The 1,153,433-nt window shown below is 47.5% G+C and overlaps 1 protein-coding gene across 1 annotated transcript; it reads left to right on the forward strand.

Annotated features, from left to right (window-relative positions):
• The first annotated feature begins 223,630 nt into the window (after positions 1-223,630).
• Positions 223,631-885,410, forward strand: LOC140398438 (acid-sensing ion channel 2-like). Its single transcript, XM_072487125.1, has 9 exons — positions 223,631-225,341; positions 625,190-625,340; positions 729,455-729,582; positions 760,225-760,375; positions 760,613-760,669; positions 789,027-789,177; positions 802,417-802,508; positions 824,208-824,287; positions 875,483-885,410. The coding sequence occupies exons 1-9, from the start codon at positions 224,673-224,675 to the stop codon at positions 875,621-875,623; spliced, it is 1,620 nt and encodes a 539-aa protein (XP_072343226.1). The 5' UTR covers positions 223,631-224,672; the 3' UTR covers positions 875,624-885,410.
• Positions 885,411-1,153,433: the final 268,023 nt, after the last annotated feature.

The raw sequence follows: 1,153,433 nt of genomic DNA on the forward strand, positions 1-1,153,433 counted from the left end.
ATGCCAAGAATCGTTACTCCCACATCAGGGTGGCAGAAACTGCAAAGCTGGCCTCCCACAAGGCAGAAAGGGTGCAGGCCATTGCACAGATGCAGGGCCTGAGCATCGAGATGAGTGGCCGTTTCGCACGCTTTTCTCGGATCCCTGCGCATGCGCGCCATGACCGAGTGGACGACGAGACCGAAATCCCGACTGCGCAGGTGCGTACGTCGGCCGACCGCAATGCGCAGGCGCGATGGCGCACGGATCGCGCTGACGTCAGCATCATGACGTGTCCGAATTGTGGCTCCGCCCTCTTAAAGCGGCAATGTCCGGCAAGAGGATGCCGATGTTTCCAGTGTGGCAAGCTTGGCCACTACGCAGCCCTCTGCAGATCCGCGCCATCGCTCAGCAGCCAGCGATCCCAGCTGCGGCGCAGAAGTGTCCATTCAATACAACAAGGCATGCCAGATTCTGATCCCGACAGCCCAACGGACCCTGATGCTGACTGCCTCCAGTCTCCGTATCGGGTGGGCATCATAACCACACATGAGCTGGCCTCCACCACACTTGCGCAACGCCTCTCGATCTTCAGTGTGGATCCTGACAAGGAGTGGTGTGCTGTCCTCACAGTTAACAAGGCCCGCATCAGATTTAAACTGGACACCGGTGCATCTGCGAACCTCATCTCACAATCCGACCTCGACACCATCCGGGCCCGACCAAGCATTCTTCCACCGGCCTGCCAGCTCCTTGGCTACAATGGCAATGCCATAGCTGCCAGTGGCTCGTGTCAACTAGGGGTATCCAACAAGGCGATCAAGGCAACGTTACGATTTGAAATCATCAGGCCTGACAGGGCGTCCCTGCTCAGTGCTCATGCCAGCAAACTCCTGAACCTGGTTCAGCGAGTCCACACCATGTCATTGTCACCGGCGACGGCCTCACCCGATGGAAATTTGCAAGCCGACATAGACAACATTATCACACAGTACCATAGTGTATTCGACGGAGTGGGCACGCTTCCGTACCGATACAAAATACTGCTCAAGCCGAACGCCACCCCTGTAATCCATGCACCAAGCCGGGTGCCGGTGCCCCTCAAGGATCGTCTGACAAAGCAACTACAGGACCTCCAAGACCAGGGCATCATCTCGAAGGTCACGGAGCCAACAGACTGGGTCAGCTCCATGGTATGCGTAAAGAAGCCATCAGGGGAGCTCTGCATTTGCATTGATCCCAAGGATCTGAACCGCAACATCATGCGGGAGCACTACCCGATCCCGAAGCGTGAAGAGTTAACCAGTGAGATGGCTCATGCCAAATTCTTCACTAAGCTGGACGCCTCCCGGGGTTTTTGGCAAATACAGCTGGACGCGTCCAGTCGCAAGCTATGCACGTTCAACACTCTGTTCGGCCGCTACCGTTACAACCGCATGCCTTTTCGTATTATATCTGCCTCCGAAGTGTTTCATCGTATCATGGAGCAAATGATGGAGGGCATCGAGGGGGTACGAGTATATGTGGACTACGTGATCATCTGGTCCACAATGCCCCAGGAACACATCGCTCGCCTCGCAGGTCTTCCAGCAAATTCATGAACATGGTCTCCAGCTCAACAGGACCAAGTGCTCATTTGGTCAATCTGATGTAGAATTTCTAGGCGACCACATCTCGCGACAGCGTGTGCGGCCAGAAGCCGACAAGGTCTTGGCGATCAACGCCATGAAGACCCTGGAGGATAAGAAGGCGGTCCTCCGCTCCATCGGGATGGTCAACCTTCTCGGGAAATTCATTCCCAATATGGCATCGCACACCACGGCCCTCCGCCACCTCGTCAAGAAGTCAATGGAATTCCAGTGGCTGCCCACACATGAAGCGGAATGGCGTAAGCTGAAGGCAAAGCTCACCACAGCCCCAGTTCTAGCGTTCTTCGACCCAACCAAGGAAACCAAGATATCAACTGATGCAAGCCAGGACGGCATTGGGGCGGTGATCCTCCAGCGAGATGTCTCCTCGTCCTGGGCTCCAGTGGCATATGCCTCCAGGCCATGACGCCCATTGAGCAACGGTATGCCCAGATCGAAAAGGAGTGTCTGGGTCTCCTGACAGGAATAGTCAAGTTTCATGACTACGTTTACGGCCTGCCAAAATACACGGTGGAAACGGACCACAGGCCTCTCGTCCACATAATCCAGAAGGATTTAAATGGCATGACACCTCGGTTACAGCAAATTCTTCTTCGACTCCGTCGCTATGACTTCGAACTTGACTACACACCAGGCAAAGAGCTGATCATTGCAGATGCCTTATCCCAGTCCATCACCACACCGTGTGAACAAGGTGACTTAATCTGCCACATAGAAGCGCAAGTGCAATTGTGTGCCACCAACCTCCCAGCCTCTGACGAACGGGTGGTCTAAATTTGTGAGAAAACTGCCAAGGATCCTTTACCGCAACGTGTGATGCAGCACCTTACCCATGACTGGCAGAAGGGACAATGTCCCCAATTCTTTAATGTTAAAGACGAGCTGATGGTTATAGAATTATAGAATTTACAGTGCAGAAGGAGGCCATTCGGCCCATCGAGTCTGCACCGGCTCTTTGAAAGAGCACCCTACCCAAGCCCACACCTCCACCCTATCCCCATAACCCAGTAACCCCACCCAACACTCAGGGCAATTTTAGACACTAAGGGCAATTTAACATGGCCAATCCACCTAACCGGCACATCTTTGGACTGTGGGAGGAAACCGGAGCATACGGAGGAAACCCACGCGCGCACGGGGAGAACATGCAGACTCCGCACAGACAGTGACCCAAGCCGGGAATCGAACCTGGGACCCTGGAGCTGTGAAGCAATTGTGCTAACCACCATGCTACCGTGCTGCCCTTGTGGAGGGAATCCTTCTGAAACTCGACAGGATCGTTATTCCTCAAAGCATGCAGGCTATGGTGCTGGGTCAACTCCATGAGGGTCACCTTGGGGTCGAGAAATGCCGACGCAGAGCTCGGGAGGTGGTTTACTGGCCGGGCATTAACCAGGATATTGCCAACACGGTCCTCAATTGCCCCACCTGTCAGAAGCTTCAACCGGCTCAACCCAAGGAAGCACTGCAACAGCACGAGATCGTGACCTCTCTGTGATCCAAAGTAGGTGTAGACCTTTTTCACGCCAAGGGGCGTGACTACATACCCCAGGTCGACTACTTCTCCAGTTACCCAGAAGTGGTGAAACTGTCCGACCTCACGTCGAAGGCGGTCATCAAAGCATGCAAAGAAACATTCGCCAGGCACGGGATACCGCTCACGGTAATGAGCGACAACGGTCCATGCTTTTACAGCCAAGAATGGTCTGATTTTGCACAGTCCTACAACTTCCGTCATGTTACCTCCAGTCCCGACTACCCGCAATCAAACGGGATGGCCGAGAAAGGGGTCCATATTGTCAAGCGGTTGCTGTGCAAAGCTGCAGACTCAGGCTCCGACTGCAAACTGTCAATGCTGGCATACAGGGCAACCCCACTGTCCACTGGGTTGTCCCCAGCACAGATGCTCATGAATCGCACTCTGAGGACCACAGTTCCAGCCATCCATGTTCCAGACCTTGACCACCTCACGGTACTACAAAAAGTGCAGCAGTCCCGGGCCCAACAGAAGGCCACATATGATGCTCATGCCACGGATTTACCTGAGCTGGCTCCAGCCGATCATGTTCGCGCCCAGTTGCCTGAGGGAGGTTGGTCAGCCACAGCTGTTGTTGTCAAACAAGTTGCTCCGAGGTCTTTCATTGTTTGTATGGCTGATGGCTCCCTGCTACGGCGCAACAGACGGGCATTGCGAAGAGTTCCACACCCACCACCTGACCGCAGTGCTCCGCCGGCTGTCATGCTTCCTCCGGACGTACCCTGCCATGAGGCCACCAATCCTGACGGCCCACGCGACCACCGTAATGGCAGCGATCCCACATCTCCATGTGCAGGCGGCTCCTGATCCACCTCTGCGGCGATCGACAAGACTTCGTCACCCACCACAAAGATCGAATCTGTAGCCTTAACTTTTGTAAATTCTTGTGACTCAATCCATCGACTTAACTCTTGTAAATAGTGCTTAGTTTGCCATGTATCTGCACTATCGACACCTTCCCATGTATATACGTTTGTTCAATCACCATTTGTATATAGTCAGGCATATATATATATACACACCTCAGTATTTATTTAACTCAACAGAAAAATGGGGGAGATGTCATAATATCCACTCGTATATAATGACATGCAGACAGGCAGTGATTGACACATAGGATGACCAGTAAGCATACAACACAACACAGCCAATCACCAGACAGGACACTACCACTATAAAGCCAGAGGGCACTAGTTTTCCCGCTCTCTCGGGACCCAGCTACTGAGACAATCAGAGTCCACGAGCTAGCAAGCACAAACACCATGCGGTCGCTAGTAAGTATGGTCAGGCTAGTACAAGGTCACTAGTCAGATCAGTATAGTGTCGACCCACAGCTGAATATGTATAGCAGTTCATCTAGTTGAATAAAACAGTGTTGGATCTTCTCCTGTGTTAGACGTCTGTTTCTAACTTCCCTGCATCGAGTGCAGTCCACATCGAACCAACCTGCCTAACACATCACAAACCAGAATCTTTTATTGAGTCTCGTGTGGTAAGATAGCAATCTGATGCAGAGCATGTTATCATGGAGTCTGCTAAGTACTCCTCTGGAACCTGTACCTAGAACTGACCATTTATATGTATGTCTTACTACTCTCTCAAACTTCTTCTGAAAATGGCCAGATGTGTCTCCCCTTATAGCGGAGTCACAGGTCACATGATCTTGGTCTGGAGACTGCATGGTGAGTCTGTACCGCCCCCTACTGGTTGGAGGTTGCATATCTTCCAACTACGATATAGCCCATAGGCATATCACCACAATGGGCACTTAAGTACATACACTATCATGCATTGAAAACAGCGCTCAAATGTACTTATTGGATTTAAAATGTTGACGTTTGCTTTTTTATTTGAAGAATAGAAGAACCCACTGCTGCCAAGGCAGGTCAGCATAGTGCTATTGCCAATATGGCCAGGCATGCCCATACTGAAGGACCTGCGTAACAACTTTGAAGAGGTAGCAAAGTCAGGACATAAATGAGGAGGGACAAACAGTCCTAACCAGACACGATGGGAACACTCCTGATGAGAGGATTTACAGCAGGAATGTATGAACCTCAAAGCTGTTTAGAGTGTTGTTCTCCGATCAATGAAGATGAATGCCTGGCGATCTGGAATCGCACGCCCCATGTCATCTTGATGGCCTGTTACAGATCCAAGTGCAATCGCAAGTAAGGCTGTGCAGTGCTGGTTTTATGGATGCTGACGCGCCTATAATACCGCTAATATTGTGGGCAGGAAATGATTGTACATTTCCATCTGCCACATTGGGAAAGGAAAGAAAATGGTGCACAGTTGCTACGCTTGAAGTGGTGAAACCTTTGCATATGCAAATAAGAAGCCTCATGCCTGTTTTAAAGTCCCCACTGCAAGACAGGTTTGCTCTGTGGCAACCAGCCACAGTTGCAATCAGAAAATCCAAACCGTGAGAGGACCTGCTTCCAAATTTCAAAATTTCTTACTTGAATTTGGGGGCGAGAATACCAGATTTGCCCCTACCACCCCCATATTTCAATAATACAGGCTGCTGCAACCCTTACTGATGATCACAGGTTAGTTCAAGCTAATAGATTAAACTCTTTCAGTTTATATAGGATACTAAATTAGGCACAAATGAGCAGCAATGTAGTTGTAATCAGTTATGTCTTGCAATCTTGGAAAGCAGTTGGTTATTTGCAGCATTCTTGTGTTAGCTATTGCTGATCAAAAGGGAATATAGTGAAGGTATCAGCCCTAATGTAAGAGTCACCTCCACTGATGTATCTTTGCGCCAAAGCTTTGGCTGATACTGGCTCTTTAACATTGTCAGCCGGAAAGGAGCCAGACTCTTAAATCTTCAGGACTGTGATGACCATTGACAGTATTATATAAATTTCAGGGAGATCTTCCTGAAACAGATGCTACAACTTTGTTACCACATCCCTGCTAATTCTCAATCTTCTAAGGCTATTCAGTCATTACAGCAAAGGCAGCTAGATCCAGTGATTTGTTCTTGCCACCTTGTCACCTCTGGCAGCCCTTTTCAGCCTTTTCTGCAGCTCCGCACCGAAGTGCAATGGCTGAAGAGCACTTGATGCATTACCCATCATTGTCCAATTTCAGTACATTGAAGGTCAATTTTGTTCCTGTGATCTCTATCAAAAGGTATTCTGCCTCTTCTTCTACAAATGCCTGATTATTATGGGAGGACACTACATGTGTAATATGGTAAAACTGCACTTTTCCCTTAAGTACCAGTATTCTGCCAATAACAAGTGAAACTAGAATGTTGAATGTTTTCAGTACTGCAGCACTGAAATCCAGTTACTCTGAGAAGTGATTGTTCAAAATGTTTGGCAGATGTGCACTATTCCACTTTGTCAATAACACTGACTTGTGAACTCCCGGATCAACAGCTCATGACAATAATGGGCCCGATCTAACAAAATGGGAACAGAGTCCCATAGCGAGTGCATTTAGCCGAGAAACACAATGCTATCTAATGCAACTCTGGTTAGATATGGGGCCTCAGTGGGTAATGTGCAGCCGAGGCCGCACTTAGCCCCATTTCCTGCACTGAGGAGCCCAGCTCGCCGAAACCCCTCTGAGAAGAAAAATGGTGTGACGATCCACCGCCTCCCCAATGCGACCCCCAACTGACCTGGGCCTCCCCGCACCCCACCTTACGTGCAGATGGCATCCCCAGGCAGTAAAAACATGGGGGCCTGGCAATGCCCCTACCAGCTAGCAATGCCATCTAGGTGCTAGGCTGGCTAGGCTGGCAGCCAGGTGGCACTGCCAGGGTGTCAGGCTGGCACCAGCAGTACCAAGGTACCACCCTGCCCAGTGGGCAAACAGCTGGAATGTCCAATCCCTTGGGAAACCGGTTTGTGGGGACGAGTACTGAACGGCGCTCGTTCATGGTCTCCAAAGTGAAGGGGATAAATACCGAGGCCTCGATTAGCTCAGCGAACTGCATGTTAGAGTGAAAGCAGCTGTCTCACTCTAATATGCAGACTTCTCAAAAGGTGATCCCACCCTCAACGGGTGGGGTTCACATCGCGATGTCTCATGAGATCGCGTTAGATCCCGCTAGGCGTCGCAAGCCGGGTGGATCCTGGGAGCAGTGATGCGCTGGCTTTCAGGTGCAGTGTGGCCGGTAGATGTGCTCAATAATTCTCTTTTCCCTCCTACTTGGAGGAGGCCACGTATCAACATATGTAGTCCAAATGAATGAAAATGTGGCAGAAACATGTGTTGCTGGAGAGAAGTAAGTTTTATATACACCTATCACACACAAGCCTGTGGGTTGAATGGTATCAATATGAAATATTTTGGCATAAAAATCCCTGCTACAACAATATTGGTAATGAACATTACCTCTAATATTTTCCAATCCTTCAGCAATGAATTTACACCAGACATAATGGAAGAACTGATTAGGATACACCCGAGTGAATCAGAAATAGCTTGGCCAATGGCCAAAGTGTAAACCAATTGTGATGTGATGCTATTCTGGCCTGGAATCATTTAATATAGATACTTAAAGGTCAAAATGATGTGCAGAAACAAGCACAGATTTAAATTCTATGGAGTTAATTTACCTTTCGGGATGTTTTCTTGAATAAATTTGGAGTACCCAATTCATTTTCTCCAATTAAGGAGCAATTTAACATGACCAATCCACCTACCCTGCACATCTTTTGGGTTGTGGGGGCGAAACCCACGCAAACACGAGGAGAATGTGCAAACCCCACACGGACAGTGACCCAGAGCTGGGATCAAACCTGGGACCTCGGCGCCGTGACACAGCTGCGCTAACCACTGCGCCACCATTCTGCCCAACCTTTCCGAATGTTATTATATCAGTTTTTTTCTTTAATCTTTCATAGATTGTGAGCTTCACTGGCAAGGACATCATTTATTGCCATCCTTAATTGCCCTTGAGAAGGCAGTGGAGAGCTGCCGTCTTATTCTTTTTAAAATATATTTTTATTCCAAACAGAGCAATAAATCCCACAGACACATAAAAAACACTCAATTATATTACAAACTGCTTATGAACTGCCTTCCTGAACCACTGCAGTGCATGAGGTAACAGTCACAAGAGGAACCGTGACAACTACCACTTATTTCCATTGAGGTTGTAGAAACAGGACATTAACCAGATACATTTTAGACTTCAGTTGCTCAAGCAACTTGAGAAGCCTGCTTGATTGGCACCCCTATCAACCATTTCCCACATCCACTCCCTCCACCCCCGACACACGTTGGCAGCAGTGTGTACCATCCACAAGGTGCACTTCACCGAGGCTCCTTAGATATCAACTTTCAAACCTGTGACCTCTACTACTTAGAAGGACAAGGGTAGAAGATGCATGGGAACATCACCACCTGCAAGTTCCCCTCCAAGCCACACACCATCCTGACTTTGGAACTATAATTGCCATTTATTCACTGTCACTGGGTCAAAATCCTGCAGCTCCCTCTCTAACAGCATTCGTGGGTATACCTACACCACATGGACTGCAGCGGTTCAAAAAGCTGACACAGCACCAACTTCTCAAGGGCAATTAGGGGTGTGGAATAAAAAGCTGGCCTAGCTAGTGAAGCTGACAACCCATGAAAGAATATTTTTAAAATTCCATTATTTAACCCTTTGCATTTTCAGACTTGGATTGCAAGGGTAAATTGTTCATCACAGCCACATTTCTATGTGATTAGTAATCTAAACTAAATAGTACAAATTCCATATTTTAAAAAGGTCACATTTATTTAATGTCAGTGAACAGCAGTCTGCCCCTCCGCCCAAGTACACAAACAATTTCTGTTGCTTTTCATTCAAACCCCTCGGCTTTACAACAACTGATCCACTGATTTTTTTTTTTTAACCCCAATGAGAAATTATTTCTTAATTTTGTTTTAATTCCTGTGGGAATTAAAGCCAATTTACTGAATGGCCATTCTAAATTGTCCCTTAGTGTCCAAAGGTTAGGTGGGGTATGGGGTTGTAAGGATAGGACGGGAGAGTGGGACTAGTTTGGGTACTCTGAGGGTCGGTGTAGAATTGGTGGGCCAAATGGCTGGTTCTCTACTAGATTTTGACACATTTCTGTGAGGAATCACACTCGTAGATAATTCATCGGTATCAGCAGAATCAGATTCAGTACCATTGTCATTTGATATGTGATTGATGTCTTTCAATATTTCTTTCTTTGAGGCATTTAATGCAGATGACCTTTCCTATTTCCCATGTGCACTGTCATTTGTATCTCATGTGTTATGCGCAGAACTTCATCGGACTCTCTGTAATTATGGGTGAAGCTACAACCTTCACTCCTGCCAAATTATTCCCCAAAAGTAAACCTACTCGGTCCACTGATAACTTCCTAACCACTCCAACAACTACTGGACCTGACACTAAGTCACGCCCAAGTGTACTTGATGCAATGGAACCAGGATATAATCTCCACTTACCCCCTTTACTAATATAGCTTTGACAAAGGGTCATCTGGACTCGAAACGTTAGCTATTTTCTCTCCCTACAAATGCTGCCAGACCTGCTGAGATTTCCAGCATTTTCTCTTCCCTTCACTAATACCTTAGCTTTCATTGACATTTCTAGAAGGAAAACTCAATCCTTCTCCAGTAAGAGAGTTTGAGTAGATAAAGTGTTCCTTGAAATAGTTATGGGTTTGGATACATCAGTTGAAGAAACTGGGGTGATCTTCCCTTGAGGCAAAAACCCTGCATACCTCTCATCTACCTCATTCATCATATATGCTCCCACAGCAGTGTTTACCTTGGGTCTCCTAAGTCCAGTTAGAGATAGTCTATCCTGTATCATTCTCCACTTTTGTTCCCTTTTCAGAATCCGCCTTCTGAACTCCAACAAGTCCCATGGACCTTCCTTTCAACTTCCAACATGCTGAACGAACATGTCTCACCTTATTACAACTGTAACACCAAGGCTTTCAAGTCTCACCCTCAATACTTTTCTTCCTGATCTGAGGCTATCGCGGCACATTCCCAGCTATCAATTCCTTACCTTGGCTAGCTGCCTTCCTTTCATTCCCCCACTTCCTATCCTTTTCAAAATTATGGGGGTGATGGAACAATGGTTTAAATTTATGGATCAGCTCATAATTGTCAGCTAATATTGCTGTTTATCTAGCGGGTCATCATTCTTTGGACTTCAACATAGAAGGGAGGGATTTTTTTATGTTCCTCTCAGAGAATGAACTTTCTCAGAGCCTGATACGTAGTTGCAACTCCCAACCCACCTATCAAAATTGTTCTACTTAACTCTTTCAAATTCGGCATAGGTCCGCCATGGCTGTCTCCTTAAATTCTGAAACTATGCTTCAGGAGCCAATTCATATGTACCCAGAATAGCCTTTTTTACTGCATTATAATTCTTAGTCACTCCCTCTGACAGGGAAGCTTAAATTTCCTATGCCCGCCCATCAAGTTACTTTGCATGGGTAATGTCCACTTTTCCTTTATCCACTTCATTTGGGTTGCTATTTTCTCAAATACCCTGTAAAAGGTTTCTACTTTCTTCTCTTCAAATTTTGGGGGGCCTGTATAAATTTAAACATATTGCCACTGAGTTCCGTTCTAGGATTAAGCTTCCCTCTTGCTCCTAGCAGCTCTCTTTAATGTCCAGTGCCTCTCTCTTTGTTTTTTCCACTCTCTCCCACACTTTTCCTCTCTCACTTTTGCTTTATCCTTTCTCGCTATTTCCAACCTCCTCATTTCTATTTCCATCTGAAAAGCTTTTTCTTTTTGCTGCTTCTCCAGTTCTTTTTCTTGTTGCTGCATGTCTAATTGTTTCAGTTGTAACTGGATTTTAGCTAATTCTACTAATGGCTGCCATTGTTCAGGTTGTGTTTCTGGTATTTCTTTTAAATTAAAAATGTTGAGCAGTCACTTCAGTTATCTCTACCTTCCTGGCTTTAACTTGTACCTCTATTTTTAATTTACCTGTCAATTTGACTAGCTTGTCTTTCCAAATAGAACATAGAACATTATAGTGCAGTACAGGCCCTTCGGCCCTCGATGTTGCACCCACCTGTGAAACCACTCTAAAGCCCATCTACACTATTCCCTTATCGTCCATATGTCCATCCAATGACCATTTGAATGCACTTAGTGTTGGCGAGTCCACTACTGTTGCAGGCAGGGCATTCCACGCTCACTGAGTAAAGAACCAACCTCGGACATCTGTCTTATATCTATCTCCCCTCAATTTAAAGCTATGTCCCCTCGTGCTAGACATCACCATCCGAGGAAAAAGGCTCTCACTGTCCACCCTATCCAATCCTCTGATCATCTTGTCTGCCTCAATTATGTCACCTCTTAACCTTCTTCTCTCTAACGAAAACAACCTCAAGTCCCTCAGCCTTTCTTCATAAGATCTTCCCTCCATACCAGGCAACATTCTGGTAAGTCTCCTCTGCAACCTTTCCAATGCTTCCACATCCTTCCTACAATGCGGCGACCAGAATTGCACGTAATACTCCAAATGCGGCCGCACCAGAGTTTTGTACAGCTGCAACATGACCTCATGGCTCCGAAACTCAATCCCTCTACCAATAAAAGCTAACACACCGTATGCCTTCTTAACAACCCTCTCAACCTGGGTGGCAACTTTCAGGGATCTATGTACATGGACACCGAGATCTCTCTGCTCATCCACACTACCAAGAATCTTACCATTAGCCCAGTACTCTGTCTTCCTGTTATTCCTTCCAAAATGAATCACCTCACACTTTTCTGCATTAAACTCCATTTGCCACCTCTCAGCCCAGCGCTGCAACTTATCTATGTCCCTCTGTAACTTGTGACATCCTTCCGCACTGTCCACAACTCCACCGACTTTAGTGTCATCTGCAAATTTACTCACCCATCCTTCTACGCCCTCCTCCAGGTCATTTATAAAAATGACAAACAGCAGTGGCCCCAAAACAGATCCTTGTGGTACACCACTAGTAACTGGACTCCAGTCTGAACATTTCCCATCAACCACCACCCTTTGTCTTCTTCCAGCTAGCCAATTTCTGATCCAAGCTGCTAAATCACCCTGAATCCCATGCCTCCGTATTTTCTGCAATAGCCTACCGTGGGGAACCTTATCAAACGCTTTACTGAAATCCATATACACCACATCAACTGGTTTACCCTCATCCACCTGTTTGGCCACCTTCTCAAAGAACTCAATAAGGTTTGTGAGGCACGACCTACCCTTCACAAAACCGTGTTGACTATCTCTAATCAAATTATTCCTTTCCCGATGATTATACATCCCATCTCTTATAAACCTTTCCAAGACTTTGCCCACAACAGAAGTAAGGCTCACTGGTCTATAGTTACCGGGGTTGTCTCCACTTCCCTTCTTGAACAAGCGGACAACATTTGCTATCCTCCAGTCTTCTGGCACTATTCCTGTAGACAAAGATGACTTAAAGATTAAAGCCAAAAGCTCAGCAATCTCCTCCCAAGCTTCCCAGAGAATCCTAGGATAAATCCCATCCGGCCCAGGGGACGTATCTATTTTCACACTTTCCAGAATTGCTAACAACTACTCCTTATGAACCTCAAGCCCTTCTAGTCTAGTAGACTGAATCTCAGTATTCTCCTCGACAACATTGTCTTTTTCCTGTGTGAATACTGATGAAAAATATTCATTTAGCACCTCTCCTATCTCCTCGGACTCCCCGCACAACTTTCCACTACTGTCCTTGAGTGGCCCTACTCTTACCCTAGTCATTCTATTATTCCTGACATATTTTTAGAAAGCTTTAGGGTTATAAGACCATAAGACATAGGAGCGGAAGTAAGGCTATTCGGCCCATCAAGTCCACTCCACCATTCAATCATGGCTGATTTCAACTCCATTTACCCACTCTCTCTCCATAGCCCTTAATTCCTCGAGAAATCAAGAATTTATCAACTTCTGTCTTAAAGACACTCAACGTCCTGGCCTCCACCGCCCTCTGTGGCAATGAATTCCACAGACCCACCACTCTCTGGCTGAAGAAATTTCTCCTCATCTCTGTTCTAAAGTGACTCCCTTTTATTCTAAGGCTGTGCCCCCGGGTCCTAGTCTCCCCTGCTAATGGAAACAACTTCCCTACGTCCACCTATCTAAGCCATTCATTATCTTGTAAGTTTCTATTAGATCTCCCCTCAACCTCCTAAACTCCAATGAATATAATCCCAGGATCCTCAGACGTTCATCGTATGTTAGGCCTACCATTCCTGGGATCATCCGTGTGAATCTCCGCTGGACCCGCTCCGTGCCAGTATGTCCTTCCTGAGGTGTGGGGCCCAAAATTGCTCACAGTATTCTAAATGGGGCCTAACTAATGCTTTATAAAGCTTCAGAAGTACATCCCTGCTTTTATATTCCAAGCCTCTTGAGATAAATGACAACATTGCATTGGCTTTCTTAATTACGGACTCAACCTGCAAGTTTACCTTTAGAGAATCCTGGACTAGGATTCCCAAGTCCCTTTGCACTTCAGCATTATGAATTTTGTCACCGTTTAGAAAATAGTCCATGCCTCTATTCTTTTTTCCAAAGTGCAAGACCTCGCAATTGCCCACGTTGAATTTCATCAGCCATTTCTTGGAGCATCTCCTAAACTGTCTAAATCTTTCTGCAGCCTCCCCACCTCCTCCATACTACTTGCCCCTCCACCTATCTTTGTATCATCGGCAAACTTAGCCAGAATGCCCCCAGTCCCGTCATCTAGATCGTTAATATATAAAGAGAACAGCTGTGGCCCCACACTGAACCCTGTGGGACACCACTTGTCACCGGTTGCCATTCCGAAAAAGAACCTTTTATCCCAACTCTCTGCCTTCTGCCTGACAGCCAATCGTCAATCCATGTTAGTACCTTGCCTCGAATACCATGGGCCCTTATTTTACTCAGCAGTCTCCCATGAGGCACCTTATCAAAGGCCTTTTGGAAGTCAAGATAGATAACATCCATTGGCTCTCCTTGGTCTAACCTATTTGTTATCTCTTCAAAGAACTCTAACAGGTTTGTCAGGCACGACCTCCCCTTACTAAATCCATGCTGACTTGTCCTAATCTGACCCTGCACTTCCAAGAATTTAGAAATCTCATCCTTAACAATGGATTCTAGAATCTTGCCAACAACCGAGGTTAGGCTAATTGGCCTATAATTTTCCATCTTTTTCCTTGTTCCCTTCTTGAACAGGGGGGTTACAACAGCGATTTTCCAATCCTCTGGGACTTTCCCTGACTCCAGTGACTTTTGAAAGATCATAACTAACGCCTCCACTATTTCTTCAGCTAGCTCCTTTAGAACTCTAGGATGTAGTCCATCTGGGCCCGGAGATTTATCAATTTTTAGACCTCTTAGTTTCTCTAGCACTTTCTCCTTTGTGATGGCTACCATATTCAACTCTGCCCCCTGACTTTCCGGAATTGTTGGGATATTACTCATGTCTTCTACTGTGAAGACTGACGCAAAGTACTTATTCAGTTCCTCAGCTATTTCCTTGTCTCCCATCACAAAATTACCAGCGTCATTTTGGAGCGGCCCAATGTCAACTTTTGCCTCCCGTTTGTTTTTAATGTATTTAAAGAAACTTTTACTATCATTCCTAATGTTACTGGCTAGCCTACCTTCATATTTGATCCTCTCTTTCCTTATTTGTCTCTTTGTTATCCTCTGTTTGTTTTTGTAGCCTTCCCAATCTTCTGACTTCCCACTACTCTTTGCCACATTATGAGGCTTTCTCTTTTGCTTTGATGCATTCCCTAACATTGAAGTCCCAGGTATCAACTCATGCCGCAAGTTCACCCACCTTATTCCGGATGCTCCTGGCATTGAAGAAGACACACTTTAAACCACCTTCCAGCCTGCCGGTACACTCCTGCAACTTTGAAACCTTACTCATGACCTCACTACTCTCAACCTCCTGTGTACTGGAGCTACAATTCAGGCTCCCAAGCCCCTGCTGAACTAGTTGAAACTCTCCCGAAGAGCATTAGCAAATCCCCCCCCCCAGGATATTGGTACCCCTCTGGTCCAGGTGTAGACCATCCCGTTTGTGGAGGTCCCACCGACCCCAGAATGAGCCCCAATTATCCAGAAATCTGAAACCCTCCCTCCTGCACCATCCCTGTAGCCACGTGTTCAACTCCTCTCTCTCCCTATTCCACGTCTCGCTAGCATGTGGCACGTGTAACAACCCAGAGATAATAACTCTGTTTGTCCTAGATCTAAGTTTCCACCCTAGCTCCCTGAATTCCTGCCTTACATCCCTATCCCTTTTCCTACCTATGTCATTTGTACCTATGTGGACCACGACTTGGGGCAGCTCCCCCTCCCCTTAAGGATCCCGAAAACACGATCCGAGACATCACGCACCCTGGCACCTGGGAGGCAACACACCAACCACGAGTATCTCTCTTTCCCACAGAATCTCCTATCGATCCCCCTAACTATGGAATCTCCAATGACTAATGCTCTACTCCTCTCCCCCCTTCCCTTCTGAGCAACAGGGACAGACTCCGTTCTAGAGAACTGTACCCCATGGCTTACCCCTGGTAAGTCCCCCCCCCCCCCAACAGTATCCAAAGCGGTATACTTGTTACTGAGGGAAACAACCACAGGGGATTCCTGTACTGACTGCTTCCTCTCAGCCCCTCTCACTGTTACCCATCTATCTTTATTCTTCGGAGTAACTACATCCCTGAAGCTTCTATCTATGCCCACCTCTGCCTCCCGAATGATCCGAAGTTCATCCAGCTCCAGCTCCAGTTCCCTAACGTGGTTTCTGAGGAGGTGAAGATGGGGATGGGTGCAGTTCCCACAGATGAAATCAGCAGGGACACTGACGGCGTCCCTCACCTCAAACATTCTGCAGGAGGAACATTGCACTACCTTCCCTGCCATCCCCTCTAGATAGAAGAAAAAGAAAAAAAGAAGCTTACCTGTTATTGTCACTTGACAACAGCTCCTCCACAAACCACCATCAAGTTAGGGTGACCACAACAGACGTATGCAAATTTCCCCCGCAACAGCCAATCAACAGCTCTGCTCTACTGCCCTCTGCTGGATGCTTGTCTTCACTTGAACAGCTAGGGTCTCTTGCACAGGTGCATCTTCAAGTTAGGGTGACCACAACGGGCTTGTGCAGAATTCCCCCGCAACAGCCAATCAGCAGCTCTGCTCTACTGCCCTCTGCTGGATGCTTGTCTTCACTTGAACAGCTAGGGTCTCTTGCACAGGTGCACCTTCAAGTTAGGGTGACCACAACGACGTATGCAAATTTCCCCTGTAACAGCCAATCAGCAGCTCCGCTCTACTGCCCTCTGCTGGATCTTTTACATAAACTGAAGACAAGTCATCCACGTGAAGAAATCCCTGAACATGCCTCCAGAGCCATCCTGTTAATTCACGACAAACCTGGTCTCTTTTTTAAAAATAAATTTAGAGTATCCAATTCATTTTTTCCAATTAAGGGGCAATTTAGCATGGCCAGTCAACTTACCCTGCACATCTTTGGGTTGTGGGGGCAAAACCCACACAAACACGGGGAGAATGTGCAAACTACACACGGACAATGACCCAGAACCGGGATCGAACCTGGAACCTTGGCGCCGTGAGGCAGCAGAGCTAACCACTGCGCCACCATGCTGCCCCTGGTGTCTCTTTTTAATTTATACTCTACCCCAAACATCACTGTCTCCCGCTCCAAAGGTGCAGGTCGAGCTCCCAAATTATGTTACGACCCCCTGAGCTAGTGCGCAGTCAATTCCAGCCCCACTTGACCTAGAGTTGCAACACAATTGAAATTCAAAAATAATACATGCAGCATGGTGGCGCAGTGGTTAGCACTGCTGTCTCATGCTGCCGAGGACCCAGGTTCGATCCCGGCCCAGGTCACGGTCTGCGTCGAGTGTGCACATTCTCCGGCGAGTCTGTGTGGGTCTCACCCCAACAACCCAAAAAAGATGTGCAAGGTAGGTAAATTGGACACACTAAAGTTGCCCCTTAATTGTAAAGAAAATTGGGTACTATAAATTTATTTTTAAAAATAAATTCATCAATAATTCTTTAAAAACACCCAAAGTCTTTGGCTCTTAACTGCCCCAATAAATACAGTCAGCAGGTTTGTAAATTTAAACAAAATTAAGTTTGTCAATAACAATAACTATAATTAAATACGCAGAAAATGCAACTAGTTAACTATTGTCTAATTCCTAATCATGCCACTTTAACTTGTCCCTGTATACACTCACACAGGACAAATAAACACAGAGGGGAAGAGAAAGGGGAAAATAATAAGTAAGATGATAATAGTTTTTGTTTCAGATGGTTGTTTCCAGCACACCTTCCTTCGAGACTTTCAGTTCAAGGTCTTCTGTTTCCAGTCTTGATGCACGATCAATGACCACTAAAGTGAGGTTGTAGTCCAACTGAAGGCTTTAATAAGCTAGATGTTTCCCCCAGCAGCTCAGGTACAGAAAGAAGGCTGCTGGGGCGGCACGGGCTCTTATACTCCGCCTTGCAGGGCGGAGCTACCATACAGCTTGACCAATAGGAAACATGCAATATCTACCAATGGTGTTCCAGCATTACCAGGTACCATAATATCTCTATACAGACTGCCACAAGTCTGTAATGGTCTTCACTGGAGATTCATTCATTCAGGTTCTCTGTAGGTTCAGAAATACAGTAGCTCACAACATTTCTAGAGAGAGAGAGAGAAGAGAGAGAGCAGGCTCCTTCTTCCTTGAGCATTGAGGTCTCCACTCTGCTTTCTTTGAGTCTAGGAAAGGATCCAACTCAGGCAGGATCCAATCATCACCTGTTACCATGTAATGTACAGCCTTTTGGCCAATTCACTCTCCACCCAACCAGCCAATTGAACCGAGTCCCACCTCATATCTCAAGTGACACCAAGTCTGAGTTCTGTTCCTCGAAAACTAGCCCCATATACTGTGTTGCAACATTTTGAATTCCTCGTTCTCTTTACTGCTTGACTTAAAGATATGTGTCCCTTAAACATTCAACATTTACATATTCTCTATACATTTTAAAGAAATTACAAACTTTTGCTACTGTGCTGCTACTGGGAAGAATGTTGTCACACTTTAAGCAACTTTAAACTACAATTCTTATGATTATGCCAAGCATATACTGAATCCGCCAGCCTCATTATGCAACAGTAGAAGTGAAGATCACAGTGATGTTCGCTCAACATATTTGACCATGTCATTAATTATATTGAAGTGCTTTGGGGCATTTAATTACAATAAGGATGCTATATAAATGCAAGTTGTTGTTATGACACCATTACACTGGTGCAAAATTCACAAGGTATGGTATCTTATCAATGTTTTCTGACATAGAGAAATCGATTGAAAGGGTGTAATTTAAGACGTTATATCGGAATTCGTTTTTAAACTCTCGTTATCCACTATGTGCTGAAGGGGTTAAAATTCTTCTGTATCGATCTGTGTCACATAAGATGCTTAACTGAAGTATTAGCTGCAGGACATCACCAAGGACACATCTAGCTGGTGATTAGACTCCAGAAAAGGGAAAGCAATTTTCAAGGATGGCCATGAACAATGTGGGATCGTTCACCATTTTGTTCTGGTGCCAGATTGTCTGGAAGTAGACAGAAAGAGAGGCATTATCACAAAGAACTGTTTATTGCTGTAACATTGTTACCTTGGGTAACGGACATTATAGTTTAGAGTAGTCAGACAGGGAGGTGCTTAATACCGATTGTCATAATGAGAAACCGGTGATAAATATTAGAGGACGGAATGTATATGTTTCTGTATCGATTGGATATATAAATACATAGACGTGTCTATGTTATGATTGTTAATTGTTCTCATATACTATGCATGATGTAAACATAATCAATAGTTGTGACTGGACATGAATAACGAATAGCAACTCATTAGAATATGTTAATTTTTTGTAATCAAATTTGTAGTATACCTGTTGTGTAATCCTTGAATCAGGGCTCTCTGGTGTGATTCCTTAGAACGTCAACAGTTGATGCTATAGCTTGCAATAAAGGCCTTGGTAAGAGTCTTCTGCTGGTTTCTCGTCAGTGGGAGAATGAATAGCGAATAGTTAGACTTTGCCTCCGCTACATCGTGACAGGGGGCGGGATTCTCCGAAATGGAGGCAGAGTGTCCGTGCCGTCGTGAACGCCGTCTCGTTTCACGATGGTGCGAAACGGCCGCGGGCACTACCGATTCTGGCCCCCACAGGGGGCCAGCATGGCGCTGGAGCGGTTCACGCATGTGCGGAGGACTTCCTCAACACGCCGGCCCCGCGCAACATGGCGCGGAGTTCAGGGGCCTGCCGCGTAACAAAATAGGGCCGGAGCTGGAGAGGCCGGCCCGCCGATTGGTGGGCCCCAATCGTGGGCCAGACCCCATCAGAGGCCCCCCCGGTGAAGGAGCCCCCCTCCCCCCCCCCCCCCACAGGCCTCCCCCTGACCCTGCGCACAGAGTTCCCGCCGGCTGCGAGCAGGTTTGTCAGCGCCGGCAGGACTCTGCCGTTTCCGCGCGGTTGTTCGGCACATCAAGGCTGGAGAATCGGCGGCCCACGACCGGCGCCGCGCCGGTGCAAATGGCGCCGATTCTCCGCTCCTCGGAGAATCGCGTGCCGGCGTCGGGGCGGCGTGGTGTGGTTACGGCGATTCCCCGGCCGCGCGCGTCTCGGAGAATCCCGCCCGGCATGTTCTCTTTTGAATCTCGCTTACAAAATATCAAACTAATTACATTTACTGTTGAATTAATAATAGCAACAGGGACATTTGAGCTGATCATTTATTCAATATACAATACAAAAGTAAAATACTGCAAATGCTGTAAATCTGAAATAGAAACAGAAAATATTAGAACTACTTAACAGGTCAGGCTGAACCTGTAGTGAGAGAAACAGTTAACGTTTCAAGTTAAAGTTTCTGACCCTGCATCAGAATATCATCAGCATTTCTTCAATTGCTCTTGCTGTACTAGACTTTTCCAAAACAGAAATGTGTTGCATTCTATGATGTTGATGCTCAATTAAGTAAATATTGTGTTGTAAGTAGCCCTGAAATGCTGCCAGTTCGGCAACCCAAGGATACTGCCAGTTTAATTAACTGCACCACAATGCCCAAGCTATGATTGTTAATGGATGTGATGAATTAATAATACAGCAACAAGTGCCAAATCTCCCTTGAACCCTGCATTTTAAATGCACAATTCACAAAGTTTAATTTGGAGTAATGTGACCCTCCTATCCTTTGATCCTTTGGTGAGGACAGCTCTATCGGGCACACAATAGGATGTCTCTGACCACTAATTAGATTAAAGTATTTTAGGACAGGGAGCTATGTGTAAAAAAAAATCAAATTTATAAATGAAAAGAAAACAAGTTGGCCAGAGTGAATTTTTGAACTGAGTTGAAGTAATTATTTAATGAAGGTTACAGTACCATCATTTCAGGTTATCAATGATCAGTCATGCCAATAGATGCCTGATGATACATATATTAAGGAGAGTACAAAAACACTTTGCAGAGGAAGGAAAGTGAAAGGTTTTAAAATTAAATGGGGTATCTTGAGCGGGATTCTCCGATCCAGGAGCTATGTGTTGACGCCGTCGTAAACGCCAGAGTGTTTTATGACGCCGTCATCTGGCCCCTAAGATCCGCGATCCTGCGCCGCACAGGGGGCCAGATACGGGCATCAGGACAAGCGCCGCGGGTATGCGCATGCGCGCCACGGCTGGTGCGGGTTCGCGCATGCGGGTGGGTTGCCTTCTCCGCACCGGCCCCGACGCAACATGGCGGAGAGCTACAGGGGCCCGGCGCAGAGGAACATAGGCCCCCACTGGGATAAGACCACCTGCCGATCGGTAGGCCCCGATAGCGGGCCAGGCCACCGTGGAGGTCCCCCGGGGTTGGATCCCTCCTCCCCCTACCAGGCCATCTCCCACAACATGAACGCCGAGGTCCCGCCGGGTTGGACCACAGGAGAATGACGCCGGCGGGACTCGGCCTCACTCGGCGGGCACTCGGCCCATCGCGCGGGGAGAATCGCCAGGGAGGGCCACGCCGGCGCCAATGGCGCCGATTCTCCGGTCGCCGGACAATCGGTGGACCGGCGTCGGAGCGGCGTCGCGTGATTCATGCCCCCCCTCCCCTGATCTCTCTGTTTTATACCCACAGTTAATGGTTTGTTAATTATACGGTTAAGATACATAAGAGGGGCAGCACGGTGGTGATGTGCTAAGTGAGTTGGTTCAACGTTGACTGCAACTGGAAACAGTGAAACTAGAAACAGGCTTCCGACACAGGAGATGGTCCAACACTGTTTTATTGAACTTGCTGATTGCTGTACATAATCTGCTTTCGGTTGACACTCTATTAATCTAACTGATAACCTCCTACTGGCTTGACCAGACTAGCTCTCTACCACATGGAGATGGTGCTCACTGGATTGTGCACTCTAACTATCTCAGTAGCTGTGTCCTGTAAGAGATAGAGAGAGTCTTCATGCCCTGTGGGCTTTATAGTGGTGGTGTCCTGTCTGATGATTGGTTGTTCTGTGTCGTGTGTGTTCATTGGTTATCCTGTGTGTCAATCACGTGCATGCTTTCGGAAATGACGATTCTATCTAGTTTAGGGGCTGGTTTAGCACAGGGCTAAATCGCTGGCTTTGAAAGCAGACCAAGGCAGGCCAGCAGCACAGTTCAATTCCCGTACCAGCCTTTCCGAACAGGCGCCGGAATGTGGCGACTAGGGGCTTTTCACAGTAACTTCATTTGAAGCCTACTTGTGACAATAAGCGATTTTCATTTCATTTTCATTTAAGAAGGATCCCCTCAACAACCGTTAACTCGTCCTTAACGTTGAAGAACTGGGGGCACTGCCCCTTTTGCCAGCCATGGGCGAGGTGTTGCAGTAGAGGATCTCTGGCAGTTTCGTCGCATATTTGGACAACTCATTCATCAGTGGCTGGGAGGTTGCCGGCACACAACTGCACCTGTGCCTCAATGTGGCGAATTAAGTCGCCCTGTTCACATGGCGTGGTGATGGATCGGGATAGGGCATCCGCGATGATCAGCTCCTTACCCAGTGTGTCGACAAGTTCGAAGTCATATCAGCGGAGACAAAGAAGAATTCGCTGCAGCCGAGGTGTCATGTCATTTAAATCCTTCTGGATTATGTGGACTAAAGGCTGTGGTCTGTTTCCACCGTGAACTTTGGCAGATCATATACGTAGTCATGAAACTTGACTATTCATGTCAGGAGACCCAAGCACTCCTTTCCGATCTGGGCATACCGTTGTTCAGTCGGAGTCATGGCCCTGGAGGCATATGCCACTGGAACCCAGGACGAGGAGTCGTCTCGCTGGAGGAGCACCACCCCAATGCCGTCCTGGATTGAGTCTGTGGATATCTTGGTATCCTTGGTTGGGTCAAAGCACGCCAATACTGGGGCTGTGGTGAGCTTCACCTTCAGCTCAAGCCACTCCGCTTGACGTGCGGGAAGCCACTGGAACACGTTCAAATTTTTAACGAGATGCTGGAGGGCCGTGGTGTGGGAAGCCATGTTAGGAATGAATTTTCCGAGAAAATTTACCATCCCGAGGAAACGCAGGACCGCCTTTTTGTCCTCTGGGGTCTTCATGGCATTGATTGCCAGCACCTTGTCAGCGTCAGGTTGCACACCCTGCTGTGAAATGTGGTCACCCAGAAACTTGGTAGCGGACCGACCAAATGAGCATTTGGCCCTGTTGAGCTGGAGGCCATTTTCATGAATCCTTTGGAAAACCTGTTTGAGGCGAGCGATGTGATCCTCGGGCGTCGTGGACCAGATGATCATGTCGTCCACATAGACTCGCACCCCCTCGATGCCCTCCATCATTTGCTCCATTATTCGATGGAATACTTCGGAAGCTGAAATGATACCAAAAGGCATGCGGTTGTAGCAATACCTGCCGAACGGAGTGTTAAACATGCACAGCTTCCGACTGGACTCGTCCAGCTGTATCTGCCAGAAACCGCGGGAAGCGTCCAGCTTGGTAAAGAATTTGGCATGAGCCAAGGTTAATTCTTCATTCTTCGGGATCGGGTCGTGCTCTCGCATTATGTTGCGATTCAGGTCTTTGGGATCAATGCAAATGCGGAGTTCACCAGAGGGTTTCTTGATGCAGACCATGGAGCTGACCCAGTCTGTTGGTTCCGTGACCGTTGAGATGATGGCCTGGTCTTGGAGCTCTCATAGCTGTGTTTTCAGACGATCCTTGAGGGGAGCCGGCACCCGGCGTGGTGCATGGATGACTGGGTTGGCATTCGGCTTGAGCAATATCTTGTAGCGATATGGGAGCGTGCCCATCCCATCAAACACATCGTGATATTGTGTGAGAATGTCGTCTATCTCAGCCTGGAGATTCGCATTGGGCGAGGCAGTCGCCGGTGTCGAGGACATGGCATGGACTCGCTGGACCAGATTTAGGAGTTTGCATGCGCGAGCACAGAGCAGGGATGCCTTGTCAGGCTGGACGATCTTGAATCTCGATCCTTAACGTCGCCTTGATTGCCTTGTGAGATACACCTAGCTGACATGATCCACTGGCAGCTATGGCATTGCCATTGTAGTCAAGGAGCTGGCAGGCTGGTGAAAGAATGCTAGGTTGGTCTCGGATGCAGTCGAGTTCCGACTGTGATATGAGGTTTGCAGACGCGCCAGTGTCCAATTTAAATCGGATGTAAGGCTGGTTGACCGTGATGACAGCACACCACTCGTCGTCAGGATCCACACTCAGGATTGAAAGGCGGTTTGCAGGCGCGGTGGAGACCAGCTCGCGTGTGGTGATGATGCCCACCCGACATGGAGACTTGAGGCAGTTCAGCATCGGGGTCCGTTGGGCTGTCGGGATCTGAATCCTACATGCCTTGTTGTACGCAGCGGACACGTCTGCGTTGCAGCTGGGATCGCTGGCTGTTGCTCGGTGGAGCGGACCTGCAGAAGGCCGCGTAATGCCCAGGCTTTCCACACTGTAGACATCGCCTTCCTTTGGCTGGATATTGCCTCTTTAAATGGCGGAGCCACAATTTGGACACGTCATGATGCTGATGTCAGCGCGTTTTATGCGCCATCGCGCATGCGCAGTGCGGTCAGCACATACGCATTAGGGTCTTCAGGCTCATTGTCTACCTGGTCGTGGCGCGCATGCGTAGGGACCCGGGAAAAGTGCATGAAACGGCCACTCTCCTCGATGCTCAGGCCTTGCATTTTTCCGATGGCCTGCACCCTTTCTACCTCGTGGGAGGCCAGTTTTGCAGTTTCTGCCGCCCTGATGTGGGAGTAACGATTTCTGGCATGCTCATGGACAACACACGTTTCGATGGCGACGGAGAGGGTCAACTGTTTGATTTTGAGGAGCTGCTCCCGCAGGGAGTCGGACTGGACCCCGAAAACGATCTGATCCCGGATCATGGAATCAGCCATCGAGTCATAAATACATGACTGCGCTAGGATGCGGAGATGGGTCAAGAAGGACTGAAAAGGTTCATCCTTACCCTGAAGCCTCTGTTGGAAGATGTACTGTTCAAAGCTCTCATTCACCTCAATTTTGCAGTGGCTGTCGAATTTCAGCAGAACTGTCTTGAACTTCGTCTTGTCTTCGCCATCGGCAAACATGAGCAAGTTATAGATGTGGATGGCTTGATCCCCCGCAGTCAACAGGAACAGCACGATCTTTCTGGCATTTGATGCTGCCTCGCGGTCGGAGGCCTCGATATACATGAGGAACTTCTGTTTGAAGACCTTCCAGTTGGCGCCGAGGTTGCCGGAGATCCGGAGTTGCGGAGGGGGCTGGATCTTTTCCATGTCGCTGGATGGCTGCTTGCTGGTCGTTGCAGATTCACTCGAGGTAGGTTTGTTAGAATTAATATCTCCCTGGTACCATGATGTGTTAAGTGAGTTGGTTCAACATTGACTGCAACTGGATGAAGTGAAACTAGAAACAGGCTTCCGACACAGGAGATGGTCCAACAATGTTTTATTGAACTTGCTGATTGCTGTACATAATCTGCTGTGGGTTGACACTCTATTAATCTAACTGATAACCTCTGTCTGGCTTGACCAGACTAGCCTTCTACCACATGGAGATGGTGCTCACTGGCTTGTGCACTCTAACTATCTCAGTAGCTGTGTCCTGTGAGAGAGAGAGTTTTAATGCCCTGTGGGCTTTATAGTGGTGGTGTCCTGTCTGGTGATTGGTTGTTCTGTGTCGTGTGTGTTCATTGGTTATCCTGTGTGTCAATCACTGCCTGTCTGCATCTCATTATATACATGAGTGGATATTAAGACAGGTGGCACAGTAGTTAGTACTGCTCACAGAGACAGGAATCCGGGTTCGATTCTGACATTGGGTGACTGTCTGGAGTTTATACGTTCTCCCTGTGTCAGTGTGGGTTTCCTCCAGCTCCTCTGGTTTCCTCTCACAGTCCAAAGATGTGCAGGTTAGGTGGATTGGCCATGCTAAAATTGCACCTTAGTGTCCAGGGATGTGCAGATTTGGTGGGGTACAGGAATAGGGTGGAGAAGTAACCCTAGGTAAGCGCTTTTATGGAGACCCGATGGGGCAACTGGCCTCCTTCTACACTGTAAACTCTATGAAGGTGAAGGCCATCGTTTAATAAAGGACTTAGAGCACTTATAAAGAGAGACTACCTTCCACGACGTAATCTTATTTTGCAGCACATGGCCCATTCTCCTGGAGGTTACCAAACCTGTAGTGGATATACAGATAGCTTTTAGAGGCATTGTGTGTTTCTGCCTCCGTGAAATTTTCAGACAGTGACCCCTACCACTCTCTGGATGAAAATAATTTTCTTCATCTCCTCTTTAATTCTTCCACTAATCATTTTAAATCTTTGCTCTCTAGTCACCGGCACCGACCTACCTGCTGAGGAAAATAGGTCCTTTCCATCCACTCTATCTATGCCCATGGGGGCTGAAGTACTTCCTCACTCCACAAAATGACGTCCTGACTTAATTTGGGATTGGTTCCTTGAAATATTTTTCATCATTACAATGCCCCTTAGGGACTTTCATTTGATTTATTGTTGAAATAGTTTATGCTAATTAGCCATTTTCTTTATTGATTTACTCAATAAACTCAATAACGCATACAGAGAGACTGCCTTCCATGAACAGTGGGCACTGAAGGGGGCTTGAGTGCTTCATCAGCCTCCAAAACAACATTTAAATTGAAGTACATAAAGTTCCTTTACATTTATGTATTTAGTTATTGTGTTCCTTGGGGCTGTCTGGTTATTTAACTTGTTTAATTTTTAAAATTTGTCCACTTGTTTAATCGTATTCAAAAACATATTAAGAGAGGCTGTTGGGAAACTGGGTCAGGAGCTAGGAGGCAAACGTATGGAACTTGCATTCTGTAAATGAAAGAAATATCAAGAAAAAGGTTTGTATCTAATTTCATAGATCCATTTGTCACCTAGGTCCTGCAGATATGTCACCCATCTTTATCCCATGGAGGCACTTGGCTCTATGTAATCCATATCAGGCACACAAATTCACCACTGTGAGAAGATGCATGGGGTGGAAATGCATTACACATTACAGCCAATATCAAGATAATAACAAAAACACACCAGTAATAAAATGTAATCTCTAACACCTCAGATGATCCTCTTAACTCCTGCTCCTGATTCTCTTTCATAGAATCATTCTTACACTGAAAAAGGAGGTCATTCGACCCATCGAGTCTGCACCGACCCTCTTAAAGAGCACCCTACCCAGGTCCCAACCCTATCCCTGCAACCCCACCCAATCTATCTTCTATCATATGTTCCTATAATGCTCCCTGTTCTGTCAGCCTATGTGATTCACTTACAGATTTACTGGAACTTTGGTAGTTTGACACAGAATCATACTGAATTTGTCTCTGTTAAGATGCCAACTAATGTATTTAACAATGCTGATGATCTCTCTTTCCAAATGGACTTTCCACTCGAGCGTCTCTTTATTTATTATAGTACCGGGGTGATTTTGACTTTGTGCCATATCAATTCAGGCTTTTGTTCTATATCCCCCCTGAATCATATTTCCAAATAAATGCTTCTACCAAATGTAAATACGATGATAAGGGGCAAAATTCTCCGGTATCGGTGCAATGTCCGCCGGCCGGCGCCAAAAACGGCGCAAATCAGTCAAGCATCGCGCCCCCCCAAAGGTGCGGAATCCTCCGCATCTTGGGGGGCCGAGCCCTAACCTTGAGGGGCTAGGCCCGCACCGGATTGATTTCCGCCCCGCCAGCTGGCGGAGGTGCCCCGCCAGCTGGCGTGGAAATGACCGGGAGCATTCGCGGCCACTCACGGCATCCCCGCGCATGCGCTGTGGAGGGAGTCTCTTCCGCCTCTGCCATGGTGGAGACCGTGGCGAAGGCGGAAGGAAAAGAGTGCCCCCACGGCACAGGCCCGCCCACGGATCGGTGGGCCCCGATCGCGGGCCAGGCCACCGTGGGGGCACCCCCCAGGGCCAGATCGCCCCGCGCCACCCCCAGGACCCCGGAGCCCGCCCGCGCCGCCTTGTCCCGCCGGTAAGGTAGGTGGTTTAATCCTCGCCGGCGGGACAGGCATTCTAGCAGCGGAACTTCGGCCCATTCGGGCCGGAGAAACGCAGGGGGGGGGCCGCCAATCGGCGCGGCGCGATTCCCGCCCCCGCCAAATCTCCGGTGCCTGAGATTTCGGCAACTGGCGGGGGCGGGATTCACGCCAGCCCCCGGGGATTCTCCGATCTGGCGGGGGGGTCGGAGAATCTCGCCCAAGGACCTGAGAGGAACAGCAAAGCACAGGCAGGATTCTCCGGCCTCCCAGCCGCGTGTTTCTCGGTGGTGGGAGGTGGCACGCCGTTTGCTGGTGGCGGGATTCTCTTTTCCACCATTGTCAATGGGAATTCCCGTTGAAGTCACCCCACTCTGCCGGGAATCTGATGGGCGGGGTGTGCACTGCCACCGCGATCAGAGAATCCCACCGCCAGCGAACGGTCAGAGAATTCCAGCCACTAGTCAGCCCTTTACATTGGAGATTCAGCTGGCACTTGGTAGAAAGGCAGCTGGAGCAAATTCCTACTTCACGAGAGGCCACTTCTAATGTGCAAGTCAGAATCCTACGGTGTACACGAGACCCTGATTGCAATTCGGGGGTATAAAACGAGACGGAAATATGTGCTAACTGGGCTCTGCCCATTTGTGATGTTACTGCGCCACTTAACCAGCAGTCATTAAAGGAATGGCTGGAGGCCAAGTGAAAACATGGCCCAAAGCAATTTTTAAATGTTCATTTTATTTTTATGGTCTTAGCGGGAACAAGAACGACAGGACCTGATTGTCCACAATTAGCAAGCAGCCTCCAAATGTCAGCTTGGTACAGACAACTCAGCAACTGCATGCAAGTGAAAAAAGGAGTGACAACGGGTGGGTGTCGAGCATCTTCTTCTGTCCCTTGTGTGTTCAAACCTAAAATTGCTGATTGGGATTGTAATCAATGGCGGATACGCCCTTTTCCTTGTGTGGCTATTGAAACTGTAGGATCCTGTCTCCAATTCTCCTAATCACCTTCCATCAGAGAGTGGCACATAACACCAAAACAACCAGGTCAGAGCCTTACGCAAGGATTGCTGTCTTCAAAACAAAAGGAAAGAAATACTTACATTCATACCTCTCAAAGCCTTTTAGCCAATGAATTGCTTTTCAAGCCTAGTTGCTGTTGTGATATTGGAATGAGGTAAAACCTCTGCAGTGTTAAAAGAGTAAGCAGAGTGATTAGATAAAAACAATAGCTTGTCATTAAAAAGAAACACTCGCCCATTGGAAGTTGTAGAGAGGGGATTGTTTGCTTAAGTGTGTCAAACAGTTCACTAGTTTATTGGCTCCCGAATGCTGGTGTTTGACAGTTTACAATCCGAATGAATTCTCAACAAGGATTGGGATCCATGCCAGCAGTTAATGAAAAATGAATTGTTTTGCTATCTATTTGGTAATTACATTAATTTCATTAGCACAATACACAAGAGTGTATTAAAAATGGTGGTGCTCATATTGGCCTGCTTTACAGTTTTAATAAAAAAATTAAATTTAAAAAAAAAAGCTTTTAAAAAAGATACAGCAATTTGACATTTTCATTTCCTAGATTTTTACTGTTGTCAGTTTTTAGCTCAATGCAATAAATCTACATATCATCTGTCTCATCGTGGCATATGAGTGATGATGCTTTCATAACTGATAACACTCCTTCATGATGCAGTACAGGCTTTGAAATATGCAGAAAGTAAAAAGGAAGTTACAGTTCTGGGGTATATCATGCAATCTTGTGCTAACTCTACATGCCTGGCTTTAACATGAGTACAGTTTAGCAACCACCCATCATAAATTCCAGGTGTGAGCAGTTTTGCTGCTGCCAATTTTGTTAATGGGAAAGTTGGAAAACCAATTGTTCACAGCAAAGATTGAGATAATTACCCTTTCACACTTCTCAAGCAGCTAATCGCCACTAATGAATACAAATGAAGAAAATGTCACCGGCTCAGTTGTGCAAGATGAAAAACTTTTCAGTAGCAGCTCAGTCGAATTCCCACCGTCTCTGTGGAATGAGCCATCAAGACGTTTGTTCCTTTTAGGTAGCTCATCACACCAGCATGCTCTAGTTGGCGGGAGTGTGGACACTGACCGATGCCATCCTGCCACTGAATATGCTGAAGAGGACGTCAGCCTCCACGCAACCCTGCTTACCAAAACATCCTCTCTCAGAGTTGGACTAAGCAGTTCTTGATGAATTTGCTCTTTCCCAGCTGGCCTCACTGCACCATATTGAAATCGAGAGTTCTATCACATCATTGATTGTGGAGGATTGGAATCTGGCCAGGTTCCCTGCATGGGACTTCCTGGAAGGAATAACCAATGGGCATTGGATACACCACCCATATTTAAGCAGTGACTAAATAGACGTTAATGATGAGATAATGTCATCCAATGGCTTTCTCACCATTTGATGAAGTAGTAATGCTGTATATCAGGAATATCTTCCATTTGTGCCAAGATAGTGGGCAGTGCTCAAATTTAATGAGCGGCCTTGCATTGAACAATCAATTTTCCTGGCTTCTGATGCCTCCTCTCTTTCGCCGCACCTGAGGCTGATAACCAAGCTGGTCCTCTGGAAGTTGATTAAACTTTCTGTAAGGAGTGAACATGCCAAAGGGGCAATATGATAATACAGAGTTTCTAAATTGAAGAAGGAGATGCTGTGGAGCCCCAATTTCTAAATTACATAACAAATACAGATAAATACAGTGGGCGGCATGGTGGCACAGGGGTTAGCACTCCTGCCTCGGTACAGTGGGCCTAGGTACAGTGCACCTTCGGAGGGTCAGTCCAGATTCGATGGGCCAAATGCCCTCCTTCCGCACTGTAGGGATACTCTGAAGAAATCTTTAAAATGGGACTAGACAGTGAAGCTTCGGACAATGCATTAGCCATAATCCAACAGTGGAGCATCTGAGTCTCCACATTTTGTTTTATGTTTATGATGATTTTCCTCTTTCCATTATGATGTAATGATTTCAAACAATTTATTTTATGATTTGGTAATGTTTTGCTCTGATGTGAAAAGAACATTCATCAGTACTTTTTAATTATTTTGGAAGTAGCATTAATAAATTCATAAATATATGGAAGCAATCAGACATGGGGTGCGATTCAGCAAAAAAGTCTTATGTGCAGTTTCGGGCGCGTTTAGTAGAGTGTTTCTCGACAATATGGCACTTTGCTGTTTAATTTGGCTTTTGGAACACCCCATTGAGGCCGCACTTTAGTCATTTCCTGCACTGGCGAGCTCAGTTCACCCCTGCACTATGGCCTCTGGACCTTCCACTTCACCCAACTTGCCTCTTCCATGGTCCATGAGGTTCTCCTCACCCCACCTCTTAAGGGCATTTTGGAAAAGAGGGACCACCAATAGACCCTGTAGTCTTACAGGTTTTTCAACAACAATTCAGCTATGAAGGCAAGCCAGCAACCTTGCAATGAAAAGATAAAATGTTGGAAATACAAAGTATGCCAGGCAGCATCTGTGGAGTGGAAAACAAGAGTTAATGTTTCAGGCCAAACCATCTATTACACTTATCTATAAGCTGTGCACTATACATCCAGATAAAACTCATCCGTATTTTAGAGAAAATATTTGCTGTTACTTGGCCAGAAGACATTAGGCCAGATTTTCTAGCCCTCCCGCAGATATGGGACGGATGTTCCAGCTCTCTGCACCTTAGGTGAGACCGGAAAATCCCGCCAGTGATGGGGGTGGAAAATTGCACCCTTTGACTGACATTATTGTTCCAGCCAAAACAAAAAAGAACCTGGTCATTTCAGATATCTGTTGCAGTTTTCTATTGATGAGATGATGTTTCCAACAAAAATAGTATATTTATCAATCAAGATTTACAAAAGCTCAGTGCCTGCCATGAAAACGTTAAGGTCAGCGCTGCTCAAGTACAAGACATCAGGCAAATTCTTGTATTGAAGCTGAAGTTACTTGTAGTGATGCTGATAATTCCATTTTGAGTTTTTGGTACAGACAGCTCAGACGCTGCTATTGATTTCTGCATCGTGATTCAGGTAGAAAGTCTAAAATCTCTCCATGATGGAACTTGAAATAAAGGTTGCAACATCAGACTCTTTATGCTCTCAGCAATAAAATAAATATGAAGTGAAAAGCCAATCAACCGCCTCCAGACCTCTCGCCTTTCACATCTACTCTTTTCCATCATGGATACCATGCAAAGCACAATTGGGCATTTATCATCAATATGCAACATTATACATAATGTAGATTTTGTGTGCATCCTATTATAAAAGTGTATCATTATTCATGCTGTTCACCTGCAGCCAGAAATATTCCATGACTGATTAGCGAACTTATCTTTCTCTTTGTTCTGAACACTTCTCATTGCAAATATTGTATTTAACCTGTGAGTTAAATCATCTCATGTCACTTTGTCGTGAGACCCAGGAGCCAGATTTCTTGTGGTCATTGCTAGATGCATTGATGTAGATTTCTTTTGCACGGTGACACAGTGGTTAAGCACAGCTGCCTCACAGCGCCAGGGACCCGGGTTCGATTCCGATCTCGGGTGGCCGTCTGTGTGGAGTTTGCACATTCTCCCCGTGTCTGCGTGGGTTTCCTCCGGGTCGCACTGTCTAAAGATGTACAGGTTAGTTGGATTGGCCAAGCTAAATTGCCCCTAAGACGATAGGGTGGGGGATTGGGTCCAGGTAAGGTGCTCTTTCAGAGGGTCGGTGCAGATCCAATGGCCTCCTCCTGCACTGTAGGAGTTCCATGATTCTGTATGTTTCACTAAGTTAGAAAGATGATGTAAAAGAGATTCCTAAAAATCAACGGAAGAAATATTCACCCATTATTTGAGATTTATTTATTTATTTAATAATGATGTGAGCTCAGCTGACTAGACCAGCATTCATTGCTCATCTCTAATTGCCCTTGGGAAAGTGGTGGTGAGCTGCCTTCTTGAACCACTGCAATAACTGTGATGTAGGTACACTCACTGTGCTGTGAAGGAGGGAATTCCAGGATTTTGACCCAGCGACAGTGAAGGAACGGTGATATATTTACAAGTTAGGATGGTGAGTGACTTGGAGGGGAACTTCCAAGCAGTGATGCTCCCAGGTATCTGCTGCCCTTGCCCTTCTAGATGGTAGGTTTGGAAGGTGCTTCCTTAGGAGCCTTGGTGAGTTCTGTAGTGCATCAGTGATCTTGTAGATGGTGCACACTGCTGCCATTGGTCATCAGTGGTGCAGTGAGTGAATGTTCATGGATATGGTGCCAATCAAATGAGTTGCTTTGTCCTGCATGGTGTGGAGCTTCTTGAGTGTAGTTGGAGCTGCATTCATCCAGGTAAGTGGAAAGTGCTATATTACCTTTGGTGGTAATATGTTGTTCTTCTTTGCCTTTTGATCCAAAATGGTCCGTTGAGTTGATGACAAAGAAACCACCAATCTTTAGATTGAATCTAAACTAATTTATTGGATAACGATTAATTAAATGAAGTACGCACACACTACTGAGCTCTAACTAATAATAAAGTAAGGCTGAATCTGTTTAGCAGTAATTCATAATCTAGTAATTACAAATGATGTCCTCGTGTTAACTCTCTCTCTAATCTAAACTACCCACTTTCTATTAGACATATGGACGATAAGGGAATAGTGTAGATGGGCTTTAGAGTGGTTTCACAGGTCGGCGCAACATCGAGGGCCAAAGGGCCTGTACTGCGCTGTAATGTTCTATGTTCTATGTTCTACTCCTCGTGCTATGATCAGTCTTTCTCCTTTGCTAACTCTTACTAACTACTCAGCATTCCCTGAGGTCTGATATTTATACTGGGAACTGGTGTTGCCCTCTAGTGTTTGAATTGCACTAAGATGTAATAATTAACCCTTCACTGGCGTACTTATATACATATTATTACAGAAAGTGTTCCATCATACTCCTGACTTGGGCCTTGTAAATGGTGGACAGACTTTGAGGAGTCAGGAGGTGAGTTCTTCACCACAGGATTCCTGACTTCTGACATGCTCTTGTAGCCACAGTATTTATATGGCTAGTCCAGTTCAGTTTCTGGTCAATGGTAAACTCCAGGATGTTGATAGTGGGGAATTCAGTGCCATAGAATTACAAGGGGCGATGGCTTGATTCTCTTTTGTTGGAGATGGTTATTACCTGGCAATTGTGTTGCATGAATGCTACTTGCCACTTGTCAGCCGAAGTTTGAATATTGTGCAGGTCTTGCTGCATTTGGACATGGACTGCTTCAGTATCTGAGGAGTTGTGAATGTTGCTGAACATTGTGTATTTATCAGCAAATATCCCCACTTCTGACCTAATGAAGGCACGGTAGCACAGTGGTTAGCTTCACAGTGCCAGGGACCCAGGTTCGAATCCCAGCTTGGGTCACTGTGCGGAGTTCTACCTGTGTCTGTGTGGGTTTCCTCCGGGTGCTCCGGTTTCCTCCCACAAGTCCCGAAAGACGTGCTTGTTAGGTGAATTGGACATTCTGAATTCTCCCTCAGGGATTTTTACAGTAACTTCATTGCAGTGTTAATGTAAGCCTACTTGTGACACTAATAAAGATTATTATTATTATTATTACGATGGAAGAAGAGCATTGATGAAGCAGCTGAAGAAGCCTAAAGACGCTACCTTGAGGAACACCTGCAGTGATGCCCTGGGACTAAGATGATTGACCTCCAACATACACAACCATCTTCCTTTGTACTAGGAATGACTCCAATCAACTGAGAGTTTTCCCCTGATTCCCATTGACTCCAGTTTTGCTAGCTTTTGAAGATTGCCATACATGTTCAAATGCTGCCTTGATGCCTTCCATTCCCACCCTATTCATGTATTTGTCTAGATGCCCCTTAAATTCCTCTATCGTACCTGCTCCCACCACCTCCCCAGGCAGTGCGTTCCATATATCTACACCCCCTGTGTAAAACACTTGCCTCGCATATCAGTTCTAAACTTTTCCCCACCCACTTTAAACCTATGTCCCCCTAGTACTTGACCCTCCTACCCTAGGAAAGACCATCTGACGATCTACTCTGTCCATGCCACTCATAATCTTGCAGATCTCTATCAGGTCGCCTCTCAACCTCTGTCGTTCCAGTGATAACAGACCAAGTTTATTTAACCGCTCCTCATTGCTAATGCCCTCCATACCATGCAACATCCTAGTAAACCATTTCTGTACCCTCTCCAAAGCATCCACATCCTTCTGGTGTGTGGCGAGCAGAATTGTACACAATATTCCAAATGAGGCCGAACTAAGTTCCTGTACAGCTGCAACATGACTTACCAATTTTTAGATTTAATGCCCCAACTGATGAAACCAGCATGCCGTATGCCTTCTTGGCCACCTTATCCACATACGGTGCCACTTTCAGTGATCAGTGGACATGCACGCCCAGATCTCTCTGTTTGTCAGTACCCGCAGGAGTTCTACCGTTCATTGTTTAATTCCTACATGCATTGGACCTTCCAAAGTGCATTGCCTCACACTTGTCCGGATTAAACTCCATCTATCGTTTCTCTGCCAAAGATTCCAACCAGTTTATATCCTGCTGTGTCCTCTAACAATCCTCTTCACTATTCACAACTCCACCAATTTTTGCGTCATCTGCGAATACCCTAATCAGACCAGAGACATTTTCTTCCAAATCATTTAAATACACCACAAACAATAAAGGCCCCAGAACTGATCTGGGCACGTGTTACCACCACGGAAGCATAGTGGCTAGCACTATGGCTTCACAGCGCCAGGGTCCCTGGTTCGATTCCCGCTTGGGTCACTGTCTGTGCGGAGTCTGCACGTTCTCCCCGTGTCTGTGTGGGTTTCCTCCGTGTGCTCCAGTTTCCTCCCACAGTCCAAAGATGTGCAAGTTAGGTGGATTGACCATGCTAAATTGCCCTTAGGTTAGATGGGATTGCTGGGTTGCGGGGATAGGGTGGAGGTGTGGGCTTGGGTAGGGTGCTCTTTCCAAGAACCGGTGCAGACTCGATGGGCCGAATGGCCTCCTTCTGCACTGTAAATTCTATGATTCTATGATTCTATGTCAAGGACAGTCACTCTTACCTCACCTCTGGAGTTCAGCTCTTCTGTGCATGTTTGAACCAAGGCTGAAATTAGGTCAGAAGCTTACTGACCCTGGCGGAACCCAAACTGAGCATCAGTGAGCAGAAGGTCAGAGGGCTTTGTACGCTGGGGTTATTTCTGTGGTTCCAAAATAGGAAAACATTATTTCCATTGCCAAAACTCAATTCTTGCTCCATAAACGTCATTTATTTCAGCCATTCTTCTAATTCTGCATTAATAGTTTCAAAGAGCACTGTTGGCAGAATTTAACTGCCTTTGAAGATTCAAGAGGATAATTTCTGGATTATTATAATACTTAACTGATTATTTCTGGAACTTGAATATTTTACCTTACTATTGGCACGATATCCCATGTGGGTGGATTAGAAAACAATGGATTTCTCTTCTAAGTGTCTCAAAATCTGACACATGTAACATACTCCCACTGGATTTGAAACTCAAATGACTATCATCTAAACACATGAATTAACTATTGCCATGTAATTACTGCTTGTTGACTATTATTTGCCTTGCTATTTAGAGTTAATCCTCTGGTCACCTTCTGTCCCTTGCCTGAGTAGGTCATAATTTGTGGAGACTCAAAGGGCCGTCAATTATTAAATCATTAATCATAGATTATTAAGAACCCATCTGCTGTGTGCAGCTGATAACTTCTGCGGCCAATAAATATTTGTATTTGGAGAGTTCTTATCATCCATTTGACATGACTTGAAAAATAGTGTTGGATAATTCACATATTGGGCGCAATCCACTGCACCCGAAAAACAGCTCGCCACGGCACAGCGTGGCCGTTGAAAGCCAGGAGACCCCACTCCTGGGATCTACCCGGCTCGCCACGCGTCGCAAGATTCAACGCGTTCTCGTGAGATGTTGTGAAGTAAATCTCGCCCACAATGGTTGGGATTACGTTTTGGCAAATCTGCATATTAGAGCGAGGCAGTAAGCCTCACTCTAATGTGCAGATTCCCGAGGTGCCTTAGGCTCTGGGATTCATCTCCTTCACCTCAGAGACTTTGGGTGAGCGCCATTCAGCACTGGTCCCCACAAACGTGGACCAGGTGGAATAGAACTCCTGCGGGGAATGGAAACCTCCAGTTGCATGCACTTTGGGAAAGAACAACAAAGAACAAAGAAATGTACAGCACAGGAACAGGCCCTTCGGCCCTCCAAGCCCGTGCCGACCATACTGCCCGACTAAACTACAATCTTCTACACTTCCTGGGTCCGTATCCTTCTATTCCCATCCTATTCATATATTTGTCAAGATGCCCCTTGAATGTCCCTATCGTCCCTGCTTCCACTACCTCCTCCGGTAGTGAGTTCCAGGCACCCACTACCCTCTGCGTAAAAAACTTGCCTCGTACATCTACTCTAAACCTTGCCCCTCTCACCTTAAACCTATGCCCCCTAGTAATTGACCCCTCTACCCTGGGGAAAAGCCTCTGACTATCCACTCTGTCTATGCCCCTCATAATTTTGTATACCTCTATCAGGTCGCCCCTCAACCTCCTTCATTCCAGTGAGAACAAACCGAGTTTATTCAATCGCTCCTCATAGCTTATGCCCTCCATACCAGGCAACATTCTGGTAAATCTCTTCTGCACCCTCTCTAAAGCCTCCACATCCTTCTGGTAGTGTGGCGACCAGAATTGAACACTATACTCCAAGTGTGGCCTAACTAAGGTTCTATACAGCTGCAACATGACTTGCCAATTCTTATACTCAATGCCCCGGCCAATGAAGGTAAGCATGCCGTATGCCTTCTTGACTACCTTCTCCACCTGTGTTGCCCCTTTCAATGACCTGTGGACCTGTACTCCTAGATCTCTTTGACTTTCAATACTCTTGAGGGTTCTACCCTCAGTAAGGGTAAGGTGGTACCCTGGTACTGCCAAGGTGGCAAGCTGGCATTTTTTGCACGCGCGCAATTGGGCTGGGGTTGCCTGGCATGGGTGTTGGGGGCATGCAGAGGGGTTAACGGACACCTCCCCATTGTGCGCTCGGGCTGGGGTGAGGATTGTAGGGGGACCAGAGATCAGGGGCAAAATTCTCCCCCAACGGCGCGATGTCCGCCGACTGGCGCCAAAAACGGCGCCAATCAGACGGGCATCACGCCGGCCCAAAGGTGCGGAATGCTCCGCATCTTTGCGGGCCGAGCCCCAACATTGAGGGGCTAGGCCGGCGGCGGAGGGATTTCCGCCCCGCCAGCTGGCGGAAATGGCGTTTGTTGCCCCGCCAGCTGGCGGAAATGGCGTTTGGTGCCCCGCCAGCTGGCGCGGAAATGCGGCGCGTGCGCGGGAGCGTCAGCGGCCGCCGACAGTTTCCCGCGCATGCGCAGTGGGGAGAGTCTCTTCCGCCTCCGCCATGGTGGAGGCCGTGGCAGAGGCGGAAGGGAAAGAGTGCCTCCACGGCACAGGCCCACCCGCAGATCGGTGGGCCCCGATCGCGGGCCAGGCCACCGTGGGGGCACTCCCCGGGGTCAGATCGCCCCGTGCCCCCCCCAGGACCCCGGAGCCTGCCCACGCCACCTGGTCCCACCGGTAAATATCAGCTTTGGTTTACGCCAGCGGGACAGGCAATTTCTGGGCTGGACTTCGGCCCATCCGGGCCGGAGAATTGAACGGGGGGGGGTCCCGCCAACCGGCGCGGACCGATTCCTGCCCCCGCCCAATCTCCGGTACCGGAAATTTCGGCGGGGGCGGGATTCACGGCGGCCAACGGCCATTCTCCGACCCGGCGGGGGGTCGGAGAATGACGCCCCTGGATGCCATTTAAAAATGGAGTTCTAATCTCTTGGTACAATGGGGAGTTCTGGCACGCAGAGCCCCCCCAATGTCCAAAATGGGGCTGTGTGTGGTCTTGGCCATTCAGGCCCCTTATTTAACGCAAGTCGCGTTGAATAGCCATGTGGTTCCCGGCACTGCGAGCGCTGGAAAACACGCAAAATCCAACAATTTGTTAACATTACTAAACATTTCTAGCCCGTTGCAATCTGTTTTTTCCTGAGTAGTCATACTTCTCCCTGTAAAGGGGTATAAATGAGAAATGCAAGCACAGATGAATCATCCAGTTTTGAGCATCGTATAAAGAGCTACATTAACCGCTGTGATCATTTGGAGATGTTTCCATGCTCCCTGAAGCTGGGATGACATGGCAGCCACTCATTGTTATTTTTCATGCAAGCCGTTTCCTGGCGTTTGGAGCAGATTCCAGTGGAAGTAGTCTAGATAGCTGTCGATCTGCATTCAGAATATGGCTAATGCATTGCTTTAGAGTCCTGAAAAGCTAATTGGTTTGTTTATCCAGGAGAGGAAACAATTGGCCACACGAGAAGAATGTCGTGTAGGATTTCCTCACACCTGTCTCTGAGGACTGTATTTATAGATATAAGTACCATCAGTCAACCTGCTGTATCACGATTAGGATCCTCACCCAGTTGGTGATCCAAGTTGGAAGAATTTTTCCTGGCGTTCATTTTAATACCTTCGAGCTTCACCCTAATATTAGGCTGGTTCCATGAACAGCAACAACAGCTGCTTTTGTTTATATAACACATTCAACATTTAAAACGTCCAAAAGTGCTTCACTAGCTCCGCACACCTTTCCCTGCCTTAGTGCCAGCCCATCTCCACAGGATCAGAAAAATTCAGCCCGGTAACTCTGTTTCTCACTTCCCAGATGTTGTCAGTCTGCTTGGTATTTCTAGCATTTTCTGTCTTTTTTTCATAGTTCCAGCATTGAAAGTTGAAACAGGGAGCCTGACAAACGTAAAGCTTTCGCAATCATGGAGTTCTCTAAATAAGAACCAAGGCAGGATTCTCCGGCCTCTCCAGTCGCATGTTTCTCGGCAGCGGGAGACGGCATACCGTTCGCTGGCGGTGGGATTCTCTGCTCCCATCGCTGTCAAGGCCACCCCACGCCGGCAGGCGACCCGTGGGCGGGGATTCTGCTGCCAGCAGGACCAGAGAATCCCGCCACCAGCGAACAGCCAGGGAATTTCACCCTGGTTTCTCATTCCCGAAATATTGTGATTGGGTTAAAAGTTTGTAATGTGTTTGGAGTTGTCTGTTCTGTAGACGTGCTAGCCCGTTGATGGGGTAGGCAGCCTTTACCCAGACACTGGGTGGTATTTTACAGGGGGGTCTATAAGAATGGAAAACCTGGCGGGTGGGGCGACTTCATTAGGCGGAAGCCAAAATGTCAGTTTCCTGACGGCGTGTTGAGATGCACAGATTACGTTGGCAGCGTGACAGTGACGTGTCAGGTTTCATGCTAATCTGCAGCGTGTCCTGACTTGTAATAATTTGTATGGCATGAATATTCATTATATTAAAAACGTTTTTGTAATTACGTCCTACCTTCAACATTAAGTACGCAGCACATGGGGATCTCGTGGTACCCACTTCACACTGGCAAAGGCAAGTCAGGAGTGAGCAGGGATGGGAGTTGGGGGATGGGGCAAGGGGTTTGGGGGAGTGGAAGGTAGTTCTGAGGGAGGACAGTGGGTGGATTGCGGACACGGAGGGCTGAAGTGTGCAAGTCTGGAGTTCTGGTATGGTGGGGACAGTCATTCAAGTTAAGAAAATGAAGGGAATAATTGGCAGGGTCAGTACTGGCCACATGTGGTCCATCTCAGGTGCTGGCTGGCAGAGTGAACATTCACAGTCACAGTGGGGAAGACGATTTGGTGTAGCGGAGTCGGGGAGGGGGTCTAGTCTGAGGTTGGGATAATCAAAACTCTCATCGGCTGGGTTACAGGATGTATAAAAAAAACTCTTAAGGATGATGCAGGGATGGTGTAGGATCACGGGGGGAATATCAACAGGAGATAGGCTCGAGGGACAGGTGCGAAGGTGAGAGGAGGAAGGTGGAGGGTAACGGCTTCTAATGCAAACCTTAGAAGTACCAGCTTGGAATGTCTCTAAAAGCTTGTGTGGTGCCCGGGTTGGAGATCAAAGTGTGAGGAGGCCAGTGTTTGAAGGGTAGAGTTTTGGGTGTGGAGTTGAAAATCTGAGCGATTACCAGTTCAATGGGTGAAATCTATGGACACCTGTGTTCTCAATTTGCAGTTCAATTGCTGGAATATGTATGGGTCTCATACTCCCAATATTCCTGCAGACCCGGGAGCAGGAGGGGAGGACGAGACTAAGGAGGGCTCTTAGAGTCATGCCAAACAAAAACTGCTGGCAATTTTATCAGGAGAGACAGGATAAATCATTTTTAAAATTATACTTTAAAGAAAGCCTGATTGTTTTATAATATTTGGCAAGGGTGCTTTCTTTTATAAACTGATGGATGTCATCGATCCAGGCAGATGTGAAAAGGCGCAGTGCAGGGGAGCCTAATGTCAGTGCGTTGATACACCAGCATGCTGCACAACAGAGCAAGGAGTTGATCCCTCGTATTCCACATGTTGGATTTTTGATCTCAGCCTGCACTTTTTAGAGACCAACTCCCAATCACAGGACACCTTCCTCAAGTGGGAAAAGGATAGGGGTGGGAGGGAGTTGGTGGATGGCACAGAGGGAGTGCAGCATGCAAAATCAAGGTGCAATCAGCTTCAATTAATTATGCATCTTCAGGCCAAGCATTACAGAAGTGCCATTGACAGGGAGCCATGGAACATTGCAACACAGAAGAAGGCCACTCGATTGGCATTATGTCTATGTCAACTCATTGCTGTAGCAATCCAGAAGATAATTTTATTGCCCTTTCCTCTCCTTAGAAGTACATCTCCTGATTTGTATGGTATTGTGGGGGTGCATATTAGTAATTGAAATAGAAATAAATATCTTTAAGTCCCCCTGGTGAATCTATTTGTCCCATATGGGTGTCCAAGCATAGAAAAATGAATGGCAGTCATCACTGATTTCATCAAATCATCTCAGATACAGCCATCATTGCACTGGAGCAAAAGGAAAATCATTCAATGGGGTATCTGGGGGCATTTGATAATGTACAATCTGACATTTTTAAATACCATGATATTTTATACACTGAAATTAGCACCTAAAAATGCTGATGGAAAGATACCTTTCCCCAAGTTAGCTCTCTGTGGTGTCAATGCCTGCTAACTAATGGCTACTGCTGGCCTTAAGATGTTCTTGTTGGATATTTAAGTTGGCACAGGCAGCAAAATGTAATTAAGGAATACAAATTGCATCTCACAACAGCAATCAGAATCAAATATGAAAAAGTTCAGGAACTAATAAACAACTAGTGTATGGAATGAAATCATTCCTATTCCGAAATGCAACTTCTACCTGTCCGTTTCGTCACATAAATGTATGATTGAGACATCTGCTGAGAGGTGCTATCCTATATTAAAATAATATTTTCTTGATTCCATTTCTACTTTCATAAAATCCATTTAATGTTTGTACCAAAAATCTAACAAGCGAAAAAATAGTGGGTGGGATTTTACGACCCCCGCCAGGCCAAGAGAATTGTGGGGAGGGCGGCGTGAATCCCGCCCGGCTGTCGGATTCTCCGGCGGCGGTTTTTCGGCGGGAGGCTGGAATCGCACCGTGCCGGTCAGGGACCGTTGGCAGCGCCCCCCCCCCCGGCAATTCTCCAGCCCGCGATGGGCTGAGTGGCCGCCCGTTTTCGACGGGTCCTGCCGGCGTAAAATATACCGGGTCCGTACCGGCGGGACTTGGCTCGGTGGGCGGCCTGCGGAGTCCTCGGGGGGGCGCAGGTAGATCTGGCCCCGGGGTTGGCCCCCACGGTGGCCTGGCCTGCGATCGGGGCCCACCGATCCACGGGCGGGCCTGTGCCGTGGGGGCACTCTTTCCCTCCGCGCAGGCCGATGTAACGGTCCGCCATGGCCGGCGCGGAGAAGAACCCCCCTGCGCATGTGCTGGAATGACGCCAGCACCCACTGGCGCTCCCGCGCATGCGCCAACTCGCGCCAGCCGGCGGAGGCCCTTCGGCGCCTGTATGCATGGCGCTAAGCCCTTTGACGCCGGCCTAGTCCCTGAAGGTGCGGAGGATTCCGCACCTTCCGGGCGGCCCAACGCCGGAATGGTTCACGCCACTCCTCGGCACCGGTACGGCCTGCCCCGCCGGTTCGCGGAAAATCCCGCCCAAGGTGTTTAACACTGAGGCTGAACTTCCCCCAATGGCTCACAGTAAGTGCATTTCTTATCGACTGAGAACAGCCATCAGTGGGAAATCCAATAATCAGGAGTCCAACACCATGTTTTAGATGTTACTTTCATTCAATAAGTAACATTTCATGTTATTTCAAAAAGAAACACTCACACAGCACCTGATTGGGGCAGAGCATTTCACTTAATCAATTGATGCTCTGTCATGGATGACACTGGAAAAATGGCCACTTGCTAGAGTCACTCGGGAGGATTTAAACTAGTATGGCGGGGGGGGGGGTGGATCCAGAGCATTACTTAGAAGGTATAATAACTGAAGGGGAAATAGAGAACAAAAATAAGAGAACAACATCACCCTCAGGCAGAGCGAGAAAGGTGACAAGTGTGAGACGGGAGGTGGTCAATGCAGGATTGAGGGTGTTGTACCTAAATGCGCACAGTATACGGAACAAGGTAAATGAGCTTGTTGCGCACATTGAAATTGGCCGGTACGATGTTGTGGGCATCACAGAGAAGTGGCTGAAAGGGGATCAGGACTGGGATCTAAATATCCAAGGATATGTATCCTATCAAAAGGACAGACAGATGGGTTAAGGAGGCGGAGTTGCATTGTCAGTAAGGAATGAAGTTAAATCGATAGCAAGGAGCAATATAGGATTAGAAGGCATAGAATATCTGTGGGTAGAGTTGAGGAATCGCAAAGATAAAAAGACCCTGATGGGAGTTATGTACACGCCCCATAGCAGTAGTCAGGATGTGGGGCAGAAAATAAATCAGGAGATAGAAAAGGCATGTAAAAAAGGCAATATCACAATAATCATGGGGGACTGGGAAAATCAGGTTGGTAGTGGATCCCAAGAAAAGGAATTAGTGGAATACTAAGAGATTTTTTTGGAGCAGCTTGTGACAGAGCCTACTAGGGAACAAGCAATTCTGGATTTGCTGATGTGTAATGAGGGAGACTTAATTAGGGAACTTAAGGTGACAGAACCTTTAAGGAGTAGTAACCACAATATGATAGCATTTACCCTGCAGTTTGAGAGGGAGAAGCTGCAATCAGGGGCGGGATTCTCCCCTACCCGGCGGGATAGAGTGGTGTGAACCAGTACGGCGCGGGCCGCCCCTTCTCCGCACCTTTAGGGGCCAAGCCCTCACCTTTAGGGGCTAGGCCTGCGCCCGTGTAGTTGCCGTCCCACCGGCTGGCGTGGAAGGCCTTTGGCACGACGCCAGCCGGGGCCGAAGGGACTACGCCGGGTGGCGGAAGTTCGCGCATGCACGGGAGCGTCAGCGGCTGCTGACGTCATCCCCGCGCATGCGCAGGGGGGGTCACCTACGCATCGGCCATCGCGGAGACCTACACGGCCGACGCGTAGTAAAAGAGTGCCCCACAGCACAGCCCTGCCTGCGGATCAGTGGGCCCTGATCGCGGGCCAGGCCACCGTGGGGGCACCCCGCAGGGCCAGATCGTCCCGCCCCCCCCCCCCCCCCCCCCAGGACCCCAGAGCCAGAACGCGCCACCTGGTCCCGCCAGTAAGGGAGGTGGTTTAATTCACGCTGGCGGGACTGGCATTACAGCAGTGGGACTTCGGGCCATCGCGGGCTGGAGAATCATGGGGGGGGGGGGGGGCGCCGACCGGTGCTGGAGAATTTGGCGGCTGGCGGGGGCAGGATTCCCACCCCATATGTAACATTGTTACAATTAAATAAGGGTATCTGCAAAGACATGAGGGAGGAGCTGGCCAGAGTTGATTGGAAAAGGAAGACAATGGAACGGAATTGGCAGGAGTTATGGCGGGTTATTCAGGAGCCACAACAGAGATTCATCCCAAGGGGAACGGAACATGTTAAGGGGAGGACAAGGCATCCATGGCTGATGAGGGAAGCATAAAAGCAAAAGAAAAAGCATACAAAGTGGGATTAGTGGGAAGCCAGAGGATTAGGAAGCCTTTAAAAGCGAGCAGAGGACAACTAAAAAAGCAATAAGGGGGGAGAAGATGAAATATGAGTGTAAGATAGTTAGTAATATAAAAGAAGAAAGGAAGAGTTTTTTCAATATATAAAAGATAAAAGAGAGGCAAAAATAGACATTTGACCACTGAAAAATGAGGCTGGAGAAACAAAGAAATGGCAGAGGAACTGAATAGTTACTTTGCAGCAGTCCTTATGGTGGAAGACACCATTGGGATGCCAGAGTTCCAGGAGAATCGAGGCAGAGGTGAGTGCAGTGGCCATCACAAAGGAGAAGCTGGGGAAACTGTAAGGTGGATAAATCACCAAGACCGGATGGACTACACCCCAGAGTTCTAAAAGAGATTGCTGAGGAGATTGTGGAGGCATTGGTGGTGATCTTTCAGGTAACACTGGAGGCAATAAGGGTCCCAGAGGCCTAGAAAGTAGCTAATGTAACACCGCTGTTTAAGAAGGGAGGGTGGGGGGCAGAAGATGGGAAATTATAGGCAGGTTAGCCAGATTTTGGTCATTGGTAAGATTTTAGAATCCATTATTAAAGATGAGATTGCGGAGTACTTGGAAGTGTATGATAAAAAAGGACTGAGTCAACACGGCTTTGTCAAAAGGAGGTCATGTCTGACAAATCTGTTAGAGTTCTTTGAGGAAGTAACAAGGAAGTTAGACGAAGGAGAACCAGTGGACATGATTTATTTAAATTTCCAGAAGGCTTTTGACAAGGTGCCGCATAGGAGACTTAAATAAGTTAAGAGCCCATGGTGTTACTTGTAAGATCCTGGCATGGATAGAGGATTGGCTGACTGGCAGAAGGCAGAGAGCGGGGATAAAAGAGGCTTTTGCAGGATGGCAGCCAGTGGCTAGTGGTTTGCCTCATGGTCTATACTGGAACCACAGCTTTTCACAATATACATTAATGATCTGCAAGAAGGAACTAAAGGCAATGTTGCTGAGTTTGCAGATTATACTAAGATCTGTAGAGGGACAGGTAGTATTGAGGAAGCAGGGAGGCTGCAGAAGGATTTGGACAGACTAGGAGAGTGGGCAAAGAAGTGGCAGATGGAATACAATGTGGAGAAGTGTGAGGTTATTCACTTTGGAAGGAGGAATGGAGGCATAGATTATTTTCTAAATGGGGAAATGCTTAGAAAATCAGAAGCACAAAGGGACTTTGGAGTTCTTGTTCACGATTCTCTTAAGGTTAATGTGCAGGTTCAGTCGGCAGTTAGGAAGGCAAATGCAATGTTCGCATTCATGTCGAACCAGAGGGCACAATCTCAGACTAAAGGGCCGATCCTTTAAACAGAGATGAGGAATAATATCTTCAGCCAGAGGGTGGTGAATCTGTGGAACTCTTTACCGCAGAAGGCTGTGGAGGCCAAATCACTGAGTGTCTTTAAGACAGAGATAGACAGGCTCTTGATTAATAAGGGGATGAGGGATTATGGGGAGAAGGCAGGAGAATGGGGATGAGGAATATATCAGTCATGATTGAATAGGGTAGAAGATTCGATGGACCGAGTGGCCTTATACTGCTCCTATGTCTTATGGTCTAATGAATCAGGTATCAGAAGGAGATCCTGATCATAACACCTGTACCGCTGTGAGGAGGGGGGGTCAACGCTTACAGGAAACATTAGTCAGGACAACGAGGGAGAAAAGGAATGCAACACGGTTTAATGTCGACAGAATATGAACAAATGTCAGATACCAGGGGCGGGATTCTCTGATCCTGAGGCTAAGTGTTAATGTTGTCGTAAACGCCGGCGCGTTTCTCGACGGTGTCAACATGCCCTCAGGAGCAGAACTTCTGACCCCTGCAGGGGGCCCACACGGCACTGGAGCAACCCACGCCGCTCCAGCTGCTGATCCCCGGCGTCAGATGGGCGCCGTGGGTCTGTGCATGCGCAGTGGCACCGGTGCCAACGCACGCATGCGCAGTGGGACCGGCGTGATTGCCACGCATGCGCAGTTATTCCCTTCTCCGTGCTTGCCCCGATGCAATATGGCATAGGGCTACAGGGGCCGGCGCCTAGCAAAAGAGGCCCCCAGCCCGAGAGACTGGCCCGCCAATCGGTAGGCCCCGATCATGGGCCAGGCCACAGCGGAGGCTCCCCCCGGGGTCCTCCCCCCCCCCTCACCAGGCCACCCCCAGATGCATCCGCGCCAAGGTCCCACCGGCTAAGAGCAGGTGTGAACGGCGGCGGCGGGACTCAGCTTATTTGGCGTGGCCGCTCAGCGGGCCGAGTGTCGGCGGGGGGGCCCCTTTGAGCGACGACCGAGCCGGCGCCAATGGCGTCGATTCTCCACTCTCTGGAGAATCGGCGGACCGGCGCAGGCAGTGTGGCGTGATTCGCGCCGGTCCTGGCAATTCTCCGGCCCAACCCCGGGGTGAGAGAATCCTGCACAAGGTATTGGTTTCTCCATTTTGGGGACTATGTCCCCACGCCGTCATGAAAACTAGTCTTTTACGCCAGGAAAATAGCGTCTAAAGGCCACAGATTCACATCACAGTCTTGCCGGTGGCTAGCAGGCAGCCGTCATGGAGCTCGCAGCTCCAGCGGCCGCGCCATGCTCTATGGCAGACTCAGATCGCCGACCCGGACCGCCCACACAAAAAAACCCCAGTCCCGAATGAGGACTCCCCTGCCCTCTGATCGGCCTTTCACCTACTGTGGCGGCCCCGGACTGAGTCCGCAGCCACCACGCGGGTATCACAGAAGGTGGGACCATGCCGTTGGGAATTCGGCCGGTCGGAGACGGAGAAAAGCGGGGCAATGGCCAGAGGCAGTGGGTGAGCCGCGCGGCGTACTCCCTGAGTATGCCGCTTTTCGGGGGGAGGGGGGGGGGGGGGGGGGGGGGCAGAGAATCGCTGAAGCGCCACCGATCCTGATTTAATGCGGGAAACTGGATTCTCCTCCCCGTCGCTGAATGCGATTTCGGCGTCGGGGTGCCGAGAACCCAGCCCTTGCAGGAAGAATTCCAGATCAGAATTATAGGGGCTGGATTCCCTGGTTCCCTAGCAATATGTTTCTCGGCAGCACACTGTTCGTAGGTGGTGGGATTCTCTCTTACCACCGCTTGTCAGCGGGATTTCTCATTGAAGTCACCCCATGCCCCGCAGGCTGGCGTGCGCTGCCTGCGGGAACAGAGAACCACAACAGCCATAGAATTCCGGCTATAATGTCACACCAAACAAAACTCCATCTTGCGATGCACACAGGGTTATATTTTTTTTTTTAAATTTTGAGTACCCAATTGGTATTTTCCAATTAAAGGGCAATTTAGCATTGCCAATCCACCTACCCGGCACATCTTTGGGGTTGTGGGGGCGAAACCCACGCACACACGGGGAAAATGTGCAAACTCCACACGGACAGTGACCCAGAGCCGGATCGAACCTGGGACCTCGGTGCCGTGAGGCAGCAGTGTTAACCACTGTGCCACCGTGCTGCCCCATTTCTGCTTTTTAAGTTGCAGCGAGCTGTGGCTCAATTAGTAGTATGCTTGCCTCAGAGTCACAGATTTCTCGCTTCAGATTCCACTCCAGGCCTTGAGCACAAAGGCCTGCAGTGCTGAGGAAGTGCTCAGATGAAATGTCAAGCCGAAGCCCCTTCTGCTTGCTGCGTGGATGTTAAGGACCCCATGGCACTGAGGGCAGGGGGCTCATTCCTCAATTAGCATCACAAAAGACAAACTCATCAAATCTTTCAGCTGGTGAACAAATGCTGAATTACTGAATTACGCATGAGCAACAATTAGATAATTGCGAAGGTTTTGTTTTGAAAAAGAGAATTCTTATTTTTTTTAAATAAATTTAGAGTACCCAATTCATTTTTTTCCAATTAAGGGGCAATTTAACATGGCCAATTAACCCTATCCTGCACATTTTTGGGTTGTGGGGGCGAAACCCACGCAAACACGGGGAGAATGGCAAACTCCACACAGACAGAGACCCAGAGCCAGGATCGAACCTGGGACCTCGGCGCCCTGAGGCAGCAATGCTAACCACTGCGCCACCGTGCTGCCCATGAAAAGAGAATTCTATGGGAATTTGGTTCATTGCAAGTCTTCACCCTATCAATTTGCCTCCAGGAACTTGAATGATGCGAATTGAGACTGATTGAAAAAAACGTTTTGCATCTTCTTGGCAGTGGAAAGCCTTTTTATAAAATGAATTGGGCCGACTCTTAATGAAATATTTCTAATTTTCTGTTAATTGGCAATATCATTCAAAGCGGTCAAAGAGGCAAATAGAAAAATAATTTAATGGCTGCTGATCTATACTTCATTTGCTGAGACTTTTCATAGTCACAGCAGAAAAGAGGCAGATAGTGGCAGTTAAGTAATAAAAGCGCTATGTAAAATAGCAGTGAAGCCAAGTTTTGGTTAAATTAACACAGAGCTACGCATACCAAATAAACAACACTTTGTAAAGCTAACGACGAAGCTCATCAAAACTTAATTACTTTGTTAGAGCCAGTTATTAATAACTGAGATTTTAATCATGCAATCTTTATGTTTTGTAAATGAGCAATTATTATCCTGCATTCTTTCAATTGCGATCTTATTTTCAAACATTTAACTGGGGCTGTTGGCAGCTGAATCAAAATAAAGACACTGGAAGTGCCTCAAAATTAATTAATTACACTTGTGATTGAACTCAATGGCCTGAAATTTACAGGTGACAGTGGGAGAGAGTGGGAAAGCACCGTCGATGGGCAAGGGAGATTAAACTTGAAGAGATTTTGCCAACATTTTCTGCTTTCACTATGAAATTGGGAGCATTTCCTCTCACGCCTGTTGCTTTGATCAGAAGGTACGAAGGTACAACTGACATCAACGGGAGGAGCTCATTGCCATTTGCTGCTTCCATTTTCTGTCTGGTACTGGCCAGAACAGGCTTTGGAGTGCACTGTGGGTGCCTAATTTAAATGTTATAATTAAGTACCCTGCCTTTTAAGCTACACAATTTGCCACTATGAAATTTACGGTAGGCATATGCCAGGCAGGTTAGGGATAGGTTCCATAATTTCAATTTTAAAATCCCTCATGCGGGAGTTTACTGGTGAACCCAATGTTCCAGCTCCACATTCGTTGACTTTCTGGAGTATCATTTAATGTTTAAAATCAGGAGATTGGGACTTGTAGTATTCTGGCCCCATGCCGTGCTATTGATTCAAATTGTGATACCGGAGCGAGTTCTCGAAGGAAACTTAGGTTTTTATTTGCCTCAGTGCGAAGACACCGCCACCCCTCCGCACCAGGCCATCTGTCTTTTGTTCTGAAAGTAGCTAGTTTTTCTTGCAATCTCTCACATCTACACTTTAATATCGAACACATTCTCCCTCCCTTCAGTTCTGGCGAAGAGCCAAACAGACGCGAAACATTGATAATTCTGTTTTATCTCCTTACAGATGCTGCCAGACTTGCTGAGACTTTTCAGCATCCTCTGATCTTGTTTCAGATTCCAGCATCCGCTGTATTTTTGCCTTTTTTAGGTTTCTATTTTTTCATCAGAATCTTTGGTTGCTGAAAATAATTTGGTTGGGCAAACTAAGAGACAGGATTTTGTCTGTTCATTATTTGTGGAAACACTGATGCACATTCTTTATGCTGGTCACAAGTAACCATCAGATGGTGAATAGATGAAAATTTCTCTCAGGGTATTCTAATTCTGTCATCCATTCCTTCATAGCTCTTTGCTGATGGTGCACAAACTTACAATATTAAACATACATGTTGAGTATTATTATGGTGCCAAGAATATGTAATAGAAATTCTAAACCAAATTAAATTTTTGCCAAAATGTGGGAATCAAAGTCACTATCAAGTGACAACCATATAAATATATTTCTTCAAAAGCCACAAATAACCTTTTTCATCCAACAATAAATGGTACTGTTTGAGCAGTAACAATTATGATTGTAAAATTCAATCCTGTCACCTTCTGAACATTAATATCAACAAACATGATACAAAACAAACCTTAATTCTTCTATTTTATAATGCCCTGTTTTATTTCTCTGTTATATGCTTAACATTCTTACGCACACAATTCATGTAAGGAACAAACCTGAGCACAATAACTTCCAGAAAATAAGATTCTGCACGATAACTGCAGCAGAGTACCGTTTGCTTGAGTCACACAGCAATATCCCCTTCAACAACACCCAGCAGATTGACACGTTCCACAGGGTCACAGTCAATGCAGCAAGTCTGTCCACACTCACAACCAGTTTAGTTTACAATCTCTACTCCCAAAATTCTCCACAACCACAACAAGTGCAACAACGTTCTCTATAATCACACCCAGCACAGTGACATTCCCTTCAGTCACAGCAAGTGTAATAATATTCTCCACAGTGGACGAGAGAAATTCATTATTGTCTTGAAATTTTCCGCGCTGACAGCAACCATTCCCACGGCGGGCGAGGCAGGTACACCCCACCTCTGTCTTAGTGGTGTTAAATGAAGGATAACTATTGGTCAGGGCGTCAAGGAGAACCACCCAACTCTTCATCAAAACAGTATCATGAAACCTTTAAGGTTATTCAGAGGGCAACAGTTGAGACGTTCTCACCTCCCTAAAGGCAACACTCTCTGATTAAAGCCTTTAAAGTGTGAGTCAAACCCACAGTCTCAAATTCAGAGGTGACACAGTGAGAAGGAGAATATAGTTGAAATCCCATAGAGTCTCGGTGCAAAATGTCACGTAATACAGTCATTGTCATCACCGGCACATGTTTGCATCATGCGCAAGATTGCCTCAGCTCAAAGATGCAAGCCTGCTTATATAGGAAGTGCCTTTCTTCTGTGAACCTATAACTTACAAAATATTTACTTGAATTGAGCAAATTCTTGAAATTCATCAAATTACTGAAAGGTTCCTGAGAATGAAAAAGGATACCTTGTGGACCATTCTCTCTCCCCAACAAACCAACATATTCTATTGATCAGTTAACTGCACTCTTCTGATTCTTGACCTGCCAACATACACTGTGATGTGTCAATATTTATAGAATTATTGGATCTCTATAGTGGAGAAGGAGGCCATTCAGCCCATTGAGTCTGCACCGACCCTCCGAAAGTTCACCCTACCTAGGCCCCCTCCCCCTCCCCCATAATCTACTTAACCTTTGGACACTTACAGGCAATTTTAGCATGACCAATCCAGCTAACCTGCACATCGTTGGACTTTGAAAATGCAAACACCACACAGTCACCCAAGGCCGGAATCAATCCCAGTTCCCCAACGCTGTGAGGCAGCAGTGCTAACCACTGTACCATCTTTTGAGGTACAAGTACTGATTGCCTGGGAACATTTGTTGGTGTCACTGTCAGGAGTATCTATCTGGGAGAACTGTGCAGATGTGAACAAGATGGGGTCGAAAGCCAACACTTGCATAATGCTGATACCGTCTAACATGCAGCTTTATGATCTATTTCTCTATGATTTGAGAATGGAAGCTGTAAAGGCTGCCTGTTTTATTTTTCTAGAGAAAATCTGAATGGCCATTACACAGAAGTTACAAATCTAAAGACTGGCTACTTTATGCTTTTCTGCTTTGCTTTCATTACTTGTTTTATTCCGTTCTTTTCATTAATGCGCTTAAGCAAATGTTGATGATTTTCAATGTGAATATGTAACATTTGCACAACGTTCTTGGAGAAAACATTATCGATATTGTATGTTAGACATTATGGGTGAGATTCTCCAGTTCCCCTAGCTGCGTGTTTCTCGGAAGCGCACCATTCACTGGCGGTGGGATTCTCTCTTCCCGCTGCTTGTCAATGGAATTTTCCATTGAAGCCACCCCATGAGGTCGGGAAGCCCACAGCCCTTGTGCGCTGCAGACAGGAACAGAGCATCACAACGGCCGGAGAATTCTGGCTTACAATTCAAAAAAACTTGCATTGATATTGCACCTTTAACATCCACCAGGGGCGGGATTCTCCCCTACCCGGCGGGACGGGGGGTTCCGGCGTAATGGAGTGGCGGGAACCACTCTGGAGTCGGGCCACCCCAAAGGTGAGGAAGTCTCCGCACCTTTAGGGGCCAAGCCGTCACCTTGAGGGGCTAGGCCCGCGCCGGAGTGGTTTCCGCTCCACCAGCTGGCGGGAAAGACCTTTGGCGCCACACCAGCCGGCGCCGAAAGGTATTCGCCGGGCGACGCATGCGCGGGAGCGTCAGTGGCTGCTGACGTCATCCCCGCGCATGCGCAGGGGAGGGGGCCACTCCATTACGCCGGAACCCCCTGTCCCGCCGGGTAGGGGAGAATCCCGCCCCTGGTGGATGTTAAAGGTGCAATATCAATGCAAGTTTATTTTAATTGTAAGCCAGAATTCTCCGGCCGTTGGGATGCTCTGTTCCTGCCTGCAGCGCACAAGAATCGGTGGGCCCTGATCGCGGGCCAGGCCACCGTGGGGGCACCCCCCGGGACCAAATCGCCCCGTGCCCCCCCCAGGACCCCAGAGCCCGCCCGCGACACCTTGTCCTGCCATTCAAAAGGTGGTTTAATCCACACCGGCGGGAGAGGGCGGGTGTTCGACCCATCGCGGGCCGGAGGATCGCCGGGGATGGGCCCGCTGACCGGCGCGGCGCGATTCCTGCCCCCGCCGAATCTCTGGTGGCGGAGAATTCGGGACACGGCGGGGGCGGGATTGACGCCAACCCCCGGCGATTCTCCGACCCGGTGGGGGGGCGGAGAATCGCGCCCCATGTGTCTCAAACACCGAATGCAGTAGTTTTAAAGCACAGCCATGGTTGCAAAGGAAGAAATGTGGCAACCAATTTACAGACAGAAAGCTCACACAAACAGAAAAGTCATAGAGACCTTTGCAGCACAGAAAGCCTTTCTGCACGTCAAGTCCATGCCAACTTCCTGTGAAACAATCAGTCAGTTCCACTTCCTTGCTCAATTCCTGTAGCCCTGAAAGTCTGATTCCTCAAGTTCCCATCAATTTTCCTTTTGAAATAATTGTTCCCGTATTCACCACCCTCATGGGCAATGAGTTCCAGGTCATTACCACTCACTATGTAAAAAACAAAAGATCCTCTTCATAATCCCTCTGCATCTCTTGCCCAAATTTTTAAATCTACGTTTCCTAATCCTTGTACCGTTAGCTAATGAAAAGCGATTTTCTTTGTCTACAGTATCAAACCTATGGTAATCTTTTACACCTCTATCAAATCTTGCATAAATCATCCTTTACTCCAACGGGAACATTCCCAGCCTTTCCAACCTAATCTTGTAACTAACTCCAAACTTCCAAATTCCTCGTGTTAATCTCCTTGAATAGGCCCTCAGTTGTTGGTGAGGTCTAGTTAAGGACAAATCACAATTTTTTGAATGTAGACAAAGTTTGAGATTTAAGACATATGCTCAGTGAATCAAGCCACAAGATTTCACGGAATTTCAACAAGTAAAAGTAAAATTTACTATACAAGGCCAGAAAGATAAAATAATTTTCAATATCTATCTTATATTCTAACATTCGGGGTAACTATGCGGTACATGTAAATTAACAGGCAAACTGTGTTTGGACACACCACACTAAGCAATGTATGATAGATGTGACCAAAACAGATTCCATGGATTTTTCAACAACCTATCCAGACATTAGTCACATTGTGAGTCAACCAATTTCGCTGAAACTCTGGGCAGGATTCTCCATCCCGGATGCCCAGATCGTGATCCCCGAAGAAACGGAGAATCGGGCATCGGGCAAAATCGGGATCGGCCCCGGATACCGATCTGATTGCAATGCTCCAACCCCCATCTTATATTCTAACATTCTGGGTAACTGGCGGCGGGAACGAAGTCCACACTACATGCCAGCAGGAGCATGTAATTAAATGCAAATGGGTCCTAATGCATCCAATTAGTGGCCCAGTGCCCCATGCTCCGGACTTCTGTGATTTTCGGTCCCTGAGTCCTTGCATTACGTGAGCATGGATCACTTGTACGGATTTGTGAAAGGCAGATCATGCCTGACTAATGTTAAGGGCGAGGCTTTTCAGAACCCCAAAATGTATCATGGAGTTCAACCCTTTAATGGATTTGTTGCTTTTCCGAGCACACGGCTTTTTCCCTAGGTGTGGGATTACAATTATGGACACGAGGGTTTTTAAACACAAAACACTGTTTATTCCATGAACTCAACTTAACATCTTAAATAAACATTGGATCTCTTAACACCCCTTACTTCAAAGATAACTCAGAAAATATTGCAACAGTACATAACTCCTTAAAATGTTCCTTCAAACTTCCAAGAGACTTAACACCTTTAAACAAAATCACATCACGTTAAAGGTTTTACTATTATGAGTTTAAATCACCCAAATGATCCAGAGATGGTCTTTTATGGCAGACATCACAGCAAATCCAGCTCACTGCAAAACACAGACACTCGCAAGCGCTTTTCAAACTAACTGTAGCTCTCTGGAAACACACAGACACACACCAGCTCTTTTTCAAAACTGAAACTAAAAACCTGCAAAATGGCTGACCTGAGCTCAGCCCCACCCACTCTCTGACATCACTGTTTTCTTAAAGGTACATTGCTTAAACATCCATGTCTTAAAGGTACCCTCACATGACACTAATTTAATTGATGTTTTAATGAAGCAGTGGAGAAGGTTGATGAAGAGAATCTGGTGGATGTTGTCCATATGGATTTTTAAGAAATCATTTGACAAGATACTACAAAAAGGCTGGTTAACAAGTTGAGGTCAATGGACAAGGAGGGCCAGTGTGCTGAAGCCCCAGAGCAGGACATGAACCCAGAACCTTCTGTACTCAGAGGGAAGAGTGCTTTCAACTGAGTCACCGCTGATACACAATGGCCCTGCAATTCTTTTTGGTGGGGACATGGTTATTGTGCTCTGTGAGTGGGAAGGAATTTGTTTCCGGATTAACCGGTGATGAGCTTCCATCTCTTTTTGAATGAGTAGCAGAAACTATGTGGGAACTGTGGGTGGTTGCCGAAGTGACCTGCACATTCTGCAGGTGTAGGGAAGTTACCGGCTAGTGGACGATACCTACCATTGGGGTGATTCATTAAAGTCAGTAATGCTTCAGGCGTGAACAACAACAAACTGTATCATTTTTAAAAAAAAATTTAAGTACCTCTTCTTTTTTTTCGAATTAAGGGACAATTTAGCGTGGCCAATCCACCTACTTTGGGTTGTGGGGGTGAGACCCACGCAGACATAGGGAGAAGTGGCACAGTGGTTAACACTGCTGCCTATGGCGCTGAGGACCTAGGTTTGAATCCCGGCCCTGGGTCACTGTCTGCGTGGAGTTTGCACATTCTCCCCGTGTCTGCGTGGATTTCACCCACACAACCCAAAGGTGTGCAGATGTGGATTGGCGATGCTAAATTGTCCCTTAATTGGAAAAAGATAATTGGGTATTCTAAATTTATTTAAAAAAAAGACATGGGGAGAATGTGCAAACTCCACATGGACAGTGGGGCTGGGATTGAGCCCAGGTCCTCAGCGCCGTGATGCAGCAGTGCTAACCACTGTGCCAACATGCCCTTCAAACTGTATCTTTAACATTGCAGAATATTCCAAGACACTCCACAGGATTATAATCAGGCAAGAATTGTCACCAAGCTAAAGAAGGCATTATTAGGACAGTTGAATGATAGTTCGGTCAAAGAGGTATATTTTAAAGAATGTTTGCAACAGGTGAGATTTTGGGAGGGTTTATGCAACAGCAGCTTTGCATGATGCTCATGCTGCCTGCTGGATTCTCATAAGTATGTGATTAGGAAGCTGAAGAGTGGATTCAATCTGGAATACCTGGCTTTGTCTTTCTCCCTGTAGTTGCAATTTGCACAAGCTCAGTCTGCAGAAAGATTTACTGATTGATATCCTCCTGGAGAAAGGGAAGGCAGCTGGAATTTAATGTCCTCCTGAGAGAGCTGCAAGAAAAACAAAACCAGCAGCATAGCAACCGGCATAGCTGCCAAAGCCCTTCACAGACAGTTCATTCTAGATACATTCTCTGCACATTAATACAAACAAATTCCATAGCTACAGGAGATGAGTGCACACACTCTTTGGCCATCGCTTGCATTTTCACACTATCCTGAATACAACCTCAATCTGTCAACTACCACATATCACATTTTAAAGTTTAGAATCGACAAACAAAGAACACTGCAAGGAAGCAATGCACCTTTAGTATCAGCAGATGGTTTAACTTCTGGCATTTGTTTGTAAATAGTATTCTCCCTTGGTGTCAAGTCTGATGAGGTAGCCTTTCTGCCAGATCTCTCTGCAATTATGGCCATGAACATCTTGGGACTGAGCTTGCCCACATCAATGAGAGCCAAGAGGGTGAATGATGGTGTTGGGTCGGGTCCTTTGGCACAGCCCAATGTGCAGGAGCCTGCAAGATTCTCCACAGCCATCTCAACATCTCCGTACTATGTTGGTTCCAGTGGCAAATGGTTAGATTCAGCAGTGAACAGACTGAGACACCAGGTGGAATTTATTGCCCTTCTCTAAGATGTCTTTGGAGGCTGAGGAGGGCATTTAATCTTTTAGAGAATGCAGGGTGGCACCCAGCCACATTCCCACCGTTGACCTGGTTAAGTCTGGGGTGTGAAGTCTCATGCATGGCCTCCTTGCCCCGATGTCAATTGAGGCTCTTAAGTAGGCATTTAATGCCCACTTAAGGGCTTCATCTTGCCACTGCTGGTTTGCACCCAGAAGTGGGTGGGGCAGTCACCACATGAGGAACATAAAAAGCAAACGGTACTGCCATTGTCTTATGGTCGGTAGCACAATCTTTATGTTGGAGATGTATTCAATAAATTTATCCTTCACATTAAAACCCTTTTTTTTTTGCAGGCTCCCAGGAGGTCCCTCATTCAAAGGTACTCAGTACCTGATCAGGAGGGCAGGGGGCTCCTGAGACCCATCCCTCTGTCCTTTCTTCAAATCTCTCTGTCTCCCCTCAGCCAGCATCCCTATTCTCACGTTCCCCAATCCTTCCTCTCTCTCCTGTGGCCTGGGCCCCTTGCTGATCATGCGTCTCTGATGGGGGCATTTCCAGAAGTCACCACCGTTCCAGGTGGCGCTGCCTGCATTGGAGAGCTGCCAGCCACTGATTGGCCAGCAGATCATGAATAGTGGGATTTCTTTCCCGGTCCTTAATCGCAGGGATGGCCTGCTGCTGCCCATTTAAGCGTTGGAGAGGCACTTCATACAGCAGACCTTCCCCACAGCAGGTCACGCAAGGCTTTTGCTGGCTCTCCAGCAAAGCCTCCTCTTGCACTAAATTAAGGATGTGCTTTAGATTAAGACATTAATGCGATATCTATAACCAATCGGAGAAGTGTTGTTAGGAATTAATGTTAACCCTATTTCTTGCTTCTCAGCTGCTGCTGGACCTGCTGAGTGTTTGCAACATTTTCTGTTTGGGGTTTCTCTTTGGGAATAATGAGTCTTTCCCATTTATGATGGAATCTCCTTTAATGCTCATCAGAGATTAGGTCAACAGTGTGCAATAAATAATTGTCAAGCATATGATTTTACTTTGTATCTTTATATGTCACCATTAAACCATGTCTAATAATGATACAGAAACCAAATACAGATTGCGCACTGAAATAAATAAGATCAGTAGTACAATGTCAGTAATGTAATTGGAATGAGCTGCGTACTGGAATTACAATTTGCATAACTAAGGGATATATTTTTCTCAAAGTGTGGACCATATTCCATTGCTAATGGGCAGTACATTGTTTCATAATTGGACTGACTGTCTGTTTTGTCACAAAATCTTAAACCTAATGGACCACCGGTCATAAATGTAGTAGTTTAAGGTTTTTAATGTGGAGGATAAATTTCTTGAATACATCTCCAACATAAAGATTGTGCTACCAACCATAAGACAATGGCAGTAGCGTCCCTCATTAAACACAGGGAAAGACTGAACAGTTACTCAACCATGGAAATTATTGGTGGGAAAGAAACAGCTGGGGCGGCACGGTAACACAATGCCAGGGTCCCAGGTTCGATTCCCGGCTTGGGTCACTGTCTGTGTGGAATCTGCATGTTCTTTCCGTGCCTGCGTGCGTTTCCTCCAGGCACTCCGGTTTCCTCCCACAAGTCCCAAAAGATGGTGCTTCTTAGGTGAATTGGACATTCTGAATTCTCCCTCTGTGCACCTGAACAGGCGCTGGAGTGTGGCGACTAGGGGATTTTCACAGTAACTTTATTGCAGTGTTAATGTAAGCCTATTTGTGACACTAATACAGATAATTATTGTTATTTAATATTCTGGAGGGAGCAATGTTTTTAACCGTCCTTCAGGGAATGCAATCGGTTAGGAATTGTTATTAATAGGGCCTATAGAGATAGATCTTCTGATATCTTTACTAACTGCAGCAAATGAAGAAAACGGCCCAGATTAATTTTATTATCATTGAAACATTTCCTCACATTACCATTTTAGACCAGACAATACAACACTGTAGTCAATTTGTATTGTGTCATGCTTGCTGGGAAGGGTAGCACAGTCTAAGGACTGATAGCAGCATGAAACCACCTCATGCATTCCTTTCCCGAGTCATATTGCTCATTGAAGCTGAAAATGGGAGGTGCTTACGGGCAACTTGAAAGAAAAGCGCAGATAACATGATGCATGGAGTAGTGAACAGAGGACATTGCAATGGGCAGATCATCACTACATGTTGCTGCTACAAAAGCATCTATTCTAGGTTTAAATCCTGCACCTGGGATTGTTTTTGAAATGAGTCTAAATTGAATATTTGTTTCCGATGCACATATTTGAATCTTTTAGTCAGTGTGAATAGCTGGAACTGAAAATGAAAATCGCTTATTGCCACGAGTAGGCTTCAATGAAGTTACTGTGAAAAGCCCCTAGTCGCCACATTCCGGCGCCTGTTCGGGAAGGCTGGTACGGGAGGTGTAAATTGTCTCACCTACCAACTGTCCTGGCTTGAGACAATACACACCTCCTTAACCTGGAGTTACCCCTCTCTCTGGCTCTGTAAAGACTTAATTACCTGCAAATACTCTTATTCAAAGTATTGTCTTGCATCTTTGACTTTGTCCATATAAATGTTTCTGGAACCTACCTCTTCATTCACCTGAGGAAGGAGCAGTGCTCCGAAAGCTAGTGATCTGAAACAAACCTGTTGGACTTTAACCTGGTGTTATAAGACTACTGGGGCGGGATTCTCCGCAATCGACGCGATGTCCGCCGACCGGCGCCAAAAACGGCGCGAATCAGTCCGGCATCGCGCCACCCCAAAGGTGCGGAATTCTCCGCATCTTGAGGGGCCAAGCCCTCACCTTGAGGGGCTAGGCCCGCGCTGGACTGATTTCCGCCCCGCCAGCTGGCGGGGAAGGCCTTTGGTGCCCCACCAGCTGCCGCGGAAATGACTTTGCCGGGCGGCGCATGCGCGGGAGCGTCAGCGGGCACTCACGGCATCCCCGCGCATGCGCAGTGGAGGGGGTCTCTTCCGCCTCCGCCATAGTGGAGACCATGGCGAAGGCGGAAGGAAAAGAGTGCCCCCATGGCACAGGCCCGCCCGCGGATTGGTGGGCCCGATCGCGGGCCAGGCCACAGTGGGGGCACCCCCCGGGGCCAGATCGCCCCGCGCCCCCCCCCCCCCAGGACCCCGGAGCCCACCCGAGCCGCCTTGTCCCGCCGGTAAGAGAGGTGGTTTGATTCTCACCGGCGGGACAGGCATTCCAGCAGCGGGACTTCGGCCCATCGCGGCCGGAGAATCACCGGGGGGGGCCCGCCATCCGGCGCGGCGCGATTCCCACCCCCACCGAATATCCGGTGCCGGAGAATTCGGCAACCGACGGGGGCGGGATTCACGCCAGCCCCCGGCGATTCTCCGACCCGGCGGGGGGGGGGGGGGTCGGAGAATCCCGCCCCTGATCTTTAATTAGACCCATGAACACGCGTCTTTTAACAGCAAAGATAGATTTTGAGAAAGGGCGAATGTTGGCGAAGGAGGTGTTTGTGGTGTTGATGTTACTTGTGGCCCGCTGTGCAGTTTAGTCTTGTATATTGCTGTTGTATATGTTATTGGTGGTTGAGCAGGAAGGTTTTCTGTATCATCGCTGTCGGTGGATTCTGCTTCGGCACTAGTTCATGGCGTGGGATGCCAAATTCTAGCCACACGCTGAGTAAAACATTTTTATTTCTCACCTCACCTTTCGTTCTCTATTTGTTAATCTTAAGTCATGTGATCTCTTGTCACACTCTCACTGACGAGTGCAAACAATTCATCTCTATTTATCTTATAATCTTTCATAACCTTGAAGACTTTTGTTAGGTAAGTTCAACACTGTCACTTTGCTTTTGCATGGTATGCCCACCATACCATGTTGCCTGGTATGGAGGGCATTAACTATGAGGAGAGGTTGAATAAACTCGGTTTGTTCTCACTGGAATGACGGAGGCTGAGGGGCGACCTGATAGAGGTTTACAAAATTATGAGGGGCATAGACAGAGTGGATAGTCAGAGGCTTTTCCCCAGGGTAGAGGGGTCAATTACTAGGGGGCATAGGTTTAAGGTGCGAGGGGCAAGGTTTAGAGGGGATGTACGAGGCAATTTTTTTACACAGAGGGTAGTGAGTGCCTGGAACTCGCTGCCAGAGGAGATGGTGGAAGCAGGGACGACAGTGACATTGAAGGGGCATCTTGACAAATACATGAATAGGATGGGAATAGAGGGTTACGGACCCAGGAAGTGTAGAAGATTTTAGTTTAGATGGGCAGCATTGTCGGCACAGGCTTGGAGGGCCGAGGGCCTCTTCCTGTGCTCTACTTTTGTTTGTTCTTTGTTCTATGCCTCCACATCCAAAAGCAAGGGTTTCAGTGTATTTTTTATAACCTTCTCAGCACATGCATGTTCATCAGGTCCTCTACTCTGTTTTAAATATTTTGACTTAAGGTGTATTCCTTTCCTTCTCCTTCTGAAAAGTAGTACTTCACATTTTCCTGTTTAACAGAATATACCACCAATCTATCCATCTTGTTGGCCTATATATCTGTAATCTTTCCTAGTCTTGGTTTAAATAACCTACCTTCCAATTTAATGTTATCAATAAATTTTCATAGTGTTCCTTCACTTCCAAGTCGCTGGGCAAAATTCTCTGGCCTCCTTGTGGCTTGTTTCATGGCAGCGGGAGGCAGGCCGCTCTTGGCACACCTTTGGGTTGTGGGAGGAAACCGGAGCACCTGGAGGAAACCTAGGGCGACACCGTTCAGGGCTTCACCCCGCCAGTGCTGTTATTAATTCAGTGGCAGCAGATGGGGCTTGCAATGGGGGTGCATAACAAGCAAAGTTATACAGAATTTCTTACTGGCTTCTGCGGGGGTGGATTTGGATTTGGATTTTGTTTATTGTCACATGTACCAAGGTACAGTGAAAAGTATTTTTCTATGAGCAAATCATTAAGTACATGAAAAGAAATAAAAGAAAATACATAATAGGGCAACACAAGGTACACAATGTAACTACATAACACCGGCATCGGGTGAAGCATACAGAGATGTAGTGTTAATCAGGTCAGTCCATAAGAGAGTTGTTTAGGAGTCTGGTAACAGTGGGGAAGAAGCTGTTTTTGAGTCTGTTCGTGCGTGTTCTCAGACTTTTGTATTTCATGCCCGATGGAAGTATTTGGAAGGTGGCAGGGATCTTTGATTATACTGCCCGCTTTTCCCAGGCAGCGGGAGGCAGAGATGGAGTCAATGGATGGGAGGCAGATTTGTGTGATGGACTGGGCTGTGTTCATGACTCTCTGAAGTTTCTTGCAGTCTTGGACCGAGCAGTTGCCATACCAGGCTGTGATGCAGCCAGACACAATGCTTTCTATGGTGCATCTGTAAAAGTTGGTAAGAGTTAATGTGGACATGCCGAATATCCTTTGTTTCCTGAGGAAGTAAAGGCGCTGTTGTGCTTTCTTGGTGGTAGCGTTGACGTGGGTGGACCAGGTCAGATTTTTTGAGATGTATACCCCTAGGAATTTGAAACTGCTAACCATCTCCACCTCGGCCCCGTTGATGCTGACAGGGGTGTGTACAGTACTTTGCTTTTTGAAGTCAATGACCAGCTCTCTCGTTTTGCTGGCATTGAGGGATAGATTGTTGTCGCTGCACCACTCTATTAGGTTCTCAGTCTCTCTCATGTATTCTAACTCGTCGTTATTCGAGATCCAACCCACTATGACCGTATCGTCAGCAAACTTGTGGGTGGAGTTGGAACCAAATTTTGCCAAGCAGTCGTGTGTGTACAGGGAGTATAGTAAGGGGCTAAGTACGCAGCCTTGCGGGGCCCCTGTATTGAAGACTATTGTAGAGGAGGTGTTGTTGTTTATTCTTACTGATTGTGTTCTCTGGGTTAGAAAGTCGAGGATCCAGTTGCAGAGTGAGGAGCCACGTCCTAGGTTTTGGAGCTTTGATATGAGCTTGGCTTGGATTATGGTGTTGAAGGCGGAGCTGTGGTCAATAAATAGGAGTCTGATGTAGGAGTCCTGGGGTGAGGGGAGTTTTGATCAAAGGCACAGTGCCTGCTGGGAGCCATCCATTGCCCTTGTTGCCAAACGCTCCCACCATTAACCCCTATCTGTGGCCTGGAATCCAGTGATGGTACTAGGCCGAGGGTGTTTTACTGGCAGAAGCTGCTGGCTCCCTGGTGGCACTGATGTCCAATAGCGCTGGGGGTGGGATCACCTTCGTCCCCATCAAATATTGCCTGATGGGTCTTTGCTTGAAAGAACACTTGTGTCGAATGTTGATATGTTTATTTACTTCAAGCTTGAAAATGAAGTAAGAATAATCCCAGTCAGAAATCATATTCTGTTCCCTTGTCATTTCTGATCTGTCAAGACTTGACTGATTTCTGTCATTTTCTTCAGTCAGAATGATAAAAATAGCTTTTATATAATCCCACATGAATTGCATAAACCTTGACCTTCTCTAATAATGTGTAAATGCAAAGGTTTGGCAGGAATCTTTGAAATCAAATAAGCGCTGTCAGAATTTCATTAGCCCTGATGTAAAGGGAATTTCTTGACACCCCTTTTCTAGCTGTCTATCTGAATCCTGGCTGGATTTAGTATACTGTAATATGAAGGCATTGCATATTGTTTACTCTGCCCTCCCCAAAAATAGTCCAAGGTCCAGACCTTGAAAAACCAGAGAATGAGGGTATTTGGACTTGAGTCAGAAAGTGGAATAACAACGTGAATGGGGAGGAGCAACGTTCACAGAACTGAACCATTCGAACGGGATGAAACTATAGCTGTAGGAAGCTGCAGGGGGACACACATTGTACACAACAACATATGTTCCAACAGTGCTGGTGGTATCTTACAGAACACTGACAAACCCATACCCTTTCTATTTCCCTTGGATGCAGATAGCACTGTCTTCCTTAAGCACCCAACAGTGCAGATATTAATATTCAAAGCAGGTTTTCAAGGTATCATGGGCTGAATGGCTTCTTTGTGTGGTCTAAGATTCTATGATTTTATAGTAAGGTAAATTAGTTGTTCTCCGATAGGATGGCTTGGCAAAATAAGGTAATTGGTATTTCTAACCCTGCTGTGCTTCAATTGTGCCAGGCTCGTAGCTCATGAATGGCAAATTTGTGCGAGATCATAAGAATTTCCCGTTTGATATGATCGCATTCTGGAATGTTTAATTGTTTTTTTCATGGAAATGGCTGGCTCTCTTTCAAATCAAAGTGTTACTTTTAAGTCATAGTGAGCTTTCAGAGGTGTAAAATCTGTCTTGTAGCCAGGGCCACAGAGGTGGGGGAGAGATGGGTATTGAAGTCAAACTTTAAAAGGGGTTGCTCGGTGAAATGTTGCCTGTTTTCACATCAAGCAATGGGGGTCATGAAGTATTTCCTGTGAACCAAGGCTTATTGTGCTGGGATAGTCCGATTCATTTTGAAAATACAAGACTAGCTGCTAAAGGCATTCACCCACTTCTGGGTTTGGAATGCTGTCACAGATCATAGAATCCCTACAGTGCAGAAGGAGGCCATTCGGCCCATCAAGTCTGCACCAGCCCTCCAAAAGAGCACTCTACCCAGGCCCAATCCACCCTATCCCCGTGACCCCATCTAATCTTTGGACACTACGAGGCAATTCTAGCCTGCAAATCCACCTAAACTGCACATTTTTGGACTGTGGGAGAAAACCGGAGCACCCGGAAGAAACCCACCCAGACATGGGCAGAATATACAAACTCCACACAGACAGTCACCCAAGCCCAAAATTGAGCCCGACTCCCTGGCGCAATGAGACAGCAGTGCTAACTACTGTGCCCCCATGCGACCACTGGGGTGCCCTATTGGCTAAACACGGGATAGAGAAAGGGGCAGAGTCAACTCCTCAACTGTATATCCAGAGCAAAAACAAAGGAATTGGGGAACACATTTTCTGGATCAGATCAAAGAATGGCTGCCAAATTAGGCAGGGAGGCTACAAAACTCCTTTACGGGGAAATCAAGCCAAGGCTTAGAGAGGTAGTCAGATTTTATAATATAAACTGTCCAAGGAAAGAGAATTCCATAGCAAACCAAAAGGGACAATGTTACAGGGAGAGTCAGGTAAACTTTACCTCAAGAAAATATAAAACAAGTTGTGTTCCCTTGTTGCCGGGTTTAATTTTTCCCTTTTTCTCTGAGAAGATCGAGACTAATCATGATGAATAATTATTTGATAGAATACTGTTTAGATATTTTTGTGGAGGGATAAAGGAATGAGAGGAATTATAATTGTAAATAAGCGTCTGCTAATCTGGTAAATACATTTACCATTAGGAAGCGTCGCTCACAGAAAGAAACACTGAAACATCAGCAACAAAAGTTGCAAGGTGTCAGCAATCCTTCAACACATCGGCCATCTTTGAGCTCTGGACAATGCCATGCTGGCGAGAAGAATTTATGCTGTGCATTTCAGCTCTAGATGGTACAAGGGCTTCTATTCAGCAGCACTAGTAAGGTGGAAAATCTTCATGTCAAAAGTATTGTCCTTCAGAAGAAACTTCGCACATCCGTGTCAACTTTCCCAACCTTATAATTTACTCCTTTCCTGAACAGAATATGTTAAAGCAGTCGCTAGCCTGTAAATAAAATATCATACCTACAGTACTGATGTTGTTTTATTTAATAAGAGCACTGTGAGGCTTTACAGGACATGGAAAAAAAAAATCAATCCATAAGTCAGAACAGTATCGTGTAAAGAAAAGGCCAAACTTGCATCTGTACACATGAGTGGATAGGGTTTCAGAAACTACCTTTATATAAAGGTCTCCAAGTTGTAAATAAAATAGTTTCAACCCAGTGAACAGCTTGGGGTGTTCTGGTACACATCGATATATAATTACGGAAAAATATATTAATTCATGAAGGTCCGCCCCCCTTCTCAACCTTGTCCCTCGCTTGAGGTGGGGTGATCCTCAGGTTAAATCTTCTTTTATATAAATTTAGAGTACCCAATTCTTTTTTTCCCAATGAAGGGGCAATTTAGCATGGTCAATTTATCTACCCTGCACATCTTTTTGGGTTGTGTGGAAGAGATCCACGCAGACACGGAGAGAATGTGCAAACTCCACACGGACAGTGACCCGGGGCCGGGATCGAACCCGGGTCCTCAGCGCCATGAGGCAGCAGTGCTAACCACTGTGCCACCTTATCCTCAGGTCAAATCACCACCATTCCTTTCTCCCCTTCAAAGGAGAAAGCAGCCTATGGTCACCTGGGACTATGGCGACTTTAATAAGGACAGGGGGCGTCTACACCGAATAAGAATAAAGAACTTTGGTTTAGATTTATGTTTTTTACAACTCCCAGTCGATCCCTACCGGATCTCTCCTTGGTTAGGGCTTGACTGGCCGACCTTTTATACATAGCTGAATGGAATGGAGAAGGAGCTCGTACTCCGCGAGAACCACGGGGAAGATAATCATTCCCATCCCGTAAGTCCTGTGTGGGATATGACGGTGCCTTTACTTGCTTTATAGCTATATAGATTTAAATAAATTAATTACATTATGTTAATTTGTGCTCATGAAAGGAAGCAATGTTGCTGGTAAACATTAGGGATCAGAAATTCTCCAAATTTTCTTTTTACAGTATAAAGTTTATATTAGTACAGCGAATCTCCCATGGACCAAAATCAGTCCCAAATAGGAAAGAACGTCACAGGACTAGTGATTTTGCCTGTAATCATGGCATAAATCACATTGCATTACTGCTACACCCTCGATCAATGTTCCCTGTAAAATGTAATTGTTCTGGCAGCCATTTTTTCATGTTTAAGTTTTTTGTGTGTCCGTGCACACTCAGTATTTAACTCAGGATAAGACCTGTGTGGTATTTTTCAGGCTGTCTGATATCTGGCTGCACAAGAGCCTAGTTTAGTGGGAATATTACTATCCACCCACCGTGGAAGACCGTAAATACATTATGGTTTATAGCATTTCATTTTCAGTAAAATAATTATGTAGAAGCAAATAGATGCCGTAAGAACTCTGGTACAAATAAATAGCAAATAATCCCGATTGAGTCCATTCGGATTAAAATATCTTTACCACAGATCGTACAGTTTAATTTCTCTCTTTTTGGCTTTTCCCATTTTACATTGGATCACTGCTGTGCTGGATAATCAGTTCTCTATCCTCATTTATATCAACCATCGTTTTTGGATTTGGCAAGTGTTTTTACAACAGGATGTCCTTCCTGCCACTCACCCTCTCCACTTATCCTGGCTAGTGACCAGCACCGATACTTTGGCTTGTCCTTACCAGTTACTGTTTTCTGTGACCAATAGGTCCTAGATTGGGACTTGGACTCAGAACATTCTGGCTCAGTGGCATGGAGTGTTACTCTTGAGTGAACACAGGAGGCAGAGTGTGAAGACCTGTTCAGAAACTCTGTGCCTGTATACAAGCCACCTTGTTAGATGCCAAGAGACACTTTGTTCTTCTTACTGACATCTACCTGGTATTGCCCTGAGCTGCCACACAGGCCATGGATTCCAAGTGCTAGTTTCAGAAACCAAACCATGCTAAAGATATTGAGAAATATCAGTAGTGTTTATTCTACCAAAGGGGCTCTTAATAAAGAGTTGACAGAAGTTCAAAGACATAATGGTACATCCTGTACATAGGATTATGTCATGAGAAAGAATTCATATTTATTCTGGACTATGTAATGTTCTTTGATTGGGCTGATGTGATGTGTAATCTCGATATTGCCATGTGAACGAAGAACATTAGAGTTTGTTTTATAAACAAAGTGATTTATTACTAACACTACACAAACGAATAACTAAAATGTCCAAGATGAAGACAGTTGGAAATAAATGTCTAACGCTAAATTATAACTAAGCTCATATCAAAGTTCCAAAACCTAGGACTTGGCTCCCCACTCTGCAACTGGATCCTCGATTTTCTGACCAACAGACCACAATCAGTAAGAATGAACAACAACACCTCCTCCACAATAGTCCTCAACACCAGCGCCCCGCAAGGCTGCGTACTTGGCCCCCTACTCTACTCCCTGTACACACACGACTGCGTGGCAAAACATGGTTCCAACTCCATCTACAAGTTTGCTGACGATACGACCACAGTGGCCCGGATCTCAAATAACAATGAGTCCGAATACAGGAGGGAGATAGAGAACCTAGTGGAGTGGTGTAGCGACAACAATCTCTCACTCAATGCCAGCAAAACTAAAGAGCTGATAATTGACTTCAGGAAGCAAAGTACTGTACACACCCCTGTCAGCATCAACGGGGCCGAGGTGGAGATGGTTAGCAGTTTCAAATTCCTAGGGGTGCACATCTCCAAAAATCTGTCCTGGTCCACCCATGTCGACGCTACCACCAAGGAAGCACAACAGCGCCCATACTTCTTCAGGAAACTAAGGAAATTCGGCATGTCCACATTGACTCTTACCAACTTTTACAGATGCACCATAGAAAGCATCCTATCAGGCTGCATCACAGCCTGGTATGGCAACTGCTCAGCCCAGGACCGCAAGAAACTTCAGAGAGTCGTGAACACCGCCCAGTCCATCACACAAACCTGCCTCCCATCCATTGACTCCATCTACACCTCCCGCTGCCTGGGGAAAGCGGGCAGTATAATCAAAGATCCCTCCCACCTGGCTTACTCACTTTTCCAACTTCTTCCATCGGGCAGCAGATACAGAAGTCTGAGAACACGCACGAACAGACTCAAAAACAGCTTCTTCCCCACTGTCACCAGACTCCTAAATGACCCTCTTATGGACTGACTTCATTAATACTACACCCTGTATGCTTCATCCGATGCCAGCGCTTATGTAGTTACATTGTATATGTTGTGTTGTCCTATTATGTATTTTCTTTTATTCCCTTTTCTTCTCATGTACTTAATGATCTGTTGAGCTGCTCGCAGAAAAATATTTTTCACTGTACCTCGGTACACGTGACAATAAACAAATCCAATCCAATCCAATCCAATCCAACTTACACTAAGAAACAACAGAGCTCCTCTAATATGTGACTGCTATCAACTCCTTTCAAACACCTTCAGAAAGACCACATGGTGCATCTGGGTCCCGGGACTCCGTACTCACCCCACTGCTGGTCGGATGCTTGAACTACAACAGTAAAACATATAACTTATAATACTCATGCAGATCATAGATCATAGAGTTTACAGTGCTGATGAATTACTCATAATATATACAGATGATAGTCTGCCCATCATCACAGGCTACAGATACTTATCAATGCTTTGATCAAGTAGAATTATATTAGCCTCAAAAAATCTTCCACATCTTAAGATTGAAGAATTTATTTGCCTTCTCGTGGATAGATTAGCTCTTATCTGCATCTTGTAGTTCAATAAGGTTGGACAATTTCTACCTTTAACTAGTTATTTCCAAAACACATGACCCCCATACAATACTTCACTATTTGTTAGTGCTATCTATCTTTCCCAACCCTTTATGCACCTTGTTATTCTTTCTGACACTACATCCTGGTCCCCACTGTAATATCCTGCATGAAACCTGTGGGTGGGAATGCCTGTCTTCCCTGTGCTACTGGCGGAGTATAAGCTCCCCCACTAGGGGTGAGGTATCTCAGTTAACCATCTATAAAAGGTTGGCCAGTGAGGCACCGACCAGGGAGGAACCCCGTAGGGGCTCAGCCTCGTGTTCCTCGTTCAGGCCCCTTATACATCGCGAGTCACGTTGAATAGCCATATGTTTCTCGGCACTGCAAGCGGCGGGAAACACGCAGCTAAACACGCTTGCTGTGGGAATTTGTTCCGTTTTGGGAGAATCACATCCTTTGTTTCTTATTTTACTTGGCGTGCACTCCCCATGTCCTTATTAAACAAACCCACCTACCAAGTTAGTTTAAACCCTCCCGAACTACTCTAACAAATTGTTCCACCAGAATATTGGTCCCAGCCCTGTTGAGGCACAATCTAGAAGCTCTGTATGGGTCCCAACATCCCTCAGAACCTGACCCAATGCCCCAGAAATCTAAAGTGGACAGTATTCATCTCCTACTTTTAGGGATGATGCAAATGCATTGGAAGCAGTTCAGAAAAGGTTTACTAGATTAATATCTGGAATGAATGTTTTGTCTTGTGAGGAAAGGTTGGACAGACTAGGCATGTATCCGCTGGAGTTTAGAGGAGTAAGAGGCGACTTAGTTGAAATCTTAAGGGGACTTGACAGGGTGGATGTGGAAAGGATGTCTCCTCTTGTGGGAGAATCTAGAACCTGGGGCTACTCTTTAAAAATAAAGCATTGTTCATTTAAGACAGGGAAGAGAAAATCTTTTTTCTCTCAGATGGTTGAGACTTTGGAACTCTCTTCCTCGAAGAGGTGGTTGAGGCAGAGTCTTTGAATATCTTTCAGGCAGAAGTAGATTGATTCTTGATAAGCAACGGGGTTAAAGGTTATCTGTGGTAGGCAGGAATGTGAAGTTGAAATTAAAATTAGATCTTATTGAAAGGTTGAGCAGACCTGCGGGGCTGAGTGGGCTACTACTGCTCCAAATGTGTATGTTTGCATGTAAAGCCCGTTCTCCTGTGCCATCTATCCAGTCAGGCATTCACTTGCTCTATCCACCTATTTCTAGACTCACTAGCACGTGGCACCAAGAGTAACCCAGAGACTACAACATATGACCATAAGACCATAAGACATAGGAGCAGAATTAGGCCACTTGGCCCATCGAGTCTGCTCCGCCATTCAATCATGGCTGATATTTTCTCATCCCCATTCTCCTGCCTTCTCCCCATAACCCCTGATCCCCTTGTTAATCAAGAACCGAGCTATCCCTGTCTTAAAGACACTCAGTGATTTGGCCTCCACAGCCTTCTGCGGCAAAGTGTTCCACAGATTCACCACCCTCTGGCTGAAGAAATTCCTCCTCATTTCTGTTTTAAAGGATCGTCCCTATGGGAGCCTCTTTAGTTCAGTTGGCTGGACAGCTGTTCATAATGCAAAGCCTAGGAGGCCCTACTCATTGATCTCCTTCCTAAGTTTTGAAAATTTGCCTGAAGAATCTTATCCACCTTTCTACCCTCAGATTGCTTGGCAGCTGCTCAGTCACATCCTTGACTGTGGTGCCGCGATGGCAATCTCTCATCCTGGATAAACTGGCTACAGTGTTTCTGCAGTTGGTTCCCTTTAAATGAAGCATCCCCAATTGTTTTAAGAGGGAGGTGTGTGTCATGATATGCAGACATGCAGATAATGATATACAGACAGGCAGCTAATGAACCACAGACAACAGGACATGACCAATGAGCAGGCAGGACACTCAGGGGTGGTATCTCCCTATAAAAGGCACAAGGCACTCACACTCCGCCTCTTTCCATTGATGAACATCTACAGAGTGAGTCAGGGTGTATGTACAGTATCACACCTCCAGCACGTGGCTAAGAGCTAGTCTGGTTCAGTCAGACAGAGGAACCACACTTAGGTTAGCAGAGAGTCAAAGTCATAGAGAACTGTGCTAACTGTGCTATTGGTTCAATAAATCAGATTGAACTAACTTCAAGGTCTGGAGTATCTTTTGGTTAAAGCTGCATCCAGTTGCAACCTGTGTTATCCCAGAGTACATAACACATCAGTGTGATTATAAACTGAAGAGACAGTGAGCTAAGTTGAAGAATGACTTTCCCAGATCTTGAAAAAAATGACATATGGAATGGACTTTTACTTAGTGCAGTCAATATTTATTCACTTAAAATACTTAAAGAGAATTGGGTTAATCCTGATTAAATAGAAGTACATGTGATTGATATAGGAACAAGATGCCAACTCAACTGAGTGAGTCCTGAAGCAGGACCCCATTGATGGACTGGGTTTGATGGGCTTATTAGCTTTTCCTTGTTCATGCATTCTTAGGCAGGCCTTCTAACCAGCCTCCCTCTACCCTTCCTCTACCACCCCAGAGTGAAGGCTGGGCGGGATGGTGGTCTTTAAATTGAGCCGGGAAATATCCTGAATTGAGCTACCCATCTCAGTGGCGAGAATCCGCCCCATTGTGTCTCTGCCATCTCTTTGAAAACTCTGTCCAATCAGTCCAACTCCTTTCCCAAAGCCGTAAAATTTTACCTTTTCAGCTTTATGTCCAATTACTTTTTGCAAGTGACTATTGAACCAGCTTTGATCACCCTTTCAGTCAGCGCATTCTAGATCGTAATAACTTGCTGCATAAAAGGCAAATTCTTGTTCTGCCTCCCATTTAAACAGACAATCTTTAAATCTGCAAATCAATTTCATTTTTCCCATCAAAGGAATTCAGTTGAGCAGACGGAACCAGCTCCATCTTCTAAGGTTCAGTGCAGGATTTGCAACAAAGAAAGAGGACGGCGTCTCTTTTACACAAATTCTCTTGAATAATTTTTCTTGTGAAAATTCTTTCTGCTTGAGTGCAGTAATCCTGTTATTAATAGTAGCAATTCTACATTAGGATGAATGCGACAAGGCAATATGTGTCACGTAGCTCTGAATTCATGCAATTGACTCAAAATTAATAGGTTAAGAGCTGGAAATGGTGGGTGGGTGGGAGGTGGGTGAGGGAGCAGGGCGCCTGCCATTTCAGGAACCTGTTTAACGTATTGAGCAACAAACAGCAGATGGTGGGCAGGGGGGAATGTTCTACAATCTGCAGGAAAATGGTAGTTAGAATTGACTAAAAGATTTCAAAACGTGTTAAATCATGCCATTTTAAGTAATGGTTACTTTTTCAGAAGCAGTTACATTAACCCATTTCCCCATGACTATTATTGGACTGACAGGTCATGTGTGGGGTTGCTGCTTTCCTGGGCTTATGCTGCACTGCTTAATCTTTTGTACACCTTCCTCCTAGCGGTTAATGCAAATCAATAATTATTTAAGGCAAATGTCTGGCCACGTCAAAGAATTTCATTATGGAAATTTCTGTTACAGCATTTCCGAAATGTCTTGAGTCCTGATTGTGGTGCTTAGGAGTCCTGCCTTTAGAAGTGCTGTGCACAGCAGGAAATTAGATGAAATCCAGCCATCAAACAGTTTACAGAAAGAGTGTGACATCTCCTTTTCTCTGTGATTAGGATTTTTGATTGTCTTCGCCTGTTTAAAGGCATTTTGATCATCTACCATTCCTGTGCAGTCGCACAGGCTATAGACAAATTGCAGAAATTCAGCTCCCACATGGGCAAAGAAGCTTATATAGCCATCAGCAGCATGCCAGCATCAGTAGTGTGGCATACAGCATTTATTTGCATTTATACATAGGCTGGCAGATTGATATAGAGGCTATGACAACTCCAGTTGTGTGTTGCAAAAAGATGTCAGTGTTGGCAGGATGACGAACAGGCTCTGGCAGGGCCGGTAATGTGTTATAACTTGTACGGGAGCTGGCAATGTGGTGTACGGAGCATATGTCAGGGCCAGTGGTGTCATGCATGTCAGAGTCGGTACGTTAGAATCAGTAATGAGATGAGGACTTGTCTGACTGATGGTGAGATATAGGGCATGTCATGGCTCGTGAAGATTAGAGTTGTCATATGGTATATGCTAAGGTAAGTAATGTGACCGAGAGGGTATATTATCTCTCTAATGTAATGTAAAAGGCATGTAAGTGATGGTAATATGAAGTGTGGATAACTCTAGGTTGGCAATAGGATATCATTTGGGAGGTGGTCTGGGTTAGTGGTGCGTGTTGTGCTGGTGGCTTAGGGCCACTATGCTGGAACTGAAATCATACTAGTCGCCTTGCTGTTCTCCTCATGGCGCTGTGCAGAGCTCAGGCTAAGACAGATAATTTGATACAAAATAAATGCCAGGCCTCATCTGACATAGGGGATATGTCATGGCTGACACTATAATGTAGAATGTATGATGGGGGCAGACAATGTGATAAACAAACATATGGGTCTTGATTTTCAACCAGGGGTCTTGAACCCGATGCCCAGATCAGAATACTTCACAGCACCAGGGACCCGGGTTCGATTCCCGGCTTGGGTCACTGTCAGTGTGGAGTCTGCACATTCTCCCCGAGTCTGCATGGGTTTCTCCGGGCAATCCGGTTTCCTCCCACAAGTCCCGAAAGACATGCTTGTTAGGTGAATTGGACATTTTGAATTCTCCGTCAGTGTACCTGAACAGGCGCCGGAGTGTGACGACTAAGGGATTTTCACAGCTACTTCATTGCAATGTTAATGTAAGCCTACTTGTGATACAAATAAAGATTATTATTATTTTAAAATGAAAAGCCACTCATTGGGCTGTCGGTGAGATTGGTGCCCGATTTGTGGTCCTGATTGCAATGCTCAAAGTTAGACAGCAGCTAGGACAGCACTTTCCATTGCCTTGTAGAATGAAGCAGGCATGAAGCCAGCAGCCTCCGGGTGCATACGTGGTCAGATGGCCAATTGGAAAGGACTTGGCTCACTCTGTTCAAATCACCCGACTGTTTTTTAATTTTTTATCCATCAGCCACATCATATAATGGCTCCTCACATTGCCCTGACTGCTGAGCACTTGTGTGTTACAGACCGTTCACATTTCCCATGCTACATTTTGAAAATCTTCTTCTGCCCTCCCCTGACATTTAGCAACTTCTTCAGGGAGATTACCAGGCCATTAGTGGGAGGCAAGCAGTGTGCCAGCTGTACTCTACTCCGCTCTGACTTTGAAAATGGCCACAACCTCCAGGGGCACTGAAAGACTGACAGGTTATTCAGGAGCACTATTTTCACAGGACATCCATACCCAACCTTGTCTTCATGAATGTCAGAAAATTATGGGCGTGATTCAACCAAAGATTTTCTAACAGAAAGAGGCCGATCTAACCAAATGGTAACACAGTCCAATAACGAGTTTCCTGGCATTCGCAGCCGATTAGATACAAGGCCTCAGTGGGGAAAACACGGGCCTGAGGCCGCACTCAGCCCCATTTTCCATCAAGCGGAGCCCCTCACTTCAGTGAGAGATCGGGACACTATTTAAAAAAAATAAAATTTAGAATACCCAATTATTTTTTTTTCCAGTTAAGGGGAAATTTAGCGTGGCCAACCCACTTAACCTGCACATCTTTGGGTTGTGGGGGTGAAACCCAAACAGACACGGGGAGAATGTGCAAACTCCAGACGGACAGTGACCCAGGAACGGGATTCGAACCCGGGCCCTCAGCGCCTTAGTCTCAATGCTAACCACAGCACCACGTGCCGCCCTGGGAGGGGGGAGGGGTGCGGGGGGCACCATTTTTAAATGGCCTCCAAATCTCTCAAGCTCCCAACATGACACTTGAACCCCCAGCCCAATCTCACTATAAGGGGGTCCCCGGGCCCACTCCCCACATCTCCCACACCCATGTAGTGCACCGTGTGAAAAATGCCTGCTTGGCAGGCCTTCCCACCTCCCTTCTGGCCCCCCTCTTTCAAGAACGGCGGCATGACATCTACAAGCCAAGAACACTGAAGTGATGAGCCTTTATCTCAGGAAGGTCAGACCATTACGACATCCGGGAGGATATGCTATGCAGACTCTTTAACTCTTACATTCTTAAATCCTTAAACTGTTGAACAGAGATTTTGTTTTGTAGTTTTTTTCAATTGTCTGAACATAAATGTATTTTCACTCTTGATACATGAAATATTATCTTGGTGGGGAAGAGGATCTCACTTCAAGGGAGAATATGTTAATGAATAAGTAGTCAGGATGTAAACCATGTGAACAGCAGTCATTGTTCAAAGGAGCTTTCAATTTAGCACGAAACATGTGGTATGAAGGAATTGCAGTTGTAATTTCATGTTAACAATAGCTGTTAAATCTTCATAGTATATCAGTCTGCTGAGCAATTCTGTACTACTTCTTCAAATAAACACAACCTATGTTTATTTTATCCTGTGTAAAAGTGTTTGGTTTGCATTCAGCAAATATACAGTCACAGCATTATTTTCTTACCACTTTGCTTAAGATGTAACGTATTTCGTCTTCTATCAAGAAATCCAGTACGAAGTCTTACAACACCAGGTTAAAGTCCAACAGGTTTGTTTCGATGTCACTAGCTTTCGGAGCGCTGCTCCTTCCTCAGGTGAATGAAGAGGTCTGTTCCAGAAACACATATATAGACAAATTCAAAGATGCCAAACAATGCTTGGAATGCGAGCATTAGCAGGTGATTAAATCTTTACAGATCCAGAGATGGGGTAACCCCAGGTTAAAGAGGTGTGAATTGTACCAAGCCAGGACAGTTGGTAGGATTTCGCAGGCCAGATGGTGGGGGATGAATGTAATGCGACATGAATCCCAGGTCCCGGTTGAGGCCGCACTCATGTGTGCGGAACTTGGCTATAAGTTTCTGCTCGGCGATTCTGCGTTGTCGCGGGTCCTGAAGGCCGCCTTGGAGAACGCTTACCCGGAGATCAGAGGCTGAATGCCCTTGGCTGCTGAAGTGTTCCCCGACTGGAAGGGAACATTCCTGCCTGGTGATTGTTGCGCGATGTCCGTTCATTCGTTGTCGCAGCGTCTGCATGGTCTCGCCAATGTACCACGCTTCGGGGCATCCTTTCCTGCAGCGTATGAGGTAGACAACGTTGACCGAGTCGCACGAGTATGTACCGCGTACCTGGTGGGTGGTGTTCTCACGTGTAATAGTGGTATCCATGTCGATGATCTGGCACGTCTTGCAGAGATTGCCATGACAGGGTTGTGTGGTGTCGTGGTCACTGTTCTGAAGACTGGGTAGTTTGCTGCAAACAACGGTTCGTTTGAGGTTGCGCGGTTGTTTGAAGGCAAGTAGTGGGGGTGTGGGAATGACCTTGGCAAGATGTTCATCGTCATCAATGACGTGTTGAAGGCTGTGAAGAAGATGGCGTAGTTTCTCCGCTCCGGGGAAGTACTGGACGACGAAGGGTATTCTGTCGGTTGTGTCCCATGTTTGTCTTCTGAGGAGGTCGGTCCGGTTTTTCGCTGTGGCGCGTTGGAACTGTCGATCGATGAGTCGAGTGCCATATCCCGTTCGTACGAGGGCATCTTTCAACGTCTGTAGATGTCTGTTACGCTCCTCCTCGTCTGAGCAGATCCTGTGTATACGGAGCGCTTGTCCATAGGGGATGGCTTCTTTAATGTGTTTAGGGTGGAAGCTGGAGAAGTGGAGCATCATGAGGTTATCCGTAGGTTTGCGGTAAAGCGAAGTGCTGAGGTGACCGTCCTTGATGGAGACGAGTGTGTCCAAGAATGCAACTGATTTTGGAGAGTAGTCCATGGTGAGTCTAATGGTTGGATGGAACTTATTAATGTCATCGTGTAGTCGTTTCAGTGATTCTTCGCCGTGGGTCCATAGGAAAAAAATGTCATCGATGTATCTGGTGTATAACATCGGTTGAAGGTCCTGTGCGGTGAGTAGGTCCTGTTCAAACTTGTGCATGAAGATGTTGGCGTATTGGGGTGCGAATTCCCAGGATGGCTAAAAATCTTTCAATCCCAGCCTTAAATGTATTCAAAGACGCAGAATCCATAGCCCTCTGGGGTCGAGAATTTCAAAGATCCACAACGCTTTGAGTAAAGTAATTTCTCCTCATCTCAATCCGCAATGACCATCTCCCTATATCCTGAGACTGTTCCCGGAGTCTTAGATTACCCGACCAGCGGAAATAATCTCTATGTCCACTCTATCAAGTTCCTTTAGAATCTTGTATGTTTCAATGAGATCACTTCAGTTCCAGAGAATATAGGACCAATTTATTCAGCCTCTCTTCATAGGACAACCTCCCCATCCCAAGGACCAATTTAGTGAACCTTTGCTGTTCCACCTCCAATTTCCTTTCTTAAATGAGGAGACCAAAACTGCACACAGTATCCCCGATGTGGTCTCACCGATAACCTTTTCAATTGTCGTAGGACTTCTTTATTCCTGATCTCCAGCTCTCTTGGCCAACATGCCACTAACCTTCCTAATTGCTTGTTGATCTTGCTTGTTAACTTAGAGTCCTTTTAGAATTGATTTAAGTTAGAGTATTTATTAATTTTGTATATGTTGCAATGTAATGAGTTTGACGTTAGTATTATAACATTTAGAGGCCCTGTACACCATTATTTTTGAATGTATCCTCTTTGCCTCATAAAGATGTGTGGTGGGATTTTCAAGCCGCCCCCCCTCGGTGATGTATTTTCCGGCAGTGGAGGTGGGTCGCCATTGGCCGCTGGTGGCGTATTCCAGTCTTGCTGATATCATAGAATGTTTTTTTTTTAGCAGTGCAGAAGGAGGCCATTCGGCCCATCGAGTCTGAACCAGCTCTTGGAAAGAGCACCCTATTCAAGCCCACGTCTCCACCCTACCCCCGTAACCCAGTAACCCCACTTTAACCTTTTTGGACACTAAGGGCAATTTACCATGGCCAATCCACCTAACCTGCAAATCTTTGGACTGTGGGAGGAAACCGGAGCACCCGGAGGAACCCCACGCAGACACGGGGAGAATGTGCAGACTCCGCACAGACAGTGACCCAAGCCGGGATTCGAACCTGGGACCCTGGAGCTGTGAAGCAACTGTGTGACCCATTGTGCTACTGCGCTGCCCAAAACTGCACACAGTGGGCGGGATTCTCCCCTACCCGGCGGGGCGGGGGTTTACGGCGTAATGGAATGGCGTAAACCACTCCGGAGTCGGGCCGCCCCAAAGGTGTGGAAATCCCCGCACCTTTAGGGGTCAAGCCGTCACCTTGAGGGGCTAGGCCCGTGCCGGAGTGGTTTTCACTCCACCGGCTGGCGGGAAAGGCCTTTGGCGCCATGCCAGCCGGGGCCAAAAGGTCTATACCGGGCGACGCGGGTCGGCGCATTCACGGGAGCGTCAGCGGCTGCTGACGTTATCCCCGCGCATGCGCAGGGGAGGGGGTCTCTTCCGCCTCTGCCATAGTGAAGACCATGGCGAAGGCGTAAGAAAAAGAGTGCCCCCACGGCACAGGCTCGCCCGCGGATCGGTGTATTCCGATCGCGGGCCAGGCCACCGTGGGGGCACCCCCCGGGGCCAGATCGCCCCGCCCCCTCCCCAGGACCATGGAGCCTGCCCGCGCCGCCTTGTCCCACCATTCAAAAGGTGGTTTAATCCACGCTGGCGCGACAAGCATTCCAGCAGCGGGACTTCGGCCCATTGCGGGCCGGAGAATCGGCGGGGCTGGGCCCGCCGACCGGCGCGGTGAAATTCCCGCCCCCGCCGACCGGGGCGGCGCAATTCTCGCCCCCGCCAAATCTCTGGTGGCGGAGACTTCGGGACACGGCGGCGGCAGGATTCACGCCAGCCCCCGGCGATTCCCCGACCCGGCGTGGGGTCGGAGAATCCCGCCCAGCATTCCCGATGTTGTCTCACCGATAACCCGTACAATTGTCGTAGGACTTCTTTATTCCCGCACTCCAGCATTTTGCGTGGCTCTCCCATCCTGCCACAGGAAATCACTTTCAGAAATTCCAGAAGGTCCCGCTGACGAGAAGTGCTGGAAAATCCCGCTCTGAACCTCCGTCCACCCCTTACAAGGCTAGCATGACAAGAGGGTGATCACAAGGGAAGGGATTCTTTACTCGCGGAGTTCTCTCTCCTTTGAGCTCAATCAGGACCTGGGGTATCAGCGAAGGATGGTGTGCCCTATGGTCGGATGGGAGCACCGCTGACCAGGTCTAGATCAAGCAAACGGCCTGCACCTCCAAAACAACAGAAAGTCGAGCTCAATTGAAGAAAAGGTCGCTGAGATCAGGAGATACCCAAGAGTGGGGACGGGAAGTAAGATTTACAACAGTTTTGCTAATGGTGTCCATGACCGATGTCCTCTCATGTTAATTTCACAAATCCAGCAGATGTGATTCCGGTATAACTGAGGGATTTTAGACACCAGAGATTCAAACCTTATTGATTTAAAAGAAAAATGTGGAAACTGAAAGATAGAAATATGAAACAAAAACATAAAAGACTACCTTGGAAAGAGGAAAAAAGGTTACTGTTTAGAGTGGGAGTTCGGCAAAGGGTCTCCACCCAATTCATTAATCTGTCAAAGTCTGATAGATTCTCTCTATTACTTCAAAGATTGTTATTGTTTCCATGGTAATGAAACCTGTTTGCATTGTGACTTATGACACAGGCGACAGAAATCAGTTAAACCATTAGAAAATGGCAGGTGAGCTACATTTAATGTGATCTGACTGCTAATAGTGACAGAGTATATGTCTTTAGTTCATTAGCAGTAGACATTTACTAGTGCCATATATTTATGTTAGGAAACGTGGCGAGCTGGCGATGGCGCTAACATTACTGTGAAGTAAGTGCCATTTACTTCCCAAGACCAATGTTAAATTGCTGGGTAATTCATTCTGGAGGTGGAGACTTTGGGAAATCTCACGGCAAGGATTTAAACCTTGCCAGCAGCCTTTTCATGTAGCATTACCTAATTAATAATCTCTAATGAAACAATTCCAAAGGCAGATTTATAATAATGCACAGTAGAAGTGAAACACTTCATTTGGTGGGTGTGCTTAGAATAGAAATTTCTAAAAGTATCCTCCTTATTTTTCAATGTGTAACATATCTAACTAGTTATACTAAAGGACAGACAATGCCATGGACATAACAAGACTAGATTAGGCTGCTGAATATCCACGAGAGTTCTCCTGGTCTCTCAGCCTAACTCAGGCAGAAGACAGGCAGAATACTCAAATAAATGGTGGAAACCCCTCACATGCCTCTATGGCCCTTCATACTTTTGGAGAGGTCAACGTATGCCCCTCTGCCGATCTTCTATGTCCCTTTATAGTCCCTATATCAGCTTAGTGGGAATACATACCCCCAACTGCCACCTACCATACCAACACACCATGAGCAGACTTCAGGAATCATGCTGAGATGAAATAGTATAAATTTGTAAGTGTCTATTGCAGCCTTTATTTTTATAAGCTCTCATTCATAAAAAAAACATTGTCTATATTAACATTCCTTCAACTACATAATCCCTTATCAGGACAAATATTTCAGTGGCGTGCCTTATTGAATCCCTTATAAGGGATTCATTGAATCCCATATAAAAACATGCATTGGAATTCGTAGTCCAGCTTCAAAGAGTATGTAACCTCTTGAAACCGTCAATCAAACTGTGAAATGGCAGGCAACCGACTGTGATAATGGAAGGTTGGGAAATCAGTCAGATAGCTCTAGTCCAGTAATAGTAACCCTCAGAAAGAGTGAAATAGGAAGCACTCTCCACGTTTTTCAAATATTTAAAGGGCAGGAGTTTTAAATGCCCTGTCAGCTTGACAGTCTTTGACAGTTCATTTGGACATTTGTAATAGTTACGATCAATTGAATGAAGTTATGTACTTTTTGTGCACATTCATGCCGACAATGCTAAGAGACATCTTACGCCTCCCAAGGGACACTTGACATCGCCCAAGGGGCACGTGACCTCTCCAAAAGTTGTGACAGAACTATATCCTAAGGGTTACCCGATCTCTTCTAAAGGGTACCACACCTCTCCAAAGGTCTCCACGGAATTTACACCTGCTCCTACCAGGTCTGACCTGCATACATCAATTTCACACACCTTGGTCACCAAAATTAGACATGAGAGGAGGCAGCTTGAAATTTTAATGGGCAGCTGCCTCTGCAAAACATGCATGCATGAAAAGCGACCCACCCTCCGCGAAAATAGTAGGTGCTGTCTTTGGGGACAGGACTTCTGATTTTTGGCATCTTCTTCAATCTTCATAACAATTGAGATGCTCTCTGTCATTGCAAAAACCAGGGGCTGGATTCTCCAATAATGGGGCTCTGTACCCATTCTGGGGCGAAATTTTCCGTAATCGGTGCGATGTCCGCCGACCGGCGCCCAAAACGGCGCAGATCAGTCCGGCATCGCGCCGCCCCAAAGGTGCGGAATCCTCCACATCTTGAGGGGCCGAGCCCTAACCTTGAGGGGCTAGGCCTGCGCCGGACAGATTTCCTCCCCGCCAGCTGGCGGGAAAGGCCTTTGGTGCCCTGCCAGCTGGCGCGGAAATTACTTTGCCGGGTGGCGCATGCGCGGGAGCATCAGCGGCCGCTCACGGCATCCCCACGCATGCGCAGTGGAGGGGGTCTCTTCCGCCTCTGCCATGGTGGAGACCGTGGCGAAGGTGGAAGGAAAAGAGTGCCCCCACGGCACAGGCCCGCCCGCGGATCAGTGGGCCCCGATCGCGGGCCAGGCACCGTGGGGGGCCCCTCCCTCCGGGGCCAGATCGCCCCGCGCCCCCCCCAGGACCCCGGAGCCCGCCCATGCCACCTTGTCCTGCCGGTAAGAGAGGTGGTTTAATCCACGCCGGCTGGACAGGCATTCTAGCAGCGGGACTTCGGCCCATCCGGGCCAGGGAAGCGCCGGTGGGGGGGCCCGCCAACCGGCGCGGCGCGATTCCCGCCCCCGCCGAATATCCGGTGCTGGAGAATTCGGCAACCAGCGGGGGCGGTATTCACGCCAGCCCCCGGCGATTCTCCGACCCGGCAGGGGGTCGGACAATCTCGCCCCAGGTGCTTCACTCTGGACTTTCCTTAAGAAAGTCCTGAGTAATTCTCCCATCTGCAGTGGGCTAGCAGGGCCCCGGAGTGCTTCTTGCAGCTCTGTCTACAGATACGGGGCCCCGCACTTCCGGTTGGGAGTCCGCGTATGTGCACGGCGACGGCCTGCAGCAGCCACCCTGTGGGACACGGCGGACTCGGACCACGGAGCGGCACCAAAAATTTAGGCCCCCCCCCCCAAGATCGCACGCTCCCGCAGCTCCATGAGGCTCCCCCCCCCCCCCCCCCGGCGAACTACCCCCTGCCCCCATCAGGGCAGCCGCGGACTCTGTCCGCAGCCACCAGCCGACGTCCCCGACGGCCGATAGGTGGTTAGAACCACACTGTCAGGAACTCGGCCGGTTTCGCACGGAGAAACGCGGGGGGGGGGGGTGGTCTCTGTCAATGGCCCCCTACCCACACCACGTAGGTTGCGTGCGAGAGACTCCCGAGCAATTCTCTGGTCAAAATTCCGGGTTTGACGACCATTCTCCACCCCCGCTCCGAAATCCCGATTCGGAGAATCCATCCCCAGGCCTAAGTTAGGAAACACAATACATTTCATATAAATGGGAGTAAGAAATGCCAAAGGAACTCAGAAGTGGCTAAATGAGTGGCAAAGAAATATGGCAGATAGAGTTTAATGTAGGGAATTGGTTCCTGAATAAGTTTACAGTACCCAATAATTGTTTTTTCCAATTAACGGGCAATTTAGTGTGGCCAATCCACCTAGCCTGCACATCTTTGGGTTGTGGGGGTGAAACCCATGCAGACACGTGGAGAATGTACAAACTCCTCACAGATAGTGACCCGGGGCCGGTTCGAACCCCGGTCCTCAGCACCGTAGGCAGCAGTGCTAACTAATGTGGGGAAATGTAATGTTATTCATTTTAGATTTGTAAAAGACCAATTGGAAAATCTTATAATGGTAAAAGGTTTGTAACTGTGGAAGTGCAAAGAGATTTGCATCACTAAAAACTAGTACACTCTTACAAATCACGCTGATGGTATCTACGAGGGTATCCGAACTTGGAGCACCAGTTCATGGCGTGCAGAGTTTGTTTTGGAATGGTGTGATGAGTCAATTGAAGCCCCAATGAGAATAACCCACCCAGTTATCATGTAATAATTATTAACAATTATTTATTATATGAAAGAAAAGATAAATATAAACAAACAGGATTATGATACTCTAAGACCATCAAGTATATGGATCACTAAATGTGCCCCTTGTTCCCAAAATATATCTACGATCTCGAACTCCCTAAGAGTTCCCCTCTCCCAAACAACATCCAAATTAAATAAATTTGTAAGTCAAATCCAGTTTACGTGTACTGCACAATACAGTGCAGATAGTCAAGTCTGAGAAACGTCTTTTTCTGCCCAGCGGAAATTTTTAAACTGCCTTTATGAAGCTCTAAGACTTAGATGCTAGCCTAAGCTCCTGGTTGTTAGATTTCAAACTCATCTCTCTGTTCGGTAAACTGTCTCTCTGCTTCTGAGGGTGCTGGCAATTATATCATAGAATCCCTATAGTGCAGAAGGAGACCATTCGGCCCATCGAGTCTGCACTGGCCCTTGGAAAGAGCACTCGACCTAGACCCACTCCCCACCCTATCTCTATAACCCCAGTTAACCTGCACATCTTTGGACACGAAGGGGCAACTTCGCATTGCCAATCCACCTAATCTGCGCATCTTTAGACTGTGGGAGGAAACCAGAGCACCCAAAGGAAACCCACGCACCCACGGGGAGAATGTGTATCATTTGTCTCAACACCTGCATTATGTTATATTTAAAATCACTTCATATTATGCCTTTTGAATGCTGGCTACTGCTGTCTCTAAGCAGATTTATGCCTGTTGCTGGGCAGACCCACGGCGCTGGGCACAGGTTACATTGCATCATGCTTTGTTACATTAGTGTTACTGCTGTTACTAGGCAGATTTCTACCTGTTGCTGGGCAGATGCATGATAAGAGTTACAAAACATAATTCAAATGGCTAAAGTAACACTTTAACTCAAGTGGGTTGCAATCCTCAGGCAGATTTCAATGCCCTACCCTGCAGCGGGTTTTGAAGTGGGAACAGGAGGCCATTAAACTTTGGGAGGAGGGAGCTGGGGACCTCTCCTTTCCACCTCTGCCCCAATTAAGTCCAGAATGGGAAGGCTCATGAATAGCAATCGGCAACTAATGTCCCGAAAGGGCCTCATTTGGCCACCACATTTATTTAGCCAGAGGTGGTTGGGCCAGTCAACAGAGGGCATCCAAAAAACATGGAGGGGGGGGGGGGTATTATGGCTCTAACTAAATGGTATGTGATGCCTGACTGAGGGGCAGCATCAGGAATGGGTGACCCACTGAGAGCCACTCCATGCACAATCTTCTTATACCCCACCCCCTCACATCCCCTAGACTGTGGATTCCCTACAGAAACCCCTATCCCACCCATACCCATCTGTGGCCTGGGCACATCACTGATCATGAGCCTCTGGTGGTTGCACTGCCAGTAGCTACTACCTCTCTCCCTGTGGTACTGATGCCGATGAGGAGCTGCTTGCCTCTTGATTGGCTGGCAGCTCTGCGGGTCCTTGATCCCATGTTAGACCTGTTCCTGGCCACTTAAGTACTGGAGCTTTCTGTGGTGTGCCTGACCCAAAGGAGGCAATGGTGACGACTAGCCAGCTCTCCAGCCAGCAGGCAAGACCCATGTTGCCTGAATTAAATGCCACCCAAAAAGCGAGCAAGTTATGCTTCAGTTGTACAAACACTTAGACTCCACCTGGAGTAGTTTTGGGCATTGAATCTCATGGAAGTGCAGTGAACGAATTGAAGTTTTTATAATGACAATGAGATTTGATCAGGTAGATGTGGAGAAACTATGACTTCTCGTAGATAAATCCAAAATAGGAAGTCATTATCTTAAAATTAAAGTCAGGTAATTTCAGAGTGATATCAGGAATCATCTTTTCATGCAAAAGATATTGGAGGTTTGAAACCTCCTCGTTGTAAACTGATGCTGGGCAAAGTGAAATTTTCATGATTGAGATCAATAGGTTTTTTGTTTTGGTAAAGGTATCAAGGGATGCAGGATTAAAACAGGTTAAATGGAGTTGAGGTACATATCATCATCAATCAAACTGAATGTCAAAACAGACTTGAGAATCCACCGCTGTTCCTACACATCCTTCATTCAGAGCTTTTCTCTTATTTTCATACTCCACTGGAAGAATACTGTTGCTAACTTTTGGTTGGTTCAATTGGCTCTGTTTTATAACCTTTGCTCTCGAGTCGCCAGGTATCTTTATGATACCGCCACGAGGTTCAAGTTCAAGTAATGATCAATAACTCAACACACCAGTTAGTAAGATTCAAATCAAAGCACATTTATTATACACAGTAAATCGCTACTCATGCATAAATTCTACTTCTAAGCTACTTCTACAACTAACAGGCCTACACTTAGCTTCGGACTGGCCCACCAGGTCAGGGGAACAAATGGCCTTTCGTTCGGATTCTGAAACTGCGGGATTCAAAGCCGGTATAGACTGGTAGCTAGGAGCGCCTATCTCGTAGCGAGCATCGACTTGAGACTTACTTCAGTGATGCGGCAGCTTGGACAGTTCACTCTCAAGGGTTGGTTCGCGTTGCTGAGTGACCCTGTCAAGAAGAACGATTTGAACTTGGGGGCTTAACTTTATAGTCCCCAGGGGCTTCCCGCCTTTCGGGGCGGACGCCGTACCTGGTTCCAGGTGATTGGACTTTGTTCCAATTGCTTGGTTTGATTTCTCCAATACTGGAGAGGTTCTCTGATCGATGGGCGGTCTTGAGGTGTCCGTTAACCTCTTTTGTGTTGGATCCTGCTGGCGCCGGGGAGTCTGGCTTGGCTTTGTTTATCCCAAATGTTTCGATTGTACCTGGGGATCGCTCATTAGTATGTAGATGGCTGCGACATTATTATGCAGATGGATGCTTGTATCAATGCTGTCTGGGCTTTTGCAGAGTTTAATACACAGTAACTTGCACCTGCTGGTTTCTGCCTGAATTTCCCTGCAGCCTTTGCTGTTCTCCATTTTACATCGGGATTTGGCCAACTCAGGTGGCTACACACCCTCCTTGTGATCCTAACGCAAAGCGTGAAGGATCACATAACTATGTTGTTTTTCATTCCCTGACCCGGTGAGCACTCTCCTATGGCCTCTACACTGACCATAACTATGCAAACATTTTTTAACTGACAATTCTGAGGGGCGCTATGTCAAACAGGGACATGCATTACAAAACAAGAAAATCGGAACCTCTAACTATCCTTAATAAACTACACTCACTCAAACATTTCATCACACTAACTTCCTAAACCATACAAACAAAATCATAGCAGTATTATACACATTTTTCTGGCTTGGCAGTCAAGCTCAGGATCGTACAATTGCTCATGAACATTTATTTATTTACAACAAATCGCAAACGAATGCTCTTTATTATAGATCGCGGGGGTCGGGGGTCTGGTCATATCCGAAAATAGGGGATCTTATTCTACATACCGGGGTGCGAGTGCGGTAGGCTCTCCTTCTCCATTTTCTCAGACAAATAGTCTGCACAATGCAGCGGAGTATCACCAATACTAGTAGGGATTCTATCAAGTAGGACAGGGAGTACCAGGTTATAAACCTGTCACACCAAGATGGTGAGGTGTCGCTTGTGACTGGGCTCTGGGTACTGTGGGGAAGTGAATCATTAGCGACTGGGGGGGGTGGTTGAGGTCAGGGGGTTCGCGTTCACTCGCATCCAAATGTTCATTAGGGTTATGAGCCACGCGGAGGATGTCCTCATAGTTCTTCTTCTTTCTCTTCTCTTCTCTTCGCTGGTCCTGGAGCTTCTGGAGTTCTGTGGGATCAAGCATAGTGTCTGTTACTATCTTGGTTTAATATCTCGTATGATAGCCTGTCTGTCCTTTAGTGCCAATTACTCCCTTTATAATTGGTCACTATGTGTGACTCCCTCATTTTTTTATTTCAAAACCGAATTTCAGGAGAAGACACACTTACAGATACTGAACCAGTGCGAGCCGTCTCGCAGACTGTGCGGTTTACCATCCAAATGTTTGAGGATGTAAACAGCAGAGGGTTGGCAACCTAAGGGTTACCTGAAAACAAAACAAAACTTTTTGAACAAAACTTGCCGAAATGAGGTGCGTATGGGCCGCGATGGGTACGATTTGGATGGAGTCCCCGGCCACACGGCGACCAATGCCGTGTGTGCCCTACCCGAGCGTGGCTGACCCGAGGGGGGGGTTCCCCGGCGGGGCGGGTCCCAATGCCGTTTCTCCACTGCCTGAGCAACCGACAAGAACGGGCAAGAAATGTAGTCATCGTGGGGGGGATGCCGTATTGGTTCTCCCTTCGGACCAGAAGAGCAGTTACGAACGGGGGTCTGTGTTTCAGTCGACAGACTGGCGTCTGGGACATTAACAAGTCTCTGCGGACACACTAGTTCCGCTGAACTAGCGTCTGGCCAAACTAGTTTCTCTGACTGCCAGTGGGCGTCAGAAGGGTGGTGTCGTGGGGCCGTGGAAAAAAAAATTCCGGTCTAACATACAACATTGAACAGAACAAGTAGAAACAACATCAAACATGCTGCAGGTTCCATCAGAAAGGACACCGTTTTCTCCCAAGCGGTTCCTTTTAAAACATCATCTGGACACCTCAGTTAGCGGTTGCGAACAGGGTCGCAAAGGGGTTCTTGTTTTGGGAGTCAGACTCCAAGTCATCATCTTCTCCCGGATGCCAAACTCTCGAGTGTATCAGGGCTGATAGGGCTGCTTGATGTGATTTTGGATCGCTCTCGTTGTTCCGGCGAGTCTGTACGAATTATCTCGGTGCCAAAAGGTGGTGTCTAGTTCTGTGGGGACGGAATCGGGGTCGTCATTGTAGGTCGGTGGTCAGTGGTGGGGTTTGTTTAGGAAAGTGATCATGAAGGGATCACTCGAATCGTGGTCAGATTTGCTGGGTGTGGGTCCTGTTGCATGGAGTTGTAGGGAGGTGTGCTGTGCCTATTGTCCGAGTCACGGTCGCTGTCGCTGCTGCTGCTGTCTGTGGGCGTTCCGGGGCGGAGTGTATATTTCGGTGGTGGAGTCGGGGTTCAGTCCGTGGCTGGGCTGGACGTGTTGGGGGAGGGTAGGGTTACTTTGGCTGTGGGCGGGGCGTGGTCTGCTGCGTCGAGCATGACGTGGTATGCGTGGTTAGACTGTGATCCATATGCCTTCATCTGGTTGATATGGAACCACGCAGTCTTTCCATTGGTGTACTTTATTTTGTAGACGGAAGGGCTGACTTTGTCCGCAATGGAGTATGGACCCGAGTACTTCGGTGACAGGAATGTGCTGGGGTTGTATACGGAGAGCATGAATTGCTGTCCTACACTGAACTCAGTCACATGCACTGTCTTATCGAAACACGCCTTGCTCTGTTTCTTTCTTGTGCCCAATTTCACTGCGGCTGCTGGCTGAGCCGTTTTAACATTCTCCACTAATTGTTTGACTGCGTTCTTGTGTGGGAGGGCCGTCACTTCGGGGCTGGTCAAGTTTAAGCCTAATGAAAACTCTGTGCCTTTCATGGGGCGTCCAGTCATGAGGGTGTGTGGGGTGTAACCTGTGGATGTGGAAACCGTATTTCGCAAAAACATCAGCGCAAAAGGGAGGACTGAGTCCTAAGTGGTGTTGTTTTGCTGGACCATTTTTTTGAGGGTGGATTTTAGGGTCCGATTCATGCGCTCCACGATACCACTTGACTGGGGGTGGTATGCAATGTGGAATTTTTGGGTAATGCCAAAAATGAGGACGTTCTTCATGACACGTCCCGTAAAATGGGAACCTTGGTCGGATTCAATGCTGCGGGGGAGTCCCCATCTCGTAAAGATGTGGGTGAGGATCTTGGCTGTGGTCTTTGCCGTGTTTGTCCTGGATGGGAATGCTTCCACCCATTTTGTAAACACGTCTATCACCACGAGTACATATTTATAACCATTCCTGCAAGGGGGCAATGGTCCTATATAGTCAATCTGGAGGTTAGTCCAGGGGCCATTAATGGGTCGGGTGTGGCTGAGCTGAGCCTTTTTGGCGTATCTGTCCGGATTATTCTGGGCACAGATAAGACAATTCTCAACGTAGTGAGTAACATCTTCTTTTAAACTCAGCCACCAGCAGAGCTGCCTGAGGTGGGCTGTAGTGGGATCGATTCCCTGATGTCCATGGCTGTCATGGAATAAACAAATCAGTTGATTCCTGTCCTGTTCCGGAACCACATAAAGGGTGTCTTTTAACACCACACCGTCATGTGTGGTCAGAGCATTTTTAAACCTCTCGTAGGGTGCTGGATAGTTTCCTTTCAAAATATCCCTGAGATTGCTGTCCTGCTTCTGGGGCTGCACTAAATCCTCGATATTAGTCTGCGAGACCTGAACTGCATTCACTAGTGCGCTTTCGGGGGGTGTCCAAAAATATCCATGCCTGGAACCTGCTTTAGCCAGTGCGTCGGCTTTTACATTTCCAGGGGGGGAGGAACGATGGTGACTACGAACTTTGACTATACCAAAAGTCCTGTTCTGTGCTCTCTCTAAAATGTAACGGAGCAATGGGGCTGAAGGGAGGGGTCTTCCGTCTGCGGAAACAAATCCTCTTGCTTTCCACAGGGGTAGGAATTCCGTGAGGCTGTTGCAGACATAGAGGCTGTCCGAATATATGTCTGCTGGGTTGGGGAAGGAATCTGGGTGTTCCACTATGTATGTGATGGCCGCAAGTTCTGCTACCTGCGCGCCTAAGTGTCCTGGAAGCTTTATTGCTATTTCTTCCAGGGCGCGTCCCTGCACGTCCTCGACATAAATACCGCATCCTGTTATGCGCTTCCCTTCTAATATTGTGGAAGATCCATCCACTTATATCTTTATGGGCTCGCACGTGTCTGTCTGCTTGGGGCTCTGGGTTGACCTACCTATCTTTCTGGGGGGTGTTTTAGCAATAAAGGGGCCTGTGTTGTGGTGTGGAGAGATAATTTCACATTCATTGATTTCTTTGAAGTGTAGAAGATTGTAGTTTAGTCGGGCAGTATGGTCGGCACGGGCTTGGAGGGCCGAAGGGCCTGTTCCTGTGCTGTACATTTCTTTGTTTTGTTCTTTGTTCATGGGGAGTTCCGAGGTACTGTAAGTTGTCGGCTAAAAAAGTGTGGGTCTTTGTCCTTTTATCAGTGATGTCCCGTCCCTGCAAAAGAAGGGTCCATCCAACTGCTCTAATCTGACTAACTGTACCATCCTTGAGTCGTCTGTCCAGTAAAAGTTGTGTGGGGGTGTGTTCGGTGAGAATTGTGATGGGGTTGAGTCCGGTAATGTACGAAAAATACTGTACTGCCCAGAATATTGCGAGCAGGTGCCTTTCACAGGCTGAAAATCCCTGCTCCACAGCATCTAAAACTCTGGAGGCGTAAGCCACGGGCCTTAACTGTTCGTGCCGTTCTTGAAGGAGCACGGCCGAAAGGGTGCGGTCTGTGCTTGCTACCTCTATCGCATAGGGGGAAAGCGGGTCTGGAACTTGTAGTGCGGGGGCTGCTATGAGTGCTTGTTTCAAAGAGTCCACAGCATCCGTATGCTGCGGAAGCCATTCCCAGGGGGCTCCTTTCTTTAGGAGGTCTGAGAGGGGTGCTGCCTTGCTGGCGAAACCGTCAATGTAGTTTCGGCAGTAGCCAACCAGTCCTAAAAATGACCAGAGGGCTGAAACGTTCTGGGGAAGGGGCAATTTAGCAATCGAGTCAATCCTTTTGCGCTCGATCTCGCGCTTACCATGTGTGATAATTGTACTCAAATATATCACCTTATCTTCCAAAATCTGGGTCTTTTTGGGGTTAACTTTACAACCAATTGAATGTAAGAGTTCCAGGAGTTCGGACAGAAGCTCAATGTGCTCTTCCTTGGTGTCTATCTGCAGTAGTAGGTTGTCTACGTACTGGACCAGACATTCGGGACGTGAAAATTTTGATAAACCATTTGCCAGCTGTCGGTGGAAAATGAAATGAAATGAAAATCACTTATTGTCACAAGTAGGCTTCAAACGAAGTTACTGTGAAAAGGAGGGGGAGTTGTGGAATCCTTGTGGAAGGCATGTCCACGTGTACTGTTGATTTTTAAAGGTGAAGGCAAATTTGTACTGGCACGCCTTTGCCAATGGAATGGACCAGAATCCATTACTGATATCCAAAACCGTAAAGTATCGGGAATTGAGTCCCTGCTTGAGCATGGTCTCGGGAATTGTGGCTACGGTGGGGCCTGCTGCGGGGGTGATTTTGTTGAGTTCCCGGTAATCGATGGTCAGTCGCCATGATCCATCGGGCTTTCTCACTGGCCAAATCGGGGCATTATTAGTGGAGGCTACTGATCTAAGTACGTCCTGTTCTAATAAGCTTTCGATTACTTTTGCGATTTCTCCCTCTGCCTCTTGGGGAAATCCATATTGTTTTTGGGGTCTAGGGTCAGGTCCTGTGATTTGAACTGAACCAGTCATCCGGCCACAGTCGTGCTTGTGGGTCGCGAATGCTGTCCTGTTCTTTTGCAGAACTGCCCTAACCTGCTTGTCTGTGCTAAGTGTCGTCAGGTTAAACCAAAATTTGCATACTGCGCTGATTTTGTTGGCGTATTCACCTATTGTGAGCGTTGCGGGGCTCTTGCAGACTTTGCCATTTTCCAGACACATTGGTTGACTGGATCAAATGAAAGGTGGTGGGAGTTCATGAAGTCTATTCTCAGAATGTGTTCTGCTGTGTGGGGCAGGTCGACTGAAACTGTGGGGTGCTTGGTGGTGATGTTGCCGATTTGAATGGGTACAGGGTCTGTGATGTGTCCCTGCTGTGAATGGCCTGTAAAGCTGCTGACGGTGATAGTGGCTGTAGTGGGCCATGTATCCTTTTGGAACATGGTGGAGGACTTTATTGTGGTGCGGGACCCTCCTGTGTCCCAGAGAAACTCGATGGGCTGTCCCCGTATTTTTGCTGCAACTACCGGTCGTCCGGACCTATCCCAAAGGGTGTCGCAGACCCAACTGGGGGAGCCCGTACACCGTCAGTCCGTTCCGCTCAGGTCCGTCTGATCTGAACGGGTGTTCACACTATGTATGGACTCTGTCTTATTCTTACTCAGAGTGCCCGTCTGCTGGGCTCTCTGTGGCTTTCGTGGGTCATTGCATTCTCTTGCAAAGTGTCCCAACTGCCCACAGTTGTAACACTCCTGTGACTTGTGGGGGGCTGTTCTTTCCTTCATTTACCCATGCAGGGTTCTGGTGTGATTTTACTGCTTGTATGTCTGCTTCTGCCTGCTTTTCTTCGGGATTTTTAACTGCGGGTTTGTTTTGTACAGACTGCTCCCAGGTGCGGGACAATCTTTTTACTACCCATTTCTCATTATGAACCTCCTCTGAGGGATCATAATTCGCGCAAGCTTTTTGTCCTGTTTCAGTGGCATGGAAGATAAGGGTGCGGGTCCATTTGGCCATGTTGTCTGGGGACAAATGGGCACGGTCTAGGTCTCCAGAAACTGCTGCAAAGTGGATCCACAGGCGTCCAGCAAACGCTGTGGGGTGCTCGGTTTTCTTTTGCCTGCCTGTATTGAAGCCATCTACGGGGTCACCCCGGCTATACCAGATTGCGTCTAGGACCGCGGTATGCATTTCTGCAAGGGTGCTTCCTCCTACATTCTGTGGGTCGGGAAGGGCTGCTACGACCGAAGGGTCTAGACTCAAAACTGTGAGCTTTACATGATCTCACTCATCCAGGCCGTACATGGTCACCTGCTGCTTTACTCTGGCAAAGAAATGGTGGGGGTCTGGGGTGGGGAGGAACGGTGTGATCTTCTCGCACACATCCCGTAATTGGGTCACTGTTAAGGGGGTGGTGTACAGAAATTCCATATCGTCCGATGTGGCTGTGCGGTATGTGCTGACTGGGTTCATTGGAGCCTGAACTATCTGCTCTGTGGGGGGTTGGGGCACTTTTCTCTTTTGGGGCTTTCCCTGCGCACATGTTCCCTGAACATATCTCTGCGCTGTCTCATTTAACTCTTCCCAATCAGGGCCGTCTTCCTCATCTAATTTTGCTCCAAAGGTTTCCTGGAATCCTTTTTGGACTGAAAGCAGGGATTGCAGCTCTGCAATCTGCTTCCGGCACTTTGTGTGGTCTAGTGAGCTTTGTCTTTGCTCCGTGGTGGCAGCATGGAGTGCTCTTAACGCTGCCTTCAGGTCACTACACTCCCTCTGCAATGCTTCTACCTGCTTCTCGGTTTCTTCACATACCAGGACTGCACGTTGCGTGTCCTGATAAGCCTTTTCATACTGGGACTGAAAGCTGCTTAAGTGCTTCAGACAAGACTGGTGTGCCGTCTTGGCATCATCCACCTCTCCGTCTTTTGCTGCCAATTTCCTCCTTAACTCTAAGTTCTCTCTTTCTACCTCACTAACATCGACCTTACTCATTCGATGTATGTCTTCTATCTCTTTCTGGAGCGTCCTAACGACCTCCTCTGTGCCTCGCAATTGTGCCAAGCAGGACACGATTGCCATCGGCTTGCGAGCTTTCCCTAAGCTCTTCTTGTGAATCTCGCTCAGTTTCTCCCACCAAGTATGTCCCATACTCCTGGGACCTGTTTCCTCATTGCTACAGAATTCGCTCCAAAGGGGCCATCCTTTCCCTTTGAGGTACTTCCTGATTTCTTCCTCCCATACGGGACTCTGTCCTACTCTACTGCTGCCGGTCGCTGCGACCGCAAATTCCTCTGGGTTCATGAGGCGCTGCATTGCCTGCATTGCCATCTTTCTTGTCTGGATGCTTCTTTTAAATTTGGAACAGGGGGACTAAGGCGGTGCTGTAAATACGGGTACGGCTTTCGCTAATTTCCAAAGTACAAACTCACGACAGTTTTGTCGCAACAAAAAATCTATCAGTATACCTTATAGCCCTGTTAGTTACGCATGCATACACACACTTCCGAATTGTGAGGATTGATCAGAACTGCTTGAACACTTGTGGTTTTCTGTTCCCAATCGGATCTCTAATTCAAATTTTTGGGTTTTCCCGGAGTGGTTAAGCCACTTCTAGTTCGGGTCCCACCAGAATATCGCCAGTAATATGTTGCTAACTTTTGCTTGGTTCAATTGGCTCTGTTTTATAACCTTTGCTCTCGAGTCGCCAGGTATCTTTATGATACCGCCACAAGGTTCAAGTTCAAGTAATGATCAATAACTCAACACACCAATTAGTAAGATTCAAATCAAAGCACATTTATTTCCACAGTAAATCGCTATTCTTGCATAAATTCTACTTCTAAGCTACTTCTACAACTAACAGGCCAATACTTAGCTTCGGACTGGCCCACCGGGTCAGGGGAACAAATGGCCTTTCGTTCGGATTCTGAAGCTTTATAAAGCATTAGTTAGGCCCCATTTAGAATACTGTGAGCAATTTTGGGCCCCACACCTCAGGAAGGACATACTGGCACTGGAGCGGGTCCAGCGGAGATTCACACGGATGATCCCAGGAATGGTAGGCCTAACATACGATGAACGTCTGAGGATCCTGGGATTATATTCATTGGAGTTTAGGAGGTTGAGGGGAGATCTAATAGAAACTTACAAGATAATGAATGGCTTAGATAGGGTGGATGTAGGGAAGTTGTTTCCATTCGCAGGGGAGACTAGGACCCGGGGGCACAGCCTTAGAATAAAAGGGAGTCACTTTAGAACAGAGATGAGGAGAAATTTCTTCAGCCAGAGAGTGGTGGGTCTGTGGAATTCATTGCCACAGAGGGCGGTGGAGGCCGGGACGTTGAGTGTCTTTAAGACAGAAGTTGATAAATTCTTGATTTCTCAAGGAATTAAGGGCTATGGAGAGAGAGCGGGTAAATGGAGTTGAAATCAGCCATGATTGAATGGTGGAGTGGACTCGATGGGCCGAATGGCCTTACTTCCGCTCCTATGTCTTATGGTCTTATGGTCTTATGAAACTTCGGGATTCAAAGCCGGTATGGACTGGTAACTAGGAGCGCCTATCTCGTAGCGAGCATCGACTTGAGACTTACTTCAATGATGCGGCAGCTTGGACAGTTCACTCTCAAGGGTTGGTTCGCGTTGCTGAGTGACCCTGTCAAGAAGAACGATTTGAACTTGGGGGCTTAACTTTATAGTCCCCAGGGGCTTCCTGCCTTTCGGGGCGGACCCTGTACCTGGTTCCAGGTGATTGGACTTCGTTCCAATCGCTTGGTTTGATTTCTCCAATACTGGAGCAGTTCCCTGATCGATGGGCGGTCTTGAGGTGTCCGTTAACCTCTTTTGTGTTGGCTCCTGCTGGCGCCGGGGAGTCTGGCTTAGCTTTGTTTATCCCAAATGTTTCGATTGTACCTGGGGATCGCTCATTAGTATGTAGATGGCTGCTTCATTATTATGCAGATGGCTGCTTGTATCAATGCTGTCTGGGCTTTTTGCAGAGTTTAATACACAGTAACTTGCACCTGCTGGTTTCTGCCTGTGTTGGCTGAATTTTCCTGCAGCCTTTGCTGTTCTTCATTTTACATCGGGTCTTGGCCAACTCAGATGGCTACAATACTCAACTTTATCTACAGCATTTTTCATGTCAAAAAGATCTCAGGCTAATCAGTGATTTGCACCATTTCAATATAACTAATGGGCTGGAAGCCCGATTCACCCCATTTCCTCTCCCTCCCCATCTCTCCTCCCTCCCCCCACTGTTATGCACCAATCCCCACAGCGCAAAATCCAACTGGCAGGCTTTGCTGCAAGTTTAACTAAGAATCGCCTTGATGTGGTGTACAATGATGTGGTGCACCCCGAGGGAGTCAGTCCATAACTGAGCTGCCAACCAAGTCCATCGGATGGCCGCCCCCTCCCCACACACATTGAAAATCCTGACCACCCACTGCCAAGTAGGGTCATCCTCCCCCCACCACAAGAATAATGGGTCTTCCCCCCACAGCACACATGCATGAGGGTCACCCAACACTCTCACCCACTGACACCCCCCAGTCCCCTCATTAGAGACCCCCATTAGAGACCCCCATTGGTCACCCCTGTCTGAAAGCTGAAGACCAACCCAGACAGCAAAGTGCAAGTTCACTGCATTTCACTTACTCTTCCCTCACATCGTCTGCCTCAGACAGAGGCTTTGGGCCCTGACAAAATTCTAGCAATAATCCTGAAAACTTGTGCCCCAGACCTAGCTGCACCCCTAGCCAAGCTGTTCCAATACAGCTACAACACTGGCATTTCCCCAGCAAAGTGGAAATGTACCCAGGTATATCCAGTACACAATAAACAGAACAAATCCCACATGGCCAATTACCGCCCCATCAGTCTACTCTCGATCATTAGCAAAGTGATGGAAGGGGTCATCAACAGAGCTATCAAGCGGCACTTAATCAGCAATAACCTGCTAACGAATGCTCAGTTTGGGTTCTGCCAGGTTCACTCAGCTCTTGACGTCATTACAGCCTTGGTTCAAAAATGAACAAAATAGCTGAATGCTGAGGTGAGGTGACAGTGAAATCAAGGCAGCATTTGACTGAGTATGGCATCAAGGTTCCCTTGAAAATCTGGAGTCAATGAGAATCAGAGGGAAATCTCTCTGTTGATTGGGGTCATACTTGGCACAAAGGAAAATGGTTGTGGTCGTTGGACGTCAATCATCTCAGCTCCAAGACCTCACTGCAGAAGTTCCTCAGGGTATATTCTGTCCTAGGCCCAACATCTTCGCTGCTTCATCAATGACCTTCCTTCCATAGTAAGGTCAAAAGTGGTGATGTTCGCAGATGACTGCACAATGTTCAGCACCATTCGCGATTCCTTAGATACTGAAGCAGTTCATGTCTAAATACTATAAGACCTGGACAATATCCAGGCTTGGGCTGATTAATGGCAAGTAACATTCGCGCCACACAAATGCCAGGCAATGAGCATCTACAGTAAGAGAGAATCAAGCCATCGCTCCTTGACATTCAATCGCATTACCATCACTGAATCCCCCACAATCAACGTCCTGGGGTTACCTTTGACCAGAAACTGAACTGAACTAACTATTAATACTATGGCTACCAGAGCAGGTCAGAGACTTGGAATGCTGCGGCAAGTAACTCATCTCCTGATCCCCTCAATGCCTGCCCACCATCTACAAGGCACAAGTCAGGAGTGTGAGGGAATACTCTCCATTTGCCTGGATGAGTGCAACTCCACCAAAACTCAAGAATCCTGACACCATCCAGGACAAAGCAGCCCATCTGATTGCTACCCCTTCCACAAACAATCAATTCCTCCACCACCAAAACACAATAGCAACCGTCTACAAGATGCACTGCAGGAACTCAGCAAGGTTCCTTAGGCAGCACCTTCCAAACCCATGACCACGACCATCTGAAACAAAATGAAAATGAAATGAAAAAATGAAATGAAAATCGCATATTGTCACAAGTAGGCTTCAAATGAAGTTACTGTGAAAAGCCCCTAGTCGCCACATTCCGGCGCCTGTTCGGGGAGGCTGGTACGGGAACTGAACCCGCGCTGCTGGCCTGCCATGGTCTGCTTTAAAAGCCAGCGACTTAGCCCTGTGATAACCAGCCCCATCTCGAAGGACAAGAGCAGCAGATACCTGGAGGTTCCCCTCCAAGTCACTCAGCATCCTGATTAGGAAATATACCACTGTTCTTTTACTGTCGCTGGGCCAACATCCTGGAATTCCCTCTGTAACAGCACTGTGGGTGTGCTTACATTGCAGGGACTACTGCAGTTCAAGAAAGCAGCTCACCGCCATCTAAGAGTGGGCAATAAATGCTGGCCTAACCAGTGACGCTCACATTCCATAAATGAATGAAGAAAAATAAAAAAGATGTCATGAAAGGATAAGCTGGTTCAAATGAAAATGGATTCTGAAAAGTCTCAGAAATGTAATTGTGTTTTTCTATCCCTGTGGGCCAGAATGAGCTGCTCTGGATCCTATGGGATAAACTGAACTTCTCTCCTCTCCACTTTACTGTGACTTCTTTCCTAATCACTTACCTGACTTCTGGAGAACAATTCTATTGGGTCCCCAGAGGCAAAGTTCTGCCCAAGTCGGGATGTAAAACACTTAGAGGAGCCGGTCCACATGGTTCAAAGTAAAATGAAGATTGTTAACAAGATTGAAAGTAGCGAAAGAATAAATGCACTTTTGTCTCAAAAATATGAAAGGTAGTTGGAGAAAAGGCTATTTAATCATAACTACTTGCCCTGTGTCATACATTAATGACTAGATTATTCATTTCAATTGTATGCTGTGCGCTGGAAGTTCAGAATGGTTTTGATGCAAAGACACTTTATGAGACAATGCATTTTATGGAGGGACAGTAACCCCCATGATGCATCCTGTTATTAACAGTTATTTGCCAAAAAACGTTGTGTGGTGTGTACAACAAAACTCTGGTAATGTCAAAGTTTTTACATGTTTGAATATGCGGGGAGAAGATCTATCATCGCTGGGTTTCTGCAGTCATTCTTGAATGCCTAGCTAAAGCACAAATACAATATTATGTATGTCTGTGTATATTTGCATGTCCATGTATGTGTGTATAAATGTGTAATATCCCGCACGGGACTTATGGGGTGGGAATGCTTGACTTCCCCGTGCTCCTTGCGCAGTATGAGCTCCCCCGCTAGGGTCAGGGTATCTCAATTACCCAGTGTATATAAGGGCTGCCAGTAAGGCACCAACCACGCTGAGGTCTACCGGGAAGTGTGTATATATCATTTGGAAATAAAACTTTGTTCCTATTTTTACTCAGTGTGGAGTCTCCATGTCCTTATTAATGTACATATTCGTAAATATGTGTGTATATATACATGTGTGTATATAAATGCAAAAATATATATGTATATTGTGTGTGTATATATGCATAATATTCATAAACACAATGGGCAAGATCCTCTGTCCTGGCAGCTGGTCAATGGGGTTTCCCATTGTGGCCAACCCCATGCCATCAGGAAATCCGCGGGCAAGAATGCACTGCCAGCGAAGCGGAGGGTCACGCTGACGGAAAATCCCGCTCCATGTAGATGATGCATGGTGTGTGTATATTTTATATTGTAATATGGTGTATCTGCACATCCGTACATATGTACGTGATTGCAGAGTTAGATACAGAAGTACAAAATGAAAAGGCATCAAACAACACCAGAAACTGGAATGCATAGCTTTTGAATACAATTAAAGAGTTTTATCCCATCCAAATCAATTCATACAACTGTGATTAATGGTTTAAGGGGTGATTTGGATGTGCATTAGGTTAAGAGGAGGATTGACGATTTTAAAGACAAATAAAGACAGATGCTCAAGGAACGTCCTGTGAAAAATTATCCACAAATGTTTCATAAAATGCAGCAGCCAGAGTTTAATGTCGTAGATTGTAATTTTCATTTCAAAATACCGATTGCTATGATACAGGATATACATTTAGTGTGTAGTAAAGGCATTGCCTTTCATGTGGCCATGCTCTGTATATTGTGGATACATTCTCTGTGTGTTTTTATCATCATTTAGCTTCGCCGAGGACCTCTACATCTAAAATCTCATGGCCAATATGTAAATAGTTACCATAGAAACAGCTTCTCAGATGTCTCCTAATTTTATTTTCGAGGAATTAGTAATCCCTGTAAACCTGGCCCAAAACACTCCATCTGCACATTTTCATTCTATTCCTCATAGCTAAAAAACACAAAATTTGCAGCAATAGTGAACCTCAGTCTAATGAATGCACTGCAATAGATTTCTCCTCACTTGCGTTGCCGCAAAAGGTTTTAATTTCCCCAATTGGGACCTTTGTTCTTTATAGAGGAAGATCAGCCGTCTATTTGAAGTCATTTTAATCATAAGACCTCGTCTCCATTATGCATTTCAATTCAATTGTTGTCATTGCATCAATGTGTTTGTATCTTAAAATGAAGTTGAGCAAATTTTCATGTTAACAGCATTGCTGGAGTATCCATTCAGATTCAGGGGGTCATTTAGCTCAGTTGGCTGGACGGCCGGCTCATGATGCAGAGCGAGGCCAACAGCGTGGATTCATTTCCTGTACTAGCTGAGGTTATTCATGAAGGCATTGCCTCATACTCAACCTTGCCTCTTGCCTGAGGTGTGGAGACCTTCAGGTTAAATCACCACCAGTCAGCTCTCTCTCTAAAAAGAGGAGAGCAGCTTACGGTCCTTGGGGACAATGGTGACTCTCATTTTGTTTCATCGGGCAGCAAGGTAGCACAGTGGTTAGCACAGTTGCTCCACAGCTCCAGGGTCCCAGGTTCGATTCCCGGCTTGGGTCACTGTCTGTGTGGAGTTTGCACTTTCTCCTCGTGTCTGCGTGGGCTTCCTCCGGGTGCTCCGGTTCCCTCCCACAGTCCAAAGATGTGCAGGTTAGGTGAATAGGCCGTGCTAAATTGCCCTTAGGTTAGATGGGGTTGCTGGGTTACGGGGATAGGGTGGAGGTGTGGTCTTAGGTAGGGTGCTCTTTCCAAAAGCTGGTGCAGACTCGATGGGCCGAATGGACTTCTTCTGCACTGTAAATTCTATGATTATATGATTTACTTCGATTCAGAGAAGATGCATTGTGAAGTTGAGTCCTGTTATATCTAATACAAAGAACAAAGAACAAAGAAATGTACAGCACAGGAACAGGCCCTTCGGCCCTCCAAGCCCGTGCCGACCATGCTGCCCGACTCTAAACTACAATCTTCTACACTTCCTGGGTCCGTATCCCTCTATTCCCATCCTATTCATGTATTTGTCAAGATGCCCCTTAAATGTCACTATCGTCCCTGCTTCCACCACCTCCTCCGGTAGCGAGTTCCAGGCACCCACTACCCTCTGCCTAAAAAACTTGCCTCGTACATCTACTCTAAACCTTGCCCCTCTCACCTTAAACCTATGCCCCCTAGTAATTGACCCCTCTACCTGGGGAAAAGCCTCTGACTATCCACTCTGTCTATGCCCCTCATAATTTTGTATACCTCTATCAGGTCTCCCCTCAACCTCCTTCGTTCCAGTGAGAACAAACCGAGTTTATTCAACCGCTCCTCATAGCTAATGCCCTCCATACCAAGCAACATTCTGGTAAATCTCTTCTGCACCCTCTCTAAAGCCTCCACATCCTTCTGGTAGTGTGGCGACCAGAATTGAACACTATACTCCAAGTGTGGCCTAACTAAGGTTCTATACAGCTGCAACATGACTTGCCAATTCTTATACTCAATGCCCCGGCCAATGAAGGCAAGCATGCCGTATGCCTTCTTGACTACCTTCTCCACCTGTGTTGCCCCTTTCAATGACCTGTGGACCTGTACTCCTAGATCTCTTTGACTTTCAATACTCTTGAGGGTTCTACCATTCACTGTATATTCCCTACCTGCATTAGACCTTCCAAAATGCATTACCTCACATTTGTCCGGATTAAACTCCATCTGCCATCTCTCCGCCCAAGTCTCCAAACAATCTAAATCCTGCTGTATCCTCTGACAGTCCTCATCGCTATCCGCAATTCCACCAACCTTTGTGTCGTCTGCAAACTTACTAATCAGACCAGTTACATTTTCCTCCAAATCATTTATATATACTACAAAGAGCAAAGGTCCCAGCACTGATCCCTGTGGAACACCACTGGTCACAGCCCTCCAATTAGAAAAGCATCCTTCCATTGCTACTCTCTGCCTTCTATGACCTAGCCAGTTCTGTATCCACCTTGCCAGCTCACCCCTGATCCTGTGTGACTTCATCTTTTGTACTAGTCTACCATGAGGGACCTTGTCAAAGGCCTTACTGAAGTCTATATAGACAACATCCACTGCCCTACCTGCATCAATCATCTTAGTGACCTCCTCAAAAAACTCTATCAAGTTAGTGAGACACGACCTCCCCTTCACAAAACCATGCTGCCTCTCACTAATACGTCCATTTGCTTCCAAATGGGAGTAGATCCTGTCTCAAAGAATTCTCTCCAGTAATTTCCCTACCACTGAAGTAAGGCTCACCGGCCTGTAGTTCCCTGGATTATCCTTGCTACCCTTCTTAAACAGAGGAACAACATTGGCTATTCTTCAGTCCTCCGGGACATCCCCTGAAGACAGTGAGGATCCAAAGATTTCTGTCAAGGTCTCAGCAATTTCCTCTCCAGCCTCCTTCAGTATTCTGGGGTAGATCCCATCAGGCCCTGGGGACTTATCTACCTTAATATTTTTTAAGACACCTAACACCTCGTCTTTTTGGATCTCAATGTGACCCAGGCTATCTGCACACCCTTCTCCAGACTCAACATCTACCAATTCCTTCTCTTTGGTGAATACTGATGCAAAGTATTCATTTAGTACCTCGCCCATTTCCTCTGGCTCCACACATAGATTCCCTTGCCTATCCTTCAGTGGGCCAACCCTTTCCCTGGCTACCCTCTTGCTTTTTATGTACATGTAAAAAGCCTTGGGATTTTCCTTAACCCTATTTGCCAATGACTTTTTGCGACCCCTTCTAGCCCTCCTGACTCCTTGCTTAAGTTCCTTCCTATTTTCCTTATATTCCACGCAGGCTTCGTCTGTTCCCAGCCTTTTAGCCCTGACAAATGCCTCCTTTTTCTTTTTGACGAGGCCTACAATATCTCTCGTTATCCAAGGTTCCCGAAAATTGCCGTATTTATCCTTCTTCCTCACAGGAACATGCCAGTCCTGAATTCCTTTCAACTGACACTTGAAAGCCTCCCACATGTCAGATGTTGATTTGCCCTCAAACATCCGCCCCCAATCTATGTTCTTCAGTTCCCGCCTAATATTGTTATAATTAGCCTTCCCCCAATTTAGCACATTCATCCTAGGACCACTCTTATCCTTGTCCACCAGTACTTTAAAACTTACTGAATTGTGGTCACTGTTACCGAAATGCTCCCCTACTGAAACATCTACCACCTGGCCGGGCTCATTCCCCAATACCAGGTCCAGTACCGCCCCTTCCCTAGTTGGACTGTCTACATAGTGTTTTAAGAAGCCCTCCTGGATGCTCCTTACAAACTCCGCCCCGTCTAAGCCCCTAGCACTAAGCGAGTCCCAGTCAATATTGGGGAAGTTGAAGTCTCCCATCACCACAACCCTGTTGTTTTTACTCTTTTCCAAAATCTGTCTACCTATCTGCTCCTCTATCTCCCGCTGGCTGTTGGGAGGCCTGTAGTAAACCCCCAACATTGTGACTGCACCCTTCTTATTCCTGATCTCTACCCATATAGCCTCACTGCCCTCTGAGGTGTCCTCCCGCAGTACATACTGTCTTAAGAATATGCCATTGCACTTGTATTTGTTTAAAAATGGAGATGGGAAATAATACGCTCCAAGCCGCATTTAATTATGTGACCTAAGAATTCTATGAAATAATATTTCCTTTTTAGAAAGAAAGGGCAGTTGGTAATCTGGGTTAAGGGGTTTAAATTTAGGGATGCTCCTTTGGTGGCCTACTTCTGATGGCCATCATGCACCAATATGTCCTGTAAGAATAGAGTGAAAAAGAGTAAAATTAACAGTTGACGAGTGTGCGCCAAGTGACACAGGAGCGTGAATTTTGAGATGGCTGTTCTATTCCAGAAAGCTGGATGAAGGAGGATTGATCTAGAGCCAATCTTTACACACTATTATCACCTTTTATTTCCAGAGCTACATATTACAAGCATGTACCTCTGAGCCCAACACCCAAGTTTCAGGGGCACAAATGAATCCCCAGTTAATGACCACCAAGTGCATACAATTAAACACAACCAATATATTATTAGCATAGAGGTACAAGGCTGTTCAACTGGAATTCTTTGGGAAAAAAAGACTTGTTGACCAAGGGTTGCTTAAAGAGTGAGAGGAAAGTGCATGATTTCAAACTGGACAAAGAAGTAAAAAGTGAAATTTGCAGTGAGTGCCTTTGCCTGCCCGACTAAGAATAAAGCTCTTTTTGCAGTGCTGCTCGGCAGCCCTGGGAGTAGCTGATCAGTGGCACTTCCCTCTATGTAACACTCCTGCCTTCACTGCTCTCCAGGATGCTTTGAAGGTATGAATGAGTGAAGCTGTCCAATTTTCTTTCGTGGCATAATGCCATGTTTCTTCCGCTCTCTGGGCATAGGTAACGCTTGAGTGGTTATCATCCTGTGCAAATGTATTAAAAATAAGCCTGAGAAATGATGATCAATCTTTGGTCTTACGGGCTTTTTAAAAGCTGCATAGAAGTTTTGAGATGAACTGTGTACATCTATTTTACACCAGTGTCTGTGGCAATGGAAATACAAATGAGCAGAGAGGAAACTCAAGTGTATCTCCCCTTAGGGGCTACTGGTTTATCCACCTTAAGGGTGCAGCAGCAGTGTGTGATGATATGCATAAAGCAAATTTGTACATAATGTTATGCACGACCTCTGACCGCTAGGTGGCAGTGTAAACCCATTACGTGGCCCTGTCAGGGTGTTGGGAGTAGGTCGTGCTGGAGGATAGATGTATTTTGCAGTAGCTGTCCAATAGTTAATTAGTGTTAGTAATTTATTATTTTATTTATCCTTGTTATCTTATCATGCAGTTGTTCCATAATAAATTATTTAAACTAGATTCTGTAGTTCATCATTCACTTCAGCCAGTCAACAGAACATGACATGGTACCAGAATTGATGATTACTAAGGTTTCAAAGATTCTATTGAAAAGAAGCCGAACCACTAAAGATAACTTTGAAGGATAAGGAAGAAAACACATCTTTGCTGCTGATCTTGCTAGCTACTGGCATCTGGTGCTCAACGTGCAGTAAAACATCGAAGATTGGAATGGAAGTCGTCAAGGCACCTCAACAACTTTAGATTACCAGTAATGTAGATGAGAATTGGAGAGCGTTTTAGCAACATAGAAAATACAGCACAGAACAGGCCCTTCGGCCCACGATGTTGTGCCGAACCTTTGTCCTAGATTAATCATAGATTATCATTGAATTTACAGTGCAGAAGGAGGCCATTCGGCCCTTTGAGTCTGCACCAGCTCTTGGAAAGAGCACCCTACCCAAACTCAACACCTCCACCCAACACCAAGAGCAATTTTGGACATTAAGGGCAATTTATCATTGACCAATTCACCTAACCCGCACATCTTTGGACTGTGGGAGGAAACCGGAGCACCCGGAGGAAACCCACGCAGACACGGGGAGGACGTGCAGACTCCGCACAGACAATGACCCAAGCTGGAATCGAACCTGGGACCATGGATCTGTGAAGCAATTGTGCTATCCACAATGCTACCGTGCTGCCCTTTAGAACAAATAAATCTACACTATGTCATTTTCCCGTAATCCATGTACCTATCCAACAGCTGCTTGAAGGTCCCTAATGTTTCCGACTCAACTACTTCCACAGGCAGTGCATTCCATGCCCCCACTACTCTCTGGGTAAAGAACCTACCTCTGATATCCCTCCTATATCTTCCACCTTTCACCTTAAATTTATGTCCCCTTGTAATGGTGTGTTCCACCTGGGGAAAAAGTCTCTGACTGTCTACTCTATCTATTCCCCTGATCATCTTATAAACCTCTATCAAGTCGCCCCTCATCCTTCTCCGCTCTAATGAGAAAAGGCCTAGCACCCTCAACCTTTCCTCGTAAGACCTACTCTCCATTCCAGGCAACATCCTGGTAAATCTTCTTTGCACCTTTTCCAGAGCTTCCACATCCTTCCTAAAATGAGGCGACCAGAACTGTACACAGTACTCCAAATGTGGCCTTACCAAAGTTTTGTACAGCTGCATCATCACCTCACGGCTCTTAAATTCAATCCCTCTGTTAATGAACGCGAGCACACCATGGGCCTTCTTCACAGCTCTATCCACTTGAGTGGCAACTTTCAAAGATGTATGAACATAGACCCCAAGGTCTCTCTGCTCCTCCACAATGCCAAGAACTCTACCGTTAACCCTGTATTCCGCATTCATATTTGTCCTTCCAAAATGGACAACCTCACACTTTTCAGGGTTAAACTCCATCTGCCACTTCTCAGCCCAGCTCTGCATCCTATCTATGTCTCTTTGCAGCCGACAACAGCCCTCCTTACTATCCACAACTCCACCAATCTTCGTATCGTCTGCAAATTTACTGACCCACCCTTCAACTCCCTCATCCAAGTCATTAATGAAAATCACAAACAGCAGAGGACCCAGAACTGATCCCTGCGGTACACCACTGGTAATTGGGATCCAGGCTGAATATTTGCCATCCACCACCACTCTCTGACTTCTATCGGTTAGCCAGTTCGTTATCCAACTGGCCAAATTTCCCACTATCCCATGCCTCCTTACTTTGTGCAGAAGCCTGCCATGGGGAACTTTATCAAATGCCTTACTAAAATCCATGTACACTACATCCACTGCTTTACCTTCATCCACATGCTTGGTCACCTCCTCAAAGAATTCAATAAGATTTGTAAGGCAAGACCTACCCCTCACAAATCCGTGCTGACTATCCCTAATCAAGCAGTGTCTTTCCAGATGCTCAGAAATCCTATCCTTCAGTACCCTTTCCATTACTTTGCCTACCACCGAAGTAAGACTAACTGGCCTGTAATTCCCAGGGTTATCCCTAGTTCCTTTTTTGAACAGGGGCACGACATTCGCCACTCTCCAATCCCCTGGTACCACCCCTGTTGACAGTGAGGACGAAAAGATCATTGCCAACGGCTCTGCAATTTCATCTCTTGCTTCCCATAGAATCCTTGGATATATCCCGTCAGGCCCGGGGGACTTGTCTATCCTCAAGTTTTTCAAAATGCCCAACACATCTTCCTTCCTAACAAGTATTTCCTCGAGCTTACCAATCTGTTTCACACTGTCCTCTCCAACAATATCGCCCCTCTCATTTGTAAATACAGAAGAAAAGTACTCATTCAAGACCTCTCCTATCTCTTCAGACTCAATACACAATCTCCCGCTACTGTCCTTGATCGGACCTACCCTCACTCTAGTCATTCTCATATTTCTCACATATGTGTAAAAGGCCTTGGGGTTTTCCTTGATCCTACCCGCCAAAGATTGTTCATGCCCTCTCTTAGCTCTCCTAATCCCTTTCTTCAGTTCCCTCCTGGCTATCTTGTATCCCTCCAATGCCCTGTCTGAACCTTGTTTCCTCAGCCTTACATAAGTCACCTTTTTCCTCTTAAAAAGACATTCAACCTCTCTTGTCAACCATGGTTCCCTCACTCGACCATCTCTTCCCTGCCTGACAGGGACATACATATCAAGGACACGTAGCACCTGTTCCTTGAACAAGTTCCACATTTCACTTGTGTCCTTCCCTGACAGCCTGTGTTCCCAACAGTTTAAACTCTATGTTGTAGCCCTTGGTCTGCAGGCACAATCCGGTGAGAGGCGTTTTGCGTTGCTGCTCAATGCTGCAGGTCCCCAAGGAATTGGAATTTTCAACACTTTTATCTTTGAAAACGAGGCTGACAGCAAAAGCTTTGACGAAGTTCTTAAACAATTTGGTCAGCACTGCTCCACTAAAAAAAAATGAAACGTTCAAGTGCTGTACATTCCGAACACGCACCCAGAAGCGGGGGAGGCATTCGATGCCTTCCTGATTGACTTGCGATTGAAGGCGCAATTGTGTAACTTCAGCACACTCCAGTCATCAATGATACGCGATCAGATAGTTTTCAGAATCTCCAATGATAAAGTGTGCAAGCGCTTCTGCGGGAAACAGACCTGCAACTTGAAAGTGCGATTCAAATATGTCACGCTAGTGAACTTGCAGCAAAGCAGCTCAGCACACTGAATCTCCGGCCTGTTGGCGCGAAGACAGAAGAGTTGGCAGATGCCATTAGTGTAGTGACACAGCTGAATAAGAAATGCTCCCAGTGCGGGCAGCCATTTTGAGCAGCCGACCCGATCTTCCATTTTATGTCCAGGATGTGGCAAACAGCATTTGCCACGGCAATGCGCTGCTAATGGAAAGACGTGTGCCACCTGTAATGGCAGGAATAATTTTGCAAATCAATGTTATTCAAGGAGAAGGCCTGAACAAACAAAGAGTATCAGCGCTATTGATGAAGTGTGCCTAGAGGACACATTCTTTGTAGAAATGATCTCCAGCGAAGACAAGGAGACTCAAGTCATGCCAAATAACAATGTATTTGTACAAATCTGCAGCAATAGTGAATTGAAGGCAGGTAATCATAAGGATAAATGGACAGTGCCATTAAAGATAAATGGCACAGTGATAACAGTCAAGCTCGACACTGGTGCGATGGCCAACCTCATCAATCTCTCCGATTTTTTAAAAACTGCGGATTCATCCAAAAATAATTACCAGAACGGTATTGTTAAGAGATTACAATGGAAATAAAATCTCATCGTTAGGAGCATGTGAGCTTGATGTCGATGTCAAAAGCAAAATTCACAAGTTGAAATTTTCTGTGGTGGCGGCAGACCGCGAGTCTTTGATTGGAGTTGAGGCATGTGAGGCGCTACAGCTAGACCGACGAGTCTATAGTGCAGACAATGTTGCAATGGGCCTTCATCCCTCAGGAGACTGCATACTGAAGGGTTTCCCTGAAATTTTCCAAGGATTTGGTATGTTAACATGCACGTACAAGATTCAATTAAAGGAAGCTGCGAAGCCTGTGATTCATGCACCGAGACATGTGCTAGCGCCATTAAGGGATAAACTAAAGGCAGAGCTAGAGAGAATGTCTGCTTTGGATTCATTAAGCGTATTGAAGTCCCTACAAACTGGGTTAATTCAATGGTATATGTAAAGAAGTCCAATAAAGAACTTCCACAATGGATGGCCCATATCGATGGTATCAAACTTAGGGAAGAAACCAAGAAGGAACTAATATTGCAAAAGATGAGAAGATACCTTCACGATGGATGGCCCAGTGAACCCTGCTCCGGTTTCTACAATGTGAGAGATGGGCTGAGTGTTGCAGATGGAGTTTTGCTGTGAAAAAAGCGAATAGTAATTCTGAAATCTTTAAGGTTGGTGGTTCTGAGCGACTCCATGAAGAGCACACGGGAAGAAAAAATGTAAAAAGAGGGCCGAAGACACGGTTTATTGGCCAGGCATCCAAGGGATATCGACACAATGATACAAAACTGCACACGGTGCAGGCGAATGAACGTCTGCACACAGTGCAGGAAACAAACAAAAGACACATGGTGCAAGCTGCTTCAGTTCCAAGTGTTGTGAGAATCTGCTCATCCAGAAGCAGAAAGGCAACCACTCTGTTGAAAAAAAAAGAAGGCAAGGGAGAGATTTCAAGCCAAATCCGAAGGAGGTTTGCCGATGAGTCTATGAAACGCCTCAAACCATTGTGATGCAACGACCGGAAGAAGCATGCAACATCCTAAAACATATGAAGAACATATGGAACAAATACAAGAGGATAATACATCAATATATGAAGAACATCAAACTCAAGCAACAAACAGTGAAGAGGATGAAGAACCTTTGCAAGTTAAGCCGACACAGAGACGGTCTACAAGGATAAGCTGCAAGCCAGAAAGACTGAACTTGTGACAGGCTGCAAAAAAATTCTGAACATGTAAATAGTTATGCGTACTAGGGTGAAATGTAAAAAAGCAATTTAATGTATGTAAATAATTACATTTTCCAAAGGAAAGGAGATGTGATGATGTGCATAAAGTAAATTTGTACATAACTTTATGCACAACCTCCGACCACTAGGTGGCAGTGTAAACCCACCACGTGACCCTGTAGTCGGGGAGTGGGAGGAGGTCATGCTGGAGGATAGATGTACTTTGCAGCTCTACAATAGTTAATTAATGCCAGTATTTTATTATTTTATTTATCCTAGTTATCTTATCACGCAGTTGTTCCATAATAAATTATTTAAACTAGATGTTCTATAGTTCATCATTCACTTCAGCCAGTTTACAGAACATGTGACAGCGTAAATCATTTAAAAAAAGATCTAAGTCTAAGACTTTCTAAGGTTATGAGCCGCCATAGACAGAAACATACCCTGGGTCCTAAAGCACAGAATGCAATATAACACAATATGAACAGCCATCATCTGATGCCACTTGTGGCACTCAGTCTAATGACTGTACAGGGACGATTCTCTGGCTGCGTTCCGCCTGGTTCAATTTCCATTCATACCCACTTGCGTCCTAGTAACGGGTTTGGCTCCCTATTCTTCAGCCCGCGTGATTCTCCGGTTCTCCGGGCAGGGAATCACATGAGCGGGAATTGATGCAGGTCCTGACAAACATCGCCTTGGGGTGGTGGACCTCATGGTGGGCAACGGGATAACTCTTTAAGTGAGTTGCCCCCAAAATCCATTGGAGGGCCACCCTCCCCCCCCCCCCCCCCCACAAGTCAAGACTTGCTCACCCTACCCCCAACAGAACCTCCGCACCACCCCCACCCCCACCAGAGACCCCCACCAGAGACCTCCCAATTAAAGAGATCCCCACCAGGTCTCTGGGGCGTAGCTAATTAGGAGTCTCTGGTGGGTTTGGTGGCGGCAGTCGGATCACCCCTGTACTTTGGGGATCCCAGGGGGTGGGATGAACTTTGTTGTTGCGGGGCTGAATTGCATGCGGGGACGGGCTGAATTGCATTGTGGGAGGGGGCACAGCTGCCAGACTTTGCTCTCAAAATGACAGCCCATTAGCAGAATTCCCGAGGGAATCCCTCGCAATGCTTGCTAGGCAACAGATTGGGACTTGCTTCCTGATTTGCACTCCCATTACAAAATGCACCATAATAGTGATGGGGCTGGGGGTGCAGGGAATGGATATAGACCATAGGTCAGCTCCACTCCCATTCCCAATGAAATAGGTACATGATACCCACTTAAACAGCATCACACCACAAACTAATTCTGTTCATTGAAGCAGGTATAAAGTCTGAAGTGAGAAAGAAATGGGAGTTAAGTAATTCAAATACAATTATAGTAACCTATACCTCCAAATAAAAGAAGGTGGCTCATCAGTTCCTTCTTGAGGGAAATTGGGGATGAGCAATAAATGCTGGCCTAACCAGCAATGCCCACAGCCAGAAAAATAATAATCTTTTATTGTCACAAGTATGAAGTTACTGTGAAAAGCCCTCAGTCGCCACATTCCGGCGCCTGTTCGGGTAAACTGGTACGGGAATTGAACACGCGCTGCTGGCCTTGTTCTGCTTTACAAACCAGCTGTCTAGCCCACTGAGCTAAACCAGCCTTCTGGTGTAAAGGAAAGAATATATACCAAAATGTCCTCTCATTGGAAGCTATACTGTGTTACACCTTTTCAACCTAAGGAGCAAATGGTTCAATGTGGAATATATGTTTACTGGGCCATCTGTCATGTTGAAGTCATACATTCATTGTCATTCAGACAGAAAAGCCTAGACTTTCCGATAATGATTACTTGTAACTATCTAAAATGGTTATTGTGCCAATAGAAACCAGCTTTGTTTCAATTCTTCCATTGGAAACTTTTAACTGCTAGGATGAAGGATTTGTGTGATTCGGCACGGAATGAGATACTTAGAGAGGAACATATCACTACAGGGAAAAGGCAAATCACAAAGTGCCATTTGGGACAAAGTTATCTTTTTGTGTGGATTTAAAGCAGTGTTTCCAGACTTATTGAGGAGCCAAGACCATACAATGGGCACACTACTGTTATGGCGGGGGGGGGGTTCAGAACCCCAAAATGTATCATGGAGTTCAACCAACCTCCCCCTTTAATGGATTGTTGCTTTTGAAGCACACGGCTTGTTCCCCAGGTGTGATATTACAATTATGGACGCGTGGCTTTTAACACAAAACAAAGTTTATTCCATGAACTCAACTTAACCTTTTAAATAAACATGGATCCCTTAACACCACTTACTTCAAAGATAACCCTGAAAATAATACAACACTAAATAATCCCTCAAAATGTTCCTTCAAACATCCAAAAGATTTCAAACCTTCAAAACAGTAACACACCAGGTCACAGAATATATATATTTTCTGTTGGATGGCAGAGATATATCAGCTTGGTTGACTTCAGCTCCAGCACCTTGCTTTTCTGCCTGCAGCTCACTGGTAACACCCAGACACACCCAAGCTGCTTTCTCAAACTGAAACCAAAAGCAGAAGTGAGCACAGCTCCGCCCCCCCCGTGACATCACTTCAGTACTATGATCTGCTTCATCTGTTCTTAAAGGCACTCTCACATGACACTACCAAGATTGCTGAGGTGAAACAGAAGAGAAGAGGAGGTGGATGGAGAAGTTTATGTTTTAAAATCGGAACGCCTACTAATGGGTTGAAGGGTTGTGGTGAATGGGTGGGAAAGTGGAGTTGAGGCCGAGATGAGATCAGCCTTGCTCGTATTGAATGGTGGAGCATGCTCGAGGGGCTGAATTTCTTACTCCTGCCGCCAGTTCTTATGCTGTTATGCTATGTCCTAAGAGGAAGGAATGATCAAGTAAGGTAAGGTGATAGACAGAGTTCTTCGGAAAGGGTCAAGATCCATGGGTGGGATTCTCCGTCCTGCCAGCCCCCTTTTCCAATGCGGCACTCCCCCGCCGGCAGCAGGATCTTTCGTTCTGGCAGCCAGCCAATAGAGTATCCCATTGTGCCCATCCCACGCCACTGGGAAGCCCATGGGCGTGGGTGCGCTACCGGCGAAGCAGAGCATCCCGCCGAGGGAGAATCCCGCAGCACATTTTTTGATTTGAACACCGTAAAAGTATAGGGAGGACAAATAGCTTGCTACCTTGCATAAATAGGGCTTGGAATAAAGAAGAGAGGCTGGTTCAGGAATGCTTCTGACTGTAATATTGATAAAATAGAGAAATAAGAAAGCTTGCGATAAGTTACAGAGAGGCATCACCTAACAAGATGATCACCTAACGTCAGTGTGCTTAGAAATGTGCCGTGTCTGTTGAATGATATTGTAAAAAGTAAAAGGCTCAAGCAAATATTAGAAAACTGCAAGAAGTTGGGGAGGAAACATAAATCTGACACAGATTGATCGGGGATTTGAAAGTTTTTTTTACTTACCTGCTTTGATTTCTGTCTTGAAGTGAGTGGCAAGTGCAATGGAATACCAATGCTGCATTTTATTCAGAGTTTAGAATGACCTCCAGCTCCAAAAAGATGTAGTGTGAATAATGTTTCATCTTTTTGAACTCAATGAGATCTCACTGGAATTCTGGAAGGAACTCTTATGAATCCCTGGGTAGCTCACAGCAAGGGTTGTTCTTTATATATTGGCACCAATCCTGTGTACTATTGTAGCACAGCGAGAACAAGAGCAAAATGGTGCACAGAGAAACAGGCAAAACCATTTTAATTATATGTACTATATTTTTCCATCTGTGTAGTCGTAATTGCACAAATGAGCCTGAACATACTTCAGGAAGTAATACATGTTGATGCATAAATGTACACCAAATATTTGAAAACTCATAAATTCATTTGAAAATTTTCCAATAAGATGACAAGAATGGAAAATGTGAAAAGAAAATGAAATGAAATGAAAATTGCTTATTGTCACAAGTAGGCTTCAAATGAAGTTACTGTGAAAAGCCCCTAGTCGTCACATTCCGGCGCCTGTTCAGGGAGGCTGGTACGGGTCATATACAAGGGCCTTTTAAAATTGATTTATAAAAAAAAGAATTAAACCTTCTCCTTCAAAGTATTACTTGATTTCATCTTTTTTCATCCTTTTTGCATTTTAGCTGCTTATACATGGCATGTGGCCTCGCTGGTGACACGGCAAAATGGTCCACTAAGACAAAAGGTTTATTTATGCACCTCTGATCATATATAGATATATATTATATTTAGATTTATAATACATGAACCGAGGTACAGTGATAAGTATTGTTCTGCGTACAGTCCAGGCCGATCGCTCCTACATGAATAGAAAACATAGAACATACTATAAATACACAATGTAAATGCAAATACGCATACATCGGGTGAAGCTTATGGAATGTAGTGCTACATCTGTAGAGAAGATGCGCAGAAAGATCAGTTCAGTCCATTCAGGAGTCTGGTAACAGCCGGAAGTAGCTGTATTTGAATCTATTGGTGCGTATTCTCAAACCTTTCTATCTTCTGCCTGATGGAAGAGGTTGGAAGAGAGAATGACCTGGTTGGAATGGGTCTTTGATTATGCTGCCCGCTTTCTCAAGGCAGCGGGAAATATAGGCAGAGTCAATGGATGGGAGGCGGGCTCACGTGATGGACTGGGCTGTGTTCACGACTCTCTGTAGTTTCTTACGATCTGGGACCAAGCAGTTGCAATACCAGGCTGTGATGCAATCAGAAAGGATGCTTTCTATGGTGGGTCTATAAAAATTGATGAGTCATTGTGGGCATGCCTAATTTCCTGAGGAAGTAAAGGGGCTGTTGTGAGCCTTTATATATGATGTATGTATTATCATTATCGTATCATTTATACACACTTTGTCATCATCTTTTGTTCACTAAAGTGAAAAAAGCTGCTTTGTTATACCATATTCTTGCATCAGCGAATGTAACAAAGATAATTATGCTGGAATTAAAAATGCTATTCAAATCACAAATAATTAATTTTTTTTAGAAATATTCAATATGGTAGAGTAGTATCAATGACAGACTGACAATGATCCAGTAGAATTTCAGTAGCAATTCCAGTTAATATTTGATTGGTGCCAGATCTTGCCCTGTACATTGTGTTCATCTCCTGGTGCCCACCTGCTGTTTCACTGCTGGCAAGCAGTACTTATCCGTCTGCAGCCTACCACTAACCTTTGATTGAAAATACTTTTATGTAAAGCACTAGGAGTTCTTATTATCCCACCAGTATGTGCTGAAATAAGTAGATTAATATTAATCTCCTGGCAGGCTGTCTGAGGTGGTTGCTTTATGCGCTCACATATTCCCATATTGTCACGTTTACAAAACAGGTCTCACCAAAGTACTTCTGCTGAAAGAATAGGCTCTTAGTAAACAGAAACAGTTTAGAAATTGAACAACACAGGCACCTTACACCTTTTGCCAACAAGAGGCTTTCAAATTGAACCAACAAAAGCAACATAATTATCAGAATTACAGCACAAAACAGGTCAATGATGCATTAATACTATAAAAGACTGCTGGTGAAGCAGTTGACTCACAGGAGTAAAAAGTTGAATTAAATTTCAAAGAACTTCCGACAGTCAAAATACACTGGATGATGGATGCATTACTTTAATGTAGAACTGATGGTACACAAGGCATTACTCACATTATGCCAGCTTCCCATTAATTAACAATATGGGTAAAGGCCAACTTAAATTCCGCCTATGGTGCAATAGATAAGCTATTATCAGTTAATTAGCATTTAATTAGGAGTTCTGTTGGAAATCTGTTTTAAAAGGAAGGCGAAGGCACAATCTCTTAGCTTAGGAAAGATGTTTTCGTCTTGCATTTTGCTCTCCATACCGGAAGTGTGTTTAGCCCATCATTTGCAGAGGCCACACAGGTTGAACCAGCGTTGTTGGTTTCCTGATTCTATGTTGTATTCTGCGACAGTTACTCGGTGGCTAGTCCCCTAAAGTTTCTATGCATGTCTTAGAGGTTTGGGGAGGAATTCCCCAAGCCAGTTCCCTTAAATTGACAAGATTTTATTTCTTGCCCCCTCAAGGTATCATTGCTGCCGGTTGGGAAGGATGGTGCATCAAATTAGTCAATCAACGTTAATGGGCCTTGTAGTCTTTTGCTTTATGGCCAGGATTCGCCTTTTCGGAGACTACGGGCGGGATTCTGTGATCCTGAGGCTAATTGTTTACGCCATCAGAAACACCGTCCCATTTCTCAACGGCCTCAACACGGCCTCAGGATCAGCAATTCTCTTTTTTTAGAGTATCCAATTTCTTTTTTTCCAATTAAGGGGCAATTTAGCGTGTTCAATCCACCTACCTTGCACATCTTTGGGTTGTGGGGGCGAAACCCACGCAAACACGGGGAGAATGTGCAAACTCCACACAGACAGTGACCCAGAGTCAGGATCGAACCTGGGACCTCGGCGCCGTGAGACAGCAGTGCTACCACTGCGCCACCATGCAGGATCAGCAATTCTGGCCCCTACAGGGGGCCAACACGGCACTGGAGCGTTCCAAGCTGCTCCAGCTGCTGATCCTGATGTCAACTGGGCACCGCGGGGTCTGCACATGTGTAGTGGCACCGGCGCCAACACGCACATGCGCAGGGGCTCCCTTCTCCACGCCGGCCGTGACGCAACATGGCCCAGGGCTACAGGGGCCGGCGCAGAAGAAAGGAGGCCCCCAGCCCGAGAGGCCGACCGAGAATCGGCCGGCTACGCGGCCCCCGACCGACATCACGCCAACCACGCTGGCGCCGGGTCAGCGTGGCGCGATTCGCACCGGTCGTGGGGATTCTCCGGCCTGGCCCCAGGCTGAGAGAATCCCACCTACATTCTCTTGTCAGGGTAGAATCATTCCTGGTCTGCGCTGACGCTAGAAATGGCGCTCAGGGGTGAATCACTCGCCCCTTATGCAGGGCAGGGAGCTCCCAGGATTTCATTCCAAATCCCGCTATCTGGCTCCCATTTTGAGCGGGCGTCTTGATACCAAGATCCGATGTCTGGCCCCCCTCACCACCCCCACAACGGAAATTTTGCTGCCTTCCCGCTGATGATAAAGGGAATTCTCCCCATCAGCACCACGGAAATTGTTGGGTCACCCCCCCCCCCTCCCCCACCCACAGCACGTATGTCTGAGGGTGACCCAATGTCCCCCCTCCCCCCACTGATCCCCCATCAGAGATTGCGCATCAGAACTCTCCCATCAATGAGTTCCTCATATCATAGACCCCCATCAGAGAATGCCCATTAGAGAACCCCCCATCAGAGACGCCCATATCAAAGACCCCTGTATCAGACAGCCCCCATCAGAGACCCCCAATATCAAAGACCACATCATGTCAGAGACCCTCTGATATCTGTGATTCCCCACCTGAGGCCTGCATAATCAGAGAGACCCCCCATTAGCAGAGACCCTCCCATAATCTGCGCCCCCATATCAGTGGCGCCCCCATATCAGAGACACCCCATATCAGGTCCACCTTATCAGACCCCTAATATCAGAGAATCCTCACATATCAGAGTTCCCTCACATCAGTGATCCCCCATTTCACAGATCCCCCATATCATTGACCCCCAATATTTATAAATTCCTCGAGATATGTGCTTTTCCCTTCCTCTTTTTCTCATCAGAAAGTACTAAACCGCTTTGGAGGTGGTGATGGCCTGTCACTCATAGTTAAATGTTTCTAAAAATTGTTGTTAGCTTCACAGCAGGGTATTAGAGATGAATTCAAGCATGAAGGGTGATGAAAATAAACAATCCAGACATCTGGCTGCCTGAAAGTTATTACCCTGTCAATTACAGCCTACTAAAAACTATTTCTCTTTGAAAGTGAGTAGAAGCCTCACAGATCAAAGGATCTGAGGGGGTTTAAATTATTGTGATGTGTTTTGGCTTTTTATTAAATAACAGCTGCTCCTTTCTACACGTCTGTCTGAGGCAGCAGCTGTAAGGGCATCATGGTGGCACAGTGGTTCGCACTGCTGCCTCACAGTGCCAAGGGCCCGATTCAATTCTGACCTCAGGTCACTATCTTTGTGGAGTTTGCATATTCTCCCCGTATCTGTGTGGGTTCCCTCCGGATGCTCCAGTTTCCTTCCACAGACCAAAGATGTGCAGGTTAGGTGGATTGGCCATGCTAAATTTCCCCTTAGGGTGTGGTTGGAGGAATAGGACAGGGGAGTGGGCCTAGGTTGGGTAATCTTTGAAGGTCAGTGCAGACTCGATGGACCAAATGGCCTCCTTCTGCACTGTAGGATTCTATGATTCTGTGTGAAAAAGCAGTTATTTTTCAGTGTTTCTGCCTGGACTGTTCTTCTAGGGGTTACTGATTGGGGTGGGGGAAGGGGACTCTCTGATATAGGGAGAGTCTCTGTTATGGGGAGAGTCTCTGATATGGGAAGTCTCTGATATGAGGGCTCTCTGATATGGGGAGGTTTCTGATATGGGGGGGTTTCTAATACTGTGGTCTCTTTTATGCGCGGCCACTGATATGGGGATCTCTAATATGGGGTGGTCTCTGATATGGGGATCTCTGAAAAGTGGCTTTGATGGGGATGTGTAATGGGGGATGTGCTGGGGGGGTCTGATGGAAGTCTCTGATGGGGGTGACTGATGGGGGTCTGATGGGGGAATTTGATGGGAGTCAGTTGGGGGGTCATGGGGTGAGCAAGATTTGGATGGTAAGGGGAAGGGGGCCCACTGGGGGACTTTGGGGGCACCTACCTTACATACTTACCCCCTTGCCCCACTATCAGTTCCATCGCATCAAGACCACGATTAAAAATGCTTGCACCAATCCACGCCTGTGTGAATTCCGGTTGAGAGGGCCAGGGCATCACCGAGGCATGGAGAATCGGGTGTCCATCCCGTTAGTCAGATACAAATATGTTCAAATGGCCCATTTGTAACCTCCCACCAGCGCAGGGTGTGTAGGTCGCTGCCACTGCCAGCAGGCGACAGGAACATCAGAATGGGATCAACACCCGGTGCCGATTCTGAGACGGGATTCTCCGATCTCCTGCCGGGTCGGAGAATCGCCGGGGTCGGCGTGAATCCCGCCCCCACCGGCTGCTGAATTCTCCGGGGCTTTGGTGGGGCAGGAATCGCACCGGTCGGCGGCTGCTGGCAGCGGACCCCCGGCGATTCTCCGGCCCGCGATGGGCCGAGTGGCCACCCGTTTTCGGCGGGTCCCGCCGGCGTAAATCACAACAGGTCCTTACCGGCGGGACCTGGCTCCACGGGCGGCCAGCATAGTCTTAGGGGGCGCGCAGGGGGATCTGGCCCAGGGGGGTGCCCCCGTGGTGGCCTGGCCCGCGATCGGGGCCCACCGATCCGCGGGCAGGCCTGTGCGGTGGGGGCACTCTTTTCCTCCACACCGGCAGCTGTCAACCTCTGCCATGGCCGGTGCGGAGAAGAACACCCCAGCGCATGCGCTGGGATGACGGCAGCACATGCTGGCGCTCCCGTGCATGCGCCAACTCGCGCCGCCGGCGGAGGCCCTTCGCCGCCGGTTAGCACAGCGCCAAGCCCTTTCACACGGCTGGCGCGGCGCCAAATACTCCGGCGCCGGCCTAGCCCCTGAAGGTGTGGAGGATTCCGCCCCTTTGGGGTGGCCCGACGCCGGAGTGGTTTACGCCACTCCTCGGTGTCGGAGTGGCCCACCGCGCCGTTTCGCGGAGAATCCCGCCCGTTTTCTACCCGACACGCAATTCTCTGCCGCATCGGAAATTCCGCTGCCAGAGGCGGGCAGTGGAGAATCCACCACTATAAGCTTCCCATATATGTGTAAACATAACTGTAAAAGGCTAACATGCAGTCTTTACTAAACCTTTCGCCATTTGTCGTTATTTTCAGTAAGTAAGGTGACTTTGCTAATTGTTCTGAAATTGACTTTTTCTACCTTTGATTCAAGTCTTGGGGCTTGATTCTCAGGCAGACTGCAGACATTCTCTGGTATCTTCTTAACACTTCTTCATTAGTCTAAACAGGTGACAGAGAAGGCACGTTGTTCCCAGGCATGATTCCAACCTGGGTTTTTGTGCCACAATGCAAGCATCTCAAAATGGCTGCTGCCATAGATTTTCCTGCTTTCACTTGGTTTGGTGGGCTTTCTTATGGGTGGAGCCAATGCCTATGGACCTATCCAATCGACAGAGGCATGTGAAGCTTTGGATTGCTGTAGATCTGGAGTCACATGTAGGCCAGACCGGGTAAGGACAACGGATTTCCTCCCATAAAGAACATGAGTGAACCAGATGAATTTTTACGACAAAAGGATAGTTGCATAGTCACGATTACTGATGCTAATTTCCTTTTTCATTTTTATTGAATTAAATAGTTTAACTTCCCAGCTGCTGTGGTAATATTTGAACTCATGTCGCTGGTTCATTATTCTAGGCCCCTATGTTATTAGTCCAATTATATAACTGTGCTACCATAACAATGCCTGTTTATGCAGAGGAGTTAAATTAGGAACATGCTGTTCTCAAACAACGTGTTTCCCAGTAAGTGGTATAGTCCTGTAATCACCTAGGCTTTAATAGGCAAGCAGTTGGCTTCCATCATAATTAGTAGAGAACAGGTTGTCTGTTGGTGCATTGTTGCTGCAAAAGTAAGAAGCTTTCAGACTGAACACAAACAAGAATCTTTTATTATAGTTATGAGAGTAAAATGTTTAAATAGGATCAATAGTGACATTCTCACAAAATTACATCCCAACAAATCATAAGGATAGATTGTCTCTGTGGACCAAATACCGAGATCTATCGCCCTGAGGGAGTCCCACAATTTAAATTTCCGGGATAGCAACTTTCCCCAGCACCCCTCTGCCTTTGGGAGGAGAGCGCAACTGGGCTTCCAGCTGTACCAAATTGCGGGACTAGTCCGGTTTGCATAAAGGGAGTGCTCCTGTGCCGCTTATGGTTCTTTGTGTGCACTCCCCAGGAGATCAGGAGAATTATATCAGCTGCCTGTTGTTCTGCCCCGGGTGTGAGAGGGGGCTGGGTGGTGGGGAAGATTGGCCATTTTGGCTAAAGATATATGTATTTTTAATTGTTACTTGCTTTCACTGTTGTCGACATTCTGCAATTTATTGCCGCCGGCAGTTAGCATTAAGAACCAAACAGCACACTGGTGCAGTGAAAGAACCTGGTTTCATGTCGGCATACTTTAAATCAGTAGAGAAAGGGCTGGTAGCAGGTATCATTCTGCCAGTCACATCTTCTTCAAGGTTATCAGGGAGACCAGTGTTTTTCAAACGTTTTTGCCCGGGACCGGTTTTTACCAATCGGCCATCCTTCGGGCTCACGCCCGTTGACCTTCGGGACCACGCCAGCCGACCTTCGCAACCCACTATCTTCACTTACCTTTAATGTGACAGGTGAGCCTGCTTCATCCTCACAATCTCGCTTGCTTTGTCATTCAATGTTACATTACTGATAATGACTTCAGCTGATGATCTAAGATCTCACTGCATCCATTGAAAAATAATAAAGGTATTTCTCCTCGAACCCGCCATGCTTTGAGGGTTTTAAACTTTCATTTGCTTGTGCTTCCCTGCATATAACACACATGAACTTTAAATCCTGATTTGCTGTGGCCCACACCTCAAGTAATCATTTTTATGCTGCTTTGTTCCTGTTTTCAGCTTCTTCTTCATGGGTTGTTCACCAGAGGTCCTGGAGCTCATACCAGCACTGCTGGTAGCTGCAAAATAGAGGAAGTGCTCTCACGCACCGAGAACACGTGACGTGAGTTCTCTTCTGAGCTCCCCTCCAAGCTGGTCAGATGGGTGGTGGGGGCGGAGCACTCCAAATGATCCAGCCTCATTAGATGGTGATCTTGCAAGGCAAAGGACATGGGGTCAGTGAAATGGGAGGACAAGGGTTTGGAAAATCAACAACTCAGTTCAGACAGGTCATCTGGACAAAGGTGTAATGGATGCACACATCTCTGGAGCAGGCCAACCTCACTGCTGATCACTGATCATTCTTCGGCCAACCTTGCAATCTCCAGGGCCCTTTCCTCATAGGAGTTGAGGACTTGCAACTTGGAGACGCCCAACTTCTCCCTCTTCCTCTTATTATCAGCTATCTTCTCCTGCAGGGTCAAAAAGAGGCTATTGTGAGCTGGACAGCTGATGGATCAGGGGCCCTGGAGCAAGTGACACGTGTGGGCACCGCGCCATGATAGAAAGGGGTTGTGATGAGTGCCAAGGGATTTCTGAGGAAGAAATTGGGTGGTTGGTTGTTGGGAGGCGGCGAGGTGGCTGTGAGTGGATTACGGTGGCAAATCCAGGGGTGGCAGGTGGGACTGGTGCCAGGAGGACAGAGTAACTGTCACTCAATATCATGATATGCAGACATGCAGATAATGATATACAGACAGGCACAGACAGGCTGCTAATGAACACAGAGAACAGGACATGACCAATGAGCAGGCAGGACACTCAGGGGTGGTATCTCACTATAAAAGGCACGAGGCGCTCACACTCCGCCTCTTTCCACTGATGAACATCTACAGAGTGAGTCAGGGTGTATGTACAGTATCAGACCTCCAGCACGTGGCTAAGAGCTAGTCTGGTTCAGTCAGACAGAGGAACCACACTTAGGTTAGCAGAGAGTCGAACTCATAGAGAACTGTGCTAACTGTGCTGCTGGTTCAATAAATCAGATTGAACTAACTTCAAGGTCTGGAGTATCTTTTGGTTAAAGCTGCATCCAGTTGCAGCCTGTGTTATCCCAGAGTGCATAACACAACAGTAACTTACTCTTGCAGCTTGTGGGAAGTCATTCATCCTCTTCCCACATTGGACGCTGGTCCTGCTTATCATGCTGCTGGCACGAGCTGCAGCTGTCACTGCTTCCCAGGTGGGATTTGTCACAGTGCTCTGGGGTCTCCCACCCCCTCGGGGGAACAGGATTCCCTGCCTCTCCTCCATGGCATCCAGATGCCTTGCCAGGTCTGAGTCCAGAAAGCGAGGAATAGGTCTCCCTACTGCCCCCTCCTGGTTTGACTGGGAGTGAGTGCTGTGGGATCATTTAAATGCTGTTCCCCTTTGTTAGCAGTGAAGAGCTGAGCCCGAGCCAGCCGAATCAGACACCTGGGGATTCAGGCTCAGCGTGATTCACGTGGAGGATAGGTTTTTGCACTAAGCAAGGATGGGTTGCAATCTGGATCAGACCCACCCAATCAAAGGGAATCACTACGCGCTTCCTGCCCAACATGATACTCTATCATTGTTTGGGAGAATCGTGGCCCCTATCTTTTCCTAGAATTATAGAAACATAACATTTACAGTGCAGAAGGAGGCCATTCAGCCCATTGAGTCGGCACCAGCCCTTCAAAAGAGCATCTTACTTAATCCCACCCCTCCACTCTATCCCTGCAATCCAGTAACCCTACCTAACCTTTTTTGAACACTAAGGGGCAATTTAGCAGGGCCAATCCACCTAACCTGCACATCTTTGGATTGTGGAAGGAAACAGGAGCACCCAGAGGAAACCCACACAGACACGGGGAGAAAGTAAATTCTATATGCAGGTTAGCTGGATTGGCCATTCTAAATTTCCCCTCAGTGTCCAAAGATGTGCAGGTTAGGAGGGGTTACGGGATAGGGTGGGGGAGTAGGCTTAGGAAAGGTGCTCTTTCAGAGGGCCAGTGCTGACTCGATGGGCGAAATGGCCTCCTTTGGCACTGTAGGGATTCGACAACTCTACCATCTAAAGAGGGAAACTTTTGCAACGCCAGTCTTATACATTTGTTGTTGCCACAAAGAGAAAATGTAGAGGAGCCACACTTTAAGTTAGTAAAAACATAGTGCAGGACCTATTAAGAGATGTGGGCAGCACGGTAGCATAGTGGTTAGCACAGCTCCAGGGTCCCAGGTTCGATTCCCGGCTGGGTCACTGTCTGTGCGGGGTATGCACGTTCTCCCTGTCTGTGTGGGTTTCCTCCGGGTGCTCCGGTTTCCTCCCACAGTCCAAAGATGTGTGAGTTAGGGGGATTGGCCATGCTAAATTGCCCTTAGTGTCCAAAAAATGTTAAGTGGGAGTTTCTGGGTTGCATTGATAGGGTAGATACGTGCGCTTCAGTATGGTGATCTTTATAAGGGCCGGTGCAGACTCGATGGGCCGAATGGCCTCCTTCTGCCTGTAAATTCTATTATTCTATGTTCCTTCCAGGGGCTAACTCCCCAAAACCCTGCAAAATGCCCTGATGATGTCACTATGTATCACATGACATTTCACCAATCAATAGTATGTCTTCAATACTAAACAGCCAGAGGGAATATCAGGGGAGTAGGACAAGCTGAGAAGCTCTATGGGAGTAGGATGAGCTGAGACACTCTAGGGGAGTAGGATGAGCTGAGGCGCTCTAGGGGAGTAGGATGAGCTGAGACACTCTAGGGGAGTAGGATGAGCTGAGACACTCTAGGGGAGTAGGATGAGCTGAGGCGCTCTAGGGGAGTAGGATGAGCTGAGACACTCTAGGGGAGTAGGATGAGCTGAGGCGCTCTAGGGGAGTAGGATGAGCTGAGACGCTCTAGGGGAGTAGGATGAGCTGAGGCGCTCTAGGGGAGTAGGATGAGCTGAGGCGCTCTAGGGGAGTAGGATGAGCTGAGACGCTCTAGGGGAGTAGGATGAGCTGAGACGCTCTAGGGGAGTAGAGTGAGCTGAGACGCTCTAGGGGAGTAGGATGAGCTGAGACGCTCTAGGGGAGTAGGATGAGCTGAGATGCTCTCGGGGAGTAGGATGAGCTGAGACGCTCTAGGGGAGTAGAATGAGCTGAGACACTCTAGGGGAGTAGGATGAGCTGAGGCGCTCTAGGGGAGTAGGACGAGCTGAGACGCTCTAGGGAAGTAGGACGAGCTGAGACACTCTAGGGGAGTAGGACGAGCTGAGACGCTCCAGTAGAGAGACAGCATGGACATGACAGGCCAAATGGCCTGCTTCTGTGATATTCTTTGATTCTTGGATTCCATCTGCCAAAACGGTGTCACGAGATGGTGAGGATACCAGGATTTCTCATTCTGTCAAAAGTAATTGTGTTGAGATTGAACTGGCGTTCTCGCTGATCAAAGGCATAACCCCTAAGTCTGACTGCTGTAATTTTCTGTGACTTTATGAGCCTTGGGATCTTCCCTGTCCCATTAGGACTAGAGCTCATCCAGTTGGTAATTTGTTCGTTGAACCATTTTGTTCTATTATCTTGTAACGCGCTGTCAAATAGATTTGTGTAAAGTTTCTTTGTGGCTATTTTCAGATAATCATTAACCCATTTATTTTTAATGGGCAATCAACCACATTAAAACAGTGCACGAAGCAACAACTGACCCTACATACCGCTAACATCGTTTTTTTTGGTGAGCCTTCCATTTCACTTTTGAGAGACTTCTCTTGTGGCCTGACAAAGGCACTGAGCTGGTTCACTGAATTAATGTGCAGTCACCCTAATATAAAAGCATTGACACGTGATACTGATTTTCAGCTGTGAATTAATCTTCAGATTATTCTGCCATCATGTAGACTAGCAACAGTCAAAATATTCCAGTGATGCATAGAAGAACTGATTTAATTGCAGTCAAACCTTCTATTTTCCACGATTAAAAAATGTTCAAAAAGCTATATTTTACCCGAGTTTCCATTAATGAGAGAGATCTAGTGAATGAAAACAACAGAGCAAACAGACTTAAAATTCCAAGTCCCTTAGAATCATGGAATCCTGACAGTGCAGAAGGAGGACATTCGGCCCATCGAGTCTGCACTGACCGTCCAAAAGAGCTCTCTCCCAGACCCAACCCCCACGCCCTATCCCAGTAACCCCACCTAAACTGCACATCTTTAGATCCAAAGGGGCAATTTAGCGTGGCCAATCTACCTAACCTTCACGTCTGTGGGGCCATTAAAACTGCAGAAAGTCTGTTCAGGAGAAACATGGAAGAATATATGTAATATATTTATGATTTAACCACCGTGTTGCTCCAGGCACGGATCTAGGAGCATGGGTTAAATAGCAGGAATAGTAAAATTCGAGATTCGCGCCAAGTATGAATCAGTTTGCTATCTAACTGGCCGTTCCTGATGACGAGTTCCCGACCTCGCCCAAATATGGTGAGCATATTATTAACCCCAATTTGCATTAATTTCCATCTCATTAGCGAGATTGAAGTCGAATGTATCAGCCTCCTGGGAATTCACCGGCTCTCCAGTGAGAAATCATGGGGGCATCGTTTAGTAATCCTTTTTAAAACTGTGAAGCTTGCGCAATGGCTGCTGAGGGGAACTGAGGAGGTGAGTGTGGACATTTCCATTTTCCAGGATACAGCTCAGGAGCACTGGAACTGCTGCCCCAGTGCTCGGGGTGGAGTGGGGGCGTGGGGTGGGGGCTGGACACCCTTCAGTGGGGTTGGGCTTGCCCAAGGGGCTGAAGCTTTCCAGGTGGGGAGTCACCCCTGGGCCGCAGGGGGTAGGGGGAGGGGCTTTTCATCTGTGAAGCCTTCAAGCCATCTTTAAATACTGTGCATACCTATAACAGGGGCAACTAGAGCAGCTACCTGTCTGACATACAAAACACTTCCAAGCTAGAGTCCTGTTCTTGGTTATATGCTGAAGGTCAATTTGACTCCCTTTGACTGTGAGTGCCCTCTAGTTTCCCAGCTGCAAGGTATTGCTGATAAGGAATTTGACTTGTTAGTTGTGAGAGCACTTCACAGCTGCGGATTGTGTTTGCTACTTGCTCCTACTGGTGGCTGCAGATGCCTGGAGGCTGTTATTGCTGTTTGCTTCCTTTTCTGTAGCCAGAAAGAAGGACAATTCTTTCTAAGATACCTGGGTCCTGGAACACCGGACTCGGGGGGCTGTATGAATCCAGAAGGCAATCTGGTTTGAAGCAAGAAGACGCTATGGGACCTGGTGTGTGACATTGAGCCAAATGGGTCACATGCTGACGCTGATGAAGAAATGCTTTTGCAGATTGCTGATGCTTTTGTTGCTGGTGTGGTGAGTGCTGCGTGTAACTGGCACATCACCACGGGTTAAACACACTGGAAGTTGAGGATGTTCAACTACACCTTGAGCGAAATATGTTGATGCCAGGATTTGGTTCTGGTGAGATTGGGCTGAGTGGGAGGCCTGCACAGCTGTGGCTGCTGGATGGAGAATGGCACTGATACATGGGACAAGTAACACATCGATGGACAGATCATTTCTACGACAACGCTCTCTACGTGATAACACATGATGCACTATCAATTACGACGAGACGAAAGTAGAGTGTAATCGAGGCTTTATTAAGCAGAGATGTGTAGCCACCTGCAGCTGCTGCCGAAATGGCTGCAGCTCGGAGAACCCACACATTTATACTCCACCTACTGGGCAGAGCCAGCAGGCAGGGATCTACCCCCGTACCTGTGGTACAGGGGCCTTACTGTAATACCCCTTGTATGCGGGCGATACAATACAACAGTGATGACTACCACAACACATTCTCAGGCTTATCCTCCATTTCTGTTGAACGACCTGCAAGGGGTGATACTGAGACAGATTGCTGTGCTATGTTTAACGCTCAAGGAATTAATTAGAGAACAGGCTGAAATCTAATATTGTTTGGTGAGACAGCAATAATTAGTTCTGTTATAGTAAAGGATCCTGTAGTCCTGCATGGGAGCTGGAAAATTCTCCATCCATGCTAATCCCATGAACCCAAATATTGTGTGATTATCTTATATGTGGCACCTTATTGAATGCCTTCTGAAAATCATATTACACTACTTCCATAAGTTCTCCTTAGCTATCATATTAGTCATACCTTTTTAAGTACTCTAATAGATTGGACAAACACTATTTTGCTTTCATAAAAGTATGCTGATCAAACATCTTGGCCGCGATTTACTGGCTGCATTCTGCCAGAATCGGCATGGGATGCAGCCGATAGATCCCGGGAGAGGAGTCTTCCAGGATTCCCGCCCATAATGGGCGGGACCCAGACTTGCAGAGTGAAGTGAGAAACTCACTTAATTCTGCCAACGCCAGCTCCCGGGATCTGCCAGCCTTGTCGAGGAGATACCATCCGGGCGCCGATTACTACTGGTCCCCACAAACGGGGACAGGACATACCAGCACAGGAGCCCCTGGGTGTGGGGTGGGGCAGGGGGGGCTTGGCTGGTAGCTGGACAGGATGGCACCCTAGCACTGCCGATGCCACCTGGGCACCTTGCCACTGCTATCTGGGCATTCTAACAGTGCCACCTGGTTGCCAGTCTGGCACTACCAGGGTGCCCAGGAGGGGCTCGCAGGGATACTGCCAGGGTGCCATGCTGGCAGTGTCAAGGCACCTGAGTGGCATTTTGCCCATGCCAGGAATCGGGCATGGGGTCGCCCTGCCCGTGTGAGATGAGATACGGCGGGATTTGAGTTGGGTTGAGGGGGTCCGGGGGTCGGGTCGGGGGGTGGGGGGGGGGGGCCGTCGAGAGATCAGGGCACCATTTAAAAAGTCCTCATGTGCAGAAGATTTGTTGTGGTCCTATTCATTTCCACAGTACTCTTTCTTTGCTAATAATTACTTTTGCTTCCGCTCATTTCTTAGACCCTAGGTTCCCCACAATTTCCAATGTGACATTTGCTTCTTCTACTGTGAAGGCAGCCATTAAATATTTGTTCAATGTCTCTGTCATGTCTTTATTCACATTAGACTCTCTCCTGTCTCTGTCTGTAAAAAGAACACATTTATCTCTCTTCCTTTTTTGCCGTTTTGTAAATGCTCTGTTTTTCGCTAATTGGCTGTCATTGGATTTTCTCACTCTGAATTAATTTCCAAGTCATCCTTAGGTGATTTTAAACCCTTCTAATCCTTAGGCTTCCAACTCATTTTGATGAGATTGTAAGCCTTTTCTCTTAATTTAATACAACCTTGATTTATTTATTCAATCATGCCTGTGCTACGATTCAAATAATGTTTTTATTCTTCAAGGAATAAAAAGAAATGTGTTCTTTGAGAATTTTGAATTATTTCTTTATCTACAATGATTATTAGAAATCTATTTTTTCAATTTACTACAGGATCCTTTACTATAACAGAACTAATTATTACTGTCTCATCAAACAATATTAGATCTCAGCCTGTTCTCTAATTTATTCTTTAAGCGTTAAACATAACACAGGAATCTGTCTCTTAAATGACAAAGCTATTGTGGTTGGACTTTTAAAAATTTGTTCTTTGGATATGTGTGTTGCTAGAAAGGCCAGTATTATTGTCTATCTTTAGTTGCACTTGGGAAGTTGGTGGTGACCACCTTCCTGAACCATTGAGGTGTATATGATAATAGTGTTTCCACAGTGCTATAGATAAAGAAATCTCAGGGGTTTGACCCAGTAACCATGAAGGAAAGGCGATACATCTCCAAGTAGGAATCATGGGCGGGATTCTCCGAACCGGCGGGAGTGGGGTGAATCCCGCGACGCCGCTCCGACGCCGGACCGCCGATTCTCCACCGACCGGAGAATCGGCGGCAATAGCGCCGGCGCGATCGCTGAACGCCCCCCCCCCAAGCAATTCTCTGCGCTCGACGGGCCGAGTGCCCGCAGGGTTCGGCCGAGTCCCGCCAGCGTCGTTTGCGTGTGGTCCTACTCGGCGGGACCTCGGCATTCTGGCTGCAGGGGCCGTCCTGGTGGGGTATAGGGGGGGGATCCGATTCGGGGGGGGGGGGGGCCTCCACGGTGGCCAGGTCTGCAATCGGGGGTTACCGATCGGCCGGCGGGCTAATTCCGGGCAGGCCTATGTTCCTCCGCGCCAGGCCCCTGTAGGGCTCCGCCATGCTGAGTGGGGGTCGGCGCGGAGACGGCAACCCACACACATGCACGGACACGCGCCGGCCGTGCTGGGGCACAAATCGGCAGCTGGAGCTGCGTGAAGCGCTCCAGTGCCGTGCTGGCCCCCTGTGGGTTGGGGGATTGCTGCTCCTAGCGGCCAGATGACGCCGCCATAAAATGCTCCGGCATTTACGATGGCGTTAACACTTAGCCCCATTATCGGAGAATCCCGCCCCATGTGTGACTTGCAGATGAACGTAGAGATGATAGTGATCCTGTGCACCTGCTGCCCTTTATCCTTCTAGGTCATGGAGATGATGGGTTGGGGAAATCTATTGAGTGAGCCATGGCAAGTTACTAAATGCATTCTGTAGACAGCACACATTGATGTTGTGGTGTTCTGATAGGGGAGGGAGGAGATCATTAAGGTGATGGACGGGCTAATCACTCCTGGTTGCTCCTGATGGTGTGTTTCTTGAGTATTGCTGCATTCCCACCAATCCAGGCAAGTGGAGATTATTCCATAAGACTCCTGAAGTGTGCCTTAATGATAATAATCTTTATTATTGTCACAAGTAGGCTTACATTAACACTGCAATGAAGTTACTGTGAAAATCCCCTAGTCCGGCGCCTGAACGGGTACACTGAGAGAGAATGTCCAATTCACCAAAAAAGCATTCAGGACTTGTGAGAGGAAACCAAAGCACCCGGAGGAAACCCATGCCGACATGGGGAGAATATGCAGACTCCACACAGACACTGATCCAAGCGGGAAGCGAACCCGGGACCCTGGCGCCGTGAAGCAGCAGTGCTACCCACTGTGCTAGTCATTTAGGTAGTTGGAAAGGCTGAAATCAATCTGAAATTTTAAACTCTGTTTTTCTCTATGTAGATGCTGCAGATCTGCTGAGTATTTGCCAGCATGTTCTATTTTCGCTACAAGGACAAGCTAGTTTGGCAACATTTCAAAGGCCAAATCTGCAACAAACGTCAGCCAAATTGGAGTAAACCACAATGTTCCTTGTCATGGGGTGGATCCTGTGAATGATAAAATCCACCATCTCCTGGTCAAATCTCTTTCTCGTACCCATAAAGTGGACCAAGGGCAAAATCTGATATATTAGTATTGCAATGTTCAGCTTTAACTATTATCCTGCTCTTTCCTTTCTTGGATTAATAGTTTGGTGACAAGTGAGCTGCTCCTCAAAATAATAATGGCTATACATGCTGGCCTTGGAACAGATGCTGCTAGCCAATTGGTGTTCACGGTTTAAAATATATGGATTAAAATGTAGACAGCCCAGGTAGTGTAACAAGGACAGAGCATGTTTGGTGACACCTATCAAAACCTTATGAGATAGATATTTGTCACCCCCAGTCTCTTCAGAGCCTCCTGCATAAGAGGCGTCAGATAGATGCCATCCTATGTAAAGTCATTCAGTTTAAAATAACCTACACACAACCATATGGTCTTTATTGGGAATCTGTACCACCATCAGCCAACATAGCCTCTGAAATGATTGTATTTCTACCAGAATTTCCTGTGGCAACCAGCAACATAAAGTCAATTTTTTAAAAAAATGCTTCATTTTTGTCACAAAACCTTGTCGTACATTTAATTCATTCTATTTGAAGAGTGACAAGTGAGTACCACATCACTGTCGTTTTTCTCCTTGGCAAGCACAAAAGTTAAATAAAGTGTAAAGTGGATGGAAGAATACAGGGACTACAAAGGAAGATGGTAGAACTATGTTTGACGGGTTAGTGTGTGACAAGGAAAAACATATGGGTGAAACAAATAGCTTTATTCAATACAGAAAGTATTTGCATTTATTTAGCACCTTTCACAGCCTCAGGATGTCCCAAGGCAATTCCTAACCAATGCAATACTTTGAACAGTAGCTATTTTTTATAAAATAGATTAGCATGACAACCAACTTGCAAATACGCTCACAGCAATGCCCCACGTTGAGTTAAATAGTTAGGTTGGTCTATTAAGCAATGTTGTTTAAGAGCTAAAAAAAATGCTTGTTAGGGCACCTGACTTTCCTTGCTGACAATTGAAGAGAAGAAAGCAACTTTCTGATAAATGCTATTATTGAGGTTATTGAAGTTGCTAATGTCCCATAGCATTTGAAAAATACACCACTTCTGAGTCTTTAGTAACAACAACGCAAGACTTTATTCTCATTCTAAGATGTCCCTCAGTAATTTTATTTGAGGAAATGTGTTTTGTACAGTTTACTATTGATCATCTGTTAGCAAAGCTTTTGTGCATCAAGATTCCGAATTGGGTGGCTATTTGGCAGGCTTTTTATAAAAGATAATCAAATGATCAATGTTCATGGTAACTTTTGCATGAGACAGATGAATGAATTCAGCTCCCAGAACCACTTCAATCAGACACCAAAATCTAAACATCCTTATGTTAAAATTAATGAAATCATCTATTTTTTAAATATTTGAATTAAAAATCGACTGGAATAATCAAATGATTTTCTTAATATCAGTTTTTCCACCCCAACATCCGTTTTATGGAACATGGTTAGGAACAAAATATATTCTACTACCTCGTGGATTCAGTACCCTCATGTTATGGAATTAATCCATTTTCCCTTGATTTGAAAATGTGTTTGGTTTACTTGGAATGCATTTAACAACAGTATGGAGTTTATTAGGAGCATATTATAAACAGTGTTTTGAATCAAGAGTCATTCTTGATTTGGAGGATGTTATCTCCATGTATAGCACTATACATTTGTCCATAAGTGGTATGGGCTCGAAATATCCTTTCCTGTGGGTAATGAAAAGGGTTTGGGCAGCGCACATTTTCTGAGCTGTCAACCAAACCACAGGTCGGAACTGCATGGACACTAACTCAGTTCTTTCTGAGATTTATAGGGTGATAATGCCGAACAATCTGTTACCCATATTGGCTTATAGAAAAACTTCAGCTGTTGTCACAATAGATACTTGTTTGTCTTCTGATGTGCTTTTCAGGCAGGATTTCATACAGTGTTGCTATATATAATTACCTGAATACTGTCAACTTGACTTGGTTAGGACTGCTCTTTATTCTGAGCTACTGTGGGTGAAATTATACACACATAATATAGATTAACATTCTGGTGAAGGACAGTGGGAGTGCTACATTGTTGGGGTGCTGCATTTGTTGGATACAATAGTGTTTTGAGGTGTTAACTGCAACGGTTTAGAGGGAAATTAAAGATCTTGTAATACCATTCAAAGAAAAGCAGACAGAGACCCACATAACATTCATATCATACAGGGGCCAGGCAATGACCCACTGCAGATGCACTGCAGTTACTCACCAAGGATTCATTGACAGCATGCACCAAATCTGCGATCTCTACTACTCACAAGGATAAGGTGGATAGGAACAAGATCCCCTCAGTCTTGTGTCATCTTGACTTGAAAATATCTCATTGTTCCTTAATATGCCGCTGGGTCTAAAATCCTGGAACCCCCTCCCTAACAATACTGTGGGTGGGTGGACCCATGCCACATGGACAATAGTGGTTCAAGAAGGCAACTCACCATCAACTTTTCAAGGGCAATTATGGACGGGCAAAAAATACTGGGCTAGCCAGCGACACCCACAATCCATGAACAGGTAGAACAGAACTGAGCAGAGACTGAACCTGAATATTTTTGGCCATAGATTTCAGTTACTAAATCAGTAAAACCACTAGAAGAGTCGCCACCATAACATCTTTACTTACATACAGCAGTTCACTTGGGGACAGATTATCCATTTGGAGTGCACTAGCATTGCATTAATGGCACACATATTTGTGATGAAGATTTGGGGCTCAGGGATCCATTCCAGTTCATTGGACCATTCCAACAGAAATGTTGTATGACGCATTCATATACCTTTTACAAGCGAAGTGATGAAAGCTTGTTTCAGGCTTAGAAAATCCCCCAGCATGACGCTAATCCATCTCTATACCAATATGTACTTTATTGTGGTGCACTTTATAAAATCACCAGTGTTTTGAGATGTTCTAGCAATTACAGGTAGAAAGACCTAAAGTGAAATGCTTTCAATAGAATAGTGTTTTTTTTTAAGGCAATCTGTTAACTCTTTGGTGTGTCTTACTATGACAGCTGAGGTGAAGAGAACACACATGGTATAAATGTCAAGTTGAGCTGAGCCAAATAAAATAGGGCTAAGACAAAAATTGATCGTAAGTGAGATTAACTTACTGCTGGAATACACTGGCCTGTTGAAAGCACAATCCAATTGATTAAAATGAGCCAGTAAATGAATTTGATGTGAATTTCTTACATATTCCTGCTTGATTCATATTCCAATCTGTCTTTCTACATGCTTATCTACATCATGTGTTTCATGGGATAATGAATAATTGAAGCATATGTTGCACTGCCTGTGTTTCTCACTCAAGATGGCACCAGTTAGCAATAAGCCCTCCATGAAGATGTATGGCAACTGTAGCAAACAGAATGTACACTCTACACATCAGTTTAACAAGGTGCTAGCTCCAGAAGCAAACTGGTAACAACTTGACCATTCTTGAGTTGGTCCAGACGGAAAGTTGAATTTGGAAGAGAAGGTGCGGAGTATTTACTGCTTGAATAAAATTTCATTTGAGTCTTCAGAACAACGTGCTGTACACACCCTTGTCTGCATCAACGGAGCCGAAGTAGAGATGGCTGACAGTTTCAAATTCCTAGGTGTGCACATCATCAAAAAACTGTCCTGGTCCACCCACGTCGACGCTACCACCAAGAAATACGCATATACTTCCTCAGGAAACTAAGGAAATTTGGCATGTCCACACTGATTCTTACCAACTTTTGCAGATGCCCCATAGAAAGCATCCTATCTGGCTGCATCACAGCCTGGTACGGCAACTGCTCGGCCCAAGACCGCAAGAAACTTCAGAGAGTCGTGAACACAGTCCAGTCCATCACACGAACCCACCTCCGATCCATTGATCAATCTACACCTCCCACTGCCTTGGTAAAGTGGGCAGCATAATCAAAGACACCTCCCCACCCAGCTTACTCACTTTTCCAGCTTCTTCCATCGGGCAGGAGATACAAAAGTCTGAGAACACACAAGAACAGATTCAAAAACAGCTTCTTCCCCGCTGTTACCGGACTCCTAAACGACTCTCTCGTGGACTGACCTGATTGATACTACTCCTGTATGCTTCACCCGATGCCGGTGTCAATGTATTTACATTGTGCACCTTGTGTTGCCCTATTATGTATTTTCTTTTCTTTTCATGTACTAAATGATCTGTTTGAGCTGCCCGCAGAAAAATACTCTGCACTGTACCTCGGTACACGTGACAATAAACAAATCCAAATCGTGGTGATCAACTGCAGTTTGCAGGAGGGGAGATCTAGCATTCCTATGTGGTTCACTCGGTTCTGGTGTTAAATTGATCTTTTCAGAAGTCTACCTCAGATTAAAATGATTCCACGACTGTGCATTATTTGTGCGTCTGACGTGTGGGTGGCAACTAGAATGCAGTTTTCTGTTGAGGGAGTAAAAATACATGGAAACGGTTTCGGGTGGTGAAGCATAGTGGTCAGGGATTAAGATATCCTGGGTGGCAGTGTAAAGTTGCTGAGCAGAGAGTGGCATGAAAATGCAACGCTAGCCAATAGAGATTACACATTAGAGAGGTAGACATGTTATGGTAGTGTCAGGTGGGTGGAATAGGTCTGAGAAGTGGCTTATTTAGGAATAGAATGATGGAAGCATTGTGTTGGTGTAGAATTTGGAGCTGCATGGTATAAGACTAAAAAGGAGAAAGCAAAAGTATCGAGAGATCGACCAGAGAAGAAATGGGATGGCATCTTGTGTGGTGGGAAGAAAGGTTGTGTATATTAACACTCATTTCTGCATTGGAAAAATACCTTATTCTGATGATAAAAGTTTGTGTGGTTTGGAATGTACCTTTAGGGCTTGGAAATTGAAAGTTATGGAATGGAGTTATCTTTGGAGTAGAAAAACAGATTTTCTCTGGTCTTTGCGTGGTTCCAGTTTGTCACAATTCATTTAGATTTGATTGTATGTTATTTATAATCTAGACGTAAAGAATTGCCCATGGGAGCAAGTAGACTCCCATGACTAAAGTACTGTAAATGAGTTACAACCAAAGCATTTGATTTACATCAGTATACTCCATTCCTTATCCAGCTGCAAAAAAAAAATTAAAACTCTTATCTTTGGATCCCAGCTTTATGCTATAGCTGTGATTTCTGAGAAATCACTTTAAAGCGAGAGAGGACATTTAATGAGAATTGGCTTTCACTGCCAAATATCACAACATGATCCATATGTTTGGTTAGTGATAGACAGTATTGCAGAACGCGGAACATGAAACTGTCTGTAGGCTGGTAATATTGTACCTCAGGCAAGTGAGGTTACACTATTCACAGAGCTTATAACTAAGCACAATCTTTGATAGTGTGGCTCTGCCTGCCAAATTCTGAGTGTTTTACATATTCACCAGGTTGACATGCAATATTTTCTGCCTGTTTGTGTATATTGTTCACCAAGTTTGCAATGCCTGTCATGTGTAGAGAAAGAAACACTTGCACTTATATAGCACCTATCATATCCTAACTTGCTTGACAACCAATGAAGTACTTGCAGAAGTGTGGTCACTGTTATAATGGACAAAACACGGCAGCCAATTTGCCAACAGCAATTTGCCCACAAATAACGACCAAACATTTTGTTTCTATTTAGTGATGTTGGCTGGGGAGTACGTTTTGGCCAGGGCGGTCTCCCCTGCTCAACTTCAAATGATGGCGTGAGATTTTTTTTTTCACATTCACCTGAGAAGACAGATGAGGCCTCCTCTCAACTGAAAGATGGCCCCTCCGATAGCTCTGTACTCCCTCAGAACCGCACTGGACTTTCAGTGTAGAATTTTGTGCTCAGGCCACTGGCCGCTAAGTCAGAGCTGACCCAGAGTGAGCTGTGCCAGCAGCGAGCACAGACACATGCTCTGTAAGACTACTCTGATCTTTTGTTCTATGCCAGAAGTATTCCTGAAAGCAGCTTGTCAGTCATTTAGGCGTATAGCACTGAAGTTAGCTGCAGTATTGAAGGTTTCCACATTAATAGACTAAGTTAACGGTGTCAGTTGACTATCTATGTTTTCGGGCACAATTAAATCCTTAATTTCACTGGATTAAGATACCGATGCTCTCCAACATGCCGTCATTTATTCAACAAAATCACCAGTCTTATGTGAAGTTTCCTGCAATTTAGAAAATGCATCAAAAACTTCAAGAGTTAATAGCTTTGTAGAAGGCTGTTAACGATTCTGTTTGTTGGCATAAAAGGAATATTCAGAAGATAGTTACAGCTAAAATTCACTAAACAATGTGACTGAAATAATAATTCCTTTCAAGATAAATCGATCTATTTCAAGTGCTCTGGATAAATGCTTCTCAGATCAATGGAGCTCATACCTCCGGTCCACTATAAATCACTGTGATAAGTCACCAGTCATTTGTATATCCTCCTCTAACCAGAATTCTTTTTTTTTGTTTTTCCAGTTAAGGGTCAATTTAGTGTGGCCAAATCACCTACCCTACGCATCTTTGGGGTTGTGGGTGTGAAACCCACGCAGACACGGGGAGAATGTACCAACTCCACACGGACAGTGACCCAGGGTCGGGATCGAACCCGGGTCCTGGGTGCCATGAGGCAGCAGTGCTAACCACTGCGCCACCGTGCCGCTCCTCTCTAGCCAGAATTTTGGTAGTGGTAAATGATACTGACACTACTTTCTGATGGAACCGCCTATTGTTTTGGCTGCAGTTTTACCATTGCTGCCTATCTGGAGCTTCTATTGACAGCAAGTGAAGTCTTTAGCTGGAACTGTGAAATTGGGGGCATGATATCCACGCTACTTGCACAAACATTACCAGGCTATAATGACTCGTAAAGAAGCTGTCGTTAATGAAGGTGAATATATTTACATATGTACACAAGTCTGCTTAATGCAGCATCTGACTCCCAGTGCAAATCGAGCTGGGAAGATTTGTTCTGTCAGGCCCTGAGTTGCACCTGCTTTTAGATCTTGCTCCTAACGAACCCCAGGTGGCTGGCCTCCACCCGCTACCGAGGGAGCTCGTGCTCCGCGAGTCCCACAGGGAAATCAATGATTGTTTCTCCATGGTCCCTGTGGGGCATAACACAGGCACACTATGGACTTTAATCATTTGGATCTGTATTTCACAAGTTCAGCATGCCTATAGTTTATTCCCTCATTGTTACCTGGGGTAAAATGCTCATGACAGATGAACATTTCATTACTTCTTACCACACCTTGTTATTCAACACTACAATATTGAAATGGGTCATGAAATAAAGTTGAGAATCGCTGATCGTGATTAATATCTGCCAGTCAGCTAGAAGCAATACGTTTCTGCCTCAGTGTAAAAAAGAATAAATGGTGTAATAAAAACACGGCACTAGTAACAGGTATTGGGCAATGTGAGTGTCATAACCTCCATGAGGACCATTGTCGATTTCCCCGTGGGATTTGTGAATTACGGGCTTCCCTGGGGACGGAGGCCACCCAGCTGGAGATCGTTAAAGTCTACAACTAAAAGCCGGCCCAAGCAGGGCCCAGAGTGGTTAGTTCTCCCAGCAAGGACTGGAGTGAGAGAGAGTTACTGCCGTGGACAGGATGTTATATATAATTCAATAAATCCTTGTTCCACTGCTGCTGGCTTCCTCAAGTTACTAAAGTGATCAAAGTGGAAAATGTCCCTTTTGAAAAGGAGACAGTTCCAAAAGGGGAGTAAATATTTTAGTTTCATGAAATAGGAAAGTTAAAGCTATCATTCAAATAAATCAAACAAACCAGTCCTGATCATATGGAATTTTTCTGTCCCATCTTCAAAATAGAACTGTTTCACATTCTGTTCTAATGCCTCTGCTGAAGTAATTTGCTCACATGCCATGGAGCCTTTTGTCAGCTGCTTAAAGAAGGGAAGAAAGATTTGCATTTATATAGCACCTTTCACAACCTCAGGATGTTCCAAAATGTTTAACATCTGACGAAGTACTTTTGAAGTGCATAGACGGTTATAATATAGGGGTCACAGCAGTCAACTGATGCACAGCATGCTCCCATAAACAGCAAAATGAGAAGAACCAGATCCTTTTATCCCTCAATCATCCACGGAAAATTGGCCTGTAGATAAGGGATAACTCACCTGCTCTTCTCCGGAATAATATCAGGGGGTCTTATATGTTCTGTTGAGAAGGCAGAAGGGAACTTCGGTTAACATCTCATTTCAAAGACAGTGCAGCACTCCTTTAATATTGCACTTGACTGGTGGCCCAGATTTCTTGGCAATAACAAATTTGAACAATCGAATCAAATATTCAACATTTTCTTTTAAAATATGTTGCTTTTTGCCTTTTATACTTCATTATGCTAATCCTTGTGTTTTTGACACATTTGTCTTGAATTACTCTCCCATTTATAATGTGCAGAACATCTACCTTACGCCTGCAAATGTGAAAGGTCACCTCATACCATTAAACAATACTGCCATTTCGGATCCAACCATAGAATTCCAATGAAAGCAACATCTCCAATCCTTTGCCCCACTACAAAGGCAATGGGCCAAACCTCTTCCAATTCATCCCTTTTGGATTCCAACCAAACTTCCCTTTCATTCACATTGCATTAAATCTCAATGGACCAAATGCTCCCTATTCATTCTTAATTTGCAGAACTGCAATTGATCAAACCACTTCCAATTCACAGAATTCCTGATCCAAGTTCCTGACCTTTAAAAAAAAATGTGCATTTTGCAGAAGCTTCAAGAAAGGGTGGTGTCATGATCATTGTGAAGTTGACATCAGGATGGAAAGCGTAGTGTTCACAAAGACACTTGAAGCAATGTTCATCAACAAAGCTAAATTTATTTACACTACTTAAATTAAAGTTCAACACTTATTCCTATTGTAAACAAACAGATTATATTAAACTACACTCACTAACACTATCTCTATACTCTAACTATAACTATATTCTATCCTCTCTAGCTCTACTATGTACTTCACTCCAGTCTCCTCTCCTCTATTCCACTCTCCCCCAGAAGCCCAAGAGTAGTGCCTTTTATAGTACTGTCCCTCGCTCCATCTCGTGGCTAATTGTAACATGACATTAATTCTTCACATGCTGTATGTTTCTATAATGTCACAGGTGGGTGGTAAGCTGGAAAAAAACTGAGTTAAAAATTAACTTTGAATATGTCAACACAAGTAATTACACTACAAGTACAGTAGTCCATGGGCCTGTAAATTACTGGATATATGGCAATCATTCATAACTCCAGAGTGCGGTGGAATCTGCGATAGTGAGTAAATCTAAGGAGGAGTTAGACAGATTTTTAATTAATAATGGGCTGATGGGTTACGGAGAACGGTCAGGACATTGGAGGTAAGGCCATGATGAGATCAGCCATGATCGTACTGAATGGTGGAGCAGGCTCGAGAAGCTAAATTGCCTACTCCTGCTCCTAGTTCTTATGTTCTAAGAAAGAACGATTCTCTCTAATTCCACCTTCCAGCTCTTGGTCTGAAGCCCTGTAGGTAACAGCAACTCACGCACAAATCTGGTGTTCTTGATTAATAAGGGGATTTTTTTATTAATAAGGAGATCAGGGATATGGGGCGAAGGCAGGAGAATGGGAATGAGGAACATATCAGCCACGATTAAATGGCGGAGCAGACTCAGTGGGCCAAATGGCCCAATTGTGCTCCTATTTCTTATGGTCTATGGTCTTATGGAATGTGGTGGTACAAATGTTGAGGATGCAAAATTTATTTTCCAAGGCAGTGTCTGCCCCATAGAACATTTGAGCATGACATTATTCATCAATAATTTGGAGTCCACAATGAAGATGAGCAAATAAGAAAGAAGCAGTTGCCCAATTTTATTGAATACACGTCCCCATTTTGAATTTGGGAATTCAATACTTTTCATTTTATATTAGAGTTCTCATCTCCCAGATACAGCAGATAATCTTTTTGAGAGAAGAACTAAGGAAAAAAATAAGATAATCATTGTCAGAGCGATAGGTGGCAAATTTAGAAATTTTACATTAAAAATACCGCTGAAGCTCTGTATCTCCAACTTGGGTTTATAAGCGGGAAGTAACATTGGTCGCACAAGTCGCAGGCAATGGCCAGCTCCAGTAAGAGACAATCAAAACATTGTCCCTCGACATTCAATTACATGATCTTCGCTGAATCCCCTACTATCAATCCTGGGGGTTACCATTGACCAGAAACTAATCTGCACCGGCCATATAAATATTGTGGCTTATAGGAGCCAGGAATTCTATGATGAGTAACTCACTTCCTGATTCCCCAAAGCCTGTCTACCATCTATAAGGCACAAATCAGGAGTGTGATGAATTATTCTCCACTTGTCTGGATGAATGACACTCCAACAATGCTCAAGAAACCCAACACCATCCAGGACTAAGCAACCCACTTGATTAGCACCCCATCCACCACTTTACATTCAACCCTTCATCAACTGACGAACTGTGTGTACCATCTACAAGATGCATGGCAGGAACTCACCGAGGCTCCTTCCACAGTACCTTGCAACCCTGTGACCTTTACCACCTAGAAGGACACGGGCATCAGATGCATGGGAGCACCACGTTGGAAGTTTCCCTCCAAACCATGTACTATCCTGACTTGAGAATATATTGCTGTTTCTTCACTGTCATTGGTTCAAAATTCTGGAACTCCCCCTTTAACAGCACTGTGGATGTACCTACCTCACAAGGATTGCTGTGGTTCAAGAAAGCAGCTCACCACCACATCAAGGGCAATTAGGGATGGGCAATAAATGTGGCCTATCCACTGGCACTCAGGCCCTGTGAACAAATTTAGAAAATACTATTCTGTGGTCAGGAGGTTGGTTAAACGGACTCACTTTTCATGCTGAGCTCTACTTCTCAACCTACCACTAATGAGGAGGTCCTGGTGCCAACATATTTCAGTTGTCTAATGATAAACTGGTGACAATTCACCTCAGGGGAATAAAGGAAGTGGAATCAATATAGCTCCAGGGTGGCGTACCTCGCAATTAGAATTCAGAACCATGTCAATCTTCGGTGGTATATAAGTGATAACTGACCTAAGGCAGGTCAACAGAGCTCCAGGGCACTGCATGATTAACTAGCACCCCTACACCTAAGTGATAGAGGTATGACTTAATAGAGAAAGAGTTTGAACCATAATTGGCAAACAAGGACTCTGCTTGTATGGATTTCTGCATGGCTTAGTTTGGAGATCTTTTAACAATTAGTTTCTGGATGTGGCATACAAGTAATTGGTGAAAAACTAAAAGAAAGAAACTGTATGAAATGAATTTTGTAGCAATATACTACCCCCAAGATTTGTACAAGGGTATTACTGTAAAGAATAGGCTTTATTTTTGTATGGCTGTTGGGATAGTAAAACAAAGTTGCAGAACTGAGAGAATTGGAATTCCCATCAGACACCCAATCCTATGTGTACCCTTGCTGAAAGTCAGAATGACTCCACTAGAGGTCATACTACATACACTAATGATATAAACAAGATTGCCTCCCAATTTCCTTTCAAATGGATTAAAACTGGAGCATGTGATCTTGTAGAGACACCATACTAGTGGCATCAGAGTAAGAATAATCCTACAGCCAGAAACCATCACTCAAGAGAAAATAAATTAGTGCTGCGCCTGTGTGCAAGAGGCCATCTGCTGCTTCCTGAAGTGAAGGGATAGAGGAATTATTTACAAGAATATCTTCTTAACAATTTCTTTTGAAAATTCCAAATATTTGCTTCACGATCTCTTACTTGGTAAATGTGCAGTAAGAAGTCTTACAACACCAGGTTAAAGTCCAACAGGTTTGTTTAGATGTGACATGTAAGACTTCTTACTGTGCTCACCCCAGTCCAACGCTGACATCTCCACATTTTGGTTAATATGGAGAGATCATAGTTCAATTTATTTGAAGCTGCAGTGCAGATTTACAAGAGGGTTGGTAATTTGAATAACCACTTAGTTAAAATTCTTTACCTCACCAGTGCCATTAATAAAATAATACATTTTCCTTCCACTAAAAGACTGTCTGGGAGGTTTTCAATTTTACAGCAGAGTTGTAGGGAGAGGACTGCCTTCTTTTCTCCAAGGTCTCTTCATCTGTACAATTATAGAGTGCCCACAGCACTGATTATCACTGCCCTGAGAAACGTCAGGGGGATTAGGAAGTTGGCATATGAGGGGAGTTGCATAAAACGACAGTTGCTTTGAATGCCATGTGGCATCTTTTATAAAATAGTTAGCAGCTTAGATTCAAAACAGTTTGATACCTTGAAGAAGTTGGCCAAAGGTAAGTCCCTGGTAAGATTGTTGCTTCACATTGACAGCAATACACTTATACTTATACCAGACGCATAGGCCCTCAGGATGTTCATTCTTTCATCTGAATCCTTTTATCTATCTGTGGGCCTTGGAATTCACTCTCTAACCACATTCTGTGAGTACCTACCCCAAATGGACTGCAGCAGTTCAAAAAGGCAGCTCATCACCTCCTTCTCAAGGGCAATTAGAGATGGGCAATAAAAATGCTGGCCAAGTCAGTGATGCCACGTCCGATGAAGAGAATTAAATCAATACATCGCTTGCCAAATTATTTGCATGAATGACACACCCTTCACATTTCAAGCAAAATGCATACATTGACCTACTTAAGACTAAAAATACTTCATGAAGACCCAGTGAATCGTATCCAACACCCCACAACATGGCCACAGTGAATGGACGAAACAAAATCTCCCCAAAAATGTAGAGAAAAATTTAAAATCCTGCAAGACTAAAGAAGAATTTGAAGAAGCATTCTGACCTGAAGAAAAGCTTGAGAAACGGATGAGCAGAGAAAATTTGCCCAGAAAAAACTCCAAAGAAATGCTTGGAAGCTGAAGGCAGAAATTTCAAATTTTTCATTGCAGCAGGAAGGCTTCATTGATCCAGCTTCAACTCCCAGAGTGCAAAGTTAGCAGACCTAGCAGGGATGGGCTAAAGCTTTAAAGTTTAAGGATAAAGCAATTCCTGAGAAGCATTTTAGTAGTTCAGTGGTAAGAAATTGCCATTTAAAAACTCCATCAGAAAAACCCTTTTCACGAGTCAGCGCTCGAACACAGGCTTATCTGAGCTTGCTCTGAGAAGGAAAAAAAATTGAATTTGGAAGAATTGCAACTAAAGAATCAGCTTTAAAGGGCTGCTTTAAACATTCCTAAGCTCAAAAATGAACTGGAAAAGAAGAAAGTAACTTTTAAAAAATGACAAAAATTATGAAACAAGATTTCATTGTTGAAACTTGAAGTTCCATGTGCGTCATGGCAAGCTGTACGATGAAAGATGAGATAACGCCTGATGGGGATGAGAATGGTGTTTGTCCAACCTGGGAAATAATGGGACAAATCAACCACTATCTCACATCACCTCTGCCAAATTTGCAAAGTGCTTAAAAACCAAGAAATGGAAAAAGAGGGTGAAAAGAAACTCAGATGCCAGAACAACCTCGAAAGCAAAATAGTGACAACAGAGCCTATCATTCCTCCAACAGCAGAAATGTAAGGATATTTATGACCTCCAGACTGCCTGAATCTATGAACTCAGAATTGAAGGAGGGGGGATGGTGTAGCAATAATGATGTAAATACATGGGGTATCCCAGAATAACTTTAAATACATTGGATAAATACTTTGTGGGTGGAAGTGTGGTCTGGAACATATAGGGTTAATGTGGGACTGAGTACAGTACTGCCTACACAGTGATGAAAGAGATCATATGACCCATAACTAGAAGTCAGTCTAGTTTTGGACAGAGCTGTATGCACAAGCAAGAGTGGAGACAACTCCTAGCTTGAATCTTCACTGTCTATATGCATATATTTCATGTAGTTAATAAGGATCTGCAGTTATCCTACTTAAGACTACAAAGACTTAATTTGGATTTGGAATTGTTTTATTGTCACGTGTACTGAGGTACAATGAAAAGTAATGTTTTGCATACAGTCTAGACAGATCATTCAATACAGGAAAAAAACAGGGCATACATTAATACACAGTGTACATACATAGACACAGGCATAAGGTGAAACAGTATTACTCAGTAGAGAAGTTGTGTGAAGAGATCAGGTCAGTCCATAAGAGGGTCATTCAGGAGTCTGGTAACAGCGGGGTAGAAGCTGTTTTTGAATCTGTTAGTGCATGTTCTCAGACTTTTGTATCTCCTGCCCAATGGAAGAAGTTGGAAGAGTGAATAAGCCAGATGGGAGGGGCCTTTGATTCTCCTGCCCGCTCTCCCAAGGCAACAGGAGGTGTAGACAGACTCAGTAGATTGGAAGCGGATTAGCATTGGAGGCAGACTGGGCTGTATTCACAACTCTCTGTAGTTTCTTACGGTCTTGTAAGTTGCAGAGTGAGGAGCCAAATCCTAGGTTTTGAAGCTTTGATATGAGCTTTGCTGGGATTATGGTGTTGAAAGCGGAGCTGTAGTCAATGAATAGGAATCTGATGTAGGAGTCCTTATTGTCGAGATGCTCCAGGGATGAGTGTTGGGCCAGGGAGATGGTGTCTGCTGTGGACCGGTTGAGGCGGTATGCGAATTGCAGTGGATCAAGGCATTCTGGGAGTATGGAGTTGATGTGTCTCATGACCAACCTCTCGAATCACTTCATTATGATTGATATCAAGGCCACCAGACGTTAGTCGTTGAGGCACATTGCCTGGTCCTTCTTTGGCACCCATATGATGGTGGTCTTCTTGAAGCAGATGGGAAGATGGGAACGGGGTAGGGAGAGGTTGAAGATGTCCATGAACACATCCGCCAGCTGGTCCGCACAGGATCTGACTGCACAACCAGGGACCCCGTCAGTTCCCGTCGCCTTCCAAGGGTTCACTTTCAAGAAGGCCATCTGACATTGGAAGCTCTGACAGTAGGTATGGTGTGTCCGAGGCTGCTGGGGCAACTGGAAACGGTTTGATGGTTTCCTGCTCGAACTGAGCATAGAATGCATTGAGTTCATAGGGGAGGGGGGCGCTGCTGTTGGAGATTCTACTCGGCTTTGATTTGTAGTCTGTTATGTTGTTTAAGCCTTGCTACAACTGACGAGAGTTCGTGGCCTCAGTCTGTGACTCTGGCTTAGTCTAGTATTGTCTCTTGGCATCCCTGATGACTTTGCAGATGTCATTTAAGGTCATTAAGACCTACTGAATTGTATTCAACACCTCACAATATGTATCACCTTGCAGAACTTTATAGAGAGTCATCGTTATGTCAGGGAAGTCTCAGGTCCTTTCAATTCCCAGCCATCTTACAAGCCATACCTAGAGAAGCACTCGGCAAAGCTGTTGGAGATGCCCACATTAATAACAGAACTTTTACAGCACAGGAGGAGGCCATTTGGCCCATGTTTTCTGCACCAGTTCTTCAAATGAACAATTCACTAGTCTCATTCTCCTGCCTGCTCCCCTAACCCTGCACATTCTTCCTTTTCAGAGAACAATCTAATTCTCTTTGAATTCTCTTCTTCCGTTGAACTTGCTGCCATCACACTCTCAGGGAGAACATGTCAGAGCTTAACCCCACTCGCTGCTGTGTGAAAAAAGTTTTCTCACGTCACTTTTGCTTCTTTCGCTAATTGCTTTAAACCTGTGCGTTCTCGATCCTTTCACAATGTGGGTGGGGGGGGGGGGGCGGGGGGGGAAGAACAATCAGTCATATTCACTTGTGTATATTTGGTATACATTTCTGTATGAGTACATAAGCGAGATCAAGTAGAGGACAATACTTTAATGCACCATTTTAACTAGGAACATCAATTCAGCTGTGATTGTGTTGGGATGACTTTCATTTTTAGTTGAAATTGTTGTCTATTTCATATCATTGAGCTTATCTTTCCTTCACATAGCTAACACCTGTTTGGCCTCAGGCTGATTGTTTCTGACTTCAGACTCTTCCTCAACCAACACATGAGCGTGTTTCATATTTAATTTTCCCCTGACAATATCAGGGATATACAGCATACATAATATAACTATAATTTTAGGGTCCCTTTTGGGATTGCACTGAAAACCTCTGGACTTTTTCAGATAACAAAATATCTGTTTCAACATATCTCATTAAATGCTCTGCCTGTCCCCTTATGGAGCCACGTGCTTCATTATATTTTGCTTTTCGTGCAAATGTTGTATTCCACATATTGCAACATCCCTAGTGACCCAAAACCTACATTTCTCGGGCAGAAATTCCTTGAAACAATGATACCACTTCAAATTTATTTTGAATAAATTGTGGCTACTTCCAATGGATCTGGCATCCATCATGCAGAGTAATTGGGATGGTCACGTAAAACCCAAGGTTTCATAGAATTTACAGTGCAGAAGGAGGCCATTCGGCCCATCGAGTCTGCACAGGCTCTTGGAAAGAGCACCCTACCCAAGGTCAACACCTCCACTCTATCCCCGTAACCTAATTTTGGACACTGAGGGCAATTTATCATGGCCAATCCACCTAACCTGCACTACTTTGGACTGTGGGAGGAAACCAGAGCACCCGGAGGAAACCCATGCACACACGGGGAGGATGTGCAGACTCCGCACAGACAGTGACCCAAGCCGGAATCGAACCTGGAACCCTGGAGCTGTGAAGCAATTGTGCTATCCACAATGTTACCGTGCTGCCCTGTGTTGATATAATGGAGGCCCTTCCTATTCATTAATGCCACAGAATTGATGAAAAGAGCAGGTAGGGCCATTGGCTTCATCAGTGAATCTTTGCACTCTTGGGAAACCAGCCACTCCAACAATATGAAGAGTGCTGTCTTGCAGATATTGTTGTGTTAAATCCATTTGCACTTCATGTGTTCAGTGGCGCCCTGCAGACCGGTAGACCCGACGTCCAACTTCAAAGAAATTTCACGCCATTCTGCCATGCATCACCATGGGGAGAGTTGTCACATATGTGGGGGGAGGCTGGAAACTTGGCTTCAGAAGTAGCAGAGCTCCGAGATAGGGTCTTCAGTGAAGACATGGCTCGTTGTGAATCTCAAAGTAGCTTTTTTACAATTGTCTGCTTGGATTGGCTTGAGGTTGCAGAACAAGCATACCTGTCATACCCGTGACTTCCTAAGGCCAAATGAAATTCCCAGAAGAATGTCCATTTCAATCAAGAGCAGGCAATTTCTGTCAAGAGACCAGCAGATCTCCAGAACTATATTTCCGGGTAATATATGATTCATATTTTACAGTGAGTGGCAAAGTAATGACTCCAGCTTCTGACATTGATGAAAGCTGCCCACAAAGATATAATGATCTCTGTGACATGGATTTCCCCTCTCCCAACATTAATTTAAATCTGGCACCAAGTCGAGCAACAGTGATGTCACCAAGCAGGGTAAGCAGCCAATCACATTGAAGAATTCCCACAGCCAGCAAACCGTGAAATAAAAAGCACCGATTATCTTTCACTTATACATTTTTGGTTACTTCAGTTGGCTAGATGGTGAGAGTGTGGGTGCAGAATTAAGTCAACAGCATTGGTTCAAACCCCACATCGGCTTTGGTAGTTCTCCTTGCCTTGTGCCTTGCCTGATGTGGGGTGGTGCTCCTCAAGCTGTATAAGCAATTGTCTTTCTCTAATGGAAATAGATAACTACGGTCTTTTGTGGACAATTACTAATAAAGATTGAGACATATGCATGGGGTTAGAAGTTCAACTTTCATAAACAAACAAAAACATGTTTTCTTATATTAAAGAACTGTGCAACGTATGCCATAATGGGAAAAAAATGACATCACACTAGCATAAAATTAATTTTCCAGGTCAGAGAGATTGTTTATCAATGGTTATGACTTAGTGGACTGCTAAAGACCCAATTGCACCTCATTAACAAGGTGTAAAATGTTCAGAGCTTTTAACAAATATTATTGTGTACATGGGAGGTTCTTATCAGATCAATGTTTCCTGTTTCCTGAAGATTGTCAGCCGAGGGGATCTTCAAAAATGCAGGTGGGGGGTGGGGGAGGGAAGTGTGTGTGTGTGTGTGGGGGGGGGGGGGGGGGGGAGGGGGGAGGGGAGCAGGGAATCACTGACAGCAATTTTAGGATTTTTGCATTCAAATTCACAGATGCATTTGAAAAGTTTGCATAGTTTTTCCTCCCCATTTGAATCAAACATCCCCAACAAATTTAAACAAGTGTAACGTGAACAATAATCAAACAACAATAATCAGTCAGTCTGATGGTTTGGGCGGCGTCATTCTCTGAACGGCTGCCAGCCCAACCTGAGGTTAGGTGTCTGCTTCTTGGCACCAGTTGCAGCCTCTGGCATTTCTGCCTCTGATTAAACATCAGCAGTGATTGGTTTGACACCGTAGCTAGAGGTTGACTGTGCTTGGTCTAAAATTGAGGTGTTGTTTTCATGAACTGGTTCAGTCGGTGTCTGGGTTTCATGAAGGTTCGGGTCATGTAATTGTACAGTTGGATTCACTGCAGGTTCTGGGCGTCCTTCTCCGACCCCCCGCCGGGTCGGAGAATGGCCGTAGGCCGCCGTGAATCCCGCCCCCGCCGAAGTCTCCGGTACCGGAGATTGGGCGGGGGCGGGAATCGGGTCGCGCCGGTTGGCGGGACCCCCCGCTGGATTCTCCGGCCCGGATGGGCTGAAGTCCCGCCCAGAAATTGCCTGTCCTGCCGGCGTAAATCAAACCTGGTATTTACCGGCGGGACCAGGTGGCGTGGGCGGGCTCCGGGGACCTTGGGGGAGCCCGGGGCGATCTGACCCCGGGGGGTGCCCCCACGGTGGCCTGGCCCGCGACCGGGGCCCACCGATCAGCGGGCGGTCCTGTGCCGTGGGGGCACTCTTTCCCTTCCGCCTCCGCTACGGCCTCCACCATGGCGGAGGCGGAAGAGACTCTCCCCACTGCGCATGCGCGGGAAACTGACAGCGGCCGCTGACGCTCCCGCGCATGCGCCGGGAAACTGTCAGCGGCCGCTGACGCTTCCGCGCATACGCCGCATTTCCGCGCTAGCTGGCAGGGCAACAAACGCCATTTCCGCCAGCTGGCGGGGCGGAAATCCCTCCGGCGTCGGCCTAGCCCCTCAATGTTGGGGCTAGGCCGCCAAAGATGCGGAGCATTCCGCACCTTTGGGCCGGCGCGATGCCCGTCTGATTGGCGCCGTGTTTGGCGCCAGTCGGCGGACATCGCGCCGTTGGGGGAGAATTTCGCCCTCAACGGATTGGTTCTCCCCACCAACAGTTGATACACATGCCTCCTCCAGATGACATCATCTTGGGTCTGGATGGTATACGAAACCAATCCTGTCTATGCGTTAATTGTTGCAGGAATCCATTTCTCTCGTGCAGAACTTCTTGTCCTCGGCGGAACACACAATGGGCGGGATTGTCCGCGCCTCCGCACCAAAATCGCAGTTGGCGCGGGGGCGGAGAATGGGCATCAAACCCGAGATTGGGGGCAAAATTCTCCCCCAACGGCGCGATGTCCGCCGACTGGTGCCAAAGACGGCGCCAATCAGACGGGCATCACGCCGGCCCAAAGGTGCGGAATGCTCCGCATCTTTGGCGGCCTAGCCCCAACATTGAGCGGCTAGGCCGACGCCGGAGGGATTTCCGCCCCGCCAGCTGGCGGAAATGGTGTTTGTTGCCCCGGCAGCTGGCGCGGAAATGCGCGCATGCGCGGGAGCGTCAGCGGCCGCTGACAGTTTCCCGGCGCATGCGCGGGAGCGTCAGCGGCTGCTGAACTTTTCCCGGCGCATGCGCAGTGGGGAGAGTCTCTTCCGCCTCCGCCATGGTGGAGGCCGTAGCGGAGGCGGAAGGGAAAGAGTGCCCCCACGGCACAGGCCCGCCCGCGAATCGGTGGGCCCCGATCGCGGGCCAGGCCACCGTGGGGGCACCCCCCGGGGTCAGATCGCCCCGCGCCCCCCCCCAGGACCCCGGAGCCTGCCCACGCCGCCTGGTCCCGCCGGTAAATACCAGGTTTGATTTACGCCGGCGGGACAGGCAATTTCTGGGCGGGACTTCGGCCCATCCGGGCCGGAGAATTGAACGGGGGGTCCCGCCAACTGGCGCGGCCCGATTCCCGCCCCTGCCCAATCTCCGGTACCGGAGACTTCGGCGGGGGCGGGGGCGGGATTCACGGCGGCCAACGGCCATTCTCCGACCCGGCGGGGGGGTCGGAGAATGACGCCCATGGTTCCACGCCGCTCCCGTGATTCTCTGATCCCTGGCGAATTGGCGCCAATCACGCGCACGCGGTCGACGCTGTGCCTGTCGGGGGCCATTGAAAGAGGCCCCCGCGGCGATTCACCGAGTGCAGCTGGCCGAGTTCCCGATGGAGTGGTTCTCTCATGGTTCCACTTGTCGAGAACTCTGCGTGGCGGCTGCAGACTCAGTCTCTGGCCGCCCTAGTGGGAGGGCGGGTGGACCATTCACGGGGGGGGCCTCCAGGACAGCCAGGCTACCGATCGGGGGCCACCGATCCATGGGCGCGCGCGATCTGGGGGGGCCTATCTTTGCGGTGCCGGTCTGCAGTGTGGGTTGGCCATGTCACGTGGGACGGCTGCCAAAGGCATGTGTGGACCCCCCGACCGGAAATCGAACAATCACTCTGGACTTTCTCCAGGTACGTTCAGAGTGATTTGCGCGCATTTTTACGCGGGCATGGGGACATATCCTCATTATTGGAGAATCCCACTCAATATTTTGTTATGTTTTCCCACTGTTCGATCTCATAGAATCCCTACAGTGCAGAAGGAGGCCTTTTGGTCCATCAAGTCTGCACCGACCCTACTTAGGCCCACTCACGCACCCTAACGCATAGCCCTGTGATCCCACCTAACCATTGGACACTAAGGGGCAATTTAGCATGGCCAGTCCACCTAACCTGCACATCTTTGGCTGATGGTGGAAACCGGAGTACACGGTGGAAATCCACTTTTAAAAAATAATTCTATTCAATTCCCTCTGGAGATTCCTGCAGCACGGGTGTCCACAGCTCGGTAAATTTATCATAGGTAAATCTATCTGGCCTTTTTGATTCACACGATTTATTTCATCTTTGGAGGTTTCAAATGCCGAATATAATTGCTGCTTCATCATCAGTAATGCTGGAGAAACTTTTGTTGATAAATCGCAGTATTCCTTTACATGAGTAGGAATTGATTTAGATGTTTGGGCAATGAATCTTGTTCCCTGATTACCGTTAATGTGTGCCTCATTGTTTTCACGAAACATGGAAACATAGAAAATAGAAGCAGGAGGAGGCCATTCGGCCCTTTGAACCTGCTCCGCCATTCATTATGATCATGGCTGATCATCAAGTTCAATACCATATTCCCCCCATATCCCTTGACGTCTTGAGCTCCAAGAGCTAATCTAGTTCCTTCTTGAAATTACATAATGATTTAGCCTCAACTACTTTCCGTGGCAGCGAATTCCACACATTCACCACTCTCTGGGTGAAGAAATTTCTCCTCACCTCAGTCCTAAAAGGTTTTCTCCTTATCCTCAAATTATGACCCCTAATTCTGGACTTCCTCACCATCGGGAGCAATCTTTCTCAATGTACCCTGTCTAATCCTGTTAGAATTTTGTAAATTACTATGAGATCCCCTCTCACTCTTGAAAACTCCAATGAAAATATCCTAACCGATTTAGTCTCTCCTCGTATGATAGTCCTGCCATCCCAGGAATCAGCCTGGTAAACCTTTGCTGCACTCTCCCCATAGCAAGAACATCCTTCCTCAGATAAGGACACCATAGCTGCACACAATACTCCGGTTTGACCTCACCAATGCCCTATATAATTGCAGTAAAACATCTCTATTTGTTTACTCAAATCCTCTCGCTATGAAGGCCAACATACCATTTGCCTTCTTTACTGCCTGCTGTACCTGCACACTTACTTTCAGCGATAGATGCACGAGGACACCAACGTCTCGCTGAGTATCGACCTCTCTCAATTTACACCCATTCAAATAATAATCTGCCTTCCTATTTTTGCTACCGAAGTGGATTATCTCACATTTATCTACATTATACTGCATCTGCCATGCATGTGCCCACTCACTCCACCTGTCCAAATCCTGCTGAAGCATCTCTGCATCCTCTTCATATCTCACCCTCCCACCCAACTTTGTATCATCTGCAAATTTGGAGATAATACATTTAGTTCCCTCATCCAAATTATTAATATACATTCTGCTAGTCTGCTTGTAGCAGGGTGGCATGGTACAGACCTGATATGTTGTATACCATTCTCTTTCAAAAAACTTTCAAATTATTGAGAGATGAATTATGGTCTGTTATCACACACTAATTGTTCAGAAAATCCAAATGCACTGAAGACTTCTATTTCTCTCAATTTCTGATTAAGTTGAATTCATTTTGATGAATTCTGGCCACTTTGAATGATCATTGACTGTGACTAGGAACATGTGTCCTTCAAAAGATCCTGTATGGTCGATGTGTACCCATTGCCAAGGCTTTCCTAGGCATTCCCAAGAATGCAGTGGTGCTAAGGGTGGCAGGTTTCTCATCTTCATGCATGAAGAACATGTTCCAGCCTGCTCCTTCATTTTTGCGACCAATCCATTCCACCAGTGATAGCTCCTTGCTATCTCTTTCATTCCACAATTACGCAATGGCCCTTGTGTAATTTGCCCAAGACTCATCTTCTCAATGGTGGTGGGATGATTACTCTGAGCCCCAAAGAAGACATCTTGACTATATAGATAACTTCATTTTTCTAGGGGAATATGCTTTCAGATCAGATTTTGGTTTTAAGGTCTTGCCTCTGAGCACCATTGGCATCACTTTGGAGAGTACTAGATCGCTGTGACTAAACTTCTTTACATGTCCTGAAGTGACAGGTGTACTGTCTACCTGTTCAAAGTAGAAGATTCTTCCATTCAAACCATTTGGTGATGAAAAATTAGGTAGTGATAAACGCGAAAGCCCCTCTGCATTACAATGAAGATTTGATAGTCGATACTTGATGATATGATGTAAGTGGGTGCAGACAAAAACAATGCTCATTTGTGCAGCAGTGGAAATCAGCTATTTGCATAAGAACATAAGAACTTGGAGGAGGCAATTCAGCTCCTCGAGCCCATTCCGCCATTCAATAGGATCATGACTGATCTCCACTGGGCCTCAGCTACACTTTCCTGCCCACTCTTCATCACCCTTCAATCCATTACAAATTATAAATCTGCCTATCTCCTCCTTAAATTTACTCAAAGTCCCGGCATCCACCACACTCTGGGGTAGTGAATTCCACAGATTCACGACCCTTTGAGAGAATGAATTTCTTTTCATCTCTGTTTCAAATCTGCTACCCCTTAACCTAAAATTATATCCTAAAATTACTTCCCAAAGTACTTGTCAATCATGCAACAGTGTTTAGATTTTTAAAGGTTGTTTCAACTTTACTAACTTTGATTCATCGTGAAGCAATAAAAATAATGTTCCCTGTCATTGCTGTGCTTCACAAACCTGCCATATTTTAAGCTGGGAAAGCACAAACATTTATTTAGGGTGAGATTCTCTGTTCTCTCCTGCGTTATGTTCCTCGGCAGCGGGAGGCAGCCCGGCATTGGATGGCAGTGGAATCTTCTGGTCCTGCCTCTGTCAATGTGATTTCCCATTGATTGAACTCCACGCCATCGGGAAACCCACAGCAAGGGTACACCGTCAGCAGGATGGGAATATCCTGCTGGCATGAATAGCCAGAAGATCTTGCCCTTAATGTCAAATAATGTGAAATCTATGCTCAGTATAATACAAATATAGACTAAATTAAATAGTAATGGTTTTTTGACATCTAAGTTTATTTTAACAATGTCATATTTTGCTGAAGTTATTTTTCCGTTTGTATGATTCATAACTGTTCATTGAGCTTCAGTAGGAGCTGTAACTCAAAGGGATATTTTTTGGATAAGTTAAATGCTGCAATGCCAGTGACACCATCCAACAGTCTTTGCGGACTACTCTTCAGAAAAATTCTTGAATGGCAATATTCAAATCTGTAGGGAAAATTAATGTTAGTTCCATTGTAATAAACAGATTGACCGTTGACCCAAATTGTCCCACCAACTGGATCCAGAAAATTGATCATACTAATGTTACTGTGAATTTGGGTAAATGCAGTTTCCAATATACTTACTTTCTGTCTACACTGAATGTGCGCTAAGTTGATAAAATCTGCATTTGCTTGTTGAGACTAATTTGTCAGTTATTTTAATAGACTTGCCAGCTTTAAACTTGCAATCTCATTATGAAACCTGGCAAAGGTGTAATGTGCAATCGACAGCACAGTCAATTAAGTCGACTCTTGATCTGTTTGGGGACTTGGATATGCTTCTCCTTGCCAGACATACCATGGGGATCAGATTCTTCCTCTACTCCTATGAAATTATTAGGACACTGGGAATCTTCCAATGGATTTACACTCTCACACTCCTGTATCTCATCTTTTGGGAAATTATACAGTTCTTGCACTGTTATGTTCCCCCTGGTGCAACTGGCAATGGCCAACACATTGCCTGTATGCTACAATAGCCAGCTCACTGCGGTATTTCAATAGCGAACTCACTGTTGTACCTCATTGGCAAACTCACTGCTGTACATCACAATAGCCAACTCACTGTTGTACCCCATTGGCCAACTCACTGCTGTACATCACAATAGCCAACTCACTGTTGTACCTCATTGGCCAACTCACTGCTGTACCTCATTGGCCAACTCACTGCTGTACCTCACAATAGCCAACTCACTGCTGTACCTCATTGGCCAACTCACTGCTGCACCTCATTGGCCAACTCACTGCTGTACATCACAATAGCCAACTCACGGTTGTACCTCATTGGCCAACTCACTGCTGTACCTCATTGGCCAACTCACTGCTGCACGTCATTGGCCAACTCACTGCTGTACCTCAATGGTCAACTCATTGCTATATGTCATTGGCCAACCCATTGATGTACTTCACTGCCAACCCACTGCTGTACATCAATTGGTCAACTCAATGCTATACAAAAATGGCCAACACAATGCTGTACTTCAATGGTCAACTCACTGCTGTACATCAGTGGCCAACTCACTTCTTAATGTCAATGGCCAACCCATTGCTGTACCTCACTGGCCAACCCATTGCAGTACCTCAATGTCCAACCCATTGCTGTATCTGAATGACCAATTCACTGCTGTACCTCCATGGCCAACCCATTGCTGTATCTCAATGGCCAGCTCACTGCTATATCTCACAGTCCAACTCACTGTTGCACCTCACTGGCCAACTCATTATGGTACCTCAATGGCCAACTCACTGCTGTATCTGAATGGCCAACACACTGTTGTACTTCAATGGTCAACACAATGTATTACCTCATTGGCCAACTCACTGCTGTACAAAAATGGCCAACACAATGCTGTACCTCAATGGCCAACTCACTGCTGTATATCAATGGCCAACTCACTTCTTTATGTCAAAGGCAAACTCACTGCTGTACCTCAACGGACAACTCATTTATGTATCCCACATTGGCCACTCACTGCTGTATCTCCATGGTCAACTCACTGCTGTACATCAATGGCCAGCACAATGCTGTACCTTACTGGCCAGATCACTGCTATTTCTCAATAGCTAACTCACTGCTGTACATCAATGGCCAACTCACTTTTTTACGTCAAAGGCGAACTCACTGCTGTACATCAGAATAGGAAACTCACTGTTGCACCTCATTGGCCAACTCACTGCTGTACATCACAATAGCCAACTCACGGTTGTACCTCATTGGCCAACTCACTGCTGTACCTCATTGGTAAACTCACTGCTGTACCTCACATTAGCCAACTCACTCATTGGCCAACTCAGTGCTGTACCTCATTGGCCAACTCACTGCGGCACCGCATTGGCCAACTCACTGCGGCACCTCATTGGCCAACTCACTGCTGTACATCACAATGGCCAACTCCCTGCTGTACACCATTGGCCAACTCGTTGCTGTATCTCATTGGCCAACTCATTGCTGTACCTCATTGACCAACTCACTGCTGTACGTCAATGGACAACTCACTGCTGTACCTCATTGGCCAACTCACTGCTGTACTTCAATGGTCAACTCATTGCTGTTCGTCAATGGCCAACCCACTGCTGTACATCACAATGGTCAACTCACTGCTGTACATCAAATCGCCAACTCACTGGTGTACTTCAATGGTTAACACAATGTTGTAAGTCACAATGGCCAACACACTTCCGTAAGTCACAATGGCCACTCACTGCTATAGCTCACAGGCCAACTCACTGATGTACCTCACAGGCCAACGCACTAGTGTACCTCACAGGCCAACTTATTGATGTCAACGGCCAACCTGCTGCTGTACCTTAATGGGCAACTCATTGCTGTACATCAATGACCAATGCACTGCTGCATTGTAAGATCTACCTGCGGATTCAGCTTCACTTTGCAAGCACTAAATCTCAGTAGAAATTTGAGTTAAAACTTGTCAGGTGCAAATAAGAATAATTTTAGTTGTCTTCTACTGATTACAATTGAGAGTCATTTAAAGTCTTATTCTCTAATAAATCCAGCTAGCATAGGACTCACAGAGAGGCCATCTGTAGACAATTCAACTTTCAAACAATCACATAAATGATTTTCTTATTTAGGCAAACAGCTCGCAATAACTTCAAAAGTAAAAGTCAGAAAGTGAAATATGAAAAACAGAGAGACAGCGAATTAGTTAAGTCAATGTATAGATTGATTCATGAAAGAGAAAGATGGCCGTACAATCTATCATGGTTATACTAAATTAGATCAGACTTTAGCCATCTGGATATACCCCGATGTAATCCTAATTGGTTTGGGTAGAATCAAATAAGTTTGATTCGATGTTTTAGCTGTCTGTCATTAATAGGCAACATTAACTTAAATGTATTCTTGTATGAGCTATGGAATGCGATTCGGCTTCCTTATCGCATAAACTTGCTTGTGAGGACAATGGTCTCTATGCTGTTGCCATGGAGCTTGCCTTGTCCTTGGGTTACTTTATCTTGAAATTGTATTTGTTAGGTGCATAGGAATTCTGCTGTTCTGTGTTCTGTTTGCAGCGATGTTCTGAAATGCTGAATGTGTGTTTTTAATGACCTGAGGTTATGAGTGAGTTTTAAAATGGTATTTAATAGACTAGGGGCTAAATGCTAAATAGCTATCTTTTACTTATAGAAAATAGCTGACTTCTGCAGTCGACCATTTTGATAAATCGAAAGAATAAGTGAGATATTAACACAATAAGATAAAAGACATTATTAATGCGATAGAATAGGTAAAAGCGCAAAGAATAACTCATTCATATTATCATTGCAGTTTTAAATAATAGAGTGGATAAGCATTGCATTACAAGCATTTCAGCAATATTTATAATTCTTAAAGAATAACAATTAATAAATTAATCAAATTTGATGCTACTGATTCAGTATTAATAAATTATACAATATGTTAATAATACAGTCAAATAATTGATTGATCAGTAACATTGCAACAATAATAATGCATTTCTATTTCATCTAATGGTGGTGCAGTTGGGTTAGTGTGAATCATTCTGACAGTTGGTCCCCTGCATTTAGTGAATAGTTCTTCGATGCACTTAACACATTGGTATGTTATGTAAATGATGAATCCAGCTACACAGGAGAATAAGATTATTCATATTGTGGACATCCCAGTGTCCCAGCCACCTGCAAATTTTATCCCAGAGAGAGATAACTTGGGGTGGATCAAGTTTCTTGATTTCTTTTTGGATATGTAATGCCAAATCTTTAACTTCTTTTGAGTTATCTGGAATGAAAGTGCAACACGCCGCACCAATCAGGGTGCAGGTGCCAACTTTTGCGGCTAGCACATAGTCAAGTGCCATTCGATTTTGTAATGCCACGGTTCGAATTGCTCGCATTTCGTTAGAGATTTTATCTAGGGCAGTGGCGGTGTAATCGGCTACGTTTTGTATGATGATTGTTATTTTATTCAATTCATTGTCCATCCTTATTTCCCAATAGAAAGGAATGATTCTGGCACAAATTGCATCTCATAAGGTAATAGAACGTTTATTTCTTCGAGCAGCTGGTCCTGAAACATAAGGGAGATGAGGAAGATGACGGATAGCAGGTGCTAAGTATCCTAAATAGCAAGATCCTGACCAGTATTTTGGGAGCCAGGAATATGCTCTATCATCACAAATAAAATGCGTTCCATTATAAGCAGAATATAAGTAAATATCTTCTAAGAACCACTGGTCTGAGAATGTTTTATTATTTTTGAGGTTAGGTATGCGTGTTATTCTTGAGGACCGTTTAACTCTTTGTAAATAATCTTTTGTACATTTATAAGCTGTGTTAGTATCTACATAATTAGTACAAACACTATTACCCATTTGTATCCCTTTCAGGTTCTTACTGATGAGGTAAATTGATCCTTTTTGTTTAATATTAGTTGGCAGGTTAAGATGTTGAGGTTTTTGGTTAGGGTTATATTTAAGTTGGTGCCATCCTGAAAAGGTGTTTTGTGGATAGCCTGCAGATTTCCATAAGTTAATAAATTTTTGTAAATAAATCTTGTACCTTTTTCACATGAAAATGCTCCAGAACAGACCACTACAGAGCGAGGGATGCTTTGATAGATGTACCATTCTGCTGTTTCTGAAGCATTAAAGGGAATAGTTAGAAAGGGAATACCCTCCCCTGACTTAGTAGGGGTTGCAATGTATGCCAAACAGTTGGAAATGTCAAAGTTTTTAGCATATATCTTAGATGTGTAAGGAATGTGTTCTTAGTCAGTTCTGGTACGACATTTACAAGGCCAATCAAATAACTGAAAATTAAAATTGCGATAAACATTTTACAGATCTTAATATTTGTATGCGCGCTTCACGTGCGATGCGTGAATCCAACTTTTCTTTCCTTTTAACTTTACAGCGGGTTGGGTGGTGAGAAGGATTACGAAATGACCTTCCCACTTTGATCCTCAGGGTTCCTTTTGCAGCTGTTTGAAGTACACTTCTTCACCAGGCACCAGGTCGTGCCCACCTTCTGGAGGATCTCCCCACGCAGCTAACACCTGTTGAGAAGCAGAACTAGCAGCATTTGTTAGATTTTGACAATAAGTCAGCAAAGCATCACTCATTAAATGACAGTCTGCTTTCCGCAAATCAATAGTTCCTGGCAGAGACATTGGTCTGCCTGTGATGATTTCAAATGGACTCAAGCCTGTTGTTCTGTTTGGTGTAGCTCTAATACTGCATAATACTATTGGCAAAGCTTGGACCCAGTTCATGCCTTCCTGGTTGAAAGACAGTCTTTCTTTCAAAGTTCGATTCATATTTTCCACTTGTCTTGATGATGGTGGATGATAAGGACAGTGTAAATTCCAGTTAATGTTTAGTAGTCTACAGACTTCCTTACAAACAGCACCTGTAAAGTGGGATCCATTGTCTGAGTCAATGCTAGCTGGTACTCCCCATCTGGGGAAAAGGTCTTTGCATAGCATAGCACTTTGGCTGTATGGGTAGCTGTCCCTCTCCTAGCTGGAGCAGCTTCCACCCATCTGGAGAATTTATCCACTATTACAAGGACATCATTGTATTGTTGACATTTAGGAAGGGTGATGTAATCTACCTGTATGTCCTGGAATGGGCCTGCAGGAACAGGAGCTCTTAATTGAGGCATTGATGTTATCCGACCCAAGTTATTCTTTTGACAGGTTACACAACGGTTTGCTCCCACTTGTGCATGTTTTTTTGAACCAACTTTTATGGAACCGATCCATCACTTGTTGAGGTGATATGTGTCCCCATGAATGAATTTGTTGAGCTAAAAAGGGCATCAGTGATTGTGGTGCGACTGGTTTACAAGTTTGAACTTCTCTCCAAATTTCATCATCATACGGTTGAATATTCTAACCATGTCCATTTTTCTTCCTTTGTACAATCATGTTGCATTTCACGTAAATCATGTAATAAGGTGCTTACTCCCAATTTGTAAATGTGACTGGATTCCTGATGCCATTGAGAGGCAAAAAGGGAGGCAGCTTCTCTTGCTGCTTGGTCCGCAAGAGCATTTCCTCTTGCTTCCATAGTGTCCTCATGAGTATGGGCTTTACATTTTAGAACTGATACTTCTTTTGGTAAGGCCATAGCTTCTAAAAGATCTCGTACTTCCTTTCCATTTCAGATCGGTGTATCTGCTGTTGTGAAAAAACCTCTTTTTCCCCACAGATGGCCAAAATCACATGCTACTCCAAAACAATATCTGGAGTCAGTTAGCAGTTTTATCTCTTGCCACATGACATGCTTCTGTTAGTGCCTTTAATTCGGCCTGCTGAGCTGATGTACCTGGGGGCAAACTTCCTTCAGCTAATGATTCGAAAGGGCTTGTGACTGCCCATCCGGATTTTCTGATACCCTTGTCAATAAAAGAGGAACCATCAGTGAATAGGATTAAATTTGGGTTCTGTACTGGCTCTTCTTCTACTAAGTGTACTTCTTCCATTTCCTCTATTATTTTCACACAGTCATGCCCTTCTCCCTCTCCACCCTTTTGTTCCTTGGGAAGCGGGAGCAAAAATGATGGGTTTACAGGACTGGCTTTGTGAAAATATAGTTTGGGAGCTTCCAAAACTGCTGTCCATCTAGCTGATGTAACTTGTGACACTCTGTTCATGGATAGTAGAGAATGGACTGACTGTAGACATTTAATGGTTAACTTTTGGTCTAGGACAAGCCCTGATGTTGCCATTGCAGCTCAACATGTGGCTTCCATGGCTCATAAACAACTGCCAAATGCTAGTGCCACGTTGTCAAGTTTCAGGGAATAGTATCCAACTGGTCTTAACAGATCACCACATTGCTGAGCTAATACTGCAGTCATTTAACAACAAAGAACAAAGAAATGTACAGCACAGGAACAGGCCCTTCGGCCCTCCAAGCCCGTGCCGACCATGCTGCCCGACGAAACTACAATCTTCTACACTTCCTGGGTCCGTATCCTTCTATTCCCATCCTATTCATATATTTGTCAAGATGCCCCTTAAATGTCCCTATCGTCCCTGCTTCCACTACCTCCTCCGGTAGCGAGTTCCAGGCACCCACTACCCTCTGCGTAAAAAACTTGCCTCGTACATCTACTCTAAACCTTGCCCCTCTCACCTTAAACCTATGCCCCTAGTAATTGACCCCTCTACCCTGGGGAAAAGCCTCTGACTATCCACTCTGTCTATGCCCCTCATAATTTTATATACCTCTATCAGGTCTCCCCTCAACCTCCTTCGTTCCAGTGGGAACAAACCGAGTTTATTCAATCGCTCCTCATAGCCTAATGCCCTCCATACCAGGCAACATTCTGGTAAATCTCTTCTGCACCCTCTCTAAAGCCTCCACATCCTTCTGGTAGTGTGGCGACCAGAATTGAACACTATACTCCAAGTGTGGCCTAACTAATATTCTATACAGCTGCAACATGACTTGCCAATTCTTATACTCAATGCCCCGGCCAATGAAGGCAAGCATGCCGTATGCCTTCTTGACTACCTTCTCCACCTGTGTTGCCCCTTTCAATGACCTGTGGACCTGTACTCCTAGATCTCTTTGACTTTCAATACTCTTGAGGGTTCTACCATTCACTGTATATTCCCTACCTGCATTAGACCTTCCAAAATGCATTACCTCACATTTGTCCGGATTAAACTCCATCTGCCATCTCTCCGCCCAAGTCTCCAAACAATCTAAATCCTGCTGTATCCTCCGACAGTCCTTATCGCTATCCGCAATTCCACCAACCTTTGTGTCGTCTGCAAACTTACTAATCAGACCAGTTACATTTTCCTCCAAATCATTTATATATATTACAAAGAGCAAAGGTCCCAGCACTGATCCCTGTGGAACACCACTGATCACAGCCCTCCAATTAGAAAAGCATCCCTCCATTGCTACTCTCTGCCTTCTATGACCTAGCCAGTTCTGTATCCACCTTGCCAGCTCACCCCTGATCCCGTGTGACTTCACCTTTTGTACTAGTCTACCATGAGGGACCTTGTCAAAGGCCTTACTGAAGTCCATATAGACAACATCTACTGCCCTACATGCATCAATCATCTTAGTGACCTCCTCGAAAAACTCTATCAAGTTAGTGAGACACGACCTCCCCTTCACAAAACCGTGCTGCCTCTCACTAATACGTCCATTTGCTTCCAAATGGGAGTAGATCCTGTCTCGAAGAATTCTCTCCAGTAATTTCCCTACCACTGAAGTAAGGCTCACTGGCCTGTAGTTCCCGGGATTATCCTTGCTACCCTTCTTAAACAGAGGAACAACATTGGCTATTCTCCAGTCCTCCGGGACATCCCCTGAAGACAGCGAGGATCCAAAGATTTCTGTCAAGGCCTCAGCAATTTCCTCTCCAGCCTCCTTCAGTATTCTGGGGTAGATCCCATCAGGCCCTGGGGACTTATCTACCTTAATATTGTTTAAGACACCCAACACCTCGTCTTTTTGGATCACAATGTGACCCAGGCTATCTACACCCCCTTCTCCAGACTCAACATCTACCAATTCCTTCTCTTTGGTGAATACTGATGCAAAGTATTCATTTAGTACCTCGCCCATTTCCTCTGGCTCCACACATAGATTCCCTTGCCTATCCTTCAGTGGGCCAACCCTTTCCCTGGCTACCCTCTTGCTTTTTATGTACGTGTAAAAAGCCTTGGGATTTTCCTTAACCCTATTTGCCAATGACTTTTCGTGACCCCTTCTAGCCCTCCTGACTCCTTGCTTAAGTTCCTTCCTACTTTCCTTATGTTCCACGCAGGCTTCGTCTGTTCCCAGCCTTTTAGCCCTGACAAATGCCTCCTTTTCTTTTTGACGAGGCCTACAATATCACTCGTCATCCAAGGTTCCCGAAAATTGCCATATTTATCTTTCTTCCTCACAGGAACATGCCGGTCCTGTATTCCTTTCAACTGCCACTTGAAAGCCTCCCACATGTCAGATGTTGATTTGCCCTCAAACATCCGCCCCCAATCTATGTTCTTCAGTTCCCGCCTAATATTGTTATAATTAGCCTTCCCCCAATTTAGCACATTCATCCTCGGACCACTCTTATCCTTGTCCACCAGTACTTTAAAACTTACTGAATTGTGGTCACTGTTACCGAAATGCTCCCCTACTGAAACATCTACCACCTGGCCGGGCTCATTCCCCAATACCAGGTCCAGTACCGCCCCTTCCCTAGTTGGACTGTCTACATATTGTTTTAAGAAGCCCTCCTGGATGCTCCTTACACACTCCGCCCCGTCTAAGCCCCTGGCACTAAGTGAGTCCCAGTCAATATTGGGGAAGGTGAAGTCTCCCATCACCACAACCCTGTTGTTTTTACACTTTTCCAAAATCTGTCTACCTATCTGCTCCTCTATCTCCCGCTGGCTGTTGGGAGGCCTGTAGTATACCCCCAACATTGTGACTGCACCCTTCTTATTCCTGATCTCTACCCATATAGCCTCACTGCCCTCTGAGGTGTCCTCTTGCAGTACAGCTGTGATATTCTCCCGAACAAGTAGCGCAACTCCACCTCCCCTTTTACATCCCCCTCTATCCCGCCTGAAACATCTAAATCCTGGAACGTTTAGCTGCCAATCCTGCCCTTCCCTCAACCAGGTCTCTGTAATGGCAACAACATCATAGTTCCAAGTAGTAATCCAAGCTCTAAGTTCATCTGCCTTACCCGTTATGCTCCTTGCATTAAAACATATGCACTTCAGGCCACCAGACCCGCTGTGTTCAGCAACTTCTCCCCGTCTGCTCTGCCTCAGAGCCACACTGTCCCTATTCCCTAGTTCTCCCTCAATGCTCTCACCTTCTGACCTATTGCTCCCGTGCCCACCCCCCTGCCATACTAGTTTAAACCCTCCCGTGTCTTTTTCATGAACAAACATGGTAAAAGGTTTTCCGTTGTTTGGAATACCTAAGGCTGGTGCTGAACATAGGACCTTTTTCAAGTTCAGAAATGATTGCTTCTGTTCTAAATTGAGATTAACTGGATCCTTTGATTTTCTGTTTCCTTTTAAAAGATCATTCAATGGCTGGGATAACTGAGTGTAAGAACCAATCCAATTTCTGTTAAAATTACAGAGTCCCAAAAAGGATCTTACTTCCTGTACAGTTGAGGGTTCTTTAGCTGCTTTGATGGCAACCGTTCTGTCCTGAGTAAGTTCCCTTTTTCTTTGGATATTTTCTGAGCTAAGTAAACAACTTCTTCTTGGGAAATCTGGGCTTTGGCAAAGCTAGCTTTGTGACCATTAGTACTGAGGTGGTTCAGGTGGATCTTTCTCATGATCATCTTTATTGATGGAGGCTATCAGAACATCATCTACATACTGGATAATGGTGGAAGGCAGATCAGGCAGTTGCCTGAGATGATTCTGTAGAGCCATGTGGTAAACAGTTGGGCTATTGTGAAAACCTTGTGGTAGTCTAGTCCATGTGTCCTGTTATTAACTGTAAAAGCAAACCATGGTTGTACTTGCTTAGCTAGTGGTACTGACCAGAAACCATTTGCCATGTCAATGACTGAAAACCATTGAAGGTCAGGAGTTAAAGAGTTAAAGATTGTAGATGGATCTGCTACTAAAGGAGCTTTTCTGACAATGAATTGATTTGCTCTTCTGTAATCAATAGTAAAGCGCCATGTGCCATTAGCCTTTTTTACAGGCCATACAGGGCTGTTTGATGAGCTGTGAATGTGCACTAAAATGCCCCTTTCTTCAAGTTGTTTTATTATAGGTAGAAGGTCTTGAATTGAAGTTTTATTAATAGGGTATTGTTTGGTACAAGGTAGAGCGGATCCCATAAAAGTGACTGGTTCCATTTTCAAAAGGTCACAATCATGTTTATCTTTTGCCCAAATTGGATAATTTTGTATTTAATCTTTTTTGATGTGTCTAATGAACCAGGTGATTTTTCCATTATTGAAATTCAGTGAAGAATTTAGTTGTGATAAGATGTCCATACCTAGAAGTGCTTGTGTTACCGGACCTACCCATATTGATGCTATCAGTTAATGTGGTCCAAATTCTAAAAGCAGTGGTTTAGTCTTCCAAAGAATAATAGAATCTCCTCCTGCAGCAAAAGCTTTAATTTTCCCTCCAGTTAGGGGAAAGAAAGCAGCATTCTGTTCAGTAACACAGGTAAGTTCAGCTCCAGTGTCAAATGAGAAATCGATATGAATACCTCCCACTCTTAGTGAAATATATAGGGCGGGATTCTCCGATATCGGTGCGATGTCCGCCGACCGGCGCCAAAAACGGCGCGAATCAGTCCGGCATCACGCCGCCACAAAGGTGCGGAATCTCTGCATCTTGAGCGGCCGAACCCTCACTCTGGAGCCCGCCCGCGCTGCTGTGTCCCGCTGTCCCAAAGGTGATTCAATCCACGCCGGCTGGCGTGGGTTGACAGCGGCGGGACTTCGGCCCATCGTGGGCCGGAGAATCGCCGGGGGGGGGGGCCAACCGGCACGGCGCGATTCCTGCCCACGCCGAATATCCGGTGCCGGAGAATTCGGCAACCGGCGGGAGCGGGATTCACGCCAGCCCCCGGCGATTCTGCGACCCGGTGGGGGTTCGGAGAATCCCGCCCCATAGTCCATAATTTTTCTGTTCCCCGAGTGCATGTAGAGAAAAATGGAGAGAATCATCAAGAGTGGGGTCTAGTAGTTTTTTGAATTATCATACAGAGAACGTCTTTGAGCTGGAGGACAGCTGTTTAACATTTCATTCATAGCATTGTCATCATCGTGTCCGTCTCTACGAGGTTACGGCTCGTCCCTACGTGGGTAAGGCTCCTCCCTACGTGGAAACGGCTGGGAGGGTCTAGAATCCCTGTACACAAGTCTGGGTGTGTCTTGTTGGAACATAATCCTAGGTGCGTCTTGTTTGTGCGCATTACATGATTGACCACGAGGTGGAAACGTATTGTAGTGAACATTGTCTACTTCATTATCATCTCTTGAATCCATCCGTTGTTTATGACAGCATGTTGCCATCCAATGTCCTACTCTACCGCAGAAAAGACATTGTGGTATTTTCTTACGTGATTTTAATGGAGCAAGGGTACATGTTTGCCCTGACGCTTGTGGTGAAATTGTAGTTACTGCTGATATTCCTGCAGGCCCTGCAACAGCCACCGCTGGAGCAGTGGGTAGAGAACACCTGCTGCTGGAGCAGGTAACATAGGCTGAAATTGAGCAACGGGCAACATAGGCTGAACTTGAGCAAAAGGTACCATGGGCTGGATTTGAGCAATAGGCTGCATTTGAGCAGGTACCATAGACTGCATCTGAGCAGCTGCAGTGTTAAAGATTGCCTGGTTGTGCAAACCATGATCTATCTGAATGCATACGGTCAACTATGTCCCGACATGTACCAGCTGTGGCCCAAGCCGGTAAAACCAAATTCAAGGCGCAGAAACTTCAGGTTTAACACCAGCTATAAAAGACATTTTAAATGGACTTAAAGTGCTTGTGTCCCATGTGTCAGTTTCACGTGCAAGTGTCATTCCTGAGTGTTCCATCCAAGTATGTAAAAATATTTCTTTGAAATCCTGAATATCTTCATTATATTTTTGAATGCAAGATGTGATCTTAGACGAATCAATTCTTGAGGGGCGAAATTTTGATAGCCAATTTTTGATCGCCAGCCAACCAGCTTCTAAATTTTGCAAATCCTCTCCGAGGGCAATTTCCATCTCTATTCCAAGAGTTGCCCTGGCACGAATGCCTACTACAATAGTCAGAATTTGTACTCCATCAAATGGGTGGAGATGATAAATGGATTGTAATCTGTGAAGTTGATCCCATGTGGTCATACCACCCTTTTTAGGGTGTTGAATATCTTTGGACCAACTGTCAATTTTTTCAGGGTCTGCTGGTTCATGAATCCAATGGTGGTCAAATATGTTTAGTGACAGTTTCACCTTCCTCTTCTACTTTCTTGCTTCCAACTCTAATCCGTTTGCATTTAAAGGGGCTAGTCGAATTAATTTAGTATTTTGCATTGTAGGAAAACTTGTTGCATCACTATCTTCATCTGATTCAACTGGCAAAGGACTTCAGATTTAAATTTAGTCCTGACACTCGATCGTGGCTGTGCAATTGCCGATTGTGCCACTGGGGCTGTTTGCTGAATTTGAGCTGTTTGTTCAGCTGCTTGTCGAATCTGAGCTATACTTTGGTTTAAATTATGAGTTGCAAGACTGTCTGTTAGGATTTTGCAGTGTCCTTTAAAACTGTTCATTTCTCCTTCTAAAACACATTTCTTCGATTAACTTGCAATTTTCAATTTCAATTCGCTCAGTTTTTGATTGCAAATGTTGGTATTTTGACTCCATTTCAAGAATTTCATGTTGCAATTCCTCAATTTGAAAAGATAGCTGCTGGACTTTAAAGGTTTCGTTTTCCAATCCTGTTCTAATTTCATCATAATGCTCAACTCTGGATTTTGCATCTCGTAATTCCTCAACAACTGCAATTAGTTATCTTTAGTGGACTTAAGTTCATGATCACTTTTATTTTTAATAGTTATATCTTGCTGTGTGCGTATTTGTCCCATAATTGCCAGGGACCATTTTGCACGTTCTGCACCGTGCAACATTGTGCATTTTCCCCATGCCCTCTTGGTATTATCGAAGGACCACTGTCCTCTGTGGATATCATATTTTGATTCAATTTTTCTTGAGATTTCACACAGGTCAAATTGTCTACGAATGAAAGATCCAAAGTCACCCAATATATCATCAATAGAGACATCTGGTACACCACTACCTCCCTTGGACGTTGTGGGGAGTAGTTCTCTACCATTTCAAGGTCCTGAATCTATTTTAGGAGACATTCCGCCAACTCACTGCTGCTTCTCAATTGCCAGCCCACTGTTATATCTCATTGGCAAACTCACTGAAGTGTCTCAATGTTCAACCCATTGCTGTGCCTCAATTGCCAACTCACTTCTTAATGTCAATGGCCAACTCACTGCTGCACCTCAATTGCCAACACAATGCTGTACCTCACTGGTCATATCACTGCTATTTCTCAATGGCCAACTCACTGCTGTACCTCAGTGGCCAACTCACTGCTGTACCACAATGACCAACTCACTGCTGTGTATTGCAATGGCTAATTTACTGCTGTATCTCAATGGTCAACTCACTTCTGCACCTCAATTGCCAATTCATTTCTTTATGTCAATGTCCAACTCAGTGCTGTATCTCAAAATCCAGCTTACTGCTGTACATCAATGGCCAACTCGCTGCTGTGCCTAAATTGCCAACACACTACTGTACCTGTCTGCTGAACTCTCAGCTGTACCTCAATGGGCAACACAATGCTTAGCTCAATGGCCAACTCACTGCTGTACTTCAATGGCCAACTCACTGCTGTACCTCATTGGCCAACTCACTGCTGTACACCAATGGCCACCTCGCTGCTGTATCTCCATGGCCAACTCACTTCTGGAAATCAATGGGCAACTTACTGCTGTACCTCGATAGCCAACTCACTGCTGCTTCTCAATGGCCAGCCCATTGTTGTACCTCATTGGCAAATTCACTGAAGTGTCTCAATGGCCAACCCACTGCTGTACCTCACTGGCCAACACAATAGTGTACCTCACTGGTCATATCACTGCTATTTCTCAATGGCCAACTCACTGCTGTACCACAATGACCAACTCACTGCCATGTATTGCAATGGTCAATTTACTGCTGTACCTCAATGGTCAACTCACTTCTGCACCTCAATTGCCAATTCATTTCTTTATGTCAATGTCCAACTCAGTGCTGTATCTCAAAATCCAGCTTACTGCTGTATATCAATGGCCAACTCGCTGCTGTTCTTCACTGACCAGCTCACTGCTGGGCATTGCAATGGCCACATCACTGCTATACCTCACTGGCGATCCCACTGCTGTATATCACAAAGGCCAGCCACAACTGTATCTCATTGGCCAACTCAATGCTGTACCTCACTGGCCAGATCACTGCTGTGCATTGCAATGGCGAACGCACTAATGTACCTCAATGGCGAACTTACTACTTTACCTCAATGGCCAACTCACTACTGTACCTCCATGACCAACTCACTACTGTACCTCAATGGCCAACTCACTGCTGTACATCAATGGTTAACTCACTGCTGTGTCTCACTGGTCAACTCAATTCTGTAAGTCACAATGGCCAACTCACTGTTATACCTCACAGGCCAACCAACTGCTGGACCTCACTTGTGAACTTACTGCTGCACATCACAATGGCCAACTCACTGTGCACCTCAATGGCCAAATCACTGTTGCATTTCACTGGCGAGCTCACTGCTGTACCTCACAAAGGCCAGCTCACAGCTGTACCTCATTGCCCAACTCACCTATGTATGTCACAATGGCCAATTCACTACTGTACCTCAGTGGCCAGCTCACTGCTTTACATCAATGGCCAACTCACTGCTGTACATCATAATGGCCAACTCACTGCTGTACTTTAATGGCCAGCTCACTGCTGGGCATCGCAATAGCCACTTCACTGCTGTACCTCAATGGCCACCTCACTGCTGTACCTCATTGACCAACTCACTTATGTAAGTCACAATGGCCGACACACTGCTGTGCATTGCAATGGCCAACACACTGCTGTACCTCAATGGCCAACTCACTTCAGTAAGTCACAATGGCAAACTCACTGCTTGACCTCGCTTGCGAACTTCTGCTGTACTTCATAATTGCCAACTCACTGTGTACCTCAAAGACCACCTCAGTGCTGTACCTCAATCATTTATGTATATCACAATGGCCAACACACTGTCATACCTCAATGACCATCTCACTGCTGCATATCACAAAGGCCAACTCCCGGCTGTACCACACTGGCCATATCACTGCTGTACATCACAATGGCCAACTCACTGCTGTCCCTCAATGGTCAACTCACTGTTGTACCTCAATAGCTAAGTCACTTCTTTATGTTAATGACCAACTTATTGTTGTACATTACAATGGCCAGCTCAATGCTGTACCTTAATGCCCACTCACTGCTGTGTCGGACAATGGCCAACTCATTGCTGTACATCACAATAGCCACCTCACTGCTGTCCCTCAATGGTCAACTCACTGTTGTACCTCAATAGCCAAGTCACTTCTTTATGTCAATTACCAACTCACTGCTGTTACTCAATGGCCAACTCACTACTATACATCATAATGGCCAACTCACTTCTGTACTTCAATGGTAAACTCACTGCTGTACCTCAATGTCGAACTCAAAGCTGTACCTCAATGGCCAGCTCACTGCTGTGCATTGCAATGGCCAACTCACTGCTGTACTTTAATGGCCAGCACAGTACTGTGGATCGCAATGGCCAACTCACTGATGTACCTCAATTGCCAGATCACTGCTGTACCTCACTGGTGAACTCACTGCTGTACAGCACAATAGTCAACTCAGTGCTGTATCTTAATGGCCAAATCACTGCTATACCTCAATGACCTCAATCGAGTCTACACTGAAAGAGCACCCTACCTAGGCCCACTCCTCCACTCTATCCCTGTAACTCCACAACCCCAGCTAACTTTTGGACACTAAGGGGCAATTTAGCATGGTCAATCTACCTAACCTGCACATCTTTCGGCTGTGGGAGGAAATGGGAATACCTGGAGGAAAGCCACGCAGACAGGGGGAGAAATGCAAACTACAGAGTCACCCGAGATCAGAATTGAACCCGGGCTCTGGCACTGTGAGGCAGCAGTACTATCCACTGTGCCCCGGACAGCCCAGGCCCAATGGCCAACAGCTGTACCTCAAAGGTCAAATCTCTGCTGTAGGTCACAATGGCCAACTCAGTGTTGTACCTCACGGCAATCTCACTACTGTATATTACAATGGCCAACTGACTGATGTACCTCAATAGCCAACTCATCGCTATACCTCATTCTTATTTCTGTTCCCAGTAGTCATCTGTTGCGACACTTATTTTATGGTTCCCTGATTAACAGACACCATTGGTTCTCCACACTATATGTACACAACCAATGTACAATGGCCTCTGTTCTGAGACCCTTAAAGTCTGCAGTTAAAATATTTCAAGGATATTTTGGATTTAATCTGGTTGGCTTTGTAATATTCCTTGTGTCTGAATAAAGCTCGTAATATTACAGTTGAAGTAGATGCTTTATTTCTGTGAGTTTGTTCTCTCTCCAGCGCTTAGACTATGTTACATCTGCTCTCTCAACGGAGTCTTTCAGTACTCGCTGTGCGGCATCATTTTCTTCTTGGGTTTTTGACAGGTTGCTGTCATCCAATGTATCAATGATCTGCCATTGCATCATGGTATTGGACTCATCTACCATGAGTAGAGTCATCTTGATGCTTTTATGATCATCATATCCAAATAACTCAGTCATGTCTGAGTAGTATTCTTCAATAAACAAATCGTCTTCTTGGTTTCGGGTTTGTCATTGTGCTCTTCACTTCAGGTGGTGCAAACTGCTTGTTCCAGGGTCCTGCGGAGGTTATTTTCAACTGCTGGTAGAAGATCAGGCATTGTTCTGTCTTTCGAGGTGAAAGAATTGTGTTTTGTGGCTTTAAAACTCTTCTTTTTCAATTTTCGGACATTTCCCCTTTAAGTGGGCGGGGTCTGCCAGAGGGCCTCTGACATCATGACGCTCATGACGTAAAGCATAGGAATGGATTGCGCATGCACAAATCGCTTTTCCTCTCCTGTGCGCTTTTTCGTAAACATGCTGCATGCGCAAATCCCTCTTCGAGCTGTGCGCATTTTGTTCAACTGCGCATGCACGGCTTGCGCATGCGCAGAATGATTTGCACCCAAAACTTATTTTTTTCAATTGCGCATGCGCGGCTTGCACATGCGCAGAGTTATCTGAATCGAAAACGTCTTTTTCCAATTGCGCATGCGTGGCTGCCATTTCCTGCACATGCGCAGACCCAGATTTGCGTATTTTGTTCCCCGGGGAGTTTAAAATGTGCTCAGACGCCTTTATAACTGCCTCAGACCCATGGAAAATAACTTTTCTGCAGTTTTTCCTTGTTAAAAACTTAAATTATATTTTTCTTGCGATCTGCATTTGTCAATCGCGATTTCCAGCATTAACCCTTTCTGTTCTGATGATTGTTTGAGTTTTGCAACACTCATACCCTGTGCAATTTGGTCTCTGAGCATTGAATGTCTGAAAGCAGCATTGTTACTGGTGTTACAGTAATCTTCAAATTTTTAAAGCATTACTTCTAATTTGGTGTTGTCTTCACCTTTCAAGTAATTATAGCAGTTATAGATTTCTCCAGCTTATGTCCTGCTAGGAGAAGTGCTATTTTCATTTCTTCTGAGGCTGCGCTCAACTCATTAGCTATGATATACAGTTCGAACGTTTGTTTAAAGATTTTCCATCTATGACTTAAATTACCGGTTGTTTTCAGCCGCAGTGGATTTCCAATGAGCTGCATCAACTCAGCGAAGTCTCCCCTCGTCCGAGTTTTCTTCTGTTTTCGATCTTGCTTTGTCTGCATCTTGTGTAACTTTTCTAGTAAGCATTCTGAAGTCACCTGGACCTGGTACCATGTATTATTCCTTGTGTCTGAATAAAGCTCGTAGACTTACAGTTGAAGTAGATGCTTTATTTCTGTGAGTTTGTTCTCTCTCCAGCGCTTAGACTATGTTACATCTGAGCTGCCTGTCTGTGTCCTGCTCACCAGCTGCCGTTCCTGTGAAGAGAGAGAGACCACTTCCTGTTTGTCGATGTATATATACATCTCTGGTGCTCCCTCTAGTGGTTACTTAGTTGTAGTGTATTTACCTTAACCCCTTGTGTATATCCAGTGATGCTCATCACTACAGGCTTCACCAAACCATTGTGGAAAAGTGACAATTATCTGCCCTCTTAGTCTTCAGGTTTGAATACAAGCAAACATTGCTGATGTTCCTGGGGCTATCTGCTGCTTCGTATTGGCTGGCATTCTAAACAAGAATTACATGCTAGTGTTGTGATCCTTCCCAATGAAAGTTGACAAAGTTAAAGCAATAAATAGGAAGTCTCTGACATTTCCAATGATAAAATAAAATGACACAATCAGCTACAGGAATATATACTGTATCTCACCAACACTGCACCTCTCCACAATGAAATTCGGCAGCTTGCTCCACAAACTGAGCAGCTGCTGCCATCAGCTGTTCTGTCTGCACAAGCCTCAAGGCGCATAGACACAGTAACCACTGGACAAATTTGTCTGGTAAACTTTATTTTTGCGAGTTTGAGGATTTCCTTTCATAGACTATGCCTTAAACTGCTATTAGATTTCTATGATATCTAACAACTATGGAATATATTTTAATAATATTTCTGAATTTTATTATTGGAAGTGGTACACATTAACTCTGAATTTAATAGTACTTTTATAATTAATTGGCAAGTCTTTTAGCTTATACTTCCTGTGACGCACTGCTGTACCTCAATGGTCAACTCACTGCTGTACCTCCCAATGGCTAGGGGGCTTCCTCCGGGTGCTCCGGTTTCCTCCCACAGTCCAAAGATGAGAAGGTTAGGTGGATTGGCCATTCTAAATTGTCCTTCAGTGTCTAAAGGTTAGGTGGGTTTATAGGGATACGGGGATAAGGCAGGGGAGTGGGCCTAGAAACGGTGCCCTTTCAGAGGGTCAGTGTAGACTCGATCGGCTGAATGGCCTCCATCTGCAAGTAGGGTGCACTTTCAGAGATTCATTGTCGAGATTCTATGAAGTTTTTTTTTTTGTGGGTGTCGCTGGTTAGGCCAGCAGTTATTGCCCATCCCTTCAGAAGATGGTGGTGAGTGCCTTCTTAAACCCCTGCAGTTCCTGAAGTGTAGGTATACTCACAGTGCTGTTAGGGAGGGAGTTCCAGGATTTTGCCCCAGCCACAGTGAAGGAACGGCGATATATTTCCAGTTTGGGCTGATGAGTGACACGGAGGGGAACCTCCAAGTGGTCGGGGTGCTAAGTATCCGCTGCTCTTGCCCTTCTAGATGGTAGCAGTCATGGATTTAGAAGGTGCTGTCTAAGGAATCTTGGCGAATTACTGCATTGCATCTTGTAGATGGTACACACGGCTGCCCCTATTCATCAGTGATGGAGGGTTTGAATGTTTGTGGAAGAGGTAGCAATTAAGCAGGCTGCTTTGTCTTGGATGGTGTAAAGCTTCTTGAGTGTTGTTGGAGCAGCATTCATTCGGGCAAGTGGAGAGTATTCCATTACACTCCTGAATTGTGCCTTGTAGATTGAGGACAGGCTTTCGAGGATCAGGAAGTGAGTTGCTCGCCTTTGGATTCCTAGCCTTTGACCGGCCCTGGCAGCTACAGTATTAATATGGTTAGTCCAGTCAGTTTCTGATCAATGGTAACCCCCAGGATGTTGATTGTGGAGGATTCAGCGATGGTAATATCATTGAATGGCAAGGGGCGATGGTTAGATCCTCTCTTGTAGGAGATGGTCATTGCTTGGCACTTGTGCGGTGTGAATGTAACTTGTCACTTGTCAGCCCAAGCCTGGTTATTGTCCACGTCTTGCTGCATTTAGACATGAACTGCTTCATTACCTGAGAAGTCGCGAATAGAGCTGAACATTGTGCAGTCATCTACGAACATCCCCACTTCTGACCTTATCAGGAAGGGAGTTCATTGATGACACTTACTTCCAGGAGCACACGGCCAATCACATTATGTGAATACCAACCTATTTCCACAGAACAGTATATTTTTTAACTCACTTTGAGGAACACCAGAGGACATTTGCTAGTAATGTATTTTAAGGAGTTCCTGTAAGTGTAACAATTCCTATAAATGCAACACTTTCTAATCATTCTTTAGCCCATCACACGTTTTTGTACTACTTTGTCATGGGGTGAAATTTACTGGCCTTGTCGTACCTGACTGGTTGATGCGACGAGGCCATCTAATCTTGCAAGAGGTCTCTCGTAACATTCACGCCCTTGAGTCGTCTTGCGAGTTTCAACCGAACCTCGCGAAACATTGTGCTCTGGATCTCGCCCTCACTAGGCGAGAGACAGATCAGCACATTTAAATGAGTAGCATGGCTCACTTAAATCTGACTGTGCTGGATTCTCCCGGCGATCGGGAACTAACAGCCTCTCCAGCGAGGATGCAACCAGGCGTCGTTTAATACTGGTGCACACAAACATGGGCCAACATAATGACACCATAGGGCTTTCCCAAGCCATTGGAGACCATTGGGTGGTCGGAGACAGGGCAGGGTGGACCCTTGATTGCCGCGCTGGCACCTGGGCACCTGGCATCTGCCAGTCTGGCATCTTGGCACTGCTGCCCTGGCACTGCCTGGGTGCCCATATGGTAATGCCAGGCTGGAAGACGCACTGCCAATGTACTAGATTGGCAGTGCATGGGTTCCTGGGTTCTAGGGTGGCACTGACAAAGGTCAGGGCCTGAGGGAGGCCACACTCATGAAAGGGGGTTGAGTGGTGTGGGATTGAAGGGCGGTTATGAAGATGCCTCATATAGGTTGAGGGGGTAAGAGGCCCTCAGTGACTGCATAGCGAGGTATTCTCACTGGGGGGTGGGGGGGGGGTGGGGGGGGTGGATAATGCCCATGCATGCTGGGGGTGACGTTGCCCATGATTGGGAGGTACAGGGGACCCGCAAGCTCACTTAGAGATTGGGCACCCTTTCAAAATGGCGGCCCGATCTCTGTAGAGCTGGTCTGGCCGGTGAGTTCAGCTCCCCAGTGATGAAAACATTTCTTTTTTTTTTTGAAAATATTTTTATTGGCTTTTCTCAAATTCATAAACAGTTGTTACTTATATACATTACATTTTTCTTGCCGCGCTAATTTGCTTTGTTTTACAGAGAGGTTTGTTTTGTCCTTCATTTGACTAACTGTATGTACATTTTGCTGCCCTCTGGATCGATCTATGATATCCCCTTCTTCCTCCCCCCCCCCTCCATTGGTTTCAGCATCCTTCCTCTTCTCTTGTGGTTTCCCCATTTTTCTCCCCCCCCCCCCCCCCCCCCCCCCCCCCCCCCCCCCCGCCCCCGGGTTGCGCAGTCCTTTGGCTCTTCACCTTTTTTTTTTCTTCCCTGGATTACTCCTCGTTGCTGGCCTCGAACAGGTTTTGGGACAGACTGACAAACTGCCCCCAAGTATCCAGAAAGCCTTAGCGTACTTAATCTTCTCCAGGTGGAGTAATTCCGAGAGGTCAGCGAGCCAGTCTGCAGCTTTGGGCAGTGCTGCCGATCGCCAGCCGAGCAGGATTCTCTGGCGTGCGATTCGGGAAGCGAACGCAAGGGCGTTGGCCCCCTTCCCCATGTGTAACTCTAGCTGCTCCGATACCCCGAAGATTGCCACTATTGGGCATGGCTTCACCTTTACCCCCACAACCTTGGACACTGCCTCAGAGAAGGCTGTCCAGAACCCAGCAAGCTTGGGGCAAGCCCAAAACATGTGGGTGTGGTTGGCCGGGTCCCTCTGGCACCGCTCACATTTGTCCTCCACCTCCGGGAAGAACCTGCTCATTCGGGTTCTGGTCAGGTGCGCTCTGTGCACCACTTTGAGCCTCATTAGGCTTAGCCTTGCACAGGAGGAGGTGGAGTTCACCCTGCTCAGTGCTTCGCTCCAGAGTCCCCATCCCACCTCTGTCCCCAGTTCGTCCTTCTATTTTTGTATGGTCCCGTCCAGTGGTGTTCAGGCTCTGTCTAGTAGCTATCCGTATATTTTCCCACATAGCCCCCCACCCCCCTTCTCGCTGCTTGTGCCTATCAGGTCCTCTAGTAGTGTGTTTTCTGGGGCCCCGGGGTACCCTACTGTCTCTTTGCGGAGGAAGTGCTTTATTTGGAGGTGTCTCCATTCCTGTCCTCTTGATAGTTTTCACTTCCTCGTCAGTTCGTCTCATGTCACCAGACTGTGCCCTACATAGAAGTCCCCAATCGTCAGTGTGCCCCCGTCCCGCCTCCATCTTTTGAAGGTGGTATCTAGCATGGCTGGGGGGAATCTGTGATTGCCGCAGATGGGGGCCATAAAGGACATTTTAGTTATCCCGAAGTGCTGTCTCAACTGGGTCCACGTTCTCAGCGTGGCCGCTACCACTGGGGTAGTTGTGTATCTTGTTGAGGAGGATGGGAGTGCTGCTGTAGCCAGGGTCCGCAGGGTTGTTCCTTTACAGGATGCCTCCTCCATTTGTACCCAATCTGTGTTGGGGTCTTGTACCCATCCCCTCACTCTTTCTGCCGTTGCTGCCCAGTGGTAGTATTGTAGATTCGGTAGAGCTAGGTCCCCTCTGACTTTCCCTCTTTGCAATGTCGGTTTGGGAATTCTTGGGTTCTTGCCCCCCCCCCCCCCCCCCCACACACACACACACACACACGCCATGATTAACCTGTCTATGTTTTGGAAAAAGGCCTTGCGGATGAAGATCGGAATGGATCTAAACAGGAAGAGGAACCTTGGCAGTACGTTCATTATGATCGCCTGCACTCTACCCACCAGAGAGAGTGGGAGTGAGCCCCACCTTTGAAGGTCTCTTCTTACTTCCTCCACCAGGCTGGTCAGGTTCCACTTGTGGATCTGTGTCCAGTCTCTGGCTATTTGGATCCCCAGGTAACAGAATCTGTACTGGGACGTTTTGAACGGGAGCCCCTCCAGCTCTCTCTCTCCCCCATTTGGGTTCACTGGGAATGCCTCGCTTTTGCCCAGGTTAAGTTTGTGGCCCAAGAAAGTTCCAAACTCTTTCAGTATTTGCAGTATTGCCTTCAGTCCCTCCTGTGGCTTCGAGACATAGAGGTGCAGGTCATCTGCATAGAGTGAGACTGTGCTCTCTGTCTCCTCTCCGGATTCCCTTCCAGCTTTTCGCGTCCCGCAGGGCTATCGCCAGGGGTTCGATCGCTCACACGTACAAGAGTGGGGACAGGGGGCAGCCCTGTCTTGTTCCTCTCTGTAGCTGGAAGTATTCGGAGCTGGTGGTGTTAGTTCGGACACTCGCTTTGGGAGCGTTGTACAGGAGCCTCACCCAGGCGGTGAATCCCGCTCCTAGCCCAAACCGTTCCAGTACCTCGAGTAGGTAGCTCCATTCGGTTCTGTCAAAGGCCTTTTCTGCGCCCAGGGAGACGATCACCTCTGGTGTTCTCTCCCGGGGGGGGGGGGGGGGTTCATTATCACATTCAGCAGCCGCCTGATGTTCGCTGTGAGCTGCCTACCCTTGACAAAGCCTGTTTGGTCCTCTGCGACCACCTCTGGTACGCAGCCTTTTGGCCAGGACTTTTGCGAGTATTTTCGCATCCACGTTCAGCAGTGAAATGGGACTGTATGATCCGCATTCCGTCAGGTCTTCATCTTTTTTGGGTATTAGTGAGATTGTGGCCTGCGCTAGCGTTGGGGCAGGGTGCCCCCTGCCACTGAGTCCGCGAACATGTCCCTTAGGTGTGCGGCCAGGACTGGTGCGAATTTTTTGTAGTAGTCCGAAGATGGATCTCCGCATCAAGCCGGATCGCCTGCAGCTGTCTCCACAATCAGACAACGCCAAAAAGGACTTTGAACATTGACTCGCCTGTTTCGAAGCTTACATCAGTTCTGCACCAGACCCAATTCCGGAAGCTCAGAAGATTCAGATCCTCTACACGCGGCTGAGCTCCAACGTCTTTCCACTTATCCGGGATGTGCCGAACTACGACGAAGCGACTGAAGGAAAATACGCTCAGCGGACTAACACGCTTTACACCAGACACATTCTCTCCACGCGCAGTCAACTCCCTGGTGAGTCAGTAGAAGACTTCTGGCGTGCTCTAATTCCCCTATTCAGAGACTGTGACTGTCAGGCCATCACAGTCATTGAAGACTCAAACTTGCTTATGAGGGACGCTTTTGTTAAGGGGATAGGGTCAGGTTACATCCGCTAACGCCTTTTAGAACGGGCCACGCTTGACCTCGCGGCAACCAAAAAGCTTGCGCTCTCGCTGACGGTCGCCTCGCGCAACATCCAGGCCTACACCCCGGCCGCGCGGCCCACCCCTCCTACGCATCGTGGACTCCGCAGTCGGCCGCCCCATGGGGACCCCAATCAGCCAACCCCACGCCTGTGCCGCGCAGCAACCAAACAACCCCGGGGGCCCAAAATGTTACTTATGTGGGCAGCCAAAATACCCCCGACAACGCTGCCCGGCCCGGAGCGCCCTTTGCAAGGCCTGCGGCAAGAAGGGGCACTTTGCGGCGGTGTGCCAGGCTAGTTCAGTCGCTGCTATTGTTCCGACCCCCCCACCCCCGTACGGCCAGTGGGCGCCGCCATCTTCCCCTCCTCGGACCACGCACGACCAGTGGGCACCGCCATCTTCCCCTCCTCAGACCACGTGCGGCCCGTGGGTGCCACCATCTTGTTCAATCCCCGGCCCGTGGGCGCCGCCATCTTATCCTCCCCAGGAACATCAAGCGCCGCCATCTTGTCTCCCACACGGCATGTACGGCCCGTGGGCGCCGCCATCTTACCAGGACCCATGCCCCCCGGGCACCCCATCGTCTGCCACCATCGACGATCAGCCGCATCTCGCCTCGGTCACGATTGACCAGTCTCGCCCACACAACCTAGCAACCGCCTCTACAAACGTGAAAATCGATGGGCACGAGATCTTCTGCCTGCTTGGCTCCGAGAGCACCAAAATCTTCATTCATCCCGATACGGTAAGGCGCTGCTCCCTCGCGGTACACCCCGCCAATTAGAGAACCTCCCTGGCCTCCGGGTCCCACTCCGTGGTGATCCGGGGGTACTGCATAGCCACTCTCACTGTCCAGGGCATGGAGTTTACCGGCTTCTGCTTCTCTGTCCTCCCAACCTCTGCGCTGCCTTACCACTCGGCCTGGACTTCCAGTGCAACCTCCAGAGCCTAACATTGAAATTCGGCAGGCCTCTACCACCCCTTATTGTGTGCGGCCTTGCGACTCTAAAGGTCGACCCACCTTCCCTATTTGCAAACTTAACCCCGGATTGCAAACCCGCCGCCACCAGGAGCAGACGGTACAGCGCCCAGGACAGGACCTTCATCAGGTCCGAAGTCCAGCGACTACTTCGGGAAGGCATCATCGAGGCCAGCAACAGCCCCTGGAGAGCTCAAGTGGTAGTGGTGAAAACTGGGGAGAAACACAGAATGGTCGTGGACTACAGCCAGACCATCAATAGGTATACGCAGTTCAGCGCGTACCCCCTCGCACGCATATCTGATATGGTCAATCAGATTGCACGGTGCCGGGTCTTCTCAACTGTGGACCTTAAATCCGCCTACCAACAGCTCCCCATTCATAAATCAGACCATCCATACACTGCTTTCGAGGCAGATGGCCGCCTTTACCACTTTCTCAGGGTTCCTTTCGGCGTCACCAACGGGGTCTCGGTTTTCCAATGGGAAATGGACCGAATGGTCGACTGGTACAGGCTGCGGGCCACTTTTCCGTACCTTGACAATGTCACCATCTGCGGCCATGATCAGCAGGACCATGGCGCCAACCTTGCCAAATTTCTCTGCACCGCCACTCTCCTAACCTCACTTACAACAAGGAGAAGTGTGTGTTGAGCACGAACCGCTTCGCCATCCTCGGCTATGTGGTCCAGAACGGAGTTCTGGAGCCCGATCCTGACCGCATGCACCCCCTCATGGAACTCCCACTGCCCCAATGCCGCGATGCATGCAGTCGACGAGACGCTCCCCTTCCAAGTCGAGAGCGATGCATCAGACATCGCTCTGGCCGCCACCCTCAACCAGGCAGGCAGGCCCGTGGCATTATTTTCACAAACACTTCATACCTTCGAAATTCGGCACTTCTCTGTCGAAAAAGAGGCCCAAGACATCTTGAAGCTGTGCGACATCGGAGGCATGACCTGGCCGGCAGGAGATTCACTCTCCTCACTGACCAACGGTCGGTAGCTTTCGTGTTTAACAAACACAGGGAGCAAGATCAAAAACGATAAAATCTTGAGGTGGAGGATCAAACTCTCCATCTACAACTGTGAGATTTTGTATCGCCCCAGTAAGCTCAACGAGCCCCCCGATGCCCTATCCCGAGGTACATGTGCCAGCGCACAGGTGGACCGACTCCGAACTCTGCACGACAACCTTTGTCACCCGGGGGTCACGCGTTTGTACCACTTCATCAAGGCCCGCAATCTGCCCTACTCCATCGAGGAAGTCAGGGCAATCACCAGAGACTGCCAGGTCTGTGCAGAGTGCAAACCGCACTTCTACTAGCCAGACCGTGCGTGCCTGGTGAAGCCCGCCCCTTTGAACGCCTCAGCGTGGACTTCAAAGGGCTCCTCCACTCCACCGACCGTAACACGTATTTCCTCAGTGTGGTCGATGAGTACTCCAGATTCCCCTTCGCCATCCATGCCCCTACATGACGTCTGCCACCGTCATCAAAGCCCTCAACACCATCTTCGCTCTGTTCGGCTTCCCCGTCTACGTCCACAGCGACAGGAGATCCTCATTCATGAGCGATGAGTGCGTCAGTTCCTGCTCAACAAAGGTATCGCCTCGAGCAGGACGACCAGCTATAACCCCCGGGGAAATGGGCAGGTGGAGAGGGAGAATGGGACGGTCTGGAGGGCCCTACAGTCCAGAAATCTCCTGGCCTCCCGCTGGCAGGAGGTCCTCCCCGACCCACTGCACTCCATTCGGTCACTCCTATGCACCGCGACTACTACACACCTCATGAACGTCTCTTCGCCTTCCCCAGGAAGTCCACCTCCGGGGTGTCGCTCCCGACTTGGCTCGCAGCTCCAGGACCCGTACTCCTCCGTAAGCACGTACGACTCCACAAGGCGGTCCCGTTGATTGAAAGGGTACAGCTACTCCACGCCAACCCACAGTACGCCTACGTAGCATACCCCGAGGGCCACCAAGATACTGTCTCCCTCAGGGACCTGGCACCAGCAGGTTCCACACACACACACCCCTCCGGCTTGGCGCCACCCTCCCTCCCCCGTGCACTCAGCCGCAACCCCCGCCCCAGGACAATCCGTCCTTCCCCTGCCCACGCCCGAGGATGAAGAGGATTTTGGCATGCTCCTGGAGTCACCGAGGACCAGACCGGCACCGGAATCGCCGCCACCACTGTGACGCTCCCAACGGCATATCAAGGTTCCGGACCGACTGAACCTGTAACTTGATCTGGACTCTTAAAACATCATCCTTCTGTATAATTCTCCTCCACCCCCGCTGGACTCAATTTTTTTCCCGCTGTATTTCAAAATATGTACTTGTGTATAGTTCTCCACCACCCCCGCCGGACTCAATTTTAACAGGGGGTGAATGTGGTAGTCACCACTGATGTATATATTAGGTGATTTGTGGTAAGGACTTGTATTATAGGTATGGGGGTAGTTCCCTGCCTGCTGGCTCCGCCCATAGGGCAGAGTAATAATATGTGTGCTCCCGTACAGCAGCCATTTCGCCAGCTGCTGAAGGATGCCACACATCTTAGTGTAATAATAAAGCCTCAGTTGCATTCAACTCTCGTCTTTGTGTAATTGATCGTGTATCAGTCTGCGGGGTTGGTACACTGCTTTCCTAGTGGATAGCAGGTTAAAGTCCATTTGCAGCTTTTTGCTCTATGCCAGCAGCTCTACGGTCGGGGCCTCGGAGTATTTTCTATCGACATCCAGAATGGAGTCCACTAGCTGTTGCCTGGCCACACTCTCTTCCCTATCTCTACTTGCCTTGTCGGCTATGATCTCTCCTCTGATCACGGCCTTCAGTGCCTCCCAGAACGTGGAGGGTGAGACCTCCCCGTTTTGGTTGTTACTAACGTAATTGTATATGGCCTGCGATATTTTTTGGCAGAATGCATTGTCGGCCAGGAGGTCCGTGTCCAGCCTCCATGTCGGGCGCTGGGCACGGCCTGTCTCCAATCTCACATTTATATAGTGTGGAGCGTGGTCGGAGATAACGATCGCGGAGTAGTCCGTTCCCTGGAAGCACTGATTTCCCCACTGCAAAGGAGTCGATATGGGTGTATACCTTGTGCACCTGCGAAAAGAATGAGAACTCCTTTTCTCCCGGGTGCAGGAACCTCCATGGGTTCACTGCCCCCATCTGTTCCATGAAGGCCCCTAGCTCCGTAGCCATGCCAGACGTTTTCCCCGTTCTGGGGTTTGATCGGTCAGTCAGTGGGTCCAGCACGCAGTTAAAGTCGCCCCCCATAATCAGTCGGTGTGTGTCAAGGTCAGGGATTTCTGCCATGGTCTTCTTTATGAATTCTGAGTCGTCCCAGTTGGGAGTGTACACATTTACCAGTACGACAGGTGCCCCTTCCAGGACACCGCTGACCATGACGTACCTTCCCCCTGGGTCCGTAACTGTCTTGGTTCCCATAAACCTCGTCCTTTTGCTAATTAATATTGCTTCCCCCCTAACCCTCGTCCCGTACCATGAGTGGTATATCTGTCCCACCCAGCCCTTCCTTACCAGCAGTCGGTCCTTCTCTCTCAGGTGCGTCTCCTGTAGGTAGATTATGTCTGCTTTTAGGCTTCTTAGGTGGGCGAACACTCTGGATCTTTTCACTGGGCCGTTGAGTCCCCTTACATTCCAGATAATAATCCTGGTGGGGGGTTTCTGACCCCCTGGTCCTGTGGGATCACCCATTCTTACCTGGTGGACGCGCCCCTGCACTCTGGGGTTTCCCTTCGCTAGGTGCCGTCCAAAATGGCCAGGGTCACCGCTCTCACCATGGGGTCGGGCCCCAGCGTTCAGGGGTTTCCCTTTGCCCAGGGGGCACCCAATGTGGCCACCAGCTATGTGTCCACCACACAGGTGTGCCCCTGCGCTCCGGGGTCTCTCTCCACCCTGATGCCCTCTCGAGTGGCAGTTTGCGGCGCCCTCTTGGTTCCTCGCCCTGCTCCCTGCCTGCTCAGGTCTATGTCTGTACTGCTTCACTATCTCACCCTTCTCTTTGTTTCTCTTTTGTTCTGCGTTCTCCCCAGACTCCTCTCCCCCCCTTAGCCCCTGTCCCTTTGTGTTCCCCCTGCGTTCTCCCCCCCCGTTCTGCCCCCCCTCCCCACCTTGTGCCAGACGCTCCTCCCCCTTGAGAGGGGCGCCGCGGCCCTCCTTCCTTCCTGCCCTCCCGTGCTGGCCCTCCTCGCTAGTACGGTGGCCCTCCTCCCAGTATTTGCCCAGTTCTGGCCCTGTTTAACCTTTCTCCTACTGGCCTTTGTCTCGCCCTCCTGTTTGCTTTCCTCACCTTCATTCCCCTCGCTCCACTCCCCCCTTTGCATTGAGGGAGGAGACAAGCTCTGAAACAAGACAGCACAGTCCCGCACAAGGCATAATACACGTGCACAGTTCATGAGTCCATTGTCCTTGTTTGCGGTCTGTCCTCCGCTCTTTGTTCTGGTTTTCCCTTCCTTTTCCGTCCCCATATCTTTCATAGCGGTTGCGTGTGCTCCTCCCCCAGCTTGTTCGCTCTAACGAGCTCATCAGCCGCTGCAGGGGTGTTAAAATACAGCTCTTTCCCCTCAAATGTTACCCAGAGTTTGGCCGGGAATAACATCATAAAATTTACCTTGCTTATGTGCAGTGCTGATTTTGCCTTGTTGAATTCAGACCTTTTTTTCACGGCTCCTCTTGCACACTTATTCCTCCCACGGGTCTCAGCTTACCGTCGCTCTTGTCCCTTGCGGCTTTTTTTCTTTCTGTTCGTACTTCCGGGGGAGCGTTGCGTGGGTTCTTTCTTTTTTTATATATAAAAAAACAAGAATAAAAATATTGATGCGACCATCAATTCACACGAGACAGAGAGTCGAAGTAAACAGTGGCTTTAATCAACTAGAACAGTGCTTGCCTACTTCTCGGGCTATAAGCTCAACGTGGGGAAGAGTGAGCTCTTTGTGGTGCATGCGGGGGACCAGGGAAGGGGGATAGACGAGCTACCACTGAAGGGGGCGGAGAGGAGCTTCCAATACCTGGAGATCCAGGTAGCTAGGAGCTGGGGGGCCCTGCACAAGCTCAGTTTGACACGGTTGGTGAAGCAGATGGAGGAGGACTTCAAGAGATGGGATATGCTGCCACTCTCCCTGGCGGGTAGTGTGCAGTCGGTCAAGATGACAGTCCTCCCGAGGTTCCTGTTTGTGTTCCAGTGCCTGCCCATACTAATCCCCAAGGCTTTTTTAAAACGGGTAAGCAGGAGTATTATGGGATACGTATCGGTGAATAAGACCCCGAGAGTGTTTTTGGAGCGTAGCAGGAACAGGGGGGGGGGGGGGGGGGGGGGGGGGGCTGGCGCTGCTGAGTCTATGTGGCTATTATTGGGCAGCTAATGTGGCGATGATCCGTAAGTGGATAATGGAGGGAGAGGGGGCGCGTGGAAGAAGCTAGAGGTGGCGTCTTGTGTGGGTACGAGTCTGGGGGCACTGATGACGGCACCATTGCCGCTTCCGCCGACAAGGTACACCACGAGTCCGGTAGTGGCGGCGACTCTGAAGATCTGGGGGCAGTGGAGGCGACATAGGGGTGAGGTGGGGGCCTCGGTCTGGTCCCCGATACGAGAGAACCACAGGTTTGTTCCGGGTAGGATGGATGGGGGGTTTCTGAGCTGGCATTGGGCTGGGATTAAAAGAATGGGGGACCCATTCATCGATGGGACATTTGCGAGCCATGGGGCGCTAGAGGAGAAATTTGGATTACCTCCCGGGAATGCTTTTAGATACATGTAAGTGAGGGTGTTTGTGAGACGGCATGTGAGGGAATTTCCACTGCTCCCAGCACGAAGGATTCAGGACAGGGTGATTTCGGGTGTATGGGTTGGAGAAGGCAATCTATCAGGAGCTGCAGGAGGTGGGGGAGGCCTCGGTGGAGGAGTTAAAGGGTATGTGGGAGGAGGAGCTGGGGGAGGAGCTGGATGAAGATCTGTGGGCTGATGCCCTGAGTAGGGTTAATTCTTCCTCCTCCTGCGCCAGGATCAGCCTAACACAGTTCAAAGTTGTCCATAGGGCGCATATAAGAACATAAGAACATAAGAACTAGGAACAGGAGTAGGCCATCTGGCCCCTCGAGCCTGCTCCACCATTCAATGAGATCATGGCTGATCTTTGTGGACTCAGCTCCACTCTCCGGCCTGTACACCATATCCCCGAATCCCTTTATTCTTTAGAAAGGTATCTATCTTTTCCTTAAAAACGTTTAAAGAAGGAGCCTCAACTGCTTCACTGGGCAAGGAATTCCAGAGATTCACAACCCTTTGGGTGAAGAAGTTCCTCCTAAACTCGGTCCTAAATCTACTTCCCCTTATTTTGAGGCTATGCCCCCTAGTTCTGCTTTCCCCAACCAGTGGAAACAACCTGCCCGCATCTATCCTATCTATTCCCTTCATAATTTTATATGTTTCAATAAGATCCCCCCGCATCCTTCTAAACTCCAGTGAGTACAGTCCCAGTCTACTCAACCTCTCGTCATAATCTAATCCCCTCAACTCTGGGATCAACCTAGTGAATCTCCTCTGCACTCCCTCCTGTGCCAATATGTCCTTTCTCAGGTAAGGAGACCAAAACTGAACACAATACTCCAGATGTGGCCTCACCAACACCTTATACAATTGCAGCATAACATCCCTAGTCTTGAACTCCATCCCTCTAGCAATGAAAGACAAAACTCGATTAGCCTTCTGAATCACCTGTTGCACCTGCACACCAACGTTTTGCGACTCGTGCATCAGCACACCCAGGTCCCTCTGCACAGCAGCATGTTTTAACATCTTACCGTTTAAATAATAATCCATTCTGCTGTTATTCCTCCCAAAATGGATAGCCTCACACTTGGCAACATTGAATTCCATCTGCCAGACCCTAGCCCATTCACCTAACCTATCCAAATCCTTCTGCAGACTTCCGGTATCCTCTGCACTTTTTGCTTTACCACTCATCTTAGTGTCGTCTGCAAACTTTGCCACATTGCACTTGGTCCCCAACTCCAAATCATCTATGTAAATTGTGAACAACTGCGGGCCCAACACTGATCCTTGAAGGACCCCACTAGTTACAGGTTGCCAACCAGAGAAACACCCATTTATCCCCACTCTCTGCTTTCTGGTAGTTAACCAATCCTCTACCCATGCTACCACTTTACCCTCAATGCCATGCATCTTTAGTTTATGCAGCAACCTTTTGTGTGGCACCTTGTCAAAAGCTTTCTGGAAATCCAGATATACCACATCCATTGGCTCCCCGTTATCTACTGCACTGGTAACGTCCTCAAAAAATTCTCCCAAATTTGTCAGACACGACCTACCCTTTATGAACCCATGCTGCGTCTGCCCAATGGGACAATTTCCCTCCAGGTGCCCCGCTATTTCCTCCTTAATGATAGATTCCAGCATTTTCCCTACAACCGAAGTTAAGCTTACCGGCCTATAATTACCCGCTTTCTGCCGACCTCCTTTTTTAAACAGTGGTGTCACGTTTGCTACTTTCCAATCCTCTGACATGGGCGAGGTTGAGTAGGTTTTTTGGGGTGGAGGACAGGTGTATGAGGTGCTCGGGGAGCCCAGCAAATCACACCCACATGTTCTGGACATCCCGGCGCTGGAGGGGCTTTGCGAGGACTATGTCCAAAATGGTGAACACCCTGGTCAAGCCGAGCTGGGGGATAGCATTATTTGGGGTATCGGACCAGCCAGGAGTGCAGGAGCCGAAAGGAGCCTGTGTTCTGGCCTTTGTATCGCTGGTAGCCCGGCGAAGGATCCTGCTATTGTGGAGGGATGCGAAGCCCCAAGCGCGGAAACTTGGATTAACGATATGGCAGGGTTCATCAAGCTGGAAAGGATAAAGTTTGCCTTGCGAGGGTCTGTGCAGGGGTTCTCCAGGTGGTGCAACTGTTCCTAGACTTTCTCGCGGAACGTTAGGTGGAGGACAACAGCATCAGCAACCTGGGCGGGGGGGGGGTTTGGTTTTTCTGTTTAGTTTCGGTTTGAGTGGGGCGTTTTTCCTTATTGGTGTGTTTATTTGTTAAATGGTGGTTATTGTATTTTGTTGGAAATCTCATGTGTAATTTTTGCTTGTTTTGTGCTTTATTCTTTTTTTCTGGTTGGAGTGTTTTGAAAATTTGAATAAAGTAATTTAAAAAACAAAAGAACAGTGCCTGCCTGCGATTGCTCTGCACTGAGAGCCGCCTACAGGGCAGCTGCTCTATATACCTCCCCTCAAGGGGGCGGAGCCCACAAGGGCACCAACATGATACAAGCAGTGTAATACAATACAATGGTCCATAGGTGGAGCCCACAAGGGCAACAACATAGCACAATGCAATATAGTGGTGAATGGTTGCCATAATACGTTCACCACAAATACCCCCTGGAACAAACAAAACAAAAACAAAATCCTGAACGTTTAGTCCTTTAGCGGGAGCTGCCCCATGCCCGTCTTCCCCCTACAGCGCTCTACCGGAAGTGATCATGAAAACATTTCTAAGTCTGGACTTGATGGGTGAGAAACTCCCCAAGGCCCAGAAAAATGAAAAAAGGCTCAATCTAACCAAAAATAAATCAGCATACGTTCTGGGCGGGACTAACAGTGCCGTTCCCGGCATTTGAAGTACTGGGAACAATCGCTATCTCACGGCACTCTATTGCTATGTCGGGCTCTGGTGGGGAATCCTCCCCATCCCCTGAGGCTGCACTAAGTCATTTCCCGCACTAAGGAGCTCCAATGAGCAGAGCCCCTCAGTGCAGGAAGAGATTGGGATGCCATTTTTAAATGATACCCCGAACTCTTGACCCAGTGACCTGACCCCCGGGCCCCCCAATGCTTGAACTAACCTGTTGGGGGTCCTTAAGCCTCTTCAACTCCCCCCCGCCCCCCCACCACATACCATCAGGGCACCCCAGGGCCCGATCCCTGACATGGGCAAAATGCCAGCCTGGCACCCGAGCAGTGCCACCCAGTCATCCTGGCAGTTCCAGGTTGACACCCAGGTGGCACAGCCAGGGTGCCAGGTGGCACTGCAAAGGTGTCACCCTGCCTCGAATCTGACCACCTGGGGCCCTCGATTGCCTGGGAGCCCCCCCAAATGCCAGTATGCCGGGTCCCAGTCTGATTGGCTGCGGTCTCCTCGGCGAGGCCGGTAGATGCCAGGAGGTCATCCAATCCGACGTCAGCATAGCTAAGTGGGTTTGTAAACTGGTCCCATCCATTGTGGGCGGTATCCAGATCGCGATGTCACATGAGATTTGGTTAGGTTTCACAAGGCGTATCAACTGTTGGGAATCCTAGGGGTGTCTCTCCTGGGATCTACTGGCTGTGCCCTGATCCCAGTGGGACGCGGCTGGTAGATCATGCCTTAAGGATGGGTGAACAACGCTGTGGATCTCACCAAAAAAGCCGGCGAGAAACACCCCGCCAAACCCGCCCAAAATGGCACTAAGAAATATTTTGGTTTAATTACGCCCATGATTTTTACGACTGAATTTTGAACATTCATCCCACCAAATTAAATTTATAAATTATATAATTTATCCAAATTCATTTGTTCTTTTAGCTATTGAGCGAAGTGCTGACATTTTCACTATGTTTGGCTTACAGTAGGCAGGATTCTCTAATAATGGGGCTATGTCCCCACGCGTGAAAACCGGCGCCAACCACTCCGGCGTCAACGGTTCCGAAAGTGAGGAATTCTCCCCTTCCGAGGGGACTAGGTTGGCGACGGAGTGGTCCCCGCAGCTCCAGCTGGCGCGGAACGACCGGCGCGAGTTCGCGCATGCGCAGAACGGCTGGCGTGTTTCCGTGCATGCGCGCTACGCCGGTGTATTTCCGCGCCTGTGCGGGGGTTCCCTTCTCCGCGCTGGTCCCTGGGCAATATGGCGGAGCCCGACAGGGGCCCGGTGCAGAGTAACGTAATCCCATTGATAGGCCCCGATCGTGGGCCAGGCCACCGTGGGCCCCCCCACCCCCCCACCCACCCCGGGGTCGGATCCCCCCGCCCCTCCCCCCCTCCAGGACGGCCCCCGCACACTCACCTTCCAGGTCCCGCTGGGGCCCGTTGGGGCCCGGAGACTCGCCGGTGTGGGGGGGGGGTTTGTCAATGGCCCCCGACTGGCGCGGCGGGAATCCTGCAGGCGCCCGAGTATTGGCACCGGAGAATGGGGAAGCTGGCGTCGCGCCGGTGGGGCGGGATTCTCCGACCCAACGCTGGGTCAGAGAATCCCGGCCAGTATCTTTTAGGAAAAGTGGAAAGCTCCTGTAATCAACAATTCAAATACTTAATGTACAAATTGATTACCCTGCCATCTTTTCTAAGTGATCGAATAGGATTGACTGGGATTTAAAGCAAAGTAAAATCAAAAGGAAAATGGAAAGATTTGCATTTGTATAGTGCGTTACATGACCACCGGGCTTCTCCAGGTGGGTTACAACCAATGATGTACAGATACAGTTCTAATCTAGGAACCAGTCAATGTACACACAGCAAATTTCCACAAACAGCAATGATCAGATTATCTGTTTTTCTGAAGTTGATTGAGGGATAAATATTCACCAGAACACCAGGGATAACGTCCCTGCTCTTCAAAATAGTGCCATGGAAACTTTTCCAACTCTTCTAACAGACGGGTAGTTTTATTGTCTCATCCAATAGGGCAACCCTCTCTTAGCACTGCACTGGAGCGTCGGCCTTAATTATTGTGCTCAAGCCCTGGAGTGGGTCTTGAACCTGAAACTTTGTGACTCAGATCACCCCAAACTTATATATTTCATAATATTATAATCCATTAATTGAAGCTTTTGTTTCAAAATCTCAAACTGTCTTAAAATTTCAACTAGATATTTTCACAAGCGTAGTTAAAGACAGTTAGAAGTCACACCCATGTAGCCTGAACTTGTGTAGTTTGGTGAATTTTCCAACATACAAGTAGGTTGTGAGAGGGAATGCTTTGATCCTGTGAGGATTTATGATTTTTTTTCCAGAAAACTTGAAAGCAAAGTAGGCATAGTATTCTTCAAGATGTATTTCAGTTAAATTTAATATTTAAAATATTATAAATTATTTATATATTAACCAAAAAACACGGCAACTGTAATCTCTTTTGTTGACATGTAGAAAACAAAAGAAAATATATAATATTTGTCTCAGTGAACAAGCCAGAGAATTTCAATACTTTTTACCAAGAGGTTTAAATCTGCTTATTAAATACATTTGGAATAATGGATTATGTAAATCATGATTAAAATCCTGATTTCTTCATACTGGTTTCAAATTTGGTTAATATTTTTTTATTTTCTAAGAAAAATAAACATGTACCAACGGTGCACAACGATTCATTGTGAGAACCTTTCTTTTCATAGTAGACTTCATTAATTCAAAGAATTGTGAGGTAATTGAATTTTCTTTGTACATAAACCTTGAAAAATGTAAACCATGAATTTTTGGGATGTTTTCTGAGGTAAATAAAGGTCGATACTAGAAATCCTCATGATTGACAACACAGGAGGGCAGCACGGTGGCGCAGTGGCTAGCACTGTTGTCTCACGGCGCCGAGGTCCTAGGTTCGATCCCGGCTCTGGGTCACTGTTCGTGTGGCGTTTGCATATTCTCCCAGTGTTTGCGTGGGTTTCGCCCCCACAACCCAAAGATGTGCATGCTAGGTGGATTGGCCACATTAAATTGTCCCTTAATTGGAAAAAATGAATTGGGCATTCTAAAAAATGTTTTAAATGATTGACAACACAACAGGCAATGGAGAACATACCAAAATTTAATGTTCGGAAACCATACCTCCCTTTCCAAATGATTGAAAATTGCTGAGAGCGAAAAAAAGAATTTCTTGCCGCACACGGAGTCCCCTATTCCTCAGCCTGAGAGTGTAGTTGGTGTGGGAAGGCCAGAATTTGGAAGGGGATCCTGTTTCAACCAGGGTGATCCTTTCTTTAAATTGGAAATTGTGCCAGGAATTCTTGCTTCCCATGGTCCAATGATAAGAAGATTTTGAACTGGTGGAATGGTATCATCCATCAAAATTTCTGTCATGTCTGTCTTTATTATACGAATATAATATTGGTATACTGTATTGGGGCAGCACGGTGGCGCAGTGGTTCGCAATGCTGCCTCACAGCATGAGAGACCCGGGTTCAATTCAAGCCTTGGGTAACTGTCTGTGTGGAGTCTGCGCTTTCTCCCGCGTCTGCGTGGGTTTCCTCCGGGTGCTCCGGTTTCCTCCCACAGTCAAAAGATGTGCAGGTTTGGTGGATTGACCATGATAAAATTGTCCCTTAATGTCCAAACATTGGGTTGGGTTACGGGGATAGGGCAGGGGCAGTGGAATGGGCCTAGGTGGGATGCTCTTTACAAGATGAGTGCAGACTCGATGGGCTGAATGACCTCTTTTGCATTGTAGGGATTCTATGATTGCTCCCAACTCTTACGTACTATTGCTGCTAAGCAAGATGGTCCTGTAATGGGCGGAACAGTAGCATAGTTGTTAGCACTGTAGCTTCACAGCTCCAGAGACCCGGGTTCAATTCCTGGCTTGGGTAACTGCCTGTGCGGAGTCTGCACGTTCTCCCCGTGGCTTTGTGGGTTTCCTCCCCGTACTCTAGTTTCCTCCCACAAGTCCTGAAAGACGTGCTTGTTAGGTGAATTGGGCATTCTGAATTCTCCCTCAGTGTACCCGAACAGGTGCCGGAGTGTGGCGACTAGGGGATTTTCACAGTACCTTCATTGCAGTATAATGTACGCCTACTTGTGACACTAATAAAAGATCATCATTAATGGCAAAAATTGTAGAGTCTGCACCCCAACCACTAACACCCCATCAGGATTTTGAACAGGCACAGCAAATGTAACCAGAGATGCTGCATTGCCCCAGGATTTTATGGCTTAATTACTTTCTAGTATACAACCTTTTAAATCTGCAATTAACTTTTCAACACATATGGAGCTAAGTTGAGTAAAGATTGCATAAATCGGCGAACACAAGAATAGGGTAACAAGTACATTAAACAAACTCGAAGCAGCAAGCATTTAAAAAGTAGAAATGCAGAGGATCATGTTACTGACTGGAGGAGAAGACTGATTGTTCAGATCACAGTGCAAAGGGGCTGCCTGGTAGTTTGAAAGGAGCCAAGGACAAGTTAGATGGTGTTCCTCGCTTCCTCTCCCAATGTCAGTTAGACCTGAGTATAACCTCTTAAAACTGCCAAATCCGAGCATTCTGCTCAATATTACCAGACCGAACTTCACACAAATGCTCCTGTAGCCTAGATATCCCTTCACAGTCCTTTTGAACCATTCGCCTCCCTGCAACTTACTGTTGGTTCTCAGGGTTTTGAAGCCCTCAGAAGGCTGTCCTAAGATACTGTACAACAAGAGGACAGAGGGGTGATGTTTTTGTATCTTAGGACCTACTTCTCCTTTATTACCCTCAAGCACTAAGACCCCTGTTTTTAATGAAAATAGGAACTATTCAGCCCCTTCAATTAGATCATGGCTGATCTACACCTCAATTCCATTTACCCCACCTCATCTCCATGTCACTTGATACTCTTAACAAAAATATATCAATCTCAATCTTGAAACCATAAAATAAAAGTAAAGTAAAGTCACCATAGCCCCAGATGACCATAGACTGCTTTGCTCTGTGAGGGGGAGTGATGGTGGTGATTTAAGCTGAGAATCACCACACTTCAGGCAAGGGGCAAGGCTGAGAAGGCGAAGCCTTCATGGATAACCTCAGCCGATATGGGAACCATGAAATGTCCCAGTGTCAAAAGTCTTTGTTGGGACAGAAATGCAGATTTCTGGTAACCTTTTTGAGTTTCGGGACTTGTGGAAGTAAACTAGAACGCCCAGAGGAAACACACGGAGACACAGGGAGAACATGCAGACTTCACACAGACAGTGACCCAAGCCGGGAATTGAACCAGGGTCCCTGGCGCTGGGAAGTAACAGTGTTAACCAGTGTTACCGTGCCGCCCATAGTTTATGTGTATCTATCGGACTGTATCCTTTTTAAACATAAGATCACCCCTCAATCTACTACTTGCAAGGAATTCAAAGCTTAATTAAATGCTCTAAGCTGTGGTGTCATTCTGGTGATCTGCACCACGCAGCCCTGCCAAGGCCAATATGTCTGTCCTGAGGTGCAGTCTTCAAATCTCAGTGTAGTACTCCAGTACAGCACAGATCCCTCCTCCTATAATCGGGCTCCTTTCGGATAAACTCTTTTTGATTGCTTTTTTACCTGCCATCTAATTTTCAATAATTTGTGCACCTGAAAACCTAAATCACTCCACATCTCGATAATAATTGTTTCTCACCATCTTAGAAAATACTCTGATTCATTTTTCTTGTGGCTAAATTGGTCTCCCACTTAACCCACATTAAACTCCATCTGCCAGTTTTTCTCAAACGTTTAATCTTTCTATGTCTCTTTGAAACTTTCTGCTCACATCTGCACTACATAATCCCCCTCCCAATGTGTTTCCATCCTAAAATATAGTTGTACAATTCTCTATCTTTTGTGAGGGCCACGAAGAATCCAGCACGCGTTTCAAGGATACAAAGAAATAACATTTATTTACAATAACATATATATACAACAGCAGCAGCAACTTCGCTTGTTACTTACTTCTTCCTGCTGGTTCCAAACTGGCCAGCTTTATTTAGACAGGGAGTCTGCTCATGATTTCTCCGCCCCCCTCATTGGGGAAGCTCATACTCCCACGGGATTGTGGGATTGTCATTAGTCCTCAGCCAATGGTAAGCAGGCAGGTTATAACATCCCACCCCCCCCAAAGTCCAAGGAATCCACCGGAGACCCTGGCGAAGGAGGGCGTCGGACTCTTTTTGCCGCAGGCCGGACACCATTTGCACGAGGCGCTGGATCGGGCGGCGTGTAACGAGACGGAGACCAGCGCTTCCGTGATGAACGGCATAACGGTTGTACATCCACGGCCCGTGTGCCCGAGGATTCCCCCCCTGATGCGTCCTGTGTCTCCATCTCGGAGTCAGAGTCTGAGATGATAGAGTCATCTCGGTGTCTCTATCTCCACGGGGTTCTGTAACGACCTGCGCAGGCTTTGAGTGAGGCACCAGAGGAAGATTGTGAGGACTACTTTCCATTGTCTCTGGTCTCTGTGGCTGTAGAAATGAGCTCCGGGGGTGGGGAATCTTTGGAAGGGATAGTCTTCTGGACCGAACGTGGTCTACATGTTTGCACTGGAGACGACTCTGGGCTTGCACCTGGTAAGATATGGGGCCCGTTTGGTGAAAGATTACGCCAGGGACCCACTGGGCACCACCAGCAAAATTGCAAACGAACACTGGGTCACCGAGCGCAACCTGCCGAATCAGCCGATGCCGAGAAAAACCCTGTCCCTGCCGTTCTTGTGTGCGGCGTACTTTTGCGCCAATATCCGGGGAAACCATACTAAGGCGGGTGCGAAGTCTCCGGCCCATTAGGAGTTCTGCGGGAGCTACCACAGTCACCGCATAGGGGGTGGTCCTATACGAAAACAAAAAGCGAGCCAGTCTCGTGTACCTTGACCCGGAAGACTGCTTCTTTAGGCCTCGTTTGAATGTCTGCACTGCACGCTCTGCCAACCCATTTGAAGCCGGGTGGTAAGGGGCAGTGCGGATATGGCGGATGCCGTTCATCTTCATGAACCTCGCAAACTCCTCACTGGTGAATGGAGCGCCGTTATCCGTGCCCAGAACCTCGGGGAGGCCATGTGTACTAAAAGACAAACGCATCTTCTCAATTGTTGCGCAGGACGTTGTGCCTAGCATCTTATGCACCTCTAGCCATTTAGACTGGGCATCGATTAATAAAAGGAACATGGATCCTTGAAAAGGGCTGGGGAAATCCGCATGCAAGCACGTCCAAGGCCGCCCTGGCCATTCCAGTGATGTAGGGGCACGGCCGGCGGAAGCTTCTGATGCTCCTGGCAAATGGAGCAGTTTTGGGCCACCTTCTCAATGTCGGTGTCGAGGCCTGGCCACCAAATAAAACTCCGAGCCAACATTTTCATTTTGGTCACACCTGGATGCCCATTGTGCAAGTCTCTTAGTATCAGCTCCTGTCCTTTTTCCGGGACAATCACACGCGTTCCCCACAAGAGGATGCCGTCTTCCACGCTGAATTCTGACAGCTTGGAGGAAAATGCCAGCAACTCGCCTGGGAGCTGTCTATGCTGCCCACCATGCAGGACTATGTGTCGAACCTTTGACAGGACTGTCTCCGTCTGGGTCCACACACGGATCTGTGATGCCGTGACAGGCAAGGTGTCCATAAAATTTAGGATTGCAACCACATCACCGGTCGTGGGGATCGACATGGGGCCGATCAATAAAGGCAATCGGCTCAGTGCGTCGGCATTCGCTATCTGCGTACCTGGTTTGTGCTCCAGAGAATACTTGTATGCAGCGAGCAACAAAGCCCAGCGCTGGATCCGTGCGGAAGCAATGGGCGGTATTGGTTTATCCTCTTTGAAAAGTCCCAGCAGAGGCTTATGATCCGTCACGATAGTGAAGTGGCGGCCGTACACGTACTGGTTGAAATGTTTCACCGCAAAGACCACTGCCAGGCCTTCCTTCTCGATCTGCGCGTACTTTTTTTCCACTGCTGTCAATGTGCGGGAGGTGAAAGCTATCGGCCGCTCGGCCCCGTTCTCCATCTTGTGGGACAGGACGGCCCCAATACCATATGGGGATGCATCACATGTGACGAGCAAAGGCTTTCCAGGATCATAGTGGGTTAGTAACCCAGACGACGACAATTGTTGTTTTACCTGCCGGAAAGCGGTTTCTTGCGGCTGACCCCAAACCCAGGTGCGACTTTTCTTTAGCAGTAGGTGCAACGGGGCCAGCGTAGTTGCCAGATTGGGGAGGAACTTCCCGTAATAGTTTACGAGGCCGAATAAAGAACGAAGATGCAAAGTGTCAGTCGGGGCGGGGGCCTGTTGAATCGCGCGCACCTTCTCTGCGACGGGGTGCAAACCTTCGCGGTCCACCCGATAACCCAGGTAGACTACTTCCTTCACCTGAAAGACGCAGTTTGTGCGATGTAAACGGACTCCAGCCTCCGAAAAGCGTCTAAGGACAGCCTCCAGATTTTCCAAATGTTCCTGCTCCGACATCCCTGTGATCAAAACATCATCTAAGAAGACAGTGACACGCGGTAAACCTCTCAAAATGCCCACCATAACGCGTTGAAAAATAGCGCAGGCAGAGGATACTCCAAAGCGCAAACGGGTATATTTATACAGGCCCCGGTGTGTATTAATCGTTACATTTGGTCAGGAGGCAGGGTCTAGCTCCAACTGTAGGTAGGCGTGACTCATATCTAATTTTGTGAATGAGAGTCCACCTGCAAGCTTCGTGTAGAGATCCTCTATGCGAGGCATTGGATATCGGTCGAGTCGGGAAACCGTATTCACTGTAAGTTTATAGTCGTCACACAAGCGAACTGTGGCATCTGGCTTAATTACTGGTACAATTGGTGCTGCCCAGTCAGCAAAACGGACGAGCCTGATAATACCCAAACTCTCCAAACGAGTGAGCTCCCCTTCTACCTTCTCGAGCAACGCGTAAGGCACTGGGCGCGCCCGGAAATAGCGCGGCGTGGCTCCTGGTTCGTCGATCCGGACGTCGCCTCGCCCAAGGTACCGCAGGAGTGCGGGGGCACGGGGATGGAAGGGGTTGCGCCCCAAGGCATGCACCTCCATTCCCTGTAGCTCATGCACTCCTCGTTCTGCGCTCTCTCGGGACAATACTATTTGAATGGCCTGTTGAAAAGTCAATGTTGGCTCAGCTGACAACTTTCTCTGGGTGGCCGCATTGTTAATACCGCAAACCAAACGGTCGCGTAACATTTCTGACAAGCTCTCACCATAGTCACAGTACCCGCAATCCTGCGTAGCCTGGATAGAAAGTCGGCACGGGATTCTCCTGGGGTCCTCTCAGCGGTATTAAACCGGTAACATTGGACTATCATGGACGGGGTTGGGTTAAAATGTTGCCCCACTAAATTCACAAGTTCATCAAACATTTTGGTGTCTGGCGCAGCTGGGTACGTAAGGCTCCTAATCACCCCAAACGTATGCGGGCCGCAGGCGGTGAGCAATATGACCACCTGGCACTCGTTTTCGGTGATATTGTTTGCCCGGAAATAGTAACGCATCTGTTGTGCGTACTGGTTCCAGCTTTCCAGCGCAGCATCAAAAACATCCAAACGTCCGTACAGAGGCATAGTGTAATAGAAAACAACTTCCAACCTGTATCCAACAAAAATCCAGGGAGGTGGCTTCAGCAGTGTAGACAGCTATTCACTTTAACCCTCGTCGCCAGTTTTGTGAGGGTCACGAAGAATCCTTGCTGCTTGCTGCTTACTCCTTCCTGCTGGTTCCAAACTGGCCAGCTTTATTTATACAGGGAGTCTGCTAATGATTTCTCCGCCCCCCTCATTGGGGAAGCTCATACTCCCACAGGATTGTGGGATTGTCATTAGTCCCCAGGTAAGAAGGCAGATTATAACACTATCCCTGCGTACAAGTAATTAATAAACATGATGAATTGTCGATTCCCCAGAACAGATCACGGGAACATTACTTGTCATGTCCTGCTAATGTGAGCACATATCCTTTATCCCCACACTCCGTCTCTTACTTTCCACCCAATTCCAAGTATTATAATGAGAACTGTGCAGGCCTAAATTACATGCATTATTTACCATTGATAAATATCCTGGTTTATATGGAGCATTCATAAATCTCTTGAATTGCAAATAATACTGTAGCACCTATAACATGTGTAGTATACTAATGGGATTCCCGTAATGTAATTACTGATTGTCAGTTTAAAGATATTACGATTGCATCTCATATTTTTTCTGGTGCATTTGGAATACCTGAGCAAAGGACCTTATACAATGCATCCTCCTATCTACCTGCAGCTGTTGATTTGAACTGGTATTATGGACACAGGCTCTGACAACTCATTGACAAAATTGATGGCATTTCACCTGTCGATATCCCCCAGCAGTTTGCCTACCCATGAATTTGTGGGATCAATGGAGGGCACTTAACTGGCATGGGGCAGATGGGTGCAAATGCCATTCTTGGACACTGCTGGTGTTCACCTGCCCATAATCGTAAAATCCAGCACTTGGAAGGGGTGTTGCTCAAGCCATTCCACAGACCCTGCCTGGCAGGGTTTAATGTGGCAGGGGGGTGGGAACCAATGCAGGAAGTCAGAGGGAAGTAAGGAGGGGATAGAAACAAAAGCCAGTAAGGAGAAAAGTGGAAGGCAGAGAAACAGATTGAACTTCATTTATTTCAATGCAAGAGGCCTAATGGGCAAGGCAAATGAACTCAGGGCATGGATAGGTACATGTTTCAGTAATAGCTATAAATCAGTAATATAGCTATTACTGAAACATGGCTAAAGGAGGGGCAGGACTGGCAGCACAATGTTTTGGGTTACAGATGCTGTAGGAAAGATCAACCAGTAGATAGGAGGGTAGAGGGAGTTGCATTTTTGATTAGGAACAACATCATGGCAGTACAGAGAGAGGATATATCCAAGGGTTCGCCCACTGAGTCTATGCAGGGCTGGTTTAGCTCAGCGGGCTAGACAGCTTGTTTGTAATGCAGAATAAGGCCAGCAGCGCGGGTTCAATTCCCGTACCAGCTGAGAATTCTGAATTCTCCCTCTGTGTAGCCGAACAGGAGCTGGAATGTGGCGACTACGGGCTTTTCTCAGTAACTTTTTGCAGTGTCAATGTAAGTCTACGTGCGACAATAAAAATATTATTATTATTGGGTAGAACTGAAAAATAAGAAGGGTGAGATCATTTAGATAGGATTGTACTATAGGCCCCCAAATAGTCAGCGGGAAATCGAAAAGCAAATATGTAAGGAGATTACAGACAGCTGCCAGAAAAATAGGGTGGTAATAGTAGGGGACTTTAACTTTCCCAACATTAACTGGGACAACCATAGCACGAGGAGTTTGGATGGAGAGAAATTTGTCGAGTGTATTCAGGAAGAATTCCTCATTCAGTGTGTGGATGGCTCCACTAGAGAGGGGGCAAAACCTGACCTCCCCTTAGGGAATAAGGAAGGGTAGGTGACGGAAGTGTTAGTGAGGGATCACTGTGGGACCAGTGACTATAATTCCGTTAGTTTTAAGATAGCTGTGGAGAATGACAGTTCTGGCCCAAAAGTAAAAATTGTAAATTAGGGCACAGCCAATTTCTATGCTATTCGGCGGGAACTTTCAAAAGTTGATTGGAGGAGCCTGTTTCAGGCAAGGGGACAGCTGGTAAGTGGGAGCCTTTCAAAAGGGTGTTAACTAAGGTTCAGGTGAGCACATTCCTTACAGTGAAGGGTAGAAGTAGGGAACCCTGGATGACTCGGGATATTGAGGCCATCGTCAAAAGGAAGAAAGAGAGGGTGGCATGTGGTGCAGTGGTTAGCACTGGGACTTCAGCGCTGAGGACCCGGGTTCGAATCCTGGCTCTGGGTCGCTGTCCGTGTGGAGTTTGCACATTCTCCCCATGTCTGCGTGGGTTTCACCCCCACAACCCAAAGATGTGCAGGTTAGGTGGATTGGCCATGCTAAATTGCCCCTTAATTGGAGAAAAAAATAATTGGGTACTCTAAATTTAAAAGAAGAAGGAGGCATATGACGTGCATCGGCAGCTGGGATCAAGTGGATCCCTTGAAGTGTTCGGGCGTGTCAGAGAGAAATGTTAAGCGAGAAATCAGCAGGGCAAAAAGGGGACTTGAGATTGTCTTGGCAGATAAGGTAAAGAAAAATCCAAAGAGCTTTTACATATAAATAAAGGGCAAAAGAGTGACTAGAGAGAGGGTAGGGCTTCTTAAGGATAGAAAAGCTCATCTATGTGCGGTTCCACAAGGGATGGGAGAGGTCCTAAATGAATATTTCTCATCAGTATTTACCGTTGAGGAAGGCACGAATTATAGGGAAATTCTGTCATGGGTACGTTGTTAGAAGGTATTCTGAGGGACATGATCTACAACCATTTAGACAGGCAAGGGCTAATTAGGGAAAGTCAGCATGGCTTTGTAAGGGGAAAGTCATGTCTCACGAATTTGATTGAGTTTTTTGAAGGGGCAACCAAGAAGGTAGATGAGGGCAGTGGGGTCGATGTTGTCTCCATGGACTTCAGCAAGGCCTTTAAGAATAACCGCATCATAGGTTATTGCAAAAAGTTAAATCTCACAGAATCCAGTGCAGGGTAGCCAATTGGATACAAAATTGGCTTGGCGACCAAAGCAAAAGGGTGGTTTTGGAGGGTTGATTTTCAAACTGGAGGCCTGTGACCAGCGGTGTGCCACAGAGATCGGTGCTGGGTCCACTGTTATTTGTTGAATATATAAATGATTTGGATGAGAATGTAGGAGGCATAGTTAGTAAGTTTGCAGATAACACCAAGATTGATGACATAGTGGATAGTGACGAAGGTCATATAAGGTTGCAACAGGATCTTGACCAATTGGGTCAGTGGGTCGATGAATGAGAGATGGAGTTTAATTTGGATAAATATGTGGTGATGCATTTTGGTAGATAAAAATCAGAGCAGGATCTACTCAGTTAATGGTAGGGAGTTGAGGAGAGTTACAGAACAAAGAGATCTAGGAGTACAGGTTCATAGCTCCTTGAAGGTGGAGTCGCAGGTGGACAGCGTGGTGAAGGCATTCAGCATGCTTGGTTTTATTGGTAACAATATTGAATACAGGAGTTGGGAAGTCTTGTTGAAGTTATACAAGTTATTGGTAAGACCGCACATGGAATACTGTATTTAGTTCTGGTCACCCTATTATAGGAAGGATATTGTTAAACCAGAAAGTGTGCAGAAGAGATCTATGAGGATGCTTCCAGGACATGAAATGAAATGAAAATCGCTTATTGTCACAAATCGGTTCAAATGAAGTTACTGTGAAAAGCCCCTAGTCGCCACATTCCAGCGCCTGTTCTGGGAGGCTGGTACGGGAATTGAACCCGCGCTGCTGGCCTGCTTTAAAAGCCAGCTGTTTAGCCCTGTGCTAAACCAGCCCCTAATGATGGTCTGAGTTATAAGGTGTTGCTCTTTTTAACCTTAGTCTATTTGCTCTGATTACATCACCTTTGCTCACGAGTTGCCAGATATCTTTATGATACCGCCACGTGGTTCAAGTGCAGGTTATGATTAATAATACAGCACACCGCTTAGTAAGGATTAAAACAACGGTCATTTATTATATACAACAAGCAATATTAATACACTAATACTACTATCTATATAATAAACCTATCACTACAGGCCAATACTTAACTTAGGAAGAGCCCACCAGGTCAGGGAAACGAATGGCTTGTCCAATCAGATCTGGCCCGCGGGATTCAAAAGGCTGCTACAGGTCGGTGGCTTGGTGTCTCTACCGGATAGCGATCGCTGGATTCAAACTTACTGTTGCCGGTTGCTGTTCTTGCGAAGGTCTCGAGCAGGCGAAGAGGAGAGAGAGATCTGAACTTGGCCCCTCACTTTTATAGGGCCCAGGGGCTTCCCGCCTACCGGGGCGGCCCTTGACCCTGAGTCCCAAGTGATTGGATTTGTTCCCAATCCCTGGGGTCGATGTGTCCAATGGTGAGGCGATTCCTCGATCGGGGGTGGTCGTTCACCTGTCTTTTTTTCGGCCACTGCAGGCGCCGACAGGTCTGGCCCGGTATTCAATTGCTAATATGTTGCAATTGTTCCCGGGGATAGCCGATTTAACTGCAGATGCCTGGATAGATGGGCTGCAAACAGTCCTGAATGTAACTGCAAATACCTGGGTTGATGGGCTGTTGATAGTCCTGAGTATCGATCTGGGCTAACATCCCCAGAGCCGAATATGCAATACTGTCTGCAGCTGCCTGCTTGTGTCTTGTTAGCTGCTTTTCCCAGCAGTCTTTCGGGTTAGCCATTTCAAACTGGGTTTTGGCCAGATTAATCGGAACGCAGCCATTTTACGTGGCTAAATTCCCGCCTTGTGATCCTAACGCGAAACGTGAAGGATCACATAAATTTTGTCCTCTTCGTTCCCTGACCGGGGGAGCGGGGAGGGGGGGGGGGGGGGGGGGGGGCACCTCCTACATGGCCACTACTCTGACCCTAGCTATGTACAAAAATTTACCTAAACAATTCTTGAGGGCGCTATGTCAGGCAGGGGCATGTATCTATAAAAAAATAAACTGGGAACCTCTAATTTTACCTAAACAATTCTTCAAGCATTATACAATCTTATCTCTCTAAACATACAATAACAAGCACAACATTTAATATACTCTTTCCTGGCTTGGCAGTCAAGCTCAGGATCATACATTTCCATACATTTCCTTTTTATTTACAGGAAAAACCGCCAGTGCATGTTTTATTATTCATATGTCGCAGGGGTCTGGGGTCTGGTCATAGCCGAATATCGGGGATCGGATCCGATAGACCGGGGTTCAAGCGCGGTACGCTCTCCTTTTCCACTTGCGGGGGAGCATGGTCTGTACTGCACAACTGAGTATAGCCAATGCCAACAGTGCCTCAATGATGTACGATAGGGAGTACCAAGTTATGAACTTGGCACACCAGGATAATGCAGCGTGGTTGGTGACTGGGCCCTCGGTTCTACTGGGCCGTGAAGTGTTAACAGTAAAGGGGTTTGGAGTGATGGGGCCCGCATTCCCGTGCAACCAAAAGTCCAGAACGAACATGTTGAGCACGAAGAAAGGAGTCCTCCTGGCTGTCTTTCTTTCCTTTTCCTGTGTTCGCTGGTTTTCTCCGGACTTGGAGCTTCTGGAGTTAGAACATAGAACATAGAACATAGAACAATACAGCGCAGTACAGGCCCTTCGGCCCACGATGTTGCACCGAAACAAAAGCCATCTAACCTACACTATGCCATTATCATCCATATGTTTATCCAATAAACTTTTAAATGCCCTCAATGTTGGCGAGTTCACTACTGTAGCAGGTAGGGCATTCCACGGCCTCACTACTCTTTGCGTAAAGAACCTACCTCTGACCTCTGTCCTATATCTATTACCCCTCAGTTTAAAGTTATGTCCCCTCGTGCCAGCCATATCCATCCGCGGGAGAAGGCTCTCACTGTCCACCCTATCCAACCCCCTGATCATTTTGTATGCCTCTATTAAGTCTCCTCTTAACCTTCTTCTCTCCAACGAAAACAACCTCAAGTCCGTCAGCCTTTCCTCATAAGATTTTCCCTCCACACCAGGCAACATCCTGGTAAATCTTCTCTGCACCCGCTCCAAAGCCTCCACGTCCTTCCTATAATGCGGTGACCAGAACTGTACGCAATACTCCAAATGCGGCCGTACCAGAGTTCTGTACAGCTGCAACATGACCTCCCGACTCCGGAACTCAATCCCTCTACCAATAAAGGCCAACACTCCATAGGCCTTCTTCACAACCCTATCAACCTGGGTGGCAACTTTCAGGGATCTATGTACATGGACACCTAGATCCCTCTGCTCATCCACACTTTCAAGAACTTTACCATTAGCCAAATATTCCGCATTCCTGTTATTCCTTCCAAAGTGAATCACCTCACACTTCTCTACATTAAACTCCATTTGCCACCTCTCAGCCCAGCTCTGCAGCTTATCTATATCCCTCTGTAACCTGCTACATCCTTCCACACTATCGACAACACCACCGACTTTCGTATCGTCTGCAAATTTACTCACCCACCCTTCTGCGCCTTCCTCTAGGTCATTGATAAAAATGACAAACAGCAACGGCCCCAGAACAGATCCTTGTGGTACTCCACTTGTGACTGTACTCCATTCTGAACATTTCCCATCAACCACCACCCTCTGTCTTCTTTCAGCTAGCCAATTTCTGATCCACATCTCTAAATCACCCTCAATCCCCAGCCTCCGTATTTTTTGCAATAGCCTACCGTGGGGAACCTTATCAAACGCTTTGCTGAAATCCATATACACCACATCAACTGCTCTACCCTCGTCTACCTGTTCAGTCACCTTCTCAAAGAACTCAATAAGGTTTGTGAGGCATGATCTACCCTTCACAGAGCTATGCTGACTATCCCTGATCATATTATTCCTATCTAGATGATTATAAATCTTGTCTCTTATAATCCCCTCCAAGACTTTACCCACTACAGACGTGAGGCTCACCGGTCTATAGTTGCCGGGGTTGTCTCTGCTCCCCTTTTTGAACAAAGGGACCACATTTGCTGTCCTCCAGTCCTCTGGCACTATTCCTGTAGCCAATGATGACATAAAAATCAAAGCCAAAGGTCCAGCAATCTCTTCCCTGGCCTCCCAGAGAATCCTAGGATAAATCCCATCAGGTCCCGGGGACTTATCTATTTTCAGCCTGTCCAGAATTGCCAACACCTCTTCCCTACGTACCTCAATGCCATCTATTCTATTAGCCTGGGGCTCAGCATTCTCCTCCACAACATTATCTTTTTCCTGAGTGAATACTGACGAAAAATATTCATTTAGTATCTCGCCTATCTCTTCAGACTCCACACACAATTTCCCATCCCTGTCCTTGACTGGTCCTACTCTTTCCCTAGTCATTCGCTTATTCCTGACATACCTATAGAAAGCTTTTGGGTTTTCTTGATCCTTCCTGCCAAATACTTCTCATGTCCCCTCCTTGCTCGTCTTAGCTCTCTCTTTAGATCCTTCCTCGCTACCTTGTAACTACCCATCGCCCCAACCGAAACTTCACACCTCATCTTCACATAGGCCTCCTTCTTCCTCTTAACAAGAGATTCCACTTCCTTGGTAAACCACGGTTCCCTCGCTCGACGCCTTCCTCCCTGTCTGACCGGTACATACTTATCAAGAACACGCAGTAGCTGATCCTTGAACAAGCCCCACTTATCCAGTGTGCCCAACACTTGCAGCCTACTTCTCCACCTTATCCCCCCAAGTCACGTCTAATGGCATCATAATTGCCCTTCCCCCAGCTATAACTCTTGCCCTGCGGTGTATACTTATCCCTTTCCATCATTAACGTAAACGTCACCGAATTGTGGTCACTGTCCCTAAAGTGCTCTCCTACCTCCAAATCCAACACCTGGCCTGGTTCATTACCCAAAACCAAATCCAACGTGGCCTCGCCTCTTGTTGGCCTGTCAACATATTGTTTCAGGAAACCCTCCTGCACACACTGTACAAAAAACGACCCATCTATTGTACTCGAACTATATCTTTTCCAGTCAATATTTGGAAAGTTAAAGTCTCCCATAATAACTACCCTGTTACTTTCGCTCTTATCCAGAATCATCTTCGCCATCCTTTCCTCTACATCCCTAGAACTATTAGGAGGCCTATAAAAAACTCCCAACAGGGTGACCTCTCCTTTCCTGTTTCTAACTTCAGCCCATACTACCTCGGAAGAAGAGTCCCCATCTAGCATCCTCTCCGCCACCGTAATACTGCTCTTGACTAGCAGCGCCACACCTCCCCCTCTTTTGCCTCCTTCTCTGAGCTTACTAAAACACCTAAACCCCGGAACCTGCAACATCCATTCCTGTCCCTGCTCTATCCATATCTCCGAAATGGCCACAACATCGAAGTCCCAGGTACCAACCCATGCTGCCAGTTCCCCTACCTTGTTTCGTATACTCCTGGCATTGAAGTAGACACACTTCAAACCACCTACCTGAACACTGGCCCCCTCCTGCGACGTCAAATCTGTGCTCCTGACCTCTATACTCTCATTCTCCCTTACCCTAAAACTACAATCCAGGTTCCCATGCCCCTGCTGCACTAGTTTAGACCCCCCCAAAGAGCACTAACAAATCTCCCCCCCAGGATATTTGTGCCCCTCAGGTTCAGATGTAGACCATCCTGTCTGTAGAGGTCCCACCTTCCCCAGAAAGAGCCCCAGTTATCCAGAAATCTGAATCCCTCCCGCCTGCACCATCCCTGTAGCCACGTGTTTAAATGCTCTCTCTCCCTATTCCTCATCTCACTATCACGTGGCACGGGCAACAACACAGAGATAACAACTCTGTTTGTTCTAGTTCTGAGCTTCCATCCTAGCTCCCTGAAAGCCTGCCTGACATCCTTGTCCCCTTTCCTACCTATGTCGTTAGTGCCAATGTGGACCACGACTTGGGGCTGCTCCCCCTCCCCCCTAAGGACCCGGAAAACACGATCCGAGTTCTGTAAGACAAGCGTAGTGTGTGTAAATACTTCGGTTTAATATCTGGTGTGTTAGTGTGTCTGTCCTTCTTGGGGCCAATTAAACCCTTATAATTGGTCACAGTATGTGACTCTCCCCCCCATTTTTTTTCCCAAAACAAATGTTTGGACACGGCACACTTCCCAATGGTGGACCAGTGCTTGGTTTATCATCCAAATGTTCCAGGATGTAAATAGCATGTGGCAGCAACCCAAAGGTTGCCTAAATAAAATAAACTGTTTTTGAAAGAAAAGTTCGAATGAGGTGCGTGTGGGCCGCGACGGGTAAGACTTGGGTGGAGTCCCCGGGTAGGATGGCTACCAATACCGTATCTTCCCTACCCGAGCGTTTTTGACCAACGGGGGGGTCCCCAGGCAGGGCGGGTCTCACGCCGTTTCTCCACTGCCTGAGCGACCAAAGAACGGACAAAAATGTAGTCATCATGGTGGGGTTACTGTTCTGATTCTACCATCAAATCAGAAGAGTAGTTACGATCGGGTGTCTGAGGCAAGTCCTCAGAGGTTTCAGCAGAATGGGCGTGTGGCGGTGGTGGGTGTCAGTGGGAAAAGTTAAAAGTTCAGGTGAATGGATGTGGGGCGGTGAGAAAATTCTCCTGTAGGACGAACAACATTTAACAAACAGACAGACAACATAAGATACAGACCGAGTGAGAATTTGGTAATTTGGTGCAGTGAGGTAACCAGGAAAGGTAAGTGGTTCATCTAATTTTGCTGTTTTTCAGTTAAAAGTGCAGTGTAGATTAGTGTCTGATTGGCTGAAGCTGCCCCCACCCTAATTGCTGAGAGGCAGTTATCTGGCAGTCACCTGAGGCCTGTTATGGGGCACAAAGGTACACATTGTTTTCTTCTCTTTGAAGTTTTAGTGTGAGTCATCCTAAAGTCTGTATAAAAGACAGACAGAAAGCGCACATTAGTAAGCATTGCGCAGGTCAAGGAGACACAGCCTGAGTGAGAGAGATACACAGACCGAGTGAGAATTTGGTAATTTGGTGCAGTGAGGTAACCAGGAAAGGTAAGTGGTTAATCTAATTTTGCTGTTTTTCAGTTAAAAGTGCAGTGTAGATTAGTGTCTGATTGGCTGAAGCTGCCCCCACCCTAATTGCTGAGAGGCAGTTATCTGGCAGTCACCTGAGGCCTGTTAAGGGGCACAAAGGTACACATTGTTTTCTTCTCTTTGAAGTTTTAGTGTGAGTCATCCTAAAGTCTGTATAAAAGACAGACAGAAAGCGCAAATGAGTAAGCATTGCGCAGGTCAAGGAGACACAGCCTGAGTGAGAGAGATACAGACCGAGTGAGAATTTGGTAGTTTGGTGCAGTGAGGTAATTCGGTGAAGAGTGGGAGAAGGTGCTTTTTCCCTACTGTTTTGTTCTCTCTTTCTTCGGGCCTAATTTTGAGAGCCGTTCGGAGGAGGAGCAGTCTCTGTTTTTCATTTTTTCCCCCAAAAGTGACGTCAGAGGGAAGCTGTGATCTGAGTGGTTGATAGCAAATCTGCCCCAAATTTAAAAAAAAACACAGCTAAACTCATAAACTTAAATTAAACTAATTAATTAATTAGTGATGGCTGGTCAGGTGATGTGCTTGAGCTGCTTGATGTGGGAGCTGGCAGATCCCATTGCGAGCTGCAGCGACCACATCTGCAGTAAGTGTTGGCTGCTCGAAGAGCTCCAGCTCAGAGTTGATGAGCTGGAGTCTGAGCTTAAAACACTGAGGCACATCCGGGAAGGGGAGACTTACCTGGACACTGTGTTTCAGGAGGCAGTCACACCTGTCAGAGTAAGTAGTTTAAATCCTGCCAGTGGCCAGGGACAGCAGGGTGTGACTGCAAGTCAGGCAGGTAAAGGGAACCAGCAGTCAGGAACTCAGGAGCCTCAGCCCTTGACTCTGTCCAACAGGTATGAGGCACTTGCTCCCTGTGTGGATGGTGAACAGGGCTGCAGGAAGGATGAGTCAGCTGACCAAGGCACCATGGTTCAGCAGGCCATTCAAGGGGAGGGAGTAAATAGGCAAGTTGTAGTTGTAGGGGATTCTATTATCAGGGGGATAGATAGTATCCTTTGTGATCAGGATAAAGAGTCCCGCATGGTATGTTGCCTGCCCGGTGCTAGGGTGCGGGACATCTCTGACCGGCTTGAAAGGATACTGGAGAGGGATGGGGAGGATCCAGTTGTTGTGGTCCATGTCGGTACCAACAACATAGGCAAGTCTAGGAAAGAGGACCTGTTTAGCGATTATAAAGAGCTAGGATTCAAATTAAAAAACAGGTCCTCAAGGGTCATAATCTCCGGATTACTGCCCGAGCCACGTGCAAATTGGCATAGGGAGGCAAGAATAAGGGAAGTTAACACGTGGCTGAAAGAGTGGTGTGGGAAAGAGGGGTTCCTTTTCATGGGACACTGGCATCAGTTTTGGGACAGGGGGGACCTATACCGTTGGGATGGTCTCCACCTGAACCGAGCTGGGACCAGTGTTCTGGCGAAAAGAATAAATCGGGTGGTCAATAGGACTTTAAACTAAAGATTGGGGGGGAAGGGAAAGTCAGGGAACCAAGAGGTGAAGTAATCAGTGGGAAGCGTAGCTGCTTAGGAATACAAAAAAGCACGAAAAGACAAAACTCAGGAGAGGATACGATAGTCCCCATCCCACAAAATATGACACAGTGTATGGAAAGGCTCAGTAAACCAAGGTCCACCACACTAAGAAAACAAAAAGGGACGATCAATAGAGAATTAAAGGTGCTATATTTAAATGCGCGCAGTGTACGGAACAAGGTAGATGAGCTTGTGGCCCAGATTGTGACTGGCAGGTATGATGTGGTAGGCATCACAGAGACATGGTTGCAGGGGGTTCAGGACTGGCATTTAAACATCCAGGGATTCACAACCTATCGAAAAGACAGGGTGGTGGGCAGAGGGGGCGGGGTTGCCTTGTTAATTAGGAATGAAATTAAATCAATAGCACTAAATGACATAGGGTCAGATGATGTGGAGTCTGTGTGGGTAGAGTTGAGGAACCACAAAGGCAAAAAAACCATAATGGGAGTTATGTACAGGCCTCCTAACAGTGGTCAGGACAGGGGGCACAAAATGCACCACGAAATAGAAAGTGCATGTCAGAAAGGCAAGGTCACAGTGATCATGGGGGACTTCAATATACAGGTGGACTGGGTAAATAATGCTGCCAGTGGACCCAAGGAAAGGGAATTCATTGAATGTTTACAGGAGGGCTTTTTGGAACAGCTTGTGATGGAGCCCACGAGGGAACAGGCCATTCTGGACTTAGTGTTATGTAATGAGCCAGACTTGATTAAAGATCTTAAAGTAAGGGAGCACTTAGGAGGCAGTGATCATAATATGGTAGAATTCAATCTCCAATTTGAAAGAAAGAAGGTAGAATCAGATGTAAAGGTGTTACAGTTAAATAAAGGTAACTACAGGGGCATGAGGGAGGAACTGACGAAAATCGACTGGGAGCAGAGCCTAGTGGGAAAGACAGTAGAACAGCAATGGCAGGAGTTTCTGGGAGTAATTGAGGACACAGTGCAGAGGTTCATCCCAAAGAAAAGAAAGGTTATCAGAGGGGGGATTAGGCAGCCATGGCTGACAAAGGAAGTTAGGGAATGCATCAAAGCAAAAGAGAAAGCCTATAATGTGGCAAAGAGTAGTGGGAAGTCAGAAGATTGGGAAGGCTACAAAAACAAACAGAGGATAACAAAGAGAGAAATAAGGAAAGAGAGGATCAAATATGAAGGTAGGCTAGCCAGTAACATTAGGAATGACAGTAAAAGTTTCTTTAAATACATTAAAAACAAACGGGAGGCAAAAGTTGACATTGGGCCGCTCCAAAATGACGCTGGTAATTTTGTGATGGGAGGCAAGGAAATAGCTGAGGAACTAAATAAGTACTTTGCGTCAGTCTTCACAGTAGAAGACATGAGTAATATCCCACCAATTCCGGAGAGTCAGGGGGCAGAGTTGAATATGGTAGCCATCACAAAGGAGAAAGTGCTAGAGAAACTAAGAGGTCTAAAAATTGATAAATCTCCGGGCCCAGATGGACTACATCCTAGAGTTCTAAAGGAGACAGCTGAAGAAATAGTGGAGGCGTTAGTTATGATCTTTCAAAAGTCACTGGAGTCCGGAAAAGTCCCAGAGGATTGGAAAATCGCTGTTGTAACCCCCCTGTTCAAGAAGGGAACAAGGAAAAAGATGGAAAATTATAGGCCAATTAGCCTAACCTCGGTTGTTGGCAAGATTCTAGAATCCATTGTTAAGGATGAGATTTCTAAATTCTTGGAAGTGCAGGGTCAGATTAGGACAAGTCAGCATGGATTTAGTAAGGGGAGGTCGTGCCTGACAAACCTGTTAGAGTTCTTTGAAGAGATAACAAATAGGTTAGACCAAGGAGAGCCAATGGATGTTATCTATCTTGACTTCCAAAGGGCCTTTGATAAGGTGCCTCACGGGAGACTGCTGAGTAAAATAAGGGCCCATGGTATTCGAGGCAAGGTACTAACATGGATTGACGATTGGCTGTCAGGCAGAAGGCAGAGAGTTGGGATAAAAGGTTCTTTTTCGGAATGGCAACCGGTGACGAGTGGTGTCCCGCAGGGTTCAGTGTTGGGGCCACAGCTGTTCTCTTTATATATTAACGATCTAGATGATGGGACTGGGGGCATTCTGGCTAAGTTTGCCGATGATACAAAGATAGGTGGAGGGGCAGGTAGTATGGAGGAGGTGGGGAGGCTGCAGAAAGATTTAGACAGTTTAGGAGAGTGGTCCAAGAAATGGCTGATGAAATTCAACGTGGGCAAGTGCGAGGTCTTGCACTTTAGAAAAAAGAATAGAGGCATGGACTATTTTCTAAACGGTGACAAAATTCATAATGCTGAAGTGCAAAGGGACTTGGGAGTCCTAGTCCAGGATTCTCTAAAGGTAAACTTGCAGGTTGAGTCCGTAATTAAGAAAGCAAATGCAATGTTGTCATTCATCTCAAGAGGCTTGGAATATAAAAGCAGGGATGTACTTCTGAAGCTTTATAAAGCATTAGTTAGGCCCCATTTAGAATACTGTGAGCAATTTTGGGCCCCACACCTCAGGAAGGACATACTGGCACTGGAGTGGGTTTAGCGGAGATTCACACGGGTGATCCCAGGAATGGTAGGCCTAACATACGATGAACGTCTGAGGATCCTGGGATTATATTCATTGGAGTTTAGGAGGTTGAGGGGAGATCTAATAGAAACTTACAAGATAATGAATGGCTTAGATAGGGTGGATGTAGGGAAGTTGTTTCCATTAGCAGGGGAGACTAGGACCCGGGGGCACAGCCTTAGAATAAAAGGGAGTCACTTTAGAACAGAGATGAGGAGAAATTTCTTCAGCCAGAGAGTGGTGGGTCTGTGGAATTCATTGCCATAGAGGGCGGTGGAGGCCGGGACGTTGAGTGTCTTTAAGACAGAAGTTGATAAATTCTTGATTTCTCGAGGAATTAAGGGCTATGGAGAGAGAGCGGGTAAATGGAGTTGAAATCAGCCATGATTGAATGGCGGAGTGGACTCGACGGGCCGAATGGCCTTACTTCCGCTCCTATGTCTTATGGTCTTATAAAACATTCTGCAGGTTCCATCAGGAAGGACAACACTTTTCACCAAGTGTCTCCTTTAAATCATCATGTGGACACCTCAGTTCTCGGTCGCTATTATCTCTGCCTTTTTCTTATTGAGAGTGCCTGTCGGTTGGACACTCTGTGATTTTTTAGGGCCATTGCATTCTTTAGCAAAATGTCCCAACTGTCCGCAATTGTAGCACTCTTGCGGTTTGGCTGGGGGGCTGTTCTTTCCCTCGTTTACCCAGGCGGGGTTGTGGAGAGTGGTTCTTACTGCCTGCACGTCTGCGGCGGCTTGGTTTTCCTTGGGTGTTCTAGTGGCTGATTTACCGTGAGCCGCTTGTTCACAAACGCGGGACAATCTTTTGACCACCCACTTCTCATTATGAGCCTCCTCCGAGGGGTCATAATTGCTACAGGCATTCTGTCCTGCTTCCATGGCATGGGAGATAAGGGTGCGGGTCCACTTGGCCATATTGTCTGGGGACAAATGGGCACGATCTACATTGCCGAAAACGGCTTCAAAATGAATCCACAAGCGTCCTGCGAACGCTGTGGGGTGTTCAGACTTTTTCTGTCTGCATTTATTCAGACTGTCTACGGGGTCGCCCCGGTTGTACCCGATCACATCCAGGATCGCGGTATGCATTTCTGAAAGGATGCCTTCTCCTACATTCTGTGGGTCGGGAAGGGCTGCTGTGACCGATGGGTCTAAGCTGAGGACCGTGAGCTTTACCTGCTCTTTCTCATCCAGGCCGTACATGGTCGCCTGGTGTTTGACGGTGGCAAAGAAATGGTGTGGGTCTGAAGCGGGGAGAAACGGTGTGATTTTGGCACACGCGTCCCGTAATTGGGTCACTGTGAGGGGGGTGGAATATAAGACCTCCGCCTCGTCTGCTGTGGCGGTGCAGTGGGTTGTTACAGGGTTCATGGGAGCCTGTATTAGCTGTTGTGTGGGGGGTGGGGGTGCTTTCCTCCTTTGGGGTTTTCCCTGCGCACGTGCTCCCTGAACATATCTATGCGCTGTCTCTTGCAATTCTTCCCAATCAGGGCCGTCTTCCTGGTCTAAACTTTCCCCAAAGGTTTCTTGAAATCCCTTTTGGACAGAAAGCAGTGCTTTCAAGTCTGCAATCTGCTTTTGGCACTTTGCAGGTCCAAAGTACTCTGCCTTTGTTCCGTGGTTGTGGCGTGGAGCGCTCTCAAGGCTGCCTTGAGATCACTGCGTTGTTTCTGGAGCGTCTCTAACTGGTTTTCTGTTTCTTTCTTTACCAGGACTGCACGCTGCAGGTCCTGATAAGCCTTTTCATATTGTGACTGGAAACTACTCAAGTGCGCCAGACAAGATTGGTGACCCCGTTTGGTGTCCGCCACCTCTTCGTCCTGTGCTGCTAATTTCCCTTTTAACTCCAGGTTCTCTTTCTCAATTTCGCATACATCGATTTTACTCGTCCGATGTATGCCTTCTATTTCCTTGCGGAGCGTCCTGACGACCTCCTCTGTGCCTCGCAATTGTGCCAGACAGGACACAATTGCCATCGGCTTGCGCGCTTTTGCTAAACTCTTTTTGTGGATCTCACTCAGGTTCTCCCACCAAGTATGCCCTATACTTCCAGGACCTGAGTCGTCGTTATTGCAGAAATCCTTCCACATGGGCCATCCTTTGCCCTGCAGAATTTTGCGGATTTCCACTTCCCAAACGGGACACTGTCCCGCTGCTACGCTGCTGACTGGTGCAACAGCAAAATCTTCGGGGTTCATGAGGCGCTGCATCGCTTGCATTGCCTGCATGGCTCTCTCTAATCTGCTTGTTACGTTCGAATTTGGAACAGGGGGCTAAGGTGGTGTGGTAGATGCGGGTACGGCTTGCGCTAATTTCCAAAATACCAACTGCCGATAGTTTTGACGCAACAAAAAATCTATCAGTTTTGCCTTATGACCCTGTTAGTTACGCATGCATACACACACTTCCGAATTGTGAATTATTAACCAGAACCGCTTGAACACTTGTGGGGTTTTTTTTTTGTTTCCGATTGGATTCTAATTCAAATGTTGGGGTTCTCCCGGAGTGGTTTTCCACTTCTATGTCGGGTCCCGTCAGGATGTCGCCAATTATGTTGCTCTTTTTAACCTTAGTCTATTTGCTCTGATTATGTCACCTTTGCTCACGAGTCGCCAGGTATCTTTATGATACCGCCACGTGGTTCAAGTGCAGGTTATGATTAATAATACAGCACACCGCTTAGTAAGGATTAAAACAACGGTCATTTATTATATACAACAAGCAATATTAATACACTAATACTACTAGCTATATAATAAACCTATCACTACTGGCCAATACTTAACTTAGGAAGAGCCCACCAGGTCAGGGAAATGAATGGCTTGTCCAATCATATCTGGCCCGCGGGATTCAAAAGGCTGCTACAGGTCGGTGGCTAGGTGTCTCTACCGGATAGCGATCGCTGGATTCAAACTTACTGTTGCCGGTTGCAGTTCTTGCGAAGGTCTCGAGCAGGTGAAGAGGAGAGAGAGATCTGAACTTGGCCCCTCACTTTTATAGGGCCCAGGGGCTTCCCGCCTCCCGGGGCGGCCCTTGACCCTGAGTCCCAAGTGATTGGATTTGTTCCCAATCCCTGGGGTTGATGTGTCCAATGGTGAGGCGATTCCTCGATCGGGGGGTGGTCGTTCACCTGTCTTTGTTTCGGCCACTGCAGGCGCCGACAGGTCTGGCCCGGTATTCAATTGCTAATATGTTGCAATTGTTCCCGGGGATAGCCGATTTAACTGCAGATGCCTGGATAGATGGGCTGCAAACAGTCCTGAATGTAACTGCAAATACCTGGGCTGTTGATAGCCCTGAGTATCGATCTGTGCTAACTTCCCCAGAGCCGAATATGCAATACTGTCTGCAGCTGCCTGCTTGTGTCTTGTTAGCTGCTTTTCCCAGCAGTCTTTCAGGTTAGCCATTTCAAACTGGGTTTTGGCCAGATTAATCGGAACGCAGCCATTTTACGTGGCTACAAAGTGTAGGACTTTTTTCCCTGGAGCGTCGGAGGCTTAGGGGTGAACTTATAGTGGTTTATAAAATAATGAATGGCATAGATAAGATAGATAGTCAACATATTTTCCCAAAGGTAGAGGGGTCTAGAACTAGAGGGCATAGGTTTGAGGTGAGGGATACAAAAGAGACCAGAGGGGAAATCTCTTCACATCTGGAGACGGGCTTCCAGAGGCAGTGGTAGAGGCGGATACGATTTTGTCTTTTAAAAAACAATTAAGACGGTTACATGGGCAGGGTGGGTACAGAGGGATATGGGCCAAATGCTGGCAAGTGGGACTACCTCAATGATAGAAACTGGGTGGCATGGACAAGCTGGGCCAAAGGGCCTGTTTCCAAGCTGTAAACGTCTATGGGTCCCTGTTTGTAGTGAAATATGATTAAGGATCACCATATACTTTCTGTGATATGGAGATGCCAGCGTTGGACAAGGGTGGGCAGTGTAAGAAGTCTTACAACACCAGGTTAAAGTCCAACTGGTTTATTTGGAATCACTAGCTTTCGGAACGTAGCTCCTTTAACCTAGTGTTGCAAGACTTCTTAATATACTTTCTGTAGTTAGTGATTGCACTATTCATGTATAACATGTGTTAAGACTGGGTGAGGAGGAATTAACTGAGTCAGCTTTATTCAGCCACCTCAGTTGGTCTCAACAAATGTTCTTTCTGTAAAAATACGTTTTCCCCGTGGATACCTTTTTCCAAATCCAAGTGTTTTTACTTTTTAATAAGGAGCCAATCAAACCAGGTTGGCTTGAGTTAAGAAAGAGTGATTTTATTAGTTATTAAACCCAAGAAAAAACAATAAAAGATGTGATGACACACACTTACATAGATATCAAAAGTAAGAAAAGTTTGAGTCCAAAGAAAATTTAAACAAATATATGATTAAGTTCTTGGCTTGACTTTGAGGTGTACATTGTTGAACTTGAGATTGGTTGAAATTACTTAGTTTCCTTTAAAATCCTGGAGTTAAATTTTGCTGAGGACAACATCTTCCCTTTTAATTCCGTGACCCGTTACCCTGAAATCAACGGGCTTCACTTGAGGTCCTTTCCAATGGAGTTACACAATCTCTGCGAATGATTTTTAGACTGCTGAGAGATAGTGCTATTCTCAGCTTCAGAGAGAGAGAGATTCTTTACTACTTCCTTCAACAGTTTTTCCAGATGACTTTGAAGACTTCTCTCTGTTTCTGGCTTGGCAAAACCAGGTCCTAAGAAAACCTATGTCCGCACAATCCAAGAAAGGAATTTTATTAACATATCTTGCAGTCATTGTTGCAGAACACATAATCTCATTTTACATCTGCTCAAACCTTTGACACATTTCAAGATAGTAGAGATCAACAGTGGATAGGGGTATTTTGACCTCCACAAGGGTTTTGTGTGCCTGTTGGATATATTCAGCTCGTTACCAGCTACCCATTGTCTTGTCTTGTCTTGACAGAATTACAGTTGAATAAAATTTAGCACTTTACATTCTTAAAGATTTCCTTTCAAGAATCCCTCCCCCCTACAGGTTTGCAGTGCAATCCATTTAGGACTTTGCAGAAAGTAGTCAACTTACAATACCAGATGCCAGGTGACTGGTGGTAGCCATCTTTGGTAGTCTTTTTTCTTATATTTAAAAAAATAAATGAAACAGGTCCTCTTTAAACAGTTCAATAGGTATTTTCTTAGGTGAAGTTATGGTAGATCTCACTCAGTCACAATTTCCCATTGCTGTGACGTGTATATGGGAAATGCTGAGTGGTAAAAGGCAAAACAAAAAAAATGCAACAAAGCTTTGTTTTAACCAGTCAGTAGAGAGATATGCTTCCAATTTTGTTTTTCAAAAATAGCTTGAAGGACTGATTAATGTCTTTGCTATAAAGTGGCAGAAGTGTTTTTCGCAAAATTGGTGAACTGAGGGTGTCAATTATTTATGGAGGAGCCGTTTGTGTGGTCAGATGCAATTATATGAGAGAACCGAATCTTGATTTAAAAGCTTTTAGGAGTTATCGAAGCAGTTGGAGTTAACTAGCCTCAGATGAAAGAGGTCAGTTACAATAAAAACTGTTTAGTAAGCGCCATAAACAGAATGCCTGATAGGAAATATAGTTAACAAATGCTCGGGATGATCAAAGGAAAATCTGATTGTTATTTTTGCTGAAACATGTTAGTGGTAAGAATCAACGTCAAGCATTCAGACAGATATACATGTTACAAGTGCATTTAAAAAATAGTTTTACTGGCAAGTAGAGGATTTAAAAGAACAGCTGTATGGACTGGAAGGCAGATGAACAAGATGATACGTATGTGCACTTTGGCAGTATAAGATGTAAAAGCAAATATTTTTTAACATGTTAACTTATCTCGGGTTTCAACAGAACTTATCCTATATTTCAGAGTTGAATAATTTCATGACGAGTAATGTAACCCAATGCACAATTTCAGAAAAACCAACAGTGTTTTTGAACAATGTACAATACACCTGTCAATCAAAAGAATGTTTTTCCTCCTCGCATCTGGATAGGACTCCATATTCTGTAGTTATGAGGTCGCACCTTCACTCACTTGATTAGACTTCCCAAAAATCATAGAATCCCTACAGTGCAGGAGGCCATTCAGCCCATTGAGTCTGCACTGACCCACTGAAAGAGTACCCTACCTAGGCCCATTCCCCCGCAACCCTGCAGCCACACCTAACCTTTGGACACTAAGCAGAAATTTATCATGGCCAACCCACCTAACCTGCACATCTTTGGACTGTGGGAGGAAACCAAAGCACCGGAGCAAATCCATGCAGACACGTTGAGAAAGTTCAAACTCCACACAGCCACCCAAGGTCAGAATCATAGATACATAGAAGATAGGAGCAGGAGGAGGCCTTTGAAATGAAATGAAAAATGAAATGCAAATCGCTTATTGTCACAAGTAGGCTTCAAATGAAGTTACTGTGAAAAGCCCCTAGTCACCACATTCCGCTGCCTGTTCGGGGAGGCTGGTATGGGAATTGAACCATGCTGCTGGCCTGCCTTGGTCTGCTTTCAAAGCCAGCAATGTAGCCCTGTGCTAAACCAGCCCTTCGAGCCTGCTCCGTCATTTATCACGATCATGGCTGAACATCCAACTTAATAGCTTAATCCTGCTTTCTCCCCATAGCCTTTGACCCCCATTCTCCCCAAGTGCTATATCTAGCTGCCTCTTGAATATATTCAATGTTTTAGCATCAACTACTTCCTGTGGTAATGAATTCCACAGGTTCACCACTCTTTGGGTGAAGAAATGTCTCCTCATCTCTGTCCAAAATGGTTTACCCTGAATCCTCAGGCTGTGACCCCTGGTTCTGGACACACCCATCATTGGAAACATCTTCCCTGCATCTACCCTGTCTAGTCCTGTTAGAATTTTATAAGACTCTATGAGATCCCCCCTCATTCTTCCGAACTCCAGCAAGAACAATCCCAACCTAGTCAACCTCTCCTCATATGAAAGTCCCACCATCCCTGAAATCAGTCTTGTTAACCTTTGCTGCACTCCCTCACGAGCAAGAACGTCCTTCCTCAGAAAAGGAGACCAAAACTGCACACAGTATTCTGGGCGTGGCCTCACCAAGGCCCTGTATAATTGCAGCAACATATCCCTGCTCCTGTACTCGAAACCTCTGGCAGTGAAGGCCAACATACCATTAGCCTTCTTTACTGCCTGTTGCACCTGCATGCTTACCTTCTGCGACTGGTGCACAAGGACACCCAGGTCCCACTGCATACTCCCCTCTCCCAATTTACAACCATTCAGGTAGTAATCTACCTTCCTGTTTTTGCTTCCAAAGTAAAGAATCTCACACTTATCCAAATTATACTGCCTCTGCTATTGATTTGCCCACTCGCCCAACCTGTCCAGATCTTGCTGTAGGATCCTTGCATCCTCGTCACAGTTCACCCTCCAACCCAACTTGGTATCATCCGCAAACTGAGATGTTACATTTTGTTCCCTCATCCAAATCATTAATATATATTGTGAATAGCTGGGGCCCCAGCACCAATCCCTGTGGCACCCCACTAGTTACTGCCTGCCAATTTGAAAATAACCCATTAATTCCTACTCTTTGTTTCCTCCCTTCCAACCAGTTTTCTATCCACCACATTACACTTCCCCCAATCCCATGCGCTTTAATTTTGCACAATAATCTCTTATGCGGGACTTTGTCAAACGCCTTCTGAAAGTCCAAGTATACCACATTGATTGGCTCTCCCTTGTCAACTGTACTGGCTACACCTTCAAAGAATTCCAACATATTTGTCAAGCATGATTTCCCCTTCATAAATCCATGCTGAATCTGACTGATCCTGCCACTGCTTTCTAAATGTTCTGTTATAAAGTCCTTGATAATGGATTCAGGAATTTCCCCCACTACCGATATTAGGCTTACTAGTCTATAATTCCCTGCTTTCTCTCTACCTCCCTTTTTCAATATTGGAGTGACATGAGCTACCCGCCAATCGAGCCTGGATCCCTGACGCTGTGAGGCAGCTGTGAGGCACCATTGTGCCAGCTTATTTTTAGTGAAACCCCTGTAAAATCATTCAGCACAGGAGGTCATTTAGCCCAGCATGCCTGTGATCACTCTTTCAAAAAACTATCCCACTATGTCCCACTGCCCTGCTCTTTCCCCATAGCCGCATAACTTCTCCCTTTTCAAGTGTATATCCAATTTTCTTTTTTTAAGTTACAATTGAATCAGCTCCCAGGACACTTCCTCAGCTTTACAGCATGACAACCCTCCCCCTCACAGGGGAAAGCAGTCTTCTTTGTGTTTATAGGAACAAAATACTCTAGACATGAACACGTGATGGGGTAAGCTAAAAAAAAGAAAGGCGGGGACTATGGCAGATTGAAATATTCTCTGTCGGGATCTAACTATTTTTTCAAAGGATGGAAAAGAGGCTGAGGAATAGATTTGGAAATGCAGAGCTATTTGGACAGCAGAGGAAGGGCCATACAGCGATCGCCTACTTTGTGCAGATATCGACAATATGGCATTCATTAAGGGGGATACAGTCTCGACAAAGCATTGTGAGCCTTTTAAAGCTGCCTGCCTTTACAAATTTGAGTCGATGAATTATGGATGCTTAGGTACTTGACGAGTGGGGGTTTATTAGTTTCAGAGCATTAGTGATATTATGTAAAACACAGGAAACAGCTCGGCTTTAGTAGCAGTGGATTAATCTGAACACTTACGGTTGCCTGTCATTGAATTTATTTTGACATCATACTTGGGATTAATGCTGTGACGGTAAAGACAGACGAGGGGGCTAGAACATCGGGCTTGAAGCAAAGTTTAAAAGGAGTCTGCATGTTAACCAGTGGTCCATTTGCAGCCTATCCCTGCGTGCCTGCTGTTGTTTCCTTAACTGACCAACCGGGGCTCAACAACAACTTTGCGTCAGGCGGAGTTATTGCAGTTTCTTGCTTTCGGGATTTCAGGCAAAACCTCTCAATTCCCCTGTACACAGATTTGCAGAAAAGCCCCGGGTAAGAATCTATTCTGCAAGAGCAAACGGTCTCATGCTTAAAGATGGGACGTGGGGATGAGAGAAAGCGGGGCTTGGGTTCATCACCTTGGAAATTAGATCAGCGTCCAGCCGTTATAGACATATCTAAATCAAAGGGGGACCGACCCTGGCTGTCCGCCGTCCTGTCGGGTCCCGGGAGGTGGAGGGAGACGGGGGATGGCACCCAAATGCGACCTTAATTAGCCAGAATTCCAAGAAGCGCGTTTACATTCAAAACCACACGCACCCACACACAAACAGCAAACCATTCGGCTGCAGAGTGGATTTCTGCAGAAGGGCTAGCTGGAGAACGCAGTTTGAGGGAATACTGGAGAGGGAGGAGGCTGTCTGCTCACGTTGGAGCCTCAGTCTGCCTCGCTGTCAATCCACTCAGCTGGATGGGATGTGGGCACGTCAAGTGAGTGGGGTGGGTGAGCTGGTGGTGCCCGCGGTGGGAATAAACACCAGGGCTGGGGATATCCTGGGCTCCCTCTCTCATCGTATGCTGAGAAACTTGCTCGCTGACCCCCCCCCCCCTGTTGCAAAGTGCGGACAGGGTCGTAAATGCACCGAAAAGGTTAAACGTGAGCTTTTTTTTTGTGGGGGGGGGGGTTGAATTGCTTGTCTATGAATTAATCATTACCCACTGCCAGCCTATTGGCGAGGGGCGCTCCCTGCCCTTTTTCACAATTGGCTGCTCGCCCTCCCCCCTCTTACACATTTAGCTGGCACCCGAGTCCTTCATTGGAAGCAGGGTCTTCAAAGTGGGAAGAGGCATCCGCGCCGGGCGGGCTTGGACCAGAGTGGTGTTTGTCGGCATGGAAACGAGTGAAGCCAGCAGCCCGGCGCTCTCCCCGTCAGCGGCGGCCGAGGAGTGAGAAGCAAATGCAGAGAGAGGGAGAGACAAACACCTCGGCGGCGCTGGTGGCCTGAGCAAAGCCTCTCCAAGTTCCTGTCAGGGTGAAGGCTGCGAGCTGGCACGGCGCATGAAGGAGAGGAGCGAGTGAGGAGCAGACCCCGCCCCCCGACTGTTAAAGTGACTGCTGAAATCTAGCGCATTGAGCAAATTCCAGCTGCAAGAAGCATGGGGTTGGCCTTGGACTGGAGAGCGGGCAGTTTGTCGGTGCCTTTGAAGTCAGCAGCATGAGTCGGTGTGAGTGAATTGAAGTAAGTGAGTGAGTGAGAGGGTCGTCCATACCTGGCACTAGCCCTGACCCGAGGCAGGAAGAAAGCACTGATTAAAAGTTGATGAAATGCAAGAGCGGACCTGTTTTCCAGATGGATTTCTCTCACGCTTCTTTAACATGAAGCCCGTCAACCCGCGTGTGGAAAAGTTGTGGTGAAATCGTTAGCGGGTGGCCACCTGAGCTTTTCCTCTCTCATCTCTCTTTCTGTCTCTCTTCCCTCCCTCCTCGGGCCGCCTGAACTTGGGTATTTTTTTTTTGATGCTATAGTCACTCCTTCCAGCCCAGCTGACTGAATGTGGGGGAGCAGATTCCAGTTTTGCCTGGAGGAAGTTGCGGCTGTCGGAGTGACCCACTGGTGGGCGGGAGTCATGGCCTTGGAGGGGGCTCGGGAAGCCCGAGGCTCCCGCGCCCAACCCCCGGGTAGGGGCACGGCGGCCGTCACGCTGGCATTCGCCAAGCAGGCGAAACTCCACGGCATCCGCTACATCTGCTCGCAGCACTACCCCCTGCACCAGCGGGTGGTCTGGTTCCTGGCCTTTTGCACCTCGCTGGGCTTCCTGATCTCCTGGTCCTCCAACCGGTTCCTCCACCTGCTCTCCTTCCCGTCCCACACCCGCTTCCACATGGAGTGGACCCGCGAGCTCAACTTCCCCGCGCTCACCATCTGCAACAACAACCCCATCCGCTTCTACCAGCTGACCAAGGGTGACCTGTACTACGCGGGCCAGTGGCTGGGGCTGCTCACCGAGAACCGCACCGCCCGCCCCCTGGTCATCGAGCTCATCAGGGAGGACCGGCAGCAGTGGTTCCAGAAACTTTCCGACTTCCGACTCTTCCTGCCGCCCCGGAGCTTCGAAGGCATCAGCCTGGATTTCATGGACCGCTTGGGTCACCAGTTGGATGACATGCTCCTCTCTTGCAAATACCGAGGGGATATGTGCGGGCCGCAGAACTTTACCTCAGTGAGTCTTGCTATTTCTTCCTTTCTTGAAAAAAATTATATTTGGAAATGTTGCATTACTATTTGACCTTATCCCCCCCCCCCCAAAAAAAAAATGTATTCGACTGTGGTGCGTGCATTTTATATAATGAGTTGAGTTCAGAACCATTCATGTATCTCATTGAAATGTCCTAACTGATGACTTGCTACATCCCAGCTGTTATTTCACATCACATGACCGTATTAGACGTCACAGAATATTAAATGCAAAAACAATACTCGTGTTGTCCAGGTGTGCACTTTGATAGCATTGAAATTAAGTAATGCAAGATGGATATGTAAAGGCATGTTTTTGATCAATAACAGTTTCGTCCAGATCCTTTCAGAGCTTGGCTGTCATTCCAGCTATTTTTGTCATTCTAGGAGTTTCCTGAACTGGTTCGTTCCACTTTTACTGTGAAGCTGGCTGATTGTTAGGCCGCGCAATCGAACTATTTGCTGGATACCTGGGATCAAGGTGGACATGGCAACGCATTCCACCTTCACTTGTTAACAAACCAAGCAAACCACATTTGTTTGGCATGTTTATTTTTTCTCTAGCAACTCCAGGTTCTTTACTACAGAAAACTGACAAACAGCCCACTCTACAAACTTTCTATATTTCCATATTGCTGGATAAGAAAGCCTAGGCTGCAACGGATCTGAACTATTGTGATGCTCTTAATGAATATGGATTGTGAAAATTATAATTTTATGTAAACACAGCTTGCGGTGTCAGATACCATTGCAGTTCATTACAAACCACAATAATATTACATTATAGCAGTCCAATGTATTATATAAAACGCAAACTTGAACACCATATAGAGAATATACTCTTTGACACATCCTACAGTTAGACAAGGAATAGGTGTATGATATAGATGGCAAGTCAGGATAGCAGCAGAATGTTATTGTGATAGTAGAAAAGTAGAAGTATGATATTGTTTGTAACGTAAAAGAAAAATTATTTTGAAGATTGCGCTGTTGGACAAATGGTTAACACATTTGTATCATTTTTCCTGTTATGTTTCAAAGGCATAATTATTGCTCAGTCTAATTTCCATAAAGTCTATTTATTACTGGCTGAGCTAGTGTTTGGTGCAGCTAAAACTCTGACTCAAATTTACATTCAGAAAGATGATATGGAAGTTTCTGCTCTATCAAGTTAAGATTTCAACACAAATATGATCTTTGGGCTAATTTGACAAGTTTAGCCATTCCATTAAGGGGAAAAAAAGACCCTAGAGATGCTTCCATTTGGAGCAAATGGAAATATGCCACTGATGCAGTAGAGGGTGCTCTTCGGATTGAGGTGAGGACACATTGTTAGGACAGTATAAGAGTAGCATTACTCTATTTTTCCATGTGGTAAAAATATATGATACTGAGATATCGGTAATGATAAGATAACATAGAATCATAGAATGGTTACAGCGCGAAAGAAGGCCATTTGGCCAGTTGTGTCTGTGCTGGCTTTCTGAAGGAGCAGTTTACCTAATGTCACGTCCCCCCCCCCCCCCCCCCACCATCTCCCTGTAGCCCTGCACATTCTCCCTTTTCAGAAAAAAAATTAAATCCCCCTTGAAAGCCGCGATTGAACCTGCCTCCACCACAGCCCCACGCAGTGCATTCCAGGCCCTAACTACTCGCTGCCTGGAAAATGTTTTCTTCTTGTCGCTATCGCCTTCTTTTTGCCAATTACCTTATACCTGTATCCTCTGTTCCAGCAATGGGAACAGTTTCCCCCTAACTGTCTAGAACCCTCATGATTTTGAACACTTCTATCAAATCTCCTCTCAACCATCTCTTCTCTGAGGAGAGCAGCCACAGCTTCTCCAATTTCTTCATGACAGTAAGTTCCTCACCCTAGGTACCATTCTCGTGAATCTTTTCTGCACCCTCTCTAATGCCTTCACATCCTTCCTATAGTGTGTTGCCCAGCTCTGAGCACAATAGTCTTGTTCCCGGCAGCAGACAGCAGAATTGTATTCGACCACAATCTGTAACCTCATAGCCCAGCATACCCCACACTCTACTATTAACACTAAGACAGGGGATCAATCCTGGTTCAATGAAGAGTGCAGGAGGGCATGTCAGGAGCAGCATCAGGCAGATCTAAAAATGAAGCGTCAGCCTGGTGAAGCTTCAACACAGGACTACTTGCATACCAAACAGCATAAGCAGCAAATGATCGACAGAACTAAGTGACTCCATAACCAACAATCAGGGGCTGGATTCTTTGCTGCCGGAACAAAGTTCCCGATGTAGAAAAGAATCCAGCATTGGGGGGGGAAAAACAGATTGACGGTGTCGATACTCCAGTCCACCCCCCTCGTGTCGGGATCGAGGTTTGCGCCAGCGGGACCGATTTGCATCCTATTAATGGATCGGGCACCATATTCTCCGGGCCCTTGTGATTCTCTGGGCCAGAATCACGTGGGTGAGAATTGGTGCAGTCCTGACAAACATGTACCTTATTTGGTGGGCCAAAGTCCATCGGAGGGCTCCCTACAACGCAAGACCTGCCCACCTCACCTCCACCTGAGACCACCTAATCAAAGAGAACCCCTAAGTAAAGAGCCTCCTCCACACAAATCCCCTAAATAAAGAAATCTTGAGAACCCCACAGAAATCCCCGAAATAAAGAGCCCGTCCACAGAAACCCCTAAATAAAGAGACCCCCACAGAAATCCCCTAAATAAAGTAAACAGACCCCCCCCCCACAGAGATCCTCTAAATAAAGAGATTCAAGAGACCCCCTAAATAGACCCTGCTAGAGACCCCCTAAACAAAGAAACCCCCCACAGAGATCCCCTAAATAAGGAGACCCCCCTCCATCCCCAGAGACATCCAAAAAGACATCCAAAAGGAAGCTAGAAAGCAGTCCAGACAGATGGAATGAAAATAAATCACTGCCTTAAAACTCACCTGGGTAATGCATCTGCTGGCTCAGGCACAGGAAGCAGTACCTGTCAATTCCTGGAAAGAGAAAAGCAGTTAGCTGTGTTTAAACCCCCTCAGATCTTTGATTTGCGAACCATCCATTCATCTCTGTTTGATATTGATTTTACCAGGCTGTGATTGACTGCTTCCACCCACACCCAGCTGTCAGCATTGTTCATTCATTTCCCTTCAAGGTTCTTTGACTTTGAAGTGATCAGCTATGAAACTAACCAATGTCTATAAACATCAAGCTTTGATTGACAGCTCCTGGATCACATCAAACAGAGTTACATGCTTTCTGTTAGCTTCACTACTACAGTTGTTGGATAACAGTATAAATGGTCACACATGAAATTAGCAGCAATCTGAAATTCTGAAAATCATCGTGCTGCTACTGTTGTTTAGAAACACACATGGCCACATGGGATTTGGCGCATTGTGTTAGCCGTCACACTTGGGGCTGAAACTTGGTCATATGCAGGTCATAGGATATTGCGAAACTGAGAATAACCACTGCTACCTAAGCAGCTAATGTGTAATAATGAAAATAACACTGTTCTGTGGATATTTAAGGTAACATTCAGAATATCGGCATTCTCTAAAAGCATAAACATTTTGGAAAACTATAGTTGTATTAAAGTAAAATAGCCACACACTGGCAGTGTCTTAACAATGTAAAGTAGGTAGTATGTGCTGTCACACTCAGACAGGTACCAACCACTTCTGTAGTTTCCTGAACACAAAGATCCAACAACTTGATTTGCTTGAATTATGAAGAGTACATATTATAATATAATGTACAAAGTCACACATGAATTAACTGTTCTTGCATAATATGTGCAAGGTCATGTAACCCATTAAATAGTCTCATCCTCAGTAATAATGGGATTGCCAACAATTGCTGTCTAGATGCTGCGACCAGAAGTGTGGACTTTAGCTAATTAAGGGGAATAGGCTTGGCAGTGATGGTCTCTATAGCTCAAAAAACTATATCCGTCCAGCCATACAAATGAGTAGTGCCAACCTGGGCAAATTGTTGAGGTTTTACTTACCCAGAGACCATACACTAACAAGAATTGGCACCATCAAAACAAAACAACGATCAAACAAAAATGGAAAAGATAGTTTACTCAATTATGGATGGACCATTTGCTGAAGTATGATAATGTAGATGACCATGTTTTTATTATTCTTGCTCTGGAACTTTATTTAAAAAAGTAAAGGCCTTACCCCACTGAAGTGTTTTTCTATGTAAAGTATCTGGTATGGCTTTGTTCAGTGAGCACCATGGACAGTTCTCTCTCATAGCACCAGTACATAAGCAATAATTGAAACAAACCATACCTGGAATATAAGATGAAGGAATCATTGCAGTGCTCCCTGTTGCATTTCCTCGTAACTTTGAAGCACAGAGATCAGCACACAACAAAAAACAATTGTATTTAAAAAAAAATATACGGACTTGTGCTTTGTCTGTGTAGGCACTGGCAAGACTATAATTATTGCATATTTTAGTTTGGCAGTGAAGATAATAGTGGGTCTTCTGCTTCAACTATTGAAGACTTTATACTGATGGTTCACGAAAAATGGGAAATCCATGGTGGTGGCCCAGGAACAATGGAGGAATACCAATATTGTGAGAAAGTAATGGATAATGTAAAATTGATAGGGGCGGCACAGTGGTCAGCACTGCTGCTGCACGGCACCAAGGACCTGGGTTCGATCTCGGTTTGGGTCACTGTCCCCGTGGAGTTTGCACATTTTCCCCGTATCTCCGTGGGTCTCACCCCTACAACCCAAAGATCTGCAGGCTAGGTGAATAGTCACGCTAAATTGCCCCTTAATTGGAAAAAAAATTGAATTGGGTACTCTAAATTTTAAAAAATGTAACATTTTGATAATTCTACTAACTTTTAGGTTCTGTAACAGTTATGGATTTTGTTCCTGAACCACTTTTCAAATTGTTCAGTTTGAATTTCTGCGAATTAGAATTCCTTACGGGAAGGTAGTTGTTTTTGAGAACCATTTTAATGTTTTCGAACCTTATGTCTCTTTGAGTCTCAGGTTGGAGCAGCTGTATGCTGTCTTAATTGCCCACAATGGGTTTTTTAAATCAACTTTGAAGGAATGGCTAAAAGTATTTTGAAATTGGAATGACACTTCATCTTTAAACAAAAAAACATGTATTGATTTAATTGATCAACTCTATTTGTAGCATGAGAGGGAAATGTTTCTGCCTTTTCTGACATTATGGTATGATGTGTTAACAAGGTGATGCGACTTTGTTTGAGAACATAAGAACATAAGAACTAGGAGCAGGAGTAGGCCATCTGGCCCCTCGAGCCTGCTCCGCCATTCAATGAGATCATGGCTGATCTTTTGTGGACTCAGCTTCACATTCCGGCCCGAACACCATAACCCTTAATCCCTCTATTCTTCAAAAAACTATCTATCTTTATCTTAAAAACATTTAATGAAGGAGCATCAACTGCTTCACTGAGCAAGGAATTCGATAGATTCACAACCCTTTGGGTGAAGAAGTTCCTCCTAAGCTCCGTCCTAAATCTACTTCCCCATATTTTGAGGCTATGCCCCCTAGATCTGCTTTCGCCCACGAGTGGAAACAACCTGCCCACATCTATCCTATCTATTCCCTTCATAATTTATATGTTTCTATAAGATCCCCCCCCCGCATCCTTCTAAATTCCAATAAATAAAGTCCCAGTCTACTCAACCTCTCCTTGTAATCCAATACCCTCAAATCTGGGATCAACCTTGTGAATCTCCTCTGCACACCCTCCAGCACCAGTACGTCCTTTCTCAGGTAAGGAGACCAAAACTGAACACAATACTCCAGGTGTGGCCTCAGTAACACCTTACACAATTGCAACATAACCTCCCTAGTCTTAAACTCCATCCCTCGAGCAATGAAGGACAACACAGCAGGTATTTGGCAGGTAGGATCAAGGAAAACCCAAAAGCTTTCTATAGGTATGTCAGGAATAAAAGAATGACTAGGGTAAGAGTAGGGCCGGTCAAGGACAGGGATGGGAAGTTGTGTGTGGAGTCTGAAGAGATAGGCGAGATACTAAATGAATATTTTTCGTCAGTATTCACTCAGGAAAAAGGTAATGTTGTGGAGGAGAATGCTGAGACCCAGGCTATTAGAATAGATGGCATTGAGGTACGTAGGGAAGAGGTGTTGGCAATTCTGGACAGGCTGAAAATAGATAAGTCCCCGGGGCCTGATGGGATTTATCCTAGGATTCTCTGGGAAGCCAGGGAAGAGATTGCTGGGCCTTTGGCTTTGATTTTTATGTCATCATTGGCTACAGGAATAGTGCCAGAGGACTGGAGGATAGCAAATGTGGTCCCTTTGTTCAAAAAGGGGAGTAGAGACAACCCCGGCAACTATAGACCGGTGAGCCTCACGTCTGTTGTGGGTAAAGTCTTGGAGGGGATTATAAGAGACAAGATTTATAATCATCTAGACAGGAATAATGTGATCAGGGATAGTCAGCATGGCTTTGTGAAGGGTAGGTCATGCCTCACAAACCTTATCGAGTTCTTTGAGAAGGTGACTGAACAGGTAGATGAGGGTAGAGCAGTTGATGTGGTGTATATGGATTTCAGTAAAGCGTTTGATAAGGTTCCCCACGGTAGGCTATTGCAGAAAATACGGAGGCTGGGGATTGAGGGTGATTTAGAGATGTGGATCAGAAATTGGCTAGCTGAAAGAAGACAGAGGGTGGTGGTTGATGGGAAATGTTCAGAATGGAGTTCAGTTACAAGTGGCGTACCACAAGGATCTGTTCTGGGGCCGTTGCTGTTTGTCATTTTTATCCTTGACCCTAGCTCCAGGGAGGCAACATACCATCCTGGAGTCTCATTTGCGGCCACAGAAACGCCTGTCTATTCCCCTTACAGTTGACTCCCCTATAACTATTGCACTGTTACACTTATCACCCCTCCCCTCTGCAGCAGAACCCATCGTGGTGCTACGAGTTTTGCTGTTGCTGTTTTCCCCTGAGAGGCCATTCCCCTCAACAATATCCAAAACTGTATATCTGTTCTGCAGGGGAATGGCTACAGGAGATTCCTGCACTACCTGCCTCGCTCTCTTGCTCTATCTGGTGGTCACCCATTCCCTTCCTGCCTGCAGAGTCTGAGCCTGCGGTGTGACCACCTCTCTGTACGTGCTATCCACGATACTCTCCGACTCGCGGATGCTCCACAGGGTCTCCAGCCCCCGCTTCAGCTCTGAAACGTGAGCTTCCAGGAGCTGTAACTGGAGACACTTTCTGCACACATGCTGACCTGGGGACTGGAATTGTCTCCAGTCTGCCACATGGAGCAAGAGGAGCTGACCACGCCTTGGAGCTGTCCTGCCATGAATTATTCCTTTAAATTAAACCTTTGAAATTAAACTTTAGAAAGATGTTTTTGCGTCAGATTAAATCCAATCTCCGTGTACTATTTAATTAGATTTTTTTTAAAAATGAGTATTTATCCCTCTTAATCTAAGAACAAGTTAAAAAGTTATTTAATTGAAATTAAAAGTTATTTAAATCAAATTAAAAATATTAATTTAAATCAACCCAAAATAGTTATTTAAGTCAAATTAAATTTTTTTTAAATAGTAATTCAAATCAAATTAAAAATGGTAGTCTAAGTCAAATCAAAACTAGTATTTAAATCAGTAACTCCGGATATTCAAATTTAGTCCTGACTTTCAGCCAATCGGGCTACAGTCTCCTGTGACGTCACATTACTTTTTTTTTCAATTTTGAACAAACAAACAGCTGCTCTCTCTCTCCGCACTCTCTACTGAAGTCTCGCACTCTCTCTCTCCGCGCTCTTTACTGAAGTCTCGCCCTCTCGCTTTCCGCGCTCTTTACTGAAGACTCGCCCTCTCACTCTCCGCGCTCTTTACTGAAGTCTCGCCTTCTCTCTCTCCGAGCTCTTTATTGAAGTCTCGCCCTCTCTCTCTCCGCACTCTTTACTGAAGTCTCGCCCTCTCTCTCTCCGTGCTCTTTACTGAAGTCTCGCCCTCTCTCCGTGCTGTTTACTGAAGTCTCGCCCTCTCTCCGCGCTCTTTACTGAAGTCTCGCCCTCTCTCTCGCCACGCTCTTTACTGAAGTCTTGCCCTCTCTCTCTCCGCACTCTTTATTGAAGACTCGCCCTCTCTCTCTCCGCGCTCTTTACTGAAGTCTCCTCCTCTCTCACTCTGCGCTCTTTACTGAAGTTTGTGACTGCTTTGTACCTAAAGGAAATATATTATTGGTTTGCAATGGAATGTAACCACTGAAGGGCACAATGAATCAAGATATGGACACTTCTCTGGTGTGCATGGTTCTGGTTACAGTGGTGGGCATCCTAAGCCAATGGAAGGATCACAGAATAATACAGTGCAGAAGAGGCGCTTCAGCCCATCAAGTCTGCACTGACGCATGAAAGACACATGATCTGCCTACCTAATCCCATTTGCCAGCACTTGGCCCATAACCTTGAATGTTATGACATGCTAAGTGCTCATCCACATACTGTTTAAAGGCTATGAGGCAACCTGTCTCTACCACCCTCGGGGTAAAACGATTTTTCCTCAAATCCCACCTAAATCTCCTGCCCTCACCTTAAAACTTGTGTCCCTTCTTAACTGACCATTCAACTAAGGGGAAGAACTCCTCCCTATCCGCCCTGTTCATGCTCCTCATAGCCTTGTATACCTCAATCAAATCGGCCCTCAGGCTTCTCTGCTCCAGCGAAAACAACCCAAGTCTATCCAACCTCTCTTCATAACTTAAATGTTCCATCCCAGGCAACATCCTGGTGAATCCCTCCAGTGCAATCACATCCCTCCTATAAAGTGACAACCAGAATTGCACACGGTACTCCGGCTGTGGGCTCACCAAAGTTCCAACTCCAAAATGACCTCCCTGCTTTTGTAATCTATGCCACGATTGATAAAAGCAAGTGTCCCATATGCCTTTTTCACCACCCTATTAAACTACCATACTGCCTTCAGAAATCTATGGACAAAAGTGCCTTTGTTCCTCGGGACTTCCCAGTGTCAGGCCATTCATTGAATACTTCCTTATCACATTACTCCTTCCAAAGTGTATCACCTCACACTTTTCAGGGTCAAATTCCATCTGCCACTTTTCTGCCCATTTGACCATCCCGTCTCTATCTTCTTGTAACCCCAGACCCACAACCTCACTGTTAACCACATGGACAATCTTTGTGTCATCCTCAAAATTACCGATCCTACAGCCCACATAGTCATCTATGTTGTTTATATAAACGACAAACAATAGGGCACCCAACACAGGTGCCTGTGGCATGCTCCTGGACACTGGCTTCTAGTCACGAAAGCAGCTGTCTGTCCTTACCCTCTGTCTCCTGCAGCTAAGTCAATTATAAATCCACCTTATCTAGTTACCCTGTATCTCATGTGCATTTACCTTCTTTATAAGTCTCACATGTGGGACCTTGTCAAAGGCTTTGCTGAAATCCATATAAACTGCATTTAGGGTGCTCTCTCCCAGGGCTGGTGCAGACTCGATAGGCTGAATGGCCTCCTTCTGCACTGTAAATTCTATGACTCTTATGATTCTATGAACAGCACTACCCTCATCACTACATCTGGTCACATACTCAAAAAATCCAATCAAATTTGTTAAGCATGACTTCCCTCTGACAAAGCCATGCTGACTATTCCTGATCAAACCTTGCCTCTCCGAGTGGAGATAGACTCTCTCCTTCAAAATTATTCCAATAGTTTGTTCATCCAATAGAAATGAATTTAGACTATTCCTGAATAAGGGAATGGGAAATAAAAGTTAGAAAGTCGCAATCCTTGTTGGCAGAGTGTTAGCAAGGCATCTGGGCTATGACTTTCCTGGACACAGTTCAACAACACTTCAAAGAGAGAGAAGAGAATGACATTGCCTGTGACGGCAATGCTCAAGAACCCGTTGCATCCTGAAGGATGAAATTTAATGTTGTTGTCACTGCTTTTGTGTAAAGTATTTGTAAAATCTTGCTTAATAAATTCGAGGTATCACGGCGCTGAAACTTAGGTTCGATCCCGGCCCCGGGTCACTATCCGTATGGAGTTTGCACATTCTCCCTATGTCTCTGTGGATTGCACCCCCACAACCCAAAGATGTGCAGAGTAGGTGGATTGGCCAAGCTAAAATTGCCCGCTAACTGGAAACATTTTAAATAAATAAAATTCAAGTTGATTCTTAAATACTAGTTATTTGTACCTTGTCGGTCGAGCACAACTTAAGACCTTAGTGTTAGAAATTTAACATTTGGACTTTAGAAGTTTCAATTAGAAGGATTTTATACCTTGAAACCCTAAAACCCGACAATAATGTGCAATTTGGAGAGGAACTTGAAGGTGCCAGTGTTCTTACAATATACATTTTGGATTTGTAGGGAAGGGAGATTCTGGCAAAGTAATAACAGTGCTTTGCTGCAATGCATCTGGTAACTTGTACATACTGAAGCCAAAGTACACTGGTGGTAGAATATAGTGAACGAAGAACTGCTTTGTTCTGAATGGTATTGAACATTTTGAATGTTATTACAGCTGCACTCATCCAGGTGAGTATCCCAATATGCTTCTAACATGAGCTTTGTAAATGGTGCAGGAGCATTGTGGAATGAGGAGATGGGTCACTTATTTCAATACCCTCAACCTCTGCTCTATGCTGTAGTAACAGTGCTGATATAGTGGTTCACTCAACTCCTAGTCAGTGATGATTCTAGCAAGTGGGGCACTTGAGTGGTAGGGATGTAACTGAAATTTAGGAGGCTGAGTTTTGTCAGGGTTGAGATCACCATTATCTGACAGCTGCCACAGGTCAGCCCAAGCCTTGGTGTTGTCCAAGTTGTGCTGTAGAGTAACATGAACATGGACTCGATCATTGAAGGAGGTGTAAATGGAGCGAAATGCTGCAGTAAATTGCGCCATCTCTAACACTATATTTGAGGAAAAGTCATTCAAAAAGCAGCTGAAAAGGCTGGACCCAGAATTCTTTTTTCGGGGGGAAATCACCTGGTGAGTCTGTCCTGGAATTGTGATGGCTGAACTCTGGCAACCATCAGCATCTTTCCTTGGATCGGGCACAACTATAGACAGTAGATTGCTGTACCTTTAACATTGATCAGCTTAGTTTGGGCTTCTTGCTGCCATAATCTTTTGACTGCTGCTTTGATGTCCAGGAGAACTACTCTCACCTCTCCTCCAGCTCTTGTGCTCATGTCTGCATCATGGCTAGGATTATGGCTTAAGATGTTCGGTTCTGGTAGAATCCAACCTAAATGCCAGTGAACAAGTTGTTGGTGTACTGGTCATTTTGATGAGAGTGTCATAACTGTACCAGAATGACTTGGTGAGGACAGCTCTGGTGCACATCGCGCAGTTGCCAGTGCATTTTCTGTTAAAATAATTACACTGTTGGAACATAGTGGTGAAGTGTTCTGGAATGAAACTGGATAATGCCTAAAATTGATGCGAAAACGATTTGATGCCTCGCTCCCCTGCCAAATCCTGATCTTAGCAGCACGCACTAAGGGAATAAACCAATAACCTCCCTGCAGGATGGAACAGGGAGAGAATGAGAGAATGCCTAGTCATCAACCCCCTATCTCTTTGACATTTCATGAAGATGGAAAAGTAGGAGGAAAATAATAATAATCTTTATTGTCACTAGTAGGCTTACATTAACACAGCAATGAAGTTACTGTGAAAAGCCTCTAGTCGCCACATTCCGGCGCCTGTTCGGGTACACAGAGGGAGAATTCAGAATGTCCAAATTACCTAATAGCACGTCTGTCCGGACTTGTGGGAGGGAACCGGAGCACCCGGAAGAAACCCACGCAGACACAGGGAGAACGTGCAGACTCCACACAGACAGTGACCCAAGCCGGGAATTGAACCTGGGACCCTGGAGTTGTGAAGCAACAGTGCTACCCACTGTGCTACGGTGCTGCCCACACCTAATAATGAGCAAAGACATTTAAATAAATCCAAATAATACTTCAAAATGAGTTTTGTATGCTTGAAGAATGATATTTGAAATCTGCACTCTATTATTGACAGATATTCAGATATATATAAAGGAGGTAATCATTCTGAAGCCATTACTAGCAAGTTATTGGAACAAAATAATTTCAAAAGTAGTGTTCAGTCATTAGCTTTGAACTCCATCCTGCTTTGAATTCCAGACAGGCGCCAAGTTCAATCGTGGTTCAATATAAGTGAATATACTTTGGTCTAGATCTTGATTAAGGATTCATACCGTGTCAACATAAGAGAGATTGTTCTTGAATTTCTTCATTCTTTCTGCCCGGTATTGCTGTAACATCATTGGGGTGCAGCTGAATCTTCATGTAAGTGTGTAAACATGGCTTTTGCCACATTTCCAGCGAGGTGCTGGTGATCCAACAGTGGAAGGTCCAAGGAAATCCAAGATCTTTGTAGTTGGCTCAGCTGTCTTTTTCAGTTCTGTATTTGCCAATGTTGCATTAGGGCAAGCAGCATCAGAAGCTGCAGGTAGCCACACCTTTTGCACTGTACGTTCATAGAGAGCAACAGCATAGGATCTGAAATGATGCACTGTCTTCTGGTAAAACACTGGGAATAGGTGGGAAGGCAGCAGAAACATGGCAGATCTTCAAACTCTGTCCAGAGGTATTCTTAAAATCAACAACCATCTGTTGCTTATGTCAGAGTTAATTCTTATTTTAGTATTAAGGAGAGGAGAGGTCAGAAAGGTTTAATACTGGACCATTACCATATGAACACTTAAAACCACAAATACACAACAGCCTTAAGAAACCCCATTAACTGCATATATGCAGTGCTATATGTTGAATTATTCATTAAAAGGTCAGGCGGGTAAACTTTTTGTACAGTTTAAATCAGACCCAACATTCTATATCTGACCAAAAGAGCTCCTGATGTCAAGATATGACAGAAGTAGACCAAAGTGAATGACAATTATCTGATTGAAATATCAGGCATGTATATCATTTACACCCACAGGTTATTTCATGTAGTTCAGGAACATGCCAAGCTTGTAATTGAAAGTAAGTTGGGATAAAGTTTTCTTCTTGTGGATGTCTTACCATCCAGTAAGCCAACTTTATGAATGTTGCTTTATAATCAGACATGATAAATGCTAAGTAGAAATGTTGGGCGGGATTCTCCCCCCCCCCCCCCGCCAGCCTGTGTTTCTCGGTGGCGTGCCGTTCGCTGGCAGCGGGATTCTCTACTCCCACTGCTTGTCAATAGGAGTTCCCATTGCAGCCACACCACACCGCCGGGAAACCCGTGGGCGGTGGGGGGGGTGCGCTGCTGGCAGAAACAGAGGGCGGGATTCTCTAATAATGGGTCTATGTCTCCACGCCAGCGTGAAAACCGGCGCCAATGGCTCTGGCATCAATGGCCCCCGAAAGTGAGGAATTCTCCACTTTCTAGGGGGCTAGGTTGTCGCCGGAGTGGTTCCCGCAGCTCCAGCCGGCGCGAGTCCACGCATGCGCGGAATGGCTGCCATATTTCCATGCATGCGCGGGGTTTCCCTTCTCCGCGCTGGCCCCCGGGCAATATGACGGAGCCCTGCAGAAGCCCCGTGAGGGGTAAAGTAGGCCCCCACAGAACCAGCCCGCCGGTCGGTAGGCCCCGATCGCGGGCCAGGCCACCGTGGGTGACCCGCCCCGGGGTCAGATCCCCCCTCCACCCCATTCACATCCAGGTCCCGCCATGTGGGAGGTGAGTAATCCACGTCAACGGGAATCGGCCAAACTCATTGGCTACACGGCCCATCGGGGCCCGGAGAATCGCCAAGGGGGCCGCTGTCAACGGCCCCCGACCGGCGTGGCGGTGGCCCCTTGGGCGCCGGAGAATGGGAAAGCTGGCCCCCGGGGAATCTCCGACCCGGCGCCCGGTCGGGGAATCCCAGCCAGAGAATCCCAACGGCCGGAATATCCCGACTGTTACATCATTTTGAACGAGATGAAGCATTGCCACGTCACTGGCATATAAACCTTGAAACCCAGATGCTGATTTTTGATCATTTTAATGAATCAAACATAATATTCAAAGAAACCTGAATAGATTTTTGAACTCCCTGCAGGCAGAGATTTTCAAATTAATCAGTGTTTGTAGGAAAAGCACTGATAGTCCCTGATTTGCCCGATGCACCTTTTGCTGTTTTGACCATATCCAGTGTCAATGTCAAAAGGTCATTCTCCAAAATGAAAACCTTTATACATCAAAAAACGAGCTAAAATATGGAAAGAAATGTGCTGATTTTGTTCATTGCAACTAAGAGTCCCACTATTTTGTTGCTCAATGTTTATGTTTTTAATATTTTGCCAGCTGTGCTGAAAGTGGAGCTTGCATTCCGTGTCAAATAGTAAATCTTTTGAAATGTTATGCTCAGATGTTTTGAAACAAATGGAATTATGATGAAAGCTAGTATTACTTATTAAACATGAAAATAGAAATTGAAGTTAGGCTGTGAGATTCAGCTCTGGCAGTTTTATAAATCCATGAAAATGCAAAAGCTTAGTTCTTGGTCATTTTTTTTGCCAGTTTAGGAGCAAATTAGCATGGCCAATCCACATGCCCTGCACATCTTTGGGCTGTTGGTGTGAGAGCCAAGCAGAATGTGCAAACTCCACACGGACAGTGGGGCTGGGATCGAACCCCGGTCCTCGGCGCCGCAAGGCAGCAGTGTCAACCACTGCACCATCGTGCCGCCCTTCATTTTTTTCTTGGTGTTAATCAAATTAATAGTCTTCTGAATTGCAATGGGGCACGCTGAATTCAACATTTAAAAAAAATCCAATCAACGTAGGAATAATTACTGGCAAATGTTAAAGTTTGTGAGCCACAGACAAGTTAGTTTAAGCGATTAAATAAGCAAGGGAGCTTTGTTCGAATAAAAGTTCAGGATGTACATTGTTTAAAACAGTTGGCATGTGAATAAAAGTCAGTTCAAGTGTGACTTCAATGCCCAGGAGCTGCCAGCAACAGATGGACTAGATTGAGGGCTGCTTTTACTTCAAATAAAGAGCACACAATTTAGTTTACCTTCTGTCACATGGCCTTTGGTTTCCACTTTTGTACCGCCTCTGCCACTTGAAGCAACTAAATGGGCGTCATGTGAACCATCTTCTACGTAACATTAGTCAGTGAAAAACTATTTAAAAAAATACAAGCACCTTGGATTATAGTTTTTAGTCTTAAAGCCACTGATGCATCATATAAGAAAGTAGCATACTACTACTTACTTGTTGGATCTTTCTCTTTGTAATTTTACTTGTAACTAAATTCCACTTTTATGTAATGTATTACCCATTGGTTTGATATGTCATATTTACCATCATTTAGAACAGATAATGTAATAGTCACCCTACATGGTGTCTGGTGCGATATTCCAAGTTTAAGAGGTAATTATTAGTCTTAAGTAATCGTGACGGTTCAGCTTTCAGTTCATACAAGATTCAGAATGGCTCTGGAGACTCCCTTCTTTCGGCTGTTAGCACAAGAACATACTCTTGAGAGAAAGACCAACTCAGAAAACAAAATGAACTCAGTTTATCAACAGTGGGCTGGATTTTGCGTGAAACTAACAGTGCTCACCAAAATTATGCAGCAAATCGGACACCAACTTCTGAAGTGTAGAGGTTTCTGTCTGAGTTATCTTACTCCTCACTTGTTGTGCTATACCGTTACCTTGCTTAGTGATTGAAGCATATGCAATGGATGTGAATTTGCTGTACATATCCACTCGTTGCCCACTAAATATTACAGCAGTTTGGTGCATTCAGGAATAAGTGAATTTTCAGGCCATAATGAATGGCAAACTTCTCTCTGGCACTGAAAATTTAATTTAACAAGTGAGTAAGGTCATTCCTTCATAAATTAATTAGGGTTGGAGAATTTTTAAAGAACATTATAATTTTTCTTTCTTTCTCTTTTTCCCAATCCAATTTTATTTTCCTCTCTTTATTTAATTGTTTGTACATAATTTTATCATGAATTAAATATAATTTATACTTCCAGTGCATGGTTAAATAAGCATTCAACAATCTGGTTGATGAGCTCTCACACACCACAGATTCCCTATAGATGGCACTGCACTAGATCAAATGCCTGATGACAGAAAGATGCCACTCAAAAGCACGCCAAGGTCTGTGGGCAATCTGTGTCAATATGATGGATGGAAAGTGCTGTTCTGCTGTCACTGATGACAAAGGGCCATGACATCCATGCGTGACTTCTTTTTAAACCCAGGTTGGCACTTATTTTTATTTCTGATAAATGGAGAAAAACATACCAAATTGGATGAAACATAACAAAAGTAATCATAAGCATCAAATCCTGGAAAAGGTAATAAGAGACATTTTGTTCTGAAGGATTTTGCAAAAACATCAGAACAACTTTCCATGAGTCTTAGTAAATCATAGAATCTTACAATTATGTTAGCATTTTACTTGATTTGACAAGTCTTGGCATTGACCAGCAACTAATTAATTCACTTGATACATCACAACAGAGGATCAAACGTGATAATCCGAGGATGAGCAGACTTAATAGCCTCCACCATCATGAGCTGTAAAGTGTTATATTGAAATAAGTTATGAGTCAAAAAATAAAAGCTGCACATCTCATGGGCTGTCAGCAAATATCATATAACAAACAATTGGAGTGAAATGTCTTAATAATAATAATTTTTATTGTCACAAGTAGACTTACATTAACACTGCAATGAAGTTACTGTGAAAAGCCCCTTGTCACCACATTCCAGCGCCTGTTCAGGTACACAAAGGGAGAATTCAGAATGCCCAAATTACCTAACCGCACGTCTTTCGGGACTTGATGAGGAAACCGGAGCACCCGGAGGAAACCCAAGCAGACACAGGGAGAATGTACAGACTCCGCACAGACAGTGATCTAAGTTGGGACCCTGGCGCTGTGAAGCAACAGTGCAAACCACTATGCTACCGTGCCACCCAATCATTTTATGTTTGAAAAAAAGGATCAGGAGAGTGGGACTTGTAGTATCCCTTGCCATGTTAATGATTCAAATTGTGACACCGGAGCATGTTCTCTAAGGAGACTTACCACTAGTGCTAACCACTGTGCTACAGTGCTGCCATCTTGTAAGTTGCCAAATAAATGGAATGTCATTAAGATAGTTATAAGTCTCATTCTATTAAACAAGAGGTCGATAATTTTTTTATTTGAAGAACCTTTTTTCAAAACATGCCTAAAATAAAGAAGTACTAGAGCCCAAAGAAGAAAATGTGACATCTCTACACCAAATATTTGGAAAATTGGCAAGTGCCTGTGGTGAAATTAATAATTTGCAGATATAATAAATAATATCCATGCATTGAATTTATTAATTAATAGAAATAAATTAAAATACACCGAGCTTTGAATTATCGTTGTTTTGACATTTCTTCAATATAATTGTGCCAGTAAAGTAATCTATAAAACAAACTTTAACTTTTGATACATAGAACTAAAAATGTTATGTCAGCCATTGATTCTCTTGATAAAATATTCACTTCTAATAGCACATTCGGAATAATTTTACAGTTGCAGCTTTATTAGGAACAATGAAGGTCGCAATCACAAAATCTTTCCCTCAAACCAAAGGCGTCATCTATAACCATGGTGTTGCTACGCCACTCAAATGGATTTATTTCGAGCACAGTGATGATTTTAAAATAATCATTTAATTAGTGAAGTGCAGCTTAATGATTAGCCTTTGATCCTCACAATAAAAACAAGGCTTCACGCTTTTTAGGCTCTTTTCCGTCTTAATGCAATCCAGCTGCAAAATGTTGGGAGCTGCAAATAAGAGCAACATGTTGCAAATTCCTGCCATAAACCTTGATATTTGGAAAGGTAGTAGCTCCTGTTAATCTAAACATTCATGAATTTAAAAACAAACTATTCATATTTGCCCTTGTACCTGTCAAAAGAGCTGGTAAATTATTTACATTTTTGACATTCTCAAAGGGCTGTTACATGCAAGATGGTTCATATCACTTGTTAAACTAGAAGTTTTGAATTGATACTAATTAAGTTTTAGTGTGCATCAGCCCAAATGTATCAATCCAAGAAAGACAGACTTGCATTTATATAGCACAGGCTTTAAGACATCCCAAAGCATTTTACAACAAGGGAAGTGCTCATTTAGCTGCGGTTACTGTTATAATGTAAGAAACTACTGTAATGCTACTGATGATTAAGACACCACTGAGTACCTTGGCCCTAACCTATCCTCATCTATCCAAGGTGGCATCATCCAAAAACCACAACATCAAGTTCCATTTTTACATTGACGACACCCATCTCTACCTCACCATCACTTCTCTCCACCGATCCAGCAGGTATGATTTATCATACTGCTGGTCTAACAGGCAGTCCTGGATGAGCAAAAGTTTCCTCCCACTGAAAAGATCAAAATCATTGCTTTCACTCCTTGCCACGAATTCTGTTCCCTCGCCACTAACTCCACCTCTCTCCCTGCCTGGGACTGAAAAGATTATTTTCCATCTTAGCATCCTGTTTGACTTTGGAATGAGCTTCTGACCGCGGGTACTCAACATCAGCAGCTTCTACTGCCATAACAACCCGAGCCTCTATCCCTGTCTCAGCTTCACTGCTGTGGAATCCCTCATGCATTACTTTGTTTCCTGTAGACCTGACTATTCCAATAGTCTCCTGACCAACCCCTCAACCTCCATAAACTGATATTATCTAAAGTTCTGCTGCCTGTTTCCTAACTGAGACTAAACGCCACACATCCATTAGCTCTGTGTTTGCTGACCAACATTGACTCCCAGTTTGACAGAACCTTGGTTTAAAGGTTCTTGGGCGGGATTCTCCCGTTTGGGAGAATCTCCGATTGCGCCGATTTATCGCGCGACGCCATCCCGCCATTCTCCCAACCGGCGAGAACGGCGCCATGCTCGGGGGGGGGGCGGAGGAGGAGGGAGGAGGAGGGGGGGAAGAGGGGGAAGGAGGAGGGAGGGGGAGGAGGAGGGAGGGAAGGGTGCAGTCATGTCTGGGGGGGGGGGGGTCGGGGAGGGCCTCGGAAGAGGGCCCTCCTGTCTGTCTTCCTTCCCCTCCCTGGCGTGCGTCCCTGTGGGCGGATGAACGTGGATTTGGACGGCGGGGGCAGCCCTCATGAGGTTGCGGGGCTTCTTGCGGCACTGGTCTCCAGAGCGGGGGGTGTGCCCCACAGCGCTGACGCCGATGCCCACTTCGCGCCAGCTGAGCTTGACTGTGCTGGCCGGGTACCGGTGGCCACGTCTTGGGCACAGGACCGCCCTGCGCTCTTCAACTGCGTCCAGCAATACCTCCAGGTCATTGTCCCGGAATCTGGAAGCGGCACGGCGGAGCTCAGCCATCTCTCTCTGTCGGGGCCTGTGCGCGGATCGCGCACATTAAATGATGTGGCGCGGCGTCATCCGGGCGTCGGGCAATGACGGCGCTGCTCTGGCTCCACGCCCACCGCATTTCGGGGCCTGAATCGATGCTGCCGGTGGCCCGTTCGCGCCGTCATGAAACGCGACGCCGTTCGCGACGGCGCGGACACGCTGACTCGCCATCGGAGAATCCCACCCCTTATCCTTGTTTTCAAATCCCTCCAGGACCACACCCCCTCTGAATCTCTGTAAACTGCTCCAGCCCAACAACCCTCCCAAGATCTACAGAATCCATAGAAACCCTACAGTGCAGAAGGAACCCAATTGGCCCATCGAATCTGCACTGACCTTCCGAAAGAGCATTCAAGGCGGGGTGCAAGGGGCTGGCATTCAGTCAGTATCGGCATCTCGGGACGTGAGGTTGTTTGCAGACTTTAGTGGCCTTTCATGGCTGGAAGTCTCTAGGTGTAAAGGGGTCTGGCGGCTGGTGTGCAGGCAGCACTTCCAGTGTCCTCCTTGCTGAGCTTGTGGCAATACCATGGCCGAGTGATTGCCCTTCCAGAGTGGCAGCTAGAAAATGGGTGGGATCAGGGAAATCCATAGGGTCAGCACATGGGGGCGACTGTGAGGTTCATTTGTGAGGTACCGTGAGATACCAGGTTGCATGGGCAGAGTGGGACTCTGGCAAGAGTTGTTTTCCAGCATAATGAGGCCTGAAGACCCTCACACGGGGGAGGGGGGGGGCGGGAGGACAACTGAATTTAGAATGAACCCCCACACTTAGGCTGCATTGTGAAGATAGAGGGCATGAGCTGTCTGGATGCTCAAGGCCACTGGTTATGGAGGCCAGGCTATCAGGGATTAGTGTATGGGTGGCTAGCTGTTCAAGTTGGAAGGCTTGTTTAATCCGCAGCCCTGTAAGGATGAAGCTGACGTGCTAATTTCGGTCTTCGTGTGCCTCGCCTTGCCTACCTCAAGGGGCAGTCAGGTGCCTAATCAAGTCCCTGACCCTTAATGAGTAAATTGTGATACTATAGTCAGCATTGAAATTTGTGAGTGTGCCATTGATTGGCACCCAATGTTTAGTCCTTTGGAAGCCTAGCTCCCAAGCATTGATGTCCAAGACTCATACTACATAACAGAGGTGACACAGGTGTGGCCCACAATGCAAGGCATAATGGTGAGTTCGCTCATCTGTCACCCCGTTCAAGGGATGACTGGGGGGCAATGTCTTATTTCCCCGTCAGGTTAGAGCAGGTCCACTGAATGCACTCAACTGCCCTCACTCCTTATCCATGGCGGTGGGGGTTTATGGACCACTGAGACTCTCAAGGGTCAATGCTCTTCATTCAGGTGAAGCTGAGAGAGATGGTTGTGGGGAAATGGCTATTGTGTGACAGGGCAGGGATTGAGGCCTAGTGGAAAGGCTCTCACATCGTGAAATGTGCATGTGTGGATGCCCCAGATACTGAGAAGGCTGAGGGTCAGGCACTGTCAGGACTCCACATCACTCACTTTGATGTTCTCTTCCTCTCAGTTTTTATTCTGGAGAATTATGGAGCCAGTAGAGCTGGCAATTATTTGGATTGCGATCGACCAGCAGCAACAACATCGACATGGCGCTACAAGCGGCCAGGAACAGCGCCCTGCACAGAAGAGGGGAGGCAGGGCTCATTGACCTTCTAGAGCAGGGCAACAGGTGGCAGAGCCTCAGAGGAGACACTACTGGCTACAGATGTTCCGGCGTAAAACTTCCTATCTCCAGATGTCCGAGGTCCAGTGCTGGAGACGACTGCGTCTGTCCCGGGAGACTGTGGACCACATGTGCCAGGTGATGCAAGAGTTGGCACCACAGAGACTGTGATGTCACCCATTGCCTGTGGCTCTGAAAGTTACTGCCGCTCTGAACTTCTATGCTAGTGGCTGGTCTCAGGGCAGCACAGGTGACCTGTGTGCCTAAAACAGTCAACCACACACAAGTGCATGTGTTTGGTCACAGATAGGCTATTTGAAAAGGCCCACAGGTACATCAACTTGGACTGGGACCAGGCGAGCCAGGATGCCAGGGCCATTGGGTTCATCCGCATAGCCGGCATACCCAGGCGCAGGGTGTCATCCACCTGCCTCTGTGTTCCCCATGGCAGCCCCACTTTGAGGGATGGCTCCTCAGGGAACAAAGGGTACCCACTCAGGAGGTGACTGATGATGTCAGTGCAGAGGCCACAAACACCCGCTGAGACTCGATACAATGACGTTCATGCTTCAACACAAGCGCTGGCCAAGCAGGCGACTGGACTGCTCAAGATGTGGTTCCTGTGCCTGGACCAGTCGAACGGGGGGAGGGGGGTACACCCCTCCAAAGGGTGTCACACATCATAGTGGTCTGCTGTGCTCTGCACAACCTGGCACTGCAGCGCGGTGAGCAACTGGACCAGGAGGAGATAGAGGAGCGCCACAACTCCTCGGATGAAGAGGATGTCGAGGAGGGTGTGTTGCCTTTTTTTTACTTACTGTATCCATGGCAGTCAGTGAGGTTGATATCCTCCTTCCTTTGGATATCAATATTCTATTGCTCAGAGTCGCCAGGTATCAAATGATACCACCTCAAGGTTCAACCGGATGTCGATCAAAGAGCCAAACACCAGTTAGTTAGTTCAAGATCAAGGGTACTTTATTTACACACACAATTAGTCATGCAACATAAACACTACTAGTTAAACTACAGCTATCAACTATAACAACCTGTACTTAACTTCAGGCACCCGGCTTAGGTCAGAGGAACAGTGGCCATTGTTCGGATCTGTATCTATCGGGTCTGTAGAAGTAACTGCTGCTCAGCTAGGCTCATCCGTCTGGTAGCGGGCGCTGAACTTGACCTTGCTTCTGGTGGTGCTGCACTTGGAAGTAGACGTTGCCGGAGCGCCAGGTCCAAGAGAGGCCGAACACATGGTGTTTTCTCTTTTTATCCTTGGGGATTTTCGCGCTCTTTTGGGCGGTCCATCAGTTTGGACCCCACTAATTGGGTAACTCCTGAACACTGTGTTCGATTCGAACCAATAACGGGGCGGGTGCCTTGATGGCCGGGCGTGTCCCAAGCGGTCATTGACCCTGTTGTTTACGCTTCCCGAGTGGCGCCGAAATGTCTGGGGTTGTATCGGTCGCTCAAGTATTAGTCCATTGTCTGGCGGAGATGGGCCATCAAATGCTAATCGGTTGGAGGTTTCGATACCATCTGGATTCCTCACTCGCAAATATACATTCAGGCTCTGAGCCTGCCTGAATCTCGCATTGTCCATTTTTCCCGCTATGCTTTGCGACCTTCCCTGTTCCTGGTTGTAAGTGGCCATCCCAGATGGCTACATTCCATCCCCTTGATCCTCAACGCGAAGCGTGAAGCATCACACTACTGGATCTTCCTCTGTTCTCTGACATGCGGGTACCCTCAATCAAGGACAGGTTCTATCCTACTCTGTCCTATGGGTCAAAATATTTACCCAAGTTTTCCCTAATACAACACATATCTCTAAAAATTCTAAGGGGGCATTTAACATTCAAACATACATTTCAGTCTCTTTACAAAGAAAGGGGATCCTCTTACTTTTTTTTAACTAAACTACACTCATGCTGCTATCCAATAACCAAAGAACGTACATTACAATACAAAATACACAATAGCAGCAACACATTCCTACTTATCACTAATGTCCATGTACAAAGAAGTAACTTTATTAAAACAACAGCGGCAGAATTTATTAGGGAGGAAGGGTTCAGAAAGAGTGTGGGGTTTGCTGGAGTCCGAGGAAAGGGGCTCTAAGTGTGCATACTGGAGGGCGGGAGGCTCTCCTTCGCCATTTCCAAAGTCTGATCGTCTGGATGACTCTGCAAAGTATAGCTATAACCAGGAGGGCCTCTACTGTGTATGAAAGAGAGTACCATTTTATGATGTTATCACACTATGTGGGGTATCAGTGGCTGTGTCTATGCGTGGTGTAGTGTCCGGGCTGGGGGTGTCGTGTTGGGTGATCATGTTTAGGGCCTGTGTGGTGAGGGGTGTAGGGCCCACTAATGCGCGCAACTCTATCGATCCAAAGATGATCATGATGCAGATCATCAGGTTCGTCTTCATCTCGTTTGTATCTTTCTCTGTCTTCAGGTATATCCGTATCTTCCTGGGGGTACAAGCATAATATCTGTTATTATCTTGTTGCTTAATATCTCGTTTGTCTGTCTGTTTCTCCTTAATGTCAATTTCTCATTTAGAATCGCCACCATATGCGACTCCCTCATTTTTTTTCAAACAACCATTTGGGAGACAAGACATCTGAAAAAAAATTCTGTCACAGTGCGAGCACTCTCGCAGCCTGTTTTTGATGGTCTGGGTGGGATTTCTCCGTCCTCTGCAAATTTGTTTCCATCAAGTGTTTTGAACATGTAAATAGCAGGTGGGGGGATAGCAACCAAAGGGTCGCCAGAAAGGGGACAAAGGTTGTGGCAAAAGTGCATTCTTTAAACCACAGTTGTAAAAAAGAACAGCAAAAGAGTTTCGAAAATAAATCTCCGAATGGGGTGCATATGATCCGCGCGCGCAGGGCAAGAATGGGTGGAATCCCCGGGTAGGGCGGTGATCAGTGCCGTTGCTCCACTACCCGAGCTTGGCTGACCAAATACATAGGGGGTCCTCAGGCAGGGTGGGGATAAGTGGCGTTACTACACTGCCTGAGTGACCTTCCAAGAGCGGTAAGAATTTGAGGATATATGGACTTCAGCAAGCTTGTTTCTTTAACTGCCCTGTGAAGTAGTCATAACTGTATCAAGAAATTTTTGTGAGGCCGACACACAAAGTCGTACAAGAGAGAGAACTTTCAACATTAAAAAATCAAACTAAAGGAGAAAGCGGGCAGGTTCCATCAGGGAGTAGGACACTGTAAATCTCAATTGGTTCTTTCTCTCATCATCTGAACACCTCAAGGTTCCATTCCAAAAAGGGTCTCAAATGGGTTAGCATGGTGAGAGTCAGACTCTGAATCATCACCACCTCCCGGGTGCCAAACTCGTGCCTGGAGTTTTAGTGCCAATGCGGCGTGTGCCGATGTGGGCTACATCGTGTCATTCCGTGTCAGACGACAGGAATTATCGCGGTGCCAATGTTTCGTATTCTGTAGGGAGTTGGGGGCAAGGGGGGTGTCGCTATCATTGGGTGGTGGGTCAGGTTCTGGTAACGGCAAATAAATTGTCTCTAAGGGGCTGAACATATCGTGGTCGGTGTCACTGGGGCCGTAGTGACTGGGGCCTGGTCTGTGTTTCCATTGTTCGGGTCTATCAAGGGCGTCAGTAGTGCTGTCGCTGTCGCTAGCAGCCGAATCGAGTGTTAGGGTGAAATTTGACTCTGGGGGCGGGGTCAAGGTCGTGTCTGGACGTGCTGTCGCTGCAGGGGGAGGGCGGGATTAGGTTGTCAGTGGGCGGGTCTCCGCTGTCTGCTATCCAATGAGAGGTGGTGCGAATGGCTGCACTGCGTTCCATAATCCTTAAGCTGGTTTACATGGAACCATCCTGACTTTCCATTAGGATATGTGATTTTATTCACTGAGGGGCTTATTTTGTCAGAGATTGAATAGGGTCCTGCAAATTTAGGGGAGAGGAATGAGCTAGGATTGTATAGGGAGATCATGACTTGCTGTCCGACTGTATACTCTGTCAGGTGTACTGCCTTATCAAAGCAGGCCTTACTCTGCTTTCGTCTAGCGCCTAGTCGAACAGCTGCAGCGAGCTGTGCTGCTTTAATATTCTCCAATATGTTTTGGACCGGTTTTTCGTGGGTAAGGGCGGTGACTGCGGGGCTGGCCAAATCAAGTCCAAATAAATACTCGATACCCTTCATGGGTCGTCCGGCCATGAGGATATGGGGGGTGTAACCTGTCAAACTCGATACCGTGTTCCTAATGAACATCAGTGCGAATGGGAGTACTGTGTCCCATGTCATGTTATGCTGCTGTAGTGTGGCCTTTCGTGTCCGATTCATGCGTTCCACATGCCGCTGGACTGCGGGTGATACGCAATGTGAAACTTCTGTTTCATGCCAAAAATCGTCAGGTCATTTTTCATAACTCCGCCTGTGAAGTGCGAGCCTTGGTCTGACTCAATACTACGGGGGAGTCCCCATCAGGTAAAAATTTGCTCAGTTAGAATTTTTGCCGTGGCTTTGGTCGTATTTGTTCTTGAAGAGAAAGCTTCTAACCATTTTGTGAATGTGTCGATGACGACCAACACATATTTGTATCCATTTCTGCAGGGGGGGAGGGGACCAATATAGTCTATCTGCAAGTTTGTCCATGGGCCGTTAACAGGGCGGGTGTGTCTTAGCTGGCCTTTCTTTGCATATCTTTCCGGGTTATTCTTTGCACAAATCAAACAATTCTCAACGTAATGGTTTGTGTCGGTTTTAAATCGGGCCACCGGCAGGGAGGTCTGAGGTGGGCAAGGGTGGATTCTATCCCTTGGTGTCCGTGTCCGTCATGGAATTTGCAAATAATCTGGTTCCTATTCTGGGTGGGGACTACATAAATACCATCCTTTAAAACGATTCCCTCATGGATCGTCAGAGTATCTTTAAACTTATCACAGGGAGCTGGGAAGTTTCCTTTTAAAATTTCCTTTAGCGTCTCATCTTTTTGTGCCTGGGCTAAGCCTTGAATGTTGATCTGTGAGACCTGAACCGCGTCTACTGGGGCACTCTAGGGGGGATGCGAAAAGTGGCCATGTCGTGAGCCTGCTTTCGCTAGGGCGTCTTCTTTCACGTTACCGCGTGGGGAGGAACGATGGTGGCTTCTAACTTTAACTATTCCATATTTTCTACCTTTCGCTGTCTGGAGGGTGTGTTTGAGTAATGGTGCTGACGGTGGGGATTTTCCGTTGGTGGATATAAATCCTCTAGATTCCCACAGGGGCAGGAATTCTGTCAGGCTGTTGCAGATGTACAAACTGTCTGAATATATGTCTGCTGGGGTCGGGAACGAATTTGGGTGCTGGACAATGTAAGCGATGGATGCTATGGATGCTAACTTGGCTGCCTATGAACCTTAATGTCCAGGCAACTTTAGATGTCTTCTAAAGCGCGTCCCTGCGTGTCCTCTACATAAATTCCACATCCTGTGATTCTTTTCCATCAAGAACTGTGGAGGAGCCATCTACATACATTTTTAGAGCTTTGTCTGTGGGCTGGGTCATCTGTGGTCGGATTCCTGTCTTTTTCGGTACCGATTTGGGAACAAAGAGGCCTGTGCTGTGTTTGGGTGCAATGGTCTCGCACTCGTGGGGTTCCTGCATAGTGTAAATTGTCGGCCAGAAACGTGAGCATTTTTGTCCGTTTTACCGTAATGTTGCGTCCTTGTAGGAGTAGTATCCAGTCCGCTGCTCGAATTTGGCTTACTGTGCTGTCTTTTAGTCTACCGTCTAATAAAAGCTGTGTCGGGGTGTGCTCGGTCAGAATGGTTACGGGGTTGAGTCCGGTTATGTACGGGAAGTACTGTATTGCCCAGAAAACTGCTAGCAGGTGCCGTTCGCAGGCTGAAAATCCCTGCTCTACTGGATCTAAAACTTGTGAGGCATAGACTACGGGTCCTAAACGATCGTGCCTTTCCTGTAGGAGTACGGCCAAAAGGGTTCGGTCGGTGGTCGCTCTATCGCGTACGGGGAGTGTGGGTCTGGGGCTTGCAAAGCGGGGGCTGTGCTTAGGGCGCATTTCAATGTGTCTATGGCATCTGTGTGCTGTGGAAGCCATTTCCATGGGGCCTGTTTCTTAAGGAGCTCGGAAAGTGGGGCTGCTTTGGTGGCGAAACCGTCTCTGTGGTTCCTGCAGTAACCGACCAGTCCTAAAAATGACCGGAGTGCTGTAACATTTTGGGGCAAGGGTAATTTTACAATCAAATCTATCCATTGCGGTTCTATTTCATGCTTACCATGCTTGATGACCGTATCTAAATAAGTGACTTTTTACTGGAAAATGTGGGCCTTCTTGGGGTTAATTTTGCATCCAATTTCTTTGAGGAGTCCTAATAGTTCTGAAAGAAGCGAAATATGCTCTTCCTTGGTGTCAGTCTGTAGGAGCAAGTCGTCCACATACTGAACAAGGCATTCAGGTTGGGAAAATTTTGATAAGCCATTCGCCAATTGTCTGTGAAAAATGGAGGGGGAGTTGTGGAAGCCTTGTGGAAGGCATGTCCACGTGTACTGCAGTCCCTGGAAAGTGAACGCGAATTTGTACTGGCACGCTTTGTCCAGTGGAATGGACCAAAAGCCATTGCTAATGTCCAAAACCGTGAAAAACTTTGACTGAAGTCCCTGTTTTAACATGGTCTCAGGACTCGTGGCAACAGTGGGGGCTGCTAACGGAGTCACTTTGTTTAATTCCCTATAATCGATGGTCAGTCGCCATGAATATTTGGTTTCCTTACGGGCCAAATCGGGGCATTGTTCGTTGATGTCCTGGGCTGAATCACTTCTTGGTTCAATAAACTCTGGATTACTTTGGCTATCTCTCCCTCTGCTTGCTGTGGAAAGCCATATTGTTTCTGGGGCTTATGATCAGGACCTGTAATGTTAACCACTCCTGAGATTTTGCCGCAGTCGTGCTTGGGCTGGGCAAACGATGCTTTATGTCTTTTGAAGACATCTCTAACCGTTTTGTCTGTGGTAATGGTTTGTGGATCAAACCAATACTCTCCTACTGAGCTAATCCTGTGTAATCTCCTACTGTGAGCGTGGCGGGGGCTCGTGCTGCTCTAGCCATTTTCTACACATATTTATTTACGGGGTCGAAAGAAAGGTTGTGTGAATTGTCATGTGAGAGTACCCTTTAAGAAATGGGTGTTTAAGAAATGTACCTTTAAGAAAAGGAGCTGCTCATGTTACTGGAGTGATGTCAGAGTGTGGGTGGAGCTGAGCTCCACTTCTGCTTTTTAGTTTCAGTTTGAGAAAAGCTTGGGTGTGTCTGTGAGTTGCAACTGCTGTTGATCTCTGCCATCCAAAACCTATCTGTGGATCATTTGGTGAATTCAGAAGAAGTATAAATGTTTTCTGTCTTGAATGTAAACCCTGATGTGCTCCTGTTTGGAGGTGTGTTACGTCTTTTGGATGTTAAAAGAACAGCATACAGGTTACTTAGTGTTGTATTCTTTGGGGTGTATTTGATTTACTGGTTGCTAAGATGTTCACTGTTCATTTTAGAAAGATTAACTTGAGTTCATAGAATAAACATTGTTTTGTTTTTAAAAATACTCGTCCATTTCTGCTGTACCACACCTGTAGAGTGGGCCGTGTGCTCCCCATACCACAATCTATTAAAAGTTGTGGGTCAGGTGAACTCCATGATGCACTTTGGGATTCTCTAAACCCTGGCCCATAACAGAACTCATAAAATTTATTCCCAAGATGTGTTCTGCTGTCTGGGGTAAATCTATCAAAATGACTGAGTGTTTCATTTGATGTTGCCGATCTGGACATCCACAGGGGCTGTAATGTATCCCTGCTGGAGGTAACCTGTAAAGCCATTAAGGGTAATGGTGTCTGTAGTGAACCATATATTTCGCTGGTACACTGTGGAGGAGTTTAACGTGGTTTGGGACCCTCCTGTGTCCCAAAGGAACTCTACTGGGTGTCCCCGGACTGTGCCTGCAACTACCGGTCTTCTGGACCTACCCCAAAGAGTATCGCAGACCCAAGTTGGGGAGCCCGAACACCGTCAATCGGTGCCATTTATGGCCAAATTATCTGCTCGGGCGCTAATGCTGTGGATGGGTCTGGCATAGGAGGTATTTTTGTGCTGATTCCTTACTGTTTCGGGGGGGGTATTGCATTCTCGGGCGTAATGTCCCTCGTGTCCGCAATTGTAGCATCCCAGTGTTATTTCTACCTTCATTTAGCCATGCGGGGTCTTGGTGTGCCCTTACTGGATTCATGTTGGCGTCTACTCTTTCCTGGTCTGTCTTTTTCTGTAGGGACTGTTCCCAAGCTCTGGATAATCACTTCAGCACCCACACTTCATTGTGTGCCGGGTCTGAGGGGTCGCAGTTGGCACATGCCTTTTGTCCTGCCTCCGTGGCGTGGGAGACTAGAATATGGGTCCATTTGGCCGTATTGTCTACCGATAACTGGGCACGGGCTAAATCACCGAATACTGTGGTAAAGTGGATCCAGAGGCGTCCAGAAAATGCTGTTGGATGCTCTCCCTTTTTCTGTCTGCACTGGTTGAGTCCTTCTACCGGATCTCCTCTATTGTAGCCAATTGCGTCTAAAATGGCTGTTTTAATATCTTGGCGGCTACCTCCTCCTACATTTTGTGGGTCGGGAAGGGTTGAACTAACCGATGGGTCAAGGCCCATCACTATGAGCTTTACTTCTTCCTGCTCGTCCAGACCGTACATGAGTGTCTGTTGCCTAACTTGTTCGAAAAAGTGGTGTGGGTCTGAAGTGGGGTGAAAAGTCTCAATTTTATTGCGGGCATCTCTCAACTGGGTGATGGTTAGTGGGGCGGTGTACACAAAATCGGGTTGGTCTTCTGTTGTTACTCTACGCTGCGTGGTGATGGGGTTCATTGGGTTGGGTGCTGCCTGTGCAGTTGGTGATGCGGGTGCTTTTCTTTTCGGAGCCTGGGGGGCTCTATTCTGATTTTCTGTCTCGTTCACGTATCGTTGGGCCGCTTCACTAAGTTCCTGCCAATCGGGGCCATCTTCCTGATCTAACTGTGGGCCAAGAGTATCTCTGAACCAATTCTGAACGGATAGCAGTGATTGTAATCTTGCAATTTGCTGCCTGGACTTGGCATGATCCACCGAACTCTGCCTCTGTTCCGTGGTGGAACTGTGGAGGGCTGCCTTTAAATTCTCACACTGTTTTCTCAACTGTTCTACTTGGTTCTCTGTTTCCTCTCTTGCCAACACCGCACGTTGCATGTCCTGGTAGGCCTTATCATATTGAATCTGAAAGCTGCTGATGTGGGCGAGACAAGATTGGTGTGCCCTCTTGACATCAGCCATCTCTTTGTCCTTCGCTGCTAGCTGCCCTTGGAGTTGCTCATTTAATCTCTCACACTCGCTAACATTTCCCTCTCTACTCCTTTCTTTCTCCTCAAGCTGTCTACGGAGTGTCCTCACGACCTCCTCTGTGCCTCGCAATTGTGCCAAGCAGGACATGATTGCCATCGGCTTACGAGCTTACTCAAATTCTTTTTGTGGATCTCGGTCAGGCTGTCCCCACAAGTTTGTCCTAGGCTGCCAGGACCTGTTTCCTCATTCGTACAAAATTCCGACCATAAGGGCCGGGCCATCCTTTCCCCTTTAGATATTTCCTAATCTCTTCCTCCCATACGGGACACTGTTCTGCTCTGTTGGTCACTGCGACCTCGGGCTCTTGTGGATGCATAAGGCGTTCCATTGCCTTCATGGCCATCCCTACAATTATCTCTGTCTCTACCGGGAATTTGGAACAAGGGGGAATAAAGCGGTGGTGCAAACACGGGTACGGCTCAAGCTATTTTCTGGTTTACGCAACTCCCGAAAGTTGCACGCAACAAAATCTATCGAGGTTACCTTATATCCCTTTGTTAGTACGCACGCAAATTACACACTTCCGAATTTTGGATATTTGATCGATTCTGGTTTCGCTTGTGGTTTCTTTTACTTTGCCAATTTGGATTTCTAATTAAACCGTTTTTGTAGGTTCTCTCGGAGTGACACGGTCACTTCTGGGTCGAGTCCCGTCAGATGTCGCCAATAACTGTTGCCTTTTTTAACCTACTGTAACTATGGCAGTCAGTGAGGTTGCCCTCCTTCCTTTGGATATCAATATTCTATTGCTCAGAGTCGCCAGGTATCAAATGATACCACCACAAGGTTCAACCGGCTATCGATCAAAGAGCCAAACACCAGTTAGTTATTTCAAGATCAAGAGTACTTTATTTACACACACAATTAATCATGCAACATAAATACTACTAGTTAAACTACACCTATCAACTATGACAACCTGTAGTAACTTCAGGCACCCGGCTTAGGTCAGAGGAACAGTAGCCGTTGTTCAGATCATTATCTATCGGGTCTGTAAAAGTAACTGCTGCTCAGCTAGACTCATCCGTCTGGTAGCGGGCGTTGAACTTGACCTTGCTTCTCGTGGCGCTGCACTTGGAAGTAGATGTTGCCGGAGTGTCAGGTCCAAGAGAGGCCGAACATATGGTGGTCTCTCTTTTTAGCCTTGGGGGTGTTTGCGCTCTTTTGGGTGGTCCTTCAGTTTGGATCCCACTAATTGGGTAACTCCTGATCACTATGTTCGATTCGAACCAATAAAGGGGCGGGTGCCTTGATGGCCGGGCATGTCCCAAGCAGTCATTGACCCTGTTGTTTATGCTTCCCGAGTACAGGGAGTGGCGCCGAAATGTCCGGGGTTGTATTGGTTGCTCAAGTCTCAGTCCTTTGTCTGGCGGAGATGGGCCATCAAATGCTAATCAGTTGGGGGTTTCGATACCGTCTGGATTCCTCACTCGCAAATATACATTCAGGCTCTGAGCCTGCCTGAATCTCGCATTGTCCATTTTTCCTGCTATGCTTTGCGACCTTCCCTGTTCCTGGTTGTAAGTGGCCATCCCAGATGGCTTCAGTGTTGATGGACAACCTGCAGGAGGAGAAGGAAGGACCTTGGGTGGTGGTTAGAGCCCGCAGGCTAGGAACGCCCTCATTGACTTTCAATTTAGTGACAACCAGGACTAGAGTGTTAGAGTGTCAAGACCTTACCCAACATGCGGTCTCACTTCTTATCACTACTGTGGGGCCTGTGGAGGTCATCAACTTGGCTGCTCCATTCATGGGCAAGATGATCAAGCGACTGACCAGATACTGCAGGCGAGTGATGATGATTTGCAGTGAGGAAAGAGCGTTGCTCTTCACTCATCTTAATCTCCAAGAAATGTCTGACTCCTGCCTGTCAGGAAGCTGAACGAGACTTGCTACTGATCTAGGGGACCATGGAGGCAGAATAACACATCTCAACTCCTACTGCCTCCTCTGAGGTCGGGGTTCTGGTGTGTTCCGCCACCTCTTGATGAGGTGGACAGACCCGCACGTTTTCAGCCGATGGCATCCTCATAAAAATAGACTTCAGCACATATGAGAAACCTGAGCATTGGTGCGTGGGGGATACCTTCCATGGATGGGGTGTGACGGGAGGAAGGGGAGCTTGGGGCTGAGGGGCTTGCGCCAGGATCAACGCAGCATTACTGTGTCATCAATGTGTGAGGTGGGAGCGACATAGCGCTGCCAATCTCACACTCACAGGGAGAATGCGCCGAGTTTTTGCAGGTATTTTCAGAGCAAGGCACCATGACATGACAGCATGGAGGCTCTTTAATCTTCCTCACTCTCCTGCTATGGCTAAGTGTTTCCCCAGGATCCACAGCTGAGGGTGAGGCGGCCTGCTGACTTCCATGCTGTGTTGCCTGAGATGACCTTGGCATGCATCCCCTTGGTGTCCCGGCAAGCTTTCGGGCAGCACGGATGCTGCAGAGCTGCGGCCCCGGTGTGCGGGACTGGAGGTATGTTGCTCATAGGGAAGGGGTGTCTGATGGGCTGGAAATTCCCATTGTCTCCTGGGTGGAACTGACACTTTGAAAAAAATATCGTAAGATTCCACACCTTGTTTGGATAAATCAATATTTGTAGAGCAATGTACAGACACTGAGATTAACTTTGCAGTCATTATTGTTCTGACACATCACATTGCCTTGTGTGATGTAGTTAAATTTGTGCTGGAAATACAAATAATAATAAGAAAGTTGAATTTTGACTTGATACAATCAGTCAGTTTTTGAAGTTCAATCTCAGTTCTAATGTAAGAAACATAGGAGTCAAGCTTCACACAATGAGTTCCAACAAACAGCATTGTGATAGTGACCAGATAATCTATGTTTATGTGATGTTCAATGAGGGATAACTATTGGCGAGGGCAACTCCTTTGCTCTCCTTCGAAACGGTGCCCTGAATCTTTAACATCTACCTGACAGGGAAAATAGGTGTCAGCTTAATATTTCATCAAAGAGTGCAGGACTCCATCAATAGCACCCTGGAGTGTCAGCCAAGCTATTGGTGTTCAAGGCCTGGGGCAGGTCTTGAACTAGAACTGTATTAATCAAAGGTGAGTGCGTTTACTAACTGTGCCACCACTGGCAGTGGATTTTTCCCATCGTAGCTTGAATAGCTTTTGTTTACTTACAGAGTGTAGAAGGAACAAGGGGCTGGATATTACAAGGTGCTCGGGTACCCAATCCCATTGAACAAACGTCTGGAGCGAGCTGGCTCCTGGTCCAGTGGTTTGCCCCACAGGCATTTAATGCCTCATCTGGGCTTGAAGTCCCGCCTCTGACACCAACTGACCAACAAAACACGAACTGCTTCACAGATCCAGCAGTGGCTGCTTCCAGCCACAAGGAAGGGGAGTGAAAGATAAGTGGCAGTGTGGTGTCGTGGCAGGACCACGGTAGAAGATTAGGGAAAGGAGAGTTAGGGGGTGGGGGGCCAGGGTAGACAGGCCAGGATGGGAAGGGACTTGGAGTGGTGGCCAGACTTGGGACGTGCCATTCGATGGGCCCAGGGGCCCATTAAGGAGACACCTCCTCCCACCTTGCCGGCACCAGCCAATGGACTGAAAATTACCGAGTGGCATGGACCTCTCCTGGCACTGCTGAAAACCCAACGGAGGCAGCTGAGGTCCCTCAATGACCATTAATTGGTTACCTAAGGGCCTCCAGTGGCCGATGGACAAGAAAGCCCCCTGACACTTTCCTTGCAGCTGATGGGATTGTGGTGGGAGCAGGTAGATACTGGGGATGGCAGCCATGTTACGGCCCCCTGCCTGACAACATTTGTCGAACCGTGGCTGGGGGATTGCAAAATCCAACTCAAGGTGCCAATGATTTGTACGCTGCAACTCTTTTTAAGTTATTGAGAAAAGCTGCCGTCCATGTTTTGAGAAAATCTGTCTGTATTGTGCAGTATAATTTAAAAATAAAGTATAATTGAAACACCTAATTCTGTTCAATATCCCAATTGAACTAAACAATAATCATAAACTCTCTGAATATGAATTACCTCAATTGGCTTGATCTGTGCAGTTCTGTGCACTGCTTAAGGCAGAATCTAGGTGTGAGATATCATTAGTGTAACAATACTCATCATTGATATTGCAACATTATTTATGCCTCTGTGTGAGAAACAGTCTGTTTAACATACATAGTTATGAAAGGTGACCTAGTTTGCAAAGTCAGGTTGTGCATTTGATCAGTTTGAATCATAGAATCATAGAATTTACAGTGCAGAAGAAGGTAATTCGACCATCGAGTCTGCACTGACCCTTGGAAAGAGCACTCTACTTAAACTTAAGCCCACGCCTCCACCCTATCCCCGTAACCCCACCTAACCTTTTGGACACTAAGGGGCAATTTAGCATGGCCAATCCACCTAACTTGCACATCTTTGGACTATGGGAGGAAACCGGAGCACCCGGAGGAAACCCACGCAGTCACAGGGAGGAAGTGCAAACTCCACACAGACAGTCACCCGAGGCTGGAATTGAACCCGGGTCCCTGGAGCTGTGAGGCAGCAGTGCTAACCACTGTACCACCATGCCGCCCATGACTGATTCATTTATCTACGCTTTGGTGTGACAGATGAAGTGAGATATTGGTCCTGGGTTTGGTCCAGGGACAGAGTAATCATGTCTATTTAACTAACACCACGCCAATCAGGAAGTGCTGCTTGTTCCATTTTATTTTCCAAGAAAGTGCATCTCTCGGCAGAGATGTATGTTGTCGATTTTAAAGCTGCTTCTAGAAGTAGGTGCTACAGACATATTTGCAATTAACTGGATTTCAAAGCCAGCATGCTGACCTGTATCTTATGAAATTTTAATGTTCAGTTGCTATTTCCATTTATTAGAGGGTGTCCTCCCTAGTCCCCACTTCGGCATCATAAACATTTGATTCTACTTCCATGCATTTGCGTTTTTTCTCATAAGAAATGGGAATGAAATCACACAGTGCCAGCAATAAGCATTATAAAAAGCCTCTTTTGGTACTTTTCAAAATCTAAACAGTAAATCAGCCTTCCTTTTTTAAAAATATAGAAATACCAAAAAGGGGAAAGTATTTTCAGGGCTATGAGTAATGGCTGGGAGTGAAAACTAGGTGAGCTTCTCTTGCGGAGAGCCGACATGGACACAATGGGCCGAATGATTTCCTGCACTGTAAAACCATTCTCTAGGGTAGCACGGTGGCTCAGTGGTTAGCACTGCAGACTCATGGAGCCGAGGTCCCAGGTTTGATCCCGGCTCCGGGTCACTGTCCGTGTGGAGTTTGCACATTCTCCCCGTGTTTGCGTGGGTTTCGCCCCCACAACACAAAGATGTGCAGGTTAGGTGGATTGAACACGCTAAATTTCCCCTTAATTGGGAAAAATGAATTGGGTGCTCTAAACTTTAAAAAAATGCTATGATTCCATTTCACTCGAAAGAAGATTATTTTTCAATTTTGAAGTAGGGGAAATGGACAAATACTGTAATTGGCAGGACGTGGCTGGCTGTATCCTACAAGGATGTGTGTCGGAGCCTCAATTATTCACTCTATTAATGACTAAAATACTGGGACAAAAGGCCACGGATTGAAACTTGCTGTTTAGATAAATATTGGCAACAGCAGAAGCTGCATATCCTGGAATAATACAATTACAAAAGACATTGATAGATTAAGTGAATGGTAAAAACTGTGGCAAACAGGTTTCCATGAAGGGAGAGGAAGTATGGACTTAAAAAGGATAGCAAGGAGCCCTTATCAAATGGTTAAAACATCCTAGAAGAAGTGGAGTCCAAAGAGACTTGTGGTCATTATATTTTGGGTTATTCATGAAGGCCCGCCTTCTCAACCTTGTCCCTCGCCTGAAGTTTGGTGATCCTCCGGTTAAACCCACTACCAGTTAGCTTTCCCCCTGAAAGGGGAAAGCAGCCTATGGTCATTTGGGACTATAATGACTTTACCGTACCTATATTTTGGAACATTGAATTGAAGGTAAATGAAGGAGTCATGTGACCTCTTCTGAAGGTCTTCCTTAAAAGTCTAGGTGGTTTGATTTTTAGAGATCCAAGGAAGGCTTAGATTGAATTACTGAGGAAAAGATATTTAAGCTTGGAGACAATAGCAACAGTCTCCAACTGAGCACTGAATTTTCATGGAGTCAGGGAGATTCCACGGACCTTTAAAAATGATAGAAGGGTCTCTATGCAGAATTTGTGCCCTCATGTTTGACACCTCCCTAGCACAGGAGAAGGGTGTGGGCAGCGAAACTGCACCCTGAACTCCTGATCTGGCTTCTCCATTGCCCAGGCTCCCCCTCCCCCATAGGTTTCCAAATTATCAAGGACCCCTGGCTCATGATCCCTCAGAGATGTCGTGAATCAAAGTCTCGAAGGCAGAACCTTTTGAAATATAACATAACGGTCTTTCCATTCCCCTATGCCAACCCATGTCCCTCCACCCATCTGTAATTGTCTCTTGTACACTCCATTACATCTTATTGTACTTTCATGCCTATTAACCTCATATACATTGTACAAACCAATGGTAATAGGGACTTGTAAAAGCTTAAAAAACCCAATGATACATAATTATATTTAAAAATCTATTGTTACCATATAAAAGTGTCAATCAACCAGACCTTTAAAGTATCAGTAGCAGAAACTACAAGCAACTGACATTTCTTTATCTTGTGTAAATAAACACTGATCCATTGATAAAATAGATCTAAGAACAAATCCATCAATCAAGCAGTGTTAAAAAATTATCTGGTCATTCTCAAATTTGTTTGAGGGAGCTCTCCTACATTGTAACAGTGACTACACTCAAAAAATGATTTCATTGGCTGTAAAACACTTTGAGGTGTCTAGTTGTTGTGAAAACTGCGATATATGTGCAAAACCTTTTTATATTATTGCTGCTTAGATGCAGGTTACACAGGGAGGAAAGGGAAATCAAACTGCAATTCACAATGCATGTTGGATGGAAAGGGATAAACCATGAGACAATATCCAGATGACAGTGTTCCATTGGGAGTCGAAAGTCGGCAATGTTCCATTGGGAGTCAAATGTCAACAATGGGGGATAATGGCATGGCGATCCCATACCGGACAACAAAACAATATAAAGTAAGTAAAGTTGCCAAAGTCCCAGATGACCATAGACTGACTGCGTTCCCCTTTGAGGGGGAAATCTGACTGATGGTGATTTAACCTGAGGATCACCACACCTCAGGCGAGGGACAAGTTTAAGAAGGCAGAACACTGGAGAACATAAGTTAGATACTGAGCTTGAATGAAGAGCAACAGTCAAACATGGACAGAACACAAGGAGTATTGGAGAGAGAATATGAACTGGAAAAAATGCAAGAGTGAGGTTAAAGGCTGAAATGTATAGGGTAATCAGAGTGGGCTAGAGTTTACTCTACTTTCAAATTAATCTGAAAATGTCAAAGCAAAATTGACACCACCCTAGAGAAATTGGACTCTGTGCCTCTAATGCCAAAAATGGTGACTGAGCGACACGTGCAAACGTCTAATGGGAAGTAGGATGATGCCATCTTGGTAAAGGGGCCTGAGCGGTGCAACTAATAACCGTTGACAACATGCAGACTTGGCAGATTGTGAGTTCAATCAGTGTGCAATGTTGATTTGATGTCAGCACTGCCATTATTAAACAAGATGCTCAACCTGTGCCCTGTGTTATTCTCACCAACGTTAATATGCTACACTTGATGCATGAAGGACCCCCACCAGTGCTATTTTTTGGGTCCATGATGTATTTAGTGGCTAGATGCTGGGCAGTTTATTCTGGTTGCTTTCTTACATTTCTCTAAATTCGACTATTCTAGCGAGAGTGGTCTAACGGTGCACAGCCTTTGTATTGCTCTGGAGTGTGTCATGTGAGAGTACCTTTAAGAAATGGGTGTTTATAAATGGGTGTGTATATAAATATCTGTAGTGAGAGTACCTTTAAGAAATGGGTGTTTATTACTGCAGTGATGTCAGAGAGGGAGTGGAACTTGGCTGTCTGTCAGTTTTTAACTTTCGTTTTAGGCTGTTTGCCTAAACAGGGTGTGCTTTAGTTTCATTTTCAGTGTTGGAGCTGAAGCCAGACAGAGCAGGTGCACTGTTGATTGCCATAAAAAGACTATCTCTTATTCATTTGGTGAATTCAGAATTATAAATGTTCGCAGTAGTGAATGTAAACCTAATGTGCTTCTGTTGAAAGGTGTTTCTTCTGTCTTCTGGATGTTGTTTGGGAAGTTATTAAGGATTACTTAGTGTTGTATTCTTTGGGGGTTGTATTTGAATTGATGGTTGCTAAGATGTTAAGGGCAACACGGTAGCATTGTGGATAGCACAATTGCTTCACAGCTCCAGGGTCCCAGGTTCGATTCCGGCTTGGGTCACTGTCTGTGCGGATTTTGCACACCCGTGTGTGCGTGGGTCTCCTCTGGGTGCTCCGGTTTCCTCCCACAGTCCAAAGATGTGCAGGTTAGGTGGATTGGCCATGATAAATTGTCCTTAGTGTTCAAAATTGCCCTTAGTGTTGGGTGGGGTTACTGGGTTATGGGGATCGGGTGGAGGTGTTGACCTTGGGTAGGGTGCTCTTTCCAAGAGCCAGTGCAGTCTCGATGGGCCGAATGGCCTCCTTCTGCACTGTAAATTCTATGTTAATCCATGTCTATGTTCACTGTATGTTCCAAAAAGGTTGACTTGAGTTCATAGAATAAACATTGTTTTGCATTAAAAAATACTTTTCCAATTCTGCTGTACCACACCTGTAGAATGGGCCGTGTGCTCCCCATACCACAATCTATTCAAAGTTGTGGGTCAGGTGAACTCCATGATACACTTTGAGGTTCTCGAAACCCTGGCCCATAACAAGTGTCAGCCTTGATTTTTGTGTTCAGTCCTGGAGTGGGACTTGAACCTTATGACTCAGAGGCAAGAGTGTTCTGAACAGAGCCATGGCTGACACTGCATTTTTACAAGTTTACAATTTTTTTTGGAGGAAATATTCACCTGGTACTGTCAGGGAAAAGATTCTGGTCAGCAGTGGCAATGCAAATGGCAATTGCCACGATGCCGCAAACACGAACTGCGATCGGGCGGAGAATCGGGCATCCGGCCACCTCATTGGGGAGTGGGGGGGGGGGGGGGGCTCTTCTCTCAACCATTTTGGTGGCTGCAGTGTGTGTGTGGTAAGTGGAGTGCTTAAAAACAGCTCCAGCTGCTATGCTCTTTGCCGCTAACTCTGGCCCTATCAGTAAGAACGTCCGCTGAGCCAGGAATTACTTGGAATTCGCGCCAGCATCGTGCTGTCCAGTAGCATGTCATAAGAACATAAGAACTAGGAGCAGGAATAGGCCATCTGGCCACTTGAGCATGCGCCGCCATTCAATGAGGTCATGGCTGATCTTTTGTGGACTCAGCTCCACTTTCTGGCCCGAACATCATAACCCTTAATCCCTTTATTCTTCAAAAACTATCTATCTTTATCTTAAAAACATTTAATGAAAGAGCCTCAACTGCTTCACTGGGCAAGGAATTCGATAGATTCACAACCCTTTGGGTGAAGAAGTTCCTCCTAAACTCAGTCCTAAATCTACTTCCCCTTATTTTGAAGCTATGCCCCCTAGTTCTGCTTTCACCCACCAGTGGAAACAACCTGCCTGCATCTATCCTATCTATTCCCTTCATAATTTTGTATGTTTGTATAAAATCCCCCCGCATCCTTTTAAATTCCAATGAGTACAGTCCCAGTCTACTCAACCTCTCCTCGTAATCCAACCCCTTCAGCTCTGGGATTAACCTAGTGAATCTCCTCTGCACACCCTCCAGTGCCAGTACGTCCTTTCTCAGGTAAGGAGACCAAAACTGAACACAGTACTCCAGGTGTGGCCTCACTAACACCTTATATAATTGCAGCATAACCTCCCTAGTCTAAAACTCCATCCCTCTAGCAAGGAAAGACAATATTCTATTTGCATTCTCAATCACCTGTTGCACCTGTAAACCAACTTTTTGCGACTCATGCTCTAGCACACCCAGGTCTCTCTGCACAGCAGTATGTTTTAATATTTTATCGCTTAAATATAATAATCCCTTTTGCTGTTATTCCTACCAAAATGGATAACCTCACATTTGTCAACATTGTATTCCATCTGCCAGACCCTAGCCCATTCACTTAACCTATCCAAATCCCTCTGCAGACTTCCAGTATCCTCTGCACATTTTGCTTTTCCACTCATCTTAGTGTCGTCTGTAAACTTGGACACATTGCCCCTGGTCCCCAACTCGAAATCATCTATGTAAATTGTGAACAATTGTGGGCCCAACACTGACCCCTGAGGGACACCACTAGCTGCTGATTGCCAACCAGAGAAACACCCATTAATCCCCACTCTTTGGTTTCTATTAATTAACCGATCCTCTATCCATGCTACTACTTTACCCTTAATGCCATGCATCTTTATCTTATGCAGCAACCTTTTGTGTGGCACCTTGTCAAAGGCATTCTGGAAATCCCGATACACCATATCCATTGGCTCCCCGTTATCTACTGCACTGGTAATGTCCTCAACAAATTAGACTAAATTAGTTACGCAAGACCTGCCCTATATGAACCCATGCTGTGTCTGCCCAATGGGACAATTTCCATCCAGATGCATCGCTATTTCTTCCTTGATGATAGATTCCAGCATTTTCCCTACTACCGAAGTTAAGCTCACTGGCCTATGATTACCCACTTTCTGCCTACCTCCTTTTTTAAACAGTGGTGTCACGTTTGCTAATTTCCAATCCACCGGGACCACTCCAGAGTCTAGTGAATTTTGGTAAATTATCACTCGTGCAGTTGCAATTTCCCTAGCCATCTCTTTTAGCACTCTGGGATGCATTCCATCAGGGCCAGGAGACTTGTCTACCTTTAGCCCCATTAGCTTGCCCAGCATTATCTCCTTAGTGATAACAATCATCTCAAGATCCTCACCTGTCATAGCCTCATTTCTACCAGCCACTGGCATGTTATTTGTGTCTTCCACTGTGAAGACCGACCCAAAAAACCTGTTCAGTTCCTCAGCCATTTCCTCACCTCCCATTATTAAATCTCCCTTCTCATCCTCTAAAGGACCAATATTTACCTTTGCCACTCTTTTTTGTTTTATATATTTGTAGAAACTTTTACTATCTTTTTATATTCTGAGCAAGTTTACGCTCATAATCTATCTTACTCTTCTTTATAGCTTTTTAGTAGCTTTCTGTTGCCCCCTAAAGATTTTGCAGTCCTCTAGTCTCCCACTAATCGTTGCCACTTTGTATGCTTTTTCCTTCAATTTGATACTCTCCCTTATTTCCTTAGATATCCACGGTCGATTTTCCCTCTTTCTATCCTTTTTGTTGGTATAAACCTTTGCTGAGCACTGTGAAAAATCGCTTGGCAGGTTCTCCACTGTTCCTCAACTGTTTCACCATAAAGTCTTTGCTCCCAGTCTACCTTAGCTAGCTCTTCTCTCATCCCATTGTAATCTCCTTTGCTTAAGCACAAAACACTAGTGTTTGATTTTACCTTCTCACCCTCCATCTGTATTTTAAATTCCACCATATTGTGATCGCTCCTTCCGTGAGGATCCCTAACTATGAGATCATTAATCAATCCTGTCTCATTGCACAGGGCCAGATCTAGGACCGCTTGTTCCCTCGTAGTTCCATTACATACTGTTCTAGGAAACTATCGTGGATACATTCTATAAACTCCTCCTCAAGGCTGCCTTGACCGACTTGGTTAAACCAATCGACATGTAGATTAAAATCCTCCACGATAAGTGCTGTACCATTTCCACATGCATCAGTTATTTCTTTGTTTATTGCCTGCCCCACCATAATGTTACTATTTGGTGGCCTATAGACTACTCCTATCAGTGACTTTTTCGCCTTACTATTCCTGATTTCCACCCAAATGGATTCAACCTTATCCTCCATAGCACCGATGTCATCCCTTACTATTGCCCGGATGTCATCCTTAAATAACAGAGCTACACTACCTCCCTTACCATCCACTCTGTCCTTCCGAATAGTTTGATACCCCTGGATATTTAACTCTCAGGCGTGACCATCGTTTAACCATGTTTCAGTAATGGCCACTAAATCATAGTCATTCATGATGTTTGCGCCATCAACTCATTTACCTTATTCTGAATACTACGAGCATTCAGGTAAAGTACACTTATGTTGGCTTTTCTACCTCTGTTTTGAATCTTAACACCTCGATCAGTAACCTTTCCTATGTTATATTTCCTCTTAATTTTTCTCCTAATTTTCTTTGTCGTTGAACACATATCTTCATGTAACAACCTGCCGCGTCGCTTCCCATTTATGTTTTTACTTCCCGTTATTCCTTTTCGTATTACTGGGCCTATTCACTGAGCTCCCCTCAGTCACTGTACCTTGTACTGTCGCCCTTTTTGATTTTTGACTATGGCTTCTCTGCCTTACACTTTCCCCCTTACTGCCTTTTGTTTCTGTCCCTGTTTTACTACCTTCCGACTTACTGCATTGGTTTCCATCTCCCTGCCACATTAGTTTAAACCCTCCCCAACAGCTCCAGCAAACACCACCCCTAGAACATTGGTTTCAGTCCCGCCCAGGTGCAGACCATCCGGTTTGAACTGGTCCCACCTCCCCCAAAACCGGTTCCAATGCCCCAGGAATTTGAATCCCTCCCTCTTGCACCACCTCTCGAGCCACGCATTCATCCTATCTATCCTGACACTCCTACTCTGACTAGCTCGTGGCACTGGTAGCAATCCTGAGATTACTACCTTTGAGGTCCTACTTTTTAATTGAACTCCTAACTCCCTGAATTTAGTTTGTAGGACCTTGTCCCGTTTTTTCCCTATATCGTTGGTGCCTATGTGCACCACGACAGCTGGCTGTTGACCGTGCCCCCCCAGAATGTCCTGCAGCCGCTCCGAGACATCCTTGACCCTTGCACCAGGGAGGCAACATACCATCCTGGAGTCTCGATCGTCTGTCTATTCCCCTTACGATTGAGTCCCCTATCACTATTGCCCTGCCATTCTTCTTCCTGCCTTGCTGCGCAGCAGAGCCAGCCACGGTGCCATGAACCTGGCTGCTGCTGCCTTCCCCTGGTGAGCCATCTCCCTCAACAGAATCCAAAGCGGTATATCTGTTTTGCAGGGAGATGACCGCAGGGGACACCTGCACGGCCTTCCTATTCTTGCTCTGTCTTTTGGTCACCCATTTTCTATCTCCCTCAGTAACTTTCACCTGCGGTTGACCAACTCGCTAAACGTGTTATCTATGACGTTCTCAGCATCGCGGATGCTCCAAAGTGAGTCCATCCACAGCTCCAGAGCCGTCAAGCAGTCTAACAGGAGTTGCAACTGGACACACGTCTTGCACATGAAGGAGCCAGGGACAGTGGACGTGTCCCTGAGCTCCCACATCGCACACGAGGAGCATGACACGGGTCTGGGACCTCCTGCCATGTCTTAAACCTTAGGTTAACTTATACAACTACAATTCCAAAAAATGAAAGGAAAAATAAATAAATAAATTAGACAATGAAACGAAAAACTACTTACCAGGGTTAAAAAAGCACCTCCTCCCCACCCAGCTTCGAATTCCCAAACCCACTCTTTGTTGTGTCTCACTCTGGTTGTGTCTACTCTGGCTCACTGGGAGAACCCCTAAATTGCTCCACAAAATGCACCCCCAATGAGTACATGAACCGCACGTAATTCAGTCTGGGCATCAATACTTAGTCTGCCAAATGGAGAATTTCACCCAATATGACAAGTGAATACTCTTCATGATGAACCGCTCACCTTACATTGAAGTGGCTACTTAAAAATAATGAGGAACTGAAAGCTTCAAAAGGCTGCCTGCAGTTATTTACATACTCTTTTGATTGCTACTGTTACATCATGTAAGAACGAAACTGTTTACTTGAAATTGGTCAGTTCAATCGATTTCACTGGAACAAATGTACGAAACAAACCTCTGTTAACATGTGCAAGACCTACCAGGAGACACACAGTGTGTGCGAAGTGTTCATGAACAATATGTGTAGAAATAAGGTTGTCTTAGAAGGTAGATTGTGTGGAGAATCCTCAGCATGTATTTTTCTTGCATGCCCTACTCTTCAAAGACTCACTGCAAACTCACAAATGTTTTTGGGGTGACTATTCCTCGGTCTATGTATGGGTTGCTGCTGGGTTCTCTATCTGAGGGGTGGGAATGCTTATTACTAATGCCATGTTTGCACTTAAGAGCAGTGGGTTCTGTCAACACCAATAACTTAGTTGGGAAAAGAGCAATGACAGCCCGAGAATGCAGCAAGAGGAGCAGTGGCCCGGAAGCACAACAAGGGCCATGGCGGCCCAAGAACATAGCAAAGAATGCAGCAAGAACAGCCAGGGCCTGAGAGTGCAGGGGGCAAAATTGCAACGCAGTGTCACAGGAGTTACATGGTGTGAGGATACGAGTAAACTTTTAATTTAAATGAATCAACATTAAAGTAAGACCAGAAGATCAATTAATTAGATTAAGAAGAAAGCCAATTTAATAATTTATTGTATAATTACAATCTAAGTTCAATTAATTAATCAGACCTAGGGCTATAAAGTTTAAATTGAATAACAAGGATAGTAATGCTAAAGCTTTGTGAATTTTTCAGTAAATTAAAATCTGAGGTGTATCAATAATAGAAACTAAGTAAAACACGTAAGTGAATCTTATATAAAAACATAACTTCATCTGATTGATGAATAGCTGGTGAGCCTTTATTTATTTAAGTTTTAAGTCTACTTCTGTGAAGTCATGTTTTAATAAAAATCATTAATTCACCAGATGTGGGCATCGCTGGCTAGGCCAGCATTTATTCCCCTTCCCAATTGCCCTTGAGAAGGTGGTGGTGAGCCATTTTCTTTAACCACTGCAGTCCATGTTCTGTAGGTACAACCACAGTGCTGTCAGGAAAGGAGTTTCAGGATTTTGATCCATCCATTTTGTTGAAGGAATGGTGATATAGTTCTAAGTCAGGATGGTGTCCGGCTTGGAGGGGAATTTGCAAGTGGTGGTGTATGACGTGCCAATCAATGCATCTACAGTCCTTGACCTTCTAGGTATTAGAAATCATGGCTTTGGAAGGTGCTGTAGAAGGAGGCTTGGTGAGTTGAGGGCACACACAGCTGAAACTGTGCATGAATGGCGGAGCTAATGGATGTTGACGGTGGTGTATGACGTGCCAATCAAGTGTGTTGTTTTGTCCTGAATGGTGCCGTGTTTCTTCAATGTTGTTGGAGATGCACTCATCTAGGCAAAGGGAGAGTATTCCATCACACTCCTGACTTAAGCTTTGGGGAGTCAGGAGGTGAGTTATTCACCACAGAATTCCTAGCCTCTGACCTGTTCTTGTAGCCTCAGTATTGATAGTTAATCCATTTATGGCCCATGATGTTGTGAGTGAAGGATTCAACGATGGTAATGCCATTGAAATTTAAGGGAAGATGGTGAGATTCGATCTCGCCAGGCACTTGTGTTGTGCAAATGTTACTTGCCACACTTGAATTTTGTGCAGGGCTTGTGGATATGAGCAGCTTCTGAGAATCATAGAATCCCTACAGTGCAGAAGGAGGCCATCCGGCTCATCGAGTCTGAACTGACCCTCTGAAAGAACACTCTACGTAGGCCCACTTCCTCGCAACCCATAACCCCACCTAATCTTTGGGCACAAAGAGGAAATTTAGCATGGCCAATCCACCTAGCCTGCACATCTTTGGACTGTGGGAGGAAACCAGAGCACCCGAGGAAATCCACACAGACATGGGTGGGGGGGGAGGGGGAATATGCAAACTCCACACAGACAGTCACCCAAGGTTGGAATTGAATCTGGGCTCTTGCACTGTGAGGCAGCAGTGTTAACCACTGTGCTACCATGTTGTCCTAAGGAGTCATGAATGGTGCTGTACATTGTGCAATCAATGGCGTACATCCCCATTTTTAGCTTTATAATGGAGGGATGGTAATTGATGAAGCAGCCAAAATTGGTTCAGCCTAGTGTGCACCCTTGAGCCATCTTTCTTTATGCGAGGTATGGGTGCATTTAGTGGAGAGCTTTTCTGCTGATTCCCATTGACTCCAGTTTTGCCAAAGCTCCTTGTTCCTACATTTGGTCAAATGCTGCCTTGATAAGGACAGTTACTCTCATCTGACCTCTGGAGTTCAGCTCTTCTGTCCATATTTGAACCACGGCAGTAGTAAGGTCAGGAGCTAAGTGCCTTTGGCGGGACCCAAATGAGTGTCAGTGAGCAAGTTTTTGCTGAACAAATGCTACTGGTTATCAATTTTCCATATTGCCTGGTCGATCCAATTTTGCAGCTGTACTGGAGTAGCTTGGCTAGAGCATGGCTAGTTCTGGAGCACAGCGTTGTCAAGGCCCATAGCCTTTACAGTATGCAGTACCTACAACCGTTTCTTGATATGACGTGGACTGAATTGAATTAGTTGAAGACTGGCACATATGCTGGGTACTTGAGGAGAAGGATCATCCACTCAGCACTTCTGGTTGAAAATGCTTCAGCCTTGCCTTCTGAAATGTTGTGTTGTGCTTCCCAATCATTGAGGATGGGGATATTTATGGAGCCTCCTCCTCCGGGTTAGTGGTTTAATTGTTTCCCACCATTCGCGACTGGATGTGGCATGACTTAGATTTGATCTGTTGGCTGTGGGATCTCTTTATTCTGTCTATTGCATGCTGCTTCTGATGTTTAGCATGCAAGTCATCCTATGCTATAGCTTTCACAAGTCCACACCACATGTTTAGATATGTCTGGAGTTGCTCCTTGCATGCCCTCCTGCACTCTTCTTTGGACCAGGGTTGATCCCCAACTTGATGACCATGGTGGAATGACAGATGTGCCGGGCCATGCAGTCACAGATTGTGGTTTCATACAGTGCTGCTGCTGATGATGGCCCACTGTGCCTCATGGATGCCCAGATTTGTGTTGCTAGATGTGTTCAAAATCTTTCCCATTTAGCCACGATGGTTTACAATCTAATACTGAGAGGCACAGCAGGACACTTTAATCTTGTGGAGTCCACATCCTGCACCATGTGGGAAGTCCAGGATGCTTCTTGTGTCCTGGATAACGATGTGTGTAAGAAGTATCATCAGCTGGAAGAGTTCAAATTCCAGGTTTCAGAGCTTGAGCATCAGCTGTTATCAGTGTGGCACTTTGGGCAGACGGTTTCATGGATAGCACCAATCTAAACGTGGTCACCCTACAGCCGAAGGATGTGCAGGGCAAGAGGGAATGGGTGACTGCCAGGCAGCCGAGGAAGACCAGGCAGGTAATGCAGGACTTTAATGAGTATCTTATTGGTGAGAGTGAGGGTTCATTTGTGAAGTGTAGCCAATGCCAAATCCAAGGCATCAACTTTGGCTTAACTGTACAGTAGAGTGGGGCGGGAGGGGGGGGGGGGGGGGGGGGGGTGCAGGAGGCATCTGGGGAATGCAGTAATGTTAAAGGTGACATATTGGTGTGGATGGCTTGTCCAACTAACAGAAAACAGAGAGTTGAGATAAATGGGTCATTTTCGAGTAGGCAAACCACACCTAGTGAAGCGCAGCAGGGGTAAGTGCTGGGGCTTCAACTATTAGTGATCGATGTTGATGAAGAGACAGGTTGTATTGTAGTCCAATTTGCTGATGATACAAAGATAGGTGGGAAAGCAAGTTGTGTGGAGGACACATCGGGTGGAATTTTCCACTCTGTGCACAGAGTACTGGCTGAGGTTAGAAAACTGGTGTGCAGCTCTCCAGCTGCACAGCCGGGCTTTCTCTCCAGATAATCCGGAACTGTGCAGGAATAATCGGGAGGTGTGGCCCACTCTGCCACGGTGGTGGGGTGCGGCCTGATGGGCTTTATAGAGATTGGGGTATCCTTTTTAAAGGGTGTCCCGAGATGCACTAAAGAAAATACACCCCTTAAACGCAGATAAGCGGAATGCTGCTCCCCCTCCCCCCATACACACAAGGACAACATTCTCCGCATGGTCACGGGACCTCCTCCCCAAATGCACAAGGGGACCCCCCCACCCAACATGGATCTCCTCGGAGGGTGTAGTGCCGGATCAGTGGCAGTACTGCCTGGGCATTTCCCTCTTGCCCCCGGAGGCTACACCTGCCTGTACACCCCGGCGGGTTTTCTTCGCTTGATTCACATTTTTCGAAAACAGTTGTAAATCTCGTCAACTCATCATGTTGGTGAGGGGGCGATTCTATTGCGGGGGAAATATACGGTGGGGAATAATTTATTGAAATGAGGTTCTCGACTTTCCTGGCGGGAACCTTGTTATGTGACAGGCAATTGTCGAGGAAAATCGGAAAACAAGGGGTGTCATTCTCCGACCCCCCAGAGGGTCGGAGAATGGCCGTTGGCCGCCGTGAATCCCGCCCCCGCCGGTTGCCGAAGTCTCCGAAGGGAGAAAAGTCGGCGGGGCGTTAATGGCGCCGCTGCCGCGGAGAATGTCACGGGTCTGCGCAAGGCAGCCGATTTTCGGCCTGCCGATATTCTCCCTTCCGGATGGGCCGAAGTCCCGTCGACGTGATGACCGTTCACGTTGACGTGAATCAAACCTCCTTTTCATCGGCGTGACCCGGTGCTCCAGGCTCACGCCAACCAGCGTGGAGGTGAGTGACGGCCTGGGGGGTTGGCTCTGGGCAGGCAATGGCGTGGCCGCAGTCTGATTGCGTGAGGAGAGGTGTGTCTCGGGTTGTGTGTGTGTGTGTGCGGCGGGGGGGGGGGGGTGTGGTTAGAGTAGGCTGGGCTCCGGGGGAGTGCCGGGAGGGGGACCGTGCCGGGGTGGAGGTTGGGGGGGGGGTCCGTGCTGGGGTGGAGGTTGGGGGGGGTCCGTGCTGGGGTGGAGGTTGGGGGGGGGGTCCGAGCCGTGCCGGGGTGGAGGTTGGGGGGGTCCGTGCTGGGGTGGAGGTTGGGGGGGGGGGTCCGTGCCGGGGAGGAGGTTGGGGGGGGTCCGTGCTGGGGTGGAGGTTGGGGGGGGGTCCGTGCCGTGCCGGGGTGGAGGTTGGGGGTTGGGGGGGGGTCCGTGCTGGGGTGGAGGTTGGGGGGGTCCGTGCTGGGGTGAAGGTTGGGGGGGGTCCGTGCTGGGGTGGAGGTTGGGGGGGGGGTCCGTGCCGTGCCGGGGTGGAGGTTGGGGGGGGGTCCGTGCTGGGGTGGAGGTTGGGGGGGGGGTCCGTGCCGTGCCGGGGTGGAGGTTGGGGGGGGTCCGTGCTGGGGTGGAGGTTGGGGGGGGGTGTCCGTGCCGGGGTGGAGGTTGGGGGGGGGTCCGTGCTGGGGTGGAGGTTGTGGGGGGGGGTCCGTGCTGGGGTGGAGGTTGGGGGTTGGGGGGGGGGGTCAGTGCTGGGGTGGAGGTTGGGGGGGGGTCCGTGCTGGGGTGGAGGTTGGGGGTTGGGGGTGGTTCGTGCTGGGGTGGAGGTGGGGGGGGGGGGTCCGTGCCGTGCCGGGGTGGAGGTTGGGGGTTGGGGGGGGGGTCCGTGCCGAGGAGGGGGATGGGAGGGCAAGTGAGTTGGTCCACCTGGCCAGGTGCCAGCCTCCAACAGTTGGACCCATGCGGTCCATGCCACCTGGCTGGGGGGAGGAGGGGATATGGGCAATGATGACATGTCGTCGTTCCCCTCCCCCCCACCAGGCCGTCATGTTTTCAGATCATCCAGCGATGTTGGCCGCCGTGGTGGCAGCCGCTCATGTCTATGTTGCCCTGGATGAGGAGGAGGAGGAGGAGCGTGCCAGAGAGGCGGCGCAGGCTGCCGCAGAGGGGCAGGCGGCAGCCGCCCAGGCTGGAGGGACACCTGACCGACAGGACGAGGAGGACGTCGCGGCCCCACGGCAACGGAGGCACCCGAGGGCGCCCCGTGTGTACCGGCCCCGGCAGTCATACCAGGACCTCACGGACCAGGAATGCAGGAGGAGACTCCAGATGAGCCGGGAAACCGTGGCACACATCTGCCTCCTGCTGGCACACCTGTCACCGCATGGCACTGGCGGGGGACACCCTCTCCCCGTGTCCGTCAAGGTTACGGTGGCCCTGAACCTTTATGCAACGGGGTCATTCCAGGTACCGAGTGGGGACCTGTCCGGCATATCGCAGACATCGGTGCACCGGTGCATCCGGGCAGTGACAGATGCCCTATATGCCATGGCGCACTGCTACATCCGCTTCCCCGTGGACCGGGCCAGCCAAGATGCCCGGGCCGTGGGCTTCTTTGCCTGGTTCCCCATGGTCCAGGGCGCGATCGATGGGATGCACGTCGCCGTGCGGCCACCTGCAGAAAACAGGGCCGTGTTCACTAATAGGAAGGGGACCTATTCGATGAACGTACAGGTGGTCTGCGATCACCGCATGGTGATCCTGCACGTCTGCGCCCGTCACCCAGGCAGTGTACACGACTCATTCGTGTTGTCGCGGTCATCCATCCCCGGCATGTACGAGGGACGCCATCCCCGGCTGAGGGGCTGGTTGCTGGGCGACAGGGGCTACCCATTGCGATTGTGGCTGATGACGCCTATACGGAGGCCATGCAATGAGGCGGAGAACCGCTACAATGATGCCCATGTAGCGACAAGGGGAGTGATCGAGAGGTGCTTTGGCGTGCTGAAGATGCGTTTCAGGTGCCTGGACCTCTCTGGGGGCGCCCTCCAGTATCGGTCAGATAGGGTCGGCCGCATCATTGTGGTGCGCTGCGTCCTGCACAACATAGCCCAGCAGAGGGGCGATGTGCCTCAGGCAGAGGAGGGCGGAGTGGAGGAGCAGCAGGAAGAGGCCCAGTCCTCCCCAGATGAGGGGGATGGGGGCAATGGTCAGGGCAGATGGGGTAGACACAGGCGGGTGGCTGTCCACCGTTACCGGCTGGCCCAGCGGGCACGGGACAGACTGATAGACGCCCGCTTCACTGACTAGATGGGCGTGGGACTCGGGTAGTATGGCCACAGACCGCACACCATGGCAACAGCCGACCACCCACACCCCCCACCCATCCACCCACCCAGCACCCTCACCCCCCTCCCCAACCCCACCCACCCCACCCGCATGGACACCACCGCCCCCCCCCCCCCCCCCCCCCCCGCCATTGCCGATCCACCTGTGGCACAACGGGCCGGGCTCACACAGTTGCGGGTGGACGCGTGTCTATCGCAGGCCATGGAGGATGATGACAACCCGCCCTGCGATGAGCTCCTGGCTCTACATCGTTGGACTATGTCTGACCCATGGCCACAGTACCACCATCCACCCGGACCATCCCTGCATGCGGCTGTGACACTGCAGCGCACGGTCCCGTCCTCTGCCCGGGGGATGTTGATGGCGGCCCAGGGGGAAGGGGGCAGACTCACCTGGGGCTGAGGCAAGACCACCCCTCACACACACACTTGCGCTCAACGTACATGACACCCCCGCACACTTTGGACAGAGCACAAAGGCAGCTTCGGTAGGTGTAACATTGACTTTAATAACCAAACGAGTTCATGCACGTGCCCTAGCCCCTAAAACTCATCTGTGCCCTGCACCCGTGCCAACTTACTCAGTGTCTAATTGTTTGGCCTTACGGGCCCTTTGACTACGTCTACGTGGTTCCCCAGACGGTACAGCAGAACTGGAGGTGGACTCCTGTGATTCCTGCCCTCTGACACTGGATCCCTTTGGCGGCCGTTTCCTGGGGCGTCCTGGCCTAGATGGGCCAGGCTGTGGCCCGGGCGACTGGGATGGCGAGCTGCCAGCCTGTCCTGCCCGTTGCCCACCCGATGCACCTGGGACGGAAGGGGGGGGAGTCCGAGGTGTCGCGGTGTACCGGGACCTCCCCTACAGAGGGAGCCGGGACGGACCACAACACCTCCTCCTCCCTCGGGGTGCCCGATGGCCCCCAGGCCTCTACATGGGTGGGGGATGCGAACGGACTGGCCATCCGACGCCCCCCCCCGACATCTGGCGCTGCCAGTCCTGGAGGCCCGTGCTGGTATCGACAGGGGTCTGCAGGTTTGCAGCCATGGAGCCCAGGGGGTTGGCAAACCCTGTCTGTGACAGTGCGACGCCGGCTCGCACATGGACACTGGCGCCGATGCCCTCAGCGATGGCCTGCAGAGACTAGGCCATGGCCTGCTGAGACTGGGCCATGGTCTGCAGAGACTGGGCTATGGCGTTGAGCGCCTCTGCCATCTGGCGCTGGCACATGGCCTCCTGTGAGAGGGCAGCCATTTCCTGGGCCACAGACGCCGCCTGCACGGAAGGCCCCAGGCCTCGCAAACCGTTCCCCATGTCTGACACCGTCGCACCCATTGTCTCCACCGCGGACGCCACCCGTGCGGTGTGAGCCTGGGTGGCACGCATGACCGGCACCACTCCCAGGTCCTGGACGCGGGTGGACTCCTCCACCTGCGACCGCAGCCGCCGCAAGCCGCCCGTCACCGTCTTCGCTCGTCTCCGGGTCGGTGGTTGCATCGGATCTATGTGTGGGTGTGGTAACTGCAGGAAACCGGGATCCATCTGGGCGGCAGATGTTCGCTTCGGCTGGGCTGCCCTCCGACCGCCCGGTCCCTCTGCTGCTCCTACCTCCACCTGCTGTACCGGGACGGCTGTGTTGTGCGCACCAGTGAGTGTACCAGACGCCTCATCACTAAAGTGCCCAACCGTGGTGAGTGTTTCTGCGATGGTGGAGGGTGTTGGTGACAGCAGTGGCGTTGTGTCGTGCTCTTCGTCCCACTCTGAGTCCATGGCACTTTGGGGTGGGGGTTCGTCTCCACCCATCCACTCTGAGTCACTGTCCGGTATTTCGTCTTCCTGGGTAGTGCTGTCCCGGGTAGGGGTGTCCTGGGTAGTGCTGTCCCGGGTAGGGGTGTCCTGGGTAGTGGTGTCCTGGGTAGTGGTGTTCTGGGTAGTGGTGTCCTGGGTAGTGGTGTCCTGGCTCGGATGTGACGGGGGCCTGTGGCTGCCCGCCTCGTCGCTGGGTGGTCGCTCCCGCACGTGACGGGGGTGTCGTCTCCCTGTTGCTCCAGGTCTCTCCGTCTCCCGTGGTGTGTGAGGGGCATCCTGCGGGCGTCGCATGCTGGAGGGTCCAGGTCTCTCCGTCTCCCGTGGTCTCCGAGGGGCATCCTGCGGGCGTCGCATGCTGGAGGGTCCGGGTCTCTCCGTCTCCCGTGGTCTCTGAGGGGCATCCTGCAGGCGTCGCATGCTGGAGGGTGCGGGTCTCTCCGTCTCCTGTGGTCTCCGAGGGGCATCCTGCGGGCGGTCTGCATCTGCGGGGATGGGTGCCTGGACGTTTGGTCCTGCGATACACAATGAAGCATGCATGGTTAGACATCAGGCAGTGATCAGGTGATACGGGGGAGGGGGATATAGGGGAGGGGGGAGATGGGGACGGGCTGTCGGTGGCTCACTCGCTAGTACGCCCCCGACCTCTGCATCAGCAACCTCCCGGTCCTCAGGTCCGCCAGCCAGTTCCAGGGCCCTTTCCTCGTGTACGGTCAGTGGCCTCTCATCAGCGGGCCCTCCTCCAGTCCTCACATGCTCCCTATTGTTGTGTGCGTGCTTCTCCTGTGGGGGGGTGCAGGGGTAAAAGGCAACAGTGTTAGGCAGGTATATGAATGCATGCCATCGGTTGCGCGTGCATTGCAGAGGTTAAGGTTAGGGCTGGATTCACTCGGGGATATGGGGGATATGGGGGAGGGGGGATATGGGGGAGGGGGGATATGGGGGAGGGGGGATATGGGGGATATGGGGGAGGGGGGGATATGGGGGAGGGGGGATATGGGGGAGGGGGGGATATGGGGGAGGGGGGGATATGGGGGAGGGGGGATATGGGGGAGGGGGTGATATGGGGGAGGGGGGATATGGGGGAGGGGGGGATATGGGGAGGGGGGATATGGGGGAGGGGGGATATGGGGGAGGGGATATGGGGGAGGGGGGATATGGGGGATGGGGGAGGGGGGGATATGGGGGAGGCTCACCCTGCCTGCTCTGACGAGGTCGTTCACCTTGTGGCACTGGGTGCCTGTCCGTGGTGTCAGGGCCACAGCGGTGACGGCCTCTGCCACTTCCCTCCACAGACGCCGGCTGTGGCGTGGAGCAACTCTGCGGCCGTGTCCGGGATACAGGGCGTCCCTCCTCTGCTCCACCGCGTCCAGGAGCGCCTCCACATCGCGTGACTCGAACCTCGGGGCTGAGCGACGGCCAGCCATCCAGTGGGGTGTTCCGGTCGGGTGGGGGGTAGCAGCACGGCCTTATGAGCCGTCACGCCGTGCAGCGCGTGTGACGCTGCACGGCGTGAACCACTGCGCAAGCGCGGATCCCATTACGTCGCTGCTAGCCCATTTCGGGCCGGAGACTATCGACCCATTTTTCCGACGTGACGCAAGTCGGATTTGCGCCGTTTTTTGCGCCGATCGGCAGACTTTCCGCCGATAACGGAGAATTTCGCCCAAGATCTTGCTGGCGAGATTTCCGTTTTCCGACCCTCACAAGATTTTGTGCCCATGTTGCCATTTGCGTGCATGGTGAACACAGGTGCAAAATTGTGATGATCGAGTTTGCAGAGGGATATAGATAGGTTAAGTGAGTGGACAAAGATTTGGCAGATGGAGTTTAATGTGGGAAAATGTGAGGTTGTCTACTTTGACAGGAAGAATAGAAACGCTGAATACTGTTTAAAAATGGAGAGAGACTGCAGAATGTTGCAGTTCAGAGGGATTTGTAATGAGTCACAATGCAGAGCCAGCAAGTAATTATGAAGGCAAATGGAATATTGGCCTTAATTGCAAGAAGGATGCAGTATAAAAGTAGGAAAGTCTTTCAACAGTTGTACAGAGGCCTTGGTGTGACCACAGCTGGAATGCTATGCCCAGTTTTGGTGTCCTGAAGAAAGGACATACTTGCATTTGAAGTAATTCAGAGAAGATTCATTCAGCTGATTCCTGGGATGAAGGTGTTTTCTTAAGATAAAAGGTTGAGAAGTATGGGTTGATGCACATTGGAATTGAAAAGGAAGAGAGATGATCTTATCAAAACATATAACATTCTGAGAGCTTAACAGGGTAGATGCTCAACGGATGTTTCCCTCATGGAGGAATCTAAAATTAGGGGGAATAGTTTAAAGTAAAGGGCCTCCCCTTAAAGATGGAATTGAGAAATTTCTTCTGTCAAAGGGTTGCTAGTTTTTTGAATTCTCTCCCCCAGCAAGCAGTGGAGACTGGGACATTGAATATGTTCAAGGCTGAGTTAGACAGATTTTTGATAGAAAATGGATGTACTCACCTTATCTTATGAGATCCCATTTAAATACATCACTTTAAATAAATTCCTAACATTCCAGTATTTTGCAGCTTCCCACTATGTAATTCTGTTTCAGGATACAGCGTGGCACAATTGAACTTACGTGCACCGTAACCCATCTGGAAATCATAATAAAAATGTTATTAATTACAAGGGATGTTCGCCAACTGCTTTGCTAAATGGTCAGAACAACGAACTCGTATAAAGATTTTCTGTGTTATTTATTTCCCACCTGAACATGAGCTTCACAATCTCGGCGTGAGACATTTTGTACTTTTAAAAGACAGAAGCAGGTGTCCGACATCTATTATATCTGACAGAGCCAGCACAGAATAACAATAAAACAGACCTGTTTAATTCTAGTCACACTCTTGTTCCATTTTATAATAGAATACAGCTAAGCAAGTATCAACCCCGCTGAGCTTGTGAAAGCACTTACGCTTTGAACAACAAGATGAAATGTTTGTATATTAAATCAATAATTAAATTGTTTGATGACAAAATAACTTCCCATTAGTACAATTCAGTGGATGATAGATTTTTTAAAAAGCTAAAGAAAATATGCTCGCATGAAAATACTTCTGAATGACAGGTGATACAACTTAAACTTTCCGAAATGTTTCACTTGAGTGAGGATAATATGCAAATATGCCCCCCACCCCACCCCACCCCGGCCGAGTGAAAAGGTTGGACAAGCCTGGATTGGACCTTCTCCTGAAAAGTGCAAAGCCCATGAGGCATGTTTCTGAAACCAGGATGACGGAAATCACACCCAGCTGGAGACAGCTGAACTTTTATACGCACCACTGCCCCCATGAACCACAAAGTATGACATGCCCCCAACTACCTCCCCTGCCCAAACGGTGGGTGCTGGGCTTGTTCAACATGGTGTACATTCCCTACAATGTCAAATATTCCAGAGACAATACCTGGCTCCTTATTGGTCTTGTGTAACTTCTAACATCTCCGTGTGTGGAAAACTCAATATAAAAATAATTTGGGAGATATTAGTTTTAGCCATTAAATTATTGCGAGTGCAAAATGGAAGTGAGAGGTAACGATTCAGCAGAGATTATTTTAAGTATAGCTTTCCAGTGCACATAGGAATTCCTGAGACATCTTGAAGCCTCATAAATTCTACTTTTGCTCTGCCCCAGTGTGGCTATGTTAAGCTTGACACTTTCACTTGAAGAGAGAGATGGGCATTCTGCACATTTTGTTAAAAAAATTACTGCGTCAAGGCACATCAGCAGAGTTGCTAACCTGAGTGAGCACAGACGAGGAAGGCATTTGCGTCCTTCCTGGTCTCTTGTATTTCATTTTGACACTGGATAGTTCAGTCGCCAACTTAACGATAATGGGAGCTGCGCGAACTGTAACAAGATATTAAATAAAACTTAGACCACCCTAACAGGTTATGACTGCTATTACTGTGGCGTTGTAAATATAAGTGGATAATGAAGACGCTGTGGATTTAAGCCAGATCTTGCTGGACTGCAGCCTTAAAACACTGTGTATGTCTGTTTAGGTGTTTTGCTGTGTTTCAACGGGTGTACATGTGTGAGTGAGGCCCGCATTTTCACGTGGACAGAGGGGCTTGTGCGCCTGTGCCAAAATGACACTGTAGTGATCTGCATATCTGTATGTGTACAGGGGGTTAATATATAGACATAACAGCTAAGCAATCACTAAACGGCAGCATTAGAGATGGGTATAAAAGACAGACTCAAGCCTAGTTCTCGCCTCTTCGTGTTAGTGACTAGTGACCAGAGATAGCTCACAATGCAAATGTTGTTAATCATAGCTAATTCTTATTCAATCTTGTTTATTTAATATCTAGTATAAGTGTTGGAGAGAGAACAAACTCACAGTTTATTTGTTAACGTTACTCAATAAATTATTTGCTTTAATTGGAAGACTACGAGTGTTAATCAGCATCGAATAAATGATCATCTTGGTAAGAAGCAAGTGAGTAACATATATTACATGGTACCAGGTAATTGACTTCAAGAAAGCTTACCAGATAGATTAGATTAGAATTAGCAAGGAAAAAAGAAAAATTTGTACCGACTATTCGACTTTGGAAGGCTTTGCAGTATTCTGATCCCTCGAAGAACAATTGACAACATTCAAGCTCCACGTCAACTAAAAACTACCGGTAATCTTAACTCAAATTGGTAACTTTTCAAACAGCAATTCCAAACTTATCTAGAGGCACATGATTTGACCACCGCTTCTGAAGCCAGAAAAATAGCACTGCTTTTATCAATGGCAGGATAGCAGGCTATTGAAACATACAACCCTTTCATTTATTTTGAAGGGGAGGACAAAAGCAAATTTAATTTGATAATCGCCAAATTTGACGACCCCTGCAAAACGTAGACAAATGAAATCTTTGAAAGATTTAGGTTTCAAAAAAGGTTGCAGAAACATAGCGAGTCATTCACCAGCTTTGTCACCGTCCTGGGTCATTTCTCTGGTATGTGTTAAGAAACCATCTGGAGATCTTCGAATCTGCATAGATCCAAAGGATCTGAACAAAAATATTCATAGGGAACATTACGCCATCCTGAAGCGTGAAGAGATCACATGGGAGGTGGCGAATCATAGAATTTACAGAATCATAGAATTTACAGTGCAGAAGGAGGCCATTCAGCCCAACGAGTCTGCACCGGCCTCGGAAAGAGCACCTTACTTAAGCCCCACACCTCCACCCTATCCCCTTTATCCCCATAACCCAGTAACCCCACTTAACCTTTTTGGACACTAATGGCAATTTAGAATGGCCAATCCACCTAACCTGCACATCTTTGGACTGTGGGAGGAAACCGGAGCACCCAGAGGAAACCCACGCACACACAAACTCCACACAGACAGTGACCCAAGCCGGGAATCGAACCTGGGACCCTGGAGCTGTGAAGCAACAATGCTAACCACTATGCTGCCCATGCACAGAATGCTCGCATCTTCACTAAACTCGACGCTTCGCATGGATTCTGGCAGATGGAGTTTGACGACTCAAGCAGATTGTTGTGCACATTCAATACTTCATTTGGACGCTTCTGCTTTAACCGCATGCCTTTTGGGATAATCTCCATTTCAGAGATTTTCTATAGGATAATGGAGCTAACTGAGGGTATCGATGGTGTAAGAGTTTATGTCGATGACATAATTATATGGTCCACAACAGAAGAAGACCACATTTGTTGTTTGAAGAAGGTGTTTCAAAGAATCCATCAGTCTGGATTGAAACTAAACCACTCAAAGTGCACGTTTACACAAACAGCTTTAAACTTCTTTGGAGATACAATATCAGCTCAAAGTGTCAGACCAGATGATGCAAAAATTTCTACGATCCAGAATATGAAAAAGCCACATGATAAAAAGGGCTGTGTTGAGATTTCTGGGCTTTGTAAACTTCTGGGCAAGTTTATCTCAAACCTGTCCACGAGGACATCAGCTCTACGCAATTTGATAAGGAAAGCCACTGATTTCAAATGGACACTGTCACCAAAATGAATGGGTGGATCTCAAACATCAACTGATGACAGCACCAGTTCTTACCTTTTTTGACCCAACTAGGACTACCAAGATCTCCAACGATGCCAGTCAGGACGGGATAGGCGCAGTTCTTCCACAACAAAAAGATCAATCTGATTGGGTTCCAGTTGCATATGCTTCCAGGGCTATGACTGCAACAGAGTGCAGATATGCACAGATAGTAAAGGAATGTCCCGGACTACTAATGGGAATACTGAAATTCCACAGCTATGTGTACGGGCTTCCTACATTTATAGTGGAAACAGATCACAGACCGTCAATTCACATGATAGATAAGAATTTGAATGACATGACTCCTCGCCTACAACGTATTATGATGTGTTCAGTTTTGGTCTCCTTACCTGAGAAAGGACATATTGGCACTGGAGGGAGTGCAGAGGAGATTCACTAGGTTGATCCCAGAGTTGAGGGGATTAGATTATGACGAGAGGTTGAGTAGACTGGGACTGTACTCGTTGGAGTTTAGAAGGATGCGGGGGGATCTTATTGAAACATATAAAATTATGAAGGGAATAGATAGGATAGATGCGGGCAGATTGTTTCCACTGGTCGGGGAAAGCAGAACTAGGGGACATAGCCTCAAAATAAGGGGAAGTAGATTTTGGACGGAGTGTAGGAGGAACTTCTTCACCCAAAGGGTTGTGAATCTCTGGAATTCCTTGCCCAGTGAAGCAGTTGAGGCTCCTTCTTTAAACGTTTTTAAGAAAAAGATAGATACCTTTCTAAAGAATAAAGGGATTCGGGGATATGGTGTACGGGCCGGAGAGTGGAGCTGAGTCCACAAAGATCAGCCATGATCTCATTAAATGGCGGAGCAGGCTCGAGGGGCCAGATGGCCTACTCCTGTTCCTAGTTCTTATGTTCTTACGTTCTTATGATGAAGTTAAGGAGGTATGACTTCACCTTGGGAAACACTCCGGGAAAAGATCTCATCATTGCTCATACGTTATCCAGATCAATTGACACAGAAGTTTCACCACCAGAATTAGAGACATCGTAGCTCAAACGCAGTTATGCATGGAGAATCTCCCAGCGACAACTGATTTGTGAGGAAACGAAGAAAGATGCAACTTTGCGAAGAGTGATGCACCATCTCCAACATGGTTGGACAAAGGGACGATGTCCACAATATCTGAACATACAGACAGAGTTAGCAGTAGTTGATGAGCTATTGTTACGCAATGACCAAATTGTAATTCCACTGAGTCTACGCTCTGAGATGCTAGACAAGATTCATGAGGGACATCTCAGAATTGAGAAATGCAAGAGAGCATGACAGGCAGTTTACTGGTCTGGCATCAACAAAGAAATAACTGACATGATCACGACATATAACACCTGTCAGAAGTATCAACCTGAACAGTGTAAAGAGAAACTTCAGCAACATGTGTTAGCAATGTCACCGTGGACAAAAGTAGGCATCGATCTATTCCATGCTATGGGTCGTGACTATGTTCTCATCATGGACTACTACACAAACTTTCCAGAGGTTATGAAACTTCCTGATCTCGCATCTTCATCAGTCATAAAGGCTTGTAAGGAAATATGTTCGCGACATGGGATTCCTCACACGGTAATGTCCGATAATGGTTCTTGTTTCGCGAGTTGGGAATGGACAGAGTTTTCAAATAACTACAACTTTCATCATGTGACATCTAGTCCACACTACCCACAATCTAATGGGAAAGTTGAGAAAGGTGTTTACATCATCAAACAACTCATTAGCAAGGCAAATGATTCGCAATCCAACATTCATTTGGCTTTGTTATTGTACCGAGCAACTCCATTAAGCTCAGGACTGGATTATGGGGATAGGGTGGAGGTGTGGGCTTGGGTAAGGTGCTCTTTCAAAGAGCCGGCGCAGACTCGATGGGCCGAATGGCCTCCTTCTGCACTGTAAATTCTATGAATTCTATACTATCACCAGCTCAGATGGCTTTCTAACAGAAACGTCAGAACAACGTTACCTGCAATACAAGTCAAGGATCTTGATCATTTGTATGTTCTCAACAAACCAAAGAGCAACGTTCTAAACAGAGGCAATACTATGATCAGCACGCGATCAAGCTCAAACCACTGACAAAAGATGACACCGTCAGGCTGAGAAATCCAGAAGGAGGATGGTCTGCTCCAGCCACAGTACTCAGGCAAGCAGCACCGAGATCCTACATCATCAAGTCTGCAGAGGGAGTGCTTTTTCGACGTAATCGGAGAGACCTACTGAAGATTCAACTTCAATCACCAGTTTATCCTACATTGAATCTGAATGAGTCACTTATTCAACAGAAGTTACTTCACAACAAAACGACAGACAACGTTCACAAAGACATTAAAATATCAACAACACCACTGCAACAGTTAAGAAGATCCAATAGAAGAAGAAGGAAACCCAACCGACTAAATTTATAAAGATTGGACTCAAAAATATGAATTGGCTTTGTATAATTGTCAATATCGGCACAACTTGTACAGATATTCACATCATAATTTATTTACTTGGGTTGTACAATTTTCTTCAAACAGTATAGAAAATGTGTATTAAAAAAGGGGAGGATGTAGTGATCTGCATATCTGGGTGTGATTTCCATCATCCAGATTTCAAAAATATGCCTCGTGGTCTCTTGTTTTCATGTCTTAACCAGGCTTGTACAACCTTTTCACTCAGGGAGGGGGGTTGCATTTTTGCATATTATCCTCACTCAAGTGGCCAACAAGAACATTTCAGAAAGTTAAAGTTTGGCAGAACAATAAACTGAATTTCAAACAAAAATGTTGGGATTTTGAGGAAGGAAACTATTTCTGATCAAACATAAGGCAATGTAAGAACAATAAATGGTTTAAAAGAAAGTAATTAAAAAATGACCAGCGTGTGACAGGGTCAGTGAATGTGGCAGTTTAATAGATGTACTCACCTCCTAAGCCATTTGTTGGTTAACCACATTTATATTCAGACCATGGTGTTGAATGCCAGATCCCACGCAGGTATGCCTCAGTCTGCTACACCATGAAGGCTATTCAAATACTTTCCCTTTTGTGACTTGCCTGAGTCGCTCTTTCGGAGATTGTTTTGAATCAGTTCTTTGCAGCCCATGTTTTGAAATATTTCTCCTGTTTTACTTGGTAAGGTACAATATTTTTAACAGTTATAGAGCCAGAAGTTAAAAATAACATTTTCAGATGTGACCCAGATGTATGTCGGTGTGTGCTTGGTTGAAGCAAAGTCCCTTTGAAGGCATATTCTTTAGTTCTTAATATACATGCAAAATAATCAAGCAATCTTCCAAGCTGCTCTCTGGGATACATATCTATATAGATTCTGTGTATAAAGCTGAGGTTTTTGGCAATGGCATCTTAAGAGGGCTGCTGTGTTCTCTCACACTGTGTATTTACAATGATAATGTTGTCTTACCCAGTATTACTTATTGCCTATATACAATGGACCAATTTGATCTCCAGTGCAGGTTTTGATATTGGAAGACCTTCCGTCCAATCCAGTTCTAGTTTGAGAGACGGGAGACAGTGATGAGTTCATTAGCTCTTATTAATGTCAGTATATCTGGTAAGGTGTCTTGTTCCATAAGTTGCAGCCATTTTGTTCACTGCTCTTTTCACACTGTGAGACTCCTTTACTTCTATAATTCACTGTACCAATTTATCTATGCCACCACTGTTACTACCAACAATTAGTTGGAATTATACCATCCCTCCAACTTCTTGGTCGGGCAAAAAAGTGTTAGTTTATGCGGAATTCTGAAAAATGCCACGTGACTGCTGCTGAAGTGTCTAAAATGCCCAAGGACACACTTGGTCTCAGAAAATGTTTAAAAATTACCAATCAATAAATACACAGATTAGGAAAGTACGAATCCCAGTTGACCTAGATGATTGAATACCTCTCCAAATACCTATGTTGACTGCTTAAATGTACAGTTCCCAATGGGAAGCAGTGATTATGTAAATAACACCCCATAGATCAATCAAATACAGATTCAAAAGAGTAATGTTGCATATTCGTGACAAAAATACTTCAGCTCAAAATAATTGTCACTGACATTCAATTTTCCATGGTTCTGAACTCCTATCCCTCTCAGTGGCAACATTGAAGATATCTTAATTATTTTCAGTTTCTACTCCCTTCCAGTGGGCACAGTGGATGGCAAGAACCGTCCATTTTCCACTGATGATCTTTGGATTGTCCAACACTAGTATATCCATTAAATATTAATCTCCCAGTTTTAACCAAACCTGCCCAGCAAGGACAATTTTTTAAAAAAATCTTCCTTTGGGGGCAATGGGCTGATCTGTCTTTTGGCAGCTACCTAACAAGAAGCAGAGATGAGATCAAGAATTTAGTGGACAGGGAGATTTAACCAGCTTACTGCTACTTCAGAACATCATATATTGATGATTAAAAGTACTTCACTGCTGTGTTGTTCTATGTACGGTTAGGTGAATATATTTGATCAAATTTGTTAAGTGAGTTTGGTATTGCTCAGGAGGAGCTCCCCCACTGTTTTACATGCTACTAGTCTATGAGGCACCAGCTGTCGAAGAGATCTCTACTTCAGGATAAATAAGTGTAAGTGTTACAGATTGGAAAATAAATTGGTGGCATAGGTACTTGTTCAGTGGTGTCAAACTGGCTAGGTCAATGGCTGACAAGATCTGGGAGTGATAGCAGGATTCAAAGTACCCTGTATAATTATTACAAATCAGGGGCGGCACGTCGACACAGTGGTTAGCACTGCTGACTACGGCACTGAGGACCTGGGTTTGATCCAAGCCCTGGGTCACTGTGTGGAGTTTGCACATTCTCCCCTTGTCTGCGTGGATCTCACCCCTACAACCCAAAGATGTGCAGGGTAGGTGGATTGGCCACGCTAAATTGTCCCTTAATTGGAAAAAAAAAATTGGGTACTCGAAATTTATATTAAAAAAATAATTTTTACAAAGCAGAAGTCAACAAAGCAAACAAAATCCTAAATCGTACGGCCAAATTAGTGCAGTATTAAGTAGTACAATGCTTTGGTTGGGCTCCACTACATGAGTACTGCATTCAACTCTGGTCACCGAAGCACAAATGTTCAAGTCTATGACAAGATGCACAGAAAGGCCAAAACGCTGATCCTTAGTCTCAGAGGACTCAGTTGTGAGGAAAGGTGAGAAAGACTCAAAGGGGACATTATAACTCTCTCCACGTGGTGGACATTGGACAGTGGTGGCATTAAAATGGAAGGTGGTGAACTTCTAGCCTAAGCATTTCCACTCTGTCATGTTTCCTGGAGGCCTTGTGCTGGATGTCCAAGAAGTCCAGGCTAGGCAGCACGGTGGCGCATTCGGTTGCCCCTGCTGCCTCATGGCGCCGAGGTCCAAGGTTCGATCCGGGCTCTGGGTCACTGTCCATGTCGAGTTTGTACATTCTCCCCGTGTTTGCGGGTCTCGCCCCCACAACCCAAAGATGTGCAGGCTAGGTGGATTAATCACGCTGAATTGCCCCTTAATTGGAAAAAATGAATTGGGTACTCTAAATTTAAAACAAAAATTTTAAAAAGAAGTCCAGGCTGGAATCTCATTAATAAATGGAAATTGAGGCACAGTAATGATCCCAGTACAGTGTTAGCTGCCTGCTGCGCTGAACTCTCAAGTGATATTCCAATCAGTAAAACCTGGTGGTCCAGCAGAAGGAAACTGAAAAGATAAGTTTTGAAATTATTTTTCTGTGAGTTGGATAAATAAGAACCTTCCATAGGCCGCCACAAGAATATTGCAGATCACTCCTCTCCTGGCTTTCTCTCTCCTTCCATAATAACATCCAGTCCCCAGGCTTACCTCTCAGCTCTGTGCTAGCCGGAATTTATTATGCCCTGACCAGCAAGCTGCAGTTAGATGGTAGTTTGGTGCCAGTATCTCACTGCTGCCATTGAAATAAGGCCTGGTCAATATTGCGTCGGTAAGCAACATCCAGTAAGCAACAGCTGCTTGGTGTCACAGGCCTCTGGTGCCACAGTAACAAGGAACAGCACTCATAATGGACCAAGATTCCTGCCGGATTGCTGCTCGATATTTAGATTTAGCCCAGACTCTTCATCCTTCACAGGAGAGAAATTAAAAGAAACCTTTCAAAAATATGAAAGATATTCAGAAATACTCAGATTATTCTTGAGCGCTATTTCAAGTTAAATCATTTCCCAGGTGGGATTCATGAAGCACTTGGTGATGTGTTGGGTGTTCTGGATCACAAACAGGTCACCAACACTGGAAGTGGTGCAACTCTATTTTATTATAAGGTTAACTATATTAACATACTTGAACTGTGGGTAAATGCAATACCAGCTTTAACTGTTGACCCTTGCCTAGTCCTAACCAGGTGATGCACTCAGCACATGGTGAATGTCTGTGTTGCAGACTGTGAGCTCTGTGCTCCGAGCTGGCTGCTACTAGAATGAGCGGGAACTCTCTTGTCCCCTGTCTTTATAGTGCGTGTGCTCTCACTGGTGATTGGCTGCGGTGTTGTGTATGCTGATTGGTCCCACTGCATGTCCATCAGTGTGTGTGTGACTGCACCATGATATACTGGTGTATATCATGACACTTGGATATTTTGGTGATGAGTCATTGAAGATTTCTGATGAAGGGCAGGTTAGATGGACCGAATGGCCGCCCTCATTTATCTTCGTCTTTGATTCAAATTACAGTATATTCATAGTCCTGACGTATTCTTTGCAGAGTGCACAAAACTCAACGCTTAAGGCTCATAGCTTTCATTTTGACAAATATTTATTTAACCTCTGCGCCAAAATGTGCTTATTGGTAAGTGAAATACACAGTGGGCCTTGTGAGTTTGAAGGACAATTTAACGCCATTGTAATGCTGGGGAAATTGGTATGTTATTTACGATATTGCAGAGATTCTGCTTCTACCCAACTCAACAAAATGTTCTGTGTGTTCAGGAGAAAAAAATGCTTTGAGTCCAGAGTGTGAAATTCTATTTTTTTTTGGAAGCACAGCATGTGGCCTGTTGCAGGGAACATTTGCTGTTTTATCTTCAGTTAAGTGCTCGGGACTACTACAGATGGTAAATTAGTATTTGTACTAAGATGTCATTTTATACCATGACCAAAAAAACGCTGACTTCAATAAAGCTGGATTCCCTTGCTGTTTACTGTACGAGCAAACAATTGACAGAGGAATCCCAATGCAAATAAATAGAGTTAACAACTCCATATCCATGAAAAGCAAGCACTAAATTTTTTTTTGTGAAAATAACTTGAAGAAATTAAGACAGACCATAACATCTTCGTTTTTCAAAAGTAGACCTCAGAAATGCAGACTTAAGGGACCTACATCTCCTGAATAGTAACAGACTTCTAGTACTGTCAACAGGGAATGTCCATACTGCCAGTGCTGTGACAAAGTTGCATAAATGTCAGGCTTTACTGATAGACACTAATAAATATATTTAAAGATATAGGGCACAATCTACTGGCCATGCTGCGCCCGGAAAGCGGCACAACATAGCCTATAAAAGCCAGAAGACCCGCTCCTGGGATGCACCAGGCTGACCACGCCTCGTGAGACATAATGTGATCGCGCGAGATGTCGTTATGTGAAGCCTGCCCATTGTGGGCAGGATCACTTTTTGGCAAATCTGCATATTAGAGCAAGGCAACTTGTCTCACTCTAATATGCAGTTCCCTGAGGTAACCAAGGCATTGGGATCTATACCCTTTGCCTTGGAGACCTCGGCCGAGTGCTGTTCAGTACTGGTCTCCACGAACGGGGACCAGATGGAATCCCAGGGGATTGGAGGCCCCCAGATGCATGTCCTCTGGGCAGGGTGATAACCTGGTACTATTGCTGGTGCAACCTGGGTACCTTGGCACTGCCAGCCTGGCACCCTGGAAGTGCCACCTTCATGCCAGTCTGGCACTGTCATGGCACCCAGGTGGAACTACCAAGGTGCCAAGCTGACATTATTGTTGCAGTGGTGATTGGGCTGGGGGGTGCCCTGCGTGGGTGTGGGGTGGCGGTGACCCCCTTACAGTGTGTTGGGGCTTGAGGGAGGGGGGGTGTTTAGGGGTCTCATCAGGGGCTCGAGAGATCGGGGTGCCATTTAAAAATGGCGTCCTGTTCTCTCCCTGCACTGAGGAGTTTTGGCGAGCGGGGCTCCTCAGTGCAGGAATTGGGACTAAGTGCCCCTTGGCCGCGCATTCTCTGTGAAGGCTGCATATCGAACCAAAACCACGTTCAATAGCATTGTGTTTCTCGGCAGTGTGAGCCACTGGGTCACTGGGAAACGTGACTGAACACGCTCGCTATGGGACATAGTTCCCATTTGATTTGATCGTGCCCATAACATATTTGAAAATGTAGCTCAAATATGACTTGTTTTCACCATGTGTAAGTGATATAAAGATTTGTTTCAAAGAGGTTTGCTTAAATGTGTCATTTAAACGAGCAAGAGTTTTTTTTTAAAAAAACAGTACTCTGCTCAGTTGCTTTTTTTTAAACAAGGTTACACCCTTGTGGGTTCTTTATCAGCCTGGTCCCCTCTGTCCTGACATGGTGGAAAAACTCCACCAGTTCTGTAAAGCTGGCAGTGGGCATGTGTGCATGAAGTATACTTGCCCTCCATGTGTCAAGCAGCACTTGCTCCAAGGGAGTTCGATTGCATGTACTGATTGGCAGCTCACCAATGAGGGAGCAGTGGGAGTGCATACTTGTGTCTGATCTTTGGCCAGACCAGTCTATGCTCTCCGCCCCCCCCCCCCCCCCCCCACCCTTCCGCCAAAAGAATGGCAAAATTCCTGCTTTAAAATTTTGCAGAGCAAGTGTTGCAGTACCACTGGCGCTGGTGTGGATGTTGCCTGGTGTTTAAATAATTCCACCTTTCTGATTTGGAATGGGGCCACTGCATGGCCAACGAGAGTCATGCCTCACTACACTCCTGGCAGTGGGAGGAGGGATTCTGCAATTTCCTTATGTTTTTGTTTGCTTCTTCTGTAATCCGCAGAGATGGCTTTTGCAGAGTTAAATCGTCAAATTCAGTTTCTATGAATTGTCACAGTTTCTATGAATTGTCACAGTTTCTATGGTCATTTGATTTCCCCCCTCATTGACTTCGGATTGTGCACCATTTTATTTTCTGCTCTTTTGACATTAAGCCCTGTGGTTTTAAAGATGTGGCAGTGCTAAGCATGATGATTCTGATTATGGTGTTCAGTCGAAGTGGTAGAATTAGACTGCATGCAGCACAATCTTACCACCAGTCATTCCTACTGATTTTTTAAAAAATGTGTTCTCTTAAGAACCCCGCTGATGCTACCTGCGAGAGTGTCTCAAAGCCCCAAAGGATAACTTGAATCACTGTTTTTTAGTGGTATGTTTTTGTTTGGAATAATGTGAGGAACAATGTACAACCCAGTGAGGACATTGTGTAAACAATTAGTATTTACTAAAGGAAAAGAAAAAACATGAAAAAAGGCTAATATACACTATGACACTTCTAACTCGACACACAGTGCTATCTGAAGTTACCTCTTATTCCCAAAATATGCCCACGTTACTTGAACTCAACGAGACACTCATTTTCTCAAGCAACATCCAATTTTTAGTAATTCTATAGGTCAAATTCAGGCAATAGTTACCACACAATGACCAAGTCTGGGAAACCATTGCTTCCTGGTTCAGCGAAGACACAAAACTGCATCTTTTAGAGGAGATCTGCCATGGCTCTAAATGTTAGATGGAACAGGCCTCCGTGGCTCGGATCACACATGGAACTGACTTGCCTGACTGTTGGATGGACAACTATCCTAATCCCCAATGAGGATGCTCAGAGACAGACTGTTCAGTCTATTTTGCATTCCCTTCTGTAGATTCTGCTGTCTACCTCTCTCAAATTCTGTACCTTTCGACGTCATCATTTGTATAGCTCCACTGATCTCTGGTAAGCAATGTTTCTGACATGGCCATTTGCGCCGAGATGTCGCTAAGTAAGTAACGTCGCCATAGTCCTAGATGACCATAGGCTGCTTTCCCCTTTGAGGGGGAGAGCTGACCGGCGGTGACTTAACCTGAGAATCACCACACCTCAGGCGAGGGGCAACGTTGAGAAGGTGGGGCCTTGATGAATAACCTCAGCCTGTACAGGAATTGAACCCGTGCTGTTGGTCGCACTCTGCATCACAACTAGCTGTCCAGCCAACTGAGCTAAACCGGCCCCCTGCTAAACGTGTTGCTGAGTGAATTGCACCTCATTATTCCTCCAGATGTCTGCTAGCCTCATTGTGTGTTATTTTATTTTCATCTCAAGTTCACCGTTAATATTGTTAATTTCCCACATTCCTAACAATTCACATAACGGTTGTCTTTCATAATAGTACTGTGCTTATTTTAAAAAATAATTCAATGTTCAACTATTCTAATTTCCTACTTCGGAGTTTCAACTATGGTATACGCATATAATTGTTGGTAGATAATTACACTCAGTTAAATTGAGCTGCCTTGATAAACAATGTTACTTAATAGCACAGAACAAAGTGAGAATACTACTCTTAACCGTCAATGTACAACCTCTTTTATAGCAACTGCAAAAGTAGGTATTGAAGTTGAACCAACTGATCAGAGTACACTCTTGTAACAAGTATTCAGAATGAGATTAGTGCAGCATTCCCATTTTATTTCATCTTGGTTCTAATTTGGGCCTGAATTCCCTCCGGTGGGCTTTGGGGCAGTGCGGGACAGGGGTGATTGTGGGGGGTGGGTACCTTCAAATTGCATGGACGGGCTTCCCTCGGAGATCCTGCCTGCCCCACCCCAGATGCGATTTAATGATGGGGCGGCAGAATCTTGGACGTGAAGCCTGCTCTTGCCCGATTAAGGCCCTTAAATGGCCACTTGAGTGCCTTTCCCGCTCAGCATCAATTTTCAGGCTAGCGGGTGACAGATGTCTCAGAGTGGGAAACAGAAAAAGGTAAGACACTCGATCTAGACACTCGATCACGGGCGAGACGTGGGATTAGAGGAAGAAGCATCCTTCTGACTGGAGGTGTGCTTCCCCCACAAACCGGACACTTCTGGTCCTCCCTCTTCCCCTCCCTGGCCTAACTTTCCCATGGCTCTTTGTCATGTCCAGTCAGTGGGAGAATTATGCAGAATATTGCACCTTAATTGTGGAGTGCAGTGCATCAGAGGGATGCATGACGGCATCCGTGTTTCAATGACTTCCAACAGATAGTGTGAGTAAGGTGCTCTTTCCGAGGGCCAATACTGACTTGATGGGCCGAATGGCCTCCTGCACTGTAAATTTTATGATTCTATAGTTGATCACGATAGTTCTGAGTCAGTGACAGGGGAGATCAATGGGTACCATTGTACCTCTTGTAATAAGGTTGTGTGCTTTCCCCTGATTATCCACTCGCCCCCCCACCCCGGAGACCCTCACATGACATCCCCCCTCCTCTCCCTGGGACCACAGCCGCTTACCTCACACTGGCTCCCTACACTTGGTCCTCGGCTAGTGTTGCAGTGCCTCTTCCGGACACTGCAGGGCTGTGCCTGGAGGGTTACAAAGCTGGTGGACAATCTGATTGGCTGACAGCTCTTCAAGGTGGGACCTCCTTCCAAGTGCGAACGTAATCCATTGCCCCTGGCAACAGACAGTGATTGGTGCCTGCCAGATGGAGCATATTTAGAGAGAACCCAGCAGAAGACATGCGACCCTTGAAGTAAGATGTGTTTTCTCCCGCTCTCTCTCGGCTGCTGGCTGCCTATAACCTCTGCGAGTCTACAGTGGAGACCACTACAGGCTGAAGGAAAAAAATAACATCCAACTGAAAGCCGAAAATGGAGAAAGGAACTAACTGGAAGACATCCCTCTGAAGTCAAAGATCCCTATCTTTTATTTCGTATCATTATTTTCTTCACTCTCCACCACCCTTTCCCCTTTATGTTGTCTGTATGTGTGTATGTGTGTGAGTAGAGTGGGGCGAGTTAGAAAGGGGCGGTTGGGAATCAGATAGTAGTTAACCAGCTGTAATGTTGTCTATTTAATCCTGATTACTGTAAAATAATGAAAGATTATTTAACATAATAAAATTTACAAACCTGGTGGCTGTAATAATCAGGATCAAACCAAAGACATTGGGCGCGATTCTCCACTCCCACGCCGAAGTGGCCGCACCGTCGTGAACGCCGTTGAGGTTCACGACGGGCGGAACGGCCCCTGTCCCGACCGATTCAGGCCCTGACAATGGGCCAGTATCGGGGCCGCGTCATCTACCCGCACATGCGTGGTTGCCGTCCTGTCCAAATCCGCCCCGCAAGAAGATGGGGGACGGATCTTGCGGGGCCGCGGAAGGAAGGAGGTCCTCCTTCAGAGAGGACGGCCCGACGATTGGTGGGCACCGATTGCGGGCCACCCCACATTGCAGGTGAAGCCCGGTGCAGGATCCCCCCTCGCCCCCCCCCCCCCACAGGCCGCCCCCCCCCCCCCCAAGCGTTCACGCACCGCCCACGACTGCAGCGACCAGGTGTGGACGGCGCCGGGGGAAACCCGTTTTGGCCTGGCCGCTTGGCCCATCCGGGCCTCAGAATCGCGGGGGTGCCAGAGAATCGCCATTTTGGGTGTCTCCGGGGATTCTGCGGCCCGCGAAACTCGACCGGGCCGTTCCCGCCGCTTGGGAGAATCGCGGGAGGGCGTCGGACCGGCGTCCCCGGAAATTTTGGCGGCCCAGGCGATTCTCCCAACCGGCGTGGGAGTGGAGAATTGCGCCCATTGGATACTTCAGTAACTTTAATTTTATCTGTGTTGCGACCTCTGGTCAAGTGGGGCAGGAATTGACTGCGCAGTCGCTCAGCGTGTCACGATAACTCTCTATCACAGAGATTACCTGGCTGCAGAAATGTGGGAGGAAGCCGGATCACCCGGAGGAAACCCACGCAGAAACGGTAGCAGTGCTAACCACTGTGTCACCATGTCTTCCTTCCGGCTTCTTGGAAGTGGATGTCCATACATGTTTGTGAGATGGCTCCTGAGGGAGAGGGAAGATGATATAGATCATAAAAAAGCATAAGAGGAGAATGAGAGCGGAGGGAAGAAGCAGGGAAATGGAAGGTATGAACAAGAGAATGAGTACACGTGACAGTGTGGACTGATAGAATGGGAAGGGAGACAGAAGGTGATGCACAGTGTAAATTAAAAATAGAAAGTATGAGATAATGATAGAATATGGGGCTGGATTCTCCGCAGCCCCGCTTGGTGCGGGGGCGGAGAATCAACTTTCATGATGGAATCGGGTCCGGCGATTCACCGAGCCCCGAAAATCTGCGCGTTCACACATTACTCCGCGCGGCTGGAGGGCCATTGCCAGGGGCCCTCCCAGCGATCCTCCGCTCCCGACCGGCCAAGTTCCTGACGGCATGGAACTAAAATGGTATGGCCGGTCTGGATGCTCGCGTGGTGGCTGCGGACTCGGTCCGCGGCCGCCCTGGTGGGGGGATCAGGTACCGGGGGGGCGGCTTTATGGGCGGCCAGGGAGTACTTGTGCGCGGTTGGATCTTCGGGTGCGCGGCCAATCGGGGGGGGCCTACATCCTCCAGCTGCCTCCGGGGTCCGAGTCCACCAAGGCCCTCGGCGCTGCCTCCATGCGTGAACCCGAAACCGGAAGTGCGGGGGCCCATATCCGCAGTGAAAGCTGCGTGAAGCACTCCGGGTCGTTGCTAGACCCCTGAAGGTAACTGAATCCGCTTGTATTTTTTGGAGGAAACTTGGGAGTACAACGCCAGCGTTTTTATGCCGGCGTGGGGACATAGCCCCATTTTGGGAGAATCCAACCTCATCTCTTGAAACTCATCTTAAATGCCCAATGTAATGGAGACTAATACTAGTATGACACATAATCTGACTCCATTCCTCGCCTACCTGAAAAGCCAATCTCTGTCTGTCAAATCTCCTTCCCTGACCATCAGACACTGTGCTGGACCATTTCAGTAGATGATCCCAGAATGCTAGCCCCGATCCCGGAATGAACTCTGTTATGCTCGTTTATGCATGCATATTTAGTTCAAATGTTTTTTTTCAATTTTATTGCCCTTGCTCAAATATACATGTGCATGCGCAACAATGTTACAATTTAAATTTCATCCAGAATAAAGATGGTGTTTGCAATGGTTTGTACTCCTACAGTTCAAAATATTAAATAAACTGCTAGAAATATTGCAAGATTTATCCTTTTCTTCAGACGGTTCATATAGATTTCTGATAGCAAGCAATTAATCTACAGAAAGTTTAGAAATAAAACTGAGTTGTATATCCAATAGTCATGTATATTTCGCAGCATGCAGGCAGCAAAGAATGATTCATTTAATAAAAACAGTGTGTGCAAATTTCCTGTCCACTACTTCATACACCCAACACTATACATCTTAGTCACGCTTAATTAAATGCAAAGTCATACAAAGTAAGTTTCTTGTGACTATTTTGCTCACATAAAAATTTGTTCCAGCAATCTTCAAAATAATTAATTCATGTGGCATGTACAAAGAAAACCCTTTGCCATCAATAAAAAACCGTGTTAACAAGAAATCAGAAGGTAAAGCGGGAATCATTTGCATTTACTTTTGGACTATTATGAGAGGCCGTTGAACGGAAGAGTTACGTTTGTGAGGTGTGTACATACTTTGGGCTGAGTAGCACTAGATATTATGTTGGCGTGACGTTAGCAGCGACCGGTTGCCAGAAAAATGTGGATAAGGGAGCTTGTGACATCAGTAAGTGTGTGATGGTGATTTGAAGCCACTGGTGCTATTTTTGAGATCGTTGCTCCTCCACCCTCACTGCTTAACATGATTCCTTAAGGAGGAATAATGCCCACAATCCACACCCAGTACCATTTACAGGGATCATCATCTATTTTACAGCTTAATTGCGGAATAATGCCCACAATCCACACCCAGTACCATTTACAGGGATCATCATCTATTTTACAGCTTAATTGCGGATAAATACGGCAATTTTCGGGAACCTTGGATGACGAGTGATATTGTAGGCCTCGTCCAAAAGAAAAAAGAGGCATTTGTCAGGGCTAAAAGGCTGGGAACAGACGAAGCCTGTGTGGAATATAAGGAAAGTAGGAAGGAACTTAAGCAAGGAGCCAGGAGGGCTAGAAGGGGTCACGAAAAGTCATTGGCAAATAGGGTTAAGGAAAATCCCAAGGCTTTTTACACGTACATAAAAAGCAAGAGGGTAGCCAGGGAAAGGGTTGGCCCACTGAAGGATAGGCAAGGGAATCTATGTGTGGAGCCAGAGGAAATGGGCGAGGTACTAAATGAATACTTTGCATCAGTATTCACCAAAGAGAAGGAATTGGTAGATGTTGAGTCTGGAGAAGGGGGTGTAGATAGCCTGGGTCACATTGTGATCCAAAAAGACGAGGTGTTGGGTGTCTTAAACAATATTAAGGTAGATAAGTCCCCAGGGCCTGATGGGATCTACCCCAGAATACTGAAGGAGGCTGGAGAGGAAATTGCTGAGGCCTTGACAGAAATCTTTGGATCCTCGCTGTCTTCAGGGGATGTCCCGGAGGACTGGAGAATAGCCAATGTTGTTCCTCTATTTAAGAAGGGTAGCAAGGATAATCCCGGGAACTACAGGCCGGTGAGCCTTACTTCAGTGGTAGGGAAATTACTGGAGAGAATTCTTCAAGACAGGATCTACCCCCATTTGGAAGCAAATGGACGTATTAGTGAGAGGCAGCACGGTTTTGTGAAGGGGAGGTCGTGTCTCACTAACTTGATAGAGTTTTTCGAGGAGGTCACAAAGATGATTGATGCAGGTAGGGCAGTAGATGTTGTCTATATGGACTTCAGTAAGGCCTTTGACAAGGTCCCTCATGGTAGACTAGTACAAAAGGTGAAGTCACACGGGATCAGGGGTGAGCTGGCAAGGTGGATACAGAACTGGCTAGGCCATAGAAGGCAGAGAGTAGCAATAGAGGGATGCTTTTCTAATTGGAGGGCTGTGACCAGTGGTGTTCCACAGGGATCAGTGCTGGGACCTTTGCTCTTTGTAGTATATATAAATGATTTGGAGGAAAATGTAACTGGTCTGATTAGTAAGTTTGCAGACGACACAAAGGTTGGTGGAAATGCGGATAGCGATGAGGACTGTCGGAGGATACAGCAGGATTTAGATTGTCTGGAGACTTGGGCGGAGAGATGGCAGATGGAGTTTAATCCGGACAAATGTGAGGTAATGCATTTTGGAAGGTCTAATGCAGGTAGGGAATATACAGTGAATGGTAGAACCCTCAAGAGTATTGAAAGTCAAAGAGATCTAGGAGTACAGGTCCACAGGTCATTGAAAGGGGCAACACAGGTGGAGAAGGTAGTCAAGAAGGCATTCGGCATGCTTGCCTTCATTGGCCGGGGCATTGAGTATAAGAATTGGCAAGTCATGTTGCAGCTGTATAGAACCTTAGTTAGGCCACACTTGGAGTATAGTGTTCAATTCTGGTCGCCACACTACGAGAAGGATGTGGAGGCTTTAGAGAGGGTGCAGAAGAGATTTACCAGAATGTTGCCTGGTATGGAGGGCATTAGCTATGAGGAGCAGTTGAATAAACTCGGTTTGTTCTCACTGGAACGAAGGAGGTTGAGGGGAGACCTGATAGAGGTATACAAAATTATGAGGGGCATAGACAGAGTGGATAGTCAGAGGCTTTTCCCCAGGGTAGAGGGGTCAATTACTAGGGGGCATAGGTTTAAGGTGAGAGGGGCAAGGTTTAGAGTAGATGTACGAGGCAAGTTTTTTACACAGAGGGTAGTGGGTGCCTGGAACTCGCTACCAGAGGAGGTAGTGGAAGCAGGGACGATAGGGACATTTAAGGGGCATCTTGACAAATATATGAATAGGATGGGAATAGAAGGATACGGACCCAGGAAGTGTAGAAGATTGTAGTTTAGAGTCGGGCAGCATGGTCGGCACGGGCTTGGAGGGCCGAAGGGCCTGTTCCTGTGCTGTACATTTCTTTGTTCTTTGTTCTTTCTTGTTCTTTGTTTGTTTGCAGGTTGATTTCTTCTGGCTGCTGCTTCTATTCTACAAGTGTTTAGTGCTTTCTATTATTTAAAGTTGCAATGGAATTGGCATGACATGTGCTGAAGGAGTCTTTGTGGATCTCAAGGCGTCTGTACAAATAAGCTATTCTCTGACATGAGTGCACTGGTAACCATTCTCCTTGAAAGAAAACATGACTTGGATAATCAAAAGAGGTCATACGGAGAAGAGCAGCCTGCTGAAAGAGGGAGGAGGAAGTGGGGGATTGCGGGGCGGTAGGTGTAGAAGGGTTCTCAGCAGGAGAGCAGGGTGTTCGGGGAGCAATTCCCCTACCTGAGTCTGAGTGAGGAACAATATATGAGAGACCTCTGTCAGGTTGTCCTCACTGAAACCTACCACCAGAGCAGGGCAATGATCTCATAGCCAGTGATTTGTGAAGGAAGACATGGGGCGAGATTCTCCGAGCCCCCGCCGGCAATCTGGCCCCGGGGGGTGCCCCCACGGTGGCCTGGCCCGCGATCGGGGCCCACCGATCCGCGGGCGGGCCTGTACCGTGGGGGCACTCTTTCCCTTCCGCCTCCGCCACGGTCTCCATCATGGCGGAGGCGGAAGAGACTCCCTCCAATGCGCATGCGCCGCCCGGAGATGTCATTTCCACGCCAGCTGGCGGGGCACCAAAGGCCTTTTCTGCCAGCTGGCGTTCCAGGCCACAGCGGGGGCACCCCCCAGGGCCAAATCGCCCCGCGCCCCCCCCCCCCCCCCCAGGACCCCGGAGCACGCCCGCGCCGCCTTGTCCCGCCGGTAAGGTAGGTTGTTTAATCTACGCCGGCGGGACAGGCATTTTAGCGGCCGGACTTCGGCCCATCCGGGCCGGAGAATCGCGCGGGGGCGGGGGGGGGGGCGCCAACTGGTGCGGCGCGATTCCCGCCCCCGCCGAATATCCGGTGCCGGAGACTTCGGCAACCGGCGGGGGCGGGATTCACGCCAGCCCCCGGCGATTCTCCGACCCAGCGGGGGGTCGGACAATCTCGCCCCAGATGTCTTTATTCTGTGGCAGTCCACTGTGCAGCTCCCTGCTGGCAAACAGATGCAGCAGCAGAAGCAAAACAGCCATGTGCAGGTTGTTTTCAAACAGGAAAAACAGTGCCCTGTGCCTTTGTGACAACATGTTAAGTTGTAAACTCCCTGTCAAGTTAAGAACACTAATTTCAGCTAATTGCTGCCTACCTCAGGCTTAATCCAAAAGAAGCATTTAAGCCACCATGGTAAATCAAAAGGGGGGCTTCTGTGTGACCGGGGCTGTGCATTGACAACTGATAAGTCCAATGTTGTCTTCCTAGGAAAGTTATTCACTGTTGTATTCAACACCAAATTCAGATTGAGTGATCACTTGTGTCCACCTTTCTGACCCCTCATTCAAAATATGCTTTTTCTCTCACTCTCCCAAGTACAGTAAATATTTTCTTGCCAAGATAACTTCACTGCTTTCTTCCTTCAGTCTCTCCACTGAACAGCTTCTGAAACTCAGTGATTTCACCCTCATCTTAACTCATCATGCTCTCACCCCTCTTTGTTTACTGCCCTCTTATTCTCCCTAAATCTCCCTCCGAGTAAATTCTCTAATTTATATCCACAGCTGCTCCTTGACCTTGCCATCTCGTGTTCTTGGTAGTTCCATCATCTCACTGGTAGATAAGGCCATCTCTGATCACTTCCTTGCAATACTCCAGATCCCCCTTTCAGGTCCAATCTTACATTGTGCACTTACATCAAGTGCATTTCTTGAATAAAACTATTCCCCAATTGCTTTACAAGTACACTTATCAAGTCTTTGGCCGTCCATTTGCCAGAACATTGCTGCAGCCGCTGATTTCTTCTGTGGCACCATCACCTCCATCTTTGACATCCTAGTCTCCAATAAAGCCATTACTCCCTCTCACCTTGGCCATTCCCATCTTTATTCCAGGATCCTTTTGGAATTCAAAGACAATTTCCAACTTGTTTTCTCTACTGCAAATCAACTTATTAAACCCCTCTCCCTTGTCTCCTCTACCGTCACTTCGAGCAATAACTGTGAAGAGTTCATGGGCTTCTTTGACACAAAGATTGAGACCATCCAATCAGCTGCCTCTGCCACATCGCCCCCTTCCATGTGCCCACCGGACTAAACTTCCACTAAAGATCCTCCTACCCCTGCTGTAGCCCTGAATGCCCATCTTTCTCTCATTTCTCTCCCACCTCTACACCTGTCCTCGTCAAGCTTTTATCCATGATACCACCTCCCACTCCCTCGGCTTTATGTGCATTAAACGTCTGACCACTGAACTTCCTTTAATAGTCCTCTTGTTTTCTCCATGTACGTCCTCTCTCCATGTAATTCCTATAAATTTGACGCCATCACCTCACTCCTCCAAAAAAACAACCCTTTACCCTCCATCCTTGTAAGCTACCATATCAGGGTGGACTCTTTGCTGCCTGCCGCTGGTAGCGGGTTTCCCGACATGGTGGAGAATCCAGTGTTGGCCTGTTCCGACGCTCTGGTCCCCCACCGGCGCAGCAGCAAGCTTCACGTCCCGTGTGAGGATGGAAGTGCGTTATTTGCACCGATTTGCATCTGATTAACTGGCTGGAAGCCTAATTCTCCAGGCCCCAGTGATGCTCTGGCCCTCTCAGCTGGGATTCACAGGGCCATGGATTGATGCAGGCATTTTTAAGCATGGTCCTAATGCGGTGGACCCCACAGTGGGTCAAGGCGATCAGTGCATGACAGGGATGCTCCCCAAAGTCCATCGGAATGCCCCTCTCCCCGCCAACACACAAATCGTTCCCCCATGCCTGACCACCCCGCCCCCCCATCAGAACCCCAGCCCCCTCATCAGAGACCCCCATCAGAGACCCCCATCGGAGACCCCCATCAGAGACCTCCATCAGAGACCCCAACCAGAAACCACCATTAGAGACCCCCCATCAGCGACCCCCATCAGAGATCCCCCATCAGATGACCCCCATCGGTGACCTCCATAATATGCACCCGTCAGACCCGCCCATCAGAGACCTCTGCCTGAAAGAGCAATCGAGGCAAAAGGGTGAGAAACCATTGCATTTCCACTTGCCTTTCCCTACCATCTGTTGCCTCAGACAAAAGTGTTCAAAGCAGCAGCTGTTACAAGTGTCAGAAGCTTCCTTGAACGCCCAGTACACCTCAGACGGCTTGAAATCCCTTGACAGCCTTTGAATTGCAGATCTTTCATTCAATTTCCCACAGCAATACATTGCATTAGCCAGTGATTGACAGTTTTATTACTCCAGAGACAGCTGATTGTTGGACTGTTGATCTGTCTTTCCCTTCATGCTTACCCTGCTTTGGTGCTAACCACAATGTTTATAATCACTCTTATTCTGATTGACAGTTCCTTGCCACATAAAAAGCAGCAAAGTGCTTTGACTTTCTCTTTCTCAGAGCAGAGAGCACGTCACTGACATATCTGCATTCATTTAATTTTGGCCTCCGACGTGCATCCCCAATTTTAATTAGTGCAGCATCGATAGCTATGCCTTCAGATGCCTCAGCCCTGAGCTCTTGAATTTCCTCCTTACAGCTCTTTGCCTCAGTACCCCGATTTGTTCTTGTGGACAATCCTTAAAAATTACCTCTCCAACCATAATATCTCCTTATGTGGCCCCGTGTCACATTTTGTTGTACAATACAATGCTCCTGTGCAATGCCTTGGGATGGTGAAAGTGTTTGTAAAAGTGTTCTATAAATATATATTCTTATTGCTCTTGACCACTTATGTGGGGTCTTTGAAATTCTTGCAGCACAGCATCTATTTCCTCCAGGCTTAACATCCACAACCATTTGCTCCCACTGCCTGTTGACTGCATGTCTGGACAGCCTCCTTTCTCCTTTCAGATGGAGAAGCAGTGACGTGATGGTATTGTCACTGGACTAGTGATCCAGGGCCCAGGGTAATTCTCTGGGGACCTGGGTTCGAATTCCACAATTGCAGATGATGAAATTTGAATTCAATAAAAATCTGGAATTAAACGTCCAATGATGACCATGAAACCATTGCCGATTGTCGTAAAACTCCATCTGGTTCACACATGCCCTTTAAGGAAGGAAGTTTGCCATCCTTACCATGTGACTCCAGAACTACAGCAATGTCGTTGACTATTCAATGCCCTCTGAAATGGCTTAGCAAACCTCTTAGTTCAAGGGCAATTAGGGATGGACAACAAATTCTGGCCCAGCCAACGACGTCCACATCCCATGAACAAATAAAGAAAACACAGTGAACTTACTTGACCAAGATCTCCAGTTCTGAAAACTCTGGAGCCCATCTCTCCTCTGTTGTGCCATTCCTCACTTTTTGCCAGGTCAGATTCCTTTCAAGTAGGATTCCAAGTATCTGCTCCATCACAATGTGCCTCCCCGTTGAGAGGTGCAGGCTAGCTTTATGTGGCAGTTACCACTAACCAGATTGATTCACTGCTGATAGCACCCAGCCCATGAACATCACGGTTAACACTGGCTGGATACAGAGATCAGTCAAGTGAGCAGGCAGCAGGAGGTTGGTATGCTGCCTGCAATGTAATCAATGGATGCAGTTTAATCATGCATTATGATCCATACAAACACACTTTCAGGGGCTATTCACATAGAGGATGAATTGCTTGAAATCTCTGATCTAGTTTATCTTTTTAATATTTGCAGCTATGCAAATTCTACGCCTGCAGTAACACAATTTCAGGACCAATAAAACCCCATGTAGACTAAAGTTTTTCAGTGTGGAGATTAATCACAATAGATCACTTCAAAATGATAAGAAATATTGAAGTTAAAATAATGAGTACAAAGTTATGAGGTTAATAATGAGTTCAGTAGATTCGGGGGCAATCTTGCTGCTTGAAATTTCAAAGACGAGATAACGGAACACTGCTGGCAATTAGTCTAAGTTGCAGTTGGATTTAATTTCATAGCAGCCGTACGAAGGGGCACAGAATCTGTCCAGATAATAAGGAAAAGGAAACTACAAGCTGACAAAGCAAAATGAAGCACGCTGTTGGTGAAGCTCAGGGCCTTTAGGCGTGCAGGCGTAGCTGCTGATTCCAGCAGAAGATCTATAAGGAATGGCAAAGGGAATGAATATTTCATGACTCCTTATAATGAAGCAGCACGCGTTAAACTTTTAAATTACTGACTCCTTCCAGATATTTTACGCCAATGAAGCAGCTTTATTCTGTCAATCAGACTCACTTGTGAACAGGTATGTCTCATGCCAAACATCAGCATTGAAAGTACAAGTGAGGGATGTGGTAAAATATCTCACAGCTTGCAACCCTCTCGAGGTTGAATAGAATTTTGATTTGAAAAAGGGAAATTGGAAGTGTAATGCTAAAAAGATTCTTTGGCTTGGAGATATAGACAAAAATAAAAGATTAAAATATCCATGCATTCCGTGGCCTAGTGCAGGAGCAAAGTGCTGCTTCGCACATAGTTGTGGGTAAAAGGTTATGAACTGGGAAGCTGAAATAGGTTTGTCTCAATATTCTGGGGTTCCTGTGTTACTGTGGACTAAGATGTTGCTCTGATATGCAATTAGATTGCATGATATCTCAGAAAGATCTCTGAGTGGTAGTGTAGCTGAAGTGGATGGCCAAAAGCATTTGAGGGGAAACAAATAAAGCAAATTAATAAACCAGGTACCGGACCTCTTAATTTCTGGTCCCCAGTTACTTTGGATAGCTGGGGCATAAGGCATCTGGTTGAATGAGGGTCTGGATGGTGTACTTCCATCGATGTTCATCAATGTTATCTTCAAGCAATAGAAACAGCATTAGCAACTGTATATTTGCCTATTTTTGGCTTTTAGATTAAACCACCATCTTCGTCAACCTGCCTGTACTGCATCAGTGGGGTCATCATCTGAGTTCTGATGGCTATTTGTCCTTTGCTATGTTTTCAACTAGTTTCAGTCTCCTCAAAGTTTTTTGTTTCCAATTTCAGTATCAGTATTAGTGTCCTTAAACTAGAAGGGTCAGTTTCTGTTCAGTTTACATTTTTACTTGGAGTCTGTCTCAGAAAATACAACCTTTAAAATTCCATCTCTTCTGTCCCTCCCAATCCTGATCATGTTGCTTGTAGTAAAATTTTCTTCACAGCAGTTCTGAAATGTAGCAAGTCTGCATCATCCAAAATGTTTTAACAAGTAATTTATTACACACTATACACAATTACACATACACAGGTGTGATTAGATCGGGCGGCTAGGTGTTTCAGTTGACTTGGGCTGAATGGCCTCTTTCTGTGCCATAGCTTTTCTTTGCTTGTATGGCTCTGAGACATTCTGGACAGCAGTCACCAATTTCCAAAACCACATGGAAATGGCAGTTCTTTGGTTTCTGTTGTCAGAGGATGTTCACTGTATATCACAGAATCATCATCATAGAATTTACAGTGCCGAAGGAGGCCATTTCGCCCATCGAGTCAAAGAGCACCCGACTTCAGCCTGGATCCCCGTAACCCAGTAACCCCACCTAACCTTTTTGGACACTAAGGGCAATTTAGCATGGCCAATCCACCTAACCGGCACATCTTTGGACTGTGGGAGGAAACCGGAGCACCCGGAGGAAACCCACGCAGACACGAGATGAATGTGCAGACTCCGCACAGACAGTGACCCAAGCCGGGATTCGAACCTGGGACCCTGGAGCTGTGAAGCAACTGTGCCATCCACTGTGCCACCGTGCTGCCCGATATAGTTTATGTAGGCTAGGTCTATTATTTCAAAGAAAAGTGCAAGAAAGTATGACATTAAATTAGTGAAAAGTAAGCTTGAAAGTGATATTAAGTAGAATTTATTTTCTCTGACTTTTAATCTGCAATGCAGAAGGTTATCCCAAATGCAGTTGGGCAGAGAGATGGGAAAGTTAGATAACCAAAGAGACATCTTCACCTGAGATAAATGTAATTTTCTAGTCTCTGATTTTTCTTCGGTTCTTCCTGCATCTTACACATTGAGCAAGAAAAGAGTAACACTTTGCAATTGGAGTTAATTATATATTCAACAGGCAAAGTGTAGAATGTAGGTCTTTAAGTGACATAGCTGGCTGTATCTGTCAGCCACACAGCCAAGGGTTGAAAATAACATTTTTATCAGGCCCTGATTGTTGCAACTCCAACAAAAGTCTCCACATTCCTTGGACATGGGCCTCCAATGCTGCCCAAAGTGCACCTGTGAAAATGTCATGTGATGTGAGCTCTGAAGTGAGTACCACACTGGCATTATTTTAATCTCCTGTTCCCCATTCTCAACTTGCACAAAGGGTAAAAATTGGATTTAAAGTCTTTGCATTTAAACAGAGGATCACTTGATGAATTCTCCAGGAGCCCCAGGGAATAGTGTCCGGCATCCAGTTGGCGTTGGAAATAAGAGAACCAAGACTGGGGTTGAGGAGGTCCGAAGATGCTTTGTGGGACCTGGAAAACACTCTGAAATGGATGCATCAAAAAAGTTAAATAAAAAGGCTCACCTTGGCATCTTCTGCCACTCTGCTGAGTGCTGCCAAGTCTGGATGTCAGGCTTGGCCCCATGTGGACGTTGCGACTTCCTGAGCTATAATTGCATAGTGGCACCAATGACATTATTTGCCAATGATTTTTGAATGTGAAGTAGGTCCCAGTATGTGCTTGTATGTGACTGGTATACTCATTGAGTAAGTTCATAATTATTCTGGAGTCTAGAGCAATAACTTTAGCAGTTATTCATGTAAATTCATCCTAACCCCAGATTCAGAACCTATTCGAATTCCTGGAGATTTCCTCGAGAAGGAAGTCTTTCTATTCTTCTGGCTTTTATGTCAGTTCAACTCTTGCTACTGATTTACATGCCACTAATTTGATGCTGATACTAAATCAGACAAACCTGCAGCAATGCTAATCTTCGAGTATATATTGCATAATTTGGTGTGGGGTCCACTGATTTATGCAGGGTCAAATATTATTTTCCTCCGCTTTCTCTTCTCGGTTGAAAAGGACAAAATATTCAGGCACAAAAATCTTTGTGTCAATCTACATCTCAGATTTTAATAATATTGGCTATGTTTTACCTTCAAAACAAATAGGTACATTATCCTGTCCAGATTGCAGGCTTCCACCTGCACCAGCTGGAGATTATTCTCATATATCAAGGCGTGCTGTTTTTAAAATGAATCTGGGGAAAGCAACACATCCCAGTACTCCAGAGACAGATTGAGTAAGCTGTGGAGGACTCTAATGATAAGCACTTGTGACAGGCAGCAACTCTCTCCAAAACCTTTCAATCACACAACCCCTGGAACACTGACAGTGACTTTACTTTTGTTGCTTGGTATTTGAGTTGAAAGCATTAGGAAGCAATGGGCTGTGATTATTTTGGACTTGTCCTGGTCCAGCCTTTGTGCATTTTCATGGATCAAAGGATTCATTCCTCGTTCTCAAAAGAATTTGGAGGAATTTGCCACATATCCCCCAGATTTGCCACATTTCCATTCATTGCGAGAATGTCTGCCCGCACCGTGGAGCTTTTTTCTTATTGGTCCTATCATTCCTGGAGAAATAATGGTGAGTTTACAGAGCTCCACATCATTAAGCTGTGACAGATGCAGCAAATTGTGATGACAATTATCATGTGATCAGATGAGTGAGGTGGAAAGTCCAAATCAGATTGAACGCGAAGAGATGCATAATTTTTTCAGCAATTGTTTGTTCATCTGGAAAGCAGTTTCCCCGTTCTGCATCTCTAGATGCTGCCTCCAAATCAGTGGATAGTGCACTGCACACCACATTGCCTTTAAAATAAGTGGATAATGGAAGGTTTCTTCACATTATAACTCTTGCATGCTTCTTAATAAAATTAGCAACTTGTAACAAACATGCCTTCAGACCAAGTGATATCGGATTCAATGTTGATTTGACAGGAATGGGAGTGCAAGAGCGTTTTCAGGGGCTGAGTATTGAGTTAGCTTTTACGTGGGGATCCTCCCTCTTATTTATGGATCACCTCAACACAAAGACCTGCGGAGACAGCAGTTTCTGGTTAAACATCAAACCACTCTGCTTTACATTGCTCTAAGCTCAACAGTTATACAATTTCCAAAAATCAGTAACCCACCTCATTTGGACTCGATCCAATCCTTATAGCTGTCAAATCACGCATGGTGACTGCGTGATAAGCTCATGATTTAACCCCATCCTGATCCCTGGCCATCTGTTGTTTTTCAGGACTCTCCCCTACTCCCATTTCTCTTATCTCAGTTGATTCCTGCTTGTACCATGGTCTGTCTAAGCACAGGATGCAGAAGCTACTGATAAGAATTGCTTCTTGAGCTGACTGTGTTATTGCTGACCACATTATTTCTGTCTGCCTTAGGAATGTGGTCAAGTTAGCTAGCTTAATATTATTATTAAATCCCATCAGACATTGTGGTCACTATTATTAGCAAGAGTTTAAATGCTTGTGTGGCAGTATGCATTAAGGGTCATGTGGGACTGTGAAGCCGTGATGTCATTGGCTGACAGATCCCGGGTCCTGGTTGGCTGTTGACCTCTAGCTCCGCCCTGAAGGCGGAGTATAAGAACCAGGAGTTCTCCCCCGCAGGCCAGTCTGTTACTGAACTGCGGGGAACAAGTCACGCTTAATAAAGCCTCATCGACTTCACCTCTATTCGTCTCTCGGGAGTCTTTGTGTGCTACAATTTATTAAGTGTGCTTAAAGGACTATGGAGCTCAGGATCATCCCGGAATGCCTGAGGATCAGCCCCCACGCAGTGAACTCAGCAGCAGTTTTTAAACACTGGCAGACTTGTTTCGAAGCATACCTCCGAACGGCCGCCGGCCGGGTCACAGAAGACCAGAAACTACAGGTCCTGCACTCGAGGGTAAGCCCGGAAATTTTCCCTCTCATCGAAGACGCAGAGGATTTCCAGACGGCGTTCGCAGCACTAAGGAGCATCTATGTTCGCCCAGTGAACCAGATCTATGCACGCTACCAACTCGCAATGAGACGGCAAAGTCCCGGAGAATCGCTGGACGAATTCTACGCCGCGCTGCTAATTTTGGGACGGGCCTGCAGCTGCCCGCCGGTAAACGCAATTGAACACATGGACATGTTGATGCGCGATGCTTTTGTCACAGGTATGAACTCTCCCCCAAATCCGCCAAAGACTTTTGGAAAAAGAGTCGCTGGGACTCTCAGAGGCACGGGCCCTTGCAGCCTCCCTGGATGTAGCCGCGCGAAACGCCCGCGCATACGGCCCCGACCGCGCGGCAGCCCCTTGGGCTCCGTGGACCCCCGTCACGACAAACCCCCCCCCCCACCCCACAGTCTTGCGCGGTTCAGACTCCAAGTTGTCCCGGGGGGGCCCGCTGCTATTTCTGCGGCCAGGCGAAACACCCCCGGCAGAGCTGCGGGAAAAAGGTCCATTTCGCGGCTGTGTGCTGGTCCCGGGAGGTCGCCGCTGTCCCAGGAGAAGAAGCAGTCCTGCGCGTTTCTAACGCTCCCCAACCCCCCCAGCGCCCTATGTACGACCCGCAGGCGCAGCAATCTTGGGTCCCGGCCACCGCTGTCCCCGGAGAACAAGGAGTCCTGCGCATTTCAAATGCTCCCCAACCCCCCCCAGCGCCCCATGTGCGACCCGCAGGCGCCGCCATTTTGGGTTCCCGGCCACCACGAGGGGAGGAGGGGCGCCGCCATCTTGGGACCCCCCAGCCCTGTGCGACGCATGGGGGCGGCCATTTTGTCCACCCCCGCCACCATCTTGTGACCCCCCAGCCATGTGCGATGCATGGGGGCGGCCATTTTGTTCACCCCCGCCGCCATCTTGGACGGCAACAATGGACCCCAGCATCGACGCTTCAACGGGGTTCGAGGAAGACGCTGAAGCACTACGACCACGTCTGGCCTCAATGATGCTGGACCAAGCACTGCCCCGGACGCTCCAGACGACGACAACAACGGTGCTGATCAACGGGCACGAGACACCATGCCTGGTCGACTCCGGGAGCACAGAAAGCTTCATCCACCCCGACACGGTAAGCCGCTGTTTTTTGACCATCCGTCCCAGTGCGCAAAAGATTTCCCTAGCTGCAGGATCCCACTCCATGCAGATCAAAGGCTACTGCATAGTGACCCTAACGGTGCAAGGGAGGGAGTTTAAGAACTACAGGCTCTACGTCCTTCCCCAACTCTGCGCGCCCACATTACTGGGATTAGACTTCCAGTGCAACCTGCAGAGCCTAACTTTCAAATTCGGCGGCCCAATACCCCCACTCACTATCTGCGGCCTCGCAACCCTCAAGGTTGAGCCCCCATCCTCGTTTGCAAACCTCACCCCGGATTGCAAACCCGTCGCCACTAGGAGCAGACGGTACAGCGCCCAGGACCGGACATTCATTCGGTCCGAAGTCCAGCGGCTACTGAAGGAAGGCATAATCCAGGCCAGCAATAGTCCCTGGAGAGCACAGGTGGTAGTAGTAAAGACAGGGGAGAAGCAAAGGATGGTCATAGACTATAGCCAGACCATCAACAGGTACACACAGCTAGATGCGTACCCCCTCCCCCGCATATCCGACATGGTCAATCGGATTGCCCAATATAAGGTCTTCTCCACCGTGGACCTCAAGTCCGCCTACCATCAGCTCCCCATCCGCCCAAGTGACCGCAAGTACACAGCCTTCGAGGCAGACGGGCGATTATACCACTTCCTAAGGGTCCCATTTGGCGTCACAAACGGGGTCTCGGTCTTCCAACGAGAGATGGACCGAATGGTTGATCAACACGGGTTGCAGGCCACGTTCCCGTATCTCGACAATGTAACCATCTGCGGCCACGATCAGCAGGACCACGACGCCAACCTCCAAAAATTCCTCCAGACCGCTAAAGCCTTGAACCTCACATACAACGAGGACAAGTGCGTTTTTAGCACAAACCGGCTAGCCATTTTGGGATATGTAGTGCGCAATGGGATAATAGGCCCCGACCTCGAACGTATGCGCCCCCTCATGGAATTTCCCCTCCCTCACGGCAGCACAAATGCTTCACAGCTCCAGGGTCCCAGGTTCGATTCCGGCTTGGGTCACTGTCTGTGCGGAGTCTGCACATCCTCCCCGTGTGTGCGTGGGTTTCCTCCGGGTGCTCCGGTTTCCTCCCACAGTCCAAAGATGTGCAGGTTAGGTGGATTGGCCATGATAAATTGCCCTTAGTGTCCAAAATTGCCCTTAGTGTTGGGTGAGGTTACTGGGTTATGGGGATAGGGTGGAAGCGTGGACCTTGGGTAGGGTGCTCTTTCCAAGAGCCGGTGCAGACTCGATGGGCCGAATGGCCTCCTTCTGCACTGTAAATTCTATGATCTATGATCTCACTGCTCAAAAGCCCTAAAACGCTGCCTGGGGTTCTTTTCATATTACGCCCAGTGGGACCCCAGTACGCAGACAAGGCCCGCCCCCTAATACAGACCACGACCTTCCCTCTGTCGACAGAGGCTTGCCAGGCCTTCAGCCGCATCAAAGCGGATATCGCAAAGGCCACGATGCGCGCCATCGACGAGTCCCTCCCCTTCCAGGTCGAGAGCGACGCCTCCGATGTAGCTCTAGCGGCCACCCTTAACCAAGCGGGCAGACCCGTGGCCTTCTTCTCCCGAACCCTCCACGCCTCAGAAATCCGCCACTCATCAGTGGAAAAGGAAGCCCAAGCCATAGTGGAAGCTGTGCGACATTGGAGGCATTACCTGGCCGGCAGGAGATTCACTCTCCTCACTGACCAATGGTCGGTAGCTTTCATGTTCGATAATGCACAGCGGGGCAAAATTAAAAATGACAAGATCTTAAGGTGGAGGATCGAGCTCTCCACCTTCAACTACGAGATCTTGTACCGTCCCGGAAAGCTGAACAAGCCGTCCGATGCCCTATCCCGCGGCACATGTGCCAACGCACAAATTAACCGCCTCAAAACCCTCCACGAGGACCTCTGCCACCCGGGGGTCACTCGGTTCTACCATTTTATAAAGTCCCGCAACCTCCCCTACTCTGTGGAGGAGGTCCGTACAGTCACCAGGAACTGCCACATCTGCGCAGAGTGCAAACCGCACTTTTTCAGGCCAGATAGAGCGCACCTGATCAAGGCTTCCCGTCCCTTTGAACGCCTCAGTCTGGATTTCAAAGGGCCCCTCCCCTCCACCGACCGCAACGCATACTTCCTGAACGTGGTGGACGAGTACTCCCGTTTCCCCTTCGCCATCCCCTGCTCTGACATGACAGCGGCCACAGTCATTAAAGCCCTTAACACCATATTCACACTGTTCGGTTGCCCCGCATACGTCCATAGCGACAGGGGGTCCTCCTTCATGAGTGACGAGCTGCGCCAGTTCCTGCTCAGCAAGGGGATAGCCTTGAGCAGGACGACCCCCGGGGGAACGATGTACAAATGCTACAACCCCCGGGGGAACGGGCAAGTAGAGAGGGAGAACGGCACGGTCTGGAAGACCGTCCTACTGGCCCTACGGTCCAGGGATCTCCCAGTTTCACGGTGGCAGGAGGTCCTCCCGGACGCCCTCCACTCCATCCGGTCGCTACTGTGTACCACTACTAACCAGACGCCTCATGAGCACCTCCTTGTCTTCCCCAGGAAGTCCTCCTCTGGAACGTCGCTGCCGACCTGGCTGGCGGCCCCAGGACCCATCTTGCTCCGGAAACATGTGCGGGCGCACAAGTCGGACCCGTTGGTCGAGAGGGTTCACCTCCTCCACGCGAACCCGCAGTACGCCTACGTGGAGTACCCCGACGGCCGACAGGACACGGTCTCCCTGCGAGATCTGGCGCCCGCCAGCAACACGCACCCCCCCCCGACACCTATCACCCCCTCCCTGCCACCGGCGCACCCCGCGACAGCCCCCTTCCCGGGAGGATCGGTCCTCCTCCCAGGTCCGACCAGAAGTGAAGCTGAAGCAGAAACCGTAAAGCTCCCGGAGGCGACAACACTGGAACAAGCACCACCACCACCAGGGCTGAGGCGATCGACAAGGACGACCAGACCGCCCGGCCGACTTGTGGCATTGGTGTAACACTAGAATGTTGTGGACTTTAACGAGAATTTTTTTTACCTTTTTCCCTCTTACGAATACTGTAAATAGTTCAAAACAAAAAAATACCCTGTACATACTGTGATGACATGCAAATGTTTTTCCTCCCAGGACCAGCCTTGTAAACCTCTACCACCATGCGAAGCACCACCCCGCCGGGTTCATTTTTATCAAGGGGTGAATGTGGTAGTATGCATTAAGGGTCATGTGGGACTGTGAAGCCGTGATGTCATTGGCTGACAGATCCCGGGTCCTGGTTGGCTGTTGACCTCTAGCTCCGCCCTGAAGGCGGAGTATAAGAACCAGGAGTTCTCCCCCGCAGGCCAGTATGTTACTGAACTGCGGGGAACAAGTCACCCTTAATAAAGCCTCATCGACTTCACCTCTATTCGTCTCTCGGGAGTCTTTGTGCGCTACAGCTTGTTACTGCTATGTTCTAAGGATACATATTTAATGGTTAATAATGATTACTGGGTCTACTTTCTATGATTAGTCTCAATCCTCAATAAACTAACTTATGTAGAGCTATTCTAGTGTTATCCTAGCTATCCGGTTTTAAAGGATCTCATCTCAGGATCCTTCCTTCAGGGGCAAATTGGATTTCTTTATAGCGTGGACTCCTGGGTCCAAATGGCCTCTTTCTGTGCCACACTGTCTCAGACTCAGTGATGGTACTGTGCTATTCCAGTTAAGAGGTTTAAAATGTTTCCCTTTTGCATCCAGTATCAAGCAGTGGGGTCCAGGTCTCCTGTTACCTCCAAGCCCCACTTTAAAGACTCGAACATGTAAATCTAAGCAGAGGCTTCATGGCAGTACTGAGGAAGCACTGCACTGTCAGAGGTTCGACTTTTTGGGTGATACATTAAACCAAGGCCTGTTGCAAAGTAAAAGTGAACTGTACTGTGCGAAGAAAGTGCAAGAGAATTTCAGACAATGTGCTGGAAAACCTTTCTCTTTCAAGCAACACCTTGAACAGATTGTGTAGACTCAGAGGTGGGAGCGCTGAGAGCTTACTGTGTGAAAATTGGCTGCTTTGTTTCCTACCTTATACTGTGATTGCACATCAAATGTACTTTGCTGGTCGTAATGTGATTTAGGACGTCATGGGATGTTAAATAAATTTAAGTCTTTTTAAGTTGTTTACTGTGGGGTAAGATTATCAATCTTCCTCACAAGCACGGTGGGGCCTTGAGATGACAAGCTTTTACATCTAAAAGCCAGCAAAAAAGCCTTGTTTTAAAGTGGAATCCATCTACCTTCCATAAATCAAACAGCATCCATCAGAAACCGTGTTTGCTGTGACATGAACAGCACCAGTAGCTTTTAATGGGATATAATGATAAATGACTTTGGAGGAAGTAGGGCAACTTAATAGGAATACCTCAAACCCTACTTAATTCTGTAATTACAGGTATATCCACGGTATAGAGTTTACTTCTCCATGTCTAAGACATTATCATTCTGAGTGCAGGTTGCATGTGTAAATCTCTGCCCTGATGTCACCCTGTTTTCTCCATGATATTCTTTCAGCATTTGTTCCAGAACTACAAATAGCAGTCAAAACGGTATAAAATAACTATCTGTGACAATAAATTTCTCACTCTGTGCCACTATGGACAATTCTGATGAATTACATAAAATCACTGTTAATCAGCTACTATTGTTGCTGATTAATCTGAATGAGGCCTTGAATCTCAAAATGTTTGTGGTTGTATTTGTCATAAGTGCAGCAAAATGAACTTTTTGATCTATTGCCCTCTCTCCTCACTCTTTTTCTCTACTCTCTCTTCTTTTTGTACTAAGACATCTATATCCATCTCTGTATATCTAACAGCCAGTGCAATTTCTGCACATTTACCTGTCACCTAACTTTTTCTAATTCTATATCATTAATCTGTAACTTACCTAAATTGATAGCATCTGTAAATCAAGCCCATATATATCTGTTTCAATATTATTCTAGATCTGTTTATTAGGTGCAAATAAAGGAAGTGTTTAACATGCTGAATTGCAGAAGACGCTGATGTTCCATATTATTTTACTCAAAGGCCTGAAGCCTACTTCATGCCTAATGTGATCTAGAAGGCCACTGGAGTGAGATGGATCAAGTTCACTGGAAGTTGGCACAGCAACAAGTCTCAGTAAATCCATGACTTTTATGAAAATAATACTGAAGCCCAGCAGATCTCAGGAGTCGTGCGGAAATTAAATAAAACAATCTTCTAAAAATCCATTAAGCTCTCACTATACAAATTTGATAGCGAAAATAAAAGTACCATTAATGAAAACATCTAAGCTTTTAAATCTCCTCAAGTAGCTAATCTGCTTTAAAGACAAACAAACTTATTTTCATACCTCTAATTATTTAATGGCCTCTTTAGCTGTGAATCAAACTGAGAACTCAGAACCACCAGCTGAGATAATTGTAGCTTTTTTAATTCGACCAGGAATTAGGGGCCGGCATGGTGGCGCAGTGGTTAGATCTGCTGTCTATGGCGCTGAGGACCTGGGTTTGAACCGGGCTCCGGATCACTGCCTGTATGGAGTTTGCACATTCTCCTCGTGTCTGCATGGGTTTCACCCCCACAACCAAAAATGTGGAGGTTAGGTAGATTGGCCATGCTAAATTGCCCCTTAATTGGTAAAAGAATAATTGGGTGCTCTAAATTTATATCTAAAAAAAGAAATTCGACCAGGAATTAATAATGAAAGCCCTTCGGGAAATGCCAACCAAGAACACTGTTGGAATTGCTCGAACATATGCTGGTCTGTCAATATGAACATTCTAGGCAGAGGTTTTTTTAAGCAGTCACTACAGCTGTAGCCAGGTTCTTTTGATGGTTTAAAAAAGGGAGATTATTTTTAAAGCTGAAGATCAGTTAAACAGACCTTATTCACCCTCCAGTAGCATTTATGTCTACTCTATAAATTTGTGGCGCCTACACTGCACGTTAAGGCTTTTGGAACAGCCGGAGTGGTGTATGTTTGAACTCAGCAGTAGGCTTGAATGGTCCTGCTGAGTTCAGGTTTCCCTCCTGTGTGAATTTGGAGGGTATGTTGCAGGTTGTGTTGTTACCAAGCATCTACTGCTCCCTGTCTGCCACCAGCAAACAATTGGATCTGTCGGAAATGAGGTTGTGACCTCCCCTCTGGGACCCACCTGCCATTTTTAAGATGCACAGTGTGGGATAAGACTCAGTGAATGTCTGAGGGAAAACTCCCTCTTTGTGATCTCTTTTTGTAATATTTGCACCAGCGTATTTGCAGTTAACAATTCATCAAAGAGATGTTTGTATCCCAAGGGATTTAAAAAAACAATTTTTTTTTATAAATCCCTTGTATTTGGAATAAAAAAAACATGGTTGGCAGCCAACATCCCAAACTCTAACCACCAGAGCAATCCCTGGCTCCTGGATTTTAATGTACTATGTACTGAGAATACTGCACAAATATTTAACCGAATGAATCTTGCATTATTATGGTACTGATACAGGGGTACCTGTTGAACAACAATGCTGACTGCACGGTGCCAAGATTCATTCATTATCTATTCCTACACATGGCTCTTTATTGTGTTTGGAATAATATCAAACTTTTATGTTATCTTTCACTTTTTCAAACTATATAAATCTGCCCATTCATACCATTCATCGATTCATACCGTGTATTCATCTGGATATCCGCATAAACTTGTCTATTTTAGCTCTTATCCATTTATTTAAATCATCTCTCTAGTCTAATGCATTTGCATCTATCATATATCTATCCACACCCAGTGACCTGTACATTTTATTGGGGGTTGCTTGATCTTTGCCTCTATTAGTTTATTTCTATCCAGCCAATCTTTACGATCTAATCTTCTGTCATTTTATTTACTATTCTTTAGAGTTTAAACTAATGGATTGGTTGGCATGGAGATACAGAAATTGGAGCATCTAACCTCTGACATTATCCCCTATTTCAGTGGTAATCTCTCCTGGTTACTGTTCAGCAGAAGCTAGCATGCCCACCTCCTGTATATAAAAATCCCTGGCACCAGAAAGATATTTGGGATCAGGTTCCATCTTCTTGATAGTAGATTCCAGCAATACCCACCCACCAACCCACGCCCCAATCTCTCAATGGACGATGAGACTTTTAATGTGGAGAAGGGCATGGGTTTAGGAGTAGAAGGTTCATGGGGTCAAAGGTGCGTTGTCATGGGAAAATGGCTCCAATGTATCAATTTTCAGGTTTAACTCAGCAATTTAAATATGCAAATCACTGCATTGTAACAATCTACATACAAATTGAACCTCACATCCATGGGTTTTCAGATTTCTGGAATCCTGCCATTGAAACCAAGGTGAGAACAGAGCCATCATTCAGGGGGCTCATTAAATACTGCGGTAACTCCTAAGTACTCACAACTGCTTTCTCTACTGTCCAAGTGTTTGAGCAGAGTACTTGTAATGGGAGATTAGTGATCGGGATTCAGGTGGAACACTCTCCACTGGCTGTAGATATACTGATGAATCCCCAGCAATTCATGGCATCCCATTGATCAACTTGAAAGGGGAGAAAGAATGGGCAGCAAGGAAAGTGGTGTAAAGTAATAGATTTTAGACAGGAAAGAAGCTGAACAATGCAACAGTTTCTCAAACACCGATGTGCATACCCTTGACTCAGAAAAAAGGAAGACATGCCAGAAGCATGTGAAAGGTAGATTCTTCGGAACAGATGTGACTGAGGCGGAGAAACTGAGAGAATGTGGTGGAATCCTTACAGGGAGCAGGTGAAGTCGAGATTGGTATGGGAGTCGGTGGGTTTGTAATGAATATTGGTAGATAGTCTACCACCACAATTTGAGACTAAGAAGTAAATGAAGGGAAGGAAAATGTTGGAGATGGTCCATGTGAAGGTAAGAGAGGAAATCGGAAGCAAATGATTGAGTATTGTATAACATGAGGGTGAGATATATTTAATTCTATCACCTGGTAGCTGGGATGTCCCGGTCTCCGATGGTCAGGGCTACTGAAACACCACTGATCTTCAACGCTTCATCCTCGGCTGCTGTTGGCTATGAGATCTGTGAAGGAGCACCTTTTGTTCTTTCGCTCCCCATTGTTGCTTTGTGCGGTCCTCCTGCTTTGTGGGAGAAACAGAACTTTGAGTGAATGTAATAATATGTATTCATCTGATGGATGCAGTGGATGTGGTGAGGGCATGTATCAGAGACCGGCAACAATTTGCATTAAGATCAGGCTGACAATGGTCATTGTGAGGTGTGGTTTAAGGGAGTAGGCTTGACATGGGCAGCACGGTAGCACAAGTGGCTAGCACTGTGGCTTCACAGCGCCTGGGTCCCAGGTTCGATTCCCCGCTGGGTCACTGTCTGTGCGGAGTCTGCACGTTCTTCCTGTGTCTGCTTAGGTTTCCTCTGGGTGCTCCGGTTTCCTCCCACAGTCCAAAGACGTGCAGGTTAGGTGGATTGGCCGTGCTAAATTGCCCTTAGTGTCCAAAAAGGTTAGGAGGGGTTATTGGGTTACGGGGATAGGGTGGAAGTGAGGGCAGACGCGAGGGGCCAAATGGTCTCCTTCTGCACTGTATGTTCTATGACAAGGCAGAGTGAGGGAAGTGGTGAAGCATGCAATAGATTGTCAGTGAACGTGCAGCTGTATTGAAGCACTTCCTGTACTTAATCCAGGTGCCTTTATCCATAATTCTCTAGCTGCTGACTTCCTGTCTTGTTCTCCCATTGCTTTGGTAATGTTTAAGCACAAATTACTCTTGAGCCCATGTTCTACAAATGCTGGGCGAGATTCTCCACTCCCGCGCCGGTTGGGAGAATTGCCTGGGCCGCCAAAATTTCCCGGGAAGCCGGTCCGACGCCCTCCCGCGATTCTCCCAAGCGGCGGGAATGGCCCCGTCGAGTTCCGCGGGCCGCAGGCCGGAGAATCACCGGAGACACCCAAAATGGCGATTCTCCGGCACCCCCGCTATTCTCAGGCCCGGATGGGCCGAGCGGCCAGGCCAAAACGGCGGGTTTACCCCGTCGCCGTCCACACCTGGTCGCTGCCGTCGGGAACAGCGCGGGAACGCTGGGGGGGGGGGCGGCCTGCGGGGGGGGGGGGGGGGAGGGGGGATCCTGCACCGGGGGGTACCTCAAATATGGGATGGCCCGCGATCGGTGCCCACCGATCGTCGGGCCGTCCTCTCTGAAGGAGGACCTCCTTCCTTCCGCGGCCCCGCAATATCCGTCTGTCATCTTCTTGCGGAGAGGACGGCAACCACGCATGCGCGGGTGACGCCAGTTATGCGGTGCCGGCCACGTCATGTATGCGGCGCCGCCTTTACGCGGCGACAAGGCCTGGCGCGTGTAGATGACACGGCCCCGATCCTAGCCCATTATCGGGCCCTGAATCAGTCGGGATAGGGGCCGTTTCGCGCCGTCGTGAACCTCGACGGCGTGGGCACTTTGGCGCGGGAGTGGAGAATCCCGCCCGCTGTCTCTGTGCCAAACTTCTCAACTCTTGGAAATTCCAGCTTCGGCTTGACCGCTGAAATACTCAAGTTGAGATTGTGTCATATGGAGCAGCACCATGGCCGCTGCTGTGCATTGGATCCCAAACCCAGAAGTAAAATTATAATGAGGTATCTGCCACAGAAAATCTGTGGTTTCCCAAAATTGCTATTGGGTTTCCTGCACAATATTGGACATCTTCACCTCAACACACCTTGAAGTTAATATTGAGGCATATGTGTCTAAATGTCAATCAGATTATTAGCCATCGAACATATTGTGCTCCAGTTATCCAGGCTTCTTTGCCTGACTATTTCAAGCTGTTCACTTCTGCTGCACTTACACTCAGATTTCCTACCTTGCTTTTATCATTTTTTTCTGACCTGTTCTGTTCTGGTCTAGAATAAGACACCATAGTTTTAGGCTATAGGGTGGCAGCTTTAAAACAGAAATGAGGATGAATTACTTTATTCAAAAGGCTTGCGAATCTATGGAATTCTGTACCCCAGAATGCTGTGGATGCCATGACACTAAACAGATTTAAGGAGGAGATGGATAGGTTTTTAATTAGTAGTGGGGTAAAGGGCTATTGGGAGCTGTCAGGAAGTTGGAGATGAGGTCAAGATGAGATCAGCCATGATCGTATTGAATGGTGGAGCACCCCTGAGGGCTGAATTGTCTACTCATGCTCCCAGTTCCTATGTTCTTATGTTCTTGCATACTCCACTCAGTGCTAATTTTCTTTTTGACTCTACTCCATTTAGTTCCATCAAGCTCACATTGACATAAAGAGCAGAGCCTTCTGAAATTTACTTTACGAGCTCGCTCTGCCAACTAAACCGGCTTGCAGCTCCCCAGCTACATAGCCGGCGTTTCTCGCCTGATATTCCAGCAGTTAGAGTAAAAAAATCTTCTGGCATCTCTGACACTGTCACTTTGGTGGGGCGGAGCCTCATAGAGCTGGCAACACCGGCTTAACAGAGATTGGGGTGACAATTATAAAGGGTGCCCCAATCAGCGAGCATCAAAAAAATCCCCACCCCCACTACGGAGCCCCCTCCCACAAGCAACAAGGAAAGCCCCTCCCCCACACACGCATAAAAGGGACCCCTCCCAACAGAGCTTGCCAGAGGGCCCACCTCTGTCACTGCCACTGTCACCCTGACAGTGCCAGCCGGACACCGCCAAGTTGGTACTGACAGGGTGCCACTGACAAGGTGCCCGTGGGAAGTGTCAGGGCACTACCCGAGAAATATCCCCCCCCCCCCCCCCCGCGCCCCCGAGGGATATACATGTCTTTGCGCCCACGGCAGGATTCTCTTCACGTTTTTAAATACCTGTTGTGAACCTCTGTCGGCGAGGTATGAATATTCAGTGAGCAGGAATCATATGGGTGGGGGGGTTCCTTTAATGATATTTAACATTATTACAATTTATTGAAATGATGTTTGATATGTTACCGGCGAGGGGCATGGACAATCGGAAAACAAGATCTTGCCAGTGAGAATTTTGGTTTCCATTTCTCACGAGATTTGCTCCCACATCGCTTTGCACTCACGGCGAATGAGGGTGAAAAATCGCCACAGGCTGTAGACGGTGGCAGCTTTGTATGAATTGTTGAGAGGTGTGTACCGAATATTCATTTGGAAGCCAGTGTGTCCTGCAGACACACTGAACTCATGAGCAAAAGATATTTCAGTAGCATGTACTACTGCAATTATGTAAGGACAGCTCACCATAAGTTCTCAATGAATACCATTAATATACTAATTTCCAATCGCAAGCTTACTTTTTTTTCTCAAAACCCAATTTACAATAAGTCCAATATAATTCATCTGCTCTGATCTTTTCAGATTGCTCAGTGTCATGTGGGCCTTCGCTGACTCTGCTGTATTAGAGACAGCTCACTGTCTTAGATGCGATGAGGCAAGACTTAGGATGCATCGGATGGAGAGGAAAACTGCAGGGGATGGGCACAATGGAAATGTGGAGCTTGCTCAAAGAACAGCTACTGCGTGTCCTTGATAAGTATGTACCTGTCAGGCAGGGAGGAAGTGGTCGAGCAAGGGAACCGTGGTTTACTAAGGCAGTCCAAACACTTGTCAAGAGGAAGAAGGAGGCTTATGTAAAGATGAGACATGACGGTTCAAAAAGGGTGCTCGAGAGTTACAAGTTAGTTAGGAAGGACCTAAAGAGAGAGCTAAGAAGAGCCAGGAGGGGACATGAGAAGTCTTTGCAGGTAGGATCAAGGATAATCCTAAAGCTTTCTATAGATATGTCAGGAATAAAAGAATGACTAGGGTAAGAGTAGGGCAGTCAAGGACAGTAGTGGGAAGTTGTGCTTGGAGTCCGAGGAGATAGGAGAGGTGCTAAATGAATATTTTTCGTCAGTATTCACACAGGAAAAAGACAATGTTGTCGAGGAGAATACTGAGATTCAGGCTACTAGACTAGAAGGACTTGAGGTTCATAAGGAGGAGGTGTTAGCAATTCAGGAAAGTGTGAAAATAGATAAGTCCCCTGGGCCGGATGGGATTTATCCTAGGATTCTCTGGGAAGCGAGGGAGGAGATTGCTGAGCCTTTGGCTTTGATCTTTAAGTCATCTTTGTCTACAGGAATAGTGCCAGAAGACTGGAGGATAGCAAATGTTGTCCCCTTGTTCAAGAAGGGCAGTAGAGACAACCCCGGTAACTATAGACCAGTGAGCCTTACTTCTGTTGTGGGCAAAATCTTGGAAAGGTTTATAAGAGATAGGGTGTATAATCATCTGGAAAGGAATAATTTGATTAGAGATAGACAACACGGTTTTGTGAAGGGTAGGTTGTGCCTCACAAACCTTATTGAGTTCTTTGAGAAGGTGACCAAACAGGTGGATGAGGGTAAAGCAGTTGATGTGGTGTTTATGAATTTCAGTAAAGTGTTTGATAAGGTTCCCCACGGTAGGCTACTGCAGAAAATGCGGAAGCATGGGATTCAGGGAGATTTAGCAGTTTGGATCAGAAATTAGCTAGCTGGAAGAAGACAAAGGGTGGTGGTTGGTGGGAAGTGTTCAGACTGGAGTCCAGTTACTAGTGGTGTGCCACAAGGATCTGTTTTGGGGCCACTGCTATATGTCATTTTTATAAATGACCTGGAGGAGGGGTTAGAAGGATGGGTGAGTAAATTTGCAGATGACACTAAAGTTGGTGGGGTTGTGGACAGTGTGGAAGGATGTTACAAGTTACAGAGGGACATAGATAAGCTGCAGTGCTGGGCTGAGAGGTAGCAAATGGAGTTTAATGCAGAAAAGTGTGAGGTGATTCATTTTGGAAGGAATAACAGGAAGACAGAGTACTGGGCTAATGGTAAGATTCTTGGCAGTGTGGATGAGCAGAGAGATCTCGGTGTCCATGTACATAGATCCCTGAAAGTTGCCACCCAGGTTGAGAGGGTTGTTAAGAAGGCGTACGGTGTGTTAGCTTTTATTGGTAGAGGGATTGCGTTTCGGAGCCATGAGGTCATGTTGCAGCTGTACAAAACTCTGGTGCGGCCGAATTTGGAGTATTGCGTGCAATTCTGGTCGCCGCATTATAGAAAGGATGTGGAAGCATTGGAAAGGGTGCAGAGGAGATTACCAGAATGTTACATGCCTGGTATGGAGGGAAGATCTTATGAAGAAAGGCTGAGGGACTTGAGGCTGTTTTCGTTAGAGAGAAGAAGGTTAAGAGGTGACTTAATTGAGTCATACAAGATGATCAGAGGATTGGATAGAGTGGACAGTGAGAGCGTTTTTCCTTGGATGGTGATGTCTCGCACGAGGGGACATAGCTTTAAATTGAGGGGAGATAGATATTGGACAGATGTCAGAGGTAGGTTCTTTACTCAGAGAGTAGTAAGGGCGTGGAATGCCCTGCCTGCAACAGTAGTGGACTCGCCAACACTAAGGGCATTGAAATGGTCATTGGATAGACATATGGACGTTAAGGGAATAGTGTAGGTGGGCTTTAGAGTGGTTTCACAGGTCGGCACAACATCGAGGGCTGAAGGGCCTGTACTGCGCTGTAATGTTCTATGTTCTATGTTCTACAACAGCTTGCTCTTTTGTTAAATGTCTTGAATGCTGGCTTGATCTGATCTGTTAACAACTGCTCATGTGTCAAGATTCCAGCTTGCTGTGGTGAAGCAGAGCACTTTGCATCCAGCTCGGACCCCAGTTTGCTCTGATCTATTGAAGCCTGCTTACCTAAGCTCGGATGTGAAACACTTTTTGAGCTTACTGTGCATTTAAATGTTTTGTACAAGAGTCTTCTGAGAAATTGGACTTCTTATTACTGCCTGTGGTATATTAATATCTTTTAATATTGTTTCTGGGATTGATGCAGCACACAGCCCTGACACAGCAGTCATTTAGAGTCTAGCACACTCACACCTCCAGTAATGTATTTTTTCAAAAATCACTTCAAAACTAAAACTAAAGACAATTATACATGTTTTAAAATTTTAATAATATGAAATACTGACAGAATAAACTGATTTTACAGCCGCAGCTTGTGGTTAACCTACGGAAGGTGAACTGTTGGCTGGAATTCAGGATCGACAATAGATGATATTTAACTTTTAATGTGCCCCCCAAACCCCTCTCAGAATGGAGCATTCTTGAAACAAGGCACAAAATGATCGGGCGAGCCACAGGGAATCTAATAATTCATGTCAATCCCCTTAGAATCCTTATTAAATATCAGCTTTGTAGTTCTATTAAACATTCTTTGTTGATTTGTTATATCTGTTTCTGTTGACCTTCATTTGAAAAGTTGACTTTAAACTGTGAATGCCAGTGACATCTACAGGGCAAACAAGCTGGATGAATTTTTGACACTGACCACTTGAAGTGCTTGATTGATGCAGAGATATAGTAGGCGGGGATGGGGGGGGAGAATTTCTTCTGCTTATTGTATGTAGAAACAGTGTAAGAATGTTCTTTTTGCGTACGTTTATGGTGCCAGATGATTCAGAATCTCTAATTTGTCATGCTCAGGAGCACCTTGGAGGTAGTATGATGTTCCACTGATAATAATTCAAATTTCTCACACTATTGAGCTTGATAACTCCTTCCATTCATGAATATCTCAACTGATCATTCTGCTGTGTCACACTGACAGAGCTGGTATTCTTTATTAATAGTCGTACATCTACAGCAGTTAATCAATTTCTGCATGCTCTATGATTGAGTAACTCTTTCCAACCGGCACCCTGTATCAGTGACTGCGGAGTAGATTGCCCTTTTTTGCACTGAATTTCGCAATTGAAAATATTTGCTTGGGTGCAAAGAAGAAAAGTCTGGCGTGGAACATACCTATCTGCCAAGGAACCAGACAGGCTTTATGTCTGCTTAAATTGATGAAATTAAATTTGGACATGTATTTATTCCAATGCAGTTTTCTTCTATGCTCTCCATGCCAGTGATTGTTTACAGCCAAATTCAGCAAAGGAAAATCCATTTCTGGTTCAGATCCATTCAGGCTCCTGTTTGACACTCACCACATATATGTTATTGAGGTCCAGATTCTTTTTAAAATAAATTTAGTGTACCCAATAATTTTTTTTTCAATTAAGGGGCAATTTAGCGTGGCCAATCCACCTAACCTGCGCATCTTTTGGGTTGTGGGGGTAAAGCTCACGCAGACACGGGGAGAATGTGCAAACTCCACACGGATAGTAACTCGGGGCCTGGATTCAAACCCGGGTCCTCATCGCTGCAGTCCCAGTGCTAACCACCACGCCACCGTGCTGCCCCGAGGGGTCTAGATTCTTGCCGTTGACTTTGCTTCCCACTGCCACATCAAAGATCCAACCGAACAGTTAAATCACAGATGGTTAACATGCAAGTATAGCAAGTTATTAAGAAGGCAAACGTTAGGCCAGCTTTTGTTACAATGGGATTACAGAGTAAGAATAAAGAAGTCTTTCTGTGATTATACAGGATTTTATGAGGCTACACCTGGACGACCACATGCACGTTGGTCTCCTTACCTACAGAAGGACGAGGGAGTGTAATGAAGGTTCAGGAGGTTGGTTCCTGGATGAAGGGGAGTGTTTTACCAGCAGCGGTTTGGTAGACTGGGACTGTATTTACTGCATTTAAGAAGCATGAGGGGTAATATAATTGAGACATATCAAATTCCTAAGGGACTTGACAGGGTAGATGCTGAGAAAATGTTTTCCTTGGCTGGAGAATCTAGAACACGGGGTCACAGTCTCAGGCTATGGGGAGCTCGTGAAATGAGGAGACATTTTCTCCATTCGAAGGATTGTGAATTTTTGGAATTTGCTAACTCAGAAAGCTGCCATGCTCAATCGTTGAACAGATTCAAGACAGAGGTCAGTTGCTTTTTGAGTAGAAAGGAAATTAATAGTTATGGGAATAATGCAAAATGGTGGAATTGCATTAGTAGACCAGCTATGGTCTGACCGGATGCTAGAAGCAGGCTTGCAGGGCCAAAATTCCTGCTCCCATTTTGAATGCTCTTGTCGTAGAATCATAGAATTCCTACAGTGCAGAAGGAGGAATTCGGCCCACTGTGCCTGCACTGACCCTCTGAAAGGGCACTCTATACATCCTCTTCCCCATCCACCCGGCCCTATCCCCGTAACCTAACCCTGGACAGTAAGAGGCAACTGAGCATGGCCAATCCACCTAACCTGCACATCTTTGGCCTGTGGGAGGTAACCGGAGCACATGGAGGAAATCCGCGCACACACGGGGAGAAAGTGTAGACACCACACAGTCACCCAAGGCCAAAATTGAGCTCGCTGTGAGGCAGAAGTGCTATCCACTTTGTCACCGTGCCATCCAATATCTATCCCAATGTTACATAGTTAAGTCGCCATAGTCCCAGATGACCAAAGGCTACTTGCCCCTTTGAGGTGGGAGTTGACTGCTGATGATTTAACCTGAGGATCACCGCACCTCAGGCGAGGGGCAAGGTTGTATCTCAGCCGGTATGGGAATTGAACCTGTGCTGTTGGCCTCACTCTGCAGCAGGAACCAGCTGTCCAGCCAACTGAGCTAAATCGGCCCGAAAGTATTTCAATAATGAAACCATGCCTTTGTTAAAGAAAAATTATGTGACTGATTGTTGTCCTTAGTAACCAGGAGAAAAATGCAAATACAACATACAAAATATTAAATTCAAATGCTGCTCTTTCTACAACATATTTATTTTCTGACATAAATTTGTCTGCTTTTGGTCGAAGTGACAAATTATTGAAGCAATCTCCATTAAATTGGGTGATGAATGGGGAAACCTTTTACACCTGCGCGATGTCAGCAGAATGCTGTGAAACAATATGGCAAGCTCGTGACTACATTAAGTCCAATTGCAGAGGAAGCACATTTAGTTGGTGTGAATAGACTCCTGTCACTTCTGTTTTCTCACTATACTGAGATGACTCAGGGTTAAGAAGGGCCAATGACCTGCCTGTCCTAGAGAGCCGAATGTAAATTTCTCTTATCTTGAGTGGTGACATTCTGCTTTTGTATGCGGTGCAGCCTGTGCGATACAGCCCACTTACAACTGGTTAAACATGAAGGCAATGGATATTGAAGCTATTGGAAGCTGATGAATGAGTCAAAAAGCTACAAGGGAAAGGGATGTATCCCAGCCCTCAAGGTGCTCTTGGACAAGAAATATGAAACAGGATTATGATGATAAATGAGGATGAAAATAGTGTTACTTTTCATATGTGGGTGTGTAAAAGGCAAGCTTGATTCTTACCAGCATCAGAAATCTGGTGGTTGTCAAAATGAGTGATGTTCTACTCTTCCTTATGTTCACTTCATATCTCAAGCAAAAATGGTCACCGAGTACAGAGCAATATCTAATAATTAGGATGTGGAGATGCCGGCGTTGGACTGGGGTGAGCACAGTACGAAGTCTTACAACACCAGGTTAAAGTCCAACAGGTTTGTTTCGATGTCACTAGCTTTCGGAGCGCAGCTCCTTCCTCAGGTGAATGAAGAGGTATGTTCCAGAAACACATATATAGACAAATTCAAAGATGCCAAACAATGCTTGGAATGCGACCATTAGCAGGTGATTAAATCTTTACAGATCCAGAGATGGGGTAACCCCAGGTTAAAGAGGTGTGAATTACATCAAGCCAGGACAGTTGGTAGGATTTCGCAGGCCAGATGGTGGGGGATGAATGTAATGTGACATGAATCCCAGGTCCCGGTTGAGGCCGCACTCATGTGTGCGGAACTTGGCTATAAGTTTCTGCTCGGCGATTCTGCGTTGTCGCGCGTCCTGAAGGCCGCCTTGGAGAACGCTTACCCGGAGATCAGAGGCTGAATGCCCTTGACTGCTGAAGTGTTCTCCGACTGGAAGGGAACATTCCTGCCTGGTGATTGTTGCGCGATGTCCATTCATTCGTTGTCGCAGCGTCTGCATGGTCTCGCCAATGTACCACGCTTCGGGACATCCTTTCCTGCAGCGTATGAGGTAGACAACGTTGGCCGAGTCGCACGAGTACGTACCGCGTACCTGGTGGGTGGTGTTCTCATGTGTAATAGTGGTATCCATGTCAATGATCGGGCACGTCTTGCAGAGATTGCCATGGCAGGGCAATAATTAGGAGTATGAACATTTGTGTCCATCTTAGATCACTTTGCCTTTTCACATATATGGTGATGCAGAAATATTTTTGAGGATTTAACTCAGCACTGCATTCAATTTCTGCAGATTTGCACCAAGATGTTGGATCATAGAACCAGAGTATTGCTAAAAAAAGAGACATGCTGACAAAACTTCTCGCCTTGCAGCCATCAGGACAGACCCAAAAGTGTTGAATGTCAAATTGAACAATAGTTTACATTGCATGAAAAAAGGGGTGCTGATTGGTTGGCAAGTTGGCTCTGATTGGTCAAGATATTGTTGTGGAAAATACAACGGGGAGCTATTGTCCATCATGATGATTTTATTGTTCCAGAAAAGTGCAATGTCTGTACACATTCCTTTTCCCTACATAAAACAGATTTCTGCAATAGATCTGTTGAAAATGTAAGAGAATTATGTTTGCAAGCCCGACTGATAATCTTGAATTAGTTGTTAGTGTAATTCTAAGAGCACCCAGGATTGTTCAGTAAATGCTGCCCAATTGTAGAATTGCATCTAATGTTAGACATTGGGGATTCCTTGCTTTGGTTTTCAGCGGGCAGGAAAGGTGGTGGGGACGGAGAACGGATGGCTTTTAGGCAGGCAGGATTTGCAGTTGACATTGTACCCACCAGGTCTGGACTAATGGTGACCTGGCAAAGGGTTCGGTCTGAGAGTGTATGGGCAAGTGCAGTCCCTGGGGAGTAAAGGGTTACGCCTGGGCAGTACCCAATGTAAAGGCAGTGCCTGGGGGAGGTGCCAATGGGCAGTGTCAGGAGGTGTCAGGAGGTGTGCATTGGTCTTCCATTGAGGAGGCACAGCATTGGGGGAGTGGAGTCTGTATTCTTGTGAGGGGGGGATCCATTTTTTAATCGTTATTTATTTCACATCAGGGCACCCAATGAAAGAAACGCACCCCGATCTGTCAAGGACCGGGTTTGGTGGCGGAACAGGCGAAACCCTGAGCATGATGTCATGGGTCACGCCCCTTTCATGTTTTTTCGAAGAGCTTGAAAATTGACACGAAAAGCTGGCAATGCAGCTGGCTGCCTGCTCTCTGCTTTCCCTGCCTGAGACAGCACTAAAAGCCTGCCCAATATGTTTTGAGATTTGCAAATATGGGTTGCTTGAGCAAGGTCAGTAATCTGTCTATTGCAAAAGCAAATGTGTGTGCTTTTTGATATGACCCTCCAGTCGGTGGACGTACACCCTACATATCTGGCATAGGAATTCATAAACCACATTACTCATTTCTGTGGAATAAAAATTGCCTTTTGTCTTAATGGCAGCATCCTTTAAGGGTGGAAAACACTACTCGTATTGCCCATGCATAATAGTAGCATGAACCAGTTAGCTTCACCTGGTGCTTAAACTTTTGAGATATTTGACATTTATTTGAGGTAGAGTAGGTACTTTTCATGTCTGACTGCCTTAGGCCCATTTGTGAGTATAATAATAATAATAATCACTTATTGTCACAAGTAGGCTTCAAAGAAGTTACTGTGAAAAGCCCCTAGTCCCTACATTCCGGCGCCTGTTCAGGGAGGCCGGTACGGGAATTGTATGTGTAATATACAGCGAGCAATGATCTGATCGAGGTCGCCATTATCCTGCAGGATAGCTTTGAAGCGCCCTATTTTGACATTGAGCTTGCACAATGAGGAAATACTTGGACCACATCTGCAAGATTGCTAATAAGGCCAACCTTGTAGCGTGTGAAGCTGTAGGAGTCCCAACATGTGTATTTACCATTAAAGAGGCCAGGTACGTAGGCCAGTGTGTGCCAATGATTGGCAGATTGTATCAAGTAGCACGCCCCTTTGGTTGTTCGCAATAAGCAGAATATTGACTGTACTCAACCAGCTGTTTCTTGCAAAGTTCAGAACACAATATCTAACATTAAATATGATTCCGCGATTGAACACTTAAAAAATTCTGAGTATGCTAAGAGTTACAGCAACAACCTGTTTTAGATGATAAATTGGGCTCACAATGTATCTCGCTCATGCTTTCTAGAAGCTGCATATATTTATATTACAGGAACCTGTCCCCCTCAGACCTGTCCTCCTTAAACAGAAGCATGGGGGACATTTACCATGACCAATCAGAGACGACTTGCTAACCAATCAGCATCCCCATTCACATACAGTATACATTGCTTTGGCATTCCTGTAGCTGTTCTGATGAGTGCAAAGTGAAAAGCTTTGACAACATGTCTCTTTTTTCAGCAATACTCAAGTTCAATCCTCTCAAACAACTAATCATAGAATCCTACAGTGCAAAAGGAGGCAATTTGCTCCTTCATGCCTGTGTTAAGTCTTTGAAAGAATAATCCAATTAATCGCTCTCCCTTACATGGACGTATTGTAGCGCACTGAGTAGCATCCCTGCCTCTGAACCAGAAGCTTCAGGTTCGAGTCTATCCCTGGATTTGATGGCCAAGGAAGGTCCATTAATAATCCAGTCAAACAGGTTGAATATGTCAACGTGCAAACCCTTCCAAACACGCCAATGGCTGGTGGGAAGAGCAGGAGATGGTAAGAGTGGGAGAGACTCCTGGCCGGCCACGTTTGATGTGGAGTGGTGCCCCTCAGGTTATAAGGCCCTGGTGACAGTCTAGAAACCTGTTCTGGGAATTACTAGCTATGGAAATACTAGCTACGGAAACAGAAAAAAGTCTACCTTCGTGCACCATGAGATGTGGGAAGAAAATTGGAATTGGAATCCCTCTCTCCTGCTCTTTTCCCATAGCCCTGCAACTTCCAGTATATATTCAATTCTCTTCTATCTCCACAGTGCAACAGGCTTTCATTTTCATATCAATGAGTTATAATATGTTAAAGCAGACAAATATCAAGATGGTGCTGGTATATTTCTACAAATAAACATCCAGAAAAACCTCGCTCTCCCGTCCATTATTTCATCTTCCTATTTTCAAGCAACGAATTCCATTTTAAAGAAACTTTGGATCTGCATCAATAGCAACAGGCATAGGGAGTGAAATATGCTTCAGTGTTGAACAGATTAGAATGTAAGGGAATGGTTTTTGGAATGCTACAAGCACCACGGGCAGTTCCATTATTGGAGGATAATGAAAGATCAGAAAATGTTGAAAACTGCAAAAAGCAGAACGGTTTGCGGGGAGAAAAATCCTTTTTATTTAAAAAAAAGGGTAAAATTCCAAAAATGCAGAGGCCTGCTTCGAGACTGTTTTCAGACAAGGCTTAGGCTACGGAAGAAACATCAATGAGGAATGCTGCTGCTTATCAGAACTTTGTCAGCAGCACAGCAATAAAGCTGGCAAAATCCTTTTTTTTGGCTACCCCAGCAGCCCCACGCACCTACTTTCCCAGTCACCGCAGGTACCCTGTGCTTACAGAGTTTTTTTCTTTCTCTACCTGAATCTTTCTTTGATATTTTTGAGATCCTTATTGTTTACAGAAAGCCCATTTGTCCAACTAACAACGGTGAAGCAGCTGGATTAGGCCGCAAGAAGGAAGACTCAGCAAGAGTTGCATTCTCAATGCGACGTTGTTTATTGAGAGTCCATTTAAAATATTTTGAGGCAAACATGAACAGTAACACAAGTATGCCTCCTTCCCATCACTCACCACCCATTGTGATGTGTCGCCATTATGGCGTAACCTCTGTAATCTGTCACTACGGTAACCGCGCTGCTTTAAACTGCCGTCAAGTCTCTATTGACCTTGATTAAATTGATTATGATTAATCAATCCCTGAGGGACCAATTGAGCATAAGTGACAATTTGCTGCTTCATTCAAGTCCACTTCTTCAGACTAGGTTTAATGTCTGTTAACTTTTCTTCTAATCAATCAATGAGAACAAATAAAATAATTCAAGAATCTGATGTTCAGTCATTACCGGGCATTAAGGCTCAATTAGAGAGTTATTCTTTCACTTAAAATTTACAGATATGCAATCAGGAGCAGAAATTGATAAAAATGTACACACTAACCGAGGGAACTAGCAAATCAACTTCAGAATAACTAATAACTTAAAAACAGCTGTGGGCATAGGCCTATGATATATGAAATGTGAAATGCAATTGGTTAAGCATCTATCAATTTGCAGATTTTTCCAGTATTTCATCATTCTACTGTGGATAATTGTGAAACAAACTTAGCACATTTTTCCTTATTTCTTGCAGAGATATTATTGACTACAGGGGTAATTTTCCACCCCATTTGCCATGGACATAAATCACATTATGGCTGCTAACTTTCGCAAGACGGCCATAACGGGATTTTGCGCAGAGGAGTCCTCACTTTGAGATCCTTGCCCCCCCTCCCAAAATCAGGTTTTGGACTTGCGCCACGGGCGGCACCGGGGGGCGTGGTCTCAAGGGGACCCCATTTGCGGGATTCATATTATGTGGGGGGGGGGGGGGGTGTTGTGCCTGCATGGTGGTGGGGTGAGGAGGTGGTGGAGACTTCGAATGGGGAGGGGTTGCTCCATTGCCAGTGCTGATGGTGTGGGTGTGTGGTCGGGTCACCCACATGCCTGCATGGTGTGGGGTAGGGGGTCACCCGACCATTGTGTGATGGGGGATGTTGGCCCTCTGTGCTGGAAGGTTGGGAATGTTCCTCTTGTCTGTCGGGGGTCCTGATGCTTTGGGGAGTGTGGGCAGGGGTAGAGGCCTTTGACTTCACTTTGAGATCGGGGTACCCTTTTCCAATCACTGAATCCCAGCTTTGCCGGTGTTGAGGCCTCTGCCCCAACTGGATGTGTAATTCTTGGGATCTGGCCAGAAAATGCGAGTTTCTCACTGCCTTTCTCGGCTGATCCAGCACTCTGCAATTTTTGTAAAACCCCACCCTACTTTTCATTTGTATATGTATTCTATTGTACATTTGTCACTGATTCTGATTAAACTGCTTCCAAGACAATCCAGAGGTGGAGAAACAATGAGTGGAATTTGACGATCTGGTCGTGGTGGGGGTAAAATGCAGCAAGCCATTCAAAAATCCATTGACTCCGGCGGGAACATAAAATCCTGCTGGTGTAAGACATGGTGCACTGTTGGAAAAGTCATAGTACTCTTCAACATTGACTCCAGGCCCCATGAATTCACATGGCTCCAGTTCAAATGTAGGCAAAGAAACCTTCTGCTATTATCTACTGCCCTCCCTTAGCTGAAGAATTAGCACTCCTCCATGCTGAGCATCATTTGGAAGAAGTGCTGAGGATGTCAAGGACATAGAATATACAATTGGGAGGGGACTTCAATGCCTCGGTGGTATCATCAATGGACAAGCTGGCCGAGTCTAAAAAAGCATAGCTGCCAAATTGGGAATGTGAATGGTGTTGAGAGAACCAACACATGGGAATAAGCTGCTTGGCCTCATCCATATGTGATAACAATCCACCGATGCTTCTGATGATGACAGTATTGGTAGGAGTGACCACAGCACAGTCTTTGTGCATACCAAGCCCCATCTTCACATGGAGGGCATCCTCCATCCTGTTATCTGGCACTACAAACAATGAGATCGATTTTGTTTTTTAAATTTAGAGTACCCAATTCATTTTTTCCAATTAAGGAGCAATTTAGCAATGCCAATCCATCTATCCTGCACATCTTTTGTGTTATGGGGGCAAAACCCACGCAAACATGGAATGTGCAAACTCCATAAGGACAGTGACCCAGAGCCGGGATCGAACCTGGGACCTCGGCGCCGTAAGGCAGTAATGCTAACCACTGTGCCACCATGCTGCCCTTAATGAGATAGATTAAGAACAGGCCCAGCAGCTCAATATTGGGTGTGTATGAAACAGTGTGGGTCATCTGACCTTAACTTTTCTTTATTCCAGAATCTTCAATTATTCCTATGTGGTTAATTTGATTAGACTACTATTGCAAACCCTTGATATGCATTTATTTGTGTCGCCAGCTGGATAACTCTAAAAGTGTTTGATTTTTCTCCTTGCTGAAACACTGCTAAAGTATCAACAAATTGATTTGTCAAAGCTCTTCCTCTTTAATGGTTGGCCCATTCAGAATTGTCGGACTGGCTGTTGATTATCTGACGTGGCTGAATCCAGATGCTGTAGAATTTGATTATTCTGTGATCACTGACCCCCAAGCATATGGCTCCCCCATATGCTACTTGCGTCAGATTCCATTATTAGCTCCAAACTTTCCTTTCTCTCATGACTTCCCTATTGCATTGTCACGAAGCACTCATTGCCTTAGGTTAACTGTGGATGGCAGCAACAGTCCCAGTCATTATCTGGTTGGAGTCCTTTGTTCATATTTGAAATAACGTGAGTTAAAAGGAAGAGATGAGGGGCGAAATTCTCCGTTATCGGCGGAAACTCCGCCGATCGGCGCAAAAAACGGCGCAAATCCCACTTGCGTCACGTCATAAAAATGGGCCGATAGTCTGCGGCCCGAAATGGGCTAGCAGCGACGTAACGGGATCCGCGCTTGCGCAGTGGTTCACGCCGTGCAGCGTCATACGCGCTGCACGGCGTGACGGCTCATAAGGCCGCGCAGCTCCCCCCCCACCCGACCGGAACAGCCGACCGCAACACCCGACTTGATGGCTGGCCGTCGCTCAGCCCCGAGGTTCGAGTCACGCGATGTGGAGGCGCTCCTGGATGCGGTGGAGCAGAGGAGGGACGCCCTGTATCCCGGGCACGGCCGCAGAGTTGCCCCACGCCACAGCCGGCGTCTGTGGAGGGAGGTGGCAGAGGCCGTCACCGCTGTGGCCCTGACACCACGGACAGGCACCCAGTGCCACAAGAAGGTGAACGACCTCGTCAGAGCAGGCAGGGTGAGCGTCCCCCATATCCCCCATATCCCCTCTCCCCCAAATCCCCCCCTCCCCCATATCCCCCATATCCCCCCTCCCCCATATCCCCCATATTCCCCCCTCCCCCATATCCCCCCCTCCCCCATATCCCCCATATTCCCCCCTCCCCCATATCCCCATATCCCCCCTCCCCCATATCCCCCCTCCCCCATATCCCCCCCTCCCACATATCCACCCTCCCCCATATCCCCCCTCCCCCATATCCCCCATATCCCCCCTCCCCCATATCCCCCCCTCCCCCATATCCCCCCTCCCCCATATCCCCCATATTCCCCCCTCCCCCATATCCCCCCTCCCCCATATCCCCCCTCCCCCATATCCCCCATATCCCCCCTCCCCCATATCCCCCCTCCCACATATCCCCCATATCCCCCCTCCCCCATATCCCCCATATCCCCCCTCCCCCATATCCCCCCTCCCCCATATCCCCCATATCCCCAAGTGAATCCAGCCCTAACCTTAACCTCTGCAATGCACGCGCAACCGATGGCGTGCATTCATATACCTGCCTAACACTGTTGCCTTTTACCCCTGCCACCACCCCCCCCCCCCCCCCCCCAGGAGAAGCGCGCACACAACAATAGGGAGCATGTGAGGACTGGAGGAGGGCCCGCTGATGAGAGGCCACTGACCGTACACGAGGAAAGGGCCCTGGAACTGGCTGGCGGACCTGACGACCGGGAGGTTGCTGATGCAGAGGTCGGGGCCCCACGAGCAAGTGAGCCACCAACAGCCCGTCCCCATATCCCCCCTCCCCTATATCCCCCTCTCCCGTATCACCTGATCACTGCCTGATGTCTAACCATGCATGCTTCATTGTGTATCGCAGGACCAAACGTCCAGGCACCCATCCCCGCAGATGCAGACCGCCCGCAGGATGCCCCTCGGAGACCACGGGAGACGGAGAGACCCGAACCCTCCAGCATGCGACGCCCGCAGGATGCCCCTCGGAGACCACGGGAGACGGAGAGACCCGAACCCTCCAGCATGCGACGCCCGCAGGATGCCCCTCGGAGACCACGGGAGACGGAGAGACCCGAACCCTCCAGCATGCGACGCCCGCAGGATGCCCCTCGGAGACCACGGGAGACGGAGAGACCTGGAGCAACAGGGAGACGACACCCCCGTCACGTGCGGGAGCGACCACCCAGCGATGAGGGGGGCAGCCACAGGCCCCCGTCACATCCGAGCCAGGACACCACTACCCAGGACACCACTATCCAGGACACCCCTACCCGGGACACCACTACCCAGGACACCCCTACCCGGGACAGCACTACCCGGGACAGCACTACCCAGGACACCCCTACCCGGGAAGACGAAATACCGGACAGTGACTCAGAGTGGATGGGTGGAGACGAACCCCCACCCCAAAGTGCCATGGACTCAGAGTGGGACGAAGAGCACGACACAACGCCACTGCTGTCACCAACACCCTCCACCATCGCAGAAACACTCACCACGGTTGGGCACTTTAGTGATGAGGCGTCTGGTACACTCACTGGTGCGCACAACACAGCCGTCCCGGTACAGCAGGTGGAGGTAGGAGCAGCAGAGGGACCGGGCGGTCGGAGGGCAGCCCAGGCCAAGCGAACATCTGCCGCCCAGATGGATCCCGGGTTCCTGCAGTTACCACACCCACACATAGATCCGATGCAACCACCGACACGGAGACGAGCGAATAGGGTGACGGGTGGCTTGCGGCGGCTGCGGTCGCAGGTGGAGGAGTCCACCCGCGTCCAGGAGCTGGGAGTGGTCCCGGTCATGCGTGCCACCCAGGCTGACACCGCACGGGTGGCGTCCGCGGTGGAGGCAATGGGTGCGACGGTGTCAGACATGGGGAACGGTTTGCGAGGCCTGGGGCCTTCCGTGCAGGCGGCGTCTGTGGCCCAGGAAATGGCTGCCCTCTCACAGGAGGCCATGAGCCAGTGCCAGCGCCAGATGGCAGAGGCGCTCAACGCCATAGCCCAGTCTCAGCAGGCCATGGCCCAGTCTCAGCAGGCCATAGCCCAGTCTCTGCAGGCCATGGCCCAGTCTCTGCAGGCCATGGCCCAGTCTCAGCAGGCCATCGCTGAGGGCATCGGCGCCAGTGGCCATGTGCGAGCTGGCGTCGCACTGTCGCAGACAGGGTTCGACAACCCCCTGGGCTCCATGGCTGCAAACCTGCAGACCCCTGTCGATACCAGCACGGGCCTCCAGGACTGGCAGCGCCAGATGTCGGGGGCGCGTCGGATGGCCAGTCCGTTCGCATCCCCCACCCATGTAGAGGCCTGGGGGCCATCGGGCACCCCGAGGGAGGAGGAGGTGGTGTGGTCCATCCCGGCTCCCTCTGTAGGGGAGGTCCCGGTACACCGCGACACCTCGGACTCCCCCCCTTCCGTCCCAGGTGCATCGGGTGGGCAACGGGCAGGACAGGCTGGCAGCTCGCCATCCCAGTCGCCCGGGCCGCAGCCTGGCCCATCTAGGCCAGGACGCCCCAGGAAACGGCCGCCAAAGGGATCCAGTGTCAGAGGGCAGGAATCACAGGAGTCCACCTCCAGTTCTGCTGTACCGTCTGGGGAACCACGTAGACGTAGTCAAAGGGCCCGTAAGGCCAAACAATTAGACACTGAGTAAGTTGGCACGGGTGCAGGGCACAGATGAGTTTTAGGCGCTAGGGCACGTGCATGAACTCCTTTGGTTATTAAAGTCAATGTTACACCTACCGAAGCTGCCTTTATGCTCTGTCCAAAGTGTGCGGGGGTGTCATGTACGTTGAGCGCAAGTGTGTGTGTGAGGGGTGGTCTTACCTCAGCCCCAGGTGAGTCTGCCCCCTTCCCCCTGGGCCGCCATCAACATCCCCCGGGCAGAGGACGGGACCGTGCGCTGCAGTATCACAGCCGCATGCAGGGATGGTCCGGGTGGATGGTGGTACTGTGGCCATGGGTCAGACATAGTCCAACGATGTAGAGCCAGGAGCTCATCGGAGGCGGGCTGTCATCATTCTCCATGGCCTGCGATAGACACGCGTCCACCCGCAACTGGGTGAGCCCGGCCCGTTGTGCCGCCGGTGGATCGGCAATTGGGAGTGGGGGGGTGGTGTGCATGCGGGTGGGGTGTGTGGGGTTGGGGAGGGGGGTGATGGTGCTGGGTGGATGGATGGGTGGGGGGTGTGGGTGGTCGGCTGTTGTCATGGTGTGCGGTCTGTGGCCATACTACCCGATTCCCACGCCCATCTAGTCAGTGAAGCGGGCGTCTATCAGTCTGTCCCGTGCCCGCTGGGCCAGCCGGTAACGGTGGACAGCCACCCGTCTGTGTCTACCCCGTCTGCCCTGACCATTGCCCCCATCCCCCTCATCTGGGGAGGACTGGGCCTCTTCCTGCTGCTCCTCCACTCCGCCCTCCTCTGCCTGCGGCACATCGCCCCTCTGCTGGGCTATGTTGTGCAGGACGCAGCACACCACAATGATGCGGCCGACCCTATCTGACCGATACTGGAGGGCGCCCCCAGAGAGGTCCAGGCACCTGAAACGCATCTTCAGCACGCCAAAGCACCTCTCGATCACTCCCCTTGTCGCTACATGGGCATCATTGTAGCGGTTCTCCGCCTCATTGCGTGGCCTCCGTATAGGCGTCATCAGCCACGATCGCAATGGGTAGCCCCTGTCGCCCAGCAACCAGCCCCTCAGCCGGGGATGGCGTCCCTCGTACATGCCGGGGATGGATGACCGCGACAACACGAATGAGTCGTGTACACTGCCTGGGTAACGGGCGCAGACGTGCAGGATCATCATGCGGTGGTCGCAGACCACCTGTACGTTCATCGAATAGGTCCCCTTCCTATTAGTGAACACGGCCCTGTTATCTGCAGGTGGCCGCACGGCGACGTGCATCCCATCGATCGCGCCCTGGACCATGGGGAACCCGGCAATGGCAGAGAAGCCCACGGCCCGGGCATCTTGGCTGGCCCGGTCCACGGGGAAGCGGATGTAGCGGTGCGCCATGGCATAAAGGGCATCTGTCACTGCCCGGATGCACCGATGCACCGATGTCTGCGATATGCCGGACAGGTCCCCACTCGGTGCCTGGAATGACCCCGTTGCATAAAAGTTCAGGGCCACCGTAACCTTGACGGACACGGGGAGAGGGTGTCCCCCGCCAGTGCCACGCGGTGACAGGTGTGCCAGCAGGTGGCAGATGTGTGCCACGGTTTCCCGGCTCATCCGGAGTCTCCTCCTGCATTCCCGGTCCGTGAGGTCCTGGTATGACTGCCGGGGCCGGTACACACGGGGCGCCCTCGGGTGCCTCCGTTGCCGTGGGGCCGCGACGTCCTCCTCCCCCTCCTCGTCCTGTCGGTCAGGTGTCCCTCCAGCCTGGGCGGCTGCCGCCTGCCCCTCTGCGGCAGCCTGCGCCGCCTCTCTGGCACGCTCCTCCTCCTCCTCCTCCTCCTCCTCCTCCTCATCCAGGGCAACATAGACATGAGCGGCTGCCACCACGGCGGCCAACATCGCTGGATGATCTGAAAACATGACGACCTGGTGGGGGGGAGGGGAACGACGACATGTCATCATTGCCCATATCCCCTCCTCCCCCCAGCCAGGTGGCATGGACCGCATGGGTCCAACTGTTGGAGGCTGGCACCTGGCCAGGTGGACCAACTCATTTGCCCTCCCATCACCCACCCCGGCACGGACCCCCCCCCGCCCCAACCTCCACCCCAGCACGGACCCCCCCCCAACCTCCACCCCGGCACGGACCCCCTCCCCAACCCCCAACCTCCACCCCAGCACGGACCCCCCCCCCCCAACCTCCACCCCGGCACGGACCCCCTCCACAACCCCCAACCTCCACCCCGGCACGGACCCCCCCCCCCAACCTCCACCCCGGCACGGACCCCCTCCACAACCCCCAACCTCCACCCCGGCACGGACCCCCTCCACAACCTCCACCCCGGCACGGACCCCCTCCACAACCCCCAACCTCCACCCCAGCACGGACCCCCCCCCCCCAACCTCCACCCCGGCACGGACCCCCTCCACAACCCCCAACCTCCACCCCGGCACGGACCCCCTCCACAACCCCCAACCTCCACCCCGGCACGGACCCCCTCCACAACCTCCACCCCGGCACGGACCCCCTCCACAACCCCCAACCTCCACCCCAGCACGGACCCCCCCCCCCCAACCTCCACCCCGGCACGGACCCCCTCCACAACCCCCAACCTCCACCCCAGCACGGACCCCCCCCCCCCAACCTCCACCCCGGCACGGACCCCCCTCCACAACCCCCAACCTCCACCCCGGCACGGACCCCCTCCACAACCCCCAACCTCCACCCCGGCACGGACCCCCTCCACAACCCCCAACCTCCACCCCGGCACGGACCCCCTCCACAACCTCCACCCCGGCACGGACCCCCTCCACAACCCCCAACCTCCACCCCAGCACGGACCCCCCCCCCCAACCTCCACCCCGGCACGGACCCCCCCCCGCCCCAACCTCCACCCCGGCACGGACCCCCTCCACAACCTCCACCCCGGCACGGACCCCCTCCCGGCACTCCCCCGGAGCCCAGCCTACTCTAACCACCCCCCCCCCCCCCCGCCGCACACACACACAAGCCGAGACACACCTCTTCTCAGGCAATCAGTCTGCGGCCACGCCATTTCCTGCCCAGAGCCAACCCCCCAGGCCGTCACTCACCTCCTCGCTGGTCGGCGTGAGCCTGGAGCACCGGGTCACGCCGATGAAAAGGAGGTTTGATTGACGTCGACGTGAACGGTCATCACGTCGACGGGACTTCGGCCCATCCGGAAGGGAGAATATCGGCAGGCCGAAAATCGGCTGCCTTGCGCAGGCCCGTGACATTCTCCGCGGCAGCGGCGCCATTAACGCCCCGCCGACTTTTCTCCCTTCGGAGACTTCGGCGGGGGCGGGGGCGGGATTCACGGCGGCCAACGGCCATTCTCCGACCCGGCGGGGGGTCGGAGAATGACGCCCGTGATCTCTAATCAGAGTGAATTGTTGCAACAATACACAAAAATCAATAACCAGTTTCAGATTCAACTTTCTAAAGTGAAAAAATATTCATCATAAATGGAATTCAATAAATATAGTAGGTTATGACTCTGTTTACCTTTTCTTTAAATGTAAAAAAATGTAGTTAGCAAATACATATTTATCTTGTAACTAAAATTACCTTTAAATGATTATAATAAATCAAATTATTTTCTATGGAACAGGTGAAGCACAATTTCCTTTCACTATTGAATTTGATATCCAACATTAACTAAATATCAATTAATGAAGAAACAAAGAATATGTCAAAATAATTTGAATGCTGGGATAAAACATTTATCATGCTGCAATTTTTAGGATCAGTCAGAATGACTGAGCATTATTTTGTGTTTTCAGTTTTGATTTTGCCGATTATTTTTAAACAATGTAATGATTTACTACTCACGATCCTTAAAAACATTCGACATTTTTAAAAAGCAGAAAATATATACATTAGGAAGAACAATTTTTCTCAAAATGTAGTTTAACATGGGAGCAGAGCACTTCAAAGTGATTCTCAATCTGGTGCTTATCGCAGTTCTGAATGAGTGCAAAGTCACAAGCCAGGATCACATGAATAACAAAACAATATATACTGAAGCACAGGGAATTAAATGGAAATTGGGATTCAAGCAACCCTATCTGATTTAATATGAAATTTAATCTTCTTGTTGTAATCTATTTCCCAAGATAACTTCTATTTTATCTCAAGGATCCCAATGCCACTAATCATTAATGGTAAACTCATCACATTTACCGCTCCACAGTTATTAAACTATGATGATTACGCATCTCTGGGACATAAATTGATTGACAAGCACTTCGCACCTCACTGCCTGTGGAACAATGGTAGGAATTTTCCACTCTCCTTAGTTTCGGGTGCATTGTTGGGGAATGGAGCTTTTGCTCACCACAATGATGCATCCCTAATGTTGGCTGAACTTCTGGAAGTTCAGTCCTTTTCCTCTGCCAGTGAACTGTGCCAGACTGCGAATGATGTTTTGCTACAGTAGCTCTTAAATGTCTCTGTGATGTGGGGGTATAGACAGTCACCGTCCCGCCTGCCGGAACAGAAATGGATGGAAAAACCTTTGCGGTTCTCTTTGGCTATTGTAAGACTACACTCTATAAGGTGTGGCAAAAGAAGCTTACGCCACACTGACCTAATAAGGCAACTGCGTCTAATGGTGCATCCGGTGTTCAAATCAGACAAATGGCGGGAACGATGTTGAGAGGTTTTCCTGGTTTGTGTTTTTATCATTTGTTCATGGGATGTAGGTATTGATAGTATGGTCGGCATTTATTACCATCCTTAATTTCTCTTGAGAAGGTGGTGGTGAGCCACCTTTTGGAACCATTGCAGTCTATGTGGTGTAGGTGCACCTACAATGCTGTTAGTGAGGGAGTTCCATGTTTTTGACCCAGTGAAAGTAATGGAATGGTGATATAGTTCCAAGTCAGGATGGGAGCTTGCGGGTGGTGGTGTTTCCATGTGTCCATTGGTCTTGTTCTTCTCAGTGGTAGGGGTTGTGGTATTGGAAGGTGCTTTTGAAGAAGCCTTGGTGAGTTACTGCAGAGTATCCTGTAGATACCCATACTGCTGTCATTGTGTTTGAGTAATGGAGGGAGTGAATATTCAAAGTAATGGATAGGGTGCCAGTCAATCAGACTGCTTTGGATAGTTTCAAATTTCTTGAGTGTTGTGAGATCATGTGGGCAAGTGGGAAGTATTCCGTCACACTCCTCACTTTATCTTGTAGATGGTGAACCAGCTTTAGGAAGTCAGATAGTGTGTTCCTCATTGCAGCATTTCCAGTTGTTTTAGGCATAGCTTTTATGCGGCAGGTCCATTTCATTTTCTGGTCAATGGTAACTCCCAGGATTTTGATGGTACGGGATCTAGTGATGAATGCCATTAAATATCAAGTGGAGATGGCTAGATTCTCTCATGTTGGAGATGGTCATTGCTTGGCACTTGAATTTGAAAACAATGATGCAAATTTTAAAATCAGAATGTTGTTTGAGGGCGGCATGGCGGCGCAGTGGTTAGCACTTCTGCCTCATGACGCCGAGTCACTGTCCGTGTGGAGTTTGCACATTCTCCCCAAGTCTGTGTAGGCTCAACCCCACAACCAAGATGTGAAGGGTAGGTGGATTGGCCACGGTAAATCACTCCTTAATTGGGGAAAAATAGTAATTGGCTACTCTAAATTTATTTTTTTAAATGTTGTTTGACCTCGATCACATTGATTTTGAAATGGTCAATAAAATAGTGAACTTGCAGTGAGAAATCTGCAAATTTAAGATATCTCAATATCCCCCTATCTTTATGATGACCTCCAATCCTACAAATCTGATCTTATTCCTCTAACTCTGGCCTCTTGAGCCTCCTTCTCTCTTTCTGTGGCGCACTTGATGTCGTGGCAATCATTGCATTGGCACTATGCTCTGAAGATGGTCATTGCCTGGCAGGTGTGTGGCACGAATGTTATTTGCCAATTATCAGCCCAAGCTGGAATATTGTCCAGATCTTGTTGCTTGTGGGCACAGACTGCTTTGTTACGTGATGAGTTACAATGGGAGTGAACACAATGTAATCATCAGTGAATATTCATCCCCATTTCTGACCTCATGATTTTATTATTTTTCACACTTGCGATGTGAGCGTCAGTGGTATGGTGGCATTCAGTGCCCATTTCTAATTTCCCTTCAGAAGGTGCTAGTGAGCTGCCTTCTTAAACTGCTGCAGCCCATGTAACATGCGTTCCCCACAGTCTTAAATTTTACGTAGCGATTTGAGACAATGGTGTGGCTTGCACGGCCATTTCAGAGGACAGTCAACCAAATTACTGTAGGTCCAGAGTCACATAAAAGCAAAATACTGCGGATGCCGGAAATCTGGAATAAAAACAAAGTGCTGGAACAACCTAACAGGTCCGGCAGCATCTGTGGAGAGAAACAGAGTTAACAGGGAGGATTTAGAGGTCTTGTTTCCTGCGGGCACAAATCTCAAAATGGCCACTAAATCTTGTGAGAGGCCAAAAATGGGATTTGCCCTGGCGAGTTTTCCGATCGTGATCTTCCCAGACCCCCTCTAATGACTCCTGGGCGTGAACCTGATTTGCATGAATTTGAATCCATTGTAATATACTTAGCGGGCTTAACATCGCATCCTCTACCCTCAACGAATCTTCCCACGCACCAACCGTGACGCCACGCCGGCGCGAATCAATACTCCAGTTTAAAGATAGGAACCAGGTGCCATGACCTGGGAGAGGGAGGTAGAAAGTGAGTTCCACTGTCACCACTGAGAACTAGGGAGTACAACGGGATTGAGGTCATTGGCAGTCCCGGGGGAGTTGGGGGGGGCGGGGCAGGAGAAAGAGGAGCGCAGCTGTCGGGGATCAGTGGCTTTACTCACAGGGGGGACATGGGATTATGATGCCATTGCCGGTGGTCTTGGAGTCTGCTGTCTGTGGTATGTTAGTCAGGGGCATGGGTGTCTGTTGCCGCGGCGGGTGTGTGGCACATGGTGTAAGGGTGGGATATGATTATCGCCATGCAGCTGGTCCAGATGGGCAGCGCGGCTGAGACCCCACAAACAAAGCAACTCAGAGCCCACTCCGGGATGGGTGATTGTCTGAGTAGGGGGTCACGGATGTGCTTTATGCAAGGGTGAGTGACTACATTCATTTCGACCAGGCCAGGCAGGATAGGAGATCTATGAGGTTGGATAGATTGCGGACTTGCCACATGGGCAGGGGGCAATTAACTGCACCCATGTGGCTCTCTGCCCCCCCTTCACACCAGGGAGTTCCCTTCAACAACAGGAAGGGGTTCCATTCCCTCAATTTGCAGCTGGTCTGCGACCGCGAGATGTGAATAATCATGTGTGTGCCCGATTTCCAAGGAGAATACACGAGAGTTTCATCCTTGGCTAGTCCCAGATCCCTGAACTTTTACAGGGACAACCCAGGCTACGGGATGGCCCCTTGTGCACAAGGGTATCCCCTCAGGTCATGGCTGGTGATATCAGTGCGGTGAGCAAAGCCTGCAGTGGAGATCCGATACAACGAAGCACACAATAAGACTCACTCAGGGATCAAGCAGTGCATTTCCACTATCTAGACAGGTTTGGTGGAGCCCTGTAGTATAGCCTCCAGAGGGTCTCCTAAATTGTGGTGGCGTGCTGCGCCCACCACAACCTTGATCTGCAATGAGTTGAGGAGCTACCAGAGGAAGACTCCGAGTAGCAGCATGTGTCCCAGGACGAGGAGGAAGTGCATAAGGGTTCTGAGGTGGAGGCTGCTGAGGAGGATAGAGGCGATGTGAGGGTGAGGTGCGCATGAGCAGAAGGCCTTGAGATGCCCTCATTGCCTCACGATTCATGGAGGAGGACTAGTCGGGTGGATAACCCGAGTGTCCCCTCAGGATGTCAAAACCCCTATGGGACCAGGGGACGAAAGGCGGCGACCATTCAATATTCAGGGAGATGGGTATGGGGAGTCCACGATTACCTGCTGATTAGTCCATGCAGGAGGATGATGGTGACTTACCGTGAAGTAAGGTCTATGATTCTCCTCAGAGACTCTGCTTATATCTGACTCCTATCTGTCTGATGCCGGCACACAGTCTCTGTGGCCCATGTCAGAGTGAGGATGAGCACATACATTCTTCGGGGTTGCATTATTAGTAAGGAATGAAGTTAAATCGATAGCAAGGAGCGATATAGGATCAGAAGGTATAGAATCTCTGTGGGTAGAGTTGAGGAATCGCAACGGTAAAAAGGCCCTGATGGGACTTATGTACAGGCCCCCTAGCAGCAGTCAGGATGTGGGGCAGAAAATAAATCAGGAGATAGAAAAGGCATGTAAAAAAGGCAATATTACAATAATCATGGGGGACATCAATATGCAGGTGGACTGGGAAAATCAGGTTGGTAGTGGATCCCAAGAAAATTTGTGGAATATCTAAGAGATGTTTTTTTGGAGCAGCTTGTGACAGAGCCTACTAGGGAACTGGCAATTCTGGATTTGGTGATGTGTAATGAGGCAGATTTGATTAGGGAACTTAAGGTGAAGGAACCCTTAGGACGTAGTGAACACAATATGATAGAATTTACCCTGCAGATTTAAAGAGAGAAGCTGTAATCAGATGTAAAACTATTACAATTAAATAAAGGTAACTACAAAGACATGAGGGAGGAGCTGGCCTGAGTTAATTGGTGAAGGAGCCCAGCAGGGAAGACAGTGGAACAGCAATGGCAGGAACTTTTGGGGTTTATTAGGGAGGCACAACAGAAATTCATCCCAAGGAGGAGGAAACATGCTAAGGGGAGGACAAGGCATGATGAGGGATGTCAAGGACAGCATAAAGGCTAAGGAAAAAGCATACAAAGTGGCGAGAATTAGTGGGAAACCAGAGGATTGGGAAGCCTTTAAAAGCGAGCAGAGGACAACCACAAAAGCAATAAGGGGGGAGAAGATGAAGTACGAGTGCAAGCTAGCTAGTAACATAAAGGAAGATAGGAAGAGTTTTTTCTATATATAAAAGGCAATAGAGAGGCAAAAATAGGCATTGGACCACTAGAAAATGTGGCTGGAGAAGTAATAATAGGAAACAAAGAAATGTCAGACGAACTGAATAGTTACTTTGCATCAGTCTTCACGGTGGAAGACACCAGTGGGATGCCAGAGCTCCAGGAGAACCAGGGGGCAGAGGTGAGTGCAGTGACCATTACTAAGGAGAAGGTTCTGGGGAAACTGAAAGGTCTGAAGGTGGATAAGTCACCTGGACTGGATGGACTACACCCCAGGGTCCTAAAAGAGATAGCTGAGGAAATTGTGGAGGCATTACTGATGATCTTTCAGGAATCACGGGAGGCAGGAAGAGTCCCAGAGGACTGGAAGGTGGCTAATGTGACACCACTGTTTAAGAAGGGAGGGAGGCAGAAGACGGGAAATTATAGGTCGGTTGGCCTGACTTTGGTCATTGGTAAGATTTTAGAGTCTGTTATTAAAGATGAGGGGCGAGATTCTCCGACCCCCCGCCGGGTCAGAGAATCGCCGGGGGCTGGCGTGAATCTCGCCCCCGCCGGTTGCCGAAGTCTCCGGCACCGGAGATTCGGCGGGGGTGGGTATCGCGCCGCGCCGGTTGGCGGGCCCCCCCGCTCGATTCTCCGGCCCGGATGGGCCGAAGTCCCACCGCTAAAATGCCTGTCCCGCCGGCGTAAATTAAACGACCTACCTTACCGGCGGGACAAGGCGGCGCGGGTGGGCTCCGGGGTCCTGGGGGGGGGGGGCGCGGGGCGATCTGGCCCCGGGGGGTGCCCCCACGGTGGCCTGGCCCGCGATCGGGGCCCACTGATCCGCGGGCGGGCCTGTACCGTGGGGGCACTCTTTCCCTTCCTCCTCCGCCACGGTCTCCACCATGGCGGAGGCGGAAGAGACTCCCTCCACTGCGCATGAGCGGGAATGCTGTCAGCGGCCGCTAACGCTCCCGCGCATGCGCCGCCCGGAGATGTCATTTCAGCGCCAGCTGGCGGGGCACTAAAGGCCTTTTCCGCCAGCTGGCGGGGCGGAAATTCGTCCGGCGCCGACCTAGCCCCTTAAGGTTGGGGCTCGGCCCCCAAAGGTGCGGAGCATTCCGCACCTTTGGGGCGGCGCGATGCCCGTCTGATTTGCGCCGTTTTGGGCGCCAGTCGGCGGACTTCGCGCCGTTTCCGGACAATTTCGCCCCTGATCGCGAAACACTTGGAAGTGCATGGTAAAATTGGACTGAGTCAGAATGGCTTTGTCAAAGGGAGGTCATGTCTGACAAATCTGTTAGAGTTCTTTGAGGAGGCAACAAGCAAATTAGACAAAGGAGAATCAGTGGACCTGATTTATTTAGATTTCCAGAAGGCCTTTGACAAGGTGCCGCATAGGAGACTGTTAAATAAGTTAAAAGCCCATGGTGTTAAGGGTAAGATCCTGGCATGGATAGAGGATTAGCTGACTGGCAGAAGGCAAAGAGTGGGGATAAAGGGGTCTTTTTCAGGATGGCAGCCAGTGGCTAGTGGTTTGCCCCAGGGTCTGTGCTGGGACCACAACCTTTCACAATATACATTAATGATCTAGAAGAAGGTACTGAAGGCACTGTTGCTAAGTTTGCAGATGATACAAAGATCTGTAGAGGGACAGGTAATATTGAGGAAGCAAGGGGGCTGCAGAAGGACTTGGACAAGCTAGGAGAGTGGGCAGTGAAGTGGCAAATGAAATATAATGTGGAAAAGTGTGAGGTTATGCATTTTGGAAGGAGGAATCTAGGCATAGACTATTTTCTAAATGGCGAAATGCTTCGGAAAGCAGAAGCACAAAGGGACTTTGGAGTCCTTGTTCACGATTCTCTTAAGGGTAATGTGCAGGTTCAGTCGGCAGTTAAGAAGGCAAATGCAATGTTAGCATTCATGTCAAGAAGACTTGAATACAAGACCAGGAATGTACTTCTGAGGCTGTTTAAGGCTCTGGTCAGACCCCATTTGGAAGTTGTGAGCAGCTTTGGGCCCCATATCTAAGGAAGGATGTGCTGGCCTTGGAAAGGGTCCAGAGGAGGTTCACAAGAATGATCCCTGGAATGAAGAACTTGTCGTATGAGGAACGTTTGAGGACTCTAGGTCTGTGTTCGTTGGAGTTTAGAAGAATGAGAGGGGATCTTATTGAAACGTACAAGATACTGCGAGGCCTGGATAGAGTGAACGTGGAGAGGATGTTTCCACTTGTAGGAAAAACTAGAACCAGAGGACACCATCCCAGATTAAAGGGACGATCCTTTAAAACAGAGATGAAGAGGAATTTTTTCAGCCAGAGGTGGTGAATCTGAAATGAAAAATGAAATGAAAATTGCTTGTCACAAATAGACTTCAAATGAAGTTACTGTGAAAAGCCCCTAGTCCCCACATTCCGGCGCCTGTTCGGGGAGGCTGGTACGGGACTTGAACCGTGCTGCTGGCCTGCCTTGGTCTGCTTTCAAAGCCAGCGATTTAGCCCCGTGCTAAACCAGCCCCTAGTATCTGTGGAACTCTTTGCCGCAGAAGGCTGTGGAGGCCAATTCACTGAGTATCTTTAAGACAGAGATGGATAGGTTCTTGATTAATAAGGGGATCAGGGGTTATGGGGAGAAGGCAGGAGAATGGGGATGAGAAAATATCAGAATGATTGAATGGCAGAGCGGACTCGATTGGCCAAGTGGCCTAATTCTGCTCCTATGTAATGGTCTTATGGTCTTCAATCTTTATGCTCAAGAGGGTGATTTGGGGTGAAGGTCTAGGAAGCCTGCAACATGACTGAGTATTGTCACTGTGAATAAAACAGATGACCTCTTTGCTTGGAGGGTGTGTAGGCCCTGTGAGACCAGATGTTTCCCAATGGTGAGGAGTGCCATCCATTAAGAAGTTACATAAGCCTTTGAAATCTTAAAGCGGTGAGCAGCGGTGATATTTGATAAATGATAGATCAAAATTAAACAGGTTCCAGATCTTATAGTGCCTAACTCGGGAAGCACGGTAGCATTGTGGATAGCACAATTGCTTCACAGCTCCAGAGTCCCAGGTTCGTTTCCGGCTTGGGTCACTGGCTGTGTGGAGTCTGCACATCCTCCCCGTGTGTGCGTGGGTTTCCTCCGGGTGCTCCGGTTTCCTCCCACAGTCCAAAGATGTGCAGGTTAGGTGGATTGGCCATGATAAATAGCCCTTAGTGTCCAAAATTGCCCTTAGTGTTGGGTGGGGTTATTGGGTTATGGGGATAGGGTGGAGGTGTCGACCTTGGGTATGGTGCTCTTTCCAAGAGCCGGTGCAGACTCGATGGGCCGAATGGCCTCCTTCTGCACTGTAAATTCTATGAAACTTCACCCATGCCCTAGCTGTTCACCTGCACTTTCTTAACCTTGCACACCTTCCCATTCTGTCTAGGTGTGTCCCCGGACGCACATCTGAGGTGGAGGTGACCTGCTGTCTACCATGCCCTAATGCCTGAGATGCCTTTAGTGGCCATCCTCTGGAGGGCCCAACCTTCTATCTGATGGCACTGGTGTTATTGTTTCACCCTATTCTGTCTGCTGTGCCTGAGATATGCTGATCTCTGGAAGGGGTGGGGGCGTGGTCTGGATTCAGATGGGCAGGACATTTCCAGGGTCTCCTGGGTGGAAGGCCCTGGGGCTGTGCACTAGCAGATACTCCTCCCTCTGGGTGCTCGGGGGCCCCTGGGCCACTCCATGGGAGCAAGGGGAAGCTGATATCCAGAAGTCCCACCATCCTCTGGTGCTGGCAGTTGTGGATGCCCACCAGTGTCTGCACCATGCAGTTGATGCTCTCAGCCTCTATACTGTGGCTACCACCTTTCCAATGTCGGCCTGGTGCCTTCTATTGCTGCACAATCTCCTGAGAGAGAAGGCTTTGGGACTCCTCCATTCAGCCTTGCAGTTGCAGGAGTGTTGCTGACACCCATTCCTGGAATTCCCAGCTCTGCCTTCGCATTTCACATCGCTGAAGGATGAATAATACCAGAGGCACAGCAACTGGCTGGGGAACAGCTGAGTCCTGGGATCCAGCAGATCTCCGACTGTCTAATCCCTGGAACCTTCCCCTTGATGTGCGTCCTTAGCTCCAGAATGCCACCGCCTGGCTTCGCTCATTCATGGCAGTTGTGAGCGAGCTTATCCCACAGCGAGACAAATGCGCTACCATCATCCTAACTTGACTGAGACCAAGTTCAAATGTAGCACCCTTGATCGAATGGCTCCATTTTTTTTTTCAAAGTACCTAAAGGCAGAATAGAGTGTCGGGGTTGGTTGGAGCTAAAGAAATATTGACAAAGGTGCCATGGACACGAGACAAAGGGAGTGTTAATGGTTCTCTCTTCACAGATGCTGCCAGACCTGCTGAGTGTATCAAGCATTTTCTGATTTCATTTCTGGAGTTACATGTAGGTCAGACTGGGTAAGAACGGCACATTTTCTTCTCTAAAGGGCATGATGAGCCAAATCAGTTTTGCAACAATCCGGTAGTTTCATAGTCACCATTAATGAGATTAACTTTTTATTCTAGAACTAGTAACTAATTGAATTTCAATTCCCCAGCTGCCAAGGTAAAATCTGAACACGCGTCTCAGGATCAGAAATTAGGCTTTTGATTAATGGGTCCTGTAATCGTCCCAAGATGCTACAATAATGATGGAGGGAATGTCGCTAATGAAGCTGCTGAAGATGTTTGGTCCTGAAGCCATGCCCTGGGGCTGAGATGATTGGCTTACAACAATCACAACCACCTCCTTTACACTCTGTATGACTGCAGCCCCAGTGAGAGCTCTCCTCTTTCAATGTCACGAACATCGTTTCAAATAATTATCAGGCCGCTATGCCTGAATCATTCCCTCCTCCTGTACGAACGTCCATTCACGTTGGCTTGAGGGCAGACCAGCATGAAACCCGACTGGTCTCCCAAGGGATGCTCCCAGAGGAGTTCAGATGAATGCATTGCATAGGAGGGAGAGGGTCATGCCCGAGTTTTGCCAGGGCAGTGCCAGGAGCAATAACGGGTAATGTGGGGGTGGGAGGGGGTGGGGGGAGATTTCATGGAGGAGGGAGTGCGCGGTGGCAGGGGAGGGGGGGGTTGGGGGCAGGAATTCCTGGCGAACCACTGTGCACTGGGGTAACCTCTAAAAATGGCTCCCCAATCTTCGACAAACCAAGTTTCTGGAAAGGCAGGATCAATCAGAGTCCACCCTGTTGGCATGATGTCGTGGAATCCGCCCCTTGCTGTTTACTTTTCAATCTCCTGAACGATCCGGCAGACTGACTTACCAGCTGGAAAACATATTTACAATTTTATTAAACATGACAGCCAGTGCAGAACTTCCTTTCTTCTGATGTGGAGAGACCAAAGAGGACAACATTGAATGATGCGAGAAATGAGAAAGTAATGGGGCAGCAGTGGCTGTAACGAACAGGGAGCAGAGTCCCAAATCTGAATATACCTGCAGAATTATTTCCCTTGATCTAAGGGATGACCTGTGAGTGATCCGACTGAGTATCACAATTTACTTGAACGATTGTCTCTATCTGGCAGCAACATTGGAATAAGTGAACCAGTCACTTCAGGTTAATTAAGTCAAGTTGTAAACTCCAAGCAACTTACATCAATGCCGACTCTTCTCTGATATCTCATTCTCAGCATTGATTAATTCTTATCATTCTCACCCACACAGCCAAATCAAACATTCAAAGTGGTTGTGTTCCATCTGTTGAAAGCAGGCATTGATCACCCTGGAGAGATTTCTGGAAGCCTTTTGTCACCAGTGTCACCATGTTTGTACATCAATAATAGACCCGCAGTATTCCCTCAATTAGTCTTTATGCTTACTTTTTCCACAAAAAGGAACAAGGGGAGGAAGATCTACTTTTAGATGATGGTGTCACACGATGAGTTGCTGGGAAAAAATAAAGAAATTAAGTGGTGTTGCGACACTCCAGGTCAATTCCAGCCCTGCTTGTCCCTGAATCACAACACATGTGAATTAACCAATAAATCTTATAGAAACTCCTGACGCCTTCGGCCCTTAGCTGCCCAATAATTATAGTCACCAGGTTTGTAAGTTGAAACATGATTGCTATTTAGTTTTAACAGGAATAATGATGAAATGTGCAATAAAAATAATGGGATAACAACAAGCTAACCTACTACCCCCTTTAACTGTCCCACCCTCTACCCATACACAGAAGACAGACAAACACAGAGGTGGAGGGGGGAATTAAGGGGTGAAAATAATAAAGATGAAGGTCAAAAGGTAAGAGCCTTTGCCTCCAATGGTAGTTCTTTAGCATGCTTTCCTCACAGCAAGCTGGTTGATGAAAGTCCTTGGTTTGCAGCCTGTAACGATCTTTGCTGTATCTGCCCTATGTATCACCTTAAACTGAATGATTAGCCTCACACACGACGAGGACGCATTAATCCTCTGCAGAGCCTTTGCCCACGTCTCGGCCCCCACCTCACCTCCCAGCTCTTCCTCCCCCTTGCATTTTATATCCCCCACCAGGGCCCCCTCCCAATCCATGAACTCCGTGTAGACCTCGGACACCTTCCCCTCCCCTATCTCGCCCCTCTTCAAAACCTTGTCTTGAAACCCCAGGGACGGCAGCCCAGGAAAGGACAGCACCTCTCTCCTTCAAAATACCGGACCTGCAAGTACCTAAAACTGTTCCCCCTGGGCAGCTCGTACTCTTCCTCTAAATCATCCAACTTCGCAAATCTGCCCACTATGAACAGATCACCAAATCGATCAATCCCTGCTTGCAGCCACCCCCGAAAGCTCGCATCCAACCTCCCCGGTGCAAACCTATAGTTATTGCAGATCGTGCCCAAACCGAGGTATCCTCTCTGCCCAAGATCTGGCTCCACTGCCCCCACACCCAGAGCCAACACCACTACTGGGCTCACTGAGTACCTAGCCGGCGAGAACGGTTGAGGTGCTGATAACAAAGCCCTCAAACCCATTCCCCTATACGATGTCGCCTCCATCCGACTCCACGCCGACCCTTCCCCCACGATCCAGTTCCTAAAAATAGTGATATTCGTCGCCCAGTAGTAGTTCATCATATTCGGCAGCACCAGCAACACCCCCGCCACCCCCATCTTCGCTTTAGAAAAACCCTCCGAACCCACAGGGTCTTCCCCGCCCACACAAATCCAGAGATCACCACATTAACCTTCTTGAAAAATGTTTTCGGAATGCAAATTGGGAGGTTCTGGATCACGAACAGCAACTTGGCAGCATCGTGATTTTTACTGTCTGCACCCGCCCCACCAGTGACAGCGGCAGCACATCCCACCTCCTAAAGTCCGCTTTAACTGCTCCACCAGCCAAGCCAGGTTCAACTTGTGCAGCTGCACCCAGCCAGTCACCTGGATGACCAAGTATCTAAAGCTCGCCCATAACACCCTGAATGACAACTCGCTTAACCTCCCCTCCTGCCCTCTTGTCTCAATCGGGAACACCTCGCTCTTTCCCAAATTCAACTTGTATCTGGAGAACCGGCCAAATTCCCCCAAAATCCCCATAATGTTCCCGATACTGTCCAACAGGACTGCGATATATAACAGCAGGTTGGCCACATACATTGCGTCTGTGCTCGATACCCACCCGCTCAATCCCTCTCCAGTCCCTTGATGCCCTGAGCGCCATTTCCAGCCGCTCTATTGCCAAGGCAAAAAGCAACGAGGACAGCGGGCACCCCTGCCTCATCCCCGATGCAGCCGAAAATGCCCCGAACTCACTCGGTACATCCACACACTTGCGACTTACGCCTTGAACAGCAACAGGACCAAGTCCACAAACCCCTGTTCAAACCCGAACCGCTCCAACACCTCCAGCAGATACTTAAAGAAAAAAAATTTAGAGTACCCAATTCATTTTTTCCAATTAAGGGGCAATTTAGCGTGGCCAATCCATCTAGCCTGCACATCTTTGGGTTGTGGGGGCGAGACCCACGCAAACACGGGGAGAATGTGCAAACTCCACACGGACAGTGACCCAGAGCCATGATCGAACCTGGGACCTCGGCGCTGTGAAGCAGCAGGGCTAACCCACTGCGCCACCGTGCTTCCCTTCCTCCAAAAGATACAACCAGTCCACCCGACCGAACACCTTCTCCGCATCCATCGCTGCCACTTCCTCTATCTCCTGCCACTCCGAAGGCATTATGATTAAATTAAGCAGCCTCCTCGCATTCGCCGTCAACTGCCTCACCTTAACAAATCCCGTTTGTTCCCCGCCTCTCACCCCCAGGTCGTAGTCCTCAATTCGCGAGGCCAACAGCTTGGCATCCACATTCAGTAACAACTACGGCTAGTGCGACCCACACTGCTCCGGATCCTTGACCTTTTTTAATATCGGGGAAATGGAAGCCTGCGACAAAGTAGTGGGGTTCCCCCCTCTCCCTTGCTTCATTAGATACCCTCACCAGCAGTGGCCCCAGGTCCGCCCAAAACTCCACTGGGAACCCGTCTGGCCTCCGGGCCTTCCCTGCCTGCATCGCTCCCATACTGTCCATCATCTCCCTCAACCCAATTGGGGCCGCCAATCCATGAACCAGCTCCTCCTCTATCATGGGAAACTCCAGCCCATCCAAAAACTGCAGCATTCCCTCCCAGCCGGCGGGGGCTCTGACTTGTATAGTCTTCTGTAGAATGCCTCCATTAACCCTCTCTGAGTCCAACACCATCCTATTCTTATCATCCCTTACTCTGCTAATCACCTTCGCTGCCTATTGCTTCCTCAACTGGTGGGCCAACATCCGGCTCACCTACTCCCTGTACTCCCTACTGCACCTCTTGCCCTCCGTAACTGCCCCACTGCTTTCTATGTAGACACTAATCCAAACTCCACCTGGAGCCTCTGTCTCTCCTGCAACAGCCCTGTCTCCTAATACCTCCTGTCTACGCTCAAAATCACGTCCACCAGCCTTGCCATCTCCGCCTGCTCTACTTTCTCCCTATTGCAGACCTGCGTTTATCAACAACCGCACATTTACCCTCCACTGCGTGCGCTGCGCCCCCCCCACCCCACATGACCACGTGCAAATTCATCCAGTGCGGCAGGTGGTCGGAAACCGCAATCGCCGAATACGAGTCAACCTCCCCGCCAGCAAGGCTTTGTCTAACAAGAAAAAATTAATCCGGGAGTACACCCAGTGCACATGGGAGAAGTATGAGAATTCTTTCACCCTCAGCCTTCCAACCTCCATGTTCTCCATGAATCCCTTCAGCTCCTTGGCTACTGGACCGACACCTTCACCGACTTCGGACTCGATTGGTCCAAGCTTGGTTCTATAACTGTATTAAAATCCCATCCCCCAATAATCAACCGGTGCAAGTTTAAGTCGGGAATCTTCCCTAATACCTGCCTCATAAAATGTACATCACCTCAATTTGGGGCATAAACATTTACCAAAGCCACCCGCATCCCCTTCAGCTTTCCACGGACCATCATGAAGCACCCAAACCCTCCCCCCGAATTCCCACCTCGAACGTCACCTTATTCACCGACACCCCCCTTGGCTTCATATCCAGTACTGAGTGGAACCTGCCTCACCCATCCCTTTCTCAACCTTGTCTGGTCGCCTACCTTCAGGTGCATCTCCTGCAAAAAGGCCACATCTGCCTTCAAACTCCTCAGGTGTGCGAACACACGTGACCGTTTGACCGGCCCATTAAGTCCCCTCACGTTCCACGTGGCCAGCCTGGTTGGGGGGCTCATCCCTCCCCCTCCCCTGTTGATCAGCCATATCCCTTTTTGGGCCAGCTCCAGGCCCATGTAACGTGACCCTCCAGGCCCACCCTCAGATGTCCACTGTCATTGATTCTTTTCCTGCTGCCCCACATCAACCACACCTTAGTCAGCTCCCCTCCTTCCCTCTCCCCCCTCCACCCTTGCACAAAACACAAAAGCCCTTCCCCCCCACTCTGCACCTGTCTCCTGACAACCCCTCACTTCACTCCCATTAACTAGCCTGCCCAGCCAGCATGGTGGCCCCCGCCAAAGGCCTCCAACTTCGCTCCCACCCCCAATCCCTTCCCTCCCCCGACCATACTTCCTAAATAGTAACAAAAGGTGCACTCTGCATCTAAATTTTTTAAAAGAAAAAACTTCTTTAAAAAACACAAAAACCCCTCCGACGTTCAATGCCCTCACTCTCCTCCCAGTCCATTGCCCCTCATAAATTCATCGCTCTTCTGGTGTGCCAAAATAGTACTCTCGCTTCTGAAAAGTCACCCACAGGCGGGTACAATGCTCTGAACTTCACCCCCCTTTTAAAGAAGGCCGCCTTGACTTGGTTGAACCTGGCCCTCCTCTTTGTCAGAGCTGTTGCCAGGTCTTGATACACTCGCAGGTCATTCCCTTCGCAGGTGTATTTCCTGGTGTGCTTGCCCATTGGAGAATCTTCTTGTCCAGAAAGCGGGAGAACCGCACAACCATCGCCCTCGGCGGCTTGCCCGCCTGCGGCCTCCTGATCAGCGCCCTGTGTGCTTGGTCGACCTCCAGGGGACAGTCAAAAGTTCTCTCCCTCCCCCATCGGCTTCTCCAGCATCGTGGCCACGTACATGCCGGCCTACACATCTTCGATGTCTTTGGGCATCACCACGATCCTAAGGTTTTGTCTTCTGGAGCAATTCTCCAGATCCTCCACCTTCTCCTTCAGCGTGTTTGGGGTCTCCTGCATCATCCCCATCTCAATCACCAATGAGGCCAGCTGCTCCTCCTGGTCCCCACCACCTCCTCCACTTTCTGAATCGCCCGGCCCCGGGACTCCAGCCTCTGCTCCACTCTCTCGAACCTTGACTTCATTGGTTCCAGCACGTTGACTATGTCTTCCAGGGCCTCTTTTGCGTGCTGGCAGAACTTGCCACTAAGGAAGTCTATTAGCTCCTCCGTTGACCACTGGGCTAGCAGAGCGGCCCCCTTGCCCTCCGCCATCGTATCCTGTGGTGCACCACGAAGGCTCTCCTGTTCCAATAAATCTTTCCTTCTTGCCCCACTCCAGTGGATCCATCCACCAGCCCCACAGAGGGGTAAAACGTTCCCCAGGCACTCCTGTGTCTCTTGCACTCAAATGCTTCGGCCTTTGAGCGGTGAAAAGACCAAAGAAATACGCTTTGAGTGGGAGCTACCAAATGTGCGACCACTCCTCAGCCGGCACCGGAAGTAACCAATGATCAAAAATGTAACGGCAAAAATAAAAGAAAGGAGAAATAAGGGAATAAATAGGGGTTAAAGAAGAACAAACAGAAATGACTCTTACAGTGGCAAAGAATAGTGAGTGTTGAGAAATAGCTCTTAGTGCTTGAACAAAGAGCCACTTTCTCTGGCATGCTACATGTGGAGAGAAAAGGAAATATGAATTTTAAAACGAGAGAACTCATCAATTTGAATCAATGACTCAACTTCTTAGCAGCCAGAAGTGCTGTTACCAATCTCTCAATGCTAATGAATGTTTCTTCTTGATTAATGAAGAATACTCACTCTGAAATTGAATTTTATTTTTCAGATAAAGTAATCATAATGAACAAATGAATGTTGAACCTCACTTTGGAGAAATGTTTCTGCATGAGTTGTTATCTATTAGGTAATTTAGACATTCTGAATTCTCCCTCCGTGTACCCGAACAGGCGCCGGACTGTGGCGACTAGGGGCTTTTCACAGTAACTTCATTGCAGTGTAATGTAAGCCTACTTGTGACAATAAAGATTATTATTATTAATATTATTATCTGGAGTTTGAAAGGTTTGCCACCGTTGATGTCGCTGAATGGACACAGTAACAGCAGTGTGCATTGACATTAATCAATGTCATCCTCCCTTCAATAACCCATCTGCCTTCAAAACACTTGCCATCTTTTTTCTCTTTAAGGTAGGACTCTGGATCCAATTTGATGTCCTTCATCATGAGCGCACTGTCTGGAACTTTGATTGCCCACACTTTATTCGATATGAGTGTGTTTGGGAGCATTATTGCACAAGGCTACTGCACCAGTGTACACGTTACTCATTAAGGGAAAGGCCAGGAATGGAACCCAGTAATGGAAATAGTTTTTGCAAATGTTGGATACTGTATCCATTGAAAGAGTCAGTCCCTTGAGCCATTCAATCAGGTCATGGACAATCCACACATCACCCTTGCTCTTTCTCCCTTGAAACCGATACATACATAGAATTTACAGTGCAGAAGGAGGCATTCGGCCCATCGGGTCTGCACCGGCTCTTGGAAAGAGCACCTCCACCCTATCCCCATAACCCAGCAACCCCACCCAACAATAAGGACAATTTTGGACACTAAGGGCAATTTATCATGGCCAATCCACCTAACCTGCACATCTTTGGACTGTGGGAGGAAACCGGAGCACCCGGAGGAAACCCACGCACACACGGGGAGGATGTACAGACTCCGCACAGACAGTGACCCAAGCCGGAATCGAACCTGGGACCCTGGAGTTGTGAAGCAATTGTGCTATCCACAATGCTACCGTGCTGCCCTGATACCTAGCAAAAATCTTTTGACGGCAGTATTGAAAGCCCCAGTAAACCCAGTATCGCTTTGGAAAGGGAATTATATATATCTTTGTGCGAAAAAGAGCTTCCTTTGGGTCTGGCCCCCAGTGTAAGATTATGCACCCTTGCTGTTAGTTCTCCTTTCACAGTAAATAGTTTCTCTATTTCTACCCAAATCTACCTTCCAGAAATAAAAATGGAAAGTCCTGGAAAATCTCAGCAGATGCGCAGCATCTGTGGAGAGGGAGTGAGTCCAATTTGAATCTTCTTTGGAACTGAAGCGAGGCAGGAATCTGTTGGTATTTATGCTGTGGAAACAGGGCAGAGGGGCAGGCGGAGCAAAAGGGAAGGTCAAGGATGGGTTAGGAGGCGTAGGTGATTAAATGGCAAAGCTGTCATATGTACTTCATAGAACCCTTTTAACATTTTAGACACCCCTATTAGATGACTCCCTCAATGTTCTATATTGGACTTATGGGCCTTTCAGGTAGACTCTGGACCCAATTTGATGCCCTTAATCATGAGTGCACTGCCTCGCCGAACAGTTGCATAGAAACATGAAGTAAAACTTGCTCTCCTTTGTATTCTACCCCTTTGAGATAAAGGTAACCATTCCATCAGCCTTTTTGATTGCTTTTTGGACTTGCCTACCAGCCTTAAACGATTTGAATACACATCTAAACTTCTTTCCTCCTCTACCTTCCCTAAGTTCACAAAAGTTTCTTTCCCCTGATGCTACGTGACCTGTTGAGTTTCTCCAACACGCCTTGGTCTTATTACTGCTGGAAAAAAAGAAATGTGTGATTAGCACACAGAGCTTACCTGGCTCAAGTCAGATTATGTGCACAGGGGCCTTAATGCACTAAAGCCAGTGTAACCACAGATTGCAAAGGCTTGTAATCCTTCGAAAAAGAAATGGATCACAGAGATGGTGCTGCGCTCACCATCAATTCTTCAGCAAACCAATCATAACTTTATTCCCATGGCTAAAATGGTGCAGTATTGCTTGGCCCACTCAGTGGGATGGTTAAAATGTGTTTCCGTTTTATAGTAAGAAATGGATAAAGCAAATAAGCATCTCACTTGGAAGCAGGCACAGAACAATTTGGTAACTGTCCAGAGAGTTTTGAAGGCTGCTTCCTTTGTAAGTGAGATTAATGTCAGTTCATGAAGATTGGGTGATTTATATGTAACGAGCTGTCACAGGGAAAATGGGATAGAATGCTTCCCCATAATTGCTTCTGCATCCCGATTGAGGCTTTTCCTCTTCATCATGCTTTATACTTTTCTGCATTTACAAAAAGAATGTCTAATTTGTGAGGTGGTATAACAGCAGTCAAATTGCTGCTGAGCTTCTTGGTTTGTTCTTGCTCATGTGCATCCTGGGGGAAAATTTATATGAAATTACATTTTAATAACTGACTATTTTCTTTGCTTTTACCTCTCTGTTGCTGAAATGTTTGTGCTTTTCCAGCCCCTCCTATTTTTGTTATCTTCCCTCGCTCTTTTCATCTCTCTTTGCAAAGATTTACTGAGGAATCTTCTTTGCGTGTCCTGTTTTTAAAAATAAAGACTTGGAAAAGGCACTGGTTGTTTAATTGGATTCACTGGCCTGGAATTTCTTGGTGGCAGAACCTCTCCATCATTACGGAAATGGCAGAGGAGGCCGAAGTCCAGGAGTCCAGCCAACAAGACAACACTTTTGTGGGGGCAGGTCCACGTTTCGCACATGCTCATTTTGCAGAGGCAGCCCCCATATAAATTTGCAGCTGTCTCCACTCATCTCTGTTTTTGGTGACCGAGATGTGTGAAACACAATGGGCTGGATTCTCCATAGTCCTGCGCTGAAATTGGGGTTGGCGATCAGGCAGAGAATGGATTCCGACGGCGGAATAGAGGCAGGCGCCGGCTTGATGCAGGTCTGCGGTGCTCTGCCCCCGCCAATCCGGCGTCATCGGATGCGCGCCGTGCACACTTGCAATGCCATTGGTGCATTGCCCACCTGCGATGCTCTGCCCCCGATGGGCCGAGTTCCCGACAGTGCGGCCACGTGTGGTCCCAGCAGTCGGAAACCTGGTGTGCTATCTGCGGACAGTGTCAAGTGCCGTCACACTCGTCCGGGATCCGTGCTGCTGGCTGGGGGGCTTCTGCTAGGGCTGGGGGGAGTGATGGGGAGTGGACAGGGGGTGGGCTGTGGGATTGGGGTTGGCAGGTTAGGGTTCCATCATGGCTGGCGCCATGTTTTTCGGCGCAACTGATGCAAGCCGTCACCCCTGCACATGCGCGGCCAGGTACCTGCCGATTCTACGGCCATTTTCTGCATGATCTGCAGCATTTCACTTGGCACCAGTGCTAGCCCCTCAACAGTACCGAAATTGGTGAGGGTTTTGCACCAATGTCCCGTCGTGAAACTCTCGCGGATTCTCCCTTCGCGGCAGCACTTGGTCTCAGGAATCAGATCATTCCGCCCAATGTGTGCAGATTAGACCTGGTAGGAACAGGTCTATACTTTACGGAGTTGTTTGGACAGGTACGGTGCCCCTCTGGATATGGTAGTAGTATACTTTTGGGGAGGTCAGATGTCCTTTGAGATTATTAACAATCGACATGAATGTGCATAAACCCATGTAAATGTCAAACATGACTGTCAAAAGCAACTGTCAACCACTGTCAAGGAAATTAAAACCCTTGCCCTTTCAATAATTGGAAAAATAAACAATGAAAAAAATCCTTGCTATTTCACTGTCTGTTGACAGAAGCCTAAGGGTTGTAATTAATAGATTAGTGCTGCATGACCGATTGACCAACCTTTCATTAAGAGGCACAGTTTACAGTTCGATTGACAGCTGCAAGTGGTTATAGACTGTTTGAAGATGGACTATGAATTCCAATGTTTGTTTCGATAAGAGATTAAAATAATGCCTTCAATAGAAATTTAATACCTTTACTTTATGTCGCCTCAGGCATGGATCCTAAGTTCTGGATACTTGGTGACTAGGCATGGTAGGTGTAAGGAAAAATGGCGGCGGCTGAGGGACATGGGTTTGCATGAGTTGGCGCTGAGTTACAGGGACTATAATGGGCCAAAGGGGATGTGTAGAGGGGCATGGGTAGGGAATGAAGATTACTTGTGTGGGTGTATGAGGTGTGAGAGGTGAGGGTTAGAGGGCTGTTTTATGTTTCATTGTTTTTTTAAAATACCTCCACACAAAAAATTCAACCTTCTGGGGTACTTGTCCCTGGGCCAGGTTTGCGGAACCAGGAATTGTCCTGATTCTGCACTTCAGACTTGGAAACATAAATTCGGGCCATGCCATTTTTGAATGCATTCATGAGGCTTTTCATCTGAAGACCTGAATAATTGGTAGTTGCCAGATCCTGGATAATTCATAACCACATGTGAACGACCAAAGAGTTGAAATTTATATTTTATATTGACCAGACCTCAAATCCCCTGAAGTAATATTTTGTTGGGGTTATCTTCATAGCTGCCTTCATAATGCAGGATAGATGTACTTCCAACTCTGAGACAGATTTTATTTGAAACTATATTCCATAATAATTCCTCACAATTCCATTACGTGGGAGTGAATGGAGAGCTAGTAGTCTCCAAACATCCGTATAATGTCATAAAAATGGATCTGTTGTTTACTTTTTCTAAATCACTGGCTAATCTTCTCCAGTGGAGAATATTTTATATTATTACACGCATTGTGCTATCCATTTCCTTCTATTCCATCATTCTGCAACTTCTACACTTACCTCGATTATAATTTCATTAAAAACATGGGAAACAAATGGTTGCCTCTCCCTTTCCAATTCATGTTCTGTTTCTAATGCTGGTAATATATTTTTGAAGTGATCTTCAAATCTGTTGAAAACTGCTCACAAATGTCACTTGTAATTGTGATGTAATTTGTTGCTGCGGTCACCCTGGTTACGAGGGACAAATGGGCAGATGCCTCATGATAAATGCGATTTTTCTGTCACGTTGCTCCCATGGTCTATTATCAGCATTTAAAACCGATGAATAATGGTTACTGTGGCAACAGTTAGGTGCCTCCCTGGGGCTAATGAACCAATAATGTAAATACTAAGCGCTGGGGTATGTGTGTGTGTGGAGCGGGAGGTATAGATGGTCAGGGAGTAGTAATGGCGAGAGATAGGGAATAGCTGGTGATACCTTGAGCTACCACTATTCTAGGACCATTAATTTCTGTTTTTAGTTTGAATTTAGATACAGTCAGCATGATATGACTTCTTGACAACAGATTCTCTAATAAATCCTTATCTATCAAGGTATGTCTCTAATGATCCCTAATCAACTTTGCCTGTAGCTGGAATAGATTCAACAGACCTGATGAACGACTTAAAGAGAAAAAATACAGGCATGTGGGAAAAGAGAAAGAAAGTGGGACTTGGCAATAACTGGCCAAGCTAATGGGCCTGTAATTTTCTGGTTCGGACTTGATGGGCGGGATTCTCCACTCCCACGCCGAAGTGGCCGCGCAGTCGTGAACGCCGTCGAGGTTCACGACGGCGCAGAACGGCCCCGGTCCCGACCGATTCAGGCCCTGACAATGGGCTAGGATCGGGGGCCGCGTCATCTACACGCGCCAGGCCTTGTCGCCCGTGTAAAAGCGGCGCCGCATAGATGACGCGGCTGGCGCCGCATAACGAGCGTCATCCGCGCATGCGCGGGTTGGCCGGTGCCAACCCGCGCATGCGTGGTTGCCGTCCTCTCTAAGCATGACCCGCAAGAAGATGGGGGACTGGTCTTGCGGGGCCGCGGAAGGAAGGAGGTCCTCCTTCAGAGAGGACGGCCCAACGATCGGTGGGCACCGATCGCGGGCCACCCCACATTCCAGGTAAAGCCCAGTGCAGGATCCCCCCCCCATAGGCCCCCCCCCCAGCATTCACGCACCGCCCGCAGCGACCAGGTGTGGACGGCGCCGGGGAGAACCCGCTGTTTTAGCCTGGCCGCTCGGCCCATCCGGGCCTCAGAATAGCGGGGGAGCAGGAGAATCGCCATTTTGGGTGTCTCCGGCGATTCTCCGGCCTGCGGCCCGCGAAACTCAACCGGGCCGTTCCAGCCGCTTGGGAGAATCGCAGGAGGGCGTCGGACCGGCGTCCCCGGAAATCTTGGCGGCCCAGGCGATTCTCCCAACCGGCGTGGGAGTGGAGAATCGCGCCCGATGTCTTTTTTGGTATCACATTGGACAGGTGACCAAAAACTTGTTCAAAGTGGTTTGTTTTTGGGAGAATCTTAATTAAAGAGAGTACATGTAGGGGCAGAGAATTTTAGGCAAGGGTTTCCTAAATTGAGGATCTAAGGGGCTTAAGGCATGGCAACCAATGTTGTATTGAAGGAAGTGTGAGATGCACAAGAGGTCAGAATTGGAGGAATGCAGAGATCTTGGAGAATTAATAATAATAATCTTTATTGTCACAAGTAGGCTTACATTAACACTACAATGAAGTTACTGTGAAAAGCCCCCAGGCGCCACATTCTGGCGCCTGTTCGGGTACACAATGTGAGAATTCAGAATATCCAATTCACTGAACAGCACGGGCGGGATTCTCCACTCCCACGCCGAAGTGTCCGCGCCGTCGTGAACGCCGTCGAGGTTCACGACGGCGCGGAACGGCCCCGGTCCCGACCGATTCAGGCCCTGACAATGGGCCAGGATCGGGGCCGCGTCATCTACACGCGCCAGGCCTTGTCGCCCACGTAAAAGCGGCGCCGCATAGATGACGCGGCCGGCGCCGCTTAACGAGCGTCATCTGCGCATGCGCGGGTTGGCCGGCGCCAACCCGCGCATGCGTGGTTGCCGTCCTCTCTAAGTCCGCCCCGCAAGAAGATGGCGGGGCTGCGGAAGGAAGGAGGTCCTCCTTCAGAGAGGACAGCCCGACGATCGGTGGGCACCGATTGCGGGCCACCCCACATTCCAGGTAAAGCCTGGTGCAGGATCCACCCTCGCCCCCCCCCCCCACAGGCCGCCCCCCCAGCGTTCACGCGCCGCCCACGACTACAGCGACCAGGGGCAAAATTCTCCGTTATCGGCGGAAAGTCCGCCAATCGGCGCAAAAAACGGCGCAAATCCCACTTGCGTCACGTCATAAAAATGGGCCGATAGTCTCCGGCCCGAAATGGGCTAGCAGCGACGTGACGGGATCCTCGCTTGCGCAATGGTTCACGCCGTGCAGCTTCATACGCGCTGCACGGCGTGACGGCTCATAAGGCCGCGCAGCTCCCCCCCACCCGACCGGAACACCCGACCGCAACACCCGACTGGATGGCTAGCCGTCGCTCAGCCCCGAGGTTCGAGTCACGCGATGTGGAGGCGCTCCTGGACGCGGTGGAGCAGAGGAGGGACGCCCTGTATCCCGGGCACGGCCGCAGAGTTGCCCCACGCCACAGCCGGCGTCTGTGGAGGGAAGTGGCAGAGGCCGTCATCGCTGTGGCCCTAACACCACGGACAGGCACCCAGTGCCACAAGAAGGTGAACGACCTCGTCAGAGCAGGCAGGGTGAGCCACCCCCATATCCCCCATACCCCCCCTCCCCATATCCCCCCTCCCCCATATCCCCCATATCCCCCCTCCCCCATATCCCCCCTCCCCCATATCCCCCATATCTCCCCCATATCCCCCCTCCCCCATATCCCCCATATCCCCCCTCCCCCATATCCCCCCTCCCCCATATCCCCCCTCCCCCATATCCCCCCTCCCCCATATCCCCCCTCCCCCATACCCCCCTCCCCCATATCCCCCCTCCCCCATATCCCCCCTCCCCCATACCCCCCTCCCCATATCCCCCTCCCCCATATCCCCCCTCCCCCATATCCCCCTCCCCCATATCCCCCATATCTCCCCCTCCCCCATATCCCCCCTCCCCCATATCCCCCCTCCCCCATATCCCCCCTCCCCCATATCCCCCCTCCCCCATATCCCCCCTCCCCATATCCCCCTCCCCCATATCCCCCTCCCCCATATCCCCCCTCCCCCATATCCCCCCTCCCCCATATCCCCCCTCCCCCATATCCCCCCTCCCCACATCCCCCATATCCCCCCTCCCCCATACCCCCCCTCCCCCATATCCCCCCTCCCCCATATCCCCCCTCCCCATATCCCCCCTCCCCCATATCCCCCATATCCCCCTCCCCCATATCCCCCCTCCCCCCTCCCCCATATCCCCCCTCCCCATACTCCCCCCTCCCCCATATCCCCCTCCCCATATCCCCCCTCCCCCATATCCCCCATATCCCCCCTCCCCCATATCCCCCCTCCCCCATATCCCCCCATATCCCCCCTCCCCCATATCCCACCCTCCCCATATCCCCCCTCCCCCATACCCCCCTCCCCCATACCCCCCTCCCCCATATCCCCCCTCCCCCATATCCCCAAGTGAATCCAGCCCTAACCTTAACCTCTGCAATGCACGCGCAACCGATGGCGTGCATTCATATACCTGCCTAACACTGTTGCCTTTTACCCCTGCCACCACCCCCCCCCCCCCACAGGAGAAGCGCGCACACAACAATAGGGAGCATGTGAGGACTGGAGGAGGGCCCGCTGATGAGAGGCCACTGACCGTACACGAGGAAAGGGCCCTGGAACTGGCTGGCGGACCTGAGGACCGGGAGGTTGCTGATGCAGAGGTCGGGGCCCCACGAGCAAGTGAGCCACCAACAGCCCGTCCCCATATCCCCCCTCCCCTATATCCCCCTCCCCCGTATCACCTGATCACTGCCTGATGTCTAACCACGCATGCTTCATTGTGTATCGCAGGACCAAACGTCCAGGCACCCATCCCCGCAGACGCCCGCAGGATGCCCCTCGGAGACCACAGGAGACGGAGAGACCCGCACCCTCCAGCATGCGACGCCCTCAGGATGCCCCTCGGAGACCACGGGAGACGGAGAGACCCGGACCCTCCAGCATGCGACGCCCGCAGGATGCCCCTCGGAGACCACGGGAGACGGAGAGTCCCGGACCCTCCAGCATGCGACGCCCGCAGGATGCCCCTCGCACACCACGGGAGACGGAGAGACCCGGACCCTCCAGCATGCGACGCCCGCAGGATGCCCCTCGGAGACCACGGGAGACGAGAGACCCGGACCCTCCAGCATGCGACGCCCGCAGGATGCCCCTCGCACACCACGGGAGACGGAGAGACCTGGAGCAACAGGGAGACGACACCCCCGTCACGTGCGGGAGCGACCACCCAGCGATGAGGGGGGCAGCCACAGGCCCCCGTCACATCCGAGCCAGGACACCACTACCCAGGACACCACTATCCAGGACACCCCTACCCGGGACACCACTACCCAGGACACCCCTACCCGGGACACCACTACCCAGGACACCCCTACCCGGGACAGCACTACCCGGGACAGCACTACCCGGGACAGCACTACCCGGGACAGCACTACCCGGGACAGCACTACCCAGGACACCCCTACCCGGGAAGACGAAATACCGGACAGTGACTCAGAGTGGATGGGTGGAGACGAACCCCCACCCCAAAGTGCCATGGACTCAGAGTGGGACGAAGAGCACGACACAACGCCACTGCTGTCACCAACACCCTCCACCATCGCAGAAACACTCACCACGGTTGGGCACTTTAGTGATGAGGCGTCTGGTACACTCACTGGTGCGCACAACACAGCCGTCCCGGTACAGCAGGTGGAGGTAGGAGCAGCAGAGGGACCGGGCGGTCGGAGGGCAGCCCAGGCCAAGCGAACATCTGCCGCCCAGATGGATCCCGGGTTCCTGCAGTTACCACACCCACACATAGATCCGATGCAACCACCGACACGGAGACGAGCGAATAGGGTGACGGGTGGCTTGCGGCGGCTGCGGTCGCAGGTGGAGGAGTCCACCCGCGTCCAGGAGCTGGGAGTGGTCCCGGTCATGCGTGCCACCCAGGCTGACACCGCACGGGTGGCGTCCGCGGTGGAGGCAATGGGTGCGACGGTGTCAGACATGGGGAACGGTTTGCGAGGCCTGGGGCCTTCCGTGCAGGCGGCGTCTGTGGCCCAGGAAATGGCTGCCCTCTCACAGGAGGCCATGAGCCAGTGCCAGCGCCAGATGGCAGAGGCGCTCAACGCCATAGCCCAGTCTCAGCAGGCCATGGCCCAGTCTCAGCAGGCCATGGCCCAGTGTCAGCAAGCCATAGCCCAGTCTCAGCAGGCCATAGCCCAGTCTCTGCAGGCCATGGCCCAGTCTCTGCAGGCCATGGCCCAGTCTCAACAGGCCATCGCTGAGGGCATCGGCGCCAGTGGCCATGTGCGAGCCGGCGTCGCACTGTCACAGACAGGGTTCGACAACTCCCTGGGCTCCATGGCTGCAAACCTGCAGACCCCTGTCGATACCAGCACGGGCCTCCAGGACTGGCAGCGCCAGATGTCGGGGGCGCGTCGGATGGCCAGTCCGTTCGCATCCCCCACCCATGTAGAGGCCTGGGGGCCATCGGGCACCCCGAGGGAGGAGGAGGTGGTGTGGTCCGTCCCGGCTCCCTCTGTAGGGGAGGTCCCGGTACACCGCGACACCTCGGACTCCCCCCCCCTTCCGTCCCAGGTGCATCGGGTGGGCAACGGGCAGGACAGGCTGGCAGCTCGCCATCCCAGTCGCCCAGGCCGCAGCCTGGCCCATCTAGGCCAGGACGCCCCAGGAAACGGCCGCCAAAGGGATCCAGTGTCAGAGGGCAGGAATCACAGGAGTCCACCTCCAGTTCTGCTGTACCGTCTGGGGAACCACGTAGACGTAGTCAAAGGGCCCGTCAGGCCAAACAATTAGACACTGAGTAAGTTGGCACGGGTGCAGGGCACAGATGAGTTTTAGGGGCTAGGGCACGTGCATGAACTCCTTTGGTTATTAAAGTCAATGTTACACCTACCGAAGCTGCCTTTGTGCTCTGTCCAAAGTGTGCGGGGGTGTCATGTACGTTGAGCGCAAGTGTGTGTGTGACGGGTGGTCTTACCTCAGCCCCAGGTGAGTCTGCCCCCTTCCCCCTGGGCCGCCATCAACATCCCCCGGGCAGAGGACGGGACCGTGCGCTGCAGTGTCACAGCCTCATGCAGGGATGGTCCGGGTGGATGGTGGTACTGTGGCCATGGGTCAGACATAGTCCAACGATGTAGAGCCAGGAGCTCATCGGAGGCGGGTTGTCATCATCCTCCATGGCCTGCGATAGACACGAGTCCACCCGCAACTGGGTGAGCCCGGCCCGTTGTGCCGCCGGTGGATCGGCAATTGGGGGTGGGGGGGTGGTGTGCATGCGGGTGGGGTGTGTGGGGTTGGGGAGGGGGATGAGGGTGCTGGGTGGGTGGATGGGTGGGGGGTGTGGGTGGTCGGCTGTTGTCATGGTGTGCGGTCTGTGGCCATACTACCCGATTCCCACGCCCATCTAGTCAGTGAAGCGGGCGTCTATCAGTCTGTCCCGTGCCCGCTGGGCCAGCCGGTAACGGTGGACAGCCACCCGCCTGTGTCTACCCCGTCTGCCCTGACCATTGCCCCCATCCCCCTCATCTGGGGAGGACTGGGCCTCTTCCTGCTGCTCCTCCACTCCGCCCTCCTCTGCCTGCGGCACATCGCCCCTCTGCTGGGCTATGTTGTGCAGGACGCAGCACACCACAATGATGCGGCCGACCCTATCTGACCGATACTGGAGGGCGCCCCCAGAGAGGTCCAGGCACCTGAAACGCATCTTCAGCACGCCAAAGCACCTCTCGATCACTCCCCTTGTCGCTACATGGGCATCATTGTAGCGGTTCTCCGCCTCATTGCATGGCCTCCGTAGAGGCGTCATCAGCCACGATCGCAATGGGTAGCCCCTGTCGCCCAGCAACCAGCCCCTCAGCCGGGGATGGCGTCCCTCGTACATGCCGGGGATGGATGACCGCGACAACACGAATGAGTCATGTACACTGCCTGGGTGATGGGCGCAGACGTGCAGGATCATCATGCGGTGGTCGCAGACCACCTGTACGTTTATTGAATAGGTCCCCTTCCTATTAGTGAACACGGCCCTGTTCTCTGCAGGTGGCCGCACGGCGACGTGCATCCCATCGATCGCGCCCTGGACCATGGGGAACCCGGCAACGGCAGAGAAGCCCACGGCCCGGGCATCTTGGCTGGCCCGGTCCACGGGGAAGCGGATGTAGCGGTGCGCCATGGCATAAAGGGCATCTGTCACTGCCCGGATGCACCGATGCACCGATGTCTGCGATATGCCGGACAGGTCCCCACTCGGTGCCTGGAATGACCCCGTTGCATAAAAGTTCAGGGCCACCGTAACCTTGACGGACACGGGGAGAGGGTGTCCCCCGCCAGTGCCACGCGGTGACAGGTGTGCCAGCAGTTGGCAGATGTGTGCCACGGTTTCCCGGCACATCCGGAGTCTCCTCCTGCATTCCCGGTCCGTGAGGTCCTGGTATGACTGCCGGGGCCGGTACACACGGGCGCCCTCGGGTGCCTCCGTTGCCGTGGGGCTGCGACGTCCTCCTCCCCCTCCTCGTCCTGTCGGTCAGGTGTCCCTCCAGCCTGGGCGGCTGCCGCCTGCCCCTCTGCGGCAGCCTGCGCCGCCTCTCTGGCACGCACCTCCTCCTCCTCCTCCTCATCCAGGGCAACATAGACATGAGCGGCTGCCACCACGGCGGCCAACATCGCTGGATGGTCTGAAAACATGACGGCCTGGTGGGGGGGAGGGGAACGACGACATGTCATCATTGCCCATATCCCCTCCTCCCCCCAGCCAGGTGGCATGGACCGCATGGGTCCAACTGTTGGAGGCTGGCACCTGGCCAGGTGGACCAACTCATTTGCCCTCCCATCACCCACCCCGGCACGGACCCCCTCCCCAACCTCCACCCCGGCACGGACCCCCTCCCCAACCCCAACCTCCACCCCAGCACGGAACCCCCCCAACCTCCACCCCGGCACGGACCCCCTCCCCAACCCCCAAGCTCCACCCCAGCACGGACCCCCCCCCCACCCCCAACCTCCACCCCGGCACGGACCCCCCCCAACCTCCACCCCAGCATGGACCCCCTCCCCAACCTCCACCCCAGCACGGACCCCCCCCCAACCTCCACCCCGGCGCGGACCCCCTCCCCAACCTCCACCCCAGCACGGACCCCCCCCAACCCCCAACCTCCACCCCAGCACGGACCCCCCCCCAACCTCCACCCCGGCACGGACCCCCTCCCCAACCCCCAACCTCCACCCCAGCACGGACCCCCCCCCAACCTCCACCCTGGCACGGACCCCCTCCCCAACCTCCACCCCAGCACGGACCCCCACAAACCCCCAACCTCCACCCCAGCACGGACCGCCCCCCCCAACCTCCACCCCGGCACGGACCCCCTCCCCAACCCCCAACCTCCACCCCGGCACGGACCCCCTCCTCAACCCCCAACCTCCACCCCAGCACGGACCCCCTCCCCAACCTCCACCCCAGCACGGACCCCCTCCCCAACCCCCAACCTCCACCCCAGCACGGACCCCCCCCCCAACCTCCACCCCGGCACGGACCCCCCCCCCAACCTCCACCCCGGCACGGACCCCCCCCCCCAACCTCCACCCCAGCACGGACCCCCTCCCGGCACTCCCCCGGAGCCCAGCCTACTCCAACCACCCCCCCCCCCCCCCGCCGCACACACACACACACACACACAAGCCGAGACACACCTCTCCTCACGCAATCAGTCTGCGGCCACGCCATTTCCTGCCCAGAGCCAACCCCCCAGGCCGTCACTCACCTCCTCGCTGGTCGGCGTGAGCCTGGAGCATCGGGTCACGCCGATGAAAAGGAGGTTTGATTCACGTCGACGTGAACGGTCATCACGTCGACGGGACTTCGGCCCATCCGGAAGGGAGAATATCGGCAGGCCGAAAATTGGCTGCCTTGCGCAGACCCGTGACATTCTCCGCGGCAGCGGCGCCATTAACGCCCCGCCGACTTTTCTCCCTTCGGAGACTTCGGCGGGGGCGGGGGCGGGATTCACGGCGGCCAACGGCCATTCTCCGACCCGGCGGGGGGTCGGAGAATGACGTCCCAGGTGTGGACGGCGCCGGGGGGAACCTGCCGTTTTGGTCTGGCCGCTCGGCCCATCCGGGCCTCAGAATAGCGGGGGTGCCGGAGAATCGCCATTTTGGGTGTCTCCGGCGATTCTCCGGCCTGCGGCCCACGAAACTCGACCGGGCCGTTCCCGCCGCTTGGGAGAATCGCGGGAGGGCGTCGGACCGGCGTCCATGGAAATTTTGGCGGCCCAGGCGATTCTCCCAACCAGCGTGGGATTGGAGAATCGCGCCCCACCTCTTTTGGGACTTGTGGGAGGAAACCGGAGCACCTGGAGGAAACACACGCAGACACAGGGAGAACATGCAGACTTCGCACAGACAGTGACCCAAGCCGGGAAACGGAGCTGGGACCCTGGAGCTGTGAAGCAACAGTGCAACTCACTGTGCTAATTTGTACAAGGTTACACTGATAGGGAGGAGCAAGGTCATGGAAGGATTTGAACATGAGGTTGAGAAATTTAAAATTGGTGCATTGGTGAACCAGTAGCAAATAGAGATCATTGAGCCCAGTGGCGATAGGTGATGTTGGGTTACCTATGACATGAAAATAAATCCAGAACTTTATTGTATTGCTATTTAAATAAAAAGGATTTTCTGCTGAACCAAAAAAGAGGACTGCTACATGACCACAGGTTTGCTCTTCGTTCTGAGAGTTACCACCAGAATTCCAAGAACAAAATAATTATTTTCTCAGTCTAGCGAAATTCACACCTCTTTGTGCTGACCCCGTACAAACATGAAACCAGAATCCATGCCCATTGAAACTCTTTAAGCCTGCAGAACTGCTAGCAGACTCATATGATACCTGGGACTGTCCAGGTGCATTTCAAAGGGGACGTCAATATTTGCATCTGATAAGCTCATCCTTCTAGCAGAGTCAGAGGGTATGCCTCGACAACGGCTTCTTGACAGCAGTCCCTCAATAGGATGGTAACTCTTTCAACAGCTGATGATTGGGAAAGTATCAGTCCTGATACTAAAGCAAGTTCTAGACAATAGGTAAAATTCTCCTTTGAAGCCACTGGAGAAAGAAGGTTACATGACTTGAGTGACCATTTTGAAATCTGAGAAATTCTTGCACTACTGTTTTCACATCAACTGAAAGGGCTCCAACTGATCAGCTGAGCTAGCAGCCAGTTACCTCTCTCCTATCCATGAAGCCTGCTCGATTTTAAAAGTCTCTGATGAACATCTGCCAAGCGGTCGAAGTATGGAAAGCCCAGTGTATTGAAGTGTTATTTGTTTCAAGGATTTTCATATTGTTATCTCTCTAACCTGAAATTCATCGGGACTGAACTTAGCTTCAAAGGAAGAACCTTCCAGACTTTGATTTCTCAGATTCTCGAAATCGCATGAACTAAAATGAACTTCTGTGGTGCTTGTACTGTTATTATCTATAGTTGTAAAACTCCTTTCCTCTGTACCCTCCATTTACTCTGTGTGTGTGTGTGTGTGTGTGTGTAGTGGAAAGTTGCAATTTTTTGAGTGTGAAACCTACTGAATTAATCATTATGTGAGTTTACTGCAGAATATTAGTAAATTGGATGACACAAACCAAGCATTTGGGAAACCAAGCCACTGCATGCTTCAAAAACAATTCAACACACCTTCTGATTATGGACAGTAGTGAGATGAATTGTATAGTTTGTCTGTCTCTCTCTCCTGTCCGTAACACTGAATGTGACGTGCTGCGGGTTCAGTTTTTGATCAGCTTAAGTTTATGAAAGGTGGAAGATTGGGAGGCTGGTCAAGGGAGCATTGGAATAGTCATGGCTGGAAATAACACACATGGATTAAGGTTTAATCAGAAAATAGACTATGGCAGGCATGGAGACTGATGGTCAATGTTGGCAGCCTTGGTGATGGCGAGGATATTGGACTAGGCATTCAGCTTCGAGTAAAATAGGACCCCTGGGTTGTGAACCCTCTGCTAAAGCTTGAGACAGTGTCCAGAGGGGCGAATGGGATTGATGGCTAAGGAATGGAGATTTTTCAAGAATGGTGCACTGCCAGGGGAGTGAGATTGTTGTGATGGGAATGTTGATGTAAACATGGCTTAATTTCTTTTTGACCACAATTCTTATTTGGGACTCCATAATGTTTCAAATGAGTACTCTTTCAACACCCCCCAAAAAAGCGAAGAATAGAGCGTGGCCCTTTTCAAGAACAGGATTATAAGACAAATTAATGCTAAATCTCATATGAAATATTGAGATTGATTTCCGAATTAACACACGGACATGAAACTGGTTTTGCACATCAGCTGCTTGTTGTAGATATCATCAAATTTTCACTTCCATTAATTTGGGTGACAAAGAATCATCCTAAGTATTATAGACTACCACAAAAGAAATCTGACTTAAAGGACATGACTATTCATGACTAACCAAACATTCACCTGTTTCCAAGATATCATTCAATTGGACAGTCATGTACAAAGAACGATAAGGGTTTAAATTAAGTTTAATTAATTTGACAAGGAATGAACTTCCAATTAAGTGTTCCATTCTTTCCACTCTTCTGGAATTAAACCACAATAAGACAGACACCCTTTCTGATAACAGGGTTTCACAAGGCTCATGTTAATTGGTTACTCTCACCTACGCTTGACCCATATCGTATTAATTATTCCAATATACTTCAAACTTGACAGGTCCAGTTCAGATGCCAGTTGAATCATAATTGTGTCTTAATTGGAAATCCAGTAATTGTCACTGTGTTCTATTTCCCAGAATACAAGGATTAATCCTTGTAATTTTCTCTGAATTTCTGCATTGTATCCAGAATATCCAGTTTTCCTACTAGCTCAGGCAGCTAAAAATTGTATTAATTTGACCCTCGCTCATGTTTGGTGTTTTAGCTTGTTATAGGACCTGAGCTTCACTAACATAAATCCCAGGCCCTAAGTAGCTTGCCACCCACTTTATGTGTAGGTTCTCAATGCAGGACGTCCTGTCTAACTGTTACTGTGCACTGATGCTCAACTGGATGCTCCACTGCCTCTTATAGTCAGACATACTGCAACCTATTACCTTGCCATTGTTACCAGTCCTGGATAACCTGGCACCTCCAATTCTTTGTGGTGCAGATGCAATAGCAAAATTGGACTGATCAACATTTAAAAAAAAAAATAGCAAAATTGGTAAATAGGCTTATGACAAAACCAAGTTACCACTTGGGTTCCCTCCTCTTCAGGACACTCAATTTGACAGAAGTTCCTGATTCCTTTGCCTTCGCAACTTATTGGCCTGAAGTGTGGACAGCAGATGTTTCTATAAATCGCCATATCAACTCTGACCCTATAGTCTATCAACAAGCATTCAACTGGCCATGATTTAGTCCTATATATGTTCCCCTATGAGAAATAGCAGATAGATACTGGACACAGCTTCACAGCTCCAGGGTCCCAGGTTCAATTCCGGCTTGGGTCACTGTCTGTGCGGAGTCTGCACATCCTCCCCGTGTGTGCGTGGGTTTCCTCCGGGTGCTCCGGTTTCCTCCCACAGTCCAAAGATGTGCAGGTTAGGTGGATTGGCCATGATAAATTGCCCTTCGTGTCCAAAATTGCCCTTAGCGTTGGGTGAGGTTACTGGGTTATGGGGATAGGGTGGAGGTGTTGACCTTGGGTAGGATGCTCTTTCCAAGAGCCGGTGCAGACTCGATGGGCCGAATGGCCTCCTTCTGCACTGTAAATTCTATCTATGAAACACCATGAGAGCACTATTAGTAGGATGTAGACTCAAGTACAATGTATGGCTGCTCTACATTGGCGTGGTAGAATGTGTGGTTATACTATTTAAGTACAGTAGCCCATGTAGGTGCAGCACATTACATCTATACAGTGCACTGTATAAAGATGTGGAGTAAACATTCCAATAACAATTGGAGTGCCATGAATGCGGAGAACTAGAAAACACAATGTATTGGCTTTTTACATTAATCACATCTGAGTCAAATTTTGCAATTGTTTGTATTGTGACATACAATGCAGACCCTTGCGCAAAGTGTGGAACTTTAGTTAACTGAATAGATTTTATGTAAATTTATTAAAATTGGCATCACCTGTGAATCCCCCATTTTTTCCACTGACAGCATTATGAGCTCATCTAAAATTAACAATTGTGCTGTGCTCTTTTGCTGTTGCAATAACTGGTCATTTACTTTTGCTTTTTGGAATAGATTTACATTGTTTTGGTGATTTACATTTTTGCAATTTAGTTTGCTTTTCAATATCCTTCTTAATTGCCACCTGACAGCCATAATGTTTGCAACAATGTTCTTTGAGAATCGGGATTGCTTTAGGTTTTAAAGCAATTAAAGATTTGGATGAGAAATAGGACTACACAAAGGAGGATGATGGACAGCAGTATCATTTGTGCTGACCTCTGCATGTCCAGTTGGTGGGCATTTCAGCACATCCAGGTTTTCTTTTATTCTTCCATGGGATGTGGGCATTGTTGGCTAGGCCAGCATTTATCACCTGTCCCTATTTACCCTTGAGAAGGTGGTTGCGAGCGCTCTTCTTGAACTGCTGCAGTTCATGTGATGCAGGTATACCCGGAGTGTTGTTAGGGAGGGAGTTCCAGGATTTTGATCCAGCGACAGTGAAGGAATGGCAATATATTTCCAAGTCAGAATGTTGTGTGGTTTGGAGGAGAACTTGCAAGTGGTGATGTTCCCATGCATCTGCTGCCCTTTTACTTTGAGGTTGTAGAGGTTGTAGGTTTGGAAAGTACAGCTGAAGAAGCCTTAATAAATTGTTGCAGTGCATCTTACAGATGGTACACATTGCTCCTAATGTGTGTCAGTGGTGGAGAGAGTGAATGTTTCTGGTGGTGGATATGCTGCCAATCAAATGGGCTGCTTTGTTGGATGTTGTCAAGCTTCTTGAGTCTTGTTGGAGTTGTACTCATCCAAGCAAGTGGAGAGTATTCCAACACTCTCCTGACTTGCGCCTTGCAGATGGTGGACAGATTTTGGGGAGCCAGGAAGTGCGTTACTCATTGCAGATTTCCCAGCATCTTTTCTACTTTTGTGTTGAAGGGCACAAAGCAGTCTATCAGTGTTCCGATATTTATTTTCCTTTATTAATATTATTATTAATTAAGTCATGCAATATTGCACAGCTGCACAAACAAATCACAAAGTGAATGTTCTGCTCCAGCGGAGGCCTGGTGCTTGTGAGTTGAATGAGTGGGGGGGGGGTTTGAAGCCAAATCGCATTGAACAGTACACAGGGGCCATGATCTACCCGAATGAGGAGAGAATGCCGTAGCGTGTGATTAGTCGAGAAACGTCCCACTATCTAGCGCCATCCAGGTTGATCGGGGGCCTCAGCAGGGAACGGGGGACTGAGGCCGCACTTAACCCAGTTTTCTGCACTGAGGAATTCTGCTCGTTGGAATTCCTCAGGGCAGTGAGAGATCGAGACGCCATTCAAAGATGACGTCCCGATCTCTCAAGCCTCTGACGCAATCCCCAAACTCACTATAAGGGTGTCCCCAGGTCCCTGCCCTTCCCCGACCCCCTACACCCACAAAGGGCACCATCCAGCCAAATCACCACACACAAATGCTATCTTGACACCCTGGCAGTGCCAGCCTGGCACCCAGGTGGCACTGTCAGGGTGCCAGGCTGGCAGGACCAGAATGGCCAGATGGCACCAGCAGTTCCAGGATACCACTTTGCCCAGAGGGCCTCCAATCCCCTGGGACACTAGTCCCATTCTATCTGGTCCCCGTTTGTGGAGACCAGCACTGAACAACATTCGACCGAGGTCTCCAAGGCAAAAAGAGGTTAGATCCCATCCCTTGGGTAGATCTTGGGAGCGCATAGTAGAGTGAGACTAGCTGTATCACTCTAATATGCAGATTTGCCAGAAACAGATCTTGCCCACAATGGGCACGATTTATGTCAGGTTAGATCTTGCGAGGCGTGGAGAGTCGGGTAGATCCCAGAAGTGAGGTCTCCCAACATCTACCGGTCACGTCGTGTCGCGCTGCTTTTCAGGAGCAACGTGACCGGTAAATACCACCCAAGGTTTTAAGTTGAGAGAGAATGGATGTAGCAGTTTTCAACTATTTCAGAAACAGTGGACTGGCAATGCATTCAGGGCTCACAGGGGCCAAAGGAGGTGATGATTTGACTTTTCATAAAGAAGTTGATCATTTTGGTCAACTGATGTTGCCATTTTGTAAATGAATTCACCCAAGAACTCCAGGCCTTTCAGTCCAAGGATTCCTGGCTTGGGTCACTGTCTGTGCGGAGTCTGCACGTTCTCCCTGTGTCTGTGTGGATTTCCTCCGGGTGCTCCGGTTTCCTCCCACAAGTCCCGAAAAACATTTGGCATTTTTCTCTTTTCAGTTTAGATTTCCAGCATATTTAATATTCTGCCTCTGTGTAGGGAAAGTATTAATGGCTGCCTGCATATTCAACAGGTGAGCTGCAAGCTGAAGACTGTAACCAATGTCTGTGACTGACTCTGGTGAAACTTACACTTACTCCAGTAGTGACTTTTATTGGAGCCATTGTGGGTGCATTGAAGCATCAGCCATTTATACGGGACTATAACAGTCCTGCTGACTTGAGTGCTGAACAGCTGCTCCTGGGCTGCTGAAAGACACTGCTTAAGGGCATCGGCTCATGAATTCCACTGATGTGCCTGAGCATAGAACAATTAAGTTTTTTGGGATCTTAAAGTATGTTCATCATTTAGCTGTATTTGCACTTTAGGCAAAAGGAAGCTGCTCATGATAGAATCGTAGAGCTTGGACGTCAAAACCTCCATCCAGTAACAGGACACTTTATGTCATAAGAAGTGTCCCAACTGTGCCTCTGAACGGTACAGCCACTTCCATTCCAGTTGCCAAATGTGTTGCTGTGAACGCAAAACTTCTGCTTATTTTACACTTGGATTTTAATTCTCCTTATGAATAGTCAAATCAACACGATGTAGTTTCCTGCCCCCATTTTTCTCATTTCCGTGGGTACTGGCAGTCCTGGATTTGAACCTGGGACTTTCAGTTCCACGTTCGGCCACTAGAATGGTTATATGTCTTTCAGTATTTAAAAAATCTTTCACCTGTGTGCACATTGTAAAGTTCCAGGTGAGCGACCACAAGGAAGTGATGACTGATGATAAAAGCACAATGGGCACGATTTTCCCAAAAGGGAACAAAGTTCCTGCGAGCGCGTTTAGCCACGTGTTTCCCGGCGCTTGCAGTGCTGAGAAACACATGACTATTCAATGCGACTCGCAATCCTCGACCTCCCCCCCCCCCCACCCCCCCCAAGATATGGGAAGGTCCTCGTTCCCTTTGGCACAACACCCACGCTGGGCAAGCCCGGCTCAATCGTACATGCGTATAAAAAATGGCACCTTGGCAGTGCCAATGTGGCACCCTGGCAATGTCCATGCCAATTGACAATGCCACCCAGATGGCATTGCCGAGGTGCTATGCTGGCATTTCAAGGGTACCCAGGTGGCACCAGCAGTGCCAAGGCACCACCCTGCCCAAAGGGCATGCAGCTGGGGGCCTGCAATCCCCTTGGAGATCCCCATGAGTGCCGTTCCATCTGGTCCCCGTTTATGGGGACCAGTACCAAATGGTGCTCGCCTGAGATCTCTGAGGAGAAGGTGTTGAATCCCAAAGCCTCAGGTACCTCAGGAATCTGCACATTAGAGTGAGGCTTATTGTCTCAATCTAATATGCAGATTTGCCAAAATGTGATCCTGCCCACAATGAGGAATCCACGCAATGGGCAAAATCCTACGGCCACGCTGCACCTGAAAAGCAGTTCGCCGCAGTGCTGCGTGGCCATTGAAAGCTGGGAAACCCTGCTCTGGGGCCTACCCGGCTGGCAATACCTCACAAAATTTGGCATTATCTCGTGAGACGTTGCGAAGGATACTATCCCGGGAACAAGGTCTCCCGGCTTTCAATCGCCACGCTGCGCCGCAGCGAGCTGCTTTTCGGATGCAGCGTGGCCTAGGATTGTGGCCATTGTGTGAATTCCTATAGCCACCTTTCTCATGGTGCCAGGGATGTGGAACTTCAGTTAAGTGAGGGGATGCATAAAGCTGGGGTTGTTCTCCTGGGTGCTGAGAAAATTAAGGGCAGATTTAATAGGGCAAAATCAAAAAGATATTGATTAGGTAAATAGACAAATCAGTAACTTCTTGTGGCAAAAGGGTCGGAAACCTTATAGACCCAGCAAAAACCTGGTCTACAGTTTTGCTGATGAACCAGGGATTGAAAAATCGAAGCATGAATGCTGCCCGCCAGTGAGTACCAAGAGCAGGATGACTGAAGTCGCACTCTCAGTTTAGTATTGTGATTTTGGGTGTCTTAGTGGTTGTTTTTGCCTGTCCAAAAGTAAGAGTTGAGAAAACATCTCCTGTTCCTGCAGCTGAGGTTCAGACTTTTAGAAGGTGGATGATGAACGTAAGAGAAAACGGGGGGCAGTGCCAAACTTGTAGCAGCAGCGCATCAGTGAGTGAAACTGACCTGACAGCCCACCTTCAGAAAACCCGGTGCAGCCTCCAGCCATTACACCCCTGATTGAAGGTGAAGCGTTTGTTGTTTTAAATGTTTTGAGAAAATTGAAAATGAGAAATGTGTTCCCTGGCAAGTGTGGAAGAGCTTACAGATGCACTTGGTGCACAAAAACACCTCTTTTAAAGTATGCCTTGGGATTATTATTAAATCCCAGTTCTAGGACTGAGGGGGGACTGCCTGTGGTGACGCCTTTTAGTCTCTCCACATTTTCTGTCTCTTCCTTTTACTGTTCTTCCCTTAGCGTTTCTTGCAGCTACCTCTATTGTAGGTCACAGTGAAACTGTGTTTACATTGACAAAACAAAAAACTGTACTGGAAATCTGAAATAAAAAACAAAACATATTGCAAATGCTCCGCAGGTCAGGCAGCATCTGTGGAGGGAGAAGAGTGTGGCACCAGAATTTGATACCATTGTAAACAGGGGTTGCCAACAGCACTGTTCACATTAGAGGCTGGTTTGCATAGGGGCTGGTTTAGCACAGTGGGCTAAACAGCTGACTTGTAATGCAGAACAATGCCAGCAGCGCGGGTTCAATTCCCGTATCAGACTCTCCGAACAGGCGCCGGAATGTGGCGACTAGGGGCTTTCCACAGTAACTTCATTGAAGCCTACTTGTGATAATAAGTGACTATTATTATTATTACACCATGAGGGCGGGAAATGCAGAGTAGGCTTTGTTTTGTTATTGTATGCACTGCACCGTTACGGTGGTATGATTATCATTATACAATAAGTCCGTGCTTAAAGTTGTCTCATTGAGTGTGATTCCGCTTTAGCATCACAGGCCTAACGGGGCCGATGTGCACAATAGTGCCAGGGCTTCCACTTTCAAGTTGTTTCACGCTGAGGCAAACGTCACATCACATGAGCAGATCGATGCCATTATGGAGCGGCCAAATTGGAGGAGTGCAGAGATTCTGGTGGGTTGTTGGGCCGGAGGAGGTTTTAAAGATAGGGACGGCAACCTACGTCATGGAGTAATTTAAAAAGCTGGATAAGCGTAGTAAAATTGTGGCATTGCTGGACTGCGAATGAACACAGGTCATCGAACACAGTGTGAGGGGGTGAAAGGGGCTTGATGCACTTTAGGACAGGGGCAGCAGAGTGTTTGCATGAGCTCATGTCAGGAGGTTGAACAGGAGAACATTCGAATAGTTGGGTCTAGAGGTTGCCAAGATATTTTGAGTGTTTCAGCAGCAAATGGACCGAGGGAGGGTGGAGATGGGTGATGTTATAGAGGTGGAAGTAGGCAGATGCAAGAATTACAAGCAGTTTGATTCAGTCTCGGACAATATCAGGGAGAAAGACAGAGCTAGTTGCTCGGGTACAAAGTTTACCCTGAGGACTGTGAAGGCAATTAGTGCTTTCCAAGATCTAATTGGAAGAAATTCAATTGGAAGCCTGACATTGCCAAGGTGCTCAGGTGGCACTGCCAGCTGACAGGGGCACTGCCAGACTAGCAGTGCCAAGGTGCCAAACTGGCATTTTTCCCATGACTCGGATCGGCGCCCTGTGCAGGCAGGCCTGCGGACCCCCTTACCGGTGAGTTGGGGCTTTGCGGGGGTTTGGAGGGCCCGATCTCCTCCTGCACTGAGGAGTTCCGGCAAGTGTCGGGGAGTTCCCCCAAGGCCCCAAATGGGAACAGAGTCCCGTTCGATAGTTGGGGTTTCTCGGTGCTCCTCGCGCCGTGACACACCCACCTAAACGCACTCGTTATGGAATTCTGCTCCCATTCGTGTAGATTGCCCCGTTCATTCTGAGCACATTTTCTGCATGAACCAGCTGCACTATTGGTAACTATCAGTCACTCGAGGAGAGTGAAATGATCAATTAGTAGAGGTGAGATTGTTGTCCTTTTTTTTTTATTTCTCCGAAATCAATAAGGGCACGTTTTTAAAAATGTGGATCCCTGGTATTTTCTTTTATGGAACAGAGCAAAACATAGCCTCAAGATACTTGAGGTGACTAGTTCAAACACAGCCTTTAGGGGTAACTATTAATTATCTCCACAGTAACCTCTGCAAATAGGCATTCATTATCCAATCACCTAAGCTGAAAAAGCTAAATGTCGGGGACGGTAAGAAAAAAAAAGCTCAAAAGGTCAGGGAATTAACATCCCAGGAGGCATCAGCTAAAGTAAAAAGAAACCATCATTGCAGGTACAACCCTGGAAGTGAGTGAAGGCCAGGATTTTCCGGTCCTGCCCTCAGCTGAAACCATTGTGGGAGGGAATGGAAGATTTGGAGAGGCAGCCAAAAGTCGACGGGACCGGAAAACCCCACCTGCATTATCTCTTCTCTGTGCTCAGTCTCTTTCATTTACTCTTATAGATCCCTTCTTTTTTAGATCCCTCAACTTTTGGGAACAGCCTGCTTACAGCTCCCCCTTGCAATGTTTCATAATATTTCTTCCTTTGAAAATATACCGACTTCCCTAAAGGAATGACTTTAAAAAAAAAATTGCAATATATAAATGTTAATGTTTATTTTATTTCATTCATGCATTTTCACCGTTTTTGTTGTGCGCCTTGTGTAGCTGGTTATGTGATTAGACTCTATTCCTAAGTAAATATATTCATGTGCAGTAAGGAATATTTTACCTGACGATAGGGTTGCCAACCCTCAAAAATTGGCTGGAGTCCTCAGAAATTACCTATTAATCCCGTGGGCACTGCTCTAAACATGAGAAGTATCACTGGAGCAATTTTTTAAAAAAGGTTTTAAATTTTCTTTCTGAGTCTTTGTAAATTGGCAAAATGCTGAAAAAGTTGCGGACAAGTAGAGACTTTTGACTGGGCTGAATGGTTAGAGGCAGAAGGTGATATTCTCCAGGAATGCATCCAAGCTAAGTTGGTAACTTTACACCTGACTCTAAAAGGCTATTGACCAATGTTAAACTTGTTAGAGGTGATTTTTCTGTACAAGCACTGTGTGGGAGCAGTTTATATATATATATATATTATGCAGGAAGTAAGCTGCACCCAGGCAAATCGTGGAATGATTAGATTTCCTGCTGTTTTTCATTATAATGAAGAGTTCCTGTCGGGCCACTTCAGTGAACAGTCAATGATGAGAAGAATGTAAGAGCATTTTGAGCTTAAAAGACAGCATTAAAGAAACATGCATGATAAGCCTGGAAGCTAATCCTAGAATAGCTACAGCACGGCAGGAGGCCTGCTGAGTTCGTGCCAGCACGCGGGAAGAGCAGTCCAGCTGGTTACCCCATCTCTTGACTTCCCAAAGTCTGTCCTCTACAAGGCACAAGATAGGAGTGTCATAGAATGCTCTCCACTTGCCTGGATGAGTGCTGCTCTAACAAAACTCAAGAAGCTCAACAGCATTCAGGACAAAGCATCCCCTGTGATTGGCATCCCATCCACCACCTTCAGCATTCACTCCCTCCACCAACAGCACACAGTGGCGGCAGTGCACACAATTTACAAGATGCACTGCAGTAACTCACTACAGGTCCTCTAACACCTAGGAGGACAAGGAACGCAGATGTGTGCGAACACCACCACCTGCAAGTTCCCCTCCAAGTCACACATCATCCTGATTCGGAACTCTAGCACCATTCCTTTGCTGTCGCTGGGCCAAAATCTTGGAACTCCCTTCATAGCAGCACTGTCGATGTATGTACACAACATGGGCAGCAGCAGTTCAAAAAGGCGACTCATCACCATCTTCTCAAGGGCAATTAGGGATGCAAAATAGATGCTCCCTAGCCAGCGATGATCATGTCCAGTGAAAGAATAAATAAAGAAGCCCCACTCCACACCCTTTCTCCATAGCCATGCAAATTGTTTCTCTCAAGGTACTTAACAAATTCCTTTTTAAAAAGCCTCAATTGAATCTGCCACCACCAGCCTTTCAGATAGTGTGATGAGTGGGCAACATGGTAGCATAGCGGTTAGCACTACGGCTCCACAGCGCCAGTGTCCCAGGTTTGATTCCCGGCTTGAGTCACTGTGCCGAAACTGCACTTTCTCCCTGTATCTGCGAGGGTTTCCTCTGGGTGCTCTGATTTCCTCCCACAAGTCCCGAAAGATGTGCCATTAGGTAATTTGGACATTCTGAATTCTCCCTCTGTGTACCTGAACAAGCATACTTGTGACAATAAAGATTATTATTATTATAATATCCTGATCATAACAACTTCACGCATGGAAAGTTTTTCATCATCTCATTTTGATTCCTTTGCCAATTAATCACCTTGAATCTGTATCTTCAGGTTCTAGAGTCCTCTGTCAATTTGATCTGCAACCCCTCAGGATTTTGAACACGGCTACCAAATCTCTTCAGAACCTACTCTGCCCTAAGGAGAACAACCCCATAATAAGTGAACAGGAATTGTATCATGCCTGCTACTGGTGACTGCAGTCAGTTTTAAGACTGTCAGGAGCTGTGCTTTGCATTTCAGTGGCCTTCGTGTGACCTCTGAATTAGTTCATGCCATCTCAAGGTGTGGCAGCGTAAGACACCAGTGTCTGTGTGAGCAATGATAGTGCAGGAAGAGCCTAACTGTGAGATTTATCTTGACAGACAGGCAGGCAGTAAATGTATTGTAGAGATATCATGGTTGTGTTGTAATTCACTGACTGACCACTAGGAGTCTCATTAGTATATAAGTGAATGTTAGATTCAGGTGACCTCAGACTGACTAGGAAGCTGGGAGAGAGGTTGCTTGTGCATGATCATACTGTTATTCATCTGTTGTTTTGTATATATGTGACTCACAGTTAATGTTAATACAAGAACATTACATCAAATCATAGAATTTACAGTGCAGAAAGAGGCCATTCGGCCCGTCGAGTCTGCACCAGCTCTTGGAAAGAGCACCCTACCCAAGGTCAACACCCCCACCCCATCCCCATAACCCAGTAACCCCACCCAACACTAAGGGCAATTTTGGACACTAAGGACAATTTATCGTGGCCAATCCACCTAACCTGCACATCTTTGGACTGTGGGAGGAAACCGGAGCACCCGGAGGAAACCCACGCACACACTGGGAGGATGTGCAAACTCCGCACAGACAGTGACCCAAGCCGGAATCGAACCTGGGACCCTGGAGCTGTGAAGCAATTGTGCTATCCACAATGCTACTGTGCTGCCCCTTGGTAACATGGTACCAGGGTTAGATGGTGCTAAACAATGAGTAAAACTATCAGCCTGCCACGAAGTCCACAGAGATTTGAAGATTTTGCAGACTGCAAGAATCAACCACATGGAGTCGTTGAAGCCACTAATGAGTCTCAGATTTCATGGTAATGTGGACAGCAACTGGTGTGTGATCAAACAACAATTTAATCTGTTTCTTTCTGCAGTACATTTAGGAGATAAATCAGATTCATGTAAGGTAGCGATGCTCATAACAGCGGTAGGGCCCAAAGCAATTGCTGTGTTTAATAAGTTTAAATTTGCAAATGATGAAGATAGTAAAGATTTGATGCACATAGCAGCCCCAGAAAGAATCAAATTAGAGAAAGTTAGAGAAGACTGAAGATTCCATAAATCATTTCATCACTGATTTAAAGTTAAAAGCTAAAACCTGTATATTTTTCTGTGGTGTAATCTTTCATGATTCGGGACCAAATTGTTTTTGGTGGGAATGAAAATAAGCTGAGGAAAAAGTTGCTGAGGGAATCGGCGCTGTCCTTGGAACAAACAGTTAAGATTTGTCAGGCTCAAGAGCTAGCAGCACAGCACTCTAAAATGTTTCTCACTAATGGCGGTGTCTTTTTGGAGGAAAGCACACTGGTTGCTTCTCTATTTCCAAAATGGCAGGAAATTTAAAAAAAATGGCAGGATAGTTCCTGAAGCTCCTCGCACACCAACGAACAGGTTAAAGTTCAGGACAAAGTATTTCTGTGTAAAAGATGTGGTCAAAGGCACTGTTCAGTGTTTGGCAAATGTTGTTCCAGATGCAAAGGAAAAAAATCACTTTGCTCAGAATTGTTACTGTAAGCTCAACCCCAGATCAGTCAGCACAATGGAAGACACAGTCTCCAGTGATGAAACATCGTTGTTTGTTGGAGTGATAACAGAGAAGAATAATTCATTAGGATGTAAGTGAATGTTAGTGTCAGGTGACCTCAGACTGACTAGGAAGGTGGGAGAGAGATTGCCTGTGCATGTTCATATTGTTATTCATCTATTGTTTTGTATATATTTGACCCACAGTTAATGTTAATAAATTGTTCATAGCTTTAGCTACAAGTGTTCTTGTAATATAAATCAGGCCATCCGACAAGAACATAACATGTATGTTCGGGGGATTCCTACTCTGTGATAACAAAACAATTGTGGGTAATTCAGGTGCTCTTATCTTCCTATAAATAAACCTAAAATAAGAGAGGGGAACATATCGGTCCATATGTAAATAAGTACAAGGATTAGCAACATTCATAATAAGCACAGAAGCTGAAAAATCTTGCAGATTTCTTAATCGGTTAAAGCTTATAAATGAGGGAGATACAAGGCTAAATGTTAATCTGGTGTCGAACACTTGGTTAAGATGTTTCGAAAATAAATCGATGAGGCAATGAGCGAAAGTGAGCAATGTTCCAGAGGTGGAAGAGGGTGATGTTTGCAGTGGACTGTTTGCACAATTGCCAGAGATTACGGACTCTTCTTCTGGAAACTGAGCCAGCTGCCAGGGGAGTTAATGAAGTTAAAACCAAAGGCACGCAGGGACGAACAAAAATCAAGCAGAATGGGCTTTTAATGCTGCTGCCATTGAACCATAGGAAATCTACTTTTTAAAATAATAATCTTTATTGTCACAGTAGGCTTACATTAACACCACAATGAAGTTACCGTGAGAAGCCCCTAGTCGCCACATTCCGTCGCCTATTCGGGTACACGGAGGGAGATTTCAGAATGTCCAAATTACCTAATAGCACGTCTTTCGGGACTTGTGGGAGGAAACCGGAGCGCCCGGAGGAAACCCACTCAGACACAGGGAGAACGTGCAGACTCCACACAAACCAAGCCGGGAATCGAACCTGGAACTTGGCGCTGTGAAGCAAAAGTGCTGTGCTACCGTTCCACCCAGTTGATGCTGGGCAGGCAGTTGGATAATATCGCAAAAAGCATGGAGTCAAATGTTTGGCTTTGAAGTAGGATTGGGTGTTGTCAACACACTTTTGTAAGTTGGTGCAGTTTATAATGGCTCCTTCAGAAAATAGCTCTTGGTAGCAAAGGATCCGTTCACAGGTCAAGGAAGCTAACGAGATGCCAGATGACTCACACTTGGGTATAATGTGCCTGGGAGCCAGCAAGGGAGACAATTCTGTTGATGAACAGCGGAAAATAAAATTTACAACAGTGCACAATGTACCCAAACCTTGAGATGAATTTTTAATGGGTCCTCTCTAAATATTAACAAAGCGGAACATTAGAATCCCTCCCATTGCAACCTCCACTCAGGCTGAATCCACATGCTCCCTGCATGTTGAAGGCCTGAGGGATACTCCCTTGCCAGCCTTGACTTGCAATTATTTACGTCAAGGCCTCAAGACACAGTCACAAACACTCAACAACCGGCAGTGATTAAATAAGCTCAGAGATTGCTTGTTTTGCAGGCTGAAAATTGCCAGAATTCTGCTTGTTCTCCATCCAGAGCTTTGAAAGGAACCTATTTAATGTAATCACAGTGATTTAAAGATGCATGTGCCCAAGCTGAGGGCTGCTTGAGCTGATTAAAGATGGAATTGAAGGTACCATCTGGTGGGTACAATAACTTGCAATACTTTCTGCAACAGTACATTAACAACTTGAGTTGTCTTAAATTACAGTGCATAGACAAAGTAATTTAAAAACCGCATTAGAGATTTTATCTGTAATAAGCTTTGATTTGTACTTGATGCTGCAATGTGCGAATTCAAGATAGTTTCCTCGTGCAATGTGGGCAGACTTCCATCTATAAATCTTCAAAAAAGATTTTTCTTGACGTGTTGAAGTCATTTGAGTTAATCCAGGGTTTCTTCTGGTTGCTACATTGTAGGAATTTATTTGCTTCAGAAGGTTCATTCCACTGAAGGACCACAGTGTACAACAGGCCTATAGTGCTATGGTCAACAGTACTCTTTAAAAGAACACACTTCTGAAAATGAGATTTAATTGGTCTTGAGTTTCCACAGGGCACCACTTGTGATTAAAAGTGGAGCTGCATTGCCTCTGTTTCAGTCATCAGCAGTGTTGCAGAAGTTACAGAAATTAATGATGCACATGTTAGTTCATGGATACACTCCAAGGGTTTGGTAAGGGTCCCCTTTTCAGCAGTACGCTGAATGCTCACCGCTGAATGCTCACAATTTGTGGGCAATTTCCTGCGGACGCTATAGAAACATGAAAATTGTGGTAATGGAATAATGGTAAGAAAATTATTTGTAAATTAAACAGGGCTCCCGTTCGGAGCAGAACCTATGGGGGGATCTGGGTAGCTATCTCTGCACTGGTGGTCAACAGGCAATGTGGGAGGAGCTACAGGTTCCCGCCAAAACTTCAGAAGTGCGGGGAAAGTACAGACAGAAAGAGAGAGAGAGACAGCAGCTATGAGCAAGAAAAAGGTTGGCAGTCTTAAAGCGGTAATGCATTTAAAGTTGTACATTATTAATACAACAACCATAATAAGGAACAAAGTACAAGGGATAGAAAAGACAAAGAAGACCCCAGATATAGGGCAACTTTAAAAAGGGGACCATAAGTAATGGACGACCTCAAGCGAAGGTCGTGAAGACCGCAAGGAAAAGGCCATGGAAGACCTCAAGGAAAGGGCACCTCGAAGTTCAGAGGAGGCAATAGCTCCTCGCGGGGAAGGCAATGCCAGACTGAAGAGTCGGCAGTAAAAGAAACCCCAGAGAGGATGGAGCAGAAGAGACCCCGACCCCGGAGATGGGGGACCACGGAGAGAATCGAGGAAGTGGGCAATAGAAGACCTTAAAGGACTAAATGAAGAACTGAAGGCGACAACACTCAGTTGCATTCCATCCCTTTGTATTGTAATGAGAAGTTCCTTGGAAGTTTTGGCAATGAACTGCAAGCAAACAATAAAGCTTTAATCAGCCAGAAAGTAAGATAGGCCACAGTAGAAGAAGGGCTAAGAGTGAAGATAAAAGTGTTGGGTAGACTTACCCGAAAACTGCAGCAGGTGACAAATGAGTTAAAGGTTTGTGACCTTGGTCTAAATGAGAAGCAGCCCAAAGTCAAGAAGGAAAGAAAAGCACTATGCCTAAGGTGGAAGTGGCTAGGAAATCTATCCAAGGCTAATTAGAAACAGTACAACATTCACTAGCCAGTGGAAGGGGAACTAGAGTTAGAATCAGAAGAGCAAAAAAGGGGGGTGAGAGAATAAGCACAAAGCAGAACTCAATAACAGGGGTCATTGAATGGAACTCGAGTAGAGCCAGGGAAATCCTGCTGTAATGAAGGTTATCAGCTTTTTGATGAGTGAGAGACCTGCTAGTCAGAGTGAAGCACATCAAATGTGTGATCCATGCTCTCCATGTAGGACATCCTCTATCATCGACTACAAAAGTCATTCAAAGTTCATGAAAAAAAGATTGATCGGTTAAAACTGGATTTGTCCAAGGAATCTGAATTCCTTGCCTTACAAAACAAGCTTGAAACATTGAACAATCAAAACCCTGATTGTAAACAACACATTGTGATTCTCAAAGAATAACTCATTGCGAAAGAAGAGGTGCTATATTTCAAACAGAGAACACCACGATTGTTTCACTGGAGAGAAATATCAGGGACGTAGAAGATTAAATTCCAATACTAAAGACAAATGGAGCATCGAGTACGCAAGACAGAGAAGAGGAGCTTATGCAGTTGGAAGTTTACAAGAGTCCATCATTGGAAATTCTTTGGAGATTCAATCAAATGATCAACTACCAGTCGTGTGGGAAATGCAAATGAGCTTGAGAATTTGGCATTCTGCAGAGGGGCAGAAACTGTCCAGTGTTGAGGGTGCTGTGAAGGATGTAGCAGTGGAGAAGCCCAAAGAAAGGACACAACTGTTGGGGCAAGTTAGCAATTCCAGGAGAATTGTCAAATAAACAGAAGAAGATAGAATGTAGAAGTAGAGTTCGATGCAACCACAACAAAAGGAACATGGCAATGGTCCAAAGCTATACCCAGCCTGAGAAAGGAGAGACCACTATCGAACGTTGTTAGAAGAGAATGTTGGACTCACTTTGAAAGAGGCGTAAAGATGGATTAACTGAATGGATTTCAAAAGCAGAGTGAGGGTCGAGAGAATCGATGTGATCCTTTTCGGCAAGAGAAAGTTATTATGGCCAAAAGAAAGGCAAGGTAATCAAGGATGAAGACCGAGGATTAAGCTGGCGGAAACACATCAACATTGAGTGGTTAGTCCACATTTGTTTTGCCATATTTAGCTTGTGGTGGTCTGGCAGTGATGAAGGGGAGACTCTATGTGTGAACAAAGAGTTTAGTGATAACAAGGAACAATGGTACAGAGGCCACTGGCCTCGCTGCCCTGGAGCAGCACAGAGCTGCTACCCCAACCTTAAGCTGGCAGAAAATGTCAGTGGATTGGGAATTTCCCGCAAAGAGCTGGAAGTAAAGACTGGAACCCTGACAGAGCACTGTTTCCATGAGATAAATAGACTCAGAATAAAACTAACACATGCTGAGAAGAAGGATCAGAAAGCAAGCAGAACAGCTGAAGCATCGGATACAGACATAACAGCTCTCAATTGAGTAAGAGTTCGGGAAGGCAACAGTTTGGAAGAAGAGATCAGTTGGAACAAATTTGGAAACGGGTTGAAAACTGCGGACGCTACACGGGGCTCTCCTAACACTAAGGGACCACTTGAAGTTGTCAGCTCATCCAAGGGTACTTCAAATGATTATCAAGAGAAGGGAAAGGAGTTGTTAAAGAAAAAGGTAAACCGACTGTGGGAGATGGAGCTCGGATTCCTCACGTCCATGTCTCTGATAAAGAACTCCTCATGTCCATGTTTGGCATAAAGAACTCTTCATGCCCAAGAAACCTGCTAGTAGACGTGCTATGTTAAATGCAAGCCTCAAGATCTCCTCATCAGACAATCGTTACATCGGCTTACAAATGTCTAACTTGTGTGTATAATGTTAATGTATAATTTGGGTTGAGTAGATTAATTTTGAAGATTGTATAAAAAAGTTAAAGGGGGAGAGAAGCAGTGGGTTGAGCTTCCTTGCTCTTTAAGCAGAGGATGGTTACTTGGCTCTGGGGACTAATGGGGACCGAGAGCCGGTGATCACCCCAGAGGGTGAAACCCCATCTCTGGCAGAATACACCTGGGAGCTATGCAGTAAAGGTGTAAGGCTGGGGTAGCAGCTCTGTGCTGCTCCAGGGCAGCGAGGCCAGTGGCCTCTGTACCATTGTTCCTTGTTATCACTAAACTCCTTGTTCACACGAAGAGCCTCCCCCTCATCACTGCCAGACCACCACAAAGCTAAATATGGCAAAAGAAATGTGGACTAACCACTCAATGTTGGTGTGTTTCCACCAGACAAACGCTGATACGACCCCTCTGTGCCCACCATGTTTTAAGATTCCTTTGTCTCCCTTTCATTCAAGCAATAATCTAATCTATTCTTATAATGCTGACCCGGTCTGAGCTTCAATCATTATTTTTGATAGTTCATTCCCTAACCTTTCAACTTTGTTTAAATATGTTTTTCCTGTTCTCTGCTCTAAATCACTGGCATTTAATTTCAAGTCTCTTCATTCTAAACCCTCCATTGCTAGAAACAGTGGGCCAAAAATTGACTTGCGCTATTTTTAAGGCACAGGAGTGGGGCCACAATTTGTGACCGACCTGTACAAGTTGCAGTAAAGGTAAGTAATACCTAAATTGTGTGGTGCCACTTATCTTATCTAATTGTAACTTAGGGATGAGCATCCGGCAAGCTGCTGGCTGCCTCTGTGTTCAGCAGGGAGCTGAGCAGCATTTGCAACTAGCATGTAATGGGGCTTGCCTTCTGTTGCTAAAGGCAGTCTGTCCTGATTAAAAGTATGCTGCATTGAATTTCAGGACACAGCAGCAATTGTAAACAAGGAATATGGAACACCGGAGCAGAGAGAGGGCATCAGATGTGACAATGGTTGCCTTAGGCATGGAGGTAGAAAGGAGGAAAGGTGCCATAAATGTGAGGGAAAAGAGAGGGCTGCTAGGAGAACCTCATGGAACAACTGCAGAAGAGATTTGGAGATCAGTTCTCTGCGTTTATGGCCAAGAGCCTGAAAGCTGTGCCACAAGACGTTTAATAACTTCATTGAAATGGTTGAGGTCAGTGCACGCTCTTCTCATGACTCCATCTTCCCAGTGCTCCATCTTCCTCGCACATTGGTAAATGAAACAAATTTCTTCATCACGCAGCCATAAGCAGCCCATGGCACTCACAACTCACACTAGCATCCCGATACTCCACTTTATCTTCACCCACCTACTAATGCTGTCAGCCTCACACCTACCTCTCGCTACTTACGCATACCTCCAGGTATTAAACTGTGGTAGCACAAGAGCCAAACATAGTGCAACACAATTACTAACATTTTTCTCTCTCTCTTGAAGGACAAGGTGGCACACAGTAAAAGGGAACAAAGCCGAACCAGCGGGAGACGAGGACATCACCATCTCCTGAGTCCAATGGAGGAGATGGTGCTTCACACCATGGGGTTAGCTGCAAAAATGTCCATGGATTCCAGAATCACTGAGAACACTGAGGGATGACGGTATGTTCCTGCCTTGTGCCATCTCTCAACTCCCAGCTTACCCTCACCCTTCGATCTGGCTTGGTGAGCAAGCTGAAGATGCTGTGATCATAGACTTCTTCCTTTTCACCTCAGACCCCTTTCACTCACTCTATCCTTACCGTTCTGATTTTCTGCTTTTAGGCAGCCAAGCACTGTTGTCTTCCCAGTTACTGCAACCTCAGGAGGAAAGAGAGTAACATCTCAGCACTGATGCAAGGCCCCCATTGGCCATTAATTGATTTGACACTTACACCGCCACCTCAGTTCCTGGCATTGCATGTAAACCAGAAGGGAGTTCAGCGTTGAGATCTGGCCATAAATGTGTTCCAGCCCAGCAAGGGTAAAGGATGGCTTGTTAGCTAGCTCAGCAGAGGGCAAGGCCACAGATGAGTTTAGCTATAGGGGAACATGGAGGAGCACCTCGCCATTTGGTGTCCACACTGAGATACTGGGCCCATTGCTTGGCCTGCTGGCTGCCTCCTGTCACCTTCAAGAAATCTGGATTAATTTCCAACTTGTCAAAGGGCATTGTGCTGAGCTTTCCCTTTCTGTATCTCTCTGTCATCCTGCAGCCCCCATAACTTGCATTCAGCCTTTTTGTGGACATATCATCTACTCCTCTCCCCCCACCCCAGCAGTAACATTCTCTTGTCAAATCCAGGAATTCACCACAATTCAAGAACACTCCACTTGCAAAGGTTCTTCAGAATCACCATACCTGCACATTGGGTGCCTGGCCCTTTAAAGAACACTATCAGGGCCCATCTTGTAGCTCAGTGCTTGAGTTTTTGTCAGTGTCATGCAAGTTTATTGGGTGGATTTCATTGTCCACATTTAAAATGGACATCGCATCAGTTCTGAATCAAACAGGATACCATTGTCTTATATAATTTGGTTCAGTTTGTGTGAGTAGCTAGGAAGAGAATTGGAGCTGGCCATGAGGGAATAAAATATTTTTGTGATAGATTAAACTGAAGGCATCTTCTTGACATTAATTTGAGGAAAGGCATGACTCATCCATGATATGATGGCAGAGTTAGAAGAACAATACAGAACTGTTGATGAGGTAGAGCTGAGGTCATGAGTTTACATATAAAAGATGATCCCATGGCTCCAAATTTGTCGATAAAGAAAAGGAAGAGACCATTGATTCATAGGGAGAAGTGTCTGGAGGGATGGTGGGAAGTAAATCCATTGCTGGAGGTGTGCTGGGTGTATTCAGACAGGTAGGAGCGGAACCTAAGTGCAGAGCCATGGAAGTGGCAAATGGAAGAGAGGCAATGAAAGAGGTCGGTATGGTTTGTTATATTCCAGTTGGTGGAGGATATAACTGGAACCAATCTGTACGCACTTTCATATGCATTTATTAACTGGGTTACAGATTACAAGCATACACATTCTAAACTGATAACGACAATTGCAGTGTGTGTGTATTTATACTTATTTTGATTCTGAGTGTGTTTATAAGGGTACAAACAGGTGAATCCTCAATTATTGCCCACCACCTCCCCACAATTAAAAACAATTAATGTGACCGACAATGTCAAGCACTGTGGAGAGATCAAGGAGAAAGTGGATGGGTAATGTACAATGGTTGCAGTCACAGTATCATTCATAACTTTGAATTGGGCCACAGGGGATTTCAACAATGAGGTCTGGGGAAGACTGGTGCAGTTGGAAAGTGGCCAATGTCCGAGAACTTTAGAGGGGAAAGGAAAGTTAAAGTGGGCAGAAATTGGCTGAGGGCCATACTTTTGAAGAAATGGTGGTTTTGAAAAGGAGAGGCGTAGTGCATGAGGAAATAGAACTGTGTCTAAAGGAGAATTTCAGTAACAAAAAAAGTTACCACAAGAAAGCGAACAGCACAGCTAGTGTAGAGTTTATTGAATGACTTGTAGGTTCACCCACAAAGGATCTTTCGGCAGAATAGGTTGTAGCATATTGACACATTAATTAATTCTACATGCTATATGCATAACAATTTTGTCTCGTGCTCAGTAAAAAAAGCTATACTTTTGACCTAAGTAAAAGGGACCCAAACTTAATGCAGTTTGTCTTTTTCATCATCTTAATTGTAGAATTTTTAATGATTTTTTTTTGTCTTCTTGCTTGTGCTTGGCAGAAAATTCTTCCTTTATATATTTTCCTTTTGAAACTATTAACTGGTCATATTTTCATGAAGGCCATATTTTTAAATGCTGTATTTGTACACATTTAACAGGATTCTTTAATCACAGTTTAATGGTATTGTTACTGAAGTAAACAGAAGGCACAAATACACTTCTTGCTGATGCCATGTTGCATAATTTCAAGTGCCGTGTCCTGATGTTGTTGAAACTTTAATCTGTAACTGCCACATTTGAATAAAAATATGTCAATAACTGCTACCCGTTATCAACTTTGAAGTTCATTGAGAAATCAAGGGAAGGATTTTTCACATTTTTCTCTATTTATGGCACGATTGCAAAGGAGAGTACAAGAAACACACCTCCAATTTACCTTTAAGCTGTGAATTAAAGAAGTACATTCTCTTCCAATTAGTGCCATTAAACTAACTGTGAATGGAAATTAATGAGGATGTAAATTGTATCTTGCATCAGGTTAATGGATAGTTCTTCTGTTTGCCTGATATCATTCCTGGAGTGGTTTTGATTAGGTGTGTCTTTCATTTACTTCCGCTTTTTCACATAAGCTAACTCAATAGTTTCAAGTGCGTACAGGAGGCGAAGACTATAGAGAGAAAGGGCACAAGATGAGGAGAAGTTAAGAATTGGAGGTGGTCTGTGTGGAGTATAAATGCCAACGTACTCCAGTGGGCAAAATGGTCTGATTTTGTGCTGGCAATTGTGCTATCAAATGGCTATCAATCGCATTATTGGAATGGGCATTAATTGATAGAAATTTTGAGAAATGATGATTAAAATATGGTAAAATAATTGAACTTGTTCTCACTCGATGGACACCAATGACCCAATTGTTTTGTTTCATAATTTGCTGACAATTGGTCAGGGAATCCAAAACATGGGGGAGGGGATACCATTTAAGACTGAAATGTGGAGAAACATCTTCACCGTAAGGGTTGTGAATCTTTGGAATTATCTACCTGTGGGTGCTCCATCGTTAAATACATTTAAGGTTTGGATAGAGAGATTTCTGGTCTCACAAATTAAGGGATATGGGGAGCAGACATGAAAATGGAGTTGAAGCCAATGATCAATCATGATCATTAAATGGCAGAGCTGGTTCGACTGGTCATATGGTCTACTCATACTCCCATTTCTTATATTCTTATATTGGGGCCAGTTGAGTGCCAGTTGGCACGCTGGCGCAAGCGTGTGGTGGCCATCTCCACGCCGGCATCGCGCAACATGGCGGAGACCTACAGCGGGCCCGTGCGGAAGGAGGTAGGCCCCCTCCAGATTGCGAGCACCCGCTGATTGGTAGCCCCCGATTGTGGGCCTAGACGCTGTGGAGGGGTACCCCCGGAGTCAGATCCCCCCCGCCCCCTCATCAGGACAGTCACCGCGGCCGCGGGTTCGAGCTCCCGCCAGGTGGTACCAGGTTAGAACCATACCATCGGGACTCGCTGGAACTCGGCGGGAATTTGGCCAGGTCGACTGCGGAGATTGCCGCGGGGGCCTGTTTCAGCGGCCCGTGACCAGCGCTGCGTCGACCATGCGGGCGCGATTGCCGCCAATTCTCCGTTCGTCGGAGAATCGCGTCCCGGCGTCGGAGCGGCGTGGTGGGAATTTCCCTCGTCACCGGCGATTCTCCGACCTGGCATGGGCTTGGAGAATCCCGGCCCTTAACTTGTATTTTTTTGTTTAGAAACTGATGAGCAGAGTCACAGGACTGCTGATTAACGTTTAACAAAATAATAAAACATTTGTTAAACATGCAAAGATCAACTGTAATACGCCTTCGCCCCACCTATATCTTCACAGATGTACACAGTTTTTTAAGGATGTAAACCAACAGGCGAAGTGTGGTCAGACACAACATACTCTAAAACCAAGTGGCAGATGCCACCCAATATAACCTCTCGTTGATTTCTCATCAAATCTCCCCAGATGCATATCACACTGTAAACCGACTGGTCTCACTGGAATTTGACTTCCAGCCACGCGTTTACAAATTCTACTCTCAGAAAAAACGCACCTTGGAATCTTCGTCCAAATGTTTTTTTCTCTCAGATACCTTCAACAAGGATCCACTTCCAGGATTTCAATCTCTCCTTTCAGTATTCCTCTGTGTTGGATTGCCACGTGCATTCAAGCTTCCACACAATCTCTCAGGCATCCGGTCATGCCAACTGAACACTACTGCTTCACAGGCTGTATTAAGGTGTTGCCAACCGTAGGATTACTTCAGATTTCTCACTAGCCGACATCACCAGGTCTACAACTTTCAACTCTGTCTTTAACTGGAAGCCTCTCTCTCTGCCCCTTTCTTATCTTCAGTGAACTATGCCTTGTTCAGAGTCCACTTCGTTGTCCCTTTGACTTTAGTCTTACTGAGACCGGTCTTTTTATCCCCTGGTTTCTCAAAACAAGAGTCCTTTAGTTTCTGTGACGTGCTTTTTTGTCCTGCCTCTCTGCTCGTCATTTCTGAGGGAACTGCTTTCTTCTCAGGCACTTGGTTCCAACTGAATCACAGGCATTCATGCTTTACAGTGTGGGTCCTTGATTGCAAAGCAACAGCCTAGTCTTTTTTAAAATCCTGTTTATTTTTACTTCATGAACCCTTTAATTACGATGCAGGCAGCGTTTAATATAAAACCAAAACCTACAGACTTGCTGGCATCTTTGTTTAACATGAAGCTAGCTAACGTTTCACCCCTTTCTTACACAGAAACACAAAACTAAACTCACTTAAAGCTCCACGTTATTTCTGATACCCACAAATACAAATAGAGGTTACTTAGAACTACCTTTGTTTCTTGACACGCTATTCAGGCTGATCATGAAAATGAAATGAAAATCACTTATTGTCACAAGTAGGCTTCAAATGAAGTTACTGTGAAAAGCCCCTAGTCACCGCATTCCGGCCCCTGTTCGGGGAGGCTGTTACGGGAATTGAACCGTGTTGCTGGCCTGCCTTGGTCTGTTTTCAAAGCCAGCGATTTAGCCCTGTGCTAAACAGCCCCTGATCATCTACCTCTATGTCATTTTCCTCCACTATCCGCAATTTCCTGATGGCATTAGTATCCATAAATCTATCAATTTTTGTCTCAAATATGCTCCCCAAGCAGAGAATTCCAAAGATTCAGAATCCTCTTCAGTCTCTTTATTCTGAGAGTCCCCTTGCTGTTTCTGCACTCACCAGCCAGGGGAAACATCCCATTGACATGAATAATTTTGTAAGTCAGGACAGGGCAGCCGAGTTTTGGGTGGATTAGTAGCACTGTCACTTCTGAAGCTGGAGGTTGTGATTCAAATCTCACTCAACATCTGGAGGTGGTGGGGCAGCACGGTGGCGCAGTGGATAGTACTGCTGCCTCACGGCGCTGAGGTCCCAGGTTCGATCCCGGCTCTGGGTCACTGTCTGTGTGGAGTTTTCACATTCTCCCCGTGTTTGTGTGGGTCCCCCCAATCCAAAGATGTGCACGGTAGGTGGATTAGCCACACTCAATTGCCCTTAATGGGAAAAAATAAATTGGGTACTCTAAATATTTATTTACATTTATTTTAAAAAACATCTGGAGGTGGCAGGTGTAATTTTAACTTTGACTAAAAACAGGGCGATATTAGAGTCAATGCCTGACATTGAAGTCACTTAAAAGGAGCAGATCCTTAAAAAACAAATGTCACAAGATTGTAATTTAAGCAAATACCACACTAGAATTATACCAAAGAATGCAGCATGGAGGCTTAGCTGGTGGTAACAGAAGGTATTGTCTATATACTGCGTCACACAGCAGGAAGCTTTCTGTTCAGAGTGGGAACATTGTGGTGTGTTTTACCATAGTGTGTATTGTAAACCGCTTGTAACAGCAGACAGATTCTTGAGTTATGCCGAACCATCCAAGCGCAGTGAGCTGCATGTCCCTTAAATGCATCCAGTGGTTTGAGGTTTCGTTACATTTCCTTTGCCCATTAATGCGATTGTGGTCTTGAAAGTTTAATTTTCCTCTTCCCACTGAATGCTCGTTTTCATGAATATTGAGAGTGTCACTGGCTTGTCGGAATTGTTTTGTAACACACCATTTGGCTGCTGAAATTGAAAAGAGGCTCTTTTGTCTTGCTGAACAGTTCATGAAGAATAACATTTCACACTTCTGTAATAATACATGGAGTAAGCTGTATTAAAAAATCAACCCAGTGAGGTTTGGCATGTAAGTATGCTTGTTTCAGACTGATGAGGGGAGAAGTGTTGCTGCACTTGGCTGGGATTTCAGGATAGGAAATGAAGGCAAGACATTAGACCAAGATAAGCATAATCTCATCCATTATCAGAATGCCTCAGGGCACTTAATCATAAGCAGTGATGACATCTGCTGCCGGGTGGCTTCTTAATCCTTAAATGTTTCACTGCTTTACAATGAGGACAAATATAGAAGCACTCATTATTTTCATAGTAGTGTCAAGAGATGAGAAAGATCTACTAGTCGGTGATCTACTGGTCTCGGGACACAACAAGGTTGGTAAATCTCTCGAGAAGCCTCTTCCGAGATCTAACAAGATCTTGCGAGGCATCGCGATCTGGATCCTGCCCATTGAGGGTGGGATCCAGATTTACATATTCAGGTATGCAGTCAGGGTCCCTTGAATTTGCTCGCTTTGGAGTTACCCAAGGCACGGAATCGAACCCCGGCGCCATGGAGATCCTGAGTGAGCGCCATTTTGCACTTGCCTCCACCAACATGGTCTGCGATTGGGGGCCCGAGGGTGGTCGGGCTCTGACACCCCCAATGCCACATGGACATTGTGGCACTACCACCCTGGTACCCTGGTAGTGCCACCTGGGCACTCTGGCAGTGAAACCAAGGTGCCACTGGTACCCAGTGGCACTTCAGGACTGGCAGGGATATTGTCAGGGTGCCAGGCTGGCAGTGTCAAGGTGCCCGGGTGCCATTTTGCCCATGCTGGGGATCGGGCCCAGGGGTGCCTAGCCCTTATGAGGAGGGATGCGGGAGGCTCAAGGACCACCTCAGTGGTAAGTTGGGCGGGGGGGTCTGGAGGCTGCAGTGGGTGTTCAGAGATTGGGGTTCCAGCAAGCAGAGCTCATTAGTGCAGGAAATGGGGCTAAGTGCAGCCTCAGCAGGGCCTTTCTCATCGAGGCCCAGAAATGAAGCAGAGTCCCATTTAATAGCGGGGTCGTTCTTGGCGCTGGGAAACACCTGGCCAAATGCGCCCGACCCAGGACTTTGTTTCATTTCTGTTAAATCGTGCCCTTAGTTTTTGACATGATAAATGAATTTCAGAATGGCTTACATTTTGCTCTGTTTTATCATCTTACTTCTGCAGCCCTTAATGAACAGTTCAAAAAGGACCTAACTATGCACCTTTAAACGGAGACTTATATTCAGAGATATCGGGGGGAGGGATAATCCAACTTGTGCCTGAAAAGTGAGGTGTCACGGGTCTTCCGTTGGTACCCAAGGTCCAGGTAATGCCGTATTCGGACAGGTCTGTAATGGGTGTAAGTGCACTTTGTGAAACAAATTGAGGTCCTGTGGCAGTTGTAGGGTCCTGATGGGCACTCCCAGGCTGTCAGGGACATCTCCCCGACTCCCACTCACCCACCCAATCCTCCACCCTTCTGCCCTTCCAGATCTACTGATTGGTATTGATGCCAAATGGAAGTGGCTAGGCATTAACCTTTGGTATTTACCACCCAGAGCAGCTTTATATCGTGATTTAAATATGGGCAGGTGCCGAATTTGGCATGGGCTTCAGCTTGACAGGGAACGACATACAAAGCAGTAGTTCAGCCGGCTTGCCACAAATTTTGTGGGCAAGTCGCATTTCACGTTCATTATTTGAAGGAAAGGTTAAATCCAGGGTCCAAAATATCTCAGAACGTTCTGGCTCAGCTGCAAATTTAGCATGTTTACTGTTTAGCAAAGATATTTGCGGGGAACTGAGTAACACTGGTCTGAGATCCAGCAGAGGGCAGTAGAGCGGAGGTGCTGATTGGCTGTTGCGGGGGAAATTTGCATACATCTGTGTGCTCACCCTAACGTAGAGGTGTACCTGAGCAAGAGACCCTAGCTGTTCAAGTGAAGGCAAGCATCCAGCAGAGGGCAGTAGAGCGGAGATGCTGATTGGCTGTTGCGAGGGAAATTTGCATACGTCTGTGTGCTCACCCTAACTTGAAGGTGGTTTGTGGAGGAGCTGTTGCCAAGTGACACTTGAGGAAGGTAGAAGTAAAAAGAAGTTGAACCATGACGTTACAGCCTGAAGGTAAAGGATTGTCTGGTGACTGGTAAGTAGTTTTTCTTTTATTTTCCCTCAAGTGTTATCGTGCGGGGCGCAGAGGTTGCTGAGTGAGTCCTTGCTGAGAAGGGGAGTGAATAACAGGTAAGCTTTCTTTTTCTTTTTTTATCTAGAGGGGATGGCAGGGAAGGTAGTGCAATGTTCCTCCTGCAGAATGTTTGAGGTGAGGGACGCCGTCAGTGTCTCTGCTGATTTCATCTGTGGGAAGTGGACCCATCTCCAGCTCCTCAGAAACCGCGTTCGGGAACTGGAGCTGGAGCTGAATGAACTTCGGATCATTCGGGAGTCAGAGGTGGTCATAGATAGGAGCTTCAGGGATGTAGTTACTCGGAAGAATAAAGATAGATGGGTGACGGTGAGAGGGGCTGGGAGGAAGCAGTCAGTACAGGGATCCCCTGTGGCCGTTCCCCTTAGTAACAAGTATATCGCTTTGGATACTGTTTGGGGGGGGGAATTACCAGGGGTAAGCCATGGGGTACAGGTCTCTTGCACAGAGTCTGTCCCTGTTGCTCAGACGGGAAGAGGGGAGAGGAGTAGAGCATTAGTCATTGGAGTCTCCATAGTTAGGGTGATAGATAGGAGATTCTGTGGGAACGAGAGAAACCCGCGATTGGTGTATTGCCTCCCAGGTGCCAGGGTGCGTGATGTCTCGGATCGTGTTTTCGGGATCCTTAAGGGGGAGGGGGAGAAGCCCCAAGTCGTGGTCCACATAGGTACCAACGACATAGGTAGGAAAAGAGATAGGGATGTAAGGCAGGAATTCAGGGAGCTAGGGTGGAATCTTAGATCTAGGACAAACAGAGTTATTATCTCTGGGTTGTTACCCGTGCCACGTGATAGCGAGGCGAGGAATAGGGAGAGAGAGGAGTTGAACACGTGGCTACAGGGGTGGTGCAGGTGGGAGGGTTTCAGATTTCTGGATAATTGGGGCTCATTCTGGGGTTGGTGGGACCTCTACAAACGGGATGGTCTACACCTGGACCAGAGGGGTACCAATATCCTGGGGGGGAAATTTGCTAATGCTCTTCGGGAGGGTTTCAACTAGTTCAGCAGGGGCTTGGGATCCTGAATTGTAGCTCCAGTATACAGGAGGTTGAGAGTAGTGAGGTCATGAGTAAGGTTTCAAAGTTACAGGAGTGTACCGGCAGGCAGGAAGGTGGTTTAAAGTGTGTCTTCTTAAATGCCAGGAGCATCCGGAATAAGGTGGGTGAACTTGCAGCATGGGTTGGTACCTGGGACTTCGATGTTGTGGCCATTTCGGAGACATGGATAGAGCAGGGACAGGAATGGCTGTTGCAGGTGCCGGGGTTTAGATATTTCAGTAAGCTCAGGGAAGGTGGTAAAAGAGGGGGAGGGGTTGCATTGTTAGTCAAGGATAGTATTACGGTAGCAGAAAGGACGTTTGATGAGGACCCGTCTACTGAAGTAGTATGGGCTGAGGTTAGAAACAGGAAAGGAGAGGTAACCCTGTTAGGGGTTTTCTATAGTCCTCCGAAAAGTTCCAGAGATGTAGAGGAAAGGATTGCAAAGATGATTCTGGATAGGAGCGAAAGCAACAGGGGAGTTGTTATGGGAGACTTTAACTTCCCAAATATTGACTGGAAATGCTATAGTTTGAGTAGTTTAGATGGATTCGTTTTTGTCCAATGTGTGCAGGACAGTTTCCTGACACAGTATGTAGATAGGCCAACGAGAGGCGAGGCCATATTGGATTTGGTACTGGGTAATGAACCAGGACAGGTGTTAGATTTGGAGGTCGGTGAGCACTTTGGTGATAGTAACCACGATTCGATTTTGTTTACTTTAGTGATGGAAAGGGATAGGTATGTACCGCAGGCAAGAGTTATATCTGGGGGGAAGGCAATTATGATGCGCTGAGGCAAGACCTAGGATGCATCGGATGGAGAGGAAAACTGCAGGGGATGGGCACAATGGAAATGTGGCGCTTGTTCAAGGAACAGCTACTGCGTGTCCGTGGTAAGTATGTACCTGTCAGGCAGGGAGGACGAGCGAGGGAACCGTGGTTTACTAAAGCAGTCAAAACACTTGTCAAGAGGAAGAAAGGAGGCTTATGTAAAGATGAGACATGAAGGTTCAGTTAGGGCGCTCGAGAGTTACAAGTTAGCTTGGAAGGACCTAAAGAGAGAGCTAAGAAGAGCCAGGAGGGGACATGAGAAGTCTTTGGCAGGTAGGATAAAGGATAACCCTAAAGCTTTCTATAGATATGTCAGGAATAAAAGAATGACTAGGGTAAGAGTAGGGTCAGTCAAGGACAGTAGTGGGAAGTTGTGCGTGGAATCCGAGGAGATAGGAGAGGTGCTAAATGAGTATTTTCCTTCAGTATTCACACAGGAAAAAGACAATGTTGTCGAGGAGAATACTGAGATTCAGACTACTATACTAGAAGGGCTTGAGGTTCATAAGGAGGAGGTGTTAACAATTCTGGAAAGTGTGAAAATAGATAAGTCCCCTGGGCCGGATGGAATTTATCCTAGAATTCTCTGGGAAGCTAGGGAGGAGATTGCTGAGCCTTTGGCATTGATCTTTATGTCATCTTTGTCTACAGGTATAGTGCCAGAAGACTGGAGGATAGCAAATGTTGTCCCCTTGTTCAAGAAGGGGAGTAGAGACAACCCCGGTAACTATAGACCAGTGAGCCTTGCTTCTGTTATGGTCAAAGTCTTGGAAAGGTTTATAAGAGATAGGATGTATAATCATCTGGAAAGGAATAATTTGATTAGAGATAGTCAACACGGTTTTGTGAAGGGTAGATCGTGCCTCACAAACCTTATTGAGTTCTTTGAGAAGGTGACCAAACAGGTGGATGAGGGTAAAGCAGTTGATCTAGTGTATATGGATTTCAGTAAAGCGTTTGATAAGGTTCCCCACGGTAGGCTACTGCAGAAAATACGAGGCATGGGATTCAGGGTGATTTAGCAGTTTGGATCAGAAATTGGTGAGCTGGAAGAAGACAAAGGGTGGTGGTTGATGGGAAATGTTCAGACTGGAGTCCAGTTAATAGTGGTGTACCACAAGGATCTGTTTTGGGGCCACTGCTGTTTGTCATTTTTATAAATGACCTGGAGGAGGGCGTAGAAGGATGGGTGAGTAAATTTGCAGATGACACTAAAGTCGGTGGCGTTGTGGACAGTGTGGAAGGATGTTACAAGTTACAGAGGGACATAGATAAGCTGCAGCGCTGGGCTGAGAGGTGACAAATGGAGTTTAATGCAGAAAAGTGTGAGGTGATTCATTTTGGAAGGAATAACAGGAAGACAGAGTACTGGGCTAATGGTAAGATTCTTGGCAGTGTGGATGAGCAGAGAGATCTCGGTGTCCATGTACATAGATCCCTGAAAGTTGCCACCCAGGTTGAGAGGGTTGTTAAGAAGGCGTACGGTGTGTTAGCTTTTATTGGTAGAGGGATCGACTTTTGGAGCCATGAGGTCATGTTGCAGCTATACAAAACTCTGGTGGGGCCGCATTTGGAGTATTGCGTGCAATTCGGTGCGATTTACCAGAATGTTGCCTGGTATGGAGGGAAGATCTTATGAGGAAAGGCTGAGGGACTTGAGGCTGTTTTCGTTAGAGAGAAGGTTAAGAGGTGACTTAATTGAGGCATACAAGATGATCAGAGGATTGGATAGGGCATACAGTGAGAGCCTTCTTCCTCGGATTGGGATGTCTAGCACGAGGGGACATAGCTTTAAGTTGAGGGGAGATAGATATAAGACAGATGTCAGAGGTAGGTTCTTTACTCAGAGAGTAGTAAGGGCGTGGAATGCCCTGCCTGCAACAGTAGTGGATTTGTCTACACTAAGGGCATTCAAATGGTCATTGGATAGACATATGGACGATAAGGGAATAGTGCAGATGGGTTTTAGAGTGGTTTCACAGGTCGGCGCAACATTGAGGGCCGAAGGGCCTGTACTGCGCTGTAATGTTCTATGTTCTATGTTCTACACTGAAACATCAGTTCACACAAACATAACCTTAATCTCCTGCTCATTTATTCAGAGCTTAGCTGGAATATCCCAGCCAACAGTCATCCTCCCTTGTTCACAATACTAATGGAAGAGGAGCAGCAGAGAATGTGGCACCATGATAGAAACAGCAGCCTACTTGTTATCACTGTTATTGATGGCATAGTGTTTACACTCCTAATGGCAATGCAGCACAGGCGGAAATGCACTGCAGAAAATTCAGACAGAAGTGATGTTGTCAAGTTGGCGCAGATATAAACCTGATTCCTGTGTAAACACAATCCTGGAAATTTCAGACCCAACTATCAAAGGTATTAGACAGAGGTTGCACCTGACTTATAACAAGAAATTAACTCCCTGAGCAACAGCAATTAATCTTAGGAAATATTCTCTGGTCATAGCAATATAATATTATGTATAATATTACATTGCCGATTGGACCTTAACCTCTGAGCTCCCCAATGTCGGATTGGGCAGGGGGGGGGGGGGGGGGGTCTATTGAACCAAATAGATTGAACAGGCCCTCCTGGTATCATGTTGTGTTATGCTGCTTCGGATAACACAGGCTGCTACTTGATGCAGTCTTAACTAAATAATGCTCCAGACTCTGAAATGAGTTCAATGTGTTTATTGAACTATTAACACAGTTCTCAAATGAGTTCTACTCTTTGCTAATCTAACTGTAGTAACTCAGTCTAACTGTACTAGCTTGCTCTAAGCCACTTGCTGAACCTGCTGATCAACCCTGTCTAACTCTCTAGATGTCTGTGGAAAGAGGCAGGGTGTGAGTGCCTCATCCCTTTTATAGTGTTTATGTCATGCCCCCTTGTGGTGATGCCACCTCTGAGTGCCCATTGGTTGTGTCCTATTCTGAATGTTCATTGGTTGCATGTTTGCATATCATGACAATGCGCTGGGAAATTCCCTTCTGCGATTCTCAGGTAGTTTTCGCATGGCAATTGCCCAAAAGTGCAAATTTCCCCAGGGTAATTGCCTTGCACTGGGAACCATCCGAAAACGTGATTTAATTCACAAACTTTGAATGGTTCTGACTGGGTTACGTCAATAGTTACCCAGAGAAAGTGAGAAGGATTAAAAACCACTTCTAACTTCTGGGTAACTATTGGACAGGCCCAATCATACCTCCTCCCACTCCCCACCCCACCCACCCCCATGGCTTGGCTTCCACATCCTGACCCCCACTTTAGGGATTCCCCTGCAGGACTATCCCACATATTTGACCACCCTAGGCGTCTCCCACGACCCACTAGCGCCCGAGGAATTCCCTGTCTGGGGCTCCTCTCATCCCACACCCGCCACTGAAGCTTGATTTTCAAGCTCCCCCCCCCCCCCTTAACACACACACACACACACACACACACTGCCTCCACAGCCCTGACCCAATCTGGCTGACCCCCCAACCTCTAATCTCCTACATCCGTCTCCCGATTCCATCTTTCCTGATCCCTGATCCACCCCCAGGCTCCTGATCCCAGATCCCTCTTCCCTCAACCCCCCCACCTCCCCCGGGGGACCTACGATTCCCCCCCACCCACCAAATCCTACTGAGACACTTAACTTCTCCCTGGCTTGTCGCTTGACCCCGGGATGTGGTGCGCTGCCCAAACTTCTACCATGCTGAGTTGGAATGTCGGGGGATATAAGCCCACCGAACGTTTACATAAGTAATTGGGCACTGAGTGACACTCTGACACTGATTGCCACTTTGAGGAAGTTCAGACCCATAATATCCCTTGAATTGTAAAATCATACATCTTGAAGTTTATTAAGCAAATGTAAACTGCTTTAGGTGTTCAAATATTAAGACGTAACTATTTCTTCCTTATGTTTGAATTAGCAAATTTACATGAGCCAAGGGACATCAGACACAGCAGTAAGGACATCCCAGTGCTGAGGGAAACATTGGTTGAAGGTATCGCTATCTCATAAGTAGGGTAAATGAAAGCATCTCATACTTGCAGTAGGGAGCCACATTCAAAAGGAAGCGCAGATTGGAAAACCGATGCTCCCCACTGCGACCATAAAATGTCCAATTTGCCTTTGTGTTTTGTCCCTTTCAGTATAAAGACAAAACCTTTTTGTTTTGAAAAGAATTATCTACTTGAACATTTAGCTTTTTAATGAAAACATCCAATTTGGACCAATTCTAACCACTTAAGTTTATAACTAAATGGAATGTTTATTTCAATCCACTGTAAGTGACACCTAACAGAGCTTCTCACCTTTTTTGATGTCTTACACCATGGCAACCACAACAGGCTGAAAGTAAAGAAATATAGGGGCCAGTGATGCATGTGCGATGCATGAGGAGAGCGGGTGTTTGGGTGCTGTGGGCATCTGTGCTTCTGAGATGACCTCATGACCATATCCTAGGAGCAATGAAGGAATTTTGTGATCTTCGGTAAGATTGGCAAGATATAGGGCGGCTGAGGCGAGAAAGCCAGCAGACAGCTCTCCAGCTGGCCAGCTAGGTTTTCTCTCCAGGTTCTCTGGCACTCTGTACACAGAAACTCTGAGGGGCGTGGTTTTTACCATCACACTGGTGGGATGGGCCAGACAGAGCCAGGAACAATGGCTCCTCAGAGATTGGGGCACTATTTTTAAAAGGCATCCCAATCTGCCTCCCCCCCTGCCCCATCACCAAGGATAAGGGGATCCTCCCCCCAACCACAAACACAGAAGAAACCAACCCCCACCCCCGCAAAAACAGATAAAATTAACCCCCAATGCACACATAAGAGGAACTCCCCACAATGGAGAGCTGGGCCTGCCCCTGGCACTGGCCAGGTTGGTACTGCCGGGGTGGCACTGCCAGGGTGGCAAGTTCCTCTCTCCTCGGGGGCTATACTTATCTTTGCAAACCCAACGGGTTCCCCTCAACTCCTTCACGTATTGCAGAAGCAGTTGTGAACCTCACCGACGTCATGTCACATCAGTGAGAGGGATATTCCTAATGTGTGTGTGTGTGGGGGGGGGGGGGGCATATGGTGGGGAAGCCCTTTAAGATTTTCTGTCAGCTTCGCCATTGTTGCCTGTGGCGAATACTGCCGTTAAACTCCCCCCCACCCCCCAGGTTGATTACACGGGGGGGGGCATCGTAACGTAATGACATTCAGCTGGGAACTGGGGGTGTATTTGTCCAGCAGCCTGTAGGGACTCCACAAGTAACTGCCACTTCACTGCAATTACGTAGGCTGACTTCCAGTTTTCCTGACCAATCAGCATATGCAGAGATGACAGCCTAGAATTCCTACAGTGCTGAAGGAGGCCATTCGGCCCATCAAATCTGCACTGACCCTCTGAAAGAGCACTCTACCTAGGTCCACCTCCCCCACCGGACACTAAAGGGCACTTTTTTACCAGAGCCAATCTACCTACCCTGCACATCATTGGACTGTGGAAGGAAACCGGAGCACATGGAGAAAACCCAGGCAGACACAGGGAGAACATGCAAACTACACACAGGCGATCACCCAAGGCCGGAATCGAACCAGGTCCCTTGGGTTGTGAGGCAGCAGTGCTAACCACTGTGCCACCGTGCCACCCTTGTGTCTTGACAACACATTCCCCTGTCAACATCTGTTACTAAGGGACAGTGCACATGACAGTGGCAGCTTTTCACCTAATCGCCAAAGACATGGCAGCTTGCCCGTTTCAACACCACATTTTGTTTTTCTGCCAGACCAAGGAGTTTGCATTCTTGCATGACACTACAGATTTGTTTTTCTCTGGATCTTTCTCTAAATGAGCGGCTAATTTTTTTCCTCTTTTTTGGGGCCGGTGTAGACATGATGGACTTGAAGGGCCTCTTCCTGCACTGTGACCTTTCTCTCATTTTATGGTTCTGGATGTGGCAATAAGTGATCCAAGCATGTAGCCAATTAGACAGTCTGGGTTAGGAGGATATTGAGGCTTCTGAAGGAGTACAATGCAGATCCACTAGAATCCTGCCTAATGTGAGAAAACAGGGATACGAAGAAAGGTTGAAAAATTAGGGGGCTGGATTCTGAGGCTATGTCCTGACGCCGGCATGGGAATGGTGGCGTTTTACGACTGATAATTTGCCGCAGAACGGGCACCGATTCTGCATTTGGCTGGGGGCTAGCAGCCGAGCAGCTTGGAGCACCCGGCTCTAGCTGCCGATATGGCTCAGAGAATTGGCGGGTCCATGGCCGTGCATGCGCACGGCAGCGGCCTGCAGCAGCCATGCTGTTCAACATGGCGCTGGCCGCGTGTGGACCCGGCCCGCAAAATAATGTTTCCCCTTGGACCACCCCCCAACAGTGCCCCCAGCCCCTGCCAAAGTCCTCCTGCCTGCGGATCGGCCCTCCCCTGACTGTGGTGGAGCTGGACTGAGTCCGCAGTCACCACACCGAGTTCCCGACAGGTAAGACCATAAGAGACCCACACCGTTGGGAACTTGGCCGGTCGGGGGCAGAGCAGCGGCAAGTGGACCTCGATTCGGCGGAAATGGGGATTTTCCGGCCGATCGACGAACACGATTTTGGCGTCGCCGACTGGAGAATCCCGCCCAGGGTCTTTCTCATGAGAACAACACTGAGAATCTGTCAATATGATAGAAGTTTTATAAAATATGAAAGAATGGAACGCAATCAGCAGAGGCAGATTGATTCTCACAGTTGACAGGTGTAGAACAAAGAGGCATTGATAGAAGATTAATGTAAATGTAAGGTATATAGAATAGGGAGCCTGAGAAATTTATTTACCTAGGAAGTTGTGAGGCTGTGGAATTCAATTCCATGGTGGACGTTTGAAGCAGAAAGTATATCAGCATTTGAGATTCCGTTGGATCGGTGAATAAAGGATAAGTGGAAGAAGGGAAATAATTGGTTGGTTGACGTGATTAGGAATATCTTCTCAGACTGAGGATAACCATAGAATCCCTACAGTGCATAAGGAGGCCATTTGGCCCATCGAGTCAGCACCGACTCTCTGAAAGAGCATCCTACCCAGGCCCACTCTCTCCGCCCTATCTTCATAACCCCACCTAACCTGAACATCCTTGGAAACTAAGGGGCAAGTTTATCACAGCCAGTCCACCAAACCTGCACACTTTGGACTGTGGGAGGAAATGGGGGCACCGGGAGGAAACCCACGCAGATACGGGGAGAAAATGCAAACTTCACACAGTCACCCAAGGCCGAAATTGAACCCGGGTCCCTGGCGCTGTGACGCGGCAGTGCTAACCACTGTACCACCGTGCCGCTCAGCAAAGGCCAACATGGACTGGGTGGGTCAAATAACCTGCTTTGTAATTTCTGTGTAATTTGAACTGAATTATGGGAATAATTCCAGTGATGAGGCCCTTCAGTTATGTGGAATGCCTGGAGAAGCTGAGGCAGCTCTCCTCAGAGTGGAGATTACGTTTGCTGGAGGCATTCAAAATCACAAATTAAGAGTAAATAAAAGAGAATATTTTCAGTGGCAGGAATTTCCCTAACCAGGGCATGTAAAGAACCAGAGGCGACCTGTGCATTTTTTTGTACATGCAGAGTTGTTGTGATCAGGAATGCACTGCCTCAAATTATGGTAAAGGTAGATTCGATAGTAACATTTAAATGTGAATATTTGATGGGGGAGAAAATTGTCGGTCTCTGAGGAACGAGCATGGACCTACATGGCTGGACCTACAAAGGACTAGCACAGGCTTGAGGGGCAAAATAACCCCCTTCTGTGCTATATTATTCCATCCTTCCATGATTAATAGACATGGAATGAGTAGCCTTACTGACCATAAGGGAAACCATCCTCATCCTGTCATCATCTTAACACTGCTGAATTAAAACAGAAAATGGCAAAATATTTTATTACCATTTCCTAAATCGCACACATTTTTTAAATAAATGCTCCTATTTACCCTGCAGTCTAGAAGATATCTTTAACATATTCTTAACATTAGGCAGTAAGGTAAAAATCAGGACCTCTAGGGTTGTAATCTCAGGATTACTCCCTGTGCCACATGCCAGTGAGGCTAGAAATAGAAGGATAGTGCAGCTAAACATGTGGCTAAACTGTTGGTGTAGGTTTCAGATTTTTGGACCATTGGGATCTCTTCCGGGAAAGTTGGGACCTGTACAAGAAGGACGGGTTGCATCTAATCTGGAGGGGCACCTGTATCCTGGTTGGGAGGTTTGCTAGATTCACTCGCGAGGATTTAAACTAGTATGGCAGGGGGATGGGAACCAGAATGTGAGCTTAGAAGATGTAATAACTAAAGGGGAAATAGAGAACCAAAATAAAAGACCATCACCCTCTGGCAGAGCAAAAAAGGTGATAAGTGTGAGACGGGAGGTGGTCAATGCAGGATTGAGGATGTTGTACCTAAATGCGCACAGTATACGGAACAAAGTAAATGAGCTTGTTGCGCACATTGAAATTGGCTGGTACGATGTTGTGGGCATCACAGAGATGTGGCTGCAAGGGGATCAGGGCTGGGATCTAAATATCCAAGGATATGTGTCCTATCGAAAGGACAGACAGATGGGCAAAGGGGGCGGGGTTGCAAAGTTCGTAAGGAATGAAGTTAAATCGATAGTAAGGAGTGATATCAGATCAGAAGGCATAGAATCTCTGTGGGTAGAGTTGAAGAATCACAAAGATAAAAAGACCCTGATGGGAGTTATGTACAGGCCCCCTAGCAGTCGTTAGGATGTGGGCCAGAAAATAAATCAGGAGAATTAAAAGGCATGTAAAAAAGGCAACATTACAATAATCATGGGGGCTTCAATATGCAGGTGGACTGGAAAAATCAGGTTGGTAGTGGATCCCAAGAAAATTTGTGGAATGTCTAAGAGATGGTTTTTTGGAGCAGCTTGTGACAGAGCCTACTAGGGAACTGGCAATTTTGGATTTGGTGATGTGTAATGAGGCAGACTTGATTAGGGAACTTAAGGTGAAGGAACCCTTAGGGAGCAGTGACCGCAACATGATAGAATTTACCCTGCAGTTTGAGAGGGAGAAGCTGCAATCAGATGTAACGGTATTACAATTAAATAAGGGTAACTACAATGACATGAGGGAGGAGCTGGCCAGAGTTGATTGGAAAAGGAGCCTAGCAGGGAAGACAGTGGAACAGTAATGGCAGGAGGTTTTGGGGGTTATTCGGGAGGCATAACAGAAATTCATCCCAAGGAGGAGGAAACATGCTAAGGGGAGGAAAATGCATCCATGAATTACAAGGGAAGTCAAGGACAGCATAAGGATTAGAACATAGAACATAGAACAATACAGCGCAGTACAGGCCCTTCGGCCCACGATGTTGCACCGAAACAAAAGCCATCTAACCTACACTATGCCATTATCATCCATATGTTTATCCAATAAACTTTTAAATGCCCTCAATGTTGGCGAGTTCACTACTGTAGCAGGTAGGGCATTCCATGGCCTCACTACTCTTTGCGTAAAGGAGATTAGTGGGAAGCCAGAGGATTGGGAAGTCTTTAAAAGCAAGCAGAGGACAACTAAAAAAGCAACAAGGGGGGAGAAGTAAAAGTATGAGTGCAAGCTAGCTAGTATTATAAAGGAAGAAAGGAAGAGTTTTTTTCAATATATAAAAGGTAAGAGAGAGGCAAAAATAGACATTGGGCCACTGTAAAATGTGGCTGGAGAAGTAATAATAGGAAACAAAGAAATGGCAGACGAATTGAATAGTTACTTTGCATCAGTCTTCATGGTGGAAGACCACCAGCGGGATGCCAGAACTCCAAGAGAACCCGGGGGCAGAGGTGACTGCAGTGACCATTACTAAGGAAAAGGTTCTGGGGGAACTGAAAGGTCTGAAGGTGGATAAATCACCTGGACTGGATGGACTACTGTCATGGAAATCATAATAAAGACAAATGCCTCGAGGTTCGATTTAAGGAAATTTATTTACACAAATATATTTGCGGAGAGAGAGTGTTCTAGCTGCAGAGCCAGTGCACTGCACGCTGAGATTCGATTGAAGGAAGCATGTTTTTATAATCTGAATTAAACAGGCATGTTTATATTAAATAGACCTTGGAAAGTATGTACGATGAAATACGTAGTACGTATGTTCTTGCCCTTGGCTTTGCTATCTTTCGGAGGACAATGTGTTTTCATAATAAGGCCGAAACTACAATATATCAGCAGTATTTCATTTAAGTTAATTTCCCTTCCACAACTACACCCCAGGGTTCTAAAAGAGATCACTCAGGAGATTGTGGAGGCATTGGTGGTGATCTTTCAGGAATCACTGGAGGCAGGAAAGTTCCCAGAGGAGTGGAAAGTGGCTAATGTAACACCCCTGTTTCAGAAGGGAGGGAGGCAGAAGATGGGAAATTATAGGCCGGTTAGCCTGACTTTGGTCATTGGTATGATTTTAGAGTCCATTCTTAAAGATGAGATTGCGGAGTACTTGGAAGGACATGATAAAGTAAGAATGAGTCAGCACGGCTTCATCAAGGGGCAGTCATGTCTGACAAATCTGTCAGAGTTCTTTGCGGAAGTAACAAGGAAGTTAGACAAAGGAGAACCGATGAACGTGATTTATTTAGATTTCCAGAAGGCCTTTGACAAGGTGCCACATAGGAGACTGTTAAATAAGTTAAGAGCCCATGGTGTTAAGGGTAAGATCCTGGCATGGGTAGAGGATTGGTTGACTGGCAGATGGCAGAGAGTAGGGATAAAAGGGTCTTTTTCAGGATGGCAGCACGGTAGCATTGTGGATAGCACAATTGCTTCACAGCTCCAGGGTCCCAGGTTCGATTCCGGCTTGGTTCACTGTCTGTGCGGAGTCTGCGCATCCTCTCCGTGTGTGCGTGGATTTCCTCCGGGTGCTCCGGTTTCCTCCCACAGTCCAAAGATGTGCAGGTTAGGTGGATTGGCTATGATAAATTGCTCTTAGTGTCCAAAATTGCCCTTAGTGTTGGGTGGGGTTACTGGGTTATGGGGATAGGGTGGAGGTGTTGACCTTGGGTAGGGTGCTCTTTCCAAGACCCGGTGCAGACTCGATGGCCCGAATGGCCTCCTTCTGCCCGGTAAATTCTATGATAATCTATGACTAGTGGTGTACCTCAGGAGTCGGTGCTGGGACCACAACTTTTCACAATATACATTAATGATCTGGAGGAACATACTGAAGGCACTATTGCTAGGTTTGCAGATGATACAAAGATCTGTAGAGGGGCAGGTAGTATTGATGAAGCAGGGGGGTCTGCAGAAGGACTTGGACAGGCTAGGAGAGTGGGCAAAAAAGTGGCAAATGGAATACAGTTTCGAAAAGTGTGAGGTTATGCACTTTGGAAGGAGGAATGGAGGCATAGACTATTTTCTAAATGGGAAGATGCTTCGGAAATCACAAGCACAAAGGGACTTGGCAGTCCTTGTACATGATTCTCTTAAGGTTAACGTGCAGGTTCAGTCGGTAGTTAGGATGACAAATGCAATGTTAGCATTCATGTCAAGAGGGCTAGAATACAAGACGAGGGATGTAGTTCTGAGGCTCTATAAGGCTCTAGTCAGACCCCATTTGGAGTATTGTGAGCCGTTTTGGGCCCCGTATCTAAGGAAGGATGTGCTGGCCTTGGAAAGGGTCCAGAGGTTCACAAGAATGATCCCTGGAATGAAGAGCTTGTCATATGAGGAACGCTTGAGGACTCTGGATCTGTACTCGTTAGAGTTTAGAAGGATGAGGGGGGATCTCATTGAAACTTACAGGATACTGCGTGGCCTGGATAGAGTGGACGTGTAGGTAAACTAGAAGCAGAGGACACAATCTCAGACTAAAGGGATGATCCTTTAAAACAGAGATGAAAAGGAATTTCAGCCAGAGGGTGGTGAATCTGTGGAACTCTTTGCCGCAAAAGGCTGTGGAGGCCAAATCACTAAGTGTCTTTAAGACAGAGAGAGATAGGTTTTTGATTAATAAGGGGATCAGGGGTTATGGGGAGAAGGCAGGAGAATGGGGATGAGAGAAATATCAGCCATGATTGAATGGCGGAGCAGACTTGATGGGCCAAGTGGCCTAATTCTGCTCCTATGTCTTATGGTCTTACGGTCTTATGACCTGACTATGTGTATGACCAGTATCAATAGCATAACCACCTGAGGCCTTGCAACAGCTCTGTCCTGTTGTATTATTTATGAAGATATGGCACCCAGTGGCACGGAATACAGACTGATCAAAACATTGATTCGCCCCGATAGACAAATGTCACTTAACCACTCTAAAGGCTGACATCATTTTTCAGAATGGAAAATGTGTCTCACCCATCCTTCAAGACTCACATCATGTTTGAAGGTGCAAATAATGATACTTAAAAGATTATGGAGATTCAAATAATCTGCTGTCAGCTATGTTATTCAAAGCTGATGCATTAGTGTCGGTCGCTTCTCACCTAGATTCAAATTTAGTTCAATTTTCTAACGAGAGCGAAGAATGGCCAATTACTACACTAACAGACCAGTAGCCAGGCTAATGTTAGTTTAATGTGTCTGTCAATTTTTCTGGAAAATAGCAGTTTTTAAGGAAATGTCAAGAAGACATGCTGCAGATAAAATAGCTCCACTACCTCAATTGTTGTCCATCAAAACTAGAGGGAGTGTCACACATGCTTGGATAATTCTTCACCAACACTGTAGAAAGGTGTTAGTGGGGGCAGGGGTGGAGGGGTGGAGCGGGGGGGGGGGGGGGGTCCTCTTTACCTCTGGAGTGGCAGTATTGTACAGGAGACATAAGTGTTGAGGCATGACAGCAATGAAGGGCACAATTTAAAGGAAATGTAACAGAGTCCCATTTCAGGTCCACCTTGCAGGCCCACCTCGCTCTCGGCACAGGCCCGATCCTGCTCCTCCCCTGCGAGTTCCAGGGCTCTTTCCTCGAAAGGAGTCAGGGTCCTCAGCTCGGGCATCTCTCGCTCACTGCAGTTGTGGGTGAGCTACTCCTGCAGGAACACAAATGAGGATGATGTTAGCTGGCCAGCTGGCGGGTCAGATATTGATGATTCTTGGCATGTGTGGTCACTGTGAAGCAGGGAGAGTTTGTGATGAGTGCTCGGGGGATAAAAGGAAACCTGTGGGAAGTCGGATGCTGGGGCCCTGTGAGGTGGCAGCATGTGGGATCCAGGCGACATTTCGAGGGGTGATGGCAAGGTGGAGTGCAGGGAGGAGACCGGGAGCACTTACCCTGGCAGAACGCGGTGAGTCATTCATCTTCTTGCGGCACTACACTCCTGTCGTCTTGTGCCAGCTGCCATCACTAACCAGTGCTGAGACCATCTCCGAGGCGGGATTCGTCACCTTGCTGGAGGGTCTCCTGCCAGCTTGTAGGCATATTATAACTCACCTCTCCTCCTTGGAATCAGGAAATCAGGTGAGCTACTCCTCCATGAATCGTGGAGCAGATTTCCTCGCTGCCATCTCGAATGAGAGCAAGTGCTGTGAAGCTGTTTAAATGCAGTGGCCCCTTCATTGAAGAGCTCAGATGAGCCCCGGGGTGGGAAAATCAGACGCTTCGTACCTCAGGCACTGCGCTTTTCACTTGGGGGAATTTCATTTTTCCAAGTGCATATAAATTGCGGTCCGAATCATGCTCTGGGGGCCAGCAGGTATCACTCTGATTTTCGGAGAGAAAATTACACTCTGCCTATTTTCAGAAAATTCCATCCTTCAAGGATTATTTCTGGTGTATCAGTTCTTCACTTTTTTTTTTCTTCAGACGTAATTACTTATAATGCCATTTTCAGAATATTTTGAAGAAGCATTTTGTCACTGAATAGCTCAATAGTTAACGGTTGAAGAACACAAATAATTATGTCCACTTATTTGATAATTGTGCCGTATATGTAATATCTGCATGTTTGGAGTGAGAATCCTTCACTCTGGTCATATTTACAAGTTTCATCTCTAAGCATCGTCACACGTTCTATTAACGGAATGTAAATAGAAAGGTAGAAAAGAAAGAACTTAGATTTATATAACATCATTCATGACCACACGAGTTCTCGAGGCAGTTTGCTACCACTGCATAGCTGCTGCTGCAATGTCAGAAATACAGCAGCCAGTTCACACACAGCAAGATCCCACAAACAACAAGTATTTCCACCATGCTGCGCGGGTGAATCATGCAGGAGAGTCTCAAATCAGGCTTATCGCCCAGCACAAAATTTTCCATGAGTCAACCTATCCTCGGCGCCTAGCGAAATCTGGATCATGCTCTCTCTGGGCATGATCCAGATAATTATAATCAAATATGCCAGTATTCACCTGGCACCTGGAACTCAATGACCGTGCCTGCAAGGCCTCAACCATGTGCCATTTAGTACTGGTTTCCACAAGCATGAAGCAGCTGTGATGGCACCTCAGGGTGGGTCCTTCACGCAATTAGAGCCCCCCGGGTGGTCGGGGACATGGTATGTTCCTGGCACTCCCCCTGCCACCCGGGTGCCCAGTTGGAAATATCTGGGTGCCAGGCTGGCAGTGCTAAGGTTCTCAGGTGCCAGTTTGGCACTGCCAAGGTTGGGGATGGGGGGCCATGCCCATGAAAGGGGAGGTGAGGGGATTTGAGGGGGCTGCAGAAAGGTTGGGGAGGTGAAGGGGGGGGGGGGGGGTGGTTGGCGCTGAAAGCGAGGGATCCTGAAAGAGGGAGGGTGTGGCAATCGGGGCAGCCTTTCAAAATGGCGCCCTGATCTGTGAGGAGCTGGTCCTGCTGGCAAACTCAGCTCCCCAGTGCCGGAAAACTTTATAAGTGTTGTTTCGACGTGGATGAACCCCCCGAGGCCCAAACAAATGGCTAAGTGCTGTTGAATAGGGGTGTCAATCTCGGCACTGCAGCCCGAAACCGAACTTTGAAATCTTTCCGGTGCATCGCGCCTGAGGTAAATGACCATGAGGCACGATCAATTTGGCTGGAGACGAAGTGGAATTCAAACTGAGGCTTTATTAGTATCTGAAGTGTGGCCTCCTACAGCAGCTGACGAAATGGCTGCTAGCTGAAGGCCACGCATATTTATATATTTATAACCCGGCTCCTGGGCGAAGCTAGCATGCAGGGGCCCAGGTGAACCTGTAGTGCAGGTTCTACTGTACAACCCTTAATATAGGAACACAGTGGTTTACCACAGACCAACTCATCTGTTCTAAGTGAACTATAAATACTGGCCCGGGAGACAGAGACAGCTCCACCGCTGTTCTTTGAATACTACCGGCCGGGTCGATTTAACAAGTTATTTGAAAGATGGCACCTCTATTGGTGCTTGCTTAGTGCCTGAGTGAAATGCCGGGCTACATTTTGGGCTTCTGGATTTCAACCTGAATTCATGACCCTCTGTCACAGAGGTGAGAGGGCTTTTGTACTGAAATAGGTATTGCACTAATATTGATGTCGTTGCTTTATTAAATATGAAGCAAATCAATCAGACATGTTGTCTGGAATCCTTTGCAATTGAAGCTTCAATATTAAGCAGAATTACAGTGCATTGAAAAATGATTTGAATCATGGAAACTGGCGATTCAATCCAGCCAGTCCACATTGCTGTCAACCCCTCATGTGCAATTGTTTTAATTCTGTCTTTCTGCCCTATTCCCATGTTCTACCATGTCCCATAATTATCTAATTTAAGTCTTCCTTTGAAATAATCAGCCGTTTTCTTTATTCTTAGCATGCTTTCAAAACGGTCAAACAACTGAAGGATTAATTTCTATTTTTGACATGCCACTGTTGGAATTTAGAAAAAAAACATGAAAAGAGCTTTAATTCGAAGAGATCCAGAAAACAACTGATGAGAGGCTGCAAAATAATTCATACTATTGAAAAAGAAAAGCAAAACAGCAGGCTCTGTGGCTTGTTATTTGCCATGATGTAGCAATCTGACAGAATGTTTTATGGTCTGCCCGTAGCTGAAATGGGTGAACAACAAGCAGGCTTTCCAGGGTACGGTGATGGATTGGATGCATTAAAGGTAGCTTGCAGAGCGGTGTGTCACAATGATGAAACAGTATCCTAGGATCAATTTACAAATAGGTGCAGATGCCTACCACGGTTACCAGTCTTGAAAAGCTTGCCCCACCCAAAATCCAAAACTCTATCCGTTTTGGGTTACTGAATGAACGACACGCAACGTGGTAAATATACTAATGCCGCATGTCATGGAGGGAGGGGAGGGGTGAAGGAATGAAATTTGTCTCCGACAGTTATGTGAAAGAGTAAGGACTTGGAAACCTGTTTAACATCCCACCCGATTTCATTTTCTCATGAATTGAGCCGGGAGGAAGACGGGCTGCCACTTTGCACCTTTGCCAGCGGCCACTTTTACCCCCAGGATACATGAATCAAACCGAACATAATGTGATCAGAGGTTAAAAAGAAAGCAAGAGTATTCAAAAGTCAAAACAGAAAATGATGGAAGTGTGCAGCAGTCAGTCAGCCGTGCTGTACTCTAATGTCAGTCTATTCTAGCTGAAGGGCTAGAGTGTACCATTCTATCAGAGGCTGCTAAAAATTGAAAATTAAAGATGTTAACTGATCATCAACTAGCGGATCATTCCGCCTCTGGTGGATTGGATCAATTTGCATTCAGATGATATATCTTGTTACCTTTGACTCCTCCAGTTTGAATGATCTCGCTCTCAAATGCGCATGGATATCAATGAAGGTGTAATTAATATCCAAGCACTTTTGTATGCATACATATGGCAGTCCATATCAAGGCTAAATCCATGTCTGTGCCCTGTGTTCAAAGTGAGATATTCCATGGTCACAAAACAGGAAGAAATGGAATTGAGAAAAAGTTAAAACAGATATAACCTATAAATCAATAATTTCACATATTCAACTTTTAAAAATGTAAAAGGGGACAGATTGGAAATTATATATTTTATGATTCTGATAAATACACATAATTAGCAGCTAAATTATTTTCCACAGAGAAGATCACGTGAGAAGGGTCCTTAAATCTGGCTGATCCTAATAGCTTCCTCTTTGCCTGGTTGCAAAATGTGAAAGGAATAGTATTTCAGTTGCGTTCTTATTGGCCCTTTCTATGGGTGTGCCGACATGTAGGAATTGGGCAAAGTGATGCGTGGAGACAGTGCAGGCACTTTTCATTTTGCACAGCAAACAACCTGAAAATGCGCTTACTCTTTTTCGGAATTACATTTCATCCTTTTCCGTGATTTCTGTTGTGTTCTGATGGACGATGGTGTATATCATTGGCCACTTAAACAATGACGCGGGACTGCCACCATGAAAACTAGTTGTATTTCAAAAAGTAATTGCCTTGCCCCATGTAGTGGATTTCAGATAAATCCTTATCGATCATACGTCTGTCATCGTTCGTTGCTGACACTGTTACTCGTTTGAAATACTTGAAAAGGGAACAGCAAAGTTGTTAAAATATACTATTGATAGCATAACATTAAAGAGCTACTTAAATTCTCTTTTGGGAAGAAATATTGTTTTACTCAGGTAGTTATTATGGTTTAAGAGCTTTTCTCTTGAAACCATTATATTATGTAATTCCCCGGCCCTCCCCGGTGATGAATTCTAACTCTATTACACTTTAAATAGAGAAATTCCACCACTTGTATTCCAATTTAACTACTTTATAACACTTTACCCTTCTGATATTTCATCCATTCGCCACAGAAAGTAAGTTGCCTGGATCAATTTTATCAATTCCCATCAAAACACTAAAATTTCAGTTGGATTACTCTGAAGCCATCTCTGATCAAAAGAGAACAATTTCAATTTTGTCCCTTCTCCAGTTAGATTACATTCCTAATCCCCTGAATTATCTGTGGTCACCTTTGTAACCTTCTAAGGGTACTGATAGCTTTCCTAAAGTTAGATGACCAATACTGCGTAGGTTATTCAAGGTGGCATTTGACTAGTGCCTTGTATGGCAGCAGTGCAACCTTATTTGATTAGTATTCTGTACTTATTATGTAATCTAGAACTTTATTTTCCTCCAGTCTGTAACAGTGAAGAATTCCGCTGATTTTTTTTTTGATTAGATTTCAATCACCTTCCTTTTTCTTCCTACCCTTTATTTTAATATCCTACACAAAAATTTTATTTTACTTGCAATTCTCTGAGTCTGGTCATTAAAATATATTGAAATAGTAAAGACCCCAAGAGAATTGTTTTCTTTCACTACTCTTTTTTAATACCTATGATGTGACTGTAGAAGGACACCACTTGTCATTGGAGGTCAAGCTGTTTGGATTTCATGTAGACCCTCGATTATTTTTCTTATTCTGTCATGGGATGTGAACGTCGCTGACTAGGCCAACATTTATTGCCCATCTGCAATTGCCCCTGAGAAGGTGGCAGATTAGAAATTTAGGCAGTCAGCACTTCTGCCAAAAATAGGCTGGGCCTAATCAAAATATACAAAAGCCACCCGGATCCTCAATGCCATGGTCGTATCAATCAGAACTGCTATTTCTACCTGCCCATTGCTGACAAATCTTATGCAGCATAGGTCAGCCATGGGCAGCATGGTAGCACAGTGGCTAGTACTGTGGCTTCACAGTGCCAGGGACCCGGGTTCGATTCCCGGCTTGGGTCACTGTCTGTGCAGAGTCTGCACGTTCTCCCCGTGTCTGCGTGGGTTTCCTCCGGGTGCTCCGGTTTCCTCCCACAGTCCATAGATGTGCGCGTTTAGGTGGATTGGCCATGCCAAATTGCCCCGTAATGTCCAAAGGTTAGTTGGGGTTACTGTGTTATAGGGTTAGAATGGAGGTGTGGGCTTAAGTAGGGTGCTCTTTCAAGGGCTGGTGTAGACTCGATGGGCCGAATGACTTCCTTCTTCGCTGTAAATTCTATGATTCTATGGAATCTGCGTAAGGTATTTCAAACTAACCTGGAAAGCTGTAATGTGGTGAGAGAATGGGACAGAATAAAACCACACAACCTGCGAAAACGAGTAAGAACCTACACACACACATTCTCTGCAGTCGTGCTTGTTTTCTGGCTGTGAGAGCTTTTTTTATTCAAGGTGTTTTACAGATGCTGTTTTCTGCACGTTCTTGGTAGCCCTGATTTCTCTTCCCACCCCCACCCCACCCAGATATGACTTCAATGCTTCTGCATGGATTTCCATTTTAGAGATGGGACTTCCACCACCCCCCCCCCCCCACCCCCCCCCCCCCCCCCACCACCACCACCACAGTGTGTTTTGCAGTGGCGGAGGTGGCTCTTCCAGTCCTCTACTGTCAACGGGGGGTTCACAACCTCTGCCGCCGGGGAAAGCCGTCACTGTCGGCGGGACCAGAATGATTCAGCCAGTAGGACCAGCCGGAAAGTCCTACCCAATAACAAATGTTTTATCTACATGTGTGTCATAATATCCACTCATATATATAATGAGATGCAGACAGGCAGTGATTGACATACAGGATAACCAATGAACACACACAACACATAACAACCAATCACCAGACAGGACACGACCACTATAAAGCACACAGGACATTAAGACTCTCCCTCTCTCTACAAGACACAGCTACTGAGATAGTAAGAGTGCACAAGCCAGTGAGCACTATCACCATGAGGTAGAGAGCTAGTCTGGTCAAGCCAGTAAGAGGTTATCAGTTAGATTGATATAGTGTCAACTCACACCAGACTCTGTACAGCAATCAGGAAGTTCAATAAAACAGTGTTGGACCATCTCCTGTGTCAGAAGCCTGTTTCTAGTTTCACTGCATCCAGTTGCAGTCAACGTTGAACCAACGTACTTAACACATCATGGTACCAGAGTGCTATTAATCCTAACGAACCTACCTCGAGTGCACCTGCAACGCCCAGCAAACAGCCATCCAGCGGCATGGAAAACATCCAGCCTCTTTTGCAACTCCGGATCTCCGGCAACCTCGGCGCCAATTCGAAAGTCTTCAAACAGAAGTTCCTCCTTTCCGACCTCGAGGCAGCATTGGATGCCAGAAAGTTCGTGCTGTTCCTGTCGACTGCACGGGATCACACCATCCACATCTATAACTTGCTTACGTTTGCCGATGGCGAAGACAAGACAAAGTTCAAGACAGTTCTGCTGAAATTCGACAGCCACTGCGACATTGAGGTGAATGAGAGGTTTGAACGGTACATCTTCCAACAGAAGGTTCAGGGTAAGGATGAACCTTTTCAGTCCTTCTTGACCCATCTCCGCATCCTAGCGCAGTCATGTAATTATGACTCAACGGCTGATTCCATGATCCGAGATCAGATCGTTTTCGGGGTCCAGTCCGACTCCCTGCGGGAGCAGCTCCTCAAGATCAAACAGTTGACCCTCTCGGTCGCCATCGAAACGTGCGTTGTCCATGAGCATGCCAGAAATTGCTACTCCCGCATCAGGGCGGCAGAAACTGCAAAACCGGCCTTCCACGAGGCAGAAAGGGTGCAGGCTATAGCGCAGGAGAGTGGCCGTTTCGCGGCGTGCTTTTCTCGGGTCCCCACACATGCGCTCCACGACCGGGTGGACGATGAGGCCGAAGACCCTGAGGTGCATGCGCGAACATCGGCCGACCGCACTGCGCATGCGCGATGGCGCACAGAACGTGCGGACGTCAGCATCATGATGTGTCTGAATTGTGGCTCCGCCCATTTAAAGCGGCAATGTCCAGCCAAAGGCAGGCGATGTCTACAGTGTGGAAAGCCTGGCCACTATGCGACCTTCTGCAGGTCCGCTCTACCGAACAACAGCCAGCGACCCAGCTGCAGCGCAGACGTGTCCGCTGCGTACAACAAGGCATGCAGGATTCTGATCCAGACAGCCCAACGGACCCCGATGCTGACTGCCTCGAGTCTCCATATAGGGTGGGCGTCATCACACGCGGGTTGGTCTCTACCGTGCCTGCCAACCGCCTTTCGATCCTCAGTGTGGATCCTGACGACGAGTGGTGTGCCGTCATCATGGTCAACCAGTCTCGCATCCGATTTAAATTGGACACTGGCGCGTCTGCGAACCTCATATCACAGTCGGACCTCGAAAGCATCCGACACCAACCGAGCATTCTTCCACCAGCCTGCCAGCTCCTTGACTACAATGGTAATGCCATAGCTGCCAGTGGGTCGTGTCAGCTAGGTGTCTCTCACAAGGCAATCAAGGCGACGTTGAGATTCAAGATCGTCCAGCCTGACAAGGCATCCCTGCTCTGTGCTCGCGCATGCAAACTCCTAAATCTGGTATAGCGAGTTCATGCCATGTCCTCGACACCGGCGACGGCCTCGACCAATGCGAATCTCCAGGCTGAGATAGACAACATTCTCACACAATACCACAGTGTGTTTGATGGGATGGGCACGCTCCCATATCGCTACAAGATATTGCTCATGCCGAATGCACCACGCCGGGTGCCGGCTCCTCTCAAGCAACGTCTGAAAACTCAGCTACGAGAGCTCCAAGACCAGGGCATCATCTCAAAGGTCATGGAACCCACAGACTGGGTCAGCTCCATGGTCTGCATCAAGAAACCCTCTGGCAAACTCCGCATTTGCATTGATCCCAAAGACCTGAATCGCAACATCATGCAAGAGCATTACCCGATCCCAAAGCATGAAGAATTGACCTGTGAGATGGCTCACGTCAAATTCTTTACCAAGCTGGACGCCTCCTGTGGCTTCTGGCAAATTCAGCTGGACGAGTCCAGTCGGAAGCTGTGCACTTTTAACACTCCGTTCAGCAGGTATTGCTACAACACCATGCCTTTTGGTATCATATCACCTTCCAAAATATTTCATCGCATAATGGAGCAAATGATGGAGGGCATCGAGGGGGTGCGAGTCTATGTGGACGACGTGATCATCTGGTCCACGATGCCCGAGGATCACATTGCTCGCCTCAAACAGGTTTTCCAGAGGATTCATGAAAATGGCCTCCAGCTCAACAGGGCCAAATGCTCGTTTGGTCGGTCCGCTATCAAGTTTCTGGGTGACCACATTTCACAGCAAGGTGTGCAACCTGACGCTGACAAGGTGCTGGCAATCAATGCCATGAAGACCCCAGAGGACAAAAAGGCGGTCCTCCGCTTCCTCGGGATGGTAAATTTTCTCGGAAAATTCATTCCCAACATGGCATCCCACACCACGGCCCAACATGGCATCCCACACCACGGCCCTCCGGCATCTCGTTAAAAAGTCGACAGTGTTCCAGTGGCTTCCCGCACATCAAGTGGAGTGGATTGAGCTGAAGGTGAAGCTCACCACAGCCCCAGTACTGGCGTTCTTTGACCCAACCAAGGATACCAAGATATCCACAGACGCAAGCCAGGACGGCATTGGGGTGGTGCTCCTCCAGCGAGACGATTCCTCGTCCTGGGCTCCAGTGGCATATGCCTCCAGGGCCATGACTCCGACCGAACAAAGGTATGCCCAGATCGAAAAGGAGTGTCTGGGTCTCCTGACAGGAATAGTCAAGTTTCATCACTACGTATACGGTCTGCCGAAGTTCACGATGGAAACAGACCACAGGCCTTTAGTCCACATAATCCAGAAGGATTTAAATGACATGACACCTCGGCTGCAGTGAATTCTTCTTTGTCACCGCCGATATGACTTCGAACTCGTCTACACACCGCTGATCGTCGCGGATGCCCTATTCCGATCCATCACCATGCCGTGTGAACCAGGCGACTTCATTCGCCACATCGAGGCACAGGTGCAGTTGTGTGCCAGCAACCCCCCAGCCACTGATGAACGAGTTGTCCAGATACGGGAAGAAACTGCCAAAGATCCTCTACTGCATTGCGTGATGCAACACCTTGCCCATGGCTGGCAAAAGGGGCAGTGCCCCCAGTTCTTCAACGTTAAGGACGTGTTAACGGTTGTCGAGGGGATCCTTCTTAAACTAGATAGAATCGGCATTCCCCAAAGCATGCAAACCATGGTGCTCAGACAGATCCATGAGGGTCACCTTGGGGTCGAAACATGTCGACGCAAGGCTCGGCAGGCAGTCTACTGGCCTGGCATCAGCCAGGGCATTGCCAACACAGTCCTCAACTGCACATCGTGCCAGAAGTTTCAACCAGCTCAGCCCAAGGAAACACTGCAACAGCATGAGATGGTGACTTATCAGTGGTCCAAAGTGGGGATAGACCTCTTTCACGCAAATGGGCGTGATTATGTGCTCTTGGTCGACTACTTCTCCAGCTACCTGGAAGTGGTGAAACTGTCGGACCTCACGTCCAAGTCAGTGATTAAAGCCTGCAAAGCAACGTTTGCCAGACACGGCATACCACTCACAGTAATGAGTGACAACGGCCCATGTTTCTACAGCCAAGAGTGGTCTGACTTTGCACGATCCTACCACTTCAGTCACATCACATCCAGTCCCCATTGCCCGCAATCAAACGGGAAGGCCGAAAAAGGGGTCCATATTGTCAAGCGATTGCTGTGCAAGGCTGCAGACTCAGCCTCGGACTTCAGCCTGGCGCTGTTGGCATACAGGGCAGCCTCTCTGTCGACTGGTTTGTCTCTGGCGCAGCTGCTCATGAACCACAACCTGAGGACGAATGTTCCAGCCATCCATGTTCCAGACCTTGACCGCCTCATGGTGCTGCAGAAAGTACAGCGATCCAGGGAACAGCAGAATATCACGTATGATGCTCATGCCAAGGATCTACCTGCGCTGGCTCCAAACGATGTTGTTCGCGTCCAGTTGCCTGAGGGAGGTTGGTCAGCCCCAGCTATTGTCATCAGGCAGGCTGCCCCCAGGTCCTTCGTTGTCTAAATGGCTGATGGCTCTATTCTACGGCTCAACAGGAGGGCGCTACGAAAAGTTCCCTGCCCACCGCCTGGCCGCACTTCTCCGCATGTCATCATGCCTCCTCCGGACATTTCGCACCACGAGGCCACCGATCTGGCAGCGATCCCACCTCTCCATGAGGCCACCGACATGGCAGCAATCCCGCCTGTCCTCCCACCTCTCCATAAGGCCACCGACATGGCAGCAATCCCGCCTGTCCAAGTGCTGGCGTCCCTCCCCCCTCCACCTCTGAGGCGATCGACAAGAATTTGTCGCCCGCCACAAAACTGAATCTATAGACTTAAATCTTGTAAATTTTGTTCAGTTTGCTCTGTATCTGCAAGATAGACACCTTCCCATGTACATATGTTCATTCACTCACCACTTGTATATAATCATGCATGAATATATATCGGCACGTTCCAAAATTTACTTTAAAAAAGGGGAGATGTCATAATAGCCACTCATGTATATAATGAGATGCAGACAGGCAGTGATTGACACACATGATAACCAATAACAACCAATCACCAGACAGGACACCACCACTATAAAGCACACAGGGCATTAAGACTCTCCCTCTCTCTACAGGACACAGCTACTGAGATAGTAAGAGTGCACAAGCCAGTGAGCACTATCACCATGAGGGAGAGTTAGTCTGGTCAAGCCAGTCGGAGGTTATCAGTTAGATTGATAGAGTGTCAACTCACACCAGACTCTGTACAGCAATCAGGAAGTTCAATAAAACAGTGTTGGCCCATCTCCTGTGTCAGAAGCCTGTTTCTAGTTTCACTGCATCCAGTTGCAGTCAACGTTGAACCAATTTACTTAACACATCAATATGCACAGGTTTATTGAATGAGCAAGCAGTCAGAAAATGCTGGAAATACTCAGGTCAGGCAGCATCCACGCTGAGAGAAACAGGTAACGGGCAGTATTTGATGGAGGCGACAGGGGTCTTGAGCGCCAGCTGGAGATCCAGCGGGAGGGCTGTGTCGTCCCTTTTAAGTATTCCAGATTTCCATGTTTGTTCACCACCTGTTGCAATATTTATAATCTTGCATTCAGACAAGGGACAAGCTTAGATTTTAAAAAGGCAATTATTCAAACAGGCATATTTTTACAAGTGGAAGAAGCACTGATCAATTGTGTATTTTCTTGGCTTTACCATTCATGTCCAGGGGGTAGGGGCAGGAGGGAGCCCTGAAAATACAGATGTGCGCAGGGCCCCACCAACTATAAATCCGTCACTGACTACCTACACATTATCCATAATTTCCACAATGACCGGCCCAACTGGAAACTCTGTACTGATCTGTTATGGAAAGGCGAAACACAATTTGCCGTGAATGAACAATGATTTTCAGGATTTTTACTGGTCAAGTAAATTGTTACCTGTTTGAAAAATTTGAAATGTGTATTATTGTTAAGTTGCAAACATATTGGTTGGATCCTTCTCACATTCTTTAAATTATCCGTTCATGGGATTTGAGCATCACTGACTAGACCACCTTTAATTGCCCCTGAGAAGATGGTGGTGGACTGCCTTCTTGAACTGCTGCATACATGTGGGGCTCGATTCAACTAAATTGGAACAAAGTCCCATAATGAGCGCGTTTAGCCGCGTGTTTCCTGACGCTCATAGTGCCGAGAAAGACATGGCTATTCAACGCCACTCACGTTGTATAAGAGGCTTCAGTGGGAACGCGCAGCCGAGGCCACACATAGCCATATTTTATAACTGGGGAGCTCCGCTGAGGAGTTTCGGTGAGCGGGTAACAGGACTAAATGCAAGCTTGGCTTCACGTTCCCCGCTGAGTGCCCTTATCTATCCAGAGTCATGTTCAATAGCATTGTGTTTCCCGTTGCCAGGAAACACGCAGCTAAACGCGCCCTCTATGGGACATGGTTCCAATTTGGTTGAACTGCCCCCTTAGAAACTTTCCGTTAGATCGCACTCAGAAAATTTTGGACTTAAGGCCTACTCGATGGCCTTAGCACAAAAATCAGGACTGACAGTCCAGTGCAGTGCGGAAGTAGTGCTTCTCTGTCAGAAATGCCATCTTTTTGGATGAGGCATTAAACTGAGGCCCTGTCTGCCATCTCAGTTGGGTGTGAAATATCCCATGGCACTATTTCAAAGAAGTTCTCCCCAGTGTTTTTGTCAACATTTATCCTTCAATCAACATCACAAAAATAGATTATCTGATTGTTGTCACATTGCTCTTTGTGAGATCTTGCTGTGCGCGGTACGGAGACCACAACTACAACATTATGGTTGTGATTGCACTTCATTGGTCTAGATGGTCTGATGTCGTGGAAGGCACTATATAAATGCAAGTCTTCTTGTCTCACTAAATCCAGCAACAAGCCTTTGTAATCATGTTCTGGTTTACATGCAGATGGATTGAAAAAGAAACAAAAGAATGCCTGAGAAAGAAACTGGATAAACTAAAGTTAAATCAGGTATAGAAAGAGAACTAAAAGGAGGGGAAAAAAAGATTGATTGAAGAGGAAGAGAAAAAACAGATAGCAAGTAAATTACAATTAGCAGCATATGGACTACACAGTCAAAGCTGTTCATTTTCAGGCATGAGGGGTTGCTAACCTCCCATGTAAACAATATACATAAGAACTGAACGAATGCCAGAAATGTTGACTGAGGTGTGTAAAATGTAATATTATTTTATGCCGAGTATATATATGCCTCTCTTCAGGAGTTAATGGGCTTTCTTTTTGAGTTTTGAGATTTACTGTGGCATTATTGTCAACTGTGTTCAGCCTCAATTATTCAGGATCATGGATTAGGCATCCCAAAGTCCTATTTGCCAAATTGCACCAGTGTAGCCTTTGTTGAACAGCTTCTCTGATGCTAAAGGACAATTTGAAACGCACTCAAACATTTTTGACTGAATAGAAGTGCCATGTTTCTTCATTACAATTCCTGCAGGTCAATTTGCCTACGACTGCTACTCGTGCATGAGAAACCGTTAAGCCATGTTTCACCTTCATAAGCGTGAAATGCAGTGTAGACTGTATGGAGTGGTTTTATTTTTGCTAATGTGTAAGAACTAACAAGGTTTATTGAATTGCCAGACTACATAATTATATATTGGTGACTTTGTATTAAACTGGTAAAACTTTATTCATGTGTTATTCATTCAGGCCTGCCTGCTTCATAGGGTATCAGAATTTCCAGTTGTAAAGGTGACAGGAATCCATTCATTTTGAATAGTTTTGTATCAACCCACGGTTGGAACGTAATCATTTCTAATAGATCTCAGATAGGTATTGTAAAGTAAAAATGGATAAATATGCCATTTGAAACATGGAAGTCTGGCAAAACCTGACCTGAGGGTACATGAGAAAATGTAGGGAAAAATCCCACGAAAGGTTAACAACAGCTGCAAAAGAAGGTTTTGAAATGCAGATAGCCTTTATCAAACGGCGTTAAGAAAACAGCTTGTGACTGCTCAAGCTGTAAAACTGATGCATGTCTTTCAAGTCAAAGCAGATTGAATTTTTAGTTATGAAAAAGAAAATTCGCACCTTCTTTGAAGTTAATTATTTTAGTAAGCAGCTAAAAAAGAATTGCCAGGATCTTCAGTTGAATTGGGTGACCGATGTTTCGGTATGAAATCCTGCTGGCACCAGTTGAATATGGGAAGCTGGAGACAACATGTCCACGAGAACACAGGTTAACCCCAAATCGGAGTCAGAGTTCTGACAAGCTAAGGTCACTATTTGGTAATAAAGCAACTTTAGATGTGACAGGAACCAGATGTAACACCCCTCTTGGATCAAAGCACCTTTGAATATTACAAGGGAAAAAATGTAATCAGAGTTCGATGAGCTAAAGTCATGCTCAACATGAATACATAGTCGTGTTAGAAGTAATTAAGATTAAAGGTACCTTGAACATTCAAGAGCAAAACAAAGTTACTTTACGATAATGTCATATAAACTTAATAACTGCTAGAAGGGGAATATAAACCCTAAATCGGGGACAGCCAGCAGAGTCAGCTCTTATAGCTGCCCTCGGTCATGGGAAGGATAGAACACAGAAACCGAGTAGAACAGCGAATCCATCAGGAGAAAACCAAAAGATAAAGAAGAGAGATTGTCAAGGTAGACCTGAAGGTCGTTTCAACCAACCAGGAGAATCCAGAAGCAAGATCTTTTTACTTTTCTGTAAAGACAGTGATTGCATCTTTTAAAAGAAAAAATATAATAATAAAATAACAAAGTTTTAACCTGAAACAGTGGTTATTACAATATCTACTTTACTTACTTAGCAATGCGGGACCCAGGATCAATACTACTAAGTGGTAAGTAGATAAAATCTTCTATGGAGATATGGGTTCTACCGGGAAATAACTTGAAAATATAGATTGACCCAAATAGCACCCACCTAAGTCTGCATAGGAGTCAGGGACTGAGAATCCCTGTTCACCATTTAGAATGTCTTATTGACCCTTTTTGGTTTAGGGGTAATTCTAAGAATAGTGGTGAGTTTTTTACTTCAGTATGCAGTGCTCACCTTCATCCATATCTCTCCTTTTTTTGTCTTTCTGTCAGAAAGTACTTTGGGAATGACATGGTTGTTGCAGCACAGCTTTAAGTGAATGTGCTTGTGTTTTCTGAATCCATTAATGTGTTTCAGACTTAAGCCAAGATTTTTGTTCTCACAACCCTTGCACAGAGATGAGAGAATACCCGGCCCTGCAAAGCAATTCCAGCTTTCATTCTGGGAATTGCAGGCTGGATTAGAAATTGGACCTGCACCCCCAGAACAAATGTGGAGACTTGCCACGTGAGGAAACAGGCTGGGCAGTAGGCATGCCTTTCTGCTCCAACGTTTTGTTGACTTTAATTTTTTAAATGATTAAAACAGTCCTCACCTTCCCACACACCCATGCCAATCTATGACATTTCATGACCCAATATACCACCCCCCCATGCTATTTTAGCTCAGTTTACGGGACAGCTGGTTTGTGATGCAGAGCAAGGCCAGCTGTGTTCAGCCTCAATTATTTAGGATTATGGATTATGCACCCCAAAGTCCTATTTGCCAGATTGCACCAGTGTAGCCAAAGTTGTAGTACAAGCCTTTCTTGAACAACTTCACTGATGCAATTCCTGTACTGGCTGAAGTTATTCATGAAGGCCCTGCCTTCTCAAACTTTTCCCCCGCCTGAGGTGTGATGATCCTCAGGTTAAGCCATCACCAGTCAACTCTCCCCCTCAAAATGGAAAAATAGCCTATGGTCATCTGGGACTATGGTGACTTTATTTACTTCGATTACCAACCCCTGATGGCCCCTCACACTTCCTCTGCCGACCCATGCCCCCACCTAACAAACCCCATGTCCCTCACATATCCATGGCCCAATCTAGCCCCATTGTCAACTTAATGCTATCTCATGCCAACCTGTGACCCCGGCCACTAACATTTGCCTTTAGTGCCTCCATGCAAACTCACGAGTATCCATCATGGAAAAACCTCAGGAGCCCCCATTCTGACAGTGGCTGTTTATGACATCACTATTTTAAACAAAAAAATAGTAATTGATTTTAAAAAAAATCAGTGCTCAGAAATTCTTTCAACTAATCTCATAAGAAAATAAACATTTTTATTCTATAACCACTTGGAACTGTCAATCAAACGTGCACTCAACAGGCACCCTGCTGTGATAATTTTAGTTTGCAACTTCAATCATTGCAGCACAAATCCTATGATGATAATGTTCAGGTTTATGTCGACAGTTAGAGTGAAATATCAAGCAGTATTTTTTTTGAAATCAGCTTTCTTTTAAATGTTAAAGCCTATCAGAGTTAAATGCATTTATAGCTTTGACAGTTTTGGTGGATTTGACCATTTCACTGGGTTTTGACAGTTCTTTGACAGCTTGACAATTATTTGATAGCTTTTACAATTCCAATGAGCTATGTACTTCCTAATGCACATTCATGTTTACTTTTTAACAATCTCAAAGCGAGTCTTTCCAAAAGGGTACCTTGTCTACCCCAAAGTGTGCCTTATATCTCTCAAACATGTTCCAGGACCACATTCAAATGGGTACCTTATCTCTCTAAAGGAATAATCTGGCAATCCAAATGAATACTTCAAGATTAGACCAAATGTTACCTCGTCTAATCTGTATACAGCGGATTTCACACTCCATACCAACTTCCACTTCCATGCAGGCATCTAATGATGTAAATTGCCAGCTGCTCAATAAATATGCATGTACAAACCCAACCTTACTTCAGCATCCCACCCATGAAAATAGGAAATGCTGTGTTCAGGATTGGGACGTAAAACTTTTGGCCATTTCTGCTATTTCTGTTACGATAGGGAGCCTCTCTATTGTGGTGAAAACCTGAGTCTTAAGGCATAATTGTCTCATCTGGGCCTAAGTCCTAAGCTAGTGGCCGTTGGGAAACCGTGCAATGTCTTCCAGCCCCAACCGCATTAATGATGCATTTGGGAGCCCAGTACCTTTGTGTGTGGTGGGGCAAGCTTAATTGCGTGTGTCTCACCATTACAGCTGGGTGCCATATTAAAAAGACACCCAACATAATAGACCCCACTGTTGAAGAAAGAATAGGGATCTTCTGAAAAAGGTGAAACTTCTGAAAAAGATCGGTCTCCAGATCAAAGCTGGTGGCTTGACCTCCTGGATGCCTAAAGCTGGAAGATCCACCTGATAGATATTCCTTCCACCCACTGCCATGTTGTTCCAGAGCACAGGCACACTGGCAGCTTCCATCCCAAACTTCAGAGGCAGCCCCAGACATTGTTCAGTTGAGTCCCGACTTCTGCATGCCATGTTCTTCCACATGTGTTCTGGACTGGTGTGTCTTCCCACTGTCATCACGGAGAATTGGGCATAGGACTAGACTTTGGTCAGGCCTTCCTCTGCACATCTGATTAGCGGGATGCAAATCTGTTTCACACCAGTCACCAGCGGGCTTCCCAATCTGCTTTGGCAGATGTGATCTTGTCGGATGGCCTGATTTATTACAAGAACACTTGTAGCTAAAGCTATAAACGATTTATTAACATTAATTGTGGGTAAACTATATACAAAACAATGGATTAAGAACAGAATAATAATGCACCAGCAACCTCTTCAGCTCTCCAGTCAGTCTGAGGTCAGCTGAATTTTACATTCCCTTATATACTAATGAGACTCCTAGTGGTCAGTCGGTGAATCACAATACAACCATGCTATCACGACAGCGGACACCAGCGGAAGGCCCCGCAGGAAATTCACACCACTGTAAAACTTATTTTTGGTTCTCACGCTGAATTCCTGCTCCACCCCGCCCGCCACTGAGCCTGCTGGTGTCGGTATGGGAGAATTCCATTCTTATTGTAGTTTAGTCGGGCAGTATGGTCGGCACGGGCTTGGAGGGCCGAAGGGCCTGTTCCTGTGCTGTACATTTCTTTGTTCTTTGTTCTTTTAATCTCAGATTTGTCCTGAGGAATCTACCAACTCAGGCATGTGTACAATTTTTACAACTGTGTAACACTGCTATCAGTTTCTCAAATCCTTAATAGATGAACCTGTGTAATTTTGTGTTAAACAATCCCGTATGCATGGTTCATCCCTTGATGTTTATATACTAAATAAGCACAAAGAGAAGAAAAACACAAGAATGTCTTGTTAAAAATATTATAACATCACAAAGAAAGTATTATGTGAGCTGTTACATACAAAAATGGTACAGAAAATGCTCCAGAATAGTTTTGACATGTATGTGAACACCAAGTCTATCAACTGACACTAATCAATTGTGACTTTTTAAAAAATTCCATATTTCTTGGGCGGGATTCTCCATTGGCTGACGCCGAAACCTTGAAACGCGATTGGGTGGAGAATAGATTCCGATGCTACAATCGCAGCCGGTGCCGATTTGTCACCAAATCGCAATTCTCCGTCACCTCGACAACCGCGTCAGTGTGGTCGGGAATGCAGATACAGTAAACACCGCTTGCATGTCATTAGCGGGCCCGATCCAGTATTCTCCAAGGCCTCCGCGATGCTCCACCTCCATTGGGCTAGGTTCCCGATGGCATGGTTCACTTGTGCTTTTTTAAATCGGGAAACTGGCTTTGTTGCTGCTCACAGAGAAGAGCGGGTACAGAAAGTGTCCAACATCGCCATAGTTTGCAGACAGGTGTGCCGCTGGCTGGGGGACTTCTGCCACGGCCGGGGGGGGATTAGAGCAGGGTTGCCAGGAGGTGGGCTCTGAGGTCGGGGTGGACAGGCGCAGAACACCAGTGCTGCAACCGGAAAGGCTGCCATGCAGCTGCACGTGCCACTAACAGTGCACTGTGAAGTTAGGGCACAGGTTGTATCAGTGTCTTCCCAGGCCACCCCCCCACACTTGAATGTGTGTGGGGATTGTAACGTGTATATGCAGCTGCAGCTTGTCAGCTTCCCGAGTGTCAATCATGGGCCCGGCGAATTCCGTACCGTTTTTCATTGGAATCGATTGTATTCCATGTGGCGCCGGTGCTAGCCCCTCCATAGTTATTGAATCGATCCAGGTTCGGCACCAGTTTTGCTGTGATGAAAGTCCATAAATTCTGCGTTGGCGTCAACACTTCGTCTCAGAAACGGAGAATCCCGCCCCATTGCTTTGCTGCTTCAGTGGGCCAAGGTACAATATGGTTTTAAGTCAAGTTAAATAATGATGTACCTGCCATCCTATTAATTGAACCAGAGAGGTTGATTCAGTTCACGAATGTGCTTCATGACACCAGTTAATGATACTGGGAAGTTGGTGCTATATAACGTCTGCAGGAATTGATATCGTCACAAAGGAAGTAACAGTCCATGAAACACACATAAGGCTGGATTTTACCCCCCCCCCCCCCCCCCCCCAACGATCATGCTTGAAGTTGGGAGACCCAATAAAGTCAAGTGGTGGCCTTCCTGCCACCTCCCCACTCAGCCACCCACTGCCAGACCTGTCTGCAATTTTAGGAGGGGGTGGAGGACCTGTTGGATGGCCTGCCTGCGTCTTGGGTCTGTTCGGGCCCTTAAGTTCAATTCGTGGCCACTTAATGGCCTCATTCTTCTCCCACTAGTGGGATTCTTTTACTTGTGGTGGGAGAAGGCTCAAGTTAGGCAGTTTCCTTGGCTGCGCCGGCTGGTTTTATGCAAAGTTAGGGAAATTGGGGGGCCTCCTTGGCCCATCAGAGGCACCCCCTCAGAGTCATCCCCTCTTCTTTCAAGCCTCCCCTGACCTCTTGAACTCAGCCTCCCCACATGTCACCCCTCCCCCCACCCCCACTAACTGCAATCATCACCCCCAACCCTCGGCTGATAAGTTAGTCCAGGTATATCAGAATTGGGGGACTTCATCGTAGGCTCAGTAGAGGCTCCCACTTATGCTGATGGGAGTACAGAGCTGCTGGCGATTCAGAATGCACGACAGATCTCTTAGCCCAGGAGTAAAACAAGTAAAATTTGACTGATTTGTTCCGAACTGCTTTACGATATCTTATAATGGGGCATGACGGTGGCATTGTGGATAGCACAATTGCTTCCCAGCTCCAGGGTCCCAGGTTCGATTCCGGCTTGGGTCACTGTCTGTGCGGAGTCTGCACGTTCTCCCCGTGTGTGCGTGGGTTTCCTCCGGGTGCTCCGGTTTCCTCCCACAGTCCAAAGATGTGCAGATTAGGTGGATTGGCCATGATAAATTGCCCTTAGTGTCCAAAATTGTCCTTAGTGTTGGGTGGAGTTACTGGGTTATGGGGATAGGGTGGAGGTGTTGACCTTGGGTAGGGTGCTATTTCCAAGAGCCGGTGCAGACTCGATGGGCCGAATGGCCTACTTCTGCACTGTTAATTCTATGATACTGGAACCCAGTTCAGACCAGCACCAGTCATTTCCCAAGTTTTACTATTTTTTCCTTCTGGGACGTGTGACTTCCTCCTGAGAAAGGACTGAAAGTCTTGCCTTAAAGCAATTAACAAAACTCTCTGTTAAATTTGCTTCGGGGCATCTGTCGGGTATCAGGCCTGTTCCGTCCACCCCCCCCCCCCCCACCATTTTAACCGGGGGCACGATGGGGACTCCATAAAATCCAGCTGCAGAATAAAATCATTTACCCCCAGTACCTGCTGAGCTTATTTAGGTCTACCTGTCAAAGATCGAGTCATTACCTTGAAAAAGGCGTGCGCTTTTACAGCGAATGAACGACTTTCGAAGTTTAGTCACTGTTGGAATGTAAGAATTATGCACTGCAAACTCCCAAAAATAACAATGTAATGTTGTTTTTTTGTAATGTTGATTGTGGGATACATATTGGCCAGGACACAGGGCTAACTCCCCACTTTTCTTTGAAATAGCGTCATGGAATATTTCACGTCCCCCCCGAGTGAGAAGATTCACATACAGATTGACGTAGTTTCCAGAAACATGGTGCCTCTGACCGAAGCACTGTCCCAGTGCTACACTGGGGCGTTAACATCGATTTCTGTGTTCAATTCCTGGAGTTTGTTAACATGCCATTTCTTGCCTACTCTTTCAATGAAACGAGAGTGAGAGAAGTCGCTGGGCACAACAACAGCAGCTGTTCCGTTTCTACTGGATATTGATATCTCAGACTGTAGCATGTGATTTAAAGTGTGGCAGCAGTTGCTCCTAATGCTTTGTTGGAGGTCACAAAGAAGGGCACATCCTCACACACGCAAATGCTCCATGCATAAACTATCCCCTCTAAAACTGTGTTTGGTTGCCGGGGTTTCTTAAAATCAATAAACAGGGATCAATTAATTCAACAAGGAGCCTGTCTCGTACTCTTGGTTCTTCCTCTGTGAGCACAGGTTTGTACGTTATAATAAAGATTGAGGATGGCTGACGATGAATGTGCAGGCTTCAGGTAGGCCATGTAGAAACCGTCATCATTAAGATTCTGTTCAGAAAAGGTGCAATTCACCAATTACATAGTTCATTACAATGGAACATTCATTCTGAACACTGGGTAAAGCAGACCTCTCAAGCAAATATTCTTTATTAATTTACCTCTTTCAGCGTGCCACTGGGTTTGAAATGATTTAGCGTGGCATTGGTGTTTGATAAACAACAAATGTCCCAAGGCACTACACATGAACACCAAAGAAAGAATTTTAGCTCCTCAAATATGGCACGGTGGCACAGTGGTTAGCATTGTTGCCTCACAGAGACCCAGGTTCAATTCCAGCCTCAGGTTCAATTCCAGCCTCAGGTGTCTGTGTGGAGATTGCACTGACTTGCCATTTGTGCATGGGTGTCTTCTGGGCACTCTGATGTCCTCCCACAGTCCAAAGATGTGCAGGTTAGGTGGATTGGCCATGATAAATTGCCCCAAAGTGCCCAGAAGGTTAGGTAAGTGAGGCACGATCAATTTGGCTGGAGACAAAGTTGAATTCAAACTGAGTCTTTTTTAGTCTCTGAAGTGTGGCCTCCTACAGCAGCTGACGAAATGGCTACGAGCTGAAGGCCACGCATATTTAGAACCCGGCTCCTGGGCGGAGCTAGCATGCAGGGGCCCAGGTGAACCTGTAGTGCAGGTTCTACCGTATAACCCTTAATATAGGAACACAGTGGTTTACCACATTCACCCCCTGTTAAAATTGAGTCCGGCGGGGGTGGTGGATAACTGTATACAATTCGCAATCTTTAATATTTACAGAACAGTGGAACAAAAATGTCTCCGGTCATCCGGTGGGCCGGTCAGAGGTTCAGCCGGTCCGGCGCCTTGATCGTCCTCTGGGATCGACGAAGTGGAGCCGGCGATGTTGGTGCTGTCGTGGTCGAAGTTGACTCTGGGAGCGTGCTGAAATCCTCCCCATCAACGGGGGTGGGCAGGGGGAGGATGGACAGTCCATGGGGGGGTGATGGGGGTGGCGGAGGGGGGGGGGGGGAGGGAGGGTGGTGCCGGTGGTGTGGGGGCGGAACCTGCTGGTGCCAGGTCCGTGAGCGAGATGGTATCCTGGCGGCTGTCGGGGAACGCCACGTAGGCGTACTGTGGGTTTGCGTGGAGCAGGTGCACCCTTTCCACCAATGGGTCCGCCTTGTGGAGCCGCACATATTTACGGAGAAGCATGGTTCCCGGAGCTGTGAGCCAAGTTGGGAGTGATACTCCGGATGTGGACTTCCTGTGGAAGGCAAAAAGACGTTCATGCGGTGTACTGTTAGTAGCAGTGCAAAGTAATGAGCAAATGGAATGTAGTGCATCAGGGAGGACCTCTTGCCAGCGGAAGGCCAGGCGATATCTGGACCGTAGGACCAGCTGGACGGCCCTCCATACCGTCCCATTCTCCCTTTCTACCTGTCCGTTTCCCCGGGGGTTGTAGCTCGTCGTTCTGCTGGAGGCGATACCCCTGCTGAGCAGGAACTGACGTAGCTCATCACTCATGAATGAGGATCCCCTGTCACTGTGGATGTAGGCGGGGAAGCCGAACAGAGTGAAGATAGAATTAAGGGCTTTATTGACGGTGGCAGACGTCATGTCAAGGCATGGGATGGCGAAGGGAAAACGGGAGTATTCATCGATCACACTGAGGAAATATGTGTGACGGTTGGAGGAGGGGAGGGGGCCTTTGAAATCCATGCTGAGGCGTTCAAAGGGATGGGAGGCCTTCACCAGCTGTGCGCGGTCCGGCCGGTAGAAGTGCGGTTTGCACTCCGCACAGACCTGGCAGTCCTTGGTGATCGTCCTTACTTCCTCGACGGAGTAGGGCAAATTTTGTGCCTTAATGAAGTGGTACAACTGAGTGACCCCTGGGTGACAAAGGCTGTCGTGCAGGGTCCGGAGTCGGTCTACCTGTGCGCTGGCACATGTACCTCGGGATAGAGCGTCTGGGGGCTCGTTGAGTTTGCCGGGGCGATACTTAATTTCGTAGTTATAGGTGGAGAACTCAATTCGCCACCGCAAGATTTTGTCATTTTTGATCTTGCCCCACTGCGTGTTGTTGAACATGAAGGCTACTGACCGTTGGTGGTAAGCAGATTTCAGGTCCACCGTTGAGAAGACCCAGTACTGTGCAATTTGGTTAACCGTGTCAGATATGCGTGGGAGGGGGTACGCGTCGAGCTGCGTGTACCTGTTGATGGTCTGGCTGTAGTCCACGACCATTCGGTCTTTCTCCCCAGACTTAACTACTACCACTTGAGCTCTCCAGGGGCTGTTGCTGGCCTTGATGACTCCCTCCTGAAGCAACCGCTGGACCTCGGACCTGATGAAGGCCTTATCCTGGGTGCTGTACCGTCTGCTCCTGGTGGCGACGGGTTTGCAATCTGGAGTTAGATTGGCAAAGAGGGAAGGAGTATCGACCTTTAGGGCCGCGAGGCCGCACACAGTGAGGGGTGGTAAGGGTCCGCCGAATTTAAGGGTCAGGCTCTGGAGGTTGCACTGAACATCCAGGCCAAGGATAAGTACAGCCGTACCAGCCTCCCCGAACAGGCGCCGGAATGTGGCGACTAGGGGCTTTTCTCAGTAACTTCATTTGAAGCCGACTTGTGACAATAAGCGATTTTCATTTCATTTCATTTCAAGTACAGCGCAGAGGTTAGGGTGGACGTAAAGGCGAAAACCGTGGAACTCTATGCCTTGGACTGTGAGCGCGACCGTGCAGTATCCCCGGATCGCTACGTGATGGGATCCGAAGGCCAGGGAGATACTTTGATTGGTAGGGTGTACCTTAAGGGTGCAGCACCTTACCGTATTTGGATGTACAAAGCTCTCGGTGCTCCTGGAGTCCAGTAGGCAGGAGGTCACATGGCCATTGACTTTCACGCTGGTGGATGCGTTGGTCAGTGTGTGTGGCCTGGACTGGTCGATTATCATGGATGCGAGTCGTGGTTGATTGTCGGGCAGCAAGGCGGCCGCTGCGTCGGGGTCCTGAAACGCCGTTGGTCTCCGTGTGCTGCGGGGTGGACAAGATGGCGGCGCCCGGAGGTCCTGGGGGTCACAAAATGGCGGCACCCATGGAACGCACGGTATGGGGGTGGAGCAAGATGGCGGCGCCCATGAAACGCACGTGTTGTGCGGGGGAGAAGATGGTGGCACCCATTGCTCGCACATGGCCTGGGGAGGATAACGGTGCCCATTGTCCGTGACCGGGGGGTTGGTGGGGGCGACCGCTACCGCCGAGCGGGCCTGGTGCGGGGGAGAAGATGGCGGCGCCCATTGCCTGCACATGGCCTGGGGAGGAGGGGAGGATAGTGGCGCCCATTGTCCGTGACCGGGGGGGGTGGGGGTGACCGCTGCCGCTGAGCGGGCGTGGCACACCGCTGTGTAGTGACCCTTCTTCCCGCAGGCCTTACAAAGGGCAGCGCGGGCCGGGCAGCGTGGGCGGGGGTGTCTTTATTTGCCGCAAAAATAGCATCAGGGCCCCCCGGAGATCACTGGCTGGCGCGTAGCGCAGGCGTACTGGGTGGGTAGCGCCCCCGCTGGGGTGGCTGCCTGTGGGGCCCATGAAGCGTAGGAGGAGTGGGCCGCGCGTTGTTGGCGTAGGACTGTACATTGCGCAGGGCGACCGTCATGGAAACCGCTAGTGGTTTAGCCTCTGCGAGGTCGTGCGTGGCCCCTTCTAGGAGCCGCTGCCTGATAACATCGGACGCAATCCCAGTTACAAAAGTGTCCCTCATAAGGAGATCTGAGTGCTCCTTAGCTGTATCGTCCTGGCAGTCACAGTCCCGAACTAGTGGAATCAGGGCCCTCCAGAAGTCCTCGATTGACTCACCAGGTAGTTGAGTACATGTTGCGAGCGCGTGTCTGGCGAAGAGCGTGTTTGTCTTCTGCTCATAACTCTCTTTGAATCGAGTCATAGCGTCAGCGTAATTGGGCACATCTTGGACCAGCGGGAAGATTTTAGAGTTGAGTCTGGAGTACGATTTGAATCTTCTGAGCCTCTGGAACAGGGGTCGGCGCCGCGTTGATATACGCTTCAAAACAAGCTAGCCGGTGCTGAAAGTCCTTTCTGGCGTCGCTTGCGTGTGGATCCAGCTGCAGTCGATCTGGCTTAATCCGGAGGTCCATCTTCTGAATCTGATACTAATAAATTGAGGCATGATCAATTTGGCTGGAGACGAAGTTGAATTCAAACTGAGGCTTTATTAGTCTCTGAAGTGTGGCCTCCTACAGCAGCTGACAAATGGCTGCGAGCTGAAGGCCACGCATATTTATAACCCGGCTCCTGGGCGGAGCTAGCATGCAGGGGCCCAGGTGAACCTGTAGTGCAGGTTCTACCGTACAACCCTTAACATAGGAACACAGTGGTTTACCATATAGGAACACAGTGGTTAACCACAGTAGGGTTATTGGGTTATGGGGATAGGGTGGAGGCGTGGGCCTAGGAAACGTGCTCTTTTCAAGGATCGGTGCAGCCTCGATGAGCCCACCTTTATCATTGTAGGATTGCATGACAGTATTTCTGAGATTTGTCTCTTACCCAGGTTAACCCTGTGCCTTGTCATTCACAGGCGCCGTGTCGGGGCACAAGCATAATCAGTATCAGCCTATTGGAATACAATTTAAACATTCGGACATTAACTATGCAGATGCAAACCCACAGTCACCTTTTTCCAAAGCATGCCTCTACATTCTGCCTTTTTTGGAATATTCATTACGTGCTGCTGAATTGTAATCAACACAAAACTAATGTGCCACAAAATGTGGCACTCAGATTGACCCGCAACTACAGATGAATGCAACCAATTTGCAATTCCCCCCCCGCCAAGCTTATTTAGTCATCCTTTCAGTGATTAATCAAAACAAAATCAGAAAATAGAACACAAACTTTCACAGAAAATAATCCAAAATGCACTCTTGTCTATGGGTGGACTTTGCCGAGAGATTGATTTTGTTCAACATCAACCATGTTAGGCAAATGGAATTTAGACCTTTATTACAATGGGGATTTAGTATAAAAAGAGGGAAATCTTTTACAGCTGTATGGAGCACTGGTGAGGTCACGCCTAGATACAACGCAGGAGTTTTAGTCTCCTTACCATAGAATCCCTACAGAAGAAGGCCATTCGGCCCAATCTGCATGAGTCTGCATGACCCTCTGAAAGAACACCAGACCTAGGCCCATTCTCCCACAACCTTGTAATCCCACTTAGCCTTTTGACACTAAGGGACAATTTGGCATTGTCAAACCACCTAACCTGTACATCTTTGGACTTTGGGAGGAAACCGAAGCACCCGGAGGAAACCACGCAGACATGGGGAGAACGTGAAAACTCCACACACAGTCACCCAAGATCTGAATCGAACCCGGGTCCCTAGCACTGTGAGGCAGCAGTGCCAACCACTATGCCGTCATGCTGACCTATGTAAGGAGGGATATACTTACATTTCAGAGAAGGATCACTGGATTGATTTCTGGAATGGAGACGTTGCCATATGAGGAAAGACTGAATAAATTGGGCCTGTATTCAGTGGGGTTTACAAGAATCAGGGGCGTCATTCTCCGACCCCCCAGCGGGTCGGAGAATGGCCGTTGGCCGCCGTGAATCCCGCCCCCGCCGGTTGCCGATGTCTCCGAAGGGAGAAAAGTCGGCGGGGCGTTAATGTCGCCGCTGCCGTCGGAGAATGGCACGAGTCTGCGCAGGGCAGCCGATTTTCGGCCTGCCGATATTCTCCCTTCCGGATGGGCCGAAGTCCCGTCGACGTGATGACCGTTCACGTCGACGTAAATTAAACCTCCTTTTCATCGGCGTGACCCTGTGCTCCAGGTTCACGCCGACCAGCGTGGAGGTGAGTGACGGCCTGGGGGGTTGGCTCTGGGCAGGCGATGGCGTGGCCGCAGTCTGAATGTGTGAGGAGAGGTGTGTCTCGGGTTGTGTGTGTGTGTGTGCGGCGGGGGGGGGGCGGGGTTAGAGTGGGCTGGGCTCCGGGGGAGTGCCGGGAGGGGGGTCCGTGCCGGGGAGGGGGATGGGGGGTCCGTGCCGGGGAGGAGGTTGGGGTCCGTGCCGGGGAGGAGGTTGAGGGGTTCCGTGCCGGGGAGGGGCATGGGGGGTCCGTGCCGTGGAGGAGATTGGGGTCCGTGCCGGGGAGGAGATTAGGGTGTCTGTGCCGGGGAGGAGGTTGGGGGGGGGCCCGTGCCGGGGAGGGGTATGGGGGGTCCGTGCCGGGGAGGAGGTTGGGGTCCGTGCCGGGGAGGAGGTTGGGGGGGGGTCCGTGCCGGGGAGGGGGATGGGGGGTCCGTGCCGGGGAGGAGGTTGGGGTCCGTGCCGGGGTGGAGGTTGGGGGGGGGGGTCCGTGCCGGGGAGGGGGATGGGGGGGGTCCGTGCCGGGGAGGAGGTTGGGGTCCGTGCCGGGGAGGAGGTTGGGGGGGGGGGGGTCCGTGCCGGGGAGGGGGATGGGGGGTCCGTGCCGGGGAGGAGGTTGGGGTCTGTGCCGGGGAGGAGGTTGGAGGGGGAGGGTCCGTGCCGGGGAGGGGGATGCGAGGGCAAGTGAGTTGGTCCACCTGGCCAGGTGCCATCCTCCAACAGTTGGACCCATGCGGTCCATGCCACCTGGCTGGGGGGAGGAGGGGATATGGGCAATGATGACATGTTGTCGTTCCCCTCCCCCCCCCACCAGGCCGTCATGTTTTCCGATCATCCAGCGACGTTGGCCGCCGTGGCGGCAGCCGCTAATGTCTATGTTGCCCTGGATGAGGAGGAGGAGGAGCGTGCCAGAGAGGCGGCGCAGGCTGCCGCAGAGGGACAGGCGGCAGCCGCCCAGGCTGGAGGGACACCTGACCGACAGGACGAGGAGGGGGAGGAGGACGTCGCGGCCCCACGGCAACGGAGGCACCCGAGGGCGCCCCGTGTGTACCGGCCCCGGCAGTCATACCAGGACCTCACGGATTGGGAATGCAGGAGGAGACTCCGGATGAGGCGGGAAACCGTGGCACACATCTGCTACCTGCTGGCACACCTGTCACCGCGTGGCACTGGCGGGGGACACCCTCTCCCCGTGTCCGTCAAGGTTACGGTGGCCCTGAACCTTTATGCAACGGGGTCATTCCAGGCACCGAGTGGAGACCTGTCCGGCATATCGCAGACATCGGTGCATTGGTGCATCCGGGCAGTGACAGATGCCCTATATGCCATGGCGCACCGCTACATCCGCTTCCCCGTGGACCGGGCCAGCCAAGATGCCCGGGCCGTGGGCTTCTCTGCCGTGGCCGGATTCCCCATGGTCCAGGGCGCGATCGATGGGATGCACGTCGCCGTGCGGCCACCTGCAGATAACAGCACCGTGTTCACCAATAGGAAGGGGACCTATTTGATGAACATACAGGTGGTCTGCGACCACCGCATGATGACCCTGCACGTCTGCGCCCGTTACCCAGGCAGTGTACACGACTCATACGTGTTGTCGCGGTCATCCATCCCCGGCATGTATGAGGGACGCTATCCCCGGCTGAGGGGCTGGTTGCTGGGCGACAGGGGCTACCCATTGCGATCGTGGCTGATGACGCCTATACGGAGGCCACGCAATGAGGCGGAGAACCGCTACAATGATGCCCATGTAGCGACAAGGGGAGTGATCGAGAGGTGCTTTGGCGTGCTGAAGATGCGTTTCAGGTGCCTGGACCTCTCTGGGGGCGCCCTCCAGTATCGGTCAGATAGGGTCGGCCGCATCATTGTGGTGTGCTGCGTCCTGCACAACATAGCCCAGCAGAGGGGCGATGTGCCGCAGGCAGAGGAGGGCGGAGTGGAGGAGCAGCAGGAAGAGGCGCAGTCCTCCCCAGATGAGGGGGATGGGGGTAATGGTCAGGGCAGACGGGGTAGACACAGGCGGGTGGCTGTCCACCGTTACCGGCTGGCCCAGCGGGCACGGGACAGACTGATAGCCGCCCGCTTCACTGACTAGATGGGCGTGGGAATCGGGTAGTATGGCCACAGACCGCACACCATGGCAACAGCCGACCACCCTCACCCCCCACCCATCCACCCACCCAGCACCCTCACCCCCCTCCCCAACCCCACCCACCCCACCCGCATGCACACCACCACCCCCCCATTGCCGATCCACCTGCGGCACAACGGGCCGGGCTCACACAGTTGCGGGTGGACACGTGTCTATTGCAGGCCATGGAGGATGATGACAACCCGCCCTGCGGTGCGCCCCTGGCTCCACATCGTTGGACTATGTCTGACCCATAGCCACAGTACCACCATCCACCCGGACCATCCCTGCATGCGGCTGTGACACTGCAGCGCACGGTCCCGTCCTCTGCCCGGGGGATGTTGATGGCGGCCCAGGGGGAAGGGGGCAGACTCACCTGGGGCTGAGGTAAGACCACCCCTCACACACACACTTGCGCTCAACGTACATGACACGCCCGCACACTTTGGACAGAGCACAAAGGCAGCTTCGGTAGGTGTAACATTGACTTTAATAACCAAAGGAGTTCATGCACGTGCCCTAGCCCCTAAAACTCATCTGTGCCCTGCACCCGTGCCAGCTTACTCAGTGTCTAATTGTTTGGCCTTACGGGCCCTTTGACTATGTCTACGTGGTTCCCCAGACGGTACAGCAGAACTGGAGGTGGACTCCTGTGATTCCTTCCCTCTGACACTGGATCCCTTTGGCGGCCGTTTCCTGGGGCGTCCTGGCCTAGATGGGCCAGGCTGCGGCCCGGGCGACTGGGATGGCGAGCTGCCAGCCTGTCCTGCCCGTTGCCCACCCGATGCACCTGGGACGGAAGGGGGGGGAGTCCGAGGTGTCGCGGTGTACCGGGACCTCCCCTACAGGGGGAGCCGGGACGGACCACACCACCTCCTCCTCCCTCGGGGTTCCCGATGGCCCCCAGGCCTCTACATGGGTGGGGGATGCGAACGGACTGGCCATCCGACGCCCCCCCGACATCTGGCGCTGCCAGTCCTGGAGGCCCGTGCTGGTATCGACAGGGGTCTGCAGGTTTGCAGCCATGGAGCCCAGGGGGTTGGCAAACCCTGTCTGTGACAGTGCGACGCCGGCTCGCACATGGCCACTGGCGCCGATGTCCTCAGCGATGGCCTGCAGAGACTGGGCCATGGCCTGCTGAGACTGGGCCATGGCCTGCAGAGACTGGGCCATGGCGTTGAGCGCCTCTGCCATCTGGCACTGGCACTGGCTCATGGCCTCCTGTGAGAGGGCAGCCATGTCCTGGGCCACAGCCGCCTGCACGGGAAGCCCCAGGCCTCGCAAACCGTTCCCCATGTCTGACACCGTCGCACCCATTGCCTCCACCGCGGACGCCACCCGTGCGGTGTCAGCCTGGGTGGCATGCATGACCGGCACCACTCCCAGCTCCTGGACGCGAGTCAGCTACTCCACCTGCGACTGCAGCCGCCGCAAGCCGGCCGTCACCCTCTTCGCTCGTCTCCGGGTCGGTAGTTGCATCGGATCTATGTGTGGGTGTGGTAACTCCAGGAACCCGGGATCCATCTGGGCGGCAGATGTTCGCTTGGGCTGGGCTTCCCTCCGACCGCCCGGCCCCTCTGCTGCTCCTACCTCCACCTGCTGTACCGGGACGGCTGTGTTGTGCGCACCAGTGAGTGTAGCAGACGCCTCATCACTAAAGTGCCCAACCAAGGTGAGTGTTTCTGCGATGGTGGAGGGTGTTGGTGACAGCAGTGGCGTTGTGTCGTGCTCTTCGTCCCACTCTGAGTCCATGGCACTTTGGGGTGGGGGTTCGTCTCCACCCATCCACTCTGAGTCACTGTCCGATATTTTGTCTTCCTGGGTAGTGCTGTCCCGGGTAGTGCTGTCCCGGGTAGGGGTGTCCTGGGCAGTGCTGTCCCGGGTAGTGGTGTCCCGGGTAGTGGTGTCCTGGGTAGTGGTGTCCTGGGTAATGGTGTCCTGGGTAGTGGTGTCCTGGGTAGTGGTGTCCTGGCCCGGATGTGACGGGGGCCTGTGGCTGCCCCCCTCGTCGCTGGGTGGTCGCTCCCGCACGTGACGGGGGTGTCGTCTCCCTGTTGCTCCAGGTCTCTCCGTCTCCCGTGGCCTCCGAGGGGCATCCTGCGGGCGGTATGCATCTGCGGGGGTGGGTGCATGGACGTTTGGTCCTGCGATACACAATGAAGCATGCATGGTTAGACATCAGGCAGTGATCAGGTGATATGGGGGAGGGGGATATAGGGGAGGGGGGATATGGGGACGGGCTGTCGGTGGCTCACTTGCTAGTACGCCCCGACCTCTGCATCAGCAACCTCCCGGTCGTCAGGTCCGCCAGCCAGTTCCAGGGCCCTTTCCTCGTGTTCGGTCAGTGGCCTCTCATCAGCGGGGCCTCCTCCAGTCCTCACATGCTCCCTATTGTTGTGTGCGCGCTTCTCCTGTGGGGTGGGGGGGGGGTGGCAGGGGTAAAAGGCAACACTGTTAGGCAGGCATATGAATGCACGCCATCGGTTGCGCGTGCATTGCAGAGGTTAAGGTTAGGGCTGGATTCACTTGGGGATATGGGGGATATGGGGGAGGGGGATATGGGGGAGGGGGATATGGGGAGGGGGGATATGGGGGAGGGGGGATGTGGGGGAGGCGGGATATGGGGAGGGGGATATGGGGGAGGGGGGATATGGGGGAGGGGGGATATGGGGGAGGGGGGATATGGGGGGGATATGGGGAGGGGGAATATGGGGGAGGGGGGATATGGGGGAGGGGGATAGGGGGGAGGGGGGATAGGGGGGAGCGGGGATAGGGGGATATGGGGGAGGGGGGATATGGGGGAGGGGGGATATGGGGGATATTGTGAGGGGGGAAATGGGGGAGGGGGGAAATGGGGGAGGGGGGATATGGGGGAGGGGGATATGGGGGAGGGGGGAAATGGGGGAGGGGGGATATGGGGGAGGCTCACCCTGCCTGCTCTGACGAGGTCGTTCACCTTCTTGTGGCACTGGGTGCCTGTCCGTGGTGTCAGGGCCGCAGCGGTGACGACCTCTGCCACTTCCCTCCACAGACGCCGGCTGTAGCGTGGGGCAACTCTGCGGCCGTGCCCGGGATACAGGGCGTCCCTCCTCTGCTCCACCGCGTCCTGGAGCACCTCCACATCCCGTGACTCGAACCTCGGGGCTGAGCGGCGGCCAGCCATCCAGTCGGGTGTTCCGGTCGGGTGTTCCGGTCAGGTGGGGGGGAGCAGCGCGGCCTTATGAGCCGTCACGCCGTGCGGCGCGTATGACGCTGCACGGCGTGAACCACTGCGCAAGCGCGGACCCCGTTACGTCGCTGCTAGCCCATTTCGGGCCGGAGACTTTCGACCCATTTTTCCGACGTGACGCAAGTCGGATTTGCGCCGTTTTTTGCGCCGATCGGCGGACTTTCCGCCGATAACGGAGAATTTCGCCCCAGAACTTAACATAGGAACATATAATAAAAACTTGTGGGAGAATCTAGGACCAGGGACCATCGTTTGAAAATAAAGGGTGTCCCATTTAAGATGGAGATGAGGAGGAATTTCTTCTTTGGGAGTTGTTGGTCTTTGTTTCCACAGAAAACCACGGAGGCTGAATTGTTGAATATATTCAAGGCTGAGTGAGTCAGACTTTTGATGTAGCAGGGACTCAAGGGCCAAGCAGGAAAGTGGAGTTTCGGCCATAATTGGATCAAAAAGATCTCATTGAATGGCGGAACAGGTTTGAGGAATCAAATGGCCGATTTCTGCTCCTATTTCTTATGTTACCATGTTAAAAACAGATTGCTTTTATGCTTGGTTGAGCATTTTATATGATCAGGCTGAATTATCAGACTGCCCAAAAGATTCTAACTTGTTGCATTTGTGGATTAGTTCGGGAATCTAGCAAAACCATTAGAAAAACACTGCTCTCACATTGGGCCAGTATTCCAGGATAACACTAATTGCCAGCATTGCTTCCAATTTCTCTGCATCACTAAACCACATTATCTGGCCATTATCATGCTGCGTCTTCTGGGACCTTGCTGTGTGCATGTTGGCTCCCACATCTCCTCCATTACAGCAGTGATTGTACTTACAGTAACAAGCAATTAATTAACAGTGAAGTATTTTTAGGTTGTGAAGGGTTCTACATATATATATATATATATATATATACACGCACAAGGTTTTCTTTGTTTGTTCCTTTTGCCAATGTTTTGGTGGTTCTATTAATGCCCATGGTACAGATTATGATGGGAGGTAACATGCACTTTGTACATGGTTGTTTAAGGCGCTACATTTTGCCCCAAAACCCAAAGGCAACAACTGTACTTTCTCATTTGACTTTACTCCAATCCCAAAATCCAATGCTATTGTATCTGGACAAATATGGACAACCTGTTGGGAAGACTTTACACTCCCGTTTTCAACAGGCGGGAACAGTGGCGGGAGTGGAAAATCCTGCAGGCGACCCAAAACATCATTCAGGCCAGTGGAGTTTTCCATAGCAATCCCCCCCAGCACCACCCAGCCCTTGCGTGGTGTCCATGGGGGCGTGGGGAGATGTTGCATCAGCAGGAAGTTTTGTTCAGCCGGGGGACGTTTGCTGGGGGTGTTCAAGAGGATGGTGTTGCGGGGCGGGGGGGGGGGGGGGGGGGGTGCGGGGTGCGGAGGGAGAGGCGGATTCTATGTTTAATCTTTTGTATTGGGACACTCTGATCTTTTAAAACCATAGTTGATGGAGGGGCGGGGTCAATCAGTGACATCATGGGACCAGCCCCTTCATTTCTTTGGGCTATCGGTTAAACAATACAGCGGGGAAACTACCATTGGATTGGCTCATTTCCGCTCAGTGTTATTTTCTAAACCAAGAATGCCAGGGACAAGCTCTAACCTTGTTCTCGTAACATACCAGCTGAAAGCTGAGAATCTATGAGGACCATCAGCAGAGAAGAATTGTGTTTAACCGCAATCTGCAATCCCAGATTGCAGTGAGTAACTCACCTCCTGGCTCCCCAAATCCTGCTCACCATCTACAAGGCACACATCAGGAGTGTGATGGAATATCCTCTGTTTGTCTGGATACGTGCATCTCACACTACCAGGACAAAGGCACCCCATCCACCATTTTAAATATTCTCCACCACCAATGCACGGTGACAGCCCTGTGCACCATCTACAAGATGTCCTGCGGCAACTCACCAAAGCTCCTGAGATAGCACCTTCCAAACCCATAACCTCAACCACCTCAAAGGTCAAGGACAACAGATGCATGGGAACAGCATCACTTGCAAATTCACCTCCAAGACACACAAAACATAACTCAACACAACAGGGTGGCACGGTGGTTAGCACAGCTGCATCACAGCGCCAGGGACTCAGGTTCAAATACAGCCTTGGATGGCTATCTGTGTTGGAGGTGCACATTCTCCTCCTGTCTGTGGGTTTCCCCTGGGTGCCCCGGTTTCCTCACAAACTCCTCTCGGTCTGCTTCACCGTGATACTGACCTGCTTCATACTCCTCCCAGGCGGCTTCATTGTGATGCTGACCTGCTTCATAATCCTCACGGTCTGCTTCACAGTGATGCTCACCTGCTTCACACTCATCCTGGACTGCTTCATAATCATGCTGACCTGTTTTACACTCCTCCCAGTCTCTACCGTAGCATTGATGACCTGCTTCGCACTCCTCACGGTCTGCCTCATAATGATGATGACCTGCTTCACACTCCTCACGGTCAATTTCCAGGCATTGTTGAACTGCTTCACACTCCTCTCGGACTGCTTCACAGTGATGCTGACCTGCTTCACACTCCTCACGGTCTGCTTCACAGTGATGCTGACCTGCTTCACACGCCTCACGATCTGCTTCACAGTGATGCTGACCTGCTTCACATGCCTCACGGTCTGCTTCATAGTGATGCTGACCTGCTTCACACTCCTCGCGGTCTGCTTCATAGTGATGCTGACCTGCTTCACACTCCTCCCGGACTGCTTCACAGTGATGTTGACTTGCTTCATATTCCTCACAGCCTGCTTCACAGTGATGCTGACCTGCTTCACACTCCTCATGGCCTGCTTCACAGTGATGCTGACCTGCTTCACACTCCTCACGGTCTGCTTCATAGTGATGCTGACCTGCTTCACACTCCTCACGGTCTGTTTCACAGTGATGCTAACCTGCTTCTCACTCCTCATGGCCTGCTTCACAGTGATGCTGACCTGCTTCACACTCCTCATGGCCTGCTTCACAGTGATGCTGACCTGCTTCACACTCCTCACGGTCTGCTTCATAGTGATGCTGACCTGCTTCACACTCCTCACGGTCTGCTTCACAGTGATGCTAACCTGCTTCTCACTCCTCATGGCCTGCTTCACAGTGATGCTAACCTGCTTCACACTCCTCACGGTCTGCTTCACAGTGATGCTAACCAGCTTCTCACTCCTCATGGCCTGCTTCACAGTGATGCTGACCTGCTTCTCACTCCTCATGGCCTGCTTCACAGTGATGCTAACCTGCTTCACACTCCTCACGGTCTGCTTCACAGTGATGCTAACCAGCTTCTCACTCCTCATGGCCTGCTTCACAGTGATGCTGACCTGCTTCACACGCCTCACGGTCTGCTTCACAGTGATGCTGACCTGCTTCACACTCCTCACGGTCTGCTTCATAGTGATGCTGACCTGCTTCACACTCCTCCCGGACTGCTTCACAGTGATGTTGACTTGCTTCATATTCCTCACAGCCTGCTTCACAGTGATGCTGACCTGCTTCACACTCCTCATGGCCTGCTTCACAGTGATGCTGACCTGCTTCACACTCCTCACGGTCTGCATCATAGTGATGCTGACCTGCTTCACACTCCTCACGGTCTGCTTCACAGTGATGCTAACCTGCTTCTCACTCCTCATGGCCTGCTTCACAGTGATGCTGACCTGCTTCACATGCCTCACGATCTGCTTCACAGTGATGCTGACCTGCTTCACACGCCTCACGGTCTGCTTCATAGTGATGCTGACCTGCTTCACACTCCTCACGGTCTGCTTCATAGTGATGCTGACCTGCTTCACACTCCTCCCGGACTTCTTCACAGTGATGTTGACTTGCTTCATATTCCTCACAGCCTGCTCCATAGTGATGCTGACCAGCTTCACATTCCTACCAGTCTACTTCACAGTGTTGCTGAACTGCTTCACACACCTCCCGGTCTCTTCACAGTGATGCTGACCAGCTTCACACTCCACCTGTGATATGGTACAAATTAAGTAATGGCATGATGGGAAAACTGGTCAATGGGAAGACTGGTCAAAAGGTTTGATACAATGTAAGAAAGGCTGAAACTACTCATTCCAGCTCACCAGGCCCATGTAAAGAATGCTGCCCTAACCATTTCAGACTGAAAGAATGATAAAGCCAACTCTGCATAACTTGAAGTCTGAAAAGATCAGCGAAGGTCGAGCCATTCCAAAACACCGGACCTCGGCAACTCCCGATAAAACTAACTCGTCATAACCCAGGGCCGTAGGAATTAAAACAAGATAAGTTCAGGAAGAAACAAGTCTATTCCAACCTATCAATGTTCCCTCCAAGGACTAAATAATGGTATGAGTGATATGACCAAACATGGTCTGTTCTATGCTTCCGTTTGTATTTCCGAACAAAACCCCTGACTATACTCACATAATCTTGATAATGATAATGTATAAATATTGAGCTAATTCTCCGCGAAAGCGCAGAACTTGTGTGAAAGTCTCAGCAGTTTTGTTGACTGCTCTCTGACTTCAAGTTTCAGCCATTACTGCATGCAGTTGTTTCGAAAATAAAACTTTGTTATTCTGTCTTAACGAGTGTGTTGAATCTTTCTACTACAGAAGCGGGAAAATATTGACTTTAACACACCCAGTCTACTTCATAGCATTGCTGACCAGCTTCACACTCCTCATGCCCTGCTTCATAGTGATGCTGACCAGCTTCACATTCCTCCCAGTCTGCTTCACAACTGGTCTGCTTCACAATGATGCTGATCGAATCGTACAACTTAATGTTGAGGGACTAATAGCTGCCGAGTGAAAAGAAAATCAAGTGAGAAGGTCACTTGTTAAGAAGCAGTCAAAAATGGCAAGACAAGAAAGTACGATAAATCTATGGAGGCATTTTTGAAGTAAGATATGGACTTGGCACCTTCAGACTCCATTATGACATATAATTCTTCTGTTTCCTCATTATCCACCATGCCATCTTTGCAATGTCTTTAAAGTAGTGCATTTGAAATCAGCTGATGCATGGGGCAGCACGGAGGCACAATGGCACACTGCTGCTTCACATCACCATAGATCCGGCTTCAATTACGGCCTTGGATGGCTCTGCGTGGGGTTTGCACTTTCTTCCTGTGTCTTCGCGGGTTTTCACTGGGTGCTTTGGTTGCCTCCCACAGTCCAAAGATGTTCAGGTTAGATGGATTGGCCATTCTAAATTGCCCCTTAGTGTCCGAAGATGTGCAGATTCACAGAATCATAGAAAATACAGTGCAGAAGGAAGCCATTCGGCCCATCGAGTCTGCACTGGCCCCTGTAAAGAGCACCCTACTTAAGCCCACACCTCCACCCCATCCCCTAACCCAGTAACCCCACCTACCCTTTTTGGAACTAAGGGTAATTTAGCATGGCCAATCCACCTAACCTGCACATCTTTGGACTCTGGGAGGAAACTGGAGCACCCGGAGGAAACCCACGCAGACACGGGAGAACGTGCAAACTCCGCACAGACAGTGACCCAAGCCGGGATTCGAACCTGGGACCCTGGAGCTGTGAAGCAACAGTGCTAACCATGTGGTACCATGCCACCCAGGTTAGGCGGGGTTACCAGGTTATGAGGATAGTGTGGGTGAGTGGGCCTAGGTAGAGTGCTCTTTCAGAGAGTCAGTGCAGATCCAATGGGTCAAATGGCCTCTTCCTGCACTGTAGGGATTCTAGGCCATCATTTCTGCATATGTTGATTGGTCAGGAAAATTGGAAATCAGCCGCAATTTCAGTGACATGGTAGTTATTTGTGGGGTTCCTACAGACTGCTGGACAAGACCACCCCCAGCTCCCAGCTTAATGTCATTAAGTTATGAAGCCCCCCTGTGTAATCAAATTTAATAGTTCATCCATTGTGCTTTTATATGAGGACCAGGGGAAACAACATATGAAGTTTGCTGTGTTGATATATTTTGTTAAAATCAGTATAAGCACTTTTCCAAAGTTGTTCGATCTTAATGTGAAATTATAATCTGCTCTTGCCTTTTGAATTTGTACATGTGAGCTATTTACTGTCTCGTAAACTTTAGATTTGCTTGGTTTATTGTTTAATTAACCACTGGCTCTTATTAATATTCATCAGATTAAGCCTGGTTTCATTAATGGTGGCATTACAGATAGATAACTTCCAAAGATTCATCAACAATTATATTTTATTCAGAAAATGAAACCGGATTAACAGCATAAATAAACACCATTGGTATAATTTAGTAAAGTGTTGCACCATCAGATAATTGCATTCTGAGTCAAATCTCCATTTCTCTAAACATAAAATAATGAAAGCTAAGATTGTATTACATTGATGTACTGCTGTCAGCCTAGATGTGTTTGTAATTAAAACCAGATGCTATAATAGCCATAGTTAATGAATCTCTGCAGGATGTCTATGTATGGGTGTTTTTCCTAGAATAGCAGTTCCTCAATAGGCTAGATTTCCATCCACAAGGTGGGTAGCAGGAGTTGGGAAAATTCCTGGTTTGTCCACCTGCCTTGGCAGAACGTGCCGGGATTGGGGTGATGGGTGTGGGTGGGTAAGGTGGAGTGGGAGTTGGGCCGCAGTTGGGCCAACCAAGCCAATAAAGAGCTCAGAGGCAACCACAGGGGCTGTTAGGTGCCGAGGTGGACTCATCAATGCTGTAGGACTTCATCCCAGTTCTGACGAAAAGGTAAGGTGCTATGACTCTTTCCCTTCACATCCCCCACCCTCCACACAGTCTCCATGCCACTTTATGAACCCCTGTGGTCCATCATGCTCTCCATGCTAAGGTATACACTCCACCCACCCGCTATAACCCCTCATGCCCCCATGCCAAGATATCACACTTCCATGCCCATTCATCTATTATACACAGTGTAGGACCAATGAATCCTATCATGACAATGGGGTATATAAAAAAGCTTTAAAAAAAAGTGATTCATTGATACATTTCTTTAAAAATAACTCCTTTTTATAAGGGGCCAATGAGAGCATCAATCATTCAAACCCTTTAAAGGATCAATAGCTGAAACTGCAAGAACTAGAAACCCCTTTATCTTGTGCAAATAAACACTGTGTAATTGACAGAAGTGATCCAAGTGCAGGGGCAGTGAATCAAGCAATGATTTTCCTGGGGCTCAGGTGTTTCAAGTGCACTACTGGATATCTGTGTGTCAGCCAGGAAAGAGTAATGAAGCTTCGCATGGGGGCTGGGTGGGGCCATAGGGGGTGATTGGAAGCATACCTTGGCATGGAGCCATGGAGGGCATAAGAGTTGGGTGGAGGGTACACTTTGGCATGGGGAACATGAGAGGCTATAGAGAGTGGGTGTGGGGTTATGCCTTGGCATGGGGGTTATGAGGAGGATGTTTTAAAATTATCATTGAACACGCCCGCACCCATAAAAGGCACTCCTGAAAATTGTAAACCCAAGGAATGAGTTGGGAATCACGGAATCGGGTCCCAGCCCCCATTTCTATCCATTCACCAAGTCTCTCTGACTTAACGAAAATCCAGCCGTACATTTGTCCAACCATCCTTGGTCACCATCTTCTTCTCATCTGCATTCATGTTCAATGGCAGTATTGGCTTTCAGATTTATGCAATAGAGCCAAAGCTGACTCAAATCTTTAGCAGATAATTGGTTCTACTCATTCTTCAATTCGGTCCTTCTGCTGTGAATGTTATGAATAGGCACATTATTAGTAAATAATTACAATGTGGTTCGCCATAAACCCAAACTTCCTGCATATTGTAATAACAGTTGAGTTCAGAGGGCAACAGGTGTTGCCCCTCCAGTCAAATTTGTCCAGGAAGTCCTCTTTCTTCTATGTTTAAAAATATAATTTGCGTGATGAAGAAACAACAATATATTTCTAAGTTGGGATGGTGAGTGACTTTGGGGGGGAGCTTCCAGGTGGTGGGGTTCCCAGGTATCTGCTGCCCTTGTCCTTTAGATGGTACTGATCATGGGTTTGGAAGGTGCTGCCTAAGGAGCCTTGTGAGTTCCTACAATGCAGCTTGCAGATGGTACACAGGGCTGCCACTGTTCATCGGCGGTGGAGAGAGTGAATGTTTGTGGATGGAGTGCCAATCAAGCGGGCTGCTTTGTCCTGGGTGGTGCCAAGTTCTTGAATGTTGTTGGAGCTGCACTCCTACAGGTAAGTAGAGAGTATTCCATCACACTCCTGACCTGTGCTTATAAATGGTAGGCAGGCTTTGAGGGGTCAGGAGGTGAGTTACTCGCTACAGGATTCCTAGCCTTTCACCTGCCTTTGTAGCCACAGTATTAATGTGGCTAGTCCAGTTCAGTTTCTGGTCAATGATAACCCCCAAGATGTTGATAGTGGGGAGATTCAACGATTGTAATGCCATTGAATGTCAAGGGGTAATTGTTAGATCTTCTCTTGTTGGAGATAGTCATTGCCTGGCATTTGTGTGGCGCAAATGTCACTTACCACTTCTCAGCCCAAACCTGAATGTTGTCCTGGACTTGCTGCATTTGGATGTGGACGGTTTCAGTATCTGAGGAGTCCCAAATGGTGTGGAACATTTTGTGCAATCATCAGTGAACATCCCCATTTCTGACCTGATGATGGAAGGAAGGTCATTGATGGAGCAGCTGAAGATGGTTGGGCCGAGGCCACTACCCTGAGGAACCCTTGCGGTGATGTCCTGGAGCTGAAGTGATTGATCTCCAACAACCACAACTATCTTCCTTTGTGCCAGGTATGACTCCAACCAGCAGAGGGCTTTTCTCCTGATTCCCATTGACTTCAGTTTTTCTAGGGCTCCTTGATGTCATACTCAGTCAAATGCTGTACTCTTCTTAGCCTTAATCACCACCATTTACATTCCTTTTGTCTTTCTGTCCACAACATCTTTGTCTATCTCCATCTGTCGCTGACCTATCCAACCCCACCGCTCCATGCTCCAATAGTATAAATCTGATCCTATTTCCAGTTCTCTCCAGCTTTGACAAAGAGTTATCCAGACTCGAAACCTTAGCTCCCTTCTCTCTCCACAGTTGCTATCAGACCTGCTGAGATTGTCCCGGGTTTTCTGTTTATGTTTCCGATTCCAGCATCCGCAGTAATTTGCTTTTATCACAGTCAATGCCGCCTTGATATCAAGGGCATTAACTCTCACCTCACCTCTGGCGTTCAGCTCACTCTTCCATGTTTGAACAAAGGCTGTAATGATGTCAGGAGCTGGGTTATTGCTGTTTAAGTGCCAGTTGATAGCACTGTTGATGACCCCTTCCATCACTTTGCTGATGATTGAGAGTAGATTGATGGGGCAGTAATTGGCCAGGTTGTATTTTTCCTGTTTCTTGTGTACAGGATATACCTGGGCAATTTTCCGCATTGCTGGGGAGTCGCCAGTTTTGGAGCTGTACTGAAACAGCTTGGCTAGGGTCACCACAAGTTCTGGAGCACAAGTCTTCAGTACTATTGCTGGAATATTGTCTGGGCCTTTAGCCTTTGCGATATCCAATGCCTTCAGCCGTTTCTTGATATCACGTGAAATGGATCAAATTGTCTGAAGACTGACTTCTGCGATGCAGGGGACCTGCGGAAGCTAAGATTTATATTGGATGAAATTGATGTAGGTATGAGCTTTGGCTCAATGGCAGCACTCTTAACTTCAAAGACGTTTATACGTAACTCACTGCAGCACTGAAGGAGTGTTGTGCTGTTGGAGGTTCTGTCTTTCAGATGTGATATTAAACTGAGGCCCTGTCTTTACTCTCAGGTAACAGTAAAAGATCCCACAGCACTATGTGAAGAAGAGCAAGGAATTTCTCCCAGTTTTGCAGCCAATATGTATTCCTCAACCAACATTACTGCTGTAGATTATCTGGTGATTACCTCATGGTGTTTTGCCTTGCGCATATTAGTGACACAGCATTTTACTGGGTGTATATGCTCTTTGGGATATACCAAGATCAGATGTAAATTCAAGTTCTGTCTTTCCTACAATATCCAAAAATGTATCTCTGCTATTCTTCTACTGTCCATCCTCTCACCTGAGTACCCATGGGATTAGCAATGCCTTTAACCCCGGCAACTACCACAGATTTATTAACACTTGCCAATCTTTAGATTTCCCTTTCATTTCAGCTACTCTTGTAGTTTTGCCAAATTCTTCTTGTGATGGTTGATATTGTCGTCCCCCCCACCCCCCCCCCCCCACACATGCATCAGACATGTAAAAAGAAAAGGAATAAATACAATTCTCCAAAAGAGAAAATGCTGGAAAATCTCAGCAGGTCTGGCAGCATCTGTAGGGAGAGAAAAGAGCGAACGTTTAGAGTCCAGATGGCCCCTTGTCAAAGCTAAAAGGCTTAGAAAGTGGGAGATATTTATACTGTGGGGTGAGGAAATGAAAGATGAGTCATAGCCACAGAAACGAAGGGATTATTTTTAAAATAATCTTTATTGCCACAAGTAGGCTAACATTAACACTGCAATGAAGTTACTGTGAAAAACCCCTAGTAGCTACATTCCGCCGCCTGTTCGGGTACACAGAGGGAAAATTCAGAATGTCCAAATTACCTAACAGCGCGTCTTTCGGGACTTGTCGGAGGAAACCGGAGCACCCGGAGGAAACCCACACAGTCACAGGGAGAAAGTACAGACTCCACACTGACAGTGACCCAAGCTGGGAATCGAACCTGGGACCCTGTATCTGTGCAGCAACAGTGCTACCCATTGTGCTACCATGCTGCCCATAATAGCCACAGAAACCAAGGGAAAAGAATGCTAATAGCCCTAGAAGCCAAGGGAAAAGAATGCTAATGGCAGTCCCCAGAGAGAATAAAGGTGTGAAAGGCCAAACAGCAGAGAAACTAACATCAGAGGGTAAACTGTGACAGATGTCAGGGGAAGGGGGAAGCAAAGGGGAGAAAATGGAAGGAAAGGGGGGATAAGATAGGGGGGAAATATATATATATAAAGAAAGACAAGAAAGAAATAAAAGGTAAAAGACAGTTAAAATGAAATGGAATGAAAACCAAGGGGTTGAGGTGGGGTGGAGCTAATCATCTGAAGTTGTTGAATTCGATGTTGAAACCTGTAACGTGCCTAACCGGAAGATGAGATGCTGTTCCTCCAGTTTGCGTTGCGCTTCACTGGAAATTGCAGCAGGCCAAGGACAGTCATGTGGGCATGGAAGCAGGGTCTTGTGTTCTACGCCTTTTTAGCTTTGACAAAGGGTCATCTGGACTCAAAACGTTAGCTCTTTTCTCTCCCTACAGATGCTCCCAGATGCTGAGATTTTCCAGCATTTTCTCTTTGGTTTCAGATTCCAGCATCCGCAGTAATTTGCTTTTATTTCAATACAATTTTCCTAATGGTGGCCCAGAGTTTTATTTATCCGTGTAGCAAGACGGTATGATCATCGAGAATGCACAAAGCTGTTAAGGTATTACATAGACCTGCCTCAGAAAACAAGTCATGTTTAACAAACATCTTCCAGTTGAAGACGTCTACTTGGATTCCCAACAAGCTTTTAATAAAGTGCCTCATTAGGGGTCATGTGCAAAGATGAGCGCTCGATGTTTGAAGGGTGACATTGCAAGTGTATCACAAATTGGCTAACAGACAGGAAGCAAAATATGAATTTAAATGAGATAGCTTCACAAGGGGGTTCTGTTTATTATATTCATAAATATATGCCTCTCATCTGACACACATTGGCAAATGATGTGGCAGGATCTTAGAAGGGGGAAATAGGTTGTAATCTGGTAAATTTGATTAAATGGACTCAATTTTGTCAATGACTTTCTACCTAGGGCCACCTATTCTGGTGCAGGGATGTCTTGCAGGCTGGTGTGCTTTAACTCCTAGACCACAGTGTGATCTTGCTACAAATGATAGTACTGTATCTGTGGAAAGCTTTCCAAATGTCTCTATCACCAACAGCTGGCCAAACAAATAAAAACATTGAGAAGCAATCACCATTTTTGTGATTTTGGACCACAAAGATATCTCTCACATTTTTCTATTTCTGGCAGTGCGACTTGAAAATGTTCCTTACTCGCAACTGTATCTATTGCACCTTGGTGATTAGTTCCCCTGATCGTGTCACTATCAGTTTTCTGTTCATCTAACACTTTGGAAGAAATCTTAAGCAGGCTTTTCTTTCAGAGGAATTCTCTACTTGTGGTCAGTTTAGTTCTGTTCAGCCTCACATGGACTTTCCCTTCTTCAGCTACTGAACTGTTTCAAGATTCCCTTACGTGACGCTTTCTATTCTCGTCAAAGTGATATGCTAATTGTGCGGTAGCATTAATGGTTAAAATTAATGACAGCAACGTGCGAATATGTACCATTTTGAGCAACATAGATGGAGCAGAAGGAATTCAGGTTCAATCCATGCAGCGTGCTGATTTAGATGATCTTGGTAACAGGTGAACTTACTGCTTCTTTAACTATTTTCTTATGTTCATACGTACTGTTAGAGATTTTCCAATTGGCCTCAACTTCCAGAATAATATATGCTGAGAAATTTGTTGCATACTACATTTATTGAGATTGGGTGAGCCAAATACAAGGCCAATTAAATATGGTGAGCACATGAAGAATGGCCACTTGGCTGAATTAGTACCGATAGCAGGAAAGCTGTACAGCAGTTTAAAAAAAAGAACATTGTTGAAGTGTCCCAAGAGGACCCTTATCTCTTCATAAACTAGTTACTTTTTTTTTAAAAATCCCTCATACAGTAGTGAGGCCTGCATTCATCAAATTTGGCTTGAATGTTGAACGCAGCACCACCTGCTGCCTGATGAAGGAATTGGACAGCCAGTTAGTGGGGAACTCTGGGATCATCTGCTCAGTCAGGCCTACTTTGCAGTGATAAATATATGTTAAAAGCTTCACCCGGCTTTGTGTGTCAGTATTATGTGAAGTATTATTATATATCTATCGCCATTAAGAGTACTCATGTTCAGATTGACCACGTGTAATGATGTACTTTCGCAGACTTCATTTGTGAAAATAAAAGGATTTATCAATAAGAAAACTGCAGCCTGATGGCTGCGCTTAGCTTCCGACATGTCTTCTACCTCAGAGAGCTCCATCCCCTGGAGTGATTACCCAATTTGAGTCCCAATTGCTTGCCCAAGCCAGGGACCTTCACTCTGCTCTGTTGCCCTTAAAGGGACAATCACCACAAATCACTATATTCCTCCCCCTTCAACTTCTTTATAGAATCTGAGTAACTAAGTTGCTCAGTCCTAAATTCTAACTAAACATTATGTACATGCGTTGGGCAATTATAAGTTGAGTCTTTGAGGGGATTTTTCGGTTTCTTGTAGAGCAGTGTAATTTTGTTCTCTGAAATGCTTCCACAAGATTGACATTAACAGGACCTGCAGTAACGGGCACCCCTTCTTGTGTTATATTTCTTCATGTAGCATAAGCTGCTTCCTTGATATATACTCTGACAAAGGAAGGTTCAGACTTGGAGATAGGTTTAACACATTGATTGAACAGTTAACAATTCTCCTACTTGAGTTCGACTCTCCTGCTGATCTTACTGTAGTAACTCAATCTAACTAACCAGTCTGCCCTAATCCATGCGGTGGGTGTGATGCTTCCGCTCTGCCCCTGTGTCTCTCACTGATTGTCGCCTGTGGAAAAGAGAAAGAGCATGTGTGCCCTATCCTTTTATACGGGTTGCCCCCTTGTGGTAGTGTCACCTCTGGGTGTCTTGACTGCCCATTGGCCGTGTCCTATTCTATGTGTTCATCAGCTGTATGTCTGCATGTCATGATGTCCCTGGTGCTCCCTCTAGTGTTTATTTAGTCTCAGTGTATTTGCATTAACTCATTGTCTATTTACAGTGATGCATATCACCACATTTCTGACACAGGTAGTTCATCACTGTTTGTTTCCGTGGAGACATCAGTTTTGTCTATAACAAGTCAATTATGTACTTCAGTGGGTACATGTTTGAAAACATTTCTTGATGGCAACACTGATTGCTGGAGCGTCTGTCTACTCCTCACGTGATCCACATGTTTACGAACAATCCGTCCCTCCATGTCTACTTGGTACAGTCTCAGAGGCACAAATTCTGGGGATCTAACTTGACCCACTACCGAAGTTCCATATTATATACCTAATATGGGTTTTTTAATGTTGCAGAGGTAATAAGATCTTCAGACTCATGTGTTTAAACATAAACACTTTTATTGGTTAGGTTTAACTATATGCAGTTCCAGATGTAGTCTTGCATGGAACAGTTCCATGCAGGCTTGCTGCTTACTGAGTTCTGTCCTAGGCTGTTTTCTGACTATGTGACTACATACATCATTCTACGGGTGGTGCCATTCTCCAGATCCAAGTTGACCCTTGTTCTGCCGAGTACTTTACATTATAATGCATGCAGGCACATATCATCACAGTACAACAAAGGTCGATGTGTTGACAATTCTTTCATGATTTTGGTCTGTCAAGTGCGAAGGAATGGTTGTGGTACTCTGTTTCTGGTATTTAGGTTGCGTGATAAAGTTTCTTCTCTTTCTAGGATTTTGATTCAGCAGATGGAATGTTCTCAAACAATGGCAAAGTGTCAGGTTCTGACGGAAAACTGGCGTATTTCTCCTCAGAGAAACAGGCAAGTTCTCTGTCAAGATAACCCCACACTTTGTTTGCATCATCATTGTGAGGGGTTGGCCTCAACATACCAGCAAGCCCGGCTCCGCGGAGATCGGGGCCTTCTTTGAAAAGGGCACCCGGATCTTAAATGAAAGTTAAATAGCTCCTTCCCCATCATCACCAGCATCAAAGCCCTCTTCCCGAAACAATGTAGGCAGCATCCTCTCCCTCACCCCGACCAATGCAGGGAATGCCTCCCCCCCCCACCAATGCGCCCATCCACCTCTTCCCCCCCCACCTCACTTCCCCACCCCCCACCAATGCAGGCACCCTCCCTCCCATCATCGCCATCCCCCTCCCACACAAAAGGGAAGACCTCCAATGGGCTTATCTAAAGGCCCTGCCAGCATGTCAGGGGGCTGTACCTAGGGCACTGCCCAGCCATGTCCCTCACCACTCAGTGCTGTACTCACCCCTGAGTCCCCAACGTGGTCATCACGACTCCTTTCCATCTTTGGTAACCAGTAATGATTCCCACTGGCGGGGGTGGTGGTGCTTGGGGGGGGGGGGGGGGGGGGGGGGAGAGACATATGGTGAACCCAGAAGCAACGATATAAAGCCATTTTTGAATATTAAAATGCATTTGAATGCATGGTAATCAGGTTCACACCCTCTCTGGGCATGAACTTGATTACATCGGCCAGGAGGGCCAAGAGCATTGCATTCTGGGTTCTCGCTGTTTCAAATTCGGTTATGGTTCTTCACAAGAGGAAGCAGCCATAACAGGATTTGCGTCTGCAGCGAACGGGGCCATAAAATTGCCCCTAACGCCTTTTATATCGACCATATTATCATATTGGTTCTTGTGCTTTCCATTCGTGTGACCATTTAAGCAATCCTGTTCTGGCACTTAATCTCAGCTTCTTTCTCTGTCTGAATTGCTAAATCTGCTGAAGGTTTCAGGGTAGAATTTTGCCGGAATCGCGAAATGCAATTGGGCAGAGAATCGGTTTTGACGCCAAAATCATGATGGCCGCCGGTTTCACGCCAAATTGCAATTCCGCCATCAATGTTTTTATCACTTCAGTTAATTTCTCACTGCCAAGCTTCCTTTCTTCAAGCTCTTATTCTCCTGATTCAATTCTTCTCAGGGTTTGTTCTTATTTTCTAGTTGCTTTTTCATGGAGTTGAGCTCATTCTACATTAATTTCTCCTTCACCTGATCTGCATTTTGTCATTCATTTTGCAACTTCTTTACTCTCCAAGTTTGCTGTCAGTCATTTCATTTTGTTTGAATATCTTCTCCAAAGTCACAGAGAATTACAGGCCAATACAGTGCAGAAGAGGCCCTTCGGCCCATCGAGTCTGCACTGACGCATGAAAATCACCTGGCCTGTCAATCTAATCCCATCTGCCATTACTTGGCCCATAGCCTCAAATGTTATGGCGTGCCAAGTGCTTATCCAGGTATTTTTTAAAGAATGTGAGGCAACCCGCCTCGACCACCCCCCCCAGGCAGTACATTCCAGACTGTCACCACCCTCTGTGTAAAAAGGTTTCCTCCCAAATTCGCCCTAAACCTCCTGGGTGGATTCTTCCAAATTGGGACTATGTCCCCACGCTGGCGTTTCACTCTGGAGTTTCCGAGAAAAAAGATCAACCAATTCACCGTGTAGGGGGCTAGCAGGGACCCAGAGTGATTCACGCAGCTTTAGCTGCGGATACGGGCCCTCGCACTTCCGATTCTGAGTCCGCGCATGCACCAGCAGCGGCGCCATAGCGATCTCGGACCACTGAGGCAGATGAGAAATGTAGGCACCCCGATCGGCGTGCGCCCGAAGATCCGACCACTGCGATCTCTCCCCCGGCCGCCCAAAAGGCCCTCCCCCCCGGTGTCCGATTTCCCCCCCCCCCCCCCCCCCCCCCCCAACCAGGACGGCCGCAGACTGAGTCCGCAGCCGCCACGCAAGCTTCCCAAACGGCAATAGGTGGTTAGAACCACGCCGTCGGGAACTCGGCCCGTTGAGAGTGGAGGATCACTTGCAGGGCTTCGTCAATGGCCCCCAGCCACGCGGAGTACTCTGCCCAGAATCGGCGGGCAGGCGCTGGGCCCGATTTCGGCGTGAAATTGGATTCTCCGCCCCCGCGCCAAACGTGATTTCGTCACGGGGCTGCAGAGAATCCAGCCTCCTGTCTCTCACCTTGTACTTGTGTCCCCTTCGTAACAACTGCTCCCTAACTACCTGTCCATGCCCCTCATAATCTTATACACCTCGATCAGGTAATCCCTCAGTCTTCCCTGCGTCAGCGACAGCAAACCAAGCCTATCCAACCTCTCTTCATAACTTAAATATTCCACCCCAGGCAAAACCATGATGAATTGTCTCTGCACCCCCTCCAGTGCAATCGCATCCTATAATGTGGTGACCAGAATTGCACACAGTACTCCAGCTGTGGCCTCACCAAAGTTCTATACAACTACTGCAACATGACCTCCCTGCTTTTGTAATCCTAATTATTTTTTGCTGATTCTTCTTTATGTTCAATAGTTCCTGTTGTTTTTATTTATATGTTTTAAATTTCTGCGTTTCTTCCAGGAAGAATCCATCATGTTCTTAGTGGACGTACACATTTCCCAAATGGAACCTTCATTTCTACTTGTCTTAACTTCAGCCAAACCCTTTTTGGCTTCACTGTTGGTCTGGTCCGTCTTCTTCTGCAAATCTCTCGTTGCCATCCTCCTTCTGGGGTCTTTCATTGCCCTCCTTTTGGAGTCTTTCATTCCCTCCTGGGGTCTTGCTTCCTATCTGAGGTCTTTGTTGCCTCTTCTTTGAGGTCCGCTGTGGTCTTCCATTGCCTTTTCTTTGACGTCTTTGTTGCTTGTAGACGTTTATTTTGAGTGTTGACCTCTATCAGGGTCTTCTCTAACTATCGTCTTCGTGGCTGCTTGTTCCTTCTTGTGGTTGCCGCTTTAAGTGCATTGCCACTTTTTCATAGAATTTACAGTGCAGAAGGAGGCCATTCGGCCCATCGAGTCCGCACCGGCTCTTGGAAAGAGCACCCTACCCAAGGTCAACACCTCCACCCTATCCCCATAACCCAGCAACCCCACCCAACACTAAGGGCAATTTTGTACACTAAGGGCAATTTATCATGGCCAATCCACCTAACCTGCACATCTTTGGACTGTGGGAGGAAACCGGAGCACCCGGAGGAAACCCACGCACACACGGGGAGGATGTGCGGACTCCGCACAGACAGTGACCCAAGCCGGAATCGAACCTGGGACCCTGGAGCTGTGAAGCAATTGTGCTATCCACAATGCTACCGTGCTGCCCCCAAAATGTAAATGTATTACTTTAAATGTATTACCTCTTTAAGGGTATTTCCGCTTTAAGATTGTGCGGTAATCTTTTTTCCCCCACACAGGCTGTAGTTCGGATATAGTTAACTTCCCTTTGTAAATGTATTTTACAACAAATGTATCAATTCATCTCAGGATGTTTCTTTTTTTTTACTCTTAACAATACAGCACTACAATAATGACTACTAGTGCCAGTCATTCTTTTAAAGCTTTTGAACTTTTTTTTAACTGCAGCAATTCTTTGACTTTTTCTAAAATTCCTTCTTTTAAAAGTTGAAACCACAGCTCTTCTAGCTGTCAGCTCTGCCATCTTCTTTCATTTTTTTGACTCCGTACATTTCCTTTTTAAACCTTTGACTCTGGCGACCAATTTTACAGGTTTGGTTTTCTACATCTATCTTTCAGTTTCCTAACTGCACTGAGCATCTTATAACTGTCCATCTTTTCTGATTCTACATTACTCTGGGTCTGGCAATATTTCAAATGGGTCTATTCGTCCAAAGACAGGCAGACCTTTTTTTTCAATGTTCGACTAAAATTGGATACTCACAGGTGTCAGACTAGAGGTGGTGTCGTGAGAATCCCACCCTCGTCGCCAAACACAATAATGCACTTTCACAGACTTCATTTGTGAATACAAAAAGGATTTGTTAATAAGAAAACTGCAGCCTCATGGCTGCGCCTAGCTCCCTACACGCCTCCTGCCTCAGAGAGCTCTACTCCCTGGGATGATTACCCACTCTGAGTCCCAATTGGTCACCCAAGCCAGATGACCCTTACTCTGCTGTGTTGCCCTTAAATGGACAATGACCACAAATCACCATACTGTTGTAATAGGATACAGATAAATCCAGGAGAAAGAAAAAGGTTTTAAAAAACCCAGGTTTCCTGGGCCTCGGGAATTCCCAGCAACGAAAGGGAAATGAGAACTGCTTTGTGGAAAATGTTAAGTGGCTTTACCGGGGGTGAGCTGGAGTACTTCCTTGCAGCAGCCTAACTTACCTTTCACCTTGCCTGCCTTTGGAACCCACTTTCCCCAGGAAGGGGAAAATATGATTTAGAGGGGTATCGAAGCCAGAGATCGGAGAGTACTGTATTTAGCTTTCACATTTATAGTAGAAATCTAGTGCTAGGAAACAGATAGTTAACAGTAACGTTTAAAAACATTTTTTAATTTTAACTTTTAACTTTAATTTACTAATTAATTGACGCAATGTCAGTTAGAGGGGTGCAGTGCTCTGACTGTGAGATGTGGCAGGTCCGGGAGGCTTCCAGCGTCCCGGGTGGCTTCATCTGCAGAAAGTGCACCCAACTGGAGCTCCTCACAGACCGCATTGTTCGGTTGGAGCAGCAATTGGATGCACTTAGGAGCATGCAGGTGGCGGAAAGCGTCATAGATAGCAGTTATATAAATGTGGTCACACCCAAGGTGCAGGCAGAGAAATGGGTGACCACCAGAAAGGGCAGTCAGTGCAGGAATCCCCTGTTGTTGTCCCCCTCTCGAACAGGTATACCCCTTTGGATACTGTCGGGGGGATAGCCTATCAGGGGAAAACAGCAGCAGCCAGAGCAGTGGCACCACGGCTGGCTTTGATGTTCAGCAGGGAGGGTCAAAGCGCAGAAGAGCAATAGTCATAGGGGATTCTATAGTCAGGGGCACAGATAGGCGCTTCTGTGGACGTGAAAGAGACTCCAGGATGGTATGTTGCCTCCCTGGTGCCAGGGTCCAGGATGTCTCCGAACGGGTAGAGGGCATCCTGAAGGGGGAGGGCAAACAGGCAGAGGTCGTTGTACATATTGGCACTAACGACATAGGCAGGAAGGGGCATGAGGTCCTGCAGCAGGAGTTCAGGGAGCTAGGCAGAAATTTAAAAGACAGGACCTCTGGGGTTGTAATCTCGGGATTACTCCCTATGCCATGTGCCAGTGAGGCTAGAAATAGGAAGATAGAACAGCTAAACACGTGGCTAAACAGATGGTGGAGGAAGGAGGGTTTCTGTTATCAGGACCACTGGGAGCTCTTCCGGGGCAGGTGTGACCTATATAAGAAGGAATGGTTGCATCTAAACTGGAGAGGCATAAATATCCTGGCCGCGAGGTTTGCTAGTGTCACACGGGAGGGTTTAAACTAGTATGGCAGGGGGGTGGGCACGGGAGCAATAGGTCAGAAGGCGAGAGCATTGAGGGAGAACTAGGGAATAGAGACAGTATGGCTCTAAGGCAGAGCAGACAGGGTGAAGTTGCTGAACACAGCGGGTCTGGTGGCCTGAAGTACATATGTTTTAATGCAAGAAGTATTACGGGTAAGGCAGATGAAATTAGAGCTTGGATTAGTACTTGGAACTATGATGTTGTTGCCATTACAGAGACCTGGTTGAGGGAAGGGCAGGATTGGCAGCTAAACGTTCCAGGATTTAGATGTTTCAGGCGGGATAGAGGGGGATGTAAAAGGGGTGGCGGAGTTGCGCTACTGGTTGGGGTGGAAATCACAGCTGTACTACGGGAGGACACCTCAGAGGGCAGTGAGGCTCTATGGGTAGAGATCAGGAATAAGAAGGGTGCAGTCACAATGTTGGGGGTTTACTACAGGCCTCCCAACAGCTAGTGGGAGATAGAGGAGCAGATAGGTAGACAGATTTTGGAAAAGAGTAAAAACAACAGGGTTGTGGTAATGGGAGAATTCAACTTCCCCAATATTGACTGGGACTCATTTAGTGCCAGGGGCTTAGATGGGGCAGAGTTTGTAAGGAGCATCCAGGAGGGCTTCTTAAAACAATATGTAGACAGTCCAACTAGGGAAGAGGCGGTACTAGACCTGGTATTGGGGAATGAGCCCTGCCAGGTGGTAGAAGTTTCAGTAGGGGAGCATTTCGGGAACAGTGACCACAATTCAGTAAGTTTTAAAGTGCTGGTGGACAAGGATAAGAGTGGTCCTAGGGTGAATGTGCTAAATTGGGGGAAGGCTAATTATAACAATATTAGGCGGGAACTGAAGAACATAGATTGGGGGCGGATGTTTGAGGGTAAATCAACATCTGACATGTGGGAGGCTTTCAAGTGTCAGTTGAAAGGAATTCAGGACCGGCATGTTCCGGTGAAGAAGAAGGATAAATACGGCAATTTTCGGGAACCTTGGATAACGAGAGATATTGTAGGTCTCGTCAAAAGAAAAAGGAGGCATTTGTCAGGGCTAAAAGGCTGGGAACAGACGAAGCCTGGGTAGAATATAAGGAAAGTAGGAAGGAACTTAAGCAAGGAGTCAGGAGGGCTAGAAGGGGTCACGAAAAGTCATTGGCAAATAGGGTTAAGGAAAATCCCAAGGCTTTTTACACGTAAGTAAAGGCAAGAGGGTAGCCAGGGAAAAAGGGTTGGCCCACTGAAGGATAGGCAAGGGAATCTATGTGTGGAGCCAGAGGAAATGGGCGAGGTACTAAATGAATACTTTGCATCAGTATTCACCAAAGAGAAGGAATTGGTAGATGTTGAGTCTGGAGAAGGGTCTGTAGATAGCCTGGGTCACATTGAGATCCAAAAAGACGAGGTGTTGGGCGTCTTGAAAAATATTAAGGTAGATATGTCCCCAGGGCCTGATGGGATCTACCCCAGAATACTGAAGGTGGCTAGAGAGGAAATTGCTGAGACCTTGACAGAAATCTTTGGATCCTCACTGTCTTCAGGTGATGTCCCGGAGGACTGGAGAATAGCCAATGTTGTTCCTCTGTTTAAGAAGGGTAGCAAGGATAATCCAGGGAACTACAGGCTGGTGAGCCTTACGTCAGTGGTAGGGAAATTACTGGAGAGAATTCTTCGAGACAGGATCTACTCCCATTTGGAAGCAAATGGACGTATTAGTGAGGGGCAGCATGGTTTTGTGAAGGGGAGGTCGTGTCTCACTAACTTGATAGAGTTTTTCGAGGAGGTCACAAAGATGCAGGTAGGGCAGTGGATGTTGTCTATATGGACTTCAGTAAGGCCTTTGACAAGGTCCCTCATTGTAGACTGGTACAAAAGGTGAAGTCACACGGGATCAGTGGTGAGCTGGCAAGGTGGATACAGAACTGACTAGGTCATAGAAGGCAGAGAGTAGCAATGGAAGGATGCTTTTCTAATTGGAGGGCTGTGACTAGTGGTGTTCCGCAGGGATCAGTGCTGGGACCTTTGCTGTTTATAGTATATATAAATGATTTGGAGGAAAATGTAACTGGTCTAATTAGTAAGTTTGCAGACGACACAAAGTTTGGTAGAATTGCGGATAGCGATGAGGACTGTCAGAGGATATAGCAGGATTTAGATTGTTTGGAGACTTGGACGGAGAGATGGCAGATGGAGTTTAATCCGGACAAATGTAACGTAATGCATTTTGGAAGGTCTAATGCAGGGAGGGAATATACAGTGAATGGTAGAACCCTCAAGAGTATTGAAAGTCAGAGAGATCTAGGTGTACAGGTCCACAGGTCACTGAAAGGGGCAACACAGGCGGAGAAGGTAGTCAAGAAGGCAAACGGCATGCTTGCCTTTATTGGCCGGGGCATTGAGTATAAGAATTGGCAAGTCATGTTGCAGCTGTATAGAACCTTAGTTAGGCCACACTTGGAGTATAGTGTTCAATTCTGGTCGCCACACTACCAGAAGGATGTGGAGGCTTTAGAGAGGGTGCAGAAGAGATTTACCAGAATGTTGCCTGGTATGGAGGGCATTAGCTATGAGGAGCAGTTGAATAAACTCGGTTTGTTCTCACTGGAACGACGGAGGTTGAGGGACGACCTGATAGAGGGCTACAAACTTATGAGGGGCATAGACAGAGTGGATAGTCAGAGGATTTTCCTCAGGGTAGAGGGGTCAATTACTAGGGGGCATAGGTTTAAGGTGCGAGGGGCAAGGTTTAGAGTAGATGTACGAGGCAAGTTTTTTACACAGAGGGTAGTCGGTGCCTGGAACACGCTACCGGAGGAGGTGGTGGAAGCAGGGACGATAGTGACATTTAAGGGGCATCTTGACAAATACATGAATAGGATGGGAATAGAGGGATACGGACCCAGGAAGTGTGGAAGATTGTAGTTTAGTCGGGCAGCATGGTCGGCATGGGCTTGGAGGGCCGATGGGCCTGTTCCTGTGCTGTACTTTTCTTTGTTCTTTGTTCTTTTGTTCAGACACACGCTGGGCTTGGAGATCATCCCCACCGAGGATCGGCGGCAGAAACCTCCTCCTTAGGGTTACCAACCAGACTGAGCCATGCCTTGGGTATCACCACTCAAGATGCCAACATTGTGTTCCAGGATTCCCACTGCGATTTCCACCCTAGCAGTGTTGGCCTCGCATTGTCGGCATCATCTCCTGTGCCCGTAGTCATTGGGACTCTTCCAATCGGCTATTCACTTGCTGGAATTTTGCTGACATCCCATCCTCAAAGTCACGGCTGTATCCTAACGTCTGCATCAACTCTGGGAAAACCTTGTCCAGAGGCTCGGTATCTGACTGGGACCCAACCAAGTCCTGTGAACCAGCAGACCTTCCACTGCTAACTGCCTTTGATGTTCCTGCCTCCACCTGATGTGCATCAGCAACTGGATGTTGGGAATTTGCGGGGTGGTAGGCAGAACTGATGCCAGGAGAGAGATGATAACTTATATTTGCAGCTCGGCGGGGATTGGTGGTCTTCCTCTGACATTGTAGGGTGGTCCTTCTGGTCATGCTGCCCGCATTGACAGCCCCTGCCACTGCTTCCCAGGTATTATTTGTGACCCTGTTGCTGGTCCTCCAACTCCTTGTGGGAATACAATCCCGTTTCACATCGGTGCGTCGAGGAGCTTGGCCAGGTCGACATCCCCAAAGCGAGAAGCAGGTCTGCGTGCTGCCATGCTTGTGTGTTGGCTGGGAGTGAGTGGTGAGGAGGTGTTTAAAAGCAGCTCCCTCTTGTTAGCGGCGAGACGCTGAGACACGAGTCTGGTGAATCAGACGGATTGACAGCCAGTAATTGCGAGAAACCCGTGGGTGCCCATTTCTGGCACTAAGAGCCATTAAATACGGGCCACAAACTCACCAACATGGCCGCCGAGAAACATCCCGACAATTGTGTCCAAAATTACACTTTGAATTGTTCCATTAAATCGCGTCCAGTGTTTATTTGGGGTGTGTTAGGTGATGATGTGGTATTTAATGTGGAAAGATGGTAATTTAAAAGAGTAATGCCAATAAATCTCCCAGCAGTAATGCTTAGGTATAAGTAAATTCATCTGTATGTAATGACTCAAGTAGCAGATTAGAGAATATAATTTTTTTTAAAAATTATAATTCCATTTTATTGACATGTTCCCATTTTCTTAATTTCATTCCTGACTTTTGGGTTTGATTTAATTTAACATGCCTCTTTGCAGGCTTATATTATCTGGTTCTTACACATGACAGAACACTACCAAGTATATTTTTGAATCATAAAAGCCGCCTGAAACATTTGAAGAGGCTGCAAACGTGTAACATGCATCGTAAGATGCTGAAATGAATTGATGGTCCAAAAGTGACACGGGCAGTGTGCAGTCAGTTAAACCTGAATACCTATTGAAGTACGCAAAAGCAGAACTGGTGACTTGAACAATGAGCTGCAAAAGCAAATGTTTTCATTGTGGATCAATAGCAGATGTTGGCTGAACATCTATACCATAAGTAATAATTCAGAAAGATATAAATGGAGGAAATGTCACTTTAGTGGGAAATTATCAGTACGGGAGGAAAGAAAATATCCACAGGTTCGACCAATCACCCACGGTCCATGTAGAGTGGCTCTAGTTTAAATATTCCTTCTTTTAAAGTCAGTCTGATTTCATGCACCACTGCATTCATTACAAGAGCACAACTCCACTGCCTGAGGCTTTCTCATCATGCAGGCAGCTTTGTAAACTTTTTGACAAAAACAACATGGGTGCGGTCATTATAAAGTACTAGTCGATCTCCCATGGTCTTGTCCATTGCCTGTTGGAGTATGTGCTGTTTGTAAAGAGTGACATATTTTATCCTGGAAAGAAGACGCATCGCATGATGAAATGCAGGTGCTTTATATCCAGCAACATCAAACATACTATAATTTAGTAATTTAATATTTCATGCATTTATGGGTGGCATGTGGCACAATGGTTAGTATTGCTACCTACGGCGCTGAGGAGTCGGGTTCGAATCCCGGCCCTGGGTCACTGTCCTTGTGGAATTTGCACATTCTCCCCGTGTCTACGTGGGTTTCACCCCCACAACTCAAAGATGTGTAGGGTAGGTGGATTGGCCACGCTAAATTGCCCTTAATTGGAAAAAAAAATAATTGGGTACTCTAAATTTATTTTTAAAAAATATTTCATGCTTTGATCATAGGGAAATAACTGGCTGAGGCTATTGAAAGATTTTCTTTTTAATTAAGGGGCAATTTAGAGTGGCCAATTCACCTACCCTACACATCTTTGGGTTAGAACATAGAACATACAGTGCAGAAGGAGGCCATTCGGCCCATCGAGTCTGCACTGACCCACTTAAGCCCTCATTCCCACCCTATCCCTGTAACCCAATAACCCCTCCTAACCTTTTTTGGTCCCTAAGGGCAATTTATCATGGCCAATCCACCTAACTTGCACATCTTTGGACTGTGGGAGGAAACCGGAGCACCCGGAGGAAACCCACACGCACACGGGGAGAACGTGCAGACTCTGCATAGACAGTGACCCAGTGGGGAATCGAACCTGGGACCCTGGCGCTGTGAAGCCACAGTGCTAATCACTTGTGCTACCGTGCAGCCCGGGTTGTGGGGATGAGACCCACTCAGACATGTGGAGGAGATGCAAACTCCACACAGACAGTGACCCGGCGCCGGGGATCAAACCCAGATCCTCAGCACCGTGAGGCAGCAGTGCTAACCACTGCGGCACCCTCTATTGAGAGATCTTAACACTACCATCCTGACGGAAGTCCGATAGTGTGGACAGACAGAATGGCTTAGGTTATTGGCTGTCAAAAAAACCCCACCAAGATCTCACTCTTCACGATTTTCACCTGCTGTCCTGAGGGCGTTATATATGTCAGATCTCGGTGACCATCAGAACTGGTCTGTAATTTTAACTTGAGGAGGCTACAGCAACCAAAACCAATCGGAAGGCATCAGACCCAGAAACGCAAATAGGTTAACATTTTTCTAATGTAGGTAGGAATGGGATGTGAATGCAGCCTGATCATTGAAGTTGCTCAGACCTCACTTCCGAAGTAGCAGGAAAATTCGCCATTTGCCCCAATACCCACACAGGGTTCAAATTGGAGCCATATGCCCATTGCATTGTCTGATTTTTTTTCTATGTTCGTATTTTTGTCTTTCCATTTATCTGTTACCATTTTTCACTCTCCCGACAGCAATTACCTTTTTTTCATTGTGATGTCTGTCTTCCTGTTTGTACGTATTCAACCTTGTTTTTGCTCTTTCTCTTGAGTCTTTCCATAAATTGTTCATTTCCTCCCACTTCCTACTGTGGCTCACACATGGACTGAGTGTCAGTTATAACCCGCATGCGCCTCACGGGGTATTATAGAATTTACAGTGCAGAAGGAGGCCATTTGGCCCATCGAGTCTGCACCGGCTCTTGGAAAGAGCACCCTACCCAAGGTCAACACCTCCACCCTATCCCCATAACCCAGTAACCCCACCCAACACTAAGGGCAATTTATCATGGCCAATCCACCTAACCTGCACATCTTTGGACTGTGGGAGGAAACCGGAGCACCCGGAGGAAACCCACGCACACAGGGGGAGGATGTGCAGACTCCGCACAGACAGTGGCCCAAGCCGGAATTGAACCTGGAACCCTGGAGCTGTGAAGCAATTGTGCTATCCACAATGCTACCGTGCTGCCCAGGGTGGGTGATGATCCACTACTTCGTGGAGCTTGCAAAATACTAGCTCCCCCAATAAGAGTGCGGGGGACCCTTAACACAACTCTTTGTATCAGAGTTGGCCAGTCAGGCACTGACCGGAGCAGACCCAGTATTTGAGCTATACATAATACTTAACATGTTAAATGAAACAAGTTTTGTCTGCAACTCAGTGTGGACTCCTTTCATTGCCCTTTACAAAAGTTTCCATCCATTACTTTTCTTAAAGCACAGAAAACAAGAAAATGGCCACCATTAGGCCAAAGCATCCCACCACGTTCCCCCCCACCCCCACCTACCCCCGCAACTCCAGTGGGGTCATGAGGCCAAATTCTGGGGTTACAGGCTCTGAGGCGGCGCTGGCGGATGTGGAGCTCTGACTGCTTGTTAACACCTGCAAGGGACCTTTACATCCACTATTGAATGCTGGGCATAGCCTAACTGACCAATATTTGAGGCCTAATTCCTACTCCAAGAAAAAGAGATTTAAAGAAATCTCTGAACATTAAACTCTTCCCCACCAGCCAGAAGCTACCACCCCTGAATCCTCTCTCTTACAGGTCCACCCCCCTCCCCATGCCACTCTCACTGGTTCCCACCGCCCCCCCCACTTTGTTCTCCCAACTCCGGCTGAGTGGACGTGGCCATTTTGAAGCCTCAAAATGGGTCACAGTGGGAAAATATTTGGGAAGCTGCACTGAATTAGGCAATGTTTTAAAGCTGGGCAATGTGATCAGGTGGGAACAGGCTGTTTGGTCAGGAGGGCGGGTAATGAGAGTTCAGCAGGCTGTCTGAGGCTGGCATAGCCGGAGTCTGGAATGCCTCTGAACAGGCGAGAAGAGGGGGTTTGCACTCAGTAGGGGTGAGGCACCCCTTGGCGAACAGGTGTCCAGCGACACTGGTTAGGCTAAGGTGTGACAGCAGTTATGATGAATTATTTGCACTACAGTAAGAGTAATCATGAAGGGAGAACTTAAGCTTCCCAAAGATCAGTAGAGACGCCCCAGAGAAAATAATTCAGCTGTGGGGAAACACTGATTGAAAAGAAATCTAAGGCACTTGTCAAGAAGGCAAAGCCTTGGCTTTGGTGATAAAGACAAAGCTCCAAAAGTCCACATCAATGGAAATATTTCAAAGATGTAAAAGTCATCGAAGGAAAGTTTATTGATGATGTAAGCCATTCATATTTTTCATATTATGTTAGAAAATTTGTTCTGTGAATTGTGTGTTCTCTGTTTATGGATGAAACAAGATGGTGGTTTAAACAATTTTAAAATCCTTTTTTCAGTGTTTTCACTGCATCTCCTTATCCTGTTTGTGAGTTTATTGGTATTGTTTGTTGAGTATTGATTATTTGTGATTCTGCTTGGGGTGGCGGGGGCAAAGTATAGCAGGGATAGTTATCTCAGCTAAGTTGTTGGCGGGGAGAATGGAGGATTGTCCAGGGTGATTCTGGCACCTTTTTATTCTTCTTTGTTAGTATTTTTAATTTCCGCTTGCTACTTGTTCAGTGCTGGGTTTCCAATCTGCCTATTTTTGGGATTTGATATTTGAACTCGTCAGGTAGAAGGTGGTGTGTACTTTGCACTAAGAAAGAAATGTCGGAAATGCTGGATGATAGATTTTTAAAAAATTATGTATGTTAAGGAAATTTCTGTGGCATTGTAGTGGTGAATTAGAAATGATGCGGTTACAAGGCAGGGATGTGCTGACATGGGACTGAAGAGGAGTAAAAGGATTTGGAAAGTGATTTCTGAGAGATGGGGTCAGGGATATTGAAGTTAGCATTTGATTGACCCTGTGTACAGATAGTAGAAGCATCAGTATTGTCACATTCAGGGATCAGACAGAACTTAAACTAATCTTCCCTTCCCTTACTGTCTGTAATCAGTGTACTTTTTTGAAAATGAAGAGGTGTGTGTTTCTTAATCCTTGACTGTGTGAACAATTTGAAAAGCCAGCAGCAGGTTTTTGTGGGTTTAAATAGAGAAGATTACTTCCTTCACACACTCTCTCACACACACATGCGCACACACACTGTTGAGCAAAATACAGTTACAAGTCTAAACAAAATAATAGTTTGTAATTCACGCACATTTGACTTGTCTTGGAAAATACATGGTTCAGGCTTGGTGAAGAAGACATTTTCACTCCTGAAGTGTAGTTAGATGAATTCTGTAGCCAAAGTTAAATACTTGAGATGTTGCAGGAATCTCCCAAAGGGATGGGCTTCCTGCATATCACAGTTATTTACCTGTAGGCTTGATACCAGGAGGTTGTTTTTCTGTATTAGTGGACTTGGAAGAAGACAAATTTTGAGACCTTATAATATTGCAATCTACAGGTTTTAAGGCATATATATTGCTCTTCCCCTTTGTTTCTGCTGTTTTTACAGTTGTTGGGTCTTGCAGATAGTGCTTAAAGATTAAAAGGGAGACTAACATGGCTGCTTTACCATGTCGTTTTGCACAGTCCCTTTTTTCCAAATATGGTGTTGTGCTTCAGTGGATTAGCCGCCACCTGGGCTATCGTTTACGACATTCATCCTGGGTATTTGAGATAATCAGCATCTTGGGGCGGTGTTTTCCAGTTCTTCCCACCAAGGTGGTCTTCCGAGATTCCCTCTAAGTCCCCCCCGCCCCCCCCCCCCCCCCCGCCATGCGGCTGGATGGGAGAGCCACTCAAAATGTTGTAGGCATTGGTGGGACTGGAAGGTCCCGCTGGCAGCCAATTGCGAGCCACCTCTGCCACTGGAAAATACGCCATGGGGTTGGGGGGGTGGCGGGGGGGGGAATCCCGCTGTTGGTTTTAGAATGACCTATACAAGTCAGGAAACATCTTTTGGATCATTTCGGGAAATGGGTAATGCTAATTCTTTGTCTCTACTACATTATGTTGTCCTGTCGAGATAGTGTGGTAGTTTGAATCCACAGACCAAGTCAGTTATCTCTCGGTGGTCATTTTTTGCCACATTTTAATGTCCATCTTTGAAAGAAAAGTCAGTTCCAGAAGATTCCACACTGATGACAGTTCATCTTTTGAATATTAGGTGTAAAACATGCCTTTACTGGGCATGAGAGTATGTTGTCCAAAAATATTAGAAAGATCCAACTGTCTAAAGATACTGGAAGTATTCACCATTCGTTCATCACTATAAGACACAGGCAACTGATTATCAGCCCAACTGAAGTGGAGGCAAATCCAGAGTTGCTCTTGGGAAACCTGAAAGAAAACCAGGGTCATGTGGAGGGTATCAGCAAAAACACTGCGAACCCCCACCCACGTGTTTCTCGGCAGCATGTCACTCATTGGTGATGGGATTCTAATATCCCCCCCGCTTTTCAATGGGATTTGCCATTGTAACCACCCCCGCGCTGCCGGGAAACATGCTGCCGGGGTGCCCTGGTGGCAGGAAAAGTTCAAGTTAAGGATGCGCTTTATACAGATCAAATTTTAATTTTAATAGATTTTATCATTGGCCATATTTTTGTGATTTTTCCCAAGCCTTATTTCATTCATAACTTATAGACTGACCACTGATTGATTACCTGATGGGTTTTGATTTACACAGAAAAGAAAGAAAGATTTCTATTTGTACCACATTTTGCAAGACTTCAAGACAGTCCAAAACACTTAGTGAAATACATTTAAGGTCCAATTTCCGCTGTAATGTACAGAAAACAATCTGGGTGGTCCCACGAGGAGCAAAGAAATAAATGACTAGGCCATCTGTTTAGGTGTTGCTTGAGGATATCGGGAGAAGTTGTTATAGAATCACAAAATGGGCACAATGCAGAAGGGGAACCATTTGGCCTATCATCTCCTCGCAGCCTTCTGCAATATCAACTGATCTCTTTCCACTGGCCTACTCTCCACTCCCCCCACCGCACCCCCCCCCCCCCCCAACACCACCACCGCCTTAGCCCTGCAATTTTTCTTTTCATATTCAGGTAATTATCCGATTCCCTTTTGCAAGCCAAGATTGAAGCTGCCTCTTGCATGCTGTCGGCAGTGCATTCCAGATCTTGACCACTCGCTGCGTGAAAAAGTTTCTCCTCATGTTGTCTTTGATTCTTTTGCCCTTCAACTTAAATCAGTGTCCTCTCTGGTTCTTGACCCTCTCGCCACTGGGAACCGTTTCATCCTATTTCATCTTTCCAGACTCTTGTGTGATTACTTTGAATAGTGCTGTGGAATCCGATTTATCAGCCTGATGACACTTTAACGGCTTACATTCATCAGTGAGGCACTCCTTCACTACTCCACTGAGATGACCGCCCAGGTTATGGGCTTGCTGGTGATTGTAGAATGGCGAGCCTCTATGCTCATTTTGTGCCATTCATGGGGAAAATGAGACTAAGAGGAGCAGTGCTATCTCCTGGTGGGCGGTCCTGGTGGCATAGAAGAGCTGAAGGAGGCTGATTGCATTCAATTCCGTCAGATTGAGTCCGTCAAGACCTGCAGATGCTGAGCCCCGTTGTGTGGTGACCTGTGCGTCCACCATCGATCCTGCCAACCCTCACAGGAAGGTGCCTGCAGACCTGGACATCTGTGCATTTGCTGACTGATATCTATTGTACCATCAACTTCATTAAACATGTTGAATAATGGAAAGGAAATTACATCAGATTAGTATATGATGATTGACAGTCCTAAATGACCAATATTTCCTGAGGGCCGGGGAGGCTTTCAGCAAAACAGGTTGATGTCGGTTCTGCTCCATAATTGATGACTAGATAATGAAATGGCATTGTTATAAATCTGACACATAAATGCCACATGCTGCTGCAATTTCATTGGGGATTGTTAATTACAGACGAGAAGCTGTTTGTCTGTTTGCTCAAATAATGTAATCCCTTCGCCCCGTCTCTCAAAACCCGGATGGCCAGGAGGTGAAGGGTAGAACGTTGGTGCCAAATCTCAATTTGTATGCAAAGCTTTTGTTTACAGAAAGACACGCATTACAAGGGCTGCCCCACCCACTCACATAACTGGTTGGCAGTTAAGTGTCAGTCACTTTACTCTACTTTGATCTAAAAGCAGGTGGGGGAGGGGAGTCAATTCAGGACAGTTTAAAAAGAGCCACTTGTAAACTCACTCCCAGTGAGTTCTCCCAGTGAGACAGAGAGAAGACAGAGCCAGGAGTGAGACAGCAAAGAGTGAGTTTGGGAATTTGAATCAAGGTGGGAATTCAAAGCTGGGTGGGGAGGAAGTGCTTTTTGTGACTGGTAAGTAGTGTTTCTGTTTCTTATCATTGGTATATTTATTTATTTTTTCTTTGTTGTTTTTTTGTTGAAATTGTAGTTGTTGAAGTTAACCAAAGGTTTAAGACATGGCACGAGATCTCAGACCCGTGTCATGCTCCTCGTGTGCGATGTGGGAGCTCAGGGACACGTCCACTGTCCCTGGCTCCTTCACGTGCAAGAAGTGTGTCCAGTTGCAGCTCCTGTTAGACCGCTTGACGGCTCTGGAGCTGCGGATGGACTCACTTTGGAGCATCCGCGATGCTGAGGACGTTGTGGATAGCACGTTTAGCGAGTTGGTCACACCGCAGGTGAAAGGTACTGAGGGAGATAGTAAATGGGTGACCAAAAGACAGAGCAAGAGTAGGAAGGCAGTGCAGGTGTCCTCTGCGGTCATCTCCCTGCAAAACAGATATACCGCTTTGGATACTGTTGAGGGAGATGGCTCACCAGGGGAAGGCAGCAGCAGCCAGGTTCATGGCACCGTGGCTGGCTCTGCTGCGCAGCTGGGCAGGAAGAGGAATGGCAGGGCTATAGTGATAGGGGACTCAATTGTAAGGGGAATAGACAGGCGGTTCTGCGGACGCAATCGAGGCTCCAGGATGGTATGTTGCCTCCCTGGTGCAAGGGTCAAGGATGTCTCGGAGCGGCTGCAGGACATTCTGGGGGGGGAGGGTGAACAGCCAGCTGTCGTGGTGCACATAGGCACCAACGATATAGGTAAAAAATGGAACGAGGTCCTACAAGCTGAATTTAGGGAGCTAGGAGTTAAACTAAAAAGTAGGACCTCAAAGGTAGTAATCTCAGGATTGCTACCAGTACCACTACACGAGCTAGTCAGAGTAGGGATGTCAGGATAGAGAGGATGAATACGTGTCTCGAGAGATGGTGCAAGAGGGAGAGATTCAAATTCCTGGGACATTGGAACCGGTTCTGGGGGAGGTGGGAGCAGTACAAACCGGACGGTCTGCACCTGGGCAGGACTGGAACCGATGTCCTAGGGGGGGTGTTTGCTAGAGCTGTTGGGGAGAGTTTAAACTAATGTGGCAGGGGGATGGGAACCGATGCAGGACGTTGAAAGGTAGTAAAACAGGGACAGAAATAAAAGGCAGTAAGGGGGAAAGTGTAAAACAGAGAAGCCATAGTCAAAAATCAAAAACGGCGACAGTACAAGGTACAGTGACTGAGGGGAGCTCAGTGAATAGGACCAGGAATACTAAAAGAAATAAAACGGGAAGTGAAAACATTAATGGTAAGCGACGCGGCAGGTTGTTACAGGAAGATATGGGTTCGACGACAAGGAAAATTAGGAGAAAGGTTAAGAGAAAATATAACTTAGGAGAGGTTACTGATCGAGGTGTTAAGATTAAGAACAGAGGTAAAAAAGCCAACATAAGTGTACTTTACCTGAATGCTCGTAGTATTCGGAATAAGGTAAATGAGTTGATGGCGCAAATCATCGTGAATGACTATGATTTAGTGGCCATTACTGAAACATGGTTAAAGGATGGTCACGACTGGGAGTTAAATATCCGAGGGTATCAAACTTTGCGGAAGGACAGAGTGGATGGTAAGGGAGGTGGTGTAGCTCTGTTATTTAAGGATGACATCCGGGCAACAGTAAGGGATGACATCGGTGCTATGGAGGATAAGGTTGAATCCATTTGGGTGGAAATCATGAATAGTAAGGCGAAAAAGTCACTGATAGGAGTAATCTATAGGCCATCAAATAGTAACATTATGGTGGGGCAGGCAATAAACAAAGAAATAACAGATGCATGTAGAAATGGTACAGCAGTTATCATGGGGGATTTTAATCTACATGTTGATTGGTTTAACCAGGTCGGTCAAGGCAGCCTTGAGGAGGAGTTTATAGAATGTATCCGCGATAGTTTCCTAGAACAGTATGTAATGGAACCTACGAGGGAACAAGCGGTCCTAGATCTGGTCCTGTGTAATGAGACAGGATTGATTCAGGATCTCATAGTCTCGGAAGGAGCGATCACAATATGGTGGAATTTAAAATATAGATGGAGGGTGAGAAGGTAAAATCAAGCACTAGTGTTTTGTGCTTAAACAAAGGAGATGAGAGAAGAACTAGCTAAGGTAGACTGGGAGCAAAGACTTTATGGTGAATCAGTTGAGGAACAGTGCAGAACCTTCCAAGTGATTTTTCACAGAGCTCAGCAAAGGTTTATACCAACAAAAAGGAAGGACGGTAAAAAGAGGGAAAATCGACCGTGGATATCTAAGGAAATAAGGGAGAGTATCAAATTGAAGGAAAAAACATACCAAGTAGCAAAGATTAGTGGGAGGCTAGAGGACTGGGAAATCTATAGGGGGCAACAGAAAGCTACTAAAAAAGCTATAAAGAAGAGTAAGATAGATTATGAGAGTAAACTTGCTCAGAATATAAAAACAGATAGTAAAAGTTTCTACAAATACATAAAACAAAAAAGAGTGGCTAAGGTAAATATTGGTCCTTTAGAGGATGAGAAGGGAGATTTAATAATGGGAGATGAGGAAATGGCTGAGGAACTGAACAGGTTTTTTGGGTCGGTCTTCACAGTGGAAGACACAAATAACATGCCAGTGACTGATGGAAATGAGGCTATGACAGGTGAGGACCTTGAGAGGATTGTTATCGCCAAGGAGGTAATGATGGGCAAGCTAATGGGGCTAAAGATAGACAAGTCTCCTGGACCTGATGGAATGCATCCCAGAGTGCTGAACGAGATGGCTATGGGAAATTGCAAATGCACTAGTGATAATTTACCAAAATTCACTAGACTCTGGGGTGGTCCCGGCGGATTGGAAATTAGCAAACGTGACACCACTGTTTAAAAAAGGAGGTAGGCAGAAAGCGGGTAATTATAGGCCAGTGAGCTTAACTTCGGTAGTAGGGAAGATGCTGAAATCTATCATCAAGGAAGAAATAGAGAGGCATCTGGATGGAAATAGTCCCATTGGACAGACGCAGCATGGGTTCAGAAAGGAATTTAGTGGAATTTTTTGAGGACATTCACAGTGCGGTAGATAACGGGGAGCCAATGGATGTGGTATATCTGGATTTCCAGAAAGCCTTTGACAAGGTGCCACACAAAAGGTTGTTGCATAAGATAAAGATGCATGGCATTAAGGGGAAAGTAGTAGCATGGATAAAGGATTGGTTAATTAATAGAAAGCAAAGAGTGGGGATTAATGGGTGTTTCTCTGGTTGGCAATCAGTAGCTAGTGGTGTCCCTCAGGGATCAGTGTTGGGCCCACAACTGTTCACAATTTACATAGATGATTTGGAGTTGGGGACCAAGGGCAATGTGTCCAAGTTTGCAGACGACACTAAGATAAGTGGTAATGCAAAAAGTGCAGAGGATACTGGAAGTCTGCAGAGGGATTTGGATAGGCTAAGTGAATGGGCTAGGGTCTGGCAGATGGAATACAATGTTGACAAATGTGAGGTTATCCATTTTGGTAGGAATAACAGCAAAAGGGATTATTATTTAAATGATAAAATATTAAAACATGCTGCTGTGCAGAGAGACCTGGGTGTGTTCGTGCATGAGTCGCAAAACGTTGGTTTTCAGCTGCAACAGGTGATTAAGAAGGCAAATGGAATTTTGTCCTTCATTGCTAGAGGGATGGAGTTTAAGACTCGGGAGGTTCTGCTGCAATTGTATAAGGTGTTAGTGAGGCCACACCTGGAGTATTTTCGGTTTTGGTCTCCTTACTTGAGAAAGGATGTACTGGCACTGGAGGGTGTGCAGAGGAGATTCACTAGGTTAATCCCAGAGCTGAAGGGGTTGGATTACGAAGAGAGGTTGAGTAGACTGGGACTGTACTCGTTGGAATTTAGAAGGATGAGGGGGGATCTTATAGAAACATATAAAATTATGAAGGGAATAGATAGGATAGATGCAGGCAGGTTGTTTCCACTGGTGGGTGAAAGCAGAACTAGGGGGCATAGCCTCAAAATAAGGGGAAGTAGATTTAGGACTGAGTTTAGGAGGAACTTCTTCACCCAAAGGGTTGTGAATCTATGGAATTCCTTGCCCAGTGAAGCAGTAGAGGCTCCTTCATTAAATGTTTTTAAGATAAAGATACATAGTTTTTTGAAGAATAAAGGGATTAAGGGTTATGGTGTTCGGGCCGGAAAGTGGAGCTGAGTCCACAAAAGATCAGCCATGATCTCATTGAATGGTGGAGCAGGCTCAAGGGGCCAGATGGCCTACTCCTGCTCCTAGTTCTTATGTTCTTACACAAAGAGAAAATCCACAAACATCCCTCTCTCAGTCTGCTCCAATGTATACAGGCATGTGACTCCCTAGTTAATACACTACCTGAATACTATTTACATCCAACTGATGTACAATTAGTACCCTCCTCCCTGCCTATCACCTGTCTCCAGAGGAAAATCTTTCCTGATAGTGAGGGTAAAGCTTCAGGAAAGCCTTTTGCTTCCGGCTGTTGCCCAGAGTACACGAAGCAAGCTAAAGAAATCCACTTTCTGATTTGAGATTTCTCTTTAAAAACAAAACGCAGTGAAAGCTTCCAGGCTGCATGGACGCAGATGTTGTCATTTAGTTAATCTTCATCTCATTCACTTTCTCATTGCGAGTTATTAAACGGTAGTAACAGTACAGCACAGAGGTTAGGGTTCTTGCTGCACCTCCGCGCAGCATCACACAGCTGCAGCTTTGCAGCAACAAGCCTCCACAACCCGAAAAGGTTACGTTCCAACTCTCTCGCCTGGAATCCGGCAGATGATTTGAAAAGATTTAAATAAAATGAGCTCAGCTAGTCACCTGAAATTGAATCAGGATAACAAGTGTAGGTGTATCAGGTCGAGTAGCCATGGTAAAGTTTTCTTAATATAAAATATACATGCCTGGATTTGTCACTGGAACCTGTGGGTTTAACTGCCTGTTAATGTTGCATCAAATATAACTGCAAAGGAGGCCCAAGAGGAAAACAGGCTCAGTGCCCACATCTTCTGTGAGGACATGTGAGCAGACCTGCATGCACACGTGAACACTTGCAGAATGAGTTGTGATGTGAGATTGCTCCTATTCTGTTAAATGTTTTCTTCACTTTATCTTCTGATTTATAGAATTGAATATTTGTGAACTTTCAGCATGAAATAATGAGAAAAATAGAACAGTCAGTGAAAGTCGGCATCTTTTGACGACAGGGCAAATGCTCGAAAGTTTAGAAAGGTTTATCAGGGTAGATAGGGGTTGCAGCAACTGGGGCTACCCATGATATAGGGTTGACATAGAGACAATGTGGGAATGTGATGAAACAACGCACAAGCAATTAAAGGGGTTGCTTAAAGGAACGATTGGGCAGATTGTTATGTTCCTTGTATTGTTCTCCAAGATAGCCAAAGTCGTAGTGTTTACAAAGAATATGGAGCTATATGTTTAAACCAAAGATAGTTTATTTTCCACTACTTGAAGTGGTTCGCACTCTCTACTGAGTAACAGCTAACAAAATAACAGTATTGAATCTATGTTACAGTAATTGCTCACCTGAGGAAGGAGCTGCGCTCAGAAAGCTAGTGATTCAAAACAAACCTGTTGGACTTTGAACTGGTGTAAGACTTCTTACTGTGCTCACCCCTGTCCACCGCTGGCATCGCCACATCACAGTAATTAATTATCTCTCACTAATACAACCTACACTAACTCAACCTCACACTATCTTTCTCCCACAGCTTCTCCCAGAATGCATAGAGACACAGCTTTTTATAAGACTACTCAGTGATGCCATCTAGTGTTGATAGCCATGAACATCACCTTAAAGAACTTGCCACAGGCCACAAGCAACAATGTAGAAAGTATACTTTCCTGAATGGGGAATGGGAAGGATCAGGACTGCTCATTATAACCTGCATTTAAGTCATGCTGGAGACTGCCAGCCTCTGCTCCCCTAGCCACCCTGATCCCACCCATTGCCCTTCCTTCTAAATCACCAATCCCTTTCTGGCCTCTGTTAGCTGGTCTCCTGACCCAGTTCTCAAGCTTCATGGCCCTATTTAATAAGTGACCTCAATCTCAATCTTTCCTCACTCATCGGGCACGATATAATGGCCGTGCCTAACCCGGGACGCACCGCGGCCGGTAAATCTCGCAAGAGGCCAGTCGCATGCTTTACCTGGCTCATCACGTCTCGTCAGACCTAACGAGATCTCGCGAGACGATGTAATGTGGAATGGGCGTCATTTAAAAATGAAGGTAAGTGTGGCCTCGCCGGGGCCTTCCTCGCCGAGGCTCGAAAAAAGAACAGAGTCCCGTTTAATAACGGGATCGTTCTCAGCACTGCAAGTGTTGGGAAACAGCCCACTGACCACGCCGCCATGGGACTGTATATTTTCCGTTAAATATTGCCCATCAACATCTCCAGTGGAGTGTCCAGTGCCGCCAGTGGGGATACCCACTCCCATTTTTGGACACAAATAACTATGTGGGCCTGTATTCTCTGGGCCCCAAATGTTCTTGATGCTTAACATCCCACTAATTTTGAATCAAGCTCTGGAAGGGAGGGGGTACTATGTTCCGATTGTGAAAAATAAAATGATGGATGCCCGAAAGCAGGGCTGGAGGAACGTTGCAAAGTTAGGGTAAGAATAGCTTGTGTGCATCCTTCAGTGTTCCCACAGGCAAGGATGAGAGCAGCAGTTGTTACAAGAATCACAGATAATGAGGTTTCTCTTGAGGGGTTGTTAGCATCAATCTGAGCAGTGATCTCCAATCAGTTCTGTTGAAAGAAATAATATGCTATCTCAGGCAGCCTTTTCTCAAACATCTTGATTGACTAGCCTATCCTTTGCCTGTGTAAGGGTACATTCTCATATACTTTTGCCGAATTATAGTTTCCAGTTATACCGGAGTTGAGTCTCTATTTTCTTTCTTTAATATTGTCAATTTTCGCCTTCTGCCCAGGTTGCCTTTTGTGTTTTTAAGTCTCTCCAGGATTAGAGCTGTGGTTGAATTGAAACCCAGATGGTGATTTAATGGAAAAACCAGAGTCCCGTTTTGGACTTGTTTAGCGTAGTGTTTCCCAGCATTTGCAACTATTGGGCGGGACTCTCCTTCATTTTTGGATTCGGTTAGGAACGCCCCTCACTTAGACTCATTTCAAGAGAAAATGGCATCCTGATTGCTGGATCTTCCACTGCGGTCTCCGGACCCCCCTCAATGCCCCAACATACCAATTAGGGGGTCCTCGGGCTCCCCACATCCCACCTCTTAAGGGCACAGCACCCCCTGGTCCCATCCCCGGCATGGGAAAGCTGCCACTTGGGCACCTTGGCCCTGCCAGCCTGGCTGTGCCACGACAGCATCCTGCCATTGCCAGGGTGGCACTACCAGGGAGCCAGGCTGGCAGTGCCAAGATGTCCCGGAGGCATCAGGAATACCAGATACCACCCTGCCAGAGCCCGACCACCCGGGGCCCTCGATCACCTGGGAGACCCACAAAGTGTCGGTACGCCTGGTCCAGGTTTGTGGAAAGCATTTCTCAAGCGCGCCTGATCAGGATCTCCGAGGCGAGGTCAAAAGGTCCTGTGCCTTGGATAACTCCAGTGCAGACATATTCAAGTGCGCCTAACTGCTCACTTTAATATGTTAATCTGGATCACACCATTGAGAGCGAGATCCAGAACACGACGCATCACGAGATCAGGCGTAACGAGCATCGTAAATCTCACGCGAGGCCTTAGTTGGGCGTGACAAGGCTGATAGTTCGCACACCCCATTAGTTTTAAGAAGTGACCCAGTTCTTCAAAGTAAATTTAACCAATGATGTGGGAGCTGATTCTACATTAAATCTCTGTTTAAGAGTTTTAATTAGCTCTTCTTTCATACTGTCCATGAGCAAACCTTGACTGTCAGTTTCTCGTGACAGATTCTGTACACATGTTTACAGTGCCTTGCATCCTGAATGATAATCACAGATACATATAATCCCTGCCATCACTGCTTTGGGTGTCTGGCATAAATAAAGGGGCATATGCGCTTGCAGATGTTAACTTTAATTGCTGACTGGATGGGGTCATTTTAATTTTGAATGATAGTGTAAAATCGATGGTATCAAGTCAGCCACCCAGCACTTGGTGAGGAAAGCATTTATTTTATCCTCATCTATTATGCTTGCTTTCAGCTAAATGTGTAACCTTTGTCCGTAATTACAACAGCCCTCTTTGTAAGGGTTGAATACCCCCATGGTCTCCCAAATATGCCCTCAGTGCCATTTCCCAATTACCCATCGTGCTGACTAACTATGGACCTGAACAGAATTTGCACACGCGGACGAATCTTTCAAATTGCACAAACCTCCTTTAGGTGTTTCAAAAGCTCTGCCGCAATGTTCTTCAGCCCTTAACTCCTCAAGTGAAATGTAAAAAAGAATTATATCCCATTGTTGCCGACTTTCTGTTGTGTCTTGTACTAAGACTAATATGTGGACCCACAGCCAGCGGCCATTATTGAACTAGCTTTATTTACACCTCCCCAACAGAGAGGGCAGCACAGAGGGCAATATAATAACATGCTCAGATCCTACAGGATATTACAATAGTGTTCTCTCTCTTTTAGGTTAATTTTCCTAAGTTTTTGGCACCAAGGTTCTCAGAAAAACAATTGTATACCAACCATCCTTATGGATTGTCCGAATGAAATTTTTAATAAGGACACAGGGAGTCCATACCGAGTAAAATATGAAGCAAAGTTTTATTTTCACAAACAGTATGTACACTATCCTGTAGATCCCTACCAAGTTCCTCCCTGGTCAGTGCCTTACTGGCCGACCTTATATATATATGGGTTAATTGAGATATCCCACTCCTAGCGGGGGAGCCCGTTCTCCTCAAGGAGCACCGGGAAGACAAGCATTCCCACCCTGTATGTTCCATGCGAATATTACAAGATTGACAGCTTAATGCCAAGTTGTACCAAATTATGAACCATGTGGTCCTGAGATTCCATTCTTAGCAGTGTTCAGACTGATGCTGCGTAAACTCATTTTATTTAAAGCCCTCACAATGAGCAAGAAGAGTGAGATTTTCACCCGCCCAGCTCAAAAGTAACGTAGATCCCAGCAGAAAATAACTGTGCCGCTTGCTCCCCAAGGCCAGTGATGCTCTTGCACAGGGCTTTCTCCACCATATTGTTGCAAAGATCAGAATGATGAACTGGCCGGGAAATCAGTAGCTATTTGAATTTAGTTTTCAGAATAACTTCCCTCATTTCATGCTATTTCTTTTTTTTAAAGACATTTTGGAGTACTGTCATGTGAGTATCCCGTTCAGAAAGGTTTTTGTCTTATCACATGGCTTCAGTGAGATTGTGTGGGTGGAGCTGGGCTGTGGCTCTGTGAGTTTTACTTTTGCTTTCACATTTGGCTGCTGTGGACTCAGAGAACAGAAGTGTTGAATTGAATTTGAATTGGATTTGGAGCAGGCAAGGAGCTGGATTGGGGGTTTGCCCCTGTCCACACTCTGAGCTCTGGCTTTGTACTCTGATAAAATAATAAAAAAATATGGAAATCACGACATCTTTCAAAATCCCATTAGAATGGGGCAGCACAGTAGCACAGTGGTTCGCACAGTTGCGTCACAGCTCCAGGGTCCCAGGTTCGATTCCCGGCTTCGGTGACCGTCTGTGCGGAGTACGCACGTTCTCCCCGTGTGTGCGTGGGTTTCCCCCGGGTGCTCCGGTTTCCTCCCACAGTCCAAAGATGTGCAGGTTAGGTGGATTGGCGACGATAAATTGCCCTTAGTGTCCAAATGGGGTTACGGGGATAGGTTGGAGGCGTGGGCTTAAGTGGGGTGCCCTTTCCTAAGGGCCGATGCAGACTCGATGGACCTCCTTCTGCACTGTAAATTCTATGAACTCCCGACGTAATCCGAGCATCTCTTATGGGAGTTAATGGCCCCATCACGTCACCCGAGTCGAATGCGGTGAGGCCGTTCAATTGCGTCCAAAAGCCCCAATTATAACTCGGGCGGGTGGGGGATAATGTCAATCCTTTCGTACCTTCACGAGCTGCCCGGTGGCACAATGGTTAGTACTGCTGCCTCACAGCGCCAGGGACCCGAGTTCGATTCCTGTCTGGGTGACTGTCTGTGCGGAGTTTTGCACGTTCTCCCCGTGTCTGCGTGGGTTTCCTCTGGGTGCTCTGGTTTCATCCCAGAGTCTGAATATGTGCAGGTTAGTTGGATCGTGCGTGATCAATGCAGGGGATTACAGGATACGGAGTGTGCTGGGATATGGGTATAGGTAGTGATCTTTTGGAGGGTCGGTGCAGACACGTTGGGCCAACTGGACTCCTTCTGTATTTAGGGCTTCCATGGATTCTAGGAACACGGGTCAACTTTGGCAGGATGCTGCTGCAAACCAGCATGCATAAACACAAAGGTTCCTGGTCTCCAGGAGAGTGTTAAAAAGGGCTTTGTGATCAGGAAGACCTGCGGCGGGATTCTCCGTTCCTGAGACTTAAGTGTTGATGCCGGGTCAGGATTCACTGGCGACGCACCTGGACCATTTCAGCGACGTTTAAGGGGCTCGCACCGGCGCAATGTGGAACACGGTTGATTCCAGTGGAAAACGATGTCGGATTCACCAGGGTTAGGATTGAGGCCGACAAGCTGCAGCTGTACATTAGCAGTTCAATCCCCACACACACCATCCCAGCCAACAAGATGGCCGTGGTTGCACTGGAGCGCCCCCATCCTGCTGATGGGTCGGCTGGGGCCTGGGGGCACTTAGGGGGTGGCCTGGGGAGACACCCAAAGAACCCACGACCCTAAGTTCACAGTGGGCATTCAGCGGCGTGCGCAGCTGCATGGCTGCCTTGCAGCTGCGGCAATGTTGTTCCGTGCCCATCCACCCCAACCCCACAGCCCACCTCTGCTATTTCTCCCAGCCCAGACATAAGCTCCCCCGGCCAGCGGAACAACTGTCAGAAAACGATGCCGATGTTGGACACTTTCCGTAGCCCCGCTCTCTCCCTCACCACCATGACGCCTGTTTCATGATTTTTGAAAGCACAAGTGAACCTCACCACCGGGAATTCCCCCAGTCAAGTCGGAGAATCGCAGAGGCCCCGGAGAATATCGGATCGGCCCCGCTAATGATATGCCAAGGTTCTTTACTGTATGAGCGGAGTGGAGCATATTGACGCCGCTGTTGAGGCACCACAGAATTGTGGTTTGGCGTGAACCCGGCGGCCGCTACATTTTTGACATCAAAGCCGATTCTCCGGCCAAACCCGTTTCCCGATTTCGGCATCGGCCGATGGAAATCCTGCTCCTCAACCTTCCATGGGCAACCAGGAGGAGTCCTCCTGTTCTACATGCTTGCCACGGCAGCAAGGAAGAATAAAAGAAAAGCTCCTTAACAATGTATTCTCTTGACCTCAACTCTGATGCTAAATTCCAGCGGGTGTCCCTTATCTGCTCATAAAAGGTTAAAATTAGAACTGGTAGAAACAATGTTGGGTGACAGTGGGTGAACCAAACAGACAATCATAACTGTCTACCCACCTATATTGCACCAAATAGAATCACCCCTACGGACTCAGAGATGGAGAGTGATGAGCGAACTCCAATAATGGATTGTGGGTTGGGGTTTATCATTTTAATAATCTGAAACGTGAAGTTAAGCAGCCACTCCCGCATTTAATGGAGGCAGGATAAGGTGCGGACAACCAATCCCTTCCCAAGAGGAAGAGGCGGCTTGGGAATTTAAATATTGCAGCCTTTGATTTAACCTGCCTTGCCAGTAGCTGGCTGTGTGTTCCGGGTCTTGGGAAACCCGACGACTGAAGCCGTTCAGAACCGCTTTGAGGAAGAAAAAATAAAGTACCCTTACAGCACTGCTTGTGAACCAGGTTGAGAAGGAGAGTTTCCCCAACCTCTCCTTATTCCCCCAAAATCCCCTGCATCAGTAATGGAAATCATACCCTCTTGAATCAGGGATCGGACACCCCAGTTCTCCTCGGGGCTTTGGATCAGACCTACCTGTTCCTGTAGCCTGCTCCAGAGTTACTCCCATAATTAAAAGCCCACAGCACGTGGAGTACTCCAGATTTCTGGGTCCATATATCCACACCACCCCCCCGCCCACCACTCCTACCCCTGCCTGTCTGTGTAACCTGGCCCTGTTGGAATCCAGGCCAAGTAGAGAGATACAGGTAAATAACCCAAAGTAGTCATAGCGATGCACAGAGCGGGAAAGGCATGGAAAAATGCTACACACCGATCACCCCTGATGAGTTAATGTGTAACAAGGAAAGAAAAAGTTGTTTTCTGAATTTGCTGTGAGCACCTCCAGTAATAGAACTTCAATAATTCATAATCTTACCTCGTATACACATGGAATGAAAATGCAGCCTACAAACCCACACCCCTCCCACTGCTACCCATGCCCCCTCCACCAAACTTCACCTTTCACTATCCATCTTTCTGAATATCAATGCGCTGTAGGAAGTAATGCAGAATCATCAATTTTAGGGAATCTTGGAACTGGCAAATTGAAAATGCTATTTTAAGGCAGCGACAGGTTTTAGAAATTATGCCCATCTGAGTGATTCCTGAAGGTTATAACAAAGCAGTCGAGCATGTCTAAGGGCCTGAAGAGGTGCCAGCTATTTCTATGATTAGGATACAAGTGTGTGTTTGCCATCTCAACAATGCAAAAAAGTAAGAATTCAAAGACTTTGGATGGAATTTTTCCTAGTCTTGTGGGCGTGGCTTTGGAGCATGTGGTTAGGGTGGGGGACATCGCAGGGTGCGTGGAAAATCAGTCTGAGATGTGTCAGGTCCACTCTCCAATGTGTTTCCGCTTCCAGGAGATGTACCCGGAGGCAGGCTTCCTGAGGTCGTCCCTGACAGGGAGCCAATCAGGATATGTAAAAAGGCAGTCAGTCCTTAGTTGTACTCAGCAATGCAACCTTATGGCTCCACATCATTTCAGGTCTAGCAATGCAAACAAGATGGCCTCAAGGTCAAAAGGACTTTGGAGGTTGCTGTCCATGCTGCTATTACAAAACCAGCAAAACTAAAGAGCTGGTCATTGACTTCAGGAAGCAAAGTATCATACACTCCCCTGTCTGCATCAATAGTGCCAAGGTGAAGATGGTTGACAGCTTCAAATTCCGAGATGTGGCACATCACCAACAATGTGTCCTGGTCCACCCACGTCGATGTTACCACCAAGAAAGCACAACAGCGCCTATACATTTTCAGGAAATTTGCCATAGCCGCATTGACTCTTACTAATTTTTCCAGATGCACCAGAGAAAGCATCCTATTTGGCTGCTGCATCACAGCCTGGTATGGCAACTGCTTGGTCCAAGATTGTAAGGAACTACAGAGAGTCGTGAACATAGCCCAGTCCATCACGCGAACCCACCTCCCATCCATTGACTCTGTCTACTCCTTCCGCTGCCTTGGGAAAATGGGCAGCATTATCAAAGACCCATCTCACCCGGGATATTCACTCTTCCAACTTCTTCCATCGGGCAGGAGATACAAAAGTCTGAGAACACGCTCTAACAGATTCACAAACAGCTTCTTCCCCACTGTTACCAGACTCCTGAATAACCCTTGTATGGGCTGATCTGATCCCTTCAAACATCTTCTCTACTGTGTTGCCCTGCACTCCTGTATGCTGCACTCGATGCCTGTGTCCATGTATTTACATTGTGTATTTATGTATGCCCTATATTTTTTTCATGTATGGAATGATCTGCCTGGACTGTTCGCAGAACAATACTTTTCTATGTACCTCAGTTCACCTGCCAATAAAACAAATCCAATCCAAACCACAAGGCCTTGACAGTTCCGGGTCTTCATTTTTGATAAGCACTCAGAAATATTTTGACGGCATCTCCATTTTGAGGCACCCTCTTTCTGCTCCAACAGTGCCAACCTCTCCCAATGATGCCTCCTATCAGCGAGTCCTGTGGGTTTTCCCATTGGGTTTTTGCTTCAATGTCCTGCCTGTCAGCCTTAATTGGATGGCACACCCATACGTGGCCTTTTAATTGACCACCTCCCCAAAGATTGCGCCACACGGAGCCCCTCCAACACATGTGGGATTAAGAACCGCAAACGATCCCAATATCAGAAAATGTTTACAATTAAGAACCTTCCACCCTCTGTGCCATCAGTCCCTGAATAATGGTGTGTGTGGTCCAGAAGGGCCCTGGCCCACAGACATCATTGTTGATTATGCCAAGGGACTAGACTGGGGGAGGACTAGTTGTCTAAATTCTAGAACATAAATATCTGAAGGTGGCAAAAAAGAGTTCCCAAATCGAAAAACTGTGTAGTAAAAACATGGTGTGTAAATTTCTTTATATTTATGCTCACATCCTCCAGCACTAAAGACTGATAGAATTTGCTCCTTTTACAATGTAGTTCATTTCATGAACCTTGTAATTTTGTTGTGTTGAGAAATGGCCGTCGGCCTCAAATAGACATTCTTTGCTTAGTAGCTTTTGCCGGAATGTTAACCATTCAGTGTGTAGTTGCGAACAAAACGTTTTTACAGATCCCCACTGAGCTAAAACTCTGAAATGTGATTATCACTTAAATGCACTTATGCAAATTGAATTATGCATCTAAAAAGTTACATTTTCTGACAAACTCACTGCACAGATAAGATTCGATGACTGGCCTGAATGCAGGAGAAATTTAATCAATAAATTTACATCAGAAAGCAGCGAAAGCAGTTATTGTCTAATCAGTAATGTAGTGCGGTGGGGTTAGTGCAATTTTTGTTGGACTCATGAGTTTCAACAGTTTATAGTAATCGGGGTTTGCATGATAACAGGATGTCAGCAGATTTGGATCATCATAACTCTTTGTACTGGGTCTAATCTCTGCTAAACTGTCAAGGCCGGGAAATATCTCCAGTTTAGTTTGCAACAACACAACCTTTCACCACTGCATCAAGGAGAAGCAATGACTCAACTTCACAATAGCCCTGCTTCAATGAACATCTTGGAGAAATTTTGGGATGGTGCAATCAACCAAGGGTGAAAGCAGAAAAACTGAACTCTTATCTTAATACTTGAGAATCCTACACTGTGTCCTGTGATTCTGTCTTGGACAGGTGTGGGATTTAGGCAGACTGTAGGCATACACGGTGTGATGAACGGTTACTGCCTTATCATCATGTAAGGTGATGTCCCCTTTAAGACCGGGCTTGGAACCCTGGGGACTCCGCCTCTGGCTCCGCCCATCTGGGAGCCATACATAAAGGGCTGCCTCATGGTCTGTGTAGCAGTCAGCTCTCGTCTCTAGCTGTAGTATAGTTATTAGTCTAATAAAGCCTTCTTTACAGTTTAATCTCTAAGCGTCATTATTGAGGGTACCTCACACTGGTACCTTTTTAACACTTGTTTATTAGTTCTACTTATAAACAGATTACAGATCACAATTGTGTGTGCTGCACACCAGACTGAGCTCTTGTGTGTCTTGATCAACACAACCATGTTTCTGTAGAGTTTGCTAGATTGTAGTGCTGATGGAAATGCAGATGCATCTCGAGACACATCATTGGAGCATGTTCAATCTTACCACGCAAATGTAGGAATGAACCATGGTGCACTGTCCCTTATTCTTCTAAAACTCAATGGCATTCTACACAATTGAGCACGCAATGACCTGGTTAACAAGACAGCCTATCTGCGCCATCACGACATTCCTGCCTATGTTCCTTCTCCACCTCCCCCTGCTGAGAAAATGCTTATCCGCGTCTTAATTACTTTGAGGCTTGATTTCTGAACAGTGTCCTCTGCTATATTCCAAAGCTTTAACTTTAGAAATTCTCAATTTCTCTAGATTTCTGCCAATCAAGAGTACCTATGAACTCTCCATGCCTCCACTTCACTCAGCACACACACTGGAATATCCTTCAACCTTTGCTTTTCATTTCCAGATTCCTCCGTGATCTTTCTTCTCCCTGCTCCTGTGATCATCAGCCCTACAACAACAACTTACTTTTACGTAGTTCTCTTAGTGTAGTAAACATCCTAAAAAAGCTTCACTGGAGTATTACCAATCCTAAAGTTGACACTGAGCGACATAAGGAGACAGATTGCAATGATTATCTTAAATAGATGGACAATGTTTAAGGAAGGTCTTCCAGAGCTTACGTCCCAGTCACATGAAGGCACGGCCGCCGACGATGGAGCGATTGTAATCGGGAATACGCAAGAGACCAGAATTGGAGGAGAACAACAATTATGGAGGGTTGTAGGGGTAGAGAAATTACAGAGCTAGGAAGAGGTGGGAACATGGAGGGATGTGAAAGCAAAGACGAGAATTTTAAATTTGCGTTGTTGCCAGTGTAGGTCAGTGAAAAGAGAGGTAATGGTTGATTGGGATTTTGTGCGAGTTAGGATACAGACCATCTCGCCAAGTATTGACCTCTCTCTGACTCTTGTTTAAGATGTTTTTGATGCTATTGGTGGTGGAATCTTCAGCAATCATACCTTTGGACTTGAGAATTCTCTTTCTAAACCCCATCACCCTGTTGGGTGTCAACCCTGGCTCAGTGATAATGTTCTGGAGGAAAACATGAAGGGGCAAGAACAGGTGGGTTAAGTGTGGGTAGTAGTCAAATTGAACTGAAAAGAATCACAGCCATACCTGGCTGTAAAATGTTGACTTCCAGCTTTCACCGAGACTGATTTAGCTACATGCAAGTAGCACTGTTAAACTAAGGCTGGTGCAACGTTACTACATCGTTGCTAATTGGATGGCATAATTGGATGCAAATGAGGGTATCTAAATTTGCTTTGATGTAAATGGCCTGTTTATTTCATTGTTCAGTTCCTTCAAATTCTTTTGAATGGTGGATTAAATTTGTTATATTTTCCTCTGAGTCACCACTGGCTGAATCTTTGAGGTATAAGGGCATCAGGGGCACTGACTGGTGATGATGGATGCCTCATCTCCAACATGTTCTCCTCATTGGACGATGAGTAATGAGCGCCTTTGTCCTCCTCCGCACACAATCCTCTGTGCTGTTCTCAGTGCATCATCCTCATTCTGAATACCCTTGCTAGCAGGAACTGAAGGGTGCCTGTGCACTGGAAGCGCATCTGCAACATTCCCACGGCTTGCTCTATGCCACACATGGCAAGCATCTGACTCGCATTGTAACACTGATGCGTGGCATTGGCCATGTTCCCCATAGTGGCATGAGCCAATTTTGAAGAGTATATCCCTTGTCTCCTATGGCGAGTCCTTAAATTATGAAAATAATGTGAAGACTGTTCACAAGTTGACCCCTTTGAGATGCCATGCAAAAAACATTTATTATTGTTACCAAACATTGAAATAAATAGGCTGCGCACAGCATTGCAAATTCAGAAAGGCGTTTTAAATTTACAATTCTTTGAATGTGACTTCTGCAGAGGTAGAGGAAGGCTGGTCAGATCCCTGCATTGACTGATGAAATGATTTGGACTTTGGATTCCAAGGCAGCTGTAACGAAGGCTGCTCTCCATGCACTGTGCCGCAGTCAGCTCAGCTATTGGACAGCAAGGCAACATGTCGACGTACTGGCTCTGGTGGAAACAGTGACCATGCCAATGACTCTCGTGGATTCATTCGAGAATCATACTTGAAACTCCGCGTAAATGGCCAATCTCTCCATGGCAGATCTTCCCACAATTCCCTGTGCCACCAATTCAAGGGGCAGCACGGTAGCATTGTGGATAGCACAATTGCTTCACAGCTCCAGGGTCCCAGGTTCGATTCCGGCTTGGGTCACTGTCTGTGCGGAATCTGCACATCCTCCCCGTGTGTGCGTGGGTTTCCTCCGGGTGCTCCGGTTTCCTCCCACAGTCCAAAGATGTGCAGGTTAGGTGGATTGGCCATGCTAAATTGCCCTTAGTGACCAAAATTGCCCATAGTGTTGGGTGGGGTAGCTGGGTTATGGGGATAGGGTGGAGGTGTGGACCTTAGGTAGGTTGCTCTTTCCAAGAGCCGGTGCAGACTCGATGGGCCGAATGGCCTCCTGCACTGTAAATTCTATGAAATCTATGAAACAGTAATTGAGTTGTACTCCTCCACCTTCTCTGCTATTGTGGGAGGTGACAATTAGCATGTGACGAGGTTGTTGATGCATTGGTTTACTTCTCAACGAAAGCTCCAGGCGACAGAGGTTCAGCATCTGTTTCCAGCTGAGTAGAGCTTGTAGAAGATTGCACCATGCACCACGGCAACACCCCCGCCCCCCCCCCCTTCCCCTCCCCCTGCAACCCTGTGACACAGGCTCTCCACTGTCGACCCTGCAACTAGCACCTTCTCATGTTCGCTTGTGAAATGTGAATCAGGTAAAGTGAGAATCTGCCTGCTCTCTCAGGTCATCATAAAAGGTTCCTGGCAGCTGTTTGAAAAAGAAGGGGGGGTTTCTCCCAGTATCCTGGATAACTTTCAACATCACAAGATCAAATGAACTCATTGCTGTTCCTGGGCCTTGGTGCAAATATTTGTCTATACTACACCAGTGACTACACTTCAGAAGTACTTTATTATCTGTGATATGTTCATGAAACGCTCTGTATGAATGAAAATTATCTCTTCCTTCATTCCACCTTCAAGGTCCTTCCTTAGACTTACCTTTTGACTGTTTTCTGGCTGCTTTCACGCACAATTTTTGACTCAATGAGAAGCAGCTGAGTCATTTTGTATGTGAGAGGGACTATAAATGTGCAAGTGTTTGTTTAGTTTCCTTCATTTGCAATTTCAACAATGTGTTAAATGTTTTATTTATAATATCACACAGCACAATACAGCCCAGGTAACATGGTAATATGATGACAACGAAAATCAATGTGAAGGCCTAAGACTTGGAATGCACCAAACATGGATTTTTAAACACTATTGGTGGGATTCTCAAGCAGAGCACGCCCAGCGACCTGAAATTCCCGCCCGATGTCAATGGACCTTTACATGGTCTGCATCCCACCCGTGGCGACCTTGCGGTGAGCCGGGTGGAAGTATCCAGCCCTATTTGTTTTGGGGATTTGGACAAGGTAGCATAGTATGTTTATCCTGTTAGGTTACTGTTTAGTAGTTACAGTATGCCACAATCTGCTGGGCATAATTCTCACCACCACCATCATAAACTGGACACTTTATAAATTAATTTATGGGATGTGGATGTTGCTGGCTAGGCCAGCATTTATTGACCGTTCCCTAATTTCCCTTTGAGAAGGTGGTGGTGAGTTGGCTTCCTGCACCTTTGCAGTCCTTGTGCTGTAGGTGCACCCACTATGCTTTTAGGGAGGGATTTCCAGGATTTTGACTCAGCAACAGTGAAGGAACTGTAATATCCCGCACGGAACCTACAGGATGGGAATGCTAGTTTTCCCCATGCTCCTGGTGGAGTATGAGCTCCCTCGCAAAGGGCGGGTATCTCAATTACCCCATGAATGTAACATCGACCAGTAAGGCACCGGCCGTAGCAGAAATCAGGTAGGGATCGACTGGGTAGTGTACATATCGTTTGTCTAAATAAAACTTTGTTCCCATGTACCTGCTGCCCTTGTCCTTCTAGATGGTAGTGATTGTGCATTTGGAAGGGTCTGTCTAAAGAGCCTTGGTGAGATCCTGCAAAGCATCTTGTAGATGGTACACACTGCTGCACTACTGTGTATCGGTGGTGGAGGGAGTGAATGTTTGTGGATGGGGTGCCAATCAAGTGGGTTGGTTGCTTTATCCTGGATGGTGTCAAGCTTCTTAGGTATTGTTGGAGCTGCCCTTATCCAGGTAAGTGGAAAGTATTCCATCACTTGAGCCTTGTAGATGGTGGACATTGAGGAGTCTGGCGGTGAGTTACTCACCGCAGGATTCCAAGCCTCTGTTATTCAAGGGATTAGCTGGGCATAATTCCCTTTATTATTGCTGAACAAAAAGAGACTGCTATCAAAACTTTTCATCCTGCACTCATCAGTACAAATGGAAGAATGCCAAATTTAAAAGAGAGCAACAATACTGCAAGATAGAAAGGTGCTGAGTGGCTGGCAAGTTGAATCTGATTAGTGGAGGTGTTGCCGTGAAGAATGTACCAGGGAACTAGTGTCCCCCCAAGTTTTTGTTTAATTTTTTAAAAAGATGCAATATCTGGACATGTTCCTTTTGTCTGCAGAGGAGAGGTTTCTGTGTATGAAAATATGTAGCTTTCAGCAAGCTTAAGAGAGACTCATTGCGATGCTGACTGATAATCTGAAATTGGTTGTTAGTGCGCTTCTAAGTTAGCTTTTTATCCAGAATCTGTTAGGGGGTGGAGGACAGGTCACTTCAGGCTGACCTGAGCACAGTTTTTATCATTCTCCAATACATGTGGAAAAGATAAACAGATGGTACAACACACTTTAGAAGTTCAACACCAGCATATCCAGTGTATATTTTGAGAATTAATCGCTCGGTTGCGAGTTGTTGAGTTGGTTTTAAGTCTGTCCGTCAGTTTGGACAGTCAGATTTGTTACCCTATTGCTTCTTCAGCTGTCAAGAAACACTTTGATGCTGAGAACTGTCAGCTAAACACTGCACAATCTGCTCTTCCAATCTGCTCGGCAGTCCATTATGCCATTTTAGATTTTTTGCAATACAGGTTAAGGAAAATCAGATATAACATTTAAATAACCCGCCGTTGATTTTCTAACATAGTCGTTTTCTCCACTCTCTTTTTCTCTTGTATAATATCACTGCAAAGCATCCAAGGCTGACAGTCTCCCGCCAAACCTCCATCAATGTCAGGTCTGGCTGCTACCAACTACATGAGAGTGACAGGCCCATTCTCCATCCAATTTGTCCTCTCTGAAATCAGAGGCCTGGCCTTGGTTTGACAACTGATGCCGACAATATGGGCGAGCACAATGGAGTGTAACCACATTTTGCACTAATATAATTGTATCAACGCACCTCATTTTCAAGTCATCCCAATTGTCGTGTTTTTCTAAGTTACAGCACATTGTTCTTTAAAATGATGGTGAAGACCTGGAGAATTTATCCTCTTTACCATTGTGAGCTCTTTGAATTCTTTCCTCTAAAGTATTAATTCCACAAATGCAGGGGTATCCTGTAGTTCATTATAATCAGGCATGGCCAAACACAGTGACATCAAACTGAATGTTTGAAAGTGAATTCACTGACTCTGGCCTAACTTTCTCGACTCTGTTGTCTCTTTGATCCCTAAAAATAAGACATAGTCTAATTTGGATCCCTTTTGGAAGGTATCTTCTTTCATGCAGTATTTCATCTTGACTTTTTAAAAATTTGCTTATGGGATGTGGCCGTCAATGGCTAGACCAGCATTTACTGCCCATCCCTAGTTGCCCTTGAGAACGTGATGTTGAGCTTGAACCTTTGCAGTTCCTGAGGTGTAGATACATCCAGAGAGCTGTGAGGGGGGGAATTCCAGGATTTTGACTCAGCCACAGTGAAGGAACGGCAGGCGATATGGTTCCAAAAATCAGGATGGTGAATGACTTGGAGGGAAACCTCCAGGTGGTGGGGTCCCCAGGTAGCTACTGCCATTGTCCTTCTAGATGGCAGTGGTCATGGGTTTGGAAGGTGCTGTCTAAGAAACCTTGGTGAGTTACTGCAGTGCATCTTCTAGAATTTGGGGTTGCTGCAAGAGATTTTCAAATAATTTCATTTATTCAATCTAAAATATAGCCTAAAAATGATTCTTTTGTCACCATCACCAAGTACCCAGCTTCTGGTTTTTAAGTCAGTCTGGGACCTGTGACGTTCTCTCCGAGTTGAGGTTCCTACTTTGAAATAATGGCAGTCTTTCATTAAAGTTAAGAAAATAACTCGAACTAGATTTATTTTTGGATGCATGAGCGTTTTATTGGCTTGATTGAGGGAACCAAGGAGCTGCACTATTCTGTACCTAGGATCATGGCAATCATTTGTAACAGATGTTTTACAAATGACCAAATCTTAGCTTTTATTCTGTTCAATAAATGTGAACTCCATTCAGTCTTGCATTGAAACCTATATAGTTACAGAGAGGTAATCTGTAGAGTCAACTGGTATGAACGTCTAGCCTCAAGGAAAAATTAAACTTTGGGACAGACAGAGTGCAGAAAAGAGCAAGGCGAATGATTCTCTGGCCCTAATATTTACAGGACTGTACACCTGCTGCTGGAATAGGTGCCTTGTTTCTGTGATGCACGCTGACTGACAACATTTCTGCTGATCTAACTTTATTAATAACACGTTTTCATAGCATGAACATACAACTGCAAGGCATTAGAAGCCCTTGTTCCAACCATGTCTGGCATATGCTATTTGACCTTCAACCCCCAGGACAGATGACCCCATGTGCAGTACAGAGTGTACTATGTAGAATCTAATACTGGATTCCACAGCCACAATCAATTATTATCATGATATTTTCCTATTTGGGGTGGCACGGTAGCACAGTGGTTAGCACTGTTGCTTCACAGTGCCAGGGACCCGGGTTCGATTCCCGGCTTGGGTCACTGTCTGTGAGGTGTCTGCAGGTTCTCCCCAACACCATTTGTTTCATTTCATTTGTTTTCTGTAGGAATTTCTGGTTTCTCCTGTATTGTTATCCATTTGGAATCTGCACTATCTAAGCCGCTGGCTCTCCTATGATTCCCGTGACAACAGCAGGATTCCAGATTCCTTCCTGCTGAATCCTCACTGTCCCTCCTATGTTCAGTTCAGACAGATCAAAGTCATGTTTCTGCTTCACCTGTATTGATTTGAGCACACTTCAGCTCACTGACTGTAGAAATAGCAGTTGGGCGTGCCATTAGTTCTTACACGTCTCCCCATCGGTATCTGTATTGGAGATGAACCAATGCCCTTTAAAGGCTTATTTCTGAAATCCAGCAGGGCCAAGTACGGGCCACCTCTGCCTTCTTTAACAGGTGTTTGAATGTCTGCACCATACCGTCCATCATTTTGTTGGGTTGTGGATATTTGGGATTTGATGTGGTGTGGCCACACTCCTAGTCCTGTGCAACTTTAAAAAACTCAGTGCCTGAGATTTGTGGGCCGTTGTCTGAAATGAGCACTTCAGGTATGCCATGGCAAGCAAAAATTGATTTCAAATGATTTATTTCAGTGCTGCTCTTACTATCCTTTCTCAGTAGCACAAACTCAAAAAACAACATTGCGTAATAATCTACTGCTAATATTTACTCACTGTTGTCATTCACACCAATTTTATGCCAGGGTCTTTCTGGAACACTGTGGGGTTGAAGTGATTATTTTTGTTGTGATTTACTGTAGTTTTGGCACAGTGCACACGCATTCGTCTTTCCCTCAATTTCGGTCCAGGCCAATATATCTCAAGCTCTTCTGCGTGTTTATATCCTGAGGTGTATGCACTGCAGCATTTCTTTCGTCCAGTGTTCATAGAATCCCTGCAGTGCAGAAGGAGGCAATTCGGCCCCGCAAAAACCCTACGAAAGAGCATTCTACCAAACTCACTCCCCTGCCCCATCCTCATAATCTACGCATGGATCGTGGCCAATCCATCTAACCTGCACATCTTTGGACTGTGGGAGGAAAGGGGAGAAGCTGAAAAAATCCCACGCAGGCACGGGGAGAACGTGCAAACTGCACACAGTTACCATGATCAGAATCAAACCCGGGTCCCTGGCGCTGTGAGGCGGCAGTGCTAACCACAGATGTTGCAGGATTTGTTTTCTCTCTTGAAATGTATTCCCTCTGCTACATGAAGTTGCTCACAAAAGTTCCAGTACTCTGGTGCAGCAGAAGGAGCAGTGCACTGATTTGTGGAGCCAGCCATTTTACACAATCATGGGGCTGGTGTCATTTTTGGTCACTTCGCTGATCTCATCCAGTTTGGTAACAGCCACAGGTAATTTCCTTTTGTCAGAATGTGAACCTGCACTTGTGTTTCTTTGTCTTCTTCTGTGATGGGTAGCTGTGTACGTGACACAGTGTCTGTGATATATGTTTCTTTGCCCGGTTTGTATTTAATTCTGACCTGGTAATTCTGCGGATGTATGAGGAATCTTTGGATTTTTGTTGGTGCACAGTTCAAGGACTTTTTTTGTATAGCTTCGAAAAGCTCATGATTAGACCTTACCTCCACCTCTTTGCCACAGACAAACTGGTGGCGGAGTTCCAAGCCAAACACAATTGCCAGCATTCCCTCCTCTATTTGGGTACAGCGCTGCTGTGTTTCAGTCATTGCCTTTGAAATGCTCACCATTGGTGCCTCATTTTGCAAGAGCACAGCTCCCAGGCTGGTTTCTGAAGCATCCACTGATATCTTGACTGGCTGACTGACATTGTAATTCTTTAACTCAGAGGTCTGGGTCAGTATTCTCTTTAGACTGGTCAAAACTTCTTGGTGACTTTGTTCCCAGTGTCATTCCACATCATTATGTAGACGTTCTCTGAGAGGTGCTGCCAGGTTTGATATGTATGGAATAAATTTCCCAAGTAGGTCACCAAACACCTCTCAAAGTCATTCTTACATTTTGTTTGGGGTGGCATGTTCACAGTGCTTCAATTTTACACAGGTCCAGCTTCATTCCCTCGTTTAAGCACATGTCCCAGGTACTTGATTTCATGAAGATCTATTTTTCAATTTTCGTCTTAAACTTGAAGCTCCTTTCTCGAGCTGTTGCCAGCACGTGCCTCAGTCTGTTGTTGTGTTCTTCTCATGTGACTCCCCAGACTAGCACATCATCAACATAGGTTTCCACCCATCAAACAGCTGCTTCGCTGTTGTGCGTTCATCCAGCTTGACCTACCGGACGCCTGAACACACATCCAAGACTGAATAGTACATGTGATCTCTTCTGCTGTGGGTAACACATAATACTCCCTTTGTATTGCCTGGTTTTGGTCTCTATGGTACAGGCAGACTCGCAAATTCTCATTTGACATTTCTAAAACCATAATTAGAATTAGATTAACCATTTTGTCGGTTCTTCAATTTTCTTGATGATGTGGAGTTTCTCCATTCTGACCAAATCAGTCGATGTCGCAGCATTACTGGTACTTTCCTGCAGGTGTATTTTGGGTGTCAGAGTTTCATCAGCCTTGGTGATGTGTTCTCCCTTTGGAAAACTAATCGAAGTGAACACATCTTTGCACTCACTCAGGATGGCTTCAGAAGTGACAGTCAATATTCTCTTGATTAGCTTCAGATTTTCACAAGCTTTGATTCCAAGAATTGGTGTTTCATCAGTTTTCACCACCATAAATGGAAGTGCTTAAGTTTGTTTTTTACAGTTCACTTTAAGTTGGCTTTCTACACCAATTCCTTCACCTGGGTAAGTAGGCAGCTTCACTTTTGTTTCAGCTAACCATTTTCCTTTACTTATCTTACCGTACAAGCTTATGGGAATGATATTTGCTTGCGCATCACTGTCAAGCTTGAAATTCACCATCAGGTTTGGTAATTTTTAAACCGACCTTCCATTCATCTTCTTTCTAATTTGTTGTTACTGCACCAATGAAAAGTTCAGTTAGAGTGTCTGCATCATCACGTGCACTTTCTTTGATTTACACATATTAGCAAAGTGATTTAGTTTATCACAGTTCAGCTTGCAGGGCAATCACAGTTCTTACACTGTTCTCCGTATGCTGGGCAGCTGCGTAGTAAGTTCTCAGTTCTGCATCGACTGCATTTAAATGTTTTAATAGAAGTTTTGTTCTTTTTACCATCAGGCTGTCTATTTGTTCTTCCCCGGTGCTGCTTCTGTTTAACTGCATCTGACGGCTTGACCGTGTGTGGTGTAAAAACTTCCATCATCTGTTTGATCTGCCATTTTGTTGGCTCTTCCACTTTACAGATATGTGTTGCTTTCTCCAGCATGAAATCAACTTCTCTCAAAAGTCGTTCTGTCAGAGAGCAATCCCACAAATTATTCTATCCCAGATGAGTGATTTTTTAAACTGTCCGAATTTAGCTAATTTTCTCAACTCAGTTATGCACTGAATAATGTCATAACTGCCTTGTGTGCGCGTAAAAAATTGTATCTTCCAGACATGATTTTTTTTCTTAGGGCTGCAGTACGTTTTGAATTTTTCCATTATTTTTTTCAAGTCATTTTGTTTGTCATGTGAGAGTACCTTTAAGAAATGGATGTTTAAGCAATGTACCTTTAAGAAATGGAGCTGATCATATTACTGAAGTGATGTCAGAGGGTGGGGGGGGGGGGGGCGGGGGAGCTGAGCTCACTTCTGCTTTTTTTTGAGTTTCAGTTTGAGAAGGCAGCTTCCCACACCACAGTCTATTAAAAGTTGTGGAGTGTCTGTGTGTTTTGCTGTGAGCTGCAGGAAGAAACACAGAGCTGGTCTGTTGATGTCTGCAATGCAAAGACGATAAATATATTGTATATAACCTAATGTGCTCTTATTTTTGAAGGTTTGAAGTCTTTTGGATGTTTAAAGGAACAGTTTGAAGGATTATTTAGTGTTGTAGTCTTTTGGGGTTATCTTTGAAGTAATGGGTGTTAAGATATTCAATGTTTGTTTTTAAAAGGTTAACTTGAGTACATAGAATAAACATTGTTTTGTTTTCAAAACCGAGGGCGCAATTCTCCCATCAGGAGACTAAGTCCCGACGCCGGAGTGAAAACCGGAGTGTTTCACTCCGGCATCGGAGGCCGCTCCCAGCCCCCTATTCTCCCATCCCCGGGGGGCTAGGAGCGGCGTCGCGTCATTTACGTGCACCGGGCCTTGGCGCCGCTTAAAAGCAGTGCCGTGTAAATGATGCAGCTGGCGCCACGTAAATGACGCCAACCGCGCATGCGCGGCTTGGCCGGCGCTAATCTGCCCATGCGCGGTTGCCGTCCTCCCCGCAAGAAGATGTCGGATGGATCTTGCGGGGCGGCGGAGGAAAGGAGGTCCTCCTTCAGAGAGGCCGGCCCGCCGATTGGTGGACATCGAACGCGGGCCAGACCCCTTTTGAGGCCACCCCCGGTGCAGGAATCCTCCTCCCCCCCCCCCCCCCACAGGCCGCCCCCCCCATCATTCCCATGATGTTCCCGCAGGCAGCGACCAGGTGTGGACAGCGCCGGAGGGAAGCCATTGTGTTGGGCAGGCCGCTCGGCCCATACGGGCCGGAGAATCGCTGCTCGCCCGTTACAAACTTCGAGCGGCGAGTCTCCCAGCGGCCAGCAGTGTTTCTCGCTGCGCCGGTTTTGGGGGGGGGGGGGGGGGAGAATCGCGTGCGGGTGCCGGGACGGCGTGGCGTGACTCGCGCAGCGCCCCACGATTCTCCCACCCGGCATGGTGGGGAGAATTCCGCCCCCTTTGTCCATTTCTGCTGTATTACACCTGGGACTACGCTGTGTGCTTCCCACACCACAGTCTATTCAAAGTTGTGGATCGGTTGAACTCCATGAAACACTTTGGGGTTCTGTAAACCCGGACCCATAACATGTTTCTCATCACGTTCAAATGGGTATGTTTGATAAACTTCTAGGGCTCCTTCTCCTGCTACATGAAGAAAGATGGAAGATTGTACCTGTGGGCCTTTCTTATCGCTGCCCAATGCTGTGAACTACAGCTCGAAGCACTGCCGTAATCTCCTTCCCTTTTCAATGAAATTGCCCTCCAAGCTGAACTCTGTCAGTGGTTTCAGAACCTCCATTGTAAAGCTTAGTTTCCTTCCGACACCATGTTTTGTTTTTATGATGCACGATGACCGACAGCATTGCTGCTGAATTAACTTTATTGATAACACATATTCATAACATGAACACACAACTGCAAGGCATCTGAAACCTTGTTCCAACCATCTTTAACATGTGTTATCTAACCTTCAACCCGAGATCAGGGGCGAAATTCTCCGGAAACGGCGCGATGTCCGCCGACTGGCGTCCAAAACGGCACAAATCAGACGGGCATCGCGCCGCCATAAAGGTGCGGAATGCTCCGCATCTTTGGGGGCCGAGACCCAACATTGAGGGGCTAGGCCGGCGCTGGACGAATTTCCGCCCCGCCAGCTGGCGGAAAAGGCCTTTGGCGCCCCGCCAGCTGGCGGGGAAATGACATCTCCGGGCGGCGCATGCGCAGGAGCGTCAGCGGCCGCTGACGGCATTCCCGCGCATGCGCAGTGGAGGGAGTCTCTTCCGCCTCCGCCATGGTGGAAACTGTGGCGGAGGCAGAAGGGAAAGAGTGCCCCCATGGCACAGGCCCGCCCGCGGATCGGTGGGCCCCGATCGCGGGCCAGGCCACCGTGGGGGCACCCCCCTGGGCCAGATCGCCCCGCGCCCCCCCCAGGACCCTGGAGGCCGCCCGCCGGTAAGGTAGGTGGTTTAATCTACGCCGGCGGGACAGGCATTTTAGCGGCGGGACTTCGGCCCATCCGGGCCAGAGAATCGAGCGGGGGGGCCCGCCAACCGGCACGGCGCGATACCCGCCCCGCCGAATATCCGGTGGTAGAGACTTCGGCAACCGGCGGGGGCGGGATTCACGTCAGCCCCCGGCGATTCTCCGACCCGGCGGGGTTCGGAGAATCTCGCCCCAGGCGACCCCCATAGGTAGTAGAGTAACTAATACTGGAGTCTCCAGCCACAATTAATTATTCTTATGACCATGGAGGGAGGAGTTGTGGGCAAGAAACCTGGAGAAATTGGTTTCCTGGACATCCTCCAGATATTTACTGTAGGATGCTGTTTAACATCTTTGCTGCGGGCTTCCTATCCAATAACCAGACTGGTTGAGAGCGGGTAGCCTGGGGGGCCGGGAAGCCTGCAACAGAATAACCAGAAAGTAAAGAGGCAGCGAGAGATCATGGTTAGTTGGGTAGGGTGGTAAGCATGGTCAATGGGGAGGGGGGTCGGTGGGAGTGTGTTGGAGAGATGGTGGTCAGGGGTGAGAGTTGGGTGCTCGGTTGTTAAAGATGGTGTCAACCAACAGATCATGGTGGAGGTTGGGAGCGGTGGGTGGTGCGGTGGGTGGGGAGAGGGGAAGAGTGTGGATGTGGAAGATCTTGGGGAGTTGACGATAGTGATACTGGAAGCAGGTAAGCTGGATGGGGCAGGTGGAAACCCTACTGTTCCGCCTACATAACCAAGCTGTGGATGCACTTTTGGTGAGCGGAGCTCCTCAGTGTTCAAAACGGAGATGATTGCGGCCTCGGCCGTGCGTTCCCTGCTGAGGCCCCTTGTACAACACAAGTCATGTTTTATAGCCACGTGTTTCTTGGTGCTGCGAGCACCGGGAAACATGCAGCTAAACGTGTCTGCTATGGGACTTTGTTCCCAATTAGTTGAATCGAGCCCATAGCTTCAAAGCAGAAATAGGCATATTAAATAATCGGCGTATTTAATTGAGCCAATAGGTATTCAATACAATTGATACATGAAATTGTATGACTGTTGAATTAATTGACTCCGACCATAAGGTGCTGTTTGTTCCTGCAACCTATTGCTCGAACTTTGCTTCACTTCCACCTCAAGTTTACCACGATGCACCCTATCAAAGAGGAAAGGTTAAAGGGAAGCTGGTGTGAGGGGAAAGTGATATGCTGAGAGGGTCAGGTAAATATAGTGGGAGGACGCCTTCAAAGAGAATAAGAGCTGATTCTGTGCTGTAATTCCATGTAATCAGCATCACAGCCACATCTAAGATGATCTGTTAGGAATGCATCAGCTTACTTTAGCAACGTGCTCTCCGGCATTTTCTCCCGCTTCCCAGAAACCAGGCTGAGATTGGCAAAATAGTTTGTAAAAAAAATTGGCACTGAAATGTTGCAGGCAGGAGTTCGACATCTTCATGCTGTTGCTACGAGGCTGTTGTTAGATTTTAACGGTTTAAATGGAACAATTACTAATGGAGACCTGAGCTAAAACAGTAATCCAGTAAACATGCAGAGGAAGTTTAATCAGCACAACAGAGTACAGTCCTGTTAAATGGATAGAGCTTTGAATGGGAGAATGGAAAGAAAATAATTTTGAAGTTAATATACTCTAGCCAATGTCATTAAAGATCGCAACTTATATCAATTTTTCTTCTGAGTTGTCAGTGCTAATTAACTTACTGTTTGCTCATCCTTGGTGGCTTTTCTTCCTTCCATATTAATGACAGTTTCTGCAATTTCAGAGCTGAGTTGTTAGCTACCGCAGTGTGTAATTGCGACAGACATCTTCACTAGTCAAAACTATCTTACAGATGTGAATAAGTCAAATGTTGATGTTGGCTCTGGCAAGAATAAAATGAAAAGAGTTACCATTTCTGTCTTGGTTTTAATGGAGTTACTTCCACCACATACTTGCTACTCACCATGAAGGTTTCATTGTCATCTGACATTCATTCAGATTAGTTTGATTTCTCCCCAGTTGATTTCTCCATTGCTCTCCTTACCAATTCTATCCTCCGTAATCTTCAGTTAGCAGATTCTTGAGGCCTCCATGCTTGACCAGCTCCATTGGCGATTGGATTGTATTTGTTTTATTGTCACCTGTATCGAGGTACAGTGAAAAGTATTGTTCAGCGTAGAGTTCAGACAGATCATTCCATACATGAAAAGAATACATCGGGCAAACATTAAAAAAAACCATTTAGAATACCCAATTCATTTTTTTCCAATTAAGGGGCAATTTAGCTTGGCCAGTCCACCTAGCCTGCACATCTTTTGGGTTGTGGGGCGAAACCCACGCAAACACGGGGGAATGTGCAAACTCCACACGGACAGTGAGCCAGAGCCGGGATCGAACCTGGGACCTCAGGGCCGTGAGGCCGCAGTGCTAACCACTGCACCACCGTGCTGCTCCATAGGGCAAACATAAAATACACAATGTAAATGCATGGACACAGGCATCAGGTGAAGCATACAGGAGTGTAGTACTACTCAGTAGAGAAGATGTGTCAAGAGATCAGATCAGTCCATAAGAGGGCCGTTTAGGAGTCTGGTCACAGCGGGAAGGAGCTGTTTTTGAACCTGTTAGTATGTGTTCTCAGCCTTTTGTATCTCCTGCCCATTGGAAAAAGTTGGAAGAGTGAATAATCTGGGTGGGAGGTGTCTTTGATTATGCTGCCTGCTTTCTCAAGGCAGCGGGAGGTGTAGACAGAGTCAATAGATGGGAGGCGGGTTTGTGTGATGGACTGGGTGGTGTTCACAACTCTCTGTAGTTTCATACAGTCTTGGGCTGAGCAATTGCCATACCAAGCTGTGATGCAGCCAGGTAGGATGCTTTCTATGGTGCATCTGTAAAAGTTGGTAAGAGTCAATGTGGACATGCCGAATTTTCTCAGTTTCCTGAGAAAGTATAGGCGCTGTTGTGCTTTTTTGGTCGTGGTGTTGACATGGGTGGACCAGGACAGATTGTTGGTGATGTGCACACCTAGGAATTAGAAGCTGTCGACCATCTCCACTCTGCCCCGTTGATGCAGACAGTGGTGTGTCTGATACTTTGCTTGCTGAAGTCAATGACCAGCTCTTTAGTTTTGCTGACATTGAGGAGAGATTGTTGTCATTACACCACTCCACTAGGTTCTCTATCTCCCTCCTGTGTTCTGATTCATCGTTGTTCGAGATCCGACCCCCTACGGTGGTGACGTCAGCAAACTTGTAGATGGAGTTGGAGCCAAATTTTGTCACACAGTCGTGTGTATAGGGAGTAGAGTAAGGGGCTAAATATGCAGCCTTGCAGGGTCCTGGTATTGAGGACTATCATGGAGGAGGTGTTGTTGATTATCCTTACTGATTGTGGTCTATGGGTCAGAAAGTCGAGGATCCAGGTGCAGAGTGAGGAGCTAAGACCTAGGTTTTAGAGTTTGGATATGAGCTTGGCTGGGATTATGGTGTTGAAGGCGGAGCTGTGGTCAATGAATAGGAATCTGATGTAGGAGTCCTCGTTGTCGAGATGCAACAGGGATGAGTGTAGGGCCAGGGAGATGATGGGGGTGATTCTCCAAAATGGAGCGCAAGTGTTCGCGCCGTCGTGAACGGTGTCGCGTTTCACGATGGCATGAAACGGGCACGGGGACGACCGATTCTGTCCCTCACAGGGGGCCAGCACAGCACTGGAGCAGTTCAGGCCGCTCCAGCCTCCCTCCCAGGCGCCAAATGGGTGCCGCGCCAACCTGCGCATGCGCAGGGGACTTCTCCTGCGCGCCGGCCCCGACTCAACATGGCGTTGGTGTTCAAAGGGCAGGCCGCGCAGGAAAGTAGGCCGGGGGGGGGGGGGGGGGGGGCGGGGGGGGAGGCCGGCCAGCCAGCCGATCGGTGGGCCCTGATCGTGGGCCAGACCCCATCGGAGGCCCCCGGTGAAGGATCGCTTTTCCCCGCCCCAGAGGCTGCCCCCCTGCCCTTCGTGAAGAGTTCCTGCCAGCAGCAACCAGGGGTGACCGGCGCCAGCGGGACTCTTTCGTACCCGCGTGGCTGCTCGGCCCATCCGGGAAGGAGAATCGGCCGCCCTGCCGATTCCAGCAGCCCGCGGCCGGCGCCGCATCAAACGCGCCAGCGCAAATGGCGGCGATTCTCCGCACCTCGGAGAATCGCGCGCCTGCGTCGTGGCGCGGTTGCGGCGATTCTCCGGCCCGGTGCGGGGCTCGGAGAATCGCCCCCACCGCCTGCTGTGGGCCGGTTGTGGCAGTAAGCGAATTGCAGTGGATCTAGGCATTCTGGGAGTATGGAGTTTATGTGCCACATGACCAACCTCTCGAAGCACTTCATTAAGGTCGATGCCAAGGCCACAGGACGATAGTCGTTGAGGTACGTTGCCTGGTTCTTCTTTGGCACCGGTATGATGGCGTCTTCTTGAAGCAGGTGGGGATCTCGCAATGGAGTAGGGAGAGGTTGAAGATGTCCGCGAACACACCTGCTAGCTGGTCTGCGCGGGATCTGAGTGCACCAGCAGGGACCCCATCAGGACCCGTCGCCTTCTGAGGGTTCACTTTGTGTGCACCCAGGGTTTCACACTTCCTGACCTAATTTTCAAATGCTTCAACAGTCTCAGAATACTTTATTTGAATTGTCTTTTTGGTTGTACATCCTTGTTCACACCATTATCTCCATCTGAATTGCTTGATATCCACTCTATTTACTTGAACCTTCCCACCACCAGAGGCCAATCTTTATGAAGGGTGGCACAGTGGTCAGCACTGCTTCCTCACAGTGCCTCAAACCCATGTTCAATTCTGGCCTTGTGTGACTGTCAGTGTAAAGTTTGCACTTGGTCCCCATGTCTGCATGGGTTTCCTTTGGGTGCTCCGGTTTCCTCACACAGTCCAAAGATGTGCAAGTGAGGTGGATTGGACATGCTAACTTGCCCCTTGGTGTCCAAAGATGTGCAGGTTAGGTGGGGTTATGGGGCTACGGGGATAGGGTGGGTGAGTGGGCCTAGGTAGCGTGCTCTTTCAGAGGATCAGTGCAGACTCAATGGGCCGATATACCTGCACGGTAGGTATTCTATGAAGATACCTCTGGCACCCTCTCTCAATTGCTTCAGGTATTATTTCTCTTCTTTCTGTAAAAAGTCACTTGAAACATGTTCCAAATTGACTTAGGCTGCTATCTTTGTTATCACCTGGTTTTGTACCGAATATAAGTGTCAGCCTTGGCTCAATGATAATTTTGCATTGAATCAGAAGGTCATGTGTTGTTCTCTGCCTTGCTCTATCCGGATGGCTTCGATGTATAGTGTTGATCAGAGAACAACAAATCTTGTAAATCAACAAAACTGTTTTATTAAACACTACTCACTGGATTCGACACTTATCCCTAAGAGACAAACTGTTGATTGATCACGAATAAACTACACTCATCTACATCTAGCTCACTAACATAGTAAACTACTCTTTTGCTTTCACACTATCTTCAGTCCTTCGAGCCAGCTCCTCCTCCTACCACCTACTCCAACCTTCTGTCCCACAAGGCTCTACATCATTCCTTAAATATATCTGAGACTAGCTCCCTCTAGTGGCTCTCTGTGTACATTTTGTTAACCCTTACTTTACTGGCATGTATAATAATACCACAGGTCATAGGTTCAAGCCCCATTTCAGATCCGTGTGAGTTCAGAATTGAAGCTGGCATTTTAGTCTTTAGGCTGTCAGTTACTCCAATCCATCTGCATTAAGGTGCCTGTTTCTCTAATCCAGATACCTCAACTCACGAGATTCCTATGGTTCATGTTGCCTTTGATCCACTCCAACATGTCTTTCCCAATTCTCACTCTCAGTGTACCTGTGTACCTGAAATCTGACGCATATGGTTGCTAATACCCCATCCATGGTTCTAACATTCCGACGATTCCCCGAAGCAGAGAATTAAATTTTCAGACAAAGGGACAAAATGTTCTCAAACAACCAAGAGAGGCAAGGAAAGGGAGAGAGAAATATAACATGTTCTACCTTAAAATGTACTAAGCTAGGATTAGATTTGTGACAGCAAATCTCATTCAGACCAAAATGCTTGAAATTTGTATAGTATCGAGTATTTTACAATGCAGCAAGGTGGCATAGACAGGAAGGAGCATTTGTGCATTGGTGGGAATGGGGCACAGGGTTAGAGGAACGTATTTCCTGCAGAGACTGCACAGACTCATGGTAACTTAACTTCTCTTATGCCTGAAGTTCCCAGCTGTTGCTGCTATTGTGCTGTATCATTTGGATTTTGAAAGGTGGAGGTGGGTGAAATTGCTGTAAAATAAAAGTAAGGGTTTTTCTTTCTTTCAGGAGGGGGTGCTGCAGACATGTGGGGGGAGGGGTACCTTTTGGAAACAAGCTGGCCTCCTCACACCCCAAGGCTGCTGCCCCCCCCCCCTCCCCCGCCCCCCACATCCCTGGGCCTGCCAGGCCGGAAATACCTCCTGCACTCTCAGGCCTGCTGGAGCACCCCCTCCTCTGCCCCCCCACCCCCCGCACCTTCTCCTCTCTCCGGTCCACACACACATCCTCATGTCTGGCGAGTTTTCCACATCTTTGGGCTTGCCGGGACCCCCCACACTCCCAGACCTGCTGGACCTTTTGCACCCCCCCATGGCCTGACGGATCCCACCCCCCCCCGCCCCGGATGCCCCGCCCTGGGATTGTCAGATCGTCCAGCGTGTCTGACACCTGGGACTCAGGACAACATTGCAAATTCTGGCACAATCCCTTAAAACACAAGAAGACTGGTCACCCTGTGTAGCGTCTCAGAAAATAGTCAGGAGGATGATGGAGAATAACGTTGTCTGGACTTCATCCAATCAGTTCCCAGTTAAGTCAACTGTTTCAATAAATCACAATCTCCCACAACCAAAGTTGGCAGACAAAATTGGGTACCCGGTTTGATTTCCCAGTTATTTTGGTTGCTCCCAATGCATGCTAGTTATTCCGATTAGAAACTGGTTAGATGGTTGCAGCCTTCAACTGATTTCTTCTGCTGGGTATCCGCATGGAATAATTGTTTATGAATTGGTGTTCTGTATTTCAGCAAGTTAACTGAGAAATATCAATGAAAAATCTGCCAGATCAGAGGCCCCCGTGTGATTGGGCTTTGGTCTGGGTGGTATCCTGGCACTCCCTTTGCCACCCGGGGACCTTGGCATTGACAACCTGACACCCTGGAAGTGCCCCTGGCACTATGGCAGTGTCACCCTGGCATTGCCAGGGTTCCCAGGTGGCATTTCCAGGGTGATAGGGGCATTGCCAGGATTCCAGGTTGGCAGTGCCATTGTGCCAGTGTGGCAGATTACCCGTGCCAGGCACGGATGGGCCCTGCCCTTATGAGGTGGGGTGAGAGGGGCTCGAGGACCCTCTAATCAGTAGGTTGGTGCGTTACGGGGTCCGGAAGCCCCGATCCCACCGATCTGCACTGATGAGCGCAGGAAATGAATGTAAGTGCTGTATCAACGGGAATTTCCCTGCTGAGGCCACAAAACAAACAGACTCCTGTTTAATAGTGGAGTCGGTCTCGGCGCTGAAGGCCCTGCGAAACACCCCGCTAAACGTGCCCAAAACGGGACTTTTTTCCCCTCATTAAATCATGCCTTTAGTCATTTTGTTGGGCCTTGGTGAGTTTCTCCACTGTCTCGCCCACACTTGGAAAGCTTTTCAGCAGCGGGGAGCTAAACCCGCGAACCAGAGGCACCATTTTGAAAGGGTTCCCCGATGTCTAAATGTACTTTTGGGTCCCCAACACCCCCCCCTATCTTCGGGCAATGCCACCCCCCGCAGACATAGGCATTTCCCCCACTTGAAATGAAAAAATGAAAATCGCTTATTGTCACAAGTAGGCTTCAAATGAAGTTATTGTGAAAAGCCCCTAGTCGCCACATTCCGGCGCCTGTTCGGGGAGGCTGGTACGGGAATTGAACCGTGCTGCTGGCCTGCCTTGGTCTGCTTTCAAAGCCAGCAATTTAGCCCTGTGCTAAACCAGCCCCATAGTGAGTTCACCCCGCTATGGGGCCTCTGAGGGGCCCTCCTCTTTCAGTCACCCTAACCCCTATTTGCCACCCCCCCTGTTAGGACCCCCCTTCACTCCTTCATGAGGCGGCTTCACCCCTTACGCACCCTTTCATGGGCATGGCCCCCTTCGGGCCTGACCCTTGGCAGTGCCAAAGTGCCAGGCCACAGTGCCAAGGTGCCCATGTGCCAGTAAGAATGCCAGGGTGCCACCCTGTCCAATGTCCGACCACCCGAGTGCTTCCAATAGCCCGGGAGACCACACACCACCACCCCCACCCCGCAGGTGCCGTTACGCCGAGTACACGTTCGTGTGGAACAGTAGTAAATGGCACTCTGGCAAGGTCTCCCACACGTGGCCGGTGAATCCTGGGCCCCAGGAGAATCTGGCGAATGCATATTCAAATAGGCTTTTAAATATGCAGATTTGGGATCTAGCCCAACAAGAAATCTTGCAAGACCTTTCGAGAGTTGCAAATCTCGCGAGAGACCTCCTGTGAAATTCAATGGCCTCAGCCCGACATCAAATCAAGCGCGGCAAGGCCATTGAATCGCGCCCCATATTTCTATCAATTCTTGTTTCATAATAATGGGCTGGATTCTCCTGTTCCCCAGCTGCGTGGTTCTCGGCCGCGCGCCGTTCGCTGGGGGTGGGATTCTATCTTCATGCAGCTTGTCAATGGGATTTCCCAGTGTGACCACGCCACTCTGCTGGGGAACCCGAGGGTGGGGCTGCGCTGCTGGCGAGATAAGTGAATCGTAATGACTGGAGAAATCCGGCCATTTAATTCCTTGACTCTTCAGACACATAATTTTAATGTGATCAAGACAGTAAGATTTGAAGTACAACTGTCCTAATCATATATGTAGAGAATGGACTTGAAAGCAATTGAGTTCGAATTAATTGTATTGATTGAAAATAACATGTTCAGTGAATCATTGCTATCAGTGTTGAGATTAAACATTTAAATCATTTGCTTGTTCTTCAAATAAACTTGTGAGGTTCCTTAATTACATGTAATATAATTTCTGACTTTATCCCTGTAATTAGGCTCAGTCAGGATCACAGAATGGTACATTGCACTAGTGTTTCATCCCAGTGCCTCCATTGGCATCTATTATATAATCCTTATGGTTTGAAATATACGAAAGATGTGTGCCATTAATTCCACAGATAAAGGAAGTCATTATGGTGAATAGAAAGGCAACTTTAAATGCTCCCATGTCTTGTTTGCACTTTGTATCATGCATTACTGGACACTCAGGGGAAGGCTTGGGGCAGTGTGCAGGTGTTCAATCAACGCACAGCGTCCGAGTCAGGCCCTGGAATCTGTAAGAAGGCTCTGTGTGCTTCACCTTAACTTAAGTTTTCTTTTCAGACCTTCCAGGCTAGGATTCCTGAACCCAGGACAGCACGGTGGCGCAGTGGGTTAGCCCTGGTGCCTCACGGCGCTGAGGTGCCAAGTTCGATCCCGGCTCTGGGGTCACTGTCTGTGTGGAGTTTGCACATTCTCCCCGTGTTTGCGTGGGTTTCGCCCCCACAACCCAAAGATGTGCAGGCGAGGTGGATTGGTCACGCTAATATTGCCCCTTAATTGGAAAAAATGAATTGGCTACTCTAAAAAATTTTTTTAAAAGGATTCCTGAACCTTGGGAACCCCGTTAGATGAAAGAAGGCATGAAGGATCGAATCCATGAGGTAAATGTCGTTATTGAGAGAGAATTAATGGTGTACCCTGACAAACTTCCCTTCAAAACAGCCTAGGATGGAGCCCCCACGATGAGCTGATCCCCCTCCGACATATCAGACTTCCTCCACCACTGTGCTGTCCCATTGACAACCCAAAGACTAGTATGAATTACATAACTCACTACCCATCCCCCGCAAAATATAAACATGCATTCTCTGTCAAATTCATTTTTAAGACTGAGATCAATATACTTTTGTTGGGGAAGTGAATCAAAGTGTGTAGAACAATGGCACATAAATGTCACTGAAGTATGGATCGGCCATGATCTAACTGAATCATGCATCAGACTCAAGAAGCTGAAAGGCGTATTCCTGTTCCTATGTATATACTCAGAATTGCGTTAGTGATTACCACTTGTGTGTTCGGGCCCGGGATCTCTGCTCTCACAAGTTCAAAAGCAAATACGTCTCTTCGTCTCTTCGTGTAGCGTCCTCAAGTCACGGTTCTGTGATGCCATGATATCACAATGGGACAAGCAGAAGAGACAAGCCTGAAGAAATACTTCAGCCGGTGACAAGGACTGAACCTGTGCCATCGGGGCTGTTAAACACCAGTCTCTAATCAACTGTGATAGCCTGCATAAATTCAGTTATATGAACTCATTTGGTGGTCCCATAAATCAATTGTTGGCCTTTCTATTTAACTCAGGTTGCACAGCCAACCTGTTTGACAAAATGTACTGGCAAAGTCATTTCTGAAATGGTGAAGAACAGTACAAGTTCCAAGTTGAAAAGCTAGAAATATTTTTTTGGAAGTTGTGATGGCCGAAGGAAAGGACTTCATAAGACACAAGGGAGACAGGATACAACTAGGTTAATTTACTCTACTCACAAATACTACAATTACATGACTCCTCACCCCGCAGGGTCACCCTCTCCAACATGCTCTCACTGCCCCAAACCTTCCCCTAAGTATCCTGTGAGATTCCTCCCAGTTGTGGGTGTGGGGGGGGGGGGGGGGGGGGAGGGGGGGGGGAGAGAGAGAGAGAGAGAGAGAGAGAGGCTCCACCCCTCCCCGAACCAAATGGGAATTTGTACTTCAAGGTGTAGGAGGGGAACCGTATACAGTTGGACATTACATCTGCCAGTTTAAGCTCCCCTCTCTTTGAGATTGTACCTGGCTTCTGGTCACTGCGTCTGCCTAATGGCAGTCTCAAAGAGGCACAATATGAAGGGACACAGTTAGGTTGAATCGTTCAAATGTTGTAATCCACGCCTCACTTTGTCTGTCCTGAAATCACAGCTTCAGTGATGCGTGGATCGAACTACCTCCCACACTGCTGCACATCTTCAAAAGGAACGCTGGTGTTAGATACTTGTGGTGAATGTATTTCACCAAATGCATGAGCTGTCTGTGCTGTCTGTATAATGATGTGACCCATGACCTGGAAGTGATGATACGGACTACTTTCAGGTACTGTACTGGAACCCCGGTGGGCTCCACCTCTGGCTCCGCCCTCACCGGGGCCATATATAGTCCGGCCACCTGTGGCTGGCACTCATTTGTACAGCCGACAACGGCAGGCGGGTTCATGGATATTAAAGCCTAATGTTCACACGGTCTCACAGTGAATTGACGGTATAACAATTTAATATCCATAGACAGTATCATGGAAGCCGCTCTAAAGCCAGATAAGTTCGAACTCGACGCGCGTGCGTCGGAAGCCAAGGAGATCTTCGAACATTGGCTTCACTGCTTCGAGGCCGACCTCGACTCCTCCACAGCGCTTCTCACTGAAACCCTCAAGCTGCGACACTCCTCCACGCTCGGGTGAGCCATCGAATCTCCGTGCTGATCGAGAAAGCGGCCACATACGAGGCGGCGGTCGCAACCCTCAAGGCGCATTTCGTGAAGTCTGTAAACGAGGTGTACGCCCGACATCTCCTCAAGACTCGCTGTCAACGCGCTGGGGAATCGCTAGATGAGTACCTGGAAAAACTGACCCTACTCGCGAGGAACTGCAGCTACCTGGATGTGACGGCGGAGGAACACATGAACCTACAGATCCGGGACACCTACGTGGCTGGGGTCCGATCGAACTACATCAGGCAGCGCTTGCTGGGAAACGGGACCACTGACCTGCGGGACACGGTAAAGCTAGCTACCTCGTTAGAGGTGGCCTACCAGAACCTCAGTGCGTTCCCCGTGGACCCGGCGAACCCCTCGTGGACGCCATCGTCGCGACTCCCATCGGACCCGACTATGTCGCGGGCCTGTGCCACGCGGCTGCCAGTCCAGCCCAGGGAACCGCAGTGCTACTTCTGCGGTCAGGGTCAACACCCCCGGCAGCGTTGCCAGCCCGCACAGCAACGTGCAGCGACTGTGGGAAAAAGGGACACTTCGCCAGAGTCTGTCTGGGCCGACCTAAAGCCCAGAAATCGAACACTCACCAGGCCTGACCCGTGGACTCACAGGCCCGCAGACCCTGCAACGTGGCTGTGTGCCTGCCCGGAACGCCCCCTTCAGGCGCGTCATCAGCCTCGTGCGACTCGTGGGGGCCACCATCTTGCCCGCCGGCTCCAACACCGACCGTCATATGCGACCGATGGGGGCGGCCATCTTGGTCGCCATTTTCGACCTGGCCCGACACGTGCGACTCACGGGGGCGGCCATCTTGGTCACCATCTTCGACCCAGCCCGACACGTGTGACTCATGGGGGCTGCCATTTTGTGACCACGACACCGCCGACCACACTGGCTACCCACAGCTGGGGGCAGTCACCCTCGACCAGTCGCAGCCGAAGCACTTGAAAAACTCACTGATGGTCGTCCGGGTCAATGGGCACGAGACCCCTGCCTTTTCGACTCCGGGAGCACGGAGAGCTTTGTTCACCCTGACATGGTAAGGCGCTGCTCCCTTCCCATATACCCCGCATCCCAAACCATCTCCCTTGCCTCCGGATCCCATTCGGTCCAGATCCAGGGGTACTGTATAGCTAACCTCGCGATGCAGGCCGCCGAGTACATCCGTTTGACGTTCTACGTCCTCCCTCACCTCTGCGCCCCCCCCCACTGCTTGGATTAGACTTCCAATGCAGTCACTGAAGCCTGACCCTACAGTTCGGCGGACCCTTACCCCTCTCACGGTACGCAGCCTCGCGACCCTCTAGGTCTCCCCCCCGCCCCACCGCCCCCTTCGCTCTTTGCGAACCTCACTCCCGACTGTAAGCCGATCGCTACCAGGAGCAGGCGGTACAGTTCCCAAGATATGGCTTCCATCAAGTCAGAGGTCCAGCGACTGTTGAGTGAAGGGATCATCAACAAGGCCAGCAACAGCCCCTGGACAGCGCAAGTGGTGGGCATCTAGACCGGGGAAAAGAACCGGATGGTTGTAGACTACAGCCAGACTATTAACCGATTCACGCAGCTGGATGCGTAGCCCCTCCCCCGCATAGCGGAGATGGTCAATCAGAATGCACAGTACCGTGTGTTCTCAACAGTCGATCTGAAGTCGGCCTACCACCAGCTCCCAATCCGCCCGGAGGAACGTCACTACACTGCTTTTGAAGCAGCCGGCCGACTCTTCCACTTCCTCAGGCTCCCCTTCGGCGTCACTAACGGAGTCTCGGTCTTTCAGAGAAAGATGGACCGAATGGTGGACCAGTACGATTTGCGGGCTACATACCCGTACTTGGACAATGTCACCATCTGCAGCCATGATCAGTAGGAATGACGCCAACCTTCAGAGGTTCCTCCAGGCCGCCCAATCCCGCAACCTCACGTACAACAAAGAGAAGTGCGTTTTCCGCACTACACGACTGGCCATCCTCGGCTACGTTGTGGAGAACGGAGTCCTAGGGCCCGACCCCGACCGTATGCGCCCCCTCATGGAACTCCCCCCTCCCGACAGTCTCAAAGCCCTCAAACGAAGCCTGGGGCTGTTCTCCTACTACGCCCAGTGGGTCCCCAACTATGCGGACAAAGCCCGCCCACTTATTCAAACCACCACTTTTCCCCTGACGGCTGAGGCCGGCTCGGCCTTCAGCCGCATCAAGGCCGACATCACCAAGGCCACGATCCACGCGGTGGACGAGTCCGTTCCCTTTCAGGTAGAGAGCGATGCGTCAGACGTCGCACTGGCTGCCACACTCAACCAGGCGGGCAGGCCAGTAGCATTCTTCTCTAGAACCCTCCACGCATCCGATATCCGACACTACTCGGTCGAGAAGGAAGCACAAGCCATAGTGGAAGCCGTGCGGCACTGGAGGCACTACCTAGCCGGTAAGAGGTTCACCCGCATCACCGACCAGCGCTCGGTCGCCTTCATGTTTGACAATGCACAATGGGGCAAAATAAAATATGACTAAATCCTCAGGTGGAGGATCGAACTCTCCACCTACAATTACGATATCAAGTATCGTCCTGGGAAGCTCAACGAGCCCCAGATGCCCTGTCCCGCGGCACATGCGCCAGCGCGCAAGATGACCGACTTCGGGCTATCCACAATGACCTCTGCCACCCGGGGGTCACCCGGCTTAGCCACTTTATTAAGGCCCGCAATCTGCCCTTCTCCACCGAGGAGGTCAAGGCCATGACCAGGGACTGCCAGGTCTGCGTGGAGTGCAAACCGCACTTCTACCGGCCAGACAAGGCCCGTCTGGTAAAGACCTCCCGGCACTTTGTGCGCCTAAGTATCGATTTCAAAGAGCCCCTCCCCTCCACCAACTGTAATATATACTTTCTAACCGCCGTTGACGAGTACTCCCGCTTCCCCTTCGCAGTCCCCTGTTCCGACATGACCTCGGCCACTATGATAAAGGCACTGCACAGCATCTTCAGTTCGGTTTCCCTGCTTATGTCCACAGCACATCGTTCATGAGCGATGAGCTGCGTCAGTACCTGCTCAGCAAAGGTATTACCTCGAGCAGGACTACGAGCTATAACCCGCAGGGAAACGGGCAGGTGGAGAGGGAGAACGCGACGGTATGGAAGGCCGTCCTTCTGGCTCTCCGGTCTAGAAGTCGCTCAACCGCCTGCTGGCAGGAGGTCCTCCCCGACGCCCTCCACTCCATTAGATCACTCCTCTGCACAGCCACGAATGAGACCCCTCACGCCCGCTTGTTTCTCTTCCCTAGGAAGTCCATCTCCAGGATCTCGCTTCCACCTTGGCTGACAACTCGGGAACCTGTCCTTCTCCGGAGGCACATGAGGAGCCATAAGATCGACCCCCTGATGGAGAAGGTCCAGCTGCTGCACGCCAACCTCCAGTACGCCTACATCGCGCACCAGGACGGACGGCACAATACGGTCTCCCTACGAGATCTGGCACCAGCTGGTTCCCCTGCCAACGCGCCCCCATCCCCGCTGCCTACCGCCCCTTACTCCCCCCAGGTCTCCTGTCTTGGCCCCCGCTGGCACTGCCACCACCCGTCACCCCCTTGCCTACCCCCACCTCCCAACCGCCTCCGACACGCCAGACCCCGGAGTCACCATCGGCAATGACCGTGCCCGCCACATTGCCAGAGCTGAGGAGGTCTAAATGAACGATCCGGCCTCCAGACAGACTGAATCTCTAATGACCCCACGTCACCCCCGCTGGACTTGATTTTTTTAACAGGGAGTGAATGTGCTGAATGTATTTCACCTAATGCATGAGCTGTCTGCACTGTCTGTATAATGATGTCCCCCATGACCTGGAAGTGATGATACGGACTACTTCCAGGTACTATATGGAACCCCGGTGGCGGGGCCATATATAGTCCGGCCACCTGTGGGTAGCACTTATTTGTATAGCCGACTTTGGCAGGCGAGTTCATGGATATTAAAGCCTAATGTTCACTCGTTCTCATGGTCTCACAATGAATTGACGGTATAACAATACTGTCCCGTTGAAATGTTCCATATTTGCACCAGTGACTGGGCAAAATTAGAAATGATCAAAGACCTGTAGCACATGTCTGTACAACTTTCCTGGCTGAGGAAATACACATGCTGTTATGAGGCTGCACCTACATTATCCCCAACCTCATAATCAGAGGCAAATCATGGCGCTGGAGTGTTGCAGGCTATGTTCCACACTATTCTATCATTTCAGCTGAAATCGCGGAGGTGGAGAGCAGCAGTGGGAGACAGACAAAGGAAACCTGGAGAACAAATATAGACAACATTTCAAAGGGAAAAACAGGTGATCTCCATGGTTATTCGATAGAAATATGCTTAAAAGGACAAAATCAGATGCGTGCCAGAATAAGTAGATGGACTATCAACATTACAGCTTGTTCCATCTTGTTACCTCTACATTCAGGATAAATGCAATTTCTTTTTGCACACTCTTTGTTGCAGATGCATTTGATTTAATCATTGCGTTTGGACATGGCCAAGTCTTTCCTCTGGGACTTAGTGGGAGATTTGCAGAGATTAAAAGGCTAGAAAAGCTTTATCTGCTGTCTGGAATCAGACAGCAATTCATTTCTCTTCCACATCATGGGGGAATAGACGGAACTTTGAAGAGAAAATAATGACATCATCACGCGATGCCTGACAAGTTATAGCGGAGATGTGTTTACACAAACAGTTTTTCTTTATTTTTCTCTGCCTCTTCCTCCTAAGCCTTGATAAAGCAGCTTGTGCCATCCATCTGCTTTGGTTTTGTGCCAACCTTCCGGCCTCTTGGTATCCAAACACCCAGCAGCCCTAGCTGCAATTTACCCACCGCTGCCATGGTCTCCCTTGGCTTTTTTGGCATCCTTTGTCACCTTCCATAACGTAATGTGACTGATTATTTCAACCCATCTGGACTTGATTTTATATGCAAAAGTCACTTCTAACTGAGGCTGTGTCTTCCTCGGTTCGATAAAAAGAAAAACCATTCTGCGGAATCATATGTTTCGAACAGTACATCTGTTTCTCTTCCTGATTTATGTGAATGTGTAACAACCAGGAGGTGCCTATAATAATGATCATTTAATGTTAGTCAAGCTGCCGCTGAGCCTTCATAACCAACATAACGTTGAAAAATTCATTTATCCATCAGTGGAGTGTGCAGTTTTGGAAGACATTGAGGCAACAACATATGAGAAGAGTTTCTTTTAGCACTCAGATTCTGGCTGCAATCATAGGTCTATCAAGGGAAAACATGAGCAGATTATTATGAGGGGAAAAAAACCCTCATACCTGCAGCAACATTCGTGGTTCTGAAAATTTAACATTGGCCAATTAGGAGACCCAGAGGGAGTTCCTTGACCTGAAGAAAAGCACACAGTTAAGACATGTTATTACAATAAAATAGCAGCAAAGTATACTTATGAACACAGACAAAAATAGTAATTAAGGATGTATCAAATCAGGAAGTAAAAGAGGGGAAGCAAAACAGGGTAATATGGCTTCCAAATGATGGAAAAGAGAAGGTACTGCAGGATGGAATTTCAATTGGCCTTGTCACCAATCACAATCAAGGTCAAATACACACACTATAGCAGGACATGTGTAGAACAGATTATCAAAATAACTTATTCCCTATCACCAAACAATAAGCATTGAGTTTGAAAGGGATTGGAATTGCAGACAGAAAGGTGGCACAGCTACTGCCATATTAATCATATGATTTGCACAGGGCTTTATGCAAATGAGTTCACGCACATGGATTATGCACACGTGTTTGACACTAAATTGGTTGGCTCTTTAAAAGAGCCAGCACAGACACAATGGGCCAGACCGTCGCCGTGTGTGCTGAAAGTTTCCATGATTCCACGTTTCCAGAAGGTAATAATCCAAAAAAGTGGGTGCTTATGTTCTTACAATGCAAAGAAACCAGTAATCTCCAACATACACTTGAAAAGCTCTGCTCGCTTACGAACCAACAATCATCGTTCCCATATTTAGCCGACACTAAAATAAACACAAAACAGATGATACTGATATTGAGGAGGAAGCATAGGTTTAAATAATGAACGTTCATCCTCCCTTTGCCATAATCCAGGCCGCGGAAGCAGAAGGGGCAGCAGCAAACAAACACTAGTCTTCAGGCATTGCAACCACAAGCAAGGGAAAACAGCAAACACACCCTACAGCCACATGAGAATATTTTGTTTATTAAACGACCAATAGTAACAAAGATTTGAAAATCAGCCACATAACATTCCACATATCACATTAAGCATTAAACAACAAGGTCCGGGGGGGGGGGGGGGAGGCCGGCCCACCGATAGGTGGGCCCCGACCACGGGCCAGACCCCATCGGAGGCCACCCCGGTGAAGGCGCCCCCCTCCCTCCCCCACAGGCCCCCCCCCCCCCCCCAGCATTCCCGCAGGCAACGACAAGGGGTGGACAGCGCAGGCGGGAACCTGTCGTGTCGTAGCGGCCGTTCGGCCCATTCGGGCCGGAAAATCGCCGCTCGCCGGTTCTCCGAGTGGCTCGGTGCGAATCGCGCGCCGCTGGTTTCCGGGGGGTGGGAGAATCGCATGCGGGGGTCGGGGCGGCATGGCACAATTCGCGCGGCGCCCCGGCGATTCTCCCGTTGGCGTGGGGGGGGGGGAGAATAGCGCCCAATAGTTGTCAATGGCTGGTGATGGGCCAAATTATTCAGGGCAGAGATCCGGCAGGTTGAGTGCATCTGTTGATCTTTTCTCAGAAAATAGAGAAGTCAAACTGCCTCCATACACTGTGGGTGTACTTACACCACAGGGACTGCAGCGGTTCAGGAAAGCAGCTTGCAACCATCTTCTCAAGTGCAATCAGGGATGGACAATGAATGCTGACCTAGCCAGAGACACTCACATCCCTTGAATGATTTTTTTAAAAATGGAGACTTCAGACACTGACTCATGCTTCCATAAATGGTAATGGAAGATGTTATGGTTGAATTGACATAACACTCAAGCAACTGCTGAGTGACTTAACATTGTAGGCAAACTTGTCTGCATTTCTCGCACAATGTGCTAGATCTGCCAAAGATGCAGTGCGCATGACTGCTTACAGGGGAGATTATCGTGTTTATACCTTTTTGTGCACCTTCAACTAGGACCTCTGATCCCAGCTGAAAAAATGGGATCTTGGTGTAGCAATACAACAAAAATCCGGTGATGAGGAAACAGTGCGAGGGCATGCACCCTATTAATTAAATCAGTTGCTATATTCAGGTAGGTTTCTCAGTGGGGCTAGTGGGTTGGTGAGTGGGTGGATGTGTGAAAAGTGGGTGGTGGGCTGGAAGCAGCTAGTTGCATTGGAGAGATCTTTTTAATGGTTTCAAGCCTTCGGTTGGTGTTGCACTGTTAATCACTGAGTTGCATCAGAGTTTAGCGGTGTAACAATTCTTGGGTAAACATCTGGGTAAGTGGCATGTAGCTAGTCTTAGTGTCCGACACTGAGATCAGTTGAACAGACATTTGCCTGGTGCCCAGAGCAGCACAAACCTGCCCATCGGAAATTTTAAATTGCTGTGCAATTAATGCGCGCATCAGAACTTGGGGTTCTGTGGTAGTCACCACTGTTTGTATAATACATGTATTAGAGGTAATACGGTAAGGCTCCTGTACTACAGGTACGGGGGTAGATCCCTGCCTGCTGGCTTCAGTAGCAGCTGCAGGAGGCAACACATCTCTGCTTAATAAAGCCTTGATTACTCTCTACTCTCGTCTCGTCCTAATTGATAGTGCATCAGGTTCCAATGTGCACCAACTTCAAGTTCAATGTATCGCCACCCCTAATACCCAAAGATTTAGTCCATAATCAAACAAAATGTCTATCCACAATAGAGACTTCAGTTCTGTGTACCTTAGCCACAGAACAGTATCCCCATGAATGTTCCCACTGCTGTTATGAACACTCTGAGGATAAGGTCAAAGATACAGTTGCAACTGACTTCAACTCACTTATAGAGCAGTTACAGACAACTATAAGAAAGAGAGTCTGAGGCTTCAAAATTCTGTCTTCTATGCTAAGTGTCCAACAATCCCTTAAACCCGCTCTCGAAAATATTCAACAATGGAGTGTCTGCTGCCATCGAGATTTCAAAGATTCCCAGGCTTAAGAGTGAAGAAATTCCTCTTGGTCCAAAATGGCCATCCCTTCCCCCTTCGTGGCCTTGTCAAGTTACAAGGAGATGCTCTCCTGGAATTGGACCTGCTGCCATGCCAGGAAACCTCAATGGTCTTTGCAGTTCAAACCATTCTGTCCTCTACCTCCAATTCAATAGACTGGACCTTCATCAGTCTCCTTATGCATCTTGTTTTGGTTTTGTTATAACCTGATGTGAAAGGGTGAACTGGCTCCCTCTATTCAACCTCCTTGGTTGATCACAACACAGGTTTAAAGCTTTTTTTTTTACATCTTTTCCAAATCAGGATATATTTAACTATTTGAGCCGTGAGCAATAAGGGGCCAATCAAAAAAGGCTTGCTTGAGTCAAAGAAAGAGCAAATTAATTAACCACTACCCAAGAAAAATAATAAAACTGTGACGTCAAGCAGTCATGCAGTCATTAGGGCACTCACAGAAACACACACACATGCACGGGTATCACAAATAAGAGGAGTTAGGGTCCTATTAAAAAACAGGTAAAACAGTGAAGTGGCATTTGATTTTTTTTTTGAGGTATAGATTTTAAATGTTGCGGCCAATTTGGGTTAATTGGTCTCTTGGATGTGGTCAGATGGAGACGATGTTGTAATTTTTATAGCATCTCAATTCACTGGTAGGTTTCTTGCAGAGTTGGCATCTCAAACCGAGTGACACAATTATTCCAAAATAAAGAGGGAGAAAGAGAGTCTCAGCTTGTTTCCACTGCTGAAGACTTTCTATTCACCAACGATGTAATTTGCAATCTCTCTCTCTGGTGACTGGTAGTCTGCTTTGAAAATTGAAAAATCACATTTTTAAAAATAAAGTGGCATAGCCTTGTAATAGTTTCCAAATATAGTACTGAAAACTTCCAGGTGACATTGTTATCTTCAGATATTGTTTTTATTCCATTTGCTATTGTCAAGGCAGTTATTGTCTTGTACTTTTTTTTAACCTCAAATAATTCAAAATAATTCTGGAAGAAGGAGCATCTTAAAGGAGGAAAGACAGGCAGAGACAATTAGAGATAGGATTCCAAGTCTTAGCACCCGGAGAGCTGAAGGCATGGCCATCAATTGTGGAGCAATTAAAACCAGGGATACTCAAGAGCCAGAATAAAATTAGTGTAGAATCATAAACTCAGGTTCAAAAATGACACGAGCAGCATGGCTCAGCATTGTGCAGTTGCCAAGGAGTTGGTAGTTAGTGGAGTTTGTAGCAGGGATCAAATGCAGTGACTTCGATCTCCTCAATATTTAATTGCAATAAATTTCTGCTCACTCAGTCTTGGGTGTTGGTTGCACAGTCTGATAATTTAACAACAGTAGAGGGGTCGAGGGAGATGCTGGTGAGGTAGAGTTGGGTGTCATTAGCTAACATGTGAAATCTAATACCATGTTGTAAGATGATGTCGCTGAGCGGTAGCATTTGATGAGAAATGGGTGGGATAGATAGATCCTTGGGGGAGCACCAGAGATGGGGGAGTGGGAAGAAGAACAATTATAATTTGTACTCTGGCTACAACTAGTTAGCTAAGAATGGAATCAGCTGAATTCAGTCCGTAACTGGATAACGGCTTTGGAGGAGGAGGATGTAGTCAACCATGTAAAAGGCTGTAGACAATTCATAGAGGATATGTTGTATTATTTTCTATTTGTTTCAATTACCTTCATCCCACTTTGTTACTTGTTTCAAGTTTTAAATGTTTCTTTCTCTGTCTCCCTGTTCCTGACATCCATTTTAGAGGTAGGGATAACCTTTTAACAAAAACTGATTTGATTGGCTGCAAGTTAGCTTTGGAGACTAAGACCTAGAATTTCAATCCCGTGGAGTGTGTTACTTAGGAGCTCACTGGTCTATTATAAGCTCCCAGCAGAGAGCATGCATGCATTTATTGTTGGAAGTGCACAGTCCGCCCATTTTGGATAAAATAGCTGTGTGGTACAAAAAGTACACATCAGGGACATTTTAAAACTCAGAATAATTTATTCAAATTCGGCTCCATCATGACTTTCAGAACTCATTACATTTTACATTCTCCCAATGCTTCATTTATGTTGAACTCGCACAGCCCAACTTTCCACTGCAGGAAGCCTCCCATACTTGCCCAAATATGGTGCTGAGGAACAAGAACAAAGAAAAGTACAGCACAGGAACAGGCCCTTCGGCCCTCCAAGCCTGCGCCGACCATGCTGCCCGCCTAAACTAAAATCTTCTACACTTCCGGGGTCCGTATCTCTCTATTCCCATCCTATTCATGTATTTGTCAAGATGCCCCTTAAACGTCACTTTCGTCCCTGCTTCCACCACCTCCTCCGGCAACGAGTTCCAGGCACCCACTACCCTCTGTGTAAAAAACTTGCCTCGTACATCTCCTCTAAACCTTGCCCCTCGCACCTTAAACCTATGCCCCTTAGTAATTGACCCCTCTACCCTGGGAAAAAGTCTCTGACTATCCACCCTGTCTATGCCCCTCATAACTTTGTAGACCTCTATCAGGTTGCCCCTCAACCTCCATCGTTCCAGTGAGAACAAACTGAATTATTCAACCACTCCTCATAGCTAATGCCCTCCATACCAGGCAACATTCTGGTAAATCTCTTCTGCACCCTCTCTAAAGCCTCCACATCCTTCTAGTAGTGTGGCGACCAGGATTGAACACGATACTCCAAAGTGCGGCCTAACTAAGGTTCTATACAGCTGCAACATGACTTGCCAATTTTTATACTCAATGTCGCGGCCAATGAAGGCAAGCATGCCATATGCCTTCTTGACTACCTTCCCACCCGTGTTGCCCCTTTAAGTGACCTGTGGACCTGTACACCTAGATCTCTCTGACTGTCAATGCTCCTGAGCGTTCTCCCATTCACTGTATATTCCCTACCTGTATTAGACCTTCCAAAAATAGGAGTGTTTCCATCCGTTCCACATTAAAACAACTGGGGCCCCACCCCCTTCCCTCTCACCCCTCCTGGCTACTGATCACGACTTGTGCCCCCCGCAACCTTTGACTTGACAGCCTGAGGCCTGATCGCTCTTTCCTGTTATCTTCTGCTTCTCTTCACATTTAGATTTTAATGGCATCAAGATGTATGGGGAGAAAGCAGGACTATGGGGCGCGATTCTCCGACCCCCCACCGGGTCGGAGAATCGCCGGGAGCTGGCGTGAATCCCGCCCCCGCCGTGTCCCGAATTCTCCGCCACCAGAGATTCGGCGGGGGCGGCAATCGCGCCGCGCCGGTCGGTGGGCTCCCCCCGGCGATTCTCCGGCCCGCGATGGGCCGAAGTCTCGCCGCTGTCAACGCTCATCAGCCGTCGTGGATTGAACCACCTACCTCACCGGCGGGAGCAGACGGCGCGGGCGGGCCCCAGGGTCCTGGCGGGGGGAGCGCGGGGCGATCTGGCCCCGGGGGGTGCCCCCACGGTGGCCTGGCCCGCGATCAGGGCCCACCGATCGGCAGGCGGGCCTGTGCCGTGGGGGCACTCTTTTTCGTCCGCCTTCGCCATGGTCTTCACTATGGCGGAGGCGGAAGAGACCCGCTCCCCTGCGCATGCGTGGGGATGCCGTGAGTGGCCGCTGACGCTCCCGCGCATGCGTCGCCCGGCGAAGTCCTTTCGGCGCCGGCTGGTGTGGCGCCAAAGGCCTTTCCCGCCAGCCGGCTGGGCGGAAAGCACTCCGGCGCGGGCCTAGCCCCTCAAGGTGAGGGCTTGGCCCCATTCTCCGCACCTTTGGGGCGGCCTGATGCCGGTGTGGTTCACGCCATTCCTTTACGCCGGATTCCCCGCTCCGCCGGGTAGGGGAGAATCCCAGCCATGAATTGAGATAGAGGATCAGCTGCAATCATATTGAATAGCGGAGCAGGCCTGAAAGGCCGAATGGCCTACTCCTGCGCCTTGTTTCTACGTTTCTATGTTTCTTTGGCGTTAACAGAACAACCATACGCAAAGATTGATGAAATGATAATGTGGGTTTTTATTTGAAGATAAAACTATATACAGACAGAATTAGCTGGGAGACTAATTAGAGTGCATCTGACCATAACCACTGTAAGTCATGGGGCTAACACATCACATCCTGTCAAGGTTTGTCTGTTATTGTTATTGGTATTGTTAGGTGTGGTAGTCATGGGTCTGGACCTAACAGTTAATGTTGAAGGCAATGCTGTTAGCAAACCATCCTTTATTGAACTTTACACTACAGATGTAAAATACAGACTCAACATGAGGTGGTAATTAAACTATCCCTTTCCATGCTGTTACCATCTGATCGTATGTCACTGATGATGAAGGCTATGAGCGGGATTCTCCCACCCCCCGCCGGATCGGAGAATCCCCAGGGGAGGCGCAAATCCCGCCCCGCCGGCTGCCCTATTCTCCGGCGCCGTTTTTCGTCAGCGGCAGGATTCCCGCCATGCCAGTCGGGGGCGATTGGCAGCGGCCCTCCCGGCGATTCCCCGGGCCCCAATGAGCCAAGTGGCCGTCCTGGTTTGGCCAGTCCCGCCGGCATGAAAAACTGAATTCATGCACTGGCGGGACCTGGTAGGTGAGTATGCGTGGGCGGTCCTCGGGGGGGGTGCGGGGGGGATCCGATCCCGGGGACGCCCCCCACAGTGGCCTGGCCCGTGATTGGGGGCCACCGATCTGCGGCGGGCTTGTTCCATGGGGGCATTTCTTTCTTCCGCGCCGGGCCCCTGTACGGCTCTGCCATATTGCCCGGAGGCCGGCGCGGACAAGAGAACCCCCCCCGCACATGCGCGAAAATACGCCGGGCGGTCTGCGCATGTGCGGAATCACGCCAGCCATTCCACGCATTTGCGAGATCACGCCGGCCATTCCATGCATGCGCAAACTCATGCCGGTCCTTCGGCGCCAGCTGGAGCGGTGCCAACCCCACCGGCATCCACCCAGCCCCCGAAAATGCGGAGAATTCCGCACTTCTGGGGGCTGTTGACGCCCGAGTGGTTGGTGCCGGTTTTCCGCCAGCGTGGGGACTTAGTCCCCAGAAGAGGCAATCCCGGCCTCCGTATTAGCACACTGAACATTTTCTTTTATACTATATCTGCCTCCAAGTCCCTGAAGCCACAAATATTATTTACATTATCCTACATCTCCCACCAAACCCTTTGCCTTCATCTCTGGTTCACAGAGGTAAGCCCCTTCCCCAATTTTGTTCACATCTCTCTTGGAAGTTTCGTAAGATTAATATTCTACATGTTCTCTCTCAAACTCCGTGGAATGGTACATGGATCTTTTGAGACTATTGTTTCTCTGTTCAATTTGTCACTCCGATCATATGGATAGTTACTTCATTCAATTGACAATCTTTTTCTTGTTGATATGAGTCATCTTCTATTTCTTCTCAACATCCCATTCTTAGTCTCGACAAGATAAGTTCTCGGACGTCATCTCTTTTTCACGACTTGTCCTTCTCTATTCTGGTCTGTAGTCCAAACTGGTTCACCTGTTTGGAGTTTTGGTACCTGCTGCACTTTATGGCAGTGATTTACATTTTTGATCTGATTCGCACAATACTCATTCTCCTTCTCCCTTACACTCTCAATGTCAGGCATTTTTAGACATGGCATGAGCATATGTCGATGAACAGGAAGTTGAGTCCATTGTCATCTTCTGCTCAGAAATTCTGACGGAGCCAATGCAATGGTATGGAATGGTCATCCAACATTACTAGGTAGATATCATCATTCTTTTTGGACAAAATTTTGACTCTTCTTACTCCTCACTCAGTTTCACTATTTGCTTGCGGGTACTTGAGTGAACTAGTTGTGTGGACCAATAGGTCACTGTAAATTTCTTGAACCCTTGTCTTACATGACACGATCTGGAATGCCTATTGTGGCAAAGATTTATTTCAGTGAATTGATGACGGCGTCTGAGATTGCGCCATCAAGACATTTAACCTCAATCCATCTTACTTAATAGTTAACTACTCTGAGGAACGTCTTCCCCTTGAACTTGAAAAGGTCAATTCTGAGTTGTTCGCAGGTTCCAGAAGGTGGAAATAAGGTTACCATTAATGGTTCTTTTTACTCTTGGCAATGGACTGCACAGGTGCTGCTGTTTGAAAACTGGTACCTGTATTATTTAGGGATTCCAGGTCCTCCTTTAGATCTGGGCCTGGAAGTGAAGCAACCTTTGGGATTGTAAGAATTGAACATGGTTATGCATTTTTCATGCACAGAGGGCCAGCAGAGGGCAGTAGAGCAGAGCTGCTGATTGGCTGTTGCGGGGGAAATTAGCATACGTGCATTGTGGTCACCGTAACTTGAAGGTGGTTTGTGGAGGAGCTGTTGTCAAGTGACACTTAAACCCGAAACACTTCTTCAGTGTTTCCCTCCCTGCCCCCTCCTCTAACCAAAAAAAAACCAACCGCTGTAAGGATCCCAGCCGAGAGGATCCCAGCCGAGAGGAAGGCTCGAGGGCAGGTAGAACTAGAAAGAAGTTGAACCGTGATGTCACAGCCTGCAGGTAAGTGATTGACTGATGACTGGTAAGTAGTTTTTCTTTTCCCTGAGGTGTTATCGTGTGGGGCGCAGTGGTTGCTGAGTGAGTGCTTGCTGAGAAGGGGAGTAAATTTAAAAAAAACTTACTATCGGGAGTTTCGAGCTGAATCCAGTCGGAGTTAGGACAGAGTGACTGCTGGGTAAGTAGTAAAGATTTAAACTGTTTGCCGCTGGCCCATAACAGCTGATTGCTGTTTTTGCGTGGGGCGCAGTGGTTGCTGGTTAAGTGTTTTATTTTTACCTGTATTTAAGTTGGGCAGTTTCTAAACCCTAGACACTACACTTGTAGTGTCCCCCACCCTTCCACCTCCTTTAACCTAAGGAGTACAGTGAATAACAGGTAAGCTCTTTCTTTCTTTTTCTTTTTTTATCTAGAGGGGTTGGCAGGGAAGGTACTGCAATGTTCCTCCTGCAGAATGTTTGAGGTGAGGGACGCTGTCAGTGTCCCTGCTGATTTCATCTGTGGGAAGTGCACCCATCTCCAGCTCCTCAGAAACCGCGTTAGGGAACTGGAGCTGGAGCTGGATGAACTTCGGATCATTCAGGAGGCAGAGGTGGTTGTAGATAGAAGCTTCAGGGATGTAGTTACTCTGAAGAATAAAGATAGATAGGTGACGGTGAGAGGGGCTGGGAGGAAGCAGTCAGTACAGGGATCCCCTGTGGTCTTTCCGCTTAGTAACAAGTATACCGCTTTGGATACTGTTGGGGGGGGGGACTTACCAGGGGTAAGCTATGGGGTACAGGTCTCTGGCACAGAGTCTGTCCCTGTTGCTCAGAAGGGAAGGGAGGAGAGGAGTAGAGCATTAGTCATTGGAGGCTCCATAGTAAGGGGGATAGATAGGAGATTCTGTGGGAACGAGAGAGACTCGCGGTTGGTGTGTTGCCTCCCAGGTGTCAGGGTCCGTGATGTCTCGGATCGTGTTTGGGGGATTCATAAGGGGGAGGGGGCGAAGCCCCAAGTCGTGGTCCACATAGGTACCAATGACATAGGTAGGAAAAGAGATAGGGATGTAAGGCAGGAATTCAGGGAGCTAGGGTGGAAACTTAGATCTAGGACAAACAAAGTTATTATCTCTGGGTTGTTACCCGTGCCATGTGCTAGCGAGACGAGGAATAGGGAGAGAGAGGAGTTGAACACGTGGCTACAGGGATGGTGCAGGAGGGAGGGTTTCAGATTTCTGGATAATTGGGGCTCATTCTGGGGTTGGTGGGACCTTTACAAACGGGATGGTCTACACCTCGAACAGAGGGTTATCAATATCCTGGGAGGGAAATTTGCTAATGCTCTTCGGGAGGGTTTAAACTAGTTCAGCAGGGGCTTGGGAACCTGAATTGTAGCTCCAGTATACAGGAGGTTGAGAGTAGTAAGGTCATGAGTAAGGTTGCAAAGTTGCAGGAGTGTACCGTGCAGGCAGGAAGGTGGTTTAAAGTGTGTCTTCTTCAATGCCAGAAGCATCCGGAATAAGGTGGGTGAACCTGCGGCATTGGTTGGTACCTGGGACTTCGATGTTGTGGCCATTTCGGAGACATTGATAGAGCAAGGACAGGAATGGTTGTTGCAGGTGCCGGGGTTTAGATATTTCACTAAGCTCAGGGAAGGTGGTAAAAGAGGGGGAGGGGTGGCATTGTTAGTCAAGGACAGTATTACGGTGGCAGAAAGGACGTTTGATGAGGACTCGTCTACTGAGGTAGTATGGGCTGAGGTTAGACACAGGAAAGGAGAGGTCACCCTGTTAGGTGTTCTCTATAGGCCTCTGAAAAATTCCAGAGATGTAGAGGAAAGGATTGCAAAGATGATTCTGGATAGGAGCGAAAGCAACAGGGTAGTTGTTATGGGGGACTTTAACTTTCTAAATATTGACTGGAAACGCTATAGTTTGAGTACTTTAGATGGGTCCGTTTTTGTCAAATGTGTGCAGGAGGATTTCCTGACACAGTATGTAGATAGGCCAATGAGAGGCGAGGCCATATTGGATTTGGTACTGGGTAATGAACCAGGACAGGTGTTTGATTTGGAGGTAGGTGAGCACTTTGGTGATAGTGACCTCAATTCGATTACGTTTGCTTTAGTGATGGAAAGGGATAGGTATATACCGCAGGGCAAAAGTTATATCTGGGTAAAAAGGCAATTAAGATGTGATGAGGCAAGATTTAGGATGCATCGGATGGAGAGGAAAACTGCAGGGGATGTGCACAATGGAAATGTGGAGTTTGTTCAAGGAACAGCTACTGCGTGTCTTTGATAAGTATGTACCTGTCAGGCAGGGAGGGAGTGGTCAAGCGAGGGAACCATGGTTTACTAAAGCAGTCAAAACACTTGTCAAGAGGAAGAAGGAGGCTTATGTAAAGATGAGACATGAAGGTTCAGTTAGGGCGCTCGAGAGTTACAAGTTAGCTAGGAAGGACCTAAAGAGAGAGCTAAGAAGAGCCAGGAGGGGACATGAGAAGTCTTTGGCAGATAGGATAAAGGATAACCCTAAAGCTTTCTATAGATATGTCAGGAATAAACGAATGACTAGGGTAAGAGTAGGGTCAGTCAAGGACAGTAGTGGGAAGTTGCGCGTGGAATCCGAGGAGATAGGAGAGGTGCTAAATGAGTATTTTTCGTCAGTATTCGCACAGGAAAAAGACAATGTTGTCGAGGAGAATACTGAGAATCAGACTACTATACTAGAAGGGTTTGAGGTTCATATGGAGGAGGTGTTAGCAATTCTGGAAAGTGTGAAAATAGATAAGTCCCCTGGGCCGGATGGAATTTATCCTAGGATTCTCTGGGATGCTAGGGAGGAGATTGCTGAGCCTTTGGCTTTGATCTTTAAGTCATCTTTGTCTACAGGTATAGTGCCAGAAGACTGAAGGATAGCAAATGTTGTCCCCTTGTTCAAGAAGGGGAGTAGAGACAACCCCGGTAACTATAGACCAGTGAGCCTTACTTCTGTTGTGGGCAAAGTCTTGGAAAGGTTCATAAGAGATAGGATGTATAATCATCTGGAAAGGAATAATTTGATAAGAGATAGTCAACACGGTTTTGTGAAGGGTAGATCGTGCCTCACAAACCTTATTGAGTTCTTTGAGAAGGTGACCAAACAGGTGGATGAGGGTAAAGCAGTTGTATATGGATTTCAGTAAAGCGTTTGATAAGGTTCCCCATGGTAGGCTACTGCAGAAAATACAGAGGCATGGGATTCAGGGTGATTTAGCAGTTTGGATCAGAAATTGGCTGGCTGGAAGAAGACAAAGGGTGGTGGTTGATGGGAAATGTTCAGACTGGAGTCCAGTTACTAGTGGTGTACCACAAGGATCTGTTTTGGGGCCACTGCTGTTTGTCATTTTTATAAATGACCTGGAGGAGGGCGTAAAAGCATGGGTGAGTAAATTTGCAGATGACACTAAAGTCGGTGGAGTTGTGGACAGTGCGGAAGGATGTTACAAGTTACAGAGGGACATAGATAAGCTGCAGCGCTGGGCTGAAAGGTGGCAAATGGAGTTTAATGCAGAAAAGTGTGAGGTGATTCATTTTGGAAGGAATAACAGGAAGACAGAGTACTGGGCTAATGGTAAGATTCTTGGCAGTGTGGATGAGCAGAGAGATCTCGGTGTCCATGTACATAGATCCTTGAAAGATGCCACCCAGGTTGAGAGGGTTGTTAAGAAGGCGTACGGTGTGTTAGCTTTTATTGGTCGAGGGATTGACTTTCGGAGCCATGAGGTCATGTTGCAGCTGTACTAAACTCTGGTGCGGCCGCATTTGGAGTATTGCATGCAATTCTGGTCGCCGCATTATAGGAAGGATGTGGAAGCATTGGAAAGGGTGCAGAGGAGATTTACCAGGATGTTGCCTGGTATGGAGGGAAGATCTTATGAGGAAAGGCTGAGGGACTTGAGGCTCTTTTCGTTAGAGAGGAGGTTAAGAGGTGACTTAATTGAGGCATACCAGAGGATTAGATAGGGTGGACAGTGAGAGCCTTTTTCCTCAGATGGTGATGTCTAGCATGAGGGGACATAGCTTTAAATTGAGGGGAGGTAGATATAGGACAGATGTCAGAGGTAGGTTCTTTACTCAGAGAGTAGTAAGGGCGTGGAATGCCCTGTCAGCAACAGTAGTGGACTCGCCAACACTAAGGGCATTCAAGTGGTCATTGGATAGACATATTGACGATAAGGGAATAGGGTAGATGGGCTTTAGAGTGGTTGCACAGGTCGGTGCAAAATCAAGGGCCGAAGGTCCTGTACTGCGCTGTAATGTTCTATGTTCTAACTCATTGGCACCAGCAAGGAAATTGTATGGTTCTACCTCCTCAACAGGATTTGTATCCCCTGTTTAGACTTCCTAATAGGAATGCAAGTTTTGCACCTGCTGTTATTTGCTGTTTGCTTCTTCATGTTTGCCTGGTTCCTTCATCTGTTGTTCCAGGAAAATCTTGGCCGAGATTTTCACCCTCAGGTCGTGTGCACAGGTTTGGGATATTTCCCATCTTGGTGAGCCATCCCTTTAAAAATGTCCACCCTTTGACCAGGTGCAGAAGTTGACTGGGCGGAAGGCCTTTGTCCATGCTCCAGTATTGTGTTTAAATATAAAAACCTGAACAAAAAACACCTCGCCAGCCCTCACCCCTCATCCTCTTAGTCCCTCACATGCTCCCTATTCTTTCAACTCCTTATGGCCCCTCATACTCCCTATGCAAACCCATGCTCCTGCATACACATTCCGCATGCCAATTTATGTCAATGCATGCCAACCCATTCCCCCACACAGCACCCTTTGCCCATAGCCCCCCCCCCCCACCCCCTCCACCGACCATGCCGATGCACCTAGTACCCTTTGAGACATCCTGGTCAGCTTTGACATTTTGATATTTTTTCGACAGCTGGATAGTTCCTTGACAGTCCTTGATAGCTTGAAATTTCCTTGATGATGCCAATGAGTTTGTGCATGAAAAGTGCATAACCATGGGCGAAATTCTCCGGAAACGGTGCGATGTCCGCCGTCTGGCGCCCAAAACGGCGCAAATCAGACGGGCATCGCGCCACCCCAAAGATGCGGAATGCTTCGCATCTTTGGGGGCCAAGCCCCAACATTGAGGGGCTAGGCCGACGCCGGAGGAATTTCCGCCCCGCCAGCTGGCGGAAAAGGCCTTTGGTGCCCCGCCAGCTGGCGCGGTAATGACATCTCTGGGCGGCGCATGCGCGGGAGCGTCAGCGGCCGCTGACAGTTTCCCACGCATGCGTAGTGGAGGGAGTCTCTTCCGCCTCTGCCATGGTGGGGACCGTGGCGGAGGCGGAAGGGAAAGAGTGCCCCCACGGCACAGGCCCGCCCGGTGGGCCCCGATTGCGGGCCAGGCCACCGTGGGGGCACCCCCCGGGGCCAGATCGCCCCACGGCCCCCCCAGGACCCCGGAGCCCGCCCACGCCGCCTTGTCCCGCCAGTAAGGTAGGTTGTTCAATTTACGCCGGCGGGACAGGCAATTTATCGGCGGGACTTCGGCCCATCCGGGCCGGAGAATCGAGCGAGGGGGCCCGCCAACCGGCGCAGCGCGATTCCCGCCCCCGCCGAATCTCCGGTGCCGGAGACTTCGGCAACTGGCGGGGGCGGGATTCACGCCAGCCCCCGGCGATTCTCCGACCCGACGGGGGTTCGGAGAATTTCGCCCCATGTTTAATTCTAACAGTCCTAAAGTTTGCTCATTTCCAGGTCAGATCTAAAGGGGTACCTTACCTTTCTACCAAAGTTCAGACTTCCTCTTACTGGCCTGCTCTGTGCACTCCAGGATTCGAAAATCAGAAGCCATTGGAGGCAGCTGGTGATTTAAATGTTCAGCTGCCTCTGTAATTCGCATGAACCCTGACTCGACTCCTACTCCACCTCCACAAAGATTGGAGATGCTGGGTTTGGGGGCAGCTCTTAGAAAATTCAGCCATTTTCAGGACCTTTGGCACAATGGAGAGCCACTTCATTGTGACGGAAATATGGGCCCTTCTCCTTGGTTTCCTCAAGACTTTCTTGTTCACCTCCTTTAAAGATGAGTTGTAGATCTGTGCACGCTTTTAGACTTAACAACATTCTTGATTGTGGATCACATACAAAGTTAGTATGATTTCTCTTCCTTAGTGCTGGAATTTAGCAGTCAACTGTCTTTTGACTTTCAGCTAAGTGCCTCCTAGACTGCAGTCATTTTATGGTCTACTAGGAAGTCCAATTTTAACCACTTTTCTATGTTGGAAAGAATGAAACTCCTGCTCCAGTTTCTAACTTGAAATTTGTTTCATATCCAATGACCATAATTTCTGCACTCCAACAGTTCCCAATTAATGCTGTAGTTTCTTTTTCTTCATCTTTTTTCATAGAATTTACAGTGCAGAAGGAGGCCATTCGGCCCATCGAGTCTGCACCGGCTCTTGGAAAGGGCACCCTACCCAAGGTCAACACCTCCACCCTATCTCCATAACCCAGTAACCCACCCAATACTAAGGGCAATTTTGGACACTAAGGGCAATTAATCATGGCCAATCCACCTAACCTGCACATCTTTGGACTGTGGGAGGAAACTGGAGCACCCGGAGGAAACCCATGCACACACGGGGAGGATCTGCAGACTCCGCACAGACAGTGACCCAAGCCGGAATCGAACCTGGGACCCGGAGCTGTGAAGCAATTGTGCTATCCACAATGCTACCGTGCTGCCCAAGATATCTTCTTGGATATCTTCAACTTCCTTAATGTGGACTTGGCTATTTTTCCTTAATTGTTTTGTTAAAAGCTATATTCTGTGACAAACTAATTTAAAATGTCCTAATCTCTTATTGGAGGAATAGCATTCCACATTTGTGGTCAGGACATTCTTTGAGCCAATGCAGCCAATTTCACACCACGATGAGAACCATGAATAATGGAGCTCTCTTATCTTTTTCTCTGTCTGGGATTAGGATGCTGAAGTTTCTATTTGCTGTAAACGAGCGTATCAGCTGGTTTTCACCATCAGATTTCTTTTTCATCTCAAATAAAAATGTTGTTTTGCTTATCTCTCTTCTACCCGCCTTGTTATCTGTGCTGCTTTTGATAGGGTCCAACCTTCCATCAACTGCAAAAAATCCAATAGTGCCTCTTCCAATACTCCCACAACAATTCCATCCTGAATTAATTTGCCTTTCAGGGCTCCATATTCACTATTTTCAGTTGATGAATATAGCTCAGGGGTGTCTGAACCTTTTTGTCTAAGGCGCCACATTTCAATTTTTTTTGCACTATTAAAGTTCATGAACAACTTTCAGAAAGATTTGGCACAACATTAACTATGAATTTTTGAAAAATCAATGTCAAAGCAATAAATTAATAATTTTAAAATTATTTATAAAAATGACCATTAAAAAGTGCCAAGCAGCAGAGTTATGAAACCATTTTTGTTGCCTTTTTGCATAAGAAGTAGAGCTGGAGCGAGATAGACTAGGCTCCATGTCATGATCAACAAGGCAGTGCTGAGCTAAAACGTTGTGTTTAACTGACACACACACACACATGAAGAGAGATAAGGCACCATGGCTGTGAAAACAAAAGAGAAGCCACTGTCTTACACCTATCAGCAACAAATGCAGGAGAGAAATGGCATGTGATTGTAGGGCAGGGCTTGCAGATCAGTCACTTAATTCTAACCTGTAGTTCGAACAGTGAGTCAACAGGCTGGATGGAGAGGCATAGTGGATTTGATTGTGATGCAACTGATTTAGCTCATTAGTAAAGGGATCTATGTTCTCTCACAGTTTTGGATGAGCCAATTTAATTTTACATTCTATTGGTGGTGTTCTGAGGACTAAAATATGTATCAAGGGCTTTGCTAACTTTGGCATGTCTTCATTTATACCTGTCTGACCATTATGTCATCTGCACTACTACCTATGACAAAGTGTAAGATACTGACCTGTTCCTTACTGGTCTTCTCTGCTGGTCCAAATGCTGTTCTGTATCTGGTAAGCTGACAACAGCAATTCTGCCACATCTCAGCTTGATCTGGGCCGTACACCTGGCAAAGGTGGGATATTGTCTTCACCCGTAAGAAACCGTTAGAAACTACAGAGAGTCATGAACACAGCACAGTCCATCACGAGAGCCCACTCCATCCACTGACTCTGTCTACACCTCCCGTTGCCTTGGGAAAGCAGGCAGCATAATCAAAGGCCCCTCCCAGCCGGGTTATTCTCTATTTCAACCTCTTCCAAGGGGCAGAAGATACAAATGTCTGAGAACACACACTAACAGATTCAAAAACAGCTTCTTCCCCACTATTATCAGACTTCTGAATGACCCTCTTCTGGACTGAATTGATCTCTCTACGCATCTCCTCTACTGTTGTAGAACTATACTCCGTATGCTTCACCCGGTGCCTATGTATTTACATTGTGTATTATCGTATGTGCTATGTTTATTTCATGTATGAAATAATTGCCTGGACTGTATGCAGGACAATACTTTTCACTGTACCTCAGTACACGTGGCAATATATCTAAATTTTCTTTTTACTGTTGCTTTCTCTCGTACTGCAGTCGCTTCTCCTGATGCTTCTTCAGGTCACTGGGATCTTCGCTTGCTGCTACTTTAGTCGTTTATCACTATAACCATCAATTATTGCTGTTGGAGGTCTTGTATGTAGTAGTCATGGGTCTGAACTTACAGATAATGTTGGAGGGAATGCTGTTAGCAAACTCGATCTTTTATTGAACAGATGTGCAGGTTAGGTGAATTTGCCATGTCAAATTACCTCTTAGTGTCCAAAGGTTAGGTGGGGTTATGGGGATGGGGTAGGGGAGTGGGACTTGGTTGGGTGCTCTTTCAGAGGGTTGCTGCAGACTCGATGGGCTGAATGGCCTCCTGCACTGTAGGAATTCTATGATTCTGTCAATTCTAAGATTATACTAACTATTTACAATACAGACTAAGCAGTAGTTCAGATGATGTAATGGTCACACAGGACACAAATGAATAGAATAGAACATAGAACACAGTGCAGAAGGAGGCCATTCGGCCCATCGAGCCTGCACCGACCCACTTTTTTTTTAACAAACATTTTATTGAGGTATTTTTGGTTTAGAAACAACAACAAAATAGACAAGATACATGAAACCATAAACATAGTGCAAGAACCGTTTACCTTTCATACAGGTCCCACCCTTATTGACCCCCTACTCTAACCTAAACTACTCCCTGCCCATCTGCTGACGATTAATTTTCCGCAAGGAAGTCGACGAACGGTTGCCACCTCCGGGTGAATCCTAACAGTGAACCTCTCAATGCGAACTTAATTTTCTCCATACAGAGAAAGCTAGCCATGAAGACATGGCAGTGTATGATGAATTTGACAAGCTCTGTATAGAACGAAAATGAAAGCAAAATACTGCCGATGCTGGAAATCTGAAATAAAAATGACAAACACTGTATAACGTTTATCCAGAATCTTCTACTTTTATTCTACATGGAACTACCTCTCTCCATGCCCTGTTGTCATGTGATCTTACATTACTGTTGATGTAAACTATTTATTTACATATTTAGCATTAACCCTTTGTACTACAGAGTGTAATGATTGACAGTAATTGAAGGTACACCTCCTTAATGGTACAGGTACATATCACAACATCCTCCAGTCCAAGGTCTGGTCACCCAGCCTTCCTTATTTACCAAAGAGGGGTGTTGCAACACCTGCAGCAGTCTGGGGCGAAATTCTCCCGAAACAGCGCGATGTCTGCCGACTGGCGCCCAAAACGGCACCAATCAGACGGGCGTCGCGCCGCCCCAAAGGTGCGGAATGCTCCGCATCTTAGGGGGCCGAGCCCCAACATTGAGGGGCTAGGCTGACGCCGGAGGAATTTCCGCCCCGCCAGCTGGCGGAAACGGCCTTTGTTGCCCCGCCAGCTGGCGCGGAAATGACATGTCGGGGCGGCGCATGCGCGGGAGCGTCAACGGCCGCTGAAAGTTTCCATCGCATGCGCAGTGGAGGGAGTCTCTTCCGCCTCCGCCATGGTGGAGACCGTGGCGGAGGCGGAAGGGAAAGAGTGCCCCCACGGCACAGGCCCGCCCGCGGATCGGTGGGCCCCGATTGCGGGCCAGGCCACCGTGGGGGCACCCCCCGGGGCCAGATCGCCCCGCGCCCCCCCCCCCCAGGACCCCGGAGCCCGCCTACGCCGCCTTGTCCCGCCGTTCAAAAGGTGGTTTAATCCACGCTGGCGGGACAGGCAATTTATCAGCGGGACTTCGGCCCATCCAGGCCGGAGAATCGAGCGGGGGGGCCGCCAACCGGCGCAGCCCGATTCCCGCCCCCGCCGAATATCCGGTGCCGGAGACTTCGGCAACCGGTGGGGGCGGGATTCACGCAAGCCCCCGGCGATTCTCCGACCCGGCGGGGGGTCGGAGAATGACGCCGCTGATCTTCAATTGTTGACAGATCAATACTCCATAAAAATGACGCCTGATGTTCAATTTTGGAGATGCCTTAGGCCTAACCATTCAGTTACAACAATCGTGCCCTCCGCTCTTCCCCCCCCCCCCCAACAACCTTTAAACCTCACCAGGATTTCCACATCTCTTTTCCCAGCTGATGAATGGAGAGCCTGAGTTCAGATATAATGAGAAGGTTAAGCTCATTCGTGCTCCCCATGGTTTTGGTGCTTCAATAAATAGCCACTAGGAATAACATAGGTTAATAAACAACAATCAGCATAGATCTGTTAAGGCAACTTTGCTGGAATTCTCCGGCTTTTAGGGTTCTCTTTTCCCACTGGCAGTGCAACCCCACAGATGGGCTTCCCGGCAGCGTGGAGTGACTTCGTGGGAAGTCCCGTTGTCGAGCGGCAGGAAGAGAGAATCCCGCCACCACTGAACGGCTCATTGCTGGGGACTGGAGAATCCCGCCCCTTATGGCTGGCAAACGTAATCGAGTTGTTTAATGAAGTAATGAAGGTGTTTGGTGAGAGTAATATGGTTAATGAGTATAGAGACTTTCGGAAAGCCTTTGATATGTGTCATGTAATAGATTTGTCAGCAAAATGTAAGGTCATAAGGTTAAAGGAGGCGGTACATTGTGCATATAAAATTAGCTTAGGAATGGAAAACAAGTGTAGTGTTGAACTGTATTCATCAGACTGAAGGAACTTGGATGGAGGCCATTTGGCTCATCAAACCTGTGCTGTCTCTTTGGCAGAGCTTATCCAATTTTTACCACTTCCTTGCATTGTAAATTCTATGGGCTAGATTCTCTACACACTGATGCCAAAATCACGGCCGGCGCCGGGGCGGAGAATCCAGTTTAACACAGAAAATAGGACCGGCGCCGGTTCACTGATTCTCCGGGCACGAAAAGCGGCATCACCGGTGAGTACGCCGTGCCACCTGGGGCCTTTGCCAGAGACCCGCTCCGACATTCTCCGCCCACGACTGGCCGAAGTCCTGACGGCGTGGATCTAACCTGATCCAGCCAGTCGGAATACTCTCATGGCGGCTGCGGACTCAGTCTGTGGCTACCCTGGTTGGGGGCGGACGGATCGGAGGCCCGGGGGGGGGGGGGTTGGGGGCCAGAAAGGCTACCGGGAAGGCTTGTGCAGGGTTTGAGGGTCGGGCCCGCGGCCGATCGGGGGGTCTGTTTTGGGGGTCTGACTCCGCAGTCCGAGTCCGCCATGGAGCACAGCGCAGCCGCTGGAGGCCGCCGCCTTGCGCATGCGCGGCCTCTGACCCGGAAGTGCGGGGACCCGTATGGCAAAGCTGCGAGATTTACTCCGGGTCCCTGCTAGTCCTCTGAAGGGCTGGGAATTTGTGTCCCTTTAATCCAGGATTTTCAGGAGTAAAACTCCACCATTTTGACGCTGGCGTGGGGACATAGTCCCAATAATGGAGAATCCAGTCCTATGATTCTATGACTGCAGGAAGGTATGCAAGAGTTCCTGCAGGGGCCACTGCTCTTTTGGACAGTTAACGTTGACCTGAACTTGGCCGTGGTGCGTTCAAAGTTTGCAGATACCACCATGCTGGAAATGTAGCAAACAATGAGGGTGGTAACAGACTTCAGGAGGTGATAGATTGATGGACACATAGCAAATGAAATTTATCGCAGAGAAGTGGGTATTTTGGCATTAAATTTAGGGAGAAGTGAGGAGTATATATTTTATGCCATGAGTTGTTACAATTTTGAATCAGCTGCCTTTAAATGCGGTGGAAGCAGATTAAATTGTATCTTTCAAATGAGAAATAGATATGTATCTGAAAATAAGAATTTGCAAGTCTATGGGGAAAGGGGAGATGAGGGTGATTGACCCGCTCTTTCAATGAGCCGCCACATATATGATGGGCTGTGTGGCCTCCTACTGTGCTGTATGATTCTATGAAACTCAGCTTGTACCACGCATGTAAACACACGATGCTTCTGCCATGTCAATTTCTCTTTCATTTTAAAGTCGATGTGTGTCACAAATGTGATATTTCTCATTGGAAAGATTACCGGATAATTTACACATCATTTGCTCTTCTCATGTGACCCCTATTTATTATCCCTCATCTTGTAGCAGTGATTATTATTTTTTCCACATTAGTTGGTGTGAAGCTCGAGGTGAACACATGGCATTAGTTGGAACTTTTTTGCTGAGTAAATTCACTGACACAGAAGGGGCGGTCAAAAATATATGGAGCCCTGTGTTAAAAGCTCCACTTCGCCCCCGTTTCCGACTGAGTTGATTAAATGAACACCACGTCTAGGCTCTGGAGCACTTCCTCGCTGGGCTTCAGCCCACCGCTCCATAGGGCGGCAACATGCTCTTGCATTCTCTCTGCTCACCAGCTGCAGTGTGCCATGTGATGGTTTTTCGTGAGCTGTTAAAATTAAATTTAATGGTATTTTTGGCACCAAAGGAGCTGGGCATCACTGTGACTAATGGTATATACATTCATTGATTATGTTCCAAAAGAGAGCTCTCAGAACGGGTTATAATTTAATACGAGAGGCATGTTAACATAATCCCCACATGGGGATGCCATCGGCAGGTATGCTTCTAATTGCTACATCACAAGAAAACGTCTTTGCCAATTGATCACTACAATGAAAACATTGAATAATGTGACTGTTATAAAACTGTGTTTAATATTGAAAATAACTTTATTTGTTGAGTGAGGTGAAACCACCAGCTAAGTTTAAAAAGGCTGAATAACAGCATTTTAAGTTACTTGAACAGCAGCTCCGAAGGTGGCTGAACCTTCACACTGCTGCACCCTACAAATCACAAATCCATCAGCAAGGTGCTGTCTAGAAGTAACCTACCAGAGACACGTTAGGCAAATGGGATGTCCCACCTCCTGAAACACTCACAAAATATCCGGACATAACGTGTGTGTTCAGCTAGGTGTGGGCCAAGCCATTAGATTCAATCACTTTGGAAAATGGCGTCTAGCTGAGGAGGGAATTCTCCTGGTGATAATGTAATCATTTTCAAACAATGGACCTGGGATCAGCTTGCTGTGACCATGCTTGAGTAACTGGCCACTTTGTGAGAGATCATCATGTGACAAGCAAGCTGTGACCCTCTTTGTATTTTAAGGAACTGTTTCTATCCAGCCCAGTCAACGTGAGAACACAAAGATCCTGAGTTGGCGCGCTCTCTCACTCTCTCTCTTGCCATCCTGCAAGCTTGTGCCCTTACTGTTTTTTTTTTGACCAGCTACATGCTGCAGAAAGCATCTTCAATAGCAAAGCAGCAGCTGCTGGCTCCAGAAGAAAAGCCAGAAATCATCTTTCACCATCTTTGGAAGAACCAGTAAATCCAGTCTGAAACCATGCAAGTCATCAATCTGCGGGATCCACGTTCAATTGACTATTTTTGGATTAGGTGGGGTTACGGGCATAGGGTGGAGTTGTGGGGACAGGGTGGAGGTACGGGCTTAGGTAGGGTGTTCTTTCCAAGGGCTGGTGTGGACTCGATGGGCCGAATGGCCTCCTTCTGCATTATATACGCGTGTGTGTGTGAGAGAGAGAAAGAGAGAGAGTTGGGACATTTTATTATTGTATTTAGATTAGGTATAAAGTCCAATGAATGCTATTTCATTTTATTTTCTAACCTACAAGAAAACCTGTCTGTGTCTTATAGCCACAACACTTTGGGTGGCACGGTAGCACAGTGGTTAGCACTGTAACTTCACAGCGCCGGGGACCCAGGTTCGATGCCCAGGTTAGGTCACTGTCTGTGCGGAGTCTGCATGTTCTCCCCTTGTCTTTATTAAAATAAATATAGAGTAACTATTATTTTTTTTTCCAACTAAGGGGCAATTTAGCATGGCCAATCAACCTAACCTGCACATGTTTGGGATGTGGGGGTGAAACCCACGCAGACATGGGGAGAATGTGCAAACTCCACACAGACAGTGACCCAGAACCGGGATCGAACCGGTGTCCTGAGTGCCACAATCCCAGTGCTAACCACTACGCCACATGCCGCCCCGTTCTCCCCATGTCTATGTGGGTTTCCACCGGGTGCTCCGGTTTCCTCCTACAAATCCCGAAAGACGTGCTTGTTAGGTGAATCGGACATTCTGAATTTTCCCTCGGTGTACCCGAACAGGCGCCGGAGTGTGGCGACTCGGGGCTTTTCACAGTAACTTCATTGCAGTGTTAATGTAAGCCTATTTGTGACAATAATAAAGATTGTTATTCTAAACTTAAACCGTTAAACATTCACTGAACTGACAAGCAAATTCTTTTCAAAAAAACTTCTGTTGCAGTCAACTGAAGGCTAGAAAGAGAGGGAGCTATTGCAGAGGGAGCTATTGCACCCCTTCTTAGCTATTTGTAATCATGACATAAAATATTGTCAGCTTTAGTGATGCTGGAGCTGATTTAAGTCAAAATTCCAGAGGCAAAAGATAAAGAAGAACTCTGGAGGTTAATCCATCCAGCTGTTGTGCAACTCAGAGTCCCAGAGCTGCTAAATTGTACTAAATTCGTCTGGATTAATTTGTGTGATTGGCATACAGATTAACAGCAATGCCAGAGAAGTCAGAATGATCAAATACTAAAATGACAGAAAAAGTCACAAAGAATATAGTTGCCAGTCAGAGTCTCTGGGTGCCATGGGTTATTAAGGCAGGATGCCTTACTAATTAATAAAAAGTGTGTCTTGTAATGTGAGGCTTACCAAAGGTTTTGTTAACATGGAAAATCAAAAGTGAGATATATTTAATTCATGACACCAAGTTCTATGGATTCCGATTGTAAGCATGACTCCACTGATTGACAGCTGAATGGAGTTCTGTCTTCCTCATTAATCATTCCACCATTAGCGACTCTCAAAATAACTCTTTGGCAACATTCAGGACCCTTGCTGACAATGGGAATTGAATATTAATAGTTTTAATGGAGTTCTTCTTTGTCATGATGATCTGACATGTGCATGAATGATTTCATCTTTGATTTGATCAGCTGATCAAACATGTATTGAACTGTTTAAAAACGACTTTTATACAGCAAGAAAAGCCACTGACTTAAATTGGCTGCCATAAGTCGCCTGACCTCTGGTATTACAAGTTGATCAGTTTCTAGTCCCAATGTGGATGCAATTAACACATGCCCAGGCAAGCTCCAAGGGAATTTAACACCTGCTAATGTCAGAAGATTTACTGAACCGTACTGGACCTTACATTTGCATTTCTATAAAGCTACCTCTCAAGAGGAGACTGAAAGTCATCCAGGACAATAGTTATATGGAAAGGCGCTCTTCCTTTCAGGGCAGCACGGTAGCACAGTGGTTAGCACTGTTGCTTCACAGCTCCAGGGCCCCAAGTTTGATTCCCGGCTTGGGTCACTGTCTATGCGGAGTCTGCACGTTCTCCCGTGTTTGCGTGGGTTTCCTCCGGGTGCTCCAGTTTCCTCCCACAGTCCAAAGATGTACAGGTTAGATGGATTGGCTATGCTAAGTTAGTGTCCCAAAAAAATTAGGTGGGGTTACGGGCATAGGGTGGAGGTATGGGCTTAGGTAGGGTGTTCTTTCCAAGGGCTGGTGTGGACTCGATGGGCCGAATGGCCTCCTTCTGCACTCTTACTGATAGGACATTTTAGACTCGGCTGGCACTGGATCCAGTGCCAGGAGCTCTCAGATGATGCCCTCTTACAAGAATCTTGATCATTGTTGTGTGCTGCTGTGCTCTCCGTAACATGGCCCTCTCCTCACAGATCTGGACCTTGAGAAGGTTGAATCTCTTGGAGGGGACTGTTCATCAGAGGAAGAGCAGAAGGTAAGAAAGATGAAGGGATTGGAGGCAGAGAGAGCTGACTGTGATGCAGTGGCAGGCTTTAGCACAGAATCTCTCTTCCTCATGACAACCAACAGCCTCATGGCTGTCTCGGATGTCTGAAATCTGTCTCCATAGGGCTCACCGCCACAAAAATCTGAATTTCATTTTCCCACCGGAGGCGAGATTCTGACGCAATACAGATCCAGTTCTTATTTCCCATCTGTGTAGCAACCATCCGTCCCCAATATCAACAGGAGCATTCGGATGTCAAGTGAAACATAGGTTAGATGAACTGTAAACTCCCTTCTGCCATCCTAATAATTCTAATCCATAACACATTAGAACATAGAACATACATACAGTGCAGAAGGAGACCATTCGGCCCATCGAATCTGCCGCGATCCACTTAAGCCCTCACTTCCAACCTATCCCGCTAACCCAATAACCCCTCCTAATCTTTTTGGACACTAAGGGCAATTTAGCATGGCCAGTCCACCTAACCTGCACGTCTTTGGACTGTGGAAGGAAACCGGAGTACCCGGAGGAAACCCACGCATACATGGGGAGAACGTGCAGACTCCGCGCAGACAGTGACCCAGCAGGGAATCGAACCTGGGACCCTGGCGCTGTGACGCTACCGTGCTATCCCCACATTCTTCAAAAGGATAAGCCAACTGCATTGGTGTAGCATTTTAATTTTCCATAGCAGCCGCATTCTTCTAAATGAGATTTAGCTGCTTCTAAATGAGATTAGAACACTTTTTTATTCTGTGAACACATGCAGGATAATAACTAAGTCGTGGGTGAGGCATGACGGCAGTTACATTGTCCAAACCATTTTACATGCAGGCAGAAAAGTGGAATTAGCCTACAATCAGACCAACCATGATCTTATTACATGGTGGAGTTGGCCTGAGGGGCCAAATCGCCTATTCCTCATCCTTTTTAAGTTCTTCTGTTACCCTTCATGGCCAGCAGACAGAAGAGATTGCCATCCCATGATACTGTGCAGGATTTGATCAGGCAGTATTATAACCAACAGCAGCAGCAGGAAAAAAAAATGATTTTTTTCTATTAGTTTTTCATCAACTCCAAAATCCTGACAGTGTGTGCTTAGACATTACAAATGCTGAAAATTGTGGTAAAAATAGAAGATGCTGGGATGACACACCAAGTCTACCAACATCTGTGAAAAGAAGATGTGGGTTAATGTGGGTTTGACCCTTTGTCAGACTTTCCAGTGAAGAGTTTGCAACTAAACGTTAACTCGCCTTTTCTGTTCACAGATAATGAAGGTCATGCTGCGCATTTGCAACAATTTCTGTTCTTATTGTCAAAATTTGTCCATGTAAATATGGCAAAAGGGCACAGCCAAGGCTGATATAAATTTTCCAGTTCAGTTTAAATGGGTTTCTTTGACCTTTATCTAAATTAATTGTGCTCGTGGGTTATTAAACCTAAGGGGAGCAACCTCTGAAGCTTGACAAGTTGCCATTTTTCAGTCTGTTGGATCTTCAACATTGCTTATGCTGCACAAGATCTAATAAAGTGGCTAAACTGGTGGTTGTCAAGATGTAATCTGTGTCCTGAACCACTCAGGGACTCAGACCAGGGACAAGGGAAGATAAAGTTAGTGGGGGTATGTTTGGGCATTGTGGTGAATGTATTCACCTGAATATGAACTGTCTGTAGAGTACTGTGACCTATGACCAGGAAATGATAATACAGCCTACTTCCAGGTATTGTACTGGAACCCCAGTGGGTTCCGCCTCTGGCTCCGCCCTCCCCGGGGCGATATATAGACCAGCCACCTGTGGGCGGCACTCATTTGTACAGTAGACACCGGCAGGCAAGTTACTGGATAATAAAGCCTTCTGTTCACTCATTCTCACAGCCTCGCAGTGAATTGGTGGTATATCAATTTATTATCCAGCGACATCACCATGGAAGCCGCTCTAAAGCCAGATAAACTCGAACTCGACGCACGAGCAACAGAAGCTAAGGAGATCTTCTCCCACTGGCTTCGCTGTTTTGAGGCCTACCCCGACTCCTCCGCAACGCCTCCCTCCAAAACCCTCAAGCTGCGAGGCCTCCACGCACGGGTGAGCCATCGAATCTCCGTAATGATGGAGAACGCTGCCACGTACGAGGCGGCGGTCGCAACTCTGAAGGTGCATTTCATGAAGCCCATAAATGAGGTGTTCCCGTGGCACCTCCTCACTACTCGCCGTCAACGCGCCGGGGAAACGCTGGCCGAGTACCTAGAGAACCTGACCCTACTCACAAGGAACTGCAACTATCAGGATGTGAAGGGCGAGGAGCACATAGAGCTGCAAATCCGGGACACCTACGTGGCTGGGGTCCGGTCTAACTACGTCAGGCAGCGCCTGTTGGAAAACGGGGCCACCGACCTGCAGGACACGGTAAAACTAGCCACCTCGTTAGAGGTGGCCTACCAGAGCCTCAGCGCGTTCCCCGCAGACCTAGCGAACCCTCGTGGGTACCACCGATGGGGCCTCCACCAGACCCGACTACGTCACATGCCAGTGCAGCACGGCTGCCCGTCCAGACCGGGGAACTGCCGTGCTACTTCTGCGGCCAGGGTCAAACCCCCGGCAGCGTTGCCCAGCCCGCACAGTGACGTGCAGCGACTGTGGCAAAAAGGGACACTTCGCCAGAGTCTGCCTGGGCCGACCTAAAGCCCAGAAGTTGAAAGCTTACCAGGCCTGACCCATGGACCGCAATGTGGCTGCGTTCCTGCCGGGAACGCCCCCTTCAGACGCGACATCAGCCTTGTGCGACTCGTGGGGGTGCCCATCTTGGTCGCCATCTTCGACTCAGCCCGACAAGTGTTACTCGTGGGGGCTGCCATTTTGTGACCCCATACCTCCGACCACGCAGGCTACCCGTAGCTTGGCGCATTCACCCTCGTCCAGTCGCGGCCAAAGCACCTGAGAAGTTCTATGATGGTTGTCCGGGTCAAAGGGCACATGACCCCCTGTCTTTTCGACTCCGGGAGCACGGAGAGCTTTGTTCACCCTGACACGGTAAGGCATTGCTCCCTTCACATCTACCCCGTATCCCAAACAATCTCCCTTGCCTCCGGATCCCATTCGGCACAGATCCGGGGGTACTGTATCGCGAACATCGCGATGCAGGGCTCTGAGTACGGCCATATTAAACTGTACGTCCTCCCTCACCTCTGCGCCCCCCTACTGCTTGGACTAGACTTCCAATGTAGTCACCGAAGCCTGACCCTACAGTTCGGCAGACCCTTACCCCCTTCATGGTGTGTAGCCTCGCGACCTTTAAGGTTGCCCCCCACCCCCCCCCCCCCTCGCTCTTCGCGAAATTCATCCCCGACTGTAAGCCTGTCACCACCAGGAGCAGGGGGTACAGCGCACAAGACATGATTTTTATCAAGTCAGAGGCCCAGCGACTCTTGAGGGTGGGGGTCATCAAGGCCAGCAACAGCCCCTGGAGAGCACAAGTGGTAGTTGTCAGTTGTAGCATGCGTACCCCTCCCCCACATTGCGGAGATGGTCAACCAGATCGCACAATACCGGGTTTTCTCCACGGTGGATATGAAGTCTGCCTACCACCAGCTCCCGATCCGCCCGGAAGATCGCCACTACACTGCTTTTGAAGCAGCCGGCCGACTCTTCCACTTCCTCGGGGTCCCTTTCGGCATCACTAATGGAGTCTCGGTCTTCCAGAGAGCGATGGACCGAATGGTGGACCAGTACGGGCTGGGGGCTACATACCCGTACTTGGACAATGTTACCATCTGCATCCATGATCGGCAGGACCATGACGCCAACCTTCAGAGGTTCCTCCAAACCGCCCAATCCCTCAACCTCACATATAACAAGGAGAAGTGTGTTTCCGCACGACCCCATCCTTGGCTATGTTGTGAAGAACGGAGTCCGAGGGCATCTGTATGCACCCCCTCACGGATCTCCCCCCTCCCGAAAGTCTCAAAGCTCTCAAACGATGCCTGGGGCTATTCTCTTACTATGCCCAGTGGGTCCCCAACTATGCGGACAAAGGCCGCCCACTTATTAAAACCACTACATTTCCCCTGACAGCTGAGGCCCGCTCGGCCTTCAGCCGCATCAAGGCCGATATCACTAAGGCCGCAATGCACGCGGTGGACGAGTCCATCCTTCTAGGCAGAGAGCGATGCGTCAAACGTCGCACTGGCCGCCACACTCAACTAGGCGGGCAGACCAGTAGCATTCTTCTCTAGAACCCTCCACGCTTCCAAAATCTCACACTCCTCGGTCGAGAAGGAAGCACAAGCCATAGTGGAAGCTGTGCGGCACTGGAGGCACTACCTAGCCGGAAGGAGGTTCACCCTCGTCAGCGACCAGCGGTCGGTTGCCTTTATGTTTGACTCATTCTCACAGCCTCGGGGCAAAATAAAAAATGACAAAACCTTGAGGTGGAGGATCAAACTCTCCACCTACAATTACGATATCAAGTATCGTCCTGGGAGCTCAATGAGCTCTCAGATGCCCTGTCCCGCGGCACATGCGCCAGCACGCAAGATGACCGACTTACCCACTTTATTAAGGCCCACAATCTGCCCTACTCCATCGAAGAGGTCAGGGCCATGACCAGGAACTGCCAAGTCTGCGCAGAGTGCAAACCGCACTTCTATTGGCCAGGCAAGGCTCACCTGGTAAAGGCCTCCCGGCCCTTTGAGCGCCTCAGTATTGACTTCAAAGGGTCCCTCACCTCCACCAACCGTAATGTATACTTCCTGATCGTCATTGACGAGTACTCCCGCTTCCCCTTCGCTGTCCCCTGCCCCGACATGACCTCGGTCACTGTTGTAAAGGCACTGCACAGCATCTTCGCACTGTTCGGTTTCTCTGCGTACGTCCACAGTGACCGGGGCACATCATTCATGAGTGATGAGCTGCGTCAGTACCTGCTCAGTAAAGGCATCGCCTTGAGCAGGGCTACTAGCTATAACCCAAAGGGAAACGGGCAGGTGGAGAGGGAGAACGTGACGGTATGGAAGCCGTCCTTCTTGCCCTCCGGTCTAGAAGTCTCCCGATACCCCGCTGGCAGGAGGTCCTCCCAGATGCCCTCCACTCTATTAGATCGCGCCTCTGCACAGCCACGAATGAGACTCCTCACGACCGTTTGTTTGTCTTTCGTAGGATGTCCATCTCCGGGGTCTCGCTTCCATCCTGGCTGGCAACTCCGGGTCCTGTCCTTCTCCGGAAGCATACGATGAGCCATAATACCGACCCCCTGGTCGAGAGGGTCCAGCTGCTGCACGCCAACCCCCAGTATGCCTACGTCACGCACCAGGACGGACAGCAAGATATGGTATCCCTACGGGACCTGGCGCCAGCTGGTTCCCCTGCCAACTCGCCCCCCCCCCCACACAGTCTACTGCCATCCCCCACGCCCCTTGCGCCCCCCTGGGTCTCCTGTATTGTCCTGCGCCTGCACTGCCGCCACTCACCATCCCCCTGCTTGCCCCCACCCCTCAATAGTCTCCGACACGCCGGACTGAAGCTCCAGACAACACGACCCCGGAGTCACCATCTGCAACAACCGTGCCTGCCGCACTGCCAGAATGGAGGAGGTCTAAAAGAACGATCTGGCCTCCAGATAGACTGAATATTTGATGACCCCACGTCACCTCCGCCGGACTTGATTTTTTTAACAGGGGGTGAATGTGGTGAATGTATTCACCTGAGTATGAACTGTCTGTATAGTACTGTGACCTATGACCCGGAAATGATAATACGGTCTACTTCCAGGTATTGTACTAGAACCCCGGTGGGCTCCGCCTCTGGCTCCACCCTCCCCGGGGTGATATATAGACTGGCCACCTGTGGGCGGCACTCATTTGTACAGCAGACACTGGCAGGCAAGTTCCTGGATAATAAAGCCTTATGTTCACTCATTCTCACAGTCTTGCAGTGAATTGATGGTATATCAAGCATGAAATGTGAAAATGGAAATTCTTTAACTTTCACAAGCTTTCCAAGCTGGGTGTCGCCTGTCACCTGTGCCACATCCTCGCAGATTTGGCACCTCATGGAGAAGGAGGACACCTGCTTATGGTGGCCATGAAGCTCACTGCAGCCCCGATCTTTTATGCCACCGGGTCATTCCAGGGCTCAAGTGTGGCACATCCCAGCGTTCCGTGCACATCTGGGAGGTTACGGATGCTCTTTATGCCCGGGCATCTAACTGAATCACGTTCCAATTGGACCAGACCCACCAAAATGCCTGGGCTGCAGGATTTTCTGCCATCGTCGTGATGGCCCAGGTCCAGGAGACGATTGGCGCACATGTCACCCTGTGAGCACCGGGGTATCAGGGAGTGCCCTATATTAACAGGCAGGGGATTCACTCCCTGAGTGGTCAGATCTCGTGCGACCTCCACCTCCGAATCATGCATGTGTGTGCCCGCTTCCCAGGGAGAGTGCATGACAGCTACATCCTGGGGCACTCAGCGATCCTCCGTGTCTTTGAGGACCACGCAAAGATGACGGGTTGGCTCGTGGGGTGCAAGGAATACCAGCTGAGGACATGATTGATGACACCAGCGTGGAGGCCTGAGATTGAGCCGGAGATGCGTTATAACGATGCCCACATTGCCACCTCCCATTTTCATTCATCCCCCCGATCTCCTCCTTCCCCTCATTTCCCTCCAACCTCCTCCAATTTCCCTCCCTCCTCCAATCTCCCCTTCCAAACCCCCCACCAATCCCTTATTTCCCTACCTCTGCCCTATTCCCCTCCCAATCCTCTGCCCTACGCCTTTCCCTCCCCCCAATCACACTGCCCCCTCCTCAACCGCCCTGTTCCCCCCCCCCCCCCCCCCCTCCAGGGGTCTGTGTAACATCACTCCAGGGTGATTAGCCTGTCTGTGCCGGCACTGTCAGCGGAGGCAGCGAGTAATGATAACTCGCTGTGAGGACTCTGACTCCTGTCTTTCTGCTGATAATGCGCTCACACCCATCTTCTGAACGGAGTCTGCAGTGGGGGCTTGAGATCTGTCTCAAGTTTCCAAGCTGGGTGTTTGTGCAGATAATTGACTGCTTATTACCAATATTCCAAACTAGTGAATCTAATGGCTTTCCATTCTTGAAATTTCATTGCTGCAGCAAATTTCTAAATTGACATGGATGATGGTGTCAGAAAATAACATGATCCAAACAAATAACTTATGTTCTATTAACAGGAAAATAAAGAACAGTTGGATCAGTGGTCTAAATCTCTTCATTCTTTACTCCATTGTTCAAAATCTAAGGCTAAAAGTAGGAAGGATGACTGGACAAAGCTGAAACACCCAAGCACTTGTGTAAACTCAAAACAATTGAACAACTTTTAGACCATGCCTGAACTCTTACAGAAGCATGCTCCTACTACTTGAATTGATTTATTGATGACTTGTTGTGTTTTCAGAAGCTTAGTAGATACAGCTTAGAGGTTTGCAAACCAATTCACACTGGTCCTGCCAGAAGGAAGCTTATGCCAACAGTTTAAGATTAAGAGGGATGGGAGGAATCCTATGTGGAATATTAACACTGCTGTAGCAATTGGACTGAATGACATGTTTCTGTGTTGTACATTCTATGTAAAAGCCATAGACATGTAACAGCCTGAATTTTCATCCTCCCGCCTGGGGGGGAGGAGTTGAGAAAATGTTGGACTCAGCCTGCCCGCCTTGGGAGAAAGCACTCCCAAGTCTCATTATATATGCTTGGCGTAGAGCCCACACAGCTATTAGAGTACCAGAACACCTGCTCCCATGCTAAACCCATGTTTTATTGATAGCTCACACTGTGATTGTGTTGCCAATGTCACAATATTTGTTCAGATAAGTGAAGTGGTTTCATGGATTTGTGGTGTTTGAGACTTTGGGCAAAATTTAATGGCCTCATCCCGCCCGATTTGCTGACGCGTCGAGGCCATCGAATTTTGCAAGAGACCTTTCCCGAGATTCGCAATGTTCGAAATGCCACACGATTTTACAAGATCTCGCAAGACCTCACGAGGGTGAGATCCAGATTAACATTAGGCTCATCAAAATATGTCTGCATCATATTCACCTGGTGCCCAGGAACTAACAGCCTTGCCTGGGAGACTTTGCCAGGATGTCATTTAGCAGGGTGCCCAGGTGCCATTGCCAGGGAACCAGGCTGGCAGTGCCGAAGTGCCCAGGTGCCACGTTGCCCATCCAGGAATAGGGTCTGGGGATATGTTGCCCTGAAGAGATTGGGTCGGGGGTGGACTCGAGGACCCCCTAAGAGGTAAGTTGGGTGCAGTGGGGTGGTCCAGAGGCTGCAGTGGTTTGGCTGAGGGAGGCGGGAGGGGATTGAAAGATCAGGGTGGCACTTAAAAATAGCGTCCTGATCCTCGAGTTGTCTTCTTGCACTGATGAGTTGAGCTCCTCAGTGCAGGAAATGAGGTAAATGCGGCCTCAGTGGGGCGATCCTCGCTGTGGCCAAAACAAATAGCAAAGTCCTGTTAAATAGTAATGTCATCCTCAACGCTGCGTGTGCCGGGAAACATCCCGCTAAATGTGCCCAAAACTGGACTCTGTTTTTGTCCCGTGAATCGCGCCGTTTAAGGGCCTGGATGATGTTCATTTTTATCAGCTTTCACTGCAGAATTTATTTTTCGGACAAAGGGAAAAGTTAGCAATGAATTACTTTTTATTCCATAGTTTTTTAAAAATACAAACCACTATACACCATTGATTTCATTCAGTCAGAAAGTGTGCAGTGCTCATGGGGCATTGAAGTATTATTGCTTGGCATAAGGAGCATGAGAGGCCACCGGGGATGATGAATGGGGGGGGGGGGGGGGGGCATTATCTGGCAAATGGAGCGTGAGGAAGACATTTTGAACTTACCTTTTAAAAGGTCTCCTCCTACATACTAGGAGGATCACAACTCCTTTGAGGGGCTGTGATCCACACATGACTCTTTAAAAATCTGGCCTAATGCAAGGAAAATTGCAGAGGAGTAGGAGATGTCTCTCTCTGCAATGGCCCGGTCAAGTGTGTTGGATGTGTGCTTTTGATAGGAACCTGCCTGCATCCTTTAAAGGCAATCCTGAAAATAATGCAGCCCAGAATGGGGTCTGGGTTCCGCCCACCATTTTTAAGGAACTCCCGAGTCAACCAGGCTTAGTTAAAATCTTTTAACCTTGCAAACCCTCTCTTGTCCTGTCAGAAATTATTAATATGTATGAATAAACTTCAAGGTTTATTGGAGAAATGCGATGACCAACTAATGTGCTCGAACTGACTATTGAAAACTACACTCTTCAAATGATTGTCAACAACAGTGGAAGCCAAAACAGAACAATCATAAACAGAGAAAGAGAGTTCGATCTGCTGAATTCTCAGAAAGGAATTGATTTTTACAACGGATTTCAAGGGAATTCTTCAAACACACAGCTATCACAGGTCAATGCTGATGCTATATTCTGCTGCTTGGTTACTGACAGCGGTCTATGACCTCACTGCTGCCTTTGTACCTGATGAAAATCATCAATTAATAATTTAATAATTAAAAAAATTTACTTTCAGAGGAAGAAGCCATTTCAGGGCCCAGGTCCCAACAACATGCGATTGGCATGCTGCATACCCCAAACCTTTGATTCCCTGCAGCTCTGTGCTGTTCCGATATTGAGTCAACCCAACTGCCAGTAAAGTAGGCCCCCGGCTACCAACAATAATATTACTATTATAATTTTTGGAGTATTTTATGTCTGACTATTGTTTTGTTACCTGTGTGGTAGGTAACATGTGCTACTCAAACCTTGGTTAGCGATGAGGCCTTCTGAATCTCGATGAAGAAGACTCGAACTCGTCCAGTAGTAACAAAAGGTTTATTGAGTAACTATAATAATAATTGCATGAGTTCTTTACTTTAACTTTGATACTAGTGATAAGGTTAACAAGATCTAACTACGGTAGCTATGCGTAACTCCACTAGCCATCTGAACTAGTCTGCTATTGCCCTGGTCACAGTGCACCCAAGAGAGAGAGAGAGACCCAATGTGGCTGCCTTTTATACCCCTGTTGGTCCGGCCCTCTAGTGATCATGTTGTGCTACTGATTACACATTAACCCCTTGTGTACATGCACACTACATCCCCCTTTTCTTCGTGTTACATATTTTCTGTATGTTGGAAAGAAAATTGAACAAACATAATGGATGCAGTTTACAAATGCATTACATAAAATCAATGAGTTGGTCCGTCAAATGTGAATACATTTAGCCTCTTAGGTTTTTTCGCTTGCGTGAAATAGGTAGACAAATGATGTTATGTACAAGTTGTGATGATCTTGATGATTATACAAAGCCAATTAATATTTATGAGTCCAATCTTAATTAAAAAAAACAATTTTGTGAGTCCACACTTTATGAGTTTGTTCGGTCGAGTTGCTTTCTTCTTCTGTTGTTGAAGTGGTGATGTTGATGTTATTTCTTTGTGAACGTCGTCATTGTACCTGTGTTTAAGTAACCAAGAAGTCTCAATGAGGTATTTGAATGGTCAAATCACTTTGTTGTCTGATTGATGCTATTTTTTTGTGCTTGCGGTAGCGATTCTGTGTTACATCTTTGTTGTCTGACCTGGACCTTTTCCTGTGTTTATGGTATTGATTCTGTATGTCATCTTTGTTGTCTGACCTGGACTTTTTCTTGTGTTTGTGGTATTGATTCTGCATGTCATCGCTCTTGAAAGCTGGTTTGCTTGTTTGTTGTGGAGCAAATGTGAATTTGTGAGATTTGTTGCCATGCCATGGCATTTTTGTACTCTTGCCATTGTTTTGCAGTGTGCTGTGACATTGTCCTTCATGTGCAGAGTTGTACCATGTTGTACAGGTCGTTGTTTCATTGTTGTCGTTTCTGTCTTGGGCGTTTTCATTGTTGTTCTTGTTGTTGTCGTTCTTTTTGTTGCTTTTGTCGTGCCTGTTGTTTCTGTTTTTGTTGTTTTCGCTGTTCTTGTTGTTTTCCTTGTCGTGCTTGTTGTTTCTGTTATGCTTCTTGTTGTTTTTGTTCTTGTTGCGCTGCATGTTGTTTTTGTTGTTGCTGTTGTTGTTCTTGTTTCTGCTGTGCTTCTTGTGATTTTTGTTGTTCTTGTTGCACTCAATAAGTGTTCCGTGTGGATGATTTGAGTCATTGTCACAGTTATTGGTGTCAGTGTCCTTTGTGGTATCTGTTACATTGAGCGTTTCTTCTTGAGAATTGTGAGAATGATCTGATGTTGTATTGATGTTGGTGACATCAGTCATTTGTGGTTGATTTGATTCCTCTTTTTGCTTCCTTAGTACTCCTCTTCTAGAGTCATTTCTGGTTCACTTGAAGCATCATTGATTTCTTGGTGCTCCTCTTTTGGAGTCATTTCAGGTTCATTTGAATCATCTTTGGTTTCTTGGTGGTGCTCTTCTGGAGTCAAAATCTTCATGATTTTTATTGACGTGCATTAGCTATGAGGAGGGGTTGATTAAACTCGGTTTGTTCTCACTGGAACGACGGAGGTTGAGGGGCGACCTGATAGAGGTCTACAAAATTATGAGGGGCATAGACAGAGTGGATAGTCAGATGCTTTTCCCCAGGGTAGAGGGGTCAATTACTACGGGGCATAGGTTTAAGTTGAGAGGGGCAAGGTTTAGAGGAGATGTACGAGGCAAGTTTTTTACACAGCGGGTAGCGGGTGCCTGGAACTCGCTACTGGAGGAGGTGGTGGAAGCAGGGACGATAGTGACATTTAAGGAGCATCTTGACAAATACATGAATAGGATGGGAATAGAGGGATACAGACCCAGGAAGTGTAGAAGATTGTAGTTTAGTCAGGCAGCATGGTCGGCGCGGGCTTGGAGGGCTGAAGGGCCTGTTCCTGTGCTGTACTTTTCTTTGTTCTTTGTTCTTTGTGATCTCTCTGGACTCTTGGTGCTCATCTTCTGGAGTCATAATCTTCACAATTTCAATTGACGTGGTCGCTCTGGACTCATGAGTAGCCCTCCTCTGATTGTTGAGTGCTTCTGTACAGGTGAGCTGGGATCTCTCAGTCTCGCTATGATCCTGCACATTCTTTATGTCGATTGTGATCACATTGTCACTATTCTCGCATACAGCGGGTAGACATTCAGTGTCGTCTTGTTGGTTAAATAAGCTGGGCAGACTTTCATAGTCTGCTGCGGTTTGCGCAGATAAGGTGGATAGACCTTCATAGTCTTGTTCATGCATGGCGTTCACTATGGAGTGTTTGCTTGCTTCCATTTTTGAGTCTGTCACCGAGCTGTCTGTGGAGGCTTGCTTCACTCTCTCTGTGGAGTCTGTCATCGCTCTCTCTGTGGAGTCTTTCACCGCTCTCTCTGTGGAGTCTGTCATCGCTCTCTGTGTGGAGTTGTGCAGTGTTCTCGCTGTGGAGTCGATCTGTGCTCTCTCAACGGAGTCGTTCTGTGCTCTCTGTGTGGCGTCGTCTTCTTCTTGGGTATTTGACAGGTTGCTGTCATCCAATGTATTGACGATCTGCCATGGCATCATGGTATTGGAATCATCTACCATGAGTAGAGTCGTGTTGAGCTTTGCAACCGTGTTGCTGATGCTGTGATCAGCATATCCGAATAACTCAGCCATGTCTGAGCAGTATTGTCTGTATTGTTCGGTAGACAAATCATTTCTTTTTGTTTCGGAGTTGTTATCGTTCTCTTCATGTTCAATGAAAAAATCATCTTCTTGGGTTTCGGATTTGTCATTGTGCTCTTCATTTTGGGTGGTGCAGATTGCTTGTTCCAGGGTGTTGTGAAAGTTATTTTCAACTGCTGGTGTAAGTTTGGGCATTGTTCTGTCTTTTGAGGTAAGAAAATTGGGTTTTGCAGCTTTAAATTTCTTTTAAAAATTTTTTCGTGCATTTCCCTTTTAAGTGGGCGTGGTCCGGGTCCTCTGACGTCATGCCGCTTGTGACATCATGCGTAGGGCTCGATTGCGCATGCGCAATCCGAGTTTCCTTTACAGTGCGCTCTTTTCGGCGAGAAGCCGCGCATGCGCAGAACACTGTTTCGCCAGTTTGCATCTTTTAGGGTAGTGCGCAGGTGTGGCCTGGCCAGACTGGACATGCGCAAGGTGGCTGCCACTCAGAACTTCCATCTTCTTCTGTTTCAACCCTGTCTCTGCCTCATGGTGAGTTTTCACGCAATTTTTACCAATTTTGTTTTCTAGATAATGATTCTGTGTTTATAAAGACTCAAAGTATTGGTTTTGTTTTTGTTCATAAGCAAGGCATTTTTGTATAGCAGTTTCTAGAGTTAGATACTTATCTTGTGAAAGTTCTTCCTTCAAATTTTTGTTAGATAGTCCATAAATTAATTGATCCATTATCATAGTGTCTCTGAAATCAGCATAATCACAGCCTTGTGGTATTAACTTGAGATTTGTAATAAAATCAGTAATGGGCCCTCCGTTTCTCTAGCATTTAGGACAAAAGTTAAATCTTTCCAGCATCTCACCAGACTGACTCTTACAGTGTTCATCAAATGTTTTGAGTATTACTTCTAATTTGGTGTTGTCTTCACCTTCTAAGTAATTAAAGCAATTATAGATTTCTCTGGCTTCATGCCCTCCCATTGAGAGTAGTAGTGCTATTTTTGTTGCGTCAGAGACCGTGCATAAATCAAATCTTTCCCAGTCATAATTTAAATTACCGGTTGTTTCCAGCTGCCCCAGAGGTCCAATGAGTCCCATAGTTAGTCTTCGAGGATCCATTTGCTGCGAAATCTTCCACAGTCGAATATCCTGTCTGAATTTTCTTCTCATTTTGTCTAACCTATTCTCACTAATTCTGTTAAAGCCAGCACGCCTGGTACCATGTTTTATTACCTGGTAGGTAACGTGTGCTACTCAACCTTTGGTTAGTGATGAGGTCTTCTGAATCTCGATGAAGAAGACTCGAACTCATCCAGTAGTAACAAAAGGTTTATTGAGTAACTATAACAATAATTGCATGAGTTCTTTACTTTAACTTTGATACTAGTGATAAGGTTAACAAGATCTAACTATGGTAACTATATGTAACTCCACTAGCCATCTGAACTAGTCTGCTATTGCCCTGGTCACAGTGCACCCAAGAGAGAGAGAGAGACCCAATGTGGTTCCCTTTTATACCCCTGTTGGTCCGGCCCTCTAGTGATCATGTGGTGCTACTGATTACACATTAACCCCTTGTGTACATGCACATATAGAGATCACTACAATTGTCAGGTTTTAATTTCCTTGTGTATGGGAAGTTTTTTTTAAATTTAGAGGACCCAATTATTTTTTCAAATTAAGGGGCAATTTAGCATGGCCAATCTACCTATACTGCACATCTTGTTTTTGGGTTGTGGGGGTGGAACTCACGCAGACACAGGAAGAATGTGCAAACTCCACACGGACAGTGACCCAGGGCCGGGATACAAACCCAGGTCCTCAGTGCCGTAGGCAGCAATGCTAACCACTGTGCCACCGTGCTGCCCCTTGTGTATGGAAAGTTAAGGGGCAATCTAATTGAGGTGCTTAATATGAGAGAGGGCAAAATTATTTCCTCTTGTGGCAAACCCCAGAACAGGGCAGGGGACACTAACATTAGATCTCAAAGGTGGCATCAGGAATCACTTCTTCAAGAAACAGGTGCTGGGAATCTGGACCCGTTCCCCCACAGTTAGAAATTTCAAAACTGAGATTGATTGATTTTTTTTTTTACACAAGAGTGTTAAGAGTTACGGAACTAAGATGGAGTTAAAGTACAGATCAGCCATGATCTAAACGAGCTTGAAGGGCTGAGTGGCCTACTGCTGTGCTAATGAAGTGTTCGCTGATAAGCTGTGCTCTCTAAATTGCACTTGGGGTCCTCTGTACATCATTGGGTCTTGCCTTGCTTAGATTAATGAGGTTTCTGACTGAATCCGGTGGGCACTAAGATTGTCCGCAGAAGTACTGAATTAAAATGGCAGTAAAAGCGTTAGTCGATCACCTTAATCTTAACGTCACAACTGCAACCCACCCCCTACCGTCTGCTGGTTAGAGGCAAATCAAGTCACTCCTGTAGTCCACATTTTCAAAAAGCTGTCTGTGAACGACCATCTCAGAGTAAATCAGGTCGGCAGCAGATTTTAGCCACCATTCGGTAAAAGCTGTGTGGAAAGAAGTAACGGGCAGTGGGACAATTTTTAAAAGAGTAATACCTTGAGAAAAAGATTGCCTTTCAATTTATTTTTGCTCAGTTAGTATTTTCCCAATTGTGCCCAAAAGGTCTAGACCATGAAATTCACTCACAGTGATTCTTGGGCACAGGGGCTATGGTTCACTGTGTGCCTTCACCCATTCAGATTAAGGTATGCAAGATACAAAATTGGAGCAAGAGGGGGTGCCTCCAGCCCTGGTCTCTTCTTCTAAACACGACCGCATAGTTTTCCCATGACAGGGTCACTGTCAGCATTGTTCACCAGTCATGTGGTACCAGCAGCCTGCTTTATCTTAAAGGCACGATGTCTCTTAAAGGGAAGGTGGGGAAAAGGATTGACACACTGGAAGAACTTGAAAAACGAGCAACAGGCTATACAGAAGGATCCAGTTTGTTGGATGCAGCACTGGAGACATTAGTGAGAGTGGCGGGCAGGAAGAGAAATGACAAGGTTTTGAAGGAGTCCAGGAGACTGTCAAAGACCACCCTAAGAAGGGAATGGGAGATGACCGGGGAGGTGAATTTCCAAATCTGGAACCGAGGACCTGGCAGCTGTGTCACAAAAGGTTGAATGACCTCATGCAGGTGGTCAATGTCAAAGAATGTATCTTCATTGTAACATCTTCTATCCACTAACCCAACAACTTTTCACACCAGAAGCGACACTACATGAATGAAGTTCACCCTGATGTTCTGTGCCTCCATCACACCCCGTGGCAGTGTGACAATTGATTACTTCTTAACATGTCTCCACAACCAGAAAAAAATCTTTCCATCTTACTTATAAGTTCTTCATAATTTTAATAACCTTTATTAGATCTTTTCATTTTTCCTGTTGCAGCTGATATAGTCATAGTGCCTCATACCTCCTCTCACAACTATAATTTCCCACCCCTGGCATTATCTTGGTTGATCTTTAACTTCAATATGCTTGCTACAATGGATGTCCCAGAGTGCACACAGTACTGTAACCCTTTGTATGAATTTATCGACCAAAATGTGTTAAATAAAATGACAACGTCCCATTCAAACGTTGACACATAGATTTTTAGATAATGGAATTTAATGGGGTCAAAACAATCCTACTTTAGATATTGAATTATTCCAGCTTCAATGATGCGTCTGTGATATGATGGAAAAACGCGAGTCATTCGTTCTCGTGAATTTTAAGATTTTAAATATATATTTGCTCCTCCAGTCGAGTGCCAGGAGTATTTATTTTAAGCAACATTATTATTGACACAGGAGTGGTGTGAGATAACTGAAGTGAATATCTTGCACATCTGCATGTATTTTGTCAAGATTTTTAAGGTAGGTTCACTAAGGCCTTGGCCAGGGTTTCTTTGAGTAGATGTTGCTGGATTGCATCGGGCAGAAGTAGCCTGATCAGCCACATTTCTTCAACACAGTTCGCAGAGTGCCAACATGGATAAATAACAACTCTACTGTTTTACCAGAAACGCCGTAGCTTCACAAAGCATTGCTAATGTGCAAGTTTTAGAACTGCCGGGTTTGTCTTATTTATTTTCTGCAGTTAAGATTCCTTCTTGCAAGTAGGCTGACACATTACATCAACACTATTAAACATTCTCTGTGGTATTAGCTTACAGAAATGAAAAGCTCCACATGCAAGGCAGGTGATCGGTGCAGGGTTTGTATCTCTTTCTACAAACAGAACGGCGTGTGACACAATCACAGGCAATTTAACTGCTCTGTGTTCCCATCAGGGGTCATGGGCAGTTTGAATAATCCATTAACCAAAGTATATTTGCTTCACAGCGGGTTCTTGGGATATGACCCAAATGCTAACACTCTATTCTGTTCTTTCCACAATTTAGGCTCTTTGCGTAGGTTTATGCTCCAGATGCACAGTTTACAGCGATGGTCTCCTGCGATGTCAACTGTTCTTTAATCTCTCTCTGGCATTCTCGGAATGAGAAATCTTGAACCTTTAATATGTGTATTATTACAAGAAATTCAAAAGAGAATTGAATGAACACTTGAAGGGAGAATAATTACTGTGTTATCGGGCAAGAGCAGGGGAGCAGGATTTGATAGCTTTATCCTGATGGGTCGAATGGCCTCCTTCTGTGCTGAATCCATTCTCTGGGCTGGATTTCACTGGTCAGGATGAAATCCTGTCACCGGGTCTGAGGTGACCGTGCTCGAGCAGGCCCATTGCCGCTGGCAGCATCCAGTTAATAGACTGCTGTCCAATTTGTTAGGAGCAGGTGCGAAGGGTTGAACTGACTCCCCTCTATTCAACCTCCTCAGTTAGTCACAACTAAGGTTTAAGTTTCTTTCTCAGGAGGATATGACTTATTCAGATCTGAATGTTTTTAACTATCTAAGTAGCAAACAGTATGGAGTCAATTAAAAAAGGTTTTCTGGAGTTCAGGAACGAGCAAACGTATTAACCCCTAAGTCCAAGAAAAATATAATAAGGCGTGTCATGATATTCAAACACACACATCATGATAGACACACCAACAGACAAATCAGCACACACAACACGACCACCAATCATAGAGAAGGACAGAGACAGTATAAAAGAAGAAACACGACACCTGGTGGCCAGTAGATCTGGAGACCAGGACAAGGACAGGACCTGATTAACATCACACACAGGGAGTCACCACGTGCAGAGTATCAAGACAGAACTGTAAATAACAAGTTGAAATAAAACAGCGTTGTACCAAATACAACCGTGTTGGTTCATCTGTACATCAGAACACCCAACACTACATGGTACAGGAGTGGATCAATACCTGCTGGCAAACCTGCCATCCTGAGATATGGACATCGCCAACAAACCGCAGCCATTGCAAGTCGCTGGGAACCTTGGCACCAATTGGAAGCTTTTCAAGCAGCGATTTGAACTGTACATGCGAGCCAACGAGAAACAGAGTGCCTCGGACGAAACAAAGATTGCGATGCTCCTCACCACCGCAGGTCAGCACACCATCGATGTATCCAACTCACTGGTGTTCGCGGAAGGCGAGAACCAATCCAAGTATGACACGGTCCTCCTCAAGCTAGACCAGCACTTTAATGTTGAAGTGAATTAAAGTTTTGAAAGGTATATCTTTCAGCAACGCCTGCAAGGTAAGGATGAGCTCTTTCAACCCTTTCTGACCCACCTCCGCATACTCGCGCAGTCCTGCGGTTACGGCAACACATCAGAGTCCATGATCCGGGACCAGATTGTTTTTGGCGTTGCCTCCAGTGGCCTACGCCAGTAGCTTCTTAAAATTAAAGGCCTGACCTTAGCGTCTGCAGTGGAAGCTTGTGTCCTCCATGAAAATGCAACCAGCCGTTTTGCCCAATTTCAGGCGACCGAATCGGCACGGAGGGGGTCCCTAGCCGCCGAATCGGCAAGCCAGGCCGCCCACGAGGCCGAACGCATCCAGGCAATTGATTATCTCCCGCCCCGCGGCCCGGACGAGGGCGGCCGTTTCCCGCGCTTTTCGCGGTCTCACGCGCTTGCGCGCGCCAAAACCAACGGCAACATCGAGGGCCGCACTGCGCAGGCGCGCCAGATGCAAGACCGAACTGCGCATGCGCAGTGGCGTAACGAACGCCGTGACGTCATGACGTGCGGCAACTGTGGAGCTGTACATTTAAAAGGGCAATGTCCTGCTAAAAACTGACAATGCCTACGATGTGGCAAGATGGGCCACTACGCTGCCTACTGTCGAGTGGTTCAACCGATGTATCCTACACATCTCCGACAACCTCGCAGACACGTCAGGACCGTCCAGCCCGTACATCAGGACATCCAGCCAAATGACAAAGATGACCAAGATGCCTTCCGGGTTTCAGTCATTGATGTGAACAGGGTCAACACCATCAATCCGGCCGATGAATGGAGTGCCACCCTGACGGTCAACCGATCGCAGATCACTTTCCGCCTGGTCACTGGCGCATCCGCCAACCTCATAGCATATTCAGCATTCCATGCCATGAAGGTCAAACCGCCTATCCAGCCATCCCGGTGCAAGATGGTTGACTATAACGGGAATGTCATCCCGGCCATGGGATCTTGCCAGCTCCAGGGGACACACAAAACGCACATGGCCACACTCCCCTTTGAAATTGTTTTCTCATCGAAGGATTCCTTGCTGGGCGCACAGGCATGTAAGGCTCTTCACCTTGTACAGCGAATTATGTCTCTCTCTCTCCAGACAACACATCCGACTTCCTGGATGCTGACTTCAACGCAAATCTCCAAACCCTCCTTGCTCACAACCAGGAGGTATTTGAAGGCATGGGGACACTGCCATACACATACAAAATTCGCCTCAAACCGGACACCATCCCGGTCGTTCACGCACCTCACAGGGTTCCTGCGCCACTTAAAGACCACCTCAAGTTGCAGCTGCAGGATCTCCAGGACCAAGGGGTCCTATCCAGGGTCACGGAGCCCACGCCATGGGTCAGCTCCATGGTGTGTGTCAAGAAGCCCTCTGGCGAGCTCCGCATCTGTATAGACCCTAAAGACCTAAATAATAACATTATGCAGGAACACTATCCCATACCTAAACGAGAGGAAATCACCAGTGAGATGGCCCAAGCCAAAATATTCACCAAACTGGATGCCTCTAAAGGATTTTGGCAGATCCAACTGGACCCGTCCAGCCGAAAGCTATGTACTTTTAACACCCCTTTCGGCAGATTCTGCTACAACCGGATGCCATTTGGCATCATCTCGGCATCCGAGGTCTTCCACAGAATAATGGAGCAGATGATGGAAGGCATCGAAGGGGTACGCGTATATGTGGACGATATCATCATCTGGTCCACCACTCCGCAGGAGCACATACATCGTCTCCAACGCGTTTTCGCCCGCATACGAAACAATGGCCTGCGCCTCAACCGCGCCAAGTGTGCCTTTGGCCAGACCGAATTGAAGTTCCTGGGGGACCACATCTCCCGATCAGGGGTCCGTCCCGATGCGGACAAGGTAAGCGCCATCACAGCCATGCCGCGGCCGGCCGACAAGAAAGCTGTACTACGATTCCTGGGCATGGTCAATTTCCTCGGGAAATTCATTCCCAACCTTGCTTCCCACACAACGGCTCTGCGCCATCTCGTAAAGAAATCTACAGAGTTCCAGTGGCAACATGCACACCAGCTGGAATGGGGGAAGCTCAAACACAAACTGGCCACGGCACCAGTGTTGGCGTTCTTCGACACGTCTCGTCCCACCAAAATCTCAACTGATGCCAGCCAATCTGGTATTGGAGCAGTGCTCCTGCAGAGAGATGACACGTCGTCATGGGCCCCAGTAGCCTATGCATCACGGGCCATGACCCCGACGGAACAGCGCCACGCGCAAATTGAAAAAGAATGCCTGGGCTTGCTAACTGGTTTGGACAAGTTCCACGATTATGTATATGGTCTTCCATGATTCACGGTCGAAACTGACCACCGCCCCCTGGTCAACATAATAAACAAGGACCTGAACGACATGACCCCTTGCCTCCAGCGCATCTTACTTAAACTCAGGAGGTATGATTTCCAACTGATCTACACTCCAGGGAAGGACCTCATCGTGGCGGATACCCTATCCCGAGCAGTGAGTACACCACCAGATGCGGAGGGGTTCGTATGTCAAGTTGAGGCACACGTGGCTTTGACCGCGGCAAATCTGCCGGCTAACGACCCCAGTCTGGCCCGCATACGCGCAGAGACAGTGGCCGACCCCCTTCTACAGCGAGTGATGCGCCACATGACGGAAGGTTGGCTCAAAGGGCAGTGCCCGCAGTTCTATAATGTGCGAGGTGACCTAACCACCATTGATGGGATCCTTCTGAAGCTAGACAGGATCGTCATTCCGCACAGTATGCGCCAGATGATTCTCAATCAAATACACAAAGGCCACTTGGGAGTCGAGAAGTGCAGACGGAGGGCCCGAGAGGCGGTATATTGGCCGGGCATTAATGATGATATTGCCAACATGGTACTCAATTGCACAACCTGCCAGAGGTTTCAGCCGGCGCAACCTCCTGAGACGCTTCTGCCCCATGAGCTGGTCCCCCTGGGCGAAGGTGGGTGTCGACCTATTTCACGCGCTTGGCATGGACTACATTATCATCATAGACTACTTCTTCAATTACCCAGAAGTCATACCCCTACACGATCTGACGCCGTCTGCAGTCATCAGGGCCTGCAAGGATACCTTTGCTCGCCACGGCATTCCGATGACTGTCATGTCGGACAATGGGCCCTGTTTCGCCAGCCGTGAATGGTCGTCCTTTGCCGCATCATATGGTTTCACACACGTAACATCCAGCCCTCTACATCCACAGTCAAATGGAAAGGCGGAAATGGGCGTTCACATTGCCAAGCGGCTCCTCTGCAAGGCTGCTGCTGCCGGATCGGACTTTCACCTCGCCCTGCTGGCCTATCGATCGGCCCCGCTAGCCACGGGTCTCTCGCCAGCACAGCTACTGATGGGTCACACCCTCAGGACAACTGTGCCTTCCATCCTGACACCAACAACGGACCATGCTAAGGTACTGCACAAGATGCAACTGCAGCGTGATCGCCAGAAGAGTCTGTACGATACAAGGGCGACTGATCTTCCCTCCCTGTCCTCCGGGGATAAAGTCCGCATTCATCTGCCAAATGGTGGCTGGTCAGCACCTGCCGAAGTTCTCCGACGCGTGGCTCCCCGCTCGTTCCTGGTACGCATGCCGGATGGATCAGTGCGTCGCCGCAATCGGCGAGCCCTTCGCCGCCTTCCACGGTCGCAACCGAACAGTACACACACGCCGGGTCCTCCACTGGTTCCCGAGGATGACTTCGTGGAACTGCCACAGATCATGCCCCTTCCATCGCCACCCGTGGCCAGGCTCGCACCTCAGCCGGTGGTTCTCGACCCACCCTTGAGACGGTCAACCCGAATTCGTCGCACACCTACTAGATTGGACTTATGAGACTGTTCACACGTTAAAGTTGAAACACTATTGTATTGTAACATGTTACTGTTTTATCATTCCAGATATCGTTTGACCGGACCACACTTCAAAGTTTTCCGTCTTCCTGTTTTGTTATGGTACAACCTCGTTAACATGACATACCCGACATCGCCCCATGTATATAGTTACGCCACATGCACCTGCTGTAAATATCACGCACACACACTTTTAGATGCACTCACGACACATTCGTATTTATAACCGCGTAGGCACATAATTTTGTAAAAAAGGGGGATGTCATGATATTCAAACACACACATCATGATAGACACACCAACAGACAAATCAGCACACACAACACGACAACCAATCATAGACAAGGACAGAGACAGTATAAGAGAAGAAACACAACACCTGGTGGCCAGTGGATCTGGAGACCAGGACAAGGACAGGACCTGATTAACATCACACACAGGGAGTCACCACGTGCAGAGTATCAAGACAGAACTGTAAATAACAAGTTGAAATAAAACAGCGTTGTACCAAATACAACCATGTTGGTTCATCTATACATCAGAACACCCAACACTACAAGGCGCAATTTCCCATACAGTATCAGAAATACGGGAAGTTAGAGTCCAGTAAAGAATATACGGTTAAGTGTCCTTTTCTTGTCCTTGAGGAACAGCTTGTTAAACGTTGTAGCCGATTTGGGTTAGCTGGTTTTTGGATGTAGTCAGATGTAGAAGATGTTGCAATTATTACCAGGGGCGTCATTCTCCGACCCCCCGCCGGGTTGGAGAATCGCCGGGGGCTGCCGTGAATCCTGCCCCCGCCGGTTGCCGAAGTCTCCAGTACCGGATATTCGGCGGGGGCGGGAATCGGGCCGCGCCGGTTGGCGGGCCCCCCCGCTCGATTATCCGGCCCGGATGGGCCGAAGTCCCGCCGATAAATTGCCTGTCCCGCCTGCGTGGATTAAACCACCTTTTGAACGGCGGGACAAGGCGGCGTGGGTGGGCTCCGGGGTCCTGGGGGGGCGCGGGGCGATCTGGCCCCGGGGGGTGCCCCCACGGTGGCCTGGCCCGCGATCGGGCCCCACCGATCCGCTGGCGGGCCTGTGCCGTGGGGGCACTCTTTCCCTTCCGCCTCCGCCATGGTCTCCACCATGGCGGAGGCGGAAGAGACCCCCTCCACTGCGCATGCGTGGGAAACTGTCAGCGGCCGCTGACGCTCCCGCGCATGCGCCGCCCCGAGATGTCATTTCCGCGCCAGCTGGCGGGGCAACAAAGGCCGTTTCTGCCAGCTGGCGGGGCGGAAATTCATCCGGCGCCGGCCTAGCCCCTCAATGTTGGGGCTCGGTCCCCAAAGATGCGGAGCATTCCGCACCTTTGGGGCGGCACGATGCCCGTCTGATTGGCGCCGTTTTGGGCGCCAGTCGGCGGACATCGTGCCGTTTCAAGAGAATTTCACCCAAGATCTTGGTTCGTTGATAGCGTTCTGATCGTTGACTTCTCATGGGCCACGCACAATATTTTCAAAAAGTGAGAGGAAGGAAGGTTGAAAAGCTGTGCTGTTTCTGCTGCTGAAAGCTTTCTTGACATTTCGTGTTTCACTTGCAATCTCCCTGCAGTGGCTGCAACCTGGTCTATCATACTTTACCCAATGTGTATTTCCAAGCGCTTGGGTGGATCTGACTGTGGAAGCCATTGTTTTAATATCCAGTACTTTGCAATTTAATGTTTCTTTCTTAGACAGTGACGTGTTTCGAGGGGTCTTTGAACTACAGGAAATGGTTCTGTCTTCGCACTCCCCTGAAGGTGCCTTGTTTACTATTTCACCTTGCATTTTTAAGTAGTTCTGTCCCACTTGACATTGGAAAATTTCCAGTCAGTTGAAAGTTGAAAAATCACTTTTTCAAAATTAAGGGGGCAAACACTTGTGACAAATTAAAGACTGTGGGCCAGCCGAAAGGCTGCAGCTCATTTGCCAAACACCCTCGAAGAGCATTGAGATTTTGGCATTGTACAATTCCATTTTTGAATTGTTGGAGCAAAGTCCAATTAATTGCCAGAACTGGGGCGGGATTCTCCGACCCCCCGCGCCCCCCCCCCCGGGCCGGGTCGGAGAATCGCCGGGGGCTGGAGTGAATCCCGCCCCCGCCGTGTCCCGAAGTCTCTGCCACCAGAGATTCGGCGGGGGCAGGAATCGCGCCGGTCGGCGGGGGCGGGAATCGCGCCGGTCGGCGGGCCCATCCCCGCCGATTCTCCGGCCCGTGATGGGCCGAAGTCCCGCTGCTGGAATGCCTGTCCCGCCAGCGTGGATTAAACCACCTTTTGAACGGCGGGACAAGGCTCCGGAGTCCTGGGAGGGGCGCGGGGTGATCTGGCCCCGGGGGGTGCCCCCACAGTGGCCTGGCCCGCGATCGGGCCCACCGATCCGCGGGCGGGCCTGTGCCGTGGGGGCAGTCTTTTTCTTTTGCCGTCGCCATGGTCTTCGCTATGGCAGAGGCGGAAGAGACCCCCTCGCCCGCGCATGCGTCGCCCGGAGAAGACCTTTCGGCCCCGGCTGGCGTGGCGCCAAAGGCCTTTCCCGCCAGCCGGCAGAGCCCAAACCACTCCGGCGCGGGCCTAGCCCCTCAAGGTGAGGGCTTGGCCCCGAAAGGTGCGGCCCGATGCCGGTGTAGTTCCCGCCACTCCATTACGCCGGAACCCCCCACCCCGCCGGATAGGGGAGAATCCCGCCCCTGGTTTCCGTCACAAGTCCATTTCCCATTGTCTATTTTCAAATTTGCTGGTGGAGTCCAGTTTTCACTTGGAACTAAAGAAATAATTGCCCTGATATCGCAATGGACCCCCGTGTACATAGCATTCACAAAAAGCAATGTTGGTATTTTGAATCAAGAAGCAGAAAATTCTGCTTCTTGAGGAAGCACTCAGCAGGTCAGTCTGCATGTTTGAGAGGGCAGATACGCTAACGCATCAGGGGCTGTATTTACGTTGTCAGGATAGCGTTAGAATGGAGGTACATGACAGACAAAATGATGCCAACATGGTGCGTCATGGTGTCCTGCCTCCAATTCCAAGTTTGCCGATTTTCCCAAAGGCTCGAGTCGAGCAGGATTGGACAGAAAAATGAAGTTGCCAGCATTGTTAATTGGACGAAATTAGCTAATTAAGCAGCTCCTTAAGAGCTTGCTGTCTAGAGTGACAAACATTTTTTGGACGGCAGGTTGCCATTAGATGCTGTACAAAGCTAAAGGCACTAGTTTCTCAAATACGGCCCTCCACCCCCAGCCAAAATCTGGCCCCACGTTGTGGTTCTGAAGAAGGGTCAGTAGTTAACAATGTGATACATTAATGTATCAGTTTTTCCCATCCGTACCGACTGACATGATCCGCATTTCCAGGAATTTTGTTGTTTTTGCCTTGTCAATACTGGTGCTCAGTACTGTTATTTATTGCAGGTGTTCACCTTCTCGGCACTGGTGTGCTGCACAAGAGTTACCCTGGTCATTGTTGACCGGGACCCTTGCTCCAGTCAATTATTAATTATTTCCTCACCACAAATCCTGAGGAATGGGAACATTTTAAAATTCAGCCGAATGTGGCAACCGAGCTGACGAGGAAAGAAACAATAGGATATGAGAGTAAACTAACTGGAAATATGAAAAAAGATTGTAAAAGCTTCCATCAATGTGTATAAAGGAACAAATTTTCACAAGTAAACATGCAAGTTTGCTACCCTAATCCATGAGGGGCATTCCAGAATCTGAGGAATTCTGGAAGATGCATACACTATCGCCAAAGCTATTTGTTGCAGAACCGGGTGATTTGTTGACTTTTAGTCCTGTTGATTCTTTAAGCATGGTTTCTTTACCAGTACCATCTTTAACTTCCTCATTTTCACTGAACTTTGCTTTTTCATTACTTACAGAATTTTTTTTGTGTCTACTAACATGAGGACAAATATAAAACATTTATTCAATATCTCTATAATTCCCTTATTGTCCATTATATTGTCTTGACACTGCCTCTCATGGATGCATGTTTACTTCTACAACCTGTTCCTTTTTATACATCATTGTACAATCCTTACACACAAGCTTTTACAATCTGTTTTTATAGTTAGTTTATTCTATCCAATTTTTATTTCGTCATCAGTTTTGTTGCCATCTTGGGCGGCACGGTAGCACAGTGGTTAGCACGGTTGCTTCACAACTCCAGGTTCCCAGGTTCGATTCCCGGCTTGGGACACTGTCTATGTGGAGTCTGCACGTTCTCCCGGTGTCTGCGTGGGTTTCCTCCGAATGCTCCGGTTTCCTCCACAGTCTAAAGATGTGCAGGTTAGTGGATTGGCCATGCTAAATTGCCCTTAGTGTCCAAAAAGTTTAGGTGGGGTTACTGTGTTACAGGGTTAGGGTGGAGGTGTGCGCTTAAGTAGGGTGCTCTTTCGAAGGGCCGGTGCAGACCGATTGGCCGAATGGCCTCCTTCTGCACTGTAAATTCTATGATTCTGCTGAATTTTAAAATTCTCCCAGTCCTCGGGATTTGTAGTGAGGAAATAACTATTTGAAGGTAAAATAATGTGTATACACAATATTCTTTTTGGCAACATTATATGCCTCTTTGAACCTAATTGTTAAGAGAATGTATAATCATTGTAAATTGTGAATCAATTCTTTAAATTCATACGCTTGCCTATTTACAAGCTTTTTTAAAATTTGTTTTTTCAACCTTTCTTATCCAACTTGCCTCTCATATATGTGTTGTTTGCTTTGTTTAGAGTTGAGTCCCTCATTTCAGACTGAACTCAATAATTCTCCCTCAGTACAACGCTGTGAACTCAGTCACATAGGGCACGCACCCAACTCAGGACGCAAGAGGCCGGTAACCTGGCTCGTCCCGCCTCATGAGATCTAATGGGCAGAACTTTAATTTGCATATTTAAGTGCACAGTTAGGCACACTTAAGTATGCCTTAGCTGGAACCAACTCAACCCGCAGGATCTAAATGCCTCGCCGAGGCGGCCCCAGCCAGACGCTGTTGAGCACTGGTCTCCACAAACAAGGACCTGCTGGAACAAGAGACGGAACGTTACGACAATGCGTTTGAACATTGCAACAACGATTTGGAACGTTGCAACAATGGGTTAGAAAGTTGCAACAGCGATTTTGAATGTTATGACAATGGGTTTGAACATTGCAACAATTGCCGTTTAGCATTGGTCTCCTGTAAACGCCTGTAAACACAAGCATAGTTACGTATATTTTTTTTAATTAGTTTCAGCCACTGAGATATTACTTCCCCAGATTTGGATGAGTAATTGACTGATGGCAATTATTTTATAGCCAAAGGCATCCCTATTTAGGAAATGGTTTGACAAGACAAGTGCGATGGGCAAGGGATTGATTTCTGCCTAAAATGTGCATGCGTTTGGAGCAGTCACCTTGCCAATTTGTGTTTTGGCTTTATTTGAAAGCAGTCGTCGAGCTGTAGGGCGACAGCTTGTGGCCCTGTTCCAGGAAAAAAGCTCACTATGGGAATAGATGAAAATCTGCCTTGTGAACCACTGGGTGCGGGAAGAGAAACAACAGGCTGGATTCTCCGTTTTGGAAAACTGCCGTCAAAAGGCCACAGATTCACAGCCTTGCAGGGGACTAGCAGGCAGCCGTTGTGGAGCTCGTAGCTCCAGCTCCCGATACGGATCCTACATGTCCGGTCAGAGGCCGCGCATGCACACGGCGGCGGCCTCCAGCTGCCGCGTCGTGCTCCGTGGCGGACTCAGCCATCAGACCTAGACCGCGGAAGTAGTGCCCCCGATCGGCCGCTCACCCGACCCGGACTGAGTCCGCAGCTGCATCGCGAGTTTCCCGAATGGCAGGATCATATTAGAAATACGCTGTTTGGAATTCGGCCGGTCAGGGACAGAGAATTGCAGGGCGGGCCTCAGGGGGTGGATACTCCCCGAGTACGCCACATTTTGGGGGTCGGAGAATTGCGGAACCGGCGCCGGTCCCGATTTCATGCATGAAACTGGATTCTCCGCCCCGCCGCCGAACGCGATTTTGGCATTGGGGCGCGGAGAATCCAGACCAACAGCAGAGATGTAGCCACCAAAATGGACAATACACTGTAGCTCTTAGTTGTGGGAGGATAAGGAATCATTTAGCTCTTGTGTTGAGTTGGTCATCAGGTCATGCCAGGAAGGTGATCGCTGATCTCAGTGCGGACAGATGAGCGGGTGTGACAAGCATGGACCAACTGTTCCCCTCTTGTCACCACTAAATGTCACTTTCAAAATTTCTGTTTTTTTGTGGAACAACCGCTTATTTAGGTTGCTCGCCATCTCTTGTGAATAGCCGGAGCTGGGTGGTGCACTCTCAGCTCTTAGCAATGAGACTGGAGCCATGATTTACATATGTAGAAAGACCACGTGCGCTCATCACCCAATTGCAGGCCCAGCTGAAAATGACATCAGGCAGGCCTCGGGTGGCTGTGGGATGCCCCTTGTTGTGTATAGAGGCTACCACACAATTCTCAGCATGAATATGCATCCAAGTGGTCCTGACATAACTATGAAATCACACTAGGACTTGCAAAATTTGTTATACGCAAACATGATTCGATACTTCAACAATGTATTTAGTGTCTCACATTTGAAGTATTATTCAATTCTAATTTTTAAGTACTTCTCGAGGTCTGAGTACAGGCACTTGTTGGTAATCCAATAAACCTTATGTGAAAGCTGCGATTGAGTCGCTAGTTGAGAGTGTGGATTCAAGGTCGTCTTCATGTCTCATTCAATCTTTCTCATTCTTTGACTTCCTGGAGAACATTATTTAGCATGGAGAGTAGAACTGATGTGGCCTCAGGCTGCTGTCGTGCGATTCCTGTTCCACTGCTTCCATCAGATGTAATGTGATTTGACAACCTGAGAAATGACAGTCCAAATGTTAGTAAATATTTACTTCAGGTAGAGTTTTCCCTTTATCTAACGATAAAAGGTACAAGATGTTAATGTGCCAAAGCAAAGATGGATCAGTTTCAAATCTTTTTTTGAGGTCATAATTCTTATCGCATTGAAAAATATATGTGGTGAGGAATTAACTGATGGAAGATAAAATAGTTTATATACATTGATTGGTTGATTTTACTCGGTCAGACCAAGTAAACAGGTCATCGAATTATGTGTCAATTTAAATCAACTACTTTTGGGTTACAAAACTTGAAAGTAATCCTGGGAGACCACAGCCTGCTATAAAAATATAGTTTTGCAATATAGTTAAAATAAATGCCTTAATCCATTCTCCAGCAAAGAATTATATTGAGTTAGGAATTAGACAGCCTCCAGCCGTGAAACAAACATTTCTGGAGGATGCAGTTATTTTGTGAGACTTTTGATCCATGTACTATTGCATGGAAAATAAATCATCTAAAATAAATCTCATAATGCCGTGTAAGAGGAATTCTCCAACATGCTGAGTAAATAGGAACTCTGTGTTGCCTGACAGCTATGGCTCAGTAGGTCGCACTCTTACCTGTGGCTTGCAAGGTTCTGGTTTCACGTTGCACTCCAGGGCTTGAGTGCACAAATCAAGGTTGACACTCCAGTGCAGAACTGAGGGTACGTTGCACAGCTGGAGATGCTGCTTTTGGGATGGCAAGGCCACTTTTGCCTGCTCAGATATAAAGGATCCCATGGTGCTATTTTGAAGATGAGTAGAGGGGTTATCCCTTGTGTCCTAACCAACATATCCTTTAATCGCCATCACAAAAAACAGCGATTATCTGATCACTATCAGATTTCTATTTGCGGAACCTAGCTGTGGACAAGTTGGCTACTGTGTTCCCTACATTTAGGGAAGATGGTGGCATAGTGGTATTGTCTATGGACTAATAATATAGAGACCCAGGGTAATGCTCTGGGGACTCGGGTTCAAATCCCACCACGGCAGTGGGTGGATATAAATTCAATCAAAACATTGGCAATTAAAAGTCTAATGATGATCATGAAATCATTGGCGATTGTCATCAAAACCCATCTGCTTCACTAATTTCCTTTCCGGAAGGAAATCTGCCATCCTTAACTGGTCTGGTCTACATGTGACTCCAGACCACAGCAATCACACTGGGCTAAATCGCTGGCTTTTAAAGCAGACCAAGGCAGGCCAGCAGCACGGTTCAATTCCCGTACCAGCCTCCCCGAACAGGCGCCGGAATGTGGCGACTAGGGGCTTTTCACAGTAACTTCATTGAAGCCTACTTGTGACAATAAGCAATTTTCATTTCATTTCATTTCATGTGTTTGCATCTTAAATGCCCATTAAAATGGCCATAGCACTCAGTTCAAGGGCAATTAGGAATGGGCAATAAATGCTGGCCCAGCCAGTGACACATCCCCTGAACAAAGTTTTTAAAAAATCAACAGTGGCTAAACTTTATTGGCTGTAAAACGTTTTGAGATATTATGAAAAGCACTTATATAAATAAGTGCCTTTCTTTCTATTTACAGTTAATGATACTAAGTCTTCTGAAAGCACGTTTTTGCAATTATGCAAATGAAAAACCTCTTCGACGATATATATCCTGAAATCATTGACTGATTTGTAAGGGTATATCTTTACTATTTTGGTACACATCCAGCGCAGGAGGTTTCCCCTACTCTGTTGATGAAACAGCAGCTCTGTCCATTTTCACAGCGAGTAACAATTACTCTGCTGAATAAACAGAACACAAGGAGTAATTCTTTACCAAATAAGCAGAAACACCATTTAACAAAATGTGACCTGCTACAGAAAGAACAGAAGATTAAAAGAATAATTATTTACACAAGCATGTTACCGCATATCTCAAAACCATCTGTTAATGTTTAAGATTGGCCTGGCTTCTCCATTTGGAAGGCTATATTTTCCCACTGGAGGTGAATTGGGACTGATTCAAGAGCGCAAATCACAAAGCAATTCAGTAATCCTCGCCATGCAAATTTATGCAAGCTGAGGATTATGAGGGATTCCCGAGGGAATCCCACTATCTGGCGGCCAGTTTGAGTGGGCAGCCCAATAGAGAGGTCCAGGGACTGGCCACCTCCCTTGCATCACAAAGCAGCACCTCCCCCTCATAGCAAATCAGCCCCACCTCCGGATTTCCTGTGTTCTCCCCCATCGCCCAAGTACGGGGGTGACCTGACCTGCCTGCCCTCCGGGACCGCTAACTAAAGGGACCCCCCAATAGAGAGCCCCTAACCAGAACACCCTCGAGAGACCTCCTAACTAAAGGAACCCCTCCTTAGAGATCTCATAACACAAAACAAACCCCAGTCTGGAAGCTAGATAGCAGTCCAGACAGGGGCAGTTAAAAATAAACTGTTGTAACACTCAGCTGGAAGCACCAGGTGTCCATTCCTGGAAACAATAAAGCAGTGACCTGTGTTGAAGCCCCTCAGACCCTTTCACTGCAAGCCATTCATTCATTTCTCCTAGTGAACTGTGATTGACAGCTTCCACAAAACAGATGTGGGCCTTGTTCCATCCCTCTCCCTTCACGTATGAGTAACTCTGAAATGCTGTAACCACAATGTTTACAAACATCAACCACTTCAAAGAGAATTAAGTGCTGTCAGTTTCCAGCTCAGCACTTCAAAATCACTAAAGCATGAAGGGGGGGGGGTGATTGGAATGCCCTTAATGTAGATTTACCAGCCTCGTCGCATCCCAAGTCACGTCCTAAATCTTCAGAGCACAGTGTACTATTTTGCAACATTTGAGTTCCTCAATTCCCCTGCTCAAATTAAAATTATGTCTTCATAAAAGATTTATGAACTAAAAATGATAACGACAAAGTAAAAAAATAGCAGATAAGGGAATCAATAGGAAGGGCCCTTAAATAACCTACACCAGATGTCTTGTCAATCAAAGCAGCCCAGCAATACATGGGTGCACATACCAGGAACTGATTGACCGGCCAAGTTCTTTTTTTCTTGAAAAAAGGCTGAGTGAGTTATCTAATAATTAGGCCCGTAAAATTCTGAGAGTTTTACTAGAGTAGACACAAAGAGACGTTTCCTCTTGTGTATAAGATAGTCACCAAGAAATCCAATAGGGAATTCAGAAGTACCTTCTTTAACTAATGAGTGGTGAAAATGTGGAATTTGTTACCACAGGGAGTGATTGAAGTGAATAGATTAGGTACTTTTAAGAAGAAACAAGACAAGAAAATGAGGGAGGAGGATACAGAGGGGTGACTTTAGATGAGGAAAGATGGGAGAAGGTTCTAGTGGAGCATAAACACTGGCATGAACTGGTTGGGCCGAATGGACTCTATCTGTTTTTTTAATCTTATGTAATCTTCTGTAATGTAATATACCTAAACAACCAAACAAGAATATTTCTTGTATAGGTCAGCACCTCTGGTAAAGCAGCATAACTATTCCAGCACTGCCATGAGTTATCTGCAAGATTTAAAACACAAATTGGAGTGGGGTTTGAATCTAACCCTATATGCTGAGTCAGGTGAGAATATTTGCAACTGAGGCAAGCTGACAAAGATCGCTTCATGAGCTGAAAATCCTTCAAGTATCTTTTGTGTCAGGAGACAGGCAAGTCCTGAGGAGAACATTTCCTCATTGTAAACAAATCACTTGTTTTATTCAAGCTGCTGAGGGAATGTAAAACAGAAGCATTGGGTATTTCTTATCTGCCACTGCAAGGCTTTGACAGACTTGTTACGGTAAAGCAGTCAAATGTAGTATTGCAAGCATAAAATTGTGATTTGGGTATCCATGTTAGCAATGGGCTGAAAGTATCTAATTAAAAAATGGTGCAACTGGGGATTTCATACTGTAACCATGAATATAACCATAAATACTGATGGATGCACCAACTGTACTGAGGTCATTTACAGGATTATTACTCTGAGTAACTTCAACAAATTGCAGTGTAATCATAGTGCCTTTCCTAGTGTGTACTTTACTTAAGGGTCATGCTTAATGGAAAAACGTAGGTGAAAAATGAAAATTACAAGGAAATTAAATGTGAAGGAAGTCATGGCTCATAGCCACCCTTTGGAGTCTATCCAAAACAAAAGAAATCCACATCAGCCACATGGGACAAATGATTTTTGCATCACGACTTATAATTCCAATGGGTCTAATGCCTATTTCAGGCACCTCCTCTGCGCCCTAGGAAGCTACCCATTTAGAATTTGGGAACTGGTACATGAGATAAAGTACAAGAGGACATGACTTAAAATTTGTCACCCCAGCGCTCATTTTTGACCAACCCAAAATCTCCTCCAATAAGTTGGCTACAATGGCACCTGAGACAATTTTGCATTGGAATTTTGGCTTACTAGCGACACTCCATATTCTGAAATACAATAATCTAAGACAGCCTCGACAGCATGGTGGTGGAGTGATTAGCACTGCTGCCTCACGGCGCCAAGGTTCCAGGTTCGATCCCGACTCCGGGTCACTGTCCGTGTGGAGTTTGCACATTCTCCCCATGTTTGCGTGGATTTCGCCCCCACAACCTAAAGATGTGCAGGGTAGGTGGATTTGCCACGCTAAATTGCCCCTCAATTGGAAAAAATGAATTGGGTACTCTAAATTTATTTTACATTTTTTAAAAATAATCTAAGACATCCAGTAATAACCATTTAGAAGTTGAGCAAACGGGAAATGAAGAGCGATGTCCCATACCACTCAGTGGGCCTTTAGCAGCAGAGTTTAAAAAAATAATATATATATTTTTATTCAAATTTTTACATATTTTCAACAAACGCCCCCCCTTACAGAAAAAAGAAAAACAAAGAACACATAAATAAACATCTTACAACTACATCACAAATTCCCCCAATATACAACCCCCCCCCCCCCCCCCTGGGTTGCTGCTGCTGCTGACCACCTCCTAACGCTCCGCTAGAAAGTCTAGGAACGGTTGCCACCGCCTGAAGAACCCTTGCACAGACCCTCTCAAGGAAAATTTTACCCTCTCCAATTTAACGAATCCTGCCATGTCGCTGATCCAGGCTTCCACGCTTGGGGGCCTTGCATCTTTCCACTGTAGCAGAGTCCTCCGGCGGGCTACCAGGGACGCAAAGGCCAGAATACCGGTCTCTTTTACCTCCTGCACTCCCGGCTCGTCCGATACCCCAAACAGTGCTAACCCCAGCTCGGCTTAACCCGGGTGTTCACCACCTTAGACACCGTCCTCGCAACGCCCCTCCAGAACCCATCCAGCGCCGGGCATGCCCAGAACATATGGCCATGATTTGCTGGACTCCCTGAGCACCTCACACACCTGTCTTCCACCCCAAAGAACTTGCTCAGCCTCGCCCCTGTCATATGTGAAGAACCTTAAATTGTATCAGGCTAAGCCTGGCGCAAGAGAAGGAAGAATTAACCCCACCCAGGGCATCCGCCCACGTACCCTCGTATATCTCCTCCCCAAGCTCCTGCTCTCATTTACTCTTTAGCTCCTCCACCGAGGTCTCCTCCTCCTGCATCTCCTGGTAGATCGCCGAGACCCTGCCCCCTCCAACCCACACCCCCGAGAGCACCCTATCCTGGATCCTAAGTGCTGGAAGCAGCGGGAACTCCCTCACTTGCCGTCTTACAAACGCCATTACCTGCATGTACCTGAAGGCATTTCCGGGGGGAAGCCCGAATGTTTCCTCCAGCGCCCCAAGGCTCACAAACGTCCCATCTAAAAACAGGTCGCCCATCCTTCTAATTCCTGCCCTGTGCCAGCTCAGGAACCCTCCATCCATTCTCCTTGGGACGAACCGATGGTTCTCTCGGAACGGGGACCAAACCGAAGCCTCTACCTCACCCCTGTGGCGTCTCCACTGCCCCCAAATTTTCAAAGTCGCCGCCACCACCGGACTCGTGGTGTACCTAGTCGGCGGGAGCGGCAGCGGTGCTGTCACCAGCGCTCTCAGACTCGTGCCCACACAGGACGCCATCTCCAGCCTCTTCCACGCCCCCCCACTCCCCTCCATTACCCCACTTGCGTATCATCGCCACATTGGCAGCCCAGTAGTACCCACACAGATTAGGCAACGCTAACCCTCCTCTGTCCCTACTCCGTTCCAGAAACACCCTTCTCATCCTCGGGGTCTTTTTCGCCCACACGAATCCCATGATGCTCCTGCTGACCCTCTTAAAAAAGGCCTTAGGGATCAGGATGGGGAGGCACTGGAATACAAAAATGAACCTAGGGAGCACCGTCATTTTCACCGACTGCACCCTATCCGCCAACGACACTGGCAACATATCCTACCTTTTAAACTCCTCCTCCATCTGCTCCACCCGTCGCGTCAAGTTGAGCTTGTGTAGGGCCCCCCAGCTCCTGGCCAACTGGATCCCCAGGTACCGAAAACTCCTTTCCGCCCTCTTCAATGGAAGCTCTTTAGCAGCAGAGTTGATCAGAAAGTAACAGCCGCAACAGCAGGAAAAGGAGGTCAAACTAATGACAATTGAGAGCATGCATGATTAGGACAGAAGTTATGATGTGCAGTATCCTGGGCAGACCTTAATCCCTCCCAGCCATGACAATGAAGGGAAAGCAGGCATCAAAAGATCAACCAGCCTTCTGCACTCAATACAGTTTGTTAATGACAGGGAGGAAGGGTGAATGGCAGGGGTAATTTTCATATTGGTACTCTAAGTGGTGTATCTTTTTTAAAAATAAATTTAGAGTACCCAATTCATTTTTTCCAATGAAGGGGCAATTTAGCATGGCCGATCCACCTCGCCTGCACATCTTTGGGTTGTGGGGGTGAAACCCACGCAAACACGGGAGAATGTGCAAACTCCACACGGACAGTGACCCGGAGCCGGGATCGAACCTGGGACCTCGGCGCCGTGAGACTGCAGTGCTACCACTGCGCCACCGTGCTGCCCCTAAGTGGTGTATCTTGACAAGCGATCTACATTTATACCATTCTGCTCTCTATACATCTTTCACTGACAACACCAGCAACCATCATTCTATTTTGCAGAAGGGGTTATGGCACTATCTAGGCAGGTGAGATACCAAACAGGGTTAGGTGATGTAGAAAGGTAGACCAAGGTGACTGAAAGAACAGTCTTGACCTTACTTGGAACTCCTCGATTGAAACGGAAGCAGCAGCCCGTTAAGTAGACAAGATTCCTGGCAGTTAATGAAATTAATGCTGTCATCTAAACTATCAAACAAAAATGTTTTTCTTTCCCTCCTCACATGCAATAACTGTCAGATGCCACAGCCCAGGAGTTATTCGGCATTGTACATATTGCAAGGTCAGAACAATTCATTATGCGTGAAATTTAAAAAAAGGTGAAGTGAGGCTACTGGCACCATTCAAGATTGGAGTCAGATTTATAGTGCTTGAGATAAGATGGAGAATCGTCATAGTAGAGAAAATGTGAGGCTCAACACATCTTGTAATTGGTAATCTGGATGAAGTAATTACAGTGTAATAGCATTCTGGGCATTCATTTCTTGGCTGTGCATATGGAGATGTTCTGCTTAAAGGAACAATGAGATTTTAATACCACACTCTCTAATTATTAGAATTACCGGTGGCTAACAGCACATCTGCATTGACGTCTGTACTAGGAGTATTTGGATTTTTATTCAAAATCTCAAAAATCTCTGCTCAATAGAATAGGATGACTTTGACAGATTTAACATTTATTGTGTAATATAACACATAACATAACTGCAATATGAGTAAATAAATTAGACCAGCAGCAGATAAATGGAAGTTTAATTTTGTGTCATTATTCTCAGGAAGCTCTCTACTTTTATTTAATAAAGCATCTTTGCTGTTTGCAAAAATTAAAATCCCATTAAGCCTGTTAATTTTGTTTTAGTGGTTTGCTAATCAAATTTCTTCTAGTGCCTTGGCTGCGATGCCATATAACAGAATGTGCTCTTTTAGACAAATTAGGTTTATGTATTTAATAAAATGCTTTACAGCAGAGCGACTCACTCATCCATGTGGTTGAAGAATTTGTGTCTCTGAAACAAAAGTTCCCCTCTACTTGCTTCAGATGGGGAAGTTCCAATCTCAGTTCTGTTTGTCACATACCTTCTCTTTTCTTTCATTAAGTGAGAAAAGCTATGAAAACAGCATGTTATAGACAGAGTGAAGCAATACCGCAACCAACAGATTATATCAGAAATCTGCAGTCTAGTCACGTCCAGTCGTGAATGGTGGTGGACAATTAAACAACCAACCAGTGATGAGAGTCCGTGAACATCCCCATCTTCAATTGCAAAGACTCGCATCCAAAGTATCATCTTGCATCCTTGACTTTGTCCATATATATGTTTCTGGAACCTACCACTTCATTCACCTGAGGAAGGAGCAGTGCTCTGAAAGCTAATGATTCAAAACAAACCTGTTGGACTTTAACCTGGTGTTGTAAGACTTTTTATTGCTCACCCCAGTCCAACGCCGGCATCTCCACATCATCCTCAATTATGGCAGAGTCCAGGACTTGACTGTAAAAGACAAGTATGAAGTATTCAAAAGCATCTGCAACCAGCTATGCTGAGTACTTGATCCAGCTAGGCCATCTTATGAAGTCCCCACCATTGCAGATGTCTGTCTTCAGCCAGTTAAATTCACTCCATGTGATATCAAGTAATGGCTGAATGTATTGAATATATCAAAAGCTGCAGGATACGACAACATCCTCAATGTGGTACTGAAGACTTGTGCTCTTGATCAGCTGCTCTTCTAGTCAATAGGTGTGATCGATGCCCTCGTCGTGGCCGACCTAGTGGCGCGACGAGGTTATTAAATCTCACAAGAGGCCTCTCTTGAGATTTGTGACACTATGGAACGCCTTGCAAGATCTAACGAGATCATGCGAGATGTTGCAATCTGGATTTCATCCTAGCTGGGTGAGATCCAGATGAACATATTTACGTTAGCCATTAACAACACCCACATCTGGGAGACCTCGACACGGCTCCGTGTAGCACAGGTCCATACAAACGTAGGCCAGGTGTAATGGCATCTGTGAGCATCTCCCAAGCCATTGGAGGCACCTAGGTGGTTGGGCTCTGGGCAGGGTGGAACCCTGGCACTCCTGACACTTGAGCACTTTGACACTTCCAGCCTGGCACCTTGGCACTGCCTGTGATCGGGCCCGGGCTGCAAGGCCCTTGAGAGCTGGGGGTGAGAGGTTGCCCGAGGACCCACCTAAGAAGCCGGTTGGGGCAGTGTGGGGGTCTGGAAGCAGTGGTGGAGTCTTCGGGAGGTGGGGGGGGAGATCAGATGGCATTTAAAAATGGCACCCGATCTCTTCCTGCACTGAGCTGAGCGCGTTAGTTCAGGAAGTGAGGCAAGTGCGGCCTCGGCGGGGCATTCCCGACCGAAGCCAGATAAACCGACAGTCCCGTTTGATAGTGGGGTCGCTCTCAGACTTACAGGCATCGAGAAAGACCTCACTATACGTGCCCAAAACAGGACTCTTTTTTGTGCATTAAATCGCGTCCCACTACATTTACAAATCTGGCATCCACCAATGGACATGTGGAAAATTGTTCAGGTGCACCTTGTCCACCAAAAACAGGACAGACCCAATATGGCTTCATGCTGCCCCATCAGCCTACTCTGAATCATCAACAAAGTGATGGAAGATGTCATTGAAAATGCTATCAAGCACCAATAACCTGCTCATTGATGCTCAGTTTGGGTTCCTTCAGGTCCACTTGGCACCAGACCTCATTACAGCCTTGGTGCAAACATGGACAGAAGAGGTAAATTCAAGAGGTGAGGCCAGGGTGATACATTTTGATGCTCCAGCAACATTTGACAGAGTGCAGTACCAAGAAGCCCTACTAAAATTGAAGTCAACGGGATTCACATGCAAAACTTTCCAAAGGTTGGAGTCATACTTAGCACAAAGGAAAATGGTTGTGCTTGTTGAAGGCCAATCGCTTCGGCCCAGAACATTGTTGCTGAAGTTGCTCAGGGTGGTGTCCTAGGCTCAACCATCTTCAACTGCTTCGCCAATGGCCTTTCCCCATGAGGTCAGAAGTGGAGATGTTCACTGATCAGTGAATAAGGTGTCGAGTTTCATCCCATTTACTATTCTTCAGTTAATGAGGAATTATGTGCCCAATTACAGAAAGACCTGGATAACATCCAGATGATAAGTGACAAGGAGCATTCAAACCACACATATGCCAGATAACGAATTCTCCAACAACCATCTCCACATTACATCTAATGACATTACCATCACTGGACTGATTTTTACATGCCCCCAGCAAGTATGTTTCCTGCAGGGTGGCGGGGATGAGAGGGCGGAGGGGTGTTGGGGAGGACGCAGGGTCAAAACGTAGGGCAGGCGCCCAACTAATCACCTTCATGCACATCCCCAAGCCCATCCCCGTAACCAGCACCAAAACTGGCAGCCCACCCGCCTTACTTAAACAAATAATTAAAGGTCAATTAGGATTGTTATCAAACCAATTGACCCTGAAAATATACTGTCCACACCGCAAAACATTTGGCATGGGCAGCCAGGCAGAAATGAGAAGGTCAATTTTTTTCACTCAAATGTTTAAAGGGTGGGAGGTAATGGGAGGTTTGTGCTGGACCAGGACATGGGTGTTGGCATCAGTGCCCACGCCCCTTCCTGAAGCTGGGTCTCTGGATCAGGCATTTAGAGCCTTTTAATACAGGACCTCCCATCACCCACAATCTCCCCCCCCTGCATGTTTTACTCTCCGCATGGCGGAATTAATAATAGCGGCTGTGGGAAGAGGCCCATAATTGGGCATTAATTGCACACTTAAAAGCCCAAATTGATGGTGGGACAGGAAGACCACCCACAGGCATTCCGGCCCCGGCCTTCAATGGAATGGAGGTGGGAAAATGGCAGGATCGCACCAATCATTCTCCCACCTGACAAAATATCTCCCTGACTCCAAACCTGCCATGGGGGAGACAATAAAACACTGACTGTTTTTTCTTAAAAGTTGGACCACCCATCCTAAGTTTGGGAAATAAAGGAATGAAAGTTAAAATAAGATCTTACAAATAGGATAAATAAACAATGTTTATGAAGTAAATAGCAGAGATATTTGTCCTATGGGAATTTGGACTGAATGAGATAGATATTAAAGCTGAAAATCAGTCACAAAATTGTTTCCGTGAAGTAATTTATTTAAAGCCTTTCTTATCTAACAGATTTTACTCAACAGTTCACTTCATTACATTCTTTCGTATAATTATTTTAATTAACAATCTTAATCCCATAAATATAAAACACCAATAGATAAATTCGTACAAAATCATTAATCTCGAAAACATTGTTGACAAGCAATATTTATTTTCACCATGAATTTGCATTCATTTACTTTACATGGCTTGACTCCAGTTTAATTAGATTTACAATTTTTGCCGTATGATTTCAACTAATCAATCTCTACATCTTCTTTGTCACCATCAAAATCCTCAGGTTCAAAATCGACATCACCTCCTCTTTCCTCAATGCATGTTAACACTCTGAGTATTGTGTCATCAATTTCAAAGGCGACATCGGCGATATCACTTTTTATATTTTCACTGTCTACGTTTTCAGTGTTGGTTGAAACCAAAAGGGTGCGATTCAGCAAGAGCAGCTTGCAAGCAGGAAACCACTCTGGGTGCGGCTGAATAGTGGGGTGTTTCTCGGTGCTGCGGCCAGTAAGAAATATCCTTCTAAACACGCCCAACAGCAGATTTAAATTGAAGTCCGCAGAAACAAAAACAGAAAATGCTGGACAGTCTCAGCAGATCTGACAGCGTCTGTGGAGAGAAAAAGGAGCTAATGTTTCGAGTCTGGATGAGTCTTTGTCAAAGCTAGAGAGGACTGGAGATGAGGTCAGATTTATACTATAGTGGAGGGGGTGAAGCGGTGCGGCTGGATAGGGGGCCAGCGATAGGTGGAGATAGACAAAGATGTCGAGGACAGAAGACCAAAGGAATGTAAATGGCAATGATTATTATAGAATTTACAGTGCAGAAGGAGGCCATTCGGCCCATCGAGTCTACACCGGTTCTTGGAAAGAGCACGCTACCCAAGGTCCACACCTCCACCCTATCCGCATAACCCAGTAACCCCACCCAACACTAAGGGCAATTTTGGACACTAAGGGCAATTTAGCATGGCCAATCCACCTAACCTGCACATCTTTGGATTGTGGGAGGAAACCGGAGCACCCGGAGGAAACCCACGCAGACTCGGGGAGAACGTGCAGACTCCACACAGACAGTGACCCAACCCGGGAATCGAACCTAGGACCCTGGAGCTGTGAAGCAATTGTGCTATCCACAATGCTACCGTGCTGCCCGATTAAGGCGAGATTAAAATGTGTGAATGGCAGAACAAAGTTGAGTAGTGTGTTAAAGAGCAACTAAGAACAGTTGGCCCAAGTGGAGCAGGGGCGGGGAGGAAACAATAGTGAGGGAAAAACAGATCAATGGAAGAAATGAAATTAAGAATAAATTGATGGAAATAAAAACAGGGTTAAGATGGAGGAGAGAGTTCACAGTCGGAAGTTATTGAACACAATGTTAAGTCCGGAACTAACGTACCTAATCAGAAGATGAGATGCTGTTCCTCCAATTTGCTCTGGGTTTTACTGGAACATTGCAGTCGGCCAAGGACGGGCATGCGGACGTGAGAGCAGGACAGTGAGTTGAAACGGTAAGCACCCGGAAGGTCTGGGTCCTGCTTGCGGATGGACCTGAAGTGTTCTGCAACGTGGTCACCCAGTCTGCGTTAGTCTCTCCAATGTAGCACAGACCACACTGGGAGCAACAAATGCAATAGACCAGATTGGAGGAGGTGCACATGAAGCACTGCCACACTTGAAAAGAGTGTTTAGGGCTTGAGATGGTGAGCAGGAGGTGATAAAGGGGCAGTGGTTACACCTTCTGTGATTGCATGAGAAGGTGCATTGGGAAAAGGGTGAGGTGTTGGGGGTAATGGAGGAGTGGACCATGGTATCCCGGAGGGAATGGTCCCTGCAAAATGCTGACAGAGGGAGTCACTATCACATTGTGGGTCTAACTCTTAATTATGAAGAGGATCACAGATTGAATCTTCCTGAATAGACAGTGAGCTGTTCTTACAACCATTGACTTTGGCACGGCTGGAAAATTTGACCAGCAGGGGATGCCGTAAAATACTACGCTTTGTTTCTCTTACTTGCAGCACTGGTTGTTCTTGCAGTCTGTCACTTACTGCCAACCTTTAGTCTTTTTTCTCTTGCTTCTTTCCCTTCCCTGACTCTTCATGCTAAATGTTCCTTTCCCTTACCAAGTAATAACATGTACTGTGCCTCAGAATGTACCGTACATGGTTTACATGAAACAAATATGATATGAAACAAAAATCATAGAATTATAGAATACTGAATCATCATAGAACGAGGCCATTCAGCCCATCGAGTTTGCACCAGCCCTCTGAAAGGCACCTCATCCAGGCCCACTCTTCCTTCTTATCCCCGTAACCCCACCTAACCTTTGGACACTAAGGGCAATTTAACATGGCCAATTTACCTAACCTGCACATCTTTGGACAGTGGGAGGAAACCAGAGCACCTGGAGGAAACCCATGCAGACACAGGGAGAACGTGCAAATTTCACACAGACAGTCACCTGAGGCCAGAATTGAAGCCGGGTCCCTGGGGCTGTGAGGCAGCAAGGCTAACCATTGTGCCACTGAAATATGAAATAAATTTGGGGAATTGCAACAAATTCATTTCATTCTTTCTTGCAATATATGATTACGTTGGATTAAAGAAAGTCTAAATTGGGACACAATGGAGGCGGGGCTGCAAGGTCCACCACCAGGAGGCCATAGTGCCACCTGGTGGGGGTGCATGGTTAGATGTCAACCTTCCTTCGACATGTCCTCAGTATTATCCCACCAAGTTTGAACATAGAACATATAGTGCAGAAGGAGGCCATTCGGTCCATCGAGTCTGCACCGACCCACTTAAGCCCTCACTCCCACATTATCCCCATAACCCAATAACTCCTCCTAATCTTTTTTTTGATCTCTAAGGGCAATTTATTATGGCCAATCCACCTAAGCTGCATGTCTTTGGACTGTGGGAGGAAACCAGAGCACCCGAAGGAAACCCACACAAACAAAGAGAACGTGCAGACTCCGCACAGACAGTGACCCAAGCCGGTAATCAAACCTGGGACCCTGGACCTGTGAAGCAACTGTGCTAACCACTGTGCTACCATGCTGCAGATGATTCTGATAATGTCATAAAATAGTTTGACCCATTCATTGACATCATGAAGACTTATGTGATCAAATTATATTCAACTCACATGCCTCATTCTTTATCTAGGGCAGTGTAAAGTTAGTTTTGTTTACATTGCAGCATTTTACTTTGGTAAACTGCTTCAAATCTTGTTCATGATTGACCTGGGTTCCTAAAACGTAAATGATCAGTAACTAAGAAAAGGGAGGGCAACATGCTGGCGAGGACCCAGGTTCGATCCCAGCCCCAAGTCACTGTCTGTGTGGAGTTTGCACATTCTCCCCGTGTCAGCGTGGGTCTCACCCCCAGAAGCCAAAGATGTGCAGGGTAGGTAGATTGGCCACACTAAATTGCTCCTTAATTGGGGAAAAAAAATGAATTGGGTACTCTAAATTTATATTTGAAAAATAATTAAGAAAAGAGCAAGTTAGAAACTAAAGGCATCCAGCAATAGCATTACAACACTTGTTTTACCACACAACTGTGCAACCATCATTACAAGAGATTCTGCAATTCGGATGATATTGCAAACTATGCCTGTCCTGACAAATTTAAAATTAACATGCAAACCCTGAGTAAATAACTGTCTTGGAATCATTTCAGACAATCTTTTATTTTGCAGTATATGCCTTTTATTCTAGGAGTTGTTTTTGTTCATTTCTGGGGGCATTCTTCTGCTGACAGCCAAGGTTAACATCAATGGTGATTGCAGACATCTTCTCTGCCGCTAATGCAACATTCACACCAAGAGATTAACGAACATGATACCAGCAGCGCAAGTCTATCAAGAAATAATTTGCCTTGATTTTTATGGCCTCTGCAATTCTAATGACTTAATGAAATGGTCTGAGTTAACTTACCCACACTTAAGACTCAAATTAAATAGCAATTGATGCATGGATTATTGCCTGTGATGTGTTGAGAAACGAGGGAAAGCTATTAAATTCAAGGCCACCTGCATAGGGACAGGAGGAGGCCATTTAGCTCCTTGTGCCTGTTCCATCATTAAATAAGATCAGGGCTGATCTGCGACCCAACTTCATTAACCACTTTGCCCCATATCCCTTAATACATTGGGTTAACTAAGATCTACAAATCTCAGATGTAAAATTAACAATTGATTGAGCATCAATTGGCATTTGCAGAAGAGTTCCGAGCCTCTATCTCTACCTCTGCATTACAACTATCTCCTCATTTCACTCTGGAAAGTTCTGGCTCAAATTTTTAGTCTAGGCCCCCTCGGCCCTGACTCCCAACCAGTGGAAATAGTTCCTCTCTATTTACCCGACATGTTCTTTTTAATATCTGAAAACTTTGATTAAACCAGTGTTTAACCTTCTAAACACTTTAGTTTTATGTAATAGTTCCTGGTATTTCATCCATAGGAGAGCAGCTATTATTCTGTTAAATCTAGAATGCTATGGCAGCACAGTGGCGCAGTGGGTTAGCCCTGCTGCCTCATGGCTCCGAGGTCCCAGGTTCGATCCTGGCTCTGGGTCACTGTCCATGTGGAGTTTGCACATTCTCCCCGTGTTTGTGTGGGTTTCACCCCCACAACCAAAAAGATGTGCAGGGTAGGTGGATTGGCCACTCTAAATTGCCCCTTAATTGGAAAAAATGAATTGGGTACTCTAAATTATTATTTTTTTTAAATCTATACTGCTGTCCCTTCAAGGCCCAAATCCTTCGATGTATGTTGCCCAGAACTGCTCACAGAACTCCAGGCGTGGTCTAACCAAGCTTTGTACAGCTGAAATATGACCTCAACCCCCTTATATTCTAGTCGTCGAGCTATAAGGGCAGGCATTGTATTCCAACCCCTGCACAATTTAGTTTAAGCATTGTCATGCTCAGTAAAGGCAAGACATATCCATAACTTTAAAAAATGGACTGTAATCAGTTCCTGATTGAATAACTATGTGCACCCCCCAACTCCCCATAAATGGACATCCCAAGACAAAACCCATCTGAGGGACTTACACCTGCCACTGTTTGTGGTTCACCCAAAACTCAAAATCTATTGACTCCTAGGCCCACCATCATTGAGCTTGATATTTAACAAATTAGAGATACACAAACCAGTTAATCACCAGTAGGTGGTGAATGGCCATCATCTATCTCCTTTGTGTAAAAATGGATTTGTACTTCCAAGCCATTCCGGCTGGATAACAGCAGTTGATCATGTGATCAAAATTGACTTCAGATCACACGTATTTTTATCCCAAAAACCTGAGAAAACCTGTTCAGTCTGTACAGAACTCCAAGTGCAGGACACATAAGGAGCACAACATAGCAGTAGACTCGTGCCTTTTTAAACCGCATCATCTTAAATGTCTCCCAGCCTGATTCCTTTTCGAAGTCCACCAATACAGAAACATGACCTCCTGGTATGGAAGCCACCGGTCACTCACTTTGTGACCTGCTGAACATCCATACCTTTGATGAAATTTAGCAATAGTCCTAATATACAACTCCAGCAAGTTGAATTCGCCTGGACTACCCCTTCAGGAGCAGGAACATTGCTTTGTTCCACAGGCCCGCAATGTGCTTCTTCTTAAGACAAATCAAAACATGACTTACAACACTGTTTATTGGTAAAGGTGAACTGTATCTTTCTCGAGAATGTGTATGACTGAGTGGCGTAGCTTTTAGACTTCCAGGGTCAATGCATGAATAAATATATCTCTTTATTTTAAACCGCTAAAAAAAGTTAGCAGCTGGTTATTGCACTTGAGCATACACTCAGGAGTTAATAAAGACAGACATCTTCCATCTCAAATAAAAAGCACTGATTACAAAAAGTAAGGGAAGGAAATTGGGTGTTAATATGGGAATTATTTTGTTGGGTCGCACAGGTGAAGGGTATGGTTTAATAAAGTACTTGGAGTACACATAAGTAGGGGATCCTATGTCACCCGGTGTGGAGTGGGGCAGGGAGGGAGGAGGGCCTCCTTGTAAGGCTGCTCCAGGCTAAAGTGGCCATCAACAGGTCCAGGCAGTGAGTGGCTGAGGGGATCTTCTGATCTGACTGCCTGCCCCTCTACAGTTGTGGCCGGGTGACTGCAGAGGGCTCAGGCAGTGTACATTGGTACACCTGCCGCGGCCATTGGACTCCGTGAGCTCTGAGCTGCATCGTCCTCTCAGGAAATAATCTTGTGGTTTAATTAGTTAAATTTTCCTTGGTATTTTGCTTTAGTTACAGTGCCCCACCCAGGGCTGTCACCACCTCTCATTTTTGTTTAATTTAGTGATTCTTTTTGTTTTGTTAAGTAGGGGACAGCTGGGACACTGGGGATGTGTGAGGAGGGCTGTAATACTGAGGAGAGCCAATAACACTCTTTATAAAGAAAATCTTAGGTCTTGTTTTGACTTTACCAATTGGCTCGGATACAGTTAACATTGGTAGCAGAGCATGGTTGGCCTAAAGGTGAAGATTAGAAACTAAGGGAGTGATTATCCAGCGTCCACTGCAGGCAGCGGGGTTCCCAATCCAGTCGGGCTACAAATGGGATTGGCACCAGGCAGATGTTCGGAAAGTGTAAGTGAAAATGCAGTGATTTTTCAACCTACTGCCTGTTCAGCTTTCAGGCAGGGGTGTCCAATGGGGGTGCTCTCTGTTGGGGGGTTTAATGGGGGAGTCTGACGAGTGGGTCTCTGTTGGCGGTCTGATGGTTGGGTCTCTTTTGGGGTCTGATGGGGAATCTGAGGGGTCCGATGGGGGTTCGGGCATCCTCATGCATACTCGCTGTGGGCGTGTGACCTGCAATTCCCATGGTGATGGTGGGGAATATGCCCCTACTTGTTGTGGTGGGGGTGGGGTGGGGTGGGGGGGATGGGACAGGATTTGCAGGTGGGAGGAGAGGGGGGGGTGCGGTGAGGGAGGCTGGACTCCGAACCTAGGCGTCAGGCTGCCTGCCTGCTCAAAATGGCAACCTGAGAGCAGGATTTGCTTCCCACCAAGTAGTAATTTGATTGGCAAGGAAGGGGGAATTACTCCTGGGCATCGCTCCCAGCACCAGCACAGACAGGAATCAATTCTACTTTGGCAGGTGAACGAAGGATCCAGCCCTAAGATTTGCTTTCTCACAAATGTTGTAATTGTAGTTACTTTGGAGAGGAATGGCTGAAACCAAGTGTAAACTATCCGGATATGATTCTTCCTCCATTGTCCCGTGAAACTGAATCTCAAGACCAATGGAAGAGTGAAATGGATATGCGGACACAGGTTATGGCCTTTCAAAAGATAAAACAAAGTATGGCCCGGAACACTTTCGCTTCCCAACAGAAGAAGGATCAGGTGCAAAATATTTTCAAAGCTAGACGTTTACCATTTGAGCACTGAGGAAGGTTTAAATAAACTCTTAAATTCTATGGACGAAATTATGAAAAAGAGGATCTATTAAATGAACGAGGCATGGTCAAATTGTGATGGATTTAGGACGGGCAGATTTTGAAGGATGGGCAGGCTTTTCATAAAGGAATAATCATGGAATTCAGCAAGTTATATACAGATTTCAGAAATTCTGCGTCGAGATCCCTTGCTTTCAAATTGCAGGATTGTGCAAAAGTGCTCGGCTCCAGCTCTTGACTGAAGTTAGGTTCTCAGAAAGAGATATGTTTTTGGAACAGATGTCTGAAGTTTTAATGAAGTTTCTGGGGAAAAATTAAATTTCAGCCACTTTCACGGCACCAATGGGACTTTCAGAGGTAAACGAAAGATGATAGATTCAAAGCTGGCAGTACTTTGAGACCATGTAGATTTGGGGTTCAAGTGGGAATATGAAAAATGACCACGAACAAAAGAAAGGATAGAGATTCTTTTGGCAGCTCTAACAGATGCCAACAATTGAGTAATTAAAGTAGGAGAGTGAACGCCAGGTTCATAGCTGAAGCAGGTGTTTCAGATGTGACTCAAAATATCATTTTTTGATGAACTGTCTGAAAGGAAATAACAGGGTTTTTGAAAGGACACATGGCATGGGCGGCACAATGGCTAGCACTGCTGCCTGGACACAGCCCACTAAACACACCCAAAACCAAACATAGAAATGTTGTGGTTCAAAAAATTGTTTTAAAACTACATCGGACCAGACACAACATTTGTTAGTGTACCAGATGAGAACCGCAAACATTTTTTTTTAATGTGTAAAGCTGTGAGAAAAGGATATTTGATCCCAGGAGTGATAACTCTGACCAATAAGTATGTTGTATGCTAAAACAAACTTTAATTTAAACACAGAATTAAGCAGATGGACATCGAATAAATTGCTTTACAATCATCAGTTAAACAGTTCTTAAACACAATGAAAAACTTAAACAGACTATCTATACCTGCTACTAACTCCAATTAAGCAACACAATCCAGTTTAAATGCCACTTATATATAAAGTTAACAAAACAGATTGCTTGCTTAGCTGTGCAGGGACAGAGCCTTTCAAGAGCAGATCAACTTCTGCTCAACCTAACAGCGTTTGGCAAAACTGCTGTTCAACTTAAAATCCTAGAACAGACTGCAAAACTACAGACAGACCCAGCTCCTCCCATTAATTACATCCTCCGTGCCTGTTATAACCCTGCATGGGACTCATCAAGCTGGGGATGATTGTTCTCTAGTATTGATTGGGCTGTGAGTTAACCAACACTAGTATAACGAGTCAGCTGCTGCAACAGCTGACAGAAAGGACTGAGGACCCTGAGATGTGTAACTGGGTCCTGTGTAAGTACTGCTGTTATGCTGAGTACACATCTCTCTTATGAACACTTCAGACTCCCCCTTTGCCATTTACTGCAGTATCCCATTAAGTACCATGACCTGCTTAGCTAGGACTAAACACCACTCCCTCCTAAATTATCTACACTCCAGGGAATCTCTGGCAATAAAAACACAATTCCATTAGCCCTTCATCTGCAACCAAGTGATAAACATCAACAATTACCTAATACTTTTCTGACTCCTTAATTGCAGCTTTAGCAAACACACATTCTGGATACCTTAACCTAGGTTCTTTAATAATATTACTGCTACAAATATATACCTTAACCCAGGCTTTTAAAAACATTACTGCAACAGATATAAAATATAATATATATCTATTTCTATATCCACCACAGTAGGAGTGAGAGAATGTGTAGCAATAGTTTGGAAGGGATACAAAAGTGAACAGGGGTCATAGTTGGACGCGAACAAAGACCAGGGGCGTCATTCTCCGACCCCCCGCCGGGTCGGAGAATGGCCGTTGGCCGCCGTGAATCCCGCCCCCGCCGAAGTCTCCGGTACCGGAGATTGCGCGGGGGCGGGAATCGGGCCGCGCCGGTTGGCGGGACCCCCCGCTCAATTCTCCGGCCCGGATGGACCGAAGTCCCGCCCAGAAATTGCCTGTCCCGCCGGCGTAAATCAAAGCTGGTATTTACCGGCGGGACCAGGCGGCGTGGGCGGGCTCCGGGGTCCTGGGGGGGGCGCGGGGCGATCTGACCCCGGGGGGTGCCCCCACGGTGGCCTGGCCCGTGATCGGGGCCCACCGATCCACGGGCGGACCTGTGCCCTGGGGGCACTCTTTCCCTTCCGCCTCCACCACAGCCTCCACCATGGCGGAGGCGGAAGAGACTCTCCCCACTGCGCATGTGCGGGAAACTGTCGGCGGCCGCTGACGCTCCCGCGCCGCATTTCCGCGCCAGCTGGGGGGGCACCAAACGCCATTTCCGCCAGCTGGCGGGGCAACAAACGCCATTTCCGCCAGCTGGCGGGGTGGAAATCCCTCCGGCGTCGGCCTAGCCCCTCAATGTTGGGGCTCGGCCCCCAAAGATGTGGAGCATTCCGCACCTTTGGGCCGGCACGATGCCCGTCTGATTGGCGCCGTTTTGGGCGCCAGTCGGCGGACATCGCGCCGTTGGGGGAGAATTTTGCCCCATAGAACAGGCAAAGAATGCTCCTAGAATTAGAAGTCCTTATGGTCAGGACTTTTTTTGACTACTAACCCAAATTAGAAGATAAGTTGATAAAGGCTGCCAAACAAAAAGAGTCGGAAGGTTGGAAATAATTTGGTGTATACACTGAAATACCAGACAGGGGTCAGCCAGCCTTATCGCACAAGTTGACATGCACATAAAAGTTACTTCCTGATGGCAAGTATAAGTATAAGGCTGAATGTAGTGGAACGGAATTTTAGAAGAGAGACTTGGGGGCAGATTTTCTGATCATGTCTGCCGCAGAAATCATCGGTGGCGGGACAGTTAAAGGTCCATTGACCCCTTGCAGGAATTTCCGGTCTCATGGCAGGCACGACTGGAAAATCCCACCCTTGGTGATCAAGATATCAGTGTGGACTCCCATTGTAGGAAAAATGAACTTGAGGATTTTCTTAGCTCCTTTAGCAACATATTCCTGGGAATGCAAATTGATATAAAAGCAGAATTTTTGCAAGGTGAGAAATTTCAAAGGGAAGCATTTTTGAAACCAGCTAAAGAAGCTGATGATATAGAAGGTAAACTTGAAACATTTATGATCCACATTGATGATTTTCTGTGGGGAGGGTCTGCATTATTTGTGCAATGGGTGACAGATGAAATAAAGAAGGCATTGAAGATTGGAAGTCAAGCTTTTAGAGGTCTTTAAATATATAGAGTTGACATTAAGCCAAATAAATTAGGATTGACCTTGAATCAACAGTCTTATTTAGAAAATGTCAATCGCATCTCAATAAATCAGGCCAGGTCCTCACAAAAAAAAGGATCCTGCATCCAAGGAAAAAATAGACCTATGAAGAGGTTGTGCACTCAGACTAGATCTGATGCTGGTCATGATGTATTGGAACTAATAATTATTCCATAGTTCAAGAAGTTCTGAGAACAAATAAAACATTAAAGAAATTAAACTCTGACAAATGTGCACTCCTGTTTGCAGCCTTGGATGATCCAGGAGATATGAATTTTGTCATTTTTTTTGCGATCCTTCACATGACGATCTTCTGGATGGATATTCTAGTACAGCAAGATTTAGCATATTATTGGTAGGAAAAATGAACAAATATTGCCCACTGGCCAGGGAAGTGAAGAAATTAATAAAGGTAGTTAAAAGCACCTTAGCTGCAGGAACACTAGTGTTAGTAGAAGTGACCAATATGGGAATTTACATATAAAATATTTTGAGGGAAACTAAGAAATGTTATGTGGATAACTATTCACAATAGGATAATGTAACCTCGACGAAGTGTGTGTGACTGAGAAAAGGTTAAGGTTTGACCTTGTTAGCATAAAATAAATGTTAGAGAAAGAAGAGATATCTAAGATGAAATTGGTCAATGCAAGGTACCAATTATTAGATAGTTTTACAAAAAGGAGTGCTTGCTTGAAGAAATTGTTGGAGATCCTAGAAGAGGGACTTCTTATTTTATGATGGGCTATTCAAAATGTGGAAAGTAATTTTCCTTTGATTATTTTTAAGATTATTTGAGTGATTGTAGAGTTATTGTTTGGTAAGCTAGACAGGTGAAGGCCTTGTTTAATTAAGTACTCTGAGCACATATAAATGGGGGATCTCTGGGACACTGACTATGCGTGAGGAGAGTTTTGAGAGTGAACAGTCAATAAACTCTATAAAGATCGGCTCTGTGCCTTGGTTTCAACTTCACCAACCAGTTAACATTGGGGTTTCAGTCTCTCTCTCCCTCACCTCTGTCTATAACAGTATCCACAGGGCTAAATTTCACAGCCCTGTCATGGCGGGGGCAGTGTCGGGAAACTCAACAAGCCGTTCAAAAGTCCATTGACTTCGACAAGACTGGAAAATTCCATTGGTGGCAGGGCCTGTAAAATTCCACCCATAAAGTTTTGTATGTATTCCAAGGCTGCAGATTTTATGTAACCATACAATTAGAAAAGAAAGTATACTTGCATCTCAGAATCCCAATTTGTGAACATTATGGTCACAGCTCTAGTAAAAGTGTTACAAATGGGCTGAATATTTTGGTTTGGAGCTATAATTACCTAATCAGTAAGACAGGAAACCAACTGTAATTAGATAATTACCGTGGAGTAAGGAAAGCAATGAATAACTTAGGACTCATTTTGTTCTCAACATTTGCAATGCACGAACACATTTGAGGGAATGCTCACATGTACGCTCTGAGAAGAAGATTTATCCAGTAGTTGAAAGAAGCTACAGACCATAATTCAGAGACACCAGCAAGGAGCAGTAGGCCATTCAGCCCCTCAAGCCTTCTCCGTCATTTAATAAGATAATGTCTGATCCGCTAGTAACCTCGGGCAGGATTCTCCGCAATCGGCGCGATGTCCGTCGACCGGCGCCAAAAACGGCGCGAACCAGTCCGGCATCGTGCTGCCCCAAAGGTGCGGAATTCTCCACATCTTGAGGGGCCGAGCCCTCACCATGAGCTGCTAGGCCCGCGCCGGACTGATTTCCGCCCCGCCAGCTGGCGGGAAAGGCCTTTGGTGCCCCGCCAGCTGGCGCGGAAATGACTTTGCCATGCGGCGCATGCGCAGAAGCGTCAGCAGTCGCTCACGGCAACCCGCTCATTGCGCAGTGGAGGAGGTCTCTTCCGCCTCCGCCATAGTGGAGACCATGGCGAAGGCGGAAGGAAAAGAGTGACCCAACGCCACAGGCCCGCTCGCGGATCGGTGGGCCCCGATCGTGGGCCAGGCCACCGTGGGGGCGCCCCCCGGGGCCAGATCGCCCCACGCCCCCCCCCAGGACCCCGGAGCCCGCCCGCACTGCCTTGTCCCGCCGGTAAGAGAGGTGGTTTGATTCTCGCCGGCGGGACAGGCATTCCAGCAGCGGGACTTCGGCCCATCGCGGGCCGGAGAATCGCCGGGGGGGGGGGGGCCCGCCAAACGGCGCGGCGCAATTCCCACCCCTGCCGAATATCCGTGCCGGAGAAGTCGGCAACCAGCTGGGGCGGGATTCACGCCAGCCCCCGGCGATTCTCCGACCCGGCGGGGGGTTGGAGAATCCCGCCCCTCAAGTCTGCATCCCGACCACCCCCGATAGCCTTTCACTCCCTTGTTACCAAGAATCTATCTGCCTCTGCCTTAAAAATAGTCTACGACTCTGCTTCCACCACCTTTTCAGGAAGAAAGTTCCAAAGACTCACGACCCTCTGAGAGAAAGAATTTCACCTCTTCTCTGTTTTAAACTTATTTTTAAAAGTGACCCTGAGCTCTAGATTCTCCCAGAAGAGGAAATATCCTCTCCAAATCCACCCGTTCAAGATCCCTCAATATCTTATATGTTTCAATCGAGGCGCCTCTTACTCTTCTAAACTCCAGCCTATACAAATACCAATGATCAGAAGGTGGCTGTAGCTTTGTTGGCAGCGCTCCCTCTGAGTCAGAAGGTTTATGTTCAAGTCCCATTCCTGGACTTGTGAACAAAAGTCAAAGATGATACTCCAGTGCAGTACTGAGAGAGTGCAAAGCTGTTCGAGTTGCAGGGCTGGATTCTCCATTATTGAAACTATGTCCCCACTCCGGCGTCAAAAGTAAAAGAACTTCCCAGCCCTGCAGGGAGCTAGCAGGGACCCGGAGATAATCTCGCAACTTTTGCTGCAGATAAGGGCCCCTGCACCTCCGGGGCTGTACTCCATGGCAGACTCGGACTGCGGAGCCACACCTAAGAAAGAGACCCCCCGATCGGCCGTGCGTCCGACCCTCAAACCCCGCACATTAATGCCCCGGCCGCCTATAAGGACCCCCCTGGTCTCTGATCTGCCCGCTCCCGACCAGGGCGGCCGCGGACTGAGTCCACAGCCGCCACACGAGCATCCCAACTGGCAATAGCAGGTTAGTTCCACGCTGTCGGGAACTCGGCTGGTTGGGCACGGATGATTCTTAAGCGAACCTTTGGCAATGACCACCCCCCCCCCGGCGGCACGACGTTCTCCCCGGTGAAGCCGATTTTCGGAGCCCAGAGAATCGCCGAACCATCAAACTGGATTCTCCGCCCCGGCGCCGGGCTGCGGAGAATCCAGCCCGTAGTCTTTCATCTGAGATGTTAAACTGCAGACCTGCACTCCTATGTAACCTGCTCACTATATAATCTGACCACTGTAGAACCTGCTCATTGTGGAACCTATTCCCTATAGAACATGCTGTATGTCGAATCATGCTCACTATAGAATCTTTTCACTGGAGAATCTGTTCACTATAAAACTTTCTCTATATAACATGCTCAGTTATAGAATCTGCTCACTATAGAATCTGCTCACTATTGAAACTGCCCACTAGAAACTGCCTACTATAAACCCTGCCCACTATAGAACCTGCACACTCTATAATTTGTTCTCTATAGCACCTGCTCTCTATATAACCTTCATTAGAACCACTATAGAATCTGCTCACTATAGAGGCTGCTCTCTGTTCAAGTTGCTCACTATGGAAACTGCTCACTATAGAAGCTGCTCACTATAGATCCTGCTCACTATATGTCCTGCTCAATATGTAACCTGCTCACTGTAGAACCTGTTCACTATAGAACACACTCAATGTAGAATGCTGCTGATGATAGAACCTTTTCACTAAAGAGTCAGTTTGCCATAGAATCTGTTCACTATATAACTTGCTCTCTATATAACATGCTCAGTATATTATCTGCTGACTATAGACCCTGCTCACTATCAAAACTGTCCACTGTAGAAACTGCCTACTATAGACCCTACCCACTATAGAACGTGCACACTCTGGAATTTGTTCTCTATAGCACCTGCTCTCTATATAAGCTGCTCACTATAGAACACGCTCGCTATCGAGACTGCTATCTGTCCAATCTGCTCACTATGGAACCTGCTCTCTATGTAACCTGCTCACTGTATAATCTGCCTACTATAAAACCTCAGTGTGGAACCTGTTCACGATAGAACATGCTCTATATAGAATCATGCACTATAGAACCTTTTCACTAAAGAATCTGTTCGCCATAGAATCTGTTCACTATAGAATTTGCTCTCTATATAAAATGCTCAGTATATAATCTGCTCATGATAGAATCTGTTCACTATAGAATGTATTCATTATCGAACCTGCTCTCTATAGAACCTGCTCATAATAGAACCTGCTCTCTATAAAACCTGCTCATAATAGAACCTGCTCAATATAGAACCTGCCCTCTATGTACCATGTTCGCCACAGAATCTGCTCATTATGGAACCTGCTCACTATAAAACCAGCCAATCATATAAGTACCCACTATAGAAACTGCTCATTACAAAACCTGCCCATTATATGGCCTGCTCTCTATAAAACCTGCTCTGTAGAACCTGCCCAATCTAGGATCGGCTCTCTATACAAGTTTCTCTCCATTGAACCCTGCTCACTATAGAATCTGTTCACTATAGAACCTGGTCACTATCAAACCTGCCCACTATAGAACTTACTATCTATAGAATCTGCTCTGTTTCGAACCCGCCCACTGTACGACCTGTCCATTGTATAGTCAACTCACTTTAGAACCTGCCTATTATAGAACCTGCCCACTTTAGAATAATAATCTTTATTGTCACAAGTAGGCTTACATTAACACTGCAATGAAGTTACTGTGAAAACCCCATAGTCGCCACATTCCGGCGCCTGTTCGGGTACACTGAGGGAGAATTCAGAATGTCCAAATTACCTAACAGTTTGTCTTTCGGAATATGTGAGAGGAAACCGGAGCACCCGGAGGAAACCCAGGAAGACATGGGGAGAACGTGCAGGCTCTGCACAAACAGTCACCCAAGATGGGAATCGAACCTGGGACTCTAGCAATGTGATGAAACAGTGCTAACCACTGTGCTACCATGCCATCCTACCTACCCAATATATGACCTGATCACCATAGAACCTACCCACTATAGGACACCCCCCCTCACTATAGAACCAGCCCTTCATATAACCTGCCCACCTTAGAACCTGCTCACTATATAACCTGTCCATTATATAAACTGTCCACCATAGAACCTTTCCATTACAAAACCTGCCCATTATATAACCTGCTATCTATAGAACCTACTCTCTGTAGAACCTTCCCACTATAAAACCTGCCCGCCTTAGAACCTGCCCTTTATAGAACCTCTGTCCATTGAACCTGCCCACTATAGAACCTGCCCACTATAGAACCTGCCCACTATAGAACATGCCCACTATAGAACCTGCCCACTATAGAACCTGCCCACTATAGAACCTGCCAACTATAGAACCTGCCCACTATAGAACCTCTGTCCATAGAACCTGCCCACTGTAGAACCTGCCCACTATAGAACCTGCCCACTATAGAACCTGCCCACTGTAGAACATGCCCACTATAGAACTTGCCCACTATAGAACATGCCCACTATAGAACAGGCCCACTATCGAACCTGCCCACTATAGAACCTGCCCACTATAGAACCTGCCCACTATAGAACATGCCCACTATAGAACCTGTCCACTGTAGAACATGCCCATTATAGAACCTGCCCACTGTAGAACCTGCCCTTTATAGAACCAGCCCACTATAGAACATGCCCACTATAGAACATGCCCACTATAGAACCTGCCCACTGTAGAACATGGCCACTGTAGAACATGCCCACTATAGAAACTGCCCTTTAAAGAACCTCTGTCCATAGAACTTGCCCACTGTAGAACCTGCCCACTATAGAATCTTCCCATTATAGAACCTGCCCACTGTAGAACCTGCCCACTATAGAACCTGCGCACTATAGAACCTGCCCACTATAGAGCCTGCCTACTATAGAAACTGCCCACTATAGAACCTGCCCACTATAGAACGTCTGTCCATAGAGCCTGCCCACTGTAGAACCTGCCCACTATAGAACCTGCCCACTATAGAACCTGCCCACTGTAGAACATGCCCACTATAGAACCTGCCCACTATAGAACATGCCCACTATAGAACCTGCCCACTGTAGAACATGCCCACTATAGAACCTGCCCACTGTAGAACCTGCCCTTTATAGAACCTGCCCACTATAGAACATGCCCACTATAGAACATGCCCACTATAGAATCTGCCCACTGTAGAACATGGCCACTGTAGAACATGCCCACTATAGAACATGCCTACTATAGAACTGCCCACTATAGAACCTGCCTACTGTAGAACATGCCCACTATAGAACCTGCCCACTATAGAACCTGCCCACTATAGAACCTGCCCACTGTAGAACATGCCCACTATAGAACCTGCCCACTGTAGAACCTGCCCTTTATAGAATCTGCCCACTATAGAACATGCCCACTATAGAACATGCCCACTATAGAACATGCCCACTGTAGAACATGCCCACTATAGAACCTGCCCTTTATAGAACATCTGTCCATAGAACTTGCCCACTGTAGAACCTGCCCACTATAGAACCTGCCCACTATAGAACCTGCCCACTATAGAACCTGCTCACTATAGAATCTTCCCACTATAGAACCTGCCCACTGTAGAATCTGCCCACTATAGAACCTGCCCACTATAGAACCTGCGCACTATAGAACCTGCCCACTATAGAACCTGCCCACTATGGAACCTGCCCACTATAGAACCTGCCCACTATAGAACCTGCCCACTATAGAACCTCTGTCCATAGAGCCTGCCCACTATAGAACATGCCCCTCTAGAACCTGCCCACTATAGAACATGCCCACTCTAGAACCTGCCCATTGTAGAACCTGCCCTTTATAGAACATGCACACTCTGGAACATGCCCACTATAGAACCTGCCCACTGTAGAACATGCCCACTATAGAACATGCCCACTGTAGAACCTGCCCACTATAGAACCTGCTCTTTCTAGAACCTCTGTCCATAGAACCTGCCCACTATGGAACATGCCCACTATAGAACATGCCTACTATAGAACTGCCCACTATAGAACCTGCCTACTGTAGAACATGCCCACTATAGAACCTGCCCACTGTAGAACATGCCCACTATAGAAAATGCCCACTATAGAACCTGCCCACTATAGAACCTGCCCACTGTAGAACATGCCCACTATAGAACCTGCCCACTATAGAACCTGCCCACTATAGAACCTGCCCACTATAGAACCTGCCCACTATAGAACCTGCCCACTATAGAACCTGCAATCTATAGAACCTGCCCACAATATTACCTGCTCATGATCAAACTGCTTATTTTCTGTCCATTCTTATTAGTTGTCCAAATATTACAGACATTCAATAATAGGCAATCAATCACGATTACTGGCCATTTTCTGCAGGCAGAAAAACCTCCATATAATTCATAATGCCATTGTTTATAATCTTCAAAAGATATGAAAATGGCCTGCATAATCAAAAATAGGAGTTTGTGATCTGAAATTCATCTTAATTATTAATTTTCAATGTAATAGCACATTCCAATTAATTAGACGAGTAACACAAGTGAAATAAAGAAGGTTCCACCTTTTCAGTTTGTTGAATTCTATTTGACTGGGAAATCGAGCTGCATTGTAATTATTTATACATTTTTAAATTGTTAGCAATACCTGATTCTTCTTCATTTGTTAAAGTACCAAGGCTAAAGCAGCATAAGAAAAATATGATTAATCATAGATTATATTTAAGTTTAAATCTTTTACTGATGGAAATGTAGAAAGCCATTGAACCAGCATAAACAATGACGCTATTTCGAAAGATGTTAATGAATCTTCGGCTGAAGTTATGGCTAAAGGTTGAAGGACTGTTGCAGAAATAACTGGGAGGAGGTTCTGGGTCACCAACTATGTAAATCTCCAGAAAAGCAATGACTGCGGGAATGACCTCATAGGGGTCTTCAAGATAGCCAAAGGGTTTGATTAGGAAACCATAGTGACTTTGCCAAGGCCAGTCTACTGACAATAATTCCCTTTTATTGTAGTTACAAAAAGGACCGCTACCAGGACCTACAGAGATGTCGGTCTTGGTCGGAACTGCTCGTTTTAAACTCCCGCTATGCATCTCCTATTGGGAGAGCCTCTGCCCGCTCAACAGGGAAATTCGTATTCCATGAAGCCCACAGAGAGATCTATTGACGATCCCATGTGTCCTCCCTGGGCATCATAGTGGGCGGCACGGTAGCATAGTGGTTAGCAATACTGCTCCACAGCACCAGGGACCCGAGTTTGGTCCCCTGCTTGGGTCACTGTCTGTGCAGAGTCTGTACATTCTCCTCGTGTCTGCATGGGTTTTCGCCGGGCACTCAGGTTTCCTCCCACAAATCCCGAAAGACATGCTTGTTAGGTTAATTGGTCATTCTGAATTCTCCCTCAGTGTACCCGAACAGGTGCACGAGTGTGGTGACTAGGGGATTTTCACAGCAACTTCATTGCAGTGTTAATGTAAACCTACTTGTGACACTAATAAAGATTATTATTAACATCCCTCCACCTTTCTGTCCGATTCCCCCTCAGTACTCCAAGGGCAAGGAGGTTTCTTCTGCCTCTTTGCGATCAGCCTGAGGTCCATCAGGTGTGGAATGGGAACTGGAGGCGTGAATCGGGTTGGCAGTCTTCGCCTCCATAGCGAGCATCAAAGAGTTACCGGCGTAGATTTCTCCTTGATATCTGCTATAGTCTGGGCACCTTCTTGCATCTCAGAACCTGAGTCCTCATATCAATCATGCTCAATGTCAGGGCTCGCATGCTGTCAGCGGAATCACTTTCTGGTTCTCATCCCCCACAATGTTATCAGCATGGAATAAGTAATGCATGCGCTCCGCGTATTGGGCCCAGTCTTCTCCATTAAATTGATATGGTTCAAGCTTACCGGAGAGAGGAATTATTTTTCCTACCGGAGAAGCTGCTCGTATTCAACTCTTAATGCTGATCAGAAAAACTGGCTTTTACTCCTCGTCGCCAATGTAGTGACTTTGCCAAAGCCAGTCTACTGACAATAATTCCCTTTATTGTAGTAAAAAAAAGGGCCGCTACCACAGCGTACAACACTACGTCCCAGCCCAGGGACTTATGGAGATGTCGGCCCGGGTCAGAACTGCGGGTTTTTAAATCTCACCATGCACCTTACATTGGGCGAGCCTTCACCCGCTCAACAGGGAAGTTTGTATTCCCCGAAGCCCATGGGGAGATCTATTGCTGATCTCCCGTGTCCTTTCATGGTCATCATAGCAGAAACACAAGAGAAGATGTTTCCACTTGTGACCGAACTCTGGACCTTAAGTATAAGATGGTCACCAATAAATCCAAGGAGGATTTCAGGAGAAACATCTGTACAAATAGAGTATGTATTTAAAATATCTGGCAATTTTATTTCAGAAGAAAATGTGTTCCTGACGCTGAGTTTTATGAGGTTTTTTCTGTTTGTCTTCTCTTAATCCATAATGAGGGCTCTGCTCCAGCTTGTTTTCCTGTAACATTACTCTCTCCTCCTGCCTGCTTTGGCTGATTTAGAAATTGAGTTATCATTTGTCTTTTGGTTGTTGACTTACCATTGCCTTTTCTGAATAATCGCAGTGCAGAATTAAAACAGTTTTACCAACCTTAATAAAGGCATTTACAGCCTATATCACATTCCTGGAGAGAATGCTATCTTTTTTTGATTAGAAAAAAATATCGTTGCTCGTGGGCCACCGTTCATTTTACAAAGCAATGCTTCATCTCTAGGCAGCTAGTTACTCATTTAATTTTATTCCTTGGGAAACAGAATTCAATAATAAATTGTTTACTTTCTTTCTGGAGCAATTCTTCGATTCTGACAAGATCAGAAGATCAGGGCAAGTGTCAAAATGAATTGGCTCTGTACTATTCACTTTTATGTTCCGGCTGTGCTGATGTTTTAAATATGTCCTACTTGTCAGGCCCATGCCGGCCATACAAGACCAACAATGGATTAGACACTCCCACAGTCGAGAGAAGCCACAGTCGAGAGAAGCTATGTGAGTTACTTATTGATGCCACTGACAAGCATAAGTCAGGTTTTTATTTTCCTTTTGCTAAAAATCAATAACCAACTTTTCGCTCAACGTGGCAATATAGTCTGCATTTTCCAGCCATATTCTTTTCCATGCATTGAAGTTGTTGCTAAAGCCATCGAGGATATCAGGCTTTACAACCAGTTCAGTAATAAACCTTCAGGCATTGGTTCAGACAAAATACATTGCATTGGAGTAGTTCTCCACAATGAAGTGAATTTCTGAGAGATTATTAAGCATGTTTGCTGGATAATCTTGGACAGTGAGAAGGTTTGGATTTCTGCAGATGGTCTTCAAACATTTGCCAAGCCTTTTGCACGGAAACCCAGTTTCTCTGGGTTTCCATGGATCTGCTGAAGCCATGGCAATGGGTCGAAGAACACTGCAGGATTCAGCAGAAACATCTGTGCAAAGAGAGTAGATAGAATTTGGAACCGTCTACCACAACTTGCAACATTATTTTTGGATTTCCCTTGGTTGTTGCCTGCCTCCTTGAACGTATGTAGTCCGTGTACTAAAAACCTTGGTGGTTTTCATGCAACTGAGTCATTTGTCGGCCAAACTGGGTAAGGATGGCAGATTTCCTTCCCGTAAGGACATGAGTGAATCTGATAGGGTTTTTAAACAAGTCAAGGTCACCATTATTGATGTGAGCTTTCTCATTCCAGATTTATTTAACTAATGAATTTAAATTCTCCAGTTGCTATGGTGGGATTCGAACTCACGTCATTTGATCATTCATCTCAGTTTCTGCATTACTAGCCCAGTACCAATTGCACTGCCCTACCACTAAGCCCATGACAGTGAAGGTAGGGCTGTCAACCATCTAGGATTGGACTGGAGTCTCCAGGAATTGAAGATGGATCTCCAGGAGGAAACAAAATAGGGGCATTTCAAAAAAATAGGATTTTTGTTGAACACTTGCCAGCCAAAAAAGAAAATTGGAGATGGGACTTAATATTCAAGTATCCCCCAATAATATAGTCAAAAATGGGACACATCGATAGGGCTTGGGAAGGCAGGGCTCCATAATTATTAACATGTTGGGTGCCCATGGTAGGAGTCTTGGGGAGGTCATGTGATGACACCTCCCAAAATATGTCCAGCCAGAGTTGGCAACCCGAGGCGAAGGACATGTTGGTGGGAACATAAGCCTAAAAGGAAAATGCTGAAAATTTAAAATAATATTTAAAATACTGAAAGTACGTAGCAGATCACACAGCATGAGAAATAAAGTTAACATTTCAGCTTGATGGCCTTTCAGCAGAACCGATGATGGTATGTTGATGGGATTAAATGAAAAGTGGTGGTAGGAGATGCATGTGGAGTATATATACCAGCATTGACCTTTCGGGTTGAGTGGCCCATTTCTGAGCTCTAATACTTTGTCTATGGAGACAGGATGATTTACAGTGGACAACAATATATACACAAATAGCCTAGCATTACATGTAGATACATTTTCCACTATCCTTAGTCCATGATTTGGAGTGAAATTGAGATTCTAGAGAATGGTAAGCAAAAGTTTTTGACTGCCACTAAAAATTGCATTGTTCATGCTGATTTACAGCCAACAGGGGCATGAATATTAATTGCAGTAAAGGATCTGTACAAAACTCATTACTGTTGATTTTCACTAGATGCCTTTCATTGGATGGGAGGTGGATGAAGCAAGTCCCACATCCACCAGACAAACTTATTCACGACCTGAAATATTGTTAAGGACCTTGGACGAGGTCCCAATTTATATTGGGAAACCGGACAAGAACCCCAACAATTTTTCAATTTGTAAACTATGAGGAAATTATGCTTTGCTCCAGGAGTGATTAAATTGACAACGAGGAATCTTTTATATTAAAACAAACTTTATTATTAACACAGGATTACCCCATTAATATCCAAGGAAAATACAACTTTACAATTGATAATTAAACAATTTTTATAAATATAAAAAAAGGTCTTTGGGCTTACTTTCCCATCTACTTCTAAAATTTCAATTAAGCAAAATCCACATGCAGAGGTTAATGCCACTTAAAAATAAAGTTAACACTTAAAGGCTTATAAATTTTACAAAGTCCTTGGGAGAGAAGCTTTCAGAAGTCAATCTGAGAAACACGCCTCTTCGCCTCAGAATCAGAGCAGAACTCTTAAAATGAGGGGGAGGTGGTGGCGTAGTGGTTTTGTCACTGGACTAATAATCCAGAGATCCAGGGTAATGCTCAGGGGACCTGGGTTCAAATCCGACCACGGCAGATGGTGAAATTTGAATTCAATAAATAAGAATGTGGAATTAAAAGTCGAATGATGACCATGAGATCATTGTTAATTGTTGTAACCTTCCTGTAATAGATAATACATAATACAATATATATATAAACTCTTACATTCATCACACTATGTTCAGTGCCATTTTAATATTCATGCCAAGTGGACTGTGTGCCTCGGGCTCTAACAGGCAGCTCACTGGGGTCAGCTCACTCCATTGAACAGGGGCTTCGCTGCAATCCTTATATTAATTGGCATTATCTTGCTGTTGGTGGAAGCCAACTAGCCAACATCAGAGGCTCCAGTAGGTTAAGCACCCAGCCTATCGCTGCTGTTCAGTGCTTTCAAGCAATTCGCTGTACACTTAATCCCAGCATTTGAAGAGAGGCAGAACAGCTCTTCAGCCAAAGGCACTGCAAAACAGATAAGTAGCAAACAGCTTAACAATCTGAAGGTACTGCTGCTCACCGGTATGTTTTATTGTCTTCTCGGGAAATTAAAAATCAGTCTCAACATTTGGTTATATCCGTGGAGACCTCAGATAATTAAGGAATTAATTTAAATACCTTTTCAAAGCAAGTTGTAACTGAATAATGTTTTAAGTTTAAATATATGGTTTAAGTGTTGTTCCTGGTTTCAAAACTTGGAATCGACTTTACACATACACACCCCAACCTCCTTGATGCTAATGTCACTAATCAAGCTACCGACCTTTCACAATCCAGAAATGGTCATGCCAGTGAATCAGACCATGCAATTTTGCTACTCCACCTAATGTCACTTTTTCTATGGGGTGTGCTGGACTTCCGACACTGCTCATTTGTGGCTCTTTTTAAGATCCCGGACCAGACCCCAACACAGGATGCCGGACAAGAATCCCAAACACTTTTTTTTCATTTATAAAACTGCGAGGAAAGGATAATTTGCTCCAGGAGTGATTCCACTGACCATTAGGTATATTTTATATTAAACCAAACTTTATTCTTAACCTAGGACGAAACACATTAACCTCACAGAAAATAGCTTATAAAAGAAAACACTTTAACTTATAACTGATTTCTCTATCTCCAATTAAACGGAGACCATCACAGGTCAAAAGCCACTTATGAATAAAGTTAGCAAACACAGGGATAATTGTTCTCCTCTGGATAAAGATTTCTTGGAAAGACTGCTTGGACCGAGACAGAATCCCTTGCATACACCAGCTGTAAGTATTGCTGTTTTTGGGAGACTACTGCTTAACCTGACAGCCTTTGGCAAAAGCTGCTGCAACAGTTCAAGAAGGCAACTCACCAGCACCTTCTGAAGGGCAACTAGGGATGGGCAATAAATGCTGGCCTAGCCAGCAATGCCCACATCCTGTAAATTAATTTTTTTAAAGCTTCAAGCTCCTTGCAAAAAGAAAACCTCCCATTAATTACATCCCCTTACCTTTATCCCACTCAGATCCTCAGACCTGCTTATCTAAGTCTATGTCTCAAATCATCTACTCTCCAGGGAATCTTCTTTCAATTAGCAAAAGTTCATTGGGCCTCACTTTGTAAACACATACATGGTTGGAATGGATGATGATCTAACTTTACGACATCTTGATTGCCCCTTTTGCAAACACAGAAGGCATGATTCTTCAGCCACGTCCGCCCACCGACCGGAATTTCCCGCCCGAGGCCAGCAAACCTTTACATGGTCCCCGTCCCGTCTGTGGCGATCTTGCAATGGACATGGCCGAAGAATCCAGCCCAGAATCTGCCTGTATATAAAGCCAGGATTTTGTTTTTAATATTACTGCAACCAATATATATGTCTTTATATACCTGAATTCAGGATTTCAATAACTTTGCTGCATCAGGTACATATAATACAATCTATATAAAAAATTCCTGCATTCATCACACGCTGCACACCCCAATGTACAAAAAGCTCTGTTTGGAAAACGTATCACATATCCCAGCCTGTCGCGCTGTCAGAGCAATGAGGCCATGAGCAGACAGATAAAGACAAAGAGCTTTAACAAAGAGTCATCGGACTTGAAAAGTTAGCTCCCTTTTCTCTCCACAGACGCTGTCAGACCTGCTGAGATTGTCCAGTATTTTCTGATTTTGTTTGAGACAGATAAAGATCCGGGGCGGGATTCTCCGACATCCCGCCGGGTCGGAGAATCGCCGTGGGGCGGCGTGAATCCCGCTCCCGCCAGCTGCTGAATTCTCCGGCACCGAATATTTGGCAGGGGCGGGAATCGCGCCGTGCCCCCCCACCCCCCCCCCCCCGGCGATTCTCCGGCCCGCAATGGGCCGAAGTCCCGCTGCTGTCATGCCAGTCCCGCTGGCGTAAATCAAACCACCTACCTTACTGGCGGGACTGGCGGCGTGGGCAGGCTCCGGGGTTCTGTCGGCGGGGGGGGGGGGGCGGGGCGATCTGGCCCCGGGGCTTGTCCCCACGGTGGCCTGGCCCGCGATCGGGGCCCACCGATCCGCGGTCGGGCCTGTGCCGTGGGGGCACTCTTTTCCTACCGCCTTGGCCATCACCTCCGCGATGGCCGAGGCAGAAGTGACACCCCCTCCTGCGCATGCGCGGGATGACGTCAGCAGCCGATGACACTCCTGCACACGCGCGGACCTCCGCCGACCGGCGCAGTCCCTTCGGCACCGGCTGGCGTGGCGCCAAAGACTTTTCCCGCCGGCCGGCGGCGCGCAAACCATTCCGGCGCGGGCCTAGCCCTTCAAGGTGAGGGCTTGGCCCCTAAAGGTGCGGAGAAATCTGCACCTTTGGGGCGGCCCGACGCCAGAGTGGTTCACGCCACTCCATCCCGCCGGGACCCCCTGTCCCGCCGGGTAGGGGAGAATCCCGGCCCTTGGCTACCAAATGGCTAGCCTTCATTTAAGATAAGAGAAAGGCAGCAGCTTTGATGCAGTGAGACAGCAACAAAAGAACGTACACCAGACAGCGAGAGAAAGATGTGCTGGAGCTGTGGGCGACCACATGAATTCACAAACAGAAGGAAACGCCTCGCTTATGGATCAAACTGCAGAGCTTGTGGAAAGCACCATCCCTGGGAAAAGATGTGCAGATCAAAAAAAGAAGATGGAAAATGAGTTAACAGAGGCCAAGCAACAGGGTGAATGAGGAAGAAAAGAACTGAAAAGATCCATACCCTGCAAACTAATGGGGAGTTTGAAGATACAATAGACGTAGAAATCATATAACTGCATGAAATGGCTGGCTGCGACAGTTCTCATGAGAAAATAAATTCTTACACCATTCAGATCAGGAAGATAAATCTGAAGCTGCAGTTTTATACAGGAGCACAGAGTAATATCATGCCACTCAGACTATATCAGAAGACCTTTCTGGAAATTTTTAAAGAAAGTGGGTACCCAAAAAAATGATGCGATGAAAGTGAGCCGTGCCATGCTGACAGCATACATGGGAACTGAAATTCGACAGCTGGGAACAAATCAGACAGACAAGCAAACGAAAATAAGTTAGCTGTATGTTCGAAGTTACTGAAACAGGGGGTCCTGCAATTGGTCCCAGTAAACCATGCGTTGAAGGAAGCATCGCTGAGGGTTGAAGTTCGTACACACATTATGAAGCACCCTCCAATCAGAAGTGAGACAACATCAACAGCATCACCAATAAGTGGTGCGACATCTGCAATGTCACTACCAAGTGACAGCTTATGAACAACGTCGAGCATATCTCCTACAACACCAGGAGCAGCGCGCACATCACCAGTCTGTGGGCGACACGGTGGTTAGCACTGCTACCTCACAGCGAAAAGGACCCGGTTCAATTCTGGCCTTGGATGAATGTGTGGAGATTACATGTTCTCCCATGTCTGCGTGCGTTTCCTCCGGATGCTCCGGTTTCCCCCCACAGTCAAAAGATGTGCAGGTTAAGTGGGTTAAGGGGTTAAGATGATAGTCCAGGTGAGTAGGTGTAGGTAGGGTGCTCTTTCAGAAGGTCAGTGCAGACAAAATGGGCCTCCTTTTGCACTGTAGGGATTCTATGTTTCCATTCTATGATACAGTGTGTCAACTCATCATTGAGAACAATACAAAATTTAAATCCACCAGGGACAACATTCCACCACCTAAGTGACACATGAAAAATGATTTTTTGACAAAAGAAAACAAGTCATAAAATACTTTTAAGGTGTTCAATTTAATTATAAAAGTCAATTGGTAATCTTTTATAGTTTAGATATAATATAAAAATGTTAATGGTTAGAACAGGTGCATTGACATATAGAGGCATAATATTTTTTTAAAGAATGAGGGATTTTGCATTATATCATTCCAACATGGTTTAGCTGCTATATGCTCATGCGTATTCACATCACTCACTGCTGCACTAGGGTACTGAGCAGCAATGTATCAGTCTGCAGGACAGGGTATGATCTAAGAAATGCACTTTTAAAGAAAAATACATTTGTGTTTAAAAGTGTGATTATTTTGAATTTCTGGGAACCACAAGGCATAACAATTGACAAAAGGATGATGGTGAAAGGCAAAAATGGAGGTGGTCATGGGAGAAGTAAAGAAACAAAAGGTGTGCCAGGAAGAGATGTAAGTGGCTACAGTGGAACCCTCTGTCTAAAAGCAAAAGGCAGCGTTGATTATGAACTGAAGGTGGTGAGGTCCATGTCGAGAACATAATCCAATGGAGATGTGGAAACCAGTAAAATTTGGAAATGAAGCAAACCTTGTCTGAATGGGTCTGCATACCTTAAAATGGAACTCTGGTATTACTGGTGCCAGTGTTGCTGATTTTTTACTGGGATTTGGCAGTTTTGAGCTGGTTTTCCCTGCTTACGGTTCTACAGCTTGTGTTGAGAAAGCCTAGAATTGGATTTATGTAAAATATGTGTTGTATCTGGTCACATTGGCCGGAATTTTCCGGCCATTCGCACTGGCGGGATCTTCTTGTCCCGTTGAAGGTGAACCCCCGCCGCAGGTTTCCCAGCAGCGGGGTGTGAATTCAATGGGAAATCCCATTGACAGCGACAGGACCAGAGACCCAGAATATTCCGCCACTGGTCAATGGCGGGCCATTTCCCGCCTCCGAGAAACACGCGGAAAATCCCCCCCCCCGCAATGTCATCTTGCAGCCTTTGAGATTTAATGGGAACAGCAGCAATAAGTCATATGTGTCACTATTTGTGAATTGTAGGTGAATCGCGGCAATGGACTTTACATGTGGCACGATTGTGCAATATTTATAAATGTGACAGGCATTTATCCACCAAAGTGTATTGAACAAAATTTGGAGGACGGTACAAATTATTATATTCATATTTATACAACTCCTCCAGCCCCGGCAAACCTCTGATGTGCGTTCCTCCAACCCTCATGCGCCCTGACCTACTTGACGACTGTGTCTTCAGCTGCCTGAACCCTAAGCACTGGAATTCCCTCCCCCAAAAATGCTCTATCTCTCTCTTTTTTAAGACGCTTGATTTTTGAAGTGTACCTCTTTGACTAAGATTTTGGTCAACAGCCGCTAATGTCCCTTTCTTTAGTTTGGTGCATGGTTATGCTTAAGTGAAGCAGCTTGGGACATGTTACGTTAAGGGTGCTATATAAATGAAAGTCGTTGTATATAATATGCAGAACAGATTAGAATATAATCACCTCAGTTAATGTTAAATATTGGAGCAGGAATAAAATATCTGTTCAGTTCCACATGAGTTGACGATAGCATTCTTCCTAAATGCAGATTGATAAAACAGAACAATGCGAGTGCCAAATAGTGGAGAGTTAACTCCCTCACTGGCCTGTATTATTTATATTCATCTTTTATTTTTCCCTCAGGTTTTTACCAGATATGGGAAGTGCTACATGTTTAACTCAGGAAGTGATGACAAGCCTCTACTGACCACCGTGCAGGGTGGGACCGGCAATGGTCTTGAGATTATGTTGGACATTCAACAGGATGACTACTTGCCGGTCTGGGGTGAAGCTGGTAAGAATTATTTCCTCCTATTCTGACAGAACTGTAGGGCCGGGAGAAAAGTTACAGCCACATATGATGCAAAGTAAGAATTTTATATTTGATGGAAACATTTAGCGTGTATTGTCCTTTTAGCATGTACTATCTTTATCATTATTGCAATTTTTAAACATTCTTTCACAGGATATGGGCATCACTGGCCAGGCCAGCATTTATTGCCCATTCCTAATTACCCTTGAGAACGTGGTGCTGAGCGGCGTTCTTGAGCCGCTGCAGTCCATGTGGTGTAGGTAAGCCCACAGTGCCATCAGGGCGATTTTGAACCAGCGACAGTGAAGGATCGTTGAGTTCCACGTCCAAGATGGTGTGTGGCTTGAAGGGGGAACCTGCAGGTGTTGCTGCTCCCATGCATCTGCTGCCCTTGTCAAAGGAACCGTGGTGAGTTTCTGCATTGCATTTTATAGATGGCACACAAACTAATGTACGCCTGTGGTGAAAGGAATGAATGTTGAAGGTTGTGGAAGAGTGGTACCAGTTAAGCAGGCTGCTTTGCAGGTGTCGAACCTCGAGTGTTGCTGGAGCTGCACTCATACAGGAAAGTGGAGATTATTCCATTGCAATCCTTGTGGACAGGCTTTGGGAATCAGGAGGTGAGTTACTCACCGCAAAATTCCCAGCCTCTGACCTGTTCTTGTAGCTAAAGTATTTATTTGGCTGGTCCGATTCAGTTTTTGGTCAAATAGTTCCAATTCTACCATTGTTAAAATTCTCAAAAACTGTTGACAAAATAAAAACTGAGTTCATTTGCATATATACTGAAACTTTCTTGAATACACAACAGTGTATGTTACAGTCACAAGTAATTTAAAAGGCTACATAGCTCCTTCCGCTGTTAAAACCCATAATCTAAAACACGATCATAAAAGCAAATAATAACAAAACTTTTTTATGTGGTTCTATTTGGACTGAACATGTATGGTAAAATATGGATGCAGCACATTCAAAGAAATGTGCCTACATTAATCTTCCTTACTAGACATGACACTTGTAAATCTCAGCATTTCAGGAACATTATGTTCCACATAATATTTAATCACCTCCATTTGTACTTGTGACAAGCACTGATTTTTCTTAACTGTGTGTTAATTGTTACTGTGGAATTGTGGGATCAGCATGTAAGAATTAAAGCAGAATCGCACAGGAACAAGATGAAACATCTGTTCAGTTCCAGATGAGTTGCCCGTTGTGTCCTCCATGGCTGCAAATTGATAAGTCTGAGAAAAATGTAAATTACAGATGGCGATGCAATCGGCTGGAGTTTTTGTATTTAATGACATACATCCCTGCCGTTGCCAAGGATTATTTTCCTTCAGTATTGATGAATTGTCCTTGTTCAAATATACCATGAGAAAGAGGGTAGGTGGTTGTTTTATTCCACTCTTAGTGAGCATGTTGATAAGTAACCTGATCATGGGTCAAAGAATCGGTTCAGCCTGGGGCATCAGCTTTGATTGCAAACTGTTTTATAGACATTTTGATAAGGAGACAGGAGTGATGCACTATCAATTACGACGAAACGAGAGTAGAGAGTAATCGAGGCTTTATTGCGCAGAGATGTGTTGCCTCCTACAGCTGCTGCCGAAATGGATGCAGCTCGGTGGGCACACACTTTTATACTCCGCCTACTGGATGGAGCCAGCAGGCAGGGATCTACCCCCGTACCTGTAGTACAGGAGCCTTACCATATTATATCTGATATGTGTACTATATACAAACAGTGGTGACTACCACATTCACTCCCTGTTAAAAAAGAGTCCAGTGGGGGTGGTGGAAAACTATTTACATGTAAGTGAGCATTTTTAAAGTGTACAGTTCTGGAAAAGTTCACAAATTCAGCAGGCCAGGTGCCTTGATCCTCCGTTGTGAGCGCCGCAGTCCCGGTGGCGGGTTGGTCGCCGGTGACTCCGGGAGCGAGTAGTCTTCATCTTCCCCGGGTGGAACCAATGGGAGGACGGATCGTCCTGGAGCGGGGGCTGTGGTGAGGTGCGCTGGGGGGAGGATGGGTGGCACCGGGGCAGATGGGGGGGGGGGACCCAGCTGGTGTCAGGTCCCTGAGGGAGACTGTGTTCTGGCGGCCATCGGGGTACGCCCGTACTGCGGGTTTGCATGGAATAGCTGTACCCTCTCGACCAACGGGTATGCCTTGTGGAACCGCACGTGTTTGCGGAGGAGAATGGGTCCTGGAGCTGCCAGCCACGTTGGGAGCGAAACCCCGGAGGTGGACTTCCTAGGGAAGGCAAGGAGACATTCATGGGGGGTTGCATTAGTCGCAGTGCAAAGTAGTGATCGGATGGAGTGGAGGGCATCGCGGAGGACCTCTTGCCTGCGGGAGACCGGGAGATTTTTAGACTGTAGGGCCAACAGGACGGCCTTCCAGACCGTCCCGTTCTCCCTCTCCACCTGCCCATTTCTCCGGGGGTTGTAGTCGGTCGTCCTGCTCGAGGCAATGCCCTTGCTGAGCAGGGATTGACGCAGCTCATAACTCATAAAGGAGGATCCCCGGTCACTGTGGACGTAAGCGGGAAAACCGAACAGAGTGAAGATGCTATTGAGGGCCCTGATGACTGTGGCAGGCGTCATTTCGGGGCATGGAATGGCGAAGGGGAATTTGGAGTATTCGTCGACCACGTTAAGGAAGTACGTGTTTCGGTCGGAGGAGGGGAGGGGCCCTTTAAAGTCCATGCTGAGGTGTTCAAAGGGACGGGAGGCCTTCACCAGGTGTGGTGGACCTGGCTGGTAGAAGGGCGGTTTGCACTCCGCGCAGACCTGGCAGTCTTTGGTGACCGCCCTGACTTCCGCAATGGAGTAGGGTAGGTTGCGGGCCTTTATGAAGTGAAAGAACCAGGTGATTCCTGGGTGACAGAGACCATCGTGTAGGGCCCGGAGTCAGTCCACCTGTGCGCTGGCACATGTACCTCGGGATAGGGCATCGGGGGGCTCATGAGCTTACCGGGTCGATACAAAATCTCGTAATTATAGGTGAAGAGCTCAATCCTCCATCTCAAGATTTTATCATTTTTGATCTTGCCCCGCTGTGTGTTATTGAACATGAAGACAACTGACAGTTGGTCAGTGAGGAGAGTGAATCTCCTGCCGGCCAGGTAATACCTCCAATGCCGCACAGCTTCAACGATGGCTTGGGTCTCCTTTTCGACGGAGGAGTGCCGAATTTCGGAGGTGTGGAGGGTGCGGGAAAAGAATGCCACGGGTCTGCCTGCCTGGTTGAGGGTGGCAGCGAGAGCGACATCTGATGCATCGCTCTCGACTTGAAAGGGGATGGTCTCGTCGATGCGTGAATCACGGCCTTGGCGATGTCTGCCTTGATACGGTTGAAGGCCTGGTGAGCCTCGGCCGTCAGGGGGAAAACTGTGGAGTGAATGAGTGGGCGGGCCTTGTCTGCATAGTTAGGGACCCACTGGGCATAGAATGAGAAGAACCCCAGGCATCGTTTGAGGGCCTTGGGGCAGTGGGGGAGGGGGAGTTCCATGAGGGGGCGCATGCGATCAGGCTCGGGCCCTAGAACTCCATTTTGCACAACATAGCCAAGGATGGCTAAGCGGTTGGTGCTGAACACGCACTTCTCCTTGTTATACGTAGGTTCAGGAGTTTGGCGGTGTGGAGAAATTTGGAAAGGTTAGCGTCGTGGGTCTGCTGGTCGTGGCCGCAGATGGTGACGTTATTCAGGTACGGGAAGGTGGCCCGCAGTCCATTCCGGTCAACCATTCGGTCCATCTCCCGTTGGAAGACCGAGACCCCAATAGTGACGCCGAAGGGAACCCTAAGGAAGTGGTAAAGGCGGCTGTCTGCTTTGAACGCCGTATATTGGCGGTCCACCTTGCGGATGGGGAGCTGGTGGTAGGCTGATTTCAGGTCCACTGTAGAGAAGACCCGGTACTGTGCAATCTGATTGACCATATCAGATATGCGTGGGAGGGGGTACGCGTTGAGCTGCGTGTACCGACTGATAGTCTGACTGTAATCAACGACCATCCTGTGTTTCTCCCCAGTCTTTACAACTACCACTTGGGCTCTCCAGGGGCTGTTGCTGGCCTCGATGATGCCTTCCCGCAGTAGCCGCTGGACCTCCGACCTGATGAAGATCCTGTCCTGGGCACTGGATCGTCTGCTCCTGGTGGCGACGGGTTTGCAATCCGGGGTGAGGTTCGCAAACAGCGAAGGTGGGTCGACCTTAAGGGTCGTGAGGCCGCATACAGTAAGGGTGGTAGGTGCCCGCCAAATTTCGGAGTTAGACTTTGGAGGTTGCGCTGGAAGTCCAAGCCAAGTAGCAAGGCTGCACAGAGGTTGGGGAGGACGTAGAGCCGGATGTTGCTGAATTCTACGCCCTGGACGGTGTGGGTGGCCGTGCAGTACCCCCGGATCTCCACAGAGTGGGATCTGGAGGCCAGGGAGATTCGTTGGGTAATGGGGTGTCCGCGAGGGAGCAGCGCCTTACCGTATCGGGGTGGATGAAGCTCTCCGTGCTCCCAGAGTCGAGAAGGCAAGGTGTCTTGTGGCCATCGACTTTCACCGTCGTTGTCGTGGTTGCGAGGTTGTGTGGCCGGGACTGGTCAAGCATGATGGAGGCGAGCTGCGGCTGGTGTTAGTGGGCCCCGGGCTGGTCAGCGGCGGTTGCGGGTGATGAGTGCCCTGATGAAGTACCCGACGAGCAGGGGTCCTGAGGCGCCGTCCAAAATGACGCCGAAGATGGCGGCGCCCATGGGGCGCACGTGGCGGGCGGCGTTAAAGATAGCGCCGCCCACAGGCCGCACAAGGTCTGATGGGGGGAAGATGGCGGCGCCCATGAGTCGCACGTGGGGGGTGCAGGAACAATGGGGCTGGTTACAGTGGCGATCGACTGGGCCTGGCACACCGCAGCGAAATGTCCTTTCTTCCCGCAGGCCTTGCAGATTGCGCTCCGCGCCGGGCAGCGCTGGCAGGGGTGCTTTGTCTGCCCGCAGAAATAGCACGTGGGCCCCCAGGAGCTGGCTGGCTGCCGCGCGGCGCAGACTTGGGGTTGGCTGCGGGTGGTCGCTGGTGGGGTCCACGACGTCCAGGATGGGGTCGCCGTGCGGTCGGGGCGTACGCTTGTACATTACGGGAGGCTACCGTTAGCAAGGTCGCGAGTTTCTTGATCGCCGCGAGTCGACGTTCCCCCTTCTAAGAGGGGCTGGCGGATGTACGCCGACCCTATGCCCATAACGAAAGCATCCCTGATTAGGAGTTCGGAATGTTCAATGGCCGAAACTGCCTGGCAATCGGAGTTCCTCGCCAGAAATCTTCCAATGACTCACTGGGGAGTTGTTGCCGCTTGAACAGGAGGTGCCTGGCGTAGAGTTTGTTGATCGGCCGTGTGTAGTTCTCTTTCAGATGAGCCATGACCTCAGTGTAGTTGGGCGCGTCCCGGATAATTCATAGAATTTCATAGAATTTACAGTGCAGAAGGAGGCCATTTGGCCCATCGAGTCTGCACCGGCTCTTGGAAAGAGCACCCTACCCAAGATCAACACCTCCACCCTATCCTCAAAACCCCGTAACCCAGTAATCCCATCCAACACTAAGGGCAATTTTGGACACTAAGGGCAATTTATCATGGCCAATCCACCTAACCTGCACATCTTTGGACTGTGGGAGGAAACCGGAGCACCCGGAGGAAACCCACGCACACAAGGGGAGGATGTGCAGACTCCACACAGACAGTGACCCAAGCCGGGAAGCAAACCTGGGACCCTGGAACTGTGAAGCAATTGTGCTATCCACAATGCTACCGTGCTACCCGAGGAAAGATATCAGAGCTCAGAGGAAAGATATCAGACCTCAACCCGTGTGTACAGGATCTGTAGTTTCTGTGCCTGTGAGGGTGCTTCTGTCGCTGATCCGATGTAGGCTTCAAAGCAAGCTAGCCAGTGTTCGAAGGCCGACATGGTGTTGTCTGCTTGAAGGTGCAGCTGCAGGCGATCTGGCTTGATGCGGAGGTCCATCGCTGTAAAATCTCTGCATGATAAATTGATGCACTATCAATTACGGCGGGACGAGAGTAGAGAGTAATCAAGGCTTTATTATGCAGAGATGTGTTGCCTTCTACAGCTGCTGCCGAAATGTGAGCACACACATTTATACTCCGTCTACTGGACGGAGCCAGCAGGCAGGGATCTACCCCTGTTACTGTAGTACAGGAGCCTTACCGTATTACATCTCATATGTGTACTATATACAAACAGTGGTGACTACCACAAGAAGACATTGATTGACCAGAGCCTTCTGTGAGATACAACAGGAGGTCAGAATCCACTTTCTCCAGAATTGTATTGGCCACAGTCAACCTTCAGTGAGCTATCGATCTGAACAGTCGCAGAACTGGTTTGTGTTCTACGAATCAGTTCTAACCTAGTCAGGAACTATGGCAAGTAATCCGTTTTGCCTGTAAAATCCATGATTGTAAAGAAAAATGTGTTGTTTCTTGGTGATTTTATATATTCAAGAAGTGTACAATAATTATAGAAGCGTTTTGCCCAGGTTGTCAAGAGCACTTATTTGTCCGTAGGATCATATGCAAAAAAAGCCGGAGTACGCCATTCAGCCCTTCGAGCCAGTTCTGCCATTCGATAAGATCATGGCGGATCTGGTTCTGGTCTCAACTCCATTTTCCCTAAAACCCTTGACTCTCTTATCCATCAAAGATCTGTCCAAGGAAGCCTCAAAGAAAATCCAATGATCCATACTCCACTGCTTCCTGGAAAGAGAATTCCGCAGATTAACCCCCTCAGAGAGAAATAATTTTGAATTCTATACATATGCCACCGTGGGGATAGAGGCAGGTGGTGGCGACATCCAGAAGATGCTTTTAAAATACTAAATTTGACAGGAGTGTATCTATTCAGTTTGCTTTCTGGGAGGAACTTGATACTTTCCAGTGCCCAGTATACAAATTAAGGGCTTTTGTGATTGGATCTCTAGATTTCATTATCAATGATCTTGGTAGAACCTGGGCATAAGAAAATGCACCTAGATTAGGTAGCTGGAAATATAGGGTGGGGTTTTTCGGTTGCGCCTGCCCGGCAACGGGAAATTCCCACCCGAGGTCAACGAACTCGGACATATGGTCCCATCCCGTCCGTGGCGTTTTTGCAGCGGGCGCAGACGAAAATTCCAACCTATATGGTCCACTTGCAGGAGTGGTGGATGATGCTGATCCAAAAAATACCCAATGTAAAAACCTGAAAACATGAGAGCGCTTGTTGTTGATAACCCCCAGTCAGGGAGTTCACCATGTCAGGAAATGCCTGCATCAATTCTCGCCCACGTGAATCCCGGCCCACAGGACTAGAGACTCACGCAGGCTTGGAGAATCCCATTCCTAGCCCGTTGATAGCATTCAAATCGACCCATTCAAATTTTTTCTTTTTTTTAAATTTAGAGTACCCAATTCATTTTTTCCAATTAAAGGGCAATTTAGCGCGGCCAATCCACCGACCCTGCACATCTTTGGGTTGTGGGGGTGAAACCCACGCAAGCACGGGGAGAATGTGCAAACTCCAGACGGACAGTGACCCAGAGCCGGGATCAAACCTGGGACCTCAGCGCCGTGAGGCAGCAATGCTAACCACTGTGCCACCGTGCTGCCCGGACCCATTCAAATTGACCCATTTGCATTCTCCCGCTGGCACAAGGTGCGAATTGCAATTCTGCCGCCAGCGGGGAACCAGAGATTTTTTGGCCGATGTTGAATTCTCCGCGGCATCGAGAACTCCGCTACTGGCCGGGCGGGCGGTGGAGAATCCAGCCCAAGTTGTTGTTGTTTTTCTCGTTATTAAATGTTATTGTTGAAACAATGTACTTCGACCATTTTTCCAGGCAGTAAATTGGAGATCACAATTTTTTGTGCATAAATGTTTCCACATTGTCGCTTCCAGTTCTTGCCAGTGATCTTAAATCTGCGTCCTCTCGTTCCCACAGTATCGGCATTGGACTCTTACCAAAGGTCAAAAATGTCAATCTTGTGATCTTCACTTTTGAGGCACATTTTGACCACTTTTAAATCATTTATTTATTGGTCCCAATTTTGTATTTCTCTAAGGAAATCTTCATTATTGAATGTTGTTGGTATCTCTGCGTTTTCTGTTAGCCGCAGTCACTGCCACTGTGTAATCTAAGATCAGTGCTGTGTGAGACATCATGGGCATGTCATTGTCATGGTAACTTGCTTAGGGCTGGTGTACATTAGTATTGAACCGAGCTATGGTTTGGATGCCTGCAGGGTCATATTTATACTTCAACAAGATTTTTGTCAGGGTGTTGGAATTCTGAATGGAGCTGGAAGAGCGACAAATCTGTTTGTTTAATGTGACATATCGGAGGCCAAGGAGGAAATTAATGTTTGCCAATACAAACCTGCCTGTTACGAGGCATGCATTTCATACTGAACCTGGTGCTATAATTGCATGACTACTATCTTCATGATTTGTTTACTATTAATAAGAGCAGGTTCTTCTTCGTGACCTAGTTCAACTGAGTTGCTTAAACATTTTTTTAAATGAGCAACTGAGATTTTCAGTAAAATGCAACCTAGGAATTGTAAAATATATGAACCCGATACTTGCCAATTATTTAATGTTGTCCACACCTGGTAAGACACGGACGCGAGATATTCCAATTGCAGGGAAACAAAATACAATAGACTAAATGAGAGAGTGTAATCCTTTAATAGAACTTCACCCATGCTGAAAAAAACATTGATGAGCATTTGCACAAAGACAGACACTATCCAGGAAAAGGCAGACCACTTGATTGGCACCCCATCCACTATCTTAAACATTCACTCCCTCCACCACTGAGTCGCAGTAGCAGAGTACACACCATCAGCAAGATGCACTGCAGCAACTCACCAAGGCTCTTTCAACAGGACCTTTCAAACCCTCACTCGAAGGGGAAAGCAAATGCATGAGAACAGCACCACCTATAACTTCCCCTCCTCAGTCACACACCATCCTGACTTGGAACAATCTCGCCATTCCTCATTTCTTCATTGTCTGTGGATCAGTTCCTGGAGCTCCCTCCCCAACACCAGTGTATGAGTACCTACACCAGACAAACTGCAGCAATTCAAAAAGACGGCTCAGCACCACTTTCTCATCGAAAACCTGGAATGGGTAATAAATGCTGACCAGCGGTGCCCACATCCATGAACAAATAAAAAGCCATACACAAGCACAGGCATTCGCACGCACTATAATCCTCACCCTGCAACGCTCCGATCTCCACTTGTGCTAAAATCAGGGATCCAGCTTGGTCTTGAAGTTCCAATCATGAGATGGACAGACTCTGTTCCGAGGATGACAAACCCATGGCCCACTGGGATGACTGCACCCACTTACCAGAGTCAGCTTATTTAAATAATTAGCGTTAGCTTCCGGGCCATGGATCAGCAACCAGCAATATGAATCTGCAATATGTGGCATCTGGGGAATTTGCAGGAGCATGTGCAATAACATCACCCACCCCACCCCCACCCCTACCATCCACCCCCTACCGCCATGGCGGATGGTGGGGATGGGGGTGGGGGTGGGGGTGGGTAATGTTATTATTTTAACTAAGCGTCAAATTGAGTTTTAAATAATTGAATACCTCCAAGAGCCAGCATGGCCATGTGGACGTAGCTAGAGGTGCAGGTGCCATAGTCAGAAAAGTCTGGGTCGGCCTGGGCTAAGGATAGGGGCAGACCTAACACATGAAGCACAAAGGCCTTTCCAATCCTTCAAGAACAACATTTGCTTTTCCACAACCAGGCGCACCTGACAGATCGGACCTGCCTCTGATGGCCGCAGCAAACAAAATAATGGTGGAAGCAAAATATTTGAGAGGAATCACTTTGGAAAACAAATGCCTTACGGTACAAGAAAATCACACAGAAATGGCGAATATTAATGTGCCAATTAAAATTGCAAATCAAGGGACTTCCGGGTGCGGCGATGACCAGCTAAGTCGCATGTTTCGGCAGCTCCCGGTGGAACGGACTTTTGGGCTCTTGATAGGAGCCCCAACGGCAATTTTAACGGCTAAAAACACCGTGCGGTAAACCAGAAGGGAATTCCCCCTGGACACGGATGGAAAAAGGAGAGGAAAGTGGCCGGATTGCAGCGGATCCTTTGGAACAGCGGCAAGGAAGGCAAGCAAAAACCAAGATGGCGTCGGAAGGTGGCAGTTTCACATGGGGCCCTGAACAACAAGAGTTCTTGAAATGCTGCGTGGAAGAGATAAAAAAGGAAATGAAGAAAGAGCTGTTGGCCCCGATACTACAGGCGATCAAAGGGCTAAAGGAGGAACAAAAGACCCAGGAGCGGAGCTTCGGGTCGTGAAGGCGAAGGCAGCCGAGAATGAAGACGATATACAGGGCCTGGTGGTGAAGACGGAGATACAGGAGGCACATCAGAAACGATGTGTGGAGAGGTTGGAGGCACTGGAAAACAACGCAAGGAGGAACAACCTGAGGATTCTTGGTCTTCCTGAAGGTGTGGAGGGTGCGGACGTCGGGGCATATGTGAGCACGATGCTGCACTCGTTAATGGGAGCGGAGGCCCCGGCGGGTCCGTTGGAGGTGGAAGGAGCATACCGAGTTATGGCGCGAGGACCGAGAGCAGGAGAAACTCCCAGAGCCATAGTGGTGAGATTCCTCCATTTTAAGGATAGAGAAATGGTCCTTAGATGGGCGAAGAAAACTCGGAGCAGTAAATGGGGGAACGCGGTGATTCGCGTTTATCAAGACTGGAGTGCGGAGGTGGCGAGAAGGAGGGCGAGCTTTAATCGGGCCAAGGCGGTGCTTCATAAAAAGAAGATAAAATTTGGAATGCTGCAACCGGCAAGACTGTGGGTCACATATCAAGGGAGGCACCACTACTTTGAGACGGCGGATGAAGCGTGGACTTTTATTGTAGAAGAAAAACTGGAATGAGTGGATTATTAAAAAGAACGTTTGGACAAAGTGGTGGGGCGAATGTGGGGGGCGAAGAGGGGTTTTATGTTCGAATCCTGCGGTGTGGTAACTTTTCTCTCTCCCACAGGGGGTGATGGGGGGAGGTGGGGAGGGAGAGGAGATGGGGCGTTGGCCATGGGGGGCGGGGCCAAGGGAGAAGCGCGGGCTTGGCTCCCGCGCTATGATAATTATGGCGGGAATAGAGAAGCAGGAAGGAGGGGGCGTCGCACGGTGCGAGCCGTGGTCACGGGGGGAAGCCGAGGTCAGCCAGAGTTTGCTGACTTCTGGGAGCAACATGGGGGGAGTAATTACGCTAGCGGGGGGTCTAGCGGGGGGGGTGGGAGGGGGGAATTACTGGGTTGCTGCTGCTGGGGAAAGGGGGGAGTGGGTACGGGAGAGGATGGGCGGGGGGGCACCGCCTGGGGGAGATACAGCTGCGTGGGAACTGGGTGAGAAGCTGGAAAAAGATGATGGCTAATCGGCAAGGGTGGGGGGTGGGAAGCCCCCCAACTCGGCTGATCACGTGGAACGTGAGAGGGCTGAACGGGCCGATAAAGAGGGCACGGGTACTCGCACACCTTAAGAAACTTAAAGCAGATGTGGTTATGTTACAGGAAACGCACCTGAAACTGATAGACCAGGTTAGGCTGCGCAAAGGATGGGTGGGGCAGGTGTTCCATTCGGGGCTAGATGCGAAAAACAGGGGGGTGGCTATATTAGTGGGGAAGCGGGTAATGTTCGAGGCAAAGACTATAGTGGCGGATAACGGGGGCAGATACGTGATGGTGAGTGGCAAACTACAGGGAGAGATGGTGGTTTTGGTAAACGTGTATGCCCCGAACTGGGATGATGCCAATTTTATGAGGCGGATGCTAGGACGCATTCCGGACCTAGAGACGGGAAAGCTGATAATGGGGGGAGACTTTAACACGGTGTTGGAACCAGGGCTGGATAGGTCGAAGTCCAGGACTGGAAGGAGGCCGGCAGCAGCCAAGGTGCTTAAAGATTTTATGGAGCAGATGGGAGGTGTGGACCCGTGGAGATTCAGTAGACCTAGGAGTAAGGAGTTCTCGTTTTTCTCCTATGTCCATAAAGTCTACTCGCGCATAGACTTTTTTGTGCTGGGTAGGGCATTGATCCCGAAGGTGAGGGGAACGGAGTATACGGCTATAGCCATTTCGGATCACGCCCCACACTGGGTGGACTTGGAGATAGGGGAGGAAACAGGAGGGCGCCCACCCTGGAGAATGGACATGGGACTAATGGCGGATGAGGGGGTGTGTCTAAGGGTGAGGGGATGTATTGAAAAGTACTTGGAACTCAATGACAATGGGGAGGTCCAGGTGGGAGTGGTCTGGGAGGCGTTGAAGGCGGTGGTTAGGTTGGGAGCTGATATCAATAAGGGCACATAAAGGGAAGCAGGAGAGTAAGGAACGGGAGCGGTTGCTGCAAGAACTTTTGAGGGTGGACAGACAATATGCGGAAGCACCGGAGGAGGGATTGTACAGGGAAAGGCAAAGGCTGCATGTGGAATTTGACTTGCTGACTACAGGCACTGCAGAGGCACAATGGAGGAAGGCACAGGGTGTACAGTATGAATATGGGGAGAAGGCGAGCAGGTTGCTGGCACACCAATTGAGGAAAAGGGGAGCAGCGAGGGAAATAGGGGGAGTGAGGGACGAGGAAGGAGAGATGGAGCGGGGAGCGGAGAGAGTGAATGAAGTGTTCAAGACATTTTATAAAAAATTAGATGAAGCTCAACCCCCGGATGGGAAGGAGAGAATGATGGACTTTTTGGATCGGCTGGAAATTCCCAAGGTGAAAGAGCAGGAAAGGGTGGGACTGGGAGCACAGATCGAGGTAGAAGAAGTGGTGAAAGGAATTAGGAGCATGCAGACGGGAAAGGCCCCGGGACCGGACGGATTCCCAGTCGAATTCTATAGAAAATATTTGGACTTGCTCGCCCCGGTACTGACGAGGACCTTTAATGAGGCAAAGGAAAGGGGACAACTGCCCCCGACTATGTCTGAAGCAACGATATCGCTTCTCTTAAAGAAGGAAAAGGACCCGCTACAATGCGGGTCCTACAGACCAATTTCCCTCCTAAATGTGGATGCCAAGGTCCTGGCCAAGGTAATGGCAATGAGAATAGAGGAATGTGTCCCGGGGGTGGTTCACGAGGACCAAACTGGGTTTGTGAAGGGGAGACAGCTGAACACGAATATACGGAGGCTGTTAGGGGTAATGATGATGGCCCCACCAGAGGGTGAAACAGAGATAGTAGTGGCGATGGACGGCGAGAAAGCATTTGATAGAGTGGAATGGGATTATTTGTGGGAGGTGTTGAGGAGATTTGGTTTTGGAGAGGGGTATGTTAGATGGGTGCAGCTATTGTATAGGGCCCCAGTGGCGAGCGTGGTCACGAATGGACGGGGATCGGCATATTTTCGGCTCCATAGAGGGACAAGGCAGGGATGCCCTCTGTCCCCATTATTGTTTGCACTGGCGATTGAGCCCCTGGCGATAGCGCTGAGGGGTTCCAAGAAGTGGAGGGGAGTACTTAGGGGAGGAGAAGAACACCGGGTATCTTTGTATGCGGACGATTTGCTACTATATGTGGCGGATCCGGCGGAGGGGATGCCAGAAATAATGCGGCTACTTGGGGAGTTTGGGGATTTTTCAGGGTATAAATTGAACATGGGGAAGAGTGAGTTGTTTGTGGTGCATCCAGGGGAGCAGAGTAGAGAAATAGAGGACCTACCGTTGAGGAAGGTAACAAGAGACTTTCGTTACCTGGGGATCCAGATAGCTAAGAATTGGGGCACATTGCACAGGTTAAATTTAACGCGGTTGGTGGAACAGATGGAGGAAGATTTCAAGAGATGGGATATGGTAGCCCTGTCAATGGCAGGGAGGGTGCAGGCGGTTAAGATGGTGGTCCTCCCGAGATTCCTCTTTGTGTTTCAGTGCCTCCCGGTGGTGATCACAAAGGCTTTTTTTAAAAGGATTGAAAAGAGCATCATGGGTTTTGTTTGGGCCGGGAAGACCCCGAGAGTGAGGAAGGGATTTTTACAGCGCAGCAGGGATAGGGGGGCGCTGGCACTACCGAGCCTAAGTGAGTACTATTGGGCCGCTAATATTTCAATGGTGAGTAAGTGGATGGGAGAGGAGGAGGGAGCGGCGTGGAAGAGATTAGAGAGGGCGTCCTGTAGGGGGACTAGCCTGCAGGCTATGGTGACAGCCCCATTGCCGTTCTCACCGAGGAACTACACCACAAGCCCGGTGGTGGTAGCTACACTGAAGATTTGGGGACAGTGGAGACGGCATAGGGGAAAGACTGGAGCCTTGGGGGGGTCCCCGATAAGAAACAACCAAAGGTTTGCCCCGGGGGGAATGGATGGGGGATATGGAATGTGGCAAAGAGCAGGAATAACGCAACTGAAAGATCTATTTGTGGATGGGAAGTTCGCGAGTCTGGGAGCGCTGACCGAGAAATATGGGTTGCCCCAAGGGAATGCATTCAGGTATATGCAACTGAGGGCTTTTGCGAGGCAACAGGTGAGGGAATTTCCGCAGCTCCCGACACAAGAGGTGCAGGACAGAGTGATCTCAAAGACATGGGTGGGGGATGGTAAGGTGTCAGATATATATAGGGAAATGAGGGACGAAGGGGAGACTATGGTAGATGAACTAAAAGGGAAATGGGAAGAAGAGCTGGGGGAGGAGATCGAGGAGGGGCTGTGGGCAGATGCCCTAAGTAGGGTAAACTCGTCGTCCTCGTGTGCCAGGCTAAGCCTGATTCAGTTTAAGGTATTACACAGGGCGCATATGACTGGAGCGCGGCTCAGTAAATTCTTTGGGGTGGAGGATAGGTGTGCGAGGTGCTCGAGAAGCCCAGCGAATCATACCCATATGTTTTGGTCATGCCCGGCACTACGGGGGTTTTGGATGGGGGTGACAAAGGTGCTTTCAAAAGTAGTGGGGGTCCGGGTCGAACCAAGCTGGGGGTTGGCTATATTTGGGGTTGCACAAGAGCCGGGAGTGCAGGAGGCGAGAGAGGCCGATGTTTTGGCCTTTGCGTCCCTAGTAGCCCGGCGCAGGATATTGCTAATGTGGAAAGAAGCCAAGCCCCCGGGGGTGGAGACCTGGATAAATGACATGGCGGGGTTTATAAAGCTAGAGCGGATTAAGTTCGTCCTAAGGGGGTCGGCTCAAGGGTTCACCAGGCGGTGGCAACCGTTCGTCGAATACCTTGCGGATAGATAGATGGAAGGGGAAAAAGAAGGCAGCAGCAGCGGCCCAGGATTTGGGGGGGGGAGGAGGGGTGGGGGGGTGGGCGGGGGGGGGTGTAACTTGTGACAAGGCAGTTGCCAATTAGGGCTAGTTTTCATTTTTGTTATTTAATATTTATTCTTTTTTTTTTTGTTTTGTTTTTGTTTATATAAAATAGGTCATTGTTATTTGTGCTGTTATAATATTGTGTAAAGGATGCACAATGTACTGTGTTGGTTGACCAAAAATTTTCAATAAAATATATATTAAAAAAAAAAAAAATTGCAAATCAAGCACTGTGATACCAAGAAGGTTTTAATTTCAAACCAGAGCATAAAATGTCCACGACTGGGACATGAACCCAGACGTTTCCGGGCAAGAGTTCTGTCAGCTGGGCTTCGGTTGTTCATTTGCATCTGGAAATTGTTCAGCATACAGAGCAACTTTTCATGAAGATCTTCGGCAAACTACATTAATAAAAAAATTCTACTTGCGATATAACTTTTCTCAGGCAGCTCATCTTTTTATCCTGCTCACAATTTTCTGAACTGGTAAAAAGAAAATACCCAAAGGTCACCCATTCCCCACCTCAATGGCCTGTATCTTTAAATGGGATATTCTCCCCTTCCCCCTCTCCTGAAAAATGTGTGCTTCCGTAGGGCAGAGACTGGCATTTCACAGTCTTAGCATGAGGTCTGCAAATTGTAGCCCACACATGCGGGAGCCTGGGACAGATCATTTCAAGAAGCAGCAGCAAAGCCCCGTCCCAGGGAGGGAGTAGGCAGGAGTGTTTGGGAAAGTCTGTTTTGATAGAGCATATTAACTGACTAACGCTGAAAAATTGATATCAATAAATTCTGCACACTGTCAGATTTCACATTAGCCGTGTAAACACTCAATCACTTCACACAATGAAATGCATCAATATACCTCAAAATTAATTTGAATACTGACAAAGTAAGATGCCAATTTTGACTGTTAAATCCCTACCTCAATGTAAGATTTATTTTAAAATTCATTAGAAGTCAGCAGCAGAATCTGTATTCAGATTAATTGGAAATGCCGTATTATAGCTAACGGCGGGTTTCTTCAGGAGGCAACAGCTATCTCGGCTGTTGGCAGACGAGCCGGAAAGACCACCACATTGCCTCTTTTCATGAAAGCCGAGCGCATCTTATTCCACTGAGGTACCTGACAGGCCTTTCTCCAGGATGAAGAACCCTGCGAATGGAGTTCCCGCCCGCCGAGGGCTACCGGCCAATCAGATCTATTGAATTGCAGTACCTCCAGGGAGGCACTGACCACTGCCTGACCAACATCCACCTGAGACTTAATATCATCGCTGGCTGCCCCAAGCCACAGTTGAGGGATAGAGGTCACAAGGCAGAGGACTCAAGGCAGAGGGTAGGGGCATGGCATTCAGTGGATCACCCTCTTTCCCCCCCCCCCCTTCCTACCGACAGGGCCCTAAATCAGGCACAGAGTACTTTTGAATGAGGAACTACTCCCTCCCCCCACCCCAAACAACACCACCGGCACCTGTAGGCAAACCCACTCAGGTTTACACGCCGTGTTCCACATATGGTGAACTTAGTCACCCGCTGCTGGGTTAATACCAGCGAAGGTGAGATGAGGTCCTTAAATGGGCATTTGGTGGCCAGGCGGGAAACTCGTCCTCAGGCTTTGCTGGCATGGATTTAATTGGTTAGAAGTGTGAACATGGCTGGATCCCCACTCAGCACCCTCTCGCCTGATTAATATCACCCAACCACCACCAAACATGCCCCAGAGGAAAAACAGTAAAAAAGGATATTGGTCTGAACTGGTCTTGTATACCTTAAAATGAAACAGCAGTAATAACTGGGACATAAGAATACTGGTCCGAATTGTAACTTTCCTATTGGGATCATGGGCGAGGGCAAAGGATTCTGCCTTCGGTTTCTCATGGAATGTACCCTCCAGAAAAGAACAATTCAATCACCAACAAAATGGAAATAGCATTGGTTAAATGGGGGCATGATCCAACGGTCATGCTGCAGGGTGCCCTGGCACTGCTGGTGACACTTGGCACCCTGGCAGTGTCACCTGGATGCCAGCCTGGCACTTCCAATGTGCCCAGGTGGCATTGCCAGCTGGCATAGGCATGACATGGGTACCGAGCTGGCATCCTTTGCATGTGTAATCAGCCAGTGGTGCCCTGAATGGGTGCTCATGGGGTGTGGTGGGGCCGAGGAACCTCCCATAGTACGTTTGATCTGGGGCAAGATCGGGATTGCTTTGGGGGCCTCGATGATAAAAATGGCATCCCAATCTCTCGCTACACTTAGGAGTTCCAGAGTGCGGGGAATTTGCAAAACGGGGCTATGTGCGGCCTCGGCCGTGCATTCCCCACTGAGACCCTTATACAATGCGAGTCATGTTGAATAGACATGTCTTTCTTGGCACTACGAGTGCCGGGAAACATGCGGCTAAACACTCTCGCTATGGGACTTTGTTCCCATTTAGGTGAATTGAGCCCAGGACTTTTAATCATCATAAAGTTTTTGAAAATAGAAGCTGTGTTGAAGTTTAATACGTGAAACAAAAGGATACTGATACTGCACAATACCTTCCTGCCCTAGAGACCCCCCCAAAAGTTCAGGCCAGAACCTTATGTTATCCTGAATTAACTTGACAGGTGTCCAGCAATGATTCATCTGACATCATTAGAATGAATTAGGGAAACATAGCCAGGATTGCAGTTCCTGACCATTATTTAGGTATTCCTTCTCACTAATGTGAAAATGCCAATGTCAGGTTCACTGCGATGAAATAGCCAGCTGGCGTTCACCATCTAGGGTCACGTATGAGAAATGGCCATTTCAGTGGGTTACCAGTTAGTTCTCAACAACCATGGAGTCATTCTCTAAAATCATAGATTCCTTCAAGAAATGTAGAGCTTACGGGAAAAGCAGACACATTAAATACCTCAGAAATGACACTTTGGCCAGGTTTCTCCATCCGGCTGCGCCAGGTTTCTGATTCAGCACGCCGTCAGGATTCTCCGTTTCGCCAGCTGGTCAATGGGGTTTCCCATTGTGGGGCAGCCCCAAGCCATCGGGAACACCACCCCCCCCCCCCCCCCCCCCCCCCCCCCCCCCCGGGCTGTCGGCAAAACGGAGCATCCCGATGGCGGAGAATTCAGCCCTTTGTTTCTCAAATCTTTGGGAGAAATTATTTTTCATTTAAACAAGGTCCCCCTGGCAAAATCTATTACATCCGGCCCATGGAAAAAAAACCCAATAAATCAATGTTTATTTGTATTAACCTTTTCAATAACACAAATCTATCTATATCCTCCCTAATTTATTAAAATTCTTGAGACTTCCTGTCACACATCCTTCCCAATGGTACAATGTAGTAATGGCTCCTGGCATTGAATAATGCTGTACTAGCAGTAAGGTGTGCATCCATTATTTGTAATAAATGACACTTGCTACTCAGTCTGCCTACCTTTGCCATGGCCAGTCCAGATCTGGTTGCTACTTTCTTTCACATTTAGTTTTCATAGACAAATTTTGATTTAATTTTTCCTTTTTTAAAATGTTTTACCTCTGCATATTACTTGCTGCAGTAGTTTGGCAACTGGCACCAACACCAAAAATAATAATGCATGACACCTGGTAACCACCTCATGTGTGGTGTTTAAGCTGTGGCAGACCCTGCCTCTCGTGGATTGATGTTGTCAGCCTCCAGTAAAGGTGAAGCTACCCCATCCTGAAAGGGTTTGATTTCCTCCTCACCCATGGTCTTATGATGGACGGATGCCAATATTGGCAACTCCATATTTATTTAGATTTACCTCAGCCTCTTGCTACACCCACTGTTGCTGCCTCCAGGTGATCGTCCTGGCCTCTTATCTCAGAAAGTCCCCTGGGTGTTCCTCTGCTCACAGCAACCCCAAAATCAAACTACACCAAACATTAGACAGGAAATCAGAGATGCATGTGTTAAAGGAACATCTGTGCTTGTGGTTTACTTTATTCTGCATATAGATTGGGTGAATCAATTTAGTCACAGTACAATAGAGGAGGAATTTCTGGAGTGTGCACGGGATGGTTTCCTGGACCAATACGTTGAGGAGCCGTCAAGGTTACAGGCCATCTTGGACTGTGTGTTGTGCAATGAAAAAGGATTAGTTGCCAACCTAATTGTGAGAGAACCTTTGGGGATGAATGACCATAATATGTTAGAATTCTTTATCATGGTGGATAGCGAGGTAGTTGGTTCTAAGACTAGGATCCTGAATCTCAATGAAGGTAACTATAATGGTATGAGGCATGAGTTGGCTGTGATGGACTGTGAAACATTATTGAAAGGAACGACAGTGGACAGGCAATGCTGGGCATTGATTGAACGAATGGGTGAACTCCAAAATTTGTTTATTCCTGTTGGTGCAAGAGTTGAAAGAGAACCATGGTCAAACCATGGCTTACAAGGAAAATTAGAGGCAGTGTTAGATTCAAAAGAAGAGGCACACAAGTTAGCAAGTAAAGCAATAGACCTGAGAATTGGGAACAGTTTGAAATTCAGCAAATGCAGACCAAGGGATTGATTAAGTTGGAGAAAATACAATATGAAGGTAAGCTAACAAGGAATGTAAAAACTGACTGTAAACGTATTGTTATGGGGAGGCGTTTTCAGAACCCCAAAATGTATCATGGAGTTCAACCAACCTCTCCCTATAATGGATTTGTTGCTTTTCCTAGGTGTGATATTACAATTATGGACACGTTGGTTTTTAAAGACAAAACACTGTTTATTCCATGAACTCAACTTAACATCTTAAATAAACATTGGATCTCTTAACACCCCTTACTTCAAAGATATCTCAGAAAATATTGCAACAGTAAATAACTCGTTAGAATGTTCCATCAAACTTCCAAGAGACTTAACACCTTTAAACAGTATCACATCAGGTTAAAGGATATGTATATTTTCTGTAGAATGGCAGAGACATATTAGCTTGCTTGCCTTCAGCTCCAGCAAAACAGCCAGGCGCTTTTAAACTGCTCTCAGCAAAGCCAGCCAGGCACTTTTTAAGCTGCAAAACCAAACTGCAAAACTTGCAGCTCTCTGGAAACACAGACACACAAACACTGCTTTTAAACTGAAACTAAAAACCTGCAAAATGGCTGACCTAAAGCCCAGCCCCACTCACTCACTGACATCACTGTTTTACTTAAACATCCATGTCTTAAAAGTACTCTCACATGACAGTATGTAAAGAGAAAGAGATTGATAAAAGCGAATGAAAGGTCCCTTACAGTCAGAAACAGGGGAATTCATAACAGGGAACAAGAAATGGCTGAGGAACTCAATTCATACTTTGCTTCTGTCTTCACAAAGGAAGACATGAATAATGTATCGGAGAAACACAAGTTTTAGTGAGGAGCTGAAGGAAATTAGTATTAGTAGAGAAGTGGTTTTAGGGAAATTAATGGGATTGGAGGTGGCTAACTCTCCAGGGCCTGGTAATCTTCATCCCAGAGTACTTAAAGAAGTAGACCTAGAAACAGTAGATCCATTGGCGGTCATTTTCCAAAATTCTTTGGACTCTGGAATGGTTCCTACAGATTGGAAGGTAGCTAATAGAAGCCCGTGATTCAATAAGGGAGGTAGAGGGAAAACAGGGTACTGTAGGTCAGTGAGTCTAATGTTGGTAGTAGAGAAGTTGCTAGAGTCCATTATCAAGGATTTCATAGCACAGCATTTGGATAGCAGTGTTATAATCAGACAAATACAGCATGGATTTATGAAACGAAAATTATGCGTGACAAATCTACTGGAATTCTTTGAAGATGTAACTAGTAGAGTTGACCAGGGAGACCCGGTGGATGTGGTTTATTTAAACTTTCAGAATGCTTTTGACAAGGTTTCAATCGCAGATTACTATGTAATGTTAAAATGCATGGGATTGCGGGTAGAGTCTTGAGATTGATAGAAAGCTGGTTAGTAGGAAGCAAAAGGTTGGAATAAATGGGTCCTTTTTCGATTGGCAGGCAGTGACTAGTGGGGTACCGCAGGGATCTGTGCTAGGATCCCAGTTGTTCACATTATATATTACGAGGGAACTAAATGTATCTCCAAATTTGTAGATGATACAAAGTTGGGTGGAAGTGCAAATTGTGAGGAGGATGTAGAGATGCTTCAACAGGATTTGGATAGGCTGAGTGAGTGGTCATATGCATTGCAAATGACAGTATAACGTGGATAAATGTGAGGTAATCCACTTTGTTAGCAAAAATAGGAAGGCAGTTTATTATTTGAATGGGTGTAAATAGAGAGAGGTGGTACTCAACAAGATGCTGGTGTTCTCGTGCATCAGTCACTGAAAGTAAATGCGCAGGTACAGCAGGCAGTAAAGAAGGCAAATAGTATGTTGGCCTTCATAGCAAGAGGATTTGAGTATAGGAATAGGGATAATGGATCATAAAATTTACAGGACATTTTACTACAGTTGAATAGGACATTGGTGAGGCCACACCTGGGGTGCTGTGTGCAGTTTTGGTGAAATTGGGGTAAATTCTCTGCACCCGACGCCGAAATCGCGGTCAGCGATGGGTTGGAGAATCCAATTTCCTGCATGAAATCGGGACAGGCGCCGGTTCATGAGTCTCCGTCCTCCTGAAAATCAGCGTTCTCGGGGAGTACGCTGCGCAGAGTATCCACCACCTGAGGCCATTGCCAGAGGCCCGCCCCGCTATTCTCCGCCCCCCGACCGACCAAATTCCTGACGACGTATTTCTAATGTGGTCCCAGTCGTTCGAGAATCTCACGTGGTGGCTGCTGACTCAGTCCGCGGCCGCCACAGTCGGGGGCGGGCCGATCGGAGGGCAGAAGGGGGCCTCATTCGGGACTGGGGTATTTTTGAGTGGGCGTCCGGGTCGGGCGCTCGGCCGATCGGGGGCACTATTTCCGCGGTCCAGGTCCGCGGTCTGAGCCCGCCATGGCGCGGCCACTGGAGGCTGCCGCCGTGCGCATATGCGGCCTCTGACCCGGGGGGGGGGGGGGGGCGTATTGGCAGCTGGAGCTGCGAGCTCCACGACAGTTGCCTGCTAACCCCTTGAAAGGCAATGAATCTGTGTGCTTTTAACCCCAGTTTTTCTGGCATAAAAGACCACAGTTTTCACGACAGCGTGGGGGCATAGTCCCTGAAACGGAGAATCCATTTCCTTATCTGAGGAAAGATGTTCTTGCTATGGAGGGAGTGCTGCATAGGTTTACCAGCCTGATTTCTGGGATGGCAGGACTGATATATGAGGAGAGGCTAAATCGGTTAGGATTATATTCATTTGAGTTTAAAAGCGTGAGGGGGGGAATCTCACAGAAAATTATAAAATTCTAACAGAATTAGACAGGTTAGATTCAGAAAGAATGTTCCCGGTGGTGGGCGAATCTAACAACAGGTCATAGTTTGAGGATAAGGGGTAAACTTTTTAGGACTGAGGGGAGGAGAAATCTCTTCACCCAGAGGATGAATCTGTGGAATTCACTTTACAAAAAGTAGTTGAGGCGAAAACACTGTGTAATTTCAAGAAAGAATTTGATATAGCTATGGGGGCTGAAGGGATCAATCAAAGGATATGGGTTGAAGGCGGGATCAGGGTATTGAACTTGATGATCAGCCACGATCATAATGAATGGCGGAGCAGGGTATAAGGGCCGAATGGCCTCCTCCTGCTTCTATTTTGTATATATGTTTCTGTGTATCCATTTCTGCCATCCACCATATTCCCTCCAAACCTATAATTTGGCCCTTCTGGTGCCAGGCCTCCGTGCTACCCCCCCCCCCCCCCCCCCCCCCCGCCCCGCCGCCCACACACACAAAACCACCGCCACTAACTCTGGCCTTTTTTGTAACATTAAGAAAAAATAATTTCTCGCACTGATTTGGATGACTGCAGTTTTAAATTGCAGGCGAAAGGATTCTTCCAGTGAGCTGAAGGGGTTCCCTGTAAAAATTCAGATCAGGTTCCAATAACACCAAACCCGCTGTGTGTTGTGTTTTTCGACTGGTTGCAAATGTACCAATCATACACCAAGAGTTCGTAAAACAATAATGTTGTTTCTTTATTTGAAGATATACAAATAATTACAATGGGGAGACTATGCAGACAAGTCTGACCTGTCGGAACACTGCTCTATTCTGACTGCAGAGCCATGGGATTAGATTTCTCAACATGTCTAGTGATGGGCAATGATGAACAGCAATTTTAGATATGCTTCCTTAAAGGTACATGTCCATAAAATCGCAAAAGAAGAGTCCCACTAAGGAAGGCAGGTTTATGTGTTATTTTAGTTTCCTTGTAGAGCAGGAGGAGCAAGAATACTTCTCCAGGCCCCATAAGGAAATTTTGGGCCTTTCCAGCTATGGGATTTCTCACTACCCCAACCTTTCCACATAACCTAGCACCAGGGATTGGTCCAGCTGATCGCTCGTGGCTGCCTCAAAATGGCACAAATGTAATGAATGGTATCCCACCAACTTCCCACCACTTTTGGTCAGGAAGTTAGCAAGCAGCGGGCAAAATGTTGCAAAAAAGGCCAGAGATGGTGGTGGTGGTTGTGTGTGTGTGTGTGGGGGGGGGGGGGGGGGGGCGGCGGTGGGGTAGCACGGAGGCCTGGCACCAGAAGGGATGGCAGAAATTGATACATAGAAACATATATAGAAAATAGAAGCAGGAGGAGGCCATTCGGCCCTTCGAGCCTGCTCCGCCATTCATTATGATCGTGGCTGATCATCAAGTTCAATATCCTGATCCCGCCTTCCTCCCCATAGCCCTTGATCCCTTCAGCCCCCATAGCTATATCTAATTCTTTCTTGAAATTACGCATGAGGCTTGGGTATTAAAACTGTCCCAACCCACCTTTTACCCCTCCTCACTAGCCACACCACTCACATATCTGGGTATAACATTCAAGGACCGTATTGCATGCTATTTTTTTTAATTCAGCCCCACTGTGCAGCACACACACATCCCCAATGAGGAAGACACTTCTAAGCTACAAGAGTCATGTCCAACCCCAAATAAATGGCTCATTTAAATATCATTATCTGGAGCAAGCCCAACGAGGGACTTGATACACAGAAGATACAGGAGAATCCAATTTCCTGCATGAAATCGGGACCGGCACCAGTTCATGATTCTCCGCCCCCCCGAAAAGCAGTGTACTCGGGGAGTACGCTGCGCAGAGTATCCACCACCTGAGGCCATTGCCAGAGGCCCGCTCCGCTATTCTCCGCCCCTGACCGACCAAAAGATACACAAAAGATTCCAGGGAGGATACAAAAAAAAAATATTGGGGCACAAAATTGTGTAAGTGATAGAGATGAAGGGAAAAATGAATAACAGCAACAGATCAGGCAGAACAAAATAGTGTGAAATGCATGTAAGAGAGAGGGACAGAACAACTCAAGAGAATGGGAAACGTCAAGAAAGCAGAGATGCTTTGGAAAGGAGAAGTGTCAGAGAAGCAGAACACATCGCAACAAACATCAGTGCAGAAAATGATCAATCATATAGCAGATACAAAAGAAAATCCTTTGGTGATTCCCTTCAGTGCACTATGAACAACTCCACATGGAATTCATTGGTAATATATTACATTCCTTACATATAGTGCACAATTCCTACAATCATCACTTACTTCCTGTCAAACTCAAGACATCAAAGTATTGGACCGTGCTTTCATTCCAGCAACGTTTTTTTATTCTTTGATAAATTGTGGGCTTCGCTGATAAGGCCAGTCCATCTCTAATTGCCCTTCAACTGAGAGAGAGACTCACTGGACCATTTCAGAGACTCAACCAGCTTGCTGTGGTTTTGGCATCACATGGGGGCCAGAGCAGATAAGGATGGCAGATTTCCTTCCCAATGGGTTTTTACAATAATCGATGACATTTTCATGGGTCACCATTACTGAGGATAATTCCAGGTTTTAATAATTGAATTTTAATTCCAACAACTGCCAGCGTGGGATTTGAAGCCATGTCCCCAGGATATTAACCTGGGCCTTTGGATCACACATCCAGTGGCATTACCACTGCACCACTTTCTCCCCGTCTTGTCTGGCTGAGCTCTAAGAAACCTTATACTGTCGACAGCCCCAATATAGTACTGCTAGTCTTGAGCAACCTCAACCCAGTTTGACCACAGCCTACATAATTTTACCTATTCGGTCATAAGGCAATGACTCCGATAATATCATTTGCTAACCATCACAAAAAAAACCTGTATTCTCCAATTACCCTGAGGCTCAGAATATTCTCTTCCTTAGAAAACCCATACTTCTCAACTTTTCATGAACAGTCCAACAGCAGGTCAAGCAATTAAGGGAAGAAACCTTGAAGGAATTCCTCAACTGTGTGTAACCTTTGGGTCGATGGCATCATGTTAGACAAGGTAAAAATATTTTACAGCCAAACAATGCTGTTTTGCTGCACGCATCCCTCAAATGCCATCCTTGCTTTCTGTACCAGCGTAATCAGCTGGAGGAGTTTCATTTCATTACAGGCTCCTTCTAGTCTTTAAGTGCTTTTGTCAGGTCCGCGAAGTGTAGAATCAGTACAAATCATTGATTTAATTCAGTCATTTACCAAAACAAGTTCACATTATGCAGCACTCTCTTCCTCTACATCAGCCACTTAGGAACTGGTTCAGATGGGTTTTTAATCAGCGTGTACAAAATTGAAAAGTCTGGACAGATACTCAGGGAACTCGCCACAGGACAAAAAAACAATCAAGAGCAATGATTCAAAGTAACGAGACACAGGAAAACAGTATGCTTTGAAAAGGCAATATTAGCAATCACATGCAGGGCGGATTGCGGCAGTGTGGGACAGTGGGCGGCGCTCCTGCTTTTCTCAGCTAAGTTCTAGTCCCAGCCCAGTGGTGCGATTCTGCCACCATGTTGCATCCAACGGAGCCAGGCACGACTGATGAATCCCAGCAGAGGCCCAAATTGGCTTCACACCGGGCCCTCATTGGGCTTGCTCCAGATAATGATATCTAAATGAGCCATTAGGTGTATGGCAGGCGATGTCGAGGAGGGGGGAGGGGGGGAGGACTGGTCCCAGGGCAGAAGACACTGCTGGTTGTCAGTCTCACACCCACACCAATTCCGTACAGATATTACACAAGATGGATGATATCTTGGACCCGTGGAGACTGCCCACGCAGTGCTGCTGGCAGGCCAGGTGGCCAGACGCTGGAGAAGGCAGCGGCAGCAGTGTGACAGAGGCTCGAGGTGGGGCCCCATGTGCACGGCCACGCCCCACACCCTGAGAATCCAGCTGCCCATCTGGCCAGGGAGGGATCCAGAGGGGGAGGCCGGTGACGGCCCAAGGTATACAGGTGTCATTGGTCTTTCGAACAAATTTCGGACAGCGTGTGCTGCATCTCAACAAGGGGATGGTGCGGCACCTGCGCCATGTCCTTGAGGTTACCGCAGCCCTAAACTTCTATGCCTCAGGAATCTCCCTGGGCTTGAGCAGGGACTTGTGTGGCATCTCACAAGCTACAGCCCAAGTACAATCGGGTGATCACGGATACCCTGTTTGCCCGGACAGCTAATTGTATAAACGTTGACATAGACCAGGCCCAAGAAGATGCCAGGGCAGCAGGATTCTCCACCATCGCCAGGATGCCCCAGATCCAGGGGTTAATAGATGGCATGTATGTCGCCGTGCACACACCGGGCCGTCTAGAAAGTGTTCCACACCCTGAGCATCCAATTCACGTGTGCATTCCTGCATGCTTCCCAGGAATTGTGCACAACAGTTACATCCGAGGATAGTCGGATATTCATGGCCTCTTTGAGGACCACCCCAGGATGGCCGGTTGGCTCTCGGGGGATAAGGATAAGACTGAGGACGTGGCTAATGACGCAGTAAGGAGGCTGGTGACCGATGTGGAGACCCGATACAACGAGTCTATCATTGAGCGGTGCATCGGACTCCTCAAAATGCGGTTCCGATGCCTTGGCTGCTCTGATGGTGCACTGCGGTAGCGGTACACATCCCAGAGGGTCGCCCGCTTTCCACAACCTGGCACTGCAGCGGGGCGACCTGCTGGATATGGAGGAGGAACATGCGGCCAACTCCCAGAAGGAGGACAGGGAGGCGCCGGATCAGGCGTGGCTGGAGGATGAACCCAGGGAGGACCCACAGTACCAGCTGGAGGATGGAGGACAGGAAGCAGGGGTGGGGGTTCGGCAAGCCTGGAGGACCAGGGAGGCCCTCACCCCCACCCGCTTCACACAGGATGTGGCCTGATCTATCATCGCACCCCTCTCACCCACTGCCCCCCTTCCTTCCCACTCCCCATTTTCCCTGCTTAACCTCCCGCTCTCCCTTCCCCCTCCTCCGAGGTGCGTTGAGTCAGGGGAGTCGAATTCAAGGGAAGCTAATGGCCGATGTCGTCACTCCGTATGGTGGCTCCAGATTGGCACCGAGGGCCCCTCTCTTCAGGTCGGTGCCTATAGGGCCCTGGGGTCTCACCTCAGGGTTGAGGGGCAGCTGGATCTGGATCGAGCCCCAGCCACCCCTCTGCCATCTGGCTGGTGGCTCCTCAATGTCTGCAGCATGGCGTCGATGTCCTCGGCGATAATTCTCAGTGACTGTGACATGTCTACCTGGGACTGGGACATGTCCCCCAGCGACTGGGACATGCTGTCGAGGCGCACTGCCATGGCCGCCACTGACTGAGGCACGCCTTGGACACCTCCACTCATGCTGCTGACGTTGTGCACCAGGCTCTCCACTGCAGTCACCACCTTAGCAGTCTTGGCATCTGTGGCATTCATTGCTGGCGCTATCTCCTGCACCCGTAGCCTCTGGGACTCCCCCAATTGGTTGTGGACCTGCTGGAGTATCGTTGACATCCCCCTCTGAATATCACGGCTGCAACCTGTCAACTGCTTCAGATCCGAGTAAACCTGCTACGGAGGCTCAGCATCTGACTGGGACCCCGCTGGGTCCTGGGATCCAGCAGACCTCCGACTGCTGTCTCGCCTGGGGGTTTCTGCCTCCTCCTGATACAGTGCATCAGCAACTGTATGATGCTCACCAGAATTTGCCCCAGAAATCTGACCACTACTGTCTGCCACCGAGGTGTGTGTATCTGCACTGGTGGAGCGTGACAGTTGTGCCGTGAATACGGTGGTCTCCACGGAGCTCCCCTCCAAGGTGTTCTCAGGGGAGGAATGGGGCGGGGGGAGGGGTGGAGGGCCGGCACCGTCGGATGGGGATCCTGCAGGAGAATGGACATGTGGTCAGTGGGAAGTATGGATCAGTCTCTATGGCATTAACAACTCAAGTGTGACAGGTCATCTGGGTGGCAGCCGGTGGAGCCACACCTCTGCACGCAAGCCAACCTCTATGGCGGAGACCGTGTCTGCCCTTGGCCACCCCTGCAGCTTCCGGGGCCCATTCCTCGAAGGGTTAAGGAAAATATCCGAGGCCCCGCAGCCTATCTGGTCTTTCAGCCATCTGTTGTGGACCACATAGGGGGCATCATGAGGCACATGCTTCGTTCCTCACGGGGGGTGGGGGGGAGCGAGTATGTGAGAGTAGATGGGGGAGGGGGGTGGCATGAGCTACACTGCTGGACATGGGTGGGTAGGTGCACAGTAAGGGGCTGGGCAGGGGAGGTGTCAGTTACATGGTTGTGGATGGGGGGTGGTTGGTGGGGATGGCGGATGGTGGCGGTGCCAGGGGGCTGGTGCCAACCCATCCATGCGGCCCAATGGAGGTCGTTGATCTTATGGCACTGGATGCCGGGTCTCCTGGTGACGTTGTCGGAGCTGATGGTCGCTGCCACTTCCTTCCAGGCAGCATACTTAGAAACTTTTCCATTAAATCATGCCCTAAGTGTGGGTGAATGCCAGTGTGGATCTCATCCAAAAAAACAATGGGAAACACCCTGCCAAACTCGCTCAAAATGACACATGGGGTGCAATTCTCCGGCCTCGTCACACTCTCGCTCAAGCGGAACTAGGCTGGTGAATAGCGGGAGAGGCCAAAAACGAGATCCGCACCGGGTGCCAAACAGTTTGCAATGCAACCAGCCCACGCCCTAGGCGAAATCGGGATCTCACTACCAGGGGATGCCTGGGGAGTTGGGCAAAGGATCCGGAGGTTAGTCTGCATTGCGGAAGGAAGTGACAGAGGCATCACAGTGGTTGTGCAAAAAGGTGTTTAATGTTCTGTACAATACCCCACTCCTGATGGTGTTGCCCTCTCCGCACACCCTACCTACACCCACCCCCTACCCCAGTGCCCTCAGTGATCACAAGATGCTTGGTCCTCCTAGCTCTACCACTACGTCTAGGTGTTTCCCAAGGATGCACATCTGAGGTGGAGGCTGCCAGTTGCCTCCCTCTTCCCGTGGCCTTCGATACTGGAACATGTCCCCAGAACCTCATCAAGGTCAGCTTGGTACTGGGTGACATCTCCCAGCGAGTTGGACATTCTGCCGAGACCCTTAATCATGGCCGTCAACGACTGTATGATGCCTTGGACACCTTCACTCATGGTGCCGACATTGTGCCCCAGGTTGTCCATTACAGTTGTCACTGCAGCAGTGTTGGCCTCGCTGCCTCTCGGTGCCGATACCATCTCCTGTGCCCATAACGTCTAGGACTCCTCCAATTGGCTATGGGTCTGCTGGGGTGACACTGACATCTCCCTCTAAATGTCCCAGCCTTTCCCTATCATCTCCATCACCTCCGAGTATCTCTTTACCACAGGCTCAAAATCAAGCTGGGAGCAAGCTGGCTCCTGGGATCCAGCAGCCCTCTCTTTTGGGGTTTCCTGCCTCTACCTGATGTGCATCATCAGCAATGTGGTGCTCACCAGAATCCTGTCCACTAACATGTCCCAGTGTATCTGCGCTGGTGGTGGGTGGAAACACAGCTGTGCCATGACTGTAACAGTTGCATCCTCGTAGCTTTCCTCCGAGGTGTACTTCTCGGAGTCAGGAGAACTGTTCGCCCGGGATGGGCCATCGGCGTCAGCTGGAGGACATGTGGGAGAATGGACATGTGGTCAGCGGGAGGGATGGTTCAGTCAGTAAGGCAATAGCAACTCACGTTTGACAGGTCCTCTAGGTGAAGCCTGGTGGTTCCTCACCTGTGCGGCGTCCGCCAGCCTTCCTGTGGGTGACCGATCTGTCCTCAGCCAACCCTTTCATCTCCAGGACTCGATACTCAAAGTAGGTCTGGATTCTTAAGTCCGGCACCACTCCGCCTGTCTGGGCCCTCTCCAGACAGTTATGGGAGAGCTTTTCTTGAGGAGACACAGAGAAGGCATTGTTACCCACACGCGTGGTTAACAGTGGTGTGGGCTTGGGGGAGAGGTGAAGGAGGGGTTGGGGGGTTGAAAGGGGGGGGGAGGTAGAGGAAGGGTTGGGGTCATACGGGGAGTTGGGTGGTGGATGCTTCCTTGTGAGGGGGGGGCGTTGGTGTCTACTCATTCCTGCCACCTGGTGTAGGTTGTTGAACTTCATACGTCACTGAAGGCCAGTCCTCCTGGTCACACTCCCAGAGCTTTCAGCTGCCGCCATCTCATCTCAGGCAGCACTGGCTGCCTTGTAGCTAACTCTCCGGGACCAAGGGGGCGCATGACATCCCTCCTGGCCTCCACTGCATCTGGGAGCCTCCCCAGGTCAGCATCCCTGAATCTTGGGGCCAGTCTCCTCGGTGCCATTATTGCGAGCTGGCTGTGGTTGGCTGAGCACCGACCTCGTTAGCGAGAGCTGGCGAGCGCAGTCCTGGCGCATCAGCTGGCAAGCCTTCATTTGCGATGAGAAACACGTGAGGCCTCATTAAGTAGACTAATTAACGTTGAATTGCGTTGCCGGCCTCGCTGGGCTGAGCTTCAGGAAGTTCGTGGCAATTCAGGCAGCACGGTAGTACAAGTGGATAGCACTGTGGCTTCACAGCGCTAGGGTCCCAGGTTCGATTCCCCGCTAGGTCACTGTCTGTACGCAGTCTGCACATTCTTCAGGTGCTCCGGTTTCCTACCAAAGTCCAAAGCCGTGCAGGTTAGGTGGATTGGCCATGATAAATTGCCCTTAGTTACCAAAAAGGGTAGGAGGGGTTATTGGGTTACGGGGATAGGGTGGAAATGAGGGCTTAAGTGGGTCGGTGCAGACTCAATGGGCCGATGGCCTCCTTCTGCACTGTATGTTCTATGTTCTATTCCCGCTCGCTACCACACTTAGAAATTTTTCTGGAGAATTGTGCCCTTAGAAATTGTTTGGGTGAATCGCTCCACAGGGCTTGATGACTAAGGAAGATGTGTTCGTGATGGGGCCCAACAGGTTGAGTACCAGTCTGCAATCCTTCCGAATGAAAATCAATGGCAGGCGGTATGAACGGGGGATTACTGATCAGCCGTGTGAAGGAAAGAAAGTTGAAATAACTACCATAACGTAAAACTATTATAACATGCAGTTAAAAAGTGCATGTTGCCACAGTAACTCGGACTCATTGAATGAGTTGTAACACACAACACAGGGCAGAATATAACTGTCCACGATCAGAGGAATGAAACATGCTGGGGAGTTGTGTGTATAAATGTGTGTGGACATGACTATTCATTATGGACATAAATATTGAGCCCCAGTGAGAAATAATTAGCCATTTTCTGTGACAATAGAAATTTAAAACATTCAACTTAATTTCCTGGCAAATATTATTTAAGGATCTTTTGTTCTCCTAAAAGTCCCCCTCCTTCATTGATGTTGGGCTTATTTTTACTTCAGGGAGCAAGGAGTTAATACTACGGGATAATATTTTACAAGAGAGTCAATGGGTATTGTTTATTAGGATGGACAGCTGAATAATGGCTGACAGCTTGCATCCAGCTAAATCTTAATAAGTGTAGTCTTCTGCCGAGCACATTATCCTTCAACTACCATGTGTCCAAGTGTTGTAAGGTATGCAAATATCTTCCCCTGCATGATGCTTGTCATGAAAAAAAAATGCCACAAATATAAGAACAGCAATTTTGTGTGTTTGTCACAATGTGTAAGAACAATGATTCCTGAGGTTTTCTCCGCACAGCCTGTCTAATAGATACCATGATTACCCGTGGAGAGAAAATGAATCACGAGTTACTGTTTCCGTGGCAGCATCAAATCCTTTAATTGGAACCTATCACTTTCTCAGTGTTCCAGTGGATTCATCACCAGATTTTGTTTTATAAAAATGGCATGGATTTACCATCATCTTGTCATCGTAAATTGCACTTTGGCCATTGTAATCTTAGCAGCACAATGTGTGTGGGTGATGAGCGCAAAGCCTTGATTTCATTATTTTTCTTTGCCCAGTGTAATCTCGGGTATTCTTTTCAGCTTTGTATAGGTGGTACATCACTCTCCCACACATGTGGCTAGTTTTTCATCTTTCTCCTTTGAATATGAATGTATAACTTTGAGAGAGGGATAATCAGGTTCCAAAATTATTTCCATCCAATATCTTACGTGGCAATCTTTCAAAAGGAATTCTGTAAAACTGTATGTACCATCCAACGGGATCTTTGCAGTTTAACTTTATTTTTTTCTGTAACAGTGACATTGCCTGGTTGCTTCATTCTTTGAAATTGTTTAGGAGCATATCTGTTTTACATGTAACACTACGTGATAGGCGGAAATTTCAGAAATAGCAACAAAAGCATTTTGTTAATGTGCTAACTCCTGTTGCTTCATTTTCAGCAGAGATTCCTCCTCTCAGTATCATGCCCTAAGAGGGTGTAGGTCACAGTGGACTCCCATTGGATTGGTCCATGATTACGCTTGGCAAAGTACTACAGTGGTTTGCCATTGCCTTATGCAGTATGACGAACCAGGAAACTGTGCCTCTCTTTACCGCCTGCCATCAGTCATGTTGGAAGGATTTACAGACTGATAATCAACCTGCTTGCCTATATTTTGAATGCACGTTCCTTGGCCATCAAGCCCTGAAATTCTTGAACACCGAGCTTCTGACCCAGAGGCAGCAACATTACCCATTACGCCACAAGATCTCATCTTCAGAGAATAGAGGATAATTTATTTCAAGCTCCTGTATGTGGTAGTCCACTCAGTGAAATAGAATTATAGAATTATAGAATCCCTACAGTACAGAGGGATGACATTCGGTCCATCGAGTCTACACCGACCCACTAAAAGAGCACCCGATCGAGACACACTCCCCGCCATATCCTTGTAATCCCATAACCCCACGTAACCTTTGGACACTAAAAGGTAATTTAGCATGGCCAATCCACCTAAGAACATAAGAACTAGGAGCAGGAGTAGGCCACCTGGCCCCTCGAGCCTCCTCCACAATTCAATGAGATCATGGCTGATCTTTTGTGGACTCAGCTCCACTTTCCGGCCCAAACACCATAACCCTTAACCCCTTTATTCTTCAAAAAACTATCTATCTTTATCTTAAAAACATTTAATGAAGGAGCCTGTACTGCTTCACTGGGCAAGGAATTCCATAGATTCACAACCCTTTGGGTGAAGAAGTTCCTCCTAAACTCAGTCCTAAATCTACGTCCCCTTATTTTGAGGCTATGCCCCCTTGTTCTGCTTCCACCCGCCAGTGGAAACAACCTGCCCGCATCTATCCTATCTATTCCCTTCATAATTTTATATGTTTCTATAAGATCCCCCGCCCCCCCCCCCCCTCCCCAGCATCCTTCCAAATTCCAACAAGTACAGTCCCAGTCTACTCAACCTCTCCTCGCAATCCAACCCCTTCAGCTCTGGGATTAACCTGGTGAATCTCCTCTGCACACCCTCCAGTGCCAGTACGTCCTTTCTCAAGTAAGGAGACCAAAATTGAACATAATACTCCAGGTGTGGCCTCACTAACACCTTATACAATTGCAGCAGAACCTCCCTTGTCTTAAACTCCATCCCTCTAGCAATGAAGGACAACGTTCCATTTGCCTTCTTAATCACCTGTTGCACCTGTAAACCAACTTTTTGTGACTCATACACTAGCACACCCAGGTCTCTCTGCACAGCAGCATGTTTTAATATTTTACCATTTTAATAATAATCCCTTTTGCTGTTATTCCTACCAAAATGGATAACCTCACATTTGTCAACATTGTATTCCATCTGCCAGACCCTAGCCCATTCACTTAACCTATCCAAATCCCTCTGCAGACTTCCAGTATCCTCCACACTTTTTGCTTCACCACTCACCTTAGTGTCATCTGCAAACTTGGACACATTGCCCTTGGTCCCCAACTCCAAATCATCTATGTAAATTGTGAACAATTGTGGGCCCAACACTGATCCCTGAGGGTCACCACTAGCTACTGATTGCCAACCAGAGAAACGCCCATTAATCCCCACTCTTTGCTTTCTATTAATTAACCAATCCTCTATCTATGCTACTAATTTACCGTTAATGCCATGCAGCTTTATCTCATGCAGCAACCTTTTATGCGGCACCTTGTCAAAGGCTTTCTGGAAATCCAGATATACCACATCCATTGGCTCCCCGTTATCTACCGCACTGGTAATGTCCTCAAAAAATTCCACTAAATTAGTTAGGCATGACCAGCCCTTTATGAATCCATGCTGCGTCTGCCCAATGGGACAATTTCCATCCAGATGCCTCGTTATTTCTTCCTTAAGGATAGATTCCAGCATTTTCCCTACTACCGAAGTTAAGCTCACTGGCCTATAATTACCCGCTTCCTGCCTAGCTTCTTTTTTAAACAGTGGTGTCACGTTTGTTAATTTCCAATCCGCCGGGACCACCCCAGAGTCCAGTGAATTTTGGTAAATTATCACTAGTACATTTGCAATTTCCCTAGCCATGTCTTTTGGCACTCTGGGATGCATTCCATCAGGGCCAGGAGACTTGTCTACCTTTAGCCCCATTAGCTTGCCCATCACTACCTCCTTAGTGATAACAATCCTCTCAAGGTCCTCACCTGTCATAGCCTCATTTCTATCAGTCACTGGCATGTTATTTGTGTCTTCCACTGTGAAGAACGACCCAAAAAACCTGTTCAGTTCCTCAGCCATTTCCTCACCTCCCATTATTAAATCTCCCTTCTCATCCTCTAAAGGACCAATATTTACCTTAGCCACTCTTTTTTGTTTTATATATTTGTCGAAACTTTTTATATTCTGAGCAATTTTACTCTCATAATCTATCTTACTCTTCTTTATAGCTTTTTTAGTAGCTTTCTGTTGCCCTCTAAAGATTTCCCAGTCCTCTAGTCCCCCACTAATCTTTGCCACTTTGGATGCTTTTTCCTTCAATTTGATACTCTCCCTTATTTCCTTAGATATCCATGGTCGATTTTCCGTCTTTCTACCGTCCTTCCTTTTCGTTGGTATAAACCTTTACTGAGCACTGTGAAAAATCGCTTGGAAGGTTCTCCACTGTTCCTCACTGTTTCACCATAAAGTCTTTGCTCCCAGTCTACCTTAGCTAGTTCTTCTCTCATCCCATTGTAATCTCCTTTGTTTAAGCACAAAACACTAGTGTTTGATTTCACCTTCTCACCCTCCATCTGTATTTTAAATTCCACCATATTGTGATCGCTCCTTCAAGAGGATCACTAACTATGAGATCATGATTCAATCCTATCTCATTACACAGGACCAGATCTAGGACCGCTGGTTCCCTCATAGGTTCCATTACATACTGTTCTAGGAAACTATCGCGGAAACATTCTAGAAACTCCTCCTCAAGGCTGCCTTGACCGACCTGGTTAAACCAATCGACATGTAGATTAAAATCCCCCATGATAACTGCTGTACCATTTCTACATGCATCCGTTATTTCTTTGTTTATTGCCTGCCCCACCACAATGTTACTATTTGGTGGCCTATAGACTACTCCTATCAGTGACTTTTTTGCCTTATTATTCCTGATTTCCACCCAAATGGATTCAACCTTATCGTCCATAGCACCGATGTCATCCCTTATTATTGCCCGGATGTCATCCTTAAATAACAGAGCTACACCACCTCCCTTACCATCCATTATGTCCTTCCGAATAGTTTGATACCCTCGGATATTTAACTTCCAGACGTGACCATCCTTTAACCATGTTTCAGTAATAGCCACTAAATCATAATCATTCACGATGATTTGCGCCATCAACTCATTTACCTTATTCCGAATACTAAGAGCATTCAGGTAAAGTACACTTATGTTGGCTTTTTTACCTCTGTTTTGAATCTTGACACCTCGATCAGTAACCTCGCCTAAGTTATATTTCCTCTTAACGTTTCTCCTAATTTTCCTTGTCGTTGAACCCATATCTTCATGTAACAACCTGCCGCGTCGCTTACCATTTATGTTTTTACTTCCCGTTTTATTCCTTTTAGTATTACCTGCTGAGCTTTGGACTGTGGGAGGAAATGGAACCACCCGGAGGAAATTCACACAGACAAGGGGAGAACATGCAAACTCTACACAGTTGGCTCTCCCAAGGCCGGAATTGAACCCTGGTCCTGCTGTGAAGCAGCAATGGTAACCACTGTGCCACTGTGCCACCCTTTAAATAGCTGAGGCTTTCTTTGGAGACTGACATTAATCCAAATGGGGTCCAATATCTGAGATGGAATGGAATGAACCATCTACAATTTAATATATTTAGTCACTCTTTCCTTCCCAGGTATCAGACGCCATTTTTGTCAGTCTCCAAAGTGTTAAGCGACACCACCTATGGGAACTTCACATACATTAAAAATCTAACTGATATTCCAGTGCAGTGCTGCACTGCTGCCTTTTTGATGAGCTGCTCAATTAAGGCCATATCTGCCATCTCCGATGGATTTAAAAATCTTCACGGCACTATTTTGAAGAAGAGTAAAGGAGCTATCCTCAGTATCCGGATCAATATTCATTCCTTAATTAACATCACTAAATGAGATGATCTGGTCATCATCACATTGCTGTTTGTAGGTACATGTTGTTCACAAATTGGCTGTCACATTTCCTACATTAAACATGGACTTCACTTCAAGAAAGCACTTTGGTATATCCCTGGACACATGAAGAGCATTGTGATAAGCCATCTTAATTTGCCCTGATATTTTTGGGGACAAGTCAAAATCAACATTGATCTTAGTGCTTGATGGAGAGCGATTGTGGCGTAGAGGTAATGTCACTGGAATCCAGAGATCCAGCACGGTGGCACAGTGGTTAGCACTACTGCCTCACAGCTCCAGGGTCCTAGGTTCAATTTAGGCCTCAGGTGACTGTTTGTGTGGAGTTTGCACTTTCTCCAGGAGTCTGCGTGAGTTTCCTCCGGGTGCTCCGGTTTTCTCCCACAGTCCAAAGAAGTGCAGGTTGGGTGGATTGGCGATGGTAAATTGCCCTTAGTGTCCAAATGGGGTTACGGGGATAGGGTGAAGAGATGGGCTTGGGTAGGGCTGGTGCAGACTCGATCGGCCGAATGGCCTCCTTCTGCACTGTAAATTCCATAATCCTCTTGGAAGCTGGTGGAATTTAAGTTCAATTAATAAAATCTGGAATTGAAAGCTAATTGGTGACCATGAAGCCATCATCAATTGTTATACAAAGCCACCTGGTTCGCTTTAGGGAAATGCCCTTTGGGGAAGGAAATCTACCACCCTTGTCTGGCCTGGCCGACATGTGAGGCCAGATCCACAGAAATGTGGTTGACTCCTAATTGCTCTCTGAACTCAATTCAAGGGCACTTAGGGATGGTCAATGAATGCAGGCCTTGCCAGTGATGTCCACATCCCATGAGAGAATTTTTTTAAACTAGGAGGAAGCATCTGCCAAACACAATCTTGACACAGTCGAATCTTATTCCTGCTTTTGAAGTAACTTTTCCTCAACCCTCAATGTACCAAATTTATACATCTAGAAGGAATAGGATTGCTACATACCAGTGCATTATCTGATGGACTTAAGAACACAGAAGGCGGCTCTGTGAAGTGTATGTTTGTATAATACATAATGTATACTCTGTATACATAATATATATTATTCCTGAAAACAGCAGGAACAATCTGGTGGAAGCTGGTCAATAAATAACTCAAAAAGCTTATTGAAGCTACACAGTGGCAGCCGTAAGGAGATGTTTTCAATGAAACCTACATATCCTGTTGGACAAAAGGACTCATTTAAAAGTCTGTCAGATCACAGAATACATTTCTGTTTCTCCGATTATTCTGAAACTTTTCAAGGAAAAGTCATTGTACAATAATGTCTCCATGATCATCCTGGAATGGGAGGGAATGCAGCAAGGTGGGATTTGACACCAATGGAATTCAGAATTTCTGGTCCTGGGGTCAATCCTATTTAAATATTTATAGATAATACCTGGGATTGGGAGCTCATTATTCAGGGGCAGAATTTGGCACTGCAGCAGAGATTTAAAGAACTGGCGGAGCAGTTTTTGAGGGAACAAATGTATGTGCAATCATAAAAATGGATTCGGAGCCTCGCAGAGCAGGTAATGTGTATTAATGCAGGGCTTTTCAAAGTGTGGCTTGCGAGCTTTGGGTGGGTCTTGGAGCGAGCGGTCAGGGCATTCCCATCACGGGAGAAGCAGCCACGACAGGCTTTTAAATTGAGAATGTTGGTTTTTACATAGATACATAGAAGATAGGAGCAGGAGGAGGTCTGTTGGCCCTTCGAGCCTGCTCTGCCATTTATCACGATCATGGCTGATCATCCAACTCAATAGCATAATCCTGCTTTCTCCCCATAACCTTTGATACCATTCACCCCAAGTGCTATATCTAGCCGCCTCTTGAATATATTCAATTTTTTAGCATCAACTACTTCCTGTGGTAATAAATTCCACAGGCTCACCACTCTTTGGGTGACAAAATGTCTCCTCATCTCTGTCCGAAATGGTTTACCATGAATCCTCAGACTGTGACCCCTGGTTCTGGATGCACCCACCATCGGGACCATCTTCCCTGCATCTACCCTGTCTAGTCCTGTTAGCGTCAGCACATAGTCTCCCAAACGGAGAATCCAGCCCCATGTCTGTGCTGGCTCTCCGATCAATTCACCGAACGCCATTCCCACGCCTTCTCCCCATAACCCTGCACAGCCTCCCTTCTCAGATAATAATCCAAGACCCCCTTGAACACTTCAATTGAACTTTCCTCCACCGACACTATCAAATCACAAATTCCAGACTACCAACTATCTGTGGTGTGAACAAGTTTCCCCTAATATCTCCATTGCTTTTTCTTCCAAGTACCTTAAATCTGCACCCTCTCGTTTTTGATACTTCCACCAGTAAGGACAGCTTTTTCCCAATCTACTCTGTCCAGACCCTCATGATTTTGAATACCTCCTCTCAATCTTCCCAAACAAAATCAGTCCCAATCTATCAACGCAACTCAAGTTCCCCATCCCTGGAACCACGTCAATAATCCTTCAATAAGATCTGCAGAAAAATCACTCAGGTATCGCTATAATATGCAATAAGTACAATTCTAACCTCTCAACCCTTGAGGGTGCACGCATTACAGAAAGTGGACTTCATAGGTCCACATTAAATCAAGTCCTTGGTTTTGAAGATGCAACCTTGTTTTCCATTGGGTGTAGAAGGGAGGTTAAAATTGAAAGCTTTCCCCGGCTCAGAATGAAACAAATCTCCTTGTGTTCTTCTAACACTGCTCACCCAGTGTCCTTCAATCATCCCGCTAAAACACAATGTCATTTGGCGAGATTGTCCCTGCAGAGCCATCGCACACTGGACACGGAGCAGGGGATTAAGCAACAGAGACCAATTGCCTCGGGTCTCCCAACCTCTTCACCTCATTCGGATTTTATAGGGTTTGACCAAGGCTTATAACTGAACCTGGGGCTGTTGGAGATCAGATATAATATAATTATGTGAGCGGGGTTGGAGGAGGTGTTTAGCTTAATTTTCCGTCAACGTTCCCCCAATAACGTGTCATTATATATCATAAACAAATCTCATTGATGACTTGATCAAATTAAAATAATCTATTGAACCAGGGGCTGGTTTAGCACCGTGGGCTAAATCGCTGGCTTGCAATGCAGAACACAGCCAGCAGCGCGGGTTCAATTCCCGTACCAGCCTCCCCGAACAGGCGCCAGAATGTGGCGACTAGGGGCTTGTCACAGTAACTTCATTGAAGCCTACTTGTGACAATAAGTGATTATTAGCTTAACAGTCAAAAGTCCTTGAGATTCTTGACAGCAACCTTTTGTTGATTGAATGCTTTCAGTCAATGGTGAGTAATACACAAATCCTTTTCCCCACCTTTGCTCCTGAGTTAATCCGATTAATTTATTTGCATTCCTTTGAACAGTATTAATCACTTCCAATCCTCATTACCTTGTGTTATCAGCAATCTGTATGATATTTTCTCATTTCATTTATGAATAGAATGAACAACAAACCAAAAAGAGATCCCTGCGGACTTCAACCAGTCACTGCCACGGCCAAAGTTACTTCCACTATTTGCTGATTTGGCTTGACTTAGTCGTAGCTTTCAATCTAATTAGCTAATATCATTTGAAACCTATCGTAACACTAAGGGGAGTCCGGCGAGTTCACAGAGGGACATTTATTCAGCTTTACAACGGCACATAAGGCCCGGTTACACATTACTGGGTCCTTGCTCTCGTCTACTACAGAGGCTGACCTATTATATAAATGCTGGTTAATTCACACTGCCAATTCTTTCATGACAAGGCAACAATCATCCCCAACTGGATGAACCTCATGCATGTGACATGCAGGTTATTACAAAACCATTTTGCATTAGAAGCCTAATTTCTGAAACTCTATTTTAACGTTATACAAATGTACAGCATGTGAAGAGTTAATGTTATGTTAAGCTTAGCCACTAGAAGGAGCTAAGGGACAGTAATATAAATTGCACTGGCTCTTCAGCTAGGGGCAGGAGATAATAATAATCTTTATTGTCACAAGTAGGCTTACATTAACATTGCAATTAAGTTACTGTGATTAGACTGGAGCTGACGAAGATAAGATTCATAGTGTAATGCAGAGTGAGTTAAGATATAATAGCTATAATTAGTAGATAGAGATAGTGTTAGTGAGTGTAGTTTAATTCTTACATGTATGTTCGCTATTCAGAATAAGTGTCATAGATTCATAGAATTTACAGTGCAGAAGGAGGCCATTCGGCCCATCGAGTCTGCACCGGCTCTTGGAAAGAGCACCCTACTCAAGGTCAACATCTCCATCCGATCCCCAGAACCCAGTAACCCCACCCAACACTAAGGGCAATTTTGGACACTAAGGGCAATTTATCATGGCCAATCCACCTAACCTGCACATCTTTGGACTGTGGGAGGAAACCGGAGCACCCGGAGTTTTGTCGAACTCAAATTTAGTAGAGTTAATAAAATTAGTTTAGTTCTTCAAAAGAGATTTGTGTCTCTTTGTGATCACTACGCCTTCCATCCTGGAAACCCCTCACAAAGATCACCACATGGTACCAAGAGTGTATTCCATAAAAGCAAGTAGCAAGAAAGAAGAAAGAAAATAAATCAGCGCATCGCTCCACATCTGAAAATCTGCAAAGAACAAAGAAAAACTGAGACCAACATGGATGCTGTGCATAAACCAGATAACTTCAAGATGTCCGGTAAACTAAGTTTAAATTAGAAAAACCTCAAGCTGCGGTTTGAAGTCTTTCGCTCTGCCTCTGCACTTGAATCAGCTCCTGACACTAGAAAAATAGCTCTCCTAATAAATCTAGCAGGACCGCAGGCATTTGAACTGTTTAACTCATATGCTTTCTCAGAAAAGGAAGCTAAAAATAAGTATGAGAAAGTAATGGAAATTTCTGACTCTCATTGCAAAAATCAGTTCAATGAGAGACACATGTTTGAAAAAAGGGTGCAGCTAAAAGGCGAATCTTTTGACTCTTTTCTAACTGATTTGAGGCTCCATGTGCAATTCTGCAATGTTTCCTCAATTACTGAATCAATCCTGCATGATCAAATTGTGTTTGGCATATTTGAAGAACAAATGCAGGAATATTTACTAAGAAAACCAAACTTAACTTTAGAAGAAGCCATAAACCTCTGAAAGCAAGTGAGCAAGCCACCAATGAATATGCTGAATTCAGATCACTTGAAAAAGGCGCAAACTTCAGCAATGTGCCTTTGCCTCTGTGGCGCAATTTAAAACAAATTGTGCTGCAGCAGGTAGCCATTTTGTGCAGGCGCGGGTAAAAAAAAACGTGAAACGGACATTAGACGTTCTGCGCATGTGTAGGATCCGTTCGCACATGCGTACTTTGAAAAAGGACACAAACCGGTAGTTGACCGACTTGCGCATACGCACGAGAGGTTTATGCGTGACGTCACCAACGTCATGACATGTGCACGCTGTGGGCACTCCCACTTAAAGCAACACTGTCCTGCATTTAGAAAAAGGTGCACAACATGTAACAAACTCAATCATTTTGCTACACAATGCAGATTTAACACAACACCAAACCAGAATTAATTTAAAAAGGCATTTAAGCAGCATTAAAAAAGTCAACACTATACAAAACAAGGAAGAAGAAGAAAAAAATTAAAATCAAAGATTGATCTCATTACTTCATTGGACAACGTCATAACAAAAGCAATCATTAAAATAAATGAAAACAATATTGCTGACAAACCAATCAGGCAACTATCCGATAGAAATAAAGATTGGATAGAAACATTGATCAAAAATGGATCAGAGGTACAATTTAAATTGGACACTGGCGCACATGCTAATCTGCTAACAGAATCGGATTTCGGCAAAATAGCAACCCATCCAAAATATAAAAAGACACATTGTAGATTAACAGACAACAATGGAAATGAAATAGCAACAAAAGGTTTATGCTACCTCATATTTCAGAGTGGTGACATTAAAATTACACTTGACTTTGAAATTGTGGATGATACAAATCCTCACGTATTGGAGTAGATGCATGTATCCAGCTAAACCTGATGCAGAAAATTCACACTGCCAACTCTTTCCCTGGTTCAAAAGATTTAGTGCTTGCGGATATGAAAATGAAAATCGCTTATTGTCACACGTTGGCTTCAAATGAAGTTACTGTGAAAAGCCCCTAGTCGCCACATTCCGGCATCTGTTCGAGGAGGCTGGTACAGGAATTGAACCGTGCTGCTGGCCTGCCTTGGTCTGCTTTAAAAGCCAGCTATTTAGCCCTGTGCTAAACCAGCCCCTACATTATCCAGAGCCACAATGCACGAGGATAACAAACTTGTTGACGTTGTACTCAGTATTGAAGCACAAGCCAACTTCATCTCAGCAATGCTACCCGTCATAGATGCTAAACTACAAATAATCAAGGCAGAAATTCTACAAAATACAACACTTCAGCAAGTGATACAATATCTACGTACTGACTGGTCTAAAAGGAAATGTGCAATCATTTGCAACATTTGCAACAAGAGAAGACCTGACAACAATAGACGACTTTCCATTGAAAGGGGGCCGCATTGTAATTCCATCATGTCTTAGACAAGACATTCTCGCACAAATCCACCAAGGACATCAAGGCATTGAGAAATGTAGAAGAAGAGCCCGAAAATCGGTGTATTGGCCAGGAATCAACAAGGATATAGACAACTACATTCAACAGTATTGGATATTCCAAATGCACCAACCGGCACAATGTAAGCAAACCTTGGTGGAAAGCGAACTAGTTATCAACCATGGACAAAAGTCGCCATGGACATATTTTACTTTCAAGGCTGTGATTATTTGATAATCACTGACACTCAAATTTTCCGGAGGTTATCAAATTATCCGACTCAGCAACGCATTTAGTTGTCAGGGCAACAAAATATGTATTTGCCAGACACGGCATACTAGTTAAAATCAAATTACTGAGGCTGCTGGAATCGGAAACAAAAAAGAAAATGCTGGAAAATCTCAGCAGGTCTGGCAGCATCTGTAGGGAGAGAAAAGAGCTAAGGTTTTGAGTCCGGTGACTCTTTGTCAAAGCTAACAGACAGAGAAAGTGGGAAATATTTATACTGTGGAGTGAGAATAAAAGATGAGTCATAGCCACAGAAACCCAGGGAAACTGGGTAAATGGCCACAGAAACCTAGAAGAAAGAGTGCTAATGGCAGTCCCCAGAGAGAACAAAAGATGTGAAAGGTCAAACAGCAGGGAAACTAACATCAGAGAATGAACTGTAGATGTGGGGGCAGGGGAAGGGGGAAGCAAAGAGGCGAAAGGTGAAGGAAAGGTGGATAAGATTGGGGGGGGGAATTCAAAATATATTAAGGAAGAAAGAAATGGTAAAAGACAGTTAAAATGAAATGGGATGGAAACAAATGGGTCGAGATGGGGTAGAGCTGATCATCTGAAGTTGTTGAATTCGATGATGTGGAGATGCCGGCGTTGGACTGGGGTGAGCACAGTAAGAAGTTTTACAACACCAGGTTAAAGTCCAACAGGTTTGTTTCGATGTCACTAGCTTTCGGAGCGCTGCTCCTTCCTCAGGTGAAGGAGCAGCGCTCCGAAAGCTAGTGACATCGAAACAAACCTGTTGAATTTGATGTTCAGGCCGGAAGGCTGTAGCGTGCCTAACTGGAAGATGAGATGTTGTTCCTCCAGTTTGCGTTGAGTTTCACTGGAACATTGCAGCAGGCCAAGAGCAGACATACACAGAACACAGAACATACAGTGCGAAGGAGGCCATTCGGCCCATCGAGTCTACACCGACCCACCTAAGCCCTCACTTCCACCCTAGCCCGGAGCCCAATAACCCCTCCTAACCTTTTTTGGTCACCAAGGGCAATTTATCATGGCCAATCCACCTAACCTGCACGTCTTTGGACTGTGGGAGGAAACCGGAGCCCCCGGAGGAAACCCACGCAGACACGGGGAGAATGTGCAGACTCCGCACAGACAGTGACCCAGCGGGGAATCGAACCTGGGGCCCTGGCGCTGTGAAGCCACAATGCTAGCCACTTGTGCTACCGTGCTGCCATGTAATCATGGGAGCAGGGTCTTTTGTTAAAATGGCAATACATACTACGTTACCAACTCTAATAGTTCCAAACAAAGATGAACAAGCAGTGCATAAAAAAAGATGTGGCAATTGAAGAGTAAGCAAAAGAAGTTTTATGATTAAAAACTCCAAACCTCAGTCTACACTCAAAGGTGACATTGTACTCATTCGTAATCCTGAAGATGGATGGATAGACACTGCAAAAGTACTCAATGAACTCACACCAAGATCATACATGATCAGAACCGAATTTGGAAAGATTTTGCGTAGAAGAGATCTCTTGAAACTCAGACAACCTGTTACATTCACAGAATCAGTTACCACGAGTCAACAACTCATATTTCCTACAAATGACTTTCCAAAAGCTATATTGTCAAATGAACCAGATAGGGCAGCAAGGTAGCATAGGGCTATCACAGTTGATTCACAGCCCCAGGGTCCCAGGTTTGATTCCCGGCTTCGGTTGCTGTCTGTGTGGAGTTCGCACTTTCTCCCAGTATCTGCGTGGGTTTCCTCCGGGTGCTCCGGTTTCCTCCCACAGTCCAAAGACGTGCAGGTTAGGTGGATTGGCCATGATAAATTGCCCTTAGTGTCCAAAAAAGGTTGGGTAGGATTACTGGGTTACGGGCATAGGGTGGAGGCATGGGCTTAAGTGGGGTGCTCTTTCCAAGGGGTGGGTGCAGACTCGATGGGCCAAATGGCCTCCTTCTGCACTGTAAATTCTATGATTCTATGATAATTCAAATAACACTGTTGTAACATTAAGAAGGTCTACAAGACATAGGAAACCTCCAAATAGATTAAATCTGTAAATTCAACATTAGTTCTACCATTGTTGACATGCTGTATAATACTGTAAACAAGAAAATGAATAGACAACATTTTTCTCAAAGAAAGGGGGATGTGACATTATACAAATGTACAGCATGTGAAGTGTTAATGTTATGTTAAGACTAGCCACTAGAGGGAGCTAAGGGACAGTACTATAAATTGCACTGGCTCTTCAGCTAGGGGCAGGAGATAATAATAATCTTTATTGTCACAAGTAGGCTTACATTAACATTGCAATTAAGTTACTGTGATTAGACTGGAGCTGACGAAGATAAGATTCATCGTGTATTGCAGAGTTAGTTGAGATATAATAGTTATAATTAGTAGATAGAGATAGTATTAGTGAGTGTAGTTTAATTCTTACATGTCTGTTTGCTATTCATAATAAGTGTCAAACTCAAATTTAATAGTGTTAATAAAATTAGTTTAGTTCTTCAAAAGAGCTTTGTGTACCTTTGTGATCACTGTACCTTTCATCCTGGAAACCTCTCACAAAGATCACCACATCTATCAAATGTTTCCTGAAAATTCAAATAGTTTAGATCCACTGGATTGTGCCCAGCAACTGTGCTAATTTCTTCCCCAGATAGTTCCAATAGATTTGTTACCAGGCTTCTGACAACCAATTCTTATTCCTCTTTTCATAAAATTGTTTGCACGAAGGGTCTCTTTTTCCCCTCTTCTTGGCACTTATCGTTTCTGAATAGATGGTGGTGACCAATCCAAACACAGGCCGCATCGAAATAAGGAGCAGTATAAAACAACTTTTTACTGTGATTTTAAGAAAGGTAATCGAATTAAACAGGCCGCTAACACACCACTTCTATCAATATTTTACAGCGTAAATTCCTGAGGGTTATTAAGGAGGGGAAGTTTTCTCTTGTACAATGTGCTTTCTGTGAGCAATTGGAATTATTTTGTTCATTTGAACGGCTGGATCATCATTTTGCTGGAGACTTTTTGTGAGATAATTGTACCGAATTCGCCTGCAGGACAGGATAATGCAGAGTTTGGATTAATCAATGTTCACACACCAGCAGAAAAACATGACTGTGACGGACTGACTCCCACTAGCTATTGCAGCCTGGATTTAGAGAGATGTCACCTTCAACTGAAAACTGTCAACCAACAAATGAAAAAGTTTTGCCAACTGCTCTTGAGCAGGTCATGCTTCTTTTTTTAAATAAATGTTTTATATTGGGTTTTTGAATAAAGTATATTTACAGTTATGTACACAAAATAGAATACATGTTTTTATACATAGAAGAGAAGGGAACACGCACAAAAAACAAAACAAGCAACAACAAACAAAAAAAAAAGAAAAGTTAGAGTAAAATAATTCTTAGGGTGTTATGTGCTGGCTCAACAACAGCAGCTCTGTACAATTGGCAGTATTGTTTTTAGCACATAAATAGGCATCTGTTTGTTGGGGGGGGGGCAACTGGTGGGGGGGGGGGGTAATATACATTTGGGCGCCGGGGAAACAACTACAGAACAATTACAGAGAGTAATACGCAAATTAATCTGGTGTTGGTGTTGTCACTTGCTTCTCCTGGACGGTTTTCACTGCCGTTGTCGTCTCGCGATCACCTCCCCATCAGCTGTTCGTTCCGTCTTTCGCCCGAATTTTCCTTGTTCTCTTGCTCTTGTAGATGCCAAGTTTGTTAATGTTTCCCGTGCTCTCCTTCCGACTGCCATTCCCTTGCCTCCCACCCACCTCACTGGTTCCTCTCTATTGTTCCCTGTCTCCTCCCTCTTCCACCCCCTCCTCCCCCCCCTCCCCTTCTCCTGTGGTTAGCCTTTCTTTTCTCCTAGGCTTAGCTGCTATTCACCCCCCCCCCCCCCCCGCCCCAGTCTCCATGTGCGCAAGGCTCATACATAGAACCACTTAACAAGAACTCGTATGAGTACGTTCTTCCCGGAGGTGGAGGATAGATGTGAACAGTGCCAAGGAGGCCCGGCCAACCACGCCACATACTCTGGTCTTGCCCCAGACTTGCGGGGTACTGGGCAGCCTTCTTCGAGGCAATGTCCAAAGTGGTGGGGATAAGGGTGGAGCCATGCCCAAGAGTGGCGATCTTCGGGGTATCAGACTAGCCAGATCTATTCCTGGGGAGGAGGGCGGACACCCTCGCCTTTGCCTCCCTGATCGCCCGCCGTAGAATCCTGTTCGGCTGGTGGTCAGCAGCACCACCCAAAGCTGCAGACTGGCTGTCTACCGTCTCAGAATCTCTCCAAATGGAGAAAATCAAATTTGCCATCCGAGGGTCAGACGACGGCTTCCACAGAACGTGGGAGCCATTCACCCAATTGTTCCGGGACCAGTTTGTGGCCAACGAACAAGCAGAAGAATAGCCAGGTAGCCAAGAATCAGGGGAAAGAGGTCATCCTTCTTTACTATGTTAAATTACAATAAGTGAGCGCAAGGGGAGGTTCAGTGAACGTTTTGATCCTCAGCCATGAGGTGGAACCCAGCACATCAGTGCAAGAGACAAGCAGAGGTCTTTTCAGGTGCCTTCTGCCAAAAAGACCTCAGTGGATTATCCTGCTTGGATTTTTTCAGAGGTCCAACCATTGGTACAGGAATTCCTCAGGCATGCATCCGAGCATATCAACTGCATCATAAGTGACCTTCCTTATTTCAGAAAGTCAGTAGTTAGGCTATTCACTGATGATTCCATAGCATTCACTTCCATTCATAAAACCTTTGGTCAAAAAGCCATCCATGTGTAAGATTACAACAGGACCTGGACAACATCTAGGCTTAGGCTGAAGAATGGCAGATGATATTTGCATCACATAACTACCAGTAGTATTGAACAAAGGAAAACTCAACCAGCTACCCCTGAACGTCAAATTCTTCACCATCACTAAGCCCTCACCAACAACATCTTGTATAGGAATTAGGAACAGTAGGAAGCAATTCAGCACTTGGAGCCTGCTCCACCATTCAATCAGATCATGGCTGATCTCTTCCTGGTCTCAAATCCACCTTCCTACCTGTTCCCCATATCGCTTTAACCCATATTTTAAATCAGAAATCTATCTATCTCCTTCTTGAAAACATTTAATGATTCAGACTCCACCGCACTAGGGGACAGCGAGTTCTACAACTTCACCACCCTCTGCGAGAAGTAGTTCCTCCATATCTCAGTTTTAAATCTAGCACCTCTCAACCTATATCTGTGACCTCTGGTTCTAGATTGCCCATAAGGGGGAATATTTGGTCTACGTTTATTTTATCAATCCCTTTTAGTATTTTATATACCTCGATCAGATCCCCTCTCATTCTTCTAAACTCCAGTGAGTATAAACCCAAATTGTTTAATTTCTCCTCCTGATGGTGGGATGAAATTCAATGTTATAACCCCCACGAGACCCATGGAGACAACCCAATTGATCTTCCCGTTTGAGTTCCCTCGCTGAGAGGCGGAGATCCAGCAGCTAGCTTGTTAATTCCCGGAGATAAAAGCCGGCCACGGAAGGAGTCTGCATCTCAGGATGGTCCCGGCTGGGACGGACCGTTGTTTACTTGCTGCATTTCCTATCTGTGTGTCGGAAATAAACTACTTTTGACTCACCTGTTGACTCCTGATTGACAACAATATTCAGCAATGGTGTTCTCGGGACTTGAAAACCGGTAAAAGACAGGTCGAGTTTCCCAACGAGCAATGTCGGGAAGTCCTTTTCCATATATTAGCATGCCAGGCATGCTCCTTAAAATAATTCAGTTCCCTTTTCAAATTGAATTCCCCACCCAGTGAGAAATTAGACTGTTCACTTTTGCAACTCAATGTAAGTGACATGCACCTGGCAAAGATAGCCTCTTCCATGATTAACAGTGAGTTGCCGCTGCATTGTCCACTTTCAGGGGGTCCTTAAAAACCAGCCTGTGCTTGAGACCAGTTGGTGACAACGCAAGTTGCATGAAGGATAGCCAAGGGACGGAGGAAAGGTTAGCAGGAAAGGTTGGAGCAGTAGCTGGGCAAAGGTGGAAAGGATCGTGCAGGTTGTCTGGGTGCCCTTTATATATGGTGCTCTGACCTTTCACCCCATGAGTAACGGTAACTTCCTTCCTGCCCCCACTGTGAGAATTAGCAAATGCAGATGCATATTTAATGAACTGGGCAGAGCAAGATCGCATGTGGTCAGTCGCCTCGAACCCCCACCCCAGTGGAAAACACTCCCCCTCTGTGTCCACCGTCAAACCTAGAATCCGTAACAGGAGATTCCAGCAGTTGAATATGAACATAATGTCTAAGGTACAGTTAAGGCAATATTCAGAAAAGCCTGAAAGTAATAGCCTTTAAATTTAAATATGGAAGCAATGCACCCACCGAGGCTGGTGCAAGCTAGTTTAAATGTATAAATTGAGGCATCCTTCTCGTTTTAGGGCCCTGGTTGCAAAGTTCAGGTACAAATAGGTCACACACACACTTCCTAGTTGGGCCGAAGAGGAAAACCCTTCCAAAAAGGCAAAATGCAATATTGGACTGGATTTTAGGTGACCCTGCCTATCGGTTGGAAATTCGAAGGTAAACATGCCGATCACAAAATATAAAATCACATCCTGATTTTATGGTCAGCAAGCAGTTAAACACCTGAGACGGTGAGACTCTTCCTTGAGCGTACATCTAGTCCACCAGCGTAAAATAACAGTGACAATGGAACGACGCCCTTAGGTTGCCATTAATTGGCCACTTTAGGGCCATAATTGGCCCAAGGATGAATGGACCGTTCAAAACCGAATGCACCACTGCTAAAAATACCAGAAATAGTACCCCCCCCCCCCCCCACCTCCACCACCACCATCATCGCCGCATCTGGCAGCTCACTCCCAGTCAGGGCTGGGGAAAAGTAACATTGCCTGTAAAACCCAAGGAGGAGCCAAAATTATCCTTGAGACTTCACAAGAATAATACAAGGAGCTGCCAACCCAGACTCACAGCCCCGTGAACTGTTTCTTCTCTTTCGACTACTTTCCCTTGTCCAAGTTAACTTTTCGGCCATACCACATTGCATCGTCCCATGTGAAGCTGGCAAACTGCAAAACAACATCCCTTCAGGACCCACGCAGGATTGCCATCTCTGCCTGGACACATTCCTGGAGGTTTCATCATATGATCACCCACCTCCAAATAACTTCCCCAGTTAAAGAGCCATTGCTCCTCCATCTCCAATATTTTGACATCTAGTTAACAAAAAGGATTCGAGGAAAATGAAAAAAAAAAGCAGATTTCTTTCCAATACCGCTAAGATTTTTCTCACGGGCTGCTCGCAGCAATCATCTAAGGCAGGCGATTAATCTTTAATTCCAGGAGACTCCAAGGCATCCATGAAGTGTTGGCAACTCTAAGCTTGCAGCTCACCAGCAGCATGACAATGAGGTCCAAATTCAAACTCATTTGAAGCTAATGTTGGCATGAGAAGACATTTGAAGCAGCTGCACCAGCAATTCCCACTCTAGGTAGAAGCAGAATTCCTCCTCCATAATTTTCTGCAAGTGAAGTTGTAATCACAGAGTCACACAACTATTACAGTGCAGTAGGAGGCCATTCAGTCCACCGTGTTCTCAAAACGTGCTCTCCAAACGAGCCATTCCTCTGCCTTTTCCTCACACCCCTGCACATTGTTTCTATTCGAGTAAATTATCTAATTACCCCTTGAATGCTACAATTGAACCAGCCTCCACCACACTTCCAGGCAGTGCATTCCAGACCCGAACCGTTCGTTGTGTGGGAAGGTTTTTTTCTCACATGACGTTTGCTTCTTTTGCAAATCACTTAAAATCGCTCGCTCTTGATCCTTTTACGAGTGGGAACAGTTTATCTACTCTGTCCAGCCCCATCATGATTTTAAATATCTTTATCTAATCTCCTCTTAGCCTTCTTCTCTCCAAGGAGAATAGTCCTAACCTCTCCAATCTGTCCTCATAACTTATGTTTCTCATTCCTGATGGAACCATTCTTATGATCCTCTTCTGCACTCTCTCCAACACATTCACATCTTTCCTATAGTGTAACATCCAGAACTGTACACAATATTCTAGCTGAGGTCTAACTGATGTCTTGTATAAGTTCAGCATAACACTTTTCTTTGATACTACATATTATATGAAAAGGAACGATGGGCGTGATTTAATGGAAATGAAACAGAATCCCGTTTCGGGCACATTTAGTAGGATGTTTCCTGGCGCTTGCAGCGCCAAGAACGATCCCACTATTAAATGGGACCCTGCCCCATTTCAGGGCCTCGGCGAAGAACACCTTGTCGAGACTGCACTGAGGTTCATTTCCTGAATTAACAAGCTCAGCTTGCCAGTGCAGCAAGAGATCGGGGAGCTCTGGACCCCCCCCCCCCCCTTCCCCCCAGCACGGCCTCTGGACTCCCCCAATGCACCAACTTACCAATTAGGGGTCCTCGAGCCACTGCAGCCAACCTCATAAGGGCAGGGCACCCCTGAGGTCCGACCCCCAGCATGGGTAAACTGCCACCTGGGCACCTTGGCACTGCCAACCTGGCACCCTACCCTGGCAGTGCTCCTGCCAACCTGGCAGTGCCAACTGGGAACCCTGGGGCTGTTACGGTGCCCGGGTGGCATCAGGCGTGCAAGTGTACCACCCTGCCCAGATATCAATGCTTGGGGGACCCCTGAAATGCCGGTATGCCTAGTCCACATTTGTGGAAACCAGTGTGAAATGGCACCTGCCCGGAGTCTCCGAGGCGAGACCCTTAGATACCGCGCCTTGTGTTACTCCAGTGTGTACATATTTAAGTGAGTTTAACTGCACACTTAAACATGCAAATCTGGATCCCTCCCTCAGATCGCAATGCGTCATGAGACCTCGTTAGATCTTGCGAGGCGCAACGAGCGTCGTAAATCTTGCGAGAAGACTCTCGCAATATTTACTGGCCTCGTCACATTCCGGGTTTGGCGTGGTGAGGCCGTTAGCTCGTTCCAGGTGACTGAAAGTGTTGCAATGCACTGAGCGTGGCAACAGGAATTGATGCATGTGGCAAAATACTGCTGGATCTATCTTTTGAATTAAGTAAACAGAACTTTAGAAGCAATACTGAAAACAGTGACACAGCTTTGCACGCTAATCAAGCTTTTGTGCCTATTTGATACAGATGAAGCAGTGCTACAGTGAATGAGTCAGCAAGACCACACGGTCAAACATGGAATTCATTGTCAGAATTTTAATGCGTGTCACGGACAGAATGTACATGTTCTCATACTTCCCATAATCAGTAAGTTCTGTTTGGAAAGTGACTTCTCTTATACTTGGAGTGTGTATTCCAATTAAATAATTCAGCAGTAAGCTTTTGTGAGTTTATAAAATAAAGAGGGTTATTAATGTTGCGCACTTATCCCGAATTACTGCCACGTAATATTCATGGTCTCTCTCTCTTTCACGCACACACACATTGGATACAGATAAGAATCGTGCATTTTTACAGATTACAGTTAGTTAAATATCTAGGAAGGTTGGTTCTCAGGTGAACTTTGAAACTGGAAGGAGTTAAGCACTTTGGCAGTTTGATAACTTGGCAAGGTTCAGTCTGGTTCACAGACAGGCTGATAACTGATGGTTCTGATGGAACCTGGAGTATCAAAGGCGCAGTACTTGAAACCGCCTTGAATCACATAGCTGCTGGGTTAATACTTCTGAAGCCCACCCCATCCAGTTTGGATTCGTAACATCATTGTAATACAATGGAAATTGGCCATCAAACGTTGATCTTCTCTTTTGTCCAGTATGAAACATAGACATAGAATTTACAATGCAGAAGGAGGCCATTCAACCCATTGGGTCCGCACTGACCCTTGGAAAGAGCACCCCAAACCTCTGCCCAATCCCCGTAACCTGCCTGCTTAGCACTGGCTGGGGACTAATGGCAATCCCACAATCCTTTGGGAGTATGAGCTTCCCCAATGAGGGGGAGGGGGCGGAGAAATCATTAGCAGATTCCCTGCATAAATAAACCGCTAGAGGAGGTTTGGAACCGCTAGAGGAGAGTGAGCAGCAAGGAGTTGCTGCTGTTGTATATATATGTTATTGTAAATAAATGTTATTTCTTTCTATCCTTCAACTCGTGCTGGATTCTTCGTGGCCCTCACAAAAATGGCGACGAGGGTTAAAGTGAATAGCTGTCTATACTGCTGAAGCCACCTCCCTTGATTTTTGTTGGATACAGGTTGGAAGTTGTTTTCTATTACACCATGCCTCTGTATAGATGTTTGGATGTTTTTGACGCTGCGCTGGAAAGCTGGAACCAGTACGCACAACGGACGCGTTACTATTTCCGGGCAAACAACATCACCGAAAACTAGCGCCAAGTGGTCATATTGCTCACCGCCTGCGGCCCGCATACATTTGGGGTGATTAGGAGCCTAACAGACCCAGCTGCGCCGGACACCAAAACTTAGTGGGGGAACATTTTAACCCAACCCCACCCATGATAGTCCAGCGTTACCGGTTTTAATACCACTAAGGGGACCCCAGGAGAATCCCTTGCCGCTTTTCTATCCAGACTCCGCAGGATTGCGGAGTACTGTGACTATGGTGAGACCTTGTCAGAAATGTTATGCAACCGTTTGGTTTGCAGTATTAACAATGTGGCCACCCAAAGAAAGTTGTTAGCTGAACCAACATTGACTTTTCAGCAGGCCATTCAAATTGTATTGTCCCGAGAGAGCGCAGAACGGGGAGTGCAGGAGCTACAGGGAATGGAGGTGCATGCCTCGGGGCGCAACCCCTTCCGGCCGAAAGCGTCCCCTCGCACCCCTGCAGTACCTTGGGCGAGGCGACGTCTGGATCGACTCCAGTGGCCGTCGGACATTCCTCCCCAAAGGGAGCCTTCCCCAGAACCAATGGATGAGGAGCCATGTCAGTGTTGAACTTGTGGGCGCCGACCCCGTCGTGGACGCCGGTCCTGGGGGCGCGCCGTCATTTCGACAGAAACTGGAGCCAGCCCAGGGGCCATACCTTCCATTTGGATGAACCTGCGGTGACTACTCCCGAGGACGTGGAGACGGAGGACGACTGCCTGCAGCTGCATTGTGTGGCAGCTCTCCGTGTGGCCCCCATTAAGGTGACAGTATGGGTCAATGGTCACCTGCTTGAGATGGAGTTGGACACTGGCGCAGCGGTCTCCGTGATCGCCCAGAGGACATTTGACCACATCAAGCAGGGTATAAGACCATTTCAATAACCGACACACAGGCCAGGTTGGGCACCTATACGGGGGAACCATTGGACATTGCAGGAACTACGATGATCCCTGTTGTTTATGGACGCCAGGAGGGGCGTTTCCCACTTATCGTGGTGCGCGGCCGTGGGCCCAGGCTGCTGGGTCGGGACTGGTTGCGCCATTTGCGGCTGCAGTGGCAGCACATCCTCCAAACAGTTTCTGGAGGGTTGACTAAGGTGCTAGGACGGTACCCAGATATATTCCAGCCCGGTTTGGGGAAAATAAAAGGGGCCTTGGCCCGTATCCAAATCGAACCAGGAGCCACACCGTGCTATTTCCAGGCATGCCCGGTGCCTTACGCCTTGCGTGTCGCTGTCTACTTAGGCGACGTTTTGATTACAGAGATGTCGGAGCAGGAACATTTTGAAAATTTGGAGGCTGTCTTTAGATGCTTTTCAGAGGCTGGAGTCCATTTACATCGCACAAAGTGCGTCTTTCAGGCGAAGGAAGTAGTCTACCTGGGTTATCGGAAGGTTTGCACCCCATCGCAGAGAAGGTGCGCGCAATTCAACAGGCCCCCGCCCCGACTTCGCATCTTCGTTCTTTTCTCGGCCTCGTAAACTATTATGGGAAGTTCCTCCCCAATCTGCCAACTACACTGGCCCCGTTGCACCTTCTGCTAAAGAAGAATTACACCTGGGTTTGGGGTCAGCCACAAGAAACCGATTTCCGACGGGTAAAACAACAATTGTCGTTGTCTGGATTACTAACCCACTATGATCCTGGAAAGCCTTTGCTCATCACATGTGATGCATCCCTGTATGGTATTGGGGCCATCCTATCCCACAAGCTGGAGAACGGGGCCGAGCGGCCGATAGCTTTCGCCTCCCGCTCATTGACTGCAGCGGAAAAGAAATACGAGCAGATCGAGAAGGAGGGCCTGGTGGTGGTCTTTGCGATGAAACGCTTCCACCAGTACATGTATGGCCGCCACTTCACTATTGTGACTGATCATAAGCCTCTGCTGGGACTTTTCCGAGAGGATAAGCTAATACCGCCCATTGCTTCCGCATGGACCCAACGCTGGGCTTTGTTGCTTGCTGCCTAAAAGTATTCTCTGGAGCACAAACCAGGAACCCAGATAGAAAATGCCGCGCACTGAGCCGATTGCCTTTATCGACCGGACCCATGTTGACCCCCACGACCGGTGAGGTGGTTGCAACCCTAAATTTTATGGACACCTTGCCTGTCACGGCATCACAGATCCGTGAGTGGACCCAGACAGAGCCAGTCCTGTCAAAGGTTTGGCACATAGTCCTGAATGGTGGGCAGCATAGACAGCTCCCAGGCGAGTTGCGGGCATTTTCCACGAAGCTGTTAGAATGTAGCGTGGAAGATGGTATCCTCTTGTGGGGGACACGTGTGATTGTCCCGGATAAAGGACAGGAGCTGATGCTAAGAGACTTGCGCAATGGGCATCCGGGTGTGACCAAAATGAAAATGTTGGCCCGGAGTTATGTCTGGTGGCCAGGCCTCGACACCAACATTGAGAAGGTGGCCCAAAACTGCTCCATTTGCCAGGAGCATCAGAAGCTTCCGCCAGCTGCGTTCTACATCACTGGGAATGGCCAGGGGGCCTTGGGCACACTTGCATGCGGATTTCGCCGGCCCTTTTCAAGGATCCATGTTCCTTCTATTAATCGATGCCCAGTCTAAATGGTTAGAGGTGCATAAGATGGTAGGCACAACGTCCTGCGCAACAATCGAGAAGATGCGTTTGTCTTTCAGTACGCATGGCCTCCCCGAGGTGCTGGTCACGGATAACGGCACTCCGTTCACAAGTGAGGAGTTTGCGAGGTTCATGAAGATGAACGGCATACGCCATATCCGCACCGCCCCATACCACACGGCATCAAATGGGTTGGCGGAGCGCGCAGTGCAGACATTCAAACGAGGCCTAAAGAAGCAGTCTTCCGGGTCGATGGACACAAGACTGGCACGTTTCTTGTTTTCATATAGGACAACCCCACATGCGGTGACTGGGGTATCTCCCACGGAAACCCTAATGGGCCGGAGACTTCGCACCTGCCTTAGCATGGTTTTCCCAAACATTGGCGCAAAAGTACGCCGCACACAAGAACGGCAGGGACATGGTTTTTCTCGGCATGGGCTGATTCGGCAGTTTGTGCCCGGTGACCCAGTGTTTGTTCGGAATTTTGCTGGTGGTGCCCAGTGGTTCTCTGGCGTAATCTTTCGCAAACGGGCCCTATATCTTACCAGGTGCAAGCCCAGGGTCGTCTCCAGCGCAGGCATGTAGACCACGTTCGGTCCAGAAGACCATCCCTTCCAAAGATTCCCCGCCCCCGTAGCTCGTTTCTACAGCCACAGAGACCAGACAAAGTGGAAAGTATTCCTCACAATCTTCCTCTGGTGCCGCACTCAAAGCCTGCGCAGGTTGTTACAGAACCATGTGGAGATAGAGACGCCGAGATGACGGAGGTAGCGGACTCCGACTCCGAGATGGCCACACAGGATGCCTTGGAGGGGGAATCCTCGGGCCCACGGTCTGTGGATATACAACCGTTATGCCGTTCATCACGGAAGCGCCATTCTCCGTCTCGTTACACACCGCCCGATCCAGCGCCTTGTGCAAATGGTGTCCGGCCTGTGGCAAAACGAGCCCGACGCCCTCCTTCGCCAGGGTCTTCGATGGATTCCTTGGACTTTGGGGGGGGTGGGGGGATGTTATAACCTGCTGCTTACCACTGGCTGGAGACTAATGGCAATCCCACAATCCTTTGGGAGTATGTGCTTCCCCAATGAGGGGGCGGAGAAATCATGAGCAGATTCCCTGCATAAATAAAGCTGGCCTGTTTGCAAATGGCTAGAGGAGAGTGAGCAGCAAGGAGTTGCTGCTGCTATCGTATATATATGTTATTGTAAATAAATGTTATTTCTTTCTATCCTTCATCTCGTGCTGGATTATTCGTGGCCCTCACAAAACCCCCCTAACCTTTTTGGATACTAAGGACAATTTAGTGTGGCCAATCCACCTTATCTGCACATCTTTGGACTGTGGGAGGAAACCAAAGCACCCGGAGGAAACCCACACAAACATGGGGAGAAAGTGCAGACTCCGCACAGTTAGTGACCCAAACCGGGAATCGAACTTGGGACCCTGGAGCTGTGAAGCAACTGTGCTAACCACTGTACTACCATGCTGCCCTAGGTGTCAGGCAGTCTGCAAACTCTATTGTCTTTATGTGTTGGCCCATGCTTAAACAATCAGCATCTTAAAGTCTACAAAGGGTTGTGAGATTTCCTCAGCAATGTCCATGGTTAATTAGGTTTTTGTTGGAGACTTGACACCATCTGTAATCTAATTGTTAAAATCAGATGATTTGCAGCAGCCATCTCAACAGCTTGCTTGTGTTCCAATTTTTAAACGTCTTGGCTGAAATCTTGTAATATGACGTGCCTGTACCGTCTAAGCTGGTAAGTGCTATGGCTGCAAATATTTGGGCAGATCTATTCATCATAATGTACACCTCAGAATTTGAGTGTTCGTGACCAAACATGAAGCAGAACAAAATAGGCTGACAGCTCAGTGCTGTGCTGAGGGAATGCTGTACTGTGGAGGTGCCATCCTTTAGGTGGGATGTTAAACTCTGACCTTGTCTGTTCTCTCAGGTGGAAGTAAAAGATCCAATGGCACTGTTTTAAAGAAGTATAAGGCCAATCTCCCAGCTGTCCAAGCCAATATTTATCCCACAACCAAAGTCACCAAAACAGATTATCTGGTCATTATTTCAGTGCTGTTTTGGAGAGCTGGTTGTATGCAAACTGACCACCATATTTTCTACACTTCAAAATCAGTACATTGACTGTAAAGCACTTTGGGACGATCTGCGATTGTGAAGAGTGGTATAAAAATGCAAGCATTTATTTCTGTTTCACCTCCTCTTTACATGTGTTGGGTTGATTGTTTCCATTTTGTATTCAAAGCGTGTAACATTCAAGTGCTCACAAAATTGCAGCTAACATCATGAAACACGAAGACTACAGAGGTTATGGATACACACCGTCATCCCCCTCTGGCTTGCCAAGAAATTGGGAAATAACAAGATATTTCATGAAGTGAATTTTCTTGCTGTGGCTCCAGCTGTGGAAAGCCCCCATTCAGCGGGCACAATGATGTGCTGCAGTGATGTAAACCTCTCACTTGTGTGTAACAATAGCAAATCCATGATCTGCGTGAGGAGGCTCATTGTCTAGTGTTACGCATGTGGGCTCGCACTCAGCACAATTCATGACACAGTTGAAAATGATGTTCAGTAACCCATTGGCGGGATGCTCAGGCAAGCTGCAGTGAAAGGGGGTGATGTGGTGAGGTTTATGATGATAGGCAGTCCAGTTCCCCTCCTTGGGTCAAAGAGTAGGGTTCACCAACTCCACCCCACCCCAAGCCCACTGGGCAGTTGCCAGGGTTCACCCGCTGCTGGTGGAATGCCAGTGGCAGTGGGAAAAGACCCTTAATTGTCAGCTAAGTTGCGCAATTACCCTCTAGATGAGAGGGCCATCCTTCACCTTCCCCACTACTGACAAACTGGCAGAAAGGGTACTCCACCTCCTCCCCCCCCCCATCTTCCAATGCCATTTTACGTGACCCTCACCATCCAGGCCGTCACAAGGGGGGCATTACAATTTGTGGATACCCCGTCCAGAATTTAACAAATTGGGGCTCGTGCTGAAATCATTCCCACAGAGTGGACAGAGGGTAACTATTGCCCTCGGGGACCAGCCGTGACACTGAGAAAGAGGAGCAGATGCACAAAGCCCTGCATTAAATGTGGATGGATTGCACATTTTGCTGCTAATGTCAGGCTGTTAAATATATAATATGTGCGAAATCAAGCTGCCCAGAGAGATTCTAAAACCTTCATATTTTGGGATCTGTTTATCCTGTCAGGCTGTCTGTGGGAAACCGGTACATGCCTTTCATTTTTGACAACAGAAGTATTTTCATGAGGCACACGCCATGTCATGAATACCAGCCTGTTCCAGGTTCTATTCCCTGAAGGCAAATGAAATGAGCCAGAGGCAAAAGAAGTAAATGAAGCATTGAAATTTGCATTTGCATGCTACCCTGTAGTCACTGACCCATGATGATATCATCAGCAGCATGCTGATGAGTTTGTTTAGGCAAAAGCATTTTTCCCACAAGTACGATCTCAAAATAGTGGCATCTGGTGAGAAAGGCGAGGGGTTATTCTCTCTCTGGCTGGTTCCATACTGGCCAGCTCTATTTTTGCAGGTGACTGCTAATGATTTCTCCGCCCCCCCTCATTGGGGAAGCCCAGACTCACTAAGGATTGTGGGATGGCCATCAGTCCCCAGCCAGTAGTAAAGAGGCAGGTTATAACATCTGCCAACCACTACTTTTAGCCTCAACCCATTAAGCTGCACACGTGCAAATGCCATGGGACAGATGTTAATAGCTTACTAAGAATGAAATTAACATGTGATTTTGGGATTTAACTGTAGGTGCACTTGTTCCCTGGGCTTCCTGGAACTAATGGGCAGCATGGTAGCATAGTCACAATAACTTCATTGCAGTGTTAATGTAAGCCTACTTGTGACAATAAAGATTATTATTAATTATTAAATAATTGACCAATTGATCAGTTATGATGATGTTGGCTGAGGTATAAATGTTGGCCAGGACATCTGAAAAATTCCCATGGGGGTGGGCTGTGGTGTTGCGGATGGCGAGTTGGGTTTGCGTACGTCTGCCGCCATGTTGTATGGTGCAATCGCTAGGTTATCAGCCGTGCGTATGGATGGCCTGGGAGCCGGCCATTCTCTGGCCATTTTCGGCGTGGGAGGCAGGAGTTTTGGTTGGTGTCGGTGCTAGCCTCTCACTGGTGTCAGAATCGGTGAGGGTTTCATCCGATTTTTCGGTGGTAAAAGACCATACATTGCTCCGCTAGCACCGGCACTTAGCTGCTGAAATGGAGAATCCAGCCCCCTGTCAATATCTGCCGTATGTTTCAGCATCAGAAGGGAAAGGAAGGCTAGTTCCAGGTTCCTGCAGTCTGATAGCACCTGGACCAAAACTAATAGTTGATTTATTTCCATGTGGAATTGGGTTAGTCGTAAATAGATGTAAATTTCATCAACACTGACAGGATCATTTTCTAGCTGACAAATTTCATCAAATGAGGGGACCTGGGTAATTTGAATTCAATATGCCATTTATTTACTTAGTTGTCATAATATAAATCATAAAGCACAGCATTCGAAGTTATTTTTGTATCTGTTACCTCCATTATAATTCTTAAACAAACTTGAGTACCTTAACTAAACTTGCAGTTCCAGATAAACTGATTTTTTTGTCATGAAGTAGTTTATTTACATTGAAAGATTAAATAAGTTGGATTTGTGTTAATTGAAAACAGACTTTGAAATTATTCAATTGACATTTTCAAGATGATTAAGGGAACTGATAAAATTGATCCGAAATGCTCTTTGAAGAGCTCAACCATCAGGATGCAAGTTATAATAATTAGGAGGTTAAGAATGGAATGCGACTAGGGGCTTTTCACTGTAACTTCATTGCAGTGTTAATGTAAGTCTACTTGTGACAATAAAGATTATTATTATTATCTCTCAATGGCAGCAAAACTAAAGAGCTGGTCATTGACATCAGCAAACATAGTACTGTACACACCCCTGTCTGCATCAACGGGGCTGAGGTGGAGATGGTTAACAGCTTCAAATTCCTACATGTGCACACCACCAAAAATCTATCCTGGTCCACCCACGCCGACGCTCCTACCAAGAAAGCACAACAGAGCCTTTACTTCCTCAGGAAACGAAGGAAATTCGGCATGTCCACAATGACTCTTACCAACTTTTACAGATGCACTATAGAAAGCATCCTATCTGGCGGCATCACAGCCTGGTATGGCAACTGCTCGGCCCAGGACCGCAAGAAACATTCAGAGTCGTGAACACAGACCAGTCCATCACACGAACCCGCCTCCCATCCATTGACTCTATCTGCACCTCCTGCTGCCTTGGGAAAGCAGGCAGCATAATCAAAGACCCCTTCCACCCGGCTTACTCACTTCTTCCATCGGGCAGGAGATACAGAAGTCTGAGAACACACACAAACAGACTCAAGAACAGCTTCTTCCCCGCTGTTACCAGATTCCTAAACGACCCTCTTATGGACTGACCTGATTAATTCTGCACTCCTGTATGTTTTACCCGATGCCGGTGTCTATGTATTTACATTGTGTACCTTATATCACCCTGTTATGTATTTTCTTTTCTTTTCATGTACTAAATGATCTGTTTGAGCTGCTCGCAGAAAAATACTTTCCACTGTACCTCGGTACATGTGACAATAAACAAATCCAATCCAACAAATCCAAAAGGACAGTCACCCACATTTCACCTCTTGAGTTCTCTCTTTTGTGAATGTATGAACCAAGGCTTTAATCAGGTAAAAAGCTAAATGGCCATAGCTAAGCATCAGTGATCGGGTTATTGCTGAATAAGTGTTGCTTGATATTACTGTCGAAAACATTTTCCATCACTTTTCTGATAATCGAGAGTAGGCTGATGGGGCGGTAATTGGCCAGGTTGGATTTGTCCTGCTTTGTTGTGAATAGGGCGTACATAGGCAGTTTTCCACATTGCGGAGTACTTGCCAATTTTATAGCTGTCCAGGAACAGCTTGACCCCGGGTACAGCTAGTTCTGGAGCACAAGTCTTCATTACTATTGCTGGAATGTTATCAGGGTCCATAGATTTTGAAACATCCAGTACCTCCAGCTATTTCTTGTGGAGTGAATGAAATTGGCTGAAGATTGAGAACTGTGAAGTTGGGGACTTCAGGAGTAAGCTGAGATGTATCATTCACTCAGTACTTCTGGCTGAAGATCGTTGCAAATGCTTCATCCATGTCTTTTCCACTAATGTGCTGGGCTCCCCCATCACTGAGGACAGAGATATTTGTGGAACCTCCTCCTCCTGTTAATTGTTCAATTGTTCACCAGCATTCACCACTGGATATGACAGGATTGTAGAATTTAGATCTGATTCGTAGGTTATGGTATCATAGAACATAGAACATAGAAAAATACAGCACAGAACAGGCCCTTCGGCCCACGATGTTGTGCCGAACCTTTGTCCTAGATTAATCATAGATTATCATTGAATTTACAGTGCAGAAGGAGGCCATTCAGCCCATCGAGTCTGCACTGGCTCTCGGAAAGAGCACCCTACCCAAAGTCAACACCTCCACCCAACACTAAGGGCAATTTTGGACACTAAGGGCAATTTATCATGGCCAATCCACCTAACCTGCACATCTTTGGACTGTGGGAGGAAACCGGAGCACCCGGAGGAAACCCACGCAGACACGGGAAGGATGTGCAGACTCCGCACAGACAGTGACCCAAGCCGGAATCGAACCTGGGACCCTGGAGCTGTGAAGCAATTGTGCTATCCACAATGCTACCGTGCTGCCCTTAAGAACAAATTAATCTACACTATATCATTTTACCGTAATCCATGTACCTATCCAATAGCTGCTTGAAGGTCCCTAATGTTTCTGACTCAACTACTTCCACAGGCAGTGCATTCCATGCCCCCACTACTCTCTGGGTAAAGAACCTACCTCTGACATCCCCCCTATATCTTCCACCATTCACCTTAAATTTATGTCCCCTTGTAATGGTTTGTTCCACCCGGGGAAAAGGTCTCTGACTGTCTACTCTATCTATTCCCCTGATCATTTTATAAACCTCTATCAAATCGCCCCTCATCCTTCTCCGTTCTAATGAGAAAAGGCCTAGCACCCTCAACCTTTCCTCATAAGACCTACTCTCCATTCCAGGCAACATCCTGGTAAATCTCCTTTGCACCTTTTCCAAAGCTTCCACATCCTTCCAAAAATGAGGCGACCAGAACTGTACACAGTACTCCAAATGTGGCCTTACCAAAGTTTTGTACAGCTGCATCATCACCTCACGGCTCTTAAATTCAATCCCTCTGTTAATGAACGCTAGCACACCATATGCCTTCTTCACAGCTCTATCCACTTGAGTGGCAACTTTCAAAGATGTATGAACATAGACCCCAAGATCTCTCTGCTCCTCCACATTGCCAAGAACTCTACCGTTAACCCTGTTTTCCGCATTCATATTTGTCCTTCCAAAATGGACAACCTCACACTTTTCAGGGTTAAACTCCATCTGCCACTTCGCAGCCCAGCTCTGCATCCTATCTATGTCTCTTTGCAGCCGACAACAGCCCTCCTCACTATCCACAACTCCACCAATCTTCGTATCGTCTGCAAATTTACTGACCCACCCTTCAACTCCCTCATCCAAGTCATTAATGAAAATCACAAACAGCAGAGGACCCAGAACTGATCCCTGCGGTACGCCACTGGTAACTGGGATCCAGGCTGAATATTTGCCATCCACCACCACTCTCTGACTTCTATCGGTTAGCCAGTTCGTTATCCAACTGGCCAAATTTCCCACTATCCCATGCCTCCTTACGTTCTGCAGAAGCCTACCATGGGGAACCTTATCAAATGCCTTACTAAAATCCATGTACACTACATCCACTGTTTTACCTTCATCCACATGCTTGGTCACCTCCTCAAAGAATTCAATAAGACTTGTAAGGCAAGACCTACGCCTCACAAACCCGTGCTGACTATCCCTAATCAAGCAGTGTCTTTCCAGATGCTCAGAAATCCTATCCTTCAGTACCCTTTCCATTACTTTGCCTACCACCGAAATAAGACTAACTGGCCTGTAATTCCCAGGGTTATCCCTAGTCCCTTTTTTGAACAGGGGCATGACATTCGCCACTCTCCAATCCCCTGGTACCACCCCTGTTGACAGTGAGGACGAAAAGATCATTGCCAACGGCTCTGCAATTTCATCTCTTGCTTCCCATAGAATCCTTGGATATATCCCGTCAGGCCCGGGGGACTTGTCTATCCTCAAGTTTTTCAAAATGCCCAATACATCTTCTTTCCTAACATGTATTTCCTCGAGCTTACCAGTCTGTTTCACACTGTCCTCTCCAACAATATGGCCCCTCTACTTTGTAAATACAGAAGAAAAGTACTCGTTCAAGACCTCTCCTATCTCTTCAGACTCAATACACAATCTCCCGCTACTGTCCTTGATCGGACCCTCGCTCTAGTCATTCTCATATTTCTCACATATGTGTAAAAGGCCTTGGGGTTTTCCTTGATCCTACCCGCTAAAGATTGTCCATGCCCTCTCTTAGCTCTCCTAATCCCTTTCTTCAGTTTCCTCCTGGCTATCTTGTATCCCTCCTACGCTCTGTCTGAACTTTGTTTCCTCAGCCTTACATAAGTCTCCTTTTTCATAGAATTTCATAGAATTTACAGTGCAGAAGGAGGCCATTCAGCCCATCGAGTCTGCACCGGCTCTTGGAAAGAGCACCCTACCCAAGGTCCACACCTCCACCAGATCCCCATAACTCAGTAACCCCACCCAACACTAAGGGCAATTTTGGACACGAAGGGCAATTTTGGACACTAAGGGCAATTTTATCATGGCCAATCCACCTAACCTGCACATCTTTGGGCTGTGGGAGGAAACCGGAGCACCCGGAGGAAACCCACGCACACACGGGGAGGATGTGCAGACTCCGCACAGACAGTGACCCAAGCCGGAATCGAACCTGGGACCCTGGAGCTGTGAAGCAATTGTGCAATCCACAATGCTACCGTGCTGCCCTCTTTTCCTCTTAACAAGACATTCAACCTCTCTTGTCAACCATGGTTCCCTCACTCGACCATCTCTTCCCTGCCTGACAGAGACATACATATCAAGGACACGTAGTACCTGTTCCTTGAACAAGTTCCACATTTCACTTGTGTCCTTCCCTGACAGCCTATGTTCCTATCTTATGCACTTCAATTCTTGTCTGACAACATTGTATTTTATCCTTCCCCCAATTGTAAACCTTGCCCTGTTGCACCTATCCCTCTCCATTACTAAAGTGAAAGTCACAGAATTGTGGTCACTATCTCCAAAATGCTCCCCCACTAACAAATCTATCACTTGCCCTGGTTCATTACCAAGTACTAAATCCAATATTGCCCCTCCTCTGGTCTGACAATCTACATACTGTGTTAGAAAAGCTTCCTGGACACACTGCACAAACACCACCCCATCCAAACTATTTGATCTAAAGAGTTTCCACTCAATGTTTGGGAAGTTAAAGTCACCCATGACTACTACCCTGTGACTTCTGCACCTTTCCAACATCTGTTTCCCAATCTGTTCCTCCACATCTCTGCTACTATTGGGGGGCCTATAGAAAACTCCTAACAAGGTGACTTCTCCTTTCCTATTTCTGACTTCAACCCATACTACCTTAGTAGGCTGATACTCCTCGAACTGCCTTTCTGAAGCTGTTATACTATCTCTAATTAACAATGCCACCCCCCCTCCTCTTTTACCACCCTCCCTAATCTTATTGAAACATCTATAACAAGGGACCTCCAACAACCATTTCTGCCCCTCTTCTATCCAAGTTTCCAAGTATCGTAAAGCTCTGTTTATTACATGCTGTCTGGCATGAAGATAGTCCTGTTTGTGCTTGAACCAGATTTTTTTTTTTTAATTCCAATTAAAGGGCAATTTAGCGTGGCCAATCCACCTACACTGCACATCTTTGGGTTGCGGGGGTGAGACCCATGCAGACACGTGGAGAATGTGCAAACTCCACACAGATGGTGCCCCGGAGCCGGAATTGAACCGGTCCTCTGTGCCGTGAATCAGCAGTGCTAACCACTGTGCCACCGTGCTGTCCCTATGCTTGCACCAGATTGACACCTCATTTTGACTTATGCCTGTTGCTGCTGCTATGTTCTTCATTGATCTAGCGGGCATCAATCCTGTCTTTACCCCAGATGCCCGATTCTCCACCGGATCGGGAACCCCACTTCCAACAGCGGGTGGCGGAGACTTACCCCAGAATTAACATTTCGAGCTCATATGACTCTTCTTCGGAACTTCAGTTTGTAAACACACAGCAACACACTAAAATATACAGCAACATACAGACATAACACACAAAAGCGCGCACACTAAAACATACACATATAATCGGACTAACACGTATATATGCACACAGCCAGTGCGCAAATACAAGTTGGTCTAATGTAGCAAAGGAAGAGGCCATTTCAGAAGCAGTTGTTTTGGTTCACCTAATGTTATCAGGATGGCTTGAAAAATGTTTCCGTCTTCATCAGGAACAAACATTCACACCAATGAATGAGAAAAAAATGAATCACAGAAGGCTCAGGCAGCGAAGAAAAGGTCAATGTGAATATATAATACCAGTGAAGAGGCTGGTAACTGAGATACGATGAAAATAAGCCTCTGTATGCCAAATATAATTACATGTGTATAAGAAATCTCATTAACATCAAAAACTCTGAAGAATAACAACAGCGAACAAGAAGGTTAAGCATTGATTCCTCTCGCTTGTCACGTTGCAGTGTCTCAAGCTTGAAGCAATTAAGAGCAAGAAATGATCAGTTCTCGGGCTGTTTGGAGTATTTCCTAATTGGCACATGAATTGTCTGCAAGTCGGAAGTTAGTCATCTTATGGTCATTAACTTGTTCGTTTTCTAACCAGGCAGCAAATAAAATATGTCTTTGGTGTCATTGTATTAGAGATTTAAAACTGATTTCCGCAAGCTGAAAAGTGTGGTGAATGTATAATTACTGATATTTCACCAGTGCACTGTGTTATGTTATTAACCCTGTGGGCTCTACCTATGGGCCATTGTGTGGGTTCACCCACAGGGGATATATTGGGGCATGTACGGGCTCCGCCCATGGCTCCACCCTCTTTACAGGAAGTATAAGAGCTGCTGACCTGCGGGGCCGCCTTCAGTGTTGTGTCGGTCACAGGCAGGCTCAGTTCTAAGCTGATTAAAACCACGGTTTACTTCTCCACATGTCTTCGAGTGAATTGATGGTCGCATCAAAAAGTAACAGCTTTTCAACGGTGTCAAGGTTCTGGACACAGTGAGAAAACAAAATCTGCCCTGTAAATATAAGAGAATGCATTCCTCCAACAAGGGATCAATGGTTTTGGCCTGTACTGATCTTACATGTCATACCGGTTTACATATACATTGGGATTTGTGCACACAGCTCAGAACTGCCTTGTATTTTTGTGTGCAACTGACAGTCTGGGTTTGGGTCAGAATTTATAGACTAATGTGAAGGTTTCTGAGGATTTCTTTCCTAAATTGTAACTCTTCTCCATAGATCATTGTTTGCTGAACAAGCCTGTCATGTACATGTTGAATACGGTTACTGCTGTACTGGAGTGTCCATTCATATTGTGTTAGGCTACTTGCAATTGCCTTTAATAAGAAGCAAATACTCTATGCAGTGTCTTTGGAGAATACTGAAGATACGCTGGCACAGAGAGACTTGTTGACAAAATCAAACCGCAGGTTCATCCAAGTTGCCAGGAGAACTGTCATTTAGGGAAATGTTAAACTGCTGTCAGCGAATAATGTACAAGCATTCTCTGCTGTCATCATCAACAACAAAAGCATGTCCTGCATTCGAAAAAAAAGCTTCAATTGGAATTCACATAATAATTCAACCAGGCATGGGCCATTTAAATGGGAATTGAGTTCTTGCTGACAGTTTTCTTCAAATATTTACTAAATCAAAATCAATTTTGCATAATGTAAGATTGAATATTTTCGAACCCAAAATAAATCTCTCAATATTCACATTGAAACATAATGCTTTTAACAATGCCAAATTCAATTGTGCAAAGTTCCCAAATCGCATCTATGAAAAGGTTGATCCTGTCAGTCCCGGGACGCCACTGCAGGCGTTCCTCAGGGTAGTGCCCTCGGGCAAACTATCTTAGCTGCTTTATCAATGACCTTCTCTATCACAAGGTCAAAAATGAGGATATTTACTAGTGATTACACAGTGTACAAAACCATTTGTAACTCATCAGATACTGAAGCAGTTCATGACCAATGCAGCAAGACCTGGACAATTTCCAGACTTGGGGCTGAGAAGTGGTAAGTAACATTTGTGCCACACAACTACCAGTCAATGACCATCTCCGGCAAGTGAGAATCTAACCATCTCGGCTTGAGATTCAATGACATTATCATCACTGAATCCTGTGGGTTATCATTGGCAAGAAACTGAACTGGAGGGAGGCAATGGGATACAGGTATTGTCACTGGACTAGTAATCCAGAGACCCAGGGCAAGATCTGGGTACCCGGGTTCGAATCCCACCATGATAGATGATGAAATTTGAATTCAATAAAAATCTAAATTAAAATTATAATGGTGACCATGAAACCATTGTCGATTGTTGTAAAAACCCATCTTGTTCACTAATGCCCTTTAGGGAAATCTGCCAATCTTACTTGGTCTGGCCTACATGTGACTCCAGACCCACAAGAATGTGGTTGGCTCTTAATATGCCCTCTGAAATGGCCCAGCAAACTACTCAGCTCAAAGGCAATTAGGGATGGGCAATAAATGTTGGCCTTGCCAATGACGCCCACATCTCCTGAACGAATAAAAAAATCGATATTAGTACTGTGGCTACAAGAGCAGGTTAGCGGCTAGGACTTCTGCAGTGAATAAGTCACCTCCTGGCTCCTCAAAGTCTGTCCACCATCTGCAAAGCACAAAGCAAGAGTGATAGAATACTCTCCATTTGGCTGAATGACTTTAGCTCCCAAAACACACAAGTAGCTTGACGCAAAACAGGAAAAAGCAGCCCACATGATTGGCACCCCACCCACCAGTTTCAACATTCACTCCCTCCACCAAAAATTCACAGTGACAGCAATATGTACCATCTACAAGATGCATTGCAGCAACTCACCGATTCTCCATTAACAGCACCTTCCAAACACGTGACTTCTAACACCTCGAAGAACAAGAGCAGCAGATGAATGGGAACATCACTGCCTGAAAATTCCCCTCTAAGCTGCAAACCATTCTGACTTGGAACTTTATCACCATTCCTTCACTGTAGCTGGCTCAAAATCCTGGAACTCCCTCCCTTCCTAAGAGCAGTGTGGGTGTACCTATACCACATGGACTGCAACGGTTAAAGAAGGCGGCACACCAGCACCTTCTCAAAGGGCAGTTAGGGATGGACAGTTAATACTGGCCTAGCCAGTAATGCCTCCATCCCTTGCCAGATCTAGAATGGAAGAAGATTCCATTCGTTAATTTTGGATGAGAACAAAGACTAATGAAAAGCTTTATGAGTTGTCACTGACCAGGGAAGTGGGAAATGCTCAGGTTGAAAGATTCATTACAAATACATTTTCTGTTTTCATAGAGTTAAAAGGAGCTCTGGCATTCAACTTGTGCCTCACCTCATTATCGACCAGCTTTTGCAGCAAAAGCACTTTCATAGCCATCGGGTTCAATGATAACCTCCAGTCAAACCTGGAGTGAGGTTTTGCTGTCAATATTTCCAAATATCTTTCTACACATCTGTGTGATTTCCAACTTGGCTTGGTGTACAGTTTCAGGAAGGCTGATCTTCCTTTATGAACAGCCAATTTTCAACCTACTTAGATCTAGCAATCCTGAACTCATCTACTATAATTAGCAATCCTCTCTTCTATTCTGAAGTGTCAAGTTATTTCTTTGAAAATTGTATGAAGGCTCATGCTGTGTCCAAGAACCCTCTCAAGGGGCGGGATTCTCCGATATCGGCGGGATGTCTGCCGACCGGCGCCAAAAATGGCGCAAATCAGTCTGGCATCGCGCCGCCCCAAATGTGCGGAATCCTCCGCATCTTGACCGGCCGAGCCCTAACCTTGAGGGGCTAGGCCCGCGGCGGACAGATTTCCGCCCTGCCAGCTGGCGGAAAAGACCTTTGGTGCCCCGCCAGCTGGTGCGGAAATCATAGAATTTTATCATAGAATTTACAGTGCAGAAGGAGGCCATTCAGCCCATCGAGTCTGCACCAGCTCTGGAAAGAGCACCCTACCCAAGGTCAACACGTCCACCCTATCCCCATAACCCAGTAACCCCACCCAACACTAAGGGCAATTTTGGACACTAAGGGCAATTTATCATGGCCAATCCACCTAACCTGCACATCTTTGGACTGCGGGAGGAAACCGGAGCACTCGGAGGAAACCCACGCACACACGGGGAGGATGTGCAGACTCCGCACAGACAGTGACCCAAGCCGGAATCGAACCTGGGACCCTGGAGCTGTGAAGCAATTGTGCTATCCACAATGCTACCGTGCTGCCCTCACGACATTGACAGGCGGCGCATGCGCGGGAGCGTTAGCGGCCACTCACGGCATCGCCGCGCATGCGCTGTGGAGGGAGTCTCTTCCGCCTATGCCATGGTGGAGACCGTGGCGAAGGTGGAAGGAAAAGAGTGCCCCCACGGCACAGGCCCGCCCGCGGATCGGTGGGCCCCGATCGCGGGCCAGGCCACCGTGGGGGCACCCCCCGGGGCCAGATCGCCCAGCGGCCCCCCCCAGGACCCCGGAGCCCACCCGCGCCGCCTTATCCCGCCGGTAAGAGAGGTGGTTTAATCCTCGCCGGCGGGACAGGCATTCCAGCAGCGGAACTTCGGCCCATCCGGGCCAGAGAATCGCCGGGGAGGGCCCGCCAACCGGCGTGGCGCGATTCCCGCCCCCGCCAAATCTCTGGTGGCGGAGAATTCGGGGCACAGCGGGGGCGGGATTCACGCCAGCCCCCGGCGATTCTCCGACCCGGTGGGGGGTCGGAGAATCGCGCCCCAGATCTCCAACGTATCCACTTCAATAATCCATCCATATCAACGAGATACATTATTCAAGTGGTCACAGAATCAAAGTCAGAGTTTTACAGCACAGAAAGAGGCTCTTCAGCCCATTGAGCTTTGTCTTTGTGGGCCACATTGATGCATACCGTGGAGCCTGAGTGAAGGGTGGGAGAGCTAGGGGGCATATAATAGTATTGTGCTAACATTCACGAGGATCATGAGGAATCACTCATTGTGGGGCTCGTTGAATATGTGTTCCTACGGTAATGGGCTGAAGCCCATCCAGTTGGGACTCATTATCAAGCTTTTTAAATACTGTCCCAGACCCGGACTGGGAATTCCTATTAGTTCCATGCTGGGAAACTCTTGTGTGCCAGAGGTGCGGCTTTAACATAAGTTTGGTTTAACCTTTATCTTTGTGTCTCCTGGATTACTACAAAAATTAATCTCTATGTTCCTGTTTACCTGAGTAGAGAACTTAAATGCTATCTTATCCTTCAATGGCCGTAATTCTCCCATCATCGGGTTTCTCTGTTCTCGCCAACAGCATACCCTCGCCTGTGATATTCCTGGCGGTGTGGGGTGGCTTCAATGGGAAATCCCATTGACAAACGACGGGAAGGGAGAATTCCACCATCAGCGAACGGCGCACCGCCAAGAAACATGTGGCTGGGGGATCGGAGGATCCCGCCCAATGACACTAAATGCAGCTCTTTCAAGACCTGCAGGCCCATGAATAAGATATAGGGCGTCATTCTCCGCCGGCGGGAGTCTCCGTTTTGCCGGCGCCCGGGGGTTTCCCGATGGCGTGGGGCTGCCCCACAATGGGAAACCCCATTGACCGGCCGGTGTAACGGAGACTCCCGCCGGCCGGTCGGGGCAGAAATGTGGCGGGGCGGGATGGAGAATTTCGCTCATAGTCTATTAATCCTGAATCAAAATCACTTAATTTTATTTACCAGATAAATCAGATCTTTTTCGAGATAGAAAAAACAATTTTGGATTATCAGAAGCATTCGAAAGGGACTGATTTTACCCAGGTGGGTTAAGTGGTGGGACCAAGTGCAAAGTTGTAAGATGGTGTGTCAGGTCAACCGTCCAACAAGTTCCCACCTCTGATGATCGTGCCAGAGACAAGATCAATGCAGCAGAAGCTATCTGACCTGCAGCAATATGTAGCCGAATTAGGCATGTTAATAGGATAATTGGGGAAACGGAGTGCCAACAATGTCCTGATGGCAGATAGCCCTCCCCACTGAGGATAGAGTCTGACATGTAACTAGAGGAAGCCTCTTGGCAGCAGACCAGGGGCAAAAGAGAAAATGCTGGAAAATCTCAGCAGGTCTGGCACCATCTTTAGGGAGAGAAAAGAGCGAACGTTTTGAGCCCGATGACTCTTTGTCAAAGCTAACAGACAGAGAAAGTGGGAAATATTTATACTGTGGAGTGAGAATGAAAGATGAGTCATAGCCACAGAAACCCAGGGAAACCGGGTGCTAATGGCCACAGAAACCAAGGGGAAAGAGTGCTAATGGCAGTCCCCAGAGAGAACAAAAGATGTGAAAGGCCAAACAGCAGAGAAACTAACATCAGAGGATGAATTGTAGATGTGGGGGGAGGGGAAGGGGGAAGCAAAGTGGAGAAAGGTGAAGGATAGGTGGATAAGATTGGCGGGGCGGGAATTAAATATATATTAAGAAAGAAAGAAATGGTAAAAGACAGTTAAAATGAAATGAGATTAAAACAAATGGGTCGAGGTGGAGTAGAGCTGATCATCTGAAGTTGTTGAATTCGATGCTCAGGCCGGAAGGCGTGCCTAACCGGAAGATGAGATGTTGCTCCTCCAGTTTGCGTTGAGCTTCACTGGAACATTGCAGCAGGCCAAGAACAGACATGTGGGCAGGGAAGCAGAGTCTTTTGTTAAAATGGCAACAACAGGAAAGTCATGGTGCTTCAAAAATGTGTTCCTTCTTCCTCAACTGTGATTTCCCACCCACAGTTGTGGACAGGGTCCTCAACAGTGTGCGGTCCATCTCCTGCGCCACTACCCTTACCCCCTCCATTCCCTCCCAGAACAAGGATAGTGTCCCCCTCGTTCTCACATTTCATCCCACCAGCCTCTGTATGCAAAGCATAATCCTCCGCCATTTTCGCCAACTCCAGCGTGATGCCACCACCAAACACATCTTCCCTTCACTCCCTCTGTCAGCATTCCGCAGAGACCGTTCCTTCCAAAATAATCTAGTCCACTCCTCCACCATACTCAGTACCTTTCCCATCACCCATGGCACCTTCCCATGCAATCGCAGAAGGTGTAACACCTGCCTCTTTACCTCTTCCATGCTTAACATCCCAGGCCCAAAACACTCATTCCAGGTTAAGCAGCGTTTCACTTGCATCTATTTCATTTTGGTCTATTGCATTCGCTGTTCCCAATGTGGTCTCCTCTATATCGGAGAGACCAAACGCAGTCTGGGTGATCGCTTTGTTGAGCATCTTCTGTGCGCATTCAGGACCCTGACCTTCCCGTTGCTTGCCATTTTAACAAAAGACTCTGCTTCCCTGCCCACATGTCTGTTCTTGGCCTGCTGCAATGTTCCAGTGAAGCTCAACGCAAACTGGAGGAACAACATCTCATCTTCCGGTTAGGCACGCCTTCCGGCCTGAACATCGAATTCAACAACTTCAGATGTTCAGCTCTACCCCACCTCGACTCATTTGTTTTCATCCCATTTCATTTTAACTGTCTTTTACCATTTCTTTCTTAATATATATTTAATTCCGCCCCCCCCCCCCCATCTTGTCCACCTTTCCTTACCCTTTCTCCTCTTTGCTTCCCCTTTCCCCTCCCCCCACATCTACAGTTCATCCTCTGATGTTAGTTGCTCTGCTGTTTGGCCTTTCACACATTTTGTTCTCTCTGGGGACTGCCATTAGCACTCTTTACCCTTGGTTTCTGTGGCCATTAGCACCCGGTTTCCCTGGGTTTCTGTGGCTATGACTCATCTTTCATTCTCACTCCACAGTATAAATATTTCCCACTTTCTCTGTCTGTTAGCTTTGACAAAGAGTCATCGGACTCGAAACGTTAGCTCTTTTCTCTCCCTACAGTTGCTGCCAGACCTGCTAAGATATTCCAGCATTTTCTCTTTCGTTTCAGATTCCAGCATCCGCAGTAATTTGCTTTTATTTTAGCAGACTAGGGTCCATTGATGTCCGTTCTGACTCACCCCAGCACAGAATAGTTGTAAGTGACAGCCACTAGCTGCCTTTTTGATCTCTTAATCTCATGTCATGTCCACTTTGCCTCTGTATTTTTACCAGGAAGGTTAAGAAGATAAAACTTCCGTATTTCTGCCATTTCACTGCCATTCCTCTTCTCCATGTAGCATCACTGATTATTTGATGGTCGCTGAACCATGGCTTATGCCATGCTTTATTTTTGATGCTGAGAAGGGTGAGAAAAAAGGCCTCAAGTGTACCTCAGCTGGCACGGGGATCAAATTCCATGCTGTTAGCGTTATTCTGAACCACGCGCTAGCCAACTGAACTGCCAACTCCCCAATCCCCCACTCCCTGACTGTCATCAGCTGAGAGGTTATCTTGTGCACTCCTTGGTAGTCTTATCCACAGTCGAGCTCTCGAACTGCTGTGGCTCAGTTTGTAGTGCTCTGGCTCCTAAGTCACACTAGCTTCAGGTCCCACTCCATGAAAAACATATGCTGAGGGAAGGATGCACTGCCTGAAGTGCTGCCTTTTGTACGAGATGTTAAACTGAGGCCTCACCAACCTGCTCAGATACATGTTGAATATCCCATGGTACTATTTTGAAGAAGGTAAGTGGAGTTTCTTCAGTGTCTTGACCAATGCGTATCCCTCAAATCAACAGCACAAAAACAGATTCTTATCATTATCATGTTGCAAATTAACTGCTGTATTTATTGCAAAACTGAAGTAACAATATGATGCAGAAACTTCCTTCTGCGAATGGAGCAGGTTTTCCATCTCTGAGATAACCTAACTGGCCAAGCTTGGACAAAAATGCGTCATTTTGACAACATGTTATGTTAGTGCTATAACCCCCACGAGACCCACGGGGATGACCCGATTAATCTCCCCCATGAGCCTCGTGGAGTAGGAGCTCCCCCGCTGAGGGACAGAGGCCCATCAGTGGGCTCATTACTTCATAGCCTTAAAAGCCAGCCCAGGTATAAGCCAAACTTTCCTTTTGGAAATAAACCATTTAGAAATTTAATTTCCGGACTCTTGTTCGATTAAATTGGCGACAAGGATAGAGCCTCCCCGGAATCGACGTAGGATGATTCAAGATGGTGCGGCACTTGTTGCCAGTGAAACCGCAGGGATAGGAAACCACAGGTCAACCAGCAAACCCGCCGCCATACCCGAGGGAGGCACCAGCCCGGAGTCCAGACCCTCCACTGTTGGACCGTGACTGACTACAACGCTTCCAGTTGGACTGGCAACAAATCTTCCGGATGGACACCAGACAAATTCTTAGGGAAGTATCCAGAAGTCTTCCCGGAGGGCCTGGGCAAAATTAAGGGGGCCGTGGCTGAGATATATGTAGACCTTGAGACCCAGCCAAAGTACTTCCGGGCCCGCCCTGTTCCCTGTGCGTTACTGATGAAGGTCGAGGCCGAACTCAGCCGACTGGGAGGCTTAGGTGTCATCTAGCCAGTACAGTTTGCTGATTGGACAGAGCCAATAGTCCCGATACTAAAAGCTGACAAAACTGTACGCCTGTGCGGAGACTAAAGTTGACCGTCAACAAAGCTTCCCGTCTGGACAGGTACCCAATGCCGTGGATAGAAGATATATATGCGAAGTTAGCGGGTGCCATTCCTGTTCCAAGCTCGACATTAGGCCCGCCTATCTCCTGATGGAGCTGAACACCGATTCCATGCGTTGCGTAACAATTAATACCCACAGGGGCCTCAGTGGATACATGCGGCTGTTTGGAGTGTCATCGGTTTGTGCAATTTTTTTAGAACATGCTGAGAGGGCTACCGTGTGTGGCGGTCTACTTGGACAATGTCCTGACTACCAGAGCCACGGAAAGGAAAGACCTGAGCAACCTGCAGGATGTCCTCTGCTGGTTCTCCAAGTCAGATGTCCGCCTCAAGAGGGGAAAGTGTGTTCTTTACGCTAAGGAAGTTACATACTTGGGGTATCATGTGGATTGGGACATGCCCGGTTGAGGAGAAAGTGGGGGCGATTAGGCCCACTCAGGAAAATGCGACAGAGTTATGGTCATTCTTACGTCTTGTAAACTATTACAGGAAATTTTTTCCTGGCCTCGTGACCATCCTTGCCCTTCTGCATGCATCGCTGAAGAAATACCAAGAATGGGCATGGAGAGCGCTTCAGGAGGAGGTTTTGCCAGGGTGAAGTAACAGCTAATGCGTTTGGTTCATTGACACATTACGACCCTTCCAAACCTCTTTTGGTGACATGCAATCCCTCGCCTTACGGAGTCGTAGCTGTATTGTCCCACTGGCTGTCGGAAAGAAAAGGCCGATAGCACTTGCACCAAGCATATTGGCCATCACAGAGCGCAATTATGCTCAGATAGAAAAAGAAGGGCTGGCCGCAATTTTTGTGGTGAATAAATTTCATTAGGACCTGTTTAGACGTCGATTCATTATTGTGAAGGACCACAAGCCATTGCTAGGGCTTTATAAAGAGGACAAGCGATCCCGTCATTGGGGTCTGCCCGTTTAGAGCGATGGGACCTGTTGCTAACAGCATATGTGTACGCCTTCAAGCATCGCCCAATTGCGATAGTGGACGCAATGAGCAGGCACCTGCTGCCACCATGAAACCCTCCCCCCCCCCCCCCCCCCCCCCCCCCCATTCCCACCGAGTGCCGACAAAGTTGTTTTTAACTTCATGGATACTTTGCCGGTCAACGGCACCAGAAATGCCACTGGACACAGAAGAACTCAGTACTGGTGATTGTACAAGCGGACCCGCAGAGTGCTCGCAACTGGCACTGGGACTATTACTTGTAAATACTTTCCTTTTGGAAATAAACCATTTCTGAATCTCCTTTCCAGACTCTTCTGTGACTGCTGTAGTTAGATGCTCTATAATGAAATTATAAGACCGCAAAAAAAAAATTCAAATAATTTGGGAAGGTTTACAAACACATGAACAATGACAGACAGGAAAAAGCACCTTCATTCCAAACACGACTGTGAAACCTAGTCGATTGACAGTCCAAGAGAAAGCAAGAGAACTGCAGACATTTTGAGTCATTATGGGAGACCAAATTGCCAAATCATAACAAAGGATCAATTGATGTTGCTGTGTTTCTATCCCAACATCCTTAAAGTGATTGGAAGTGTAAATTATAAATCTCAGCATAATTTGACCAGTGTTAAATTCAAGATGGCAGCCACATCACCTTCTGATTGGATCAAGAGTATTAAGTATGTGTAATAATTTTAACAGTCACCCAAAGAAAGTTCTTCAGTGAGAAGCAGGCTTTTCTAATCTTATTCTTACGTAACTTTTATCCGATACTCTACTGCTATTGAAGCCTGATAAATTATTAATTCCAACCTTTCCAGTGACAACAAATTATAACGCTGCAAGTTACATCGTATTGACAGCAGATGGTTCCCTGAATTTCACGAACATTCGCTGTATGACAATAAGGCATCATTTGCAAAGTTGTATTCTGAAACACTTGACATGAGCAGTCAGAACTGTGTGTTTTGTCAGGAGTGTCACAGAGGCGAGACTGCAGCAACATGATATCTCCCTGCTAATTACAAAAATACAGTTGTTTCTAAACCTTTGCCTTTGATTTCAAACTCGCATATCGCTAGCAGATGATTCCCAGTCGCATGGGATGAGGAGAGAGGTGCCCTGCAGCCCCTGCAAACACTGCTTTAACATTTGCAATAACTGCTGACATAAAACTTCCAAATCTTACATAAATTTAAAGTTAATCATTGAAATACTGTGAGATGGATGATCCGTTCTGCCATCACATCAATTATTCAGTGGCAATGTGTCTCCTTCAAATGTCTTTAGCATGAATTGTAACTATGATGTGACAAAGCTTAACATGACATTTAGTATTTACGAAATATGCAGTTGACAGAGCATCAGTATAGCATCAGCCTTTATTTTTTTGTCATAACAGTCGGTCCAGTTGAGAAATTTTGGAACATTTCCCGAGTGACCAAGTGACTGTGCATTGGATGCTTGAACGAACTGGTTGATTGAACGTTACCACTGCCACATACTGCCCACAACCCAAACACTAATTTTAATCGCTCAGGTCGCTCAGAATCTTGGTTATCAATCCTCAATCTTCTTTGCACATATAAGGTCTTTGCAATCACCAACGGGCATTCTTGGAGCTGTCTGAATGATATTGCCAATTAGTGGCTCTTTTAGATTCTACAGCCAGAGCTGTCCAAGTTTTAAAGGGCTGTATATATGTGTGTGTAACGTGTTACTGTTTTAACTTAAATTTAGAATAGCGTTTAGAAGTTTTATGATAGTATATATCATGTAACGTCAGGAGCTACAAATAAAGTCTAAACTCATGCTCCCTTTAATTTGCATGTACCTCCAGTCATTCATACTAAAATATAATGCTCTGATTCATAATTTATGAACTGATAAAAGAACAATGTTTTCCAAACCACTAGACGCACAAAATTCGAACAGGATAATACAACAAATGAGAAATATAAACTGTTGCATTAGAGCCATAGGGTGGTCATTCATTTGCTAAGCCCAGTTTCCACATGGTGAAGATTTGAGATTGCCCAAATTCATTTTACACAAGGACCCTTCCAGTCTAGACAGAATAGATTCTTATCTAATCTGCCCTAGATTTGAACCCTTAACCCAGAGGTTAGGTCCAGTTACTAATCTAATGCATTACCCATCCTCTTGCCTGTTTAGTAGTGTCAGGAATGTAACAAACTCTAATGACAGGTATTTTGAATTAAATATTTTTGTTCTGTACTCCTCTTTTTTGACCTCCAGTACGTAGTCAATTTTAATCGCTCTGCATTCCTTCAATTGCCTTGGCCCAAAACTCAGGAATACCCTCCCCACCTCTCCTTGCTTTCCTTCTTTAAGGAACCTTTTAAGCTTATCGTTTTGACCATGCTTTTCTTGTCTGACATGGTGTCGAAATTTTAAATAAAATGCTCCTACGAATCTCCTTGGGCTGTTTCAGTGAAGGTGCTATAAAGTTAATATGGTTCTGAATTTGAATCTGAGACCTTTAACACAAAGTATCTAAATAGTGCAAAGACAAGTGGCAGAGCAGAAGATTGGGCAGAATATAAGGAGCGTCAAAGAATGACTAAAGATTAATAAGGAGAGAAAAATAAGAGTATGAGGAAAACGCTAGCCCGACATATTGTCATGGGAGTGCCCCTTAAGAAATGTTTTTGTCTCATCACATGGCTTCAGTGATGTCATTGTGTGGGTGGAGCTAGGCTGTGGATCTGGGAGTTGGTTTTACTTTCGCTTTGGTTTGGAGCTGGTTTGTGGCTCTGAGTTTTTACTTGTATTTTCACATTTGGCTGCTGTACTCAGGCAGAGAAGTATCTTGGCCTGCCTCTTTATTTTCAATTTTAAAGAGTTATTCCAAGGAAGAAACCCAATGATTATGGTTACCTTAAAAAGGGTTTTTTGGTTTATGGGATCTTGTTATTAAATTGGAACAGTTAAAGGGGGAAATTATTAAGGGTTATACACACAGTATTGTAGCTGTGTAGGGTCCTTATCTTTGTAGTTGATAATAATTCTTACTGTGTGTGTTGAAACAAATGTTAACTAAATTCGTAGAATGAAGCTTGTTTTTGGATTAAAAGCACCTAAGCTCGCTGTTGAGTAACACTTGAAAGGCAGGCTCTTGTGCCCATCGTAACCAAAATCAATAAATAGTTGTAGGTCAGGTGAACTCCAGAATATACTTTGGAGTTTTCTAAATCTTGGCCCATAACAATATAAAAACAGACAGTCAGAGTTTTTAATCAATATTTTAAAAAGAAAAGAGTTAAGAAAGTGAGCGTTGTCCTCTAGAAAGTGAGCCTGGAGAATTGATAATGAAGATGGCAGATGAATTGAACAGGTTTTTGCACCAGTCTTCATGATAGAGGATACAAGTAACCCATGAACAGCTATAAACCAAGAAATGGAACTCTGGAAAATTACAGTAATCAGAGAACTGCTAAATACTAAGTAAATTGTTCGAACTGCGGGCTGATAAGAGCTCGGGTCCTGATGGACTTCATCTTAGCATCTTAAAAGAAGTGTCTAGTGAGATAATTGATGCATTGATTTTAATTTTTTCAAAACTCCCTAGATTCGGGGAAGGTCCCATTATTATTATTTTTTTAATTTAATGTACCCAATTATTTTTTTCCAATTAAGGGGCAATTGAGCGTGGCCAATCCACCTATCCTGCACATCTTTGGGTTGTGGGGGCGAAACCCACGCAAACACGGGGAGAATGTGCAAACTCCACACGTACAGTGGCCCAGAGCTGGGATCGAACCTGGGACCTCGGCGCCGTGAGGCAGCAATGCTAACCACTGTGCCACCGTGCTGTCCTGGAAGGTCCCATTATATTGGAAAATAGAAAATATAACTTCTTTATTCAAAAAGGGATTGAGACAGAAAGCAGGAAATTACAGGCCAGTTAACTTAACATCTGTCATAGGTAAAATGTTAGAAGCTATTATTAAATAAGTTAAAGCAAGACAGTTGGATAAGCTCAAGAATCAGGCAGGGTCAACATTCAGATCCAGATTCACCCAGTAAGGTCGAGATCCAGATCTCTGCAATCTCTCACCATTAAGATATTATCTGCGGCTGGTTTAGCACCATGGGGGTGGGGGGTGCACCATCGGGAGAGTGGGAGCATATATTGAACAATAAACATCCTTGTGCACAACTAGTAGGATGCCTCTGTCATTTTCTTCCGCAATGCATTGTCGCATGCAGCAGTCAGGCAGGGGTCAGACTATGGCACAGATTGAGGAGACCAGCGCCCAGCTCTCTCTGGGTTATCATCACACACCCCCCTGCCTTCAACAGTGACCCGCGGACAGTGCCGACACAGTCCCAGCAGCCTGGAGTGATGTGACACATATCCTGTGAGAGTGGGAAATGGGGGTGGTGGGTGGGTAAGAACGCGATGATGAACCAGGCCATGGCCCATCACGGTCTGTTTGGGATGTGTTGCTCGTTTTAGCCTTTGTTTAATTGCTCTTGTTCTATCACCTATGCTCTTGAGTCGCCAGGTATCTTTCTGATACCGCCACGTGGTTCAAATCCGAGTAATGATCAATAATCCAACACACCGCTTAGTAAGAATTAAATCAATGCACATTTATTAGATACAGCAATCAATACTTATACATTAATTCTACTTCTAAGATATTTCCTACAACTAACAGGCCAATACTTAACTTTGGAAATGGCCCACCAGGTCAGGGAAACGAATGGCCTTTTGTATGGGTTCTGAGCCTGCGGGATTCAAAGCTGGTACAGGTCAATAGTCAGGAGTGCCTATCTCGTAGCGAGTGTTGGAGTAAGACTTATTATTTCTCGCGGCTGTTGCAGAGGGTCAGCAGAAGGGTCTCGAAGGGTGCGGAGAGGAGAAGAAGGATTGATTTGAACTTGGCCCCTATTCTTATAGTCCCCAGGGGCTTCCCGCCTCTCGGGGCGGACCTGGTACCTGGTTCCAAGTGATTGGACTTCGTCATTCACCTCTCTTTGTGTAAGCTCCTGCTGGCGCCGAAAAGTCTGGGTTGGCTTTGTGTGTCTAATTTGTAGCATATTGTTCCCGGGGATTCCTAATTTATATGCAGATGGCTGGTGTGTTGTTATGTTGATGGCTGCAGGTATCGATTCTGTCTGGCCTCCCCAGAGGCGAATACACTGTTTTACCTGCAGCTGTCTGTTTGAGTCCTGTTGGCTGATTTTCCCATCAGCCTCTTCCGTTTGCCATTTTAAATCGGGGTTTGGCCATTCTAAACGGGAGTTAGCCATTTTACATGGCTACAGATGCCAGACAACGGCTCACGCATGCTTCATTACCCGCCCACCCACGGGAATACACTTGAGTTGTGTGAAATGCTCAGTTATCCACAATTGCCAATTCCCTATTGGCAATAGTCTTCAGCTGCATGGCCAGTGGCCTCGGCAGCTGAGGAGGTTATGTGTGGTCCAGGGGCAGTGAGGCACGGACAAGGGCTGCCCCTGGACCGGGTACACATGAGCCTGGGATTGCCATGGAGGTGCAGCGAGCAGTCGCCATTCCCCCCCGCCCCGTGTTTGCCCTGCCAATGCCCCCCCCACCCCCTCCAGCCTCCCATGGTGGCTCACCTCTGTGGCGGGTCCCTCCATCCCCAGCCGAGGTTCCCCCATCCCCACCGAGCACAGGGGCAGCGCTCCCGAGCTCTTTGCCTGTGAGCAGTGATGGCTACTCATCTCCTCGGCTTCTCACAAAAGCCCTTCCGTCAGGTTCATGTATTTAAAAAGGAGTACTAATCGATGCCAGCATGAGCATTTGCTGGGGAGGCTGCTGAATGACAGGAGGCCGTTGGATGGCTCTGTTTGATTGTATGGAAGTGGGGCTCAAGTGCTGATAATTAGTTTCTCGTCACGCTACGGCGAGATTCCGAATTTGCCTACGGGAGCAGGCTGTTGCATCGCAAACTGTTTGGCACCTGACATGGTTCCCGTTTTTGGCTTCTCCCGCTATTCTCCAGCCTCATTACGCTTGAGTGCGACTGTAACGAGGCTGGAAGATCGCGCTCGATGTGTCCTCTGAAACTAGGGGCACGATTCTCCCAGATTCTGTCTCAGCTAAGTTGTGGCGGGTATTTTAGGGGGTTTCCCGCTGACTCTGCCGGCAAGATGTGTCCTTTTATATGGGTTGGTGTAATGCCCTCCTATGGTACTGTCACTTCTGTGTATATCGTGACTGCCCATTGGTCGTGTCCTATCTTACTGACCTATTGGTTGACTGTCTGTGTGTCATGTCTCTGGTGTTCCCTCTAGTGTTTAGCTAGGTGTACATAAGAACATAAGAACTAGGAACAGGAGTAGGCCATCTGGCCCCTCGAGCCTGCTCCGCCATTTAATGAGATCATGGCTGATCTTTGTGGACTCAGTTCCACTCTCCGGCCCGTACACCAGATCCCCGAATCCCTTTATTCTTCAGAAAGGTATTTATCTTTTTCTTAAAAACGTTTAAAGAAGGAGCCTCAACTGCTTCACTGGGCAAGGAATTCCAGAGATTCACAAGCCTTTGGGTGAAGAAGTTCCGCCTACACTCCGCCCTAAATCTACTTCCCCTTATTTTGAGGCTATGCCCCCTAGTTCTGCTTTCCCCGACCAGTGGAAACAACCTGCCCGCATCTATCCTATCTATTCCCTTCATAATTTTATATGTTTCAATAAGATCCCCCCGCATCCTTCTAAACTCCAATGAGTACAGTCCCAGTCTACTCAACCTCTCGTCATAATCTAATTCCCTCAACTCTGGGATCAACCTAGTGAATCTCCTCTGCACTCCCTCCAGTGCCAATATGTCCTTTCTCAGGTAAGGAGACCAAAACTGAACACAGTACTCCAGATGCGGCCTCACCAACACCCTATACAATTGCAGCATAACCTCCCTAGTCTTGAACTCCATCCCTCTAGCAACGAAAGACAAAACTCGATTAGCCTTCTTAATCACCTGTTGCACCTGCACACCAACTTTTTGCGACTCGTGCACCAGCACACCCAGGTCCCTCTGCACAGCAGCATGTTTTAACATCTTACCGTTTAAATAATAATCCATTCTGCTGTTATTCCTCCCAAAATGGATAGCCTCACACTTGGCAACATTGAATTCCATCTGCCAGACCCTAGCTCATTCACCTAACCTATCCAAATCCTTCTGCAGACTTCCGGTATCCTCTGCACTTTTTGCTTTACCACTCATCTTAGTGTCGTCTGCAAACTTTGACACATTGCACTTAGTCCCCAACTCCAAATAGTCTATGTAAATTGTGAACAACTGCGGGCCCAACACTGATCCTTGAGGGACCCCACTAGTTACAGGTTGCCAACCAGAGAAACACCCATTTATCCCCACTCTCTGCTTTCTGTTAGCTAACCAATCCTCTACCTATGCTACCACTTTACCCTCAATGCCATGCATCTTTAGTTTATGCAGCAACCTTTTGTGTGGCACCTTGTCAAAAGCTTTCTGGAAATCCAGATATACCACATCCATTGGCTCCCCATTAGCTACTGCACTGGTAACGTCCTCAAAAAATTCTACCAAATTAGTCAGACACGACCTACTTTGTGAACCCATGCTGTGTCTGCACAATGGGACAATTTCCCTTCAGGTGCCCCGCTATTTCCTCCTTAATGATAGATTCCAGCATTTTCCCTACAACCGAAGTTAAGCTTACCGGCTTATAATTACCCGCTTTCTGCCGACCTCCTTTTTTAAACAGTGGTGTCACGTTTGCTACTTTCTAATCCTCTGGGACCACCCCAGAGTCTAGTGAATTTTGATAAATTATCACTAGTGCGTTTACAATTTCCCTAGCCATCTCTTTTAACACTCTGGGATGCATCCCATCAGGGCCAGGAGACTTGTCTACCTTTAGCTCCATTAACTTGCCCAATACTGCTTCCTTAGTAATTACAATCATCTCAAGGTCCTCACCTATCATATCTTTAGTTCCATCAGTCACTGGCATGTTATTTGTGTCCTCCACTGTGAAGACTGACGCAAAAACCTGTTCAGCTCCTCAGCCATTTCCCCGTCTCTTATTATTAAATCTCCCTTCTCATCTTCCAAAGGACCAATATTTACCTTAGCCACTCTTTTTTGTCTTATATATTTGTAGAAGCTTTTACTATCTGCTTTTATGTTCTGAGCCAGTTTACTTTCATAGTCTACCGTACTCTTCTTTATAGCTTTTTTAGTAGCTTTCTGTTGTCCCCTAACGACTTCCCAGTCCTCTAGTCGCCCACTAATCTTTGCCACTTTGTATGTTTTTTCCTTCAATTTGATACTCTCCCTCACCTCCTTAGATATCCACGGTCGATTTTTCCCCTTTCCACCGTCTTTCTTTTTTGTTGGTATGAACCTTTTCTGAACACTGTGAAAGATCGCTCGGAAGTTTCTCCACTGTTCCTCAACTGCTTCACCATGAAGTCTTTGCTCCCAGTTTACCTTAGCTAGTTCTTCTCTCATCCCATTGTAATCGCCTTTGGTTAAGCACAAAACACTAGTGTTTGATTTTACCTTGTCATCCTCTAACTGTATTTTAAATTCCACCATATTGTGGTCGCTCCTTCCAAGAGGATCCCGAACTATGAGATCATTAATCAATCCTGCCTCATTACACAGGACCAGATCTAGGATCGCTTGTTCCCTTGTAGGTTCCATTACATACTGTTCCAGGAAATTATCCCGGGCACATTCTATAAACTCCTCCTCAAGGCTGCCTTTACCAACCTGGTTAAACCAATCGATATGCAGATTAAAATCTCCCATGATAACCGCTGTACCATTTCTACATGCATCCGTTATTTCTTTGCTTATTGCCTGCCCTACCATTCTGTTACTATTTGGTGGCCTATAGACTACTCCTATCAGTGACCTTTTCGCCTTATTATTCCTGATTTCCACCCAAATTGATTCAACCTTGTCCTCCATAGCACCAATATCATCCCTTACTATTGCCCGGATGCCATCCTTAAACAACAAAGCTACACCACCGCCCTTACCGTCCATTCTATCCTTTCATATAGTCTGATACCCTTGGATATTTAACTCCCAGTCGTGACCATCTTTTAACCATGTTTCAGTAATGGCCACTAAATCATAGTCATTCACGATGATTTGCGCCATCAACTCATTTACCTTATTTCGTATACTACGAGCATTCAGGTAAAGTACACTTATGCTGTATTTTATGTCTTTGTTATGAATCCTAACACCTTGATCAGTAACTTTTCGCAAATTATTTTTCCTCTTACCCTTTCTCCTAATTTTCCTTGTCTTTGAACCCATATCTCTACATAATAACCTGTCACGTAACCTGCTGCCTTGATCTCCATTAACCATTATACTGTCCATAGCTTTACACTTCCCTTCCCCCCAACTTGCTAGTTTAAAGTCCTTGTGACCAACCTATTTATTCTATTCGCTAGAACACTGGTCCCAGAATGGTTCAGGTGAAGACCGTCCCAACGGTACAGGTCCCTCCTGCCCCAGTACTGATGCCAATGCCCCATGAAATGGAATCCCTCTTTCCCGCACCACTCCTTTAGCCACGTGATAACTTCCCTAATTTTCTCAACCCTATGCCAATTGGCATGTGACTCGGGTAGTAATCCAGAGATTATAACCCTGGAGGACCTGTTCTTTAACTTAGTCCTTAGTGTTTGATAATTCCCAAACAGGTCCTCTTTCCTAGTCTTACCTATGTTGTTAGTCCCAACGTGGACCACAACAACCGGATCCTCCCCCTCCCTCTCCAAAATCCTTTCAAGCCGATCAGAGATGTCCCTCACCCTGGCACCGGGCAGGCAACATACCATGCGGGACTCTCGATCTGGCTTACAAAGGATGCCATCAATCCCCCTAATTATAGAATCCCCTACAACTACCACTTGTCTTTTTGCTCCCCCCTCTTGAATGGCTTCCTGTACCACGGTGCAGTGGTCAGTCAACACATCCTCCCTACAGCCCTCTTCCTCATCCACACAGGGAGCAATTACCTCATACCTGTTGGACAAGGTCAAGGGCCGAGGCTCCTCAACTCCTAAACTCAGGATTCCCCTACCTGCCTCCCTTGCAGTCACACCACTCTGTCCCTGACCACAGTCCGAATTAACAGTATTTATTCAACCGGGTGTGACTACCTCCTGAAACAAAGCATCCAGGTAATTTTCCCCCTCCCTGATGTGCCGCAGTGTGTGCAGCTCGGTCTCCAGCTCATCAATTCTGAGCCGAAGTTCCTCGAGCAGCCAACACTTGCTGCAGATGTGGTCACTGACGGTCTCAATGGGATCCACCATCATACAGCAACAGCACATCACCTGTCCAGCCATATTCAATTAGTTAATTAATTTAAATAATAATTTTTAAAAAAAATTTTATATAACCTCAAGGATAAACCCGAACACCAACAAAAACACAGCCCTCTCTCGCCACTCACCCGAACTCAGTCACTCACCTAAACTCAGATGCACTCTGTTCCAATCAGCACTCAGTCACTCACCTAAACCCTGTTCCAATCAGCATTCCGTGTCTAAAGGCACTCCTGCCACACCTTTGTGCACTCACCTCTCCCAGCACTGTAGTGTATGTACATTAACCCTTTGTGTACTTACAGTGATGTATGTCACCACATGCCCCCTTTTTTCATGTTACATATTTTCTGTACAATGGTAAAGAAAATTGAACAAACTAGGTAGATGAGTGATACTCTGTACAAGTTATGATAACAGTGATCATTAAACAATAAGTCCAAATGATATGTATGAGTCCAAAGTTCATTAATTATTATGGTCGAGTGGCTTTCTTGTTTGGTTGGTGAATTGGTGATGTTGATGGTGGCATTGCATTGTAAACACCATCAGTGTCCCTGTGCTGAAGGAACCAAGAAGTGGTCAAATCACTTCATTGTCGGATTTGGACTCTTTTTTTTTCTTTCGATGCTTGTGGTGGTAATTCTTGATGGTATCTGTCCTGAAAGCCAGGTTGCCTGTTGGTAGTGCAGCAAACGTGAATTGGTAAGATGCATCGTTCTGCCATGGTATGTCATTGTACTGAGCTGAGCAGTAACAGCGTCCCTCATTTGCAGAGTTGTACCATGTCGTACCAGTCGTTGTTCCATTGGTGTTGTTTTTGTTGTGCTTGTTGTTGACGTTGTTGCCTTTGGTACGCTTCTTGCTATTGTCTTTGATGTTGTTGTTGTGGTGGTTGGTTTTGTTGCCGTGTTTGCTGCGCTCAAGGACCACACTCTGTGGATAATACGAGTCCTTCACACAGTTACTCGTGTCAGCGTGCTTTGTGGCATCTGCTATCTCCTTGAGCGTGCCGTCACTGAGTTTGCGGCGCTCCCCGTCTGGAGTCATGTCTGGCTTACTTGAATCAGCTTTGGCTTGTTGATGCTCCCTGTCTGGAGTCTGGTCTGTTTCACCTTTGTCAGTTTTGGTTTGTCGATGCTCCCTGTCTGGAGTCTGGTCTGTTTAACCTGAGTCAGTTTTGGCTTCTTGATGCTCCCCGTCCGGAGTCATTTCAGGTTCACTTGAATCTTCTGAAGTTTTGTGATGCTCCCCGTCCGGAGTCAAAACATTCAGGAATGCATTTGCTTGTGGGGAGGCTCAAGCGAATGAAGTTTGAAGTAACGTGGTGTCACCGGAGTCACCAGTAGTCTCACTGTGATTGTCAAGTGCCTCTGTACATTCTAGCTGGGGTCTGTCACGTTGCACATCTGGTATGGGAAGTGGGATGCCGTCGTCACTTGTCTCACATACAGTGTGTGGAGCCTCAGTGTCTTCTTGTCATTCACTTGAGCTGGGTAGACTATCAGAGTCTTCTCCTGGTGGCTCAAATAATCTGGATGGACTGTCAGAGTCGCTTTGCTGTTCACGTGAGCGTGGTAGACTGTCATAGTCTTCTTGCTGTGCACTTGAGCTTGGCAGACTGTCATAGTCTTTCTGTTGTTCACTTGAGTGTGGCAGACTTGCATCGTCTGCTGCTGGTTGGTCAGAGGAGGTTGTTAGACCCTCATGGTTTTGTTCATGCAAAGACTGTGCTCTGGAGTCTTGCATTCCTTCCATCGTGGAGTCTGCCAACGAGCTCGCTGTGGAGGCTTGTGTCACTCTCTCTCTGGAGTCTTGCAGCGTTCCTTGCGTGGAATTGTGCATTGGTCTCGCTGTGGAGACTGTCATCACTTCTTGTTCATGCAAGGACTGCGCTCTAGAGTCTTGCGTTGCTTCTATCGTGGAGTATGTCCACGAGCTCACTGTGGAGGCCTGTGTCACTGGAGACACTTCTTGTGTGGAGACGTGCAGTTGTCACGCTGTGGAGTCTTTCATCGCTTTCTGTGTAGAGGCTGGGACCCTTTGAGGTGCGTGGACCACTCTCTGTGTGGGGTCGGGGACCATTCGCGGTGCGTAGACCACTCTCTGTGTGGCAGCAGGCCGCTCTCTGTGGGCTTGTACTGCTCTCTGTCTCTTGGCGTCAGGCCGCAGCATCATCCTGCACTCACGAGTCGGGATGTCGTATGTGCTGGGCTGAAGATTCCCCAACCCAAAGAACTCGTCGTCGGGGTCGTCAATGTACAACACATTTAGTTGCGGTTCGGATTTGATACTGGGGTAGCCACCCAAGGTGAAATGTTCGTCTGAGTTGTTGTCGGAGCTGGCATTGGGCTCGCGATGTCCAAAGAAGAATTCAAGGTCTGATTCATAGTCTTCAAGGACTGTATCATCTCTTTGGGCAGTGCTAACTGCTTGTTGCAGGGTTCTGCGGAGGTTACTTTCAGCTACTGGTCGAATTTCAGGCATTGTGCTGTCGTTCCAGGTGAAAGAATCGGGTTTTGCGGCTTTACATTTTTTTCCCGTAATTTGGGACACTTCCACTTTAAGTGGCCGTGGTCCGGGGCCTCTGACATCATGATGCTTGTGACGTAGAGCGTAGGAAGCGATTGTGCATGCGCAGATCGCTGTTCCTTTACTTGGGGCCTTTTTCGCAATTGCGCATGCGCAGCTTCTCGCGCATGCGCAAATGGACTTTCCTGTTCTGTGCGCTCTTTGCGCAGCTGTGCATGTGCAGCACCTTTTCCAAGATGGCTGCAATTCAAAACTGCCATTCGTTGCTGCAAGCCTGCCTCGCGGTGAGGTTTGGTGCCTCTTTTACCTTTTCTTCTTCTATGTTCCTCGCAGAATTCTTGGAATTTGTCCAGGACTGCCTGGAAGTCGCTCTTGTTTTGCCCCTTTGAGTATTTGAAGGTCTGGAAGATTTCAGCTGCTTCTGGACCCGCGATGGTAAGTAGAAGCTTTATTTTCTCTGCATCCACCACACCATCTAAGTTGGATGCTACCAGGTAGATCTCGAATCTCTGCCTGAACCAACGCCAGTTTTCACTGAGATTGCCTTGGTACCTGAGCTGCTGTGGAACCGGAATCTCGAACATCATCTTGCCTGGCTGACGTTGCTGGTAGTCACTGTTTGCTGAGTTTTAACTATATGGATTAAAGCAGTTCACTCCTGGAACCATGTTTTGTTATGCTCTTGATGTAGCATAAGCTGCTTCCTTGATGTGCACTCTGACAAAGGAAGGATCAGACTTGGAGATAGCTTTAACACGTTTATTAAACTATTAACAATTCTCCTACTTGGATTCGACGCTACTGTTAATCCTGCTATTGTTACTCAGACTGATGAACCAGTCTGCTACAATCCAGGTGGTGGGTGTGATGTTCAATCAACCCTGTGTCTGTACTCACTGAGTGTCTCCACTGGAAAGAGACTGAGCATGTGTGATGTGTCCTTTTATATGGGTTGGTGTAATGCGCTCCTGTGGTAGTGTCACCTCTGTGTGTATCGTGACTGCCCATTGGTCGTGCCCTATCTTACTGACCTATTGGTTGACTGTCTGTGTGTCATGTCTCAGGTCTTCCCTCTAGTGTCTAGCTAGGTGAAGTGTATGTACATTAACCGTTTGTGTACTTACAGTGATGGAAATCACCACACAACCTACTTAACCTCTCCACATATGAAAATCCTTCCATACCCGGGATCAACCTGGTGAACCTTCTCTGAACTCCCTCATATGCCAGTATACATTTCCTTACATAATGTGAACACGTCCCACCCTTAATTGGATTGAAGACCCTTCTAGGGGATGTCTCCTTTGAGGGTGGGTGCCTCCTTCAAAATCCCAGTTGATGAGTTTCCCAATGGGGGCTGGTCCAGGACCTGGGAAGCAGTTGCAGCGTCTGCTCCTCACCCCCATTGGCAACACCTGGGAATCTGATGCAGATTAGATTAAATTATTTATGTGGGGAATAAACTGGGACAGAGTTTTAGGGTAAAGCAGCTCATTGCTGTGCGGCAGCATTCTATCATTCCATTCTGTGATGCGGAACATTTACCCCGCTTCTGATGGACAATTAAGAAGAACAACCAAGCTCTTTGCAGTTCTTTAAAAATACCGATCCCCCACCCCCCCAGATGGGGCTTACACTGCAGACTTGGGGGTCCCTGATTGACTGGAGGCTAGTAAACAATTCCTATTCCAGTGAAGCATTTAAACCTTGTAGGTATAGATTCAAATAATAGAACTGAACTCTTGCTCAAGGCTTGTTTTCAGAATTGCCCTGTGATGAGAATACAAAATAGCAAATTAAAAATTTAGGCTAGCGAATTAAAAGCTGTGCAGAACCATCTTGCATTATTATGAAGGTTTTACAGTTCAGTTTATCAAATTAAAACAGTCCATACAGCAGTCCATACAGCAGACACTTCATTCAAAGGTGCCACTAGTCATTAGAAATGATTATTTATCAATTCTGACACAAACACACTGACTAACACAGAAAAGGGGCTTGCACATATGCAGCACCTTTCGCTAAAAGATGGCCCAAAGTTCCTTACTGCCAATTAAGTACCTTCTGAAATGGAGTCACTGTTGTAATGTAGGAAATGTGACAGTCGACCTGTGCAAGATCCCAGAAGCAGAACTGTGATAGTGACTGGATAATCTGCTCTGGACTTGTTGGTGGAGAGTAAATACTGGCCAGGAAACTTGGGTGACTCTCCTCGTATGTCTGTTCAACAGACAAAAAATAGTTGTGCCCCGGAGACAACATTGCTTGATTGACAACTCCATACCACTAATATATTCTGTCAATTGCACATTTGTTTTATTTACAGGAGATAACGAGATTGCAAGTGCTTATTGTGATGTTCTGTAGACTGGCTGAAGTGAATGATAAACTACAGAACACGTAGTTTAAAATAATTTATTATAGAACAAACTGCGTGGTACGGTGATTAGGATAAATTAACTATCAAACAACTAACACCAAACAACTCTCGTGGAACTCCTGCAAATACGTCTACCTCCCAACATGACCAACTCCCAACTCCCAGATCACATGGTGACGTGGTGGGTTTACAATGCCACCTAGTGGTTGGAAATCATGCATAACATTATGTACAAACTTAGATTATGCATATCATCACATCCCCTTTCCTTTATTATTTTTTAAAAATATATATTTATTAAAGTTTTTTAACACAATTTTTCTCCCTTACAAACAATAACCCCCCCCCCCCCGTAACAAACCCCTTTCCTTTATAAAAGAGAATTATTTACAAGCCTTAAATTACTGTTAACATTTTATCATGATAGGCATAAATATATACATGTTCAGATATCTTTTGTTTTACTTCACACTCTGTTCCAAGTTCAGTCTTTCTGGCTGGCACCTTATTCTTGTGGATCTTTTTTTTTAAAATTTAGAGTACACAATTAATTTTTTCCAATTAAGGGACAATTTAGCGAGGCCAATCCACCTACCCTTCACATCTTTGGGTTGTGGGGCGAAACCCACATAAACATGGGGCGAATGAGCAAACTCCACAAGGACAGTGACCCAGAGCCGGGATCGAACCTTGGACCTCAGCACCGTGAGGCAGCAATGCTAACCACTGTGCCACCGTGCTACCCTTCTTGTGGATCTTCTTAGTGTTTGCCGAACTGGCACAGGCTATTCATGCTCTTAAATCGGCCGCTTAAAATGGCCACCTGCACTGAGAGCATGTTTCTTATTCAGCTGCGTCACCACACTAATATCGACTGCCGCCTCTTCTGCCGTCTCTCTACGGAGATTCAACGTGTCGAGCAGCTTTGCTCACTAGCGTGACATATTTGAACGTCACTTTCAAGCTTCAGGTTTGTTTCCCGTAGTAGTTGCTTGAGCACTTTATTATTGGAGATTCCAAAAACTATCTGGTTTTGTATCATTGACGACTGGAGTGTGCTGAAGTTGCACGACTGTGCTTTCAATCACAAGTCAGTCAGTCAGCTGTCGAATGCCTCTCCCGGATTCTGGGTGCACATACGGAATTTATAACGCTTTAAGTTTTCATTTTTATCTAGGGGAGCAATGCTAATCGAATAATTTTAAAATAAATTTAGAGTACCCAATTATTATTTTTTTCCAATTTAAGGGGCAATTTAGCGGGGCCAATCCACCTAACCTGCACATCTTTGGGCTGTGGGAGTGAAACCCACGCAGACATGGGGAGAATGTGCAAACTCCACACGGACAGTGACCCAGGGCCGGGATTCGAACCTGGGTCCTCAGCGCCTTAATCCCAGTGCTAACCACTATGCCACGTGCTGCCCCCTTAATCAAATCTTTTAACCCCTTCAAAGCTTTTGCCATCAACTTCGTCTTCAAATGGAAAAATATTGATATGATTCGATGATCTCAATTGTTTGGGGACCTGCTATAGTGATGCATCTCTCATCAGGCTGTGCCTGCAAACCAAAGGCTGCAATACACAGTTTAAACTGCTACTTAAACACCCTCCAATTCTTGTCTACATTACCGGTAAACCAAAGCTGTTGAGGTACCTTGATACCTTCCATTCCAGGCTTCGAAGTTTCAGTTGCGTTGAGCTCAAGATGCCAGTAGCTTACAAGGTTAGTCACAAAGATTTATTTCCTTTCTTATCCTGCAGAGTTATCGTCAGTGGTTCAAATTTTCTTGCGCAGAATCTTTAAATTCTGGTTAAATCATCGAACCTGGTACCATGTCGTGTTCTGGCAAAAGTAAATGATAAACAACAGAACATGTAGTTTAAAATAATTTATTATAAAACAAACTGCATGGTAAGATAACTAGGATAGATTAACTAACAAACTGCTAATACTCAACAACTCTCATGGAACTACTGCATATACGCCTATCTCCCAGCACGATCAACTCCCAGATCACATGGTGACGTGATGGGTTACAATATCACCTAGTGGTCGGAGGTTATGCATAGTATTATGTAAAAACTTACATTATGCATATCATCGCACTTAGTTTCACCTGTTATTTAAAGGGTTTGGATGATCAACACTTTTTGTATCTATGCAGAAAGTGGAACGCTATGAATTAATGACTTTTTCACATATCCTACTGTTACTGTACTGAGTGTATAGTGGATGAGTGGGCATGGAAATGCCGTAGCTTGACATGGAGGTTATGAGCAGCCGTGGGAGTAGACGGAGAGCCATAGCTTGTCTTGGACGATATGAAGGTAGGTGGGAGGAGCATAGGTTGTCATGGGGGTTATGTGTAAGACATTTTGAACTTGCCTTTCAAAGGTTCTTTCATCTAGAGTGTGGTTCACGACATCTCTTAGAAGCCGAGAACCACGGGTCCTTTAAAATTTGACCTGACTCCATGATGACATGCTTATCTCTGCAATGGAACTAGTCAAGTTCTGGATTTACGACCCGCATCAGCCTGCAACATAAACCTGCACTGGTGAAAATTGAGGATCCCGCGAATGGGGTCAGGAATTCCGGAATCGGGTCCTCTACGGAGTCTCCCCAACTCCATGAAAATCTAGACCAATGTAGTGTGCACTGATTACCTGTGGAATAAACCAGCACACCAGTAGGGTTATGAAGGAGCTCAATACCAATAAGAGCAGTACTGAAAGTGACAACAGACACTGGAGGTTTGCAAAATTGTATGATTCGAAATATACAATTCTACTCATTCTCCGATATACGAGGACTAACAGATAGCTGTAGCATTGCTGGGTCAGCGGAGGTTTCCAACCCAATGGCATGATGCTTATCTGATTGCAGTGAGTCGGTTGCACTTTGTGCTGATACCTGTATGTGCAGTCATCAGTAAATCACATCTCATCCTACTTCTTTTATGACAACAACTGTGAAACGTGTTGTGGGATGGAACAAATGATAAGGGTAAAGTCATTGCAGGAAATGATGCCATGTCTCGCACGACCTGAGGGTTGCAGGGATAGGCTGACAGAGTCAGAGGCATATAAACGTGATTCTAGCTTGAGGTGTGAGTTCAAGTTACAATAAATAACCCATGTTTTTGTTGGATAGTGTTTGTATTCCTGTGACTCCTGTAATCAGTCACATACTGAAGGAGCAAATAATATAACAAAACAATGTGGGTGAATTGTTGGTCCTGATACTTATGGGAAGGGAGCGGGTTGGGGAGGGCAGAGTGGGGGAGAGGGGGGTTAGTTTTGCGGCCAGGAAATCCAGAAGAACCAGTTTCCTTCAGGTTCTGCTGAATGTAATGCCAGGACCTGATTAACATTTAATTAACGTTGTTTCCTGGCTACAGTGGGTCAGATTAAAAGGTTGACTGGCTGCATTCAGCTCCGGGACCATAAGACATAGGAGCAGAATTAGGCCACTTGGCCCATCAAGCCTGCTCCGCCATTCAATCATGGCTGATATTTTTCTCATCCCCATTCTCCTGCCTTCTCCCCATAACCCCTGATCCCCTTGTTAATCAAGAACCGAGCTATCCCTGTCTTAAAGAAACTCAGTGATTTGGCCTCCACAGCCTTCTGTGGCAAAGAGTTCCACAGATTCACCAGCCTCTGGCTGAAGAAATTCCTCCTTATCTCTGTTTTAAGATCGTCCCTTTAGTCTGAGATTGTGCCTCTAGTTCTAGTTTTTCCTACAAGTGGAAACATCCTCTCCAGGTCACTCCATCCAGGCCTCGCAGTATCCTGTAAGTTTCAATAAGAACACCCCTCATCCTTCTAAACTCCAACGAGTACAGACCCAAAGTCCTCAACCGTTCCTCATACGACATGCTCTTCATTCCCGGGATCATTCTTGTGAATCTCCTCTGGACCCTTTCCAAGGCCAGCACATCCTTCCTTAGATGCGGGGCCCAAAACTGCTCACAATACTCCAAATGGGGTCTGACCAGACCCTTTTTTCAGTTGGGGAAGAGAGAGAAGTTAAAGGGAAATTAGAAAGCCCCGTGGGGATTGTGATGGGGAGAAATTTGTAAAGGCCCAGACATGGTTGGGGAGTTGGAAAAGGCTGGAAGTTTGATGTGGCCTGTATGCTGGAAAGCTCAGTGGAGGGGGTATGGGAAATGCCAGGGTGGGGGAGGTCAGAGGTCACAGCTGGGAAATGTAGAAATAAAAAGGGAAGGATTAGAAAGACCAATTTTGGGAATGGAGGGTTGAAGCTTTGACATTATGTATAATGTCTAGCACATTAAGAGTTAACGTAATATTTTACACTACCACCATGTGAATCTGGGGAGCAGACCTATAAAAAGGAATGCCTCTCAGACTTCTGGGAGAAGATGGGAGAAGGTTAGAGAGTGTAGGAGGAGAGTATAACAAGTAGAGATAATGAGATAGGTGATAGTATAGTGTAGATTGTTATTATAGTTTAGAATATTGCTAGCTTTAGGAATAGTGTTTGAACTGTATAATAAGTAGTATAATAAAAATGTAGCTTTGTTAATTTAACTTTGCTCTGTGGTCTTTGTGTATTAGCTCTTGTGTTATGCTGCTTCGGTTAACACAGGCTGCTACTTGATGCAGTCTTAACTAAAGGATGCTCCAGACTCTGAAATGAGTTCAACGTGTTTATTGAACTATTAACACAGTTCTCAAATGAGTTCGACTCTCTGCTAATCTAACTGTAGTAACTCAGTCTAACTGTACCAGCTTGCTCTAAGCCACGTGCTGGGGCGTGATGCTGCTGATCAACCCTGTCTAACTTTCTGGATGCCTGTCTATGGAAAGAGGCAGGGTGTGAGTGCCTCATCCCTTTTATAGTGTTTATCTCATGCCCCCTTGTGGTGATGCCACCTCTGAGTGTCCTGACTGCCCATTGGTTGTGTCCTATTCTGAGTGTTCATTGGTTGCATGTTTGCATATCATGACATTAGCAACACAAAGAACAGCACAGAGGCGATTGTAAAGACCAAGTTACTGTAGACCAGCAGTCAAGGCTCAGGGAACTTCATGGACTCAGGGGTGTGTAGATATTAGATCAAGGAAGTGGGGTTGCTAACCAATTGGGGGATTGGTTTGCAGATGGTTTGATGGGTTGGGGGAAACACTCCTCTCCCTGCTGGAGCATAGGCAGTGCTGAATTCAGGGGTCCTCACTTCTCTTCAGCCGTTACGTTTCCTGAGGTCCCGGGAAACTTTATCGCCCAATTTAAAATGGCGGTAAAATCTGAAGCAAACAGACTCCTCAAAATATTTACAGATATCACCCATTTCCTGGGAGCAGGTTAGTTCCCTAATCTCTGGAAATGTTGGGTGTCCGTGGTGGGTAGAAACTCTCCTGCCAAACCCCCCCAATTATCCGGAGGTCATACACCTGCACGACTTGACATCATCAGCTGTAATCAGAGCATGTAAAGAAACCTTCGCTCGCCATGGCATTCCGCTTACCGTCATGTCGGACAATGAGCCCTGTTTTGCGAGCCAAGAATGGTCTTCTTTTGACGCTTCATACGGCTTCACACACGTGACATCCAGCCCTTTGCATTCCCAGTCGAATGGCAAGGCGGGAAAGGGCGTCCATATCGTGAAGCGGCTCCTCTGCAAGGCTGCTGATGCCGGATCTGACTTCTGTTTAGCCCTGCTGGCCTATCGCTTGACCCCACTGTCCACAGGCCTCTCACCAGCCCAGCTGTTGATGGGTCGCACCCTCAGGACCACTGTGCCGTCCATTCATGTTCCTAAACCTGACCATGCTCCAGTACTGCAAAGGCTGTGACAGCTGCGTGCTCAGCAGAAGGTGGCACATGACACTCGGGCAACTGATCTTCCTGCCCTGGTGCCTGGGACAACGTCCGCATACACCTAGCAGAGGGTGGCTGGTCGGCAACTGCCGAGGTTCTCCGCCGCGTGGCTCCCCGCTCGTTCCTGGTTCGCATGCCTGATGGCTCCATTCGCCGGCGTAATCGGCGGGCCCTTCGGCTGCTTCCGCGCTCGCTATATGATCATACACCGGTGTCACGCCCTCCTGTGGTCTCTGATGTCGACTTCGTGGAGCTTCCTGCCACTCTGCCTATTCCTCTATTGCCCGTGGCCAGGCCCATTCCTCAGCCGATGGATCCTGACCCACCCTTGAGGCGGTCAACCCAAATTCATCGCCCACTTACTAGACTGGACTTATGAGCCTGTTTGCACATTGGACTCACTGAATTGTTGTGCAATAATGTTAACGTGTTCTTTTTTTCTTTTTGTCGTTCCAGGAGTTCTCTTTCGATATTTGATGATTGCACTTGTTTTGTTTGTGGTACAACCTCGTTGCTCTGTTGCACCTGACACCTTCCTATGTATATAGTTTAGCCTCATGTACATGTTGTAAATATTGCACACACATACTCAGCCGCACTCAGTACACACCAATATTTATTACCGTGTAGGCACATATTCTTGTGAAAAGGGGGGATGTCATGATATCCATAACATATCATGGTGCAATCATACACACACTGATGGACAGGTAGATGGACCAATCAACACACACACAACATCACAGCCAATCACCAGTGAGAGCACATGCACTATAAAACAGGGAACACCACAGTTCCCGCTCATTCCACCAGGAGATAGCTCAGAGCACAGAGCTCACAGCGTGCCACTCAGACATACACCATGTGCTGAGTGCCTCTCTAAGATAGTGCTCGGGCTGGGTCCACAGGTTAACTGGTGAAGTACGAACCACAGCCAGAAGTTAACAGTTGTTATTGTACAGAATAATAAAACAGAGTTGTACCATCTACAACCGTGTTGGTTCGTTTGTGTATCGGAACACCCAACACGACAGTTAGGTTAAGAATCTATATAACACAGAGAAACTTAAGATATCTGCATACTACTTTGATGATGCAATCGCAAGATTTGAATCCCAGAGAAAGAGATTTTCATTGGAATGCCCCAAGTGATGGAGCCCCCTTCAGTGAGAATATACATGTTGCAGTCAGAAGTGGAGATGGCTATTTTTTTCTAATTAGTAACAGGCTGTGCAGTTCAGCATCTGCTAATGAGTCCATTTTTTCCCTCACTTATTTCTGTGAGCCTTGCCATGTCGGTGAAGAGTTTATAGTGCCTCAATGCAAAAGTTGTGATTTACGGCTTCAAACCCTTGTCTTGTGTGTGGTTGTTGTTCTGGCTATTGTGAAGTCCCCCCTGTGACATGAATGGCACATAACAATGGTACCCAGAGGCGTTATTGGAGAGCATTACTTGAAATATTTACACAATATAAATAAGCCATCAAACATGGTACATTATTCAGTGCAAGTGGCTCCGAATACATAGATGTACTATGTCATCAGGCTTTGGATATTCTTAACAGTATTTACAATTACTCAAAGACTTTCTGAGAATCTCAGATTGTTGTAAGCATTCTATGTCTTCTGTTGGCAATTGAGAAAATGTGTCTTCCGATCTGCTTCTTTGAAAAATATTTTTATAATAAATAGGTTATTGAGTAAAGTCGTATTTGTCAATTGAGTATTACTGCATTGTAATTTCCACAATTTTATAAGAAACTGAGTCAAATATCCAAATAAATGTTGGATGATGAAAGGTGCATGAAAACAACAACAACTGATGGAGGAAAGACATTTGCAAATTAAATACAAACTTAGTTTACGCAGGACGGGATTTTCTGCCCCTCTCCCTCCGTACTGTAGCTACCTGAGTTGGCCAAGTCCCGATTTAAAATGGCGAACGGCAAAGGCTGAAGGGAAATTCAGCCAACACAGGCAGAAACCAGCAGGTGCAGGTTTGCTGTGCATTTAACTCTGCAAAAGCCCAGACAGCATCGACACCAGCGACCATCAGCTTAATAATGTAGCAGCCATCTACATACTAATGAGCAATCCCCGGGAACAATAGCAACATTTGAGACACACAAAACTAACTCCCCGGCGCCAGCAGAAGCCAACACAAAAGAGGTTAACAAACACCTCAAGACCGCCTATCGATCAGGGAACCACTCCAGTATTGGAGAAATCGAACCATGCGATTGGAACGAAGTCCAATCACCTAGGACCAGGTACAGGGTCCGCCCCGAAAGGCAGGAAGCCCCTGGGGACTATAAAAGTTAAGCCCCAAGTTCAAATCGTACGCCTTGACCGGGTCACTCAGCAACGCGAAGCAACCCCTGAGAGTGAACGGTCCAAGCTGCCGCATCCCTGAAGTAAGTCTCAAGTCAACGCTCGCTACGAGATCGGCGCTCCTAGCTACCAGTCTATACCGGCTTTGAATCCCGCAGTTGCAGATTCCGAACGAAAGGCCATTTGTTCCCCTGACCCGGTGGGCCAGTCCGAAGTTAAGTATAGGCCTGTTAGTTGTAGAAGTAGCTTAGACATAGAATTTGTGCATGAGTAGCGATTACTGTGTATAATAAATGTGCTTTGATTTGAATCTTACTAATTGGTGTGTTGAGTTATTGATCATTACTTGGACTTGAACCTCGTGGCGGTATCATAAAGATACCTGGCGACTCGAGAGCAAAGGTTATAAAACAGAGCCAATTGAACCAACCAAAAGTTAGCAACACTACCATCGTGTGTTTTCCCGCAGTGGAGGCTGCTTACCATTGGCTGCTGAAGTCTGCGTGGTTTGGTATGGCTCGCCCGCCCCACCGGCAGGTATGAGTGTGTGTGTGTATATGATGCTGTGTGTGAAAATGTGTCTGGCTGCGCGAATGTCTATGATATACATGTGTGTGTGTGTGTAAGGTTCTGGTGCAGGGGTCGTATGTGTGATACATAGGAACATAAATTGACCATTTAGCTCCTCAACCCTGTTACATCATTTATTGTGATCATGGCTGATCTCTGACCTAATTCTAACTACATATGTAGAGCATGTATGTTTGAATCTGGTTGGCGTGTCCATGTAGTGCGTGCGAAGGAGTTGCATGTGTATAAGAATTGCATGTGTGGGTCTGTGATACATTTATCCAGATGTGAATTATATATGGTTGTTAATTGTTTGTGTGTATGTGCTGTATGCATTTTTTAAATTCACTGGCAGTCTCTGTTCCCATCTCTAATTGCCCCTGAGAAAGTGAAGGTGATCTGCCTTCTTGAACTACTTGTCGTAGGTACTTCCAGAGAGATGTCAGGGATGAAGTTTCAGAATTATGGCCCAGGGATGTGATACGTTTTCATCTGGAGCTAGAGTGTGACTTATAAGGGAACTTGGAGGTGGTGGCATTCCAAGCACTTGCTGGTCTTGCTTTTCTAGTTGATAGATGTGGTGGGTTTGGCAGGTGATGTTGAAGGAATCTTGACAAGTGCTGCAATGCATCTTGTGTATGGTACACACTGCAGACACTGGGCACAGGTAGTGGAAGGTGTAAATGATCAATCGACTGCTTTGTCCCAGATGGTAACGAGCTTCTCTTGGAGCTGCACTGACCCAGGCAAGTGGAGCGTATGCCATCACATTTCCTGACTTGTACAATATAGGTGGTGGACTAGCTTTCAGGAATTAGCAGGTGAGATACCTGCAGCAGAATACCCAGTTTCTGACCTGCTCCTAAAGCCACATTATTTATGTGGCTGGTCCAGTTAAGTTTCTGGTCAATACTAATCCCAAAATATTGAAGGTGGGAAATTCAGTGATGGTAATGCTTTTGAAGATCAAGGTGGTTCTACCCTTTCTTGTTGGACATGTGTAGCATGAACATTATTTGTCACTTACCAGATCAAGTGTGGATGCTGTCGAGGCCTTGCTTCACGTGGTTGAGAACGGTTTCATTATCTGAGAATTTGCAAATGGAATTGTAAACTGTGCAATCATCAACAAACATCTCTGTTCTGACATTAAGGTGAAGGGAAAGTCATTGATGAAAGTGTTGAAAGTTGTTAGGGCAGTGTAGAGTTTACCCTGATTCCCCATTGACTTCAGTTTTTCTAGTGCTCCTTGATGCCACACTCAGCCAAATGCTGACTTGATGCCAGTGGCTGTCACTCTCACCTCACCTCTGGAGTTCAGCACTTTTGACCATGTTTGACCAAGGTTGGAATGAAGTCTGGAGCCAAGAAGTCCTGATCGGGCTCAGGCTGAGCATTGACATCATGTTATAAGAGAGTAAGTGCCATTTGATAGCACTATCACTTTCTATTACTTTTCTGATGATTGAGAATACACTAATGTAGCAATAATTAACAGATTGGAATTGTCCTGTTTTTGTAGATAGGACATAACTGGGCAATTTTCCACTTTGTTAGCTAGTTGTCAGTGTTGTAGCTGTACTGGAACAGGCAGAGTTAGGCCTGGAGTACAGATCTTCAGTACTAAAGCTGAGATGTTATCAGGGCCCTTTGTCTTTGTAATATCCAGTGCAATCAGCTGTTTCTCGACATCACATGGAGTGAATCGAATTGCCTGAAGACTGGCAGCTGTGATGATGGGGACTGCAGAAAGAGGCGGAGATGAATCATTGACTTGGCACTTACAGCTGACGATGGTGGCAATTGCTTCATGCTTATCTTTTTCCCTTGTGTCGTAGTCTCCATTTTCGTTGAGGATGTAGACATGCATCAAGCCTCCTGTCGCCATTCACTGTTTAATCTTCTACCACAATTCGGAATATGTATGTATATTTGGCATGTTTTGAGATGTATAACAAAAAATATCTTAGTTAACAGCGGCAGGGTTTTCTTGGAGACAATGGACTCCATTAACTACTGGACAAAAGTCTACACAAATTCACTGCGTCTATTCTAAGACTATTTGTGATCAGGTTTCCTTTGTTGCTAAGTGTTTGCAATTGTTTCCTCTCTCTTACAGAAGACACCACATTTGAAGCTGGAATAAGGGTACAGCTGCACACTCAGTCTGAGCCACCATTTGTACACGAGCTGGGATTTGGAGTTGCACCAGGATTCCAAACGTTTGTTTCCACTCAAGAACAGCGGGTACTGCGCTTCCTCTGATATTCAGCTAAGCTCTTGCATTTAAACCTCTTGAGTGTTTCATCTTCAGTGGTACTTAAAACGCAGAAAACTCTTCTTTAAAGATATGGAGCTTTTCTTTGTTTATTTATTCCACTCTCCTATTCTAGATGTCCCCAGCATCCATGATTGGAGACATGTCCAGAGTTACTCTCTCAGCTTAGTTCCTATTCAATGTGGAAGTACCTGATATCTGCTTGGTGTGTTTAACAACGTAACCAAGGCCAGTAGACCAATCAGTCACTTTAACTGTATTCTAGTGCCCAAAGGCATTGTGCAGGGAGACACAAAGTAAAATTGTCATTATATATGCGGAGAATCTTTGAAATATATGCAGAAAACAGAATACAATTAGTTTGTACCAAGAAAATGATCCTCAGTGAATCTGGAGAATGCTACTAATTTTATAAACTCCCCCAAATGTTTGCTCATTTGGTCTTGATGTTTTCCTTTATTTACGTAATTGCAAACAAGGTTGGCTACTAGATTGACTACGGCCAACCAAAGCAGCGGTTTGAAGGAAATTATAAATCTAGTTCTTTCTTTATTCGTTCATGATACCTGGGCACTGCTAGCAAGGCCAGCGTTTGCTACCCCATTCTTATTTTCTCTTAAACTGAGTGGCTTGTCAGGCCATTGCAGGGTGCCCGCAATCTTACCAGACCGGGTAAGGATGGTAGACCTTAGTGAATCAGATAGACTTTTACAACAATCAGCGTTAGTCATCATGGCCACCATTAATGACATTAACTTTTAATACCATTTTTTAAAAAATTGAATTTAAATTCCACGAACTGCCGTGGTGGGATTTGAACCCTTGCCCCACAGTATTAGACTGGGCCTTTGGTTTACTATTCTGGTGACATTACCGCAACGCTACCATCTCCTTCCCACGATTACATCATCAGTATGTAAAGAGAGGAACCATAATTTAGTGCCACCATCTTTTAAAGTAATGGATTAATAATTGTACTGTTAATTGAACTTGCCTGATTCTTTAAAGAACAAATCCATTTGCCTGTATTGGGGATTAATTGCAAAGTCCTTTATGACAGAGGAGAGCTCAGGAAGTCTATTAACACGCTGTTTTCCAGTGCAAACAGTCCTTAGTATCAGCTTACCAGAGTCCAAAGTCAGCGCAAAGCAACATGATCTTCGGAAAAGGATATGGAAGGCTTCACTTCCGACCAGACCTATTATTCCTCATATTTAAAAGGACATGTTAAATTGTTGCAAATAAGGTACATTTTTTGAGCAGGTTGTATTTCTGTTAATCATCTGCATTCCAGTGTAAGGTATCAGAAGTCCATTGAAAGTGTAGAGTCATAGATGTTTACAGCTTGGAAACAGGCCCTTCGGCCCAGCTTGTCCATGCCCCCAGTTTCTATCACAAAGCTAGTCCCATTTGCCTGCATTTGGCCCATATCCCTTTTAACCCACCCTGCCCATGTAACTGTCTAACAGCTTTTAAAGGACACAATTGTACCCGCCTCTACCACTGCCTCTGGCAGCTTGTTCCAGGTGCTCACCACCCTCTATGTAAAGAAATGTCCCCTCTGCTCTCTTTTGTATCTTTCTCCTCTGACCTTAAACCTGTGCCCTCTAGCTCTAGACACCTCTACCTTTGGGAAAAGATGTCGACTATCTATCTTATCGAAGTAACTTTGTGAGGCATAAGAAAATGTAATATCTTCAAAACATGAAACTGGAAATTAATAGCATTTTTGTCAAACCTTAAACAGCAGAAATATGTATTTTCTGGCTTCTCAGGACAGATAAAGTTACAGATTTAATAGAGGTGTTCAAACTGTAATGAATGTAAGAAATTGTCATTCTTTATAGTTTGTATTTTTGCAGTAATGTTAAAATCTAGAGTAGACTGCATGCAGACAGTATGTCTGCTAGAGTTCTAATTAAAAGTTGATTTTTGCAGGGGAAGCGTTTTGCTGGTAGATAATAAAACTCGTTTTATTTATTTGCAGATAGACAGCAAGTGTACTGTTATAAAAGTTTGAGTCTGTCTAAACAAATGAAGACACATCCTGTAACAAGAAACAAAAGAATGCTGTGTGTTCTGAGTGTAGCTGGTGTAGCTACTGGGAGGGACCAGGTCTGTTTGAACAAAGGAGTTGCTTCCCGAAATCTGAGCTGAGTAGAAGGTTTTCAGCTTGGTCCTCAAAAAAATATTTCTCTCTCCAAGGACTCTGCACCAAGATAAGCGAGTAAAACCTGACTGTTGTATTTAAAATATATGGTTTGCTTAATTGGAATTCAGATGCAGTGGCGGTATTCTCCGATCCCCCGTGGGGTCGGAGAATCGCCGGGGGCTGGCGTGAATCCCGCCCCCGCTGGCCGCCGAATTCTCCGGCACCGGATATTCAGCGGGGGCGGGAATCGCGCCGCGCCGTTCGGCGGGCCCCCCCACTTCGGTTCTCCGGCCCGCGATGGGCCGAAGTCCCGCTGCTGTCATGCCAGTCCCGTCAGCGTGAATCAAACCACCTATCTTACCGGCGGGACTGGCGGCGGGGGCGGGGCTCCGGGGTCCTGGGGGGGGGGGACACGGGGCGGTCTGGCATAGGGGGGTGCGTCACGGTGACCTGGCCCACGATCGGTGCCCACCGATCCGCGGGCGGGCCTGTGCCGTGGGGGTACTCTTTTCCCTCCGCCTCGGCCATAGCCTACACCATGGCCGACGCGGAAGAGACCCCCCTCTGCCGCTGACGCTCCCGCGCATGCATGGACTGCAAAATCCTTTCGGCCCCAGCTGGCGTGGCGTCAAAGGCCTTCCACACCAGCCGGTGGAGCGGAAACCACTCCGGCGCGGGCCTAGCCCCTCACGGTGAGGGCTTGGCCCCTAAAGATGCGGAGAAATCCGCACCTTTGGGGCGGCCCGACGCCTGAGTGGTTCCCGCCACTCCATCCCGCCGGGACCCCCCCACCGCGCTAGGTAGGGGAGAATCCCGGCCCAGGTCTCAGGAAGCAAGTTGAGATGTTGTACCTGTTAACTGTAAAATTATTTCTTTGTTGTCTAATTCTGTGTTCAAATTAAAGGCTAATTTAATATAAAAGCTGTCATTCACCCCTGTGGTGCAGTAACACTTCCTCCTAGTTTTACCAAATGCAAATAGTTGGGTTATAATCCGGGAACCAAAATTGTGGTTCTGGTCCGGGCCCATAACAAAACTGTGAAGCGTTTTGAAAGTGTAGACAGGGAGAAACTGTTTCTGCAGCTGGCAGGAGGATTGCTAAGCAGAGGACGCAAATCTAATGTAATTAGCAAGTTTTTTTTCACACACACAGTTTTTGTGATCCGAAATGCACTGCCAGAAAAGGTGATGGAAGCAAATTCAATCATAGCTTTCAAAAGGAAATTGGATATGCAGTGTAGTTGAAAGGGAAATATTGAAACATTTGCAGTGTTGTGGGGCAAGGGCAGGGGAATGGAACTAATTGGATAGCTCTTTGGATTAGATAATTGGATGCACCTGGCACAGGCATAATGAACCAAAAGGTCTTCTTCTGTTCTATGTGATTCCATGAAAATATTATCTACTTCAGACAGCCCCATTAATAATCTTTGACTTATCTCAGTGGAAAACAATAAACACCCACTGGAAATGGTCATGACCTGACAGAAATAGCTACTCAACCTTATCCCAAATCAAGTGAAAGTTCACCAAGGCCAGACAAAATGAATGCTGTCACATTTTTGACAATAAAAGAAAATGTCTACTGCTGTAGAAATAATGGAAGTTGTTACAGTCTGCGTAGAGATCGCAAATTTTTAGAAAAATATTCAAATTTCCAGTGGCTGAGTGGAAGGATCGCACAACATTTCAAATTTTCAGACTTGCTTTGTAATACTCAAGCTAAAAGCAACCATTGTCTAAATGCTATTCAGTGGGCACCTTATGCTCTAAACATCGGAACAAATTCCCAATTTATCTTGTAAAAATAGAGAAAATTGCCCTCCGTGGTTATAATTTACTCTGTCCCTTAAATGGACACTTCACTCTCTCGGACCTTCCAAGGTAGGCTACTGCAGAAAATATGGAGGCATGGGATTCAGCGTGATTTAGCAATTTTAGATCAGAACTTGGCTAGCTGGAAGAAGACAAAGGGTGGTGGTTGATGGGAAATGTTCAGACTGGAGTCCAGTTACTAGTGGTGTACCACAAGGATCTGTTTTGGGGCCACTGCTGTTTGTCATTTTTATAAATGACCTGGAGGAGGGCGTAGAAGGATGGGAGAGTAAATTTGCAGATGACACTAAAGTCGGTAGAGTTGTGGACAGTGCGGAAGGATGTTACGAGTTACAGAGGTACATAGATAAGCTGCAGCGCTGGGCTGAGAGGTGGCAAATGGAGTTTAATGCAGAAAAGTGTGAGGTGATTCATTTTGGAAGGAATAACAGGAAGACAGAGTACTGGGCTAATGGTAAGATTCTTGGCAGTGTGGATGAGCAGAGATCTCGGTGTCCATGTACATAGATCCCTGAAAGTTGCCACCCAGGTTGAGAGGGTTGTTAAGAAGGCATATGGTGTGTTAGCTTTTATTGGTAGAGGGATTGAGTTTTGGAGCCATGAGGTCATGTTGCAGCTGTACAAAATTCTGGTGCGGCCGCATTTGGAGTATTGCGTGCAATTCTGGTCGCCGCATGATAGGAAGGATGTGGAAGCATTGGGAAGGGTGCAGAGGAGATTTACCAGAATGTTGCCTGGTATGGAGGGAAGATCTTCTGAGGAAAGGCTGAGGGACTTGAGGCTGTTTTCGTTAGAGAGAAGAAGGTTAAGAGGTGACTTAATTGAGGCATACAAGATGATCAGAGGATTGGATAGGGTGGACAGTGAGAGCCTTTTTCCTCGGATGGTGATGTCTAGCACGAGGGGATATAGCTTTAAATTGAGTGGAGATAGATATAGGACAGATATCAGAGGTAGGTTCTTTACTCAGAGAGTAGTAAGGGTGTGGAATGCCCTGCCTGCAACAGTAGTGGACTCGCCAACACTAAGGGCATTCAAATGGTCATTGGATAGACATATGGCTGATAAGGGAATATTGTAGATGGGCTTTAGAGTGGTTTCACAGGTCGGCGCAACATCGAGGGCCGAAGGGCCTGTACTGCGCTGTAATGTTCTATGTTCTAAGGCTGTTCTTAGATCCCAATGGCATGTTTCATCCTTTTCCAATTGTGTAGCTGCTAATCCCTGAACTGACTTTTATGGTGAGGGATTCCTCTTACTAGTCAATACTAAGCAAGTCTTCCAGTCTTGTTTCAGCCTTTGTAAATTTTGTCTATTCAATCCAAGCATGAGCTTCCACCTGCATTCTGCATGGCGAACATTGGAGAATTACTACATCTGCCTCTGTTCTCTATTTCTCTCCCCCATTTTCTTGTAGACTAACTTTGGGCGCGATCAAACGGCCTTGTCATGCCCGACTTGGGAAATGACAAGACGATAAATCTCGGAAGAGGCCTCGTTATGCCTTGTGAATTCTAACGAGATCTCACGAAGCATCGCGCTCTGAATCCCGCCCTCAGTGGGTGGAATGCAGATTTGAATATTTAGTGTGCCGTTCAGCTCACTTAAATATGTTCGCACCAGATTTGCCCAAAAGGTTGGTCCTAATGGCCTCTCCTCGGAGATCCCAAAGTGTTGCCATTTAGCACTGGCTTCCACAAACATGGATCAGGCGTACCAGCACTTGGGGGGCTACCACGAGATCGGGGACCCCCAGGTGGTCGGGCTCTGGGCAGGGTGGTACCCTGACACTCCTGATGCCACCCGGACACCGTGGCACTGCCATCCTGTCACCTTAACGGTGCTACCAAGGCACCCTGGCAGTGCTGCCACCCATCTGGCACCCTGGCCAGGCTGGCAAGGGCACTGTGTGCTGGGCAAGCAGTGCCAAGATGCACAGGTAGCATCTTTCCCATGCCAGGGATCGGGCCCGGGAGTGCCTTCCCTCTTGAGTTGTGGTGTGGAGGGGGAACCGAGAACTCCCAAATTGGTAAGTTGGGCGTTTCGGAGGGGAGGGGGGGGTCTGGAGGCCACGGTGGGGGGATCCAGAGATCAGTGTGCCTTTTAAAAGTGGCACCCCAATCTCTTCCTGCACTGGCGAACTTAGCTTGTTGGCGCAGGAAATGAGCCTACATGTGGCCTCGGCAGGGCGTTACTCACCGAGGTCCCAAAAGGAAGCAGAGTCCCGTTTAATAGCGTGGTCGTTCTCTGCCATGCAAGTGCCGTGGATCCCGGTTCATTTCTAGCCTTGGGTGACTGACTGTGTGAAGTTTGCACTTTCTCCTGGTGTTTGCGTGGGTTTCCTCCAGGAGCTCTGGTTTCCTCCCACAGTCCAAAGATGTTCAGGTTAGGTGGATTGCCTTGTTAAATTGCTCTTTAGTGTTCAATGATGTGTACATTAGGTTAAGAGGTTGTTGGGATAGGGCAGGGGAGTGGGCTTGGGTGACGTGTTCTTACAGAGGGTCGGCACAGACTCGATGGGCCAAATGGCCTCCTCCTGCACTGGTATGATCCTATAAAAGCACCAAAAACAGGGCTCTGTTTCATTTCCATTAAATCACGTACTTGTCTTAGAACATAGAACATACAGTGCAGAAGGAGGCCATTCGGCCCATCGTGTCTGCACCGACCCACTTTAAGCCCTCACGTCCACCCTATCCCTATAACCCAATAACCCCTCCTAACCTTTTTGGACACTAAGGGCAATTTAGCATGGCCAATCCACCTAACCTTCACATCTTTGGACAGTGCTATCCAGTTGTGCTACCGTGCTGCCCTAAATAAGCTGTCTTATTTAGGAAAATTTGCAACGCGATCCACAATGTATTTCTTTGAACTCTTTCCCTTGCAAAGCCCATCTCCATGGTAGTGTGAATGACATGGACCTTTCACCCTGATAGACATACTAATTAGCTATCCTATAATTCCCCTCACCTCTAACTTCATTCTATCTTGGAATTAAATGGGCAGTTTAAAGTCTAACTTTTTACAAAATCTCTCATCCCTGGGAGTTGGAGGCTAACAATCACCATCAGCGCAGGTGCCCTGATTGTTTACAGATATGAATCCTTTGCATCTTTTTCCCAGTAAAACAACCTGGTCCGCCTCTAACATTCAAGCTACCTGAGCTTGTTTGGGCAGAATTCAGAACAGGTCACATGATCCTCTTCATTTTTCCATTTTATCCTCAGATAAAGAGATGGTCCCAAACCAAAACAATCTTACAAACGTCGAGCGGAAGCGACCAGAAATTCCCGTTCAAAGTCAACGGGCTTTTAGCTGCTCTCCAAATCTTCCAGCGCAGCCCGTGCCAATTCACCCCATAGATGCAATTGGAAAATCCCTGCCTTCATATTTGTAACAAAGTACTATTGATTTCTCATTCTGTAATTTTCTCAAGGAACTTCTGTTTTTTCTGTCCCTCCTTTTTAAGTCAAATTTCTTTCTTGCAGAATATAACTTTTGGTCAAATCTTCATTCTTAGACTATTTAGGAATCAGTTTGACGATATGTTTGTACACGTTTGAGTTAAAACATTATGGGTTCAAACATCTACCTCGGGCTTGAGCACAGAGCTCAGAATCCAGGCTGACACTTAAGTTCAGTGCTTTGTATGAAATGAAGGTTCACAAAATATTTATTTTCGTTTTTATATATATCAGTGCTTCACTTTCCTGCCTTAAAACAATAAAGGGCCAAATGAAAATCGAAGTGTTTACTTATCTGACAGACATATTGATAATAAAGTTGCCTTTACAATGGGAATTCTGGAGGACAATATCTGCGAGGCCAGTCTGACACCTGGGAGCCGATGTTTAATATGCTCCAATACAAATATATTCATTTGGAAAAGTGTCAGTTTACTTTTCACTGATTGAGCAATTTAAAAACCTTAACTGTACATTCAGACCATGGGGACTCCAAAGGTGAATGAATAAAGAAGTGTTCAAACTGAAAAATTAATAAACATTTACATGGATGTACAGAAAATAGAAATTAAGGTAATTTAATCTGGTCTAAGTGCACTGAGTCTTTGGACGACAAATTATACCTTTCAATGTCAGCTAAACTTATGCTTAAGAAAGCCCATTTCCGTTCTAATAAATAAGTATCTTGAGATGTATTATGTGTGCATTAGTGTACAATTCACCGGCGTATAAATATAAACATAGAGGGAGTGAGCAATATCTGAAAGAATAATTGACAGAGGTCGATGCTGGAGGATGAGTAAGCGCAGATTTAGATAAAAGCCAGGAAGAGAAAAGTCTTTTCTTGTTTGGTCCTCACAGCCAGAGGGATATTAATAGTGTCGCAGATATTTCCATTACAGGTGGATGATGTTACTTTAGCCTCACTCCCTCTTATTTTTCTGCTGCAGTTGTTTGGGCAGTAAACTACAAATGGAAAATCGAAGAAGCCATGCCACAGAATGGTAAGACGAGTACACAGCTAGGTTGTGAAGGAAATGCATGAATAAATAAGTAGAATTCATGGGTGCGGTTCTCCCAAAACATTACAGAGGGCTGGATTCTCCGCCGCGTCGGGAATCCTCTAACGGCGGCAGAGTAGCGGAGAATCCAGCATCGGGCAGAAAATAGGCGCCAATCCTGTTCCGATGTTCTGGTCCCCTGCTGCCATTGGGTTTGCATCCCGTGGCAACGGGAGGATGTAAATGGATCATTAAGTCCCAATTGCATCTTATTAACGGACCCGGTACCATATTCTCTGGCCCTCTGCACCGGCAATCACGCGGGCAAGAATTGGTGCATGATTTGACAAGTGTGGCCCTGACGTGGTAGACCTCTTGGTGGGCCAAGGGGTTTATTCTTTAAGGCAGTTGACCCCAAAGTCCATTGTGAGCCACCCTCCACCCCACAATGCACAACTTTCCCACCCCATTACCACCAGATCTTCCTGACTGCCCCCCCCCACCAGATATCCCCAATTAAAGAGACCCCCACCAGAGATCCCCTAATTAGAGTGGCCCCCATCATCTCCCTTTGTGCTTGAATGGCTTTGAAGTAGTCAGCTGTGAAATTAACAGTAAGCACTTCAGTCTCTTTGATGTGGTCCAAGAGCTGTCAATCATAGCTTGATGTTTATAAACAGTGCGGTTAGTTTCACAGCTGACCACTTCAAAGCTACTCAAACATGAAGGGAGATGAATGAAACAATGCGGAGAGCTGCATGTGTATGGAAGCTGTCAATCGCAACCGTGTAAAAGCAATGTCACAGAGAAATGATTGAATGGCTTGCAGATCAATGATCTGAGGGGTTTAAACCCTGCTGACTAGTTTTCTCTTTACAGGAATTAACATGTGCTGTTTCCTATGCCTGAGCCAGCAGGTGTGCTGCACAGGTGACTTTTAAACCAGGGTACCGGGAAGGGGGGGGGGGGGGGGGGAGCGGTGGTTGAGCAGTGGCTGACCTGGGAGCCCTAGCCCATGTCCCATCCAATGGTTTCCCATTCCACCAAGACCGCCACCCAGTCCAGCTGAGCCTGGCCAATCCCTCACATCCTTCTGACAGAACACCAAATAGGGTGAAAGCTTTGTGAACAGATGTTTACTGTGAAGAGGTGAGCATGTATCTACAGGTTTGTGCCCTAGCCCCCAATGCTATCGTGTGTGCTGCACGATGCCAAATTAACTGGTGTTTAACTTTCTGGCCTTCTAGGCCCTAATACTACGTCTATGCGGATCCCCAGGTGGTACATCAGGAGTGGAGGCGGCCTGTTGTGATTCCCGCCCTGTGACCTGGGTCCCCTTTGATGGCCATCGTCTGGAACGGTTGGGCCTGGACGGCCCTAGCAGTCTCTCGGATGTGCCAGGTGTATGGTGCCACCCTGTTCTGCCTGCTGTCAATCGGAGGTGCGGGGGACAGGAGGGGAGGAGTCTGCAATGTCCAGATGGCCCTGGTACATAGCTGCCTGTGATAGGGCAGCCCTGTCCTGTGCCTCAGCCACCGCCTACACAGAGTGCCCCAGGCCTTGGACATCTTGACTCATGGCTGATACCTTCACCCACAAATGCCTCCACTGCGAACTCCACCAATGTAGTGTTGGCCTGGCTGGCACTCACGGATGGCACCACCTCCTGCCCATGCAGACAGTTGGACTCCTCCAACTGTACTTGCGGATGACGGATGGTTGCTGACAACCCCTCATGTAGTCACCGGTTCAGCGACAGCATCTCCAGCATCGATGGGACTGCCCTTTCCAGAAGCCTGAAACTCCCCTGGAGGGCAGCCAGTCCCTGGGATCGGGCCGCCCTCCGACCGTTTGTCCCCTCAGGTTCCTACCTCCACCTGATGTACCGCTGCACATGTGTGGTGTACATCAGAGAGTGCCCCAGCAGCCTCTTCATTAACATGCCCAACCGAGGTGAGTGTTACTGGGATGGTGTTGGAGACTGCTGTCACGGGAACTCAATGCTGCCCCCAAACTGGTGCTCTGGGGTGCCACAGGCTAGCCTTTGGAAGCTCGCGCTGCTGTCCATTGCCGACAACTCACTGGATGTGTCCTGGGGTTGTGGCCGGGGGCGGAGGACACCAAAAGGGCCCGACCTATGGCCAGAGGATCCTACAAGATACAAGACATGACTCATGGTTGGATCGTGAGTTGGGGTGTGTGGCGAATGTATTACAGCAACCATTCACCACTGTATTACATTACATTACATTGTACTATGTTGATGCCCTTGTGGGCTCCACCGATGGACCATTGTATTACATTACATTGTATCATGTTGGTGCCCTTGTGGGCTCCGCCCCTGGCTCCGGCCCCTCGGGGGAGGTATAGAGATCTGCTGCCCTGCAGGAGGCTCTCAGTGCAGAGCAATCGCAGACAGGCACAGATCTAGCTGATTAAAACCACTGTTCACTTCAACTCTCCGTCTCGTGTGAATTGATGGTCGCATCAACTTAATCAGCTACAACATCGCGATGGAAGCAGGCCTCAAACCTGATCGACTGGAACTCGACCCACAGGCCGCTGAAGCCAAAGGGATTTTTTCGCACTGGCTCTGCTGTTTTGAGGCCTACCTCGCTGCCTCCTCCTCGCCCTCCGTCACCGACGAACAGAAACTGAGCCTCCTCCACGCCCGGGTGAGCCACAGAATCTCCGTGCAGATCGAGGAAGTGACCACCTATGCAGATGCGGTCGCGATCCTGAAAAGGCAATACATGAGGCCGGTGAACGAAGTGTTCGCGAGGCATCTCCTCACCACTCGCCGCCAACGTCCCGGGGAATCGCTGGAGGAATGCCTACGCAACCTGAAAGTACTCTCGCGAAGCTGCAACTACAAGGCTGTCACGGCCTCACAACAAACGGAACTCGCCATGCGGGACGCCTCTATGGCTGGGGTCCGGTCCAACTACGTCAGCCAGCGCCTGTTCAAAAAGGGCGCACACGACCTAGAAGAGAAGGTAAAACTATCCACCTCGCTAGAAGTAGCTTTTCAGAGCCTCAACGCTTTCCCCTCCGACCACGCGACCCCCTCGTGGACACCCGACCAGAGGGTGCCCCAGGCCTGTGCCGCGCGGCTGCCCGCCCAACCCGGGGGGCTGCCCTGCTATTTCTGCGGCCAGCATCAGCACCCCAGGCAGCGCTGCCCGGCACGGAACGCGACCTGTAGCGACTGCAGCAAGAAAGGACACTTTGCCAAAGTTTGCCTGGCCAGATCCAAAACCTCGAAATCACAGGCCCGATTTTCAGACTCACAGGCCCGCAGCATGGCTGCGTGCCTGCCGGCACCGCCCCCTCCGGACGTGTCATCTGTCTCGTGCTGTCCGTGGGGGCAGCCACCTTTGACTCTACCCAACATATGCGACTCATGGGGGCTGCCATCTTGGCCGCCATCTTCATTGCCGCCCGACACGTGCGACTGACGGGGGCCGTCATCTTGGCCGCCATCTTCATCGCCACCCGACACGTGCGACCAATGGGGGCAACCATCTTGGGACCACCCCACCACCTCCGACCACACCGGCTACCCGCAACTCGGCGCGGTCATCCTCGACTAGTCACGCCCCAAGCACCTCAGGAACTCGATGAACTTGACTCCGGGAGCACGGAAAGCTTGGTACATCTAGACACGTTAAGGCGCTGTTCTCTCCAAATTTCCCCCGCCTTCCAAACAATCTCCCTCGCTTCCGGATCTCATTCAGTGCAGATCCGGGGGCACTGTGTCGCAAACCTCACGAGTACGCCAATTTTAAACTATATGTCCTCCCCGATGTCTGCACTCCTCACCTGTTGGGACTGGACTTCCAGTGCAACCTCAGGAGCCTGACACTGAAGTTCGGCGGGCCCCTACCCCCTCTCACCGTATGTAGCCTCGCGACCCTAAAGGTCGGCCCTCCCTACTCTTCGTGAACCTCACCGCCGACTGTAAACCCGTCACCACCAGGAGCAGGCTACAGTATCCAGGACAGGACTTTTATCAAGTCCGAGATCCAGCGGCTCTTGAGGGAGGGGATCATCGAGGCCAGTAATAGCCCCTGGAGAGCCCAGGTGGTGGTCGTCAGGACTGGGGAGAAGAACCAGATGGTTGTAGACTACCATAAACTGGTACACGCAGCTCGTTGCGTATCCCCTTCCCCGGATAGCGGACATGGTGAATCAGATTGCACACTATCAGGTGTTCTCCACGGTGGATCTGAAGTCCGCATACCACCAGCTCCCAATCCGCCCGGAGGATCGCCACTACACGGCCTTTGAGGCAGGCGGCCGCCTCTTCCACTTCCTCCGGGTCCCCTTCGGCGTCACCAATGGGGTCTCGGTCTTCCAAAGAACGATGGACCGAATGGTGGACCAGTACAGGCTGCGGGCCACATTTCCGTACTTGGACAATGTCACCATCTGCGGCCACGACCAGCAGGACCACGACGTCAACCTTCAGAAGTTTCTCCAGGCCGCCCAAGCCCTCAACCTTACTTAAAACAAGGAGAAATGCGTTTTCCGCACAACCCGACTGGCCATCCTCGGCTGTGTCGTGGAAAACGGAGTCCTAGGGCCCGACCCCGACCGCATGCAACTCCCCCGTCCCCACTGCCCAAGGCCCTGAAAAGATGCCTCGGGTTCTTTTCGTATTATGCCCAGTGGGTCCCCAACTATGCGGACAAAGCGCACCCACTGATCAAAGCCACCATCTTCCCACTGATGGCTGAGGCCCGCTAGGCCTTCAGCCACATCAAGGCAGATATTTTCAAAGCCACAATGCACGCGGTGGACGAGTCCATCCCCTTCCAGGTGGAGAGCAACGCATCAGAGGTCGCCATCGCCGCGACCCTTAATCAGGCAGGCAGGCCCGTAGCCATTTTCTCCCGTACTCTCAACACCTCTGAGATTCGACACTCCTCAGTCGAAAAAGAAGCTCAAACCATTGTGGAAGCTGTGCAGCATTGGAGGCAATACCTCGCTGATAGGAGGTTCACCCTCGTCACCGACCAACGGTCGGTAGCCTTCATGTTCGACAATATACAGCGGGGCAAGATCAAGAATGATAAAATCTTGAGGTGGAGGATCGAACTCTCTACCTATATTTACGATATTGTGTATCGTCCTGGGAAGCTCAATGGGCCCCTAGATGCCCTGTCCCGTGGCACATGTGCCAGCGCGCAAGATGACCGACTCCGGGTCATCCACAACTACCTCATTCACCCAGGGGGTCACCCGGCTTCTGCACTTCATCAAGGCCCGCAACCTGCCCTACTCCACCGAGGAGGTCAGGGCCATGACCAGGGACTGCCAAACCTGCGTGGAGTGTAAACCGTACTTCTATCGGCCAGATAAGGCCCATCTGGTGAAGGCATCCCGGCCCTTCGAGCGCCTCAGCATCGATTTCAAAGGGCCCCTCGCCTCCACTGACCACAACGCATATTTTCTCAATGTCGTTGACGAGTACTCCCGCTTCCCCTTTGCAATCCCTTGCCCCGACATGACCGCGGCCATTGTCATTAAGGCCCTGCATAGTATCTTCACCCTGTTCGGTTTCCCACTTACGTCCGCAGTGACCGGGGCTCCCCGTTTATGAGCGACGAACTGCGTCAGTACCTGCTCGGCAAGGGCATCGCTTCGAGCAGGACAACAGTTACAACCCCCAGGGAAACGGACAGGTGGAGAGGGAGAACGTGACGGTATGGAAGGCCGTCCTTCTGGCCCTACGGTCTAAGAGTCTTCCAGTTTCCCGCTGGCAGGAGGTCCTCCCCGACGCGCTCCACTCAATTAGGTAACTCCTTTGCACGGCCACAAACGAAACCCCTCATGACCGCCTATTTGTTTTCCCTAGGAAATCCACCTCCGGGGTCTCACTTCCGTCCTGGCTGACGACACCGGTGCCTGTACTCCTCCGAAAACACGTGAGGAGCCATAAGTCCAACTTCCTGGTCGAAAGGGTCCAGCTCCTTCACGCCAAACCCCAGTATGCCAACATGGCGCACCACGACGGCCGACAAGATACAGTCTCCCTCCGGGACCTGGCACCCGCAAGTTCCCCTACGATCATCACCTACCCCCCCCCCCCGCCTTACACTGAACAGTGCCTCTGCCCCTGCGTGGCTTACACCCCCCCTCCTACACTCCCTCCCCCCATCGCTGACCTACACGGATGAAGCTCCAGAAGACACGCTCCCGGAGTCAACACCTGTGCCCGAAGCGACGAGTTCAACACCCGTGCCCGCAGCCGAACCAGAGCTCAGGCGATCGCAGCGCATGATCAAGGCGCCGGACAGACTCAACCTGTGAGCCACTTCACCCCCGCTGGACTTCAATTTTTTTAACAGGGGGTGAATGTGGTGAATGTATTATGGCAACTATTCACCACTGTATTACGTTACATTACATTGTACTATGTTGATGCCCTTGTGGGCTCCACCGATGGACCATTGTATTACAATACATTGCATTGTATCATGTTGGTGCCCTTGTGGGCTCTGCCCCTGGCTCCGCCCCCTCAGAGGAGGTACATAGATCTGCTGCCCTGCAGGCGGCTCTCAGTGCAGAGCAGTCGCAGGCATGCACAGTTCTAGCTGATTAAAACCATTGTTCACTTCAACTCTCCATCGTGTGTGAATTGATGGTAGCATCAGGGTGGTGGTGTGGAGGTGGTGGGGTGCTGGGGTAGGGGTGGTGTGGGGCAGGTGGGATGCTGGGGTTGGGGTGGTGTGGGGGTGGTGGGGGTGGATGTGCAATGGTGTGGGGTTGGATTGGCACTGCCTGGTGCATGGGGTGTGCCAGGGTACTGCCCTACCCTTTCCCCCACCACTCGGGGGGCTCCAATCACTTCCGAGACCCCCAGCGTGGCCATCATGCTTGGTCTCCACTTGAGGAGAACAGTACTAATCAGCACTCGGTTGCGGCCTCGGCAGTGCGCCAGGAGAATGCAGCGTTCAATTGACAACGCATATTTGAATGAGCCTAATGGTTCACTTAAATATGAATATCTGAATCACACCCAGCGAGTGATTGAAAATCAGGAATATTGTAAAAGGATACTGGTAGCACATCCTCAATATTTCTCTGCTTGTCCAGAGGTTGGATGTCATAAAGCAGACAGCTTTTGTATTCAACTGCTCAACAACTGATGCACTCGGGGATTCAGGTAAAATATTGTTTTGATTGCCGATGGATCGTCTTTTTTTAAAATTTAGAGTACCCAATTCATTTTTTCCACTTAAGGGGCAATTTAGCGTGTTCAGCCCACCTATTTGCACATCTTTGGGTTGTGGGGGAGAAACCCACGCAAACATGGGGAGAATGTGCAAACTCCACAAGGACAGTGACCCAGACCTGGGATTGAACCTGGGACCTCAGCGCCGTGAGACAGCAGTGCTACCACTGCGCCACCCTGCTTCCCCTGCCGATGGATATTCTGAACTTGATGTTAGCTGTGGCATTGTTAAAAATCCACCTGTCTTGTACATCCTGAACGTGGGAAGATATAATTTTTGAAGAGAGATGTCCAGACCCTTATCATATCCGGGTAGTTATAACTGGCATTCAAATCATTTAACCGGCTCTCTGGGAAAAGTTAATGATGTGGATTCTCCGTCCTGGAGTCTAAGTGTTCCCGTCAGCGGAGAATTGGGACTGGTCTCCCCTGGTGCTAGTACTGGGGCCCAGGTGCAAGGCTCACTCGTTAGCCATGCAAATCTATGCATGGTGGAAAACTCACTGGATTGCATTGGAATCCCGGTGTCGCGCTGCCATTTTTTCCGGATGGCCAATCCTGAGGTCTGATGGTAGTCCCTCCTCACCCCTACAACGCTAATCCTGCCTCTCCCCCCCCCCCCCAACAAGAAATAACGGGTCACCCCCCAGCCCCCCACAGCACACACACATGAGGGTGACCCGAGCCAAGTGGTTTCACTTCCTTTTTTTCACAGCAGTAACTACTTATTTGATTTTGATATGGTGGGAACTGTCAATCATAGCAAGAGTGTTTATAAATATTGTGGTTAGCATCAAAGCAGGGTAATGGAGATGCATTCAAGCGTGAAGGAAAAGATAAATTGTCCAACAAACACTGTCAATCACTGTCTCGTGAAATGTATTGTTGTGAGAAATTGAATGGAAGAATTGTGTTTCAAAGGCTGTCAGGGGCTTTGAAGCCCTTTCATAGGTACTTAGCTTTCAAGGAAGCCTCTGACACTTGTAACAGCTGCTGCTTTAAAGACTTTTGTCTCAGGCACCAGATATTAGGAAAGGGTAAGTGGAAATGCAGTGATTTTTCAGTGTACTCCCAGGACTGCTCTTCAGTTTTTAGGCAGGTGTGCCTGATAGGAGGTCTGATTGGGGATCTGATGGGTATGACTGATGGGTGGTTGACCGATGGGGGGTGTGAAGGGTTGGGGCTGGGTGGAGGGGCCCAACCCCCAGGATCCTTGGGAGATTCCCTCCCCTCTGCAGTGGCAGAAGGGCAATTCATCGGTGCCCGGGCCCCCTTGAGACCCCTTGGGCTCCATCACACTAGGGATGTTCTTGGCTGACCCAGCACCAAAGCCCACCTGGTGGAGTTCCCGATGAGGGTTTCAAGAGCACTATATTGTGGTAGGGAGGGGAGACCCTTGTTTCACGCCATTAATTGCATGCACATACACGCTTTACTATAATTTACATATTTGTGCGGGCGGGTATCGCGCTGCCGCTGCTGGCAGGGGTTTGGAGCAGAGCAACCTGTAAAACCCGTCTTTCAGGAGGCGTTTCATTCTCCGCCCGAACGGGGAATCCCAATACCGGCGTCGGGCGATGGAGAATCCACCCCAATATCTCGTGATAGTCACGTTCCTTGGGGAAAAGTCCACTTTTTCAGACCCAATGATGGGATTCTCCGGTCTGCCAGCCGTATTTACCGGCGCAGTGCACCCCCGCCGGCAGTGGGATTCTCCATTCCCGCAGCCAGCCAATAGTGTTTCCCATTGTGGCCACCCCATGCCACCGGGAAACCCGCAGGCGTGGGTATGTTGCCGGAAGACCGGAGGATCCTGCCGACGGATAATTACGCGAAATGTGTCATTGCGAAGTTGCTGCCTTGAACTCAGGTGTGGGTGATTGTTGAGTGAATGCTCACGAACTGGGCTAGTCTATCTTTGGGGCTAGAGTTATAATCCATTTCATCTCCTGATGTCATCTTTGCCTATGAAGAGGGAGGAAAATATGGGAAGGAGACATAAGCACATTCTGGGCTAAAAAGAGCACTAGCGTTTCCTATCCTCTCTCTTTGTTGGTATGCTGTACATGGCACAGGAAAAAAACGAGAAAATATACTGGGCAGATTTTCCTGACAACTCTAACCATGCCACTGCAGAGGTCCAGCATTGCTGCTGGTTCCTGCACTGAGCCATTAACCTTCTTGCAGGCCAATCTCTAGCAATGGCCAGCAACAGTAGGAAAAGAAGAGGATTTTTAGAAGCTGTGTTGCAAAGACTAGGGATCTTCAGGGAAAGACCTGTAAATGACATGCAAATAATATATTGTTTCTACTGTGCGTATTTGGATTAATTCACTCGTCAATTTGCACAGCTTAAGATACAAATTCAGCTCTTCGCTTGTGTGCCCTATATTGCACCAGCCACATTACTCAGGCTAACAGAAACAATAAATGATCAGGTCACATTGTGACATTTCAGGAAACCGATGCCAGTGATCTGGTTTGCTTTTGCATCAAAATGCTCTCCAACTGTGCCCTGCATTTACCTGGACGTTTGCAGAGATGCTCCATTATCCAATTATCTGCAGAGTCACATTTGGTAAAACACTTACGTTGGATAGCTAGCATTTTAACATTGAAAAATAGGGCTTGTGAATTGTGCTGAAGTAATTTAATGGTGTAATTGAAATTGTGCAGGAAAACTCCAGAGATTGAGACAACCACCAACACTTGATGCAATAACCTAAGAACAGGCGGAGCAGTGAAAACAGCTTGTGCAAAATTGATGGAAATATAGAATTAAAATTCCTACAGTGCAGAAGGAGACCATTCAGTCCATCGAGTCTGCACCGAACCTCTGAAAGAGCACCTTACCTAGGCCCACTCACCCGCCCTATCCCTGTAGCCACACCTAACCTGCACATCTTTGGAGCGTGGGAAGAAACCTGAACACCCAGAGGAAACCCACACCGTCACAGGGAGGACTTGCAAACTCCACACAGTCACCCAAGGCTGGAATTGAACATGGTTCCCTGGCACTGTGAGGCAGCAGTGCTAACCACTGTGCTACCGTGCCGCTAAAAACATATTTTTCCAAGCAAGGTTTTTAAAAAATAATTTATTTGTTCATGGGATGCGGGCATCACTTGCTTGCCCAACCCTAATTGCCCCAGAGAAGGTGGTAGTGAGCAACTTAGATACATGGAATTATAGAATACCTACCATGCGGAAGTAGGCTATTCAGCCCATCGAGTCCACACCGATCCTCCGAATGAGCATCCCATCTAGGCCTAGATGCCTGCCTTATACCAGTAACCCTACCTAACCTTTGGACACTAAGGGAAAATTTAGAATGGCTTTTGCTTTGGAGATGGTGGACGGGCTTTGGGAGTCAGGAGGTGAGTTACTCTCTGCAGAATTTCAATCTCTGCTCCGCTGTTATAGCCACAGTAAGCATGTGGCTGGTCCATTTCAATTTCTGGTCAATAGTAACCCCCAAGATATTGATAATAGGCGATTCAGTGAAGGTAATGCTATTGAGTGTCAAGGAGCAATGGTTAGATTCTCTCTTGTTGCGGATGGTCATTGACTAATACTTGTGTGGCAAGAATGTTACTTGTCATTTGTCAGCGCAAGCTTAAATGTTGTCCATGTCCTTACTGTATATGGACATGGATTACATTATCTGAGGAGATGAGATTGGTGCTGGACATTTTGCAAGAATCAGTGAACATCCTCATTTCTGACCCTATGATGATGGAGTAGCTGAAGTCGATTGGACCTGGACACTACCATCAGGAACTCCTGCAGTGATGTCCTGGGACTGAGATGATTGTCCTCCACCAAGCTCAACCATCTATCTTATTTTGTGCCAGGTTTGTCTCTAACCAGTGGAGATTTTTCCATCTGATTCCCATTGACTCCAGATTTGCTACTTCTTGATATCACATAGCGTGAAGCGAATTAGCTGAACACTGGTATCTGTGAAGCTGGGGACCTCAGGAGGAGGTCGAGATGAATCATCCACTCTGGCTGAAGATGATTGTAAATCCTTCAGCCTTGTCATTTGAACTGATGTGCTGGGCACCCCCATCATTAAGGACAGGAATATTTGTGGAGACTCTTCCTCCTGTTGCTTGTTTGAGTCTTCACCATCCATGACTGAATGTGGCACGACTGCAGAGCTTAGTTCTGATCTAAGATCTTTTATCATAGAATTTACAGTGCAGAAAGAGGCCATTCGGCCCATCGAGTCTGCACCAGCTCTTGGAAAGAGCACCCTACCCAAGGTCAACACCTCCACCCTATCCCCATAACCCAGTAACGCCATCCAACACTAAGGGCAATTTTGGACACTATGGGCAATTTATCATGGCCAATCCACCTAACCTGCACATCTTTGGACTGTGGGAGGAAATCGGAGCACCCGGAGGAAACCCACGCACACACGGGGAGGATGTGCAGACTCCGCACATACAGTGACCCAAGCCGGAATCGAACCTGGGACCCTGGAGCTGTGAAGCAATTGTGCTATCCACAATGCTACCGTGCTGCCCTTAGGTCTAGGGTGTGGGATTGCCAAGCTCTGTCTAATGCATGATGCTTCCACTGTTTGGTTTGAAAGTAGTCCTGTGTTGACGCTTCACGAGGTTGACATCTCATTTGCTCCTGGCATGCCCTCCTGCACTCTTCATTGAACCAGGGTTGATCCCGTGGCTTGGTGGTAATGGCAGAGTGGGGGATATGCCAAGACACAAGGTTACAGATTATGGTTGAGTACAATTCTGTTGCAGCTGATGGTCCACAGCGCCTCATGATTGCTATGAGGGTCCTTCCTGTTGATTCCCTTATTTCCACATTTTTTATTTTTGCCGTTATCATTTTGACCCATGGATGATTAGTGGACATGTATCTTTCAGTCACGCAGAGGAAGTGGAAGTGCACGGTAGCATAGTGTTTAGCACAGTTGCTTCACTACTCCAGGGTCCCAGGTTCGATTCCCGGCATGGTTCACTGTCTGTGCGGAGTCTGCACGTTCTCCTCGTGCGTGCGTGGGTTTCCTCCGGGTGCTCCAGTTTCCTCCCACAGTCCAAAGATGTGCAGGTTAGGTGGATTGGCCATTCTAAATTGCCCTTAGTGTCCAAAAAGTTTGGGTTGGGTTATGGGGATAAAGGGGATAGGGTGGGCTGAAGTAGAGTGCTCTTTCCAAGGGCCGGTGCAGGCTCGATGGGTTGAATGGCCTCCCACCGCACTGTACATTCTAGGAAATTCCATGGAAGTGAGGTCCTGGACACTCAGAGAAGAAGCTGCTCTCGCTCCCTCTTGTTGTCTCCAGAAATGCTGTAGGCTGCTGTACTTCTGAACCTGCAGAGACCTGAATGAATCTGCAGTGAAAATCATTACAGACTGGAAAGCAAAATCTTTAAATTGAAAGCCTGGATTGAAGGAAGGTGCGTTAGAAGATAACCATCTGGAACAAAGACTCTTATCCTTTTTACTTTTATCATTTGTTTACACCCCTCATTTCCCCCCTGCATTTGTTGGTCTTGTGTGTGTGTACAGGGAGGGGTGAGTTAAAGTGGGGGGGGGGGGGTGTTAGAAATCCGATAATAGTTAACCTGTTGTATTTGTTGCATATTTAATTATAGTTATTATTATTAAAATTAATTATGTTTAACTATACAAACCTGGTGACTGTAGTTATTTGGCAGCCAAGGGCCAAGGACTTCGATGTTCTTCTCAGAACGATTTATTAACTTCAATTGTGTTGCGAGTCCGGGTCAAGTGTGGCTGGAATTGACCATGCACTAGCCCAGGGAGTCGTGATATTGCCCTATTTAGAGTTTCTAGATTGGTTCAAAACCTATCCCATTTAGCATGGTGGTAGTGCCGCACTGAGGTGGGTATCCTCAGTGTATAATCCTAGAATTTACAGTGCAGAAGGAGGCCATTCAGCCCATCGAGTCTGCACCGGCCCTTACAAAGAGCACCCTACTGAAGCCCACGTATCTACCCTATCCCTGTAGCCCAATAACCCCCACTTAACGATTTTTGGACACTAAGGGCAATTTAGCATGGCCAATCCACCTAACCTGCACATCTTTGGACTGTGGGAGGAAACCGGAGCACCTGGAGGAAACCCACGCAGACACAGGGAGAACGTGCAAACTCCGCACAGACAGTGACCCTACCGGGAATCGAACCTGGGACCCTGGAGCTGTGAAGCAACTGTGCTAACCACTATGCTACCGTGCTGTCCACGATAAGGGGGATTTCATCTTCACAGAGACTGGGCGGCGGTTATGGATAGTTGCATCAGCGACAGGTAGATTAGTGAGTACGTTGTCAAGTAGATTTTTCCCTCTTGTTTGTTTTCTCACCATCTCTTAGACCCAGTCTAGCTGTAACTCCTTTGGGACTCAGCCAACCCAGTCTGTGGTCGTGCTACCGAGCCACTCTTCACGATGGACATTGAAATCCCTGATCCAGAGTAAATTCTTTGCCCTTGCCACCCTCAGTACGTCTTCCAACTGATGTTCAACATGGTGGAGTATTGATTCATCAGTTCAGGACATTGTCTGTAAGATGTGATGCTGTGAGTATGGGTGTGTTAGGCAGTAGCTGAGGGCATTTGAGAGTAAACCACATTGCTGTGTGTGAAGAATCATATGTAGCCCAGACCAGGTATGGAACGGCAGATCTCCTTCTCCAAAGGGGCATTAGCAAACCAGATGGGTTTTACAACAATCGATTTATGGTCACCATTACTGAGACTAGTTTTGAATTCCAGATTTATTCATTGAATTTAAACTCCACCAGCTGCATGCTGGGGTTTGAACCCATCTGTATTAGAGGCTGGATCTCTGGACGATTAGTCCAATGACATCACCACTTCGCCACCGCCTCTCAAGGGTCACTTTATGAAAAGTCTAATTCCAATGACATTGACTTGTTATTCAACACTGCTTTGTGTTTGATATGTAGGAGTGTATAAGCTTATGATTGTTCCTTTTAATTACAAGTCGACAGAGGTGATCTTTTGAGTTATCACTCATGTCTATATTCTGCCTTGCTGACCTTTCATGTGATGATTAGTGGTCTTGCACACAAACATAGTTTGATTTGATTTGATTTGATTTATTGTCACATGTACCGAAGTACAGTGAAAAGTATTTTTCTGAACCAAGGGAATGTACACAGTACGTACATAGTGGACAAAAAAGCTTAATCGACAGAGTACATAGACAAATGGTACATCGACAAACAGTGATTGGTTACGGAGCAGAACAAGGGGCCAAACAAAGCAAATACATGAGCAAAAACAGCATAGGGCGTCGTGAATAGTTTTCTTACAATGAACAAATCAGTCCGAGGGGGAGTCCTTGAGGAGTCTAGTAGCTGTGGGGAAGAAGCTGCTACTATGTCTGGATGTGCAAGTCTTCAGACTTCTGCACCTTCTGCCTGATGGAAGGGTCTGATAGAAGGCAAAGCCTGGGTGGGAGGGGCCTCTGATAATGCTGTCTGCCTTCCTGAGGCAGCAGGAGGTGTATACAGAATCAATGTGAGGGTGGAAAGCTTGTGTGATGAAATGAATGGAAATGAAATGAAATGAAATGAAAATTGCTTATTGCCACCAGTAGGCTTCAATGAAGTTACTGTGAAAAGCCCCTAGTCGCCACATTCCGGCGCCTGTTCGGGGAGGCTGGTACGGGAATTGAACTATGCTGCTGGCCTGCCTTAAAAACCAGCGATTTAGCCCAGTGAGCTAAACCAACCCCTGCGTTGGGCTGAGTTCACCACACTCTGCAGTTTCTTGCGTTCTTCGGCTGCCATACCAAGCTGTGATGCAGCTGGATAGGATGCTCTCTATCGCACATCTGTTGAAGTTTGTGAGAGGCGATGCAGACGTGCTGAATTTCTTTAGCTTCCGTAGGAAGTAGAAACGTTGTTCAACTTTCTTGACTGTTGCATCAATGTGAGTGGACCAGGACAGACTGTTGGTGATGGTGACCCCAGGGACTTAAAGCTATCGACCATCTCCACTTTGGATCCATTGGGTGAGAAATGCAGTATGTTGAGAGAATAGTGGGAAAATTAGATGAACATCACAAACAGGGTGGCTTTGCATTCAGATGAGGATGAATGTCAGTGGTGGTTGATCAGAAGGAGGTGTGAAGAGGTGGCTACATAGAGAGGGATAGATAGGTGTAATATACAAGGTAAATTGGTACACATAGAACATACAGTGCAGAAGGAGGCCATTCGGCCCATCGAGTCCGCACCGACCCACTCAAGTCCCCACCTCCACCCCATCCCCATAACCCAATAACCCCTCCTAACCTTTTTGGTCACTAAGGGCAATTTATCATGGCCAATCCACCTAACCTGCACGTCTTTGGACTGTGGGAGGAAACCGGAGCACCCGGAGGAAACCCACGCACACACGGGGAGAACGTGCAGACTCCGCACAGACAGTGACCCAGCAGGGAATCGAACCTGGGACCCTGGCGCTGTGAAGCCACAGTGCTATCCACTTGTGCTACCGTGCTGTCCATGAGGAATGATGTGTGGGAGTAGATGAAAAGGTAGAGTGAGGGAGGCTGGTGTTAGGCACAGATCAGACTTAACTTGAATGTGCTCGGCCAATTACCTTTCCTGCCCTGATTAGGTCATTGAGCCTCTTCTGGCAATGAATCCAGGAGTGTGGCACTGCTATGTCTAACCTCAACCGTGGCTTTGGATTTGGCCTTCTTGATGTCTGAGGCAGGCCTCCTTCTCCCATTGACTGGCAACAAAATTCCCCCACAGTCGTCTATCAAGCGAGCATTTATTGCCCATCCCTAATTGCCCTTGGGAAGGTAGTGATGAGCTGCCATCAATGAAGCCAATTTGGTGCTTCCTTGCAATGTTGTGAGTCCATTGCTGCAGATTACACCTCTTTTTGAACATCTGCACAATGCCTCAAGTCTCATTCGGACATGAGACCTTGAAATAGTTGAGCTGAAATAGATCAATGCGGCTTGTCATCACCTGGAAGTCAGACGCAAAATATAGTGGCTGCGTTAAAAAGCCACCGGAAAACATGCTTCTGAAACTCCCAAGTTCTTCATGGGCTGGCAGCAGGTCAAAAAGTTATAATTTAGCCCAATGTCAGTGGAGTTTTAGTCAAAATTGTGTTTTCAGGTCTTTGGAGTAGAGCTTGAACGCAGAACACTCTGCCTGAGATAAGGTTATCACTGAGCCATGGCGGGCACACAGGATTAAGGAGGTCATTAATGTGGACTGGTGTTATTGTGAAGCAATGATTGCTGAAAACATTGCTCAGTTGGAAGCAACTCCAGCAATGAAGGATATAAATACACAGAACAGAAATAAATAGTGCTCTAGACAATGCCTTCTCCCCGAGGGAGACTTTATATCCTATTACTGAGCAATGTAGCTCACATGAAGTGTGACAGGAACAAGAATGAATATCGCTGTTTCTGTGCTGGCCAAGGAAACAATATTTCAGAATCATCTTGTAATGCCAGTGTTGGAGGTTGCGAATCAGAGGCTGAGAATTAATGGGGGCAATGGAGTCCCACCCACAAGATGGAGAGCCGGTGGGAGCCCCCAATCACTTAGATGATGGAGGCTCGAACACATTGAGTGCCCAGCAGGTCAACAAACATTTAAATGGCCATAAATGGGCCTTCTCTAGGATTTAGGTTCCTGGGGGATTGGGGGAGTGTGGTAAACCACTGTTGCACCTCTATCAGGTGCTGTATGGTAGTACCTGTACTACAGGTATGTTGGTAGACCCTGCCTGCTGGCTCCGCCCAGTAGGCAGAGTGTAAATATGTGTGTCCTCCATGCAGCAGCCATTTCGCCAGCTGCTGTGGGAGGCCACACATCTTAGAGCAATAAAGCCTCAGTTGTACCCTACTCAAGTCTTTGTGCAATTGATCGTGCATCAGGGAGGAATCGCTTTTCTGAGAGCTGCTGATGTATTGGAGAGGTGACCTCTACCTCAGGATTAGCAGAAGGCAGTAGATGGAAAAACTGTATGTGGTAGTTCATTCATGCCCTAGTTAACATCTACAGAGCCCCCAGGATAGTCCTGCTACTCTATGCAGCATATTCCAATTAGATTACACCAGACTGGCTTGCCATGTTGCAACTCAGAACCTGAGGCCTAAGCTGCATATGGTTGGGATGGCATTCAATTATTTACGCCAGGTGCCAGATCAGGTTGCTGTGCCTCATAACTTCAAATCTGAAATGTAGATGACATAATCCATCCGGCGTACTCTGATTGGATTTCATGTGACAATCCAATTATTGTTATGTGACTAAAAATCTTAAGCTACCACAAAGATTGGGGTGGGGTGAGGGAGGGATGTTGTTGGATGTACCACTGTAGGGACTCTTATTTTTCTCTTCTGATAAGAATTAGTAGTGGGGTTGGTGGGAGCTGTCAAATTGCTATTCTATGTAACCCTTTGTTACCTGGAACATTTCTTCTGTAGAAATATCTCGACCACCCCTAGAATCTGTAGACAGATCTTCACCCGCCATTTCAACTTCAATGCTTTTTCCTTCAATAGTATTTTCGAATCTCGGGCCCCAAGTTGTAGACTGTTCTTGAGTCGGGGGAATTACAATATATACATATTTACACCACCATATAATATATATATACCATCGTCAGATGTCTGTTACTTGGACTTGGGCCAATTTCAACCAGGATGTTTTTGTAAGGGGTGGGTAGGAGGTCACCTGACTCTAAACGGCTGCAGACTGTAAGAGGGTCTCTTACCTGGGTTCTGCCGATCCGTTGCCCGATGCCTCGGTGTGGTGTACAGTTTCTTCCTTCTAGCACTCCTGGCTGGCTCGCCAAATTGTGGGGACTCTTATTTTTCTCTTTTTATAAGCAACTTTATTGCTAATTACTCACTAGTATACACTTGAATAAGAACTGAATAAAACTTAGAAACAAAATATCAAGCAATACATAAAAAGGTCAAGCACATTGCAGTGAACATAAGCACAAAGGAAATCACTTAAATACAAACAGAAAGATAGAGGATTCAAGAATTCAGGAACAAAGGACCTCGGCCACAAAGTTCTATTTTTAAGGGAATTCTTATCTCTGGTTTAACCCCTCATTTACATTCATTGACTTCTAATTCTCAGCTGAGATCTCCTGGTTTGTTCAAATGTATGTCTGTTACCTAGAGGATAACTTGTTAATCAAACATTAGACATTGCTTAAGATTGACTGGTGCCTATCAAAACTAGCTTAGTGTTTGCATGCACAGCCTTAGGAAAAATACTGGCTATGTTTTCTCACACTTTGTCATGCTTCACAGCTTGGTTGTGACCAAGCTAAAATTGATTAGTTGATTGCACAGACAACAATCTGCTCTCAGTACTGAATACAATGGAATACAATGGTTAATTTATTATATGAGAAAATGACTGGGTTCCCACAGTCAAGGCACTTTTAATATTTTACTTGTTAGTTATATGCATTCAACTAGCCCTTGTATGAATAAAACTATTATCAACCACTTACTTCAGTGAAATGGCCAGAGCCCCCAGAGAATGTGTACCAGGTCACATAATTCCATTTAGTTTGAGAAAAATCATGGATATTTTAATGGAAAATGAGGCCCAGGGGGTCGGTGAAAGTAAAGAAGGAATCAGAAAGAAACCAATCAAAACAATTTAAATTTAAGCCCAATTAACTCTTTTTTTGATTGCATTTTTCCTGCTCCAGGCTTATTCGTCTGGTCTGCTGCCCTCTTTACATATCTTTGAATAACTTGTAGTGATTGATTATTGCATTGTCAATACTGCCTCCTTACATTTAACTTTAGAGTTTGCATGGGCCCAGAAATGTGTATCAATGAGACCTAGGGCTGGATTTGTCGGCTGCACCCGCTGCAACACACCACAGACGGGGACCATGTAAAGGTCCGTTGACCTCGGGCAGGAATCTCTGGTCAGCGGGCAGGCATGACCGAAGAATCCCGTCCACAGTGTCCTTTTGGAAAGTTACTGTGGAAAACATAAAATTGTGACATGAGAGTCTGCATTCAACAGCAAAATAGTGTCCAAAATCAATCCTGAGAGATTTTGGAGTTTAGTCACGCTGATCATCAGAAATGTCTATTCAGTGGACGCACTTCTTTGAGGTCATGTCCAGGGATGTGGGGGTGAGAGTGGAGCCTTGCCCGCCAGTGGCAGTCTTTGGGGTGTCAGAACAGCCAGAGCTCTTCATGACAAGAGGGGCGGATGCCCTAGCCTATGCCTCCCTGATCGCCTGCCGGAGATGCCTGCTTGGCTGGCAACTGGCAGCACCACTGAAGGCTGCAAACTAGCTATCCAACCTGACAGAATTTCTCAAGCTGGAGAAAATAAAATACGCCATTAGAGGATCGGAGGAAGGCTTCCACAAAACATGGAGGCTATTCACCAACTTGTTCCAAGACCTGTTTGTAACCAGCAGCAAATAATGTAGGGGGTGGGGAAGGGTTGGCACCAGAACAGATCACAAAATAAGGAGGGGAAAGGAAGAGGCGGGAGCGAGAGAGCAGAAAGTTGCGGGAGGGTGTAGGACAGGAGGGGAGACACCAAGGGAAACGTGGGCCACATAGAAGGAGAGAACCGGAATGGACAAAGAGCGATAAGCGAAAAATAACCACAGCGGCGAGCACGCCGAGCGGACACCCCCCCTCCCTCTCCAGCAGCGTTTAGTGCCAGGAGACAACCAAGTTGTGCGTGTCATTGGGCAGCACGGTAGCATTGTGGATAGCACAATTGCTTCACAGCTCCAGGGTCCCAGGTTCGAATCCGGCTTGGGTCATTGTCTGTGCGGAGTCTGCACATCCTCCCCGTGTGTGCGTGGGTTTCCTCCGGGTGCTCCGGTTTCCTCCCACAGTCTAAAGCTGTGCAGGTTAGGTGGATTGGCCATGCTAAATTGCCCTTAGTGTCCAAAATTGCCCTTAGTGTTGGGTGGGGTTACTGGGTTATGGGGATAGGGTGGAGGTGTTGACCTTGGGTAGGGTGCTCTTTCCAAGAGCCGGTGCAGACCCGATGGACCGGGGGGGGGGGCTGGGGCAAGGCCACACAGTGGTAATGGTTGACCACTGGGGGCTCCCAATCAGGGACCCCCATAACTATATAAAAGCTCCCTCTCAGGGGAATATAGCCAGCAATCGGCTATATTCGTGGGCAAACCCCAGGCTCCTGGCTGGCCCAGCAGGCACTCAGCTACCTTTTTTCTTTTGTATCTCTCTGGACTTTCTTTTGGTCTTAATAAAATCATACTGTAAGATAAGTTTTATGTGTCGAGACGATACAGTCTATGTGTGAAAATTGAAACTGCAGCTTTTGTTGTAATTTATGTTGATACATGTGTTGGTTTCGCCTTATTCTGTAATTTTTGATATAAAATGTTAAAAGTCCAATAAAAATGTAAAAACAAAAGGAATGTCCATTCAGGAGTGTGAGCTGGAATATTCATCTCAATTATGGTGGAGGTTCAAAGTTAAGCTCTGTGCAAAAACTGGGGTGATACTTTATGAGCAGGATGTAGCTTAGAGCAGGATAATGTTCCTATAAAATCTCAGTAAAGTATTCTGAGAGTGAGAGAGACTCAGGCATTGTGCGTGTCATGAGTTGGAGAGGAAAGTTACAGCAAGGTCATCCCGACTATGTGATTGGACATTTATGAGCAATGTCCAGGCTAACAAATAAGGACAGAAGAGGACAAGCACACTAATCCATGGGTGTACAAAGCAGTGCACTGTGCTTTGAGGCACTTGTGGCCACACTGAGTCTGCCCCATACAGCCAGGCCAACAGGGTAGACTTTGTATCCCTCACTTTCATCAATCATTTCTCAACATATAAAAGTAGATCGCAGGAAAAAAACCTGCTGGTTCATCAGGCCTGCCCTATACTACATTTCTCCTAATACAACCTTTTCAGGTCATCGCTCAGTCATCTTTTTTATAGAGAAAGGAACCTCAGCTTGTTCAATCTGATAGGTGCGGTTCTTAAATATTAATACACTGTTATTCCAAATCCCATCAAGCGAGCTGTGTATAAATGTATCTTTGTTGAGGATGTGGGAAGAAAGCAGAGGCACCATAGGGTTTAGGAGAATTTTATCAGCTGATATGTAGACAGGTACATCTAGTCGTGGTTGATAATTAGCACCGAGCCTCTGGCTCTTTCGTGTTTGTTTCAATTCATCATGATGTGGGTAGATTTTCTGGCAGTTGGTTCAAGAACTGTAACCCAAATTTTCCAAGCAGTGTGATCATCACACAGGCATGAACCCATTTTGAAAAATAATGGGTTTATCAGAGAATCGATGTTGGTAGTGGGAAAATCAAAGACAGCATTTCTTGCAAGTTGCCAGTTAACCAGGGAACAGTTTCTAGAATTATTTTCACAAACTGAACGTATGAATGTGTCTTTTGCTGTTTCTAATGTGCAAATGTGGGAATTTGTATCCAGCATCACTTCATACACTGTGCTGAGTACAACAATGAAGCTCCACAGGTCCTCCAATTCAAAGTAAAGACTGATGCAAAGACATTTGAGCCTTTTTCAGATCATAGCATGGGGGCACCTTTGAGGAGCAGAGTGTTGCAATTCAGCATTCATCCCTTTTATCGATCCTACAATCACAAGAGTTCCTGGGCAAAATTAAATGATTGAAAATTGCGAAAGTTTTAATTTTTTCTCTGAAATTTGACCCTGATCGCTTGCCAATTTCCCCAAGGTAACTCGAATTCGTAACCTTGTTACATTTTATAGGAAATGAATATATTAAAAGGAAACTCAGCATGGAGCAGTATCAGATGAATATTGTACCATTGAAATGTGACCCGAATAAGGATTTTGTTTGAAACGTTAATGTTCGTTTGTTTCTGCTTGCAGCTGATATACCTGCCACCACCCTGGGGAGACTGCCAAGCCTCAGCTGTCAACACTGATTTCTTCCCAAGCTACAGCATCACAGCTTGCAGGATTGACTGCGAAACAAGGTACCTAGTGGAGAACTGCAACTGTCGGATGGTGCACATGCCAGGTGAGCAAAGAAAGCCCGAGCTCTAGTAAAGAGTAATTACAGAGCTATTGGGGAATTTGAAATCATCCTGTGCTATAAAAATGAATGCATCTGGACCCACCAAAGAATCTGCACTGCCATGACAAGAAACAATTGTTTTATAGTTGTCTTTACCTAAAATTATCAGTTAAGGAAAATGCAATATTCAAAGTTTCATATCAAGATCCTACGATGACTTTCTGCTGATTTTCATTCCAGGAGATGCTCACTATTGCACACCTGAACAGTACAAAGAATGTGCGGAACCCACATTAGGTGAGTTGGTACGACCTCCGTTTTGTTGAACTGTATGAACTTGCATTTATACAGCGCCTAAAACACAGTAAAACTCGCCAGGTGCATCACCAGAGCATTACCAAGCAAAACTTTACTCCAAATCACATGGGCCATAAGATGTCGGAGCAGAAATATGCCATTCGGCCCATCGAGGTTTCTTCACCATTAACCAATGAGGGGATATTCGTGCAGGTGACTGAAGTCTTGGTCAAAAAGACAGGTTTTAAAGAGTGTCTAAAAGGCAGAAAAAGAGGAAGAGAGGTAGAGAAGGAAATCCAGAGCTCAGGGCTTTGGCAGTTGAAAGTATAGCCATAATGTAAGGGTCTGGCAGATATTGGGTTAATGTGGGACTGAATACTCTACCATCTACATAGTGATGTGAGAGAATACATGACTGACAAGCAGGGGTCAGTCTTGTATTGGACAGAGCTGTGTGCATTACCCAGCATAGAGGCAGCTCCTAACCTGAATCCTTTGCTGCATACCTGCACATAGTTTTTTGCAGTTAAAAATACAGACAGTTCAATTATTTAATACTATGAAGATGTCATTCAGACCTACCAAATGATAACCAACACCCTACAACATTGGTCACCAATGGTGTAGCAATTAAAATTGGGAATGCTTCTGAGTTCAGAGTGAGAGGAGGAGACAATATTGTGGGTGGGGGCTGGGGGGGGGATCTTTGCCGGTGAGAAGTGGGGGATCGGGTTATTCTGAGATCCCGGTATAAAAAATGGGAATGGATCCAGCCTGGCTGGCACCTTTGGGTCCCACACAGCACAATTTGGGTGCAAATCCTTCCCTGGCGCCAAAATAATGTCGAAGTGATGGAGGATCATAATGGGAATCCCCTCTGAACAGCCACCGCGATTCGCACCGTTTTTCTCACCCAATTTTTTGGGAGAATTCCGCCCAAGGTTGAGGGGCAGGAGGTGTATCATGGGCACAGCAAGATCCCGCATGCAGCCTCATGATGATGACCAAGTAAGTATTTGAAATGTTTGCAGAGGGAGAAATGCTGCCAGGATACTGCGGATAATTTCCCTGTGAGTGTGAGTTTAGAACTAAGGCAGGGGTGGAACTTAAAAGAAGGTCAGCCGTGTGGGCTAGAGGAAGCAAGGGAAGTGACAGGTGCAGCTCACTGGTTGTTCTTAGTCGTACTGACAAAGAAATCCATGGGCTGGAATTTCTGAGCCACCATGGTTCCCGTGCCGCTGCCCCACCCGCTCACTGGTGAGTTGCTCACCATTCTATTGGCTGCCCAGTATCTATTGAATGCTGGGAGCAGCTTTAATTGCTTTAAGATAAGACTTCCACCTATACCTTGTGAGGAAGTCCTGCCTTAGAGAGCTGACAGACGGCTGGCAGTTCTGTAATCCCAGCACTGCCAGGTGTGAAGGGTTGCCACTCCTGGGACTACAATCAGTCATGCCAATCAGGAACCTAGAGTAAGAGGCAAGTTCGGGTACCGCCAGGGCCAGGCTTGCAGACCAGTCAGAAGGAGGTGAGAGCCTTAGTTTAGAGGAGGGTAAAGGTGTAACTCTGGGTGTAGCATAACGTGGGCCTCACCGTGTCGTATGTAAAATACTGTCGGTTTGGAACGGGGCATGAGACTTTTAAGTGGTCATTTAGTGACCAGTTAAGGATCCCAAAATGCCCCAAGGGCAGGTGAGTCATCTCACCCTTCCCCTGCCTCCCATAAATGTTCAGACATGTCCAGGATGGGCAGGGAGGAGACAGGAAGCCCAGTAGCTCAATTCTACAAGCCTCATTGTCTTCAAACTGACTGGAGGGGGAGTGTAAAATCCTTTGAGTTCTTTGTGCATGTTGATGGAGGTGAAGGGAGAAGAGGCAGGGAGATTGGTCTAAGAAGATGGTTTGCAGTAGAGAATAGAAACTAGGGATTATCTTTAAATTCCAGACTGGTCCTGGAACATCGGAACATCAATAGGCGTTTAGTCCCTTGAGTCTATTTCACCATTCAACGATATTATAGCTGGCCTGCTATGAAATTACAGGCAACACTCGTGCACTAAACTCCAAGTAGCTGCCTTTGTCCCATTCCACTCAAAACCTTCGGATAACAAAAATCAATCATTCTCAGATTTAAAATTTGCGGTTCACCTAGCATCTGAGGATGGGAGTTCAAAACGTTTATTGCCCATTGTGAAAGGAAATATTTCACAACCTCACTTGTGAAAGATTTAGCTCTAATTTTTAGATCATAAATGGGATCATCTAGTCCCCCAGCCGCCTGTTTCTCGGTGGTGTGCCGCTCAATAGCCATGGGATTCTCTACTCCTGTTACTTGTCAATGGGATTTCCCAGTGAAGCCACCCCATGCCATCAGGAAACCAGCAAGGGGGGGGGGGGAGAGAAATAGTTTCTCTACATCAACCCTCTCTGCTCTCTTTGATGCCCTGAAAATGTTTAACAGTGAGTAGTATTATATCAAGAAATGAAAGACTTGCACTGACATTGCGCTTTTCACAACCATCGGATATCTCAAAGTGCTTTACAGCCAATGAAGTACTTTTGAATTATAATCACTGTTGTAATGTAGGAAACATGGCCGTCAATTTGTACACAGTAAGCTCCCACAATCAACGGGCAATGGCAGTCTCCAGTTCTCCTCCCTCCTGACACCGGCACATCTCAAGGGCAGTGGGCAGAACAGAGTGGCATGGCGAAGCCAGTGACACGGTAAGTCGGCCGGCGCCCTCTTGCTCCAGGCTCTCCAGAAGATGTCCACCAAGGATGCGAAAAGCAGCAGGCTGCCTCCACCTCTAATGTGCATCTTGGAGACACAACTAGGCTTAACAGTAGACCATGAAAGATCAAGAAAGTTGAGGATCACTGATTGGGCATGGGGGAAGGAGCGAGCGATGGTGCCACTAACTGTAGCTAAGGGGAATGGAAATGTCTAATGTTCACTATTAAAACATGTCACACTTGATACATGTGATGCCCCTGTCATGTTAATCTTCACAGCAGGCCTGCCTGCACCCCATGCACTGTTGCCCTCAGCTCCCCGCACCACCGCCGCCTCGGGCATAGTGCTCCAAGATCAAATGCCCCCGATGCAGACGCAGACCCTGTTCAAAGGTTGGGTGTAAGCAGAAAGACAGGGGTCAGACTTTGGCATAAACTGAGGAGCACCAGAGCTTTCCTCACAGCGAGTTATCATCACTCTCCTGCCTTGAACAGTGACCCGCTGACAATGCCGACTCAGGCCCACCACCCTGGGGTGATGTTACACAGACCCTTGGAGGGTAGAACGTGGTGATGGGCAAAATGGATAGGTGGTGGGAGGGACATGTGTTGAACATTCAGGGAGCAGAAGCCCTTCTTTTTAATGAAAGGCACTCTCTGATGCCCGGTGCACGTAAGGCAGCATCCGTGCCATCATTTACCCCCTGGTCTTGGGGCATCCCGGCGACTGTGGAGAATCCTGCTACCCGGACATCTTGGTGGGTTTGGCCAAGCTCAAAGTTGATATAGTCTACTGCTACCCGAGCCATTAGGACACCCGTGACCTTATGAATGCAGTTGTGGCTGTAGCTTGCGATGTGCCCCGTGAGCCCCTGCTCGAGCCCTGGAATAGATGTTCGGGGCTGCGGGGACTTTCCCGGCCACCGGGAGCAGATGTCCTACTCCAATGGGCTCCGACGTACAGGTGCCGCAAGTGTTGAGACGGAGTTTCCTGCGGCACATGCTGCCCGTTAAAACCTCAAACGTCAAACGATGTCCGTACACCTTGGGCCCTTGCTGGCATCCCCCTCTGGGATCCTTCTAGGCCTGATGGGTGGCTGCGCCTATTGGGTGCGTGGCGTCCCTTTGCACTTGGGGTGCCACCTCCAGCCAGTGTCGACACTGCTACCTTCTCTGGCGTCCAGCAGCCAGGGCAGCCAGCAGCACTGCGAGGGCATTGTCTGCGGGACCGACACCAGTGTTTTGGTCTCTGTAAGGAATTGGAGAAGGAGATAAACCGACAATCAGTTAGGTCTTCAAACCCTGACCCTCAAATTCCCCAAGCCTCACCCCCCCCCCCCCCCCCCCCCACCCCCGCTACGTGTCCCACCTTCTCTCAGAGTGCCATCCAACGAGCCAGTTGTGCTGGAAAACATCACTCCGCACACTCACCCCTGGCCACAGCAGGAGCCCCTAGACCCCAAACCCCTGTCAGGAACATTAGGGACACCGTCGTCAGCTGCCATTTCCTGATCCACCCTTTGGTCACAAGGCTATCCCCAGTGCTGAAGCCCAGCTTTTGTGTGTTTGATTGTTGGCTGCTGCCTCTATGGTGCTGACTCTTCTAGAGGTCAGGCAAAGTGTTCCGGCTTCAAAGTTTGATTGAAAGATGATGCAATGGGCAGCACTGTGCGCAGTCGTTAGCACTGCTGCCTCACGGCGCCGAGGTCCCAGGTTCAATCCCAGCCCTGGGTAACTGTCCATGTGGAGTTTGCACATTCTCCCTGTGATTGTGTGGATCTCACCCCCACCACCCAAAGATGTGCAGGGTAGGTGAATTGGCCACACAAAATTGACCCTTAATTGGAAAAAATGAATTGGGTATTCTCAATTTATAAATAAAAAAGGAATACGATGCAATAATCACCATCTGAGACATGGCACATGTACCTATGAGAATCCACTTGGGTAATATTTAATTGGCAAAATGGTAACAAAGATTTGGAAATCAACTACAAAACATTCCACATCTCACATTAACCATTAAACAACAAGGAAATGTCACCATTCCATATTGGTACCAGTACAAAACTATATCAGTTTTTTTTAAAACCATACACACCGTATTATCCCTCAGAGGTTCCTCAACAGAAATGGAGGATAAGCCTGAGAATGTGTTATCATGTCCAGACGTTCGTCATAGAAATGATCTGTTCATCAATGCGTTACTTGTCGGTTGTTCCACATACCAGTGCCATTCTCCATCTGTGTAGGGCCTTCCACATGTCCCCATCTCACCCAGATATTCCACTGGAACTCAAATTGCAGTTGACCATCCTTGATTTCCAGGGTGTTTGACCTGTGGTGGCGTACTAGTTACATGCAGCACTCACCAGACCAGCAAAAAAGTATCAGCAATCTGCGAAAGCATTTCTTCAACGCCTTCACCAGGTTGCTCATTTGGATAATTGGCTTGCACCAGGTCCCAATGCATCTTCTTAGTTCAAACCTGATTGCCTTTTTGGCTCATACATTCTGCTGAGCCCGGTTTTCCAGGTTCTAGGTATCTTGGAAAGAATTGGCCTCCTTTCAGGCTTCAGACAAAGAAGCAAACAACAGCAGCACCCTACAGGCATTTGCAGATGCAAGGAGCAAACATAACATGTAGCACCATGTTGAGAATTTTTTTTTCATTAAATGGTCAAAAATTACAAGAGGATAAAAGCAAACTACTTAACAATCCATATATCACAATAACCATTAACCGACAAGAAAAAGACGCCATGCCAGAATTTCGGTACAAACACGAAGTTACAACAGTGCATTTATACAAAGAAAATCAAATGCACATTAAACAGAAAACCGTCACTCGTACAATTAAGTCACCAGCATCTGAATCAACCCGTCACACTCTCCCCCTCCCACAGCTCCCAGCAGCAGACTTGCATCAGTGGAAAATTGCTCGGGGGTAGCACAACAATACACCGAAAAGACACACCGCGCAGAACACAGCAGAAGAGTCAGAGAGCACTCCTTCTCCCTCTCCAGCACTAGCAGTAGATTCCGTACTCCAGGCCATAGAAGCAAAAAGGGCTGCAGCAGACAAATACACAGCCTCCAAACAGTACACAGTCAACATTACAGTAGCTCTCTCTCCCTCCCTCAGCTCCCAGCAGTAGGCTTGCATCAGTAGAAAGCCGCTCGATGGTACCCAGAACAAACACCAGAAAGTTACACCAACACAGAGCACGCCAGAAGAGCGAAAGAGCTCCCCTCACCCTTTCGCTAGCACTGGCAGTAGGTCATCTTACTGCCACCCTTTCCCGTGCTCCAAGTCACAGAAGGAAGAAGGGCTGCAGCAGGCAAGCACACGGCCTCGAGGCATTAAACAGTAAACAGCCAACAGTGCAGTTGCAAACACACGGTTTCCAGACATTAAACATAGAATGGTCAACAGTACAATACAGTCAGCAGAAATCCGCACAGCTTCCAGACATTAAACGGTAAACAGTCAGTAGCACAATAAAAGCACCAGCAATCTGCAAAAGCATTTCTTCAAGACCTTCATCAAATTGCACAGTTGAATTGGGCTGCCACCCTTGCCCTCCTCCATCACCGCCAGCAGATCATCTGACTCCCTCCCTTTTCTTGCTCCGGACCACAGAAGCAAAAGAGGCGACAGCGAGCAAACACACAACTTCCAGACATTAAACATTGGACAGTCAACAATACAATAAAGTCACCAGCAAGCTGCAAAAGCAGCTCAGTTGCTCAGTTGAATAGGGCCGCCACCCTTCCCCTTCATCAGTGGGTCATCTGAATCCCTCCTTTTCCTTGCCCTGGGCTACAGAAGCAAAAGAAGCAGCAACAAGCAGACACACAGCCTCCAGGCAGCTGCAGCTGCATTCAGATCAATCTGCCCTTCTCTCCCCTTCCTGCATCTCCCAGCTGCAGCCTCTCAAAGGCAGGAATAATCATACCAGAAAATCGCACTAACATAGAGCACAGCAAAAAAGTGAAAGAGCATCCCTTACCCCTCTCCAGCATTGGTAGTAGGCCAGCTTACATCCTCCCTTTGCCTTAATCCAGGCCACAGAAGCAGAAGGGGCAGCAGCAAACAAACACTAACCTTCAGGCATTGCAACCACAAACACACCCTACAGCCACATGAGAATATTTTGTTTATTAAACGATCAATAGTAACAAAGATTTGAAAATCAGCCACGTAAGATTCCACATATCACATTAAGCATTAAACAAAAAGGAAACATCACCATTCCATATTGGTTCAAATACAAAGCTATATCAGCTCATTTTCACAATGAAAAAGGAAAACACGGTATCTCCCTCGCAGTTCCTCAACAGAAATGGGAGATAAGCCTGAGAATGTGTTATCGGGCGGGATTCTCCGACCCCCCCCCCCCCCCCCCAACTGGGTCGGAGAATCCCCGGGGGGTGGCGTGAATCCTGCACCACCGTTCCGACGCCGGCTGCCGTATTCTCCGGCACCGGTTTTCGGGCGGGCGCGGGGATACGATGGGCCGAGCGGCCGTCGGTTCCTGGCCAGTCCCACTGGCATGAAATGGACAGGGTCCCTCACGGCGGGACCTGGCTTGTAGGCCGGCTACTGAAGTCCTCGGGGGGGGGGGGGGGGGGGGGGGGAGGGGGGGAGGAGGGATCCGGCCCCCGGGGTGGAGGGGGGCCCTCGGTGGCCGAGCCCGCGATCAGGGCCCACCGATGTGCGGGCGGGCCTGTGCTGTGGGAGCACTCCTTCCTTCCGTGCCAGCCTCTGTAGGGCTCTGCCATGGCTGGTGCGGAGAAGAACCCCTTTGCGCATGCGCTGGAACACGCCGGCTGGTCTGCGCATGCGCGGAACCACGCAGGCGATTCTGTGCATGCGCCAACTCGTTCCGGCCCTTTGGTGTCAGTTGGTGCAGCGCCAACCCCTCCGGACGATTCCGCAACTTCAGGTTGGCCCAACGTCGGAATGGTTTGTGCCGTTTTTGGCGCTGGCGTCGGGCCATTTCGCCAATTGCGGGAGAATCCCGCCCATCATGTCTAGAACCTTGTCGTAGAAATGGCCTGTCCATCGATGTGTTACTTGTTCCACGTATCATCAGTGCCATTCTCCCTCCAGGTGCCACAGCTATGCAGGCCCTCCCACATGGCCCAATCTCACCAGAAACAAATCCTGGCATCCACATATTCCACAAGCACTCAAGGTGCAATTGAACATCCTTGATTTCCAGCATGTTTAACCCATGGTGACATGCTAGTTACACGCAGCACTCACCTCACCAGCAACAAAAGCATCAGCAATCTGCAAAAGTATTTCTTCAACGGTGTTATCTGGGGGCCCATTTGGACCGATGTCTCGCACCAGGTCTGCAGCGATTTCTTGTTTGAAACCGGATTACCTTCTGGACTCATACGTCCCCCTGAGCACCGTGTTCCAGGACCAGATATCTTAGAAAAAATTGTCCTTCTTTCTGACTACAGAAAAGGAAGGAAACAGCAACAGCAGCCTCCAGGCATTTGCAGCCAACAGCAGGAGCAAGCAGCAAACACAACATGCAGCTGTGAAGTGCTCTCACAACTAACAAGGCCAGTTCCTTAGTAGCAATAGCCTGCAGCTGTGAAGATAGAGGCTGCTCAGAGTCAAAGAGAGTCCAAGTGACCTTCAGCATATAACTAAGCACAGCGTTCTGTCCTGGAAGTGTTTGGTAGGACAGACAGGCAGCAGCTGCAATCGGCCCTGTTATGGGTATCTGCAATATTTAAAGGTGGCTTAAACACCTCACTGATGAAAAGCCCTTTACCCCCCCCCCCCACCCTGTCCAGATACGACCCCCGACAAAGCAAAAACCCCCCTGAGGGGTCCCAACCCCCCTCGAGCACAGAGGCGAGAGCTCCAATGCCCCCAGCTACAGACCCGAAAATGATAATATGCCTACTCACCTCCCCAGCTTTCCTCAGCAGTCTTTGCACCAGCTCCACAATTTAAAAAAGGAGTACTAAACGACGCCTGCATCAATTGTCCCCGGGGAGCTGGTTAATTCCCGGGGGGCCGTTGCATTCGATGTCATCTCGCTAATCAGATTGAAATTAATGCAAATTGGGGTTTATGATTCGCTTGCCATATTTGGGTGAGATCCGGAACTCGCCATTGGGAGCGGGCCGGTTAGATGGCAAACTGAATCCCACCAGTGCGGAATGCGATTTTGGCCTTTCCCGCTATCTAACCAGCACATCCAGATCTTCACTGGGCACAATACGGTGGTTATTCGCACCCTCTGCCTGGGCCCTGATTGTAGCTTAAGCTAAGAACCCAGTCGAACCTGTAGGCCAGTTGCAGGCTCAGCAGGGAACAGCAGCACTGAAGGAAGGATTGTAAACTGATCAAAGTTATTTTAAAATTTAAGCAACAGGGCAGAAGAGCAGAGGGACGTGCAGCTGAGAAGTACAATGTATAGTGCAAACAGGTAGTTTTGATGTCCATAAATGTCTGCTTTTGCAGCTAACTTTAAGAAAGGATCCAGCCCTCAGAAAAGCAAGGAGCAGAGATGATTGGGGGATGGGAATGGTGGTTAAGGGGCTGTTTAGCACAGGGCTAAATCGCTGGCTTTGAAAGCAGACCAAGGCAGGCCAGCAGCACGGTTCAATTCCTGTACCAGCCTCCCCGAGCAGGCGCCGGAATGTGGCGACTAGGGGCTTTTCACAGTAACTTCATTTGAAGCCTACTTGTGACAATAAGCGATTTTCATTTCATTTTAATTTAAACCAAACCGTTAACCTGCATATATTACCAGAAGAAAGGACACAGATCCCTTTGATGTATTCAGGACTGTAACAGCAGGATTATGCAAGCGTTGTAAAAATGACAAACCTCTCACAGTTGCTAGCATTTGATAGCTTTAGTTAAAGATGATTACATCAGCGCGGTGCAGTTATATCCTAATTTATTGTGTTGCTATATTTACTTGCTATAAATATGGCAGTCAATAAGGTTGCCCTTTTATCCAGATATTGATATTATATTGCTTTCAGAGTCGCCAGGTATCAAATGATACCATCACAAGGTTCAACCTGATATCGATCAAAGACCCAACAACCAGTTAGTTAGTTCAAGTTCAATAATACTTTATTTACACACAAAATTAACTTACTACACGCTACTACACGCAACATAAACACTACGAGCTAAACTACACCTAACATCTATGACAACCTGTACTTAACTTCAGGCACCCAGCTCAGGTCAGAGGAACAGTGGCCTTTGTTCTAATCTGGATCGGCTGGGTCTGGAGAAATAACTGCGGTTCAGCTAGGCTCAACCATCTGGTAGCGAGCGTTCAACTTGGACTTGCTTCTGGTCGTGGTGCTGCGATTGGAGATGGACGTTGCCGGAGCGCCAGGTCCAAAAGAGATCGAACACATGGCAGTGTCTCTCTTTATCCTTGGGGGTTTTGCACTCTTTTGGGCGGTCCTTAGGTTTGGACCCAATTAATTGGGCAGTTCTTGATCTCTGCCTTCGATCTGAACCAATAAAGGGGCGGGTGCCTTGATGGCTGGGCGTGTCCTAAGCGGTCATTGACCTTGCTGTTTATGCTTCCTGAGTAAAGGGAGTGGCGCCGATGTGTCTGGAATTGTATCGGTTACCTGAGGATCAGTCCTTTGTCTTACGGAGATGGGTCATTAAAATGCTAATCGGTTTGGGGTTTCGATGCTGTCTGGATTCTCTGCTCATGAATATACATGCAGGCTCTGTGCCTGCCTGAATCTTACATTGTCCATATTTCCCTTTAGGCTTTGTGACCGTCCATGTTTCTTGTTGTAAGTGGCCATCCCAGATGGCTACGGACCGTCCTCTTGATCCTAAACGCGAAGCGTGGTGGACCACACTGCTGAATCTTCTTCTAATCTCTGGTGTGCCGGGTACCCTCAATCAAGGACAGGTTCTATCCTACTCTATCCTATGGAATGGAACTTTTGCCTAAATTTTTAATACATCACACATCTATAAAGAATACTAAGGGGGCACTAAAGCATTCAATCATACATTTCAACTTCTTTATACAAAGGGGAACCTCTAACTGTCTTTACCTAAACTACACTTATACTGCTAGCTAATAACCAAAGAACATATATTACAGTACAAAATAAACAATAGCAACATCACATTTCTACTTAACACTTATGCCATTTACAGAGAAAGTAATTTGTCTTGAAAACCGCGGAATTTATTTGGCACAAAAGGGTTCAGAAAGAGTGTGGGGTCTGTTGAAGTCCGAGAAAAGAGGCTCCGAGTGTGTATACTGGGGGGGCGGGAGGCTCTCCTTCGCCATTTCCGAAGTCTAAGTGTCTGGATGACACTGCAAAGTATTGCTATAATCAATAGGGCTTCTACCGTGTCAGAAAGGGAATACCACTTTATGATGGTACCGCACCATGTGGGGGTATCAGTGGCTGTTTCTATGTGTGGTGTAGTGTCCGGGCTAAGGGTATTGTGTTGGGTGGTTATGTTTAGGGCCTGTGTGGTGAGTGGTATAGGGGCTGATAACGCGTGCAACTGTAGTGATCCAGTGACGATCATGATGCAGGTCATCAGGTCCGTCATCATTTTGTCTTTAGCTTCCTCTGTCTCCTGGTATATTTGTATCTTCCTGGGGGTATAAGCATAATATTTGTTATTATCTTGTTGTTTAATATCTCACTTGACTGTCCGTTTCTCTTTAACATCAATTTCCCATTTAGAATTGTCACCATATATGACTCACTCATTTTTTTTTAAACCAACCATTTGGGAGATGAGACATCCGAGAAAGAAATTCTGTCACAGTGCGAGCAATCTCGCAGCCTGTGTTCGGTGCGCTGAGTGGGCGGACAATTTCTCTGTCCAATGTTGAGGTAGTTTTTCCTAGCAGCAAATTTGTTTCAACCAAGTGTTTGAACATGTAAATAGCAGTTGGGGGTTAGCGACTGAAGGGTCGCTGGAAAGCAGATAAAAACTGTGGCAAAGTGCATTCTTTAAACCACACTTTAAAAGAACAGTAAAAGAGTTTTGAAAAGAACTTTCCGAATGGGGTGCGTATGAGCCGCGGCAGGGTGATCAGTGCCGTTGCTCCACTACCCGTACTTGGCTGACCAAATACATAGGGGGTCCTCAGGCAAGGTGAGGATTAGTGCCGTTACTCCACTGCCTCGGTGACCTTACAAGAACGGAAAGAATTTGAATATCTATGGGCTTCCGACAAACTTGTTCCTTTAACTACCATGTGGCGTCAAAAGAGCAGTTATGACTGCATCAAGAAATTTGGCATGAGATCGACACACAAGGTCGTACAAGAGACAAACATTCAACATTTTTTTTAAAACTAAAGAAAGAAAGCGGACAGGTTCCATTAGAGAATAGTTCACCGTAAATCTCAATCGGTTCCTTTCCTCATCTGGACACCTCAGGGTTCCATTCCGAAAAGGGTCGCAAAGGGGTTAGCATGGTGGGAGTCAGACCCTGAGTCAGCACCATCTCCCGGTTCCCAAACCCATGACTGGAGTTTCTGTGCCATGGAGGCGTGGGCCGATGTGAGATCCATTTTGTCGTTTCTTATCAAGAGTTATCGCGGTGCCATTGTTTCTTATCCTGTAGAGCGGTAGCATCAAGGGGGGGATCGCTATCGTCGAGCGGTGGGTCAGGTTCTGGTAGTGGCAAATAAATGATCTCTGAGGAGCAGAACATATCGTGGTCGGTGTCACTGGGGCTGTAGTGACTGTGGCCTGGTCTGTTTTGCCATTGGTCGGGGATTTCAAGTATGTCCGTTGTGCTTTCGCTGTCACTATCGCTAACGCTTGTGGCCGAATCAAGTGTGAGCCGGAAACACGTCTCTGGGGGCGGAGTCAAAGTTGTGCCTGTGGCCATGCTGTCCTGGCTGGGGGAGGGTGAGATTAGGTCACCAGTGGACGGGTCGTCGTTGTCTGCTATTGCCAGTGAAATGTGGTGTGAGTGGCTGCACTGAGTTCCATAAACCTTAAGTTGGTTTATATGAAACCATCCTGACTTTCCATTTGGATACGTAATCTTATAAACTGAGGGGCTTACTTTATCGAAATTGAATAGGGTCCTGCAAATTTGGGGCAGAGGAATGAACTCAGATTGTACAGGGAGATCATGACTTGTTGTCCAACTGTATACTCTACCGGGTGTACTGTTTTATCAAAGCAGGCCGTACTCTGCTTTTTCCCAGCGCCGAGTCGAACAGCTGCAGCAAGCTGTGCTGCTTTAATATTCTCCATTATTTGTTGGACCGCTTTTTCGTGGGTAAGGGCGGTGACTGTGGGGCTGGCCAAATCAAGTCCAAATAAATACTCAGTACCCTTCATGGGTCGTCTGGTCATGAGGGTGTGGGGGGTGTAGCCTGTTGAACTCTACACCGTGTTTCTAATAAACATCAGTGCAAATGGGAGAACTGTGTCCCATGTCGTATTGTGCTGTTGCACCATCTTCCTAAGTGTTGTCTTTAGGGCTCGGTTCATGTGTTCCACAATGCCGCTGGATTGTGGGTGATAGGCAATGTGAAACTTCTGTTTAATTCCAAAAATTGTTAGGACGTTTTTCATTACTTTTCCTGTGAAGTGCGAACCTCGGTCCAACTCAAAACTACGGGGGAGTCCACATCTAGTAAATATTTGCTGGGTTAGAATTTTTGCTGTCGCTTTAGCCGTGTTTGTCCTGGAAGGAAATGCTTCCACCCATTTTGTGGAGGTGTTGATCACGACCAACACATATTTAAATCTATTGCTGCAGTGGGGGAGGGGACCAATGTAATCTAATTGTAAGTTTGTCCATGGTCCATTAACAGGGCGGGTGTGTCTTAGCTGACCTTTCTTTGCGTATCTGTCTGGGTTGTTCTGGACGCAAATTAAACAATTTTCAATGTAGTGTGTTACATCAGTTTTTAAATCGGGCCACCAGCAGAGAGGTCTGAGGTGGGCATAAGTGACCTTTTCTTGGAGAATTTAGGCTTTTTTGGGGTTGATTTTACATCCGATTTCTTTTAGGAGACCTAATAGTTCGGAAAGAAGCTAAATGTGCTCTTCCTTAGTGGCAGTCTGTAGGAGCAAGTCGTCCACATACTGAATGAGGCATTCGGGTCGGGAAAATTTTGGTAATCCATTCGCCAATTGCCTGTGAAAAATGGAGGGGGAGTTGTGGAAACCTTGTGGAAGGCATGTCCACATGTATTGCTGTCCCTGGAAGGTGAACGCAAATTTATACTGGCAATTTTTATCCAATGGAATGGACCAAAAACCATTGCTAATGTCCAGAACCGTGAAAAATGTTGACTGTAATTCCTGCTTTAACATGGTCTCGGGACTCGTGGCAATGGTGGGGGCTGCTAACGGAGTTACTTTGTTTAATTATCTATAATCGATGGTCAGTCTCCATGAACCATCTGGTTTTCTTACAGGCCAAATCGGGGCATTGTTTGTTGAGGCTATGGGCCGAATCACACCTTGATCCAATAAACTTTGAATTACCTTAGCTATTTCTCCCTTGGCTTGCTGTGGAAAACCGTATTGTTTCTGGGGCTCAGGATAGGGACCTGTAATGGTGACCATTCCTGGAATTTTACTGCAATCGTGCTTGTGCTGGGCAAAAGATGCTTTGTGTTTCTTTAAGACTTCCCTAATTGTTTTGTCCATGGTAATGGTTTGTGGATCAAACCAGTAACCTCCCACTGATCTAATCCTGTGTTTGTAGTCTCCTATTGTGAGCGTGGCTGGGGCTCATGCTGCTCTAGCCATTTTCCACATGCACTTATTCACGGGGTCAAAAGAATGGTTGTGTGAGCTCATGAAATCTATCCCCAAGATGTGTTCTGCTGTCTGGGATAAATCTACCAAAATGACTGAGTGCTTGGTTTTAATGTTACCGATCTGAATATCCACAGGGGCCGTAATATGTATCTGCTAGCGGTGTCCTGTAAATCCACTAAGAGTGATAGTGTCTGTAGTGGGCCATATATCTCGCTGGTACATCGTGGAGGAGATTAACGTGGTTCGGGACCCTCCTGTTTCCCAAAGGGACTCTATGGGGTGTCGCCGGACTGTGTCTGTGACTACCAATCTTCGGGACTTGTCCTAAAGTGTGTCGCAGACCCAAGTTGGGGAGTCCGAACACCGTCAATCGGTGCCATTTATGGCCAAATTATCTCAACGGGCGCTCACGCTGTGGATAGGCCTGGCATTGTTCCTATGTGGGGCATTTGTGGGCTGATTCCGTTGCGGGTTCGGGCGGGCATTGCATTCTCGGGCGTAATGTCCCTTCTGTCCACAATTGTAGCATCCCTGTGTTTTCGGGTGCTGCGTGTTATTTCTACCTTCATTTACCCATGCGGAGCCTTTATTGTGTCCTTACTGGATTCATATTTGCTTCTACCTTCTCCTGCTCTGCCTTTTTATGTAGGGATTGTTCCCAAGCTCTAGAGAGTCTCTTCAGAACCCACACATCATTGCGTGCAGGGTCTGAGGGGTCATAATTTGCACATGCTTTTTGTCCTGCATCTGTGGCGTGGGAGACTAAAATATGGGTCCATTTGGCCGTATTGTCTGCAGATAAATGGGCGCGGGCTAAATCTCCAAATACTGCCGTGAAGTGTATCCAGAGGCATCCAGCAAATGCTGTTGGATGCTCTCCTTTTTTCTGCCTTCATCGGTTGAGTCCTTCTACAGGATCTCCTCTATTATAGCCAATTGCATCTAGGATGGCCGTTTTCATATCCTGGAGGCTACCTCCTCCTACATTTTGTGGGTCGGGAAGGGCTGAACTAAAGCATGGGTCAAGGCTCATTGCTATGAGTTTCACTTCTTCCTGCTCGTCCAGACCGTACATGACTGTCTGTTGTCTAACTCGCTCAAAGAAATGGTGTGGGTCTGATGTGGGGTGAAAGGTTTCTAGTTTATCACGGGCATCCTTTAACTGGGTAATGGTTAGTGGGGTGGTGTACAAGAAATCAGGTTGGTCTTCTGTCGATACTCTGCACTGCGTGGTGACTGGATTCATACAGTTGGGTGCTGCCTGTGCAGTCGGTGGTGCGGATGCTTTCCTTTTCGGGGCCTGGGGGGCTCTATTCTGAATCTCTGTTCCTTTTACGTACCGATGGGCCATTTCATTAAGTTCCTGCCAATCGGGGCCATCTTCCTGGTATAAATTTGGTCCAAAGGTATCTCTGAAACCATTCTGAACTGAGAGCGGTGATTGCAATTTTGCAATTTGCTGCCTGCATTTGGCATGGTCTACCGAACTCTGCCTTTGTTCCATGGTGGAACTGCAGAGTGCTCGTAGGACTGCTTTTAAGTCCTCGCATTGCTTCTTTAATTGCTCTACTGGTGTTCTGTATCTTCCCTTACCAAAACTGCACGTTGCGTGTCTTGGTAGACCTTATCATATTGGGTCTGAAAGCTGCTCAGGTGAACTAGAGAACATTGTGTGCCCGTTTGACATCAGCCATCTCCTTGTCCTTCACTGCTAGCTGCTCTCGGAGTTGCTCATTTACTTTTTCGCATTCACTAACTTTTCCCTCATTACTCTTCTCTTTCTCTACAAGCTGTCTGCGGAGCGTCCTCACGACCTCCTCTGTGCCTCGCAATTGTGCCAAACAGGACACGATTGCCATCGGCTTACGATCTCTACCTAAACTCTTTTTATGGATCTCGATCAGGTTGTCCCACCAAGTTTGTCCTATACACCAGGACCTGTCTCTTCATTTGCACAAAACTCCGACCATAGGGGCCATCCTTTCCCCTTTAGGTACTTCCTAATTTCCTCTTCCCGTATGGGACACTGCTCTGCTCTATTGGTCACTGTGACCTCAGGTTCCTGTGGGTGCATGAGGCGTTCCATTGCCTTCATTGCCATTTCTACGATTATGTCTCTGTATTTCGACCGTGAAATTGGGACGGGGGGAATAAAGCGATGATGCAAACAGCGGGTACGGCTTAAGCTATTTTCCGGTTCACACAATTCCCGAAAGTTTTACGCAACAAAACCTAACGAGTTTACCTTATATCCCTGTTAGTACGCATGCAAATTACTACAGATTCCGAATCTTGGAGGTTTGATCGATACTGGTCTTACACTTGTGGTTTCTTTCACTTTTCCAATTGGGTTTCTGATTCAAATGTTTTGTGGGTTCTCTCAGAATGACAAAATCACTTCTGGGTCGAGTCCCGTCAGAGGTTGCCAATAAATGTTGCTATATTTACTTGCTATAAATATGGCAGTCAATAAGGTTGCCCTTCTTTTATCCAGATATTGATATTATATTGCTTCCAAAGTCGCCAGGTATCAAATGATACCACCACAAGGATATCGATCAAAGACCCAACAACCAGTTAGTTAGTTCAAGTTCAATAATACTTTATTTACACACAAAATTACCTTACACATGCAACATAAACACTACGAGCTAAACTAAACCTAATAACTATGACAACCTGTGCTTAACTTCAGGCACCCGGCTTAGGTCAGAGGAACAGTAGCCTTTGTTCTAATCTGGATCGGCTGGGTCTGGAGAAATAACTGCGGTTCAGCTAGGCTCATCCGTCTGGTAGCGAGCGTTGAACTTGGACTTGCTTCTGGTCGTGGTGCTGCAGTTGGAGATGGACGTTGCCGGAGTGCCAGGTCCAAAAGAGATCGAACACATGGCAGTGTTTCTCTTTATCCTTGGGGGGGGGGTTCGCGCTCTTTTGGGCGGCCCTTAGGTTTGGACCCAATTAATTGGGCAGTTCTTGATCTCTGCCTTCGATCTGAGCTAATAAAGGGGTGGGTGCCTTGATGGCTGGGCGTGTCCTAAGCAGTCATTGACCTTGTTGTTTATGCTTCCTGAGTAAAGGGAGTGACGCCGATGTCTCTGGAATTGTGTCGGTTACCTGAGTATCAATCCTTTGTCTTACGGAGATGGGCCATTAAAATGCTAATCGGCTGGGGGTTTCAATGCTGTCTGGATTCTCTGCTCACGAATATACATGCAGGTTCTGTGCTGCCGGAATCTTACATTGTCCATATTACCCTTTAGGCTTTGCGAATGTCCGTGTTTCTTGTTGTAAATGGCCATCCCAGATGGCTACAATTGCACCCACACTCCATTTCCTATTTTGAAAATTACATTTTCAAGTGTTTACAAACAGCTTCATAATTTGTGAAACTGTTCTACATTATCATTGCATGTTGCTAGCAGCATAATTTAATTGGATCAATTTGATTTTTTTGGTATACTTGTGCCTGCACTGGATTTAAGCCTATTGGAGGGCTGAGATAATTTTTTTAGTTGGGGAAAGTTGGATAGGAACAGGGGGTGGAAATCACCAGCTCCACAGAGTAAGTGACTTTTCCACATATACTGTTGGTCAGGAGGAGCAGGATGTTTCTCCCAGGCATGATAAGACAACCTTAGGCCTCCCGTCTGCCAAGTATAGCCTCTTTATCTCCCTTGGCATGATTGTCGCTTTCCCCCCACCCTTAATCCTGCTACGACCTTCCAGATCCATTGGCCTCTTCCTTTCATCTGGATCACTGACAACACCCATTTCCCAATTGACTGGGGTTATTCCTAAGGGTCATGCTGCTATTGGCTATTGTCAATTTAGTCAGTTGCCAGTCAGGACACAGAACAATAACATGATAATGGAGCCCTGATGTGAGGTTCATCAGGATCTCCACATATACAGCCTTGGTGCCTCCCCCGTACTCTCCCCATAAATATTGGGACCCATCCTTCAAAGCTGAAAAGTAATTTATCTAGACTTTCCCAACATTTCAGGGCTTTAATGCTGGACTCTCCTCTGCTCTGTCTCCAGCACTTCAAGTCCCACTGGTGTCTCCATGATGAGAAGTGGATATAGTTCTCAATTTGCAGCATGAGGCGGTAACATGCCTACATCGTAGAGATAGGTCACTCATTACTAATGTACCTGCATGATGTGGAGATGTCGACGTTGGACTGGGGTGGGTTCAGTAAAAAGTCTTATAACACCAGGTTAAAGTCCAACAGGTTTGCTTTGAATCACTAGCTTTCGGATTCACCTGATGAAGGAGCTACGCTCCGAAAACTAGTGATTCGAAACAAACCTTTTGGACTTTAACATGGCGTTGTAAGACTTCTTAATGCACCTTCAAATATCATAAAATTCCAGCGTACCAAATGAAGGTGTTTTCGTGATGTGAAATTTCATTTTATAGGGTGGAATTTAGCGAGCCCGTTCGCTGTGGGCGCAAATCCCATTAAGGCCGGAAAATCTTGTGAGAGGGCCAGAACGGAATATGCACAGGCAAGATTTCAGAACATGATATTCCCTCCCCCCTGCCAGGGGCAGGACTCCTGATTTGAATGGTTTCAAATATATTTTAATATCATTAAACAGCTTTATGCTGTAGCATCTGGGACCATGGAATGCTCCCCACATGGCTGCGTGACATCACGCCGGCACAAATCACCACTGGTTTGTGAAAACAAAGGCCAGTCGTGGTGACCATGCCGGGGGGTGCAGAGGTCCTGGGGTTGAGGGCCGAGGCTGGGTGTTTCCCCCTAACAAAGAGTCAGTGCCAGGGGCTACTGCCTGTGGGCACAGCCAGGGAGCACTGAGGTGGTCTCTGCCAGGGGGCTAACCCTTCTCTATTGGGTGGGATTGCCCTTATGTGTGGTGGAAGGAGGAGAAGGGCCTTCTGATGACAGTGAGGGGAGGGGTAGATGGGTGAGAGTGCCCCTGATGCGTCCCTGGTTGGGGGAGTCACCCAAAAGCCTGTGGGAAGGGGTGGTTTAAATTATTGCAGACCAGGGCACCCTTTAAAGATGCCGCCCAGAACTCTATGGAGACGGCCTTGCCAGCTCTAACAGGCCCCACCCTGCCAGAGTGATGGCCCAAACCACACACCCCCCGATTTTGTTTTGACAGAGTGTCAGAAAATCTGTTCAGAAAACCTGGCTGTATTTCTGGAGAGAAACATACCAGTTTTCAAACAGAACCTGACAGTTTGTCTTGTTTTTTAAATTCCACCCATTTTAATTTCACTATGTGGGAAAGGTCTTCCTCATTTCACCTTTGCTACTTTTGCCAATAATGTGATGTCAGTGTCCTCTAGTTCTCAATTCTTCCGTCAGTTGGAACACTGATGCACTATCAATTACGACGAGATGAGAGTAGAATGTAATCGAGGCTTTATTCCACAGAGATGTGTGGCCTCCTACAGCAGCTTACGAAATGGCTGCTGTTCAAAGAGCAGACGCATTTGTACTCCGCCTACTGGGCGGAGCCAGCAGGCAGGGATCTATCTCCGTACCTATGGTACAGGGGCCTTACCGTAATACCCATATATACAATATAATACAACAGTGGTGACAACCACATTCACCCCCTGTTAAAAATGAGTCTAGGGGGGATGGTGGAAAACTATACACATACAGATTGGCTTTAAAATTACAGAGAAGGTTACAAATTTAGACGATCGGGCGGCTTGATCTGTCGTTGAGAGCACCGCCGTGCTGATGGCGACTCAGGCGTCGGCTTGGTCTTCGGTGACTCCGGGACCGTGTCGAAATCCTCTTCATCCCCGGGTGGGAGCAAGGGGAGAATAGATTGTCCTGGAGCTGGGGCTGCGGTGGGGTGCGCTGGGGGAGGGGAGGGTGGCGCCGGGGCAGGGGGGGGGTTGTGTGGGGACCCAGCTGGCCCAGGTCCCAGAGGGAGACTGTGTCTTGCCGGCCGTCGGGGTATGCTACGTAGGCGTACTGCGGGTTCACATGGAGTAGCTGAACTCTCTCAACCAATGGGTCCGCCTTGTGGATCTACACGTGCTTGCGGAGGGGAATGGGTCCTGGAGCTGCCAGCCATGTTGGGAGCGAAACCCTGGAGGTGGACTTCCTGGGGAAGGCAAAGAGACGTTCATGGGGGGTTTCGTTGGTCGCGGTGCACAGGAGCGACCAAATGCAGTGAGGTGCGTCAGGGAGGACCTCCTGCCAGTGGGAGGCCGGGAGATTACTGGACCGTAGGGCCAGCTGGACGGCCCTCCAGGCCATGGGCCGTGCGGTCGGGGCATAAGCCTGTACGTTGCGTGAGGCGACCATGAGCGAGAGTGCTAGTTTCTTGGTCGCCGCGAGGTCAAGCGTGGCCCCTTCTAAGAGGCGCTGGCAGATGTAGTCAGACCCTATGCCTGTAACGAACGCGTCTCTCATTAGCAGGTTCGAATGTTCAGTGGCCGAAACGGCCTGGCCGTCACAGTCTCTCACCAGGCGAGCAGGGCATGCCAGAAATCTTCCACAGACTCACCGGGAAGTTGGTGCCGCGTGGATAGGAGGTGCCTGACGTAGATCTTGTTGGTCTGCTGAGCGTAATTCTACTTCAGTAACGCAATGGCCTCTGTGTAGGTAGGCGCGTCCAGGACAAGGGGAAAAACGTTGGCGCTCAGCCACGTGTACAGTATCTGGAGCTTCTGTGCTTCTGAGATTGGGTCTGGCCAGACCCGATGTATGCTCAAAGCAAGCTAGCCAATGTTGGAATTCCTTTTTGGCGTTGTCTGCTTGAGGATGCAGCTGAGAGCGATCCGACTTGATGCGGAGGTCCATCTCTGAAATCTATGTGTAATAAATTGATGCACTATCAATTACGACGAGATGAGAGTAGAATGTAATCGAGGCTTTATTACACAGAAATGTGTGGCCTCCTACAGCAGCTTACGAAATGGCTGCTGTTCGGAGAACACACACATTTATACTCCGCCTACTGGGCGGAGCCAGCAGGCAGGGATCTACCCCCGTACCTGTAGTACAGGGGCCTTACCGTGATACCCATATATACAATATAATACAACAGTGGTGACTACCACAAACACTTTCTCCCTCCAGACCCCTCATGATTTTTTACACCTCTATCAAATATTCTCTCAACCTTCCCTTCTGTGATTTTTCGAAACAATAACTAGTGCAATGCTGTTTGCTATCATCAGCTATCAATAGTGTGCTGCCTTGAATCTGTACTCTGCAAGGAAGAATTCCTGAGTGATTATGTTGGGATTTGTACTCTATATGAGCTCTATCCTAATCGTCCCAGTTCACTGTGGGCTTCAGTGAAGTCACTAATGTTTATGCATCATTGTTTTGTGTCTTCCTCAATATATGTTGTCACGACCCCCTGGGCTACTGCGAAGTCAATTTCAGCCCCACTTGATCTGGAGTCACAACACAAGTAAAAGAGCGGCACGGTAGCACAGTGCTTAACACTGTTGCTTCACAGCGCCAGGGCTCCAGGTTCAATTCCTGGCTTTGGTCACTGTCTGTGTGGAGTCTGCATGTCCTCCCTGTGTCTGGGTGGGTTTCCTCCGGGTGCTCCGGTTCCCTCCCACAAGTGTGACGACTAGGGTATTTTCACAGTAACTTCATTGCAGTGTTAATGTAAGCCTACTTGTGACACTATTAAAGATTATTATTTTAAAATACCAGAGGTCCTTGGTTGAGCCCAATAAACTGCGGTCACCAATTTTGTAACTTTAACACAAGTAATCTTTTATTACATACAGTATTATAGTTAAACAGACATAAAAATGTTCCCGACTATCTAATACCCTTTCCCAACTACCATTCCCCTTTCTAACTACCCCCATTCTCTGCACAAAAAGACAAATAACACAGAGGGAAAAAGGTGATTGAGCGATAAAGAAAATATTAATACGAATAGAAGGATAAAGGATCTCTGATACAGTAAGATAGCTTCCAGTTAATGTCTTTCTGGAGTTCGAGCTTTCATTTAGGTAATTCTGGGCTTGAGATGGTTTCCTCTGGCAAGGTTGTCTACATTCTCTGTTGTTTCAGGATTAGTTCCAAGTTTACAGCAAAGATGTGCCAGGCATTCAGTGGTTCTAGAACATTAAAGCAGTTTTTTACTTCCGCAGCGAGAGAAAGTCTGTTGCTTTCACTTCAAAGGGTTAAACACTTCTGCCCAGCTCTCTCAGAAAACACCACACAGGAACAAATTGCTGAATGTTGTCAGGCAGAACACTGTCCCTGGAAAACCTAACGGTTGCAAATTAGCCAATCGAACCAAATTCCTCCAAAACTGATTCCCAAGATTCACTTGATGTTGCCGAGTCTGTTTCCCCTCTCCAAAATATGATACCTAGGAACACAATGGGTGCGATTCAACAGGACAAAAAAGAATCCCGTTTCGGACACGTTGAACGGGGTCTTTCTTAGCTGCTGTAAGACCCCACTATGCAATGGCACTTTGCAGCACATCCGTCGAGGCAACACTTACATCATATCCTACATTGATATGCTCAGCTTGCCAGTCCAGGAAGAGTACTCGCGGATCGAACACCATTTTTAAAGGTTATCCTGATCTTTTCATCACACTCAGCATCCCCAATGGGGACTCCGGACTCTCCCCAAAGCAGCCAATCTACATCTTCCGCAGTCCTCAAACCCTCCTCACCCCACCTCTTAAGGGCAAGGCACCCCAGGCCCCACCCCTGGCATAGGCAAGCTGGCACCTTAGTATCTGCCAGCCTGACAGGGCCATCTAAGCATCCTGGCAGTGCCAGGGTAGCAGTGCCAAGGTGCTGGAGAGCCAGCAGAAGTGCCAGGGTGCCACACTGCGCACAACCTGACCACCCGGGGGCCTCCAATGATCTGGGATACTCCCCCAGGTGCTGTTAAGTCTGATCCACGTTTGTGTGGATGAGTGCTAAACGACGCCCTGGCAAGGTGCCCCAAGTGCGGCCCTTAGGTCCTGGGCACCCGGAGAATACCGTGCAGACATATATAAATGAGCCTAATGGCTCACTCAAATAGGCTAATCTGGATATTGCCCAGCGAGGGCGAGATCCAGATCACGATATCTCGCAAGATGCCATTGAAACTCGCGAGACGCATCAAGTGTTGCGAATCTCACGACAGGCCTCTCACTAGATTCAACGCATCACCATGTCGGGTGCGGCGAGGCTGATAAATCACCCTCATAGTCCTGACAAGCAGGCTGCTTCAGCTTGAGTCCACTGCTTAAAGGCACATTCCAAATATGGGTCCACAGATCGAAAATAATAAAATAAATGAAAAGAAAATGCAAACAAAAGGAAACAAACAGGAAGGACTCTTACAATAAAATCTAAATTATTGTTACTAACTAACAAGGGAGTGTGTCCTTCTCTTTCCCAAAATATTGCTTCAGAACACAAGTTCAAATTTGACATCTTCAATCAAAAATTGACAATCTGGATTGTAAATGAATTGTTTTATAAAGGATTATACAAATGCAAGTTTAACCATAGGAATATATGAATTAGGAGCAGAAGTAGGCAATTCAACCCTTTGAAACAGCTCCACCATTCAATCAGATTATGGCTGACCTCTTCCAGGTCTCAAATCCACGTCCTGCCTGTTTCCCATATACCTTTAACCCATTTTCTTTTATCGGAAATATATCTATCTCCTTCTTGAAACCATTTAATGACTCAGACCCCACTGTGCTGACTAACATCGGGCATAAAATACATCAACAGGATTTTAAAATTTTAAAAATAATTCCAAGATGGCGTCGGAGCATGATGACGCTCTGTGAGCTCTCCCCTACAGATCCTCTTCCTATATCTTTTATAACGGTTACTATAGTATGTTCTGAAATTATTATAGTATGTTCTATATATTCATGTGTGGAACGATCTGCCAGGACTGTAAGCAGGACAGTACTCGGTACACATGACAATAAATAGATAAACCAAATATTTCCAGAAATATATCAAATAAATCAAACTGTGGGACAACATGTTCCAAAATTTAACCGCCCTCTAGGAGAAGTAGTTTTTCCTCATCTCAGTTTTAAATCTACCATCTCTCAACCTATATCCGTGACCTCTCATTCTAGATTTCTCCACAAGGGAGAACATTTGGCCTACATTTACTTCATCAATCCCTTTTAGTATTTTATATACCTCAATCAGATCCCCTCTCATTCTTCTAAACTCCAGCAAGTATAAGCCCAAACTGTTTAATCTCTCCCCATATGTCAACCCTTTCATCCCCAAAATCAACCTGGTGAACCTCCTTTGAACTGCATGCAAGGAGATCAGAACTGGACACAATAGTCCAGATGTGATCTCACCAACACTCTGTACAATTCCAATACTTCTCTACTTTTATACTCCAGTCCCTTTTGCAATAAATGCTCACATTCCATTTGCCTTTTTTATTACATGCAGTACCTGCATACCAACTTTCTGTGATTCATGAACAAAGACACCCAGATCCCTCTGCCCAGATGCATTTTGAATCTGCTTTCCATTTCGTTAATAATTTCCCTTTCTATTTTTTGGGCCAAATTGGGTAACCTCACACTTACCAAATTAAACTTATCTGCTGGAGAAATTGTTCAATAAAGTTTTTCTGAATTCTGAAAATGGTTCCAGCATTTAAATCCAGCTACTTTTCAGTTATGCTATTTCAGTTCTGAAATTACAAGGCTGCCAAACGTTAGGGGAGGCAGTGGCGTAGTGGTATTGCTGCTGGACTAGTAATCCAAGGTCCTGGTGCCATGATCTGGGGACCCAAGTTCGAAACCCCCACATGGCAGATGGTGCAATTGGAATGTAATAAAAAGAACCTGGAATTAATAATCTGAAGTTGACCATGAAACCATTGGTGTAAAAAGCCCAACTTGTTCACTGATGTCTTTTCGGGAAGGAAATCTGCTCTCCTTACCTGGTCTGGCCTATATGTGACTCCAGACCCACAGCAATGTGGTTGACTCTTAAATGCCCTCTGGGATGGGAAATAAATGTTGGCCCAGCCAGTGACACCCACATCCCATGAACAAATAAAAAAAAAGTTTTTGCCGCATTTGACTGACCTCTTTTACAGCAAGGCACAGCCTTCGATAATGATTCTCTCCAGGATTTTCAGGAAAGCCCTGGTTTTGCCTACCAAAGCAATATCATCTATTTTATATCATCTATTTGATTATTTTGACTGTTGCATCCCTTTCACAGATCCACTGTCTATGATTATAAAACAGCGCTAAAAATAGACACTTTTTTTAAGCTGGCACACTTAAACAAAGCTCTGTTGCTGGCACAAGTCCCCTTGTAACTCCAGTTACAGCATTCTTTACCCAAAGGTTAATTAAGTCAAGTACATTACTTGAATATGCATGGAAAGATTATAAGGTAATCCTACAACCACCCCAGTTTCAACTCATATCACGATCGTATCTGATGTTAGATTCATGCAAATTTATTATTTTGTAATGATCTGAACGAGGAAATTGAGCATCCCAGTGTGAGAGTGACTGCATATGTTCATCCTCCGCTGACAGGGCCAAAATCAGCAAAAGTGTTTGGTTCTGCTGGACTGCCTGGGAAAATCACAGTAAATAAAAACCTAGCTTGTTATGCAGGTCCACACAACTCACTAAACAGACCCCTCATCTGTATCAAAGGCAAAGGAAAGGTCGTTGCAAATTCCTTTTTAGAATGGCATTTTTATTTTTGTTTTTACTTTTGGAAAGTTAGTTACGGGCAGTTAAATCTTCCCTGTTGTGTCAAGCATCAATTTGTCGTAGGTAGCTACATAGTCCATCCGAGTCAATGTATTGGCAGCCGTGTGTACCATCAACAAGATGCACTGCAGTATCTCACCAAGGTTTCTTAGACAGCACCTTCAAAACGCACAACCACTACCACCTAGAAGGACAAGAGCAGCAGATACCTGGGAAACCCACCACCTGGAGGCTTCCCTCCAAGTCACTCACCACCCTGACTTGGAAGCATATCGCTGTTCTTTCACTGTCGCTGGTGCAACATCCTGGAACTCCCTCCCAAACAGCACAGTGGATGTACCTACACCGCAGGGACTGCAGCGGTTTAAGAAGGCAACTCACCACCATATTCTGAAGGGAAACAAGGGATGTGCAATAAATGCTGGCCTCGCCAGCAATGCCTACACCCGCAAATGAATAAAAAATGAAATTATCAAATGGTTTAGTAGCCTGAAATAGTGAATTAAAAAGTATTTTGAGAATCATGACCACTTGGGATGAACATTTACATTTTATTGCAATGCTTAATTTGCTTTTAATCGCAAAGACATAATTCATTCTGATTCAGATTAAACAGGGGAAGGGAGAAGGGGATGGGGGACAACTGGGAAATATTTTATAAATGGTTTCTCAGGAGTTTATGGACAACTTGATCTTGTCATAGAATCATAGAATCCCTACAGAGCAAAAGGAGGCCATTTGGCCCATCGAGTCTGCACCAACTCTTCGAAAGACCCCCTGCCTAGGCCCAATCTCCTAGTCCACCTTATCCCTGGAACCCCACCGAACCTTTGGATACTTCGGGGCAATTTAGCATGGCCAATCCACCTAACCTGCACATCTTTGGACTGTGGGAGGAACCCGGAGGACCCGGAGGAAACCCACACAGACAAGGGGAGACCGTACGAACTCTACACAGTCACCCGAGGCTAGAATCGAAACTGGGTCCCTGTGAGGCAGCAGTGCTAACCAGTGTGCCACCATGCCGTCCTCTTTAATCCCAGGCAAACAAAGAGAATGACTTTTTCTTTAAAAAGAACACATTATATTTTGGTAAAAGATATTATAAATGGCCATCTGCAGAGTGAGCCTGTACTTATGTGACCTGTGTTTAGTTTAGTAAAGTGGGCATATCCTACACAACAATAAATTGTAAGAACTTAACTGTGGACGCTTTTGCACTGTTGTTCATCCCCTGTTTGCAATGGGATTGCTTTAACTCAGTTGGCTGGACTGCTGGTTCGTGATGCAGAATGAGGTCAACAGCACCGGTGCAGTTCCCGTACTGGCTGAGATTATTCACAAAGGCCTTCTCAAACTTGTCCCTCACCTGAAGTTTGGTGATCTTCTGGTTAAACCACCATCCTCAAAGGGGAAAGCAGTCTCTGGTCAACTGGGGCTACAGCAACCTTACTTTACTTATGGGTCACTGGGGTTGTTGTTATTATAAATAAACACAAAGCTATTAAGAAGTGAGAAATAAAAAGGGAGGCTCGCAGAATATTTGTACCCAATGGAGAAACCTACTTTAAAATAGAGAGAGAAAGATTTGATAGTGTCACGGTGAGTGTGAATATTATATTGCTGGCAGTAATTTGTCCCCCAGTTTGTCTAGCAGCAATGCAGTTTTATTGATATTTTTGCCTTAACATCAGCAACATATCTTTGCCGTTGTGGGTTTTGTCATTCTGCCATTAGCAATGATTCAAAATCACTGCACATTTTCTTCATTTGAAACCATGCTAAAATAACACGGGCGTTTTACAGAAGCAATTTAACCACTGCACCTGTCTTGCAGTTCCACTCATGTGTGAGGGTGACTGCTATCTGGGGGCATGCTGAAAATGTTGAGAATAGTAAATTGGCAGAGATAAGACGGGTGCAGTGGGAGAGGCAGGTCATGGCGAGTACAAAGACAGTTCAGTTCTCCAGGACTGGCAACATCTTAATGAGCACACACATCACAATAAACAGCGAATCCACCAAAGTGTAGATTTGCGTTTGAATAAGAACCGAGAAAGCAGCTGCCATGACAAGAACTATTTTTTTTCTTTCCTTGTTCACTTTACAGCATTGCTAGCAGAGATGAATAATAATTGCCTCTGCAAGACGCCATGTTACCTAACTCGCTACAACAAGGAGCTGTCCATGGTGAAGATTCCAAGCAGAACCTCCGCAAAGTATCTTGAAAAGAAATTCAACAAGACTGAGAAATACATTTCGTGAGTATACATTCTGACACTACAAGATTCCCTGCTATTTTCAGAAAAGCAGCCAGCAACTTCAGGTCGCTGCCACAGACTGAACATGTGGCCATTTTCCCGCCCCTATTGTTCAGCAGCATAATCAAAGTTATACATACCAGTGTATTGTGTGCAATTTATTCTGCATGCTGTGGATAACCTCCTACTTCCCAATAAGAGTGACAACAGACGAAAGGAAGTGCAGAAACAATAAAACAGTTCTTGTCACCTGGTTAGAGTTACATGTTTCTCATGTGCCTATCAAGAATTATGCAGATAGCCAAGGTGTCTAAATTACACCTTTTATAAGGTGTCTAAATTACATCCCACTGGGCAACGTGCATCACCATCAAAGCTTTCTCTGCCTCATACATGTGCTAGTTTTAACATATATGCAACTGGTTAATGATCTATTAATGAGCTACCAGGCTTTTCATTCTTTCACTCTTTCCCAATCCGTCTTGCTTTTCTCGCTCTGCTAGTTGCCCGCAGTCACATCTAATCAAACCCATGAGTCAGACACCTGTGTAATGGTTATAGGATGTCTACCCAGTTTGCTTTCACACTATTTTCATAATCCCGCTTGCCTTTATATTGGGGATTATGATTTGATTTATTTCTGTCACATGTATTAGTATACAGTGAAAAGCATTGCTTCTTGCATGCCATGCAGACAACGCATACCGTACGTAGGGAAGGAAGGAGAGACTGCAGAATGTAATGTTACCATCATAACTAGGGTGTAGAGAAAAGATTAACTTAACACAAGGTGGGTTCATTCAAAAGTCTGATGGCAGCAGGGAAGAAGCTGTTCTTGAGTCTGTTGGTACGTGACTTCAGACTTTTGTATCTTTTCCTGACGGAAGGAGATGGAAGAGAGTATATCTGGGATGCGTGGGACCCATAATTATGGTGGTTACCTTTACAACGCAGCGGGAAATGTAGACAGAGTCAGTGGATGGGAGGCTGGTTTGCGTGATAGACTGGGCTACATTCACAACCTTTTGTAGTTGAGCAGGAACCATACTAAGCTGTGATACACCCAGAAAGAATGTTTTCTATGGTGCTTCTGTAAAAGTTGGTGAGAGTCGCAGCTGACATGCCAAATTTCCTTTGTCTCCTGAGAAAGTAGAATCGTTGGTGGGCTTTCTTAACTGTAGTGTCGATATGGGGGAATCAGGACAGGTTGTTGGTATTCTGGACACCTAAAAACTTGAAGCTCTCAACGCTTTCTACTTTGTTCCCATTGATGTTAACAGGGGCATGTTCTCCTCTACGCTTCCTGAAATCGATGACAATCTCCTTCATTTTGTTGACATTAAGGGAGAGATTAGGCACAATGGGTAGTGTGATAGTTTTAAAATTAAGTCTCAGTGGTTCAAACAAACAAAGAGCTTTATTTAGGAGATGTTAACACTACAGGCTGCTATGTTGCACTACCTGTTTCCACACGCAAATGTCCGTTGACGTCAGGTGATCGATCTCTTCAAGTGGTCTGTCCCATTACAAGGCTGCTGGTGAGGAAACTCAAGAAATACCATGCATGAAGACACAGCATTTTCCTCCCCCATTTAATCAAAAGTGCCAGAAACAGTAAACAATATAACATTAACAATCAATCATCGGCAACAGTCAATATGTCAGATGCTTCGGAGACCATCGTTCTCTGTGTGGTTGTTGGCGAACTCAGGCGTCTGCCTTTTAGTGTTTGCTGCAACCTCTAGTGACTTTGGCTTGGTTTGGATGTTGTCCGTGGTCGTTCTAACGAGAGTCGGCGTAGTGTTCCTAAGGTTGACTTGGTGTCTGGTTCGCAACTAAGATACTGATTTCCCCAATTGGTTCAATTAGTGTCAGGTTCTCAGGAAGGTCCAGGTCATCTCTTGGCACAACTGCATTTGGACACTCTGTCGGTTCTGTCTCTGGCAGATTGGTTCTTGACGCCAAAAGTTAATCCACATGTCTGCTCCATTTTATATCATCTTGGGTTTGTACAGTGTTGGAAACCGGTCTTTTCTGTGCAAAAATGGTGGCAGGTAATGGGCGGCATAGTGGCGCAGTTTTAGCATTGCTGTCTCATGGCACCGAAGTCCTTGGTTCGATCAAAGCCCCGGGTCACTGAATGTGTGGAGTTTGAACATTCTCCCCGTGTCTGCGTAGGTCGCACCCTACAAGCCAAAAGATGTGCAGGTAGGTGGATTGGACATGCTAAATTGCTCCTTAATTGGAAAAGAAAAAATAATTGGGCACTTAAACATTTTTTTAAATGGTGCCACTTTTCAGTTGTGGCATAGTTCCTTGGCAGAACTTCTTCACCCTGGTGGAAAACACATTTTGCCTTGTTCTCCCACTGTATAACCTGATCCTGCTGCTTTTTCTTGACAATTTCTTTCGTCTTGGGTGGCTTAAGCAAATTGCTAACTGTGCGTAGTTGACGTCCAACCATTAGCAATGCAGGAGAAACTTGGATTCTTGAGTGCACGGTATTCCTGTCCGTCTGCCTGTGAGCAGGAATTGGCTCAAGCATTTGACAATGAACCTTGTTCTCTCTTTACCTTCAACAAATGTTTGATTGTCTGTATAAAACATTCTGCCAGTCTATTTGTGGCAGGATGATAAGGAGTGGATTAGATGTTGAATTCCGTTCTCCTTCAAGTAGTGGACAAACTCTTGCGAAATGAACTGCGGCCCATTTTCACTCAAGACTTGTTAAGGGTAATTAAATCTGCTGAAGATTTCACCCAATCTCTCAATTGTTTCTCTGCTTACATTGACTGGATTATCCGGTTCCCCAACTGTGTGTTTGTTGGTGGCATGTTGTGGCATGGTGGTGGATTTCATTACTCCCACCGCTTGGCAATGGGATTTCCTATTGAAGCCACCCCAAGCCGTCGGGAAATCCGCGGGCGGGGATGTGCTGCCAGCGGAAGAGAATTCTGGTCATTGTCTTCATGATGACAACCTTGGGCCATTTGAAGTGGGCATCAACTACAATGAGGAACATATGCCCATCAAACCTGTTGCCAGGCGTCTTCTGGCATTTCCATGGCTGTAATGTGGTTAATGGAGGTAGGTTCTGCAATTCTGCACAAGATGAACATATTCCCTCCTTCTTTGGCACCAATTCTGGCCACAAAAAATAGCTACTGGCTAACTTTCTCATCCTTAGAATACCACAGCGACCTTTGTGTAATTAATTTAATACATGTTTTCTTAGTAATGGCGAAATGATGACTCTCATCCCCCAAAGGAGATAATTCAAATCTTTGATTGCCGTAAGACAGAGTCCATCTGCATCCCCAATAAGGCTTGACTAGCGATACTCGATCATGTATGTGTGAGCCCACCTCTACATCCTGCTCGCTGCCATTCATGGAATCATGATATGAGGTCCAAGATTCGTTGTCAGAGGACGATGGTCCATCAATAAAGTGAATTTCCTCCTTTATGGTAATTGGTAAAATGCCAAAGATGATTCCTTGGGCTTGTTTCTCTATATGTATATAATTGCTTTTGGCTTCATTTGAAGCCCTGTACGTGGAGACTATCGGCTTCTATTCACCTGTGGGCATTATGTGGGAAGCTACCACCTCAACTCTGTAAGGTGATGGGTCACATGCCAGTTCCAGGGGTAAATTTGGATCAAATTGTGTTTGGACGTCTGACTTGAGTAATGTCTCTTTGACTTGCCCAAATGCTCTCTCACTTTGAATCCATCCACGTCCACCTTTTACTTTGACACAGTGGGCATGATCTAACCAAATGGGAACAGAGTTCCGCAATGAGTGCGTTTGCCGGGTGTTTCCTGGCGCTCGCAGCACAGAGAAACACCATGCTATCTACTGAGACTGGTTCTAATCGGGGCATCAGCAGAAAGTGCCCCGCCGAAGCCGCACTTCTTCCCGTTTCCTGCACTGAGGAGCTCCACTCGCAGGAACTCCTCAATGCAGGAGGAGATTGGGACGCCATTACCGAGGAACCCCCCATGTGACCCCTGACCCCCCCCCCCCCCCTAAGATCCAACCCACCTATAAGGAGATCCTTGGGCCACCCTGTACCCGCACTGGGCACCCCCAGCCCAATCCCCGGCGCAGTAAAAATGCCAGCTTGGTCCTGCCAGACTGGCACCTTGGCAGCACTCCTTCCAGCTGGCCATGCCCCCTGGGCATTTGGGCAGTGCCAGTATTGCACCCAGGTGGCACTGCCTGGGTGCCAGACTGGAAGTGCCAAGTTTCTTGACTGGTGCCAACAGTGCCAGGGTGCCACCCTTTCCAGATGGCAAGCACCTGGGGGCCTTCGATCCCCATGTGAGCTGTTCCATCTGATCCCCATTTGTGGAGACCAGCAGCGAACAGCGCTCGCTCGCGTTCTCCGAGGCAAAGGGGTTAGATCCCAAAGCCGCGTGACATTATGGGAGGGTACATTAGAGTGTGACTAGCTGTCTCACTTTATTATGCAGTTTTGCAAAATAGTGATCCCATTCACAATGGGCAGGATTTAGATTGCGATGTCTTGTGAGATCGTGTAAGATCTCGGGAAGCGTGGAGGGTCGAGTAGATCCCGGAAGAGGGATCTTCCGCCATCTACCAGCCACGCCACCTTCCGGTCGCAATGCAGCCGGTAGATCACGCCCAGTAAAGTGTATAAAGGTTTTAGAATAGTAACCAGATTAGGGACAAACCTGTAATTATTTATTAAGCCTAAGAAAGATCAAGGTTGGTTCGCATTCCGAGGTGCAGGTGCCTCGGTAATGGCTTTGACTTTTGAAGGCGACTTATGCAGTCCCTTGGTGTCGATGATATGATCCAGATATTCAATTGAAGATTGGAAAAATTTCACATTTGTCTTTTTGGATTCTTAATCCATAATCTTCTAATTTCTGGAGTGTGGCATCTAGGTTGCGAAGATGTTCTTCCCCATTCTTTCCAGAAAGCATGTTGGCATCTAAGTAACACTGACTCCATTGAATCTACTTAAAATTTGGTCCATCGCTCCTTGGAACAACACTGGTGCAGAAGTGATGCCAAATGGTAATCTTTTACATCAAAATAACCCTTTGTGTGTCACAATCGTCAAGAACTGTTGTGAATCTTGATCCACGTTCAGTTAAAGACATGCGTGACTGAGATCAATTTTACTGAAGTGTTGGCCTCCAGCCAACCCAGCTAATAAGTAATCAATCAAGAGAAGAGGGTACTCTTCTGCGCACAGAATAGTGACTTCATCACAAATGTGTATAGATCTGTGTGGCCCAATCACTCACGTTAAATAGTTGAAGGACTCCCATTCTGACCAGCTATTCTAACTCTGACTCTACCTTGGGTCTGATTGCATACGGAACTCCCCAGCCTTTAAGCCTCTCGTCTGACTTCCTTCCCTGATCTTCAGCTTAACTGAGATGTTCTTCATGCTTCCCAGCTCACTGTTGAAGACAATGGCATGGTTCTTCAAGGTTTTGGATAGGCCTGATTTAGAATCTGTCCTGCGATTTACCTCGGCCCAATTTAATCTGATCTTTTCCAGCCAGATTCTTCTATTATAGCCGGATAATTTCCTTTGACTATGTGCAAGAACAAATCTGCTGTCTGTCCATTTAATTGCATTGTTACACCAATAGGGCCCTTCAACGGAACCACTATCTTCGAGGGTTTCAGAGCAATATGTCAGGCCTTTCCTTGCACCAACGAGAGTTTCTACCTCCATATTCACCGGCTGACCGTCCAGTAATGGAGTGGCCCAGCAACGGGTTGTTTCACCAGCAATAGCCAGTACCTTTAATGACAATTCGTCTTCAGACTGTGAATTGAGTTTCTTCTCTCGTCCTTTTTGTACCACGTGAACACTTTTCCCTTTATTTGGTTTCCCATTTGGTATACTCGGCTCTTGTTTTTTGCAACTTTTGCCTGAAGCTTGCTACTTTTCCCAACATGTCCCTTTCTGCCACAGTTCCTGAAAATTATGTCTTTACACCGTCAATCTGTTGCTGAGTGCCCGGTCTTTGCACACCTATGGCAAGTGCGAGTCTGTGTCTGTGTTCACGTTTCAGCCAACATCTTGTGAATTCTTGCGCTCAAGCGCAACCATTGAACTCCTTCAGCTGCAGATTCCATGCACATGGAAACCTCCAAAACCTTCTTTCGGGTCAGGTTGCTTTGGGTTAACAACCACTCTTGATTCGCTTTGCTCCTTAAACCGCAACCTAAGCTATCGTTGATGGTATCGCTTAACACATTCCCGAATTTGCCATCTTGAGCCATTTGTTCAGCGTAGCTACAAACTGTGCAATCGATTCCCCTTCTTCTTGGTAGTGCTTATGAAACCTAAACCTTTCTGCGATGACAAAAGGTTTTGGAGAATAGTGGCCCTGCAATATTTCCACTATTTTGTCATAGGTTTTCTTGCCTGGATTTTATGGCTGTGTCAGGGAGTTGAATGTTTTTTCCCCCATTATATTCAAGAAAGTTGGGACTATTATCTGCTGCTATCTTGGGTCACTTAAACAAAATAGTCGAATCTCTCTGTATATGAGCTCTATTGCTCTGTTTTATCACCAAATGGTCCTGCCATTTTTTGCTATGGAAGCACCTGACGGTGCATGATGTGGCACAAATTTTCAGCACTGCCTTGCTTCCTTCCTCCCAAAATAAAGCAATCCTGAGCTCAACCTGTCTTCCTCTCGTGTTTTACAACACCCCCCAGCTCTAAATTTGTTTTGAAGGGTACATGGTACTCACGCCTGCAGAGTTTGTTTCAGGCGGGGCATGTAGCGAACTTCTCCCCAAGGTTGTTTTTTCAGATTCCTTGATGACTTTTTGCAGCTCCTCCAGTGGCTGCAACCATTGTTTGGCTTACCATCACCATGCTTTTGCACAGCGCTAATTTTAATAATTTATTTTTCTTTTCGGGTACCCACAAACGCTGTTCGACTTTCTTTTAGGTGCCTACATCATCGCCAATTTTTGCGTGGTGGCTTTAAAATTACGTCTGCTGACCTCAGAGGCACAAACAAATGAAGAGCTTTATTTAGATGATGCTAATACTACAGGCTGCTGTGTTACACTGCCCGTTTTCCAGCACAAACAGCCATCAACATCATCTCGTCAGGTTGAAGCGCCCCTGCTCCACTACAAGGCTGTGCGTGAGGAAACAATAGAAATTCCATGAATACACAACAGGTAGCGTCCCTGCCTCTGAGCTAGAAGCTCCAGGTTTAGGCCCGGCCCCAGGATTTGATGGCAAAGGAAGGTGCACTCAGAATGTGGCCAAATAGATTGTGTGCCAATCTGCAAAATCCTTCCAATATGCCAATGGCAAGCAGCAAGAGTGGGAGAGACGTCTAGTCTGCCATGCTTGATGCGGATTGGTGCTCCTCAACCTATATGCCTCTGGCGACAGGCTGGTGACATGTTTCAGGAAAAATCTCACCGTGGAAAAGGATGAAAATCTGCCTTGTGCACCACTGGGTGAGGAAAGAAAAAGCTTGGCTTTGTTTCCTACTCTTTTTTTCCAATTTCTGTCTCCTGCTTTAGAATGCGCTGTGTGGTTAGCATACCGTACATTATTAAATGGTCCTAATGCCTGACATGAGAATAGATCAATTACACAATGCAGGAAACCACTAACTTACACTCGAGGGGCGAGATTCTCCGACCACCCGCCGGGTTGGAGAATCGCCGGGGGCTGGCGTGAATCCCGCCCCCGCCGGTTGCCGAATTCTCCACCACCAGATATTCGGCGGGGGCAGGAATCGCGGCACGCCAGCTGGCGGGGCACCAAAGGCCTTTTCCGCCAGCTGGCAGGGCGGAAATTCGTCCGGCGCGGGACTAGCCCCTTAAGGTTGGGGCTCGGCCCCCAAAGATGCGCATTCCGCACCTTTGGGGCGGCGCAATGCCCGACTGATTTGCGCCGTTTTGGGCGCCAGTCAGCGGACATCGCGCTGTTTCCGGAGAATTTCGCCCCTGCTTCTCTATCTTTCACCATGCATGGAAATGTTGAAAATGATTAAGAATCAAGAGAATAAAGCTGGCAGTACCAATGCCTGAGAGATCACTGCAAGTACATCAGGTACATGTAAAATCAAAATAGACACACTTTCTCTGACACATTTTGGAGAGCTATCTTGTTCAACTCACAGAAATATAGGGCGCGGTTTACTGGCCGTGTTGCCCCTGAAAGGCGGTTCAGCCGGTAGATGCTGGGAGATCTCTCTTCTGGGATCTACCCGGCTCGCCACGCCTCCCAAGAACTAATGCGATCTCACGAGACGTCGCTATCTGAATCCCGTCCACAATGGGCGGTATCGCTATTTTGAAAATCTGCATATTGGAGTGAGACAACTAGTCTCACTCTAATATGTTCTCCCATGATCTACCCTAGACATTGGGATCTAGTTCCTTCGCTCTGGTGACCTCAGACTAGCGCCATTCAGTGCCGGTCTCCACAAAAGGGGACCAGATGCAACGGCACTCGTGGGTGTCTCCCACGGGATCAGAGGCCCCCACCTGCTTGCTCTCTGGGCAGGCTGGCAGCGTGGCACTGCTGGTGCCATTGAGGCACCTTGGTAATGCCAGGCTGGCTCTCCAGCAATGCTACCTGGGTGTCAGCCTGGCACTGCCAAGGTGTCCAGTGGCACTGTCAGGGTGCCAGTCTGGCAGTGCCAATGTGCCAAGCTGGAATTTTCCCACGACGGAGATCGGACCTGGGGGTGCCCCGTGCGGATGGGGGGGGGTGGCTCTGAATATCCTCCTATCAGTGAGTTGGGGATTTGGAGGTTGCGATGAGGGGTTGAGAGATCGGAACACCATTTTTAAATGGCGTCCCAATCTCCTCCTGCACTGACCCCTGTTTCAGCAAGCGTAGCTCCTCAGTGCAGGAAACAGGACGAAGTGCTTCCGGGCACGTTTCCTGCTGAGGCCCCAAATAGAATCAGAATACCAGTATATAGTGTGGTGTTTCTCGGAGCTTCGAGCGCTGGGAAACATCTGGCTAATCGTGCTCGATACAGCATTCTGTTCCCATTCGATTCAATCGTGCTCATAGAATAGCTTCCCAGTATCTCATGGAAGAAGAGACACTATAAAAATGGACACTGACCCATCTTAGTTGGTACTTTGTGTTGTATTCTGGCAGCTGTTTGATTGATATTTAGTGTGCAGATATGTTTGGCTTTCCACCTCTGTCTCCAAAACTGTCTGTCACAGTTTCATTGAAGCAATTGTTTCAGTTCAGTCAGCAGCTGCTTTTATCGAGGACAGGTCGAGAGTGTCACTTGAAAGACTAAATGGAGAGCTTTTCACATACATAAACAACAACTTATATTTATATGACACTTTTAACGCATTGAAACATCCCAAAGCGCTTTACAGGCACGTTATAAAACAAAGTATGACACCGAGCCACATAGGGAGAGGTCAGGTCAGTTAACCAAAAGGTTGATCAATGGTATAGCTTTTAAGGAGTGTCTTAATGGAGAAAACCAATGTAGGGGATGTAGGAAGGGAATTCCAGCCTTGGGATTGAGGCAACTGATGAACCGGGCAAATGGTGCACAATTATAATTTGAAATGCACAAGAGGCCAGAATTAAATGATGCAACTATCTACAAGGCATTTGGGCTTGGAGGAGCTTACAGAGATAGAGGGAGGCAAGGCTGAGGAGGCATTCGAAATCACGGTTGAAAATTTTAAAATCAGGACATTGCTTGACTGGAAACTAATGTAGGTCACCGAGCAAAGGGCAACAGTACTTGCTGTTAGTTCAGACACAGGCAGCAGAGTTTTGGATTACCTCGTATTTATGGAGAGCAGAATGTGGATACCAGCCAGGAGTGAGCACAAGAATGAGTTCAGGAGTTCCCCATGGATCAAAAGTGACACCAATATTGCGAACAGACTGGCTTTATCTCAGACTGTTGCCGGTATACAGAATGGAGTGATGAGCCAGGCAACAGAATTTGGACGGGAACCAAAATCAATGGCTTCAGCCTTCCCAATATTTAATTGTAGGAAATTCCTGCATATTGGTTAAGCAGTCTGATAATTTAGTAACAGTGGAATAGTTGAGTAGAGCTGGGTATCGGCAGCATATATGTGGAAACCTGTGCCATGAGTTCAAGGATCGTGAAATGTTATAAAAACAAACAAATCTAATCTCTCCCTAATCTCTCCTTTGAGATGGACATCAGCTGTCAATCAAGAGGCTCATAAAAGTCAGTGGGGTGCAAAATTAAATGTAAACAACCAAGTGTAAAGGGATAAAATACAGCAAAACCACGGAACCCATTGCAACTTCCAAGGGGAGTGAAACGCTTCTTCAAGAAACAAGCTGCAGAATGGCTCTGTCCTGTGAAAGGATTTAAGGACAGACAACTTCCCTGTTATGGGAAGTTAAACATGAAAGGATGCAGGCTTCGAAGCATCACAGACCCAAAGCGACCCCATCCCGGAGACCTCTGACCTGGCCCCTTCCAGCCCAGCCTGAGCCCTCCCAAACGATAGCTCCCTTGAAGCTCCCCCAACTCCTCAGTAGCATCCGGCCATTGGCTGCTCTATCCTTGTACTCCCTGGAGATAAGTGGAGAGAGGTACTCACCTCCTTGATGCCCTTCGGAGCACAGAGTGCCTGGTCCCCGCTTTTAAGGACAAGTAGTGATTCATGCATGGGGTGACTTCCTCTGGGGGGGCGGGGGTGAAGGGCTGGAGGAGAATACCGGGAGACCTCTGCATTCAACTTTAATCTCACTAATGAGGTCAAAATGAATGCAAATCTGCTGTGATCAGTTTCTTGCCCTGTCAGCAGTAGCAGGCCAGGAGAATCAAAGCTGTTTTGCGTCCGGTGCAAATCCCATTTCGGGCCCCTCATGGAATTCTGTGGACATTGCGGGATTTGTGCCGGACGCAACATGACCGGAGAATTGTCTTTTGTTAAATGCAATTCATGCTGAGGTAAATTCCCTCTTTGACCCTAGCCTTCTATATATTTTTATCATCACTGACTCTAATTAATTTGAACTGAGGCTTTTTAACCCAGTGTGCCTTTCAATCTATGTCTTGGAATTATCAAGGCTATTAGCCCAAGACTGTATTGACTATATTGAACCCAGGTCTCAGATGTAGCGTGAGATCATCTAAACCACTGCTGAATCAGTCCTTTCAGAATGTAGTAAAGTACCACGTAGGAAGCAACAGTAGAGTGCCAGGGAATGAACAATACTCTGGGTATTTGAATAGTTGGAAGTTGGAATAAATATCTTTTCATGTGCTAAAATAGAAATATGTGAGCTGCATTCTCCGTTTCAGCAGCTAAGTGCCAGCTGAAACGAAGAAGCCGACCACTCAGACCACATGTCAACCATGCGGTCAGGAACTCAGCCAATCGGGGGCGGAGCATCGCGGGAGGGACTTCCGATGATTCATAGAGTTCATAGAATTTACAGTGCAAAAGGAGGCCATTCGGCCCATCGAGTCTGCACCGGCTCTTGGAAAGAGCACCCTACCCAACATCCACACCTCCACCCTATCCCCATAACCCAGTAACCCCACCCAACACTAAGGGCAATTTTGGACACTATGGGCAATTTAGCATGGCCAATCTACCTAACCTGCACATCTTTGGACTGTGGGAGGAAACCGGAGGAAACCCACGCACACACAGGGAGAACGTGCAGACTCCGCACAGACAGTGACCCAAGCCGGGAATCAAACCTGGGACCCTGGAGCTGTGAAGCAATTGTGCTATCCACAATGCTACCAAGCAGCCCAGCATGCGGCACGTGACACGATGATGCTATTTCGGAGAGGACGGAGACTCGAAAACTGGCGTCAAACCGGAGCTTCCCCTGATTTGGGCGTCGGAAGAGATTCTCCGCCCTACTGCCCTACCACCGATTATGATATCACCGTCGGGCAACGGAGAATCCCGCCTGTGGTCTCTTGGAGACAAGCCTTGAATGGGTTTTACAGAATGATTTGAACGCTCAGGAATTAAATGAAAGGGATGAGTTCAACTATTTTAAAATTCTTTGTTCCAAAGTATTTTGAAATGTGTAATAGCATCATAATATCCAATTTGATATTGATGTTGGAAGGTCATTCCCTTCTGGCTATCAATGTGGAATTGGACAATTAATTTACAAGAGAAAATGTATGGAATAGAAAAAAACCTGAGATGCCAAGAGATGCTATGTGACCTTGAATTCTACATAGATTTTTATACTCATATTTACATTAATATCTCAAACAGCAAAAGGAGGATGTCTGGTCTCAACAAATATTGCCAAAAAGTCATCTATTTCAGGTGTGACACAGGATCTGTAATTAACAAATGGCAAAGTTACAAGTTACACAGAATTCTATTCATACAATTTATGGTTCTCATATTGCTTTGCTAAAACTTAAATCTATTTCCCCGATTAGAATGGTGTTTCATATGCAGAACAGATTGCTGTGAATTTGTTCCATGATTAACAAGGCCAATGCTTTTGGTGACTATGTCTGTTTTTATTGTTGGAGATTCCAGGATTTTTCTGGCAATTTGTTGTAAAACCTGGTAACTTTGATGACAATGATGTTGACAGGACAGTCATAGACAATGAGACTCAATGTGCCTTGATCGTTATAATGCACCAGATGGATAGTGCCAGCAGGCTTTTTGTAGCACTGATGCCACAGAGAACTTAGCGCTAGTCTTTTCGGCCGCAGTTACTGATTATGAGAACGAATACAAGCTGTTTTAAATTTTGTTAACTACCGGCACCTTGCCATAAATGTAGTCCCAATTGGAATGTGACCATATCCAGATAAAGTAAGTCTCCCACTCACTTGAGGAAACATCTCTCAATTGGTTATTTCTGATGCATAAAGTCCCTCTTTCTGAAAATATCTGGGAGGCACTAACAAATGTAGTCTGAATTAATAAAATAGAATTATGTAGGAACTGACAATGGCTTTATGTCATCGGATTTTTTGGAGTTGCACGCCTAAGGCAGTCTCATACTGTCTTTGGCTGTATCAGAAATGTAAAGTAGAAACATTCAGGAGGACCAATTTTATTTCGAGAATTAGCCTGACAAACACAGACATTCTCACACCTACAGATACGGGGACCATGCTCAAGTGTTCACATCGACATTCACATTTGTACAATTTCATTCATACTGTGTGCTCACACAAAGCGCCTTCCCACTAAATGCATCTCATTTGTTTTTTCTATTTTTTTGTTGCAGGGAGAATATTTTAGTGCTGGACGTGTTCTTTGAAGCATTGAACTATGAAACTATTGAGCAGAAGAAAGCGTATGAAGTGGCCGGCTTACTTGGTGAGTGATCGGTTTTAATGAGCCGCTCGAGTGTCCATTAGTGCCTCCTTGAAAGGTACAGTTGGCTTTTCAGCCAGCGAGGGCCACCTTCCATATGTTTAGCAAGAAAGTAACACAATCCCACCATGGAACATTAGTCAAATTTTCTGCAGGAATTCAGCAGCTTCGGGTGCACTAATTTAGAAATGTACAACAAACCGTAAGAGAATGTAAATGTCCGCCGAGGAGAAGCGAAGAGTCTTGATTGATTCTTTCACCAGCAAAGATCCATATTGATGTACTTTGCTTTTTGAAGATGCCACAAATAATTTAGCATTATGTCTCAATATGACTTGAGGCTAATTCTGACACAAAATAAATATTACATGGTGGTGAGCTTCCTCACAGTTTATAATGAATAACATTTTTCAAGAGGGGGCCTTCGGGTGAAAGCTGTTACTGTCCAATGTTCATTTCAGAGGCTTCTCTTTTCGGAGTTTCATCCTTATAATATGTGAGCCTTCCTCCAATCCACTCACAGCCTCCCATTGACCCAATTTGCACGTGCCGAAGTGAAACCCGGCATAGCAGCAGCAACTTTCCTGAGTTTCCATTGGCCGTGAACATTTGGTACGTTGGACATGGACCAACAAGGTAAAGCAGCTGCCAGGATTGGATAATACCGTAAATTTGACAGCTCATTGACACAGCAGAGATGAGAGGTGGGTTTTCCGTTGCCCGACGCCGATATCGTAATCGCCGATTGGGTGGAGAATCCCTGTTTACGACCAAATCGGGGGCAGCGCATGTTTTCGGATGCTCCGACCCCTCCAAAACAGCATCACCGCACGCCATTGAGACCGCTTCAGGACATTACCTGAAGGCCCTCCCCCGATGCTCCGAGTTCCCGCCGGCACGGGACACATATGCTCTCAGTTTTAGTGAAGCCGGCGTGGTAGCTGCGGACTGTGTTCAACACCGCCACAGTAGGGTGGTGGGGGGGTGTGCCACTGGCCGGGGGAGCTTCGGAGAGTTCTTGGTGACTGGTGGGGGATGGCCCGGGAGTAGCGAAGTGGGTGTCCAGGCGGGCACTATCTGGCTGGTCATGTTGTATGGCAGGACCGCCGCAGTTCGTCACCATGTGCTGCCATGGACCCAGCAATTCTCTGGACGTTTATTTTGTGAATGGCCATGTGTTTTACGTGGCACTGCTGCTAGCCCCTCACCGGTCGGAGGGTCGGTGCTGGGGCATTGCCGATTTTTCCGACATAGCCTCAAAATCAGAGAATCCAGCCCCAAAATTGATGATAATCGTTATTGTCACAAGTAGGCTTACATTAACGCTGCAATGAACTTACTGTGAAAATCCCCGAGTCGCCACATTCCGGCGCCTGGTCGGATACACTGAGGGAGAATTCATAATGTCCAATTCACCTAAAACGTACGCCTCTCGGGACTTGTGGGAGGAAACCGGAGCACCCGGAGGAAACCCACGCAGACACAGGGAGAACATGCAGACTCCACACAGACAGTGACCCAAGCCGGGAATCGAAATTGGGGCCCTGGATCTGTGAAGCAACAGTGCTACCCACTGTGCTACCATGCTGCCCTGTTGTGAGTACAGATTTCTGTACCTGCCATATTTTTACAGCGCTTTTTAATAAAACATTATGCCTGCGTAACATGAGCTTGTTCCTCACTTCTCACAGGACCAGACCAGTACCAGGTTTTGAGACCCCCTGATCCACTATCCATATTCAAGAGCACTGAAGAGCAAGTATCCCATTCCCTGAGGGCACACTCTAAAACATCAATAGAGCAGAGGCAGGACCACCAGATGATGAAGTAAATTCACGTATGAATTATGATTCAAGACACGCTGAGTTCATTCGGTCTTTTCTGTTTTTATTCGAGTACTCAAATACTATTTATTGCAAGAAACCTTACATCACATGTCAACACTGAAGTCTTCTGACCAGATGTTACATTGAGACCAACTCCACCAGCTTGCTCAGGATGTTGGAGATTCTCTGACAGGATTTGAAGGAGGCCAGGAAGTTTTCCTAGTGTTCTGGCCAATATCTACTCTTTAATCAATGTCACTAAAAGAGATGGACGCACCATTTGTCTCTTACACTGTTTGTGGGACCTTGTTGCGTGCAAATTGGCAGCTACAACATTTGCTAACGTAACAATGGTCACAACACTTCAAAAATACTTGACTAGTTCTGAATCACTTTGAGACAAACTGAAGATGTGTTTCATTATAACTATTGGTTAGAGGCTGTATTGAGGTCTTCACTGCACTTCTGAGAGTCAAACTTCGTTGGAATACCCTAGCACTATGAGTAAAGTATCAAGGTAATCTTATCTGTGTACATCTGAACCCAAACAGTACATTCAAAAACAAATTCAAACAGTTTTCGACAAATCACAAGTTGTCAAAGAACACACATAAGTGGCTTTGCCTGTCCCAAAGGCTGATGTAATTTTATAGCTCAATGTGTATCTAAGAACATTGGGTGGGATTCTCCATTCTGTAGACTGTAGGTGCTGCGCCGGCGGAGAGTCACGGTAACTACGCGCTGCCGCCAGGAGTGCTAGCCAGGAGAAATTCATTTCTTACAAACCCCCAGCACACAGCCCATGTGCAGCCTTCCCAATTCCCGGCCCCGCAGGCATCTGACTGGCTGGGTTTGGGATTTGTGTTCAGAGCTTGACAAGCCGGAGCAGCTTTTAAACACTCCACTCAGCACAGACTCATTCTAACCAAGAAAATGGCTGCACCAAAACCAGCATCAAGGTTCCTGGATGCTGACATTGAATGCATCTTCGATGCCGTTGAGCAGAGGTGGGGCGGAGACTCAAGCCTTCTATACTGAACGAGGCCTGGGATGAGGTTGCAGAGGCTCTGAGTGCTGCCAACCTCACCAAGAGGACTGGCACGTAATGCTCAATGAAGATGAACAACCTCCTTAGAGCAGCTCGGGTGAGTAACCACCTCTGTTCCCCTGACATCACTCCCGTCCCTCACTCCTCATATCTGTCCCCAATCCCCTAGAGGCCAACAATACCTCATATGCCTGCATCTCCCTTACACCACACCCTCCATGAACCTCCAACAATTATAGGAGCCTTGTACACACATGTTACCAGCTACAAACTCCCCCATAAAACCTGTGCCTCAGCTTCCTACTGTCCTTTCTGTGTCCCCAAGGATAAAGCAGGAATGCCATATTCATTGAATCCCTGCTGTGCAGAAGGAGGCCATTCAGCCCATTGAATTTGCACCGACCCTCTGAAAGAGCACTCCATCCAGGCCCCACTCCCCTGTACTTTAAAAAAAATATTTAGAGTACCAATTCATTTTTTCCAATTATGGGCAATTTAGCAGGTTCAATCCACCTACCTTGCACATCTTTGGGCTGAGGGCGAAACCCACGATCGAACCTGGGACCTCCACACCGTGAGACTGCAGTGCTACCACTGTGCCACCGTGCTGCCCTCCCACTCCCCTGTCCTAACCGTATAATCCCACCCAACCTTGGACACGAAGAGGCAATTCAACATGGCCAATTCACCTACCCTGCACATCCTTGGACTGTGAGGGAACAGGAGCACCCTTGAGGAAACCCATTCAGACAAGGGGAGAACGTGCAGACTGCACACAGACAAGACAGGAATGGGTATCCCACATATTCATGTTCACACTCGCCCTGAGGAAAGGGCCCTGCAACTGGCGGAGGAGGTCAAGGAGAGGGCAGTGACTACAATGGAGACCAGCATGCACCAAACAAGTGAGAGCCTGATGCAATGCAGATGTCCCCATAGCAAGTCAGTCACCCCTCTCCCACAGACCAGTCCTTCCCAAGATCTCACCCCATGTCTTATGTCTTACAGGATTCTAATCAGATGAGGCCAAGCTGTCCAGGGTCATTACCCCCCATCCAGACGCTCAGCACACCCCGGAGCAGCACTCCAGGGAAGACACCAACATTTCAGCACTACTTTCACCTGCCCCATCCACCAGGCACAGTGGTTAGCACTGCTGCCTCACAGCTCCAGGGACCCGGGTTCAATTCCAACCTCAGGTGACTGTGTGGCGTTTGCACTTTCTCCCCTTGTCTGCGTGGGTTTCTTCCGTGTGCTCCAGTTTCCGCCCACTATCATGCTAAATTGGCCATACTAAATTGCCCCTTAGTGTCCAAAAGGTCCGGTGGGGTTACAGGGATAACAGAGTGGCATGGGCTTAAGTAGGGTGCTCTTTCCAAGGGCTCGTGCAGACTTGATGGGCCAAATGGCTGTCATAATATACACATCAGTATATGATGGTGCAGAGACAGACACTGACTGACACACTGAAAGACCAATCAACACACAGAACACAGCAGCCAATTACCAGACAGGACACAGCCACTATATAGCCAGAGGGCACTAGTTTTCCCGCTCATTCGGGATGTAGCCTCTGAGACAGCCAGAGCCCATGATCAGTAACACGAACATCTACCATGTGCTAGCAGTATAGTCTGGTCAGGTTAGCCTCAGGTCTCCAGTCAACCTAACATAGTGTCAACCCACAGTGCAAGTATGTTTAACAGCTCATAGCTAAATAAAATAGAGTTGTACTTCTACAAGTGTTGGTAGCCTGTCTCTCTCCCTGCTCTGGTAAACGCAGCCCTCGCAGACCCAGCATACCCAACACATCAATGGCCTCCTTCTGCACTGTTGATTCTATGATCACAGAGACTATCACCTCAGGGGGGGTAATGTTAGTGATCAGGCTCCGGGGTCACCCTCTGCTGAGCACCACACACATTCTGCAGCACATCAGGTGGAGACAGGGACTCCCAAGGGAGTGTACGGTCAGAGGGCTGCCCAATCCCAGGGAACAGCTGATCCGCAAACAGATGTTGCATTTCTAGAAAAGTTGATCCCATCACTGGTGCAGATGCGAAGCCAGAATTTACAGGAGGGGGTGTCAGCAACATTCCACTGCCTACAAGTTCAGCAGGAGTCCACTCACCTTCAGATGCAGGTGATGGTGCCGAAAATGCGTGGCACCCAAGCCAACACTGTAAGGGTGGCGGCAGCGGTGGACAGTCTGAGGCGAGATGTCAGAGCCATGTGTCAGGATATCCAGGGCTTGGGGCACACTGTGCTGTCCATGGCAGAGACGCAGGATAGGAGAGCCATTCACAGGTGGGCATGTCCCAGCACAGATGGAAATTGCTGCAGCGCTCCAGATCTTCGCCCATTGACAAAGGCTGAGGGCATCAAGAGCATTGGCCGGGTGCTCTTAGCCAGTCAGAGAGGGACGTGTCACAGTCACAGAGGGACATGACCGAAGGGAAGAGACAGAGAATGTCAGCAAGATCAGCATTCCCTTGACTATCCAATGCCACCAGCTTACAAGATCACCCTGAGCTGTACTGCTGCTCCACCCTCAATATATCCCTAGGTCATTCCCCTTCTACCTTTTGAGATGATGTAGTCTGCATTGTATTCTTGTCCCTATCAGTGACTTGCACCCAGCCTGTGATGTGAGAGCCTCTAACCTCACCACTCATCCCTGCCAAACAGGGGTACCAATGGCTGCCGCAATCAATGTTCGAGATAGGCTTTGTGGTCCCTGTCCTGTTTCTCCCAGTGGAGTCTACTGTGGGTCTCCTCACTCAGTGAGCCTTATGCTCTCCTAACAGAAGGGTGGTAACTGGTTGTATGGTGGAGATATTCATATCATGCAGGCATGTGGCTCCAAGCTAAGAGACTGGTGTGCGGGCAGGTCCTAGAGATAAAAAGAACAAAAGAACAAAGAAAATTACAGCACAGGAACAGGCCCTTCGGCCCTCCCAGCCTGCGCCAATCCAGATCCTTTATCTAAACCTGTCGCCTATTTTCCAAGGATCTACTTCCCTCTGTTCCCCACCCATTCATGGATCTGTCTAGTTGCATCTTGAATGATGCTATCGTGCCCGCCTCTACCACCTCCGCTGGCAAAGCGCTCCAGGTGCCCACCACCCTCTGTTTAAAAAAACTTTCCACGCACATCTCCCTTAAACTTTCCCCCTCTCACCATGAAATCGTGACCCCTTGTAATTGACACCCACACTCTTGGAAAAAGCTTGTTGCTATCCACCCTGTCCATACCTCTCATAATTTTGTAGACCTCAATCAGGTCCCCCCTCAACCTCCGTCTTTCCAACGAAAAAAATCCTAATCTGCTCAACCTTTCTTCATAGCTAGCACCCTCCATACCAGGTAACATCCTGGTGAACCTCCTCTGCACCCTCTAAAGCATCCACATCCTTCTGGTAATGTGGCGACCAGAACTGCACGCAGTATTCCAAATGTTACTAACCAAAGTCCTATACAACTGTAACATGACCTGCCGACTCTTGTACTCAACACCTCGTCCAATGAAGGCAAGCATGCTGTATGCTTTCTTGACCACTCTATCGACCTGCATTGCCACCTTCAGGGAACAATGGCCCTCAACTCCCAGATCTCTCTGTACATCAATTTTCCCCAAGACTCTTCCATTGACCGCATAGTCCACTTTTGAATTAGATCTTCCAAAATGCATCACCTCGCATTTGCCTGGTTTGAACTCCATCTGCCATTTCTCTGCCCAACTCTCCAATCTATTTATATTTTGCTGTATTCTCTGACAGTCCTCCTCGCTATCTGCAACTCCACCAATCTTAGTATCATCTGCAAACTTGCTAATCAGACCACCTATACCTCGTCCAGATCATTTATGTATATCACAAACAACAGTGGTCCGGGCACGGATCCCTGTGGAACACCACTAGTCACCGTACTCCATTTTGAGACACCCCCTTCCACCACTACTCTCTGTCTCCTGTTGCCCAGCCAGTTCTTTATCCATCTAGCTAGTACACCCTGAACCCCATAGGACTTCACTTTTTCCATCAACCTGCCATGGGAAACTTTATCAAACGCCTTACTGAAGTCCATGTATATGACATCTACAGCCCTTCCCTCATCAATTAACTTTGTCACTTCCTCAAAGAATTCTATTAGGTTTGTAAGACCTTCCCTGCACAAAACCATGCTGCCTATCACTATTCTATTTTCTTCCAAATGTGAATAGATCCTATCCCTCAGTATTTTCTCCAGCAGTTTGCCTACCACTGACGTCAAGCTCACAGGTCTATAATCCCCTGGATTATCCCTGCTACCCTTCTTAAACAAAGGGACAACATTAGCAATTCTCCAGTCCTCTGGGACCTCACCCGTGCTCAAGAATGCTGCAAAGATATCTGTTAATGCCCCAGCTATTTCTTCCCTCGCTTCCCTCAGTAACCTGGGATAGATCCCATCTGGACCTGGGGACTTGTCCACCTTAATGCCTTTTAGAATACCTAAAACTTCCCCCTTCCTTATGCCGACTTGACCTAGAGTATTTAAACATCCATCCCTAACCTCAACATCCGTCATGTCCCTCTCCTTGGTAAATACCGATGATGAACAAAGGATATGTGCGTTTGCTTAACTACAGTGTGATGCGGAGCCTGGGTTCTACACACAGGTTGTGACAGGGAGCTGATCAGGTTTCCTGGCCAGACACGGGATGGATGGGATCAGGGGCGCAGTGGTCAGGTAGGGGGAGCTTGCAGACAGCTTGTGGTCCTCAGGGGTGGATTATCTGAGAGTATCTCTGGCAAGTCTTTTGCTCTGAAAGGATCTGTGTGCCCGGGAGGGTTCCAGCGGCAATAGTTTGTTGGGTGTCGGCTCTGCTTCCTCTGCTGTGGGGCTGCGCGTCTAAGGAGGGCACTGAGGAGCGCCAACACCTGTTGAGCACGGCCACGCCCATTCCATTGATACTGCTGGGATATGAGGGTTTCCAGAGGGGCTGACTGGGTGGGTTACCAAATGACCAGTAACCTTCAGAGCATGCGCAGGGTTCTGTGAATAGTCAGCAGTCTCAACGGCCAGCGTCCTGACATACAAATCGTGCATTTGCATGGTTCCGCCAGGGCGGGGCAGGGAATTGGAGCATTGCAACGGGGTTGGCACCCAGCGCCGATGGCCGTTTTTCGGGCGACGCTCTATTCGCTGCCCGAACGGGAATCCAGATACCAGCGTCGGGCAATAGAGAATGTACCCCGTTGTCTCTCCTTACCGCAGGTTCGCCTGCTCTGAATTATCCCTGTTTCAAAGCTCTTTAATCTTCGAAACTTTAAGCATATATCATTTTTAAAAGGCAGGACCAAGGCTGCTTGGCTCAAGAATACGTGTTTCCGATGCTGACTTTGCCGAGTGGTTTGAAATGTGTTCGAGTATCTGATAATCACACTCCAACAGATAAAACAATTGTTGATTCTGTATTCCGCAGGATCCTGTGTAAGTAACTGGCAGAATTTATTTTCTTCCCTCTGCCAAAGCTGAACTGACCTTTAGTTTTCTTCATATCTGGAAGAAAGGGGCTGTCAAGGATGTGCCACTCACATTGCTGCCCTCTCAACCTCCAGACTCAGGTTTCATCTGATATGCTTTTTATTTGCTTCTCGGTGCAAGAGGAATTCTGAATCCACTGAGACAGACCACAGCTGCTCTTCAGGGGCACCTGCGCAGATTTTAATGTGGCATTACAGCCCCAATCTTTCAATCATGGGGCAAATGAAATTGAGCTGCTCCAGTGCACATGCGTGCCTATCCCCGTACGTTTTTAGCGGGAATCCTCCTGCCTAATTTAAATAGGTTTGGGAAAACCTTTCTCAGAAAGTTTGCCGTCCATCCGATATCAGCGAGCACCATCAAAGCACCAGTGGTTATAATAATAATCTTTATTGTCACAAGTAGGCTTACATTAACACTGCAATGAAGTTACTGTGAAAATCCCCTAGTCGCCACACGCCTGTTCGGTAATACGGAGGGAGAATTCAGAATGTCCAATTCACCTCACACGCACGTCTTTTGGGAGGAAACCGGAGCAGCCGGGGGAAACCCAGGCAAACATGGGGAGAACGTGCAGATTCCATACAGACAGTGACCCAAGCCGGGAATCGAACCTGGGAACCTGGTGCTGTGAAACTACTATGCTAACCACTGTGCTATTGTGCCGCCCATTTAAAGGCTGCAACTCGCTATTAAAGGGGAAGTTGTAGTGGAAATAGAAAAGTGGAGTGATGGATCGGAGTGGCACAACTGAGATATTGTGAGTAACATTATTGAAGATGTGGATGTCCTGCTGTGGGAAATGCACCTAAAAAGACAAAGAGCGGAATTGTCCAATATTTTTTCATCGTGTCAGGCTCTGACTGGAAACCAGTGTAGCTCTCCAGCTGCACAGCCGCGTTTTCAATCCAGATTTTAGTGGACTCAGAAAAAAACAATGGCTGCGGTATATTCCGCCCTCTGGCAGGGTGGGGCCTTATAGGACCAGTCAAGCCAGATGCGCAGAGATCGGGGCGCCATCTTTAAGGGTATCCTGATCAGCACAGAAAATAAATGCCCCCCAGCCGCCCACCCCCACACACATGGAGGATCCCCCACAAGGATCGGGCGCTCCCCCACCACCACCACAGCACAGGTATCGGGGATTTCCTAAATCCCCACAAAAGCACAAGCACCAGGGATTCCCCCCCCACCCCATCCCACAACAACACAAACATCAGGGGCTCACTCCCTCAGCAAACCTAACGGGGGCTCCCCCTCTAATAGGTTGCCCCTGAGGACTGTCCCTGGCGCAGGTTGGCAATGCCAACTTGGGCTGGGGGCTCTGCCTGAGCATAAACCTCTCACCCGGGGGCTATACGTACCTTGATGCCCCGGCGGGGGGGGGATCCCCTCAACTGATTCCCATTTTTCAGCGCCTGTTGTAAACGTAGGCGAGGGATGAATATTCAGTGATGGGTAATCGTGTGGCAGGTGTACTCCGTAAATTTATTATCGTGTATTGCAATGTATTTAAACGAAGTTCCCGCATTTTCTGAGCGCAAACCTTGTTACATCACCGGTGAGGGGCGTGGAAAATCAGGAGACGAGATCTGGCAGACGAGAATCCCGTTTCCGAAACTTGTGGGTTGTTGGGCCCATGACATTGTTCTCGCAGATGGTGGACACATGTACAAATCTCCGCCCGAAAGCCACAGTCTGGGAGTGAAGGGTGTCAAACTGGACAATTATAATTGCGAGCTGCAACTTCCGGCACCTGACTCGCAAAAGGATTTTTTTCCTGTGTTTTCGGCGGTTACTGACCAGGGAATTGTGGAGACTGGCAGATTAGGCTCCCCACCTGTGCTGATCCCATGCCCAAATATTAAATGAAGAGAGTCCAGGAAGCCTGGAATTGCCCAGAACCCGGCGGACTCAGGAGCCTCATGGAACTCCTCAGCACTTAAGATGGCGACCGCAGAGCAGCAGTCAGCAGCAGCCCCAATCACGCTGGGCCCATGGTCAGACGCCTTGGCCAAAGAATGCAGTAAGCAATTCAACTTGCACTTCGAGAAGCAGTAGAAGCTGATCGTTGACAAAATATGGGAGTTCATAGATTAGGCACTGGGATCGGTCCAGGCGGAGCTCGACAAAGCCGTTGGAACGGTAAAAAAAAAATGGTGAGACGCTGAAAGGCATCGAGGAGGTGCTTACGAGACACGAGGACCAGCTTGCGTTGCTCAAGTCCAAGATTGCAGTAGTGACCGATGACAATAAACAGAAATCAAAGGTTGACGATCTAGGAAATCAGTCACAGAGGCAGAAACACCAGGTTGTGGGATTGCCGGAGGGGATGGAGGTCCCGAACCCCACTGAGTATTTATCACAAATGATCTGGAAGACGGTGGTTCATGGAGCTCATCAAACTAAAAGTAGGATGAGCGGGTTCTTTAATGGAGTGGAGGACAGGTGCGAAGGGTGTTGTCGTAGGCCTGCCAACCATGTCCACATGTTCTGGTCTTGTCCAAAGATGGTGAGCTTTGGGTCTCCTTCTTTAGCACCATGTCAGCGGTTCTTAAAATTGATCTGGAGCCTTATCCATTGGTGGCCATTTTCGGGATGTCGGACTTGCCGAGGCTGCGGACCAGGGTGAGGGCAGATGAACCCGCCTTTTCCTCACTAATAGCCCAAAGGTGAGTTCTGCTGGGATGGGGAGCGTCTGCTCCGCCTAGTGTCTCGGCCTGGCTGGACGACCTTATGGATATTTTATACCTGGAGAAGGTCAAGTACACCGTCAGGGAGTTGGTGGAGGGATTCTACCTGAGATGGCCGCTGTCTATCTCTCACTTCAAAGAGTTAATTACCATCAGCTGTTCAGGGGGAGGTAGGGTTTATGGGGGGTGGGGTTATGAGGGACACAGGGTGGATATGGATGTAGCTCTTGGATATTTTTTCTATATCTCTAATTTTTTGTTAATGTGACAATTGTACCATGTTCGAATAATTTTCGCAGTTGTGTTGTAGTTCACTTCCTGTTCGTTAAATATGAAACTTTCAATAAAACATTCAAAAAATAAACAAATAATTACGAGCTGCATTAAATGAGGATGCCAGCTGGTCTTGCAGACTCTCAGGTCCTCAGCATCTGCCTGAAAAAGAAGACAGTTTCTTGTATCTAGAAAAGTACAATGAATTTGCTCTTCGCTCATACACAGAGTTCTTGTGGGGGCCATCAAGGATAATACAAACCTAAGTTGGAAAGCCGACAATTCCATTTCAGGCCCGTTTTAACAAACCTTTTCATTATACTTTTTTAAAATAAATTTAGATTACCCAATTATTTTTTCCAATTAAGGGGCAATTTAGTGTGGCCAATCCACCTACCCTGCACATTTCTGGGTTGTGGGGGCGAAATCCACGCAGACACGGGGAGAATGTGCAAACTCCACACGGACAGTGACCCAGAGCTGGGATCGATCCTGGGACCTCAGCAACGTGAGGCAGCTGTGCTAACCACTAGGCCATCGTGCTGCCCTCTTTTCATTATACTTAAATTGTATGGCACACTTGCCTTGCAGGTGGACATGGGATGGCAACTGCACAAGGCCCACCTCTGCCACATGGGCGGTGGTTTCCCAGTGAGGTCAGCAGTGTGTCTGTGCCACTGGCAGAACTATGAAAGCCCAGACCTTGGATATTTTGACATTTGGCTGTTTTTATTTGTTCTGATATCTCCACATAGCTTTTGGAACACTGGCTGATTTAAACACATCTTTTATTTAATTGTTGAAAACAGGCACATGAACTGTGTCTCAATCATGCAAAAGCCATTAGCTGTCATGTTGTTCATTCATGTGAATAGTTACGGACATAATTGGGTCTTGCTCAGGAATCAGTTTATTTGGTATTGTCTCCATTTTACGATGTATAAGTGAAATTGAGCTTGTCGCGCTAGACTGCAAGCTTATCCCAACTTATCTGAGGGGCCCCTTCTGAATTTGGTTCGATTACAATTGCCATCACCCTCCTGTTCTTTTATCAGCGAGATCCAAGATACATTTTAGCATTAAATAGTGCCAATTGCACACGTTTTGCAAAAATAAAAAAGAATGCAGATTAGCACACATTATCAGGGGAGAAGGGGGGTGGGGGACACACCCAGAAAATCAGGGATGGGGGGCTGCTTTGTGATGTGGAGATGGCCAGGTGTGGGAGGCTGATGTACGGTATGAAGGGGGAGCGGGGGGGGGGGGGGGGGGGGGGGGGGTTAGCCAGCCGCAAGCCGCAGGACTTTGCTATGGGGCTGCCCGCTCAAAATGCAGCAGCCCAGTAGCAGGATTCCCCAGAGAATCCCTCAAATTCCTCACCATACGGAAATTTGCATGGCGAGGGATAATGAATTGCTCAGTGATTTACACTCCCAGAAGTGCAAACCATGTGCAAGTCTGCTCCAGTAGGAGAGCTTAGTCGCCTAAACGGAGAATTTCACCCAGCATTTATTACCCATTCCTAATTGCTTTTGGGAAGGTATTGGTACTTTTCACCCAGTGACAGTGAAGGAACGGCAATATAGGGTTGGATTCTCCACTTTGCGACGCTGGCAAGGCGATTAAAAAATATATATAGATATATTTATTCAAATTTTTCAACAAATTTTCAACAAAACCCCTCCCCCCCAACAAAAAGAAAGAAACAAGAACACAACAATCAGAAATTATACATTGGATTTCCCCCACATACAATATCCCCCTATTTAACATTTAAAAACACAAATAGGGAATCCCCCCCCCCACCTTTACCCAAACGCCACCCCAAAAGAAACCCCCCCTCCCCCCCCGCCCTTGGGCTGCTGCTGCTGACTTCCTCCGAACGCTCCGCGAGATAGTCTAGGAACGGTTGCCACCGCCTGAGGAACCCTTGCACACATCCTCGCACGGCAAAATTTATCCTCTCCAGCTTGATGAACCCTGCCATGTCATTGATCCAAGCTTCCACACTAGGGGGCTTCGCATCTTTCCTAGTGTGGTAGTATGCATTAGGGGTCATGTGGGACTGTGAAGCCGTGATGTCATTGGCTGACAGATCCCGGGTCCTGGTTGGCTGTTGATCCCTAGCTCCGCCCTGAAGGCGGAGTATAAGAACCAGGAGTTCTCCCCCGCAGGCCAGTCTGTTGCTGAACTGCGGGGAACAAGTCACGCTTAATAAAGCCTCATCGACTTCATCTCTATTCATCTCTCGTGAGTCTTTGTGCGCTACACCTAGTAGCAAAATCCTCCACCGGGCTACCAGGGACGCAAAGGCCAGAATACCGACCTCTTTCGCCTCCTGCACTCACGGCTCGTCCGATACCCCAAATAATGCCAATCCCCAGCTCGGCTTGACCCGGGCGTTCACCACCTTGGACATAGTCGTCGCAAAACCCCTCCAAAACCCATCCAGCGCCGGGCACGACCAGAAGATATGGACGTGATTTGCCGGGCTCACCGAGCACCTCCCAGATCTGTCCTCCACCCCAAAGAACCTACTCAACCTCGCCCCTGCCATATGCGCTCTGTGAGCAACTTTGAACTGTGTTAGCCTGAGCCACGCGCAAGAGGAGGAAGAATTAACCCTACTCAGGGCATCAGCCCACAGACCCTCATCTATCTCCTCCCCAAGCTCCTTCGCCCACTTGCCCTTTAACTCCTCCACCGAGGCCTCCTCCTCTTCCTTCAGCTCCTGGTAAATCACCGAAACCTTGCCTTCTCCAACCCATACACCCGAAATCACTCTGTCCTGAATCCCACGTGCCGGAAGCAGCGGGAATTCCCTCACCTGCCGCCTCACAAACGCCCTCGCTTGCATGGACCTGAAAGCGTTTCCCGGGGGTAGCCCAAACATCTCCTCCAGCGCCCCTAGGCTCGCAAACGTCCCATCGATGAACAGGTCCCCCATTCTTCTAATCCCTGCCCGATGCCAGCTCCGAAACCCCATCCATCCTTCCCGGGACAAACCGATGATTCTCCCATAATCGGGGACCAAACCGAGGCTCCCACCTCACCCCTGTGTCGCCTCCACTGCCCCCAGATCTTCAGCGTCGCCGCCACTACCGGACTCATGGTGTACCTTGTCGGCGAGAGTGGCAGCGGTGCCGTCACCAGCGCGCTCAGGCTCATGCCCACACAGGACGTCATCTCTAGCCTCTTCCACGCCGCCCCCTCCCCCTCCATTACCCACTTACGGATAAATGCCACATTGGCTGCCCAATAGTAGCCACACAAATTCGGCAGCGCCAGCCCCTGTCCCTGTCCCTGCTCCGCTCCAGAAACACTCTCTTCACCCTCGGGGTCTTATTCGCCCATACAAATCCCATGATGCTCCTGCTTACCCGTTTGAAAAATGCCTTGGAGATCATAATGGGAAGGCACCGGAACACAAAGAGAAACCTCGGGAGGACCGTCATTTCGACCGACTGCACCCTCTCCTCCCCAACTCCAGCTCCACTCAATGCGGGGCGTGGTCCGAGATGGCTATGGCCGAATATTCCGTTCCCTCCACTTTCGGGATTAGCGCCCTACTCAAAATGAAAAAATCTATCTGGGAGTAGGCTCTATGGACGTGGGAAAAGAAGGAAAATTCCCTGGCCAGCGGCCTGGCAAACCTCCATGGATCCACTCCCCCCATCTGGTCCATAAACCCCCTGAGCACCTTGGCCGCAGCCGGCCTCTTACCCGTCCTGGATCTAGAGTGATCCAGTGCTGGGTCCAGCACCGTGTTGAGGTCCCTCCCATTATCAAGCTTCCTACCTCCAGATCCGGAATCCGACCCAGCATGCGTTTCATAAATCCGGCATCATCCCAATTCGGGGCATATACGTTCACCAGTACCACCCGCATCCCCTGCAACCTACCACTCACCATCACATATCGACCTCCATTATCCATGACAATATTCAGTGCCTTGAACGACACCTGCTTCCCCACCAGTACTTCAACCTCTCTGTTCTTCGCATCCAGCCCTGAATGAAAGACCTGCCCTACCCATCCTTTCTCAGCCTAACCTGATCTGCCACCTTCAGATGTGTCTCCTGGAGCATAACCACGCCTGCCTTCAGTCCCTTTAAGTGCGCGAACACCCGGGCCCTCTTGACCGGCCCGTTCAGGCCCCTCACATTCCAAGTTATTCCCCCCCCCCTGCCGACTAGCCATCTCTTTTTCTAGGCCAGCCATGTGCCCGCGCCTCCCGCATCCTGCACAGTCCCCCAGACGGTGGACCCCGGCCCCGACTACCTCTCCTAATTCCAGCTCCCTTTTGGCCAATGCAGCAGCAACCTAGTTCCCCCCCATCCCCCCCCCCCCCCCACTAGATCCTCATCTAGCCATTTTGCTCCCCCCATGACACTCCCGTAAGTCAGCTGACTCCTGCTGACCATGGCCTCTCCCGCCATTCCATCGACAGTCCAGTGTGAGAATCCTCCCACCCCTTGGCAGTCAGTGTGCACTCCTCTCCAGCACTGCCCTTCCCCCCCGGCCCCGCTCCCATCCTTCCCTAACGTGGGAAAAAGCCCGTGCTTTCCTGACCGGCCCCGCCCCCTCTGGCGGCCTTACCACAACTCCCCATCACCGGGTCTCCACCCACCCTCTTCCTCCGTGGGGCCCTGCCCCTCCAACACCGATGCCCACACTCTCCCCCAGCCCCCACATCAAATCCATTCACCCATCCCCACCCAGCACTCAAACAAAAAGAACATTCCCCAAACGCGGTAACACAGTAAACATCCACCCACGACAAACCCTCAATTTGAGTCCAACTTTTCAGTCTGTATAAAGTTGCATGCCTCATCAGGCGTTTCAAAATAGTGGTGCCGATCTTGGAACGTGACCCACAACCGCGCTGGCTGCAGCATCCCGAACTTCACCCCCTTCCGATGGAGCACCGCCTTAGCCTGTTGAAACCAGACCTCTTCTTAGCCACCTCTGCACTCCAATCCTGATAAATTCGGATCTCCGTGTTCTCCCACCTGCTGCTCCACTCTTTTTTGGCCCATCTCAGGACACACTCTGTCCATAAAGTGGTGGAACCTCACCACTACAGCCCTTGGCGCTCGTTGGCTTTGGGTCTCCTTGCCAGGACCCGATGTGCCTCATTCAGCTCCAGGAGCCTCGGGAAAGCTCCCGCACCCAACAGCGAATTGAGCATCGTGCTCATATATGCCCCGGCATCGGGCCCCTCCACTCCTTCAGGGAGACCCAGAATCTGAAGATTCTTCCTCCTCGACCTATTCTCCAGGTCCTCGAATTTTTCCGCCCACCTCTTGTGCAGCGCCTCGTGCGCCTCCATCTTCACCGCCAGGCCCAAGATCTCGTCCTCGTTCTCCAAAGCTTTTTGCCGCACCTCCCGGATCGCCGCCCCTTGGGCCTTCTGGGTCTCCACAAGCTTCTCAATCGCCGCCTTCATTGGCGCCAGCATTTCTGTCCTCAGCTCCTCAAAGCAGCGTTTAAGAAACTCCTGCTGCTCCTGCGACCAATGCGTCCACGCTGCTTGGTCTCCACCTGCCGCCATCTTGCTTTTCCTCCCTCGCACTTTTCGCTTCATCGGGATCACTTTTTTAACCGCTCCACTCCTGGTCCAATCCATATAATGTCAGGGGGACCTTGCTGTCACCTTCCCACACTGGAAGCCGTCGGAAAATTGCCGTTGGGGCCCCTCTGAAGAGCCCAAAAGTCCGTCCTTGCGGGAGCTGCCGAACGTGCGACCTACCTAGGCATAGCTGCAACCGGAAGTCGCTGGCAAGGCGATTCGCGATTGGGCGGAGAATCGGCGTTCGTTCCGAAGCTCCGGTCCCCCGCTCTTGTCAGGATCGGGATTCGCACCCCATCATTAAGACCCATTTGCATCCTATTAACGGGCCAGGCACCATATTTTCCAGCCCCTGTGATTCTCCAGCCCTCTGGGCCCAGGATCACATGGGTGCAGGTCTTGACAAATGTGGCCCTGATGCAGTGGACCTTATGATGGACCAAGGGGGTACCTCTTTAAGGGAGTTGATCCCAAAGTCCATCAGAGGGCCACCTTCCCCCCCTACAATGCAAGACTTTTCCCACCCCATCCCCAACAGATCCCCCCCACCTTGCAAACTAACCGCAATGTTGATAAAGATCTAGTTATGATTGACAGCTCCTGGACCACATCACAGACAGTTCTGTGCTTTCTGGTAGTTTCGCAGCTTGGTACTTCAAAGCTGCTCAAGCTGAAGGGAGATGAAACAAGGCAGACAGCTGGGTGTGTGTGGAAGCTGTCAATCACAGCCTAGTGAAAGCAATTTCACAGAGAAATGAATGAAAGGCTTGCAGATCAAAGATTGGAGGGGCTTTAAACACAGCTGACTGGTTTTCTCTTCCCAGGTGTTGACAAGTTTTGCTTCTTCTGCCTAAGCCAGCAGGCATATTGCACATGTGAGTTTTAAAGCAGTGATATTTTTCACTCCCTCTGTCTGGACTGCTCTCTAGCTTCCAGGCAGGGGTCTATCTTATGGGGGGCTTCCAGGCAGGGGCCACTCTTCTGGGGGGACTCTGGTGGAAGTCAATCTAATTAGGGGTCTCTGGTGAGGTTCTCTCTAATTGGGGGGGGTCTCTTGTGGGAGTCTCTGATGGGTGGGGGGGGCAGTTCGGATCACCCTTGTACTGTGGGGGGAGACCCAAAAAATGCTTGGGGGAGGGGTTTGAATTGTGTTTGTGGGGGGGCCAGCTGCCGGACCTCGCTATCGGGCTGCCCGCTCACAATGGCGGCCCGATAGCGGAATTCGCTAGGGAATCATAGAATCATAGAATTTACCTTGCAATCCCTTGCAATCCTCACCACGCATTAATCTGCATGGCTAAGGATTGGGACTCGCTTCCTGATTTGACTCCCAACATGAAAGCAAATCAGGTGCGATTCAGCTCCAGCAAGAGAACATAGTCTCAGAGAATCCTGCCTATTGTTTCAAGTCAAAATGGTGTGAGGCTTGGAAGGGAACTTGCAGGTGGTGATGTTCCCCTGAATCTGCTGCTCTTGGTGGTAGAGATCGCAGGTTTGGAAAGTGCTGCCAGAGGAGCATTGATGAGTGGCTGCACTGCATCTTGTAATGGTACACACTGCTGCTACTGTGCATCGGTGCTGGGGGGAGTGAATGTTTGTGATGATGGATGGGATGCCCATCAAGTAGGCTACTTTGTCCTGGAAGGTGTCAAGTTTCTTGAGTATCATTGGAGCTTGTTTGTTGTAGATAACGGACAGGCTTTGAGAAGTCAGGAGGTGACTTACTCCCCACAAATTTCCCAGACTCTGACCTGCTCTTAGTAATGTATAGAAGTAATGTAATGCATAGAATCCCTGCAGTGCAGAAGGAGACTGTTTGGCCCATCGAGCCTGCACGGACCCTCTGAAAGAGCACTCTAATAGGCCGATTCACCCACCCTATCCACGTAACCCCACGTAACCTAGACATCTGTGGACACTAAAGGGCAATTCTTCCTGCCAATCCACCTAATCTGCACATCTTTGGATTGTGGGAGGAAACTGAGCGTCTAAAGGAAACCCACGCAGACACGTGGAGAACTTGCAAACTTCAAACTGACAGACAGTCACCCAAGGCTGGAATTGAACCCAGGTGCTGTGAGGCAGTAGTGCCAGCAACTATGCCAACATGCCACCTGTATTTGTATGGTTGGTCCAAGTCATTTTCTGCTCATTGGTTACCCCCTGAGTATATATAATGGGGATTTAGCGATGATAATGCCATTGAATGTTAAGGGGAGTTGGTTGGATTCTCTCTTGTTGGAGATGATCAATGCCTGGCTCTTGTGTGGCCCAAATGGTACTTGCCAGAATGTTGTTCAGTTATTCCTGCTTATGGACATGCCTGCTTCAATATCTGAGGAGTTGTGAATGGTGTTGAATATTATCCCAATCATCGGCAAATATCCACACTCCTGATCTGATGAGGAAGGAAAAGTCATTGATGAAGCAATTGAAGATGGTTGAGTCGAGGTTATGACCCTGAAGAACTCCTGCAGTGATGTTGTCAGGCTTTGATGATTGACTTCCAGCATCTTCCTTCATGCTAGATATGACTCAAAATAGTGGAGAGTTTTACCCCTGATTCCCAATTTCGCTCAGGTTCCTCTATGCTGCACTCAGTCAAGTGCTGCCTTGAAATCAAGGGCAATCACTGTCATTAGTTCTGCTCTTTTGTCCATGTCTGAACCCAGGCTGTAATTAGGTCAGGAGTTGAGTGGCCCTGGGGAATCCAAACTGACCATCAGTGAGCAAGTTGTGGCTGAGTAAGTGCCGTTTGTTAGCACTGTTGATGACACCTTTCATCACTTTTCTGATGATCGCAAGTAGATTGATGGGGTGTTAATTGGCCAAGTTTGATTTATCATTATTGGTGTCACAAGTAGGCTTACATTAACACTGCAATAAAGTTACTGTGAAAATCTCCTGGTCGCTAGACTACAGCGCCTGTTCGGGTACACTGAGGGAGAGTTCAGAATGCCCAAATCATCTAATGAGCACGTCTTTCAGGACTTGTGGAAGCAAACCAGAGCGCCCGGAGGAAACCCATGCAAACACTGGGAGAGCGTGCAGATGCCACACAGACAGGGACCTAAGCCGGGAATCAAACCCGGGTCCTTGGTTCTGTCAAGCAACGTGCTGTGCTACCCTGCATACCTGGGCAACTTTCCACATTGCCGGGAAGATGCCAGTGTTGTAACAGTACTGGAACAACTTGGCTAGGATCGTGACTAGTTCTGGAGCAAAGGTCTGCAGTACTATTGCCGGAATTCCGTCAGAGTCCACAGCCTTTGCAGCATCCAGTACCCCCAAATATTTCTTGATATCATGAGAAGTGAATGAAATTAGCTGATGGCGATCTCGGTAGGAGGCCGAGATCGATCATCCACTTCTGGCTGAAGATGGGTGCAAATGCTTAAGACCTGTTTATTGTACTGATGTGCTGGGCTTCCCCATCATTGAGGATGGGAATATTTGTGGAACCTCCTCCAGTTAAATGTTTAATTGTCCACCACCATTCTGACAGAGAAGACTTTGAATTTGTACAGTCACTGAAGGTTCAGTGCAGCTACAAAGGTCTTTTATGACCTCAGGTAATTACTGAAAGCATCAGTATCTATGCCAATGTCTATCTGTATTTGGTGCATCACTGTTAGTCGCCAGCGGCATATTTTGTTTCTCCACAATGGTTTACTTTAGCCTCTTTGTTGTGAATAACAATAATGATGTTGAACAGAAAACAAGAAACATTTTGCAAGGTGTGAGCACTGAATTATTGTATACAAATAAAACCTTAAGTATTAAAAAAATGTCATGAACTTCAGTTTTCACTGTTCCTCTCCTGAAAACACAGAACATTGACACTGGCTAAGATGCCATTCTCTTCAAGCTTACAGCCCTCCAGAACCGCACTCAAGTTGCCACTTTCAATGATCCTGGAGTTGGTAGCTATTCCAATATGCAGAGTGCTAATTCTGCACCTAATCCTCCCTCGCATTAAATTTGTCGTAAGGAATTTTCACGGTTGGGGCCGCTGGGCATTCCTCAGCAATGGGGACCCTGACTTCTGTTCCTTTCCACAGTCAAGAACTCTGATGTGCACTTTAACTCCTAGCAGACCAGAAATAGAACTTGGTATAGCCCTCATCTGGATGGTTCAGGATGTCAGTGGGCAAAGTAGTTAACCATGAGTGCATTAGGGAAATTAGTACTAAGGTATTTGTGGGCTATTTAGGACTGAGATGAGGAGAAATGTCTTCACTCAGACAGTGGTGAGCATGTGTCATTATCCACCACAAAAGGCTGTGTAGCCAAGTCACTGAATATATGGCCGGCATGGTGGTGCAGTGGTTAGCACTGCTGCCTCACGGCACCGAGGATCCGGGTTTAATCCCGACCCTGGGTCACTGTCCTTGTGGAGTTTGCACATTCTTCCCATGTCTGCATGGGTCTTACCCCCACAACCCAAAGATGTGCCACACTAAAGTGCCCTTAATTGGAAAAGAATTGGGTATTCTAAATGTATTTTAAAAAACTAAAAAAAAGTCACTGAATATATTTAAGAAGGAAATGGATAGATTCCTGACTCTAAAGGTGTCAAGGGGTTTAGGAAGAGTGTGGGAGTATGGCATTGAGATGGAGGATCAGCCTAGATCATACTGAATGGTGGAGCAGGCTCGAATGGCCAACTCCTGCTCTTATTTTGTATCTTTCTAAATAGGAACTGCAGCTTCTATTTTGTCTTTCATCATTTTTTGCTGACAGTGTTTTTTTCCTTTTCAGGTGACATTGGTGGTCAGATGGGCCTGTTTATTGGTGCTAGCATTTTAACAATATTAGAGCTCTTTGATTACTTGTACGAGGTAAGATTCTTGTGATATATTTTGCTGCAGTTTGTTTAAAGTCAAACCATATTGCACAAAATGATCTTTCTAAAACTGTTGTGCGCCTTCCGACGCTGCCTCCAGATATCATGTGCTTGCGACATGGTCAAGCACTTACAAAAGATGCATTCATCATCGAATGGGGAGGTTTCCTCTGCTGTTCATAATGAAAGCATAAGAATGAATAACAAGTCGTCAATTGTATTGCTAAGAGGAAGCAAAAGAAACCCACTTTTTAAGTGTTGGTTATCAGAGGCTGCATTGAAATAATGAGCAAGTTGCTGTGAGAATTAGCTTCGAAATTACTTTTTTATTAATGTATGAAATCTATACATGGTCTCACTGTGCTATTTTAATGGAGTCATTATAGCTCTTAAAATAAAATAATAAATGTTAGTATTTCCAGGTGATGGGTTAATTGAAACCGACTAATAAAAAGGAGAGCTTCGCCTCCGAATTAAAAACACCATGGGCGGAATTCCGATGGGCCGAGTTCCCGACCTCGCGATTGACGTGTGGTCTCAGCAGTCAGGAACCCGGCATGGCAGCTGCGGATTGTGTCCAGCGCCACCACAGTCGGCCAGGAGTCGTGCTGCTGGCTGGGGGGGCTTCCGCAAGGGCTGAGAGGAATGGTGGGGGGTGGCCAGGGCGGCAGTATTTGGCAGGTCGGGTCCGCGCGCGGCCAGTGCCATATTTTACTGCGCGACCACTGCAGGGCGTCGCCATGCACATGAGCGACCGCGGACCCGGCCATTCTCCAGCCGTTTTTGTCGTGGGAGCCGGGGGTTTTACCCGGCGTGGCTGCGAGCCCCCCACCGGTTGCCGGATCCGTGAGGGTCCGGTGCCGATTTTGGCGTACACAGTTCCCACACCCGTGTCGGCACTTAGCCTCCAAATCGATGAATCCAGCCCCGCAAGTGTTGCAAAAACTCAGCAGGCTTGGCAGCACCTGTGGAGAGAAAAACAAAGTTGATTTTGTGAGTCAAATAAACTCTTCATCTCAGAATCCATATCTTATATTGAACCAAGGTGATAGACTGCAGGCTTCTCTGATCTCATCTGTTGCTGCCCTGTTGCAAGAGAGAACCGGAGAACTTGGTGTTCTAGCCACAACTCCATTCAACTTTCAGCCGGACTAGTTTTGGTCTCCTCCAGAAATGAAAATAGCTTGGGAGCGATTCTCTCAAAAAATGACTAAGGGTTGGTTCTCCGATCCTGCAGCCGTGCGTTTCTCAGTGGCAGGATTCTGTCATCCCACTGCTTGTCAATGGGATTTCCCAATGGAACCATCTCTTGCCGTCAGGAAACCCGCAGGCAGGGGTGTGTTACCAGCGGAAAAAGTGAATCGCAACGGCCGGAGAATTTCACCCATTTTTTTTGCATCTTATCTAGTAGCTTTAAATTCTTTTTATAACATGGAGCCCAGAGCTGTTCACTGTAAGTATGGCTTGACGAAGATTTTCTCCCTGGTTAAATTATTCTTCCTGCCTTTCAAATCTATCCCTGTAGAAATGAACTCCACTGCTTTGTTTACTTTTTATGGAGCATTAACCTGTGGTGCTACTTTTATTGATTTGCTATCTGTAGCGTTATATTTCATTGCTCCTCCACCACTTTTTAGATTCAACAGGCCGATATCCTCTGGTCTCCAGATAGTTGCAGACCAGAATTACAATGGAATGTGCCCATCAGGACCCTCCAAATGTCCTGACACATGAACCGACATGAGAATTGCCTGGGAATATTAAACTTCCGATGGGTGATTCCTTGCTGTCTGCAACCCTGCACAGATGTCTCTGACTCTACGTATGACTCAGTTACCCAGTAAATGTAAGACAGTTCAACACTGCGGCAAATCCTCAATCAACCCCCCCCCAATTAGCCCCATCCTGACTTCCCAATAACACCACCGGCCACCTGACTACCCTCTCCTGTCCCCAGACTACCTGACTACACCGCTGACCACCTGACTATCACCCGACCACCTGACTACCACTTGGCTACCCCTCCAACCACCTAACTACCCACCCTGGGCACTTGACTACCTCTTGACCAGCCAACCACCCCCCCAAGCAGACCTATCCCAAAGACCCACCTACCTACTCACCCAACTACTCAACTCACTCACCTACCTACCAATTCATTCACTTACCCATTCGCCTATTCACATTCACTCAATCACTCACTAAAATACTAAAAAGCTTAGGGACCTTTAAACGCTGAACTGAATGTGGCAGTTTATATCATGTGAACAGGGCACTGCTCTTCGTTTCTGGTCTCCCCATGGATTCCTGCGCTGAGGGATTTTGACAGGATCCAGGATTGGAGGTTTGGCCTTAAACAAAAACTCACACAGGTGAGGGAGCATTTTTTTGTGTCTGGCCAGTACCAGACACAGCGACACTGATTGGAAGATTTGGGCATTATTTTCCAAGCATTATGGGCTGGGTTCTCCGAATCTGGGGCTATGACCCCTCTCTGGCGTGGGAATGGTGGCACCAGAATAAATGGCGTAAAACCGCCACCGATTCCCCGTTTTACAGGGAACTAGCATGCCGGCAGCTTAGAGCACCCGGCTCTTGCTGCCAATCGGGCCCAGAGGATTGCCGGGTCCGTGGCCGCACATGCGCGTGGCAGCAGCCTGCAGCAGCTGCGGACGCCGCTCACGGGCCCGGCCCGCAAAATAGTGCCTCGCCTTTCGCCGGCTCGCGCACCCCGGACCAACCCCCACAGTGCCCCCAGCCCTTAATAAAGTCCACCCCTGCCCGCGGATCGGCCCTCCCCCGACTGTGGTGCTGTTGGACTGAGCCCACAACCGCCACACCGAGTTCCTTTTTTTCTAAATTTTAGAGCACCCAATTCATTTTTTCCAATTAAGGGGGCAATTTAGCGTGGGCAGTCCACCTAACCTGCACATCTTTGGGTTGTGGGGGCGAAACCCATGCAAGCACAGGGATAACGTACAAACTCCACGCGGACAGTAACCCAGAGCCGTTTTCGAACCAGGGACCTCGGCGCCGTGAGGCAGCAGGGCTAACCTACTGTGCCACCGTGCTGCCCTCACACCGAGTTCCTGATGGAGGAGACCACACGCGACCGACACCATTGAGAACGCGGCCAATCGAGGGCGGAGCATCGGAGGGCGGGCCTCAGGCAATGTCCTGAAGCCGTCAATACGTCGCGCGGCGTACTCTCTGTGTAAGCCGCTTTGGAGGGGGCAGAGCATCGCAGAAGCACCACCACCCCCAATTTGGTCAGGAACTGTGATTCTCTGGTCGATTGCCGAACACGATTTCGACGTCAGCGACCAGAGAATCCAGCCCCTTGTGTTCTTCCTACCAAAATGCACCACCTCACACTTATTTATATTGAAGGTCATTTCGCAATCACATCTCCCATTGTGCAGGTTTATTAAAGTCTCCTTGTATTTTGTCAGAGGTTTCTTCGGTTTTAACTGTAATCTTCACTCCCTTTGTAGCAATTTGGTACCATCGGCAAGTTTTGAAATTGTGGCTGAAATTCTCCAGGATTCTCTGCTCCCGCCAACTACGCACCCCCGGAAGCGTGGGGTTGGTTCAATGGGAGTTCCCATTGTCAGTGGCGGGAGAAAAGACTCCAGCCTCCGGTGAACGGCGCGGCGCCTCCTCTCCCACCGCTGAGAAACACGCGGCTCGGAGGCCGGAGAATCCTGCCCAGTATTTCAGATTTCCCCCCAAAGTCCAAAACAGTTGTGTGTGTAAAAAAATCTAATTGTTAATTCTATGCAGCTGCTTTCTTTTTAACAGGACCATTTTTTTCTTTGAAATGTAATATCAATTTGCCTTGTATTTTGTTTAAAAATGTGTGAAAACATTGAATGATTGCATTGAAAAAAACACACAAAAAAACATATAATGTGCCCCAGCCTCTGCTTGGATTACTGTTCATGGTATTTATTAAACAATTTAGGAAAATTTCAGATGAGAACGCAACATGGATTTCAAATGTGCCAGTCTACATATTATTAAATATTAATTAGCAGTGCAAAGACTTTTTTTCCTTTTCTGAATGATTGCAATAAAGACAGCCCCTGTAGCAGACACAGCTGGTAGATCTGTCTGTGTCTCTATAGTGTCAACACATTGGCCTTTATATCAACGTATTTTTGGTTCATGTTTAAAGACTGTTTGATATGGAACAGCACGGTGGTCATTATGACAGGCATTACAGAATCGGAAACAAAGGCCGACAACTGACCCCTCGTACATTTGGGAAAAAAACTGCAAAGCATCTATTAGCATTTCTGCATTGGTTTGCATTCATTTACATGACATTAAATTATCTTTGTTCACAAGCATAAATTATTGAGATTAAATATTGCCAACTCCAGTGGAATATTACTGACATTTAGACTTTGGTTTGTTGTATGTTTGAAGATGCCCTTTTCAGACATTGTAAAATCTTTGAGGTGTAGGGCTCAGGCACATGTCTTACAGTTATTAATGTTCTCCAAACAACAACACTGAGCACCGTGGATCAGAAAATGACCTTAGGTTGTCTCCACTGTGCATCAAACAGATTTATAAGGATCATAGAAACTATTTCTTGGCCTTTCCAATCATATCACAAATAAAGTGTGTTGCGCAGGGCTGAATGTACAAGATTCCCTGTTGAGTTGAGCTTTGTTGCTCCTTTCCTTGGTCGAACTCAGTGGTTAATCAGCCATAGCCTACAAAGGATAATAGGCATCCCTCTCCAATAGAGAAATAGATTATGCGCTGGATTTTCCGTTTCTGAGGCTAAGTGCCGGCGGCAACAGAGAATCCGTCGTGTTCCACGACGGGAAAATCGGCACGAATCCCTCACCAATTCCGGTACCGGTGAGAGGCTAGCACAGGCTTTGCGTGGAGCACCTGCGGATCGCGCGGAGAATGGCCGGTCACGGGCCGCGCAATCGCAGGGCTGACAAGCTGCAGCCGCGCACGCCTACACCCCCACCGGTTGAGCCAGGAAACATGGCACCGGCCGTGCTGGACCGTGTACCCGCCCACCCCGACCGCACAACCCACCTCCTGGCCACCCCCCACCAGTCCCCCTAGCCCTAGCAGAAACCTCCGAGCAGCGGCATGGATCTCGGCCGGCACACCAGGCTCACGACCGCTGGGAACACATGTGGCCCGCGCTGTCGGGAATTCAGCCCATCGGAGGTGGAGCATTGTGGATGGGCCAGCTTATGACCCGCCAACGGCATTGTAGCTGCTCGCTGATGCTGATTTGTAGGGGGCGGAGCATCGCGAACCAGCTTCATGCCAGCCATTCTCCGCCCGATCGCCGTTCCCGATTTTGCCTTCGGGTACAGAGAATTCCGCCCTATACATATCTTGAGAAGCACCACTCCACCAGCATGGAACAAAGGGATTAGGCAGCCCTCCATGAGCTCAAGCTCAAACCATAACCAGAATCCTGCAAAAGTGCAACATATGAAAAACATGTGCTTGCAATTAGTGCTGAAGATCAGCCCTTGGCCTGGCAGTCTGTTTCGTCTTACAAGTCTTTTATCAATGTAAACACATGTGCAATGGAAGCAAAACTAGCCAATTTTAATTTATTTTCTTTGTCTATTTGTCAGTTTCATTGTGTCACACTCCAAATGTGGTGCACAGGGTGGCCCTATGTGTAGGCTATGATAAGCAAGATAAAGAAGAGTGAGAAAAGACAGCAGACCGATTCAGCCACTTTCTTCCACAACCCATATACATGAAAGCCTATAATGCTCCACATCCAATTCACCTCATCTCTTCAGGAAAAGTTGAATAAAACGTTTTCCTACCCACTTTCTCCCAGAGAAAAAAAGTAACTCAAATTAATGTCCCGTGTATTCTTACATTCGATGTTCCCAGATCTGCTTTCTTCTTTTAGTAGTTATTTCCATGATATCGGGACTTCAGATTCCAGCATTTTGCACACAGCATTTGACCATTTCTATTTGTACATACCTTCCAAAACTTCAGGCCTATTTTGAACCAGATGTCCAACCATCTGTTTGCTTAGAGGTATTAAAAACATATTTTCTATATTGGCTGGGAATCTAGGTAACATAGCTATCTCTCAGTGGGGGAATAAAAGGTCTTCGAATTGCAAATTATGCTTGTTAAAGCTGGCTAGTTTTGCACTCATATCATTTGGTCAAATTGGTCACACACGTACTGAATATGCTTTCGAAACGTTTGATATTCAGAGGCATTGGACTAGTCTATATATATATATATATATATGCAAACTGGTGCAAGGAAGGTTTATAAGGTGGCATACTATGACAAGAGTAATTTAACACAGAATTATATTGCAATGGAGTTAAAAGAGCTAACCGCCTCTTACCAGAATGATCAGACACAGATGTTATAACTATTACTCCTTTAAGTAAATACCTGAATTAGGCCAACTAACATTATCATAAGATAAAGTATTGATGTTAAGCAGGCGTTTAATTGAGCATTGAGTTTATAGTGGATATTAAACACTGAGTTTACAGTCAGCACTTAGGTTGAGCATTTATTAATAACCCAGGTGCAGGTTATTATTTCCAATATAAATTGCGGTAGGTAAAAATTTAATTTCAGTGCATGGTCATAAATCAACTGCAGCATGGAAAGTTATCTTGAAATATAACAGGTTGACACAGTCCTGGGTTGCATTTATATATGAATGACCTGGTCTTTGGTAGATTAAATTAGTGGTCCAATTCATTCAGCTTTTTCTGGAAGCTTGCAGTTCATCATTGTCTGCATTATCTTCCTCATTCAATGGTCATCATCTTCTCATTCTGCTTTAGCTAACTACCTTTCTCAATGCAAATATAAAATATTAATATGCAATGCACAAGCATCATACTGTGCTCAGTGGCATGAGATTAAATGTTGTGGTAATACACTTTATACCTTTTACTTCCTTCCACTTAGATACTGAGTGCCTTTTAACCCAATAATTCTCATTCTTAAAAGTCTTATAATTTGCTCCCATTTGGCCTGAGTTAATTTTGCCTGACTGTCTCGACTACTTAACTGAACTCCCAACTGTTTCCATAGCCACCAAACTGTTCTATTGTGATTGTTGCAAAGAATGACTTTTGACTTTATATGTCTAAAATTTCACAGGACGATACCTTTGCCAGTTTATAACTTCAATCTCCAGTTAAGTTTCCATTTTCTAAACAATTCTGATAAGCGTGTCCAAAGTTCTGAATGTTGAGATTTTATGTTTTGAATAGGTCTATCTGGGTTCATTTCTCTCTCCTATAATATTCAACCACATTACTGAGCCACAACGAGAATCATAAGCCCAGCTTTTACCTTTGACCTTAAATCCTAGGTACGTACAATCATATAAAGAACAAAGAAAAGTAGAGCACAGGAACAGGCCCTTCGGCCGTCCAAGCCTGTGCCGATCATGATGCCCTAAGAAAAAAAAAACTTTCTGCCGTTACTCAGTCCTTACCCCTCTCTTTCCTTCCTATTCATGTATCCATCCAGATACCTCTTAAATGTTGCCTATGTGCCTGCATCCACCACATCCTCTGGCAGCGTGTTCCAGACACCCACCACTCTCTGAGTGAAAAACCTACCCCGCGCATCGTCCTTAAACTTTCTCCCTCTCACCTTGAACCCGTGCCCTCTCGTAATTGACACTTCCATGCTTGGAAAAAGCCTCTAACTGTCCACCTTGTCTATGCCTCTCATAATTTTGTAGGCCTCTATCAGGTCTCTCCTCAGCCTCCGTCTTTCCAGTGAAAACAATCCTAGTTTATTCAGCCTCTCCTCATAGCCAACACCCTCAAAACCAGGCAACATCTTGGTGAATCTTCTTTTCATTCTCTCCAAGATTTCCACATCCTTCAGATAATGTGGTGGCCAGAACTGCATGCAATACTCCAAAATTGGCCGAAAGAAGGTTTTATATAGCTGCAACAGGATTTCCCAACTCTTGTACTCAATGCCTCGGCTGATGAATGCAAGCATGGCATATGCCTTCTTAATCACCTTGCCCACCTGTGTCGCCACTTTTAGGGATCTGTGGACCTGCATGCCCAGATCCCTCTGTATATTAATGTTCCTAAGGGTTTTGCCATTTACAGTAAAAATCATACCTAGATTTGATCCTTCAAAATGCATCACCTCGCATTTATCCGGATTAAACTGCATCTGCCATTTCTGTGCCCAGGTCTCCAATCTATCTATATCTTGTTGTATCCTCTGACAATTCTCAGCACGACCAGCAGCTCCGCCAATCTTCGTGACATCCGCAAACTTGCAAATCAGACCACCCACGTATTCCTCCAGATCATTTAGATATACTATAAATAACAGAAGTCCCTGCACTGATCCCTGCAGAACACCACTAGCAGCAGATCTCCATTCTGAGACACATCCTTCCACCACTACTGTCTTCCATAACCAATTCGGTATCCATCTAGCCAGCCCACCCTGAATCCCTGATTTTAGTTTTTGTACCAGTCTGCCATGTGGGACCTTGTCAATCGCCTTACTAAAGGCCATATAAACTATATCCACAGCCCTTCCCTCATCAATTTTCTTTGTCACCTCTTCAAAAAACTCAAATCAAGTTGGTGAGATATGACCTTCCTCGTACAAAACCATGCTACTTGTCACTACTAGTCCATTTTCCTCCAAATGGGCATACATCCTGTCCCTCAGTATCTTTTCCAAAAGTGCCCCCACCACTGATGTCAAGCTCACTGCCATATAATTTGCTAGATTGTCCATGCTTCCTTTCTTAAGCAAGGGAATAACATTGGCTGTTCTCCAGTCCTCTGGAATCTTGCCTGTGGTCAAAGGGGATGTGAAGAAATCTGTTGAGGCCCCAGCTATTTCTCCCCGCGGTAACCTAGGATAGATCCCAGCCGGCCCCGGGGACTTGTCTACCTTGATGCAATTTAAGGTACTCAACACTTCCTCCTTTGATATATTAGAACAGAAGGAGGCCATTCAGCCCATCCTGCTTGTGTCAGCTCTTTGAAAGAGCTGTCCAATAATTATTCCCAGTCCTCATTGCCGTTCCCCTTTATCCTGCAAATGTTTCCTTTTTAAGTGGATAACCATTTCCCTTTTGAAAGTTACTGCTTGACCGTCCTTCCAGGAAATATATTTCAGATAACAATTTGCTGTATTATATTTTTTAAATACTCATCTCCCTGCTGACTTTATCACCGACAGATCTTAAATCTGTACCTCAGGTTATCAGTCCTCCGACCAATGTAAATAGCTTCTATCTATCCACTCAATATGGCCGATTTCCCAAACAAACTAATTGTGTCCATTAGCTTTCCAAGCTGAGGAATCGATACTTTTAGAACCTTCATCGCTGAGATGCTCAACTATATCCCTTTTCGAGTGTAGAATAGTTCCTGGCTTAAAAGAATACCAATATTAATCCTATATTTTGAGCAGTCCACCCCTAATAGCTAAATCTAAATGCATCTAAATTAACTCTTCTTCCTTCGCTGTGTTTCTTCAACTAGAATGAATTCAGTCATAGAATTCTCTGGTCATAGCCCAAACGCCAATTTCCAAATGATTCCGGTACATCTGCACAGTCTCTTCAAACATCAATGATAGATGTCTTAAGTTTTCTCCCCCTATGCTCTATACAAGCTTACAATAACTTGGTTTGACTGCCTTTTAAATATGCCTTGGTAATTTTGTTGCCAACAGCTTTATACTGAGTTGATACCAAAGGTTGATCAAGAATTCTGCCTAGTTTCTAGGCCCTCTTCCATCTTTGCTAACAGAGGTTCCTTAATCTTCCACTGAAAATGAAAAGACAGTAACATGCCTGGATCATCCCTTAAATGTTTGCCCACATGAGATGCTTGGAATACAGATTTCTGGCTTCATGAGAGGGTGGATTAAAAGTGAAGCACTGACTCAAAAAGTAAAAATGGTGGGCGGCATGGTAACAGTGATTAGCACTGTTGTTTCACAGCTCCAATCCCAGGTTCGATTCCCGGCTTGGGTCACTGTCTGTGTGGAATCTGCACGTTCTCCCTGTGTCTGCATGGGTTTCCTCTGGCTGCTCCGGTTTCCTCCCACAAGTCCCATAATACGTGCTGTTAGGTCATTTGGACATTCTGAATTCTCCCTCAGTGTACCCGAACAGGTTCCGGAATGTGGCGACGAGGGACTTTTCACAGTAACTTTATTGCAGTGTTCATAGAAGCCTACTTGTGAGAATAAAGATTATTATTATTGCCAGACCGAGAATTAAAAGCAGTTTCCTTTAGTCACCGAGGTGTAATGTTTATTTTTAAATTATTTTTCTTTGGAAAATGACTAATTAAGAAGCACAGCTCTACTAAGCCACATTTTTCTGTTTGTTTGAAACCACTTTTGAGATATTGTTGGTACATAACTGGAATGCAGGCTTAGAGGTCAGAGAATGATTAAACATGCACAATTAAAACTGGCATGATTGCCAATGCCCATTTGGGTTAATGGTGATCTCTTCTGATTTAAGCACAGCTCTGTCGTCACACTTGTCAACCTTCTCCTCGACAATCCCCCTGTGATTTCATTAACATCCACTGTTTAAACAAAAATATCCCAAAATAAATCAAAACAAAAGACTAACATGTCAAGTGCAATTGTGGTTATAATCTGATGCGGAGATGCCGGCGTTGGACTGGGGTGAACACAGTAAGAAGTTTTAACCTGGTGTTGTAAAACTTCTTACGGTTATAATCTGGTTTGTTTTTATAAGGTTTGCTGGAAAAATGTTTTGTGAACGAAGACCTTATGCTTTGTTTTCAAGAATGTCAATCAAATGATGAGCTCAATGCGGGAAGTAAATGTTGATCGTTCCACTAGTTCTTACTGCTAATGAGCAGGACTTTCCTCCATGGAGAAACTGTGAAGTGTAAAATTCAAGCATTTCTTTCTGGTTCGAGTGAACATATTCAGCGGGATTATACTTCTGGGGACTAGGTCCCCACGCCGGCGGGAGAACCGGCGGCAACCATTCTGGCGTCAATAGCCCTCGAAGGTGTGGAATTCTCTGCACTTCCGGGGGCTAGATGGATGCCGGAGGGGTTGGCGCCGCTCCAGCCGGCACCGAAGGAACTGCGCTGGCTCTCGCATGCGCGAAAGGGCCGGCGTAATCTCGCGCATGTGCGGAACCCTCAGCGTGGTTCTGCTCAGACCAGCCAACATATTTTGGCGCATGCGCAGGGGGTTCTCTTCTCCGCGCCGGCCATGGCGAAGCCCTACAGGGACGGGGCGGAAGGAAGGAGTGCCCCCATGGCACAAGCCCTCCCGCAAATCGATGGGCCCCGATCGCGGGCCAGGTCACCATGGGGCCCCCCCCCCCCGTGGTCGGATCCCCCCGCGTCCCCTCGAGGGCCGCCCCCGCTGACTTACCTGCCAGGTCCCGCCATGTGGGACCCACGCCGGCAGGACTGGCCAAAAACGGACGGCCGCTCGGCCTATTGGAGCCCGGAGAATTGCCGGGGGAGCGCTGCCAACGGCCCCGACCGGCGTGGCATGTACCCCGCCCGAACACCGGTGCCGGAGAACACCAGCAGCCGGCGGCGGGGCAAGATTCGCGCCGCCCCGCGGGGATTCTTCGACCCGGCGGGGGGTCGGAGAATCCCGTCCAATGTAAGGCTACTTTATTGGGGGTTTGTTATTTTTGTGGTCTTAAGGTGCATGTGCTTCTGCCCTCAAGCTGGCTGGATACACAGATTTTTTTTTAAAAGTGACAAAAATCTGGGGATAACTTTGCTCACGTCAGAAGAGATATGTCTGGAATTTCCCTCCAGGCCATTCCCGTGGCTGCCTTAAATTTGGTGGGAGATCAGCAGAAACTGCAGGGCAGAATTTCAGAGCAGGTTTGGGAACCCAACAATTGGATAAATTCTCGTGTTGTTCTCGCGACACTACTTCTAAATTCAAATGGCCAAATTGGCCAGTGGGTGAGCTCAGTTCCCAATTACTATTGCTGAGCAGGTGGGGGCTCACTGTCCGGTGCCATTGGCAAAGGCAGGCAACAACCATGTTGGGGCCTGCTGCCACCTTGCTGCAGAGAGCAGACAGCTCGTAAGACGATCAGCAGTGTCAATGGGTCTGGAAGGGGCTATGCAGGAACATTGGAGATCGAGCCTTCACACTGGTGCAGTGTGGTAATTACCACTGTTGTACATATTCAAAGATGTGTGGTAAGACCCTGTACTACAGGTACGGGGGTAGTCCCTGCCTGCTGGCTCCGCCCAGTAGGCAGAGTATAAATATGTGTGCTCCCCATACAGCAGCCATTTCGGCAGCTGCTGTAGGAGGTCACACATCTTAGAGTAATAAAGCCTCAGTTGTATTCAACTCTCGTCTCTGTGCAATTGATCGTGCATCATGCAGGTAGGTCCCTGAAAAAAACAAGTGAAACACAAGCATAAATAAACTTAATTTGGCCTCACGCAAAACCTGACAGCTATGAACTAACCCTGTGTGGGGTCGCTGAAATAAAGGAGTTCATATTTGCACCTGACAGGCCCCTTGAAAAATTTCTTAAGGAGCTTAATGGATTGATTTCCCATTTTCCCTCCCCTCCCCCACTGGCTCTTTGGAAGACTTTGGAATCCCGAAACAACTTTCAGGCAGTAATTTTAGAATCACACCCACATCAGGTCCTGACCCCCAGACCTCTTTAAAATCGGGTCCCCATTTCCGTGATTTTCTACAGATTTTGCAGTGAAGTTATGGTAACCAATTGGTAGAAACCCTGATGAAGTAAAAGATGATTGATTCTATTTTTCTGTCATCTCTGTGAAGGTTTTAGGGCAGATCTTTTGCTTTTGCAGCCCAAAGCTTCGACTCATTTGAAGATCAAAATCAGTTTAACTCAACCTTGAATACATCCAATGATCCATCTGTGGTAGTCACCACTGTTGTATTGTATATACCGCATACGAGGGGTATTACGGTAAGGCCCCTGTACTACAGGTACGGTTGTAGATCCCTGCCTGCTGGCTCCGCCCAGTAGGTGGAGTATAAATATGTGGGCTCTCCGAGCTAAAGCCATTCCGGCAGCAGCTGCGGGAGGCTACACATCTCTGCGTAATTGATGCACGATGAATTACACTCAAGACAAAGTGATTTCATAACTGAAGACTTTAATCGACTAGAAGTTGTTCCCCAGCAGCTTCGGTACAGAAAGTGAAGGCTGCTGGGATGGCACCGGTTCTTATACTCCGCCTGTCAGGGCGGAGCTACGTATCAACAGCCAATGGTAAACTCCTAGGTTTAACTAATGGTCGTCAGCCTCTTAGATACCGCAATACCTGATAATACCACAGTAATAAAGCCTCGATTACACTCTACTCTCGTCTCATCATAATTGATGGTGCATCAATTTATTACGCAGAGATTTTACAACGATGGATCTCCGCATCAAGCCTGATCAGCTGCACCCTCAAGCAGCGGCCTTCGCACATAGACTAGCTTGCTTTGAAGCATACATCGGATCTGCGACAGAACCACCCTCAGAGACACGGAAGCTCCAGATCCTTTACATGTGGCTGAGCTCCTATATCTTTCCCCTCATCCGGGACATGCTGACATACACTGAGGCCATGGCGCTACTGAAGGAGAACTACACTCAGCAGACCAACAAGATCTACGCCAGGCACCTCCTGTCCACGCAGCATCAACTCCCCGGTGAGTCTGTGGAAGATTTCTGGCATGCCCTGCATGCCCTGGTGAGCAACTGCGAGTGCGAGGCCGTTTCGGCCGTTGAACATTCTGACCTGCTAGTTAGAGACGCATTCGTTATGGGCATAGGGCCGGCATACATCCACCAGTGCTTCTTAGAAGGGGCTACCCTCAACCTCGCGACGACCAAGAAGCTAGCGATCTCGCTCACAGTCGCCTCACGCAATGTACAGGCGTATGCCCCCTCCTGGGCATCGTGGACCCCACCAGCGAACACCCCATCGTGGACCCCATCAGCGACCGCCCCCAGCCAAACCCAGGCCTGCGCCGCGTGGCAGCCAACCAACCACGGGGGACCCAAGTGTTACTTCTGCGGACAGACAAAACACCCCCGTTAGCGCCGCCCGGCGCGGAGCGCACTCTGCAAGGCCTGCGGGAAGAAAGGACGTTTCGCTGCTGTGTGCCAGGCCCGCTCGGTCCTTGCACCCCCCAACGTGCGTCCCGTGGGCGCTGCCATCTTGCTCGCCTCAGATCACCTGCGGCCCGTGGGCGCCGCCATCTTCCCCGCCTCAGGACCCCTGCTCGTCGGCCACCTCATCGGACCGCTCATCGCCTGCAACAGCCGCCAACCAGCCACGTCTCGCCTCCATCACAATCGACCAGTCCCGCCGCACAGCCTCGCAACCGCATTGACAACAGTGAAGGTCGACGGGCACAAGATATCCTGCCATCTGGACTCCGGGAGCACTGAGAGCTTCATGCACCCCGATACGGTAAGGCGCTGCTCCCTCACGGTACGCCCCATTAACCAGAAAATCTCCCTGGCCTCTGGATCCCACTCCGTGGCGATCCGGGGGTACTGCACCGCCGCCCTCACCATCCGGGGCGTAGAGTTCAGCGGCTTCCAGCTCTACGTCCTCCCCGACCTCTGCGCTGCCTTGCTACTCAGCCTGGATTTCCAGTGAAACCTCCAGAGCCTAACCCTGAAATTTGGCGGGCCCCTACCACCCTTTATTGTCTGCAGTCTCACGACCCTTAAGGTCGACCCGCCTCCTCTGTTTGCAAACCTCACTCCGGATTGCAAACCCATCGCCACCAGGAGCAGACGGTACAGCGCCCAGGACAGGACCTTCATCAGGTCTGAGGTGCAGCGGCTGCTACGGGAAGGTATTATCGAGGTCAGCAACAAACCTGGAGAGCCCAATTGTAGTTGTGAAAACTAGGGCGAAAAACAGGATGGTCATTGACTACAATCAGACCATCAATCGGTACACGCAGCTCGACGCGTACCCCCTCCCACGCATATCTGATATGGTCAATCAGATTGCACAGTACCGGGTCTTCTCGACTGTGGACCTAAAATCTGCTACCACCAGCTCCCCATTCGCAAGGCGGACCGCCCTTACACTGCTTTTGAAGCGGATGACTGCTTTTACCATTTCCTTAGGGTTCCCTTTGGAGTCACTAACGGGGTCTTGGTCTTCCAATGGGAGATGGACCGAATGGTTGACCGATACGGACTGCGGGCCCCCTTCCCGTACCTGGATAACGTCACCATCTGCGGCCACGACCAGCAGGACCACGACGCTAACCTTTCCAAATTCCTCCACACCGCCAAACTCCTCAACCTAACGTACAACAAGGTGAAGTGCGTGTTCAGCATGAACCAATTAGCCATCCTCGGCTATGTGGTCCAGAGCGGAGTGCTAGGGCCCGACCCCAATTGCATGTGCCCCCTCATGGCACTCCCCCTTCCCCACTGCCCCAAGACTCAAACAATGCCTGGGCTTCTTCTCGTACAACGCCCAGTGGGTCCCTAACTATGCGGACAAGGCCCGCCCACTCATTCACTCCACCGTTTTCCCCCTGACGGCCGAGGCTCACCAGGCTTTCAACCGTATCAAGGCAGACATCGCCAAGGCCGCGATGCACGTGGTCGACGAGACGCTCCCCTTCCAAGTTGAGAGCGATGCATCAGACGTCGCTCTAGCCGCCACCCTCAACCAGGCAGGCAGGCCCGTGGCATTCTTTTCCCGCACCCTCCATGCCTCCGAAATTCGGCAGTCCTCCGTCGAAAAGGAGGCCCAAGCTATCGTTGAAGCTGTGCAGCATTGGAGGCATTACCTGGCCGGCAGGAGATACACTCTCCTCACTGACCAACGGTCGGTTGCCTTCATGTTCAACAACACACAGCGGGGTAAGATCAAAAATGATAAGATCTTGAGGTGGAGGATCGAGCTCTCCACCGACAATTACGAGATTTTGTATTGCCCCGGTAGCTCAACAAGCCCCCCGATGCCCTATCCCGAGGTACTTGTGCTAGCGCACAAGTGGACCGACTCCGGACCCTGCAAGACGATCTCTGCCACCCAGGGCTCACCTGCTTTTATCACTTCATAAAGGCCCACAATATGCCCTACTCCATCGAGGAAGTCAGGGCTATCACCAGAGACTGCCAGGTCTGCGCGGAGTGTAAACCGCACTTCTACCGGCCAGACCGAGCGCACCTGGTGAAGACCTCCCGCCCCTTTGAACGCCTCAGCGTGGACTTCAAAGGGCCCCTCCCCTCCAACGACCGAAACATATACTTTCTTAATGTGGTCGACGAATATTCCAGATTCCCCTTTGCCGTCCCATGCCCCGATATTACGTCTGCCACCGTCATCAAAGCCCTCAACACCATCTTCGCTCTGTTCGGTTTCTCCGCCTGTGTCCACAGCGACCGGGGATCCTCATTTATGAGTGATGAGCTGCGCCAGTACCTGCTCAACAGGGGCATTGTCTCGAGCAGGGCGACCGGCTACAACCCCCGGGGAAACGGGCAGGTTGAGCGGGAGAATGGTACAGTCTAGAAGGCCTTCCAGCTGGCCCTACGGTCCAGAAATCTCCCGGCCTCCCACTGGCAGGAGGTCCTCTCCGACGCCTTCACTCCATTCGGTCGCTCCTTTGCACTGCGACTAACGAAACTCCCCATGAACGTCTCTTTGCCTTGCCCAGTAAGTCCACCTCCGGGGTTTCGCTCCCAGCGTGGCTGGCAGGTCCAGGACCTGTCCTCCTCTGCAAGCATGTGCGGACCCGTTGGTTGAGAGGGTACAGCTACTTCACGCGAACCCGCAGTATGCCTACGTAGCGTACCCCGACGGCCGCCAAGACACAGTCTCCCTCAGGGACCTGGCACTAGCTGGGTGCCCACACACCCCCCCTCTGCCCCAGCGCCACCGTCCCTCCCCCATGCGCACCCCACCACAGCCCCCACTCCAGGACGATCTGTCCTCCCCTTGGTCCCACCCGGGGACGAGATGAGGCCGACACGCTCCTGGAGTCACCGACGACTGAACCAACGCCAAAATCCCACCAGAACTGTGGCGCTCGCAACGACGGATCAAGGCGCCCGATCGTCTAAATTTGTTAACTGTTCCTTAAAATGTTAAACACCTGAATGTAAATAGTTTTCCACCAACCCCGCTGGACTCTTTTTTATCAGGGGGTGAATGTGGTAGTCACCACTGTTGTATTGTACATACCACATACGAGGGGTATTATGGTAAGGCCCCTGTACTACAGGTACGGGCATAGATCCCTGCCTGCTGGCTCCACCCATTAGGTGGAGTATAAATGTGAGGGCTCTCCAAGCTGCAGCCAGCTCTGCGTAATAAAGCCTCGATTACACCCTACTCTCGTCTCGTCATAATTGACAGTGCATCACCATCCTCCACTGCACTCTAAGAAAGAGAACTCTAAGAGAAGCAAGTCCCCCTCACCTCTGTCTGAAATGGGAGGCCTCTTATTCTAAAATTGCTTCCCTTAGTTCACGATTCCCTAATGAGGGGAAGCACTCTTTCATCACCCACCCTGTCAAACCCCCGAGGGATTTTGTAAGTTTCAATAAGATCACCTCTCATTTTTCTCAAGTTCAGTGAGTGTAGGCCCAGCCTGCTCAACCTTTCCTCACAAGACAACTCCTTCATCCCAGGAGTCAACCAACTGAACCTTCTCTGAACTGAGAATGCAAGTGTGTCCCTCGTTCAATAAGGAGATCAAACAGTGCTCTAACTGAGGTCTAATCAGTTGTAGCAAGACTTCCCTGCTTCCCTTGTGGACATCAAAGCCCCAGAAACAGAGGATGAGACGAATCACCAGTGAATGTGTATTTTTTTTTCTTGTCGTGTTGAGAAATGAATGAACATTGCCCACGACATTGGGAGAGCGCCTCCCTCTCCTTTAAGTAATCCCCTGTTTATTTTTGTTTACTTCCATCTGAACGGGTAGCCATTTTGAAATAATTTAAACACAAATACTGTCTGTCAATGCCGCATTTTCCTGAGTACTATACTGAAGGACCAGCCTAAATTATGTTATCAAATCCTGAAGTGGGGCTGAAATGTATGGAAATCATGAGGAAAAATGCAACTAAATAAGCCATGTTGACACAGGGGCATAATCTGGTATTTGAAACAAAAGGCTCTATATCTATTCAAATCACACACGTTCCGGAGACTTTCTTGCACATATATAAAATTAGTTGGCACTAGAGTTATGTATTTACAAAGATTTCACATGCGTTATGCTCAGCAGTCCAATGCTTTGTTTATTATTGATTTATAAGTGTGAAGAGAAAAGTTGATGCGCCGTTGCACTGTGCTGCTGGAGGGTATAATTCTACGCTTGGAAAATCTTGCAGTTTTCAAATGACACTGCAGAGAACAGAATTGACTCTCTGATCATATCTGACACAGCCTCAGTGTTATCGGATTTGTCAAAATCATCCATTGTCACCTAAGATTCTGCGGTCACATCTGGTATTTCAATAATGAAGCCATCGATGCTGTGAGGAAGGGATTTTAAGAAACATTTTTCAGGAATATGGTGTTATTCTGTAAAAAAAGACATGTTATTCTGTAAAGCAGTGTGATTGTGTAAATATTTAATTAAGCTGGGGAAAGGTTAATAGATACAACGTGCCTGGGAGAGTTGAGCGGTTAGAAGTGCAAAACCCATTTGTAATAATAGGCCATGGTGAAGGGGATTTATAAGTAAACAGGTTAGTTTAAAATTTTGCATTAGGACATAGATATAGGGCTTGATTCTCCACACAACGGCGGCGAAATCGCGTCTGGCGCCGGGTCAGAGAGTCCATTTCCGCGCATGGAATCGGGACCGGTGCTGGTTCCCCGATTCTCCGGGCCCCGTTGGGATGCTCGAGTGGCGGCTGCGGACTCGGTCGGGGGCGGGCAGATCGGAAGGCGGGGGTGTCATACGGGACCGGGCCATTTTTGGCCGAGCGATTCGGGTCGGGCACGTGGCCGTTCAGGGGCACTATTTGAGAGGTCCAGCTCCGCGGTCTGACTCCAGCATGGAGCACGGTGCGGCCGCTGGAGGCTGCAGCCGTGCTCATGCGCGGCCTCTGACCCGGAAGTGCAGGGGCTAAAGCTGTTAGTTTCATGCCGGGCCCCTGCTAGCACCTGCAGGGCTATGAATATGGGCCTTTTAATGCCAGTTTTTCTGTTGTTACATTTCAAGGGGTAGTAATTGAAGGTTCTTATATTTTATTTGACCTGAAAGGGGAGTTGAGGGACAAGGCTGGGCATTGGAGGCACTGCCAATGGGGCACTGCCAAGGGGGAAGTTCCAAGGGGCTACATTCAGGGAACAGTGTCAAGGGTCTCATGCAGGAGACTCAGGCAGGGTACTCTGGCGAGTTGGGGAGGTTGTTCTGCATATGAGGGTTGGGGGTGTTCCCCTTGTTTGCCAGGGGGGTCTCAATCTCAGTGGGAGGGGTTGTGATCTCCCTGGGGCCCAATGTCCCTGTGTGGGCCCAATGTCCGTTGGTGCATCTTTGAGATCGAGGCGCCCTTTTAAAATGGTGCCCCGATCTCAGAATATCACGCTGCTGGTGTATTTAGGCACCGCCCCTCCAGCTGGCTATGTTTTGAGAAAATTGCAGATGCAGATGGAGTTTAACCCTGAAAAGTGTGAGGTTGTCCATTTTGGAAGGACAAATATGAATGCGGAATACAGGGTTAACGGTAGAGTTCTTGGCATTGTGGAGGAGCAGAGAGACCTTGGGGTCTATGTTCATACATCTTTGAAAGTTGCCACTCAAGTGGATAGAGCTGTGAAGAAGGCCTATGGTGTGCTCGCGTTCATTAACAGAGGGATTGAATTTAAGAGCCGTGAGGTAATGATGCAGCTGTACAAAACTTTGGTGAGGCCACATTTGGAGTACTGTGTACAGTTCTGGTCGCCTCATTTTAGGAAGGATGTGGAAGCTCTGGAAAAGGTGCAAAGAAGATTTACCAGGATGTTGCCTGGAATGGAGAGTAGGTCTTACGAGGAAAGGTTGAGGGTGCTAGGCCTTTTCTCATTAGAGCGGAGAAGGATGAGGGGCGACTTGATAGAGGTTTATAAGATGATCAGGGGAATAGATAGAGTAGACAGTCAGAGACTTTTTCCCCAGGTGGAACACACCATTACAAGGGGACATAAATTTAAGGTGAAAGGTGGAAGATATAGGAGGGATATCAGAGGTAGGTTCTTTACCCAGAGAGTAGTGGGGGCATGGAATGCACTGCCTGTGGAAGTAGTTGAGTCGGAAACATTAGGGACCTTCAAGCAGCTGTTGGATAGGTACATGGATTACGGGAAAATGATATAGTGTAGATTTATTTGTTCTTAAGGGCAGCACGGTAGCATTGTGGATAGCACAATTGCTTCACAGATCCATGGTCCCAGGTTCGATTCCGGCTTGGGTCATTGTCTGTGCGGAGTCTGCACGTCCTCCCCGTGTCTGCGTGGGTTTCCTCCGGGTGCTCCGGTTTCCTCCCACAGTCCAAAGATGTGCGGGTTAGGTGAATTGGCCAATGATAAATTGCCCTTAATGTCCAAATTGCCCTTGGTGTTGGGTGGAGGTGTTGAGTTTGGGTAGGGTGCTCTTTCCAAGAGCTGGTGCAGACTCGGGGGGCCGAATGGCCTCCTTCTGCACTGTAAATTCAATGATAATCTAAGATTAATCTAGGACAAAGGTTCGGCACAACATCGTGGGCCGAAGGGCCTGTTCTGTGCTGTATTTTCTATGTTCTATGTTCTATGTTTAATTGAATTGAGCTGGTTGCTCGTTGGGGACAGCGCTATGCTGAGGGAAGATGTGAAATTTGAAGTGATCATCCAGAAACCAGTGAAGTCTTTGGTTTCAGAAGGCAGAGTTGTTCCTGGATTTTGTTGGATTTCCACAACAGAGTGGAAGCGAATGATACGTTATGTGGCACACCTTTACTAAAGTGACAGTAGTTTTTTAACTTGGGCAATACTGCTGGTCTAATTTTACAGTTAAGATCTATGCGGGAATGTTGTCTAGAAGGTGCTTATTTGTATGTTCTGATCAAATGGGTTTTCGGGGGGATAGAATCCATAGAATCCCTACAGTGCAGAAGGATCCCATCCAGCCCATGGAGTCTGCACCAACTCTCCAAAGGACCCACCCCCCCTGCCCTTTCCCCGTAACTCTGTGCATTGATCGTGGCGTTTCCACCGAACCTGCACACCTTTGGACTGTGTGAGGAAACCGGAGCTACCTGTAGGAAACCAACGCATACACGGCGAGAACATGCAAACTCCACACAGTCAGTAACCCAAGCCGGAATGGAACCTGGGTCCCTGGCGCTGTGAGGCAGCAGTGGTAACCACTGTGCCACCATGTTGGATGTTTTGTATGACTATTTTATCTGTGTAACTTTGATCTTGTAAGTTTTCATTTTTCTTGTTAACAAATCTTTTAATTTTTAAAATCCCAGACGCTTTACTGGAAATCAATGCTCCTATGATGGGTAGAGCGTGGGCGGGATTCTCTAATCCCGCCGCAGTTTCCACGCCTTCGTAAACGGCGTCGCGTTTTACGACGGCGTGAACAGACCACCCGACGACTAATTCTGGCCCCTACAAGGGGGCCAGCATGGCACTGGAGCGGTTAACGCCGCTCCAGCTGCTGATCCCAACACAAACTGGGCGCAGCTGGATCTGCGCATGCAAAGTGGTGCCGGCGCCAACGCGTGCATACGCAGTGGCTTCCTTCAACGCGCCGGCCCCGACGCAACATGGCGCATGGCAACAATGCGTAGGAAAGGAGGCCCCCAGCCAGAGATGCCGGCCCGCCAATCGGTGGGCCCCCATTGCGGGCCAGGCCACATCGGAGGCCCCCCCCCCCCGTTGAACCACAGGCCGCCCCCGACCCTTCCACGCCGAGTTCCCGCCGGCTGAGAGCAGGTGTGGACGGCGCCGGCGGGACTCGGTGTTTTCACGACGGCCGTGCGACCTATCCAGGGCCGAGAATCGGTAGGCCGGCCACGTAGAGCGGCCCGCGACCAGTGCCCCGCCAACCACGCCGGGGCTAATGGTGCCGATTCACCGCTCTGCTGAGAATCGCGTGCCGGCATCGGGGTGACGTGGCGAGATTCGCGCCGGTCGCAGGGATTCTCCGTCACGGCCCCGGGCTGAGAGAATCTCACCCCTTGTTTCCTGAATAGAAAAAAAAAGGTTATGATTAGTAGATAAGTTTTGGCTTGCCCAGCAAGCAACGTCCGCTGTAGTCAGATCAATGCTCTTTGATTTCTATGCAAACCCAATCTTCGGAGTTAATAGTGAGATTTGACATCTTTTTCAGTTTTCTCTTCTCTGTATCCCTGGTCCCAGTTTTAACTTCAACTCAGTTTTTGACACCAGTCAGTTTTGGATTTATATTTAAAACTCTCCGATTGCAGGCAAAAATATGCCAGGCTGTTAGAATTTCCAGGGTTTATTACAATTCCCATGAATGATCAAAGCCTGCCCCATTTCTGAGTAGCAATATTTATGGTCACTTAGTGACCATTTAACATGACAGTTAAAACGGGACCTTAAAATGCCTCTTAGAGGGAGGCTACGTTCCCATTTCGCTGGACTGGCTCTTCCATTGCTCCAGTACTTGTTAAGAAATGAGTCACCAGCAAGACAGTAGGTTTTCTGGAGCCTCGGTGCAGGTATTTGTGGAAGAAGGGATGGCGAGGAGAGAACGACTCTTCCCCGGCAGGGCTGCAAGAGTCCCTAGACATGCTGCCCACTAGACATCAAGAAAGGTTTCGCAGGTCATCTACCCCAGGAGCGTCTCCCCTCCAAAGCAACTCGGGAAGGACTTCAATGACTCACAAGTGTGGCGAGAGTGAGTAATGATTGCTTCCTTTCTCCCCCTCTCTCTAGAACATATGGCAAATGTTCTTCACCCCACTTCTCCAGCAATCAAAAATTCATTTTTTTCCATCACTTTGTTCATCCTCAAGCACAAAATCACACCACAGCGGGTTTTTCAAACTCCGGGTCGCAGGAGGATGTCAGCAGGGTCCCAGTGCAATAGGTTGTGGCATTCCTGATCATGGGAGAAGCGCCAATGGCCATGACTGCCTTTTAAATTGAGAATGCCGTCCGTGATCGGCTTTTAAATTGAGAATGCCGGCCGTGACCAGCTTTTAATTTGAGAATGCCAGCTGCGACCGGCTTTTAAATGGAATGATGCAGTCTTCCAGCCAGAAGCGGCGTCAGATAGCAGGCCGCGCGCCCGGCAGGTACACTAACATCTGTGCCCTGTACATCTGTGCTTTTGGTGTGAAATCAGGAGGAGAGATTCCTCCATTTTGTAGCTGCCAGCAAGCAAGGCAACAGGACTGTGAAGAACTGAAGATGCATCATTTTAAACAAAGAAAAAACTGAAATCGGGAATAAAGCAGTATAAAGATAATTTCTTGAGGTATGGCCCTATTAATTGTGCCGATGCAAAGCCCAAGTGTGATACATGCAGGGAAGTACTGACGAATGAGAGTTTAAAACCCTCAAAACATCAAAGGTTTAATGACCAAGCATGGCGGGTTCGAGGACAAACCTCATGATTTCTTTTCAAAGGATGCAGTGAGAACTTAAATCATCAGCTGAAGTCCCTAGCAGACATGTTACATTGAATGGCAAAGCGAGAGATTGTGAGGACCAAGCAGGCTTGCCTGTCGCATTAAAGGTAAGTGAAAATGGCATGGGTCGCGAAGGTCGGCCGGCGTGGATCCCAAAGTTTGGCCTGTTGGTAAAAGTGGGTCTCAGGGCAAAAAACTTTTGAAAAACACTGCACTACACTATCTCTTGCTCTCATTACAAACACAAGCTAATACTTTCCTGTCACTTTTATTTGACAGCCTTTGTGAGATCTGCAACTTTTGCAGTGATCCTCGCTCATTTCACAATCGAGACACATGCTTCCCATTCAACACTTCCTCATCCTATTCGTGTATTGCTCTTTCCAGCATGTGCACTGCCTGCATAATCTCCACTAAACCCTTCAGTCGCCACTCATTAACTTGCTCTCTTTTGCTTTCCATAGGGCAGCAATTGAGAGAAGCAATACAGCAGGAGGCACAACTAATCCCATTATCCTGAGCCAGCCAGATTAGCAAACCCTGGAAGTGTGTGAGCTTGCATGCCTTCCTTCATTAATGACTGGAAAAGCAAACAGTCGGCCAGCATCACTCCATTAAATCACATTGTGATGTATGTCTTAGCAACTGTGGAACCCTCCAACACCATCCCGCCTGTCCTATTTCTCTTTCCTCTATATCCTCCTCAGTAGTCAGATCTCACCTAAATGCGACAACTCAGAGGCAGAGATTCCTCCTGAGCAGGTATTAGCATGCACTCCATCAGCACATTGATTAGCACCACAACTGGATTGCACAGTGAGATGCAGAAGTCTGTATGTGGTGAAGCACTTGGCATTAGTGTGCAGGAGATGGGTAATGGTAATGAGGCAGCCCAGCAGATGGCTCATTGAAGTGTGAACGCATCTGCTAAGGAGAACAGAGATGAGTATTTCAGTCACCCAGAAGTATGCTGCTTCAAGCGAGTAGCTGAATGGGTCACTGTCTGTGCGGAGTCTGCACGTTCTCCCCGTGTCTGCGTGGGTTTCCTCCGGGTGCTCTGGTTTCCTCCCACAAGTCCCGAAAGACACGCTGTTAGATGAATTGGACATTCTGAATTCTCCCTCGGTGTACTCGAACAGGAGCTGGAGTGTGGCGACTAGGGGCTTTTCACAGTAACTTCATTGCAGTGTTAATGTAAGCCTACTTGTGACAATAAAGATTATTACTATTATTATTATTATTACGTCCTACCGAGTAGATTTTTCAGGGTGGCAGAAAATATGAAGGACTCAGCCTACAACCTGAGTGGTGTCATTTTGTGTGGCGTCAGAACTATTCCTCTATGATGGAGATTGTAGCTACCTAAGGGAGATTGTAACCAGGCTCTCACAGCAGGGTTCCGTGATCACATGCTTTGCAGTTTTTATGGAAGGTGATACAGATGCCTTCCAGATGCTGAGCTCACACTGTGCTCCCGTTGGAGAGGCAGACGTTCACCTTGGTAGAGTTGGTGAAGAAAGCAGAGCGGTGCTTTCAAGGAGTCACACATCCTTCGTATTTCTTCTCCCTTATCACCCCATCAACCACTATGCACCACAGTGCCAGAAAGCCAGCTCGATCAGACTACACAGCAGCAATCTACAGCTGGACTCTCTCAGATTCAAGCACACATGGGTCACTTCATGGTCACATCACAGATCCCCACACTTGTCACAGCAGCTTTCCACTAGCTCTGCTCAAGTCACTAGAGGAATACCTTATTGCAGTAGTAAAATGACTACTATAGATTGACTACTTGGATGCAACTGGACATGATCTTAGTTCAGTATTTTCCTTGCTAATAAATTTATCATCCTTTCCATATGTGGGAATTTCATATATGTGGCTGGACTTTCATCTTGAAGGGAGGAATCAGGGTCAGAATTTTACGTTTCCCCACACCACGGTAGGTCCTGAGGTGGGGAGGGGTGTGAAATTGCACAGAGGGTCTTCCCTCCGGTTTCCCGCCCACCTCAACATGGTAGTAATTTTAAGCTGTGCAGACAAGACTTCAGAAGGGAATCCCACACTTATCCAAATTGTCCACACAATGGACTCTTATGGGCCTTTTCCTGCCCTGCCTCAATTTTTAGGTTGGTGGGTGGAAGACAGCTCCATGAGGGAAAGGCCAGATATATAGTCAGCATGAAATTGTTGGTGGGAGTGCCTGTCTAACAAATTAAATTGAGTTTTTTGAATTAGTAACTAAATATATCGATGAGGGGACTGCTGCTGATGGGGTTTATTTTGACTTCTGTAAGGCCTTTGACAAGATCCCACATGGAAGGCTGGTCCAAAAAGAGCCCATGGTTTCCAAGGTAAGTTGGCAATTTGGATCCAAAATTGGCTTGTTAATAGGAGGTGAAGGGTGATGGTGGAGGGTAGCTTTTATGATTGGAAACCTGTGACCAGCGGTGTACCACAGGGATCAATGCTGAGACCTTTGCTGTTTGTTATATATATCATCGACTTGGATGTGAATGTAGAAGGTATAAGTTTTCAGGTGACATAGAAATTAGTGGTGTTGTTGATAGTGAGGAGGATAGTCTTAGGCTACAGACTGATATTGATCAGCTGGTAAATTGGGCAGAGCAATGGCAGATGGAATTTAATCCTGATAAGTGTGAGGTGTTGCATTTTGTGGGGTCTAAAAAGGATAGGATATACACAATGAGCGGTCAGTCTCTAGGGAATATTGGGGAACAAAACGATCTTGATGTACAGTCCATGAGCGGGATTCTCCTTTCTGGGACTAAGTCCCATGCCGGTGGGAAAACAGGCGCCAATCACTCCGGCGTCAACTGGTCCCCGAAAGTATGGAATTCACCGCACTTTCGGGGGCTAGGTGGACGGCGGAGGGGTTGGCACCGCGCCAGCTGGCACCGAAGGGACTGCGCGAGATCATGCATGCGCCGAAGGGCCGTGATCTTGCGCTTGCGCGGAACCGGCAGCATGGTTCTGCGCATGCGCACACCGGCTGGCATATTTTGCCGCTTGCGCAGGGAGTTGTCTTCTCCGCACCGGCCATGGCGGAGCCCTACAGTGCCCCCACGGCACAGGCCCGCCCGCAGATCGGTGGGCCCCGATCGCGGGCCAGGCCACCGTGGGGGCCCGCCCCGGGTCGGATTCCCCCGCGGCCCCCCCGAGGACTGCCCCAGCCGACTTACCTGCTAGGTCCGGGCGTGTGGGACCATGCTGAACCCACGCCGGCGGGACTGGCCAAAAGCGGACGGCCGCTCGGCCCATCGGAGAATCGCTGGGGGGGCCGCCGACAGGCATGGCATGAACCCCGCCCAAAAACAGGCGCCGGAGAATACGGCAGCCAGCGTCGGGGCGACGTGCGGGATTCGCGCCGCCCCCCCCGGGGATTCTCTAACCCGGCGGGGGGGGTCGGAGAATCCGGCTGCATGGATCCCAGATTAGCCGGAGTCTCTCCTAGGCAGATATAGTGGACGGGATTCTCCGTTTCTGAGACTAAGTGTTGTCACCAACGCAGAATCCGTGGACCTTTACAAGAGAAAGAACGGCGCCGTACCTGGACCGATTCCGCTGCCGTTGAGGGGCGAGTACCGGTGCCGCGTAGAACACAATCGAGTCCAATGAAAAACGGTGCGGGATTCTCCAGGTCCGTGATCGACACTCGGGTAGCCACCCCCCACTACTCTCCCCGGCCCTGGCAGAAGCCCCCCGGCCAGTGGCACAACTGGCAACAATGGCGATGTTGGACACTTTCAGTACCCCTTCTCCCTCAGCAGCTGCCACGCCAGTTTCACGATTTTAAAAGCACAATTGAACCACGCGCTCGGGAACGCAGCCCATCGGAGGCGGAGAATCGCGGAGGCCCCGAAGAATACCGGGTCAGACCCGTTGATGATATTCAAATGGTGTCTACCATACATGCGTTCCGGAACGCATTGACGCCGTTGTTGAGGTGCTGGAGCATTGCGATTTGGCGTCAAATTGACGCCTGCTGCAATTTCGGCGTTGGAACCGATTCTCCACCCAATCGCCTTTCCCGATTTTGCCGTCGGCTAACGGAGAATCCAGCCCAGTATTTCTCAAAAAAGGAAGTCTTGCCTGTATGTAGCGCCATGATTGACTATCAGTCGTCTCAAAGCGCTTTACAGGCACTGAAATATTTTTGAAGTATAGTCAGGAAAAATGGCAGCTAGTTTGCACAAAGCCAGCTCCCACAAACAGGAATGTGGCAGTGACCAGGGGCGTCATTCTCCGACCCCCCGCCGGGTCGGAGAATGGCCGTTGGCCGCCGTGAATCCCGCCCCCGCCCCCGCCGAAGTCTCCGAAGGGAGAAAAGTCGGCGGGGCGTTAATGGCGCCGCTGCCGCGGAGAATGTCACGGGTCTCCGCAAGGCAGCCGATTTTCGGCCTGCCGATATTCTCCCTTCCGGATGGGCCGAAGTCCCGTCGACGTGATGACCGTTCACGTCGACGTGAATCAAACCTCCTTTTCATCGGCGTGACCCGGTGCTCCAGGCTCACGCCGACCAGCGAGGAGGTGAGTGACGGCCTGGGGTGTTGGCTCTGGGCAGGAAATGGCGTGGCCGCAGACTGATTGCCTGAGGAGAGGTGTGTCTCGGCTTGTGTGTGTGTGCGGCGGGGGGGGGGGGGCGGGGGGGTGGTGGTTAGAGTAGGCTGGGCTCCGGGGGAGTGCCGGGAGGGGGTCCGTGCCGGGGTGGAGGTTGGGGGTTGTGGAGGGGGTCCGTGCCGGGTGGAGGTTGGGGGGGGGGTCCGTGCTGGGGTGGAGGTTGGGGGTTGGGGAGGGGGTCCGTGCCGGGGTGGAGGTTGGGGAGGGGGTCCGTGCCAGGGTGGAGGTTGGGGAGGGGGTCCGTGCCGGGGTGGAGGTTGGGGAGGGGGTCCGTGCCGGGGTGGAGGTTGGGGGGGGGTCCGTGCTGGGGTGGAGGTTGGGGGTTGGGGAGGGGGTCCGTGCCGGGGTGGAGGTTGGGGGGGGGTCCGTGCTGGGGTGGAGGTTGGGGGTTGGGGAGGGGGTCCGTGCCGGGGTGGAGGTTGGGGAGGGGGTCCGTGCCGGGGTGGAGGTTGGGGAGGGGGTCCGTGCCGGGGTGGAGGTTGGGGGGGGGTCCGTGCTGGGATGGGTGTTGGGGAGGGGGTCCGTGCCGGGGTGGAGGTTGGGGGGGGGGTCCGTGCCGGGGTGGAGGTCGGGGGGGGGTCCGTGCCGGGGTGGAGGTCGGGGGGGGGTCCGTGCTGGGGTGGAGGTTGGGGGGGGGTCCGTGCTGGGGTGGAGGTTGGGGGTTGGGGAGGGGGTCCGTGCTGGGGTGGAGGTTGGGGGTTGGGGAGGGGGTCCGTGCTGGGGTGGAGGTTGGGGAGGGGGTCCGTGCCGGGGTGGAGGTCGGGGGGGGTCCGTGCTGGGGTGGAGGTTGGGGGGGGGTCCGTGCTGGGGTGGAGGTTGGGGGTTGGGGAGGGGGTCCGTGCTGGGGTGGAGGTTGGGGGTTGGGGAGGGGGTCCGTGCTGGGGTGGAGGTTGGGGAGGGGGTCCGTGCTGGGGTGGAGGTTGGGGAGGGGGTCCGTGCCGGGGTGGAGGTTGGGGAGGGGGTCCGTGCCGGGGTGGAGGTTGGGGGGGGGTCCGTGCCGGGGTGGAGGTTGGGGGGGGGGGGTCCGTGCCGGGGTGGAGGTCGGGGGGGGTCCGTGCCGGGGTGGAGGTCGGGGGGGGGGGTCCGTGCTGGGGTGGAGGTTGGGGGGGGGTCCGTGCTGGGGTGGAGGTTGGGGGTTGGGGAGGGGGTCCGTGCTGGGGTGGAGGTTGGGGGTTGGGGAGGGGGTCCGTGCCGGGGTGGAGGTTGGGGAGGGGGTCCGTGCCGGGGTGGAGGTTGGGGAGGGGGTCCGTGCCGGGGTGGAGGTCGGGGGGGGGTCCGTGCTGGGGTGGAGGTTGGGGGGGGGTCCGTGCTGGGGTGGAGGTTGGGGGTTGGGGAGGGGGTCCGTGCCGGGGTGGAGGTTGGGGGGGGGGGGGTCCGTGCCGGGGTGGGTGATGGGAGGGCAAATGAGTTGGTCCACCTGGCCAGGTGCCAGCCTCCAACAGTTGGACCCATGCGGTCCATGCCACCTGGCTGGGGGGAGGAGGGGATATGGGCAATGATGACATGTCGTCGTTCCCCTCCCCCCCACCAGGCCGTCATGTTTTCAGACCATCCAGCGATGTTGGCCGCCGTGGTGGCAGCCGCTCATGTCTATGTTGCCCTGGATGAGGAGGAGGAGGAGGAGGAGCGTGCCAGAGAGGCGGCGCAGGCTGCCGCAGAGGGGCAGGCGGCAGCCGCCCAGGCTGGAGGGGCACCTGACCGACAGGACGAGGAGGGGGAGGAGGACGTCGCGGCCCCACGGCAACGGAGGCACCCGAGGGCGCCCCGTGTGTACCGGCCCCGGCAGTCATACCAGAACCTCACGGACCGGGAATGCAGGAGGAGACTCCGGATGAGCCGGGAAACCGTGGCACACATCTGCCACCTGCTGGCACACCTGTCACCGCGTGGCACTGGCGGGGGACACCCTCTCCCCGTGTCCGTCAAGGTTACGGTGGCCCTGAATCTTTATGCAACGGGGTCATTCCAGGCACCGAGTGGGGACCTGTCCGGCATATCGCAGACATCGGTGCATCGGTGCATCCGGGCAGTGACAGATGCCCTTTATGCCATGGCGCACCGCTACATCCGCTTCCCCGTGGACCGGGCCAGCCAAGATGCCCGGGCCGTGGGCTTCTCTGCCATTGCCGGGTTCCCCATGGTCCAGGGCGCGATCGATGGGATGCACGTCGCCGTGCGGCCACCTGCAGATAACAGGGCCGTGTTCACTAATAGGAAGGGGACCTATTCGATGAACGTACAGGTGGTCTGCGACCACCGCATGATGATCCTGCACGTCTGCGCCCGTCACCCAGGCAGTGTACACGACTCATTCGTGTTGTCGCGGTCATCCATCCCCGGCATGTACGAGGGACGCCATCCCCGGCTGAGGGGCTGGTTGCTGGGCGACAGGGGCTACCCATTGCGATCGTGGCTGATGACGCCTATACGGAGGCCACGCAATGAGGCGGAGAACCGCTACAATGATGCCCATGTAGCGACAAGGGGAGTGATCGAGAGGTGCTTTGGCGTGCTGAAGATGCGTTTCAGGTGCCTGGACCTCTCTGGGGGCGCCCTCCAGTATCGGTCAGATAGGGTCGGCCGCATCATTGTGGTGTGCTGCGTCCTGCACAACATAGCCCAGCAGAGGGGCGATGTGCTGCAGGCAGAGGAGGGCGGAGTGGAGGAGCAGCAGGAAGAGACCCAGTCCTCCCCAGATGAGGGGGATGGGGGCAATGGTCAGGGCAGACGGGGTAGACACAGACGGGTGGCTGTCCACCGTTACCGGCTGGCCCAGCGGGCACGGGACAGACTGATAGACGCCCGCTTCACTGACTAGATGGGCGTGGGAATCGGGTAGTATGGCCACAGACCGCACACCATGACAACAGCCGACCACCCACACCTCCCACCCATCCACCCACCCAGCACCCTCACCCCCCTCCCCAACCCCACACACCCCACCCGCATGCACACCACCCCCCCACTCCCAATTGCCGATCCACCGGCGGCACAACGGGCCGGGCTCACCCAGTTGCGGGTGGACGCGTGTCTATCGCAGGCCATGGAGAATGATGACAACCCGCCTCCGATGAGCTCCTGGCTCTACATCGTTGGACTATGTCTGACCCATGGCCACAGTACCACCATCCACCCGGACCATCCCTGCATGCGGCTGTGACACTGCAGCGCACGGTCCCGTCCTCTGCCCGGGGGATGTTGATGGCGGCCCAGGGGGAAGGGGGCAGACTCACCTGGAGCTGAGGTAAGACCACCCCTCACACACACACTTGCGCTCAACGTACATGACACCCCCGCACACTTTGGACAGAGCACAAAGGCAGCTTCGGTAGGTGTAACATTGACTTTAATAACCAAAGGAGTTCATGCACGTGCCCTAGCGCCTAAAACTCATCTGTGCCCTGCACCCGTGCCAACTTACTCAGTGTCTAATTGTTTGGCCTTACGGGCCCTTTGACTACGTCTACGTGGTTCCCCAGACGGTACAGCAGAACTGGAGGTGGACTCCTGTGATTCCTGCCCTCTGACACTGGATCCCTTTGGCGGCCGTTTCCTGGGGCGTCCTGGCCTAGATGGGCCAGGCTGCGGCCCGGGCGACTGGGATGGCGAGCTGCCAGCCTGTCCTGCCCGTTGCCCACCCGATGCACCTGGGACGGAAGGGGGGAGTCCGAGGTGTCGCGGTGTACCGGGACCTCCCCTACAGAGGGAGCCGGGACGGACCACACCACCTCCTCCTCCCTCGGGGTGCCCGATGGCCCCCAGGCCTCTACATGGGTGGGGGATGCGAACGGACTGGCCATCCGACGCGCCCCCGACATCTGGCACTGCCAGTCCTGGAGGCCCGTGCTGGTATCGACAGGGGTCTGCAGGTTTGCAGCTATGGAGCCCAGGGGGTTGTCGAACCCTGTCTGCGACAGTGCGACGCCAGCTCGCACATGGCCACTGGCGCCGATGCCCTCAGCGATGGCCTGCTGAGACTGGGCCATGGCCTGCAGAGACTGGGCCATGGCCTGCAGAGACTGGGCTATGGCCTGCTGAGACTGGGCCATGGCCTGCTGAGACTGGGCCATGGCCTGCTGAGACTGGGCTATGGCGTGCTGAGACTGGGCTATGGCGTTGAGCGCCTCTGCCATCTGGCGCTGGCACTGGCTCATGGCCTCCTGTGAGAGGGCAGCCATTTCCTGGGCCACAGACGCCGCCTGCACGGAAGGCCCCAGGCCTCGCAAACCGTTCCCCATGTCTGACACCGTCGCACCCATTGCCTCCACCGCGGACGCCACCCGTGCGGTGTCAGCCTGGGTGGCACGCATGACCGGGACCACTCCCAGCTCCTGGACGCGGGTGGACTCCTCCACCTGCGACCGCAGCCGCCGCAAGCCACCCGTCACCCTATTCGCTCGTCTCCGTGTCGGTGGTTGCATCGGATCTATGTGTGGGTGTGGTAACTGCAGGAACCCGGGATCCATCTGGGCGGCAGATGTTCGCTTGGCCTGGGCTGCCCTCCGACCGCCCGGTCCCTCTGCTGCTCCTACCTCCACCTGCTGTACCGGGACGGCTGTGTTGTGCGCACCAGTGAGTGTACCAGACGCCTCATCACTAAAGTGCCCAACCGTGGTGAGTGTTTCTGCGATGGTGGAGGGTGTTGGTGACAGCAGTGGCGTTGTGTCGTGCTCTTCGTCCCACTCTGAGTCCATGGCACTTTGGGGTGGGGGTTCGTCTCCACCTATCCACTCTGAGTCACTGTCCGGTATTTCGTCTTCCCGGGTAGGGGTGTCCCGGGTAGTGCTGTCCCGGGTAGTGCTGTCCCGGGTAGTGCTGTCCCGGGTAGTGCTGTCCCGGGTAGTGGTGTCCCGGGTAGGGGTGTCCCGGGTAGGGGTGTCCTGGGTAGTGGTGTCCCGGGTAGGGGTGTCCTGGATAGTGGTGTCCTGGGTAGTGGTGTCCTGGCTCGGATGTGACGGGGGCCTGTGGCTGCCCCCCTCATCGCTGGGTGGTCGCTCCCGCACGTGACGGGGGTGTCGTCTCCCTGTTGCTCCAGGTCTCTCCGTCTCCCGTGGTCTCCGAGGGGCATCCTGCGGGCGTCGCATGCTGGAGGGTCCGGGTCTCTCCGTCTCCCGTGGTCTCCGAGGGGCATCCTGCGGGCGTCGCATGCTGGAGGGTTCGGGTCTCTCCGTCTCCCGTGGTGTGCGAGGGGCATCCTGCGGGCGTCGCATGCTGGAGGGTTCGGGTCTCTCCGTCTCCCGTGGTCTCCGAGCGGCATCCTGCGGGCGTCGCATGCTGGAGGGTTCGGGTCTCTCCGTCTCCCGTGGTCTCCGAGGGGCATCCTGCGGGCGTCGCATGCTGGAGGGTGCGGGTCTCTCCGTCTCCCGTGGTCTCCGAGGGGCATCCTGCGGGCGTCGCATGCTGGAGGGTGCGGGTCTCTCCGTCTCCCGTGGTCTCCGAGGGGCATCCTGCGGGCGGTCTGCATCTGCGGGGATGGGTGCCTGGACGTTTGGTCCTGCGATACACAATGAAGCATGCATGGTTAGACATCAGGCAGTGATCAGGTGATACGGGAGAGGGGGATATAGGGGAGGGGGGATATGGGGATGGGCTGTTGGTGGCTCACTTGCTCGTGGGGCCCCGACCTCTGCATCAGCAACCTCCCGGTCCTCAGGTCCGCCAGCCAGTTCCAGGGCCCTTTCCTCGTGTACGGTCAGTGGCCTCTCATCAGCGGGCCCTCCTCCAGTCCTCACATGCTCCCTATTGTTGTGTGCGCGCTTCTCCTGGGGGGGGGGGGGTGGTGGCAGGGGTAAAAGGCAACAGTGTTAGGCAGGTATATGAATGCACGCCATCGGTTGCGCGTGCATTGCAGAGGTTAAGGTTAGGGCTGGATTCACTTGGGGATATGGGGGATATGGGGGAGGGGGGATATGGGGGAGGGGGGATATGGGGGAGGGGGGATATGGGGGATATGGGGGAGGGGGGATATGTGGGAGGGGGGGTATGGGGAGGGGGGGATATGGGGAATATGGGGGAGGGGGGATATGGGGGAGGGGGGAATATGGGGGATATGGGGAGGGGGGATATGTGGGAGGGGGGATATGGGGAGGGGGGGATATGGGGAATATGGGGGAGGGGGGATATGGGGGAGGGGGGAATATGGGGGATATGGGGGAGGGGGGATATGGGGGAGGGGGGAATATGGGGGATATGGGGGAGGGGGATATGGGGGAGGGGGGAATATGGGGGATATGGGGGAGGGGGGATATGGGGGAGGGGGGATATGGGGGAGGGGGGAATATGGGGAATATGGGGGAGGGGGGATATGGGGGATATGGGGGAGGGGGGCTATGGGGGATATGGGGGAGGGGGGATATGTGGGAGGGGGGATATGGGGGATATGGGGAGGGGGAATATGGGGGAGGGGGGATATGGGGGAGGGGGGACATGGGGGATATGGGGGAGGGGGGGATATGGGGGAGGGGGGATATGGGGGAGGGGGGATATGGGGGAGGGGGGAATATGGGGGATATGGGGGAGGGGGGATATGGGGGAGGGGGGATATGGGGGAGGGGGGATATGGGGGAGGGGGGATATGGGGGATATGGGGGAGGGGGGATATGGGGAGGGGGGGGATATGGGGGAGGGGGGATATGGGGGAGGGGGGGATTTGGGGGATATGGGGGACGCTCAACCTGCCTGCTCTGACGAGGTCGTTCACCTTCTTGTGGCACTGGGTGCCTGTCCGTGGTGTTAGGGCCACAGCGGTGACGGCCTCTGCCACCTCCCTCCACAGACGCCGGCTGTGGCGTGGGGCAACTCTGCGGCCGTGCCCGGGATACAGGGCGTCCCTCCTCTGCTCCACCGCATCCAGGAGCGCCTCCACATCGCGTGACTCGAACCTCGGGGCTGAGCGACGGCCAGCCATCAAGTCGGGTGTTGCGGTCGGCTGTTCCGGTCGGGTGGGGGGGAGCTGCGCGGCCTTATGAGCCGTCACGCCGTGCAGCGCATATGACGCTGCACGGCGTGAACCACTGCGCAAGCGCGGATCCCGTTACGTCGCTGCTAGCCCATTTCGGGCCGCAGACTATCGGCCCATTTTTATGACGTGACGCAAGTGGGATTTGCGCCGATCGGCGGAGTTTCCGCCGATAACGGAGAATTTCGCCCCTGGCAGATCATCTGCTTTTGGGATATTGATTGAAGGATAAATATTGACCAGGATACCATTGATAACTCTTCTTTGAAATAGTGTAATGGAAGTACATGTGTTCATGTGTATTTGAGAAGCAAGTTGGGGCTTTGGTTTTGTTTCTGATCCAAAAGCTAGAACCTCTGATAATGCAGCATTTAGTGTCCGCCTTGATTTGAGTGTTCATCTTCTGGAGCAGGTCTTGTACCCAAATGGTCTGATTCACAATTCCTTTTTTTTTATCAGCTTCATCCACCATTTATTAATTTTTATAACTGAATGCAGAATGCAGAGTGTATTTTCTTCTGGGATGTTGGATTAAATCACTGAACAATATTGGAATTAAAACTCAAACTGGCATATTTTCATTCATTCATTAATGTGAACAATATAGTCAGTATGGGTTTCAAAATGGAGAAATTGATTTTATACTCAGACTCACCTTCACCCACATTACTGTCTGGAGAAAAACCTACCCTGTGACAACCAGTAATCCACATCATTCATTCATATGTTAATTAAATCAGACGGCATCAATTGTCGTTCATATTGTATCCAGCAAGGGTGTCAGCCTTGGCTCGGTGGAAAGCATTCTTTATCAGAAGGACGTTGGTTCAGACATCACGTAATCTAAGCTGACATTTTAGTGCAAACCTGAAGGAGTGTTGTGTCGTCTTTCAGATAAGATACCAAACCTCTCAGATAAATGTGAAAGATGTCATGGCACCATTTTGAAGAAGAGTAGAGGAGTTCTCCACACCCTCAACCAACACCAAAACAAAACAAATTAAAGTGGAATATGCTGGAAATACTCAGCAGGGCTATTAGACTTTGTGAAGAGAGAAATACGGTACATTTCAAGGCCTCCCAATAGAAAAAAGGATTGATGTTATTTATCATTTCTGAGACCATGCTTTTCTACAACAATAGTGATGCTTCAAAGTATTTATATGGCTGCAAAGTACTTGGGAGATCATTTTTTTGTGTCTGCAGAATCACCCAAGTGATTCCGCAGTGGCTAAACGCAGCTCCCTGCGCCCGCTGCTGAATTTTGTCAGGGGGAACTCTTCAATGACGTGAGTCTGGGTTGCCTGCAAGACCCCACTTGTGTCGATTTGTGCACAAAGGCCCTGGTCAGTGCGGAAATGCTTGAGGAGTGCCCAATGTTGGCATGGCATTTGAAGCTGGGTGGGTGGGGGCTGCGGGATGTGCGATGAGGAAGTGGATTTTATTGGTTCCATTGCTGCTGCCGTCGGGCCTCGGCTGTTAATACCTGGCACGTGAAAGTGGGAGTAGGAAGAATGGTTGTGAAGTAACGGCTAATGTAAACCTCAGATGCAGCATCAAAACAGGTGAGGCAAAGGACGGTAGCCTTTGAGTTAAAGTGCTCAGGTGGAAGGGATGAATCATATATCCCGTGATCAATGTTCCCTCTAAGTTTCCTATGTTGTGAGCAGCTTCTTTATTGCACTGCATTGGACAATCACAGTTGCTGCACAGCTGTGCATGTGCTTATGTTAGGGAGTATGTTGGTTGCGCGCATTACATGCTTTATTGTTCATGTTCCCATGCAGTTTCGAGGAAATATTGTCCATGACAATTCCGTTCTCTGGTGAGGCCTTTTGCTTCCAAAAGAACCTTCCACCACTTTATCACAACTGGGCACAAGTGGCAATAGCACAAAAGCAAAATACTGCAGATGCTGGGATCCTGAAATGAAAAACAATTGGAAATACTCAACGGCTTTGGCAGCATCTGTGAAGGAGATAGCAAAATTAATGTTTCAGGTCAATGACGTATCACTGAGTTCAAGGCAGATTAGAGTTGCTTTGCAAAGATTTTACGTTTTTGCACCTGATGCCAAACTCACCCATTTTGGAGGTGAGCATTTCCCCACCATGCCCAATGGGTCTCCAATTGACCATAGAGGTTCTGAAATGGAGGAGCCCCATTAGATTAGCACCAGCTTTGAAAGTACCTGACTGTCATGATAAACTCAGTGAACTACATCCTTTTACTCCAGAAAATGTAGACCCATGGGGAGACTTAATTGCAGTATTTAAATTGGCACAGACTCAGGTCTGTCTATCTATGAACAGACTATTTGAATTAGATAAATTAGGGAGGCGTGCATTTAAGTTACATAAGCATTGAAGTTGGCTAGATACCAGATGTTCCATGCGGGTCATTGCCTTTGCCAGCTTATGGGTGTCAACTCATGCAGTGGGCCCAGATTCATACCAAAACCTTCAAAGTGGAGCTGGATAAATTTTTGGAGTAGAAAATGTAGACGGGATGTTGGTAATGGCACTCATCATTATCATTATTTGCTGAAACCCATATGTTCACTTTCAAGGGGTTGGAGAGGGAAATTCCCAGGATTCGCTTCTCCTTGAATAGACTTAGAACATAGAACATTACAGCGCAGTACAGGCCCTTCGGCCCTCGATGTTGCGCCGACCTGTGAAACCACTCTAAAGCCCATCTACACTATTCCCTTATTGTCCATATGTCTATCCAACGACCATTTGAATGCCCTTAGTGTTGGCGAGTCCACTACTGTTGCAGGCAGGGCATTCCATGCCCTTACTACTCTCTGAGTAAAGAACCTACCTCTGACATCTGTCCTATATCTATCTCCCCTCAATTTAAAGCTATGTCCCCTCGTGCTAGACATCACCATCCGAGGAAGAAGGCTCTCACTGTCCACCCTATTGAATCCTCTGATCATCTTGTATGCCTCAATTGAGTCACCTCTTATCCTTCTTCTCTCTAACGAAAACAGCCTCAAGTCCCTCAGCCTTTCCTCAGAAGATCTTCCCTCCATACCAGGCAACATTCTGGTAAATCTCCTCTGCACCCTTTCCAATGCTTCCACATCCTTCCTATAATGCGGCGACCAGAATTGCACGCAATACTCCAAATTCGGCCGCACCAGAGTTTTGTACAGCTGCAACATGACCTCATGGCTCCGAAACTCAATCCCTCTATCAATAAAAGCTAACACACCGTACGCCTTCTTAACAACCCTCTCAAACTGGGTGGAAACTTTCAGGGATCTATGTACATGGACACCGAGGTCTCTCTGCTCATCCACACTGCCAAGAATCTTATCATTAGCCCAGTACTCTGTCTTCCTGTTATTCCTTCCAAAATGAATCACCTCACACTTTTCTGCATTAAACTCCATTTGCCACCTCTCAGCCCAGCCCTGCAGCTTATCTATGTCCCTCTGTAACTTGTAACATCCTTCCGTACTGTCCACAACTCCACCGACTTTAGTGTCATCTGCAAATTTACTCACCCATCCTTCTACGCCCTCCTCCAGGTCATTTATCAAAATGACAAACAGCAGTGGCCCCAAAACAGATCCTTGTGGTACACCACTAGTACCTGGACTCCAGTCTGAACATTTCCCATCAACCACCACCCTTTGTCTTCTTCCAGCTAGCCAATTTCTGATCCAAACTGCTAAATCACCCTGAATCCCATGCCTCCTATTTTCTGAAGTAGCGTACCGTGGGGAACCCTAACAAACGCTTTACTGAAATTCATATACATCACATCAATTGCTTTACCCTCATCCACCTGTTGGTCACCTTCTCAAAGAACTCAATAACGTTTGTGAGGCACGACCTTCCCTTCACAAAACCGTGTTGACTATCTCTCATCAAATTATTCCTTTCCAGATGATTGTACATCCTATCTCTTATAAACCTTTCCAAGATTTTGCCCACAACAGAAGTAAGGCTCACTGGTCTATAGCTACCGGGGTTGTCTCTACTCCCTTTCTTGAAAAGGGGACAACATTTGCTAGCCTCCAGTCTTCTGGCACTATTCCTGTTGACAAAGATGACTTAAAGATCAAAGCCAAAGGCTCAGCAATTTCCTCCCTAGCTTCCCAGAGAATCCTAGGATAAATCCCATCCGGCCCAGGGGACTTATCTATTTTCACACTTTCCGGAATTGCTAACACCTCCTCCTTATGAACCTCAAGCCCTTCTAGTCTAGTAGCCTGAATCTCAGCATTCTCCTCGACAACATTGTATTTTTCCTGTGTGAATACTGACAAAAAATATTCATTTAGCACCTCTCCTATCTCCTCGGACTCCAAGCACAACTTCCCACTACTGTCCTTGACTGGCCCTACTCTTACCCGAGTCATTTGTTTATTCCTGACATGTCTATAGAAAGCTTTAGGGTTATCCTTGATCCTACCTGCCAAAGACTTCTCATGTCCCACCCTGGCTCTTCTTAGCTCTCTCTTTAGGTCCTTCCTAGCTAACTTGTAACTCTCGAGCGCCCTAACTGAACCTTCATGTCTCATCTTTACATAAGCCTCCTTCTTCCTCTTGACAAGTGTTTCGACTGCTTTCGTAAACCACGGTTCCCTTGCTCGACCACTTCCTCCCTGCCTGACAGGTACATACTTATCAGTTACACGCAGTAGCTGTTCCTTGTTTTTTTTTACTCTCTCTCCAGAGAGATTATGGGCTGGATTCTTCGGTCCCCCAGTCGAGTGTTTCTCTGCGGCGCGCCATTCGCTGGCGTCGGGATTCTATACACACACCACTTGTCAATAGGATGTCCCGTTGAAGCCACTCCATGCTGCTGGGAAATCCACGGGAGGGAGTATGCTGCCAGAAGGAACAGTGAATCACAACGGCTGAAGAATTCCAGCCTATGTAGCTACTGGGAGTGGGGCAGGGTGGAGAATTGTAGATTGGGAAGTTATATTACCTAGTTTTAACACAGTTGACCAGCTAGTCTTTATCTACCCATCTTTTTCATATGGTCATGAATAAGTGGCCAACAATCTTCCCAATAGCACCCACAAATGGGCTGCAACAATGAAGAAAATCCGGACTCATGTCTGTACACTGAGGGGCAGCACGGTGGCACAGTGATTAGCTCTGCTGCCTCAAGGCACCGAGGTCTCAGGTTCGATCCCGGCTCTGGGTCACTGTCCATGTGGATTTTGCACATTCTTCCCGTGTTTGCGTGGATTTCGCCTCCAAAACCCAAAGATGTGCAGGGTAGGCGGATTGGCCACACTAAATTGCCCAATTGGAAAAAAATGAATTGGGTATTCTAAATTTATTTTTTAAAATGTCTGTACACTGAGCAATTGTATTCAAACCAGCTGGGCCATTTTCTAAGAGTGGTTGTTTGGCCCCATGTATGTCAAGAAACCTATTATATTCAGAAATGTTTCACTTTGGTCACAGATTCATTTATGTAGCATGGATGATTGCCTGGCTAATATTGAGCGTGTCACTGGTCAATGTCGAAAATCACTCACCTAATGAAGGAGCCGTGCTCCGAAAGCTAGTGATTCGAAACAAACCCATTGGGCTTTAACCTGGTGTTGTAAGACTTCTTACAATGTCTAAAAGGCAGAGGAGTGAGCCTAATTGAATAGCTCTTTCAAAGAACTGGCACAGTCACAATGGACTAGATGAGCTCCTTCTGTGTTGTATCATTCCGCAATCCTATAAACATTTGGTTTCAGACTGGCTGCTAGCAGTCACTGATACTGTTAATAGTTGTCAACACAATCACCACTAAACACGTGGCTATTTCAATGTTGCTCAGGACATACCCGCTGTGCTAAATATTGGTCATAACACAATATTGGTGTCTGTGAAGTAGATACTGTATCACCATTATTTTAAACCACAGGCTACAATTAGACAGAGCACCTCAGGTAATTAGATCATTAGTTTTTGCTGTTAAAATGAAAAAGGTTACAGGAAATATCGTGGTAATTATTCCAAGACCAGAGAGAACCTGTCAATGTTGTTGTCAATTGTAAACAGACGAACCACTGTGGCAGATAATATGCTTCTGAGTAGAAGCAGAAGGCAACTTTATTGAACCAATGGGCATCTTATGGGTATAAATCGCAGAATGAGCAAGATCAGGGTGAAGACTGTCACAAACTGTCTGGGATTCAGGAATTCAAAGATAAAGGAGTAAGAAATTGGTCCTCATATCCATTTTGTAGATAGAACACGGGGACAAAATGTACCAGTTACTCGAGGACACCTCAAATGCATCCAATCAAGTATTCTGACAGCCAATTTTTTAGGTAATCATGGTGGCCCTCCAAACATGTTTTCAACGTTTCCATACATTAAGAGACAGAAAGCTTAAATCTAAGGACTCATCTGCCAAATTGGGTTTCCCTGAGCAGATCAGGTGACAGGTCGGCCTCTCTCAGGCTTTCCTGTTTGGAATGCAGCCTAATCAGCAGCCTCCAGCGTAACGGTCATTTTTATAATGCTTTACAGCTTGAAATGGAGCCAGGAAGGGCATGGGTGCCCCTCCAAGCTCCACAACAATTCTAAGGTTGCTAAACCCCCACAGTCACCCACTCGACTCTTGCTGGGACTCAACTGAGGACCACACCAGATGACCAAAATGGTTTCCTTGGAAGTCAATGAGCTGCCTTCGGGAGTGTGACAAATCATGGTGTCTGTCTGAGAGTATCAAAATGAGGACCAAGGCCCAGCTTAGGGTGAATGCCGAGCCGCTCGACTTCGACCACTCTGTTTGTGCATCATTGGACCCATGCCTGAAGTCAATTTTAGCCAATTTCAACCTGAAATTATAGGACTGGTTTGAAAGAAACTGAGAGAAACAACACTGATCCCTGGTTTGAAAGTAAGGAATTATGATAGGGAATCCAAAATCAGACAATCCAACCTAAAAAGCGACCAAAAGTTGAACATCGACTTCAAAACAGTTGTTACAGACTCAAAACAGATAACAGCTCCAAAAAGGTTTTAAATATAGATGTAAAGAGGGACTGTTTAAGTGTGAAATTGGAACATGTCTTGTCATAGCCTAAGATGTCATCAATTCCATTGCAGTATGCAGAAGGACAGTTAGCAGCAGTAGTGATTGGAAGTGAGTGTTGTTGCCATTAGAATAATTCTCCACAGAAGGTTTCTCTTCCCAGAGCATTTTGATTTTTGATACCTCGCAGCCAATTTTCCTGACATTATCTCCCATATGCAAAGGACAAGGAAAACACACTGAGCTGGTCCTCTGTCCCATTGCTGGGGCAACTCAAGGCCTTTCTTTAATAGATCAAATCCCAATCCTACCATAGTAATGAGGTGATCAGGGACATACTTTGGCCCTTTAACCTCAGTCTCCTCTGGTCCTGTCTGGCCCTGGTCCATTTCTACTGACACCGTAAGAGAGGGTGGTAGCCTGCCTTGTGCCTCACTCCTCACTCAGATTGGAGAAACACAAGAAGCCACTCAAGATGGTTGATAGGGTAATTTTTCTTTTAATGACCCAATGAAATTTCAGACCAAGTGGTATTCTTCCTACTGATCTTCAACAGTAACCAAAAGGCCTGAGGCCGAAAGACTGTCCCCTGGCTGTAGACCACTCAGATCTTGTGTGGTGCACATGTATCTATTGCTCCCACCTTTCCCATCTACTGTTTCCTAGCTCAGAACCCTGCCGGTTGGATGTGTGACAAGACCTGAATTTTTAAAAAAGACAGATGGGACCCACACCTTCGCCAAAATGGCACTGGATTCCAGGAGCAAAATTCTCCATCCCGCCCCGCCACATTTCTGCCCCGACCCACCGGCGGGATGCTCCGTTACACCGGCCGGTCAATGGGGTTTCCCATTGTGGGGCAGCCCCACGCCGTCGGGAACCCCCGGGCGCCGGCAAAACGGAGACTCCCGCCGGTGGAGAATGACGCCCCAGAAGTCTCTCCCCGGAACCGGCACCCACCATTTTCACCAGGAGAAGGAATGGGAGCAGGGAGTGCTTTGCAAATACATTCCTTAAAATGTCCTCACTCATGAAATTCCCAAGCTCACACTCTGTGACCAGTTGCACTCAGTGACCAGCTGCTGTCTTTGTGCTTGATTCACAAAGGCAGCTGTTTTCAAACACACCCAATTATCATTATTGGCAATTGTAAAACACGGCCTGGGGACTTCAGACAGTTGAGCAAAGGGTCTAAAGGTGCTAGAGTTATTCAAAGAGGCGAGGTTCTGCTATGAGAGAGATCAGGTGCCCTTTTCAAAAGATCAGGGGCGCGATTCTCCGACCCCCCACCGGGTCGGAGAATCGCCGGGAGCTGGCGTGAATCCCGCCCCCGCCGTGTCCCGAATTCTCCGCCACCAGAGATTCGGTGGGGACAGGAATCGCGCCGCGCCGGTCGGCGGGAATCGCGTCGGTCGGCGGGCCCACCCCTGGCGATTCTCCGGCCCGCGATGGGCCGAAGTCCCGCCGCTGTCAACCCTCTCCAGCCGGCGTGGATTAAACCACCTACCTTACCGGCGGGAGCAGGCGGCGTGGGTGGGCTCCGGGGTCCTGGGGGCAGCGCGGGGCGATCTGGCCCCTGGGGGTGCCCCCACGGTGGCCTGGCCCGCGATCGGGGCCCACCGATCGGCGGGCGGGCCTGTGCGGTGGGGGCACTCTTTTTCTTCTGCCTTCGCCATGGTCTTCACGTGGTTGCCGTGAACGGACGCTCCCGCGCATGCGTTGCCGGGCGAAGTCCTTTCGGCGCCGGCTGGCATGGCGCCAAAGGCCTTTCCCACCAGCCGGCGGAGCAGCAACCACTCCAGCCCCAGCCTAGCCCCTCAAGGTGAGGGCTTGGCCCCTAAAGGTTTGGAGAATTCCGCACCTTTAGGGCGGCCCAACACCGGAGTGATCAGCGCCGTTTCTGGCGCCGGGTAGCGGACATCGCGCCAGTTTGGGGAGAATCCCACCCCAGGTTCCTCTTTGGCAGTAACAAGTAGACATGAATGCGCATAAAAAGTGAATATGCTCCGTGAAACTCTCAAACTGTCAAGTCATTTAAATCTCTCGGCCTTTAAATTTTTGGAAAATAATACCAGCCTAAAATTGAAACAAATTCAGATCTTGCTATTTCACGGTTTATTTACATAAGCCTGATGGTTATAGAATTAACACTACTTGACTGTTCCCAAAACCTATCATTACCACAGTCATGGGTCTGTAAAGTCACTGTTTGAAGGCATTTACATTTTATCAATGAGAGTGTTTCTTCAAATCTAGTTAAGTCTGCAAAAGACACTTGGAACTTTATTTTATTTCATCCTGCCATGGCTTGTGAGGTTTGTCCATGGTGGATACTGGATGAGTTGGCATGGAGGGTGTAAGAGGGTGATTGGTTGGTAGAAGTTGATACTAAGATGGAATAGGGACTAAGAAGGACCATATGGAGGACTGGAGGCATGGGCTGGCATGGGAGGTGTGGGTGGCAATGGGAATGAGTGGGACATGGGTGGGAATGGAGAGTATGAGGGGCCATGGGTGATGAGTGGGGGGCATGAGCTGGCATGGATAGAGCATGGGGAATATGTGAGATGGTGAACGGTGTGAAGATGGAGGGCTTCTTTTTATTTAATTGTTTTTATTATAACTGGAAAGAAGCCGCAGAGCAGATAGGCAGGCCTTTTAACGAGTCTGCCTCGGCACTTGGTGGCTCTTGTGACTGCTTCACAACTCTTTCTCGGGGCAGCAGGCCTGACTCCAGTTAGCATCACCTCCATGGAACCAAAATCTGAAGATTTGGGGCACTTCCCACTGAGTCGGGTTTGCAGAGTTGGTCGTTCTTGTGATCCTGCATTCTTGACCCAGGAGCGGACATTTGGCCCCATGTTGGTAATCTGGACCTCCAAATACAGACATACTTCAGCTTTGACAGGCACAACATACTTTGGGTGGATTTTCTGGCCCTTCGCGCTGGCAGGACCTTCAGGTCCCGCTGAAGAGTACCACCCCCCTCCCTCGGGTAGGATCCCCGGCAGCGCAGCCAGCAAATAACGTCGATGGGTATTGACTTCGGCTGGACCGGAATTCCCTGACGGTGGCCAATGAGGAGCAGCTCATTTCGCATTTTCCTGTCTCAAATTTGGGAAAAAGCAAAGTTACATCAGATTGGTTCAGTCCCGTTTAGGAGACTTCAAAACTACCTTCCAAATGAACTTTCAATGGCAGTGAACAAGGCAGGTTCTCTTCTTGTAAAACATTGACAAACCGGCACATAGGTTGTAAGGTTGATGCCAGTTGGAAAGAATGATAATTGGCGCATAAGCAAGGTGACAGGCTCTGAAAAGGTTTTCAGGTGCTGGGCCAACTCAGCAATGGAAGCCAGTGCAGGCTAGCTTTCTCTAGGCGAAGCCTGAGCCATTATCATTCACAGGGCCACCAAAATGTTTAAAGCAAATTATGAAGTTCTTGGGTTAGTTTAACGATTTCAGGAATAATTGTGAATTGTTACGACTCATACAATTTTAATTGAATTATCAACATTGAAGTCACCTTTGAAAATGTAGATATGTAAAATATTTAAAATTACAGTAAGAGTCAGGTTGAGCTAGTATACGATGGTAGGAATTAGAAGAGTTCATCCCAAAGAAGCTTTAGATGGGCTGAATGGCCTCCCTCTGGACTGCCTCTAACTGAAGCTCTGAGAATTAGTCTAAAGTTCCAGTTTTGGCCCTTTGTTTACCGCCAAATTCAGTAGAGTTTTAGGAAGCTGCTTTCCTACAGCGTTCAAATAAGGGCCAAAAAACCTCAGGGGAGGCAATGACATAATGGTATTGTCGCTGGACTGGTAATCCAGAGATCCAGAAACATGCTTTGGGGACCCGAGTTTGAATCCTGGCATCGCAGATGGTGAAATCTGAATTCAATGAAAATTTGTGGCAGGATTCTCCGATCCTCCAGCCGCGTTTTCCGGTGAGGAGCGCCCCTGACGACAGCGGTATTCTCCATTTCCGCAGCCGGCCAATGGGGGTCCCCATTGTGACCGCACAATGCCGTTGAGAAACCCGTGGGCGTGGGTGCATTGACGGAGGACCGGCGGATACCGCTGACAAAGAATTCTGCTGCTGGAATTAAAAGTCTAAAGGTGATCATGAAACCATTGTCGATAGTTGTAAAAACCCATCTGGTTCACTAATGTCCTTTAGGGAAGGAAATCTGTCATCCTTACCTGGCCTGGTCTACATGTGACTCCAGACCCACAGCAATGTGATTGACTCTCAAATGCCCTCAGGGACGGGCAATAAATGATGGCCTAGCCCGCGACGCTCACATCCCATTAACGAAAAAAAACGCTACGGGTGGGATTCTCTCAGGCCGGGCCGGAGAATCCCCGCGACCGGCGCGAATCGCGCCACGCCACCCCGACGCCGGGATGCGATTCTCCACAGAGCGGAGAATCGGAGTCATTGGCGCCGGCATGGTCGACGCGGTGCCGGTTGGGGGCTGCTCTACGCGGCTCCCCCCCCCCCCCCCCTCCCCCGCCAGCCGATTCTCGGCTCGGGATGGGCCGGGCAGTCGTTGTAAAAAACCCGAGTCCCGCCGGCGGCGTTCACACCTGCTCTCAGCCGGCGGGACGGCTGTGGGGGGGAGGGGGATCGACCCCGGGGTGGGCCTCCGATGTGGCCTGGCCCGCGATCGGGGCCCACCAATTGACGGGCTGGCCTCTCTGACTGGGGGCCTCCTTCCGCGCCGGCCCCTGTAGCCCTGCGCCATGTTGCGTCGGGGCCGGCGCGGAGAAGAGAGCCACTGCGCATGTGCTCGTTGGCGCCGGTGCCACTGCGCATACGCAAACCCCGTGGCACTCAGTTCACACCAGGATCAGCAGCTGGAGCGGCGTGGTCCACTCCAGTGCCGTGCTGGCCCCCTGGAGGGGCCAGAATTGCTGATCCTGAGGCCGTGTTGACGCCATCAAGAAATGCGACGGCGTTTCTGACAGCGTCAACACTTAGCCTCAGGATCACAGGATCCCGCCCTACATTTTTTAAAGATTAGAATCGCAATACGTAATTTCAGTTTGAGTGAAAGAACAAGACCAAATCTCTTCCATAATCCCTCTGTAAGGCTGTTTACTGCAAGCTGCTGACTGACGATCCTTATCACTCTCTACTGAAGGACCTGGTGCAAGTCAGAATTACAAATGACAAAGCCTCCGCTTCTGCATTCCAAAGTGCAGTGTCAGTGGAAGCCTACAAGCAATGGAAAGTCCAGTATTATCTGCAAACAATCCTTCAACCATCTTGCACTTGTCATTTAGATATCAAATCCATTCAGAATCGTTAACTGCATGCTTCCAACTCCCCAACTTGATCCTTTTTTAAAATATAAATTTAGAGTACCCAATTATTTTTTTCTCCAATTAGGGGGCAATTTAGTGTGGCCAATCCACCTAACCAGCACATCTTAGGGTTGTGGGGGTGAAACCCACGCAGACACGGGGAGAGTGTGCAAACTCCACACGGACAGTGACCCAGAGCTGGGATTCGAACCCGGGTCCTCAGTGCCGTAGTCCCAGTGCTAACCACTGCGCCACATGCCGCCCCCCCCCACACCACTGAATCCTGATGAGGTCTATCTTCAGCAACCACTTCCCTGGCTGTACATCCTTGTGCAGCTATCTGGATCCATGGCACAATTTCCTAAATCTCAGTCAGGTTTGGTTCCTTGATGCCTTCATTAACTCGACTTTACCTGGGTCTAATTTCAGGTCCTTTTACTAACTCTGGGCTATTGCCAGTCGCCATCTGTCAGTTGTGGTGATATTCCAACTTATTGCTCCTACGTTCTCTCTGACTTTGTGTGCTGTAAAACAACTGCCTCTCTTGTGCATGAGGCCATTCTGAACTACCACTGTACATTTCCTAGCAATCGAATTCTAGGGGGCATAGTTTAAAAAGTAACGGTGGGTTTGTGATCCAGTGACGCTGGAATCATGAAATGTGATTGGGCGGAGAATCGTGCAAAGAACCAGAAATCGTGGCCGGCACCGGGCACCCGGTGGAATGCCATGCTTCAGTGCCTCGATAACAGTGTAAATTAATTCTACTCCGCACGTACAGTAAACACCATTGGGATATCACTAATGGATCGACCCGGTATTCTCCAGGGCACCCACGATGCTTCACCTCTGCGAGGAGAAATTACTGACGGCAAGGTTCACTTCTGGTTTTAAAGATCGGGAAGCAGATGCCGTGGCTGCTAAGGGAGAGAGAGAAGGTAGGACATGTTCCCAGAAGGTGCATCTGTGGGCTGCCGTTCCTGTCGCTGGCAGGGCAGGCTGGAGGAGTAGCGGGTTGGCCAGGGCATGGACTGTGGGGTTGGGGTGACTTCCCAGGACCGGGTTCTTCAGGCATGGAACGCCATTGCCGCAGCCTGCGAGGCAGCCCACTGACCGCCCATTGTGGCCGTAGTTGCACAGAATAAGACCGGCCCATCCAGGTGGATCAGATGGGTAGCGCATGCCAGCGATACCCCTACCGGCAGGGTCAGGTTCCGGGGCCAGGTGGGTGTGCGGTGCGAAAGGCAGAGTGCCGGGGGAACAGCCGGGGGTGAGTGTGGGGATGGGGGAGGAGAGGGGGTGGCAGAGGGGACATGGAGGCCTGGGCCACCATGTAGCCTGCTGGCCCTGGTTTGGCACAGGGGTACGCACCATGCTAGCATGGTGGCACAGTGTTTAGCATTGCTGCCTCACATCTCCAGAGACCCGGGTTCAATTCCAGCCTTGGGTGATTGTCTCTGTGGAGTTTGCACTTTCTCCCCTTTTGGGTTTCCTCCAGGTGCTCCAGTTTCCTCCCACAGTCCAAAGATGTGCACAAGAGTGACTGGGCCCATCAGGCTCGCGGTGTCCCAGGTGGTGCAGTACCTCTCTCTTCTGCCCACTGCACACTGGGTACGCCAGGAAGAGGAGGGAGGGAGGCCGAGGCCCTGCGGTGTTCTGACACACTCCCTGCGAAGGTCACCAGCATGGTCTCCAGCACCTCTTCCCGCCTCGGGATGTCCGATAGTCCCCTGGCTTCTCCATGAGATGGGGTACGACCGGAGTAAACCCCTTGGTTTTCTCCCGCCCATGTCACTGCTAGTCTTGGAGGTCCACTCCCATCTCGACCAGGGTCTCCCTGCTCACAACCATGGAACACAGGGACTGTGTCACATCACTCAGTGACTATGCCACCTCCCTCTGGGACTAGTTCAGGTCAGCCAGCACCGTCAACACCTTCAGCCATAGCCTGTTGTGACTGAGAAAGCTCTGGCATGCCAATGCAATGTCCAGACGTCCCTGGTAGGGCGGCCTGTCCTATTGAACTCCTCCAACTGTTTCAGATGGTTGTCTTTGGCACCCTGTCCTTCAAACCAGGTTGAGATTTCTGCTTTCAGTCTTTTATGGTTTTCACTATAGATCATTCTGGCGCCTGCCGTTTTAGAAATACAGCAGCTCACGAGAGAAAGAGAGAGAGAGAGTCCTTATCTCTGTGCATCCAGGTCTCAACTCCGCTTTCCTTGGGTCTCTGGAAGTCAACCCACTCAGGCAGGATCCGATCATCGCCTGTCACAGGGCAGAATATGGCATTTTGGCCAATTCATTGGCCACCAGCCAACCAATTGAACCAGGTCCCGCCCCATCCCTTGGGTGCCAAAAATACTGGGTCTTGCTGTCCAAATCTAGCTGCACCATATACTGGGGATTCTCCGTTCTGCTGGCAGTGCATGCCTACCCGCGGATTTGGGTCGCTACAATGGGAAATCCCATTGGCCAGCTGCAGGAATGGAGAATCCTGTTGCCAGCGATGGTGCGCTGCCGAAACACACGTGGCTGGGGAGGTGGAGAATTCACCCACTGTGTTGCAACTTCTTGAATTCCTCCTTCTCGCTGCAGCTTGAGTTAAAGGTATATGTCCATTAAGCATCCATGGATTAAAATGATAATGGCAAAAAAATAAAGGAGAAGAGCAATCTTACCTGCCCTGGACTACATGTGACTCCAGGCTCACAGCAATGAGAGACTGTTAACTAGCTCTCTGAAATGGCTGTGCAAGTCACTCTGTTCACGGGCAACTCGGGATGGGCAACACAGGGTGGCCTTGCCAGCAATACCCAGATCCCATGAAAGAATAAAAGTTTTAAAATTGTAAACCTTGGGCCCTGGTGTCACAGACTTTCCCTCGATTGGACAGGAAACCTACAGAAAAAAGCTTTAAAAGTGCCCTGATGTTAATTTCAAATTAAATAGCAGACAATGGACTGGTTTTTCTGGGCCCCACGGCAGGTGTTTTACGACGGTGGAGGTGGCTCGTCTTTGGCCGCCAGTGGGATCTTCCGGTCCCGCGGATGTCGACAGAGTTTTACCCGGCTCGCCCGTCCCGCAACTGGGGAAGTCAACAGGCAGAATCGCCTTTGCCGGGACCAGAAGATCCCACCAATGGCAAGGGCTGGAAAATCCCATCCTGCAATTTTTCTAGTAATCTCAGTAAGGACAATGTTTGAAAATCGAACAGTTCTATGAAAGTATGGCTGATTCTGATTTCTGAGTGTGTATATTTGAACAGCAAGTTCCGACAGCGACACCAGAGGAACTTACCAGATGGGTTCCCGAATCCAGCAGTGTGTGAGTTGAATAAACAATCTTTTAGTTGGTACAACGCCATTGTTCGCATCCCCTTGTGTTAAGCACTGTTACGTTCCTTTGCTAAACTCCATCACACTATTAAGCCCATCAAGTCCTCTTTGATGATATAAGCAGTGTGATTTCAAACAAAGGCACAGACTGAAGTAAATGAGTAACAACCTAGCTTAACATACTGAATCAGAGCTGGTTAAATTGCAATCAAGATCTAAATGGCGATTCTCTATTATCTGCTCATCAGAGGCTCTGGTTTGGAACCCCAGAATAAATAGCCCTGTTTGTGTTTTGACAGGTGATGAAGGACAAGTTAATGGGCCTGACTAGCTTCAAAAAAGGAGAGGAAGAAAGAAGTCATGATGATAATGTGGTAACACTCTCTGTTAACCTGGATGAGCCGCTCAAACAGGACTCGAGCTCTTCCCAGCTGAACTAAGCGTGTCACAAGCCTGCCAAACACCTTTATAAGAAAACTGTCGTTAATTATACACATAACAGATATTGTTGAATGCATAATTAATGCTTTATTGCAAGAGAAAGACTTGTAAGAAACCCCTTGTAAAGTACAATATACTGTGAAGCTTCCCAGGCAAGAAAAGGCGTCCTTTCAGATTTGGAAATCGCAGAAAGAATTCCTTCTTGTCTGGAGGGCATTGTGCCTGGTCTGATCTGCAATCGCGATATTTAATCGGGGTACGAGCCAATCATTGCCTCGTATGCTCCGAAAGTTGAAGTTACCAATTAAGTAATCTGTATGGGTATTTTTTCAACAAAAAGAAACTGAGTAGATGTGTTTGTGATGGAAGTGTTTGCTGAAAACATCACTTCTTGATTTATTTCCATTACATGTGAGCTTGTGCCACTTTGTTTTGCTTCGTTTAGCGTGCACACACTGTGGCAAATCCTAGGTTAGGTAAGACCGGCATTGCCCACACAGTATAACGTCCCATCCAGCATTCACCCTATGTGCTGATCTTTTTGATTCTTCATATTGTCACTATTTAGTTTCCGAGGTTCTATCCACCGGATATAAACATACAAACTGAGATCCATTGGGTTGTAAAAGTAAAAAATAAAGTCACCACAGTCCCAGATGACCGTAGGCTGCTTTCCCCCTTTGAGGGGGAGAGCTCACTGGTGGTGATTTAACCTGAGGGTCACTGCACCTCAGGCGAGAGGCGAGGTTGAGAAGGCGGGGCCTTCATGAATAATCTCAGCCGGTACGGGGATTGAACCCGCGCTGTCAGCCACGCCCTGCATTATGAACCAGCTTGTCCAGCCACTTGAGCTAAACTGGGTGGTAACTCGTACTTCATTGCAAACAGCCCATTTCCCTTCTGTTCATCATGTGTTGTTTTTCTACTGAGGAATATAAATTTTCGCAAAGTCCACCAAATACATTGAAGCAACTTTTTATCTCCCCCTGTGCTCGATGGAGATTATGACACGGGAATGGACTTGTGAAATGGATGAAACAGTTCCCAATGAATGAACTTCACTTTGACTTCAAATATAGTGAAAGCTAATGACAACAAAAGGCATTGTGTCTTAAGTACCATGCTAATTTCCGACCACCACAAATCCAGATCAAGATGTGAAAGATTTTCCCAACACTTAGCAGCACTCTGTGGTGAGATCTCATACGGGAAGAACATGCAACACCTTTAATAGGGTCTGGCAACATGTTTTTCTCTGAGAGGCCTCCGAGAGAGTAGACAATTTACTGAAACAACACATAGAATAGCAATGGTGCAAAGTGCTGTGGGCCCCTCACACAGTATGGAATCAGTAATATTGTGATAGAAGCCAAACATAAAGCAGCAGCCTTTTACTGAGTGTATTGCGTAGATCTAATGGCATCTCTCTATTTTTTTGACTGGTCCGGTTGTATTTTTAGAGAGATGCCATTAGATCTACGCAATACACTCAGTAAAAGGCCGCTGCTTTATGTTCTGGTTATAGTTAGAGTAATACATCTGGTGTTTCTCTCTAATTCCAGATTGTTATTCATTCACTCGTACAAACCAATATCTTTCAACAGAAGGCAACATTAGCTGACACAGGTTTTCTCATCTGATTTATTTCTTTGTGTATTTAAAAGAAATGTAGATGTGAGTCTTAAATAAAGAGTACATGAAATGGATGTGCAGTCTAATGAAGATTCCAGCCCTCCAAGTTGTGTGTGTCCTTTGCAGCATTCAGAATGCAAAAGTTCTCCAATTGTCCTTGCTGGAATATTTCTCATGCTGGTTGATGGACAAGCAAGTGAAGCAAAGAACCATCTTTTATTCACACTATTGCTGAAATCACTGTGTGCGATATTGATGTCGGAACACTTGACCCAATTGTATTGTATCACTTTGTCCACTATTTTTAACTGAACTGTTGATCGATTTCTTGTGTGTGTTCATACGATAATAACACCTGCAGTAATTTTTTCTCGTGGCTAATTTTTTTAGGCTTGCAGCATTTTAGACCCATTTTTACTTTGGTGGAGATATATTCCTATAGTCTGAGAGTTAACAAAAAGGAGTGTCTCATCAGGGTGCTGCATAGGTAGGTCCATATAATTTAAATGTCAGTTTAAAGCCTTTAAATGTAAGGTAGAACATGTGTGTGACCCCAAGAGCTTCTGATGTTTCATAAAGGGTCCAATTTTCAAAGGCCAACAGAACAGTATTAAATTTGACTTCAAAGGGGAATAAATGATTGCTGTTGTGTCTGTGACATTTGCAGGAATCGCCAGCCCAGGGGAAAATGTATCTTTAAATGTTGTCAAAGCGCAGTTGCCTGGTGAAGCCAATCATTTCCACACCATCTTTGAGATGCCCAACTAACACCCTGTTTTATGTAAAATCCAAAAGCAACTCAGCCCACAGCAGGATTGTTGATTACAGCAAACACGTAGACGCGTAGATGCGTCTGGGCAGAGGGATCTGGGTGTCTTTGTTCATGAATCGCAGAAAGTCAGCATGCTGGTGTAGAATGTAATAAGAAAGGCAAATTAAATGTTAGTGTTTATTGCAAAATATTAATATTATTAATATATTAGAGTATAAAAGTATAGAAATGGTGTTGCAATTGTATAAGGTGTTGGTGAGATCACATCTGGAGTAGTGTGTCCAGTTTTAGTCTCCTTATTTGAGGAAGGATGTGGTGGCATTGGAAACAGTTCAGAGGAGGTTCACCAGATGGATTCCGGGAATGGATGAGTTGATGAATGAGGAGAGATTAATCAGTTTGGGCTTATACTCGCTGGAGTTTAGAAGGGTGAGAGAGGATCTGATCAAAGTATATAAAATACTAAAAGGGATTGATAAAGTAGACATAGACCAAAGGTTCCCCCTTGTGGGACAACCTAGAACGAGAGGCCACAGATATAGGTTGAGAGGCGGTAGATTTAAAACTGAGATGAAGGGGAACTACTACTCGCAGAGGGGATGAATTTGTGGAAATCACTACCCTCTAGTGCAGTGAAGTCTGAATCATTAAATGGTTTCAAGAGGGAGATAGATACATTTCTGATTTTAAAAATTGGTTAAAGGGATATTGCGAACAGGTAGGAAGGTGGATTTGAGACCAGGAAGAGATCAGCCATGATCTGATTGAATGGTGGAGTAGGCCTGATGGCTGAATTGCCTACTTCTGTTCCTAATTCCTATGTTCCTATTAACTGGGATGGGATTTCCAAACAAGGGGTGGGTTTTGATTTTCCAAATGCGTTGGCATTTAAATTACTTTTCTTCCCAGAATTGTGCCTAATTGGCAGGTTTGACTCCCTGTCAGGCAGGGAACACTACAGAAACTACAACCCAGCCCCTGGAAGGTTTTGTGCTAGTTAGGGTGGAGGTGGTGAGAGAGATACAGTGGATACAGTGCGGATTGGAGGTGTCAAGGGGAGATTGGAGTCACCACTGAGATGCTGGTGACAGGGAGAGATAGGAAGATGAACAGGAAGAGATAGGAAGTGATGAAACCACTGAGGATGAGAAGTTTAATTTGGAGGCATCAAAAGACCAGAAACCAATGCAGTTCTGTGAGTACACGGTCAATGAGTGAGTAGCTTTTGGTGCATAGGTGCATGGCAGAATAGAAGCAGCAGAGCTGGGAATAAATTGTGAATTATGGAGGAGAGAAAACCAGCCAGGAGAGCATAGGATTGTTCAAGTGTGAAGGTTGCAAAGGTGTGAATGAAGGTTTCATCAATGGATGGACTGAGGCAGGAGTGGATGGGACCGGTGTGACAGAAGTGGAAGTAAGTGGACATTTTAATGTACCGATTCTCTGGACAACCTATAGAGGTTGATGAATGATGTCTAAATAGAAATTCTAATTATTTGTCAGTGGTTAGCGTGATAACCCACTGTCATATGTTCGCCAAAAGTCTAGACTTAGCAATTATCAACAAATAAACACACAACAGTGTTATTTAGACAACTACTCTTCAAATCACAAAATCAGTCAAAAAAAATTATTTGAACAAATAAGTGTCTTCATGGTCATCAGAAATAGCTCAAACGCTCAATCCTCTTCGCTAAAATATTAGGATTCAATTGAGAAAAGAAAATATTAGTACCTAAATTAAGAAGATCTCCAGCTTGAGTCATGCAATTTTCACCTTATAAATGGCCCTTTTTGGATATTGTGAAATAGTAAAATGTATTTTTGTTATTATTTCACCCTTCTATCCCCCGAAAACATGATGGTTTCACCACAACAGTTAGTAAGATTATATTTGGTATATTTCTGTATTTACTCTGATATTCACATTTTTCTTGATGTTCTTCTACTCATGCAAGAATGGGTTAGGGGGATAGGGTGGAAGTGAGGGCTTAAGTGGGTCGGTGCAGACTCGATGGCCAAATGGCCTCCTTCTGCACTGTATGTTCTATGTTCTAATGCAATTTGATTCACGGGTTACAGTATTATATTTATAGCTCTCCAGCTTTCTGTTACTGGTGATCGATCAGTCTGTCTTGTTTGTCCAATTTGCTCTTACATTTGCTCCTTCAAGACTTTTACTATTGCTGCTTATCTTTTATTTCACATCCTCTCCGCTGACATTCCAGTTTCTCTTCCCATCTGGCATATTTCTCTTTCTGTTTCTTTTCCATGGTTGCCTGTTCCAAGGTAAAGGACACTGCATAACCAACAAAATACCAACAGAGAACTTCTTGAAATGCTTGTTTTCGTTGAAAGCCTTAGTGACCATTTCTATGACATGTTGACACTTTAGACAAACTGAAGTGGATATTCATGCAGATTATTTTGGTTCCATTTAAGACAAGAGGTATGTAAAATATATTATTTTGAAAGAGACGAGACGTTATTTTCCATTAATTGGCCTTATTCGGCGCAGGCATGTTTTATTATTGATGAAGATGAGAATGGTAGCATTGTCTTTCTGCTAAACGATGTATCCAGACATTTCAGTTAGCCACCGCATAATGACTATAATCTAACCAGTAAATGCTTCCCTTTCAAACAGTCTTAAACTGCTTTGCACCACACTTCAATCAGCTTTCTTAGTCACAAAATGATTGCACTGTTGGATATTTCATCTATGTTGCTGATAAGCCTGCGACATGTTATGAAAAATTAGTTTTACAATTAACAGGAGTTTATACATGTGCCGTTAGTTTCCAAACAATCAAACAGTAAGATTAGCTTTCCTAATTGTTTTTCCTGGATAAGATGATTGACAAAAAGAACAAACAAAAAACATCTGTCACATGAATGCACGTTATTAAAACCCCAGGGTTAAATGAACCTGAATAGAGCCAGAAAACTAATTCCATTTAAAGGAAATAATCTCTCTGTTTGCATGAAAACAAAATTCATCTAACACAGAATTTGATATCTCTGCTCATAATAATAAAGGAAATGACAGCAACTAATGGAGTGGTTCTGTTATTTTGAGGGTAACAATTATGGTTGGTCTATGTGGAAACATTATAAATGTGTCCATGGGCAGCACAGTGGCACAGTGGTTAGCATGGCTGCCTCACAGCACCAGGGACTCAGGTTCAATTACGGCCTTGGGTGACTGCCTGTATGGTGTTTGCACCTTCTCCCCGTGTCTACGTGGGTTTCCTCCAGGTGGTCCGGTTTCCTCCCACAGTCCAAAGATGTGCAGGTTAGGTGCATTGGCCATGCTAAATAGAAATTGTCCCTCAGTGTTCAAAGATGTGCAGGTTAGGCGGGGTTACGGGGATAGGGCACGGGAGTGGACCGAGGTGGGGTGTACTTTTGGAGAATCGGTGCAGATGCAATGTGCCAAATGGCCTCCTTTTGGACTGTAGGGATTCAATTAAGATTGTCAACGGTCAATATTTTTTAACAAAGTTATGAAAATGTTATAGCTTTGCTGCAAATATCAAGCAGAGGAAGTCATCAAAAAGTAATTGACAGCACCATGATGTATGGGGAAAATTCTAAAGCCCGTGAAGCAGAAAAAAGCCTTATTGCCACTGTTTTACATGTGTACAAAGGGTGTAATTAGGTTCAATTTTGGGGCTCAATATCCTGCATTTCAAATACATTTGACAATGCAGTTGAGCTGGGCCATTTCTCAGGCATTGATGGCAACCACATAGAATAGCTGTTCGGCCACTTAGATATGTACGTGAGGGGAGAAATGCCCGTTTCAGGTCCTTGACGGAACTTTCAGTCGGCAGGGTTAGGCTTCCCATACAGAGTCCCCTGGTGCATACATGCACTTCTGACTCCACAGTACTTGGATTGCCGATCAGTTACTGCCCCACCCTGCTCCCCTACCTCTTCCCACACTCCACCTCCCCCACCCACCCTGGCCCACTCAATAACAATCACGTGCCAACAAAGCAAGTGGACCCCAATTCATTGAACTTCTTTGAACAGGGTGAACTGTCTGCGGGGGCATGGCATGTGTCAACAGTTTACCCAAAGCAATGCTAATGAAAACCAAGACCCAATTTTGGGCTAGCGTTAGGTTGGGTCACATGGCTCAGTCTGTGTGCACAAACACATTCTTTGCTTCTGTCAAAAAACTATATTGTTAAAGGGTAAAACAACATTTGAAAACTAAATTTTGTAATTCTTAGGCTATGTTTAATTTACAACATTGTTATTATTTTACTTCAAGTAAAATAAATGAAAAGTTCCTTATTAAAGGATCCAAGAACCTGTGCGATTTTTATGAAACTCATTCAATTTGAAGTATGTTTTTGCGTCATTTCGAGCAGAATCCAGTTTTTTTTACAATGTTACATTAAAAACAAATTGCAAAATCAAGAAGACTATCCAATTCATTAAGAAACCTGATTGCAGACCAAATTTGCAATTCAAATCAACAATTGACTTTGAACTTCAGAAACTTGCCCTGGTAAATGCCCCTCCGTCTTGCCATAATTGGCATTTAAAGAAATTATTGATTTGGAGATAGAACAAAACAACAATGGAGTTTAAATGGATGACTATTTGCAGTTGTGATTTTTATGAAATGCAGTATTGAGTTTATTTAACTGTTTGATAGTATGAGGGCAATATGGCCCTAGTGTCGGTTATGTTTCAGAAATCTGGTTGCTAAAATAAATGATGGCAATGATAGAGAAAAAGTGCTTTATAAAATCTTGATCAAAATATTCATGCAAAACATTTCATCGAAGATTGTGCTATCGAGGTTTGGTGAGGTCAGTGTTTTCATTGATGTATTGTTAAAAAAAACATTTACGGATTAAGTTTGAAGGTGACTGTATTCCTAACCTTAAGATACTTTCATATGTCATATATTTACATTAATTTTAAAGGGAAACAGCTACATGGATTACTTTCATTGCAGCAACCTTTTTGAGGTTCTGTGATAATCATGCAGGCTTTAAAGATTAAAGTAGAGAAACTTCTCACACAAGTATAAGTATTTTTAGACCATCACAGCCAAGCTTGTTTTTAGACTGGTGGCACAAATGGCATTTATGATCATAATTGAACTGATTATGTACAGAACAGTTGGTCAATATCTTTTTCAACAGTGATCCATTGCTTGATAGACAGATAGATAGTTATTTTGCTCTGGCCTGTAAATTATTCTTAAAAAATCTTCTTTAAATGATTTGCAGTTGCAATTTGGCTTGAGTTATCTGTCATCTAGATGTGTGGTAATCTTTGGGACATCCTAATTACTCACAGATGCACAGATAGCACGGCAATCTTTTCTTAAACATTGAGATTGCTTGTGTTTTTTGATGTTGGTTTCATTTGTTTGCTTATTTATCTGCTATCTAGCACTATGTTTCGTCTACTAATGGGGCAGCGCAGTGACACAGTGGTTAACACTGCTGCCTCAATGCCAGCGACCCGGGTTCAATTCTGACTTTGGGTGACTGTGTGGAGTTTGTATGTTCTCCCGGTGTCTGTGTGGGTTTCCTCCGGGTGCTCCAGTTTCCTCCCACAGTCCAAAGATGTGCAGGTTAGCAGGATTGGCCATGCTGAATAGCCCGTCAGTGTCCAAAGCTTAGGTAGGATCACAGGGATAGGGTGAGGGAGTAGGTTTAGATAGGGTGCAGACTCGATGAGCTGAATGGCCTCCTTCTGCAATGTAGGGATTCTATGATTCGATGAACTGTTAAATCAATGAGTCTATCAAGCCAATAAATCTCTTTCTTTGATCTTTTCAATTAGTTCTCGGACCAATTTATTCATTTAGCGAATGCAATCCCCCAAAGCCAAGCGATTGCTTCCTCGTTTGTTAAGTTTAAGGTAATTAGTTCCCCTGTAAAAGGGGGCACTCCTCAGTAACCTGTGCCATGTTTGTGTCTTCCCATGAGTGCATGCCCAATTCAACTGCATCATTAACTGCATCAGAGCAGCACGGTAGCATTGTAGGGCAGCACGGTAGCATTGTGGATAGCACAATTGCTTCACAGCTCCAGGGTCCCAGGTTCGATTCCGGCTTGGGTCACTGTCTGTGCGGAGTCTGCACATCCTCCCCGTGTGTGCGTGGGTTTCCTCCGGGTGCTCCGGTTTCCTCCCACAGTCCAAAGATGTGCAGGTTAGGTGGATTGGCCATGATAAATTGCCCTTAGTGCCCAAAATTGCCCTTAGTGTTGGGTGGGGTTACTGGGTTATGGGGATAGGGTGGAGGTGTTGACCTTGGGTAGGGTGCTCTTTCCAAGAGCCGGTGCAGACCAGATGGGCCGAATGGCCTCCTTCTGCACTGTAAATTCTATGATTCTATGATTAACTCTCTGTCTCCATAAGCCTTTGATCATAGTTTCCCATAATTGTCTGGTTAGCGAAGTAGCTAATTCATCTCCTGACCAGTGGAATTTGGCCAACAATCCTTTGGCCAACAATCTCCCACTAGACTACTGACCAGAAGAATCATTGATTCTTATTGTTAATGGTAACATTTCTACTTATCTGGGCAATAGAACATTGACACTGATGCTTTGTTCTTGCTGGAATGTTCCTAATGAGTACATTTATTTAAATGCTTCATCAAGAGGCTATTTAGCAATCTGCATAAATTGCTTTTATGGTGCCCATTTGATTATCTCTATACATTAAATTCTTGCTTTAATAAATTGAAAATTGATTTCCTGAAAGTTCATCAAATTTAATTGACACTTAACTCTCCCTGATTAGAAATGTGCCTCCTTTGAAAAAAAAATGTACGCTGAGACTACAATAGCAGCAGAACATTGCAAAGTTGATGAGAATGTGAGTTCAACTCTCAATTAACACTTGCATTGGACTTGTCAGTGATTACTCTTCTATTTTTAGTTGTCCCATGGAATACAGACAAAAGAGCCAGCTTTACTTTATTGCTCGCACCACCAAGCAGATTAGCGAGCTGCATTAGCAGCAACGAATGGCCTCAAAGTTGGTCAGTCTTACCCTCCTTGGTGATTCAAGATAAAATTCTGGGTGAGCAAAATAAAGATACAAGGTGTAAGGCTAACTAAATAAAAATAAAACAAATAGATATGCCACCCATCTGGTTACAATCCACAAATGTCTGTGACCTCAATAATCCAGCAAATCTCTCTTAAGGTTTATACTAAATGCAAATATTTCATCTTGTGTGTTGTTTTCTGAGGTGTATTTATTCCTATATTTCACATAGCTTGGTGTATATGGTTCATACTTATTTCATACGCCATAGATGGTATTGTTAACAACTTTGCACTAAACAAAGCTTTACATTCCATAAATAAAATAAAAAAATTCTATTTGCAGTGACATCTACACGGCATGTGTACTTACTTTCTCGATACATTTGGGAACTGCTGTCTCTCTGAATTCCCAAGCCTCCTCCATCTTCTGCTGTGTGGGAGGATGTTTGCTGGTTTTACCCACTTCATTGGGATTCCTTTGGACAGGCATAATGGTAACAAGCCCCAGTGTCATTAAAGCAATTCTTAAAACCAACATCCCTTTGTCACCTTAACTGAACTCATCTTTCCAACAATCTGTGAAGTACAGTTATTGCAGAGAAGGTTTATCATGTAGTAACTGAACAAAAACGAGTATAGCGGTCTGCAGCAATCCAGAATACTGATTGCATAACTCTAACAATCCGTGACTGGTAGAGTTTATTCTCGTACCAAACCAGTATAATTACAACGCACTAAAAAGAACTGGAGCGAAATTCTCCGGTATCGGCGCGATGTCCGCCGACCGGCGCCCAAAACGGTGCAAATCAGTCGGGCATCACGCCGCCCCAAAGGTGCGGAATCCTCCGCATCTTGGGGGGCCGAGCCCCAACCTGAAGGGGCTAGGCCCGCGCCAGACTAATTTCCGCCCCGTCAGCTGGCAGAAAAGGCCTTTTGTGCCCCGCCTGCTGGCGCGGAAATGACATCTCCGGGTGGCCCATGCGCGGGAGCGTTGGCGGCCGCTCACGGCATCCTCGCACATGCGCTGTGGAGGGAGTCTCTTCCGCCTCCGCCATGGTGGAGACCGTGGCGGAGGCGGAAGGGAAAGAGTTTCCCCACGGCACAGGCCCGCCCGCAGATCGGTGGGCCCCGATCGCGGGCTAGGCCACAATGGGGGCACCCCCCGGGGCCAGATCGCCCCGTGCCCCCCCCCAGGACCCCGGAGCCCGCCTGCGCCGCCTTGTCCCACCGGTAAGGTAGGTGGTTTAATCTACGCCGGCGGGACAGGCATTCTAGCAGCGGGACTTTGGCCCATCCGGGCCAGAGAATCGCGGGGGGGGCCCCCCAACCGGCGCGGCGCAATTCCCGCCCCCGCCGAATATCTGGTGCCGGAGAAATCGGCAACCGGCGGGGGCGGGATTCACGCCAGCACCTGCCGATTCTCCAACCCGGCGGGCTGTCGGAGAATCTCGCCCCTGATGCCAATTTGTTGTCATTAACCATGGGCAGAAGTACAACTTTTAGCATGGCAGATATATACACATCAGCTAAAATTAGAATAGCTACTACATGCACTGGCCTTGCTGCACAGTGCCAAATAATTGATGTACAAATTGTGACAGACAGTTTTAAAATGTTGGGCGTCATTCTCCGCCGGCGGGAGTCTCCGTTTTGCCGGCGCCCGGGGGTTTCCCGACGGCGTGGGGTTGCCCCACAATGGGAAACCCCATTGACCGGCCGGTGTTACGGAGAATCCCGCCGGCCGGTCGGGGCAGAAATGTGGCGCGGCGGGTAGGAGAATTTCGCCCGTTATCTTTTATTGCCCAGCAGCAAGCTGTTGTATTTTTAAAAATTAAGATGGGCAGTTTATTTCTCACGCAACTTCCGAGGAGCATAATGAAATCTTACTGGCGCGATTTAAAGCACATAAAAAAGGGTCCAGTTTTGGGCGGGGTGTTTTTTTGTGCCTGCAGTGCTGAGAAGAACCCCACTATCTAACGGGACTCTGTCAGCCGTTTTGGCCTTGGCGAGGAGCGCCCTGCCGAAACTGCACTTGCCTCACTTCCTGCACTGAGGAACTCAGCTCCTCTGAGATGGCTCGTGGAGCGGGGCACCATTTTTAAGTGCCGCCCAGATCTTTCGACATCCCTCTGCTCCTTCACCATGGCCTCTGGACCTTCCCCCCCACAGCCCCAAATTACCTAATCGGGGGGCCTTCAGTTACCCCCCCCCCTCACCCCATCTCTTAAGGGCAGGGCAGCCCCGAGATGATTCCTGGTATGGCAACCTGGCACCTAGGCACCTTGGTACTGCCAGCCTGGAAGTGCCACCCAGGCATTCTGGCAGTGTCAGGATGGCGCTGACTGGGTGCTCGAGTGACAGTGCTAAGGTTCTAGGTTGGTAGTGTCAAGGTGCCTGGATGCCAGTCGGAGTGCCAGCGTACCACACTTCCAAGAGCCCGACAACCCGGGGGCCTCCGATAGCTTGGGAGACCCCCCTTCTCCCCCCAAGTGCCATTACATCAAGTCCACATTTATGTGGACCAGTACTAAATGGCGCAATGGCGAGGTCCTCCAGGTAAGTCCGTTAGTTCCTGGGCCTCGGGAATATCCTGCGTACAGATATTTAAATGAACTAAAACAAATTTTGTAATTTATCTTCAGCTATATCGAGTTTTTGTGTCGTATAGTGAGGGTGACTAGTGTGAATGAGATATCGTAAGTGATCTAATGGCTCATTTAAATATGTTAATCCGAATCTTGCCTAGCGAGGGCACGATGCAGATCGCGACTTCGCACAAGATCTCGTTAGTTCTCCCGAGGCATTCAGAGCGTCGAAGATCCCGCGCGGGGTCCCTCGCGAGATTTAACTGCCTCGTTGTGTCACCGAGTTGGGCGCGATGAAGCTATTAGATCGTGTCTGATATCTCATTCAAACAAGCCACCCTCACTACACCACGCAAAAACTAGATAGAGTTGACGATAAATTTTAAAATTAGTTTTAGTCCAGTTACTATGTCAGTGCAGGTCTGATGTGGTCAAGCTGTTATTTTAGCTAAAGTGAAAGTCTCAAAAGCGCAGAGTTTTCTCAATTCTTGTGATGGTTCTTAGAGTTGATCTGCCCAGAGGTTATTTTTACAAGTAGGTTTGAAGATGGAACAGGTTAGAGGAGAGAGAGAAGCTTAGGGCACAATCTACTGTCTGAGTTGTGCCCGAAAGGCAGCACAGCATGGCCGGCAGATGCCAGGGAATCCCTCTTACAGGGTCTACTCGGCTCGCCATGCCTCGCGAGATATAACAAAATCTTACGAGACATCGCGATGTGGATTCCTCCCATTGTGAGTGATCACATTTAGCAAATCTGCACACAGAGTGAGACAGCTAGTTTCACTCTAATATTCACTCTCACGATCTACCCAAGGCGTGCGAGCTAACTCCCTCGCCCTGGAGATTTAGGTGAGCACCATTCAGTACTGGTCTCCACAAATGGGAACCAGAAGGAACGGCACTCGTGGGGGTTTCCTAGCAGATTGGAGGCCACTAGGTGGTTGCCCTCTGGGCCAGATTGCACCCTAACACAGCTGGTGCCACCTTGGCACCGCCAGCCCGGCATCCTGGCTGTGCCACCTGACATTTTTGCCGGACTGCAGATCAGGCCCAAGGTGTACCCTATGTTGGGGGCCTGAGGACCCCCTTATAGGTGACTTGGGGCTTTGGGAGGTTCTGGCATTGCGTCGGGGGGGGGGGGTCGAGAAATCAGGAAGCCATTTCAAAATGGCGTCCTGATCTCCTGCACTAAGGATTCCAGCGAGCTCCTCAGCGAGCAGAAAATTGTACAAAGTGTGGCCTTGCCGGGGTGTTCTTTGGAATTTCCTTGGTATTCTCCCAATCCATTAAGGATACCATGACGGGATTTTTCATTTGCTGACGCCAAAATCGTGGTAGGAGACGGTTGACGCCAAATCGGGATGCTCTGGCAACCCAAATACGGCGTAAATGCGTTGCTCACCGCGTGGGGTAAAAGTACAGCAGGCATATCATTAGCGGACCTGACATCCTATTCTCCGGGTCCTCCGAGATTCACCACCGCCTATGGGTCAGGTTCACTCGTGCTCTCAAAAGTCATGAACCTCGTGTTGTGACTGCTGAGTGAGAGTGAGGAGGTAGGAGTGTGGAGTGACTGCGGGCTGCCGGCCAGGACACTGGCCGCCCTGGCTGCCGCGGGCCGACCCCTGCCAGAGCCAGGGGAGAGGTGTAACAGGCCATGCAGCCGCGGACACCCCCCCCCCCCTACAGGACTGGGGTGGTGTCCGGGCACCAACCACTATTACGGTGGCCATCTTGCTGTGCACCCACTGACCACCTACCCGGCCCCTGGTTTTACACAGTGCCACCGGCCGCATGGATGCGCCCATCCCTGCACCCCGCCACAACGCGCCCTCCCGCCCAACTGGCCGCCACCCACCAGTGGACCACCCAGGGCAATACCCATGGCAGCCCCCAGTGAGGGAAGTGCCAGCCAACGGTACCCCTGGCAGCAAGACGGGCACCAGGACCGCGGGCCCGTATGGTGCCAGACACCAACGGGGCAGGGGTGCGGGCGTGGAGGAAGGACATGCGTGGAAGGGGCCCGTAATGCCAATGGGGGCCACCAAGTAGCCCATGGACAATGGTTGGGCGCGGGAGTATGCGCCACGCTAACATGTTGGCCTTTCACCCCCTGCAGACAATGGCATTTGGCGTTCAACCTGCAACGTTGACCGCCATGGCGGGCGATGGTCGTAGCCCTGCGAGATGCCCTACGGCCGCATGAGTGGGGGCCACGCAGAGAGGAGGGGGAAGCTGCAGTAGCGAGCAGCAGTGGAACGGCCAGCATTGGACCGGGCTGTAGAGGACTGGGTTGCAAACGAACGGATAGCGGAGGAATGTGCTGTGGAGGAGCAGGCTGCAGAGGTGCAGGTGGTGGCGGCACAGGCTGGAGGGCCTGCCGGCCAAAAGACCGAGGAAGAGGAGATGCCAAGGTGGCGCCCCATGAAGCCTCGTGTGTACCGGCACTGCCTGTCATTCGAGGACCTGCCGGACCGGACATGCCGTTGGAGACTCCGGCTGCGCAGAAAGACAGTGCGACAGATGATGGCACACCTGGCACCGTGGGGGTATGGGGGAGGATACCCGCTCCTGGTGACTGTCAAGGTGATGGTCACCCTGAGCGTCTATGCCACGGGGTCCTACCAGGCGCTGAGTGGGGACCTGTCTGGGATCGCACTGGGCTCGGCGCACAGATGCATCCGCACCATCACGGAGGCCTATAGGTTCAGGCGTCTCAATACATCCATTTCAATGTAGACCAAGCCCACCAGGATGCCTGAGCAGCGGGGTTTGCTGACACTGCCAGGCTGCCCCGGGTCCAGGGGGCGATAGGTGGGATGCATGTCGCCCTCATGGGCACCAGCGGATAACAGTCCGCTCTACACTAACCAAAAGGGGTACCTCTTGATGAACATCCAGCTGGTCTGTGACCATCAGCTGCGCATCACGCGTCTCTGCGCCCGATATCCTGGTCGTGTGCACGACTCCTTCATCCAGGCACACTCGGTGATTCCTAACATGTTCAAGGTCCCCCCCCCACCGGCTGAGGGGTTGGCTCCTAGGTTACGAGTTACTCGCTCAGCCATTGCTGATGACACCCATCCCGGAGACCACAGACCGACGTGGAGACCCGCTACACCAACCCCCACACAGTGACCAGGAGTGTGATCGAGTGGTGCTTCCGCATCCTGAAGACGCATAGATCAACCTACCCACTTTCTCTGATACAAATTGACATGACAATCATTTCCAGGATTTTCTGATTTTTAAAATTTAATAACAACAGATGTTGGTGCAAAAATAGAAAAGGAACACTGCACTGGGATCAAAGCAGAACGAGATGCAATATGTTACCACTAAAACAGCATGAATGTCATATATGCTGATATTCATGCTGATGCAGGTACAAAGCATTACTGCTTATCAAATCATAGAGATACAGCACATATACCTATACCTAAACAAGTTAACTACCAAACACACCAGATAAATGTAGGTACATTGATGTCTAATTGCCACAAAGGCAATTAGAAATGTATCATACTAACTGGTGCCAAACCAGGAATGACACTAGAGACCGGTACCATTTCGTACAGAGACAGGGGCCAGAATTCTCCGGCCATTGATATTCTCTGTTCCCGCTGGCACAGCACCTCCCTTGGGTTTACCAACGGCGTGGGGTGGCTTCAATGGGAAATCCCATTGACAAGCGGCTAGATTAGAGAATCCCTGCGCTAACGAACCACACGCCACCGAGAAACAGGCGGCTCAGGGACCGGAGAAGCAGCCCGAGATGAATTACCATCAAATCAGGACAGGTATCAGACAATTGTAACCAATGAATAGATATGATACATATATTTAAAACCAGAAATATCAAATACAGTAGTTCCAAATCCAAAAGCCCCTCTGCTGTGTCATGCTGTGCAAGATGCAGCAGGCCACCACGATGCGGGTGACCCTCTTAGCCTCGTGCTGGAGGGCCCTTCTAGAGCAGCCCAGGCACCTGAAGCTCATCTTGAGGGTGCCGAAGCACCACCCGACCACACTGCTGGTCGCGACATGGGTATCATTGTAGCGGGTCTCCTCATCGGTCTGTGGCCTCCGGATAGGAGTCATCAGCTACGGCAACAGCGGGTAACACCTGACGCCCAGCAGCCAACCCCGCATCCGAGGTGGGGTGCCCCTTGAACATGTAGAGGGTCACCGAGTATGCCAAAATGAAGGAGTCATGTACACTGCCCGGGTATCAGGTGCAGACGTGCATGATACGCAGCTGATGATCATAGACCAGCTGGATGTTCATTGAGTGGTACCCTTTCGGTTGGTGTAGAGCAGCCTGTTGTCCGCCGGTGCCCATAGGGCGACATGCATCCTGTCTATCGCCCCCTGGACCCAGGGCATCCCAGCGATGGCAGCAAACCCTGCTGTCCGGGCATCCTGGTGGGCTTGATCAACATGAAGCTGGATGTACAGTTCCGCCTGGGTGAATAGGGCGTCCATGGTGGATCGGATGCACTTGTGCACCGATGTGAGGGTTGGGGACACTTGAAGGATCTGAAGGTACCGGGGTGGAAGCCATAACTGATTGTCAGTCTCACACCCTCGCCAATTCCTTACAAATATTATATTATGGATGATATCTTGTACACGGCGGAAGCAGTGGCATTGGCAGGCCAGACGGCCAGACGCCAGAGAAGGTGGTTGCAGCAGCGTCGACAGATGCTCGAGGCAATGGCCCATGTGCAGGGCCCTGCCCCTGAAGACCCAGCTACCCATCAGGCCAGGGAGGGACCCAGAGGGAAAGGCTGGTGATAGCCAAAGGTGTGGAGGCATCGCTGGTCCTAGATGATGGGCAGTCCTGAGCAAGAGGCTCCACCTCAACAAGGAGATGGTGCGGCATCTGTGCCATGTTCTCACGGACCTGGCACCACATGAAAGAGGAGGATACACGCTCCCGATGGCCATCAAGGTCATTGTATCCCTGAACATCTACGTTTCAGAATCATTCTATGGTTCGAGCGGGGACTTGTGTGGCATTTCCCAACAAACACCCCACAAGTGGGGCGAGGGATAGTTACAAGGTAGCGAGGAAGGATCTAAAGAGAGAGCTAAGACGAGCAAGGAGGGGACATGAGAAGTATTTGGCAGGAAGGATCAAGGAAAACCCAAAAGCTTTCTATAGGTATGTCAGGAATAAGCGAATGACTAGGGAAAGAGTAGGACCAGTCAAGGACAGGGATGGGAAATTGTGTGTGGAGTCTGAAGAGATAGGCGAGATACTAAATGAATATTTTTCGTCAGTATTCACTCAGGAAAAAGATAATGTTGTGGAGGAGAATGCTGAGCCCCAGGCTAATAGAATAGATGGCATTGAGGTACGTAGGGAAGAGGTGTTGGCAATTCTGGACAGGCTGAAAATAGATAAGTCCCCGGGACCTGATGGGATTTATCCTAGGATTCTATGGGAGGCCAGGGAAGAGATTGCTGGACCTTTGGCTTTGATTTTTATGTCATCATTGGCTACAGGAATAGTGCCAGAGGACTGGAGGACAGCAAATGTGGTCCCTTTGTTCAAAAAGGGGAGCAGAGACAACCCCGGCAACTATAGACCGGTGAGCCTCACGTCTGTAGTGGGTAAAGTCTTGGAGGGGATTATAAGGGACAAGATTTATAATCATCTAGATAGGAATAATATGATCAGGGATAGTCAGCATGGCTTTGTGAAGGGTAGGTCATGCCTCACAAACCTTATTGAGTTCTTTGAGAAGGTGACTGAACAGGTAGACGAGGGTAGAGCAGTTGATGTGGTGTATATGGATTTCAGCAAAGCGTTTGATAAGGTTCCCCACGGTAGGCTATTGCAAAAAATACGGAGGCTGGGGATTGAGGGTGATTTAGAGATGTGGATCAGAAATTGGCTAGCTGAAAGAAGACAGAGGGTGGTGGTTGATGGGAAATGTTCAGAATGGAGTACAGTCACAAGTGGAGTACCACAAGGATCTGTTCTGGGGCCGTTGCTGTTTGTCATTTTTATCAATGACCTAGAGGAAGGCGCAGAAGGGTGGGTGAGTAAATTTGCAGACGATACTAAAGTCGGTGGTGTTGTCGATAGTGTGGAAGGATGTAGCAGGTTACAGAGGGATATAGATAAGCTGCAGAGCTGGGCTGAGAGGTGGCAAATGGAGTTTAATGTAGAGAAGTGTGAGGTGATTCACTTTGGAAGGAATAACAGGAATGCGGAATATTTGGCTAATGGTAAAGTTCTTGAAAGTGTGGCTGAGCAGAGGGATCTAGGTGTCCATGTACATAGATCCCTGAAAGTTGCCACCCAGGTTGATAGGGTTGTGAAGAAGGCCTATGGAGTGTTGGCCTTTATTGGTAGAGGGATTGAGTTCCGGAGTCGGGAGGTCATGTTGCAGCTGTACAGAACTCTGGTCCGGCCGCATTTGGAATATTGCGTACAGTTCTGGTCACCGCATTATAGGAAGGACGTGGAGGCTTTGGAGCGGGTGCAGAGGAGATTTACCAGGATGTTGCCTGGTATGGAGGGAAAATCTTATGAGGAAAGGCTGATGGACTTGAGGTTGTTTTCGTTGGAGAGAAGAAGGTTAAGAGGAGACTTAATAGAGGCATACAAAATGATCAGGGGGTTGGATAGGGTGGACAGTGAGAGCCTTCTCCCGCGGATGGATATGGCTGGCACGAGGGGACATAACTTTAAACTGAGGGGTAATAGATATAGGACAGAGGTCAGAGGTAGGTTCTTTACGCAAAGAGTAGTGAGGCCGTGGAATGCCCTACCTGCTACAGTAGTGAACTCGCCAACATTGAGGGCATTTAAAAGTTTATTGGATAAACATATGGATGATAATGGCATAGTGTAGGTTAGATGGCTTTTGTTTCGGTGCAACATCGTGGGCCAAAGGGCCTGTACTGCGCTGTATTGTTCTATGTTCTATATGTTCTATGTAAGTCCATCCGTGAAGTCACAGATGCCCTGTTTGCTCTAACTTCATAAACTTTGACCTGGACCAAGCCCATCCAGGTGCCAGGGCAGCAGGATTCTCCACCATCGCCAGGATGCCCCAGGTCCAGGATGGCATTCATGTCGCCTTGCGCGCACTGGGCAGTCCAGAGCATCCTTCATCAACAGGAAAGGGTTCCACTCCCTGAACGTCCAACTTGAACCACCACCTTAAGATCATGCACGTGTGTACACGCTTCCCCGGGAGTGTGCACGACAGCTACATCCTAGGGCAGTCGAAGATCCTCGGCATCTTCAAGAGACACTCCAGGGTGACCGGTTGATTCCAGGGAGATAAGGATACTCACTTAGGACCTGGCTAATGATGCCAGTATTCAGGCCGGAGACCGATGCGGCGACCCGATATAATGAGGCCCATGTGGCCACCCAAGCTGTCATTGAGCTCACATCAGAGGTGGGGTCAGCCGACTGTTTACCACATCCTGTGGCCTTGGTGGGCGTTCTCGAGATGGTCTAGGGCCAGAGAGCCCCAGATGACTGCGATGACACATGCATTGTCGTGTCACCCTATTCCGCAAGCTGACCCTGAGACGAGCCACTCTCAGGGGGCGTGGACTCGGGAGAGCTGGTCACCGCTGTCGTCACAAGGGAGGCTATGGGGCGGCCTCCAGCACTCCCTCCTCCGAATCGATGCCCAGAGAGCCCTGAGGGTCACCTCGGGGTGGAGGGGCAGCTGGATTGAGTTCTAGATGCCATTGCGTCATCGGCCTCTGCCGGCGATGGCGGCTTCCCAATGCCTGCACCATGGTGTCGACACCCTCAGCGATGCCCCGCTGTGAGCGGCCCATAATTTTCAGTGCCTCAGCAATGCCCACCTGAGACTGGGACATGCTACGCAGCACCTGGGAAAAGTCCACCTGCATCAGGAACACATCGCCCAGCGACTCAGACATGCTGTAGAGGCACTCAGTCATTGCCATCACTGACTGAGCAACATCTTGGACACATGCTGCTGACGTCGTGCTCCAAGCTTTCCACATGGGTCGCCACACTAGCAGTGCCAGAGGAGTCCTCCGGGTGTAGCAGACAGGACCGGTGCCAGGGGGCCAATACCAACTCACCCGTGCGGTCCGGTGGAGGCATTAAGCTTCTTGTGGCACTGGGTGGCAGTCCTACTGGTGACACTCCCCGAGCTGACGGCCGCTGCCATTACCTCCCAGGCAGCACTGGAGGCCCTGTGGCTGACCCTCCGAGCCCCTCGGGGGAACAGGTTACTCCATCTGGACTCATCCCCGTCCATCAGTATGGTCAGGTCGGCAACTCCGAATTGTAGAGCTGGTCTGCACTGTAGCATGGTTGCGTGCTGTACGCAGTTTGTTCTGCACAATCGGTTTAAGTGCTTCTCCCCCTGATTCGCGATGTGGTGTGCCGGGCGCAGTCCTAGCAAATTAGGAAAATCATTTACGGCCTGAGGCCCAGGGGGCCTCATTAAATGCCCTAATTAACGTTAGATACAGGTGACGGAGACCGCGAGACGCTGGGTCAGCTGTCGGGAAACACGCGGCAAACCTGGAATTAAAAGTCCAATGGTGACCATGAAACCATTACCGATTATTGTAAAAAAGCCACCTGGTTCACTAATGTCCTTTAGGGAAGGAAATCTGTCGTCCTTGCTTTGATAGTATGCATAAGCAGTTATGGTAATGTTAACAGATATGACTTCTAACCAGCAAGTTGCAGCAGAGAACAACCATGTGGCACTGCAACCTCAAAGAGTCTGGAGATAGTCGTTGAAGTGGATAGTCGCAGCTGTAGTAGCTCTTGGATATTTTGATAGTAATAATTTAATAGTTCGTAGTTTTTTCATGGTTCCATGTTTGTTATCTGACCCATGTTATTTTTTAACAATAAAACTCAACTAGTCATAAACTAGTCTCTAGTGCATGAATCCTATTGGCCTAGCACCAGAATATAACATGGTACCAGGATTAACATTCTGAAGATACAGACGACCAACAATCAAGGTAACAAAGGAAAAAGGAAAACTAACCGCGAAGAGTATTGACAGACAAAGTTCAACGCAATACCAGCAATCAAAGTCTAAGACACCATGCCAGCCTCGAGTGACTGCTAATGTAGACGCGAATTGGTGCGCTTTTAAACAGCAATTCACATTCTACGTGTGGTTCTAGGTCTTCAGGCACAGCCTGATGAATGGAGAATGGCATTGCTGCTCACTGTAGCAGGTCCACAGGCGACAGAAATCTTTAATACCTTTACGTTTGATAGCGAAGCTGATAAGAATAATTTTAACAAAGTCCTAAAAAAATTTGATCAACACTGTACACCTAAAAAAAACGAAACATTTGAACGGTACATTTTTCGAATGCACACACAAAAGGCAGGCGAATCGTTCGACAGCTTCCTAACAGATTTGAGATTAAAGGCTCAAGCATGTAACTTTGCAAGCATCCATGATTTAAGATCAGATTGTGTTCAGGATAAGCAATGACAAAGTTTATGAAAGATAGTTGCGGGAGAATGAACTCCAGCTCGGCTATGCCATTAAAATTTGCCATGCCAACGAATTAACGCAGCAAAGAAGCACCTCAAACTTAACGAATCTTGCCGTGAAAATCAGAGATGGAGCTGACGCCATTAATACTGTGGCGCACCCTGAAGCAAAACATGGCCTCAACAACAGCGGCCATTTTAAATGTATACCCGATTCCATCATTTTGTGCAAACGATGCGGCAACAGGCATTTGCAAAGGCAATGTCCAGCATTCGGAAAAGTGTGTGCTAAATACAAAGGCACAAATCACTTTGCAAAACAATGCTTTTCAACTAAAAAAACAGAAATACAAAAGTCAATAAATGTGATTGAAGAGATTAATCTGGAAGATACATTTTTTATTGAAATTATATCTAGTGAAGATAAGCTTAATAACGCAATGCAAGCTGAAAAGTCTTCGAAACAGATTTGCAGTACTAACACTGAAGATTCAAGTGTTCATACAGATAACTGGATAGTTCCTCTAATGGTAAACAAAACATTAGTTAATGTTAAATACGATACGGGATCGAGAGCTAATCTTACAAGTTTATCGGATATGCAAGAAATGAAAATTAAACCCCATGTTTTGAATAAAATGGTACTTTTGAAGGATTATTATTTTTTAAAATATTTTTATTCACCTTTTCACATTTTCATCAAATATACACCCAACAACAAATAAAATGAGAATCAACAGTCATCCCATACATCATCACCAATAACCCATACCCTCAACCCCCCTAACCCCCCCCTACAATGTTCGATGTCATCCAATTCTTGAGAGTGCATAATAAATAATGTCCATGATTTGTAGAATCCTTCCCCTTAGCTCTAACGTCACCTCCTTGAGCGTTAAGAATTCCAGCAAGTCCCCCCGCCATGCCAAGGCACAGAGCAGAGAAGCTGACCTCCACCCCAACAGGGCCCACCTTCGGGCAATCAGTGAGGCAAAGGCTAAGACATCTGCCTCCGCACCGTCTCCAGTCCCGGCTGGTCCGATACCCCAAATATGGTTTCTAGGGGCCCTGGTTTGAACCCCACATGCACCACCTTCAAGATAACCCTGAAGACCTCCCTCCAATACCCCTCCAGTTTCGGACAGGACCAAAACATATGAACATTGTTTGCGGGTCTCCTCCCACAGTATTCACACACTCAAAGATCATCCTCGCTCTCGTGAAGTGCATCCTATATACCACTTTCAACTGTGTTAAGGGTGAGGGTTCAGAAAACCCCAAATTATATCATGGAGTGCACCTGACCCACAACTTTAAATAGATTTTGATTAAGGGGAGCACAAGGGCCCACTTTACAGGTGTGATACAACAGAGAGCTAAAGTATGTTTAAAACAAAACAATGTTTATTCTATGAATCCAGTTAACATTTTATAAACACACAGTAAACATCTTTACAACTATCAACTCAAATACTCCTCCCAAAGAATACAGTATTCTATAAGTAACCCTTAATCATTCCTGTCAACATCCACAAGGCAAATACCCTCTTTAACAAAGACAGCAGGTTTAAATTCTCTACTGAGAACAGTTATCACTTTTAAATTAGCAAGTGATCTGAAGACATTCTTTTTTCTGAAGAGAGAGATCAAAATTACACCTTGTTTGGCTGGATGCAGCTCCAACTCTGTAACGTCTAACTCTGGAGCGTCTAAGTGTCGGCGGCGATCCTGGTGAGGGCCCCGGCAGTAGTGACTCCGGAAACGTGGTGTCTTCCTCCCAGGCAGTTTCGTCACCCCTAGGCAGCGCAGTAAGGTCGAAAGATGGGCAGAAGGAAGGGGTGCCTCTAGGGGGCGTCGCTGCCTGCTCGGCTCTGGGTCGGGGTTCTGGCGGCAGTACTGACCCTCCGGTCAGGTACGGAGGGGGGGAGGTGGCAGTGTCTCGGGCGCACGTGGTGCTCCGGCGGACGCCATGTCCCGGAGGGAGACCGTATCTTGGCGACCGTCGGGGAACGCTACGTAGGCGTACTGGGGGTTGGCATGCAGCAGGTGGACCCTTTCGACCAGCGGGTCCGACTTGTGCGCCCTCGCATGTTTCCACAGCAGGACGGGTCTGGGTGTTGCTAGCCAGGTTGGGAGCGAGGTCCCAGAGGAGGACTTCCGTGTCGGGGTGGACGAAACTCTCCGAGCTAACGGAGTCGATGAGGCATGACGTCACGTGGCCGTTGATGCCGATCATCGTGGTGGCCTTTGCTAGCGTTCGGGGCCGACTCTGGTCCAGGGTGACGGAGGCCAGCTGCAGCAAGGAGTGAAGATCGGGCAGCACATCGTCAGCCGTGTTGGGGGCTTGAGGCCCCATCCAAGATGGCGCCGTCCATGGATCGCAAGTGGAATCCGGGGATTCGGACGATGGTGGCGGGGAGGAGCAAACTGGCGGCGCACGCTGCTCCAGCGTGGCGGAGGCCAGCTGCACCACAGGGTTTTGGTCGGGCGGCGCGTAGCCAGCCGCGCTGGGGGCTTGGGGCCCCATCCAAGGTGGCGCCGGCCATGGATCGCACGTGGAATCCGGGGACTCGGACGATGGTGGCGGGGAGGAGCAAACTGGCGGCGTGCGCTGCTCCAGCGTGGCGGAGGGCAGCTGCAACAAAGGGTTTTGGTCGGGCAGCGCGTAGCTACCCGTGCTGGGGGCTTGAGGCCCCATCCAAGTTGGCACCGGCCAGGGATCGCCCATGGAGTTCGGGGGCGGAGACCCCGATGATTGGACCGGCGAGGGACATAATGGCTGTGCGTACTCCTCCAGCATGTTTGCCGGAGGGGGAAAGAATGGCTGCGGCTGCGACGCTGCCTGGCGGGGCAAAGGCTGCGGTGCGCATTGGGCCGGCGGGGCTGGGAAAAGGGAGTGCGGAGGTGGGCCTGGGACGGTCGGGACATGGAAGAACGGCTGTGGTTGCGCAGCGGGCGGCTGGAGGAATGGCTGAGGGTAATCGTTGGATACCACGTTCACCGCGCGGGCGAGGCAGACCGCGGCATAGTGGCCTTTCATGCCGCACCCTTTGCAGGTGACGGTGCGGACCGGGCAGCGCGCGCGTGGGTGATTCACCCGGCCGCAGAAGCAGCATCGTTGGCCGGCGGCGGTAGCGGGGCACCTTGCCGTGCAGGCCTGCGGAGTTAGCGGGTAAGTCTGGGGGTTAGGCGGGTAAGACTGGCCATGGCGGGGTGCCACGCAGCCCAGGGGGGGCGCAGTGCGCGCGGGGGCATACGCAAGGGTGTTTTTGTACGCCACGTCCATGGACCCTGCCAGGGCCCGGGCCTCGGTGAGGCCCAGCGTCTCCATTTTGAGAAGCCTTCGGCGAATGTCGGGGGAGATCATACCTGCCACAAAAGCGTCTCGAATTAAAAGTTCGGAGTGCTCGTTCGCCGTCACCGCTGGGCAGCCGCAGTTTTGGCCCAGCACGATCAGCGCCCTGTAGAAATCTTCTAGCGTCTCATCTGGGCTCTGCCGTCTCGTTGCCAGCAGTTGACGTGCGTAGACCTGATTAAGTGGACGAATGTAGTGTCCTTCCAGCAGTTCCATGGCTTTATCATAGTTCGCCGCCCCTTCAATCAGGGGGTAGATCGCCGGGCTGACCCGCGAGCGTAGGAGGTGCATTTTCTGCCTTTCCGTGGGGGTGTCGGCAGCCGTTTCGAGGTAGCTCTGGAAGCATGCCAGCCAATGTTTAAAAATCTAGGTGGAATTTTCTGCGTGCGGGCTGAGCTGAAGGCACGTCGGCTTGATGTGGAGATCCATCCTTCAGAAGTACTTATCTGATTAAATTGATACGCAATCAATACGTTTGAGTCCACGTGGAGTCATATCGATTCAGCTTTAATCAGATAGAACTGTACCCAGCAGCGAAGTTACAGAAGTGAAGGCTGCTGGGACGTCATTGGTTCTTATACCCCGCCTCTCAGGGCGGGGCTATGTACATTGCCCAATGGTAGACCCCGCGGTCTAGCCAATGGTTATTCCTCTCTCTGGTACCGCAATACCTGGTATTACCACACTAACCCCGCTGCGTGCCGTGCTCTCTGCAGAAGCACCTTTCTAACCTTAGTCACCTTCCCCCCCCTCCAAATAAACAAGGTAATCATCTTCTCCACTTCCTTAAAAAATGCCTTTGGCAAAAAGATCGGCAGGCGCTGAAAAATAAACAAAAACCGCGGCAACACATTCACCTTAATCGCCTGCACCCAACCCGCCAGCGACAGAGGAAGACCCTCCCACCTTGCCAAGTCCGCCTTCACCCTCCCCACCAGACTAGTAACATTATACCTGCAGACGTTTGAAGGATTATTAAGGTAGAAGAATCAACATTAGGAGTATGCGATCTTGATGACAGTGTGAAGAATCAGATGCATAAAGTTAAATCTTCCGTTGTGGAAGTGTGGTATTATAGGTATTACGGTACCTGAGAGGCTAAAGTACCATTGGTGGAACCTGTATGCTTGCTATTGGTTAGAGTGTATAATAGCTCCGCCCTGATAGGCGGGGTATAATAACCCGTGCCATCCCAGCAGCCCTCATTCTGTACCTGAGCTGCTGGGGAAACATCTAGCTTGTTAAAGCCTTCAGTTGGACTACAGCCTCGCTTTAGCGGTCATTGATCGTGCATCAATTTAATAAGCTAGTTTTTTAAGAAGAAAGGATGGAGCTCCGAATCAAGCCGGAGTGTCTGCAACTTAGCCCCCACGTGGCGAACTAGCGGCAATCTTTAAGCACTGGCTGGCGTGTTTTAAAGGGTATCTCGAGACGGCAGAAAATGCACCCACGGGAGAGCAGAAACTGCACTCAAGGGTGAGCCCGGTTATTTACACCCTCATCGAGGAAGCGGAGGACTTCAATGCAGCAATCGAGCTGCTAAAAGGACACTATATTCACCCGGTAAACCAGTTCTCTGCCCGGCACCTGCTTGAAAGAAGACGGCAAACACCTGGGGAATCGTTGGAGGAATTCTACCGCGCACTCCTGGTGCTGCGCAGAAGCTGCGGCTGCCCGCAAGTTTCGGCAAGCGAACACACGGAACTCTTAGTCTGGGACGCTTTTGTGGCAGGTATGCTTTCATCACAAATTCATCACAAGCGCCTGTTAGAGAAGGACCCCTGGGTCTCAGGGAGGCACGGGCCCTTGCAGGCTCCCTGGACGTGGCCTCCAGGAACGCCCGCACCTATGTTCCCGACCGCCCGGCAGCCCCGTGAGCAACGTGGAACCCCGCAGCGGCCGACCCCGAGACTTCCCCCGTTCCCCCGCAGGCCTGCGCTGCAAGGTGGCCTGGCAACCCCGAGGGGCCCCGATGCTACTTTTGCAGGCAGGCCAAGCACCCCCGCCAGCGCTGCCCGGCCCGCGCATCCACCTTCAGGGGATGCGGCAAAAAGGGCCATTTTGTGGGGGTATGTCAGGCCCGAGCGGTGGCCGTGGTCTCCAGCGGCGATTCTGGAACCCCACCACAAACTTCTCCATGTGCCCCGTGTGGCCAGCGATCGCCGCCACCCCCATATCCCAGGGCCACATGCGGACCCCGGGCACCGCCATCTTGTTCCACGGACGCCACGCTTGAGGGATGGGTGCCGCCATTTTGTGCACCACTGGCTGTGTGCGACCCATGGGAGATGCCATCTTGGATGAACCCCCAGGACCCCAGCTCGGCCGACCACACACTGCCTGAACCGAATTCCCAACTACTGCGATTGGCCTCGGTGACTCTGGATCAGTCTCGGCCTCGAACACTCTCAACCGCTACGACGACTGTTTTCATCAATGGGCACGAGACGTCCTGCTTAATTGACTCTGGGAGCACGGAGAGCTTCATAAATCCCGACATGGTAAGGTGCTGTTCCCTCCCCATCCACCCTGTCAATCAAAAAATCTCACTGGCCTCCGGTTCCCACTCAGTGGAGATAAAGGGGTTTTGTTTACAAACCTCACAGTCCAGGGAAGGGAGTTCAAAAATTTCCGTCTCTACGTCCTTCCCCACCTCTGCGCGGCTACACTCCTGGGTTTAGACTTCCAGTGTAACCTTCAAAGTCTGACCTTCCAATTCGGTGGCCCTATACCCCCCTTACTGTCTGCGGCCTCGCGACCCTTAAGGTCAACCCGCCTTCCCTGTTTGCGAACCTCATCCCGGATTGCAAACCCGTTGCCACCAGGAGCAGACGCTACAGTGCCCAGGACCGGATCTTTATTAGGTCAGAGGTCCAAAGGCTACTGAGGGAAGGGGTCATTGAAGCCAGCAACAGCCCTGGAGTGCTCAAGTGGTAAAAACCGGGGAGAAGCATAGGATGGTCATCGACTACAGTCAGACCATCAACAGGTTTATGCAGCTGGACGCGTACCCTCTCCACCGCATATCCGACCTGGGAAACAGAATCGCGCATTATAAGGTCTTCTCCACGGTGGATCTCAAGTCCGCCTACCACCAGTTCCCCATTCGCACTAGTGACCGCAAATACACTGCCTTCGAGGCAGACGGGCGGCTCTATCACTTCTTAAGGGTTCCCTTCGGTGCCACTAACGGGGTCTCGGTCTTCCAGCACGAGATGGACCGAATGGTTGACCGGTACGGTTTACGGGCAACATTCCGGTATCTCAATAATGTCACCATCTGCGGCCACGACCAGCAGGACCACGACACCAAACTCCGAAAATTCCTCCAGACCGCTAAAATCCTTAACCTAACATACAATAAGAATAAATGCGTGTATAGCACCGACCGTCTAGCCATTCCCGGCTACGTAGTGCGAAATGGAGTTATAGGCCCCGACCCTGAACGCATGCGCCCCCTTATGGAGTTCCCCCTCCCTCACTGCTCTAAGGCCCGAAAACACTGCCTAGGGCTTTTTAGCTACATCGCCCAGTGGGTCCCCAACTATGCGGACAAGGCCCGTCTCCTGATCCAATCCACAGTTTTTCCCCTGTCGATAGAGGCCCGCCAGGCCTTCAGTCGCATCAAAACAGACATTGCAAAGGCCACGATGCACGCCATCGACGAGTCCCTCTCCTTCCAGGTCGAGAGCGATGCGTCCGACGTAGCTCTGGCGGCAACCATCAACCAAGCGGGCAGACGCGTGGCCTTCTTCTCCCGTACCCTCCATGCTTCCGAAATTTGCCACTCCTCAGTCGAAAAGGAGGCCCAGGCCATAGTAGAAGCTGTGCGACAATGGAGGCATTACCTGGCCGGCAGGAGATTCACTCTCCTCACGGACCAACGGTCGGTGGCTTTCATGTTCGATAATGCACAGTGGGGCAAGATAAAAAACAACAAGATCTTGCGGTGGAGGATCAAACTCTCCACCTACAACTACGAGATCTTGTATCGCCCCGGGAAGCTAAATGAGCCTCCTGACGCCCTGTCCCGCGGCACATGTGCCACCGCACAAGTGGACCGCTTCCGAGCCCTCCACGAGGACCTCTGCCACCCGGGGGTCACTCGCTTTTTCCATTTTGTCAAGACCCGCAACCTGCCCTACTCCATCGAGGAGGTCAGGACTGTCACCAGGGACTGCCAAATCTGCGCGGAGTGCAAACCTCACTTCTACAGGCCAGAGAGAGTGCACCTGATAAAGGCTTCCCGACCCTTTGAACGCCTCAGCATGGACTTCAAAGGCCCCCTCCCCTCCACCGACCGCAACACGTACTTCCTGAATGTGATTGACGAGTACTCCCGGTTCCCATTTGCCATCCCCTGCTTCGACATGACAGCAACCACCGTCATCAAAGCCCTCCATAGCACCTTTGCACTGTTCGGGTTCCCCGCTTACATACACAGCGATAGGGGGTCCTCCTTTATGAGCGACGAACTGCGTCAATTCCTGCTCAGTAAGGGCATCGCCTCGAGCAGGACGACCAGTTACAACCCCCGGGGTAACGGACAGGTAGAGAGGGAGAACAGAACGGTCTGGAAGACCGTCCTACTGGCCCTACGGTTGAGGAACCTCCCAGTCTCCCGCTGGCAAGAAGTCCTCCCGGATGCCCTCCACTCCATCCGGTCACTACTTTGTACAACCATCAATCAGACACCTCACGAACGTCTCCTTGTCTTCCCCAGGAAGTCATCCTCTGGGACCTCGCTCCCGACATGGCTGGCAGCACCCGGACCCATCCTGCTCCGAAAACACGTGCGGGCGCATAATTCGGACCCGTTGGTCGAGAGGATCCATCTGCTCCATGCTATCCCCCAGTATGCCTACGTGGCGTACCCCGACGGCCGACAAGATACGATCTCCCTACGGGACTTGGCGCCCGCCGGAACCCCACGCCCACCCCAGCCACCAGTCCCACCCTCCCCTCCACCGCAGCACCTTACAGGAGGATCAGTCCTTCCGCCGCCCCTGTCTAGGCCACCCCACCCACCGACGTCCCCCTGCAGGCGCTCCCTCCCCAGGTCAGCCGTTTTCCCCACCAGCGCCGTCGAGGGGTGACGAAGCTGTCATGGAGATCGAAGCCACGCTCCCGGAGTCACAGACGCCCGAGCCTCCACCAGAGTCACCACCGAGGCTCCGACGTTCACAGAGGACGACCAGGGCCCCCAATCGACTGATTGCTTCATTTTAACTGTAATCGCAAATATAAACCACCAAATGTACATATCTACCAGACTTGTAAATAGTTACTAAACACTGTACGGAGGTTTTACGGTACCTCCATAACTAATTATACCATGTTGTTATGTTTTGTAGTTTCTGGCCACCACCCCTGCCAGACTTTTTTTTAACAGGGGGTGAATGTGGTATTATAGGTATTACGGTACCTGAGAGGCTAAAGCATCTTTGGTAGAACCTGTATGCTTGCTATTGGCTAGAATGTATAATTGCTCCGCCCTGATCTGCGGGGTATAAGAACCCGTGCTGTCCCAGCAGCCCTCATTCTGTACCTGAGCTGCTGGGGAAACATCTAGCTTATTAAAGCTTCCAGTTGGACTACAACTTCGCTTTAGTGGTCATTGATCGGGCATCAGGAAGCTGAGCAAGAATCACTACTGGGCATAGAAGCCTGTGAGAAACTCGAATCGGTCAAGAGAGTATACAGTGCTGACCATGCTATAACCACACACAGTAGTTCAGTGGATTCAATCATTCAAGTGTTTCCAGAGGTATTCCAGGGATTTGGAGTTTTGCCATTCATTTCTCGAATACAATTGAAAGAGAATGCGCAACCTGTTATACATGCACCAAAGCGAGTTCCTGCACCTTTAAAGGAATGGCTCAAAGCTGAACTGGAAAGGATGACAAGTCTGGGAGCAATAAAAAAGATTAAAGAACCAACGGACTGGATGAACTCCATGGTATGCGTAAAGAAGCGAAACAATGAATTGCAAATCTGCATGGATGCCAAAGACCTCAATTTAAAAATAAAGAGAGAGCATTAGCCTATCCCGAAGCATGAAGAGATCACCAATGAGATATCAGGAGCAACATGCTTCAAAAAATTTGATTCATCGCAGGGTTTTTGGCAGCTCAGGTTGGATGAGGAAAGCACAAAGTTGTGCACCTTCAATACTCCATTCGGGAGATACTGGGCTGGATACTCCGTCCTGCCGCGGCACATTTCTGGTACAGCACGCCAGCGGGATGCTCTGTTATGCCGGCTGGTCAATGGGGTTTCCCATTGTGGAGCAGCCCCATGCCGTCGGGAAACCCCCAGGCTGCCGGCAAAATGGAGCATCCCGCCGGCGGAGAATCCAGCCCACAGTTTTCTAAGGATGCCATTTGGTATCATTTCAGCATGTGAAATCTTTCACCGCATAATGGAACGCATCGTGGAAGGAATTCCAGATGTCAGATTATACGTGGATGATATTACTATTTGGGGTTCAACAGGACAAAAACACTGGCCAACGCAGGCCACCAAGAAACACAATGTGAGGAGGCCAGAGATTCACATCCCCTATCGAATATTGAGATCAGGACTGTGTCTCACAGACTCCTATTGAATAGTATATGTATATAGTCTTTTCATAGAACAAAAAACCCCAAATTATTGTTTCACCAATCTTTGTGTATGACTGGTACATTGAAGAAAAGACGAATGTACCAACCCCAACACCTGACTTTTAAATTGGGCTATAAATTCATTACAGTAGGTCAGATAGTAAGAATGTAAAGTCGCCATATTCCCAGGTGACCATAGGTTGCTTTCCCCTTTGAGGGGGAGAGCTGGCTAGTGGTGATTTAACCTGAGGATCACCACAGCTCAGGTGAGGGGCAAGGTTGAGAAGGTGTGCCGTCAGGAATAACCTCAGCTGGTTGGGGGATTGAACCCACACTGTTGGCATCGCTCTGCATCACAAACAAGCTGCCCAGCCAACTGAACTAAACAGGCACCAGGTCATACAGTGAGAAAAAGGAAGAGGTTAATAGGATGAACAGGCAAGGCCCATCTCATGACTAAGTGGGGAAACGGAAATGTAGAAATTCTAAATGTAAGGTGACTGTGGGAGTATAAATTGGGGATGAGGCTGAGTGTTATCAGAGATTAATAAAGAAGGTCAGAATGTGTGAAAAGCATAGTGCACATGAAAATCCTACAAGAGAAAGAGAAATCAGTAGGTCATATTTAAAAACTTGTAACTAAATTCATGCAGTAATTTGGAATAAGGTCAATGAGCTGACGGCACAAATAGAGACAAATGGGTATTATTTGGTGGGGATTACTGTAACATGGTTGCAGGAAGACTGGGACCTGGGAGTTGAATGTCAATTATTCTGAAATGATAGGATGGAACAGGAGGTGGAGTTGCTTTATTGGTTAAAGATGACATTAAGACTGTATTAAGGGATTATATTGGCATTCAGGGCCAAAATGTTGAATCAATCTGGGTGGAAATAAAATACAAGGGAAAAAACTCCTTGGTAGGAGTAATTTACAGGTCTCCAAGCAATACTTCCAAAGTGGAGCATAGTATAAACTGAGGGCTTTTGAGAAGGGCACAATGGCAAACAGAAGTGATTTTAACATGCATATTGACTGGATTAATCAAATTGGCAAGGGTAGCCTTGAGGAAGATTTCATAGAGTGTATGAGTGATTGTTTCTCAGAGAAACATGTTACGTAGCCAACCAGGGAGCAGGCTATTTTAGATTTAGTATTATGTAACAATAAAGAGTTGATAAATAGTCTTGTCGTTAAGGATCCTCTTGGAATGAGTGATCACAGCATGTTAGAATTTCAAATTCAGATTGACGAAAGAAGACAGAGTGCCATAGTAGAGTTTTAGCATTGGGCAGAGATAATTATACTGGCCTGAGGAAAGAGTTGGCCCACGTAGACTAGGCAATAATTCAGGGTAGGACAGTTGAGGAACAATGGCGGATGTTCAGGGAGAGATTAAATACCTCTCAATTAAAGCATATTCCTGAGAGGAAGAGAAATTGTGAAAGGGAGAAAAACATTCCATGGCTAAACAAGGAAGTCAAAGAGGACATAAAGGCATAAACTAGGGCATACAATACTGCACAGCTGAAGGATTGGGAGAGCTTTAAGGTTCAGCAAAAGGTTATTAAAAATAAAATCAAAAGAGCTAAGATGAGCGCTGATTGGAAACTCGCAGAAAATATAAACACTGATACCAAAAGCTTCTATAAGTGTATAAAGAGGAAGAGAATAGCTAAATTACATTTTGGCCCTTTAGAGGACAATACTGGTGAGGTAATAATGGAAAACACAGAGATTGGAAGGCACTGAACCAATACTTTGCCTCTGTCTTCATGGTAGAGGATAGTAAAAAATTTCCAAAAACTGCAGTTAATGCAGAGGAACTTGGAGCAATAACCATCACCAGAGAGAAGGTATTGAATAAACTAATGGGATTAAAAGCAGATAAGTCTCCAGAAGCTGGTGACCTGTACCATTGGGTATTAAAGGAGGTGACAACAGAGATAGTGGATGCATTGGTTATGATATTTAAAAATTCACTGGACTCTGGAAAGGTCTCGGTGGATTGGAAACGCACTACTGTGATGCCCCTATCAAAAAAGGGAGAGAGGCAAAAAGTAGGAAGCTATAGACCAGTTAGCTGTGGTAGGGAAATGCTGGAATCAATCATTAAGGAGGAAATGATTGAACATTTGGAAAGACAAAACTCAATCCACCATTGTCAGCATGGTTTTATGAAGGTTAAATCATGCTTGACAAACTTGCAAGGTGGATAATAGGGAACCTGTGGATGTGGTGTATCTAGACTTCCAGGAGGCGTTTGACAAGGTGCCACATAAAAGACTGATCCAGAAGGTGAGATGGCAGGGAATTGGGGGTAGAGTACTAGATTGGATTGAGGATTGGCTGACTGCCAGAAAGCAGAGGGTTGGGGTAAATGGGTCCTTCTCTGGCTGGCGAGCTATAACTAACAGGGTGCAGCAGTGGTCAGTTCTCGGATCTTAATTGTTTACAACCTGTATAAATGATCTGCAAGCAGAAACAGAGTGTACATAGCAAAGTTTGCGGATGATATTAAAAATGGTGGTAAAGCAAACAGTGAAGAGAAAATAAAACGTTTTCAGATGGATATAGATAGGCTAGGAGAATGGGCCACAATTTGGCAGATAGTGCTTAATGTGGATATGTGTGAGGTCACCCATTTTATCTGAAAAAATAGTCAGGCAAATTATTATCTCAATGGAAAGCAAATTCAAAATGCATCTGGGCAGAGGGATCTGGGTGTCTTTGTTCATGAGTTGCAGAAAGTTGGTATGCAGGTACAGCATGTAATAAAAAAGGCAAATGGAATTTTTGCGTTTATTGCAAAAGGACTGGAGTATAAAAGTAGAGAAGTGTTGTTGAATGGTATAGGGTATTGGTTAGACTACATCTGGAAAATTATATCCAGTTTTGGTCTCCTTATTTGAGGAAGGATGTGGTGGCATTGAAGATAGTTCAGGGGAGGTTCACCAGATTGATTCCGAGATGAAAGACTTGACCTTCACCTTCTGAAGGGCAACTAGGGATGGGCAATAAATGCTGGCCTAACCAGTGACGGCCACATCCCGTAAATGAATAACAAAAAAAAGAGAGATTAAACTGTTTAGGTTTATACTCGCTGGAGTTTAGAAGAATGAGAGGGGATCGAGGTATATAAAATACTAAGAGGGATTGATAAAGTAAATGTAGACCAAATGTTCCTCCTTGTGGGGTAATCTAGAACGCACGGTCACAGATGTAGGCTGAGAGGCAGTAGATTTAATACTGAGATGAGGAGAAACTACTTCTTGCAGAAGGTAGTGAATTTGTGGAACTTGCTGCCCCATATTGCGGTGGAATCTGAATCATTAAATGGTTTCAAGAGGGAGACAGAAATATCTCTGATACAAAATGGGTTAAAGGGATATGGGCAACAGGTAGAGGGGTGGACTTGAGACTGGGAAGAGATCAGCCATGATCTGATTGAATGGTGGAACAGGCTTGAAGGGTTGAATTGCCTACTTCTGCTCCTAATTCCTATGTTCCTAAGTTCCAATCATTTTACCATGGAATGTTGTTCAAATAATAAATACCTTTCAGCTTATTTTTCCAATTATTTGGACCCATTTTATTATGTCTTAAAATTTTGACAAAATTATTCTTCACATACAAGTGCCACTTCGCAAAGCCACATTGCAAAACATTGCCAGTAAATAAAACAAGAGTTGTCATTGCAAAAAGTCCAAAAATCATAAAGGGAGATTGATGCACTAAATTTGATACAGCTCACCTTTTAATAAAGCTTTATCCACATCGAGCTGGACACAATAACACAAAGCAACCAAACACAATGCATTGCCTCTAACACTGTCACACACAACAATATCATTGTGTTCCAGTGCAACGGGAGTCCTCTCAACACAACAAATCTAATTTAATACAGCATTACAAAGTACAGTTCGGCTGAAGATTCATTTCTCTAATATCTCCTTTACTGTACCCGTAAGGAACAACTGTAACAAATAATTTAAATTGTGTGGGCTAATAAAATAGAAAAACATTTTTGTGTCAGAATCTATAAAAGTCACACTCCAGCTGGTATATATTCTAAAATTTGACCCAATGCAGCAAAATCACACAACGATCAAAGTAAAATCCCATTGATCATGTAATTAGACATATGACTTAAGCTGAGCGAGATTTATCCGCTGCGGTATTTGATGCTTGTGCAACTGGAAAGGTCACTCCTTCTGAATCCATGTGTCACCAACTGACGTAATAAAGTGTCATCTGGGGCGTCATTCTCCGACCCCTCGCCGGGTCGGAGAATGGCCGTTGGCCGCCGTGAATCCCGCCCCCGCCCCCGCCGAAGTCTCCGGTACCAGAGATTGGGCGGGGGCGGGAGTCGGGCAGCGCCGGTTGGCGGGACCCCCCATTCAATTCTCCGGCCCGGATGGGCCGAAGTCCCGCCCAGAAATTGCCTGTCCCGCCGGCGTAAATCAAAGCTGGTATTTACCGGCGGGACCAGGCGGCGTGGGCGGGCTCCGGGATCCTGGGGGGGGCGCGGGCCGATCTGACCCGGGGGGTGCCCCCACGGTGGCCTGGCCCGCGATCGGGACCCACCGATCCACGGGCGGGCCTGTGCCGTGGGGGCACTCTTTCCCTTCCGCCTCCGCCACGGCCTCCACCATGGCGGAGACGGAAGAGACTCTCCCCACTGCGCATGCGAGGGAAACTGTCGGCGGCCGCTGACGCTCCCGCGCATACGCTGCATTTCCTCGCCAGCTGGCGGGGCAACAAACGCCATTTCCACCAGCTGACGGGGCAACAAACGCCATTTCCGCCAGCTGGCGGGGCGGAAATCCCTCCGGCGCCGGCCTAGCCCCTCAATGTTGGGGCTCGGCCCCCAAAGATGCGGAGCATTCCGCACCTTTGGGCCGGCGCGATGCCCGTCTGATTGGCGCCGTTTTTGGCACCAGTCGGCGGACATCGCGCCGTTGGGGGAGAATTTCGCCCCTGGTCTTTCTGGTAAGATTCTCACCACCAGAGGTGGCACAATGGTTAGCAAGGCTGCCTCAAAGCATCAGGGACCTGGGTTCAATTCTGACTGCGGGTGACTGTCTGTGTGGAATTTGTATGTTCTCCCCATGTCTGCGTGGGTTTCCTCCGGGTGCTCCGGTTTCCTCCCACAGTCCAAAGAGGTGCAGGTTAGGTGGATTGGCCACGATAAAGTGCCCTTAGTGTCAAGAAAGTTATACGGGGTTATGGAGATAGGTTGGGGCCGTGGGACTAGGTAGGGTGCTCTTTCCAAGGGTTGGTGCAGACTCGATGGGCAGGATGGCCTCCTTCTGCACTGTAGGGATTCTAAGCCTGAGTTACATGTTCGCGCTGAGTGAATAGCGGGTGAGGGAATGAAAATGAGGTATTAGCCATGTTTCTGTGAGAGCATTTCACGCTCCTTAACTCCCCGAGGGATCACGTGCCATGACTCAGAGGATGATTAGTGCATTGTATATCCAGCAAGCTTTGATGCCTGAGCGGTGTGCCATAACTCTAGGAGCGTCAGCACCATAAGAGCAGTTTCCAACAATAAAACACTAAACTGCAGGGTTTCAGTACTGGGGTCCTCTCGTGACCAAAGGTAAGTGTGTGGGTAAGCAGAGGGCAGCTGAGCATGTCTCAGCAGAGGTCTGGGATCCAGGAGCTCCTGATGTGGCTGGGGGGGGGGGGGGGGGGGGGGGGGGGGGGGAGAGGGGAGTGTGCAGAGTATGGTTTGCCAGCACAACTGGATCATTGGATGGCATTTTGAGAGAAGGTGGGACAGTCATAGTAAAGAACAAAGAACAATACAGCACAGGTACAGGCCCTTCAGCCCTCCAAGCCTCTGTCGGTCATGAAATCAACCTTTGGCAAAACCCTCAGCACTTGCGAGGACCATCCCAGTACAGTTGCCTTGTGGGGGACAAGGGATACCCATTAAGGTCATGGCTGATGATGCTGGTGCGGAGGCCTGAGACTGAGGCAGAGGCCCGTTATAATGAGGCCCATGTTGCCAGCTGTGCTGTTGTTGAACAGTGCATCGGACTGCTCAAGATCTGATTCCAATGCCTTGAGCACTCTGGCGGTGCCTTGCAATACACTCCCCAGAGGATATCCTGCTTTGCGGTGGTCTGCTGTACCCTCCACAATCTGACACAGCAGTGACTCCTGGAGGAGCAGGGGGAAGCAGAGGGACATGCAGCCTTGTCTGAGGAGGAGGATGAGGAGGATAAGATGGTACAGGAGGAGCTGGAAGACAAGCCTGAGGAAGAGCCAGAGTATAGAGGATGGGCACCAGCAAGGGTCCAAAAGGCCAGCAGGACAAGGGAGGCTGTGTCTGCAGCTCAACACCCTCACTGGGTTCACTTCCTCCCCCCCATCTCCCCTCCTCCCATTCTCCTTCTCCCCCAACCCACCTGCCCTGCCCCTATTTGCCTGGTCCTGGCTGCTCCCCATTGTCTGCACCATGATGTTGGTGTCCTTAGCAATGCTCCTCAGTGGCTGGGCCTTGCTCTTCAGTGCCTCAGCAATACCCACCTTCACCTAGGACACGCCCCTCAGTGACTGGGACATAATGTCGATGCCCTCAGGCGTGGTCACCACAGAGTGAGCCGAAGGACAACAAGGTGGCACAGTGGGTTAGCACTGCTGCCTCATGGCACCGAGGTCCCAGGTTCGATCCCGGCTCTGGGTCACTGTCCGTGTGGAGTTGGCACATTCTCCCCGTGTTTGCGTGGGTTTCGCCCCCAACAAAACAAAATATGTGCAGGCGAGGTGGATCGGCCTCACTAAATTGCCCCTTAACTGGAAAAAATGAATTGGGTACTCTAAATTTATTTTTAAAAATCACAGACTGAGCCACCACCACTCCAGATGCAGATGCCATGCTCCAGTTTTTCCACTGCGGTCTCCACCCGCCAAACATCAATGCACACACAGGAATGTCGCTGACACCCTGTCCTGAATCTCATGGCTGTGTCCTCTCATCACCCTCAGCTCTGGGATAACCATGTCCAGACGCTCAGCATCTGACTGGGATTCAGCTGAGTCCTGGGATCCAGCAGACCTCCAATTGCTGACTCGCTTGACGGGGGTGGGGGGGGGGGGGGGGGGGGATAACTCCAGATAGCCCTTCCCCATCTGATGGAGATCCTGCGAGATGATGGACATGTGGTCACTAAGAGGGAAGGATCATTTTGTCTGATATGAACAACTCACTTGAGGCAGGTCATCTGGGTGAAGGGGCAGTGGATCCTCACCTCTGTGGTGCAGGCCAATCTTGCTGTCTGTGACTGTTCTCTGCTCGGTCAACCCTGTGATTTCCAGGGACGTTCCTCATTGGGGGTGAGGACTCTGATCACTGGTAGTCCGCCCCATCTTGGCCCTTTCCAACTTATTTTGGGCAATCTTCTCCTGCGGGGACAACGAGAGGGCATTGTGAGCTCAGTGGATTCTATTGCAGATGGCATTTGTGGGTACCGCACCTGGACTAAAGGGATTGTGCTGCTGCGTGCCAGTGGGTTCTGAGGAGCAAGCACAGAGAACGGATGTGGCGACGGTGCGAGGTGTTAGTGATTTGTTTTGGGGGGGGGGGATGTTGGGTATGGGAATTTGAGGGGTGGCAGGCGAACTGATGTCAGGAGAGAGATGGTAACTTACCCGTGCATCTGAGTGGAAGTCGTTAGTCTTCTGACATTTTACGGCGGTCCTCCTGGTTTTGCTGCCCGCACTGACAGCCGCTGCCACGGACTCCCAGGCGGTATTGGTGACCCTGCCGCTGGTCCTCTGACCCCCCTTGAGGAAGCAGGATGTCCCATCTCGCATCAACGGCGTTGATAAACCTGGTCAGGTCGGTATCCCCAAAGCGGGGAGCAGGTCTGCGCGCTGCCATGCATGTGTGTTGACTGGGAGTGAGTGGTGAGGGAGTGTTTAAAAGCAGCTCCCTCTTGTTAGCGGCGAGCAGCTGAGGCACGAGTCGGGTGAATCAGACAGCGAGGGCACCAGTAATGGTGAGAAGCTCGTGGGGGCTCATTTCCAGCATTAAGTGCCGTTAAATACGGGTTGCGATCTCGCCAGTGCGGCCATCAAGAAACATCCCGCCAATCGCGCACAAATGATACTTCGGAATGTTTCCATTAAATCACGGCCATTAACTCTCCTCTCTCCACAGTTGCTGCCAGACCTATTGAGCAGTTCAGCTTTTTCTGTCTCATTACCTTTCACTTTTGCTCACTCCATTTTGGTCAATTTCTAAAGTACTTTTATTTAACTGGAGAATTCTGATGACACTATTGTGGGCAGCAGTTTGGGAGAATTACTTAGCTCAATATTCCAACTTTGCGATTGTATCTGCTACGGTTGTTTCAGTTCCCAAACAGCCAGTCTGAGTGATACCGTTAAGCCATTACCTCTGTTGATGTCACTTGGAATCACTGTGTAAATAAAAATATCTTAAAAATCCACTCATAAGTCTGCTTTTTAAAAAATCTGCTGTTTTTGCTGTGTTAGTTTCTTCTCTCCACCTCTCTCAGGAAGGCATTGATTTATTTCTGTACTCTGGTTTCACAGGCATCAGTGACTCTTGGGACCATACTCAATGACCATGCATTATACATTACTCTAGATGATACATATCAGCAGGCTAGTTGGCTGAGAAAACCAAACTGCAAGTCTACCAAACCTGTACTCTCAGTGCACCCCCCTACAATGCTGAGGCTTCAAAAACATATGCTAGGCCGGGGGAAAAGGTGAACAGTTTAAGGAAGGAAATCTGCCATATTTTTCTGGTCTGGCTTACATGTGACTCCAGCTCCACAGCAATATGGTTGACCCTTCAAATCCTCCGAAATGGCCTGGCAAACCACTCCGTTCAAGATGGGGAATAAATACTGGCCCAGCCAATGACGCCCACACCCAATAAGTGAATTTAAAAAAATCTGTCTCAGGCCTGTCCAAGCCTCTCTTGGCAGGACCATGGGCGGGATTCTCCGGCCGAGTTCACACGGCAACCAGAGATTCCGGCCCCAGGTCAATGAATTTTTCCATTGTCAGCGTCTCGGCTGTGGCGTTCTTGCGAATCCAGCCCCAAGTTACCAATCAGAATCCTGGGGCTTGCTAATTCCATCAGCATACACTCAATATTAAGTCAACTGATGCACGATCAATTGTACAAAGACTCAGATTGGGTACAACTGTGGCTTTATTGCAGTAAGATGCGTGGCCTCCTACAGCAGCTGGTGAAATGGCAGCTGAATGGAGGACACGCATATTTATACTCCTCCTCCTGGGCGGAGCCAGCAGGCAGGGGCTACCGGCGAACCTGTAGTACAGGTCCTACCTTACATCCCCTAATACAGGTGTACAGTGGTTCACCACATCAACTATATCTGTGTTGAATCAGTCACGTTCATCAGAAGGATGATGGTATATACTCAAAGGCTTCTGTACAGTGAAGTGGCGATTCAGTCCTTCAGCCTACTCCACCACTCAATAAGATTATCTCTATTTTCCTGCCTACAACCCATAACCCTTTGCTCCCTTGTCAGTCAAACATCTGGCTAACTCAGCCTCGAATATATTCAATGATCCAACAGTTGGAAGAGAATTCCAAAAGATTAAACACTCCTCTGAGGGAAGAAATTCATCTTCATCTCCATCTTAAATGGAAGTACCCCTTATTTTTGAACTGCAGCCCTGAGTTCAAGATTCCCCCCACAAAAGGAAACATCCTCCCAGCATCGCCCTGTCTAGCCTCATCAGAGTCTTAATAAGTTTCAATAGGGATAGCTCCAACCTACTCAACCTTTCCTCTGAGCCAACATTTCATTCCAGGAATGAAGCCAGTGAACCTTCTCAGAACTCCTTCCAACATCTCTCTTTAAGTAAGGAGATCACAACAATATTTCATCAGTGGTCTCGCCAAGGTACTGTACAGTTGGAACAAGACCTCTCTACTTTAATATTCCATCTCCCTTGCAATAAATGCCAACATTCTTAGCTACTTGCTGTGTCTGCATATTAAATTTTTGTGATTCACATACAAGGGGCTGGACCTGAGACTAAGCGTTGACGCCGGCGCAGGATTTGTGGGCTTCCACGACAGCAAAACTGGCGCCGCACCTGGACCAATTCAGCGACTGTGGAGGGGCTAGCAACGGTGCCACGTGGGACACCATCGATTCCAATGAGAAACGGTGCCGGATTCGCCGGATTCACAGTTGGCACTCGGGAGGCTGACAAGCTGCAGCCGGATATACACATTACAATCCCCACGCACTCTCATCCCAGCCAACAAGATGGCACTGGTTGCGCTGGAGCGTGCCCATCCTGCTGACGGTGCCCTGGGGAGACATCCATGTGCTCTGTGGCCCTAAGTTCATAGTGGGCAGCCAATGGCTGCCTTGCAGGCCACGGCAATGGTATTCCGTGCCATCCACCCTGACGCCACAGCCTACCTCCTGACCAATCCCTCGCTATCCCCACCCCCCAGCACCCCACCCCCAGCCCTGGCAGAATCCTCCCAGCCAGCAGCACAACTGTCAGCAAACTATGACGATGTTGGACACTTTCCAAACCCCCTCCCTCTCCATCCTCAGCCACGTCGCCAGTTTCGCAGTTTTTAAAAGCACAAGTGAACTGCGCCATCGGAAATTCGGCCCATCGGAGGTGGAGAATTGCGGCGGCCCCGGAAAATATCAGGGGCGGGATTCTCCTGCAATCGGCGGGATGGCCCGACGCCAGCAGCGAGAATGGCGCGAACCACTCTGGCGTCGGGCCACCCAGAAGTTGTGAAATCCTCCGCTCTTCCGGGGGCTAAGCCGGCGCCTGAGGGCCGGCGTGGTCCCGCGCATGCGCAGAACCGCCGGAGTGTACTGGCGCATGCGCAGAACCGCCAGCAGGTTCTGGTGCATGCACAGGGCGGTGTCTTTTCCGCACCGGCCAGCGCGGAAGGAAGGAGTGCCCCCACAGCACAGGCCCGCCCACAGATCGGCGGACCCCGATCGCAGGCCAGGCCACCGTGGGGACCCCCCAGGGCCAGATCACCCCACGCCCCCCCGAGGACCGCACCAGCTGGCCTACCAGCCAGGTCCTGCCATATGGGACCATGTCCATTTCACGCCAGTGGGACTGGCTGAAAACGGACGGTTGCTCAGCTCAGCGGGGCCCGGAGAATTGCCGGGTCGGCCCGCTGCGAACGGCGCCAGAGAATACGGCAGCCTGCATCGGAGCGGCGGGGCTGGATTCACGCCGCCTCCCCGGGGATGCTCCGATAGTGTTGACTGCACGTGCGTTTTGGAAGACATTGGCGTCGCTGTCGTGGCGACGGAGAATTGTGATTTTGTGTCAAATCAGCGCCCGTCGAGACTTCGGCATCAAAACCGATTCTTCGCACAATCGCGTTGCCCGATTTCGGAGTTGGCCGATGGAGAATCCCGCCCCTGGTCTTCACCAACAGAAAATATGACAGAGACAGCCATGCCGGATGCTCTTGAGTTTCACCAGGCGATGTTTAACACTGAGGTGACTACCAACGCACAACCGATCATCTCACGAGAGATGCTTTTTAAAAAAATGTTTTAAATAAATTTAGCGTACCCAATTACATTTTTTCCCAATTAAGCGGCAATTTAGCATAGCCAATCCACCTGCTTACGAGAAGTGCTGAACTTATGAGGGCATACAGGCATCACACCTGACTCTTTCCTTGCCTGATACCAGCAGGCAGGCGCACAGTTGAAGCAATCAGCAGCATGAATATTTGCAGAATTGCGCCTTACTAAATTTGGAGGGGATGACTGAGATCCATCGGAGAGTCTCGACTAAAATGTGGATGAAGGGCTGCTTGGATGAGTTTCCAAACGTACTCAATCTGTGCTGTAAGGCAAGTCTGAGCTGGGTTTTATTCTTGCAATAAGACAAATCAGTGAAGTGAAATAGCTATTTCCGTAACGTCTCTCACATTGGGTTAACCCACCGGGGAAGTAATCACTGAGGCTTAATATATTCTGGCTCTATATTTGTGAACTGACTTTGAATGTGGCTGGACAGGTTACTGCACTACATTGGTTTTGTTTGTTTCTGGATTGTTCTGGATAATTGGAATGGAAAGTGGTAACATTTTTCCTTACACTAAGTCCATCTCCATTTGGATGGTGAGCGCTGCACTGCCCAGAGAAAGTTTGGCAGCTTTACTACTAAGGGAGTGCAGCAGGAGTTTGACATTCATCTCGATTTCACATCCTAGCTGGTTTTCCAAGACACCTACTGCTTGCAATGAAATATCTGTACTGTCAGTTAATTCACAAATCATCAAAAGTAGCACCGCAGGTTAATATAAAAAGTTTTGGGATTCAATTCTAGAGAAATAAAAATGGAAAAGTAGGCAAGTTATTTTCAAATTATTTTGAAGCTTGGTTAGGCCACATATAGGATACTGTGCACTGTTGCAAAAGCAGTCTATATGTAGGATTTCTAATGTAGTAAAGCATCCCAAGGATCATCACAAGACCATTGTGACCAAGCTTTGACATTGAGCCACACAAGGAGATCTTACTGCAGATGACCAAAAACTGGCCCAAGAGGCAGGTTCAGGAGGGTCGCGAAGGAAGAAAGAGAGATCTCCGCCGGCGGGATGCTCCATTTTGCCGGCAGCCCGGGGGTTTCCTGACAACTGGGTGGCACTGCCAATGTGCCCGGGGAATACTGCCAGGATGTCAGGCTGGTGATGCTACATTTCCCAGGTGTTATGTGTTATTGAGGGTGCCAGCGTGCCACCCTACCCAGACCCCAACCACCCAGGGGCCGCCGATCGCCTGCACCCCCCCCCCCCCCCGCAAGTGCCCCCCCCGCAAGTGCCGGTACACCTGGTCCACGTTTGTGGAGATCAATGTTAAATGGCACCCGCTCGGGGCCTTCGGGCGAAGCCGTTCAATCCCAGCCGCTGGGTACGTCTGGCACAGATATTCAAGTGAGGCTAACTGTCCACTTGAATATGCAAATCTGGGTCCCGACCTCAATGGCCGGTATCCGGATCGTGACGACTTGTGAGATCTTGTTCGCTATCATGAGGCATGATGAAGCTGGTTTTACCGGGCAGTACTGTGCACAATACTCCAGTTGTGAGGCCGCAGCGAGGCCGATAGATCGCGTCTCACATCTGGAGTATTGTGTACAGTACTGGTCTCCTTATTCAAGAAAAAATGTAAATGCATTAGAAACAGTTCAGAGAAAGTCTATTGGACTGATAGCAGTAATGGGTGGGTTGTCTTATGAGGAAAGGTTGGAGAGGTTATGTTTGTGATCTACTGGAGTTTAGAAGAGTAAGAGGTGATTGTTCCAAACCTTTAAGATCCTGAGCGGTATTGACAGGGTGAATTTCGAGACAATGATTCCTCTTGTCAGAAAACCTAGAACTAGGGGTCACTGTTTAAAAACAAGGGATCGCTCATTGAGATCGAGATGAGGAGAATTTGTTTTTCTCAGAGGTCACGAGTCTCTGGAAGTCTCTTCCTCAAAAAAGCAGTGGAAGCAGAATCTTTGAATCTCTTTAAGGCGGAGCTAGCCATATATTGATTAACAAGGTGACATTTTTATTAGGGTAGGCAGGAAAGGGGAGTTGAAGTTACAATCAGATCAGCCATGATCTCATTTAATGGCAGAGCAGGCTCGAGGGGCCGAGTGGCTCCTAATTCGTATGTTCATATGGGATGCTCAAGCGGCACGAATTAGAAGAACACAGATAACTCAGAAGGTTGTGGGGCTGGGGGGGGTTTCCAGACATAGGGAGGGGTGCGGCCATGGAAACATTTGAAACCAAAGGTGAGAATTTTAAAATTGAGGTGATATTTAACCAGTGAACAATGTGGTTTTCGAGCACAGGGACAACCTGGTCAGAGTTAGGGCAATGGCAGAGTTTTGAATGATCTCAGGTGTAAAACCTGTGGTAGGGTGCTCTTTCCAAGAGCCGGTGCAGACTCGATGGGCCGAATGGCCTCCTTCTGCACTGTAAATTCTATGAAAACAATGCAAGACAAGGCAGGTTGGGCGGAGTGAATTGGAACAATCAAGTCTTTAGTTAACAAAGCAGTGATGGGGAGTGTCAGCAGCAGATGAGCATGACGGGGATGGATCGGGTGATGTCATGGAAGTGGAAATAGGAGGTCATAACATTGGTGCAGATATATGGTTCAAAAATTATCTCAGGGTCCAACATGACAGCAAGACTGCAAACATGCTGCTTCAGCCTCACACGGTTACTGCGAGAGGGGTGGAGTGGGTAGTTAGAGAATGGCATTTGTCGGGGTACCAAATGTCTCCATCTGGCAGGGTGGCCCACCTGATGCCAGTACAATACCAATGAGAGGCATGAAATCACCAAGGGTGGACCAGTTAATTGCCCTAATTAGCCGGCCACCAACTGATATTGGAGGGGTGGCGATTGATGAAGTAGTTGAAGATGGACTGGCCTGGGACACACACTTAAGGAACCTCTGCAATGATATCCAGGGTCTGAAATGATTAACATCCACAAGTCTGTGCTTGGTATGGCTCCAATCAGTGAAGAATTCTCCCACAACTATCTTTGACTCCAGTCTTGCTGGGGCTCCTTAATGTCTGTTGCTTCTCTCCAATGGTTTCAACTGATGAAACAGGCAAATCAGTCCTCACGACAGCACAGTCAATTAAACAGCTTTATTTAACTCACTAAGACTAATTTAAACAGTTACATAAGTTTCAAGACTCACAACTTGAATTCAAAATAGTAACTTCATTGCAGTGTTAATGTAAGTCTACTTGTGACAATAAAGATTATTATTATTATTAAATACTACGCGATAGAGAGAACTTGGCCAGGCTTGCTCTGGAGGGCTTTCACTGTGTTTCCAAACTCAGGGTCCTGTCTTACAAAGTTGATCCCAGGGTTATCGCTGCTGAAATCCCGAAAATCATGGAATCCTTACAATGCAGAAGGAGGCCATTCGGCCCATCACACCTGCACTGACCCTCTGAAAGAGCACCCTTGCACCATGCCCTGCCCTACCCCCAAAACCTCACCTTACCTTTTGGACACTAAGGAGCAATTTAGCATGGCCAATCTACCTAACCTGCACATCGTTGGACTGTGGGAAGAAACCGGAGCATCTAGAGGAAACCCACGCAGGCACGGGGAGAACGTGTAAACTCCACAGTCACCCGAGGTCAAATTTGAACCCGGGTCCTCGTGCTGTGAGGCAGCAGTGCTAACCAATGTGCCACCGTGTCGCCTGCTCTTTATAAGGCTTTAGTTCTTAGTTTGTAGTTAATTCATAGAAACAATCCTGCAGCACACAGGCCTCATTTGTCCTTGTTTTCACTGTTTCAAAACAAAGTGATCAGTGCAAAGTCCAGTTGCAAGTTGTCCTATCTGTTCCCACAAAATTCATTCTACTGAGCTGCAATTTACACACATAAGTCTGTTAGCCTCTTTTACCAACATGCCTCACATCACAATGTCAGCCATCATTATCTCCTCAGCATGCCAAACTCGGTCAAATGCTGCCTTGACATCAAAGGCAGTCACTCTCACCTCAGCTCTGGAATTCAGCTCCTTTGAGCATGTTTGGATCAAGGCAGTAACATGATTTTAAGCTGCGAGGCCCTTGCGGAATGCAAACTGAGCGTCAGTGAGAATGTTCTTGGTGAGGATGTGCCACTGGTTAGCACCATGGATGGTACCTTCCATCTGATGATCAAGAATAGACTGATGGGTGGTAATTGGTCAGGCTGGATTTGTCCTGCTTTTTGTGGACAGGCCATACCTGTAGCTTTACTAGAACAGCACGGATGGGGGCATGGCTAATTCTTGAGCACTTCTTCACAATACTACAGCCAGAATGTTGTCAGGGCCCATAGTCTTTGCAATATCCAGTGCCTTCAGCCATTTCTTAGTATCACGTGAAGACTGACATCTGTGAGGTTGGGGACCACAGGAAAAGGCCGAGATTGTTCAGTCACTCAGCATGTTTTCAATTGCTTCACTCTTGTCCTTTGCACTGATGTGCTGGTCTCTTCCATCATTGAGGATGGGGATGCTTGTGGAGCCTCCTCCACCTGTTACTTGTTTAATTGGCCAGCACCATTCACAACAGGATGTGACAGGATCGCAGAACTCTGGTCTGATCTGCTGTCTGTGCGATAACTTATCTTTGTCTATAGCATGATCCCTCTTGCTGTTTCAGCATGCACAGAGTTCTGTGTTGTAGCTTCACCAGGCTATTAGCCCTCCATGAGTACGCCATGAATGTTGCTGACTGTCTTTCAAACATGACACCTTCCTGTGAAATGCTGGCACTTTTTCCCTTTCACAACCTTTTCTCGGCTGTCACATTTGCCTGCCGGATGTTACCCGTAGGGGTTACCTGTTGCGGTCGTGGCTGATGACACCTATACGGAGGTCACAGAGCGACGCGGAGCACTGCTACAAGGATGTCCATTGTGCGACCAGGGATATGGTGGAGAAGTGCTTCGGGTGCTGAAGATGCGCTTCAGGTGCCTGGACCGCTCTGGTGGGGGGGCCTCCAGTACGAGTCAAGGAGATCGTCCGCATCGTGGTGGTCTGCTGCGTCCTCCACAATATTGCCCTGGCTGCCCTGAGGAGGTTGTGCAGCTTCTTTCAGCACTGGTCAGCTGTCTGGGCCACCGTTGCAACGGCGCTGATGGCATCAGCCACCTCCTCCCACGCACGCCGAACAAAGGCGCTTGCTCTCCTGAGGCACGGCCCAGGGTATAACACCAGCTTTCTCTGCTCCATGGTGTCCAGGAGGGTCTCTAGCTCCCCGTCCCTAAATCGGGGCGCTGCTCTGCACGCCGCCATCTTGCCTGTGTCGCTGCGTGTTGGGGGGAGAATTCTTAACTGGAGCTGCGGCATCGCGTCATTGACGGAACCGGCGAATCGGCGGCCGGTCCGTCACGCATTGCGCGACATGCCCGTGCTAGCCACCTGTGGGCCATTGAATGGCTCCACCTGGGGGCCCAATGACGCCGTTGTGAAACTCCACGGTCTTCGCGACGGGGTCAACACTTAGCTCCATTTTGGGAGAATCCAGTCACCTATCTATCACGTAATGGAAACATCTAAAACTATCCTGTTTAACTCAGAAATCTATTACACTATGGCCTCTTATTTCAAATGTATGCACTTAGCACCTTTATCCTTTCATCTCTCAACTCTCCCAGACAAATTGTCTGTATTAATCTTTCTCTAGTTTAATTAAATCACTTACACGCATATGCAAACATCGCCTTCTTTACAGAATAACACAAATATTCCCCAAAAGTATTTTTAGAAATAACATCCATCCCATAAAAGCCATCAGCAGAATTATCCATCGGCAGGACCCTCCGATCCGCCTACAGTACACCGACGCCCGTGGGTTTGCTGCTGGCGTGCGTTGGCCACAATGGGAAACCCCATTGGCCAGCTGCGAGAACCGAGAATCCTGCTGCTGGCGGGCGCACTATGCCGGAAAACAGGGATGCCGGTGCTAGAGAAAGATTAATACAGACAATTTGTCTGGGAGAGTTGAGAGATGAAAGGATAAAGGTGCTAAGTGGGTGGGATTCTCCCCTACCCGGCAGGGTGGTCGCCAAATCGCCCCGCGCCCCCCGGAGCCCGCCCGCGCCGCCTAGTCCCGCCGGTAAGAGAGGTAGTTTGATTCTCACCGGCGGGACAGGCATTCCAGCAGCGGGACTTCGGCACATCGCGGACCGGAGAATCGCCGGGGGGGGCCCGCCCACCACCCACCGCCCACCGGTGCGGCGTGATTCCCACCCCTGCCGAATATCCGGTGCCGGAGAATTCGGCAACCGGTGGGGGTGGGATTCACGCCAGCCGCCGGCGATTCTCCGGTCGGTGAATCACGCCCCAGGTCTAATTTACGCCGGCAGGACCGGCCTAAAATGGGCGGCCGCTCGGCCCATCGCGGGCCGGAGAATCGCCGGGGGGGTGTGGGGGGCCGCTGCCAGCGGCCTCCGACCAGCGCGGCACGATTCCTGCCCCCGCCAAAATCCCGCCGCCGGAGAATTCTGGTATATCCCCCTTAATTTCCCTTTCTATTATTTTGCCATTCTTATTTCGATCCATGAATGATTAATGGCCATGTATTTTTAAGGCAAGCAGCCTAATTCTTTAATTCGGGAGAATCCGAAAGTTACAGGGGAGATCACTGTCCTGGTTTGAACAGGAGACCACAGACTTGACAGCACCAGCAAGAGAGCTGGGATGGGACTCGGTTTGATTGATTGGCTGATGGCCAGTGAATTGGCCCAAACGTCTGTACTCTGCCTTGTAACAGGTGGTGATTGAACTATATACCAGTGAAGTGCCCTTCAGAGACCCAAGGAGATTCAGTTTATTGATCCTGGCAGCACGAAGAAAGGTCCTGCTACTCTCTCTCATCTGCATCTCTCTCCAGAAAGCCTGTGGGTACCATCTCTCTCCAGAATGCCTGCTGTGTTACTGAAACTACAGAGGACTGAATGCAAACCATGAGAAATGAAAGCCTGAAGAGAGGTAAGGTGCCTCTCCAGAAATTCTGTGAGTACTGCTTTTCTAAACTACAGGGAACCTGAATGAATGAATGGCTCGACAGAGAAAACTGGTACAAGCTACAAACAGAAACTTTAACCTACGGACTTGCTGTGAAGGAAGGTGTGCTAAAAACCATTGCCTGAAAGAAAGGCTTTTTTTCCATTTTATTATTATTTTTACTCCTTGCCAGCCCCCTTGTTTGTCTGACTTGTCTGTGTGTGAAGGGGGTGGGGGGGGGCAGCAAGGTAAAGTGGGGAGTTAAGAATTAGTTAACCAGCTGTATTTTCTGCATAGTTCATAAGAACATAAGAACTAGGAGCAGGAGTAGGCCATCTGGCCCCTCGAGCCTGCTCCACCATTCAATGAGATCATGGCTGATCTTTTGTGGACCCAACTCCACTTTCCGGCCCGAACACCATAACCCTTAATCCCTTTATTCTTCAAAAAACTATCTATCTTTATCTTAAAAACATTTAATGAAGGAGCCTCTACTGCTTCACTGGGCAAGGAATTCCATAGATTCACAATCCTTTGGGTGAAGAAGTTCCTCCTAAACTCAGTCCTAAATCTACTTCCCCTTATTTTGAGGCTATGTCCCCTAGTTCTGCTTTCACCGCCAGTGGAAACAACCTGCCCGCATCTATCCTATCTATTCCCTTCATAATCTTATATGTTTCTATAAGATCCCCCCCTCAAACTTCTAAATTCCAATGAGTACAGTCCCAGTCTACTCAACCTCTCCTCGTAATCCAACCCCTTCAGCTCTTGGATTAACCTAGTGAATCTCCTCTGCACACCCTCCAGCGCCAGTACATCCTTTCTCAGGTAAGGAGACCAAAACTGAACAAAATACTCCAGGTGTGGCCTCACTAACACCTTATACAATTATACAAATGCAGCATAACCTCCCTAGTCTTAAACTCCATCCCTCTAGCAATGAAGGACAAAATTCATTCAAGTTATTGTTATAAATAAACAGTAATTGCGTTTGAATCATCGAAACATAGAATCACTACAGTGCAGAAGGAGGCCATTTGGCCCATCGTCTTCACCGACGCTCTGAAAGAGCACCCTACGTAGGCCACACTCGCACCCTGGGTGGGATTCTCTGATCCTGAGGCTAAGTGTTGACGCCATCGTAAAGGCCGTCGTGTTTTACGACGGCGCCAACAAGCCCTCAGGAGCAGCGATCCTGAGCCCAACAGTGGGCCAGCATGGCACTGGAGCGACTCATGCAGCTCCAGCAGCCGTACTGGCGTCAAACGGGCCCGCGGGTCTGCACATCCACGCTGCGACCGGTGCAAACTCACGCATGCGCGCTAGCTTCCTTCTCCGCGCCGGCCCCCACACAACATAGCGTAGAGCTACAGGGGCCGGCGCGGAGTAAAACAGGTCCCCACAAGGAGAAGCCGGCCCGCCGATCGGTAGGCCCCGATTGCGGGCCAGGCCATGGTGGAGGCCCCCCCGGGGTCGGATTCCCCCCCACCTCCACCCACCAGGCCATCCCCCACAGGATGGACGCCGAGGTCCCGCTGGGTAAGACCACATGTGAACGGCGCCGGCAGGAATTGGGCTATCGCGGCGGCCACTCGGCCCATCCCACGCGGAGAATCGCCAGGGGGGGCCGGGTAGAGCGGCTCCTGACCAGCCCGGCCCGGCGATTCTCCGACCCAGCCCCGGGGTCAGAGACTCCTGCCCCCGATTCCCATTATCCTGTAACCCCACCTAAATTTTTTGGATACTAAGAGGCAATTTAGCACGGCCAATCCACTTAACTTTCACATCTTTGGACTGTGGGAGGAAACCGAAGCAACCGGAGGAAACCCACGCAGACATGAGGAGAAAGTGCCAACTCCGTACAGACAGGTCAGAATCGAACACAGATCCATGGTGCTGTGAGGCAGCAGTGCTAAACACTGTGCCACTGTGCCACCTTAAACTTACAAACCTGGTGACTGTAATTATTTATACAATTATTGGTTAATTCAATTATTGTGACGCCGAGACAAATTAGGCTGGAATTGATCGGTCACTAGCTCAGGATGGCGTAATACTGTAGACAAGTGATAGAGTAGCATTTTATCGGAGCACAACGGAGCACTCATGCTTTTCCTGGCTCAACAGGAATAATTTATTACCTAACGTCTTGGGGCCTGTTTGTTTCTGCGCCCACCCTCCCACCTCACCACCCAGGTTTTACTGAGTCATGCATCCATGATGACATAGACATAGAACATACAGTGCAGAAGGAGGCCATTCGGCCCATCGAGTCTGCACTGACCCACTTAAGTCCTCACTTCCACCCTATCCCTGTAACCCAATAACCCCTCCTAACCTTTTTGGTCACTAAGGGCAACTTATCATGGCCAATCCTCCTAACCTGCACATCTTTGGACTGTGGGAGGAAACCGGAGCACCCGGAGGAAACCCACGCAGACACGGGGAGAACGTGCAGACTCTGCATAGACAGTGACCCAGCGGGGAATCGAACCTGGGACCCTGGCGCTGTGAAGCCACAGTGCTATCCACTTGTGCTACCGTGTTGCCCACGGTACACTATGACACACTATGACACACTACCCAGAAAGCAATTAGAATAGTATTGGGTCCCTACATACACTTCAACCACACATGACAACGCAGGAGGGAATATGTTGTCATTCAAGAGGTTGGCATTGGTCCACCACTGCTACCTAGTGTGTGCATGAATTGGAAGAAGTTGAAAGCAACTCCCATATTCATTACTGGAACAATTTTTGAATGTTGAGGAAGCAACATTGGCGCTTTGATTTTACTGGTGATACTGTGCAGTATGTAAAGCTTGACTTTCCAGAGAAATATCACTGAAGAAATGACCCACTTGCTGAGGCAGAACTACAACAGCCTGTGCCAAGGAATGATGAGCTGGCATCGATGAAAGATTTGTGCCATTCTCATTGATGCACTCCAGGAATCTCGCTCGCTGACATGGAAAGTTACAGATATCGAACATGTCTGCATGCTTGAATGACAAATCAAATATTAAATGGTGCTCACAAAACAAATTAGCAAAAGAAATGGAAAAAGGCACTAGTTATGCCTCATCCAAAGTACTGCATCCAGTTCTGGGCGCTATACTTGAGGAAGGCTGTGAAGGCATTGGAGAGATTACAGAAGGGATTCACAAGAATGATTCCAGGGATAAAGAACTATATCGATGAGGAAAGATAGGAATGGTTGGGACTGTTTTCTTTGGAGAATAGAAAGCTGAGAGGAGACTTGATAAAGGTGTTCAAGATGCTGAGGGGTACGGACATGGTAAATAGTGGAATACTCAAGAGAGCATCAGGAGCTAGATTCAAAATAATTGGCAAAAGTGATGTGAACAAATGGCCTCGTTCTGCAGTTCAGGGATTCTTTGACCTCTAAGGTGGGCAGAGTCTGAAAGAAGCTTCCTGAGAAGGTGATGGAGGCAGGTTCAATCGAGGTATTCAAAAGGGAATTGGATTGCTCTCTGAAAAGAAAGAATGTGCAAAGTTACAGGCATAAGGCAGGGGAGTGAGTCCAGGTAGAATGCTCTTTCAGAGGGCCAGTGCAAACACGATGGGCCAAATAGCCTTGTTTTGCGTGACGATTCTGTGATTCTGAGATAATTGCGTTAATCGATCATAAATGAAACATGTGGCCATTAAACTGTTAACATCAAAATAAAATATGCTATATTAAACAGATGCTGGCAAAAATATCCACTGTACAGAGCAAGAAAACTGATAGGATGGTTTAACTCCAATAGCCTTGTTCTGCTCCTCACTTGAGGGCACATATTTCTGTGTGTTTTTTCCTCTGAGATTCCACGATCAACGATGGAAGTATTTGTCTCCAAATTAGGATTTCCATTTTGTGGCATGGATATCATGGCTGTGATTCAGTGACCCCGTTGCGCCTGCCATGGATCCGAGAGCAATGAGTGAATTGAGTGAGAGACCTAAATTGGGCTCCGCGCCGGGCCGATCGCAAGGCACCTGGCGTTCTCCACCTGGCACGACCTAGATCATGGCCTTGCTGAACATATTTGAATGAGCTTAATAGCTCCAGGGGTCAACAGCAAGACCACACCAGGGCACTGGTGTGGATGGTACTGCCCGGGTGCCAGGTTGGCACAGCCTGGGCTCAGGCCCAGAAGGGCTTTGCCAATAGCAGGAGGGGCGAGTGGGGATTCCCAGGGGTATTGACAAGGTAGGAGGATGAGGGGAGGCAGATGGGGAGGGTCCTGAAAGTGCCGGGGGGGGGGTGGGGTGGAATCGGGACTGCCGATCAAAATGGCGGCTTGATCTGAGATCAGCCGTTCCTGCTGTTGAGATCAGCTCATCAGCAGGCAATCCTTCTAAGTGTGGCCTCGGAGGGGAGAAATACCCGAGGCCAAACAAGACAGAAAAGTGCCATTGAATAGCGGGGTGATACTTGGCACGGCAGACACCGAGAATCACCCCGCCAACCCTGCCCAAATACAGACTTAGTTTTAAGTACACTGAATCGCGCTCCATATTTTGATCAGTGGCACTTACTGTTGAGTGATCTTCAGAACAAAAATTGCTCTCAGTCAGCTCAATGGGAAATCTGATTAGCTTCAATTCATATAAAGAAGTTGTTCCGATACCTGAACAAATATTTCCTTTAGTTTTTTAGCTGCTGCCTATGATGTCTTGTGCTTCCTCTAGCATTGTCTGTGAAAAATTTTAAGTCAGAAGATTTGTCTGGGGTACCAAGTATTTTTAAAAGTGAGGTAATTGAATTAGCTAAAATTCAATAATAAATGAAATAATCAGAAATGCAGGAAAAAGAAAAGGAAAAAGAAAATGGAATAGAAATGAAAAAAACTTGAACTAGAGATGCAGGAAAAGCAAAATGGAAGAGATAAAAGAGACAAAGAGTGCTTTTCAGAGGGAATGTGAAGTGAATAAGTTAGCAATGGCAGAAAGGAGGGAGAGAGAGAAAGAATTTCAACTTAAAATGCTGGAAGTTAAAGCAGAAACACTAGAGGAGGTGAAAGAAGGTTGCCGTTCTAGACATAAACACAATGGGCAAATGTTTACATTTATACAAGCTCTCCCAAAATTTGAGGAAAAGAATGTGGAAGCATTCTTTATTTCTTTTGAAAAGGGAGCTGAACAGATTAAATGGCCATAATAAATTTGGACATTATTTTTACAAAGTAGATGAGTAGGTAGAACTAGTGAGATGCATGCATTATTATTGGAAGCGGTAGCTGCAAATTATGATGTAGTAAAGAATTATATTCTTCATGCGTATGAGTAGGTTCCTGAGGCATACAAGCAGAAATTTCAAAAATCAAGAATTCAGCCTGGAAAAACTCATATTGAATTGGAGAGGCTGAAGCAAAATAATATTGACCATTAGATACAGGTGTGAAAGATAGAGAGAATATACGGTGCCCTTGAAGAGGGGATTGTTTTCAAAAAGTTTAAAGATGCATTTCCTTTGGTTATTAGGACACATGTTGAGGAACAAAACATTTAAAACTGCCAGACAGGCAGTGAGCTAGCCAATGATTACAAATTAGTCCACAGAACGAAACCTTTTTTCCATCATCCTTTTAAATATGAGAAGGATAAAAGGTGGGCAGGAGAAAAGAAAAAAAATAGTCAAGCAGTAGATGGAACAGTTGGGAAATTTCACCTCAGATCAAAAAGGAAGATGCTGAGGGTGGAAGTGACATTCAGAAGCCTCGATGTTTCCATTGTAACCAAGCGGGACATATTAGAGCAGATTGTTGGAAACAAGTGGAAAACCAGTTGCCGTATTAGGAAAGGAAGCATCCGAAATGGTTATTAAAACTATAGATGTGGTGCAGGTGAAATGTGCTCCTTCAAAATCAAAGAGAAAGAGGGATAGATCTAAAGATATTTCAAATAATTATTTAAGTACTGGCGAAGGAAGTCAGACTGTTGGAAATTCTGAATGGTTTGTTTTAAAGGGAGAAATTTTCCCTTAATCATCCAACACATCCTTTTGGTCTCGGGATCAGATGATGACGAAGTTGTCCCCACCCCAGCCAGCCGGCCAGTGTCCGGCCCGGCAGCCCACGGTCGCACCACTCCATGTCCTACCTCCTCTCTCTCTCCCTCATCAGCCACAACGCTGGTTTGATGATTTTCAAAAGCACAAGTGAACCGTGCCATCGGGAATTCAGCTCTTCAGAGGCGGAGAATCACTGAGGCCCTGGAGAATACCGGGTCGGCCTGCTAATGTTATGGAAACGGCGTCTACTGTACGTGCGTTCCGGAACATGATGACGCCACTGTGAGGTGCTGAAGTATTGCGATTTGGCGGCAAATCGGCACCTGCCGTGATTTTGTCGCCGGAACCAATTATCCACCCAATCGCTTTACACGATTTCGGTCTCGACTAAAGAAGAATCCAGCCCACAGTCTGTTGAGCCAGGGGTCCATTCTGGCATCTTCCCCTCCAGTTATAACACCAACTGGGATTGTAACATCAGGAAAGAAAGCTCTTACCTTTTGCACTATCTTTGACCTAGATATAATAGATCTACATGCTACTTAAAATTGAATCGTGAGAGCACAAGGAATGATTGACAGATGGAATGGAGTTCTGATTAGGGTGATCCAGGGAAATTATGGAATAGCTTAAGAAATAGACACCAAATTATCTGACTGCAAGGTCTTGCTCGAACTATGATGAGATGGGGCGGGGTTCCCCGACGCCCCGCCGGGTCGGAGAATCACCGGGGGAGGCGGCGTGAATCCCGCCCCCGTTGGCCGCCAAATTCGCCGGCACCGAAAATTTGGCGGGGGCGGGAATCACGCCACGCCAGTCGGCGGGCTCCCCAGCGATTCTCCGGCCCACGATGGGCCGAAGTCCCGCTGCTGTCATGCCAGTCCCGCCGGCGTGAATGAAACCACCTATCTTACCGGCGGGACTGGCGGCGCGGGCGGGCTCCAGGGTCCTGGGGGGGGACGTGCCCCCATGGTGGCTTGGCCCGCGATCGTGGCCCACCGACCCGCGAGCGGGCTTGTGCCATGGGGGCACTCTTTTCCTTCCGTCTCGGCCATCGCAGAGGCGATGGCCGATGCGGAAGTGAACACCCCTGCGCATGCGCGGGGATGACGTCCACAGCCGCTGATGCTCCCGCGCATGCGCGGACTTCCGCCGGCCGCCGGAGTCCGTTCGGCCCCAGTTGGCATGGCGCCAAAGGCCTTTCCCATCGGCCGGCGGCACGCCAACCACTCCGGCGTGGCCCTAGCCCCTCATGGTGAGGGCTTTGCCCCTAAAGGTGCAGAGAAATCCGCACCTTTGGGGCGGCGCGACGCCGGAGTGGTTCCCGCCACTCCATCCCGCCGGGATGCCCCGCCCCGCCGGGTAGGGGAGAATCCCGTCCCGGATCCTCAGCTTGTGAACTTATACTCTCCATATTTGCTCTTTTCCTGCGTGACTGGATTCTGAAAGATTTACAATTTGCAATGGGCTTCAACTTAATTGAGGGAGAAAGGTAAACTGTGCTCATCAAGCACACAAATAGCACTGATATTGTTAATTTGGTTGTTGCTGATGCTCAGGATTCTGTGCTGCCTTTCTGTGCCAGTACTACTAATGTTAATGTTAACTACAGCTGTTGACTGGTTAGGGGTGATGTCGCTACTCATACTTATTTCCGATGATTGTAGAGCTGATAGATGGGTAACCTTGACGAACTGCGCTTGCAGAATGGATGAAAACAAAAATTATCTTCTGATGTCTTTTGAATAGATTTTCTATGTTGAAAGAAAAGAGAGGATTTCTACACAAACGTATTAAGCATACATACAGTAAATTCATGCAGTGTGATTCAACGCCCTGGTTCTCAAAGATTTCATGATTTCATAAACAGAAGTCACAATTTGCTACCTAAAGGCAATAATCATTCATAATTCATCCAAATTTTGAATTTGTAATTGGGCGGTGCTGCCTGGGGCAGCAGAACCAACACACTATGCACTCCTTCACTCACCGTGGTCCATCCAACAGCAGAGTACTATTCCTCAACCTAGCTCCGGAGCCGCCACACAAACGGTTTAGATATCCACCTCCAGGAAGCCATGAAGATTATTGTGCGATATGTTTTATTAAAACAACTTTATTATGAACACAGAATTAAACTACATTAACATCACAGAACATAGTTTACAATTAGTAGCTCAACAGTTTGCAACAATTAAAAGAAACACTTTAACTTCCAACTGATTACTTCCATATCTCCAATCAAACAAAGCCCATATCACAAATCACAAACCACTTATAAATTAAGTTAGCAAACACAGAGATACTTGCTGTACACATGAATAGAGATTTCTTGGAAATACCACTTGAAGTCAGAGAGAGAGATCCTGTTAGGAAACAGCATGCAGTTTTCCTAACATGATCTCTCTCTCTCTCTCTCTTTGTCTTCAAGTGTTATTTCCAAGAAATCTCTATTCAGGTGCAGCATACAGTTTGTCTGTGTCAGGCTACTGCTTAACCTTACAGCCTTATGCAAAAGCTGCTGCTCAGCTCAAAGCACCTGACAAAATTTTACAAATAAACTGTCTGCTATAGACCTGGTTCCTCCCATTAATTGCATTAATCTTTATCCCATTCAGATATCCTGATCTGTTTACCTAAGTCTATTGTTTCGAGTCTGGATGACACTTTGTCAAAACATCAGCTCCCATCTCGCTCCACTGTCAGACCTGCTGAGATTTTCCAGTATTTTCTGTTTTTGGCTCAAATTATCTACTCCCCAGGGAATCTCCAGAAATCATAATAGAATTCCATTCAGTCTCTCTTTGTAAATAGATACTTGGTTGGAATGAATGATGTTCACACTTTTATGATACCTTATTTGTACCTTCTGCAGCTATGGAAAACTGAACCTAGATAATTTAATAATTTTATTGCAACAGATATATGTACCTGAACTCAGGCATTAAAAACATTATTGCAATAGGTATAAAATATTACTTTCATCACATTATCAAACTCGGCATAATTTACCCAGCCAGAAGAATTTTTTTAATGACCCTATGTACACAAGCAATTTGCCACACCCAAATGGAGGCTGAGGAATGGATGGAGCTCTGGGGTTCCAATAACAGAAGGAATTCCTTATGTGATCTTAATCATAATCAAAGTACTTGCACAATGCTGCTTGCTTTGGTCTCCTCTTACTCTGCAGTGCATATCCTGTCAGTACATGAATCCACCAGTTAATGTACTTGGCTTCTTACAGAGGTTAATAATAATTTGTGAAGGTATGTCTTGGAAAGAATAGCATCTTCCATCTCACTAGCACACTGTGTCAAATGTTCTCATTATCCACCGTGTTGTCATTTGGGCAGTGTTCCTATACCACAGACAAATAACAGTGCTTGATTTGCTTCCAATTTAGCATTCATTTGGGGTTGACTTTGCCGATGCACTGCACACAAATAAGATGCAGATAATTCCCTGAGGCAAATTGTTTAATGTTATGAAATCATTATTAATAACTGCAACTTTAAATTGGATAGTCATGTGGTGGTTTGTTGCTGGACTAGAAATTCCGGGAATGTGAAATCAAATCCCACCAGGGCAGTTTGAGAAGTTTAATTCAAGGATTCGCATCTGTAAAAGTAACACTGAAGCTGTCAACTTTCATTTAAAAAAAACTTTGTTGGTTCACTAATGCCCTTTAAGGAAGTTGCATCAAAAACTGGTTCATGGTTTATATGTTTTAGTAAGAAGTCTTACAACACCAGGTTAAAGTCCAACAGGTTTGTTTCAAACACTATCTTTCGGAGCGCTGCTCCTTCCTCAGGTGAAGGAGGAGTGAGGAAGGAGCAATGCTCCGAAAGCTAGTGTTTGAAACAAACCTGTTGGACTTTAAGTTGGTGTTGTAAGACTTCTTACTGTGCTCACCCCAGTCCAACGCCGGCATCTCCGCATCATATATGTTTTAGAACGGGTTTTGCAAATTGCGGTCACAGGTGGGTTTTTGGAGGGTCACGGCTTTCCTGTGGTGGTCTTGATTGCAGGAGACACACCCAGTGGCCGCTACCAGCATTTTTATTGGGAATAGTTCCGGGTGAAGCCTTGGTTAAAAAAATATATTTCGTTAATTTTGTCTTTCTGTGTTTTGCTGAAAGAAGCAAGCAGATCAGTTTGGGAACAGGCAGAGGCAGATTTGGTCTTGTGTAGGCTGCAATTCACTGAGTAGAGAGAGTGACCAAAAGAAATAAATGCTAGTCAGGCCTGTAATGAAGCAGAGGAAATACTAACTGTATCATTCACCGAGCAAAATGAGGATGGGGACTTGAGCTTGGTTTGGAGTTTGAGAGAGGAAAGAATCTTGTAGCTCATGGACGAAATCTACAGTGATCTTCGCATGGCTGTGTGGCAAAAAGCAGTCAGTCTGAATTGTGAGCTTGGAACGAACTGGTCAGAAGTTGTGGAAGAAAACTGGGGAAATAGCAGTCTATGTATATTCAAAGCAGGGCAAGGAGTCCACACTTGTGAGGTCTTTAAAAGAAAATTGGAGGATCCCAACAGAAGGATTACAAAGTAATTTGCACCTTGAGAAAAAGCTGGAATACTAAGTAGTATTAAAGTAACTTCCAGGTTGTTGTGGCATATCTTTTGGGTATTATTTTTGATTTACAATAAAGTTTGGTTTTCTCTAAAACCTTGAAACCTGATGGCATAGTTCTGTCAGTTAATTGCTGGTGTCTACTTTACATCTTTAAGCATTAAGGGTCCCTCACAGGATCTGTAACAAAGGAAATCTGGGGCGTGATTCTCCCCTACCCGGCGGGGTGGGGGGTCCCGGCGGGACAGAGTGGCGTGAACCACTCCGGCGTCGGGCCGCCCCAAAGGTGCAGAATCCTCTGCACCTTTAGGGGCTAGGCCCGCACCTTTAGGGACTAAGTCCGCCCCGGAGTGGTTGGTGCCCTGCCGGCTAGAGTGGAAGGTCTTTGGCACCATGCCAGCCGGGGCCGAAGGGACTCTACCGGCCGGTTCAAGTCCACGCATGCGCGGGAGCGTCAGTGGCTGCTGACGTCATCCCCGCGCATGCGAAGGGGGGATTCACCTACGCATCGGCCATGGCGGAGGCTGATGGTCGGCGAGTAGGAAAAGAGTGCCCCCACGGCACAGGCCTGCCGAGGTCCAGGTAAGGGACCTGGTTCAATTTACGCCGGTGGGACTGGCATAGAAGCAGCGGGACTTCGTACCATCGCGGGCCGGCGAATCGCCGGGGGGGGGGGGGGGCCCGCAGACCGGTGCGATTCCCACCCCCGCCGAATCTCCGGTGCCGGAGAAATCAGTGGCCGGCGGGGGCAGGATTCACGCCATTCCCCGCCGATTTTCCCGCCCGGTGGGGGGGTCGGAGAATCCCGCCCCTGGTGTTTGGGCCTAAATGTGACTTCAGTTCTACAACAATGACTCACAAATGACCTCCAATTTGATGTGGATAGCCTCTAAACTGTATAAAACTGCAACAAAGACTGAACTCTCTTACAATACTGGACTCGCACCTTCACTTCAATGACTGCCACTTAAGGAGGCTCATCATCTCAAGACAACTAATCATCGGTGGTATATATTGGTTTTGCCAGCGTTGGCACATCCCAAGGTTAAATTTTAAATATTGTACCTAAAGTGTGATAACACAGGCTCCAAATGATTTCAGAATAACGTCTCATTGACTGAGATTTAGGGAATAAGGGATAGCAATGGGACACAGATTTATTGACTTCCTGGATACAAATTTCTAACATTTTTCAACACATTTCCAATCGTTAAATATTTGGATTGTTTGTGTTCTATTCAATAGCATCATTCCTGATGCCCACTGAACAATTATAAACTCAAGCAAACTATGGTTTGAAAACCCTCTTCCCTCCAGCATTATCTCAACTGATATGTGTAAGGATCGTTCCTGTTCTTGTTTATTCCCTTATTTCCTCATTCTTTTATTTTTGCTCTTTCATCTTTGATCCATGGGTGCCTACAAATCAAACAGGAGGCTGTGCTGATTTGGATTGGTGATTGCAGACTGGCCGGCATCAGTGATGACTCGGCTTGATTGATTTGGCTGCTGGCCAATGAACTGGCCCACAAGACTGTGCTCTGACCAGTAGCAGGTGTTGATTGGATCTGATTCCCACTGGAATTCTTTTCAGAGCTCCAAAGATTAAGTTTGGTTTCACTTTTGTTTCTGAAGCCTTAATGGAGGGATCTAACTAACTCTCTCCCTAAAATAACTAACTATACCTCGTCAGAAGGCTATTGTGGGGGCTGAATCTCTCTCCAGCAAGTCTGAGATTGAAAGGCCTGAAGTCAAACTACGAGCTGAAGGCAAGAAATAAAGTGTCTATACAGAAGGACAGAGGGCTGAATGAGCTAAAGGCCCAGCTTGTTAAGAAATAAAATATCTCCAGAAAGCCTGCTGCTGCCTATCAGTACTGGCTATTCCGCCCTGTGTGGGCCCCAAATAAATGACTGCAAGGAAAATCATTACCAGATATAAACCAGGGGCTTTGATCACCCAGTGTGCTGGCAGGAAAATGTGCTAAAGAACCACCATTTGAAGCAAAGACTCATCTTTTGACCTTCATCCTTATTTTCTTTACCCGATTCCATCCCTTTGTTTTTTTGCCTGGTGTGCGTGGTGTGGGTGGATAGAGGGTGGCACAGCTAAAGGGGGTAGTAGGCATTAACTTGTTGTTATCTAGTTATTGGTTAATTCACGTGTGTTGTGACTCTGGGGCATGTGGGCAGGAACTGACGGCTCACTTTCCCAGGGTGGTGCAACACATGGATAAAATAATTTAATTTCCTCCTCCCCAAGCCCATGCTAACATCTTTTATCCAGCATCTGGGTCATTCTGAAGAGATAAAAATATTTATCTTCCATTAATACACTTAATGAGCACAGAACTTTGGTTCAACTGTGATATTAAAGATTGATTAGAAAATAAACTGTGGCTTACATTTTATGAGGAACATTAATATTCTGTAGGATAATGATATTTTTAACAGATTAGCGATCATAAATCCTTAACAGTACAAGATTCAGAGTAAAACAGAGAGATGTTAGTTGGGATGAGGGCGGAATCTTCCGCTCTGGATTCTATATCCGCTGGTGGGCGTATATCTGTAATCTCCTCTATCCCCATAACCCGCGAAAATAATTGTGCTCCTCTAATTCTAGCTTCTTGAGCACGCCCGATTTGAATTGCTCCACCTTGGTGGACCTGTCTTCAGCTGCCTGCACCATAAGCTCTTAAATAACTGTCCCACACCTCTCTGATTCTCCAATTCACTTCCCTCCTTTAAGGCACTCATTATGCCTACCCCTTTGACCTAGCTTTTGGACATCCGAACGAATATCTCCTCAGTGTTATTATCTGTTTTATAATCCCCTGTCAAGTGCCTTGGGACTTTGCATCATATTAAGGCACTATCTAAACATATAAACTGGGGGCCGGTTTAGCTCAGTTGGCTAGAAAGCTGATTCATGATGCAGAGCGAGGTTCAATTCCAGAGGTTATTCATGAAGGCCCCTCCTTCTCAATCTTGCCCCTCACCTGAGGTGCGGTGATCTTCAGGTTAAATCACCACCAGTCAGCTCTCCCCCTCAAAGGGGCAAGTAGCCTTGGTCATCTTGGACTATAGCGACTTCACTTTTATATAAAGTTGTTGCTTGACTCTTCTGAAACACCAGGGGTAGGATTCTCTGTCCAGCCACATCAAAATCGCAAAACACGATTGGGTGGAGAATCGTGCGCGAACACAATATCATGGCTGGCGGCAGTGCTCACTGGAATGCTGTCCTCTGGTGCCTCGATAACAGCATTTGACTCCGGATGTAGAGCAAACGTTGTTGGCATATCATTAACGGGCCTGACCCAGTATTCTCTGGGGCTCCCGTGATGCCCCACCTCTGCCAGGAGGAATTACTGATGGCGAAGTTCACTTGTGCTTTTAAAAATCAGGAAACAGGGTGCCAGACGGGGGCCGCGGAGGCATGGGAAGTGCCAGCCACCGATAACTCTGGACCAGAGGCCCTACAGTATCAGGTACCTATGGGACCAGGGGTGCGGTGGGCAGAGTGCCAGGGGGAACGACTGCGAGTGGGTGTGGGGATAGGGAGGAGATGGGGGAAGGGGGACATGGGGGGTCAGGGGCTGTACCATGTCGCCTGGTGAGCCTGGTTGGGCATGAGGGTGTGCACCATGCTGACATGTCTGCCTTTCACGCCCAGCAGACAATGGACTTCGGAATTCAACCAGGAATGGTGGCCTCCATCCTTATCACCGCAGCCCTGGGGATGCATTGGAGCTGTACGAGCTGGAGCTGCTCGAGGAAGAGAACAGTGCAACAGTGGAGCCTGGCCCAGAAAAAACCGGAGCTTGCTGGTGAGAATGGATAACCAGCCACCCAACAGGCTGAGGAGGAGGCCGTGCAAAAGAGGCACCGCATGAGGGCTTGTGCAGACCGGCACCGCCTGTCGTTCGACGACCTGGCGGACTGAGCATGCAGTCGAAGACTCCGGCTCAGCAGGGGGCAGTGTGCACAATGCCCATCATGGCGCACCTGGCACCGAGGAGGAGTGGTGGAGGACACCCACTCCCAGTGGCTGTCAAGGTGACGGTCTCCCTGAACGTTTACGCAACAGGGTCTATCCAGGCGCCAAGTGGGCACCTGTCCGGAATCTCACAGAGCTTGGTGCACAGGCACATCCGCACCATCACCGGGGCCGATATACCTGATTGCCACAATACACCAAGTTCAATGTTAACTGAGCCAACCAGGCTGACCAGGCAGTGGGGATCGCCATCATCGGCAAGATGCCCCAGGTCCAGGGGGTGATCGACAGGATGCATGTAGCCCTCCGAGCAACAGCCCATGCCAGGCCGGTCTTAACAAACTGAAAGGGGTTCCACTCAATGAATGTGCAGCTGGTGTGTGACCATGAGGTGCACATCATGCATGCCTGCGCCCGATCCCTGGACATTTATTAATGTCAAGAGGGCCCGGATGTTCGTGCACTTAAAGGGACTGAAGGCAGGCGTGGTTATGCTCCAGGAGACACATCTGAAGGTGGCAGATCAGGTTAGGCTGAGAAAGAGATGGGTAGGGCAGGTCTTTCATTCAGGGCTGGATGCGAAGAACAGAGGGGTTGCAATACTGGTGGGGAAGCGGGTGTCGTTTGAGGCAATGAATATTGTAGTGGACAATGGAAGTCGATACGTGACGGTGAGCGGTAGGTTGCAGGGGGTGCGGGTGGTACTGGTGAACGTATATGCCCCGAATTGGGATGATGCCGGATTTATGAAACGCATGCTGGGTCGGATTCCGGACCTGGAGGTAGGAAGCTTGATAATGGGGGGGGGACTTCAACACGGTGCTGGACCCAGCACTGGACCGCTCTAGGTCCAGGACGGGTAAGAGGCGGCTGCAGCCAAGGTGCTCAGGGGGTTTATGGACCAGATGGGGGGAGTGGATCCATGGAGGTTTGTCAGGCCGCTGGCCAGGGAATTTTCCTTCTTTTCCCACGTCCATAGAGCCTACTCCCAGATAGATTTTTTCATTTTGAGTAGGGCGCTAATCCCGAAAGTGGAGGAAACGGAATATTCGGCCATAGCCATCTCGGACCACGCCCTGCATTGGGTGGAGCTGGAGTTGGGGGAGGAGAGGGACCAGCGCCCGCTATGGCGTCTAGTTGTGTGATTATTGGCAGATGAGGAGATGTGCGGGCGGGTGCGGGGGTGCATTGAAAGATATTTGGAGGCCAATGACAATGGGGAGGTGCAGGTGGGGGTAGTCTGGGAGGCACTGCAGGCAGTGGTCAGGGGAGAGATAATTTCCATTAGGGCCCACAGGGAGAAGAGAGAGGGGAGGGATAGGGAGAGGTTGGTGGGGGAGATTTTAAGGGTGGATAGGAGGTATGCAGAGGCCCCCGAGGAGGGGCTACTCAGGGAGCGACGGAACCTCCAGACGGAGTTCGACCTGTTGACCACAGGGAAAGCAGAGGCACAGTGGAGGAAAGCGCAGGGGGCGACGTATGTGTATGGGGAGAAGGCGAGTTGGATGCTGGCACACCAGCTTCGTAAGAAGGAGGAAGCGAGGGTGATTGGTGGAGTTAAGGATAGGGGGGGGAATACGGTGCGGAGTGCGGTGAGAATAAATTAGGTATTTAGGGACTTCTACGGGGATCTGTACAGGTCTGAGCCCCCAGCGGGGAGGAGGGGATGCGACGATTCTTAGATCAGCTGAGGTTCCCGAGGGTGGAGGAGGAGGAGGCGGCTGGTTTGGGGGTGCGATTGGGCTGGAGGAGCTGGTTAAAGGACTGGGGAACATGCAGGCGGGGAAGGTTCCGGGGCCGGATGGGTTCCCGGTTGAATTCTACAGGAAATACATGGACCTGCTGGGCCCGTTGCTCGTGAGGACTTTCAATAAGGCGAGGGAAGGGGGGGCCTTGCCCCCGACAATGTCTAGGGCGCTGATTTCTTTGATCCTGAACCGGGACAAGGATCCACTGCAATGTGGGTCGTATAGACCGATCTCGCTCCTCAATGTTGATGCTAAGTTGCTGGCAAAGGTGCTGGCTACGAGAATTGAGGATTGTGTCCCGGGGGTGCTTCATGAGGACCAGATGGGATTTGTGAAGGGTAGGCAATTAAATACAAATGTGTGGAGGCTCCTCAATGTGATTATGATGCCCCCGGTGGAGGGGGAAGCGGAGGTAGTGGCAGCTATGGACGCGGAGAAGGCCTTTGACCGGGTGGAGTGGGACTATCTTTGGGAAGTGTTGCGGAGGTTTGGGTTCGGGGAGGGGTTCGTCAGCTGGGTCAGACTGCTATATAGAGCCCCGGTGGCGAGTGTGGCTACGAATCGGCAGAGGTCGGAGTACTTTCGGCTGTACCGGGGGACGAGGCAGGTGTTCCCCCTGTCCCCCTTGTTGTTTGCACTGGCAATTGAGCCTCTGGCCATGACACTAAGGGAGTCCAGGAAATGGAGGGGACTGGTCCGGGGGGGGAGAGGAACGCCGGGTGTCGTTGTATGCTGACGACCTGTTGCTGTATGTGGTAGATCCAGTGGAGGGGATGGCGGAGGTCATGCGGATCCTAAGGGAGTTTGGGGATTTTTCGGGGTATAAACTCAACGTAGGGAAGAGTGAGCTCTTTGTGGTGCATTCAGGGAACCAGGGAAGGGGGATAGACGAGCTACCGCTGAAGAGGGTGGAAAGGAGCTTTCGGTACCTAGGGATCCAAGTCGCTAGGAGTTGGGGGGCCCTGCACAAGCTCAATTTGATGTGGTTGGTGGAGCAGATGGAGGAGGATTTTAAAAGATGGGATATGCTGCCACTCTCACTAGCGGGTAGGGTGCAGTCGGTGAAAATGACGGTCCTCCCGAGGTTTCTCTTTGCCTTCCCATTATGATCCCCAAGGCCTTTTTCAAACGGGTAAGTAGGAGCATCATGGGTTTTGTGTGGGCGAATAAGGCCCCGAGGGTGAAGAGAGTGTTTCTGGATCGTAGCAGGGACAGGGGAGGGCTGGCGCTGCCGAATTTGTGCGGCTATTATTGGACAGCCAATGTGGTGATGATCCGTAAGTGGGTAATGGAGGGAGAGGGGGCGGCGTGGAAGAGGCTAGAGATGGCGTCCTGTGTGGGCACGAGCCTGAGGGCGCTGGCAACGGCACCGCTGCCGCTCTCGCCGACAAGGTACACCACGGGTCCGGTGGTGGCGGCGACGTTGAAGATCTGGGGGCAGTGGAGGCGACACAGGGGCGAGGTGGGAGCCTCAGTTTTGTCCCCGATTCGGGAGAATCATCGGTTCGTCCCGGGAAGGATGGATGGGGGGTTTCGGAGCTGGCATCGGGCAGGGATTAGAAGAATCCCTTTTGGGGGGGCGTTTGGGTGGGTGGGGGGGTCTTCCCTATTGGTGCTTTTAAATGTCATATGGGGGGTTATTGTATATGGGGGAAATCCAATGTATAATTTTTGATTGTTGTGTTCTTGTTTCTTTCTTTTTGTTGGGAAGGGGTGTTTGTTGAAAATCTGTTGAATAATTTGAATATATATATATATTTTTTAAAAAGGAATAAAACAATTTAAATTAACTGCGTACCATCCAGAATCGCAGGGAGCGTTAGAAAGGTGGCATCAGACATTAAAGACAATGTTGAGGGCGTATTGTCAAGATTATTCAGAAGATTGGGATAAAGGAATCCCATTCGTATTGTGTGAAATTCGGGATGCACATAATGAGTCTACCAAATTTAGTCCTTTTGAACTAACCTTTGGTCATGAGGTAAGAGGACCACTTAAATTGACGAAGGAAAAATTGGTGGGTTGATAAATCGGAAATTACACTATTGGATTACGTGTTAAATTTTAGGGAATGATTAAATAGAGCAGGTGAATTGGCTAGACAACATTTGAAAGTTGCACAAAATATGATGAAACGGGTAGCAGACAAGAAATCCAAAGTTCGTAGTTTTGCCAGTGGGGATAAAGTTTTAGTGTTGTTACCAGTGGTAGGGGAGCCTTTAAAAGCTAGGTTTTGTGGACCGTATCAGATTGAAAGGAAATTAAGTGAGAAGACTCACTGAGCGTGTCATGTGAATATGCTTAAAAGGTACTTTGAAAGGAAAGGAGAGAAAAAGGAGGTTTTAATGATTCTAACTCAAAGTGATGAAGCAAATCCAGATGACTGTGAATACCTCAAATTAAATTGGAAAATGAGGATGTTCTTAAAAATTGGGATGAATTGTAAAGTTACCTTCCAGAAGAAAAACAAACTGATCTGAAAGAGTTATTGATATCACGTGGGCTTGTTTGTAGAGATAAATTGGGAAGTACTAAAATGGCTATACATGATGTAGATGTGGGAAATGATTTTCAGATCAAACAACATCTATATAGACTTAACCCTTTAAAATTGGCACAGGTTAACAATGAGATTGAGAGTATGCTTACCAATGGCATAATTGAAGTGGGTTGCAGCCAATGGAGCTCACCCACAGTGATGGTATCTAAACCAGACGGTACCCAACGGTTGTGTGTGGACTATCGAAAGGTGAATGCCGTTACACGAACTGACTCTTATCCTATCCCTCGTTTGAAGGATTGCATTGCGAAAGTGGGACAATCTGCTTTTATTTCCAACTTCCAGACATGGAAAGAACATTTAAAACATCGTATGGAGTTCTTCGATCGACTTCAGGAGGCGAGTTTGGTGATGAACCTAGCCGAAAGTGAATTTGGAGAAGCCCGAATCACTTTCCTTGCGGAGTTTCCGATATCCTCAAGACAAAGGGAAATAATACGATTTCTTAGCATGTGTGGATTTGATCAAACAGTTGTGCAAAAGTTTTGTGGCGTGATTACTCCACTGATGGAATTGCTGAAGAAACGTAAAAAAATTTGATGGACAGCAGACTTTCACCAGGCATTTGACTGCCTGAAAGTTATGGTAACCAATGTTCCTGTATTGGGGAATTGCAAGGGACTCTGTGGTCAGATTGAACTAAAGTATCTGATTCTAAAGAGAAATGCTGAGGAGGAAGAGGAATGGATGGATCGTGCAGAGACTTTGTTCAAAGAGACTGTCAATCGAGAAGATTTTGGTTGGAGGAAGAAGAACAAAGAAAAATGGACTATATTATTATACCTGTTTGCATGTTTTTTTTTGTGAAACGACAAAGTATTTTTACTGTGCACATTTCTTAGTGGATGGTGCAAAAGTGAAAAATGAAACCATCTTGAAGTTGATGGGTTTTTTTTTCTTGGGGGGAGGTGTCATGTGAGAGTACCTTTAAGAAATGGATGTTTAAGCAATGTACCTTGAAGAAAACAGTGATGTCAGAGAGTGGGTGGAGCTGAGCTCAGATCAGCCATTTTGCAATTGAGTTTGAGTTTGAAAAGAGCTTGGGTGTGCGTCTGTGTTTGCAGTGAGCTGGATCTGCTGTGATCGCTGCCATGAAAGACTATCTCTGGATCATTTGGATGATTTAAACTCATAATGGTAAAGCCTTTAACCTGATGTGTTTCTGTTTAAAGGTGTTAAGTCTCTCTTGGATGTTGAAAGGAATAACTGAAGGATTATTTAGTATTGTAATATTTTCAGGGTTATCTCTGGAGTAAGGGGGTGTTGAGAGATCCAATGTTTATTTAAAAGTGTTAAGTTGAGTTCATAGAATAAACATTGTTTTGTGTTTAAAAACCCACGTGTCCATAATTGTAATATCGCACCTGGAGAACAAGCTGTGTGCTCGGAAAAGCAATAAATACATTAAAGGGGGAGGTTGGTTGAGCTCCATGATACATTTTGGGGTTCTGAAAACGCCTCGCCCATAACAGCAACCTCTGTCAAATCAACTCCTCTGCGAACGTGGAAGGTTCTTCTGACAGAAAATAAATCAGTCAATCAGAATTCAATCCTGAATCATTCATAATGAGTCTTCCAGGCATCTTAAACACCACTGAGCCACTAATAAGCCACTTGACCTATGTAGGTGACTTTTTTCCTTACTCTCTACAGACAACAAACAAAACCAAGCAGTCACTTTAATGATGCACAGTATGTGCATGACTATATGTGATTTACACTATTACAAGATTCACTGTCAGGCATACAAAGAAGCCGGGCAACATTCAAAGTAATTGGCAAGATTGAAATATTGCAAAGCCGATTCAGGAGCTATGGTTGGCGTTGCAATAGCTATTTAGGGGGCTCACCTTCATCTTCTCCATAGTCACTGCTAAAGGAGTGTTTGTTTATTCCTGCTGATGAAGCATACATTTCCCTCTGGTTAATTCTCAAATTTACATTTAAAATTTTGTACCTTTAGTGCATTTCCCAGTTGTGTTATCAATTAATTTGGTTTCACTTCCGGAGAAAAAATTAATTTGTTTGTCATTTTTGATCATTTTCAAGTGTCATTAACTCATTAGTTGATCCGAACAAGGTTCAGATGAAACAGAACCTCAATCCAGTTTTTCATGGGATCAGTGCAAATCCCTCTTTCACACCTATTATTCCCCTTTCTCTCTATTCTTTTTCACAAAATAAGAACTTCTACTTTCTCCCCATGCTTACTGTTATTTCTTGTCCTCTCTTTCATTCACTTTTTGTGTCTCTCTTTCTCCCTCTTTCTCAATTGTTCAGTTATCCCCACTCTTTTACTATTAATTCTTATTTCCTTTGCTATGTTAGTTTCTATCTGCTACTCCCTCCTTCTGTTACTCATATTTCCCTTTTATCTTTATTTTTTCATCTTTTACTCCTTCTGTCTGCTGCGATACACCTGATGAATGTATCTGTACGGCATATGCAACATTAAAGCATTCTTGGTGGAGATAGTGCAAAGCGTCAACAATTGCATTGTTAGGAGAGAACAATAATCGCTGTTGTGTTATAATGGTATAATGCCTAATGCCCTTATCACTCAGAAGGGTTCAGTTAGGCACATGAGAAGGTATTTATAGGTGTGAAGGTATTTATAGGTATGAAGCTTGAATGCATCAGAGTTGTGCGTGTGCTCTGCTCAAAGCAAAAGTGAAACAAAGACAGGATCACATAAAACATTTCCCTTTATAGAATCATAGAATCCCTACAGTACAGAAGGAGGCCATTTGACCCATCGAGACTGCACCAATCCTCTGAAAGACCACCCTATCTAGACACACGCCCCCAACCTATCTCCATAATCCAGTAATACCACCTAACCTTTTGGGACAATAAGGTTAGTTCATCATAGCCAGTCCAATTAACCTGCACATCTTTGGACTGTGGGAGGAAACTGGAGCACCCGGAGGAAACTCACGCGGGGAACATACAAACTCCATGCAGACAGTCACCCAAGGCTCAAATTGAACCCGGGTCCCTGGCGCTGTGAGACAGCAGTGCTAACCACTATGCCACCATGCTGCCCTTCTAGTGAGGTCATGCTGATATCCCTTAAAAGCATATTACAACATCCCCCCCTGCTCTTTTAAAGATACTCGCTTCCCTTTCAAAGAAGCACAACTATTTGAAATACTGTAAGAGTCCTTCCTGTTTATTTCCTTTGTTCCCATTTATTTTATTTTATTATTTTGGTCCGTAGACCCACAATCATGATGTACCTTTAAGCAGAAGAATTAAAGTTGAAACAGCCTGCTTATCAGGCCATTGTGTTCCCAAGGCTCCTTGGTTGGGAGAGGAGAAGTCATCTTCGCCATGGGATTTTAGGAACTGGTTGTGGAGGGAGTTGGTTCGATTGGCTAACCGGCAATAGTCAGTAATTGGTTCTTGCATAATGCTTTCTGAGAGAACTTGGCAAATGTGTTTAGACCTTGGAAGTGAAAAGAACGCTTTCTCTCTCTCTATCCTGCTTGCTGAAGTGAAAGAGCTGCTCTGATGTTCTGAAAGCAGTGAGTGCCCGGCACATTATTTGCTGTGAAGCTGAAATGATGCTGAGTCTGCAGAGAAGGTAAACAACCCTGTCAGAGAAAACCATCGCAAGCCTAGGGGCGCGATTCAGTGAATCCAATGTTAAAGTCCGCTGAGCGTCGTGTTTAATGGGGTGTTTCTTAACAGCCGCAACACTGAGAAACACCCTGCTACCCTATGGCACTTTGCCATTATTTGGGGCCTCGCGGAGTTCCTCCCTACTGAGGCCGCACTTAGAGGGATTTCCTGCTGGCGAGCGGAATGGATCCTCGTAGATTGAATCATGATTTTGTTTGGCAGTCCTGATCTCCCCACTCCACCCCCACCTATTTTTGTAACCCCCCTCACCCCCCAACCTTGGCGAGTTCCCCGGGAACCCCACCCCTCACCCCGGCAAGGACTCCTCCGTGCCCAACCCCTGGAAGTGCCAACCCAGGCACCCTGGTGTGTCCCGTGGCATTGTCAAGGTGCCAGGCACACTGCCAGCATGCTGAGCAGGCAGTGTCAAGGTTCCCAGATTCCGGGGGAGTGTCAGGGTGCCACTCTGTCCCCAACCACCTGGGCATCTCCAATGGCCTGGGAGATTCCCCCAATGCTCTTACACCTGGTTCACGTTTGTGTGGAGCAGCACTAAACGGCACCCAGGCAAGGTCTCACAGGCATGATCGGTGAGTCCAGGTGAAACAACATCTGTATATTTAATGAGCCCAGAGAGGGCAAGAACCACATTGCGCCAGATGTAGCGACTCAAATGACTCGCAATCGACCCGGAGCCCGAGTTCTTTATTTATATGTTTTTTCCTTTCCTTTCCACCGCCCTTTCCCCTCTGTGTATGAATGTGTAGAGAGTGGGTCACGTTAGGAAAGGGGTAGTAGATAATCAGTTACATTTTATGTCTGTTTAATTATAGTGAAAGTCATCACGCCCCAGAGGCTGCTCTCCTCTTTTTGAAGGGGAGAGCTGTCTGGTGGTGAAGTAACCTCAGGATCACCACACCTCAGGTGAGGGGCAAAGTTGAGAAGGCTTGAGCCGGTACAGGAATTGAACCCACGCTGTTGGTGGCACTCTGCATCACCAACCAGCTATCCAGCCAACTGAGCTAACCGCCCCCCTCAATGCTGCGCTTAACAAAGTGTTATTTGTGTTTTAAAGTTGCAAACCTGGTGACAGTAGTTTATTGGGTTCAACCAAGGACCATGGGTATATTAAATTAAATCTAATTTCACCTTTGTTGCGACTCCGGGTCAAGTAGGGCTGTAATTAACTATGTGATGTGTTGGGTGCTCTGGATCCGTGGAACACATACAGGCCACCAACACTTAAAATAGTGCAACACTATTTTATTAAGTTAGAAACTGTTGAACATACTTTCACTGTGGGTTAACACAATGTTAGATTAAACTAAAGACCTATGCCTGTCCGAACCTGTCTATGCACTCAGCACATGGTGACGATCTGTGCTGCAAGCTGTAAGCTCTGTCCTTCTCAGAGGCTGCATCCCGAATGAGCTGGAACTCTGATGCCCCCTGTCTTTATAGCGAGTGTGCTCTAATTGGTGATTGGCTGCGGTGTTGTGTGTGTTGATTGGTCTTGCTGTGTGTCCATCAGTGTGTGTGTATCTGCACCATGATATACTGGTGTATATTATGACATCCCCCCTTTTGTAAAAGAATGTACGTGTGTGGCAATAAATAATGTATGGTGAGAATGTTCCTAACTACGTGTGGGGTGCGAAGACATATTTACAGGACTACGTACATGAGAACTAAGCTATTTACATGGGAAGGTGCATGGTGCACAGAAGCAGTATGCAACAAGTGTAACGAGATCAACACTATATACAAACTAGGGAAACGATCAAACAAAGCAACAAAACAATTCTGAGAGTCCATAAGTCCCCAAAGTTCATACATTTAGTCTCTGAGGTGGGCGACAAATTCTGGTTGACCGCCTCAAGGGTTGGTCGAGAGCCGCTGGTTCAGGAGCGGGCTGGAATGCGTCAAAGTCAGGGGGATGTAGAGTGACAGGGAGCTCTGCATAGTCCATGGCAGGATCAGCAGGAGGGCGAGGCGACACTGGAGGATCACGTGGCGAGCATGGAACGAGATAAGGGGCGCGTCGATTGCAGCGCAGAATAGAGCCATCCGGTAGACGAACCAGGAACGAGCGGGGGGGGGCCACCTGCCGAAGGACAACAGCGGTTGCAGACCAGCCACCATCTGTAAGATGGACGCGGTGGTTGTCATCTGGAGCCAGAGCAGGCAGATCAGCTGCACGGGAGTCATGAGCCGCCTTGTGCTGTGCACGAGACAACTGCATCCGGCAAAGGACTGGAACTTGGTCGAGGTCGGGGACTTGGATGGACGGGACCGTCGTCCTCAGGGTACGACCCATGAGTAACTGGGCTGGCGACAGGCCAGTGGACAGTGGGGCCGAGCGATAGGCCAGCAAGGCAAGGTAGAAATCAGACCCAGCATCGGCAGCCTTGCATCGGAGCCGTTTGACTATATGTACTCCCCTCTCCGCTTTGCCGTTGGATTGGGGGTACAGGGGCCTGGACGTCTCATGAGCAAAATTATACCGCCTGGCAAAGTTGGACCATTCCTGGCTGGCGAAGCAGGGGTCATTGTCCGACATAACCGTGAGCGGGATGCCTGTCGAGCAAAGGTTTCTTCACATGCACGAATGACTGCAGACGAGGTGAGGTCATGCAACCGTATCACCTCCGGGTAATTCGAAAAGTAGTCCACGATCAGGACATAGTCTCTACCCAGTGCATGGAACAGGTCGATGCCCACCGTGGTCCATGGTGACGTGACCAACTCATGGGGCTGCAGGGTCTCACGTGGTTGGGCCGGCTGGAAGCGCTGACAAGTGGGGCAGTTGAGCACTGTGTTGGCGATGTCCTCATTAACGCCGGGCCAGTACACTGCCTCTCGGGCCCGTCGGCGGCACTTTTCCACGCCAAGGTGGCCCCCGTGTAGTTGTTCCAGGACAAGCTGCCGCATGCTTTGCGGAATGACAATGCGATCCAGTTTTAGAAGAACCCCGTCTACTACCGCCAGATCATCTCTCACATTATAGAACTGAGGGCATTGGCCCTTTGAGCCACCCGTCTGTTAGGTGGCGCATGACACGCTGTAGCAAAGGGTCAGCCGCCGTCTCGCGGCGAATTTGGACGAGGCGTTCATCCGAAGCAGGTAGATTGGAGGCCGCGAATGCAACATGGGCGTCAACCTGGCAGACAAATCCCGCTGGGTCACATGGAGTGTTGACTGCCCTGGAGAGAGCGTCAGCAATGATGAGTTCTTTGCCTGGGGTCTATACCAGCTGGAAGTCGTATCGCTGGAGCTTGAGAAGAATACGCTGGAGGCGAGGCACCATGTCGTTCAAGTCTTTCTGTATTATATTGACCAGCGGGCGATGGTCGGTCAAGATGGTGAATTGAGGAAGTCCGTAGACATAATCGTGAAACTTAACCACACCGGTCAGAAGGCCCAGGCACTCCTTTTCTATCTGCGCGTAGCGCTGCTCCATGGGGGTCATCGCACGTGATGCATATGCAACGGTGGCCCATGCTGAGGCCTCATCACATTGTAGCAGCACTGCCCCAATGCCGGATTGACTGGCATCGGTCGAAATTTTGGTCTCCTTTGCTGGATCAAAGAAAGCTAAGACCGGGGCAGTGGTCAGTTTTGTTTTGAGTTCTCTCCAGTCGCGCTCGTGGGCAGGAAGCCATTGGACGTCTGTCGTCTTCCTGACCAGGTTCCTGAGAGCCGTGGTATGAGAGGCGAGGTTGGGGATGAATTTCCCCCAAAAATTGACCGTGCTCAGAAATCGGAGGATCGCCTTCTTGTCCTCTGGTGTTTTCATAGCTGTGATGGCAGCCACCTTGTCCGCATCCGGCTGCACACCCAATTGGGAGATGTGGTCCCCGAGGAACTTAAGTTCTGTCTGACCAAAAGAGCATTTGGCCCTGTTGAGGCGGAGGCCAAGCTCCTGTATACGTCTGAATACGTGCTGGAGGCGACTAACATGCTCCTGCGGGGTAGTGGACCAAATGATTATGTCATCGACATAGACGTGAACACCTTCAATGCCTTCCATCATTTGTTCCATAATCCTATGGAACACTTCTGAAGCAGATATGATCCCGAACGGCATCCTGTTGTAACAATATCTGCCAAAGGGGTATCAAATGTGCAAAGTTTCCTGCTGGATTTGTCGAGCTGGATTTGCCAGAATCCTTTTGAGGCATCGAGTTTGGTGAAGAGCTTGGCGCAAGTCATCTCACATGTGATCTCTTCGCGCTTGGGAATTGGATAGTGCTCCCTCATGATATTGCGATTTAGATCCTTGGGATCAATGCAAATTCTCAATTCGCCGGAAGGCTTTTTTACACATACCATGGAACTGACCCAGTCGGTCGGTTCCGTGACTTTGGAAATCACTCCTTGGTTTTGGAGGTCATGCAGCTGCTGCTTGAGGTGATCCTTAAGGGGTGTTGGGACCCTGCGAGGTGCGTGCACCACAGGCATAGCTTTTGGTTTTAATAAAATCTTGTGGGTGTACAGGAGCGTGCCCATGCCCTCGAAGACGTTGTGGTACTGGTTGATAATGGCGTCGAGCTGCGCCCTGAAGTCGGTGTCCTGAAAGGCAGACACATCAGCAGGAGAGAGAGAGTGAACACTCTGAACTAGGTTCAACAGCTTGCATGCCTGCACGGCAAGCAGGGAGGCTTTCGAGGAGCCCACGATTTTGAAGGGAAGGATGACTTTGCGTGACCTGTGCGTCACTTCAAGTTGGCATGAGCCGTGGCAGCAATTGCATTGCCATTATAATCTAATAGCTGGCAGGCTAATGGCAGGATGGCTGGTTTGACACGAAGGCTTTGGAGGTCAGACCGCGCAATGAGATTGGCGGAGGCACCAGTGTCCAGGCAGAATCGTATTTGGAACCGGTTGACCGTAAGGGTGGCACACCACTCATCGTCTGGATTGATGCTGTATACCGATAGAGGCTGGATTCTTTGCTTCGGTGACACCCTGATTTTTGCAACGATACCGACTCGAAAAGGCGCCTTCGGGTCCTCAGTGTCAATATCGGGTAGCAGGTCCGAATCGGACTCGGTGACCATGGGTTGAATGGCCCGGACATTCCTGCGAGGCTGGCTGGAGCGACAAGAGTTGAAAGGCTGAGGTGATCTGCATAAAGCAGCATAGAGGCCAAGTTTGCCACATCTCAGGCATCGTCAGGATTTGGCAGGACATTGCCGCATTAAGTGGGCGGAGCCACAGTTGCCGCACATTGTAGCATCAGTACGTTCGCTGCACCACCGCGCATGTGCGGTGCGGTCGTACGTGGTGCGCGCCTGCGCAGTACGTTCGGCGATGTCAACGTCCCCTCGTTCAGTGCGCACAAGCGCAGGAGTCTGCAAAATGGCCACCCTCGTCCAGGCTGAGGCCCTGGAATTGCTCGATTGCTTGGACCCGTTCTGCCTCATGGGGACCTTGCCGCACTGTTTCAGCTGCTTGGATGTGGAAATACCGACTAGTGGCGTGTTCATGTAGCACGCAGGTCTCGATGGCAATCGCTAGGGTGAGCTGCTTTACCTTGAGGAACTGCTGGCGTAGGGGGTCCGACTGAACACCGAAAATGATCTGGTCAATGGAGTCATGGAGTCGGAGGTGGGCCCGTAATTACAGGACTGCGCAAGGATGCGGAGGTGGGTGAGAAAGGACTGGAAAGTTTCATCCTTGGCCTGCAAACGCTGCTGGAATACATAGCGCTCGAAACTTTCATTCACCTCGGTGTTGCAGTGACTGTCAAACTTGAGGAGGACCGACTTGAATTTTGATTTATCTTCATCATCAGCAAAGGTGAGAGAATTGAAAATGTGGATGGCATGTTCCCCGGCCGTGGATCGGAAGAGAGCGATCTTCCTGGTGTCTGAGGCAGCTTCCCGGTCTGTGGCTTCAAGGTAGAGCTGGAAGTGTTGTTTGAATATCTTCCAGTTGGCTCCTAGGTTACCGGTGATGCGGAGCGGCGGCGGCGGGCGGACGCTGTCCATTTTGCAGGATGGCTCTATGCTGGTGGAAGGCAGGTCACTTGCAGGTAGGTCTAAGAAGTTCTAATATCCCTCAACTCCTGGTATCATGATGTGTTGGGTGCTCTGGATCCGTGGAACACATACAGGCCACCAACACTTAAAATAGTGCAACACTATTTTATTAAGTTAGAAACTGTTGAACATACTTTCATTGTGGGTTAACACGATGTTAGATTAAACTAAAGACCTATGCCTGTCCTAACCAGTCTCTGCACTCAGAACGTGGTGAAGATCTGTGCTGTAAGCTGTAAGCTCTGTCCTTCTAAGAGGCTGCATCCCGAATGAGCGGGAACTCTGATGCCCTCTGTTTTCATAGTGAGTGTGCTCTAACTGGTGATTGGCTGCGGTGTTGTGTGTGTTGATTGGCCTTGCTGTGTGCCAATCAGTGTGTGTGTGTCTGCACCATGATATACTGGTGTATATTATGACACCATGCACGAGCCCAGGGTGTCGGGACAAATGTTCATGTTTATTTGCCGTTAAATAAGTGCATAGAACTGATAAATCTATGAGTCTGCAAATGTAGAGGTAACCTACTGGTACGCCCAGATCTTGTGATGGTAAACTTGTCCGGAGGTTCTTCAATTGCTCAGAATGATGTGTTGCATTGTCTTTCTTGGATGTTCATCCTGATTTTATTTGGGATCGTATCCGAGATGTCGTAGAACTGCATGGTGATTGAGGAGCTGGAATGGATCTGATTTGTCCTTGGTGGCACCTCACCATTGCGCCTTTGTGTGTAATGACTTCATTGAACATTGGTTCTGAACAAATCCCTGACAGCTCGGCTGGTTTTCACACACCTTCTGGGTGACCATGCATTTGAACTTGTCGTAACTGTAAACTTAGCAATTCAATGCCTGCATTTTTAACATGCATGTTGGTCATCTTCTCTTGTAGTTTTATAAATTGCTCTCTAGTGTCTGGGAGAGTAGAATGGGTAAAAGTAGGTAAATTGGTACGTACCGGTCTGCCCAGCCTGAGCTCTGCCAGTTATGGCAGATGTCGTTCCCAGTTCTAACATTGCAATGTGTAGAGCTTGCTTGGTCTGTCAACATTTGGGAATTTGGGATTTCACCTTGCAAATCATTCGTTCAGCTGGGCGGCGATATCCAGCGTAATGAGCAGAAGAAGTAGTGCGATCGGTAAGCTTGAAATAGCTTATCAACAAATTGCAGGCTTTTATCCATAATGATCTCTCTACGCACACCAAATAAACTGAAAATAGCACTTAGCAAATGTGCAAGAGTATTGTGCAATTGTCAAATAATGGGATTCTTCGTAAAGTAGTTGACGATGACGACAACTTTAATGTCATTATCCTGCCAATAGACTGTCCCTGGTGCAACATCACAAGAAGGGAAATGTGCTATGTTGTCCAGTCTTACTTTCACTTCCCACTAAAATTCAGCAGTCTCTTGCCAAAATGAAGTTCTTGAGCAGTGACAGAATTTGAGAACTTGTTGCAGGTCTAAGAGCTAAGAGTATGTCATAGCCCCCACGAGGCCCACCCGGATACCCTGACTGATCTCTCCATGGATCTCATGGAATATGAGCTTCCCCACCAGTGAGCAGAAGCCTGCCCAGCTGAGGCTCATTTAGAATATAATTCAAAATTACGAACAATTATGACGGATAAAGAAGGATAACCTGTTTCCACGAGTTAGAAGTCAGTGACTCGGGGGTCACTATTTCAAGATGAGTGGCAAGAGAGCTGAGGAGAAACTTCTTTAGTCAGAGAGCTGTCGGGATCTGGAATTCGCTGCCAGGGAGAGTGGCGGAGGGGGATTCCATAGGAGGTTTCAAAAGAGAGCTGGATACATATTTGAAAGTGATGAATTTAGAGGGCTAGGGAGATAGGGCTGGGGAACAGGACTAGCTAGGTGGCTCTTTCGGGAGTCAATGCAGACACGATGGGCTGAATGGTCTCCTTCTGTGCTGCAAAATTCTATGATTCTATGATTCTAAAAGCCCGGCATGGACAGAGACCAGCAGGTTGGTTGCCTCAACGGTACTATGCTGTGTAAATAGTTTGCTGCCATATGTAATCTTGGTTAAAACAAATGTTCATCTTACCGCTCAGCTTCCTGGTTCTTAATAGAGTAGCGTATCTGAAAGGGGAAGGGTGGATGAACCGGACTTGCACAATTGTTTATTTAGCAACATTAGAAAGGAAAATCTGGGTTGTGTAAGATGTGTGTATCTCAAAACAGTGGGCCCCACTTCAAGACCACCCTGTGATATCACCCAAAGGTCAACATTTGAGAGCAAGCATAAATATTAATGGCTCGTAACTTGCTGTCCGTATTCAGACTTAAGTTGATTGCCCGCCGCACAAGAGCGGCGTGACCAGCCGGAAGTGCCAACTCACGGACACGCGCACTGGTAGCGCACCACGTTTAAACTCCCGGTACGTTTTTTTTTCACCTGCTTTCCTTCTATCGCTGCGCTGAACCTCCTGTATTAAAAATCCAGGGACAGCACTAACTTGGCCGGCTTGCCCCGATGTTAGGTAAGTATTTACACTTTTTTATTTGGGCTTTATCTTCGGTCCAGAATCTTCAAGCAGAGGCAGGAGACATCGGGAGCCGTTTTTTCGTTGGATAAATATTTTATATTATTAGTGGTTAGCATTTATAAATATGTTTACAATGCAAATAAAGTGAAAGGAAGATTTTTTTTTAAAAATGTAGTTTGTCATGAGGCTGTTAATTCCTTTAAAAAGGTCCTTTACTGTATAAAGTGAATTTGGAGTCAAAAAAAGTGAAAGAAAGAATTTTTTTAACGTTTGTTTGTCATGAGGATGTTGATTCCATTAAAGGAACTATAATGGATAGAATGGGTTTGGAGTGTATGTAATCGCCGGCAATCACTCACTAACGAGTATGATTTTCCACCTGACATACTCTGTGTTCTGTGGGTCCATGCATGGCTGATGCGGCCGATCCCAGAGCCGCATCTTCAATCATTCACTTGGCAGGAGTTTCCAAAAAGGTTGGATCGGTCCGTGGACTCTAGGTCGCGCGTATTCCTTTCTCAGGCTCCTTTTCCAGGTCTCCTTATGCCGTTGTGTGATCTCGAAGAATTGTGTCCCTTCAATCAGGAGGTTCCTCCAAGTAGGCCTCTTCTGAGCAAGGGTCTCGCAGGCATTGGCGCCTATATTCCAGTTCTTGAGGTAAGCCTTTAAGATGTCCTCCTGTTGTTCGAGATCTTTCCTTGAGCTGGGTGAAGAAGATTTGCTTTGGCAGTTGGTACTCTGACATCCTAATCCTATGGCTGGCCTAGCGGAGCTGGTTTCAGATGACCAGGGCCTTGATACTGGTGCTATTGACTCCTTCAAGGATATTAATGTTAGCACGCCTGCCGTGCCAGCTGATTCAGAGCTAAAGTACATTTGGATTTTGAAATGTATTTTAAGCTGTGTTGTTTAAGAGACTTCCTGATGCAATGTTCATCCTTACAAGCCTCAGTGATTACTTCAAATGTTTTAACAAAGTTGAATGCCTTAGTGATGTATGCAAGCCTCCTGTAAACTAATGTGAACTATCTCTCTGACAGGTATTGCTGAATCCAGTGCAGATTCAAAATCTGTAGCCATGCTTTATCTCTGCTGGGGAATCACACTATAGCGTGGCTTCTTAAAATCCTTAAACAGTGATCATGGGAGAAGAGTCAAGCTACATCTCCAACGAGCGAGGAAGCAAATCAATTACCTACCTCTCAGGGTGTACAGAAAAAGGACATGATATGAAATGATGTCAGAAGAGATGTGTGCCAGGAGACTGCGCTTCAGCAAGGAAGCAATGGGACGCCTTTGTGAAATGATGAACGAAGACCTGAAGCCGAACTCTAACTGCCCCACTGCTTTAACAGTGGAAATGAAACTTACGAAAGCGCGATTTGTTTTGCATCTGGGTCCTTTCAGCATGGCATTGTGACGTACGCAATATTTCACAGAATGCTGCTGGGACCTGCATTCACCAGGTAATGAATGCAATTTATTGTAAGACATCAGAGCTTATTGTTTTTGGCACATTCCCTGTGAAGGTGAAGGAGAGGTCCATTGCATTCTTACAGGATTGTTGGTTTCTCAAAAGTAATTGTGGCTGTCAATGTACACATATTGCATTGAAGGCACCATTAGATGATCTTGTTTCATTCATTAACCGGAAGGAGTTCCATTCTTTATATCTGATGATAGTGTGTGATGCACAAATGAAGATTCTCACTGTAAATGCAAACAACGGGGGAAGTGCCCATAACTAATTTGTCCTTGAAAGCTCAATGTTCATAGATCATAGCTCAAAGCTCATAGAATTTGCAGTGCAGAAGGAGGCCATTCAGCCCATCAAATCTGCACCATCCCTTGGAAAGAGCCCGCACCTCCATCCTATCCCTGTAACCCAGTAACTCCACCTAACCTTTTTCAACACTAAGGGCAATTTAGCATGGCCAATCCACCTAACCTGCACATCATTAGACCAGTTACACTGGTCCATGACACCACCACCAGGAATTACAGAACGGTTACTGGGCGATAAGGGATAGCCATTGAGAACATGGCTTATGACACTATTCTGGAGGACCAACAATGACGCACATGAACGAGACAACTGTGCACATGCAGCAATGTAGTGGAGAGGACAACTGATGTTTTAAAATCACGTTTTTGATGTCTGGACAGGTCAGGGGGCACATTACAGTATGCACCAGAGATAGTCTCAAAGATTGTTAGAGTGTGTTGTGCATTGCACAACTTTGCCATTCAGCATGGACTGAGCATTCATCCGGAAGATGTCTTACCACCAGAAATGGATGAGTTGGAGAATGACAGTATGGAGCCTGATGCAGGCATGCCTCCTGGTGTAGGTATGCAAGCCCAGGCTCCAGGTGATGCAAGGGCCGTTCGAAATCATCTGGCAGATGCTGCTTTCAGACATTGAACTTGCAAAATTAACAATTGATATGTCAAAACCCTCCCTCTCCCCTCTTCCCTCCCCCTCTCCCCTTGCGCCCTCTTCCCTCCCCTTGCCCCCTCTTCCCTCCCTCCCATTGTCCCCTCTCCCTTCCCTCCCTCCCTTTTCCCACTCTTCCCTCCACTCCCCTTTACATATAGACAGAACCATTGTGTTTACGTGGAAAAATATATTTTATTGCAAGAAATTTGTAAAAATTAAGGTAGGTTAATGTCATTGTTCAGTGAACTGTCAAGTTAAATGTTAACTGGTTTCAAAGTTTGATATTTATAAAATTATTCTTGTTAATAAATGTTTTCCAAAAAACTTTGCAAGCTTCTACAAATGTCTTATTGAAAGATCAAAATACATTTGATTATCAGGTAAGTATAAATGAATAAGGAAATTGAAATAAACAAGGCAGAAACATAGTAACGTGTGTAGCACACTGGTTAGCACTACTGCCTCAAAACACCAGGGACCCGTGTTCAATTCAAATCTTGGGTGACTGTGAGAAGTTTGCACGTTCTCCCCGTGTCTGCATAGGTTTCTTCTGGGTGCTTCGGTTTCCTGCCACAATCCAAAGATATGCAGGTTAGGTTGATTGGCCATGCTATATTGCCCCTCAGTGGCCAAAGATTAGGAAGGGTTACGAGGATAGGACGGGGGGACAGGGCGGGGGGGGGGGGGGGGGTATACCTGGGTAGGGTGTTCTTTCGGAGAGTCAGTGCAGACTTGATGGGTCGATTAGCTTCCTCTGCGCAGTAGTGAGTCTATGATTCCATAAACACAAATCAAAAAGCTATCCAATGTTACAAGGGCAGTGACAGCAAAAAGCCCTGGGGTGCTTTTAAAATCTTATGATCACAATCTAAATTAAAACATATGAACACTTTTAAGCGTGCCACACGTAAAGTTATATAATAATATAGTGCAGATTTAAATAGTTTCACAGATTGCAAGAAATTTTCAACACTTCTGTTCACTTAGAGATAATCAATCACCTTCAATCATTAAAAAAAATTTAAATTTACTCAATGTCCCAGCATCCACCACACTCTGCGGGAGTGAATTCCACAGATTCATGACCCTTTGAGAGATGCATGGGCGGGATTCTCCGACCCCGCGCCGGGTCGGAGAATCGCCGGGGGGCCGCGCGAATCGCACCACGCCGCCCCGACTCCGGGACGTGATTCTCCGGTGGGGCAGCACGGTAGCATTGTGGATAGCACAATTGCTTCACAGCTCCAGGGTCCCAGGTTCGATTCTGGCTTGGGTCACTGTCTGTGCGGAGTCTGCACATCCTCCCAGTGTGTGCGTGGGGTTCCTCCGGGTGCTCCGGTTTCCTCCCACAGTCCAAAGATGTGCAGGTTAGGTGGATTGGCCATGATAAATTGCCCTTAGTGTCCAAATTGCCCTTAGTGTTGGGTGGGGTTACTGGGTTATGGGGATAGGGTGGAGATGTTGACCTTGGGTAGGGTGATCTTTCCGGGACCCGGTGCAGACTCGATGGGCCGAATGGCCTCCTTTGCACTGTAAATTCTATGAAAAGAACCAATAACAACAGCAATGCCTGCACAAAAGAAAGAGCAAAACAAAACTGTTTTAAAAAAACATCTAAATACCTTTTAAACACGTGTAAAACTTGTTAACTGTTGTCAACAATATAAATCTGCAGTTTAAATGCCTGCCCTCAACGGGTGTTCCCGTAGCTGGTGCGTCACAAGGGGGTGTGGCTACATCGAAACTGCGCCACGCTGGAGCCTGCGGATACTGTCGAGATGGAGGCCTGAGGCTGCCGCTGGAGCAGGAAGGATCGACACGCTTTTTGCACACAGCTAAATGTGTGCATTCCTCTTCCAGTATCGGCGGGCTGTGGCTTTCCGCCACTGCTCGGAAATTAAGGGTCATTAAGAACGAGTATTCAGGGAAAATTCATCTCAAGCAGTTACCACAGAGATTTAATAATCTTTGAAAATTGTAATACGGTGAATGCTGGTGATATCATTGGAGCACTGACTGAGAGGGATTGACTGAATCAGCCCGGGAACTTAAACAAGATGGGCAGCTGACACAAACTTCCCTTGACTTGTGGTTAAGAACATAATACTTAGGAGCAGAAAGCTAGCATGTAGGTGCAGCAGGTAATAAGGTAGACAAATGGAATTTTGGCATTTAGAACAAAAGAGAAAGAGTTCAAAAGTAGGGAAGTGTTGCTGCAACTTATCATAGCATTGGTGGGACCCCCTGGAGTACTGTATACAGATTTGGTCTGCTTACTTGAGGAGGGATGTAGTTGCATTGGAGGAGGTTCAGAGGAGGTTCACTAGATTGATTCCAGAAATAAGGAATCGGTCTTATGAAAGGAGATTGAGCAGTTTAGGCCTATACTCTAAAATTTAGGAGAATGAGATGAGATCATTTGAGGTATATAAGATGATAAAAGATGTTGACAAAGTAGATGCAGGTTTCCTCTTGTCAGGCAATCTAGAATGAGAGGTCATAGTTTTAAGATAAGGAGTAGCAGATTTAAAACAGAGATGAGGAGAAATTACGGGCGGGGTTCTCTGATCCTGAGGCTAAGTGTTGACACCGTCGCGTTTCTCGACAGCGTCAACACGGCCCCAGGATCAGCAATTCTGCCCCCTACAGGGGGCCAGCAGGGTGCTAGAACCGTTCACGCCGCTCCAGCTGCTGATCTTGCTGCGGAATGGGCACCAGTGGATGCGCACATGCGCAGTGGGTCCGGCGCGAACCCACGCATGCGCAGTCCCACCGGTGCGATTTCTGCTCATAGGCGGTGTCTTCCTTGTCCGCTCCGGCCCTGACCAACATGGCGCAGGAGTACAGACGCCGGCGCGGAAGAAGGGAGGCCAGGAGACAGAGAGGCCGGCCCGCCAATCGGTGGGTCCCGATCGCGGGCCAGGCCACATCGGAGGCCCCCCCCGGGCCTCTTCCCCCACAGGCCCCCACCCAACCCTTCAACGCCAATGTCCCACCAGCTGAGAGCAGGTTAGAACGGCGGCCGCGGGACTCGGATTTTTTTTTAAGGCCGCTCGGCCCATCCCATCCAGAGAATTGCGGGGGGGGCTGCGTAGAGCGGCCTGTGACCAGTGCCACGCCGGAGAATCACGTCCCGGAGTCGGGGCGGCGTGGCGCGATTTGCGCACCCCCCCGGCGATTCTCCGACCCGGCGCGGGGTCGGAGAATCCCGCCCATGCATCTCTCAAAGGGTCATGATTCTATGGAATTCACTCCCGCAGAGTGTGGTGGATGCTGGGACATTGAGTAAATTTAAGGAGGAGATAGACAGATTTTTAATTAATACTGGGTTGAAGCGTTATGGAGAACGGTGGGAAAATGGAGTTGAGGCTGAGATGAGATCAGCGGGCTTGGGGGACTGAATTGTCGAATCCGGGCTCCTAGATCTCATGCTCTTATATAAACTATTGGGCCCTTCGAACTTGCTCTGCCATTCAATAACATCTGATTGTGGTGTCAACTCCAATTTCCTGTTTGCTCCTCATAACCCTTGACGCTCTTATTTATCAAAAATCTATCCAGCTCAGCCGTGAATAAATTCAAAGACCCAACCTTCACTACTTTCTCAGGAAGAGAATTACAAAATTCTCATCCACTCTGTCTTAAAAGACATGGTCCAAATATGGTCACACCAAGTTCCTGCACAGCAGCAATAAAACATCACTACTTTTCTATTCCAGTCCCTTTGCATTCCTTATAATCGTGCTCAACAATTTCTTCAATAAAAACGAAAGATTCTGATGCAAGGTTAGGAATCTGAACATGTGAATTGGATTTTAATCCTAGGGGTGCGGAGCGGGAGTCAAGAAATTTTCTGACTCACCTTGGGAGAAAGTGCACGCAAAGGCGGGAATTGTATCGCAGGGTGGTGAAGGTGCTAACTAGAGTCGGGTTTGCCGATCCCGGAAATAGATTGGAGGCAGCCACTGGGCCTGCGATAGCAGAGGTGGGTTTTTTAAAAGGTCCATGTCAGTGCTTTGGGGCTTTGCCCTAGTTGTTTCATTTGATATTCGGCCCTCCAGCGCTCAATCCTCACACAGAGTCACCACTCTACATACTCTCCATGCCCCATTCTAACTAATGACCCTCTGCCAACCCCCCACATGTTCCCTCATATCCTCCCTGCGAGCCTATTGCATTCCCATGTCTACTCACCTAGTATACACTTTGTACAGAACCGCTGAACCCTACAGTAACAACAGCCTGTGTGGAAATGCTTTAAAAATCTTCATTCATTCATAACTTTCTTTAAAAACTGTTTTTACTGCAGCCCAACAGTGGTTCCAATCAACCATACCTTTAAAGCATCAATAGCAGAAATTATAAGTACTTGACTTTTTTTATCTTGTGGAAATAAATTTGAACAATTGAGAAAATAGATCTAAGAGAAAAAATTGCTAATCCAGCAAGGTTTTCCCTTGGGAGCAGCCTCCCAAACTCCATGAGATTCAATTCCATTAATTGTTTCTCTCTTCAAGATGTTGCTGGTCCTGTTGAGTATTTTCAGCATTTTCTGTCGCTATTTCAGATTTCCAGTATCCACGATATTTATTATAAACATATATATATATAAAAATTCTACATTGTTCATCACAGTTGGCAGTGTTCAACAGAGTGCTGTACTAAATGTGTTAATAATAACACAGAGCATTTAATTGCTACATTCTGATAGTGAATGAACTGATAAAGTTGCTAATGGTTGTTAGGTGATGTGCCAATTCTAAAATATGTATATAGAAAATAAAATGATAATGCAGCTCTTCCTCACCATTGACATATGTTCAATAACAGGGAAATGATTTTTTGAAGCATGGGATGTGTTGTCTGAAACCTGTTTTGAAAGTAGTACTTTTATCAGTTCTACTAAGGTACATAATTATCTTGCACATAATCTTCATGTAGGCTGATGGAGGCACTGGATTAAAATTGACAAAAATAATGTAGTGAGCTTCACTGAAGTTAGAAAGATACACAAGCAAATCTTGGATTTCATCTGAACATGCTTCAAGTTCTGTGTAAGTTCAGAGACTCACTGAATTATATGTTTGTCAATCTTCATATTTGATTTATTTATAAATGATATGCTCGAAAGCAAGACACTGTCGATGATGGAAATTTGAAATTAAAACAGAACATGTTGGAAAAACAGAGGGTAGAGTTCAGTTCACTGAGCTTTTGGCAGAATTGGTAAGGTCGGTAATAGGTCTTAAGAGAAGAGACGGGCAGCAATCCCATCAGAGAGCAGTGCAGAACCTCTTCAAGTTGGGCATACCTAGAAGAGGCAATAGCAACATGATATGTGAGCTCTCACTAATTCTCCTTTACCCAGATCCTGTTGCGTTGTTGATAAAGTCACCTAGAGAGTAATTGCATTGTACCCAGCATCTTGAAGAGTGGTCTAATCACTTGGCTATGGCAGGTGGATGCATGTGTCCAGCTATGGTATTATAGTTTTTGCATGGTTCAAGGAGAGAGGTTAAAGGTGTTGATCGGAAGATACAAGAAATGTTGATTCAATTATGGGAGGTAATGACGTAGTGGCATTGTTGCTGGACTACCACTCCAGAGACCCAGGTTAATGCTCTGGAGATCCAGGTTCGAATCCCACCACAGCAGAGAGGGAAATTTGAATTCAATGAAAAACATCTGCAATTAAAAGTCTAATGATGACCATGAAACCATTGCCGCTCATCGTAAAGACTCATCTGGTTCATTAATGTCCTTTATGGAAGGAAACCTGTTATCTTTGCCTTCTGGCCTACATGGAACTCCAGATCCACAACAATGAGGTTGACTCTTAGAATCCACTCAGGGCATTTAGGGATGGGCAATCAATGCAAGCTCAGCCATCGATGCCCACATCCCAAGTATGAATAGAAAAAAAATCATTTTATCTTGTCAGATAAAAAACCCCCGTCTGAACATAATTACTGAGAACGTGCTCACTATAATAATAATAATAATCTTTATTGTCACAAGTAGGCTCACATTAACAGTGCAATAAAGTTACTGTGAAAAGCCCCTAATTGCCACATTCCGGTGCCTGTTCGGGTACACAGAGGGAGAATTCAGAATGTCCAAATTACCTAACAGCACGTCTTTCAGGACTTGTGGGAGGAAACCGGAGCACCCGGATGAAACCCACGCAGACACAGGAAGAACGTGAAGACTCCATACAGACAGTGACCTAAGCCGGGAATCGAACCTGGGACCCTGGCACTGTGCAACAACAGTGCTAACCACTGTGCTACCGTGCCACCCACATAAATACATAGGTAGTTGAGGTATGTCTTTACATGGTTCTTTTTTTATTGGTAAAACTATTGAAACTTAATTTGTAAACTTTTAAACATGATGATGGGTTCCTGCTTGCGTCTTTCCAAAAACAAAACTGTATTCTTCACAAGTAGTCACATACTCCACATAATAGGAAATTTAACGAGGTATAAAATGCATGGATGAATCTGGTACCGCTAAATTGCATTGTCATCAATTTTGGCACTAATTCATTTATTCAAATTAGTCCACAGCAACCCCCTACTGAGCATCAAACTTAATCAAATGCAAAATGGTTTATACTTGACATTGCTTCACATGAAAACTTTTGGAGATCATTTTAAAACTGCTATTAGAATACTGTGGATGCAATCACTCTGGGGTTGTTTGGAATCCAAAGAATGTGGAAGGAGTCTTCTTTTCAACAGGATATTGAGGAGCGACATTAGCAGAGATGGCAGATAGGGTTTTCCATTGCCCTAGTGTAATGCCAGCAGATGGGAGGTGGGGGTTCTTGTTCAGGAAGCTGTTCTGCTCACTACCCACCCTCCCTACCACACCTAGGATTTTCCTACAAAACTAACAAGGATAGAAACTATTTCCACCCACATATGTAAGCATTGCAATTGTCGAACCTAAGTGGCGAAGGTAGATTTTAACAAAGAAAATTCACTCGAGTGCCAAATTGCCTGATGAGGTCTCTTGCGTTTTTTGGCCTCACCCTCACATCTCTGCATCTCTACTTCCCAGAGGATTCTCAGACAAAGTCAGGAATAACATCAACAGCCTGCTGACTTTATGGAATGTATCCTGCTCAGACTATTGATCAGCCTCGGGAGTGGGAATTATTGTGCTTGGATTCTGGTAGAGCATAAAATCCCCACCCCTAAATTGGAATAATACAATGACAATTACAATTACAGATCTGATAAGACGGGAGCGATAATGGAAACTGCTTCTATAAACCTAAGGGATCTCGGTGTTAAAGGGAAAGATCATCTCAGTATGGATTTACGATACCGTTAATCACATTGTAAAAGCAACATAATTTCACCATGATAGAAATGAGGCTTTGTTCATTTTGGAGCAAATTTCTTATCTCCAAAAACCGTCAATAGTTCCTTTCAAATGGCAACTTTGTCAAAAATCATTGCATGTGAAAAGGTTTGGCAGCAGCTACTTTGAAGGGAAAACACTCGGACAGTGGCAGCTTTTTAAGTGTGCCACCTTCAACGTTTGGTCATTCTGAAGTCTCAATAGATTCTCAGTCTGAAGCTTTTCCATTCTGGTCATTCGCATGAAACTGTTCAAACCCAGTTCCACTGGAGAGTTTCTTCAGTCATTGTGTTGAGATAGCAGATTTCTGATAGTGTTAGCCTTCCCCTTGCTAATTCGTGTGTGACTAATTCAATTTCATGAAGGCTGGATCGCAAGTGCAGTGAGAATAACAGTGTTCAAATTCTGATCAATTAAAGTTTTTAACCACAGAAACCTGCTTACATTACAAAATTGTCTTCTTTCAGAATTTTCCATTATATTTGGTATGTAGCACGTCAGATTAAACACAGCAGTGTCATTGAGGCAATCATGCAGGCTATAAGTGCATGATGGATGGAGGAGCTCTAATCTTCTATCACTGTTCTTCACAACTTCATCCCATTGTGTTTTTATAATGTGTTTGATAAAAAAATTATATTCAGGTTTAGCAGGATTCATCATTAAAAGACGGAAATGACAATGCAATTTAATTGGGTCAGCACGGTAGCACAGTGGTTAGCACTGTGGCTTCACAGCTCCAGGGTCCCAGGTTCGATTCCCCGCTGGGTGACTGTCTATGCAGAGTCTGCACGTTCTCCCCGTGTCTGCGTGGGTTTCCTCCAGGTGCTCCGGTTTCCTCCCACAGTCCAAAGACATGCAGGTTAGGTGGATTGAACATGCTAAAATTGCTCGTAGTGTCCAAAAAGGTTAGGAGGGGTTATTGGGTTAGGGGGATCGGGTGGAAGTGAGGGCTTAAAGTGGGTCGCTGCAGACTTGATGGGCCGAATGGTCTCCTTCTGCACTGTATGTTCTATGTTCTATGACTGTAAGTCAAATGTTCGGGAGTCACAGATTACCCAAAATAGGCAGTCGAAATTTAGAAGAATGAGGGGGAATCTTACCAAAACATATAATGTAATGGAACCTACGAGGGAGCAAGCTGTCCTCAATCTGGTCCTGTGTAATGAGACAGGAATAATCAATGATTTCATAGTTAGGGATCCTCTCAGAGGGAGCGATCGTAGTATGGTGGTATTTGAAATACAGATGGAGTGTGAGAAGGTAAAAGCCAGTGTCTTGTGCTTAAACAAAGGAGGCTACAATGGGATGAGGAAGGTGTTGGCCAGAGTAGATTTGGAACAAAGACTTTGTGGTGGGACAATTGAGAAATAGTGGAGAACTTTCAAAGAGATTTTTCTCAGTGCTCAGAAAAAGTATATACCAGTGAAAAGGAAGGACTGTCGAAAAGGGACAATCAGCCATGGATATTTAAGGAAATAAAGGAGGGTATCAAATTGAAAGAAAAGGCATACAAAGTGACAAAGATTAGTGGGAAAAGAGAATTGGGAAATATTTAACGGTCAACAGAAAACCACAAAAAAAGCTAGAAAGAAAAATAAGATTATGAGAGTGAACTAGCTCAGAATATAAAAACAGATAGCAAAAGTTTTGACAAATATATAAAACGAAAAAGAGTGGCTGAGATAAAGATTGGTCCTTTAGAGGATGAGAAGGGGAATTTAATAATGGGAAATGAGGAAATGACATTGAACAGGTATTTTGTGTCGGCCTTCACAGTGGAAGACACAAATAACATGCCAATAATTGTTGGCAAGGAGGCTATGTCAGGTGAGAGCTAAAAACGATCATTATCACTCAGGAGATAGTGTGGGCAGGCTAATGGGGCTAAAGGTAGACAAGTCTCCTGGTCATGATGGAATAATAATAATAGTCTTTATTGTTGTCACAAGTAGGCTTACATTAACAGTGCAATAAAGTTACTGTGAAAATCCCGCAGTCGCCACACTCTGGCGCCTATTCAGGTACACAGAGGGAGAATTCAGAATGTCCAATTCACCTAACAAGCATCCGGTGGAAACCCACGCAGACACGGGGAGAACGTGCAGATTCCACACAGACAGTGACCCAAGCGGGAATTGAACCTGGGATCCCGGTGCTGTGAAGCAACAGTGCTAACCGCTGTGCTACTGTGCCGCCCATCCCAGGGTACTAAAAAAGGTGGCGGGGGACATAGCAAATGCGCTCATGGTAATTAACCAAAATTCGCCGGACTCTAGGGCGGTTCCAGCAGATTGGAAAACAGCAAATATGACGCCACTGTTTAAAAAAGGAGGTAGAGAAAAGGCGGGTAACAATAGGCCGGTTAGCTTAACTTCTGTAGTGGGGAAAATCCTTGAATCTGACATTAAGGAAGAAATAGTGAGACATCTGGGACGGGATTCTCCGCAATCGGCGCGATGTCCGCCGACCGACGGCAAAAACGTTGCGAATCAGTCTGGCATCGCGCCGCCCCAAAGGTGCGGAATTCTCCACATCTTGAGGGGCCGAGCCCTCACCTTGAGGGGCTAGGCCCGCGCCGGTCTGATTTCTGCCCCGCCAGCTGGCGGGAAAGGCCTTTGGTGCCCCGTCAGCTGGCGCGGAAATGACTGCCGTGCGGCACATGTGCGGGAGAGTCAGTGGCTGCTCACGGCATCCCCGCGCATGCGCAGTGGAGGGGGTCTCTTCCGCCTCCGCCATAGGAAGGAAAAGAGTGCCCCCACGGCACAGGCCCACCCGCGGATCGGTGGGCCCCGATCGTGGGCCAGGCCACCGTGGGGGCACCCCCCGGGGCCAGATCTCCCCGCGCCCCCCCCAGAACCCTGGAGCCCGCCCGCGCCGCCTTGTCCCGCCGGTAAGAGAGGTGGATTGATTCTTGCCAGCGGGACAGGCATTCCAGCAGCGGGACTTCAGCCCATCGCGGGCTGGAGAATCGCCGGGGGGGGCCCGCCAACCGGCGTGGGCGCGATTCACACCAGCCCCCGGCGATTCTCCGACCTGGCGGGGGGATTGGAGAATCCCGTCCCGAATAGAAATTGTCCCATTGGGCAGACACAGCATGGATTCTTGAAAGGCAGGCCATGTTTGACTAAATTAGTGGAATTCTTTGAGGACATTATGAGTACTGTGGACAACGGGGAACTGGTAGATGTGGTGTATCTGGATTTCCAGACGGCATTCGACAAGGTGTCGCACAAAAGACTGCTGCATAAGATAAAGGCGCATAGCGTTAAGGGTAATATATTAGCATGGATAGAGGATTGGTTAACTGACAGAAAGCAAAGATTGAGGATAAATGGGTGTTTTTCTGGTTGGCAATCAGTGGCTAGTGGTATGCCTCAGGGATCAGTTTTGGGTCCGCAATTGTTCACAATTTACATAGATGATCTGGAGATGGCAACGAAGTATAATGCATCAGAGTTCGCAGATGACACTAAGATGAGTGGTAGAGCTAAGTGTGCAGATGACACTGAAAGTCTGCAGAGGGATATAGATAGTTTAAGTGAGTAGGCAAGGGTCTGGCAGATGGAGTTCAATGTTGATAAATGTGAGATCATCCGTTTTGGCAGGAATAACAGCAAAATGGACTATTATTTAAATGGTAAAAATTGCAGCATGCTGCTGTGCAGAGAGACCTGGGTGTCCTTGTGCGTGAATGCAGGTGCAGCAAGTAATTAAGAAGGCAAATGGAATTTTGTCCTTCATTGCTAGGGGAGAGTTTAAAAGCAGGGAGGTTATGTTGCAGCTGAACAGGGTGCTGGTGAGGCCATATCTGAATCACAGTTTTGACCTCCTTACTTGAGAAAGGATTACTGGCACTGGAGGTGATGCAGAGGAGATTCAGTAGGTTGATTCCGGAGTTGAGAGGATTGGCTTATGAGGATAGATTAAGTAGACCGGGCCTATACTCATTGGAATTTAGAAGAATGAGGGGGGATCTTATGGAAACATATAACGTTATGAAGGGAATAGATGAGATAGAAGCAGGGAGGCTGTTTCCACCAGCAGGTGAAATTAGAACTAGGGGGCATAACCTCAAAATAAGAGGGGAGCAGATTTGAGACAGAGTTGAGGATGAACTTCTTCACCCAACGGGTCGTGAATCTGTGGAATTCCCTGCCCAGTGAAGCAGTTGAAGCTACCTAGTTGAATGTTTTTAAGGCAAAGTTCGATAAATTTTTGAACAGTAAAGGAATTAAGGGTTATGGCGAACGGATGGGTAAGTGGAGCTGAGTCCACAAAAAGATCTGCGGTGATCTTATTGAATGCCGGAGCAGGCTCGAGGGGCCTGATGGCCTACTCCTGCTCCTCGTTCTTCTGTTCTTATGTTGTGTTTTCCAGATGGAGAAAGGAAACAGTTTCTGCCAAGGTGGCCTAATGGAATGCCTATCAATTCCATAAGAATTCTATACTTATTTTGAAAAGTTTAATTTATTAAATGTCCCACTTCTTACACTGCAGGCACTTTCAACACTAAGAGAAGGATGAATTGGAATTTGATGCCCACAACCCAACGTGACCCAATCAATGAATTGGGAGATGAATTGGAAAACCTCAGCGTAAATTCTGCAGCCTTACATTGTGAGTTAATATCTGTTTTGCTTATTGGATTAAGTGTGGCACTATAGTGCCATTGGCTCCTGATACAGGGGTCTTGACAAGCCAGCAGTAACTTCAAAGTAAACTTATTGGATTTGTTAAGTGCAAAAGATGGGAGGACCCATTTGTTTTCTTTGTCTTCACAGCATCTATTCACAAGGTATACAGCATTGTTATTTTGAGTTTACCCCTGGCTAAGTGAGATAACTGTACAGAGTCACTGCCATTAATAACTTGTGCAAGATAAGAGCAGCTATTGAAAGAGTATTTAGAATGATACGTGCATGCATTCCCTGTTGGGAGTATTTATTATGATGTGGAGATGCCGGCGTTGGACTGGGGTGAGCACAGTACGAAGTCTTACAACACCAGGTTAAAGTCCAACAGGTTTGTTTCGATGTCACTAGCATTCAGGTGAGGAAGGAGCTGTGCTCCGAAAGCTGGTGACATCGAAACAAACCTGTTGGACTTTAACCTGGTGTTGTAAGACTTCGTACAGTATTTATTGTGGTCTGCCCCATAAAAAGTGTGCAAAGTGAGATGCTTTGGCATGCATGTTTTGAGCATTTCTGATCGTTTTGTGGTCAGTTTCTAGGCATGAAGTAGAGTGCAAAAATGTTCCTGCTTGTATACTACTCCATTGCTGGGTTTGCTGAACAGAAGAGACTCTGGAAACTGAACCCACCCACCCATATATCACATGAAGTGTTAATGACAGCACCATCTGTCAACCAAAATATTTGCCCCCATTAACACTGTGACAACAATGGGCAGCAGGGACCCCTTTTAATTTTTGAGATTCAGTGTTGGAAAGACAGCAATGGGAGGAATACAATTTAAAAGGAAGCATAGGATGCCTGCAATCAATCACAGTGTAATTGATTGCATATCTCAATCAATAATATTTAAATGTACAAAGACTGCAGTTTAATCTCTTTTCACCTTGACCTGATACTGCGATGTCCCCGTTCCCAACCCAAGGCAGGAACAAAATGCAGCTGCAGACAAGCAGCACAGACCATAAATTAACCTTGGCACTCAGAAAAATGGCATTGCAAAATGAAGGACTTTCTTCATGATATTCTCTGCCCATTCCGGTTGAACAATGATGTTTAATCCCTTGATAAAACATCTGCATTAGAACGGTAAAGTTAAGGATTTAACACTGCTTTGGAGAGAGTCCCAAAACTAATTAGAAATGAATCTTCAGCTTCATTGCTTGTATCCCATGAGAAATGTTTGCAGGAATACAAAATATTGAAGTGCAGCTCCAGTTTAAATCTGGAGGTTTGTTGAAGCAAGTGTGATGTTTTTGATGCTGAGCCAGTTAGAATAATGTGGAGCATCAACAGACCAGTCAGAGCTCCTTGATGTCACAGGTCTTTTTTATTTGGATTTGGATTTTGTTTATTGTCACGTGTACCAAAGTAGAGTGAAAAGTATTTTTCTGCGAGTAGCTCAACAGATCATTAAGTACATGAAAAGAAAAGGAAATAAAAGAAAATACATAATAGGGCAACACAAGGTACACAATGTAACTACATAAGCACCGGCATCGGATGAAGCATACAGGGTTTAGTGTTAATGAGGTCAGTCCATAAGAGGGTCTTTTAGGAGTCTGATAACAGTGGGGAAGAAGCTGTTTTTGAGTCTGTTCGTGCGTGTTCTCAGACTTTTGTATCTCCTGCCCGAGGAAGAAGTTGGAAGAGTGAGTAAGCTGGATGGGAGGGGTCTTTGATTATGCTGCCCGCTTTCCCCAGGCAGCGGGAGGTGTAGATGGAGTCAATGGATGGGAGACAGGTTTGTGTGATGGACTGGGCTGTGTTCACGACTCTCTAAAGTTTCTTGTGGTCTTAGAACATAGAACATAGAACGATACAGCGCAGTACAGGCCCTTCGGCACACGATGTTGCACCGAAACAAAAGCCATCTAACCTACACTATGCCATTATCATCCATATGCTTATCCAATAAACTTTTAAATGCCCTCAATGTTGGTGAGTTCACTACTGTTGCAGGTAGGGCATTCCACGGCCTCACCACTCTTTGCGTAAAGAACCTACCTCTGACCTCTGTCCTATATCTATTACCCCTCAGTTTAAAGCTATGTCCCCTCGTGCCAGCCATTTCCATCCGTGGGAGAAGACTCTCACTGTCCACCCTATCTAACCCCCTAATCATTTTGTATGCCTCTATTAAGTCTCCTCTTAACCTTCTTCTCTCCAACGAAAACAACCTCAAGTCCATCAGCCTTTCCTCATAAGATTTTCCCTCCATACCAGGCAACATCCTGGTAAATCTCCACTGCACCCGCTCCAAAGCCTCCATGTCCTTCCTATAATGCGGTGACCAGAACTGTACGCAATACTCCAAATGCGGCCGTACCAGAGTTTTGTACAGCTGCAACATGACCTCATGACTATGGAACTCAATCCCTCTACCAATAAAGGCCAACACTCCATAGGCCTTCTTCACAACCCTATCAACCTGAGTGGCAACTTTCAGGGATCTATGTACATGGACACCTAGATCCCTCTGCTCATCCACACTTCCAAAAACTTTACCATTAGCCAAATATTCCGCATTCCTGTTATTCCTTCCAAAGTGAATCACCTCACACTTCTCTACATTAAACTCCATTTGCCACCTCTCAGCCCAGCTCTGCAGCTTATCTATGTCCCTCTGTAACCTGCTACATCCTTCCACACTGTCGACAAAACCACCGACTTTAGTGTCGACTGCAAATTTACTTACCCACCCTTCTGCGCCCTCCTCTAGGTCATTGATAAAAATGACAAACAGCAACGGCCCCAGAATAGATCCTTGTGGTATGCCACTTGTAACTGAACTCCATTCTGAACATTTCCCATCAACCACCACCCTCTGTCTTCTTTCAGCTAGCCAATTTCTTTCTTTTTTAAAATATATTTTATTCAACATTTTGTGGCCAAACATAACGGTACATAGTTTTTCTTTTGAACAACAACAAAGCAATATAAGTACCCGTGGCCAGTTTTAAACAAATAAATAAATAATATATAAACAAAAACAAAAACAAAATTGAGTGGCAACTGCCTTGTCAAAAATAGTTACTCTCCAAAGATACAATCCAACAATCCAATATACATTACTTATAACAAGTGTCTATATATATACAATGACATCCCTGAGAGTCCGTCCAGTTCCTCCCCACCCCCCCCCCCCCCCCCACCCCCCCCCCCCGGGTTGCTGCTGTTTTCTTCTTTTCCATTCCCTCTATCTTTCTGTGAGGTAGTCGACGAACGGTTGCCACCGCCTGGTGAACCCTTGAGCCAAACCCCTTAATACGAACTTGATCCGTTCTAACTTTATAAACCCTGCCATGTCGTTTATCCAGGTCTCCACACCCGGGGGTTTGGTTTCCTCCACATGAGCAATATCCTGCACCGGGCTACTAGGGACGCAAAGGTCAAAACATCAGCCTCTCTCGCCTCCTGTACTCCCGGCTCTTCTGCAACCCCGAATATAGCCAACCCCCAGCTTGGTTCGACCTGGACCCCACCACCTTCGAAAGCACCTTTGCCACCCCCACCCAGAACCCCTGTAGTGCCGGGCATGACCAGAACATGTGGGTGTGATTCGCAGGGCTTCTCGAGCATCTCCCACACCTATCCTCTACCCCAAAAAATGTACTGAGCCGTGCTCCAGTCATATGCGCCCTGTGTAACACCTTAAATTGTATCAGGCTTAGCCTGGCACACGAGGACGATGAGTTTACCCTACGTAGGGCGTCGGCCCACAGCACCTCCTCAATCTCCTCCCCCAGCTCTTCTTCCCATTTCCCTTTCAGCTCATCTACCATGATCTCCCCCTCGTCCCTCATTTCCCTATATATGCCCGACACCTTACCATCCCCCACCCATGTCTCTGAGATCACTCTATCCTGCACCTCCTGCGTCGGGAGCTGCGGGAATTCCCTCACCTGTTGCCTCGCAAAAGCCCTCAGTTGCATATACCGAAATGCATTCCCTTGGGGCAACCCATATTTTTCCGTCAGCGCTCCCAACTCGCAAACGCTCCATCTACGAACAGATCTCTCAATTGTACTACCCCAGCTCTTTGCCATGTTCCAAATCCCCCATCCATTCTCCCCGGAACAAACCTATGGTTGTTTCTTACCGGGGACCACACCGAGGCTCCCATCTTTCCCCTATGCCGTCTCCACTGCCCCCAAATTTTCAATGTAGCCTCCACCACCGGGCTTGTGGTGTATTTCTTCGGTGAGAACGGCAACGGTGCCGTCACCATTGCTTGTAGGCTAGTCCCCCTGCAGGACGCCCTCTCCATTCTCTTCCACGCCGCTCCCTCCCTTCTCCCATCCACTTACACACCATTGAAACATTGGCGGCCCAGTTATAGTCGTTTAGGCTCGGTAGTGCCAACCCCCCCCCCTGTCCCTACTACGCTGCAAAAATCCCCTCCTCACTCTCGGGGTCTTCTCGGCCCACACAAAACTCATAATGCTCTTCTCGATTCTCTTGAAAAAAGCCTTCGTGACCACTACCGGGAGGCACTGAAAAACAAAAAGGAATCTCGGGAGGACCACCGTTTTAACCGCCTGCACCCTACCTGCCAGTGACAGGGACACCATGTCCCATCTCTTAAAGTCCTCCTCCATCTGTTCCACCAACCGCGTTAAATTAAGCCTGTGTAATGTACCCCAATTCTTGGCTATCTGGATCCCCAAGTACCGGAAGTCCCTTGTTACCTTCCTCAACGGTAAATCCTCTATTTCCCTGCTCTGCTCCCCTGGATGCACCACAAACAACTCACTTTTCCCCATGTTCAATTTATACCCTGAAAAATCCCCAAACTCCTCAAGTATCCGCATTATCTCTGGTATCCCCTCCGCCGGGTCCGCCACATACAACAACAAATCATCCGCATACAGAGATACCCGGTGTTCTTCTCCTCCCCTGAGTACTCCTCTCCACTTCCTGGAACCCCTCAATGCTATGGCCAGGGGCTCAATCGCCAGTGCAAACAATAACGGGGACAGAGGACATCCCTGCCTCTTCCCTCTATGGAGCCGAAAATAATCAGACCCCCGTCCATTCGTGACCACGCTCGCCATCGGGGCCCTATACAGCAACTGTACCCATCTGATATACCCATCTCCAAAGCCAAATCTCCTCAGCACCTCCCACAAATAATCCCACTCCACTCTATCAAATACTTTCTCGGCATCCATCGCCACCACTATCTCCACTTCCCCCTCTGGTGGGGGCATCATCATTACCCCTAGCAGCCTCCGTATATTCGTGTTCAGCTGTCTCCCCTTCACAAACCCAGTTTGGTCCTCATGAACCACCCCCGGGACACAATCCTCTATCCTCGTTGCCATTACCTTGGCCAGAATCTTAGCATCCACATTCAGGAGGGAAATGGGCCTATAGGACCCGCATTGCAGCGGGTCTTTTTCCTTCTTTAGGAGGAGCGATATCGTTGCCTCTGACATAGTTGGGGGCAGCTGCCCCCTTTCCCTGGCCTCATTAAAGGTTCTCATCAGTAGCGGGGCCAGCAAGTCCATATATTTCCTATAAAATTCCACTGGGAATCCGTCTGGTCCCGGGGCCTTCCCCACCTGCATGCTCCCAATCCCTTTCACTACTTCCTCCGTCTCAATCTGTGCTCCCAGTCCCACCCTCTCCTGCTCCTCCACCGTAGGAAATTCCAGCTGATCCAGAAAGCACATCATTCTCTCTTTCCCTTCCGGGGGCTGAGCTTCATATGATCTTTCATAAAATGCCTTGAACACTCCATTCACTCTCTCTGCTCCCCGCTCCATCTCTCCCTCCTCATCTCTCACCCCCCCCTATCTCCCTCGCTGCTCCCCTTTTCCTCAGTTGGTGGGCCAGCAACCTGCTCGCTTTCTCCCCATATTCGTACTGTACACCCTGTGCCTTCTTCCATTGTGCCTCTGCATTACCCGTAGTCAACAAGGCAAATTCTACATGTAGCCTTTGCCTTTCCCTGTACAGTCCCTCCTCCGGTGCCTCCGCATATTGTCTGTCCACCCTCAAAAGTTCTTTCAACAACCGCTCCCTTTCCCTACCCTCCTGCTTTCCATTATGTGCCCTGATAGATATCAGCTCCCCTATAACCACTGCCTTCAACGCCTCCCAGACCACTCCCACCTGAACCTCCCCATTGTCATTGAGTTCCAAGTACCTTTCAATACACCCCCTCACCCTTAAACACACACCCTCATCTGCCAATAATCCCATGTCCATTCTCCAGGGTGGGTGCTGTTCTTTTTCCTCCCCTATCTCCAGGTCCACCCAATGTGGAGCGTGGTCCGAGATAGCTATAGCCGTGTACTCTGTCCCCGTCACCTTCGGGATCAGTGCCCTTCCCAAAACAAAAAAGTCTATCCGTGAATAAACTTTGTGGACATAGGAGAAAAACGAAAACTCCTTACTCCTAGGTCTACTAAATCTCCAGGGGTCTACTCCTCCCATCTGCTCCATAAAGTCCTTGAGCACCCTAGCTGCAGCCGGCCTCCTTCCGGTCCTGGACCTCGATCTGTCCAGCCCTGGGTCCAACACCGTATTAAAATCTCCACCCATTACCAATTTTCCCGCCTCTAGGTCCGGGATGCGTCCCAACATACGCCTCATAAAATTGGCATCATCCCAGTTCGGGGCATATACGTTCACTAAAACCACTGCCTCCCCTTGCAATCTGCCACTCACCATCACGTATCTGCCCCCACTATCCGCCACTATGGTCTTTGTCTCAAACATTACCCGCTTCCCCACAAATATAGCCACCCCCCTATTTTTTGCGTCTAGCCCCGAATGAAACACCTGCCCCACCCATCCTTTGCGTAGTCTGACCTGGTCTATCAGTTTCAGATGCATCTCCTGCAGCATAATCACATCTGCCTTAAGTTTCTTTAGGTGTGCGAGTACCCGTGCCCTCTTAATCGGCCCGTTCAGCCCTCTCACATTCCACGTGATCAGCCAGGTTGGGGGGCTCTTTACGACTAGCCATCTCCTTTTTCAGTCCAGCTCCTCACCCGGTTCCCACGTAGCCGTATCTCCCCCCAACGGCGCCCTCCCGCCCCGACCACCCCACCCCATACCAGCTCCCCCTTCTCCCCAGCAGCAGCAACCCAGTTAACCCCCCCCGCCCCGCTAGATCCTTTTCTAGCGTAATTGCACCCCCCATGTTGCTCCTAGAAGTCAGCAAACTCTGGCCGACCTCGGCTCCCCCCCATGACCACTGTGCGAGGCCCCCTCCTTCCTGCTGCCCTGTTCCCGCCATGATTACCATAGCGCGGGAATAAAGCCCGCGTTTCCCATTTGGCCCCACCCCCAATGGCCGGCGCCCCCAGCTCCTCATCCTCCCTCCCCCCCTCCCCCACGACATGGGGAAGAGAGAAAAGTTACAGGGTCGCAGGATTAACAACTTGGGAAATCATCTCTTCCCCATTTCCCCCCCCTTCACCCCACGTAATTACCCCACCACTTTGTCCCAAACGTTCTTTTTCTAGCCCGCTTACTCCAGTTTCTCCTCAACAATAAATGTCCACGCCTCTTCTGCCGTTTTAAAGTCGTGGTGTTTCCCTTGATGTGTGACCCACAGTCTTGCCGGCTGCAGCATTCCAAATTTAACCTTCCTTTTGTGCAGTACCGCCTTGGCCCGATTAAAGCTTGCCCTCCTTCTCGCCACCTCCGCACTCCAATCTTGATATAGGCGGATCACCGCGTTCTCCCACCTACTTCTCCGAGTTTTCTTTGCCCATCTGAGGACCATCACTCTGTCCTTATATCGGAGAAATCTCACCACTATGGCTCGAGGAATTTCTCCAGCCCTCGGTCTTCGCGCCATAACTCGATAAGCTCCCTCCACCTCCAACGGGCCCATCGGGGCCTCCAATCCCACTAACGAGTGAAGCATCGTGCTCACATATGCCCCGATGTCCGCCCCCTCTGCACCCTCGGGAAGACCAAGATTCCTTAAATTATTCCTCCTCGCATTATTCTCCAGCACCTCCAGCCTTTCCACACACCTTTTGTGTTGTGCCTCGTGCATCTCTGTCTTCACCACCAGGCCCTGTATTTCGTCCTCATTCTCAGCAGCCTTTGCCTTCACGACCCGAAGCTCCTGCTCCTGGGTCTTTTGCTCCTCCTTTAGCCCTTCAATCGCCTGTAATATCGGAGCCAACAGCTCCTTCTTCATCTCCTTTTTAAGTTCTTCCACGCAACGCCGCAGGAACTCTTGTTGGTCAGGGCCCCATATTAAACTGCCACCTTCCGACGCCATCTTGCTTTGTGCTTGCCTTCCTTGCCGCTGCTCTAGAGGATCCACCGCAATCCGGCCACTTTCCTCTCCTTTTTCCATCCATGTCCAGGGGGATTCCCTTCTGGTTTACCGCACAGTGTTTTTAGCCGTTAAAATTGCCGTTGGGGCTCCTATTAAGAGCCCAAAAGCCCGTTCCACCGGGAGCTGCCGAAACGTGCGACTTAGCTGGTCATCGCCGCACCCGGAAGTCCAGCTAGCCAATTTCTGATCCACGTCTCTAAATCACCCTCAATCCACAGCCTCTGTATTTTCTGCAATAGCCTACCGTGGGGAACCTTATCAAACGCTTTACTAAAATCCATATACACCACATCAACTGCTCTACCCTCGTCTACCTGTTCAGTCACCTTCTCAAAGAACTCGATAAGGTTTGTGAGGCATGACCTACCCTTCACAAAGCCATGCTGACTATCCCTGATCATATTATTCCTATCTAGATGATTATAAATCTTGTCTCTTATAATCCCCTCCAAGACTTTACCCACTACAGACGTGAGGTTCACCGGTCTATAGTTGCCGGGGTTGTCTCTACTCCCTTTTTTGAACACAGGGACCACATTTGCTATCCTCCAGTCGTCTGGCACTATTCCTGTAGCCAATGATGACATAAAAATCAAAGCCAAAGGCCCAGCAATCTCTTCCCTGGCCTCCCAGAGAATCCTAGGATAAATCCCATCAGGCCCCGGGGACTTATCTATTTTCAGCCTGTCCAGAATTGCCAACACCTCTTCCCTACGCACCTCAATGCCATCTATTCTAATAGCCTGGGTCTCAGCATTCTCCTCCACAACATTATCTTTTTCCTGAGTGAATACTGATGAAAAATATTCATTTAGTATCTCGCCTATCTCTTCAGACTCCACACACAACTTCCCATCCCTGTCCTTGACTGGCCCTACTCTTACCCTAGTCATTCGCCTATTCCTGACATACCTATAGAAAGCTTTTGGGTTTTCCTTGATCCTACCTGCCAAATACTTCTCATGTCTCCTCCTTGCTCATCTTAGCTCTCTCTTTAGATCCTTCCTCGCTACCTTGTAACTATCCATCGCCCCAACTGAAACTTCACACCTCATCTTCACATAGGCCTCCTTCTTCCTCTTAACAAGAGATTCCACTTCTTTGGTAAACCACGGTTCCCTCGCTCTACGCCTTCCTCCCTGCCTGACCGGTACGTACTTATCAAGAACACGCAGTAGCTGTTCCTTGAACAAGCTCCACTTATCCAGTGTGCCCAACACTTGCAGCCTACTTCTCCAACCTATCCCCCCCAAGTCACGTCTAATGGCATCATAATTGCCTTTCCCACAACTATAACTCTTGCCCTGCGGTGTATACTTATCCCTTTCCATCACTAACGTAAACGTCACCGAATTGTGGTCACTGTCCCCAAAGTGCTCTCCTACCTCCAAATCCAACACCTGGCCTGGTTCATTACCCAAAGCCAAATCCAACGTGGCCTCGCCTCTTGTTGGCCTGTCAACATATTGTGTCAGGAAACCCTCCTGCACACATTGTACATAAAACGACCCATCTATTGTACTCGAACTATATCTTTTCCAGTCAATATTTGGAAAGTTAAAGTCTCCCATAATAACTACCCTGTTACTTTCGCTCTTATCCAGGATCATCCTCGCCATCCTTTCCTCTACGTCCCTAGAACTATTTGGAGGCCTATAGAAAACTCCCAACAGGGTGACCTCTCCTTTCCTGTTTCTAACCTCAGTCCATACTACCTCGGAAGATGAGTCCCCATCTAGCATCCTCTCCGCCACCGTAATACTGCTCTTGACTAGCAGCGCCACACCTCCCCCTCTTTTGCCTCCTTCTCTGAGCTTACTAAAACACCTAAACCCCGGAACCTGCAACATCCATTCCTGTCCCTGCTCTATCCCTGTCTCCGAAATGGCCACAACATCGAAGTCCCAGGTACCAACCCATGCTGCCAGTTCCCCTACCTTATTTCGTATACTCCTGGCATTGAAGTAGACACACTTCAAACCACCTACCTGAACACTGGCCCCCTCCTGCGACGTCAAATCTGTGCTCCTGACCTCTATACTCTCATTCTCCCGTACCCTAAAACTACAATCCAGGTTCCTATGCCCCTGCTGGATTAGTTTAAACCCCCCCAAAGAGCACTAACAAATCTCCCCCCCAGGATATTTGTGACCCTCAGGTTCAGTTGTAGAGCATCCTGTCTGTAGAGGTCCCACCTTCCCCAGAAAGAGCCCCAGTTATCCAGAAATCTGAATCCCTCCCGCCTGCACCATCCCTGTAGCCACGTGTTTAATTGCTCTCTCTCCCTATTCCTCATCTCATCATCACGTGGCACGGGCAACAACCCAAAGATAACAACTCTGTTTGTTCTAGTTCTGAGCTTCCATCCTAGCTCCCTGAAAGCCTGCCTGACATCCTTGTCCCCTTTCCTACCTATGTCGTTTGCCAATGTGGACCACGACTTGGGGCTGCTCCCCCTCCCCCTTAAGGACCCGGAAAACACGATCCGAGACATCACGTACCCTTGCACCTGGGAGGCAACATACCAAACGTGAGTCTCTCTCGCTCCCACAAAATCTCCTATCTGTGCCCCTGACTATCGAGTCCCCAATTACTAATGCTCTGCTCCTCTCCCCACTTCCCCTCTGAGCAACAGGGACAGACTCCGTGCCAGAGGCCCGTACCCCATGGCTTACCCCTGGTAAGCCGTCCCCCCCACAAGTATCCAAAGCGATATACTTGTTTCTCAGGGGAACGACCGCAGGGGATCCCTGCACTGACTGCTTCTTCCCAGTCCCTCTTACAGTTACCCATCTATCTCCAATCTTTGGTGTAACTAATTCCCTGAAGCTGCTATCTATGACCCCCTCTACCTCCCGAATGATCCGAAGTTCTTCCAACTCCAGCTCCAGTTCCCTAACTCGGTCTTGGAGGAGCTGGAGATGGCTGCACTTCCTGCAGGTAAAATCAGCAGGGACACTGACGGCATCTTGGGCCGAGTAGTTGCCATACCAGGCTGTGATGCAGCCAGATTGGATGCTATCTATGGTGCATCAGTAAAAGTTGGTAAGAGTTAATGTGGATATGCCAAATTATTTTCCTGAGGAAGCTATTGTGCTTTCTTGGTGGTGGCGTCGACGTGGGTGGACCAGGACAGATTTTTGGAGATGTGCACCCCAAGGAATTTGAAACTGCTAACCATCTCCACCTCGGCCCCGTTGATGTTGACAGGGGTGTGTACAGTACTTTGCTTCCTGAAGTCAATTACCAGCTCTTTAGTTTTGCTGGCATTGAGGGATAGATTGTTGTCGCTGCATCACTCCACTAGGTTCTCTATCTCCCTCCTGTATTCTGACTCGTCGTTATTCGAGATCCGGCCCGCTATAGTTGTATCGTCAGCAAACTTGTAGATGGAGTTGGAACCAAATTTTGCCACGCATTCGTGTGTGTACAGGGAGTATAGTAGGGGACTAAGTACGCAGCCTTGCGGGGACCCGGTATTGAGGACTATTGTGGAGGAGGTGTTATTGTTCATTCTTTCTGATTGTGGTTTATGTTAGAAAGTCGAGAATCCAGTTGCAGAGTGAGGAGCCAAGTCCTAGGTTTTGGAGCTTGGATATGACCTTGGCTGGGATTATGGTGTTGAAGGCGGAGCTGCAATCAACAAATAGAAGTCTGATGTAGGAGTCCTAGTTGTCGACACGCACTAGGGATGAGTGTAGGGCCAGGGAGATGGCGTCTGCTGTGGACTGGTTGCGGTGGTATGCGAATTGCAGTGGATCAAGGCATTCTGGGAGTATGGAGTTGATGCGTTTCATGACCAACCTCTTGAAGCCCTTCAATGCGACTGAAGTCAGAGCCACCGGATGGTAGTTATTGAGGCACGTTGCCTGGTTTTTCTTTGGCACCGCGGTGTATGATGGTGGTCTTCTTGAAGCAGGTGGGGACCACGGAGCGGAGTAGGGACAGGTTAAAGGTGTCTGCGAACACATCTGCCAGCTGCTCCACGCAGACTCTTAGTGCACGACCAGGGATCCCGTCCGGACCCGTCGCCTTCCAAGGGTTCACTTTATGGAAAGCCGATCTGACTTTGGAAGCTGTGATGGTGGGTATGGGTGTGTTATGGGCTGCTGGGGCACTCAACTGCAGATCATTGGTTTCCTGCTTGAACCAAGCATAGAATGCATTGAGTTAATTGGGGAGGGGTGTGCTGCTGCTGGAAATACTGCTCGGCTTTGCTTTGTAGCCCCTTATGTTGTTTAGTCCTTGTCACAACCGCCGAGAGTCTGTCTGTGACTCTAGCTTGGTCTGATATTCTCTCTTGGCATCTCGGATGGCTTTGCGGTGGTTGTACCTCAATTTCTTGTATAGGTCAGGGTCGCCTGACTTGAACGCCTCAGACCTGTCCTTCAGTAGGAAGTCAATCTCGCGATTGAGCCATGGTTTCCAGTCGGGGAATGTACGTATTGCTTTCTTTGGCACGCAGTCGTCCGCACATTTGTTGATGAAGTCTGTGATGGAGGTGGCATACTCATTTAAGTTGGTCGCTGAGTTCTTAAATATGGACCAGTCCATTGTCTCCAAGCAGTCACGTGGGAACTCTTCTGTTTCCTCAGACCAGCACTGCATGACCTTCTTAGCTGGATTCTCCCGCTTGAGTTTCTGTTTGTATGCCGGGAGAAGGAGCACCGTCTTATGGTCTGATTTCCCAAAGTGCGGTTGGGGGATGGAACGGTAGGTGCCCATGATTTTTGAGTAGCAGTGGTCAAGAGTGTTGGCGCCCCTGGTAGGACAGGAGATGTGCTGGTGGAATTTTGGCAGTACACTCTTGAGGTTGGCCTTGTTGAAGTCTCCGGCCACGATGAACAAGGCCTCCGGGTGTTCTGTTTCGTAGTTGTTTATAACTGTGTACAGTTCGTCCAGCGCCTTCTTCACTCCTGCCTGGGGTGGGATGTAGACCGCCATGATAATGGCTGAAGTGAACTCACATGGATGATAGTATGGGCGGCACTTCATGGTCAGGTATTCCAGGTCCGGAGAGCGGTAGGTCACCAGGGTCGCCACATCCAAGTACCAGGAGACGTTGATGATGAGGCAAACCCCTTCACCCTTCGCTTTGCCTGATGATGCGGTGCGGTCCGCCTGATGAATTGAGAAGCCTTCAAGTTGTATGGCACAGTCCGGTGAGGCGGGGGTGAACCATGTCTCTGTGAAACAGAGCACACAGCATTATTCTATGGCTTTGGTAACCTCCACATGGCTATTCACCTGATTGAGACACCATCCTGAGCATGTATTGAATGAAACACAAAGAGCGTGATTCAGCAGACTAAAAACTAAGTCCGCTGTCGGGTGCATTCAGCGGGGAGTTCCTCAGTGGCTGTAGCGCCGAGAAACACCCTGCTATTCAGCGGTACCTTTGGGCTTGGGGAGTTTCTCTCCGCTGAGGTCACACTTAGTGGGATCTCCTGCTGGCGAGCTGATCTTGCCAGCAGGAACAGCCGTTCTCAGATCAGGGTGCCATTTTGATCTGCAGCCCTGATCTTCGCACTCCTTTCAGCTCCCCCTCTCCCACTTTATCGACCTCCCCCTCCCCCCCCCCCCCCCCTCTCCACCCCCTCCCAACCTTGACGAGGTCCCTGGGAAACCCCTTTCACCCCCGCTCTAATTGGCAAGGTCGCCCCCGGGCCCAATATCTGGCACCCTGACAGCACCACTGGACGTCCCAGCAATGCCAGAGTGGCACTTCCAGGGTGCCTGGGTGGCACTGCCATGGTGTCAGGCTGGTGGTAGTCAAGGTACGCAGGTGCAGGGGGAGTGCCAGGGTACTCTTCTGCCCTGTCATGACCACCCAGGGTCTTCAATGGCCTGCGAGACACCCAGGTGCCAGTACACCTGGTCTACGATTGTGTGGACCTGTACTAAACAAACACCTGGCGAGATCTCCCTGGACGACCATGAAACCCGGGCGCCTGGTGGGTATATATAATATGGCTCATTTAAATATGCAGATCTGATCTTACCCGGTGAAGGCGAGATCCAGATTGTGCTGGAGGGAGCGATCAGCCTGGCACGGAGCCCGATTTGGGGCTCTCATGTGATTCATTGCACAAATCAGCGCCAGGTGCAATGATGTTGCTGAATCACACCCAAAGTTCATGTAAATGTACAGAACAAACCATATGTCAAGTGCCGCTGATGATTGCCCTTGTATGTAAACAGTCCACAATGTCAGTAATGGCAACATGTACATTGGAAGGAGGCTTCACAAAATCAAACCTAAAATATGAACGGTATATAGAAATACATGTTTTCCATTCACAATAGGACTTTGCTGGGATTGACGAATATGTAAGAAGAGTGAGGAATCCAAGTTGTTTTGTCCTTCCTGCTTCATGTAAACATACAAACGTACAAATTAGGAGCAGGAGTAGGCCACTCGGCCCCTCGAGCCTGCTCTGCCATCCAATAGGAACATGGCTGATCTGCTTGCATCTTCAACTTCTCATTCCTGCCTACCCCAAAACTTTTACCCCCTTGATAGTCAAGAATCTGTCTAGCTCTGTCTTAAAATTCAGTGAAGCCAATGCAATGGGTGGGATTCTTCGACGTAGCTCGCCCGGCAACTGACAATTTCCGCCCAAGGTCAGTGGGCCCATCCGTGACAATCTTGCAGCGGGTGCGACCGAAGAATCCAGCCTAATGATTGCCCTGGAATGTTAAATGTGCCACATAAACCCAGGTTGGTGTTCTTTTCCTGGATTATTGGTTAAATCAGCACAGGCCAGAGATTGGATTGTCCTTTCCAAGTCCACATCATGTGGTTTATTTAGCCATTATTTTTGACGTTTGCTTCTGCTGAATAAATTTTGGCCGGGATTCTCCCTTTTGGGGACTAAGTCCCCATGCCCGCCGGAAAACGGGCGAGAATCATTCCGGACTTTTTCCTCGAAAGTGCAAGATGATTCTCCATTTTCCAGGGGGCTAGCAGGGCCCCGCCGTGAGTCCCGCAGCTCTGACTGCCGGTGGGGCCCTGCTGTCCAGACCACACGGCCGCGCATGCGCACGGCGACCGCAAGCGGGACCGCGCATGCGCATTGCGGCCTGACATGGTGGAACCACACAGTGGGCCCACACAGAGTAAGGTAGGCCCCCCCCAGATCGCAATGGCCCACCAATCGGTGGCCCCGATCGCGGGCCTGGCCACCGATGAGGCCCCTCCCAGAGTCAGATTACCCACGCCCCCCACCAGGACCGCCACCGCGGCCGCGGGTCCGAGCTCCCGCCGGGTGGTACCCGATGTAAACCACACCGGTGGGGGTTCGGCCGGTCGCCCGCAGAGAATCGCCGTGGGGGCTATTTCAGCGGCACCGCGGCGACCGCGCAGGCACGATTGGTGGCATTTCTCCGGTCACCGGAGAATCGGTGGCCCGGCATTGGAGCGGCGTGTCGGGAAGTTCCCGCGCCCCTGCCGATTCTCCGACCCGGCGGGGTCTCGGAGACGCCCGGCCCTTTATCTTTAATTTGTCATATTTCAAGCTACAAATATAAAAACATGGTCGAATGTTTCCCTGATCCTAGTCCATAGGCTGGACTTTCATTCTTGAAATGTTTAGTGGAAGTTGGGAAAATTCCTGGCTCGGACTGCTTGCCTCAGGAGAAAATGCCTGCAAGGGTGGAATTTCAATTGTGCGTACAGTTTGCAGTCAGGCCAGCCGACCCAGGAATAAGGTGGAAGGTGGCCTCAGAGTTGTTGGGTGTAGAGGCAGCCTGTTTCAAAGGCCCCCCCTTGGTGTTAGGGGACATTGTTCCAATTATAATGCCCCATCCATGTTAGTTCATGCCTCCCACCCATCCTCTTTGGATCCTCATTCCTCCCACGCTATGCTATGCCCCCTAAACAATCTCTGTGACCCTTCATGGCCCCATATCACCACATTGTGAGAGCCCAGGGGCGGGACTCTACACAAATCGTCGGGGCGGGAAAAAACGGCGCAAATCCTGGCGGGAACCACTCCGGCGTTGAGCTGCCCCAAAGGTGCGGAATCCTCCACACCTTCAGGGGCTAGGACGGCGCCAGAGTGCTTTGCACCGTGCCGGCCGGCGGGAAGGGGCTTGGCACAACACCAACCAGCGGCGAAGGGCCTCCACCGGCCGGCGCGAGTTGGCGCATGCGCAAGAGCACCTGCGTCTGCTGGCGTCAGCCCCGCGCATGTGCAGCGGGGGGGTTCATCTCCACGTCGGCTATCGCGGATCGGTACAAGGCTGACGCAGAGGAATAGAGTGCCCCCACGGCACAGGCCCGCCCGCGGATCGGTGGGCCCTGGTCGCGGGCCAGGCCACCGTGCGGGCACCCCCCCAGGGCCAAATCGCCCCGCGCCCCCCTTCGAGGACCCCGGAGGCCGCCCACAGAGCTGGGTCCCGCTGGTAGGGACCAACCTTGATTTACGTTGGCGGCCCCCTCGTTAAATGGGCGGGATTTCGGCCCATCGCGGCCTGGAGAATTTGGGCGGCCCCGGAGCCATTGCATCGCGCTGGTCCCCGCCATTCTCCGAGGCGGCGGTGCGATTCACTCCGCGGCGATTTTTGGGGGGCCGGAGAATTCGGAGGACGGCGGTAGCGGGATTCACGCCGACCCCCGATGATTCTCCAACCCGGTGTGGGGTCGGAGATTCCCGCCCCAGAAGTCCAACAAAGCCTTGAATCACCTGAGACCACACGGAAAACATTACTTGACTGACAGCTCTGGCTCTCAGATCTATGATGTCAATTGCACAACGTGGATTTATACAAGATAAAGAGGTTTCAAGCATTTGTAGTTTCAACTATTGATACTTCAAAGGGTTTGGATGATTAACATCTTTATTGGCAGCAATAAACGTATTATTTTTAAGAAAGTGGAAAGTTATCAAGTTATCGGGCGATAGGGTGGCACAGTGGTTAGCACTGTTGCCTCACTGCTCCAGGGATCCAGGTTCAATTCCGGCCTTGGGTGACTTTCTCGCTGTATCTGCGTAGGTTTCCTCCAGGTGCTCTGGTTTCCCCCCACAGTCCAAAGACGTTCAGGTCAGATAGATTGGCCATGTTATATTGCCCCTTAGTGTCCAAAATGTTAGGTCAGGCTACTGGGTTTACGGGGATAGGGTAGAGGCATGAGATTTAGGAGGGAACCCTTTCCAAGGGCCGGTGCAGACTCGATGGGTTCCATGGCCTCCGTCTGCACTGTAGGGATTCTATGATTCTATGAATTACTTTTTTACAAATCTTACTGACACTATGGGGTTCATAAGTGTATACACTTAATGAATATTGAAGTGCCTCAGCTTTGCACGGAGAGCACGTGGAGCCACAGTGTGTTTTGGGGACATGAACAGGAGGAGAATGGGAGTACATAGGAGGTGGGTGAGGCATACCTTGGAATAGGCGGCATGTGGGGGTCATACGGGTTGTCTGGTGTGCATACCTTGGCATGGGGAACATGAGGAGGACTTTTTGAACTTGCCTTTCAAGAGGTCCCCTCAAGTAGACTATGATCCATGACACCTCTGAGGTTCTGTGAACCACGACTTTGAGAATTGCAGAGGACTAAGACATGTGTGCGTAGCCCCCAAATGGGCAGTGGAGTGTGGAATAATGCAATCTAAACCAGACCACACCCTGAAGTGAAACTCCTGAAAATAGGAAATCGCAGGAATGGGGTGGGAAATCCTGAAATCGGGACCAGCCTGCCATTTGTATAGGGTTCCCGAGTCATCCGGACTTGACTAAAATCGAGCCCCATGTCCCAATGACAGGTTACTGAGACCTATAGCTTCAGAGAAATCAGTGACATAAACTAACATGGTTAGTGGGGATGGTGTTGGAGTGAGGAAGGAATATTTTGCATATAGTTTGCTGCATGCAGCATTCAGCACAGGACACATGAGGTGCCCACTAACTGTTTGTCTCTTTGTCTAATGCATACTGAAAATGAACTGGGGTGAAAAGTGGAGGCCAGGGACAGGGGCAAGGGCCAATAGCTGGTTTCTGCGAATATTTTATAGGAATTTCAGTAAGGACAGCAGCCGGGGCTAAAAGCGGAGAGACAGAGTGGGGCCTCAGTGTGAGAATCAGTGAGAACAGTGGGGTGGCCGTGGTGAAGGGTGGGATGGGGGAGGGGGCTGCTGGTGGTGGAGGTAGCTAAACTTTAATAAGAGCCTGTCAACACCTAAAAAAGCAACAAAGTTTAACATCACAGGGACGTGGGTAGGCAGTTGACCCGTGGGTATTTTATATCTAATCTCAGGATTAAATTGGTGTGTCTGATCTTTTTACAAAGTAAGGCTTAGCACGACAAGTGAAGTGTATTAGGTATTAATGGGATTTATATATTTATATATATTTATTTATAAGGTTTACAGGAAACTGTAAGTTGGTTTGTAAGTAACTGCTGTGAGAGCGCGTGTATAAAGAGCTGGAATTTAGAAAAACATTTATTTTCAAATAACCCTTAAGCAGCTACCTTATAATTATAATCAATTAAGAAACACTAGCAGAAACGAAATACAAATCCATGAGTCCATTATTTATTTTATTAAGTGGTCAGTTTTATTGGATTATCAATGTTCAAATTAGCACAGAAAGTAGTGGTGAGAAGAGGCATTAATTTAACTTAAAACTAATTGAGAAAATATTTTCTTAAGACCCACGAAGAATGGCAGGGCAAGTGGTGTGTTGCTACTGCAGAATGTGGAGCTTCAGGGCAAATATATCTTCTGTAAGCATCTGCAATGCGAAGAATTTAGGCTTAGCTTCATTGAGCTGGACGCATAACTTCGGAAACTACGACAAATCCGGGGATGAGAATGGTACCTGGATCCTTTGTTCCAGGAGGCGGTCACTACCTTTAGGTTAGTTAGGGTCTTCTGATTTGATCAGTAATCAGATAGGAGCGTGGGATTGCCAGGAAGGCAGAAAAGGGGATCGAGGAGGTAAAAATGAAGGAGCCTCAGCCGTAGCAATTTCCTAAATGATTCAAGGTTCTTGAAGTTTGTATGGATAAAAGCGAGAATTGCAAGGTGGATGAGCAAGCTAAGCATGGCACCGTGGTACAGGAATCCATTTCAGTGATGGAGAGTTAACAGGAATGCAGTGGAAGATGGGGACAGTATTGTCGGGAGGTAGATGGGTCTCTGCATCCAAGAACTAGAGCCCAGAATGCTGTGTTGCCTGCCAGATCCGGGGGTCAGGATACCTTCTCTGGGCTATAGGAACTTGCAGTGGGAGGGAGAAGATCCAGTAGTCATGGTCCACGTGGATGTTAAAGGCATAGGTAGAACTAAGAAAGAGAATCTCTTCAGAGAGTATGAGCAGCTAAGAGCTAAATTAAAAAGCAGAACCTCGAAGGTAATTATTTTTCAGGCAGGAAAAGCAATTAGCAAAACAGTTACTCCATTTGAATGCACGCAGCATATGCAATAAGATAGATTAGTTAATGGCTGTTATGATATAGAACATAGAACATAGAAAATACAGCACATAACAGGCCCTTCGGCCCACGATGTTATGCCGAACCTTTGTCCTAGATTAATCATAGATTATCATTGAATTTACAGTGCAGAAGGAGGCCATTCGGCCCCCTGAGTCTGCACCGGCTCTTGGAAAGAGCACCCTACCCAAACTCAACACCTCCACCCAACGCCAAGGGCAATTTGGATATTAAGGGCAATTTATCATTGGCCAATTCACCTAACCCGCACATCTTTGGACTGTGGGAGGAAACCGGAGCACCCGGAGGAAACCCACACAGACACGGGGAGGACGTGCAGACTCCGCACAGACAGTGACCCAAGCCAGAATCGAACCTGGGACCCTGAAGCTGTGAAGCAATTGTGCTATCCACAATGCTACCGTGCTGCCCTTAAGAACAAATAAATCTACACAATATCATTTTACCGTAATCCATGTACCTATCCAATAGCTGCTTGAAGGTCCCTAATGTTTCCGACTCAACTACTTCCACAGGCAGTGCATTCCATGCCCCCACTACTCTCTGGGTAAAGAACCTACCTCTGATATCCGTCCTAAATCTTCCACCTTTCACCTTAAATTTATGTCCCCTTGTAATGGTTTGTTCCACCCGGGGAAAAAGTCTCTGACTGTCTACTCTATCTATTCCCCTGATCATCTTATAAACCTCTATCAAGTCGCCCCTCATCCTTCTCTGTTCTAATGAGAAAAGGCCTAGCACCCTCAACCTTTCCTCATAAGACCTACTCTCCATTCCAGGCAACATCCTGGTAAATCTTCTTTGCACCTTTTCCAAAGCTTCCACATCCTTCCTAAAATGAGGCGACCAGAACTGTACACAGTACTCCAAATGTGGCCTTACCAAAGTTTTGTACAGCTGCATCATCACCTCACGGCTCTTAAATTCAATCCCTCTGTTAATGAACGCGAGCACACCATAGGCCTTCTTCACAGCTCTATCCACTTGAGTGGCAACTTTCAAAGATGTATGAACATAGACCCCAAGATCTCTCTGCTCCTCCACATTGCCAAGAACTCTACCGTTAACCCTGTATTCCGCATTCATATTTGTCCTTCCAAAATGGACAACCTCACACTTTTCAGGGTTAAACTCCATCTGCCACTTCTCAGCCCAGCTCTGCATCCTATCTATGTCTCTTTGCAGCCGACAACAGCCCTCCTTACTATCCACAACTCCACCAATCTTCGTATCGTCTGCAAATTTACTGACCCACCCTTCAACTCCCTCATCCAAGTCATTAATGAGAATCACAAACAGCAGAGGACCCAGAACTGATCCCTGCGGTACGCCACTGGTAACTGGGATCCAGGCTGAATATTTGCCATCCACCACCACTCTCTGACTTCTATCGGTTAGCCAGTTCGTTATCCAACTGGCCAAATTTCCCACTATCCCATGCCTCCTTACTTTCTGCATAAGCCTACCATGGGGAACTTTATCAAATGCCTTACTAAAATCCATGTACACTACATCCACTGCTTTACCTTCATCCACATGCTTGGTCACATCCTCAAAGAATTCAATAAGACTTGTAAGGCAAGACCTACCCCTCACAAATCCGTGCTGACTATCCCTAATCAAGCAGTGTCTTTCCAGATGCTCAGAAATCCTATCCTTCAGTACCCTTTCCATTACTTTGCCTACCACCGAAGTAAGACTAACTGGCCTGTAATTGCCAGGGTTATCCCTAGTTCCTTTTTTGAACAGGGGCACGACATTCGCCACTCTCCAATCCCCTGGTATCACCCCTGTTGACAGTGAGGACGAAAAGATCATTGCCAACGGCTCTGCAATTTCATCTCTTGCTTCCCATAGAATCCTTGGATATATCCCGTCAGGCCCGGGGGACTTGTCTATCCTCAAGCTTTTCAAAATGCCCAACACATCTTCCTTCCTAACAAGTATTTCCTCGAGCTTACCAATCTGTTTCACACTGTCCTCTCCAACAATATCGCCCCTCTCATTTGTAAATACAGAAGAAAAGTACTCGTTCAAGACCTCTCCTATCTCTTCAGACTCAATACACAATCTCCCGCTACTGTCCTTGATCGGACCTACCCTCGCTCTTGTCATTCTCATATTTCTCACATATGTGTAAAAGGCCTTGGGGTTTTCCTTGATCCTACCCGCCAAAGATTGTTCATGCCCTCTCTTAGCTCTCCTAATCCCTTTCTTCAGTTCCCTCCTGGCTATCTTGTATCCCTCCAATGCCCTGTCTGAACCTTGTTTCCTCAGCCTTACATAAGTCACCTTTTTCCTCTTAACAAGACATTCAACCTCTCTTGTCAACCATGGTTCCCTCTCTTGACCATCTCTTCCCTGCCTGACAGGGACATACATATCAAGGACACGTAGCACCTGTTCCTTGAACAAGTTCCACATTTCACTTGTGTCCTTCCCTGCCAGCCTATGTTCCCAACTTATGCACTTCAATTCTTGTCTGACAACATCGTATTTACCCTTCCCCCAATTGTAAACCTTGCCCTGTTGCACGTACCTATCCCTCTCCATTACTAAAGTGAAAGTCACAGAATTGTGGTCACTATCTCCAAAATGCTCCCCCACTAACAAATCTATCACTTGCCCTGGTTCATTACCCAGTACTAAATCCAATATTGCCCCTCCTCTGGTCGGACAATCTACATACTGTGTTAGAAAAGCTTCCTGGACACACTGCACAAACACCACCCCATCCAAACTATTTGATCGAAAGAGTTTCCACTCAATATTTGGGAAGTTAAAGTCGCCCATGACTACTACCCTATGACTTCTGCACCTTTCCAAAATCTGTTTCCCAATCTGTTCCTCCACACCTCTGCTACTATTGGGGGGCCTATAGAAAACTCCTAACAAGGTGACTACTCCTTTCCTATTTCTGACTTCAACCCATACTACCTCAATAGGGTGATACTCCTCGAACTGCCTTTCTGCAGCTGTTATACTATCTCTAATTAATAATGCCACCCCCCCACCTCTTTTACCACCCTCCCTAATCTTATTGAAACATCTATAACCAGGGACCTCCAACAACCATTTCTGCCCCTCTTCTATCCAAGTTTCCGTGATGGCCACCACATCGTAGTCCCAAGTACTGATCCATGCCTTAAGTTCACCCACCTTATTCCTGATGCTTCTTGCGTTGAAGTATACACACTTCAACACATCTCCGTGCCTGCAAGTACTCTCCTTTGTCAGTGTTCCCTTCCCCACTGCCTCATTACATGCTTTGGCGTCCTGAATATCGGCTACCTTAGTTGCTGGACTACAAATCCGGTTCCCATTCCCCTGCCAAATTAGTTTAAACCCTCCCGAAGAGTACTAGAAAACCTCCCTCCCAGGATATTGGTGCCCCTCTGGTTCAGATGCAACCCGTCCTGCTTGTACAGGTCCCACCTTCCCCAGAATGCGCTCCAATTATCCAAATACCTGAAGCCCTCCCTCCTACACCATTCCTGCAGCCACGTGTTCAACTGCACTCTCTCCCTATTCCTAGCCTCGCTATCACGTGGCACCGGCAACAAACCAGAGATGACAACTCTGTCTGTCCTGGCTTTTAACTTCCAGCCTAACTCCCTAAACTTGTTTATTACCTCCACACCCCTTTTCCTACCTATGTCGTTGGTACCAATGTGCACCACGACTTCTGGCTGCTCCCCCTCCCCCTTAAGGATCCTGAAGACACGATCCGAGACATCCCTGGCCCTGGCACCCGGGAGGCAACATACCTTCCGGGAGTCTCGCTCGCGACCACAGAATCTCCTATCTATTCCCCTAACCATTGAATCTCCTACAACTATTGCTTTCCTATTCTCCCCCCTTCCCTTCTGAGCCCCAGAGCCAGACTCAGTGCCAGAGACCTGGCCGCTAGGGCCTTCCCCCGGTAGGTCATCCCCCCCAACAGCATTCAAAATGGTATACTTGTTTTGAAGGGGAACGGCCACGAGGGATCCCTGCACTGTCTGCCCGTTTGTTTTTTTCCCTCTCACTGTAACCCAGCTATTGTTGTCCTGTACCTTGGGTGTGGTTACCTCCCTGTAACTCTTCTCAATCACCCCCTCTGCCTCCCGGATGATCCGAAGTTCATCCAGCTTCAGCTCCAGTTCCCTAACACGGTCTTTGAGGAGCTGAAGTTGGGTGCACTTCCCGCAGGTATAGTCAGTGGGGACACCGGTGGTATCCCTCACCACCCACATCCTACAGGAGGAGCATGTAACTGGCCTAGCCTCCATCCCCTCTTATCTTACAGAATATAGCTGCCGTGTGGAGTAACTAGAACTCCGCCCTCCGACTCTGCTCCCAGTCAGCTACATTTTCTGTAAACTCTTGGCTCTCTTCGCACTCTTTGCGGAAATGTCGGAAACAAAATGAAATGAGCACCTTACTCCCTCCTCACCTAACTCCCTTGGTCACCAAACTCTCACTATAGCACTCAAATGCACCAAATTCAGCACTCCCTCGGTCACCAAGCTCTCACTATCGCACTCAAATGCACCAAATTCAGCACTCAGTGCAAACTAAGTCTGCACTGTAGGGGGTCACTTTTATACTGTGAATCTAGCCTCTGAAAAACTGGCCTAATCCAATTAACTAATTAACAAGCTCCAGCTGCAAGTGCCTACAAGTAGAAGCCTGTTTAAAGCTGATTGAAAATTCACCTTCTTCTAAACCAAACAGCAACTTTTAAGTTAATTAACTAAATAAAAGAAAGACTAAACTTTAGATAAAAATGAAGCCTTATACTCCCTCGGTCACCAAACTCTCACTATCGCACTCAAATGCACCAAATTCAGCACTCAGTGCAAACTCTATCTGGCAGATGATAAGTGCCATTCTGCCCAAATCCCAAAGGGAAACTTGAACAAACTATCATAACAATTTGCAAGTTGCATTTTATGAGAAGGCATCTGAAGTCAAAAGAAAGAATTACAAACCACCTACCAACCCCCACCCCTTCGATGTGCTTTGCCTTACTAGCTCTACTGCTGCATCTAGGTATGTCCCCAGCATGCACATCAGAGGTGGAGGCAGCGAGCTGTTTGCCACATCCCGTGGCCTTCGATGCCCATGGCGGGCATCCTCTGGGTGTTCTGGTGCTGGAGAGCCCCGACTCACTTGTCGGTGGCACATGCACAGCTGTGCCGCCCTGTTCTGGGTGCTGACTGCGAAAAGGTGCAACTGTGGGTGAGCTGGTGGTCACCGTCCCCACTCCATGGGCCATGGGGTTCACCTTTGGATGGAAAGGCAGCTGGTTTGATCCCAGCTGCCCCCGCATCATATGGCTCTGTCAGCCCTAGCTGTGGGCATCACTGACCCTGTGACACAATGGATACCTTCACTAATGGTGCCGATGTCATGCACCAAGCTCTCCACTGTGGTCACCACCACAGCAGTGTTGGCCTCAGTGCCACGCATTGATGCTGATATCTCCTGCACCTGTAGCCTCTGAGACTCCTCCAATGGGCCATGGATCTGCTGGGGTGTCGCTGATGTCTCCCTCTGAATGTCCAGCCCACTTGTCACCATCAGCTCCGGGAATACCTCAGCATCAGACTGGGATACAGCTCGGTTCTGGGATCCAGCAGACTTCCGACTGCTGTCTCGCCTGGGTGTTCCTTCCCCCACCTGATGTGCATCAGCAACAGTGTGGTGCTCTGCAAATTGTGCCCAGAGACCTGACCACTAATACTTCCCACCGAGGCTGCGGTGGTCGAGGGTGCGGATGACAGCTGTGACGCCTCGATCGTGTGTTGCTCGGCGCTCCTCTCTGAGGTTTTCTCCTGGGAGGCTGGAGAGGGGGCTACCCGGGATGGGCTGGCGCCATTGGCTGAAGGACATGCAGGAGAATCGACATGTTGTCAGTGGGAGAGATGGGTCAGGCAATAACAACTCACGTTTCACATGTCCCCTGGGTGGAGCCCGATGGTTCCTCACCTCTGCGGTGCCTGCCAGCCTCTACGTTAGTGACTGCTCTGTCCTCGACCACCCCAGTCAGCTCCAGGGCCTGCTCCTCGAAGGAGGTGAGGATTCTTATGTCCGGCCCCGCATCACTAGTCTGGGTCCTCTCCCAACAGTTGTGGGAGAGCTTTTCCTGAAGAGGCACAGTGAGGGCATTGTTAACCACACGCATGGTTCACAGTGGTTGGAGGGTGGGGGGTGAAGGAAGGGCTTGGGAGTTGAAGGGAGAACGGGGTGGAGGGAGGGTTGGGGGAATTGAAGGGGGAGGGGGTTGGAGGGAGGGCTGGGGTCGCATGGAGGATTGAGAGGATGGATGCTCGCTTGGGGGCAGATAAGTCTTGGGGTGGGGGGGGGAGGGGGGACATTGGTGGTGACTCACTCGTGCTGCCTGGTGAAGGTCGTTGACATTTTTCCAGTACTGGAGGCCAATCTTCCTGGTCACACTCCCACCGCTCACAGCCACTGCCACCTCGTCCCAGGCAGCACTGGCTGTCCCATGGCTGACCCTTCTGGACCCTCAAGGGAAGAGGACCTCCCTCCTGGCCTTCACTGCATCTAGAAGCCTCCCTGAATCTTGGGGCCATTGTTGCGAGCTGGCTGGGGTTTGTTGTGCAAGTGCAGCTCGACCTTGTTAACAGGGGACTGGGGAGCGCGGTGCCAGCGAATCGTCTGGTGATCTTTCATTTGCAGCAAGAAACTGTGGGGCCTCATTAAGTGGACCAATTAATATTGAATTGCGTTTCGAGCCTCGCTGGTCCGAACGCTGGGAAGCTCGCGGCAGTTACTGCTTGCTGCCACGTTTAGAAATCTTTCCGGAGATTCCCCCCACCCCAGATCCTTCCCATCTGAGATCGATCATCCTTCATCTCTGGGTTTCCCCTGAGGAGCTGTCACTTACCCGCCAGCATGCAAATTGAGGTTGAGCGGGAAAGTAGCAATTAATTCCAGCCACGGCCCTGTCCACCCCAGTATAAAATTGCTGCAAGGTTCGGATGAGCGGGAACCTGAGTCAAATCTCCTACATTCAATTTCACCCCCCACCCTTCCCCTTGTCCCCCCACCCCCACCCCACCTCAGAACCCGTTGTGAGGAAAGTCTAAAATTCCGGCCTACGCTTTGCAATCAGTGGGTGTGATTCAACAGATTCAAAGTCCAGTTTTAGGCATATTTGGCGGGGGTGTTTCACAACAGCCGCGTCGGCCCATATTCAACGATACTTAGTGCTGAAATTGAGCCCCCATGAAATTCTCAACATTACTGGCTACCTCGCTGTCTGATTTATCAGAAACACGCCTCAGCTGCTCTCTGTTAACAAGTGGGAACTGCTTTTAAATGCTCCCTCACCGCTCAATCCATGTCAACGCACAAGCATGGCAGCACGCGGGCCTGCTCCTTGCTTTATGATGCCAACCTGGCCAGGCTCCCTGACGCTGTGGATAAGAGGCGGGCCATCCTGTTCCCCCGAGGCGATCAGCAGGGTCAACAATGCCACCTAGGAGGCAGTGACAGCAGCTGTCAGTGCGGGCAGCATGACCAGGAGGACCACCGTCCAATGTAGGAAGAAGACAAATTACCTCTACCGAGCTGCAAGGGTAAGTTACCATCTCTCTGCTGGCATCAGTTCTACCTGCACCCCTCAAATTCCCACCCCGCCCCAAATCACTGGCTGACACCTTGCACCCTCCCCACAGCTAATCTCTACACTTGTTCCTCAGAAGCCCCTGGCACCCACCAGTGTAGTGTTCTGTGACCTTGCCATTGCAATGATGCACACACAACTGCTGGTGACTAGAATGATGATTTATTGATGAACACTTGGAAAGATAACAACCAGAATGCTATACAGACTAGGTTACTATTTGAGTTTTGTGAACTCTCCTGGAACTATCCTATGTGCGACTGTCCTGTTGTGCACCTCACTACCAACTGGCGAGAGTCGGATATCACATGACCGATGTCTGACGCCACCAGCTGGTTGGAGGTCGGATTGCTAACTATGCACAATATTATTCACAGGCATATCACCGCAACCAGCACAACCTCGTCATGTCCAGGTGCGGTAACCACACATGCCACCTGCTACAGACCCTGCTGATCCATCATGGGTGCGGTTCACAATGCCCTCTCTTTGACCACACAGAAGATAGCCCATAATAAATGGGAAAGGGGGCGGAGTAACAAAGATTTCCTAGACCCCTTCCCTCTGCCAAGAACATTCGGGAGCCCGTGCTTAGTTGCCCTCCATTCATCCACATACTTACCCTTTGGTCGCGAGAGTATCCACAGTGCTGAAGCACAGCTCTTAAGTGTTTGATTGATGGCAGCTGCCTCTATAGAGTTCAGACTCATTGGGCGCGATTCTCCGATCCCCCACCGGGTCGGAGAATCGCCGGGGGATGGCGTGAATCCCGCCCCCACCGCGTCCCGAATTCTCCGCCACCGGAGATTCGGCGGGGGCGGGAATCGTGCCGGGCGACGGAAATCCCCCGGCGATTCTCCGGTCCGCGATGGGCCGATGTCCCACCGCTGTCACCCCACGCCAGCCGACGTGGATTGAACCACCTTTTGAACGGTGGGACAAGGCGGCGCGGGTGGGCTCCAGGGTCCTGGGGGGGCGTGGGGCGATCTGGCCCCGGGGGGTGTCCCCACAGTGGCCTGGCCCGCGATCGGGGCCCACTGATCCACGGGCGGGCCTGTGCTGTGGGGGCACTCTTTTCCTTCCGCCTTCGCCATGGTCTCCACTATGGCAGAGGCGGAAGAGATCCCCTCCACTGCGCATGCGCGGGGATGCCGTGAGCGGCCGCTGACGCTCGCGCGCATGCGCCGCACGGCAAAGTCATTTCCGCGCCAACTGGCGGGGCACCAAAGGCCTTTCCCGCCAGCTGGCGGGGCGGAAATCAGTCCAGCGCGGGCCTAGCCCCTCAAGGTGAGGGCTCGGCCCCCCAAGCTGCGGAGAATTCCGCACCTTTGGGGCGGCTCGATGCCGGACTGATTCGCGCTGTTTTTGGCGCCGGTCGGCGGACATCACGCCGATTGCGGAGAATCCCGCCCATTGTTCAGGCTTCAAAATTTGCTGGACATACAATGCACTTATCATCCTCTGAGACATGGCGCATGTGCCCTCGAGGAGCCACTTGAGAGTTGAGAAGTGTGAAGTGCTATCACAACTAATAAGGCTAATTCCACATTTGAAATAGCCTTCAGCTATGAAGCTAGAGGCTGCTCACAGCTAAAGGGGGTGAAATTGAACTTCAGGGTAGAAGCAGCAGCAGGGCCCTGTCCTGGAAGTATTTGGTCGGACAAACAGGCTGCAGTAGTGGTTGCCCCTGTTATGGGTCCCCACAACATTTAAAGATGGCTTGAAGGCCTCATAAATGCAAAGCCCCTGACCCCCCCAGCCCAGAGGCAACCCCTGACTTAGAACGCTTCAGGCCCCTGACCAAGCCCAACCCCCTGAGGGTTCCCCCCAACTCCCCTCCTCCTTGAACACGGAGGCCGCTGCATTTGATTTTGATCTCAATCTCATTAATGAGATTGCAATGGATGCAAATGAGGGGTGATATTCTCTCTATTTTGGGTGAAATCTTGAACTCACCATTGGGAGCTGGTCAGGTGAATCGAAGAATTGTTTGAGCCCGACGCAGATCTCGATTTTGGATTTTCCCGCTATTTACTGGCACCCTGATCTGGGCTGGGCGCAATGCAGTCGCTGAATCATGCCCCAAATCTCTGGTTTGCATATAGCTGACTTATATTATGATGTAAAAGATACTATGTAATGGCAATACGTATTTCATGTGTATGCTTATTGGGCACATGTGGATATGTTCATTGTATAACGTTCAAATGCGGTGGCAACTCCTGAAGAATGTCAAGAATTATCCAGAATGAATTCATTCACACTGGTACTGAGTTCATATTGCAGCAGATGGAGCTTCTCTTATTGTAAAACAATGGAATAATCATAGCATCAAACTCACACTATATCCTTCAGCTCGCTAGGAATAATACATCAGTGAAATGAATTCAGTTACGAGGCTGGCATCATCTGCTGCAACCCTCCCGGCCCCCTCAAACAAATCAGTATTGACTGAGCAGTTAGAAATTGCATTTTAAATCATTCCAATTCACAATTTACTGTCAGATGTTAAAATGTATTTTTTGTGGGGGATTGGAGGTCAGCTTGCTGGTTAGACTGAGCATGTTGCTATACAGAGAGCTGAAATTTGTATCTGAATTGTTATGGCCTGTACTTGGGTCAGCTTCTACCTGTTTATATTCTGAAGAAGGTTTGCTGTACATTTATAGAAATCCTCACTAATTGAACATGACGGCAGCAAATAAGATTGAAATGTGAATCTTGATAAATTGATGGCCCTGAAGGATTACAATCAAAACATCAGGGAAATGTAAATTTAGACCTGCATTCAATGCACCTTTCACTAAAATGGGTGATAGCCAATCAGCAGCCTGTTTTGCATCTCTCTCGATTTGCACAATCAATTACTCGTGAGACAAGGAGAGTCATACTAATCGGCTTTAATCAGCTAGAACTGTACCCAGCAGCTTCGATACAGAACGTGAAGGCTGCTGGGACGGCATGGGTTCTTATACCCCGCCTCTCAGGGTGGAGCTATGTACATTGGCCAATGGTAGACACCTAGGTCTAGCCAATGGGCATCCACCTCTCAGGTACTGCAATGCCTGGTATTACACATTTCCATTGAAAGAAAAGGAGATGCAAAATGGCTGCCAATTCATCATCGCCTGCATGCCACCTGCTTTTGCCACTTGCCACCCTAAGGGCCAGAACCTACATTGTATCCAGTTCCTCTCCTACACCCTGGAGTACAAGCTCCCAGGTGATTGGGGGTGCAGAACCTCCCCCTAACTGGAGGAACCCCCCAGGATATAAACCCAGGCCTGGGAGCAGGTTGGGAAGGGAGACCCTGCGGGGAGAGTAGAGTGATTAATGAGTGCATTGTGAGTTGTAAATAAACCAAGTTGTATCCTGCCTACCTGGCCTCATGTGGAGTCCTCGCCTTCGGTCTTAACAACACCAACCCACAATGTCAAAATTGATTGTACTCACACTCCAGTGCTATTTAGAGAGTGAAGATGACCTGCATTGTGTGGATTTGAACTGAGAGGTCAAGTCTTGATGAACATGTTGAGGTGACTTGTAATGAGAGGCGGAAGCAGTTGTGTAGGTGTTGAGGATACTTGAAGTGATATAATGGGCAGTTGCAAAGTTTTGAAACTCTGGAGAATGACAAAAGTGACCTACACTCAGAAGCATGGGTGTTTCTGCTTGCATCCCTATTGCCTGTTATTTACTGTAAAAGATTTGGAATTGTTGTGCGTCGCCAGCGAAATCTCTCAACTGAAGAAAAAAGAACTTCTGAAAGAGAAAAGAAAAAGATGTCTCCCCCTTTGTTGAGAGTTTTATTCTCCAACTCTTCTGTATTGTACACTTTCTCAGATAACATTCAATCCCATTGGGAAAATGTTTCAAATATAAATTTAACATTGATGTTGAAGGTAAGATTCTTCTGGATGCTTTCAACGAACCCACTGTCATTTTTTTCCAAAACAAAATCCCTTGTAGCTAACAGACTGTTAAATCGTCCTTGTATTACTATTGACTTCATAACTAAAAAGACCTTGACAAAGCTTGGATGTTTATTTTGTTCTTAACATTTTAAATGCAAGGCTTTTAAAGCAGATAATATATCATCAAATGGAAGTATAGAAGGAAAGAAAAAAAGGCAATTTGTCTCGTGAAGCCTCAAGTTGTAAATATAGTGAAAGGAGATGATCTCACTATCTAGAGCTTAGTCTGAGGTTTTTCATTGATGGCTAAACCCCTTCCTGGCCAATACACATTTGTCTAAGTGGATCACAAGTTAATTTCCATCTCACAAAAAATTCCAGTGCTAAAACTAACCTGCCAACTACTGACATTGTCATTACAGAAACAAATTCGTAATTTGGATCATCAATTGAGAGTCATTGGTTCCAGAGTGATTGGTTTGTGGCCTGCACTCCCATATTTCCATTTTCATACCACATTCAAGAAAGCATACGGAATGCTTGCCTTCATTGGATGGGGCATCGAGTATAAAAACTGGCAAGTCATGCTGCAGCTGTATAAAACATTGGTAAGGCTGCACTTGGGATATTGCGCACTGATCGCCACACTACCAGAAGGATGTGGAGGCTTTGGAGAGGATGCAAAGGAGATTTACCAGGATGTTGCCTGGTCTGGACGGTGTTAGCTATACGGAGAGGCTGAATAGACTCGGACTGTTTTCAATAGAACGACAGAGGTTGAGGGGTGACCTGGTAGAGGTCTACAAGATTATGAGGGGCATGGATAGGGTGAATGGACAGGCACTCTTTCCCAGGGTGGAGGGGTCAGTCACCAGGGGGCATAGGTTTCAGGTCCATGGGGCAAAGTTTAGAGGAGATGTGCGAGGCAGGTTTTTTACACAGAAGGTGATGAGTGCCTGGAACACATTGCCGGGAGGTTGTGGAAGCAGATACATTAATGGCGTTCAAAAGGCATTTCAACAAATACATGGATAGGGTATTGAGGGATATGGCACAAGGAAGTGCTGAGGGTTTGGCCAAGGGTGGTATCATGACCGGTGCAGGCTTGTAGGGCCGAAGGGCCTGTTCCTGCACTGAATTGTTCTTTGTCCTTTGTATCACTATGAGATATGAACAATGTTTGCCATTTCTCCCCACGAGCCTATTCGTGAGACCCATGAGACCATGGCTGATCTGAAACCTAACTCTGTGAAGCTGCCTTTCCCCTATATCCTTTAATAAGCCTGCTGAACAAAAGTATATCAATCTTAGTTTTTTAAAATTAATAATTGATCAGACATGAAATGTAATTTTCATAAGCAAGTTTCAAACTTCTACTATCCTTTCCATGAAGAAATCTTTCCTAATTTCACTTCTGAAAAGTATGGTATTAATTTTTAGATTATTCCCTGTAAGTAATGCAAGGTTTTACAAGGTGGTTATGTTTTAAACTGTCTCTTTAAATCAAAGTAAAATGGTGCACTGAAGACCTATTACTAGTTCTACCCAATGACAAATCTGTGTAGCCTCATTAAAATAGGGACAGAGGGGCAGTGCTATTGAAATGGATGTTCTTGCTATTGCAGACTTACTGCCTCAGAGACATTTAACATACGGAGAGAGAGGGTCCTTGAAAGAGAGGGAAGGGGGGGGCAGCAACTGCTGTGATCAGGAGGGGGGGGGGGGGGAGGGAGGCTAAATTCCAATGAATGCAACCACAGTGTATTTAACCACTTCTGTAGTTTAACCCATGGAACACAAGTAACTTTCTAGCGAATCTGTGCCACACTCCCTTCCCAGGGCAATATATCTTTCCTAAGGTGTGTTGCCCAAAACTGTGGAGTGACCGAGTAAGGCATGCAAGGTCAAGCAAAGTTGCTGGTGCTAGATGTGATGTAAACATTGTGGACTCACTCCAGCCTAAAGCAAGTAATTGATACAATGCTCTAGAAATGATGACACACATTATTATGCTGGTGTTGTCCCACTGATAAGCACTTGCAAATGAAAGATGCACTCCTCAATTGACTTCTGCCATTAGTTGTGCTAAATTATGAATATTGACACTGTGCTTGTACTTCTACTGGGCCTCCTGAATACTGCTATGCATTGCATTGCATATGCACATCCATGTCATGCATAATGTAGCAGGTTACAAACGCAGGTCCTATTATTGCAATAAGCTCAAAGAGCTGAACTTCGAAATGGTAAACAAGGGAAGCAGTAAGCAAAAGATATTTGTTACTGGATTCTAAAACATTTTGTTACTGGCCTTTAAATGATGGGTGACTATTTCTGACTGTTTACCTATTCGTTGCTGTCGCCTGTCAGAGACCTGTTGGTTTGAAATATTCTGGATGGTCTAACAGTAACGGTGGTCAGTGTTCAGTGGTGATGCCTATGGAACTATTCTCAACTGTCATGGTGAAGAAGCTTCCAGAATGGAGAGGGAAACATTTGTACGTGGTATGCAGCGGCAGAGCTGACTGAAAATTAAATGGAGTCTGTCCTATCTTCAGCATGAAGCTCAAGGACGGAGACATTTTTCAGTGTACCTTAGACTGCAGAAAACATGGCTTGTGCAATAAATACTGAATGAATTCACAGAGCTATATGCCTGAGTATTTGAATAATGTTGAATAATGGTAACCTATAGAAATATTAAGCCAGCATTTATTTAAATAGTCCAGGAATCGTATATTGCAGTCTAATGGTGTAAATCTGAGTGGGATAAAAATTGAGACAGTATCGAAAGTAATCATTGCTGGTAACTAAGGTGAATAGTTGCTGTTTCTATGGTTACAAATTATTGAATCGGTGTACCTCTGTTTACTTGAGTGTATCTTAGATATTGGCTGAAGGGAGTTGTGAGTGTTCAGATTCCCCAGTAGCTGAGATAGCAGGCAGATTGGATAACTACATCTTGGGGCTGTGAAATAAATAGAGGAAAGAACTTAATCCCAAAGAATCTCTGCTCCAGAGCCAGAATATCTGCTCAAAGCAATGGCATAAAATCTATTGGTATGAGATAATATGAATCAAATTGTCTGTTTCCCAATAGCATAAAATCACTGTTCCTAATTGCCAGACATATCAGGAATGTTCTTCGCATGAATAAACTGAGCATTAGAGTTTTCATTACTGAAAATAGGGCTGAGATCCTTCTCAAAGGTTGGTGGGATATAGTGAAACAATTATTAAGAGGCAACGGACGGTCCAATAGGATGCCACAATTAACTCTTAACAGCAGAAAAAAAATAGGGGTAGATTTTTTTCTGAACAAGTTTAAAGATCTGGTGGAAATCTCTTTTGGATGAGACACAGTCCATTTTCTTAGGTGCCAAGGACAAAGCATGAAATATGCCTACTGGTTACCTAAGCATAGTGGACAGGTTTTACTCTGATTGAAAACTATGCTCAGATCGTTGTTTGCCCTGATTTCTTGCTGTATTTATTTCCTCACTTGTGCTGTTCTTGTTGAAATTACTTACCCTTTCTCATCTTTATGCATAGAAGTGCATTGGCTCTTTGCTAGCAAGCATAGCAAGGGGTGGTGGGGTGTAGGATCTCTTATTTATCTTCAAAATAAGAGTCACCAGTCTGGTTGATTGGAGGTGTCCAAAAATACAAATTTATTGTTAATTATTCACTTTAATACACAGACGACCTTAGCTGTTCCCCTGTACCAGGTCGACCCCAGCAGCCTCAGAACCAAACATTGTTCCTCTGACTGAGTGGGCACCCAAAGCTAAGTATAGGCTTTAGCAGTAGTGATAGTTTAGTCTGTAGAGTTTTCGTGCATGAGTACATTGAACTGTGTGTGTAAATAAATAAGCATTGACTTTGAACTAACTTACTGGTGTACTGAGTATTTGATCAGTATTCGGTTTTGAACCTTGTGGCGGTATCGAAAGAAACCTGCCAACTCTAGAGTAAATGTAATTAGAATTAAGGAAGGCGACCATATTGACCGCCGTATTCAGAGCCAACCAAAGAGACAACAGTGGGATGGAGAAGACCGGGGAATGGACATGGGGATACTGCTCTTTCAAAGGGTCAGTGCGGCATCGATGGGTCAAATGGCCTGCTTCTGAATCGTAGGGATTCTATGATTCAGCAACTGCGTTGTGCCTGGTGTGAAGTTGGGCACAACGGGTAAATCCAGCGAGAGCCCCAAATCGAGCTCCATGCTGGTTGCCGACCTGATCACAAGTCAACCAACTCACTCCGCAATCTAGATCTCGTTCTCGTTGGGCATGATCAAAATCTGCATATTTAAATGAGCCATTAGACTCAACAGGGCAGCATTTAGCACTGGTTTCCACAAACATGGACCAGGAGTGACGGCACCTCAGGGGGTATCGCAGGCCACTGGGGATCCCCGGGCGGTCGAGGACAGGGCAAGGTCGTACCCTGGCAGTCCCCCTGGCACCCGGGCAACTTGGCACTGCCAGCCTGGCATCCAATGCCCGGTTGGAATTGCCAGATGTCGGGCCTTGTGGGGGGGGGAGGCTTGCCCATTAGAGGCGGGTGAGTGGGTTCCAGGACCTCATGAAGGTTTGGGGGGGGGGTGAAGTGGAGGAGTCCTGAAAGCCAGGAGAGGGGCTGAAAGAGGGTTCTAGAGATGAGCGAAGCTTTCCAATATGGTGCCCCGATATGTGAGAAGTTGTGAGCTCGCTAGTGCAGGTCGGCTGGCTAAGTGTGACGTCAATGAGGAGAAACTCCTTGAGGCCAAAAAAATCGACAAAGTGTCCTTGAATAGCGAGGTTATTCTCAGCGCTTTAGCTGCTGAGAAACACCCTGCCAAATGCATCCGAAAGCGGACTTTAACTTTTTTCTGCTGAATTGTGCCCATGGTAATCTCGGAGGTGAGAACTGGGAATTCTCAGCATGGTGCTGCAGTGATATTGTCAAACTGTCCAAGTAAGTAATCACAGCGCAGTATTTAAGAGGAAATGAAAAGCAATGAAAGCGAATCATTTAAAAAAGTGTTCAGGGCAAAAAACAAAGATTTAAACATACCCATTGGATTTTACAGTGCCCCCTTTGGTGCATTTGAAGGCGAGGGTCTGATAAAATAAAACGGGTGGCATTCCCATTACCCCCCCCCCCACCCCCCACCCCCAGCCTCTCTAGTGAGAAGAGACATGTAGGAGGTATGTGGTTGCCTACTACTTCCCGAGCCACACATCAAGTGACAGCAGAAGTGGAGTTAAGCCATTAAAGGACTTTAATACGCCGAAGGATGGACAAGCTTGCTGACGTGCACTCTGCCCACTGTAATATGGAACAAAGGACAGGATAAATACTTCAGCTCATCCTCACCAACCTTTGCCGCAGATGCATCTGTGCATGACATTATTGGTAGCAGTGACCATCGGGCAGTTATTGCGATAAAAAAGTTCCATCTACACATCAAGGATATTCCCTCCCCATTGTGTTGTGGGCATTACCATCATGCTGCGTCATAAAGGGTTATGGGGATAGTGGGTGTAAATGTGGGCATTGAGGTGTCCGATCAGCCATGATCATGTTGACTGATGGAGCAGGGCTGAATAGCCTCCTCCTGTTCCTATGTTTCTATTAAAGGGATTGCCATAAGAAGATGTCTAAAATGCTGCAAATCTTTGTCCAGCCTCAAAGGCATTTGAAACCTTTGCCAAAGCTGAAAGGATAAGTCCTAAATAAGGCACATGGGTAAATATAAAGTGAAAAGAAATCCAAGCAAAAACAAGTGACTCACAGCACAGTACTTCACCCCATCGTTTGATGGCTGCAGTAGTGGTCTTCTTCTCCACCTATTCAAATATTGCAACCTGCTTGCAGGAGATTGAATCAATATTCGACTTGTTGCTGATCATTACTTTGATGTGCCAAACCTTTATGCTGCACGGTAGCCTCTGGAGTCTTTGCAGTTGATGGCACAACTCTGCAACAGCCTCTCGAGTGAAATGAGATACCCATCGTCATTGCCATGAGGATACATGTTCAGCAAAGACTTTGCTACTATCTTAATGGGTGCCACTGATTAGACTACACTTGGTATTGATCACTTTGGCATGCCTCACCTTGTGGGAGCATTACAGCCATTACATTACAGTCAGTCAAGCATTGACTTATATTAATGTTACGTTTGATTCGATGGTGTCAGTTTCCATTGGGTGAGTGTGCTTCTGCTAGTGCTAATTGTCTGCCAAATATGTGAAATATGTTCATCTGCCTGTAAATGCTAAGTCAGTTGGCACAGTATCTGGACACAGCATGTTCTGTGTGGGCTAACTGCCGAGTATTCTATCCTAGGTGCTACTTTTCTTCTTCAAAACATGTCTGATGGGAGACATCCATTAGTAACCCATTGATGCCAAGAATGGTATACAGGAAGATTTTTTTTTAAAAACACTATCGATACAAAGGCTGATACGAACCTAGGTGGCGGCAATAATAACATTTTTTAAATACAGAAATATAAAAGCCAGTGGTTAACCTCACCACTGCTGATTTCCTGACAATTCTGGGTGTCTTTTTCAAATCAAATCCCTGTAGGCTTAATGTAGGTAAAGTTCCACTTCACAATGGGTGCAAATGGGTGTATAAGGACTGCCCAATCTGCTATCCCCTCAGCCAACACTGAATGTATTTCTTCATGTCCAACAACCTTGAGCTTGTGTACCAATATGGAGGATGGAGGCTCATGAATGGAAATTAAAATCCAGAAAAATGAACATGAAAACAGATTACACACCAGTTGGACATGGTTGAGGTGGTTCATATCTATAATGTGATACACATCATATCGCATGCCCAGTCTGAAAAATCTTACATCCTGTTGGCACCTTTCTGTGATGCATCAATAATTTCTTCCCATCATCAATGTTTGTCCACATTTATGATGTGAACTGCCTCAGTGCTGCAAAATTACAGGCCATTGGCTGGCCACCTCTTTTGGGGCTTTGCATCTCCAGTCTCTGCATGAGTGGACATTGAGTCCCATTAAAACGAGACAACATTGTTCTTGCCCAATAACCAGTTTAAAGTAGCATGACCTGAGGATTGAAACAATGAAATCCTTCACTATAAGGATAGGATTTTATGAGCTTGCATGTGTTGCTACTTGCAACTGTTTTGAAAGATGGACTGATAAACATTCTAGAGAGATGAGGTCAACTGTGAATGAATGAGCTGGCTTATTTTTTACAAGAAAAGATATTAATGAATAAAATGATATTTTCTAGTGAATATCTCTCTCTCCTAATAACACGGTAGCACAGTAGTTAGCACTGTCGCTTCACAGCTCCACGGTCCCAGGTTCGATTCCTGGCTGAGTCACTGTCTGTGCGGAGTCTGCACGTTCTCCCTGTGTCTGCGTGGGTTACCTCCGGGTGCAGGTTAGGTGGATTGGCCATGCTGAATTGCCCTTCATGTCCAAAAATGTTGGGTGGGGTTACTGGGTGAGGTGTGGGCTTAAGTAGGGTGCTCGTTCCAAGGGCCGATGCAGACTCGATGGGCTGAATGGCCTCCTTCTGCACTGTAAATTCTATGAAATCTATGAATCAATAAAATGATAAAATATTAAGACCCTTCTTAGTAGAATTAATTTACTAATGAGCAGTCTCTCTACTAACAGGCGCTGATCTGAGAAAGCAAGGTTTTGCTTATTCAATCTGACTGTTACAGACTCCAATTACAAACAAGCTACTCCAGAGAAGAATTTCGGAATATAAAAGTTGACCTTTGACTGATCCCTTGGCCATCTGTGGTGAGGAATGGCCCACTAAATTTCCCATTAATACAATCAGATGTGAAAAGCCTCTGCGGAGACTATGGCAACATTTTTGCTTGTTTGTCTATGTTCTCCCACTAGATATGAAAACCATTCCTGCACTGCAGTTTGAACAGCTCTCAGATGATCTGTCTGAGCTGTACACAGAACAATACTTTTCACTACCTCGGTACACATGGCAATAAACAAATCCAATCCAATCTAAGACTGAATGGCCTCCCATGGTCTTCAAACTGATATAAAGTGATGATAACACAGGTTTGAAGTTAATTCATCTGGCTTTATAAATAGCCTACGCATCTCTGGAAATTACCTCTCTGTGAACTGTTGTGTTCTGTGATATAACCGTTGTAATGATGTACACCGAAAATCTAGTTTTTTAACTAGAAAGATGGTTCATTAACAAACACGTGGAAAGGTAACTAACAGACAATGGCTACTAAATGAATTCAGTGAATTTCCTGGAGCTACTCTAAGTGCGACTATCTTCTTGTACGACTTACTACCCACTGACCAGTGTCTCCAGTCACGTGATGGATGTCTGACGCCACCTTCTGGTTAGTGCCAATAACTGTGTGCACTGATATACAACTATATACATTTATGTGTACATGCATAACATGAACCAAATCTATCATCCCTGCTAATATTGCGGTATAAATTAAACCAAATTTCCTTCGGGACGAAAGGCATGAAATCTTTCAGGGTTGCACCATATAAAGATGTCACACCGTGATGAATTTTCCTGTCAATGGTGATGTGTGTGGATGACTTGGCCTCAGCTTTGCATTTCCCAGCTCCTCACCATGTATTGCAGAGGGACACCTAGGCTCTGACCAATGCAATTTCTCTGTGTTCTCAACTCATCATAGGTTTTGGTATTTATTGATGGATAATATAGAAAATAAATGGGCGCTCTTCTTCCCCCCCCCCCCCCCACGCCAGGTGGGAGAATCACTGGGGCGGCATGCGAATTGCGCCACGCCGCCCCGACCCCCGCACGCGATTCTCCCACCCCCCGGAAACCAGCGGCGGGCTCCTTCACCAGGGTGGCTTCCGATGGGGTCTGGCCCTCGATCGGGGCCCAACGATCGGCGGGCCGGCATCTCCCCCCCGTGCCTACCTCCTTCCGCGCGCGGCCCCAGAACACCGGCTCCATGTTGGTGAGGGGCCGGCATGCGTAAGACGTTCCCTGCGCATGTGCAGGATTGCACGGCCCAACTGCGCATGCGCAGGATTGGACTGCCCCAACTGCGCATGCGCGGGTTGGCACGGCGGTAAGGACGCTGGAGTGCGTGAACCGCTCCAGCGCCTTGCTGGCCCCCTGTGGGGGCCAGAATAGATCGTGTCCAGGCTCTGTTTGCGCCGTTGTGTCCTTGGCATCAATATCGGAGAATCGCCCCCAATATATCACATAAAATTATGGACAGAATGCAAGGCTTTGAACTGGGGATTGATTTAGATCTGCACACTCTGACCCAATTATGCTTCATCCTCTAACCCTGTTTCATATTGGTCATCATGCACTTCTATAGGAAATCACTATGATATAATTATTATTTTGAGAACTACACAGAGGCTGATTGAAGAGTATCATGTTAAAAAGAAAAGGATGTGCATTTATACAGCACCTTTCATAACCTCAATCTGTCCCATAGTGTTTTACAGTCAATGAAGTTATTTTGACGGGTTGAATAGCCTTGTTCTCTTGTTCCTGTGTTCCTCAGGAAAACCACCATTGTAATTCAGGAAGGGTGACACCCAATTTGCACATAGGAAGGTCCCCAAAACAGCAATGAAATAATAACCAGATAATTTGATTTAATTATGTGAGCAGGGGAATAAAGATTGAATATGAATAAATAAAAGATTCCAGTTAAACAGCAGACTGCCGCTTTGAGCTGCAAAACAAGCAAACAAAATGAAAACAAGTTAGTGCCGTGATACTGAAAGAGATAATAAATTCATATGAAAGACATAGACCTGTTAGTGGATAATTTGGTCACATACAATTAGTTTGTTTTGGAGACAAAAGAAAATGATAGCACAGAGAGTATGTGGCAGGAGAGATCCATTCAATTGCTTAAAACTGGGTGTGATTAACGAGAGGAGCCTTGCTATCCATTTGAAATTGAAAGCAGATTGGATTGTTTCATATATTGATGAGAACCTGGGAATGTATACACCCATTGGCCACTGCGGTGAATCTGGAAGCTCCGAAGAAATAATCTGCAATAGTTTAGGATTGACTCCACCTTCCTTTGATAATTAGAAGGAACACAATATTTTAATGGTCAAAGTTTAATGCAAGAATTAAGAATTAATATAATAGCGTGATGTAGGTTTGCACATAATGAGACATAGATGTGCTATTCCAGCTAAATGCCAATTAGACGATAGATAAAACAGTGAATCAGGGACAGAAAAATGAAGCAGTAAAATAACAACTTGCAATCATTGGAAACAATTGCAGGAGCAAGGATGTTACGGATAATGTGCTGACATTTGGAAAAACAATGCAGTACATAAAGGATTTGATCTTTCTTTTTATATGGGTCAATGGCAGTTTCAGTGAAGGATTTCCCCCCTCCTCATTTGTTATTGCACTGTTATAACTTCAGAATGCTTAGGGCAATGATGGTATCCTAGTAACAGTTAGCACTTGCAGATGATGGGACTCAATGCATAGCTATTTAAACAGAAATGAAGCTGCCGATGGCTATGCAATGGGAGTTCTGTTTAGATTGCGATCTCTTGTATGTGATCCACATATGAGGTGATGAGCACTGGTCACATGTTTGAAGGCTATATAGGTATCATGACATTTATTTATTTACGTACAGGCAATGGCTTTGTTTTAAAACAGATAAATATGCAATTGTCATTCTTTGATGGAGGAATTATAAAACTAATACAGTTCAGTGGCAATTGTGATGAACACCAAGTCCAGAGTAGTTATAAGAACAGGGAACAATCAAAATTATATTTATGAGAGTACTTTTGTTCCTTGGAGTGTTTTAGTTAGAATGTTGGAGGAACAATTGAATAGCATTGCCAATAGCCCCATCGCCACAGTGACCGCATATGGCACTTGGGGTTTTGTGATCGAGATTGTAGAGGGTGCCATCTCTGCTACTCCACTACTGGGCCGATATCTGGGGTTTGAGTATCTGTGTGTGTCTCTCTCCAGCTGGCACTGAAACTTCAGAGGCCAGGGGATGTCGCACTGGGACACTTCCACTGAAGAGAGCACTGAATCAAGCCTGCCGTTTATTCCTAACCGGCAGCCTGAGGCTTATATCACACAGATCTCCAGACCCCTACCAATACCCAGGTGATTCTCTCTCTTGCCGGTGGTGCAACACCCACCCGGTTCCTACTTCGCTAGAGTAGCTTTCCCAAGAGAGAGAATAGGACACTGCTGTTTATTACCTAACCAGCAGTCTGTCCTGAGTGAATCGCTCAAGATGACCCTTGATTCTTGAACCCGGGAATAAGGTGAGGAATATTTTAACAATGACTTGGTCAGAGATCGCTGGTGAAAGATTGAAGAATTTAAACGACTCCAATTATCAGCAAATCAAGGTTTATTGCAAAACCCAGGTCAAAATCATCAACAGAAGAAAATATAATAAAATCTTAAACTCTAACACAAACTAAGTCTATTCAAAAAGTACTATAACGGACACAACGAAAATTCTTATGATTACACAGTTTTAGCAATAGCACAAGACACAAAACAAGTTCCCTTCCCCAAAGCCTCAACCACTAGTAAAGTCAAGGGAGTTTCGCAAGCTGCTGCAGGGTACTTACGGTCACAGGCTGCAGAGGTCAAGTCAGGGGTGCAGAGGTCGAGCCAAGAACGAAGAGACCCCCAATCGAAAACACAGCCCCTTTTATATTGTTTTACCTGGCTTTGTCCTGTGTTCGGCCAGCCCCTTTTGCATTGAAAAAGGTAAGGTTTAAAGTTCCCGCTGGTCCCGCCCCCTTTGAGCCGGTCAGAGCTGTATGTTTCCGGGTATTCCTCGCAGGTCCGCTCCTTCCAGCTAGGCAGACCTGCGCGATTTGAATTTGGCGCCGACTCCGCCCCCTCCTTCCAGTGAGTTTCTGCCGGTAGCTTCTGTCAAGATTGGAGTACCTCCCCCAGGTCCGCCTCCAACTTGGTTTTTTCCTACCGTCCGCGATTTGAATTTGGCGCTGGCTCCGCCCCCTCCTCCCAGTGAGTTTCTGCCGGTAGCTTCTGTCAAGATTGGAGTACCTCCCCCAGGTCCGCCTCCAACTTGGTTTTTTCTACCGCTTATCTTCAAGGGGCTTTTCCAGCGCAATATACTGAACCCAAACAGTCTGTTTTCTAGGATAACGAGGTTAAGCTCTCTTGTGAAGAATTTCAGTGTCTTCCAGCTGCTCCGGAGATGGCTGCTATTCTCACCTCGCTATGTTGATGGGGTGTTAATTGGATTCTGCTCTGGTGGAGGCCAGGTCATTTACATTTGCATGGGGCTATGACCATCCCATTGTCCTGCTTGCAGGCAGGCCTCCTGTGTATTCCCGTGCCCCTTTGTCTGTGTTTTGATGTTATCTCGTTGTCTGGCTCCTTCTTCCTTGTAGCTCCTAGGGGGGGGGTTTGTAAATACTTATGTACTTATGTCCCTACTCAGCTCAGCGGACCAAGCCTGCTGGGAAAACTGGTTCCGTTCTCTTGGCTGAAAAGTCAGTTTACAGTCGCTGAGTTTTTATTCTTGGGCAGTTCCAAAAAGGCCGAATTGCCCGAACACCTTACAAGATTGTATTGTGAAGTCATTGGTGAGCAAATGCAAAATGCACTGACAAGCCCAGGTTTTGATGCTCCTGGTATTTTGACGACCAAACCACATCTGGCAGTTAGCTGACTGCAAGCTTGCACTAAAGGAAGGCTCATTTATGAATAAGTGGTAGGGTAGGGATTTTATTAGGGGATCTGACAAAGAAGAGGTGGTGCCGGGGGCAGGGAAAGCCACAGTTTTCATTGTGGAGCCCGGAGAAGCACCCCGTGCTTGTCCTAACCTCAAACTGGAATTATTCTGACTTGCCCCAAAGAGCCACTTCAGCTTTTTGACAGCCACCTATTGATCTTTACCTGCCATAGTGACTTGCCTAGCCAGGACTGGGTTAAAATGCAAATATTAACAAAATGCAAAACTGATTTGTGTAAATCTGTGATGCTTCCCCCGCCTGCTTCTGCTGTTGGGCTCAGGCACTGAACTGCAGTGAGCAATGGCGGCTAATGGGATTCCAACGGAATAGGGTGGTACTTGTCAGAAAAACAAAGATAGTTTTAAGGGATTTATATTTGTATTGGTAAATATTAGAAATAAGGTATCGTTTTCAGAGAGTTTAATTTAGTGTTTCTGTGTAAGGAAGCGTAAACCTATCGTTAGATCCAGGCTAAACAAAGGTGTTTGTATGTTTGTGGGGTTTGTTCAGTTCAAACTGTGCTTCATTTGTACTGAGAGAGGGTTACGGTGTGAAAAGTAGAAGCATAAACTCGTTACTCAGCAACCGGGGCACCTTTAAGGTAGGAAGGACTCTCAACTTTCGTTTTTAGCTGGATATGTTGCAGTTGAAGCTAGAAAGCTGGGGAGAGACCATCTCTCAGCTCTACCAGAAGAAAAGCTGGAGGGGACAAGGAGACTGCAAAAAGGCAGACATCCCAAAGAACCAGTTAAAGTCCAGACAACCAGGACATTTTGGACAGAAAGGAAGACTGAAGTTCAGGGAACAGATACAAGGAAGTGGAACAAATTACTGTTCAGGAGAATTTAAGGGAAAAGCACATACAATTTTCTGAATCGAAGAGATAGCTGCAGTACTTTGACTTAAATTGGGAAAGCAGGGGCGGGATTCTCTGCAATCAGCGCGATGTCCAGCGACCAGCGCCAAAAACGGCGCGAATCAGTCCGGCATCGTGCTGCCCCAAAGGTGCATCTTGAGGGGCCGAGCCCTCACCTTGAGGGGCTAGGCCCATGCCGGGCTGATTTCCGCCCCGCCAGCTGGCGGGAAAGGCCTTTGGTGCCCCGTCAGCTGGCGCGGAAATGACTTTGCCGTGTGGCGCATGCGCGGGAGCGTCAGCGACCGCTCACGGCATCTCCGCGCATGCGCAGTGGAGGGGGTCTCTTCCGCCTCCGCCATAGTGGAGACCATGGCGAAGGCGGAAGGAAAAGACAGCCCCCACGGCACAGGCCTGCCCGTGGATCGATGGGCCCCGATCGCGGGCCAGGCCACCGTGGGGGCACTCCCCGGGGCCAGATCGCCCCGCGCCCTCCCCAGGACCGCGGAGCCCGCCCGCGCCGCCTTGTCCCGCCGTTCAAAAGGTGGTTCAATCCACGCCGGCGGGACAGGCATTACAGCAGCGGGACTTCGGCCCATTGTGGGCCGGAGAATCGCCGGGGAGGCCGCCAACCGGCGAGGCGAGATTCCCACCCCCTGCACAATATCTGGTGCCGGAGAATTCGGCGACCGGCGGGGGCGGGATTCACGCCAGCCCCCAGCGATCCTCCAACCCGGTGGGGGGGTCGGAGAATCCCGCCCCAGACTTCAGAGCTAAATCAAATATTTGGTGCCATCTTAATACAGTCTGAGAATCAATAGGTAAAGCAATTGTGAAGAGTTTATGCAACAGTCAAGGCAAAGAAATCCTGAAGCGGGAGGTAGAAAATTTGGAATCGAATTGTTGATGGAAGTAGTTAAGGGATAGAATTGTTTAAAAGAATATTTGAAAGTATAACTTTTCAAAAGAAAAGTTTTAAGTTACTTGCCTGGAAGCCAGAACTCAGTGAGCAACGCGGTGCATGCTGTAAGAATCATCTGGGAGATTTTGAGGAGAAATCCACAGAAATTCACTCGGATTCAGAGTGCAATGTGTCTGACCACTGTCAACCTGTGTGTTTAAAAGGATTGTGTGTCATTGAGACAATAATAGCCGATAATATATTTTGGAACCCGTGTTCACCTTAAAATATGTGTATATTTGTGGGGCTAAGGGTGAGTAAAGGAGTATTGTCTCATAATCAGTATTTTCATTTTTAATAAAAAAATATTTCTCTGCTAAAAATAATTTGCGGTCCTGTAACTGTTCGTCCACGTTTTCTGAAAACAAAGTAAAAGTTATGGGGCGGGGGTGTGTGAATTCTCTGTTAGCTTGATTGTCAGCAGCATGTGGTGGACGCAATGGGAAATCATGGGAGCACAGTGGTTAGCACTGTTGTTTCACAGCACCAGGGTCCCAGGTTCGATTCCGGGCTTGGGTCACTGTCTGTGCGGAGTCTGCACGTTCTCCCTGAGTCTGCGTGGGTTTCCTCCGGGTGCTGCGGTTTCCTCCCACAAGTCCAGAAAGACGTGCTTGTTCGGTGAATTGGACATTCTAAATTCTCCCTCAGTGTACCCGACCAGGCGCCGGAGTGTGGTGACTAGGGGATTTTCACTGTAACTTCATTTCAGTGTTAATGTAAGCCTACTTGTGACACTAATAAAGATTATTATTATTATAAATCCCATTGGCCGGCTGCGGGATAAGGAGAATCCATCTGTCAGAGCTGGCGCGCCGCCAAGGAACACACGGCTGAGGGACAGCAGATTCCAGCCCACTGTCTTTTGAGTCAGGCTTGCATTCTGGGATCTTCCCTTCCAGTTACAGCATCAACTGGGATCCTAGCATACGCCAAAATATTCGACTGGCTCATGCTTTAGATTGCCTCCACTGCTACATTTGGAATTTGATGTGCTTTTATTTTTCCAAATAGTTTCCAAATCAGTACATTTGGTGCTGTAGGCAATAGAGGAACGTTTGTGAATGCAACATTTCAAAACTCCTTACAAACATTTTGTCGCTTTCAAAGTGCAGCCATATTAATTTGTACTTAAAAACAACAAGGTCCCTAGGGCAGCACGGTGACGCAGTGGATAGCACTGCTGCCTCATGGCGCTGAGGTCCCAGGTTCGATCCCGGCTCTGTGTGGAATTTGTCCATTCTCCCCGTGTTTGCGTGGGTTTCACCCTCACAACCCAATGATGTGCAGGGTAGGTGGATTGGCCACGTTAAGTTGCCCCTTAATTGGAAAAAAATTAATTGGGTACTCTAAATTTTTTTTAAAACCACAAGGTCCCAAAGCCAGAAATGAATGAGCAATCTATTTCTGGTGGAGTTCATTGGAGGTGAACATTGGCTAGGATTCTTGGAAAATGCTACAGGATATCTTGTATTCACCTGAACAGACAGACCTTGGTTTAAAATCTCATCTGAAAGAGTACTGCTGAAATACAAAACAGCTCATCGCCATAGATTCACAATTATATGATGAAACGATGAATGAAGAAAGAATTAAAGTTTCAGAAAAGACTTTCTCAGGGAGGGATACTTCACTCTTCCATATCAAACAAATATCACCGGTTGCATCTACCTTTCAAAGTTCTAAATCATTATTGTTATATTAATTCTGGCCCCTCTCTCCCTTGCCAACACTGGTCTGGTGTCCTGGCAACTTTCGGTCCTGAGATTAAGAATGAAACAAAATTAAATGAAAATCGCTTATTGTCATAAGTAGGCTTCAAATGAAGTTACTGTGAAAAGCCCCTAGTCGCCACATTCCGGCACCTGTTCGGGGAGGCTGGTACGGGAATTGGTTGACATGTCCCTGGATTTTTATGCTTGTTTCTCCAATTTCATCTTGTTCTGATCTCGAAATAAAAAATATCTCCATTTTACTCTAGTTTAATGCAAGTATTTCATTAATAAAGCAATATACTGATTATTTAAGTTATTCATTATGTCACATTAGTTTAATTGCCAGGTGCACTACAAGCGAGTAAAATATTGGAACAGCAATTAGCTCCTTTAATTCTACTTGATGTTACCTTAAGAGCACCTGAAGTAAGCTACATGTAACTATCATCTGGATATGGACAGATATGAATGAAAATCTTCCATAATTGTAAAAGCAACAAACATTGATGAACAGAGAGAAAGATTTCTAAATTTGGCAGCGCAAGGAGGAGGCAAATGATGGAGCCAGGGTGGAATCCATGGTTAACTGGAGTTGATGCTGTAAATCAAGTGAATAATTACTCGTCTTGGACTAATAACAATGTAACCACAACACCCACACAGTGTTGCCAGCAGACTAGAAGAGTTTCCAACTTTGAATCACAGTTTTATAATCATAGGGAAAGCAAAAATAGGTTTGGTGCATATAATTTTGATTCACTTTGAAATGATCTCACTCCCAGGATGTTGTTGCAGGAGTTCCTCAGGATGGTGTCCTCGGTCCAACCATCTTCACCTGCTTCTTCAATGTTAGTTCACAATGAAACCATTGTCGATTGTCGTAAAAAAACATCTGGTTCACTCATGTCCTTTCGGGAAGGAAAACTGCGGTCCTTACCTGGCCTGACCTACATGTTCCTGTAGATCTACAGTAACGTGGGTGACTCTCAAATGCCTTTGAAAGAGAGGGCAGTTAGGGATGGGAATAAATGCCGGCCTAGCCAGCGACACCCACGTCTTGTAAATGAATAAAGAAAACTTGGATACAGAATCATAACATCATCAGAATGTTAATGGAGACACAAGGTGCTTTCACTGATTGCTTATTTGATTTATTTAAAATTAATTCCTGGGAACATCTCCAGGGAGATTGATGTAGAGATCAGCATCCACACAAGGATCAGGGCAGCATGGTAGCGCAGTGGTAGCACTGCAGTCTCACGCGCCGAGGTCCCAGGTTCGATCTCGGCTCTGGGTCACTGACCGTGTGGAGTTTGCACATTCTCCCCGTGTTTGCGTGGGTTTCGCCCAGCAACCCAAAGATGTGCAGGGTTGGTGGATTAGCCACGCTAAATTGCCGCTTAATTGGAAAAAATTAATTGGGTACTCTAAATTTTGAAGAAAAAAAAATACATCCACACAAGGATCAACAAAGAAACATTAGCCTTGCATGGCTCTACATGGTTTGGGCATCCAACACAACCATGTAGCTGGAGCTCTGCATGCCATAGTAGCACCAAGTGCAATCTATGCCAGCGGCACATGGAAGAGAACAGCAAAGATGTTACGTATGTTAGATGTTTTTCACCAGTGCTACCTAAGTAAAGTCCTGGGCATCACATGGAGAGACAGCATCAAAACGTAGAAGTCTGACTTGGTATGTCACAACCTGCTCCCACCGTATATGCTGAGGGTCTCGACGTAGGGCTCAAGGGACCTGTCTCTATGCTACCTGCACTAAGTAAGATATTGAGACTGACAAAGGTTCTGGTTGAACACTTGTATCTGAAGTTTATTACTAGCAACAACTGTATAGAGCTCTCCACAGGCCTTGATCTGACCTGGGTCCTAACAGTTACAAAGGCTGATTACTTGATTATATGCTTGACATACAGTATTGCTGATACAGACTCACAGACAGTAGTGAACATCTGAAACAGTGATCATTTAACAGGAAGGCTGTACTTTTATCCTCCAGCCCCACACATGGTTGTGTGGTAGTTACATCACTATTTAGCTTCTTAAAGGCATCATCTCAGACTACAGAAGGGAGATAAATCACTTGGTTGCATGGTGTACCGAAAACAACCTCTCTCTAAATGTAGGAAAGACCAAGGAACTGATCATCGACTTTAGGAAGCGTAACACGACACACACTCCCGTCTGTATCAATGGCACCAAAGTGGAGATGGTCGATAGCTTTATGTTTCTGGGGGTTACAATCACCAACAGTCTTTCCTGATCCACTCACGTTGATACAATAGTCAAAAAAGCCCAACAGCGTCACTACCTCCTACGGAATTTAAAGAAATTCATCTTGTCTGCATCGACTCTCACAAACTTCTACAGATGTGCCAAAGGGAGCATCCTATCTGGCTGAATCACAGCTTGGTATAGCAACTGCTTGGTCCAAGATCGCAAGAAACAGCAGAGTGTGGTGAACTCAGCCCAACGCATCACACAAGCTTGCCCACCCCCACATTGATTCTGTCTACCCCTCCCGCTGCCTCAGGAAGGCAGACAGCATTATCAGAAACCCCTCCCACCCAGGCATTGCCTTCTTCCAGACCCTTCCATCAGGCAGAAGGTACAGAAGTCTGAAGACCCACACATCCAGACATAGGAACAGCTTGTTCCTATAAGAACACTATTCACGACGCCCTATGCTGCTCTTGCTCATGTATTTGCTTTGTTTGGCCCCTTGTTCCGCACTGTAGCCAATCACTTTGTCATTGTACCATTTGTCAATGTTCTCTGTTGATTATCCTTTTTGTCTACTATGTACGTACTGTGTACGTTCCCTCGGCCGCAGAAAAATACTTTTCATTGTTCTTCTGTACATGTGACAATAAATCAAATCAAATAAATTAAATTAAATTAAATCTGCATTGGCAATGCATACAGTATCGCAACAAAGTGCAATAGTGGGACATCACACCAAAGAGATGACTGAAGCAGCAGGATACCTATTTCGCTGCCCAGACATATGGAGGCAGTAGAATGGACCGCAACCAGGCAGAAGAAGAAGACAGGGTCAGCCAAAGAAGACCTGGCAAATTATATTTAAGGAGGATCTTTAAGAGCCGATCACCCGAAAAAGTGAAAGAGATTGCGATGGGCCAGGGCCGGTGACAGAGTCTTGCAGCCTACTGTCCCACATGGGATGGGCAAAATTGAGTCTAAGTAAATAATTCCCGGGATTGGGTGCTTGTGTGTGCATTGGTTGGGGGGGGGGGAGGAGAGACATTGCTGGCAAGGCCAATATTTATTGCCCTTGAAATAGTGATGGTGAGATGCCTTCTTGAACTACTAGTCATTGTGTCTTTTCATGCTGTTAGAGTGGGAGTTTTTTATTATATAGAAATAGTTAAGAAATAAAAGAGAGGAAAACTTGCATTTATATAGCACCTTTCATGACATTAGGACCTGCCAAAGCACTGTACAGTCAATGAAGTATTATTGGTGGCGGGATCAATTTTGGTCATGACATTGAGGAGGCCTCTCCTGCTCATCTTCAAAATAGTTACATGTGATACAACAGGTGAAGTCGCATGGGATCAGAGTGAGCTGGCAAGATGGATACAGAACTGGCAAGGTCATAGAAGACAGAGGGGAGCAGTGGAAGTGTGCTTTTCTGAATGGAGGGCTGTGACTAGTTGTGTTCCACAAGGATCAGTGCTGGGACCTTTGCTGTTTGTAGTATATATAAATGATTTGGAAGAAAATGTAACTGGCCTGATTAGTAAGTTGATGGATGACACAAAGGTTGGTGGAATTGCAGATAGCGATGAGGACTGTCAGAGGATACAGCAGGAGAAAGATTGGATGGAGACTTGGGTGGAGAGATGGCAGATGGAGTTTAATCTGGACAAATGTGATGTAATGCATTTTGGAAGGTCTAATACAGGGTGGGAAATATACAGTAAATGGCAGAACCCTTAAAAGTATTGAGAGGCAGAAGGATCTGGGTGTACACAGGTCACTGAAAGTAGCAATGCAGGTGGAGAAGATAGTCAAGAAGGCATACGGCATGCTTGCCTTCATCGGCCGGGGCATTGAGTATAAAAGTTGGCAAGTCATGCTGCAGCTGTATAGAACTTTAGTTAGGCCACACTTGGAATATAGTGTTTAATTCTGGTTGCCACACTACCAGAAGAATGTGGAGGCTTTGAATAGGGTACTGAAGCGGTTCACCAGGATATTGCCAGGTATGAAGGGCATTATGGTGATATGCCTATGGGTTATATCATAGAGAAACACATAGATATGTGCAACCTCCAACCAGCAGATGGCGGTACAGAAACAGCATGCGGCCTCAAGACCAAGGTATGTAACCAGTGATTCCCATATAAGGGGAGGCACATCCTAGAGGTAGCTACAAACAATCAAACACTTAAGAGCAGAGCTTCAGCACTGGGGACATCCTTGCAACCAAGGGGTAATTGTGTGGATGAATTGGGGGCAGCTGAGCTCGGTCTCCCTAATGTTCCCAGTAGAGGTCTGTGGTCTGGGGTCTAGGAGTTCCTGAAGTGGCCAGGGATGAGTGTGCAGAGCAAGTTTTGGCAGCACAACTGGCTCGCTGGAAGTCACTCTAAGAGAAGATGGGACAGACAAGAGTGGGGAGGCTTGGAGGATTTAAGGGCTTGTTGAACTTGTTCCTTCTCCAATTCCTTCCAGATGAAACTATGTTGGTGTCGATCCCAAGGAGGCTGCCCTCTTGTTGCTTACGGCGGCCAAGGCGGGCAGACACTGGAGAGAGCAGCAATGCCAACACAGGCTGGAGATGGCACTACACGTGCAGGGGCCGCTACACACACAGAAGACCCGGCCATCAATCAGTCTGAGGAAGGGAGGTCAGCGTTGGCCCAAGGCATACACCCGGCAAACACACCCAAAACCGGACTTCAACATTTTTTTGTCGAACCGCGCCCAAAGACAATATTAATGTAAATAGCTCTGCCCAAGTGCAGAAAGAGCAGAATGAAAAATCTTTGCTACATACTATAACCATTAAAGGGCAGGAATGCAACATGTTGTGAAGCAGCTTGTGAGGGACTTGAAACATTCCAGATGACATCACAATAGCGGACTGTGTCCAACGGCGATGCTGCTAAATAATCAATAATTGAAAATATATCAGAGATTCACATCATGTCTGCCTGCAACATCGCAGCACCAGAATAAGCAGGAGAGCTCATTAACACAGCATAGGAGATGTGAAGGTGAAGTCAATAAGCAGGGGGGCATGTCACCACTATAGAATTGCACTTCTAAGATTAAAGAAAAATCCTGAGTTTTTGTTGAGCTATAGACTCGGTGAATCAGCCAAATGTTGAGTGAGGCTGCGGTGGATGAAAACCATTATGAGTTCTGTTAACAGAATCCTGGATCATGCTCCAGAGTGTTAGGAAAGAATTAATGTTCCCCAGTGCGTACGTTAGAATTGGAGCTTTAATTGTTTAACAGACCACACTTATTGTTTGATAGACTGCACATATATAAATATATAAAGGGAACCAGGTGGCACTGTGGAGTTGGAAGAGAAGTGATTGTGGAACAGAACATTGGAGTTGAAGAAGTTAAGGCTTGCTTTCCAGTTCTTATTGCAGAAATACCATCGGAGCTTGACAATGGTAGCAGTTCCTGCTAGTAAGTAAAAAGGATTTCAAACAAAGATAATCTGTATTATTGTCATAAGTAGGCTTACATTAACACTGCAATGAAGTTACTGTGGAAGTCCCCTAGTCACCACATTCCGGCGCCTGTTTGGGTACACGGAGGGAGAATTCAGAATGTCCAATTCACCTAACAAGCATGTCTTTCGGGACTTGTGGGAGGAAACTGGAGCACCCGGAGGAAACCCAAGCAGTCATGGGGAGAACGTGCAGACTCCGCAAAGACACTGATCCAAGCTGGGAATCGAACCCTCATCCCTGGCGCTGTGAAGCAACAATGCTAACCACTGTGCTACTACGCTGCCCCTTATTTATTTGGGTGAAGATGTATTCTGAATTATAGCCTAGAAAATGATTTAGGTAAACTTGGAAAACAAATGACTGAATCGAAGTGTTAAAGACTCGGTATTTGATTACCCACCATTGTTTGATGAGTGTCAACTCTATGAAAAATGGAAGAATTAAGTTGCCACGTGGACATGGGTTACGTTCTTGCCCCCCAAAAAAGCAAAGAATGGCCGTGGCATTTTTCGCTACCGCACAAAAGCAAAATAAGATGCAAAATATTCTCGGAATTGGATTCGGATCAGTTGGACTCAGATTAAGGTTTAGTTACATTATTAACTTTCATGGATAGAATTTACCAATAGGATGACTCATTAAGTGCTTATGAGGCCAGATTTTGACAGATTTAGAAAGCCAGAGGATCTCCCCACAGAAAAGTACATAATGGAATTCAGCAGACTATGGGCTCGATTCAACTAATTGAGAACAAAGTCCCGTAGCAAGTGCGTTTAGCCATGCGTTTCCTGCCGCTCACAGTGCCGAGAAACACATGGCTATACAACGCGATGCATGTTGTATAAGGGGTCTCAGTTGGGAATGTGTGGCCACTGCACACATAGCCCCGCTTTGAACACTGGGGTACCCCCTCAAAACACCCGCGCAGGTCACCCCAGGCCCAATCGGGCACACACAAAAAATGCCAGCTTGGCACCGCTAATCTGGCAACCCAGCAGAGCCCCAGCCAGCTGGCAGTGCCACCTGGACACATTGGCAGTGCCAGGCTGGTATCCAGGTGGCATACAAGCCAGAGTGCCAGGCTGCTCAGGTGGCACCAGCAGTGCCAGGGCACAACCTTTCCCAAAGGGTATGCAGCCGGGGGTCTCCGATCCCCTGGGAGATGCCACAAGTGCCTTTCCATCTAGTCCCCTTTTGTGGGGACCAGTGCTGAATGGCGCTTGTCCAAGGTCTCCCAAGCGAAAGGGATGAATCTCAAAGCCTCAGATACCTCGAGAATCTGCACAATAGAGTGAGGCTAGCTTACTCGCTCTAATGTGCAGATTTGTCAAAAAGTGATCCTGCTCACATTGGCGGGATTTAAATCGCAATGCTTCGCGAGAACGCTTTGGCACTGCAAGCTGGGCGGACCCCTGGAGCGGGATCTCCCGACTTTTATCAGCCATGCTGTGCCACGGCGTGCTGCTTTTCAGGTACAGCATGACCATTGGATTGCGCCCTAAATACTAGGTCCAAATATTCTGTCTAGAAATCCACTGATGCACATCTACAGTATGTGGAATAGACAGGTGAAAATGTTACCTGGACTCTAGTGTCAAAAATCGGAACAAGGTTAAGGAATTTTGAAGCTCCACAAGTTTCAGATTTGGGGTTGATAATACCCTTAAATCGCTGAAATGAATGGTGGATTCCTTGTAAAATCGCCGAAAGGAATTGTTTTATTAGCACGGATGTAGTATCCATTGTAATACCTTTATTATTGAGCCGGGTATTGATGAAGAAAGCACATATGAAACTTGACATGGAAAATGACAAAGCCATCATGTTTGGAAAAATTGTGAACTTATAATCTACACAATCTGGACACTATTGTGTTCCATTAATGAATCCTAATTATTTTTGTAAAAAAATGAAAGAAGTTCATTAGAGAACAGGGGGGGCGATTCTCCCAAATGGAGCCCAAGTGTTCGCGCCGTCGTGAACGCCGTCGCGTTTCACGCGCCGCGAACCAGGCCCGGGTACGACCTATTCTGTCCCCCATAGGGGGCCAGCACGGCACTGGAGCAGTTCACACCGCTCCAGCCTCCTTTCCTGGCGCCAAATGGGCGCCGCCCCCAACCCCGCGCGTCTTTAGCGCGGGGTTGTTAGGCCCGGGGGGGGGGGGGGGGAGAGGCCGGCCCGCCGATCGGTGGGTCCCGATCGCGGACCAGATCCCAATGGAGGCCCCTGCCGGTGAAGGAGCCCCCCCTCCCCTCCCCACAGGTCGCCCCCCCCGACCGTTCGCGCCGAGCTCCCGCCGGCAGCGACCAGGGGTGAACAGCGCCGGCGGGATTCTGTCGTATCCGCGTGGCCGCTCGGCCCATCTGGGGTGGAGAATTGGCGGCCCTGCCAATTCCTGCGGCCCGCGGCCGGCGCAAATGGCGCCGATTCTCCGCACCTTGGAGAATCGTGCGCCAGCGTCGAGGCGTCGTGGCGCGGTTGCAGCGACTCTCCAGCCCGACGCGGGGCTCGGAGAATCTTCCCCCAGGAGTTCAGAAAGTAAAAAGTTGATTGTGTTAAAGTTGCAGCAGCAACTTGCCCATCCGGCTTCCCAAAGATTAAAAATGTTGCTCAGGGAAGTTGGCTTAAGAAATTAATAATATATCAAATTTATTGAACAGATAGATGTGATATATGTAAGAAATATAGAAGAACACCCTTAACGAGATTTTAATTTGAGAAGGAGAAGATAGGAGTGCAAGTTAATGATGTGGACTCTAAACTAATTAAAGGGGGTGCGGACTCAGGAGAGGTTAGTAAAGTTTCCAGAACAAGTAATGGAGCATAGAGTATGGAAAGTGGCAGGAATCTAACTTCAGGCACAGCAGAAAAGGGGGAAAACGATGAGAATGGCGGTGGTCAATGCAGGACTGAAGGTGTCGCACATAAATGTGCGCAGTATACGAAGCAAGGGAAATGGGTTTGTAGCGCACATTGAAATTGGCAGATATGATGGTGCGGGCATCACAGAGACATGGCTGCAAGGGGACCAGGGCTGGGATCTAAATATCCAAGGATATGTGTCCTATCTAAAGGACAGGCTGATGGGCAGAGGGGGCGGGGTTGCCTTGTTAGTAAGAAATAAATTAAATCGATAGCAGGAAGCAATATAGGACCGGGTGGCATTGAATCTATGTGAGTAGAGTTGAGGATTCGTAAAGGAGAAAAGACCGTGATAGATGTTATGTACAGGTCCCCTAGTAATAGTCAGGATGTGAGGCAGAAAAGAAATCAGGCAATAGAAAAGACACATAAGAAAGACAATATTACAATAATCATGGGGGACTTCAATATGCAGGTTGACTGGGAAAATCAGATCCCAAAGAAAGAGGTTTGTGGAATGTCTACGAGATGGATTTTTGGAGCAGCTTGTGGTAGAGCCCACTGGGGAACAGGTAATTCTAGATTTAATGATGTGTAATGAGGCAGCCTTGATTAGGCAGCTTAAGATGAAGGAATCCTTAGGAGGCAGTGACCACAATATGATAGAATTCACCCTGCAGCTTGAGAGGGAGCTGGAAGCAAAGGACAACTAAAAAAATCAGTAAGGGGGAGAAGATGAAATAGGCCAAATGGCCTCCTTCTGTGCTGCAATTTTTCTATGATTCTATATTATTTTAAGCTAGCTAGTAATATAAGGGGATCAGGGGTTATGGGGAGAAGGCAGGAAAATGGGGATGAGAAAAATATCAGCCATGATTGAATGGCAGAGCAGACTCGATGGGCCGAGTGGCCTAATTCTGCTCCCTCTGTCTTATGGTCTTATAAAAGAAGATTGCAAGAGTTGTTTTTCAATATATAAAAGGTAAGAGAGAGGCAAGAATGAACCATTGGAAAATGAGGCTGGAGAAGTAGTAATGGGAAACAAAGAAATGGCAGAGGAACCGAATAGGTACTTTGTTTCACTTTTCACGGTGGAAAACACCAGTGGCATATCAGAGCCTCAAGAGAGACAGGCAGAGGTAAGTATAGTGGGCATCACTAAGAGAAGCTAACAAAGTCTGAAGGTGGATAAATCACCCAGACCGAATGGACTACATCCCAGCGTTCTGAAGGAGATAGCTAAGGAGATTGAGGAGGCATTGATGGTGATCTTTCAGGAATCACTGGAGTCAGGGAGGGACCAAGAAGACTGAAAAATGGCTGATGTAACACCCTGTTTAAGAAGGGAGGGAGGCAGAAGTTGGAAAATTATAGGCCGGTTAGCCTGACTTCAGTCATTGGTAAGTCATTTAGAGTCCATCATTAAGGATGGGATTGCGGAGTACTTGGAAGTGCATGGTATATTAGGGCCAGGTCAGCATGGCTTCACCAAGGGGAGGTCATGCCTTTTTGAATTCTTTGAGGAGGGAACAAGAAAGTTAGAGAAAAGAGAGCCAGTAGGCATGATCTATTTTCATTTCCAGAAGGCCTTTGACAAGATGCTCCACAGGAGACTGCTAAATAAGCTAAGAGTCTGTGGTGTTTGGGGCAAAGTACTGACATGGACATGGCTGACTGGCAGAAGGGAAAGAGTGTGGATAAAGGGTCTTTTTTAGGATGGCAGTCGGTGACTACTGGTGTTTCGCAGGGGTCAGTGTTGGGATTACAACTTTTCACAATATACATTAACAATCTGGAAGAAGGAACTGAGGGCATTATTGCTAAGTTTGCAGATGATAAAAAGATATACAGAGGGACAGGTAGTGCTGAAGAAGGACCTGGACAGGCTATGAGAGTGGGCAGATGTAATACAATGTGGAAAAGTCTGAGTTTATGCACTTTGGTGGGAAGAACAGAGGCATAGACATTTTCTGAATGGGGAATGGCTTTGGGGATTTGAAACACAAAGGGACTTAGGAGTCCTAGTTCAGGCCTCTCTTAAGGTTAACATGCAGGCTCAGTTGGCAGTTAGGAAGGCAAATGCAATGTTAGCATTAATTTCGAGAGGGCTAGAATACAAGAACCATGAGGCTGAACTATCAGTTGTGGAGGGATAGGACAATCCTTTACTCCTAGTATGGTGGAGGATCCAATATTAAATGTGCCTCGACAGGAGGCTGTGTAGCAGTGGTAGCATTCAAGGTGACCTCTAGCCTCCTTTGTCAATAATTATCAGACTATGTGGGAGAGTGTTCAACCTCCAAGGTTAGTTAGAGAAGGATTGGGGGAGGGGAGTTTTAAAACTCTTTTAACCCACTCTATAACCCACTGAAAATGCACATAGTTCCAGTTTAACCGGAGCAGTTGGGATGAGTAAGTAATTTGCTCTTGAGAGGCAGGTCAATAATTATGATTATAAGACTGCGTGCCCCAGAACTTAGCAACATAGAACATAGAACATAGAACATAGAACAATACAGCGCAGTACAGGCCCTTCGGCCCACGATGTTGCACCGAAACAAAAGCCATCTAACCTACACTATGCCATTATCATCCATATGTTTATCCAATAAACTTTTAAATGCCCTCAATGTTGGCGAGTTCACGACTGTTGCAGGTAGGGCATTCCACGGCCTCACTACTCTTTGCGTCAAGAACCTACCTCTGACATCTGTCCTATATCTATTACCCCTCAGTTTAAAGTTATGTCCCCTCGTGCCAGCCATTTCCATCCGCGGGAGAAGGCTCTCACTGTCCACCCTATCCAACCCCCTGATCATTTTAACGATGTGGATTTATCGATAGGGAGCCAAGGTTTCCCGGGGTCAGAAAGCTCAGCATCTAAAGTGAGATGGGAACAGCAAGATCCAACAGATAAATGCTTTTCCAGCACAGCTGGAAAGTAGGAAGTAGGAAATCTTCTCTCGGCCTCACAGGCTAACATGTGGCGACCTGCCTTAATTCTGCCTCCGACACCCGCCACCACTCTCAGTGACCTGGTGTCTCTCTCTCTCTGCCTCCAAACCCCCCGCCCCCCCTCCTCCCACCAGTCCTCACCAGTTACAGTCTTTCAGCCAGCCAGGCAGTCAGCATCTCAGTCTGACCATCTGTCGGGTTTGAAGTAGATGGAATAAACTGAACTGAAGTCCTCCCATTAAATTTAGCAACACCTTCCCCTTTCTTGTATTGCCCAGTTTCCAATTCACTGACAATAAACCCATTCCCTCCCTGCCCCTTTCTGAGTCAATGTCTAAAAGGAACATTTTTCTTTTGAGTGTTTTACCCGGGTATTCATGCCTTCGCTCTGCTCTATGCTCTTCTCCTAGTCAACAATGGTTGCTTGTCTTCCTTCAAATAAGTTCAGATGCAGCCTTTTCCTGTAAATATTGAGGTATTAATGTTTATTATAGTTGATTTTTGAACCTAATTTCTTCAAATTATTTTTTATTTGAGTACATGTTGGCTGATCGAGGGTTACAGATTGTTAGCTCAAAGTACAACAAGCCATATTACTTGTGAATTCTCTCTCGGCTTATTTGGGTATTTTAGTAGGTTTTTGACAGTTAGATAATAACTATGATGCTGCTTTGACCAAGTTATTTTGAAGCCCTTTTTGGTTTGGAAAGTCTTTGCTCCATTTTAAAATCTAATTGGAGGGCAGCACGGTGGCACACTGGTTAGCACTGCTGCCTCACGGCGCCGAGGTCCTAGGTTCGATCCCGGCTCTGGATCACTGTCCATGTGGAGTTTGCACATTCTCCCCGTGTTTGTACGGGTTTCGCCCCCACAACCCAAAAATTGTGCTGGGTAGGTGGATTGGTAACGCTAAATTGCCCCTTGATTGGAAAAAATGAATTGGGTACTCTAAATTTATAAAAAAGAAAAAAGAAAAAAAAAAGAAAATCTAATTTGCTGGCAGCTCTCCAAGGTGGGACTTGCTCCTGGTGATTGGGAACGTTCCGTCTTCTGACAGTCAACACTCATTGGAACGTAAAGTGGTATCGGCCTTCTGGAGTGGGCGGGGATGTGTCTGGGACATTACACACACAACTAAAATGCTCATCTGTGTAAGGAAAACTTTTTAAACAATGGAACCTGTTTGATTGTGGCATCACTTGACATTGCTCAAATGATTTAGACTTCTTTGCATCATTGGACAATTCTGAACTCCCATGTGTCTCCTTGAGGTTGCTCCTCACACACACTTTGAAGCAGCAATCCCTTTTGTGCTAAAACATAAGATCTAGAGAAAAAAGGCAAAGATCAGTTAGAACAAGCAGAAAACTTAATTACATTTCATCGAGCCAGATACGTTTGGTTTCCGGATCTTTCTGAAGTTGGCTCTTCTCCAAAAATAAAACACGTAAATTTAGATAATTACAGTTCATTTTGATGACTATTACAGAATTGTACCGTGACTACTTGAAATGAAATATTGTAATAACTTTTAAGGTGAGTAATTAATTAGAATTCAGTGCTTCCAGATAATGTGTGAAATTGGTTTCTGAGGAGTGCTCCTCCATGTTTCCTGGTGGAACTTTGGGGATTTCAGCCTTATTTCGGTTCACTACACCCTGTGAAAAAATGCCATGTGAGCAGCAGCAACAGCCCAAACCACAAGTTGATGGTAATCCAAAATGAAAGGTTCCTGGTAGTTATTATGATGACCAAAAAAAATAATGTCAGTAATAATCATATCTATCAAAACAAATATGTGGAAAAGCATAAATTCTATTGAAGTCAGACTGCGAGTGAAAGCATACCTTGCATCTAAACATGGAATTTCAGTGTGTACGATATCATACATTACTGATGGTCTGGGTCATTGTCATGTAGCTTTAATTATTCATCATTTGATTTATTTTTTCCCCTCTATTTTGAGCAATTACCCACTTCTTAAGATGGTCACTCCTTTCTAAATGGGGGGGGGGGGGGGGGGGTTAGCTCAGTTGGCTGAACGGCTGGTTTGTGGTGTGGAGCATTACCAACAGCATGGTTTCTATTCCCGCACTGGCTGAGGTTATCCGTGAAGGCCCTGCCATCTCAACCATGCCACCCTCCTGAGGTGTGGCGACCCTCAGTTAAATCACCAGAAGTCATCGCTCTCTCTCGAAAGGCGAGCCTATGGTCCTCAGGGATTATGGCGACTTTCATTCCTTTCTAAAATCTAATTCCCCAGGCACTATAGATATCCTGCACTATCGCAATTGTCCATCTTTGTGCTTTAACTTTGTCCATGACTATTGGGAGGCTTATTCATTGTACAAAATTGTCTTATGTTTATGGATTCCAGAAAGGACTGGTAGATAGTAAATAGGATTGATACGAACATATGAACAAGGAGCAGGAGAAGGCTATTCGGCCCCTCAAGTCTGCTCCACCATTTAATAAGATCATGGCTGCCATGACAGTAACCCCAAATCAACACCCCACCTACCTGATCATCTATCACCCCCTTGCTTACTAAGAATCTGTCCATCTCTTAAAAAGACTCTTCCACTGCCATTTCAGGGAGAGAGTTCCAAAGATTCATGACCTCTGTGAGAGAAAACAATCTCGCCTCATCTGCATTTTAAATGGGTGACCACTTTTTTAACAGTGATCCCCGAGTTCTAAATTCTCCCACAAGAGGAAACATCCCTTCTACATGCACCCTGTTAAAACCCCTCAGGATCTTATATGTTTCAATCAAGTCGCCTCTTTCTCTTCTAAACTGCAGTAGTTACAAGCCTCGCATGTCCAACATTTCCTTATAAGACAACCTGCATAATCCAGGTATTTGCAGTTCCCTAAACTGTTTCCAACACATTCATATCCGTCATTAAATAAGCTGACCAATACTGTACACAGTGCTCCAGTTATGATCTCCCCAATGCCCTGTATAACTGAAGCATAACTTTCCTACTTTTCTATTCAATTCCCTTGCAATCAATAATAGGATTCTATCAGCTTTCCTATCAGCTTCCCATACCAGCCTCCCCTAACAGGCGCCGGAATGTGGCGACTAGGGGCTTTTCACAGTAACTTCATTGAAGCCTACTTGTGACAATAAACGATTTTCATTTCATTTTTCATTACTTGCTGTACCTACATATTAGCCTTTTGCGACTCATGCACTAAGATAATCTTTCCCAATCCATTCCCACTTTCACGTATGCATACTGAGGACAATTGTATTGTCATCTTAACTGAGATGAGCTTCCTAAATAAAGAAGCAAAATTGAAGATACCTTTCTAGTCCATATGGATCAGCTTCTTACTGTCTTGGTTAGTGAAGACATCAGCAGAAATCATTTCATGTCTTTGAATGGATAACAAAGTATCTTTTCCTTTTCTCATAGATATTTGTTCATGATATTTACATAGATATTTACATAGATATTTACATAGATATTACATAGATATTACATAGATATTTACATGATATTTACATAGATATTTGGTGTCGCTGGCTCAACCAGCATTTATTGTCCATCCCTAATTGCCCTTGAGAAGGTGGCGATGAGCTGCCTTCCTAAACTGTTGCAGTCCGTGTGGTGGAGGTAAACCGACAATACTGACCTACCATGTTGTCAAATTATATTGTCGACTCTTTGTAGATATGCGAAAACTCTGTACCGAGCAGCTACTCCATGTGTACATAAGTACCGGTCTCCTCAGAATACTGATGGTTCATCAAACAACTTCCAGTTACCAGAAACTGGATTGTAAACTGCTTCTACTTTAGCCTCCAAAACTCGAGCTAGAATCTGCAGAGACTCAGTGCACAAGCATGGTTGTGGTGAGACATGGAAACGGACATTGTTCATCTTGGAGTGTTTTTTTAGATCAAAGTTAGAACATGTTGGCCTGAGTTTTCTGGGTCAGAAATATCTGGCTTAACCAAAATGGCGCCACAGCCCCGATTCCAGAACTTCCGAACCCAGCACCCAAATTCCCATTACTTTTGTTGTGATGGATGGGGGCGGGTGTAGTTTGTACATCCATGGTTCAAATAGATACAATTTTCCTCAGTGCGATGTCCAAAACACAACTCATGAGCTTTAGGCCTTTGAGGAATATATTTGGAGAAGTAGGGTACTCTTTTGGATCGATTCAGAAATCGTTTTTGGATAGGACAAGATACCTTTTTTGGAGAGGTAAGGTGCCTTTTTGGAATTGGTAATTGTTGACATAAATGTGCATAAGTGTTGGATAGACTCTGCTGAACTGTAATATTTTGAGGCATTTAAGTGTTCTGCCCTTTAATTCAAAAAATGGTCTGCAGTTTGAAAAAGAAATTCTTGCAATTTGACTCTGACTCACTATTATCTGGGTAGGTCTACATGACTGATTCCTGTAGGGTGCCTTTCAGTTCACAGTTGATTGACAGCTCCAAGTGATTATAAAGTCGGGGTTGACATGAATGGGATATGGTGAGAGTGTGGGTGGGCAGGGATTTGAGGGGTTGTGTGGGATGTGGGCTAGAGCACTGCTTCTTGCTTTATTCTTTTGCTTCCAAATCCGTGAGCTCTGAGGTGGACCTTTCACACAGCCCGCTTCTGCACCCAGCAGCTTCCTACCTCTTGGCTGCCTGCAAACTCTTTCCGGGGTCCGCGGGCCCACCTCCAGGTAATACCCACCTTTCGGGAACGGAAACTAGAATATCCGGGGCACTTTCCCCAAGTCGGGTTTGCAGAGCCGAACATTTTCTTGACTCTGCTTTGACAGAACAGAAAAAAATTTGTTTGTGATGTATTGGACATGGGAGTGCTTACTTTGACACTGGGTTACATAAATAAAAAGGTTGTTCTGTTCCCCACCATTCAAATTGTTAGCTCGATAAGCATGAAAACATACAGACCAGATGGATGTCTGAAGTTGAAGACAAATTTTATGCTTCCCATAATCAACGCTCCCTGGAAAACTTTGTTCTGCAGTCAGTTTTTTCAATGTGACAGTAACTTCAGTTATCATAGAATTTACAGTGCAGAAGGAAGCCATTCAGCCCATCGAGTCTGCACCGGCCCTTGGAAAGAGCACCCTACCCAAGCCCACACCTCCACCCCATCCCAAACCTCCACCCTATCCCCGTAACCCCACCTCACCTCTTTTTGCACACTAAGGGCAAGTTAGTACAGCCAATCCACCTCACCTGCACATCTTTGGACTGTGGGAGGAAACCAGAGCACCCGGAGGAACCCCACGCAGACACGGGGAGGATGTGCAAACTCCACACAGACAGTGACCCAGAGCCGGGATCGAACCTGGGACCTCGGCGCCGTGAGGCAGCAGGGCTAACTCACTGCGCTACCGTGCTGCCCTTTTGTCCTCTGTTGAAGGCTTCCTGACACTGTCTGTGTCACTTGAAATCTCTTTCTAGTGGCTGGCAGCCTTACCTTGAAATATTTCACCCATTATCTATTTCCAAGAGGTTTTAGGTGTGTCTGTCTGTTGTTTAAATAGCTAGTACTTTGCATTTTATAATATCTCTTCCTTAGACAGTTGAGTTTCTATGGGCATCAGGATTATACAAAATATCTCTCGCTTCACAGTTACCATTGTTTGTTTCTTACCTCCACTTTAGAAGGTGTCCTTGCATTTTTAAGCTCTGTTTCCATTCAAATTGCAAGATTTCCAGTCAGGTGAAATTTGAAATATCATAAGGCGGAATCCTATCAAAAAATGGCAAGTATCAGTCCTGGCGAGAAAAATGGAGTGAATCCCAGATTTCACATGGAACCTTGAGCCGCTTAGAAAAAAAAGTGAGGGGAATCTTAGAACGGGAACTGGATTCAAACAGATCAGGGTGCCATCTTTAAAGAGCTCCCCAACCTGCGCAGTAACTGAACGGCAGCCAGACCACATCTTGGAGGTCTCAGTTTCTACCTGCAGGAAAGGATGTCCCGAGGCGTGGTACATTGGCGAGACCATGCAGACGCTGCTGCAAAGGAAGAACGGACATCGTGCGACAATCGCCAGGCAGGAATGTTCCCTTCCAGTCGGGGAAAACTTCAGCAGTCAAGGGCATTCAGCCTCTGATCTTCTGGTAAACATTCTCCAAGGCGGCCTTCAGGACGTGCGACAACGCAGAATTGCCGAACAGAAATTGATAGCCAAATTCCGCCCACATGAGTACGGCCTCAACCGGGGCCTTGTATTCATGTCTCATTGCATTCATCCACCACCATCTGGCTTGCGCTTACAAATCCTATCAACTGTCCTGGCTTGAGACAATTTGCACGTCTTTAACCTATGATTATCCCTCTCTCCTGTCTCTCCAGTCGCACTGTCTGGACCTATAAAGAGTTAATTACCTGCAAAGACTCTCATTCAAAGTATCATCTTGCATCATTGACTTTGTCTACATATGTGGTGTGGAACCCACCTCTTCACTCACCTGATGAAGGAGCTGCGCTCCGAAATCTAGTGATTCCAAACAAACCTGTTGGACTTTAACCTGGTGTTGTAAGACATCTTACTGCCCACCTCAGTCCAAGGCCAGCATCTCCACATCAATGAGATCATGACTGATCTGATATGATAATCCTCAATTCCACTTTCCTGCCTGATCCCCATAACCTTGATTCCCTTGCTAATTAAAAATGTGTCTATCTCAGCCTTGAACGCACTCAACAAAACAGCCTCCCTGCCCTGTGCAATAAAGAATTCCACAGCTTCATTCACTCGATGACTCTAAGAGAAGCAATTCTTCCTTATTTCTATTTTAATGAGGCATAGCCTCATAACACCATCTGAATGTAAAATTATAGTTGTTGGTGTACATTAAATCAACCCTAAGAAACAGAGATGTTGAACTTGAAATAGGAGTGGCGCAGTGTGCCTTGGCCGATCACTGCTCAGTCGGCAACAATTTGATGGCTTTTGTTTTGTCTTTGTTCCAATTTGGATTGGTTAATTATAATGAATAGTGTGCAATAAAGGGGACATAGTCTGTGAACTGGAAACAGTCCCAATGCTTTTAGTGACATCTCACATCAATCTCATCCTGCAAGTAGTTTTTCCCAATACAACAATGAATGAATCATGGATGGAAGGGTAGATTGACAGCAGATAGCTGATGAATGGTTAGCAACAGAATATATTTGTATTAAATGAGGACCGAGGAAGAAATAATGCTGCACTGAAATGATGATTGATGAGGACAGTGTATGGAAGGTACATCTGTACAGTATACAGCGGATAGTGTACTGACAAGTAGCAGGCGAATATGTCCAAGAAAATGCTGAAATGTTTGAAAAGTTAGGAAACAATGAAAGATACTTAGTTCGCAATCATTTTAATTTGTGTTCCTTTTAACGTCAACGTTTCAATTATAAAACGTGTCATTCATTATGGGCTAAGTAAGGTTTCAGAATTCATTAAGTGGTCAGTAAAATACCAGGAGGCCCAGTGTGTTGAGCGGCTGAAGGCTGATCCGTGGGGGACTCCAGAGGTCATAGTCGATGGGGTAGAAATTGAACCGTTGTTGGTGATGCTTTCGTTACAGTTGGGGAACCAAGCAATCAAAGTCCCTGTGAGCTAAATAATGGACAAGGAGCATTCGAGGAAAATGTTATAGTTAACTGTTTCAAACATTGCAAAGAAGTCAAGAAACAACATTATGAATAGTGCAGTGTGGTCACTATCACAGGAGGTAGTCTTTGGCACTTGGATAGGGCTATTGCAGTGCCGTAGAAAGGGCGGAGAGAATGAAATATCGAGTTACGGGGAACAGGCACAGATTTGGGTGGTGGCAACACATTTAACAACATGTTAAAGGAAATGGGGGCTGGAGGGAATATGCAAGGACAAAGGGCTCAAAGGGAGAAGCACAGTACCAAAAGAAAGCAAATCATTTACAATGTCAGCTAACAAGGGGGAATGGGGTCTGTAGTGATCTGTACATCTGTACATACATCTGCACATACACCAGGGACTGCAGCACAGATGTAACAGCCACAGCATCACTAGAGGGCAGCATCAGAGACGGGTATAAAGGGTCGAACCCAAGGTAGGATCCGCCTCTTTCGGAAGCACAGGGCTAGGGAGCAGCAGCACACAGAGACAGCTCAGCATAGGCAGTTTATCTTAGCTTCACTGGTGTTACCTCTTGACTGTATTATATCTGGTTAAGCTCTGGAAACAGAACAAACCCATTGAATAAAGTATTTATGTTAACTGGAAGTCTACAATCTTTATTCAGACTTAGAGAATAACATATGGTACCACGAGTGATTTCAGAGAGCTAGGTAGACACCAGCAAGAGAAGAAAAACTTAAACCGGATATTCGACTCTGGAAGACTTCGCAGCAAATGGATCCTCGATGACTAACTGATTCGATGGAACTTGTTGGAACTCCATGGCAGCTGGAAACAATCGGTAATTTAAGTTATAACTGGAAAATGTTTGAACAACTGTTCCAAATATTTATCACAGCCAGTGATTTAAGAACTGCCTCTGACGCAACGAAAATAGCCCTACTACTCTCAACAGGAGGGCATGAAGCTAGAAAAATGTATAATTGCTTTAATTACCTAGAAGGTGAAGACAACACCAAAGTAGACGGTTTACTCAAAGAATTTGCCAAACGCTGTAATAGTCAGGTTGGTGCGATGCTGGAAAGATTTAACTCTTGTCAGAGATACAGAGGGCCCATCTCTGATTTTATTACAAATCTCAAGTTAATACCACAAGGCTGTGATTATGCTGATTTCAGAGACACCGTGATAATGCATCAATTCATTTCTGGACTATCATAAAAATTTGAGGGAAGAACTATCACAAATTAAGCATCTAATTCTAGAAACTGCTATACAAAAATGCCTTGCTTTTGAACAAAAACAAAATCAATACTGTCAGTCTTTACAAACACAGAATAAGTGCCTAGAAAAGAAAATCGCAAAAAAAGGCGCCAAAACTTACTACGAGGCAGAGGCAGGATTGATGGAAGTTCTGAGCGGCAGCCATCTTGAGAAAGGAGCCGCACATGCGCAGTTGCGAAAAGAGCGCACAGTATGATATGATCTTTCAAAAGTTACTGGAGTCAGGGAAAGTCCCAGAGGATTGGAAAATCGCTGTTGTAATCCCCCTGTTCAAGAAGGGAACAAAGAAAAAGATGGAAAATTATAGGCCAATTAGCCTAACCTCGGTTGTTGGCAAGATTCTAGAATCCATTGTTAAAGATGAGATTTCTAAATTCTTGGAAGTGCAGGGTCGGATTAGGACAAGTCAGCATGGATTTAGTAAGGGGAGGTCGTGCCTGACAAACCTGTTAGAGTTCTTTGAAGAGATAACAAATAGGTTAGACCAAGGAGAGCCAATGGATGTTATCTATCTTGACTTCCAAAATGCCTTTGATAAGGTGCCTCACGGGAGACTGCTGAGTAAAATAAGGGCCCATGGTATTCGAGGAAAGGTACTAACATGGATTGATGATTGGCTGTCAGACAGAAGGCAGAGAGTTGGGATAAAAGGTTCTTTTTCGGAATGGCAACCGGTGACGAGTGGTGACCCGCAGGGTTCAGTGTTGGGGCCACAGCTGTTCTCTTTATATATTAACGATCTAGATGACGGGACTGGGGCCATTCTGGCTAAGTTTGCCGATGATACAAAGATAGGTGGAGGGGCAGGTAGTATGGAGGAGGTGGGGAGGCTGCAGAAAGATTTAGACAGTTTAGGAGAGTGGTCCAAGAAATGGCTGATGAAATTCAACGTGGGCAAGTGCGAGGTCTTGCACTTTGGAAAAAAAAATAGAGGCATGGACTATTTTCTAAACGGTGACAAAATTCATAATGCTGAAGTGCAAAGGGACTTGGGAGTCTTAGTAGTCCAGGATTCTCTAAAGGTAAACTTGCAGGTTGAGTCCATAATTAAGAAAGCAAATGCAATGTTGTCATTCATCTCAAGAGGCTTGGAATATAAAAGCAGGGATGTACTTCTGAAGCTTTATAAAGCATTAGTTAGGCCCCATTTAGAATACTGTGAGCAATTTTGGGCCCCACACCTCAGGAAGGACATACTGGCACTGGAGCGGGTCCAGCGGGGATTCACACGGATGATCCCAGGAATGGTAGGCCTAACATACGATGAACGTCTGAGGATCCTGGGATTATATTCATTGGAGTTTAGGAGGTTGAGGGGAGATCTAATAGAAACTTACAAGATAATGAATGGCTTAGATAGGGTGGACATAGGGAAGTTGTTTCCATTAGCAGGGGAGACTAGGACCCGGGGGCACAGCCTTAGAATAAAAGGGAGTCACTTTAGAACAGAGATGAGGAGAAATTTCTTCAGCCAGAGAGTGATGGGACTGTGGAATTCATTGCCACAGAGGGCGGTGGAGGCCGGGACGTTGAGTGCCTTTAGGACAGAAGTTGATAAATTCTTGATTTCTCGAGGAATTAAGGGCTATGGAGAGAGAGCGGGTAAATGGAGTTGAAATCAGCCATGATTGAATGGTGGAGTGGACTCGATGGGCCGAATGGCCTTACTTCCACTCCTAGGTCTTATGGTCTTACAGGAAACTCGGAGTGCGCATGGGCAATCGAGTCCTACGCATGATGTCACGAGCGTCATGACATCAGAGGACCATTACCACATCCACTTAAAAGGGAAATGCACAAAAATCAACAAAAAGAAATTTAAAGCTACAAAACCTAATTTTCTTGCCTCAAAAGACAGAACAATGCCCGAACTTACACCAGCAGTTGAAAATAACTGTCACAACACCCTGGAACAAGCAGTTAGCACCGCCCTCGAAGATGATATGGCCCTTGTAAACTACGACTCAGACGAAGATTTCATCTTGGGAGGTGGCTACCCCAGTACCAAATCCCAACCGCAACTAGAGGTGTTGTACCGTGAAGACCCCAACGATGAGTTCTTCGGATTGGGGAATCTTCAGCACAGCATATATGACATCCCGACTCGTGAGTGCAGGATTATGCTGCGGCCTGACGCCAAGAAACAGAGAGTGGTCCACGCATCACGAAGGGTCCCAGCCTCCACACAAGATGATTTGTTCATTGAACATGAAGAGAACAATCACAATTCCGAAACAGAAAGCGATGATTTGTCCAACGAACAATACACACAATGCTGCTCAGACATGGAGTTATTCGGAGATCCTGATCACAGCATCAGCAACACGGTTGAAAAGTTCAATACGGCTCTTCTGATGGTAGATGAATCCAATACCATGGTGCCATGGCAGATCGTTGGTACATTGGATAACAGCAATACCCAAGACGAAGACGACGCCACACAGAGAGCACAGAACGACTCCGTTGAGAGAGCACAGATCGACTCTACAGCGAGAACACTGCACGACTCCACAAAGAGAGCGATGACAGACTCCACAGAGAGAGCGATGATAGACTCCACAGAGAGAGCGATGACAGACTCCACAGAGAGAGCGATGACAAACCCCACAGAGAGCGACTCCACAGAGAGAGTGATGAAGTACTCCACAAAGAGAGCGACGCATGCCTCCACAAAGAAAGTGACGCAAGCCTCCACAGACAGCTCGGTGACAGACTCAAAAATAGAAGCAAGCAAACACTCCATAGCGAACGCCATGCATGTACAAGACCATGAAGATCTATCAAGCTTATTGGAGCCACCAGAAGAAGACACTGAATCTCTACCCACTGTATGTGAGACAAGTGACGAAGAAATCACAATTCCCATACAGGATGTGCAGGATCACAGAGAGACTGACATATCTCAGCTCGTCTGCACAGAAACACTCAATAATCAGAGGACGGCCACCCATGAGTCCAGAGAGACCACGTCAATTGAAATCTTGAAGATTTTGACTCCAGAAGAGGAGCACCAAGTGTCCAGAGAGACCACGTCAATAGAATTCCTGAAGATTTTGACTCCAGAAGAGGAGCACCAAGAGTCCAGAGAGACCACGTCAATAGAAATCTTGAAGATTTTGACTGCAGAAAAGCAGCACAAAGAGATCACAGATGATTCAAATGAACCTGAAATGATTCCAAAAGAGGAGCATCTAGAAATCAATGATGATTCAAGTGAACCAGAAATGACTCTAGAAGAAGAATACTAAGTAAGCAAAGAAGAGGAATCGAATCCACCACAAATGACTGATGACACCAACATCAATGCAACATCAGATCATTCTCACAATTCTCAAGAAGAAACGCTCACTGTAGCAGATACCACAAAGGACACTGACACCAATAACTGTGACAATGACTCAAATCATCCACGTGGCACACTCATTGAGCGCAACAAGAACAACAAAAACCGCAAGAAGCACAGCAGAAACAAGAACAACAACAGCAACAACAAACACAACAGGCAGCACAACAAGAACGACAAAAGCAACAAGAAGCATCCCAGAAACAACAAGCACGGCAAGAAAAAGAACAAGAATAAAAGCGAAAACAACGAAAACAGAATCAACAAGCGCGACAAAAAGAACAACAACAACAAGAACGCCAATGAAAACAACAAAGACAGAAACGACAGAAACAAAACAATGAAACAACGACCTGTACAACATGGTACAACTCTGCACGTGAAGGACAATGCCACAGCACACTGCGAAACAATGATAAGACTACAAACATGCCATGGCATGATAAAGAATCTCACAAATTCTCATCTGCTCCAGAACAAACAAGCAAAACAGCTTTCATGAACGATGACATACAGAATCAATACCACAAACACAGGAAAAAGTCGAGGTCAGACAACGGTGCGACACAGAATCGCTACCCGCAATCAAATGGAACAGGGGAAATGGTGTCCATAGCATTAAACGACTCATCAGCAAAGCAGCCGAGTCACATTCCGACATCAACCTCGCTCTGTTATCGTACCGAGCAGCCCCATTGAGCTCAGGACTGTCGCTGCTCTTCGGCAGAGACGTCCAGACAACCCTACCGGCAAAGCAATTCCGAGAACCCGGCAACACCCGGTTCTCGATGACATGCGGGCACTATGCTCCAAACAAAAACTATACTACGATCAACATGCGATCCCACTCAAGCCACTGACAATAGGTGACGCCATCAGAATCAGGGATCCAGAAGGTGGATGGTCTAAGTCAGCCACGGTGATCAGGCAGGAGGCACCGCGGTCCTACATTGTCAAATCGTCTGCGGGAGTACTTTTTCGCCGTAACCGCCGGGATCTATTAGAGATTCGACCTACAACGCCAGTATTTCCCACACTGGACTTGACTGAGTACATTTGTCCACAGGACGTTCCTCGCCACACAGCGCCAGACAGTACACTTGAGACATCAAACCATCATCCCTACTACCACCGTTAAGACGCTCCAGCAGAAGCCGTATGGCACCCGACCGGCTAGATTTGTAACGACACTTCAACACACCCACAAGACGAATGTGAACATTTCTCACAATGGACTCATAACACTGTTAATTGTTTCTGTATTACTTTATCATTTTTGCAGTGTGCAGATTTGCTTATTCTCGCCACTTGTTATGTACAGTTTTCTTGCGGCCAGTCTAGAAAACATGTCTAATAAAAGGGGGGGGGGGGAATGTAGTGATCTGTACATCTGTGCATACATCTGCACATGCACCAGGGACTGCAGCACAGATGTAACAGCCACAGCATCACTAGAGGGCAGCATCAGAGATGGATATAAAGGGTCGAGCCCAAGGCAGGATCCGCCTCTTTCAGAAGCACAGAGCTAGGGAGCGGCAGCAGACAGAGACAGCTCAGCATAGGCAGTTTATCTTAGCTTCACTGGTCATACTTCTTGACTGTATTATATCTGGTTAAGCTCTGGAAACAGAACAAACCCATTGATTAAAGTATTTGTGTTAACTGGAAGTCTACAATCTTTACTCAGACTTAGAGAATAACATAGGTTCAGGAATTTGGGAGTCAAGAGGGTAGGAAGTGGGCCCCAGGAACAAGATAAGCTGGAAGACAGCACGGCAAGAAATAAGAGAGAAATTGGAAAATGATTCAGGCTCAAACCTAAAGCAGGGAGGAACATTGAAGGAGGTTTGGCTTTGTGGGCGGAGGAAAGGAAAGATATGGGGCAAGATTCTCCGTCCCGCTGTACCAGTCTTTTGGTGCAGCGTGCCCTACAGGCAGCAGGATCCTCCATCCCGCCAGCCGGCCAATGAGGCTTCCTATTGTGGGCACCCTAAGCCTTTGGTAAATCCGTGGGCGTGAGTGCATTGCCGGCGAAACGGAGGATCCCGCCGACGGAGAATCCAGCCCATGGTATAGGCAGCTGTACAGGACACCTCAACCTTAGTAACAAGTCCATGACTTCTTCACACGGAGGTGAGGGTGAGAGGGCAGGGTCGACAAGTTTTCGGAAATGATTGATTGTGCAGGAAAGAAGCAGGTGTTAACTTTGTTTTCCATGGTGATCCTGGAGTAACAAGTAGTTTTTAAAGAGGATTGAAGATCCTGATAGCCACTGATATGGTACTGGTAGAGTGGGGGATATGCCAGGCCATGAAGTTACAGATTGTGGTTGAGTACAATGCTGAGCTGCTGCTAGTGCTGAGGATGGCCCACAGCACCTCATGGGTGCCCAGTCTTGAGTTGTTAGATCCGTCTATCCCTTTTCGCATGATGATAGTGGCACACAATACGATAGAGGGCATTAGATTTCATAGATTTCAAAGAATTTAGAGTGCAGTAGGAGCCATTCGGCCCATCGAGTCTGCACCGGCCCTTCCAAAGAGCATCCTACCTAAGCTCACACTTCCCCTGTCCCCATAGCCTAGTAACCCCCACCAAGCCTTTCTGGGCACTAAGGGCAATTTAGCATGGCTAATTCACCCAACCTGCACATCTTTGGACTGTGGGAGGAAACCGGAGCACCCAGAGGAAACCCACGCACACACGGGGAGAACGTGCAGACTCCACAGGGACAGCGACCCAAGCCGTGAATCGAACCTGGGACCCTGGAACTGTGAAGCAACAGTGCTAACCACTGTGCTACCGTGCTGCCCATATTCCCGATGTGAAGACAGGACTTCATCTCCACAAGGACTGTGGTCATTCCTACCGATACTGTCATGGACAGATGCATCTGCAGCAGGCAGATTATTGAGGATGAGGTCCAGTAGTTTTTTTTCCCACTTGGTTCCTTCACCACCTGCCGCTGAGCCAGTCTAGCAGCTATGTCCTTTAGGGACCAACCAACCCGGTCTGTGATGGTGCTACCAAGCCACTCTTGGTGGTGGACAACAAAGTCCCTTACCCCAGGGTACATTTCCTGGAGTGTACAGAGTGTACACTCACTGGCAATCTCAGTGCTTCCTCCAAGTGGTGTTCAACATGGAGCAGTACTGCTTCATCAGCTAGGTTGGAGAGGGGAATGGTATGCGATAATTACATGACAATCAGCAAGAACTCTCCTTGCCCATGTTTAACCTTGAGGAAATGAAACTCTTTATAATTGATGAAAAAGTATCAAAATGATTCTTTGTTTTTATGTCTATCTGGGTGTGGTGCACACAACTAAATGTGCAATTCCCGTACTAGCCTCCCTGAACAGGCGCTGGAACGTGGCGACTAGGGGCTTTTCACAGTAACTTCATTTGAAGCCTACTTGTGACAATAAGCGATTTTCATTTCAATGAAGCTGTTCTTGTTTCTTTGCCCGGAGAAAGCAATAAATCTGAAACTCTGCAGAGCAGTGAATTTGGTACCTCCTCAATGCAGATAGATGTGGTAATTTGAGTTAATCTATTGTAATGGTCCCTCACACTTGAAGAAGGCTGTGGGCAGGATTTTCCACCCCCACCCACACCCCGCGTCGTGTTTTCCAGTGACGCAGGACGCCCGCCATTGGCCGCCAGCGGGGTCTACGGCATTTTGCATGACCCGCCCATCCCACCTGGTAACCCGCCATGGGGTGTCGCCCTGGGCAGAAGTGGAAGATCCTGTTGACGGGAAGGGCCAGTAAATCGCACCCTGTGCTTTTTATGTAGCTGTATTTGGAGCACTTGCGAGTCACTGAGACACTTTCAAATCCTGAAATTAGTATTTGGCATAATTGGGTGAATATCTTGCTACTTAGCTAATCATAGTTACTCACAGCTTCATGAAGAATTTGTCCTTGGTTTAAGCAATCTTTCCTGTGGACAGGGCCTATTCCTAAATGTCACTTCTATTCTGGGCTCGCTTCTCCTATTTATCTCCATTGTCGCAGAAATAGTAAGTAGTTGGAACTGTAACATTTTTCAGAAATCCCTGGAAACATTAGGTTTGGATTGACGGCAATAATGAACTCAAGCAGCAAGATTTATTTGCAACCTCCATCTAAATGCAAACCTAGAAAATCAGTGAAAGCTGACGCAGCCCCGACACACTGATGATTCAGTAAAAGTGTTATTAATAATATGGTGATAACTTGAAAATAAGTAGTTATGTAGATGATTCATCATAAACCATGGGTATTACACCTAACATTTCTTCATTTATAATGGCCAAAGAGGTGTCACATATTGGGATTTTAAGAGCAAGAATATAAAAGCAAACCTACTGTGTGGGTGCTCGAGATCTGACATTAAAAACAAAAAATGCTTGGAAATACTCCACCCCCACATGCGGTGTTTTCCGCCGGTGGAAGCAATTCACTATTTGCTGACAATTTCTACGGCAATTCTATGGCATTTTACACAGCTCGCTCATCCCACCACCATTGACAGGGCCGGAGGATCCCACCAGGTGGGATAACCAGAAAATCCTCACCCATTTGTTGTGATATCAATATAATATATTGTGATATATTTGGCCTTTCACACCTTTTATCTCTCTGGGGACGGCCATTAGCACTCTTTCCCTTGGTTTCTGTGGCTATTATCTATAGGCTATTAGCACCCTGTTCCTTTGGTTTCTGTGGCTATGACTCATTTTTCATTCTCTCACTCCACAGTTTAAATATTTCCCACTTTCTCTGTCTTTTAGCTTTGACAAAGGGTCACCTGGACTCGAAACGTTAGATCTTTTCTCTCCCTACAGATGCTGCCAGACCTGCTGAGAATTTCCAGCATTTACTCTTTGGCTTCAGATTCCAGCATCTGCAGCTTTTATGGCACAATATCATGGTTGTGTTGTAACTCACCGACTGACCACTAAGGGTCTCACTAGTATATAAGTGAATGTAAAGTCAGCTGACCAGACACTGGCTGGAGGAAGGAAAAGAGAGAGCTTGCATGTGCACGATTTTGGCTGTTGTTCATCTCTTGTCTTATATATAATGTATCCCCAGTTAATGCTAATAAATCATTTATAACTTTAACTACAAGTGTTCTAGTAAAAAATCAGGCCATCCAACAAGAACATTACACCATCAACTCTCTTTCCCACCCTTGCTTTCAGACCTGATGAATGTTTCTAGTGCCTTTTCTTTTTTTTATAATTAAAGGCAAGATTACTTTTAGTTTTTTAAATTTAAATCTTGTAACCCCTACGAGACCCATGGGGACGAGGCGAATACAAGGTCCCCTGCTGAGGGGTGAAGGCCCAAGAGCAGACCTCATTAATTCCCTGAGATTAAGACCCAGAAGGAAGCCGGCATCTTCAGAGTGTCCCGGCTGGGACTGGGTTCACTTTTTACTGCTGTGCATTCTTATAATGAGTAAAAAAAATAAACTGCTTGAACTTACCTTTTCAAAACTTTTCATTGATTATCATATTAAGCATAAAAGTGTATTTTGCACTTTAAAAAAAACTCAGGAACAAAGTGGGCGAACAAGCAAAATGAACCTTCTTTTCCATGGAGAATTGGTCCCGATCTTAACTTTGCATAGTGGGGCCTTAACAGGAATCAGCGCTCACTCCCAGTCAACACACAAGCATGACAGCCCACCAACCTGGTCCTCGCTTTGGCGACAACGACTTGGCAAGGCTTCTGGACGCAGTGGATGGAGACACGATATCCTGTTCCCTCGAGGGTGTCAGAGGACCAGCAGCAGGGCCACCAATGCCGCCTGGGAGGCAGTGGCAGTGGCTGTCAGTTCGGGCAGCATAACCAGAAGGACGAGCGTCCAATGTCGGAGGAAAGCCAATAACCTCTGCCAAGCTGCAAGAGAAAGTTTCCACCACTTTCCTGGCATCAGTTCTGTCTGTTGCCCCTCAAATTCCTAACAATCTCCACCCCACCCCCCCCCCCCACCCAACATATCACTGGCTGACACCACACACCCCTACCACATCTGATCTTTGTGCTTGTTCCTCAGTACCCACTGGCATCCACCAACATAACCCCTTCATGTCTTGGTGCGGTGCCCAAACATGCCACCTGCCATAGACACCCCCCCCCCCATCCATCAAGCTCACAATGGCTCACAATACCCCCTCTTTGTCTCTGCTGGATTAGTTGGCCCACAATAGGAGTGAAAGGGCCAAGATGGGCAGCAGACATCAGAGTTCTAACCCCGCATGAAAAGTGGTCCTGGAGATCGCAGGGTTGACTGAGGAGAGAGCAGTCACCGATAGCGAGGCTGGCTGAGCCACAGAGGTGAGGATCCCTTGACCCTACACCCAGATGTCCTGTCTCAAGTGAGTTGTTCATGTCAGACAAAATGATCCTATCCTCTCACTGCCCACATGTCAATTCTTTTGCAGGATCTCCATCTGATGGGGCCGGGCCATCCAGAGCTGTTCCCACCCCTGCTACCCAAGAGACCGTCTTAGAGGAGAACTCCGAGGAGACCACCATCAATGCATCACAGCTACCATCCCCAGAGACGCACACCTCGGTGGCGAAATTAGTGGACAAGCTTCGGGGACACAATCCGGTGAGCACCACACAGTTGCTGATGCTCATCAGGCGGAGGCAGAAACATTCAAGGGTGTCAGTAGTCAGAGGTCTGCTGGATTCCAGGACTCAGCTGAGACCCAGTCCGTGCCGAGACTCTGGTCAAGGTTATCTCAGGGCTGATGCAGATGCTAGGACACGGGCGTGAGATATTGGGGGGGATGTCAGTGACACTCAGGCAGGTGCATAGCCGATTGCAGAAGTCCCAAAGGCTACGGGCGCAGCATTGCTAGGAAAACCTGTAGCTCGAGGTCAGCATCTTGAGTGCCGGTGTCCAAGGCGTGGCTCAGTCTGTGATAACCATGGCTGAAGGCCTCAATATCATGTCGTAGTTGCTGAGGACCATATCCCAGATGCAGGTGGACATTGCTGAGGCACTGCAGAGTGTGGCCAAGTCACAGAGGAGCATCTCTGAGGGCATCAACACCATGGTGCGGACAATGGGGAGGTGCCAGGATTTGTGGAGCCAGATAACGCTGAGGCCTCTAGAGCTGGCTCCAGCTGCCTCTCCATACCTGGTCTATCAGGCAATCTGATGCCCCCGGGTAGTTGGGCTCTGAGCAGGACGGTACCCTGGCACTCCCTGTGCTCCATTGCCACCCTGGCACCCTGGTACTCTGGCAGTGCCAACCTGACCCAGGGATGCCCTCCCTTATGTGGTGGGGTGGGGGGCTCGAGGACCCCCTAATTGGTAAGATGGGGGGGGGGGGGGGTGAGTGGGTTTGAAGGCTATGCAATCTCTTCCTGAACTGGTGAGAAGCCTTGGCAGGGGTTCCTCGCCGGGACCAAAAAAAGAAGCAAAGTCCTGTTAATAGCAGAGTTATTCTCTGCATTGCAAGTCCCGTAAAACACCCCACTAAACACGCCCAAAACAGTATTCCTTTTTTTCATTAAATCATGCCCTTGTTTTCACAAATTCGAGTCCCCAATTGTTTTTCCTCCAAGACCCTTGGATCCCGTTAGCAAAACCAAACAAAATCAATCTCGATGGCACATCACGGCAGGTCAACGTTAATTTTCACTTTCAATCTATGAACTTCTCTCTTTCAATGTGGCTTATCACAACAAGGTAAGTAAAATACACAGAAGTACTTTTCTGATCAATTATGTAGCGAATCATAGATTGAAGTGATTGAAAGAAAATTACCTCATGAATAGTATAAATAAATTGTGCAAGTGAAGTTTGAATAAGATGAAATTATCTCCATTACGATCACAGATCACACCTACTCACAGACACAGAAATCACAGTATTTCATTATTGATAACTTTGCAGTTGAGTGGAAAATGGCAATGCTCTATCTATTGCACATAAATAGCTTCCATATTGAAGTAACCCTATTATCATGATTTTCTTTCACCAGGTGTCACATCAGCTTCTTTTGCTGTATTGCAGTGAGAGGGCAGTAGTAGATTGCAGATTTATTGCCTCTGGGTGATTTATCTGCATGTTACTAAAATGTATTTCCTGAGGAAATATAAGCTCAGCAGCCAAGTCCGCTTAAGTTTTGCAGAGGACTGCAGAGTGATTTACAATCTGATCTGCTTTGCCAGTAGCTGAAATAGCCTTCTGTTAAATGTATCTACATGCTGGTCAATGTACATTATGTTATGCAGGTCACAACCTGCCTTGTCAAGAGTGCACCTGGTCAAATATTGTTCCCTAGAATTTATAACCAACAGCTTGAGCCTTAGGGTGCACTTGTGACACGGCTGCCAAATCCAGACTTGTAGCTGCAATGTTGGCTTCGACATTAAAACAGCGACTGAACTTCAAGTGTACCTCATTGATTGTGAAGCGCTTTGAGATGTTCTGAGGCTACGAAAGGGAGTGCGTAAATGCAAACCTTCCTCGTGACTCGGCAGAACTTGGCATACTCGGTTAAGCTTCTGCCTGGGTGACGTTTTAAATGTCCTTTATGCGAACGTTTTCTGTGCATGCCTGAGTGAATGAATGCGTGTCATTTGTCTCTAAAGGTTCAGACGTGTGAATGGGAGAATGAGATCAATTTTGGCTTTTAGATGCTGGAGCGGGTCTACCTAGCTATTCCCATTCAGAAGGTGATAAAGCTCCCTGCCACTCTGAGGCCCTGACCTAATTCACAGTTTGGCAGATGAGCTGTGGAAACAAGGCTTCATTGCCTAGGATTCTCATTCTGCATTGTTTGGGAATCCTATCACACTAACATTAAATTGGTAATGTAACGGCACCCTTAGTAGCAATATTAGTAATGAGCTGTTGTAATTTCAGGGATCTTGGGTGATGTTTACTGCACAAATATGTAGTTCACTGGAATGACATTTAATTGCATGAATAGAGTGTAAAATGTTGATTTACCTGCGAGATATGCTTTTTCCATAACTCTGTTTCTTTCCCTCTGTCTGAAATATCTCAGGCAGATAAAACATTTGAGGCTTGGTTTTTTGTGACAGTCGTATAGGATTTCCCCCATGGGTGCCGCACAGAAAAAGATGGTTACCAGTTAGTTGGTGTCAATGAAATGTAACAGAATGGGATCAATTAAAGGAGACTTGGCACTGCTACATTTTTAGGTTTTCCTACGCTCTTTACTTTACGCTCACATTTCATATCTCTCAACGTTAATTCCCAGCTTCCAAGAAGTTCAAAAACACAGTAAAAACTGGGAAATAAGAATACTGATCCAAACTTTTATTTTTCCTTTTGGGTAACTGACGCTCAAGGTAACAAACAGAAAATCAAAAATGGGGTTGCCAAATGCTGATGGGTGTCATCACCTTTGCTGAACATTCCTGTTCAGTCCGCAAGTGCAGCCCCGAATTTCTGGTCACTTGCCATTTTGGTTCTATGTTGCATTCTCACTTTGACCTTGCAGTGTTACCATGAAGCTCAACAGAAACTCATTTCAGAATCACGCTCAGCTTTCGATTAGGCACTTTACAACATTCCAGACTCAACAAATTTCAGATCATAATCACTGTTCCCATTTCTTTGGACAGAAAGTGTCCCTGTTGGCATTACAGCGCCTGCAGATCCAACTTTTGCCCAGTTATTCATCCATGTCTTTTTTGCCTTTGTCCATCATCCTTGATCTTTCCTGCTTTCCACTCTATCACAGGCCTGCCCTCTTCTAGTCTCATCTCTTCTCCCTCCCCTCCTTTCCCTGCCTCTCTCCTTCAAAGCAAACGCATCGCGGTCCATTTAGATTCCAATATCAAGTCATCAACTTGAAACATAGGGCTCGATATCACTCTTTCAAAGCTCAGCCACATAAACAGTTAAAATTGGGCCCATTAGCTCTCTCCGCAGGCACTGCCCAACCTGCTGAATATTTCCACTATTTTTTCAACGTTAGAACAAAAACCTTTGGGCTGTTAATTATTGTGTCTCCCCAAACTCTCACTCCAGTCTCCAAAAAATGACAGATCAGCCAAACAGACCATACTTGTCATTTTAAAATACTTAACAAATATGTCGCAACTTATTTGTAGTAGAAATCCGGAAGTTGCTGATCTGATCTATATGCAATTTGAACAACTCTTGTATGTGCATGACTCCCTTTTAAATCTTGAGGAGCTGCGTTTTTATTTTATTTGTTCATTGGGTCTGGGCATTGCTGCCAAGACTAGAATTTATTGTCCATCTCTCTTTGCCCTTCAGAGAGTGGTGGTCAGCTGTCTTCTCGAACCTCTGCAATCCGTGTGGTGTTGGGACACCGACAGTTCTGTTAGGAAGGGAGTTCCAGGATTTAGATCCAAAGGTAATGAAGGAACTTATGTCTATTTAGTTCCAAATCAGGGTGTTGGACTTGGAGGAGGACTTGCAGGTGGCTGTGTCCCCATGTGTCTTCTTCTTGTGTTCTTCCAGGTTGTAGAGGTCGTGGGTTCAAAAGGTGCTGCTGAATGGGCCTTGGTGAGTTGCTGTGATCTATCTTGTAGATGTTGGACAACGCTGTCATTATGTGCTGATGGTGGCAGGAGTGAATGTTTAAGGGGTGGATGAGACAAGCACATGCATACCTGCTTTTAAGGTCTCATTTTGTGCAGTTTGTCCAAAGCAGTGAATGATTGCTTCTTAAATGTAGACACTATTGTTGTGTCGGAAACACTAGTCAGTATGCAGATGGCTAGATCCCAAATGATGATTATAACACCTGACACCCTTACTCCGTAACTGCCAACTACATTTTTTTTAAAGTGCACTTAGGCTCCTGAATCAATGGCAAAGTCTGCATTTGAACGCTAGACTCTCTTTCAATCCTGTAGATGTTCCTGGAACAGATTGTTCCTCCTGTTGCATGATTGGTTGAGTAAAACATTGCTACTTTTAAGCTTAATGGCAATTACGTCGATTTTCGGATTTCCATCTTGCAGTTGGTTAAACTGAGGGCCTATCTGCTCCGACATATCTTGTGGCACTGTTTACAAATGCAGCAGGGGGGGTTTATCACCAATATCTTGGCCAATATTTATCCTCAACCACCATCACAAAAAAAATAGATGATTTGGCCAGCGTCACATTCCAGCATGTGGAATCTGCATACTGGCTGTAGTACTTCATTGGCCAAAAATAACGTTTTGGGGTGTAAGGCACTATATTAATGAAAGTATTTATTTTATTGAGGTCATGAAATCTATTTCAGCCCAATGTGGCACAGAGAGTCGTGAACACAGCCCAATCCATCGCGCGAACCAACCTCCCATCCATTGGTTCTGTCTTCACCTCCCGCTGCCTTGGGAAAGCGGGCAGCATAATCAAAGACCCCTCCCACCCAGGTTATTCACTCTTCCAACCTCTTCCATCGGACAGAAGGTACAAAAGTCTGAGAACATGCGCTAACAGATTCAAGAACAGCTTCTTCCTCGCTGTTACCAGATTCCTGAATGCCCCTCTTATGGACTGAACTGATCTCTCTACACATCTTATCTATTGTTGTAGCACTATGCTCCGTATGCTTCACCCAATGTCTATGTATTTACATTGTGTATTTATTTCTCGTATGTCCTATGTTTTTTCATGTATGGAACAATCTGCCTGGACTGTACACATTTCCCTGTACCTCGGTACACGTGACAATAAATCTAAACCTAAATCGAATGGATGTTTCACCAACTGCCTTCTCCAACCCCAATACAGGCAGTCTGTATCAATTTCTTATGTGCTTCCAGCCCTCAATGTCCAGGTGACAGTCACTCGCTGTATTCAACAGCAATTCTTTTGCAGATGCCCCAGTTGCAGCCACAATGCCGAGACGCCCAGCTCCCTCCCCAGGCTTGAAGTGTCTGGCACTGTAAACGTTGAGTGTGACCCCTTAGCTGACTGGTGATTTTGCAGAACTGTATGTCCCTTCCCTGCAAAATGGTAAGCCAATAAAGGACAGTTTATGGCCTCCCGAAACTGCTCTGCAAGACCCGCTGAATTTTTCCAGCATTTCCTGTTTTTATTACTCTGCAAGAAGGTTCTAGCAGGAAAAAGCGGTGGGTTAATACTGGTTTCAAACCGACCGGCATTAGGACCATTAGTCTGTCAACATGAGGACAATCCAGGCTCCATCTCCTAGAAGGTAACCTGTAATTTGGTTAATGCTGTAGCACAACTCACTGGGTTCAAACACAGGTCAAAGAAAAACCTTTCAAAGCTATCAATACCAAAGCATTTGGCACCTATCTTCTGTTTACCGTTATCAATAAGCTGGAAATGTTGCATATGCAGTTCATACACATGTCATGGGGTAGAAATTCTATTTTTGGCATAGTTTCCTCCACACTTGGACAGTGGGGTACAACATTACTCATTATTTTCTTTCCTGGGTGGGAAGTCTGGGAAACATCCTGAATGTCTGCTATTTCAGTTCAAACAGCTCACTGAATTTTAGTATTCAATCTATACTGTTCCATACATCTCAGCTTCAGCAAACATCTCAGCCATATCTATGCTCCTGTACTCCTGCAGCTTAGAGAGTTCTTCAAAGAGTGCCTGACGACCAATTTACTTGACTTGCTCCGGAGAGTTTCTGGGAAAAGCTTCCTCCTGTCACCGCTGACTCATTGAGTAGACGTTAGGTTCTGTGAGGTAACCCTGCTTCAAAATAATGACATTTCACACCTATCAATAATGTTTATTTTGTGACTTTGTTCCAATCTACAGGATGTTCCCTTATCTTTAACTTTGCGTTTATCACAGAATTAACAATTAGTCAGGCCTTTGCACCATGAGTCCAAAATTAGAATCACATTACCTCAGAACTGCAAGTTTTAACACTCCCTGTAGCAGCCCTGCTTTCCTGAGTTCCATTTAGACTATTTACAGGGTTTGCAAACAGCGCTTGATTCGCTTATCTTAATTTTAATTTTGTGAATCACATTACCTTGATGGTTTGATTCAAATGGTGACACATTATGGATTAAACTACTTGTTGTGGCTTTGAGGTACCCTCAATAATGACACTTAGAGATTAAACTGTAAAGAAGGCTTTATTAGACTAATAACTATGCTAGAGCTAGAGAGGAGAGCTGACTGTTACACAGACCATGAGGCAGCCCTTTATGTATGGCTCCCAGATGGGCGGAGCCAGAGGCGGAGTCCCCAGGGTTCCAAGCCCGGTCTTAAAGGGGACATCACCTTACATGATGATAAGGCAATAACCGTTCATCACAGGCTTGCAATCCATTTTGGAAAGCATTCTGCGAATCAGTCACAGAGAGCTTTGCAGTCTGCCTGTGAGACAGAAGAACACACCATTATTCTATCAGAAGAATCCAATGCTAGAATTGCAACACCACAGTGACTTGTACAATTCCAGCTGCAGGCATTAAGAAGTCATTTGCCTGTCTTAGAAACCCATCCTCGGCAATTAGTGTTATATTTTCAGGGGTTTTACTTTTACTCACAGTATAAACAAAGAATAACCAGATTGCCACACCATAGGAGATTTAACCAGTTGTCAGAGTTTATTGCAGAGGTGTTGCTTGCTCACAGTCTAAGATGGAGGAAAAGGGAAAATCTCCCAAGTGCCTTTGAAGATGTCATCGCGTAATAGAACATAGAACATAGAACAATACAGCGCAGTACAGGCCCTTCGGCCCACGATGTTGCACCGAAACAAAAGCCATCTAACCTACACTATGCCATTATCATCCATATGTTTATCCAATAAACTTTTAAATGCCCTCAATGTTGGCGAGTTCACTACTGTAGCAGGTAGGGCATTCCACGGCCTCACTACTCTTTCCGTAAAGAACCTACCTCTGACCTCTGTCCTATATCTATTACCCCTCAGTTTAAAGTTATGTCCCCTCGTGCCAGCCATATCCATCCGCGGGAGAAGGCTCTCACTGTCCACCCTATCCAACCCCCTGATCATTTTGTATGCCTCTATTAAGTCTCCTCTTAACCTTCTTCTCTCCAACGAAAACAACCTCAAGTCCATCAGCCTTTCCTCATAAGATTTTCCCTCCATACCAGGCAACATCCTGGTAAATCTCCTCTGCACCCGCTCCAAAGCCTCCACGTCCTTCCTATAATGCGGTGACCAGAACTGTACGCAATACTCCAAATGCGGCCGTACCAGAGTTCTGTACAGCTGCAACATGACCTCCCGAATCCGGAACTCAATCCCTCTACCAATAAAGGCCAACACTCCATAGGCCTTCTTCACAACCCTATCAACCTGGGTGGCAACTTTCAGGGATCTATGTACATGGACACCTAGATCCCTCTGCTCATCCACACTTTCAAGAACTTTACCATTAGCCAAATATTCCGCATTCCTGTTATTCCTTCCAAAGTGAATCACCTCACACTTCTCTACATTAAACTCCATTTGCCACCTCTCAGCCCAGCTCTGCAGCTTATCTATATCCCTCTGTAACCTGCTACATCCTTCCACACTATCGACAACACAACCGACTTTAGTATCGTCTGCAAATTTACTCACCCACCCTTCTGCGCCTTCCTCTAGGTCATTGATAAAAATGACAAACAGCAACGGCCCCAGAACAGATCCTTGTGGTACTCCACTTGTGACTGTACTCCATTCTGAACATTTCCCATCAACCACCACCCTCTGTCTTCTTTCAGCTAGCCAATTTCTGATCCACATCTCTAAATCACCCTCAATCCCCAGCCTCCGTATTTTTTGCAATAGCCTACCGTGGGGAACCTTATCAAACGCTTTGCTGAAATCCATATACACCACATCAACTGCTCTACCCTCGTCTACCTGTTCAGTCACCTTCTCAAAGAATCATGTGACACACTATATAAAAGGGCATTGGTTACAATACTTAACATCCCTCCCCCTTAACTCCTGTAGATTATTAACTTAAACTTTTACTCAAGGTGAGCAGTGATGATTCAATCAAGTATTATTATTCTTTTAGATGGAGATCAGTTCCACTTAGGCAGAATCTGTCATTCTGGAGTCTTTGTTTTCACACTCTCTGTTCCACACTGGTCTCACGCACATCATCTGATAAAGTTGGTTTTCTTCAGCTTCTTCAGATGCTGTTGGTTCAACTGGTGTAGAATCTGCATTCACCTCAGTTGTAATCACAGGTCCAGGGATCTCCCAACCTTGAGTGTCCGATGTTGGCCTTTCAGATACTGACTCTGCAAGTTCTCTTTTTGAAGTGAGGATTTGATTGGTGTGACTCCTCTAAATTCTCTTGCCACAGTTTGCAGCGTATAAGAAAAGCCTTTGTGAGTATTGTGGCAGGTACCCACTTCTCACTTGAAGAGTAGTTTCTTGTTAAAACTCTTTCTCCTTGCTCAAAACCTCTTGGCTTCGATGTCTGTTTACGGCGAGTATATTGGTTTTGTTGTTGCTCTACAACGGGAGGAGTGTCAGGCGGTAAGAGCAAATCAAACTTGGTTCTCAACTTGCGTTTCAAATACAATATTGCCGGCGGGTTTTGGGTTGTCACATGGGCGATATTTCTGTCGGAAATGTGACACTTATTTACTCTCTTAGCTAATGGACATTTGTCCTTTGATGTTTTTATGGCATTCTTCAATGACTGTAACTGCGTCTCCGCCAATCTGTTTGTGGAAGGATGATATGGTGCAGTTTTTATAAGCTGTATGCCATTGTTTTGATGATAGTTCACAAATTCCTTTGCATGAACTGAGACCCGTTATCGCTAAATACTTTTTCCAGAAACTTCATCCAGATGTTCGATTGTCTTTTACAGTCATCGACTTCATTATCATTATTTTGGGCCATTTGGAATATGCATCCTCTAGGACAAGAAACATATATGCTTCAATTGGTCGTGCAATCGGTATTTATTCTTTGCCATCTTTGTTTTGGCCAATCCTAAGGGTGAAGTGGTTCAAGAGGTGGAGCATTTTGTATCCTAGCACAAGACTGACATTGACCTACTATTTCTGCAATCTGTGAGTCTTGACGCGGCCACCAGAAATAACTGTTTGCAAACTCTTTGATATGTACAACTCCTGGATGTCCTTCATGGAGCTGATCCTCTGCAAGCATAGAGGAATTTTTTTTTAAAAATTCATTTACGGGATGTGGGCATCGCAAGTTAGGCCAGCATTTATTACCCTTCCCTAGTTGCCCTTCAGAAGGTGGTGGTGAGTTGCAATCTTGAACTGCTGCAGTCCTTCAGATGTAGGTACACCCACTGTGCTGTTAGGAAGGGTGTTCCAGGGGTTTTCCACAATGACAGTGAAGGAACGGCAATATATTTCCAAATCAGGATGATGAGTGACTTGGAAGGGAACCTTCAGGTGACGGGGTTCCCAGGTATCTGCTGCTCTTGTCCTTTTAGATATTAAAAGGATGGTAGCGGTCGTGGGTTTCTGTCGAAGGAATCTTGGTGAGCTACTGCAGTGTATCTTGTAGATGGTACACATGGCTGCCACTGTAAGTCGATGGTGGAGGGTTTGAATGTTTGTGGAAGGTGTAGTAATCAAACGGGCTGCCTTGTCTTGGATGGTGTTGAGCGTCTCGAGTGTTGTTGGAGCTGCACTCATCCAGGCAAGTATTTCATTACACTTCTAACTTGTACCCTGTAGATGGTGCACTGGCTTTGGGGGTCAGGAGGTGAGTTACTCACCATAGGATTCCTCGCCTTTGATCTGCCCAGGTAGCCACAGTATTAATGTGGCTTGTCCAGTCAATTTCTGATCAGTAGTAAACCACAGAATGTTGAATGATGACACAGATTCCCCATTGATGTGCTCCATTTTGTACCAGTAACTCAGTTTCCCTTGTTTGGTGTGGCTTGAATTCTGGATTCCTCCTCTGTTTATCCAATGGTAAACCTTTGAAGATCATGCCCATGTCCGTCACCATCATCAGACCGATCTGACCTCGTGGGTCTTTACATTTGAGATGCAGTAATAGGTACACTATCCAACTGGGAAAAGTACACAGTTTACATACTTCTCCTGTGATTTGGCTTCGTCCTGCATAGATAAATGTGATCAACCATTGGCATTCATATGTTCCTGATTTCCTGCATTTAATCCTGTAATTATGCGCTGATAAGATGAGGGACCATGTCTGCAAACAACTCGCCGCTAGGGGCGGTATTCCTTTTGTATTTGTCAAAAATTGTTGTCAAAGGCCTGTAGTCTGTTAACAAGGTAAAATCTCTTTCATATAAGTAATGATAAGATCGTTTGATTCCAAATATTGTACTCAAAGCCTCTTTTTCCAATTGAGCATAATTCTGTTCAGCACTTCTCAACATTCTTGAAGCTAAAGCTATTGGTCTTTGGTCTCCATTTGGCATTATATGAAAGACAACTGCACCCACCCCATAGGGCGATGTGTCACATGTGAGTTGCATTTTTAACATAGGGTCGAAATGAACTAAGGCTTCTGATAGCTTGAGCACATTTATGACTGCAGTATATGCCTCTTCCTAGTTTTCTATTCAGGTCCATTGTTGGTTTGCAGATGATAATGTATGAAGTGGTTTTGATATGGGAGAGAGATTTGAAATAAATTTTCCATCATAATTGATGAGTCCCAAAACATATCTCAGTTGCGATATATTCTATGGTCTTGGTGCATCTAAAATCACAGTCATCTTCTTAGGTTCCTTATGGAGCTCATCCTTATTAACTACATGGCCAAGATGACTTATTGATGATTGGAAAAATTTGCATTTCTTTCTGTTGATGGGAGGATTGTGGGCTGGGTTCACCGTTTTTGAGGCTGAGTGCAGAAGCCGGAATGGGAACTGTGGCGTTTTAAACGCCAAAATTAGCGCCGATCTCTCACCGATCCTGCGACCAGTGACGGTCTAGCAGCTGTGCCGGTAAAATTCCTGGCTCCCACAATATCAACAGCTGGAGAATGGCCGGGTCCATGGCCGCGCATGTGCACGGTGACGACCTGCAGCGGTCGCGCCGTAAAACATGGTGCCGGCCGTGCACGGACCTGACCTGCCAAGTGGTCACCCCCTGGTCACCCTCCACCAGACCCCCAGCCCTCACGGAAGCCCATCCTGGCCAGCAGCACGGCTCCCGGCTGACTGTGACTGCACTGGACACAGTCCACAGCCGCCACGCCAGGTTCCCGCACGGCTGAGACCACTCGTATCACGCACCGTCAGGAACTCGGCCCATCAGGGGCGGAGCATCAGGGAAGGGCCTGTGGTAATACCAGGTATTGCGGCACCTGAGAGGTGGATGACCATTGGTTAGACCCAGGAGTCTACCATTGGCTGATATAGGTAACTCCGCCCTGAGAGGCAGAGTATAAGAACCGGTGCCATCCCAGCAGCCTTCACTTTCTGTATCGAAGCTGCTGGGGAACAAGTTCTAGTAGATTAAAGCCTTCAGTTATGAATCACTCCGCCTTGATTGCGCATCAATTTAATCTGCTACAACTTCAGTTGGAAGGATGGATCTCCGTATCAAACCGGAGTGCCTTCAGCTCAGCCCCCATGCGGACAACTCTGCTGCTATTTTCAAACATTGGCTGGCGTGCTTTAAGGGCTACCTCGACATGGCCGCCGACACCCCCACGGAAAGACAAAAGATACACCTTCTACGCTCGCGGGTCAGCCCTGGGATCTACCCTCTTATCGAGGAGGCGGAGAATTATGCTGCCGCGATCGAGCTGCTAGAAGGACATTATATCCGCCCTGTGAACCAGGTCTACGCTCGTCACCTGCTGGCGACTAGGAGGCAAAGCCCCGAGGAAACGTTGGAAGACTTCTACCGGACGCTGCTGGTGCTGGGCCAAAACTGTGGCTGCCCGCCAGTTTTGGGGAGCGAGCACACGGAACTTTTGATCAGGGATGCTTTCGTGGCAGATATGACCTCCCCCGATATCCGCCGAAGACTCCTAGAAATGGACACTCTGGGACTTACAAAGGCAAGGGCCCTGGCAGGGTCCATGGACGTTGCCTATAAAAATGCGCTGTCCTTTGCACCCTATCGCGCGGCGGCCCCCTGGGCTGCATGGCACCCCGTAGCGGCAGCCCTTCAGACCTCTCCCCTGACCCCGCAAGCCCCGAGACGGCCCGCTAACGCCACCGGACACTGCTGTTTCTTCTGCGGGCAGGCGAATCATCCCCGCCCGCGCTGCTCGGCCTGCACCGCCACCTGCAAAGGGTGTGGCAAGAAGGGCCACTTTGTGGGGGTCTGCCAGGCCCGCGCCGTGGCCGCGGTCTCCAGCGGCGATCGGCAACCCCCCTTCCAGGCCCCGACCGCCCAGCACTCACCGCCACCCCCCTATCCTAAGGCCACGTGCGACCCGCGGGCGCGGCAATTTTGCCGCCCGGACACCACGCTGGACGGGTGGGCGCCTCCATTTTGTCCCTCGCCGCCGCCATCTTCTTCATCCCCGGACACCTGCGACCCATGGGTGACGCCATCTTGGATGGGGCCCCAGGCCCCCAGCACAGCCGACTACATGCTGCCCGACCAGAACTCTCAATTACTTCAGCTGGCCTCGGTGACTCTGGACCAGAATCGGCCCCGGATGCTTGCAACAGCCACAACGACGATCTCCATCAACGGCCACGAGACGTCTTGCTTGATTGACTCTGGGAGCACGGAAAGCTTTGTTCACCCCGACACGGTAAGGCGTTGTTCTCTTGTCACCCATCCCGTAAATCAAAGAATCTCCCTGGCCTTCGGGTCACACTCGGTGGAGATAAAGGGGTTCTGCCGAGCGAACCTTACTGTCCAAGGCAGGGAATTCAACAATTTTCACCTGTATGTCCTGCCGCATCTCTGCGCAGCCACCCTCCTTGGGCTGGATTTCCAGTGCCATCTGCAAAGCCTGTCCTTTAAATTTGGCGGCCCTATACCCCCCTTACTGTCTGAGGCCTCGCGACCCTTAAGGTCGACCCGCCTTCCCTGTTTGCGAACCTCACCTGGATTGCAAACCCGTCACAACCAGTAGCCGACGGTACAGTGCCCTGGACCGGACCTTTATCAAGTCGGAGGTCCAAAGGCTGCTGAGGGAAGGGGTCATCGAAGCGAGCAACGGTCCCTGGAGAACTCAAGTAGTGGTGGTAAAGACCGGGGAGAAACATAGGATGATCATTGACTACAGTCAGACCATCAACAGGTTTACGCAGCTGGATGCGTACCCTCTCCCCCGTATAGCCGACCTGGTGAACAGGATCACGCAATATTAGGTTTTCTCCACAGTGGATTTCAAGTCTGCCTACCACCAGCTACCCCTCCATAATGGTGACCGCCAGTACACTGCCTTCGAAGCAGATGGGCGGCTCTATCACTTTTTAAGGGTTCCCTTCGGTGTCACGGACGGGGTCTCGGTCTTCCAGCGAGAGATGGACCGAATGGTTGACCGGTACGGCTTATGCGCAACGTTCCCGTATCTGGATAACGTCACCATCTGCGGCCATGACCAGCAGGACCATGACCCCAACCTCGGCAAATTTCTCCAGACCGCGAAAATCCTTAACCTGACATACAATAAGGATAAATGCGTGTTTAGCACCGACCGTCGAGCCATTCTAGGCTACGTCGTGCGAAGTGGAGTCATAGGCCCCGACCCTGAGTGCATGCGCCCCCTCATGGAGTTCCCCCTCCCTCACTGCCCCAAGGCCCTGAAGCGCTGCCTCGGGTTTTTCAGCTATTACTCACGGTGGGCCCCCAACTACGCAGGCAAAGCCCGACCCCTGATCCTGTCCACAACCTTCCCCCTGTCGACGGAGGCCCGCCAGGCCTTCAGCCGCATCAAAGCAGACATTGCAAAAGCCACGATGCGCGCCATCGACGAGTCCCTCCCCTTCCAGGTCGAGAGCGATGCGTCCGATGTAGCTCTGCCGGCCACCCTCAACCAAGCGGGCAGGCCCGTGGCTTTCTTCTCCCGTACCCTCCATGCTTCCGAAATTCGTCACTCCTCGGTCGAAAAGGAGGCCCAGGCCATAGTAGAAGCTGTGCGTCACTGGAGGCATTACCTGGCCGGCAGGAGATTCACTCTCCTCATGGACCATCGGTCGGTTGCCTTCATGTTCGATAATGCGCAGCGGGGCAAGATTAAGAACGACAAGATCTTGCGGTGGAGGATAAAACTCTCCACCTACAATTACGAGATCTTGTACCGTCCGGGGAAACTAAACAAGCCTCATGATGCCCTGTCCCATGGCACATGTGCCACCGCACAAGTGGACCGCCTCCGATCCCTCTACGAGGACCTCTGCCACCCGGGGTCACTCGTTTTTTTCATTTTATCAAGACCCGCAACCTGCCCTACTCCATCAAGGAGGTCAGGACCGTCACCAGGGACTGCCAAATCTGCGCGGAGTGCAAACCGCACTTCTACCGGCCAGAGAGGGCGCACCTGATAAAGGCTTCCCGTCCCTTTGAACGCCTCAGCATGGATTTCAAAGGCCCCCTCCCCTCCACCGACCGCAACACGTACTTCCTTAACGTGATTGACGAGTACTCCCGGTTCCCATTCGCCATCCCCTGCCCAGACATGACCACAACCACTGTCATCAAGGCCCTCCAGGGTTCGGTTTCCCCGCATACATTCACAGTGATAGGGGGTCCTCCTTTATGAACGATGAACTGCGTCAATTCCTGCTCAGCAAGGGCATCGCCTCGAGCAGGATGACAAGTTACAACCCCCGGGGGAACAGGCAGGTAGAGAGGGAGAACGGAACGGTCTGGAAGACCGTCCTGCTGGCCCTACGGTCCAGGAATCTCCCAGTCTCCCGCTGGCAGGAAGTCTTCCCGGTGGCCCTCCACTCCATCCGGTCACTGTTCTGTACAACCACAAATCAGACACCTCATGAACGTCTCCTTGCTTTCCCCAGGAAGTCCTCCTTCGAGACCTCGCTCCCAACCTGGCTAGCGACATCCGGACCCATCCTGCTTCGGAAACATGTGAGGGTGCACAAGTCAGACCCGTTGGTCGAGAGGGTCCACCTGCTGCACAGCAACCCCCAGTACGCCTACGTAGCGTTCCCTGATGACCGCCAAGACACGGTCTCCCTTCGGGACCTGGCGCCTGCCAGAACCCCACGCGCACCCGAACCATTGCCCTGACCCCCACCCACCCCACAGCACCTAACTGGAGGGTCAGTATTCCCACTGCTCCTGCCTAGGCCCGAACACACACCGACACCCCCTACAGGCGCTTTCCCCCCCTGTCCACCTTTTGCCCCAATTGCGCCTAGGGGTGATGAAGCTGCCTGGGAGGACGACTTCACGCTCCCGGAGTCGCAACCGCCGGGACCCCCATCAGCATCACCGCCGAAGCCCAGATGCTCCAGAAGGACGACCAGGCCACCCGATCGACTGATTGCTGCACTATGAACACTGTGGTAATACCCTCGACATTACGGTACCTCCATACCTGGTCATACCATGTGAAAGGCGACTATTAACGCTGACCATCACCCCGCCGGGCTCTTTTTTAACAGGGGGTGAATGTGGTAATACCAGGTGTTGCGGTACCTGAGAGGTGGATGACCATTGGTTAGACCCAGGAGTCTACCATTGGCTGATGTATGTAGCTCCGCCAACCGATGCCGTCCCAGCAGCCTTCACTTTCTGTATCGAAGCTGCTGGGGAAGAGTTCTAGCAGATTAAAGCCTTCAGTTATGAATCACTTCGTCTTGAGAGTAATTGATTGCGCATCAGGGCCTTCAGGTGACATGCTGTTCCAACGGCGTGCGGCGAGCGATGCGATGATGCCATTTCTGAGGGGACGCAATCGGTGCGATGTCCGCCGACCGGCGCCAAAAACAGCGCGAATCAGTCCAGCATTGCGCCGCACCAAAGGTGCGGAATCCTTCGCATCCTGAGGGGCCGAGCCCTTACCTTGAGGGGCTAGGCCCGCGCCGGACTGATTTCCGCCCCGCCAGCTGGCGCGGAAATGACTTTGTCGTGCGGCGCATGCGCGGGAGCGTCAGTGGCCGCTCACGGCATCCCCACGCATGCACAGTGGAGGGGGTCTCTTCCGCCTCCGCCATAGTGGGGACCATGGCGAAGGCGGAAGGAAAAGAGTGCCCCCACGGCATAGGCCTGCCCGCGGATCGGTGGGCACCGATCGCGGGCCAGGCCACCGTGGGGGCACGCCCCGGGGCCAGATCGCCCCGCGCCCCCCCCCAGGACCCCGGAGCCCACCCGCACCGCCTTGTCCCGCCAGTAAGGTAGGTGGTTTAATCTACGCCGGCGGGACTGGCAATTTAGCAGCGGGACTTCGGCCCATTCGGGCCGGAGAATCGCGGGGGGGGGGCCGCCAACCGGCGCAGCGCAGTTCCCGCCCCTGCCGAATTTCCGGTGCCGGAGAATCCCGCCCCCGGCGATTCTCCGACCCGGCGGGGGGTCGGAGAATCTCGCCCCTCGACTTTAGGGTTCTTCAACGTAGTATCTTAGTTCCAATACATCAAAACTAGAATCTGGTCTTGTCTTAGTTCATAATCAATTCAGCTCACTGATCACGCTTTGGTTCTTCATTGGATGTGCCACCTTGGCCCAGGTTTTCCAGTATTTGGACTGTTGGAGCCAAGAATTAGGTCTACGATGCATATGTGGAAATCCCAATATATTGATTCCATGGATATTACCCAGGCAGATTTAACCTCTGTTGAACAATTACTCTGCTCCCTCTGAAAAGGTCTCCGACTCATTCCATAATCTATTCAAGCCATGGCCACTACTTGCACTTCAATATGGGCGGCATGGTGGCACAGTGGGTAGTACTGCAGACTCACAATGCCAGTTGTGGAGTTTACAACATTCCCCCTGTGTCTGAATGGGTTTCCTCCAGGTGCTCCTGTTTCGTCCTACAGTTCAAAGATGTGCAGGTTAGATGGATTGGCTATGCTAAATTTCCCCTCAGTGTCCACAAATGTGTAGGTTAGTTTAAGGGGTTAGGAAGTGGGCTTTGGCGGAGTGCTCTTTAAGAGAGGGTCGATGTAGATTCACTTCTTGGCTGTTGTCTTGAACATTTAACAAATATTTAAACTTTCCTGCAGTCCCCACAAAAGCTGCATCATTTCATTCACTGGACCCTGCCACCAGAGTGTGTACTTTAGGTAGTAGGCCTTTCGAAGTGTTAGCCGTGTCCTGTGTATCGTGATCACCAGCCGTTGATCAAAGGTATTCTGTTTCTCAGGGCTATCATCGCAAATCGCATAAGTTTATGAGGCACAGAATACTTCATCACTTTCTATCAGCTGCTCAGAGTCTGAGCGTTTGTAATTGTCCTGGAGCCAAGAGCTTACTCTATATTTTTATTATATCCTTCTGGCTAATTTTAAATTGAACAAAGACAAAATAACTGAAACCACGACTAGCTGTGATTTAAACGCAAAGGAACTTCCTGGCGTTCTGAACAGGTGCCACCCCGCTATCCCTAAAGATATGCTAATGCTGCTCTGACTGTAGAGATCAAATCCCAAGAATTTGTACAAAGGCCATTTACATTCCGAAGCCTAGCCCCTGTTCCACAAAGTTGATCAGTCTGCGAGGACAAATGATCCTGAAATTTTTGTTAAACTTATGAATGGTTGAAACATTAACCATCTCAAGAATACAGACAAAGGAATACACATTCTTCGTTCAAAGCACAGTGGAGAAGTGGGAGTCATGTCACATCACACACACCTCCAAACTGGAGCTGAAAAGCTCAAGGCTGCAAACTTCCATCAACCAAGCAACAGCAGAGCCAAAGCTCTGTCCAGGTTTTAAATTGCCTGACCCCCATCTACACTGTTTCTACTGGAAGTGCTGTACAAGTGCCTTTAAGACTAATTCTTTTTTTTTTGTTTTTCTCTTTTTAAATAAATTCAAAGTACCCAATTCATTTTTTTTTTTTAAATTAAGGGGCAGTTTAGCATGGCCAATCCACCTACCCAGCACATCTTTGGGTTGTGGGGGTGAGACCCATGCAGACACGGGGAGAATGTGTAAACTCCATACCCGGGGTTGGGATCTAACCCGGGTCCTTGGCGCCATGAGGCACCAGTGTCAGCGTGCCGCCCTAAGACTAATTCATTCCTACATGCATATGTCATTGCAGAAGTGATCTCTGCGACAAAAGAGAATTATCCATCACCAGTCTTCAACCAGATAACTCTGAAATAATACATGATTAGACCTAGATTCTGGGCTCTGGGCTTATGTGAAACAATGATTCTTATCTTCTCTGTATTCTTAATACTGTACCCCTTTCTTTTCCTTACGCCTCTTTTATTGTATGAATGGACCAGGGGCTACGTGGTGTCCCACCATAAACTAACCCTCTGATTTTACCTTCACTCGAATTTGGTGTGGTGTTGTTAATCATAATTGGATCGCTCCAAAACTGAGGGATTGGGAATAATACACAATCGCTTATAAAAAGGGTGATCAAAATCATAACACCTTTCTGCTACGGATGTGTGGCGAGAGGTGAAATTGGGGATGTTTAAACTAAACTCCCTCCTCCGAGGGCCTCTTGTTTAGGGGGGTCTGTGGGGGGGGTTATTTTAGTTGGGGGTCTCTGTGGGGAGTCCCTTTGTCCCTTTAGATATGTCGTTTCTCGGGGGTCCCTTTAGTTAGGGGGTCTCGGGGGAGGTCCTTTTAGATACAGGGTCACAGGGGGTTCCCCTATTCAGGGGGTCTCTGGGGTTACCCTATCTGGAAGGTCTCCTGGGGGTCCCTTTAGGGTCTGTGAGGGGGTGCTTTTAGTTAGGGGGTCACTGGGGTGGCCCGACCTATGGGGTCTCTGGGGGTGTCTCCCATTTTAGGGAGTCTCTGGAGAGGTAGTTGGGGGGTCTGGTAGGGTAGGAGTGGGCAGGTCGTGAATTATGAGGGGGGGTGGCCCTTGGTTGGACTTTGGGGGCAACTCCCTCAAGGGGTCAACTCCATGTCCCACTGCGAGGTCCACCACGTCATGCACATTTTTAGTAATACGTATTGTGCATCCCAAACATGTGATTACTGGCCCAGAGGACCGGAGAATCGCGAGGGCCCAGCGGCTCTGTTGCCAGGCCCATTAGCATCCTCCCGCTGTTGCATAGACGTGAACCCCGATACCCCCACCAGTGGGCAGCAGGAGCACAGCGGCGGCTCGGTATCTGACTTCTTGATTTCGGCTGGACACCTGATTCTCTGCCCGATCGCAATTTGCTTTGTTAGCGTCGCAGGGTGGACAATCCTGGCGTCTGCCTTTACGAAATTCAGGCCTGAAACATAATTATACAAGTAACATAAAGTTCACAATCTCAAGATGAGGTTCTGTTCCTCAAACTTGCATTGAGCTTCATTGGAATACTGTAGCAAGCCAAGGAAAGTTGGATTAAGGTGCAGAATCAAAGTGACTGGAAACTGGTGTCACACTTGTGGATGGTAAGGAGGTTTCCTACAAAGTGGTCAGCTAGTCTACATTTGGTATTCCCAGTGTAGTGGACACAACATCGGGAACAATGAATAGGTAGACTATATTAAAATAAGCAATATAAATAATCACTGTTTCGCCTGCAAGGATTGTTTGGGGTTTTGGATGCTGAGAAGAGACTGGGTAATATAGCAGGTGTTGCAACTCCTGTGAATGGATGGAAATTACCATTGGGATTGTTGGGGATGACTGAGGGATGGAACAAGATATTGAAAAGGCAGTGGCCCCTTCAGAATGCTAAAAGGGGTCGAGGTGTCTGGCAGTGGCATTATGCTAGACATGGCAGAAATGGCACCCTGGAGGTGTCATTTTAATGTAGCTCACCCAGCCAGAAACTGATAGGATCAGAATTACACCCAACCATGATTCTAACTGAAGTCAGTGGAAAATAAAACGATGTAAATCAGGTGGCCAATATGACCGTGTCAATCTCCCCCAGGATCACTTATATTAAACGTACCCGCTGCACATCGCTATGTTTGCAACAATACAGCCCAAGGAATGTGTTGATCAATGTGTCTGTTTGAAAGATCAGTCTAAAAGCTTACTGATTTTCTCCATCTATCTTTCTGTATATTTTTTATTGGTTACACTAAAGTCCAAAAAGGACTCTCGATTAAGCTGTCCCTCATTCTGCGCTGCCTGAATGCTGGCTGTCTGCCTTCTTATCATCCTATCTACTTTTATTCACAGGATTGGTATCTGAAAGTATTGAACATTTTTCATTAAAAGCTACCAGTAGTATGTCCACTGGTTTGCTCACTTCCATTGCTGTGTTGTAGCAGTAGCAGTAACGTTAGCCATCCAATCAATTTATGGTTGCATTGATGAAAATTAATGGAGTTCTTGATAATTGGAAATGCATCTAATTCACACTTTCCTCAATCTATAAAAGTGAAGAAAGTGTTGGTATAAATCAAAGCGTTTTGTAGTTTGTTGGGACAGATTGAACAAATTGGCATTTTGCACTGCAGGCTTTTTCACTTGCTTAGACTTTGAGGTAAACTGGAGCCTCTACCGTGGTGGGGTGGGGGGTGGGGCAGCCTGCCGGTTGGCTGGTGTGGACCTGATTGGTGCCAACAGCATAGGGTTGAATCCCAGATTTGGCTGGGGTGGATTCTGTTATGGTGGCCATGAAGGATTGCCAACAGATCCCCCCATGGGATTCATGGAATATGAATTGCCCCTATTAAGTGGACAGTAGATCGCCCAATTGGAAATATATGGCGGGACCTTAAAACCTGCTGTTCGAACCTGGACCGGCATCTCTGCAGGCCTCCGGGTTGGATGTGTGTGTTGTCGTCCACGGGGCTCGGGCCTTTTTCAATACTGCATTAAAGGGGTTTGTTATTGGGAGAATGGCCTTGATGAAGTTATTATATTGTCGATGAGTAAAAGTCAGAGTTGAAAGCGAGCGGCTAATCTGGTAAAAAATAAAATGTTTTTCTTCAGTAATCTCAAACCCTATGACAGTAATCGAGAAGACTGGGCCCAATACATGGAGCGCATGTGTTATTTCTCCCAGGCTAATAACATTGTAAGAGATGAGAAGTAAAAAGTGGTTCGGCTGACAGCAAGTGGGGCCCTGACATTCAACGCGATAAAAAGCCAGATCTACCCAAATGCCCCCGACTCAGACCTAGTGCGAAATCACTATGACTCAAAGCCCTCTATCATCATTCAGAGATAGCGCTTTAACACAGTGGGGAGAACCCTGGGGTAATCTGTCACTGGACCTTTGACCCGATTACAGAAACTGGCAGAACATTGTGAATTCAGTCCATCCCTGACCGAAATGTTGTGGGGCCGATTGGTGTGTGGAATAAACAATATGACAACACAAAAATTTACTGGTAGAGCCCAATCTGGATCTTAAAATAAATGCTATTGAGATCGCCCAATCCCTGGAAAATACAGAGAAAGAAGCTCAGGAGCTACAAGGGGCATCAGACAACAGTGCCTTCTGGTTATGAGGAGGGGCCTCATGCAAAGGTGACCATTCCTCAACTGAAGTAAATAATCCAGCAACAAATCGGAGCTCTGCTCATGTCCCCCGGCAGTCAAGGAAATATTATGACAGTTCTAATGATGCTAGGGAACCGGCTCCAAAAGGTTGCAGATGTGAGGCTGTGGGCTGTTGTGAACATGGTAAAAGGACACAGCCAAGACAAAGGTATATGAATAGGCAATACATGGGAAGAAGCCAAGGCCAGCACAGATCCATACCATGCAGGTACACCCACTCTCAGAGGCAGAGACAATACAACTAAACCATATCATCATGACCAAGGTTGTCCCAACAATGATAGAATGGCTGGTAAATGGTCACGCATTGGAAATGAGGCAGGCATGAGGGCTGCCGCCTCTGTCATTGGAGAACAGACATTTGATCGCCTCTAAAATTGTATCCAACCCTTGGATCCAGAAGGCACTAGAGCCAGAAATGCCACCTATACAGGGGGACCGTTGCAGATTAAGGGCACCACAATGACCCCGGTGACTTATAAGCAGCAATGAACCCGATTTACATTCATCGTTGGGCAGGGAAAGGAACCAAGTCTTACAGGGAGAGATTGGTTCCAGCGGATGAGGCTGAACTGGCTCGAGATTTTCAGGCTGGGTGTGAGAGGACAGTATGATACCCTGAACTCTTCCCGGAGGGCCTTGGAAATATAAAAGGAGCCAGAGCCAAAATTTCTGTCGACCCCAACGCTACGCCTAAATATTTTATAGCAAGACTTGTTCCATACTCCCTATTGGAGAAGGTGGAGATCGAGCCTCGGGCTGTCTATGTGAGGAAATTCAGATCCCTGGAGTCATATTGGAGAAAACGGGGCCAGCATTCTACAAAGTGACGGTCCAGGATCATAGGTCTTTAAGCACACACTGTTCATGCAGGGAACCAGCCCGAAGAGAACCTTGGGTCTATACCAGGTTCCGAGATAGAAGCAGGTCTTCTGACTGCAGCAGACACCATGGAGGACTCTGCATCGGTATCTCTTCGGCACTCCCTCCGGAAGCGAAAGTCTCCAATTCGGTTCACACCTCCAGACATGTTGCTTGACCCTTATGCCGACTGCTGCAGATGGTGCCATATCAGCCTTTAGCTGGCATCTTTGTAAAATTGTTCTTTGCTGCGTTAGTACACGACACTATATCGATTCAAAAATCCCTAAAAATAATTGCTTTGCTAATAGATTTGTTGTTAATATATGCTAATCATTTGCCTCCCCACACCACCAGCATCACAGTTACCTGTTCTTAAGCTGTAGTACTTTCTTTAACTTTTCCTCCCCTCTAATTTCTTTCTCTTCCAATTTAATTCGTATTATTTCTTTTGTTGCTTCGTTAAAAACAAAAATTCTTGATTGGACTGTGGCTTTAAGAAACATCTTTTTTGCAAACACCGATCTGTTTTAAAAACAGAAGATTTAAACTGTAATTCTGTTTATTCATGGGTACTATTGTGTTATGCTTCCTATGTGAACAGCTGCTTTTCCCCAAATCGGGTCTCTCTCTCCCCGAGTTCAAGGATCCGACGCTGCAGCCTGCCACATGCGAAGGCATACAGCTGGAACAACTCCCCAGATTCGATAAATAACTCCTTTCTTCATTTATCCCCTTATTTCCTGGCTTTCTCTTTTCTATGAGATTTGTTTTCTTTCTCAAAATTACTGGAAAAACATCCTCATCGTCAGTTTTGTTTTTAATACTGTTATGTTCTCAGGGGTTTTGCTTTTACTCAGTATAACCAAAGGATAACCAGGTTGCCACACCAGTTGTCAGAGTTTATTGCAAAGGTGTTGCTTGCTCACAGTCTAAGATGAAAGAAGAAAGAAAATCTCCCAAGTGCCCAAGTACCGTGGGCAGCATGGTTAGCACAGTGGTTAACACAGTTGCTTCACAGCTCCAGGGTCCCAGGTTCGATTCCCGGCTTGGGTCACTGTCTGTGCGGAGTCTGCACGTTCTCCCCGTGTCTGCGTGGGTTTCCTCCGGGTGCTCCGGTTTCCTCCCACTGTCCAAAGATGAGCAGGTTAGGTGGATTGGCCATGCTAAATTGCCCTTCGTGTCCAAAAGGTGGGGTGGGGTTACTGGGTCACGGGAATTAGGGTGGAGGTGTGGGCTTGGGTAGGGTGCTCTTTCCAAGGGCCTGTGCAGCCTCGATGGGCTGAATGGCCTCCTTCTGCACTGTAAATTCTATGAAATCTATAATGTCACCATATAAGCAGGTGATATACACCGAGTTTTTGTTCTTTGATCTTCGTAGACATATGTGCCTTCCTTAGAACTTTTATTGTCTTCCATCATTCTGTACACTTTTTTTGGATTTGGGTGCATTCAGAGAGGCATTGGTTACAATACATAACAATTAGGGGCATGCAATTGGAGAAAAGATCCGTTATTCTGAGTTTCTGACGCTTTTGCATATGAAATAATTTTCTGATGGATTGTAAACTAAAGAAAAGCAATGTGAGTTATACTCTGGTTTTTTTTGCATCTATCCACCCTTCATACTAGTCAAGTGAATAGCTTATAGAACTGACCATCCAGTAAGCAATTCTGTCAAGATGATTTAAAGAAAATTCTTGCTGTTTTGAAGTCAGGTCAGGCTTGATTTTCATCAATTGTTTTTCTCTGTTTGCATTTTGCACTTTGATGCTCATGGGTCTTTGCACCAATTTTCGTTTTACCGTTGCAGTCATTGGATTTCTCAAAATCCCACCCCATTTAAGTACTGTGAAGACGAAGAGGGCCATCAACAGAATGCTAAACAGAGTGGTCTGTATGAGAGTTCTGCTATTGTAAAGGTGCAATTTCATAGACTTCATTAATGAACAAAAATGGTATTTATTAATACGAATTGTACAGAAGCCTCATGCTTGTAGCTTGCTCCCAAAATGTCTCTTTGCCTCAGAGCCTTTCTCACCATGTGGCGATTCATTTGAGCCCTGATTGGACACACTGTCATGTGACCCTTACTCTACTGTGTTGACCTTAAAGGGACAATCACCACAGCTATCATTTGGTACTTGGACATCTGCAGAATAGCGGCCAGACCTTACGTTGACACAACTTTCAGACATGGAAATACTAGCCCTAAAAGCAGGCCCTGAATACCTTTTGCACTAGATGGTTCTTCAGAAGTTCCCCAATCATAACATGGTGTACCTTACATGGTACTGCAGCAAGAAGGCATTATTAGCCAACAAATCCTGATTGCCCACCCTTACAAGATCCTACCAAGAAGATTTGAAGAACTTGCCAGTTGAAGAACTGACATCAAAAGTAGTCAGTCGGACAGGGGAAACATCTTCAAAGAATATGTGTCAACAAAGAGCCAGATGAGGACTTCCGGTGGCGTGGGCGAGCAGGGCGGCCGCAACAACAAGAGCTCCCGCTGGTGGCCGCGATTCGCGGCGATTTCGGGGAAATCCCCGAGTCCTCACGCACTCCCCGACTATCGTTGGCCTTTGGGGCCGTCACGAGCAGCCAGGGGGGCCGGTTTAAAAACCGGCGAAGAACACCGCGCGGGTGTCGTGTGGCGGGGGCTGAGGCGCTGGGCCCGGCGCGGCAGGTTAGAGCAGCGGGGGCGGAGCTATGAGGAGGCTGAGGCGGCAGGCCTGAGGCCAGGGCACTATGTAAGGAGGGTGCTCCACGTCGGATGGCTCCCTCCTAGGAGGATGAAAGAAGGCTGAAGCCTGATCCCAGGGGAGCTCTGGGTGAATGCAGAGGAGAAAGAAAGAAGGTTTAAGGAAGTTTGATGAAAGTTTTTTTCCTCCCCCTTTTTTTTTCAAAAAAAGAATAAGTCAGATTGATGAAGGACAGGAGGGTGAAGGGGGAGAGAGGAGAAAAGAAAAAAGTTAAAAATCAATAAGCCGCGAAAGGATGCGAAGAGCGGCGTCGAAGAAAGGAGGAAACGCGGGTTCGCCGCCGAAGGAGAAGACGAGCAAAAGTGTTGACAGGATGGCGGAAGCCGAACTACAAGGCGGGGCCGCACTACTTGCTGTGGAGAAGATGACCGAGGTGATGGCGGTGGAGCTGGAAAAACAGTTTGCGAGGTACATGGAGGCCTTGAGGAAAGAGACGGCGGTCGTGTTGAGGTCATTGGTGGAGGAGGCAATCGGCCCGATGAGGGTGGAGGTGGCAAAGGCATCGGCCGAGGTGAGAGAGCAGGGCGAGAAGATGAAGGAGGTGGAGGAGGCCGTGACACGACACAGCGACCAGGTCACCTCGATGGGGGACGAGCTGCGGAGGGTGGTGGAGGTTAACAGAGGACTCCGAGCAAAGCTGGAAGACTTGGAAAACTGTTCAAGGCGGCACAATTTGAGAATTGTGGGTTTGCCCGAAGGGACAGAGGGCCCAAGGCCAACGCAATACTTCGCTAAGAAGTTGGCAGAGCTGATGGGGGAGGGTGAGAGCCCCACCCCGTATGAGCTAGACCGAGCTCATCGGTCATTAAGGCCGAAGCCCAAAGTGAACGTGCCGCCAAGGGCAGTAATTATCTGCTTCCATAAGTTTTGCATGAAGGAGAAGGTATTAAGCTGGGCGAAGCAGGAGCGTGAGGTGCTGTGGGATGGTACTGCGATTTGGATCTACCAGGACTTGACGGTGGGGTTGGCAAAAAGACGAGCAGCGTTTGGGCGAGTGAAGGCGGCTTTGTACAAGAAGGGGGTGCGATTTGGTGTGGTGTACCCGGTGAAGTTGAGAGTAACATATAACGCCAAAGACTTTTATTTTGAGACAGCGGAGGCGGCTGAGGTGTTCGTGAGGGCAGAAGGCTTGGGTCAGACGTGAAGAGCGGAACTGGAAGAGAGACTGTGGACTGTCTTTGAGCGGCTGGAAAATGTACAAATGTTACAACTTTCTTTTTCCTGATTTGTATTGAAATTTACTTCTCTTTGCATTGTTACAGAGTTCAAGTTAATGGCGTTCTGTGTTGCGACGGTTAAATGTTATGTTCGTGAATTGTAGGGGTTGGATTGTTGGGTTTGTGTTGGAGTTTCTTTCTCTGGGACTGGGTGGAAGGGGGCGAGAGGTCTTGGCGGGGGGAGTCACCCGCGCTAGCTAACTAAAGTTAGTGTACGGGGGTGAGGTGAGAAGAAGACTGCGGACGTTGGAGCCTGGATAGCAGGCTTCAATGGGCCTACGAGGCGAGCAAGAGGGGGTGGAGGGATGGATGTTGGGGGATGTTTTTGTAGGGGGGGGTTCTTGGCAAGGGAAGGGGTTCGATGTTAACAATGGACAGGGGCGGGTCAGGCTTATGGGGCAGGGCCCGGTGGTATGGTGATGGTGGATAAGAAAGGTGGGGGGGGGGTGAGAGACCCCCAGTAAGGATAGTCATGTGGAACGTGAGAGAGTTAGGAGGTCCGGTCAAGAGGCCAAGGGTGCTTGCACATCTTAAAAGTTTGAAAGCTGATGTAGCAATGCTGCAGGAGACTCACTTGAGGGTGAAGGACCAGGTGAAACTTAAAAAGGGCTGGGTTAGCCAAGTGTTTCACTCCGGATTTGATGGAAGGGCTCGAGGGGTAGCGGTGTTGGTCAGCAAAAGGGTACGCTTCCAGATGGAGAAGGTGGTGGCAGATCAGGGGGGTAGATATGTGATTGTGACAGGGGCACTGGAGGGGAGATTAGTGGCGCTGTTAAGCGTATACGGTCCCAATTGGGACGATGTGGGATTCACGAGGAAGGTGTTTGGGGCCATTCCCGACTTGGACACGCATGAGCTGATTGTGGGGGGGACTGGAACTTGGTGCAGGAGCCAAGGTTGGACAGATCACGGCCGCGCTCGCTGGTCCCATCAGGGGGGGGCGAAGGCGCTGGCTGGGCTAATGGTGGAAATGGGAGGGGTGGACCCTTGGAGGTTCCTGCACCCAAGGGAACGGGAGTACTCATTTTTCTCAGCAGTCCATAAGGTATATTCGCGGATCGACTTTTTTGTGGTGGGGAAGGCTTTGCTGGCTGGAGTCAAGTGTTCGGAATACTCTGCAATTGCAGTGTCAGATCACGCTCCACATTGGGTGGATATGGTGCTGGAGAAGGGGCCAGCGCAGAGACCGGGATGGAAACTGGATGTGGGGCTTTTGGGGAACCAAGTGTTCTGTGAGAAAATTGAAAAGGTAATTAAGGAATATGTTGGTTTCAATTGTACGGGTGAGGTGTCGAAGGCAGTCGTCTGGGAGGCTCTAAAGGCGGTGGTGAGGGGTGAGGTAATTTTGTTTAAGGCCAGGGTGTACAAAGAGGAGAGGTTGGAGGGGCAGAGGGTAATAGATGAGATGTTGGAGGTAGATAGGAGGTATGCAGAAGATGGGAACCGGGCGAAGCTGGAAAAGAGGAAGGAATTACAGGCGAGCTTCAACCGACTGTCCACCAGGAAGGCAGTGCACCAACTGAGACGAGCAAGGGGTGCAGTTTATGAACATGGAGATAAGGCAGGTTAGCAGGTCAGCTCCAGAGGGAGGCAGCGGCAAGGGAAATTCTTCAGGTGAAGGATAGGGCAGGGAAGTTGGTGGTGGCTCCAATGCTGATTAACAAGGTTTTTGAGGAGTTTTATGAGAGGTTGTACAAGTCAGAGCCACCCGGGGGAGACCGTGAGATGCAGGAATTTCTAGATGGGTTGGAGTACGCAAGGCTAGGGGAGGGGGACAGGGCTACATTAGAAGGAGCAATAGTGGAGCAGGAGATAAAGGATGCGATTGGGAGGATGCAGTCGGGGAAGGTGGCAGGGCCGGATGGGTTTCTGGTGGAATATTATAAAAAATTTAAGGATGGTGATGGTGGGGATGTTTGAGGAGGCGATAGGGAAGGGGGTGTTGCCGCAAACCTTGGGGCAGGCATCGATTTCATTGTTGCTAAAAAAAGATAAGGATCCAACGGAGTGTGGGTCGTATCGGCCCATACCACTTCTGAATGTGGACGCAAAAGTGTTGGCGAAGGTACTGGCGGGTAGGCTGGAGGAGTGCCTTCCGAAGGTGATAGGGGAGGATCAGACGGGGCTCGTGAAAGGGAGGCAGCTATTTTCGAACATTAGGAGGGTTTTGAACGTTGTAATGGCACCAGCGGAAGGGAAGGAAACAGAGGTAGTTGTGGCATTGGACGCCGAGAAGGCATTTGATCGTGTAGAATGGGGGTACCTGATGGCAATGTTGGAGCGGTTTGGGATTGGACCAAGGTTTGTGAACTGGGTAAAGCTATTATATAAGGAACCGAAGGCGAGTGTCCGCACAAATAATATCAGTTCGAGATACTTTTCTCTCCACCGTGGAACAAGACAGGGATGTCCTATGTCCCCCCCTGCTGTTTGCACTTGCGATTGAGCCGTTGGCCATCGCATTGAGAAGTTCGGGAGCATGGAAAGGAATAGTGCAGAGGCGGGGGATAGAGCATAGGATGTCCTTATATGCCGACGACTTGCTGCTGTATGTGTCGGAACCGAGTGCGTCGATAGGAGGAATATTGGAGCTACTGCGGGTATTTGGGTCTTTCTCCGGGTACAAGCTGAACCTGGACAAGAGTGAATACTTTGTGGTGTCACGGCCAGGGGTGGTGGCAGGGGAGGGGGGGGCTGCCATTCCGTAGAGCAGGGACTCATTTTAGGTATCTGGGGGTGCAGGTTGCCCGGGAGTGGGGGGGGGGGCCTTCGCAGATACAACATCACTAGTTTGGTGGGGAGAGTGAAAGTCGATCTGGCAAGGTGGGACGGCCTTCCTCTGTCACTGACGGGTCGGGTACAGGCGGTTAGAATGAATGTGTTGCCGCGATTCCTGTTTATTTTTCAATGCCTACCGATTTTCCTGCCAAAGTCTTTTTTCAGGGAGATTGAGGGAAGGATTACCTCATTCATATGGGGAGGGAAGGTGGCCAGAGTGAGAAAGGTGCTGCTACAGAGGGGAAGGCAGGCAGGGGGTTTGGGTCTCCCAAACCTGTTGTACTACTACTGGGCGGCGAATGTGGAGAAGGTGCGGAGCTGGGTCAGAGGGGTTGATTCTCAGTGGGTCAGAATGGAGGAGAGTTTGTGCAGGGGGTCGGGGCTGAAGGCACTAGCAACAGCGCCGCTCCCTGATAGCTCCGGGGAAATATTCAGGGAGTCCGGTAATAATAGCTTCATTGAAAATCTAGAGGCAGTTTCGCCAACATTTCGGGTTGGGTTTAGGGTCAAGGGAAATGCCGATTCAGGGGAACCACAGATTTGAGCCAAGGAGGTGGGATGGAAGTTTTCGGAAATGGGAAGAGAAGGGGATTAAGACGCTAAAAGATTTGTTTCTTCGGGGTCGGTTTGCAGGATTGAGGGAGCTGGAAGCGAATTATGGGCTAGAGCAGGGAGAAGTGTTTAGGTACATGCAGGTTCGGGATTTTGCCAGGAAGGAGATACAGAGCTTCCCAGAGAACCGGCCTCCACATTGCTGGAGGAGGTGTTGATGACAAGGGGACTGGAGAACGGGGCAGTGTCAGCGGTGTACGGAGCTATTCTGGAAGAGGATAAAGCACCACTGGAAGGGATCAAAGCAAAGTGGGAGGAAGAGCTGGGAGAGATTATAGAGGAGGGGGTCTGGTGTGAGGTGCTCTGGAGAGTGAATGCCTCCACCTCATGTGCGAGGTTGGGGCTGATACAGCTGAAGGTGGTATATAGAGCGCACCTCACGAGGGCGAGGATGAGCCGATTTTTTGAAGGAGTAGAGGATGTGTGTGAGTGTTGCCCGGGGGGGGGGGGGGGGGGGGGGGGGGCCGCTAATCACGTTCATATGTTTTGGTCCTGTCCAAAGCTAGGGGAGTACTGGAAGATGGTGTTTAGGGTAATTCCCAAGATGGTGCGTGTGAAACTGGACCTGGGTCCCCAGGAGGCCATATTCGGGGTGTCGGACCAGCCAGGGTTGGAAACGGGAGCGGAGGCAGATAGCATAGCCTTTGCCTCGTTGATTGCCCGAAGGCGGATCCTGCTGGGATGGAGAGCAGCCTCTCCACCCAGTGCCCTGGCGTGGCGGGGGACCTGTTGGAATACTTGACCATTGAGAAGGTTAAATTCGAACTGAGGGGAAGCTCGGAGGGGTTCTACAAGTCATGGGCACTATTTATTATGCACTTTCAAGAACTGGATAACATCGAACATTAGTTGGGGGAGGGGGGGTGGGGGGGGATGGGGGCTGTGTAGATTAAGGGTGACTACGGGTAATCCCTGATTTCTTTTTGTCATTTGTTTATGTAAACATGCGGGCTGATGTTTGGGGGTTGGTGGGCGGATGGGATCGTTGTTACTATGGGGATTGACATATCTTGCTGATTATTGTTTATTGTTGATGGGTGTAAATGCGGGAGAAAATGTGAAAAAGGAGGAGAATAAAAATATTTTTTTTTAAAAACAAAGAGCCAGATGTAGAGCTATACCATATGTTGTAAAGGGTGTTTGTTGCTAACATTTGCCAACGGGTTGGCACAACGAATGAAAGAACCAGTTAGCAACACCAACCGGAATATGAACTTTCTTTTCTCTTTATAATAATAATCTTTATTAGTGTCTTAAGTAGTTTTACATTAACACTGCAATGAAGTTACTGTGAAAATCTCCAAGTCGCCACATTCCGGCACCCTTTCGGGTACACTCAGGGAGAATTCAGAATGTCCAAATTCCAAAACCTTGGGCGAGATTCTCCGACCCCCCGCCGGGTCGGAGAATCGCCGGGGGCTGGCGTGAATCCCGCCCCCGCCGGTTGCTGAATTCTCCGGCAGCAGATATTTGGCGGGGGCGGGAATCGCGCCGCGCCGGTTGGTGGCCCCCCCCCCCCGCGATTCTCCAGCCCGGATGGGCCGAAGTCCCACTGCTAAAATGCCTGTCCCGCCGGCGTAGATTAAACCACCTACCCTACCGACGGGACAAGGCGGCGCGGGCGGGCTCCGGGGTCCTGGGGGAGGGTGCGCGGTGCGATCTGGCCCCGGGGGGTGCCCCCACGGTGGCCTGGCCCGCGATCGGGGCCCACCGATCCGCGGGCGGGCCTGTGCTGTGGGGGCACTCTTTTCCTTCCGCCTTCGCCACGGTCTCCACCATGGCGGAGGCGGAAGAGACTCCCTCCACTGCGCATGCGCGGGAATGCCATCAGCGGTCGCTAACGCTCCCGCGCATGCGCCGCCCGGAGATGTCATTTCCGCGCCAGCTGGCGGGGCACCAAAGGCCTTTCCCGTCAGCTGGCGGGGCGGAAATCCGTCCGGCGCGGGCCTAGCCCTTAAGGTTGGGGCTCGGCCCCCAAAGATGCTCCGCATTCCGCACCTTTGGGGCGGCGCGATGCCCGACTGATTTGCGCCGTTTTGGGCGTCAGTCGGCGGACATCGCGCCGATTCCAGAGAATTTCGCCCCTTAACCTTAGTTTGTTTGTCCCTACACTTTCAGCCAGGGCGAAAGTTCCTAATAGATTGGGTTGATTTTTGAGTCTTTCTAAAGGCTATCATAATTTTGTTCCTCCCATCCTGCCATTCTTTTCACTCTCACATCTTCAAGTTGGCTTTAAATTGGTAATGAATGTGCAAATGCAGTTATTTCTTGACAATCTTAAGGAAGTAGAAGGTGAGATGCTGTTTTTTCCTAAGGATTACAGCAGAACAGCATAAATCATTCAGCAGCTTGTGAGAACTTGTAACTGACGAGCTATCACCCCCTTGTTACAAATTGCTGGACTTGCACATTGATAACCATGTGTGCATTATAACTTCATATTCAACTTTTAAAAACAGCAAAATCATTGCACAAGGCGGTTTTCAGTTTAATTCAGCTATTTTCAGAAATTCTAAACTCATCAGTGTGATATTAATGCCCCATAAATAAGAGACCATTATAAACTTTAAAGTCTTTTGCGTTCTCTGCTTGAAGACAGGTCTGAACAATAGTGCCGTCATCCCCAACACACAGGTAGGATAAGAAGGCAGGTTCTGAATCTGTAATAACTTAGCCAAGGCCAGTCTACCAATAACAAGCCCCTTTATTGCAGTAATGAACAAGGCCACAGCCGTGGCTTACAACTCGTGAGTCCAAGACTGGTGACCTATGGCGATGCTGGTCCAAGTTGGAACAGTAGGTTTGAAGCTCCCGACATACATTTCCGATTGGGTGAGCTACTGTACGCATAATAGGGGACGACATTTTCACGAAATCCATGGGGTTGATCCCCCAGTCCTTCACGGCCACTATAGGTTCCCTTGCCACTCAAGGCCATTTCTCCCTTAATACTCACACAGCAAGGAGGTCTCTTCTGCCTCTTTGCAATTGATCTGAGGTCCTCCAAGGGTGGAACTGGATCTGGAGGTGTGAACCAAATTGGAGACTTTCGCTTCCGGAGGGAGTGCCGAAGAGATACCGATGCAGAGTCCTCTGTGGTGTCTGCTGCAGTCAGAAGACCTGCTTCTATCTCGGAACCTGATATAGACGCAAGGTTCTCTTCGGGCTGGTTCCCTGCATGAACAGTGGCCATCTCTGTGGCCGGCAGCGAGGCTTATAAGGGGACGGACTCCCTACTTCTGAGGTGGTCTGTGTGCTTAAAGACCTATGATCCTGGACCGTCACTTTGTACAATGCTGGCCCCGTTTTCTCCAATATGACTCCAGGGATCTGAATTTCCTCACATAGACAGCCCGAGGCTCAGTCTCCACCTTCTCCAATAGGGAGTATGGAACAAGTCTTGCTCTAAAATATTTAGGCATAGCGTTGGGGTCGACAGAAATTTTGGCTCTGGCTCCTTTTATTTTTCCAAGGCCCTCCGGGAACAGTTCAGGGTATCATACTGTCCTCCCACACCCAGCCTGAAAATCTCTAGCCAGTTCAACCTCATCCGCTGGAACCAATCTCTCCCTGTAAGACTTGGTTCCTTTCCCTGCCCAACGATGAATGTAAATCGGGTTCATTGCTGCTTATAAGTCACCGGGGTCATTGTGGTGCCCTTAATCTGCAACGGTCCCCCTGTATAGGTGGCATGTCTGGCTCTAGTGCCTTCTGGACCCAAGGGTTGGATACAATTTTGGAGGCGATCAAATGTCTGTTCTCCAATGACAGAGGCGGCAGCCCTCATGACTGCCTCCATTTCCAATGCGTGACCATTTACCAGCCATTCTATCATTGTTGGGACAACCTTGGTCGTGATGATATGGTTTAGTTGTATTGTCTCTGCCTCTGAGAGTGGGTGTACCTGCATGGTATGGATCTGTGCTGGCCTTGGCTTCATCCCATGTATTGCCTATTCATATACCTTTGTCTTGGCTGTGTCCTTTTACCATGTTCACAAAAGCCCACAGCCTCACATCTGCAACCTTTTGGAGCAGGTTCCCTAGCATCATTGGAACTGTCATAATATTTCCTTGACTGCCGGGGGACATGAGCAGAGCTCCGATTTGTTGCTGGATTATTTACTTCAGTTGAGGAATGGTCACCTTTGCATGAGGCCCCTCCCCATAACCAGAAGGCACTGTTGTCTGATGCCCCTTGTAGCTCCTGAGCTTCTTTCTCTGTATTTTCCAGGGATTGGGCGATCTCAACGGCGTTTATTTTAAGATCCAGATTGGGCTCTACCAGTAAATTTTTGTGTTGTCATATTGTTTATTCCACACACCAATCGGCCCCACAACATTTCGGTCAGGGATGGACTGAATTCACAATGTTCTGCCAGTTTCTGTAATCAGGTCAAAAGTTCAGTGACAGATTACCCCGGGGTTCTCCCCACTGTGTTAAAGCGCTATCTCTGAATGATGATAGAGGGCTTTGAGTCATAGTGATTTCGCAGTGGGTCTGAGTCGGGGGCATTTGGGTAGATCTGGCTTTTTATCGCGTTGAATGTCAGGGCCCCACTTGCTGTCAGCCGAACCACTTTTTTGCTTCTCATCTCTTACAATGTTATTAGCCTGGGAGAAATAACACATGCGCTCCATGTATTGGGCCCAGTCTTCTCGATTACTGTCACAGGGTTTGAGATTACTGAAGAAAAACATTTTATTTTTTACCAGATTAGCCGCTCGCTTTCAACTCTGAAGGTTGCTCAGAAAAACTTACTTTTACTCATCGACAATGTAATAACTTCATCAAGGCCATTCTCCCAATAACAAACCCCTTTAATGCAGTATTGAAAAAGGCCCGAGCCCCGTGGACGACAACACACACATCCAACCCGGAGGCCTGCAGAGATGCCGGTCCAGGTTCGAACAGCAGGTTTTAAGGTCCCGCCATATATTTCCAATTGGGCGATCTACTGTCCACTTAATAGGGGCAATTCATATTCCATGAAGACCATGGGGAGATCTGTTGGCAATCCTTCATGGCCACCATAACAGAATCCACCCCAGCCAAATCTGGGATTGAACCCTATGCTGTTGGCACCAATCAGGTCCACACCAGCCAACCAGCAGGCTGCCCCACCCCCCACCCCACCATGGTAGAGGCTCCAGTTTACCTCGAAGTCTAAGCAAGTAAAAGAGCCTGCAGTGCAAAATGCCAATTTGTTCAATCTGTCCCAACAAACTACAAAACGCTTTGATTTATACAAACACTTTCTTCACTCTTATAGATTGAGGAAAGTGTGAATTAGATGCATTTCCAATTATCAAGAACTCCATTAATTTTCATCAAAGCAATCATAAATTGATTGGATGGCTAACGTTACTGCTACTGCTACAACAGAGCAATGGAAGTGAGCAAACCAGTGGACATACTACTGGTAGCTTTTAATGAAAAATGTTCAATACTTTCAGATACCAATCCTGTGAATAAAAGTAGATAGGATGATAAGAAGAAGGCAGACAGCCAGCATTCAGGCAGCGCAGAATGAGGGACAGCTTAATCGAGAGTCCTTTTAGGACTTTAGTGTAACCAATAAAAAATGTACAGAAAGATAGATGGAGAAAATCAGTAAGCTTTTAGACTGATCTTTCACACAGACACATTGATCAACAGATTCCTTGGGCTGTATTGTCGCAAACATAGCGATGTGCAGCGGGTACGTTTAATATAAGTCATCCTGGGGGAGATTGACACGGTCATATTGGCCACCTGATTTACATCATTTTATTTTCCACTGACTTCAGTTAGAATCATGGTTGGGTGTAATTCTGATCCTATCAGTTTCTGGCTGGGTGAGCTACATTAAAATGACACCTCCAGGGTGCCATTTCTGCCATGTCTAGCATAATGCCACTGCCAGACACCTCGACCCCTTTTAGCATTCTGAAGGGGCCACTGCCTTTTCAATGTCTTGTTCCATCCCTCAGTCATCCCCAACAATCCCAATGGTAATTTCCATCCATTCACAGGAGTTGCAACACCTGCTATATTACCCAGTCTCTTCTCAGCATCCAAAACCCCAAACAATCCTTGCAGGCGAAACAGTGATTATTTATTTTGCTTATTTTAATATAGTCTACCTATTCATTGTTCCCGATGTTGTGTCCACTACACTGGGAATACCAAATGTAGACTAGCTGACCACTTTGCAGGAAACCTCCTTACCATCCACAAGTGTGACACCAGTTTCCAGTCACTTTGATTCTGCACCTTAATCCAACTTTCCTTGGCTTGCTACAGTATTCCAATGAAGCTCAATGCAAATTTGAGGAACAGAACCTCATCTTGAGATTGTGAACTTTATGTTACTTGTATAATTATGTTTAAGGCCTGAATTTCGTAAAGGCAGACGCCTGGATTGTCCACCCTGCGACGCTAACAAAGCAAGTTGCGATCGGGCAGAGAATCAGGTGTCCAGCCGAAATCAGAGACCCCCTAACTAAAAGCACCCCCTCACAGACCCTACAGGGACCCCCAAAAGACCCTCCAGATAGGGTAACCCCAGAGAACCCCTGAATAGGGGAACCCCCTGAGACCCTGTAACAGAAGGACCTCCCCCGAGACCCCCTAACTAAAGGGACCCCCCGAGAGACTACATAACTAAAGGGACAAAGGGACTCCCCAAAGAGACCCCAACTAAAATAACCCCCCCACAGACCCCCCTAGAAAAGAGGCCCTCGGAGGAGGGAGTTTAGTTTAAACATCCCCAATTTCACCTCTCGCCACACATCCGTAGCAGAAAGGTGTTATGGTTTTGATCACCCTCTTTATAAGCGATTGTGTATTATTCCCAATACCTCAGTTTTGGAGCGATCCAATTATGATTAACAACACCACACCAAATTCGAGTGAAGGTAAAATCAGAGGGTTGGTTTATGGTGGGACACCACGTAGCTGGGCTGAGAAGTGGCAGATGGAGTTTAACCCTGAAAAGTGTGAGGTTGTCCATTTTGGAAGGACAAATATGAATGCGGAATACAGGGTTAACGGTAGAGTTCTTGGCAATGTGGAGGAGCAGAGAGATCTTGGGGTCTATGTTCATACATGAAAGTTGCCACTCAAGTGGATAGAGCTGTGAAGAAGGCCTATGGTGTGCTCGCGTTCATTAACAGAGGGATTGAATTTATGAGCCGTGAGGTGATGATGCAGCTGTACAAAACTTTGGTAAGGCCACATTTGGAGTACTGTGTAGAGTTCTGGTCGCCTCATTTTAGGAAGGATGTGGAAGCTTTGGAAAAGATGCAAAGAAGATTTACCAGGATGTTGCCTGGAATGGAGAGTAGGTCTTACGAGGAAAGGTTGAGGGTGCGAGGCCTTTTCTCATTAGAACGGAGAAGGATGAGGGGCGACTTGATAGAGGTTTATAAGATGATCAGGGGAATAGATAGAGTAGACAGTCAGAGACTTTTTCCCCGGGTGGAACAAACCATTACAAGGGGACATAAATTTAAGGTGAAAGGTGGAAGATATAGGAGGGATATCAGAGGTAGGTTCTTTACCCAGAGAGTAGTGGGGGCATGGAATGCACTGCCTGTGGAAGTAGTTGAGTCGGAAACATTAGGGACCTTCAAGCAGCTATTGGATAGGTACATGGATTACGGTAAAATGATATAGTGTAGATTTATTTGTTCTTAAGGGCAGCACGGTAGCATTGTGGATAGCACAATTGCTTCACAGCTCCAGGGTCCTAGGTTCGATTCTGGCTTGGGTCACTGTCTGTGCGGAGTCTGCACGTCCTCCCCGTGTCTGCGTGGGTTTCCTCCGGGTGCTCCAGTTTCCTCCCACAGTCCAAAGATGTGCAGGTTAGGTGAATTGGCCAATGATAAATTGCCCTTAATATCCAAAATTGCCCTTGGTGTTGGGTGGAGGTGTTGAGTTTGGGTAGGGTGCTCTTTCCAAGAGCCGGTGCAGACTCAAGGGGCCGAATGGCCTCCTTCTGCACTGTAAATTCAATGATAATCTATGATTAATCTAGGACAAAGGTTCGGCACAACATCGTGGGCCGAAGGGCGTGTTCTATGCTGTATTTTCTATGTTCTATGTTCTATGTTCTATGTAGCCCCTGGTCCATTCATACAATAAAAGAGGCGTAAAGAAAAGAAAGGGGTACAGTATTAAGACCACAGAGAAGATAAGAATCATTGTTTCACATAAGCCCAGAGCCCAGAATCTAGGTCTAATCATGTATTATTTCAGAGTCATCTGGTTGAAGACTGGTGACGGATAATTCTCTTTTGTAGCAGAGATCACTTCTGCAATGACATATGCATGTAGGAATGAATTAGTCTTAGGGCGGCACAGTGACACTGCTGCCTCATGGCGCCAAGGACCCGGGTTAGATCCCAGCCCCGGGTATGGAGTTTACACATTCTCCCCGTGTCTGCATGGGTCTCACCCCCACAACCCAAAGATGTGCTGGGTAGGTGGATTGGCCATGCTAAACTGCCCCTTAATTTAAAAAAAAAGAATTGGGTACTTTGAATTTATTTAAAAAGAGAAAAACAAAAAAAATGAATTAGTCTTAAAGTCACTTGTACAGCACTTCCAGTAGAAACAGTGTAGATGGGGGTCAGGCAATTTTAAACCTGGACAGAGCTTTGGCTCTGCTGTTGCTTGGTTGATGGAAGTTTGCAGTCTTGAGCTTTTCAGCTCCAGTTTGGAGGTGTGTGTGATGTGACATGACTCCCACTTCTCCACTGTGCTTTAAACGAAGAATGTGTATTCCTTTGTCTCTATTCTTGAGATGGTTAATGTTTCAACCATTCATAAGTTTAACAAAAATTTCAGGATCATTTGTCCTCGCAGACTGATCAACTTTGTGGAACAGGGGCTAGGCTTCGGAATGTAAATGGCCTTTGTACAAATTCTTGGGATTTGATCTCTACAGTCAGAGCAGCATTAGCATATCTTTAGGGATAGCGGGGTGGCACCTGTTCAGAACGCCAGGAAGTTCCTTTGCGTTTAAATCACAGCTAGTCGTGGTTTCAGTTATTTTGTCTTTGTTCAATTTAAAATTAGCCAGAAGGATATAATAAAAATATAAAGTAAGCTCTTGGCTCCAGGACAATTACAAACGCTCAGACTCTGAGCAGCTGATAGAAAGTGATGAAGTATTCTGTGCCTCATAAACTTATGCGATTTGCGATGATAGCCCTGAGAGACAGAATACTTTTGATCAACGGCTGGTGATCACGATACACAGGACACAGCTAATACTTCCAAAGGCCTACTACCTAAAGTACACACTCTGGTGGCAGGGTCCAGTGAATGAAATGATGCAGCTTTTGTGGGGACTGCAGGAAAGTTTAAATATTTGTTAAATTTTCAAGACAACAGCCAAGAAGTGAATCTACATCGACCCTCTCTTAAAGAGCACTCCGCCAAAGCCCACTTCCTAACCCCTTAAACTAACCTACACATTTGTGGACACTGAGGGGAAATTTAGCATAGCCAATCCATCTAACCTGCACATCTTTGAACCGTAGGAGGAAACCGGAGCAGCTGGAGGAAACCCATTCAGACACAGGGGGAATGTTGTAAACTCCACAACTGGCATTGTGAGTCTGCAGTACTACCCACTGTGCCACTATGCCGCCCATATTGAAGTGCAAGTAGTGGCCATGGCTTGAATAGATTATGGAATGAGTCGGAGACCTTTTCAGAGGGAGCAGAGTAATTGTTCAACAGAGGTTAAATCTGCCTGGGTAATATCCATGGAATCAATATATTGGGATTTCCACAAGGCCGGATATGCACCGTAGACCTAATTCTTGGCTCCAACAGTCCAAATACTGGAAGATCTGGGCCAAGGTGGCACATCCAATGAAGAACCAAAGCGTGATCAGTGAGCTGAATTGATTATGAACTAAGACAAGACCAGATTCTAGTTTTGATGTATTGGAACTAAGATACTACGTTGAAGAACCCTAAAGTTGAGGGGTGAGATTCTCCGACCCCCCGCCGGGTCGGAGAATCGCCGGGGGCTGTTCGGCAGTGATTCTCCGGCACCGGATATTCAGCGGGGGCGGGAACCGCGCCGCGCCGGTTGGCGGGCCCTCCCCGCGATTCTCCGGCCCGGATGGGCCGAAGTCCCGCTGCTAAAATGCCTGTCCCGCCGGCGTAGATTAAACTACCTACCTTACCAGCGGGACAAGGCCGCGCGGTCGGGCTCCGGGGTCCTGGGGGGGTCGCGGGGCGATCTGGCCCCGGGGGGTGCCCCCACGCTGGCCTGGTCCGATATCGGGGCCCACCGATCCGCGGGCGGGCCTGTGCCGTGGGGGCACTCTTTTCCTTCCGCCTTCGCCACTGTCTCCACCATGGCGGAGGCGGAAGAGACTCCCTCCACTGCGCATGCACGGGAATGCCGTCAGCGGCCGCTGACGCTCCCGCGCATGCGCCGCCCGGAGATGTCATTTCCGCGCCAGCTGGCGGGGCACCACAGGCCTTTTCCGCCAGCTGGCGGGGCGGAAATTCGTCCGGCGCGAGCCTAGCCCCTTAAGGTTGGGGCTCGGCCCCCCAAGATGCAGAGCATCCCGCACCTTTGGTGCGGGGCGATGCCCGACTGATTTGCGCCGTTTTGGGCGCCAGTCGGCGGACATCGCGCCGATACCGGAGAATTTCGCCCGAGATGTTTTCAAAAAATAAATAAGGAGAAATGCATACTTCAATTTCCATCTTTGGGTGACCCAAAGAATGTAAAGTCAGTTTTAGTGATGCTTTACATGCTAATATTTCTGACGGATATTCAAGTGCAGAAGGTTACAAAATATTTTTTGGTGGGTGAAAACGGAAAATGCTGCTCTTGAACCTGGGACGTTAAGAAAATAAAAAGGAGTCATTTATAATACTTTCGCGAAAACATTGGCCCTTGCCCAAGTAGTGGATATGGGATTCTATTTGTCAAATATTTTGGAGAAATTCCAAAAAAACGTGTCCTGAAAACAGGTTGCTCCTTGAATGCTAAATTCACAATCATTCCTTATTGGGGTGACGTTAACTTGACAAAAACATAAGGATTAAGGATTGATATTGCTAGCTTGAAGCAAATGTTAGAAAAAAAGGAACCACAGAGAAAGTGCTGGAAAAACATCAGCAGGTCTGGCAGCATCTGTAGGGAGAGAAAAGAGCGGACGTTTCGGGTCCACATGACCAAGGGCTTCAGATTCCAGCATCCGCAGTAATTTGCTTTTATCCAGTTAGTTAGAAAAAGGAACGCTTCAAGATCAAATGAGTTGATGCAAGTCACCTGATTGTTTCACGTCAGGTGAAACTATTGGGGGCTCTAGAAAGGGTTGTCACGTAATGTAATGCTTTATAGAAAATATGAAAAATTATTTTCCTTTGATTTGTTTGGAATATTGTTTGTGAATATTATTTAGCTTTTGTTTAAGTTTTGTCAGAAAAAGGGACTCTGTTATTTGTGTACATTAACGTTAAGGGCCAATTCTCCGATTCTACCTGTGGCAGGTTTCGTGGCTGGTCGAAGCAGAGAATCTATCGGGAGTGAAAAAGTCAGAAACCAACCGGTGAAAAAACAGGTTGCAATATTGCCAATAGCAGGTTCATAGCGGCTCGGTTATCCCTTTGCCTGGTGACATGAACACCATTTTACATCTCATGGATGCTCATTAAAATAGCTATTCACTGGAAACTCCCCACACCATCCAATTTGCCAGCAGGAAATCACTCAGTGGTGTGCACAAGCCGGACCTCAGTTCGCACGAGTCTTCGAAATGAGCGAATCGTACACAGCCAACTTCATGTTACATCGAGCGGCATACTGCTAGGGCAGAGGGGTTCATACCCTTTAGCTCCATGCCAATGTTGCCTGTATGGACAGTAATGTGCTTTAGGACTCATGGACCCTTCGCTTTGACCAACTCGAAGCTCGACCAGAGGTGAGGTGCGAGGTGAGGGTGGGACTGATGAAGACAAGGCAGAAATGGAAAAGGAGAGCTGTACAAGGGCAGGGTAGGAGAGCCAACACAAGGAGGAGGGGAAGGGGGAAGGAGGGTTGTGCAAGGGGGAGTGAAGACCAAGGGGGCATGATAGAAGGCAGGGGGGCAAGGAGGATGACAAACAAGGAAGAGGGAAGACTGAGGGATGGGAAGTTGGACCCCAACAAGGGTGCGTAAATATTGACAAACAATGGTGCCAAAGGGATATCACATTGTGTACTGGAAGGGGATGCATGCACACTCCAGAATCGCGGGGGGGGGGGGGGGGGGGGGGTTTGCTCATTAGCATGGCACATGAGGGATGGTTCTCACGGAATCTCAGAAATTGTGGTGGTGTGGTTTGGGAGGGTCACTGTTGTCCTCATTGTAAAAGGGGGGAACTATGTCAAGGCTTTTGTTCCGATGTTTGCAGGCAGGAGTCAAGTGCAAAGATTCCTCCTGTGAAATGATAAGGCGTCACAGATGATAGGCAGTGCAGGGTCTGTGTGGACCTCACAGTTAAAGGTCAGGGTTAAGAGACAGTCCAGGGGTATGGCAGGCAGGAAACAGGAGCAATTGTTGGAAGCACGGGTGCACCCCAGCTGCAGAGTGGGGCAAGGGCTGTGTACTCCATGGGGAAAAAGCACAGCTTAGTGTGCAGGGCAGCCTCACAGTCACTGTCCCTGGGCTTGGCTGGCACTGTAATGGGCTGGGTAGGACTGGTGGACTGAAACTGACCTGTGCAGGGGGGATGTTCACCTCAGTAGGTGACCGTGCACACAGCTTCAAGATGGGATGGGCAGAGGTCAACATAGGGCATGGACAGGTTGCAGGTGATGGGCTCAGAGGGGAGGGTCGGAATGTTCACCACAACAATGATGGGATCTAGAAGAACTGGGGGAAGCTGGAGAATACTAGGTGGAATTTTCATCTTTACATTGTGAGGCTCTAGGTAAATCAGAGACACAGAGGCAGTGAGGGAGGAAGTGTCAAACTCAATCCTAAATTAGAGGCATAGCATCACCATCTTGAGGTCCCAGGACAATGTGTTGTGCAAAAATGAAGTAAGATTGGTTCTGACTGGGAGGGGTGTCTGGTAGTGTGGAAGGACCACTGTAAAATGGCTGCTTCCCGATTAATTTGGCCAAAACCCGATTTAAAATGGCTAACCGGAAAGGCTGATGGGAAAAGCAGGTAACAAGACACAAACGGACAGCTGCAGGCAGAATATCATATTCGGCTCTGGGGAAGTCGGCCCAGATCGATACTCAGGACTATTAACAGCCCATCAACCCAGACATCTGCAGTTTAATCGGCTATCCCCGGGAACAATTGCAACATATTAGCAATTGAATACCGGGCCAGACTTGTCGGCGCCTGCAGCGGCCGAAACAAAGGTAGGTGAACGACCACACCCCCTGATCGGGGAATCGCCTCGCAATTGGACGTATCGAACCCAGTGATTGGGAACAAGTCCAATCACTCGGGACTCAGGGTCAAGGGCCGCCCCGCGAGACGGGAAGCCCCTGGGCCCTATAAAGTGAGGGGCCAAGTTCAGATCTCTCTCTCTCTCCCTTCTTCGCCTGCTCGAGACCTTCGCAAGAACATCAACCGGCAACTGTAAGTTTGAATCCAGCGATCTCTATCCGATAAAGACTCCTAGCCATCGACCTGTATCAGCCTTTTGAATCCCGCGGGCCAGATCCGATTCGATAAGCCATTTGTTTCCCTGACCTGGTGGGCCCTTCCTAAAGCTAAGTATTGGCCAGTAGTGATAGGTTTATTATATAGATAGTAGGATTATTGTATAAACATTACTTGTTGTATATAATAAATGACCGTTGATTTCAATCTTTCTAAGCGGTGTGCTGACTTATTAATCATAACTTGAACTTGAACCACGTGGCGGTATCAGAAAGATACCTGGCGACTCGTGAGCAAAGGTGACGTAATCAGAGCTAATAAACTAAGGCTAAAAAGAGCACCACCACTAAGCTGGGCTATGGGGCCTATTCTTGGGCTGTATTATAACTTATTGGTGCTGCTACTGTGGACAGGATCCAGGCCAGTTACAAAGGAGAAAGACCTCGTAGCCCAGGAAGCAACTGAAATCCAATCATTTCCTACAGCACTGTTATAGGCATGGACAGCTTCACATCAAAGTCTGTATATCGACAGAGTATAAGGTAGTAATGCAGCCTTGGAGAATGAAGGTAATAGTGAAGGGGGCACAAATGTGGCATATTTGGCATATCTGTCATCCCAGCAATGAAGAGAAGTCATGGATTCCCAATGAAAGCCATTCGTCACTGGACAAATGGCTTCCGCTCACTGACCATGAACAAGTGAAAGGTCATTGGTATGCCACTTCAAAGACTGAAATGCGGAGTTACTTTGGTTTAATCACCTAATTCACACCTTATCACCCCACACAGGGCTTTCACATATCTGAAATGGAATATTGCTTAACGCAATGTGTGTGGTAGTGTTGTGAGGGTAAGGCTGCATCAGGCGCAATGCATTCAGGGTGCCCAAAAGCTGTGAAGCCCACCAATTTCCAATTTCCATATGTTTCTCAATCAGAGCTTCTCTTTCTGAACCCTTTAATCGCTTTTGTCTTTGACGTTTCATTTCAGAGAGAAGGCTAAATAACTAATGGATCCAGGGCTCCATGCTGCATTTCTCAGAGTCCTCATTCAAGGGAGGAGGCAAAGAAGGGAGAGGCGTCACAACACACAGCTCCAGAAGAACATGGCCAGGGGGAGCTTGAGCATGAATAGAAAGGTGAGGAGCAGAGACCCAGACAGCAGGGATGACTCTCCACACCAAGAATTTAACGTTGAAGAGCATCCTACTTACAAATGAGTGAGAAGCAATGCTGGGCACATCGGTGATAGTCCCGAGTCCGAGTACATTATAAATGTCACAGTCTCATGAAGATCTGATGCCACGTGGGGTTGGAGGCTTCACTCTGCCAGTGGCTTGGAAGGTTATGGTAGCAAGGGACCTGTGTGGCATCTCTCAGTCTGCAACACATCAATACATTGAGGTCACCAATGCCCTTTACAGGAAGGTCTATCATTATGTTAGGTTTGCTCTGGATGAGGATAGCCAGGTTCATAGATTCACCAGCTTTTCTGCCATTTCAGGCTTCCCAGGATGCAATAGACTGCGCACAAGTGGCTGTATGAGTTCCATGGCAGCAGCCACTAATGTTTATTAATGCAAGGGCTACCATCCATCAGGGTGCAACTGGTGTATGACCACCACAAGCACATCCTGCACATGTGTGCACATTATCCAAATTTCCATAACTCCAATATCCTCAGCCACTCCCAAGTGCCTGGTATTTTTGAGGGGCCAGAATGTCTGCAGAGAGGGTTATTTGAGGATAAGAGCTATCCACTTAAACACTGGCTGAAGGCTCCAGTGCATCGCCCTCAAACTCATCCTGAGAGGGGTACGCACAGCTCTCAGCTCCACACTTCCCCTAATCATAGAATTTACATTGCAGAAGGAGGTCATTCGGCCCATCGAGTCTGCACCGGTCCTTACAAAGAGCACCCCACTCAAGCCCACGTCTCTACCCTATCCTCGTAACCCAGTAACCCCCACTTAAACGTTTTGGACACTAAGGGCAATTTAACATGGCCAATCCACCTAACCTGCACATCTTTGGACTGTGGGAAGAAACCGGAGCGCCCGGAGGAAACCCACGCAGACACGGGGAGAACATGCAGACTCGTCACAGACAATGACCCAGCCGGGAATCGAACCTGGGACCATGGGGCTGTGAAGCAACTGTGCTAACCACTGTGCTACCATGCCGCCCTCCTTTCAATAGAGAAGACCATCGGACTTCTGATGATGCGCTTCAGGTGCATGCACTGGTCAGGTGGCTCTCTGCAATACGTAACAGAGAGGGTTTCCTGTATGATCGCAGTGTGTTGTGCCCTTCACAATCTGACTATGCAAAGAGGTGAGGCTCTTGCCAGAGGGTGAACTGGAGGAGGATAAGAGCTCATTCCAGGATGAAGATGCAGAGATTCAGGAAGCTTAGAGGGATGCTGAGGGTTAGTATGAGTATGCTGATGCATGCCATTTATCTCCACCATTGAGCTAGCAGCTGCTTTCAGATACTCATTAACTGACTGGGACTGAGTAGGTGGCTGGTCTCCTGCAGCCCTCCAAGTGGCAGAGACCTGAGCTGTCACTGCCTCCGACTGCTGTGAGGACATGATGTTCTCCAGAAGGTAACCCTGAGTCTAATCTAGAGCTACACCTCTCCGAGGAGTGTCTCTGCACTGGAGGAGGGTGCGGATGAGTGCTCTGTCGGTTCTTCATGTGCCTCCCCTTCCTTGGACGTGCTTTAGGGGCTCGCACTTATGCTGAGCTGACTATCTGGCCTGAATCTACTCGTACCTAGAGAAAGGAACATTGGGATTACAACCCCAGACCCCAGCAATAGCTAGGATACTGGATGGAAACCCCACTATTTTGTTTTAATTTTGTAAGACTGTGAGAAAAGGATATCTCCCTCCAGGAGTGATTTGACGAAGAAATAGGTTTATAGTTTATCAAAACAAACTTTGTTAATAACACAGTGTTAAAATATCTATCACATTACACCAGAAAATAGCTCACCATTACTCCTTAAACAATACTACCCAGTACAGTGAATACAATGGGCAGCACGGTAGCACAGTGGTTAGCACAATTGCTTCACAGCTCCAGGGTCCTAGGTTTGATTCCCGGCTTGGGTCACTGTCTGTGCGGAGTCCGCACGTTCTCCCCGTGTGTGCGTGGGTTTCCTCCGGGTGCTCCGGTTTCCTCCCACAGTCCAAAGATGCGTAGGTTAGGTGGATTGGTCATGCTAAATTGTCCAAAAATAAATGTTGGGTTAAGGGGATGGGGTGGAGGTGTAGGCTTAAGTGGGTAGCTTTTTCCTGGGGCTGGTGCAGACTTGGTGGGCCGAATGGCCTCCTTTTGCACTGTAAATTCTATGATTTTAATCTGCTTAACTGCTATCTTTATTCCCACTCAAACAACAAGGAAAACCATCTCAGCTCTCAATCCACTTTAAGTACCATTAGCACAAAGGAATACCTGCTGTACAAAGGTGTTCTTTGAGAAAGTGACCTTGTGCCTCTGCTTTAAAGAAAAGCTCTGGATCCTGTCAGAACCATGCAAAAACTCTGGCTATATTTATTCAGAAGCTGTATCAGCTGGTTGATCACCTTTCCATCCACACTGCTCTTCTGTCTGCAGACATATCTTTAACTGAACAGCAGAGAGCAAACTATGGGCGGCACAGTAGCACAGTGGGTAGCACTGTTGCTTCACAGCTCCAGAGTCCCAGGTTCGATTCCCTGGGTCACTGTCTGTGCAGAGTCTGCACGTTCTCCCCATGTCTGCGTGGGTTTCCTCTGGGTGCTCCAGTTTCCTCCCACAAGTCCTGAAAGACGTGCCGTTAGGTGAAGTGGACATTCTGAATTCTCCCTCTGTGTACCTGAACAGGCACCAGAATGTGGCGACTAGGGGCTTTTCACAGTAACCTCATTGCAGTGTTAATGTATGCCTACTTGTGACAATAAAGATTTTTATTAAAGATTATTATTATTATTATTAAACTGCTTGACTTCTGTTCACAGCTTCATTGAGAACTTCACTGACCTGCTTTCTGCAAAATGCCTGATAACTTAGCTCCACCCAGTAATCTTACCAAGCTAAAATCTAGTTAATTCCACAAGGAATCTCCTTAATCCGAACAAAACTGCATTAGCCCAAGCCTTTTAACAATGTCATAATTGTATCCCTGACTCTCAAAACCTTTGTTGACTTTCAAACTGGGATTTATTTCAAAACAAGACTGCAGCAGTTAAATACTAACTCAGACCTTTAACCCTTACTGAACCAAATAACTATACAATATAGCTGAAATTCCTACATTCATCACATAGAGTATTAGTTGATCAGCTTAAGCTTTTTCAGAGTACATTTAACTCACTGTAATGATCAGGATTTGATGAAGTGATGGAACTGTGATCCATATTAGGTTGCAGGGAAAGGCCAACCATCCCTTCCCCTGGAGTGATCCCTGTCCTCCCCAGGATGGTTGGCTGCTGTCTCATCAAATTCGATGAGGGCGATGGTCTTGCCGTTCCTCCCCCGGTCGGGTCCCGCTCAAGTTTGTTGTGTGCCAGCTTTCACAGTATGAAGACATAAGAAAGGCATCTGATCAGGGGAGATGAAGCATAGGTTGAGTGAAATGTATATCCCCTGTGTATGGTGAGCCATTCCCAGAAGGGCAAGAGGATAGAGTTAGAGCAACTACTTAGCAGAGATGTTGATGATGTGAAAGTGTCCTTGAGAGAATGACTGTGGATATGTGTCCTCTGATGAATATAAGAAATTGTCATACTTTATAGTTTGCATTTTTGCAATAATGTTATTAAAATCCAGGTTAAAATGTTTAGACACAGGGCGAGATTCTACTTTCTCGCTGCCGCTTTCGTAATTGGCGGTCGGGCGGAGAATCTCTTTTTACAACGGAATCAGGGCGGCGCCTGTTTTACACAGGTTCTGCATGCCCCGCCCCCTCTGAAACAGCATCATCGCGGCATCCGCCGCACGTCATTGGGATAGCCTCAGGACGTCACCTGAAGGCCCTCCTCCGATGCTCCGCCCCCGATGGGCCAAGTTCAAAATGGCGCGGGGGCTGCGAGGCCCAGCGCCGCCACAATCAGGCGGGAGCCCTGCTGCTGGCTGGGGGGCTTCAGCGATGGTTGGGGGGGACTGGTGGAGGGTGGGCAGGGGGCGGCGAGGGAGTGTCTAGGGGTGCACTATCTGGCAGGTCGGGTCTGCCCATGGTCCGCGCCATATTGACCGCTGAAGGTCGTCACTGTGCACATGCATGGCCACAGACCCAGTAATTCTCTTTCGTTTATTTTGTGGAGGCCAGGCGTGGTGCAGTTGCAAGTCCCTCGCCGGTCGCAGCATCGGTGAGGGCGACGCCAATATTTTTCACGTAAAGCGCCACGGTTCCTCCACACTTAGATTCAAAATTGGAGAATCTGGCCCAGTATGTCTTTTGGAGCTGTGATTAAAAATGACGTAATCAGTGATTTTTGAAGGGGAATTGTTTTGCTAATTGATATTAAAGGGCATTTTACCCATTTTCAGATGGAGTGCTAATGTAATCTATAACAGTTTGAGCCTGGCTAAACAAATCTAGGTATATATTGTAACAAGAGGCAAAAGAATGCTGCGTGCTTTGAGTGCAGATGGTGCAGGTAATGGGAGGAGCCAGGTTTGTCTGGACAAAGGAATTGCTTCTAGGGCTTTAAGCTGAGGAGAAGGTTTTCAGCTTGGTCCTAAAAAAGGTTTCTCTCTCCAAGAATTCTGCACCAAGAAAAGCAAGTAAAACATGGGTGTCAACGTTATACATAAGTGGTATTTGGAATATATGATTTGCTTAATTGGAAGGTAGAGGCAGGTTTCAGGGAGCAAGTTAAGACATTATGACTGTTAAATCTAAAAGTATTTTTTTGTTGCTGATGTGCTTAATCCTCTGTTCTAATCAAAGTTTGTTTTAATGTAAAAGCTAGCTACCGGTCAGTCTTACCATTCCTGTGGGGCAGTAACATTTCCTCACAGTTTTACCAAATGCAAATAATGGGATTCTAATCCGGGATCTGAATGAAAATTGGGATTCTGGTCTGGACCTATAATAGTCCCCCACTACTGGATGTGTAAGATCCATGTAGAGGAGCATCTTGTTTACATGGAGTACTAGAGGGAACTGAGATAGCATCTACCCAGGCAGAGGAGGTAAGATCATCCATCTGATCCTGCACTGCGTGGTGCTTTGGGCAAGGTTGCCAGTCATGCTGACTTCCTGGGCAACAGTTTCCCAGTCCAGAGAAGTGATACCTGGATGCTGCTTGGAGCCATGCCTCGGGTAGAGGACATGTTTCTGCACCCGGACTCCACAGATCAAAGTCTCGAGAGCCTGGTGGTCGAAGCAGGATGCTGCCTTCTTCTTGAGGCTGGTATTCTTTTGCTTCTGGCTACCATTTTCACCACTCTTCCATAGACAGGTGGGCTGTAGAGAGTGAGGTGAATGCGTTGGACTGGTGTTTAAATATGGCGGCGGAAGGTTCAAACCCACTAGCTGACAACAGGCAGACAAATCAGCTCCCAACCTGCCAGGTGATTTAGAGAGATACTCACCTGTGCATAATCAATGCGTTCCAAACACGGAATTGGGCGTGAGTTTGCACTGGTCTCGGCCAATGGGAACAGCATTGCTGGAGCCACCTACCACCCCACCTAAACAAAATGAAAATGCTGAATACCATCCATGTCTACAGGTGGAGGACTCTCATTGGTTCTTGTCTTGTGTGTATGTACTAGCTTCAGGCAATTCATTGGACATAAAAATGCCAGCTCAAATTTAAAAAAAATATATAATTTTATTCTCCGCCTTTTGCACATTTTCATCCAAAATATGCCAACTCAAATTTAATGCAAGCATCCCCGTGGAGGGGAGGACTGCAATGCCCAGCAGTATGCTTGAGACCTTTCATGACCGGTGAGCATCACAGGAGCTGGAGTGTACTACCTGCCTGGAAACCATATTTATTAAGTTTCCACTAAAGTTTTTGTTTGTCACAGTGCCCCTTTAAGAAAGCGCTGATTAGTTAATTTAATTATTAGCTAATTTGTTTATTTTATTGGCATGCTTAAAAGAGGATAAAGAGACAGTTACTAACACTGCTGGTGGATTGTAGAGTTATATTTCACACCAAGGGTCTGTGGCAACACAGTCATTGCATATGCTCAAAGCAACGGTCAGTAGACTTCTAGATCCCAATAACATTAAAAGGGCGTGGATAGTACTGGAAGATTTGGGTTTATTGTCACGTGTACCAAGGTACTGTTCAGCATATAGACATACATGAAAAAACATAGGACATAAAATAAATACACAATGCAAATACATAGACACAAACATCGGGTGAAGCATACGGAGTGTAGTACTACTCAGTAGAGGGGATATGTGGAGCAGTCAGTCCAATCCATAAGAGAGCCATTCAGGAGTCTGGTAACAGCGGGGAAGAAGCTGTTTTTGAACCTGTTGGTGGTGTTTGCAGACTTTTGTATCTCCTGCCCGATGGAAGAGATTGGAAGAGAGAATAGCCCGGGTGGGAGGGGTCTTTGTTCATGCTTCCCGCTTTCCCAAGGCTGCCGGAGGTGTAGACAGAGTCGGATGGGAGGCAGGTTCGTGTGCAGGTCGTGGGCTTTGTTCATGACTTTCTGTAGTTTCTTACGGTCTTGGGCTAAGCAGTTGCCATATTTTGCTGTGATGCAGCCAGATAGAATGCTTTCTATGGTGCATCTGTAAAAATTGGAAAGAGTCAAGGTGGACATGCCAAATTTCCTTCGTTTCCTGAGGAGTATAGACGCTGTTGTGCTTTCTCGGTCATAACGTCGACGTGGGTGGACCAGGACAGACTGCTGGTGATGTGCACGCCTAGGAATTTGAAGCTGTCAACCATCTCCACCTCGGCACCGTTGATGCAGGCAGGGGCGTGTATGATACTTCGCTTCCTGAAGTCAATGACCAGCTCCTTAGTTTTGCTGACATCAAGGGAGAGATTGTTGTCGTTCCACCACTCCACTCGATTCTCTTTCTCACTCCTGTACTGACTCACCATTGTTTGAGATCCGACCCATTACGGTCGTGCCATCAGCAAACTTGTAAATGGAGTTGGACCCACATCTTGTCACACACTCATGTGTGTGTAGGGAGCATATTAGGTGGGTAAGTACTCAGCCTTGCAGGGTATTGAGGACTATCATGGAGGAGGTGCTGTTTATCCTTACAGATTGTGGTCTATGGATCAGGAAGTCAAGGATCCAGCTGCAGAGGGATGAGCCAAGCCCTAGGTTTTGGAGCTTTGAGATGAGCTTGGTTGGGATTATGGTGTTGAAGGCGGATCTGGAGAGAATGAATAAGAGTCTGACGTAAGAGTCTTGTTGTCAAGATGCTCCAGGGATGAGTGTTGGGCCAGGGAGATGGTGTCTGCTGTGGACCAGTTGTGACGGTATGCGAATTGCAGTGGATCAAGGCATTTGGGAGTATGGAGTTGAGGTGCCTCATGACCAACCTCCCGAATCACTTCATAATGATAGACGTCAAGGCCACCAGACAATAGTCGTTGAGGAACTTTGCCTGGTTCTTATTTGGCACTCATATGATGATGATCTTCTTGAAGCAGGTGGGAACCTGGGAACGGGGGGGGGGGGGGGGGGGGGGGGAGGTTGAAGATGTCCGCGAACACATCCGCCAGCTGGTCCGCACAGGATCTGAGTGACATGGCCGGGGACTGCGTCAAGACCCGTTGCTTTCCGAGGGCTCACTTTCAAGAAGGCTGATCTGACTTCGGAAGCTGTGATGGTAGGTATGGTTGTGTCTGAGGCTGCTGGGCAGTTGACAATGGTTTGTTGGTTTCCTGCTCGAAACAAGCATAGAATGCATTGAATTCATCGGGGAGGGATGCGCTGCTGCCGGAGATTCTACTCGGTTTTGCTTTGTAGCCCCTTATATTGTTTATAGCCCGTTATGTTGTTGCCCGACATGTAAGATCGGGTTGAGAGAGAAGATCAGTCATTATCTAGTTATTTAATCTCTCCTGTCCTCCACCCTATGTCAGACTTTGGGCCGGGTCTGTTTGCCCCTACCCGCCGGAGGGATTTTCTGGCCCTGCCAAAGGTGACCCCATGGTGCATTCCCTGGCGGCACAGCCGACGAGCGACGCAAAATGGCCATCAACCTCGGAGGGACCGGAAGACCCAACGATGGCCAATAGTGAGCTGCCTTAACCGCTAGAAAATTCCGGCCTTCCTCTTTTCTTTTGTCCTGTCCTTCCTCGTATCGCTTGCTCATTTGTGGGGCGGGATTCTCCGACCCCCCGCCGGCGCCGGGGATTTGGCGGAGATGGGAATCGCACCGCGCCGGTTGGCGGCCGCTGGCAGCGCCCCGCCGCCCCGGCGATTCTACGGCCCACAATGGGCTGAGTGGCCGCCTTTTTTCGGCCGATCCCGCCGGCGTATGTTACAACAGGTACTTACCGGCGGGACCTGCCTCCGCGGTCGGCCTCCGGGGTCCTCGGGGGGGCGCAGGGGGATCTGGCCCCCGGGGGGTGCCGCCATGGTGGCCTGGCCTGCGATCGGAGCGCACCGATCTGCGGGCGGGCCTGTGCCGTTGGGGCACTTTATTCCTCCGCGCCGGCCGCTGTAACAGTCCGCGATGGCCGGCGCGGAGATGTACCTCCCCCTGCGCATGCACCCAAACTGGGTCCGGAGGCGGACACTTGCCAATTTTATACAGAAGCCTGAGGGGAGGAGCCACAGGCAGAGCCAGCCTGGACAAGCACAGGCATGTACAATACAGTACAATGAATATAAGACAATAACATGGTTTACCACATTCACCCCCTGTTTTTAAAAAAAAGTCCGGCGGGGGTGAAGTGCTCTTAAAAGTCCAGTCTGTCGGGGGCCTTGACCTTCTGCTGTGACCGCCTCAGTCCCGGCATTGGTGTGGGCGCCGGCGCCGAGACCTACGCTTCTGGGAGCGTGTTGACTTCTTCTTCACCCAGATGTTGAGTCGGCGGAGTCGGGGGTGGTGTATGGGAGTCAGTTCATGAGGGAGGTGGGCGAAGGTGGCGGAAGTTGGTGTAGAGTGGGGTGTGGTGGTGGTGGTCACCGGGGAGCCTGCAGGAGCCAAGTCCCGAAGGGAGACCGTGTCCTGCTGCCCGTCCTGGTGTGTCACGTACGCACATTGGGGGTTTGCATGGAGCAGCAGGACCTTCTCGACAAAGGGGTCGGTTTTATGGCTCCTCGCAGGCTTGCGGAGAAGGACAGGCCCCGGGACTGTCAGCCAGGACGGAAGCGAGACCCCGGAGGTGGACTTTCTGGGGAAGGCAAACATACGCTCATGAGGAATCTCGTTAGTGGCCATACATAGAAGCGACCGGATGGAGTGGAGCCCATCAGGTAGGACCTCCTGCCAGCGAGAGACCGGGAGACTTTTCGACCATAGGGCAGGAGGACGGCCTTCTAGACTGTCGCGTTCTCCCTCTCCACCTGTCCGTTTCCCTGGGGGTTATAGCTGGTCGTCCTGCTGGAGGCGATGCCTTTGCTGAGCAGGAACTGACGCCACTCGTCGCTCATAAAGGAGGAACCCCGATCACTGTGGATGTAGGCGGGGAACCCGAACAGGGTGAAAAGGCTGTGCAGGGCCTTGATAACGGAGGCAGAGGTCATGTCAGAGCAGGGAATGGCGAAGGGGAATCTGGAGCACTCGCCAACGATGTTGAGGAAGTACACGTTACGGTCAGTGGAGGGGATGGGCCTTTGAAGTCCATGTTGAGGTGCTCAAAAGGGCGGGAGACCTTTACCAGATGTGGTCTGTCTGGCCGATAGATGTGCGGTTTGCACTCCGCGCAGACCTGGCAGTCCCTGGTCACGGACCTGACCTCCTCGATGGAGTAGGGCAGATTGTAAGCCTTGATAAAGTGGAAAAAACGGGTGACCCCTGGGTGACAGAGGTCATTGTGGATGGTACGGAGTCGGTCTACTTTGCACTGGCACATGTCCCACAGGATAGGGCACCTGGGGGCTCATTGAGCTTCCCAGGTCGATACAAGATGTCATAGCTGTAGGTGGAGAGCTCGATCCTCCACCTCAGAATCTTGTCGTTCTTAATCTTGCCCCGCTGTGTGTTATTGAACATGAAGGCAACCGACCATTGGTCAGTGAGGAGAGTGAATTGCCTGCCGGCCAGGTAATGCCTCCAATGTCTCACAGCTTTTACTATGGCTTGGGTCTCCTTTTCAATGGAGGAGTGTCGAATTTCGGAGGCATGGAGGGTACGGGAGAAGAAACCAATGGGCCTGCCCGCCTGGTTGAGTGTTGCGGCCAGAGCAAAGTCCGACGCATCGCTCTCCACTTGGAAAGGGATGGACTTGTCCACAGCGTGCATCGAGGCTTTGGCGCTGTCTGCCTTGATGCGATTGAAGGCCAGTTGGGCCTCAGTTGTCAGGGGAAATGTGGTGGAATTGATCAGTGGGCGGGCCTTGTCCGTGTAGTTGGGGACCCACTGGGCATAGTAAGAGAAGGACCCCAGGCATCTCTTCAGGGCCTTGGGGCAGTGGAGAAGGGGGAGTTCCAGGAGGGGGCGCATGCGGTCGGGGTCGGGCCCGAGGACTCCGTGTACCACGACGTAGCCGAGGATGGCCAGGCGGGTTGTGCAAAAGATGCATTTCTCTCTATTATAAGTTAGTTTCAGGAGTTTTGTGGTGTGGAGGAAGCGCCGGAGGTTCTCGTCATGGCCCTGCTGGTCTCAGCCACAGATGGTGACGTTGTCTAGGTACAGGAACATGGCCTGCAGCCCGTACCTGTCAACCATTCGGTCCATTTCCCTTTGGAAGACCGAGACCCCATTGGTGATGCCGAAGGGAACCCTGAGGAAGTGATAGAGGCGGCCGCCTGCCTTGAAGGCAGTGTATTGGAGGTCCTCCGGGCGGATAGGGAGTTGGTGGTACGCAGACTTCATGTCGACTGTAGAGAAGACTCGATACTGCACAATCTGATTGACCATATCAGATATGCGGGGGAGGGGGTACGCATCGAGCTGCGTGTACCGGTTGATGGTCTGGCTATAATCGATGACCATCCGGTGCTTCTCCTCAGTGTTGACGACCACCACTTGGGCTCTCCAGGGGCTGTTACTAGCCTCGATGATCCCCTCTTGCAGGAGTCGCTGGACCTCCGTCCTGATGAAGGCCCTGTCGTGGGCACTGTAGCGTCTGCTTCCGGTAGCGACGGGCTTACAGTCCGGGGTGAGGTTTGCGAAGAGGGAGGGTGGGGCGAACTTAAGGGTCATGTGGCTACAGACGGTGAGGGGGGGCAGGGGTCTGTTGAACTTTAGGGTAAGGCTCTGGAGATGGCACTGGAAGTCAAGCCCCAGTAATAGGGCAGCGCAGAGATGGGAGAGGAAGTAGAGCCTAAAGTTGGTGTAGTCTACGCTTTGCACAGTGAGGGTCGCGACACAGTACCCCCGGATCTCCACTGCGTGGGATCCGGAAGCCAGGGAGATTTTCTGGGTCGCGGGTAGGATGGGGAGGGAGCAGCGCCTTACCATATCTGGGTGTATGAAGCTGTCTGTGCTCCCAGAGTCGAAAAGGCAGGCCGTCTCGTGCCCGTTGATCCAGACGGTCATCGTGGACTTCGCGAGGTGGTGCGGCCGGGACTGGTCGAGTGTGACGGAGGCAAGTGTTGGAAGGCGGTTGGTCGGCCGGTCGGAGGTGGCGGCGGCCAGCGTACGGTCGAGTGAGCTGGGCTCCCGGAAGGCCGCAGAGTGGTCCTAAGATGGCGTCCAAGATGGCGCTCCCCGTGGGTCGCATGTGGCGGGTGGGGTGTAAGTTGGCATCCAAGATGGCGGCCTCATGGGTCGCACATAGCGGGTGAGGCATAAGATGGTGTCCAAGATGGCGGCCCCTGTGGGTCGCACGTGTCGGCCGAAATTAAAGATGGCGGCACCAACGGTTCGCACATGGCGGGTGGCGCGGCAGCTGGGGGTGGCCCCGACAAGCAGCAGGCAGCGCTGCTGGGCCTAGAAGGTTTAGAGGGTGGTCAGGCCTGGCAGGCTTTTGCTAAGTGTCCCTTCTTCCCACAGCCGTTACAGGCCGCGTTTGGTGACGGGCAGCGTTGTCGGGGGTGATTACTCTGGCCGCAGAAGTAGCACTTCGGGCCTCCGGCGTTGGCGGGCCGCTGCGTGGTGCAGGCTTCCGTCGCACCCGGGTCGGTTGATGGCTGCGCCCACGAGGCCCACGAGGGTGCCGCGCGGTCAGAGGTGTAGGCCCCCATGTTCTGGGAGGCCACCTCCTGTGAGTTGTAGAGTTGTACTGTCTCTGGGAGGCCGAGTGTCACCCCTTCTAATAATCGTTGGCGGATATAGTTCGAGTGCATGCCCATGACATAGGCATCCCTGATCAGCAGCTCCGCGTGCTGGGTAGCCGATATCGCCCGGCAGTCACAGTTCTGGCAGAGGATGCGCAAGACACACAGGAATTCCGCGAGTGATTCCTCAGGGTGTTAGCGTCTCGTGGCAAGGAGGTGCCTACCATATACCTGGTTAACGGATTTCACGTAATGTCCCTTTAGCCACGATATTGCCTCCGCGTACGAGGGGACGTCCCTAATGAGGTTAAAGACTCTTGGGCTCACCCGTGCGTGGGGGACCTGCTTCTTCTGGAGGTCTGTGAAGTCTTTGTTGAAAGATGCAAGGTACGCCTCGAAGCAGCTTAGCCAGTGTAGCGTCAGCTGCTTGTGGGTCCAGTTGCAAGCGATCAGGCTTGAGTGAGGAGTCCATTTTGAGTGAAGAGTCCATCTTTAGAAGTTTAGTGTATTAAATTGATACACCATCAATAATAGACGACGAGTGATAAATGTAACTGAGGCTTTAATACACTAAACAGCAAGCCTTCTGCCTCTGGAACCGAACTGGGTCCGGAGGTGGAGACTTGCCACTTTTATACAGAAGCCTGAGGGGCGGAGGCACAGGCGGAGCCAGCCTGGTCAAGCCCAGGCATGTACAATACAGCACAGTGAATATAAGACAATAACGTGGTTTACCACACCCGCCTCACCGGTTTCCGAAGAATATTTCCAAATTATGATGAAAGGCCAAGGGCTGAAATGTATTCTCCCCACAGATGCTGCCATATCTGCGGAGTATTTATGGTATTCTCCCCACAGATGCTGCCATATCTGCAGAGTATTTATGATATTCTCCCCACAGATGTATTCGCTTCACAGATGCTGCCGGACCTGCTGAGTATATCCAGCATTCGCTGGGAGGGTTTTTTTTACATTTTATATTTCCTCATTTTCAGAATTCTTGCAAGCTAAAATTTTGAATTGTCAAATCTTTTCTCAACAAGGAATTACCCTGAATGATGCAAAAGCTAGAACATGGTGTTCTTTAATTTAAACAAATTCTAAATTCACTGAACTTAAAATTCTAATTTTATATATTGCGGCTATTCACAGGTTGGCCATTGCTTGCGAGGAGATAAATAGGTATTAGCTATTAACTGACACTGATAAATTGGGCAAAAGAGGGAGCATTTGGTTCACTTCAAGCAGATGAATTATGAATAATTCATCACATGCACTCATCCATAAATCAGAACTGCACAGGTCAGTGCACATAGTTCTCGCTTACAAACATATTCATGCTGTTTCTTTGACACACAACATAATCCTTACCTACTGTTTTCATTGTTGTTTCATACATATAGCATGAGATGAATTATTCTATTAACTCTGTGATGAAACTTTAAGGCCTAGGATTCTTTATTAGGGGGGATTTAATTGTAATCCTTCCTCAAATTATGATTAAAATGATTAGAATATTCATGCACATTCAGGGAACATAATTCATACGGGAACTAAACCTCACAGATGCTCAAACACACATTTATATCCATGTGGACAGACAGTGACATGTGTACAAACACACATAAACATACATATACAGACAAACACTGTTTTAACATCCTAAAGTAGGAGCTTTAAGTGAATGGAATTTCAAATCTTCCCAGGACAGCTTTGGGTTTGATTCTGACTTCGGGTGCCTGTGCGGAGTCTGCACGTTCTCCCCGTGTCTGCGTGGGTTTCCTCCGGGTGCTCTGGTTTCCTCCCACAGTCCAAAGACGTGCAGGTTAGGTGGATTGGCCATGCTAAATTGCCCTGAGTGTCCAAAAAGGTTAAGAGGGGTTATTGGGTTACGGGGATAGGATGGAAGTAAGGGTTTAAGTTGATCGGTGCAGACTCGATGGGCCGAATGGCCTCCTTCTGCACTGCATGTTCTATATGTCTATATGTTCTATAGGACAGACATTTCCACGCCAGAAAAACATGTTGCAATATGAATTTTTGCTAGAAAAAAGCACCATCCAATGTGACTGTGAGCTTTCTTACTCAAAGAAAGCTTCCAAGCGTTCTTAACTGGTGTTTGGCCGAGAAAAAAGGCAGGTTTGAGTCAGACATAGAACATAGAACATAGATGGGAAGGTTAAAGACTGAAAAATCCTTTTCCAGGCCCAAATCTGCCTCAAACATGCCGATTTTCAGCTGTAGCTGAGGCTGGAGATTGAGAGAACAGCCAAGTCCTGTAAGGAGGTGGGCTGGACCTTTAACTATGATAATGCGACTATGAGCCTGAATGTTACGCAGGTTTTAAACTTTAACTATTGGTTTCCTGAGTTTTACGGAGCCTGGCAGCTTTAGCGAGCTGAGAACAACAAGAATGAGGCGCATTTACATAGCACCTTTAATGTAATGGAGATTCACAGGAGAATTTTAAAAAACAATGTATGACACTGAACCACGTGATGAGGTATTAGCTCAGTGTCTTAATAAGTGTCTTAAAGGAGGAAAGGGAGATTGTGAGGGTTAAGGAGTAAATGAGGCGTACAGGTATCTCAGAGGGTTGTGCAGCTGGAGGAGATTCCAAAGATGGGGGAGGGTGAGGCCATGGAGGGATTTAAAAACAAAGACGGAATTTTAAAGTCCAGGTACTGCTTGACCAAAAACCAATGTAGGTCAGCAAACACATAGGGTGATAGCTGGGGGGGTAACATTCTGATGTATTTTTATTGCGAGAAACCCAGCCAATCAGCTACTGTGAAGGTTATAATTCTTTACAATGATTGTTTTAATATTAAAGATGATAAGATTCTTTTGGTGGTTGTTACGAATGAAATGACCTTTAAGTTAACCACCAATATTTAATTTTATAGTCACATTGACCATATATGTTTCCATTAGTATTAAATAACATTGGCCCGGAACTTCTGTTCACCAGGGGGTTGTTCCACGGGGAAGATGTGATTTGGGCACACCCAGAGGTCCCCACAAAAGGACTGCACAGGATTGACTGGGAAACCCAAACTTCCAAGGGGCAATTACCTTACTTTGGGACCAGATTTAAATTGGAGACTTCGGATGGTTCCAGCTCTCTTACCAGAATAGTTACCCAGGGCGCGATTCCCCAGCCACGCTGCGCCGGTAAAGCAGCTCACCGCTGTACTGTGTGGCCGATGAAAGCCGGGAAACACCACTCCGGGGATCGACCCGGCTCGCCATGCCTCACAAGGTCCAATGCGATCTGGCGAGATGTTGCGATGTGAATCCTGCCCACAATGGGCGTTATCATTTTTTGGTAAATCGGCATATGAGAGCGAGGCAGTAAGTCTCATTCTACTGTGCAGATTCCCGAGGTACCAGATGCTTTGGGATTTAACCCCTTTGCCTCAGAGACCTCGTGCAAGCGCCATTCAGCACTGGTTCCCACAAATGGGGACCACACGGAAAGGCACTCCCATAGAATTGGAGGCCCGCAGGTCCATGCCCTTTGGTCAGGGTGCTCCCCTTGCACTGCTGATGCCACCTGGGCACCCTGGCAGTGCCACCTTGGAAGGGCAACCTGAGTACCAGCCTGGCACTGAGAAGGAGTAGTCAGCTGGAATAGGGTTGGCATTTATTGTGCACACGTGATCGGGCCAGGAGTCCCTGGTGTATGTGATGCGGCTGGAACAGGGACTCCCAAAGTGTGTTCAGGGGGGAGATTGGAATCGTTGTGGGGGGCCTCAGAGATTGGGACGCTATGGGCTGCATTCTCCGATTCTGGGGGTATGTCCCCACGCCGGCATGGGAATGGTGGCGTTTTACGTCAGGAAAACTGGCGCAAAATGCCCACCGATTCCCCATTTTGCTGGGGGATAACATGCCAGCAGCGTAGAGCACCCGGCTCTAGCTGCTGATACCCCCCGTAGAATTGCCGGGTACGTGGCCGTACATGCGCACAGCGGCGGCCTGCAGTGGCTGCGCCGTGTAACATGGCACAAGCAGCTCGCGGACCCAGCCCGCGAAGTAGTCCCCCTCCCCCTTCGGCCGGTTCGCGCAGCCCGGACCACCCCCCCACAGTGCACCCAGCCCCAAATAATGCCCCTCCCTGCCCGCGGATTGGCCCCCACCCAACTGTGGAAGCGCTGAACTGAGTCCACAGCCGCCACGCTGAGTTCCCGACAGGTGTGACCATGAGAGACCCACACCACTGTGAACCCGGCCGGTCAGCGCCGCCCATGATTCTGATGTAAAGTTGGATTCTCCGGCCAGTCGCCAAACGCTATTTTGGCTTCGGCGACCGGAGATTCCAGCCCCATATCTCTCACTATACTCGGGAGTTCCGGGCAGTGGAGCTCGTCACTGTACGAAACGGGGCTATGTCCGGCCTCAGCCACACTTCTTATTCGCATTTTACGCCAGTTTTCCTGACGTAAAACGCCACCATTCCCATGCCGGCGTGGGGACATACCCCCAGAATCGGAGAATGCAGCCCATAGCGTCCCAATCTCTGAGGCCCCCCACAACGATTCCAATCTCCCCCCTGAACACACTTTGGGAGTCCCTGTTCCAGCCGCATCACATACACCATAGAGAGAAATAAGGAAAGAGAGGATCAAATATGAAGGTAGGCTAGCCAGTAACATTAGGAATGATAGTAAAAGTTTCTTTAAATACATTAAAAATAAACGGGAGGCAAAAGTTGGCATTGGGCCGCTCCAAAATGACGCTGGTAATTTTGTGAATAGAGACAAGGAAATAGCTGAGGGACTTAATAAGTACTTTGCGTCAGTCTTCACAGTAGAAGACATGAGTAATATCCCAACAATTCCGGAGAGTCAGGGGGCAGAGTTGAATATGGTAGCCATCACAAAGGAGAAAGTGCTAGAGAAACTAAGAGGTCTAAAAATTGATAAATCTCCGGGCCCAGATGGACTACATCCTACAGTTCTAAAGGAGATAGCTGAAGAAATAGTGGAGGCGTTAGTTATGATCTTTCAAAAGTCACTGGAGTCAGGGAAAGTCCCAGAGGATTGGAAAATCGCTGTTGTAACCCCCCTGTTCAAGAAGGGAACAAGGAAAAAGATGGAAAACTATAGGCCAATTAGTCTAACCTCGGTTGTTGCCAAGATTCTAGAATCCATTGTTAAGGATGATATTTCTAAATTCTTGGAAGTGCAGGTTCAGATTAGGACAAGTCAGCATGGATTTAGTAAGGGGAGGTCGTGCCTGACAAACCTGTTAGAGTTCTTTGAAGAGATAACAAATAGGTTTGACCAAGGAGAGCCAATGGATGTTATCTATCTTGACTTCCAAAAGGCCTTTGATAAGGTGCCTCACGGGAGACTGCTGAGTAAAATAAGGGCCCATGGTATTCGAGGCAAGGTACTAACATGGATTGATGATTGGCTGTCAGGCAGAAGGCAGAGAGTTGGGATAAAAGGTTCTTTTTCGGAATGGCAACCGGTGACGAGTGGTGTCCCACAGGGTTCAGTGTTGGGGCCACAGCTGTTCTCTTTATATATTAACGATCTAGATGACGGGACTGGGGGCATTCTGGCTAAGTTTGCCGATGATACAAAGATAGGTGGAGGGGCAGGTAGTATGGGGAGGCTGCAGAAAGATTTAGACAGTTTAGGAGAGTGGTCCAAGAAATGGCTGATGAAATTCAATGTGGGCAAGTGCGAGGTCTTGCACTTTGGAAAAAAGAATAGAGGCATGGACTATTTTCTAAACGGTGACAAAATTCATAATGCTGAAGTGCAAAGGGACTTGGGAGTCCTAGTCCAGGATTCTCTAAAGGTAAACTTGCAGGTTGAGTCCGTAATTAAGAAAGCAAATGCAATGTTGTCATTCATCTCAAGAGGCTTGGAATATAAAAGCAGGGATGTACTTCTGAAGCTTTATAAAGCATTAGTTAGGCCCCATTTAGAATACTGTGAGCAATTTTGGGCCCCACACCTCAGGAAGGACATACTGGCACTGGAGCGGGTCCAGCGGAGATTCACACGGATGATCCCAGGAATGGTAGGCCTAACATACGATGAGCGTCTGAGGATCCTGGGATTATATTCATTGGAGTTTAGGAGGTTGAGGGGAGATCTAATAGAAACTTACAAGATAATGAATGGCTTAGATAGGGTGGATGTAGGGAAGTTGTTTCCATTAGCAGGGGAGACTAGGACCCGGGGGCACAGCCTTAGAATAAAAGGGAGTCACTTTAGAACAGAGATGAGGAGAAATTTCTTCAGCCAGAGAGTGGTGAGTCTGTGGAATTCATTGCCACAGAGGGCGGTGGAGGCCAGGACGTTGAGTGTCTTTAAGACAGAAGTTGATAAATTCTTGATTTCTCGAGGAATTAAGGGCTATGGAGAGAGAGCGGGTAAATGGAGTTGAAACCAGCCATGATTGAATGGTGGAGTGGACTCGATGGGCCGAATGGCCTTACTTCCGCTCCTATGTCTTATGGTCTTATGGTCTTATTCAACGTGAATTGTGTCGAATAGTCATGTGTTTCTCGATACTGCGAGTGCCGGGAAACACGCGGCGAAACGCGTTCGCGAGGGGACTTTGTTCCCTTTTGTGAGAATCGTGTCCCCAGGAAAAGTTAGAACTACATGAGTGATGCCCCCCCCCCCCATCCACCTCTCCCCCCGCCCCCAATTCCCCACACTGAACCGCCCGACTACAACCTCCCAGCCTTCGACTAGCCCTCACTCCTGACTACACCACCAACCCCCAACATCATCCCCATCCCCCAGCAACCCCCATCACCCCACCCGAAATACCCTCCATGTCTAACAACCCTTGTCCACTTCCTGAAAAGCCAATTCTCTAGCTGCCCTCCTGAATCCCATGACAACTACCCCCACCCCATGACTGCCCCTATATAAACCCGATTACCACCAACCCTGACTCCCTTCCTCACTCCTGAATTTCCATTCCCATTCCACACTAAACCCATACCTCACCAACTACCGTCCAAACCCCGCAACTACCTCTCAGCCCTCAGAAAGACCCTCCCCCCCCGCTCTCCCCCCCACCCCCTGACTATTGCCCCAAACACCCAACTATACTCACAACCACCCAAATATTCACCCGGTCATATCCTGACAAGCCACCCAACCTCCCTTGATCCATCCTACTCCCCATCACCCCCCTCCCTGGAAGTCCCCAACTTCATCCCCCCCCACCCTTACCTTCCCCCACCACCACCCCCACCCCATGCTTAACCCCTCTTCTACTCTAAATGCTTAATCTTCTCTCTGGCTTCTCAAAGTGATGAGGACCTTTAAACTTACGCACTTCTCTGCAGCAAGTGCTGGGTGTGGGTTCACACCTCTACACAAAAAGGCCGCAGGATCTGGTGCGCTACACATTTCTTAGCAAGCCAGAGTCGGACGGTCAGATGAGAGACGTGCAGCTCCCGACTAAGGTAAGTAAAAAATTCTCGTGGGGCAATCTAGAATAGTTTTAGGATAAGGGGAAGCAGATTTAAAACAGAGATGAGGAGAAATTCATTCTCTCAATGGAGCGCGATCTGTGGAATTCACTACCCCAGAGTGTGATGGATGCCGGGTCATTGAGTAAATTTAAAGAGGAGATAGACAGATTTTTAATGAGTAATGGGTTGAAGGGTTATGGAGAACGGGCAGGAAAGTGGATTGGAGGCTGAGAGGAGATCATCCATGATCGTATTGAATGGTGGAGCAGGCACGAGGGGCTGAATTGCCAACTCCTGCTCTCAGGTCTCCTGTTCTTAAAAGAAACAGAGTGGCAATCCAACTGTGATCGCAACTCCTTGGAAGTTCTGACCCAAAGTCCCAGCAACACATCTTTGTGACTATCTTGGTCGTTAATGTCTTTGTCAAGTAAGAGTTGAATTACATTATCATCCTGTTGTTGATTCACTTACTTTGATTATCAGCCAATGAACATCGCCTGGAATACGTAGCAGTCTGAAATGCGTCAATTGAAGGATTGTGGTTAGAGCTTTCTGTCTCTGTGTTTGCTAATACACAGTTCCTGGCCATTAAAGTAAATGGGAGAAAAATCAGAGCCTAGTTGCAGAATCTGAAAACTCCCAACCTGAAATATTCAAATCAATCAAATGCTTAGACCTGAACTTATTAGAGAAGGGGAAACAAGGATTCTAATAGTCTTCCACTAACATAGTCTTCGTAATCAGGATTTATCAATACTTCAGATAATTCTATTTATACTAGGGTGTTGTTCTGGACCTATTTGTCTTTAGGAAGTGTGGCAGTAATAAATTGTGTCCTCTAGGAACGTGACATGAATATGCATGTGCCTGAGTGCTTTGCATGTAGCTGCAAAACCCATACCAAGGTGAGAGCAAACTCTTGTTGGCATCAAACATAAAGGCACACACTAAAAGCAGGCACAAATTTGGCACTTACATCTGGGCAATCTTCATGAGTCTGAAAATGTTCTTTTTCATCTTCCATGATCTACAGGCAAGCAAAAATGTCTTCATTCGTTTGACCGCCTCCGCCTCGCAATTTCTAACATTACGGTCATTTGTCGAATGTCCCTCAGCAATGAGAAAACGACCTTCCTTTTTAACATCTTCGGATCAGCATTAAGTATAGTGTCATTGAGATATTGTGGAACAGAAAGAGGCTATTTGGCCCATCATTCTGAAGAGGATGATTTCTGATGTTGCCCGATCATGCTTCCATCTTTGATAACTAGCTGCAGGGCTAGTGCAGTATTTCAACTGGGGGTCACAGCCCTTTAACATATGCCAGCTTGCCATTTATCCCACTTGCCCATCCAACACACTCCGTGCTCATCATTCAAACTGTGCTTGGAACAGAAGAACATAAGAACATAAGAACTAGGAACAGGAGTAGGCCATCTGGCCCCTCGAGCCTGCTCCGCCAATCAATGAGATCATGGCTGATCTTTGTGGACTCAGCTCCACTCTCCGGCCCGTACACCATATCCCCGAATCCCTTTATTCTTTAGAAAGGTATCTATCTTTTTCTTAAAAACGTTTAAAGAAGGAGCCTCAACTGCTTCACTGGGCAAGGAATTCCAGAGATTCACAACCCTTTGGGTGAAGAAGTTCCTCCTAAACTCGGTCCTAAATCTACTTCCCCTTATTTTGAGGTTATGCCCCCTAGTTTTGCTTTCCCCGACCAGTGGAAACAACCTGCCGGCATCTGTCCTATCAATTCCCTTCATAATTTTATATGTTTCAATAAGATCCCTCCGCATCCTTCTAAACTCCAATGAGTACAGTGCCAGTCTACTCAACCTCTCATCATAATCTAATCCCCTCAACTCTGGGATCAACCTAGTGAATCTCCTCTGCACTCCCTCCAGTGCCAATATGTCCTTTCTCAGGTAAGGAGAGCAAAACTGAACACAATACTCCAGATGTGGCCTCACCAACACCTTATACAATTGCAGCATAACCTCCCTAGTCTTGAACTCCATCCCTCTAGCAATGAAAGACAAAACTCGATTCGCCTTCTTAATCACCTGTTGCACCTCCCAAAATGGATAGCCTCACACTTGTCAACATTGAATTCCATCTGCCAGACCCTAGCCCATTCACCTAACCTATCCAAATCCTTCTGCAGACTTCCGGTATCCTCTGCACTTTTTGCTTTACCACTCATCTTAGTGTCGTCTGCAAACTTTGCCACATTGCACTTGGTCCCCAACTCCAAATCATGTATGTAAATTGTGAACAACTGCGGGCCCAACACTGATCCTTGAGGGACCCCACTAGTTACAGGTTGCCAACCAGAGAAACACCCATTTATCCCCACTCTCTGCTTTCTGTTAGTTAACCAATCCTCTACCCATGCTACCACTTTACCCTCAATGCCATGCATCTTTAGTTTATGCAGCAACCTTTTGTGTGGCAACTTGTCAAAAGCTTTCTGGAAATCCAGATATACCACATCCATTGGCTCCCCGTTATCTACTGCACTGGTAACGTCCTCAAAAAATTCTACCAAATTAGTCAGACACGACTTACCCTTCATGAACCCATGCTGCGTCTGCTCAATGGGACAATTTCCCTCCAGGTGCCCCGCTATTTCCTCCTTAATGATAGATTCCAGCATTTTCCCTACAACCGAAGTTAAGCTTACCGGCCTATAATTACCCGTTTTCTGCCGACCTCCTTTTTTAAACAGTGGTGTCACGTTTGCTACTTTCCAATCCTCTGGGAGCACCACCCCAGAGTCTAATGAATTTTGATAAATTATCACTAGTGCGTTTACAATTTCCCTAGCCATCTCTTTTAACACTCTGGGATGCATCCCATCAGGGCCAGCAGACTTGTCTACCTTTCGCCCCATTAGCTTGCCCAATACTGCCTCCTTAGTGATTACAATCATCTCAAGGTCCTCACCTATCATATCTTTATTTCCATCAGTCACTGGCATGTTATTTGTGTCTTCCACTGTGAAGACTGACTCAAAAAACCTGTTCAGCTCCTCAGCCATTTCCCCGTCTCCTATTATTAAATCTCCCTTCTCATCTTCAAAGGACCAATATTTACCTTAGCCACTCTTTTTTGTCTTATATATTTGTAGAAGCTTTTACTATCTGCTTTTATGTTCTGAGCAAGTTTACTTTCATAGTCTACCTTACTCTTCTTTATAGCTTTTTTAGTAGCTTTCTGTTGTCCCCTAAAGACTTCCCTGTCCTCTAGTCTCCCACTAATTTTTGCCATGGATGATTATTGATTATTATATAATTGAATTCACACTAGATCAGTTTCTATGCTATTTGCACACTTGTGTACAATGCAGAACCATTATGATGTGAATCTTTCCGTCAATCCTTGTATTTCAATTACATCAATTGAATGTCTGTCCTTAAACTCTATCCATCATTAAATATGTAAAAATTCAGTTTTTATTTTGAAAAACAGATGTTAAGGGTTAAGATTACATTTAACGATGCCACAAAATCTTCAAATAGGGAAAAGCATGCAGAGGTGAGTCAATGGGTGGCAGTTAGGTGATGACACATCTGAATGTTTTGTTTTATTTGTACATGGGATGTGGGAGTCGCTGCTTGGGCCATCATTTAGTTCCCATCCCTAATTGCACTTGAGAAAGTGGGGTGGAGCTGCCTTCTTGAACCAATGCAGTGCATGTGTTGCAAGAACACCCACATTGCTGTTAAGAAGAGAAAGCCCATAAATTATCGGAGGAAAGTAAAGGAAATAACAGGAATAGAAGGCAAAATTTTCATGGGCCTTTAAAATGGACGCCATCCATTTGAACTCATTTAGTGACTGAGTCGCATTACACCTGAACCTCCTTGCTGGTTTTCCTGGTCCACATCTGACTGCACCTCAAGAATAGGGGAGTCATTGACCCGATGATATTGTTGCTGAGACCATGGTTTGACTCCCAAAACGACATTGTTAAATTTCAATGCAATGAAAAATCTGGACTCATTGTCATTAAAAACCCATCCAGTGAAGGGAACCTGCCTTTCTCACCTGGTCATGTGATTCCAGACCCATGAATGACTCTTAAATGTCTTAGCAAGCCACGCAGTTGTACCAAATCGCTATGAAGCCCACAAAGCCGGACGGACCACTCGCATCAACTGAGGCTCTGGAAATGGCAAAGGCAAACCCAGCCCTGTTGACCCTGGGCCAAAATTAGGAGAGCTCCCTAGTCAAACAACAGCCTTACATACTCACACTGTCTCAGACAACACTACCACCATTCCTAGGTATGTCCAACCAGCAGGGCAGACCCAACAAAGGTGGTATCAGTCATGGGCAAGTTGCCCTGGGAGTCCTCAACATTAACTCTGGACCCCAAGATGTCCCATCACATCAGGTCAAACATACACAAGGAAGCATCCTGCTGATTACTATGTACCGGCCCCCTCAGCTGATGAATCAGTACTCCTCCATGTTGAACACCACTTGGAGGATGGTGGAGGCGCAGAATGCACTCTGGGTGGAGAATTCACTGTCCATCAGCAAGTGCAGCTTCGTAGAACCACTATTGGCCAAACTGGTCAAGCTGATAAACTGCGTCTATGGCAGGTAGTAAGTGACCTTATTCTTAGAATCCATAGAATCCCTACAGTGCAGAGGGAGGCCATTCAGCCCATCATGTCTACACAGACCCTCTGAAAGAGCACTTTATCTAGGCCCCTCCACTTCCCTATCCCCATAACCCCAGACATTGATCATGGCCAATCCACCTAACCTGCACATCTTTGTATGAGAAAATCGGAACACCCGGAGGAAACCCTTACAAACATGGGAGAATGTGCAAACTCTACACAGTCAGTCACCCAAGGCCGGAATTGAACCCGTGTCCCTAGCACTGTGAGACAGCAGTGTTAACCACTGTGTCACCGCAGGTGCATCTGTCCATGACAGTATTGGTCGGCATGACTTCCGCATAGTGTTCAACACTCCTCAGACACTGAAGCAATCCATGTCCAAATGCAGCAAGACCTGGACAATATTCAGGCTTGGACTGACAAGTGGCAATTAACTTTCTTGCCACACAAGTGCCAGGCAATGACGATCTCCAACAAGAGAGAATCAAACCATCGACCCTTGACATTCAATAGCATTACCATTACTGATTACCCCATTATCAACATCCTGAGGCATACCATTGACTAGAAACTCAACTGGACTAGCCATATAAATACTGTGGCTACAAGAGCAGGTTAGAGGCTAGGAATCCTGTGACAGGTAACTCACCACCTGCCACCCCAAAGACAGTTCACCATCGACAAGACATAAATCAGGAGTGTGGTGGGATACTCTCCCCTTACCTAGATGAGTTCAGCTCTAACAACACTCAAGAAGCTCGACCCCATTCAGCACAAAGCAGCCCGCATGATTTGCATCCCTCCATCGCTCCCTCCATTAACTCCCTTCACCACTGGCACACAGTAGCAGGAGGGTGTACCATCCAAAAGATGCACTCGAAGAACTTACCAAGGCCCTATATGCGGCACTCTCCAAACCCACAAAAACCACCATCTAGAAGCACAAGGGCAGCAAATGCATGAAAATTCACTCACCGTCCTGACTTCAAAATATATTGCCGCTCCTTCACTGATTCTGGGCTGACAGCACTGTGGGTGTAACTACACCACATGGACTGCAACAGTTCAAGAAGTCAGCTCAGCATCAACTTCTCAAAGGTAACCCCTAGGAATCACTCTTCTTCCTTTTCATCTCCAGCCATCTCCAGGTTGTAGTGGCCCTGCCTTCTTCGGGCTTATTGCTCAGAGTGCTGAGCTCCCTGATGGAGGTTTGTCTACCTCTAGTTCCCTTTTATTGAGGCTGCTTTCTCTTGTAGGGGATATAAACAGGGTTGAAAGGTAGTCAGAAGGAGTTGGGATAATAAGGAATAGGAGCATATCATGTGGCTGTGGTAACCCGCAGGTCTGGGAGTTGGCGAGTTGCATTCGGGGGGAAAAAAGCAAATTACTGCTGGGATCTAAAACAAAAACAGAAAATACTGGAGAATCACAGCAGCACCTGTGGAGAGAGAAGGGAACCAACGTTTCGAGCGTGGATGGCTCTTTGTCAAAGCTGTGCTTGGAGGAAAAAAGTTATGCAAGGAACATGCAAAAAATAGAAACCAAGAGGACTACGGAACATAAAATGCAAAAGAATTGGGAAGGACAATGCTCAAAGATGCGTAGTGACATGTTCTCCCATGCTTTTTTAATGAGGTCTGAATATAAGACATACAGATCTGTTCTGCCAGAGTTCAGTTATGCCACTTTCTGTCATGCATTCTGCTCTGCCTCTTTTCTCCCTGTGGCAATGTGTAACCCTGTTGCTTCACAGCATGCAGCAGCACATTAATGCTCAATTATCAGCAAAACATGCTGCCTTTGGCTTTGCTCCGGGTCCTACTGCCACCCAGGCCCCTCTTGGACCTTTGAAACATCAATGAAAACTGGAACATGAAAATCGAGAGGAGAAGATGCATTCAAAGATGCAACTTGCAGTCGAAGGTTGGTCCTGCCCTGCTTATTCTGAAATAGGTAAACAATTTCTGCCTGAAGCATTTGTTCAAAATGGCATTTTGAACAAATGCTTCAGACAGAAAGGGCGGGATTCTGTGATCCTTAGGCTAAGTGTTGACGCCGTCGGAAATGCCGCTGCGTTTCTCAACGGCGTCAACACGGCCTTAGGATCAGCAATTCTGGCCTCTACAGGGGGCCAGCAGTCCACTGGAGCGATCCACGCCGCTCCAACTGCTGATCCTGGCGTGAACTGGGCACCGTGGGGTCCGCACATACGCAGTGGCACCGGCGTCATCGCAAGCATGCGCAGTGACTCCCTTCAACATGCTGGCCCTGACGCAACATGGCGCAGGGGTACAGGGGCTGACGCGGAAGGAAGGAGGCCCCCAGCCAGAGATGCCGGCCCGCCGATCGGTGGGCCCCAATCGTGGGCCAGGCCACATTGGAGGCCCCCTCTGGGGTTGGACCCCCCCCCTCCCCCACCACAGGCTGCCCCCCCTCCCCCACCAAAGGCTGCCCCCGGACCCTTCCATGCCGAGGTCCCGCCGGCTGAGCGCAGGTGTGAACGGCGGCGGCGGGACTCGGGCTTTTTACGACGGCCGAGAATCGGCGGGGGGACCGCATTGGGCGGCCCCCAACCGGTGCCGCGCCAACCACACTGGTGCCAATGGCGCCGATTCTCCGCTTTGTGGAGAATCGCGTCCCGGCATTGGGGCGGCGTGGCGCGATTCGCGCCAGTCGCGGGGATTCTCCGGCCTGGCCCCGGGCTAAGAGAATCCCGCCCAAATTGTTTACAGATTTCAGAAAAAGCAGGGCAGGAGCAACCTTCGACTGCGAGGGCAGAGGAGATTCATTAGGTTGATTCCCGAGTTGAGAGGATTGGTTTATGAGGAGAGACTGAGTAGACTGGGAATATACTCATTGGAATTTAGAAGAATGAGAGGGGATCTTACAGAAACAGATAAAATTATGAAGGGAAAAGATAAGATAGAAGCAGGGAGGTTTTTTCCACTGATCGGGTGAAACTAGAACGAGGGGGCATAGCATAGCCTCAAATATGAACAGATTTAGGACTGAGTTGAGGAGGAACATCTTCACATAAAAGGTTGTGAGTCTGTGGAATTCCCTGCCAGGTGAAGCAGTTGAGGCAACCTCGTTGAATATTTTTAAGGCAAAAATAGATAGATCTTTGAAGAGTAAAGGAATTAAGGGTTATGGTGAGCAGGCGGGTAAGTGGAGTTGTGTCCACAAAACGTTCAGCCATGATCTTATTGAATGGCGGAGAAGGCTCGAGGAGCCAGATGGCCTACTCCTGCTCCTCGATCTTAAGTTCTTTCACCTGCTGGTTTATATCCCTCATCTGCCCATCCACTTTGCTTTTAAAAATATTCATTTTCTCTACTTTCACCACCCTCATAGGCAGAGCCTTCTAGTTCGGACTGAACGATAACATTGTATAAAATAGAGTGTGATGCTTATTTGAAAAGAAAGCATATAAACATTAAAGAGATAGCATTGGTGCAGGTGGGGTGGGCAGAATGGCCTCATGTGCTGTAATTTCCATGATTTCTATATTTTTATTGACCATTCCAACATCCAAATTGCTTTGCAACTACTGTTGATTTTCTTTCAGTCAAGTCACTTTCCTGATCTCGTCATTTAGCAGTTTAGCATTCATTGTATCATTGCACCATAACCTGTTGCAATGTTTGAATAACATTCACAATTTTCCACTTCCCTGGTTCCTAGCACTTTGCCATAAATCATACTGCGTTTTCCTGCTTCCCTTCTCATCCCTTGAGTGCCTTTGGATAGGTTCCATTTGGCCCTGACTTCTTATGAATATTCACATAGTCCCCTGTTACTTATTAATGACAGTTTTATTACCAATCTTGATCATCATTGTGACCTTAAATATTATTGTGACTAAAATGGAAATATTACTTGTGCTTTGACCATGGAAAATTAGTCCCCTGCCTGCATATCTTTAAAATCCCTCTGTGCCGTGAGACTTGAGCTTGGAATAAAGGGAACTGATCTATTCCCAGACTTCTGTCTGTCCTAGTCGATAATCAACCTCTGTCCCTGGCCAACATTGAACAACACCAAAAAAAATACACAGATTAACTTGGTCATTTCTTCGTTGTTGTATGAGCAGACACGGTTATGCACAAACTGGCTGCTTGTATACCTCCAACGAGCAAGGTGATTGCACTCAAAAACTAATTAATTGTCTGCAAAGCACTTTGGGGCATCCATAAATAATTAAGTACCCTTTATAGATTTAAATTCTTTCCTTCTCCCAGAAAAGCAGCACAAGGTGATTTTCTTCCCCTGATCTCTGCCCAGCATCTTCAGCAATGTCAAACGGCTGAATTTCAACAACGTTTCAAACATTCATTTTATATCTTCACATATTTTCTTCCCTTTGTGGAAAGTGAGGAAGTCATGAACTGTGGTCAACATGTCCAGGAGTGGAACTAGAAACGGCAATTTCTGGCTCATAGGCGATACTGAGCTACGTAAGCTTTGGATAATAATAATTAGAATCTTTATTAGTGTCACAAGTAGGCTTGCATTAACACTGCAATGAAGTTACTGTGAAAATCCCCTCGTCGCCACACTCTGGCGCCTGTTCGGGTACACAGAGGGAGAATTCAGAATGTCCAATTCACCTAACAAGCACGTCTTTCGGGACTTGTGGGGGGAAACCGGAGTAGCTTGAGGAAACCCACGCAGACACGGGAAGAACGTGTAGACTCCGCACAGACAGTGACCCAAGTCTGGAATTGAACCCAGGTCCCTGATGCTGTGAAGCAACAGTGCTAACCACTGTGCCGCAGTATAAATAATACTGCAAGGTGGTCTCTATATTTTAAGGGATTATCCTTTGACTGTCCCATCAGGGATACCTTTTGTCGCATGACAGCCTGTGGGTGACTGATTCTGGGTGTCTCCAAGGTGAGTTTGAGTGATTCAAGTGGGTCTGAAAGTGAGTGAGTCGGCCAGCAGAGATGACTCAACAACATAAAGTTTGCTTCTTCATGGTGCCTTCCGCCCTCTCAACTCCCCCTTCTCCCACCTCTCCTATTAAAAACATCCCTTACTCTTATGGTGAGCAACATGCTGACCTCCCACCCCCACCACCCCCCCCCCCCCCCAATCACTCTTCCTAAACCTGCACCACCCAGCCACCCATGCACACTCACATACAAACACACACTAATCCCATCGTCAAAGTGTTTTTTTTTCTCATTTCATAAGAGTTGCAGCCACCCTAGAGGTCTCGAATAGATCAACCATTTGGACAGTAAATGTAATCAGACTAAATGGTCACAACTGGAACAAACTTAACAGCTCCGACTGGAAATAATTCAACAGGCCAACTCGGGACCAGTTGCAACTTCCATTGAATAACTGTACCCATTGCAACTGATTTTTATTCCTAAGGTCTGTTCATTAAATGGGAAATTGCATACAAGAAATCTGCCACTCCCGAGTATAATGAGCTCCACCATCCTGACCACAGTAAGTGACCTTGGGCAGTATTTAATAACCTTGGGCAGTCATTTACTCAAAGCAGCGGAAACATGAAGGCCAATTGCTTCGCTACTGAGTGGGAAGTAAGGAGTCACAGGCTGTGTCTACATCTGGAGCATCACAGCTAATGGAGACGATTTTGTGCCAAGGTCAACTGCGAGCATAAACGGCGCCTCAGGCGCAAAATCTCGCATAGTCAGGAAACGAGATTCTCACTGCTGAGATCTCATTTCCTGATTTCCGTCATTCCTTGTCGATGATGTAATGAGGTTCCATCCTTTCATTTTAATGAATTTGCATATTATTAAAGGGCCTGCCCGTCACATGATTCCCCCCCCCCCCCCCATTGAATCTTCAGACCTCGACAACATGACATCATGTCAGCGAGGTCCACAACAGTTTTATGAAGACGGGAAACAGTCGACCAGATCCCGCCAGTGCCAACCTGGTAGTGCCAGTCTGTGCCAACCTGTGCCATGGGCATTGCTGGGGCAGGCCAACCGATTGGAGGGGGGGGTTCCCACTATGCAGGGTGGGGGGGAGAACACCAAGGCATTTGACGGGGAAGCAGGCAGTGAGGGGGGAACCTGGCAAATGAGGGAAGGGATGTGCACCTGGCAGTGAGGGGGAAGCTGGCAGCGATGGGTACTGCTGCAGTGGGTGATGGTGGGGAGCGGGGGGGTGGAGTCCCCCATAATTGTGAAATGCGGGGAGCCTCCAATACCTTTATGGTTGGGCTGTGGTGCTGGGGGAGTTTCTCAGTTCTGATTGAGGTGCCCTTTAAAGATGGCACCCAGATCTCTGATTTCTGGCCTTGCCAGCTCTATCAGGCCCCACCCTGCCAGAATGATGGTGTAAACCCTCATTTCTTTTTTGTCAGAGTTGCTGAAGACCTGGTCTGAAAATTCGACAGTGCATCTGGAGACATACACTTTGGCATTCAGTCAGAGACTGACACCCAGGGAGAGATTCAGCCTGTGTTAGCTGTCAGTGAGAATGGTGACCCGGGCGAGACTCAATGTCCCAGGCCCCTTGCCGGTGGTGTCAATCCTGCCAAAGAAGGTCTGAAACCTCATTTTAGATACATTAGCATTTTATTCGCCATCACGCCGCCACAATTTACAACAGCTGTATGAAAGAACCTGGTGACCTCACCTCTGAAAGGGATATCAGAAGTGAGCGCTAAGGTATTATTAATCTTCAGGGTATCACTGGCACGGTTGACATTCATTGTCCATCCACAGTTGACCAGAGATGATGGGCCACCTCAAACTGCTTCAGTCTGTATTGTCAAGATACCTTGCAGTTTGAGACAGCTGCCCCTTGCTAAGAGAATGTTCGCAACATCAGAAGACCATCAAGAGTCAACCATGCTGACACAGGACTAGAGTCAGATAAAGGGCAGGCTTCATTAGAATGGTTATTTTCTATTCTGAATGAAAATGAGAGAACCGCTTGTGCTTTTTCTCTGACAATCCAGCAGCACTATGGTCACTTTTGCTGATGCCAGCTTTTAAATTCCAGAATTTTTTATGAAGCTGAATTCAAAATCTTCATGGCGAATTTGAACTCACCTCCCTCATCACCATTGCTGGACCATCCTCGCTTATGCACGGATTGTTCGAGGTGTTTGAAGGCATGTCCCACAGCAAAGGAAATGGGGGGAATTGGCAAAGTGATGGAGCTGAACCCTTAACTATTCCTGAATAATGACCAGAAGCTAGCTTGGACCTTCTAAGTGGTGGCAACAAATACAGGGCGATCTAATGGCCGAGCGGAAAAAGGTACAGACCAGTTCCATGCATTGACGTCCAACAGCTTACCATTACACCTACTTCTACTGACGAGGAACAACTTTGATGGACGCCAGCTTAAGCAATAAAATAGATACACCATGCACTTTCACAAATGTACTCAGCACAAATGGAGCTCATGAGATTCGGGAGAAAATTGATTTATTAAGATTAACACGAATATTAATTGTCAAATTTTAACTTTATTGGAAACTAACACTTGGTTTTACTAGGCACCCTTATTTGTAGAATATAGAGTGGGGAAACGTCAAATACTGCATACTATGGAAAAGGTGCCAAGGTAGTGGGACCATGGGAAAATTATGTCAAGTTATTAAAAAAGCGCATGTGTGCAGCAAAAGGTCGAGACCTTGAAGCTGTCAGTGGGACTTGCTTATAGCATGTAAAACTACAGGGTTGGAATGTGCAGGCTCCTCCAGGAAGATCTTGGAGACTTGGGATAAGAGGCAAAGATGGATGTTTAAAAACATTATGAAATGGTGTGATGATTCCATGAAAGATATCTGCTTGATCAATGCTCAAACGCGGGCTGAAAATGATTGGAGTGAGGGAGAGGTTATTGGGTAAGGACCAGGATAAAATCGACAGAGAGATCTAAAAGCTAGAAACAAGAAAACAAGATAGGAAACAAGGAGGAGTGAGAGAACGAGAGACAGAGAGGCCAAGAGACCAAAGCTGCAAGAGAAGTCTTTCCTGCACCTTATTGTCCAGTTTTTGAATTGGTGGTATTATCCACGTGGAACTCTAACACCTGAGTTTATTGCTATAATTTACCTGAAGACTTAATAAACTTGTCCTGACTTTATTTAATAAAGTTGGTTCAGAACTGTAGATACTAAGTCTAGTTCTGACTGAATAGGGGCGCAAAGCCCCCTAAACCTGACAAACAGCAATCGTGGGAGGGCATGGTCCATTGCGAAACTGTGTACTTGAGGTGGGCTGGAGTGAGACAGAGGCAGAGCATGAACTGGGAACAATGGTAATTTCTGATGACAAAGTGCACTGATGAATACATATTTCAGTCTATTTTATTAAGCATCTGACTTTAGAGACACTTAAAGGTGTCATTATTAGACCCCACCTTGAGATGCACCATTGAGAAGTTGCAGCCCGTGTTGGGGGTGACTACAGAGGGAGGTGGGCATAAAGAGTGGGGCATTTTAGTGGCACCAGATTGATTCCACCCACACCACCACCCCAGGCCATTTTCCCAGAGGTGGCCAGAGGGCCACTCACCCCAAGGAATTGAGAGTAAATAAAGACCCATTAAGACTTATTGTCAGGAGGCACCTAGAATTTTCCAGTTGGTCTGTTGGCCCCTCAAGGTTTCGAGGACTAAACCAACTGCCTTGGGGTAGCCTCCAGTGGGGCAGCACTCCATGCAGACCCTCCCCAACCTAGCTGGCATCACCCGATAATTGGTCACTCCGGGGGAAAACATTGCCGCGTGACTGTTTCCAATACAGAATCGGGTTGTGACATCCTTTTGACCCCAACACGGAGGTCCTGACCCCAAAAAGTAAAATCCTGCCCTCCCGGTCTGTAACGGGCAGAGCAAATACATAAATAGTTCTCAAAATTCTACCCCTAGTCGCCACATTTAATTCCTCGGCAAAAAATTGTCACATTGACTGTGAAGTTACTTTTAAAAGCTGACCAAAAAAGTGATTGAGTAAATGGATCAATGAACAGACCCAGAGGAGTGACTGATCAGCAGTATCATTGGCTAAGCTCTTTGTATTAAAATAATACAAAGTGAAGTACAGGGAGAATGGGCATCCATTTCCCAATGGGAAAGGGCCCCGATCAATACAGGGCGAAGCTGAAGTTAAAATTTAAAATGGGTAGTATTCAATCATACCAGAAGCGGACACAATTCTGTTCCTCATCTCTATCGTGTTCGCTGATTTCAGCTTAAGGAATGCTGGGAGGATTACAGCTGGCCTTAGCATCCCACACTTTTGATAAATTAGCCAGTGCAACATTTCTCCTTGACCAGGAAGCCTTGGTAAATTGTAGAAACCCCAGGAAACCATTTGTCACTTGGTGTTTGATTGTTTAATTCAATAGGGTGCCAATTCAACCTGGGAGCCTTCAGACCATTTTATCCCAATACCGCACCATAAGCCCAGCTAGATGGGACATCAAATCAGCTTGGAAAATGCACAGACCAGCACTGACATGTTGTAGATTCTTCTCCTTAAGAGTCGGATCCTAAACTTCAGCTCTATCTCTCAGAATCAAAGCTCTACATGCAGTCCTCGGACTTAAGACACAGGTAGTTCATGAAAAATGCGTCCTTAGTCGAAATGTTAAGTCAAAAATAATTTTGCAAAGGCCTGATACCCTATTCACTGGTTACTCAATTCTTCTGTTCTACTTCGTCTCAGAAGATTAAGTTCGATGTTTTAATTAATGATTTTGCAATCCCACCTCTGAGGAAATGCCCTGGGGTGGGGATGTGGGTGGAACAAGGGTTTTGCTGGGAAAACGAGTACTCTTTATAATATTAATCTTTATTGTCATAAGTAGGCTTACATTAACACTGCAATGAAGTTACTGTGAAAAGCCCCTAGTCGCCACATTCCAGTGCCTGTTCGTGTACACAGAGGGAAAATTTAGAATGTCCAAATTACCTGACAGCATGACTTTCGGGACTTGTGGGAAGAAACCGGAGCACCCGGAGGAAACCCATGCAGATACGGGAAGAATGTGCAGACTCCGCATAGACAGTCACCCATGCCGGGAATTGAACCTGGGACCCTGGAGGCGAAGCAACAGTGCTAACCACTGTGCTACCGCGCCTTTATGCCCTGCTGCCTCTTTGTCATCTCCAACATGGGATGAAATTCCTAGATGATGCATCTCAAGGTGGGGTCTAATAATTGACAACTTTAAGTGCCGATTGGGCCTGCACAGATACTTAATAAAATGGACTAAAACACTATCTTCATCAGTGCACTCTGACAGTCAAAAACAACCATTGCTCCGAGTTTGTGCATCTGTCTCTGTTTTTGGAACTTTTATTGAGTGATAACGAATCTTTTTGGGTGTAGCCTTTGAACCAACGATGCTTGGAGCAGGGTGGGTGGCGCAAGGTTTTGCAACTTTCTCGACATCCAATGATGCCACCCCCGACCTGAATCTGGCATGTGGTTCCGGGGCAAAGGTCGTCCGACCACAGGCACCAGAATCCCATTATAATCAATGGGAAAGCCTTCAGCGGACCAGGGCCACATCTTTGCCGACAAATCGGGACCTCATTTCCAACAAGCATTCAGAGACGTGACAGAGGGCGGCTTGCTTTTGGGGCTGCTCGACGTTGGTCGAACGCGGCTAGCACCTCTGGTGGAGCAAAGGGTTCAGGTGCGGGATGCTGAAGTTATTCACTGTAAACTGTTTCCCAGCTTCTGGGGTCTAGTTTGGCTGGACAGCAGCACGGTGACCAAAGGGTCCTGGTGGCCGAATGATCTGAGGGGGGAGGGTGGTTTCTCCACATCCCTGGGCTCAGTCGGGCCAGCGTTGGATGTCTGTACTGTGGAATGAGATCGATCCACAGAGGTTTCAATTTCCTATAATGTGGAGAAGATCTTCTTCTTTCATCTCCCACGCATCAATGAAGTATGGATTATCATCTGTCTTTTCAGACATAAGTCCGCTGACTGTCTGCTCCTGCATCTGCAATAAAGAACTGCTGAAGCTCCTGCACAGGAAATTGTATTCGCACCAGTTCTTCTTATTCTGGTTGAGCAACCACTTCTGCTCGCGTTTGGGAGCTGCCTGAGAAACTTTGCAGCCACTTTGGCAGCAGGAGCTCATTCAAACTCTTTTTTTAGCTCGGTTCCCAACATGGCAGTTAGCCAGATTGAGAGGCTAACCTGCTGCCAGGCAGAAAAGGCATTGCGCAGGACCGCATGAAGTCAGGGATCCGAGAGGAGGGAGAGAAGAAGGGAGAGATGAAGGAGAGGGATAGTGCATTGCAGTGAGTGGGGTGCTGGGTATCGGTGAATCATGGGGACAAGTTACCTTGAGTAACCTGTCAAACTGCTGTTCTGCTCCTGCTCCACAAGCACAGCTGGAATGGTACTTAAGCGCTGGATAAAAAAATAAGAAATAGGAGTGTGAGTAGGCTATGGAGTCTGCAATGGATGATGGATGACATTCGACTTTTGTTACTGTCCCATACCTTTTTTATTCATTTAAGAGACGTGGACATCACTGGCTGTGGCAGCATTTATTGCCCATCCCTAATTGCTCTTGAACTGAGAGGCACAGGAGGCCATTTTAGAGGGCACTTAAGAGTCAACCACATTGCTGTGGGTCTGGACTCACATGTAGGCCAGGCCAGGTAAGGACGGCAGATTTCCTTCCATGTAGCATTGCTGCCTCACGGAGCCGAGGTCCCAGGTTTGATCCCGGCCCCGGATCACTGTACGTGTGGAGTTTGCACATTCTCCCCATGTTTGCGTGGGTTTCACCCCCAAAAGATGTGCATGTTAGGTGGATTGGCTGCGTTAAATTGCCCCTTAATTGGAAAGAAAAATAATTGGGTACTCTAAATTTATATTCAAAAAAAAGATTTCCTTCCCTGAAAGACATTCATAAGCCAGGTGGGTTTTTACAACAAGCAACAATAGTTTCATGGTCGTCGTTAACAATCCAGATTTTTACGGAATTTGAATTTCACCACCTGCAGTGGTGGGATTCGAACCCAAGTCACTGGAGTACTACCCTGGGCCTCTGAATTACTCGTCCAATGACAATACCACTATGCCACCGCCTCCCCCAAATACTACTCCCATACCCCTTAATTTCCTTACTATTCAAAGCTGCTGTTGATCATCAACCTTCCCACATTATCCCTCGAACCCTTGATTCCCTTGGTATACAACAAAATTGGTCGATCTTTGACTTATATATTCTCGGTGACTGCGCACCCACAGCTCTCTGTGGTGGTCAATTTTCTCATTCCAGTCCTAAATGTCAAACCCAGTCAGGGGAAACATCCTCCCAGCATTTATTCTATCAAGCTCCGAAAGAATATTGCATGGTTCAATGAGATCACGTCTGATCCTTCTAAATTCTAGGGAATGGTCATAACCCCCCATCGCCCCCCCCCCCCCCCCTCTCCCCACTAGACCCACAGGGAAACCACCATCAATCTCTCTGCGGGGTTCGTGGAGTATGGGCTTCCCAGATAGGGGACAGAGGCCAACCAGCTGGGGCTCATTAGAACTGAACATAAAAGCCGGCCCAAGCAGGGAGCAGAGGGCTGGTTGGACCCCAACGGGCACTGTGATGGTGGATAGTTACTGCCGTGTGCAGAATATTAGAAACAGTTAAAGTAAACCTACCGCTGGCTTCCTCGGTCACTAAAGGAATATTGTTCCAACCTACTCATAGGATCATCTTCTCACCCCAGGAATCAATCCAGTGAACCTTTGCTGCACCTGTCTAAGGCAAGAATTGTATACTCCCTCCCACCCGATAGGATATTACCTTGAAGTAAACGGTATCCACCAGGGGAGACATGCCATGGTGGGACAATCCTGGCCTAGATCTGGTATCACCAAGAGCCTATAGTAATGCAGTAAGGCTTCTTTACTCTTACAGTCCAATCGCTTTGTAATAAAGGATAACAGACCATTTCCTTTTCTAATTCCTAAGGTACCTGGATCCAGCAATTCCAGCCTCTCTTTAGTTGGTAGGTCTCCCCTGCCCTGGGAAATCCAGCACGCAGCCATTAAATCCAAATTGCTGCCAAACATTTGAGGGGCGAAGTCTCATTTAAATATTATAATTGATGTCTCACCTATCGAGAGTGGATGCGAACCCATAAACACCCCACTTAACTTAAGCTTTGATGGAAGGTTGGGTGGGGTTAAGATTTCCCAATTTTAAAATTAAACCCCTAATTTGCCCAACGTGGGTGCTTAATATCCCCGCTATTGTTTCTATGATTTTTCACCCAGGTTATGCACAGCAGCGTCCAGGATTAATCGACAACTCCTCGAGATTCCAGGTCAGTCCAAGGGGATTGCCATCCACCCATCCACAAATGGACATATTCAATGTCCATTGCCACAAGCAGTCAATTTGATTTCGATAGATGGCTGCTATGAGTAAAAATAAAATGCCTTAAATGACAGATGTCCCCCCAACAGAGGAGAAGAGTGGAATCCGAGCCTCGGGTGTTTGTAGTTAATGAGAGTAATCACTGAACAACCAGGGATGTGTTAACCATTCGACTTGTGGCCTGGCCTTTACAGTTTCGAAACATCATCATAACTGGAGGTAACCCATCACTAGCATTGACTGCAAAATTAGCCATGGAGTCAATATAGCTCTTAGCTGCTATGGGTGACCTGACCTTTCACAATAGTACCTGGAGTCAATAGTATGGTGGATGTACAGGAACAGCATGCAATCGGTGGCACAATCAATCATATTGCTCCTCTGATGACTGCCTTTACGTCACACGGATCGAAGCGTGTTGGTAGATCAGCACAAGTAAAGTTGAAAGCTGGTTGTTACAAGGTGCAGGCGTTACTCTTGCGGAGCCAATTAAGCAGTTTGTAGAAACAATGAAAGTTTCAGCTTTACCAAAATTGCTCTCTGTGGGCCCTTAGCAATGTTGGGATGTTTATTTAATACTTACCATGGAACTGTTTGCTTAGGGATCAATTTAGTACAAAACGTAGATTTGTATTAGATGTAAACTCAACCAGGGAGAACGCTGTGCTTAGCTCCCTGACTGCATGTACTTTTCAATGGTCTGTAGGTATGATCATTATAATTATACAATTTTTAATTATAGTAATTGAATAGTGCATGCAACATACTTGTGTTCATAATTAATTGCAATAATATCCGTAACCTCTGGGTGTTGACAATGCTAATGGTGGTTGAGACTTAACGTCCTGCAGCAACTCAAAAGGGGCAAACACTGCCAGCTTTTTAATCAAGGGCGTAAGTCAGTGAGGCATTTTCTTAAGGGAAAAAGGGGGAGGAGGGTCCCCCCTCTCTGGCTCTGAGAGCAGCGGTCTTGAGGAAGGCAAGAGGGCAGCAATGCTTTGTCCAGAACCTTACACCTTTTTTAAAAATGCAGGGTAAAGTTCAGTGATTTTCTTCAAATTGGAGAACCGTCTTGGCCTTCTAATCTATCCAGCACACTTTTCCTCCCCCTCATGGTGTCTCAAAACACATTCACACCTTCCATGACTGCAAAGTGCCATTTTACCCATTTAGCATCTTATTTCGAATTGTTCCCTCACTCACATCGTTTCATGTACTCAGCCTAAAGGAATCCTTTTATTTCATGTCACGGCCTGTTACATCAGCACATCCACATCCGCCGTGGGTTATATGCTTGGATGTTACGTAGGTCACCTTAAAAAGCAGAAGCTCCCGTTCCTTTACTTTTTGCAGGAAAAGATAACTCATAGCCAACATGAGTGATCACTTACGGGGGTATACCCCCTATATTTAGACTACTTACTGTTGTGACAGTGTTGGTCACAGGACAATGGAAGACATTTTCCAGCCCTTCCCGCCGGCAAGATTTTCCGGTCCTGCTGATGGTGATCCCCCATAGCGTGTTCCCGCGGCAGTGGGCACGGGGCACGGAAAACACTAGACATTGGCGGGAACAGAAGATCCCGCCGTCCAACGGTGGCCTGATTCTGCCACCGGAAAGTACGCCACTGGGGGGGGGGAGGCTGGAAAATTCCACCCAATATCTTTTAAAGAAGTCTCTCCAGTAGATTAACTGTAAGTCTTTATTAACAAGTAGTATTATTTACACGTGTACAGGCTCAGAGGTATCGCCTTGCTTAGGTCTTAACCTGTCTCTGCTCAACACCATATTGACCCCTGGGTCTGGGTCATGTGCCTTCTTACATCAATGTATAGACAACATGGGCAGCACGGTAACACAGTGGTTAGCATTGTTGCTTCACAGCGCCAGAGTCCCATGTTCGATTCCCGACTTGGGAATCTGCACGTTCTCCCCGTGTCTGTGTGGGTTTCCCCCGGGTGCTCCGCCTTCCTCCAACAAGTCCCGAAAGATGTGCTGTTAGGTAATTTGGACATTCTGAATTCTCCCTCTGTGTACCCGAACAGGCGCCAGAATGTGGCGACTAGGGGCTTTTCACAGTAACATCACTGCAGTGTTAATGTAAGCCTACTTGTGACAATAAAGATTATTATTATTACTCAACTCAATCCCACATTGACCCTGTATGAGCAAGGCCCTTATACTACACTTACCCCATATAGAATTGCTGATTGATATATTCATTAAGGCACACAAGGAGACCATTTGTTCCATCAAATCCATATCAGCTCTCTGTAGACAATCCAATTAGTTTTATTTCTCCGGAGAAGAAACATTCAAAATGTAAGAGGCTTCAGAGGTAATGCAAAGTGAAAGGCTTATCATCAGGAAACCTCTGGCGCTCATTCTAATCTCTTATTCATTATGTTTCTGCCTTTATTTGGACAAGCCATTCAGCTATACAGTCAAAGGAGAGGTTGAGAATGCAGCTAAAGGCTTGTATGTACGGCAGCAGTCTGAGATGTTCACTGGCAAGAAAGACAGTCTCTGTCATGAAGCTTGTGCTACTGATCTCAATGGATGTTTCAGCCACCCCTTGGGCTGTCTGAATACTTCCTATCACATCTGCTATGTAAAGAGGCAAATTCATTCCCTGATTTACTACTTCATGTGCCCCTAAATCATCTATCTATCCATGTTCCTTCTCACTTGTGTTGTGAGGTTTATCCCATGCTATTGTCCTCAGATGATTTAAAAATCCTGGTGGATGGCTCCATGCTGCTGTTCTATTATGATTGAGTACCAGCTCCACAGTGCAATGCTTGATGATTTCACATTGGAGGGCCCTGAGCTCGCTTCTACCATCATATCTACAGTCAAAGAATGAGGAAAATTATTAACAGAATACCCATGCAAGGGCAGCATGGTGGCGCAGTGGTTAGCATTGCTGCCTCACGACGCCGAGGTCCCAGGTTTGATCACGGCTCTGGGTCATTGTCCGTGTGGAGTTTGCACATTCTCCCCGGCTTTACCCAAGATTAACTGTGCGTCTCCTAATATATGCAATATTTCATATCAAGGCTTGAATAACTGAATGGGTTTGAGTGCGAAGGAAGATTAGACACTGTCGAAGAACTGTGCTGAGTGGGAGCAGCAGAAGAATTCTGGAAGAGGACAAAGACATGAACAAAGAGGTAAGTTATGAGAAGGCCTTTGAGATTTCTTTTATTCATTCAAGGGATTTGGGGTTCAGTGGCTAGGCCAGTGTTTATTGCCCATCCCTAATTGTCCTTGAGACGGTGTTGGTGAGCTACTTCTTGAACCGCTGCAGTCTGTGTGGTGTAGGTACATCCACCGTGCTGTTAGGGGAGGAGTTCCAGGATTTTGACCCAGCGACAGCGAAGGAACGCCGATAGATTTCCAAGTCAGGATGGTGAGGGGCTTAGAGGTGAACTCCCAGGTGGTGGGGTTTCCATGGATCAGCTGCCCTTGTCCTTCAAGATGGTAATGACCGTGGGTTTGGAGGTTGCTGTCTAAAGGGCCTTTCTGGGTTTGAAGAGTGACTTTCCACGTACTATTACTGAAGGAAAACAACTTTATATGTAAAAATTCAGGGCAGAGATCACTCAGAATTCATCCACTCTCCAGGAGACTTCCCGACACAACTTCACATATTCCAGATACATCTACTTCCTCCTGAACAATCCCACAACTGATCTGTAGACTTTGGATAAATTTGACCGCATACCTATGAATTTTGAATGAATTCTGTGACTTTATCAAAAGGCTCTGAAAACATTCCACACCGACCCCACAACGGTTTCTACTAAGTAAATATTAGTTTGAAGAGAAGTGAAACTTTTGAAAATGCACCTCAGGCACAGGTCTGCATTATCAGCTGCTGTGCAGTGCGGTGTATAAAGTCACCTTGTTCCCAGTTGTCGTTTGCCTCATTAATCACCCTTCTTAAGGAGAATGTAAACCCACAAGAAATAATAAATGTTGATAATTTACTTACAAACACGAACCTCTGCCAAGTCTCCTGAACAATGTGCTGCTGTGATTAACAGTTTGATTGTTAATGGTGCTCTTTGATCCAAAGTATTCTCAGCAATGCCCCACAGAAATCAAAGGTTTGAAGTTGAACTCAGGTGCAAGAAATGGGTTCACTCACACAAATGGCACGTTAACGAATGGTGCGCATCCGGCAACATTCTCTGAAAACTGCTAAACAAAACATAATTTTGGCCTAGTGGTTAGCACCGCTCCTCACAGCACCAGGGACCAGGGTTTGATTCTGGCCTTGGGTGACTGCGTGGAGTTTGTACATTCTCCCCGTGTCTGCATGGGTTTCCACCCACAGTCCGAAGATGTGCAGGTTAGGTCGATTCAGAGATCCTCATAACATTTAAGAAGCATTTAGAAGTGCATTTGCAATGCCAAGGCATACAAGGGTCTGGGCCAAGTTCTGGAAAGTAGCATTAGAATGCTTAGGTTCCGCTGAAGGAGGCACACCCGCAACAGGTTCCCCAGAGGGCGGACGGGCAAGCCATGCAAAATGCCATAGACATTTTCAGGACTGGAAGATCCCATCGCCGGCCAATAACAAGCCGCCTCTACCACCAGAAAACATGCCGCGGAGGGGATTGGAACATCCCGCCGCTGAATAGGATTATTTTAATATTTATTCTTGGGATGTGGGTGCCACTGGTTGGATCAGCCTTTATTGCCCATCCTCAATTTCCCTTGAGAAGGTGATGGTGAGCTGCCTTCCTGAATCGCTGCAGTCCATGTGGTGCAGGTACATCAACAGTTCTGTTAGAGAGGAACATAGAACATAGAGCAGACAGTGCAGAAGGAGGCCATTCGGTCCATCGAGTCTGCACCGACCCACTTAAGCCCTATCCCCGTAACCCGATAACCCCTCCTAACCTTTTTTGGTCACTAAGGGCAATTTATCATGGCCAATCCACCTAACCTGCACGTCTTTGGACTGTGGGAGGAAACCGGAGCACCCGGAGGAAACCCACGCAGACACGGGGAGAACGTGCAGACTCCGCACAGACAGTGACCCAGCGGGGTATCGAACCTGGGACCCTGGTGCTGTGAAGCCACAGTGCTAATCATTTGTGCTACCGTGCCAGGGCAGCACGGTGGCACAGTGGTTAGCACTGCTGCCTCACGGTGCCGAGGTCCCAGGTTCGATCCCGGCTCTGGGTCACTCTCCATGTGGAGTTTGCACATTCTCCCAGTGTTTGCGTGGGTTTCGCTCCCACAACCCAATGATGTGCAGGCTAGGTGGATTGGCCATGCTAAATTGCCCTTAATTGGAACAAATGCTAGGTACTCTGAATTTTTGTAAACAGAGAGGAAGTTCCAGAATTTTGACCCAGGAACAACCCAGCATTGAGGTAACTGTTAATATATAATAAAATGCTCCTCAAATGGCAGTTATCTGAGATCAACAGTGTGGCACATATTATGCCAAATAGCTCCACCGTAAACCAGATCCTATCATTCTTTATTGACACGCATGCAGGGTTAGAACAGTATGAAGTATATGGAAATGAAGTTCTCGTTCAAGATCCTTGCAGATTTGAAGCAGATTTTATTTCATTCATTGTGTGCTGATCACTAGGTTACCTATTTGCTCCTGAAAGGTAATTTAAGATGTCGCAGAACCATAGAATTATTACAGTGCAGAAGCAGGCCATTTGGCCCATCAAGCCTGGACCGGCTCCCGAATTGAGCATTATGGCATAGTGCCATTCCTCTGCTTTTCCCCGTTCCCTTGCATATTACTGTTAGTCAAGTAATCTGCTAATGCCCTCTAGAATGCTTCAATGTGGGCAGCATGGTAGCACAGTGGTTAGCACAGTTGCTTCACAGCTCCAGGGTCCCAGGTTCAATTCCCGGCTTGGGTCACTGTCTGTGTGGAGTTTGCACATTCTCCCCGTATCTGCGTGTGTTTCCTCCGGGTGCTCCGGTTTCCTCCCACAGTCCAAAGAGGTGCAGGTTAGGTGGATTGGGCATGATAAATTGCCCTTAGTGTCCAAAAAGATTGGGTGGGGTTTCTGAGTTACGGGGATAGGGTGGAGGCTTGGCCTTAAGTGGGGTGCTCTTTCCAAGGGCCAGTGCAGACTCAATGGGCCAAATGACCTCCTGCTGCACTATAAATTCTATGATAATTGAACCTGCCTCCATCATGCTTTCAGGTGGTGCATTCAAGACCCGAACTACTCATTGTGAGAAAAAGCTTTTCTTCCATCACATTTGCTTCTTTTGCAAACCCCTTTAAATCTGTACCCTCTCGTTCTTGATGCTTTTATGAGTGGGAACACTTTCTCCCTATCTGTCCAGCCCCCTCATGATTTTGGACATCGCTATCAAATTTTCCCTCAGCTTCCTTCTCTCTAAGGAGAGCAGTCCCAAACTCTCCAATCTATCCTCATAATTGAAGTTTCTTATCCCTGGAACCATTCTTGTAAACCTCTTCTGCGCTCTCTTCAATGCGTTCACATCCTTCCTATAGTGTGGTGCACAGAATGGTACAGAATATTCCAGCTGAGGTCTAACTATAGCAGTCTTTTGGGATGGTAGGACCATTGTTGGCTGATGTTGTACATTTTGTTATAATTTGTTCATTAAATAAAGAAGAGTTTAGTTATTTTATGGACTCAGTCTCATTACAGTGCATTGTTTGCACGAATCAGCTACAAACAATAGAACTAGCTGTTACTTCAAGATGCTACTTTGGAAGTTTGTAAAGTATATTGAATAGCTCTTGCATACTAATTTCAGATGGAGTGACTCCATGTGAATACTAATGGGACTGTCTTGCAAGAAGCGCACAAAGAGGAATATTTCATCAAAAAAGTATTAATTAGCATAATTAAAATTGATGGTTAAATATTTGAAAGCTTTGCACAGATTTGAGAGTTTACAAAGATTTGTGTAACTGTATCCTATCAGACACAGATCTCTTTTTAAGTGATGATTTAATTTCTCTGACCTATTGCTTCTGAAAACAATTATAGCAAACACATTCCAGAACTATTTTCTTCAAATGTAGCAGTACCCCTGAATTTATATTTATGCCAAGGCTCACCTTGGTCAGTCCAAAGCACGAAGCAGACTTTCGACCAACTCTACCTTAATAGGATTTGCACACTTTCAGTGCAGCACTCTGTTTACCTTGCCTGCCCCCTTCAGAAAGTTAATTACGTTGAATGATTTCTGCTACTGAGAAGCCTCCAGCTGACATCCGAACACAAATTCTTTTTTAAAAAAAACCTTCCTTAATCATCTCGCCTCACACTGCTTTCCATACAACTCAGGGAAAGGATGCTGATTTCTTGTTACTTTGGACCCTTTTCAGTTTGTCATGTTTTTCTCCTCAAGGAGCTTCTTTTCCAACATAAAACTGAATTGCTTTCCGGCTGTATGAGACGTGCCTGATGCTTTGTTCCGAGCCTCCTTGGAACTGATCCAAATCCATTTTCTTGGTTTTGCTGAAGCTTGCTACCCCATGGCATCTACATCATTGTCAACTGTCTTTCCCTCCCCGACTGATGCTTTATATTTTTTCAACGTCAACTCTATCCTGGACATAATTTTACTTGAAGTGCAACAAAAGAAATATCCTTTCCCTCGCAGCTTCATTCTTTGATTGCAGAAATGATAGCTTCCCCACATCATCCAAATCCTTTTACACTTATGCATCACTTAACTATCCTGTGGGTCTGTGTTTCATGCTCCATCAAAATGATCCAAACGATTTAATTTCTTCTTGACACTGCCTAAATATTTTGTACATGTAACACATATTGCAAGCCCTGTTTTTTATTTACAGTTGCAATTATAACCAGTTCTCCCTTGGTTACTCGCTATTTCGTATTCCTTTGTGATGGTTTATGATGGCTTATTCCCACCATTGATTTTATCGAAACTACTGTAGGTCCCAACTGTGGGTTAGCGTTAGCTGCTGTGCGTGGCACAAACAATGAGACACGCAACTCCAGGGGTGTTCAATTTAAATAGGAAATGGGCACTCCACTCTCCAACCACTGCCTCAGGCTGCATTTTAACATTCATCATAGAATTCTTACAGTGCATAATGAGGCCATTTGGCCCAGCGAGTCTGTACCCACCCTCTGAAAGAGACGCTACCTAGGCCACCATAACCCCACCTAACGTACACATTTTTGGACTGAGTTACAATTTAGCGTGGTCAATCCACCTAACCTGCACTTCTTTGGACTATGGGAGGAAACCAGAGCACCCGGAGTAAACCCACGCAGACACAGGGAGAAAGTACAAATTCCACACAGACAGCCACCCAAGGCTGGAATTTAACCCGGGTCTATAGCACTGTGAGGCAGCAGTGCTAACCACTGTGCCACCGTACCACCTCATAATACGCTTGAAGCTCTGATGCAAAAAGACTCCCAAAGCCAAAACACTGTTCCCCATTCGCAGTAGGATTACAACAGTGGAATTTGCAATGTTTATGCAAGTGACTTGATCTTACGTCAAGAAGCAACAATACAGGGAATTTTATAACAAAAGCTATAATAAATAAATTGTTGATTCTACTATCGATAGTGAACAAAGGAACAGCTTCTGCAGTCAGATTTATCCATCTCATTGGGCAGAGTGCAAAACAGACTGTGATGTGCTGTTTTCTATTCTGTGTTATTGACCAGTACAACTTTCAGCTCGGTTCTGTTTCCAGTAATGTGAATATCAGGCTGTGTATCAACAAGCTATGCAAAAAGGAACACCAAGCGGGGACATGATCCAAATTATCGGTACCACAATGGGATTCATAGGGTTTTCTGCACATAATTTACCTACAGCAGCGGAAAAAAACAAATTGAAAGCCCAAAAAAGCTCCACCACACTTATTGTTACCTAATGGTGTTTGTTCTGGTGCTGTAGCTGGTTTCAACCTAAATAAGAAAATGGGCAGTTGCCTGATTCAAAAGGGAGTAGAGCGATCCATCATTTCTGTTATAGAAATGGCAAGGAGAATCATAGAATGGTTACAACGCAGAAGGCCATTCAGCCCTTCCTGGTCTCCGTTGGCCCTCTGCAAGAGCAGCTCAGTTTGCTACACTCCCCTGCCTCTTCACCATAGCCTTGCAAATGTTTTCTCTTCAGGTAATTATCCAATTCCCCTGCTGAAAGCCACAATGAAATCTCTCTCCACCATACTCTCAGGCAGTGCATTCCAAAGCCAAACCACTTGCTGCGTAAAAAGGTTTTTCTCATGTCATCCTCATGTCGTTCACCTTAAATTGGAGTCCTCTGCTTCTCAACTCTTCCACTAATGGCCAGTTTCTCCACATCTATTTTTCCCAGGCCCTTCATAACTTTGAACATCTCTATCAAAACTCCTTTCAACCTTCTCTTCCTTTCTCAAAGGAAAACAACCACAACCTCTACAGTCTATCCATATAACTGAAGGCCCTCATCCCTGGAACCATTCTCATAAATCTTTTCTGTACACAGTCTCATGCCTTCCCATCCTTCCTAATTACGCATCCATAATTGGACGTAATTTCCCAGTTGAGGCCCAACCAGTGTTTTATAATGGTCCACCATAATTCCTTACTTTTGTACTTTACGTCCCCATTCATAAAGTTCACGATCCCAACTGTCCGATTAGCAACTTTCTCAATCTGCCCTGCCAGCTTGAACTTGTTGTGCACAAATGCCGCCAGGGCCTGTACCTGAATCCATTTAGAGATGTATCTTTTATTTTATATTGCCCCCCCTCATTCTTCCTCCTAAATATATCACCTCTAACTTCTCTGCATTAAATTTCATCTGTCACTTTTCACCCCTTTGCACCAGCCGATCTGGCTGGTTTAGCACAGTGGGCTAAATAGCTGGCTTGTAATGCAGAACAATGCCAGCAGCACGGGTTCAATTCCCGTACCGGCCTCCCTGGACAGGCGCCGGAATGTCGGAGCTTTTCACAGTAACTTCATTGAAGCCTACTTGTGACAATAAGTGATTATTATTATCTGTATCCCCTTGATATCTGTCACTATCCTTTTATACTGTTACATTTCATGGATAATGTTGTCCTGGGCCAGGATTGATCGAAACTGCAGGATATAAGGCGGTTGGTAAACGTTATCTTTATTGAACATTCTACTAACTTTATACAGGACAAGGCTTAGCATGAGGCTTCACATAGATGTATCTCTCAGCGTATTCTGTTGCTGTGTGATCTTACATCACTGAATGTGTAGACTGTCCTATTTGCATAATTAACATTAATCCTCTACACTACATCACTCCATAAGTTTCGGACACAGAAATCCCACATCGGGCGGGATTCTCTCACCCCGGGGCCGGGTCGGTGAATCGCCCAGCCGAGCGCGATTCGCGCAACGCCGCTCCGACGCCGATTCTCCGGTGCCTGGTGACCGGGGAATCGGCACCATTGGTGCCGGTGCGGCGCCGGTTGTGGGCCGCGTAGAGCAGCCCCCTACCCCGACGATTCTCCGTGCGGGATGGGCCGAGTGGCCGCCAAGAAAGCCCGAGTCCCGCCGACGCTGGTCACATGTGGCCTTACTCGGTGGAACCTCTGCGTCCATCCTGCGGGGGGCGGCCTGGTGGGGGGGGTGGAGGGGGGGATCAGGCCCAGGAGGGGCCTCCAACATGGCCTGGCCCACGATCGGAGGCTACCGATCAGCGGGCCGGCCTCTCCTGGCGGGGGGCTCCTTTACTCCGCGCCGGCCCCTGTAGCCATACGCCATGTTGCGCGGGGCCGGCGCGGAGAAGGAAGCTACCGCGAATGCACGAGTTCGCGCCGGTCGCAGCGGCATGTGCAGACCCGCGGTGCCCGTCTGACGCCGGTATAGGCAGCTGGAGCTGTGTGAGTCATTCCAGTGCCATTCTGGCCCCCTTTAGGGCAGAGTATCGCTACCTTTATCGGTCCGATGACGCCGTCATTAAACTCTCCGGTTTTTACGACGCCGTCAACACTCTGCCGTCAGAAGGGAGAACCCCACCCATCATTTACACTGTGCCTTCACTCCTAGTTCACAGAGATAAGTGTTGTGGTGGTTCCAGCAATCTCCCTGACCACTCTCAGCTCATTCAGAGAATGCATAGGATTTATGTTCTCGATGTTTTCTCTCAAACTCAAAAGAGTAGACTATGAATCTTCAGAGACAACTGGCTCTTGTTTCAGATCATCTTTATGAACATATCGGTCGTTTGTTTCCTTGATGGTCTTCTTCTTGTAGAAACATATTTTCACTGTACTTCGGTACATGTGACAATAAATATCAATCAATCAAGTGCACTTATGTTTCTTCTCTCTTTTCCATTTTTAGTGTCTACAAGTTAGGATCAAAAAGTAGTGTTTTTTTCCCCAAAATCTGACTTTGGGTTCTGGTCACAAATCCATACGGATTCCCCTGACTGAGTTCTGGTAAATCATGCACTCGATGAGTGGAATCTTACCAAAAAATGGCAAACTAGAGTGAAGCCCACCTATGGAGTCAGCAGGATTCTCACTTTAAGAAAGGTTTTTCTCCCCACCAGAATCACACCACGCTCCGAGCGCCCTCCTGTAGAATCGCTCGCCCCGGGAAAACTTAATCAGTGCAATCATTGGGGAGCTCCATATAAATGCCTCCCCAGCACTTGTTCCAGATGCATTCGAGGGATTCGGAAGCCAGCTCCGTGTCTAACTCAGGGAGACCAGACTCCTGGATGGGGTGCAGCAGAGGGGGGCTGTACTCGACCCGCGATCCGGGAGGCGACCCACCAGCAGGATCACCACGCCTGCCTGGGAGGCATTAGCTGCCATGGTGAGCGCCAGCACTCTGCAGAAAAGGACACGGCAACAGTGCAGGAAGAAGATGAATTACCTCTTTCCTGCAGCCAGGGTAGATCAGCCACCTCCAGTCTCTAACTGCACCCCATCACCCACCTCTCACGCCTCCAAGATGTTCTCTCACACCTTGACCTCATGGGTGGCTGACCTATCACAAAATCTTCCCCCCCTCCACCCCACCCCACATGGTGTGCTCCCACCCCTTGATCCTCCGCCATCTCACCCCCATGGTGCCCCCCCATCCCAATATCACGTTTTCTCCTTACATCCCTGCTCCCACACCAGACCCACACATGCCTCTCCCCAATTCTCTGAACTCGCAGGTATGCCATCTACAATCTTCCCATCTGTGCCTGCGCAGGACAAACTGGAGCACAACCGGCGTGAGATGGCACCTCCATGTGGGAGCCATAGAAACCTGACTCCACGTGAGGAGAGAGCACTTGCGCTGATCAGGGAGGAGCTGACCGCATCTGTCCTGGTGGCAAAGTGGGGGCAGCAAGGAATAGTGAGAACTCTCAAGACACACTGTCATACCTAAAACCTCACGAGTGAAAATCTCTCACCATTACTCCCACGCGAAGTACTAATGCCATCTCCTTTCCCTTCCCAGGTCCCACGGAAACCAAAAGGGAAGAGGTTCTACATGTAGTAATGCATGATCAAGTAATGGAAAGCAAGTACAGGCAACTGATCACTAGATGGCAACACTAACAAGACCTATAAAAGGGTTTTCACGCTCTTTCCTCAGAGTGTGTGTGTAAGGAGGGTGGAGAGTACAGAAGGGAAACATCCAGGAATGTGGCTCAGGGCTCCGGAGTGCCCAGACTGCCGCTCCCTGTGAGTGACACACCAGCCCCGCACACTGAGGAGGACAGCGCTGCAACACCCGTGCTGCTAGAAGGTATGCCCGGACCCTGAAGGTCCAGGACGCCCAGGGTTCGCTTGCCAAAGTCTCAGGCAACAGGATGTGGAAGGCAGCAGACTGCCTCAACCTCAGATGTGGATCCTGGGCAGACACATAGACGTAGTGTAAGGGTGAGCAAGAGTAGGAAACTGTCTCCTAATGGGCACTGGTGATCATAGGTAAGATAGGGCACCACTGTAATGTAGCACACGTAATAAATTTCACGTTGTTCACCACCAGGTCCTCCACACTGCCATTTCATGGGCCCAAGATCCACAAACGCCCACACACAATTGCCACTTCATCCCTGTGCGGTGTGAGAGTGGCAGTGCTGTGCCTCTCCCACCTCCCACTGATGACTCATTGAAGACAATCTATGGCAACTCCCCCACCCATCCCCACCCCCGACATCAACGCTCAGGCCTCTCACAGCAGCCACTCTTCTCTAGTAATGAGGATGCCACAGGCTGACAAAGTGGAGTGAGATTGCCCACCCCAGAGGTTAGTTGGAGGAACAGAGCAGGACCCCTGACACTGATGGGGGCAGAAGCAGATGAGAACATGTCCCACACCTCTGAACCCCATGATAAGCCCGTACTTGCACAGCATGCGTTCAGCTCTCTGTTAAAACAGGTGTCAGGCCTATCACTGAGGATGAGAGGGGCATGCCTCTGTCCTCGTTCTCCTGCAGAGTCCGGCTAATGGCTTTAGCGCCGTTCCCATGGAATCGGGCACCACACTAAAACTTGATGTGTTAGGCAGGTCGGTTTGGTGTGGACTGCCCTTGATGCAGCGATGCGAGAAACAGACCTCTAACACTGTAGAAGATCCAACACGGTTTTATTGAACAATAGAACTAACATACATATTTAACTGTGGGTCGACACTATACTGAACTGACTGGAGACCTTGTACTAGCTTGACCAGACTTACTAGCTACCGCATGGTGTTTGCACTGTGCTCGCTCGTGGACTCTGACTGTCTCAGTGGCTGGGTCCAGAGAGAGCGGGAAACCTAGTGCCCTCTGGCTTTATAGTGGCAATGTCCTGTCTGGTGATTGGCTGCACTGTGCTGTCTGCTTACTGGTCATCCTGTGTGTCAATCACTGCCTGTCTGCACTTCATTATATACATGCGTGGATATTATGACATCTCTCCCTTTTTAAAAAATAAATGAATACGAAGGTGTGGATGCTTATGAATATATATATATATATATATATATGTGCCTGACTATATACAGAAAGATGTCGAAACGAACGTATATACATAGGAAGGTTGTGATAGTGCAGATACATGGCAAACGAAACGATATGTACAGAGGTCCAATTGGTGAAGTCACAAAAATGTACAAAAGATCAGTCTATAGATTTAGTATGTGTAGTGGACGACAAATTCTTGTTGATCGCCGCAGAGGTGGATTAGGAGCCGCCTGCGCTTGGAGAGGTGGGATCTCTGGCATCGCGGTGTGCGCGTGGACCGGCAGGATAGCTGATAGATCAGTAGAAGAATGCTTGGTTTGGCGCGGATGGTGTCGAGGTCAGATTTCGAGATGAGGTTCGGGCAGCACGGTAGCATTGTGGATAGCACAATTGCTTCACAGCTCCAGGGTCCCAGGCTTGGGTCACTGTCTGTGCGGAGTCTGCACATCCTCCTCGTGTGTGCGTGTGTTTCCTCCGGTTTCCTCCCACAGTCCAAAGATGTGCAGGTTAGGTGGATTGGCCATGATAAAATTGCCCTTAGTGTCCAAAATTGCCCTTAGTGTTGGGTGGAGTTACTGGGTTATGGGGATAGGGTGGAGGTGTTGACCTTGGGTAGGTTGACCTTCCAAGAGCCGGTGCAGACTCGATGGCCAAATGGCCTCCTTCTGCACTGTAAATTCTATGATCTATGATGCGCCGATGTCCAGTTTGAACCGGATGCGGGCCTTGTTCACTGTGAGGACAGCAGACCACTCGTCGTCGGGATCCACACTGAGGATCTAGAGGCGTTGCGTAGGTGTGGTGGAAGGCAGCGCATGTGTAGTTATGATGCCCACCCGGTATGGGGACTTGAGGCACTCAGCATCAGGGTCCGTTGGGCTTTCGGGATCATAATCTGGTATGCCTTGCTGTATTGAGCTGACACTTCTGCGCCGCAGCTGGGATCGCTGGCTGCTGAGCGGTGGAGCAGATCTGCAAAGGGCTGCGTAGTGGCCAAGCTTGCCACACTGCAGACACCTGCGTCTTTTTGCCGGATATTGCCGCTTTAAATGGCGGAGCCACAATTCGGACACGTCATGACGCCGGCGTCAGCGCATTCCGTGCTCCATCGCGCATGCGCAGTGCGGTCGGTCGACGTACGCGCCTGCGCAGTCGGGCTGTCGGGCTCACCGTCCACTCGGTCGTGGCGCGCATGTGCAGGGACCCGGGAAAAGTGCGTGAAACGGTCACTCTCCTCGATGCTCAGGCCCTGTATTTGTGCAATGGCCTGCACCTGTGCCGCCTTGTGGGAGGCCAGCTTCGCAGTTTCGGCCGCCCTGATGTGGGAGTAATGATTCTTAGCATGCTCATGGACAACGAACGTCTCGATAGCAACAGAGAGGGTCAACTGTTTGACTTTCAGGAGCTGCTGCCACAGGGAGTCGGAGTGGACCCCAAAAACAATCTGATCCCGGATCATGGAATCAGCCGTCGAGTCATAGCTACATGACTGCGCTAGGATGTGGAGATGTGTGACGAAGGACTGGAAAGGTTCATCCTCACCCTGAAGCCTCTGCTGGAAAACGTACCATTCAAAGCTCTCATTCACCTCAATGTCGCAGTGGCTGTCAAACTTCAGCAGGACTGTTTTGAATTTTGTTTTGGCTTCTCCGTCAGCGAACGTGAGGGAGATGTAGATGTGGATGGCGTGGTCCCCCGCAGTGGAGAGAAATAGCGTGATCTTCCTGGCATCCGATGCTGCTTCGAGGTCGGAGGCCTCGATGTACCAGAGGAACCTTTGCTTGAAGAGCTTCCAATTTGCGCCGAGGTTGCCGGAGATGCGGAGCTGCGGAGGAGGCTGGATGTTCTCCATGTCACCGGATGGCTGCTTGCTGGTCAATGCTGATTCACTCGAGGTAGATCCGTCAATTTTCAGTATTACTCCGTAGTACCATGATGTGTTAGGCAGGTCGGTTCGGTGTGGACTACACTTGATGCAGCGATGAGAGAAACAGACCTCTAACACTGTAGAAGATCCAACACGGTTTTATTGAACGATAGAACTAACATACATATTTAACTGTGGGTCGATACTATACTGAACTGACTGGAGACCTTGTACTAGCCTGACCATACGTACTAGCTACCGCATGGTGTTTGCACTGTGCAAGCTCGTGGATTCTGACTGTCTCAGTGGCTGGGTCCAGAGAGAGCGGGAAACCTAGTGCTCTCTGGCTTTATAGTGGTGGTGTCCTGTCTGGTGATTGGCTGCACTGTGCTGTCTGCTTACTGGTCATCCTGTGTGTCAATCACTGCCTGTCTGCATTTCATTATATACATGCGTGGATATTATGACAATACTGAGGTAGCAGTTCCCTTGAATGGAGATTTCCTCACCCCCAAACCTAGAGACAGTGAAGTTGTCACAAGCCTGACAGCCTAAGCGGGCCCTGACCATGGCCCGAGGTTCTTCCTCCTCTTCCACAGGTTGCCTCTCACAACCCTCTCCTCATCTGAGGAGATATAGCAGTCCTTTATCTCTTCCGCTTTCAGATGGTCTCCCCTCTATAGCTCCAAGTTGTGGAGAACGCAGCAGACCACAATAATGTAGGACACGCTGTGGGGGGCTGTACTGGAGGGCAACTCCCCCCTCCCCCACTGTGCGGCCCACCACCAGAACAGCATCTTCAACTTTCCGATCGTCTGCTCCACCAGCACTCCTGTTGAAGCAGGAGTCTCATTGTAGCGAGTCTGCACCTCTGCGCCTCCTTACTGGGGGGCACTTGTACCTGAGGGGCCATTTCTCCAGATGCTGCTCTCCCTCAAAGGAAGTCTGGGATCTGCGAACGCCCCAAGATGTAACTGTCATGGACACTCCCCGGGAAACGGGTACACACCTACATGATTCTCATCATGAGATCACAGACAATCTGGATGTTGGGGAAATGGTATTCCTTGTAGTTCATTAACAGTGCCATTTGATATCGTGGAGACCGCAGGGCCACGTGGATGCAGTCTATCAAACCCTGCACTCAGGGCATGCCAGCTAAACGGCAAAGCCCATGGCCCTGGTGTCTTGGCTCTTCTGGTTCGGGTCCAAATTTATATACTCGCACAGAGGGCATCTATACATCCCGAATGTATATGTGCAGCTGACAGGGAGATGCCACACAGATCATCAGTGCTGCCCTGAAACAAACTGATGGCATAGACGTTCAGAGTGGCAGCGACTTTAGGGGCCACTGACAGTGGGTGTCCTCCTATCCCATGTTGCTCCAGCTCTGGCAGGACTTGGCAAAGATGGTCAACTGTCCCTGGGACAGGCGTAGTCTTCTCCAGCCGTGTGCTTCCGACATCTGGGCAGCACGGTAGCACAAGTGATTAGCACTGTGGCTTCACAGCGCCAGGGCCCCAGGTTCGATTCCCCGCTGGGTCACTGTCTGTGCGGAGTTTGCACGTTCTCCCCGTGTGTGCGTGGGTTTCCTCCGGGTGCTCCGGTTTCCTCCCACAGTCCAAAGACGTGCAGGTTAGGTGGATTGGCCATGCTAAATTACCCGTAGTGTCCATAAGGGTTGGGAGGGGTTATTGGGTTGCGGGGATAAGGTGGAAGTGAGGGATTAATGTGGGTCGGTGCAGACTCGATGGGCCGAATGGCCTCCTTCTGCACTGTATGTTCTATGATATCTATGATCTGAAGAGAGGATCACCGACGCCGGAAGACCCTTGGACAGTACAGTCTTAAACAGGGTTCTTCCCTCTGTGGTGCAGCTCCCAGAGCAGCTGCGGGTTCAGGTAGCCATTCCTCAGGGCATTGGTCCTGGCCATGTGCAGGGCACGTCTCTGTCTCTGCTGCTGTTCTCTCGCAATGAGTAGAAAGGCCAACTCGACAGGCTCCATCATTCTACAGAATCATGCACAGAAAAGAGAAGGAAACCAAAGTGAGCGGTGAGGATTCCTGAGAAAGGCCTGCCCCCCTACTCCTCCAGGGCCTCGAAAACGCACTGGCCCCTTGGCAAGAGTCTCTCCACTGAGCCTCACAACCTCCGCTCCCACACTGGCATACGCCACTCCTGGCCTTCTCAGGGCCACCAGGATATCACACCTGGACACTCGAGAGTCTCCCTGGTTCTTGATCATGGCCACTCCCCCCGCCGCTGCGGGTAATTGGGCTTTTGAGTGGATATATGGGACTTGAGTCTAAATCCTCAGAGGGCACATCAAAGAAGCCTCCCACGTCATAACATGTGACGATGTGAGTGCTTAGCGACTTAACCGTGAAGCCTTGCCTAGGGGTCACTTCAGTGTGTGATGTAGATCTTGATTCAGCATTGGAGACTGAAATCAGTGGCATTTCTCTTTAGCTTTGCATATTTCATTGGCACTGTTGAGTTGCCAATGAAGGATGAAATTGCATTCCAATCAATTGAATGCTCTGTGACAGATGAGGCAAAGCTGATGAGAGTAATGCCTGCAATGATCAGGACATTCACACATCTAGAGGCCACCCATATTCTCCCATTTCACAAACCTTACACACTTATTCCTGAGAGACAAACATCCTAAACAAGTGGAGTCCAACCGCTTGGTAAGCAGAGTTGTGCCTGAGTGTGGGGTTGTACTCACAGCTCAATTGTGCTTCCTCAAGTGAGAGGGTCTTCATTCCTCGTGAGGCAGAGAAGCAAGCCATTCCTGAGTTGCCTGCTCTGCCTTTGCAGCGTGGTGTCTCATGGGATCCCACCCAGTTAGCTCACAGTCGGCCCCCAGTGGTGACCCTCAGTATTCATCTCCTCCCACCCATTTTTCAGCTCTGACTAATGTCGGGCCTCCCTCAGCAGTGATTTGGCCACAAGCCCAGCAAAGAGGACGCAAGAAGCGATGCCTGCCTGCCAGCCTTCAGGCTCCTTTAAGATAAGAAGAGCCCGGAATTGAATGTAAGTAAGACCTGCTAGCGACCCCCCCCCCCCCCTCCCTCCCGATAATGAGTGACAAAGTGGAACTTAACTGTGTCCCTTGCATGTTCTGGTGCACCCTAAGCAGTGAAGAGACTGGAGGACCATGGCTGTCTGAGCGCCCACCTCTGATATCCCCCTTGGAGGTGAGGCCACCAGGTTCACGTTTATATAGAGCTGTTATAAATGACCCGTGCGGCGTCCTGTGAAGGGGTGAAGGCCTGGAGAGGGTGCTCGCTAAGACGTGCTAATGTATTAAACTGAGGTTCTCGAAATCGGGCAGTGTAATTCACACTACTCCACTGGCGGGGGTGGGGGGGTGGGTAAGATTCCAAAAGCCAATCCTGCTAGAGAGAATCATCTTTTTCACCTCTCTCCAGATTTTGAGCCCGCGCCGATTTTCTCACGGACAGAGGGAGAGAAGGGCTCAAAATCATCCCCTGTAGCATGGATTGTAGTTTCTGGTTTCAGGCCTGAAATATTATCAAAACTTCTCCATATGTCATTGTTTCTTCATTTATTCCCTGTTTGACCATAACATCGCCTGTACTACTGCCTATGGCCTGGAGAAGGGTACTGACCTGTTTATTGTTCTGCTTCTCCACTAATCCTGAAGTGGTTCTATGCCTGGTAAATCATGGCACAGACCTCAGTTTGGCCTAGGCCTTGCATTTGTATAGTGTTACATTATATGTGTGGCTTTTTCTCACTCTAGTCTTCCTTCGAGTTCTGTTGGCATTTGTAGGAGCGTTTTCAGGGACTGTGTATTGAGCTGGCTTTTACGTGGGATCCTCCCTCTTAGTTACGGCTAGCTAAACACAAAGACCCGTGGAAAAGCAACTCTGGTTAAGACGGCTTTATTTTCCAAGTTTGGTCAACGTACGAGGGAGAGTGATTTGGGATAAACACCAGAATCACTCTACTTTACATTGTTTCAGGTGCAACAGTTATACAATTTCTAAAAATCAGTAGCCCACCCCAGTTGGACCCAATTCAATCCTAGTAGCTGTCGATTGTACCTTGACCAATGAATTTTTCTTCAGGCAGCATGGTGACTGCGTGATCAGCTTGTGATTTAGCCCCATCCTGTTCCCTGGCCATCTGTTGTCTTCCAGGACTATTGTATCCACTATCTCTTGGTCTCCCCTACTCACATTTTCCTTATCTCAATCGGTTCCTGCCTGTATCATTGTTTGTCTGGGCGGAGGATGTTGAAGCTGGTTCCTCTTTGTACCGTGGTCTGTCTGAACACAGGATGTTGGGGCTACTGGTAAGAACTGGTCATTGAGCTGGCTATGTTATTGCTGACCACAGTTTTTCTGTCTGATTCTGTCTGTCGAAAGAATATAGTCAAGTTAGGGCAGCACGGTGGCGCAGTGGGGAGCACTGCAGCCTCACGACGCCGAGGTCCCAGGTTCGATACCGGCTCTGGGTCACTGTCCGTGTGGAGTTTGCACATTCTCCCCATGTTTGCATGGGTTTTGCCCCCACAACCCAAAGATGTGAAGGGTAGGTGGATTGACCACACTAAATTGTCCCTTAATTGGAAAAATGAATTGGGTACTCTACATTTATTTAAAAAAAGAATATGGTCAAGTTAGCTTAAATCCCATCATACATTGAGGCCACTACTATTAGCATGAGTTGAAATGCATGTTACTGCTCTGTTCTCAGAGTACATGTTTAATGGTTAATGATTACTGGGTATACTTTCTCTGATTAGTCTCAATTTCATTAAACTAACTTATTTCTAACTATTCTAATGTTATCCTAGCTATCCGATTTTAAGGGGTCTCATCTCAGGACACCACCCTTCAGCATGTTTCCTACACTGCCCTTGTCTTGCAGCCATTTCTCTTGTTGCTTTTTCCAGTCGCATAGGTCTTTACTTGGTGCTTTTTCTGTTGTCTGTTCCACTGTCATCATCTATTATCACCGTTGCTGGTCTTAGATGAGGTTGGCCTTGGTCAGGTTTCAGAGATACTGCAGGAGATAAGGTTATTAATAAACATTCTCTTTTATTGAACATTCTACTGCAGCACAAGGCTTCACATAGAATGATTTCCCAGTTCTGTTGCCTTGTGATCTCACATCACTGATGGTGTTAACTGTCTATTGACATATTTAATATTAGCCCATCACCCTACACTATCTTCCTCACATTTCACAATACTTCCAAGTTGTTGTGTCATCTGAGAATTTTGAAAATGTGTCATGCACACCCAAGTCTAGGCCATTAACGTTGAACAAGAAAAGGTAGTACCGACCCTTGGTGAAACCACTATATATATAAATATATACCTCCCTCTGGTCTGAAAAACAACCATTCACCAGTATGCATTGTTTCCTGTCATTTGGCCACTTCTGTATCCATGCTGCCACAGTCCCTCTTATTCTGTGGGCTTTAACTTTGCTGGTATGTCTATTAGATTATAGAATTTACAGTGCAGAAGGAGGCCATTCGGCCCGTCGAATCTGCACCGGCCCTTCTAAAGAGCACCCCACTTAAGCCCCACACCTCCATCTTATCCCAGTAACCCGATCTAACATTTTTGGACACTAAGGGCAATTTATCATGGCCAACCCACCTAACCTGCTTTGGACTGTGGGAGGAAACCAGAGCACCCAGAGGAAACACATACAGACACAGGGAGAACGTGCAGACTCCGCACAGAAAGTGACAGGTAGGTAACACTACCACTGAGTAAGCAATGCAGGATCCAAACGGATCTTTGAAGAAGTTCACCAGTTACTACCCAGGCGTTT

This window comes from Scyliorhinus torazame, chromosome 21 (genome assembly GCF_047496885.1).
Source record: "Scyliorhinus torazame isolate Kashiwa2021f chromosome 21, sScyTor2.1, whole genome shotgun sequence".
NCBI lineage: Eukaryota > Metazoa > Chordata > Chondrichthyes > Carcharhiniformes > Scyliorhinidae > Scyliorhinus > Scyliorhinus torazame.

Excerpts from the sequence above, each read along its gene's own strand:
- LOC140398438 (XM_072487125.1), top strand. The coding sequence starts at position 224,673 with ATGTGGGGGAGCAGATTCCAGTTTTGCCTGGAGGAAGTTGCGGCTGTC. Across the intron at positions 729,583-760,224 it reads TTTCCACTCAAGAACAGCGG|CTGATATACCTGCCACCACC; the intron begins GTACTGCGCTTC and ends TTCTGCTTGCAG. Across the intron at positions 824,288-875,482 it reads TCTTTGATTACTTGTACGAG|GTGATGAAGGACAAGTTAAT; the intron begins GTAAGATTCTTG and ends GTGTTTTGACAG.